The sequence below is a fragment of the Ursus arctos genome, unplaced genomic scaffold (assembly GCF_023065955.2).
Source record: "Ursus arctos isolate Adak ecotype North America unplaced genomic scaffold, UrsArc2.0 scaffold_36, whole genome shotgun sequence".
Classification (NCBI taxonomy): Eukaryota; Metazoa; Chordata; class Mammalia; order Carnivora; family Ursidae; genus Ursus; species Ursus arctos.
Genome location: NW_026623050.1, coordinates 1717864 through 2871296, shown reverse-complemented (window position 1 = coordinate 2871296; position 1153433 = coordinate 1717864). Strand labels below are relative to the sequence as shown.

The 1153433-nt window shown below is 37.8% G+C and overlaps 5 protein-coding genes and 2 long non-coding RNA genes across 19 annotated transcripts; 4 read left to right on the top strand and 3 right to left on the bottom strand.

The window, feature by feature from the left end:
* Window positions 1-11887: 11887 nt before the first annotated feature.
* LOC130542500 (uncharacterized) lies at window positions 11888-133808 on the bottom strand. Its single transcript, XR_008957101.1, has 3 exons — window positions 133644-133808; window positions 126194-126276; window positions 11888-12021 (listed from the first exon to the last, which is right to left on the bottom strand). It is a non-coding gene; the product is annotated as an uncharacterized LOC130542500 (long non-coding RNA).
* A 58379-nt stretch (window positions 133809-192187) lies between these two features.
* On the bottom strand, window positions 192188-530201 carry LOC113242064 (uncharacterized). Of its 3 annotated transcripts, XR_008957100.1 has the most exons (10): window positions 527146-530201; window positions 521228-521316; window positions 495807-495907; window positions 320759-320942; window positions 277563-277723; window positions 271388-271575; window positions 267358-267558; window positions 208885-208982; window positions 203848-204015; window positions 192188-192573 (listed from the first exon to the last, which is right to left on the bottom strand). It is a non-coding gene; the product is annotated as an uncharacterized LOC113242064 (long non-coding RNA). The 3 variants fall into 3 exon arrangements; XR_008957099.1 differs by lacking the exons at window positions 192188-192573; window positions 203848-204015; window positions 208885-208982 and adding an exon at window positions 227808-230978; XR_006412073.3 differs by lacking the exons at window positions 192188-192573; window positions 203848-204015; window positions 208885-208982; ... (2 more) ...; window positions 277563-277723; window positions 320759-320942 and adding an exon at window positions 481936-482109 and having other exon boundaries at window positions 527146-527426.
* DPH6 (diphthamine biosynthesis 6) lies at window positions 527419-956288 on the top strand. Of its 8 annotated transcripts, XM_057306216.1 has the most exons (19): window positions 527419-527513; window positions 530972-531066; window positions 543619-543812; window positions 619010-619083; window positions 623277-623395; window positions 656917-656978; window positions 673835-673929; window positions 680780-680867; window positions 703583-703729; window positions 719601-719729; window positions 722727-722901; window positions 802759-803001; window positions 826186-826312; window positions 834354-834753; window positions 843556-843688; window positions 898493-898746; window positions 934949-934996; window positions 947566-947707; window positions 954983-956288. In XM_057306216.1, exons 1-9 carry the CDS (start codon window positions 527491-527493, stop codon window positions 703712-703714), a joined length of 882 nt encoding a protein of 293 aa, XP_057162199.1. In that variant the 5' UTR covers window positions 527419-527490; the 3' UTR covers window positions 703715-703729; window positions 719601-719729; window positions 722727-722901; window positions 802759-803001; window positions 826186-826312; window positions 834354-834753; window positions 843556-843688; window positions 898493-898746; window positions 934949-934996; window positions 947566-947707; window positions 954983-956288. The 8 variants fall into 8 exon arrangements, with proteins under 8 accessions (XP_057162199.1, XP_057162195.1, XP_057162194.1 ...); XM_057306212.1 differs by lacking the exons at window positions 934949-934996; window positions 947566-947707; window positions 954983-956288 and adding exons at window positions 839623-839810; window positions 841834-842114 and having other exon boundaries at window positions 898493-902976; XM_057306211.1 differs by lacking the exons at window positions 722727-722901; window positions 826186-826312; window positions 934949-934996; window positions 947566-947707; window positions 954983-956288 and adding exons at window positions 839623-839810; window positions 841834-842114 and having other exon boundaries at window positions 898493-902976.
* A 14120-nt stretch (window positions 956289-970408) lies between these two features.
* Window positions 970409-976470, bottom strand: LOC130542489 (uncharacterized). The gene is made up of 3 exons (XM_057306153.1): window positions 976017-976470; window positions 975433-975508; window positions 970409-970598 (listed from the first exon to the last, which is right to left on the bottom strand). Exons 1-3 carry the CDS (start codon window positions 976468-976470, stop codon window positions 970517-970519), a joined length of 612 nt encoding a protein of 203 aa, XP_057162136.1. The 3' UTR covers window positions 970409-970516.
* On the top strand, window positions 976112-985187 carry ZNF770 (zinc finger protein 770). Of its 4 annotated transcripts, none has more exons than XM_026480067.4 (3): window positions 976130-976239; window positions 980861-981666; window positions 981802-985187. In XM_026480067.4, the coding sequence occupies exons 2-3, from the start codon at window positions 980914-980916 to the stop codon at window positions 982990-982992; spliced, it is 1944 nt and encodes a 647-aa protein (XP_026335852.1). In that variant the 5' UTR covers window positions 976130-976239; window positions 980861-980913; the 3' UTR covers window positions 982993-985187. The 4 variants fall into 4 exon arrangements, with proteins under 4 accessions (XP_026335851.1, XP_026335852.1, XP_048074774.1 ...); XM_048218817.2 differs by lacking the exon at window positions 976130-976239 and adding an exon at window positions 977820-977985; XM_026480066.4 differs by having other exon boundaries at window positions 976112-976239; window positions 980861-985187.
* A 2170-nt stretch (window positions 985188-987357) lies between these two features.
* Window positions 987358-1071515, top strand: AQR (aquarius intron-binding spliceosomal factor). The gene is made up of 35 exons (XM_026480068.4): window positions 987358-987617; window positions 990314-990370; window positions 993342-993382; window positions 998763-998798; window positions 1001747-1001867; window positions 1003844-1003984; window positions 1005381-1005449; window positions 1005789-1005889; window positions 1009365-1009441; window positions 1012590-1012654; window positions 1013824-1013940; window positions 1015463-1015576; window positions 1017176-1017279; window positions 1020360-1020462; window positions 1023372-1023492; window positions 1026549-1026690; window positions 1029808-1029986; window positions 1033028-1033195; window positions 1034795-1034964; window positions 1038747-1038988; window positions 1040352-1040498; window positions 1041285-1041354; window positions 1043801-1043911; window positions 1046397-1046506; window positions 1049153-1049288; window positions 1051358-1051567; window positions 1053330-1053467; window positions 1057245-1057316; window positions 1058377-1058564; window positions 1059238-1059409; window positions 1061545-1061715; window positions 1065524-1065609; window positions 1066980-1067154; window positions 1069595-1069708; window positions 1070895-1071515. The coding sequence occupies exons 1-35, from the start codon at window positions 987543-987545 to the stop codon at window positions 1071225-1071227; spliced, it is 4476 nt and encodes a 1491-aa protein (XP_026335853.2). The 5' UTR covers window positions 987358-987542; the 3' UTR covers window positions 1071228-1071515.
* Window positions 1071516-1120870: 49355 nt separating this feature from the next.
* Window positions 1120871-1126164, top strand: ACTC1 (actin alpha cardiac muscle 1). The gene is made up of 7 exons (XM_026480069.4): window positions 1120871-1120968; window positions 1121530-1121680; window positions 1122874-1123198; window positions 1123855-1124016; window positions 1124165-1124356; window positions 1125156-1125337; window positions 1125839-1126164. Exons 2-7 carry the CDS (start codon window positions 1121552-1121554, stop codon window positions 1125980-1125982), a joined length of 1134 nt encoding a protein of 377 aa, XP_026335854.1. The 5' UTR covers window positions 1120871-1120968; window positions 1121530-1121551; the 3' UTR covers window positions 1125983-1126164.
* The last annotated feature ends 27269 nt before the right edge of the window (window positions 1126165-1153433 follow it).

The following is a 1153433-nucleotide window of genomic DNA, read 5'->3' as shown; positions in this document are numbered from 1 at the left end:
TTTGTTACACTTAACATACTGTCTGTAAGATCTATGTTGTTGTAAATGATAAGATTTCCCTCTATGGCTAAGTAATCTATTGCATGTATATTTATTTTATCTGTTTATCCATTGATGGACACTGTTTTGTATCTTGGTTATTGTAAATAATATTGCAATAAATAGAAGGTGCACATATTTTTTGGAGTTAGTGCTTTTCATTTTCTTTGGATAAATATCCATAAGTGGAATTGCTGGATTGAGTAGTAACTCTATTTCTAATTTTTTATGAGCCTCTATGATGTTTTCCATGGTGGCTGCACCAATTTACCAACAGTGCCCAAGTGCTCCCTTTCCGCCACATCCTTGCCAACACTTCTTATCTCTGGTCTTTTTGATAGTAGCTACTCTAACAGGCGAGGGGGTATCTCATTGTGGTTTTACTTGGCACCTACCTGATAACTGATGTTGGGCATCTTTTCATGCATCTATTGGCCGTCTGTAGGTCTTCTTTTGAAAAATGTCTATTGAGACCTTCTGCCCATTTTTTAATCAGGTTGTGGGGGTTTTTTGGTGTTTTTGTTTTGTTTTTGAGTTGTAGGAGTTTACATATTTTGGATATTCACCCCTTCCCTAAGTTGCCTTTTTGTCTTGCTAATGGTGTCCTTTGCTGTACAGAAGCTTTGTAGTTTGATGTACTCCCACGTTGAGTTTTTTATTGCTTTTCTTTTGGGCATCGAATTAAAAAAATCATCACCAAAACTGATGTCAAGAAGTTTACCACCTAGTTTTATTCTAGGATTCTTATTGTTTCAGTTATTATTTTCAAATCTTTGGTGCATTTGGGTTGATTTTGGGTATGATGAAAGATATTGGTCCAGTTTTATACCTTTGCACGTGGCTGGCCAGTTTTTCCAGCACCATTTATTGAAGAGACTATCCTTTTCTCTTTGTATATTCTTGATTCTTTTGTCCTAAATTGACCATAAGTGCATAGGTTTATTTCTGGACTCTCCATCCTGTTCCATTGAAATGTGTCTGTTTATATGCTAATACCATACTGCTTTGATTACCATAGCTTTGTATTATTGTTTGGAAAAAAAAAAAAAAAGGAAACATGAGACCTCCTGCTCTGTTCTTCTTTCTCAAGATTGCTTTGGCTATTCAGGGTCTTTTGTGATTCCATACACATTTTGGGTTTCTTTATATCTGTGAGATACGCCGTTGTAATTTGGATAGCACTTGCACTGGATCTGCAGATTATTTAGTGTAGTATGGACATTTTACCAATATTAACTCCTCCAATCCATGAGCACAATATATCTTTCCATTTATTTGTGTCGTCGCCATTTTTTTTTCACCAATGTCTTATAGTTTTCAGTGTATAGGTCTTTCACCTCATCGGTTAAATTATCCCGAGATGTTTTATTCTTTTTTATGCATATGTAAATGGAATTGTTTTCTTAAATTCTTTGTTAGATTATCTGTGTATAGAAATAGAACAGATTTTTGTGCTTTGATTTTGTATGCCCCAATTTTACTCAATTTGTTGTTTAGTTCTTTTTTTTTCTTGGTGGAATCTTTGAGGTTTTCTATATATAATATGTCATCTGGCAATAGTGACAGTTTCACTTCCTCTGTTCTACTTTGAATTTATTTTTCTTGCCTCATTGCGTGGCTATGACTTCCAGTACTATGTTGAATAAAAGTGGCAGATTGGGCATCCTTGTCCTGACCTGGGTCTTAGAAAGTTTTCAGCCTTTCACCATTGCGTATGTTAGCTGTAGTTTTATCATATATGGCCTTTATTATGTTTAGGTATGTTTCCTCTATACCCACACTGCTGAGAGTTTTCATCATAGATGGATGTTGAATTTGTCAAATGCTTTTTCTACATCTATTGAGATGATCATATGATTTATTAGTGCATAATGCTTGCTAAAGGAATATGTGAGTATAGTTTGTTTAGCATTAGTACAGAGTCTAAGTAGTAATAGAGGGAAAATTATAATTCCTTAAAGGCATGATTGAGTCAAAGTAAGCAAAGTGGAATTGCATGCATCTTTTTACTTTTATTCAAGTATAGTTGACACACAATGTTACACTAGTTTTAGGTGTACCACCACTTTTATACTATGTTCACAAGTATAGCTCCCATCTGTCACCATCCAACACTATTATAATACCACTGACTATATTCCCTACACTGTACCTTTCATCTTTGTGACTTACTCATTTCACAAGTGGAAGCCTATATCTTCTCCTCACCTTCACGCATTTTGCCCATACCCACACCCCCTTTCCCTCTGGCAGTCACTAGGTTCTCTGTATTAATGTGTCTGTTTCTGCTTTGTTCCTTTGCTTTGTTTTAGATTCCACATATAAATGAAATCATATGGTAATTGTATTTCTGTCTTATTTCACTTAGCATAATACCCTGTAGGTCCATCTACGCTGTTGCAAATGGCAAGATCTCGTATTTTTTATAGAAGCATAATATTCCAGTGTGTGTGTATCATGTCATGATTACTCATTCCTTTACCAATAAGCATTTAGTTTGCTTCCATATCTTGACTATGGTAAGTAATGCTGCTATATACATAGGAGTGCATTTATCTTTTCAAATTAATCTTTTCACTTTCTTTGGGTAAATACTCAGTAGTGAAATTACTGGATTGTATAATATTTGTATTTTTAAGTTTTTGAAGGAACTTCCATACTGCTTTTCACAGTGGCTGTACCAATTTTCATTATTAATGGAGCATGGGATCCCTTTATTTCCATATCCTGGCCAACACCTCTTATTTCTTGTCTTTTCGATACTAGCTATCCTGACAGAGGTAAGGTGATAGCTCATTGTGGCTTTAATTTGCATTTCCTGAGTGTGATGTTAAGCAACTTTTCATGTGTCTGTTGCCATCTGTATGTCTCATTTGGAAAAATGTCTCTTCGGTTCCTCTGCTCAATTTTTAATTAGTTTATTTTTGATACTAGCTTTGTAAGTTCTTTTATGTATTTTAGATGTTACCCCCTTAACAGATATATCATTTCAAAGTATCTTCTTCTATTAAGCAGGTTGCCTTTTCATTTTGTGCATAGGTATCTTTGTGCAAACATTTTTTATTTAGGTATATTTCCAATAGATTATTTTTGCTTTGGATTCCTTTGCCTGAGGAGACACACCTAGAAAAATGTTATTCTGGTTACTGTCAGAGAGATTAATGCCTTTCTTTTTCTTCTAGTGCTTTTATGGATTCAGGCCTTACATTTAGGTCTTTAATCCACTTTGAGTTTACTTTTGCATAGAGTGTAAGAAAGTGGACCTGTATCTTTGTTTGGCATGTAGCAGTCTACTTTTCCCAGTACTATTAATTAAAAAAAAAAAAACAAAAACCTCTTTTCCCCATTCTATATTCTTTGTTGTGTATTACTGACCATATAAGCATGGGCTTATTTCTAGCATCTCTATTCTGTTCCGTTGATACGTCCATTTTTGTGCCAGTACTATACTATTTTAATTACAATAGCTTTGTAGAATATCTTGAAATCTGGAATTGTGATACCTCATATTTAGGTCTTCTTTTTCAAGATTGCTTGGTTATTTAAGGTGTTTTGTGGTTCCATACACATTTTTGGATTATTTGTTCTAGTTCTGTGGAAAACGTTGTTGGTATTTTCATAGAAATTGCATTGAATCTCTAGATTGCTCCAGGTAGTATGAACATTTTAACAATATTCTTCCAATCCATGAGCATCGAGTATCTTACCTTTTGTGTCATCTTTGATTTCTTTCATCAGTGTTTTATAGTTTTCAGAGTCCAAGTCTTTCACATTCTTGGTTAAGTTTATTTCTAGGTATAGTCTTATTTTTGGTTTAACTACAAATGAAATTATTTTCTTAATGTCTCTTTCTGCTTTGTTATTAGTGTACAGAAATATAATAGATATTTGAATATTAACTTGTATTCTGTAAATTTACTGGATTCATTCTAATATTTTGGTGGAGTCCCTAGGGTTTTCCATGTATAGTATGCCATCTGCAAATAATGACATTTCCACTTTTTACTTACCAGTTTGGGTGCCTTTTATTTCTTGTCTGCTTGCTATGGCTAGGACTTCCAGTGGAATAAAAGTGGTGAGAGTGGATATCCTCATCTTGTTCCTGAACTTAGCAAAAAACCTTTTTACTATTAAGTATGATGTGAGCTGTGGTTTTATCATATATGACCTTTATTATGTTGAGGTATGTTCTCTCTAGACGGATTTTGTTTTTATCATGAATGCATGAATGCATACTGAAGTTTGTCAAATGCTCTTTCTGCATCTATGGATAGGACTTTTATCTTTTATTTTGGTAATGTAACATATCACATTGATTTGCAAACACTGAACCATCCTTGCCCCTGGAATAAATCCCATTTGATCCTGATGAATGATCCTTTCAATGTTTCATTGAATGCGCTTTGCTAATACTTTGTTGAGGATTTTTTATTTATGTTTATCAGGGATATTGGTCTATAGTTTTCTTTTTTATGGTGTCTCCCTCTGGTTTTAGTATCAAAGTAATGCTGCCCTCATAGAATATATGTGGAAGCTTTTTTATTTTTCTTGAATAATCGAGAAGAAGCATGAACTCTTCTTTAAATGTTTGATAGAATACACCTGTAAATCTAACTTTAGAGTTTTGTTGGAAGTTTTTAATGTACTGATTCTATCATTAGCAATAATTGGTCTGTTCAGATTTTCTGTTTTTTTCCTGACTCAGTTTTGGAAGATTGTATGTTTCTAGGAATTTATCCGTTTATTTTAGTTTGCCCAATTTGTTGGTACATAACTTTTCATAATATTCTCTTATAATCCTTTGTATTTCTGTGGTGTTAGTTCTTATATCTGCTCTTTCATTTTTGATTTATTTGGTTTCTTTCTTTTTTCTTGATGAAGCTAGCTAAAAGTTTACCAATTTTGTTTATCTTTTCAAAGAACCAACTCTGGGTTTGATTTTTTTTTTTTTCTATTGTTTCTTCAGTCTCCATTTATTTCCACTATGATCTTTATTATTTTCTTTCTTCTACTAACTTTGGGCTTTGTTTGTTCTTTTTCCAATTCCTTTAGGTGTAAGTTTGTATTTTTTGAGATTTTTCTTATTTCTTGAGGTAGGACTACATCACCATAAATTTCTGTCTCAGAATTGCTTTTGCTGTGTCACAAAGATTTTCAGACTGTCGTATTTTCATTTTAATTTGTCTTCATTTTTTTTTAATTTCCTCTTTGATTTGGTCGTTGGCCTGTTGGTTATTTGGTGTTTTTTAGCCTCCATGTGTTTGTGTATTTTCCAGTTTGGGTTTGTTTTGTTTTTCTTTGTTTTGTTTTGTTTGTAATTGATGTCTAGTTTCATACTGTTGGCTGGAAAAGATGCTTAATAGGGTTTCAGTAGTAAATTTATTGAGGCTTGTTTTATGACTAACATGTGATCTATCCTTAATGTTCAATGTGTACTTAAAAAGAATGTGTATTCTGTTGTTTTGGGATGGTTTGCTTTGTATGTATCTATTAAATCCATCTGGTCTGATGTGTCATTCAAAGACACTCTTTTCTTATTGATTTTCTGCCTGGATGATTTATCCATTGATGTTGGTAGGATGTTAAAGTCCCCTACTATTACTAAATTACTGTCAATCTCCCCCTTTATGTCTGTTAATCTTTGTTTTATATACTTAGACAATCCAATGTTGTATGTATAGATATTTATAATTGTTATATCCTCCTGTTGGATTGATCCCTTTTTCTCTATGTAACGCCCTTCTTTGTCTCTTGTTATATTCTTTGTTTTAAATTCTATTTTGTCTGCTAAAAGTATTGCTACCCCAGCTTTTTTGTTTGTTTCCATTTGCATGGAATATCATCTTTCCATCCCTTCACTTTCAGTCTATATATGTGTCTTTAGGTTTGAACAGAGTCTCTTGCGAGCAGCATATCGATGGGTCTTACCATCCGGTTGCTCTTTGTCTTTAAATCAGAGAATTTAGACAATTTCATTTAAAAAATTGAGGGGCACCTGGATGGCTCAGTTGGTTAAGCGTCTGACTCTTGATTCTGGCTCAGGTCATGATCTCAGGGCCATGAAATCGAGCCGCATGTCAGACTCCCTGCTGGGCATGAAGCCTGCTAAAGATCCTTCCTTCCTCTCCTTTGTTCCCTTCTCCCTACTCACTCACTCACTCTCTCAAAAGAAAAATAAAATCATTATTGACAGGTACAGACTCATTACCACTTTGTTAATTGTTTCTCAGTTGTTTTTGTAGCTCTTTTCTGTTCCTTTCTTCTTGCTCTCTTGCACTGATGACATTTTCAGAGTTACTCTTAGCTTTATTTTTTGTGTATTACAGGCTTTTGATTTGTGGTTAACATGTGATTCACACGTAACATCCTAAGTATAGAGCCGTCTACGTAAGTTGATGGCCACTTAAATTCAAACACGTTCTAAAAATCTTCATTTTTATTCCCCCTCCATATTTATATATATACATATATATACATCTGTATATATGTATATGTATAGTCATATTTTACATCTTTTTTATTTTGTGAGTCCCCTTATTTTTTACATATAATTGAAATTATTACTTTTGTCTTTTAACCTTCATCCTAGTTTTATAAGTGATTGCTTTACTACTGTTACTGTATGTGTGCTTTTACTCATGAAATATTTTCATTCCATACTTTTCCTTCTAATCATGGCCTTTTCTTCTCTACTTAAAGAAGTCCGCTTAACATTTCTTGTAAGGCCAGTTTAGTAGTGATGAACTCCTTTAACTTTTCTCTGGGAAGCTCTTTACTTCTCTCCCAATTCCGAATGCTAATTCCCTGGGTATTCTTGGTTGTAGGGTTGTTGTTGTTGTTGTTCTTTTCTCCTTCAGCACTTTGATACATCATGCCACTTTCTTCTGGCCTGAAAATTATCTGCATAAAATCAACTGATAGACTTCTGAGGTTTTCCTTTTACATAACTAGTCGTTGCTTTTTTCTTTTTAAAATTTTCTATCTTTAATCTTCAGTAGTTTAATTATTAGATGTTGTGGTGCAGACCTCTTTGAGTTCATCTTGTGTGGAACTCTCTGTGCTTTCTGAACCTGAAGCTCTGCTTCCTTCCCAGGTAGGGAAGTTTTCAGCTATTATTTCTTCGTACAAGTTTTCTGCCCCTTTCTCTCTCCCTTCTGGGACCCTTATAATGTGAATGTTTGCTTGATGTTGTGGAAAAGATCTTAACCTATTCTCATTTTTTAAATTCTTTTCTTTCTTTTTGCTGTTCTACTTGGATGCTTTCCGTTACCCTATCTTCCAGATCATAGATTTATTTTTCTGGATCCTCTAATCTGTTGATTCCATCTAGTATATATATTTTTTCATTTTTTATTGTATTGTTCAACTCTTTTTAAACATTTTCTATCGAAGAACTTCTGTCGAAGTTCTGAGTTCGTCCACTCTTCTCTTCAGGCCAGTGAGCATCTTTATGACCATTACTCTGAACCCTTTATTAGGTATATTGCTTAACTCCATTTCATGTAGTTCTTTTTTCTGAGGTGTTGTCTTATTTTTCCATTTGGAGCATATTTCTGTCTCCTCGTTTTGCTTGACTTTCTATATTTCTTTTCTGTAAATTAGGTGGGACAGGTCCCTCTCCTAAACTTGAAGAAGTGGTCTTGTGTATGGTCATCCTCTGTGTAGACTGGGTGTGCCTGGTAGCTTTGGCTGGCTGGCATGGTGGGGGAGACGTCCCTAGGCACCTTGTGCAGGGGCTGCCTTGGCAGGATGGCTGAAGCTGAAGTGGGCTTGGGCTAGGGTATTCCCAGGCCTCTCTCTGCAGAAGTGCCCTGGCAAGTCATCCAAAGCCAAGGTGAACATGGGTGATCCCTGAGCACCCTGCACCAGGGATGTTCTGAGAAGTCATCTCGAGCCAAAGTTGTCCAGGTCTGGAGTATTCCAGGGTGATGTCATTTTGGCAAGATGGCTGGAGCTATGGTGAATACTGCCAGAAGTGTTCATCATCCTGGGGCTGCCTTGGTGGGTCTGCTGGTGTGGGCTAGGAGTCTAGGTCTCCTGAGGCAGGAGACCACCTATGGCACCTGGACTCTGCTCCTCTCTGGATTATCATGGTGGAAGGGGAATGTAAGCCATGGCATTTGCCAGCCCCTCTGACCTAGAGAGTTCCAGCAGTTTGGAATGTTTGGCGGGGTTCCAGGGCCTGGTTTCTTTATACTTCAGTTGCTCTTTTAAACACCAGTGCTGTTGTTGTTGTTGTTGTTGTTGTTGTTTTAATGTCCCAGGGCAGAAGAATCTGTTCACAATATCTCCATACTATCCCTCCCCACTGGAATTTGCAGCATTGGGGGTGGGAGTTCCTTTATTTACTGTGTCTCATCTCTCTTATTCTCTATGTGGTCTCTCAGTCTTTTGTCACACAGGAGCTGCTCAGTAAGTCCTCAGTGCTTTGTCAGGAGGAATTGCTCCATAAATAGGTGTAGATTTGATTTGCGGAGGAGGTGAGTTCAGGGTCTTCTACACTGTCATTTTGGACCCTTCCTGCTCATAATTTTTGTCTTGATTTTGTTAATGTGTCGTATCACCTTGCTTGATTTGTGGATGTTGAACCATTCTTGCGTGCCAGGAATAAATCCACTGATCGTGGTGTATTTCTTAATTTGATTTGCTAATATTTTGTTGAGGATTTTTGCATCTATGTTTATCAGGGATATTGGCCTGTCCTACTCTTTTTTTGGTGGGGGAAGGGGGCTTGTTTTTATCTGGTTTTCGTACAGGGTAATGTTGGCCTCTTAAAATAAGTTTGGAAGGGTTCCTTACTCCTCTGTTTTTTTGGAAGAGTTCGAGAAGGATAGGTATTAATTACTCTTTAAATGTTTGGTAGAATTTACCATTGAATCCATTTGGTCATACACTTTTGTATGTTAGGTTTCTAGCTACCAATTCAGTCTCCCCACTGTTCAGTCTGTTCAGATTTTATCTTTCTTCAGGATTTAGTCTTGGTAGGTTGTATATGCTTCTAGGATTATCCATTTTTAGTTGTCCATTTTGTTGATGTATAAGTGTTCACGGTAGTCTGTTATAATCCTTCATATTTTTTTGCTATCAGGTATAACATCTCTTCCATTTCTAATTTCAGTCCTTTTTTATTTTCATGAGTTTGTCAAATTTGTCTTTCTAGTCTGCATTTCATTTAAATTTTTTCTGAACTCAATTTCATTCCTTCTATTACTTTTGAGCTTTGTTCTTTTTCTAGTTACTTGAGGTATAAAGTTAGGTTGAGATTTTTCTCATTTCTTTATGTAGGCATTTATCACTATGAACTTTCCTCTTAGAACTGCTTTTGCTGCATCTTAAGTATTGGTATATTGTATTTCCATTTTTATTTGTCTCAAAGTATTTTTTGTTTTAACTTCTTCTTTGACCCATTCATTGGTTATTCGGTAGCTGTTTAATTTCTACATATTTGTGAATTATCTAGTTTTCTTTTCGTAATTGATTTCTAGTTTCATACTGCTGTTGAAAAGATGTTTGTTTGATAGGTTTTCAATCTTCCTAGACTTGTTTTGTGACCTAACATATCATTTATCCTGGAGCGTGTTTCATGTGCACTTAAGAAGAATTTGTATTCCATTGCTTTTGGATGAATGTTCTGTATACATCTGTTAAGCTAAAAACTTATAGATTAATATTCAACTGTTCATTTCTTACCATCTGGCCAGCAATTATAATGACCTTTTCTCAATTATTGAACGGTTTTTTTTAGAACATTTGACACTATTTTCTATTTCATCTTGAATATTCTTCTTATATAAACTGTGAAACTGAACTAACCTGTTTTCTCTTCAGATTTCTCCTTTCCATACAGTGTACGTAGATTTTACCACTCTCGATTTTCTTTCTATACTGTTTTATAATTGCTGCTATAGAATAAATGAAAATATTCCTTCAAACTACAGTTTCAAATTTGCCATTGCCTGCTGGACACACTATTGCAAAAGATGTGTGAACTTCCAACTTAGCATTCTAAAATAAGTTTTTACCATCTATTCCATTGCCAAATTCTAAACCAAAAGCTCCTATATAGATTTTCACATATTATCATTCCCCAGTTATCCGACCTTGAAATCTTAATCTTCAATTATACAAACTTTTCACTATGAAAGTGTTCTGACTTCAATTGCTAAATTAGTATTCCAACTCTAATCTAGCATACATTCATCTTGATTTCATTTTCTTTCTGATTTATCAGAAAATTTTTTTTTCACCTTAACTTAGACTTTTGACTAGGCTCCTAAATGATCTCTCAAACTCTAGTTTTTCCCTTTAGCAGTGTCTCCACTGCAGTGATCATTCCTTCCTATTGCTCAGGGGAAAAAAAAAAAAATTAGAAAATAAATGTTCTTTACTAGCGCCAACAACGAAGCCTGAAAATCCTAACCTGGCTTTATTTTTTTATTTGAGAGAGAGCGAGAGAGCACATGCACAAGCTGGGGGGAGGGGTGGAGGTAAAGGGAGAGGCAGACTTCCTGCTGAGCAGGGAGCCCCAAGCAGGGCTTCCTCCCAGGACCCTGAGATCATTACGTGAGCCAAAGGCAGACGCTTCACTGACTGAGCCACCCAGGTGCCCCGAAGCTGGCTTTATTGATCCACCTGTTATCTTTACCTACACTTTTTTCTCTGTTCTATATCTTCTACTGTTATGCATATATTCCCAAGTTCTTACCAGGATAAATTAATCCCTATTTTCTGAGTGTAACCTGCCATCCCCTACCTTACACCTTTGTGAGCTTTTTGTGCAAAAATAGCACAGAGTGGAATGAGATTTAGCCATTTCTTTGTCTGTGTCAGCCACCTCAAATATATAAAACTCAAGAGAAAACACCAGGAACGGGTATTGAAAATATAACTTGAAGACAAGGGGTCTATCTTTAAAGCTCCTGATAACCAATTATTGCTCCTAAGTCTGTCCCACATTAAAATATGGAAGCAACCACTCTTTTGAAACCTTTCCATCCTATTAGGTGTGAGCTCAAATTCTAACTCATCCATTCCATTTTATTTTTTTAATTGGAAGAATTCCTCCCGATACTTCTTTAACTTTTTCTTTGTCTAATGAGCGATATTCTGGATGGTATTATATGGCTTTATGTACCGACCCTACCCCTACTTATGCATAAACATGATGAAGAGATGGTTTATAATACTGATTTCTATATACTCCATATCATCCAGCACAGGCATTCAAATATTTGAACTATTAGTATTTGCTAAACTTGCTGCTTAAATACAGCCAGATCCTTTCCCCTTTTAATGGGTCCCTTTTAGGTGGCTTTTGCTCTGATATCGTAAGTCACTATGTATTAGTGAGAACAGAGGTACCTATTTGGCTTGTTCTCTACTGACCAACTTTCATTTTCCTTTAAAATTATTCTCTACTTCCTTCAATATATACCATCCTTGTGGAGAAATATATGTCCATACATACATATTCATGTGCACACACTTGAATAAACATATGTAATATCTCTATATACACCTAAGTTATGACTGCTAGGACTTCTTCAGATGATAAAGTTCTTGAAATCTATGACAATGACTTACATGTTTAACATTTTATATCTTGTCACCACCTTGCCCAATGCCAGACACATATACAGAGTCAGTGCTTAATAAATGTTCATCGCTTCAAATTTTAGTATTTTTATAAACCCAAAATATGGAACACTGATTTTAGTCTTGTATATTTGCATATGAAATCAGCAATTTTTAATACCTTCATATGGGAACTAAAATTGGGACTGCTTTTCACGCCTCAAATGTGATCTCCAAGTCCCATAAAAAAACAAGAAAAAAACACTTACCACTTTTGGGGGAGGGGAGATTTTTTCCCCTCAAAAAGCAAACTGAGAGATCTGCGGAATGCCGTGTACAGTTACGAATTTGGAGTTATCCTGAAGCTGGCAAACTTCTGCATTTTCCACATCTGGGCCAGCATCTGTTCTGTTGTTAGAAGAAAATGAGAAAAATGGGGTAAACATCACAGCACAAAATCAAATTCTACAAATCTAGCAAATGTATTTACTTATTGTTGATCAAGTGGCCAAGAAGTGGTGTGATGCCCATACTAAGATGCCTTGATAATTACATTTCTTAACTCCCTTTAGAAAATGCCATACTCCAAGCCTGGGAATAACAAGCTTTTGCATAACAGCACAGGGCCTATAAATAAGAAACTCATTAAGCTACCTGTAGCAGGCCTCTACCCCAGCCCTGCACTGGCTTGGGGAGCTTAATGAGGTGATAATGAGGAGAAAATGGTTTAGCTCCTTTTTTGGCCTGGTTTGCGATGGGTAGGGAAATATCAGTCTTCAGTGAAACAGCCACCATAGAGCCCAATTCGTCATTCAGGGTGGGTCTATACCAGAGAAATAATTTGCTTCTAGGCCCTGTAGTTATTTGGCTCCCCTGTCTATGGAAACAAAGCAAGCTATTCATTCACATTTGAAGGGACTGTCCGAATAACACCAATAAAGGGTGTTAAACTAGCTGGTCATTAGCATTTGAAGGGAATGGCCAAATAACACCAACAAAGGGTGTTAAACCAATCCACATTGTAGGTGGGGGGGTGGGAGCACTGTGCAATTCTAAGTGGATTAATGCCAGCATTATTTTCTCACTATGAGCCCAGCCTTCTCTGTAAGATTTCATATTCATTCATGGCTGGACCAAACCGTCTTGGCTATGCTCTCCCCTTCTTTTTCCCTATAAAGAAACTGAAGCAGTGAGCTGGGATTAAGAATATAACATTTAGCATGTTAAAGACCAGATTGAGATCAGATCACCAAACTGTTGGGCATCCAGGCCACAATGCCAAATTCAGTAGGGCATTCTATGGCAGTCCCCAAGAGGGGTCCTTGAAGAATAGACCAGTGATCAGTTTCATTTGATTTAAGCTTTTCTCAGGTCAAATGCTGCTGCTGCTAACCCTCAAAATAACAGAAAAACCAAGAGAGAAAAGTGGAATTGGAATCTCGAGAGGAAAATACCAATGATCACTCGGGCCAAAGTTCCAACCAAAACGGAAATCCTCTCTAATATCCCTTAGGGAAGGCCATTCGAGTCAAGGATCCATACCGTGGGTATTACTGCTGTTCTACCAGGTGGAATGGGCCACAATGACTCACATGTGGTAAATAACCTTGGAATTTTACTCAAATGATTTATTCTTAAACTATTTTGTGCTATGCCCAATAAACAGTTCATGCTGCTCAACACAGTAAGTGCTAGACCCGAATTCATACCCAGAGAATATAGTTTTCTATAACAAAACACAATTGGGACGCAGAGAACCTACAGACCTGAGCTGATTGTGAAGAGTGAAAATTCAGCAATAATTTCCAAGCAGAGGATTTCAAGTAAATCATGGCCTATTAGACATAGGAATTTATCTCTTCCCCTCACTAAATCAACAACAGAGGATAAAAAAATATTGCAAGCTCACAAGGACAAAGATAGTGGGGGAGATAAAGACAGCCATTGAGAAAGCTGTCCCTTAGATAATTAAAAAAAAAAAAAAAAGGTTGAACTCTTAATAACCACAAGAGATGAGGGAAGGAAGGGCGAGGCCCCTATGAAGCAAGTCAAGTCATGTAGCAGAAAGGGGTTGGCAGGGGCAACAGTGAGTTCTGAGCCAGGATACAGGAGGAGGCTGAAGCAAGTAGACTGGCTGAACATCTATTCAGCTCTTGAACATTCCATCCCACCTGCCCCAATCACCAGGCTAAGCAAATGTTCCTCCCACACACTTCTTATTCCTGTACCAATTTGCAGGCTATTGGTTAGCTTGATTCACAACTTCTGCCATCATTTTAAAATTAACAGACCCAAAAACTTCATTTCCCTCTTTTTTTTTTTTGTCATTTTTCTCTTAAAATTAATCTCTTCTTTGAGTGTCCTCATTTTGGTGAATTTTGCCATTTTTTGCTATTAGGCTATTGTATTTGCCGTGGTTGTGTTGATATTACGGTATTCCTGTGGATTACATGTTCTTCCAGTTTGTGGTTTATCTTTTCATCTGCATAGATTTTAACAGAGAATTATAAAATTGCATTTAAGATTTATTCTTCTTTAGTTAGCATTTATATGTGCGTGTGAGTGCGTGTGTGTGTCTTGCCTAAGAAAATCTTTTCAACTCTGAGTTTCTTAAGATAGTCTCCAAAAAGGTAGTCCGAAAGTTTGCAGTTTTGACTGTGATGTTTAATTAGATCTGTTTGGATTTTGTTTTCTTGTATTTTTTGTTGTAAGGCTCTACATTGATACTTCTACCTGGATTCCCCATTTTCACAGAACCATTTAATACAGAGTTCCTCATTTTCCCACAGTCTATAATACCACCTTTCTCCTATATCGTTGCCATACATGCATGTATCTGCTTATAGTTGTTCCTTGATGTTTGTCTATGACTGTACTAGTACCATACTGCCCGAATTACCACAGTTTTATGATGAATTTTATATCTGGTAGAGTAAGCTTCCATCTTCTTCAGGGGAGTTAAGGGATTGAAAAGGTGTGTTTCTTGAATGGTTGGTGGAGTTCTCTGGTAAAAACACCTAGTCCTGGTTTTTAAATACTTTAATACAGAATACATGGTTTTTCAGTCTTTACATTTTTCTAATTTTCAACCTGTTATACAAATATTTCCCATTTCATAATATTGTTCATGTATAATTTCCATTTTTTTAATTTTACTTGGGGTTCTCTTCAAAGAATCACTTCTTTGTAGATACTCTCTTTTGCATTTTTGCTTTTCATTTATAACTTTTATTTCTAGTCTTCTTGTGCTTTAGGTCTATACTATATTTAAGTTTATTGTTCTTTTCTTGTTTTTTTATTTGATGCTTTGATTGTTATTCATCAGCAATTCTTTTTAATAGTTTATGATTGTAAATATCCTTCAGATGATCATTTTTGCTGCATTTAATAAATTTTGCAGAGTATTTAAATTACATTTAGTTTGAAATTTTTGGTCTCCAAATTCTATTTTCTTAAATATATATACCTCAAAATAACTTATGGTTTATTTTTTAAAGTATGTTTTTAAAACGTTGTTGTTATATTTTATGAAATTGGATTGTCATAAAAAAGCATGGGCCTAAAGCATAGTGTCCTCATCCCAGAATTAGTGTTAGGTAAGTAAATGCTATCCTGGGGTAAATGCTATTTGCTAATATCTTGCACTTACTCTACTTTAAGCTCCCTGCGCCTTTGAATTTATTCATTCTAAGAAATTTTTGCTTTCTCTCTTATGATTTCACCAGTGCATTCAAGCATAATTGTCCTAGTGTATCCAAGATCTAGTTGGTTTCTAGTAGGAAGGCCTTTCATAATATCTGCTTAATAAACTCTAAGAATCTTCTCCAACTACATCTTGGAAATTTCGCAAAGTCAAATGAAAATACAGGGCATTCAAAAGTTTGAAATGCTGTCCAATATTTTTACCTATTCACACTATTCAGCTCTTTCTGTTCTCCAGCTGCATGCTAAGGAAAAAGAGAATGATGCCAAGCATTAGTCTAAAAAGATTTGCTTTAGCTAACTTTGCTTAATTTCAGGCTCACACCAACGCTGGTGTAGATAATTATGTGTATTGATTGAAAAGATCTTCTTTCCTAGCTCTTAGTAAAAAGACAAATGAATAGAATAGATGGGGTTGTCAAATTTTCCTGGCTATATGAAGAGGTGATTGGAATAGATGAGCTCTAAGATGCCTTTCAGCTCTAAGAAAATATGCCTGTGTCTAAAAACAATAAAATAGTATTTCCCATTAATTACCTGCCAGTGAATAATTGAGTGTTAAGTAAACATTGCATTTTCCCTCTGTTAATGGACTAGGAATTCTGAAGTATCTTTTTTCACCCTTTATTCCTTACAACAATCTAATGCCCTCAAGTCACTAATAATTGTTGCTGTATTTACCTGTCATTTATGGATTGAGATTTAATGCAGTCTTTGTTAGTAAATGCAGGGGAATAATCCATCCCTAAAATCAAAGTTCAAGAATGTACCCTTGGAACAGGACTCCAGGGACAGAGCAAACAACTTGTCTTGTGGCCTATAACCAGACAGTTCAGAAAGAACAGGTTTATTGAATTGAAGCAAATCTGACCCAGTGATATTTATGAAGTCAGAAACCAGGAAGAGGAAACTGAGTTTGTAAGGTTAAGAAAATATACGGAGTGGCCTTGAGAATAATGGTCATGGTCTGTGGAAGCACATATTGAAGGAGTACTTTTGAAAAATGCAGGTGGCGTATATATACAAACACTAACACAAACACGAACTCACATGTATAGTCACACGTACACAAACACACACGCACACATAAATGTACAATTTTAAGAATATAGCACTATCTTTTCATAAAAGTCTTAAAAAATGATTTTCTTTTTGCTCAGAATAATTTAAATTTAACTGAAGTAATGAAATGCAAGAGTCCTTAATGGCATTTGCAGGGTCTTAAATATATTCAAAGAAGATTTTAGAAAATAACACTTGCAAATGTTCAATTCTGAGATCAGATTCATAGGAAATCTGTACATGTAACCACTATTGGCTTTAATTGCTATATAATGTAATATAAAAATAATTATTACTATGTATAATTGGCATAATTATATAGGCAATAATTTCACTTCTTAAAAATTAGTAAAATGATTCAAGATTAATGGACTTGTGTGAATTGCACTACTGTAAGGTACAACATTTAAAATATATTTTTCAACTTGAAAGGTTGACAGTTAAAATATATGTGGAGAAGTGAATAGCATACAGATATTCTTATTAAATTAGATAACTCAATAAATCAAAAGAAATTTCTCCCATTAACTTTCTGCGAGTAAATGAAATTTAGTGTCTTTTTATTTTTTCAGGTTTGAAAATCCTACTCATTCTCTAGTTTTCAATTATTATTGAGAAATATCTAAAAGAGAAAAAAATGGGTAATCTATCTTATAGCATTAATGGGTAAAACAGGCCTCTACAGCGTCCTCTTAAGCAGTTCATTCAAAAACGGACGATAATGTTCACCTATCACTCCGAGAACTTTCTTCTTGTGTATCAGTTTTCTTCTGGGAAGTGAGTATAGAGTAACAGCAGCATTGTTTGTCAATGTCCTCCTGTGATTGTTAGCAATGCATCCTTGCACATATTGTTTCAGACAAAAAATTAGTATTTTGCATTAGAAGAGGATAATTAGGCAATAAGATACAAAAGCGAGTGTGGTTATCATGAGATAAACACACACATGGGGTGTTATGAGGCACAGCCAAGTGTCTGTAATCCCTCTAGGGTATGATTATCTCGTGATAACCACACACCCTGGAGTTGCCTTATTGCTATTATAAAATATCTTTATTATAGGAAGAAATGTGCATTTTTGTGCAGAAAGGAGACGGAGCTGGCAATTTAGAATGCCGAACAGCAGTTTCAGCTGAGCTATGTGGTTTACATAGATTAATCTATCCCATTGGAATGTTTCCCCAGCCAAAAAAATGTTCCCTAAATCCAAGCAGTCATAATCTGTAGTGATGTGCAGCTATTTGGAGCATTTGAGAAATTCCCTGCCTGGTTCTTAGGCTGTCGGTTTGATGGTTGCATGGGGTGAATTCTGCGATGCACGATGATGAGAGGCTACAGTATTCTGGAAACTTGGTGTTCGGGGAACCCAAATTGTGATTCATGCAAATGTCAAAATTCTGTACCATAATTTTACCTGTTTTCTTGATCAGAGTAAATATTTTTAAATCCTTATGAAAATAGCATCTAACAACAGAAATGTTCGTTAAGGGAGAGAAACTCTTAAGGTGGAAACAAGAAGATTGAGATGAAACAAAATGGTGAGGGAAGAGTTGATGAATGTCCCAGATAAAAGATGAGAAACTGAGGGCTTTAAACCTAATGAAGGCCAAAGGAAAGTATGATGTACGTCTATAAATACCTGAGTTATAATCCTAAGGGATGAATGTATTATTAGTGGCTCTGGAGACAGAATTAGTTTAAATGAAAATCATGAGGAAAGAAGTTCATTTAGCCATAAGAATCCAATTTTAAAATTTGAGCAGTTACAAAATATAGTTGTCCTCACTGGGGAAAAATATTAAGCAAAGACTGAGTGATACAGTAAGAGGGATTCCTTCCTTAGAAAAATTAGATTTACATTTGAAGTTATGGATACATAGGAAATCTGAAAAGATGATTCAACGCCACTTAACAGGCAAGAACTGTAAAAACATAGCTTGGACATCTTCTAATAGGAACAAGTAGCTCTTGTGTGTATCATGAGTGTTTAGATACACTGAATGCACTAAAATAACATTCAAAGGATTATATGAATCCTCTCTGATTAAAAATTACAATTCTTTTTTCTGTGAATCTGATCAGTTTTTTAACCTCAGATTTTTAAACTGTGGTGGGGGGCACCTGGGTGGCTCAGTCAGTTAAGCATCAGACCCTTGATTTCCACTCAGGTCATGATCTCAGGGTGGTGACTGAGCATGGAGCCTGCCTACGATTCTCTGTCACTCCCTCTGACCCCCCCTCTTCCCCCCTCACCCCCCATTTAAAAAAATGTGATGGAATCAGAGGATGGTTAATGAACACTATTTCAATAAATTTCCATGGTAATTAAACAAATTGTGAGGTAAAAGCAGAAATGGACCAGCCTCTGTTAAAATAAAAAATCAATATTCATGTTTGGGCAGCCAATCTTTGAGGAAAAAAAAAAAACACAGCGTATTTAGCCCAGCTTTGGCAATTTTATGGTAATGATCAACATGTGTCAACTCTAATGTAAGACTGTTGTTTAATATGGGATCTGAAATCAATGTAATTTATTTGAATTTTTTTAAAAAAACCTTCCAAGAATATATGCCATACCTTTTTAAATGCAGCAAAGCCAATAATTGGTTTAATTTAAAAATAAATTGTGTCTAGAGATCTCCTACCCAGCCATGGTGATGCCTTATTAGTTTGCGCATTTTACTAACTGATACGCTTTCATGTAAAATCAATACCTCGCAGTCGAATATTTTTTTGCATTGTTTGTAGTATGGGTTCTATAGGCTAAAATACATTTTGTGATGTATAACTCCAAATCTTTATTTTACAATAAAACTTGCCATGGGGAAAATTTAAAGGGGCACCATTTGTTGTCTAAATATGCAACAGCCTCTTTCCCATAATTGACAATTGTTTCAACGGAATGCTATCATTTCTAGTCTAAATCCCCATCTTTTAATTTAGCCCTAGGCCATACCTTTTAAAGAAATTGCCATCCATGAAATATCAGATGCTCCAACAGGGCCAGACTTGTGTACCTCCCTTGTAGAGCTGTGTGAAAAATTTCACACCTACACTGAAACTGCCAAAATATGCTTCTTCACTCTTTTCAGTACCAAGGGGAAAACATATACTTTTTCCCTTTGGGCAGTTTTGACAGTTTTAATACAAGTGAAAAGCAGGTTTTGCCAGCATAAAAAAGGGAAAAGGGAAGAAATCTTGAAATTATAATGTGAGAACCTCATAGTCTCAGGAGGAGGTGGAAGGGAGAGGAAACTGAAAACCTAAGCTAATACTTAGTCTTCTCCAAAGCTGACCACATGATCAGTAGTGTTCAATTGCTTACTGGGGAAGATCATGACAAGTGAAAGAGGCTAAACATTTTAAGGGTAAAGTCAATATTAAATAAAAATAATAATAAATGGCAGTAAAACTTGAGCCTCCTGCAGCATTTTCCCCCAGAGTTAGGTCATAAGTAAAGCCAATTACATCTAAGAATCTGTCCCACTGCCAAGCTTACTTTCTCCTCCCATTCCATAGCCCCCACTTTGTGTCCTGTCAAGATTTAGAAATCTTCCTTAACTTTAAGGAAGAAAGATAAAAATATAAAGTCAACTAATATATCCCTGAGACATCTCATTGCTCAACAGAAAATCACCCTTCTTCAACGTCTTTCTCTTGGAATTTTTTAGGAATCTTTCATTTCTATGGGAGAGAAAGAAGCTTCTTTGCTGAAAGGTTTTTAAATAGAAAATTGTCGTGATGGCCACTTTCCTCAATCACTGCAATCCCAAAACACTCAAAAGGTTTGGAAAAAAATAATAGGTCTAGAAAATGCATATAAACGTAGCTCAGGAGATTCAGCCGAGCAGAGATTTCTTCTGGACCCCTGAGTTTCTATAGCATTTTTTCACTCTGTAGTCATGCTTTAAAACAATTGAACACCCAATATAAACATCAAGTCAATGAAAAATCAAATGTGCTAAGCCTTTCTGCATCCACCCAAACTCATCTGGTAGAATACTATACTTTCAGAACACACGGGATGAATTTTAACTTGACTCTTATGTGGAAGTCTGTGCTACAGGCAGTTCAAAGCATTTACATAAAGATTCATCTTTTGTCACTTTGAAGACAGGGTTGCTGTGTATTGAGAGAAATTGAGGGGAAATGGCTTTCATCTTGTTTAGTTTTTATAAAATCTTTAGAGGGATAATTCTGAGTTCTACATTAGTAATTTAGAGAAACACTGCTGGTGAATGTATTTGAGCATTCGCCTGTTGGAATATTTTATACTTTGTCCTTTAAATAATAAAAATGGTCATTTGAGTAAATGCTATTGTAACTTTTCTGTACCTAATGACTGTAGGCTGTTGAATTCATAAAATTAACACCTAGGCATAAGATAAGCAGAAGCTATAACCACATGTCAACATTTTGGGGGGCAGAGAGAAAAATTTACTTTACTGTTTTTATATTAAAAAATAAATACATGGACTTTTCCAATGACATCACACTAACTTTGTACTCTGAGTTGAGAGGCGACTTTTCTCTCCCAAGGACTCCAATTAACCATCTTCCAAAGTGACTGTTCTGGGAATTAGGACTGAGCTTACAGTGCCTTGTCCCTACCAATAGTGACTTCCATTGAGTTATCTCCTGCTACTATCCTCTACTGTCCTCTTTCTGTCTCCATGCCTGCTAATGCTGGCTCCAATCCCACACTTGTCCTGATGCAACCTATGCTGCCCCAGCACTGCTTGGGTGAGTGTTACCATTGAAACTGCCTCCCAGTACTGCTTTGTCTATACACCTGGAAGACTGGACCCAACTAACTCTATATGATTCTTCTATCATCAAGTCTTATAGACTTCAGGTGAAAAAAATGTGTCAGTGAAATTTTTTAGCTTTCTCTCTCCTGAAGATTCAGATACATGTGCCTACAGTCTAAGATAGAAAATATGGGCCAGTTGCTAACTACATGGTATCTTTAGGACTGTTCCTTTCTTTCAGTGGCGGAAGAAATGCTGTAGGAATATATTTTTGCCCTTGGCTTCCTTTTACAACAGTTTATTTCCAGGTACATCCTCTGCTCATCCCAACTTTTGGACAAGGAAATATACACCAAGTATGCAGATACAGTTTGACCAAATTGTGGCAGACACTGCAAATTTTCTGCATGTCCATTTGCTCCTTCATTTTAGTAATAGAACCTCCCCTCCAGTCTAACTCTAGGTTTCAGCAGGGTGTGCAACAAGTGAGCTAGACACGTATTTCCCAGCCTCCCTTAGGGTAAGGTGTGACTCAGTGGTTAAGCTGTTTCAATAGGGTTGACCTTGAAGACTGTGATTTCCTTCTTTTTTCTCTGGGCTAGAAAATGGCAATAGTTGGAGCAAGTACCATGAGCCCAGAGGTGAAAGCCGCAGGTTGAGGATAACAGAGTGAATCTAGCAGCTTGCGTACTGCATATCCTATGGAGAAAAAGTGAAGCCTCCAGCCTTGCACTATTAATCTCTGAACTGCTACAGGACAGGGAAATAGGCTTCTAATTTGTTTGTTCCACTCCATTATTTGAGTGTCTTTATTCTAGCATTTTGACCTGTATTCTAACCAATATACTAGGGTTGAGAAGAGAGAGAAGACATCTGATACATATTTTATCATATACCCAAAAGTATATTTAAAGAATGTAAGACTTGAAACCATAAAACTTTGAGAAGAAACTATAAGCAGTTAGGTTCTTTGACATCAGTCTTAGCAATATATTTTTGGACCAGTCTTTTCAGGCAAGGGCAGCAAAAGTTAAATAAATGGGATTATATCAAACTAAAATGCTTCTGCACAGCAAGGGAAACCAACAAAACAAAAGGGCAACCTGCTGAATGTGAGAAGACATTTGCAAATCATACAATCAATAAGGGGTTAATATCCAAAATATATAAAGAAAACATACACCTTAATATCAAAAAAGCAAATAATTACAAAATGGGCAGAGCACTTGAATAGGCATTTTGTCCAACTTAGACATACAGCCGGCCAACAAAGAAATGCTCAGCATCATCAGAAAAATGCAAATCAAGCCAAAATGAGATACCACCTCACACTTCTGTTGGCTATTGAAAAAAGTGTTGGCAAAGATGTAGAGAAAATGGAACTCTTGTACACTGTTGTTGGGATTTAAATTGGTGCAGCCACTGTAAAAAACTGCATGGAGTTTCCTCAGAAAATTAGAAATAGTACTACCCTACAACTCAGCAATTCCACTTCTGCATATTCATCTGAAAAAAAAAAAATGAAAACACCAGTCTCAAGAGATATTTGCACCCTTATGTTCCCTGTAGCACTATTTATAATAGCCAAGATATGGAAACAACCTCAACATCCAAAACCGGGTGAATGAATAGAGATGTGGGGGGTGAGTGTGTAATGGAATATTACTTAGCCATTAAAAATGAAAACTTACTTATTTGCAACAACATGGATGGACCTAGAGGGTATCATGGTAAGTGAAATGGGTCAGAAAAAGATAAATACCATATGGTTACTTTATATATGAAATCTAAACAAATGAACAAAATAAAACACAGAAACAGATTTGTAAATATAGGAAACAAATGCCAGAGGGAGAAGTGGTTGGTGGTGGAGGAACACACAAAATCAGTGGAGATTGAAAGATACAAAATTCCAGTTATAAAATAATCCATGGGGATGTAATGTGTATCATAGGGAATATAGTCAATAATAGTGTAATAACTTTGTTGACAAATGATAACTAGATTTGTCGTGGGGTAATTTCAAAATGTATAAAGATATCAACTTACCAGGATGTATACCTAAAACTAATAGGATATCGTAGGTCACTTTTACTTCAATAAATTAATGTACTGTAATGTTCAGACATACATTTTAATTCTTGCGTTCATTCAGTTCGTACATATTTGTGGACTACATGTAGAAGATACTGACAGAGTATGTATCACAAAAGGTCGATGAACCAGTGATCAAAAAACAGACTCATTTTATCCATGTTGAACTCAGATATTCACACAAGGTACTGGAATATGTCACTGAAAAGCAAATTTCCAAATCCCACATTTGTTGATCTATGTTTATGTAGTATAGAATATGGGCATATAAAAATACACAGAACAAATGACGACACTGATAAGGGTAATGGAAGGCTTTTGGAGAAATCATAAGGAAACGGTAACAAAATGGAGTTTAAAGAGCAATTGAATGAGAGAAGGATATTTCTAAGAGGTTGCATAAGACAGGAAACTTAGATTTCTTTTCCTACTTGCGATCTGTGGGAAGCATTTTTAATGTTGTGTACCTCTTTATATGTGTGCCTGTGTAATGGCCTTGTCTTCTCATGAAGATAACTGGTTACGTCTGTGAAATGTTCATTGATCTAAGTGGATGGGTCTGAGGGGAAGGGCTTGTCAGCTGGGACAGCTTATCAGAAGAGGGTTGTACTTCCCACCCCCCCCTTCCTCCTATTTATTCCTAAACCAGGGAAAATTCCCCTGGGAGCATAGAGGCTTCAGAGGGAACATTGCAGAGACTCAAGAGAGGAGAAACGGTTTGTAAATGAGCATTTAAAACATGAAAACACTCTTGTTTTTAAAGCCAATGAGTATAAAGTACCAGTGGGAGATGTGAGTTGACAGCTGGGACTCTTCATCCGTCTGGCCAAGGGATTCTGAGTCAATCTCTGACGGATGAAAAGTAGGACTGGGAGAACTGGGGCCTGTCAGGATCTGCTCAAAATTCCTGGGCTTGCCATTTCAAACCAAATTCAAACCTTCCAGAACTTGAGATTAAAGAGAGTGTTTACAGAAAAATAAAAGAGGCTTGAAAATGCTTATTAAGAGGCATCTTAGAAATCTTTATAAAGCGTCATCTGTGATGATTTACATGCAAATGAATCTGAATGTGCTTGGCATACATTATGTAGGGTTTTCAGATTTGATCAAATCCGTGCTGATCATGGAAAAATACACACATAGAGCCATTAGAGAGTTTGAAGCAAGATGGCTTGTCCATTCCTGGTTTGAAGCAGAGAAGTGACAAAGGAGGACACAGGAGTGCTTTTTATTCAGTCACTTAAGGACAACTTTTGCTCCCAAAGATATATTTTGAGTCCAAGGCAACTCCAGAGGTTTCTGGGAGCATGAAATGCCCTCAGCTTCAGCTTTGCATTGGAGAGGTCTTGAGCAGGCATTTACTCCATGCCTGGAAGATACTAAAAATTCTAGTCTCATTCCCGTGTTTCCTGAGGGTCTGCACTACTTCTGCCAGGAGTTTCTAAGCATCCCAGATAGTCTCTGATTTAACGTGACCTCTCTCCATGGTAGGACTTGAACTGGGACCCTGGGCCTTTGCTAATCATGGTGTGAATTACTAAAGAGATTTCCCAAGTTCAGGAAGTTGGCACAAGGTGTAGGATGAAGATAAATGGAAATAGACACAAAAAATTCCCACCAGGTCCTCAAGAAGCTATGAGGAGGAGGCCATGACAATGTTCTATGACAAACTAGAATAGGTCTCTTCGGGAAACTTACGTAGTACTGAGTTCTTACCTAATTCTAATTGTCCAATGGTCAGCACAAAAAAATATGGGTCTTAGAAATTGCAAAAGACAAATATGTAAGAGTGTGTTTCTAGATTAAATTGACAGAATTGGCATCGTTGTTCATTGTTTAACATAGTATCCCCAAGGTATCAAATACTAGCCCAGCACTATGGTATGTTTTCCTGATTTTCTCCCTCATTCTCTACTAAAATGAGAAACTCAGTATCAGGGCCAAAATTGGCACTGAGGAAGAAGATGAAGTAGGCAAAAATTTGCTTTGGATGCCTATTTCCTCCTCGTTCCACCTGTCCCTTCCACGAATTTGTCTATGTCTGTCCTTTACACCATGAGTCCTCCCATCCAAGGCATAACCATTATAGTTAAAAATAAGAGATGGCCAAGCTAACCACCAAAGATTTTTGTCCTCAAAAATATTAGTGCTATGTTTAAAAAGAAACAAGCACTCATTAGATGATAATTTGGTTTTTCTATAAATCTTTAGTTTATCCATTAGTGTTTCATTGTGTAAGTCTGATTCTCAATAGAAAATGGAGTTTTTCCCAGATCCTTCAAATGAAGAGGCTCTTAGGAAAGGATCCCTTACAGAGGTATGAGCAGGGAAAGGGAACAAATAAATAATGGTAATCAACCTAGAGACCAGCAATGGAAGAAATCATTAATACCTCTAAGGCTGAAGAAGCAAAGGGGAAAACTATTACTGGAGCTCAGAGAGAGCTAGAGTCAAAAAGGGAGGCAGCTATTTCTAAAGGGGAAATCCCAAAGCAGAGAGCAGACAAGGGAGCAATACCACAAACATGTTCTCCTCTAACTACTGTTTCCTATTGATGGAAAGCCGGAAAGCCAGAAAGCCAGAGGGCAAGGGAGCCCAGTTGCTGATGTAGACTGCAGAGGTCAGCCACCTGGGGCACTGAGCAGGGCAGAGGATAGAGAATGACTTGGTAAATGGGGTAGAAGAAAAATCAGTGCATTAATCTAATTTTTTTTTTTCCCTAAAGCTTGATGAAGTTGCTCCTTTCTAATACCCTACATTCTACGTTGTATTTAAGTCACTCCAGGGTCTGGTGATAGGAATTCAGACAAGCTCAGTTGCCAAATCTCTTAACTATCACAATAACTTCATCTTGTTCTCAATATTAAATCTTCCTAAAACACTACATAATGAAAAGGAACTGGAAAATAAAAGAATATAGCTCGAGGTTTGTAGAAGGAAGAAAATAAAGATCAGAGCAAAAAAAAAAAAAAAAAAAAAAAAAAAATCAATGAAACCCAGAACTGGTTCCTTGAAAAGATAAATAAACCTTTAGCCAAACTCACCAGAAAAAGAGAAAATCTAAATGAATAAAATTGGAAACAAAAGAAAACAAGTGACACCAAAGAAATACAAAGGATTATAAGAGACTACCAGAAAAAATTATATGCCAACAACTTGGAAAACCTAGAAGAAATGCATAAATTCCTAGAAACATACAGTCTTTCAAAACTGAATCAGAAAAATTAAAAATCTGAACATACCAATTATTAGTAACAAAATTGAATCAGTAATCAAAAAACTCCCAACAAACAAAATTCCAGGACCAGATGAATTCGCAGGTATATTCTACCAAACATTTAAAGAAGAGTTAATACTTATTTTTTTAAAAAAATTCCAAAAAATAGAAGAAAAAGAAAAGTATCTAAATACATTTCAGCATTACCCTGACACCAAAACCAAGGATGTCATATATATATATATATATATATATATATATATATATATATATATACGCCAATATCCCTGATGAACATATGCACAAAAATCCTCAACAAAATATTAGCAAACCACATTCAACTTCAATAATTCAAATTACCACAATCAAGTGGGATTTATTCCAGGGATGCAAGGGAGAGAGAATCTGAAGCAGATTCCACACTGAGCACGGAGCCTGAGGTGGGGCTCAATCTCACAACCATGAGATCATGACCTGAGCCAAAACCAAGAGTCAGCTACTTAACTGACTGAGCCCCCCTGGTGCCTCCATTCTTGCCACCTTTATTCAACATAGTACTGGAAGTCCTAGCCATAGCAATCAGACAAGAAATAAAAGTACCCAAATTGGTAAGGAAGAAGTAAAACTGTTGCTATTTGCAGATGACATACTATACATAGAAAGCCCTAAAGATTCCAACAAAAACAACTAGAAGTAATAAATGAATTCAGTAAAGTTGTAGGATAAAATATCAATACTAAGAAATTGGCTGCATTTCTATACACTAATAACAAAGTAGCAGAAAAAGAAATTGAGAAAACAATTTCATATATAATTACACCAAAAAGAAGTACCTAGGAATAAACCAATGAAGTAAAAGATCGGTACTCCAAAAACCATAACATATTGATGAAAGAAATAAAGAATGACACAAATGGTAAGATATCCCATGCTCATGGATTGGAAGAATATTGTTAAGATGTCTATAGCACCCAAAGCAATCTAGAGATTCTGTGTAATCTCTATCAAAGTACCAAGAGTATTTTCCACAGAATTAGAGTAAATAATACTAAAATTTATATGGAAATAGAAAAACACCCTAAGTAACCGTAGAAATCTTGAGAAAGAACAAAGCTAGAGGTATCACAATCCTAGGTTTCAAAATATACTACAAAGCTATAGTAATCAAAACAGTATGATACTGGCATAAAAGCAGATACATAGATCAATGGAATCGAATAGTGAGCCCAGAAATAAACCCGTGCATATATGGCCAATTAATCTACAACAAAGGAGGCAAGAATATACCAAATGGAAAAGACAATCTCTTCAGTAAATAATGCAGTGAACACTGCAAAGCGATATGCATAAGAATGAAACCAGACCACTTTCCTACCCCTTTCACAAAAATAAACTCAAAATGGATTGAAAACCAAAATCTAAAGAAAAACCTAGGTAGTAATATTTTTCACATTGGCCTTAGCAATATTTTTTTAGATCTATCTCCCCAGTCAAGGGAAACAAAAGCAAATATAAATTATTGAAACTAAAGCAAAATAAAAGGGTTTGCACAACAAAGGAAAGCATCAACAAAGAGAAAGACAACCTACTGAATGGGCAGAAGAGCAGGGTTCGGAGGGGGATGGCAGAGGACGAGGATCAGAACCTCACCTTGTCCCACCATACAATTAGGTAACACCCATATCCATGTAAATAACCCAGAAAATGACCTGAAGCCTGGCAGAACAGATTCTCCACAGCTAAATGAAGAGGCCACGTCAAAGAGGGTAGGAAGGGCAGAAATGTGTTTGGGAGCAAAACAGACTCATGGGGCTGTCCCAGGGAGGGAGGGACACTTCAGCCATAGAGGGGGAAATGAACAGACCCCACCTCAGGCACAGGGGACCTGCACTGGAAGACGGGTCCCCATAACATTTGGCTTTGAAAACCAAAGAAACCTAAGACTGCTAGTTCTTGCAATCAGTGGGGCTTAACACCAAAAACTAAAAATCAGTGGGCTCGACTCTATGAGAGCCAGAGGACATTAGGAAGCTGATTCCCCACCCTTAAAGGCACAGCACAACAAACACCCTTAAAGGCACAGCACAAGAGATACAGCACAGAAGCAGCAGGTACAAAAATGCATGGGGTATACAGGAAGATGTATTTGCTAATCTCAGAGCATGTGCTGGAGGGGCAGAGATCTTTGGGAGACCTCTCCAAGACCAAAAGGCCTGGGGGGCACCTTTTTCTCCCCTGCCCCCCAGCCTAGTTATACAGACCTCTGTAAACCAGCGCAGCATGAACACTCTCCACCTAGCTTGCCAATAGTGCACCCTGATCCCATGCTGTTCTGTGAAACCACACCTTCATCCCAGCCTTGGCATTAGGTTTCCCAGGTGGTTATAGGTCCCTTCCCACAGCAGACCAGTGTGGACCTTGCTGGCACCATGTGCCCCACCGTCATGTTCTCCTGTGTCCCCACTCCATCCAGCAAGCCTTTAGCAAGAGTCCATCCAAAGAGGTGCCACAAGACTAGCAGTGTGCAAGCAGCCCTGATGGGGCCCAGCACTGCTCCAAAGTGACTCCTTCCCTAGGGAGAGGGAAAGATAACTACACACACCAGTATGCAGACCCACAGTGGGCTGGGGGAAGACATCTGGTCTGACTGCAGGCCCCACCCACCAAAAAAAAAGCTTCTCAAGAGATAAAACAGGGAGAACATCCTGGAGTTTGGTACTATAGCAGCTTTGGCAAATGCCTGATCTGACCCAACTCAAGCCCAAGGCAGATTTAGACTGTGTCACTGAAAACACAGGGACCAAACCCTGCCCACAATAGGCAAGGAGAGCCATTGCAGATGACTGGATTGAAAACAAATGTGGCTCAGCCACAGGAGGTCACAAACATATGGGAGATACACCTGAAGTGCTAGGTTCTGGTGAACAGGGGACAATGCACTACAGGGCACTACAAGACTTCTTCTTCATAAGGCCCCTACTTTCAAGAGCAGATGATGTAGCTAACTTTCCTAAAACGTAATAACAGACACAGGGAGTTAGACAAAATGAGGAGACAGAAGAATATGTCCCAAGTGAAAGAATAGCACAAGATCACAGCAAGAGAGCTAAATAAAGTGGAGATAATATGCGTAATAGAGAATTTAAAATAATGAACATAAAGATACTCACTAGATGAGAAAAGAGTGGAAGACCTCTGTGAGATCCTTAACAAAAAGATAGAAAACATAAAGAACCAATCAGATGAAGAACTTAATAATGGAAATTAAAAATACACTAGATGGAATAAATAGTACACTAGAGGAAGCAGAACACATCAGCAGCCTAAAAGACACAGTAATGGAAATCAATCAAACTGAAAGGAAGAGAGAAAAGATAATAAAAGATGAAAATAGATTTAGGGAACTTAGTGACACCATCAAGCATAAAATGATTCGCACTACAGAGATCCCAGAAAGAGGAAAGGGGGAAGAAAATCAATTTGAAAAAATAATAGAACACTTCCCTAATCTTGGGAAGAAAACAGAAATCCAGATCCAGGAAGCACAGGGATTCCCCCAACAAATTCAACCCAAGGAGGTCCACACCAAGACACAAAGTAATTAAGATGGCAAAAACTAGTGATGAATTGAAAATATTTAAAATGCCAAGAGAGAGGTGCCTGGGTGACTCAGTCGGTTGGGCATCTGCCTTCAGATCAGGTCATAATCTCAGGTCCTGGGATTGAGCCCCACGTTGGGCTCCCTGCTCAGCAGGGAGCCTGCTTCTCCCTCTCCTTCTGCCCCTCTTCACCCCACAACTTGTGTGAGCTCTCAATCTCTCTCTCTCTCAAATAAGTAAATAAAATCTTTCAAAATAAAAACAAATAAAATGGCAAGAGAAAATCATTATATATTAGAGAAACCTTGTAAGGATATCAGCTGATTTTTCAGCAGAAACTTCACAGGCCAGAAGAGAGGGGCAAGATATATCCAAAGTGCTGGGGGAAAAAACAAAAACAAAACAAAAAACAAAAACTAAAAAACAAACAAAACCCTACAACCCAGAATACTCTATCCAGCAAGGTTATTAGTCAGACTAGAAGAGGAGATAGAGTTTCCAGAAAAACAAAGTTAAAGAAATTCATGACCACTGAATCATTCCTAATAGAAATATTAAAGGGGACTCTTTGAATGGAAAGGAAAGACCATAAATAAGAGTAAGAAGCACAAAAGCAGTAAAATTAAGTCTATCTATAAAAATCAGTCAAGAGATTCACAAAATAAAAGGATGTAAAGAACGATACCATACACCTGAAACATGGGGGTAGGGGCATAGGAATAAAGAACGCGAACAAAATTAAGAGACCATCAACTTAATATAGACTGCTATGTCCATAAGATGTTATATACAAACTTAATGGTAACCAGCAATCAAAAAATCGAAATCCAGCAACAGATATACAAAAAGTAAAAAAGCAAGGAATCCAAGTATATACCTAAAGAAAGCCAGCAAACTGTGAGATAAGAGAGCAAAAGGAACTTCAAAAGAACTACAAAACAACTGTAAAACAAGAAACAAAATGACAGTAAGTACATACCTATCAATAATTACTTTAAATGTACTCTAAATGCTCCAATCAACTATGTATGGTTACTGAATGGATAGAAAGCAAGACCCATCTATGTGCTGCCTACAAAAGAAGACTCGTTTCAGACCTAAAGACATAAGAAGATTGAGAGGGAAATAATAGAAAACCATGTATCATGCAAATGGAAGTGAAAAGAAAGCGAGGGTAGTTATACTTATTTGGACAAATGGACTTTAAAGCAAAGACTCTTACCTATAAGAAACAAACTGAGGGTCGCTGGAGGGGAGGTGGGTGGGTAGATTGGGTAATTGAGTGATGGGCATTAAAGAGGACACGTGATGTGATGAGCACTGGGTATTATATACAACTGATGAATTATTGAACTCTACATCTGAAAATATTGATGTACTATATGTTGGCTAATTTAATTTAAATCAAAAAAATTAAAAAATAAAACAAAGACTATAGTAAGAAACAAAGAACGATACTATATAATCATAAAAGGAACAATCCAACAAGAAAATGTAACAACTCTATGCAACCAATGTGGGAGTACCCAAATACATAAAGCAGCTAATAGCAAACATAAAGGAAATAATCAACAGTAATAAAATAATAGTAGGGGACTTTATCACCCCACTTAAATCAATGGATAGATCAACCAAACAGAAAATGAACAAGGAAATGGTGGCTTTGAATGACACACTAGACCAGAAGGCTCTAACAGATATATTCAGAACATTCCATCCTAAAACAGCAGATTATAGGTTCTTTTCAAGTGCACATGGACCAATCTCCAGAGGAGATAATATATTAGGCAACAAAACCAGTCTCAACAAATTAAAAAAGACTGAAGTCCTACCATGCATCTTTTCCAACTACAGTGCTATGAAATGAGAAATCAATGACAAGAAAAAATCCAGAATGAACACAAATACATGAAGGTTAAATAACACAATGAATGTGTCAACCAAGAAATCAAAGAGGAAATTAAAAAAAAAGACATGGAGAGAAATGAAAACAAAAAACAATGATTCAAAATCTTTGGGATGCAGCAAATGCTGTACTAAGAGGGAAGCTTATAGTAATAAAGGCTTACTGTTAGAAGAAAAACCTCAAACAACCTAACCTACACCAAAAGGAGATAGAAAAAGAAAACCAAACAAAACCCAAAACCAAAAGAATTTCCTTCTAATAAAGATTAGAGCACAAACAAACCAAATGGAAACCTAATAAATAATAATAATAGTTAGAGCAGCTCAAGAAAACTAGGAGCTGGTTCTTTGAAAAGATCAAAAAAATTGAGAAATCTTTAGCCAGACTCATTAAAAAAATAAGACAACTCAAACAAGATCAGAAATTAAGAGAAATAACTGACATCACAGAAACCCAAAGGATTATAAACATTATGAAAAATTATATGCCAACCAATTGGACAACCTAGAAAAAATGGATGAATTGCTAAAAACATTTAACCTCTCAAAACTGAAGCAGAAAGAAATAGAAAATTTGAAGAGACTGATTACCAGCGATGAAACTGAATCAGTAATCAAAAACTCCCAACTAACAAAATCCAGGGTCAGATGGCTTCACAGGCAAATTCTACCAAACATTTAAAGAAGAGTTAATACCTATCCTTCTCAAACTGTTCCAAAAAATAAAAGAGGAAGGAAAACTTTCAACTTCATTCATCAAGGCCAGAATTACCATGATACTAAAACCAGATAAAGACACTACAAAAAAAAAGAGAACTACAGGCCACTATCTCTGATGACTATAGATGCAGAAATCCTCAGCAAAATGTTAGCAGACCAAATTCAATAACACATTAAAAAAAAAAATTCATCATGATTAAGTGGGATTTATTCCTGGGATGCAAGGGTGGTTCATGATCAACATGATAAATCATATCAACAAGAGAAAGATAAAACCTTTCAACAGATGCAGAAAAAGCATTTGACAAAGAATAATATCCATTCATGATACAAACCCTCAACAAAGTAGATTTACAAAGAACTTATATCAACATAAGAAAGGCCATATATTTAAAAAAAATAAAAACACAGCTAACCTCATACTGAGAGCTTTTCCTCTAAGATCAGGAACAAGACTAGGATGTCCACTCTTACCACTTTGATTCAACATAGCACTGGAGGTCCTAGCCACAGCAATCAGGAAAGAAAAAGGAATAAAAGGCATCCAAGTTGGTAAGGAAGAAGTAAAACTTTCACTATTTGCAGATGACATGATACTATATGTAGAAAACCCTAAAGTCTCCACCAAAAAACTACTAGAACTGATAAATGAATTCAGGAAGGTCACAGGATACTAAATCAATATACAAAAATATGTTATACTGCTATACACTAATAATGAAGTAGCAGAGAAATTTTAAAAAATCCCATTTACAATTGCACCAAAAATAACAAAAATACGTAAGAATAACAAAAAATAACAAAATACCTAAGAATAAATAGGAATAAATACCAAGGAGGTGAAAGACATATATTCTGAAAACTACAGAACATTGATGAAAAAAATTGACATGACACAAATATGAAGATATTCCTAGCTCATGGATTAGAAAAACAAATACTGATAAAATGTCCATACTACCCAAAGCAATCTACAGATTTAATACAACCCCTATCAAAATACCAACAGCATTTTCACGGTACTAGAGCAAATAATCCTATAATATGTATGGAAGCATAGAAGACCCCAAATGGCCAAAGCAATCTTAAAAAAGAACAAAACTGGAGATACCACAATCCCAGCTTTCAAGATATGCTACAAAGCTGTAGTTATCAACACAGTGTAGCACTGGTACAACAATAAACACATAGATCAATGGAATAGAATAGAGAGCCCAGAAATAAACTCACAATTATATAGTCAATTCATCCGACAAAGGAGGCAAGAATATGTGATGTGGAAAAAAAGACAGTCTTTTTAACATATGGTGCTGGGAAAACTGGATAGCAACAGGGACCAGTTTCTTACACCATACGCAAAATTAAACTCAAAATGAACTAAAGACCTAAATGTAAGACCTGAAACCATAAAAATCCTAGAAGAACACACAGGCAGTAACCTGACATTGACCCTAACAACTTTTTTCTAGGTAGGTCTCCTGAGGCAAGGGAAACAAAAGTAAAAATAAACTATTAGGACTTCGACAAAATAAATAGCTTCTGGGCAGCAAAGGAAACAGTCAACAAAACTAAAGGGCAACTCACAGAATGGGAGAAGATATTTGCAAATGGCATATCTGATAAAGCGTTAGTATCCAAAATATCTAGAGAACTCCTACAGCACACCACCAAAAAACCAAATAATCTGATTAAAAAATGGGCAGAGGACCTGAACACACATTTCTTCAAAGAAGATATACAGATGGCCATTAGACACATGAAAAGGTGTTCAACATCAATCGTCAGGGAAATAAAAATCAAAACCACAATGAGATATCACCTCAAACCTGTCAGAATGACTAAAATCAAAACCTAAGAAACAAGTGTTGGCGAGGATGTGGAGAAAAAGGCACCTTCATATACTGTTGGTGGGAATGCAAACTGGTGTGGCCACTGTGAGAAGCAGTATGGACGTTCCTCAACACATTAAAAAATAGGACTACCATTTATTCCACTACTGGATATTTACCAAAAGAATACAAAAACACCAATTCCAAGAGATACATGCACCCCTATGTTTATTGCAGCTTTATTTACAATAGCCAAATTATGGAAGCAGCCCAAGTGTCCACCGATAGATGAATGAGTAAAGAAGATGTGGTACATATATACAAAGAAATATTACTCAGCCATAAAAAGAATGAAATCTTGTCATTTGCAACAACATGGATGGATCTGGAGTATAATGCTAAGTGAAATAAGTCAGAGAAACACAAATACCATACGATTTCACCCATAGATGGAATTTAAGAAACAAAACAATGAACAATGAAAAAAAGAGACAAACCAAAAAACAGACTCTTAACTATAGAGAAGTGATGGTTACCAGAGGAGAGGTGGGGGAGGGGTGCAGGGGTGAAATAGGTGACGGAGATTAAGAATATATTCATCATGATGAGCACTGAGTAATGTAAAGAATCTATAGAATGTATAGAATTTGTACACCTGAAACTAATATAATGCTGTATGTTAACTATACTGGAATTAAAATTGTTTGAAGTTAAAATCACAAAATAATTAAAATGTTTCAACTACCATTTCTTCAAGTATTGTATTTCCCCCCATTCTCTCTAATCCTACTGGGGTTCCAATTTATAATATGTTATGTATTTCACAATGTGTCCTATGTGTCTCTTGTGCTTTTATTTTATTTTTTTCTATTAGCGTTTCTCTTTGTGCTTTAGTTCGGATATTTTCTATTCATCCACGTACTAAGTCACTAATCTTGACTTCTGTGTTTAACCTGTATTAGATCCATCTATTGAATACTTTCAGTTGTATTTTTCAATTCCAGAATTTCCATTTGATTCTGTTTACTAGTTCTAATTTTCTGGGGCAATTATCCATTTTCCATCTCTTTTATTATCTTTTCCTCTTTGTTTTTTAAAGAAACATCATTAATAGGTTATTTCAGTCTTTGCTAAAGCAAATATCTGGATCACCTTCTTATCCTGCCTTTTCTAAAAAACTTCTTTGGTGTTTGGAGGTGTCATATGGTCCTTTGTCTTGTATAGGATTGTTGGTCCCCTTCGAGTGATTTTAATTTTTTAAATATTTTATTCATTTGATAGAGAGCACATGAGCGGGCGGGAGGGGCAGAGGGAGAAGGAGAAGCGGAGGAGTCTGATGCTGGACTCCATCCCAGGACCCTGGATCATGACCTGAGCTGAAGGCAGACACTTAAATGACTGAGCCATCTAGGCGCCTTCAAGTGATTTTATTCTACTTCATAGTTGTCCTAAATATCATTTTATTTATTTACTTATTTATTTATTTACCATTTTTGTTTCAAGTCTTTATTTAAATTTCAGTTAACATATAGTGTAATAGTAGTTTCAGAAGCAAAAAAAGTAGATATAAATTAATCGAAGTAATGTGCTTAAAAATCCGATAAGTGTTAATTGGCAACTGAATACCTGAGATATCTTTCTGTCTCTGCAATTTATTTCCTGTAGAGCATTGGGCAACTTACTTTGCCTTCCTCCATTCTAGTTTTCTTATCTGAAAAATAAAAATATTAGACTAGATAAACTCTAAGATATTTTCTTTCATTCTGTGAATTTGTATCCTCATAATTTGAACAATTTTATTAGCTTATAAGTAGAGTTTGGTATACTGTCAGAGCATCCTACAGAATCATCATCATCATCATCATCATAACAATAAATAAGAAGTAACTAAATAAGAAATATACTTAGAAAATGATGAGTCTTTAAGGTTCTATTTTCATTGAAGATTAATCACCATAACAAAAACTTTTTAAATCACTAAGCTAACAAGTTTATGTAAGGATATTCATATCGACTGTTACAACTAAGAGGGCCATATGTCCTTGTTTGCAAGGGCAAACATAAATATAATATATATATATATATATATATATATATATGAATGGGGATTTATATTTTTGTCTCTACATAATTGTAAATAGTTTTCCCCTTCACTCTAAAATTAATTTTTTTTTTGGCTGGAAAATTAAATGGTTATTCTAGTTATAATTCTGAGAGAAAGAAAAGTTCTTGGTTGGTCAGATGCATAATCATTCTTGTGAGACTCATTTCAGATTTTAATATTGAGAATGCCAAAAAGCAAAAGTAACCATTGATAGAAACTATACTAAGTATCTATTCAGATATAACATTGATAGACTCTAGAACATTCAGACATTCTTTGAATCCCTAGACTAGCTAGCTATATGACAGTTTTCCAAATGTGTTCATGTTTTTGCAAGAGCGAGAATCAGTTGGACAAGTGTTATTCACAACAGGCCAATACATGTATCATCCAGTGAGTGTCAGGAACTTTAACAGATATAGACAACTGAAGACTATAATGAAGAGTGCAAAAGCCAGTGAAGGAGAACTGTTTATAAGGGGACACAAACTGCCTATACTAAGGTCTCTACAGACCTACCTACCCTAGTATTTAGAGACCTCGTAGCTCAGTTGTGAGGTTATAATGACTTTGATGGAAATATTTCAATTTATCATTGGATTTTTTTAAATTTTATTTATTTATTTGAGAGAGAGAAAAAGCGCAAGCATGAGCGGGGGGGAGGGCAGAGGGAGAAGGAGAAGCAGTCTCCCTGCTGAGCGGGGAGCCAGACGTGGGGTTCAATCTCAGGACTCTGGGATCCACGACCCAAGGTGAAGGCAGATGTTTTAACCAACTGAGCCACCCAGGTGCCCCATCACTAGATTTTAAAAATAGCATTTTTATTGCTTTCATTTCTTATAGGAAATAGGTGTATAAAAGACATTTTTAAAATATTGTGGAAATTTTTAAAAAAAATATATTTACTAATAGAGTTCTGGTTCAAGCTAGCAATGGAGGAAGACCCTAAACTCACCTCCTTCCATTGACACACTGAACCGTAGCTACATATGGAAAAATTTCCTCTGGAAAAGAAAAAAAACCCTAAAACCTAGCTGAGTGACTCCTGTGCATCAGGCAAATGGGGGAAAAAAAAAAACCCACATCGAAGTGGGTAGAGGAGGCAGACACATGAACTCCAACCCCAGCCCAGAGATCCACAATTGAGAGAAAACTAAAACACTGAACCCTGCCTTGGGCACCCCAACTTTTAAGACCCGCACATAAGAAATGAGCCCCAAGACAGAGAGCTTTGAAAAACAGTGGGGCTCATGCCCACAAGACCCACAATGCCATAGTGAACTGAGAAATGGCTTTTAAAGTACTTGCAATCTCAGACTCACACACTGGGGCTTAGTATAAAAGCAGCCAATGGAGGCGTGCCCAGACCTTATGTGAAAAAGGCTTATTTGCTTATCTTAAAGCACTGGCCTGAGGGGCAGGCATCTAATTTAGCACACATGTAGAGGGCTGCTGGGGTATTCTCTGCGGATGGAGGCAGGCAGTGCTATCTTTGCACTCACGCTTTGCCTTGCTCCAAATCACTGATACCTCCCAGAAAGAAGCTTGTTCCCTCCTCTGGTGCCCCAATTTTTATAGCTACCACCCACAGGACACCTCTACATTTCCCAAGTCTGGGGGCCAGTTGAGCTTAAACTCAAGGGTCCCACAGCACTATAACCAATGGAGGAGTTATTAAATGACTACTCCTCTCAGGGCATACCAAGAGGCAACAGTCTGAGGAGCCTTGCCTTTCTGTGAAAGAAGACTTCTAGCTTATCTTCATGGCTGCAGCCTGAGTGGAAGCTCCTAAGGCCCTGGAGGACAGTTGTCATCTTTGTACTCTCCTTCTGCCATGCTCCAGAGGAAACTTATCTCCTAGAGGTGAACTTTTACACAGATCGTGTGCTCCAGTTTTATGTCTATTGTCCAGATTGGGTGCTACCCAAAGGATATCCCTTGATCTCATGGGTCTGGTGGCCAGTTGGGCTTGTGTTTCTGGGTTCCATGGGACTGTAAAAATCAGAGAGACAGTTCTTGATAACACCAGGGCATTGCATACAAAGCAGAATGAAACACACTCCAATCTTTCAGTGAATGAGGCCTAGTTGCTTGTCCAGGAGTTTCAACCAGAAGGGCAGTCTTCTGGTTTGACACACTTCTGGGGATCTACATATATACATCTAGGGAACAGTGACCAGTGGACACACTCTGTGCTCTTCCTCTGCCACACTCCAGATCAGCAGGATGTCCCAGAAGAATTTATTCCCTCTTCTGTGTCCCTAATTTTTGCAGCTGCTGCCAGTAGACCTCTCTCAAATGCCAACTTTGGTGGCCCATGGGGCTTACACATGTGGCCTCACAGAACTGTGTATATTTGCATACTTCAAAACCTACTGCCTAAGGGTCTAGCTTCTAATCAGCCTGCCTCTAGATGCTGACTGAGATCCTCCCCTTGGGACACAATGGGTCTTGGAAGACTCTCAAGTACTGGGAGTTATTAAAAATAGAATAGAATGCTTGGACAATTACAAGGGTTTGAGAGACAATAGATACTAGGGCAGGGTTAAACAATAAGGTTGATCTCCTACATGTGGCCACTCCTTGAAGACTGGGAGGGATGGTTATTTTATGTGATGCATAGAAACCAACACAGAAAGTTCAGGAAAATAAAGAAACAGGAATATGTTCCAAAAAAACAAAATAAAACCTCAGGGGAAAAAAATCCTTAAATAAAATGGAGATAAGTGAATTATCTAATAGAGTTTAAAATAACGTTCATAAAGATTGCTCACGTACTTGGAAAAATAGATGAATACATGAGAAATTCAACAAAGAGACAGAAAATATAAGAACATAGCAAATAGAAGAATACAGTAACTGAACAATAAATTGCCCTAGAAGGGTTCAATAGCAGACTAACGAAACAGAAGAAAGAATCAATTAACTCAAAGACAGGGGAGTAGAACTCATTAAATCAGAAAAGCAAAAAGTAAAACAAGTGAAGATAACTTAAGAGACCTATGATATAATATCAAGCAGACCAACATTTGCACTACAGAGGTTCCAGAAAGAGGAGAAAAAAGGATGAAAACTTATTTGAAGAATTAATGGCTAAAACCGGGACTAAACTGGGAAAGAAAAAAAAGACATCCAGACCCAGGAAGCTCAGAGATTCAGAATAAGATGAACCCAAAGGGACCTACACCAAGACACACAATAATTAAAATGTCAAAGACAAGGAGAAAATCTTAAAAGCATCAAGAGAAAAACAACTTGTTATGTACAAGAGAACCCCCATAAGATGATCAGCATATTTTTCAGCAGAAATTTTGCAGGCCAGAAGAAAGCGGCACAATATACCCAAAGTACTGAAAGGAGAAAACTTCCAGAAATCAAGAGCTTCCAGACAAGAAAGAGCTAAAAAGTTTATTATTGCTAAACTAGCCTTACAAGAAATATTTAAGATACTTTAAGCTAAAAAGAAAGGGTGCTAATTAGAAACAATATATAAAAGTATAAATCTCACTGGACAAGGTAAATGTATAGTAAAGGTGATAGATTAATCACTTATAAAGTTAGCATGAAATTTAAAAGAGAAAAGTAGTAAAAAGAACCATAATTACAGTAATTTAAAAATACACAAATTAAAAATATGTAAAATATGATATCAAAAGCATAAAACATGGAGATGGAGAATAAAATTTAGAACTTTAGAATGTGTTCACACTTGAGTTGTTATCAACTTAAAATAGACTATTACAAATACCAGTTGTTATATATAAGTCTTGGTTAGCACATAACAAATATCTATAGCCAATACACAAAAGATAAAAGAATTTATGTATAAAACAAAAGAAAGTCATCAAACCACAAGGAAGGGAGCAGGAGAAGAAAGGAACAGAGAAATAACAAAACAGTCAAAAAACAATTAACAAAGTGGCAATAAACACATACTTATCGATATTTACTCTAAATGTAAACAGACTAAATTTTCCAATCAAAAGACAGAGTGGCTGAATGGATTAAAAAAACAAAACCTAACTATATGCTGCTTATAAGAGACTCGCTTCGGATTTAAGGACACACACAAAATGAAGGTATGAAAAAATATATCCTCCATGCAAATGTAAACCAAATGAAACCTGGGGTTGCTATACCTCTACCAGGCAAAGTAGACTTTACAACGGACTGCAATAAGAGACAAAGAAGAGCATTACGTAACGATATAGTAGTCAATTCAACAAGAGGATGTAATATTTATAAGTATTTACGTACCCATCATAGGAGCACATAAGTATATAAAGCAAATATTAACAGACCCAAATAAACAGCAATACAGCAATAGTAGGAAACTATAATGCCCCACTTTCATCAATGGATAGATCATCCAGACAGAAAATCAACAAGGAAACATTGGCCTTAAACAAAACATAGACCAGGAGGACTTAACATATATATGCAGAACGTTCTATACAAAAGCAACAGAAAATAAGTATACGCAGAACATTCTCCAGGTAGATCTTATGTTAGGTCACAAAACAAGTCAATAAGAGAATGAAATCATATCAAGCATCTTTTTGACCACAATGATATGAAACTAGAAATCATTCAATGAAGAAAACTGAAAAATTCATAAATATATGGATATTAAATGTTATGCTACTGAACTACTAAACAATCAACAGTTTAAAGAGGAAATATAAGGAGAAATTTTTAAAAAATACCTTGAGAAAAATAAAAATGGAAACACAACACATCAAAATATATGGAATGTAGCAAAAGCAGTTCTAAGAAGTAAGTTCATAGCAATAAATTCTTACCTCAAGTAACAAAGAGAAATCTCAACCTAACTTAACACCTCAAGAAACTAGAAAAAGAAGAACAAAACTCAAAGTTGGTAGAAGGAAGCAAATAAAAAGATTAGAGCAGAAATAAATGAAATAGGAACTAAAAAGACAATAATAAAAATCAATGAAACTAAGAGCTGGTCCTTTGTGATATACCACCTATGTGATATATACCACAATAACAAATGAAGGATAAAAATTAAGTGATCATCTCAATAGATTAAAAAAAGCATGTGATAAATTCAACTCCATCTACAATAAGAACTCTCGTTGAGTTTATAGGGAACGTACCTCTACATAATAAAGGCCATATATAGCAAAACCACAACTAGCATTATACTTAATGGTGAAAGCTGCAAGATTTTCTTTTAAAATCAGGAACAAGGCAAGAATGCCCACTCTTATTCCTTTTATTCAACATACTATTCAATGTTCTACTAAGAACAGTCAATCAAGAAAAGAAACAAAAGACTTCTCAGTCAGAAAGGAAATACAACCGCTACTATTTGCAGATGACATCATATTGTATATAGAAAACCCTTAAGACTCCACCGAAAAACTATTCAAACTAATTAGTGAATTTTGTAAAGGTGCAGGTAACAAAATCAATGTGCAAAATCCCTTGCACTTCTTTACACTAGTAGTGAACTTTAAGAATGAGAAATTAAGAAAAAATCCCATTTACAATTGCATCAAAAATAATAAAATACCTAGAAATAAATGTGACCAAGGAAGTAAAGTTTGAAGACACAAATAAACCAAGAGATATTAATTGGTCATAGATGGGTAGAATATTGTTAGAAGTTCCTAAAGCAATCTACAAATTCTGTGTAATCCCTATCAAAATTCAAATGGCATTTTTCACAAAAAAATAAAACAAACAACTGTAAAATTTGTATGGAACTATGAAAGACTCTGAATAGCCAAGCAATCTTGAGAAAGAACAAAGGTGAAGAAATCACACCCTGGTTCAAACCATGTTAAAAAAAAAAAAAACAACTATAGTAATCAAAATTGTATGATATTGTCATAAAAACAGACACATAGATCAGTGGAACAAAATAGAGAGCCCGGGAAAAAAAATCCACATATATGTGGATTAATGACATTAATTTATGACAAAGGAGCCAAGAATATACAATGGTGAAAGAACAGTCTCTTCAACAAACGGTGTTAGGAAAACTGGACAGTCACATGAAAAGAATGAAAGTCAACCACTATCCTACACCATACAGAAAAATTAACTCAAAATGGGTTGAAGACTTAAATATAGGATCTGAAACCATAAAACTCCTAGAAGAAAACATAAACAATAAGCTCCCTGACACTCGTTGTAGTAATACTTTTTTTTTATTTTGATACCTAAAGCAAAGACAAAAACACCCCCCAAAAACCAAGTAGGACTACACCAAACTAGAAAGCTTCTAAATAGCAAAGGAAACCATGACTAAAATGAAAAGGCAACCTACTGAATGAGAAAAAAAATTTACAAATCGTGTACCTGATAAGGGGTTAATATCCAACATATTTAAAGAACTCAGACAACTCAATAACCAAAAAAAAAGCAAATAATTCGTTTAAAAAAAGGACAAAGGATCTGAATAGCTATTTCTCAAAAAGAAACAAACAAACCCCAACAGAAACATGAAATGATGACCAGCGTCAGTTATCAACAGGAAAATGCAAATCAAAACCCAGTGAGATATCACCACACTCAGAATGGCTATTACCAAAAAGACAAGAAATAACAAGTGTTGGAAAGGATATGGAGAAAAGAGAGCACTGTGCACTGTTGGTATGAATATAAATTGGTACAACAACTATGGAAAAATAGTACGCCATTCTATTTCTGATATTTATCCTAACTTAAAAAAATTACGTACCCCTTGGTCATTGTGGCAATAATAGCCAAGATATGGAAACGACATTAATGTGCATCAAAAGCTGAACGGAGAAAGAAAATCTGGTGGGCATGTATGTGTGTGCATGCATACTTATGTGTGTATGAATACATATACACATGATGGAATAATTTTTGGCCATAAAAAAAGAAGGAAATGTTGCCATTTGCTACAACATAAATGGATTTTAAAACATTATGGTAAGAGAAAGAAGACAGGGAAAGACAAATACAATATGATCTTACTTATATATTGAATCTACAACCAAAAATATAAGACCCTGAATAGCCAAAGCAAACTTGAAAAGCTGTAGTCATCAAGACAGTATGGTACTGGCACAAGAACAGACACAAAGATCAGTGGAACAGAATAGAAAACCCAGAAACACAACTATATGGTCAGCTAATCTCTGACAAAACAGGAAAGAAACTGGACAGCAACATGCAGAAGAATGAAACTGGCCATTTTCTCACACCATATACAAAAATAAATTCAAAATGGATGAAACACCTAAACATGAGACAGGCAATCATCAAAATCATAGAGGAGAACACAGGCAGCAACCTCTTTGACCTCCCCCATAGCAACTTCTGGCTAGACATGTTGCTGGAGGCAAAGGAAACAAACGGAAAAATGAACTCTTGGGACTTGTCAAGATGAAAGTTTTTGCACAGTGAAGGAAACAATCAACAAAACTAAAAGGTGGTCTATGGAATAAGAAAAGATATTTGCAAATGACATATTGGATAAAGGGTTAGCATCCAAAATCTATAAAGAATTTATCAAACTCAACTCCCAAAAAAACAAATAATCCAGTTAAGAAATGGCCATGAAAAAACATTTTTCTAAAGAAGACATCCATATGGCTAACAGACACATGAAGAGATGCTCAACATCACTCGGCATCAGGGAAATACAAATCAAAACCACAATGAGATACCACCTCACACCCGTCAGAATGGCTAAAATTAACAACACGGGAAACAACAGATGTTGGCGAGAATGTGGCAAAAGGGGAACCTCTCACACTCTGCTAGGAATGCAAACTGGTGGAGCCACTCTGGAAAGCAGCATGGAGGTTCCTCGTAAAGTTAAAAATAGGACTACCCTAGACCCAGCAATTGCACTAATGGGTATTTACCTAAACGATACAAAAATACTGATTCGAAGGGATACATGCACCCTGATGTTTACAGCAGTACTATCAACGACAGCCAAACTATGGAAAGAGCCCAAACGTCCATTGACTGTTGAATGAATAAAGAAGAGGTGGGTGTGTGTGTATATGTGTGTGTGTATATATATGTGAATATTACTCAGCCATCAAAAAGAATGAAATCTTGCCATTTACAATGATGTGGATGGAGCTAGACTGTATTACACTAAGCAAAATAAGCCAAAGAAAGACAAATACCATGTGATTTCACTCACATATGGAATTTAAGAAACAAAACATGAACATGGGGAAGGGGGAAAAGAAAGAGAGGAAGGCAAACCATAAGTGACTCTTAACAAGGGAGAAGAAACAGGGTTGATGGAGGGGAGGGGAGTGGGGGATGGGCTAAATGGGTGGTGGGTATTAAGGATGGCACTTGCTGTGAAGAGTATTGGGTGTGATATGTAAGTGATGAAATTACATTCTACTCCTGAAACCAGTATTACACTATGTGTTAACTAGAATTTAAATAAAAACTTGAAACAAAAAATAACTTCCCTAGTGAAATAACGCCAGTAGATGACAGCTATTCAGAGACAACATAACTTGTTTATTTCACTAGAAGAAAACTTAAAATGAGATTTTTACCTAGGAATCAGATTCTTTGACATGTTAAAAGTAGAAGTGCTTCCCAATGCATCAGAGTGCAAGAATTTAAATTCCTGTAAAGGAATTTAATGTGCCCAGAACTGTGGAATGAGAACAAAGAATATTTTCTTGCTACAAAAACCACATTTTATTGGTTTCTGGTGTAGAATTTGGTGATTCATTGCTTACATACAACACCCAGTGATAAGCACTCATATGCGGAGTATGTGACGAGCATCGTGTGTTGTATATGGGTGTAGGGTCGCTGAACCAGCAACTAATACAATGCTGTATGTCAATTACGCCTCAATAAAGAGGAAGAATACACATGGAAAAGAATTCATCCTTTTATTGTTAGTGTTATGAATGACTTCTTCTTTTGATTATGGAGTGTATATAAAACTGTTGTTTTAAAATTCTATGTCAGGAATGAAAAACAGTGCCAAAACTTTATTAGAGACAGAAAAAATATGTTTGACTAATCTTTTCTCTTTTTATGCAAATCTCATTTGGTGGTTATCCCCAAATGGCATGCAGTAAGTCAATGCTTAATTATTCTAAGTCTATTGATATAAGAAGTGCTTGGAAGAAATAATAATGTGCCGGATAGATCTACAGTCCTTTCATTCACTAATTCGGTCGGTCAGTCATCATTGAAACACTAGTTTTGATGCTGGCTTATATGGTGTTTATCATTTATAATTGCTAAATCATAAGAATTTCCAAGCTACTGCCTGGTAGTTAAATCCATAGTAATTCATAAGTAATACAATTTCATCAAGTCTATATGGCAATTTTCTTAACCATTCTATAGTTGGCCATTTTTATTATTTCTGGAGTCTTTCACAACTGTAGAATGAACATCCACACATAAAGCATTTTGCATTTTTAGGATTACTTCCTCAGAACTCTTTATCAGAATTCGAATTAGTGGGTCGAGGAGAATTAACTTTTTTAAAGTCCTTGATGTACTGCCCAGTTGCTCTATACCAGTAGCAAGATACCAATTTTTTATAAATAAAAATTACCTCTGCATTTCTGCAGTTATCTGTTGCATTGCTTTCGCTTTTTATTTTTGATTTTTTTTCTTAGTTAATATAGCTAAAGCATTGCCAATTTTGTTCATATTTTTGGAAAAACTGGTCATTACTTTCAATGTTATTGTTTGTTCTGGTCTTTATTTTATTTCTGATTTTTCTTTGTTATTTCCGTCCTCTACTAAATTTCAGCTAAGTTTCTTCTTATTCTAGTTTGTGGTTTACTGTTATTTGAAAATCTTTTCTTAATGCAAGCATTTATAGCATAAATTTCACTCTAACATCTGCTTTTGCTGCATCCCATAGGTTTTGGAATATTGTTTTTTCTTTTAAGATATATTTTGATATGCTGTTTGATTTCTTACTTAGCCCATTGCTTGAGTAGTGTGTTGTTTAATATTTATATACTAAATATTTAATATTTACATTGTAGATTTTCCAGCTTTGTTTTATTATTTTTAATTTTATACCATTGTGATTGGGAAATATGCTTGGTATGATGTTAGGCTTCTTAAATTTGCAATATTTGTTATGTCTCTTTTCATATGATCTAACCAGAGGACTCTTCCATGTGTACTTGGAGAAAATGTGTATTCTATTTTTCTTGGATGGAATGTTACATATATATTAGGATCATGTATTCTGAAGAATGCTTCAAGTAAAAAATAACTTTAACTGAGGGTACTTGCTTAAAATAAAGCATGTCAGAGGGGAGGTTGGTGGGAGGATGGGTGAAAGAGGTGAAGGGGACTATCACGATGAACAGAGTAATGATGTGTAGAATTGTTGAATCACTATATTGTGCACCTGAAACTAATATAACACTGTATGTTAACTACACTGGAATGAAAATCAGCTTAATAAAAAATAAGAAATAAAAAGTGCCACTTTCATTATGGAAAACACAAATAAAAATGGAAAATAGATATAAAATAGGAATACAACTTTTATTTTTGAAGATTACAAACACACTCTCTTCAAAATAAAAAAAAAAAAAAACTTTCCTCTTAGTTTTCCAGATGTTAAGTGTTTTCTTTTAAATGTGTTTTATCTTTGTTTTTTGTTTGTTTGTTTTAAAATTTTATTTATTTATTTGACATAGAGACAGCCAGCGAGAGAGGGAACACAAGCAGGGGGAGTGGGAGAGGAAGAAGCAGGCTCATAGCGGAGGAGCCTGATGTGGGGCTCGATCCCATAACGCCGGGATCACGCCCTGAGCCGAAGGCAGACGCTTAACGACTGAGCCACCCAGGCGCTCCTATCTTTGAATTTTAAAAAGAAAAAGATCAATTTTAGTGTGTAATGAAGAGCGTAAAGATCTGTGAAACAGAACAACCAACTTTAGGTAAAGAATTGGAACTATGCTTCTAAAAGCCTAGTTTTATTTATAAAAAAATAAGGGGACAATAATATTGTATGTGAAGTGCCCCTTTCTTAGTAGCTTCTGGTCTAACTTCCCCGATTTATTTTTTGCAGACTAGCAGGAGATTGGCATTTACCAGGGACTGAATTCAGAAGCATGTAAACTACCTCCATAATTGCACAATTTATATTTGGGTACATAGATCTATCACTAGTTCAATCTGACTAGAAACAAGTTTTACTCCAGCCCTGTGTTTAGACTATTTTCCATATTGCACACAGTGATGGTCATTAATTTTCCCACACTGCCTTCAGTGAAGGAGCAATTCCGGACCATGTAGTGGACTTTACAATGGATGTTTATTTAGTATGCTGAATAATAATCTGACATCACTTGGCTTCCTGATGTGGTCTTTGATGTTCTCAAATGAAGTTTGATCTCACATCGCTATTACCATTTAAGGCAACATAAATGGTTCTGGGAAACTTTATGAGGGGCCCCCTCCCCTTCAGAACACACATACAACAATATACATCAAAAAGTTGAATGCAAAACACACATTCTTTGAATAAAGGCTAGGAAAGGAATCTCAACTGTTTAATCTTCAAGATCTTTCTACCAATAAAAGAAATCCTAATATATTTCATTTTATGATCTAACACACACACATCACACTTTTTGTACATGCACAAATCATAGTCAACATTGCCCTAAAAGAAGTTAAACTACATGAAGCATTCCATGTAATCACCACAGAACAAATTATCCAGTTAAAGCTCTCATTTCTTAATCATAATTACATTAAAATTTCTCAAATTATAACATCACATTTCCTAAATCAGAAAAAAATACATATTATTAGGATCCAAGATAATTTGATTGCTTCCACATAGTACTTCCTAGATTTTGTGGTGCAAAATGCAAATTAAATGTTGTGGTCGATTTATCATCTGAGTAATTATTGGGTAGACTTATTTTATTTGTATGCAACATATTTAATAAATCTTATTGCTGTATTTAGTGCAGGAAACAAAAAAGGAACAGAATCTTTAAAAATGAAAGCTTCCATTATATTTATGGTCTATTGTTTGGAAACCAATGATTTTTTTTCTTCTGAGCATATGACATCGCAATTCCACTCCTGACTTCCATGATCTATTACTTTCCAGACCTTGGTTCTCCAACTGCTACTCTCCGATTATTCTTTGTCATGAGAGATGGTAACTCCTAAGCATATTTACAGAATCTCTTTGCTTTTTTTTGCTTTAGGGAATTCATATACTCAGAAGAAACACTTTACCAACTTTATTCTGTCCGCTCTCAGTTTTGATAACACATCCTCTTACAGTTACGAAGCTTCGGTTGACTTCTGAAAAGTATTGTTTATACTGACTATCAAAACCTAAAGGAGGACTTCTCAGGAATTAACTTCTCATTTTTCTTACACTCCACAGTTTGCCACTCTTTCTTAATTTCCCATTATTTTCTATGTTTTTACCATCTTTTTGTTTTCCTTTGAAACCTTACAGGCATTTCTGTCACCTCATTTGGGTAACCATTACTCAAACATGGATAATCATACAGCTTTCAACTTTAGAAAAGATTTCTTGAGCTGCCTTGTGCTCCATGGTCTTATTTGTGCTTGTAACATTAAATTTACTCTGTCTGGCCTTGCCTAATCATTTTCATGCTCTTTCAGGTGAATTTTGTTGTTCAATACATAAAATTTTGTGGTTTTTGTATATACAATTTTTTTCTTTCTTCCCAAATATGCACCTTCTCTTCCCAAATCTAAGTCTATACTCTAATTAGCCCCTTCCATCCTTGGTTTCCATTATTTCAAGTTGCATTTAGCTTTATGTGGTATTGTGACCTTAAACTTCCCAGTTGGACTGCTAACTCCTCCATTTCTCTCATACAAAGAACGATGCCTGTTAGTTCAGCACCTACTCTTCACCCAATCAATATTTTTGTTGACTAACCTATGCCATGAGATAGATGGGTGTGTATTTATTTTTAATGGGAAGAAGGAAAATTTTTAAAGTCTGAAAGACTTCATCAGAAGAATATTAGAATATAAGGAGGCCCTTTCCGCCATGTAGGAACATAGGGATCTGAGAGTGAAATTTAAAAATTCAAATGTTAATAACTATCTGCAGAAAATCACCCATGGGACTGTGACACATGCCTGGGAAGCCTCAAGAATGCCAAAGATCAATCTAAGTAATGAGAGTACAGCCTCAACTTTAACCCAGAAACATGACAAAGTTAGAAACTAAAGAATCAGTTGTGTTGAAACCCGTCTCAAGAAAGGTCTGAGCACAGATGGGTCGGCCTGAAAGAAGTCTAAAAAAAGATAAGGTGGAGAGGATGAACATTTGTGAACTTGTCAGAGTGAGAGAGATACTGAACCTGGAAGGATAGGAGCGTTCTGAGGAAAGAACCATTCTCTATGCTTTTCCATATCGTTGGTAAATTTCATGTAGGATTTCCATGGGCTTGGATTCCATGGACTAGGTCCAGTTACCAGCCTTCCTTGCCTTGCTCCAAGTTCCAGGAGGATGCTCTCCTCAGCTTGTATGTTAGGGTTCCTTTAACTCAAACTTCAGTTGGTCTCAGCCAATGGAGTAGGGTAAGAGTGCACCAACAGAAGGTTGGAGGTCAGGAGGAGGGGTCAGTGTGCAGTCCTCTACCTAAAGCCACAGTTCCTGTCAGGTGGCCTCTCTTCAAAGTCTACCACTCTCACCAAGCTCTGGTCACAGCTACTCCCTTTGGCCTTTTAGGCCAAGCACTGGGTATACTAACCATTGTGTTGAGACTTCTTGGGTGGTTTCCCATCCCATCATCATCCCTAAATCCTGATCACATCTCTCTAAATAAACCTCTAACTATATTCTCTTCTATTACCTACTTTGGTATGTGCCATCTGCTTCTTCCTGGGACCCTGACCGATAAACATCATGCCTACTTATTGACGGCTTTCTAGCTTCTTCTACTTTAGAAGATAGATGATAGATAGATAGATAGATAGATGATAGATAGATAGATGATAGATGAAGGGAAGGAAAGGGAAAAAAAGAAAAAAAGACAAAAGACACAAGACAAGAAAAAAGGTGTGTATGTGTGTTCTCATTGTCAAAGAAGGGGACTTTCATTCTAACCTAGAAGTCCATCTTTAAAGGGTTTGACTCGCCTGAATCAATCTCTGAGAACATGTCCTATTTTGGGTGCACACTGACAAACCACGTGGGGCCACTGGACTTTATAAAACCTTAGGCTGATTGAGAAACCGTCATAGGGATCTTACCTAATTTGAGAATTTTCTAGGAAAATGTCAAAGTTGAAGCCTTTGAAATCTTTAAAGCCTTTGAAGCCAGAGCCAGTTTAGATTTTAATCAAATAGTGGACATTTTATGATTGACTTGGGCCAAATATAGTTTCTTCTGTGGAGTAAAATTAGTGGAGCAGTCCTATATTGGAATGAGTCATTTAGTTAGATGATCTTTTTATAGTCTTAAACTATTGAATCATTTTAAGATCTGTTATGGCAATATTATCTTTCAGTTTGGGACCAAAAAGTTATATTTTGATGAACTGCCTACACATGACAAAAACAATTTAATTTTCTAAAAAGAGATAAGCAAGAGATAAATAACCATATAGAAAAAAGAAAAGTTTTAGATATGAACAGGCAGTTCGCAGAAATGATATGCAAATGGCACTTTAACCAGATGAAAAGATGTTCAAATTTTCTCATGGAAGTTCTTAGGGCTGAGTGCGAAAATTTATCATCTGAGCCTGAAATATCTGATTACTTCAAAAAATAAGAAAATTCCCAATGACTACTAGGTTCATGTCAAAACAAAACAAAAATCTCAGAAAGCAACCTAAAGAGCCTCCAGTGGCCTACATCGGACAATTTAATCATCAGTAAGGGATACTATGTGAAGACAACTAAGACATAAAAATACATTTAAACTGATGAGATAATAATGATTTTAAAACAACTAATTTGTCATATTTGAAAGATGCCTGGGAAACAGCTCTTATTTTGAAAACTGATAAAAAATGGGAATAAACAAGCATTTTTCCTGCATTCCCTGTATAAAATGATTTGATTTGACAAGGAAAATTCCACCTGATAGGAGTATTTTAGCCAATAAATGCAGAGGAAATGATAAATTAGAATATCAACATTTTTAATCCCTAATGCAAACACCAGGGGAAAAAATCAGATATAATGTAGCTCCTGACAGAAGTACAGATTACCACTTATGAAGTATTTTTTTGGAAGGTCTTATTTATTTGGGAGAGAGCATAAGCAGGGAGGAGGGGCAGAGGGAGAGGGAGAAGCAAACTCCCCGCGAAGCAGGGTGCCTAACACGGGGCTCCATCCCAGGACGCTGGGATCATGACCTGAGCTGCAGGCAGACACTTAACGGACTGAGCCACCCAGGCGCACCCCACTTCTGAAGTATTTTTATAGGAAAAGAAAATCAAAACTGAATCCAGTCAAGCCTCTAGCTCTAACTACCACTAGTCGGGAAATACAGGAGATAGAGAAGTATGCTGACATCACAAAAAACAACAAAATACAGACTGTGAGAAAAAGCTATGGGCCTGCCGAGTATTTAAATATTTTTTAAGTTAATTGACAACCCTTAAAGATTTCGGATACTTTACTTAACACTCCACAGATCCAACTGTTACTGAAAATTCAAAATATCTAGAACGCGGTCTTCAGTATAGAAAGCGACATTTATCTTGGGCCAGGTAGCAACGGCATCTTCAAGATGAGCCATGTTTTCTCCAATTTACAGCAGAAATCACCAGGCTCACTTCCATGTTACTATGTCCGTAGGTTTTTAATCTCTGTCTTAAGAGATTTTGTCGCCTATGACGTTTGGTGTGGTGTGCTCTTACCAGACAGTGACCCATTCATTCAAGTCATTCAGAGAAAAATGTATACATGTTCATTCTGTATCAGACACTGCACAAAGGACTGGGAAGACAGCACCAAACAAATTTTTATTTTTAAATTTTTTTCCTGGTCCTCTAACATTTTTAAAAAGTATTTGTGTGTGTGTGTGTGTGTGCGTGTGTGTGTGTGTGTGTGCGTGCACGCACATGGCCGTGTGCGTTTTGAGCAGTTTGGGTTCACAGCATGATTGAGAGGAAATTGCAGAGATTTCCTTTGTACTCCCTGCTCCCATACATGCATATAGCATCCCCCATTACCAGCATCTCCCCAGAGTGGTGCATTTGTTACAATTGGGGAACCTACACTGACACATCATTATCACTCAAAGTCTACAGTTTACCTTAGGATTCACTCTCAGTGGTGTACATTTGATGGATCTGGACAAATGTATAATGATACATATTTATCAGTATAACATCATACAGAGTATATTCACTGCACTAAAAATCCTCTGTCCTCCACTTATTCATCTCTTCCCCACCCCCGCCTCCAGGCAACAACTGCTCTTCTTACTGTCTCTATAGTTTTGCCTTTGTCAGAATGTCATGTAGTTGGAATCCTAGAGTAAGTAGCCCTTTCAGATTGGCTTCTTTCGCTTAGTACCATGCATTCAAGGTTTCTGCATGTCATTTCATGGCTTGGCAGCTCATTTCTTTTTAGTGCTGAACAAGACTCAATTGTCTGGATGTACCACAGTTAATGTATCCACTCACTTACAGAAGGACATCTTGGTTGCTTCCAAGTTTGGGCAGTCATAAATAATGTTGCCATTCACAGCCGGGTGCAGGTTTTTTGGGTAGATGTTAGTTTCCAACTCCTTTGGGTAAATACCAAGGAACACTGATTACTAGATCATAAGAATAAGTTTAGTTTTCTAAGAAACCACCAAACTGACTTTCAAAGTGTACCGTTTTGCTTTCCCACCGGTAATGAATGAGAATTCACGTTGCGCCACATCTGTGTCAGCATTTGGTGTTGTCAGCGTTTTAGATCTGGGTCATTCTAAAAGGTGTCTAACGGTATCTGCTTGTTTTAGTTTGCACTTCCCTGATAATATGTGATGGGAGGCATCTTTTCATATACTTACCTGCCATCTGTGTGTTGTCTTTGGTGCGGTATTTAAGGACTTCGGCCCATTTTTCAATTGGGTTGGTTTCTTACCACTGAGTTTAAAGAGTTCTTTCTGCATTTTGCACAGCAGGCCTTTGGCACTGCATGTCTTCTGCAAGTATTTTCTCCCAGTCTGTGGCTTGTTTTCTCATTCTCTTTACATAGTCTTTCATGGAGAAGTTTTTAATGTTAATTAAGTCTGGCTTATCAATTCTTTCTTTCATGTTAAGTGTCCTTAATGTATTTAAAGTGTCATCACCACGGGACGCAAGGTCATCTAGGTTTTCTCCTATGTTATCATCCAGGAATTTTACAGGTTTATGCTTTATATTGAGGTCTATGATCCACGGCGAGATAATTTTTGTGAAAAGTGTAAGGTCCTTGCCTAGATTTTTTTTTTTTTTGTATGTGCATGTCCAGTTGTTCCAGCATCATTTGTTGAAGAGACTATTTTCGCTTCACTGTATTGCTTTTGCTCTCTGTCAAAGATCACTCGACTATGTATATGGGATTTACTTCTGAGCTCTTTATTCTGTTGCATTCGTCTATTTATTCTTTCACCAACACCACATTGTCCTTTTGCTTTGTAGTAGGTCTTGAGTTGTGTAGTGTCAGGCTTCCAAGTTTGTTTTTCAGTATTCTTTCGGACATTCCGGTTCTTTTGCCTCATATAAACTTTAGAACCAGTTTATTCATATTCATAAAATAACTTGCTCAGATTTTGACGGGGATTACATTGAATCAAGCTGGAAAGAACAGACCTCTTGACAATATTGAGACTTCCTATTAATGAGCATGGAACATCTCTCCATTTAACTAGTTTTTGTTTGATTTTGTTCATCAAAGTTTTGTAGTTTTCCTCATGCAGATCTTATTCAAATTATTCGATTTATACCTAAGTACTTCATTTTGGAGAGCAGGGGGTACTAATGTAAACGGTATTATGTTTTCAATTTCAAATTCTATATGTCCATTACTGGTAAATAGAAAAGCAACTAACTTTTGTATATTAACCGTGTATCTGCAATCTTGCTATAATGATTCGTTAGTTCCAAGAGCTTTTTTGGTTGATTCTTGCAGGTTTTCTACACAGATGATCATTCGCAGACAAAGATACTGTTATGTCTTCCTTCACAACTTCTGTTCCTTTTATTTCCTTTTCTTGTCTTACTGCCTCAGTGAAGACTTCGAGTATGATGTTGAAATACTGTGGTGAGAGGGGTCGTGCTTATCTTGTGCTTGTTCTTAGTGAAAAAAAGCTTCCAGTTTCCCACCAGTAAGTATGATGTTAGCTGTATGGGGGGTTTTGTACATATTTATCACGTTGAGAAAGTTCCCTCTATTCCTAACTTATGAGAGTTTCTGTCGTCAATGGGTGTTGGATATTGTCAAGTGCTTTTTCTGTATCTGCTGATATGATCACATGATTTTGCTTCTTTAGCCTGTTGATGTGATGGATTACATTAATTTTCAAATGTTGACTTGCATCAAATCCCAGATTTGCATAGCTGGGATTAATTCCACTTGGTGGTGGTTTTCTTTGTACTACCAATCTTTTAAGATCTATACAGCTTATTTTCTTCAAGGACTTCACCACCCATTCTAATTAACATTGATTTCATTTATTTACACTTTGTTTCTTGGGTGTTTTGTTTTTTTCATTATTTGTACTCTTTGCTTTCCAGTTTGGGATGATTCTACTGAAATACCTTTCAGTTTAGATATTCTTTCTTCAGCCCTATTCATCGCTAATGAGCTACTAATGAAGTGATCAAAGGCATTCTTTCTTCATTTCTGTTAGCGTTTTTTGTTTGTTTTTTTTTTTTAACTTCTGGCATTTCTTTTTGGTACTTTCTTAGGGTGTCCATCTTTCTACTTACATTTCCTACCTATTTTTGCATGCTATTTTTCTTTCTGAATTTTTTTTATTAATACATATATATTGGAATGTAGCTTTTTTTTTTTAGACTCCAGTTACCATATGGTGCAGTACTAGTCTCAGGTGTACAATGTAGTGATCCAATACTTCCATACAAACCTGGTGCTCATCACACCAAGTTCACTCCTTAATCCCCATCACCTATTTTACCTATCCTCCCACCCACTCCCCCTCTCTGATAACCATTTGTTTTTTTCTCTATAGTTAACAAGAGTCTTGTTTCTTGGTTTGTTGCTTTTTTTCATTATTCATCTGTTTTGTTTCTTAAATTCCACGAGTGGAATCATATGGTATCTATCTTTCTTTGACTTACTTAGCTTAGCATAATACTTTGTGGCTCTATCCATCTCACTGTGGGTGGCTAGATTTCATTCTTTTTATGGCTGAATAATATTCCATTGTGTTTATATATACCAGATCTTCTCTATCCATTCATCAGTTGATAGACACTTGTGCTGTTTCCATAATTTGGCTATTGTAGATAATGCTGCTATAAACATTGGAGTACATGTCTCCCTCCGAAGTATTTTTGTATCCTTTGTGTAAATACCTAGTAGTGCAATTACTAGATCATAGTGTACTTCTATTTTTAATTATTTGAGGAAACTCCATACTGTTTTCCAGAGTGACTGCACCAGTTTGCATTCCTGGCAACAGTGCAAGAGGGTTCCCCTTTCTGCACATCCTCACCATTATCTGTTGTTTCTTATATGGTTGTTTTTTTTTTTAGCCCTTCTGACAGGTGTGAGGTGGTATCTCATTGTGGTTTTGATTTTCATTTCCCTGATGATGAGTGATGTTGAGGATCTTTTCATGTGTCTGTTGGCCATCTGGATGTCTTCTTTGGAAAAATGTGTATGCGTGTCTTCTGCCATTTTTAAATGCATTATTCATTTTTGGAGTATTGAGTTTTATAAATTCTTTATACATTTTGACTACTAACCCTTTATCAGATATGCTATTTGCAAATATCTTCTCCCATTCCATAGACTGCCTTTTAGTTTTGTTTCCTTCACTGTGCAGCAGCATTTTATTTTGATGAAGTCCCAACCGTTTGCTTTTGTTTCCTTTCCCTCCAGAGACATATCTAGAAAGAAGTTGCTACAGCTGATGTCAAAGATGTTACTGCCTGTGTTCTGCTCTAGATTTTGATGGTTTCCTGTCTCACACGTAGGCCTTTAATCCATTTGGTATTTTTGTGCATGGCGAAAGAAAGTGGTCCAATTGCATGTTGCTGTCCAGCTTTCCAACACTACTCGAAGGGACTGTCTTTTTCCCATGGGATATTCCTTCCTGCTTTGTGAAAAAATAATTGGCCATATACTTGTGGGTTCATTTCTGAGTTTTCTATTCTGTTCCATCGATCTATGTGTCTATTTTTGTGCCAGTACCATACTGTCTGGATCACTACAGCTTTGTAATATAACACAAAGTCTGGAATTATGAAGCCTCCAGCTTTGCTTTTCTTTTCCAAGGTTGCTTTGGCTATTCAGAGTCCTTTGTGGTTCCATACGAATTTTAGGATTGTTCTAGCTCTGTGAAAAAATGCTGATGGTATTTTCATAGGGATTGCATTAAATGTGTAGACTGCTTTGGGTGGTATAGACATTTTAGTAATATTTGTTCTCCAATCCATGAGCGTGGAATATTTTTCCATTTGTTTGTGTTATCTTTAATTTCTTTCATCAGTGTTTAATAGTTTTCAGAGTACAGATCTTTCACCCCTTTGGTTAGGTTTATTCCTAGTATCCTATGGTTTTTGGTGCAATTATAAATGGGACTGATCCCTTGATTTCTCTTTCGGCTGCTTCATTATTGGTGTATAGAAATGCAACATATTTCTGTACATTGATTTTGTATCCTGTAACTTTACTGAATTCATTTAATAGTTCTACTTTTTCTGGTGGAATCTTTTGGGTTTTCTATATAGAATGTCATTTCATCTACAAATAGTCTAAGTTTGACTTCTTCCTTGCTGATTTGGATGCCTTCTATTTCTTTTTGTTGTCCGATCACTGTGGCTAGGACTTCCAGTACTATGTCAAATAACAGTGGTGAAAGTGGACATCCCTGTCTTGTTCCTGACCATAAAGGAAAATCTCTCAATTTTTCTCCATTGAAGATGACATTAGTTGTGTTTTCATATATGGCTTTTATGATATTAAGGTATGTTCTCCCTGAATACGAGTTAAGATGGCGGAGGAGTAGGGGACCCCTTTTTCAGCCGGTCCCCTGAGTCGAGCTGGATAGGTACCAGTCCAGCCTGAACACCCACAGAATCAGCCTGAGACGCAGGAAGATGCATCTGGATCTCTACAAATGAACATCTCCAGCGCTGAGTATTGAAGTATGAAGCGGGGAGCTGTGAAGCCGCACACAGATATCAGAAGATAAACAGAAGGGGAAGGGAGCCGCCCCGTTTGGGCGCCGGGAAGCGGTAGCCACCTGCACTGGGGAGCAGGCGGAGCACTCACAGACCAGCACCCACGAGAGAGCAGACTGAGACCGTGAGCCCGGGAACACGCGCCACCACACTGAAACGGAGCTCCGGTGTGCTCACTGGAACCAGACTGAGACCGGGAGCTCCGGGAGCGCGCAGGGGCGGCTGGCAGCTGGCGGTGTTAGAAACACAAAGGACAGAGATGCGCCGGCCCTGGAAGTGAGGGCTGGGATGCCGGGTGTGGGGCGCACATCCCGGGATGCTGCAGGGTTGAGCAGCACCAACAGTAACAGAGTTAAAGTTGCCAGAACATCAGTGGAGAATGGCCCGTGATCCCCTCTGTTGTGTGACAGAGGCTGAAATTCGGCCACTGCTGCTCTGACTCTCAGAAGAGGCACAGCAGACTGCCAGGGAAAGCCGCCAGAGAACAAAAGCCTGGAAATACCGGCTCACAGTGTGCCCATCCCCATCCCCCCTCGCAGGGGACACGGAGACTCTACCCAAACAGGGTTGCCTGAGTATCGGCGCGGCAGGCCCCTCCCCCAGAAGGCAGGCTGAAAAATCAAGAAGCCCACATCCCTAAGATCCCTATAAAACTAGGGCGCACGGCCTGGGTCCCGGTCAATAATTTGGGCTCTGGACAATCCCACAACCTCTCCTCATCAGAATGACGAGAAGGAGAAATCCCCCCCAGCAAAGAAAAGACAATGAGTCTGTGGCCTCTGCCACAGAACTAATGGATATGGATATAACCAAATTATCAGAAATGGAATTCAGAGTAACAATGGTCAAGATGATGTGTAGACTTGAAAAAAGTATTAATGAAAATGTTAATGAGAATATAGAATCTCTAAGGGCAGAAATGAGAGCGAACCTGGCAGAAATTAAAAATTCTATGAGCCAAATGCAGTCAAAACTAGAGGCTCTGACGGCCAGGGTAAATGAGGCAGGGGAACGTATTAGCGAATTGGAGGATGGGTTAATAGAAGAGAAAGCTAAAATAGAATCTGGACTCAAAAAAATCCACAATCAAGAATGTAGGTTACGGGAGATTACTGACTCAATGAAACGTTCCAATGTCAGAATCATCGGCATCCCCGAGGGGGTGGAGAAAAACAGAGGTCTAGAAGAGATTTGAACAAATTGTAGCTAAAAACTTCCCTAATCTAGCGAGGGAAACAAACATTCATGTCCAAGAGGCAGAGAGGACCCCTCCCAAGCTCAATCACAACAAGCCTACACCACGTCATAGAGCAATTCACAAATATTAGATCCAAGAATACAGTATTGAAAGTGGCCAGGGCAAAGAAATTTCTCACATACCAAGGCAAAGGTATCAGAATTACATCAGACCTGTCTACACAGACCTGGAATAAGAGAAAGGGCTGGGGGGGGGTGCATTTTTAAAGCTCTTTCAGAGAAAAACATGCAGCCAAGGATCCTTTACCCAGCAAGGCTGTCATTCAGAATTGATGGAGAAATAAAGACTTTCCAGAATCGCCAGTCACTGACCAATTTCATAACTATGAAACCAGCCCTACAGGAGATATTAAGGGGGTTCTATAAAGGTAAAAAGGCCCCAAGAGTGATACAGAACAGAAAGTCACAATCGATAGAAACAAAGACTTTACTGGCAACATGGCATCATTAAAATCATATCTCTCAATAATCAGTCTCAGTGTAAATGGCCTAAATGCTCCCATAAACACCACAGGGTTGCAGATTGGATAAAAATACATGACCCATCCATTTGCTGTCTACAAGAGACTCATTTTGAACCTAAAGATACATTCAGACTGAAAGTAAAAGGATGGAATACCATCTTTCACGCCAATGGACCTCAAAAGAAAGCTGGGGTAGCAATTCTCATATCAGACAGATTGGATTTTAAACTAAAGACTATAGTTAGAGACACAGAAGGGCACTATATTATTCTTAAAAGATGTATCCAACAAGTGGATATGACAATTATAAATATATATGCCCCCAACAGGGGAGCAGCAAGGTACAAGCCAATGCTTAATCAGAATAAAGAGACATATAGATAAAAATACATTAATAGTAGGGGACCTCAACACTCCACTATCAGAAATAGACAGAACACCCATGCAAAAAATCAACAAAGAAACAAGGGCTTTGAATGCCATACTCAACGAGCTGGACCTCATAGATATATATAGAACACTACACCCCAGAACCAAAGAATACTCATTCTATTCTAATGCCCATGGAACACTCTCAAGAATAGACCATGTTCTGGGTCACAAAACAGGTCTCAAGTGATACCAAAAGACTGAAATTATCCCCTGCATATTCTCAGACCACAACGCTTTGAAATTGGAACTCAACCACAAGGAAAAATTTGGAAGAAACTCAAACACTTGGAGACTAAGAACCATCCTGCTCAGGAATGATTCAATAAACCAGGAAATCAAAAATCACTTTAAACAATTTATGGAGACCAACGAGAATGAAAACACAATGGTCCAAAACCTATGGGATACTGCAAAGGCAGTCCTAAGGGGAAAATACATAGCCATCCAAGCCTCACTCAAAAGAATAGAAAAACCTAAAATGCAGTTTTTATATTCTCACCTCAAGAAGCTGGAACAGCAACAGAGGGACAGGCCTAATCCACACACGAGGAAGAAGTTGACCAAGATTAGAGCGGAAATCAATGAATTAGAAACCAGGAGTACAGTAGAGCAGATCAACAGAACTAGAAGCTGGTTCTTTGAGAGAATCAATAAAATTGACAGACCACTGGCAAGACTTATCCAAAAGAATAGAGAAAGGACCCAAATTAATAAAATTATGAATGAAAAATTATGAATGAAAATCACAACCAACACCAATGAAATTGGAAGGATTATTAGAAACTTTTATCAACAGCTTTATGCCAATAAATTAAGCAATCTGGAAGAGATGGAGGCCTTCCTGGAAACCTATAAACTACCAAGACTGAAACAGGAAGAAATTGATTTTTTAAACAGGCCAATTAATTATGAAGAGATTGAGTCAGTGATAAACAACCTTCCAAAAAACAAAACTCCAGGCCCAGACGGTTTTCCTGGGGAATTCTACCAAACATTCAAAGAAGAAATAATACCTATTCTCCTAAAGCTATTTCAAAAAATACAAACAGAAGGAAAGCTACCAAACTCATTCAATGAGGCCAATATTACCTTGATCCCCAAACCAGGCAAAGACCCCATCAAAAAGGAGAATTATAGACCTATTTACCTAATGAATATGGATGCCAAAATCCTCAACAAGATCGTGGCTAATAGAATCCAACAGTACAGTAAAAGGATTATCCATCATGACCAAGTGGGATTCATCCCTGGGATGCAAGGGTGGTTCAACATTCGCAAGTCAATCAGTGTCTTAGATTTTATTCAGAAACAAAAATTCAGAAATCATATGATTCTCTCAATAGATGCAGAGAAAGCATTTGACAAAATACAGCATCCTTTCCTGATTAAAACCCTTCAGAGTGTAGGGATAGAGGGTTCATTACTCAAGCTCATAAAAACCATCTATGAAAAGCCTACAGCAAATATCATTCTCAATGGGGAAAAGCTGGAAGCCTTTCCCTTAAGATCAGGAACATGACAAGGATGCCCACTCTCGCCACTATTATTCAACATAGTACTAGAAGTCCTTGCAACAGCAATCAGACGACAAAAAGGGAAAAAAGGTATCCAAATCGGCAAAGAAGAAGTCAAAATGTCTCTCTTCGCAGATGACATGATACTCTATATGGAAAACCCAAAGAATCCACTCCCAAACTATTAGAAGTTATAGAGCAATTCAGTAATGTGGCGGAATACAAAATCAATGCTCAGAAATCAGTTGCATTTCTATACACGAATAATGAAACTGAAGAAAGAGAAATTAGGGAATCCATCCCATTTACATAGCACCAAAAACCATACATTACCTTGGAATTAACTTAACCAGAGACGTAAAGGACCTTTATTCTAGAAACTATAAATCACTCTTGAAAGACATTGAGGAAGACACAAAAAGATGGAAAAATATTCCATGCTCATGGATCGGAAGAATTAACATAGTTAAAATGTCCATGCTACCCAGAGCAATCTACACTTTCAATGCTATGCCGATCAAAATACCGATGACATTTTTCAAAGAACTGGAACAAACAGTCCTTAAATTTGTATGGAACCGGAAAAGGCCCCGAATAGCCAAGGAACTGTTGAAAAGGAAAAACAAAGCTGGGGCATCACAATGCCGGATTTCGAGCTGTACTACAAAGCTGTGATCACAAAGACAGCATGGTACCGGCACAAAAACAGACACATAGACCAATTGAACAGAATAGAGAACCCAGAAATGGACCCTCGGCTCTTTGGGCAACTAATCTTTGATAAAGCAGGAAAAAACATCTGGTGGAAAAAAGACGGTCTCTTCAATAAATGGTGCTGGGAAAATTGGACAGCTACATGCAAAAGAATGAAACTTGACCACTCTCTCACACCATACACAAAAATAAACTCCAAATGGATGAAAGACCTCGATGTGAGACAGGAATCCATCAAAATCCTAGAGGAGAACATAGGCAGCAACCTCTGCGACATCGGCCAAAGCAACCTTTTTCATGACACATCTCCAAAGGCAGGAGAAACAAAAGATAAAATGAACTTGTGGGACTTCATCAAGATAAAAAGCTTCTGCACAGCCAAGGAAACAGTCAAAAAAACTAAGAGGAAGCCCACGGAATGGGAGGATATATTTGCAAATGACACTACAGATAAAGGACTGGTATCCAAGATCTACAAAGAACTTCTCAAACTCAATACACGAGAAACAAATAAACAAATCAAAAAATGGGCAGAAGATTGAATGGACACTTTTCCAATGATGACATACAAATGGCTAACAGACACATGAAAAAATGTTCAAAATCACTAGCCATCAGGGAAATTCAAATCAAAACCACACTAAGATACCACCTTACGCCAGTTAGAATGGCAAAAATTGACAAGGCAAGAAATAACAATTGCTGGAGAGGATGTGGAGAAAGGGGATCCCTCCTACATTGTTGGTGGGAATGCAAGTTGGTACAGCCACTCTGGAAAACAGTGTGGAGGTCCTTTAAAAAGTTAAAAATGGAGCTACCCTATGACCCAGCCATTGCAATACTGGGTATTTACCCCAAAGATACAGACGTAGTGAAGAGAAGGGCCATATGCACCCCAATGTTCATAGCAGCATTGTCCACAATAGCTAAATCGTGGAAGGAGCCGGGATGCCCTTCAACAGATGACTGGATTAAGAAGTTGTGGTCCATATATACAATGGAATATTACTCAGCTATCAGAAAGAATGAGTTCTCAACGTTTGCTGCAACATGGATGGCACTGGAGGAGATAATGCAAGTGAAATAAGTCAAGCAGAGAAAGACAATTATCATATGATTTCTCTCATCTATGGAACGTAAGAACTAGGAAGATCCGTAGGGGAAGAAAGGGATAAAGAAAGGGGGGGGTAATCAGAAGGGGGAATGAAGCATGAGAGACTATGGACTCTGAGAAACAAACTGAGGGCTTCAGAGGGGAGGGGGTGGGGGAATGGGATAGACTGGTGATGGGTGGTGAGGAGGGCACGTATTGCATGGTGCACTGGGTGTTATACGCAACTAATGAATCATCAAACTTTACATCAGAAACCAGGGATGTACTGTATGGTGACTAACATAATATAATAAAAAAACATTAAAAAAAAAGGTATGTTGTCCCTAGCCCTATTGTTGAGGGTTTTTATCATGAATGGATGTTGTACTTTGTCAAATGCTTTTTCTGCATCTACTGAAAGGATCATATGGTTCTTATCCTTTCTTTTATTAATGTGGTATATCACATTGATTGATTCATGAATATTGAACTATACTTGCAACCCAGAAATAAATCCCACTTGATCATGGTGTATGATTTTTTTAATGTATTGTTGCATTCAGGCTGCTAGCTAACACTTAATTGAGAATTTTTGCATCCATGTTCTTCGGGGATATTGGCTTATATTTCTCTTTGTTAGTGGAGCCTTTATCTGGTTTTGGGATCAGGGAGACTAAACAACATGCTACTAAACAATGAATGGGTCAACCAGAAAATCAAAAAAGAAATTAAAAAATACATAGAAACAAATGAAAATGAAAACACAATGGTGAAAAACCTTTGAGATGTAGGAAAAGCAGTTCTAAGAGGGAAATACATATAAATACAGGCTGATCTCAAGAAGCAAGAAAATCTCAAGCAGTCTAACCTTATACCTACAAGAGCTAGAAAAAGAACAAACAAAGCCTATAGCAGCAGAAGGAAGAAAATAATAAAGATTAGAGCAGAAATAAATAATATAGAAACTAAAAAAAAAAAATAGATCAATGAAACCAGGAGCTGGTTCTTTGAAAAAATAGAATTTACAGGCTTCTACCCAGACTTACCAAAAAGAAAAGAGAAAGGACCCAAATAAATCAAAATCACAAATGAGGAGAAATAACAACCAACACCACAGAAATACAACCAATTATAAAAGAATATTATGAAAAAGTATATGCCAATAAATTGTACAACCTAGAAGAAATGGATAAATTCCTAAAAATATATAAGCTACCAAAGCTGAAACAGGAAGAAATAGAAAACTTGAACATACTGATAACCAGTAAATAATTTGAATCAGTAATCAAAAAATTCCCAACAAACAAAAGTCCAGGGCCAGATGGCTTCACAGGTGAATTCTACCAAATATTTAAAGAAGAGTTAATACCTATTCTTCCCAAACTACTCTAAAAAATAGAAATGGAAAGAAAACTTCCAAATTCATTCTATGATGATAGCATTACAATTCTATCTACTTTATCCATTGAGACCTCAGCATATTAATCATAAGTGTTTTAAGTTCCCAGTATGATCATTCCAACATCCCTGTGATATCTGGTCCTGATGTTTGTCTTCTCCCTTCAAGTTTTCTTTTTTTTTTTTTTCCTTTTATTCTGTCTTGTATTTTTTTCCTAATAATGGCATGAGGTACTGAGTAAAAAGAACTTTTGTAAATAGGCCTTTATTAATGTGGTGGTAAGGTATGAAGGTAGAGAGAACATTCTAGTCCTATGAGTGGGTCCCAGTCCTTTAGAGAGCTTCTACTTCTAGACTGTGAACTCCACAAGTGTTTCTCAGGATTTTTTCTGCCCCCTTTAAGTGGGACAGGATGGCCAGAGTGAAATGGAGCTAGGTATTCCCATTCCCCAAATCAGTTAGGCTCTGATAATAACCTAACAGATCAGGCTCTCATTAACTAGTTTCTCCTGAGGGCAGGACTTGTTACGAAGAACAAAGGGCTCTGGTGCATTTCAAAAATGGCTCCCTTTTCCCATTTCCTGACAGAAGCATAAGAGGATTTTTCTCCAATATTTGAGAACCTGGTCTAGCCCCTGGTGGTAAATCTCATAAAATTTTGGGGCTCCCCTTGGGGTTTTTAACTTGCAGAGTTGTCCACACTGAACCTCCAGCAATTCATCATTCATAGTTCAGGTTTTCCAACCTAGCACTGTTCCTACAATGATTTCCACTTGTCTCTGCCTCAATAAGTTATTATCCTCCATATTTGTCTGTTGGTGTGCCAATCTTGTGGGCAGCTATTTGCCCTGTGTCCCCTCCTCTCTTACAGATCCTAAAAAGGTTGTTGATTTTTCAATCTTTTCAGCTTCTTATTTAGGATGGAGCTCCTTACATGTGGGATTGGAAACCCTGATCCTTATATTTCATAACATGACATTTGCTGGCTCTGAATTCAAGTTTAGTTGTGAAAAGGAATGCCCTCAACACAGATTGCTGAAAAAGGAAAAGAACATAAAGTGATCTGAAGTTTGGATAATTGGGGAAAATGAGATTGCCAGTGCTTCCGGGGGTACAATGCTCTGCTCAGTTTAGAACAAGGTGATTTTGAAGTGATAAGGTAATGTTCATGTGAAGGTATCTTCTAGGCATTTAGGAAGATGCATATGGATGTCTCTCCTCAGTCCTCCCCTATGTGTGATGGTTCAGAATTAGAGGTCTATTATATTCTATTTAGAGAGAAGAAACCCAGATGTATTTTAACAACTTATTTGGGGAAAAAAAAATAGTAATCCAAAGGAATTAACTTTTTTTTTTCCTGGCCCATCAATTTTGGATCAATCCTTAAATATCATTTATCTATTTTACAGTTAATTCATAGCAGATTATTAATCCATGGTCGTCTACCTTGCCTCACAGCAGAGTGCATAATCTGCTTGTTCCGCTGTGCTACTCTCCAGCTGATGTTTTGCAGGCAATGCTAATTAATATTTCTATACTCCTTAGCAAAATAAAGTAGTGAGTCTACTTTTAACAAAATAACATAGCATTCTGAAACTAAAATGAAATGATCCTTGGGTTATTTGTACTTCTACTTTTCCCCCACTGGCATGGAATCAGGAGAGCTGGTTTACAAAATGTGTATGAAAGAGAGGGAGGATTACAGAAGCTGAAATTAGTAATGATCAAGAGAACAAGCACAAATATGGAAGGGTGCACAGACAGAAAACAAATAGAAAAGAGGTCCAAGCAGGAGAAACTGAATTAGAAACTTCACTCCATCAGGTCATTTCCTTCAACCTCCTGGAGCAATACTCTCCCCCTGTGGACACACTTTAAGCAAGAACGGCAGTGAGGGGAGCTTAACAACAGATTTTTACTAAGTACATGTTTCAGTTCAGCTGCAACATTAAGGGTGACAGAGACATTGCCAGAACTTCAGATGGGTGTCAAGTGTGGCTCATGAATAAAAATAAGGAAAGATCAATTATGAATATTTCCACGATAAAAAAAAACAAAACTCAGGAAAGGAGGAGACTATTTCCATGTCCAGACAGTTCAGTGCTGTCTAACTCAGCACCCAATTTATATGTTGAATTCTAACCTGAGTATACATTTAGTCAAGCATTGCATTAAAAAAAAAAAAATTCTTTGACCTGTAGAGATTTGATTCATGGCATCCTCATTGAGTAGGGCCAGAAGTACAGAATCCTGAGTTTATGAATGTGTGTTCTATATATACAGGCCTTGGTTCATTTCACCCTCATTTCTCAGCTCCCTACAACTTAAGGCTCAAACTCTCAGCTCTGCTTTTTGGATAAAGTCTGGATACTTGCCTAACAGGCAACTCTGCAGAATTTTGTCCTCATATGCATTTCCTTTTTCCCCTTTTTATCTTTCATTTACAAATTTTCAGTTCTACCCAACATCAACTACTCAAGCCACTTGCTCTTCAACCTCTTACGATTTGCTCAAGTAGCTGCCCCAATTAAAGTACTCACTACCTTGGGCTTCTATGGGTTCTCCACTTCTTCCAGGAAGCCCTTCCTGAGTCTCCAGTTGGATAGGACGTCTTCCTCCTCTGAACACTTATTGGGTATATGAGTTTTTTGTTGTACATCTCTCACTTGTCTTAACACTAGTTTTATGCATGTTTATAAAGTGTCCCTCAAACTATGTCATTGTGTTTCCATGTCAAAAAGTATTCATTACAGAGACTCCTACTTAGGTCCTCATGCTCTGAGAAAGGGTCTAACTTGGGCATAAGTTAGTGATGCCTTCTACTCTCAAGTTTGATTTTTGCCATGTGCAGTCCTAGGGACAATATCTTCTTTATGCCAGGCAGTGTGTTTAGATCTGTGAGCTTAGTACTTCTAATTTTTACACACCTAAGAGGTAGGTTTCTCCCATGTTTATAAAATCAGGAAACTTACAAGTTAATAAATTACTCAAGATCATGCAGCTCATAAATGTCCTGGTCTCTATCCCAGCCCCAGCAGCCATGTCTACATCTCACTTGCTTTTTACTGTGCCCTGGTATTTTCTGTTAATTGATCATTTATGTTTAAAAAACAAAATAATTTCTTTATACAGAATGCGTATCTTTGTTTCTTTTAAATACAGATTTAAATACAATTTCTGTCTGCCTATCCCATGTCCCAACTTTTTCTTTAACTCACTCTCTAAAGTGCATATCTATTTGCATGTGGTGGGGGTTTCTGTATACTTAATATAAATTCTGGAGATTTATATCCTGGTGATTCCAGAAACTTCATAGGTAAAACAATAAGATCTTTAATAACAGATGGCTGCAATCTTTTCTACCATGGTCCACTGGAGTAAGATCACTGAGATCCTAAAGCTTTTGGTCAGAGGCCACCCACTCTAAGGATGTGTACTGCAGGAGGAAGCTTACTCGAGGAGGTGACAGACTGGTTGTACACAAACTTATTCCAAAGATGTTTTGGTGTCAAAAAGTAGTGATAACTTTCACCAAATCTCTGTACCTATCCCTCAGATCATTCTCTCAATGAAACCTTAGGAATTTGTAGTGTGAAAAAATATCAAAACACACACATGTAGTTTCACCAGTATCCCTTTTGTCTAGGAAGAGAGTATTACAAAGAAAAATTGTTTAGAATGCAATTTTTCCTTAATTTGAATCCAAATTCTGCTGCTTGCCTGCTGTCAGACCTTGCCTCCTGAGACAAGGGAAATAAAAGCAAAAATGAACAATTGGGACTACATCAAAATAAAAGGCTTTTGCACAGCAAGGGAAACCATCAACAAAACAAAAATCAACTTACTGAATGGGAGAAGATATTTGCAAATGATGTATCTGATAAGAGGTTAATATCTAAAATATATAAAGGACTTACATACGTCAACACCAAAAAAAAAAAAAAACCCACCTAATTAAAAAACAGGCAGAGAACATGAATAGACATTTTTCCAAAGAAGACATATACATGGCCAGCATACATGAAAATATGTTCAACATCATTCATCATAAGGGAAATACTAATCAAAACCACAATGAGATATCACCTCATACCAGTCAGAATGGCTACAATCAAAATGACAAGAAATAACAAGTGTTGGCAAGGATGTGGAGAAAAAAGAACCCTTGAGCACTGTTGATGGGACTGTTTACTGGTGTAGTCAGTGTGGAAAACAGTATGGAGTTTAATTAATTTAATTTTCTTTAAAAATTAAAAGTAGAAATACCATATGGTCCAATAATTCCACTATTGTGTATTTACCCAAAGAAAATGAAAACATCAATTTGAAAAGATTTATGCACCCCTGTATTTATTGCAGCATTACTTACAATAGCTAAGATATAGAAACAACCTAAGTGTCCATCAACAGAGGAATGAGCAAGGAAAATGTGATACACCCATACACCCCCCACCCCAGACACACACACAAAGGAATATTGTGTGTGATTGGAGAAAACTTGGATGGACCTAGAGGATATTAAGTGAAGTAAGTCAGACTGGGAAAGATAAATACTATATGATTCCACTCATAAGTGGAATTTGAAAAAAAAGCAAACAAATAAAAAGCAGAATCAGACCTATAAATACAGAGAAAAAACTGATGGCTGTCGGAGAGGAGGGGATGGGGGTTGGACAAAAAGGATGGAACAGAGAAAGAGATACAGGCTTTCAGTTACAGAATGAATAAGTCACAGGAATGCAAGGCACAGCATAAGGAATAGTCACTGATACTGGACTAGTGACGTAGGATGACAGATGGCAGCTACACTTCTGCTGAACAGAGCATAATGTATAAACTTGCCAAATCACTAAGTTGTACACCTAAAAGTAGTGTAACACTGTGTGTCAACTATACTCAGAAAATTTATATTGTATCTTTTCTCCTCCAAAAAATAATTAAAAAAATAAAAAATTTAAAAAAGACTATGGACTCTGGGAAACAAACTGAGGGCTTTAGAGGGGAAGGAGGTGGGGGAATGGGATAGGCTGGTGATGGGTAGTACGGAGGGCACGTATTGCATGGTGCACTGGGTGTTATACGCAACTAATGAATCATCGAACTTTACATCAGAAACCAGGGATGTACTGTATGGTGACTAACATAATATAATAAAAAAGTTTTATAAAAAAAATAAATAAAATAAAAAAGAACACATGACTCAAAATAAGAACCTAAAATGTTAGCTGTTATTATTGCTGTTATTATTGTTATTGCTTTCCAAAACTTCTTGGTGATTATTGAATCATAATTAGAGGAAGAGGAGAACTGAAAAAAAGCTAAGAGAGGCTAAATTATATTATTTATATTGGGGTAAAATTCATGTAACCTAAAACTCACCATTTTAACCATATACAATTCAATGGCTTGTAGTATACCTACCATCTTGTATAACCATCATAGTTAACCAATTCCAGAACTTTTCATTACCCCAAAATGAAACCTAGTAGTAGTCATCAAGTAGTCAGTCAGTCCCCATTCTTCCCTCAACTCCCAACTCCTGGCAACCACTGATCTGCTATTTCTACAGATATGACTAATTCTGTATATTTTATTTAAAAAAAAGCAACATATGATATCATTCCATTTTAATTTGGCCCCTCTCATTTCACATAATGTCTTCAAGGTTTGTTCATGCTGTGCATTCTTCAGAACTTCGTTCCATTTTATGGCTGAATAATATTCCATTGTATGGACACATGATATTTTGTTTATCCATTAATAAGTTGATGGACTTTGGGTTGTTTCTACACAAATTCAGCATTACCTAAAAATACCAACTAAATAGTGGGACAGTGGAATAAGTGGATTATGTTTTGCCTATTGTGCTTTCTCATCCTTTGACTTTCAACTGATTTGTGTCTTTGTATCTGATGCGAGTTTGTTATAGACACCATATAGTTGAATCTCACTGTTATCCATTCTGCTAGAGAGTAGGTAATGGTAGCAGGTAAGTTAAACAGCACAGAGTTCTCTTACTGAAATGTAGCTTTTTTTCCTTCACTGAGCATTCCCCTGGTTGTGGTAAGGTCTTGATTGGATTCCAGAGAGCAAATCACTGCTTTTGTTGCAAGGGAAGTTTGAGGCTTTCTACTCCACAGCTTTTCTAATGCCATTTTGGTAATTAATTTGTATTTTGAATTTGAAGAGCACAGTTAGAATCTCAGGAGGGAAATGAGAAAAAAGAGATTAGAGTGTGTATCAGCATCCCCAAGACCACTCCTGGGTTTGATGATTCTCTAAGAGAATGCTGTATGTGAGTTGTACTCGTGGTAATGATTGTTTTTAAAGAGTAAAGATAGGCAAAACAAAAGGGGAAAGGGGGAGGCACATTAGGCAAATCCAGAGGAAATAAGGCCCAAGTATTACAGAGGCCTTTCTAACTGGAGTTGAACAGTGTGCTCTTAATTGCTCCAGCAACAAATTGTGACAAGCTTATTAGAGACTCAGTGCCCCGGGTTCTACTGGTGGCTAGTCACATAGGCATCCTCTGCCTGGCACAATTTTCAGACTCCCCAAAAGAAAACAGTTATTCAGTATGAGTTAGGCAGAGTGAACCATTTTTATCAGTTAGGATGATGCGAGCCTTCTTGATATCCAAGGTAACAGATATAAGCCAATCTTGTAAGCAGGCCTTTCTAAGAATAGCAGTATCAAGCCTACTATGCTAACTCTTAAGGCATTTACCATATGGTATTGAAATCCGGGACAAAAGTGATAAAAAAGATTCTTAGGAAGTTTTGTATTATATTTAGTGATGCAACCCCCCCCCCCATTTTCTTTTCTTCATCAGGAGAGTCCAAATAAAGACTTATAGCCTCATAGTAACCACATACAAAAACCTATGGTAGATACACAAAAGATAAAAGGAAAAGAACCTAAGCATACTCACACAGAAAACCGTCAACTCACACAGGAAGAGAGCAAAAGAAGAAATGAACTACGAACAGCCACAGTTAACAAAATAACAAGCATATACCTATCAATAATTACTTTAACTGTAAACGCACTAATTTTTCCAATCAAATGACAGAGTTGCTGAATGGTTAAAAAACAGAAACAATAGCAACAACAATAAAACCAAAATCCATATATATGCTGCTTACAAGAGACTCATTTCAGATGTAAGAACACACACAAACTGAAAGTGAAGGAATAGAAGATATTCCATACAAACAGAAACCAAAGAAATGTGGTAGCTATACTTAGATCAGGCAAAATAGACTTTAAAATGATAACTCGAATAAAAGACAAAGAAGGTTATTACATAATGATAAAGGAGGCATTCCAACAAGAGGATACAACATTTGTAAATACTTATGCATCCAGCATAGAAGCACCCAGTATATGAAGCAAATATTAACGGGGCTAAAGGGAGAAATAAACAGCAGTGTGATAATAGTAGGGGAATTTAATATCTACTTTCATCAATGGTTAGATCATCTGGACAGAAAATCAACCAGAAAATCAAAATTGGCCTTAAACAACACATTAGACCAGAGGATGTAACAGACATATACAGAACATTCCATCCAAAAGCAACAGACCACACATTCTGCTCCAACACACACAGAACATTTTCCAGGATAAATCGTATGTTAGGCCACAAAATAAGTCTTAATAAATGTATAATACTGAAATAATATCAAACATCTTTTGTGACCATAGCGATACAAAACTAGATATAAGGGAAAAAACCTAGAAAATTCACAAATATGTGCATATTAAACAACACGTTACTGAATAACCAATGGGCCAAAGAATAACTGAAAAAAAGATGAATCAAAAAATACCTTGAAACAAATGAAAATGGAAATATAACACACCAAAATTTATGGGGTGCAGCAAACACAGTTCTAGAAGGGAAGCTCTTAGCAGTAAATCCCTACATCAAGAAACAAGAAAAAAAAAATCACAAATTAAGCCTAAATTTAATTAATAAATAATATAGGAAGGAAATAATAAAAGTCAGAACAGAAATAAATGAGAGGCTAAAATGACAAGAAAATACCAATGAAATTAAGAGCTGGCTTTTTGAAAAGATAAACAAAATTGACAAATCTTTAGCTGGAAAAGAAGAAGATTCAAATAAAATCAGAAATGAAATAAAAGGTGCCACAATTACTACCAGGGGATAAAAGAGGGGGATTCTAAAAGACTAATATGAACAACTATATATCAACAAATTGGACAACCTAGAAGTCATGGATAAATTCCTACAAATATACAACCTAGCAAGACTGAATCATGAAGAAATAGAAAATTTGTACAGACTGATTACTAGTAAGGAAACTGAATCAGCCACACACACACATCCCAATAAACAAAATCAAAGACCAGATGGTTTCACTGGCGAATTCTACCAAACATTTAAGAATACCAGGATTTTTTTAACTTTTCCAAAAAATAGAAGAAGAGGGAACAATTCCAAACTTATGAGGGCAGCATTACCCTGATCCCAAAACCAGATGAGGACACCACAAGAAAATTATAGGCCAACATCCTTGATGAACATAGATGCAAGAGTTCTCAACAAAATATTAGCAACCTGAATTTAACAATACATTAAAAAGCATCGCACACCATGATCAAGTGCAATTTATTCCAGCAAGTAAGGATGGTCCAACACATGTAAATCAGTGTAATACATCATCTTAACAAAATGAATGATAAAAATCATATGATTATCTAGATAGCTGTAGAAGATATATTTGACAAAATTCAACATTCATTTATGATAAACACCCTCAACAAAGTGGGTATAGGAGGAAGCTTCCTCAAGATAGTAAAGTAAACTTATCTGACAAACTCACAGCTAACATTACATTCAAAGGTAAACAGATCAAAACTTTTACTCTAAAATCAGAAATGAACAAGGATTTTTACTCCCCACTTTTATTCGACATAGTATTGGAAATCCTAGCGAGTACAAACAGGCAAGAAAAAAAAAAAGGCATCCAAATAGGAAAGGAAGAAATAAAACTGTCACTATTTGCAGATGACATAATATTACTTACAGAAAACCCTAAGAGTCGACCCAAAAACTGTTAGAATAAACAAATTCAGTAAAATTACAGGATACAGAATCAATACACGAAAATGTACTGCCTTTCTACATACTAATAATGAATTATCGGAAAGAGAAATTAAGAAATCCATCTCATTTTCAATTGCATCAAAAAGAATAAAATACCTAGGAATAAATATAACCAATGTTGTGAAAGACCTGTACACTGAAAACTATCAGACACTGATGAAATACACTCAAGAAGATATAAATAAATGAAAAGATTTTCTGTGCTCATGGATTAGAAGAATATTGTTAAAATATTCATTCTACAGATGCAATGCAATCCCTATCAAAACCCCAATGGTGTTTTTCACAGAAATAAAACAAACAACTCTAAAATTTGTATGGATCCACAAAAGATCCTAAATAGCCAAAGCAATCTTGAGAAAGAACAAAGCTGGAAGCACCACAGTCTCTAATTTCAAACTATATTGCAAAGCTATAGTAATTAAAGCAGTATGGTATTAGCATAAACATAGACACATAAGTCAATGCAATAGAAAGCCAAGAAATAAATCCGTGTGTGTATATATATACACACACATATATATACATATATATATGTGTATATATATATATAGATTTATACATAACTTACAACAAAGGAGCCAAAAACATACAATGGAAAAAGGACAGTCTCTTTAATAAATGGTGTTGAGAAAACTGGACAGCCACATGCAAAAGAATGAAACTTGACCACTATCTTATATCATACACAAAAATTAACTTAAAATGTATGAAAGACTTGAATGTACAACCTGAAATCATAAATTTCCTAGAAGACACATTGGTGATAAGCTCCTTAACATTAATCTTAATAATAATTCTTTGGACACCAAAGGCAAAGGCAACAAAAGCAAAAATAAATGAGACTAAAAGCAAACTAGACAGCCTCTGCATAGCAAAGGAAACCAACTAAATGAAAAGATAACCTAATGAGTGGGGAAAAAATGTTTGCAAATGATATCTCATGTTAAGATCCATAATATATAGAGAGCTCATACAAATCAATAGCAAAAAATCCAATTAAAAAATGGGTAGAGAATTTGAATAGTCATTTTCCCAAAGAAAGCATACAGATGGACAACAGGTACATGAAAAGATTGTGAACACCATTAATCATCATGGAAATGCAAATGGAAACCCAATGAGACATCAACTTACACCTCTTAGAACAGCTATAATCAAAAAGGCAAGAAATAACACGTGTTGGCCAGAATGTGGATGAAGAGCACTGTTGCTGGGAATGTAAATTCGTTCAGCCACTATGGGAAAACAGTGTGGAAGTTTCTCAAAAAAATAAAAATAGAACTACCACGTGATCCAGCAATTCTACTTCTGGGTATTTATCTGAAAGAAACAAAAGCCCTAACTCAAAAGATATGTGCACCCCTCTGTTCATTGCAGATTATAGCCAGATATGGGAATAATCTGTGTCTATGAATGAATGAATGGATAAAGATTTACATATATTTACATATATCATATGTATATACATACACACACACATAATATATACATGTGCATACACGCTACACACACACACACACAAATGGAATACTATTCAGCCATAAAAGAATAGGAAAGCTCGCCATTTGTGACAACATGGATGGATCTTGTGCATATTAGTCCAAGTGAAATAAGTTGGAGAAAGACAAATATTGCATGATCTCACTTATAGGTTAAACCAAAAAAAAAAAAAAAAAAAAGCTGCGGGTGGGTAAAATGTCGGTGAAGGGGATCAAAAGGTACAATTGTAAAATAAATAAGTTACGGGGATTTAACGTACAGCATGGGACTATAGTTAGTAATACCGTATTGCATATTTTAGTTCCTAAGAGAATAGACCTTAAAAGTTCTCAGCACAGAAACAAAATTTTAATTCTGGGTGGTGATGGATGGTAACTAGTGGTTGTGACAAATATCGAATCACTTTGTTGTACACCTGAAGCTAATATTTTATTCATCAAGTGTATCTTAAAAATACTTGCAATACTTTTAAGGCTTCGGAACAGTATTTTGTTTGGTTGTAACATGATGCTGAGATGGATCTTAAGTTAGAAGAATAAAATTCCAGTTTTATTCGAATTTGGGGGGGCAGGTTTCTGGGGATAGTTGGGTTATTATAAAAATAAGTCAAATAAAAAGTGTGAGGCACTGTCAGTTTGTTCAGAGTGTCTCAAAAAACAAACTGAGAGTTCCGGGAAGGCCCCCTGTGGCTCTGGTGTCCAAATACAGCCCACAGGCATTTTTCTGACTGCTATAGAATCACCCAGGCCCTCACGGTAGCTACATAGGCAAACAGTCAGTGTGAGCAACAGGAGACAAGCCCGGAGTATCTGCTGTTATCACATGTCCACAAAAAGGAGTACCTTTTACAACGGAAGGCACGACAGGGAGGTACCATGTGCAGGATCAAGGGAGAATACCAGGTCACCCATGGGCTTTACCTTAGTAGGCTTGGGTTGCCATCACAAAATGCCACAGACTGGGTGGCTTACACTACAGAAATTTGGGGTTTTTGCGATTCTAGAGGCTGGAAGTCCAAGACCAAGATATGGTGAGTTTTTATTTCTCCTGATGCCTATCTCCTTGGCTTAAAAGTGGCCTCCTCTGTGTCCTCACATGGTCTTTTTTTTTTTTTTTTCCTGTGTATGCATCCTTCACGTCTCTCTTCTTATAAGGACACCAGTCCTACAGGATTAGGGTCCCACCCTTATGCTATCATTTAACTTTAATTACCTCCATAAAGATCTTATCTCCAAATCCAGTAACTCTGGGGGTTAGGACATCAACAAAGGAATGTTTAGGGGACACAGTTCAGTCCATAACACCACCTGACACCTATCCTATAGAATCCATTTCATTCACACTCCCGGGGTCCTCAGGAGGTTAGCATTCTAGTGGGTAAGCCAGGTTAACTGTATTGTTATTCTTCTTTTCTTTTCTTTTTTTCTTTTTTGCATCCTATTATATTTTCTAATAGCTGATCCTGAAGCTGCTTTCATGGTTAATTTGAATATTTGAAAATGATTAAGTGAGCCACCGTCCCTTCTCAACATTCTCAGGAAAGAAGCAACACCGTACAGAACCTTACTACAGATTTTTGTTAGCTAGAACTGCCATTTTGCACGCAGACCACGTCCAAAGAAGTAGGTTGAATAAATTCACCATTTTTAGAATCAAAATTATGTAAATGATCAGCTCATTTTAACAGTATTTATAACATTCTTCAAGTTTTATAAATGGTTTTATATACGAATGAATGAATAAATAGTATTTCTCTTTCTTACTGCAACTTAAATGCAATTATGCTCATGGAGGGAAATAGAAAGAAAAGAATTATAGGTTCAATAAAATGCTGATCTCCAAAGTAGCAGTTGACATTTTCAGGTAGTTTTGGACAAAAGTCACAGTGTGAGTTCATAGAGTCTGTCATGCCTTCCAGATAAGGGAAGTAATCTCAAGCCCAAGTTGTATCCCTCCACCCTCTCCCAAAATGTGCCCAAGCAGGTGCTGGGTTTGTTATAGTGAATTTAGCACCTTAAACGACTTTGACTGGTTCTGTTTACCTCATTTAATTTCCTCTAGGGTTCAGCCCCATAAATGTTGCAGGCATGAAACTGAGTCACTGTGGTAGCTTAGCTCAATAGGACATACAGATCTGAGCTCCTGCAGTTGAGCGGTACCCAAGGTTTGGGGGTTGTGTGTGTGTGTGTGTGTGTTATGTGTTATTATTTTAAAGAGTTTTATTCTAAAATATTAATGTTCAGGACACTTCAGAGCACCCTTACACTATACCAAATCTGATTTTGGGGGAACTGGTTTTAAAGTGCTACTTGAGTATTTCTCTCATAGTGACTTTCAGGTAGAAGTACTACTGAGGGATGAAGAGATGTTAATTTGACTAAAGAATTTATTCTAAGACACCAGTCCTGGGATAGCTTTTATGGTTGTTTGACGGCCATCCGAAGTAGCTTTAGCAAGTTTGTTTTCTGGTTTTTCGCCATGTGTTTCTAAACCCAGCGTAAAACTTTCCCGTCCCAGCAGGGCTCCTGAATTCTCTCTTTTCAGACAATCAAAGGCCTGCCTGGTGGCAAAGTCTGCGTCCTAAGCAAGCTAGAAGAGTTCTGCATATTCACCCAGTATTTATTCCACAGAAGCTCAGGCAATTTATGATCCAAAGAGGATTTGAAATGCAAGACTTCTAAGGCATAACGTTGTTTGCAGTGCACACCAATGTCTTCTATTTTATTACACGAATAGCTGCTGCTCAAGAGGGTCCTTCATCAAGAGGTTTGTAGCCGTTGGGTAGGTAGGTCCTAAAGGCTTCAAGATCCAATTTCCCTGCAGATACTGTTCTTCTCGGGTATAAACAAGCCCTGGGTATAAACCTCTGGGGAATCTCTGAAAGTAGGCAAACCAGACGTGTCCAGACTTCATCCCCAGGAAGTTCTCCAAACCTAGTGAACACTGTAGACAGAACCCAAGATGCTTTTTGAAACCTCATATTTTCTGTAGCTTCGAAAGCCGAGTAACACTTTGGTGATAATATCCAGAGCCGTGAGTTTGGGTCTCATTCTGTTTCATTCGCTGTGATTTGGAATTTTTATTAGCATTCCTACAGAGCATGGACTAACCTACTCCCACTTAATTATCTAAAGCCTCAGCCAAGGGGTAATAAATAAGATTAATACAGTATTTAAGATAAGTGGCGCTGGGCAGCCTCTCCATTGATTGTGGAACGTGTTAAGGTTTGTCTTTCATGTCCGCATAAGAGAAGAAAAAAGAAAGCTTAAGGGAAGGGACTCATTAAAAGTCCTTTGTCTAAAAACCTTGGGAAGTTTGACACCCTTTTCTTTCTGACCTCCGAGTGATCATGACTACAGCCAGAGGTAATGTTTTTAATGTCGCAGTTTGAACACGGCCCAATATTTTAAGTTAAATCCACAGATTAAACCTTCTTATAAATTTCCTGGTTCCGTTGCCTCACATTATTAGATATATTTCTGTTTCCTCTGCTTTCATAGACCTAAATAATGAAAGCTCTTTATAGTTCTTCCAAAGCTCACCGATTCTGACATGTGGTATTCACATTTTGTGAGTAATTTCCAAGGCACTTCCTATTTTTCTGTTGAGCTGTATACCAAGATAACTTCTGGAAGGTACCACAGCATAGGTAATTGGCAATTATCCAGATTTGTGTTGGCTATGCTATGGAGGTGTTTCTATAAATTAGGGATCCATGCAAACAGGCAAATTTTATTACCTACCATAATTCTCATTGGGGGTGTTCCCTTACTTTATATTCTCTTTTCATATATGTCTATGAGATTGCCTCAAATGACACTTTTTCTTCAGAAAGAGCCCATCGATAGATACCCCAAAACAGCCATAATTAGGTAAGCTGGCCAAGTAAATAAGGAAACACAATATCTTGTTAGCAATTGGCATCAACTGTTGGGTGACATTTTGATAAACTGCTTCAATATACTGTATAGCATTTTGGTGCTTTTTCACTTCTTAAAAGGTCACAGTCTCTGAAAAGTAACATCGAAAAAGCTGATATTTAAAGGGTATAGAAAAATTCAGATAAATAGTCTGGTCTACTGCTGGATAGCTCTTCTCTTCTCACAATGAAATCTCGGATCGTCTACTTGGCCTTTTTATTCTACTTGTCGAGGTTTCCATTGTTCTAAGGGGAGATGACACATCTTTTTCTCTCTAGTCCAGACCTGCTATCACTTGAAGCCTGACTCTGTACTTTTCAATATGAAACTGAAGAGCTGAATTACTTGGGAAGATCTGTGTGGTTACAAGTGGCTCCTTTCCTAAAAGACCTAGAGATATTTCTATACCAATGTCCATTAGTGAGACTTTCAGGAAACTTCTACAAACTACTGACGAGTGTGCACCACATTGTTTACAGGCAGAAATCAGGGTCAACTCCAGCAAGCCTCTAGATTGGTATTTCTCTAAGTGCTACCTTAAAGCAGCACATGAAATATTTTATCAAAAATACGGATACTTGTACCAAAATCCAGTTCGACTGAATCAGAATCACTGAAGGTGGAGTGTAGGATGCCTCATTTTTAGAAAATCTCCAGGTGATTCTTAAGCACACCTTTGGAAACCACAGCTCTGTACCATAGAAAGGTGGTCTGGCCCCTGGGGCACCTCGAGCTGGATCCTGCCTCGCTCTCTCCATACCCAGTAAACTTTCCACGTTCTTATCAACCAGGAAAATCACTTCAATTCCTCACATCGCTTTAAGACAAAAAACAAAACAAAACAAAAAACAAGTTGCCTTCTTCCAAAATGACCCACCCTCGACTTGTTTGTTTGGCTTCCTGCAGAGGGTCTGTCCCTGCACACTGCGTTCTGCTCACGAACATTTGGGGGATTGGTAAAACATCTCATTACGAGTAGATAATTCTTCTTTTCAATTGTCCCACGTGGTGTATGAAGTGCCACATAAACTTCTTCTACAGCCTTGTGAGAAAGGTCTGAGTGCTGGAGCAAATCCTTGGCTCCGTGTGAGCGTGGATTAGCTGACCAGCCAGTGGTCCCGTTGTTCAGTCAGCGGGCCACAAGCCCAAAAGTGCAGGTGGCATAACTGCCTTTTCGAAGAAGCTTGTACTTATTTCACCCTTTCCCCAGTGCAGAATCAGTTTTATTGATTCTAAATAAATATCTGATGTTTGGTTCAACACCTTTTGTAGCTTAAAGAGTCCAAAAAGCAATTTCCCCCACAACAAAATAGCTGGAAATACATCGTAGAGTGTGCAAATTGCAGGAGGTTAACGAGGGAGGGACATGTTGATACCAAGTCTCCTCGTTGTTGTGTGCCTGCCCTGGAGGTCAATGAAGAGGTCAAGGCTCAAGCAGCCAGTTAAGGCCCAGATGGTGCTCACCTCACAGATCTTAAGGAAGAGCCCTCTTTCGGGTTTGAGAAAGGCAGTCAGGTGGATCCTTCTATCCTCAGGTCATACTCATCAGCCTGTATAATTTGTTCAGAAGGAAGAAATGTTCAGTGGGCTTCAGCTATAACCTATTGTCCTGCTGCTTACAATCTCTTTGGGGAGGGGGGTCCTACTCCCTGCTGTCTCTCCCTCCCCTTGTTCCACCAACTCACTGGATGTCTTATCAACCTGCTTTGAGAGAATTTATCTTTTCTCTGAATCTTCAGGTACAGAGTTTTATGTCAAGTGGCTTGTTTGTGCCCATTTATATTTTGTGTTTTTCCTCACTTGCTTTGGCTCTCCTGATGGGACTGGGCTTCCTGCGTGCCCCTACCTGATGCCCCAGAAAGCCGGACTCAGCACTTAGCTACAGCCACTGGTCCTTCCCATTTGCAAATGTCTGTAGCCCTCCTTTTCTTGAGCACCTGACCACTAGAAAGATGCCATTTACCAAGTTGTCCTAATCAAGTGATGCCTGGGTCTGGTCATTCCGGATCTGGCCAATGGCTATCAGTGACTTAGTATTGACAGCAAAAGTAAAGAAATATTGCTTGTATGTGAATATAACTCCAGTTCCCAACGCCTTTAATGGTTCTTCATTAAATTCTGTAAAGCACAAGAGGAATTAAGAAATCAGTAGTTTGGGGCACCTGGGTGGCTCAGTGGGTTAGGTGTCTGCCTTTGGCTCAGGTCATAATCCGAGGGTCCTGGGATCAAGCCCACATCGGGCTCCCTGCTCAGTGGGGAGCCTGCTTCTCCCTCTCCTCCCACCTGTGCGCTCTCTCATTATCTGTCACTGTCTGTCACTCTCAAATCAATAAAATCTTAGAAAGAAAGAAAGAAAGAAAGAAAGAAAGAAAGAAAGAAAGAAAGAAAAGCCAACCAGTAGTTTATACATATTAATTTTTCCACCCCACCCTCAGTATAGAGGACCAGCTGAGGGCTGCGTGTCCTATCTTCCTTATGGTCAGAAAATACTTCTTGGGGATGGCGAGGGGGCGGGGGGGGGGGGAAGAAAATTGAATATACCCAACAATAAAAAACTAGATAAAGTGATAAAAATTAAGAACAAAAGTATAGGAGCATATCATGTTTTAAGAAACACTGGGCATAAGAAGATGAAATATAAAAATAGTCAAGGGACTTAAAGAATAATTCAATATTAAAAATAATGCTTCAGAGGAAAGCTTATAAATCAGGTTCAGTAATGGACAAGATCACCCTTTAACACAGTCAAATAAAGACCATACCTGCTGCATTTATTACTCTCTTCCCCATTTAACTTGCTTTTTTGGCGCAGGACAGGAATGCTGAAAATATTTCCTAAATTAATACATATGTGAATGAATAAAATAATTGCTTGATCAGCCAAGCAAACTGCATTAGAGAGTCAAAATACGTGCAGTGACATTGGTGCATTTACTAATAATCGTAAACCTGTGTGCCTGTGTCCAAAATAAACGTAGGTTTAGAAAAATAATGCATTTTCTTTTGCTCATAGGTATTATTCCACTGAAGGTTAAAGATCTTAGTCATCTGCCCTCCCGTTTTCTTTTAAAAAGTAGTCAAAGCTTCACCATTTCTTAATGCGCTAATTTACTATCTCTTAGCATGGTTATTTTTCACATTATTTAGAGAAAATTTGTCTTCCTGCTAGAAATTTTTGCATTGTATATACAATGTTACTTATTGCTTGGATAATGCCCTATTAATTTCAATGGATTCCTTTTGACATAAAAATGGATTTGCACTGAAGGGCAAACACTACCTCCATATGTATCCAGGCTGCATTACAATCGAATCCATCACATTATACATTTATAGGTGTCTACCCCTGTTACACTGCTGAAATGGTCTGCCGTAAAAAATGGCCATGTGAAAAGCTGGTTTAAATTTCATGCATTTTTACTTGCAAAGTATCTGGGTAGATGAACAGAAGCCTCCAAGATGAAATCCTTTCCAACATGAATATGCTAACGTGACTCCCTGGAAGCGACACCTCAGCACTGGGTCCAGGGCCCTTTCTTTAGATTCCAATGACAGATTTGTTTTAGGGTCAGCATGTTGGAAAGCACGAAGAATTTATTTTTTTGAAGCTCACAGTGGTAAATGGCACACTGAAAGAGGAAATGCAAGCTTTTCTGTTTTCTTTGGCACTATGGGGCTAGTCAAGGAGAGCCCTTACATGGTCTTCAAAAGCCTAAGTTAGCATTTCGGACCTTTTGAGTTTTAGCTTTAGAAATAATTGTTTAGCGTACCTATTAGCTTAAACATTTTCAACTACTAAAATGTCTTCCTTTTTCTCATGAGGCATGGAAAATCATGCCTACAGAGGTGACTTCCGGTTTAGAGGCAAAAATAGGTTCTTCAGGGACAAGCATGATAATGAGACTTAACAGGTCTTTCTGTTCAGGGTGCTTCTGAAGAGTGAGGGTCAAGAGTTTAGGAGAACACCAATTTTGTGGAATTTCATCGAATTTCCCATTTTTTCCCTAAGTTAGAAATCCCAAATGGAGGGAAATGTATTACAGCAAATAGCATACCAGTAGGAGAAAGAAAGAAAAAAATCACTAGATTTCTATCTATGAATTAAACAAGGAATAGTGTTGGCTCATGTTTTGAGATTTTACTTCTAGCATAATAAAAACAAAAGAGAACTGGAACTCACAATAACACCACCAGATCTGAATCAGAACATTTGGGTTATGTCTCTGTCCTTTCTAGATGTCAGACTCCCAGCAGTCATCAGGTTCTATCACATGCTTTCTATGCTAAATGGGGACGTTCCGTAAGAAGTTGTTGTTCCATGTATTTAAGAAAAGTAAAGCCAGCATTTATAAATCACAGATTTTGCATAAAAATGTAGGCTTCTGGTCTCGATCGCTTTATATGTAAAATGGGGATAAAATCTACTTTTGCCCTTATGTAGATTAAACAAGATAGTATGTTACATACCTTGAAAACGTGAATGTTATTTACCATCCACTGAACTCCTATTATTCTTGCTTTTAATGGTTTCTTTTCTCTCCTTTAATTTTCTTTTTTTCTTTTCTTTTCTTTTTTTTTTTTTTAATCCCAGGTATTAACCACAGTATTTCATTCTTGATGGTTTGAGACTACAAGTTCTTTAGTTTGGCTTGGCCCATGAATTCTGGCTCATAATTTTTCCATTCAAATTATTACAAGATGGCTTTATTTATCATAATGTCTGAATGGAATATAAATGAAGCACAGTGTACATCGCCTTCCTTATGTGAATACATATGGGTCTTGTACATGTAGAAAGGGACAGAGTGAATTTTGAGATGGTGAAGATGTGGGTGGAGTAAGTTCCTTTTCTCATTTCTTCCCTTCTATCAATACAAGCTTTTCAATACATAAGATATAGAAGTAATACATATGGATACAGCTCAGACTGGCTTACTACGAGTTTTTAAACAGAGGGCCCACACTGTTCTTGTCTTAGAGTATGTTAAAATATATTTCATAAAATTGTATTATAACCCTCAAATTAGTCTGATTCTGTTGTTAAAGTCTTTTCACAGAATTCAGTGGTTCAAAGTTAAGGTTGAAAATGAGCAGTCCCTTGCTTTAACAAAGGATCTGTAGAATTCTTTCTGTAGCTGGGAGTTTGAGAACCAACTATTAATCATGTTATAACTTAAAAAGATATAAATGTGTACCGAGCTGAAAGAATTCAGTTCAGGTCTGCTGGCTCAAATACAATGGTCTGAATAGCAAAGTCCTGAGATTTCTTAGCTGCATAATGTTCTTACAAATGGTCCACGCTGTGCTAATAAAACTATTGTGACGAGCAGCTTTTGCAGTGGAAACTGACAGAGGAGGCAGAGTTAAGTACTTTTTCAGACAAGCTACTACAGTAAATCATTAAGGCACACAAACAATCATCCTTCATCAATGTGCAATTTGTTTCATAGCAATTGCAAATCGAAAACAATGTAAACAAACAAATCGACAACTAATGAACATCCCCCACCGCTCACTGTAAATAGAGCTACAACTTTAGAAGAACACTTTATCCAACACGTTGTCAACTCATTGTAAACACATCTACAACTCATAAACAACTCATTACCCAGTATGTTGTCACCTCGTTGCAATTAAAGTTGAATGTTAACTGTACTGTATGTTCCTGTTCTGAATCAGATTATACCCTAGGAAGAAAACGCAAAGGAAGGAGAGCCAGTTCAGAAATGAAAAAGCTTTTACTTTACTTTCCCCCCACGTGTTTGACCCTTAAAACGATGTGACCAGGCTCACGCAGAAATTAACCTGCCTTTTTACCCTTTCTTCAGGTGTCCCACGTTTTCCATGTGCATAGAGAAGGCAATGCTTTCTTAGCACAAGTTCCTTTCACAGAGGAAAAGTGAATGTGTAAAGTATTCCCCAAGCAGTAGTAAAACTCACAGCTTTTACTGTAACTGCTTTGTGTGAACTGCATTTGGCATCCCTACCTGGTTTATAATCTTTTGGTTGGGGCCAGCGTTTTTTTACAGTCTCCAGGATGATTGTCTTTTGAAAGCAAATATGAACTTAGAATGTCACCACAATTCCCCGGTAACGTTAACTTTGCCTGAGGATTTAAGTAGGTTTCTTCACCATTTGGGCTTACGTAATCCTTCTATCACAGAGGGAGTACTGCCAGGTTATATGTGTGTGCTTGTGTATAACATACGTGCAGATGTGTATAAAACATGTAAACAGATACATCCGCAACATCTGACCCTTTGTACAAACTGTAGGGTTCATTTGTTAGATGCAGGTACAATTTTAAAATAATTTTGTTTATTATTATTTTTTTTATTCAGACCAAGCTTTAACTTTGTTGTTTACCTGGGTGAAAGAAGAATTTGAATTGGAATGCTACTAAATAAAAATAATTTGCACATTCAAGATACAATCTTAGGTATGTAATTATATAGACAATTTAACAGGTTTCGAAGCGTCATATTCATAATAACCAACACGGAAGGGCTATGGTGTAGTGAAAGAACAACCAGCAACGAGGGGCCTCGGTCTCTGTCCACTTTTGCTTCTAAAGAACTAAGAGATTTCTTAAAGTCATATTCCAAAGGGTTAGTCATAGATTCCTTCCTGGGAAAATTGATCTTGAAAGTTCTTTCCAACTTTTTTTATTCTGAACGTTTTAAACATCTACAGTATAGCTGGCACTGAGGATCCTCAGAGGACGTATCCAAAATGACTTTTGTCTTATGAAATAGTGGGATGCATCAAGGCTTTGCAGTTAGAGAATTTCATGTGAAAACGGTTCTGTCACCTCGTAGCTGTGACATGTCCTCTCTGAGCCTTAGCTTCTGTACCTATGAAATGAGACTGCAGGATTGTGAGGACTAAGGATTGAAATATGTGTCAGGCATCTAGTGCCATGTTCAGTGCCGAATAAGTGTTCAATTAATAGGAGATGATTCATTCATCCCTCTAGCATCTCCCAAATTTGCTGTTCATTATATAGTCCATCCACATTAATGTTTTCTTAGGAAAACACTCCTGGGGAAGAGCCACAGATCTTCCATTCTGCTCTTCTAAGGTACTCTGAGTAGTTGTGCAATATCGAAATATGAGCACTTAGATTTAACTACTAAAAATAAGAGTAATACTTATTTTACTGAAAAAGAGACTTCTGGAACTCTTTTTTTGTACACTGTTCTCAAAATAGACTGAATTATTATAGAGAGAGGCCACTTGTTACAACCCGAAGATCAGTGCACCACGAATTGAGGAGGTGTGGATTTCACTCCTCGTTCTGCCATCAAGCAAGCATTCGAGTGTGAGCAGCTCCCTCAGCCTAAGTGAAAGTCAGCATTTGGTGCCTCAACTGTCCCTCTCACTTCCACCACAAATTCCTTTTGACTCATTTATTCGTTCAACAAATATTTATTAATCCCTTTGATGTGCTAGGGACTCCTCTAGGCAGTAGGGATCCATTAGAAGCAATACCGACAAATCCCTGGTCTCATGGAGCTGGTGATGAGACAAAGTGGGTAAGTAAAAAAGTTAATGCAACATCAAGTAAAAGGGCTTTAAAAAATAAAGCAGGAAAGGTATTAGAAAGTGATGGCAGCTTCCCCTTCCTGACTCTCTCTCCCTCTAAATAAATAAATAAAACAAAAAAAAAACAAAAAAGTGATGGCAGGCTACGCTGTTTTCAATACAATGGTGAGAAAAATCCTCTCTGAAGATGCCATTTGATTACAGACTTGAATTAAGTGAGAAAGAAGTCATGCATTATTACACCAGACATAAGGATTATAGAATATAAGGATTAAAAACTCATATCTTTCTGTTTTTCTCTATTTTGAGGCTAACAGTATCCATTCCCACCATCCTTACTGCTCCTATCTTTTAAGGTGTAGGAGAGTTGTTGCTCCCTTCTCTTCTGTCCCACATAGGCTTGCATATATCATTCCCATCCCCTGTCTTATCCTAGTATCAGAAACTGAGCCTTCATAACATCTTTTCATAGGTTCTATCTCTCTATTCCCATAGCTGCAAATTTACGTTATTTATAAAAATATTCATGTCAGAGTGAACACAGAGAGAACAAATACTTATGACAGAGAGAGCTGTAGGAGATGAGGTCCGGGACTTAGCAGATCTCTTAGGCCAGCATAAAGGCTTTGGCTTTTGTTCTGTTCAAGGTGAAGTTCTCCTAACGTGCTACCTGAATAGACTGTAGGAGGTCAATGGTGGAGTAGAGAGATGAAAAAGGATTTGGAACCCTGCACACCTGAACTTGCTCGACTAGTTATGAGCGGGAAGACCTTAGCCAAGTCAGTTAATTTCTCTGACCCTGAGAGTTCCCTGAGTTCTATGAAGATTAAATAGGATAGATGGCACATGGTCACCCCTCAGTAAACAAACATTACCTTCTATCTCTTCATCCTCTCTTTATATTGGCAAACATGCTAGAAATAGTATGCTGTTCTAAGGGTATGATATGGGCCATTTTATTTTGTGACTTCTCACACAAAGATAGGTAGACAACATATTACAAATAAATTGTAGGACAGATAAAGAACACAGTAATAGGTCATAAAAACTAAAAGGTATTAGATATTCCGAAGCAGATAAATTTTAGAAACCTCTTTTCTGGACCAAAATCTGTAGACTGCCAGCTGTATGGGTTATGGCCTCACAGGTGTGAGCCTGCAAAGAGGCTTCCCGGTGGAGGTGGTGGTGGCGGTGTGCTGGTGGCACCATCTTTCCTGAGACCTGACGCCTTCTTAAAAGGACCATTTAAAGGACCTCACTTCAAAATGGGCCAGCTTCCTCTGAAGCTGTACACACAGCAAATATCTTACTTCCTTGTGACATTTTGACCTCATCAAATACTCAGTTTTTCTCCCTAAAGACTTCTATCCAATTGTTTTTGGGCAAAGAAAACCAGCATGAGAATGTTAATGATGTACTCATTCTCAGGTTACCTGGTGCTCTGACCAAAGACGAAGAGAAAGTGCTCATTAAATGATGCCTTCTAGAAAGAGGAAACTCTGGTAGCCACAGACTGCATTTCTAACTCTCATGAATAATATGTTCATAAAAGTGAACAGGAGAGAACAGAAGACACAGGAGCATGATGGTAACAGTGTTCACTGAGTATACTTCATGTATCACTCACTATTCCAAGCACTTTGCATTTAATAGCTCATTTGCACAAAACGCCTAAGAAATATATACTATCCTTCTAATTCCCAGTTCCATAAGTAAACAGAGGCATGGAGAGGTTAATTTTTGTCCAAGCACAGCTAAAAATGGCCAAGCCAGGATTTGAACCCTGGCCCCTGAGGCTGCATTTTGAAGCATCATTCGATACTACCTCTATCATGTTCAGAAAAAGAAATCAAGGCATGTACTAACTTGTACCAAGCCCTGGAAAACATTTCTCTCTGTTAGGGACAGTCTCTCATTAATAGCAATATAAAGAGAGCAGGTGAGCTGACAGGCTAATGAAGGTCTGAAAGCTTAGTCACACTCCAGCCCGGTGTGTGGCAATCTTTACCATTTAAAGGACCTAAATGCCTCACGGTGCCGTGTAGAGCATGTTGTGGGAACATTCTCGGAGCCAGCCTCTAAACCAGCTGTTCTCTCCACTGCCAGCCAGGTCAGAGCTTCTGGGTAGCCCTCAAAGAGGCACTCAACGAGAGCACACTGAGGAGTTAAGTAACACGGAAGGATGATGAGATCCTAGCAGGGAAATAATATTTTACCTTCCATGTGAAAATTCCTACAAAAAAAAATGTCCATTCTTACCTCTCAACTCCTTCTCCTTTTCTCCCTTCCTTCACCCATTCAGTCTCTGTCCTATGTTCCCAGATGCCGCTGGAAGTCTATCAGATTCCCGGACGAAACAGGTGCTCAAAGTGTGCTCACGTTTTACACGTGTATGAAACAGATGTATGCACGTTATGCCGCAGGTACGAGGCAGTTAAGACCTACAGTTGCTAAGATCTGAGTCCTCTCAGCTTTATTTGATCACCGTGATATGTAGAATGTTGTTCAGCGTCCTATCTGCTTCAAAGCAAAGGGGGTTAGTGGTGATTCCCAACCTCCACAAAAATAAATGTAAATGATTTTAACAAATGTTCTGCTTGATTTATTCATTAATAAATTGTATTTATTTTAAGATTTAGGTTTCCTAATGATACGCATTCTTTTTTTTTTTAAGACTTACTTATTTGAGAGAGAGCGAGCGAGCATGTGAGTGAGCATGGGGGGAGGGGCAGAGGGCGAGAGAAACTCAAGCAGACTCCCTGCTGAGCGCTGAGCCCTGAGCCCGAGGCGGGTTCGGACATACCACCCTGAGATCAGGACCTGAGCTGAAAACAAGTCAGACACTTAACCGAATGCACCACCCAGGCACCCCTGATATGTGTTCTTTCACTGAATCCTGTTATTTATAACATGTAGGGTTTACCTATAGTTCATGCCTAAGTGGGACTGGTATACAACACCATGCCACTCTTTCCTGGAAGCAATAGGAAAGGAACCTTTTGATAAATTGGAGTAAACCTTGCACTGCCAAATGGAGCTCACCAAAGGCAAGGAAAGTTCAGGCTATATATTGTCCTTAAAACAAGTGAATTCTGCCAACCTCCACACCATCTGGTTATTTTTTCTTCACTTTTCCATAACTCATCCTGTTCTCTCCTTCTGTACTTTTCTTGTTCTTCTGCTTCTTTTAGGTCTCATCTGAATTCGCCTATTTTATCACTCAACAGAGACTATCTTGGACCTTGTCTCCAAGTCCCGGCTGACTTCAGGCTAAATTCCAGATAACTAGCTGGGGTTGAAATATATATGCAGAGACATTTTATATGGAACATCTGCTGTACAAATGGAGATGCTTTTTAACAAACATCTAGTCTTTGATCTAAATAGATCTTGTTTTCCTTTGACTTCCTACAGAAGATTACAGCTATAGGTCTTCTTCTACCCCTTACCCTCAAAAACTGAACCTCCCCCCGCCACGGGTCGGGCATTTAGACAATTTTGTTTTACTATTACAAACTAAAAAGTGGTGAATATTCTTGAACGTCACTAGTTCTTAACAGGGATTTAAAAAAAAAAAAAAAACTTCTCTGTTTGTCATCAAATTTCTGTAACCCACAAGGATGTCTCAGAGGGCAGCATGACTACACATTCATAGTTCTTAAAATTCAGGTTCTCCTTCTTGTAGTCTCGTTATCTAAAATGTCTGCAGAAGCCAAGCTTCAACGTATATTGCAGTAAGTGCTGTGTTATAAACTATGTTTATAAAATATGTATTTTAATTAACTTTTCAAACCTACTAATTAAACTCCCACAAAGTGGACCACTAATGGGGCACTTTGTAAGTAAGCACTCGTAGGTACTTAACACAGAAAATGTCTATGAGAGTTTTGTAGGAAACTGCAAGCAGTTATAATATTCTACTTTAGTTATCATAAATGTGGAAAGTGAATACCAGACATGTACAACTCACCTTACAAAAATAAGCGCTAATTTAGTTGGTCTTTCTTAATACTCAGGGTTTTGAGTCATCACATACAAGATCTTAATTTTCACACACAGTTTGTCAAAATATCATATAAATTACACCTTAGCAAAAATGTCTTAACTATGAAACCGCTGGGACTCTGAAAAACTATTTCAACTCTCAGATTTGTGACATACGTGGTCGACAAGTGATGGATTAGGAGTGAAAGGGTTAAGCTGTGTGTGTGTTGGTGCACGATAGCCAGGAAGTGAGTTCAGGACACCACCATTCAGAGAGGTCAAGGCCTCGTGGAGTCAACAGTCAGGGAAACCAAGGGTTCAGAGAGCCGGGGACCTGGAGAAACATGCCCTGGAGAATTTCAAGGAAGCAGGGTCTAAGAACACCACTTGGAGCTAGGGGCCAGTCTGTTGCGCAAGCCTTAGCCCAGAACAGAGACTAATGTTACAATCCTGAACCAGTCTCTCTAGGATGGTGCTTTCTGTCATTAAAACGGCTGGAAGGAGCCATAGGGGAAAAGATGAAGGATTTCTATCCTTGAATTTCCATGGTCTAGTTAAGCAGAGCCACAAGGGCACAGGATTCTGAAGGCTACTGGAGGACATTAAAGCAAATGGAAAAATCCCACCCTGAGCTGTAAGGAGGGTTTAGAAATAGATTAGAGGACAGAGACTCCAGTAGACCTTGATCTGCCACGACCTCGGCCTTCTGGCTGAAGTCCATTAGCATACACACAGTTTAAAGCAGTCAGCAACTGAGTGTCTTAGAACGAACTGGGCCCTTAAGCCAAAGTAAAGATGTGTGAGAGAAGCATAATAGTCACAAGGGCAATGCGATGTACAGTGGGAAAAGCACTGGCTCAGGGTCAGAACAGCCAGACTAAAATCCTACCCCTGTATCTATTAAATGTGCCATTAATTCATTGACCAAGCTCTTTGAACCTGAATTTTCTCTTTCATAAAATAGTAATAATAAGTAAGAGTACTACCCCCTTTGTAGGTTCTCTCATGTATTAGAGACACCTGAACAAAAGAGAAGACACATGGAATGTATATAAGTAGGAGGGAACATTATTATCATCATTACTGTTACTATTATTTGAAATTCTAGGCCAGACATTAAAAAAAGGCCGCTGGGGAGTCTCAACCAGCAAAATCCAGTGGCATATCTCCCTCTACTTCACCTTACTTTGTTCAATTGACAAACTTCCTCTAACACCCAATAAGAGCTTCAGAAGTCAGTAAAAATTAAGGACCCCCCCAAAATAAATAAAATAATTAATAATAATAATAATAATAATAATAATTAAGGACCTGGTGTGGTCAGAATTAATTTTGTTGGCTAAAGCCCAATTGTCAGAATTACACAGGTGAAATCTTACAATAGCCCTACATGCATTCAGAACCCGCCTAATGGGCCAACATAATTGCACATATTCTCATGTTCATAAAATTCTGATGTAGAAATTATACACTTTTTTTTTTTTTTTTTGCAGATAAGAAAACTGAGGTTGAAAATGATGTCAGGAATTGTCTGTTTTGGTCAATAATGTGTCCTCCAGCACCGAAACAATGCCAGGCACATAATCATCATCAAATCTTGCTAAATGAATACATGAAGAAATTTATGGTCACCTCACTGGGCAAACGTAGAACTGGGACTTGACATACGTTTAAATGCGAGGCTGTGAAATATGTCCCTTCAGTGTTCATTTGAGTAGCTCATCACAACTGAACATTTACTTTTATACTTTGCCCTCCACTCTGATTCAGAGTCTTGCAATTCCTGAAAAGAGTCATGGGAAATTCAATCATTTCTTCAGTAATCAGTTACCCATTTCTTACTCTGTACCTACATTTATCAAGGGGTCCCTAACTTGAGGTGCCTGTAGGCCCTTTTTATGGTATCGTGAAACAGGAGGACTTTGATAGGAATATTGGTTTGGAGGTCAACAAGGGGGTCAGGACTCGGGATGCAGATTTGGAGTTCATTTGCCTACTCTCTGTCATAAACATATTTGTGGAATCAGTTTGTGAAACCATGGAAGTGGAGGTGGATGGTCATTGAAGAGTGACTTGTAGGAGAAGACAAGAAGGAAAACAGGGATTGAGGAATAGATAAGAGCAGAGGAGGACATGAGATACTGAAAAGGAATAGCTAGAGAAATGGGAAAAAAGAAAACTGAGAAGAAGGAGAACACCGTTCATGGAGGCCAAAGCAAGCATGATCGTCAAGAGGGGCTGAGTGACTTATTTTCTCCAGTTCAGCCATAGTAAGGGAAATAATTGAAAAGCATCCATTGTACCTACCAAGGTGATAAAGCCTTTTTTTTTTTTTTTTTTTTTTTTTTTTTTGGACTAGTGGCATCAGAAACCAGACTGCAATGTGTCTCAGGAAGAAAGAGAGGGTAAAGTAGGTCAAGTGACAGATGCTGTTGTTTTAAATACTTTCACTGTGAAGGTAAGTACACTGGTGGTGCAGTAGCTAGAGGGCTTTTTAAAGTTAAAAAGACATAAACACATTGATATGCTGGTGGGAAGATGGAGGCCGAAGATAAATGTTTGATCTGCACTATGACAGAGAGAGGGAGCTAGAGACTGGGGCGGGGCAGGCATGGGATACACAGTGTAGTTAGCTATCTGAGCCTTGAGTAGGAGGATGGGATCTTCTTACATCAAGATAGGAGAGGTGATGGGGATGAGATGCCCATAAGCCTGGCAGAATAGAGAAGAGAGAGGAGAAGAGAGGCTTTGGAGTATGGGCTCGAGGAAGATAGTAGAAGCCTGAAATAACCCTGGTGGGCAGTGTTGAAAACCTAATAAAGTTCTGACTCCCACATTTTTGTTTTTTTTTGTTTTTTTCTTCTATTTGGAAATAATCTCAAAAAATTCAAATGCAGATTTCATTATATCCTTACGGTCATCAATCATAGTTGAAGGTCAAATGACCCATATTAGGATATTTTGTGGAGAGGAAGACTCAGGATCTAATTTTTCAGCTAACTGTTATGTAACTTTGGGTGAAACAGAGTTCTTTGATAAATAGGAATGACATATTTGTTCTGATCAGTGGCGATTGCAATAGTAATGAAAGTCCATGATACTGCAAGTAAAATGCTTACCTTTTTCATTTTCAATTGGCAGCAAATATAAAAGAGAACTGCAGAGGAATATTTTATAAATAAACCGTGTATCCCAAATAAAGGTACACTTTTAACTACAGGGATATTGCAAATACTCTAAAAAATTGTTCAGTTACTTAAAGCTCAAAAAAAAAAAAATGAGGTTAAGGGATGCCTGGGTGGCTTGGTCAGTTAAGCATCAGACTCTCGATTTCAGGTCAGGTCATGATCTAAGGGTCATGAGACAGTGCCCCACGTCAAGCTCCATGCTGAATGCAGAGTCTACTTGAGATTCTCTCTCCCTCTCCCCCCTCTGGCCTGCTCGTGTGCACTCTCTAATAAATAAATTAAATAAATTTTAAAAATCAGGTCAAAATCAGGTTCTTTTATGCTGCAGTATTTTATGTACCACTTCGAAATCATCCCCCAAGATGAGCAAAAAAAAAAAAATTCAGTTTTGGTTGGAAATTAGTTTTTTTTTAGCTATAATAGATACGATAGACAATATGAGATAGGGGAAACAGAGTGATACAGTCTAAGTATCATTTGTAGAGTTTGAAGTTCATAGCACCTGTACAATGTGTCTCAGATCTATTCAGCAGGTCATGAAGTGCTCTTCCCTGGCCAGGAACATTCCCTGGTGGGCCCTCGTCTCATTGTAGGGATTTATTTTGAAAAGGAGGATAAAATCCTCTAACTGACTTCACAATGCTTTATGTAATCATATTTTTAAAAGAAAGTTATTTAGAAATGTCATCTTGAAATTTTACTCCTAACTTGACTTAAAGGGAAAAGGGAACTTTTTAAGGAAGTGCCATTCAGAATCATTACTCTCAACCCCACTTGAAGGGAAAGGCAATTGAGTGAAGCCATAGTGAAAAAGCTGATATGACATGTCTCAGCACAGTCTTTTCACTCTTAGTGTCAAGCATTCAGCTTGGTATTGTTACTATTCGCCAACCACCCATCGATCCATCAATCCATAAAACATCTATTTTGAGTAAGACACGGTACTAGGATTCACAGTTTCCACCCCCGAGGTGTTCACAGTCACATACAGGAAAACAACATGTAAATAATAAAATGACCACAGAGGGTGTTAAGTGCAGCAACGGATACACGCAGAAAGCACAGAAGTAGCACTGAGGAGGGAACGAGGTCTTTGTTGAAGGGTCCAAAATGTCTTTCAGGGGAGAAAACATGGCCTGGCAGTGGAGAGGGAATGTGAGTTCACCTTATGTGATTAGAGACTGTGCATTATACAGACAGTCGCCACAGTGAAGGAGGGATGTCGCTAGGATACGATGGCCAATCACATCCTCCAAGTCTCCCTTACTCTTCAGATCGTCCTTAGGTTTTGTATTTTTTTTTTTTTAAGATTTTATTTATTCATTTGACAGAGAGAGACAGCCAGCGAGAGAGGGAACACAAGCAGGGGGAGTGGGAGAGGAAGAAGCAGGCTCATAACGGAGGAGCCCGATGTGGGGCTCGATCCCATAACGCCAGGATCACGCCCTGAGCCGAAGGCAGACGCTTAACCGCTGTGCCACCCAGGCGCCCCGGGTTTTGTGTTTCTGCTCTACTCACAGATGGGTATTTATTTCCACCTTCATTTTTCCATTGCTCAATTTCTCAAATTGGTTCACGTTTTTCTCCCTAAAATAGAGTTTCCGACACTGGTTCTGACCCCAACCGGGCACCGTGACCTTGAATGCTAGTGGAATGCAAGTCCGTTTCAGATATGAGCTAATAACACACGCCCCAAATGAAGGCAGGTCGCTATCATAACCTGGGTGTTTTCATTTCGTCACTGAAGTGAAAAAACAGGTCACGTGGATGAGATTCAAACACAAGCACTGGGCCTCAGTAAAGCCAAAATTCTGTTGTGAATTATTTCTAGAGGAAAAACTCCAAAATGACTCATCATCAGATGATAGTCTCAAATAGAAAGAGCTGCTAAATTTAACGAAGATAATTAAGAGGAGAGCCTACATGTCGAACTGCACAGTGTGGGGGCCACGTACTATATTCAAAGTTACTTAATGGACTTATTTTGGTATTTAAAGTACTTACAATATATATTTACACACATAAATAATCTTTTTATCAAGGAAGATGTATTTCGGATGTTTCTCATTTTTCTGGCCCTAACCTTTTGCTTCCCACTGTGTTTTCATTTAAAGTACACATTGCTGCCTTTGCGCACAGTTATCCCAGACACTTTTTGAATAAAAATTCTTCAAGAGGAAATCCTGGCTTCATTACAATTCTCTTTTTAATCTGTTAAAATTCATCCAAATTTGCGTTCTCTAATTGCATAGGAGATTTAGAGAAACGTCCAAGAATCTCCAGGACTTGTAACCTTTTTTTTCCTTCACTTGTTTCCAAACTGCATCTGTGTTGTCAGACAAAACATTGATATAGCTTGCTTAGCTCCACTTAGTAGAATCTAGGACAGTGATTTATAGAGTAGAGGCAAATCCACGTTAAACCTCAAGGTCTGGACGTTGAAGGTTTACGTCGATATCTATTTAGACTGGTATTTCCTTTCCTCGCTTATAAAAATAAAATGGCATGTGAATGGGTAGCCCAGAAACACAAAGCTTGGTGTTTAACGTCACGCTTGCCACTTGCCCGTCAGAAGGTGTGTTAGTGCTTGAAAGATTCCCAAAGTGAAAACACGCCAACTCAGTAGAGAAGGATAGAGTAACGCTCCGAGAGTACCTTGTCGAGGGGGCAATGTCCTTTCAGACTGAGAGGGACAAAAAATAAGGTTGGACGCTACCAATTTCATATCAGACTAGAAATAGCAAGTTCACAGAACATCTGGAATCTGAGCACGTGTGTGTGTGTGTGTGTGTATACACACAACCCAGACAGTTCACAGCATATATGGCACAGATACCATAGATGTGTGCTTGTATACACATGCACACAGATAAACACACAGTATGTGTATTTCTAAATATCTGTATATACATATACCGTTGTCATCATCCTAGGGGGTTGGCTTGTCAATCCAGCTGCAGAGAAACAGGCCAGATTGGCCTTTTGCCTCCAGCAGGATGTCCCGAGGTAGAATTTTGCGTGTGGCAGGCAGCCAGGACAATACATCACTACAGCTGGATTAGGCGGATAACACCAACAAGGCCAGATCAGGAACAGGAATAAATCCTTTTTTGTAGAATTGTATAGGGGGTTTTAGAGATGACTTATCTTTTTTTTTTTTTAATCTAAAATTACTGTTTCCACAGCTAAAACAGGAAGGAAACAGTTGTCATGCAGAAAGGGTGAAGAAAAGGACATCGGGGGCTCTTAAATAGGGCATGAACTTGCGGAAGACGGAGACTCCAGCCAGCAGTGGAAAGTGTGGGGGGAGGGGTGGCTGCACTGGGGACACTGCAGGACTGGGCTCAAAGGTGACCAAGAAAGGCCTCAAGAGTCGGGATCCTGGATTCAAGTTTCCTGGCCCTCTTTACGGTACTTTTCCCCAGGAAGTTTACAGGGATTTAAAATTAGTTTCAGCATAGGGCCCGGGTTTACACAAGAAGCCTGGTATTTTCAGATATGAGCTAATAACACACGCCCCAGATGAAGGCAGGTTGCCCCATCCTATCGGTGACATTTAATCTTCCGTTCGGGTGTTCAACTGAGTCTCAAGGATCTGCTTCAATCAGACAATCGTCCTCAGGAAGACAGAGTGTATTTTGCCAGAATCCACTTTGGTTACTATTTTAACAACTTTACAGATCTCAGAAATGATTTTAAATAATAAGCTCATAACAATACAAGAACATTTTGCTTATTAGCATAACCTTTTACCAACCACAACTATTCCCCATACAAAAATATAAGAAGTTAGAATCTGCACTTGGTGGCCATCTGTTTTCTCTCTAAACATTACTTGTGAGTCCCTTTCTCTGGGTTGTTATTAAGATATTTTAAATTGTGATGTTCTTGCACAGCATGCCAGATAGAAATAATGATAATAAAATAAGGGTGTATAGCAATTTACTTAGAAACAGGAGAGAGCAAGAGAAAATTAGCGAATGTTTAATTCTAGGCAGAGGGCCAAACTATCCTAAACCCCCGCCTCCATCTGCCCTTGCCATATTTTTTAAAAACCCACCTTCGAGAAGTACAGATCTCTTTGTCTACGGCAGCAGAGCTCCCATAAAGTAATGTGTAGTGGAAAAGTTGAGTGCTGGGCTCTAGAACCAGGCAGCCTGAGCTCAAACCCCAGCTCTGCCAACTTACTTGCTGGGTGACTTTTGGAAGGTTACTTAACTTCTCTGTGCCTTGGATTCCCCATCAGTAAAAGGAAAGTGATATTAGTCCAACTCAAGGTGTGTGTGTGTGTGTGTGTGTGTGTGTGTGTGTGTGTTACCTCAGTTAATGTGACCAATGCATTCAGAATAGTATCTGATAAGCACTTAGGACAAGCACAATGTGAGGCCAGAAAACTGTTGGCTACTATTATTGTTAAGAATACTAATATTACAGCCCTTCGGTTCATTCGTCTGTCTTTAGTCAAGGCTTTAGTCTTATCGTCTTTAGTCAATGCACCTTGATGTGGTCTTTAAAATCTTTATAGGTGACCACTTCTAGTTGCATCCGTATTCATGAAGATGCTATTTCCTAGTACATCTGGATACAATTTAGCTGCTCATCCTTTACTCCCGAATCAACTATTCTTAATAGGAGCAAAGGGATTTTCTGTGGAGTCAGCACATTATCAAATCCCTGGTTCCCCTTGGTTAGTATATATTTGGACCGTGGCCAAATCCCATTAAACTTTATATTAATCATGTTCATTGTATTCCACTTGAAAAAAATGATAAGGGAACCAGGGAGGGAAGTATCTTCGGAAGAACTCACTGTGTGTTATTTCTAAATAGTGAACGTTTGGGGACTAAGATTCTGTTAGCAATATTTGCATAGTAATGTAAAATAATTGCACCAGAAAACATTTTGGTTTTGGTCCAACCTCGGTACCTCTAAAAATGTGCTGGTACATAGCTACCCAGGTGCATTTTTAATGCACATTCTTATAGCAGGAGACGTGTTGCACTTGCTTTTACAAGAACAGTTAGGTGTGGACCTATCTGTAGTTTGAGAACTTCGCTTAATAGGAAAAAGGAGAAGACAACTCAGTTTCACAACTCTTTCCCTTTATGGTATTTTTTTTTTCTCTTCTGATCCCTGAAATAGTGAAAATCTATTTCTAAGCTGATATCTAAAACTTCTCATAGCAAGTTAAACAGTCAAAGAGCATAAAATTTCTGGTTTGCTGTGAATATTGACACTTCAAAAAATCGCTAAATACTGTTGGGATTTTAATCTACCATAACCTCCTTAAAAATACATAAGTGAGATTATCTTTAACAGTCAGAAATGTTATAGCTTTCCTTATTTCTCCTCTGATTATGTGTTTATTCTAATTTCCCCACTACATTCTATCCTAACACATATATTTCTATCCTTGAAGGCTTTTTTTTTTTTGATTGCTCTATGTTATTTCTCTGTAATAAAAACGTGTGTAGGGGCGCCTGGGTAGCTCAGTCGTTAAGCGTCTGCCTTCGGCTCAGGGCGTGATCCCGGCGTTCCGGGATCGAGCCCCACATCGGGCTCCTCTGCTGGGAGCCTGCTTCTTCCTCTCCCACTCCCCTTGCCTGCGTTCCCTCTCTCGCTGGCTCTGTTAAATAAATAAAATCTTTAAAAAAATTAAAAAATAAAAAATAAAAATGTGTGTAAATCAAAATCATGTTTATTTTCCTTTGGTGTATGGCTCTAAGTTAAAAAAAAAAATTTCCAACCTGGTTATCATTTCAAATACTCATATGAGTAAACCAATGAAAACAGCAGAAGTAAGTTATAAATCTGGATAAGTCATTATATATGATAAACTTCACTGGAGATGCATTTATCAATGAGAGGGACAGGTCTGGTTTCATTTGCAATTGATTCTTCTATTTACGGATGACTATCACTGCCAGAATGGAACAGAGTTGAACATCGATTCTATTCCTTTCCTCACCTATGAACACTGAAAAACCTTGTGCACCTGAACAGAGGGGTGGAAATAGAAGGAATTATAACACCGTAACCCAATTCTCAGTATTCCTCTGAGTTATATGCCAAAATATCATGTAGTCACTTATCAAAAGTTATTTCTAGTGCTCTATCAGCTAACAACTTGACTCCTTTAATTTTACTGAAAGCAAAGAATTATAAACAACTTGCCTTGTGAAAGACTCTGTCACCCAGTCATTAGAGACATTCATTGCCTCAGTTTCTGGGAAGTAGACCAAGAAGGCTTTACCAGTATCGATCAAATAACTGTTAATTATTCCTGCTATTCCTTTACTTGAAGCACTTTGTTTCAGTCTGGATACACTCAAAAAAGATTGGGAAAATAAAAACGTTAATTTTAATTCCTCTTTGCCAATGTGTTTTTAAATAAAATGCTTTCATCTTATCACATGCTTTGAATATTTTTTTTCAAAAAAAAATGGAGCTGAAGATTTATCTCATTCCATTTTTGGGAGACGTTCACCCTTTAACCTACTTGGCAAAGCCAATTTTTATTGTTCAACCAATCAAATCAAAATCACCTTTTGATGGAAAAAAGGCCCGCTGTTATGATGCATCACTGTGACAACATCTCACTTCTGATTTCTAGCTCTAAGTCACATGAGGTGGGTAAGTAGGTAGGCATAAGGACAGATCAGGCATGGAGATTTGCCATAAATTTCTTACCTCCTGACCCCTCTGTATTTCTCACAGTCTCTCTCTTTGCTTTGTTCCCAAAGGGCTCTCTAATGAGAATCATTCATTCTTTGAAGGAAAATGAAAAGATTCGTGGAAGAAAATAGAACTTCTGCCACCCACTTTACGAATACACGTGAATTAGAGCATATCATCCTGAGCCAAAGGGCCCCTTTCTAATGTCATTCTCCATTCTTAATAAAGATATGTTTAAAGAAGAGAAAGACCTTAGGTTTTTGTCACTTTGGCTACAAGAGGCTTCCCAGATGACAGTATTAAACATTAAAAAGTATTGCTTCATTTGGTATGATGGAGCTTTTTACAACAGGGGGCCAGGCTGCTGAGGGGTAAGACTTTCTCTTATAAAGTAGAAGAGTTTTTTTTTGTTTTTTTTTTTTTTGTTGTTTTTTTTTGAGAGAGCAAGTGGGGGGGAGGTAGAGAGAGAATCTTGATCTGTGCACTCCATACACAGTGCAGAGCGCTACATGGGCTCAACGCGGGGCTCAACCTCATGACCCTGAGACCATGACCTGAGCTGAAATCAAGAGTCGGATGCTCAACCAGCTGAGCCACCCAAGCGCTCCAGAGGGGGCAGTTGTAAAGACGAGATATTAAAGAATAACGAGGATACTTCTTCAGCCACAGACCCATTGCAAGCCCAAAATACACACAGATGCTGAAGACCAGGAAATTGATATTTCTTAAAACTGTGGTTGGCACACAGACCTTGGAAAGGCACACGTCCCAAGTACATGGATGCTATGGGAAGACTGATGAAGCGACTGCAAGACCCTTTGAATATAACCCTAGCAATGGAACCATGCAGATCTCATGCACAAGATTAGGGACTACCTGCTTGGTATGATTTTAAGGGCTCGAGGTGTTTCTTTCACTCTCACTGACCCAACTTTTGGTGCCTGGCATCATTCCCCTATCAAAAATTCATTTTACGTTCATCACCCATAAGTGTTCTTCCAACCCCTGGAAAGATATCACTGAAACTTGTAAGCCACTTGTATCTTAAAACCCTAGCGTACGTGAGATTTTAGTCCTTGCCTACAAATAGAAGAGCAGAGCTCAATGATCGAAGGCAGGGAAGGAGAGAAGGACACACAAACGGAGCACTGAAGCCAGTCTGCTCGTTTTGGCTGCGGCCAGACATGCTGTGGCCGCCAGCTCCAAGGCTCTCTTGACCTTAGTATGTACATTCCTATGACCGGTCGGTGCAGATAGCTTAGCTGCATCGATAATTATAGTCCTGGTTTATAACATGCTATTGGGTTCCAATCTCAGTCTAACTTCCACACGTAATTTACCACTACTTGAGACCTTGAAATGATCCCACGCATTCAGTGTCATTGCCCCACTTTAGGCAACAGAGGTCTTCTTGGTCACACAGCTACCGTTTGTCTGTGTTACGGCAACCCAATGCCAGGTATTCTTTCATTCTCACTTTTAGCTGCCACACAGAATTATGAGGAAGGAGTGTGTACAAGCGAAGATGATTAAGGGAAGATTCCAATCATACATGCTCAAGCTACCCACGCCAGGCGTAGCTCCTGTTTTCAGATCTTTTTGTCATGAGATGGGACAGATTTGTCTTCCTAAGTGATCAGCTCTTGTTGGGTCTTGTTTCTTCCTTCCTAGACATGACAATCTCCTACCCCAAGTGCGTCTGCCCTCTATCATGTACAGAAATGCTCATCTGGATCAAAATTCTATCCTGAAACTGCATACCTTTGTTCATTAAACCAAAGCCCTGATACTATCAGACACTACTCACCTTAGAAAACAATTTAGAAACCATTTTTCGTGTTCTTAGCATATTCTTTAAGAGTCTCAGGCTCATCTCAAAAGGTTCATCATGAAAGTGTCCCCAAAAATGTGGGTTTTCCCTTTCAAGGAATTCTCAGACCAACTTCTAAGAAAATAAAATATTCTCTGTTATTGGCATTATAATTCCATGTTAAATAGATAGAGTGGGTAACAAGGCAGGAGATGGTTAATAGTACCCCTGCTTGCTACATGGAACCACGTTATTTAACTTTTTTTATTTGTAGTTATAACACCTTCCCTATCTATTTCACAAAGATGTTGAGGATCGAAACATTTATTTTTCCTTGTAAGTTATTTGTTCTGAAAGGTATAAATGACTATGTAAACCTAAATGATGTTTATCATCATTATTCCAAAAGGTTTGTCTTCAAATAAGTCAGGATATTAGGCAGATGAAAATAACCTCTCAGTCTAGAAAAAGATCAGTGTTTAATCATTTACTGAATCAACACATACAGTTAGGTGTGCATCCAGGGTTGAAACCACTGGCTTATAGGAAAAATTGAGTAATATCTGAACTCTTTATTATGGTATAAAATGTTCACAAAGCTTGGACCCTATAACTTTTTTTCTCTTATTTTGAGATATAATTGACATATAGCATTGTATAATTTTAACATGCATTATGCATAGATTTGATACATTTACATATAGACAAATCATCACTATGGCATTAGGTAACATCGCCATCACCATCACATAAGTAACATTTCCTTTTTGTGGTGAGAACGTTCAAGATCTACTCTCTCGGTAACTTTCGAATATACAGTATGGTATTGCTCACTATAATCACCATGCTGTAGATTAGATCCCCAGGACTTATTCATCTTACATCTGGAAGTTTGTGTCCTTTGGGTATCTCTCCCCATTTCCCTCCCCCACCAGCCCCTGGTAACCACTATTCTGTTTCTAGGAGTTTGGCTTCATTAGATTTGACATATAAGTGAAATCATATAGTATTTGTCTGACTTATTTGACAAGCATAATGCCCTCAAGGTCCATCCATGGTGTGGCAGTTCCATGTTGTGTGTGTGTGTGTGTGTGTGTGTGTGTGTCCATGTGCATACACATATACCACATCTTCCCTATCCAGTCATACCTAGTATCATTACCCAGTCATCTGTTGACCGATGTTTACGTTATTTCTAGATCTTGTCTGTTGTGATGAATGTGCAGAGGACACAGGAGTGCAGATCTTTCTTTGAGATCTTGTTCTTACTTCCTTTGAAAATATACAGAGGTGGGATTCCCGGGTCATACGGTAGCTCTATTTTAAACAAGAGGAATCTCCATGCTCATTTCCACAGTGGCTACACCAATTCACACTCCCACCAACAGTGCACGAGGGCTCCCTTTTCTTCACATTCTCACCGACCCTCATGGTCTTTTGCAGGACAGCCATTCTAACAGGTGTGAGGTGATATCTCAGTGTGGTTTTGATTTGCATTTCCCTGATGACAAGTGATGCTGAGCACATTTTCATGGGCCCGTTAGCCATTTAGGTATCTTTGTCCCTGCCTCATTTTCAAGTTTAGCCTCTTCTATCCCTCGTGCTCCACATCTACCCTCTGAAACACCAGATCCTTTCTAATCTCCATGACCTCACACATGCGGTCTCCCAAACCTGAGATTTCCTTTCTGGTCTGTTTGGTGAACTGCCAGTCATCCTCTAAGACCCAAATCTGACTTCCGTAGGCAAAGTGAATGTACAGTCCTCAATACTCCTGCAGGGTTCCATGTGCATCTCTACTGTTCTGACTACTCCTACGAATTGCACGTGTTGGTTTTTTGTTTCTTTTGGGTTCTTTGGCTAAGCAATTAATCAGGTACTTTACATTGCATATCTCAAATTCTCATGATTAAAAGGTAACCATTTTTTTTTTGATTTGTTATTTCAAATTCATAACAACTTTTTTAGTTGTAGCTTATATTCCAACAAATGTCCGGTATCAACTTTTGAACAAATGAACATCCTGAAAACCTGGTCTGTGGTAAGCATGATACTTGCCACTAGAATAAATGGTAGTCTTTTTTTTTTTTTTTTTTTTTTTTTTAAGATTTATGTATTTGTCAGAGAGAGAAAAACAGAGCAAGTGTGAGCCGGGAGAAGAGAGAGAGAGGCAGACTCCCTGCTGAGCAGGGAGCCAGATGTGGGACTCGATCCCAGGACCCGAGGATCACCACCTGAGCCAGAGGCAGATGCTCAGCCAGCTGAGCCATGCAGACATCCCACGGCAGTCTCTGTCTTTAGGGAGAGAACCACCTGACGAGGACGCAAGCATTTGACCAACAAATAAAATTAGGAAGGCTTACCTCAAGCACAAGCCTGACACTGCCTGGCAGCACCTATAGGGAAGTGGCCGTATATACACTACCAGAGGGAAAAGGGAAATCTAAAACGGGGAAGAGCTCAGTGAAGCAGGATGTGTTTCCCCTGTGACAAACCAAAACTTTGGGTTACATTGCAAACTTTGGTTTGCTTTCTAAGTTGGTGAGAAATGTTACAAGGTCAAATGGCAGTTGATAAAACATCTACTAAAAATCACTAATTTTGGGTGGCTCAGTCGGTGAAGCATCCAACTCTTAGTTTCAGCTCAGGTCCTGATCTCATGGGTCATGAGACTGAGCTCCGCATCAGGCTCTGTGTTCACTGGGAGTCTGCTCCCACTGCTTGGATATTTTCTCCCTCTGCCCCATCTCTCGCTCTAAAAAATAAATAAATCTTTAAAAAAATCAATAATTTTGTCAGTAGCTTCTCTAAATCCCAGATCTCAACTAGGAAAAGTCACCATCTTACTCCCCTCCCCCCACTTGCCATTTATTTATTTATTTATTTATTTATTTATTTATTTATATAATGATTTTTTATTATATTATGTTAGTCACCCTACAGTACATCCCCGGTTTTCGATGTAAGGCTCGATGATTCATTAGTTGTGTATAACACCCAGTGCACCATGCAATATGTGCCCTCCTTACTTTTAAAAGGAACAGGCAAATGTGAATAACATATCTGGGGTAACTGTGACCACCTGACTTTCCTCCTCCTTCGGTTGGGTTTTTCCTTCATTACTCGACTCGAAATCTGTTTTAGGTTTTCCAGGACTAAGAAACAGCAGAGATTTTTACCTTTCTCCCTCTGTTTCCAACTCCAAAAGAGGTTATTTGACATAATGAACACTGAATGGGAGAAGTAACCACAACACAACCTCTGACCAAATTCTAATCTATTATTATTGATAGAATCCAAAATAATGAAATTTTACTATAAGGCATGTTAACATTGTTAGATATAAGGAAAATGTATCAAAATATATAGTATCAAATATGATAACATGTTAAGCTTTACATAAATACATGACACATCTATAACGTTATTGAGGGAAACTGTAGTGCCCCTAGGAAGTTGTAGCTGGGGAGATTAGAAATACAAACATGTTTTTAAATGCTGAAGCCATGGAGACAAGTGTTTGACCAAGTTGTTTTGTTTTGTTCAGTTGGCTGGTGGGTAGGAGGGAGAGAAAAAAAGCTTGGTAAAACATGTACAAATCTAGTACATGCTGTATTTAATATATGTAACTTTAGCGTATACTAAGAGCATAACACATGTGATTCTGCTCAAAATTGATGTTTGGCATTTGCTGGAAAGGTTCTATTTTCATACAACAAAGTCAGTTGTTATTAACTTGAATATGCAAATGAACCAATGATTATACTTTAATTGTGAGAGTTTGAGATATTCGATGTACAGTGACTAACATGGTGCTTAGTAAAAAGGGAGTAGACCTTGCATACCGTTGTCAATAGCAGGGATAGGCAGAACAACAGACACACAGGCAAAATTCTGCGGGTGGAGACCGGACCACACGATTCCCTTCACCTATGCAAGTTAGACTCAGGTCTTTAAGGACGACTGGGCATTCCAACAGTCCAGAAAGGAAATTCCAGCCTCGGGAGATAGAATGTACACAGACATGGAGATAAGGAAGTATGTGGCATTTAGGAGGGTGTGTGTGGGTGGAGAGAGAGAGGAGGTAAGATTGGAAAGGAAGTAGAGGCCAAAGTCCATAGAGCCTTTTACGCCAAGAGTAGGCATTTAGATACTATCTCATCTGTAATGATTTTCTGTGAGCCAGTGGTTTCCACCCTAGCGGTACGCATGACTGAACTGGGGAAATTTTTCAAATACTTATGGTTTCTCTCCCTCACAATGCACACAAATGTATAACCAGACTTTGCAAATAAGAATATAGAATACCCAGTGAAATCAGAATTTTAATTTTTTTTATAAGTATGTCCAGTGCAAAATTTGGAACACATTTATAATAAAAGTATTTATTGTTGACTTGAAATTCAAGTTTGACTAGGTGCCATATCTATCTATCTATCTATCTATCTATCTATCTATCTATCTTATACCCCCCCCCCCCCGAACCCACCCTTTCAGAATAATCAAATCAGAATCTCTGAGGTGGTGTCTGGCCACCAGGGTCTCTTAAAGTTCTCCAAGTGATTTTCACATGCAGGCAGGGTTAGAACCCCTGGTCTAAGTGACAGGTAGTCGAATAATTTCAAACAAGGGAGTGACACGTTTGAAAGATCACTGAGAGGAGCAAACGGTCTCAGCGTTTTGTGGTGTAGAAGCTTAACGGGGGAGAGGCTGGCAGCAGGGCATCCACCGAGAGGTGTTTTGCAGGCTTCTGGTCAAAAGATGGAGTTGGCTGAAACTAAAGCTGTGGTAGCAGATGTAGAGAAAAAATGAGATTCTTGACCAGAGGCTCAGGTGGTGTTGACTAAGAACTTTCGGGAACAAAGGTCACCGTAGGAGAAGAAGATGACCACTGGATCTCTGCCAACGTCGCCACGCCTTAGCTCCCCTTCTTCCCCGCTTTCCTCCCCCAGTTTGGACCTGAGCACAGCTGCATTTTATTATCGAGCTGACCTTGGACAAGATACTTAACCTTCGTAATACTTAGTAATTCTTCCGTAAAATGGGGACCAAGTAACAGTAACCTATTTTGCAAAATTATTTATAAAGGTTAAGTGAAATACATTTAAAAATCTCATGATTTCTCCAGGCATGAGAAGTACTCAATATATTTTGGCCATTATTACCATGTTGTGATTCTAAGTTGAATCAACTCGATTCTGGTTGTTTTTCTCTTTCACATTCTCTCCCATTTCTGGTTTCTAACTCCTCCCCTCCCCCCTCCATCCCCTTTCTTCTCCCTCAATAGTGACTTTTTGAATCCTGGAATGTTTGTGTTAGCTGTTTAGGAAGAGATTTGCTGAGGTGAGTTTAGACTCATTTAAGCAAGAAGATAGATTGAGGCAGAATATGGTAGCTAGAACTAATTCTGAGAGGAAAGGACTATAGAATGGCTGAGGGAATCCCTGAACTATTCCATTATTCCATTCTAGATAGCCAGTGTCAAAGAATCATCAGATCCAAGAATGTCAGAGCAGCAAGTGTCCTAAGCATGCATGGACCTAGCATGATATTCTATGAATTGTAAGAATAGCTATACTTAGGCATTGCTTTGTAATTATAACCTGTGAAGATCTCACTCTACATCCAGTATTTTGCAGAGGCTGTGTGTAGAGGAGTCCACAGGGAAGGCTCGTCCTTAATTGGACCCTGGTCAAGAAATAAGTAACGAGGGGCGCCTGGGTGGCTCAGTCGTTCAGCATCTGCCTTCAGCTCAGGGCATGATCGAGCCCCGCATCAGGCTCTGCTCTGCTAGGAGCCTGCTTCTTCCTCTCCCACTCCCCCTGCTTGTGTTCCCTCTCACTGGCTGTCTCTCTCTCTCTGTCAAATAAATAAATAAAATCTTAAAAAAAAAGAAGAAGAAGAAGAAGAAGTAATAGAAGTCACTGTGGGGGGCAATCTGGGAAACTCACATATGGACTGTTGTAGTTGACACTATTGAATGAATGCTTATTTTTATGATGTGGCAAATGGCACTTTGGTTAAATGAGAGAATGTTCTTATTTTTAGGGCTAAAGTATCCTAAGGACAGCAACTTACTTTCAGATGGCTTAGCAAAAACCATTTGAAATAAACACATACACAGATACATGCATTTGTATTCATATTTGCAGAGGGGGGAGAAAGAAAACAAATATGCAAAATCGGTAAGTCTAGCTGAAAGCTATGTGTGTTATATTACTTTTGAAAAAAAATCAATTTCAGTCTTAAGATAAAGCAGCAGTAAGGCAAGTAAATTTCTAAAAATTTTTTAAAAAATTAACACAGAATACATGATTAGTATTGTCCAAAGGAGGAGGAGAAGCTGGCTTTGGAATCAGACAGACCTGAGCCCCAAACTTGTGTGACCACCGTTTTACTACCTAGACAACATTGAACAAATCAGAACACCCAAGCCTCAGTTTCCTCATGTGCAGAAAGAGCTGAACGAGAGTAACGAGAGTCCCTACTTGCTCTCCGGCTGTCACCCCGTCATAGTGCAGTAGGATCATGAAGGTGAAGTGCTTAGCCCCAGGGCCTGGCACAGGCCAAGAGCCCAAGCAGAGTCCTCTCTCACCACTGTGACCCCAGAGCACAGGGGAGTAAAACCAGGAAAATGCCCTCTGTTCCATCTGTGATCTGCCACGTTCCTTTTTCATAGACTCTTAAAACTGACCTGTCTGCAGGAAACGGGGCCATCACTAAAAAGCTGGGCCACTCTTTCGTGGGGTACAAAAGTCCAAACAAAAGCCTTTTCTGTGGAGTAGGTAACATGAGGGTGGCATTCCCCCTCACTGTCATCTCTAAAGCCAGTAATAAACAAATCATAAAAAATGTGCTTGGAAATTTCAGCTCCCCAGTAATAGCTGAAACAAAGGCAGAAAATTGCAGCTCTCTGTAATAACTAAGCCTCTCGTTATGTGCTGCTGTATTAAATATAAAACATTTTCATTTCCTTTGTATAGGAAATTCAATAGGACCTGAAAGGGGGGTCAACCAAGTACTGTGACTCCCACAATAAAATGTGAGTGGTGCTAATATTCCTTTTCCAACTCTGGAGTGACTGCAAATAACCAAACAGATAAAATGTAGCTTTCATAAAACTCGAGGTTTGGTGGAGAATTAGCATGAGACTTGTACTTGCTACTTGCTAACGGAAGGTTGGCCAAGAGCTCAGATTTATGCCATGAAATTTAAATGGTTCTCTCCTGAGGTTTTCTTGACAATATCATTGTATGCGGCTGAGTTAGTTTATTGGCACTTTTGTACGGGGATTGTTTTTGGAGGAGTGGGAAGTGGGAGGGTCGGGGTGACGGTAACCTATTTCTTTAAGAAACCCAGCACTTATGGGGCTCTAGGGAATTTTAAAGCAGGGAATTTGGAAGAGTAACACATGCAAGAGTCTCCAAATGCTGAGGCAGAATCAACAACATTTACAAAATTACATTGGGGGAAAAAATAACATGGTAAGATCACAGTTCTTTTGTTGGGGTGTTTATAACATAACACATGGCTTCATCTCACCAGGCTTCTGAAATTAGAATGATATCGCTAGAAGATTTGTATGGATCAGGCTTTGAATTTGCATGTGAGTTTGCGGGGAATTTTGTACGAAGATGAAACCTCCGATTGAATTCAGACCCAGGTATTTCAGCAGCCAGGAAAGGTTATTCACGGTGCGCCCAATACAACGTCGCTAACTAACTTAGAAACAGGAGGTCACAGATTAAAGTTAAGGAGGGAGGTTAGGCCTATAAGCAATTCAAGCAGAATTTAATTACAAAAAGGGTAGCTGAGTAATGGCACACAGCTAAAGGCAGCACTAGATGCAGGAATTGTAAATCAGTTCAAGAGAGCGGAGAGAAAAAGGAAATTAAAAAAAAGAAGAAGAAGAAGAAAACAAATCAACTCTCTTAAAAATATCCTAGGGTTAACTGAGCAAGCCTCAGTGGATCAGAGTCAAGGCTTTATCCTTCCCACGTCCCCGTGCTTTGAAAAAGACACCTAAACAGCAGTTCATTGATTTCCACAAAGGCCGAAGACCTGTGTCATCCACCCGATTGAATTCTTTTGTGCTGTACATGTGCTAACCCTATATTGTCTGTCCCCTTACAATTTTATCTCCCTGTGTATACATTTCTGCCACCACGGGTAGGACACAATTATTCCATTCTCGCCAACATGAGCAATATAATCAGCTTGGGAACTGACATTTCATTCATGCCCTTGCAATACACGAGAGGAATTAAAGGTCCGTGTCCTCTGTGTCTTTACTGTTTTATTCCTGCCATGCATTTCCAAGGTAGCGGCGAAATATCGTGGAAAACTAAGAGAATCCATCTCAAGCTGGAACTTAAAAAAAAAAAAAAATGCACATCTAATAATAATTATGCTGTTTTTTTAAGTGACTGTATTTCTGGACAAGGAAATAAAAAGAAGGCCAACGTTCAAATGCCAAAACAGCAGAGGATGTGTGTGAAATGGAGCTTACAATGGGACTGCCAGAAAGCTTGAGCTAACATTAGAAGCATGTGAAAGTTGGCAAACCAGGCTCACGTGGAGCGAAAGAAACAGTGTTTTTGTACATTCCAGTTCCTGTTGGTTCGGATCCCTTGAATGTTGCTTGGGGTATTACGCTCCCAATTCCAAACAAATTTCAGCTAAACCTCAAAATATTTTCAACGATAAGAAACCAAACATGATTCCTCCTAAGCATAATAAATCAGCTCAAATTTCAGTAAAGCTTTAAGAATCTACTTAGAACCCTGAGGTGTTAAAGTTCCCAGGAAAGAACTAACCATCCTCATGTCTAATTTGTAATGTTTTGGTTTCGGCTTTCGGTTGCTTTTATATTTTTAAGCAATTTCACTCCTACTCCCCTGCCCCTCTCAACCCAGCCTTCACCAATGCTTTTGGATCGGGCTGCTTATTTTTTAAGAAATAACCCAATTGACATTTATTGGGCAGGTGGTAGCCAGGCGTCTTCTCTGGAGGGAGAGAAAATTATTTTAGGTGTTTTCCCCACTCTCCCGCCTTTCGGACTAAGTGAATTTCAGCACCTAATCCAAATCAGAAAGGTCATCCATTAGCAGAAAGCAGAAACTAATTCGGCTCTCCCTGGCACCTCTCATACTCTGTGATTGTCTAACAGTTTGCATGGTGATGAGCTGGAGCCTTGGAGAAGAATGGTTTGTATGCAGGTTGCATATCAGAATGTCGCCATGCTCTTCGGGCCAACTTACAACACAGCTTCAGGCAGAAGGATCTACTGCAAGAGGGAGGCTGTTAGCTTATGGACTGGTACACTTGACATTGAATTGTCTTTTTTTTTTTTTTTTAAACTGGATCTCAAATAACTATTTGGCTCTTCATTAATAATCTTAAAACAGCAGCTACACAAGTAGATTTGTGGTGGATTTTTCCACTTTTGTCACACTGTCTTCTCTCCTCTGTCATTAGTTCAACAACTCATCCTTCACAACGGTAGGCTTAAAGACATTTGACAGTTTTAAACCAATATTTGATTGGCATCCTGGTTACTGTGACATCCTAGATATAGATGGAATGTGTGGGATGGATTCACCCTCTGCCTTCCCAATGGCTTCTTTTAGAGAAAAAAAGAGAACAGATTGATTAGGAAAACCCAGAAGAATAAATAAAGGTGAGGGATCTGCTGATGCAGCCCTACATGGAGAATTGCATTACTTATTTTTAGATTTATGCTTAGAAGACAAAGCAATCTATATGAGCCCCTGCCTGCCTATAGCTTTCCTCTAAGCTCTTTCAAAAAAAATTATATATATGTGTGTGTGCGTGTGTATATGCAGCCACTGACATTATTCCAGAGCAATACTTTTTTATTCTCTATTGATTTATAACTGCTTACTTTTCTCACCCTTGTCAAAACTTTTCACTTATGACCCAAGAGCTAGGGAACCAAAATCAGTCCCGTCCTGTTGTGAGTGTCATTGTGTGGTGATCCTAAGTGGCCCCTAAACACTTTCATCGATATTTATTGACAGGATCCACAGGCACTCTGAGTGATCCACTCTGGGGGGGGGGGGTATAACCCAATGGCAAGTTGAACGGGGGAAGGGGGTGGTCCCGCTGTAGGCCAGAGCCAGTGAAGCTGTGTCCGGATGCTCAGGGGTCATTGACAAAACGTCAAACACTTCAAATTGCTGACTAGCTCTCTAATGCCATGCTAAGCAGAAACATGACTATTTCCTCCAAGGAACCAACAGACACACAGACACACGAACACAGAGAAATAAATACAGTTTCTGTGGGTTGTCTTTTTTTTTTTTTTCTCTTCCAGTTGCTTGTTCTCTTGCTTTCTGTCTTACATGTGTGTGCGCGTGCGCACACACACACACACACACACACACAAATAGTCTACAGGGAAATTAAGCGGTGCCAACGAAACAGTGTACTGAGAAAGTTCTTGGATAAATTAACAACGCAATTACATTACATGACATGCCACAAGATGGATGAGGAAAACTTGGCTGGTATTATGTTCTGTTTTCAAATTGCAATTTATTTGAGGGTTTTAATGGATGCCTTATTAAAACATCTCGGCCCTGGTCAGGTTTCAGCATATGTCACAGTGGCCTGTGATTGATGACACCCTCTGCTGCTTCTCTTGCACATTTGCAGGGAATTTAAGCAAAGAGGGAATGAGCTGAGGCCCAGCTTTGTATTGATCGTGTGGAGGTGTGCTGCCTGGGAGCACAGTCTAATAACATTCTCCGAGCTGAACTGCTTCACGTGAAGGCATTTATTACAAGAACTAAAATGTTATATTGCTCAGAATAAAAGAATATTGTACAAACAAAAGAGTTAGCAGTGAGTGGGGGAGACAGGGAGGCTACGGCATGCTACGGAACGATGCCTTGTTAGCTTTCAGAAGCCCCATTTCTAAGTGTTGGTGGAAGAAACTGAAGAAAGCTTTGGTTTAAAAAAAAAAAAAAAGTAAAAGAAAGGAAGGAAAAATTCTGTGGGCTTTATTTTTGCTGATTTCAACCAGTTAAGCATAGGGAGAATGGCAGAGATCCCTGAGAAAGAGATGCCAGGTGAGGATTGAAAGGTGAACGGTCTTAAAGTCGTTTGGAAAATAACTAAATATCAAAATAGATTATAGGACATTACTTGTAAGGCCACCTGAAATCTTTCTCATCGTATATATGCTGCCGTTAGTTTTTATGACAAGCCCCCACCAAAACAGCAAGAGCTACTCATACCCGAAGCACAACTTTACTCCTATCCGTACTGCAGAAATGTGATCACCGTCATGTGGTAATTATAAAAAGGACTACATTTGCAATCTTAATACTCGAGGTTTTATAAACCCTTGTGTGAACTGGCAAGAAATGTATTAATGTTTAATCAAGTAACCATGATTCACTTAGATAGGTTACATACACGACGCACCTAGTCGCAGAAAAAAGACTAGAAGGATATAAAAGTAGCTATTATTAGAGAAAGGATAGTCATTTTCTTCTTTGTGCCTTTCTGTAGTATCCTAATTATCTGCAATAGACACATATTACTTTTAAAATCGAAAGGATAAAAAAAGCATTTTAAACTACTTCTAATGTCTTGATTTATAGGAATGTTAGAGAAATCGCGGTCCTTTGAGAATCTACAATAAATATAACCTCAAGAAAAAGATTCGTTTTGCAGTAATATGGGAGTCTCTATTTCTTAGTAAGCAGACTCTATATGCATTGAAAATGTAAATGAGAAAAATAGTAACAGGCAGAATGAAAATATCCCTATGCAGCACACACACAAAAAAAAAAGTAAAAAAAAAAAAAAAAAAAAAAAAAAAGCCAAAAGCAGTAAGAAGGAAACAAGAAATTATGTTGCATTTCCAAACTCTGATAACATTAGGGTTTGTCAATCTCAGTCCAAAGGATTTTTTTTTTTTTTGCTTGACCTGCTGATTGCTATTATTTGAACTGCCACATTTATTATTTTGTTAGCCTTTGAGGGCCTATAAAAATCTCACCTAATTATATTGGAATCACCTAGCATCACAGCTGAAGCCAAAGAAGGTGAGAAAATGCCCAACAGCTTTTCCTTGAAATGGAAGGAAAAAATAGTTAAAGAATGAACAAACAGCAGAAACCAAGAACACTCAGGAAAGCCAGCTTTATGAGTCTCCCAAGAAATGGATACAGAAAACATTTTTTAAATGTTGACAGAAACTGTTAAGTTGTAAAAATGGATTTTTTAGCATTGTCAGTTGAATGCACCTTCTAATGTGCGAAATACCAAATTTACAGTCTTTGACTAGATTGTGATAGCTTTGGTGGAGCGGTGCTGGGGAAAAAAAGGAAATGTTACTTAACCTCCAAGGCCTCCTTTTCTCTTGGATAGATTTCATATCACTCTTCTCAGTCTTCCTATGGCCCCTCATCTCCTGTGACCGAATGCCTATCTGTTCATCAAAAGGGAATAACTTTCTTTCCCTTTTACTGTGGAAGTGGTTACATAATATCAGAAACTCTAGGTTCCTTTGTTCTAAAATGAGGGCTATTCTCCAATCTTAGAGAATTACTTCATTTCATTTCAAGTCAATTAATATTCACTGGGCATTATCTATGAAGCAGTGAGCACGGCTATCCGCTTTAAGAGTCCTTTTCTTCTCACTACAAATGCATGCATCCACACATGCCACAATTTAGTCACCCATCCACGCCAGCTTAGAACTGAAGAACTAAAGCAATAGAATGAGAAGGAGGTATGGCTTTTGTCGAAGCGGTAAAAACAAACATTTATCAATAATTATGTAGTTCAGCTTATACGGACAGCTATGGATGAAAGAACCCACTAATGTGCCCTATCTTTCAGGATAATTCACGGACTGTATAGGGCCTTTATATGAAGTTTCCAGTAGCATAACCCACGCAGATGACCAGCTCAAGGCAGATGCAAAAGAACACACAGAGACAATGTTAAAGCAACATTGGGAGGCACTTTGCAGGAGCAGAATCCCACCAAAGTGTGGGATACAGAAGGTAGAGTCGTGCTGCAAAGGGGGAAATAGACAAGAAAGTAGGAGAGTAACAAGAATGCAGCGAACACCTTAAACTAATACAATGTTACATGCCAATTTTATCTACGAAGTCAGGGGGAAGGAGAGAGAATGCTTCTCAGGGCATGAAGTCTTGAAAGAGTGTAGCTGTTCTTTGAGTAACTACCACACTGAGGTCCACACAACACACACAATCAGTAAACGAGAAATGGAAATTCAGATTCCTACCCACAGGTGGCAAAGTTAAAGTCACTGTCAGACGTACAACAAGTTCTATCAACTGCTCCCTGGTAAGGAATATTTGATAACCAAAACTAATATATATATATATATATATATATATATATATATATATATATATATATGCTTCACCCATGATTTAACTCCTAAGTGAATCCATATAAGTAGGTTCATGTGGTTTTCTATAATTATCGAGTAATCCCTTTGCATTTCAAAGTCCCAATTTAAGAATCTATCTTATTTAGGATTCTTGGTTGTATTAGTGACCAATTTCGGCTGAATTAGCAAAAGGCAATTTCTCGGAAAACCATCAAGAGGTTCAGAGAGTCAGTGAGAATTCAAGTAGCTGGGAACGGGGACAGGCAGATCAGCCGAGGACTGACTGGTCCTGGATGGCCTCCCTCCCATGTCTGATGATTAAGTTTGCAAGAAGCAAACTTCAGGGTCCCTCTTCATCCATCATAGCCCACGCGTGTTCATATTGTGGATGGGTTCCAAAAGCAGCAAGCAAAAGAGGGTAGCCTAATGTGCAAACACTTTTCCGGTCTTTGCTTGTGCCCTGTTGACCAAGACCAATCGCACAGTCAAGCCCAGAGTCCACGTGGAGTGGAGACTCAACTGCCTGAATACGAGAAGCTGTAATTCATTGAGGGCCGTTACTGTAACTGTTTACACAGTCCACTTCTGGCTTCCATAATAGAAGGGAAGTGCCTGAACTCTTCCTCCGACAAAGCCAAGTCACAATGAATTAATGGAATAAAAGGGAATCAAGGTGACATTAAGAAGAAGAATGGATAATGGGTGGCAAAAATACATGATAAATGGTCACCATGGAACCCTAATTAGATTTTTGAAATGAAACTGAATCCACATAGACACTGTTTTATTCCTCTAAAAATTCTGGGCTGTGGACAGGTATCATCCATAAGGAATTCATGACTTCCCTCAACAACCCGTTCCCCATTACAATGCATGTGAACTTTCCAAACTAGCCAAGAAAACTATGAATTATAATCTCCGTCTATTTTTTTTGAACAGCCATAATAAATATTCCTCAACTGATTTAGGTTACATCTGTTCACATTTCAATTCCTGTGTCTAAATGAAAAATAATAGAAGCCAAATATGAAATGTATATTTTAAAAGAATCTCACTGCTCTAGAAACTTGTTATCTTATATGTCACACACTGTTTCTTTCAGCTTGATTGGTAAATAACAGTTACTGTACATAACCATGCTCCTAAGAGTACATTGAGGAATGAAAATAAGTAGATATTTTCTGGCATTTTAGTGCACAAATATAACCTCTTAACCTGCAGCATCCAAAGGTTAAGTCTCAAAACTGAGTCCATTAACCTTTCTAAATGGTTGTGATATTAAAAACTGACTCTTAATAGCTATGGGTCATCATCTAATGCAATAACCATCAGCAATAAAGAATTATGGATTAAGAACATTATCTATCTATAAAATGGTCATTTATGACACTTGTGCACAGACCATCTCTAAAAATGTACAGATACTCATGGCCAAGAGTTCAGACCTAATAATATACATTATGCTTTTATTAGTATAGTTATGATATTAGTGAGTTTTAAGAGGAAATCATTACATTTACAAAAGGTTCAGGGTGTTTACTTCAAACATGAAACTAACAAAGAAAATCTTCAGAATTCTCTTTTATTGAACTATAACTCAGCTAGGTGGGGCTAATTGACTCAGAAGGTCAAATAAAAAGGAAAATAAACATGTTTTTTAAATCATCTAGTGTCTGTGCCACAGAACAAATTTGGACTCATCTACATAATTGAGCAACAGCCACGACACAAAAGCTCTTATCTTTTATCAAATAGAAAACTGTCTATTTGGATTGAGCTTTTTTCTTATTATAACTTAGAAAATACAATATACACTTACAGAATAGCTACTATGTGCCATCAGCAAGGATATGCTATGCCCGAATTCCACAGATGGGAATAAAAGAAACTTCGATTTTCTAATAGAGACTTAGCCTCAGTCAATATTCCTAAGGACTTCAGTTAATTTTCTTAAGGAATTGCCACAAAATACAATCTTCTGAAGAAATAGAACTATAAAAATAACCAAAGTTAGTTATAGTTTCTAAGTATATTTACTGTATTAACATGTGTTTTGTCTTTGGCCCTGCAAAAGGAGGAAAAAAAAATGTACTCAGGGGTGAAAGCACATTAAACCTTGTTCTAAGGAAATGGAGAAAAACAGAGACGGGGGGAAAAAATGAAATTTGGGGTGCTTTGCACCTTCTAATTTAAAAAAAATTCTTTTGTTGAAACATTTGTGTTGTCCTATGTGTTATCTGAAATCCATTTATTTAGATTTCCTCCTCTATGTTTATTTAACTTATATCATCACCATCTGATTTTTTGGGTACAGAATCAATGGTCCTCATAATTCCAAGTAACAATGAAAAAATGCCAGTGTTCAGAAACATGAAATACAGATTCATTAATAGAAAAATCTAGCATAAATAACAGATCCCTACAATGTGTTTAAAAAACACATCTGCAAGCAACTTGGAAATACACATTCACCATCTCAAGGAGCTGTTTAGGCCATCTTTAAAGATTTTATTTATTATCTATTTGGGAGAAAGAGACAGAGAGAGAGAGAGAGCGCGCGCGCGAGCACACACATGAGCCTGGTCCGTGGGGGAGAGGGTGGGCAGGGGGAAGGAGCAGAGGGAGACGGAGAAAATCCCAAGCAGGCTCCAAGCTCAGCACAGAGCCCAACGTGGGGCTCAATTTCACGACCCTGAGACCATGACCTGAGCTGAAACCAAGAGTCCGATGTTTAACTGAGCCACCCAGGTGCTCCTAGGCCATCTTTAGTAACTTTTAATTCTTTTTAAAAGTTGTTTGTGGGTCACCTGGGTGGTTCAGTCAGTTAAGCATTTGCCTTCTGCGGGGAGCTTGCTTCTCCCTCTCTCCCCCTGCGCGCGAGCACACACACACACACACACACACACACACACACACACACTCTCGCTCTCTCTCAAGTAAATAAATAAAATCTTAAAAAAAAAAAAAAAAGGTTGTTTTCTTTTCTCCCCCTGCTTCTAGGAATCCAAGCTCTGAGGCCTTCAGAACCTGAGCCCGCTGAAGAGAGGCAATGGTGTCTTTGTTAGTGAGAATCCTCATCTCTGTGATCTAACTCAGATCACCTGGGCCACACACCCTCCTCCCAGAGTCCTGCACGGTATCTCTCGCCAACTCTCCATCATTCCTTGGGCTAGTCTCTGATCCACTACTGATACATAATGTGTGAGCCTCAAAAAGTCTGTCAAACAGAATTGCTAAAAAGAATTTCTTTTGTATCTCCCTGCCCCATATTCACTCTCCACTTACTGCTGCCCAGTCTCAGGTCAGACTATTTCAAACCAATGCCTAAGAACTTGAGAAATTCTACAGGATCGAACTAGTAAGTCCTATTAGTAAGTCACATGCCACACTGAATTATTAGGTTAAGAGAAAAATAACTTCCAAGACCCAGTGACTCTTTAATAACCATAGAAGCATAGCTTTTGGGTTTTATCTCCTCTTACAGAAGCCTAAAGTTTATTTGGCATGCCAAATTCTAAGTTCCTTGAAAGAAGGATTCAGACCTTATTAACCTCTGCATTTGGCACATCTGAAATGGCAATCAGAGTTCCATACGTGATATTTATAAATGGATAATAACAAGTACTGAGCATCCTACAAGTTGAATGTTCAGTGTATTTTGACAGATTATCGCAGTATAAGCTCTTGAAGGGTTTCCAATCATGTTCTCAACTGGGCCACCAAGTACAAACGGTGTTGAGAGCAGCTTGCTTTCTTTTGGTAAATTTCCTTAGGATCTGTCCTGTAATGCGGCTAGTTTGCCAGATTGCTTTCACCACAGGATGTTAAAACAACATAATAATCAACCAAACTATGTTAACCAGACTCCCCAAAGGCATATATTCCATGAAATAAGTAGAAGCAGTGCAATTTCACAATAAGTATAATATCGTTTAAAATTCTGTTGCCAACAATTCTCAAAGGTGTTCTCTCTCCATGGGCTCGCTCTTCATACAAATACCTGGAATTCTTTTTCAGTCGTTATCCTTGTAACTTTCATAATAACCCATTGGAACTTCAGAATATAATTTTTTCTTTTCTCTACTTCTGCTTATCTTCTTCATCTCCTCCACTCTTCCTCTTATTCTTCTCCCACTCTCCCTCCACATTCTCCTTTTCATTCTGGATACTGCCCATGTTAGCAGAGTTCCCATTTCCCCATATTTCATTTCCTTACATGCCAGGCATCCAACAAGTTTTATTCTAACCACTGTCAGCCGGATCATTAACCAGGTACTGATATAGAGAGAAAGGGAATCTGTTTTATAGGAGATGTCCCCCTGAAGTATAAATTAAGTCAATCACTTTTTGAGTAATTGTATAGGCGAATATTCAAAATAGTCACTTTAGGAGGCTTTACTTCTTCCAACGATACAGATACTGTTAAAACCCTGGAACTTCTCCTGGGAAGTTCTCTTCAGGGTCTATGGCACATTTTATTGGAGAGCCATTTAGATGTATCAATTTGAGTCCTTTTTATTTAAAAATGGTCCAGAGAATGGAAGGGATAAACAACAGCTTTATTAGATCTCACCATAAGGCAGAAGCTTTTTTACATACAAATATTCTTAGAGCTAAGCCTTCTTTCAACTAAAACTCTGGCTGTGCTCAGATGATCTTGTAGGAGCTGCCTTCTCGTAGTAGAAGACAGGGTTTCCATCTGCCTTAAGGAACTGCAGGCCTGAGGACAATCAGACTCATCTAAAAAAGGGAGCTGTCTCTACAGTCCTTTCTTGGCTTGAAGATCTTTTAAGAAGGGCAGGAAATAAAGATCAGGGGTCTTTTCCACTGGGAAGCCCCTCCCTACGAGCACTCAGTTATGGAAACTGCAACAGACAACGTAGAACAATAATGAAGGCCATGAACCCCTCCCACCTACTATTTCCAGCTGGGTCGCCTGAAAAAATTACGTATTAGTGCATTACAGTTCACAGATCTTGACAGAGCCTGTGTGTTTTGTCCAGGACTAAGGCCCAGAAGTTCATCTCGAGTTTTATTCACCTTCCTGCTCTCTCCTATTGTTTCCTCACGCCCGCTATTCCTCACTCCAGCGCCCGACACAGTGCACAGCACATGGAGGCATTTGGTAAATATTTGATGTAACCTTAGCATAGTGCCCACGTGTCTTCTCTCCACAGATGCATTACAAGGGGGACAGGAGTTAGGACACACCTTAGGCTATTAGGCTGTCAGATGAAATATCCAGAACACATTGATATTCCTTCTGTCTTTTCTTCTTTCCAACTTGTTTTTCAACCATTAAGACTTTGGGAAATATCATTTGAACTCTGATATAAAGTTACCCACTTTCCTACTGAAAATAATTTCTCCATGCTCTTTTTCTCATCTTCTTTTAAAAAAATTACAGACCTATAATACATATACATAGAAATTTTATGCATCTCTTATATATATTTACATGTAAAAGACCTAGGGATGTCTATTTCTAGGAGTTAAAAAAAAAATAGCTATCGCTCTCAGAACCCACAAAAGAACTTCTGAAAGAAGTTCTCCAGCTAAATATTTTGTGTGTTAAATTTTCTTTTCATAAAGCCTCCTTGGGCGTTCACATGGTCAGTGTCTCAGAAGGCCCTTATTAAAGAGCTAGCATTGGACAGCCAAACCAACTGTGCCAGTTACCAATTCATTGCCTCTCAGCTCCAAAGCCACCCTTCATTGCCTGCTTATGATACTGGAACATTTCTCCCTTGCCAGCTGGCACGAGGTTCATCTTTGTTAGTAGAGGGTGCTGGAGGGACACCAGAAGAGGAAGGAGCGTCTCCTGACTCCCGTGAGCTTCATTTCTTCCCCCTTTGCAGCACTGGGGTTGTCTGGGACACCCAGTGGAGCTGATTTCCCCTATGGACACTCCGATGGCAGAAATTCGATTTGTTCTGGGGCCCTTCACACAAGAGCTCTAGGAAATCATTAAAACTGTATTTAAGTTAATCAGAGGGAAGCATTCCAATCTCTTTATCAGTGATGAGTCTTAGGGTAGATAGGCAACCAAGTTGTAAATGGCAATATATGGTACAGGAGGGAAAATATTCTAGAGGCACTTCCAGGAAAGATTTCTGTAACAAAAACACACAAGACACAGGCAGCTGCATTTTCTGCCTCTGGTGTTGGTGTATAGAGATGTGATGCTTGGAGAGGAGTGGTCATCTTGAGAACCAGAGGAGTAAGAGTTGTCATGCTGAGGATGGCAGAGTAAGAATAGGGTCTGGATCTAGTGGTGTGGTGGAGCTGCTGGATTCCCCAACCCCGAGATCCCCCAGCCTCAGACTTACCATACACATAGTGATTTTTTTTTAAATCCCCATACTGTTTGGGATATTTGTTTTCTGATGAATTACCAACCCAAAACAGCCTAACATTCCTCCAAATGAATTTAACAAACACTCCCAGTCTGTACCCATAAACCCAGCAATCCATTGTCCTGTACTAGAGAAGGCTGGTCCTCATCGGAGGCCCTTACACTCCTAGGCTTTCTTGTTGAGAGACTCCAGGAATCATCTGAAAATCTCCACTCATGGCTACAACAGAGATGGGATCTAGCAATTTGAAGATATGGAAAGACATTCCTTTACTGACTTTAGTAGTCTCCTTGCTTTCTATTTTGGTCACTTTATGAAAACACTGGAATTTATTTTCTATAGCTTATAAGAAGGCAAGATAGCAAAGTAGTTTAAAGAATGAGATCTACAGTCAAAAGGTCTTTGTTCAAATCTTATCCCCTCGACTTTGAGCAAAATAGAGGACACATGGAGCTGTTTCCCACCTAGAACAGAACCTGCTTCATAAGGTTGTACATGGAACTTACTTAGCCCTGAAGGCAGTTAACTTATTTTATATTCATTAAAACCTCAATTTTGCCTCCACAAACAGACTGCCAAAGGACAGAATTTGGGAATGTTCAGAACAATCCAGATAGAGAATTAGAGGCCTGGAAGGAAAAATTCTGCATGGAAATATACCTACTTATTTGGGATTTCATCAAGAATTCTGCGAACTCACATCTTTAGAAAAAGACAGGAGAAATAAGCCCTCCACTCAAAAGGAGGTGCTGATGGAGGGCTTTTTCACCTTCGTGCTGGACAGGACACTACTGATGAGCCCCACCAAGCAGAAATGAGGGGGCAAGTTGAAGATCGCCCAGAAGCTCCCTTAAAGTGTGTAGGCTTAATGTCATGTCTGCGAGGAATGGAAAGAGAATATTTTCGTATTCCTCGAGGAGCAACAAGAAATACTGAAAGGGATGCCTCTTCATTTTGTCTCCCCCCCCCCTTTTTTTTTCAGGTCAAATAGTGGCAGCACTGAAAATCTCACCATAAAGTTATCAGAAAAAAATGCAAAAGACCACCTCTCCTCTCAAAATAAGCTTAAGCACCTCGTATAGTAGCAGACCTTACAAAAAATTAAGTAAATAAATACTGGATGAACACTAACACCGCTACGCGTTCAATGCATCATTTAAGTCTTGGAACATTTGCGAGTGTTTATTTGCAAACATGTGCTTCTGGGCGTTCACATATCCAAATTCCAAATCTGCGTAATTTAAATTCTAAATGTTATATAGATAATGCAAAGTTTACACAAGGGATTCCAAAAATCCATCTTTATGGCACCGACACTACGTAAAGCAGTATTTTCTAGTAATAATGTAAAAACCTTGAATTTTAAAATTGTTTCCTTTAAAAATAATTGCCAGTTTCAGCACCGCACATGGTTTGACAAGGCAATAAAGCTGTGTGACTTCCCAGCCCTGGGCTTTAATAGTTACACCATGACATTTGGTGACCATTAGGCGCACTGAATATGATTGATTCCCTGCCCTCGGTCCACTCTCACTGCAGACCCACCGACAGAATAAACAAACACACACACACCTTTTGGAGCATTAGGACAAGCTTTGAAAAAAGTTCCATTGTTTCCTGAGTCCTTAACTCGTTAGTAAGTATTCAATCATGCATTTCTGGAAGAGGCAATGGAAGGAATCATGAAGGTTAACTCCAAGGGTAGGAGACCATCATGAGTGGAGAGAAAGCCACAAAAAGAGCCAGTAGCACCTTTTTAATTCCCTTAGAGTAAACTCTTAAGATTTATGCTATACTAATTATTATTTGTTCTACAAGATCAGTTGTACTTTATTAAATCCCCTCTTCCACTGGGGAGGAGACAGTTACATGTTTTGATATCTGCCTGTACCACGAGGTAGCCTTGAGCAGTGCCATGTTACATAGAAGTACAAACCAGAGCCCGTGTGTTCTCTGACCTTATGGCGATTTGATATCTAACTAAGCGGGGGCATGTGTTAAGTCCTATTCTGGTCCAAATTAAGAAACTTGAATTAAGAAACTGTTTCAGGAAGTTTAAACACACACGCACCCCGTCTACATGGGAAACAAACCTCAGACCAAACACAGAGGTCTTGCTCAGTGGAAAATTGCTAAAGTATAGTGCAGAAGCCCTAGAAACACCTCGTATTTGCCAAACAGATTTCACACGAGCATCTCCCTTGCAGCGCGGGCGATCCCGCCACTTTGTACCACCCCACTTACTACTGCATAGGGCTTGATGCGGATGAATACAGGCTTTCTCAGATCTTCATGTGTCCCTTTATTTTTCAGATCATCTCTAAACCGTGCCCTTAAAAATAATCGCCTTTGAGAATCTCTAGAAAACTAGAATTTATCTTTCTTACCTAGGTTCATTTTCCTCCCAAAACACACCTATCTTGCGGGGTTTTTTTGGTTTTGTTTGGTTTTACATGAAATAAAACGTAACCGGCCATTTTCAAATACACAATCAACCCAGTTTACTCTAATAGAGTTATTAGTACAAAAAGCACCTTATCCATAGCATGTAGATGGCTAATGAAGGAATGTACCTACAAGATATTTTGCCTGCTCAAGAATGCCAAGACCTCCAATATTTTTTTTTCCTCTAAATTCTCTGTTAAACTAATTCTGTGTGATAGGCAGATATGTCCTCCACATGGTGGTGAATTAAAATTCAGCTTTCAGTGAATAAGATTAATTGCCTCTTCAGACAAAGCTGGATTTGCGCTCCTATTAGAGAAAGGGGAGGGGGAGAAGCAAGGGGCAGGGTGCCAGCTAGACTGCAGTATTCAGTTACACGTGAAATGATTTGTAATTCTGAGTAATCACTTAGGACAAGCCCTTGCACCATTTTATCTATACATGACTCTAGGCCAAAGTCAATACTCATAGTAAAATAATGAGATGAAGCTAACTGAGCCCTTTTATTAATGCTCCAAGGAGCAAATCTGATGCTCGAGTTTCTCCCATTGAAAGTATCCACTTCTTCCTAAAAAACTAAGAAGTGGGTCAGGATGCCCAGTAGCAGCCAGGGTACCTGCTTCAGCAAAATCATAAATAACCAACCCTTTCTGCCTTCCCCCTTTCTGTTTGTGCACCAGGCTTTACCCAGCTGCAGGTGAAAACACATGAATTTTGCATTACCTCTAGGCTCATTAAAGAGATCTGGCTCTCTCCTAATAGCTTCCCCTCACTTAGGGGGAGACACACACACACACACACACACACACACCCCATGATGAACCTTAAGAGAAACAATGCATAAGACTTGCTTTCTCTTCCTCATCAGTCTTATAAAGAAAATCAACTGTTCTAGCAAATGCACAGCTTGGTGACAGAGTCAGCACGAAACTGTGAGGAAAATGAGATGGATCACCAGCTGTCCCAGTTTCCTGGAGATGAGGTTTGGGAAGGGAGAGGTTGCTGAGACGGGAGGGGAAGGAAGCGTGTAGGGAAATCCTTGCTTTTAGCCCTTAAGGTTGTTTTTCCCATGTTACCCCCGGTCAGGTGGCCAATCTGGCCGATGGAGAAGGGCATCAAATGGAGCCCTCACTGAGGCGTGGGCAGTGGAGGACTCTTCCCCGTGCTGGTTGAAGGCTTAGAGATCCACTCGAAAAACGTCCACAAAAATATTATCCTTAATGTCGTTTTCTAAAACTTGGAGAAGCAAACTAATTTATGTGAGCAAAATGGTCTTTTACTGGAAAAACCCCACAGAACATTTCCACTCATCACCGGAAAAAAAAAATGTCCAAGCTTTTACTTACCAAGGCAGAATCTCCATACACATGTACTCCAATATAAGACAACACAGGTATAACAGAAGGAATAAACATACCTGCATTCGAATTCCAGATCTGTCTCCTATTCGCTAGGGGACTCTTCCGAGTCTCTTGGCATCTCTGACCACGATCTTCTCATCTGTAAAGAGAGGATCACACATTTATAGGCAAATTGTGACAAGTAAAGCTTACTTCAGCATCAAGGGCATAAACATCATTACCCACATCTCTCCATCTCCTGGATTATTCGTATTTCCAGGATTATGAGACAGCTATAAACATAGACCATATAGAGATCTCGATTAAATTACTAATATTTCTCTAATTAGAGCTTTCGGTTGGTGATCAAAATAGCGTTTTTTGACTTCCACTTCCATTGGTGCGCTCATTTGTAGAAAAAGCCGACAAACATGAAATTCCCCTTAAGGAAGCTTAATCACAAACCAGTCAGTCACGAGCCGAAGAGAAATTGCTAAAAGATCCAAGTACCTACACACTGAGTACATACCAAATGCACGTTAATTCCATTGTTCTCAGCCATACTTTGGTTTTTCACACGAGCTGAACTTGGAATGGTATATTTTAAATGGAGATTTTAGGACACACAGTTCCGGTAACTCTACAGCTTGCAGTGTCCTGGGAGACACCTTCGGTCTAATGAGGACTCAAGGTATGCAGCACACACATTCACATGAATTGCCGGACAGACAGGGAAAAGGACCTTCGGGTAGAAGACAAAACAAATATGAAGTGACCAACACCTCGGAAAGCTTGGCATGAGAGGGAGCACGCGACAAGTCTGATGCAGGGGCAGAAAGAGCCGGGAGAAACAGAGGAAGAGAAGGTAGCGTCAGAAGGTATTTATTGGCAATTCTGAAGTGTTTGCACCTGATCTAGAGGCCAAATCTCTGAAATTTTAGCGTGACAAAGAATCACACGGGGAGCTTGTTAAAAATGCAGAGTCTACGGGGCACCTGGGCAGCTCAGTCAGTTAAGTGTCTGCCTTCGGCTCAGGTCATGATTCCAGGGTCCTGGGATGGATCCAGTCCCATGTCGGACTCCCTGCTCAGTGGGGAGCCTGCTTCTCCCTCTCCTTCTGCCCCTCTACCTGTTTGTGTGTGCTCTCTCTCCCTCTCTCTCTGAAATAAATAAATAAAGTATGTTTAAAAAAATACAGAGTCTAGGGGCGCCTGGGCGGCTCAGTCGGTTGAGGATCCAACTCTTGATTTCAGCTCAGGTCATGATCTCAGGGTCCTGGGATCGGCCCCCCACCCCCCACCCCTCGTGGGGCTCCACGCTTGGAAGGGAGTCTACCAAAGATTCTCTCTCCCTCTCCCTCTTCCTCTGCCCAACCCCCACCTCCTGCCTGCCTCTCTAAAATAAATAAATAAATCTTTAAAAATACAGTCTAGGTCCTGCCACCATCAGTTCTAATTCAGAAATCCTGGTGTGGTTCCTCAGCATCTGTTTTCTTTTTTCTTTCTTTCTTTTTTTTCCCCTGAGTGTCTGCTTTCTAACAAGCTCTCCAGGTGATTCTGATGGAAGGGGATACACAAAACTGAGAAACATGGCTGCAGGATATGGGGAGTCATTAGGGATTTATCAGGACAGTGGTATAATCAGATATATGACATGAGAAGATGAATAGTTCCTAGAGAATAAATTGGAAGACGAAGCCTAGAAGGAGGTGCATAATCCAATTGGGAAGCTTTTTGACTGGGGCAGGACAGAAATAATGAGACACTGAACTGAGTACCATTAGACGAGAATATAAAGAAGAAGTATAAAAGTTTAACAGGACATAGTGGCTTACTGCTTGGAAAAGGAAGGAATCTAACATGACTTCAAGTTTTCTGCTTTAAGTTCTGCTGCTGATGATTATGTTTGTTGAAACAGCTTATACAGGAACATGAACAATTTGGGGAATATAAGTTAAATTTTGCATATATCAGGTTTAGTAAAAATTAGCTTTTAGTTAAAAGTATGGGCTCTGGGATCAGATAAGCTGGGTTTAAAGCCTATCTCTGCCACTTACGTTCTGTGTGATGTGGCAAGTTGCTTTACCTCTTAGATGTAAAAGTGGGGGAAAAGTTCAGGGATTTTGATACGTATATCAGTTAATATAAGAAAAGACTTTAGTACAGTGCCTGGAGGTGATTCATAAATACCAGGGATATTAATAACTGCTGTTATTTGTAATGCCATCATCATTAGCTAGCTGGAGATATTCCATAGACAGATGAAAATATCATCCAGATGATTATTAAAACTTTGCCACAGATAAGATCATCCAGAAACATTTGAAGAAGCAAGGACTAATAGAGTCCAGGGGAATATAAATGCTTTCGTTCACAGATGAACTGGATGAAGCTAAGACTCGCATGGTCACACAGAAAGAAAGTAAAGCAGAAGATATTGTAGGTCAAGGGTGTGAGGTAGAGAAAGTTATCAATAATGTCACATGCTTCAGATGGTCGGATAAAATAAAATAAAACAAAATAAGATAATATAAAATAAGTCCACTGTATTTGACAAGTGGGAAAACGAGTGACCTTAATTAGAATGATTTCAATGACTTACGAGGTTGCAGAGTGAATGGGAGCTGGGTGAATAACGAAAATGATGGTGTGAAAGGACAAACTCTGTGGTAGCAAGAGGAGTCATAAGGTAGAGAAGGGCTGGGCTTTCTTTTTTTAAATGGAATGTGCATGACCACATTTGCAGGCTTAGAGAAAGGACCCAGTGCAGGGGAAGAAAGTCAGAGTCATTGTTGGAGGAGAAACTGAGAGGTAACAGAAAGGATGAAATAGACCAAAACAAAACACACACACACACACACACACACACACACACACACAAACTATAGGCAGGTTCTGGCCTTGGACCAAGGAGGGAAACTTCTTCCCTTGGCTCTGAAAGGAAGGACACAAAGAAGTGGTCAAAATTCCAGAAACCGGAGGTGCAGAATGCAAAGATGAGTGCATTCCTGTCAGAGAACACTAAGTTTCTCCCCAAAATAGGGGAGATCACTGGTGAAAGTGAAGTTGCTACACTGGGAGGCAGGTTAGGCACGAGAGGAGAGGTCGGAATTCGGAGTAATAAGGGACAAGGGAGTTTACGAGGGGCTGTCACACCACCCCTCAGTGGCGCTGAGGCTTCACGCTCTGTACGCTCACTAGGTTTTCTCTTCTTCTGAAGCTTGGGTGGTTGTAAGATCAGAGAAGATGGATTGTGGGTTTAATTTAAATTTTACAGAGCAGATGCAGTGGAAGCACAAGGCAATAAAAAAAGGATGATGTTGGAGAAAATGGAGTTAAAGTAATAGACGGAGATTTAATAGAGAAGAAAGTGAAGGTAGATGAAAGCCAATGTCCGGGAGCCAACTCTAGGGAGTGGCGGGCTCAGAACAGACAAAGAAGAGCAAAGGAATAAGAAAAGTGGAAAGACAGGGGCGCCTGGGTGGCAGAGCGGTTGAGCATCTGCCTTCGGCTCAGGGCGTGATCCCAGCGTTCTGGGATCGAGCCCCACATCAGGCTCTTCTGCTATGAGCCTGCTTCTTCCTCTCCCACTCCCCCTGCCTGTGTTCCCTCTCTCGCTGGCTGTCTCTATCTCTGTCGAATAAATAAATAAAAAATCTTAAAAAAAAAAAAAAAGTGGAAAGACAGAACTGGGGGATTAGAGTATAAATTAGGCGCATATAATCTTAGAGGCAAAGGAGTCTCAGATGTTGATAAAATTGTGTGGATGGCCATGGACGGGACTGCCGTGCAGACATTTCATGACCGCTGTGGAGAGGTGAGGCACGGTCGCCCCTTAGGCTGGAGCAGACGGTTGGTGTTCCTCCACCCAGGACTGGGGATCTGGACCGTGAAGAATTCTGGAGAGGTCTTGGGCTTGGAGGGACTGGCAGAGGGATGGTGGGAGCATTGGGGCAGAAAGGGTTTCGCACCCAGTGCCTCACCATGTGCTGGCTGAACAGCCGTTCTAAGCCATGAACTGTGACTGAAGAGGAGGAAAGATGATCATTGAGGTTGAAGAAGGTAAGGAAAGGTGCTGATGTGTCTTCCACATGAATGTGGAAAACCTCTAGGGTGGTGAATGGAATTGATGTGGAAAAATATTCCATGGTGCTTCATCCTGCAATGAATGCACACAAGTGCCCTGGTGATTGGTACAAAACATCCATGAGGAAACACTGACCACGTGTTTGGCATGGCAATCCAAAGCAGACAGGAATCTCCCAATAAATGTACAAAATCAACCATATGGAAGCAACAATTTGACATTTAGGAAGTTAACCTCTATTCTGCTTAGAAATACGGGAATCAGGAGAGACTATTCAAGGCATTGTTTTGGGTTTTGGTTTTGTTTTCACTTTTCCTTCTCTTCCAACGCATAGACCCAATTCTGAGGTTTACTTTCTGCCTCTCAGCCTGGAATATCTGGCGATTGTTCATGTCGGCTCTCAACTTCCCTTTTGTCCTTCGGCCTATATAGGTACATATTGCCATTATTGTCATTATTCTTTGACACTCCAAATAAAGCCAGTTTACGAACGTGTTTATTTGACTGTCATGAGGAGACATTTTATTTGCCTTTTGTTGAAAATGGGCCCATTTGAGCAGGAACTGGACTGGGATCTGGATGTGAACCCTGGAACCCTAAAATCCCAACCATGCATAGATCTCTCCCTCACACTGTCCTTCTTTCTTTGCTTCCTCCTTACCATCCTAACTTCCTGTTTCTTTTTGTCATTCTCTTTTATTCTTTCCTCCCTCTTCCTTGTTGAATTAAATCTGACATCATTCTTGAATATTCTAAAGCCACACAGATGCTACCTCTCCCTCATCTCCGAACCTAGACTCTCTATAAAGAAGAAAGAAGCAAAGACAGACCCATAAATAAAACTCTACTTGTCTGGGCACCAGGGAATCCACATCTATTTGTATCATTAACTTGCCTTTGTGTCTTGTAAACCCAAATTTAGTTATATACTTCCCAAGTTTTGGCCATGGCCTCTGATAACTCAAATTGTCTCCCTCGGTTTCCCCTGTAGAAAAATAGCTATCGTTTACCCCATCATTCTTCTGAAGCTGGTAACAGATTTAATAGTTTAAGCTACTCTGTTAAAAAGGAAATATCTTTTTAAAGTCAAAATAAAGCTGGTGTGACTGGAAGATTGGCACCATTAAAAGCATGTTACTTAAGTATCTAAGATGTATGCTAAACATAAGTGGTTAAAATAATTTAAAATGTTTTTATTGTAAATTAAAATGAACATTTAAACCCCATCTTTGAGTGAAAATTGACCTATTTGAAGGATTTTCTCATTTAGCCAATGTCTCATTGTCTACAACACAAAGATAAAAGGAAGTATTTGTATTTAGGCTTGTGTAAAACTAAAAATACATAGATTTGATGCATAGAAACGGACTTAGTAAAAAGTGAGCCTTTTTTATGTTGAATAAAATAAAACAACGAATAGTTCTTGATACGCACTTAAGAATATATTGTTTGGAAAAGAGTATCTCAAAAACCTATTGTGTCTTTTTTTTTCCTTCTTCTTCCTCTTTGAGTAACTCAGGCAGGAAACCTCAACATTTTATTTGATTATTTAAGAGTTCCCTTTGGAGTGGAAGTAGATAGAGCTTGATATCTCTATGTATAAATAAATAATTTGAAGGTTTCTATGTCCAGATAAAATTCTAAAATCAGATAAGTGGGTTTCATTTTAACTCTTGTTATTTTAGTGGTGGGAAGCCTAGTTTTTCCCTCCCCTTCATGGCCTGTAGTCCTCCCAAGATGGCTCCCTCGGGCTCTCCTGCGGCCTGAGGGGTGTATTTAGGATCTCATCAGCCCTTTCAGTCTGATTGCCATTCTGCATTTTAATCTCCGCTCCTCCGCACTCAAATAAATTGGGAAGAACTGCATCATCTCCCCTTTCTCTCCACCTCCTAATCCACACTCAGTCCACAGCAGCACAGCAGTTCTAAATGCCAGATTATAGATTTGCTTCATTATGAAAACGTGTTTGGTGACACTTTTCTTCTGACAGTCAACAATGTAAGAGTCAGCAAACAAGCTTATGACTGTGTGTGCCATTTCATATCATGATGGTTGTTAGTGATGGCTGCATGCTTTATAAAAAGGTAAATGGAATTCATCAGTTCATTTCTTAATTTTTTTTAACAAATATTTGCTTAACACCTAAAATATGCCAGGAATTAGGCGAGGCATTCAGAAAACAGAGATGAATAAACATGTTCCCTGCCTTCAAAAAAACCTCACAGTCAAGTGAAGAGACAGTCACGTAAATAAATTATTATAATAAAGTAAGACCAAAAATAAAGTATAAAATTCTATTTCAGCACAGAGGATGAATGACTAACAAGACTGAGAAGAAGCTCAGGAAAAGTCAAGTTGGATAGCGCAGAGAGGACAGGGTTTGAACCATCTTTCAAAGAGGAATATGAGACAATAGAGGGAAGCCATTTCCAGCAACCGCACACGGAAAAGGAAAAAAAATAACAGTTACATACATGTCAATAGTTTGGCATATAGAGAACATAAGATGACAGTTAGCATATTGCTGGAATTGAACATCATAAACTCCTGTGAGGAAATAATGACATTTGCTTTCAGTATCAGGGTTTCCTTAACGTAGTCTATCCCTGAAGTCTCAGGGTAAAGCAGAAGGAGGCAGGTATGGCTCCCAGAGTCATAAAAAACCGAATCCGATTCATGACGCCTTCCAGGAACAGATAATGTGGTAATCCAAGCCCAGTTTGAAGGAGTGCCTTTGACAAATAAGGAAAAGGTAAAGGTGGTTTTTCAAAGACAAAATAAAACGTACATTATCCCTGTGTGGCCCTATCACAGCACAGGACAGAATTTGTAGGAATTGAGAGAACTGTAATACCTAACAGAGCTCATCCCCAAAACCCATACCACAAGCAGGGTCGTTCTTTCAAAGGTCCTCTTTTCTTATCACAGCTTTGTTCTTCTGGAGCATTCCCACTACGGCCATTCTTTGATGTCACAGAGAACTGCAATCCTCTATCCTTACTGCTTCATTTCTATCGACCAACCCCCTCAGGAATTCACTTCCCTCCTTCAATAGCCCTCGTTCTGGAGCCCTTCTTTAGAATGACTCTTTTGCAAATACCCTCAATTCCCTGGGCTCTTTCTCCTTCCATCACATCCAGTTTGTAACCCCCACTGATGAGTCCAGCAATGTGCTTCCTCCAGGCCAGCATCCATGGAGCTAAACACTGCTGGACAAGAATCTTACAACAGAGAAGCTTTGAGTTTGATTCATTAATGGTCACCAGCCTCAAATGCTCATTCAACACTGAGAGACCAGAGTGATCCCCCCTAACCACCACAGCGACTGGTCAGCACCTTGTCCATGTGCCTCCTACTGTCCAACTTTCTTTTGTTCTCAGCACATCACCTGCTTCAAAGTTCCCTGAGGACGTAGAAACCACATAATACATTCCACAGTACCTCCTCATTACCAGATCTGTATGTGCGGCCATCCACTCATCGTCCCTCTTGCTATGAAGGAGGAGCCAACCTTTCTTTCAGAATCCTATCTGTCCCGTGTCTCAGGTAACCATCCCCTTTCCTATTTCTTCCACTTCTCTCTAATGGATCATTTTCATCAGCAGTTCCTACGTTCTAAAAAAAAAAAAAGGAGAATCAAAACAAATCAAATTCCCTTGATTCCACATCCCCAATTAGTATCTAATTTCTCAGCTTCCCTTCAGACCCAAGTTCAACTCCACTTTCCCCAAGGCAATCTTGCTTACACCCCCACAATCCCAGCTCCTTCTCAGATCACCGCCGATTTCTATCATCAAACTAGTTCTTGCATTACTCAACCTTTCAGCAGTGTTCAAAATCCTTTCCCACCCCTTCCCTCCTGACACAGCCTTTTTGCTTCTGCAATCCTATATTCTCCTGGTCATATTTCTATTCCTTTAGTTCTTCCTTCTCATACCCAAAGCAGAGCCCAAGGTGAGGACTGGTGTGCAAACAGTTGATTCGAAAGGTAATCCAAGGGGGCAGGTGTTAGGGACTTAGTAGAGTAAGAAAAGCAATAGAAGTGTGTTATCGGGATCTGTGTGGCAAGAGGGGTAAGGATATGAATTCCTCCGAGGCCTCCCGAAAAGTGTACAGGACACTTCCCCTTAATTGTCCAAAAACTTTGCTGTTCCTTCTTTCTTTACCTATTAAATAATTTAATTTTTGTGGTCCTCAGGACTCAGTCCTGGGCCATCTTTTCTCATCACTTCCTTACCCCTTCCTGATATCCTCAGACATTCTCATACTGTATGTGACACCCAAAATGTTTACAACCCATAGATTTTTATCTTCCATGTAGCTTGCTATTCCATGACTCCTCCATTTGGAGATTCATCAGGCACTTCATACTAAGGATTTCCCAAATACTCCCTTCATCTTTCCCCATTCCTACCCCAAATCTGCTTCTTTAATTGTATCATAGCTTAATAAAGCACACTTCCATTCACTCAGTTATACGCAATAGAACCCTGAGTCATTTGACAACCCCCTTCTTCTCCCTTCCTACATACAATCCAATCTACCAATTGTACTGCCAACTTATATCTAAAGTTTGTCCACTCTTTATCATCTCATTCCTCATCTAGACAATTGCAAGAGTCAGCCTCCATTTCTGTCCTCCTCCAATCCAGTCTGCACACAGTAACCAGGATGATCTTTCAAAAACAGGTATCAAATTGTATTACTTCTCTGCCTAAAGGATTTAATTGTGTTTCTGTTCTCTTAAAGTGGTAACAATTTGTACCGGTTTTCTGGGGACACGTCCTGTTCTCTGCCTGTTGTCCTAGCTTAATTATCAGCAGGGTCCACTTTCATTCTTCAAAGTATCCCATTTTGGATGATAAATTATATGGTCACCCTACTCTTAAACACAAAATTCCCATACGATTTACTCCAATCTCAACTCCTATTATTCTACAGTAGGCAACTTGAAGGCACCAACCATTTTCTGGTTCAGTCCTTACGCATGCTGTTGCCTCCAAGAACAATGCTTTCCGTCTGAACCATCTGCCTGGCCAACTCCTACACTCTCACCAAGAGTCCACTTAAGGTCACCTTCTAAAACAGGTATTTCTCAATTCCATAATATAATTTCTCTCAGGATGCTTACTTTGTCTGTATCTTCTCCCAGTCATTCCTAGTATAATTATAAACTTATTTGTATCCACACTGCATGGTAAGCATAAGGGCAAAAACTCCTATCCGCCACTTAGTAATGTCTATTCAAGCACAGCCCGGACCCCTTGTGGGTGTCCTTGAATATAGTTGAAAGAACAGAGGACAGGGGAGAGAGAAATACCAGCCAAGGCGTTTTAAAACGCCCATTTTATAAACCTGAACAAATATAAATTCTCTCATCACTCTGACCTACTAGAGCTCAATGAAGATGTTGAAAGAAAATGCCAACCTAGGAGGTGCGCACAAAATCTTCTCGTACTTTGCGAACATGAACAAAACCATCTAAACACAACGGAGACAAATTCCACAGAGGCAATTGTTGGTAAAGAGGGGAGCTTTAAATTAGCTCTCTCAAAACAGGAAATTAGGTGAAAGAATAATGACAAATTCCGCTTAGAACAGAAAAGCATTCCTGTGAGAATATATACCGAAAATGTTCTCTCATTAAGGATCATAAATTGATGCCATTTTAGAGCCCGAAGGACCGTGGATGTGAGTTAGTTCGGTTCTGTCATCTTGCGGGAAGGGAGTTGAGACCCAGGCAGCGGAGATAAAATGAGCAAGTCCACAGGCATGAATGGTCTCCCATATTTGTGTATAACGAGACAGGTCTAGGGCAAAAATACTTGTTATTTTACTAGCGGCTAATGCAAAACCTAGTTAACAAGTACTACTTTAGAAATGAAAAGAAATACACTCGTCCTATAAGAAGATAGCCTTTAGATAATCTTTTACATCGAAAGCTGTCTTCTCCACCCCATCAGTCTCCTATCATGAAGAGATTAAGACGTGGTAAAAAACAAACAAAATACACGTTCGTATTTATAGAACCTTGTGGCAAAGGTCAATTATTAAATTATATTTCAGGGCGTTCTTTTTAATGAAATAGAGTATCAACTATTGTCATTTAACTAATGAATTACTTTGTTTCATTTAAGTAAAATGTGGTAGGGTTTTCCTCCTTGACGGGTTTTATTTTTCACTCTATGAAGAGACTATCTCTCTGTCAGTGATTTTGACAGTGAACTCATAAATCCCTTACTAAGCTTGAAGCCTTCAAAAACTGACACACATTTCCACAGAGGGGTACTTGCTTTAAAGAATTTGGTTCTAGCCTCAGATACTTTCTTTACCATGTGAAAGTCGCATATCCTTTTACAGAAAGCTCACACCATTTGTTTTTCAAAACAAACCAGAAAGTCACCCATCCATCTCCCCACCCTGACCAGAAAGGTCATACCTATTGTAAGAACTGTGCCTTCCATGGATGACCCGCATCATTGCCTCAAGGTGGCAAGAGAGGCTACAATGCCAGGATTAACACAAGGGCGTATAACACTGCTCCGTGCCAAGATAAATATCCCATTGTAACTTCTGAGAATGAGGGGCCAAACGTTTTCCTCACAGACATTCTATGCCCTCAGAAATTCCTCCCTAAATTCTTCTGACCAAGTCCAGATTTATTGGCTCAGAGAGCTTACATATAAAATGTTATTTGTCTGACTGTAGCATGTAAATATGGTCCATTAATTCTTACGCTGTATCCTAGTTTTAATAAATATGAAAATTATTTTACATGCTTAAATATGAATATTAAAGAATGCAAGCATTTTCAGTGTATGTTAAAAGAGCATAATTTCTATTCAATAAAAACACAAAGAGCCTCCATGATAAAACAAATGAATGAAATGGAGAGATAGGCATGGAAAAAATTATTTGCTCATCAAGACTCTCCAGTATATAACATTTTTCCAAGCTGGAAAACTTACCATGCAGAATATTCTCCACCCAGAAACGTAAGCCAGCATTAGCCGTTATGTGAACAATGACTTTGAAGCCTGCGCAGAACCCCATGTGAGGTTTTCATGACAAAGACCTTATTTTAGATATGTCAGGTCTAACTTGGAAATGGTAATTACTTCTATAGAAGTTCAGGGCTTGACATTTTTTCTTAGGTATTGTGGCTTCCCTTTTTGGGGAGAGGGGAAAGGAACTAATGATGCCCTGGAAACGATTAACTTAAAAAGAAACAGCTAAGAGTATTTGATCCTCCTTTGATGAAGTGTGAACACTAGACCCCTTTCCCCCATAATGGAACTGAACTAAGCTAGCTCTGAGGGAAGGCGAGAGTGTAAGGAGAGGGAACGGGAGGAATGCATTTGTTACTGTTTCTTTATCTCAGAGAAGCTATTTCAAGTGATCACTGGTGGGGACTGCTGATAGTCAATCTCATATTTTCACTCCACGTTTGACATCAATGTTGTCAATACGACATAATCGTCTCTGTCAAAAGCATCATTCATTTCCAAACTGCAGAGTTATTTACAGTCGTGTCTTCACTCAATGTAACACTACCACTCAACACTCAGCTGTCCCTTCTCTGTTTTAAGTAAACGTTTGGGCAGACTTTTAAAGAAGCTCTATTTTAGGTTAGGCTAACAACCTGAAAATGAACCCAAAGGAAAAAAACCTCTTGTCTTGTCCAAATACCATTTGGACAAACGGATAAAGTTTTTCACAAAAAACTGGCATTTCAAAATGAGTTCTGTTTGGTAAGAGACATGGTGCTGAAAAGTGACATTTATAATGACAGCAATATGGATCCCCAATAAAGAAGACGGGGTTGCATTTTGCTCTAATTATAGCTGTTTTAGATGTGTGTGTGTGTGTGTGCATTTTTTAAAAATTTGGAATCAATTATAATAATGTAGCTTTCAGTTAAGAACCTACTCTAAATCTCTGTTTATAAAAACATGGCTGATATGAGTCTTTGAATAGAACCAAACAGCAAATATTATGAGGAAAACTCAGTCTTAGGCTTCTAAGCACCCAACTGAATAACTATTTACTTCATGGCTTCTATGCACCCAGCATGGCGCTAGAAGCTGTATGTAGCACAAGAGAGAACAATGGCAATATGGAGGAAACCAGCGCTACTGGAAATCAGGCAGTGTTTTAAAATATAAATTTACTTGTCTCTTCCTTCTCTTATTTCAGAGAACACATTTTGAAACTCTTGGTATGACGAGAACTCTCTCTTTCCAAGAGGTAACCACTATGTCTTTTTATTAGCAGAAGACATGATAATAGCTAAAAAGAGGTGGATGGGGTTTTGAAAATTGGAAGCAAGCTTAAAGCTAATTGGGCAGACAAACAGAATTTTGGTGGTCTAATGACTTTCAGAAGCTATTTATCCTCAGTGCTTTTCCCAAGAAAAGTATAAATATCACTATCTCAACCAATGGGGTTCCTTCCTCTTAATATGAAATACATCAAGTATATACACTAAAAAATAAATCAGGCATTTTAAATACATTTTTATTTTAGAGAGGGTGAGCAGGGGGGAGGGGAGAGGGAGGAAGGGGCAGAGGGAGAGAGAGAATCTGAAGCAGACGTCATGCCCAGGGTAGAACCCAATGCAGGATCTCATAGCCCTGAGATCATGACCTGGGCTGAAATCAAGAGTCGGACGCTTAACTGACTGAGCCACCCAAGCACCCCAAATACATTTTTGTCATCTGAACAAAATGAAACTTGGTTTATTTTGAAACCAGTGCATTTTAAATAATAGTACCTACTACTTACTGTGAGCCTACTGTGTGCCAGACGCTTTGTATAAACGATCTCATTTAGGCCTCCCTCTAGACCATCAATTTGTTACCACGTAACTCCCATTTTACAGATTGGGCAACTAAAACGGACAGATGTCCAGGGATTTTCTTAAGATTCTCTAGTTACTATTCATGATGGTGTAGCTAACATCACCATCAACATAAATACTATGACTTTTTATGGCTTTTCTCATTTAATTCTCATGATAACCTGGAGGTAGGGGCTATTAATATCCTCATTTTATAGATGAGAAAACCAATAAAATCTCAGGCTTTCAACCATTTGTTCTGTAAAAGATCTTACTTAACTAGTTCATGGTTGTGCTGGGATTTGAACATAGGTTTTGTACCAACAAGCCAGTGCTTTTCTCATCTAGCCATACTCCTCCAAGACCAACACTGGAATTTGAAGCCATACCTTTTGCTTTCAGCAAGCGCACAAATTTCACTTTACTTCACTATCTTCAACAGAAGTTCAAGAACATCAAAGTGGTTGCTTTTTGTCTTCATTTCCCTCTCTTGCGATTTGCTTGTCTCCCTCTTTTTCACCCCATGCTTGCGCAAGCTTATCCAGGGCTCCTGGACTCTCCATTTCATGAGAATCCTTCCTTTTACTTGGATGATCAGATGGTTTCTGGGGCCAATGCTAATATTTGTTTTTTACCGTATTGTGTTTTGCCATATTTCCCCAGCTCGTCCTGTAGCACCTCTAATCCCAGGACATCAGGCTCCTAAGAATGTGGACCATGCTTCACGCTGACTACTAACTGTAATTTTCTCCAGTTCATTTTGTATCTTGGTTTATTGGTTGGTGTCAAAGGACATTATTCCTAGATATTCTCTATATGTGGTTATTTTTAAGAGCCCTTACCTCAAAATTTCTCATTGCTAAAGTAGGTTGCATTGACTATAGAGCCCCATCTTCTTTCCTCTCAACCTCTTGCCTTTTCCCTCCCATTTTCCATGCGGGGTTTTTTCTGTATTTCATTTTCTTTTCTCTTTCCACATGTGCATTGCTCCTACTGCAGTCCATTTTGGTCAGTCCCCATTCATCCTCATTCTGCTTTTCGTGAAGCCTACATCCACCATTTCTTGCTCCCTCAGAATGAAAATATTTTGAGTCCTGGTTTTTTTTTTTGTTGATGTTGTTTTGTGATGTGCTCACAGTTAAGAAACAGTATCTCCAGCTACAGAGCAACTTATACATAATGATAGATGTGAGTTGTTTTTAATAAACACATCTTTTATCATGATTATTACTGTCTTCATGCTTGTCTACAATTATATGTGTTATGCTCTGGTTCACCTTCCTACTTCTTCTGTTCCTGATTAACATTAGAAAAATAAAAAGTTAAGTTAATAATCATTAGTTATTGAATTGTCACCTCCTCACTCTACTTATTGACAATAATTTGGAAGTAGCAAACATCTCGTCTCATTATTAGGCCATCCATTTACCATGACCTGGGGCCACTTCGAAGTGATTAATGATGTGTGAGTTTGCTGCAATATTAAAAAGATCAACCTGAACCTTAACTCAAAGCATAATAACATCTTTAGAGCCTTAGAACAATTTTGCTCATTTTTTTTTTTTTAATTTCTAGATGGGTATAATCAAATAAGTAAATCTCTATTACTTCTTAACTTTGAAAACATAGGCTTAAATAATGCATGTAAAATTCAGTATCTAGAGTTATTGTGAAGATCTGTAGGTCTTTTGAAATTTGTTAGTGAGTGATGAGCAGCCTAGGATACACACACACACACACACACACACACACACACAATTCCAAATGAGAAAATGAAGAAATTCCTTTTGGGGACATTTTACTTCTAGGTATTACAATTCTATGGGATATTTTGGAATCTTTTTGAGTCATCTCTTTCATTGGAATAGTAATATATAGTCTGCAATGCATCTTTTAAAATTTACTATATCTCACTTATTTCCTGCAAGGTAACTAGGGCAAATAATGTTAGAAGTAGACGGATATTAGGGGATACTAAATGCCTTTCTAAGGTCATGTACTCATTTGGGGCTTAAGCCCAGATGTTCTGATTCTTACCTCATGGTTCTTTCTGTTCTACTATGCTTAACCTAAATATTAGATCAGATATATACTACCTAAAGTGAAAATTAAGCTTTAATCCTTCAAATAGAAGAAGGTTTAAAAAAATTTATTCCATTATAATTTATTTGATCTCGTATGATGAAGGAAAGGAACATACTGATTAATTTTATTTTCTGGTTTCCAATTTCCAAAAATTTAAACCTGGAAAAAATACATTTGACATCATGAGAAAATTTGAACTTTAATCCAAAGGACATTTCAAAATTTTATAGTACTTTAAGGTTATAATTTTTTCCCACTAATTTCTACTGTTTTATGGAGATAGTGTCGGCTAAGAGATTTTCAACTAGAACAGCATACCAAAGCACCTTTATTTTTTTCCCCTGTATGGGATTACTCTCTAGCTCTGTCAATAAAAATACACCACAAAGTAATAAGGGTTTTTTTTGCCCCCTCAGAGCAGAAACATTTTAAATGTTTGCACATTTTGACACAAAAAGCTTTCAATTATGTGAGAGTAATTTTTCTAAGTAAGGGCTTCTTCCTCATTAAAATACTGGTTGCAAATATTTTGAAAATAGACTTTACTGTGCTTTCAGATGAAATATTTATTTTCAGTAATCATCACTTCCACTTTGAACTCCAAGGTCTTAAACACATTACGCATTTTTTTTTTTTCTAAGTGGCCATAGGTAATTGAGTGAAGAAGGGGAGACAGAAGAGGAAGATGGAAGCTAAAATGAGTCACAAAATAGAGAAGAAAAGCTAACCCCAGTAAAGGTGTGTTTTGTGGTATATTAGTTTACAACTGACGCTTACTGAATTACCACAGACCTAATGGCTTAAAACAACATGAATTTATTATCTTACAGTGCAGGTGGTCAAAAGTTTGAAATGGGTCTTAGGGGGCTAAAATCAAGGTGTTGGAAGAGCTGTGCTCCTGGAAGCTCCATGGAGAAACCATCCCTTGCCTTGTCTGGATTCTAGAAACTGCCTGCATTCCTGGGTGCATGGCCACATCACCCCAACCTCTGCTTCCATTGTCACGCCTCTTCTGACTCTAACTCCTCTGCCTTCCATTTATAAGGACCCTTGTGATTATAATGGACTCATGCTGATAATCCAGGAGAGTCTCCCCATCACAAGGGCTTTAACTTAATCACATCCACAAAGTCCCTTTCTCCATGGAGGTCTGGGGTATTAGGACATGGACATCTTGGGAGGCCTTTCTGCCCATCGCAGTGTCCCTAAAACATTATAACTTTTGTTTTTATTTTTTTAAGATTTTATTTATTTATTTGACAGAGAGAGAAAGAACGTGCGCAAGCAGGGGGAGCAGGGGAGAGAGAGGCAGACCCCCTGCTGAGCAGGGAGCCCCACGCAGGGCCGGATCCCAGGACTCAGGGATCATGACCTGAGCCAAAGGCAGACGCTGAACTGGCTGAGCCACCCAGGCGCCCTCAAACATTATAATTTTTAAATCAACATAGAGATAGTGGCATGTTTGAAAAGAAATACTCTTACGTGGAACTGGTTTCTTTAAATGAATATTGGGAGCTGCGTAGGAAAAGTATGACATGCTAATACTGTATGTCAGTTGTTGTTGTTGTTTTTTAAATACTCTTCATATTTGATTAGCAAAGCTACTACCTGAAAGCAGTCATCCAAAGGAGAAGTGTGTGCTTCCCCTTGTAGAGTACCATGTAAAATTTTTAAATTGTGAAAAAGTGTTTTGAGCCAAATGCGTACCATGGAATATGTTAATAAAATGAAGTTTCTGATTAAAACTGGCATTTGTGAGTCTCTTGCTGGCAGCTACTACAAGAGCAGCTGGGACGTCATTGTAATGTAAGTGGTGAGGAAGGCCAGAGGGTAATTGTTAAACTGGTTTCCAATCTAATGGTGTCCCTGTGAACGAGGAGTTAAGAAAATACTGTGCCACCGAAATGAATTGAGGGAAGGCAAACTGGTTTTTGCCTCTTATTCAAGCACTATCTCATCCTATGTTTTTAAAGTTACTTTCAGGGGTGCCTGGGTGGCTCAGCTGGTTAAGCATCTGCCTTGGGCTCAGGTCATGATCCTAGGGTTCTGGGATCGAGTCCCACGCCAGGCTCTCTGCTCAGCAGGGAGTCTGCTTCTCCTTCTCACTCTTCCTCTGTGCTTCCCCCCCCAAATAAGTAAATAAAATCTTAAAAAAAAATAATAAAATGAAGTTACTTTCAAAAACACGTAGAAATTGGGCAACTTAAAATGACCTTTTTAAAGACTTTGAGTCAAATAACTTCACTATTTAAAGACTTGAGTCAAAAATAACAAGATTATCATCATCATCCTCCTCATTTTATTATTATTTCACCCTCGTTCTTAATTATGAGGAGTCCTAGGGCTAGACTGAACTGGACTAATGCAGTACTTCAGGATCAGGCAATGAAAACAGAGTGTCATATACGCCTTGTCATTAAACTCTGGAGACATAGATTTCATGGTTTCTGAGTTGGGTAACAACACAGTTGCCTGCTAACTCCTATATGCAATCTCCCAGGGTTGCACAATCATATCTTCCTGCACAAATGCCAACTACATGGCAGCTTAATTTTAATCATGTAAATTTGGACTTGAGATGTGCTTGTAGGTTTACCAGAGATTTTTCCTGGTGACAAATAATCTATACTCCCTCATACATTTTACCCTTGTGGATGAAAAGCCAAATGTTAGTAAGAAATGCTGCCGAAGACCTGGTCTTACCCTTGCTCTCTCTGTATTAATGTATGTGTATATATGTGTATGTATACGTATAAACATATATATGTGTGTATTTTAACACACACACATGCACATAATACTTTTCAGTCTTGTCCGAATATATGCAGCACTTAAGATAGCTAAGACGAAACCACGTAAAAAGAGAATGAATGTCATCAGTGCATATGTCAAAATTTCTCATGTAAGTAATAAAAAGTTCATTTAACAAATTTAAGAAGATTACTTTTGTCTTATTATGCTAAGTTCTCAAAATCATATTCGCTTTCCTTATTTAGATTGATCACAACCCCCGAATACTTTGACTAGCCAACTTGAAGACGTGCGTTGCTCTTGAAATGTGTATAAAGCCTCTTAATAAATATTTCACCCGTGGACACAACCGTCTATTCCTATTCTCTGTAAACTCATAATTAAAGCAAAAAGTATCATTCAATATCATTTAGATACTAACCTAAAAAGAGAATAGCCACCAAATGGCCCCCAAACATCAGTAATATGGAAATACAAAATCAGGAATTCTTTCCCAGCCATAGAAAGGAAACTGAGAAGCAAACTTCCGTGAACGGTCTCACTTCTATCAGAAAGCTCCGTGCCTGTGTTTAGATCTAAAAACACTGGTCTCTAATTCTTCGTTCAAAATGTTATTCACCCGTCTGTTCTCCACCCAGACGTGGAAATCACTGTGAAGTGAGCAGCAGGTTTCAAGAATCGCTTTCAGCTAGAGAGTCCAGGCTTTGCGATCCATCTTCATGGCGAGGAAGGAAAAACAATTCTCAAGTACCTTCAGGGGCTTTCTGGGTTCTCTTGCTTCAACTTAGTGTTTCTAGTCTTCATAAAACAAGAACACGGCGGATGACATAGTGAAGGAGTCAGTTTATTCCAAGTGCTGGAGTGCTTCCTCGACCTTACCTTTTACAAGTTTACAATACTGGAGTCATTTGAACTACTCGTTGGTTCAGTGGTGCAATATTTTTTTAAAGTTCTTTCTGACCGTAACAGACACTTTTAGACCTGCAGTGATGAGCAAACCCCACAGGCAAAATACAATAAAGATTTAAGGGGCTGTTCAGTGCAGCGCCGTAGCCTCTTTGTGGAGGAGAGGAACAGAAGTGGGAGGGCTGGGCTGGTGTGTGATGATTTCTGACAATGCTGGAGTTTGTTTAATTTTCAATTTATGCCAGCACTTTGGGACATGGAAAGTATGATCCCAAGAAAGATGGGCTTTCATCTAAGATGTGAAAGGTTTTTTGCTGTTGTTGCTACGCTCTTATTGTTCTTTGTAGATTTGGTAAACAAAGTGTGTTCACAGCAGATAAAATATCCAGAAACAGAACTCGGACTGCATCCGTTATGCCCACACCGGCCCCTTGTGATGGGCTTTCTGTGCATGTGGAAAAGATGAGATACGCCGCCTTCTATATTTCGATTATTTTCTCTGAATAAAGAAACCTGAGCTTATTCCCTTATTCCATTGTTTATTCTATATGATAAAGGAAATGTAATCTATCTCTTATCATAAAACTCTGAGTTTACTGCAATATTATCAGAGATATGTTTGCTCTCTCTGAAGACATCCATCATGGAAGTGTTTGTGTTATCCTTGTTGGTATTTCACTTTACTAGATATATACACTGGATTATAAACAATTCAGTTTAGCTTTCATTTGAGAACCATAGAATTTTAGTGGGTCCCAGGCTCAGCCAGATACTCTTTTATGGATAGGTTTAGCAGATCCCTTTCCTCATGAAAGCAATTAATGTGAATTTTCTTATACCCTTCCCTCAAGAGTAATAATGTTAAAAAAAAAAAGGAAGGAAGGAAAGAATTTTTATATTTTATATATAAACAGATACTTATTGATAATATATTAATACATTATATGTATACATATATATGTATGTATGTAAATACCTAGCAGGTGGCATATTTATTTTTTCCTATGTATATATACACACATACATATGCCCTTTCATCACATGTATTGATGGTCTAGGGGACTGTGGCACCCTGACAGTGACTGCCCGCATCAGACTAGAAGAATTTGCTAGCGTGACAATACCCTGGCAGCTATGGAAGCAGAGGTGAGGCGTGAAGGAGTTCTACAACCACACAGAAGCCTCTGCACGCCACACTCTGTCCTCTCACTCTTCAACCTTTCTTTGTCCCCTAGCGACCCAGTCCTGTCAGCCCGGAGGAATAAAGCGTGGCCTACCTGTCTTAGAAAAAGAATGTATTTTCCTCTTGACACATTGGTGTCCTACTAATCCTAGGATTTCCATCTTGTTTCTTCTTATAATCAAGCTTCTGGAAAGACTGGTCTTCATTTGGTGTCTCTAATTTCTCACCTCCTTTTCACCCTTAACTCTCAGTAATCTGATTTCTGATCCCGCCAACTTTTGAAACTAGTTAGTTTTCACACTGTCTTCTAGTGTCACGTGTATACTAATGAGTCCCCAAGGTATTCATGCAGATCAACCCACAGGTCAATGATCATTCCTCATCTTACTCGACCTATCAGCAGCATTCGGCCAAGGAAGCACTTCCTCTTTCTTAGAATCCTGTCTTCAGGCTGCTTTGGGGATGTCCTACTCTCCTGGGTTTCCTCCTGCCTCAGTAGTGGCTTCTTCCCAGCTTCTTTGCTTCTCACCTTCCAGACCTCTCAACTGTCCGGTGCCCCAGGACTCACTCAGTCGACTTTGTTTCTTTTATATCTGCATTACTCTTGGTGACCTCATCCTGTAACGAGGCTTTAAATATCGTCTGAACATGGATGACTACAAATTTAGATATCCAGTCTGGACCTCTTATCTGAGCTCCAGACTCATACACCAACTATTAAACATCTGCATTTGAGTGTCTAATGCTCGTCTCAATCTAACATCCCAAACCAGGTCCTTATCTTCTTCACTCCCCCACACTGTCTCAGTTAATGGGGATTCTCTTTTTCAAAATACATTCAGAGTCTAAGCACTTCTCTCCTCTTCCCCCTCTACTATCCTTTCCAATCACTATCATCTCTCTCCAGGATTATCACAATGGCCTCCCAGCTGATTTTCTGTTTCCAGCCCTTGTCCCACTCAGTCTATTTTAAACACAACAGGCAGAGTGATCCTGCCGGCATGGGAGTCCAATCATGGCCTGGCCCCGCTCAAAACTCTATTATAAAGTTTTTCACCTCAGAGTAAAAGCCAAAACACCATGGCTTCAAAGATCCTATACTCTCTGGCCTGTTCTTCACTGCCTCCTCCTAATGTCTCCCTCACTCTGTTCTAGTCTCACTGCTCTCCCTTTGTCTCAAACCTCCTGGGCAAATTCCAGGCTTGGAGCCTTTGCACTTATATTCCTTCCTCCTGTTAACATGCTTCCCTTGACATCCACATAACTCACTCCTCTGCCTCCTTTATACGAATATCATCTCACTGAGGCCTTTTCTGGCCACCTATTCAAAATTGCAATGCCAGCCTCCCTATTACCTATAAAAATATATTTCCATATATTCAATAGTTATCTGTCTCCCCCCTTCACCCTATTCCTACTAGAATATAAACTATAGGAGGATAGGGGATTTGAAGCTGTGATCTATGTCTACTCCTGTAAACTCTAGAACAATTATTTGCCTGGTCTACAAATGAAGAAACAAATACAGGAATGAAATCTGTATTTCTCAAACATATAATTTCAAGTAGATATTTGGTGTCCAAACATATGGGCCACTGTGGCCTCACACATAAATCTGTAACTAAACTCTTCATTTCACCTATGAACTCAAACCCCAGTTATGCCAATGACCAGTTAAGAGACTACACCAAACCCTTAACATTTTTTCCTAAAGAGATCAAAATATACTCAATATTTGTTTTTTTTCCTTGCCTTCAATCTCTACTCTGCTTTTCATCCTACCTCCCTAAGTGCCTGTTCACAGTCTTCTTCTGCTGGTTGGTACTTGTCTTCTGAACACCTATGAAGTGATGGTATTTCCTGCTCACCCTTGAAAATTCTGTTTAGACTTTTCCTCAAAAACTGTTTTCCTGCTAATTCCCCTCTCACCTTACTGCCCCACTCCCACATATCTGCACGTACAACTGAGCCCCTAGGTAAGCACTAACGTATTTACCATATTGTATCAAGAGTATCTTCTCACCACTCAGATTCCCCCATAGATTATAAATTGTGCAAGGGTTATAACCACATCTTTGCTCTCATTATTGTCTTTGGAATCCAAGGCCCTAGCAAAGGACCATATCCATGTTAGGTACTCAATAAATTATTGTTGAATGATGAAATGAGTGAGTGGATGAAGGAATAAATGAATAAGGTAAGATTCCAAAGAATATTAGAAGCAATGGATTAATGCTTTCTTGCATACTCTGATAGCTTTTGCATGCTTTTATTGGGGCATTTAGTAATACAGCTTACGGATGAAAGTCAAAGATTCATGATCACATAAAACATGTCTTTACTACTGAAGCTAGCTGGAAAGCAAATAGACTAAGTTAGTCTGACTTGAAGTTATCCAGTGACATTCTTATGTCTATTTTTGCCATTTTCTGGATAAAGTGGCCTCGTGGCTTTCACAGAAAATTTATAGTGAATGTAGAAATACAATGCAGGCCAAGTTGGAGTCCTTTGTGTTTCTGTGTTAAATGCAGTTTAAGGTGGTCTTGAATCCTGGCCAATGCCATAGAGTTATTTGCTTCCCCCCCCCCATTTGCTTTTTCTCCCCTCTATATTTTATGTGAGAAAGCTTGATATTTAATCAAATTACCTTCATTGACTATATTTTCATTTAAATGATACAGAGATAGAAAAAGATAGTAGTTCTAGAAATATTCTGCTCTTCCATAATCCACATCACCACCTGTGGAAATCGCACAGAAAACTATTAATAATTGAATCTGATGCTAGGGTAGTAAAACTCATTCTTATTAGGTCTGTTATTCACGTTGCTTCCAAGCACTGTATTCCATTCTCTGTGAATAGTATTATTAACTTTCATAATGTACGCCATCCATAGCTGTATGGTTCTAAAGAGTAATACAAAAATACAGATGCCATGAATCAAATGCAAAAAGGAAAGTTAATTGGAAGTCCATTATTTAAAAAGAGCATAAAAAAGAGAAAATTTCCCTATTATTTTATATAAACAGCATACCCGTATGATTTAGGGAATGGTTACATTTATTGACCAGGCTTATCATTATATGAAGAGTTAAGCGTGATTATACATTTTCTCCTCCATGGTAGGAGGCGCAGAGATTTTGCTTTGACTTTGTTCTTTGGGTTTGGAGCTTTGTTTGTGCTGAATTGGCTTTAAAAAACTCCTTTGAGGGTAAAAAAAAAAACACATAAACTTAAGACTCTTAATGTGATGTTACCTATAGTGCTTTGAAATATCGAGATGAATTTGCCCTAAGAATCTGAAAACAACCCTTAACTTTTATCTGTATCATGTGAAAGATGAGTTGTGTGAAAAATAAACTATAATGTGCCATTTATGGCATGATGAGAATTATTCCCAAAGATAATTTTTCTAATTTTTGAGTGGCATCAGCTGCCTAGGCAAGGCCAAGGGCATTAATTATAGAGAAGATGCTAGGGAGGAATACTTATGTACCTTTCATTGTTACAGAACCTCATTTGGGAGTTAATATCAGTGCTGTCTCCAATACCATTCATCTGACACTTGGTAAATGAGTTGTCAGTAAAGGTGAAAATATATTAATAGTGCAGATCACTTGAAATGGGTGCTCTTATGTGTTTTACCAGAAAATTCTCCCTTCGGTTAACTCAATATCTTTTCTGACACATTTTCGTTGCACTAAAGTATCTTTTATAGTGTGTTAGAGTTATGAATACTGATAGACCTTCCCCTAAAGTGCCCCTCAAGTTCACTGCCATTTGCTCATTAGGTTTGCTTTTTATTGCATGTCAGAAAGTGCCTCCTTTTAAGCACCTACTAATAAATGGGAATTGATGAGAACCTTATCTCTAGAGCAGGCGGTAAATTCAAAGGTCTTAAATGAGGAAGTCTGTGAGGCATCTAAGACCAGGGCCTGTGCCCGTGGATCTTGATCTGGCTTACAGGGGGTAGTTTATTTGATGTTAAGATTGAAGAGGCACATATTCCTAAGCAGTACTTGAAGTTCGAAAATAGAAACAGTTCATTTCCCCATTGATAAAAGGACATAATAATCTATCTTTTTAAAGATGTCTCCAGAATCCTTTTCAATTGCAATTTATTTATATGAGCCACACGAATTGTAACTTTGCAGGAAGTGTTAATACACTCTTTCCAACGCTAACATAAAATGGGTAAGGTGAAGGTGGCAGGGGCAGACGAAGCTGGAAAGACAAAGAAAATGGCGGTGGTTGCTAACTGGCGTTGGGAGCAGGGGGCCAATGCGCATGATCACTCATTCTCCGGAAAATCTGCGGATGAGGCTATAGCGGGAGGCAGGGGGATGGGACAAGACAGTGACGTCGTTGTCTCAGGTATGGGGCTGTTTTGGGCTGAGAATGATCTGGAAATCCAACTCCGAACTACCTAGTTTTGGGAAACTTCTGAAAAGCAAGAGCACCTCTAGAAAGCAGCTCTTCAGCTCATGAGGATGTTACTGAGCTGGCCTTGATGAGCTCCTATTAAGTGGGAAAAAAATACGAATTAAGCTCACTGATGAAATGAAATATAGAGAAAATGTTGGCTATGTGAGTTCCAACCATGGCAGGTTATATAGCTAGCTGACTCAAGGAAGAGACAGGAAATTAATAAGCCAGAAAGATATAACTACCCCATGACAAATCATTGGTAAGAGAAGGGGAACCTAGAAACCTAAAAGTTTTTCAGAAATTCTGAATTAGTGTTTCCCATTTATTCACCACCTTTATTGGTTTTGCCATATCTACAAAGTATTTTTAAGTAATATTTTTATTGAAATCAATTCACTTTTTTACTTAGCCTTGTTCTGTGTGATAATATATGTGATATACGAGTTTGATCCTTTCTAATATGTATTAAAATAAAGACATTACCGTTAAAATTAAGAATTTAGGAATCTCTGGTCTACTTTAAAACTTCTTGTGTTCTGCCGTTGGTATGAGTCTTGTGCTTTGGGAAGCTCTATTCTAAATGAGAAAAGCCAAGTGTCTGTCATAGATTTTAGAGGGGACCCTACCATCAGGGACTTAGTATTATTTGTTTGTAGTTTAGACCCTGTCTGCTTTCACAAGGACTTAGAGATGGCTTAAAATTAACATATATTCAGTAAGACTGTTAAGGTAAAAAAATATATAAATATCAGAACCTTGTAGAAGAAAGAAGCAAATCTACGGTCCCTCCAGGCTAAAATAGTTACTATGTTGAATTAAATTTATCTCTGTGCTTTCTGGAAAGGTCAACATGATATCCAACTCACTCATGGGCTCTATGACCTCTGTTGACCCTTGTTATCTAAGGGAGATACCCATCCGGAAAAAGAGAGTATTCTTTTTCTATGTTAAGAAACCTCGAAGTTTCCTAGAATTTCTATTGAAAATCCACACACCCAGACATCAGTTTCAAACCTGGCAGATTTCACTAGCAGGAAGAGTGGGAGAGCTGGATCTGTCAAGGTAAGCAGGATGTGTGGGAGTCTGAGAGGCTTGAAACGGGTTTGCCTGACAGAGGTGAGAGTGCATCTGAGGTCTGATGTCGTGAATCTGTGGGCAGCCAGGACTTCTGTGCCAGCTATTCTGCTCTATAACAAACCACCTTAAAACTTAATGGAATGGAAACAAAAATTGATTAATATTTCATTTTTTTAAAGATTTTATTTATTTATTTCAGGGAAAGAGAGTGTGCGTGCGCGCTTGAGAGAGAGAGAGAGCAGGAGCGGGGTGACATGCAGAGGGAGAAGGAGGCTCCCCACTGAGCAGGGAGCCCGATGCAGGGCTCGATCCCAGGACACTGGAATCATGACCTGAGCCGAAGGCAGACGCTAAATCAACCACGCAGGCGCCCCTGATTAATATTTCTTAAAGTCTGTGAGTTGACTGGGCTCATGTGGGCAGTTTTCACTTTGGGTCTCTCATGCATTTTTCCAGGTTGCTGTCCCCCAGGACTGGAGTCATCTGAAACTCAACTGGCTGGATGTTCTGGATGGTGTGCTGTTAATACTAGCTGTCATCTAGAAGCTTATCTGGGCTGGAGCATCTAGACATGTCTTTGTTATGTGGCTTCAACTTCTCACAGTATAGAAACTGAGTTTTGAGAGTAAACGTTTCAACAGCAAACACTCCAAAAAGCAGGAAGCAGAAGCTGCCAGGCTTCTTAAGGGTTCTGCTCAGCACTAACACACCATCACTTCTTCTGTGTTCTACTGAATAAAACAATCACAGGGGTCACTCAGATTCAAAGTTTGGGGAAATAAACTTTTAATGCGGGGATGGCAAGGCCATAATGTAGAAGACGATGTAAAATGGGAAATACTAACATAACCATCTTTGAAAAATAGAATTTTCACATCCTCTGAGAGCCTTCTGCACTCTGGAATCAAGGTAGAAAACACACACACACACACACACACACACACACACACACACACACAGGAGTAATCTGGGTTTGGGAATAGTACTTTAGGAATGGTGCAAACACGTGTAGGCAATGGTTCTAAGTTGTAGCGACTTTGCCGTGTAAAGAAATTCATTATGTGATATGGTGACGGGAAAGAGCCGCAGACTAGTATTGAACTCCTGGCTCTGCACTTTAGCTAGGTAGCCTTGGCATAGTAACTGGGACTTACATCATTGCCTCTACAAAACGAGAAGTCAGGCTTGGATGATCTATGAGAGCCCTCCCCATTCTTAATAATTAGGAAACTATGAACTCAATGGTCATTCACTTGTTCTGGGACATGGGGAACGATACGTTGAATGAAATGCTCATAAATTAAAAGAACACATTTGGATCAAGCTTGGCTTTCTGGGGATCGATAGTTGACATTAAATACTGTAGAGAAAGTTATTGATGGCATTGATTGTTAGATTAGCCTTTTGGCTCTAGAGTCCTAGAAAGGCTTTTCTCAATGATCTTCTACAGCGTGCAAACTTTTAAGGTTTTTTTTTTTCTTTTTTATGTTTTTCACTTTAATCTGAAATCTGGCAAGCAGTCTCTGGCCTACTCACAGATTTGGAAGTTGATTGTCCATAATCAGAATAATCACTTCTTAATATTGATTTGTAAATCAATATCTGCATTCATTTCAAGTGCTGAAGTAGAAGTAGAGTACACGCAGGTCTTTGACTGTGAATGGCTACATGCTGTTAAATTATATAATGCAGATCTCTGACGGACTTATATGTGACAGCTGAGCCCAGTTGCATGTAAAAGAGGACCGCGCCAGTTCATGTGCTCTCTGTTTTTAAGAAAAAAGTGTGAACAGCATGCAGACATGTATCCTGGGCTCTGTGCAGGTGCTGTGGGAACTTGGAGCTGTAATCAATGAGATGCGTTCTCTCTAGCGTATAAGCTAAGCAATGGCTGGAAAGCAGATGTGAAATGACATCTCCAGGATAGAGGTTGTAGAGGAGCTTATCATAGGATATAAGCCTTGATAGCTCTTTGTAGAATGCAAATTACTAATAATTGCAAGTTTAAACAATAGAACCAACTTACTTTTTTTTGTTTGTTTGTTTGTTTTAAATATACAGCAACCAGGAAGCAACCTAGACTTCTGGGGCTTCCCAAATAAAACTCCTGAATGTCAATCCATCTCACTCCAATCATGGAAAATGGTCCTCTCTCTCTGAAAACCACCCCTCATTTATTTTAAGGAAAATGATAGCACACACTGTGGCATGTTCCAGTCTATACCGAAATCGTAAAGAAATACAACTGTCCACTACCGATGAAACACTCAACGAGTGACTATTAGACACAAGGTATTGTTCTTAGAGGCTATCAAAGGGTTTATTCATTTACGCTTAATTTTTTTGGCTGTTCAACAAATACTTTGAGTACATACTCAGTGCCAGGCTCTGGTTGCTGTGGCAGAAGTCGCTGGTTTCCCATATGCCTCACCCCCTCACATACATACCCATCCACAGACACAGCCTGGTATTAATGTTAAAAGCACCAACTCTGGGATCAGACCGCCTGGATTACAGTCCTGGTGTCACTACTATCTAATTGTGTGACCTTATTTAAGTTATTTAATGTCTGCAAATCATAGATAGTAATGGTAACTACTTCATATGTTTGTGATGTTTAAATGAGTTAATCTAACTAGTGGAACAGTGCCTAGCACAATGTAAATGCTATATTAGAGTTAACTATTATTATTACTACCACTACTATTAATAATAATAATAGGGGTGCCTGGCTGACTCAGTCAGTAGAGCATGTGATCTTGAACTCAAAGTCGTGGGTTTGAGCCCATGTTGGAAGAGATTACTACTACTACTACTACTACTGCTACTACTACTACTAATAATAATAATACAAACACAACTTACAGACTCTTGGTTTTGTTTTAGTACTGGGGGCTGTGTTCTTCAAAGGAGAGTAAGTCCCAGCCCAAAGGTACATATTGACTTTGGTTGAAATCAGTCAGGTAAACTCTATATTCCTCTTTCCCATAGTTGTTTTAGAAATGGGCACACAGTGCCATTCTGCCCATCATAATGTGAAGACATTATTGTTTGAGGATATAAGCTTGAAGCTGCTTTGGGATATCAGGCACCAGTCGAAGAACAAATACTAGCATTCTGAGGATAAAATGAAAAGGAAGTATGTCCTTGGTGATTTCATTGAGCCCCTGAGTCAACCAACCCTGAAACAACCATACCAGGACTTATTATTAGATAGCAAAGATAACAATGTGTTTGTATAAGCCATTTTCAGTTGGGTTTTCTGTAACTTGCCATTGAGAGAATCAAGTGAAATGATGTGTCTTTCTTTCCTAATCATGAGGATTCATGACATCATCAAAATTCCTTATTTACTTAAAGAAATATGAGAAACGTATCTAAGACATCCTAGTAAGAAAGACTGAAATTGGCAGATGATGAAATTAGCATATTCACCTTAATTCAGATATGTGATATTGATTTTAATATGTACAAAAATGACAGAGGAGATAAGTATAAAAGATATGAGATAGATCCCGCTGGTCTTTCTGCATAAGAACACTTGGCCCTTAGGCTCTCTCTCCCTCTGCACAGAGACGTAATACACAAGGGTAAAGATCGTAATGATTCTGCTCTGTAAGATGTGTGATAGCTGATTAAGTGTAATTAATCTATTAGTCAGTGCCAGCGACAAGGAAGGTTGATTTGAGCCAGAGTTTCTCAGGTTACGTAAGAACTACTTAGCCGGCCTCTCCAGTCCCCTTTTTCACAGGTTCTGACTCAGCAGATTCAAATGTAAGTCTGTGGGGTACACTTGAACAAACGCCAATTTAAGAATCGTCTTTCCATATCAGAGGAATGCAAATTCAAAGTGTATAGAAAGATAGGTTATTGCTCTCCAGTTTGAGCACGTTTCATTCGCTAACATAGGAAGAAGCCTAGAAATGAAAGGGTTAACTCCTCAGTGTGATCATCTTAATACATATTCTAAATTAGTTCATATCACATAAATAGAAAGTTAATTTTGGTTAAAAAGAATAAAGGGACTTCCATTGACTAGATGTCTGTCAACTCCAACCGAATGCCCCAAGTACTATATCGATGAGAACTTGGTATCTAGGAGTTCCATCTTGAAAAACTACTTAGAATTACAAAGGCAAATTGCACAGAAGTAATTACCTCATTTTTCAGGCAGAAAATACACATCAAATATCGAAATCATGTGTTTAGAACCCAGGCAGTACCTTGAAAAAACTAAGATACAATAAACCCATAGATGGATACTGTTTAAAGTTGTCCCATACGTGATGGAACTATCAGTCTGAAGAGTCAGATCACACATCTGAATTAGTGTTGGATTACTGAGTTCCTGATCTTGGCTTCTAATTCCCTGTGCCTTCACCATTTACCTATCTGATACAGTCATTTCCCTGTCTGCCCTTAGATCCATTCCCCACCTTCCCTCACTCTGGCTGTATCCCAGAGAATTCCTTTTTCCAGTCCCACGTACCAACTTCCAGCTAGGTTCAGCTAATAGAAGGCACTAGAAGGAAGTAGGAGGGTGCGTAAAAGGGAAACAAAATCCATGTATTTCTCTGTGTCTCTCTCTCTGTCTCTGTCTCCCTCCCTCTCTGTTAGGTGACAGGTATGATAGCAACTGGGCCTCCTCTGTGATTCCAGATCAGGCCAGATATCCCTGTCTTACTGGTTCCAGCTACCATCAGGCATACCTGAAGCGGTTTGCGCTTGTGAATGTGGCCCCTGGGATCCAATTTCTCTTCAGCAGTCCAGCTTAAGAGTGATAGTGACTTTGTGTTCTCGCTAATTTCTGAATTACCCTACTATATCTAATCTGTGTGGCTTCTCAGCATTTCCCTGTATTAAAAGGGAATATTAATAATATTAACTATTATTAATTAATTCCTCCTACCTAGAGTAGTTACTGTACCAATCTAAACTCAATCTCGACTTCTCCCGGTGACTCTCCTTTTCCCAACATTGGTGATTATTCCATCTTTCCTTGTATTCCAGAAGTGACCTACATGCCCCCGATTTCACATGTTCCCCAAACAAGGTCAGTGTGGTTGAAACACAGCCTCACTCTATACTATCAGTGTGTGATAATTGGTTGTTTCATTCGCTCTCTGAATAACTATGACAGACCAAGAGGGTGTCAGAACTTCCATAAAAGCCATGTTCTAATGAACTGCCAATGTAGTTCGCTTAACTGTATATGACGGGGCTTTCATGGAGAGACGTTCAGGTGTAAGCAGCAGAGAAACTTCAGACTTAAAATGCCCCACCTAAGAAAAGCCACAGCAAAGGACATTAGGGAGGGAACTACTGAAAGGCAGATGAAGGGTAACAGAGTAAGAGAAATTATATAAGAGGACAGCCTAGAAGTCAGCTAAATCCAAATCTCTGAAAAGTCATGCAGTGTTAAGGTTATCATTGGTGGAGAAATCAAGAGGTTGTCAAAAGGAATTTCAACATATCCACATATAACCCCCCAGTATCGCCGAATCATCTTTAATTTTTACGGCCTCTCACTTGGCACACATATGCCTCTGAATGTTCAATACTTCAGGAGAATTTTGCGGGGGACCACATCTTGTATTCTTAATCCTTTGAGAAACTGCAAAGCAGAAAGACCTTGCTCCCAGCCTCCTGTCTTCTCTACAGAGAGGAGTTGCCAGCAGTCCAACAGAAAATGTTATCAGATAAAGGGGATGTTTTACTTAATGGTTTCCCTGCATTTGATTCTGCATATACTGTTTTGTCTTTGAAACATACCAAGAGATGTATGTAAGCTGTCTGGCACTTAGTGCTTTTATAACGACAATTTAACATAATGGGAGTAGCATTCTCTTATGCCTGCTATTCCTCTCTCCAGGCAGATGAGATCATCAGACACATTAGCCCGAGCTCTACTGCCTGAACTGCGCTAGGAAAAGTCCTCTGAGTGGTGGATTTCTTGAAATCAAAGTGTCAACTCCCTATTATGTATAGTGGTGGATGAAGCCCCTTAGATAAAGAAAAAAGCTGGTTTCACGGGTTTGAGAAATGATATTTAAGAAGGTGATTCTGTTCATTCTCCCACCTCACATTTGAAAGGACTCCTAACTTGGGTCTTTGGAGCAAGGGCTGGGAGATGGCCGAGTGAGGGGATCATCGAGGCAAGAGCTTGAGAGAGCATGGTGGGGACTTCTGGGTTTGTTTTCCAAACCAATTCCCTAATTTTAAAAGCTACAGTAAAAGAAATGGGGCTTAAGATGTGTTCTCAGTTTCCCATAGGAATATATACACAAAATCAAAGTCTGCTTTACAATGTGGCAATTTTAGTAACTTCTTGACTATCTCTATTTCTACAATACATTCTGGTACCCAATTTAAAAGCCTCTTTAGACTAGAAGGATGCCGTTTAAGGGAAAGAAAAAAAAAAGAAAGAAAAAAAAAATCCCCTTTCTGGAATATATTATTTCCTCTTGAAAACAAAAGTTCGTGTTTACTTATAATAAAAGTCTAGTGGTAACGTTCAAACATGTTCATACCACCTCTTTGTATTTTGGCATTCATCAGGAAAGAAGACACAAAAGAATCCATTATAATCTCACACACACACACACACACACACACACACACACACACAGGGTTTTTTTTAGACATTTCTAATGCAGAATAGTATGAATACGTATGTCCTGGCAGGGTCTAAAAAGTCAAAAAGGAATTGTTCCTATGCAAAATATCAGTGATACAATGGAACCTTTTTTTAAATCTACATATAGAATATAAGTAAATTATAGCATAGGTCTTGTGAAGAAGCATGAAAGTATTTTTATGCTTAGAGATCTGGGTTCAGATTCTATACTTCTACTTACTAGCTATGTGACTTTGGATAAGGTGTTTCATTTCTCCATTGAACAATGGAGGTCATTCATCCCTGCTTCACAAGCTTGTTTGAGTAATTAAATGAGATCATGTGAGGGACATGCTAGCTCATAGCCCATGCTCACTTACAATCCTCCTCTACCTGTCCTTTCCTTCCTTTCCCATTTCAATACAGAAATCTGACGCTTGCATGGCTCAGTCGGTTGAGCGTCTGACTCTTGATCTCAGCTCCAGTCTTGATCTCAGGGTCATGAGTTCAGGCCCCACATTGGGCTCCATGCTGGGAGTGGAGCCTACTAAAAAAAAAAAAAAAAAAAAAAATCTAAATGCTATGGTTCAAACCATGTTTCCTGAAACACATAAGTACAAAAAGCAAAATCAAGGCTATCACTGGCCTATAAATTAAGAATTTGGTACTTGTTCCTTCTCCTACTCCAGTCACCCAATTATCTCCCTACATAAAGCTTCTCCAGTACCCTGTATGCCTATGACTATTAGTTCTACCCCAATACATAAAACTTCCATTAAGAAAAGTATTACAAAGAACAGTGCTAACTTTAATGTTCAAACAAGACAGTAGCAAAAGGCCAGAAACCCCTTTGTTTTCCATCACGCCCTAGAGTATCCTAAAATTTCATCGTATAGCTAGTTTCCTACTCATCTAATAATAAGTTTCACTTTGAACCTGTATGTGTCTATACAGTTGAGTTTGTCTTTAGGTCTAATTCTGCTGGATTTTGTTCTGACAGGCAGAAACCAGATGAATAAATGACATGCAGGGCTGACTATAGATGTGTGGATGGCTGTGCCCATTGGAGCACTGGGGTGCAGGTTGCTTATACATAAAGGAAGGAGTTTACGTGAAATAGTGTAAACATAGATTGGTCAAAACTTTTAGACTCACAAGACTTCAGACAAAGTAGTTCTTGTTTATTTACACAGCCAGAATGGTAGGTATTTCTTTTTTACTTCTTTTTTTTTTTTTAAGATTTTATTTATTTGACAGAGAGAGAGACAGCCAGCGAGAGAGAGTACACAAGCAGGGGGAGTGGGAGAGGGAGAAGCAGGTTCCCAGCAGAACAGGGAGCCTGATGCGGGGCTCGATCCCATAACGCCGGGATCACGCCCTGAGCTGAAGGCAGACGCTTAACCGTTGTGCCACCCAGGCGCCCCTCTTTTTTACTTCTTAAGCAAGTAAGGAAATGAGCAGAAAGATGAGGATGAAATTCTGGAATCTTCCTATATTTTTCCAGTCTCACTAACATACCTAACTTCATCCTCTTATCCATAGCTTAGACATCCTTTTACAGAATTTGCAGTTTTTCTGAGGTATATCTGAAAATCCTAGGAGTTGACATTGCGGCTTTAAACGTTGACTAATGCCCTTTGTTTTTGTTATTGCTTTTACTATTCTAAGTTTCAGAGATGAAATTGAAAGCCATCTCTAGAGTGTTTGATCTTAGAATTCTAAGGGAATTTTAGAAAATTGTTTTACCACTTCTGGGGAATAGTAATAACTGATGTAGTCACCATGAATAGAACCAACCATTAATGGAATATTGCAGACACGAAGAAATTTTTACTCTTCTAAGATATCCTATCCTGAAGTGATATCTTCATGACAACAATATTATTAAAACATGAGAAGGCTTTGATTTTGTTTGGCTGATATATGCATACAGGTATATACACTGGGGGAAGTGGGCAGGTGATATATACAAAGGGAGTCTCTTGATCAAGTTGCTATATCTGATACCAAATGACCAGTATACCTGATCCTTCTTAGGTACTCCCCACACCCCAACTTAACTAGCTGCTACGGCATTGGTAGACATAGCTCAAGATAATTAAAGGGTATCCATTGGTCTGCCACAATGATGGGTTTAGAATTCATCTCTCTAAATCACATTTAATAGACCTAATGAAGACCAAGAAGAAAAAGTTCTGCTATTTAAAAAAAAGAAAATCAATTAAATGCAAAAAAGTTATTAATAACAACATTGTCCTAACCTCTAGTAGAGGAGAATTTGAGTTAGGGCAGTCACAGTAATCTTAATAGAGCAGGGCTGAGTCTACCAATTACACACACATGGCTCCCCAGACTACTTGCTGTTTGCTGATTCCATGAAGAAGACACAAGTGACACAACTGGTAGACAGATCAGAATCAAAGGCAGAGCCCTGAAATTCAGATTCTGTTAGAGAAGAGTGTTTCCTGAAGCATATATCAGGTCTTTTCATTTTATAAGGCAAAATTTGAAATTTTCTAGCACACTCAGATCTAAGGCCAAGAGACAATGAAGCTGTTCATCACTTTGGGCATGAATCCACCTGTTTATAGAAGAACCTTAAATTGTCATTGATTTCAAAACACGTTCAGCTTAAAAACCCAATGCATTCTTTTTGTATTTCTGTATTCTATTCTAAACTCAATCACAAAAGTGAACCTTTAGCAAAAAAGGTTCAGGGTTAGCAAAATACCAAATAGGATTTGCTAAAAGTTATTTTCTCTTACATTTTAAGCTGCCACTGATTCTGAGGAAAACACAACCCACATGTCTTTAATTCATTTACAATAAATAAAACAAAATATTTTATCAGTGGTCTGCTGTCCAAAAGGGCTTTGGAGAAACTTGAATGGTTTTCTTTTCTCTCTCTTTTTTTTTCCTATGTCTATACTTTTCTGAATCTAAATGATTTCTAACTAGTAAGAGATTCCCTTCACTTTGAAACCTGGAAAAATGTGTACTCTTGTTTCTCACTTTTTATCAACATGTATTTATGACCTGATCACTTGAATATAATTTTAAGATATTTAACAAAATATGGGGGCACCTGGGTGGCACAGTTGGTTAAGCATCCAAGTCTTAGTTTCTGCTCAGGTCATGATCTTGGGGTTCTGGGATCGAGCCCCATGATGGGATCTGCGCTCGGGGTGAACTTTGCTTGAGATTTTCTCTCTCTCTCCCTCTGCCCCCCCAACTCATGCTGTCTCTCTCTCTAAAATAAATAAATAAAATCTAAAAAAAGATAAAATACTTTATGAAATCTTACTGAATTACATGCTTTTTTAATGTTAAATAAGAAAAAAAAAAGAAGTCTGAACATGGTAAAGCACTTCCCAGTTTGGCGGTTCGTGTCAGAATAAAGATTAAATTATCACCACCTTGTTCTTCTAGTATTTGACTCTACCTCAGATAATTTACTATGGATTAATGCAGTGCCTTTTTCTGTAAGCAGCATCCTAACTATGATGTCTTTCTCAGCATTAAATATTAATATATATGATTTAATATGGAAGAGTTGGCTTTTCCTGACCACCCCTCTCGCTCCATTCATATACACCCAGTCCCTATTACCCGTATCTGATTTTCTTTTGAAAATAATGTAACACATGTGCTGCAATCCTGGGGTGGAAACATGCAAATTCTGATGAAAGTTGGTGATGTTGATGACAGTTTGCAGCCGGATACACGTGAAGATACTGTGCGAGATGCAGAGGCACTTTCCTGAAATGCTAGCCCACAAGAGCACCAGATGGGAAGAACGTCCGTGGAGCTATAGAGTTGAGGGGCTAAACTGTGACAGCGGGACCGTCCCTCCAGAGAGTAGATTCCCTAACCTCAATCCTGTGTCAAAGGGACTGACCCATGTCAGAAAAATTGTCTCTCTAAACTGAATTTCTCATATTGTTCTTATTTTTTTTTTTTCTCATATTGTTCTTAAACTATTTTATTTCATCAGGTCCTTTGTGAACATTCAGTCAGCTGGATTCCAAGCTCTCCTATGGTAATATGTTGCGGTCCGGAAACTGTTAAAAACCATTGCACCTTAGGAAGGGTATATAGAAATGAGACACTGGGAACCACTTCATAAAGGAATCAAGCAGAGAGCAGAGCAAACCATAGCTTACTGAATAATTGCATGGAAGCTGGAGCCAGGTGGCATGGGTTTAAAACCTTACTCTGCCCCTTACTACGCATTCTCTTTGGGTAAGCTACATCGCCTCCCTGTGCCTCAGTTTGCTTAAAAGAGAGATTATAAACAGTACTTTCTTGACATAGCTGTTGTAGAACTTAATAAATTAATTCCTATAAAGCAAGTATATCTCCCTCACAAACAGCTCATCCATTTCAATCTCTATATCACCCATCCCCTACTTCTTCAAAAGCAAGCTATACACCTACCTCCTCCAGGAAGAGCTCCAAGATTAATCCAATTCAACTCTAAACTCTTTAGTCAATCTTGGGACTCCAATAGTGATTAAACTATTTTTATGGGGATTTATCGTTTGGAAAATATATCATCACTTTATATGTCTGATTTCTCTCTCTCCAGCTAGAAAGCAAGCTCTTGAGAGTAGAAATATTTTGTCTTTTATTTTTTGTTCCATCCTATCTTTTTATCTGTGCCACCCACATACACACACTGCAATATTCAAAATAATTTCTTTAGTTCATTCATTTCTTTAACTAACAAGGGCATGTCACTCAAAGAGTTTTCTTTTTACTTAAAAAATATTGAATATCTTCACCATTGTTAAGTGTACAGTTCAGTTGTGGTAAACACGTTTACCCTGCTGTGCGACCAACCTCCAGAACTTTTTCATCTTGTAAAACTGAAAGAAACTCTATACCCATTAAACAACCTCCCATTTTTCTCTCCCCCCAGTTCCTGGCCACCACCATTCTACTTTCTGTTTCCGTAAATTTGACTATTCTAGATACCTCATGTAAGTGGAATCATACAGTATTTTCTTTTTGTGACTGGGTTATTCCACTTAGCACATGTCTTCAAGGTTCATCCATGTAGTAGCATGTCAGAAAATCCTTCCTTCTTAAGGCTGAATAATATTTCCTTGTGGGTCTAGCCCACATTTTGTTTATCCATTTATCCATTTGTTTGGGTCACTTCCACATTTTGGCGATTGTGAATAATACTGCTAAGAATCTGGAGGTGCACATATCTCCTTGAGAACCTGTTTTCAATTATTTTGGAAACATATACAGCAGTAAAATTGCTATATTTTTTTTAATGTCTACTACATGCAGGTATTTTCACTGCAGTTGAAGAGATAATGGATATTTTATTTATTAATTCTATAACTAGTTATTGAATGCCAGACACTGTGCTAGGTCCTAGGGAATACAGATCAACTTGTCCATACCCTTAGGAAGCTCATTCCCATGATTTCAACTTCATTTGGTATTGACGATAACAAAATGTGTGTACGCATCCTAAGAGGGGAGGAAAGGCTTCATATAGGAGGTTGTCTCAGCTGGTTCCCAGGTCATAGGTAGAAATTCGCTAGGTGAAGAATAAAGAAAAGGTATTCTAGGGAGAAATTTAAAAAACAGGTACAAAGACACGAGCTATAGAACAGCATAGCATGTTGAAGGGATCATGAGGTTGGCGTGGCTGGAACGTAGGCCATGTGAAAGGGACAAGGGACTGAGGAACTACAATGAGGCTACATTTAGGTCCCATTGTGAAGGACACTGGATGACAATATAAGAGCTCAAAATGTAACTTCCAGGCAAAGGAGCTCCAAGAGAGTTCTGTTAGGAAAGAATCGTGATTTGAATTGCTTCTGGGAAGACCAAGAGTAGTAGGGAAGATTGTTCCTGAGAGAGTAGATTAGAGGCCACTGAAAAAGCGCAGGTAAGAGACAATGAAGGCCATCTTTTTGTCTGGTTATCTTTGGTAAACCTGACTTCTGAAAAAGGTTTGGAGGCACAAACCCAAAGAGACTGAACCCTAGCTTTTCACTTATTACTGGTCATCAAACCTCCCTGAGCCTTAGGGTCCTCTCTATAAAATATGAACAATAATGCCCAGAGAATTATGAGAATTGAGCAAAGTGGTGCATCTGAATGTGCTTTGTAAACTGCCAACATTCTGTGCAAATGTAAAGTAATATCAATATTATCATTATATACTCATCAACCCGATAATTTATTCAAAACAGTGCATTATTTTAAATGTATTTTCCAACTAACAAGGTATCCTATTTTCACTAATAACACAAGGTTGAATAAATCAAACCTCATTAAAAAGAAGTCAATTTTTTCCAGTCTCTTGCATTTAAAATGAATAATGTAAAATAGTGTGGTAGAAAAGAAAATGGAGCTGACTAATCATTTCTGATCTATGTGGATTCATTTTTGCCTGTGTTTTCTCCAAGTTACATGACTCTTACTATCAGTGAAGACTGCAAGTTTTGGATGGGCATATAACCCAAAAATGTTTGTCTTGTGTAACCTCTCAGTTTTCTCAGCCACACACACACACACACAAAGTTGGAAATATGGAACATTTGTCAAGACGATTTGATATCTTGCAGATGGGCATTATATAAATGCAGGTACTGTTGGGATATTTAAAGTACTATGGATGCAAAGAAGGGCATTTTAGTTTTGAACTGACATAGACTCTAGACACAATGATGATAATAGGAGTTAGCAAGACTGTCCATTTATTCCATGCATTAGCAGCCCTGAGTTGCACATTTCCCAGCTACACCATAAGAGGAAGGCATGGCAGCCCTTGAAGGTTTTTTTCCCCCCTGAGAAGAGATAGAAAGAAAATAGCAATTATTTTTTGAATCTAGAATAAATTTGCTAAGAATTTGACTTGGAAAAATAGAAAATGGGATTGTGACTACTCTTCCTCTCATGCGTGAGGAGTCAGGAGGACAATCATTAGAATGATTTGGAGGGAAATTTTTAGCTAAGCAAAAGGGTTACATGTCAGTCAGAAAGTAAGTAATAGGTTGTTTGCATCGTTGGGTCATGTGTCAATATTTTTGGCACATATAGTTTGAGTAAGATAGTAATCTTTGATATACAGGGTAAATTGCTTAGCATTTCAAATATGCCTTCAATTTGGGGGAGTAAGTGGTAATGAAGTTCAAAAGGTGGCATGCTGTGCCTCATATTCAGGTATGGCTGCAAGCGTGTGCGGAAGGGTCTACCATGGGAATCCTCCTGGACCTCTTTCACTGGCTCTATGTCTGGTTTCGGAGAGCTGCCATCCAGTATGGCATCTACTCCAAATCAAAAACTATCTTTCTGCCTCAGTTTCCTTTGCCATAACAGTATCATTTTTTTCTTTCAAACACTGTAAGTTGATTGTCATTTTTTTTAACCTCTAAATAATAGTTGGCATTTATTTATAATGCATACCTCTACTATTTCCAGAATGGATCTGAGTCAGCATTACGGGAACATTTTGCTGCTTATCTCAGTAAACACTGACACAGTTCTTTCTTAGTATCTTTACCTATGTATAAGGATATATTTCCACCCTGTCTCCCGTCCTCCAGCCCTTTGCTCATGTCCAGTGGGTTCCTCCAGTTACAGGAAACTAACAACTGCAATGTAAATATCCCCAGGACACCATGGGGTTGAGTAATTCCCAGTAGGATGGTTCAGATAGTTTCTCCAAAGTTACAAATTAACAATCAGGTGAGATTATTACCAGCCTGAAGAGGTAGGTTAGTCAAGCTCCAGCAAAACCTAGAGCTGAGGCACAGCCAGCAGGACAAGGAGCGATAAGTAAGAAACTGTGTAATAGCTGCTGCAAGAAAGCAAGGGTTCAACAACTGGATCCTAAGCTGCACCCAAATAAATAAATGAATAACAAGTGGTAAGTGAGCTCAGGCACGTAGAAGCCCTTAGCAGAGAAAAACAAATGAAAAAAAACAAGTCCTTTCTTTAAGCCATGCCATACTCCTGACAGTTTCAAACTCCTTAGTTGGTTTCTTTATTATTTTCCCTAGCAGATAAAAGCACTTGGCCGATATGCGGAGAAAGATAAAGAACTTCGTTTTGCTTTGTGTGAAAGGGTCCCAGTATTCATCACAATAATATTCCCCTGGAAGCTCTTCTTTCTTAAATACAAAATGAGATGAACACAGGTAGTGGTGCTACCACCCAAGGGAGATGCCCAACACATCCTGTAGGGAGGAGGCTGCCCCCACGCCAGCCTGTGAGTATTTGCCTTTCTCATTTTGGGCGGCCCAGCTGCCAACCCCACTTAATGCCTCCCTTTGGGGAGCTGTGTTGGGAGCTGCCCCCCATTTTCTATATGAGCTAAGGGGTGAGGGCCAACCCCTTCCCGCCTCGGGAAGTGCCCGATTCAGCCTCAGCTGCTCAGACACCCACACTTTCCTGCGAGGTGAATTTGAAGGGTTATAATGAGGCACACCAGACGGAATCTGCCGTGGAGTCCTTACTTCAGTCCTCCAGAGTTTCTCTATTCCTGCTGCTTTTCAGCCCGATCCTCCAGATCTCCACTGATTTGGTAGGCCCGGAGCGCTCTGAATAATCAGGAAATTCCCTTTGGGCTCAAAATAGAGTCACTTTTGATACTTGCAGCCATGAACTCAGACTGATACTGTTATAGTTAACAGATGTGACTCTTGCTTGTAGTGATATTGGGCTACTCGAGTGCCTTGCTCTACTTGTGGTGTGAGCTTAACTCGGGAGAGTTCTCTGGCCCTGGGTGAGTGACCTACTTACTCCGCTGAGATCCATTGGATCTGACACTCAGGAAGCACGCACCGGGGGTCACAGATAGAGCATCAGGACATAGCACTGCAGGAAATGCTAAATGAAAGGCAGACTCCACTGTTCACCTACTGGCTAGGGTGACCTGCTGTTCTCCTCTCTACTAGGGTGGGATAGACACATAGATGACTTTTAAGAATCACTTTGGAAGCTTACTTTAAAAATGCAGTGTCCCAACCATCCTTTCAGAAATACTAATGTAAGTGGTATGATTTGCAAAGAATCTTCCTTTCTCACTCCCCGAGTTCCCTAAAATTTCTATTAGACTTTTTTTGGTAGAGGAGAAAGGAAGATAGATATTGCCTATAAAAGGACTCTGTTACTTAAGAAATGTAACAAATGGGGGCACCTGGATGGCTCAGTTGGTTAAGCGTCTGCCTTTGGCTCAGGTCTGGGACCGAGTCCCGCTTTGGGCTCCCTGCTCAGTGAGGAGCCTGCTTCTCCCTCTGACACTCCCCCTGCTTGTGCTCTCTCATTCTCTCTCTCTATCAAATAAATAAATAAAATCTTTAAAAAAATGTAACAAATCAAAATATGGTGTCATTATATCCAAAGTAGACTTAGCCTGCTAGGATTCAATTGTGTAGGCTTAGAAAAAGGAAATAAAGTAGATGAGGACATGTGCCCTTGGTCAGCCTCTGCGTCACTGTGCCTCCTTAAGTGATCACCTTACCAAGTTGCAGGTGACTCTCAAGTCTGAAGATATATACCCTTCTAGCAACATGGCCCCAAAACATGATCAATTACTTTTTCAGGTATCCGATCAAGTGAGCAATAATCTGCTCCAAGCTGGGAGAAAAAAATTCCACATTGGATTTATTGAGAGATCTTTTTAAGACTCTTACAGGGTAGGGGCGCCTGGGTGGCACAGCGGTTAAGCGTCTGCCTTCGGCTCAGGGCGTGATCCCAGCGTTCTGGGATCGAGCCCCACATCAGGCTCCTCCACTGGGAGCCTGCTTCTTCCTCTCCCACTCCCCCTGCTTGTGTTCCCTCTCTCACTGGCTGTCTCTATCTCTGTCGAATAAATAAATAACATCTTTAAAAAAAAAAAATCTTCCAGGGTAATTTTGCTAACAGTGATTTTCAGTTACATGCTAACCTCAGAACTTGATGTCCTAGTAAGATGGCTCTGCTCTTACAAAATGCAGTCTTGGGAGAGGCAATGCAGTGTAAAGTAGGGGTTAAATGTCTTCACTGAGAGCCAGATTGATTGAGTTCAAATTCTCCCTCTGGCACTTCTTAACTGTGCAACTTTGGGCAAGTTGCCTACCCCTCCATTCTCAGCTTCCTCATCCATGAATTAATAGTCTCTCCTTCATAAAGAGGGACTCTGGGTTACACAGTGTCAAAACCACAGGCAAATCCTATTGCAAAGAAGGATAGAATCCCTTCCCCACTTGCCTCCATTTCCCAGAGTCCTGCAATATTTAGTGTGTTTGACTAATGCTGCCGCATCGAAATTCAAGCAAAGTGAAAGCAAGGCAAATGCTGGAAAAACATCTGCCTTGCTTTCACTTTGGCAACTACTGGGTCTGTAAGCCGAGCCACAGTCACAAGATTCCACATGTGGGCTGAAAAATTCAGCAAGTCTTTTAGTTATCAAATTATCATAGCAGGAACCATGACTTGGGTTAAAACTAGACACCTTTCCTGACCACCAGCCTAGGTCGGGCCCCCCATCATCGGCTCTCAAGGCACCCTGTAATTCTCCGTGGTGATACTTATCACAATGTTATTTAAATAATTAGTGTCTCTCACCCCCTTGTTCCTATCATCATTTAGCCCTGACACCCCACAATATAAACTTCATGAGGACTTTTCCAGTTCTATATCATCGATGCTGAACACGGTGCTTTGAGTAATGCAGGCACTCAATAAATATTTACTGAATGAAAGAATGTGTGAATGACAATCCTCCACATGTATAGATTTTAGATATTTTCTATTTTTAAAGTGGAGGCTATGAGTAAGGAATGGGACCAATATTCATTTCTATATTGTCAGTTTCAAAGTCAGCCATATGCTTCACCATACTAAGTGTTCACTCAATTCATCTGAATTCAACAAACACTTCTTGAGCGCTACCATGTGCTACAGTGATCAGGATACAGAGATGCTCTCAACGAGTTCATCCTCCTCCACACCCACTTCTCCCACCACACACACAGGAGGGGGAACTGCCTATTATTCTTTCATAAAACAAGCATTTGTTGAGCGATTGCTATGTGTTACAAATATCTCTAGCTTCATACTTCTTCTTTGTGCCTGCTTTTAATGGTATAGACAGGGACGTGTATTCTCTTGTCTGCAGACAACTAGTCATCGGCTACATGGGTGAAAATGGGTCATGCTGGGTGTGTCACCTGGGTCTGAGGCAATGATATGTTGTGTACAGACCAGACAACATGGCAATTAAAAACCTCAAAGTCTCTTGTATGTCTTGCTCTCCCGAGTTCTTTGCAAGTTTAATGACTCTCTAGGGCAACTCTCTTCCACTATCCGTGATCAGATCATTTCCACCTTGTGGCTCTACTATTTCAGCATTTCCCTTGCAGGGTTGCCGTGGCAGGGGAACAGAGACAATGAAAAACTCACATTGCTCTTCCAATCTTTGACCCAGGCAGACATCATATCTACCGCCTATCAATCTGAAGGAGTCACATGTCCCTACCTATGTAATGGATCCAGAAAGGAGAGAATTGGATATGGTTAAGCACTGGAAGTTTTCACCACATTGTTATATTCTGTTCTCATCAGAAGCAATCCCAATCGGTGGAGTACATTGTGAGATAATCGCAGACCACTAAAGCTAGACTAGATATTAAAGAGTATCTTCCATTTTCCTATTTTACAAGAATGGAGACTGAGGCAAAAAGATCACCCAAGACTTCAGAACTAGTTAGAGGCAACACGGGAGCTAGAAACTAGGTGTCCAGAATCCCTATCCAGTATAGTCTTCCCACTGCATAATGATCTGCTCACAACACTGTCCACATGGCACTCTATCATCAGTCCTCCCCATCAGTAGGAGGCAGAATCTGATACAAACAGAGCCTTTATGGTTCAGCCAGAGCCAAGTGTCTCATGTCAGTTGATTAAATGCAGCAGAGCCTCTGTCTCATTTCAGTAGAAATTCCAGTTCCTTAGACTTTCCATTTTCAATGCACTATGTTATTTTCAAGGAGAAATTCAGTAGCAGGAACTGAATTTGTTGAGCCCTGAGGCCTCGATTTTAAATTTTATTAAGTATGTATGTTGCCCTCCCACATCGAGCACAGACAGTTAACTTCTGGTTTGGAAAATCCGCTGGCATTTATTGGGCATATATGAACTGGATTGTATCCTGTAGCACAGTGAGCTTGATTTATAGGTAATTCTTCTCTATTTATAATTTTCAGTGGTGTCGAAAATAGATTTAAAATTTGGCAGTTTAATTTCCCATAATAGCTGAAGACACATTTGGCAGAGGGGAAATTTTTAAAGAGAATATATTTAGAATTACCTGATTTAGGGTTCAATTCATAGGAAGCCAAAGTATACAGAGTTGTCTGTCTCTCATCTTTCTTTCCTCTTCTTTCTGTATATCTATAACAAATATGCTTCTCTACTCAAGGTCCCTTGCACCCTGACATCAGAGGTGACAAAGAAATTGATGGTGGCCAACATCTTCTTGGAGGAGATAGGAACTCATGATCCCTTTGACTTGACATCAACCAAACCCCAAAGTTCCCTATAATGCATGTGTGTACTCTGATGTGCTTACAAAACCCCGTTAGGGACACAACAGCCAGAAACACATCTTCAGGCCATTTCAAGTCCCAGGCAACAAGCACTTCTGGACATTTCCTGGGAAACTTACTTCTGTCCTCAAGAGTGACTCCAGCACATCCTCTCCCACCCTGCCCAGCAGCTTGGATGGTTCTGACACCACTCCATTTTCTGGAAGTCATTCCCATATTAGCAAAAAAAGGGCAAAAAATATGTTTTAAATAGAAGTAGGTCTCAGTTTCTTCTTCCTTTTCAAATTCTGCTAATTTAGCCCAATGCTCTCCAGCTGTGCAGGGAGATCCGTGACTGTTTCGGATTCAATGCCAATATCAGTCTGAAAATTGGCTGGCAGACAGTGCCAAGAGACCAGGCAATTGACTAGTGTTCTTTGACGAACGTATACTTTATCCTTCCATCTCTGTAAACCAATTAGCTTCTTGAGTTGGACTCACTGTCCCCAGTCCAAGCCAATGCCCAAAATGCACATTCTAAGCTGTGACTCAATATACTCTGGCTTCGCAATAGGACAGCTAACAATAGACTTTTATCACAATGTTACGGGAATTAGCTGGGAGTAGAATAGGTAACGTCTGTCAGCATAGCTAGAACACTTTCAAAAGAATCTCTCTTCAGGTAGCCCCACAGGAGCACAGTATCTGTCTGTGAGACATTATATTTATCCTTGATACCACCCTACCAGAGACCTTGGTCAAGTCATTGAACTTCCTAGGTTCTAACACTCCGCACTACTGAGTGGAGACCTAATGCACTTGTTTTACTTTCCCACATGACATGGGAGGGTAAAGGTGAGATGTAGTTATAAAATGCTTTGAACAGTTATAAAATAAGGTATTATAATTACAAGCTCTTTTGCGGCTTGTGGGGGGGGGTGGTAATTAAATGGTACAACCAGTGGAAACTAGGGTAGAGTATTAGTGCATTTGTTAGGACTATACCTGGCTAGCTGTGACAGAAAACTGAAGACAATAGGGGATTATACAAGAAAGAAATTCAGATTTTTCTTACAAACTCTCAAGGAATAAAGTTTGTTGCTAGTAAAATGGCTCCAGAAGGGTACCCACAAGCTCCTTTTGGTTCTGACTTTCCTGCAGTGGGGCCCCTGTGCTCACAGTCACCTCACCTCTAGTCATCACATCTATACTCCTGATGACAGTAGAGAGGAAAGGAACAAAGCAAAAGAAAGGGCAAATGATATATGCCGGTGTCTTTTAAGGTAATACACTGAAAGCTGCCATAGGCCATTTCCACTTACACATTATTGGCCAAATTTTAGTTAAATCATCATACTTAGCAAGGGAGGGTGGGAAATGTCTCTTCATACGTCCATGTGTCCAACTGAAAATCAAGGAAGAATGAGTTTTGGGGTTGGAAACTAGAAGTTTCTGCTTCACCTGATAAAATCAAACATGTGCATGCCTGATGACCGAGCAAGTCCATATTCAGGTATACACCTTTGAGAAACTCTTTCAGGTGGCTAGACAGAAAAGTGTATAGGGATTTTCATTGCAGCGTTCTTGCAAATAGTTAAACTGCTTATCAGAAGGAAAATGAATATGTAAACTGTGGTTTATTCTTAATATGAAACAACATACATCAACATACATGATTTAAAATCATTAATCTTATTTACTTAAATTAACCTAGAAACAGCTCAAACAATTTTGAGGGGAAAATAGCAAGTTACAAAAATATATATGAGGTATGATAATACTTACGTGAATCTTAAAAATACATGGAGCAAATATCTTTGAAAGTTAGCGATGAAGGAAATAGCATAAGATAAAGGAAGGTAAGAAACGTCAAAACGATGCCATGATGCCACTGAGGAAGTGAGAGGACATACATTTCATGTCATGATTTTCCCAGCATTTGCCTCCATTTTCCTAAAGTGGATTCTGATTCTTGGTTCAACATATATCGTGGAAACCACCACCAAGGATTCATTGTCTGCCTTCACAAAACTTAAATATTTTTAAATTTTTTACTTCTTTACTTCCAGAGGAGAATAGCATTCTAGTTCAACCTGGGACCATACTTACACACCTTGTAGGCAAGGGGTTTGTCCTAATCACTTGTGTGTTCGCAGGGGACACATAGTTCAATAAATCTTGGTAAAATGAATGAATAAAATGAACCTCAGTCAACTGTTATTTGTCAATATGTTTCAGTGCTAGTTCCCTATATCCGTATTTTCTAGAAAGATCTTTCCTTCATTGCTTGCCAATTATCAGAGCAGATACTTCTTACCTGAACCTACTTCATGGTGGCTGTGTCATTCCCTAGTATGCTCCACTCCATAAATGAGGGTGTGATCTCCAGTTCTTTTAGACTGATTTTTTTTTTGAAAGCTATTCAGTGGCATCCTGTCAAAAAGAATCAAGATATAGTCCATAGAGGGGTCATAAAAAAGATACCTGAAGAAATACTGTCTATTGTTATGGGTAAAAATATATTTTATAGAAAATGGCTAAAATATGTCCAGAAATAGTACCAACTTCAGAACAGTAACTACCTCAGGAGTGAAGGGCAGGGGAAAGGGATGGGAGCCTAGGCTTTAATTGTATTCTATAATACCTTATTTAAAAAACAAGCGAAAACAAAGAAAGCTGTGAAGCAAAATGGCCGATTGTTAACTTCCAATAAATCTGGGCTATGAGTATTTTGATATCCATTTTGTTATTTTCATCATGTTTGAAACTTTTCATGTTTCTGAACAAAATATTTAGTTACAGAATATTAGGCAAAATATGGTGCAGTTTTGGGGCACCGGGGTGGCTCAGTTGGTTAAACGTCTACCTTCATCTTGGGTCATGATCTCTGGGTCCTGGGATCAAGCCCCATGTCAGGTTCCCTGATCAGTGGGGAGTCTGCTTGTCCCTCTCCTTCTGCCCCCCACCAACCCCACTCATGCGTGTTCTCTCTCAAATAAACAAAATCTTTTTTAAAAATGTGGTGCAGTCTTATTGGTGGTAGTTGCTACTTCTTCCTGCATTACTTCTGCAGGTGTAAGGTAGGTGCCAGCTAACTATATAGAATGGACAATGAGACTTCATCCAGATGACTGGTACACATATGCTGAGTTCAAAAAGTCATCTGGAAGGAATCTGGGAACAACTTTTATCTTCTGGAAATTTCCCTGAACAAAAGGAAACAAGTATCAGTAGGATCCAGTGCCTCCATTGCTCCAACCTCATTTTCTGCCACTTATTACTTCATTCTCTATGCCTGGTGACATGGATTATCTTTTTGAAGCTTCAGTCGTTCCAAATACGTTTTCACTTGGGGACTTTAAACTTCCTGTTTCTCCTGCCTAATGTACCTTTCCCCGTAGTGTCTCCTCAACATTCAGGGCTCAGTTAAAAAGACACCGTCTCAGGGAGGCCACCCAGGATTACCCTACCTAAAGCTGATTCCCCTAACTCCTACTCCATCACGATCTATTCCATTACTATGCTTTTATTTTAAAATTTCCTTCATATTGATTGTCACTCTCTGAAATTATTCTAATGATTATGTTTTTATGTATTTGTCTTTCCCCACAAAGTGTAAGCTCCAAAGGGGCAGCTGCTTGATTCATTTTGTTCACTGTTGTATCTCCAGGATCTAAAACAGTGCTTGGCGCTATTGGCTCTCAGTAGGCAGTTGTTGAATGAATAATAAATGTCAGCAGATGTTATGACCTCTGAAAGCCAGGAAGGAAAGGTTAAAGGTTTTTCTCTAATTAATTAGAGGAACTAATAGCCTAGAAAGCCTAATTTTGTTATTGTTTTTTTTTTTTATTTTAATAGGCTATTTTAGAGCAGTTTTAGATTTACAGAAAACTTACCTAGAGAGTACAGAGAGTTCCCATATACCCTTCCCTCCCAACACACATATACATCTTACATTAACTTGGCACGTTTGCTGTAATTGATGAACCAATAGTGATACAGTATTATTAACTGAGTGTCACAGTTTACATTAGGATAACTCTTGATGTTGCACATGCTATGGGTTTTGACAAATTCATAACACCATGAGTCCACCATTATCATATCATACAGAATAACTTCGCCACCTTAAAAATGTTCTGTGCTCCTTCTAGTCATCCCTCTTGCCTTACCCCTATACCCTTGGCAACCACTGATCTATTTACTGTATCCATAGTTTTGTCTTTTCCAGAATGGAAATCATTTCCAGTTGGAATCATACAGCATGTAACCATTTTAGACTGGCTTCTTTCTTTTAGCAATATACGTTAAAGATTTACCCATGTATTTTCCTGTCTTGATAGCTCATTTATGTTTATCACTATTACAAATATTTATATTTAAATATAAAATATATATTTATTTTATTACAGTGAATAATAGTCCATTGTATATATCTACCAGAATGTGTTTGCCCATTTACCTGAAGGACATTCCTATTGGTCATTTCCAATTTTTGGCAATAATGATTGAAGTCACTATAAACATTCATGTGCAAGTTTTTGTGTGGATATAAGTTTACAACTCATTTTGGTAAATACATAGGGATATGGTTGCTAGATCATATAGCAAGCTTACATTTGTAAAAAACTGCCAAACTGTCTTCTAAAATGGCTCTGCCATTCTACATTTCCACCGGCAACGAATGAGAGTTCCCGTTGCTCCACATCTTTGTCAGCATTTGGTGTTGTCAGTGTTTTGGATTTTAGCCATTGTAACAGGCATATAATGGCATTCATTGCTGTTTTAATTTAAATTTCCTAATGACATATAATGTTGACCATCTTTCATATCCTTTTTTTCTTTCCTTTTTTTTTTTTTTAAAGATTTTATTTATTTATTTGACAGAGAAAGACAGCCAGTGAGAGAGGGAACACAAGCAGGTGGAGTGGGAGAGGAAGAAGCAGGCTCCCAGTGGAGGAGACTGATGTGGGGCTCGATCCCAGAACTCCGGGATCACGCCCTGAGCCAAAGGCAGACACTTAACGACTGAGCCACCCAGGCGCCCCATATCCTTTTTTTCCTTCATCTCTATATCTTCTTTGGTGAGGCATTTACACAGATCTTTAACCCATGTTTTAGAAACCAAGTTTTTTGTTTTCTTATTGTTGAGTTTTAAAAGTTCTTTGTATACTATCAATGTAAGTCCTTTATCAGATATGTGTTTTGCAAATATCTTCTCCCAGTTTGTGAATTGTCTTTTTATTGTTTTAAGACAGCACTAGTTTTTATAGAGACAGTTGCCTTAATGTTACCTGATGTGTTCCTAATGTTTCCTGACAGTCCAAGCATGCCTGCCTATTCTTTTGTTTTGTTTTGTTTTGTTTTTATTTTTTATTTATTTTTATTTTTTTTTTTAAAGATTTTTTATTTATTTATTTGACAGAGATAGAGACAGCCAGCGAGAGAGGGAACACAAGCAGGGGGAGTGGGAGAGGAAGAAGCAGGCTCATAGCGGAGGAGCCTGACGTGGGGCTCGAACCCGGAACGCCGGGATCACGCCCTGAGCCGAAGGCAGACGCTTTAACCGCTGTGCCACCCAGGTGCCCCTTGTTTTGTTTTTAAAGGGATAGAGAGAGAGAGAGAACACATGAGTGGAAATGGTGGGGAGAGGGGTACAGGAAGAGGGAGAGAGAGAATCTCAAGGAGGCTCCATGCCCAGCACAGAGCCTAAGGCAGAGCTTAATCTCATTATCCTGAGATCATAACCTGACCTTAAACCAAGAGTTGGGTGCTTAAGCAACTGAGACACCCAGGCACCCCAAGCCTGCCTATTTGATTGCTTCCAATGCCTGATTTCTGCCCCCCTCCACCCATTTTGTGTCATGGCACTCACATTAGGAAGTTGGGTGAGAGAACAAAACACTAAATATTATAACAGTTTCTGTGAATGCATTATAGGAAAGAAACTGATTTAAAATTGCCTAGCAGTTAACAGAGGGCTCTGTACACATCTCTATTCCAGAGGATGGGGCAGAGACCATACCTGTAAACAAAGTTCGGCTTATTAATTTTATCTTCTTTGTATTATATTAAAAGCTTCTGATTTTATTGCTAGAGATTCTTCCCTTTGACAATCTTGTGCCACCCCTTCCTATCCTTCAGAAAGGGAGGAATTCAGAAGACAATACAGTTACAGTTAATTTTCACTAGGAGAATACAAGTTAAACTTAGAACCAGCTCACTGAGAAGTTCACCAATAACTATTGGTGAAGAAAACTCTTCTGCTCATTTCAACTGGGAATTAGTTATATATGTAATAATCATTTATTGACCTAAAGACCTGTACATAAAGAAACAAACTGCTTTCTTTTAAAGTCTTGGCTTCAACCATCCTCTGACTAAATCCTAAATTAAACACCTTCCCACTGATTACCAGCCTGCTTATAAATTTCATCTTCCAAATGCCATAGGACTATGTTTTTGGTCTTAAGTGTAGAATTTCTCCCAATAGACTTCGATATGTACACAAATGGTTCATACAAGTTTAGAGATTCCATAACAGATCTCTAAAGAGGACCTTTCTCCATTCCATTTTTTTCCTGATTTTAGGCACAGTAAACTAGAGTTTACAAAGGAAATTCCATTCCCATGCTAAAATCTGAAACAGCAGCTTTTATCATTTAATGATTTTGCATTAATCACTTTCAAAGGAGAAAGAAGCTAGGTGTCATTTTCAAAAGGGAAAGAAACTAGTGAAAAAATTATAAACATTGCCACGTTTTAAATTTTTGAGGGAGTGGTATCCAGAGGAATCCAAATACCTCATTTACATGTCCAAAATCGACAATTTTCTCTGATGGAGTAGAAATCTTCTGTAGTTTGCTTAGAGAATGTTCAGAATGCCCTCCAAACTAAAACTATTTTCTTTTCTCCCCCTCCCCCTCCTCTCCCCTCCCCCTTCCCCCTCCCCCTCTTCCTTCTTCCTCTTCTTCTTCTTTTTTTTAAGTAGGCTCCATACCCAACATGGGGTTTGAACACATGGCCCTGAGGTCAAGAGTCACATGCTCCACCAACTGTGCCAGCCAGGGGCCCCTATTAAAACTATGTTCTCCACTGACTTGCATTTGTGCCTGAAATCCCTACCAGTTCTGTTCTTCCTCTGTGGTGCGCATTCCTTACAATAATTCTTCTACTCCATGCTGCTGACAAAGCAACAAAGTTGATAACATACAAATACATGGTAATATTTGGGCAAATAATACATCAGATTACCACATTTTGTTCTTTTCGTTACTGAGTAGTATTTCATTTATGTATGTTCCACTATTTGCTTGTCCATTCACCCACAGATGGCCATTTGGGTTTTTTCCAACTTGGGGACTATTATGAATAAAGCTGCTATGAATTTATATACAAGTCTTTGACTGAATGCTTTCATTTCTCTTGGATAAATGTTTAGACATGAGATTGCTAGATCATATGGAATCTGCATTTTTTTTTTTCAAATTCCTCAGTCCTTCTGACTCCTGTTTGCCTGCATTTGGGGCCTTTTACCTCTTCTGATCTCAGCTGCATCCTTCTTGTTTGTCATATCTGCCCAGTGGACCTGTTTTTACCTTTTTTTTTTTCATTAATGCATGGACTGGGGTTTACCTACTTGTTCACACCGAAGGCTCTACTCTAAGGACATTTATTACAAACTAACCTAAGCCAATTTGGTCACCTCTCTTTTGACCTTTTTGGTATATAATTATAGCCACATATACAACTGCAGCCTCTTCAGGAAGAGCAAGTTTCTGACCAAAGTCCCCCAAATACACTGACATTTACTAAATATATTTTTACTAGCATGCAGACACAGAACAGTTTGCATAACCTAGTCTGTAAATTCAATGAAAACCTAATTCCCTGTCCTCGTAAGGGATGGTAGCATCCCTTGAACAAGAGACTCACTAGAAGTAGGTGGATTAATATTCTAGAAGTAGGATTTGAATAGTAAGATACAGGGTAGAGCTGTAGGGACCAACTTGAGGGTTCTGGCTACACAGGACCTGCTAGATTCTTAGACTTATAGAAGTGTGGGGACTGTCTCTAAAAGATTCTATCCATTCTCCATGCCAAGAATATTATTCATTTCACTAGCGAAAGCTTAGGTGATGCTAATTATTGGACCACAAATTCCACCAATGAAAGTTCATTTCTAGCTTTCATTCCACCATCTGGTGCTAATCCAAAATAAATATGACGGAAGCACTTGCAGTATACACATTTTAGATTGTAGACCTTCTGAAAAGATATCACCTGGTCACCTGTGAAAATTGAATTTCTGATTAGGACAGTGTAGAGCATGTGACTCAAACTAAGTTCCTACATATATAATACAAGTCACTTGATTTTTTGCAGAAGTATTTTAAAGTAAATCATAAATATCATAACAACTCTCAAATCCTGCCTTGGAAATAACATTTATTGAGCACCTACTAAATGCCAGGCAGTCTGTGAGGTGTTTCATAATTACATTTATATTCCTCGTCTACTAAACTATAATGGCTCAATGAAGTGGGCATCGGTGTGAGTTTCTGTTTTACAAAGAACTCTAATTTACTCAAAACTATTTGAAGCAATAAAGCTGTAGTTCAAATGTACCTGCAAAGTAATGTTTCATCCATCTTACAGTTTAAGAGACATAAACACATTTTTTAGTGTCTACTTGAAGATGTGACTAGGTCACTGTTTATTAATCTTTCTTAAACCTTTTGGCTTAATAGATCCGGAGATCTTGGAGAAATCTGATAAAAGCACTCTCTCCCCATTAAAATAAACATACATGACCAAGTTTGCCAATAACATCAGGAGGTTTGAGAAAACTTCCCCTTTCTTCCCTATGCCCACATGAATCTCAGATTAAGAATCCCTATGATAAAGAATATTAACCATTTCTCTACTTTAGGGTTGTAATCTACACTATTTGCTCTGGTTCCTATGTTTGTACTTCTGAAAGTGTTATTTGTTTCTAAGCTAGAGAAGCTATTTACCCTTTTTCTACTGGGGCTTCTTATTTCTTCATTTCAAAATGCCCCCGGACACAGGCAGTTCATCAGCAGCGGAAACCCTTTCCTGGTCACTATACCTTTAATCCTACTTGGTGATGACACTTGATGACTATGCTTGCAAGATATAGTTTTCTCTGTATTTATTCCTCAGAAACTGTACTTCATGGCTTTGCCCAAAGCCACTGTGGAAATCGGGTCCCTAATCCAAAGACTACATCCCTTCCTATCCAGCGGTCCAAACATCCAACACGTCAACTTGAGAAAACTGGCCACAAAGTGTCTTCATTTTTATTACTTAAGCACAGGAGCAGACTTGTATTTTCTGTCTCCCTCCAGGTTCTTCAACGCTTTTGACATTCTAGAACTTTCCTAGGCTAGGCATGCTGCCAGGGCTCTGTGTCATGTGACTGGGTGCCTTCTCTAAAGAGAATGCATGAACCACTTATTAGCATAATTTAACCATTAATTATGAAAACAGTCCCCCAAATGCCATGAAAACAGATCAACCACTGAGCCACTACTGAGCAAGCTACCTTGCTGCTGAGGTTCAGACGAACAATAGAATGATTAGCAAAAGTGCATTCCTAGACTCCGTTATATTTCACACAGTATTTGACAATCCATAGGGCCCACCTCTGATTCCCCATAAATAAGATATACGATTTAATGGTTCTCTTTTATCTTACACATCATAGTGAATCTGTGAGAACATCACTTAACCTTTTCAATCTTTCAACTACTGCATACTTACAGATATGAATGAACAGAAATGCAACCCTTTTTATTTTATTCTATGAATATGTACTTTTATGTTGTTTCTTATAAAGTGAAAAATACATTTTGAAAAAAATTGCTATCGCCATATATAAAGAATGATTCTGAAGATTACTGAAATACAACCAACTATGGAGTTCAGCATTTTTGGTACATGTTGAGTCTATTCCAAGGTACTTTATTATTTGGGATTACTAGCAGGATATCATCACAGTCTAGTTTTCTAATAATTCAATCTTAAGGCATGTGTAAAGATTATAGCATGAAAATGAAGCTACAAAGCAAACTGAAGATGCCTGAGTTTAATACCAGGCAGAAATTAATGAAAAGTAACCTAGTAATAACTATTCTCTGCTAAAAAAAAAAAAAAAAAAAAAAAAAAAAAGAATTTATTAATCATTCAACACTGATTCTTAAAAGAAGCCATTAGCGATAAAGTGATGATCAAATATGTTTTGGCAAAACCAAACACAGGCAACACTTTGAGTAGCTGCCTTGTTCAAGAAACTATCTTTTATTTCTTCATCTAACATTTCAAAGCTTTTGATCTTAGTTTTTAATCTCATTTACAAAATTTAAGAGGCAATAGTTTAATCAATTTTTCTCATATATAAAATGGGGGCAATCGTAACTAATGAATTGGCTTGTTTTGAAAATTAAACACATGAATGCATGTAAAGATCTGTCATGGAAGACTTTCAGTTTCTACTCCAACATGGAAAGAGCCCAGAAGTTGTCACTCCTGTCCTTATAACAAGAAAAAGCTGGACACACTAAAAATCAACAATGTTTCAGGACCCATTTGATAACTGAGGTCACAAGACAAACCCAGTCTGGAAATACAGGCACATCTAGGGGGATATAGCCAAGATCTACTTGTCTACAGCAAAAGCAGCTGGAGCCATACCCTGGTAAGGGGACTTAAATGTAAGTTTGATGAATTGTGGAGGATGAATTCAGGTTAACATGTGAGTGAGAAACTTTTGGGACTGCAGTCTTAGGAAGGGCCCCACACTCTTATGAGCTTTACCTCCAACAATCTCACAAGGTTCTCATGGTGAAGATCAGAGAAGTTTCCCCTACTTCATAGCTCTGGCTTTAGCAGGGATTGGGGAAGAGTAATCTTTGTGTAATAATACCAGAGCCTTCTCCATAACAACAGGCTAACCTTCAGGAGTGAAGACTTTGCCAGAGCCTTATCTCAGCTTGGGACATTCCCCCAACACCAACTCCCAATAGGTTTCCTATGTCACTTAAGGAAAAAAAAAAAAAAAAAAAAAAAAAAAAAAAAAATATATATATATATATATATATATATATATATATATATATATATATATCTCCACAGGGTCAAGGCTTCAAGGAAATAGGTTAGGAATGCTGTAGCCAGGGAAGGGAATGGGAAGGGAGAGAATTCTTTGTGAAGGTCACAGCCTAGAGACACAGGCCCACTAAAAGACTTAAATGTAATCAAATGATATAGACTACTTCCCTGTCCCCGTATGTAATTGCCACACCCACAGGACTCCCGTTGGTACACAGTAGTGGTAGTCACACCTAAAGAGCTACAAGATGCGGACTCTGAGGAGGATTATTTAGGGAAGCCTAAACTCAAGAAGAGAGACAAAAACTAGGACACTGGGGCATTTGAGGCGTCTCGCACCTGCGACTACAGTAAACAGTGAACGACTAGACAGATTAACATAAATCTTCAAGCTAAGTCCTATTTACCTCAGTTCCTATTACTCAGTATAGCACGTCCAGCTTTCAATAAAAAATTACCAGGCTAGTGGGAATGCAAAAGCTACAAACACTTTGGAAGACAGCTTAACAGTTTCTTAAAAAGCTAAACATTGGTTTACTTTATAATCCAGCAATCACAATCCTATGTATTTACCCAACTGATTTCTAAACTTGGTCCACACATAAACTTGCACATAAATGCTTAAGAAGCTTTATTCATCATCACTCCAACTGGAAGCAACCAAAATGTTCTTCAGAAGTAAATAGATAAACTGTGGCTTATCTATACAATACCGTACTATTCCACACACACACACACACACACACACACACACACACACACACACTGAACTATCAAACCAAAAAAAAAAAAAAAAAGGCATGGAATATTTAAATGCATAGTGCTAACCGAAGAGTCTAAATACTTTATGATTTCAATTATATGATATTCCCTAAAATAAAGAACTATAGAGATAAAAAACAAATCCATCATCAGCAAGGTTTCAGGGCAAGTGGGTTAGTAGGTGAGACACATGAGTTTTATTTTTTTTTTTAGGGTAGTCAAACTATTCTGAATGATATTGTAATGGTAGACACATGACATAATATACTTGTCAAAACCCACAGATTTTTATAGCACAAAAATGAGCCTTAATATATAAAAATTAACAAAAAATCATTTAGAAGTTTGGAGTTTCAGGGATGGAAGGTAGAATGTAACGTAACAGTTTAACTGTGATACAAATGGATGAAAGGACCTCACTGACGGAAGTAGGGGGAAAAATACTTACCTATGTAACTATAGATATAAGTAGAGTCTGCATGACTAAAGGCAACAGAAACTGCATAGAAGCACTGTAGTCTAGTTGAATAAGTTGCTTCCCATGGAGGTATGGGTTAACAATTCCACAACCAATACAGATAAGCAACAGGTTGAGCTAGAATGATCCATTATGTAATGGATTAGAATTGGAAACATCAGTACGAATTTATTTTTAGGTTAATATAGATACTGATGGTAACACGTAAAAATATTTATAAATATGTATATATACAGAGGTTAGTATATGCATACATATCCTTGCTCTGTCAGCTGTGAGGAGCAAAAACAAGACCCAACTAAGCAATGAGCACACCTAGCAACTGGATCTTGGTTTCTAATTCTCCACAAAAACAGGGATCCTGGAGAAATGGCTGAGTCTAGGACTGGGGCGGGAAATATACAAGATCAGCCTGAGCATCTGCAGTGCCAGAAAGTAAGGAAGTACTCAAAAAAGGAAAAGGAAGGAAGGAAGGAAGGAAGGAAGGAAGGAAGGAAGGAAGGAAGAAAGAAAGAAAAAGAAGGAAGGGAGGAAGGAAGGAGTAAAGAAAGAAAGGAACCCACAATAATCAGGGCATGCTAAAGGGACATGGAAGCCAACCAAAAGAGCTCCCAATAGCCAAAGCTGGAACAATTAAGCAAGAAAATAAATAAAGTAGTATTAGATCATAATCTCAGCTATAAAGCAAATGTCCACAAGTCCATACCAGTATAACGACTGATCGAGTAAATAAATAAATTGGGAAGAATACACAAATCACCTTTGTAAAAAAATTCTAAATAATTTATGTAGAAATTTCACCCTCAAGGAGGCAGAGCATAATTCATCGTTTCTTAAATGAGGACTGTAAATAGTGACTTCCTTCCAAAGAATACAGTACAGAAGAGGGAAAGGGGGGATTATAACTTTACAGTTGAGAGAGAATGGACACACACTACCTCAGCCAGGTGGTCAAGATTAACATCAACAGCGATGACCCTTTGATAGTATGTACCCTTGATTTGCTATATGACTTTACCTCTATTGTTTTATTCCCTGAAAGCCATTACCCCAGTCTAATGATGAGAAAAACACCAAATACTAAAGAGGAAAGACTCGACACCTGATCAAATTCTTAAACCTGTCAAGATCATTAAAAACAAGAAGTCTAAGAAATTGTCACAGCCAAGAGGAGCCTAAAGAGACATGACAATTAAATGTAATATGTTATTCAGGATAGGATCCTGGAACAGAAAAAGAACATTAGGTAAAAATCTAAAGAGATCGAAAAAATGATTAATTTTAGTTAATAATGAATCGATATTGGCTCATTAATTGTGACAAATGTACCATATTAATGTACATATACAAAATGTATCATTATAATGCATCTATTATTAATTAGTAATAGGTGGAATTGGGTGCAGGGTATATGGAGACTCTGTATTATCTTCTTAATCTTTCTGTAAATTAAAACTATTTAAAAAAACTTTTAATTTTAGAAAAGTATGTGGTGGAATCGTCCTCATACTTCATGGGAAGTATTCAGTCAACGTTAACTGTTATTATCTACATGACCAACACTAAGTTGACAGGGATCTCTATGGTCAAAGAAAAGTTCATCATTAGAGATTTAAATAGAATAGTGACTGTAATTAACCTGAATAACTCAGAATCTAAAAAGAATTGCTAACCCATGTGTTGGCCAAATTATCAGACTTTCATTTTCTGTAAGAGTCAACCATAGAATAGGGTAAGATTCAGAATATGAGGTAGAGAAAAAACAAATCCCAAGTGATTTTCTGTCTTACCCTAAAAAGGAAAAAATAAACAATACTGCCTCCTATACCAAAAGCTCTGTATTGCTTTTAAGGTGATTCATCCAATCCACTTCTGAAGGCTCAATGCACCGCCCTCTCAGAGACATTTACATTTCAATATTGAACTCCTTTTCACTACATCTGTATCTTTGGGGTAAATACCTAGTAGTGCAATTGCTGGGTCATAGGGCACCTCTATTTTTAACGTCTTGAGGAAACGCCATACTGTTTTCTAGAGTGGTTGTACCAGCTTACATTCTCACCAACAGTGTAAGAGGGTTCCCCTTTCTCCACATCCTTGCCAAAATTTGTTGTTTCTTGTTTTGTTAATTTTTACCATTCTAATTGGTGTAAAGTGGTATCTCATTGTGGTTTTGATTTGTATTTTCCTGATGGCTAGTGACCCCAAAGATACAGATGTAGTGAAAAGAAAGGGCACATGCACCCCAGTGTTCATAGCAGCAATGTCCACAATAGCCAAACTGCGGAAGGAGCGAGATGCCCTTCAACAGAAGAATTGATAAGGAACATGTGGTCCATATATACAATGGAATATTATTCAGCCATCAGAAAGATGAATACCCACCATTTGCATTGACATGGATGGAACTGGAGGGGATTATGCTACGTGAAGTAAGTCAAGCAGAGAAAGACAATTATCATATGGTCTCACTCATATGTGGAACATAAGCAATAGCACAGAGGACCATAGGGGAAGGGAGGGAAATCTGAAGGGGGAGAAATCAGGGAGGGAGATGAACCATGAGAGACTATGGACCACGGGAAACAGACTGGGGGTTTCACAGGGTAGGGGGTAACAGGGTGATGGGTATTAAGGACACATGTTGTGATGAGCAATGGTTGTTATACATAACTAATGAATCATTGAACACTACATCAAAAACTAATGATGTACTATACAGTGGCTAACTGAACATAATAAAAAAACATATTGAACTCCTAAAGAGCTAAAGATCCTTAAGATACAAGCAGGCATCTAATACTACTGAGGCTGAGAGAGGCTTTGGAAAAATATGGGAAGTGATGAGAGATGTAAATAAGCATGATGGAATATTTCATTGAAAGAATAATTGAATTATCTGCTTTAAAAAATTATTCTACATTTTGGCATTCATCCCTTTTACCAGTTTTCAGAAGGATCCCTTTGGGAAATTCTGAGTTGTTGAAGAAATTGTCAATTGACCATTCATTTATAATCAGGGCCTTGCTGCAGGTGAGGGAAACGGATGTGTCAAAGTTTTATTTTCAGTTTATTTTACAAATCTAAGTGACTCATTCAAATTCCTATAGCTTTGGATGAGCCACACAGACATAATCTCACTTTGAATTCACTAAACTTCACCCTACCTTTGCATGTGTTCTCTTCTAGATAGTTTGGTGTCTTTATAGACAAATTAACAGACTCATACAGAGCCCTGGATTTAAAGGTTTTGTTGCATTGTAAATAGAAAAACAAGTGCACAACCTTGTTTCCTGCCATTGCCTATCATGGTCCATCTTATTTAAAAATTTTGTGGGTTATCCAAAACCACCATCTACGTTTATATCTTCAAAATAAATACTAAATTCATCTTTTAATGGGGACACTTAGATTATAAAAGGACCTGGTTTTTAACACTCCAAAAAGGAATCTGTCCATGAATAAGTCTCTCTGAATCTCCATCTCATCAGGATGCACACAAAGCAGTATGAATACAATGACTACGCTGGCCAATGACATGTCTGCATTAGCCTAAATTATGAAGCCAGTCAAGGTAGGCATGGGAAAGCTGTACTTGTCAGCATACAGGTGCCATTCTTAGAAGCCCTGGCTTTAAACATGATGTTAATGAATCCTCGCCAAACGGAAAATTTGTGCTAGATTGAAATATACTCCCTCCCCTTTCAGAAGTATTTCCATTTTGATAGCAATGCCTAAGGACCAAAACAAAACAAACAAAACAAAAACAAAAAAACACAAAATTTAAAGGTGCAACTCTCTAATGGTGGAATATTAGACTCTGCCAGATGATGAAGAAAAAGGAAAGCAGAAATGCTTAGAATAGATTTTTCTTCAAAGTCCCCCTTAAATCACATCAGAGTGGCAGTCTCCTAGTTTGCTGTTTGCCAATTATTTCCCTCTGTATATGGTCTCTTGCTACATGAAAAAAATTTGACTTTATTTAAATTACATTTATTTTACAGAGTTTTAACAACATTGAATGGTGGTTTAAGAATAAAATTTGTATATAAATCCATGCCAAGCACAGTCGTTGTGTTTTTACATAGCTATATTTCATTGAAATCAATAAATTTACTTCCTGTGTTTTACATTTGCCAATGTATTCATCCATTCAACAAATATTTATTAAATGCCTACTTTGTGTCAGGCACCATTCTAAGGGGTTGGGAGACATCATTGAACAAGCCAGACAAAATTCCTGATTTTATAGAGCTTATATTCTGCTGGAGGAAAGATATAAATAATAAATATAATACCTAAAAAATTGTATATGCTATTTTTTAAAATAATAAAGCAGGGTAAGTAGGATTGGCAGTGAGGATTGGGAAGGAGGATACAATTAAAAATAGTATAGCTGGGGTAGGCATCCTTGAATAGTGACATTAGAACACAGGTTTGCCAGAGATTAGTTAGACATATACATATCTAGGGAAAGAGACTTCCAGACAGAGTAAAAAGTCAGTGCCAATGACCCTTGTGTTTGGGAATGTGTCTTGCATATCTGAGAAGCAGCAGGAAGGTCAGTGTGGCTGGGGCAAAGTGAGTGACAGAGAGGGTAGATAAAGATGACGTCAGAGATAACGAGGGCCAGAAAAACGTAAAGCCTTGTACGCCACTGTAAGAGCTTTGGCTTGATTATTATTACGCAATTTTGGACAAGTGGTTAATCATTATAAGGCTCTGTTTAATCTATGAAATGAGAAGTAATCAATTAAAAAAGAGATACAACTAATAAACCAATAATGGAGAAGAAATGGAATAATAAAAATTAAGTAATAAAAAATAAAGCAAAAATAGAGGAAAGGGAACAGAAAAAAGTGGGACAAAGAGAAAACACATAAAAAGATTGCACGTTTAAACTTAACCATAAAGTAATGATGATTACATTAAATGTAAATAGTCTACAAACTCCAATTAAAGAGCAGACTGTTAAATGAATAAAAAGAAAGCAAGACCTAACTATATGTTGTCTGTGAGAAACACATCTGAAACATAAACCACAGAGGGGTTAAGAGTAAAAGAATGGGAAGAGATATAGCATACTAAATCTAACGAAAAGAAAGTAGGAAGAGCTGTATTTATATCAATACCAGAGTAAGGAATGTTAGAGGGATAATAGTACAATAACAAAAGGGTCAATACAACAATAAAACGTAACAATCCTAAAAGTATCTGCACCTAAAAACAGAACTTCAAAATACAGAAAACAAAAACCTAGAGAACTTAAAAGAGAAATAGACAAACTCACAGGTATAGCTGGGGATTTCAAAGTCCCCTTCTCAATAATTGAAAGAACAAGTAGACAAGAAATCAGTAAAAAGACGTAAACAGCAGTACTTGCCAACTTGATCTAACTGACATTTGTAGAACACTGCACTCAAAAAATAGCAAAATAGATTTTTTTTTCAGATGCACATGGAATATTTACCAGGATAGGCCATATTCTGCACTATAAAACATTTCAATAAATATAAAAGGGTAGAAATTGTCAATATATGTTCTCAGACCTCAATATAATTATAGCAGAAATCAATAATAAAAGATATCTGGGCAGTCCCCCCAAATATTTGGAAATTATACAGCACATTTCTATATAACCCATAAGTCAATGAAAAAAATCACAAGAGAAATTAGAAATTATTTTAAACTGAATGACAACAAAAACACCAAATATCAAATGTGTGGGATGCAGCCAAGCATATGTATATTATAGCATATAGCATAAAATATGTATATTAGAAAAAAATATAGATCTCAAATGAAATCTGTTTCCACTTTAGAAAACTAGGCACATGCGCACGCACACACACACACACGAATTAAACTCAAAGGACGCCAAAGAGAGAAAACATTAAGGGTTAGAACAGACATTAGTAAAATTAACAGAAAGAGAAAGAGATCAATGAAAGCATAAGCACTCTCTTTAAAAAAAAAAACAGTAAAATTGATAGATTTCTAGCAAAACTAATCAGAAAAAAAACAGAGAAAAAGTAATTACCAATATCTGAAATGATATGCGTTATAACTTAAAATAATACAGATACTAAAATAATGAGAAGAAAATATTTTAAACAACTTTTTTTGGCAAATAAATTAACAACTGAGATAAAATAACAAATTTGTTGAAAGACACGAACTTCCAAAGCTGACTCAAAAGAAAAAATAACCTGAATAATCCTATGAATTTTAAGTAAATCGAATTCATAGTTAAAAACTTCCAAGGTTTTGGAATACTCCAAGCCCAGGTAGCTTCACTGGTGGATTCTTTCCAACATTTAAGAAAGATACAATAACAACTCTACACAAGAAACTCCCCCAATGAATAAAAGAGAACATATTCCATCACATTTTATGAGACCAGAGCTGACATGATACCAAAACTAGACAAAACTATTAAAAAAGAAAAGGGAAAGAAATAAAATAAGAAAAAAGAAAACTAGACACAATATTCCCCATGAATATTAGCAAATTGAATCTGGCAATATATAAAAAGATAAAACATCATGGTCCCATGGAGTTTATCCAGCAATACAAGGTAGGTTGAACATTTGAAAAACAAAATATAATGTACCATATTAACAGACTAAAAGAAAAATTGTATGATCATCTCAATAGAGGCAGGAAAAACATTTGACCAAAATCCACACACTTTTTGAAAAAAATGCTCAGCAAACTAGGAATAATAGACAAGGACTTGATCAATTTGTTAAAAAGCATGTTTGAAAAACCCACAGCTAGCATCATACTTACTGATAAAAAACCTTATAACATGAAAAACAAAGAAAGGATTCCTCCTCTCAGCACTTTTATTCCCATTATACTGAAGGTCCTTGCCAACAAGAAAAGAAGAAAGAAAGAAAAGACAGATAAGAAAGAAAAAGAAAGAAAGAAAAAGAAAGAAAGAAAGAAAGAAAGAAAGAAAGAAAGAAAAAGAAAGAAAGAAAAAGAAAGAAAGAAGGAAAGAAAGAAAGAAAGAAAGCAAGCTTTCTTTGCAGACAATATAATGGTCCACCTAGAATATCCTAATTAATATCAATTTTATTTATATATACTTGCAATAAACAACTGTAATTTCAATTTAAAAATACTATTTACAATATCAGGAAAAATGCTTAATACTCAGGGGTAGATTTTACAGAAGATATATGCTGAAAACTACAAAATATTGTTGAGAAAAATTAATGATGATTAATAAATGTAGAGCCTAATCATTCTTATGGATTGGAAGACTCAGTACTGTTAATATGTCAACCCTTCCCAACTAATACATAGATTCAATGTGATTCAAATTCCAGTAAGAACTCTCTTACAATGCTAGTATAAATGCAAAGTATTACAGCCACTTTGAAAGACAATTTGGCAGTTTCTTATAAAATTAAATATAGACTTACCATATGACCCAGCAATTGTACTTCTAGGTATTTAAGCAAGTAAACTGAAAATTACATTCACACAAAAATCTGTGGCAGTTTTATGTATAATTGCCAAAAGCTGGATGTAGCCAACTCAATAATAAGACAAACAATTCAATTAAAACGAGGCAAGAACAACAAAAAAAGAAAGAGAATTTGACCAAATAATATATATATATGGATGATGAATAAGCACATGAAAATATACTCAACATCATTAGTCAGTCACTAGGGAAATGCAAATTAAAGTCATAACGAGATACCACCACATACCTAGTAGAAGAGATTAAGTGTACAAATACTGACATTGCTAAGGGCTGGCAGTGAACTCACAGTATACGGCTGGTGGATATGCGAAATGATTAAGCTACTGAATAAGGAAGTAGTTTCTAAAAATGTTGCTATAAACATTTGCTCCAAGTATTTGTATGGACGTGTGTTTTCATTTCTCTTGGGTAAATTCATAGGAGTGGAATGGCTCAGAGTACTTTTCTAAGTAGTGGGTGATGGACCACACGGTAGCAATATGAGGAAGGAAGTACTTTCCCAGAATTTCCCAAAGTTAGAAAAGAAGAGAGCCAAAAAGTGAAAGGCAAGAAAGTGAAGGGTGATCCCTGCAAAACCAGGCATGACAAGGGAACTGGTGTGGAATGTTGGAAAGGGAACAGCTACGGACATGGGTAAATAAAGGGTCCTGTTCCTTGATATACACTAGGGGTTGCGGTCCTGGAAAGGGGCTGAGAGGGAGCATGAGACTCAGTTAAGTTTAAGTCCGCAATTTTCCCAAATCAGTTCTGGGCCAATAAGCAATCTCATGATTATAACGGAAATGCCAACACCCACAAGAGACCTGAAATCTTATCCTCCAGAGGACAAGCGCGCGCACCAGTCAACATCCACAAAATCTCTGTGGTTCCAAGAGCTCTAGCTGCCGAGAGAAGTCTTTCTAGGCTGAAGCTGGTCCTAGCGGTCCAAAGCCACACAGGAGCAGTGGGTTTTGTGATAGGACTGGGCAAATGCGGGAAATAGTAACTTCAATGGTGAAAGCATAAGGTGTGAAGAAAAAAAATAAGATGGGGGAGGTAAATGGAGGCCAGACTAAGAAGGGTCCTGACTACTTCCTTGTGATTCTATTTCTATATTGTGTAATTACGTATTCTAGAATTTCACAGTTGGAAGAATAGAGAGCACCCTTTGTTAATAAATATGTGATTCCATAATCAAAACATTATACCGTGTGGCATAGCTGTGTCTAATTATTTTTTAGGGCACATATTGCTGTTGGCATTCATTATAGGCTGTACGTGCGCTCACTAGACTTTACTGTAGGGACTCTGAAAGAGTGGCTTTATCTTCTGTATGCACCGGTCCTAAATTACTATCTGCAAATGATTTAGAAGACAGAACCCAGTCCCCTTTGTGCCTTCTTTCATACTGTTTCCTCTGTCGAGAATATCTGTTCTCTGTGTCCCTCCATACCACAGCCTATGGCTTAGTGGTTAGGAAAATGGATATTAGAGTCAAAGTGTGTCTGGCAACACAAGAGCTCAGGAAATGTTAGCTATTTCTATTAATATCCATCGTTCAAGTTCAAATGCCAACCCCTCGATATTCCCCCTTGCATGCCCCCGCATTTCTCCTTCCCAAGTCACAAGGACTCTTTCCTTCCTGAGAAAATCCATGCCAGTTTGCCAAAGTCTACTTGCTAGCTGGCACTCTGGTGATCCACGTACATTCATTATCTCCCTTGCTAGATAGGGAGCTCCTTGAAGGCAAGGTCCATATATGCTCCCCGTTCATGTCCCTCACTGTGCCTGAGAGGACGCCCTACAGTAGGTGTCATGGTAAGCACCTACGGGTCATGAAGTCACAACAAGTCACGACTTAGCTTTTAAGCATTTCTAACCCTTAGCCTAAAAGCTGAAATTTGGTAGCGTGTGAAAGTTAATGACCGTCACAGACATGTTTTCAAATGTATCAGTATCATCCTATTTCTTCCCTCTCCATACGGAGACCCTCCAAAGAAACAATATACAAAGAAATCTGCACACTCACGCCGTGTGTGAGAGCTGCACTGATCCCGCAGAGGTGACCAGGAAAGCCATTTCATTTTGTTTTTGCTGAAGAAACATATGACATTCATCAGTATAATTTTATGAGAGATAATTTTAAGAATTCTACATTCTTAAGGAAAACATTAGTAATTGTTTTATTTATTCTAAATTACCAGAGGAAAAATTTATTACTAATTCCTCGATTATTTCATTATGCGGCACTAATAAAAAAAAGCCTTGACATCCCCATTATGTTTCTCAAGGTATAATGTAATTTAATAAATAATTTTGACTGAAGTGATTATTTACTTAAAACATAGAATATGCAGAAGGAACCTCAAATCATATTTTCCTGGTGCCATATAATAAAATAATTGTGCAATTAGTAATAAACAGCGTGCAAGAATGACAAAGGTTTTATTTAAAACTTGGGGAACAAAAGCACATCACTTGTGCTTTTTCCAAGCGAACAAAATCCTATAGTATATTAATCAAAGGGGCTGTTTTATGCCTCTGGCAGCAGTGTTTTAAAGTAAACCCTTAATATCAGATCCCAATCCCCAGTTTCAATTTGCTTTCAATGGAAAGGACATTAGAGTTTATAAAATACTCCTTGATTACTTTCTTGAAGGCCTGAAATCTTGACATGTCCGTGACTGGCTCGCACTGCATCAATATACAGTGGTTGAAAGACCAATACCCATCGTGAACATTGCCACAGTGACTTATAGAATCATGCCCTTGAGAAAAAGCCAGAGAGAAAAAAGGAGCACCGGGCAGTGACAAAAATGAAATAGAACTGTCATCTGGCAGTTCTTCATAGTCCGTCAAGGAAACTATTAAAGATGTACAAAGAGCCAGAGAGCGCTTGGGTAAAGCTTGTGAAACCAGGGCTTCAAGGGCAGGTCAGTGCCTGCCGCTGGGGACACGGTGAAAAGCCCAGCCGGGCCCCGCCAAGCAGGTGCTTGGGCAAAGACGCTCCCCATTCCAAGGCGGTTGGACGACAAGGAATTTAAAATACATTGTAAATTAACTCTTAAGGACACCCTTTTTTCTAGCAGCAGATATCACGGAAATTATTCTGGGTCTGGTTCCGGAACTGTATTAAGAGCCTGCCTGGGGTTGTTGAAGCCAGGTTCAAGTATCAGTCCACCCGCTGCCACGCCTTTGCTAAATTGTTTAGCTCTTCTGAGCCTCAGTTTCCCCCTTCTCACACATAGGAAGTAGGAAATCAGAATCTATTCTTTACCTTTTTCCTCCTTCACACCTGCTCTATTTTTCCTTATCCAATATTCTGCTGCTCTTTCTGTGTTCCCCTCACTTGAGAGCTGCCTAAAGCCTAAAGCCATCAGGTCAGAGCTGCTTTGCTGACCAACAGCTGGTGTGTATGAAAAAAAGGAGTAGGTCCTCATGGAGATCAAGGGGGATTTTCCGGAAACTTCTCCACCTAACAGCCCCCCAACGCCCCTGCCCCCCACACACATTCTGCCCAGAGCTCATTCAGATCAGTTTTCTCCAGGGTATGTCAGTGTTCCTGAGGCCTTTGCTTATCCTTCGAATTATTCTAATAGAATTTCACTTAGGAAAGGAGGAGTAAATGATGTCCCGTTCAGGCATGTAGGATAGGTATTTGGAGAAGGTGAGGACTTGGCCTTCTCTTCATATCACCCAACAAAGATCCCTATCACTCAAAATAGACCTGGGGAAATTACCTAAAAATGGAATAAGCGCAACTATCACACTATGGAAATCATTGCTGACAGATATATTTGGTCCCCAAGTCTCACTATGATTTGGGATTTAAAATAAGTAGTAAGTCATTTTGAATAGGCAAGGCAATAGAAAGATATAATTTGTAGAAATTAAAAGATTAGATTTAGTCATATGTAGTGATTAAATCCCTAAACGAGTATAATAGAAATGCAAATTTTATTGTATTTTTGTTTTGTAAAAAATAAATCACACTTTCTATGGTCATTTAAGTCCAAAATCTGTGTGTGTGTGTGGGGGGGGGGGGGGAGAGAGAGAGAGAGAGAGAGAGAAAGAGAGAAACCACTCTTAACAGGCCTCTCTAGAAGACATTTCACTTCTGGATGCGATTAAAGTATTCACATAATCTAAGAAAAGGAGGAAACTTTTCAAAGCCCTTTTTTGAGGGTGGGGGATGGAAAAGAGCTTGTCAGGATCTCCTTTTCTATCAATGGTCTTACAGTCATTTTAATTATAGCATGCTATTATTTATCCCAAAGATTTATTTTTTCCATATAGGGAGTACCACGTCTAGAAAAATTTTTGGCTTTTCTTCTAATGGGGTTTTCATCCTAAGCTACACTTACAGGGCTGTTTGAGAGGTATTTCTTTCATGACTGTCCTATCCAAAAAGTGTACTATAGTTTAGAATTGTAAGTATATTACAGATTTATAATAGTAATGATTTTTACAGTTCCACTAATCCGTCATGCAGATGGGACATATTAGTTTATTCTGGGCTTCCCCACATTCGTTTGGCAAGGCCAAACATACGCTATTTCAACCCAAAAGATTTTTTTTTCTCATAACATTAAAAGGTATGCTGTAGAATTCAATTTACAAACTTGGCACCATATGTAACTACAACAAATAATATAATACCAAAAACTATTAGTTACAAAAGTGTAATATAAAATGAGTAATTTCCTGCTGAGTGGCAGGTATGGAAACCTACTACAGAATTTAGTTTTTTTGAACAGATCTTTAGGGGACCATCAGCATAACTGTCACTAAATACTTTTCCTAGTGACCCAAATCTTGCATTTTAAGAGAATGGCCTTTTAACAAAAGAAACTGATACTGCCCTCTGGAAATTTACTTTTCAAAGGGATATGAGACAATAGGCATACATAGCATTTAATTCACATATTATAATTTTGTGGGGTTTTTTTGGGGGGGTAGTGCTTTTAAATATGTTTCTTTTATTTTCATTCCTCACTTAATGTAAACTATAAACTCTTTTTCTGCTAAGACAATACAAAGCAACTGTTCCTGACTGCTCATTGTGTCAAAAAGAGGGCCAGATACATATAAGTAATTAGCAAAACTATAGAGGCTGTTGTTCATTTCAATGATCACCTAATCCTGGAGTTTGTATTCATTCATAATCTTGCCCAACTCCACACTATGCTGGAAATTGTATGTGTGTGGTAATAATTAATGGGGATGAAAAGGAGAAAGAGGAGTAATGGGCATTGAGCAGGGATTCTACATACATAGCCATATTTAGTATTTATGAAAATGGTATGAGAGAAATACTGTCATTTTCCCCTTTGAACAAATGTGGAAACTGAGGCACAACAAGTAACTGGTAAGCAGCAGAATCAGGATTTGAACCCCAGACTGTTGGACTCTAGAGCCTGTGCTCCTTTCCTACATTACAAATTGGAGATACGAGAAATGCACACATAGGTGGGTTCGTAAATATGGCTGCAGAGCTCTCCAGACCAAATGTACGATGTGAACCTTGGACTGGAACCATGTCTTCTTATGTTAATGGTGTAATGTGGATAATAACTGTAAAGCTGATTTACGAAATAAGAGCACAATGTAAGTTGGCATTATCGCAAGAAAATGTTTAAAGAAGGTGGAATCTGAGAATGACCCAAATCTAGATGAGCTGAGATCGGCGTGCAGGAAATAGTGTGAATATAGGCAAATGTGTGCAAGCGGGACATACATGTCTTTGGGGAAAACACAGCTGTAAAACTGCCTCAAATTATCCCAATCTGGATCATATTTTAGGCCTAATATTGCATGGGATATACTTATGTTAAAAAATGTGTTATTTATCTGATATTTAAATTTACCTGGACAGATGGTATTTTTGTTTGCTAAATCTGACAACCCTACATAAACTTAAATTTACCTGATTTTTTTTTTTTTTTGTATTGTCTACCCTCTCCTACCCCCCATGCTAGAATATATGTTCCTCCAAGCAGGAATCTCACTTGTCCTGTCCTCCCATCTATCCCCAATATTTATAATAGTGCCTGTCACTCACAGATGCTCAGTAGATGTTTGTGAATGAAAGGGAAAAAGGCTTTTTCACTAAGTATTTATTTATTTAATTCCGAAGTTGCCACATTTGAAAGCAGAGGGACAAAAAAGAAAAAAGAAAGAAAAAAAAGAAATTTAAGATTGGATTGAGGAATGAAGGATGAGGTACTGAGAGGCAATAAGCATAAAAATATAAACCTACATAAACTGGACAGGAGAAAATGCACTTTTGGAGGAGCTTTGGAGAGGAGGAGTGGGAGGAAGGGGAGGGAGGAGGGATGGGAAGGAAACAGTTATTGGCAGAGGTAGGGAAAGGTAATGGGAGCAATGTCAGTTTGTTTTAATAATTTTACTGAAACAGCAATGCAAAATCCTTAGAATTTTGGTTAAGGACTATACTTTTTAAAAAAGAGAGAGAGGGGCCCTCTTAAACTACTATGGAACATGATGTAGATGGAAAATGACATGAATAGCAACAGATGTTCTCCTTATAACTCTTTTTTTTTTCCAAAATACCAAGATGGATTAGAAATGTGCAAAACAAAAGAGTCAAACTAACCCAAATTCTTCTAATTCTCTAATTGCAGAAACAGGGCTGTAACCAATTTTACTTTTTTTTTTTTTTTTTAGTTTAAAAAAGGGGAATAATTTTATCCAGACTAGTACTTCCATCTTTCAGCCTATGAAATATAATGTAGTAGAGTTACTCTTAAGTAAAAAGTCAAATTTCAGTTGCATACACTTTTAGGCTCTTTAAACAATGATTTTATTGATGAATTTAGAGGTTTAATGACCAAAATTGAGTAGTGCAGGCTTTTCCTAATTCATTAATTTGAAAAACCAAATTCCTTCAAACTATTTCTCTCATAGTTTTTTCTTACGTATTTGGCACCTGCCTTTCTTCATTTATAGGAGAATCTAGCATAAGATGGCATCCAATTTAGCACAAAATGGTACATTACATAATTTTAGCTTGATATGTCAACATTTTATGATGTTCAGTAAATGCCCTCATGATTTCCAGATGTCTCACCACCTGAATCAGATTTAAATCATGGTGAAATCTTTGATACAGACGCTTGAGCAATAAAAGGAACATATATGTTCAAATATATCATCAGACCAAGCTCAAAGAGTAACTTCTCTCTGGCCAGGTTGCCAATTTCAAAAACGCACTTAAAACTGTCCTCCACAATGGAAGTGCATCCTACCCTCTCCCGTTGGTGTAAGTGTAGCAACGTTTGCCTCCTTTGTCCCTGGGGTTCACCAATAGGATTAGTAATGCTTACTGTCATGAGCACTACTGGTAGACAGAAGTGACAACTCAATTAAATCAAATTACCAAATAACCCTTGGACAACAAGCTCGTGTAAGATAAGGTGCTCCGAAGGTTGCAGGGGATGATGAATACAGCTCAGAGCCAAGTTGGCAAAATGACAGGTAAGTATGACCAGGCTAGCTTATTGCAATATTTAACGAAGTATCAACTGAAGAGACAGTGAAAAGATAGACACACATGCAGATTGACCATAAATCGAGGCAGAAAAGAGTCCGCAACGTTTAAGGGGAAAGATAATGGTGGAAGGAGAAATATAAGAAAAAAGATGAGAAGTGAAGGAACACACCCAGCCCCTGCCTTCCCATGTGCTACAGTATTCATTGCCTAATTCCAGCTAGTTGGTTTATAAATTGAAATGTGTATCTTTGTTTTATTATTGCTTTTGGTCAGTACTACCCAGAACTAGTCTATATACTAAAACTATGTAACAAAATAAATTATAAAGATCATCTTCGTATCTTCCTAAATCCAGAGGAGAGTCAGAAACACAGCAGGTGCTTGATAAATGTTGAATTTGTTAATTAGTTATCTAAATGATGAAATATTATTATTGGTCTAGGAGTGAAGCTATGGTCCAGCTGTGTATACATGATATAGAATTTCCCAAAGCATATTTGGTAAGATATTAATCTTACCAAAAGTGCAGGGAGGCACTTTCTGAATTGACATATATTGAAGAAGCATACCTACTCATACTCTCTTCTTAGATATTCACTGTGATTAATGTTAAGAGTTTGAATCTAGTTCCAAAGTGGAAAAAAAAAACAACTGTCATGCATCTAAGACATCTGAAATTTAAAAATATATACCGGCTTTGGTACAAATAAAATAGGGAAGGGAGGCATTTCATAAAACATCAATCTGATTTACATATAATTATTTGATTGGTCATATTTTATGGGTAATATGGCCACTCTATGGCATTTGAGGAACACAAAAATTATGGACATTAGGAAGTCAGTCATTCTTGGCTTTCAAGCATTCCATCTTATGCCTACAATAAATTTTTGAGTTAATAAAAAATTGTAAAATGGCAAAGGATAAGTCCAAGTGGAGCTCTCACGCACTATATGTATGTATGTACTATACATATAGTTACCACAGTCAACCCACCTTGGCACACCTAGCTAATTTGGATAATAACAACAAAGGATCAAATTCACCATCTAGCAGAAGTGTGTGGGGGGCCATACTCAGCATCATATGAACTTAAATAGTGTTCCGCAAAGCAGGTACAGAACAGTCCTGATCATAGTGGTAAAAGTCAAAAGTCACTTCTCCTGCCTTATAAATTATGTGAGGGAAGTCTTGCATTTAAGCTCTGTTGTAGTCTGCTATTTAGATACTTTCAATTATCCTTTTGATTTCTGAAAGCTTCATATGTTGTAGCTGACAACCATGCACAAGCTTTTAAACAAATTACAAATTATTAGTTAAATGTTCAATTGTAAGTGATTGTGGGTCATGGTGCCTAATACTTCAATGAGTGAGACAGAGAAACTCAGCTTTTGGTTATCTGTGATATTTAACCAGCTGGTGAGAGATCCATCTTTTTATTTTTGTATCCCCTGCCCCCCAGCCTAGTACTTGTCATTACTTGTTTTGAGCAATTTTTCAAAAAGTGTGATTCTTTTGATGTATTAATAAACAAACCATGTTTGTTTTGATTTTGTATTCCCAGTGCCCAGATCAAGGCTAGGTATACACTAGGTGCTCAGTAAATAGTCGTATTTAACAATGAATGTTAATTGATCAATGAGCTACTTCAGACTACCCATCTCTTAATATTAGATAACAGTGATAACAGTGCTTCGTGATTGTGCATTTCTGAAAATGTCATCGCATCATCTTCTTGGGTTAATGAGAACATCAGGAGACCCCATGTCCAAGTTGCTTATCTGATATATTTTAGGACTGTAGGAAACATTTGTGGCAGTTCCATATTAACCATCTGCAAATCCCTACCTCTGCTTGACTATTTAGAAAGGCTTAAAACATGGTATCAGATAATATCCCACTACCTTTTTTCTTTTAGATTTTATTTTATTTATTTATTTGTTTTAGAGTGTTTGTGGGTGGGGGGGAGTGGCAGCGGAGGAGGGAGAGGGACAAGCAAACTCTCTGCTGAGCATAGAGCCAACACAGAACTCTGGCTTGTGCTCATGACCCTGACATCATGACCTGAGCCAAAACCAAGAGTCAGACGCCTAACCAACTGAGCCACCCAGGTGCCCCTACATCCCAGCACCTTAAGATGGTATCAACTTTAATCATTAGTGGACCAACACCATGATTGCTCAATCCCAACACTCCAGAGAATCTTACAATTACAACTGAAACTCATATGGCCTGAGTGGATTGCCATGGCACTGCCTAATGTTACGCTTATCCTAAGCACTGTTATCTAGAAAATGCACTGAGTTCAACAAATTTTTATTAAATAGATATTTATTATGTGCCTGACATGATCCACTGTAAGTAACTATAACTGACAGAGCATTTCTTCTTGGGAACTTCTAGTGTAGATACATTTGTAATATGTATTGTACGCAAATGTAATATGTCATTAGGGGATATAAGAGCCATATTTTCGCACAGTAGTGCAACATAACAAAACAGTCCAATACTAAGTGTCTTAAAAATAATATGCATTTATTTCCTTCATGAGTCTGTGGGTCATTTATTTAGGGCTTGGCCCCTCAGCTCCTCTACTCTCCATTGAATTTCTTCACAGAGAGTCATAAGTCAGCCTTCTGTGGGCTGGTCTAGGACACAGTAGCTGGGATCACTAGGGTGATTCATTCCTGCTCCATGTACTTTATCCTCCAGCATGGATTCATAGAAATTGCAGAAGAATAATAAAAAGAAATGAGCACAAGCTTTTTCAAGCTTCTGCCTGCATCATATCTGCTACCGTCCCATTGGTCAAAGCAAGTCCTAGCCAAATCCAGTGCCAGAGTGAGAGAGATTACAAAGTCACATGGAAAAAGGGTGCAGGTACTAGATGGGATGACAAATTGGGGCCATCTCTTTACTACTGGGCATAACAACTATGGAGAAACACAAAGCAGGGTAAGGGGATAGAGAGGGAAAGAGCCAAACTGGGTGACATTTGTGTGCAGAGACTTGAATTCAGTAGGTGAGAGAGCCAGGTGGATAGGTAGAAAAGAGAATTCTAGATAGGGAAGGAAAAGGAACTCCAAAGGCCCCGAAACTAATGTATATTCAGCATGGTTGAGAAACAACAAGGAAGCTGGGGCTTAGAGAAAGGAAGAGAGTGGTAGAAGATGGAATCAGACAAGCAGCCAAAGGGAAGACCCAGCAGGGCCTATGGGCGATGGCAAGGACGTGGCAAGGCTTTAATTATGGATGAGATGGGAAGACTCTGGAAGATTTGGAGCTGACAAAATCAGTATCCAACTCTGAATGACAGAATCTAACTCGGGTTTTTAAAGCTTCTTTCCGATTCCCGTAAGAAGGAGCAATGGCAGGGAGGCAAGGGTAGAAGCAGAGACGTCCGTTAGGAGAGTATGGTCTTAATTCAGCAGCGACATCATGGTTGGATGGGTCAGGAGTACAGTGTGAACACAGTGAGATGGGATACTGGATATTTCTAAGGTACTACTAGCAGGATTTGCTAAAACCTCAGATTTGGTGTGCTGGTTGACATTACAACACACACACAACATATTCAATCACTCATTAAACTATGTATGTTTTTAAAACAAAAAATATTCATCCTTGGAGCACCTAAAGTCATCTCCTGTGCCTCCAGACAGCAGTCTGTGAGAACCACACTTTAGGAAATCCTGTTTTGCCTTTAGACAAACATTTAGATTAGTCACTCAAGTTCAAACTCCTAAAGTGAATTAAATGGTCAAGGACTCTTGAATTAGAAGGTCACAGACTCTTAAATGTTCTTGGCGACTCAAAACAGAAACTCAAAATAAATGACACATTTATTTTACTAGAACCTTACAGAACAAAAAAATTTTTTTCCTTCCACAGTGAGAAAGCAAATGCTTTCTTTGCTGATTTCATCACGGAAATTTCTGGGATTGATTCCTCACATCAGGAAATTTTTCTCAAATGCTTAATAACCTAGGTTTTATTTCCTTGGTGTATTATGTTGGTAACTGACAAAGCGGCCCATGAGTTCTTTCTTGTAGGAGGAGAGGCACACGCAAGTTTGAAAGTTATAAGCACCTACTGGTGTTGGGAAGGTGCTATGTAACCGCAAAGAGAACAGAGTACTCCCCCTCCCCCTAAAAATTATAAGAATCTAAATATGTTTTATTCTTGCCGTCACTTTATTTTATTAAAATGAAAAGCAGTGTTCACAGGTATTAAATTTTCATTTTGCCCCAGAAAAAAAAGTGAAATTTTCTGCAAAAATTATAAATTTCCACAGCAGCAACTTCATAAAAATGTATGATCTTGCCCCTCAGGGTGCCTCCTCACTTGTTTGAAATGAAAAGCTGTTTGTACTCATGGTTGGAAATACACACATCAGGAAAAATTAATCATGCAAATATTTGCAAAGCGGGAACAGTCATTGTTGGAAGCCTCTGCAGTGAGCTGCCGCCCAACACCACAGACAACAAGGCTGGGAGAGAAGGCCAAAGGACAACCCATTTGAAAAAAGCCAGGACAGAAGCCCCATCTACGGCCTGACAGTAATATCAAAAACATCCTGGATACGCTCCCTAAAAAACTAAGTTTTGACAGTCATATTGCCAAATACTATCAGAGATAAAATAGTTTTTATTAAACATCTGCAAATGGTACAATGGTAGGCAAGATTTAGAAATTAGAACAGGCATTTTTTGTGGAGGGCAGCTATTGGCTCCGTCCACGTTCTTCCCATCTTTATCTAAGGAATATTATGATGAGGCTTCAGATTTATTTTGCTTTGTAGTTTTCAAAGGGGAGAGGGATACTGTTTTTATTTTTTGTAAGTCAATGTTAATGTTAGTGGGAATTCTAAGTATAATTGAAAATGAAATGTAACTGTCATGACATGAAAGGATAAAGCAGTTGACTGGTTCCATTGGAAAAGTACGACCAAGATAATTGGGAGGGGAGTGTGAGTTATGTGATGGCTCTGGTCTCTGCATACTGAGCATGAGACTTGCTCAGAGCCCAAACAACTCCCTATGTGCTTCTCTGCCCATAGTTCTCTACCATCCAATTGCTTATAAAAGATGGAAGGAGAAAGAGAGCAAATCAGAGGCTCCTAATACGAATGACTACATAAAGAGCGGGGCTCAGTGCAAAAGGAAGATGCGGGGCTTTTTGTTCAAAAATTCTTAATAATCTCAAGATGGAAACAGCGGATCATTAAGCAAGCATGGGCCCTGCCTGACTGAACAGGGAGGTCACAGACCCATGAAGTTAGTTTTGATTCCTGATATAAGAAGTATAAGCTTCAGTGCAAAAATTTAATGGCACCTTCGTGATACTCAGGCCAAACAGCTAATGGGACATCTCGTGTCTGGAAGGAGGGGACTGGTGGCTCACTCACACAGGTGGGTTCAAGACACATATTTAATAGGGCTCTCTGGATTGCTTGTTTTGAGAACTATAGAATCTTTGTGGTGTCTTTTAATTTCCCGTTTAAAATGGCCATCTTGGGAAGAGGTAAAAGCCAGCATTAAAACCGCTAACCATTAGAAGTCTTTTGTATCTTATTAGAAATTGGAAGGCCACAAGTACCTGCTAAAGCCACCCGACAGCCTCCGTTGCACATGTGGTCTTGGCAGCACCAATGCCATACCCAAGAGGCTCCTGCTAAGACCCTCTGATTCCCTCTGATCCTGGATCTTCTCATCCTCAGTAATTTTATGTAAACATCTATTATCCATTTCAGAAAGGTGTCGCAAAGTAGGCATGAGAAATGACCAGAAACAATACAATTCAATCACTCAGAAAAAGTAAATAAAATGACAGAAAAGGCAAAAAGAAAGTGGTACCTTAGGTACAGGCTTTTTGTTGACCCTCCTCTTGTTTTCCGACTTTTGTTTAGCGATGTTACAGGAGGATTTCCTGAGCACGCAAACCAGTACTCACTATAGAGCATATCCAACAATTATAGTGATTTCCGCCGACAGGGATCAAGCTTTCTTGATGTGATAAAATGACTGCCAATTTTCAAAGTAAGAGAGAAAAAGTTATTTTGTTTTTTCGTGATGAGTCAACAGTCAAAAATAAGACACGATTTCTCCATCAGGTGACTCTTCATCTATCCAATCAGCTCAGAAACACCAATATTCTCACCTAAAACTCAGATAATAAGAGATGAGATGTTCCTCTCATCTTCCTACTTGTTACTCAGTGTATCTTGGAGACTGACCATGGTGACCAAGTTGTGCTGTTTTCACCCATGAAGGAGGGGGAGGAAACAGCATGACCTTGCCCTCACCCTCAGTGCGGGTGACCCTCTGATTGTGGTGTCAAATGATTCTAAACAGTCAACTCTCCATTATCTGCACTGTCAATCCTCTGGTGTAAATCTTGCTTTCATGTTCTGGCGGGATAATTAAGCTTGATATGCAGGCACAATGAACTATCTTTTGTTTATTTTTACGTCCTGACGCAGCCTGCCACCCCAGGAGGAGGACGTCAAATCCCCCCACACTCAATTACTTTCTCCAACCCAGGAAAGGTGTGAGAAGTAAATAGAGTCAACTCCAGGAGAAGATGATGGACAGCAAGAAAGAAGTTACAGTATCTTGGATTCTGTTAATTCCACAAGCATCACTATCAGGAACCTCCAAGACACTGTATACGAAAATTTTATCGCATCTGATCTTCACTTCATTACGCTTGTAGAAAATCTCTTTTTGCTAAAGATCACTTATTTCAGCTTATTTTAACTCTTCACAAGACACAGGTCTGAGTGGGGGAAAAATGTAAAGCTAAAGGGAGTCAAAATGAAAGAAGCAGCCTCAGCCAGCAGCTTCAGTGTGCATCTCCCACATGAGTAAACACCACACAAGCAACTCCTGTTTTTTTAAACTACAGAAGACATGGGGTTATGGGCTCTTTCTGCAATGCTTGCCTAGAAGTTTGGAACTTAAATGTCTACCACTGATTCAAAGTGTTATAAATTCCCACAACATCAGACCAATCCCCATGATTGAGAACACCTGTGATGTCAAATGCACATTCTGAAACTATGTGATCCTGGTCCCCTCCAATTAGCTAAATAATCCAAAAAGTACATGGATAGACACTCCCTGGGAGAGGCTCTCATCCAGGAAGAAAACCAACTGTCACACCATTACAAAGGCCTGCCTTTATCCTCACCAGTTTAACTGGGAACACCGGAAATCCATTTAAATATTGGTATCTTATTGATTAACTAAATTAACTGATTTCTGAAGGCTTTTATATCTAGAGGCGAATGTCAAATTGCCCCAAGAAAGGGCAGATGAAATCAAAGAAGACAATGTCATTAGTCTAAAACGTTATGCCCATTGCCTTTCACCTCTCACCACTGCTACTTATGAGACAATACATTTTTCAAATTTGCAAAAAAAAGCAGAGACAGCATTAATCATCCAAACTAGACCCTTCGACTGCAGAGCTGAACTTTCCTAGAGGCGATGCTGCAGACTTCTGAAAAGTTCAGGGATCTCTCTAATTAACTGTCTAAAGGGAAAAGAGAGGATTTAATACTTTATTTTGCCAATCCCAAAACATCAGTGGGATGGCCATAGCTCTTGGCATCACTGCGACGGCACCTACCTACTCTATCTTGTTAGGAACTTTTTGGTCTTTCATATGACAATGACTTGCAATGTGTAGTCGCTGTCTCCCGGCAGGGAGTAAGGCGGGGAGGGAAGGAAAAAAGCCCCGCAATTACTGTGCAATACTCAAATCTGCTTGCCAACAGGAGAACAGTGATTTGTGAGACACATCAAGAGGTGCTGGCAAGATCAATCTTCGGAGATCCCTCTGATAGAGGAATAATGAGTTGACAAAGACCAATGTTCAGTTGGGTCCAAGCCCAATAAGATTACTGTTCAGCATCATCAATATTGTCTCCGTTTGGAACTGACACAATCAGACTGGAATCAATTGTATTTTCCACAGCACTGTCACACATGATTTTTAAGTTTGGCTCACAACTCTGCAGAGGAGCTTGCAGATGTTGGCAGATTTGGCTAACTTACGGATGTCATTATTAAGTAGGAGTTGCACCCCACAGTAATTTGTGGTTCTGCAGTGTTTCTCTGAGGTCTGTATATTGAAGAGAGAAGACAAGGAGGAAGAGAAGGAGGAGATGAGAGATTAACGAGAGGGATTTTTCTGTTTAGTCCCCCTCCTTTTGTTTTTGTTTGGTTTTTGGTTTTTTGGGGTTTTTTTAGTGCAATGACCAAATACCGTATGTAAATGGATTGGCTAGTCCTTAGCTTCAGCTTAATTTAAGTGGGGATCAACGATTTTTACTGAAACACAGAATCATGAAAATTTTTCTGCTATGAAGCAACATAACAATAAAATTGTTATGTTTCACCATCAAAAGACAGAGGGTCTATGTAGATGGCTCTGTATAGAAAATATTAGAAGTTGTTCAAGGAGTTGGAAAATCTAATAAGCAGTTTGATTGTTAAACGATCCCTGCAGTCTCCTCCGGTGTGTTTTATAAGTCATTATTCCCCCCACAGAAAGCTATCAACTTCGTATTTCATGAGATCCATTTGGGCCTTTAGCCTTGCCCATATGGGCATCCTAGGCCTGATACTAGCTTACTGATCAAGTCTTCCAGAAACACAATGTGGCTCGTGGTCAGAGAATTAAATGCCAACAAATTCAAAGAGGGCCAGGGGCTGGATTTCTCTTTTGCCACAAGTATACATAACAACGGCTCTGCTGTATTTTCCCTATTTAGATCCATCTAAATGTAAATTTTGTGTGAAGTAAGTACCATAGAAAGACAATTAAATTTGCAGTGCAGGATTCTCCAATTTAATAGGCTTAAGTTTTACCTAACAAACTCAGGTCTTTAAACCATTAAATCTGTCAGAAATTCTATTTCATCAAATCTTTTTTTTTTAATAATAATATTTTTTATTATATTATGTTAGTCACCATACAGTACATCCCTAGTTTTTTATGTAAAGTTCAATGATTCATTAGTTGTGTATAACACCCAGTGCACCATGCAATATGTGCCCTCCTTACTACCCATCACCAGCCTATTTCATCAAATCTAATCACGGTCACTATAGGGTCTCTCTTTCCAGTCCAGGATGACACCAATGTTCTGGAATTTTATCTAAAACAGACATTTATAAGGGCCTCTCTGGTCTCTGATCACCTCTGACAAGATCTTTGTTCAAGCCCATGTGGTCCCTGAGGGGCAGGCATGAGCTTACTTTTCTTAGGCAAGATAGCTTTGTGGAGCCTGGGAACCCCGGTACTATGCTCCAGACTTCTTAGGTGGATCACGTAGTCATTTCCTCCTGATGTCCTACTTCTACCCCAAGGCTCCCTGAAGAAGTGGAAGCAGCAATTTCAAAGTATCCCAAACTGCTGCTGCTTCTCTCAGAGAGCCTCCCCTTCCCTTTCATACTCACTGCAGCAACCATCCCCCCCTCTCCCAGGGCTCTCACTTCTCTCCATCTCCCTGGTGTGACCCCCTCAAAGAGTTTAGGTTACAAAATAAAGCAGAAAAAGTACCAGTCATTGGGGTCCCTTGATTTTTGACTCCATCACAAAGGGCTAGAGAACAATAAGGCCATCTCAAAATGGGGTTGGAAAAATGAGAACAAAACACAACTTAACATCTTAACAAATTATCCTGTTATGCCTGCAGCTAGCTAGGTGGCCTTGGAAAAGTCCCATCATAATCCCAGATTGGAAAAAAAAGTAGAAAAGTAATACTTGAGAGCATCAAAGGAGGGCAGGAATATAAAAATGTTTTGTTGAGGCTAAAATATTAGCAGTAGCAGTTATTTTTGTTGTTTCATGCTCCTTGCAAAGCAGGTAGCAATTTGCAGCTGAGAGATGGAAGAGAAGGAAGAGACTCCAGTCTTCAATATACTTGATTTCTTAGGTGGCTTGGATCTGGTCTGAAGAGACTGCCCTATTGGGCTCCATGCTAACTAATAGCCCTGGGGACTTTGCAAAGGCCTCAAACTCAGCACTCCTCTAGAGAACTAAGAAATGCCAGTTGCTCCATTAGGCAAACTCTCAGAGGAGCAGCTCCCTTCTCAGAGGGGTCCCCGACATCGGCTCGGCCTTAAATATTATGAGCTCTAGGGAACTAGGTGGTAGAAAATGTCAGTGTGTATATTTGGTTTGAATCTGTGTGTGCAGCATTGAAGACTTGAGACTCCCTGGGGGGTATTTAAATAAAGGCCAATGTGCAGGGCCGGCCTTATGTATAAGTGGATCAAATCTCTGCCTATTTGGTTTAAACACATCAAAGCATCCCTGACTGAATGTGGAACTCCTATCAGGTGCTTCTCTAGCCCTGGAAGTACTTCCTTAAGGAAATGTTTCATTTAACTTGGATCAGATATTGCTAAATACCGGATGGATAGATAGATAGATAGATAGATAGATAGATAGATAGATAGATAGATAACAGCAAGGGTTAGTTTATCTGACCATGACACAGCAGGATTTTGTGTCTTGAGGATTCGGGACAGAGGAAGAGTACATTACCATGTAAAAAGAAGGAGCGCCAAAGCACAGATGGGGAAGGGGGTGTGGTGAGTGCTGAGTGGAGCACTTAGAAGACCAAAGCATCTGGGAGACACGTAGTGGTCCCAGGCATCAAGTCTGAGAGCAGCAGAAGGAGAGAAAGTGCCAACTGGGGGCAAAAAAGGAGAAGTACAAAAGATTTGCCTCTGCCACAAATGCTTGCCAGGGTCTTTCCCCCATTCTCATTCAATTCAACAGAAATTAATTATGAGCATTATAATCATATATGTTCTACTCATAAAAATGTGAAAACCTGGTCTGAACGGGAGATTCAAACACTAGGAACCACATACCTGGTCTGTAGTTCACATCCACTGTTTATTAGTCACATGTTCACATCCTTTACATTTTCTGAGTCTCAGTTTCTTCTTCTGCAAATTGATAATACTATCTGTTGGGTTAGACAGAGCAGATCTAAGGACATACCTAATGGATCCAACCATTTCTTCCACTGATAACATGCAGGAAAAGAAACAACAGACTCCCCTTCCACTATTCTTCTTGGCAATAAGATATTAGAAAATGGGTTAACAAAGGATGACGCCCATAACAAACCCAACCCAGGCTCACGGCTGGGTCTCTCTCCTGCTTAGACTCCAAAGTGGAAATCCTGTTAGAGACTCCAGTTGCCTGTCTTAACATGTTTCCATGGTTTTCACGCGTGTTTCCCACAAATCCATTGATAAGCAGCTGTGATGAAAGCCCCAAGGAAGGTTCAACCCCATGCAGGGACCGACATTTGCACATGGTCCTTACTTTCCACCCTTAAAGCTCTTTGAGGTTCCACCCCTGTGGGTGAGACTAAGGATTGAAATTAGGATTGTTCAGTGAATCACTCTGAACTTTGCTTGACCTGCTATCGAGTAGTTCTTCAACTATCATGTTCATAAGAATCACCTGGAGAAAACGGTTTTTAAATGCAGAGGATTCCTAAGGCCTATCAACCTGCAAGGTTTTATTTTCTCTTATGAACTTTCCAGAAAATACCCTAGGATTAAGAACTACTGCCTCTTCATTTTTTCTCATTGCAATTTAATGTCATCATTTTCTGCTCCATATGCCAAATGTCTTGACCAGATAGATATAATTTGGTGTTATTTTTGTGAGGGTAAATGGCAAAATAGCATTGTAGAGAATTTTTCAGAGTTATCCTAGCCTTAATATTACCCTGGAACCTTAGTTTTACTAGATAGTATAAACATCATAATAAAACACAGATTTATATATTATATATTTAATTTTATGCTCAAATAAAGTTATTAACATGTTTATTTATATGCATTTTTATATTTCCTCAAATAACAAAAAGGAATTGGATTTTGTTAGCTGCTTTGCTTAAGTCAGCATATAACTCCTTGCTCAATTTTCTGCATCTGCTCTAGCCAGCCTCACTGAATATTGCTATAACTGGAGAAGAACTAAAGTGAAGGAACAGAGAGTGAGGTAGTGTATTTATTTCTTAGCTTGTGATTCTATATAATTCGATGGTCCCCCCATTGAGTCATTTCCCCAGCTCTCCCTGAATCTGAGAGGGAACTTTGGCAGCTTGAGGATCTTGTATTGGCCACACCTTCCTCATTCCCCCCATCAGTGTGAGCTGCCAACCTTCACAATAGGAGAATATGGAATTTCTCATAAGGCACAGCTCTGTGCTTCATTTTAGGGAGAATCAGGCTAGCAGAAGGGTTAAGAGCATGGCTCTGGAGACAGACAGTTCTTGCTCAAGCCATCATGCTGCCATTTATTAGCTACAAGACTTCTCTTTATCTCAGTTTCCTCCTTTGTAAAATGAGGATGATAACAGGACATGTCCCACAGGAATTCTGTAGGATTAAGTGAATTAATACATGCAAAGCATTCAGAACAGTGTCTGGGACATGGAGAGCAACAATTAATGTTAGTTATTTTATGAGAAAATATAGGTGCTGTGTAAGAAATTAAGTACTTTATATATGGGGGATCCTCATGATGGATATTAAATGTTATTATTTATTAAAATGCTAAATTAGGTTTTAAAATTAAAACCACTAACAAATTACACTTAAATAATTTAAAGCCTAATAATATGAAAAAAGATTTCTAGGAGGAGTATGTTCAAAACTTTTTTTTTAATTCTACAGAGAGAATATGGAGTTATTTTGGTTAATTGAGACAGAATAAAAGTAACGGGGAGGAAGGCAAAGCAGATCCAGAACCACAGACTGAAAGGAATTCCAGACTATGAGATAAAACAGATCAATTAAAGGGGAAGTCAATAAATGGCATTAAGACAAACATTAAGGAACCTAATATCACCTAATAGGGAATGTAGGATGGTGATTCAAGACCCATAATCAGCAAGATAAGAAAATCCAGGTAATGGTGATTTATTCATAATCTAGCTAGATAGGCCTTGGGAGAGATCTGTGAGCAGGTATGGGGAACACGGTGATGTATGAGTGGATAGAAAGCAGAGTCCCAGCTTAGAGCTGGGATAAATGATCAAACTCTTGCCATTGGAGGGGAATCTGTCTAGAATGAAGGATTCAACTCTTACAATGCCAAGGCAGGAACTTGGGTCTAGGGAAGAATGAAGATTGATTTATAAGAACTGGAACTTGAGGTGGTAGCTAGTTCTAAACTAGTGGTAGATGTTTAACTGGATCTTCAGGGGAAAGACCTGAGATTTAGAGTTTACCAATTTCCCTAAAATAAATACTCCTGATATGCTGACTTCGAGCTACCTCTGTGATGTCCACTAGATTGCAAAATTCCTAGAACATTAACAAGTATCAGTTCCAGCACACAACGGAAGCCTGGTTTTTATTGAGGGAAAAGATGAAAGACTGATTAAGAGTCCAAATATCGATGCTGAATTCCAAAATGATAAGCTTGACCATCTTCATTCCTCTTGCCAAAGGTCAGGTTTGATCCTGAGAGACTGGGCAAGGTTGAGCTTTTAAGTAGGACAATCAGGCAGCCCCGTGTAAAGAAAATGGTGGAAGGCTGACACAAGCTGGGCTGACTACACTACAGCCACCCTCACCCAGTACTATTTTTTCTGCTTGGCTTGGACCAGGAAAAAGTGAAACTACATAATCCTGAGCTACCAACACGGGCTGACTAGCCAGTTAGGCTCCACGCAGAAGTCTGGATCAGCAACAGAGATTCACCAATTCAGCATTTCCATGATAGAGACTGTGAATTGGTAAATGTTCTTTCAGCAAAAAACAACGTTATCTCATCCCCCCCCCCATAAATTATTCTACTTTCTTCCAGAGCGAATTCTAAAAATAGCCGGTGACAATAACAACATTCATGGCATTATTTGAGTAACTTCTACATGGCTGGCGTTGTTCAAGGCACTTTACTCTGTGGTTTCCATTAACCCATATCAAAATGGGATTCAAACCTTAGTCCCGGAAGCCCAGGGCCCCATGGAGATGCCTGAGGGGCCGCGTGAGGAGGGAAGACATGGCCCAGGGCCTGGAGCTTTGCATTCTTATTTCTACTTCAGCAGAACAGCTCCACTTACATCTATTTATGAACTGAAACTTCATGAAAGATTCTTTTTCCAATAGAGACTCTTTTGATAAAACAATTTTTTGGGGGAAAACAACATAACAATCTTGTAACATTTTTTTAAGGTTATATTTTTTCTTGCTATAAAAAAATGAAAAATCTATCTAAGGTAAAAGACAAAATCACTTCCCTAAGGTGAGTACTATTAACCTTTTGTTGTATACCCTTTCAGACTTTTTTTAACTGCATATTACAGTAGGTTTTATTTTCTACATTTAATAGTGCAGGAAATTTATACTTGCCCAGAACAACACAAAAGAGCAGGGATCCTAACTCAGGTCTGTCTCTTATATTCCTATTAGGAAAAATAGGCAGTTACCTCTACTCCCCTTATACAAAGACCGTATAAATTGGTCCCTTTGTCTTTTTGTGGAATCCAGTGGTATGGCTAATGACAGCATTCACATCTGCCTAGTCTATTACTTATATCTGAGTCAATCGTCCCCCAGAGGAGGAAGCCCTACACTGAATTCCATAACATATAATACATACGCATAGAATGGGAGTAGACCAGATAGATGGTTTACATGCTGGCCCCATGGGTTCATACAGTTCTTAAATGTTATCTCTTCCTTAGGCCAGGCTTTTATCATTAAGCATTAATACCATCTAAAAGAGATAAAGATTGTTATAAACTTTGAAAGGTTTCAAGAGCAAATAAATGCTAGCTTATCAGTTTCAGAGTCAAAGAATATTAAAATTAGATTAAAAATATACAATTAACCTAATACATTTTGAATTTGGACTAATTGTTTGAAATTCAAAAGGACCCCAGGATATTTTTCACTTGAAACACAGAAATAAAAAATTCATACTAAACAGGCAGAGTTTGCCCTCAAGGTTGAAAACATTAATCATCATGCATCTAACTGTTAACTGTAAAAAATCATTTTTCTTCTGATTTAAAGGGAATTATTTAGTGAGTGTTTTTAACTTCTCTGCTTTCTCAAGCAGAGGCGGTAACACAGGGTCGGTTTCTGGGCTCCTCTGCCCCTGCACGTCTCCCCTTCTCTACAAGGAGCTGTCTTTGATTTACAAGGGAGCTCCTGGACCAAAGAAGAATACACAAAGCCCAGGAAGAAATGAGAGCCTGCTATAAATGACATTGAGATTTAGGTACTAAAGTCAGGAAATGATTGAACAGTCTTTCTAAGAGGGTATACATTAACCCCAAGTAAATATGAACTTGAGGTGACAGGTGAATCAGTAGAGATGAGTCTTCACAGAACTTTTCAAATTTTCCGAGAATCTGTCCACAGAATTGGAAAGATCATCAACCTAGAAGTAACCATGTTACAGAAAAAGTTGACTTTCCTAGGATGGGCAGGAATATTTAACATCAGGAACGAAACAGAACCAATTAAATATACTTTATAGCCTTTTCGTGTAGCCTTCTCCCTGTGCCAAACCATTTCGCCTACCTGACTGGCCTATAATTGTGCTTGGACTCTTTAGTATTGAAATTTCCTGAAGTGGCATCCAAGACAGCTTTCCTGATACAAAACTATTTTCCACAAGTAATGTTGGAATAAGACTCAAAAGGATTCATCATCTCTGACTGCAGGGTTGTTACTTGGTTCACCAGAGATTAGAGAATTTCAGATTCTTTTTTAAATCTGTTTCTGGACAACACCCTTGTTCTGTAGTGCTGTGGGTGACATCCTTCCCCTTTATAAGTATGAATTTTAGACAAATATCCATGGTTAATTAGAATTTTTTTTGTCTTCCAAACTACAATATAAAAAATTACTAAAAGTATTTGATTATATGTCAAAGCTAATTTTCAAGATGAGTCTATTTTCTTTCTCTACTTAAGTATTTGGAGCCACAGAGTTTGCTGTAAGATATGAGGATTTTGGACAATAAGTGTTTAAAGTCACTGTTATTGATCCCACTTCATTCTTCTATAGGGACTACAGAATGGAACCATAGGAGAATAATGTAGGAAATTTTTACATATAATCATTATAAGGGATACACCTCACATTAGTAATGAGGACTTTATAGGATTTTAGCCAAATCTCTGGACAGATGCTATCTTCAGGAATTAATCATCATCATATTTTTGACTAGTGAAATAGGTCATTATTATACCCTTAATACTCTACTAGATGATCAGAAATTATAGCAACATGTTCATTTTCTAAGCTAGGTAATTCTGACTAAACCTCCTCTTGAGGAAGTCCAGAAAGCTGAACAAAACAAACAAACAAACAAACAAAACCAAAACAGTATGTTTAAGGAGAGCTAATAAAATAGCAAAGTAGCAAAAATTAACAGGCCTGGAACTGGGGAAAAACAGACCCAGAAATAAGTGCATTTGGGGGCGCATTTTCCTATGAAGGCATTTGTTAATTTGAGAAGGGGACTCCTCATAAGCATAGGGGACCACTAGGCTCTAAGCATGGGAGTCCAGAGGCCTTTAAGAAGAAGGGCTCTATGAACTCCCTGGCTTTGGGTTAGGATCTGGAAGAGCTGTATTCTAAGAGCAAGGGTAACTAGAATTAGATAAGGCCTTAGAATAACTGCAGGCCGGCGTTAAAGAATCTCCATGCCAGACACTGCATTCATTTCCCTGAATGCAAATTCCTCCACAGTGTGTTGAGGCATCTGGAAAAAGCAAATAAAAGCTTATGTAGAAGACATCATCCTAGTCTATATTATTTCTGTAAACAATTTTTCACGTATAACACCCAGTGTACCAAAAATGAAATTCAAAAAAAAAGATTAACCAGGGACATGCAGAGACAAAAAATAGCAATTTAAAAAGTAGCAAAAACACAAAACAGAAACAGATTCGCAAAGGCTCAGTATAGATCCTGCAGATCTCTTTAGCTTTGGTGACTCAGTTAAAAGACCTAAAGCTTAAAATATATAGTTGAAAGTCTAAAAGCAGAAGAAAGAGAGTGAAGCAGGAGCAACATTTAAGGGTATGATGATCAAGAACATTCTAAAACTGATGAAAGATATCAAGCCATAGATTTAAGAAGCTCTGTGACACATAACAGAACAAATACAAAGAAAATCATCCCAAGATGTATGATAGCACAGCCACTGAAAAGATGCAGATTACAGTCAATTTCTCATCAGAAGACATGGAAGCCAGAATATAATGCAACAATATCTCTAAGGTATAAGGACAAAAGTTACTGTTGATCTAGGATCCTAGTTTTCTAGAATTATTTTTCTAGAATAAAAATTATTCTCCTAGAATAAGAGCTAAATAAAGATAGTTCAGAGAAACTAAGAAAATTTATCACCAACAGACCTATAATAAAGAATAACTATAGGATTTTCTTCCAATGAAAGAAAATAATCTCAGATGGAAGACTGGAAACTAAGGAAAGATTGAAAATCAATAAAACATGGATAGTAGAGTAAATATTAATAAATATTGACTGCATAAAAGAACTAATTTTGTTGCATATATACATATACATTGAGTAAAGAATAAATGAAATTAAATTATTCAGAAAGAAGGTAAAAGCACTTAAAAACATTAGACATTTATAAGTACCGAATGCACACTGTAATCTGTAGTATAATCATTAAAAAGGCAGGATAATCATTAAAAAAGCATAACTTCCATAGTAACAGAATCAAAGTAAAATTATAAAAAATAATCATTCCAAAAGAAAACAGGAGAAGAGGAGAAAAAAGAAACATGGAGTCAATGGCACAAATAGAAACCACTTGAAAACATAGTAGATTTAATCAAATATATCAGTAAATAATATTAAATATAAATGTACTAAATGCTTCAAAACAAAGACTTCAGATGATTACAAATCATCTGAATTACCCAAGTAAATACCTCTTTGTAAGGTATATTTCTAGAATCTTAGGATGCAGAACTGTTAAAAATAAAAGAAGAAATGAAAGCTAGGGTAGCTATATTAAGAGTACACAAAATAGATTCTAAAACAAAAGGCAGTACAAGTTGTAAAGAGGGATATTATAATGATAAAAACTATAATTTATTGGAAAGATGTAACAATTCTAAATGAATATGCACTTAACATAACCTCAGATAAATGTAAAGTAAAAATTGACAGAACCAAGGAAATAGACAAATGAATAATGATAATAAAAGATTTTCTCAGTAATTGATAAAACACACAGACAAAAATAAGAAATTATATGGAAATATTTAACAACAGGATCATAAAGAAACATAATTGAAATACATAAAAAATTGTGACCACCATTTCAGAATATACACATTCTTATCAAACACATATAAAATTTTCCCCAAACTGACCATATCTTGGGCCATAAAACAATTTCAACAAATTCCTAAAGAATGAAATCATACAGGATATGTGCTCTGATTTCAGTGTAAAGAAGCTAGAAATCAGTAAAAAAAAAAAAAAAAAAAAAAAAACTAGAAAATCCCCACATGATTGAAAATTCAGCAATATACTTCTAAATAGCTCATGGATCAAAGTAAAATGAAAAGAGGCATTAGAAAATATTTTTAACCAATTGATAATGAGATTATGACCTATCAAAACATACGAGGATACTACTAAAGCTATTTATAAATGGAATTTATAGCTTTAAATGCATTATTAGAAAAAAAAAAAGAAAAACTAAAACTCAAAGAAGTAAGCTTCGATCTTTTAAAGTTAGGAAAAAGAAAAAAAGAAATTTAACCTAAAGAGAACAGATGAAAGTACACTAAGGAAAAAAGGAGAAATTGTAAATTAAGTAAACATATAATAGAAAACACCCGTAAAATTAAATTTGTTTTTTAAAGACTAATTGATAAACCCTGATAAAACTAATAAAATGTTTAAAATGGTAGGCATAAATAATCAATGTCAGTATTAAATAGTGACATCTCTACAGATGCTACGGATATTAACAATATTATGTCAATAACTTTGAAAATTTAAGTTAAATAAAGGATATCTAGACAAATTAACTTAAAACTGACCAAAAAATTAAAAAATTTTTAGTACATCATTGGTTTTTGATATAATGTTCAATGATTCATCAGTTGCATTTAACACCCAGTGCTCATCACATCATGGGCCCTCCTTAATGCCCATCACCCTGTTACCCCATCCCCCGACCCACCTCCCTTTCCTCAACCCTCAGTTTGTCTCCCGGAGTCAAGAGTCTTATATGGTTTGTCCCCTTCTCTGATTTCTTCCCATTCAGTTACCCCCTCCACCCCTATTAGTGCAAAAAAATTTACATTTGAATAGATTTCCTGTTATTCACAATACGTTAATTAGAGGATAAAAAACCAAATCACACTATGGAGTACCTGGAACAGCTAACAAAAGTCTCCTTTATGTAACATAAAAAAATAAAACTCCAACAAATCAACAAATTTATTGATGAATCAATAAATTCATCACTTACATACAACACCCAGGGCTCATCACAATGAGCGCTCTCCTTAATAGCCACACCCATCTAGCCCATGCCCCTCCTACCTCCCTCCATCAACCCTCAGTTTGTTCTCTAAGAGTCTCTTACAGTTTGCCTCCCCCTCTCTCCTTTTTTTCTGTTCCCACACATTCATCTGTTTTGTTTCCTAAATTCCACACATGAGTGAAATCATATGGTATTTGTCTTTCTCTGACTGACTTATTTCACTTATTTCACTTAGCACAATACAGTCTTGCTCCATCCACATCATTGCAAATGGCAAGATTTCATTCTTTTTGATGGCCGAGTAATATATATATATATCTCACATCTTTTCATCAGTTGATGGACATTTGGGCTCTTTCCATAGTTTGGCCATTGTTGATTATGCTGCTATAAACATCAGGTGCATGTACCCCCTTTGAATTTGTATTTTTGTAACCTTTGGGTAAATACGTAGTAGTACATTTTTGGATCCTAGGGTAGTTCTATTTTTAACTTTTTGAGGAACCTCTATACTGTTTTCCGGAGTGGCTCCACTAGTTTGCACTCTCACCAACAGTGTAAGAGGGCTCCCCTTTCTCCACATCCTTGCCAACATCTGTTATTTCCTGTGTTGTTAATTTTAACCATTCTGACTGGTGTGAGGTGGTATCTCATTATGGTTTTGATTGTGTTTCCCTGATGATCAGTGATGTTGAGCATCTCTTCATGTGCCTGTTAACCATCTGGATGTCTTCTTTGGAAAAATGTCTATTCATGTCTTCTGCCCATTTCTTAACTGGATTATTTGTTTTTGGGGTGTTGAATTTGATAAGTTCTTTATAGATTTTGGATATTAACCCTTTATCAGATATGTTATTTGCAAATATCTTCTCCCATTCCGTAGACTGCCTTTTAGTTTTGTTGACTGTTTCCTTTGCTGTGCAGAAGATTTTTATCTTGATGAAGTTCCAAAAGTTCATTTTTGCTTTGTTTCTCTTGCCTCTGACAACGTGTCTAATAAGAAGTTGCTACAGGGGGGATCAAAGAGGTTGTTGCCTCTATTCTCCTCCAGGATTTTGATGGTTTCTTGTCTCACATTTAGGTCTTTCATCCATTTTGAACTTATTTTTGTGTATGGTGTAAGAAGGTGGTCCAGTTTCATTCTTCTGCATGTTGCTGTCCAGTTTTCCAACACCATTTGTTAAAGAGACTGTCTTTTTTCCATTGAATATTCTTTCCTGCTTTATCAAAGTTGACCATATAGTTGTAGGTCCATTTCTGTGTTTTCTGTTCTGTTCCATTGATCTGTGTGTCTGTTCTTGTGCCAGTACCATACTGTCTTGATGACTACAGCTTTGTAATGTAGCTTGAAGTCCAGAATTGTGATGCCTCCAGCTTTGCTTTGCTTTTTCAGGATTGCTTTGGCTATTCAGCGTCTTTTGTGGTTCCATACAAATTTTGGGATTGTTTGCTCTAGCTCTGTGAAGAATTCTGGTGGGATTTTGATAGGGATTGTATAGATTGCCTTGAGTAGTAAAACATTTTAACAATGTTTGTTCTTCCAATCCATGAGCATGAAATGTTTTTCCATTTCTTTGTGTCCTCTTTCAGCCACTTTGAAAAACAGGTGGGCATTCTCTTCTGAAGTTGAGAGTACATATCCCTTATGTCTCAGCAATTCTTCTCATAGATATCCATCCAACCAAACCGCATGCCCACGTGCTCCAGGGGACACGTGAAACATTGTTTATGGCAGCATTATTTGAAATAGTTACAAACTGAAAACTAAAACTAAATTTGACTTTGGGTGGTAAAACTAAAGAAAAGCATGAAAGTAAGGATGTTGGTTACTGTGGATGGGAGGGAGAGAGAAGACAGTGATTGGATTCTAAGACGCTGCAATTGATACTTCTTTGCCTATGTGGTGGCCACCTGTGGGTTTCCTCCATGGTAAATCATGGAACTATATGTGCTTGCTTCCTGACTTTTTTCTATATTTATCTAATGTTTTAAATAATAGGCTTATAATAAAATAATTATTTTAAAAACTGAAAGAATAAAATTAAGTTAGTTTTTACTATTGGAAATGGTAATGGTATGTAGTCCTTGTTTTTGCTGTTGTCATTTGAATGAGAAGATCCCATTTCACAGATAATTTCAGAAGATTATAATATTGGACAGTTCACAAACAATAGGTAATTGGCACTTCTGAATACGAGTCTTCAGAAAATTCCAATAAATGCAGTTTCATTCAAGTTTGCCCTGTTTTCTGCTAGACATGGAATATGTGTTTGGGTTAATCAAACATTCTGAAAAGTAGGGCTACTCTATATCATACATTAATTACGTATGTTAAGATGTTAGAATGCCTTTTTAAAAATCACTTTATACAAACAATACTAGACATACTCAAATACGAGTAACTGAAAAAGCAAAAATTCACCTCATTTGAGTCCCTTTAGGATAATCATAATAAGTATCAACTGTCATTTTGCTGTTGACGTACAGAAGGGCAGGTAAACGCAAGTTTTGGTTGATAGAATCTGAGGTAAGAGCATCTGTAGTTAGCGTGTCGAAGAACATCTGTAGCGTCTCCTTACCCAGAAAACCGTCTGTCGCAAACTGATTTGTGAAACCTTATCAGTGTATGCGAACCCATACACACGCATAGAGAATGGTTTCCCGGTTTACATTTACACAGATTTTTAGAGTCTATACCTGTTTTCTATCTGTCCCAAAGACTTCTCAAGATTTCTGTTTAGAGGGCATAGGAGCCATATACAGAAAGAGAATGAATAGTGTACTATATACAATATATTATATAATAGATATTATGGTGCTACAAATTCAAAGATAGTGCTACTGTATGTCCAAGACATTACAGTCCTCACATTAAAGAGATAAAAGTAATGTAAATTACTCTAGGGATAAAACTGCCCATTATCACCTTTGGCTGCTAGTTTTATACCAACTCTGAAAGCTATCTAAGATTTCTAATATCCGTGCCTAAGTTGACACGTTAAAATCTTTTTATGTTTCCTTTCCATTTGATTTCAGAAACAAGGGTCTTAGAAGATGAATACAATTTAATATTAATTTAGACTAAAACTATCCCCTGTTCAACATCAGCATAGAAACTTCCCAACACACATGCACACACATACAAGCACACACACAAGCACACACACACACATACAAGCACACGCACACACACACAAGCGCACACACACAAGCACACTCACACACACAAGCGCACACACACAAACACACACACACAAGCACACACACACGCACACGCACACACACACAAGCGCGCACACACACAAGCACACACACAAGCACACGCACACACACACAAGCACACACACATAAGCACACAAAAATCTACTTCCAACCTAACTTGCCACATTTTTGTTACCGTGGCTAAAGTATACTCAGGACTTTTAGCCAACTTGTAAAATTTCAGTGACAGTCAAAAGTAAGACAGTTCAAAGGCAGGGTGAACTGACTCATAAAGGGCCCTGCCTCGGAGAACAATAGTAAATGCTGTCCTTCCAAGTTCAGAGACTAGGAAAAAGTTTGAGCTAAATCCAGATGATTTAAATTTTTCTCATGGAGAGAAAAGTGAATTTCCTCTACCTGTACTGTTCTATTCCTATAACTGAGTTTGACATGGTCCTAGTTTAAATACAATAGAAACAAAGAGAGGAAGTTATGCTTGGTATCCTTTACATTTATGTCTTCAAGGTTGTTTGGAAATCTTTTAGGCAGTTTCCCTTTCTCCAAATGTTCTCTTCCGCTGTTTCTTTAACTGGGAGAGGGTTGTTGTTTTTTTTTTTCATTTTATATACTGTACATTTCCAAAGTATATATGGTTCTGGGCTGGTATTTGCTTTCCTTAGAGATATGAATCGCTTTTGTTCATTTACCTTCTTTGAAATTCATTTCTAGTAGCTGCAGAACTGCTGCTCTGAGTGTTAATAGGGTTCTAACATAGCTGTCATTTCAAGGAATAGGTGCCAAGCTTTCAGCAGCTTATTAACACTTATAACAGCAACCCCTGTACTAAACAAACAAATTACACAGAGGAGGACACAAGCAAAATTAGTGTGTATAAATATATATGTATTCATATGTATACATACAGACAGTATATACTTAGGACTCATCAACGTGTTTGGTTCCATACATGATTAGCCCAGAATTGGCACTTTGTTTTTTATGAATATTCACAGGGAGTAAGAGTGGATCGGTTTTGTATTTGGTCCCAAATGTGAGACGAATACAAACTGGTATAATTACTGAAAGATTTCCATCCTCTCAGCCCAGCGATGCTTTCAAGCCCCCAAAATTGCAGACTTGTGGTATTTCACATCATGGAACTGTGCTAACGTGATCTTTCAGCGCCACTTCATGGGGGATAGTGCAGAGGAAGAAAAAGTGGAAATAAGCAAAGAAATACACCAACTGGCAAAACTACTGAGAAAGAAAGAGATGCAAATATGAAAATGTGCTTCAGAGAGTCAAAATTTGCATTTGGACAGGAACACTGGACCAACTCTCTGCAAACGCAAATATATTCTTCCAGATGCAGGGGCAGACATATGTACAGATAAATACGAGAATGTATATTCACGCATGCTTGGTATAAATATGTATAAATACACACATACACACACATATATACACATATGTATGTATATAGAGATACACTGTCCTTTACAAGAGTTTGTGTATTTAATGGTTGCATAAAAATTCTTAGCAGCTTTCTTGAAGACATATTTCAATAAAGGCTCTAAATTTTACATTGTAGTAAAAGCTGACCTTTTTTTGAGTATGAAAAAAATCCCAAAGCCATTTATAATCACGTTGTGATATATTTGGAGGTTGTAAATATGTTAAATTCAACTTTTAAATCGTCTGGATAATTTTCTAAAATTTACTAAAATCTGTAGTATTACGGAGGATGGCTTGATGGCCTCTAGCTATCTTGCAAGATTTAATATGTGCTACTTTTATTGTCACTAATAATGACAGGTGGCATTATTAATTGTTCAGTAAGTACCAGTGCTGAGCTAGCAACTTTATAAATTGCACATATTACCCCAAATGTTTCTAGTATCTCCAGACAACTTTCAAATCTGGGGAAGTGAGAGAAATTCAAAACAAAAAAGCCAAATTTAGTGATAGAATTTAGGCTAATTAAATAATGATTGAATTTTCCAAAACAAACAAATTCCTCCCAAATACTATTTTTGCTGGACTAGCTGTAACTTGACATCATAGTTGGAAGGAAGATTATTTTTAATCCTGTAATAAAAGATAAGACATGACTTCAAGAAACTCTCTTACAGAAAATGTCCAGATCATATCATTCAAATCCTAGGAGAGACTATATGAACCTCTTGACATGTACTTGCCATAAATGGCACAATTCAAAGGAATGATTAATGACTTTCAGCAAAGAATATTCTCTTTTCAAGGTAGATATAACATGTCGGTAATAAAGTCCCAAATTTTGATGTCCATTCCAGGGTTCTCCCCATCACATTCCTCACATTGGCTTTCATCTCACCCTTGTCCCTATCTAGCAATAAGTTTATAATACCACCTTCAATGTACTCTTCTTGTGTTTAGTACCTCAAGCTGTTTTTTATACCTATGGGGCCTTTGAAAACTAAAGAATTCCTTTTATTTGATGCACTGGAAGCCCTTTAGTGAATTATGCTCCTCACTACTTCCTCCACTTCTAGACATCTCAGATCACACTAGTATACATACTGACTACTAATGGCATTATATAATAAGCTATTTAAAGACTACGTCCTCTAGATGCAAGGTCCTTGGGAGGAGTCTGTGCCTTATTTATCTTTGTTTCCCTATGCCAAGTACAGTACCTTGTGCCTGAGAGCTGTTTCATGAATGATGAATTAATAATAAAAAAAAATTCAGTGAACAAAGACCAGGTCTACTCTACATGCACTAATCTGTCTTGGCTCTTATGACTTTAGTCAAATCCAATTTTATTTTCCCATAAATACCTGCTTCTAGTTCTAACGATGATCTATTCATTAAGCTAGAGCCAGAAAAAGAGGAGTGTCTGAAAGTCAGGACCTCGTCTCTCTCTAAGAACTTCTCCTGTTTCTTTGCCTGAGTAAATTGATGCCTACAAAAAATAAATACGCAGTAGGGTCAGGGCCAAGGGTCTTTTTGTATGATTTTAGTAAAAACATATTTTTATAGAAAAGTATATGCAATAGCCTCCAAAGAGTTTGGTCAAATCACCCCAGAATTTGGTTTCCAATGACAGTTATATGATATATGTGTGAAAATAATGGGCAGTGGTTTCAGATTATGAATGTCATTTTCATTGACATGCCCAGCAACTACCATGATTTTAAGATGGTAGAGCAAAAGTTAAATAAATAAATAAATAAATAAATAAATAAATAAATAAATAAATGGAAAAGGAAGAAAACAAAAACAAAACAACAACAAAAAAATCCTAGCTATATTTCTTTTCACAGAAACTACTCAAGCCAGTTTGGAAAGGCTGAATGCCACATGACCCATAAAATATGAACTTGCAGTTTTCAATCAAACTGAGGGAAAGTTGCTCTGCATTTCCACTAGAGTATTTTTAATAGCGTCCCCTATAAATATGTACATGGTTGGACTCTATGATTATAACACAGTAATAAAGGTCTGTAGCAAAACCTGTTTTCCACCTCAGCATTGTTTATGCTATTTTAATAAGTTGAACAAACTTGGGAGACTAAGAAAATGTCACTTTTCCAACTCTGCTAGGAAGAAATCTGACAACCGCAACATAATCATGGAAATGCTGCAATTTGTTAAAATGCTCCTAATAATTTTTTTTCTGACTTTTACTCAAAAGCTAAAGTATGACAGAGAGAGACAGAGAGAGAATTAGGCTAATGATGATTAACACATTGCAGAAGTGAAGGTTACCACGATGTTTAATTTCAAAGTCAAAGTGCTAGGGAGCTGGCACCTTCACAGAATCTCTGATCATGGAAGGGAGCAGGAGTTTGAAAAGAGTGCAGAAAAACATAGCCTTTAAAATAATGAACAGCTTTCCGAAGTCTTGCCATACCAGTAAAACACCCATATACCATACATGTATACAATTGTCAGGGGCTTATAAATTAATTGAGTGACAAATGATTATACCCTGAGTGATAAAGGTCCAGCACTACGATTATCTTTATGGATAATTGGGGCCATAAAATAGTTTTAAAGCACCTTTTATTCGTCATTTGTTGACAATTCAACCGACTCTCCTGTCTGCCATCCTCCATATTTAATGGGTCCCTATCGAAGGATGCAACACACACGTTTGCATGGGAAGGATGTCTTCATATTGTTAAGCCATTGCATATCCTTTACTTCCTTATGTTGTTCATCAGTCTACCTCCTGCTCTTTTTTCCTCTGACACCTCTGAGATGGTACCCATAGCAACACCCCTGAGAAGAAGGTGAAAGTGAAGATGCTGAAGTCATCCCCGGCACTCAGTGCTGACAATGCCAGTCATTACTGCGGCGGCTTCTGCCTACTCAGATCTCCCTCGCTCCTCTCTGGTCTTGTTTGCCTCCAGTAGCAGCCACAGAGCTCACTCACGGGGATCCAGAGACTTGCTGTTAATGATTTGTCACTTGTTTAGAACACCTCAGGATGGCAGCTCCGTATAATCTGCCCTCAATGGCACTGCCAGGTTGCATTAGGAAACAATTACCCAGTTTATGACTAGTAAAGTAGGCACCAGAATTTCCAATTAAAATCCCATGTTTCCAAAGAAGCCTGGGTGCCCCTATGTTTGAGGAAAGGAAGAGGCACCAGCACGGGGGGCAGTTCTATTCACTCCTGCTTAAGAATAAGCCATGTGAGAACCAGTGCCCTCTAGACCAATAAACTGAGAACAACAGAATGTAGAGAACGATGTTACTCGGATTCATTTATTACGTTCTCATCCTTTGTTAGGATCTGGGTGAGATGAAACAATGGACACAGTTGTGGGAATGCTTTTATAGTAGAGGACCAAAATAACCCAAACAAAACAAAACAAAAAAAACCCCTATCACGTAGCTTTATTATTCAGTCACTGCGCTCCTTCTGTGTGTGTCTGCGAATGTCCATGTGTGTGCGAGCACATGACCCAGAGGAAAAAAGAAAACAATGATTATAGAAGTCTTTCTTTACATTTTGAATAAATGCTAGTGTCTGTAGATTTTTGTCAAAATTAAAAGTATATTTTACTGTAAAAAGCATCCATTATTGAATGTTTAAAATCAAATACAAACTTGTATAAATTGACTAATTTAAAGCATAATTGCATTGAATAGATCTTGACTTAAATATACCCTATGGTTTGAAATCATTATATTTATTGAAACAGGATAAGGGTTTTTTTTTTTCATAGCTAAGAAAGGTCAAACGTTATTGAACTTCAACTCTAAAATTTACAGTATGGAGTTTCCATACAATGGGTCTCATAATATCATATAATAATTAATAATAATAATAATAATAATTTAGAAACTTATTAGAAACTCCAGAAGAGTACACAGATACTTAATAAAGGCTGTGTATGCAAATATCACACACTCTTACATCCTTATTCTGCCCCCTCCCAAAAGAGGAAAAAAACTAACCATTTATCAGTAGCAGTGTGAAAGGAGAAGATTTATCATTTTAAATTTTTCATTGCAGATGGTTTTCATTTTAAAAGGCAGGGAAGCGATTTTTTTTAAATCATTTTTTTCCCTAATGCAATTGAGCCAGACATTTCTCGTAAATCTTGTTGCTTTAGTAGACAATACTCAATTCTCTAAACTTTATATGCAATAGCCAGGCCTTTTTTTTTTTTTTTTAAGATGCCCGTCTCCCAGGCATGAAAATGAAAGCCACCTGAAAGGTGGCATCATATCCAAAGTATGACATCTTAAGACCCCTCCCCTTTTCCTCAGCTCATTAGCTCACAGTTCATCAAAGATATTCATCTTTTTGCCCAAACAATCTTCTTCTTCTTCTTCTTCTTCTTCTTCTTCTTCTTCTTCTTCTTCTTCTTCTTTTTTTTTTTGGTAAATAGCAGGAAAATAAATGAGTCTGCCAGTGAATATATCTTTTGAGTCAAATGGCAAAATGCACCCAGTGAGTCACCGAGTTCATTGAGTCAGGGAGCCAAGCAAAAAGCAAGCCATGGGGAAAAAGCAGGGAGGAAATGTTGCCTTTGTAATTAAAAAAAAAAAAAAAAAGATTCATTTAATATTGGATTTGAATTTCCTACATGATGCTACCCCCTTTATGGAAAAACAATTCAGCATTTGTGGTACAGCATTAGCTATTTTCTTTTTATTTATTTAGTTATTCATTGAGAGAGAGGGAGAGCGCGCACGCATGAGGAGAAGCAGAGAGAGAGGGAGTATGAATCCAAAGCACACTCAGCACTGAGCACAGAGCCCAACACCTGGCTCAACCTCACAACTGCGAGATCAAGACCTGAGCCAAAACCAAGAGTGGGATGCTTACCCGACCCAGTCACCCAGGCGCCCCCAGCATTGGATATTTTTCCTGAGCAAATGACGCAGTGGTACTGCACTGATTAGATTCACTATTAGTCAAAAAATACATTCGCCAGTTTTTTAATTATTCATAAAGTACAAAGTCAGTTTTTGAGGTCTGCAGCATGCCTGAAATCAAAATTATCATTTAAATACCATCAATTGAAAAAAAAATACCATCAATCATCTTTACATGAAAAGTTCAGTCATATATATATATAATTAGATACATATATATAGTTAGATACATGTACATATACATATATATGTATATAATATAGTATCTTCTAATGGGAGATTCCTTCGCCATTTGCTCAGACTAAAAATTGTTACTTTTTTAGATGCTGAGGTTGGGTCTCTTATGATCATTTATGTTCTCAGCTTTGAAGATAACATGGATTGAATAAAATACAATCATGGGTTAGCATGTATTTTGTAAGCTCCGAGTGAGCAGATCCGAAGATGACGTCCATCTAAGATTTTACTAAATCAGTATTCCTATTTGCAAATGTGTCAAAGAGATGCAACCAAAAATCAATATTTACAGAAAATCCTTCTTCTTAGATTCAACAAAGATGGCACATGGTGGTCAAGCTCCCTCGACAGGGAGTGATAGGAGGGGCCCTGGAACCTTAGCCCCCTGACACCCATGTTACTACCTGTGGCTTCATCTAGAAATGAGGGAATACTGACACTATTAGAAATGTCGAAAATGATCTTTAATCAACAAGGACTTCTTAAAAGGATTGTCTTTAAGTTTATTCCAAAGAGCATCTGTCTTAACATTTGTTTGCTCTGGCATAGAATACGCTTCTGCTGAATCTCTTTCCCTTTTACACGTATATGGTGTTCTGTTATTAAACTATAAAAATTACTGGGAAAAATAATTCCATTTTCCAAGACCTCTTTCCCTACAGTTCAAAATTATTATTTGGAAGAAGTTTGTCTTCAACATCTGGAAGATACAAGAAAGCAATGAGCTGAGACACAAAAATCCTTTGCTCCAAGAATGCATTCTTAAATATAATGCTGAAAAGCATAAACAGGAAAATGAGAATCACCCAGAATCCTATCACTAAGAGATGACACATCTTACACAATATATATTCATTTTTTCTAAATCAAATCACATTTGACACAAAAACCACCCTCTAGGGTTTGATAGAAATCCAGCGTAGGTCACCTTTTATTTCCCCTCATTTAGGATCTTACACAGAAACTAGGATTTACACAACCCAATGAGTTTTAGAAGAGGAACCTCTGTCCTTCAGTCATTTGTAGTTTCCACTGCAATGTTCACAGTCAGCTCAAAGGTTTGTTCCTACTGTCTCCTCTGCAAAGTTACCCTTAGCCATGTGGATGACCTGCTGTAGCTTAAGATCAGGCTATATATTCTTCCAAAGCATAATTTTTATATTTGTATCACTGTGCCATGATTTCTATATTGACATTTGAATTCTTTCAAGAATTTTTGTTACTGATAACCCTACATAATACTACATTTATATATAAAGCTTTGATCACATTTCTATTTTATTTTACATGTTCAGTGCGAGGCTTGAACTCACAACCCTGAGATCAAGACCTGAGCTGAGATAAAGAGTCAAAGGCTTAACCAACACATCTCTATTTTATAAGGATAGATTCTTAGCAATGGCATACCTATATTAAGGAGTACAGATGGTTTTAAGGTCTTTATTCAATCTTCATTACTTTTCAAAACTGATGTTAACGTATTAATGATTTAATCCTTTCAAAATATTTGTTGCAGACGCCTGGGTGGCTCAGTTGGTTAAGTGTCTGCTTTCAACTCAGGTCATGATCCCAGGGTACTGGGATCCAGTCCTGCATCAGGCTCCTTGCTCAGAGGGGACACTGCTTCTCCCTTTGCCTGCCACTCCCCCTGCTTGTGCTCTCTCTCTCTGACAAATAAATAAATCTTGCTAAAAAATAAAAAGAGAGAGAGGAATATTTGTTGCAAATTTCCTTGTCCACATTTCAAATACAAATTTTAAGACTTCATGTAGTTAAATCTATGCATATATTTTTCCTTGTATTGTTTTTCTTTGTTTTATACTTAGGAATTCTGTATCCTGAGATCTACTAATATTCTATTTTAATTTAATACTTTAGTCAAACTAAAAATTTGCTACAAAGAATGAACTTAGAATTTTGTTTTTCAAAATAGCCACTGTTTCTTTTTCCCGGAAATTTATAATACTATTGTTATCCCTAGGTCAGGACTAGGATTTGGCTGAGAGGAGTAAGGGATTCACCTCTTGGGCAAAATTTAAGGGGGTACCAAAGAAACCTCATTAGTCAAAATATATTGTGATGCAGTATTTTTAAAAATCAAAACCAGGGGCACCTGGGTGGCTCAGTCAGTTAAGCGTCTGCCTCAGCTCAGGTCATGATCTCAGGATCCTGGGATTGAGCCCCACATTGGGCTCCTTGCTCCTGCTTCTCCCTCTCCCTCCGCCTGCCATTCCTCCTGCTTGTGCTTGCTCTCTCTCTCTCTCTCTGTCTGTGTCAAATAAATAGATAAAATCTTTTTAAAAATTTAAAAATTGAAAAGTAATGCAAAAGTCCATAATGAGCAGTGTATCAAACTTTTAAGTAAAGACAGAATCAAGGACTATAGCTTTCTGAGAATATTCTTCAAAATAAAATCTAAATAAAGTAACATGATTACTAGGAGTCTCTCCCATATTTCCAGGGATTTCTGTGGAGATTTACACTCTCTGAGTGCTCACCTCTCATACCAAACTCTTGCTCAATTGCCAAATACGTCTAACCGTCTCGTCCCTGCTCTGCAGTTTCATTCCTAGCATGGACACAGTCCCTTCATCTTTATTTCCCAAGGCACTGCTAACACAAGGCTGTTATGCATAACAGATTTTTACTCAAAGTTTGGAGATAATTGGGGGAGAGTTTAACAGAAGGGGAAATGCCCTAAGATTCACTATAAAACATGACTGTGTCTAAAATTCCATCGTGGCACCCTCCAATCACTGTCACAATGATGTCTCCTTAGATTGGCCTGAAGCCAAGTTACTTTCTGCTTACTGAGTTCTCTCACCTGTCAGGCATGTTTCCTGAGCTCAGCAATTATCAGCCTTCCTTTCCCATCTTTTTTTCAATTCGAGTTATCACAGGAAAACTAAAAAGTCTTATTTCTTTGCTATACAAAGTAAACGCCCAGGTACTGGCTTTTCTATCAGACACTGCTCGTTTTTTTCTTCATCTACATCCCCTTGCCCTTAGCACTTGGGAGCTCTCTGGCCTGACTTCCAACTATCAACACCTGCAATGATTGCTTGAGGCATTATCTGGCCACCAAAGTTTGTTTGGTCCACGGGAGCAGCAGGTTGGAAGTGACCAGAGATTAATGCTGGCCCCTCTCCCAACCCAGTACCACTTAAAAAATAACTAAAAGAATCTGTGTAAATACCCAAAGTTCTCTCACCCTTGGTGAGTTGGAGTGGATGGCATGTTTTACACTGGTTCCCAGATTTCCCCAGCAAGATCAGGCTCCACTTGTCCACAATGGTAAAGTGCTTGAGAACAAAAACTTTCTTGGCTGCCTTCAATCCCTGTCTCACTTCTCTACTCCCCTGCCGATATTTCAGGATTACCTCCCATATCAACTACCTATAGCCAAAAATGTATCTCAGACTCCACTGCCTAAGACAGCATCCATAGCCAAAGGGTAGTCTCACCTGGTTCTACGAATTTCGCTTTGCAAAGAACAGGCAGAACTTTGGAGTCAGAGTTTGTTTTTGTAATCGCTTAAAAGTTTATGGTATTAAATCTCTTTGTTGAATTAATTTCCCACCAGCACCTCTTAAGCGGAAGGGGAGAAGATGTCGGGCAGGATCTGAAAGAGACAATATTCATTCTCACCCTATTTAAAGCAAATTCCAGAGTATGACCTCTTTTTATCTTTCCATTTCACCAAAAATCTAGTACTTAAATACCAGGGTCTTCCCCCCCCCCCACCCCGGTTTCCATTTTTTATTTTCATTGATCCATATGCCAGTACCACAGTATTATTATAGCTTTTATCATTTTTTAAAATTGTGTATAATTTTACCTCTGATTTCTGCCTTCCCCTTTTATTTTCCTGTCTAGCCTCACTCTTTCATTTTTTCAAGTCAACTCAAAAATAAAAGTCAAATTTAAGAAGAAAAATCCTGCTAGGATCTGGAATAAAATTGAATTAGAAATAGAATAGAAATTAGGAAGAAGTGGTCTTCGAAAAATTTTCCCTCTACTTTGGAACATGGTGTATCTTTCCATTAATTTTAGTCTTCTTTTATGTCTTTCAGTAAAACATGGGTTATTGTTTCAAATAATGAAGCACATCTTTCTTATTGCGAATATGAAGTTCATTTGGCTGCAAATATGAAGCACGTATTTCTTAAAGTGATATGAGACCTAGAGCTAAAAATAAGTAAAGGTTAAAAAAAGGCTGTTTCTTTTTATAGAGGATTTAATCACAATATGATGCAATGAAATGAATACTTTCTCCAAGTGTAGTGATCTATTTTCATTTATAGATAAAAGTTCAAGAAGTTATAACTCAAAAGTGGCTGCTAGCAGATGGGCAGTTTTTATCAGTTTTCAATGCAATCTTAATATCAAAGATCTGGAACCTTTGATTTCAGAGACCTTCAACAGGGTAAACAATGTAGCACCAATGTTATGAGCGATATTTTTGATTTTTGAAATTTCATATTAGTTTATATTCTTTTCTGAAAATGAATTGAAGTATCTTAAAACAAAGAACGTGGATGACAAGGTCAATTAAATAAGAACCAAGAAAAGCAGAAGGAAACATTTGTTGCTTTCCCCACGGAAATATTTATTTAGGCCCAACCTTATTTCATTTAGATATTTTTGGTTCGGAGTTCAGTACTAAGTGATCTGGCTTCATGGTGTTTTAAGCATAAGACTACACTATGCCTGAGAGATCACTAACTTTAGAAGAACTACGAAAAACAGGAGGTAATGCAGTGAACTCACAAGAACTTCAAGTGACAAGTTTTGCTCTCATCTGCTTGAAATAATGAACTTCAAAACCTGCTTTGGCATGTAATTCACTGTGAGACCATAACCAAATTACTCAGCCTCTCTGGATCTCCAGTTCTGGTGACTAGAACAGCTATAAATTCTCTTCCAGCTCTCACATCTTTGGTCTAAAATGATACTTATTCTGAATAGGTAAATCTGGGTGATTTCCAAACCATTTATGTTTACTCACTTGCAGTAATCCAGGAAAAGTACTTATTTTTTAATACCTTTATTGAAATATAATTTACATACTATGAATTCATATTACCCATTTAGAGTGTACAGTTCAATAGTACTTTTAGTCAAAATTCTTAATCACTTCCTCAAGTTGGGTCAAATGGGATTCCTCTTATTAAATTCCTCTTACTCAACAGATGGCAAGTCAAGTTCAGTAAACCTCTTGGTAGAATGAGAAGATCATTCTAGCCATATTTTCTCAGTGTGCTTTCATTTTATTTGATGCATTTCAAATTCCTATGATACGAGACATAAGACTCAAATATAAGTCTAAAAACATTTCCGAGACAAATGAATGTACTGGATGGATATGCAAAGAGAAATAAATCAGACAGAGAAAGAGAAATACCATATGATTGCATTCATATGTAGAATTTAAGAAACAAATGAATAAAGAAAAAAGAGGCAAAGGAAAAAACAGATTCTTGAACACAGAGAACAAACAGGTGGTTGCCATAGTGAAGTGGATGAGGGGATGGGTGAAATAAAGGGGAATAAAAGTACACTTATTCTTATATGAGTACTAAGTATAGAACTGTTGAGCCACTATATGTTATTCATCTGAAACTAATACAAAACTGTATGTTAATTATACTTCAATAAAAAATAATATATGAAGTATAATAAATTATACTTCAATAAAAATAATAATAAAATAACATATTAACTATTCTCAAAAATTAAATCATTGTCCTCAGATAATAAAAATGTATGTGTTCTGATGGGAACCAGTATGGTTGAAATTAATGCTACTACAGTTAAAGAAGAAATATGTGCAGATTAAATGACATTACTGAACAACAAATGAATCAACAAATAACAGAAAAAAATGTTAAAAAACACCTTGAAGCAAATGAACGTGGAAATTTAACCTGTCAAAATTTGTGGGATGCTGTAAAAGCAGCTCTAAGAGCGAAGTTCATAGTGATAAATGCCTACCTCAAGAAACAAAAGTCTCAAATACACAGCCTTTACCCCTCAAGGAAATAGATAAAGAAGAACAAAGCCCAAAGTTAATAGAAGGAAGGAACTAACAAAAGATTAGAGCAGAAATAAATGAAATGGAGACTAAAAATATAAAAGAGAAGATGAAAATAAGAGCTGGTTCTTTGAACAGAAAAACAAAATTGATAAGCCTTTAGCTACACTCACCGAAAAAAAGAGAGGGCTCAAATAAATAAAATCAGAAATGAAAGAAGAGATGTTACAGCTGACACTATAGAAATACAAAGGATCACAAGAGACCACAATGAATAATTATATGCCACCAAATTGGACAACCTAAAGGAAATGTGTAAATTCCTGGAAACACAAAATCTATCAAAACTGAATCATGATGAAATAGAAAATCTGAACAAATGGGTTACTAGTAAGGATTTGACTCAGTAATCCAAACAAAAGTCCAGGGCCAGATGGTTTCACCGGTGAGTTCTACCAAGTATTCCAAGAAGAATTAATACCAATCCTTCCCAAATTATTCCCCAAAATAGAATAGGAGTGAACACTCTCAAACTCATTTTAAGAGGCCAGCATTACCCTGATATCAAACCAGATAAGGACACCAATTAAAAAAGGAGTAAACAAGCCAATATCCCTGATGAACATAAATGTAGAAGTCCTCAATAAAATATTAGCAAACTGATTTCAAGAATACACTAAAATGATCGCACACCATGATCAAGGGGGATTTATTACAGGACAGGGATCCAAGGATGGTTCAATATCCACAAATCAGTCAACGTGATATACCACACAAACAAAATGAAGGATAAAAATCATATGATCATCTTGATAAGTGCATAAAAGCATTTAACAAAATTTAACACCCATCTATGATAAAAGCTCTCAACAAAGTGGGTATAGAGGGAACACACTGCAACATAATAAAGGCAATGTATGATAAGCTCTCAGATAACATCATATTCAACAGTGAAAAACTGAAAGCTTCTCCCCTAAGATCAGGAACAAGACAAGGATGTCCACCCTTACCACTTTCATTCAACAAAGTACTGGAAATCATAGAGCAGTTAGGCAAGGGGGAGAAAAAGGCATACATATAATAAAGAAGTAAAACTGTCACCATTTGCAGATGACATGATATTATATATAGACAACCCTAAAGACTCCACTAAAAATTGCTCAAATACATGAATTCAGTAAAGTTGCAGGATATAAACTCAACATGCAAAACTCTGTTGCATTTGTATATGCTTATGACAAACTATCAGAGAGAACTTAAGAAAACAAGTCCATTTACAATTACATCAAAAAGAATAAAGTACCTAACTATAAACTTAACCAAGGTGGTGAAAGACCAGTATATTGAAAACTATAAGATATTAATGAAAGAAATTGAGGACACAAATAAATGAAAAAATATTCCATGCTCATAGATTAGAAAAATCAATATTGTTAAAATGCCTATATGATCCAAGGCTATTTACAGATCAATGCAATCCTTACCAAAATTTCAATGGCAATTTTTGCAGAAATAGAAAAAAGTAATCCTAAAATTTATAAGGAAACACAAAAGTCCCTGAATAGCCAAATCACTCTTGAGAAAAAAGAGTAAAGCTGGAGTCATCGCACTCTCAGATTTCAAACTGTAATACAAAGGTACAGTAATTAAAACAGTATGACACTGGCATAAAAACAAATATATAGTCCAATGGTACAGAATAAAGAGCCTAAAAATAAACCCATGCATATATGGTCAATTAATTTTCAAGAAAGGAGACAAGAATATACAGTAGGCAAAGGACAGTCTCTCAATAAATGGCATTGGGAAAACTGGACAACCACATGCAAAAGAATGAAACTCAAGGACTATCTTATATGAGACACAAAAATTAACTCAAATGGATTCAAGTTTTGAACACAAGATCTGAAACCATAAAACTCCTAGAAAAACCTAGTGGTAAGCTCCCTGACATAAATCTTGGTGATGATTTTTTAAATCTGACACCAAAAACAAAAGCAACAAAAGTAAAAATAAACAAGTGGGACTATATCAAAATGAAAAGCTTCTGCACAGCAAAGGAAACCATTCACAAAATGAAAAGGAACCTACTGAATGGGAGAAAATATTTGCAAATCATAACTGATAAGGGGCTAATATCTAAAATGAATAAAGAACTCATACAACTCAATAGCAATAAATCCAAACATTCCAATTTAAAAATGGCAGCAGATCTGAATAAATAGTTTTCCAAATAAGACATGTAAGAAGACATACAATGGGCACATGAAAAGTTGCACAACATCATCAAACATCAGGAAAATGCAAATCAGAACCACAATAATATATCACCTCACACCCTTTGAATGACCATTATCAAAAAGAAAGGAAATAAATGTTGGCAAGTACGTGCAAAAAAGGAAAACATTGTGCACCGTTAGTAAATTGGCATAGCCATTATGGAAAACAGTATGGCGGTTCATCAAAAAAATTAAAAATAGAACTACAATCCAGTTATTCTATTTCTGGGTATTTACCTGAAGGAAATGAAAACAGTAACTCAAAAAATATATTCCCTCTATGTTTGTTGCAGCATTATTTACAATAGCTAAGATATACAAACAACTGAACTGTCCATCAATGGATGGATAAAGAAATTATGGTATATATACAGTGGAATACTAATCGGCCATAAAAAAAGAATGAAATCTTGTCATTGGCAACAAGAGGGATGGACCTTGAGGGCATCATGTTAACTGAAATAAGTCAGACAATGGAAGACAAATACCATATGATCTCTCTTAGATGTAGAATCTAAAAAACAAAACAAAACAAAACAAAACCACTGAGCTCATAGTTACAGAGAAGAGATAGTGTTTGCCAGAGGCAGGAGGTGAAGGGTGGGTAAAACTGGTGAACTGAGTCAACAATAATGACTAAAACAAGTAATTTTTTTTAAAAAGAGTTAAAAAATGTATGTATTTTGCTGGGAACCAGTGGCCATGGTTGGAATTTTATGCTGAGATTACAAAAAAGGGATAGAAAAAAATTTTGCTTGGTCATATTACAATCAAGGTAAAAAATTCATATTCTTAATTAGAGAGTAATTTATAAACAAATGCTTCCATTTATTTTTTGTGGTACTTTTTTTTTTTTTTAAGATTTTATTTATTTATTTATTTGAGAGAGAGAGACAGCCAGCGAGAGAGGGAACACAAGCAGGGGGAATGGGAGAGGAAGAAGCAGGCTCCTAGCAGAGGAGCCTGAGGTGGGGCTCGATCCCAGAACGCCGGGATCACGCCCTGAGCCGTAGGCAGACGCTTAACAACTGCGCCACCCAGGTGCCCCTGTGGTACTTCTTTACTACATTTATTTGAACTCCCCTTGTGCAAGAAGGTTCTGATAGGTCCCACCATATTCAGGGAAGTCAAATTTAATTTCATGGTTGGTCTGGAGAGTCTGCTAAATTCTGTTTGATGGTTTTCCACTTATGATACAAAATATCGATTTAATGGAAGATTTGGCTTAATGCTCAGTAGCTAGAGCTACTGCTTTTCACACTAGAATCATTGGTCCGAGCTGATGTGGAGAGAGATGTCAGGGGAAATGGGTAATAGTGAACATGGGGACCCTGAGCTGATGGCCACCTCAATAGGAGTTACCAAGCTGGTCACTGCTCTCCTTGCTACCACACTGAAAGAAAAATTCAAAGGCGTTGACTGAACTCAGATGTGTTTCTGAGTAGCAAACAGCTCCTCACACCAGTGATCAGTAAAATAAATATTTATTGAGCACCTACTGTGGCCAAAACTCTGTGGCAAGTGCTGGGGCATATGTGAAGACGGATGACAGAAAGTCCCTGGCTTACAGGAGGGTGGGGGTCGGGGGTATGCATAAATAACCTTAATACAAGGCAGACTGGGAGGTGCATTATAAGAGAGCAGGGGGGACAAACTGAAGATTCAGGGAGGCTTCTTGAAAGAGTACATATTCGAGCCAGGCTTTCACCGTAGACCTTAATTACCTACCTTAATCCAAGTTAAGTCATATGACTAAATAAATTTTAGTCAAAGAACTCCATCCTCAGTAAAAGATTTGCCAATTCTCCTCTCTGTATACAAAGGAAATATGAAGCCACATGCTGGGGTATATTGTTTTTGTGGAAAACCCCATAACATGAATATTAGAAAAATTAAAGCACAATAATGAATGTAAAAATGAGAAAAGTTACCTCCTAACCCCCTCACACCTAAATATTCAGAAACAAACACTATCCTATGGCTTCCAGCAGATACAGGATATGGGAATAAGAAGCTGATTTTTTTTTTTAAGAAATCAAACAATAGCTTCTCGAGCAATGTGAAAATCACAAATGCATAATCAAGAGCAGGAAATTTTAACCTGGAGTTTAATGCACTGGAAATGGTTGGGTCTTGATTTGCAATGATCTTCTTTTCTGACCATTCAGCTGTCCCGGCACTGTCTCCAGTTCTGGGTCAGTGAACACGCTGCCCTCCCGGCCACAGCCCCACCCTCACTTGCCCACGATGCCAATGATGTATGATGCTAAATCATCGTATAATGAGGAACCAAGTACTCAGGCTTTTCTAATTTTCACAGAAAATGAACTTTAATTCAAAACTATGCCTGGCTAATTAAACTTTCCTGTGATCTAATTTGCTCTAATTATTTCCATAAATTGAGATGTAACAGGGGTTATATAAAATTATCGTAACAGAAAATTGAGTTTGAGTCTGAGTTTTAAGCTAAGATGAGGTTTTTGAATTGTGGCAACCTGTTGCTGAATGTGGATACTATTATACACAATTCAGAACTGCACAAAATAAAATGAAATAAAGTAAAAGACCTTTTTTCTTCCTCTGAAATCTCTAGGTAAAGTTTCATTCTCTGAAAGTACTAAAGACTTAGGTTATACTGCAGAAATGAGGCTGAACAAACAATGTGATATAAATCCAATGAAAAACAGAGTCCTCTAAATTCAACACATTGACCATCCAGTACCGAGTATAAGCCAGACTACTTCCTACTTCCTACTTCCTAAAAGGTGTAAAATCTAATTATATGCTGTATTAGAAAGCATTAGCGTTCTCTATCAAATTATATTCATATCTCTCTGGCACCAGAATGGCAACTTTTGACAAAGGTCCCACACTTCTTTTTTTTTTGTTGGCAGGAAGGAAGGGAGAGGAAACCTCCCCTCAACCTATAGAGAAGTGGCAATGCTTATCATGAATGTGAACATATTAGACTGACCCAGAGAACTTTGCCTGGAGTTAGAGTCAACACTCAAAAGAAGATAAGCATGAAATGAGTTCACGACCCAAACTATTTAAACAGCAAGAGTTTGGATCTTACTAAATCCTTCATTTTGGCTAATTAGATCACTTTCCACTGATGTTGGCGTAAACTTCATAATAACACACAGCCTGGATTCCACCAACAGAAATAATTTCCATCTAGAGAAGTCTTAGGAAACTGCCTGATAAAAGTTTTTTTTAATCAATTAAATAAATATATCAAATTAAACTCATCTATATTTTTAATGTACCTCATTGTAGTTCATTATGGAAGACCCCCATATGTTCTGTATCATTAGTGAGACATTCTCAGTGCTGTAATGATGTAGTGCGTACACATGGGGTAAAGTAATGCATTTTTCATTTCTTCCGCACATTTCATTACAGGGTGGAGATGCTGCAATTTTTCATTTAAGATTCCATTTTGGTGTGGGAAAGGGGAAATAAACCTAGAGCCAGAGCCAGAGCTTTGTCCAATTTCTCTAACTTCATAATTCAGCAACTGATAATTTGCTGAGGATAACTTTTCTTAAACAGTCCTCTCCCCTTCCGTATTCAGAAAAAGGAGGGATAGAGGCTGCCATTCCTCGGATGTTTTTCAAACAAACCAGAGGTGGCTGATTTCTGAGGAATGTGAATCCCTTCATTACCATCAGCCATTTTTGCCAATGATAATTGTAGTCCGTGCACCAGTTCCTTAAAGGGGACTTTCAGTTTGTAGAAGACGGGAAAGGTAGGACCCCATACTTTTCCAAAGTTAGCTCGCCTGAATATTTGTTCCGGATGATCCACTAGCGTTTACATTGTCTTTTGCTTCATTGATACAACTAGAGCTTTTCGAGGACCTCATCAAAAGCGAATGCTCCAGAGTCGTCTGTAATTCTGCAGGGTGATAGGAAGGGCTGGTGGGTCACTGTTCATACATAGCAGTGCACTGATCCCATGGCTTTATTTTTTATATTTTTTAGAAGATTTTATTTATTTATTTGAGAGAGAGAGAGAGAGAACGCACACAGGAGCAGGGGCAGAGGGAGAGGGAGTGGGAGAAGCAGACTCCCCTGCTGAGCAGGGAGCCAGACCTGGGGCTCAATTCCAGGACCCTGGATCCTGGGATCATGACCCGAGCCGAAGGCAGACGCTTAACCGACTAAGCCACCCAGGCACCCCGCGTGGCTTTATTTTTTAAATGAAAGATTACAAGCCACACAAAGTCACAAAAGTTAGATATTTCCATGGCATGTTTCAGGGCCCCGAGTGTTTATAGCTGCTGCTTCTCCATTTGCTGAGCATGTCTGCCCTCTCCTTTCTCATTTTTCCACAGCGACGAAAGGGCTTCTCACAGTTTGAGCATTAAACTGGCTGTGAACTATCCTTCCTCACCCCACCCCACCCCCAGCTCCCAGACCGACTCGTCTTGGCGCAGGTAGGCAATGCAACATGAGCCCCGTCTCTGTCTTCCCTGTACTCCTATCCCTGACCTGCACTAAAGTCAAGAAGGAAATCCTTCAAGAAGGAAGTGCACTATTACACATTATTTCATTAAAAGACTCCTACTGAGCAGGGATGGCCAAATGGGCTCAGTTAAGTCTTTCTGGGGATGTGTGTGGCTGTCTATGGTGGGTTGACACCAGAAACGTGCTTCATTTTCTCTAGGGATATACCGGGCACCAGGCACTTTCCCCACTCACGATTTGCGAATATCTGATCTATAAGCTATTTTCCATTCTTGGGTCAGGAAGAAAGAAGGAACAAGAGAGCACAGAAGAGACTCTCCCCCATGAGCTGGTGGGAGGAAAGGAGAAGTTAAAATAACAGTGAACAAGCCAGCAAGTCCCAGCCACACACTAGGTGCCTCCTTAATAATAAGGGAGACAATGACATTGAACAGTTGCTGCTTTCTGTTCTGCGTCACCTCCTTGTCCGACATTAAGCTGATGTCTACCAAGGCCACAGCAGACCCTGCTCTGCCTGCGCTCCTCAAGCTGGAATGCTTGCTGGGTAGTCGGGCCACAGAGGACGCCAACAGCTGTATTTTGTTGCAACAGGAGCTGAAGGAGAAGGAACACCCCAGCAAGGGACTGTCCCATTGTCTAAAGCAAATTTCTCTTCAGTGAGGAATGGGCCCTCAAAGAGAATTCATTATCAAGGCCAAGCTGGAACGCAGGGCTCCCTGTTTGCTGCCTCTCTCTCTCTCTGACAGATTTCCTGTCAATTCTTCTGAAGTGCACAGCGTCTACCATGCGATGTTCTGTTAGTAGACAAATAATGACCCCAATACAGCTGTGCACATTATCTGGCAGACAGATGTTGGACCGGGGCTGCCGTTGATACAGTTCATATGCAGAAAGAGAAAGAACAGTCCATTAGTGCTAATTCTCTTCTTTCGTAACAGGTTCACTATTTGAACCAGACCCTCCACTTGGTTTATCTGTAAAGCAAAGTAGATTCAGTTTCTTCTTGATGTTCTCCTGTTTCAGAGAGGAGTTAATCGGGTTAAAGGGTTTGGCCTTTCGCCGAAACCTTTGATTCCAGACTTTAAACAGGAATGCTCTCATTTTCCCCCTTGTCTCCATAGCTCTGTTCTCAGGGGATGGAGGGGTTGAAGCTGAAATTAGATGGCTACAAGTGCTAACACCTGCTGCAAGTTCAGCGAGTTTTGCGGGCTTTACAGCAGCGACCGGTGCTTGCACAGTTTGTGCAGGGAAAGATGGAGAAGGGAGCAGTGGCCCCGTCTCGGTGGGCCATTTTTTTCTCAGCGGCTTTTCTCATTTTGCAGCCGTCACGGTCACTCTGTGACCAAGCAAGCTGTCCTCTCTCTGGCTTCTACCTCATTAACGAGGCCTGACGGAGTAAGACCAATGGAGGTGGCCATAGACACCTTCCTCATCCGGGGATCCAGGAGCGCATGAAGGTGACTTTAAATTATTAAAATTATTTATGGATTTTCCTTTCTCATCAGCATGTTTGGCCGCGGTGGTGATAGAGAAGGCCTACTCCCCTAGCTTCATGGGAATGACATCCCCACATTTGGGGGGCACCTCAGACTTACGTGGGAAATGGGAACGGTCTTAAGGGTCACTCCTGAAACAGCACAAACAAACGGGAATTGATCTCAGCTGAGACTTTCTAGTCTAAGAGGTTATGAGAGATGGGAGAAGAAGGAAATGAGAGGTTCTGGAATCTGACAGATGAATCCTGCTGCCCCCTCTTCACCATGAAGGGATCTTCACGCAGGGAGGGGCCCAGTCCCAACATCCTACCCCCACTTAGCGCTCCCCCAGAGGGGAGGCAACTCCCAACATCCGCACGGCAGGGAGGAAGCCTGTGGACCACAGCATCCACTTCCCTGTCCTGCTCGTGTCTGGCTGTGCAACTTGCATCAAGTTACAAAGCTCTCCTCCTTACAGAGATGTTCAACATTAAATGGCCTCCTCCACAGTTCTAGACTGCTTCTGCTCTCATCCATCTCTTTCTTTTCCCCCTACCATTAAAACTCAAGCAACCTCTTATCACCCATGCCCTTCTATTTTCTGGAAGCACAAATTATGTCCCGTTCTCCAATTTAATATTCGGCTCTAAACTGCTGTTTTTTAAAGAAATCTCTCTCTCCAAATCACTCACTGGCACATGCGGGGCCTAGTCCAGTGAGTTCTTGTCTCTCTTATTTCTCTTCCAGCAAACTGCTTCCTCATCACAGCGAGATTTCACTCCACCTCTCTCTCCTTTCTGAGTTTCAAAACACACACACAGGGCTCAGAGAGCGACCCTCACCAGACCACTTGATGCTGGTCGGGAGGGTCTGCAAGGAAGACATTTCTACTACATGTTTGCATTCAAAGGTCATATCTCTGCCTTTTCTTTAAAAGCCCCCCTTGTCCGAAGAAACCTGGGTTAGAGCAACTGGAGATCTTCAAAAGGCAGACATTTCTTTCAGCTTCATTTTGCGAGGACAGAAACCAAGGCACAGAAAGAGGAAATACTTTGCCTAACTTCAGGTCTTTCTCTTAAAACATTCAAAAAAACTTAAAATTTGTTTTATGCATGTTAAAACATAAATCTCTAGTCCCTTGGTTTAGAAAAGCATGTACCTGGAGGGTATGAGGCGGGTCTGTCTTCCTTTTCAATCTGTCCTAAATTGCCTCTGGATTGTCCTCACCTGGAGGCTGACGTGCTGCAAGTGGGCAAAGCCCTCAAGTCGGAGGTCAGCTGAGATCACACATTTCACTCGCACCCACTGTTAATTTCAGGAGTCCTGCATCCCCGAGGCAGAACGCAGGGCTTTGTATGTAGATGACTCCCTCCCAACTGTGGCTGCAGATGGAAGCACAGCAAGGGCTGTGGGCAGGCAGGGTTTTCTCATCGCCAGTGAGTATTTCACGCCACAGGGTGGATGAGCGCTTCCAAACAGATACCCTACCAGGATGGCCTAGGAAACCCGGTGGGTGATTAACCTTTCATCTCTGGGTTCTGAGCCTGATTCAGTTCCCCACTGGAAAGGCACTGGGTGGCCATGTGTGCCTTGGCCCCTTCCTGAAAGTCCCCAGGGATCGGGTGTGAGTGGCGGGCTGTGACCAGCACCAGCCCAGAGCGAGAACAGGAGGCATGTGGCAGGGAAGGACAGAACCACAGGTGCAGGTGTCCCGCACGGTCGTGTCTCCCCTTAAACCGCTGCGGCGAGGGTTTTCATGCACAGATAAAATTCACCCAAATTATTAAAGAGCTGAGAAAAAAAATTCCCATCACAATTACATGGATGTTCTGTCAACAGCAGTAACAGTAGCAGTTACAGAATAAGTACAGATAATTACAATCATTTAATTCAAAGTACCAAGTCACTTCATGCAGAACATGACTCATTTATCATTATTGACCTTAGAAGAAGCAAATTTACCCAAATCAATAAAGGTTCCAAATATCCATTAGAGCGGACAGAGATTGGTTACGAGTGTTAGGAACTTCTATATACCTGGATTAATAGGGGAAAGTAGATCTGGATGCTTTTGATTAATGAAGAGATTTTTTTTTTTCCTTTTAAGACAGTTATTTGAGACAGAATTGACCTTAATTTCTCCTTTAATCCATGTTATGGAAAGACAGTTGTTTTTGTTAAGAAGTTTCATTCCCATTAGTTGCTGAAACATAGTGTAATTACAAAGAGAAGTAATCTATAAACAGGTAGAGTTCAACTTTGTTTTTAATGGACTGTTCAGGGCTCCCTGAATATTCATGTGGCAGAGATCCGTCTGGTGGAAATGGACTGGAGTCTGGTGGGAATGACCAGACATCACTGTGTTTCTCTTTTTAAACTACTGCTGTGAGCTTTTTCACACTCAGATAAAATTCACCCAAACTATAAAAGAGGAGAGGAAAAAAAAATTCCCATCACAATTATAGGGATGGTCTATCAACATGTTCGCAATAGCAGTTTCAGAATAGCTACAGATAATTGCAATCTCCTTGTGGTAGAAATGAGAAGGTTTAGGCTCCTTTTGAGAGTTTGGTATTGAAAAATAAAACTGAATTGTGGATGGAAATTGGGATAATAATAAGTCAGTTCAGTCACTTAAACATCAAGTAGTTCAAATTGATCCCCAGGTGTCGTACAAACATTACCTCACTTAATCCTAATGCTGACGGCTGGTGGGGAGGAAGAGGAGAGCTGGAGGGAAAATCCTCCTGCCTCAACAAAACACACACAGATTTGGACATGTCTCGCCCAGCATCCCAATCCAAGACCCTATGATAGAAAATTCAGACTTCCGTCAAAAATGGACTAGATTGTGAAATTCACTAGCATAAAATTAGCCATTCTGTGAAAAAAGGTTATAAGTCTATTTGTTCAAGAATTGTCAAAATTGCAAGATTGCTTTCATGACAGAAATTTAAAATGATGAAAATCTATGACGTCCTGTCATAGGAAGACTCATCGCTACAATATCAGATTGTTCTCCTGCCTCAGTTCCAAAACTCTTAGTCACACTGCTACATCCTCACCCCGGTTGGCTGAGGGGATCTGGGGTTGGCTTTCCCAAGGTCACCCGGTCAGTAGAGATGGAGCTGACATCTGAGCGCACGTGAGTTTGGCTACGAAGGGCATCCTCTTCCTGCCATACCTGGCTGTGTCCCACAGCGTTCAGGCCGTCCCTATCAGGGCAAGCATTCTGCAAAGAAGTCATCTGGAAGAATTCTGAAATGGGTTTTCTGAAATGGGTTTTGAATGCTGCATACCCCCCAAAAGAATAAACGATCTTTCCCACTCCCGTGGGGGTCCCTCAGGATCAGGTGCAGCATAGCCCACACTTTACATTGATTAGTTCTTGTAAAGAAGCCAAATTCCACAGTCCTCTCATTGAATATGGAGTTTAAGCTTCTTACTTGAGGAACTGAGAAAATTCTCCCCGGCTACAAATCCAGCCCAACAGGAAATCCAGGTACTGGCAGGGAGGGAATCAGCTGGAACCACTAAAGAAACAATTGCTTCCTTAACACCATCTGGGGAAGAGAAGCTGGAGTGGAGGCTGAGAACATGGAAGGAAGCTCTAAGGAAGAGGGAAAAATGCACAAGGAGCATAAGTCACTGGGACTGAAAATTTGTTCCATTTGTGTCTCTCTGCAGGAAGAAATAAAGAAATGCTGACAAGGCATGCCAGTCTGAATCCCCTGAGCAGTTGGCCTGTTTGACTTTGTGTGATGGTGGGCCAACCTGTGTGCCTGCCGGCTCACACCACCGTAGCTCTTCAAACACATTCTATAGATCCCGCTAATAAATTCCGTTTGGCTGCAACCCTTTCCCAGTTCCAGGCAGTCGCCTCTGAAGTGTAAGTGCAGCCTGTCTTTAAGCCAGGCTACTGCCACTTACTGGTGATCTGTACCTCTTTGGAAAACTAATCTACGCTGCATTTAAAGGCAGGAAGCAGAGTTTGAATGAAAATGCAGTACCATGGCTAGAGGACACAGCTCTCACACCTTCTGCAGCTCCAGAATAAGTGCTATGTTTTAAAAATATATATGTATGTGTTGGCAACATTGAAAAGGGGGCTAAAAAAACATCCCCCACAGAAGTGAGAGCAGCAGCAAAAGAAACGTTAGCGCCCTGCTGACGGGAACAATAGAGCATATGGACATCACACTGCGCTTGCCAAGCAGACGAGGGCAGGATGATCAAAATGGAGTCAATCTGCTTCTCTAATAGCAGAAGAATCGCCTGCGTGAACAGTGTCTCCAAGTGTGCAACGAGGCTCTTTAATTGCCTAAGAAAGGAGAGAGGGTTTGGTTCCCATTTTAGCCAAGCGTACTCCTTCTGCTGGGGGCCTTTATCTCAGAGCACTTTCTGTGGTGAGTCTCAGGTGGCCACCATGTGTGGATCTGCACACCTGAGTACTGGCACTAAAACAAAACATCACTCGGCAAGAGCTCTCACCCCCAAACCATGCTTGACTGTCACCGGGCTGGAGCTTTCTCAAGCCGCATCATAGAATGAGGTCTGCAAAGCTCAGCTCAGGCTGAGGTCCTCCCTGTCCCCTTCCTGGTCCCTGCATATTTCCTTCCAAATTCAATCCCTTTCCTTTTCAGGAAATCTATTAGCATAAACAATTACAAACCCTGAGGTCAACTTCTTTTTTTTCTTTTCTTTTTTTCGGCTTAAAAGTTGCACCTTTATTGATACTGGTGATCGAAATGGGAATGAGGTGGCTTGATGCACCCCATCCCCTTTTCTGAGAACCACCTGGAAATATATTTCCTGTTGCTGTGGTTTGATGAGCAAATTGCTCTCCTTACAGCCATGTTTGATTGGCACTCTAGTACCTGTTCCCCGTTCCCCACCCCTCAAGGACTTTCAACCCAAAAAGCACACTGTGAGGGTAAGAAGTAGAGGCCTTGGATCTTTTATCCTTTGTGACTAAAATACTGTGCACAACTCTCAAATTTATGTTTAAAGCATGGAACCCTCTTGTGATCTCCAGACTCATGTATCTAACTGCCTGTTCAGCATCTCAACTTGGTCATCACACAGGCATTTAAAATTGTGCCACAAATACATTTTTATCTCTTAATCCCCACTGCCTCCGCTGCAGTCAAAGGGTATCATGTTTCACCTGGACAACTGCAGAACTCTCCTTGATAATAGTTCTTCCAGCCCTGAGCTCCCTACCATATACTTTCTAAACAAAAGCTAGAGTATGTTTAAAACACTAACTGTATGTGGACATTGAGTTTGAGAAGTTCTTTATAGATCTTGGATGCCAGCCCTTTATCTGTAGTGTCACTTGCAAATATCTTCTCCCATTCTGTGGGTTGCCTCTTTGTTTTGTTGACTGTTTCCTTTGCTGTGCAGAAGCTTTTTATCTTGACGAAGTCCCAAAAGTTCATTTAGGCTTTTGTTTCCCTTGCCTTTGGAGCACTACATCGGGGAACTAATTAAATACTGTATGGTGACTAACATAGCACAATAAAAAAAAACCCCCACTAATTGTATGACTTTCCTTTCCCACTTAAAATGCTTCAATAATTTCTCACTGCACTTCCACTAAAAGCCAGACTCCTTTCCATCACATGTGAAGCCCTGGACAATTCCCTGTCCCCTCTAATTTCAGCTCTTCTGTACAGTTCTTTCCATCATCCACAGAGCCACAGTCACAGTGGCCTCCATCCAATTCTTTGAGCCTGCAAAATACTTCCTGCCTCAATGCCCTTGCACAAGTCAGAACACTCCTCCCCTATGCCTTCCATGGTTCCCTTTTCCTCTTTCCTCTGCTCACAGCTGAAATGCCACTGCCTCAGAACCTTCTGTGATAATCCTCTCTAAGCAGAGTTCTCTGCATCCCTCCATAATTATTGTCCATCCCTAGACAATCTTCTGTGTCTTCCCAAAACCTCCATGAGGGGGGAGAAGAGCCAAATCTATTTCATTTACCACTGTCAACTCAGTACCTGGCAAATGTCCGACGCATAATAGGCACACAGTAAATATGAGCTGAATGAGTGAATGTGCCAAATGAGAAAAGGGAGCCAAAAGTGTTGAAAAAGAAAGAGAAGAAACAAAGGAGGAAAGAATAAAACAAGAAGGCAAATGGGCATCAGTATAAGCTTAGATGAGATTAGGCAGAAACAGAAAATGTTGAGATAGTATGTGCCAGGTGTGGAAGGAAAAATCGCAATGTCAGAGTGTAGTTTCCTGTCAGACGTAATTTCAACATACCAAAAACCATCCAACCAACCAAGAAACAACCAACCAAACAACAAAAAACCCCATGTTTCTCTATGAAAAACCATTCAATATAAATAATGACCTTCAAGAAAATTAATGTGAACATAATTGTATTGGTCCAAGCAATGCTAACCACTATAACAGATAAACCTACAAATTTCAGTGGCTTACTTAACACAGAAAAAAGCTTATTTCTCACTCTCATAAGAGTCCTTGTGGGAGTTCCCAGTTGGGTAGATCTCCTTAAAGAGCTGTATCAGAGACTCAGGTTCTGCCATCTTTAGCACGTAGCTCCCAATGTCACCCTGGGGGCTGACTCCATTCCAGCTAACCAGAAAGGGAAAAGAAGATGAAGGGTCATGAGTGGGAAGCTTTTATGGGCCAGACCCAGGAGTGGTGCATGTCATTTCTGATCACATTCCATTGACTGAAATCCAGTTTCATGCCTCACCTAACTGCAAGGGAGGGCCGGGAAATGGAGTTGAGCTTTGCGTCCCGGAAGTAGAGGAAATCAGTTGGTGATCTGTGTCACCGTATTCTTCAACTTTGAAAGATGCCTTTTAAATATTTTATTCAAGTTGTCAGTTATGTGAAAAGAAATGATGTTTACAGCATATGACTGGCAACCCTAAAAACAGAATGAGCCCATTTAGCACATATTTTGTAATAAAAATTTCTTCAGGTGCCATAGCGCACCTTCCTTGAGGTCCTAGTCAGTCTCCTTCATTCACAAGTGAGCTGCGGGAGACAGTGAAACGTGCTCTCTGCTCGAGTCCTTAAAGTGTTAATGTGCAAGGTCTGTGTGCAGAAGGCAAGCCGCCATAGATCTCACTGACTTTGGCAGCAACTCAGGGCTTATATTTTTCTCAGGGATGAAATATTCTTGGATAATTGTTCCAACATGTGAGACCCAAAAAAATTTTTTTTTTGGTAGAAAAGATCTCAGGAAATAGAGACAGACAAAAAAACCTACTAAGTTATCTAGTCTATCTCTTGAGAATCCAAGCAGATTTATACACTTCAGGATACTTCACAGGATAATCCACTTGTATGTGGAAGAGCCAGCCATGGACTTCCCTGTCGGTCTGCCTTTATGGTGCATGACATACAACCCTACACACGTGCACAATCATCATCTCTCTCAAACACAGGCTGAATTGGCTTAAGGGTTGTGCATAGACTGAACAGATGCCTATGGAATATGGTATGAGGGATGCTGGAAAAAGACACCAAGTCCAAAAATAGCTCCCCACCTAGTGTGTAACACTTTCCTAAAATTCTGCTATGAAAGAATACATAATATGAACCTGTTAGCTTTGGGTGAATTAGGTTACCAGACCCTTCTCCTCCAGGACACCTTGCCAAGATCAGAACACTAATATTTTAAAGGCAAGATAAAATGGAAAATGATAATTATGGAGTATTCAATCCTGTCCGGGAGGAGGAAGCCAGGGAGGCAGCTCTGGGTACCTGTAAATGGGCACAAACTGTGCAGAAAAGACGTTCACATTCGTTCTCAGATGCTGATGTAGATATTCAAGCTCTTTTACTTAAATTCAATTATGGCAATTCAGTTCTGCAAGATCAGGGAAAAACTATATTTTATTCCATTTTGACATATGAACAGATTCCTCTAACCAAATCATGGGCTCTATTTCAGCCATACTTATGGGTCTTAGGCCTATGACTCCCTCCTCAATCATATTCCCTTCCCATCCCCCCATCTCACAGATGAGAAACTGAGGCCTGGAGGCATTAAGAGCTCACAGTGTCAGAGCTAGAAGTATAACTCAAGTCGCAAGACTTCTTTGCTCTTTACATTGTGTGATGGTATTCAGTATTTATAGACCTTACTCAGTGTTGGGCACTTTGAATTAAACAAAGAATATGATAAGTGCCTGCACTCAAACATCTTATCTTTGGGGGAGATTAGACCTACACATACTAAATAATTAGAAAAAAAAATGATGTGAATGGGACAGCCATTCTCCCATTCTCAATTTTCCTTCCCATCAAGGGAATGCCAAAAGTATAACTCTGGGCTTCACCCTGCCCTTGAGAGGTAAAGTTCCTTATCTTACAGTTTAGTTTGGATACGATCACTGGGCATGCATAGTTCTGCTCCGTCCTTCCTCCAGTCTGTGCACCTCTGTGCCCCAAGTCTTACTGCCTAAGACAAAGTGAATGAGTCTGCCCAATATGGAGCTTTAGTTACAAGGACCAGTCTACTCTCATTCTGTGCTAGGTCCTCCAATGCAGTCTTCCTTTTTGGTTTTATTCTTCAAGTCATTTACTTCTATATTTTGAAATCAAAGTGCTATTTATTGGTGGCAACATGGACAATAATCTCTGAAAGTTTGGGGACTCAAAATAAGGGTGAGTTCTTACAGAATGTGGGCCTTATGATATCACTTTAAAAGCACAGATAGAGAGGAGAAGAGGCAGTTACAGTAAGAAAACCTTCCACAGACCAATGAAGACACTGGACTGAACAGAGAAGAGAATTTATGTTGAGGAAGAGAAGTCTAAATTCTCACAGCTAGAAGAAACTTTCCAAATCAGAGGCTGAAAACTTAAATGTCTCCAAGAGCTAGGGAGGTAAAAACATAAATACGTGCAGCAAATAATTACGACAATAAAACAGGTTGAGTCTGTGGCAAGTAATGAACTAATGATTGTTCATGCTCCATCTAACCATATGTAAACTTTCTTTAATTTTTGATGATAACGAGTGGGCCAACTGAGCAAAAAATACATCTATGAAAATATCTAGTTGTCCCTTTTATATCAGTCCTAAAAAGTAAGTGTCCAACCTACGCCAGAGATATCACTTCCAGAGGTGAGCCATGCTATTTAGGTTCTGCTCTGATGATCGGACACTGTTCTTCCCCAGAAGCAAATCTTCCTCCTGGAAGCTCACACCCAGTCCTTGTTAATTTCATGCTTAAAGTCATACAGAACTAGCCAGTTCCACTCATGCCACAGACGTTTGCTAGAAATCAGAAATCGGTGCTCTTGTCTCCGTCTGAGTGTCGCCTTAGAACCCGTTTGTTTTTGTTTTTGTGTTTTTATTCCTTTCACCATCCTTGCTATTCACCTTTGAAAAACATTTCATTCTGTCAGGGTTCTTTTTAAAGCGTGGTTCCCAACATTTTGTAAAATACAATATTCTACGTATTTTAGGTAATAGAGGTATTATAGTTGGTTTCACACCAGTCCAAGAGAATATGGAATTATAACTTCCAGTTTTCTACATACTTTATTCCTGCTGATGCCACCCAAAGTCATATTGCTTCAAAAATGAGGTTACTATTGACTACACCTCTAGATAACCTTTATTCACATTGCTGGTAAGTCCCTATACTTGAACAGTACAATACAGGATATTTTTCAAGTTCAATTTCACTTAGCTAGGGCTGGCCTCTTACTCTATTGAACAAAATGCAACAGACATTTGAGTACCCATTGTGTACCTATCATTTCTTTGGGTGCTAAGATTCCCTGCCACCAAACAACTCACAGGCTGCAGGACACTGAGTAGTAAATAAAAGAAACCGCAAAATGATAAACACTAGGATGGAATGCCCATGGGAAATGCCATGGTAATAAAGATGAGGAAGCATCTAATCTTATTAGGAGGGTTACGTGCAGTGAGGAAAACTATAGAGAGAATATGACATTTAGCTAGGCCTTGAAAGATGGGCATGAATTTTTTGCTTATTTTACTTTATAAAGACTTTATATTTTTTAGCATAGTTTAAGGTTCACAGCAAAATTGAGGGGAAGATACAAATATTTCCCCTATACCCCCTCACTATCCTCCCCCTACTATCAACATTCCACACCAGAGTGTCACATTTGTTACAATTGATACAGTGACACAGCATAATCACCCAAAGTTGATAGTTTACCATTCATTCCTGGTGTTGTACATTCCACACATTTAGAAAAATGGGTAATGACATGTATTCATCATTTTGGTATCATACAGAGTATTTTTATTGTCCTAAAAAAATCCACCTGCCCATCCTTTCTGACCCTTGGCAACCGCTGATCTTTTTACTGTCTTTGTAGTTTTGCCTTTTCCAAAATGTCATAAAGTTGGAATCATACAGTATGTAGCTTGTTTAGATTGGCTTCTTTCACTTGGTAATATGCATTTTAGATTCCTGCATCTTTTTTCATGGCTTTATAACTCATATTTTTAGCACTGAATAATATTCCATTGTCTGGATGTATCAGCGTATTAATCCATTCACCTACTGAAGAACATCTTGGCAACTTCCAAGGTTTGGTAATTATAAATAAAGACGCTATAAACACCCATGTGCAGGTTTTTGTGTGGACATAAGTTTTCAACTCATTTAAACAAGGAGCATGATTGTTGGATTGTATTATAAGAGTAAATAGGAGCAGGTTTTCCTAACACTTGTCCAAATTTGAATTAAAACTTTGAAATTTTAGTGAAAAAAAAAAGTAAGTAGGAGCTTTTTTAGGAGCAAGAAGACTTGCAGTACAAGATTATTTCTAGATTACGAAACCCCTTGAAAAAGTTATCAAGCTGTGGAAAGGCAGGACACATGAAGGAACTGGACAGTGTAGAGCATAGGATACATGGAAAGCAATGGGGAGAACGAAAGACTGATGTTCAAGGCTGAGAAACATGGGCTCCATGCTGAAGACAACAGAAAACCTTAATAGCTTATAAAGGAAGGGAGTGACAAATCCACATTTTGTCAATTCTGATTCGCTCAAGCAAAATATTCACTATTCCTTCCAGACTTTTGCCTTCCGCCTATTTTCCAGTGACTTATACCTTTTGTTCAAGTCTTTTATATACTGTTGAACAGGACAGCCCAGCCAGGAGAAAGGTGCCTTCAAGTTTATATCATCGATTCATTTGACAATGGAGATGGGGAAGATATGAGAAAGGGAGGCATCTAAGGACAGGTGTGTCATGGTTTGCACATGAAAGTATGTTAGGATTTAGTGACAACATCCTGGTGATGCAGGATGATGGAGAGTCAGAATCAAGGATAATTTCAAGGTCGTTAGTCTGGGTGAATGGGAAAATCGTAGTTCCAGAAACAGTGAGATTTTGGAAAGAGAGAGAGGTTGGGGGAAACGTACTAACTCTGGATGGGGACCTACTGAATCTCAGGAGTCAGCAGGACCATAAGATATAAAGGCTCAAAGCCTGTTGTAAATTCAAGATTGAAACTTGGGTGAGAGATCATTGCTGAAAATTTAGATTTGGAAGCCATCCACTTGGCTGGATATCTGAATCCCTGAGGGTGGACAACATTTTGGAGGGGAGCAAAGTTGAAAAATTAAAAGTAATTAACTCAACATGATTTATTTTGCTCACATCTATTATATTACTGGATGAGTAGGTAGATTATACAAACTAGTTTATGAATTTCTCTTATCCATCTTTAATGATCCAGGAACATGTGGAGAAGAATATTAGATGAGTTGAAGAAAATGTCAAACATTCAAGGATTACCATTAATAGACTGAGTCTTCTCTGCATAGTTGTGAGTCAAAGAAACCTAACTGAACCCAGGTTTTCCTCTATGCTCTGAGTTTAAAATGATGTTCATCTGGAAAATGAATTTCCTTCCTTAAAATGTTTTGCCATCACAAATAGAGAGAAAATGGCACTGATAAAAACACAACCTAGAAACACAGGGATGGCATTTGTATTTTATCTGTATCTAAGAACATACGCTTTTAGTATTTACCACAAAGCCATTGAAACACTAAGATCCTATTTATTATTTTTGTCATTGGGCTTTCATTAATCTTCCTTCAACCTACTTTAACCCTTGCTTCTGATGGAGTGGGAGGAGGATATGTGTGTAATATGAACACACGATATACTTTATTTTGTTTAGCAAGCAGTTCTCCACTGAAAAAGTATGATTTTTAAGGAATTGTTCGTAGTAGAAAATAATTGCCAGAAACCCAAGTTCTTCATTTCTTACATATGTCTATTAGAAAATTTATCTCTCCAATCACTATCAAGTACTAGGAAATGTGAATTTGGGTATTGGTTTTTGTAGAATGACTTTACAATTAGATTAAAATTCTGGTTCAAAATTATTTTTCAACTCAACATTTCTTTACTCCTCGCATCCCCCAACAGGCACGCACGTGTGCATGGGCACACACTGTCCCACTGCATCCTCTTATTTGAGGTTATTAATTTGATGGTGAAGGGCTTTCATTAATATTGTTCTCCTTTAGCAGAGGTCAACTCTGCTCAGAATCACCTTCAGAATAGCTTGACCAGTGACTAAATTTATAAATTTTTAAAATATTGTCAGCATCGAATGCATTTGCCCATTTAAAATGAGTTTTGTTTCAACGCACTTTGCTGCCATCCATGGTAATTGGAAAGTCAGTTTGAGATATCTTCTAATGTGCTTTTTAAAATTGACCAAGGCTGCAGAAGCAGCTTCTTAAACCAAATATAATTAATTTCTATCTGTCCAACCTGATCACTGTAGGCTGACAGTCTCTCGTATTCTTTATTTTTAATGTATGTGAGGGTTTTTTTTCAATAGAGTACATAATCCTTTTATCTCTCTTTTTTCCTTCTGCAAATTGGCATTTTCTGTCTTCTAGGAGTCTCATTACCATCCAACGATTTTTCTTCACTTCACAATAAAGGCACTAAACTGGGGCAGCCAGAAGAAAACACACACCCACCTATATAGCACTTTTCTTTCCCCACATCTTCCTCCATGTGGTCTTTATGGTTTCAATAGCTCTCAAGTGTCAACAGAGACCTGAAACTTTTCAACCGTTGGCTGCCTATCTCATTCACCCTGCATTCCTCCCAGGCAGCATCCTAAGTAGAATGGAATGTCGAAGCACCTGATTGGCTCGTGGACAGAGCATTCATTCTCCAGGAATGCCCTGTAGATACCAATTGAAACTGCATCATCCATAAAAGTAATCCATAGACCCATTTGCTTTTCATTTTTGGCTTATGATAGCAATAATGACTATAACACAGGGCCCAGGAATTGATGACCAGCTGGGGTTAATGGCCCTTGGCTGCACTGTGGGCTATCAACTCCCCCAGCTGGTCATTAATCCCCAGGAAATGCCCCATACCTTGATCGTTATTACTTAATTAATGCCTCTTTCACTTTCAGCCTAAGTGGTCAGAGCACTGTAACCCTAACAGCAGCTTGCAGTTGGAACTGCTTATTTCCACTCAAATACTAGAATTCCCTATGGCTGCATACATATTTTAAATTTTCCTAGACTAGTTGATTATGTTTGCCTCAGGCTGCCCCCCCCCCTTACAAATAGGGAGGGTGGTCATGGTGTTGAGGGTTTATTTTTCAAGTGAAAATTTGCTCGCATATCAGAGCTATAAGGTCAAAAGGAAAGTTGAACGTGCACATCTTGCCCTTCGTTTTTAGGTCATAGGGATTGGTTTTTCTTTCAGAGATCTAAATACAGAAATAAATGGGAAGAGGGAAGGGGAGCCTCACTTCTGCAGTTGCTCAGTACAGATCTCACAGCCCTTGAAATGGCATAAGAACAGAATTTATCCTGCTGTTGGAAAACTCCAAGTGCTTTCAGAACTAGTTAAATAACACCTGAAATAAATACTCTCATAGTATTAACACTATTAAATATCACATTTGCAGAGATTGTTGTGAACTATCACCAAATAACGAGTTACCAGGCTGACAAAGGAGGTAGATTTTTTCCATTTGGTGTGACTGGCAAATGCGACTAAAGAAAAAATATAAGGAGAGTTTTGTCTGAGCACACAATTACCACAAGGAACAAGCCAGATGCTGCGTTGGGTCAGCTGGCTTTATATACAAAGAACTGCCTGTTTGTGAACCAGATACCAACCCCAAGTGATTTTAACTTCTTCGGTCTCAAGTAAATGTCTACGATTATTCTCAGCAGAAGCATAAAAGAAATGCAGTCCTTCTTTCTTCCCTGTATTCTGAGAGAAACTGATGTTATCTGGAGAAATATGTTTCTAAGAGATTAGCAGTGATTCATGACCATCAGAGGCGCAAGTGTGTAGAACAACTTAGAGATCATTTGGGAAGATCCAAACCGTAATGCTTTATCTTAAAGTTTACTTAGAGAATCACACATCTCCAGGATGAATGTTGTAAGTAGAAATGTACTCTCACCACTGGAATCACTGAATCTTAGGACTGGACAAAGCGTTTATAGTCATTTAGCTCCCCAACTCAACTTCATACGGGATTAAGCATAAACTAACTCCTGCAGATAAAAATCTATCCAGAATATAGTTGTATGACCACTTCCCTAAATGTATCTTAATGATAAACAGTTATAACTGATGGGTAATTTTTCCTTGTACTCAAGTTTTAGTTCATTTTCTCTTCTTCCATCTCAGTTCAGATGGAAATCCCTTGTCTAGCTTTGAAGATTTTTATTAAATTGTCTTCTCTTCTAGGCCCTTAAAGAAACAAAGTACCGATTCCTTTATCCTTTCTTCTGAAGTTTTATTTCCCTACAGATTCTCATCTTTGTGTCACTAGCTCCTTTCAATTTCCTAAGATCTGCTTTTGGTTGTGTGTTTGTAGATTTCATGTCAGTCAAATGTTAGGATCTGAATAATGCAAAGCATTAATCGAGATTGCCTCGTGGATCATGATGCCTGCACTGAATCACAAAATACTAGAGTCTAGGTCCTTTGCTGTTGATAATCTGTTAAATACCTGAGTGGCCTCAATATGGGCACCCTGCCTCATTTTTGCCAACCCTTCTATTCTGAAAGCACAGAGAGTATTTATTGTGATTGCACATTGCCCTGGGCATGGAGTATGCAGAGATTCAAACAACAACAAAAAAAGGCAGAGTCCATGCCAGACGGAATTCACAAATGACTGCAGGAGATACACAGACAGACAAAGTTCAGATCAACAGATCTGTCTCTGATAGAAAGTTCAGAGGATCACAGAGGCACACGGGAGGAGCACCTAACTCGACCTGGAGAGTTAGGGACCTTCTCTCACCACCTGAAAGATAATATGGGAACCAAGTAAAGAAGGAAAGGGGAGTGATGAAAAGGGAAAAGAAGAGTGTTCCAGGGAGACGGAGCAGTATTTATCAAGGCACAAAGATATGAAAATAAGTGCTTGTGACAAATGGACCAGATGTCATTCCTATTGGTTGTGTGGCCTCTTCTGCTCACTTAATAAATTCCCAAGTTATTTCTTGTTGAACCTTCCCAACTCTGATCCTTTTCCTCTCTCTGGATACCATTTTCCACCTGCCTCACTATAATCCTGCCATTTCTGCAGCTGGTTTTCTGGACAGGTCTGGTTTCCAGGGTTATCTCTGTCCTTGTCTGATCAGCCTGATAAACTCTGTGCTTCTGTACAGAACCCCTACTTAGCCCTACCCTGGACATCTGTTAGGTGGCATTAGTCCAGCAGTTACACATCCCAGATTTGCAGCTTATTGTAAACTATATGTATTGTTGATTTGGGGTCAACTTATATGTTCAGTAACACACAGTTAATGCTACAGCTATGCTTAAATCCAGCCAATTTTTTCAAAATATGTATATTATTTTGTTCTTTTGTGACTTTAACCTATTTCGCGGCTTAACTGTCAAAGTGAGTTATGTCCACCATAAGAGGGCTGCATGATATCTACTTCATCACTAATGAAGATGTTAAACACTAATAAGAATGTAGAATACCCTTGGATGTGGAAACTGTTCACATTTCATTTTCTAATACTTGTGCTATAAATGAAGCAGTCTTGCTCACATGTCTTCAGTCATATACCATATATAATTGAAGATGATTAAGAGAATAACTAAGTCTAAAAAGTAATTCTAAATATTCCATATACTCTATTTAAAACTATAATTTATTCCTAAAAGTTAAAGCATTATCTGAAATATGTAGAGTATTATAGCTGGTAGGTTATGATGATAAACAACAATATAAATCCAGCCATACACAAAGGATTCATTTAAAAATATTTAATAAACTTCATATTTTAGAATAATTTTAGAACTACAGAAAAAATTTCAAGAATGTTAGCGAGTTCCCATATACCTCACACCCAATTTCTATAATACATTTGTCATAACTAACACCAATAGTGACACTTCAGTAATAACTAAGATTCATACTTTATTCAGAAATCCTTAATTTTTGCCTAATGTCCTTTTTTGAATCTAGGATCCTATTGGGGATACTACCTTATATTTGGCTATAAAATCTTCTTAGGCTCCTTTAGACTATGAAAGTTTCTCAGACTTTGCTTATTTTTGATGACCATGACAGTTTTGAGGAGTACTAGCCAAGTATTTTGTACAACATCTTTAATTTAGGTTTGTCTGATGTCTTTCTCATGGCTAGACAGGAGTTATGGGATTTGGGAAGGAAGACCACAGAGGTAAGTTGCCATTCTCATCACATGATATCAAGGATATATGCTATCAAAGTGAACACTGATTACTTATCAACATGGCTTATCACTTAACCTTGACCACCTGGCTAAGGCTGTGTTTGTTAGTTTTCTCCACTGTAAACTATTCCTTTCCTCCTTTTCCATACTTTACTTCTTAGAACAGAGTCCATATGAGCATCTTAAAGCTTAAGAAGTAGAGAATTATGTTTGACCTCCTCGAGGGGGTGTATCTACATTAATTAGTTGGAATTGTTCAATGGAAAATTTTTAGTGTATAAAATTTGCTCAGTAATAATGTATATAACCTATCACTATTTGTATTTTTTATTTTTTTAAAGATTTTATTTATTTATTTGACAGAGATAGAGACAGCCAGCGAGAGAGGGAACACAGCAGGGGAGAGGGAGAGGAAGAAGCAGGCTCCCAGAGGAGGAGCCCGATGTGGGGCTCGATCCCGGAACACCGGGATCACGCCCTGAACCGAAGGCAGATGCTTAACCGCTGTGCCACCCAGGCGCCCCAACTATTTGTATTTTTAAAAGAACAATAGATAAACCGATAGGTAGAGATAAAGGTGCGTAAAGACTGTGTCATGCACATGGAAGGCCACATAAGAAACCAAGAACAACTTTGCCTTTGGGAGGACGAACTGAAACAGGGTGGGAAGATACCTCATTTACAACTCAGTACGATATACAATTTTGAATTTCTAAAATTATTTACTCTGTCCTATTTTATAAGTCTTTAAAATGTAAAATGTAATCATCTACGGGACTAAGGAAAAACAGCGGAGAGGAGAAAGGAATGGTCACATTGTTTCATGGATATTGTTTTTATAATGAAGACTAGTACCAGATCAGTGGTCTCAGTGATCATTCTTACCACCTCAAGATAGATCCCAGTGTGTTTCAAAGTATACAAGTGAAAAGTCAATGTTAGGCTGGTTTTGTTAATGAATAGTATATGCCAGAGTTCTGTGTCTGTGTTTGGTAGTAGCAATTGGGCAAAAGAATCAATAGCCTGATTAAAGAGAGAAAGCCCAAGAGTCTTCTAAACCTAAAAAGTTGATTTGCTATTTTAGTACATGTCACTGAATGCACAAGCTACCCTGGTCACCAGATTTACTAGCAGAATTACCTTCTATCTAGGTTTCAACAAAGATTAATACTGGCATTGATAAGGAGAAACGCTGTGCTAGGTTATTCCCTTGAAAGGTGCTTTTCTCTGTATTGTATGACCAGTGATTCTCAAGGGAAAAATAATTTGAATTGTGTCTCACAGATGCATTACAGAAATAGTATCTGTTTGTTTTGCATTTGTACTGGAGTAAGCTTTCACCATTCCACATAAGATATGATTTAACTACATTTGAGACTGGGGTTATGTTGCTCAATGGTTCATTAAAGAGAATAAACTAAAAGACTAAATATAAAAGGAAACTCTTCTAAATTGGGGAGCAAGATATTGTGGCAAGAGTTAATATGGATGAAATGAGAATCAACAAAAAGAAACCTAAAGGGATCTGACTGGGGAAAGAGAGAGAAGGAAATGAGATAGTATTTTTTAAAAAAAGATTAAAATTGGCCATTTCTTTTTTTTTTTTTTAAGATTTTATTTATTTATTTGACAGAGAGACAGCCAGCGAGAGAGGGAACACAAGCAGGGGGAGTGGGAGAGGAAGAAGCAGGCTCACAGTGGAGGAGCCCGATGTGGGACTCGATCCCGGAACGCCGGGATCACGCCCTGAGCCGAAGGCAGATGCTTAACGACTGAGCCACCCAGGCGCCCCCAAAATTGGCCATTTCTGACTGGTGAGAAGGGAGAAATAGACATTGAGCAGAAAATGGATGTGTTAGCTCCCTGAGAGTAGGAACTTCCCTAGATTTTATACAGCTTCCCACACAGAGCTTTGCATAGAGGAAGCACTGTTTTCATATTGATTGCTTGGCCTTCTATAGACTATGACGGTGTGTAAAGATGCTGATTTTTTTTTACATGATACATAAATAGTCAAAGAGAAAAAGGAAAAATCATAAGGCTGACCAAGGAAAATAGGTCAGAGAAATAAGCACAGAGCAACATGTTTTTAGAAAGCTGGGCTAATGAGAGCGCATTTTAGACTTTTTGGTCATCTCAAGAAGGCAGAGCTTCCCTTCAGTTTAATGCATATGATCTGAAACATCTTTCTAAAATTATATCCATGATCATTAGTTAGACAAAGCCCACGCTATATAAAATTCTATGCCAAATTTAAACTAATATCAAATGAGCTCTCCCTGCTTTCCCTGCCATACATAGTAAAATAAACTGGCTGTTCTTTAATTGGGAGGGGACTATAACTTAATCCCTATGCCAGCCGCTATAAAATTTTATCAGTGCTGCTCCAGTAGGGGTGGATACAGGAGTGATGTTGTCTCCTCCTAATATGTTATTTTAGATCACTGTCAGATTCACAATTGGAACTAAAACATCTTTTAAGATGAAGCCCTTACTCTACAACTTTAGCAATAATTGCAACAAATTTGGAATTTATACCACGGCAAAGCCTAGCAAATTAGGTGGTATTTAAATATATGCATTACATATCCCTAAAATCCTAAGTGGATAACATGTATGGAGGAGGAATGATTTATCTGATTGAAAAGGGCAATGTCATTCTAATTTCTAGACAATGTGTTAATTACTAGGGCATGTAGTGACCAGCATACAAATGATCTTAGTCATATTATACTTGAAGATACAAAGTAAGTATTTTCATTGCAATTATACTATCAAAATGTTATTAGGTCACATGGATTTTGGTCTAAAAACAGAATGTATTCCATCTTGTGTTTCAGTATTTCTAGCAGATAAGACTATGTCATTAGGAACTACATATTGATTTTAATTAGAACAGGCATGCCACCATTAATATGAGTTGTGATGCCACTAAGGCAGTCGTCAAGGGAGGATTAATTAATTAATTGTAAATTAATTAATTGAGAGTGAATCAAATCAACCTAGGAAGATGAATACAGAACTTGTGGAGGGGAGTTAAACTCAAAACAGATTGAAAACCCAAGACAATTTAAATTGTTTGTCAAGACGGAGAAAGTTAAGCAACTCATTAAAAGAGAGGACCTGTTGTTTTTAAGAAAGCAAAGTAATAACAATAAAGCAATAAATTAAGTTCCAACATTTTCCTTAAAAATAAGATATGAAATTCTAAAAACTACTAAGATTTTGTCATTCTGTATTTTAGACCCAGAGAAATGATTTGTAGTATGGAGTACTTAATAACACTCGTCACAAATTTAATCACTTCATTTTCAGTTCATGGTTAAAGAGGAAACTCACTCAAATGCTTAAAAGGAAATGAATACACTAAATTGAAGGGAAAGCCTATTATAAAGAGAGAGTTGTGCCCCTTTTTTTATGGGTTTCCCTCTAGTTACTGGATTCCAGGGTTTATGAAACTCAGTGCTTCAGAACTGATCAACATAGATGGTTGACTAACAAGTGAGATTGATATCTGGAAAGCAAACACTAAATGTAAACAAACTTTACAAATTCAACCATGCAAATATACATATAGGTAGGAAAAAAATAAGAATAATATATTAAAATGAAAATATTTGCATTATAGGGTCATGTTTTTATTTAAAATGTTTTAATTTAAAACATTTTATTTAAAAATGTGTTTAATATTTCTGTGCCTGCACAGACACAGACGCATACACACACAAATCAGGTTTCCTAATGACCAATGAAGGACCGCATGTCAATTACAACCTATTAGCTAGGATTGAGATAAAACATACCAAAATGAAAATTAAAGTCAGATGTGTATGAGACTCTGACTTAAAACAAAACAAAACAAAAACCCTGTTCTAAGTAGTCCTCACTTTTAGACAATGCCTTTCCAGTGACAAGGAATTAAAAATGAATGCCAGGAAGAGAAATCCTATTCACCCTGGCTGTACCTGCCTGCAAATAGGATGTTATCTCAGTAAAATATAAACAGAAACCAACTGTAATAAGCAGTCCTACGCTTTACTAGATCTTTGTTATATAATCAATGAACAGAGTGGCAAAGGGCAAGTGGTAAGAAAAGGGAATGCCTACATGTGCCTTTAACAGGTTTAGAAACCACTTTGGTCAAATGAACACACTGCATTACAGCACAGACTTCTCTGACTTAACCTTAAAGGCATGGTATGCTATGGACCTGCCTCTAGTACCTGCCTCTAATCACAAAAGTCAGCTACGATTTGTCCTAGAATAGTTACAGTGAATCTATAATAACCGCGGAAGGGCACTGTAATTTCCCACATATGAATTAGTTCATTAATTTAACAACTATTGTGCGTATACTATGACTTATGCACTGTTCAGGAGACTGGGATATATTGATAAATAAATACTTTTGTCCTTGAGAAGTTTATATATACTGGCAGATTGACACAGAAAACAAAACAAAACAAAATAAGCATAAGGAGTAATGCATTATATTAGAAATAAGTTGGTGAAAAAGAAAAAGTAGATCAGGGTATTGAAGACTGGGAGAAAGGGTGGAATTTTAAATTGGGTGATCAGGCAAGTCCTCATTGAGAAAATCCTATCTCGAATGTTCTTACTCCAGATAAAACAGACAGACAGAGAATTCGAAAATGAATGCCTGTTTGGTTTGTTTGAGGAACAGCAAGGTGCAAGAGCTAGGTAAAAGACGTCAAAGAGGAAACAGAAGGCCAGGACAGGAACACCCTGCAGACCACTGTCAAAAGGGTCTTTTTCCCTGACTTTTCCCCTGAGTAAAAGAGAGAGCCATTATATGGCTTTGGGGCAGAGAATTAATGTGATGATCGCCATGCCTGCTCTTATAATGGTAAGGAGACAAGGGCAGAAGCCCAGACACCAGTTAGTTGGAGACTGATAATCCAGAAGAAAAATGATGAAGGGTCAATTTAGAGTGGTTGCTCGAGAGACAATAACCCAATTCTAAATACATTAAGATGGTAACACCGACAGGATTTGCTAATGTAGTGGCTGTGGGGTATGAAAACAGAAGGAGGGCGTGTCAAGGATCATACTAAGGTATGCGGCCTGAGCACTTTGCAGGGATGACGTTGCCTTTAACTGAGACGGGGAGCAAGTTTAGGAGAAAAAGATATGGTGTTCAGATTTGGGCATGTTGAGTTTGAGATGCCTAGTAGAAATTCAAGAAGAAATATAAAGTAGACACTTGAATTTATCAATCAGGAGGAAAGAGGTCCGGACTAGATGTACAAATTTGGGAGGCTGGGCACAAAAATAGTATTTCATGCCATAATGCTGGATATCACCAAGGGAATGAGTGTTGACAGAGAGTTGAAGGGAACCAAGGACTAAGCACTGGATCAAACCTGCATTCTAGTCCTTGAAGAAAAGAGGAGGGATAGACAAAAAAGACTGATGGATTCCCAACTGAGGTAGGGAGAAACCTGGCAGAGTATGGGGTCCTGGAAGCCAAGTGAAGAAAGTGTCTCCAGGAAGGAGTGATCAAGTAAGTTTGATACGTAGTTGTGAGTGAGTGGAATAGATTTGTAAAATGTGGAACTCACTCATTAGAATTAAATAAAAGATCAATTAAGTAAAGATCACTTATCAGCAAAGTTTCATATGATCATGAGCTCTAGAGTTAGACGGGGATTCAGATCCCAACTTTATCACTCACTATCCTCAGCTAGTTGCTTCATGATTTCTGAGACTGGTTTCCTAGACATGTGCCTCACAGATCTTCTGCGAAATTCAGTGAAACAATTTGTGTAAACTCACCTATGAAATGCTTGTGAAGTAATGGGTACTTATCATTTAAATTTTAATGCATAATACAAATATTAACGTGAATTCAAATATTATATAATTGAAATATTGTATGCATTATATAATTATATTATTCATTATATTATATATCACATGATTTCGCTATTTGTTATATTATTCATGATTTGTTTACTCATTTGGCCTTTTAGTTATGTGTCAAATATCTTTCAGCATTTACTCTTTGCCAGGCAGGTGCCTAAGAAAACAAACATAGACAAGACATGGAACTTATCATTCCTGTAATTTAAAGTATGCCAGACTGTGCAACTGATACTCTACAGAATTTATTCCCCCATTTCATGTGAGGAATTTGAGCAGTGTCTCTATCACCTACCAGGTAGGTGACCTTAATATAAATAAGTCACTCAAACTCTCTGACCCTCAGAAAAATTGAGACACACTGTCACTATTTGCAAGGTGGTTAGAAAGATTAGCAGATGCAGTAGATATTCTTGCATCTATTACTAAGTAGGCACCCACAGTATAGATCTTATTAGTACTATAAATTCTGTACATTCTGTCAAAAAGAATGTGGACTTTTTTGAAGTAAATAATTCGTGGTTTTTCACTTTTACTGGAAGTTGACATGTTTTTAAGACAGCATAAACTAACACCCTGAAAAACAATCTTTCGTTTGTTTTTATTTACTTTACCCTGTCTCATTTCACAAAGAATTTGAGATAGTTTAAAAGGAGATTATGCAAAGGGATAATAATGATAAAAATATAAAATCACGAATGTATATATACAGAACGTATATATGCTTTCATACTTGTTTAACTTTTATGGTGGAGTTCAAATTTAATTCTGAGCTTCCTGGCAGCCAACACTAAAGGGAACTATCAGTTAAACAATCTCATTATCAACAAAGAAGAAGATTCTTGATTCTCAGCAAGGAAACAAAGCTTGCTTAGCAGTAAAATCTAAAAGATATTTCTTAGTCAAGATTTCGTATAGGATATATGGAATGATACAGATTGTAATTACTTTTGTAACAAATGTAGTTATGAATTTTGTAGAAATGTTTCTTTTAATAACTTTTAATTAAAAAACTGAGTCCTAATGTAAAAAAATAATTGAGTAATAATTTTGTGAAAATGTAGTCCAAATATGGTAATATCAGACTACCTAGTAACCGAAAAATGCTAATTTTCTGTGTGCATCTTATCATCCCTAATATATTTATGTGCACGTTTGTTTATAACATAATATATATTATACATATAATACATATATAATATATATATTCTATGTATACACATATACACATATATATTTTGCTATATTTACACTGATTTAGAATTTTTAGAGGCATAGATGAGCTTTAAAGTATCTACAACAAACATTGCTTCTTTTCTCAGACGTTCGGTGGGAGCTGGGTGGTAGACAAAGACTTGAGGACCTGTGCTCCCTATTGCTAGATGAAGACAGAGGAATATTCTTGAGAAACAAAACTCACATGGTAAGTTTAACATTCTATTAGAAAAACTGTGACCTTTCCAGGATTTTCACATTGATGGACATCCAGGTACGCACCCTCACCACCATATGACACTAATTCTCAAGATGGTTTACAGACAATAACCAGAATTCTTCTCAGGGAGAGATTTTGGTCAGTATCACATAAACAAATATACCTTTGAAGTTCCAATGGTAAGCTCTGTTGAAGATGTATCTTTCCAAGAATATAACCCTATAATTTTCTTTATGTAAACCCAGGTGCTCATAAAGGTCTCCTGGGCCTGGTTCACATATTGAAAAAGATTATTCAAGCATTGCTACTTTGATTCTCTTAGAAATTTCTGACATTCTAGCTTGCAAAGATCTTTGTCTATACTTGTTGTCTTTTATTTATTTATTTATTTATTTATTTATTTATTTATTTATTTATTTTGGTTGTTGTTGTTGCTGTTGTTAGTTCCTCCTCCTTTTTAAAAGTTCCTGGCCAATCCTGATCTCCCTTTAAAGATGCACTTGATGCCATTGAGGAAATGTCAGAAATAATGAAGAAAAATCCTAACATGCTGTCCAACTGAAGTCCATCTTTTGAAATGAAAAACATTCATAATGAAAATGAGTTGACAGCTTACTTGATGATATTTACAGCTGGATATGACGTCAATCGGAAGGATAGTACAGATCAATTTTAATGGCAAGCAGCTAAGCACGCTTATTGATCTGGCAGCTTGCTACTCTACAAATGGCAAAGACCATTAATATGCTAGCACCAGGGACATGGGAGAAGCATAAAACAACAAGTGACTTTGAGCCTTTAAAGTAGATAATTTAAGAGTGCTGATTTGATGATCACAAGGGAAAGTGTGAATTCATGATTTAACCTCCATTCACTACCTCTCAACTAAAAATTGATCGCCATCCTAGGAGTCATATTTCATTTGAGAGAAATTTAATATATTTCATAATTTCCTCTTTAAGCCCTTTGCTTTAAGGGATGCCATTTGCTGTCTGGCTAATCCTAAAGTAGACTTTTTTTTTTTTTTCCTGGAAGAACAGAATCATTTCTGCTAGAGCAGAGTGACCACGTAGGTGAAACACGAATCAAAAGCATGTGAGAATACCATGTATTCCCTTTGTCTGCTTCCATATTTCCTTTCTACCCTATAAGGACAATAACATTAGTCCCTCCCTGGAATATAAAAATGGCTAAGATCATGTCTATTAAGTGCTGCTAGAAGACATTTATTTTAGGAACAGTAAAAGCCGTCAGTAGCACCCACACAGCAGTCAATATTACAAATATATATCACTTGAATGTGGCCACTGCTTTGAGACTACAGTTTTCCTCATCCAGAAGAGATGTGAATACGCTACTGATCACCAAACAAACTTTTCATTCAGACATTTCACGTTGTATTTTAATATACCTAATGGAGTCTGACCAAATAGATGTTAGGTGGGCTGTCTGTAATAATGAACTTCCCAACCTCTTGAGATGCAGTACATCTGCTCAGATCAAAATGTGTTGTTTATGAAGCTCCCACACTCTGGAGACATATGTACAGTACCAACGTGAAAATAACAAGTTTCAAACTCTTCAAATGGTTCCTCGTCAGCCAGTGAGGAAGCATTAACCCTCACAGTGTGGAATGAATCCTTCTTCAAATCTGCTAATGGTTCAAATCCTTCGTTAACAGTACTGATGTACAAAGACTCTTACCTGGTCATTGTTGGAAGGGAAAATAATACATTCCAACCTGAAGAGCTTTGTGCTTTCCTGCATAAGTACAAATGGCCCACTGAGGTGAGAGCAGAGAAGAACCAAGGCAAGAATTCATGATGATTTATGATCTCTTCTAATCAAGACCTTTTTCCTCTTCTTTCTTAATGCTGACAGATTGAAATCCATATCTTGTGTGGTCTTATAAGAAATAAAAAACAACTATTAATTTCCCCAAGATGCATATTCTCTATACGTATTGGCTAATACTTAGTGACGTTTTGTAAGAAATATGAGGCTACCAAGCCATTTGTAAATCTTATTACTGATCTCCAAATAGAAGGCAGTTCCAAATATTGGACTCATAATACTGCCACTGCTGTCTTGTTTTCCAAATACCAGTTCTACTTTTCCTCATTTATTCTTCCTATCACTTTGTTTATTAAGATTATTACTTAATTCTCTGGAATAGTTTGGGTAAAACAAAAACAATTTCTTTCATTGAAAGCACATATTCTATTCATATTTTCTGGGTGAATAGGGATGGGAAAGGAATCCCTAAAATGTAGACATGTAACTTATTCCTAGCATCCCTTACTATAAAGTAACCTGACTTTAGGATTACTAATATTTATATTGCTTAAGAACACTATAGAATTCAATCACTTACCAACAGAAATCCACTGAAGAGCTAAATGAGTTAATTCTAAGAAAGCATCAGAATATGAAATGCATATTTCATATATTAAATGGAAAAGATGTTAAAATTATTAAAGATGCTAAAATGATATTCGTTTAATGTTAAACATTTTAAATTTAGAAAGTTTTTAAAATATTAAAGATATTAAAATGGAGAATCCCAAATGCAGTGAATGCTGTTCAGTGTGCCTAAATCCCCTTCATTGGGTCAATGGAAGCTGCTTTGACTGTTGGAGAAAAACAGACTTTACTTAAAGAGAGCTACTACACCTGGGAAATCACACACACACACACACACACACACACACACACACACACACACACTCATAGGAGATGCAATGAACAACCCTTACCCAATGACTGATTCACATGGAGGTACAAAAGGTCAGCTTCCTACCTCACTGTGAGATACCAAATCCAAGGTACAATACATGCTTCAGAGCTCCCTGTGGGATCAAGCTGAGAACCACTTCCTTGCTGAGATCCTTTCCCCACCATATTCTACTTCCTTTCTTCCTTTCTCCTAAGAGCATTCTCTCAATAAACAATGTCCACCCAAATTCCTGTCTCAGTCTCTGCTTCTATAGAACCCAAGCAAGATACCAAGTCAAGTGCTAGCTTCCCAAACACTGGAAAAAAACATACTTCTTAGGTCCTTTCCTAATAAAGAAAATCTTAGCAACAATTTTGTTTTGTTTTGTTTTGTTTTTAATAGGCAGTTCTGGGGAAAGGTTAGTGTAATAAAACGAAGCCATGGCAAATGATTGAATAATTTCATACATCTATCAGAATTCATATTTCCAACTTTAGAAAATTTAACTTAGTGTGGGCTCTTACCTTGATACCTAGCCTCTTGACATCCCCTAATGTTCTTGTGGTGGCTTTGCTGAGGGTTATTTCTGAACTCAGCCCGTACAGATCACTCATCTTCCCTCTATTCAGCCTCTCTCCCACCCTATTCAATATTTTGTGCTATTTTATCCATCACTTCCAGGGCAAAGCTTTGAGCAATACTATACACAGTGGGAATCATTATATATTTGTTAAATCTATTCTTCTGGCTATATGAATCAGTAATTGAGGTCTAAGGGAGAAAGCAGGAAAAAAGCTGTCCATTCAGTAACTGTATAGCTAGAGAAAAAAGAATGGGAAATGCCACATTTCACATAGGTACTAAGGCAAGAGACAGAGACCCGTCCCTAATCATTGTCACTGGCTCCAAAGAGGACAAGAGACAAGGGAGGATACCAACATTAAATTACTCATGACTCTTCTTGACCCCAAAAGGAGAATATTTATTTCCCTTCAATTCACATATGCTGCCCAGAACTGAGCTTCCTGGAATTTCTATTAAGAATCCAGATTACACAGCAATAATTTTCAGGTGCCACAGTCTCTGCTAATAGTGAGCTTCAAAAGAAGGACAGCAGAAAGGAGACAAGCCACACAGCAGTCCAGAGCTGTAGAGATTCGGGGACAATTCAAATGGATATGAATTAAGGATAGAATTTCAAACATGTAGAAATCATAGTCCAGAAATTCAGGGTGCAAGAAATAGACATGATTTCATTTTTCTATAAGCCAACCTCCTTTGTCTTTCAAACCCTACCCCTTGATTCTGTTGAGTTAGCAGAAAATTAAAACTCACTATGGGGGGCACCCCTCTTTTACAACATTGGTTAAGTCCCAGGAGATTGACATAGGGCCAGGATATTTTGAAGACCTGTGAGTAAGGACGTAGGGAAGGGAGTGATAGCTAGCAGTCACATAGTCTGTGGCTGGCCTGTCCCAGGTTCCTGTCCATAAGGCTCCCTGGACCAGTGGGCCCTCCTGCAGGACACTGCCTGGGCATCTCTGTGAGGCCACTGAGGTGCATATTTCGGCCATCCCTTCCCTGAGGTGATACCAACTGTCCAGTCTGCTGAACCCCTTTCACAGGAGTTTACTGGTCTCTCTACTCTCACTACTGTTCTGTATCTCTCCTCCTCCTCCTGGACAAGGGGAATCCTTTCTATTCTTAGGGGAAATCTCTCACTTTCTCTTAATGTTTGCCTCAAAAGCACTCCCTTTTTCTTGTAGTTTCAAATGTCAGTAGGCCTCAAGCTTGTTGGAGACCTCAAGTTTTGCCTGCTGAAATTCAGTGGTAAATTTGCACTAGGGAATACAGGTATATTCCAATCTTGGACTCTATCTTCATTTATTTTCTAAGGATCATACTATCTCTAATTAGAAAAGCTATTGCAAGTCCATCATTTTCTTATAGATGACAAGTTAGTTTCACGATTAAAAAAACAGTTGGTGGCCCAAATTGAGTTCATAATGAACTTTTCTTACTCATAAGGTTTCCAGAGAGCCCTGTGAAATACTCCCTTTAAATGTTCACCCATCTTATTCCTATATATTAAAAGTCTGTTAATGGTAAACTATCTAGCACATTAGAGAGCGCCTGCCAAGTAAATTCTCAGTGTTTCCAAAAGAAGCAAATGGAAATAGGAGACAACATGCCTGGTAAAGATTAGGAGGCAAATGACACAGACAGCAAGTTCAAGAGATACTGGTTTAGCCTTCAGGCAACACCGACACTGGCAAGGCTGGTGCCACTTTCAAATCAGTTTCAAGAGTTACTCATGTCAGAAATGCAAAACGGGGGTGCCTGGTGGTCTCAGTTGGTTAAGTGGCTGCCTTAGGCTCAGGTCATGATCTCAGGTCCTGGGATCAAGCCCCCATGTCAGGCTCACTGCTCAGTGGGGAGCCTGCTTCTCCCTCTCCCTTTGACCCTCCCTTCTCCACCCTAACTTGTGTTCTCTCTCTCACTCAAATAAACAAAATCTTGAAAAAAAGAAACACAAAACAACTCTACATCACGAGAGAAATCCTTTTACTATGCAGAAACAGAATTCTCCATTCGTAGGGAAAAAAAAGAGTTAAAATCTTTTCTGTTTTCAACTCCCAACTAGTAAAGTTTTTGAGAAATCCTAAGAGATGGAAGGGAACCAAGTCGAAAGTCATTCCCTTTTCTTTTTGATTTATTTCAATCTCTTTTCACAGAGACAGCCATTGAGACAAGTATTTTTTATGTCAACTCACTGAGGACTTGACTGCAGCCATCGGAAAGACGCAATAATTGATTTCAATAATTAATTCCTGCTTGCCAAAGTAATGTTGCTTAGGCACTCCTCCTCAGGCCCCAGTTAAAAGGAACTCAGAGGCAGGAGTGCATAAACAGCTACATTACTTTGGGGAGTGAAAGTCCCCTAACATACTGTAGATTTGGGAAGAGCTTTTAGGCCCGGGGCTATTTGAAGTTAATTCCTAGAGAGTTTGCTGTTACCTCATGTTGTCCGTGATTTTCTAAAACCAATTCAGAGGAGTAAAAAGCCAAGTGGAGAGCTCGGAGTCTTTGCAACAATTGATCTCAGCTCCGTCAGAAAATCCACCTTCACACTATATCCAAAGTGCTCTCAAAAACAAAAGAGGGAGAGAAAGAGCTGGAAGGTAGGGCATCAGCAAGAAGGAGAGCTGAAAGTAAAAAAAGAATCAGAAATGAGTACCATTTCTGAGGTAAACAAAGTGGAAAATGCTATTTGGGAAACCAAATGACCCCTGGTCCCTTTTCATTTAAATGATTTCTAAATCCCAGAACCACTTCTAACTCTAGTCAAAAATGTTAAAATGGAGCTATTTTATGGTTCTTTCAAAAGAGTTAAATACGTTGTGCTATCTTGCATGCCTAATATAAACAGAAACTAAACTGACTCCATATGACAGTATTGTATTGCTTCCTCTAAGATATTTCCATACATTTTTTAAAATAATATTTTGTATGCCTTAATACAACAATATAAAAATAAAACTCAACTCAAATGCAATACTTTAGAATATTTATCCTTGACAGAGGCTGTTAAATACTCAGATCTTTGCTAAATTTATCACGTAAAAATTACTTTAACCAGCTCCCCCACCCCAGATTATATACCCAGCTCCTCTTGACCCAAAATGTGTCACAACACAGGCTTTTCACTAATCAGGGAATTTACAATCCCAAACTGATGGTGATGTCAATGCTTTATTGTTAATGAAGGCCTATAAAGGACTGGGAAGCATAAATGGAAAGCAGGCCCTTATTAGGCATGGACCATACATAGCCATGCCCAGGTACAAGAACCGACCTCTTGTTACTACCTGGTCCCAGGGCGATAAGGTTCCTGATGTAAAGAACAGATTAAAAGTAAAACGAGACCAGATGTTTTTCCTATTAGATGGATTAAGTCAGACCAAACCTAAAATTAGGAAAACACGCGGGGCTGATTTACTACCGTGCTGTGATGGGGGGCTGCGCTGGGAGCTGTGGCCAGTGGCTGCAGAGCCAGCTCTCCATTTATTAATGGGGCTCTGGGAGTGGGAAGGCCTCACCCCTGACTGCTCTAAAAATGCTGAACGAGGACTCCAGCCTGGTGATGAAAGCTGCTGTCTGAAGGTGGACCCTTGGTAAAAACAACATTAAAATCTACTTCAAATACAGCTGATGGTACAAAGGGGAGAGGGAAAGCCTCAGCTTTACTATCTTCTTGAATAAAAATATTTTAGAAATAAAAGCACCAAATTAGCCCAGCTCCAAGCATTTTTTTTTCCTGAAAATACAATCTTGTTGTGAGTAGGAAAATCAACTTTACTGTCTCATGTGGACCAAAATCAGACAGTTCAACCCCAAAGTGTTTCTTTGCATGCTGAGCTCAGAGAGTGTCTAATGGAATAGGGCTATCGTAAGAGTTTGCCAGATTAACCTCCCCAGATAAGGGTGAGGCCAGGTTTAACAAAATAAAGAGTCAGGATGTTCAGAAACTCTGCTGGAGCTGCTAGTCCTTTGACCAAATGGAGCTCCTTGCCAAAAACTCGATGTAAGAAAAGAATTATTTGAAGAATAGCCTGTTATCTTGAAAGCTTATTTAAAACTATAAATTTGAAGGAAAACTTAAAAATGTGCTTTTTCAGACAGTGGATTCAGTGTAATATCAAATAATCCTTTGGACAGGTGCACTCTTGGGAGGTAAATTTCTTCCTAATTCTGCTAAGTTGTTCATATCCTAGGTACGTTTCAGTATCTTTCAATGAGATTTGTTGTTCCCATTGTGTGTTTTGTTTTTTGCTTTCATTCTGCATCCTCAAAGCCAGCTTTAATATAATAGCAAGGCTATGTGGATACAAATTCAGACCCAGATTGGAACTCCTAAGCTGTCACTTAATAACCATGACTTTAAAATATCACATAAACTTCTATGAGCTTCAGTTTCCTTATTAGTAAAAATGAGGTCAAACATGCATCTTGTAAGGGTGAGGGTAAGAAAATGCCTAAAAGAGTAAGAAGTCAGTCAATTCACATCACTTCTATTCCACCCACCTCCCTTAGGTCTGCATTACCCTAGTTCTCATAAGAAAAAGTTTGCTGAAGAACAGAAGGCTGGCAAGAACGTAAGTCTTAAGTCTCCTCCCAAGACCATTCCCTCGGCCCTCAGTCATAGGACTGGGTAGATTATTTCCTACTTTTGCAGAAAGTATGATGATAAATTTTCTCAATGTAAATTGTATTTAGCCCTCAAAAGTATAAATATATATATATGAAGTTAAGTGTGTGTCACTTTTTGGCAGCCAGGAGTGAGTTATTGTGACTTCTGTGAGTATTTGGCTTACCCTAGAGGCAGAACCCAGTATCCTCGGGGAATCAAGAAGATCCACATGGTGTGTTGGTAGGAGAAATGGGAACACACACAAACCCCAGTGTAAGACCAATAGCCAGGAGAGGATATGTACATGGCATGAAACTAGATGCCTAAACTGGACCAGAAAACAGGAAGGTATGAGAAGAACACAGTCATGGCTTCTAGGGAGACAAGAAAGCAAGCCAAAGGGAAAATAAAGGGACACTAAAAGGAAGAAAAATCTCTCTCTCTCTCTTTCTCTCTCTCTCACACACACACACACACACATACACACACCACAAGCTGATAGGGTGAGTGACTCCATTTTTTTTTTTTCCTACAAAAGGCGGATTCAGATAGCAATCTCTATAGGTGAAGTAAAATGACACAACAAATACTGTACTGAAATTTTGAAACAGGCATTTGGGAAACCTGCTGTTTGTGTTCATAAGCTGTTAGCCAGCAGATGGAAAAATATTACTTCTGTAGGAACAAATGGTCACCACCTAATTTATGGCACTTACTGTCTCAAAAATATTGCTCCTGTATTTTTTTGTAACTGAGGGGACACATGAGAAATTACAGTGCAGCAACAAGAGTATTTGTGGTACTTGAACGTGTTAGTTTGGGACTCATCTCCGTTGCACCAATGATCAGCACATCACTTTGAAGTGTTCGACCTTACAAATTATTTTCATTTGCAGAACACCAGAAATGTGATGTATTCTAACATGATAGACTGTATCCCCAAATAGTCGTGGTTTACACATGGTTTGAAGGTGGCAGTAACGTAGTAAAATGCCTACATTATCATAATATGCTGATGGTGATGTCATTCAATGAAACTTACATTTATCTTTCTGGCCGGGCTCTTGACATTTAGTATGATTCCAGTTCTTTGTGAAAGGATGTCTGATTCTCCCAAAAAGAAGAAATCTGGCACTAGGCAGTCAAAGTTAGAGTAAACATATACCTTGTAATCTTACTTGGACTTAATATTTTCTTAAGTCTAGAATTCCTGCAGCCTTTTCTAGCTTGCAGAGTTAAGTGCAAATTTATGTCTACTGTCAAAACACTTAATCCAGCTTTCTACTATGGTATAAACAAATGTACTTGTCAAGTGTGAGGTGGGAGTCATGGAGTTGGGGGAGAGATGGCCGTGTATTTATGCGTTTGTAAAAAATCTCTATGAGACTGTCATCACTCAAAAACCATAGTTTCCTTGAGGACGAGTTACCCCATCCCTAAGAGAAATGGCTCTTTAATTTAGTTACAACGGAATCACACCACTTAAATATCACACAACTGAGAAGACCATTTGCAAACTAGTTCTTCCATAAACTGCATTCTTGGTGATAAATGCTAGTTAGTACATGGCTTGATATAATGTAGCCCTAGAAAACATAAACATGTTTATAATTTCTTGAGATAGCAGTGTAGAAGTCTAGATTTTAAAGAACTATCATGAAAAATCAGCAATTAATGGAACTTCTTTTGATGGCATATTGTTTTCATTAACATCTAGTGTAGTCCTATATTTACCTCGTAAAACTGATCATTTTAATAGATGAAACATATTTGGTACCCATCTCTGTGAAAATTCCAAAGTAAGTATCAAGTTTTACAGAAGGTGTAGCTTTTGTATTCTTTTTACAACTGTTGCTACAGTAATCACATGGCAGAATGGAATCTTAAGAACCACCCAAATAACCCCTTGCCTCTAGACATGACGATACTTAAACCAGAAAGATGACTGTTCATGCTGTTCTTTAAAACCTCAGAGGAAGCATATAGTCCTGAGATTATCATGGTAACTATGCAATATCTGTGAGTAATATATACAACTGTCTTTTTATGGCTACTGCATTAAGAGTATTTCTGTTCATTCCATTTTAAACTCTATTCGAATGTAAGTGTGAATTCACTGTTAAATAGATACATAACCTACGTAACTCAAAGGAGAATAGAATGTCAAGGAATGAAAATTGTTCTACATGAAAATCTTGTTATATTACTTTGGCAGTATTAAACTGGTAAATTAATAAAAATGTTCAGGTGTAATTCTCTTTATGGAATGAAGTATTTCTGAAAACGTCTGCAAAATGAATCACATTGAAAGCTTTCTATTTAAAGGAATCATATGGTAAATACTTTATAGAGTAAATAATCTTTTTCATGCATTCAGGTATATTTTCTCCTAAGTCGACACTCATCTATATTCAAGTTTATTTTAATATCTTAATATTCAAACTAATGGTCATACCAAGTTGTATTCAACCCTCCTCTACTGAGCCAATAGGAACTCAAACTTTCAGTTTGATATATTTTATTATACGGTCATTATCTCAGTCAATTCATCCATTCTGTCTGCTATAACAAAAATACCACAGGCTGGATGGCTTACAAAACACACATTTGTTTCTCACAGTTCTGGAGGCTGGGAAGTCTACAGTCAAGCCTGCCTCCTGGCTGGTGGACAGCTGCCTTCTTGCTATGTCCTCACATGGAAGCTAGCTAGCTTTCTCGTGTGTTTCTCTATAGAAGGGCCCTAATCCCATTGTGTGGGCCCCACTCTCATGACCTCATTACAGTCCCATCTCCATACACCATCACATTGGAGATTAGGGTTTCAACATATGAATTGTGAGGGACATAAACATTTGGTCCATGGCCGTTGCTCTGAAGTTATTTATTTTTTGCAAGGTATAACATCATCTGACACAAAATTCAGAAAGTATAAATGGGACTACGGTGAAAAGCAAATCACCCTTTGTTATGGGCTGAATTATGGTCCCCTCCATAAAATTTATGTGTTGAAGTTCTAACCTGCAGTACCTCTGAATGGGAGACCGAGTCTTGAAAGAGGTGGTAAGTTAAAACGAGACCATTCAGATAGGCCTGAATCCAATCTGATTGGTGGCCTTATAAGAAGAGGAAATTTGGACACATAAGAGACATGTATGTATGCTCACGAAGGAAGACCTTGTGAGGACACAACAAGAGAGTGGCCATTTATAAGCCAAAGAGAGAGGTCTCAGAAGAAATCAAACCTGCCAAACTTAGATCTTGGACTTTAAGCCTCCGGAACTGTGAGAAAATAATGTGTATTATTCAAGCCACCCAGTCTTCAGTACTTTGTTATGGCGGCCCTAGCAAACTAATACACTCGTACCTCTCTCCTCCTCAGACACATAATTCCCCTCCCTGGAGGCAACAATTTTAACAGACTCTTATCTAGTGCCCCCAAGAGGTTTTATGCACTACATCAGGTAAATATATGATACATGCATGCATGTATAATACCTTACACTCTATTCTGGATCTTCTTTTTTCACCTAGTAATGTATCATGCAGGTCACTTCATATCAAAATGTGCTATTTTGTGCCTGCATAATATTCCACCGTATGAATATACCATAATTTATTTAGAGCCACTTCTCTATTAATGGATATTCAAGTTGATTCCAATATTTTGTTATTATAATAAATACTACCATAAATCTTGTACATATAGTTTCATTTGTGTGAGTATATTTTTAGAACACATTTTTAGAAGTGGAGTTTCAGGGCCAAAAAATATGTGTATTTCAAATTTACAACAAATTGTCAAATGCCCACCATTAGAAATTACACCAATTTAGACTCATACTAAAACAATGTATGAAAGTGTGTATTTTCCCACATTCTCACCAGCATTAGGATATATAAAACTTCATATGTGGTTTCCCATTATAGGTTAATAGTGTATCTATTATTATGAATGAAATTAAGCTTTTAAAAAAAATTTTAAGTGCTCTTTGGATTGGGTACCTGGGTGGCTCAGTCGGTTAAGCATCTGCCTTTGGCTCAGGTCATGATCAGGGTCCTGGGATCCAGCCCCGCATTGGGCTCCCTGCTCAGCGAGGAGTCTTCTTCTTCCTCTCCCACTGCCCCTGCTGGTGCTCTCTCTCTCTCACATAAATAAATAAAATCTTAAAAAAAAAAAAAAAAAGCTGTTTGGATTATCCTTTCAGTAAACTGCTCATATTCCTTTCCCATTGTTTCATTGGGTTGTTGGTAATTTTACTATTAATTTTATAAATTCTGTACATATTAAGAACATTAGCCTTATTCTATAATGTATGTTTACAAATTATTTTTTCCCAACTTACTATTTGTCTTTTGGATGTGTTTATGATGCTTTTTCCCATGGACATTTTATTTATTTATTTATTTATTTATTTATTTATTTATTTATTTGACAGAGAGACAGAGAGAGTACAAGCAGGGTGAGCGGCAGGCAGAGGGAGAGGGAGTAGCAGGCTCCCTACTGAACAGGGAGCCTGATGCGGGGGGTTGGATCCCAGGACCCTGGGATCATGACCTGAGATGAAGGCAGATGCTTAACCAACTGAGCCACCCAGGCACTCCCCCATGGACATTTAAATGCAAATGTATCAACTTACTTAGATTTCTAAATTTGGTGTCACATTTAAAATGGCTTTCTTCCCTGAAATTTTTTTAAATCCATTTTCTTCTAAAAACATAATTATTTCAACTTTTCATTTAAATCTTTGATTTGTATGAAATGTATTTTGTTGAAAGAAAGAAGATAAGGAGTGAACAATTTTTTTTAAATGTTTATCTCATTGCAATGGCACACTTAATTATGTATCTGCTATGTTTTGAGCCATTTCTGAATATTTGTTCTGTTCCATTGATCTATGTGCATACTTATTTGAATGCCTAATAGTTTTAATTATTGAAGTATTATAATATGTTCTGACATCTAATAGGGTATAAATCTCCTCTTGACTTATCTATTTTTCAATTAACCTAGTTGTGCATGTTTATTCTTCCAAAATATCTTTTAAGTCAGTTTGTTTAGTTGCCAAGAAATTTTTTGAATGCCATGAAATGTGAAAATTATTTTAGAAGTAATTGATACCTATAACATATTGTGTGTCTATGTGATACTGAAAAATTACTTTGCAGTACAGCATTCCCATGTTTACATTAGTAGCATGTTGTTTCCTTTATGTAGATTTTGCATGTTTACTGTTTTGTTTAATGCTAGGTATCTTACCATTTTTTTTTTCTCTTTTTAAATGGAATATGGCACATTCAGGAAAAAAATACTGAAATCTAAGTACGAATACAGAAACCACACATCGAGACAGAAAAGAAATTACCAATAAATGAAAATTAATCAAACTGTCATCAGACTTTTCATTTATAACATTTGAGGATAGAAATGGTGGAACACCAACTAGAGATTACTGAGGGAGAGAAACTAGTCATGTATCGACATGGAAGATAATTTTAGACACACACTAATTAATCAATCTATATCAACAATACATACATACATAAATACATACTCTAACCAAATAACAAAGAAGAAACACCTTGTAAAAAAAAATCTAATTATAGTCAGAATAAAAAATTCTAACCATCTAATTGAAACTTAGAAATCTGGGTAGTGATAAAGAGAGGAAGAAATACTGTTCTGGAATTTGAGTGGGGTGGGGCAAGGGAAGAATGAAAGGGAGAAGTAAAATTATCCCAACAGTTTCATTGTTATGGAGGAATAAGAAATCAAAGGAAATAAAGTATCCTGCTTAATGTCATGATATCTTGTTTCTAAATAATAGCAGAAAAATATGTCTGAATATGAGAAATGGAAAAAGGATGTAACCATGAATTAAATGGAAAATCAGAGAAGAGTTTTCAAATTAACCATGGGGAAAATAGAATAAATAGAACTTAATCCAACCAACAAAAACAAGGAAAAGGAAAGAGAGAGGAAAAACAGATTAAATAAATAAATTCATAAAGATGAGCGGCATAAAATCAACACATTGGTCTTTACACTAAATAGACGAATCTCCCAATAAAGATAAAAACTGCCAAATTAGGTCTACAAAAGAAAATCCAGTTCTATGTAGTTTATAAATAATATACTTAAACTGAAAAAGAAAAATTGAAAAGAGATATAGAGTGATTGCAAACCAAAAATAAAAAATAAATAATAATGGCAATATTATTCTGAGAGATGTTGGAATTTAATAACTTTAATAGTTGTAACATGCTTAGGTTTCACTCATATTAATATGGAAATGGACTAAATAAAGCTGAGGAGATTCTAGCTGTAGGATGTCTCTCTTAGAACCTAGAATGTGCTAAAGCACCTGATGACATTCCAAGGGGTCGGTGGGGGGGTATAAAATTCAGCATTTCCGAAACTTACTTGGTTACTCTTGTGGAGCAAAGACAAGTGATCTGAAGATTTGCTGGGGCACAGGGCAGGGGTGGGGGTGTGGGAAGGATTGCCGCACGCAGTCTCCTAAGTCTAAAACTGCAGTATCAGTGGCGGTGGCCAGGCTGTTTTCATCAATCTCATGGATCTTGGTAAGGGAATGAGATCACTTTTGATTTTTAAATTTTGCCGTCCCCCTCAGACTTGGTGAAAATAACTTTAAGAAAATTTGGAAAGTGTTTAAGTATGCCACATTTGATTTTTTTGCCATAGAAAACTTTAAACTCACCTGGGATGGTGCTGAAGGGAAATACAGGAATGGATGACAGCAAAAACGCAATTTAAAAATCAATATGGACATATCCATTCATAAGAGTGGAAGCAATTAGCTAATGTCTTAGTGCCAAAGACAGAGAAATCCAAATCTCTGTAATATATACCACCAACTAAAAATTGAACTATTTTAGTCTGTCTTTTTTCCCAGTGCTTGGAATGGTGAAGAGGAACCTCAGAGTGGCATTTCTAAGGATTTTGGCTTGGAGGAACTCAAGAGTATGACCAACCAGGCATCAAGGACCTTAAGGATATATATTAGGGTAGGCTAAAATAGAAGGGAAAAAAAAATTTAAAAAAGGCAAGTAGCTCATATAAAATAAGTGTTTATTTCTTAATCACATGAATTTAAGGCAGGTGGCTTCCTGCCATGTGACGATTCAGAGCCAAGGCTCCCTCTACTTTGTGGTTCCACAAAGTTCTCTTGGTCATTGGCATCTAAAAGCAGAAAGAGAGGACAACATGGAGGATGTATATCTGCTTCTTAAAAGCGTTGGCTCAGAAATGGCATAGATCATTTTTCACTTTTTATTCACTAGAACCCAATCAAATGGCTTCACCAAATTGTAAAGAGGGATGAAAAATATACCATAGTTGGATGATAGGGGGGAAAAAAAAGCATAGATTTTAGCAAGCAGCTAGCAGTTTCTGCCACAGAAGACAATCAATGTTCTATCAAGGAAGACATTGAAGTCCAATGTAGTAATCTGCAAAATTTAAGGCAAATAGTACAAAAGAGTCCCTGGAGGATGGTCAACTGGGGATGCAAATAGAAGTAACAAGTATACTTTGCATGACAAAATAAGTCAATAAGAGGAATCCTGCCATAAACAATAAGTGGAGCATCCAGATTCAACGGTACAGTTGACGACAGTCACCACCAACACATTTAGAGGAGCCACCAGTGAGCGCCAGAAATGACTTAAGTACTAAAAGAACTGTCCCTATGATGCACTGAAGTCCAAATTCTATAATATAGCCCAAGGCCCTGGTGACTGTCTACACAGTTAGTTAAGACAGAAGAAAAGAAAGAAAGAAAGAAAGAAAGAAAGAAAGAAAGAAAGAAAGAAAGAAAGAAAGAAAGAAAGAAAGAAGGAAGGAAGGAAGGAAGGAAGGAAGGAAGGGGAAAGGAGTATATAAAGAAGGATGTTTAATGCTTTTAGCCTTGTGTCCACATTTCTAATAAATACATCAACATTAGATATCCTATTTCCGTAGCGAAAGATAATGCAGAAGAGATTAAGGCCAGGATGCCACATGGTCTTTGTCCTCTTCACCACCCCACATAAGGCCACTTTGTCTTGGAATCTGTAGTAGCCCACCTGACTGCTCAAACCCTCATGACATTCTTCTCTATATTTTTTATTCTCAGATTTGTGTATAATAAAATGAAGGAGAAATTGAAAGAAAAGGAGAGAGAGTTTTATTTCACTCTCTTTAAAACATGGAAGTGAAGTTAAAAGAAGCAGGCAGTTAAAAAGAGCACACACAACACCATGCTCATTGACTCTAGGGGCAAAAGGCTCTATACATGTATTATCTCTTTGCCCTATACTCCAGTTTTAACTACATGCACAGTATTGTTTGACTAATTGGACATGAACTATCAAATCAGTCAAAGAAATAATCAAATCCATCAAATAAACAGCTGGACTTGTTTTGATCATTCAAAATCACTTGTGAATAGAGCTTTAAAAACAATAAGCCTTCCAGTTTCAAACAGGAATGCGGAAAGCTAAAAAGAGCTGTTTTCACCTTTACATTAAGAAAAGGATGAACAAACTGCATGAAGGACTTTTCTTGAACCCATCAGAGCACTGAATTTGCAAGACAAGCAACGAACATCAAACCTAGAGGAAGACAAGTACTTGCAGGAAGAAATAGGAACAGAGCTTTTGATTACCTGGGAAAGACACTCCTAAACACCCAATCAGCCATTTAAGAAGATTAAGTTAGAAAATGTCTAATGAGGGGCACCTGGCTGGCTCAGTCAGTGGAGCACGCAACTCTTGATCTTCGGGGTTGTGAGTTTGAGCCCCACATTGGGTGCAGAGATACTTAAAAATAAAATCTTAAAAAAGAAATGTCTAACAAATGCTAAAACTTAGTATAGGCTAGTGTGAAAATACAAAACACTGGGGGGGGGGGAGGCTACAGATCTAAGGGGTTTGCACCTTCTTGCAGATTTTTACTCCAGGAAGCTCAAAAAGAAAGTCAAAAAGAATCCTAAGTAATTTTGTCCCGTGGAGCTGGCTGCGGGAAAGAACAGAAGCCACTGTGAAACTCTTCTCAAAGGCATCTCCCTTAAGAAAAAAAAAGCTTCAGTATGCTTTGGGAAGACATCGGAACTATAATCTGAAAACACTGGTAGAAACCCACTGCCCTGAGGTAAGACAAGGAGCAGAGATAAGCTCTCTTCCTGGGGAATACGTATGAATATTTGCTAGGCTCACACAGCATCACATCTGGGCCTCTCTAATATTGAGGTTTAATCAAAACATAAGAATGTCTCCTTTCCCCAACCACCACCATCATGCTGAGTGTGCAGGAAAAATAACTGGAATACAGCTGTGGGAGCAGCTGGAGACAGTGTCCTCGAACATGGCACAAAGGGACACCCAAAGCCAAAGGCAGAAACAAGTAAGGGAATCACATAGAAAAATTGACGCAGTGAGGGTAAACATAGCAATAACAAACTCCAAACCCACTCCAAACCTAACTGGTTTAACACAAACACCTAGCAAAAGGAAAGCCATGCTCATCTCTAAGCATAAAAAAATGAACGTCGGCAGCAATGGTCCTATACAGTATATTTGCCTTTCAACAAGAAATTATGAAGCATTAAAAAAAAAAAAAAAAAGGCTAGGAAAAACGAAAGAGACAATAAAATCATAAGAACTAGACTCAGATAGGACTAGATGTTGGACAAGGAATATAAAATATCTATGAGTAATATGTTAAAGACCCTAAAGGAAAAGATAAACAATGTGCGTTTGGATAGATAATCTCAGCAAAGAGGTGGAAACTATAAGAAATAACCAGCAAAAATGCTAATAATCAAATACACAATAACAGAAATAAAGAATTTCTTTGATGTCCTCAAAACTAAGCTTGATATAGCCAAGGGAAAAAACCAGTGAACTTAAAGATATGTCAGTAGAAATTACCCAAACAGAAATACAAATTAAAAACAAAAGGTGGAGGAAAAAATACAGAGCTAAGAATTCAAGATCTACAGGGTAATTTCAAACAGTGTAACATATGTGTAATTAAGATCGCAGAAGGAAAAAGCAAGACAGTAAATGGGACAAAGGAAAAATATGAAGATATAATGCCCAAGAATTTTCCAAAATTATTATAATGACACCAAACCACCGATCTAAGAAGCTCAGAGAACACCAAAGAGAATAAAAAATTTAAAATAAAAATACACGTAGGCATATGGTTTTCAAATTGCTGAAAGCAAAAATAAAAAAATCTTGAAGGCAGTGAGAGAGAGAAACAACATTATCTCTAAAGTAACTAGGATAAGAATTAGAGTAAACTTCTCATTAGGAAAAAAAAAAAGACAATGGAGTTTTACATTTGAAGCGCTTAAGGTAAAAAGAACTCTCAACCTAGAATTCTATGCTCAGTGAAAATATCCTTCAACAGATATTGGTAACTAAAGAATTTCTCAGAAAATAAAACAAAACCCTGAGGGAATTCATTTTCATCAGACCTTCTCTGGAGGAAATGTTTAAAGAAGTTGTTCAAGCAGAAGGAATATGATATAGGACAGAAAGTTAGATATACACAAATAAACATAGAATGTGGAAATAGAATAAGTAAAGTAAAACATCTGTTTTTCTAGTTCTTATTTTTAATTTCTACAAAAGTTAAATGACTCTTAAAATCAGTACTAATGACAATGCTTTATGTGTTTATATCATATGTAAAAATAAAATGAGTAACAAAGAAATGGCACAAAGAACAGGAAGGAGGAATTGGAAAAATACTATTAAGAGGATCTAGAAATATACATGAAGCAGTATAAAATTATTTAAAGATGGACTTACAATTTAGAACTCATATTGTAAATCGTATTGAAACCATTAAAATTTGTAAAAGATGTCTAAATGGTAAATAAATAGAGGAGATAAAATGGAATTATAAAAAATGTTCACATAAACCCTAGAATACAGAAAACAAGGAGAAAAGAAACAAAGAACTAATAAAACAAAATAGTAAAAGGCTAACAAAATGGTAGGTTTTAATTCAACCATATCAATAATCACTTTACATTTGAATGATCTAAACATACCCATTAAATAATAGATTGTTGGACAGATGAAAAGGTAAGACCCAATTATAAGCTATCTCAAAGCAACCCACTTTAAGTATAAAGACACAGATTTGTTAAAGTAAAAGGATGGAGAAAAGTATAGCATGCAAACACTAACCAAGAGAAAGCTGGAATAACTGTATAAATTTTAGATAAAAGAGACTAAAGGAAAATTAAAATATTGTGAACTACAGGAAAATGAAAATACATTATGTCAAAGTCTGTGGGATGCAGCTAACAGTGTTTTGAGGGAAATTTATAGCATTAAGTGCTCATATTAGAAAAGAATTAAGATCTAAAATGAACAACTAATCTTCCAACTTCAGACTAGAGAAAGAATAGCAAACTAAACCTACAGAAAACAGAAGAAAGGGGGGCATAGAATTGCATACCACTTTATTTAAATGTTTTTAAAAATCAACTAGGATGTTGAAGGAGATTCAGGATGGAATGCAGGTGGTAACAAGTGAATCTAACTTCATTATAAATGTCTATGACATAAACTCAGTGAAGGGAGTGATGGGGCAAGAATGAACTAATCTAAGTACCTTTAGAAAATGCTAATTCTACTTGACATTGGAAAAACCAAAAGAACTGCACATAATTGCTGTACTTTAAATGGTACATGTTTTTCTCACAAGGCAGTGAGTTAGCAATTCTGCAGCTATACATATGCCAGATTTGAACAAATAAGTAAATAAATCGATGATAATAGGAGACAGATATCTTGTTGTAAGAGAAAGAAAATACAAATAAATAAGTGGAGGGGGCAAATTTGAATGAACCCTGTTATGCTGGATTAGAGTCATAGATGTCAACATAAAGTCATAGTTATTTTAACATACTGATGGATGGAGGATGGATAGATAGATGGATAGATACATATGTGTGAATGTATGTAAATTTACATGAAATATTTCTAACATTGCCTACTGAGGGGGTATAGATGCAGTGGCACCCCAGTAACAATGAGCACACCCAGCACCCAGATCTTGTTTTGTAAATATCATGCTCCAATCACAGGATCCATTTCTCCTTGGAGAAAGGCTGATTCTAGAACTGGGACAGAGAAAATATAAGATGAACCTGTGTAGCATCTTATACTGCCAAATAGGAAGTGCTCAAAAATTTATGGAAGCATGTCAAAAGGATGTAGGAGCCAGGGTGCCTGGATGACTTAGTCATTAAGTGTCTGACTCTTGATTTCGGCTCAGGTTATGATCTCAGGGTAATGGGACTGAGCCCTGTATTGGGCTCTGGGCTCAGTGCAGAGTCTGCTTGAGATTCTCTCTCCCCTCTCCCTCTACCCCTCCCCCCCAAATAAAAAATAAATAAAATCTTAAAAAAAAAAAAAAGGATGTAGGAGCCAACCTAAAAGAGCTTCCATTGGTCAAAGCTACTGTTTGAGCATCAAAATTAATGACCATAGTATTGAGTTATAACCAAAAAATAAATGAATATCCTTGAGCCAGTACTGATACAAATACATGATTGAATGAATAAATAGATAAATAAATTAAAAGTGACATCTTTATAGAAGAAATTTAAATAATATATGTAGACAGTCTTCCCTCCAAGAGGTGGAGCTTAGTTTCTCTCCTCTTGAGGGAGAGTAAGTTGCACTCATCACTGACAATGATTTGAGTATAAAAAAGGAAAAATAGCACAGTTTGCCCTTAAATAACACAAGGCTTAGTGGTGCTGACCCCTTCCACAGAGTCAAAAATCTGGATATAACTTTCAACTCCCCCAAAACTTAACTACTAATAGCCTACTATTGACTAGAAGTCTTAGTCATAACATAAACAGTCAATTAACACACATTTTATATGTTATATATATTATGTAACATATTCTTACAATAAAGTAAGCAACAGAAAAGAAAATTTTATTAAGAAAATCATAAGGAGGGGCTCCTGGGTGGCTCAGTTGGTTAAGTGTCTGCCTTTGACTCAGGTCATGATCCCAGGGTCTTGGGATCAAGACCCATGTTGGGCTCCCTGCTCAGCGGGGAGTCTGCTTCTCTCTCTCCCTCTGCCTGCCACATCCCCCTGTGGTTGCTCTCTTGTTCTCTCTCAAATAAATAAATAAAATCTTAAAAAAAAAAAAAGAAAAGAAAAAATCATAAGGAAAAGTAAATACATTTACAGTACTCTACCATATTCATTGAAAAAAAAATCCATGTATAAGTAGACCCATGCAGTTCAAACCCATGTTGTTCAAAGGTCAACTGTAGTTTAATACTAGAGAAACCTATCAGACATTACCTTAGCCAGGTGATTAAGGTTAATATCACCATTGGTAAGTCATGTTGATAACACTAACTCCCTGATATGATGAGAAAAGCACTTCACCTCTGTGATGGTCTTTCAAAAGGACCGTAACCCCAGTCTAATCACAAAAAAAGAAAAAAACAAACAAAAAATCCCCCCAAAAACAAAAAAAAAAAACAGACAAATTCAAATTGGGGGATATTGTACAAAATAAATATCTGACCAGTACTCCCCCAACCTGTCAATGTCATGAAAAATAAGACTAGAGAAACCGCCATGAGGATCAAATGAAGAGACAGGGGGATTAAATGCACCATGATATCCTGGATTTGATGCTAGAACAGAAAAAGGAATGGCAAATTCTGAATAAAATCTACTAATTATACCAAACCTATGTACCTTTCTTAATTTTGACAAATGCATCATGATTATACAAAAAGTTAGCATTAGGGGAAAATGGGTGAAGCATACACAGGAATTCTCTGTACTATCTTTGCAAACTTTTCTGTAAATCTAAAATTATTCCAAAATAAAAAGTTTTAAAAGCTATCTGCTAAGCATGACTCTGTAATCTCTGAGTGCAGTTTTATAATAAAAATGCTAAAAATGGGATCACAACATACACACATACACACACAAGGTAGCGCAAAAGAAACATTACTTTTTAAATAGAATGTCCATATTTTAAAGTTACTTTGATACCTATAGAAGTGTTCTAGGTAGTGTGTTGTTTAAAGCTATAGTTTTTTTTAATGCATAGTTTAGTCATAGTGATGAGTTCCTTAAAGCCTACATAATGAGGGAAATATTTTTGCTCTCTTTTTTTTAAAAAAAAAAAACCTTGCTGTGATTGCATGCAGTGATAGAGATGCCTTTAAGAATGTTTCACAGATGCTTCAAATCATTCATTTCTCATAAACATATGGGGTCTATTCTTCCGTCACTGTGCGTAATTCCTATTGACACTAATGGGAACTATGCATGCATATCTCTATAATTTGGCCTCAAACAAACTGAAAATCATCACTATTGAGATGAGAACCAAAGCAACCAAACAAAGAGAACGACTAACTCCTTAAAACTTAGATTCTAGAATCTCTTGTCACAAGAAATTCCAGTCATGGAAAATTAATCTGCAGTAATTCCAACACAATAAACTATAATAAGTCAAAATATGATACTTACAGATATTATATTTTAGGGCATAGTATCTTTCTGAAGGTAATAGATTACCTTTTTTGACTGTAATGCAGAAATAGCAAAACATTTCATAATACGACTGAACAAAAATTCCAATGTTGCAAAAATAGCTATAAGTTTCTAGGTGGTAACACTATGTGTCATACATTTTAAGGACTTTTATTCAGATCTCTAAAATTGACTGCTTGTTTGTTCAAATCTCCCTTTACAAGATTATATCCCTATTTTTAAACCTCAAGTTAAATGGAGAATTTTTTTTTCCTACTTAAACTTTAAGATTATAACATGTGTCCACCAAGGAGAGTCTCAAATTAAGATTTGCTCCCCGTTCCCTTGTCCCATTTCCACATCAGAAAACATAACAAAGTTCCTAGTTGTGTATCTCAGCAGTGTCACTTTGGCCAGATTCCAAGATGGAGGAGGTTGCCTCAGATCTCAGCGGGAGGCAGCCATTATGTGTTTGGGGGAAGCCATTTGAAGCTGGCAGGTGAGCCAATTCTATCACTAAGGAGAAAGTACTGCTAGTAAAGTCACCTTGTGACAAGTGTCTCCCTGCTGTGGGTTAACTTCCAGAAAGAAGGCTTGGAGAACACATAACAGTTCACAACAAGGAAATCAAACAAAATAAATTGGGCATAATTTGACACTGTTAAAATAAGAAGTGTCACTGGCGCTGCTATGAAGGAGGAGTTATGAAGAGCTTCTGCCAAGATTAAACATTTAGTTAGACAATAAAATAGCTTGCTGGTCAAGCCAAAGACATTATTCTTAGTGCTTAAACTGATGGAGACTAGTGAATAAGTCTTTCTGACAAGCGGGGCTGCCAAAGAGTAGCAACTAGGTCTAAGAGGCATGCGTGCGTTCATATAGTTGATAAGCCCCAAGCACAGAGAAATAGCAATATCATAAAAAATAAAAAATAGAATATGATGGGTTTTTAAAGAAATTTTCGACAATTATAGAGAACTGACCAGAAAAAATATTGTGTAGAAACAGTTTTCTTTTCCAAATTCACTTGGCTCTTAGTAAACTGAACAGAAATATTTACACATTATAGTTTTCTCATACCAAAATACTGTCATTCAATTTTCAAACAAACGCTTCTTCAGTAGATTCCCAAATGGTCTAAACTATATGTAAGAAATGCCCAGTGGAAAGAAGATGGAAGCCATATGAAACAGTTCAAACAGAAATATTGGCAAAAATTAGCAAAAAAAAAAAAAAAAAAAAAGTAGCCCTGAAGTAACCAGAGAATCTTCAGGGCTTCATTCCACCTTTGGGCATCCCTCTCCTACTACACAACAGAAATAGCCCATGAGTACTTTTGTTTGCAGATGGCGGGTGTTTTCACTCAATGAACACCTACTTAGGATGAAGCTCCATTTCTCATTTCTTATCCTTATTTATTAAATGCTAGTTGCTTCTGAACGGCTATTAAAATGAAAACAATTTTGTTAAATGAAATCACAACTAGCTTTCTAAGTTGTTTGTCCTCTAAGGCCGTGTTTCTGGAAGTCTGATTCCTGGTCCCACACCATGCTAAACTTTTATATTTCTGGGCCCAATGATTGACAAAAGTGCTGCGTATTAAACCGTTTCCCAGGCGATTGTTATGGCAATGATGTGCGGAATCACTGTTAAAGAAAGCTTTGACAAGTCAAAAAGACGGGACTGGAACTGCAGAAACAGCAAGGTGGGGGAGGGTTATTTCCTAAAAGGACACTTTCCAAATCATACCACAAGTCACTGTCTTGGGTGTGGCCTTGAGTCTGGGTAAAATTGGCAACATTACTAATAAACTACTGCTGGTTTAACTCCTTCAACACAGACTGCAGCACTGACATTCAGACACATATGGGCTAAATAAAACCATAGCCTTTTGCCACATAATGATGCCCTAAGGTACAATGGAAATAACTCACATTTTATTTTCTTTGACATATGAGGAAAAAGCAAATAAGAGCAAAGAATGTCCTATAACTTCAATCATTAAAATAAGAACTCTTAGATTATGATTTGGCCGGCTGAGAATATGTTTCCTCAAATATATCCTATGTCCTCCTACCTCCATGCATTTGTCCAAGCTGTCCTCTTCTCTGCCTCAATAAATCCTACCTATCAGTTTAGGACTTGAATGCCTTTTTGAAGCCTTCTCCCTTCCTTGAATCTCCGGCTTAGATCCGTCTTGCAAATTCTCAGGGTATTTGATCATTACGATGAAGTCATGTAGTACCTTCTAACTTAGATTCGTATTATATATCGCCTATGTGTATCGATACATATATAACACATGCATATCCTTGATTCTTGAATCAACTGCTGAACTAGAGTATCTTTCCTATGTTCGATGAGACTCAGTGAGATGAAGCAGATTCTAAAACATGCTTCTGGGAGGAGTAGCAGGAGGAGGCAGGGAAGGAGGGAAGGAACAACCTCACCAGTCACAGAGGCAGGAATTTTACAACTTTGCTAATACAACATTTGCTTCTACACGGACCAACTACTAAATGAAGAAGGTGGACTTCTATGGGCTTCTACCTTTCTCATCTTTTAGGAATTTAACTACACAGCTCACATTCACCTTTTTGTCTGAATTAAGTAATTTACCGTACGTTGGATATTTCTTATTCCAAACCAGATCTTTCTATCTAATTTCATACCCATGTATTCAACTCTTCATTCTTGCCAAGAGAATATGAAACTCAAAACTCCTTCAATAATATTAATTGAGCATTTACTCCGTGCGAGGCCCTCTTTTGTATGTTGAGGATGGAGCAGCAAATGAAACAGTGAGCTGCTGCCACCATGGAATTTATACAGATCTCTGATAAAACTCACATAGTGATAAACGTGATGAAGAATGAATTAGAACAAGAGAACTGAGACAGCTGGACAAAGAAGGGTTTGCTAATTTTGCTCATCAGAGAACACCTCTTCAAAGCTTGACTTCTGAGCTGAGACTTGAGTAGAGGACACAAGCCATGTGGGCTCTAGGGGGAAAGACATTTTCTACAAGGAACAACAAGTGCAAAACTCTTGAGGTGTGGCGTCCATGTTCAACAAACAGTAGGAAGGCCAGTGCATTCGAAACAGATGAGTGAGGAGATCCCACAAGATCATGGGCAGGGTTAGGAGCCATGCTCAGGACTTTGGGTTTTATTCTTTAATAGGAAAACACTGAAGGTTTTTAGCTAGGGAGTGACATGATTTGATTTATCATTCAAAAGGAGCAATGGGCCCACTGCAGGAATGGGAAGAGAAGAGAAGCAGGGAAACTATTTTGGAGACTATTGCAGTGATCCTGAGGAGCAATTACTTGGGCAGAGCAGTAGCAGTAAGTGGTCAGACTCAGGATATAATCTGAAGGTAAAGCCAATGGAATTTGCTGAGAGATTGGACGTAACACGGTGCAAGAGATACCTAGGAGCGAGATGAAAAGTGGTGCCATTTCACGTGACAGGGAACACTAGAGGAAGAACAAATTGGTGAGCAGGTGGTTAAAAGCAGCTCTATTTTAAACACCAAAAATGTGATGTTAAATACCCAGGTGCAATATTAGATAAGCAGTTAGCTATGAATCTAGAATTTAGGGGAAAGGTCAGAGCTAAAGAAGTAAATGTAGTAATCACATGAAGATGCACGGAAGTGCCCATCATGTAGTTTGAAGAGATGTCTTGGGAAGTGAGAATTTCTAGAAAAAGAAAAACAAACTGAGGGCTACAGAGGGGAGGGGGGTGGGGGAATGGGATAGACCGGTGATGGGTAGTAAGGAGGGCACATATTGCATGGTGCACTGGGTGTTATACGCAACTAATGAGTCATCAAGCCTTGCATCGAAAACCGGGGATGTACTGTATGGTGACTAACATAATATAATAAAAAATCATTATTAATAAAAAAAAAAAAAGAAAAGAAAAAGAGCCAAGGAAAGAGCTAGGGAGTAACCCTTATCACTCCCCCACAAAACCCACTTCTTCTTCTGTATTTCCAGTTTATCCTTTAAGATTCAATTTAAATTATAGCTTTTCTATCAGGCTCTCCCTCCTCTTCCTGCTCCATAGCACCCATAGCAATAGCCCAAAAGGCACAGTATTGGGTTTTCTTAACATGCCAGTAGACTGAAAGCTTCTTGAGGCTGGGACTGTCTTAATTATCACTGCATCCTCAATATTTTCTGTAGCCACTGAAATATAAAACACAACCATTAATTTTGTTGACCAAAATTAATGAATGAACATTTATTACCCCATTAGTTAAAATACTATTTAAAGTTTCATTGAATAGAATTGGTTAACAGTTTTCTTTCAGCTTTGTTCAATGACAAGCCAAGAGGCTTTTTTTTTTTTTCATATTATGAACCTAGGGATTAGTAATATCCCAGGGAGGTACATACAATTAAAAAATAATAATAAAGCACTAATCCCCTAGAGGAAGAATTAAAAATAAATCTGCTATAAAGATGTCCTATCAGAAATCTAAAACAAATTTGGCTAAATTTCTTGGCAAGAATCCTAAGCACATTGACGGGTTGAAATTGTAGGCATTGAGAGAAAAAAAATTTAGACCACTTCTTGAACCACTTTAAAAAATTGAAAATAATCTGATCTGTATTTTCTCTTCTTTTGTGTCTAGCTCTTGTTTCTCTGATGTCAAAATAGTCTGCTCTATGTTGAACTATTGTGGGAACAAAAGAAATTTATAGAATTGTCTATTATTTGGGATAAGCCATAAATGTTATAATTTAGCCAAAGCCTTCCCTAAAATTAATACTTTTTATCCCAGGACTTTTTGAAATCTAAAACAGATATTATTAAGTACAATTTATATAATAGTTGAAAACTACTGTTAACAAACACTTTATAATGTCCTTAAAATCTTACTTTTAAAAAAAGGGACACAAATACCTGAATTTATATCTGATATACTAAAAACGACAATATTTTTCCAAGGAAATTTTCTTTTACACATTAGCACATTCATTCCGATTTGTTCCTAGGTTCTATCATCCTCTTAGAAAGTTTTGGAAGAAGTTACATTAGACCGTTTTTTATTTCAGTTTGCTTTGGGATCAGGGAAAATGAAGGACCATGATGGTTATTTCACTTATCTTGGCAAACCTCCTCACCTACCCTTCACCCAATTAACTCACTCTGTTCACATTTTTCATCCTTCTACATTTCCATACCTTGGGCAAAAAGGAAAGAGAAATAAATAAGAAAACAGAAATAAGAGTAGAAGTGCGGGTTCTTGAAGCCCAAGATCAGATAGAAGGAAAATGGGAGAATAATCTGTTGCTTCTCCATCCAAGGAATTAGTTTGAAGGCTTTATTTGAAGCCTTGGGGAAGTTACTAAAAATACAAAGATAAATAATGGAATGTCTTTAGACAATGTAATGATTGAGTTTTAAGAGACAGACATAAACAGATAGTGGTAACTTTACAAATGAAACATAAGAGAATTGTTCAATTATTGCCAACAATTACAAAAACAGAAATAGATTATAAGGTCTATTGCTTCCTTATTAAACCCCTTCCTCCACTTGCTTTCTTCTACTCATTCTTCTGATGCCCCAAAGTTACTGCTCTTCTCATCCTGAACACCAGTTCCTATATCAAACTTGAATAACTTCAGGGTGGAGGGAGAAGTAAGTCATAAGTATCTCCCTTGGACCATGTGATTCCCTCACAGGGCCAATGCTTTAAATCTGTTATCCAAAAAAAACTAGTAACGTATCTTCAGATTTGTAGGTATTTCTTAAATGATAGTTCCATAGTCAAAGGCTAGAAAATACCAAAGTCAACAAAAGTTAAACAGGTTGGCTTATTATGTAATATAAAATTAATTTTAATAATATCTAAGATAATATTCCAAGCATTTCCTATGCACTTGGAACCTTGTTAAATACCTTATATGGAATGTGTTATTTAATCTTCACGACAACCCAGAGGAAGACACTATATTCCTCCCTATTTGGTAGTTGACGAAACCAAGGGTAGGGTTGTCTTAATTATTATTTTGATTAGTGTAAGTAACTTGCCTCGTTTCTGGCAGGGCTGAGGTTCAAACTAAGACCATTTAGCTCCAAAGCCAAGCTGCATATTTCACCAGTTTGATAGTCTCCCTGCAGGATTTTATCAGAGCATTTAATAGGCTAATGTGATTGTGAATCTCCAAGAGGGAAATGCAATAAACAGCATTCCCACTTATTTGATTATAACCCCCCTTTTCCTTATAGAATCCTGAGCCACCTGCAGAACACTCTTTCCTATTCTCTCCCTTAGGTGAAAATAGGATATCCTTTTTCTCTCTCCTCCCTCCTCCTCTTTGTTCTACTCCTTTCAGGATGGACCCTGCGATTGTACATTTTATACTCCTTTAGGACATAATTCCCAATTAAAGGAAGCCCTATCCCTCACCAAAGTCAAAATATCCACATTCGTTTATAGCTTAGTCCTGGGATAGTACATCTTGTGCCTCTGAATCTTTCTTGGAATAACAGAAGTTGCTCGTGAAGCTTTTATTATTTTTCTGCAAACTGAGGGCCCAAAGAAGCCAAGGACTTCACCTTTCATCATTTGTTAACTTTCCCTGGGTCTATGTCGAGTCTTCTGTGGGGGCAGATACTGTCTCTTAGTACATTTTAAATGTTTACCAGTGCATTGCAAACAGTAGGTATTCAAAAGTAATTACGGTTATAAACTCTTGGGTCCTCTCCAGCTCTAGGAATCTATGCTCATATTGGAAATATAATTTATTCTTCACGCATTCCATACCAAATACATCAGTGTGTAGATATGTTTTAATTGGCCAGCTCTCCAAATACCAAAAGGAAGCACGAGAAAGCTTTCTGGTAGTTAATTGTGATCATGTTAAAACCTAGAAGTTCTACTGAAAATTGCTATTCCCTTTCCTTTTATTTCCTACAATTTATTGAAACGTAATGCACATGGGCATTCATGTACTTCTCACATGAAGTTTAGTGCAAGGATATAGAGTTTGTTTTCTATATTTGTCAGCCCTTTAAACTCAATCTTTCAAATATCCATGAATGGAAAACTGGCTAGATAGGGGCTCAAGAGGGTTCCTTTCCTTCACGTTGCACTACCCGTGTACCTCTTAAAATAGATCTACACATAGGCCTAATTGATAATGCATACCCTGATGCATAGTTAGTTGCCCAATCGCCCAGGCAACTGGGTTGCAATGGTGTAGATGATTTTTCTTAGGAGCTGTACTGGCAAATAGCTTCCATGATTTAGCCCATGGAAAATGAGCCCTGTTTTGCTTAATGTTTTAGGTTAGGGAGTGGCTGGCAGCATTCTGTGAAAAAGTGACACTTTCAACACTATAAGTGATTTGCTGACTTTATTTAACAATATCTAAACCATTTTAACCAACAGTATCATATAGCTTGGCACATTATACCACTACAGATCTTCCGGAAAGGATGAAATGGCCAAATATTTACATGTATTCCGTTTTCTTTACATATTTGTATTTCTACCATTTTGAAAATTAGAATATAAACATTCTGTTTAAAAATCTGTTCTCCCCCACATACTACATATTCAAAGAGCAAACACAATTTTTCCCTTTGGTGTGTGTAAATATATATATAATATATATAATATATGTATGTTTATATATATATCTATCTAGGTATATCTGGGTTTCCATACTTTAAATATCTATGACCACCTAATAGCCCCAACCCTTTGTTTTATGATGTGCAGCAAAATTATAAAATCTGCTATCCCTGTAATTACATTGCCCTTTGCCGTCTCTTAAGGAAAAAAAAAAAAGGAAGAAAGAAAGAAAGAAAGAAAAAAAAAAAAAGGTTGTGTTCAAATTTTCCCCCTGTTTTATTTGCACCCTATTAACAACTGTTACTGGAGCTTTAATTATGCCCCGGTGATTGCGGAGTTGTGGCTGACTTGTGTCATTTTCCTCCCAGGGGATGCTTTATAATTACCAGCATCCATCGTGGCTGCCTGTAAGCTGATGCTTTTTTATTACCAGTTCAATAATCACTGCATCCTTGCGAACATCTGCTCTGCAAGCCATGCATCGGGGGTCCCAGCGCCTGTCACTTGATGTTCCCTCACCATAGTGACCTTGGTGCCCTCGCCTTCGGTTTATATCTAATTTGTTTACCAGAGGCTCTGTCCAGAAAGTCTCCCAGGAATGCAATTAATACACTAGATTTGCAAACAAAAGAAAATTTTGCCCTTTCTCTCCTTTCTCTTTTTCCAGATTATTGTCTTACACTTAAGATTCCATAATTTCTATTCCTAGGAGAATGAATCTGTTTCAGACTTGCGGGAACAGGGAGAATGAGAGATGAGTTTATTTAGGAGCTATCCTCCTGCTTGTATTGAAAAGTAGGATGTCTTTGTGGTGTGCTTTCTCTTGAATATATATGATGGTGACTAGCAAGTTAAAGAAGGATGTTGTATATAGAATATTCCGTGCATGTGAAGGGAAGGACTGTTCATTTGTTCCTGTTCTGATTTTATTTTCTTTCTGACTTCCTGTCTCATTTTCTTTCTTATCCTAAATAAACCTCTCTGCTCTTTGTTTTATGGAATATTTCTTCCCTCTTAAACCATTCTCCTTCAATTCTTTTGCTTTAATTCATCTGTCTTTTCCTTCTTGCTTGCCTCTTTACAAAAACTATGTAAGTGAAAGATAAAAATGGGTAAAAACAGCACATGTTGGGCACAGCTGCTGGTTCTCCTGATGGTGCTTCTCCTTTCTGACTCACTATTTATTACTAATAAAGCTAATCTGGGCGCTGCTTACTAATCCCGGTTAGGTCTGATTTCTTTAAATAAAAACCAGAGTTTCAAAGTTTCAGTTCTCTTCATAAGTATATCAAAAGCCGTGCTGATTTTTTTTTGGAGCAGATGAGAAAAAGCTGAACCCTTTCAGTTGTGCTAACCAAATCTATGCAATCCTCTGACGTACACATGGGGCCTCACCCTTTCCTTTTCCTAAGTAACTGACATCACAGACCTGGGGAGAACTTTTCTGAAATTTCCAATGCAATGTGCTTATTGATTGAACCACCTTGTCCACAATCATTTCCAAAATTTCAAAATCAAGTCGAAATGGCATAGGTCAATCTTGCAGCAAAGTCAGGGACAAGGGAGTTTATCTACTCTTATTCTTCCACTGGCCTAAGAAAGCATTGAGGGGGAAGCCTCTACTTTATTCTTCTCTATTCCCACAAGAAGTAGTATTCTACTTAGCACAGTATGTGTTGACTAAAATGGTCGTTGGGTGATTGAATGTTAGCTCACAACGTTGGCAGCTTCTGAAATGGGCCCCCTTATTCAAAGAAGGCAGACCACTACTCCACAGTGGCAGGTAGCAAGTTTAATAAGCAAGGGAACTTATTTATGAGGTTTGTCTTGAGAGACCACAAGATAAGTAGATCTCTGAACCTGCCTGCCAGAATCTTCAAAGTTTATATAGAGGCCCTAACTGGGTTCAATCCCATTCACAGTCCAGATGGTCTCAACAACACCTTACTGTCTCAAGGCTATGGCACTGGAACGGTTCCCACTGTGGAAACAGTAGGCAGAGTGTGCATTCCAAGGACAGGGGAGAACGTGAGGAGGCTCTGATTGCCCAGGTCTATCCTGCAGGTCAACCGGTGGTGGTCACATTCTCTCAATGACCTCCTCCAACATTGGATTATACCTCTTGTGGACAAAATTCTATTTCAGAGCCATTAACATAATGTACCACTGAGCCCCAACCTTGGATGAAAAAATGTACACACATTCACACAGACACATACACACACATGCTAGAAGAATATAAGACCTTGAGATTACTGGCTAAGACTAGCACTCGCTTTAAGGCACCCTCCAAACACAGAATCTACTTGAACTTCTATAGAGAAACAGGACCTAAAATTAAGAAAAAGTACTTGAAATAAGTATTTAAGAACAAGTATATGACAGGACTCTCTCCTTCCCTTACCTCCCCATATCACCAAACCCCCCACTCAAGATAAGAATCTGAATAATACTGCTATTGACTGCAGCCATGGGCTACGTCTTAAAGGGAATAGGAAAAAGCAGTCTTGCAGGCTAGATCTAGTCCAACTCACCAAGTGGCCAAATTTGAGAAGTGTCTAATGGCACTGTGGACTATCAGCACTGAGTCGCCAGTTTAAGACCTGGATTTGAACCGGAGGACTTAGGAGACAAGGTGGAGACAACCATAAGACAAACATATCAGAGATGCCATAGGGGAAGAAGGAAGGAAGGAGGAGGAAATGAGTGAAGAAGGAAGGAAGGGAGAGAGGGAGGAAAGTAGGAAGAGGGGAGGGAAGAAGTATATAGCAAATAAAATCTATAGTTGGGAGATTAATTCACTACAGATAAAATGGTATTATTTTCAATACCACAATCTGGAAATTACTTTTAAAAATAAAAGTGTTTAGCCTTCAAAGAAGAATTAAAAAAAAAAAAACCTACTACTATTTTTTTAAAAAGGAAAAAGCTCATAAAAGAAAACAAAGGTAAACGAAGTAAGTTAGGTGGGACAAAGAACCAATTAAAAATCCAGAAATTGAAAAACTATACAAAACAATTGAAATTTAAAATCTCACAAATTAAACTCTAAACTGAACATCGCTGAAGAGAATGTGGATTCATGGGAAGTAAGTAAAGAGAAATCGCCCCAGAATGAAGCTGCAACAGATGAAGGGATTAAACAATATGAAGTAGTACTTATGAGACAAGGAAATTAATATCTGAGGCTTCTATGGACATTTAACATAAATTCCAGCAGAAGACATTGGTGGAACACCAGAAAAGCAAAGTTTAAAAAGATGGTGCTTGGGAATATTCCAGAATTGAAGACAGACAGATATGGAATAATTAAAAGCCCAGAGTTGGGAAAATGGTCTAGAATACGGAATTTATCAAATTTAACATTATCTTTGAAGAGTTTCACAGTGTTCCAAAAGTAGAATCACAAACAATAAATGTGAAATTATTTACATAATACTTCTACCCAGAATTTATGTGTTCAGTTTTACTTGTTCTTATTTTTAAAACTTTTTCTCACCATTTGTTTGTTAAATTCTTTACTTCTGCCACTTTTTGAAGAGAACATAATAATCAATTTAAATGTAGAAACCCACTTCCAACTTTTATGCAATTTTAAATGTATTTAGCATAAAGCCTTGTTCATGTTGCAAACACTAAATTCCAGAAATTCTGTAATACACACTGTCATTTAAGACAACAAAATACAAGGAAAAGCAAATATTCACAGATAATGATAGGATAGGAAACAGGTCATCTGGTCTGCTGCATAATAAGGGTGCCTTATCCGCTAAAGCTCCTAAGAAGTTTCCAGTGCATGTGAAACCGGCTCTTACCACATTCTTATAGAGAGAACTAGCCAAAATGGATTCAGATTTGGATCTGTTTTGAAAACCGAGGGCCATCAAACTCAGCTAATACAAAAATCATAGGAAGTGATTAGTTCTCCAGTAATCAGCATTTTATTTCAGTTCATTTGAGGGTCTGGAGGTTTTATCTCATGCTGTTATCTATCCCTGAAGGGAGAAAAAAGTAGCATGGGTTGCCCCGGCATGAATTGTAAAAAAAAAAAAAAAAAAAAGACAGAGAGAAGGACAGAACACGCAAAAAGTCTATTCTGGTGTCTGCGTGTGAATGTGTTACTAAGACAGACACATGGGTCCGTTCTATGCTTTAAAGTTAGGCTATCAGAGAGAGCCCCAGCAGCAGGTGACATCATCAGAAGTGGTGTCCAACATGCACTCAAGCAGCCTGCATGGCTTTCCCAGCTTTTCCTACTACCATTTCCTGACCACTCCTGATCCCTAGAGCATTCTCTGTCGCTTCCTTCCCTTGCTCCCCTATTTACTACATGCCCTCCTTCCTAGGACTGCTTGATGTTCACTGCAGCTTTTGGAGCCCCTTGCCTCAAAGTAGGAGGAATGCTGCCCAGGAAGAGGGCTGCCTCCTGGTTTGTCAAGCCCAAGGCTGAGAGAGGATTCCATATGCTTAGGCAAAACTAAGGCCATGAAAGAATGGGACCAGAAAATGCTTCAAATCTGGGGTGCTGGGGAAAGCCATTCCCAGGGAGGAATCTGCTGTTAAATTGCCTGTGTGGGTACTGGCAGAAGTTGCCAGACACTGGGTGTTGTTGACCATAGGGCCCTGACATACATGGGTGCTGGAGAGCTGCCCATGCCGCAGGAGTCTGACCCTGGGGAAGCAACCCTGAGTCACAGGCAGGACTGGCTCTATCACCTGTAGGGCCCAGTGCAACATGAAAATGTGGGGCTTCATGTTCATTATTAAGAATTTCAAGATGGTGGGGCGCCTGGGTGGCTCAGTGGGTTAAGCATACAATTCTTAATTTTGGCTCAGGTCATGATTTCGGGGTGGTAAGATCGAACCCAGCATTGGGCTCCATGCTGGGTGTGGAGGCTGTTTAAGATTAAGTGCTCTCTCTCCCTCTCCCTCTGTACCCCCCCACACACACTTGCTCTCTCACTCATTCTTCCACTCTCTCAAAAAAAAAAAAAAAGTCAAGATGATGACAGTAGAACACTAGTGAAGCAAGGACCTTGGATGACTGCACAGGTTGCACGTCCATAAAAGTGGCTCTGCATGTAGAAACTGAGCCCTAGAGAAGACCCCTGTGCTTTAAGAGCCTGCCGAGAGAAGCACAAGGAAACCACGAAGGAAAACTCCTTCCTCCTGTAGTGTCTTTTCAGTGCCCTTTATGGATATAGTTTAACATGGTACAAGCAGGAAAAAGGAGAATATCTGAAGGGCCCATCTCTACTTCTACAAATCAGTCGATAATGGGTAGGTTTGGAGCTGAGGGCAATAAATTGATAACTGCCACCAAGATCCATAGCATTGGAAGAGGGTGCAATCATTGGCCCATACAGAACTCAAATCCAAATTTAACCTCATTAACATTTATTTCTCTATTTACTTTTTGCCAAGAAAAGATATGACATTTAAAAACATTAGTCGGGGGGCACCTGGCTGGCTCAGTTGGCAGAGCATGCGGCTCTTGATCTTGAGGTGTTGAGTTCGAGCACTACGTTGGATGTAGAGATTACTTAAAAATAATATCTTAAAAATAAATAAATAAATAATAAATAAATAAATAAATAAATAAATAAATAAATAAAATAAAATAAAATAAAAACATTATTTGGGTCATTCTGATTTCCATCCAGGTATGAGCAGCATGAGGCTAGAATTCTAACACTCCGTTTTCTTGACCACAATAAATACAGCCTTAGGCCCAACTGTCTAATCCTTCAATTAGTCTAATAAATATATTTTAATATATTTAATGTATATTATATTTATCATTACTATTAAATAATATTATTACATATATTATTATTATATTTAATTATTTAATATATTTTAAAATATATCTAATAAATATATTTTAATACCTAGAATATGAAGCTCTGTCAGTTGAATACCTGGCCATTTATTCTATCAGAGTGTATTTCTATCCCTAAAAGTTCCTTTTCTTCTTTTCCAAAAGAACAAAAAAAGTTGAGTCATTCATTCTGTGGTTATTAGTTGACTCAAAACATTCCACTAAAACAGAGGATTAAGAGGCATTTGACAGACAAACCTATTAGGTCTTTTTCTGCCCTGGGCAGATTCTTGGCTTCTGGCTCTGTTACCTGATTGGCAAGTGACTGAAACTGATTGACAGATGTGGCAGTGAACATCCCAGTGCATTAAACCCAGAATGTGTGGTTTTACAAATGCCATGCTTAGACTAAGAGAGGAGATTCACAACATGCTGACCGTGGCACAGTGGCTTCCTCCATCAGAGCATTTGGAATACAAAGCCTACAGAAGAGAGGCTAGCAGCAAGGCACAGGGAAGGTACCATAACCCTCGCAGATTCTGCCCAGGGAACCTTCTTCCTCCTCATTATTTGCAGCGGTGATGAGGGCCTGGAATGGCAGGGAGATAAACCAACTTCTACAATCTCCTTCCCCTTCATTTCGTCCCTGAAAACTGCAGAGCAGGAGCACCCTGGACTTGCCCTCTGTCCTCTTATATTTCACAGGGCAGAAAGATTTTCTCTTTTGCTTCCTTGGTGTGTTCCCTGCTGCTAGAATAGCAATGAGCACTATTTAGTAGTACCATAAATAGCATTCATTAAACATGGGATCTAGAGTGGAACCTTCATGAGCACAGGGATTTTAACCTGTTTGTTTGCTGCTGCATCCCCAACATCTAGAAGTCAATACTCCAATAAACTTTAGTACCCACCTTTCCCTCTCCTCCTTGGAATACTCCTTCTATTGGTAGTGACATATGGGATTGCCTGTCCAGTCCCCTCCCTTCTACTTCCCCTTGGATCTGCACTGGTGACTCCCCCCTCCCACCCTCCATCCCTCAGTATCTACATGGTGAGACTCATGAGCTCATTCCCTGACTACAATTTAGCTCAAGAGTAGCCAATTTGAGTCCTCCCCTAATATATTTCAATCTATTACTGGGAGACAGAGTTAATCCATTCTAGTAGTAGAAGCCATGGAGATATAAAACTTAGGAGTTGTCTGTAGCCATGTGGCCTCACAAGAAAAAAAAAATTCCATCTGGATTAAGAGAAAATAAAGTTTTTATACAAGAGATGTAAAATAAAAAGATAGAGGGAGCAAGCTCCTGATAGAATGGAATTTTCAGTTGTGTTGGCCTAGACACAGCAACATCTCTGGCCTTCCCATGGGTTGATTTTTCAGCCCTTCCTGGGATTCCATTAATCAGTAGATCCCCTTTTGCTCAAGACAGCTTACTGTTTAACCAAAGGAATCAAACACTCTTGACCCCCGTGGTCTACTTTCCACGTAGCAGACAGGATAACATGCTTAAAACATCTCTGCTTTATTAGATGGTTTCCACTGCATTTAAAATAAAATCCAAACTCCTTAAGATGGTTTAAAAAGCCTTGCCTTCATCTTTAATTCCTCCCTGATCCACTCTCCCCTTTGCTCCCAGCCCTTTCTAACTGGTCAAGCAGTCTAAATCCCCTCTTGTTCACAATCTTCGCACAAGCCATTTACTTTTCTGGAAATGCCTTGCCCTCCGTCTTCACTTACCTGGGTTTTTCCTTTAATTCAAAGCTCAACTCAAGAGTCACTCCCTCAGAAAGGCTCCCCCCAACTACCTGATATAAATGGCCACTCAGTCATCTTGTATCTCAGGACATTCTTTCATTCTCAATAGCAGAGAATTATCACTATGTGACATTTTCTTATTTACTAATTTTTGAAAGTTATTGTCTGCCCTTTCTCTACAAGAGAAAAGAGAGACTCTACAAGAAGAGAGACGTCATGAATCTTGTTCACCTGCATATCCCCAAAGCCCTAGATCTGGGCCTAGCATACAGTTAGTGCTTAATAAATATGTCCTGACTGAATAAACTCATAACACACCTTGTCACCCCAAATACCAGCTATCTACCAGGCTTCAAATGAGAAGCAGAATAGCTCCTTATAACTAACAAAAAGTTTCAGGACTTTTCATGCTATTAAAATACCTTTGGTAAAACACTTAAATACATAGTACACAGGGGGTGCCTGGGTAGCTCAGTAAGTTAAGCTCTGACTCTTGATTTCGGTTCAGGTCATGATCTCAGGGTTGTGAGGTCGAGTCCTATATCAGGCTCCATGCTGGGCGTGGAGTCTGCTTAAGATTCTTTCTCTCCCTGTCCCTCTGACCCTCCCCACCCTGCTCACAATCTCTCTCTGTCTCTGAAAAAAATAAAATCATAATATTAAAAGCACAGTATACAGGACTCTTTGGCACTTCAGCAAATAAAGAACTCAGGATGGTGATGATGATGATGATGATGAGATAGAGACATACAGAAGTAGATACGGATATGTAGATAGCTGCAGACCTTACTTGGTTGGGCATTCAATATTAGGGATCCAAACATAAGACATCATCCTACTTACTCCAAAGGAAGTCTCAAAGAATAATGAAGAACATTATGAAAAACATACGTAAAATAAAACAGGGTATCTTTCCTAAGCCCTTATAACGTGACAGGGGTGTTTACTTGTGTTGACTTGTTAAACCTCATGAATCCCTATGAGGTAGCTACTATTATTTAAAGATGAGGAAACCTGCCCAAGGTCTCAGGCTCAGCAAATGGTAGTTCCAGGACACAAACCCAGGCAGTCTATTTCATGCTTTTAACATCACCTTGCACCCTTTATTTATGCTGTAGGAATACACTGAAGCCATCAACTACATTCCGGCAACACTAAAAGAGCTACATTTAATTATTTGATTTGGTGCGTCTGTTTAGCCCATCACTACCTATGTAATACAAGCTGATATCTCTCACTTGTCCAATAAGTAGTAAAGGGCACTGGAATAAGGATAATTCTCTTTTCAAAAAAGTATGACTATTAGTTGTAGATACCAGAGCCAGGCACGAGGCACTAGGGGGCAGATGTACTTCTACGTTCGTATTCTCATTATTTTACTTCAGCTCATGAATAACTGGGTGGAGCTTGTGGTCTTCTTTCCAAACCAATGAAATGATTTTCCAGTTAGAAGGGTAATTTATATTTACTGTCCATATATCCATGTCATTTCCACCCCTCCTCTAAACCTGATATATATGATTATTTAGGAATGTTTTGAGTTTAAAGCTAGTGTCTACATGATGAATATGCAGGTCCTCATATCAAACACCCCGATTAATGATAATGTGATCATTTGTCAGTGTTAAGTTATCAACATTCACAGAAGGCCAAGCATGATGCTCCCCACCCACCGCTCCAATCCCAGCTGGCTGCGTCTCCACCCACAAGAAAAACATCAGCCCTTTACCACAACATGTCACATCACCTGCTGACAGAGTCAAAAAAGTAAGAAAAATAGTACGTGTGTTTGTGCTTCAGTGCTGCCTTATTGAAGGCAGTTTCCTTTGTGTCTAGGTATCGAAGAGAACATTCACTTATGGAACACTTTTTATCAATAAAGGAGAATTATTTTTTGAAAATCCTATCATTACCCATTTCTCCTCTAAGGGATTGCTATTTTTGTCCAGGAATTTATTTTTGAGCTCAAGTAGCTAAAACAGTAGATGGAGTCCCTCCTTTCCCACCTATAGCTGGAGACTAGAGGAAAAAAGAAAAACAGAGGATAATATAGATGCACCAGGAATTATACCACTATGAAGGTGAAGTTAATGTAATATAGCTCTTTGGTGGAGAATGTAGTTTTACCAGATCATCACTACTTATCCTAAGTAATTCTTTTAGAATAATTACAATTCATTTTACTCAATTTATCTCAGTAAATCCTGCTTTGAAATTCAAAAACTATGTATCAGTATAACGACTTCATTATAGGCCTGTGAAATATCCAAGCACAATAAATTCAACGGTGTTGCCCAAGTAGACTAGATGAAAAGCAAATGATACATGCTTGATGCAGGCAGCTACGGACAAGTTCGTTTCTTTCATTGAGTCTTAGTTTCCTCATCTTTAAAATGATTTGACTATACCTAACACATGGGGTTATTGTAAGGTGTACACGAACATTTATGCCATTTACGTAAATCACCTAGCATAGTGCTTAAGACTGGCAGACACTCCGTAAGTAGTAGCCACAATAGTTATAATTAATAATAATTTATTATATACATATATAATAATATATATATTATATATAATTGCACTAATTATTATTAACTATTTATAGATCTTGTGAGAAACTAAAGGATTGTATCACTGGCAAAAAAGAGTATTTAAAGTTAAACTTCAGAGTTACCTTTGATAATAAGGCATTTTTTTCAGCAGCAATCTTGTCTACTTTTATTCTTAAACATTAAATACTCAAATTGTTCTTTCCAGTTATAATGTATATGTATCATTCAAATAAGTGCATTAATGTATGTAGAATTAACCCTTAGTTTATGTCTTACAGAAGAGAAGACGGCTACTGAGTAACTATCACTTAAGCAAACTTATGTAACTTTCATTTTTCCATTGTTTTCAAGAAAAAGAAAAGAAAAGAAAAGAAAAAAGAAAAAAATCTCACAAGTAATTAAATTGAAAAACTGAGTTTAAGAGCAGTGTTTCCATACATAGCGGTATCTTCTTAGCTACGGCATCTCTCCTTCATCATTTACTTGCTTTTCTTTTCTCTTCATCTTGATCGTTTCCAGGTCCTAAGAATGTCTACAACTAATAATGGCACAAGAACACACATCTAAAATGTCTACAGTTTACCTCTTTTAGTCCTCTTTTGGTTTGGGTTTCTACAGATCAGCACCATTAGGATATGCTAATGTCTTCTTTTCAGTTCCACGTGTCTTCTAATAATCTCAGTATAATGGCTAAGAGAGTGGGCTTCAAGGCCTTCCTGCCTGAGTTCAAATCTTTGCTCTGCCATTTCCTATCTGTTTACCTTTGGACACTCTATGTTGAGGATTTCTTCTCTGTAAGTGAGAATTATAATAATAATCCCTATCCCAAAAGGTTGTTCTGAGGATTAAAGGAGTGAATCTGTCTGCTTCGTGCCTGCCAAATAAGAATCACTCAGTGAATGTTTGCAGTCATTACAACAGCTCCTACGTTTTTTAGTTCAAGATATTTTTCAGACACAACAAAGTGGTTTTATGACCTTAATTAGTCTCCCTCCTTTTTCCCAATTTAATGGATCTAAAGTTCTGTAAAATATGTCTACTTAAAATAGTCCTAAAAGTGTGCAATATTTGCTGTGAGCAGTTTTTCAGTGAATGAATATCCAATAGCACCAATTTATCGGCAGACTAATTCCACACTGACACTTTTTCCCACCACGTTTTACTTAACTAATTGATACTGTTTCTTACGGTTTCTTAGCACATCAAATGCATGATTCTTAAGTTTGGGGAGGAGAAAATGATATGCTTATCAGTTACTCTTTGTCTTACATAATTAACAGCAGCAGAAACACCCTGAGCTCTCCTAATTGGGGAAAAGTAAGCCACAAATGAAAGAGAAATATTTACAATCTAGAATGTTGCCCTAGTCATTTCTTCAATTGCTTCCACCTTTAGAAATGCATCACGGAAATAGAAATTTTAAATTACCTATGAGGGCTCTCAAAACAAGTTCTGTTAGTTTATCGAGTTTTAAGAAGTCTTTGTAACCATAAAAAAAGATTTGAAGCATCTTTACGAGGTCTGCAACGCAATGTTTGGAGCTAACAAACTAGACACTTGGGTAAAGTCTAACTTCTGTGAGACTTATGAAATCTGCATAACATAGGAATACCATCTGCATTGCTGTCGACAAAGCTCCCACTGAGTGTCGTTCAAACACCAGTAAGAATTTCTTATGATCCTCAAATGGTTTGTAAAGTATCATCAAATGCAGTTTCTTTGGTAACAAGAGACAAATTTCACCTGTCTTAGTTTTCATCCTAGCACAGATCAGGTCTCTTACAAATTTTTGTATGATACAGTTATTAATCAGCCTCAAAGTTCTCCTTACAGCCTGGGCAACCACTCTAGTTAGGGTCTGTGCCTTTCATTGGTATTGCTACTTAAACTGCTTAGTTTCCTACATAGGAAGACATCTACATTACATTAATTCTCATAGTCTACTAATTAACTTCTGTTCATTCCTCTTACATTTCCTTTTTTGGGTTGTGTAATTAATTTCCATTAGTTTTATTCATCACCATAAAATGACATTCCCAAGCTTCTCCCTACAGGCTTGCTGTACTGCCCAAAATAGAAGAGGACCCTACAGAGGAGATATACTTCTCACGATTAATGCCAGATTTTTCTTAAGTGCAGATTCTGAGAACACAGAACATGTGGTCTCCAAAACAGAAGAAAAAAATCTCTTTAATAAGAATATTTTATCTCTGTGGAAAAGAAGGGCAGAGATTTCAGAAGATCATTAACTCCTCACATTAAAATACACAATGTTACAAACACAATAGTGAAGGCATTGTTTTCATTTTAATGTCTTCTTCTCTAAGGTGAAAAAAAAGAAGTGATTGAAAATGTAATTTATGTTTATTTACAATGCATTAAGTTATACAAGTATTTGCCAAATATTGGTCATTTTATTTATTTTCATGGGCCAAGAGGAGGCAGATATTTCATCAATAAACATTTTTTTGTTGTCAGGTTAAAAACGTGACTTCCATGAAATTATAGTATCATTAACCCTTTACTATGAGCTATCAATATCTTTTAAAGTCTACAAAGGACCATGCTTTGTCACAGGGATATTATGTTAAAAAAAAAAAAGAAGAAGAAGTTTTCACTACTGAGAATGAGGTCATAGCCTGTATTCCCTCTATTCTCACATGCTTTTCACTTCTTTCCTCATGTAAAATCCAACATCACTTATAATGGGTTTTTATTTGCAACTCGTGTAAATAATGCCATGTTCCCATTGTTTGTCAGCGATGAGTAAGCAAACCGCTCCTGCATCTCAAGATTAGTTTTGCCAAATCTATTAAAGGATTTTATGTTTCTAATTTATAAGAGATTGTCAACAGCCTTTCCCTTTCAAGAGACCAGGACGGAAGACACTTCTAAGCTGTCCCTGCCTGGACGACTGACCTAGGGCAGACCCAAACTAAGGTCTGAGCTTGAAGAGCAGCGGGAAGAACAAGGCAGACTAAGATGAACTTCGCTTTTACTCTGCTTCACTGCTGAGCCAGCCAGTAAGTGCTGCGAAGGTCAACGAAAGGAGATGCGTGAATGCGCACAACCACTGATGCCTGTCAGGCTCCTCACAGAGACCCCCTAATGTTCAGTCACCAACACGGGCAACACACAGTGAAAAAATTTTCCAGGAGAAAGGACCCCAGGACCAGGAACTCACTGCCCTTTCTATGAGTGGCCATGTTCTCGCACAAAAAGTGGCCATAGTCCCTGCTACCATGTCCTTAGCATGCTACCATGCTACCAGTTCTTACTACCATGTAAAGATGTCTGATTGCAATTACAGTAGCCGCCCCCTTATCTGTGGTTTCTCTTTCCATAGTTTCACTTATCTGCAGTTAACAGTGGTCAGAAGGCCGATGATTCTCCTTCTGATGTGTCTCAGAATACCGAGAGTAGCCCAACACTATATCACAATGCCCACATCATTCATCTCATTTCCTCTCTCACATGGGAATTTTATCATCTCACATCATCATAAGAAGGATGAGTACAGTACAGTAAGATGTTTTAAGAGAGAGAGAAATCATATTTATATGACTTTTATTACAGTATATTGCTGTATTTCTTTGATTTTTTTTCTTAGCTAGTGCTGTTAATCTCTTACTGTGCCTAAATTATAAATTAAACTTTAGCATAAGTATGTATACATAGGAAAAAACATATATAGGGTTTGGTGCTATCCATGGTTTCAGGCATCCACTGGGGGTCTTGGAACGTATCCCACATGGATAAGGGGGGATCCTGCGTACATCTATCTGATTCTATTACACATTATGTCGGCAGGCCCATTGCAGGTTGGCATGGCCAATGGCTCTCTTTTTTGCCAGGTAAATTATGCACAGTCTTTTGTCATTCAAAGCATTTGGGCCAGCCTTAATGTACAAATATCTGCTTCTTCTCTCTCTATCCCTCTCAACCGTAAGTACAGTCAGCCCTATGTCTATTCATTATTCACAGAATTCCATTCCTACCTCAGAGATTAGCCCCTGCCGCCTGGAAAGATTTCTCTTCTCTTTGGGTTCCAATCCTACTCGTGTCTTTACTTACCATGAAATACTTCCTAGCAACACAAATTCACCCCAATTTTTCATCTGTCCTCATCCTTAACTGACTTCCCAGCATTTATTGTTCTTGGCAAATTTACCCAAATTAGAAACTAATACACCTTACCTCTAAATTCATTAAGTTATAAATGACCTACAGCTTTTGTGTATGAAAAAAAAATTATTTTAAAGACTAAAGATATACAATTATAGGGAGTATAAAATAAAAGTATAAAATAAAAATATTAAGAGTCTTCCCAATTCTCACTTTCCATACTCATTCATGCATTTCCCTCTCACTGCTCAGTGCTGTTTTTGTATACTCTCTCATCCCCCATTCATTTATGTATCCATAGGCTTATTAAAAGTAATACCTGAACATTAGTGGAAATACTAGTGAAATCTGAATAAAGGGTAGAATATAGTTTTAATTAAAAAAGAAACTAATACAAGCAAAATATTAAAAGTATGCAAGCTCTTTGAAGGTAAAGAATGTGTTTTATATTTCATAATTCCATAATAGATATTCAGTATTGCCTGCTGCTGTTTCTGCCAACAGCAATTATTCTGGATATTCTTTGTCCTTCCTCCAGATCCACCCCCATCCTTCTCTAACTTCTCTACATCCTGACCTCTATGGACTACAGGAGCTTGGCTCCCAGTTAGCTCGACGGTGGGAGGCATCAGCAGTTGATCAGAGGTGGAAAGAGGGAGATCAGAGTATTTATTGCTCAGGATCTCTTCCTGGTAGACTGCAGATTCGCAGAGACTACACTTCTCCACCAAGTTCGTAGTTCCTACTGATCGGTCTACAGCTGCAGCTACCATCGTCCCTCCAGATTCTGGTAAGTACTCCATCTTCTTGCTCCTTCAAGCCTAAGAGTAATGGCACCCTTGCCTCGGCTAGACCCAAAATGCTTCACTATCTCTTGTTGGTTTCCGTTAATTCTATCCATATTTGTTGAAATGGTCCTTTTGTTAAACTCCCTTCAGTCATTCCATTACAGTGTCATCTATTTCCTGAAGAGTCCCTGAGTCATATGATGATGAGGAAACTAAGTTCCATATCTCCAGCAAAAAAGGGTATCAGTCTGCTTCTATTATGGCACCAGTTCTCAAATACTTAAGTGAGAAGAGGGGCATTTTTGCTTATTTTTTGATATCTGGCTTAATAAAAAAGGACTAGATTTCCATATTTGCTCTGCACTCTGTTTTAATATGTTCATTTTGCTATAGTACATAAAGAAAACCTTACATAGACATATGGATGGAAAAGGAAGGAGTAATGTAACAGTCTTTCAGATGATTATGGTTATTCTTATTGGATAAGACATCAAAACCTGACAATAGGTAATTACTTAGAGGTTAGTGGCAATATGGAATCCAAAACTTATGAATAAGCTTTTCATATTCCCTTACATTAAAATTCACTGCTCTACCTTGAATTTCCATGCACATATATAACTGCGTAATCATAAACTGGTCTATTAAAAAATATTATTTCATCAAATCATATAGATCTTCCACATGTGGACACATTTGATTGGACAATATCAAAACATCACATTTAATTATATCACCACCAATCTTATGAGAAAGTTTTCTGAAGTACTGGAAAACTATTAAGCTCATCGTAGAAGATACAAGTTTCCCCAAATCCTACAACAATTATACACGTTCTTTTCCTCCAGATAGCCATTCTACTTCAGCATGCAGCAGAAGTGCTTTCTGCATATTTCCTGCAGATTGCTTAGAAAAATAATACTCAAGAAATGAGATTTCATAAAATTAATAATTGTTATTGCTTCACAAAGGACATTCTGAATGAGACTGGCACTTATTTTACTATGCGTGCATGCTGGTGATGCATACGGTGACTGCTCGTACGGTTCGGTGACATGGCCTTGATTCCTGCTAAGGCACCAGCAGTTTTACTCAAGCAATGTTTCTGCACCATCAGTGTAAAATGACAAAAAAAAAAAAAAAAAAAAGTCTGGTACAAACTCTGAGCTTCAGAATAGTTATTCAGTACTCCAAAGTACTTTGACTATTTCAGCAGTACCTGTTTGTTTGCCAAGTATTCACCAAAAAAGATGTCCTTTGTTTATTTGTTGGTGCTGAGACCAGAAAACATAAGTGAAGCGGCAAGTCCAGGCAAAAGCCCAATTCTGCCCACAAGATATTAACCCAGCCTGTAACCCAGTTTTACAGCTACAGCCTTCATTCAGTGAGTCAGTTGGCATTACCATGCTTTTCTTTTATACTGATTTTTTTGTCCAGCAGAAATGCAGGGATATCAACTGTACAAGCTATCGTGTCAAAGCAGTGCAATAACTTACCTTGTAAGATGACTCTTTTCCCATATCTAGTTTGAAAAAACTGTAATGAATGATTTATGTCTTTTAAAGAGCTCATTGTTGGGGCACCTGAGTGGCTCACTTGGTTAAGTGTCTACCTTCAGTTCAGGTCATGATCCCAGGGCCCTGGGATGGAGCCCCACATGGCCCGGCTCCCTGCTCAGTGGGGAGTCTGTTTCTCCCTCTCCCTCTGCTCCTCCCCCCTCCTCCTCATGCTCACTTTCTCAAATAAATAAATAAAATATATTTTTTAAATTTTTATTTATTTATTTATGTATTTGAAAGAGAGGAAGAGTGAGTGAGTGAGAGAAGGGAACACGAGCAGGGGGAGGGGCGGGGGAGAGGGAGAAGCAACCAAGTGAACAACCCAGGCACCCTGTAAATAAATAAAATCTTAAAAAAAAAAATAAAGAGCTCACCGTGTTTACATTTAATATCTCAAAATAATGCTCCAACATAACATCTTAGTACTATACAAAAATATTCTAATGTTTAAGATACAATAAGTAAATTTCTAACACCTATAAAACCAAAGGTAAGATAGCTTACATCATATTTTCATTTCTTTTTTATGTTGTTCATAATTTCTTTGAAGTAAATTCTTCCTTCTATGAGGTTTCATCTTTTTTAGCAACTTTAGACAAAGCATGGAACTATGTTGAGATGGCAAGTCTTCTAAAGTCCTTTTTTAAAGCCATTGATCCAATTTTATATACAAAAATACACTGTTTAAATTTTAGAATAACTATTATTAAACAGTTTAAAGCTTAACCATTATATCATATTCAAAAATCTTTTTCTTAATATTATTGTAAAACAAGACACAAGCTGTATTTACTTCTTGTATTACTGTGTAATTGCAAAGAAAATTTCAGCACTTAAAATTAACTATTTAGTGAGTAATAATGAGTTATAGAGATGAGGAGGCATCACCAAAAATAACCAGTTAAAGCAAGATAGAAATAATTGAGAACAAACTGAGTTAATTTCTAAAACCCCACATATATTTTATATACTCAAGCCACTACCTTAGGAAATTCTATTAAACACAAGAATTCACCAGCTCCCCCCAAAATCTATTAGTTGTCAAATCAATAACAGTAGCAGAAGTCATGTGGCATCTGGAAAGCTTTAGTGTACACTCATGACAGAATGAGAGTGAAAAGGCAAATCACATTTTAGTGTTATTATGAAAACAGCTTTGTCCTTGAAAATATCCTGAAAGGATCTGAAGGACCCATAGGAGTCCCTGAGCCACACTTTGAGAACCACTGCACATAAATCGTCATAGGTAGAATTATTTTATCATTGCTTATGGGTTATATATTTTGAACAGTGAAGTACTTTGAACTCGTTGGCTCAGCAAACTAAATCCTGACACTACTAAAAACAAGGTCAGAAGTTAAAAACATAATTAATCTCACTTAGGGGCAGGACTCTTTCACAACCATATTATACCTCTAATTGTCGAGCAATTTTATATGCTCATATAATAAATGAGCATGAGAAAGATTATGACTTCCCAAAGTTTTTAAGTCTAAGGACATATTTTCTTAAGATCAAAAATATCTACAAATATTCCACATAATAGCAAATTCATTGAAAAGGGGAAAGGTTATTATGAAGACTACATGGGATAATAAACATAAACTGCCTAGCACAGTGACAGGCACGTAGTAAATTCTAATTAAAGTATATACCTCACCTCTCCTAGAATGTCTTTCTTCAATCTAGTAAGTACTAACACAAAACTTACCAAGATTTCCAGGTAAGAACTCAAATTCTGAATCGGTGCCACAAAAGGTCTTGAATGCCATGTTTCAAGAAACACAGATTTACTACAACAAGGATTTGCAAATGGTTTAGAAAGATACAAGCTAATTCCAGACAAGGTAGAGGTGACCTTGGGTTGGCATCAAACCTCAGGATTATATGTATGTAACTGAGTGATGAATCTTACAAGTTTTTCTGCAAAGTCTTTCAAGATCTTAGGAATTCAGTATTTTCAGTACAGTGGAACATTAGTGCCTCTTGGTAGCTACCTCTTCCATCGATTATAACTCCAACGTACGGGGTATTTGTTTCTACAGATCAATGTTATTTCTAGTATGTAAATGATATTAGAAAAGTAAGACATTCTTTCATCTATTTTCCAAAGGGCAGTAACAAACCAAATATGCTCTGAATTTATGATTTTTCAATTTGTATCTCTCAGGGAACCCATCCCTAGTGCCCTTAGGCAGATTAAAAAAAAAAAAATCTTAACACAATTAAATCAAAACATGGCATGGAAGTGACGGTAAGACAAACAAACAATAAAACAAATATCAGCCCATCCTCAAAACTACCATCACCTTGTAAAACAAACTTCCCTGTCTCAGCAGCGAGTTCCTCGGAGCATATGCTCCAGCAAATTGATGGATCTTGGCTATAAAATTAAAATGCCCAGAATCTGTTAAAACGATATGGGAAACTGCTTCCATAAGGGATTATCTTCTATTTCCAATGGTGTGTATATCGTCTGCTCTCTAGTGTAAATCCATGGCTAGTAAGACTTGTGGCCTAGAGGATGGCTTCAGGGTCAGAAACCCGAGTTGATGTTTTGGCCTAATCACTAATGTAGTTGGTTCTCAAAAAACTGTTATTAAATTATTGTGATATGCTTATGAGTCCATGAAATAGTTAAATGGCAAGGAATTTTAACCAAAATAATGGCACAGGGGAGAAAGAAGAAAACTTACCTTGTGGTAAATATGATGTAAAGGGCTTTTAACTAAGGCGTCCCTTCTAGAGAGTTTCTGTTTTGTGCAGGCAGCAAAATATATATATATATATAAATCCCTTCCCACTAGAACAGCACAGAGAGAGGGGAAAGCATTTAAGGGCAGTGGTGTAGGCGTATTTGTAGAAATTAGAGGATTTCAACACTTCTTGAAGTTCTATTATGTGCAAGAAGTTATGTAATAATAAATTAGAAGTGAAAGAACTAACCTACGGAAATAAATGCAAACACTGAAGTTACTGTGCTGTAAACTATGAGCTCTGAACGATTACAAAGATGAAGAATTCTATGTAATTGGCACATCGCTGCAAATAAAAAAACAATCGTGGGTACGACATGGAACAATATAAGCAATATTGGAGAGTGGCTTAACAAGTGAGAATCAGGAAGTGGTCCAGAGATGGGAGACCAAGGAAGAGCAGAACTCAGATCAGAAACAACACATAGTCACCTCTAGTTATAGCTCCTAGTTAAGATTCCACATACATTTTCTTAGGGGATTGGACTACTGTATATGAATATTCTGCAATTCATGTTTAATAAACTTAAACAAAAAGAACCATGATCCAACTATTCTGAGATCCGAAATACATCAGTACTTCTTCATAGAACACGTCCAGTTATTTCAGCCAAATCTGTCTCTTTAATGTGGCCTTCGTGTGGTATTTCCCTTCCTTTGCAAAGTTTATTCTTTCCAGGCAATAAAATAATTCTTAAATATAACAAATATCAAAGTTTTTATGCAGTTTTTGGGGGGATGGTCTTGCTTTGTTTCTACTTTTAACCATTGTTTCAAGCTTCTTTGGTAGAATAAATTCATGGATCCTTCAGATCATTTACCCCTCCCTTTTTGTTTGATTTCTGGAAATTTAGCTTTTCTTTAACTCTCGGTGAAGAGTCAAGGTAGACAAAAAGAGGATAAATCACAGAGTGCTCTCTTTGTCTTGTTTATTGGCAGTTTGGTAGGCATACTAAAAAATTAAATTAACCTAGGTTTTTGTATTTTGTGTATTTTCATTATTAATATTGTATTTATTTTCTTTCCCTCCTATAAGTAAAAGTTGGCTTAGTAAATAATTGCTTTTGTTCCTGGTTTGTACGCCCTTGATTAGCTGTGGGTGTTTCTCTGCTTTGTTGTCTTTCACAAATGTCTCAGTTCTCACCAGTAAAATCTGAAAGTCAAACAACCTAAGTGGCACTTTGGTCTTAACCTCTCCAGTGAATTTTTCATCATCTCTTTGGACTTACTGAAGAGCCTAAGTTACAGTCAGTGGTGGCCCACAACAGAATAGGGGAGTTTATAACAGCCGAGGAAATAAAGCTGGAGGCTGGTCTTGTAGGCTTCTTTCTGCTGAGGAATCTGTCCTGCACCTGTACCACCATTTCTGCTTAATCAATCTTCATTTCTCAAAGTCTGTGCTCCTGAATTTGAACTTAAGAAATAAATCATGCAAATCTTTTCAAACTGGAGCTCAATCTACCAGACGTTGGTCTCCCCTTGCAAAAAGTGGAACAGGGTGGGGAAGGAAGTCAGGTGTGGGAGGCAGGGATAAAGTGGTAAATTTTCTATGCCATGGTGAGTAGAGACAGAATGAAAACAACTTCAACTCTTTCTGTCGTGCAATATGTCCATATTCAAATGTAAATGAATATAAAATTGTCTCTCCAGACACAAATCCAAATGCTTTGGGGATTACCTCCCTCCTGTTAGCATAGATAAGGAGGAGTTGACAGTACCTTGCTAGGTAAGGCTACCTACTCTGTGTCTGTATCTTTTCAGAAAATGACTAACCAAGAAATTCCAGGCTCTGCTCTACAGAGCACTAAGGATGTCACTTGGCACATAAAACCGTTCCCTAAAAACATCATCATGGCTAGATTTCTAAATCTAGATGAAATGATACACATTTAAATACCACCTGGGTTTCTACTCTGTGGGTTTGTACTCTTTGTGACTGAACCATTACAGGCTTGTTTTGTTTTTTTTTTTTTCCCTACCGAAACATAGATCTTGAAGTAAGTCATAAAAATGAAGTATGTTCACTTTTAGAAGAGAGTTAGTCATTGGGGCTCTTAGAGAAAATGCCCTAATCTTTAGCTTCCTTCTACTCTTTTAAATATACCTTTGGTGAAAGCAGTGGCTACGTTTAATCTGGCTCAGAAACCTATCCCGATTAACTGGAAAGGAAAACATTACATCTGGGCCAGATCACTGGTGCTCCTTGTGGTCATGGTGTGTTTGTGTTTGTTTGTGTGTATGTGTATTTGTTCATTTATATTTAATGAGCACCTGTGGTGAGACATCGTAAGTAAGTCAATATTTATTCTCCCATGTACTTTTAAGAACATTTGGCATGTTTGTTAATAGGTAGGAGATGGAAGGGCATGCTCAAAGCTTTTTTAGCATGACCTGACATTCTTCTAGATAAAGCATGGACCAGATGGCTGTGGCTTCTCACAAAATTCTCGTTTCAAAGTTGATCACTCTTAAAGGAGCTTGGATAACCCTTACAAACTCTGGTTACTTTAAACCAAACTTTTATTCTTCGCCATACAGAGTAAATCCAGCTCCCAGTATGCTTTTGTCATTAACAAAAACTCTGAGGGTGGTTTCACAGGGATTTTTATGCATTGTTCCATGTTCTTTGTTTGATTTATAAACTGCTGAGGGGAAATGGGGTTGTAAACCTAATCCAGGTTTATGATATAAAAGGGCAGCACATTTTAGAAACACCTTGTGGTCTTACAAATAGAGTTAACTTTAAGCAATTTATTTAGCTAAATAACTGACTCAACTATGTATTAAATTGCTGCCAGTTGGAAATAATGGAGCTTGGCAGTTTTACTGTCAAATATAGTGGGTATAGGAAAATATGTGGAGACTAGAGACTTGCAAAAGACTGAGCTGCTGTAGCATTTAGTGATGGAAAAACCAAGTAATTCACCTTGACTACACTCAAAGGGAAAAATGTGAAAAGCAAGCTTCCACTATTAAACAGTTAATTATAGTGTGTTTATGTGTATAGGGCTTGATTGTTAATTGCTTAAACTAAGTTGTTCTATAAAGACAAGTGCTTGCCTAGATTCCTATGCGCTTAGAGATTGATCTGAGTGGTGAGCTGGTCTGTTTTGCAGGGTGTAAATTGATTGACATAAATGTGTAGTCTGATTTTTAGAAAAGAGGTTTTATTGAATGCCTTGAGCAAAAGATAACTATGAGGAAAATCTACAACTTTAATGGTAAAATTAAAAATATTAAGTACTCTGTCTTATCATAACTTTTGAAGAAGCATTTCTTAGCCTTTTTATTCTTATTATCAAGAAAAGAAAAGGAAAGGAAGGGCGGGAAAAAGAAAAGAAATATAACAGATTCTGGATTATAAGATTTTATGGGTCTAGAGGCTTTGTGATTATTTATGGAAAATAAGATCCCTGGGAAAAGATCAAGGAACGTGGAAATATTTGGGCTGGAGCTAGGGAGGTTAAAGACTAATATAAATGATCTTCAAGCCTATGAAAACCATATAGGAAACAGACACCAGCTATTCTATTTGAACATGAACACAGAGCTTAATTGGCAAAAGCTGCAAGAGAAATAATTTGGGATCGAAATTATAAGAATCAATGTGTCGTTTCTTAAAGTTTTGTTTTGCTATTTTTTAAAGTAGATACTAGAATTCTATAAATGACATAGTGGCATTTCATAAAGAAAATAGACCCATATTTCAAATGTCATATTAAAAATTCCTGTAAACTTTGGTTATTAAACCTTTGAATTTGATGAGAAGGATAGCCTTCAGAAAAACAATTGCTCAAATCATGTTAGTTAACTACAGCATGTAATTAAGTTATAAGCTTATAAATACCCAGAAGAGGAAAAATAATGGCAAAAAATAAATCCAGTGTCAGGTGAAGTTATTCTGTCCTTTATATTTAGTTAAAATTGGTTGAAGGTCCCTACTGCATGTTCATTGGAGGGTCTATATCTTCCAAGATTTCAAAGTATTTCCCAAGGTTAAGGGTCCCATGGCTTCAAGTTCCTTTGAACTTGGAACTCTAAGTCTCACTTGAGTCTCAAAATCCAATTTAAAAAAATAATAATATCCATTTGGAGTTTATCTTTGTGCATGGTGTGAGAGAGTGGTCAAGTTTCACTCTTTTGCATATAGCTGTCCAATTTTCCTGCACCGTTTATTGAAGAGACTGTCTTTTTTCCACTGGATGTTAAAATCATAGAGGAGAACATAGGCTGCAACTTCTTTGATATCGGCCACAGCAACTTTTTTCATGACACATCTCCAAAGGCAAGAGAAACAGAAGAAAAAATGAACTTGTGGGACTTCATCAAGATAAAAAGCTTCTGCACAGCCAAGGAAACAGTCAGAAAAACTAAGAGGCAGCCCACGGAATGGGAGAAGATATTTGCAAATGACACTACAGATAAAAGACTAGTATACAAGATCTACAAAGAACTTCTCAAACTCAATACATGGGAAACAAATCATCAAATTAAAAAATGGGCAGAAGATATGAACAGACACTTTTCCAATGAAGACATACAAATGGCTAACACACATGAAAAAATGTTCAAAATCATTAGCCATCAGGGAAATTCAAATCAAAACCACCTTGAGATACCACCTTACTCCAGTTAGAATGGCAAAATTGATAAGGCAGGAAACAACAAATGTTGGAGAGGATGTGGAGAAAGGGGATCCCTCTTACACTGTTGGTGGGAGTGCAAGTTGGTAAGCCACTTTGGAAAACAGTGTGGAGGTCCCTTAAAAAGTTAAAAATTGAGCTACCCTATGATCCAGCAATTGCACTACTGGGTATTTACCCCAAGGATACAGACGTAGTGGAGAGAAGGGCCATATGCACCCCAATGTTCATAGCAGCATTGTCCACAATAGCTAAATCGTGGAAGGAGCTGAGATGTCCTTCAACAGATGACTGGATTAAGAAGATGTGGTCCATATATACAATGGAATATTACTCAGCCATCAGAAAGAACAATTACACAACTTTTGCAGCAACATGGACGGGACTGGAGCAGATTATGCTAAGTGAAATAAGTCAAGCAGAGAAAGACAATTATCATATGGTTTCACTCATTTATGGAACATAAGAAATAGGAAGATAGGTCGGAGAAGGAAGAGAAGAATGAAGGGGGGTAAACAGAAGGGGGAGTGAACCATGAGAGACTGTGGACTCTGGGAAACAAACTGAGGGCTTCAGAGGGGAAGGGATGGGGGATTGGGATAGGCCGGTGATGGGTATTAAGGAGGGCACATATTGCATGGTGCACTGGGTGTTACATGCAAATAATGAATCATGGAACATTACATCAAAAACTAAGGATATACTGTATGGTGACTAATATAACATAAAAAAATATATAAGAAAATAAAATAAAATAAAAAAATAATAATAAACCCAGTGTCATAAGGCATTGTATGCATAATGCACTTCCACATGAGACCAAATTACCCTTCTTATCAGAATGGCTGTGAGGGGGAGAATAAAAAGAATAGCTATGTAGGTACACTGGCGTTCTCGAACCTTAAGTTCTGTTAAGCCAATGAGAGTCTCAACTACACTGAGTAAAGATGGTCTGCAGAAAAGTGTAGCCAGTTTCTGCAATAAACTCTGGAAAAATATTACCACGTCAAATCAAAAAGCAAGTTACCAAGAGCAAATTTCACCATACCTTTCTACCCTTGCAGACGGTCTGTAGCTTGCAGACAGGAGGACATCTGATAGAATTCAGGAGGGTAATTAACTGAAGGACAGCATGCAGTGTTGAAGTAAGTTGTGTCTGGTTCAAATCAGGAGTAGAGAACAGGGCTTTTTGTACATTCCTTCTGTGAACTTCAAGCTCAGTGATGTAAAAACTGTTCAAAAGAGAGGTAGTTCAATGTGATGGATTAAGCTAAGAGATAAGTGTGATCTTAAAATGATATACAGCCTCAAGAAAGTCTTTTTTCCCCCAGTAATAATGAAAGTAAACAAAGAGCTTTCCAACATTTTTTGTTTGTAATAGCCCCTCTTTATTTTGTTTTTTTCAAACTTGGGGCTTTTCCCCATTATTCTTACTAGGTTTCTTTGAGTTAAAGTATGGCTCTATAAAAAGGAATGAAATCATCTGTTCATTAGCTTTCTACTCAGTAAACTTTTTTTTTTATTTTCTTCAACTACAACTCTCATAATTTTTCTAGTCACTATTCTTCTCATCTATTTGCACATTCCTTAGTTTGCATGTCAGTCGCAAATGCCTCAACTCATCAGTTAAATTAGTTCTCTTTTTACAACAGCTCACAAAAAGGTTTACAGCTGAAACTCTTCCTCTAATCTAGCTCTTCTTGCTGCATGTACTATTTCTTTATTGACCTTAGCTTTGGAGAGCTTTAAAAATAATACATATCAGCAAGGGTTGCATGCTTTCTAATCATATGTTTTCTCCTGCTAATCATTCAGTTACCTGATTAGAAACAGATGCAACCTATTTGAAATGTGAACTTACGAGTGAACTGCTTATAATGGCTGCATATTTTTTAGATATTCTGTGTCTGTGTTGTGAAATGCCCTAGAAGGTTTTCAATGGTAAGCATTTAGATGATATTTTATAGCTATAAGGTTTTTTTTTCCTTCCAAGTGACCCATTCCAACCAATACAAACTGACAAACAAAACAAGCAACAACAAAGATTCAACCAACATCAAAAGCCACGTTTATAAGTAATCTGCAAACAAGAGTACTAGAACTGTGATAGTACGAATTTCAAAAGAGACAAACCCCCTGCTCTCAAAGAGCTTATGACATATTGGAAAAAGTAAACACATATACAACCATTTATAACCCAAAGCATAATATGAAACTTTAATTAAAATATGAAGTGGTATGCAAAAAGGACAAAAAAAAAAAAAAAAAAAGGACAGAAAAAAAAAAAAAAAAGTCTGTCCAAGGAGAATCAGGGAGGGCTTAATGGAAATTTTGGTGTTTGTGTTGGATCTTAATAAAGGAGTAGAGTTTCAATGGGCAGAGATGCCGCGAAATTCTAGGCTGGAGCCAAGGATCAGCAGCAACCTTCAAAAAATGCTTATAAGTCATGCCAATCGGATCACCCACAACTTTACTGATAAGAGGTTAAACTGCTGATTTGAAATAGATTGATATTATATTGAAGTGATCCATACCAACAGCACAATGCTAACCAAAGGGACTGGAACTAAGCCATGGAACAAACTTCAGAACTCCAAATAGAAATGGACTCAAATATTTATTTAATCAGACTGCCAATGCAACTGAAATTCTCTTAAAAAAAAAAAAAGAGCACAGTGAACATCTTCAAATTAGAACTGAACCTATGTGGGTGTGTTTTTGTTTTTTATTATTGACTTAATTTTTTTTTAGAGAAGTATAAGGTTCATAGCAAAAATTAAGGGTAAGGAACGAGATTTCCCATCTATCCCCTGCCCTCATATATGCATAGCTGCCCCCATTGTCAACAACTCCCACCAGAGTGGTACATTTGTTATAATTGCTGAACCCTGACACATCATAACCACCCAAAGTGCATAGTTGACATTATGTGTGATATTTTTTTTTAACTTTTATAAATATAACAAAATCGGGGCAATCAGCATGTTCTCCAAATCAAATCTAAGAGAAACTGATATTTATTAAACCTGGTTCATATTTGTGGTTACCAATGAAATACCAATTAGGTCACCAAAATCTGAACAACAAATTTTAAGTTTTAATAAACAGATGCTTTTACAATAACTATTGGACGATTTGAAGAGTTTTTCTTCAGAAAAATTCTCATCAAGGACAAAACCTTGTTTTGCCCTTGCAGAGAGTCCCTAAGCTTAAATCCTGGTTCAGGATTTAAATTACATTCTCTCCTTTGGCCCAGTGGTTGGTTCAGACAATTCAGGGTGGATACAAAAGTAGCTGGGGAGATATTTTGGCTGAGGACTAGTTAGTAATAATAATAACCTGACACCTCAAAATTCGCTGCTTCTTAATAAATAAATGCTTGTCAAGTGACTGCCGAGTTTATCCCAACACGCGCTCTTTGTACACATGGTCCTCTCAGTAACCATAAGAAGCAGAGAGGCAGGATCTGTCGACGAAATGGCCGTTTTTCCATTGCTTTGATCCACCACCAATTCTGTTTAGTCATCTTTGCTCTGAAAACCAAATTCCTCTCTAACTCTGAGGGCACACGATGGCTTGTTTTGGCACTAACTCTGTAGAGCTAAAACTCTAGGCTACAGAAGCAGAAAGATTTAAGAGCCTCTCACCTCACAAACTTGAGTTTCGGGTTGGAGCAGTGACAACCTGTCAGAATCTCGTTTGTGGCACCCAAGCAAACCAAGCATATGGACAGCGGAAATGGCTAGAAAAATCCTCAGACCCTGGTTCTCTTGGTAATTAATTCCATTGATTATTTTGGTGTTTAAATACTGAGACAGACCCTGGTGCCAGCCTAAAATACGAGTCAACTCACATTTCCCTTGGCCTTTTAGAAAATGCAGATGTGCCCAAATCCTAAAAAACAGCTGGTTTTGTTTTTTTTTTTAAAGGAAGGAAGGAAGGAGAGAAGGAAGGAAGGAAGGAAGGAAGGAAGGAAGGAAGGAAGGAAGGAAGGAAGGAAGGAAGGAAAAAGAAAGAAACAGGGAGGAAAAGTGTTTCAAACAAACGAAATGTTGATCTGCCTTTTCTTAATTTCATTTTTTATCTTCTTGTGTACAGACATTTGACAGCTGTGACATTCATGGGCAATGCATTTGAAAAAGAAGACATAAATATTCAGAGACATATTAGAATGCTGTTCAATGTAAGCACCTGTCTACTTAGTGTTGACAGAAAATCATTTACTTTGCTTTATGCATGTTCCCTCCAGAGACCACAGAGGTCCTATTTTATTTAAAGAGCTGGTCCCAATATCAGTGCTTGTTCTTGAAACTGCAGTATATACAGCTAATTATATTTATTGAGGAAACAATTTTGTTTTATATTTTCAATAATACTTAAATAATTTTGTCAATCTTGACCTCAGAAACGATTTCCCCAAGGATTCCATTAACAAAGACTTCATACAAGACCTGATACCAATGTCCTTACACAATACTATTTCCATTTCACCTAGGGAAATTTTTCAAGTATAACTTTCTTAGATGAGAAGTGTACAAGATGAAACTGTAAGATCTCTGTGGGTCTTATGAAAAACATCACAGTCAATGAAATCATGCCAGCATCTGTAGATATGTATTTATTATTTATTATGCTTTGATTTGTACAACCTTAATATTAGTATTGCACAAAGTAATGCTTTATTAAAAGTCACAGGAATCATGACTTTTAAGTAAGATATATCAAATTTGGTAAATCTTTGTTTCTTTTCTACTTTGCCTGAATCAGAGACGTAATTATATAACTTAACTAGACTGAAACAGGTGGCCATGCACATAGGAAAGAGAAAGAAAGAAAGAAAGAAAGAAAGAAAGAGAGAGAAAGGAGAGAGAAAGAAAGAGAGAGAGAGAAAGAAAGAAAGGAAGAGGAAAAGAAGGAAGAAAGAAAGAAAAAAGAAGGAAGGAAGAAAGAAGAAAGAAACAAAGAGCAACCTTTATCAGGGTGCTAAGGCTGCTGTAGGACTTCATAAGGTGGTTTTGATATGTATTCTTGAAACCTTCTGATTTGTTCCCAAGTGATTAAAATAGGTATGCTTAAGTTAAATTAATTATTCACCCAAAGTATAATTTCCCTCCCTGTATTTGGTAAAATGCCTATCTTGAAGGTGTATGGTTTGCAATGGGTTAATTTCGGACTACTGAGAAGCCTCCTTTAGCTGAATCTCAGGTCAGAATTACAAATGTACCATATTATCAGAGATATAATGAAACACAGACCTAAGTGAACAAAGCCTAATTTTTTGGCTATGACATTTCTCTCCATTTTAGTTTTACCTGACATGAGTGTGTAATGATGTTAGCTGGGCCTGATGAGGTGGGGGGAGGAGGGGAGGCGGTGGAGGTTGAGGCATGGGGGAAAGGCAGCTAGAACTAGCGGAGACCGCAGAGCTCCACTTCCAAAACCTTACAATGCTGCCACCTACAGGCTGAAATTTTCAAGGCGTATTCCGTCAATATTGTGTTTTCCTACCTCTAACAATGAAAAACATACAAAATCTCAGTAGAAGACCGGAGCCCAAAACTCAAAGTCCTGCAAAGAGTTAAATGGCCAGGTGATACGAAAGAACAGGCCCCTCGGCTTAGCTAGTTCAGTGCTGTTACATAATTTAATTAGGATCATCACACGGCAACCGAAGCTGTCTAGAGGAATTACGAGCCACAAGTTCAGATCACATGTGAATCCTTTTGCTCAATTAAAGCTAAGCAATTTTTAAGGTTTTTTTTCCTCTTTGCAGTATATGCAAAGAGCAGTGAAGCGTGGCCTGCATATTTTTCACATTAAAATTATTACATAAAGCCTGTAGCATTTGAAATACTTACGGAAATCAAAATGTTACACTCTGACCTTGGGCATTTAAACTTGGTCATTTTTAAAGCTATTGTTGCCATGCTCTCCTTTGTTCTAAGAAAATTACTGTGGTTAGTTATAATAGCTGAATGAATAATTACTGGAGGAAGAAAAGAAGTATGGAATGGTGCTGAAATGACTCAAGCCTACGTACTACTAAGCAGTTTTAATTCTGTTTTTGAAGTCCCAGCAACGAGACGAAAGGCAAAATCCTACTTCTGTCTTCCTACTGTGCCCACCAGTAAAAATGACCATGTCCCTTCTCAGCAGACTACCCCATCTACTTGCCTTTATGTCAAGAAAAACTCTGCTAAGAACTTGAGGAGGGAAAAAACTTTCTGGAGGAGTCCGATTCTAGGTTGATCTATATTAATGACGCAAGCACATGCAGCAAGAAGCATATTAGACTAATGTTCATTATTGAGCTTTTCTCCTAAAATTTTAAATTTCCTTCAGGTTTTTAGCTTCCTTTCTCAGTACTTTCTTGTCTGAACGGTGCTTTAAATGTATATAATTAGATAAAAAATTATAATTTTAGTAATTTAAAATACAGCTTGGCATCGTATTTGTTATTTGTACTTATGAAAATGACTATTTCCAAATCAAGCTACCTGAGATTTTCCAGTGGAAGTTTAAAGTTAACTTTTAAATATTTACTTGGAGGAATAAATACTAGCCTTGACAAAAGATCATGCCAATAAAAAATAACAAAATAGGAACATGCAAAGAAATAAGTCAATATTAGGAAGAACCTTACATTCAGTTGAGGATCTTGGCAACTCGGAGTACCTTTATGGATGTATTTGTTTGCTTATTTATTTTAAAAATCCCCAGTATTTCAGAATGTATTGCTTAAGACAATTGAAACTAGAACAGACAACAAAACTTCCAGTGAATACTGTGGGAAATTCTTCACTAACTCATAGATCAAAGAGAATATGGCAAAACTCATTTTTCAGTATTACAGCGTACTTATTATTTGCAACAGAAAAGAAGTCTGGATTTTAAGGGCACACAAAAGTAGTGTGTCTGAGTCACATATTGTTTACTAGTTTCTCAGATGAGAAGTACACAAAATGCAAAAATGAGGCAATCTTTATTTTCCAAGAATCTGAAAAGGTTAATTCTTCCTACTTGTGCTACCAGATATTTGTAGGATTAACAACTCCTTTAAACACTAGTTGGATTTAGCTATAATAAGAATATAAATACAATAAGACATTCCTAAGGGGAATACAATTTTTAAAAAATTTCCATATTTGCTACAATAAATGTTATGCCTAGAAATTTTATAGCTAACAGAAACACAGAAAATACTATACCCAGAGCTAGAAAACTGTTCCAGTACAAAGCAAGTCTGATATATTACCTCCCAAATACACAGCATATCCCTGGTAAAGTTGTAAATTATGGTTGCAAATGAGGCCACAAACAAAATTTTGCTCAAGGCATGAATCATAAATTCAAACAATAATCATCTCCTACGTGAGGCACAACTACTTTGTTTACTTCTTAGACACTGTTTCCTAAACATGAAGATGAAAGTAGGTCAAGGAAATTTAGCATCTTTTTCTCACGAAGCACGCTCTGGTATTGGGTGCACTGCCTTATTTACAATTGCACAAACCTTGTAAATATTAAAAGCCTGTGTTTTCACAATGCTGGGTCCTTAAGCATATTGACCTTTTACCTCATGATGACACCATATCATCAAAACTATAGATGTTTACTGAGGAAAAATAAATGACTCTCAAAAGTAACCTGCAATGCAGAATTCTGATACGTTTTTGATATTGAAAATCAAAGGATACTTAGCTGATGTTTACTGGTACTTGTAATCTTCTTAGATATAATTGTTTCCTACTCTTTGCACACGTCTGAGGAGTCAAAATTTTTTTTTTCTCTTTCTACATCTTAGAATTTCTAAAAGCCTAATACATGAGAACCTTTTTAAGTATGAAGCTTAAGAAGGCTGGTCTTTAATTAAATCTGTTCCAATCATAGAATCATAAAATTAATCACATAAACCGGTTCTAAGAATTACCTTGGAAGAATATACAACTGTAAAATATTGTTTGGAAAGCAGATTTTTAATATTAACATAAAAACTTCTACTTACAGACAATAGGAATAAATAGCAGCATGCTTACTGGTAGATAAGGTCCTTAGATGTCACAAACTTCCTGTTTCTTTCAGCAATGCATATCAATAATAATAACAATAGTAATAGTCACATTGATTAAGTGCTTATAATATAGTCAGAACCATGCTATGCACTTTATATGGATTATCCCATTTAATTCTCACAGCAACTCTTTAAAACAGGGATGATGTTTATATCTGTCTTACAGATTATGGTAACTGAGTCTTAGAGAGGAGGGTAGAGCACTTGGTCCACGTCACCCTGAGCTAGGCCCTGGGCATTCACAGATGAAGAGCAGTCTGTTTCCCAAAAAAACCAATCATCTACTCATCAAAACTTTCTGTCAGTGTATAAACCAAGGGGGAACACATAAAATTTGATTTAGTTTAAACCTTCTCAATTGAAATCAGACGACTTATGAGTACTTATAGAGAACTAATAAGCCGGCACAATGATATACACAATTCAATCATTCAAAAAAGTATTGAATGCCTAGTATGTACCATCTCTACTAGGGGGTGTGAATTCAGTGGTGAGCAAGATGAAGGGATCTCTGCCCTCAAGGAGCTTTTACAGTAGTGGGAAGATCAAACAATTCTTTAAATCTTCAAATAAAATAATTAATAATTAAACTGAATGGAGAATAATGGAGTTCAGGCAAGAGGTCAGAAGATGTTTCTAAATAGAGAACACTTAAGCTGGGACTTGAAGAATGAGGATTCATCATGCCAAGACATGGAAATGGTATCTCATGCCAAGGGAAATGTATGTGCAAAAGGCCTCACAATCAATCAGTCAACAAGTCCTGTTGGCTTGGACACGTTATTCAAATCCATCCACTCCTTTCTATTCACCATCTTAGTCCAGTTTGTAATCATATCTTGCCTGGACCACTGCCATAGCTTCCTAACTTGACTGCTTGCTTCTCCTTGGCCTCCTTCAATTCCATTCTCCTCACAGCAGCCAGAGCATTTTTTTTTAAAAGTAAAACCGTTCACATAACTAACCCGCATAAAATCCTTCAATAGCTTCCATTGTACTTCCTTCGGATAGCCATATGATGTGTTCCATCTTCTCTTTCAAATTTTTACTTCAATGCCACCTTCTAAATGAGGCTTTCCTTCAGGGCTCAATCCAAGATAGGACCCACTCACTCTGGGACATCGTATTTATTCTTTTGAATTTTCTGCTGAATCTTCATCTCCTGGAACATAAGCTATTTGAGGATGAGCTTTATCTATCTTAGACACTATCTCAACTAAGTGTCCCACTCAGTACCCAGCACATAGCAGATACTCAATTAAATTGAAAGAGCTGAAGAAGTATGCAGAGGTCAAATCATCCCTGGACCTTTCATCCACAGTGAGGAGTTGGGATTTTTTAATTCAAATTTTTTAATGGGAAGCTTTTGGGGAATTCTAAGCAAGGGGACAAAAATTGTACCATCTATTGTTGTGTGAAGAATAGACTGAAGAAGGATAAGAGTAGAAGTAAGAAGATTAATTAGGAGCCAATTGAGAAATCCAAGAGAGAGATGGTTTTGTCTTGGACTAGGATGGCAGTATTAGAGATGGAGAAGTGAATGATTTTTGTGATATAATTTCATCTTGATGATGTATTGAATTTGGAGAAAAAGGAAAGTCAGAAATTAAGATATATATATCTCACACACACACACCCCGCCCCCCGAGATGGCAGGAAGAGAGAAGTTAAAAGGAAGATAGACCTGGAGGTAGGATCATGAATTTAAACTGGATGCATTCAATCATCCTGAGCCAGACCTAATTTTCTGGCAACACATTTGGGTTTGTTTCAGGTCTGGTATTTCTCCTCAGAGGGGCAATTTAAGGAAAGGCCAATCTATTAACAGAAACAAACATCTTTTTAGCAGATATCCTGGCTTGATTACACAGCAGCACCATAAGACACAAATAACAGCTCATGAAGGATGATGAACATTTAGCTCTTCATTTTTTATACCAGTTTTCCAAAGAAGCCAAAAACAATTTTCTCAAAGAATTCCAAGCCCTAAATATAATATACAGAAGAACTCATGGATCAGTAAGGCTTTCTGCTGCATTTAATTGAAAGACAATGCTGGAGGATTTTACTCTTTCATTCCCACTTTACAATCCCTCCATGCCATCTGTAGCAACAGGGTCACATGGGACAGGGAGGAGCATCAGAGGTGGCCTGAGGCCATCAGCAGTGTGCTAGTTGTTGCTACGGAGGGAGGCCTGAGGATATGAACCACGGTAGAACAGCTAGAGAAGGAAGCCTATGCAGGAGTCCAAGAATGACAGCGACTATGCAAGGAGCAGTGGCTAAAGGATAATGGAAATTGGAGAAAGGAGCAGAGCAGAAGAGTGGAAAAGACCTTGGGTGTCTCCTAGTTCTAAGATGAAATGTTGCTTTTTAGGTTTCCTAGTTGACTTGAAGATTGATACTCTAGCAGATATCAAATTATTAAAAAAATAAAAATCACTTCTCAGTGATATTTTATTTTTGTGACAAAGGCAGCTATCATATTCCTCTTCGTTCTTCTATTGATATTGTTTATGAAACAAGAGTGTTTTGGGCGCTGATGTAATTTTAAATATGTTAACATCTAGTAAAACACAGATTTAGAATGCATGGCAAAGATAAAGAATGCAACCAAAAGTAGGTAAATGACAACAAAGACATCACTTTGGATATTAAATTGCTCTTAGCATCCTTGCAGAAAAAATAAAAAAAACCATTGGTTGGTAACTTCTAAGGAAAAAAAAAAGCCATAGTCAATATTCTACTTGACAGAGATGATGATGAGAACTGAATGATAAATATTTCCAATTATGATTTTAATGTTGTAAAAAAGAAGGGGGGAGTACCAAAATTAATATGATTGTTGTGAACATAACTAAATTTCAATACTATCCTTAATACATAACCAAATAAAACATGGACAAAGGAAAAGCATGCATTAATGTAAGATCAACAAAATAAACTGGAAATTTCATTTACAACATGCCTATATTGTAAATTAAGAAATGTGTGCCAGGGATATCCACTTCTGCTCACCCCAGCTGGGGATGCCTTGAAGTGCCCGAGTCCAGCCATAAAGTACAAGGACAGGAGTTTCTCTCCCTCCATTCTGTGGGACCCAATGTGTGCTAGGGATCCTCGGTCTCCTGGGACACAAATAAGCATATTCCTCAAGGGTCCAAAGATCAGACAAGCATATATTCAGCCCCCAAATGATAATACTGATTCCCCTCTGGTAATGACTTGACAATAAGCTGGTAGGATGAATCCTCCTTTGGCCTCTATTTTGAGGCAGGTTTGATTCACTAGTTTATTCAGCTCCTGGGTACTGGAGTATTGAGCCTCACGACAGTTCTCCCCGGCAATTAGCCACAGCACCTTTTGACCACAGGCTGCCCAGTGGATAACTTTCAGGGATGGGGCAACAAGTGCCCAAATGCTCCTGTCCCCATTCTCCTCATCTTTTTTTGAGCTTCCCCTCTTTATCTGTACTTCCTTTATCTTTCGTCCATTCCGTTTCTTTTCTCCCCATAGCAGTAAATATCCCATCAGAAAGGGACTGTCAGCAAGGACGGCAGCCTGCAGCAACATGTCATTTATTTACCTTCTTTGAAGTAGAATAAGCCAAATCCTCAATACGCAACCTCCTTTCACAAAGGAGAGAGGGAATATTTTTAATCCTCTTAGTGTTTTGGACATTTTTAGAATGGACAAGATAGCTTGTAACTAGAAAACGTTAAATTGTAAACATACACCCAGAAGGTGACATGTTTTCATACGTGCTGATGAACATTGGCATTTAAACAATTCCTCTCCATCAAGTAGCTTCCTAAATCTTTAGCTCCTACCTCCTTTCTTGTCTATTAAATGAACCAAAAATGACTCCCTTGATGACACTGAGGCTTTGAGGCAACCAGAGATCCTCAAAAAGCTATCTTGCCCCTTAGAGCAAAGTACTATTTTATCCTGAAACCAAAGAAAATAAAAAATAGAATCTACCAATACTAACTTGACTCAATTTTCATGTGGCAAAATTAGTAAATAAAGTAATCCAGGATATACAGTTAGTGTCCTTACACCCCCTCCAAAAAGGAGACACAATTTCTAAAAATTGTATGTTCTCCCAAAAAATAAAATGAAGTGGTTCTTGTTCCCCCACTTCAGGTAAATATATATTTACTCGCAGTTAAGCCATTTAGGCATATGATAAAGCTGAAAGTGGTGATAAACCTGCATAATTAAATAAAAGCCGATACTGTTGGAAAGCCTATGAGGACCTCCTAATAGAAATGATACCATCTACCCATTAGAATTTATTCATAAAGCTATCGCCATACCCTGTTAGTGTTAAAGCAAGCTATTTTGAACTAGACTTTGCTATAATTTAGGCCCCATTCATAGTAAACATGGCACTCTACAGGTTTTGAAAATTTGCACTAAATTCACATTTCAAGACAGACTGAGAATTCATCTGCCAAGCTTCGGTCTGGGGCAAGTATTTTATAGGCTAGTTGTAGACCCTAAATATGAAGAGTCGTGATGAAAAGTGCAGCCCCCCCCATGATAATAATACATTCAATAAATCTTTTTCTTTCTAGTTTTACCAAACTACACATGAAAATGTAAGCAGATAAATTCATACCATGTGTAAATAGAATGGAGGAATAAAAACTAGCAGGAAATGAGCATCAGAAGCTGTCACCGGCAGTATGCAGGTATGTGAACTATCGAGTGCTATTTCTCTGTCTCCCACAATTTCATTAACATGTGCCATCTAGCTTTGCTAATGTTTGCTACTCCTTTGCTTAGAGGCCTGTGAAGCAGTCCTGTAAACTGCATGAGTACTATTTCTATTTTACAAATGAGACACTGAGGGAAAGAACGGCCACACAGCCAGTCAAATAGATAAGGGGGATTCCATACACTTTGTCTTTGACTGCTCAGCACATTAGGGGTTAGAAAACCATGGGATGTACATTCACAGTGTAGCAAAATCCATTGGACTGCCTGAAAGATCAGCTTCTGGACTCAAGAGAAATGTCAACATAGACAAAATATGGTTCTAGCAACCTCAGATAGTTTTTAGAAGTCCATCAATAACAAGTTCATGTATTCCTCCTCCCCTTTTCACTGTTTTCTACTACACTCTGTTGAATGACCATGCTTACATGTATGAACTGGCTGGCAAAGCTACGTGGACATTTACGTTAAAGGTCTGCATAATTTACATGGGTCTATGGAGGCAATCCTTTGTGTCCTTGGAACACTTTCAAGATAATAGTCTTATATACCACAAGTCAATAGACTTGTGATAAAAAGAATGAGACAATTACCAAACAAGTACTGACTGGATGACCAAGAGAACAGTAGAGAGAAGGCCATGAAAGAACTAGAAGAAATATTATAACCCACTAAAAATTTGCTAAAGTCTTGGGGGCAAGGTACCATTGCTTTAAAAAACTTAAAAAAGTATAAAACATTCCTCTTGTTCTGGAGAAATATAAAATCATATTAGGGGAAAAGAGAGACAGTACTGGGAACAAAAGAGATTTGAAATGTTCCAAAGCAATAAAATCAAGAATGGAAAAAGAGTAAATAGTTAAGTCTTGTAATGTTATAGCAAAATTAAAAGAGCAAGGATTTGGAATCAGAGGACCAGAGTTCCATGACTCAGTGGCCAAATGACCTCAGGTAAGTTCTTAAATTTATGGACCCTTACTTTCTTCATAGGTAAAATGAGGACCAACACCAGCAGTCTTTAGCACCAATGTTTGTTACATGCAGTAAGTTAATTATTATAATCCAAAACGAAGCGGAAATTTTACCAGGAAAACCTGTGACTAAGGTGCCATGTCTAAATTCTAATAGCTTATTTTGAAGACTTTTCCTTATCTATATCCTATAGCCCACAGACCTCAAATTCAAAACTGGTGTCTACATAGAAAGATCTCAAGACACTGGAAATGAGGAACTAAAAAATAACCTATGAAGTTGAGGAAATCAAAGTATAAAGCAATTAGTTATTTAACCAGATGTCTAAAATACTTCTAAATGTACGGAAGTATTTTAACCAAGAGTCCATTTTAAGTCTTGAAAACCCAGAGTAACAGTGGGGACTTTTATCTATACAGGCAGTTCTAAAGCAAGGCTTAAGAGTCTATCTTGGACTACAATAATCAACAATGATTATCGACCACCTACATGCCTTCCCAACGCTGTGATATTACCAAATACTCTAAAGATTTTGCACTTAACCCAAATCACATGTTTTTCGTATCCTCTTCCAATTTAACTCATCTCTACACCTTGTAAAAGGCTGAGGTCTGGAGCCCTGGCTCATACAAGAACTCACGTCTGCTGGTTCTGTAGAGTCTCTGGGGTTTCTGCAGTAGCAACATTACATTTTCATTACTGAAACTTCCCAGTCAGATAATGTCACTTCATACCCCACAGACCCTCTGAGTTGTGCAAATGCTTGGCCTCAGATACACACGAGCCTATTCTTATTAGTTTCCCTTCACTTTCCTTGCACTGAGCTGCTTGCTAGGCCAAAGATTCCCCTTACCTTGCCACATGACCCATTTCTGCAGGATTCTCCTCTGGCAGCAAGATTTCCAGGGGAGTCTAAGTATTGAATCCCTGGGTGCTTTTACTTGCACCTGTTTTATTCTTTACGGAGTCATTAGAATTTGGCTGAGAGAACTGAACAGCGGATAAGCATTGTGTTTGTAAGAGAGCAGCTCAGCATGGCATTTTTTTTCCCCCAAAGTGCAATGGAGTGCATCCTATAACAGAAAATTTAGCCACAACCAACCACCTTTTAGTTTATAATTTGGAGCTCTCACACTATCTGTTTCTAGGATTTCTCCTGTTAGTCTTGATGCTTCAGGCAAATTCTGAATAATAAATGGGAGGAGCTCGGGTAGGAGGAGCTGGGGAGAAAGTGTCAAGAACCCTATACCAGGAAATGAAAATAAAAAGATCCTGCACAGTCTGTATTGGATACAGATGTACACAAGACAGCAACTCTGTCCTGTAAAGTTGCCAAGAATGCACCAGCTACATACGGCTTCATAGTAGGATGGAGAACCATGATAGAATAATCTAGTAAACAATTCCTTTATAATTAGAAGCAGAGCTATACATTGTGCTATTGTCCTGCATCCACCTGATACCTCATTAGTTACTGAGTGCCCACTATGGGCAGGGGACTAGACTAGGGAATGGAATTTTGCTTCTCTTACTGCCCTTTTTTCTACTCATGTCCACAACCATGCATCGGGACCTTATTAACTCTCAGCTGGATTCTTAAAATCACTTAATAATAAAACACTCTCCTACCAAACCACTTTCACACCATAATGGAATTAGTTTTCCTAAAATATAGTGTAGATCATTTCACTTGTCTGATCAAAAGTCTTCAGTGGTTCTCCACTGTGTACCCAATTAAGCCCAAAGGTCTCAATTTAGTATTTAAGATCTTTATAAAATAGTTCTTTTCTGCTTGCCTTTCCCCTCTGTTTTCTCTAGTCGGGTGTCTGAGCAAATCCCACAAAGTCAGCAATTCTCTAGTGTCTCCAAGGTAAACAAGTATGAAACAGCCGGATGTCAAGGCATTCTGGGAGTTTCCCTGTTGGAAGGAAGGTTGGTGATGACCAACAACCTATGCAGGAATGGATCTGTGATGAAAAGCCAGGAAGGGCCTTCCAACCTGCGGACAGTGGAGATGTTACATGTTTCATACACATCACTCAACCAGATAGTTCTCACTGGCAGCCATTCTCAAAAGAACAGAGTGAGGATAGTGATCTTGGAGGTTTGCATATGAAGAAGTGGTGGTGAGCACTTCCAATCACACCCAGCTTTCCTTCTCTCCCTCCCTGCCACAGCCTGAGGACTGACTATACAAGCCATTACTTTCTTCTCCCTGACTCAGAGAATAGTCTTTTCGTTTTAAAACAAACCTCCATATTGTACACAAAGACACTTTTTTACTTCAAATATTGTCACCCCACTCTGACTAGCATTCTGTGAGTTTGTGTACCTTAAAAGTGGAGGAAAGAACACTGAACTCCTAGAAGGTGGATATTTGAGCAAGGCAGATGCGGACTGGGTATATGGGTGACATGTATGACACAATCACCAACCTTCCTGCTGAGATGAGGAACAGGACAATTATGTGTGCAATCCCCACTTCTATTCAACACTATCTTGGAGGTCCTGGCTGATGCAAAAAGGGAAAAACAAAGAAACAGAGAGTTCCTAAGAACTGAGGCCTCATTATTCACATAGGACATGACTCTGGTTGAATAATCTGTATAAACACTCTTAGAAATAACAGATTTAGCAAGGTCACTAGATATAAGAGTGATATACAAAAATTATATATCAGTAAAAAGAAATGAAATTCTTTTTATTTAAAAATTGCAAAAGCATCAAAACTATTAAATACCTAGAAGTTTATCTAACAAAAGTTTAGGCAAGTCCTTTATATAGAAAACTATTACTAAGATTTCACCAATGGAAGAATATATAATGGTTGTGGATTGGAAATGGGAAGACTCAATGTTCTAAAGATCTTAACTCTCCTCAAATTGATCTATAGAGTGAATCAAAATCCCACCAAGTGAGGTGGTTGTTTTTTTTTTTTTTTTGTCTTGTTTTGCTTTGTTGGGGAATACACGGTATTCATGTGTGTAGAAATTAACATACAAATTCTAAAATGTATGTGGACCTGCAAGGAGTCAAAAATGGCCCAGATAAAATTGAAGATGCAAAACTAAGCTGAAGGATTTATACAATTAGATATGTAAATTTATTATAAAGCCACAATATTTAGATCTTGTGATACTGGCACAAAGATAACAAAAAAGACAAATGGAACAAAAGAAACCAGATACAGATCCATGCATATATGGATACGTGTTTTATGACAAAGATGGCACTGCAGTGTGGTGAGGAAAAAGGTGGTCTTTGGGGTCAAGTGAAGATCCATACGGAAGAAAACTAATCTTGACCTCTACACTGCATATCATACACTAAAATCAATTCCAAGGGGACTGTAAATCTAAATGTGAAAGGAAAATCAATTAAACTTTTAAGAGACTACATAGGAAATATTTTCATTACCTTGGAGTAAGGCAAAAATTTCTTAAGACACCAAAAAACACTACCATAAAGGAAATGAGTGATGACTTGAAAGACATTAAAACTGGAAACTTCTCATCTGAGATACCATTAAGAGAGAAAAGGCAAGCCACAGAGCAGCAGAAAATACTCCCAATACATACAGCAACAGAAGATTCATACCTAGAATGAATAAGCAACTCCTACAAATCAATTTTTAAAAGACAGATAACCCAACAGGAAATCAAGACAAAATTTGAATAGGTGCCTCACAAGAGGTATTCAAATAGAAAATGACCATAGGAAAAGGTGTTCATCCTCATTAGTCATCAGAGAAATGCAAAGGAAAACCATAATTTACCACAACACACACACCTAAAATTGCTAAAATTAGAAAGCCTGACAATATCAAATGTTGACAAGACTGTGGAACAACTGGAATTCTCATACAATACAAGTGGTAGTGTAAAGGGGTACAATTGCTTTGGGAAACTGGTTAGGCTCACCTACTAAAAATGAGCATGTACAAAACCTGAGACACAGAAATTCCACCCAAAAGAAACACATACATATACGCACCACAATACATGTACAGGTAGTTTCTCAGAAGGTTAAACATAGAATTATCGTATGACCCAATAATTTCACTTCAAGTGAAATGAAAACATATGTCCACACAAAACATATTTGCAAATGTTTACAGCAGCATTTTCCAAAGGGTGGAAATAGCCAAAAGGAAGAAACAGCCCAAATGCCCTTGGATGAATGAAGAACAGATTGAAATATATCAGTACAGTGATATATTTTCAATTATAAAAGGAACAAAGTACTGACACATGTTACAATGTGGGTGAAACTTAACATGTTATTCTCAGTGATAGAAGCCAAAGACAAAGGTCACATATTATATGATTCCTTTTATATATTATATCCATAAAGTAAATTCATAAAGACAGAAAATAAATTGGTAGTTACCGGGGAATGGGAGAGAAGAGATGGGTAGTGATTACTTAATGGGTACAGGGCGTTTGGTGTGATGAAAAAGTTCTAAAAGTAGAAAGAGGTGGTAGTTATAAAATGTTGTGAATACATTAATTCCACTGAAATGTACATTTTAAAACGGTTAATTGTATGTTACATGAATTTCACCTTAATTTTTTTTTAAGACATAAAAAAATGGCTCTTTTCTGGCCTCACTGTCATCCTCTCTGGAAACTATATTCCTATTCTATATAGGCAGTCCTCACTTTCTACAATACTGGCATGAATTTCAGTTATCACAGTTAGGTTAAATTATACCAGTCTTCCAACAAGAGGGCCCAAATTTCAGTTACCATAGTATAGTAATTATGAGTAATTGCATAAAGTACAAACTTCAAACCTAGCTCTTCGGTGTGTATACATATATATATAATAACAGATATGCATCATAATCAGTGACCAATCACATCACTTCTTTCAAAGACTGCCAGTGACTGGCCACTCATATCTATTACTCAGTTTATGCACAGACAGTGAAGAATACAGTTGTGTTGTTTCCCAGTGATAAATCCACATGACATTTTACAAAAATGGGTAATTGAAAGGGGAATTGGCCTCTTGTACTAGAGATCAAAATTTAAACAGATAAAAATTCGGCAAAGAAATGGAAAATGAAACTCTTACCCAATGTAGAGTTGTAGAAGAAATAGCTGACCACAGGATTGTTGATAGAGCTACCATTTTTTAAAATATTTTTTATTATGTTAGTCACCCTACAGTACATCCCTGGTTTTTGATGTAAAGTTCGATGATTCATTAGTTGCGTATAACACCCAGTGCACCATGCAATATGTGCCCTCCTTACTACCCATCACCAGCCTATCCCATTCCCCCACCTCCTTCCCCTCCGCCCTCAGTTTGTTTCTCAGAGTCCATAGTCTCTCATGCTTCACTCCCCCTCTGATTACCCCCCTTTCTTTATCCCTTTCTTCTCCTACCGATCTTCCTAGTTCTTATGTTCCATAGATGAGAGAAACCATATGATAATTGTCTTTCGAAAGAGCTACCATTTGAGAGACTCAGGAAGTACAGTCAGAAGAACTTACTGAAGGTGAACTTATCAACATAAATGGAGAAGAGGTTTTGACAAAAAGGATAAAGATGTCCCAGAGGAAGAGATGCTGGCAAACACCTTCAATATTAAAGAAGCTCTCAGAGAGGTTTTGCGACATTGAAAGCATGAAGGACAAAATGTTGGAAGCTAATCAAAACTTAGAAAGGAGTATGACAATATGCCCATGCACGGAAAAATGTTCACTCCTAATCATAAATTATAAGCAAGAAGATGACAAGTACTATTAAAACTACTCTTTATAGATTTTTTACAAAAACAATAATATACTTTAATTCTCAATGTTTCTCATGTTTTTACTACAGTGTATTAAATCACTTTACTGCTTTAATTTCCTTATATAACTGACAGTTTTTATTACTTTAACAGAAATTTTTTAAAAGATGCTGAACAATTGTAATTTTTCCCAATGACCATTAAGATTGTTTTGCATGGTTTCAGCCTGCACAACCATTTTTATGATTCCACACTACTATGCAAAACTACAACAGCCTGTACTCTACTCTTTATACTACATATTTCAGTCAAATACTCACTATTACCACCAATGTAAAATATTTGTATACCTCCTAACAGTATCTCTGCCCCATAATATTGGCTTAAGAAATATTTGTTTCTGGGGTGCCTAGGTGGAGCAGTTGGTTGGGCGACTGACTCTTGGTTTTGGTCCTATCTCAAGGTGGTGAGATCCAGCCCCATGTGGAGCCCTGCATCCAGTGGAGCCACCATTGGCAGTGGAAAGTAGGCTTGAGACTCTCCCTCTCCCTCTGCCTTTCCCCACTGTGTTCTCTTTCTTTCTCTAAAATAAATAAATAAACCTAAAAAAAAAAAAAGAAATATTTGTTTCCACCACTCCCTTCCCAACTGGTGACTTTGATCACGACATTTCCTTACCCTATAATTCCTTCCCCTTATGATTTTAAACTCACCTTTCTTCATGAAGACATTTTCCTGCTCCCCAAGCTAAGGTGATTCCACCCTCGCTCCCTTGAAGCCTCTACCTACTATAATAAAAAAACAGTCCTTTTGAATTAGCAATAACTACCTCTTAATATACCTTTGTTGTACTATAATATATATCCGGTTTTTGGTTTTGTTTTTGGGTTTTTTTGTCTTTGTTTTTGCATTTTTGTCTTTGTTTTTGCAAGTAGGGAATTGAATAAATGTAGAGTGTGATTAGAATATGTGCATATACAAATAAGACAAAATAGACAAAGGGGAAACCAGAACCTTTTATTTTTAATAAATATAAAAATCCTAAAGCAGAACTTTCCTGGAAAACAGTTAATATATTACTATAGCTTTTTATTTGAATGTTTATGTCATAGAGGATACCTCTAAAACATCTATGTTAAGAACAAAGTCTATGTGAGTTTTATTCCTCAAGGGTGTGGAGGAAAGATAACATTGTACACAGTAAACATTTTAGCAGTCACTCTAACAACTGCCCAGTTGCTGTGTTCAATTGTACTTTTTACACTTTGCCCTTCAATGAATAGTTATTTGGCTCTGAAATTTCTTGAACTGAAAGCTCTTTGTTGAAGACCTCACAAGACTTTTAATAGAGACAACTAAAAAAGCAATTGATTTTCCCCCCAGTTGGAGAATGTATTCAAAAGATTGGTAAACAGCATCTACTATGATCTCCCTTAAGAATGCATCCTTTGATTTGTACTTTAAAAAAAAGTACATGTAAGTCAATATTTGTTTTCTTTTTATGATAAGCGCACGCAGAATCTTCTGGCACAGTAGTACAGTACAGCTATTATTACTGGGGAGTAGGACAAATGGTTTTCTATTCACACTCTTATTCTACGTGACTTACTTGAAATTAGTTCTAGCTGATGCACACTTGGATCAATTTCTGCCCACACCACACACAACATGCTACATTACACTGTCAGGTAACCTACATTCACTGCCATCCCATCCATGATGGTAGACACATCAGTAGCCATTTCATTTATAACCCCATCCCCTTAGCCATGGTTGACTGGACCAGGAATATGCACCTGTTTCAATCTCAGCCAAACAGAGTCCCTTCTCTCAGAAACTGGATTTGGAACTGAAAGAAAGTCCTTTTAGAAGTATCTGGACCTGTGAGGTACAGGCTTAGAAATGTGGAGAAGAAATTTCACTTGTCATTCAAAAGAAACCAGTCTTCAGAGAGAAGAAAATAACTTTCTGATCCCCAGTTTCAACTCCTTTCTAAGCCCAAGTTCCTTCCCACTACTGGATTCTATGAGACATCCTTGTATATTTATAATGAATTCTCCTTGCCAATTTAAGCTTACAAGAATTGCTTTCTGTTGCTTGCTACTGTGACTCAACAAAAACAAGAAATATTCTAATGCAGTTCTGTGTAGAGACTTCATCTCTGAAACAGGAATAATGACGATTTTAATATTATAAATCTCAATAGTAGACAAGCAGAACAATGAATGTCCTTTTAAAATTAGAATCAACTATTAATTACCTTTATATACAAAATTTGCAAGCTTTTCCCAAGAAGGCTTTGTTACTTGTTCTAAGCTTGCTATGTAGTTCCATAGTACTAATTTGCTACACTCAAATTGATCTGCTACTCCACAGAAGTACATTAGCCTTTCAAATAACGAAGCCTTTTAGACCTACAAGTAGCTCTCCACCCTGAGTTGGGTATGTGGTTTCAAACACCCTAGCAGATCTTTTATATTAGACAGTCTCCTAAATGAATAATAATTCCAACATCTTAACAGAGTCTGTGTTGGTTTCCCTGGTGCCACAAGATCTTTACTGGGGAAAATTTCTCTAATCTGACCACTGACCATAATGGCGCTTGTTTGCTTTCTGTCTAATATTATTTACCTTTAGAAATGTTTAGTTATTGATTTTTTAAACTTAATATTTTCTTTTTTATTATAATAATATTTTTTATTATATTATGTTAGTCACCATACAGTACCTCCCTGGTTTTTGATGTAAAGTTCCATGATTCATTAGTTGCGTATAACACCCAGTGCACCATGCAATACGTGCCCTCCTTACTACCCATCACCGGTCTATCCCATTCCCCCACCTCCCTCCCCTCTGAAGCCCTCAGTTTGTTTCTCAGAGCCCATAGTCTCTCATGCTTCATTCCCCCTTCTGATTACCCCCCCCCCTTAGCCCTTTCTTCTCCTATCGATCTTCCTACTTCTTATGTTCCATAGATGAGAGAAACCATATGATAATTGTCTTTCTCTGCTTGACTTATTTCACTTAGCATTATCTCCTCCAGTGCCGTCCATGTTGCAGCAAATGTAGAAACTTAATATTTTCTAAAATGCACTTGATATTCTTTTTTTCTTTTCCCATTTCTCATTGGTCTTTCATCCCCCTCTCATCACTAAACAGTATGCTGGAATAGAATATCTAAACTTGTCATAAATTTAGGAAGTTGGATAAATGGAATCTAAGTATAAAGCTAGAAGAAAGACTATTTGCTAAGTTTAGCAGTCGAGCCCATTGTTTTTTTTCCCAACCCATTCTTAATGTATTAAAAATAACATGATTATACAATCAAGACCCAGATTAAAGAGCCATTTCTCATTTACTGAAAACACAAACAATAGGATTTATTTCCAATATTTGTACTTATCTCTGAAAAAGTTCTTAAATATCATCAAATGTTTCAAAGGGTATTGAGACTCCAAATTTTACTGGTCTCAACAATACTGTTAGGACCAACACTTTCAAAAAATCAGTTAGCTAATCCTTTGTTGAGTACCTACAGAATAATTGGCAAATTGGTTACTTTACTGTTCTAATGTCAAGTTTAGTAGTTGCTTTCTTTTAATTACATTTTCTTTTTTGAAAGGTTTCTCTCCTCCTCACTGTGAATCAAAATGTATTTGGTTTTTATAAATATGGCTAAATAAAATAGAACATTTCATAACTGGAATATGAGCTCAGGTAATCTTTTTCTGTAAAATAGGGCATTATTTTTAAAAAAAACACAAAACAGTAAAAAGAACCATAATTTATAAATATTGTCAATGTATTTTCTTACCAGTAGCTACTGATATATATTTATCAACTATATGATACTGATTATCAATTATCAAAGTAACTGTATTTTAGGTTTGTCTTTAAAACTGACTGTAATGGTGTAGTAAAGGTTTTGAGTCAGAAAAAGTTTAAGGAACAGGAATGGGCATTTAAATTAAACTAAATTCAGCTTATTCATCCCATATATAAAATGGAGTTCTGATCAGACTATTTTGTGTAGAAGAGTTAAAGCTCTAACAAAGCATAGATAAATTAATAGAAATTTTAAAAAGTTGTTGAATGTGAATTATAAACTATCATCTCATAAATACTTAGATTTTAGCTGATCTGGAACACAGTCTGAAGGTTTCCCCAAAAATTAAACATAGAGTAACCCTATTGACTCAGCAATTGCACTTCTAAGTAAATTCTCAAAAGAACTGAAAATAGATGTTCAAACACAAACTTGTACATGAATGTTCACAGCAGCATTATCCATAATAGTCAAAAAATGGGAACAACTCAAATATCCTTCAGCTAATAAATGGATAAACACAATATGGTATACATACATGTATACCATACGATGGAATATTATTAGTCAGTCATGCAAAGAATAAAATAATCAACAGAGCAACTCCAAATGTTATGTAGAGAGGCTAAAGGCCCACAATAGCTAAGAGAATATTGAAGAAGAATGAAGTTGGAGGAATGATGCTGTCCAATTTCAAGACTTAGTAAAAAGCTACAGTAATTAAGATATTATAGTACTGGTAAAAAATTGGGCAAATAGATCAATGGAACAGAATAGAAAGCCCAGAAATAGACCCCCATACATACAGTCAACTGATCTTTGACAAAAAAGCAAAGACAACACAATGAAGTAAAGATAGCCTCTTCAACAAATGGTGCCAGAAAAACTGGACATCCACATGAAAAACAATAAATCTAAGCACAGATCTTAAATCGTTCACAAAAAATCAACTCAAAATGGATTACAAACCTTATTGCAAAATGCAGAACTATAAAACTCCTAGAAAATAAGATAGGAGAATACCTGGATGACCTTGGGCATAGCAATGTCTTCTTAGATATGTTAGTGACATGATCCATGAAGGAAATAATTAATAGGATGAGCTTTATTAAAATTAACAATTAAAAACTTCTGTGAAATGAAGTAGCAAAAGAATTAAAAGACAAGCCACAAACTGGGAGAAAATATTTGCAAAAGACATATATGATAACTGTTATCTAAAATACATAAAGAACTCTTAAAACTCAACAATAAGAAAGCAAACAGTCCCATTAAGAAATGGGCCAAAGACCTTAATAAATATCTCACTGAAGAAGATATACAGATGGAGAATAAGCATATGAAAAGAAGCTCCACATTATCTCATCCGAGAAAGACAAAGTAAAAGAGTAACATACCACCATATACCTATCAATACAATGAAAACCTGGAACATTGACAACCCCAAATGCTGGCAAAGATGTGGAGCCACAGGAGCTCTCATCAATTGCTAAGGAGAATGCAAAATGGTACAGCCACTCTGGAAGACAGTTTGGCAGTTTCTTATAAAACTAATCATACTCTTACCATATGATCTAGTGATCACACCCTGACTGCAATGGCCGTATTCACCCAAAGGAGATGGAAATTATGTCCACCCGAAAACCTGCACATAGATGTTTATAGCAGCTTTATTCACAATTATAATATCCTTCAGCAGGTGAATGTAGTACATCCCACAATGGAATATTATTTTGCACTAAGCATAAAGTAGTTATTAAGACATGGAAGAAGCTTAAATACATAGTACTAAGTGAAAGAAGCCAATCTGAAAAAGCTACATACTATATCATTCCAACTCTATGACATTATGGAAAAGGCAAAACTATGGAGACAATAAGAAGATGAGTGGCTGCCAGGGATGGTGGGAAGGGGGAGTGAATAGGGAGCACAGAGGACTTTTAGGGCAGTGAAAATACTCTACATGATAGTATAATAATGGATCTATGTCACTACAATTTTGTTCAAACCCACAGAATGTTAGCAAGAGTGAACTGTAACATAAACTAAGGACTTGGGGTGATTATGATGTGTCAATGTAAGTTCCTCCTTGGTTAAAAAAAAAAAGCACCATTTTGGTAAGTGATGTTGATAAAGGGGGAGGCTCTGTATGTGTGGAGTCAGGGGATATGGGAAATCTCTGCATCTCCCTCTCAATGTTGTGAAACTAAAACTGCTCTAAAAATTAAGTCTTCGAAGAAATAAAAAGAATGAAATACTGTTACATGCTACAACATGGATGAACCTTGAATATAGTAAGCTAAATGAAAGAAGCCAGATATAAAAGGCCACAAATAGTATGATTTCACTTACATGAAATGTCCAGAATAGGTAAATTCATAAAGACAGAAATTATGTTAGTGGTTGCCAGGAGTTGGGAAGAGGGAAAATGGGGAGTGACTGCTGATGGCTATGGGGTTTCTTTTTGGGATAATGAACATGTTCTGGAATTAGATAGTGGTGATGGTTACATAACTTTGTGAACATATGAAAAGCCACAGGATTATACATTTTCAAAAGGTGAATTTTATGGTATGTGAATTGTATCTCAACATAGAGATTATATGAGAAAAAACATTTTTTATAGACAATGAAAATTAGATAGAACCAATGTACATGATAATAAATCATCTGATTCTGGTTATCATATTTCGTTCTAAAAATGACCTCAATGCAGTTAGTAATCTGTGCGTATAGAAGCACACCCCCCCCCTTCGGCCCTCGGATAATCGCCATGCACAAACACCACCTCCAGGGTTGAGATGGGAATCACACTGGGAAGCACTGGGGAGGCTCTAGAGAAAGAGAATGATATGTTAAGCTTTAAGGAGGCAAAGAAAAAATAGTGTTGTACTTCCCAAGCAACTTCAGTACTTTGGGTCCTGAATCATTAAAAAACTGAGAAAGAACAAATATGAATTTAGAACAGCTTGCAGAAATGGACTAAAGTATCCATCTAAATTTGGGTGTTAGTTTAGTGCTAACCACATGACCTTTTTCTGACTGTGTACACTGTGTTAGTCCTAATACCAGCCTTTCCCAAATGTTTTCCTTTGCCAGAAAACATCCAAGAGAGAAAAGAAAATGAATTTTCACCCAGTCATGCAAGTGAACACACTTGGGGTTTTTCACACTAGCTGATAGAACATTTCACCTTTTCGGTGCAGTGTCTTGATAACGCCAACCCTCATTTTGTGCCCTCCCTAGGCAGAGCCTTCTATTTTCTCCAGTGCCTCAGAGAATGAGATCCCAATTCCTTAGTGTACTCGTGTGATTTGTTGAAATTTATCTGTAGTCCCAGGCAATGTCAGTATACCAAAACGGATGCATTTAGTGTTAAGGACCTCAGCAGCAATTTCCCTTTTGCGCATTGGAATGCGATAAAGCATTAGAACTTTACTCTTTGGAGTGAAATGTAATACTGCATGGCCTGCAAGAAAATAGATTGGGGAGAACTTCTTGCAGCCATTTGTCCCAGTAATTGACCAACAGAGAACAATAAAGCAGTATTCCTCAATACTAGTATCCTATTGGAAGCATCCTTCCTCTTACACATTTTATAAATTGGAACGCTAGTAGGACAAGCACACTTCTCCATTAAATGGATAAATTTGGCCCCTGGAACATGAGCAACAGCAGCGCAGCACCTACAAACAACAATGAACAGATCCATTTCCATTGCTTCCCAGAACTTGTGGGCCTCTTTAAGGATGGAAATAATCTTTTCACGTTCCATCTTGAAGAAGTAAGTGACCAGACTGGCTCTGAAGCTGACACCCACACCCATCACATTCTGATAAGAAGCATCTATAGCTAACTTTGTTTCCAAGTAATTCCCAAACTTTGTAAAATTAAATAAGCTGATGGGGGGAAAAAAGTGAAAGGGTTCCATCACAGAAAGAATACCATGACAAACGGAGAAGTGTGGATTTCACTCAAGACTTTTTTCTTGCGTGTTGCAAATGCATAATGCATACCTGCAATCATTAAGGGATCCTGTTCATCTGAAAAGCATAATCTCCCAGCACATCATTTTACATGAAAGATCATCTAAAAACCTCCTCATTGTTTGCCTAAATCTATAGCTCACTTGGAATAGCTACGTGGAAGAGAAAAACATTCTTTCCCTAGGTAACAGTCCCGTAGGTTTTCCCGCCTCAATTCCTCTCTCTCTGCTATCTCTGGCCCCACTGTGTGATTTTTTAAGCATTGCAAAATGTCAATACACAAACAAAGGAGACCAGAAGCAAACCCCTGCTATCACAGAATCTTGTTGTATAAACTGAGAAACACTGACATGTAATGAAACCTTATTCCCTTTTTTCCCTCCTCTTTGTAAATGATTTGCTTCCCCCTCCTTCCTCATGTATAAATAAACAGAAAAGTGTCTGTATATTTGGTGTTTTTTCTCCTTTGGTCTTCATAATCAAGGGCTATTACAGCAATAGATCTTATCTGTGGAATGGCAGTCCCTCTGCACCTTCAGTTCAGATTTTTGTTTATGCTTGGCTGCCATTGTGGCTGTTCCTGATAGTTTTAGGTCAGCCATGACAGACTATGGGTGACACTAAATAAACAAGCTGGGAGTCTGGGACCAGCCAGGAAGGAGTGGTACTAGGGCTCACAGTTTGATTTTCCTTGATTAATCGCCCCTTTTATTTAGAATAACTTATTGTGTACAGTACCTGCTCGTCTGGCTGAGCAAATTACACCATCAATAGGCAAGAACTTAGAAATCCTCATAAACAAAGAGAAACAAGGAAGACAAGTACAGCTTACTCAACTGCGGAGTGAAGCTGCTGGATTTAGGAGCACGATCAGGGCTGTTTATTTATTTTCTTAAATAGTGTATAGCTCTTTCTTCTGCTGCTTGTTATCCTGCTCTGACCTAAGTAACCTTGTCAAGCCACCTCCCAGGCTGCCCAGATAGTCACAACCAGCAGACTAATCATTCTGAATGATAAGAAAGGGCATGATTCCTAGTGCTCAGTGTCTCAGTATCCGTCTTGGCTCCCCAGAAGGACTCCGTGTGTGTGTGTGTGTGTGTGTGTGTGTGTGTGTGTGTGTGTGTGCGCACTACAGCTATTACGTTTAAAGAAGAGGCTGCTGAAAGGGGCCATGCTTTCTTTCTATTTTCTGCCTTTTGACTCTGTTCAGAACCATCCCCAGTTCCTACTGCGTGTTAAGCACTGTGGCGTTCATTTTAAAATCATCGTTAACCATTAATTTCCTCAAATTGTACTCATAAATTAAACAAAAACTTGTGACTTGTGTTGCTGATTAAAACCATTTTGGAAGAAAATTTATTCCTCAAATTCTACCCAGTTTAAAAGCACGGCTGTCAGGAATATTCCTTTGGTTCAAATTCAGCAGGTGAACAAAAGGTCTTAGGAATCCTCCACTTTTTAATAACAAAAGAAAGAATAATAATGGAATTTAGAAAAGTATGCAAATGATTACATTAGAAAAACAACTACAAAATACTATGTACAGAAAATTCATGGACAGGGATGCCTGGGTGGCTCAGCCGGTTAAGCGTCTGCGGTCAGCTCAGGTCATGATCCTAGGGTCCTGGAATAGAATCCCATATCAGGCTCCTTGCTCAGCAGGGAGCCTGCTTCTCCCTCTGCCTGCTGCTCCCCCTGCTTGTGCTCAAGCTCTCACTCTCTCTCTCTGGCAAATAAATAAATAAATAAATAAATAAATAAATAAATAAATACACAAACAAATAAAATCTTAAAAAAAAAGAAAGAAAAAGAAAATTCTTGGACAAATATCAATAAAAACCTCAGCAGTAATGAAAGAGGGATAAAACATAACATTAAAATACAATTTTTGTCCTATCAAATATGCAATTTATTTACTTATTTTTTTTAATTAAGGGCAATACTCTGTGCTGGTGAGACTATGTTAAGTTGGGTTTTCTAATACTCTCTCTACTTTCCTGCTGCTAGTGGAAAAATAAATTTTTATAATCTTTCTGGGAAGTTAGAACTATTGCCACCACCCTATTCTAAGGCAGTCCTTCTCAAACTTTAATTTGGAAAAGAATCATCTGGGGCTTTAAAAAACAAACAAACAACAACAACAAAACCCCACTCCGGTTCTGAATGACTGAATCCAGGTGGGGACTGAGATTCTTTATTTCTAACAAGCTTCAAGGCAACCAGGATGCTTTAGATTGCAAATTGTTAGGAGGCTCCTCAATAATTCCCCCAAAAGAGCTGTACCTAAGGAAATAGGTGTAGACGACAGGTATCACAAGTGACCACACATGTCATCATCATGGTATGGGACACCGAAGGAGAGGAATGACCCAAAGATGAGGCCAATGCTTGAAGCCTAGAGGTTCCTAAGAAGATGGTTAAGTTCCATGTTGGATGTGGTATTCGTCAAATTCCTATGGTATAATCATGTGGGCATGTGCAAAAGGCAGAGGGACATGCAAGTTTGGAGCCTCAAGAAAGTTCAGAGTAGAGGCATATTAGGTTGAGCCACATGAAACCGTCAATAGCCAACCACTTTTAACCTACAAAAATGCCCATATTATATAACCTAATAAATTAGAGGATCACTTTCATGGTGGTAATATTATTGAATGTGCAGAGGTACATGGTATTAACATGGCTAAGCACAAAGACTGATCTAGGGACTGAAATTTGGGAAACGTCTACATTTAGGGAATGAACAGAGAAAGAGAACTAGTAAATGAGACTGTATTTTTTTGCTAGGGCTGCAGCAACAAAGTAAAACAGGCTGGGTGGCTTACAATAGAAATTTATTTTCTCATAGTTCTGGAAGGTATAAGTCTGAAATCGAGCTGTCAGTAGGGATCAAGCTTTCTTAGGAGACCTCTCTCTTTGGCTTGTAGATGGCCATCTGCTCTGCGTGTCTTCATAAGGCCTTCCCTCTGTACATGTCAATGTCCCAATTTCTTCTTCTTATAAGAATACCAGTCATATTGCATTTTGGCTAATACTAATAACCTCCTTTTAAGCTATTTGCATCTTTAAAGATCCTATCTCCAAAATATATTCACATTCTGAAGTACTGGGAATTAGGGCTTCAACATATAAAGTTGAGGAAAACACAGTCCAGCCCATAATGGAAATTGACAAAGAATTTTCAAAAAGATAGGAAGAACCAGCATTGTACTTTCAGAAACTTAAAGAAGCAGAACTTCATCACTGAACCCCAGAAACAAGAATACAACAGAAGGATGGTGGATGAGAGGTTGGAAGAGTCCACTGGATTTGTATCTTATAGGTCTTTGCTGACATTTGGAAAAGCAGTTTAAGTGATAAAATTGGAGTTGGAACTCAGAACAGGAATGGGGAGAAGTGAAGACATGACAAAAAGATTAAAGAGTCCCATTGGACCAAATAAAACAAACATAAATCCTTGGACAATCCTTGGTCCAACCCTGCAATGACATAGCAACTCCTTTTCTCTCCCAACTGAGGCACCTCTTTATTTCCCCAGTAGAAGCCCAAATTTCTATACCTTAAACTATGTATGTGTAGGCCTAAGTTCTGGGACAATTTCTATACTACCCCCTCAACACTCTAGTACCTTTAGGATAAAGTGTACCGTAGGAATCACGGGCAAATCATCCCCCTCCAGTAGATGGAGTTTACCTAAGATCGCAAGCTTCAAAGAGGAAGGAAAAAGGTTCTCTTTTGTTTCAAAATTAGTCTAATAGTCAGCAATGAGGCATGTAAGTACATTTGCTGTTTATGTGACATCATCTCCATAGCATCATATGGCAAGGTCATAAAATTACTCACACTCTCTTTCACCCAGCAGCTACTCCCTCTGCTGGCATTCAGGTCTGAAGTCAGTAGCTGATGTGTTTGATGCATGGTCCCTTCTAACCTGAGTGGGGCCTACTGATGAACGCTTGACTCTTACTGTTGAATTGACATAGGCATCTAGTATTCAGCCCCTGCTTTGATATACTCCCCAGAGCAGATACCATGGTAGGCCCACTAGATCTCAAGTCTGCCCCAACTAAAATACAATCTCAGCAAAGGCAGAATTTAATCAATAGAATTTTTCACTGCTGTATTCCCAGTGCTTAGAACTGTCTCTAATCCATAGTCAGCAGTCAGCACTTAATAAATATTTAGGATAAATGAATTTTCTAGGCTTGGCTCTTGCCGTGCTAAAGGAAAAATATTCTTTTTTTCTTTTTTCTTCTCACCTAGTTCCACATTTATTTGGCAAAATTTTTATTTGACTATCCAAAATGGAATGTTAGCTCTTTTTTTTTTCACTTTGCATCACTTCTTTAATGAATCTAAACCCTTCCTCCTTCCTCCCTTCCTACCCTCACACAAAGGGAGATGGTTCCCTCAGCCCATGGAGAGAAGGCCATTCAACACATACACACACACACACACACACACACACACACACACACACACTTAGTGGTCCCAAGCTGATAAAGAAGGAAGGTGCTTCCCCAAAATGTTGGGTTTCATGTCTTTCATAACCAACTAAAAGGAAAGAACCATAAAAGGCAAAATGGAAACGTTTTAGGAGGGAATGCTTCTTCTCCATCCTGTTTCTTTCTCTGAGAGTGTTCAAACAGGATAACTTTGATAGCTTTGCTCCTCTTTTATTTTACCAGCAAAGATGAAGGCATAAGAGGCAAATGAAATTACTTATCAGATTAGTAAATTTGATATGACCCTGCCCCTCTCCTTGCTCCTACAGAGCAGGTCAGCCCATTGGATGCTAGGAGTCAGCTCAGCTAGCCCATCGGAATGCACTCTAAGATATATTGTTCAAATTTTATCAGTAATAAAGGTGATCTTTCAGTACTGCATTAGGTTACTGCTGATTTATTTCTCGATTAATTCAGAATCTGGGTAAGGAAGAGAAGCATTATTTATTACGCTGCCTCAGAAAACCCCCAAATTGGAATATTCTCCTCAACCTAGATCTATCAATAGATATTTAGTCATTAGACAATGAAAATCCAAAGTATGCATGGTATGGATGAAATAAATGCCTAGGTTGAATCATTTAACATGCTGCAGAGTGTAGGAGATAACAGAACTCCAGCATTCTGATGCTATCCAGTCCCTTCTTTTTGCTTCCATCTTGGCCAGGGCTGCTTATCTTGTCTAGATTTGTTAAAGAAACAAATTTCAGGAATTTTCCCTATTAACCAGTTGCACTTTTTGAAAACATTGGATTATAAAAAACTATAATCTTTTATAATAAGATTATTAAAAAAATCATTGGCTAACCGTAATGCGAAGGAAGCTCTCTCAGCTGGAAAACAGAGAAACTTCCTCAGTTTATATTCCAGTCACTTTATGCGCCATTGCCTCAGCTCTAAGGGGAGACAGGTGGACTAGATGCGTTCTAACATGCCATTCTATACGTTCTCTAGACGATTCGTCTTCATCTCAGGTAAAGTGCAAAAATAGCTGATCAGCATTCTTCATGAAGTAAACTTTCATAAAGCCGCCTCTAAATTAAAGATATTCCTGAGCCCTATTTTTCTAATCTTAGTAAAATCACCTTGTGTCCCTTCACAGATATTACTTGTCTATCAGTTGAGTGGTAACTTTTTGCTTCCAAAATACATTTAAAATAGTGATGCCTTTTTTTAAAGGGGATGTTGGCCAGAGTAGCTGACACTAGGATAGTTTAATTAGTTACACATTTGCCTCCTATCCAGGTCCAATAAATATGCATTCATCAGCACAGCTGCATCTCAGCATGCACATTTAAATTAAAGAGGCTTCTTCAGAGGCTGGGGCAATCCCGGCATCTCCTCACTTTGCCAGACGCCACATCAAATCCTGAATCAGTTCTCTCCTTAGAATTTCTTCATAGGTGTCTTCGTGTAAATTACGAACATGCTGCCAGATTAGATTTTCCTATTGTTGTCTAATAGCCTAGGGATTATTTTTAAATGAAATAATAGTACTCGTTCTTTAGTAAAATGAAACATTTTTTTCTCTCTTAAATGGATGTACATCAATGACACTTGATATGAGACTCAAGACTATTATCCTATGTTTTCCTTTTATTTTCACTCTTGCTTTTCTAAAATAAAGCATCATTAATTGAAAGTGAAATTAAACCTCACAGATTTGTTTATGTACATTAGGATACAAACGTAAGTTATCCCAGCTAATAGACATCAGATTAATGGATATTAAAAATAAAATGCTATTTTTTGAATGTGAACATTTTAAAATGATGTAAATATGCTTTGCTTCCCAATCAGAAATCCCTGGCTAATAGGAAAAAAGGGCATTGCTATGTAGGTTCTGACCAGTGCTGTGTCAGTCTCTGAACATTCATCTACAGCTTGCATCTGACATAAGCCATGATGGATGAGCCAACGTGCTGTTTGCTCTCCCCTGCAGAGAAAGTGGGTTTCCTTCTTTTCCAGAGAGCCAACGGGAAAAGGATGAGAAGAAGACGGATGGGCATTTAAGAGGCACCTGCAGGGGCCCTGTAGGTGTGACAGGCATCCGTGGTACCTGTCGCCACATGGCACCAGGCCAGGAGACTTCAGGACCTGCATCATGTCCCCCCAAGACTCGTCCTCAGACTGGACCCAGAGAAGAAAAGACCTCACTTAGCCATGTGTAAGGGCCCTTCCTGGGAGGTGGCCACAGTGAGACTTTACAGACTAGCACGAAGTAACAACGGCCATTATCCCCACATGAAGAGAACTTTACACATTTCAAAGACAGCCACAGGATGGATGAAACAGAGGGGAATGGTGGGGCGGGATGGGGGAAGGAGGTGATGAAGACAGGGGAAGTGAAGGAGAGAGAGGGTGAAGAAGATCTCAGATGCTCCTCCTACCGTGCTTTCCGCAGTCCTAAAATACGCCTACGCCTGCGAGGTTCCTGAAGGTTAATCGCTACTGCTGGGGGAGCTGCCCTAATTTGTTATGCCTTTTAACGACCTTCCTGTAGGCAAATGCCAGAAGAGGCCTGCCTGCAGGTGTGCTTTAGGTGATGACCCCTCCCAGGGAAATGTGCAACACGAGGTCGAGTCCTGAAGAAGTTTATCAGTGATTGGCAGTGATTGATACTCAGGGGTAACTGTTGCTAGACAATTTCATGTTTTCATCTGTCTTTTAGGTTTTTTCAGCGGAGTTTTCAATTATACGTCAACTGTTCATTTCCTGTCACCTTCAAGTTCCTGTACCATCCACAACATGCTCTTATAATACAATTCATTCCTGTGAGAGGTTGACAAGAGAAGTGAATGGCATGACACAACCAAGTCCACGGCCGTGTTGTTTCCCCTTCCCCTGGGGACAACGAATATTTCAAATCCAAAAATTGAGACACACAGACACTTGTCTGAAACAGGAAATTCCAAGGAACGATCGTAACTTTTTTACAACAAACTAGTTCCTAGTGACTCAGTGATTAAACTGGGCTACGTTAGGCCAATTTCCTAACCTGAAATGTGGACGTTAAAAATGCATGCATTGCTGTTGTTTTGATACAAAGGTAGAAACTATTACCGACCCGAGGGGTTAGTTCAGCCACTCATTTTTACTAGCAACATCAGAGAGATTCTTTGCTTTCCTTTAAAGCAGGTCACACCTACATGGCCCTCTCCCATCTTCTTTATCAACTGGGAAGGAGACACACACTCATACACACCTGCTCCCCTACCTCACGCTATTTGTAGGAGTACGTAGAGAAGCAGGCAGCCAGCTGTGTGGTGTGTAAAAGGGCAGGGGACAATGCCTCCTTCCAGCAGTCATAATATGAGAGGCGTTGCCGTATTATGATAGCTTCACTTCTTTGGTTCTGGAAGGAATGTCTATCTTCTTGGAGTCCTCTTTTATATGGTAATAAAGCAGGTAGTGACTATATGCCTTATTTGCTCACTGTGTTAAGTGTGGTGTGGAAAAGAAAAGACATGGCAAAGATAGGTGGCTTTGGTGTGCAAAGATAGGATGGTTAAGTCCCAGGTCTATCACTGTGAATTTGGGTTGGGCACTTTGCTTCCTTAAGCTCCAATTTAGTCATCTGCATAAAATGGAATTAATATGTCTCTGGGTGATTGTGAAAGTCAAAGGCAATAATTTATATAGAAATGCCATGTAAACTATAAAGGCCCTATCAATTCAATATTTTATCATTGTTGATTAATGTCTGAGTTGAGATCAAGTAATAGCTTGGTTAAACAAAATGTAAAATCTATTTAAAAAAGTGCCTGAACTGAGAGAGTTGTAAACTGATGAATGCTGAGCATGCTGAGGAAAAAACAAAACAAACAAAAAAAAACAGATAAAGAGTAAGGCATCTAGGATTAATCATTAGTACTATCTGCCAAATATTTATGCCTTTTCCATGCACATGGATGGCTTTTATTTCCCTGCCCAACTAAAGATAGTATAGCTGTTTTTTGCTTTGCAATGAAAGATGAGCAAAAGAAAGAAATATATTCATCAACGGGATGTCTCCAACTACTTGGCCCTCGAGAAGCTATGATAATGCAGAAATCCCCAGTAACCCATGTTACATGTGGATGATGAGCAAGAAATAAACTCTTGTTGTATTACGCCACTGAGATTTCAAGATCATTTGCTAGCCTATTCTGCTGGTATGGGCCAAACATAAATTTTGTGCGGGAACCATCTCCCTAGACTTGACCCTCTCTCTGCTGTATTTTAATCTCTAGCTCTTTGGGGGACAGAGACTCTGATAATGATTTTCCTATGGATAATTTACATTTGTTAGTAGTGCTTCAGAATTGGTCTAACCAGTAAGTTGTCTTTGGTTTACTTTATTGAAAAACACAGGAATGGATACACTGTGGCTCAATTCTTATTTGTCCAACATTTGGCAGCTTATCCTTCCATAAAACCTGAGGGATCTTCTCCGTGAAGGAGGAGCCACCTTTGGGATGTGGCAGATAGCAAATGAGTGCTAAGCAAATTCTGGGAGGATGTTAACATGGATCATTAAATGGAACTCATTGCCATGAAAAAGTAAGGTTTGAAGAAATATCATAAAGGATAAAAGGGGTACAGTTTATCAACAAAAAGGAAAAAAAAATAGGAAGACCAGAGAACAATTTTATAGCCCTCCAAAAGCCTGTCCTACTCTTGATCAGAGGTGGGAAAACTAACTGGACCCGAGGATATCTGAGAAAAATTCCATTATGTCTCAACTGGAAGTTTCTGGTTTGTAACCAACAAAAACCAACTCTAATATATATCAACAAAACCCAAATCTAATTTAAAAAGAAAAGCAAAATTGACTCAAAAGATACTGAGTAGCTCACACATTGTAAAGAAGGCTAAAGAAATAGACTCAGCAAGGATTAAAGCTGATTAGGGGTCCAGAGAGCAAGGGCAAAAGGACAGTCTTGGAAATGAATGAGTTCTGGTCATTTTGAGGTTTTTTGGTCACTCTGCTTATGCCAAATGTGGGTTAAAGGTTTGGATCATGGATTTTGCCTAGGCCAGTGTGGGGCAGGATACTTGGATTGACAGTCCCAGTAGATTCTGTGCAATAGAGCAAAATTGAAATGATGTTACCAGGAAAAACAAATGTTGAGTGGCAATAAATAAATAAATAAATAAATAAATAAATAAATTCATTCCATCAAAACCAGCAATAGAGATGCAGTTTTGGAGTAGTAAGACTGAGTTTAGGTTTGACTTAAGAAATAACTAGAAACTGTAGTAGGTAGATTGCACATGGAAATGGCATTCCCTAAATAATACTTATAGAAAAGATCCTTACTTTTGTGTATACACACACACACACACACACACACACACACACACACACAAAGAGAAGATGAAAGCAATAGTCAGGTAACAGATCACTGGAATAGGATGAATTCATGTGAGGTAGATACTTCCTATGAGGTGCCGACTTTTCAAAAGAAGAGGAATGAATCTGAACCCTCTGAAAAATTGTCACGGGTAGCAATGGACTTGATTTGGAGATTGAAACAGAGAGGAATTAAAGACAACTCAAGCTGTAGCAAGATAATCAAATCATGTAGAAAAGTTTCATACAGAGCAGATAGTGGTAATTAAAAAGGATTCTCATTTAACAACTCTGAATGCAGCACACCGATTTCAAGATTTCTGCAAGTGATTAATCTTTTTTCTTCATGATGAATTGAACTGAATTTCTATGTTTGCACTCAGTGAATGCTGATGGGTCCAAAATCTCCTTTTAAATCCATTTTTAAAAAATTCTTTTCCTCTCTTCCTTCGATTCATCACCCTAAGAAATGGTGTTCAGATTGTGGTGAGTTCTAAATGGATTGACTGCTTGTTTCAAATAGCTCTCTCATTTCCTCTGGGGGAAGGAACTGTACTTTTAAGAAGGCCTGCTCTGAGGCATAATGCAAGATCACGATTCAGGGCCCCTCTCATATTTTCAAGCAAGAATATGAAACGAGACACCTACAGTACCTGAGGAGAGTTAGAATTTTCCTCAGAAGACAGGAGATTTTGTTGTTTTATCTGCATTGTGCGTGCAAATGTAGGGCAAATGTAGGGTATGCGTGTGCACATTCACAAGCTTTTAAAGATAGGCAGAGAAAGGGCAATGATGTTGAGCAGCGTGAGAAATGAAGCACAAGAGGAACAGAATATATCCTTATAGGGAGAGAGATGGTGACAAGGAGGAGGGGAGACCTTAGGCTGACAGACAATGAAGTGGGAGGATGGAAGTTTTCAAAAGTTAATAACTTAACGAACTTTAAATTTCCAAAAATAGCGGGGGGGGAGAAGATATATGTTCCTATTTAAGAACTCATATACTTGGAGTTAAGAATGTTATTTTACTTAAGCATTATAACTCCTACAGAGAAAAGAGTTTAGAATCTAAGTATTAAGTTTGAAATATACCTTCCTCTAGGAATAATGAGTGCCAAGTTCAGCTGACTTTGCACATCTCCCCGTAGCCATACAGAGGGACTAAATGATGAATGGACTGTGAGGAGAGATCTTTATTGGGGTCTTTCAGAAGAAGATCTTCAGAACCAAAGTATTTTGTAGTTTGAATGGAATAAAACGAGTCCCTGGGGCTTGAGACTCTAAAAGAAATCCTAACTCTTGGGGCAGGTTTGGAAGGCTTTTTATTTATAATGTTCACATACAAAAAATGGTGACCAGCTGTTCTCCTGGTTTGGTCCTTGCCAAGGCCAGAACAAGAAGGAAGGATCTAAATCACAAAAAGAGGGTTGTTTAAACATAAGGAAAGACGTCCTGCTTCGATACGCTGGGGAAAAAAAAATTATACTTCGGTCCAAAGAACACAGATTTAGGCAGAGCTTGGTCACTAACTATAAGATTGAAGAGGAAAAGTTCCGTGAAGTGTATGAGCCCAAGTTTCCTCTTGTTTAGAAAAGTGGTGCTGAACTAGATTCTCACTCATGTCACTTCTACAGTTAGTGGCAGAACTGTGTCTAGAATCCATGCTTCTGGATGCCATCCACTTCTTTAACCCACCATCCATCTCCAACCTATGCAATAAAAGGCTTAATGTAGACTGGGGAGAAGAGAGGTAAGAATCTGCTTGGAAAGAGGTGATTAGAGCTGTGCATTTGAAAGGACAAGGTGTTTCCTTACTATGAAGCCAAGTTGAGGAGAGATGGCTTTCACCTGGAAAAGTTCAATGATGAGTGGCTATCTCTATGAACAGAGAATAAGGACTACACTGGATGCAAGCTACATTTTAATCAGCAGCAGGTACGGGTGCTTATTTCTCATAGGTGGCAGACAGTAGCAGGGCTTGAGTGCTTGAAAGGATCCCACCCAATAGTTCTAACAGAATGGAAACCTCTGTGAATGGTCATTCAGAGGTGCATCAACTGTATGGAGGGATGGTCAAGCAGAAAGCCCCTGCCAATCATCTCAAAGAACCCACAAGCTGTTTCATGAAATAAAGCACCAGTATCTTGTCATGGGCCACATACAGGACCCCAATATATAGTACAGAAGACCAGTCATAGCAGAACTTGATCTTTGGGGACGCCTGGGTGGCTCAGTTAGTTAAGTGTCCGACTCTTGATCTCAGCTCAGATCTTGATCTCAGGGTCATGAGTTCAAGCCCTGCATTGGGCTCCACGCTGGGTGTGGAGTCCACTTAAAAAAAAAAAAAAAAAGAACTTGATCGTTCCTTCTAATCATTCTTCTTTCTTGAACCTAACTTTGGAGAAGCCAGATATAGCATATAAAAGTTGAAAGTAGGTAAAGTGAAGAAAGGAGAAGAAATAAGAAGGAAAAGAAAGAAAGGGAAGAGGAGAAGGAGAGAGGGAGGGAAAAGAGAAAAGAAAACAAAAGAAAAGAAACTGGCCTTGATCCCTTTCCTCACTACAGACTTCTAAATATGGGTCAAGCTTGAGCTACAGTGGGAAAAGGAGAAATAGGAGATTGGATGAGAGATTAAAATTTTTATATAAGACTTAAATTGACCTATTTTTTTAAAATAGTGGGGTAGATTATTGTTCATCAATGATTCATTCTCTCTACCTCCTGGAGGAGTATGCTTCCTTGCTTATTTAAGCATGCGGGTTGGAAGTGACTGTGTGGACATACAAACATACACGTTTAATTAGTCAGCATGAATGTCTTCTGTCAATACTGGAAACTCCTGACTTCACTATGAAAAGAACACCCCCAAAGTTCTCTGCTCCTTCTAGCTGGGGGTCCCAAAATGAGACAAATGAAGTAGAGCCACAATGGGCGATCTGCACAGCTGTACCCTGAAGCAGAGCCACTCAGATAAACCACTTGCCTGTGAGCATGAGAATCAATGCTTATGGCCACAAGTTTGGGGATGATTGTTATGCATCATTATTGTGGCAATAGATGACTAAGCTCAATAGTAACATTCAAGAAGAGTAAAAGTTAAAGAGAACAAAAAGAAATTCAATGGAAAGTTTCCCTCCCTCTACAGTTACCCTAGCCAACAATTTTCCTTCCTATGGGAACATACTTTTATTAGGTCCTGTGATATTCCAAAGGGTACTTAATCATACATAATTAAATATGAATATGTATGTTTTTCTCCCTTTATCACATATTGGTAGGTTGTTATATTTACTTTCTTGCTTTTTTTCCCACTTGACATTTTGCTTCAGTACATAAAGAACATCTTCATTCTTTTTTGGCACCAGATATTATGCATCATATTAATGTATGGATCATAGTTTCTAATACAGTACTTGAGAAGTGATCAAGAAAAGCTACATGATCTGCTCAATACATTGTCCAGGGGTAGTCATGGAGCACTGAGTGGGTGGGATTGAAAGCCTATAGTAGGAAAGAATAAAATTGTTTACTGTCTTGAACCCTACTGAATCCAGCCCCTTCAGTAAGCCAGTTGTTGTTAGGATTAAATGAGTTAATACATGTCAATCACTTTGAAAAGTGTCTGGCATATAGTAAGTGCTCAGTATATGTACAGTTGACCCTTGAACAAGGGTTAGAACTACGTGGGTCAACTTACACACAGATTCTTTTTGATAAATACAGTATAGTACTGTAAATGTATTTTCCTTACAATTTTCTTAATATTCTTTTCTCTAGCTTACTTTGTTGTAAAAATACAGTGTATAATACATATAACATATGAAATATGTGTTAATCGGATATTAATACTATTGGTGAGGCTTTTGGTCAACAGTTGGCTATTAGTAGTTAAGGTTTTGGGAAGTCAAAAGTTATATGCAGATTTTTTATTGCATGTGGGTTAGTACCCCTAACCCCAACATGGATCAAGGGTCAACTGTAATTGTCCCCTCCTTTTCTTCCCCCTGGCTTTGGCTGCAATCGCCTCACAGGATCAGAGGTTCTCCCTGCACCCCTAAGAGGACTCCGATTTAGTGTCTTCATTCCTTCCCCTCATTGTCTATGTTTCACATGTCTCTGTCCTCATGGGACTGGAATCACATAGATTTGGAAGTCAGACAGACAGGTTCAACACTGAGCTACATATTCATTCTTGTGTGATCTTGGACCATGCAAAACATTTATTTTTCTACTTTGTAAAATGGACCTCATAAGACTTTTGTATAGTTTAAAGGGACAATGTAAATAACATGTCTGACACATAGGAGCCCTGAATACTTGTTAACTCCCTTGACTCCAACTTTCTCTCCTCCTTTTTTTTTATTGATAGTCTTCTTCATTTCCATGATTTCACCTATCTCTATGTAAATGATCCCCGAATTTTATAGATCACCTCATTTCTATTTTACATATGAGCAAATAAAATCTCACTCTTTCCCAAGTGTCCAAGGACCTATCAGACATAATAAAGAGATGTCACTGGCATCTCCATTGCAATAGATCCAAACCAATCTTTCCTTGCCCACTGATTCCAAATTATCCTCCCCACTTGACTCTCTTGCCTGTGAATGACCCTACTCACCCATTCTTAAACCTCACTGTCATCGCCTATTCTTTCTTTTCCCATTCCTCATATATCCATTCATTTGCTGAGTCCATATGTACTCAAAGGTGTTCAAAGCTGGAAGGAATTTTGGTGCCCACATGGGAAGCCATCCCTGTTCCACAGATGAGGACAACTGAGGCCTGGAGAAGTAAGGGGAGGTCTACTTAGAGGAGAGGTAGGACTTAGATCTGAGTCCTTGGAGATGCAGGACAGTGTTCTTTCCATAACACTCCACTAATAGACTTCTTTCTTGACATTTCTGCTGTTCCCACCATGGATCAGGCCATCCCACCATGTCTGCCCCATTATTATAGCAGCCTTCTACCTCTTCTCTCTGCCCCAATTTATCTATACACACCTTCCTGACCAACCTCATGACAGTACAGTTTGCCATGATACAAGATTATGGCATCTGTTTTGGTTCCCACAGTAGACCTAGGGTACTGTTTTTCACACTTAATCGTTTTGTAATCACCTTCACAACTTTGGTCATATTCATCTTCACATACATTTAATATTTATCTAAGAGCTTCTTAACTCCACCTTACGTGAACTCACTTATTTTCCCCCTTACCTCCGTCCTAATAATAATCTGTGAAATCATGAGTTTGGTACAATAGTGTATTTTTTAAAATGTATGCTGAAATATACATTACTATTAAAATTAAGATTCTTTCCTGTATATCACCTAAAACCATGTCAAATACCATATTTCAGAAGATGCTAACCCAGCAAATGAGTGAAAATTCTAAGAAAAGTCCATTGGTTTAAAGAAGAATGTACAATTAGAATGTTCTGAAAATAAGGTGGTAAGTTTCCTATTACTAGAGCTATGCAAGCCAAGACTGACCAACCACTTTTAAGGGATCAAAAGCATTAAAAACATAGAATAGATTATTCTCAAGGTTTTTTCCAACTCTGAGATTCCATGATTTTAAGGCCTAACCTAGTACTTTTTAATTAGTTACTATTGAATGAATCTTTTGTAGAATAAATTTTAACTCACGCTTCCCCCACGAAAAAGCTGTGGTTGTTCTCTATTGCCTTCCAAATGAAATACTTGGTGAAATGAGAGGATTACTCCTTCCTTTTAATTTGGTTAAGTTTCTAATGAAGTTTCTACTTGTGTATTCAATCAAACAATTTCTTTTCACTTACACTCCTCCAGACTTTCATTTTAGCTCTTCTTCAAAAAAGGAGACTCTTCAACCCCAAGCCTAAGGTCATTTCCTAAGTAGAAACTCCACTGAAATCAAGAGAAGTCAGGAGCATCTTAATTCCTTTGGAGTAGGGAACATTTTCCCTCACACTCGATCACAGAATTAAACCTGGGCTACTCTCATTTCTGAATTTCTATTTTGTTTTCACTCACCATTTCTTAAAAAAATAACAATTGCAACATTCCTCAAAAAGGTGAGAAGGGTCCAGACTACTAATCTCTCTCTCTGAAGGAAAGAAAGAGAATTTATAGCTTTTAGTGGTTGTGAAAACCAGGAAATAATAGAGAAATCATGCATTCTGCAGGAATTCTCCTGAGTGTATTAAATTAAACTGACAGCGTTGATATCGCTATTCATGTTGAAATAATTAGCAATTCTAAGGCTATTAATGGTGTATTGTATCACTGTTTTAGAATGGGTAGGATGAATGCAAAAACCTTTTGGTGACTTTTGCTCCTACTAAAATTTAATTAGCCTTAGTTACTGACCTCATGTTTTATGTAACAGTACACTCCAAAATGATCTCATAAAGAATTGAAGTTTTAGAAGAAAGTCATTCTTGCTTTAAAAACTAGCATCACATTAAAGTTCTCTGAGTGTTTTTTAACTACTTTTGCAAAGTATTCTTATAATTGCTAACATTACCTATGGGACTGACTGACTTTGAATTTAATTGAAGTAAAAATGCATCTCTTTGACAAGGTCACTCTTTAAAGTGGAACTGTACTACTTTGCATTACAGTTCTGATTTTTTTCTTTCTAAATTAACTATGATCTATAAAATTATCGATAAAGAATAATACCTTGGCCATCAAATATTAATAATGATTACAAGAGAGGGAAACTACCTTTAATGCACATAAAATTTATGGGTGGTAATGATCTCTACTAAATCTGGAAGACTGGGTCTGTGCAGCTCAGGGTGGGCAATGCAGTGGGGTTCAATGGAAGGCTCGGAGCCAGAGCTCTACACACTTCATAAGAGACTGGAGACTATGAAGTCTAAACTAGCTGAAATCAAGCAAAGACTTGAAAACAAAACAAAACAGGAAGTACTACACATGGTGCAGTGTCGTTGTTTGGGAGTAGATGGGAAGGAGCTAATCCACGAATATTTCCACGTTATTTTGTGCGAGTTTTATGCATCCTCTGTGATTCCATGTTGTTCTGAAAGCACCTTATGGAAATGACGATTCTGTATTTATAGATTATCTTTCTTTGATAACTGCAGACATATTGGACTTTCTGCTCCTTCAGAAAGTTGTTACTAAATGTATCTTCTCAGTTTTGAGAGAAAAGGAGAAGGATGTTCTAATCTTCATTCTAATGGGTCAGCTGACCTAGAAACTTACAGCAAACTTCCTTCTGAGCTAAAGCCAGAATCATGCTGGTCAAATGGAGCACAAGAGCTCAATATGCTCAAAGTGCAATGTCTGAGTGACCTGTGACCTTTTTTCCATGCAACCTTCAGTTTTTTAAGACCTCTTATTCCAAACAAAAAACAAAAAACAAACAAACAAAAAAAAAAAACCATCTTATTTCAATATTACAATTTTACCATGCTAGAAGCTACAGGACATACAGTAGTTGTGGAACTCTCTTGGTTAATAGTATTTGCAAATACCACTTGAGGCAGGGTTATTACTCCAGAATGAGTCACAAACTGTAAGCACTGCAGTGATGGCTTTACAGAATGAGAGAAGCAGCATGAAAGAGCATGAACCCTAGAGGCCAAAGGAAACAAAACAAGACAAAACACTGGGTTCAAGGTTCAACTACTTGCAAGATATAAATATGGATAAATCACTAAATTCCTGTGAGCTTCAGTTTCTTCAGCCATAAAATGGAGTCAATACAGATTGACTTCCAATTTCCTGTGAGAATCAAATGAGATAATATATATTAAAGATATTTGAATTTCTAAAGATATATATATATATATATATATATATATATATTGCAGTTATTAATAAAGGTAATTCAATTTTCACCAAGCCAGACCCATTCCTCATTTGGAGCTTCCTGCACAGGATACATGCGCTACAGAAACACACTCCTCTTCTGATTTTATCTCATCTCCTCACAGAAGAGAGAGTTGTACTCATCCTATATGTAAATTACTCATCCAAGTAATTTACTGTACATATGATTCATGTCATTATAATCAGTCAACAAACTTACTGACTTTTTGCTCTATATAGAGCAACATGGGCCCTGTGGAATTAAAAAAAAAAAAGTAACGGAAAAAGGAGTGTGTGATTTAATTAAAAAGACTGAGCAAATGGGGCGCCTGGGTGGCACAGTCATTAAGCGTCTGCCTTCGGCTTAGGGCGTGATCCCGGAGTCTGGGATCGAGCCCCACATCAGGCTCCTCTGCTGGGAGCCTGCTTCTCCCTCTCCCACTCCCCCTACCTCTCTCGCTGGCTGTCTTTCTCTCTGTCAAATAAATAAATAAAATCTTTAAAAGAAAAAAAAAAAGACTGAGCAGACATGTGAAAGAGCTGAAGAATGTTTGTGAAAAAATATATGAATTCAAATGAAGCTATCTAAGGTATTTGCAGATGACTGAACTGTGTCAATAAAGGAAGCTATGTTAAAGAAGCAACTTTTATAAAGGTTCTGGCCCTGGAATGGCAGAGGCAGGGGGAAGTGGTATTTTCAAGGAAAAAGAATAGTGTGGCACAGAGAGGACCTATTCCATGGCCTCCTGCGGGTGCTTATTCAACCTAGTAATCATATATTCCCCCCTTACTTCTCCTCTTGACATTTGTCTATGAAATAACTGTAGCTTGAGTGCGGTAGAACCAGATATCTGCCTTCTAGGAGCCTAAGTCCTAAAATTTAATTGAATCAAAAAATGGACTCTATTAGGAAGATTTTAGAATATTGCACATATGCCCATCCAAAAAAAAAAAGAGGGCTTTGTGGGAAAGATTAATTTTTCAGAGAGAGAGAGCTTGAAAGGACACACATAGGCATTCTTAATTTTTTCTCTTCTTTTCTGAGGTAGAGCAGGGTTGGGTTTTCAATTTTCTTTTTACTTATAGATATGATAGAGTACTAGAGGCTGAGAACTTGAGTTTTATATACAATGAGACTTGGTAACTTTGGGCAAATCACTTGCCCTCTTGAGTCTCAGTTTTTGCATTTCAAATCAGAATTCTGTGTGTTCTCCAGAATTTCTAGAACAGAGTATATCAAATTCCTTAGGAGGGAAAAAAAAAACAGTATAAAGATTAAATATTGGCTTCTGTTAATATTCTCTTAAAAACAAAATCAAAAATACCTGTAAGAAAACTTATAAGCCTTTTTCAGCCCAACATTTTTATAATAGTTACTCTTATATCAACTAGAACTGAGCCATAAGAAAGTCTACAATGGATTAGAAAAGCTTAAGATGAAACTCAGCTCTTGTTGAACAGAAATCTGTGACCCTCAGACATGCAAAGAGGTACCCAACCAAAGAGGAAAAACTTATTCTACCTTATCCTGGATGACTGCTCTTCTGCTTTTATTGAAAATTTTCTAAACCCTCTACTAATTACTGCTAAATGTGTACATAAATTAGCCACTCAACCAGAATATTTTAAATTACCGTCCAATTATATTTCTGGACTCTAGCCTCTTAAACTGCTCAAGGGCAACAAAGAATTCCATTAAAGAAAAATGAACTTATCTGAGATCTTTCCCACCGAACAATCAGGAAAGGTGTCTTCTTTGATGAAAGTATGGTGGGAAACAACATAAATCAAGAAAATATGGGAGAGGGTATCTGATATAGGGTCCTACTTTTACAAAAGTATCAAGGGAGTAAAAAAAAAAAAAATGAAGCCTCAGTATCTTCAACAATTCTACATGGGTGTTCAAAAACAAGAACTTACTAGTCATTAGTACAAGAGAATGCCAGAAATGCTATGTTTTATTTTCTCACATAAATTTTAGATGAAGACTTGAAATGGATTCTTGGAGCAGCAGTAGTCAAATCCCATTCTAACCCCATCCCCAGATGAGGTCAGGAAAAGCTCTTGAAAGTGGCTTATTTTACATCATAGCCCCAGGTTAAGCCAAAATAATCCAGGAGGAGGAAAACAACAATCATAACAACAAAAAAATTCCCACAGTGAGCTACACACCCCAGATGCCCAGACTTTCCATGGGATTTTAATGAGGGTCAGAGGTCAGTGCTAAGGAGCCTGGTGAAACAGTGAGAACCAAGATCCTGTTTCCATTTTAATGCCCTTATGTTTATGTTTTGCGTTCTGCAGGGGAAAGGCCGAGACAATTCTACTTCCAGGGAGGCCAGAGAAAAATGCACTGGATGTAGTAGTTTGACAGAAAAATAGGGGTGTTCCATAGGGCCAAAGGTAGCCTCAGTTCAGAAAAATACAGAACTGCCAAAAAATATACTGTTAGCTGAAAGTTCTCATTCAACCCTGGCCTAAAATTAAAGTACATTATTAAAATAAAGACCATTGTTTTCAATCTGCCCCTTCGCCTCTCCACCCACACACCTCCAGAGAAGGCTGCTTGTGTTTAAATTTAGCAAAAATGTTAGTTATATAAGAGTCATGAGCCAGCTCAACATCCCAGTTTCCCAATTTGTCACGCCTGACCTTCCTATCGCACTCTGATAAACCTCATTCTATTACAGCTGCTTATTTTGTTTATCTTAGAGACTCAAATTATAGTTTATCATTAATTTAAAGTTACCTGTTTGCTTGGCCATTTCAGTCAAAACTGGTTTTTCTCTCTACAGCACAATTTTCCCCTGTGGGTAAAATGCTAGACCCCTCCCACCAACCCTTAAACTGCCATTCCATTCTCAGCTTCTGAACCTTTGATAACCTTTGAAACTAGATCCAAATCGACATTTCATGTAGTTCCTGAGCTTATCACTTTGGGATAACTTTAGCTTCTGGTTTCCAGGCCGGGACTTGCTGGAAATCCTGAAACAACATGAGTACGTTCATCCTAGAGGGAAGTCCAATGGGGATCGGAAATGCCACAGTCTTTTCTGACCTTACCAAATGTCTAGCTGGTCCTGACTGAGACTCAGGAGGAGCAAACTTCTCAGACCATCCTGTGGTTAAACAGATGAGAGAAAATGTCATGACAGCCTCATCCAAGAGAACAGGGAATGTGGTTCTTCAGCCTAGGTCTAGTACTGAAAATGAAATAAGCCACAGGCCCTGGTAGTTAGCAATTACAGAAAAAGTTTACTGAGTGTCTACTCTGTGCCAAGCTCTGGGATATGCACTTTACAAGGCTTATCTCCTTGAATCTGTCCAATAGTCTTCTGACAACAGTTACTGTTATTCTCCCCATTTTATAGATGGGAAAACTGAGGCTCAGAGAAGTTAATCTTAAAAAGCTAGAAAAGGCTAGAGCCAGTTTTAAACTCAGTCTGGATCAGAGCCAGCAGCCTGTCCTCTTCACAATGGCACCTCTGTCAGTACTGTGTGGCAGAAATCACCTGGTGAATGCTGACACCTGCTTTCTTCACCATCTCTACCACTTCCCAACAAGATTCCATTCCCTGAGTCAGGTTGGGTTATAAACATGTGCACATTAAAAAAAAAAGAAGAATAAAAAAGAAAAGAAGGCCTATCCAGGTGATTCTGATACAAACCAGAGTTGGAACCTCTGACTACTACAGATAATAATGTAGGTCAATAGATTTTGTCAACCGTAAAGCAGTTTGTGAATGCTTTTATAATCAATATGCTCTTTGTGGGCAGACACATCATCTTATAGATCTTTGCATTATTTTTTCTACTCACTTGTTGAACAAATAGATACTAAGTGCCTACTACATTCTAGGAACAGCAAGGGCCTTCCATAAACATCAGGGAAGGTCTCTGGGCTCATAGAGCTTAATGACCAGCTCTGTGATACCCTATGACAAAGCAGGGTCACAGTGGTCATTCAAGAAGCAACTATTGAATTGTTAAGTATTTCTATATATTGCTTTGCTTTAACCTTTTAATTGTAGTTTGGTGCAGATATGATCTCTAAGAACCACCCTTTTGGCTAACTACTGCACAAAAAGACTATGCATTCTGTATCAGCATTCTTCCAGAACCCTCACCCCACCTCCTTTCTTTTCAACATTAAGCCCCTATTTCTGTGTGGTTTGGAGCACAAACATGATGCTCCACTGATAGAAAGATACTTTCCCAGTGGGGACAATACTTTCAATTTTCTTTTCTAGTACTGAGACTATGTTCTTAGTTTATCCTTTTGGGGCACCATTGAAATCCATTGAAAAGTGGTAGTGCAGAATGACTATGTCCCTAAGTTCTCAAACTCCAGTTTGGTTTGCATGAAGTTTCTCCATGACCATAAATCAAAATTTTCTGTTATCAAAACCAAAAAAGCAAACAAGATTTGGTGTTTGAAATCCCAAAGACATGGTTTGCACACTTAAATGTTATTGTTGTTGTTTTTACAAATTTTCATGAAATTCATCTGGTCTTGGTTTCTAGACCTGGTAGACAGGAAGTGTCTCAAGAGTCATGAATTAATTCAAAATTTGGGGTATGTAAACTACTGATCTAAAGAAAAAAGTTATACCTCCCAGAGTATATAGTTGAGAAGATTAAAAATATATTCTTTCACCAAATTCCACTTCTTTAGTCAACTCATTTTCATACAATCCCAGATACTTTTCTTAAAATAATTATTTAAAAACATATACATTAATAAATCCCTCCTTAAAATAAGACAAACACATCTCCCATCTCTTTTGGTTCCTACTGTAAATTGCTTCCCTTTTAAAATATAACCTGATTTCAGGAAATTGCTGTGACTTTGTTTTAAAGGAGTATGAAAAATAAGCACATATAATATTTAACAGTAATAATTCAAAAATAACATATATATTTGATATTTAACATTCCTTGAAAAGCCAAGTCCTTCTCTGAGTGCCTAAAATAGGTGATATCCATTGGAATCCAATCTAGAAACTTATGTTTAATTGGGAGCATGGCCATGAACTTGGGAAAAGAGATCAGACAAAAATCTTGACTTCTCTTTGAAACACTCTTTTAAGAGTAAAAATAAAAGATACATTCACACAGAGGCCCCTCACAGGCAACTGAACAAGGGAAAAGCATTGTTGTTAAAGGGAATGCAGAGGAAGGGAGGACGGAATCATCTGGATAGTGACCCTAACCTCAAAAGCCTAAAGCTCACCTCTCGAGGGGCAACCTGGAAACTGAGTGAGACCCAGTGCTGTCTGAGTGATCTGTCTGGACCACAGAACTGAAAATTGGGCCCGAGAATTTTCTCACTTTGTTTTGCAGTCCGACTATAAACAAAGATATTTTTATTACCTTCTGAACAATTTCCCTTTCCAAACACCATTTGTCAATCAAGTTGGGCACACAGAGCATACTCAAAGGTCTATGAAAGAAAACTTCCCTCTAGAGTAGCACCCAATCTAATACCCAATGCCTATTTTTTGAGTCTCTTCTGCTCACCAAACACTGGAAATTCAATGGAAAATAAGACAGACGGGGTTAAGAAGAATATCAAGAGCCTGGGGATGATGCTGGGAACTGAGTCTTAAATAATAGAGTAACATTTGCTCAGCTAACCAGCTTCATAACCTGCAATTATACCAAGGTTGGGTTCACTATATCTGAAGATTAAAATGTAACAAAATGAAAAGTAACAGAAAACCTAAAAATTACTTTATTTCACAATTCAATTTCCATTTATTTTATTTTATATTTTTGTAGTTTTGTTGTTTTTCTAAGAGAGGGTCAGAATGCATAGCATCTAGAGGAAGTAGCCACTGAAATCAAATTTTCGTTACATTTCTCCATGGCCCCACTACAGCCAGATGTCTTGGAGTTGGTTTACAACCCACAGATGGGCACTTTACTGTGAGATAAGTTTGTAAAGAATAAAGTCTGGGGTATGGGGCAAATCCTTTAAAAACAAGCCAGTCCCACCTTAACAAGTTGAACTGTTTGAATAAGTTAAACTCTGTTCTCTGCGGCTATGAGGAGACTTTACACCTTAGTCATCCAGTGTTTGGGGCAGCATTTCCTTCGTTGTCAAAGTGGTCCAAATGATCTACTGAAAGCAGCTCTTTTTCACTTTAGTCTAAAAATAATGGACTTTTTTTTTCTTTTTAAAAAGCATCTTAATGAAAAGAAAATAATTAAGTGACTCCTTCTCTCTAAAAAACACATGTTCTACACTCTTAGCCCATTACTAAAAGTTACCAGGTCTTTAAAAAAAAAAAAAAGAAAGAACGAACGAATGAATGAAAGAAGATATTGAATATGTGGTGCCAGGGGAGCTGACCAGATATAAACAGAGAAAATAAGATTTGACTCTTTTGAGGTAATTTTAATGCCAAATGTTCCCATTTGTAAGTGATTAATTGTTCTCTAAGGTGATCTTAATCCTAGAAAATACAGACTTTATGAACTCCTTCCCTAAGGATGCAAAGTTACTTATTTCACAAGTATATGCAAAGATTCACCTTATATTATATTGAATTGGGTCAAATTACAGCATTTCAGAAAATGTGTGTGTGTGCCTTTCAAAGACGGTAAGGAAAGTGGGCTCCTGAAAGTCGCTCAGATAGATACCACAGTGGGAGGGAAACAAAACGCCCTTCTGTTTTCCATTAAAGCTATGTTCTGCACCAAGTTTGATTGCTAAACATCTGGCAGTCTTTTCTCTGATAACGTAGTTCAGTGGAGTGGACAATGCTAAGCCTTTGAAGCTCTCCCTGTAACTCTTAAGTGGTAGGTGAACAAGGGAAGAAGATAACTCCAGAATTTTTCCCTTCTATCAAAAGTGGCAAAAGAGGTTTTCAGTCTTTTATTTTCTTTATTCTTTGAGGTCCTGTTGTTCCCATTCCCTTGAATAGAATATAGGAGAAATTATGGAGGAAGTCACAAAAATGCTATGCCCACTTCCACTATCAGAAACAAAGCCTTCCGCCTTTTCCTTCATTGCGGGAAAGGGACCAAGAACTGACTGAAATATTCATGATCATGTCTTTAAATGCTCTGGGTAATTTATAGTGAGAGAAAAGGCAGAAATATCCAAAGTGAGAAGATCTGAAAGAGTCTCCTACATTGTTTGGCTCTGATATTATGCATCACTTGTTTTCTAAAGAGTCTTCCCTTCATTTATTCAAGCTATCATTTCCAACGACAATAAAAAAGAACTCATTTTAATTAAGAATCAGCATTTTGAAGCTGGAAAAAAAAAAAGAGACATAAAAGTCACCCAACCCAACTTTACATTTTAAAGACAAAGGAATTGTCTCAAAGAGGCATAGCGACTTGTTCAATGGAACACAACTATATAAGAATAACTGAGGTAGTTTACAAGATGGGTACAGCAAAATATTTTTTTTTCCACAAATAAGGATATGGATGTTTATGAAACTAAAAGAGGGAGAAACAAAAGCTTGTGATGCAGGAAAGTCTTATATATATAACTAGAAACTTGTTGGCTACAAATTTCCTATGTGACTCCTAGCCACCAATGCAAAGAAAGAAAAATGATCTGTTACATATTCACTGTTCACAGATAAAAACATCTGATTTTACTTGGACTCACATTAAGACGTCCCTATACTGAAGTGTGACTCACCCCTGAAGTAAATGCATGCTTACAACAGTACGTTTCATGGAGATCACGTTCCTCATAGAGATCTTATAGCATAATGCTGAAAATAAAGTAAGCTCACTCCTCCTGGAGACCACCATGATTCCATTTACGTGCAGTACTTTGAGGTTTGGCTTTATCTGAACAGAAAATCTGCATTGAGGAATGGAAGGACCAAAGGTCTTTCAACACACATTTATTGGTGGAGCACTTACACTTTGCCAGGCTATATTCTAGGTGCTTTATTTGCATAAACCAGTTTCATCTTCAGCAACCTATGAGATATATACAATGTCTTCCCGTTTGACAACTGGGGAAAATAGGTGCATGACTTGACCAAGTACACGTAGCTAGTGAGGGCTAGAGGCCCACACTAAGGCTCTAGAGCCTCGGCTCCAAGCCACTCTGTGCTACTAACTAGTATTGGAACTACTTGACTCCCTAGTAGGTCATCACTCTTCCCTATGTGTGCTATGCTCTTTCAACAGTTCTCAACCTTAAGATCTACTAAAGGGCAAATACTGACACTGAAAATTATCTTTCTGCTAAATATAGTGCTGTTTTTCCAACCTATACAACAAAAGTAGCTGAAAGTTGGTATTTTTAAGCCCTGGATCCATGCTGAAGAGAAACTATTTCCCAAATAGATTTTTACCAAAACCAACCAACCCTGAGAAATGCTGAAAAGGACAGTTTTCTCCTGATCTCCGTAGGAAAATAGAACAAGAAATGCAAGTCAAGTTCCAGGGCTCCCAGTGAAATAATTCACCATAGAAAAGGCTCCTGACACCGCAGGGAAAAGGCACTTCGGCTAACACTTCTAAATGTCCCTTAACCATGCTCTCCTACTTACTTTGTAATGATTGCATGTTTTCCCTTTGGGCCTACTAAAGTATTTAATTGCAATTACACTCATTTACATAGCAGATGAGGCTAATTGCTGGTATTAGTTACCAAATGTATGCTTGTATTGTGAGGGTGAAAAAAATGCCCTACAGAAAAGAAAACGACTGTGCCTCTAATTAAGGAGTTATGAAGTCAGAATGAGCTGGTTCCAAGATGTAAATATGAAATTGAGGGCTTTCAGAACTCTATAATGGTTTTTTATTACTCCATCTCACTTCCTTGATTACACACAATGTTTAGGGACTAAAGATAAATACAGTGCAATGTTCATAGTGCTGACCTGATTGCTAGGCACATTCTCTCACACATAGATTGAAATAAATGCCGTTGTCTTGCAAACCCATGATAAATGTGGGTTATGAATACCTGGTCTTCATTTACTTGGCTATTCAATTGCTAATCCTGGCTCCACTTATTGCAAGAGCAGCCTTGGCATCATCAAATACACACAAATTGGTATTTGAAGCTTGTTATGCATACTTGATATAGAATAAACAAAGAAATCATGAAATGTGGTGCAAATTCTTTGGGAAAGACCAAAAGTTGGAGACCTCTAGGTTGTTCTGTTCTTCTCTGATTAATTTCTGCATTGGCACAATATCTAAAAATGGCACTCTGTGGTGACTTACCTTGATGAAGCTTACAATCTCATTGGGAAGACACAATTCATACCCCTGAAAACATTCCATATATATTTTTCCCACCCACTTCATGCCAGAAAGACTTTAAGGCAGAATGGTAGCCAACATGAGACAACAGTATTTAGTACTAACTATAACCCAGAAGGTCAGAGAGTCAAGCTGTTAGAAATGACAGGAGCCCTTTGAGAAGATATCATAAATATATATACATGTATTTGTTTTCTTAAAAAAGATTTGCAATGAACAAATAGACAACTTTCACAGTCACAGTGCTCCAACTGCCAGGACTGACAAAATTCATTGTTTAACAGTTTCTGTCTTTACAATGATTTTTCACCAGTAACATTTTTTTCTAATTGCTCATTCTTCTTCTTAGTCTGGATCCCCACCATGACCTCCACACCTTATCTCAAAGATAAATTGTTTCTTTAAAAAGAGAGAGACAGACAGACAGAGAAAAGGAGAAAGGGGGGGGAGGGAGGGAAGTAGAGAAAAAGAAAGAAAGAAAGAAAGAAAGAAAGAAAGAAAGAAAGAAAGAAAGAAAGAAAGAAAGAAAGAGAAAGAAAGAAAAAGAAAGGAAAAGGGCAAAAAAGAGGGAAGGAAGGAAAAACTACTTGCTTTGCTGATTTTTCTCTTTACTGAATGCTTAGCTATGATAATATTACACTGTATAGTGTTCAGTTACCTACACAGGTCATTTCATGAAATCAGTCTGGCCATCAGCCAAACTTCTGACTCTCCTTTTTCTTGAAGGAAGGAAGGAAGGAAGGAAGGAAGGAAGGAAGAAAGAAAGAAAGAAAGAAAGAAAGAAAGAAAGAAAGAAAGAAAGAAAGAAAGAAAGAAAGAAGAAAGCAGAAGTATTGGCGGGGGGGGCAAAAAAAGAAGGGGAAGAGAAGAGAAAGATAAAGAATAAAGAAAATCCTCCATGGCCACCAAAAACAGCATTCCATGGATACCACGGCCTCACCGTTCTTAGTAAGCATTCTTTTTAAATATAGGCCTTTGGTAAACCAATCCCAGGTGGTACGATGACAGGGTCAGCTGAGTGTTATTTGTTAAACTTGTGTGAAAAATCCATTTTGAGTTTCATCTCTTCTTGGGGGTACTCAGGCAGTGCAATCACTAGGCTCTGGTGCCAAATGTAAACAGGACATCCTTTCAGATATCCAGGTCCAGCTGGAGAGAACACACACCCTCTGGTTCTTGCCCTGTTCGGGAAACCGACCCCAGTCCTTTCATAGAGAGATGCTAGAGCAGGGAAACCTACTCCTGCATGTGGGATGTAAACAGAATTCTTAAAAACATCTTTTTCTCGCTATTGTTTGATGTGTTCCTTCCCATCCCTTAATTCTTCTTACACCACAGCAGCACCTGCAGGCTAAAATTGTCAGAGGCACCCCATGGTTGTGATTTGTCACAAAATTTTCCATTCACTGAAGAGAGTTTATATCTTAGACCCTGGAATCAGAGAATGTTAGGAGTAGAAAGCACGCGAGAGCTCATCCAGTACAATTTTTCTGGTTCTGCAGTTAATATTTAGATGCTGAGAAGTGAAGAAAAGGCACAGCCTTTGAGTAGCCTAATCTCCAGGTGAATTACTGCTTTAGGTGCTCTTAGAAGCAGATGGGTCATAAGGAAACAAAAACATGAATTCTCTGAAGAAGTTATATATGTATATTCTTATCATTTCTCTGCATAACATAGCACTAAAAAAACCCCATAAGATATTATATTAGCAAGAACTCTGTAGTAACAAGAACTGTGGAAGTTTAGAGGTTAAAAGCATTAGTGAGAAATGACTAGTCAGGAAATACTTTAGGTAGGAGGCAAAATTCTAGTAGTGTTCGCCACTTCCACACTGTCAAAGGAGAGGAAATATTCTTACTCAGAAGTTTAAGAATGGCTGACTCTAATCCTGGTTGATAAAAAGTTACTTTTATCTCTACTGTCACTTTTTTTCTTTTACTTCATTCTCTCATTTGCCCCTACCCTGTTGCATCAACTCACTGAACCCCACTTCAAACTCTACACAACTACTCTTGGGTATCTGCCCAACTCAATTGGCTTACTTCTCTCTGAAAATTGCTCACAGAAGTAGGTCCCCAGTTGACTGGTCCTCATTAGGTCAGTTCTCTGCTCACCCCACCAAACACCACCAGAAAAAGGTCATTAAACCAAGGTTGAATGGCTGATCCAAGTTGGATCAATCCACTTCTCCCAAGAATTTGGAATTAGGTTATCACTGCTCAGTTAGTCTCAACATGTAATTAGAAGTATAACAAATACCTCTGAGACCCGTGTACTGACCATTTGTATCTAAAGCAGAAAGAGATGGTGATCTGGCTTTCATAGGAACTACTTTAATCCCTTTACTAGGATTGGCTGCACTTGTCCTCAGACACCCAGCAATGCAACTGAAGAATCTTAATTAAAACTCAAGTTATGGAATTAAATATTTTCCCAGTAGTTTTATCTGAAAAGATGTCTCCTTTTCCTAACCATCTATCTAATTCTAGAACCAACCCATCCCTGTGCACTAAGTATGAATCCAAACTTATCCATTTTTCTTTTCACCCTCCAGATCTGTCAAAGGAATAGCATGGTCAAGTTCAAACAAGATTGAAGGACAGTTAGCTAAAATCAGATTCCTCCTAACAGCTTTTAAAATAGTAATTAAATTTAAGGAAGTACCCATTGGGGTCCCTAGTGCAGTCTAACCCCTAGTGTACTGACTTATTAGAACAGTCCCACTTTAAATTAAGACTTGAAATAATACTCTTACTTCATGTTTTTTTTACATGCTAATATTTAAATGATTTAATATAGTCAGGTTTTTAAAATAAAATCAGTAAAGCAAACATATGCTTATATAATAGCATGGGACAATGATTTAAAATATTTATAAAAAAAGTTTGGATTTACAATAAGAACTAAGTAAACGAACAGAGAAAGGACTGACTACACTTAGAACTGATTCACTAATTTCATGCAGAGGTCTGAAAAGAAAAAAAATATCTATGAGAAGACTGAATATATTCATTAGACTATCAACATACATTGTCCATCATCAGGTAAATACAACTGGAACAACACCTTCAGAGACTTTGGTCTTTGTAAACTAAGGGATATTTTCTGAAGAATCATTAATTTCACATTTCTTCAGGAAGGTCACAAAGACCCTAAAGTATCATATCCCCCTTTCATGTTTTCTTACCAATCCCCCACCAATCCCCCATTATCACCACAGAAGTGCTCAGAACCAGGTCTAAGCCAGGTTGTGAAGCAGAGCTCTGTTTTAGTATTGTATCCCCAGACAGGCTCTCAGAATCCTCACACTGCCTCTTTAGACCAGGGATCCTCCCCATGATTCACCCCACTTCCACCCCAGCACTTTTTTTCCTGGACAATGCCCAATGCACTTGATTTCACCACTCTCCACCATTATCACCACCTTTCCAGTCCTTTTATCTTAAGACTCTTACCCTTGCTGATAAAATGACAAGTATTTAGGAGTGCTGATAAATTAATTCATTACCTCATCCAGCGAATTAGTTTGTATTTTAAGAAAGCTTCTGGAGACAATGTTCATAATCAGGAATATGCCTTAAACCTCTTCTACATATCCTATAAAATGTAACATAGCACAGTTCTAGTAATAGGTGCCAAATACAAACTTGGATTGAATTTCTGAAAAGAATTAAGCCAGATGAATCATTCTAGGTTTTCCCCAATGTCTTTCCATCCATCTCCCCTATCCTTCCCCTCATATCCATATGTTCATGCCAGAAGAGGTTACATTAGTCAAACTATATGTGGCTCTAGGTAAAAACCACAAAATAAATCTAGAATTTATTAGCTTTGTTTCTATATTATATCCCCATTGAAGTCATTTGGACATACTTCATCTCAATTTCCTCTTCAATGAAATGGGGTTATTATTGATCTATCACTCCTAGAGCTTTTGGTACATTCTGTTTTGGTGAAACAATTTGGGGGCCTTCCAGGAAAACTGTCAGAGAAAACTAATAGGGACTATTAATTTAAATATCTAGATATAGATCTATAGATCTATAGATCTATATCTATAGATCTATATATCTATATATCTATATCTATATATATATATAGATATATCAAGCACCTATGGTGCATAAAGCACTGTATCAGCTCTTAGAGAAGACACAAATATGGCTAATATTTTCTGCCCTTAAAAAGGCCTACTGTGGAAAAGTTTAATGCAGAGCTTTATAATCCAGGTTATTTTAGTTATAATAAAATCACAATACAAGCAACAACTGTTGTGCAAAAAAAGAAAAACATTCTTTTTCCTTATCTTTCAGAAATTTCCCCATAAATGAACAAGGAAAAATGATGAAGAACCTCACATGTTACTGAAGGTGTAGCCCAAAGAACATAGGCAAGTTCTATAATTTTCTATACTTGATTTGGTAGCTCAGCAGAAATGGACCTTATATCTTCAGAACTGTCCTTTAATACCATTCATCTCTGTGGACTCTGGGAATTTACTGTACAGTGCCTTGCAACAGTGTTCACTTTGTTAACGTTAACTGTGAACCTGAGGTTCTGCTGGAGGTACTCAAGGGGTAATATAACATAGAACCTCAAAGCCCAGGAGACAGTAAAGAGAAATGAAGATAACAGTTAAGCTAGGAAAAGCTGGAAAACTGTGAGTGGCTCTAAATAGAGCCCCCCCCCCGCCCCCCACACACACTCGAACCAACAGAAGGCACATCAAGTCAGTTGTTGAACTGTCCACTGACTGTGTCACAGCTTGGGTGCTGGGATGAATTTATATTATTCCAGGAATTACCAACTATAGAGAGAAGATTCATTTGAAAATGCTGTCGTGTTACTGGGAAATGCTGAAATTTTAACACTGAGGCCCCTTCCATCAACATTACTTTATAGAAAATCCCAGAAATTATAAGGTCAAATATGTCTAGGGATGTTCTGAACATGCATCAAAGATGCTGCTGTCTCTAGGATTAAGATAAAGCATTATTTTTCTTCCTAATTTCTGTTCATATGAAGGGAACACATTTCTGGGGAAAAAAAATGGTCTTTGAATGTTCACTCCAAAAACAATCAAGGAAATTTAAGAGTGAATCATATTCTCCCATTTTGAACTTGAAGGCTGATCTGCCAGCTTCTTACCCAATACTCCAAGGAAAAAAGATTTTCTTTCCTATCATGCAAATAAAAGCATATCTTACTTCAAAACTTTCCTCTCTTTGGAAGTCATAGTTTTTGAACTTGCATTAAATGCAGCTGTCCAAGAAGTAGGTGTGTACAGGAAACGGGAGGGTGACAGGCAGGGAACAGTGAAAGGGTGTTTTTATCTGGTCTCTGAGAAAGCTTGTGGAAAAACTTCCCAAATACTTCATGGAATGGCAAGAAGAGTCAAATGTTTGGAATTTAGGTAAATTCCATTCTATCAATGGAGAAAAATGGCAGAAGTATTAAGGCACAAAATTTCCCAACTTTAGGCTTAGGGAAGTTAATACCGTGTGTGTGTGTGTGTGTGTGTGTGTGTGTGTGTGTGTGTGTGTGTGTGTGGTGCATGGGCATGTGTTTTAATTAGGAAGTGCTATAAATAATTCAAATCTTGAACACTCACACGTTTTTCCTTTCCTACCGTGAAATTTCCCCCTGTATTAATTATGTGTCTAATTAACTTTGTCTCTTATTTGGATATGACACAACTATAGAAGTTAGGATCCAGAAAGGAAGGAAGGAAGGAAGGAAGGAAGGAAGGAAGGAAGGAAGGAAAGAAGGAAGGAAGGAAGGAAGGAAGGAAGGAAGGAAGGAAGGAAGGAAGGAAGGAAGGAAGGAAGGCTGGAAGGCAGGAAGGGTAAGAAAAGATTTTTCTCTACCTTCCTTCTTCTGTACATTTTCTATAATAATCCTTCCTGACAGCTACTCCCTATATTTTTCCCTATGTCCACTTTGTGAATTCAGCACACCAAGTCACATATTGGGTTCTGCATATCAAATAAGTTTTGTTACATGCTTGCAAAGAAAGTGAATATGATCTATTTAAAAATAAATTCACTTCAAGAAACATAACTAAGAACTTGGAGCAGAAAGATGGATCTTAGCCATCATTGCATCTCTGCAGGCTACCCTTTTTCATATTCATCTTTGACCTGATCTTGTAACAAATTTATAGTTTCAGAGAAACCTGGAGTTTAACAGAAAAGCTAATATTTTCCCCATGTATCTGCTCCTTATCCCTTTGTATCACTTTGTGTTAAAATATCCAGCTTGTCAAGTGCTTCGGCCTTTCAGAGATGAGCACTAGAAATACATAAATACATAGATGTCTTTTTATATAGGCTTTTTCGAACTAAATTTAGCTGCAGGGGGATATAAAAGACAAACGTGTTGACAAATGACAAGATGTTACTCACTGTAAAAATATTATTGCATGCACACAATTTCCTGTTATGGTGCATATATTGAATGCAACTTTGTTCAAAATGAACTGCATATTAAGCCTTCTGATGCCTTCTGATGCATTCTAGCTCGATTTTGGATATTAAGGAAGTAGCTATTTAAAAAACCTTGCCCGGAATCTAATAATCACAAATAGAAGTGAATTTGTCCCATGAGATGCGACAAATTAAAATATGCATTTTATTTGGATCAAAAGTGGTTTTGGCCAGAAATTCATAAAAATATTTCAGATAAAGTTTGTGAAGGATGTGCCTCTGGAGACACATTATGGAGTGTTACTGCCAACCTCTGCTAAAATGAGTGTTTTTCAATAATGATGTACAGATAGGCATGTGGCTATTTAAATTTATTACCTATATTTCAAATAACTCAAAATCCTTAAAGACAAATTTGGCATCAGAAGTATTCCTGTTTGTGAGGGCCTTAGAAACTCTAACCTTACAAGTGTTAATGTATAATTGGTTCTAATATATTGGCTACCTAAAGAATATATATTGTAGTTCCAATATCTATTAGCAATAATAACAGAATCATGTAGTCCAATTTATTTAGCTGTGTTGAACTATCTTTTAATATAAGATATCAAAACATTAAAAATAATGTTATCAAGAATTCATATATTCTCATTCTCCATAAAGCCTTGGCATACTTAAATCTAGGTTAATATTACAACACATAACAACTGGAACAAGTTACACATAAAAAGAACAAACCTGAATGCACTCATTTTGAACAACTCAGGACTCTTGAACATCGAACTTGTTTGGCTTGAAAAAACAACATCACAAAGGGCATCAGACCTCAGCTAGGGTTATGAACCTAGATGACTTATTCTACTAGATTCAACTGTTGGGCCAAAATAGCTCTAGCCAAAGGTTATTCAGTATTCTCAGTGTTAATTACAGTTGTCCTGGTGGTTTATGTTATGTCTGGAAAAAGCATGACGAACAAGCCCATTCTGGATTAGACAAGGCACATGGTAGACACAACACTGAACTCAAGGTCTATATTTGGGCATCAGCATGGGCAAATCTTAACTGTGTTTGGCAGAAATGCAGGTCTAATGATCCTTCCAAGACTAATCCAAACACAAGCAAATGGCTGGATTTGGTAAAGTTTTCAGCATACTGCATTACAAATAAGAAGTCCACTGCATTGTCCAATCTTTTATTTGAAGTCAATATTTAATTCTAAATTTTTCCTATTGTCTTCCCTAGCCTGCATATCTTAGGGAGCCATCACACACTATGAGGCAAATATTTTTCTGTTAGATCTTCAGGGTGGGGATTCTATTGAGGTCAGTGTTTCAGAGCTTGGTACAGGATGTTCCTTCAGCTTTCTGAATCCTGGCTCAGTGAAATCACTGATAAGCTGAGCCTTTGCTCTTGATTTCCCACAGAACTGAAAAAAAGTATAGATGAAGTAATTCAGGAGAAATGGGTAAAATGTATTTTCCCAGCCCAGCAAGCTCCCTCTACCCCCCCCCACAACATACTCCCACACACCATCTCTGCCTCTCTCTCTCTCTCTTTTTTTTTTTCTTCCTTTTTGGCTTATGCTGTTCTTTTTTGGTCTCTGGCCCTAGTTATGACAGCTGATTGACATAGCTGGCAGTTCCCTTGGTGTCTGGTTAAGCAGAATTCCCCCTGCAAAACTAGGATGCAAAACAAAGAACAGACATCAGTGTAGAAAGGAAGACAGAACAAAACAAAACCAAGAGAGAAGCAATGTTGTTTGCTGAAAATATTTTTAAATTTTTCAAAAAGAGAGAGCAAACCTTTAAAAGATTGTTTTAATCTTCTGTGTTCTTTTTTCTTCCCTCCTCTCTTTCTAGCCATCCCTTCCTCCCCCACCCGCCCCATCCCATACACACTGCTTTTTGGCTTTCATTTCTCCATCTGCCTTCTTCCTTGTATTTTTTCCCTGAGTCATAAACATTTTATCAGTAAGAAGTCTTCCTATTTCTGACCTTCCTCAGAGCCAAGCATTTGTTTTATCTTATTTATTTTTCCACCTGGAGGGTAAAATCATGATAGTATCAAGTGAAATTGTGAGCAATTATTGCTCTGCCTCCTTCCTTTTAAGACCAGTTTTCCATGCTTCTACAGAAAACTAGATTTCATGCTGCCCCCAATTCTACCACACGCAAGGTACAAAATCCCCGGCCTAAGATAATCTTCACTAAAATTTTGTCACATGATAAATGGCTCTCTCTATTTTCCCTCTATTCGAAAGCCTATTGGGTGGGTCATTTGCCTAAGAAGTTTATCTCAGTTTTCTATCTCATTGCAAAAGATCCCATAAAATTATGTTCATGGAAGTTTTGGTAACTTAATATATCATCCCTTTGGTGGTATGTTCCTTTTAATACTATTAACGCAAAGAAACAAATATATAATGATAAAAATTTAGGCCTCAGCAACAGGCCTTCTGAGTTATTTTCTGATTTTATAATGCAATCATCTATACTGGTTAGGACAGAGATTTGTCCTATGTCTCAGGCAGGGTCCTAAAACCCCTTAGTCTTCTTTTTTTTTTTACAGTAATTTTGCATAAAATTTGAACTCAATACTTTTCTGTTGTCCATTTTTATATATTTAGTTTTCCTAGATTTTTAGAAGGAAGCTTAGCTTACACAGCTTTTTTACCTTCACAGAGAATTCTCTTAAGTTATTTTGTGTAAGGTCAAAAAAAAGATATGGTATAACTGATAAAGGACTTGCATCTAGAATATATAAAGAATTCTTAAAACTATGAAAATAAGCAACCCATTTAAAAAGTGGCAGAAGATTTAACAGACATTTCATTTCACCAAGAAGACACATAGATGGCATTCCGTGTATACAGAGATAAGATACAAAGTTACTCAATGTCATTCATTAGTGATTAGGGAAATACACAATTGAAAGCTTGAGATATTACTACATACCTATCAGAATGACTAAAATAAAAAACACTGACCACACCGAATGTTGCTAGAGATGTGGAGGAAATGGAACTCTTCGTACACTGCTGGTGGGAATGTAAAATGGTGTAACCTCTTTGGAAAATAGTTTGGTGGTTTCTGAAACACTTAAATGTAAAATGGTATAACCTCTTTGGAAAATAGTTTGGTGGTTTCTGAAACACTTAAATGTACACCTACCCTGCGATCTAGCCATTCTACCCCTTAGTATTTATTCAAAAGACATGAGAGCATATGTCCATTCAAAGACTTGTACAGACCTTAGCTACATTTATAATCATCCCAAACTGAAAACAACCTAAATATCTATCAACAGGTGAGTGGATAAACAAATTGTGGCATACCCATGCAACAGAATACTACTTAGCATTAAAGAAGAATGAACTAATGTTATACACATGCAACAACATGGGTAAATCTCAAAATGATTACACTGAGTTTAAAAAAAAAAAAAGCCAGAAAAAAATGAGTGCAAACATTATGATGCAGCTTACATAAAACTCCAGGAAAATGCAAACTAATTTATAGTAACAGAAAACAGATCAGTGATTGCCTGGAGGGGAGCAGATTTGGGCAGGAGAGATGGATCACAAAGAGACATGAGGAAACTTTTGGGATGATGGAAATGTTCACTATCTTGAGTGTGGTGATGGTTTCACATATCAAAACTTGTCAAACTGCACACTTTAAATATGTGCAATGTATTGTATACCAATTATTCCTCAATAAGAATAAATATGGTAGCTTGCCTTCAGGGACTTCTTTGCTCTGTTTACCATCTCCTGCATTTAACGGACTTTCTCTTTCCTTTTTCTATTAAATTTTTATTCTACATCCAGCTCCTCACTGTGGGGACCTGTCCTGAAAGGGTGCTCTGGCATCGGTTTTGAGAGTGTGTGGGAGCTGGGCAAGGGCCATGGAACCCTTGAACTTTTCAGCTCCTGGGGTAAGCAAAATATGTCCCAGTTTCAGCTGCTGCCCTTAAAAGGGACTGCCACATTGCCAAGCAGCACCTTTTGCCCATTTTGGGGCTCTCTTCTTCTCACCCATTGCTTCTCTCACTTTCTCACTGACGTCGTAGCATGCAGCTACTGTGGCTGTACCTGGTTTGTCCCTATCACTTGTCTTTTGGGGTTCATGGGAATGTCTTATCACCTAGTTTTATCCTAAGGCCTATCTATGAGTTTTTGATTTTGCTATTTTTTTTCTGTTTTTATACAGATTGGAGAAATTCCAAAAACTACACTGGCCAAGGCTGTCTCTGTCTTCTTAGAATCCCTGATTGATGGTCTTTTTGAGTTTTTCAGATTAAAAAAAAAATCCCTTTATTGCTCTATTGACAAAAATCAAACACGGCACTTTCATGAGGCATCACATACTGAAATTGGTTGTTTATTCAAGTAATATTTGTTGAGTACCTACTGCATGCCATGTACTATTCCAGGCTTTGGAGATGCAGTAGTGAACAAGGCAGATAATGTCCCTGCTTGCATGGGACTTTAATTCAACAGGGGAAACAAACTAACATATAACATAAGTAAAATACATGGATATGGTCTGAATGTTTGCATCCTGCCCCAAAATTAATATGCTGAAATCCTAATCCCCAAGAGGATGGTATTAGGAGGTAGAGTCTTTGGGAAATGATTAGGTCATGAGGGCTCTGTTCTCAATATTGGGCTTAGCACTCTCCTAAAAAAAGGCCCCAGAGAATTCCCTCACCTCTTTCACAATGTGAGGACACAGCAAGGAGGTGCTGTCCATGAACCAGGGATCAGGCCCTCACCAGCCACCAAATCTGCTAGCACCATGATCTTGGATTTCCCAGCCTCCGGAACTATCAGAAATAAATGTTCATTGTTTCTAAGCTACCCAGTTTATGGTATTTTTGTTATAGCAGCCTTAACAGACTAAGACATCTATGTATAATAATATATTATTTCAGTTTTTAAAATTGTCAGTATGCAGGTGATTAAAGCCTTGGCAATAGATGATGTGATCTGGGAAGAGCATATGGAATTAGGAGAAACAGAAACCTCAATCATATTAAAATTTTAGGTGCAGAATTAAAAGAGAAGCCATGAAACAGACTGAGAAATAAAAATCACAGAGATGGAAATAGGCCAGGCAAGATTAGCATTACAAATGAAAATACAGAAGAGTTTATAAAAGGAGGGAGGTGCAAAATTACTACTTCATAGAGCTTGTCCATGAAGAAAGGAGAGAGGGCAATAGCAGAAAAAGGATGCAAACTCTCAACAGTATGTATTGTTAAGAAGAGAGACAGTTGATGTTTTGGATTGCAGTGAGGAAGCAAAAGTAAGGGAGAAACTATAAAGAAGTGGTGATTTTTGTACCACTAGAATTCCTGTTTGGAGCACATCCAAAAATTTCCCAGCAAGTTTTGATGGAAGTAGAGCCAGGCACCATCCTAGGCACTGGGTATAGAGAAATGTGAACTCCATCCCCTTCTGCCCCATGAGATCATCACAATCTAGTGAAAAGGAGAGGAAAATAGACTTAATTTATTAATTACATTAACTCTTAAACGGCTCCATCAGCACTGTGTACTAGATTGTAAACTAGTTGGTGGAATTTTATTACTGCAAAGGGCTTAGCAAATATCTATTCTCCTTTTTACATGATAAAAATGAATCATAAAAAGTTTAAATAGCTTGTCTAAGGCAACCACAGCTCATTAATGGAAGTTTCCCAATTAGGATAGAGAGTTCAGACTCCTAGGATTCTTTTTACTTGACCAGCACAATGCCTGACTAAAAGCATGCCTATTTATCTTATTTTTAAATACTCCATGCATGTTTTAAATATTTAAAATCCAAATGGTCAACTCCAGCAAAAAAAAAAAAAAAAAAAAAAAAAAAAGCAGACTTGGATAAATTTGAAACCACCCTGCTACCAACATCTAGAAATAATGGAAAAACACAACAAAATTTTTAATGCATATCTAAGTTTGAAAGAAAAAAAAGGAAAATCCCAGGTGGCAAGAACCAGGAAACTGAAAGCCCTAACTGTAAGCACATGAGCTGATTTTGCAGCTGCCCTGGGGTAGGGTCCTATAGTTTGGCAACAGCCAGGGGCTTAGGGTTGCAAAGCACAGGAGACAAGACCTTGGGCCTAAATGATGCAAGGTATTAGAACTAAAACCAGCATGAAGTCAGGACTTTCAAAGCCACACCCTCAGAGGAAAGGATAAGAGAAAGAAAATAGACCACCACCCAAGGCAGATGATAAGAAAGATTATCCATGAGCTCTGGGGAAAAGAAAATGAAAAAATCTCAAGCCTGCAACATGCACAGATTTAAAGACTGAATTTATACCACCTTCATAGTTCGTGATTCCCCTAAAATGAGAAATTAACAAAAAATTAATCTTTCCATAGGGACACAAAGCAGAAATAAAATAAAACCACTTGGAAGGAATACTTCAGTCTAGAAGGCAGAGAATTCACATACTCACATACACATACACACACACAGAGCACCACTAAAGACGGTTAAAACTTGCAAAGCACATATAACCAAGAGTCAGCAACAAAACCAATGGGACGATTAACTTCTTGTAGCAAACGTTGATTGCCCTGCCAGTATGCTTTGGGCCTTGGCCTTTACCACATCATGTTCATTAACTCCCAACCGTAGGTGTCTGCATGTCTGCCTGAGGGTAGTCTCTAAAGCAGCAGCATAAGTTACTCTGTCCTTGCACATAGCAGGCTACATGTTCCAAACAAGTAACACCCACAGAGCAGCCCTCAACCAATGACAAATATGTAAATATCCCAACTCCCTTGCTCCTGGGCAAGAGAGGGAGGTGTGATAACTCTGAGACATGTGTTCTAGCTGTTTCCCACACAATTCCTTCACCACCCAAATAAGCCACTTGCTCTTGCATCTTCTCATGGTCAACTTCTACAGAAACCAGAACTAATAAAATAATGGAACAAATTTTGAATGAGAATATAAAACAAGCATATTTAAAAGTGTTAAGACATAATAGAAGGAATAGAAATTGTAAGTCAAGAGCTAAATATATAGACAAAGGAAGAGGTAGATTTGGAAAAGAAATTAATAGAAGTTACAGAATAAAAATTGGAAATATTAAAACTTCAATGGAAGAGTTAAACAAAAGGTTAGACATAAATATGAGTTAATTAGTGACCAAAAGCATAAGTCTTGGGAAACTACCAAGAATACAGCACAGAGAGTAAAAGGAAAAAAATATGTGAATTAAATGAAAAAATTAATAAAAGCTTGGGGGATTGACAAAAAGTACCAGAATGCCTCCAAAAGGAGGTATAAGCCAAATGGAATAGAGATAGTACTCAAAGATAGACTAGGTTAGAGTTTTCTAAAATTAAAAAAAGATAAGAAAACCCAGATTCAAGAAACACTACTCCTGAGCAGGATATATGAAAATAAATTTACACTTAGGCACATTCCTAGTGAAATTGCAAAATTATCAAAAAGTCTGAAAGGCAACAAAAGAAAAGAGTGTGTATATGGAATTATCCATTATAAGCACAGCAAATTTCTCTCAATAGCAACTGTAGTCATTAAATAATATCTTCAAAGTGTTAGGAGAAAATAACTGTCTACTCCAAATTCATGTCCACTTGAACTCTTACTCAAGATTAAGGGCGAAATAAAAATGTTCCTCAGATGAACAAAAATTGTGATGGTCTGCCATTCACAGATCCTTCTTAAAAGAACACACAAAATTTAGACTTAAGAAAGAAGGAAATTACAGAAGGAAAAAAAATGGAATGAAGGAAGAAATAGTGATCAAGTTAATAGATAAGTATTTAGGAAAACCTGAATAAACAGGGACTGTCAGAAGTAGTGACCACTTGTTTAAAAGGAGGAGCTAAAACCAAGTCTGTACCAAAAGGCTAGATAATAGTAGCATATTAGATGGGGATGGTAATAGCAGTTAAAATACTCCAATGATCTTGTATTGCTTGAAAACAAGATATATTGATCATCCTTAGAGTTTCTTAAGTCAAACATGCATATTTTAAAATGTCAGGATAAGTACTAAGAGAAATGGGAAGTATTTCTAACAAGCTAGTAGAGGAGAAAATAGGAAAAATAAACTTTGTCAATCTAATATAAAGTAAGGAAGGAGAAACAATGAACAAAAATGCCCACAGAAATCACCAAAGATGCTATAAACATACACATGTGTGCACTCACATCGGTAATCACAATGAAAGTAAATGGACTAAAAAGATGCTAAGATTGGACTTTCAAAATCTAGTTACATGATATTTTAAAGAGACTTAAAAATATTGCAGATAAGACAAATAGAAAATAGTAAAATGCTATATTTTTTAAAAGAATATTACTAGTAATTACAAAACTAAACAGGTCATGGAAAATTCAAGAGAATTATATTGTTCCCATCAGTTAGCTATTGCTCTATCACAAACCACCCCAAAATTCAGTGAGTTAAAACATAAATATTTATAATTGTTCATGAGTCTCAGATCAACTGGGAACTTGTGCTGATATGGGCCAGGATCAGCTGACCTTGACTGGGCACACTCATGCATCTATAGTCAATGAATGGGTTGCCCAGCAGTTGCCGGTCTAGGATTGCTTCATTTGCATGCCAGTTCTTGGCTGAGGCAAGGGAGAGACTGGTGAATGGGCCATGTCCCATCACCTAACAGGCTACCTCGAACAGTTGGAAAATTGTAATGAAAACAAGATACACAAAGACCTCTCAAGGCCTAAGCTTAGAAGGGCACATGATCATTTCTAATTCAATATATTAGCTGAAGCCAATATAATAATGAATAAGATCACAGGAATTTCCCTAAAAAAACCAGAGTTCAGTGGAACTTGATCTCTGTGTTCTATATTCAATACTATATGTCAGGATGACAGTGCTAATACATTGAATATCTGGAGAAAAAGAGAAATCAGGCTGATTTAAAAATGCAAAGGGGCACCCGGATGGCTCAGTCAGCTAAGCATCTGCCTTTGGCTCAGGTCATGATCTCAGGATCCTGGGATTGAGCCCATCCTTGGGCTCCCTGCTCCTCACTCAGTAGGGAGTCTGCTTGTCCCTCTGTCCTTCCCCACCGGTCATGGGTGCACTCTATCAATTTTTCTCTCAAATAAATAAATAAAATATTTTAAAAAATAAAAAAAATAAGTAAAAATGCAAAATATCTGTGGGTATCCGAAGATCTAAAGAAAAATTAGTAAAGATAAAAACAAAAGTAACTAACAGTGAAGGTGGGATGTGTAGAGACTTTTTTTTTCCTGAAATCACCTGCATGCACTGCTTTTTAGACTATGAAAACATCCTTTTTCCACTGCCACCACACTATCACAGCTACCTTCTTGTAGTATTTGTCCTATCCTTTCTTACATCCCAAGAAACAGCTGTAACACATGCATTCCAAAGGGTATGGTGATCTCCTTAGGTCAAGACAGTTTTCAAAATCAGAAGAACTTCAACTTGTTCTAAACTTGTTATTATCATACTTTCTTGCTGCTTTTGAATTTAATCTTCCCAATTTAGCTGACAATTATAGAGCAGGCAGGCAAATTCTCTAAGCAGTTATGCCTGGGGGTTTCCATAAAAGAGTAAAACTCTTACAGACCATCAGAGCATTGGATTGACTAAATAGTTTCTGAGAAAAAGGTCAAAAACAGCGGAGCATGTCAAATTAGATTGAAACCCTATGTACTTATAACCCACTGAGGTACAGAAGAATAACATGTATACTATAAATATATATATGGTCATCTTCATTATTTTCTAAACACCTGTATCATCCATTTGAGCAAATAAAGGTACTAGAGGAAATAATCTGAAAGTTTACAGATAACAAACATTTGACATATTTTAGGAGGTAAAATTTGAGACTAACAAAAGTGTTTTCAGCATATTTAGTATTTAAAATGGATTTCCACTTTCATTTTCTCAATAGACTTTCAGAATAGCAAAGGAAATAACAAATACCCATGTGAGACAGGAAAATGGAGATCCAAAAGAGTAAAAAGACTTAACCAGGGTCAAACTTTTGGATTCAATGTCTCTGTTATTAGCAAAAACAGTACACAAAACCTGTTCTTTCTGACCTTCTTTGTCCTGATGAGCACAACATTACAAATTTAATTTCATCCCTTAGGAGTCTCCTCAAGTCATCTGGGTTTGATTGCTGATCTTACAAAGTAGGAGATCCACTTTGGCTAGGTCTCTTCTTCTTGAGTAGATTCCCAAAGTCTGAGGCAGAGGAAGAAAACTACTTATCTTATTGGATATTTGTACATTCTCTGAAAATGATTGATTTTAGTTTCTTAGTAAACAGAGGCACATGTGGCTAGAGACAAAATAACTCATACTACCTGATTAAAAGATGTTATAATGATGTCATTTTTCGAGAACTTTTTTTTTTAATTTAATGCCTGATAAGAAATATATGCTGAAGGGATAAGAGAAAATAAGTGTCAATGCATTGACATGAATTTTGGCAACAAATCATGTCCTTTAGGTCAGTTAATATTGTGAATATCTAATCACCTCAATACCCCCTTTCACTGCCTTGGAAAGATGAGACTCTGCTAAATATTTATAAATGGCAATTGTCTACACAAACTATGCTATTTTCTGGTGTGAGGGAATGCAAATGAGATTGAGCAATAAATAAATAAACAAAATAAAAGCACTGGCTTGCTTTTCCCAGGAAAGTATATCCTGGGACCTTTGGCACTTTTCTGTTTGCTATTTCTGCATTAAGCTAACCTTGAGCTAAAGTATTGTGAGAAAATGAAAAAAAAAAAAAAAAAAAAAAAAAAAAAGCAAGCAGCATGCAGAATGGTTAAGAAGGGAAGAAGGGCCATGATCATTAGTCTGAGATATGTGAAAGAGAAATCAGAGTACATAATCAAGTTGGGGAAAGAACATGTGCACACATGAAGTGATTTATCAGGCGTGATGGACTGATGATTAGCAAACGTAAACTACTATGCACAAAGCTTCCATTAACCAGTACAATTAGACAATTAGCCTGGGCCCTAATTAACCTCATTTTTTTGTTCATATGTGTTTAGCTTGGCAGTGGAGGGGGGTGAAGCACCACACACCAATGTTTTTATTATTTAAAAATTTCCAAAATGTGGTTTCGGACCTTTGCTGTTCTAGCAAGTAAAGTATAATTCCAGTAACATTAGGGATAGGGGTAGGATAGGGAGGGATAGCTCCCATTTCAAATACTTGACCTCACTGCTTCCATTAAATCTTTCATTCAGGATTTTGTAAAGACTTGATGCTATCAAACTGGATACCAGCAATCTCATACAGACCTACAGATTAAGAAATTCTAACAGACTGCCATAAGTGCATATAATGTGTGGACATACTCTGTAAGTTTCTTTTATGAAAAATATAAGTTTATTTTATTAACGTATTTTCCCTTAAAAATAAAGTATATTCAAAATTACAGTTTGTCCAAGATTCCAGCTAACTGGTCTACCAAAGAATTAATAAATATAGAGAAACCATTCATAGAGACCTGATCAGACTTAATGCAGTTAATGCAGACATAGGACTTGAGTCATGACTATGAAAATGCAAACTAGCATTTTGATACATCACAATATTCATATAACATCATGTCAAATAATGGAGGTTAGTCCACTCAAAAAGTTTCTTCTTTGCCTTCCCCTACTGTAAAAATTGGAAATTTGAATATTCAATTTCCCAGCCTCTCTTGTAAGTAAGCAGTCATTGGACACAGTTCTCCACAATGAGAGGGAGGCAGAATTCTGCTGAAAAGACTTCCCTTCCGGAATAAAAAGACGGAGTGTCACAAAGAAGAGTTTTCCCCTTTTTTTCCTACTTGAAATACAGACAGGATGCCTAAGGGTTCAATAGTCATCCTTATACCAGTGAGTCAACCTAGTAAGAAAAAAGCGAAGATAACCCCAAAGTTGTTGGCCCTGGTGTTGTAAAGCTGCCACATCATTGCCAGAACCAATCGTTCGTAGCTTTTGTTGTATGCAAGACCACCCCCCACCAAAAAAAACCAAAAAACCCCACCCAATATATACCTTTTTGAGCTATCATCTATTCTGGTTCCTACAGCTGACTACACCCCTAACTAATGAAAATGCCTTCTATTTTCACAAAGTTTAAGAGGGGCACTCTCCCCTTTACTATTATCTCATTGTTCCTAACCACACATTTGTGCGGTAGGCTAAGTAGTATTAGTCATAGAACTAGTGACAATAACAATGACAGTAATAATAAAAGCAGCTTAGGTATAGAGCACTTACTATGTGCTTCCAGTATGCCAAGTGTTTTAGAAGGCATCATCTCATAAAAGCCCTAGTCCTTTGAAAGCACTCTTAAAAATTTTTTTTTAAAAGATTTTATTTATTTATGTGACAGCGAGAGAGGGAACACAGCAGGGGGAGTGGGAGAGGAAGAAGCAGGCTCCCAGCGGAGGAGCCCGATGTGGGACTAGATCGCGGAATGTGGGGATCACGCCCTGAGCCGAAGGCAGACGCTTAACGACTGCACTACCCAGGCGCCCCACTCTTAAAAATTTTTTAAACTATTAGTTTAAAAAATATACCACAAATCATTCTTATATACTTAACAAATTCAAAGTTCAAACACTTCATAGCCATTTTTCAATTTTTTTTTCCCTAAGAAACATCAATAAGAGGCATTTATCCACATTCTATTTCTATGTATTTGAAAAAGAGGACATTCTTCCTTACCCCCTGCTCACTGAGGGGATTGGATGTTGTTCGTCTGGTCCCATAATATCATTTCAACATCTCCATCACACCTTTGTCACATTCTATTATAGTTATCTGTCTCCCCAGCAAGATTTTCTTATGCATCTTCGTATTGAGTGCCACCTAGCATACTTCATTTAGCACTGTAAACATGTAATAAATATTTGTCCAGTAAACAAAGACGCTTTTAAATTATTGTCTTTGACCTTTTTTTCTGTAATAACTCTGCTTTCGCCTTTCAATTATCATTAGATTATATTATCCTTTATTTCTGCCTCTAGCAAAATTTTTTTAAAATCTGAAAAAGGCTGGGATGCCTGGGTGGCTCAGTCGGTTAAGTGTCTGCCTCTGGCTTAGGTCATGACCCTGGGGTCCTGGGATGCAGCCTGAGTCAGGCTCCCTGCTCAGAGGGGAGTCTGCTTCTCTTGCTCCCTCTGCCCTCCCCCCCACTACGCTTGTGCTCTCTCTCCCGCGCTGTCTCCCTCTCTCAAATAAATAAAATGTTTTTTAAAAAAATCTGAGAAGGGCTTACAGCAATTTGACTTTGTGATTGCAGAGACTGATACGCCTCCAGAATATTAGCATATTTTGTTTAATTTATAAAGATGATGAGCCTCTGATGTTTCTTCCTCTTGCTAAAGAAAAAGGAACCAAAAAAGGAAATTTTGTTGAGTAAATTACTTGTTTCACTTAGAGAATTGTTAACTGAAACACAATAGTAAATACTATCTGTTCATGAAAACACAGTTTAAGTCCAGATTATATGTCCAAAAAGTGAGAAATTTGTCCTCCCTAGCTAAGACTTCTCTATATCAATTTGTTTTTTCCATCATCAAAATAACAGCAGTAGTTTTTTCCAATGTTAAAATATATAAACATACATACATGCACGTATACATGCTTATCGATGTGTGTACATACATGTATGTGTCCATACACATACACACATACATAAACACACACATGTGTGTATACATACAGATATATATATACATACAATTCTGTAAAATATTCTGTTCCCTCCATGTGTGCAGAATTGATAACAGTTTTAAATTTCAACCTCAAGACATTTTTTAAAATAATGACAAGGCTAATAAAATCCTAAAGTTGATGAAAAAACTCAAAAGTTTAGTTTCAAATCCTTTAAATGAATAATTGCATTCACAAGGTCTGTTAAACTTGGCCTTTATATTTCTTATCCTTGTATATTGAGAAATCAACAAAAGTATTCAAAATTCAAGGAATAACGTTTGTGTCTTATTAAGTGTATTCTTGGAAATATTCTCATTATTCTAGCTATTAACACATAAGGTTTTAAGCAAAGGGTTATATAAATGTTATTGGTCTATGTCTTGTTTAGACTATTATCAGTTTGTAATTATATGTTTTTTAAAATGCATTGAATCATTAGATCAATAAACATAAGAGGAACAAAGGTATGGAAAATTGCTATTGCTATAATTATGTCATAGGTCTGAAATGCTACCTATGAACAGATTTTTGGATGAAAAAATTCTGAGTTATAAAATTATGGTTGCATGTGGTTAAATTGCACATGTTTGGGATTATATTATATAAGGCAACAAAATCGTGAGCATCATCTTTCCTTTCTTCCTTCTGAGCAAGCAAGATCCCCAAAGTAGCTTTGAGGATACTTTATTTATGGGCCTGCTAGCTCAGGAGCCACACACCAATTCATCATGCTCCTGCTTTGTGCCATCTGTTATAAATAAATATCCCTGCCTGCAACTTTCTGTCGGGGCATGTGTTTACTGTTATGCAGATGAATGCAATATGGGAAGACATTAAAGTTAAAAAAGAGAAAAATTGCTTATGAAAATGTCTATCGAACGTATATATTCCTACCACTTGTGTACGAAGGTTCGGATCACATGAAGGCCTACAGCCCAAGCAGGCTCTGACTCAGAGCTCCTCGTTTAGCTTGCGGCTACCTGGGGAGTAGGTGCAAACAAGCAGGGGCTGACATGGCTAGGTTAACAAAGAAGAGTGCACAGCCAAGGCTTCTTCCCAGAGTGCTTTACCGTTTCACACAACATACTGCTGTGACTTTGGGGAGAGGACAGACAGGTAATGTGGGAACAGTGTTAGAGAGTTTTGAAGGTGGCTGTCGGCACTCAAGCTAAAGAGCGAAGAAAAGCCTCCAGGGGCCTTTGAGAAGCAGAGTGACATGGTCAAAGTTCTCAGAAAGCAAAATAATTCTGAGAAGTGTGTAGAAAATGTTTGAAGTGGAAAGAGCCTGGAAGGTTGGGAATTAAGCCAGACAGAAAAAATGATGACAGTAACTCCAAGAGTAAAACACCGTAAACAACCTCTGGAACCAGTTACTGAATTCTCATGCACACTTGAGACAGTTGAAGGCCCTTTTCTCCTATGGCAGCTTAGGCTTCTCCACCACCTTCCCAGAATTCCCACATACCAAGAACAAGGAAGGAGCCGTCCACAAGGACAGAGCAGGGGACATCTACAACACACTACGTTTCAGTAAGTGGGCAGAGTTATCTGTAACCCCTATGTCAACGAGAAGACATAAGGCCCAGAAAACTCACATGTAGCAATACAGTGCCGAGAAAACATTTCATTGACTTACTAAAAACTTTAACCAGGCTTTTTCCCCAAAAAGGAAGAGCAATGAAATTAGGACAAGCAGTCTAAAGACATCTATTTGACTTTCACTTGCTTCAACGATTATAGTATATACCAACAACCACATATGAAAACAGTATGAGTAGTTTTCATACCTGGAGTATCAAAAACACATCACTGTTTTCAGCAGTGAAATAAAGAAATCTGGTACTTAATGAGGGTAACTTTACCTTAAAAATGTGTTTACAATCATTTTTTTCTTTATGCTTAAATTTAAAAACTATATAACTCGACTATGAATTTACTGGAATTCCTTATGGCCCAGGTGGAGTGTTTTACTTGGTAAATCTGTATGAGGAAAGGACACCTCTAAGTTAACATAAGACAATAACTTATTTCCCAAAGTCAACATCAACAGCAACCTCACCCCCAGGGTGTCATTAAAGACTTGGTATATTTTCCAAAGAATATTTTTGAAAGCCTCTTCTTTCGGCATTTTAATATTCTTCAGTGTTGTCTGCTAGTCATTTTATTATTTCCTTTAATGATTTAATTCAATGCTCTTTGCTGTGTTCCTCAGAAGATTAATTGTTCCTATTATTTATTTTTAGAACAAGATTTCTCCTTGAAAATAGGCCCTGATCTTTTCCTTTTTTATTGGACTTAAATATTTTTGCTTGGAAATCAGAGCTTGTGATTGAATTTGAATTAAAACAACAACAACAACAACAACAGAAGAGGGGCACCTGGGTGGCTCAGACAGTTAAGCATCCGACTCTTGATTTAGGCTCAGGTGCTGATCTCAGGGTCATGGGATAGATGCCCAAATTGCTGGCCTCTGCATCAGCATGGAGCCTGCTTAAGATTCTCTCTCTTCCTCTCCCTCTGCCCTCCTCATCCCCCCCACAGGTTTGCATGAGTGCTCTCTCTCTAAAAAAAAAAAAAAGACTACCTTTCATTAAGAGCAAATATCATTCTAACCAATTTGTGTTGTTCATGATGTTTTCCAATTTTTGAAAATTTCCAGAGTCCTAATTTTAAAACTGTGCTGTAAGCAAAGTAGGTTACTGATAAGAAAGTACCTATCATTATTCATTATATATCAAACTACTTGATTTGGGGTTCTAATAATTGCTAAAAGTGGTAATCACTAATTACAGGACAAATTAATAAATGCCCAATCACACTTCTAAATCATGATTTAAATAGATTTACAGGTAAGGAATAGACATTACCCGTACATTCCTCCACCTGGCAGAGTTCCATATCAAAGCTGAACTTTTATACCTGTAACATTCATAGTGGCAGAGCGAGCCGTACTTTCAAACTTGCTCTCATTTAAGCTACGGCACGGCACTGGCAGTTCCTGGACGTGGGCTTTGCACTAAACAAGTTCCACACTTGGACAAAGTCGAGTATGCATGAGCATTTGTGGCTAAACATAAAAAGAAGTTGGTGTAGGGGGTGGGTGCAAGTTTCAGTCTTGATAATTTTCTACTTTGCCAATCAGCCCGAGTGTTTCTTATTTCCTTTCTACCTGAACTGTTTGCCGGAGAGATGACAAATAATGGAACTGATAGTAACTTTCCAGTGAGTAAGAACAGTCCCTTCTATCTGAGAGGAAGAATGTCAGGTCTGCAAAAGCCAAATGATCCAAAGGACCCAAGAGGAAAAACACCCAGCATGACTCCAGCACCTTGGGTCTCCTCCCCAAACAAGCCCTGTGCTGCTATCAGTTTTGATAAGCAGGCTTTCCTCACCCATGAGGCTATAACATGATAATGTCATTCAATAACCCTCACACCCTTTCCTGCTATTTGTCCAGCACAGGAAACTGAGGATTTTCTTGTCGTGTGGACACAGCGGAAATATCTAGCCAGCAAATACTGACCCTTGCATGCAAACAGACCCATATCCTCTTTCCGCCTGACAACTTCCTTCCTGCATGCTAAGAACAATCTACCCTTCTTTTTTTTTTTTTTCCGGACTTTATACTGACTACTCTGAAAGCCCTTGGGGAGACCAATGTAAACTTCCACTCAACAGCTGGATTCTCAGACAAATAGGCTGACGTTGAACATGGTTGAAGGCACTGAAGATGCCCTCTATATATGGTGATATTGTATGAAAACAGTGTCTACATACCACCAACAGACATGTGCCTGAAGAATTTGGCTTCTCTGGACAATTGCAACAGATATTTCAGATCAGAATCTAAAATATTTAAAATTATAGGCCAGAAAGTTCCCTTTAGCTATACCGCAGAACCGAACCTTCACACCTGGGAATTTAAAACATAGCCATGTAGACCTGGAGAGGCAGAGGCAGCGGCACGTCCCAATTAGCAGCTAAATCCATTTTGCTCAACCCAGCGCCACGGTGGGCTCGCTAGCGATATTAAAAATGACTATTCATCTTTGAGTTAGGTAGTAAGACCTAGTGAGGTAAGTTATTTTGCTAATCACACCTCACACCTCAAGCAAGGACAATGGGTCTTACCAGATTTCTTTCTGAAATAATGAAAGCTTAAGCCCAATAGTCAAAAACCTTGTGCACATTGGCTATATTTAATTACCAGAAAAACTTCTTGATATTCAAAAGACAAAGAACTCAAGCTCTGAAACCTAACCTAAATTTAAAAAAAAAAAAAATAGGCATAGTTTGCATCCTTGTATGAAATTGGTGTTTTAGAACGTGGTGGCCAATAATGGGCACAATTTAAAAGCTCATTTAATATTGTCAATTATTTCATTCAGTTGAGAACGTTTCACTTCCTGAACAAACTTCGTATCAGGATATGCCTCTGCAGCCAAAGCTCAGGAGCATGTAACAGGGAAGAGAAGAAGGCTATCTGGGGAAGGCAAGGCTGCCAAGCCTGAAGTCTGTTATCACCAGCTGCCTCTTTCCTCATATGTCCTCAAGTGCTCTCCAAAACTTCTACACATAAAATGATACCTAACAATGGTAAAAAAGAATAAACACTGCTATGTTTTTAGGGCAGTTGTTGAGTTGGTAAATAGCATTCATGGCCACTTATGACCTTTTATCAAATTATCCAAATGATGAGTTTTCTGGCCTTGAATCCACACACAGAAGTTTATTTAAAAATGTATAATATTAAAGGACGTTTAAAAGTACTGAGTACAAGTTGTCACCAGCATTGTAGTGAGGGATGGACTCAAACTCAGTCTTCTAGTCCCTAATCAATAATTCATTTGATTATACATGTTATCACCATGATCAAAAAAATAAACATAAAAATAATATTGGAAGTATTCCAAACACCTATTAAGTGCTTCTATTTTGTCATGAAATGTGCTAAGAGTTTTGCACAGATGATCTCATTTAAACTCCACTACAAACCTGAAAGGCAGGTAGTATTATTTTACAGTATTGTATTACTAGCTGACATTTATTGAGCACTCATGATGTGCAAAGCACAGAACTAATTAAATTAATCCTAACAAGAATCCTGAGATAAAAGCGTTGTTCTGACTTTTACAGATGAAGTAACTGAGAGCTGAAAAGACATTTAAGTGGTGGGGCTGGACCTAGGCACCAGGAAACCTGAAAGTTTAGAGTCTAAGACCTTGAGGGAGTCCCTGAGTTTCAGGTTCCTCATCTCTGACATGGGTCTAAAAATAACAGTCTCACCCCCTCACAGGGCTGTAAATGGACCAAAGGAGAAAAGGCGTGTGAAAAATTAAAATGGAATTTCCCTAGCCCTTAATGCACACAATTTCAAATCACTAGGGTAAATGACAGGCTGTATGTCAATTAAACATAAAAGCCACATTTCTCCTCTGTGGCTTTTTGTTTCTTCACTTCCTTTAACAATTTCTGACATTTTCATGAGCTTGTTCAAAAGAAAGAAAGCCATGCCATTTTGAGAGCAAAGAGCAATTTACTTCGTAATTGATTGGGTAAAATGTCAAGAAAACGAAGAAACAGAAGGGTATTGGTGTTGGCTGCAGCTATAAAAACAACCCAGTTAACGTGGATGAAAGTTGTGGAAAAGCACAGTAAGAGAGAATCTTATGCATCTATAGTTATTTGCTCAAAGACACTGCTACCTCAATTCTAATATTCATCCTTGAAAGCAAAAACGCACTGATTGGCCCATTTTAGTTCAGTGTTTTCTTTGGGAGGCATGATCTCAGAGGGAAGTTATGGAGCAGCAGAAACACTCAGTGTCTCCATCACAGAACCCCAGTGTTAGGAGTTCCTGCTCACACACCCACAGCCACACAAGGCTCCAGTCCCACAAAGGCAGCTCATGGAAATACTAACCCTCCCAAGAGAGAATGTTACCTGGAGTGTAGGAATGAACATATACCACTTCTGAATGGCGTCTCAGCTTGGTTTGAAAAGATGGGATAGAAAGGAGAGAGTTTTCAATAATTTCATATATTATCTGCCTCTGTTCTCTCTTCCATAATGATGGCTGAATGGCGATAATAACTAATGCTTATTGAATGCCTCCAAGTGCAAGATACTGTGCCAAGCAATCCACATTATGTCTCCTAATCCTAACCACACTCCTCGATGTAGATACTATAATCTTAAGCATGAGGAATTTAAAGAACAAAGAGATTAAGTGTGTACAACTTGTAATAGAGCTAGGATACAAATCCTTAAAATTTGATTCCAGTCTCTGGAATCCCTACATTAAGGGATAGCTTCTGATCAACGATAATAATAATAACAACAACAATAATAATTAGAAGAAAATAAACAGTGAGTTTATTTCCATCAAAAAAATCAACAGATAGTTGGGCCTTGCTAGGTATAAAGTAATGAATAAGGCAGGAATGTCTTGCCTCTGTCAACATGGAGTTTACTGTCTAGCAGATAAAATAGATTTGAACAACAATTTTTAAGTGCATTGAGTCTTATTTAGAGTTCTAAGTACATATTCTAATAGAGCATACCTCAAGAACCTTTAATCTAGTTCAGGGGATAGGTTAGGAAGCAGCATATAAATGGAAAGAGGAAGGATGAGTAAGTATTAAGTAGATAAAAGGAAGATGAAGAGCCTTCCAGAGAGAGATACTGGTGAGTGAGTGAGTGAGTGTGTGTGTGTGTGTGTGTGTGTGTGTGTAGGAAGGAGCATTTCAATACAAACCAACTCCATACATCCCTACCTGCATACTAGTCATATACAAAGAATGGTATGAGTGTTCTCTGTTAAACAAAGACGAGCAAGGTCAAGCCACACTTTTAGAAACTCACAATGTCATAGAAGAGACAAAGCCATATAGAAATATGGGGAAAATAGTGGTAGGTGGCATGAGGACACACAAACAAGATGTCAAGAAAGGATAAAGAAAGAAGTTAATACTGACATGAAGGGGAGCTTTTAACTGGTCCTTGAAGGATGGGGTAACCTTCACAATTTGGTGAATGATCTACTCATGAATAGGCAACAGATGGGAAAGCAGGGGTTAGCCAGCATATAAAGGCTCAACAACCCCTACCCTCAGCCCAAAATAGGAATGAGATCCCCAAATGAGGGAATTGGGGGTAACTAATGAAAATTGAGGCATGGAGATGACAGCAGAGATAGCAGTAAGAGAGTAGGAAGGAGGGCTTAGGTTGAGTGAATTCCTGGCATTGCTCCCATTTAGTTTTTCCCTCTCCTATAAAGTATGGTGTTGGGAGGGCAGGCTGAGTTTAAAATGCAGACACAAGCCTGGGCAGATATCCGCACCCTATGCAGCAACGTGAAAAGAACAAAGACGTTAAAAAGAGAATGAGAAAAGACATTATCATACTTCAGAGAACAACAGCAAAATTGTAGTCCAGAGACCTTTTTTGTAGATGGGAACACAGAGCACCTGAAATGTAGTAGCTAGTCATTGAGTACGTGTAAAGAGAATCTGAAAGCCCATGAAATATACACATAAACTTCACAGAAGCAAGATGGAAAATGTGAATTCAGAAAAGAGAAGGAAGAAGCTGGAGAACTGACCTGTGACTAATAAACAATTGTCAACTCCCTAGCATGATACACTGTAATAAATAATAAGCAGAAATACACCTGTACAATATGCCTACAATAAATAATGACAAATAACAAATATTTGCAGAATTATTTATAGTGCCTGAAGCATGTATTTTGACATATATTATTTCAACTAATCTTGTAAACCACCTTGTAAGATAAGTATAAATCACGTCAAAATGGAATGCCAGTAGATACTTATCTATTGAGAGATAAATGGCCAAGAAATAAGATTCTAAATACCTAAGTACTGTCCTAGACCAGTTATCTCTCCATGAGATCTCTGAATTAAAAAAAAAAAAATGCCCTAGGGAACAAAGAACGATTTATTACTCTCTGAGGTTTTGACCTCATCACTGACATGGACGCTAGCCTTCTGGGCCATGTGGAAGATTTCTTTTGTCCTAGCAAAGCAGATTCAACTAGAGTACAGCCAAAGCAATTCTAAAGGCCTATACTGCCTCCTACCACCTGCCATCCAAAGCCTAACCATTAGATCTTACCGTTCCAGTGGAAGAAAAGTCCAAACCAGAATTCATGTGCCAGTCAGAAGCAGCAGAAATCACAAAAGTAAGAGTGACTGTCCTGGATCTCAGTCTAGATTTTGGGAAACTCTTCCAAGTCAGTCTCACTTTACCAGCCTTGTGGCAATATGAAAGATGGCATGTTGCCTCGACAGGGAACTTATCCAAGCTCATGGGACAGGGACAAGAAGATCCTTAAAGGCCACATGAGTGTGAGGCAGTCTTCAACTTGGCATAGCCTTTAGTACTGAGTCAATGAAATGAACCCAAACAACTCATAGCAGTGTTTTCCTAGAGAAGAAGCCCTCAGCTTCTTTCTCCTGCAAAGAAGTATTAGTATCCCCACTTGATAGTTGTCAACGGCTTGACTAAGAACATACAATAATGAAAAATGAACCAGAAACAGAATCCAGATCTTTTACTTCAGATTCCTTGCTCTTAGTTAAAATGAGAACTTTAATGCTTTAGGCAATTAAATTTTCACGATATGATTTGTATATTCACAAATAATACTTTTGTATTCCTAAGTCCCATCTTAAAAACTCATTTTGGAGAACAAAAATACCCGAAGCAAGACATATATTAAATAAAACAGCAATATTGTCATCATGCTGATGTCTTCTCTGAAATACTCATGTTAGTGCACAAGGAGGGACAAGAAACAGGACTACACCCTGATTGACACTGTCCTGTTTGCTGAATATGAGGAGTGCATAGAGCACTGTAGACCTGAGTCCACGTGAATTTGGTAATGTTGAAGCAGGGTCCCCAGCTACTGTATTTTTCAACATCTTTGTGAACACAGGGGAAAGCCCCAGTAGTTGGAAATCTTGTTCTAAGAATCAAGATTCTGTAACAAGGGACTCATATGACCTGCCAACAAGCTGGTAGGTATATTTTGGAAGCCATTTTAATGTAATATTTTGCCTCAGGAGAGCTTGTTTGGTTTTAATAAAAGTCCTCAACGAGGATGACCCAGTACATCATTTCTCTTGCTTCTAATTTAAGAATCTGGTACATAAAAGCATAAAGAGTGTGAAGGAAATGGATCATGACCTTATGACATTTGGCATGATTTCTGAGGCAGGTGTCAGATAGGTTCATAAGCAACTATCTTGCCAAATCTTATCAAAACCTAAAAGACAAAAAGAGAAGAAAAAATACACACTTTATAATTGACATCAAAAAGGAAGTCATTTTATTTTTAGTTCATTTGCTTTGGAGGGAGAGCCAACTAACTGGAAAGAGTCCATAATTTAACCAACATCAGACCATCTTACTACATTCCCCATTGAAACTTAATAAATGTTAGTTTCCAGATTTACTGACTTCACAATTTTCTCCAGTTAATGATCAGCAAGCACCTTTTATTACTTTAAATGAAAACAAAATGAAGACCTGAAATCTCGTGATCAAGAATTGATTTCTGGCGGACAAGCAAAATTGTTTGGTCTATTTTTATGGTTGATATAATTGTATTCAAAACCCATAAACAATGTACATCCACTTCAATACTTTTTCAGCTCGTCTTTGGTCATAAACTTTAATTAAAACAAAACATCCCTTAGGTAAATCAAAGGAAGTGCCATTGAAATAATATAAACACCCGAGGAACCTTGGGCAGTTTCCATGCTCAAGTCTGATTAGATGGAAAAGCACCAAGCACTTGTGTCAGTAGACCAACCAATAGAGTTTGTGACTATGAGAACTTCCTCTAGTATTAAAGATCTTTGGCATAGTTTCTGGGAAAACTTGTGCCAAATTTCTCTATTCCAAGAGAGGGTTTTCCACTTGGAGGCTGTGGTATCTATAAAGGCTATCTTTCACGAGCAGAGTGTCCTCTATTTAGCTGTCAGAAGGCCTGTCTATCGCAGGACTCAGACTGTCTGTCCCATTTGGCTGATGTCAGAAACTTATGCTAGAGTTATGGCAGAGAAAACATGTTTTCCATTACGCCCACACCAAAGTGTTGATTAAGGTGGCACATGTCAGACCTGGGAGTAGCCAGCACTCAGAAATAGTATAGACCTTTTACAGATGCTGAAATTGTTTCCAGAAAATTCAACATCTCAGCTTATCTTTTTTTTTTCTTTTCTTTTTTTTTTTTAAGATAGAAAAGAACCCAGAGCATTTTGTGCTTATTTTTAAGCTAGTACTTTAACCGTGTCTGATTTTTTTTTTTTTTTTTTTTTTTTTTGGTACCATATTCAGACCTTCCCTTTGTGTTTGCGGTCAAAGAACCTTGAAAATTGGATTCTATAAGAGGCAAAGATTTCAAATTTTACTTGAGATTTAGTGCTCTCTATAAAGGGTCCTCTTTATAAGAAAATGATTCTTAAGCTTTTTAGAATTCTGAGCCCTTACAAAAGCTGTCAGAACTATGCATTCTTTCTCAGAAAACAATTGTGCAGGATCACAAACCTATGTGCAACACTGAAGAGTTCCAAGGGGCTCAGGTTAAAGACCACTGTTTTAAATGAAGCCAGACATAATCATATAGCAGGCAGACTGAATTTTTGCTGATAGATAAGAATAGAATCTCTTCACAAAACATAAATACTGGTAAGTCCATATAATTTAGGCAGCTGTTAGGAGTTGTTAGATTCTTCTAATCCTGGAAGGCAGTAAAACGCAGAGGTTATCCCAAAGGCCAGCAAGCCCTTATGTGTAAGTCTCCCATGGAAGGCCAGCTTCTTAGAGAGTATACTGGTTTCCAATGGCCAATAGTCAAAACTACATTACTTCTCTTTTAGGAAATACACAGGCAGAGTCTTAAAGTGACAATGACTAGGGTCGCCAGATTTAGTAAATAAAATACAGAATAAGGAGTTAAATTTGAATTTCTGATAAATGATCAATAATTTTTAGCATAAGCATATCCCAAATACTACATGGGACATGCTTACAACCAGAAATGATTCATTGTTTTTCTGAAATCAAATTTAACTGTATTTTAGCTGGCAACCCTATCATGATCCAGAATTCACAGCCAGATCACTGGCTACTCCTGACAGTGAGATCTAGATTTCTAGTATTTTCTAAAAAGTAAGTAATGCAAATTACCAGTAGGTTTCGCAGAGCTACTGCAGTGCACTCTTGGGTTATCAGTAGTTAAAGCAAGCCAAAGTGATAAGAGATTCATAGTTATCACTCTCATTTTTCCCCCAATTATTTAACCTCGGCTCACAAAGTCATTTGTTCATCTTTCTCTCACCCCTAAATCTGGGTATTTGATGGTCTTCAGTCCTCGATCTTGTCTATTCATCCTTTCCCACCATGCATTTTCATGTACCTCATTACTTCAATAGCTTTACTAACAACTCCCCAATCCACACTGCTATTCATTCTAATTTCAGACTGCTTTTTCCTGATGCCAACTGAGCCTTATGTCAGAAATGGATTCATTAAACCCCATAATGGGGCGCCTGGGTGGCTCAGTTGGTTAAGAATTGGACTCTTGATTTCGGCTCAGGTCATAATCTCAAGGTTGTGAGATGAGTCCAGTGGAGGGCTCCATGCTGAGCATGGAGCCTGCTTAAGATTCTCTCTCTGCCTCTGCCCTTTGCCCCCACTCCCCTTGCATGCACACTCTCTAAAAACAAAACAAAACAAAACAAAACCATAATAACATCTCAACACACCTCCAAATAGCAAAGCATTGTTTGTTCTCTTATTTCCCTTTTTCCCTTCTTCCACAGTCCTAGACTTAGTTAACTAAATCCTGTATATCTACCTGTTAAATACCTTCCCATTCACTACATTCTTTCATTTTCCTTTCCCTGTACTCTAGCTCAGATCCTCATCATCTCTTTCCTGTATTAATTGTGTTAGCCTCAAATTCATCTCCCCACGTCTATTCTTTTGCCACTACAGTGCATCTACATCATGGCTGCATTAACCTCCTTTCTTATTTAACCATTTCACTGAGTGTCTACCATGGATATATGAAAATAATAAGACTAATTTTTGCCCTCAAGAAAAGTACATTCCAATGGAGGAGGCAGAAATATATGGTTACAGAAGAATGTAACCAGCCCTAGGACAGACAATAGCACAAAGTACAGTTGTTAGAGAAGTATGTTATGGGTATGGATGATGGTGGTAGAAAAGGTTTTCCAATGCTTGGATGGGATGACACCTGAAGTGAGTTTTAACCAGATCAGTGTTAGCCATTAAGCAGAGAGACTAGAGTTCCAGGCAAAAATAATACCATGTGTAAACACATGGAAATATTAAAAAAATGTGACACTTTGAAGAAACTGGTAGGGAACATGTAATGCTAAAAAAAGAGGTGATAAGTGTAACAGGTAGGAAGGGCCACATAAGCCACTTTAATAATTTAGCTTCTACCATGAAAGCAATGGAGAGTCTTGATCAGATTTGTATTTTGAAAAAGGAATGAAAGGATATGAAAAATGTCTTGTAAGTGACAAGGTCTGGGGCAGGGAGACAGTGAGAAGCTACTGCAGGGATCTCTGTGGGAATGGTGAAGACCTTTGTTAGGAGCAACAGTGATACTACGAAAGGATTCATGAGATATTTGGGAAGAAAATTTTAGATTATTTGGTGATGGATTACATGTGGAAGGTAAGGAAAAGCATGTCTTTGGTTATATGAAGGTTTGGTGAAACCTTCCCTAATTCCCATTGTCTACAGTAGTGGTTTTTAACCAGGGATGATTTTGCTCCTCGGGGAATATGGTAAAGTCTGGAGACATTTTTGGTTGCCAGAAGAGGGGAAATAAGGAGGAGCAGAATGCCCCTAGGTCAGGGCACAGAAAAGATGCACAGGACAGCCCCTCACAACAGAGAATTATCCGGTTCAAAACATCCATAGTTCCACCACTGAGAAACTCTGTTATACAGCAGTAAATGGATCTCCTACCCTGAGATGTAAGGCTCTTGAAAATATTGCCCAATTCCTTTCCAGGATAAATATATATCGCCCTATAAGTATTCTATAGACCAAGCAAAAATGATCTATTCCTGATTTCCCAAATATATCTCTCATTCTCAACCTTAACAATCTTGCTTTTACTATTATTCTCTTAGCCAGGAACATTTCCTCACCACCCCACCCCATCTCTCATTTAATTGTCAAAATGCTACTACTGCCTCCTTCATGAAGTTTCCTATAATTTGCCTTTCTGGATAAACTCTCTGCATTTATTTTGTGGCATTCATTACATTGTACCTGGTAAATGTATCACTAGTTGACTGACTTTATCTTATCCTACTCTTTGAAGAAAAACCTTAACAGGCCAAGCACAGTGACCTCAACAAAGTAGGCATTCAATAAATAGTTGCTAAAATCAAGTATGACTTTCTAAAGTCTGAAATCATCAATGTCTAAGTTTCCCTTTTATTCATGTGGACAATGCGGGGTTGACAGGTTCTCATTTATAAATGTTAAATATCATATGCAATGTCAATAACCTATAACTAATATTCAGTTCTATAAATATTGAACTTTCTTAGAACATTGAATATACTCATCATCACAACCCATGAAATATTTGAGTTTTGTCCTTAAGTTCTTCTTCCAGTCCAGGTTTTGGATTTGCTTAGTAGAGTAGATGCTTAAGATTCCTTATACATCTTTACACACTGATTTACCTGTCTACCAGGTGTTCTACATTGCCCTCCAACTGCTCATTTTAAGCTATTTAATTCTACAATGCATGTTTCATTGCTGATATCCTTACAAAATTTTTCTGCCTGGTAAAATAAAACCTGTTCTTTGTCAGTTTAATAGATGCCACTAAACTACTTCGTAGAAACACTGGGAAATATGAATGGCATGGGTGGCCAAGACTTTGCTTCTAGATTTTTACTTTATTGCCTTTTGACTTTTACAAGACTTACTTAAGGACAAAGATTGAATATTGCTTAGTCCTCTGAGGGTCATGTATTCATGACAGGCATTTCCTTTGCCCATGCACTAATTCATTTCTTACCACCTCTGAGAGAGTTTATTTTTTCCAAACCCTGTAAGGTCTATGAAACTGAAAAGAACCTCTGAATCACCATGTTACTATACACAGTGAGGGTAGGCTTGGCAGTCCTGGTTGCTGCTCCATGTTTGGACTTGGTATATGTGCAAAAGCCTCAACAACAGAACACAGACAAATCTTTAGCAAACAAGGTGATTTAGAAATCAAACTACCTTCCAAGCTACAGAGAAATTGTCTCTGTCTTTTATAGCTGCAGAAAAAAATCTAGACAAAGTATAATTTTCAAAAGCAGATGTTTGTGGCAATCATCTGGACCAGGATGACTTTGTGCCTTAGTCTATAATTAGTGTTAATTAATAATCAGAGAGATAGACGATAGATAGATGGAAGGATGGATTGATGGATGGGAAGAAGGGAAGAAGAAAGAAAGAAAGAAAGAAAGAAAGAGAGAGAGAGAGAGAAAGAAAGAAAGAAAGAAAGAAAGAGAAAGAAAGAAAGAAAGAAAGAAAGAGAAAGAAAGAAAGAAAGAAAGAAAGAAAGAAAGAAAGAAAGAAAGAAAGAAAGAAAGAAAGAAAAATAGATGATGGGAAACAAAGTCCTAAAATACCAAGTCTTCCTGAGAATATTAAAATTTGGAAGAGAAAAAGCCAGAATATTGTTGATGGTATCTTTTTTGAATTTGTAGATAATTGACATATAAAATTATATTAATTTCAGGCATACAACATAATGTTTCAATATTTGTATATATTGCGAAATGATCATATGATAAATCTAGTTAACATCCAAATTTTTAATGTTTTTTTGAAATAGCTCTTCTAGTCAGAATTATAAGCCATTCACTTCTATCCCCCTTCCACTAGACTGATATGGGGTAAATGCATTTTTCTTATTTATGCCTGACCGAATATGAAATGAACATATTTCACTAAATATGAGACCCTGAAGACCATAGATTACATCCTATTCATCTTTATTTGTCTTCACATCACCTGGTCCAGGGCTTTGCATGTTTTTAGGTGTCCAATAATTGTTATTGACCTTGAATTTGGTCAGTCTTATGGTATAAAGACAGGTGTGGTCTAATCTAGCTGTACCAAAACCCCTATAAGTACAAGTTCTCTCTGCATATTAATAAGTATAGAGACCTCAGTTTTCAGATGAACTTCTCAACTAACATTTATCATACTGATATAAAAATATATTTGTCTTGCTTTAACTTTGAAAAAATCAAAACAATTATTATTTAGAAAGAAGAATGGAGGGAAATAAAGTGATTAATATTATAATAGTAAGAAATAATACATTTACCTGCTAAAATGATGAAAAAAAAGTAATCCAGTTAAATTTAGTTAATTATATATTTTTATCCAAGTGTTCAGACCATCCAAATGTCTGTTTTGGTACATTGTTTTGATATAAGAATAACACTGGAATGAAATCCAGTAGGCTACAAGGGCATGAAACTGCAACGTTCATTCCCAGATGGGCACCTCTAACAGGATGTCTCCCAGAATATTTAGGTAGTATTCAAGGTCTGCTGCAGGATAAGTCCAGCCAACACAAGTGAAGCATGTATGTGTTAATTATATGTTAAATATTAACTTTTATAATAACGATTCTATATACAGAGTCATGAAATGCTTTTTACATCTCCCAAGATTTTCCACATACTGTTTTGGTAATCAAAGTCTTGAGGTGAAACAGGGCAAACACTGATTTTCTCAGTTTACAGACAAGAAAATGGAAATACAAGGTTTTAAATAGCTTGCCCAAGTACATCTTCTTTCAGTTAGGCGCAGAGAGGATGGTGCTCAACAAAATCGAAGGTAGACTTATGCCTGCCTCCTCTATCCATTTCACCAGAACATACGTAGCAGAGTGCTGGCACATCATAATTATTCAATCATTTCAGTCGTTCATTTATTTGAAAGTGATTTATGAGTATCTGTAATGAAGGGAAGAATACAAGTCATCTGACCTAAGACCAGAGTTGTATCTTAAATGTAGATTAGTAAATTCAGAATCAAAGTGGATAATGCCAAGGTGCAGCACCTAGGTTCTCCCTTCAAGACAGAGGCATTCATTCTCTTGACTTACAGATCACAGCTGTGTCCCCCTACAGAAATCGCCCTTGTCCAAATGAAATGGTTTTGCCTAAGGTTATGTTTCCTCCTGGGGACAGCCTGTATCCAACGACTAGTCAAATACAAGGTTCCAAAGCTCGGGCCCTCTGCCTCAATTTGGGAAATCTTTGAAGGATCATTCAAACTTTAACACTCCCAGTAAGATCATCTGAGGCTGTTCTTGCAACCATGTTGCGGCTCAGCATCTTAGCTGCCCAGATCTGCTTCCCTTGCTCCCTCACAGGTGTTGTTCCTAAGGCTCCTCAACACATCTGCATCCACATCTCCAAACCTCTGCTTCCCCAGGATCCTGAACTGTGATGGTTGGTACCAGAGTCCTATAGGGCAGAATCTAAAATGAGATATTCATTTCTGGATACATCCAGAGTCCCATTTAAACTTTAAGCTTCAGGTGCCTCTTGGTCACTCTGGGCTCCTCTGATCAAGAGATCAACAGGTAAAGAAAGGAGTCAGTTTCCTAACAGTAACAATTGGCCCTGATAATTCAGGGAGAAGTAGGTCTATTTTTACACAGAAAGGACAAAGAAGAATATGTTTGGGACACAGGTGATCCACTGTGACATCCCCTGATAATCTAGTGGACAATTTTAATAGTAAATGGACAAGTACTTCAGCCTTGGACTGAGAAAAGCATGGTGACCATAGGCTGACAGATGAGAGTCTGTCCATTCTTCCAGGTAAGCCATCTGGATCAGCCAAGTTGTTAACCAAGGGTAAGGGGAAATCTCCAACGCATGGTTAAGAAGGGAAATGATGACTATTTGGTACAGCTTTGAAACCAGTTATTGTGACTGGCACGAGAGTTTCTCCAAACTTTCTCCTGCAAGTTTCCCCAGGAAAAGAAATCAACCAAAATGGAGTAGCTCTTCCCAGATGGGGTGAATTTACAATATGAAGCAAGCAGATTTGAGTGGCAGAGGGACAGACTATACTGGATTCTGTGGTATGTCCCCCAGACCTCTCTGAGGTTCAACTCATTATTTCCTCAAGAATTGCCCTTGGCCATAGAGAGCTGTTTGACCAAGTCCTTTCCCCAGGGACAGACCATATCCAGTGATTGATCAGTGCAAGGGTACAAAGATTCAACCCCTTTGCCCCCATTTGCAACACCACTTCAGAATTCCCTGCAAGCTGGTGGAAGCTACTACTGCAACTCTATCACAGTTTGAGTCCTCCTTCTGTCCAGTCCCACTTTCCTTTGCTACTCAATAAACTGCTTACAACCAAATGGCCAAATTAGTCTGTCTCCCAGGGTACCTCACCTTTGACAACTAAGAATCCAACTGGATATCATCTTATCCTTTATATTATACATGCTTAAATGATCCACAACTTGTTGGTTTGTTTTTTTTTTTTTTTCCCTTCCTCTGGGTTAAAATTTGTCATTCAGGTGACAGAAGCAAAAGCAAGAAAGCAAAATTACTACTTTTTTCCCTCTAATGATTCTGGCTCTTGGGTTATGATCACCTCACTTCTCAGAAAACTGACTATAACACTATCGAGCTTTAATTTCATCTTATGCAGTGGATTTTTTTTTTACAACAAATATTTCTAAGGCTCGTCTGCCTGCTGACTCAGAACCCATGTGGTAGCAGGTCTGACAAAATAGATTGTCATGATCTATTAAATCAATAATCCATGCACTAAAGAAAATTTACACTATGAGTTCCACTTCTCTCTCCAATATGCATCACTACAAAGCTTGGGGGGAAAAGACCAGCTGCTGCAACTTGTACATAAAGAGGTAATTTCTGGTTTTTTTCCTTATATGATACTGGAATCACTAAGTGGAATTTAGTCCTAAGGCATTCTAGTCAATCATACCAGAATTTAGCATCACAGAACCAGAGAAACATCAAATTGAATGGGACCTCAAGAGATCACTTTTTGCAGCCTGACTCAAAGCAAGGTTTCACTGGATTACTTCAAATATGTTATTCTGTAAAGTGTTCTTACAGCTTTCAAACAACATACCCATTCCAGGACTTCAAAATCTTCATTGATAAATTCTTCTGCATGTAATATTTTTCTTCATTTTCCTGTATTGAATAAGTAATGTATTTGGCCAACTTCTTCCTACTTATCTTGCTATACTTGGAGAATAGAAAAGACTGCTTTAACTTTTTTTTAATAAGTTTCTTTTAACCTGTCATTATATCTTGTTTTCCAAGCTTTCATCTGAACTCTAAATCTTCCTGTTAAATATAGAGGCATTAGAGTAAAAATTGACTTACTGAATAAAAATTAGTAAAGAGTCCTCACCAATGACATTTAATCTTATGACTACTAAAGAAAAGCGATTAATTTGTGGCTGACACGATTGAGTTACTAAAATCCTCATCCCCCGCTGTGGGGTAACAAGCAAGTGAACAAAAAACAAAAAATAAAAAAACAAAACAAAGAAAAACAACACAATAAAGATAACGGACCAAAAATATAGAAAAAGAGCGTGTGTCCTCAATGGCATCTTTGAATAACTGAATAAACAAGAGCTAAAGTCTGTTTCCTGACTTCTTGTTATGTGAAAATAATAAAAGTTTGTTTCAGTTGCTATTCATTAGATGTTCTGTTACTTGCAGCCCAGCACAATCTTAACTGACACCATGATTATGATGATGAGATATTTATGTCACTTCTACAAATGATGTACATCCCAGCACCAGTCCTCCCTTCTTAGTGTAGATGTTTAGTCAGTGTCTGCTAGTATCCATTTATACCATTTTCATTAATACAAAATATTTCTCAAACTCTGTAAGTTGTTTTCCCTTCCTGACGGCTTGACTGTACCACTCTTCTCATTTCAGGAGAGGGTAGAAAATGATGACACCAAAGATGGCGAGAGAGAAGGCACAGGGTAAATTACGGAGTCTTTGGTTTTAATGTTACCACATGCTAGTCACAGGGATTTTGAATGAAATTATGTCATGCTGACTGGGTGAGTGGGTGGAGACAGATATGGGCAAGGAGAAGAATCCTTAGTCATCTCAGGATCCAGTTGCCTCTGTTTGTTTTTTTTCCCCCTTGTGGGTATCTTATTTCCATTCCTTTCCACATGAAAAGTAATAAGGCACATATACTAAAACCTCAATCAAAATTATTTCCTTAAAGAAGAATTTCTGGCAAAGTCAGTTTCTTTCCCAACAAAGAAGGATTAGTTTTCAGTACCAAAGTTCTTTTAACAAAGTTAGCAATCCATTGGGTGGCCCTACAGCTTCAATTCCAGTATCATAATGAAATTCCAGTTTTTACTATTATGGCCATAGGAGGCAGACATTTTCACAAATTTTATATATGGCATTGCTATCAGTAACCTCAAAGTATTACCCTTCTTAATGCCACCAATACCATAACCACAACTACCACCACCACCAATTGATATGGTATCTTCCTTTGGTGGATGTTATTTATTTCCTGGGTTTCCAGAAAAAAACTTACTTTATAGATGTGAAAATACATGGCTAATGGAAAAACATGTTTTTCCATGCTACTTTTTTTCAGATATTTGTATAATTTTCTTTAAAAAATTACACAGAGAGAAAGATATTGAGAAAGACTGAGAGAGTTTGAGAAAGAGAGAGAGAACCGGGGAAAATTATGCACCATGTAAATTCTTGATTATTTTAGTTTTTATTGAAATTTTCAATATTCCTCAGTTTATGAAAGTACTATGACTGCTGAGCTATAAATAAGTTTTTTAGGACTTCAAAAAAGTTGAAGGAACTAGAACTCAGTAGGAATTCTTAATCTGTGATATGGCTTTGCCATCTTAGATGAAGAAAAATCTATACTTCTTTGGGAATAAGACAGCCCTGGCCTCATTATAAAGGTGTACTGAACACAATTCAATTATCCAAAATGTCCTATTTCTCAAAACACTGTTTTTAAATAAGAGAACACTACAAAACCACATTAGAAGCCATTTTAGAAATGTAGATAAGATTTTGAAGTTTATCCATCATGCCCATCATAATTGAATAGGAACATGTAAGATCGCTCATCAGTAGAGTGTCATCATTTTCACCTGCCTTCTTTGGCTCTTAAATGATCAGTAGAAGTCTCTACTTTCAAAAGGAATTCATTGTCTTTATTGAAAACTATAAAAGAACCCAGTTTCCCTAAGAATCTTATGTAAAAATCATAATTAGTGAACAAAAGATGCTAAACTCTATCAAGATTTGTTGGCAATTTGCTACAATCAGACCAACTTAAGCACAAGTTTGTACCTGGCCCAATTCTATCTAAAGACTACATAATGAAAAACCTTTTGACAAGTTGATTAATAATACTGAGCTGTTAAAGTTCAGCTGAGTGAGCAATTAAACATTCCAAACAGCAATGAACCTTCAGAAGGTAATTTATGATAATTTTATGCACAAGAGCTCAGTGGCTTTTTAATTTGATAGAATGTTAGTAGCACGAATTTCTAACAAGGGAGTGTCAGGGTTCCATACATCACTGAGATTACTTAAACATTTCAAACGTGGCTGATGAATGAAGTTTCTTGAGATGTGGGGAGATACAGAAGGTGTTGGAAGGTTGAGATTATTCATCATATCAATTATTGAGAGTGGATGCACTGACATCATACTCCCTGATCATATTTTATGTCCATAGTAAAGATAAGTCAAGCTTGAAATAACAGACTTTCCCAACTACCATCTCTAGGTAATTCAACTCCCTTTACTTCCTTCCCCTTCTTCTTTACACCTTCCTTCAAACTCATTGCCCTTCTTCTATTTCTACACAGATTTTTAAATATCCAGACCCTTTTCTTGAAAAATCACAGTGAAATAACTAAGAATAACAATAGAAGAGCAAAAGTGGAAAAGGAAGAGAATGAGTACAAAGCTAGAGTCACAGATTTACAGAGTGAAAAACAACTGATGGAATAATCTAGTTTATTTCACTCTTTTCACTAACACACACACACACACACACACACACACACACACCCCAAATATGGAAATCCCCTCTACTGTATCCCCACCAATGACCATCCAGTCTCTTCTTTAGCACTTCCATCCTTGAATTAACACACCTACATCTCTGGCAGCCCCTTTCCTTTGCAGATTAAAAAATAACATGGTCTGTTTTAAGCAGAAGTGAATTCCTCTTGCTTTATTTTCTACACTAGAATTCTTGAATTTTAAAACCAGAAGACACCCTGGAGATTACTCAGGCTAGAGCTCTCACTTTTATTTATGTCATGGACCATTATGTAGCCTGTTGACATGATTGTTTGACCCATACATTTTTTTTCTTTTCTTCTCAATTTAAATGCATTATTCACCTTGAAAAACTAAGCTATTTTACACAAAACCTGGATTATCAACTTGAAAACCTGAAAAATTAGAAGCTCTAGAGACACATGTTCCCCCATTCCCAAACAGCAATATTTGGCTGGAGCTTAGTTGCAGCTGCCCCTGTAAAGGAAACATGTTCTCTCTAGTTCATCACAAGCCCTACCACTCCCTGTAGTCTCACACTTGGGCAGATTTAGTCGTGTGCAACACCAGCCTGGACCGTGTAGAGATTTCAGTTTGTGATCCCTGATTTGGATTAACTACTCTGTCTTATCGTCAAGGAAATGAAGTCAATAGTAATACCGTGACCTTAACTAAGGTCGCTAGCTAGTTAATGGCAGAACCATGATCTTCAACTCCTGATCCAGTGCTCATTTCATTACATGGTAGTTTTAGCTTATCATCTTTCTCATCATTTATATGTGTTTTCTTTTAGTGTAAAAAGAGAAAAAAAATACATTAGCTTGATTGTAACACAAGTGATGCCTCTATATCAATTTCCACTTACTGAAATAAGAATAAGATGAACCTAGCTAAATTTAACCCATAAGCAAGTATTTTTTGACATGGGGGTGTTTTATTGTCTATTCAATTCTCTCTATCTTTGATATAATTTCCTGCTCTAAAATCAAAGTAGCACATTAATTAGAAATTACATCATTAGAGTAATAACAACTATGGACTGTCTTTATACCTATTTCTGTTTCCTCCTGTATATGTTAGATAGCTACACAGCACATATCAAATGCTGGCACAAAGTCAGTTATGTTTCTCTGCTACAAACACAGAGATTAAGTGCAAGATCACCGTGACTATTTCCTAATGCTTTTATTTCATCAAATGGGTTGGAAAACAAAACCAAACAAATAAACACAAGCTCATCTAACTATCATCTCTGCAGATGTCGTTTCTTGTTAATGTGCTATTATAATTCATGTCAGGTAAACAGTCTTGCAGATGAAGTCAGAATTATTCAGGCAAGTTCCTTCATACCCTGTAAAGCTGTTTCCCTCACATGGGAAACTTCCACAAAGACTACTTGTTTACAGAGACCATGTGCCTCATGGTCCTCTTTTGTGTTTCTCCCTCTCTGGTACTGAGCATATGTTTTTAATGTTAACACTCCCTCATCTATAGAGACCATCTGCTTATTAAAAAGAGTGTTCTCCTCCCTTCTTAGCCAGCTTTTTTGCATGGTGAATCCTCTCTGCCAGTTCCACAGATTCGGGAGAATGAGAAAACGCTGTGGACTCCGGTTCCAAATGAGAGGGTTTGGGGATTTAGGTGGCCTTTGTAGAAGGAGTCGGGGGTGCTTGTGTGAATTCCAAGAAAGAGAGGTATCACACACCTGGGGGCCTGAAGCTGTGCTTTTTCTGCATATATAGCCTCTGGATAAAGCCGGAGGGTTCTATTTCCCCTATATCACCACCACCTAGCCCTATGGTTCTTTATTTTCTATCTTTGCACGTATGGTCAATCTCAGGAATACTATGATAATAAGATGATTTCCCTGGAACTAATACACTTAACCTTGAAAGTTAAGTAGGAATTGGTCAAGCAGGTAACAGTTACAGACAGAAAAAATTCCACGTCCAGAGACATACTGTAAGAGCACGTGATATATAGTAGAACAAGTTGTTCAGTATTTTTTTTATTAAGATTTCATTTATTTATCTGAGTGAGAGAGAGCACATAGGAGAGAGCATGAGCGAGGGGTGGGGGGCAGAGGGAGAAGCAGACTCCCCACTGAACAGGGAGCCTAATGCAGGGCTCAATTCCAGAACCTTGGGATCATGACCTGAACTGAAGGCAGACACTTAAGTGACTAAGCCACCCAGGTGCCCCAATTGCTCAGTATTTTTAAAACTCAGGGCATGTCTAAAGGAAAAACAAGAAACGATGAAGGAGAACTAGAGGAAGACAAAATATCGAGCATGAAAACCTCACAGTTATTTAAAGCTGATTTGGCTTGTAAGTCCTGAAGTTGAATTTTGATGCCCTGATTCTGGGGGAGTTGACCTCAATTCAAAAAATTAGAAAGGGCTGGATGCCTGGGTGATTCAGTCAGTTAAGTGTATGACTCTTGATTTCAGCTCAGTTCATAATCTCAGGGTTGTGAGATTGAGCTTTATGTCAGGATCCAGGCTGGGTGCGGAGCCTGCTAAAGATTGTCTCTCCTTCTCCTTCTGCCTCTCTCTTTCTCTCTCAATCCCTCTTTTAAAAAAATAAATAAATAGAAAGGGCAAGTATTGTTGCAGTTGCCTTGATTTGGAGACTCAGAGGAGAATAATCTTGGCATGAGATCTTTCTTTGGGCTTGTGTATCCAAGAGCACAGTAGTCCTGGAAACCTCGGCTGCTATCAGCCTCGTGGAGTCTTTTCCACCTCAAGTACAGCTGCTGTCTACAATCCTACTCTATATTGCCTGGAAGAGGGTGGGTTTGAGAAAGAAAGCTTCATAGTGTGATGCAGTAAACTTTTCTGCCAGTGAAACCATTTCCACTTGTATTTGAAAGAATCTTCATGACTTAATTGGGAGTTAGTAATGGGGAAAGGGCAGTGGTGAACAGCCTGGGAGGGCAAGAAAGGGAAACATATCTCCTCTAGACTGAACTACCAACCCCCACTCTGGAAGGAGAGACATGGCCAGAAAATGGCAGAGAAAGCAAGCTTCTGGTGTGCAAGAGCTCTCTCTCCTCTCTACCTCGAAGATATAATAAAGACAGGAGAGGAACTGGAGAAGTATCTGTAGTTAACATGCCCTAATGCTTTACTGTCCAAACATATATTTTTGAGTAAAAAAACCACATAATTAATAATTTGGGGACAACAGCTATAAATTAGACTGTCCTGGGCACAACAGGACAAATTATCATGCTATTTAAAAGACACCCAGATTGAAGTCTGTCTTCCGACTGATCCCTCTTCATTGAGTTCTCAGCTTTCCCTCTCTTATTCCCCACACTTCCCTGAGTTAATGGTTAGTGTCACCATCTACCAGGTGACAAAAACTAGAAATTTGATTCCTACATTTCTCTCACCTCTGATGCTTCTCCCTTGCTTAACACCCTTCAAGGTTTCAAAGCATACCCACTCTTCGAAAAGTCCTTATTACAGGCTTGCATGATCTTACACCTCGCCTTCCTGTTGAACTTCACCTGATGTCATTTTATGTCTTTTCTCTTCACCCATCTGGCCTTTTTGTTTCTACAATCAGTTGAGCATTTAACTGCCTCATGGCCTTTACACCACTGTTCCCTGTGCCCATTATGTGTTCCCCTAGTTCTTCATATGCCTAGCTTCTCATCCTGTATCTTAGCCCCAACATCTTCTAGAACATCCTTGACCCTCGTCGAAAGAGGGTCTCTTTCCTTCTACACACACAAATATCACAGCAGCCTGTTTTATTTTATTCACAGCTCTTATCATAGTCTGAAATTATCTTCTTTGTCAAGTTAGCTCTCTTGCATAAAAACAGACAGCTAGACCAATAGAACAGAATCAAGAGTCCATAAATAAATGCATGTATACAGAGTCAACTAATATTTGATAAGAAAACCAAAAATGCTCAATGGGGAAAAAAACAGTCTCTTCAATAACTGGTGCTGGGAAAATTGGATAACCACATGCGAAAGAATGAAGTTGGACCTCTACCTTGTATCACTCACAAAAATTAACTCAAAATGGATTAAAGACTTAAATATAAGACCTGAAAGCAAAACTCCTAGAAGAACACATAGGGAAAAGCCTCTTTAACACTGATCTTGGTTGACAATTTTTTGGATATGACAACAAAAGCACAAGCAACAAAAACAAAAATTAACAAGTGGGACTACATCAAACTAAAAGGTATTCACACACCAAAACAAAATCATAACAAACAAACAGACAAAAACAAAATTTCCACAATCAACAAAATAAAAAGACAAACTATGGAATAGGAGAAAATATTTGCAAACCATATCTCTGACAAGGGGTTAATAAAATATACAAAGAAATCATACAACTCATTAGCAAAAAATATATATACATATATATCTTATTGAAAAATGGGCGAAGGACCTGAATAGACATTTTTCCAAAGAACACATACAAATGACCAACAGGCCTATGAAAAGGTGCTCAACTCCACTTATCATCAATGAAATACAAATCAAAATCACAGTGAGATATCCCCTCACACCTATTAAAATGGTTATTACCAAAAAGATACAAGACAACAAGTGCTCCTGAAGATGTGGAGAAAAGACAATCCTTGTGTACAGTTGGTAGGAATGTAAACTGGAAAAATCACTGTGGAAAACAATATAGAGATTCTCAAAAAAATTAATAAATAGAACTACCATATGATCCAACAATCCCACTTCTGGGTATATATCTGAAGGAAATGAAATCACTATCTCAAAGAGATATCTGCATTCCTATGTTCATTGCAGTGTTATTTACAATAGCCACAACAATCTAAGTATCTCTCAATGGATGAGTAGATAAAGATGTGGTATACATATGCAATGGAACATTATTCAGCCATAAAACAGAAGCAAACCCTGACATTCGCAACAACATGATGGACCTTGAGGACAGGCATTACATAAATTAAATAAGTCAGACAGAAAGACAAATACTATATGACATCACTTATACGTGGAATCTAAAACAAACAAACCAACTCACAGAAACAGTATATTTGTAGTTTCCAGGGACTGGGAGGGTGGGAGAAATGGGAGATGGTGGTCAAAGTCATAAGAGGAATAAGCTCTAGGGACATATTTAATGTGTAGCATGACTATAGTTAAATACTGTATGGTATACTTGAAAGTTACTAACACAGATCTTAAATGTTCTCACCACACACACACACACACACACACACCTTGAAAGGTAACTATGTGTGGTAATGGATGTGTTAACAAACCTTAACCTGGTAATCATTTCACAATATAAATATATATCAAATCATCACACTGCACACTTTAAACCTACACAATGTTATATGTCAATTATATCCAAATAAAGCTGGCAGAGAAACTGTCATAGAAATTTTTTTTTTTAAGTTAGTTTACTTGTATATTGTCTGTCTCTCCTACCGGTAAGCAGGAAACAACACTGTTTTGTCCATGTTAAACTGTCAATGATCTAGTCAAGTTTCCAGCTCTTGGAAGACACGTATTAACTCTATATTTGATTGAATGTTAAATCACTGAATAAGGTCTAAGCTACTTTTCCCCCATTAGAACCTATCACCATTAATCAAGACAAAGAGGAGGAAAGGAAAGATAATGAGCCCTAGCCCTGTACATCAAAAAATAAAACAAGAGCAAACCTCACAGGATAAAGTTTTTTTTCCCTAGTATGCTTTAAGACTTTCAACCCCCTGCTGAAGAAATCACCTCCTAGAGGATTGTCCGGACCTGTATGGGGTCCATTCAAGGGCTCCCCCTTTTAACTCCCAGAACTTCTCTCCTGCTATCTCTAGTGTTTCAGAGATATCAGCTTGATATACTTTGAACATGGCTAGGAACCAAAACTGGGCCTGCTGGTGGATTTCTCATAGCTCCGGGCTAAACATCTTTAGTTATCTGACAATCAATATGCACGAATGTAATTATTTGTTTTCTAGGAGTTAGATGAACAAGATCATTCTAAATTCTTGTGTTATTAATACATGGTAATGAAAGTGAAATATTAATGACTTAGTCAAGTGTATTAAGAATTTGAAGTGCTGTGCAAACTGAAAACTTGCATCTTAGAGGGGGAAAAAAGCTCAAATGCACCAGATGGCTTAGTGACAGCCATTTCATTTAGTGTAGCTCAGCAGATATGTTTGATAGCCTTCAGGAAAGACCATCAACTATGCAAAGGAGGGTGCTGTACCTGATTGTCTGGGAAGGCCATGCCCAAAGACATCAAAACGATGTGAACTGTGCTTCTTTGTGTCTCAAGTGTGCAGCTCTGAATGAGATATTAGGGTATCTCTGGCCATCACTGAACTGCATTGGCAAAGTCTGCTGGCTTGTCCCCCTCCCCCACACTGAGCTGTCATATCTATGGCTGGCCTTACAGTAATGATCTTCAGATCTTAAAGTATGATGGAGTGGAAATAGCCCCAGACTCGGAGTCAGCAGAACTGAGCTCAGGCCTGCCTGACCATGGAGCAGCTGACTGGCCCTGAGCAAGCAGCATCATGCTTTTGGGTTGAAGTTTCCTCATCTCCAATCTGCAAATGATAAAACCTTCCCCTCTACATCTCTGGGATTGCTGAAAAGATGTAAAGAGAGAGCACTTTATAATAAATAAACAGACTGTGCAAAAAGCAGAGGATGAAGTTGTTTTGAGGCTGGATTTACTTTCTTAACTCAGTTACATTTTTGTGTCTGAATTATTCATACTTATGTAAGAAGCATATCATTCACTAATAGTTTCTTCTTGTAGAAAAATATTTGCTCAAGGATTGTCTTTCTTTTATTTACTTTGGGGGGGATGATCTAGATACTAGGCATATATATGCTTGTTTCGCATTTCAGTGTAGTATCATTAATTTATTCTGTCTGATAATTTCAAGACTAAGAGTACTAAGTTAAAGGACAGGGGATATCTGTTTATATACAGTTTCATCCATAGTTAGATATCTTCTTTCATTTTACCTCCTAAAAAGAAAAACACATAATTAACGTATTCACATTTTCCCCAGTCTGATGCCGTAGTTAACATCCACAGGCCACAGTTCTCAACCTTTATCAAGGATGCAGAATGCTGGCTTGCCACAGGGCAAATGGAAAAAATTGGTCCAGGACACATGACAGAGCATGGAAGCCAATAATAATTAGAAGAATAATTCCTACTTTTTCAATAGGGAGAATGCTTCTCTTCCTTACACTTTGTTTAGTATGATTCTACCAACTCTATGGTGAAGATACCCTTTGAGTCAGGAAGTATTGGCCTAACAGGAGACTCCCGAAGAACTATAACTGAGAAGCTAAAACTCATATCATCCTCCAATAGAGAAACCTAGTAGCTTAGAGAGTAAAGATCAATGTGTTTAAAGGACTGACAGCATTTTCTCATTAGCCCACACCTCTCTCCTGTTCCCAATAAATCACAGACAACAGTTACCACTGCGTACTAGCAAGGGAGTTCAAAATGCAGAAATTCTGATAGTTTGATATCAATTTTCATTTGCTAATCCTTAATTTCCTTTTCTTTGCTAAATTCTGCTTCTCACTCTGGAAATGTGTGTTAGGTACTTCTAAATTTTCATCACCAGTTATTCCCTCTGGCTCTGTCCTAATGCTTTATCCTTATAACTACATTGAGTTTGTTTATTTATCCATCCAACAAGTATTTACTTAGAGCCTGCTATGTACCTACCACTGGTCTGGACACTAAAAGGATACAGATGAACACAACATCTCTACTCTGAAGGATCCTATAATTGAGTCAGAGTTAACATACTTCAAACATCTTTAATGATCTGATCATCGACATACACAAAATTATTACTCTGTCATAATCAGGGTCGGATAGGCTATGCTTCAGTAACAAATAAAAATGCAAATCGCAGTAGCTTAACACAATGAAGGTGTATTTCTCATTTATGTCACAATCTGATATAGTTTGCATGGCTATTCTGTACCAGTCTCTCCAACTGGAGACTCAGAACCAGGCTGCTTTCAACTTAAAACTCTGTCATCTCCAAGTCTTTCATTTCCAGTCATAGTAATTTAATGAGATCTTACTCTCTCCTGCCTCTAACCAGAATGACACCTTATTTCTGTTCCTATTATATTAGTGAGAATTAGTCACATAAGCCCAAATGCATGGAAGCTGGGAAATACTGAAGAGCACATGAAATTTGAGTGAATACCACCATTCATTGACAGTCTTCTAAGAGAAATATGAACAAGTCCTAGGGTATCATATTGGTTCATATTTGAAATACATGTAGATTATTAATGTCCACATGTAAGCTAATTCTAGCATAGTGGTTTATACACAGCAGGCACTCAATACATTTCTTAGGAATATTTGTAGCAAAGAATAAATGATGTAGCAGAACTAATGATTTAGACAAATATCAAAGATAAGCATAAGTGAAGAGTTACTTAAAAATACAAGAAAGGGGCTCCTGGGTGGCTCAGTCGGTTAAGTATCTGCCTTCGGGTCAGGTCATGATCCCAGAGTCCTGGAATTGAGCCCTGCATTGGTTCTCTTCTCAGCGGGAAGTCTGCTTTTCCTCTCCCTCTGTCTGCTGCTCTACCTACTTGTGTGCTCTCTCTCTCTCTAATAAATAAATAAATCTTTAATAAAAAATACAAGAGAAACAAACACTGTACCACTTTATATTGCCCTTAACTGGCAGGTAAGTTGTAAGGATAACAGGTACTTAAGAGATGTGAGCAACCACCTTGAACTGGAAGAGGCAAAAATGTTTTTTGTTTTGTTTGTTTTGCTTTGCTTTGCTTTGTTTTAAGATGGTGGGGCTTGGCTACTGGGTATTTACCCCAAAGATATAGACACAGTGAAGAGAAGGGCCATATGCACCCCAATGTTCATAGCAGCATTGTCCACAATAGCTAAATTGTGGAAGGAGCCAAGATACCCTTCAACAGACGAATGGATTAAGAAGATGTGGTCCATATATACAATGGAATATTACTCAGCCATCAGAAAGAACGATTACCCAATATTTGCAGCAACATGGACAGGACTGGAGGAGATTATGCTAAGTGAAATAAGTCAAGCAGAGAAAGACAATTATCATATGGTTTCACTCATTTATGGAACATAAGAAATAGCAGGGAGATCGGTAGGAGAAGGAAGGGAAGAATGAAGCGGGGGCGGGGGGAAGAAGTGGGAATGAACCACAAGAGACTATGGACTCTGGGAAACAAACTGAGGGCTTTGGAGGGGAGGGGGGTGGGGGACTGGGATAGGCTGGTGATGGGTATTAAGGAGGGCACATATTGCATGAAGCACTGGGTGTTATACACTAACAATGAATCATGGAACACTACATCAAAAACTAAGCATGTACTGTATGGTGACTAACATAACAGAATAAAAAATTATTAAAAAAAATAAAATTAAGGTGAAATATTAAAAAATAAAATAAATAAAAGAGCTTAGAAGAACAAAAAAAAGATGGTGGGGCTTGGTTGTAGAAATGGTAAAGATTTTAATAGAGAAAAAGGTCATATCTGATAAAGATCTTTGTGATATGTAGTTTGCAAGCATTTGGTTGCAAAATTGATCACTGTCAACATTGTTCAGCTTCATGTTATTAACCCTAAAACAGGTAAGTACTTTGTTGGAAGTTGAGGGGTTAGCTCAGACATTTGTAATCAAACCACATGATATTGAATCTCATACAAATACTTATTTTATGTAATGAAAAACTAACAATTATTTTCAGTAGGAGGAATGTGACAAAACATGTCTCAGTAATGAACAAATAACAGGCCTGAATCCATTTAGCCAATATCCTGTTCATAATCTAGAATAGTGGTTTTCAAACTGTGGGGTGTCACCCAATTGGTGAGCCTGACATCAATTTAGTAGGTTGTCGTTTACAGTGTTGAGAAAAGGAATAGAACAGGACAGAACAACATAGCATGGCATAGATCCAAACAACTCAAGTAGTAAAGACAGATATTTATGAAAATTTTGTTTTAGTTATGTGTGTGTATATTTTGAGATGCAATGTAAAATTATTTCTTACTGCAGGTTAGTATCAAGAAGTTAAAAATCACTGACTTACAGGCATTATAAAAAACATATAATTTTAAATAGTCATGCCAAAATAAGAAAATACTAGTAATCATCGTGATTATAGCATAGAATCATATCTATAAAAATATATTTCTTAAGTATGTTAGGTAGATCCTGACAGCATCCAAGTATTTCCTAAACATTTGCAAAAATTTTTCTTAGTTGTGCTAGGTCTAGCCCTTCTTGGCAGAGAAGAAACAAATCTGGGATTAAGTGGTTCTACTTTATCTGTTATCCTTATTCCATTTGTTTCTAGCAGAAGACCCATTCTTTCTACATTTTCTTGTTCCGAGAATAACTGAAGCCAAGATTTTAATTTTTTTTTTTTTTTGGTCACCCGCTCCTCATCTGACTCCACTCCCTCTGCCTTTGCTTTCCTGATCCCATTCTAATTGATTTGTGTCGATCTCAATGTCAATCCTGAGTCATGTAATCTTTCTTCCATTTGGCTAATGACTGTTGGAAAGATGGATTCATTTGGGATCTCTTATGCAGCAAGAGTAAATTATTTAGCTCTCTGCCCATTCCTCTTTGTCATTTACAATTTCATACCAGCAGATGGTTTCATTTGTTACCATCTTTTTGAGAGTCCTTTGCTGAGCAGCCTTGAATCCAAGTTTTCCAATGTATCCACGTGTTACGGCTATATCTCGCTGACATTACTACAACAAATCTCTTACCACACCACTACAGCTTTATTCTCCACTGACCTCTGGTCTAATTTATTTTTTAAATGTCCACTCTCTTCATTCTTGGGCATGCTCTTGGCCTTTTGGTAAAATCCTTCATTTTCTCCTGCCTCACTTGACCTTTCCCTTGGCATCCATGCATGATTCTTTCTTCCTCAGTTCAATTTGAGCATTAAAGCCCTGTAGCTATTCCTTGCATAACAGTTCCTTCAGATTCCAGTATAGATTATACAGCTTTTCTCTTGACATTATTCTCTACTGACCTCTTTGCTTCCCAAAAAATGGTGACCTAGTTTAAGTAGACCTTTTTGAAGACAGTTTTCTTCATATTCTGAGATACTAACACTATCCCTGACGTTATTTCACTTTTTACAAGGTAATGAGCAAGGGAGTCGCTGTGTAATAAAACTGGGTTCTCTCACTGTAGTAGTAAATTGTAGTATAATTAATTCTAATTTGATGAATTTTGGAATTCTTATCATTTTTTCCTTTACATGAGGCAAAAAATGCTAATGATTTTTGAAAGGCTATTCTGCCTTCACACAGCAAAGTATTGCTTTATTTTCCATTTCTCCCTGGGACATGCCATTGAGTACTGCAATGGCTCTGTCAGCAAAGGGGTCAATGACATTTCAGCACAGAATCACCACCCGCTTAGGAAAAGTAATCCAAAGCAGAATTTACCAAACTGTTGACTCCCACTTTCCTCCTTTTTCTAAATGAACCCTATATCCCCTTGGCCTGGGCGCTGTTTCCTCAAACCCAATGCTCTCACACACCTAAGATCACTCTGGATATGGCAAAAGATAAATCTGAGAGCCTAATTTGTACTACTATGGTACCGACTTACGTGTTACGTCTCACTAGAGAACCTACTGAAAGAAGGTAATATGTAATTCAAATATATTAATTTCATTGGGAAATTCAGGCTCTCTGAAATGTGTTTCAGGAGAGAAACTGGAAGCAGAGGTGACTGGCAAATTGTACCATGTAGGTGACTGATTTTTGCATCTTCGTATAGGTCTGAGTCAGAGCCCAATTTGGAAAAATTCTTGTTTTACTTTGTCTCTATAGAGACATTCTTCTTCTAGAAAGTTCACATCTCCTGTCAGGCAAAGGCTGCCCGTTTCCCATTGCTCATCGCCTCTCTGCAAAAATAAAAGCAGAGCCCAGTAACACCACATACTTTGGGATCTTTAAATGTAGACAAAAATCAACTACAGAGAATTGACTAACATAGTTACTGATTATTAACTCTGCCACATTTTTAATATTTGAAAAATTTTAAAAAAACATACTAAGGTAAAAGGGAGGTGAATTCCAGACAGAATACAATAAAGATTTATAGGTTTTTGAAAAATCCTTGCCTATTTCAAATATTAAGAACTGAATTTACATGATGTTTAGCCTAAGAAAGAATGACATCAGCAGAGTCTCAGGGATTAACAGTTTTAAATTCTGGTTGGGGCCTAGGTATTAGCAGTACCATACTGCCATCCTTCTTTAATAGAAAGTTTTAAGTTTCCAGAATTCACAGGAGTCTGGTGGGCTTCTATCCAGGACATGAGTGTAGAGGAGAGGTAATCAATATGCCCTAGCCTGTCCCGCAAGGTTTATTTTAAAGATTACTTTGAGTTATGGTAAGGTCTTTGTGAAATAGATCATCCTTACAGAGTAAAGCAGATCCATGGAGGTGTCCTGGATGGGTCTTTAGGGAACTAGAGCAAAATGTCAAGAAGCCCTCGAAATCTCTGTTTTTATTTTATGAGGAGTAGGAGGTCGATAGTAGTGATTGGTAGAGCTCAGTTGATGAAAAGGTCCATAACATGGGAAGATGCTTCCAGCCGTGATTGGCAGAGGGACCAGGTTGCAGGTTAGAGGCAAGAATTAAAGTTGCATAAGCAACATGAGCTAAGCCCAAACACTGGGTAATCTAGAAATAGCCTTGTCAGAAAAGCCATGCTAGAAAGAATTACAGAAATCAATTTTGGTTGCAAGCAAAGCCTAGTTTAAAATTTCAGCTTGCTAGATACTAACAACTATGAGAGATTTTTCGATTCAAGAAAATTGGAGGCAAATGCTTTGGGATACTACTGTGTGATTGACGTGGTTGAGTTTCAGGAGAGAATTGTGGTGTCTTTATAATGAGGTTTAGGAAATCTTCACAGACTGCTACACTAGAGTAGCAGTTTTTATCACTAAATATTACTAGTAGGTGAAGTAAAACTCTTTATGAAAATTTTTATAAATTATAGCACTGATATTGGTGAATAGTTGCTATCAGTTTATTTCAGTATTAATTTATTTTCTCAAAATTAGTAGAGTCCTCTTGTTAAGTCAATCAGAGTTTGTGAAAGGTGAGAGCAAATTCTGTGACAACTAAAAAACTTTAAGTAACAGACAACAACTAGAACTGCTTTTAGTCATGATGAGAGGAGCAGATGGAGACTATTGGAAGTCCACTGGACCCATGAACCTGATCAGATAAAGTAATCACAACGGTAATTTGACTAAAGTAGCTAACTCCTCATAGCTCTGGATCCTGAGGGAAGATTCTTAGCTCTGTTGGGGTTTTTCTTGTTGTTGTTTGTTTTTTAGTTTCTTTGTTTGAAGTATAATTAACACAGTGTTGTATTAGTTTCAGGTGTACAATACAATGATTCAGTTACTCTATACATTACTCAGTATTCATCACTACGTCTCCTTTCTGCCCTCAGTGCTTATGCTTATCATTCAACTTGTAAACTCTTCACTTGCTTTTGCCATTCCTTCTAAGTATGGGGCCAATTCATAATCAAATCTGCCCTGATTTCTTCATTTTCATCTTCATGTAACCACTTAATTGCATTGCAATCTGGCCCTTAGCCCCTTAATTTCACTGCAACAAAATTTCTCCAACCTCATCAATGATTTCTTCTACTTCATACTGTTTCAAATTCTGTATGACATATAATGTTTTGATTACCTGCCTCCCTTTTAAGAACTCATTCTCATCTAACCTCTGTAATTGCTCTTTATCTGTTTCTTGTTTAAATCTTGTTTAAATCTTCTAGAGGTCCCCCTCCCCTAGCCCCCAGCTATCACTTAAGTTTGTCTTTGACCCTATGCTAACTGCCTCTGTTTTCTCTCCTTCAAAGAACTCTTGAGGCTTCAACCACCATCTTTATCTTCCAAATATTATATGCCAGCTAACACATCTCATACATTTCTGCCTAATTAATCTTCAAATACCACTTCTTTGTTTACGTTGCTCTCCATTTTAAGAGCCTACAATGATGCCTGGAGTCTTCCTTTCTATAACACTGGTCTCCTTACTTCCTTAACTATTCTTTATTATCATTCTCTGCTCCCTGAAATGCTATCCCCTGTATTGTCACTAATGCAAATTCTGTTCTTCTCTGAGACCCAACCTCTACACTTGACCTCTTCCATGAAGCAGGCTCTGACCAACCCTAGTCCAACAATAATATTGCCTTAATTAAACTTTTCTATGTCACACAATCTACAATGTACTTTTAATTGCATTGTATTATCTATTCCATCCAGATCATCAATCTCAAAATATAATATACTGTATGATTCCACTCATGACATTTTCAAAAAGACAAAACTATAGTCATAGAGAACAGATTAGTGGCTGCCAAGGGAGGGGGTGAGGCTCTGCGTTCAGTGCAGAGTCTGCTTGAGATTCTTCCTCTCCTTCCACCCTTCCCCCCACTCTCACACCCACTCTTTCTCTAAAGTAAATAAAACATATTTTTTTAAAAAGATACAGGCACAAAGTATCAACTTTGTTGATAAGGGTGGCCAAACTTAGGAGACTCCCAGGTCACAATATTTTCTCTTAACTCTAGGTCATTAATAACTAGTAAAGAGTCCAATTTCATCCAGATTTCATAGCTCCTCTGTGTTTTTATTTCTTATCTTGATGGAAACAATGATCGTATTTGTACACTGCCAAAGAACAAATACAACAATGACTCGTTTCACAATTCATGCAGCTGGCTTCATGTATTTTTGACAACACTATCACGTTTCTGATTTATCAGTTTTTCTTCCTTTGCAGTTTGGGATCCAGTAGGGGACACGGGTATACATCTTCTGTGACTGCCTTCTGATGCTACATTCATAGCTAAGTGCCTGACTCTGGGTAAGCCTTACCAAAAATCTCGTTCTTTGGAAGGTTTTTTCCTAGTCTTTCATAATCTTCATCAATCAAAAGTTACCATCTCAGGGGCCATGCCTTCTTTGCAGGCAGCTAGAACTTCCACAATTCTTTGTTAAGCAGAGCTCCTTTGACTCAAGGCATGATCAATATATCTTAAAACCAGAGTCAGTTTCCTTTGCTATCTACAATTTCTCTTATTGCCATTCACAGCTGGAGACTTTCTTATTGAAATGTAATCAGCACCGTAATAGTGTTGGTATGCTCAATGTTCCCCAGGATCCCTCAGAGGCCTTGAAGCACTCATCCTTGAGGAAGACTGGAACAAGCCTAACAGTCTGTGTAACATCTATTGCAATGGCCCCAGGCTCTCTGTGGGCTATCTCAGATATTATGTGATGGACACTTGCCCCTCCTAAAGCATCTCATCCAAGCATGCTATTCAAGGTTCAAACACTTCCTTTCAAGGAACAAAAACAGGTTGGAACATAATTTCTTTTATAGATACTGGGTTCAATAGGGGGGAGCTCTAACACCTGTTCCAGGGCTTTGGGCTGGGACTGCCACTATATCAAGGAGGCCCAGCATATAAGTACTACCTACCTTTCCCCTCTTCTTCAAGTACTACTGCCATATTCATATAAGCACTATCTCAAACCCATTTTCTTAAAGAATTCAGTGTCAATTGAGGAAGGTTTACTTAATTACCTTCAGTCACAGTCTTTTGGGAGTTTAACAGACTCTTACTTCTGGCAGGCTATAGCCTAACAATTAGAGAATTGTTTTGGAAACATGAAGCAAAAAATTTAAACTAGAGAGCACAAGTTTGGGATAATTCTTAGAGCCTCACCACTCATAGTAAAACAGACTCCTAAATTTTTAGGACCTTACCAGCCCAGATGTTGAAAAATCAGCACAACAGTCATGGAAGTGGCAGGATATCAAATGGACAAAATTAGGGTAAACTTAATGCTAAACATCCCATGAGCAATCCTTAACCAATGAAGGGTGGTTCTTCACCCTTCCTCTCCCTTCAGAGGGAAAATTCTGAATCATATTTCACTTAGTTTCAGAGTTCCCCAGCAAGACTGAGCCCCAGTTGCCCAGAGTGGAAACCCACTCATCAATATAATATACTCTTTATTGGCTTTCCTTTCTTCCTTCTCTCATTTCCTCACACACAATGCTTCCTAACATAATCTTCAAAAAAATAAAAAAAATCCTTATATTCAATCCTTGTCAGAGGATTTGTTTTGGGGGAAACCCAATATAATACTATGTCTGTGACTCAGATATAAAATCTCTGTGATTTCAATCTGCCAGGCTTCCTGCCAGTCAGACTTGATTTATTTTTATTCAAAGAATATTTACTGAATCCCTAGAAGACAACAAGCAATTTAATATTATCATATAAGACATCACACTTATGAAATTCTTAGATTAAAAAGAGAAATAAAAGAGGAGGGGAGTTAAGATGGCGGAGGAGTAGGGGACCCCGTTTTCAGCCGGTCCCCTGAGTCGAGTTGGATAGGTACCAGACCAGCCTGAACACCCACGGAATCAGCCTGAGACGCAGGAAGATACATCTGGATCTCTACAAATGAACATCTCCAGCGCTGAGTATTGAGGTACAAAGCGGGGAAATGTGAAACCGCGCACAGATATCGGAAGATAAATGGAAGGGGGAGGGAGCTGCCGTGTTCAGCTGCCGGGAAGCGGTAGCCACCTGGGGGGGGGGGGAGCGGGTGGGCTCGCGGACGGCACCCACGAGAGAGCAGACAGACCGTGAGCCAGGAACGCGCGCCACCAGACTTTTCACGGAGCTCCGGTGTGCTCACTGGAACCAGACTGAGACCGGGAGCTCTGGGAGTGTGGGGGCGGCTGGCAGCTGGTGGCTGGCGGCTGGCGGAGTTAGAAACACAAAGGACAGAGACACGCCGGCCCTGGAAGTGAGGGCTGGGACTCCGGGTGTGGGGCGCACATCCCGGGACGCTGCAGGGTTGAGCAGCATCAACAGAAATAGAGTTACGGTGGCCAGAACATCAGTGGAGAAGGGTCCGCAATCCCTCTGTTCTGAGACAGAGGCTGAGATTCGGCCACTGCTGCTCTGACTCTCAGAAGAGGCACAGCAAACCGCCAGGGAAAGCCGCCAGAGAACAAAAGCCTGGAAATACCGGCTCACAGTGTGCCCATCCCCATCCCCCCTCGCAGGGGACATAGAGACTCTACCCAAACAGGGTTGCCTGAGTATCAGTGCGGCAGGCCCCTCCCCCCAGAAGGGAGGCTGAAAAATCAAGAAGCCCACATCCCTAAGATCCCTATAAAACAAGGGCACACAGCCTGGGTCCCGGTCAATAATTTGGGCTCTGGAAAACCCCGCAACCCCTCCACATCAGAATGACGAGAAGAAGAAGCCCCCCCAGCAAAGAAAAGACAATGAGTCTGTGGCCTCTGCCACAGAACTAATGGATATGGATATAACCAAATTATCAGAAATGGAATTCAGAGTAAAAATGGTCAAGATGATGTGTAGACTTGAAAAAAGTATTAATGAAAATGTTAATGAGAATATAGAATCTCTAAGGGCGGAAACGAGAGCGAATCAGGCAGAAATTAAAAATTCCATGAGCCAAATGCAGTCAAAACGGAGGCTCTGACGGCCAGGGTGAATGAGGCAGAAGAACGTATCAGTGAATTGGAGGATGGGTTAGTAGAAGACAAAGCAAAAATAGAATCTGGACTTAAAAAAATCCACGCTCAAGAATGTAGGTTACAGGAGATTACTGACTCAATGAAACATTCCAATGTCAGAATCATTGACATCCCTGAGGGAGTGGAGAAAAACAGAGGTCTAGAAGAGATATTTGAACAAATTGTAGCTGAAAACTTTCCTAATCTAGCAAGGGAAACAAACATTTGTGTCCAAGAGGCAGAGAGGACCCCTCCCAAGCTCAACCACGACAAACCTACGCCACATCATGTCATAGTGCAATTCGCAAATATTAGATCCAAGGATACAGTATTGAAAGCGGCCAGGGCAAAGAAATTTCTCATGTACCAAGGCAAAGGTATCAGAATTACGTCAGACCTGTCTACACAACCTGGAATGAGAGAAAGGGTTGGGGGGGGGGCATTTTTAAAGCTCTTTCAGAGAAAAACATGCAGCCAAGGATCCTTTATCCAGCAGGGCTGTCATTCAGAATTGATGGAGAAATAAAAACCTTCCAGAATCGCCAGTCATTAACCAATCTCATAACCACGAAACCAGCCCTACAGGAGATATTAAGGCGGGTTCTATAAAGGTAAAAAGGCCCCAAGAGTGATACAGAACAGAAAGTCACAACCGATACAAACAAAGACTTTACTGGCAACATGGCATCATTAAAATCATATCTCTCAATAATCAGTTTCAGTGTAAATGGCCTAAATACTCCCATAAAGCACCACAGGGTTGCAGATTGGATAAAAAGACATGACCCATCCATTTGCTGTCTACAAGAGACTCATTTTGAACCTAAAGATATATCCAGACTGAAAGTAAAGGGATGGAATACCATCTTTCATGCCAATGGACCTCAAAAGAAAGCTGGGGTAGAAATTCTCATATCAGACAGATTGGATTTTAAACTAAAGACTATAGTCAGAGACACAGAAGGGCACTATATTATTCTTAAAGGATGTATCCAACAAGTGGATATGACAATTATAAATATATATGCCCCCAACAGGGGAGCAGCAAGATACACAAGCCAACGCTTAACCAGAATAAAGAGACATATAGATAAAAATACGTTAATAGTAGGGGACCTCAACACTCCACTAACAGAAATAGAACACCCATGCAAAAAATTGACAAAGAAACAAGGGCTTTGAATGCCATACTCGACGACTTGGACCTCCTAGATATATATAGAACACTACACCCCAGAACCAAAGAATACTCATTCTATTCTAATGCCCATGGAACAATCTCAAGAATAGACCATGCTCTGGGACACAAAACAGGTCTCAACCGATACCAAAAGACTGAAATTATTCCCTGCATATTCTCAGACCACAACGCTTTGAAATTGGAACTCAACCACAAGGAAAAATTTGGAAGAAACTCAAACACTTGGAGACTAAGAACCATCCTGCTCAGGAATGACTCGAAAAACCAGGAAATCAAAAATCAATTTAAACAATTTATGGAGACCAACGAGAATGAAAACACAACGGTCCAAAACCTATGGGATACTGCAAAGGCAGTCCTAAGGGGAAAATACATAGCAATCCAAGCCTCACTCAAAAGAATAGAAAAACCTAAAATGCAGTTTTTATATTCTCACCTCAAGAAGCTGGAACAGCAACAGAGGGACAGGCCTAATCCACGCACGAGGAAGAAGTTGACCAAGATTAGAGCAGAAGTCAATGAATTAGAAACCAGGAGTACAGTAGAGCAGATCAACAGAACTAGAAGCTGGTTCTTTGAGAGAATCAATAAAATTGACAGACCACTGGCAAGACTTATCCAAAAGAATAGAGAAAGGACCCAAATTAATAAAATTATGAATGAAAAAGGAGAGGTCACAACCAACACGAATGAAATTGGAAGGATTATTAGAAACTTTTATCAACAGCTTTATGCCAATAAATTAAGCAATCTGGAAGAGATGGAGGCCTTCCTGGGAACCTATAAACTACCAAGACTGAAACAGGAAGAAATTGATTTTTTAAACAGGCCAATTAATTATGAAGAGATTGAGTCAGTGATAAACAACCTTCCAAATAACAAAACTCCAGGCCCGGACAGTTTCCCTGGGGAATTCTACCAAACATTCAAAGAAGAAATAATAACTATTCTCCTAAAGCTATTTCAAAAAATAGAAACAGAAGGAAAGCTACCAAACTCATTGTATGAGGCCAATATTACCTTCATCCCCAAACCAGGCAAAGACCCCATCAAAAAGGAGAATTATAGACCGATTTCCCTAATGAATATGGATGCCAAAATCCTCAACAAGATCCTGGCTAATAGAATCCAACAGTACATTAAAAGGATTATCCATCATGACCAAGTTGGATTCATCCCTGGGATGCAAGGGTGGTTCAACAATCGCAAGTCAATCAGTGTCTTAGATTTTATCCAGAAAGAAAAATTCAGAAATCATATGATTCTCTCAATAGATGCAGAAAAAGCATTTGACAAAATACAGCATCCTTTCCTGATTAAAACCCTTCAGAGTGTAGGGATAGAGGATACATTCCTCAATCTCATAAAAACCATCTATGAAAAGCCTACAGCAAATATCATTCTCAACGGGGAAAAGCTGGAAGCCTTTCCCTTAAGATCAGGAACACGACAAGGATGCCCACTCTCGCCACTATTATTCAACATAGTACTAGAAGTCCTTGCAACAGCAATCAGACAACAAAAAGGGATAAAAGGTATCCAAATCGGCAAAGAAGAAGTCAAAATGTCTCTCTTTGCAGATGACATGATACTCTATATGGAAAACCCAAAAGAAGCCACTCCCAAACTATTAGAAGTTATAGAGCAATTCAGTAATGTGGCAGGATACAAAATCAATGCTCAGAAATCAGTTGCATTTCTATACACGAATAATGAGACCTAAGAAAGAGAAATTAGGGAATCCATCCTATTTACAATAGCACCAAAAACCATACATTACCTTGGAATTAACTTAACCAGAGACGTAAAGGACCTATATTCTAGAAACTATAAATCACTCTTGAAAGACATTGAGGAAGACACAAAAAGATGGAAAAATATTGCATGCTCATGGATTGGAAGAATTAACATAGTTAAAATGTCCATGCTACCCAGAGCAATCTACACTTTCAATGCTATCCCGATCAAAATACCGAGGACATTTTTCAAAGAACTGGAACAAACAGTCCTTAAATTTGTATGGAATCAGAAAAGGCCCCAAATCTCCAAGGAACTGTTGAAAAGGAAAAACAAAGCTGGGGCATCACAATGCCGGATTTCGAGCTGTACTACAAAGCTGTGATCACAAAGACAGCATGGTACTGGCACAAAAACAGACACATAGACCAATGGAACAGAATAAAGAACCCAGAAATGGACCCTCAGCTCTTTGGGCAACTAATCTTTGATAAAGCAGGAAAAAACATCCGGTGGAAAAAAGACAGTCTCTTCAATAAATGGTGCTGGGAAAATTGGACAGCTACATGCAAAAGAATGAAATTTGACCACTCTCTCACACCATATACAAAGAAAAACTCCAAATGGATGAAAGACCTCGATGTGAGACAGGAATCCATCAAAATCCTAGAGGAGAACATAGGCAGCAACCTCTACGACATTGGCCAAAGCAACTTTTTCATGACACATCTCCAAAGGCAAAAGGAACAAAAGATAAAATGAACTTGTGGGACTTCATCAAGATAAAAAGCTTCTGCACAGCCAAGGAAACAGTCAAAAAAACTAAGAGGCAGCCCACGGAATGGGAGGATATATTTGCAAATGATGCTACAGATAAAAGACTGGTATCCAAGATCTACAAAGAACTTCTCAAACTCAATACGCAAGAAACAAATAAACAAATCATAAAATGGGCAGAAGATATGAACAGACACTTTTCCAATGATGACATACAAATGGCTAACAGACACATGAAAAAATGTTCAAAATCATTAGCCATCAGGGAAATTCAAATCAAAAGCACACTAAGATACCACCTTATGCCAGTTAGAATGGCAAAAATAGACAAGGCAAGAAACAACAATTGTTGGAGAGGATGTGGAGAAAGGGGATCCCTCCTACATTGTTGGTGAGAATGCAAGTTGGTACAGCCACTCTGGAAAACAGTGTTGAGGTCCCTTAAAAAGTTAAAAATTGAGCTATCCTATGACCCAGCCATTGCACTACTGGGTATTTACCCCAAAGAGACAGATGTAGTGAAGAGAAGGGCCATATGCACCCCAATGTTCATAGCAGCATTGTCCACAATAGCTAAATCGTGGAAGGAACCAAGATGCCCTTCAACAAATGACTGGATTAAGAAACTGTGGTCCATATATACAATGGAATATTACTCAGCTATCAGAAATAACATTTTCTCAACATTTGCTGCAGCATGGACGGCACTGGAGGAGATAATGCTAAGTGAAATAAGTCAAGCAGAGAAAGAAAATTATCATATGATTTCTCTCATCTATGGAACATAAGAACTAGGAAGATCGGTAGGGGAAGAAAGGGATAAAGAAAGGGGGGGGTAATCAGAAGGGGGAATGAAGCATGAGAGACTATGGACTCTGGGAAACAAACTGAGGGCTTCAGAGGGGAGGGGGGTGGGGGAATGGGATAGACTGGTGATGGGTAGTACGGAGGGCACGTATTGCATGGTGCACTGGGTGTTATACGCAAGTAATGAATCATCGAACTTTACATCAGAAACCAGGGATGTACTGTATGGTGACTAACATAATATAATAAAAAAACATTTAAAAAAATAAAAAAGAGAAATAAGAGTTGCAAATTCAAAAATTATATTAGAATGTATTTAACAGGAGTAATAAGAAAGTTACAAATGTATGAGATAGAAAGAAAGAGCTCAGAGACCAGGACAGAAGGACTAAAGGGGTAACACTGGAGCTGGACCTTGACGTGCAACAGGATAAGGGCATGCAAAAGTCCTGAAAGTGTCTGCTGGGCAAAAGGAAAGATGAGTGAAGACTGAGTCAGGAAAGCATAGGGTATATATGAGAAACAGTGAGTAGTTCCATTTGTTCTAAGAACAATACTAGGTAATAAGAATAAGTAGGGAAAGATAAAGAAGAAAAGGTAGGATATTGTCAGATCATCGATTTTCAGTCTAAGTAGCTTATTGAGAAAGCAATGGCCTGCCACTGAAATTATTTGGAAAACATAGCAATATTTTATCTTTTTCGTCTCAGCTTATTATCAGTTTAGGTACATTTACCTTTACCCCCTTACACCAATGTCCCTATTACTCCCTCTATCTAGACTTTGCTTTTTTCTTTCGTAGTATTATTATAATACCATGTTGTTTTTATTAATTTTTGTACTTATTTTTTCCTCTCCCTTAGTGAAATGTAAGTTCCCAAGAAACCTACTTAATGTATCAGTGCTTTTCATGGCATCCTGAAAATAGTAAGTGCTCAATTTAAGTTTTGTTGAATAAATGAATACGTGATCATGTTTTTTGGTGGTCCTGACACTTCATCTGATATTTCTCTGACAAAGGCTCTTCACTTTCTCCTCTCCTTATACAATCAGTGTGTTCAAACACAAATCAAACACACAATACTTAAAGTATCCTATGGTTCCCAAACTCACACAAACAACTATAACTAAAATTATGGCTATATATGATTTGAGAGTGTGCCAAGAGACCCATCTGGCAGGCTCCAATACTCTATTTAATCAAACCTGAAAAGAGAATTTGGATGTTTATTCTACTGGTACATCTGAAGCCCCAGACTTTGGTTGAGGGCATGGCTGATTGCAGTGCAGAGCTGGTCCTTCCATAAGGTAAGGTGTTCCTCCCACACCACAAGTTAGCCCAGGTGAGAACAAGGGAGCAGAGTGGCATGTCTTTGTTCTGTTCGGCACAAGTTTTGATTGTTCTAGCCAGGCCACTATCTTTATAAGTTTCTACATCTCTTGGTTAGAATACAAATCCTTGTATTTGATGTTAGGAACTAAAAGATAGCCATTAGGGGCGCCTGGGTGGCGCAGTCCTTAAGCGTCTGCCTTCGGCTCAGGGCGTGATCCCAGCGTTCTGGGATCGAGCCCCACATCAGGCTCCTCTGCTATGAGCCTGCTTCTTCCTCTCCCACTCCCCCTGCTTCTGTTCCCTCTCTCACTGGCTGTCTCTGTCAAATAAATAAATAAAATCTTCAAAAAAATAAAAATAAAAATAAAAGATAGCCATTAGACTGAGGTGGCTGTAACGCCATTACAGCCTATGCAAGCAAAACAAAATCTGAACATGTAAAAGTCTCAAGGATATAGAATCAAAAACAGGACAATCAATCACAGCCAACTAAGCTTTAAGCTATACCCAATCAAATAATTTCCTTTCTTTGCTCCATACTTTTTCCATATAAGTCTTTTCCCTAGGTCCTATTGGCTGAGTGTTCCTAGCCACTTCTGGTTTGGCGCGGCCTCATGTAAATCAATGTTTACTTAATTAAACTCTTAAAATTTGTTATACGCCTCAGCTATTCTTTTAACAGCATCAAGTATGCTATGCGAACCCTTATCTCTCATCTCCAAAATAAAGAAAGGATTTCTGCCAACCCAGAGAACCAACTTCTCAGGATTTACCACAAAAGCAAGAAACTTGAGCAGACACATGGTTATCTGTGACCACCTGACCTGAGCAGAAGTCTTTCCTCCAGTCCTGCAGAAATGGCACACTACTGCAACACTATTGGGTAAGAGAATGTGTAGAAACTGATAACCCCACCAACTATTGGCTATAGGTGAAAAAATAATCAGAGCAGACAGAGGAAGGAAATTCTTCTCTCTACCCAGAACTCCAAGTGACATGTGCAGAAATTCAAAGAAAATCAGCATAGTTAGCCACTAGCTGTGATTACCAATAGCAGTGATCATAATAGAGAAAAACAACAAACAAACAAAAAAAGGATATCACAATTGAAAAGAAAAACAACCACAGGAAAATTACTAGATAAAAGAGAAGGCAGGTGTGGATAATCTTTATCTCATCTTGAAAATGCTGGATTTTTAACCTTTTTGAAGATTCCCATCCTTTCCAACTCCCATTGTTTGTGGCCTAATTTTTCAACTAGTTCCATCAGTGTCTCTTATTTTCATTTTTCTAGCCCAGACTCCCAAATATTTGCCTGTTTACGCATTCTTCTCTTCCTACTTCTTTCCTTCTGTACCCTTTCCTTTCATTTCTTTATTCCTCCCTGTCACTCCATACTTGTTAAAAATTATTTGCATATAGCATTCATAATAACTTCATATCTTAGCAAAGTGACTTGCATGGGGGAGGATTTCAATAAATATTCATTTAAGATGACTTCCCCCCCTCCCTTTGCCACAGCTCCCCACCCCTCTGAGCCCTGGAGCCATCGGTCTTTTTGTAGGTTGCAAAATGAATGAAGTGCAAGGATTTCACTTTAGGAAGAAACAGGAATCAGGACTTTTGTCACTGACTTTCATGAACTGGGCTTCCAACTTTTAAATGTGGTGCATAATTGACACTTTGATACTTTTAGGCTATGGTGTATTCTCACACTCTCGTGGGGAAAAAATACTTGCTGACACAATCAGGAAACAGATGGTGACAAAGATCTTATACTTTGGTGCCAATCAATATGTTTTACTTGCCACTACTAAAATCTCATTTATGGGACCCAGGAATTTAAAGGAATTTTTCTGTTCTTTTTTTCAATCCTTTAAAGACTATTTTTAAGAATCTTCGGGCTTAAAAGTTTTACTTCATTTTTCCTCTTCAGTTGTACTAAAGCAATTCTAGGAGGATTGTGGCTTTTATCTGCCAGCAAATTCATGAATTAAAGTATTTTGACAGAATAAGTTTCTTAACTCCTGCCCCCACCATCCAAACACAACCCTTGAGTATAACTACCCTAAACTTGAAAAAATAATCTTCTGAAGCATGATAATTCTGCAGTTATGAACTGATCTAACGACAGCAAAGTTTCTCCCCATCCTTTCATACCTGCTTATTTACGTAATGGAGACTCCTTGTCAACTAGTACACAAAAGGAATATTTCTTTTATTTATTTATTTGAGAGAGAGAGAACGCATAAGTGGGTGGGGCAGAGGGAGAGGGAATCTCTAGCAGACTCTGCGCTGAGCTCTGAGCCCAAGGCGTGTGCGGCTCAATCTCATGACCTTGATATGTGGACCTGAGCCAAAACCAAGAGTCGGTCGCTTAACCGACTGCACCACCCAGGCGCCCCAAGGAATATTTCTAAAAGGAGTAGATAACATTCTTATTCAGAATACAAAAACTTAATGAGTTGAAACTCTATGTTTAAGGAGAAAGAATCAGATAATCACAGCTAACTGAGAGCTTCTCCCCCAGACCGGAAGCTTCTGAAGGGCAAGGACAACGCTGTATGCTACCTCAGTGACCACATACCTGCATTTAACAAATATTTGCTGGGTTCAATCTATGAACTGGCCAGACAGACAGCCACCAAAAGAAACCCCCTTTGTTACGTATCTCTAATACATTTGATTTGCATCATGACCTGTAGGGTTTGTGATGCCTAGAAATGTATAGATGAGTGAATCACCTGCCTGGCAGGTATAGGAGCCTGATTTAATCAGACATCTTCCATTTCATTGTGCTTTTCTCCTCCACTGCCCAATCAGTCACTAACATCTCTCAAATAATTTGAAAATATTTGTTGAGTATGAATTCCATGGAGGATACTTTACACCAAGCACACATAGGATATATAATTGAACTCTCAAAACAATTGTACAGAAAGCTATTATTATTATTCCCGTTTTACAATGAGGAAACAAAGGCTCAAAGATACTAATTAACTAGCCTAACACCACACAGATAGACTGTAACATAGCTAGGGTATAAACCTAAGTCTGTCTAATTGCAATGTCCGCTGCACAGGAAGATTATTTTTACATTAATTTCCTTGAACCTACACAAATCCTGTGCTCCTACTTCTAGGATCATAAATAGGTCATTACTTCTAATTTCCCCAGTTAATTCTCTGGTAATTTACCCACCAGATTTTGGTTTTGACACCCTAAGGGAGTTCTTTTGGTGTGGTTTCAATTTTCATTCTTATCAGCAGTCCCTTCTAAAAGTCCACAAAATGCCTAAAATGTCTTGCTCTAACTCTTCTTCATATATTGGGCTTCCTGAGAAATTCTGCAAACTCCAAACTGGTAACAATCTCAGCAAATATGCTGTTGCAGAAACAAATGCACGGCTTATGTATCATATAAGACATATAAGGCCTCTAGTCAAAATCTTCCAATAAATCCCCACTTTGCTCAAAATACAAAATCTTTGGCCTTTCCATTGGTATTACATTACCTCGGCCCTCCTGCATTATCTTTCTGATGGACCCTCTTACTGTTTTCTCTCATGTTCTCTGTCCACACTGTCCTTCATGTGTTCTAGTATTACGCGCACATCAGAGCCTTTGCACTGTCTGGTCTCTCTGTCTGATGTCTTCTTCCCCAGATTTACAGACAGCTCTCTGTCTTACCTCCTTCAAGTTTTGTTTTTTTTTAAAGATTTTTATTTATTTACATGACAGAGAGACAGCCAGCGAGAGAGGGAACACAGCAGGGGAGTGGGAGAGGAAGAAGCAGGCTCCCAGCGGAGGAGGCCGATGTGGGACTTGATCCCGGAACGCCGGGATCTCGCCCTGGGCCAAAGGCAGACGCTTAATGACTGCACTACCCAGGCGCCCCTCCTTCAAGTTTTTGTTCAAAAGTCACCCCCTCAATGATATCTACCCTGATTCTCCTATTAAAAATTATAACCAAACATAGCAAGAGTTCTCAATCTTCTTTACCCTACTCAGCTTTTTTTTTTTTTTTGGTAACATTTATTACTTTCTAACAGAATTTATATTTCAGTTGTTTCTTAGGCTCATTATCTATTGTCTGTTTACCCCCACTAGAACATAGTCTTCATAAAGACAGGGATTATTTTAAATTTCGTACATGGATGTATCCTAAGCACCTAGAAACAGTGCATATAATAGGTGTTCAATTAATGAATAAATATGCATGTAAACACATACCCATTTGTGAACTCTCAAACACCTGAATTTCTCAGGGTATCACACAATATTAAGAATTATAGTAATAACCTAGTTTATGAAGTTAGATTCAACTCACCCTACTTCATATTTCTCTTGCATCAATAAATTCAACAAGAATTTGTAGCACTGAAGTCAAAGATCCAGCTGCACACATTTCTTTAAAATGCAATCAGATACTTGTGTATTTTCTTTTTAGTGGTAAAATGACTTATTTGAATCAAAGGCCTCAAAGTCCATGTATCAAGGTGAAAATACTCCCACATAAACCAAAAAGTGTATACACGTCAACATAAAAACACTGGTCAGACTCTAGTTTGTGTTTTTATCTGTTTCTCTCCAGCTGTCTGTTCATCGTTCAGCTTCCCATGCCTCTTTAAGTCTGTGATCTTCTCTAAGGTGTAGCCCTCTATTTCTCCCAACTCAAGAGGAAAACAGTCTTCCACCAAACATGGTGCTCTGGCTCAGATTTCCTTAAGCACAGCATCAGATTTATTGCTGGCTTCATCACTTATCAATGAAACCAGCTTCCACACCTTGTTCTATCTCGACAGCCGTCTCTCCAGACACCAGGAACCAAGGTTTACATAGACTCCTGACTTTATCTGGGCCCCCGTGATGTACAATATCATGGCAACAAGGCCTTTTCTCTTTGTTCTGGGGAGACTTGAGCCATAATGTGGCAGCCTGGTGTTCGTGCTGGTTGTGATAAAGAGCAGCACACTGAGCAGTTTTTCTCACTCTTCTCTCTCTTCTCTCTCTCTTTTAAAGAAACAGGTGTTGGCATGGATTAGAGAAAAATTACATCATCTTCAAGAGAAGAGGAGGAATAGAAAGGAGAAAAAAAAATAGGGAAAAAAAAGTGGCAACCAGACCCAAATACATTTGCACATATAAAGCTGTTCTAATGAGAGCCAAATTGATTTGACATTCAGTGGCAGTTTGAAGCCAAGAAAAGCAAAGCAGCCTACAAAAGGCCTAGCTCATTGTTTATGGAGTGTCATACTCTATCATCTGTGAGACCAATAACAGGGATGGGAAGGCCTTTAAAGGCAGGGTGTGTGCTGGGAAGGGCTGTGTGGATACCACCAATGTCAGATCTGATAGACGGATTGAACGTGGCTTCCTGAGCTGAGATGGTGTTTGTCAGATGAGGCGGATAGTCTCTGCAGATTATACATTAGCCAGCAAATTTGGAAAGTGTTAGCATTCTTTGAGGATGCGTGCTATGCACAGGGAGGCACATTTTGTATTGGTCTGGGGAAAAATATCCTCATGAAAATATTAACCAAAGAAAGAGAGTAATGAATTATGTGTCATTCAAATGGATCTATATGCATAATATTATAGAAGCGTCATTACCATGACAAAAAATATGTTTATTCCAAGCACACAATGTGCATCGCAGGTATGTATATGTATACAGTTGACAGAATGAAGAAGACCATACTAAAATAGAAATTCTTTCATTAGCCTTATTTTTCAAGAGAGAAGCTGTTTTGGTCATTTCGATACTGTTAACCGGCCAGGGATTTACTATTCTGCGGCTCACTGTTAAAAATACCTGGAAAGAAGTGAGGTGTTTATTAAATGTCAGCACATGACAAGGTAGATTAAATAAGTCTTCCCAGAAATGCGTGAAATGCTAGAGCGTTACAGTCTGTATATAAAGAAGTTTCTCTCTTTCCCTCCTCTCCAGCCTCAAGCCCAGTCTAAGTATTACTTTGATATTAGATTCAGTGTAAGATTCAGATATTAGTGTTTACTTTTGGACTTCACAAAGGAAAGTTTATTTCATTGCAAGGTATTGCTGAGTGATATCAAATCCAAGATTTCAGCCTCTTTCATCTCAATTTTCTAAACACTTATGGGACTAATAATAGAATTTGACCTTAAGTCATCTAGACTTCATGGTGTGTCTCCAGTATAGATTTTATAGCACCATAAAATACTGTGTATACGAGACAAACAGTAAAACCAAAATGATGTCACAGGGAGCATAGTAATACATCATGAATAACTAGAACTCCTATTAATTTAAACATATACATCTTTAATATAAATTCAAATAGAGAAATAGAAAGTATTATTATTGATAGAAATAATAATAGCACAGATTGGAATTTTATTATTCACATTTATCTTGTACAGCTTTGAAGTCTTTACTTGATATTCCTTGGGACCGATAAGCCTCGATCCTTCTTTGCCCCACCTTGCTGAGAGTCTGGGATGGGGGGAATCCAAGGAGTTACATGTAAAGAGCAACTGGAATTATTTACCAAACCCACTGACCTCTAGTTACCAGCATTCACATAGTGGGTTATAGGCTTTTTATACACCTTTATGGGACATAAACATCTTACCCTGAACCAAAACAGAATCACTTAGCCTATACTCTGCAGGATACGAGAATGACAGCTCTAGCAGTGGCCAGGCTGGGACACAGTGTTTGACACATAGTTTCTCCCTCCTTGTTACCACCACACCTATGGAGTCACCACAAGGAATTCAATTCTACAAACATTTACTGTGCCTACCATGGCTTGATGCTGGGGATGCATAGTTACATAAGACTAGCTCTTACTCTCAAGGAGCTTACTGTAATTTAAAGTACCAGGCAAGGATAATTCTTACTGTCTTGAGATCTCAAGCCTTCACACCACCATTGAAGCTTATACTATCTGATGGCACCCTGTATGCCTCACTGAACAGAAGGATACACATCTCCTAACAGAGATTTGATGGATCTGGAGTCCCAGAGCACCTATATGGAAGCCTTAAATTAAAACACAGCCACCTTTACCAATAGAGTACGTGGTCATGGAAAGTAGGGGTTGAAATTAATGTTATAAATAATTGTATAGTGGTTGTTTTCAAAATGCTTTCATATAGGTGATTTACCCTGATAATGTCAAAGAATTTGGTCTTTTGATGGAACAGTTAGAATTAGGATCTAATGAACGGATTATACATTTAATTTTTATGGGCCGAACATTTGTGTTCCCCCAAAAATCATATGTTGAAATCCTTCTCCACTCCCAATGTGATGGCTTTAAGATGTGGTGCCTTGGGAGGTAATTAGGATTAGATGCGGTCATGAGGGTGGAGCCCACATGAACAGGATTAGTGCCCTTATAAGAGTCCCTAGAGAGCTTCATTCCTCTCTCTGCTCTCCACCTTATGAGGGTACAACACGTTGGCTCTGTGCTAATGGGAAGAGGGTACTCATCAGAGTACCAGCTATGCTGGCACTCTGATCTCAGACTTTTAGACTCCAGTAATGTGGGAAATAAATTCCTATTGTTTATAAGCCACTCAGTCTACGGCAGTTAATTATAGCAGCCTAAACCTGAGAGACATCAACCTGAGAGAACGATCTGGCATGACTGGTGTACATGCTACACAGAACTCATTCAAAGGACAATCTTCTGGAAGTACCCTGGCTCTTTGGATAGAATTTGTGCCTACTTATATTTTCCAGTATAATTTCTGTGAATCTCAATAACAATACAAAAATGATTTGAATTCTTCTTTATGTAGGTATTTGATGATGTTGAGAAACATTTTAAGAATAATTTGTGTCAAGCTGATCAATCTGTGTGTTCTATAAGAAAGAGAAATTAATACAATTATCACTTCTGAGTCTTTGCCATATAAATTGATCCTTGCTGGTTGCTTTAGCTAAAACAGCTGTCAGAATCACTCTACCCTTACTTGATACACTAAGAGCAACTCGCCTGGGTTCAAATGTTGCCTGTGCTTCTTACTAGTTAAGTAAACTAACACAATTTAGTAAGTCCCTCTGTGCCAACATTTCTTCATCTGTAAAACAGGGATAATAAAGGAGGTGTTGTAAAGATTAAACAAGAATAAACACTCAAGAAGAAGGCACTCAACATATTAAACTAACAATGCTGAAATAACGTTTTAATTTAAAGAATAATTCCAACAACATATTTAGAACAATTCAATAATGTTTCATTAGATTTGTAGTGAAATACTTCTTTTTCAATTTTGGAAACTATTTCTTTAGTTTTGATGGTATATTAGTCAGGGAAAGTTAAGAATGGTGGCGGAAAGTTTACTGATCATTTCTACTGATCCAATAGCATTCCTGTAAAAAGTGCTGGATTGCTCATATTTACATCATGGTCTTCTACCTACACATGTCTTTATTGGCACATGAATATGCAGCTCTCCATACTGGCCAAATCAATACTCTGTTTTCTGGTGTAAACTTTTATCAGTTCTTTGTGGGGTTTCTCATTATGTATGCTGGCACTGTTTTCCTCACAGGTCATACATGTCTTTCTGTAAAGTTGGTCACCTTATCCTTGGTTGAATCACTTTGAAACCCAAAATTAAATAAACACGTATGCTGTTCTGTCTCAGGAGCAAAAACCATAGAGAAAAAAATTGTGTTTCTCTCCTCAGCTTTGTTTAAAAACCATCACTGGAATGAGATACAATAATAATAACAGCTATTCTAATAAGGTGCCAGGAAATTAGGTATTATTACCATTTCTACATCACAGATGAGTAGAGAGGAGTTTAGTACAGAAAGGAAGGATGATACAGCTGTTACCTGGACAAGACAAGATCAGTTCCAGTTTCTCATGCCCCTAACTCCAGCTGCACTGCCTCCTGGGATTATATGTGTGCTGTCACCTCACAGAGATCACAGTCCTGTGTAGCTAAACAACAAATGGGCATCTCCTAGCAATAATCAACTGGCTGCTCTTTCAGATTCAACAATTAGTGATTACAACTTGTGGCATGTGCAGCTCCAAAAAGTTCAGGTTTCACAGACAGAAAGAAATCAGGGCATTGGAACTTTTTTTTTTTGCACATTTCACTAAATCTACAGTGGTTGAGTCCCTATTTTTGGTTACCATAAAGTTTAGATGAAATGCCTTTATGCTCACTAAGCATGCAATTAATGATAAAATAGATAAAAATATCCATTGAAGATAACTGACCTACCAGAAATATGACTTTCTGATTTTAAACTTAATACACGTTCAATATGGGTATAACACAGTTCTAGTCTGAATACGTTTGTAAATAACATTACTAAGTATTTGGCAAAGCTATTTTGCCATTATTTCTCCCCTCATCCTCCTCTCAATTACTTTGCACAGAATGCCCTCTTAAGAAATAGCATGTGAGGGTGCCTGGATGGCTCAGTTGGTTAAGCATCTGCCTTTGGCTCAGGTCATGATCCCAGGGTCCTGGGATTGAGTCCCACATGGGGCTCCCTGCTTTGCAGGGAATCTGCTTCTCCCTCTGCCCCTCCTCCCACTTGTTCTCTCAATCTCACTCTCTCTCAAATAAATAAAATCTTAAAAAAAAAAAAGAAATAGCATATGAATAATAGAAGACGACTGAGTTCTAAATTGATCTGAGATTGGTGTTAAAGAAGGGACAGTTCAATGTTGGATCCCAACAAGCTGAAAGCATTATGCCCCTTCCTGATAGGAAGAGATGTATCCTGTTTGGCAGGCCAGAACAGGTCTATTATTCCTGACTCTGTATCACAGTGAAATGTATCATATTTAAATCTCAATATTTGAAACTTTAGTTCTCAAGCAAACAAGCTTAAATTACAGTTCAGAACACTTCAACAACAAAAATGCCTGTGATTAGCAAAATGTCACAAAATCCATCATCATAACTTGTGCATAGGAGAACCATCTTCAAGTCCTCTCACTCAGAATATATTTACACTTGCTTTTTCTACACTGCAAAAGAGCCTGTTAGGTTTTGTGTGAGTGTGTGTGTGTGTGTGTGTGTGTGTGTTTTCCCCCAACTTCCAGCCCCACAACAGGTTAGATACAACAAATTAATGGGTGAAGACTTCTATTTGAAGACTCATTGAGAGTACAAGAATGTGCTGGTGGTAGCAAGCAGAAATGTGGAGAAATATAGAAATGGACATAACTTGAACCATATTCCCAGCTAAGGCCATTTAGTGTTGGAACAAACAGCCACTCTCTAATCAAACCCCACAATATTTCATGGATCATTAATACATTATAGAAAATTATCATTTGCATCCATGATAATTACTTTGTATAAATTGGATGTCACAAAAATTACATTCAGTATATTTTGTATAAGAAGGCAAAAGGTTCCTAATATATTTTAAGAAATAGTTCCATACGAAATGTTTCAAATTTTGTCTTAGCTTTGATATTTAAAGGATAAACACTAAAATAACAAGAACAGTCAAACATGCACAAAAAAAATGCGTTCCCTGAAGGCTCTAGACTGTTGTGGTTTTATTAAATATAATCGTTTTTGAAGAATAATACTGCTATGTCTGAACTGGTTGGTGTCCTTAATAGCTCCCTCTCCACCCACAAAGCCAAGTGCTTTCTGTAAGTGTAATTCCAATACACGTTCCAAAAAATACCTCTAAGCTCCACTTCCTGCTCACCCTTCCAAATCCACAAATTCTGGCTTGGTGTCCCTAGTCACTACCCTATTTCTTTGTACCTGCTTTATGCTTCAATTGCCTGTTTAGTTCCCAATTCTGGTGTTAGCCCTGGATATTATTCAGATACCCCACAGCTCCATGCCCTAGGGGAGCACTGTCTAAGAGAAATATAATGTAAGTCACACATGTAATTTCTAATTTTCTAGAAGCTAAATTTATTTATTTTCTAATTTTCTAGAGGCTAAATTTATTATTTCCCCCATGTTTTTATTTTTTATTTTTTAAGTTCTTATTTAAATTCCAGTTATTTAACATACAGTGTAATATTAGTTTCAGGTGTACAATATAGTGACTCAACACTTCCATAAACACCTGGTGCTCATCACAAGTGCACGCCTTAATCCCCACCACCTAATTAACCCATCCCTACCATCTACTTCCTCTCTGGTAACCATCAATTTGTTCTCTATAGTTAAGAGTCAATTTCATGGTTTTGCTCTCTGCATCTCTCTCTCTGTCTTTTTTTTTTTAGAGGCTAAATTTAAAAAGTAAAAACAATAGAGACAATTTGATAATACATGTATTTAACTTAATGTACTGTAATGATCATAAATTTATTAATAAGGTTGCTACACTTTTTTATGCTAAGTTTGAAATCTTGTGTATATTTTACACTTACAGTATACCTTATCTTGAATGAGCTGCATTTCAAGGGCTCAATGGATACAGGTGGCTAGTGGCTACCATACTGGACAGTGCAGCTCTACAGCACCTGCACCATGGTCATCCCAAATCCCAGAACCCCCACTCAGGCTAAAGCTTCAGATTCCCTAATGGTCTCTGAGGGTACTTTGTGCAGTAGGCTACATTATTTTCTACAGGCTCTGTGTATGTATTGGTATGTGGCTAATAATAATATCATTTTAAACAACTTTGTCACTTATACTTTTACCAAAAAGTATAAGGGGTCTCGTTGACACCCACATGAACTATGTGAAGTAGATAAAGCAGGCATCAATATCCCCATTTTATAGATAAGAAAACTGAGCATCAGAGGGATTTTTTTATAGATAAGAAAGCTCTGAGAATCAGAGAGATTAGTGATTTATTTAAGGTTGCCCAGCAAAGATAATAATTCAATGAGATCTTTGTGATTTTTAGTTCACAGCTCTTTCAATGATTCCTTATTACTCCTTAAAGCAATTAGAGGATGAACCTATTTGTTGATTCTTGGATGCAAGTTCCCAAATAATGTAGACATCTGGTCAGTAGTAGCCTAATTCACTCTCTTGAGCAATGATATCAAATATATATTGAAACATACACAGTCGACCCATAGACATCAAGGATAATAGAAGAAAGTCTGCATGAAATATGTGGGAAAGATGTTTTTTCTTCATGTATAAGCAGAACTAACACTTGGGCAATGATTAAATCACATTGAGAAACCTCAAAGACACATAAAAAAGGAAATTCTTTGAGGGGTTTGCTTCTTGTTTATTTTTTAGAAATGAAGTGATCTAAAAAGAGAGGACAAGCTCATTCAGTTATAGCTTTCATATAATTACCACAAACTCTAATGCAAATTAGACTGTAGGTCTGCTCAATGTACATTTCTGTGCTTGCCAAATTATGTTTGGCAGTGTGGTCAAGCAAGAACAGATGCACACTGGGCCGAGTTTTCTTGGGCTGTTCAATAATTAGGAGGACCATGTATTATAATAAACCACATCCCCTTGGCTAAGATTTGGATGCAAATTGCACACTAATTCACTTCCAAGTTTTTTGGAAGCTCACCAAGAGAGATGAAAATCAGGGAAATATACTGTTTACTTCAGGAAATTTGTTTTAAACTAAATATGGTTCATTTCTAAGAGGCGCTGGGGAACTCCATAAGAAATGCAACAATAGCTTTTTCAGGTTCCATTGAGCAGGAATAAGAAAATGCTAAGATGCTCTTTTGAAGAGCTTTTCCTAAGTTACCTGCCAGTTCTAACCATCTCCTTATGATCACATTGAGGGAGTCCTAAATGGAGAATAAACAGCAGCTTCTCATATCTATAAAATATCACCCTCAAATGGAGGGTGAAATCAGTTCAGTGAGTGAGACTTTGTTAACATTTTCTGCAACTGACTGATAGGGAGCAGGTTGTCCCTTAGGTCAGGAAGTGGGTGGGTTGAAACATTTTTTTTCCTGTAAAGCCAAAATATCCATTATAATAATAAAATCCCTTGCATCATTTCAACTGGTATTTCTTAGTAATCCAACAATTGCAAACACTATCTAGAATGGGATATTAAAAAATAAATAAATAAGAGCTCAAAGACCAAAGTCTATGCCACATTTATTGCATATTCCCATCAATTTACAGAGAGAAGAGAAAGCCTTCCAACATCACTCCCATTCTTAGATGAAGTTACATGCACTCATGTTAAGAAGACCTGCATGTTCATTCCCAATCTCGTTCTCCAAATTCCTTTTTTTTTTTTTTTAACTATTTGCTTGAGTTCAATATTAACTCAGTCACTGACCTAGGTCTTTGTATGCCAACTGTGATAGACATAAAAATACACTGTCTGCATCCCCCTTCCAGACAGGATTTGCTGCCCAGCTATGGGAACTGCAGTCAGCAGACAGTCTCCAGCTGTCAGGTTTTTCAGGATCTGCCTTTAGTAGCAAAGAGCCTCTTCACCTGGGGTTCTGCTCATTTAGAGTGGTCTACATCTAATGCCTGAACAAGGCCATTGGGTAAAGCTCAGGATGACTGTGAAAGCCAGACCCCCTTTAGAGCTCTATTATGATCACCTTTCTTTCATAGGTGTTAATCCCCAATAAACATCCTAAATTCTGTCTCATCATCTGCTTCCAGAAAACACAGCCTATAGTCAAGCTTCTATCAGTGCCCTTCTACCTATTCTGGACCTATGACATGAATGCTAGGACTTGACCATGTTCTCCAATTAATCAAGTTACATTAGCCTCTCATCTTAGCATCCCCTTTAGGAGTCATTAAATCACTCCTTTCAGGAGAGTCTCCAACACTTTTCTTTTCCCCAAAACTTTCTCACCTGATCCAATCAGTCACTTGATATCATTCTTCAGATTAATGTCTACACAAATGGTAAGTACAGACTATAAGAGTGGATTCATAATAGCAGTAAATAATCATTTTCTAGGTATTTATTTTTAGATAATTCTAGATTCACATGCAGTTTCAAGAAACAATACGGCAAAATCCCAAAGATCCTTCATCCAATTTCACCCAATGATAATACCTTGCATAACCATAGCACAGTATCACAATCCAGAAATTAACATTGATAAAATCCACTGATCTTATGCAGATATCACTAGTTTTACATGCCTTCATTTGTGTCTTTGTGTGTATGTAATTCCATACAATTTTATCACATGTGTAGGTTGGTGTGGCCACCACAACAGAACACAGAACAGTTCCATCACTAGGATTCTTGGTGTTACCTTTTACAACCACAGTGCAACATTCCTCCCACCTCCTCTCCCTAACCCCTGGAAATCACTAATATGTTCGCCATTTCTTATAATTTTGTCATTTCAAGACTGTTATATAAATGAAATCATACAGCATATAACCTTTGGAGAGCGTCCTTTTTCACTCAATATAATTCCCTTGAAATCCATCAAAGGACGTATCAATAGTTCTCATTTTATTGCTGAGTAGTATCCCACAGAAAGCATGTACCACAGGTTATTTAACCATTAACCTGTCAAAGAATATTTAGGCTATATCTAGTTTTTGGCTATTAAGATAAAGATGCTTTGAATATTCATGTAGGGGTTTTGTGTGGATGTACATTTTCGTTTCTCTAGGATAAATGCCCAAGAGTGCATTTGCTGGATCATTTGGTAAACACATTTTAGCTTTGTAAGAAATTGCGAAGTGGCTATACCATTTAAAATCTGCACTATCAATGTATGAGTGAACCAGTTTCTCAACACCATCACCAGGATTTCATGTCATCATTTTTGTTTTTGTATTTTAGCCATTCTGATAGGGGTGCATGGCATCCCACTGTGGTTTGAATGTGCCCTTTCCTAATAGCTAATGATGTTGAACATCTTTTTTTGCCCATATGTTTATCCTACTCAGTGTAATGTCTATATCTTTTGCCCATTTTGTAATGGGATTATTTGCTTTATTATAGTTGGGTTTTGAAAGTTCTTAATAGAATCTAGATACAAGTTCTTTGACAAATATGTGATTCACAAAATTTCCTCCTACTCTGCAGTTTGTCTTTTCATCTTTGGCATAGCAGAAGTTTTAAATTTTGGTAAGGTCCAATTTATCAATATTTTTTATGGATTGTGCTTTTGGTATCAAGTTTGAGTAATCATTTTTTTATTGTGACTTTTTTATTCTGATTAAGAAAGACAACCGGGTTGTGTAATAGTGAATATAATCACATATTTTATTACACAATATTTGCAGATGATCTGTTTCTTCTCAATTCAATGAAAGTCATAGTTAATTTATGAATGTGGGTAGCTCACATTACATTCAATATTTATTCACTTATTTGTTCAACCAATATTTTGAACAATGCTTGAACTGAACTGCATACTTGACATAACCTATCACTCACTTTCATGCAAAACCCCTTAATATTGTAGCTTTACGTTGATTCTTAGAACAGTGGTATTTCTTGTATACTCTTTACATTTTACTGTAAGTTGGCAGAAGATGTAAAATTATAAACTTTCAGTTTTATTCCAAATCAGCTCTTAATTTGTTAAAGATAAGTTGTGGTATCTGTTTTGTGGTGGGAAAAAGGTCAGTAGTAAGTGTCTAATGATAGAATAATTTGCTACAAAGAAAATTAATATGCTATGTATTTAGTAAACAGTTCAAATATAAAAATTATTGATAGCACTGAACAATTTAGTTGAGGCAAAGTGGAAAAGATATAATCGCTTCCAGGAAAACCTTAATATTAATCAAAGGAACGAAATATAAAATCGAGTACACATGAACAAAAATATGCAGTGGCAGAAAATTTTAAATTACTTATAGACACATATAGGTTCTCAATCAGTTGTACTAACTCAAGAACAAATAGAGACATCATTATGAGTAAATCAACCAAACTATAGCAACTGTTTTTAAAAGTGAATGAAACTTTAGATTATGCAAAGGTAAAAAAATAAGGTGCAGAATATTTTGATATTAACTATATTGACATATTAAATTGTAAATTCAAATCAGTATTCTTACATACTAAGTGCAAAGTTCATCAAGGTTTAATAACATTAAGCATATTACTTAACATAATACTTAGTACTTAAAAGTAAGTAAAATAATGTTACAATATTATTTGATAACATGTTTTCTAGTAATTTCAAACTGTTTTGCAAACAAATTAATGTTGTAAAGGAAAATACCTCAAGAAGAAGTTTCTGTAAGTTAATGGAACAATAATATGGAAATCTGGCAACAATGAAGTGGACACATCGAACCATACAGCTTGGAGAAGCAGAAAGCCAGTTAATAGAGACTGACAGATGCAGCGATGAGAGAGAAAAGGAAAGTATTACCTGTGTTACTGAAGATTAAAAATTACTTATTCTTAAATCTTGGTTGTATTCTTGCCCTCAGTTTTGTGATATGCTCATATCTTTACAATAAATTTTTTTCTTTTTTTTCCTGCATTTAAATCATATGCCCAACCATGATGAAGAAGTAGGTACCAGATTTACCCTACACCCTTAAAAAATATTAAAAACAGACAAAAGAGAGGGAATAAAATGAACACTGGACAACAGAAAGCAATGGGCAGTGATTTCGGAGAGTAAAAGCAAATGATTTGATCCCTATGAGGGCCTGAGCTCACTATGTGAGGGGATTTTCTGAGCCATAACATAAGAAGGGGAATCTAAAGAGAGACTGCAACCTTGCTAAGTTTCAGAGAAAGAATTCACATTTTGAGAGGCCAAAGTGACTACAATCTTGAAAGCAAATTATCCGGAGGAGAGGAGGCTGCTACCAAGAGAAAGAATGCAGGAAAGCTGCAGAAGAGTTCCCCTTGAGTCTGTGGCTGGGTACTGATCTGCACATGAGTGAAAGGCCAGGAAAGGAACACCAGAAAGAGGTAGATCAATCCTTAAAGGCTAAATTGGTGCACAAATAGGTTCTATTCTCACTAGCTAGAGTAAAAAGTCCTCCTAATACATGGGGTATGGGGTAGAGTCCTCAGAAGTACCGTACTGTATTGTCAGCAAATTAGTCTAGAGTAAAGGATATCTGGACCCTTGCTAACAAACCTTAAAAGGAAAACCCAAAGGATAAAATTGGACCCAACTAACTTAACTTTATCCAAGAGCCAAGTTCTCAAATATTTAAAATATTACTCTCCCCAAAAATCCAGAAAACAACCACCTAAAATTCATACATGTTAGCATCCAATCAAAAATTGCCAAACATGCAAAGGAGGAAGAAAATATGATGCAAAACCAAGAGAAAAATCAATTATTAGAATCATACTCAAATATGTTGATAATATATTAAAACAGTTAAAATCAAGATACCCTATATGGTAAAGAACATATAGGAAAGCATGAAATGTTGAGGAGAGAAGTGGAAAATAAAAAATGAAAACTGAACTTCTAGGACTGAAAAAGATAATACATGAAATAAAAATCACACCAAATGGGATCAAAAACAGAAGAAGCTTTCAGAAGAAAAAGTCAGTGAGCTTATAAACACAGCAATATAAATAATACAAAATGAAATACACAGGAAAAAAAAGAGTAAAATTAAAACAAAAAGAGCATCAATGGATTGTGGGAAAATAACAATAAGCCTAACATAAGGATAATTGAAGACCCAGAAAGGTGAGGGGTGGAAAAAATATTTGAAATAATAATGGCCAAAAATATTTCAAATTTGATAAAATATAGAAATCCACAAATCCAAGAAGCTCACCACAACTCAAGCAGAAGAAAAAAAAAAAAAAGAAAACTATGCAAAGGCATATCACAATAAAATTAATGTAAACTAGGGAGTTGGGGGAAAGATCCTGACAACATAGATTAAAAATGACACATTATAAACAACAATAACAAAAAAGAGTGAAGTAGACTTCTCAAGAAACCATTCAAGCCAAAGACAATGGAACAACATCTTCAAAGAACGAAAAGGAAAGAACTGTCAACCTAGAATTCTATACCCAGCAAAAATATCTTTAAAAAACTAAGAGTGAAATAAATACTTATTTTGGCTACAAAAGTTGAGAGAATTCATTCCCAGCAGAACAGAACTATCGAACACATTAAAGGAAGTTCTTTAGGCAGAAGTAAAATAAGCATATATGGAAATGTAGATCTACTCAAAGGAATGAAGATCACAGAAAAGGTTAAGTTGTGATGAAATATAAAAGGCATTTTTTTTCATTTTTTTATCTCCTTAAAGCAAAAGCAATAACGATACATTATGTGGCTTGTAGATTTGGAAGTAAACTTTATTACAAAAATAGCACAAGCCTAGGAAGGACAAAACAGAAATAGATGGTAAATAGATTTCTTACATGATATGCAAAGTGATATATTATTTGAAAACAGACTGTGACAAGTTAGAAGTATGTAATATAAACTCTACATCAACCATATAGAAAATGAAATAATGAAGTATAGCTAACATGCTAACTAATAATGGAGATAAAATAGAATTTTTTTAAAAAAAACTAACATGACAAGAAAAAGTAACAGAAAAAAACCAAAAAAACAAAAAAAGAACAAAGAACAGATAGGACAAATTAAGCCTACATAACAAGATGGCACATTTAAATGTGACCATATCAATATTTATATAATGGTTTAAACGCCTGTAATACACCAGTTCAGTGATGGAAACATTCATTATCTGGCAACAGTAGTAGTTTCATGGATGCATATATAAGTCAAAAACTGATCAAATTATATACTTTAAACATGTACAGTTTTTTCCGTACTTCAGTTATGCCTGAATAAATTTGTAAAATAGATAACCAAAGAAGACAGATAAAGAAAGAAATACAATTTAAAATAGTCTCAAAAATTTGAAACACTTGGAAATAAATTTCCAAATATTTCAAGTAAAAGGTATACATTTTTAAGTTACATGAAACATAAACAATGATAACCTCTATCTTGCATTAAAGAAATCCACTTGACATGTGAAGATACAATATGTTAAAAGTAAAAGGACACCAGAAAGATATACCAGAAAAACAGTAGTCAAAAGAAAGAAGAAGTGGCTATACTAGTTTTAGACAAAGTAGATTTCAGAACAATGAATATTACCAGGGATAGAGTGGATAAATTCATAATGATGATGGGGTCAATTTTTCAAGAGGCATTAATGCTTCTAAATGTGTTTGTACTTAATATGAGAGATTCGAAATACATGCAGATTAACCTTAGAAAACTAAAGGCAGAATTAGACAAATACGTAATTACATGTAGAGATTTCAATATCCCACTCACAATAATCAACAAATTTGAGAGAATATCAGTATGCCTGTTTAAGACTTGAACAACACTATCAACCAACTTGACCAAATATATATTTATAGAAAGCTCTCATGCAATAGTAAAATGCATACTCTTTTTAAGTGCATATGAATCATCTAAGGAGATAAACCATTTTAGGTCTTAAAACAAGACTCAATGAAATATAAAATTTTAAAAATTGAAAACATACACAGTATGTTCTCTGATCACACTGATTTAAATTAAAAATCAATTTTTAAAAAGATATCTGGAAAATCTTCAAATATTTGAAGTTAAATGACACACAGCCAAGTAACTTGCAGGTCACAAAAGAAATCACAATATCTTTAACTGTATGAAAATAGAAATGCAATATAACAAGATATGTGAAATGCTTGAAGGATCGCATTAAATAATTATGAAAGGGGGGAAAAGGGAAGATATCCAATCAATGATCTAAGCTTCTACCTTAAGAAATTAGAAAAAGAGGAAAAAATTAAACTGCAACAAGCAGAAGAAAAAATATAATAAAGATCAGAGAAAAGGCAATAAAATATAAAACATAAAAACACTAGAGAAAATCAAGGAAATTAAAAGTTGCTTCTTTGAAAAGAACCCCAAAAAATGAATAAAGCTCTAGTTATACTAATCATGAAAAAAAGAAAATACACAAATTACCAATATCATGAATGAGAAAGAGGATGTCACTACTAATTCTACAGGCTTTTAAAGATTAATAAGATAATTTTATGAACAACTATATGCCAAATAATTTGATTACAAAGATAAAATGAGCAATTTCTTGAGTGAATGAACTACCAAAATCCCCTAAAGTAGAAGTAGTTAAGTTGAATGTTCCTATATCTATTAGAGAAAGTGAATGTATAACTTTAAAAGGTCCTGCAGAGAAAACTTCAGGCCCAGATGGCTTTATTCATGAATTCTATCAAACATTTAAAAGGAAATAAAGCCAATTCTACACAAACTCTTCCCAAAAGTAGAAGAGAAGAGAATTCTTTTCAATTTGTATTTGACCATCATTACTTTGTACAAAAAAAAAAAAAAAAAAAAACAGAAAAAGAAATTATAAGAATGTCCACTTTTACCACTTTTATTGAATCTTATAGGGGAGATCCTAGCTGAGCAAACAGGCAAGATAAAGAAATAATAGACATAAAAATGGAAAAAGAAATAAAGCTGTCTATGTTTATAGACAGCATGATCACCTTTATTGAAAAACCATAGGGGATCTATAAAAAAGCTATGGAACTATTAAGTAAGTGTAACAAAGCGAAATCAACTGTATTTCTGTATACTAGCAAATGCAAATATCAATTGCATTTCTATATTCTAGCAACGAACAATCAGAATCTGAAATCACAAAAATATGGTTAGGCATTTTCTTTAAAAATTGAACATTCACATGCCATACAACCAAACCATTCCACTTCTGGGTATTTACACAAGAGAAACAAAAGCATATGTCCGTACAGAGACTCCTACACTAATGTTCATCACAGTTGTATTTGTAATTGCCATAAATTGGAAACAACCCAATGTCCATCAGTGGGTGAAGACAGAAATAAATCCCGGTATATCCATAAAATAGATTTGGTATTCAGTAATAAAATAAAACAATTATCATGCATGCAATAACATGGATGAATCTTGAAATCATTATGTTTTACAAAAGAAGCCAAAAAAGAGTAATACTGGTTGCTTCAATGTACATAAAATTCTAGAGCATACAAACTAACGTATTATAACAGTAGCCAGGTTAGTGGGTATCTGCGGCCAGAGGTGGAGGAAGGGATCAACTGCAAAGGCATGAGGAAATTTTGAAGGGTGATAGAAATGTTCTTTGTCTTGATTGTGATGATAGTTTCCTGAGTATATAAATAGGTTCACACCAATCAAATTGTATACATTACATATTTGCAATTGGTTGTTTTTCAGTTATACCTCAATAAATTTGTGAACATAAATAACTGAAGGAGATAAAAAATAAAGAAAAAATAACTTAAAATAGCATGTAAAATATGAAATATGAAAGGGATAAATTTAAAATATGCATGAGACTTTATGCTGAAAACTAAAAAATATTATTAAAAGATATTAAAGATGTCTTAAATAGTTATACACTATGCTCATGGATTGAAAGAATCAATATTAAAATGTCAGTTCTCTTCAAAATAATCTATAGATTCAATACATTCAAAAACCAGATTCGTTTTCAGAAATTAATAGACTAATTATGCAAGGGACTTAGAATGTCCAAAATGATTTTGAAAATGAAAAAAAAAAAGTCAGAGAACTTACACTACCTGATTTTAAGACATAATAAAATTATAATAATCAAGATATTGGTATTAAAATTAATACATTGATCAATATTGATATATCAATCTATATATCAATCTATATTATATTGATCTATATATTGAATATTGGTATATAGATCAATTAATATTATATAAAATTAATGTACAGATGGGTGCCTGGGTGGCTCAGGTGGTTGAGCGACCAACTCAGTTTCAGTTCAGGTCATGATCTCGTGGTGGTGGGATGGAGCCCCGCATAAGGCTCTGCACTCAGCAGGGACTCTGCTTGGGATTCTCTCCTCGCCCTCTACCCCTCCCCTGCTCATATGCATGCACCCATCTTCTCTCTTGCTCTAAAAATAAATAAATTGTTAAAGTATTTAAAAAATAAAATAATGAAGTAAAATTAATATATAGATAAATGGAAAAGGACAGAAGTCCAGAAATAGAACAATACATATATGGTCTGTTAATATTTGATAAAAGTGCCAAGGCAATTCAATGTACAAAATTGATTTCCAATGTGCCGGGACAATTAGAAGTTGAATATTCACATGCAAAAAACAAAAACAGGGGCACCTGGGTGGCTCAGATGGTTAAGCATCTGCCTTTGGCTCAGGTCATGATCCCAGGGGCCTAAGACTGAGCCCCACATCAGGCTTCTGACCCAGTGTTTCTTCCTCTCCCTCTGCCATTCCCTCTGCTTGTGCTCTCTGGCTCTCTCTCTCTGTCAAATAAATATATAAAATCTTTAAAAACAACAATAAAAAATAAAATAAAACAAAAACCCAACAAAAAATAACAATGGATCCTTACCTATATATACAAAAATCAACTCAAAATGTATCATAGACCCAAACTTGAAAACTAAAACTATAAAGATTCTAAAAGAAAACCACGGTCACTTAAGTCAGGCAAAATTTTCTTATTTAGACTAAAAAATTACAGACTATAAAAAATTTGATAAATCATACTTGATCAAAATTAAAAATTTCTTCCTCATAAGACAATGCTAAAAAATTTAAGGGTAGGGCGCCTGGGTGGCTCAGTCAGTTGAGCATCTGCCTTCGGCTCAGGTCATGATCCTAGGATCCTGGGATCAAGTCCTGCACTGGGCTCCCTGCTCGGCCAGGGGTCTGCTTCTCCCATTGCCTGCCCCTCCCCTTCTGCTCATGCTCACTTGCATGCTCTCTCTCTTCTTAAATAAATAAATTTTTTTAAATATATATATATTTTAAATGTAAGGGTAAGCTTATGTCTTACTCCATATCTACAAAGTCGGTATCTCCAGAGATGGGGTTCCACATGTCATTTGAACCATGGCTAATGAGAATTACTACCTTTAGTTCTCAAAGACAAAAAATTGAGAAATTCATTATACCATATTGGTAGCCTTCATGTAGGACCAAAGACGAGCCATATGGAGAAATAGAAGTTATATATTTTCTAAAGGACATAAGGAAATTTGACTTGGAGAAGAGAAGGTTCAGGGATTAATATATTGTTCTGCAAGTATATGAATGATCTCTATGCAGTGATCTGGACACAAATGCCAGAAATTAAAAGAATGGAAAAATGAAATATGAGAAATTTAGGCTGAAAATAAGAACTAGTTTCTGATAGCTGGCTTCCAAACAAGATTGTGGAATCTTCTCAAATGTTCATTAAGATAAGCCATCCCACAGTAGGTAAAATGATCCTAACCCCAAGGAGATAAACTAGGGAATTTAAGTTTCTCTCTGAGGGATTAGACACAAGAAGGCCACTCCGTGAAGCTGACAATAGTAACATCAAAGTTCATTTGCCAGGAAGTACCCATTCTCAAGTTGGGTGTCAAGAATATCCTGACACAAACCCAACCTATATCTTCTGTCCCCTTGCTAAATCGTACTATGTTAATGTAATATTAAAAAACTACAACAGTTTCCTCTTTGTCAGTCTACTTACAAATAAAGAGTAGTAGATAAGAATGGAGATAAGGAAAGTTTTTAAACTTTGAATTTATGTGTATCAGAAATAAAATCCACCAGGTCCCGAGAGTATGCTCCAGGTCTGTCTGCTCTGTCTGGAAAACGGTTTCCAGACCTATGTTAAAATCTAGATAATAATCAACCCCAGAACCAGTGTATTAGCAGGAATGAAATAGTTGAGGGTTTGTATATATAGCATATCCTGATTTACCCCAACTGAATGTTGGAAATCAGGGTGTATGCTTCTGAAGGAATATCACAAAGCAAGTACTTTAGAAATGATTATTTCGCTATTACAATAGTAATGTATGCTTATTTTAGAAAATAGAGCTGAACACATACACACAAAATAAAACAAAAAAGCAAAGAAAAATTATTCATATTTCCGCCCCCCAGAGATAATTACAATTAATGCTGGGGTATTAACCATCTATGCACCAACCCATCCAAAACAGCAAAATGAAAGCAAGAAGTGAACATTTTTTGAGCTTTTGGGAAGTGCATTCTTCTGTTAATATATGGATGCCTCTGCTGTTCCAGCTATTATGCAGGATGAGATTCAGCAAGCCTTAATTAAACATGTGGTCCCAAAGAAATATAAGAGTAGATTCCTAGCCAAAAGAGTTCACTTCTACCAAATCACTATGTTGAGAGTTTGGTAACCTGATTGCAACAACCACAATTTAATTTTATCTCCTCTTGCTTGTCACCTTGAACTCTAAATAGAGGAATACCATTTTTAATGGAAATGTCTTATTTTTTCTTTATCTCCAATTCTCTCTATCGGAAACTATCCTTTCCCCATGTAGTTGCAAAATGGATATCATCAGCAGAGATAAAAAGATCAAAATTTACAATCCTTGTAGAATTAAATTCCTTCTCTACTTTTTCATGGGTCTTTGTCCCTAAACTGCAGCAGTAATAACTCTCATATTTAAAAAAAAATACCATACAAACTGCAGCAGCAATAACTCTCATATTTAAAAAAAAATACCATACAAATTATTATTGTTGCGCATTCTCGCTGTCCTTTTTCCATAACCACAGGGAGCCAAATTATGAATTCTTTATTGGATTTGTCATTGGAAATGGTGCCAACATGGAATTGGAAAGAGAAAACAATTGAGCTTCCTAAGTAGAATACAGAGCGCAAATCCTTGAATTCGTTCTAATAATTAAAGCATCTTGTGAAGGGCTTCAATGACAGGATAAACTCATCTGTCCCTACTGTAGGACCCACATCAATTACACTGGGCATAAGGAGAAAGGTATACAACAAAGGGAATTAAAATACAGAGGCTGACAATCCAGACAAAGCCTGATTCTGGTCAAAGGCAGCCTCTCCAAGTGTTATCTTTAAGCCAAGTGCTTTTAAATAAGTTTAAATACCAATAGGGGGTTAATTTGAGACCAATTTGATTTTATTTCTGAATTAATGGTTTTTAAATCTGCTTTTATAATTTCTGCTTATCAAGGATTGCCCTTCTGGTATAAAAACTGAGCCAAGACTCAGTTATCAAATTACTATGAAGGGTTCTGTTAATTAGATAGTTTATCTGTGATGAGTTGTTGACACTGAGATGATGTGTGTTAAATAATTTTAAAATATTCTGTGGGGTACTAACTTGGTGGCTCAAAGCATTGCTCTTCCATTTTTCAGACCCTGCTTTGAGTCAAACTAGAAGCTCTTAGTAAAAATTAATTTGACGGTGTAATACATTTCTTAAATATAGAATCATTCATATCTTAAAATTATACATATGAGAGAATAAATCTCTGGCACTCTTTATTAAGCTGCTGTAGACCATTCTAACTAATTCAGCCTCTTTCACATGCTGGTTGGTCTTTAACTGCTCGGTATAGACTGCCAGGAAATTCATCACTTCTGTTATTAAACACAATTCTCAGGATTTGCTCTTTTCATAGTGTTTCTTTTAAAAGCTTTTTTGGTGATTTTTCCTCTGGCTTCTCTTTCTACCTCCAAATCAGGCAACCCAAGAGAAATCTCAGAAACTGAAATATTTTTTTCCCATGTAGGTAAATTAAAGCTCCAGCTGTTAAGGGTTTTTCTTTCTATCTGTCAATTTTCTTTTTCTAGTTATAGACTGTGACAGCAGAGGCCAAGAACAGTCCACAGGGAATGGCTTGGAGACTTAAAACAAGCTGGTATCTTTGTATTTTCTAGAGGAAAAAACACTGGACACCAGTCTTTAAAATGAGGAAAGCTGCTAATTAATTGACCTATAATTGTTAAAAGCACAAATAATTCTTTATTATCTCTGCATTTTCATTTTAAGCTCCCTTTAAATGTTGATTTTATTTACGGTTTGTTGTTTTTGTTATTTTCATTTTGCTCTTTTTTTTTTTTCACTAATTCTCCAAGACACAGGGTATACTAGGACAACGGAGTCTCAGAATGGGAAGTCTTACGTCTTCCTAGTTTTTGATTTTAATGAATAGCTATAACGCATTCAACCAGTATATACATGGCTCAGAAAAAGAGGTGACTCCCACAAGGTAGTGAAGTTCTCTGCAAGTCACTAAACTCACAGGAACTCTAAGTTCATATTCTAGGCTTACCAATACCTGTGTGGTCTTAGGCAAATGCACTCTGCAGGCTTTGATTTTTTATATTTATAAAATAAGGAGATTAGAATCCACAAATACACTTTCCAGCTCTTATATTCCATGATTCTTTTCATCAGAGGAACTTACTGTTGTGAAAGAACAAAAAATGAGTTCACATGAAGCCAGCAGTCATTCTAAACTGGTTTTGTTCAGTTTCTTCAAAGGAGGTTTTGAAGAAAAGTATCAACAAAGAAAGGAGAATATCGGGTATCAGGTAAAAGGAAAGAACACAGGACAAGGAGTGGGGTCTGGGTTCTAGTTACACTGTGCCATTAATAACTTAGTAACTATGAACAAATTGCGGGATTGAAACTTCTGAAGCCAATGATTGTACTCCAAATCGAAGAGATTTGATTTTATTATCTCTGAGTTCCTTTAGGCACAAAAATTCCATGATTCTAAAAAATGGCCCAAAAGCGGCAGAGGAGGATACCTGGAAATATTCAAACATTATTGACAATGAACTCTGATCTTTTGTTCCTGGTTGGAGAACATTGCTCAAAAACATGCTGTCCCAGACCATCAACTCATGAGTAAAACATTCCCTTGGGAACCTGAAACAAATGCTGTAACTAAGGATTACTTTCTTAATCTGTAACATCTTGGTTATCATGATAGCAATCTCTTGCTTGCCAACCCTGAGAAATAAGGATTATAAAACAAGCATGTATTTCCTCTATTCTGCTCCTTGATTTCTCACTTCTTTACCCAAAATATAGTTGAAATAACTGATAAAAATCAAGACACATCCAAAAATGTAAGTCCTAGTGGTACATCTCAAGAACACTAGGACATGTAAAGTGTTTGCTCTCTTTCTGCAAACCTTTCTAGAAACTCTAGGCACTCCCTATGATACTAAATTTGGCAAAGCATTTATATTGCCAGCAAGCCTGCAATACTCATGCATCCCAGCCTCTTAAAAAAAATATTATCACTAATATTTTTCAAGCTGTAGTCCAATTAAGAAATCAAAAAGAAACAAGTCTCGAAGGAAAAAAAAAATTGCCAAAATAAAGGTAGTAGGAAGGATAGTTTTCAGATTTTAATTATCTACCAAGTGAAAAGTATAAAAGGTGTTGGATATTTTTGTTCTGAAATATCAAGTACTGGACACAGCCCAAAAGCAGATGATGTAACCCATTCCAGAAAGCCAATTCTTCTTCTTCTTCTTCTTCTTCTTCTTCTTCTTCTTCTTCTTCTTCTCCTTCTCCTTCTCCTTCTCCTTCTCCTTCTCCTTCTTCTTCTTCTTCTTCTTCTTCTTTTCATGCTTGCCTCCTTAGAACCAGTCAGATGCTTTTCATTTTCCTTCAAGGCACTGACCCTTCCCCTATTAGCCCTGGGACCACCATTTTATTTGCAAGCCCTACTTAGGATAAGTAGCATATTCTAATAGCCCTTGCTTTGAACCACAATATAAAAGATGGAGATGCTGTTCCCAACTTCTTCATAGACCTGGGTCAAATCCCTTTAATCCCCTTTAGTCTCATGCTTTGATTTCTGGGGTTTTTTTTTTTCTTTTCTTTTTGACTGGTAAGATAATAATTGGCAACATCTGAATGCTCTTAAATATGCACTAATGATTACAATCCATTATACCTCAGTCATGGAACTCATAGCAAAAACTATCTTTAATGAATAAATAAGAAATCTGTACTTTAAAATTTTATCCATAGAGCTCTTGAATCATAACAAACAACTTCCCCTAGCTTCCTACAGAACTATACTATTTTCCAAATGGAAAACTGGAATAGAGACTAGAACTTTCCTTAGGCTGCAGTCCAGGTTTAGGGAATAACTTCTTTGCTAAATATAAATAATTTACTTTAAATCTCCCCAAACCAAAATATTTCCAATGTAAACCTCTAAAATATACACAGCACTGACCAAGCATGGGAAAATTTCAAAATATTCATGATTTGAAAATCAACCATTACCTAGACTAGGCTGTAATGCTAAAGAATGTTTCCTCAAAATAGGCTCTCATACTGATTTCAGGTTATATCCCCAGGGTTGGCACACAGTATAGACTCTGTCAATGTATGTTGAATGGATGATGGTTGCTTGGCTGTAGTCTTAAATAAGGTAGCAGCAAGAAGATGGGGGATTGAGTAGAGTGGATGATCTATAGAAATACTATAAAGATAAAAATGAAAGAAGTTGATAATTGGGTGTAAAAAATGTGTTGAAGAAGGGGGAATTCAGAGGGACTTCCTTGTTTCTGGTTTAAGTGATGAGATAATGAAATTCAGTGAGATAGGAAACATGGAGAAGTGGGAAAGAGGTGAGTAGGTACACAGTGAGTTCAAGATTAGATGTGTTAGGCTGGTGATGGGTAGTAAGGAGGACACGTATTGCATGGTGCACTGGGTGTTATACGCCAACTAATGAATCATGGAACTTTACATCAAAAACCAGGGATGTACTGTATGGTGACTAACATAATATAATAAAAAAATATTATTAAAAAAAAGATTAGATGTGTTAAATCAAAAGATCTTGTGAACATCAAGAGAAATTTTTCAATAAGAAGTTGGATATATAGATTTGAGCTTAATAGAGATATTTTTTACTTGGACTTCATCATCATGTAAGTGATAATTAAAGTTTTATCCATAAATGAAATTACTGTGGGAATAAGTATAGAATAGAATATCTATGTCCAGTACGTTTTTAAATGGTTAAGAATAGTAACTCAATAAAGGGTTGCTCATTTTTTACTTTTTCATGGACATTAAAAGTATATATTAGTAGCCATATACTATCATTATTATTTCATAGAAGGAGAAGAAATTTTAACTTATAAAAATATAGATGATATCATCTTAAAAAGGATAATCCTTCTAATTAACCAAATAAGGTATGTAAAATATTTAACTTATCATCCTTTACCACAAAGTGACTTTATCATGAAATGACACCATTTGGAGGCCAGTGTTTGGGAAACACTGGTACCAATGAACAGAGAAGACCAAGGCCAGATGTCCTGGCAATGCTCATCTTCAAGTGTTCATCAGAGGACAGGGGTCCACAAAGGAGACTGCTTCTAAGAAGCAGGAAGTAAAGCTAGTGAAATGTGGTATCTTAAAGAAAGAGAAACAAAATATTTCAAGGGATATGTGGTCAAAAGTTCATATGTCACTGAAAGACCCAATAGATTTATTAACAAAGGGTTTACTGATGTTCTGAATAAGAATAGTTTTATACAAAAATGATGATATGAGGACTTTAGTTCGGGGCTGACTCAGGCAATACAACATTTTGTTATGACTTCTACATTCAGGTCAGTAAGCATCTGTTGAGCATTTAGTGTGCCCAGATCAATTTAAGAGATCCCCTAAGAGATTAAAATATTAATAAAATATTTCCTGTCCTCAAGAAACTTGTAGTCTCAAAGGAAAGATGAAAAATAAACATAAAAATCTGTGGGATGTCTCCAAAGAAAATATACAAATGGCTAACAAGCACATGAAAAGATGTTCCACATCATTGTCATTTGGGAAGTGCAAATTAAAACCACAATGAGGTGCTACTTCATATCTACTAGGATGGCTAGAATTAACACACACACACACAAACACACACACACACACACACACACACACATTCATAAAATAACAAGTGTTGATGAGAATGTAAAGAAATTGGAGCCCTAACATGCTGCTAGTGGGAGCATAAAGTGGTGCAGCTGCTATGGAAAGCAGTGACAATTCCTCAAAATGTTAAACACAGGGTTACCACATGACCTAGCAATTATACTTCTGAGTATATGCCCAAGAGAACTGAAAACGGGTATTCAAATAAAAACATGTATTTGAAAGTTCAGAGCAGCATTATTCATAGCAGCTAAAAAGTGAAACAACACAAATGTCCATCAACTGATGAATGAATAAACAAAACGTGGCATAGCCATACAATGGAATACCATTCAGTCATAAACAGTATTGATATATGCATGCTATAACATAGATAAATCTTAAAAACACTATGCTAACTGATATAATCTAGATAAAAGGCCTCATGTTGTATGATGATTCCACTGATATGAAATATCCAGAATAGGCAAATCCATAGATACAGAAAGCATGTTGGTGGTTTCCAGGGACTGGGGGTAGGAGGGGTGGGAAGTGGCAGCTTAATGGGTACAGGGGGGCTTTTTTAGGGGAGAGGGGTGAAGAAAATGTTTTGGAATTTGATAATGGTGATGGTTGTACACTGCGAATGTAAATTATATATTTGAGTGTAAATTATACATGTGAGTGTAAATTGTACCTTTAAAATAGTTAAATGGTCAGTTTTATGTTATATGAATTTTACCACAAAATAAAAACCTATGGAATACAATATGATGAACCATAAGAAAGTTGCCAAGCACTGCAAGAATATAAAGGAGGATAGAGTGATCAGAGTACTAAAGAAGGTGATGGTGTTTGAGCTTGGCCTTAAGGATTGACTAGAGGAAGATACTAGAAGCAGAGAGAACTCTTTCAGTGGAGCAAGAAAGGGCAGCGAAGTATAGGTCATGTTCAGAGAGCAGTTCACAGCTTTGATTAGTAGTCACAGGATGGGTGAAAACATTAGTAAAAGAAAAAAGAAAAGTGGGCTCATGTAGTTTGGAGAATCAAGTCTGCTCTCTCTTCCTTTAGTTCTTTTTTAAGATTTTATTTATTTGCTTGAGAGAGAGAAAAAGAGCATGAGTGAGGAGAGGGAGAGAGAATCTGAAGCAGACCCACACTGAGCACAGAGCCCGACGTGGGGCTCAATCCCACAACTGCGAGATCATGACCTGAGCCAAAACCAAGAGCTGGACGCTTACCTAGCTGAGCCACCCAGGCACGCCTCTCTGCTCTCTTCCTCTACAGGGCACATTTCCTCTTGGCAATGAGCAGTGACAGGACATTCTTTGAGGCAGTCTGAATTGCAGATGCTTGAAATGATTCCCACGTAAACGTCCAAATTAGATGTTCTTTCTATGCCCTTCCTCCCCATATTTCTTTTTTATCTTGGATAGATTTAGGACAAACAAGACAATTAATCATGTAAAGCTCTTGATGCAGCGAAGAAATTAGGTTCTATCTTCCCACACAGGTCCTTTGCTGGGTATAAAATTCTTCAGCATTGGCAAGTAGCATCAGCCTCCCTATTGTAGCTTTGTTAGTTACAAAACCCAAAACGGCCACAAGCTACCAGACTGGCTCTTTTTCTTCCCGTGGTTTCAGAGTTTATACATTTTGACCATTTACTTCATATATTTAAGTCACAGCAGAGAATATAGACACCTTAGGTCCAGAAAATACTGTGGAGGGAATATAAAATTTAAGAGTTACAAGTTTCTGTAATGCATAGGATGGATATTTAGCTCCCAGTTAGAAAACATCTCATCAGTAAACATGGCATACATCAAGTTGAATGTTGCCTGAGAAGGCCTCTAACCTTAAGCTGTTCTTTCTTCCTTAGAGCCCTTGCACAAATTTCTGACATCTGGCCCTGCATCACCATGATCTTCATCATCATTAGACTCACTGTTACTACATATGCATGAAAGATCTACATGAGTATAGACTGATTTGTACTTAGAATTTATATAAATAGCATTATACCTCTGTGGCAGACAGACCCTAAGGTGCCCCCCCCCCAATGAATCTCACCTCCTGGTAGTCACGTCCTTGTGTAATCTCCTCTTCCCTGTGACATGCTTCTAACCAATGGAATATGACAAAGGTAGTAGGGTATACATGATTATGTGTATGTGATTACATGGTTTCATAGCATCAACTTTCTGGAGTCTCTCTGTTGCTGACTTTGAAGAAACAAGCTGCCATGAATCCTACAGCTGCTTGGAAATGAATCCACCATCAACCTAAGTGGCATGGAAATAGATCCTTCCTCAGTCAAGCTGCTGGTGGTGAAAACCCAACTTTATCCAACACCTTCACTGTAGCTTCGTGAGACCCTAAACAGAGGACCCAGCCAAGCCATGTTCAGACTCTTCGACCACAGAAACTGTGGGAGATCATAAATGTGCAATGCTTTAAACCATTAAGTCTGTGATAATTTGTTATGTAGTAATAGAAAAATAATCTCCAAGAAGAACATTGTTCAAAACAGTTAAGGAGATATGAACAGACACTTTTCCAATGAAGACATACGAATGGCTAACAGACACGTGAAAAAATGTTCAACATCATTAGCCATCAGGGAAATTCAAATCAAAACCACATTGAGATACCACCTTACACCAGTTAGAATGGCAAAAATTGAGAAGGCAAGAAACAACAAATGTTGAAGAGGATGTGGAGAAAGGAACCCTCTTATACTGTTGGTGGGAATGCAAGTTGGTACAGCTACTTTGGAAAACAATGTGGAGGTTCCTTAAAAAATTAAAAATAGAGCTACCCTACGATCCAGCAATTGCACTACTGGGTATTTACCCCAAAGATACAGATGTAGTGAAAAGAAGGGCCATATGAACCCCAGTGTTCATAGCAGCATTGTCCACAATAGCCAAACTGTGGAAGGAGCTGGGATGCCCTTCAACAGATGAATGGATAAAGAAGATGTGGTCCATATATACAATGGAATATTACTCAGCCATTAGAAAGAATGATTACTCAATGGAACTGGAAGAGACTACGCTAAGTGAAATAAGTCAGGCAGAGAAAGAGAATTATCATATAGCTTCACTTATTAGTGGAACATAAGGAATAGCAGGGAGATCATTAGGAGAAGGAAGGGAAAAATGAAGGGGGGAATACAAAGGGGGAGATGAACCATGAGAGACTATGGACTCCGGGAAACAAACTGGGGGGGTTGGCTAGCCCGGTGAAGGGTATTAATTGAACGTTTTGCATTGGAGCACTGGGTGTCATATGCTAAACAATGAATCATGGAACACTACATCAAAAGCTAATGGTGTCTAACATATCATAATAAAAAAAAAGAATCTAAAATTACCAAAAAAATAGATAAGGAAAAACAGCTATTCAAACGATAAAATTAAGGAAGTATAACTATGGGATTTTTCCCTCTCTCTTCAGGGAAGAAGGCATGAAACTTCATATTTTATTATCAGTTAGAGAGGTTAGGCTGAGATTGTTTTTAAGTTGTCAATGTTAGGGAGCCAAATAAGAGGAGTGTTGTACAGGGCATCCATCTGGGTTAATAAAATATTAGGAAAGTCCCTATGGTCCCAATTCTCCTCATTCCAAGAACAGAAATGCACCCTTCTCCACTTTTGCCTATGGCTTAGGGTTCTAGGCATATGTATATAGTCCTCAGAAGGACATTTAAACTATTATCGATCCTTTTCACATAGGAATTCCTTGGAGATATTGTGGGTTTATTTTCAGACCACTGCAATAAAACAAGTGTTGCAATAAAGTGAGTCAAATGATATTTTTGGTTTCCCAAAGCATATAAAAACTATGTTTACACTATAGTGTAGTCTATTACATGTGCAATACCATTATGTCTAAAAAACAATGTATATACCTTAATTTAAAAATACTTTATTCCTAAAAAAAATGCTAACCATCATCTAAGCTTTCAGTAAATTGTAAATTGTAATCTTTTTGCCGACGGAGGATCTTGTCTCAGTGTTGATGGCTGCTGACTGATCAGGGTAGTGGTTGTTGAAAGTCGGAGTGGCTGTGGCAATTTCTTACAATAAGACAACTATGAAGTCTGCTGTATTGACGGGCTTTTCCTTTTACAAATGATTTCTCTATAGCATGTAATGCTGTTTGATAGCATTTTACCCATAGTAGAATTTCTTCCAAACTTAGAGTCACTACTCTCAAACCCTGCTGCTGCTTTATCAACTAAGTTTATATAATATTCTAAATGCTTTATGATCATTTCAACAGTCTTCACAATGTCTTCACCAGGAGTAGATCCCATCTCAAGATATACTTTCTTTGCTCGTCTCTAAGAAGCAATTCCTCATCCATTAAAACTCTATCATAAGATTTCAGCAATTCAGTCACATCTTCAGGCTCTACTCCTAATTCTAGTCCTCTGCTATTTGTATCGCATCTCCAGTTACTTCCCTCACTGAAGTCTTGAACCCCTCAGAGCCGTCCATGAGGGTTGGAATCAACTTCTTCCAAACTCCTGTTAATGTTGATATTTTGACCTCTTCCCATGAATCGTAAATGTTCTCAATGGGATCTGGAATAGTGAAATCTTTCCAGAAAGTTTTCAATTTGCTTTGCCCAGATTCATCAGAGGAATCACTATCTATGGCAGCTATAACCATATGAAATGTATTTCTTAAAAATAAGACTTGAAAATCATAATGACTCCTTGATCCATGGGCTGCAGAGTAGAGGTTGTTAGCAGTCATAAATACAACATGAATTTCATTGTACAAGTTCATCAGAGTTCTTGGGTGACCAGATACATTGCTACTGAGCAGTAATATTTTAAAATAAATCCTTTTTTATGAGAAGTAAGTCTCAATAGTGGGCTTAAAATATTCAGTAAACCATGCTGTAAACAGATGTGTTGTTATTTAGGCTTTGTTGTTCCATTAATAAGCACAGCCAGAGTAGATTAAGCATAATTCTTTAAGGCGCTAGGATGTTTGGAATGGCAAATGAGCATTGGCTTCAACTTAAAGTCAACAGCTGCATTAGCTTCTAAAAGGGAGTCAATCTGCCCTTTGAAGCTTTGAAGCCAGGCACTGACTTCTTTCAAGCTATGAAAGTCCTACATGGTATCTTCTTCCAGTATCAGGCTATTTCATCCACACTGAAAATGTGTTATTTAGTATAGCCACCTTTATTAATTATCTTAGCAAGTTATTCTGGATAAATTACTGCAGCTTCTACATCAGCACTCACTGCTTCACCTTGCACTTTATGTCATGGCGATGGTTTCTTTCCTTTGACCTCATGAACCAACCTCTGCTAGCTTCCAACTTTTCTTCTACAGCATCCTCACCTCTCTCAGCCCTCACAGAATTGGAGAGAGCTAGGGCCTTGCTCTGTATTAGGCTTTGTCTTAAAGGAATGTTGTGGTTGGTTTGATCTTCTATCCAGACCACTACAACTTTCTCCATATCCGTAATAAGGCTGTTTTGCTTTCTAATCATTCATGTGTTCACTGGAGTAGCGCTTTTAATTTTCCTCAAGAATATTTCTTTTGCATTCATAACTTAGCTGTTTTGTGCAAGAGGCCTAGCTTTTGGCTTATCTCAGCTTTCTACATGCCTTTCTCACTAAGCTTAATCATTTCTAGCTTTTAATTTAAAGTGAGAGACATGTGACTCTTTCTTTTACTTGAAAATTTAGAGGCCATGGTAGGGTTATTACCTGGCCTAATTTCCACATTGCTGTGTCTCAGGGAATATGGAAGCCTGAAGAGAGGGAGAGTGATGGGGGAACAGCCAGTTAGTGGAGCAGTCAGAACACACACCTTTACAAAGTTTGCCATCGTATATGGGTGCGGTTTGTGGTGCCCCAAAACAATTACAACAGTAACATCGAAGATCACAGATCACAGATCACCATAACAAATATAATAATGACAAAGTTTGAAATATTACAAGAGTTACCAAAATGTGACACAGACACAAAGTGAACAAACGGTGTTGGAAAAATGGCCCCATAGACTTGCTTGATGTTGGGTAGCCACGAACATTCAATTTGTAAAAAAACACAATATATGCAAAGTGCAATGAAAAGAAGCACAATAAAATGAGGTATGTCTGTGCTGAGAATAAAATTTTATATGAATAGAGAGAACTCATTTGGAACTCTGTCTGTGAGGCCAGTTCTATCCTTTTAAGTATCTGCCTTTCACCCAGGAAAACTTTCTAAGACCTACATACAGCAACACCCCAAGGATGCTCCAGGTTTTGAGACCTGGATACTGAGCCACTCACTTCAACAGCTAGCACATTTCCCTATCCTGTCTTCCTCATTGCATTTCACTGGTTTTTGTCTCTGCCTTTTCCTTCCAGTTGATGGACTGATTGACTACTTTCTAATTTCCCCACCTCCAAGCTTGACTCCATCATGGCTCTTATCGTTCCTACCACTGATTCTGATACTCTAAGGATGAATTTCTAGATAACATCCTCTAACACTTTCCCTGGTAACTGTGAATCACTCTTCCAGCCAGCATCTCACCTTGGTAAAGTTCATCCCTACAAACAAGATGCAGATAAGCATTGAGGAGAGAGGGAAAGATGCTCAGGAATGAGAAGCAAAGACCATGAAAACAACTTCACCTAATGCAGACTTTTGCATAATGCACCTTTTCAACAATCTTTTAAAGGGCTGTTATTAAGTTATTTACATAAGCTGGTATTTACACTCACTTGAATTTGGTCTTATTCCTCTCCACTGTCCAGGACTCAACAGTGGTATCTGCAGAAATTAATAAGATAGAAAATTCTCTCTTTCTCCTAATTCCTTTCAACATTTATTAAACAATTATTGTATGCAAGTCACTTTGCAAAGTATTGTTAGTAACCCCAAAACGAATATATCATGTCCCTTCTGCTGAGTTGCAAGAGGGGAGAACATAATTTAAATAAGTACAATGCAAGGCAGAAAAATAGTGCTATGATAGAGTCACAAGAGATAGAAGGGAAAGATTATATTGACTGGAGTAATCAAGAAAGTATTTGTGGAGGAAGGCATTAAAGCAGTAGGTTAGTGAGCCATTCCTTTCTCAATTACCATGGAGATGATTCCAGAAAAAGGAAGTAGGCAGTGACTCAATTTAATATCCTTGCAAATATGATAACTAGAATTCTTGGAAAATAGACTAATGATGCAGGATGTCTCTGGTTTATGATTGCTTAGGGTAAATAAGCCTACAGTCTATGGGTTTATGATGTATGGCTCCTTGTAGAATGTAACATAAGCCATACAACTCTCTGGAGCATGATGCAGAGATGTTTCCTAACTTAAATTCTCCCCATTGTGTAAGGTAACCTGCAATCCTCAATTAGAGACCTCATCTATTGTTGTGGGATGGAGAGCACATGTGTACCAAAAAAAAAAAAAAAAAAAAGGATGTGGGAAGTCATATGGGATGTGTCAACCTTCTCTCTGCCTTGCCTGTAACTTCTGAGTGCTTGTATTCTTAAAATTGGTTGGAAAGCTTGATACCAGATAAGATCTCCAAATTGTGTGAGTCAGATTTGACAATCTGATATTTAGTGTTAGTTCAGTCTTTAGAGAACAGGTGGAACTTGAAATGGGCTTATAGAGGGGTGCAGGATTTCAAAAGGCAGCAGTGAGGCAGCTGACATTTTTAAGCAGAGAAAAAACAGGTACAGAGATAAGAAACTAAAAAAACAGAGGATATTTAGGCCATAATACACATCCCAGTTTGGCTATAGAGTATACAATATATCTAAGGGAACAGTCATGGAAGATAAAGCTTGAAAAGTAAGTTCAGGGCTTGGAATTCCAGGTTGAGGACCTTACACTTAATTCTGTAGGAAATGAGGAGCCACTAAAGGTTTTTTATGAAGAGAGTAACAGAATCACAACAAAGCTGCAGGTAGTTTTCCCAGCAGCTTTGGAACAGGGAGAAATTATCCAAATTGAAGCATGAAATGGCTTAGCTCAGTGATTGTCAAATGAGGTCCATTAACTCAGGTGGATCCAGAGGCACAAATTGAAGTTCTCTTTGGGGATTTTGTTATTGCTGTTATTTGCTTGCTTTTTTGTTTTTTTTAACATTTAAAAATATTATGTATCTATTTTGATGACAATTTTTAAACGCAACTGAGGACCAGCTAGATGCTCATATTATAACTGAATATTGCCACAAATTTCAGTGCTTCTACCTTCTTTCTGTTTATCTCTGTGTTGGTACTAATTATAATTTAAACTGTCATAACTAATAAGAAAGAATAAAGGGTACTTCAAATGTAAAGTTGTATTCACGCCAAGGGAAAGTCAAACGCTTTTTTTTTTTTTCCCAGTTTGAATTGTTAAAAAAAGTCATGGGAGAACTATATTATCACAAAGTACCTGGTAGTACATACTGCACTTCAAGGAACTGGATGTATATTTTTCTTTGCTTCTCCAGATTATTCTCCCTACTCTTTTCCACTCAGAAGTCCTATAACCTTCATTCCCAGGCTTCTTTGCCCTCTGGCTTCTAGTTGGGGTCAGCAAATGGGAGTTGATAGCAGGAGGTTGAAGAGTAAGGTCAGGGTATTTATTTTGATGGCTTCCTCCCTGCTGGGTTCCTACAAATTGATTGTATCCTTGGAACGAAGAGCACAGCTTCTCTAAGTCATGCTGCTCCTGTATCTGTAGCCACACTCCAGGTTCTGATTATTACTCCTTCATCTGCCTCTACAGTCTCATGGGCGATAAAGCTCTTCACTATTGCTATACTCAACCCTGTCTTTACCTTGTATGTATTTCCTTTATTAAACCCTCTTCAAATACTCCTGAAATAAATGTGTTTCATTTTCTGCCATGATCTGTCTGATACAATGAATCTCAATGGTCATTACAATGTTTGTATTACAAGCATCAATTTGGTTTCAGGAAAGCAACATCATCTGTCACATTAAAATAAATGTGTTACTCTGAATCTTATTGGTTTTATAGTTTTGTTTGTATTTAATTTATAAATTTGTTTTAGTTTTTAGTTGTATCTGAGTTTTAATCATAAGAGGCATATATCTAGTTTATGTTTGTATATATTTAAGTAAATGAATAAATAATAATAATAATATTGTCAATCAACATTAAGGAGGTCTTGAATTCTTTGGTCCTTAAAAAAAAGGCCATATATCATTCAGATTTGAGAATCACTAGCCTAGCTTATTGCTTTCAACACAGCTTCCAAAACATCTCTGAAAAGCACCATAAAAGTTGTCAGAGTGTGAAATGGACAATTGATAGTGAATGCTTTGAAAGCCAAGAACTTCATAAAGCCCATTAGGACTCCAGAAGCCACGGCTGAAAACAATTGCACGTTCTCTCACCCCTACGGGGCTCTAAGATGGCCTGCATGAACCACTATGGCTTTTCATGTATGCTAATCTTTAAACTCCAGATTGGAGAACTGTGCTCTGAAAGTCTTCTTATTTAAGCTAGTGAAGTAAATTTATACCTCAACACACCCCTCTACTCCAAACATACAGCAAGTATGGAAAGGGAAAAAAAGTACATAGCTATATATTTTTTAAAAGAGAAGCATCTCTATAAACCAGAATTCATAGGGCTGAGCGGGGCTGAAGCTCCTGGCTTGCTGGGCATCAGTCCCAGAAGTGGAACTGGCAGCAGGCCGGTCAGCTTCATAAGCATAAGATAACAGACAAAGACTCAGTGACACAACTGGGAGCCAGACATTAGGGGAACTTCTGCTGATTGCTGCCTGAGACTAAAGAGGACCTCAGACATAAGGAATTGGGAATGTAGAGACCAGCTTTATAATAAGGACTGAAATCTGCCTGCTAGCTTGGTGAATTATCATATCTCAAATATCAAAATAGCATAGGAACTTAAAATCATCACTTTATAACCTGGCTCTCGGGTACAGGCTGGAATAGGGAATAGAGTGGCATGTGGTGTAACAGTTAGGGCTAACTTATGTTGCAGTAACAAACAAACTCAGAATATTAGCAGATTTATACAATAAAATTTTACTTCATGTTCACATCACAGTCCATTGCAGGTCGGGTGGCTCTGCTTGGCAGCTGTCTCCTAACAGTGAGAGGAATCTGGGATGATCCCATCCAGCATCTCTACCAATCCAGTGTTCTTTAGACCCATCTATAAGGTACAAAACATGGCTATTCCGCATATGTCCTTACTGGTCTTTCGGACTAGGAGTGATACATATTACTTCCACTCACAATCCATTTGCCAGAACTAGTCTCATAACCCCAAAGTAATAGAAGGAAGGCTGGAAAATGTGGGGGAGTACATTAACATGTGCTGAACAGGATCTAGGTGGATGAGTCCTCAAATTTTTTAGAGAAGGGAGTCAGCCAAAAGTGAGAGAGAGAGAACAAACAACTTCTCATTCAAATTAAAATTGCAAACTAATGTTTCCAAACATATGAAGAAACCTACCAATAAGAAGGGAACTATGAAACAACAATCAGAACATGAATTTCCTTCATGAGAAGTGAATTTTATAGAAAAGGTAGCTGTATGGTCATGGAGATAAGTGGGCTAATAACTTCTATTTAAAAATTAGTTTTTAAAAAAAGAAGAAATCAATTATATCAAAGATGACCCATTAGAAATATAGCCACTAAATAAAAAATGCAATGGGTTGATGAAACTAAATTAGAAACAATTGAAGAGAGAATTAGCAATAGTAGAAGGAGTAAAGAAGCCACTCAGGATGCCAGAGAAAATGACATTTTTAAAATTGGAAGAGCAATTTTGAGAATGTAAGACAAATTGAGAGACTCTCACATTCATCTAATAAAAGCCCCAGAAGGATAAAATAGAGAGAATGGAAGAGAAGGAATATTTGAAGAGATATTTTCTGGGAATTTTCCAAAATTGAAGAAAAACATGAAATAGAGAATGTACTCCAAATAATGAGAATTTTTTTTTAAAAAAAGCCCACACCCAAACCCATGTTAAACTGTAAAGTATCAAAAATTTTTAAAGTCATCTTAAAATAATCTACTATAGAAAGATCTTACATACATAGGAATGAAAATAGGCCATCAAAGATACCTCCTCTAAATCAATAGAAACCAGAAAACAACGGACCAATATCTTTAAAAGTTGGGAAAAAGAGATCTCAACTTAGAATTTTACATCTGCTTAAATTATTACTTCAGAATGAGGACAAAGGAAACATATTATCAGACCTACAAAGACAGAGCTTTCCACACAGCGGCTCTCACCATAAACATTAGGGGATGAACTTCAGCAAAAAGAAAAGTGAACCACATGGCAACATACATGCTACAAAATGTGTGAGGACAAAAACCAATAAAATCTTAGTTATGAGAAATAATTACTGGCCATAGAAAAGTAATGATGACTAATAAGTTATGTTTAAAAGGCAAAAATAAAACTTCATAATGTTATAATAGAGAGGAGAGAATGTTCAAGAGTAGTTGAAGGATACTAGGACCCTTATCATGATTGCTTTCTACTGCTTGGGATTTCAGATTTAGAAAGTACTAGGAGGGTCAAAAAGGCTCAAGAATGATAGATTAATGCCTATCTCCAAGTAGGTAGTTATGGCTGGCTTTGATAAAAATACGATTTTTTGTGCCTTGGTATATTCCCTCCATCCCATTTATTTTAAGTGCTGAAAGAGAATAGGGTCTGATTTGGTTTCCAATATTAGAATCTTTTACAATGTTTTGTATTAGTCCAAGTGAGTGATTATTTTTTAACAATTCATAGAAGGTATGAATGTTTTTGAGATTGCAGAGAGGTGTTGTATTTCTGACTTCTGGTGGAGAGAAAAACACACTATCTTTGCCCAGTTCTCCCCATGGACCACAAAATCACACACACACACACACACACACACACACACACACACAGAGAGAGAGAGAGAGAGAGAGAGAGAGAGAGAGAATTATAAGGGGCTTTCACTTAATGTTACCAGGTTGCTGTAGTTCAAAAGCATTGTAACAAACTACATGAAGCATTACAATCGTTTCATAATGGCATCTTACTTGAAATTAGATTTGCCATATGCAGGTGGTACAGATGAAAAGAATCTGATAGTTTTCCTAGTTAGAATTAGCTTGTGAGGAAAAAAAAAAAACGTTTTGTGGTCAGGAAAAATAGGAGATGCTATGAAATATCTATCATTTTAAGCTTTAGATACTATAATTGTTTGGGGTCAGTGATAGTGATATCAAACTTCAGATATTTGGGTCTTCGTCTCTGTCTGAATTGGTTTTAGTGATAAAGGAGTAAAAACTTCAGGAGAGTTGATGTGTAATTGGTGTTTGATGGCAGAATGAAGCAATTCTAATAAATTCATCTATAGATCATTCCTGTAAGCAGCAAATAAGTCTGTTGCTTAGTGATAATGATCATAAGACAGACACAAGCAGAATTTTATTACAGTTACATAAAATTTGTTATGACAAGATCATTCTTTCATAGAAAAACTCACTGAATGGAATAAGCTTTGTTATTCAGAACACCTTTTGTAATGCAATTTGATACATTAACTATTTTTACTTTTTTTTTATCATATTTTAAGCCCAAATCATATGAACTAAATGGCCAGTTTCTTATAGCTCTGGGATCTGTGTCACCAGAAAAATGCGAAAAGTAATAAATTATTGAGTACATCAAAAGAACAGAGAACTCATGCAGTGAAAATGTAAAACATATGAGCAATGCGGTTTCAAAGAAGACCATGACTTACAAAAGTTTGGAATTTCTGAACTGATTTCTTGAAGTAGAAAAAAATCCAATTTCAGCAGATTTCTTTAGTAACATAGATTGGAATTGTATTTTCAAGAACCTATATAATTAGCTATTGTTCTCAGAGCTACAGATGTGGCTTCCATTAGCTCTCACTATTTAAATTCCATACCTTCTGAGAACCAAAATTCCTAACCATGTAGGAAGTGAGAAAATTTCATTTCATTTGCCATGAATCAACTCAAATCATTTTGACAAAACTGAGCTACTTCTAGCCTTCTGACAACTAACTCTCAGTAAAAGGAGCATGAGTGAGACCACCAGTGTTTATCCATAATGGGTAAGTTACCAAGCTGTTACTTGTTAATTCTAAGGTATGGGGTGGGCAATAGAAAACGTAAGACTGAAACTCAGAGACCGGCCATGTCTGAGTACCAAAACTTCAGCAAAGTTGGAACTAGATATCACAAGCTTGCAGGAGGGAAAAGTCAGGAATCCAAGTGTTGTACCAAGTTCAATATACAACAAAAATAAGCAGAACGACACAAGGAAAGATCGATCCTGTAGTTTAGGGGGATTGTCTTCCATATTCTTTTTTTTTTTTAAGATTTTATTTATTTGAGATAGAGTGAGAGTGAGCACAAGCAGAAGGGGGAGGGGCGGGGGGGAGGGAGAAGCAGGGTCCTCGCTGAGCAGGGAGCCTGATGCAGGGTTCAATCCCAGGACCCTGGGATCATGACCTGAGCCCAAGACAGACGTTTAACCAACTGAGCCACCCAGGGGCCCCCTTGTCTTCCATGTTCTTTATCTTCCTGTTATGGTCCAAAGTGATCACAGGGTAGAAATAGAAAAGAAATAACAGAAAAAGAAAAGTTTTACATACATATAAAGTTAAATAGAAAACAAGACAGTTTGCAGTTAAATGTTAAATGAATGGTGATAGCATATATAACTAAGCCTATATAATTTTTAAGAAAGGTCAAATATTTGTTCACTGGCCCATCTGAAACTCATGTAGGCATCATGTATAGACCAAAGGACAGTCAACAGACCCTTTAGCTCTTACCTTTCCGGAGTCAGTTTACCACAGCGGCTGCCACAGATTCACCTAACATGTAATTTTTCATATTTTATGGAGTCTGTTATATCCAATTATATGTTATTTTAAGGATAGTCTGGTAAAACTGAACACATAATTCTAAATAAAGAATCATCATTAGCAACTTTCACTACAGAATATAAGAACAATGGAAAGGCATGTTGATAATACACAATTTCACCTCTGAGACATGCTTTTCTGTCTGTGCATGATCAAAAGCAAAACAAGCTTACTGATATTAATATAGGCCATTTTTCTAACTCTGCCTTCAGCTATTTCAACCTCAAGCTTCCCATTTTCAAAGACATTGAGTCTTAAGGGACATGTTGTATTTTAAACTACTATGTCAAATTGATCAATTTAAAAATACATCTATGATGCTCATCTCAAACAAAATCCATAAAAAAAAATGGACAGTGTTAGAAACCAGACAAACAACCCCACTAGAATAACGTTTTGGGTAAAATTTAAAAGCATCCCAAAAACTTAAGTTTAGATGAAATTTTTCTAACTTTTAAAAAGTTCATTAAAAAAAAAAAGAAAATCTCTCTCTTTCTCTCCTTTGTCAACTCTAACTAGTATTTCCATCTTTAACTATGAGAAATTGATTGATTTGAAGCTGTACCATTGTCTTCTAATTCAAGGAAAGATTGAAAATAGTAGTATCCACATTATTTAGTGTTAGGCAATACCTGGGCATTTCACAGAGGAAACAGGATTTCTGCCCTCAGGCCCTTTAACTGCCTATGAGTTAATAACTACTCACAAATAGATTTAAAAAGAAAACATAAAATTCCTCCTCCTCATATGAGTGATGGTGCTAATCCTGGTAAAAAAGAAAGGAAGTAGTTTGCTTTGGAAGTCCCATTATCTCCCCGTTGGCCCCAACATTCCAGGGTTCTTCACCCCAACCCCCTTCCTCTACCCATAATTGTGACAATTTTAACCCAGGTAGAAGATGTATGCATGGCAAGTATTTTAGAGAGAGGGAAAGGATTTTCAGCAGGTTTTCAGCAGATACTACTTAGGGGTTATAATTCAAAATAAAATGTCTGTGTGGCTGGGTTAGGACGCTTTAGGAATGCTTTCTAAAATATTTTGAATTATTGTCCTGCCCTTTTCAAAAAGGATTTAATCATTCAGACAACAACTACTGGTGGTACTAACTATATTTACTAGCTAGAGCATATCTAGCTTAGTCCCCTGATTCTATAAATTAACTACACTCAAACTACCATTTAATGATAATACTCTGCTTTTAAATGATGTTAGAAGCTGAGTGCCAGAACTGGCATCTAAATACTTCACGTTCTAAGTTCAAAGAAATGCCAGTAATTGGAGCCAGCATCTCCCCTCTAGGGCTTACAGAGAGACACTTTCTCTACATAACCAAAAAGACCACCTCCACCACCAGCACTCTGATTAACATAGGAAAAAGACCAGATATGGGAATTGAGGAATTGCTTTCCTGGAGAGTGCAAGGCTTATAAAGCTGAAAATCAAGGAAGAAAATATATAGAGTAATTCTTGAAAGGAAGTCTCCAGGAGAATTAGTCTCAGTGACTGTCTAAACAGTCCTGTCCCCCATTAAATGGGCAATTGCTGATAAATTATTAAAAAGTTTCCAGGATACTAGGCTAGCAGAAAGTCTGATGCTGCGTATGGATGAAGGGTAAGAGGAAGATGATATTTGAGAAAAGTCAGTGAAACAACCCACATTCCACTACTAGGTATAAACCAGGATCCATGATTTCCTATATAAATCCTGAATAGAATGGCTGTGCTTGAGTTGTATTCCTGGTATCAACTCATTCCCAGGAAGACTGCCTACTAACTAAGGGGACTCCAGCAGTAAGAAGCTGTAAGGTAGATGTCTTGTGAAAAGAGTTGAGGCTAGAAGAAAAAGATTAAAGCTAACCTGATCTCCCATTCCAGGAGATTATGGAGTGGACAATCCTGGGACCCTCTGAGGAACCAAAGAAGGATAATGGACAGTCAGCATTAAATGCAGAATAGACTTATTGAAGGGAAAATCAGAACAGAAGCCATGTCCAACAGAGCAGAAATACAGGAAAGAGAAAAGGGAAATGAGTCATGTCTTACTTAGTTTGGGGTGCTATTACAGAATACCATGCCCTGGGTAGCTTAAACAACGAAACAATTATTTCTGATAGCTCTGGAGGCTGAGAAATCTGAGTTCAGGGTGCAAGCATGGTTGGGGTCTGTTGAGGGACCCCTTTCTTGATTTAAAGATGGCCACTTCTCACTGTATCCTCACATGCAGCAAGAGCTAGCTCTCTGGTCTCTTCTAATAAGGGCACTAATCTCAACATGAACTCTCCACCCTCATAACCTCATCTAGACCTAATTACCTCTCAAAGGCCCCACCTACATATGCCATCACAGTAGAAGTTTGGGTTTCAACACAAGAATTTGGTGGAACACAAACATGCAGTCCACAGCAAGTCATAAATCTAATTGAAGTTGGAGGGAGAACAGGAAAGTTTTGAATTGCATGTGAGATAAGTTACAAAACACACAGGACTGAGTATTTTTTTTAAAAAAATAACAAACTGGAGGGGCACCTGGCTAGCTCAGACAGTAGAGCACATGACTCTTGATCTCAGGGTCAGGAGTTCGAGTCCCACATTGGGCATAGAGATTACTTAAAATAAATAAATAAACAAATTAAAAAAAAAAACAAAACTGGAGCTACTCTTCTGATAACCGAAAAGACTAGAAAGTCATAGAATTGGAAGTAGTCCCTCAGCAAAAATTGGAAAGGTCAGCATAATGCAGAGTTATCAGAGAAATAAATCTAATTCATGTTTATCCCTAACAAGTTGAGGGTCCTCAATAAACTCATTACAGATTTTTAAAAATTTGTATCATATTAAAATACATTTTAGAATAAGAACCAATCCCTGAAAATCATACCACACTAACATATTGCTACTATTTCATAAATTCCTTTTTAGTGCTTGCCCATACAGTTACAAATTTTAGTTACATCCATAGTATAATTTAAATTTTGTATTTTTTGTTTCCTGTATCATATCCCAGCACATTTTAATCATCCATTGTAAAATAAAAATATATTCCATTCCATTGAATTATTTTATAATTTGTAACTATTGTGTTTTCTTTTTTTAAATTTTTTTTTTAGATTTTATTTATTTGAGATCAAATGAGAGAGATAGCACAAGTGGGGGAGGTGGTTGCAAAGGGAGAAGGAGAAGCAGGCTCCCCACTGAGCAGTGAGCCCTATGTAGGGCTTGATTCCAGGACCCCAGGATCATGACCTAAGCAGAAGGCAGACACTTAACTGACTGAGCCACCCAGGCGCCCCACTATTGTGTTTATTTAAATATTTGCTTCTAATTTTTGCTATAATAGGAAATATAGCAATTACTTTCAGTTCATGCAATTTCATGATTTTATTGAATCATTTCTCAGGATCACTGGTCACTTATTAAGGTTTTTGATATAATAAAATGATCAAATTTGTCTCCAAAAGTTTTACAATGCAGCCAGCAATAAATACAGATACTGGCTTCCCCACAATCTCACCAGCATTATATAACATATTCTTAAGTTTTATTTACTTTAATAGATATAAATTGGGCCTGTATAGTTGTTTTAATATGCATTGCCTTGGATTCCTCATGAAAATGTACATTTTCTTGTTTACTGGTTTTATTCTCTCCTGGATAAGCTGCCTCTTCATAACCTTAGTCCATTTATCTATCTGGGGTCTTGAAATCATTCCATGTATTTCAATGAGCTCTTTATAGATTAAAAATACCAACTCTGTTCCACTTTAAAGCTAGTTAAACTTCTCTCATTCTAACCCTCACTTATGACGCGCATGTGCACGGGCATGAACACAAACATCCCCTAACTCTAAAGAAGGTTCTCTTTTATTGAATTGTTCTCGCCTTCTAAATTATTCAAGAGCTTATGCCATTTGGGAGGAGAGGTTCATCATTAAGTATATGATTCCCACTCAAGTAATTACATTCTGCTAATTGGGGCTATTCTTGTGGCATTCCTGAGGGATAGGATTCTCTGAGACTGAGAGGCTTATTTTGAATAGCCAGGGACAATGTACTCCATGTGTGGGCAAAAAAATCCTTCTCTAATGATCCTTGTCCCTTGACGGTTATTGAAAAAAGATCCATTTACACTTCATCTATACATCCTCATACCCCACTCCTGTCCTAAAACAGAAAGTTTGAAGCCATTATATAGTCCCACAGAGAGGAAGGCCCCACACAGCCTTAGAAGGAGGCCTGCATGGAAGATAATGGGATGGGGACGAATGGGTGTCCTAGAGCAAGTAACAGTCAAGATGATGCCTCTTCAGATGTCCCTTATACAGCTATACCAAGAACCCAGGCTCTGATTCTCCAGGAGCAAGATTTCCAAGTGATATGAGTAAAGAGAAGTGTGTGCATTTCTGTGAAACCTTACAATGAGACTTTCTGCTCATATTATTGAGGTATAAGGATCCCTCGGAGTCCTTCTTGCAAAGTCAAGGAAGTTATTCTGGAATCTGCAGCAATACTCCTTGAGCCTGGCTCCCATGCAGAAACAACACTGCTTCAGTAAGATGTCAACGACTATTTCCCATAAGGCTTCTTCTCCAAGAATGTTAAGTCTTCAGGCAGAAAAGGAAAATATAGCAGCAAGTAGGGTGGTGAGCAATAAATACATGATAAGGCTGTGTGGTTTGTAGGTGCAGACAAATTGTTTTGAAGACCATAAAGTCTTTCTGGATGCACATAAAACACACATGAATACTTGCAACAACAGTCTCCATCGTATTATCATAAATGACTTTTTTCATCCTCTCCTTCTAGTTTTCTTAAATTTACAAAAATCAATTTACATTATACCCTTCTACCAAATATCTCTCTACATTATATTAATAAAAGATTTGTCCTAATGAAAAAAATCATAAATTCAGAAAGGGCTAAAACCTTATTAAAGATGTGAACATCTCCAACTCCTGACTACTATTAAATTTCTCGTATTTCTATTAACAAAGAAATATGAAATGATATGATTCATATAGGTCATCTACTAAAGAAATCCTTGTTCTATTGGCACATTGTCAAAGCATTAAAGAGAGGAAGATTATTCCTACTTTTTTTTTTTTTTTTACCAGTCTTGGTAAATGAAAACAAAGTCCTATATTTAGATAAGAAAGACAACTGCCCACATGGGTGACCACATAGCTAAGGTTAAGATTCTTCTATTCAAAAATGTTTTTCTCAACCACTCTTTCAGACGCTTCTGAAATAAGAGATGAACTTTTGGGCAATTAGCCCATTAAACTTCCAAAAGCCTCCAAAGAGGACAATATATAAACACACTGTCCACCATTCATGTTTTGGTATGAATTTCTTTACCATACTCCTTCTATTTTCCTATTTAGGAAAAATGGTTTTGAAAGGAGAAATAAGGAAAACGTTGATCCAGAAACTAGAAGACCCTAAATATAGGCAGTACAAAGGCAATAACTTTTTTATTCTAAGCCACAAATGCAGGATGAAAATCCATCAAGAAATCTTCGCCTATTAGTTCAGTTATTTATGAATACAAGGTCTGAATTAACTCAATCATGGGGAAAAATCCACTTAAATTGCCTCATAGAACTACTCTGGTCTGAATTTATTTTTTAGAAGAGTGAGATCAGAGGAGCCCCGCTCAGATTTTATGTTCTGGCAATTAAACTAATTCCCTAAATTCAGCCCCCAGGGCAGACATGGCTAGTTGCCTACCCAATATCCTTTTTCACTTCTGCTTCTCAATAGGACCCTGACTTTTTGAAGCTGCAGCAAACTGTCCAGTTAAAACATTTGCTTTTCCAGACTCTGTGGCATGCTAATCATGTCTGCTGGGATTGATGGGAAAGCTGTTGCTTTCTTGATAGAGTCACCGTCCATTCCTGATTCCTTCTTCACTCCTTTATCTTTGCTTGTTCTTTGATGAAATATTAGCATACGACATGGCAACAAGCATCTTTCTTGCAATCACAAGATGCCAAGCTTGAGTGCAAATGCCTACAAACTATGTCTGGCAGAACAGAAAAACGGACAAAAATAGATTCCTTAGTGGCATTATTGAGTTGCCATACCTACCCTGGACTACCTACTCCAAACTTCTTGTCACAGGAGACAAAGCCCTGCCTGCCAGGGCCACTGCGGCAGTTTTCTGTTATTTGTAGTTAAATACATCCCCTAACAGGCCTCCTTTGACCCTGTTCTGACCATACACAGATAACAGATCAGAAGAGATATCAGTACATCCTTTATTAAAACTTGCTTTAAGTAGTATCCTCTGGATTTCTGACAAAACACACATAGAGAAATAAACTCCATGTGATGAACATATCACCTGCTCAGAGCTGTGTTCTCCCTGACATGTCACATGAGTGGGTTTCTTTCCCCCATTCAATAAATATGTATTGAATGCTTACTACAGTCTAGTCACTAACAATACACTAGGGAACAAAATATATAAAATTCATCTGTTGAGTTTACATCTAGTTTCCATTAAAAAAATCTTGTTTTTTTAAGAGACATGGTCATTGATTAGAGTGGCATTAACTGAACATTTTATTTTTCAAATGGTTAGCCTAGTATCATAGAAAATTCAAAATGTCCCTTCCACATAGGTTTTAAGCAAAGGATTCATGAACGACTTGCAGCAATATCCAAATTAAAATTAAAAAAAAAAAAAACTTGTCTGAGCAAAGCACTTTTAGACATCTAGGCTTTTACTTTTTTCCCTTTCATTGGTTTTAATTCTTATATTTGTCGGAGTAATGTAGTAGGGGTGGGTGAAAATCCTCTGGTGCTCAATAAAGTGTGTTTGTGTGTTAGACACTGTACAGTGTTTGAAGAAGCAGCAAGCTCACAAAAGATTTAACCAGCCACTCTCCCCGACTTCATGACAGCTTAAATTATCTACCCAAACTCTCCGTGACATACTTCTTGAGATCAGCCATTAGACTTTTCACAGGTGGGGTTTCAGGAATATCTGATGTTTCTTGTGCATTTAGGTAGGGACTGATCTTTACTTTGTCTTTTCCCCGATGGACACAGCATTCTTGGACTGGTCCTGAGTGTTCCCCTGGCTCCATATGCATGAGCCTCTTACAGAGATAGCTGGTTTGGGAAGAGGCACAATGTATAATAACCCTGTGTAAATTATATGAAACTAGAGTGGAACCTAAGCATACAGTGCGTAATTCATGAGTACAACTCAGAATGCTCAAGGCTGGATGCACTATATTTTCCACCAGATCAGCTCCCTTCTATGATTTAGATCTAATAGGATACACATACAGTTTGTTTGTCTTTGTATTGGCAATATGCTTATAATGAATTGTATGGTTTCCATGAGCATACTAAGGATTGAGTGAATTAATTTTCCTGTTTGGTGACACCAGTTTGTCCTATCCCAACACAAAGTGTCAATGATGTCAGAATTGTGCTTGAGCATAAAATATGAATATGTGCATCTACGCTTGAATATAGGCCTGTGGGTTCTTTTTTATTAGACTATTAAACATGTGTGTATATACATACACACACACTCCTACATGTAAATATATAGCTTGTTCCCAGAGTGGTCATTCAAATCCTGCACACAGGGGCACCTGGGTGGCACAGCGGTTAAGCGTCTGCCTTCGGCTCAGGGCGTGATCGCGGCGTTATGGGATCGAGCCCCACATCAGGCTCTTGTGCTATGAGCCTGCTTCTTCCTCTCCCACTCCCCCTGCTTGTGTTCCCTCTCTCACTGGCTGTCTCTATCTCTGTCAAATAAATAAATAAAATCTTTAAAAAAAAAAAAAATCCTGCACACAAATGTAGTGCATCTATGCCCCTACGTTCCCAGAAGAACTCATACTGATTCCAAAGGAAACTGATTTAGAGGCAAACTATGTGTTTATTCTTTAAAACTTCTTGTCTGAAAGTCTAGAAGTAAAAAGTCCTACCTTGTATGACTTGGTCAGGGAACCACACTTGAACAACCATAGCTGACCTATGTTCTTGAGGTAGCAGGAGGTCACAAATATTCTTTAGACCATACTGTTCTAGTTTTGAAGCAATTAGGAAAAAAATTTCCGTTTTTGAATTTTGTTGATGATGTGATTAAAACATAATATTATATCCTTTAAAGGGTTTTTTTAGTAAGTCTAACAGCTAGACAGATGATAAGGTAGCATGTGCCCCCTTTCCCTACCCTTCACAAATACATACCTGGAGCTCTACTCATACTGATGAGTATCTTTAAAAATTATAGGCATATGAGGATAGGGAAAGAATTTAAAAATAATTTTCAAACTCAAAATACAAAAGTAAACAGCTAAAGAAAATAAACATTTCTCAAGTCAGTTCACCTTGAGATAGATGAACTAAATGTACGGTCTTTTATTGGCTTAAAAGAGAAATACTAAATATAAATTTTGCTTTATGACATTCAAGTGTTTTGTTAAAATATAACTGGCTGTATTATTACTTTTCCTTCCAACACTACCAAACACACACACACAGTCAGAATAAAACTTAAGACAGGTGCATGCATTAATGGTATTTTTTTTTAAGATTTTATTTATTTATTTGAGAAAGAGAGACACAGAGACAGAGCATGGGCAGGGCAGAAGAGGCAGAGGGAGAAGTAGATGCCCCACTGAGCAAGGAGCCTGGTGGGGCTAGATCCCAGGACCCTGAGATCATGACCTGAGCCGGAGGCAGCCGCCTAGCCCACTGAGCCACCCAGGTGCCCCACATTCATGGTATTTTGATGCAAGTCACAGATGATGCATAAGAATGGGAAAGAGCTAAAACTGCTTTCTGTACTTCTGAATAGACAAGTTGAATCACAATCAATAATTATCAGTTCAGAAGAGGTCAAAGGGTGGGATCCTTTACTGAGCAATAAAATATCAAACCTAACTGAAGACCGGATACTGACGTGTTGGAGGGCATGTTCTTTCTCTAGGGAATACGTGTTTGTAGGATATTATCATTGCTGTTGTTAAATCTATTCGTATTATTGCAGCCATTCCTGTCATCGACTGACTTCAAGTTGTTTGGCATGTTCCCTTATATATGAATCTATGTTCAGACTAAATAAGTATCTAGGACTATCACTGGGTCTGAGACAGTTTGAGCAAACCAAATTTCTAAATGTATGTCCTTGGTTCTGATAACAGATTAATATGGTGAACTCTCAAAGTCAGTTTGAGTTCCCTTTGTTTCTCTTAATGTCAATATGTCTGAACAACAGGTCTGATATAACTCAATGTAACACTCAAGGTTAACATACACAAGTAAACATTATTTTTCAAGTCAAATTCCATAGAGAGACAGCAATAAGAATACAAAAAATATTGCTGATAAGTCAGAAGAATGGTAGCAACAATAGCAGTTTTTTACATTTGATAAATCATTTATAGATTAACAATTTCATGATTGAGTTCTTAAGTTAGAAAATGTCTCTAGTCATTATAAAAGTTTATTAATTTACAATAGAAATGTGTTCAAAAGTCAGTCAGAAGGTGGTCAAAACCAAGCCTTTACTATGGATTTAAAATCTATCACTACGTAAGAACTTTCAACTTCTATAAAATTACTTCCCTCAGTTTTTCTAATGTATGTTAAAATATCACCTCGTGAAAATCCTCCAGAACTTGACTATATTATTCTGGGAGCGTGAAACTCAAGCAACAGCTCTGACATTAAAACTGCTATTGAAAAAAACAAACAAACAAACAAAAAACTGCTGTTGATGTTTTATCTTCTTTGTATCGCTTACCCCAAACAGTCCCGATAGCTACTCGCCTGAAGCTAGGTCAGAACAGACGAGCCTTCTGAGCTGACTCACTGAGGAGGCCGCCTGCCTGATCCGACCTTCCTCTCCAGCAATAAGTGGGCTTCCTTTGTGCCATTTCTGCACTTGTAAATATTTCACTGGGTAGGATCCCCCAGGAGCAGGAAAAAAAAAAATCTGACTCTTGCCCCTTCTTTCTTAACATCTTTTTCTCCTCAGAGTGGAGGCAGGGGGAGGATGTGTTTTTAAGCTTTGATGCTGAAAAAGGCTAGTGAGGTTTTAAAAAACTTGGTACTTTTCAATGAACAATCAAACATTGTTTTCAGAAACTTTGTTCTCAACATTGTTAGTAATAATGTCAGTGCTAATGATAAAAATAAAAACTATTTATTGGGAGGTGGTCCAGGTCAGTGATTTCTAGACTTTCTAATTTTATGAACCTGAAAATTAATCAACAATAAAAAACAATTGGGAAACTGACATAGTTGCCAACTTTCCATTTTCCCTTTCAGAAATCTGAATAAATAATTACTATCCTTTATCTCTATCCTATCGTGAAAAGACAATTTGATACCAAAGTAGTGGGAAGAATCCCCGAATAAGATGTAGCTTCTTATCAAGCTGAATAATTTGGCTTAATAAAATGCTCACTACTTTTTGTTTTTGCCACCCAGTAATATCGACATTGTCTGCCACCAACTGATACATATCCAAGCCATAAGCATATGCCCAATGAGCAGACAGATGTTGTCTTTTTAGTTAGTGGTGAGTTTTTCATTATTTTTATATTCAATAATGTATCAATGCTTTGGGGCCTAGAAAGAATTTGATTAGGGTGGTTCATTAACATCTTGCTTCTCAGAAACAGAGACCATTAGAATTTCCTCAACCTTCCAAATCCACTCGTTCAATCCCTTCGTTTTGTAGACAAGAATTCTTGTCTACAAATTCTTCAAATTTCCAGCAGAACCCAATTTCTAAACACCATACAACTCCCCTCAACTACAGGGGTCAGCTTCCATCTGCCTGTACCCATATGGTCACTTTTCAAAATTACAGTTAATATTTGAGGGTCTGATGGGTATCAGACACTTTTACGTGTTATTTCAGTTATGTTTATGGTTTACTTAACCTTTTGTTGTAGAAGTTAGCTGTCCCATTATACAGATAAGGAAAATAAAATCAATAACCACTCCAAGCTCATACTGCTAGGAAGTGATGAAGTGGCTAACATTTAGTGAGATCTTCTCTAAGTTAAATGTTTTTATGTTTTACCTTATAAGTAGAAGGTATCTATCAAGTGGATCAATGGGCCCTGCACTCTGATTAGTGCTACGGCATGGACCAGGTAGGTTGAGGATACTAGGGTGTCATGAAAAGAAAAAAGAAGTCCCTTGAGCTTCACCTGCTCTCTTCTATTTATTAAGAGGAGGGTGAAAAAAATTCTATTTTAGTAAGGGTAATCCAGTGTAGTACATGTCTCGGAATAGTGGGCAAGTCAGATGGATGCCCCCTCTAAATCCCAGCTCTGAACCTCTTGATTCCAGGCAATAATGATGGCTCATTCCTCTAAATTTTGCATCATTTCCTGTCTGTGGTTAATTCTTTTGGTACTACCTAACGATCTCTACTGTGCTGCTGAATAAAATTATGGTTTATTTTATGTCATCATTTATATTTTCATATGCTTAGACGAAGTGCCTTCCTCTCCTCATCCTAGTGCCAGCTCTGTGTGCATGTCCCATTTCCCTTTGAGAACAAAGATAAAGAAACTTATTTTATATAGCACAGACCTTTAAAGTAGAGGGTCAGAAAGTATTCATTAATTGCTCTTGTATTGGCTAAAAGTGCCAGGAATAGGCAAATTGTACAGTAGGCAAATTGTAGAGTAGACACTGTTTGTCTCTAGCTGTATTGTCTCATCTCTTCTTTCAATACTTTTCTCCTCCTTATGTTATTCTCGTCTATGCCTACAACGCCAACCCAAAAGAAACTAGCCCCTTAATACTTCCTAATAGATAAACTTAAGTTGCTCTTTCTAGAAAACTATTTTCCCTCTAATCAAAACTTACAGTCTGTCTGTGTGGCCTAAGCTCAGATACATGTCAGTGGTCACCGAAGTTGAGGTAATTAGCACTGAAGTATGATAACTAGAAAAAGTAATTTATTAACAGAAGCATCAGGTATAATGCAGATATTTGGAAACACAAGACTTGAACCTATTCACTCAACTTTTGGTGACTAACACTTGAGTACGCATTATGGTTCTCAATGTTTCCACTGAAGCAGGGAAACTGAAGGGACTCCATTTTAGAAAGGCTCCATCTCTGCTGTTTTTCTGCTAGGCTCCATTTACTCATGATCCATATTTTGCCTCTGAATAAGCCAAAGAAGCTATGTTCCCATTTCAAGGCAGAAGCAAGAAAGTTAGAATCTCTTGAGTTTCGTCCTAGGCCCCAAACACTGATAACATCTAAGAAGAGCCAGATCTCGAACAAGTTCCAGGGCATTCGCTTAGAGCAAATCTCTGCTGACGCTGGCATCAATACCTTTGGTAATTCATGAAATAACACCTATCGTTCACCTGACATTCACCTTTGATCAGACTCTACCCTGGATTCCCAAAGGAACACGAACCCTAGAACCACTTTCCAATATAAATCCCTAACCCTAAACAATGAGATTCTCCTGTTCCTTCCTGAGTCTCCCAGACATGCTGTCTGCTAGTCTCTACCTGTCACACTATTCAGTAAACTTTGTTTGCATGTTCTCTGGCTCACATCGGATTTGTATCCTTCATGAAGCCAAGGACCCTCTTGGAGGGTCCTGTAGGCCTCACCGCTAGGTTTTCAGACTCAGCTGCCTCCATCACCACCATTAAGTAAAGTGTTCATAATTCATTGTACTCATATATAATTTTTTGTTTCTCAAACAAAATTCATTTAAAGCCATATTTGGTTTCCCATTTTATTGTACATACACACCTGTTAATCAAAGCTTCTGGTCATCATGAAGTAACCAGTATATAATCTCACTAAACTGGTAGAATTCTAGCCTACAGCCAAGAAAAATTCATCTTTTTAAACAGTCTGTGCAGCCTTATCATTGTAGATGGATAATTTCCTTTGACATTTTGGAATAGTGACTGTAAAACACATGGATTCTCCAATATTATCGTCACATTCCTGGTGGTCCAGCAAACCCAGATTTAGAATCACTAGTGAAACACTACAGACTGAGCTTGATGCTAAATGCTCAAAATATGACATTAAATAAGCCAAGGGTCCTTCACTGATATGCTCGGGGTCTACTTTCTGATACGTATAACCTCGGCAGGCTTTTGAGTGCACAACACCTGCCAGGATTTCCACCTCCCCCGTGTTTATTCTATTTATTTCTTCACCACCAGGGCTATCCTCAGGACAGAGCACTTAAGCACAGTTATCTTTTGTTATCTTAAGCACTGCGAATAATTCAAGTACTTCCTGCCCAGCAGGGGGGCTAGCAGCGGCTCCGCTGGTGACATGAAATAAGGTAGCAGAGTGTAAGGTTATGATCACTCACCTGAAGGTAGACCATCCTCTGGTGGTGAATCTCAGCTCTTCCACTTTTGAGCTAAGGGACTAGGCAAGTTTCTAACCCTCTTTATGTCTCACTTTTCTTATCTGAAAAACAGAAATAACAAAAGTACTTACCTCCTAAAGTTTTATGAGGATTAAATGACATCTGTAAAGCATTTATCAAAATAATGGCACGTAGAAAGTGATGTGGGAAACAAAGGCAGAAGAAAAATTATTAAATTTCCTTTCTACCTACAGCCCACTGACAAGTCCTTGAAACAGGGAGAGTGACATTCCTCTAGGGACTCAACTGCCTCGATGTCGACACCTTACTAAGGGGAAAAGGCCCACTTAGCACCCCCCCCCACCAATCCTGTAAATCTGCTTTAACACATAAAAATTCCTTCAGAAATTATCCTTCATCTAAAAACCCCCAAGATATGTGTTGGCAATCACCCCCCAAGCATACGGCCCACCAATATACATCTGAAGGGTCTCGTGATTAAGGTTTAATTAGATGGTTATAAATGACCTTTCCTTGACAATACCTAAGTCCCCTCAAGGTCCTGAAAACCTTGTTTCCAAAATTCCTTAGAGACTTATGCTATCCCAAAACCCCCTCCCCAACTTGTAGGTATATAATCACCACCCCTCATGATACCACTGCAGCTCTTTCTGCCCACAGGTCCTGTCCCCGTGCTTTAATGAAATCACTTTTTTGCGCCAAGGACGTCTCAAGAATTCTTTCTTGGCCATCGGCTTCAAAACCTAATGTTCTTTCCTACATCAGAAAGTGCTTAATAAATTTCACCTATTATTATTATTACTACTACTATTATTAAATGGGAAAATAAAAACAATAAAGATACTAGGATACTGAGCCTTAAAAAAAAAAAAAAAGGATGCATCCTTATGGATCCTTAGCCAGAGACTTATCAGATTTGAGGTGATCATCGTTTTGAGAGTTAACAAAGGACAGGTGGAGGTAGATGAGAAAACAAGAGCAAGGAACGTGAAACAACAGGACAGAAAAGTTTCAATTACGGTCCATTGCACTTCACGTCTCTCTTTCCTGAGTAATTTTGCATGACTATGTTTCTAATTTGAAATATGATATGATTAAAATGTAATAAAAATAGACATTGCTTGTTTTAGAGAAGACAAGTGTTGAGGAATTCTCCAATGTTAAGTGGAAAGATTTTCCTTGTACATAGTTCAAACGAAAATGAAATTAATAATGAAGCTAAGTCAGGCCAAGGCTTCCAACTTTCAACTCTCAGAAGTTATGACACTAAATTTCAGTGTTGGATTAGCAAGGAGTCAGAATTTGTTCTGTAACCTTAAAATCTGAAAGCTTTATTAGTTTCCTGTTTCTGCTATAACCAATTACCAGTCTTAATGACTTCAACAACACGAATTTATTATCCAACGGTTTTGAGGTAGGAGTCCAAAATGGGTCTCACCGGGTTGAATCTAAGGTATTGGTAGGGCATAGGGTATAGTCCATTTTCTTGCCTTTTCCAGCTTCTAGAGACAGTGTGCATTCCTTGGGTAGTGGTCGCCTCCATCTTCAAAGCCAGTAACAGCCAGTCAAGTCTCTCACATTGCATCTAACACTGCCTCCTCTGCCTCCCTCTCAGATTTAATACCCTGTGATTATAGTGGGCCCACGTGTATAAGCCAAGCTAACTTTCCCCTAGATCAAAGTCAGCTGATCAGCAACCATAATTCTATCTGCAACCTTATTCTTCTTTCGCCATGTAAACTAGCATATTCTGGGGTTCCAGGGATTAGGATGTCTCATTTTGAAGGGCCACTCTTCTGCCTACCTCAATAGTGTACTGACTGCATTCTGCCTTAGCTCTTCATGCTTACAGAACTCAAACAGAATAGATCCAAATTTTACATTTTCATCTATAGGTAATTAATACCATTAATGGAGCTTACTTCTGAAGTCCAGTTGGAAAGCTTCTCCTCACTTACAGTTCAGGAAAATTGATCAACATTTCTGAGCAACAATCCCCTCACTGAAATCATAATATCTACCTCATATTGTTGTGAGAATTAAATGAATTAATTTATGTGAAGAACTCAGGATGACACAAAATGAGCATCTATATAATTAATTATTATTATTGCATTATTATATTATCATATTAGTTATTAGTTTTATGATCTATATAATCTCTTAAATTCATGTGTAGTTTCATATATTCCTCAGGCATTCCCCAGTTCATCCACTTATTCAGTCCATCCATCAATCCACCATTTATTGAACATCATTGCAAAATGGAGAGCGTACTACACATAATAGGAATAACAAAATCTAATTGGATAGCACTTTGTAGTTTCACCTGTTTATCTTACCTGACTCTACTCAGAAGAAATGGTTCCTGCCCTTAGGAATTTATAGTCTCTTTGAGAAAAACAACAGTTTACATACAAATCCAGCCAAATACCATATACATGGTATTGAAGGTTTGCAACATTGACAATTCCCTAAAGCCTAAGCCTGTGAAGTAGGGAGATCACACCAGGAAATGATAGTATCTACCATCTTAGCCGAGAGATTGGTCTCCTCTCTCGTAAACAGTGAAGACTAGACTCAGCAGGTTAACTCGTTCCCAAGAGTTAAAGAGAAAAAGAATAACAACAAATGTAGGCAATGGGAAAACAATCTATGGTGTGGTCGCTGTGATACCTCCATAAATTCCTCCATCAAACAGTTAAATCCAGTCTACAAATGTCCAGGTTTATGCTTCTTCCAAATAAGGGAGTGGTGGAAAAAAAAATGTATTTGCGCAAAATTTCTCAGTTTGTGACCTGAGAACATTTTATGAGGCAAGCACTGTGACTCAGTATATTAGTATATTCACTTGCTGTTTTGTGTGTTAATCATTGATTTGATAATCATTTCACACTTTAGAGGACAGCATAGGGGGAGTTTGGGTAGTATTCTCCAAAGTAAAGAGAAGACCAGTACAAAATAGATGGAATGGGGAACCCAAAATCGGAAGAGTAAATGAGGGCACAAGACAAGAATTTCAGCTTGACTTGTTCTGTTCCTTCCAGGAATCTCTTGAATCTGGTTGCCCACCCGGAGCTTTCCTCCCAGGTGGATTTCTGGGAAGAGAAAGCCACCATTTGCTCCGTTTACCCTGGGGCCACACAGCTGCCAAGTGTCAGCTGAACAGAGGTGCATCAGAGGCCTGCAGTCAAAAGGCAGCAGGATGGCCAATTGCCATGAATTTCTGCAGCGTGTCTGGCATCTTGGCATCTTGCTGCTCTCCCCCTCCCCCAGGTTAATTGCTGAGAATCTCCGCCTTGAAAGCTGCTTACCCTACCAACTTCAGCTGCTGCCCTCCTTTCCCTGTGCTGCTCTAATACCTTACCTCCTTACACCCTGGAAGTGAAATGAAGTCTGTCATATACCTGGCTGTACTTGTGAGACCACCTAGGCTCTAATGTAAATGTTTCTTTCCCCCCTTACACACCCCCACGGGTAAAGGCAGAATTGCTGCGTCCCCCTTGGACCTGATTGCTAGGCAACACTCAGCCATGTGAATTTGTCACTTCTGTTTGGCGCAAATTTCAATTTCACCTCCAACTGTAACAACACTGCTCGATATATTTTAGATGCCACTGTGGTTGGATGGCATCCCAGGAAAGATGTGAAGTACTACTGCCAGGAATGAATGATTGGCATTGGGTAAAGCAATTCTCTGAACTCAGCCTTGGCATACCATTAATTGTTAAGTCTGTTCTGCTACCACCAACCTCTTGTCAGAATCATGTCTATTGTAAGCCTTTGAGACAAGAGTCCAAATGGTAGAGCTTTCTCCCTCTGTAAGATCCGAATTATGTCGATAATGAAGCAGTGGATTTCTCAGTTCACAACATATTATTTCTTTCTACTTTCATCTATTGGCTGCACTTCCATGTGCAAAGAAAAATAGTTCTACGTATGAATATTACTGAGCTAAGAGCTACTATGTGCCAATTCAGATTCTGGCCCTGATAAGAGATTTACCTTCCCTTTGGTTTCTTCATTACAATCTGCTTTCACTCGTGGTAACAATTAAATGCTGCTATGAGGAAACAAGTTATTAATGGAAGAAGATAAAAATTAATGCCAAACATACTCTGCTGACAATAAATATATAATATTTGACATGCAAAATTTACATACCGACATTAAATCAGAAAACACACAACATGCAAACAATTATAATTTTTGAATAAACACGTACCATCGCTGGCAAGATATAATGCTATAATTCCCAAAGCCTCCATCTAATGTGGTCTGTCCAATGTTTCTATATACATGTTAAATATTATTTTTCCTTAAAGACACGTTCAATTGTGTAGCTACCTTCCCCGACTATCCTTAAATACTCCACACCGGCCCAATCACAAAGATGTGACGGTGTGCAATGCTTTCATTTTTGTGCTCTGCGCTAAATAATGGTGAAAATAGGAATAAATCTGTTTTGATTTCGCCTTCAGCCCCTACATCCACCAACTTTTCAGTCAATCGATTATTCTTTCCCTCAAATCAAAACATCCTCAGAAAGCTTGGAAATATTTTCCTGGAATGAGTCTAATTAAATAGAAGGAGTCAGTCAGCTAGGAGTGAGAATAGTGTTTCAGACTGTGTGCATTCCCTGACTCATTGGAAACAAAAGGAGTTTCTGTAACAGTGTGAATGAACCATGAAGTGTGCATGTTCTTTTAAGAAAGGCCAAGGGTGCAGTTCTATTTTCTTAGCTCTGCTTTCATATTTATGTGTCTCATTTCCAGCTCATTGCTGATGCCTCAGTTGCGCTATCCATCACCACTTTTATCCTCCTTGTTCCTCAAAAAGAACATAAAATCCTTTTTTATGTGGTGGTAATATTATTGCAAATAAAAGCAAATACCAAAATCTTTATTAGTCTGCCAAAATAATAAACTATTTAATAAAAGCATGCTGTAAAAATAAGGTCATTTGCATCACTCAAGTTACTTGCAGGAAATACAGAGAATTATTGGTCAAAAAAGTACAAACCGACAGCAATTATTTCTGTCGTTCATCTGACGCACTGTACATTAGGGTTAAAATTCTGTTGATATTTTGCATATTTCCTGAATTTAAATGCTTTTAATATTGCTAAAAACTGGTTCAGAAACTAGAAAATGGAAAAAAAAAAAGCCCAATTTTCACAAAATCCTGATTTCCTGTTTTGGTGAGGGAAAGGGACTAAGGAGACTGATCTCTTTTCTGATACCTTTTTCACAAATGTGGAAGCTGACCTACTGATAACCTTGATATACTAAGATTTATTACCTAAATATTTACCATTTTAATATCCAATATTAATTTTATTTGCTTTGGATTTGTGGCCATGCTTCAGCTATATCATTTTCCCCTCTTTGTATTCACCTTTTGTCATTTCTGCATGCACACCAATATAAGATATTTTATTTGAGAAGGTTAGTTTAACAGTGAAAGTTAACAATAAATACGTTATTTGTAAATAAATGTCTAATGTTTGATCTTTTGACCTATTGTAATATAAACCCTCCAATTCCTTTTCCCTTGTAATTTCCATCCTCCACTGGAAGATTTGCAAATATGTTATTGATGTACTTATAACATAACCAAATCAGTAGGGTGGTAAGGACTGAAATATCATTTGTACAGCCCTTGCATTGCCAAGAACAACCTGTATACCAGTTCTTCTACATAAAAAAAAAAACACAACAATTAAGCAAATATTATAAATCTTTTCAAGACTATATATGAAGTATTTACATTTGTTATTTCATGATGACATTTATAATCATGAAAAGTTCATCAAACTCCAGTTATTACTATTTTTACTTTAAAAATCCTTTGTCTATGGTTGTTTTCTTTGGGCCACAAATTAATGATGCCATTTTTATTGACATCAGGTTAACCTATGAAAATAAGGTGCAATTTATATACAACCTGAGGGATAATTCAACTATGAAAATTTGGACATGTGAAATAATACTTTTAAAGGCAAATAAAGGCAATTAAATTCAGACACTGTGTTATGGCCTGAATTGTGCCTCTCTCAAAATTCATACAGTAAAGCCCTAGAGCCCCAGTACTGCAGAATGTGACTGTATTTGGACATAGGGCTTTTGAAGAAGTCATCAATGTTAAATGAGATCATATGGGTGGGTCTTAATCCAATCTGACTAGTGTCCTTCCAGGAAGAGAAAATTTGGACTCATGAAGAGACGCCAGGGGTGCAAACCTGGAGGGATGACCAAATGAAAAAGCAGCAATAGGGCAGCCATCTGCAAATCAAAGAGAGAAGCTTCGGAAAAAACCAACCCTGCCAGCACCTTGATCTTGGACTTCAAGCCTCCAGAACTGTGAGAAAAGAAATTTCTGTTGTTTAAGCCACCCAGTCTGTGCTGTTTTCTTATGGCAGCTCTAGCAAACTGATGTACCAAGCGATAAAAATGGGAATTTTTAAAAGTCCATATGTGATTTCAAATCATATATAGTATTTATTTTGACCAACTCTACCATTCGAATGCATTAAAGACAACCCAACTGACTATGAGCAACTCAATGGCATGATAGAATAAAAATCCAGCCGGAACTCTTAAATTCTGTGTTATCACACACAGATGTCATCTGAAAATCTTGCTTTATATTTGAAATTCTTTATGTCTCAGGAGTTCTTAACCCGGGGTCCACAGACCACAAAAAAAAAAAAAAAGCCTCTTAATATTTATTGAATACCATATTTTGTAGGCTTTGCATATATTCATTATAATGGGGAGAATGTGTCATCCCCAAAAGTTAGAACCACTTAAATCTTAGGACACTGTTTCTATTTGATTAATCAGTAGCCAAGAGAGATTATTCCCTAATGGAAATAAAGCTTAATGCTACATACTTTTATTAGTAGGTTTAGATGGATAATCATTTATCATCAAATGAATAATCTGGTCGGTCCATAGTGAGATGTTTGACTCAGTGGAGAAAGTCATGGGACTTGAAAATTTTGTCAGAGGACCAGATAAGCCTTCCCCCCCCCCTTCAAAGTTATATGTTTTCTGAGACAGTTTACTGGCTTGTCATGTCCAGGCTCATAAGGATCACGTAAGTTCTGAAGATTGGCAATATGGTAAATTCTAAGGAAAACATCTGCAAATTTAATGAATTTTATTCTCTGCAGAGAAGAGCCTGAGATTAAATTTTTAATCTGGGCCAAATGTTGTGTCTTAGTCAAGACACTATACTGATTCCTAGAAGGTCACAGTTCTTTCTTGATATCATCTACAAAAGATTAAGATCTCCTAAATAAAACTAATATCTCTCAAAAAATACTTGTTGGATTTGTCTATGTGGGTTTATTTAAATTCTTGCCACCATCCTTCTAGATTCATCAAATTCAGTACTGAAGATTATGCCGAGGGGAAAACAATCAACGCGTTGGAGAATCAAAAGAGCTGAAACAAAATCTCCATGATGCTGGTTTGAGACCAGTTATCTACTCTGGAATATGCCCTAAGTATAACATAGAAGAAAGGACATTTTTCACTTTTGTCTGGCCACTCATCTAAAGAATCCATTCTTGGCATTCTTTTTTCTGGGGATTTAGTGTAGATCTTCTGAGATGGCACCAGAGTAGGTTGCTGCCTGTGTCAGAGGTAGAGCAGGCAGCAGAAGTAGCACCAGGGCTTCTGTGACCAATAGATACCAAGGTCTCTTATGGGGCCAACAGCTTTGAAGTCCACCTAGAGGCATCATCTGATTTGCTGCCAAGAGTAGAGATTTACATTCTCAGAAACATCTGATGAGAGGAACTTCTGGGAAAATGACTAGAATTCCCACTACTAAGAGCAATGTGGACTTGGAGTATTGTAATATGTTTATTAAATGTAAATGTGACAACTTTAACCATATATGGCACTTAAAAAAAATCCCTTTTTACACAAGAGGAAACTATAGCCCAAAGATGATAAAGGTCTCGAAGTTTATAATAGACCCAAGATTCAAACTTGTATTTACCTGGCTCCAAAGCCAGTATTTTTTACAACACCACCATTGTTTCATCCAACCACTTCTTGCTTTGTGAAATGTGGCAGGTCTATATGCTTATATTACAACAGCTACCTAAAAAGTAGTGTCATCATACCCAAGATAAGCAAGTTAAAGAGTACGTGTTTGAAGTGGTAACTTAAGCATAGGAAGAAAGCTAAAAGGGCTTCCCACTAAGTGCCCATTGCTCTGTCTAAATAGTTGAAATAAAACAGTTATGGACACTGGGAGAAAAACAAAAGGCTAGAGATATCTCACCAGTTTGCAAAATTCAAGCAAATACATTCATATTTTGACTGTCTAAATACTTTCCTATAACTACTTCACTCCATAGTACATGTGTAATAAATACATTCAATCAATTAAACAAAAGTAAGATACTACATTGGTTTCCTATTGCTGCTATAAAAAATTACCCCAACCTTAGTGACTTAATATAACAGAAATTTATTCTTTTACAGTTGTCCAAAATCAGTTTCACTGGGCTAAAATCAAGATGTCAAGCAGGACGACACTCCTTCTGGAAGCTCTAGAAGAAAATCTGTTTCCTGCCTTTTCCAGCCTCAAGAACTGCATTCCTTGGCTTCTGGTTCCTTCCTTCATCTTTAAAATCAGTACAATAGCATCTTGCTTTAGTCATCACATTGCCTTCTTCTATATGCAAATCTTCCTTTGCTTCTCTCTTATAAGAATGTTTGTGATTACATTTAAAGCCCACCTGGATAATTCATGAAAATCTCACAATCTCACGATTCTTAATTTAATCACATCTGCAAAGATCCTTTTGCCGTTTGAAGGAATATTCATAGGTTCCAGAGACTGACTTACCTGGATATCATTGGGGTATATATTTTAGCCTATTATAGGCATTGATACAAAACCCATAACATTAAGGTATACTACAGAATTGAAGCACTTATTCAGATATTTTAACAAAAGTCTATTTAAAAAAAAGTCTATAGGTTTTTTTTTTTAATTTTTATTTATTTGACAGAGATAGAGACAGCCAGCGAGAGAGGGAACACAGCAGGGGGAGTGGGAGAGGAAGAAGCAGGCTCATAGTAGAAGAGCCTGACGTGGGGCTCGATCCCGTAACGCCAGGATCACGCCCTGGGCCGAAGGCAGACGCTTAACCGCTGTGCCACCCAGGTGCCCCAAAAGTCTATAGTTTTTTAAGGGTAATATTTATTGAGTGCTTACTTTGTACCAGGCACAGCTCCAGATATTTTATAAATGTTGTACAAGTTAATAATAGCAAAACAAATTATGAGATAGGTCCTTTGTTATTCCTATTTCAAGGATGGTGAAAGTGAGGCACGCAAAGTAAGATTATCAAACTTGCCCAAGGTCATAACTACTTCATAAATTATCCAGATTAAGTACAGCTGACTCTTGAACAGCACAAGTTTGAACAGCATGGGTCCACTTACACACGGATTTTTTTCGATAAATACAGTACAGTACTGTAAATGTATTTTCTCTTATGATTTTCTAAATAGCATTTTCTTTTCTCTAGCTTACTTTATTATAAGAATACAGTACGCAATACATATAACATACAAAATATGTGTTAATTGAATGTTTATGCTATCAGTAAGGCTTTCAGTCAAAAGTAGGCTACCTAGTACTTAAGTTTTCTGGAAGTCAAAAGTTATACATGGATTTTCAACTGCACAAAGGGCTGGTCCCGCTAACCCCTGTGTTGTTCAAGGGTCAACTATATTTGCACATACGAACAAACTGCTTAAAATATCATTTCGTATTGCTTATGTAGTTATTCTATACGTTATAGTTTATTGACTGGCAGCTACAATATGCTCTTTGTATAAAGTTATTTTCAGGCAAACTTTAATTTAATTCTTATTTGGAATGGCTTCTAAACAATAAACCCACTAAGTTTCTCCTTCTGCTACTGGTAATGATAATCCTATTTCCTGAGCACCTTTCTTTCCTCCAAATAGCACAAAGTTCAGGACAGAGTTACATAGTAAAAGAAAGTAATTTCTCCCACCAAAGAAGCATGAGATAGCAGGCCTTGGCAAGCCTTGGCATATGCTCAATTTCTGTTGTTACTCAATTCATTAATTGCTTGTTTGCATTTGAAAATCTTCTCTGAATGTGTTCCTTATAACTTTTAAAACTTCTTTTCATACTCTTGTTTTCAATGGCCTCTTACAGGCTTGCAGATGGAGATCTGTTTCCCTTATCCTCATAGGTCACCCATGTTCTTGTTTTTCTTTGTAGAAGAGGAGAGGAGAGTGAACAAAAACAGCTCTGTTGTTTAAGATCTTTTACACACATTCCTTAATCTTTGGAGCTTTCTTTAAACCTCAGCTATATGGTGGTGTGTTAGGAATTTCTTTCTGGAGTTTTGAAGAATGTATCTTAAATAATGGAAAAGTTGTAGAATTTGAAGACTCAGTGAAAAGTTACATTTGATCCAAACCCACTGGCAAGGATTATGGGTTTTATTTTGTTTAGGTAGGTTTCAAGTTACCCTAAGCATGCATGATTTGTTGTGTTAGATTACTTCCCTTGTAACATTATCAGAATACATAATTGTCCTGATGCCTTTAGCTTAACTAAATGGAGTGCCCCCGATGGTAAGAGTCTCATACACCACACCAGGTAGGAAGAACAGTTTTCAGCAGACTCTGGCCTTGTAGCACCCCTTAACACATGATAGTCTCAGTAGTTTATTACATTTCTCTCTATTTCAAAGAAACAAATATACCATGGTAATATTATGCATAAAGAAACAATGTCTTAACGAAAGGGTGATTGATGGCTGTGGTGACTGGTCAAGTCATGTTCAAATGAAACCTACAGAAAAAGGTTGATTTATTATTATTTTTTTAACTATGAACAAGACTGGCAGCAGATGACACTGAAAAAAGGAACTACATGGTCAACAGAGTCAGAAGTTTAGAAGCTAATTAATACTATGGTAGCAATCCATGAGAGATAAGACCTGAGACAGGCACTGATTGTACTTGTAGCTTTGTTTTAGCCTGGAGGACAGTACTTATTTTGAGAGATCTGGAGAAATTCTGGTATACATATACACACAAGAGAGGGGGAAAAAATCTGAAAGCATTCTTCTTATGACTCTAAGTTTAGAGTGATCTGTAAAGCTTCTGAATTAAAAAATTATTGAAGAAGAAACATCTGAAATAGAACAGGGAACAGGTTCCTCAAGTGACTTAGCAGTTTTCAGTAGCATCAACTGTTACAGCAAAAACAAAGATTTCTAATCTTAGAACTTGGCAGGTGAGGGAGTAACAGATTTCTCAATATAATGTTTTGATTTGGGGAAAATAAATGGATTTGTGATTTTTTTTCTTTTGCCTATTTCACATTCAGTCACATATTTTATTACCCACTTGGGAGGCTGGTTACAAATATTTTTAATTAAAAGAATTATTGGTTCTCTCTTAACAATTTCCTAGACCTTTTGCTTCTTTTGGGATCTGTAAGGTAGTTCAAGTCTGCAAAAATGAGCATATCCTCGAATACGCTGATATTAAGATATATGTAGGCTTGTGCATGTGTATGTTTGAAATGGAAGAGAGGACCTAATTAAGAAGTTGAGGTTTTTAGTGTTAGAGTTTCTTTTTGAATATTATTGGTTTCTGTCACTTTATTAATTTCTCTCAACTTTTTGATTTTACTGATTGCAAATGTTGGGAAGAAGGTGCAGAGTTGTTGGAGATATTTTTACACCCTACAGCGTACCATCTTAGGTTTCTTTAAGTGCAATGAATGTTGTATTAATGAGGGCTGTTGTCAACGCTGTGCCAGGAAAACTGCCAATTAAGACAAGAAAAGGTACTCCTAGATATTTTTCAAAACATAAATTAGCTATGTAATTGGGCTACATAAAAATGCATTTAAAAAAATAAATTTTCTGTTAATAAAATGTTTTTGAGTTGCCTGGAGTCTACCTTAAATTTTGCTCTTCCTGATAGTCTTTACATGGGCCTTGCAAATATTCCCTTATTCACTTGCCCACTAAAAGTAACCATGTGGGCCTTAGAAATAATAAAGACTATGAATTTACTGTGCAAGCAAATGTCTCCTGAAGTGAGGGCAGGTAGGAAAAATACTAAGTAAGTCAATTTCTGAAAATTATTTGCAAGGCTGCTTTAACACACATTACAAAATGAAAACAGATGGTCTTTAGGATTTGCATTATATTAACAAGGAAATTAAAACCCAGAATACTAAGGGTATTTCATACTGTAGTGGCAAAGGGACATAAGCCAACATCTCAGAGGATATGGTATTTTGCCCTCAAGTAAATTGTGAAAATGCCAGATTTCCACAATATTACCTGTTGCAGAATGAGGTCATCTAACATAGTAAATCCTCTTAGTTGTCTTTCTTCAAAGGGTCAAAGTTCCTTACTTTTTGTACATTGATATTTAGAACACAGTATGGTTTGTTGTGAAGTATTTTATGCCTAAAACTCTTAAATACTTACTAACATCAGCTAAATTGCCCTCGATTATTAGCATAAATTTAAAACTCATTGGTAAAAGTTTTTTAATGACACATATGGCTGGAATAATCTTAATTGTTTCGGAATGGGATAAAAATAACCACATCCTTTAGTTATGGTTATTTCATATTAAGCCGATGCAGTATGTATTTTGCCTCCATAAATTTGATAATCCTCTGAAAATACTCCACTACTATAGAGTTGGTGGCTCGATCTAAGTAAGTTTCTCTATTAGTTTCTCTTTCTCTATCAGAAGAAAATAAATTACTTCTTTAAAATTACCATTTTTCTTTAGAAATCACTTAATTCTTTTCTCATTTATGGTCTCAGATAAAACACATTAGGCCCATTCTGTGTCAATGAAGAATTTTCACATAATTTAAAATATTTTCTCTTTCTCTTCTTTCATATTACTCAAACTAGGTTCACCCGTCCATCTATCCACTTAATCATCCATCCCTGACTAAGTGCCTAACATGTTAAGCACTAAGACTAAAAAAAAAATTAATATACAATCTCTTGTACTAAGAGACATGTATCATTCAAGGTGCTAGCAGGGAAACAAAAGAATTCAGTGAAAGGACCATTTATAGAGGTGTGTGCACAAGTGAAGAATAAGCAAGGGATGTTGAGGTGTCCAAGGACTGGCAACTATGGGAAGCCTAACCCATTACCAGGCCTAAAATGGGTAAGGGAGGAAATACCAGTATTCTGAATACACACACACACACACACACACACACACACAGACACACTCAGAAGAATACAGCCAGAAACACAGAATGAAGACAGAAAGCAGGGAAAGAAATATTCTGACTTCTCTTTTGTCTTTTACTCTCCTGCGTAGAACTCTCATTGGCAAAACCCAGCAGAAAGCTAGTGGGCAAGGACCTGGCTAATACAGTCTAACTAAGGTTCATATTAGGACAGAGAATGAATTGGAGGTACAAGAAGCAGCCCCTGAGGTAGCTCCCAATGAACCCTGCCTCCTGGTATTTGTTCCTTTGTGTAATATCCTCCCCTTGAAGGTGGGCTGGACATAGTTACAAATTTCTGATGAACAGAATATGACAGAAGTGTTCGAATATCCTTCTATGATATGGTTCCATCCTGGCTTCTATCTTGAGCTTCCATCTTGAGTTTCCATGTTGGATATTCTCTTGTCCTCTCACTTGCTCATTCTATGGGAAGCCATTTGCCATATTATGAACTTCCCTATGGAGAGTCTCACATGGCAAGAAAATGAGAAAAGTCTCCAGCCTAGCAAGGAACTGAGATTCTCAGTCCAACAACCACACGAGGAACTGAATGCTGTCACTATCCATGTGAGTGAGATTGGAAGTGGATCCTTCACTAGTCAAATCTTTGGACGAAGCTTTAGCCCTCTGAGAGAACCTGAGCCAGAGGACCTAGCTAAGCTATGTCTGGACTTCTGACCCACAGAAACTGTGAGATGTTAAAGAATTGTTATTTTAAGCTGCTGGATATGGAAGAAATTTGTTATCCAGCAGCAGATAACTGATACATGGGAAGAGAGAGAAGTCAGAGAACAAGCAGCACAGCTCACCCTTTGCCTCAACAGCATTTATTTCTGCCCATTCATGAAGAAACTCTTGCACTCCACACAAAAGTGATAACTAAATCCCATCAGCTATTCTATAATCACGAAGTCATTTCAGTTCATTCATGCTCTTTCCTGAAACTTAAATTATAATTAACCTCCCATCAAAACTTTTCATATTTAGTAGCAGAAAAAAGAGGAAAAAGAAAACATAATTAACATAAGACAGAGCCACTATAATAACTGGTTCTGTAACTAATCATGAGACCTAAAGTGATACCCAGCACTTGTTTTTCCCTGTATTTTTGCTGATTGGGCTTATGTATCTGGTAGGATGACCCAAACATTTGTTCCCACAATTTAAAATCCTTCGTGGAGCTGTCTTTATTGAGCTTCCACATGCTCGCATTGACTGTTCTTATGGAATAGTAAAAGGTTCTTCAGCAAAACCCCTTAGTTCTACCATGTTCTCCTTGCCCCTATTGTATCACAGTAACCAAATTTCCCCATGGCAATTGGATCCAATTACCTTAGCCAGTACAGTAAGGTCTTCCTGTTGGTTCTTCAGCATGAGAAGCCCCCAATAGCCAAAGGACAGTCTCAGCTTCTAATTTAATGGAATAGTGACTACGTTACCTGGCAGAAATTGTCCTACCTTGGGAATTAGAACTTCTAAACCTTCTGAACCCTTAAATGATTTCATTTCATATAAGATATAAAAGTGAGAAAGATAGCTCCACCTCCACTCTTTGGTTCCTCAACTGCATTCTATAGCACAGCAACCTAAATTCACCAGTGGTTGTTTCTTTTCTTTTTTGGGGGTGGGGGGAAGGGAGTGGGGGGAAGGAGAGAGAGAATCCCAAGCATGCTCCATGCCCAATGCAGAGCCCGATGTAGGGCTCCGTCTCACAATCCTGAGATCGTGACCTGAGCCAAAATCAAGAGTCAGACACTTAACCCACTGAGCCACTCGGGAACCCCAACCAGGGGTTGTTTCTAAGCTGATGCCTCAGCTGAGAAAAATGTCTATTTGAGAATATATTCAGAAACTGTGCAAATAACCACAGGATGGGTCTGTAGATTTATTAGAGCCACTACCAGACAGAATGGAGTCAAGATTTCATTTATCAAAAAAAACCCAAATAAATAAAAAATAAAAATAAATAATAAATAATAAAAAAAAGATTTCATTTATCACTTTACCTCCCTAAGTCCATACTGTGACTACTGGACCATGATGGTGTTTTATATCCTAAGAACTAGCATTATCTCAGAGTCACTATTAAAAATCTCCAGAAGGCCTGGGAATTCTGCCTTCTCCCCACTTTCCCCAAATTACCCTGATAAGTAACTCAGTAGGTTTATTTGGAAAAGCCATGAACCTCATTTGTGGCCATATTGCAGGCCACATTCTTCCTCAAAAGAATCTGGCCTGCTCCTTAACTAAAGGGCTTCAGATCAGCATGTTGCCTTAAGTCTGGGAACTGGGTATGAGGCTATGAATTCTCTCTATGACATTCTAAGTCCGTTTTTATTTTAGATAAATCAAGAAACACCTTAGAAGTTTGCCCATCTGTTTAATTCCCAATAACCTTATGATCACTTAGTCATTGGCACATGTCCATGCTAGTCAAAACAGTCTGATTACCATTCTGGAAACTACATCCTTTTAGGATAACTGTGATACCCTGTCTCACAGTTAAGAACAGACACTTGGCCGTACTACTCTAATATCTCATTTTTTTTTCTGTTCCAGTCAGGGAGTTAATTTTCATGCCATCACTACCCATATCCATCATTAGCTGTGAGAGACAGCCATCACGGAAGTTTTTAAGGATGTGGCTGCTCCCCTCACCAATGCATTTTAATATGTTTTGAATGAAAGAAGTGACCTCAGGGTGTGCTGGGGGTAAAGGTGAAAGGACAGTAGAGCCAATGGCACATTTTAAATCTGTTCTAACATTCTCATTTCTCTGAGGCATCAAATTTCCTTTCCTACATTATATTAGGGTAGGTCTTAATCTCAACCTTATTGACCACAGGCAACTCTTAAGTCCAGGCTTCCATACCAGCCAACTATAAGACTCACTCCCAACTGTCCTAGCTAAAATACTAAACCTCAAACCCCAGTAGAGGTCACATACATACATTTAGCATATTCCAGTGGTTCTCAAACTTTAACATGTACCAGAATCACCCAGAGGATTTGTTAAAACAGATTTCCGAGGCTCATGCCCTAGAGTTTCTGATTCATTAGGTATAGGATAGGACTTGGGAATTTGCATTTCTAACAAGTTCTCAGGTGATAACTGATGCTGGCTGGCCCAACAACCACACTTTGAGAACCACTGTTCCAATTTAATCTTAAGTTTATTCACCTTAACCCAATCTCTTCAGAATTCAACCTATTCATGCCTGCCAGATTCTTGCTTACACAAATTGGTAAGATGATCTCCTCCCAGAGCAGACCTTGCAATTTTTCCTCAGGGTTACGCTGTTATTTAATTCTCTTTATGGCCCTAAAGGCAATACTGGGTGTTGAATGAGGGAGGAGTGTCTTGAGGAGAAGGTACTGAAAAGTTTCTCTGCAAGGAAAAACTGGTTTCTCAGACAATGGAAGAGAGCTGCTTTCACTCTCAAGGCGGGTTCAAGACAACTGGAGCCTCACCTACGCCTGCCCAAATTCTCAGCCTCACCTACACCTGCCCAAACGTCCCATCTCAAATCTCAGTGTTTCACTTCTCAACAAATGCCCCTACCCTAATATGAGAGACATGAATTCTAAATGTGGACCCTAGGTTAGAAAATCTTCCTTAAAACTTCCATAGAAACTTTTTGATATTCCTTTCATGTTTTGGTTTAAGATTTCAAGCACTAAGCTTCACTTTTTTCTTTCTTATGAGCTTTACAACAGAGAGATAGCCAACCCATCTCTAAATCTTTTAATCATCATTGCTGCTGTAGTGATCAAATACCACAATTACATTATCTTCTAATGCCTTTCCCCAGTTGACATTCCACTCAGTACTAATACCCGTGATTATTTGAGTACTTGTGTTGTCACTGCATGCCATGAATTACATTTTATGACTTACCTTCTTCACTTAATTATCTACTCAATAAACTTGTTCAAATTGAGTAACTTCATTTTTGCATACCAATATGATTTCTTTCATAATTGCTTCCCCAGTTACTTTGCCTCTCAGTGTTTTTCATAGGAGTTCAAAATGTGGTTTAGAAGTATTTAATATCAATAACTGAAAGTCCCTTATGATAATATTCAATGACAAGACAACTCGTTGAAGTAAAATAATTTCCTAAAAAATTAAGAAGAGCAGCCAGATTACTTTGTTTTTAGTGTCTACACATCCAGATTACTTTGTTTTTAGTGTCTATGCTATTCATCCTTTCATTCATCACATATTTTTAAGTACCTCCTATGCACCAAGCAAACAAACAGGAATGGGAAATACATCAATAAAGAGGTGTGTGCATTCTTCTGTTTGCCCTCCCAAGACTCATCCCTCATCCTTCTCTGCTTTGCTCTGTGCCCATAAGGGGATGATCTCTGTGAACTCCATCAACAGGCTTCCTCATCCTCTGACTTTCTGTGAGAGTCAGCCAGTGGGAGGCCCTCATAGGAGATGGCAGAGCAGATGGGGGAAAAGATCAGGGTATTTCTTCCCCAGGGATTTCCCTTTTGTGGTGCACTACTGCGGTAGTGGCTGTACCTCTCCATTATTACAGCTCCTATTGAGTGGCCCCTCTTCCATCACTCTAGTCTCTAAAAAAGACCTAATAATACCATTTTCTTCCCTTGTCTCTTCAGACCTGATAATACCATTTTCTTCCCTTGTCTACTTCCTGGTATTGCCAGTTCCTGGGTATCTCAACCTCCCTGGGTGATTACTTAATCTTGCTCATAAGACACACACAAAAATAATCCTTCCATTCAATTTCTTTCAAATTCCACTTCCTGACATTAGCTTCACTGGTACAATAAAACAGGACATTCTTTGCCTTCGTGAAACTAAGATTGTAGCAGGGAATATAGATATTTAATATGTTATAACCAAAAAGCACAAAGTACAATGGGAGGGGTATCTTACCTAGCCTGCCATATCCAGGAAGTTTATTGTATGAGATGTTAAATATCACATAGCCAAGAATAGAGAGGTAAGTATGTGTGTATTTAAGTTTTGGCAAATAGAGTCTTCTGTGTCTGCATCAAAGAGGTCTGTGAACTAAAACTATTTGAGAATCTTGAAAAGTGACTTCAAGGAAAAACATCTGCTATTTTTGTAAGTGTTAAGATAAGGTAAATTTTGCCTTATTCAATTTCACAGTTAATTCTCTCTGATCTAATACCTTTAGAAGCCATTCCTACACATGCTTGCCAGGTTGCAGCCCAGGTATATTGGCAGGATTATCTCATCCCTGAGATAACTCAGTGGCCTCCTAATTTCAGTGATCTCTAAAATCTCCATGGTTTGCAACAAGAAAGGTTTACTTCTCAATCGTGGTAAGTGTCCAAACAACTGAGGGCTCTGTTTCAAGACCTAGGCTTTTAGAGCAATGGCTTATGATTGCCAGTCTCTGAAACAGGAAAAAGAGAATCAAGAACCATGTGCTGGCTCTTAAGGGCTCTTCCCAGAAGTGAATTCTGTCACCCCTGCTCATTTCATTGGCCAAAACAAATCACATGATCACTGGGCAGTGATGGACTGTCTCTCAGCAAGGGATTCCATAGGGAAGGAAACTAGAAAATTTAGTGAACAGTAATAAAAGCTACTACATTTACCAGACGGAATCTTGCCAATGGATGGAAATCAGGTGGTCTTGAAAAGTCTTATTAAGTCTTAGGAAACAAAAGTCTTTTTCATGAGATACAAAATTAATATTGAATATTAAATTAGGTCTAATTTATATGGGTAAAATGTTCCCATCCATTCACACTCATTAGTATTCTACACTAACAGCATTAGAATATTTCAACTGATTGACAACATTTACTATGCATTTTAAAAGAAAGCAGAATTAAGGACATATAAATTTTCTTTTGCTTGAGAGGGGCAAAGGAGTCAGTGTTAAAAAGAAAGAAAATCCTATAAATAAATCAGGTAGGTTAATTTATTTGTTATTTATTAATTTATAACTTCACTTTTTATTTTTAAAAATATTTGAGGGGATTTTAGAAAAAGATTCTTCCTAAATATTTTTATTATCAATATTTTAAAATGTCGCATCAAATTAATATCCACTACAATTTTCCAAAGAATTTCTTGCTCTGCAAAAACCATTCATTTTTCCAGGTCAAAATACAAAATTACATCCACTCAAAATAATTATGTTAAAATTATGTGTGTATATGTACAAACAAAAATATGGAAAAATTAAAATAAATATTTGTAAGGAGATACAGAAGAATATTCTTTTGTTTAATTTCTGGAATTATAATGCCAATTGCATGATAAATTATTTTAAGTATTCACTGTCTATTATTTATCATCAAACATACCTCATTAAAGGGATGCCTGGGTGGCTTAGTCAGTTAAGCATCTGCCTTCAACTCAGGTCATGATCCCAGGGTCCTGGGATCGAGTCCTGCATTGGGCTCCTTGTTCAGGGGGGAGCCTGCTTCTCCCTCTGCCTGCTGTTCCCCCTACTTGTGCTCTCTCTCTCCCTTTCTCTCTCTCTGACAAATAAATAAATAAAATCTTTAAAAAAGAGAACCATCCCTCATTATTTTGATTCCATCGATGCTTATATACTAAATTTTGCTTGCTTAAAAATATGACCTATTTCACTTGTCATGTTTTTTTATTGCAGATAAATTAAATCATACCAATTATATGTTCTCCTTCCTCATACCTGAATAGTTCTCAAATATCACTTATTCTTCATCTATGTGCACATCTTCAGATAATAGATGAGAAATGAAAAAAAATATTAGAATTATGTACACACATAATCCAAAATACACATTGCTAAACACAATAAAATTTTAATATCCTGGGTTCTATTTAAAAAAAAGCAACACCAATGTACAGAAATCTTGATGAAATAAAGCTCAAAGAGAAAAGGGCCATAAATAAAATGTTGTTCAATCAAATTCTAATATATTCTATAATTGCAATGAAAATGTTCCAAGTTTAAATTCTCCTTTCATATGCTAGTTTTTCCAGTTCTTCTTGGAAATTGCTCTACTTCAAAGAAATATGGGTTTTTGATTTAAATAAACTAGTTTATATAACTATTCCTGCTGCCATTGAGTCACCATTTAGAATTTAGTTCGTCAGACTTTTGAATTCATCTAATTACTCAGAAATACACAGCTGGACAGAGAAAGTTATTCATAAGACTTTTCCAGAACCATGAGATATTGCTATGAATGACTGCAGGCTATATATGTTCCATGATGAAAAAGAAATGACAGATGGGCATGATGTTTACGATGTTCCCAATATTCTCAAAGCTGTAGTCAACCACTTTCAAATGATTGATTTAGAGTCTAGGGCATTTATATGTTTGGACAATATTTTACAGGAATAAAAATAGGTGTAACATTGAACCTGATGTCATCACATTTTAAGCTTATTTTACAGAGAAGTACTTAATGAAGAAAATCACTGGTTGAACAGGTCTTCTCTACATTTCTCAAGAAATGTTCTTTTCCAGTGAGATTCTCTAAGGAAGACTTGCTTTCTTTTTTTAATGGATTATTATTACAGCTCTAGAAATTCAGGATGTGTGAGAGTATACACCATTACTTTTGCAAAATTACAGAGTAGACAGTTTTATGATTCTGAAACGTAATCTGGCTTGAAAGTCAGGAACCTGGGTTCTAGTCCCAGCTTGGTCACTAACACACTGTGCAGTCAAGCACTAATTACCTGATATATCTATGTGTCTGTTCTTTTGTTAGTAAATTGAAAAAAAATATTTTCTTCAACCTATTTCAAAGGGATATTATTAGGATATATGAAACAGAACTTGTTAAAGTACTTGGAGCTTGTCAAAGATGATCCATAATTCCACATTATAATTATAAAGCTATATATCCCACCAGACCAGAATATCTTCCTAAACAAGAACAACAGTGAATACAATCATACAGAAAGAATCTGGAAAGAAACTTTTCAAATAGGGAATATGAAAAATATCAATTTATCACTTAAAAAAAACCTCTTAAATTCTATGATGCAATTTCACAGGCAAAACATCTGGCCGTGGAGCTTGGAACTGGATGCGTCTATTAGCCTTAGCTCCAATGCACTGAATAGGTAACAATGAACTTTAAGAAGAGTTTCATCATCCATCTCCAACTTGCTGAGACACCTAGAGAGTAGAATCTGTAAGACTTAGTTACAGACTGGGGAAACATAAGGGAGAAGGGGAAGTTAAGAATTAGCTTGGAGATAAGTAGGTAGAGGATGATGTCCTCAAAAAATAACACACTGGTAGAAGTGCGACTTGGGAGTAACTGGTAGGAGTATGACATCTCAGGATATCGACTTTAGTTTTGAATGCACTGGAAATTCTTTAAACTTTCTAATCATATTTTGGAGGAGTTTCATTTAGCCATGTTAGCTAGAATGTGGAGTCCTAGTGTTCTTGATGGAGACCTTCAAAAAAAACTTCATTCTTTACCATACAGTAGTTAAAAAGAATGAGATAAATCTATATGTAGTGATACAGAATAATGTCCTAGATATGTTTGGAAGAACAAAGTACACTACAGTGAATATAGTATGCTCCCTTTGGTGAAAAATAAAAGTGATATATGCTTAAATATTCAAAAACTCATTCTGGAAAGATACAGAAAAATGGGTAATATGTTGCCTCACAGGAAGGGATCTGGGGGACTGGAGGTCTAAGGAAGCAGAGAGACTAATTTTATTCCTTGCTCTGAAAACTACATTTTCTGATATGTATATAGTCACTCACTCCAGCTTTCTTTTGACCAGTGTTTGCATAGTATATATCTTTTTTCCAACCTTGTACTTCTAACTTGTCTGCGACTTCATATTTATATAGTGTTTCTTGTAAACAGGGTAACTGGGTCTTGCTCTTTTGTTGAATCTTTCAATCTGCATTTTAGGTGTTTGAACATTAACATTTAATGGGATTATTGATATTGCTAAATTTAAATCTACCAGCTTATTTGTTTTCTGTCTCATTTTTTTTTCTTTGCCTTTTCCTCTTTTATTCTTGCCTTCTTTGGGGCTGAATATTTTTATATGAATCCATTTCCATCCTTTTATGTCTTATTAGTTATAAATCCCTGTTCTATAATTTGTACTGTTTGCTTAAGAATTTGCATGTGACAGATACTGTGACCAGTGCATTTATATATATTTAATCTTCATTTCATAAGATAAGCATGGATATCCCTATTTTACAGTTGAAGGAAAAATATCTTGCCAAAATTACAAACTAATATCTCAGAACCAGAATTCAAACTCAAGTACACCCAACTCCAAAACATATTTTTAGGAAAATACTGGAATAACTTTTCAATCTTTGATATGATCAGAAGTCCACAAAAAGGACACAAGTTAAAAACAGAGTTGGTATTACATTTTAAATTATTGAATATACAGATAGAGACTGTAAAGGGATAAAGGGTCTAAATGTAAAGGTTGTCAGAATTTGGAAATAAAATCAACAAGTATGGTACTGTTATCGTTCTCTGTGAAATTGGACATAGTAAAACAGAACAATGAAAAGAAACACAGAACAATGAAGAAATTAGCTATCTACAGAAGTAAAATCTTACCCGTAAGGCAAAGTTTGAAAATATATTGTTGATAATATTAACGTGTAATGCAAATTTCCTTTCAGATATTATAACTGACTAGTGCCTGAAATTAATACACTACTTGAAACTGTAAATGCAACTAAAGATGGTTTGGGAGGCTTTAGCTCCTCTAAAATGTCTAATACTATCCTCAAATAAATTCACAACTTAAATAATATGCTTACCATACAAATGCAGATTTAAGACAAGTCCCCTTGTCTCCACTTTTAAATACATAGCCTCTCCTAGAACATCTTGGATATAGAATTTCAGAACTCTTCATTGTTTGGGGAAAAGAATGAAAGAAAAGGAATATCCCACCAATGGCTACATATAGTCTAGTCTCCTTCAAAGTTTAATTCCTATAGTACGTATACATATACTCATTTTGAGAAAGTGAATTAATGGAATATCATTTATAAAATAATAAAAACTGGCTCCATCCTTACCAATAACTTACAGACAAACTGTTAAGACATTAATTGCATATAAATATTTTAATCAATTTTAAGTGTATAGTTTGATGAATTTTGGTAACTAACTACCGCTATCAGCAATATGTAGAAGAGCAACTTCACTCTAAAAAGTATCCTCAAGGCCGTTTGCCCTTGATGACCCCTCCTCATCCCTGACCCCAGACAACACTGATCCCCTATCGGTGGTAGCTTGGCCTTATCTAGAATTTCATACAAACAAAATCATCCTTTAATGCAGTCTTTCGTGTTTGACTTCTTTCACGCGCATGCTTTTGAAATTCATCCATGATGTCGTGTGTACTGTTGAGCAGTACTCCATGATATAAATATACCATTTGTTTATTCATTCACCCATAATGGAGATTTGGGTTGCTTTTGTTTTCAGCTATTATAAATAATGCTGCCATGAACATTCGCTAACATTTTTTTTTTTTTTGCGTGGACATATGTGTTTATTTCTCTGGGGTAAATACCCAGGACTGGAATTACTGGGTCATAAGGTACGGTATGCTTAACTTTATAAGGTACTGTCAAACTGGTTTACAAAGAGGCTGTACGATTTTTGCATTCTTAACAACAAGGTATTAAAGTTTTAGTTTATTCATATCCCTGTCAACACTTAGTATTGCCAATCTTTATAACATTAGGTATTCTGGTGTGTACTGGTATCTCATTGTGGTTTTCATATATCAAGCAATGTTTCAATGAAAGAGTATTTCTAATTTGTGTTCTCCTGTTGGCAAAAGAATCAGCTGACTCATACACATGCTGGTTTATTGTGTGCAAAGGTGTGTGGCTTCATATGTAGCTATATATGAATGTAGTTCCATGTAGCTTCCATCAGTTCCCTACAATCTGATCTACACTGGATGAATGGCTAAGCTGATTTTTGGAATCTACAGAGCTGAAGAGTAGATTCTGTATACTCTTCTGTAACTTCATCAGAGAATTGGCTACCTGTGAGACCTATCCTGAAGCCATCAGGTATCCTGCTTCTCTTCCTTCCTTCCTTCCATTCTACCAATCATCTCTTCTTCCAGCTATCATTTACTCTATTACAAAAACATGCGTTAATTTTAGAAAATCAGAACAATGTAGAAAGGTATATATAAGAAAGCAAAACAAAAAAAAAGATTCAATTTTACCACCCAAAGACAACGACCACCACCATGTTGATGATTTTTTCCAGATTTCTCTTTATGTAAAATAAAAATAGACTCTGTGATTATGATGGTCTCTTTAATTTAATTCTTACAACAACTATGTGTGGTAGGTCATAGTCTAATCCCATTTTACAGATAACAAAACTGAAAAAAGAAAGTTTCAGTTAATTGTCTCAAATTACAAAGCTTAGTAAGTGGTAGTTCTGACATTCAAATTGAGGGAGTCTGACTCCAGAGTGCAAGTACTTAACCATGATTCTGCACTGTCTCCCATGTATATGCCTATGTATATGTGTATGTGTGTATTTTTTGTATGTTAATGCTATCATACTATATCTCATGCTTACATTTACATAGTAACAAATATACATAAATGTCACCCTTTATAATGACTGCATAATCCTCTACTGTGTGGGTATACTATGGTATATTTACCATGGTACATTTATTTAACCAATCTCCTAATTATTGATACTCAGTTTTTTTAAAGATTTTATTTATTTTAGAGAGGGAGAGCAAGCGCAAGCGGGAGGGGCAGAGGCAGAGGGAAAGAGAATCTCAAGCGGACCCTGAACTGAATGCGGAGTCCAATGCGGGGCTCAATCTCATGACCCCAAGATCACGACCTCAGCTGAAACCAAGAGTCAGATGTTCAAGCGACTGAGCCACCCAGGCGCCCCTCTGTTTTTTAATACTATAAACAACATCACAAGGAACATTCTAGTATAGACATCTCTGTATTATTGTCCAATTATCTCCTTAAGATAAATTCACAGAGATGGGAATGCTTAGAGTGCATGCACAATAAAGGTTTAACGTGCAGTCCCACATTGCCCTCTGGAGCAGTTGTACTTACTTCTCCTGATGAGACTGTTCCTTTCCCCTTATTCTTGCCAACACTGGTATCTTCACCAGTTTTTCTTTTTTTTTGAAATCTTTGCTAACCTGAAAGTTAAGAAATGATATTACAATGGGGCTAAATATTTAGTCTTTTTAAATATACAAGTAATGCACATATATTCATCTAAGTGAAACAATACAGATGCATATGAAGTGAAAAGTAGAAGTCCCATCTCCCATTATTCTCATCAGAAGTATCATTGCAACAGTTTAGCATAAAACTTTGTAGAGCCTTTAATATCTACTTACATATTTATGCATATATATGTTTAATTTTCCTTCAATACAAATGGAAACATCTGCAACTTGCTTTTTATTCTGAAAACACGTCTTAAAGAATTTTTCATTTTTCTTTAACTGTTACACAGTATTTCAGTGTGTAGAGGCACCATAATTTATCCTGTTCTATTGATAAAGTTTCAGTTATATATATATATATATATATATATATATATATATATATATATATATGGTATAGTTCCTACTATAATTCCAGGACTGTTCTAGAAATGAATAATACAAAGTCCCTGTCCTGATGAGATTTCCATTTTGCAAATAATGCTGCAGTGGACATTCTTGTGCATTTTTACACATATATGAGACAAAATATTTCTGTAGGAGAGGATATAGGAATTTAAAATCTTGATAAATAAACATAATAGGTCATCAACCAATGCTAGTTGAATAAAGGAATAAAGATTGCTCTGTAAAGCTAAATTATAAAATTAATAATAAGCAGATGTTTTATTTGGTGTGCAAGTGATCACAATTTTAAAAATTGGTTTCCAACATTAAAAAAAAAGGAGTTAACTGGGGTGCCTGGGTGGTTCAGTCTTTTAAGCATCTGACTTTGGCTCAGGCCATGATCTCAGCGTCCTGGGATGAGCCCCATGATGGGCTCTGTGCTTAGCAGGGAGTCTGCTTTTCTCTCTGCCCCTCCCCAACAAGTGCGGGCACGCTTTCTCTCAAATAAATAAATAAAATCTTTAAAAAAAAAAGAGTTAACTAAAATGAAGATTTCTGTCATCTCTTGGAACATCAGAAGGTCTGGTAACACTGGGTCCACATTTCCACAGGGCAGCTGGGGACAAGTGATGAGTGAGTAGTGGTTTGCCACAGACCTCACCATCCTGTATTGTCTTATACCACGCCATTTTCCTCATTTATACTACCTGCCTGGTTCCTATAGCTTTTGAATGTGATGTTACCCATTATGAAGAAAAAAGATATGTAAAAGAGAATGACTCTCAGGCCTGCAATATTTAACAATGACTTCATACAATATATTAATTCACATAATACAACCATTTGTGTCTTTCAGAAAAAGGGTTGGTCGGCTTGGAAGCATAGAAAAAGGAGATTCAGGAGGTGAATGATGGCATTGTCCTTCCAAACATATCTTAGAAATAGCATATTTTAGCCAAAAAACCAGCTGACCATTTCAGTAGCAGGTATAGTATAGAGGTTAAGAGCATAGACTTTAGAGCTAGACTGCCTGGGCTGGAATTCTGGTTCTGCCACTTACTACCATCGGACTTTGGGCAGTGATATGGACTTATGTTGAAGACCTAAACCTCAATGTGATGGTATTTAGATAGGGGCCTTTAGGAGGTAATTAGGTCATGACATTGGACCCTCATGAATGGGATTAGTACTTATAAGAAGAGACTCTCTCCACCCTATAAGGATGTAGCAGTCTGCAAACCAGGAAGAGAGCTCTCACCAGAACCTGACCATGTTGGCATTCTGAGCTTGGACTTCTCAGCCTCCAGAGCCATAAGAAATAAATGTCTGTTGTTTAAGCCACTGGGTTATGGTATTTTTTTTTTAAGCAGCCCAAACTGACTAAGATGGGCAGGTTATTTAACAGCTTTCTACTCAGTTTCCTCATCTGTAAAAGGGAATAATGATGTACCCTACTTCATCGGCTTGCTGCGATTTTTAAATGAGTCACTATACAGAAAACACTTAGAAGAGTGCCTGGCCCATATAAGTTGCCATTGTTAACATAGATGGATCCGATAATCATACAATGATGCCCTTAAATTTATCTGCAAATAATTACTTAATTCCTTTTTTTCCTAAATTCTTACCAAGCAATCTTCTGATGGCTTCCTATATATGGCATGACTTCAGGGAGATGTACTGGCCTAAGATATAAATCCTCTCAAGGTCTCTGAGATAACTACCTGTAGAATTTTTTATTTGATTATCTGAGTCTTTATCAATCAGTACATCACTGCGATGTGTTGCCAAGGAAGCAGAATTCAGTGACAGCTTGCAACTTTTTATTACCAGCAACAGTGTTTGGCTATGGAGAATTTCTCTTAAGTAAACTGTCAAGGGATTGAAATCATTTTGAGTTTGATTTTCTAGTCACCTATTTTGTTGGCTCTACAAATTAATCCATAGTCATTCATATGTAAGAGCTTGAGACTGCAGGAAGTGAGCTCACAATGCCTTAAAATGTGAATCTTGGGGAAGTCATTTCAATATATTATAAAAGGAATTACTTTATACTGATATGAAATCTATTAACTTGTTGACATTGACTGGTCCGCAGTAACTTTTACACTATCCATACAGAACACTACGCATATAGAGGTCTTGCTAAGCCAACTTTTCTTGAAATCTGAGCAAATTACTTATAGGCCAATGGATATTACTAATTAAAAATAAGTTTTCCCTATTACTTTATGAGTCCTCTTAAAAACACTTGTCAGGATTCAATATTAGTTTGCTACTACGTTCAGGATGAATGTATTTGTTTTGATGTAAATTAAAGCATCTCTAAGATACTGTTGTTTATTATTTAGACTTTTACAAATTCAGATTGACTCTCCTTCAAATACTATTCTAAGTTTGAATGAACTCTTCATTCTACATTTCTTACTCCAAATGGACACAGTGTAAAACAAGTAGCATAAACATTCCTGTTCCTCATCATGTGATGCTGTGAAAGTCATTTTGCATCAGTGTGGCAGCCATGCAGGTGACCCACTCAGATATCCTTTCAAAAACAATTCCTGTGGGAAGCACAGATGACTGACACCTTTCAACTGCCACACTTTTGGATCCACTGTGGAGTTCATAGCACACCATGCCTCCCCAGGCTGCCCCCAGACTATGAACTGAACACAGAAGGAATACTAACTGGCCTTTCTGGTCTGCAATGCCTCTGCTAGCAGTGCTAACTCGATAAGCACAGAATCCCATCTAGCACAGCATTCATAAAAATACCCATTTCACAGAGAATGAAGTATAGGAGTGGGCCAATATCCATGAGATCTAACTGTTGTATCATATGCTGTACTATTTACATGAAATTGTCCTCATAGAGTACTGGAAAGGCCTACTGAAGTAACAGCTAAATCAGCAGCTCAAAGACGATACTCAACGATGGTGTACCATCCCTCAGGATATAGTATAGGCACTAAATCAAAGATCTCTGTATGGCACTATGTTTCCAATAGGAAAAATATGGATCTGGGAACCAAGGGGTGAAAGCAAGAATGGTCTCATTTACAATCACTCCCAATGACCCACGGGGGAACATTGTGCTTCACTTCCCACGACTCTGGGCTGAGCAGTTGGAAGTTCTAGTCTTCAAGGTTTTCTTTCTTGCCAGGAGGCACAACAGTGATATACTGAAATATAAGATATTTAGTAGTATGGCACTTTTAATCTTTTGCACCCAGGGGCTAGCAACCAAGGATAATTGACTCTTACTAGCAAGAAGAAATGGGGCTGCTTTCACACAGTAGAGACAAGGAAGAAAACACGTAGAGCCCAGGTGGTCTACTTGGGTGCCTCTTGGCATTCCCTTGCCCAATAGTAACTGTGAATGGACACATGCAACAACCCCAGACTAAGAAGGGTATGATGCCTAAAGTCTACAACCCCTTAGGAATGAATGTTTAAGCCATTATCACCTCTATTTCTCAATTCCCTTTCTCTGGCAATAAGAATATCTTCTTTATCCCAGGTACAGGGAGGGGACCTTCTATAGGGGATGTTTACTCCCTCCTTTCAGGAATAAAAAGGAGGGTCAGAGTGCCCTTCCTGCATCTGATGTTTCTCAAGGGCCTTTAATGTAAAACAGAAGCAGCAAATTTTGGGGTAACATGCTCTGAACTCCTCCTGTCTTGTTACCTTTGTTTGTAAGGTCCAATTGTTCCTCCTGCTCATTTCTGCCCATCATTCAAATCCTGTCCTCATGCTAGCATTTACCCTGCTGAGTTTAACTCATGGGGTTCTTGCCATATGCATTACATAACTTGTTACTTCCAAAATATGCCCTCTTGTATTGTGAATATCTGTTAATGTATTCATCTTATCTCCCCAACTAGAGTACAAACTCTTTAAACACTTGACTCATTTGGTAAATATTCACAAATGCATAGTTTTAAAAATGCATCATTTTAGATGCTGAAACTAGTATGCAGACTGTCACCAACGTAGTCACTCATACTAAGAGTACTGGAGTTAATGAGAACATTATAGTATAATTAAATTGAATGATTGTTATATACTGGACATAATTCTAAATTTCTTACATATATTATTTAATTCATGACTTTGTTATCATCCTTCATGGTTTTCTTTCTTTCACATCCCATATTTAATCCATCCAATTCAATTGACTGTACCTTGAAAATAGACCTGGACTCCTCCTACTTCTCACCAAATTCACTAGTACCATTCTGGTTCCAGGCTCCATCATTTCTCTCCTCATTACTGCATTAGCCTCTCAATAGGTGTATTCTTAAAACAGCACAGTGTAGTCTTTTTAACGTTTTAAGTCATACTTCTGTTCAAAATCCTCAGGTGGTCACTGACTTCACTCAAAATAAAAGACAAAGTTCTTTGTGGCTGACAAGATCCTATGTGATCTGGGGCGCCTGGGTGGCTCAGTTGTTGGGCATCTGCCTTGGGCTCAGGGCATGATCCCGGAGTCCTGGGATCGAGCCCCACATCAGGCTCCTCCGCTATGAGCCTGCTTCTTCCACTCCCGCTCCCTCTGCTTGTGTTCCCTCTCTCGCTGGCTGTCTCTCTGTCAAATAAATAAATAAAATCTTTAAAAAAAAAAAATCCTATGTGATCTTCCTCCTCCCTCCATAACATGAACCTCGTCTCCTGCTACTCTGTACCCTGCTGGTTCCCACGCCAGCCAGGCTTGTTCTTACACAAACACCTAACAGATTCAGGGCCTTGGCTTCTAGCTTTTCCACCTGCCTGGAACGCATCCCTAGTTAGATGCAGCTAACTGCCCTCTTTTAAGTTGGCTCAACTTTCACCTTCCCAGTAAGTCCTATCTTACCCTTTAATTCTGCCACTTGCCCTTCTACCTACTCTGAATCCTCCCTACTTTTGGAATCCTCTCACTGTCTTAATTTTTTTTTTCATAGCACTTATCACTTTTTAACATACTGTATAATTTTTTTTTTAACCTGTATATTGTCTGCTCTACCCACCCTATGTAAACTCCAGGACAGTGATCCTCGTTTCATTCATGGATGTATCCCAAAGAGCCTAAGTCAGTGCCTGGTACACAGGCATTCAAGAAGTACTTAGTGAATGAATTTGGAAACTAGATTTTCTTTCTGCAAGGCCACGGCTCTTCCGTGAGGTGCCTTAACCGGCTTCTCAGCTTCTGTGCTACGCAAAGGGCCAAACCCCAGGAGCTTCGAGGTCAGGGGGGCTAGTTCCAGACTTAGACTTATAATACAGAGGAGATATAAGGTAAAAAACAAAAAACACTAAAAGGTGCAGTTAGTTTTTTGCATGTGGCTAAGGAAGTAAAAGCAAACTTCTTCTCCCTCCGCAACAAAGTGTTTCAATTTGCAGCACAAGTGACTTTGAATATTCTCCTACCGAAACAAATCCCAGGCCGCCTCACTCGTGCTCGGCGACGCCGACCCTGCCCTTCCCCGAGCGGCTTCAGTGCCCTCACTTAGGTGGTCAGGCCGTGCCTACACATCGTTCTTTTCTGGGCCCCGAAGTCCCTGTCACCGGGACAGCGTGCTGATTTGGCGTATCCTCCCCGGCCAAGCGACCTGCAGGCAGTCGCAAGGGTCGCAGCGCCCGGCCGCTGACAGGCGGCGAGGCGAACACCCGCGCGAGGCCCCGGGGCGCGTCACGGCGGCCGCGGCGGCGGCTACGGCGGCGACTTCCCGGCTCCCGCCCCCGCCCGCCGCACGCACGCGCACTGCGCCCGCCATGAGGGTCGCTGCTCTGATCAGGTAACGCGGTGCCGGAGCGGCCTTCCTCCTCCCCTGCCAGCCTCTCATCCTTTCTTGCTGATTGGTGCGAGCTGCAGCCCGCGCTTTCGGTTGCGCGGAAAAGAGAGTGTTTGTGCGGGAACCGCGTGTCGGGGGTTCCAGCGGCTCCCCCCGGCCACAGGAAGAGGCGGAGTTTTCAGGCCATTGCGCGGTCCGGCGTGTCCCGGGGCCCTGACTCGCGCTCCCCGTGTGTGCCTGTCCCCGCCTCTCAGATTTTTCCGGCCCCCAAACTTGGATTCACCGGGGGAAGTTTAAAACCCACCGATGTCTGGGTCTTCTGCCAGAGCTCTGGTTTCATTACTCTGACACGGCCCAGGGTCGCATTCTTAAAAAAAGTGTAATGGGCAGTGACGTTGGAGAGCCACAGCTTCACTCCACCTAGTCCTCCTCGGTAGTTCCTTCAGTCTTTCTGCTTGGTTCTCGGGGGTCCGCCTTTCTCCCGGGAATGTAAATAGCTCCAGGCCCCTCCCACTTAATGCCGCCTCTCTCTCACCTGCTTAGGGCAAAGGTGTGTTTTACCTTGTACAGGAAAGGGTCGCTTCCCTCGGGGTTAAAATGGAGTTGTATCAGTTTTATCCTAAACCCAGTTGCTTTTGCTGCAGACACTTACGTGCTTTTAGATTGACCTACGGTAACATAGTCTATTCCAAAAGAAGGTTGAAATCTATAGTACCGCATGATATTTAGGTGTCTAAAGTTAAGTCCTAAGATAACCAAAGACAGGCCAGTTTAAATGTTTCCTTATGCAGTCTGTAAACTGAAGCAAAAGTAAACGTAGTACCATTAGAAAGGGAATTTAGACCGCGGTACTTGAGTATTTGATGAGATTTGGACCTGTAGAGCATATCTGAGATACACCACAACCATGTTTTCTTCTGTAAGCCCATTGAAGATTTCGTAAACGTTTTTGTTTAATGCCCTATTTAATTGATACTAACAATAGTGACCTATTAACAACTATTGATGTAGCATTCTAATCCCTGGAATATTCCAGTTTATTTTACTTTGATGCCATTTTTAGGACTATAACGTCAGAATAATTATTGTTATTCAGTACATTTCCTCTGTAAACCAAGCGATTAATCTCTGACCACTGTGGTCTTCATGTGATCAACTAGACAAGAATAAAATGTAGTCCAGGAAATGAGTGATTCACGTCATACTCAATTGGCCAAAAGTTTAACCATTAAAATAAGACACACCAACTAAGATTCAGATCTTGGAAGGAAGAAGATTGCTGTAATCCATTACAGTAAATATTCAGTAATGTGCATATATTACTCTTATTATAAAAAAGCAAATTACTTAAAAACGGCAATGTTGGAAAATTCTTGCTAAATTGTAAGATCTGTATAAATGTTAGGAGAATGAATGCTATAAGTGTGAATATATGACAATTTATATATATGAATATGAATGCATACATAAAATACATTTATATGAATATACATTTGAATATATATGAATTTAGACTTAAATACAGTGAATCTATTTGTAATATATCTTGTGTATGTATACTAAAATGAGAGATGGAATATGTTTGTGTGCTCTAAGGAATATGTGAAACCAAGATTCTCACATATCTTTAGAACATAAAGAACATTATTCTCCTTATACACAAAAGAATTATTCAGTTTTACAGCTGAATGACACCTTGAGGATTAGCTAAACCATTCTCTAGTTTTATAATGAAGCATGTACCCAAGCACATTGAGTAACTTGGCTTAGTATACCAGAGTTGGGAACTAAAATTCTAATCTTTTATAGGACTTCTCATCTAACATATGCTTATGTACTTTGTAATGTTCTGAGAGGTGAGTAAGTTACTCAGCATTTCCCAAATCTTTTGTTCTTACGATCTTTGCTGGACACTAGTGTTCATAGAACAGTTTGGGAAGTACTGTGGGGTTGTTTTTCTAATAATTTAATTTAATTTATCTGAGAGAGAGTGAGCGAGAGCAGGGGCAGAGGCAGAGGAAGGAGACAGCCGCCTGAGCAGGGAGCCTGATGCAGGGCTCGATCCCAAGACCCTGGGATCATGACCTGAGCCGGAGGCAGATGCTTAACTAACCTAGGCACCCCTGGGAAATACTATTTTATAACCATGTTTGAAATTTTAGCATATTTTCAGATGAGTTATAAAGCTAAGCTCTGATTGTGGATGTATACCCATTAATATTCTAAAGAATTAGAATTGTTGTATACCTGTTAATCTTTAATATTCTAAATATTCTAAAGAATTAGTCAAATCTTTTTGCCCTGAGAAAATAGAGCAGTGAAGTTCAGTAGGGGAAATTGTGGAAGACATATTAGGGTAATATCAGAGTCTGAGAAAAGGGAACATGATGTATAATTTCACTGTGCCTCTCAAGGTCTCCCCATGAGAAGTTCTAGAATGGTAGTTACTGATTGGATGTGGTAGAGGCAGAGAAATGTTGGGAACTAAAATACAAGGCAAAAGGGCCAGCTTCTAGGACAAGCAGTCTCTTTTTAAAAGTTTCTTGGGCTATGAATATATCTGACTGTTGCCTGGAGGTGCACTTGCAGATTTTAGGCAAAGATTAGAACGAATGGAACAGGAGGGAGGAAAAAGAGAGGCAATGATGATAAAGGAAGAAATACGTATGGTGAGAAGCAATAGAGTTTAATCCAAAATAGAGGTTGCCATTCAACCTTGTTATATATGAACTTTCCATAAAGGTTGCCGTTCAACCTTGTTATAGATGAAACTACTTGTCTTGACTACGTGATTTGCCCCTGCCTTAAGTAGATTTGGTTGTAGAATTTAAAAGTTCCTTTCAATCTGTTTATTAGCATTAAGGCTCAAGCCTTAGCCTGCCATCGTATATATATATTTTTAACTTCATCAGTGTAATTCAGCATTTTGTTTTCTATCTCTACAGAATGTGAACCCACCAAGTACATCAAACTTTGTCATTAGATTGGGTCTCATATCTTTAATTTGAGCCTTTAGTTGGTGATGGTAGCCAACTGTTAGATTTCTTGTAGTAGAACAGAAGAGATTTTTTTCTACTTTTCCATAGAGAATTTCATCTAAGGAATATATATAATAGCTGTTTAGCTAGAATTTAAAATGAAATCATTTTTTTTTTAATTTTCAAAGCACTTTGTATATAAAGGAAAGCCACTATTATAAACCGAAGAGTTATCGTATTTTGTTTAGAGCGATCTTTGTTATAATGGCACGTAATTCCATAAGCTCTTATGAGTAGCAGCCTTAGACATTCAGATTCATTTGCTCAATTTGGTTATGCTATGGAAATTACTTGTTTTTTTGTATTTTAATTGTATAGAAGTCCCTCAAATATTCGGAAAAGTTGAATGAATATATTTTGATATCTAATGATTCTATGTTTAATAATTGTCAGTACCCTGATATTTTTCTATTTCTTTTTTAGTGGTGGGAAGGATAGCTGTTACAATATGATGCAGTGCATTGCTGCTGGGCATCAGATTGTTGCTTTAGCAAATCTGAGACCAGCTGAAAACCAAGGTAAGTGTATTCCTTTATTGGGAAGTTCTCTAAATGACTGGAACTCCAACTTCATAATTGCATTCTATTGTGTGCAGCGTGCAAAGATAAAAATGGAACTAATATATATTTAGCACCTAATTAGATGCTAGGTTCTATGCTAAATGTTTTTCATTACATATCCTTTATTCCTCGTAAGAACTCCTAGAGAGTTTTATTTGTAGTTTTATAAATTTGTCCAAGGTAGATAGCTAGAACAAACTTGCAGAGCTGAGACTTGAGCCCTTGATTCTCCTTACTTCAGAGTGTACTGCTGTTCCTCTAACACGTTTCCAAGTGTTGTAACCAACATACAGGTAAATAAGATACAACCTCTAGGAGCTTGGGAAGTAAGACACACATTGATAAATGATTCATCTTAGGTGTAAGCTAAATATGTAAGAGTTGAGAGAGGCATAAAGCAACACATTTCCACTTTTTATTTTTCTGTGATAACAAGGGCATCCACAGGTAATTCACAGACCTCATTTTAGCTGTGTTTCACTTTTCTTCCCAATGAAATTTCCCCCATCAGAATTTTTTTTCCCCCTGTGTCCTTGTCTGTGTCCAAGTTTCCTCTATGGATAAGTACACGAGTCATATTGGATTAAGAGGCCACCCTAATGATCTCAGTTTAACTCATTACATGTGCAGTGACCCAAGTTTCCAATAAGATCACATTTTGAACTGTGGATTTAGGATTCAACCTTCAACAATTTTTTTTTTTATTTTTTTGAGATCTGACTGACACATAGCATTATATTCGTTTTTATCTGTACAACATAATGATTTGGTGTTTGTATATATTGCAAAATGATTACCACAATAAGTTTAGTTTCATCTATCACCACACCTGGGTGTACTTTTTTTTCCTAATTGGAATTTTTTAAAAAAGGAAACTATTCACCAATTTGCCTTTTATATCTTCTATTACACTTATAACTATAGATATTAACTGTTACAGTATAACAGGGAGAGATTAACACTTGTCTGACTTTAAACTGTTTTTCCACATGGCTCTTCTAGTAAGATCTTTTTATCATCCCCTTTACTCAGCTTTTTTCAAGACCATGCTTTTGCCCTATTGTTATTTTAGGATGAATTAAATGAGTTGTATATGTGAAAACGCTAATTAGAGTTCTTGGCATGAAGTAAGCATCCAGTAAATTTAGTTCAATCTGAATCTAGCGCTAAATATGTCCTTTTTTTCTTTCTTCCTTCCTTCCTTCCTCAAGGCTGCCAGTCCGTTGAATTTTTGTTTTTATATCATTTAACAGTTGTTGTCTATTTATTTTGTCTTTGATTTTTATCCCCAAGTAGATTGCTTATAAGATTCTTGAGAGGAAGGTCATATCTTCTATGTTTCTTTAATTGCACCTCAGCACTTGGAACAGCTCTATGCCTGTAATAGGCATTCACTCAGTTACTGGCGGACAGATGAATAATGACCTAACTAGAATTAGGCCTGGAAGAGCGAGCAGTTGTTTCAGTCAGATATTTGAATTTTCTTTCCTTCACAGTTAAGACCCAGGTAATGCTGGAATTGAAGTGGGAAGATAGAAGTTAGAAATATTTTATAGGAAGAAATAGAAAACAGGTCTTATAGAGGGCCAAGGGTAAACACATACTCTATGATTTTGCACTAGGATTTCAATGATGAATAATAATAGCATTTTAGAAATGAGGTGTTTGGAAAATGAACTCCTTTTTCTGACTTTAAATAATAAAGAGAAAACTCTTTGACTAAGGGCAAGTGGGAACTATACTGTAACTTCTATATTATAAAAGAAGAAGCAGAATTTTGTTGTAGGCTTATGTTCTGTTATCAAAGGAAAAAAAATTCCCTTATTTCTTGTGACTAATCAGGCAAGTAGGTTTTTTAAACTTTCTGTCTGGGAGGTCTTGGTATTTAAAAAGCAGAAATTTATATAATATATAGTACATACAATGATATAATTTCCCTCCCGGGAGTTTCGATCTTGTCTTAAGCTTTTCTACTTGAATTATTATAGTTACTTTGTAGTGAATCATTAATGTATAATCTTCCATGCGCTCATGGTTCACTGGCAGAATGGGTAAGATGATAAGCAAAGTGTATCTTTAAATTATACCTCAGAATGGTATGGAGACATTTACTTCGAATACTGTTAGTGAGAAAAAATTCAATAGTAAATGGAATTAAAATCTTACGAAGTAAAAGCTGGAAAATCAGCTGAAACTAGAGTAATTGTAGTGAAAGAGAATAGATGGCTGTGGGCTAGCAGATGGAAGGGGTTTAGCTAATCTTGATTTAAAGTCAGCAGGAAGTTGGTGATTATTGAATGTTTCATTGATTGACTTCTTTCCCCCCCCAAACATGTTGTAAAAGGAAACTTAATGAGGAATGACTGGTAGAGAGAACCTTAGTATAGAACTGGTTAAAGTGAATTCATGGCACTGGGTTTTCAATGGGTAGTCTGGAAAGGAATTTATTCCCATCAGTGGGGATAATGTGAACTTGTCATAAAATTCACAAAACCATCTCTTTAAATTTGTAGTAGGAACTTTTGTGGCATGTTAATTGAGGTGCTTCAGGCAACAGTGGAGCCTTTTGGTTTTGTTTGATCTCATACCACTGTTGCAGTGTAGGTTCCATTCATACGAGTTCCGTTGTGGTTAGGACTAAATGGAGCCTTAAAGGAAAATTGTTTTCTAGGTTTCTGAAGTCAGTAAAATGTTGTTGTTATTGTTTTAAGATTTATTTGTTTATTCTAGAGAAATAGAGTGAGAGCACAAGCATGTGACTGGGGGGGGTTGCATGGGGGGAGTTGGAGAGGGAGAGAGAATCCCAAGCAGACTCCCCACTGAGCATCGAGCCCGACAGGGGGCTCAAGACTGAGGCTGACAGGAGGTGAAATTAAGAGTCAGACGCTCAACCCACTGAGCCACCCAGGCACCCCAGTTAGTAAAATGTTTTAATTATTATGCTACTATCAGGAGGTTTCTTGCTAAGAAGCTCAGAGTTCTTTAAATATATAATTTCAGTTGTATCAATATTCTTTAAAAGTAATACATTTAAAGATCCAGTGTGTCTGAGATGAGGATAAGCGGAAAGGTTTTTAGGTGACTTTGGCTATATCTCTACTTCCTACTGTGACCAGGAATAGACAGTTACATAATAATAATGTGAGTACATGGAAGCCAGTCTGATGTGTGGGTTTTGGTTCAGACTTGTTGGCCAAAATGTGATGGGATATGATGATGGTTTTGATTACAGAAGAGGCCCTTAAAATATCAGTTTTTCATCCCTTTTTATAGGTTATCCTTCATACTCACATTCACTGGATATTCTTGGCATATATATGTACACACACGCACCCGTACATATATGTCAAACAAATTGTTTTGTAACCTTTTTTTTTTTTTACTTACTAACATATTCTGAACATCTTCCATGTCATTAAGTATTATCCCATCACAGCATTTCCTAGATATCTTCTTTGAAACACAAAACCTGATGAAATGTAAGTCTTCTAAGGGTACATAAATTTCAGAGATGGTTCATACTCTCTCATACTTAGCCTAGGAAGAATTCAGCAAAGACACCTACTTACGTGTTTATCCCCATTTTTAATAAACCTATTTGACCATGGAATCTTTTTTTCATCCAGTCTATTAATATCTCATGGGATTCCTATTCTACAGAACATGCTTTAGAAAATGCTCCTTCTTCATTTGCAACAACATGGATGGGCCTAGAGGGCATTATGCTAAGTGAAATAAGTCAGACAGGGATAGAAATATTATATGATTTTATTTATATGTGGACTCTAAACAAATGAACAAATAAAAAAAAACAGACTCCTAAATACAGAAAACAAGTAGTGGTTGTTGGGGAAGTGGGCGGGGGAATGGGTAAAATAGATGAAGTAAGTTAAGAGGTACAGACTTCTATTTATAAAATGGGGTTGTAAAGCACAACAATGGGAATATAGTCAATAATATTATAATATTGTTGCATGGTGGGAGATGGTGACTGTTTGTTGTGGTAAGCACTGAGCAATGTATAGATGTCAAATCAACATGTTGCACACCTGAAACTAATATAATGGTTGCATAGTATTTCATTATATGAATACATTATAATTTTTAGTGTATTATAAATAATGCTATGATGGATATCTGCAAATAATATTCTGTTCATTCATGATTCTTTTTTTCTAAAAAGTGAATGTAGAAGATCAAAAGTCTGTTCTAGTATGTTTGTAAGATTCCTTATATCATCAAAAAGTTGATGTAACTCATCATTTTACCTGTATCAATATTTGTGGAATCTTGCAAAACCAGTGATTGTGTTATTGCTTAGCTTATATTCCTGTATTCATTTTTAACTGCTCTAACAAAATTGAATTCCTTTTTCTTTTTTTTAGATAAACAGTTTTGTTTAAAATGTATTACAAAACTTACGAGTCCACCTGAGTCATGGTGATTTATTATTATTTTTTTAATGAGATGAAATTGGTATGTAACATACTAGTTTCAGGTACGCAACATAATAATTCAATATTTGTTTAAACTACAAAGTGATCACCACAATACATCTGCTTACCATCCATCACCATACAGTTGACCACCTTTACCCATTTTGTGCATCCCCTTTCAATTCCTTTTCCATAACCACAAATCTATTCTCAATGGTTTTGGTTTTGTTTTTTGTTTGTTCATTTGTTTTGCTTTTTAAATTCCACATGTAAGTGAAATCATTTGATATTTGTCTTTCTCTGTCTGACTTATTCCACTTAGCATAATGCCCTTGTATGTGGCAGTATGTATGCCACATCTTCTGTATCCATTTGTCCATTGATGGACACTTACATTGTTTCCATATCCTGGCTATTGTAAATAATGCTGCAGTGAACATGGGGGTACATATATCTTTTTGAATTAGCATTTTTGTTTTCTTTGGATGATTACTAAGAGGTGGAATTGCTGGGTCATATAAGTGCCAGTTTTAATTTTTTGGGTAACCTCCATACTGTTTTCCATAATGGCTGTATCAATTTACATTCCCACCAGTAGTGTAGGAGGATTCCCTTTTCTCCACATCCTCTCCAATTCTTGTTATTTTTTGCCTTTTTAGTAATTACCATTCTGGCCAGTTGAGGTGGTCATTGTGGTTTTGATTAGCATTTCTCTAATAATTAGCAATGTTTAATATCCTTTCACATGCCTGTTGGTCATCTCTATGTCTTTTTTAGAAAAATGTCTGTTTAGATCCTCTGACCATTTTTATTTGGATTCTTTGGGGGGGTTTTTTGCTCTCAAGTTGTATAAGTTCTTTATATATTTTGGCTATTGACCCCTTATTGGATATATGATTTGCAAATATTTTCTTCCATTCAGTAGGTTCCTTTTTCATTTTGTTGGTAGTTTCTTTTGCTGTGTAGAAGCTTTTGAGATTGGTGTAGTCCCACTTATTTTTGCTTTTGGAGTCCAATCCAAAAATTCAATGCCAAGACCAACGTCAAAGAACTTACCATCTGTGTTTTCTTCTAGAATTATTGTGATTTCAGGTCTTTCATCTATTTTGAATTCTGATTTGTCCAAATATTTAATCTATTTTAAATTCATTTCATATATGGTATATGTAGTTTCATTCTTTTGAAAGTGGCTGTCCAGCTTTCTCAACACCATTTATTGAAGAGACTATCCTTTCCCCAATGTATATTCTTGGCTCCTTTGTAGTAAAGTAGTCAGCCGTATATGTGTGGGTTTATTTGTGGGCTCACTATTCTTTTCCACTCATCTATGTGTCTGTTTTTATGGCAATACCATATTGTTTTGATTATTATAGCTTTGTAGTATAGTTTGAAGTCAGGAGCTTGATACCTCCTTGTTTGTTCTTCTTTCTCAAGATTGGTTTGGCCATTCAGGGTCTTTTGTGGTTCTGTATAAGTTTTAAAATTATTTGGTCTAGTTCTGTGAAAAATGTCATGGGAATTTTGATAGGTATTGTATTGAATCTATAGATTGCTCTGGGTAGTATGGATATCTTAACATTGTTAATTCTTCCAACCTATGAGCATAGAATATCTCTCCATTTATTTGTGTTCTCTTCAGTTTCTTTCACCAATATCTTTATAGTTTTCAGTGTGCAGGACTTTCACCTCCTTGGTTAGATTTATTCCTAGGTATTTTATTCTTTTTGATGCAATTGTAAATGGAATTGTTTTTTTAATTTCTCTTTTTGGTGGTTTGTCATTAGTGTATAAAAATGTGACAGACTTCTGTATCCTGCAACTTTTCTGAATTCATTCATTAGTTATAATAGTTTTTTTGTGGAGTCTGTAGGGTTTTCTATATATAGTACCATATCATCTGCAAATAGTGACAGTTTTACTTCTTCCTAATGTAGATTTTTTTTCTTGCTTAATAGCTGTGACCAGGGCTTACAGTATTATGTTGAATAAAAGCGATGAAGGATGGCAGGGTGCCTGGGTGGCTCAGTTGGTTAAGCATCCAACTCTTGGTTTTGGCCCAGGTCATGATCTCATGGGTTGTGGGATCAAGCCCTGTGCTGGGCCCCATGCTCTGTGTGGAGTCTGCTTGAGATTCTCTGTTTCTGCCCCTCTCTCCGCTCATGCTCTCTCTCTCTCAAATAAATAAAATCTTTTTTTAAAAAGTGATAAGAATGAGTGTCATTGTCTTATTCCAATCTTAGAGGAAAAGCTTTCAGCTTCTCACCATCAAGGATGATATTAGCTGTGGTCTTGTCATATGTAGCCTTTATTATGTGGAGGTGCATTCCCTCTATATCCATTTTGCTGAGAATTTTTATTATAAATGGATGCCAGATTTTGTCAGTGCTTTTTCTGCATCTGTTGAGGTGATCATATGATTTTTAGCGCTCATTTTTAAGATGGTGCCTCATGTTAATTAATTTGCAGATGTTTAACCATCTTACTACCCTGGAGTAAATTCTACTTGATCATGGTGTATGTTCCTTTTAATGTACTTGATCATGGCGTATGTTCCTTTTAATGTGTCGTTGAATTCATTTGGCTAATATTTTGTTGAGCATCTGTGTTCATTAGGGATATTTGGCCTGTTATTTTCTTGTTTTGTGGAATTTTTTTTTTTTTAAGATTTTATTTATTTATTTGACAGAGATAGAGACAGCCAGCGAGAGAGGGAACACAAGCAGGGGGAGTGGGAGAGGAAGAAGCAGGCTCCCAGCGGAGGAGCCTGATGTGGGGCTCGATCCCAGAACGCCGGGATCACGCCCTGAGCCGAAGGCAGACGCTTAACCGCTGTGTCACCCAGGCGCCCCTGTTTTGTGGTATTCTACTCTGGTTTGTTATCAGGGTAAAGCTGGCCTTGTAAAATGAGTTTGGAAGTGTTCTTAAGTTTTTTTTGGAGGAATTTGAGAAAGATAGGTATAAAATCTTTTTTGAATGTTTGGTAGAATTCGCCAGTGAAACCATTTGGTCCTGGACTTTTGTTTTTTGGGAGGTTTTTGATTCCTGATTCAATCTCCTTACTAGTTATCAGTCTCTTCAGATTTTCAATTTCTTCATGATTTAGTCTTGGAAGACCATATGTTTCTAAAAACATCCATTTCTTCTACATTGCCCAATTTGTTGGCATATAATTATTCTTAGTAACTCCTGTGGTCCCTTGTATTTCTGTGGTATCAGTTGTAACAAGTCTTCTTTCATTTTTGATTTTATTTATTCGAAGTCTTCTTATTTCTTTGCTGAATTCTAGCTAAAGTTTTGTCAATTTTGTTTATCTTTTCCAAGAACCAGCTCTTAATTTCTTTGATCTTCTCTTTTGTCTTTTTAGTTTCTATTTCATTTATTTCTACACTACTCTGCATTGTTCCCTTACTTCTAGCTTGGGGCTTTGATTATTCTTTTTCTAGTTCCTTAGACGTTAAGTTAGATTGTGTATTTGAGATTTGTCTTGTTTCTTGAGGTAGGCCTGTATTGCAATGAACTACCCTCTCATAATTGCCTTTGCTCCATCCTGTAGATGTTGGATTGTTATATTTCCATTTTCATTAGTCGCAAGGTATTTTTTGACTTCCCATTTGATTTCTTTATTGACCCATTAGTTCAGTAGCATGTTGTTTAATCTCCACCTTCTTATGATTTTTCCAGTTTTCTACTTGTAATTGATTTCTAGTTTTCATACCATTGTGGTCAGAGAAGATGCTTGATATTATTTCAGACTTCTTAAATTTATTGAGTTTTTTTGTGGCCTAACATGAGTTCTATCCTGGAAAATGTTCCATGTGCACTTGAGAAGAATGTGTGTATTCTGCTGCTTTTGGATGGGATATTCTGTTTAAATCTATCAAGTCCATCTGGTCTTATGTGTCATTTAAGGCTGATGTTTCCTTGTTGCTTTTTCTCTCAGGATGATCTGTTTATTGATGTAAGTAGGGGTATTAAAGTTCTCTACTATTATTGTATTGCTGTTAATTTCTCCTTTGGGTGTGGTAATATTTGATCTGGTAATATTTATATAATTAGGTGCTTCTCTGTTGGTGCACAAATATTTACAAATTTTATATCATCTTTTGGGATTGACCCTCTTATCATTATATGATGCTCTTTGTCTTTTGTTACTGTCTTTGTTTTAAAGTCTATTTTTGTCAGATGTAAGTGTAGTAATACCACTTTCTTTTTGTTTGCATTTGCATGGAATATCTTTTCCATCCCTTTATTTTCTGTGTGTGTCCTTAGATCTAAAGTTAGTCTCTTTTAGGCAAAAGAGATGAGTCTTGTGATTCGCTTTTTTTTTTTTTAAGATTTTATTTATTTGTTTGATGGAGAGAGAGACAGCCAGTGAGAGAGGGAACACAAGCAGGGGGAGTGGGAGAGGAAGAGGCAGGCTCCAAGTGGAGGAACCTGATGTGGGGCTTGATCCCAGAACACCGGGATCACGCCCTGAGCTGAAGGCAGACGCTTAATGACTGAGCCACCCAGGCGCCCCCTTTTTTTTTTTTTAAATAAATCCATTCAGTCACACTGTGTCTTTTGATTTGAAAATGTGGTCCATTTACATTTAAAGTAATTATTTATAGGTATATAACTTATTGCCATTTTGTTAAGTTTCCTGTCTTTTTGTAGTTTCTCTCTGTTAATATCCTCTTTTCTTGCTGTCTTTCCTTGTGGTTTAATGCCTTTTTTTAGTGTTATATTTAGATTAATTTCTTATTTTGTGTATCTACTATAGGTTTTTAGCTTTTGGTTGCCATATATAACAGTCTATATATAGTAGTTTGTTCTAAGTTGATAGCAACTTTAATTTGAATGCATTCTTAAAGCTATATTCCCTCCCATTTCATGTTTTTAATATTATGTTGTATATCTTTTAATTTTGTATATCCCTTAACTATTATAATTATAGTTAATTTTTCTACTTTTGCGCTTTAGCCTTTAAGCTGATTTTATAAGTGGTTAATTCACTCCCTGTACTATATATTTGCCTTAACCCATTAGATTTTTACTTGCATATGTGTTCTAGTTATTAGATAGTGCCTTTTCTTTATACCCTAAAGAAGTCCCTTTAAAATTTCTTATAAAGCCAGTTTAATGGTGGTAAATTCCTTTAGTTTCTCTTTTCTGGAAAACTTGTTATCTCGCCTTCAGTTCTGAATGATAATTTTGCTGGGTAGATTATTCTTGGTTGGAAGTTTTGTTTTGTTTTCCCTTTCAGCATTTTGAGTATATTATGATACTCTCTTCTGGCCTGCAAAGTTTTTGCTGAAAAAACAGCTGATAGTCTTATTGGGCGGGGGTGTGGGGGTTCCCTTGTATGTAACTAGTTGTTGTTTTTTTCTTGCTGCTTTTGATATTCTCTCTTTATATTTACCTTTTGATATTTTAATTATAATGTGTCTTGGTACAGATTTTTTTTTAGTTCATCTTGTTTGGAACTCTCTTTGATTTCTGGACTTGGATGTCTTTCCTCAGGTTAGGGAAGTTTTTAGTCATTATTTCTTAAATAAGCTTTCTGTTTTTTCTCTCTTCTCCTTGTGGGACCTCAGTAATATGACTGTTATTACCCTTAATGTTGTCTTGTAAGTCATTTTAGCTATCTTCATTTTTTTTTTCTGTTCTTTTTGGGTGAGTTCCATTGCTTTGTCTTATAGTTCACTGATCCCTTTTTCTACTTTGTTTGCTATCAAACCCCTGTAGTGTGTTTTTCAATTCAGTTATTGTATTCTTCAGCTCTGTGAGTTCTGTTTAGTACTTTCTTATATTTTCTGCCTCATTGTTGAAGTTTCACGGTGCTCATCCATTCTCTTGAGTTTGGTGAACATCTTTATGAATACTGCTTTGAACTCTTCACCAGGTAAATTACTTAACTCCTCTTCATTAAGATGTTTTTCTGATATTTTTTCTTGTTCTTTCATTTGGAACGTACTCCTCTGTTTCTTCATTTTGCTTTCCTCTGTTTGTTTCTATGTATTAGATGAAACAGCTACCTCTTCCAACCTTTAAGGAGTGGGCTTCTTTAAGGAGATGAACCTTGTTGTTCAGCTTTGCCCTCGCTCTTGGTTGTCGCTTGAACTTTTGTGATTGTCTAAGTAGACTGATTTATTCTTGATAGGTCTCCATTGTTGAAGGTGTGCCAAGACCTGTCAGTGTTCTAAACAGAGTGATATCAGTCAAGACCTAGTTTGAGGCTGACTGGAAACCAGATCATCAGGCAGCAGCTTTTAAAGAATGCAAATATATACATTTCTGTGGGGCCACAAGTGTAAACTCTGCTGCCAGACCAGGAGATGTGGAGGTGTCCCCTGGGCAATAGTTACAAAAAGCAGGGCTTCAGGCAAGTGTATAAGCTTCTTTCCGGGAGGTACCAGTGAGCTATGACAAGGCCAAGGGGGGGGTTCAAAGAAGGTGTCTTCTTGCCTGTGGTCCCTGAGAGCACCTCTGTAATCTCTAGATATGTGACTAACATGAAGCCTGTCCCTCAGTTTGAAGCTCCAGGACAAGTAGACAAGGAGGACTTGGGATGGGTTTCAGTCTGCTGTCTGTGCAGTGCTGTGGGTTTGGTAGCCTGTGCAGAGCTGTCTTTCTGATTTTTATAGTCCTGTGAGGCCCAGAAATAGAAGCCCCTCTGGCTACCAGGTTGTGGTAATCAAGGGATGTCCCTTGTGTGAACTGTGCTTGGTGGCCAGCTTTAGTGACGCTGCAGGAGAGTGCTAAGGGTGAGCTGTTCATGGTTTTAGTGAGGCAGGGGAACAGTGCTGGGTGCAGAGCACGCCCATGGCTTTAGCAAGATGTGGGAGGAGCACTGGGGTGGGACATGCCCACAACTTTGGCAGTGGAGGAAAAGTGCACTGGAGGTGGGGCTCACCCATGGATTTACCAAGGCCAGGAAAGAGCACTGGGGGTGGGGCATGCCCATAACTTTAACCATGTAGGAGAAAAGTGTTGGAGGCCAGACACCTGCACTTGCCACCAGTACTAGCAAGGTAGAGAGAGATGGACAGTGGGAAAATGGTGCTTTCCATCTCCAAAGAAAGTCCCTACTCGTCCCTGCCCCTTCAGCAGACACTTTTACATTAGGAAATGAATCTGCACGTTTAATCCAGTCAATTCTCAAACTGCTGGCTTTGTGCTGCATCCTGGGAGGAGTGAGTCATTGCACAAGCTCCTCAAAAGGAGTGTCTCAGATCCCTGCAGTAAACCCCAGTCCCTCTGGGTGTATGCCCCTTTGGTTTTCAAAGCCAGATGTTTTGGGGGCTTGTCTTTCCAGTGCAGGTCCTACATGGTTGGGGTGTCAGATGGCATAAACTCCTCATTCCTCAGAGAGAGTCTTCAGTATTGTGAGATACCTCCCCGTTGTAAGTCACTGCTGGGGTTTGGGGTGAGATTGAGTCTTGGCTTCTGCCACCCACCTTGATGTGGCCCTTTTATCCCTTGTTGTGGAGGGAGCTATTCAGCTAGAATTCAACAGGAATTATTCCATATGTAACTGTAGTTTTAGTACATCTGAGGAAAGAGGTGAGTTCAGGTTCTTTTTATTCAGCCATCTTGGACTGCCTCATAATTTATATATTTTTATAGATCTTGTTGAAATACTGAATATAAAATATATCAAGAGCATGTAACTTATTTTTACAAATATTTGTCACGTGTTAACCAAGTAGCTATTTAGTTAAGAAAGGTTTTTTTCCTACAACTCTAGATGACTTTGTAAATAACCTTGAATGATTTGAGAAACATTTATATAATAAAATCTTTAATTAAATAAACTAATCAAAATTTATTGGCTCTATTATTCTCTTTAAACATTTATTGTATATAGTTTTAAAAATTTATGTGTATTTGTAATTAGCAGTAGGGATGACTGGAGCTGATGTGAACTGGATGCGGCTATGGACAAATGTGCAGCTCTTCCACTTGATTTCACTTCATAAATGCAGAGAGATACATTGTAGTAAGTCTCTAGGCAGGAAAACTCAGGTGGACTTTCAAATCTCCTTTCTTTTTCACTCTGTTTTACTGATTATTTCCACTTTCATTGTTGCAGTGGGGTCAGATGAACTGGATAGCTACATGTATCAGACAGTGGGTCATCATGCCATTGATTTGTATGCAGAAGCGATGGCCCTTCCCCTCTATCGCCGCACCATACGTGGAAGGAGTGTGGATACAGGACGAGTGTACACCAAATGTGAAGGTGACGAGGTGGAAGATCTCTATGAGCTTTTGAAACTTGTTAAGGTATGCCCAGTGACCAATTGCATTAACTGAATTATTTAGTAATACATAATTAACAACTGTTAGTAGCCCAACTATTCTTTGAAAAGATACTTTGTCTTTTTGGGATAGAAAGGAAACTTACTGTGCCTTTATATTAAGTACGATTTAAAAACAAAACTTCTGATACAGTTTGGCATTCAGGATTGTCAGATGATATTTAATTAAGTTTTCCTTAGGATTTTGTAGCTGATGACCTTTTAATCATTTTTTTAAAGCAAATACTTACTGAATGCTTACTATGTGCATGGTATACAGTTCTAGGCACTGGACATAGGGCAATGAACAGATCAGACAAAGCCGTGTTCTGCTGGAGCTTACTTTCCAGTGGAAGCACGTAGACAATGGACAGATAAGAAAATCATATTCTTGGTGGTAAGGAGTATTATGGAGAAGAATGAAACAGTCAAGGTGATAAGGAGCGATGACAAGGGGTGGTCAAGCAAAACCTTTCTGGTATGGTGAAATTTAAATAGACCTAATGAAAGTGAGAGACTGAGCCTTGCTTAAATCTAGTAAGAGAGGTATGAATTAAATACTTAAGTCCCAGTACATAAGAGTTTAGCAGCCATTGTGCATTTATTCATTGTTAATTTTTCTAAAAAGAAAATTTAGGAGAGCAAAGTATGGGGCTCATATATCTAATAGATACTATATTCAGTACATGTTAATTCATGGAGATTATTTTATATTAAGCCATTATCTTTTCATTCTCATTGATAGTTAACTATTTGAATACATTCTATATTCTTCATAATATGATTTTTTTTCAGTTATTCAGTCAATTCATACAAGACATATCTAATGAAATAGAGACTTTAAGCCAATAAATCCCACTTGTCTTAGAATATTTTCACAAAGGAAAGAAAGATTACTGTCCTTTCTGCCAAGGGACATTGCATTTCATTTTCTTATTCTTCAGAGAAGCTCAGCTTTTCAGAAGTTATATTATGAACTAATGTCATGAAAATTTGCTGGTCTCAAATAGCTACCTCAGTGTTATACTTTAAATTTGATGCTGATCAAAACTTAATACCAATTAAGGATTTTGATTAAGAAAAATATATGAAGGACTTAAATTCTTTCAAAGTTTGTTTGATTAAAATATTTCTCATTTTGTATGTCAGCACATTTTCATTTTTATTTACCCTTAAAAAACAAACTGATGGGAAAAATTTTTGGAATAATGCCATAATTTACTGTTTAGTTATGGATAGCATAAGAAGTAGATTATTTTTCAAAGGAAAGTGCAGGGACCTCCTTTCTTTCCTGTGGGAAGATACATACTAGTAACAACTATTTTGATTATCAAACAAGGGAGAAAGGCATAAAAGTTCCGCTTTAGATGGTCTTCTCTATACAAATAAGATCTTGACATTGTTCACTTTAAGGTGTAAAATACTGAGTGCAAAGTCTGCATTTTTAAAATTTCTTTTCCAGGGTACAAAGAATTGGGTAAAACGTTTTTAGCATAAACTGATATTACAAAATGGTGGGACTCACATGAGAAGTAATTGGATTGCTTAAAAATCACTGATAACTGATAACTTTGGAGAAGCTATGTGATAATAACAGCCTTCCAAGAAAGGGAAAGATAATAAATTACTAATCAATTTAATTAAAAATGGGCAGATTAGTAGTAATTAAGAAGAAATTTCCCTTCCGATCCATGCTGTCTTTGGAGAAATGGATGCTTTGCCATTATCTTTATACTAACCGTCAGTTACGACATAAATTAATGCTAATGTTAAATCTTGACAACTGCTTTGGAAGTTCGTACATGATAATTATAACTATAGTTGAAAGAGATGTTATCAAGTTGTCGGGAACTAAATAGTTCCTTCTTTTTCTGTATAGAAATATTAATTTTACTATAGGATATTTTAAGGGCATAAATATTAGAAATATATTGCTTTTGTGGAAGATATTGTATAACCAGGCTTTCATAGTTAAATCCATTTGTGAAACACTGGGGTAAGGATTCCAATAGAGGTCTTATATATTCTGACAAATAATTGAGTAATTATGGAAAAAAACGAATCTAGAAGAGCTATAATTCTTCAGGTTAGTGTTCACTCATTCTAAGGAAAAGATGGAATTGCGTTTTTTAATCCTTTGAATATTAATGAGCATTGGAAGCATTTAGATTCATTTTCAATGTAAACGTTTATTTATAACAGGTTGCAGTTTTGTGACTTTTATATGTAAGTCAATCTTTTGTTTTTATGTCTCTTTTTTCCCCCCAAAAATTAGAGCTTATTTTTGAGTAGGAGATGTTAGTTTTTGCAAAGTGTGTAATTGACTAATTACTGAAAAGAAGTCACAATGACTTGGAAGGATTTATAGAGTTAAATTTCCTAATTATTTTGTAGAAGTTTTGAAAACTAATGGAAATGTAATAAGCCTTTATATCTCACAGATTCCCAGGTGGTTATGACAAGTAGATACATATGTATATCTCAAGGTTACAAGATAACCTGGTTTTCATATAGCTAGCCTTTTTTTATTCTTTAGGATTTATTTAATATTAAAATGTCCCCATGGTTTTCAACTGGATTAATTTGGCATATATATATGGATAACTTGGATTATTTCCTGGAAATACAGTCATTTTCAAATTTTTTGTGTTTTCTTTTTAAGCCATGGAAGAAATGTAATCATTACTGAAGGATACATGTAAACACCATGTCCCTATGGAGAATATATTTAAGGACTAACACATTCATTCTTTCTTCAGTGGTTTGGAGGCACTTCTTACTGTTTTTGGTATCTTCCTTTTTCTTGGTTATTTCCTCTTTTCAGTAGAGTCCATCTTTAAGAAAATTCCTTTGAAATCCTTACATTTTGACAATGTTCTTTTTCTCCTCTCACATTTGATGGATACATTGGTTGAACTTAAAATTTTAGATTGAAAAATAGTTTTTCCTCAAACCATTGAAGATATTGCTCCATGGTCTGCTAGCATTTTGCTGATGAGAAATTTGATGCTGATGTGATTTTTGTTCTTTTTAGCTGAGTCGTTTTTCCTCTCTGTTAACTTTTATGATTGTGTCTTAATGGTTGGTGTATTGAAATGTCACAACAATGCATTGGATATTGAAGGTTGCTTCTCCAGTATCCCTTCTGAAGCTTCCTATTGAGTGGCAGCATGTCCTGTCCTCTTTCCCATAATTCCAGGTGAAAGCCACTCACAACATGGCATTCTCCTGATTATAGCGATTGGATCGGTGATGGTTTTGTTGACCTATATGTACCAAATAGAATGAAGCGTAGGATGATGGATGGTTGGCAGAAGATAAACACTTTTTCAGTATAGAAGGATGTGTGGATGTAAGACCTAGAATTGCTATGGCTTTTTGGTTTCGGATGGAAGAAAACCTGATGTCAGATCTGTCACAAAAAATAGCAGAGCCAATAGAATTGTAGTTTGAGGATGGCTGTGTGAAATCCTCTTCCTTTACTTGTTTGATAATTTGCTCTCCTGATTCTCTCGATTCTCTTTTTCTGGTACTCTTACTGATCAGATGTTAGATCCTAGATTGAATCTTCATGTCTCTTGTCTTTTCTCACGTTATTTTCTACCCTTATGTCATTTTGTTGTACATTATGTGAGATTTCCTTTTTAAATACCCTACTTTCTTAGCAATCATGTTTTCGGTATTCAATAACATTACTTGTTTATTGATTGTTTCTTTTTTGTAACAGCTTATTTCTCCTTCTATAGATGTAAGATCCTTATATCCCTCTTAAAATACAAATTAGTTGTTTTAAACATTATCTTTTGTTTCCTAAAATATTAATGTTTTCTTTAGGGTCTTTTTTCTCATATTTTTTTCTCTTTCATGTTGTAGTCCTTTCTCAACTGTTTTGGTTGCTTATTCGTATCTAAGAATAAGGCAAGAGCAAAGCTGACTGAACATTTTGATTTTAGAGTTTTTCAGCCCCACATCTTATACTTGTTATACCTGGAGTTCAGGATAATATAGCCTAGTTTGTTTTCTTCCTTGGCTTTCTTCTCTTAAATGCAAATAATAGGTTGCAGTTTCTTATGCTCATTTATCAGTCATTGTTCCTTGATCTGCCGACTCAAGAAATTTATTGAAGTCTTTTTGCCATTGATGTCTGCCCCTGCCTGCCCCACATTCTCTTTGTTTTCTAAAGGTCATACCTTTGTTTTCATTTTAATGAACTTTCTTCATCCAGAAATCTGTGTTAATTTCTTTCTAATGGAATTCATTTCATATTCTTCCCAAAGTTGAATATTCAGTTTCAGTCTTCCTCTTCTAATCCTTGGTACTTTTTTTCTCTCATATTCTTTTTCTCACTAAGCATTTTATCTTGGTGTTGCTGACCTTAAATTCCTTAATTGACACTTGTGTTGTAATTTGAATACAATAGTAAATGAGTAGTTGTCTTCGTTTTTTTAAATAGAATGTTTACTATTGATACAAAAGTTTATAAATAACTGACTGATTTTTTTAAACTAGACTTTAACTTAATATTTATAGAAAACATCAGTTGCCACTTTACTGTTTGTATTAGTCAGATGTAGTTTGATTACAAGAGTCTCCTTCTTGGTTTGTCTCTTTTTTGCTTTATTCATTTGTTTTGTTTCTTAAATTCCAAATGTGAGTGAAATCATATGGTATTTGTCTTTCTCTGACTGATTTATTTCACTTAGCATTATATTCCCTAGATCCATCCATGTTATTACAAATGGCAAGATTTCATTTTTTTTATGGCTGAGTAATATTCCATTGAATATATTTGCCACTTCTTCTTTATCCATTCATTTATCAATGGACACTTGAGCTGCTTCCATAATTTCACTATTGCAAATAATGCTACAGCAAACATAGCAGTGCATATATCTTTTCAAATTAGTGTTTTTGTATTCTTTGGGTAAATATCCAGTAGTGGAATTATTGGGTCATATGGTAGTTCTATTTATAGCTTTTTGAGAAACCTCCATACTGTTTTCCACAGTGGCTGCACCAGTTTGCATTCCCTCCAACAGTACACAAGCATTCCTTTAAGAAGAAGAGAATTTATTGACAATAACCTGAAGATAAGTTTGGCTTCAAGTAAACTAGATACAGGCCACAAATTATATAATCAAAATCTTTTCCCCCACCCATTTCCATCTCTTCTATTTTCTGTTGATTCCATTCTCTGACTAGACCCTTGTAGTCAGAAGATGGCTCCTGGTCCCGTTCTTCCTGGTTCAAATCTAGTAGGAAAATCTCCAGTCTTTTAAAATAACTTGAAGGAAAACCCAGTTGTATTTCATTGTCACTTAGTGGCCTGACTTGTATCATCTGTAAGCCACTTGTTGGGAGAAGATGATTTCATTTGACTGGATAGGCTTAGGTCATGTGTCATTCCTGGAGCAAGAGATGGAGTCATGATTACTGGAACCATATTTTACTATGGTTCTGTGGGAAGAATAGAACCCATTGGGGGAAAGTGGGTCTCCAAATACAAAGCAGGCTGTTGCTGGTGGAAGTGCAAACTGTGTCAGGCAGGTGAAAAGCAGCAGGTTTCCTGAAAAATACATAGGTTTCAGCTGCTTACAAACTTGGGCACCATCCTAAATGGCTCTTCTTTCAGTATCTCCCTCCCACCTTTCCTCCATCTCTTCTCTCCCTCCTTCCCTTTTACCCTCTTTCAAAAATAGTTGATCATCGGAACCACAACAGTGAGCTTATACTCTGGGACTTGTATTCAGTGACTCATGATTTCTCCACCTTAATATTCTATAGGCATGATAAACTCAACAAGTTCAAAATTTACTCATTCTCTTTCTTCACAAACTTGCTCCATTTCCTATATTTCCCTCTTAGTTAAAATCATCCTCATTTACCCTATCACCTGAGTCTAGCCTGGAGCCTCACTACTGGATTTCCACTTTTTCTCAGTTTCCATGCCAACCACCACTGTTAGATCTCTAGGACTTGTCGATATTGCTTCCATGACTTCTGATATCTGACCCTTTGATCTCATTCTCACCATTACTGGTTTTTCACCTGTAGTGTGCAAGAGGCTCCTAACTTGTCAACTTGCCTTCAGTATTGCTTTGTGTACCATTCAGCCCTTCTACTATATTGTTAGAAATACCTAAATAACCCAGTATTAAGATAAACTACAGACACATTAGCCTGACACAAAAGACTCTTCAAGAAGAGACCCTTGCATTCTTACCTGTCTGATCCTGTCGTTCCCACACAAATTTCTGGGTTCAAGTTATAATGAACTAATTAGGTTTCTAGGAGATTGCTTTTCATGTCTGAATCTTTGCCTGTGCTTTTCCATACTCTTATTTCTGTGCTGAAGAACCTCTTCTCACCTCATACCCTTCTATGAAATTGTCTCTAATTTATTTACTTCCTATCTTTTCCTTTTCTGCTTGTCTATACCTCTACTGTTTTTCTCAGGACATTGGTAGGCTTGCTTATGTGACTGTCTTTTGCTAGACCGTAAGACCCTCAAAGAAATAGGCAGTACTCTTCATTTTTATATCTCTAGTGTCCAGCAATATTTCTGGCAAGTAGATGACTTTTAAAGGATTGTTGAACAAATTAGTCCAAACTTTAACAAATTATATTTTATATAATAATTTATCTAATTCAGGGAACCACAACACTGTTACAAAATATGTGTAAAACCGTTGGTAAATTCATTTTGTTTTTGTTTTTCCCCTTAAAAGCTTACATGGAATAGGCATCATTGTGAAACTTTGCAAAATAAGATACTCTATCAGGTTTGGCAGTGTAACCACTAAGTGTACTGAGAATAATTTCCAGCTGCAGAATATTTTATAAAAATGCTGAACAGACAGTTTTTCAAATTATTTTTGGTATTTGCATGTTAGAAAACATGCTTATCATGGTGAAAAATTGCTCTCTGGATCTCTTTTCACCTTGGATCTTGGTGAAGAAAACCCTAGATGGTTGGGTGGCTTGAAGCAAATGTAAAGGATTTGAAGTGTGAGGAACATGTAAGAGGGTCTTAAGATTTTCAGAGAGGACCCAGACATACTGCTAATTAAATAGGCACATAGCCCTATACAGATTGCTCCTGGCTCTTCAGCATTGCACAGCTTGCCTCAAGCCCTGTCAATTCCCAAGATTTTGGACATTAAACCTGGTCCCTTGGCACAAGAAATGTTTTGCTAGTATCGATTCTGGACCCCAAACAGAAGAGTTGGAATTAGCACAGACAAGTGTCATTTCGACTCCCAGGTGCGATTTTATTGAGGCTGTTGTCACCGGCCCTTCAGACAATAAAGTCAAGCATGCATAGAAAGCACATGATGGAAGATCTGTCTGGAAATAAAATGTTGGATTATATTTGTCAGTTATTGTAGTTTGTAAACTTATTACAGATGTAGAGTCTTCATCTGTAGATTCCCCCAAAGCCTAGAAAATGTGACTCCCTCATGTAGCAAAATGATCACCTTTCTCCGCTTGGTATCACTGATAGTGTGTGTATATTAAACATGCACACGTATACTTTATTTTTTGCCTGATTCAGTGCCTCTCTATAAATTCACTAGTTGACTTTTATGTCCCTATATTCCTTTCTTCTACGAACTATAGATTTCTATCTTAACATCTACTCTATATATTTTAGAGTATGTTGGGTATTTTTGACCTGTCTTTCAAGCCTCTGTTGTCTGTGTCCTATTGACATTTTGTCCTTTTTCCTGACTAGTCTACCATTTATTTTGTAAGAAACTTTGTAGATGTCTACTTTGGAGTCGTGTTGTCTAGGACACTAGATGTATGTTTCTGTCCTATAGTCTTTTACTTCATCTCTAGACCTGTAGTTTACCTTGTGTTTGTTGTATCGTCTATTAAATGACTGAGAACATATCATCAAAACTTACAAATATAAGTTACTTTATTCATTTATTGTTATCCTTAACATTTTTTTGTGACACAGGAGTTTATTGGTAGTTACGCAACAATATGTAGATCTTAAACTGATCTTTTTACATCTACTTTCTCCTTTTTTTTTCTTTTTTTAGAGAGACAGAGTGTATGCACATGCAACCAGGTGTGGGAAGGGGCAGAGGGAGAGAGAGAATCCCATGTGGGGCTCAATCTCACGACCCTGAGATAATGACCTGAACTGAAGCCAGGAGTCAGACACTTAACCAGCTGAGCCACCCAGGTGCCCATGACTTTCCCTTTTAAATCGGGAACATCTTCATTCAGCAGATTTGTAGTTCCTAAATCATATAATAGCCATAAAAAGCAAAGATAAGATCAATAAATATTTAGAGTTTTTTAAATTATTATTATTGGTAAGAGATGATTCAATAGAGGCCTTTTCTGTGACATGCTGTTACGAGAAAAAATTGAGTGAATCAAAAGGATGTATTAATTGATCTGGACCTTTCCTGTTAACTTTAACTTGATACTACTGCAATTTATAGACTCTTTTATGTCTTTCATTCTGCAAACATTAATTGGAAAGAGTGTAAAGAGATGTATGAGGCAGTCTCAGTCTTCACAGAGCCTTAGGAGATAAGACAGGTACACAAAGAAACTACTACAAGGTAGAGTTACCATTGGAGTATGCAATTTAAAGGGCTATGGGGATTCTGTGGAGGAAAAAATCTTGTGTTGGGGCATCGGGAGGGCCTTATGGGGAAAGTTACATTTGATATCCTTGAAAGTTGCTTGGATTTTGACAAAGGCAGCATGGGCGAATGGCTAAAAGAATGTTGCACATTAGGGGCAGAGCTTAGCCAAAGCCATGGAATCAGGAAATCATGAGATATATTAGGAAAATAGCAAGAAGTTCAATGTGGCTAGAGCTCAGAGTTTAAAGAGTAGTAGAAAATCAGTATGTAAAGATGAAGCAAAAAGAGAGTGTCTTAAATTTTAGGCCAAGGATTATTTAGGCAGTAGAAAGCCCCTAAGGTGGTATTTTCCACACTCAGTCATACCATTTTTCCCCCTTTAAATGAAAGAAACTAGAATAAAATAGAAAATATCAAAATGCATTGTACATAGTAAGGTTAATTATATTTTGTGAAATGTGCATTCACACGTGTGTATGCATGTATATTATGTGTATTCTAGGCTGTTAAACAAATTGTTATGGTTAAACAAATTTGAAAGCCACTATCCTGAAGGACTTTACAAAAGGAATGACATAGAATTTTACGGTTGAAGGAAACTTGACATTAAGTTGAATCACTATAATGATGCAAGAAATGAATTAGAGAAGTGGAATTCTGGAGATGAGTTCAAATTGAAAACTGAGAGACACGGCTAGCTGAAAGTTCTGAGGACCTGCACTGGGGGAGTAGCAGTGGGAAAGATGAAGAGAGGACATTGCCGAGGTGGATGGATAGGCCTTGACAGTGGCTTAAATAAAAAGATAGTATTTAAATAAAAAGTGACAGGGAGTCGCTATAAAGTATTTTGTAAACTAACAGTTCCATGGCTAATTAATTCAGATTTCACTGGGCAGTGTTGATAATGGAAGTGAATTACAATAGCTATATATTACAAATATTGTAATATTAAATTTTATAGCACCCTATCTTTGTCATCTCTTTAATCTGATATAGGATGGTATAGAAGATGCTTCATATCAAGCTGGGTTCATTTAATCAAGATTAACTCTTAATAGATGTTAGTCTTACAACAGGTGTTGGCAAGGATGTGGAGAAAAAAGAACACTCTTGTACTGTTGGTGGGAATGCAAACTGGTACAGCCACTCTGGAAAACAATGTGGAGGTTCCTCAAAAAGTTAAAAATAGAACTACCATATGATCCAGCAGTTGCACTACTGGATATTTACCCAAAGAGTACAAAAACACGAACTCAAAAGAATACATGCACCAATATATTTATAGCAGCATTATTTACAATAGCCAAGTTATAGAAGCAACCCAAGTATCCATTGATTGATGAATGCATAAAAAAGAGGTGATATATCTATACATATACATACACACACAAACACACACACAGAGGAATAGTATTCAGTCATAAAAAGGAATGAAATCTTGCCATTTGTAATAACATGGATAGAGCTAGAGAGTATAATGCTAAGCAAAATCAGAGAAAGACAAATACCATATGATCTCACTGATAGGTAGACTTTAAGAAACAAAACAAAGGAGCAAAGGGAAAAAGAGACAGAGAGAGACAAACCAAGCAGGTGACTCTTAACTATAGAGAACAAACTGATGGTTACCTACCAGAGGGAAGTGAGGGTGAGGTGTGGGGAGACAGGTGAAATAGTTGACATTGAGGAGTGTACTTGTTGTGATGAGCACCTAGTGATTAATATAAAAACTTAAATAAATTAATGTTAGCCTTGATGGTCCTTTTAATTGAACATTTAATTTTTTTTCATATTGTTATATGTAATACATATCAACTAAAATATTTTATCCTTATTTCTCAACTCTGAATAAAATCATCTAGTGTGAATTAACAGAAGGAAACAAAATGTATGATATGGAGTTTAACATAATAATGCATTTAAGTGGGATTTAAATTATCATAGTAATTGCACTGAAAAGTTATTTACTGGTTTTTACCAGTAAATTACTGATAATTGCTGGTAAATTACTGGTAAACCAATAAATTACTGGTCTTTACGTGCAAAATATAGTCTTTTTAGCTTTATTGATATAACTGACATATAATATTGTGTAAATTTAAGGTGTACAATACTTTGACTTGATACATTTATAAATTGCAAAATGATTATCACCCTAGCATTAGCTAACACCGCCATTCCATCACTTAATTACCATTTCTTTTTTGTAGTGAGTACATTTAAGATCTACCTTTTTAGCAGCTTTCAAGTATATAATACAGTATTATTAGCTGTAATCACTATGCTGTACATTAGATCCCCAGAACTTGTTAATCTTATAACTGGAAATTTGTACCCTTTGATCAACATCTTCCCATTGACCGCCCCCCCCCCCCCCCAGCTCTTGGTGACCACCACTCTACTCTGTTTCTCTGGGTTTGGATTTTTTTAGATTCCACATGTGTCTTTCTCTGACTTATTTCACTTAGTATAATGAGATATATGTATACCACATGTTCTTTATTCATTTATCTGTTGGTTGGTTAGGTTGTTTCCATATCTTGGCTGTTGGGAATAATGCCACAATGAACAATGGGGGTGCAGATTATCTCTTCGAGATCCTGTTTTCATTTCCTTTGAATATATACCCAGAGGTGGGATTGCAGGGTCATATGGTTTTATTTTTTTTCGAGAACCTCCATATCATTTTTCCATAGCGGCAGTTTACATTCCTACCAACAGTGCTCAAGTATTCCCTTTTCTCCACAATCTCACCAGCACTTGTTATCTGTTGCCTTTTTGACAATAGCCATTCTAACAGGTGTGAGGTTCTATCTCATTGTGGTTTTGATGCATTTCTCTGATGATTAATGATATTGAGCACTTTTTTGTGTACCTGTTGTCCATTGGGGTGTCTTATTTGAAAAGATACCTATTCCATCCACTGTCCCTTTATTTGTGGGGGGTTTTGTTGTTGTTTTTGCTGTTTTGTTTTGCTTGCTAGTGAATTGTATGAATTCTTTATGTATTTTAGGTATTAACCTTTTATCAGATATATGATTTGCAAGTATCTTATTCTATAGGTTGTCTTTTCATTTTGTTGATTATTTCTCTAGCTATGCAGTTTGATTTTGTCATACTTATTTAGGCTTTTGGGCATCATGTCAGATTGAACCTGGCTTCAGGCCTGTAAATTAATTGACCCCTTATATTCCATTTATGGTTTTCCTCTCACTCTATAATTTATTCTTCAAACTCCTGCCAGATTAGTCTTACTAAAGTGTAGATGCAGTTACACTCTTCTCTTTATCAAAAATCTTCATCACTTAACCATTGACCTGTCAGGTGCTCTATAGTATGACTTCAGCTTATCTTTCATTTTTTCCCAGTATTCGCCTACATGGAACCTACTTTCCATCTATGCTAGACTATGTCAGAACTCATGAACTGCAGTCCGTGTCTTTCCTGCATAGTGCTGTGTTATAGTCAGAAGTAACCTTTCTTCTCCATTTGCTTCTTTCACATGGCATTTCCTTTTGATAACTTCCTTCAAATGCCCCTACTGAATGTACTGTCTTCCTCTCTGGAACCTTCATTGTATTTCTCTTATAGTACTTAATCTGTCTCGATATACAGAGCTCCTAGATTTTGTTTTGTTTTGTTTTTTATTTTGTGGGTTTTTGTTTAAAGATTTTAAGTACCTTGAGGAGCAGGGATTGTATTTCATTTTTTATTTTTTATGGGACTTCATACAGCTGTCGAACTACACAGGCATTGTGTTCAACTGTACTCCTCTGGAATTCATTTATCGCATCTGTAAACTATGGATATATCTTTTGGGGTTTTTTTTATTTATCTGTTTTGAGAATAAAGGTGAAAGTATACGAGAGTCTCTTTAGGTTTCTAGGAAGAAAGATGCTGTATAAATTAGTTTTGTTTTATTTTTTGTTGTTGTTTTTGTACCCTGCCAACTTCATGTTAGTGCCAGGTCTTCTTTCTTCTTTATTCCTTTACTAAAATAATCCAGTGAAGCTAAATAAAGTCAGGTTGTTGGTTTTTTTTTTTTTCCATTGTATACAAAGTTCTGTTAGTGCATTAATATTAAGTAGTAGCTGCAAGTTCGCATTGAGATGAGTGTTATTCCTCTTGACTTTATTAGTAAGTTAATACAGAGAAGAAAAAGAATGGTAATTGTTCAAATTGTGAGAGGTTTTAATGCAGGCAAATTTGTATTTTATATTAGATTGAATTTATCTTTCTACATTTGTTGCCTTTAATTTTTGGCCCCCTTGAGTCTTTTTCAGATTCTTTCATTCAGATAATTGAACTTTCTAAGGACATGTGGAATTGATGTTTTCTATCTAGTTACCTACATGAATAAACTGATGCATGGGTCATTTCAAAAGAAGATAGGAAAGTGAACCCAAAGATGACAAAGGTTTTTATTTGTAGATGCTTGCTTTCCATCAAAACTTATTTTGGCATGTTCTTTTAAGATTTAATTCTGTGCTTATCTTTAAAATCTAAGCAGTGTATTTTCTATTAACTCATTTATAAAAAGCCTCAAGCAAGACTTCCATTTGAAAGTTATATGAACTGACTTTAGAGAATTCGAACTTTTGAAAGAGAATGTGAAAAATTAAGAGATTTTTAAAATGGTTCTTTAAATGTCCAGTAGCAATAGAAAAGGGCCATTATGTGCAGTCCTGTGTGTGAAAGCTGTTACCTGTCAATGCCAATGGAATTACATCACAGTTATTCATAATCTACAGTGGTGGGTCATGTTGTTATTTTGTATACTTATACACATTGGGTGTTCAACGAGCAGTTGTTAAACTTAGTGAACAAATTTAAGCCCATCTAACCCTGAAAAAATTCAGCTAATAATGTTCCTTATAGATTTCTATAAAAATACATGGAAAAATCAGAAAGGCAGAAATTATTTATCAGACATTTGTTAACCTTTCTTGTACAGAATTCTTTGCTTCATACTATAGGATTGGTTCCAGAACCATTGAAATGACCCAAGTCTATTTTAAGAACAGTTCCCTTATGGATTTTTTCCTACATAGTAAGTTTGCTGGGAAGTGAGGAGGGTAGGGAGAATTATTGTCATTTGATAAATAATTCACGGTCTCCCTTTTGAGCTTTTCACAATTTAGCTCTTTTAATAATTTTTACTGGACTCAGAGTCATTTTGGTGACTTTCTTAACCCTCACCAAAGTTCTGCTGGTTTTGAGTGATCATATAACCTGAACTTGGTCATAGAAAGCTAATAAAAATCAGTATAGTGGAATTCAGTGCAGGATAATGTGATATTATAAGATAAGATTTCTTAATCTAGGGGAGAGAGGTGTTTTTGAACTCCGAAATTTTGTGCAAATTTTTTGTATATGTCAGTTTTTCTGGGGAGAAGTCCAGGTTTTTATTATACTCTCACATTGGTCTCTTCTCTTCAAAAGTCTAGTAACTACTGTTTTAACCATCAATTTCAGAAGGCCTTGTAGCCGGGGGTATTTATGACTATTCAACTCAGGAATCAGTTGTCCTTTGAGCATGTAGCACATAACTGTGCTAGGTGCTGCCAGGTCCGAGGGGCCCTCTAGGTCTTACAAAGAGTGAAGAGGAAAGTAGAAAGGAGGTAGCACCTGAGAGCAGATGAGGATGACATGCATCTCTCAAGAAGGATATTAAGATTTCAAAGAGAGTAGAATGCAAAGTGGTATCTTAAAATTTTAGGTAGGAAGCGTTGGGGACCAGAGAGGGAACGATAGACTTGGGGACCTGTACATGGTCTAGCTGGCTTATAATAGACCGTTGGGTTTTGAGTTGAAGGAGAAGAGGGACGCAAAAGGTGAGTTCCTTAAGTGTAGCTTTCATTTTTTGAATTTCTGTTCTGTTTAATGACTTTTGAGGGAAATTATTACATTATGCCTTGTTTTATGTAATTATTTGCATGTACAGTATATCTTCGTTGTAAGCTTATACCTCTTAAAGACAAGGACTGTTGTGTTTTTCAATTTTGGATACTCTGCAGTGCTCACCATGAGGCCTTGTCCATATGAGATGCTCAGAATTTTTGTTGTGTATTTCCTCTAAGGATGTTATTGAGGATTTTTACCATTTTTTTTTTTTAAGATTTGTTTATTTGTTAGAGAGAGAGAGTGTGTGCACACAGGGGCAAGGGGGAGAGGGAGAGAATCTCAAGCAGACTCCCTACTGAGCATGGAGCACAACACTGGGCTTGATCTCAGGACCCTGAGATCAGAACCTTGAGATCAGGACCTGAGCAGAAATTAAGAGTTGGATGCTTAACAGACTGAGCTACTCAGGTGCCCCGGAATTTTACCATATTACACATTCAACGTTATGACACTCCAGAGGTGTAATTTCTCATGTGACTTGGTCTTTGTAATAGTTTTGCCTTACTGTAACTGTTGGACAGTTTTTACTGTGTGAACACTGTAAATCGTGCAACTCATTCTAGTTCTTTTTTTTTATATTGATTGTTAGAAAGCCCAGAGCCATGTGATTTTTTTCAATTATTTCTGCATTGTAATTTAATTGATGTTGTTTATGTAGCACTATCTGGCAGGCACTGTTATATGTTATATACATTATATTCTAATTTTTCTTTATCAACTTTGGTTTGTTTTCTCTATTTTGCAGATAAGTAAACTGAGATACAGAGAGGTTAAGTAACTCGTCCAAGGTTACACAGCTAGAAAGTTTTAGAATATGTACTTTTAATCACTGTATTCTTCTGCCTCCTAGCACTATGGCATGTTATCATGAAGATATTATATAATAGTACATATATAGTGGATATATATATAAACCAATCAGGCATATGTGAATTAACAGTGAGACAGAGGGCGGGCATATTGTTGATAAGGGGAAGTTACATTATTGAGTCAAGGATCAAAGTGATCTATCTGTGTTTGATCTCATCATATTTCAGAGCTCTCAGAATTATTTTAAATTGTTGCTACTCAAAGTGTGGTCTAGGGGCTGGTGCTTGTCCATGAAGTGATTGTTATTGGTTCAAGGTAAGCTATTTATAGAAATGGAAACTAAGCATTTGGAAACTTTTATAGTTATTTGAGAGTAATTTTGTATCTATTGAGTCTAATAACAAAAAATGGCTTTGTATTTTATATCTTCTTTTTTTTTGGTAATTCATTTCAATCGTATTTTACAGATATTTCTGTCTTCAAAGTTTTGGAAATTAAAAGAAAAAAAACCCTTTAACACAGCTTGAGAAGCACTGTTCTAGGTAACAGCTTTAATCTATGGTTTGTTTGAAAAAGAAAAGACATGATCTATAGCTTGAAATTACATTCTAATCTAAACCTGTTTCTGAAGATGAAGTAGGAATTAGTATATTTGGCTACTTTGTCAGTTCCTTGGTTCTGTGAGAAAAGACCCTAATTGAGCTCACTTGGGGAGAGGGCATTTTTCATTTTTTTCTTATGCTTAGTACTTTTCTCAAGAATGACACATTTTAATTAAGTCCTTGATCCAGGGTAATAATAGCGTGAGGAACCTGTCCATCACCCGTAGTTACAGTCTGTCTCCATGACTTATCAAAATAGCTAATAAGACAGTTCGCATTTTTTGTGTATGTAAACTTCCCTGGAATAACAGAAAATTAAAAAAGAGAGAGAGAGAGAGAAAACAGAACAGTACTGTTAATTCCAGATTAATAGATTAATATAATAGATTTTCTATTTATAGAAAATAAAGGGAGCTTCAATAAGATAGTATTTACACCAGTTCAGTTTTTAATTTTTCTTTTTCTTCTTGGGTAGGTTGGAAAGTCTCCTTCTATAATATAACATGTTGTAAAGGAGTCTCATGTGATAAGTTACCCACCCTAATAGGGTCTTTGAATGTCTATATAATTGCCATCTACCTCTTCAAACTAATCTCTTTTTGGGGGTCCTCTAAGGTAGCATTCGAGAAGAATTTCTCTCTATTTTTTGGATTTTTAAAAGCTGGCCTCCAAATAGAGAAATGGGCTAAGGATGTGAACAGGCAGTTCATAGAGAAAGAAATCCAAATGGCCAAAAAATGTGCAACCTCACTAACTCAAAAATGAAGCTATCACTTTGGCAGGATTAAGAAATGATATTGGTTTTGAGGCAGTGGGTATCCTGTGTGCTGCCAGCAGCGCTATAAATTGGTTCAGCCTTTCTGAGGTAATTTGGCAGATCTCATCAGACACAAAAAAATAGGCTCTCTTTACCAAGTATTTCCACTCTGGGAAATTTATTCTAAGGAAATAAAGATGTATTCAAAGATTTAGAAATGGCTGGCAAACTGAATTATGGTGTATCTATATAATGGAATATATAGCATCAAAATTGAAGTTGCAGAAATACATCTGTGTATATTATTAAGAGAAGCAAATAGATTACCAAATACCCTGAATGGTATATGATTATATTTTTGTAAAACTTATTTGTAGAATATATGCATAGAAAAATAATTGAAGGACATATTTTAGGTCTGCATATACAAGGTAATAAGAATGTTTGTATAATTTTTGCACATTAGAGTTTTTAAACGTTTTCCCTCTAATGACCATACATTGTATCTGAAGCTTCTTTGTGGAAGGTTTGGCCTCCATTTTAAAATGCACAGAATGGTGTAGGAGGAGAGGAAACCTGAGAATCAACAGGATGTCGCCATTCCCTAGGTTCTTTGCTGAAGGTTCATGAGGAGGCTGTTTTTCTTTCAGAGCTTGTTCTTGAAAGCCGTGTTTGAGTTTTCTGGTTGTTGTGTTTTGTGGGTTTTTTTTTTTCCTATGACAAATGCCTATCATTTTCTAAACAAGAAAGCCAATGTCTGAGTTGGGTGTGTGGAGTTCTTTCATTCACTCTCAGACCTGTCGTGTTAGTACTGAATAAGCAGAGACAGCCTGACTGGTGGTGAAAGATGGTAAACCCGCCTGAGGGCTTTTTCTGGTCAGCCCTAAACCTCTGATTGCCACGTTTTCCTAATTTCCCATTTCCAGGGCATCACTAGAGTGACCTTGCTTGCTGAATATGTGCTCCGAATCTCCCAAGATTTTCACATGCATTTGGAAGTGGGCAGTCAGGCAATTGTTTACAGGACTCCAAATGAACTGTGCACTCACAGCAAGTTTGATAAACACACATTTCCTCCTTTTATCAGTGAGATTGCAGAATGTGAAGTATGAGTTTCCAGTTTTACTCATTCCCCTCAACCCTTTTCCTGTTTAAAAACTTAGACATACTAATTGGATGCTGATCTGTCCCTGTTTTTTAGTCTGTTTACTGATAGTTGACGGTTTATTCTAATACTTACCTAGGCAAGGTTTGGCAGTTCTTTAAAAAATAAACTTCCCATGTATTCAACTTAAAGGGGATTCATCCCAAGGAATGTAATGTGAGCACTAATTAACAGTAATGACTGCTAATCACTTTGCTTTTTATGCTCCTTTAGGAGCACTGCTATTATCCAATGTAGTTAAGTAAAATGCTTGTATATGAATCAACAATGCTGCATCCTTTTAGCAGCTATTGCTCACAAGCAAGCTTTGCATAAATTAGAGTTAACTAAAATTGATTTTAATATGCTGCATTTCTTTCTGCAGTAGTAAACTAAAATATCTCGTTAAATACACTGAATATTAAAAAGACATTACCTGATTTTTTTTTGCAATCATACTTAAAGTAGATGGAAAGCAGTATTACAAATAAATTTTCTAACAGTTTGCTACATTTTCTCTTATATTTCTCCACAATTGCATGTGCATACTCTTCATAGGCACAGCAACATTTTGATTTTGTTGTAAGCATTTTATCAGATCAATGAAAACCAATAGGGTTGTGTTTAATTTTCCGAATTTGTGCATTTACTTCCTAGAGGATCTTACAGTTTCATTAGATTACATAGCCCATTTATATAAACTTGGATCATAGGATTGTGCGTTCAGTGTTCATTAAACAGGGTTGTTTTATTATGTGTGGTGTATTATTAGACTATTATAAAAGCTTTCTGTTTATTTACATGCATTTAACATACCTACAGACCTTACCTTGCGTCAGGAGGAGACTAAGCAAAACTCATAAATTAATAATTTAAGGGAGCAATACTCAAGTAGCATTTTGGTTAACTTAGTAAGTTAAAGCCTTAGAGTCAGTGCTGCCCACTTTAACAGTGCTTTACTTTTGACTTTTATTGGCTGAAAATAACTTGTTAAACCGAGGCTTTTGTCATAAAATGAAATCTACATACCATCTGAAGCCCCTTCCCCTTTTTTTGATTTATGAGTAGGTTGACATATTATTGAAGAATTTTTAACACTTTCACAGTTCTGCACTTTGATTTCAGAGAAGGTGCTAATCTCTCTGGAAGTTTCAGAGTGACAAAATGAGTTGTATACTGTTTTTCTAGGAAATTTGGGATTCTTTATTAGAGGCCTTAGTTTTATGATGGCACCTGTATTAATGTTGATTTATCTAATATGTGATGCGGTGTTGTGATCTGATATGAATTAATGGAGTATCCTCCTTTCTCATTTTACATGTTATCTCTAGGTGCCTGGTCATGACGGAATTCTTACAGCTAATGTTAGTGTATCTACAGAGGTTAAGCAATTCAAGACATTATTTTTAAATTACCAAAATAAAATAACTTTCCTTTCATTTTTGTATATTTGCAGTATCAGAAATCTAAATTTTTGGTGAATAAGCAAATGGAAAAAATTAAGTGGTAGTGTAATAAAAAGCTTTATATTTTATATACTAGTTTTATTGTAATACATTGCAAACATATGTATTAAAAAAAACCTTTGGCACTATACTTAATTGAATTTAGTTTCAAAGAACTGTAACAGGAATGATGTGAGAAAACCAAAAATGTACAGAAGCTTAATTGAATGCTATTCATATCTAATTATAATATTTGTGAATATTGTAACTTTTAAATTTTGTATCCCAGTACTGTTGCACAATAGCACAAAATGCATGTCTATGAGGAAAAACTTGCTTTTTCTATTTTGCTTTGAGTTTGAGTTCCTATGTGTGTAACAAAATTCCTTTTAAAAACGGTGAGGATTTCAGTTTTGATCCTTTTGTTTTGTTTTGTTTTGTTTTTTTTGCAGTGTGTTTACTTTCATGCAAGAGTGATTGATCTGTAGCTGTCATTTTACCCAAAGAGGGGACAAATGGAATTGGCCTTTTAGACAAAAGTATGCAAACAGACTGCATTCTTTCTGTTGATAGAATTATGGAAGGATTGCATGAGGTGCCACATTCATTTTCCTATTGATTGTAAAAAGGATTCTGCAGTGGGCTCCTGTTTCCATTGGATAAGGAGGTGCTATGATTAGTTACCTTTCTCATGAAAGCACTACAAAAGGAAATGCAAAATGTGTGCAGTGCAGTGTTTTCAGTTTGACAGTTGTTTTTGTTAAGTTTTTTTTTTTGCCCCATTGAAGTCCAGCCTATTTTAACGTACATTTTGGTTTTATCCCTTATATTAAGCTTGGTAGATTTCCATGCATTTGACCCTTTAAGAAATTATATGTTATAGACAGATTTTCTGGGCTTCTATTGTAAAGCTTCAAAGCTGATGCAACAGTGCCCTCTGTAGTCTTGTAGTGAACAGGAGATACATGTAGATGATTTGGAATATTCAGGTAGGAAGCAGGAAATTTAAATTTAATTTTTGCTCAGACAAGAGACTCCTTTTTCCCAAGTAGACATTCTTGTTTTTCACTAGCGGCTTTACTTTAAACAAAGGGAACAAAGGACCATTCTGAGTTTTCATTTAGAATTATTGGCTACCTCTTGTTGTTACCCAGTGGTAAATCTCAAGTTTTATCAGACATTCATCAGAGTAATTTGAGATAGAAGGAATCTTACAAGCTCTACTGTCTCCTCATGAAATATCTTTTTGAAGTTGAGTTCCAATAGGAGTATTTTAAAAAATAATTTAGTTCCTTTGTACTCATTTCTTCTGTTTAATTAGAGCCTAAGTGGGCTGCCTACAACTTAACTTTTACTTGTTCCTGAATTGGGCAACCCAGGCTTTTTACAGGACATTATTTAAATTCAAACCAAGGGAGTTACACCATGTCTAAAGTATTTGTCATTCATTAGCATTGATTTACATTTTAGATTTGCCTTCCTTTCTTTATTGGTTACCTATTTGATTATATATATTGATAGCTAAATTTTTCATTGTAAACACAACTTTATGTGAAGTTATGAGATGATAATAAAGCAGGCATCGTATTTAGCTTTGATGAGGAGTGAATAATTCCATGGGCTACGTTTATTTTGCTTCTGAAAGTGTTTTTGTAAAAAGAGCATGGGCCCAAATCCTAGCTTCTCCATGTATTCACTAAGAAATGGTGAACACGTTTCTAAATCTCTGAGCCTGCTTTCTTATCTGCAAAGTGGGAGTAAAAATAGCTTATATTTGACGTTTTTTGTGAGGGATGAGATATAATGTATATTAACTGGCCATGTTTTTATAAATGCCCAAATGGCTACTTTGTTCCAAAATCATAGCGTGAAGGTAAATGGCATTATTTTATACAAGGAAGTTTTAATAAAAATCTAAAACACATTTAATGTACTTTAGATATTTCAAAAATTTCTGTCTCATAACTTCTGATGATTTATGTGAGTCTAAAAGCTGACATGGCATTCCTTGGTAATGTGGACTGATAAAATGAGGTGCACATTAACTTTCAGTTCTTTACACACTTCATCCCCAAACTTCTTAAATAAGCCATGTTTATAAACTGTAGTGGACATTTACCCACAAACCAATATTTGGCAACATGTGAAAACCGGTAATAAATGAAACTCAAGAAAAGAGTCTTTCTTTTTTTTTTTTCCACTCTTAGTGTATCTGAGAAAACAGGATACTTTTCATTTGCCTGTGTTCTCAGTAGTAGTCTAGAGCCCTTCTTCATATTTTCTAGGTAAGTGGATTTTGCTTTCTCTACCCAGTTACAAAAAAAGACTGATTTATAAAAATAGATGAAAGTGGAGCTTTTCTGGTTGAAGTTGGAGATGGGGGCCTAAAGTGTCTCTTTGAAGTAACAAAGTTTAAAAAACCACTTTACTGTACCATATACGGATATGTGTGTGTACACAGTATGTTCTCTCTCTTTCTCTCTTGTGCAAAGGCTTTGTTCTTCCTTAGTTTGAATTCAAAGCAGCCAATTCTGTACCTGGCACATAAAAGATGCTCAATTAATATATGCTAAATACAGAATTTTTTGAATATCAGGCCTTCCCTTATTGACATACAAGATTTGAGATACCATACGTATTAAAATGCACAGTTTAATGTGGCATTATACTATTAGAGTAATTGTTTCTATGTGAACCATTTAAGCAAGTACATTTCAAGTGTAATTCACCAATTTAATTTATTTTTTAGAAATCAACTTGTTGTGACTACAGATAATGGGAAATGAATAAAAAATATTCAGAACTTGTTTTCAGATGATTAAAGGCCGTTGCTTTCCATACTGATGAATTTAGCTAAAGATTCAGACATTTCAAGTGACCTGATGATAAAAATAATCTTGCACAAGGAACTTGTGAATTGAATTTTCTCAACATTGAGTAAAGCATTGTTTTTCTTGTAAAATCTTATTTGTGCTTCATGTTAATTTTGAATAATCTCGAATTTAATAGTATAATAAATCACATTGTTTTTAGTATATTACTTGGGTTAAAATTGAGAACTGTAAAAGTACCTTTTTTTTTTTTTGAACATTATAAAGAAGGAACCAGTGTTTTAAACCAATAGAATGAGACTGAGCAAGCTTTTAAGAAACCAAATATGGTCATTTTTTTTTTTTTAAATAGTGACCAGTTGCAATAAGAATCATGTTTAAAATTTAATTCTGGTTTATAAGACTGACAAGATGCTGTCTACCAAAAGAAAAATGAATAAGGTATTTTTCTTTGCAATGAAAGTACCAAATTAAGAATCTGCTTAATTAAAATAATGATAAATGTAGATTACATTACTGAAGACAGTGAAATACAGCTGCTCTGTCTAGTGAGAGCCTGCATAATTTACCAAGACTGTACAAAGAAGCAATGGAGCAGCCACTGCCGACTGTTAGAGGAAATGTCCTGTTTATTCTACATACATTTCTTTTTTTAATTAAAATGTCAATGATAATTTTATAGCAGTCCTACAAAGAAATCCTTTAAATTTCTTCAAGGTGGTAGAATATGAGATGAGATCATTGCTGCTGAATGAAACAGATTAAACCCAAGAAAAAAGTAACATTTTTTATTAATTCAGCTTTCTTTATTATGAGTTAATATTGAAGTATGTGATTTTTTTTTTTTTTAACATGAGTCTTGCATGAGAGAATCGTGGCAAAATCTTTGAATATACATTCTTTTTGAGCCACAAGCAAGATTCGGGTGGAGCCATAAGTAGCATGCTTACATGTAAAGATATAGGTGTGTATGTTGTGGAATTCTCAGGGTGGGACAGACAGCTCTGGGTATATCAGGATTAACCGGATGGTATTTCCTCCTCAACTAAATCACTGGATTGTAAGAAGGGACAGTATGCGACATGTTATCGGTGTCTGGAGACCAAAAGGTTGAGAACCCCTGTTACACTGTGTATTTTCATCTCTTACTTTAATGTTGTCCAGTGATGTCTTTATAATTCCATATATTTAAGGAAATCATTATTGTGTGTAATAAGAAATGCTTTTTTTTTTTTTTTTTTTTTTTTTGGTTTTTTGCCTACAAGAGATAAGTGGGGATTCTGGAGTCAGACGTGTCTGTGTTCTAGGCTCTACCACATGCTAGCTATATGACCTTGGTTTCGTAAACTTCTCTACACTGAGGCTTTCACGTTTGTAAAGCTGGGGCTAGCGATAGTACCTACATCATAGGATTGTCATGAGCATTTAATGGGATAATCCATGTAAAATAGATCGTAGAGGAAGCCTCAATAAATGTTAACTATTACATTAATAATAATAATAATACTGTTAACTAATGTTAATAGTATTGTTAATATTATTAATAATATTATACCAAGTCACTAGATAAAACGTTTCTCTTGCATGGGAGCAGTGGAGCATTGCTCATACTTAACCAGTTTAATAAGATCATTTTTATCTGCCATCGTTTCTCTGTTGATCTGGTTCTTAGAGAAGCTAACCATGCCCTTCTGTGAATTCAGGAATAGTGTGCTAGAAATTCTCCTGCTCCTTATTTTTGTCTTTAATTGTCTTTCCTCTTAGTCTTTCATGTATCAATTGCTTTGGCATTGGCAAATATCATGTCAAATTTTGTGCATTTCAGTATGTTTGTTTTGAACTTTACTTTAGCTGGACACCAACTGGAATTAATTGAATATTTTCCACAGTTCAGTTTTTCTATAGCATCTTCTAGGGGCCCATCTACTAAAAACTTCTTAGTGGGAAAGCTTTGTGGGCAGAAAATGGACACATCACCAACATTTTGAAAAGTTTATATGAGAAAACAATATGAAGAGGAACTTTGTCAAATGATTTTATTCTATATGCTTTTTGAACTTCAATAAAATGATAAATATTCGAGGTGCAAAGATAAGAAGTCACGCACTATACCGTAATTCATAATGTTTACACACGCTGTATGAGTTGTAGAATGTTAAAATTTTTTTTTTTTTTTTCTCTTGGTTTGTTGCAGGCTTTTTTCTAGTTGCCGGAGATGTAGATGATTAAGGTGCAGTGCCTGTCTCGAGGAGGGAGAAGGTTACTGCTGTGTATTCATCACAATTATTATTTGTGGTGAATTCTTTGCCCTTTTAAAAATATTCCATATTTCTTGTAGTGTACCTCTTTGTTCCATGACTTGGCATTCATCCTTCCTCGTCTGGCCATTGTTGCTGAGTTTCTCCTAAGAAGCCTGTGGTATATAAGGCTCAGTATTGCACTATATGTGCCTGTTTGAGAATTATACTTTTGATTCTTTATTTGGCTTATATTTTTGATTAATACCTTGAAATAATTTATCATTTATTCTTAGTCAATTCAGTCTTAAAGTCTGTAGGTTTCTTCCCTGTCCTTGTTCTCTCCAATAGAGAGCAAATAATTACATACTAACATAGTTTTTTTAATGCTTCCATCATAAGTGTTTGCCAAAATGTGAAGTATGATTTAATACTAAAATTAAATCAGACTTTCAATTCAGTATATCCTGAGATCATTAATTAGACAGTATTTACTTTCCAATTTTAAATTAATTGTTTTGGAAAGTCAGTAACTGCCCCCACCATTACTTAAAGAAGCGTCTTCACATTTATTTCAGGCATTCTTTAGGGCCATCATAGACTAGATTCTGTCAAAGGTTAGGTAATATTATAAACTTTAATTTTAGATTAGTATCAGTGGGTCTTGTTTTCAGATGGAGTTTTTAAGCATTTATACTTACACAGAAATTCTGTCTTCATCTTTGAGTAGCCTGATTTTTCCTTCATGCTATTATGCATATAGTTTCTTCTCAGACTATTGTTTGTGTATATTTTAGAAAAAACAATGGAATCTAGATAAAACTAATCTAGTTTGTGAAGATTTTACATAGTTAGAAGATGCTAAACTTATGTTGATGTTTTCCGCTTTATGATTAATTGATAATTACCAATTCCCTACTGTGTGTAAAATCATTGCAGTCACTGAATTCCCTGTTTTATATAATGCCTTTAGTGTGGCTACTCTTTACCCCATATTTTTATTGATTTGGAATCAGCTGATCCATCAAGCAATCTGAAATAGAAATGATTATGAAGCATTTACAACCAAGGAACATGAAGGGAAAATACAGTAAATTACAACTAACTTACTAATTAGCAAAGTAGCTAAAATATTGTTTTAGAAAAGGTGCAGTTTGTGGATTATACATGTTTTTGAGCATATAATTTTCATTATCTGCACAGTTTAAAGATGTGTTTTAACTCTGAAAAGAAAAAAGCAGTCTTTGTAGAAAACAAAATGAGGATCTATCAATTGTGTTTTGTTATGATTTGATAGTAGCCAGTCTCTTACATTTGACCCAAGATTTGGAATAAGCCTCCTAAAATGGTTGTATTTTACTTTCTGCAACTATTTAATGCTTTTGCATAGTAAAAATAACACTGGCATTGATGATATCCCCTTTGCTTTCTTCGTTTAGTTATTAGATTCTAATAGATTTGACTTTTCTCCATTCTTTTATTTTACTTTCATTGTCTTTATACCTCACTATCTGTGGTTTTCATCTGTTCTCTACCTTTCAGGTAGTCCAAAAGCTTCTTTCCTCTGGGACTAGTTCTTGGTACTCCTCTTGCAGACACACACTTCTTCTATTTAGCGAAATAGCTTTGTTGTAACTTTGCAGGGTTCTCACCCTTGTTTTTCATGCCTTGTATTTTTATCTAAATTACTCCTTAATACTCTTTGATACTTACAACTGTTTTTTAAATTAAGGAAAAGATGCGAAAGTATAAAAATGTGAAGATCTTACTCAAAATTCAATCATTCAGAGTTAACATTTTGACATATTTCCGCACATATATATTCAACATACTGTCATAGATACATACACACACACGTGTATAATCATTTGTGTATATAACTTTGTAGACTGCTTTCTTTTAACTTAAAATATCAGGAGCATTTTCCCATGCCATTAAAATCTCTTTATGAACATAATTTAATGACTACTTAATATTCCATCATGTAGCTGTATAATAATTTCTTTAATGATTCCCTAATTTTGTAAATTAGTTTGATTTTAATTTTTACTATAAATTATAGCACTTTGATATGGGTACATCAATTATTGTCTACATTTAAAAATATTAATTTCTTAGGACAGATTTCTAGATGTATGATTAATGGATCAAAGTATATGATTGTTTCTAAGGCCATTGATACATATTGCCTACTTGATTTCCATAAATAATATACCTATTTATGCATGCATTATTTATATTTTGAAATTTTAAGTCTTTGTTTAATGTATCTGAAACCTCAACTTGGAATTCTATTTTTACAGTTCCTGGCATGTGGTGAATACAAGCTGGGAGTAGCATTCTGCCCATCTTTGACTGCGTTTTACTCTTGGAACAAAACCAAAGAGATATGTGTTAGGGCAGCTCAGTCATGTAATGCAAGGCATAGGGTGATTTTCTCCTCGCATATTGTGAGAAGTCATTTTCCAGTGTTTTAATGGGACTACATTCAGAAGATGATCAGTTGCGAAGTGGGCTGAATTTTAGTATGTTGTATACTAATAATGTGCCGAGTGGATGAACACAGATAAACACATAGTAACATATATGGTTTTTTTTTTAAGTTCTAGATATAGTGTTAATTATAACTCATTTTTTTCTGACAGGTTCTGTTTTGTGACTAGCCACACCATCTTCTCTGGGTATCAACTGGTTTATTTTCTATTGGCATCATTAAGTTTGGCAGTATTTAGAAATTATTTCTAATTTTTTCATTAAATAAATGCCGATAGACTATTGGATTAATCATAGGAGATTAATCATTATGGGTATATATTTTTAATATCCTGCATAATATTTTAGACATATTTCACGCTCTGCAAATTATTATTGCAGGTGTAAGCCATTACTTTATGTTCATTAAATATCCCATAGAAAATATCTTATGCTTCCTTGTGTTATTAATGTTGGCTATTTTTATTATGTCATTAAAAACAATAGTGCTACTATTTTGAATTTAGTGGACTTAGTATAATAACAATAGTGCTACAATAATAGTAAGTTCATTTGTAAGAATAAAACAGATAATGTTGATTTTATGCTAATTATAACTAAATGATTATTTAGACTTTGGAAAAAGAATATTAGATCACATTTTTAGTATTATAACTACCTTTTGCTGTTTGTCTCTTTGCTTTCTCAGAACTAGTTCTTTCTGTGTTTACTTGTATTGTTGTACAATTAGTATTAGGGGATATTGGCTTCTGTGACATCCTCTATTGATGTTATACTTATTTCTTGGTAGTTTCTTGTTACTGATATGACCAGCATTCCAGCACACTGGCTTGGGTTTGTGTGTATAAGAGGGGGCATGTGGGAGAGTTTTTGAGGGAGGTATTGCTGCTTCTCTCCAAGCAGCTGGGTTTCACTTCGTTGCTTCTGCTTTCAGGTTCTAAACATACCTGCCTCTGTGCACTGTGCAAACTTTGTAGTTCCCTTCTCTTCTGATTCTTTTTCCTGTTACTTTCATTCTGTTTTTCCTATTTTTCTCTCTCATCTGTCACATGCATTTGGGTATGCACCTGCACACCTCCCTCTATGTGAATCTCCAAGTGTTAAAAACAAAGATTGCAGGGTCTAGATCTAATTTAGTTGCTGAAGTTTACTTACATTTTCTCCCTGTTTTCTCTTTCATTATTTAAATTGTGGTCATCTGTAACATTTAAGTGTTTTTATGAGTACAAGCTGTTCTGTCCTTAACTGCTTTATGTCTCTCAATGAAGAATAAACGGGCAACTAGAACAAAATTTAGACCAGAGCTTCTGAACCTTCAATATGTAGATGAGTCACCTGAGCATCTTATTAAACATTCAGGTTCTGATTTCAGTTGGTCTGGATGGAGCCTGACATTCTTCTAACACGTGCCTAGGTGATACCAGTTCTGCTGGTCTGAGGCCCTGCTGTGGGTAATGAGGTTTTAGACTCTGGTTCCCTTCTAACTGAAAGTATCATTTATTTAGAACAGAAATATTTGAATTTAAAGGTCAGTTTGTTCATACATTGGCTATAGAATCTAATAACCTACAAGGATGAGGGTGTACATTTTCTTTTAAAATGTAATTTGCCGTGTTTCTACAGTTCTCTAATGTAGGCAATTTAGAGCCTGGTGATTTAAATGATCTGCAAGTCTTGGATATTCTGGGATGGCCCCATGTACAGCTTCCCTGATTTAGTTTGCTGCTTAGTACAGACTAATGATGATGTGTCTTGAGGTTTCTTTTGGTGATGAAATTTAGTGGTATATCATCTCCCATTGAAAAACTTTTCTTGTGCAAGTTTTGAAAGTAAGGGTGAGAGGTGGGAATTGGGAACCGGGTTGGAGGCGCAAGTGTAAAGAACTGCAGAGAAATTCTTTGTTCTTTCTCATCCCTGTGGTTAGCACTAGGAGAATTATGGACAGCTGGATTGAAACGAATTACCTGTTGAAAGTGAGAAAATCACCCAAAACATACACAGGAGTTGTTCCCATTATGCTTTTAAATAAGATGTGTTTCATGTCTTTTAAATAAAGAGATCCACACAATTTCCTGTACAAAAATGGACAGCTTCTGGCAATATGGACGTATCAGAACCTGCAACAGAGTGACTAGAAGATGGGCTGATTTTAGAAAGGAAATGTATGGCCAGCTTCTGCAGATTGGCCCATTATTTGCAATCCATTAGTCACCATCAAATCTCCTACATCTTTAAAGTGGGTAATTGTAAAGTATCTTGATTTATAACATTGTTGAGGAAAAATGATCAAATTATCTAATGTAGTTGGTTCCTGAGGTTGCCGAAGCCACGTAGTCTGTTACAAACTCAAAGAAAGAAATGTGGGAGGCCTTTCCCTTGCCAGTAAGTGCTGTGCTTGAAAATTAATTGTATTTTAATTTATGACCAAAAAAAATTTTCATCTAGCATTGGTTTTTGCTTTTTCAAACCATTTCAACCATTATTTTAGAACTAGGTACCACATTTAAGTTATGTTTCCAATCTTATTTGTCGGTGTACTTTCAATGAATATAGATTGCCCTTTCTTTAGTCAGCCTACATTTAAAAAGCTTATGTTTTGCCATAATACAGTAGAATTATTTGTGGTAATGTTACAAGTCTCTAAACTGCATGAACATTATCCTGCTGTTTTATTGTTTTATAATGTAAAAGTAAATGCAAGCATTAAGAAATGTGCAGTGCTGTCAGGCTCCTTCAGGATTTAAGAAAATTGCCCCAACTATTGAAGAACTGAAAATAATCTTTCAGGTCGCAAAGAGCAGTTGTTATAATATTGCCTAACATTTTGCTTTCTTTTTACTCTAACCATGGTGGTGATTTGAGTCAAATGCTAGAAGAAACTCAGATTTTATTTGATTTCAACAAACTGCTATTGCTTTGTAAGAATTACATATAAAACATCATGGTTAAAAAATAGGAATAAAATAGAGGGCTCATTCTTATTAACTTTGCATAAACCTAAACCGTAAATCTGTTTCTTGCAATGCTAAAAATTTTGCAGCTCAACTTCTTGATCCAATTTATGAATTTTATAAAATAGGCATAAATAATATGTGTTAATCACAAAACTGAAATTATGTTGCCCTGCAAGCTCTTGATAAAAATGAAACAAACATACAAACAAAATCTTAAAGCCATACCTTCCAGAAAAGTTCTCATGAAGCATTTTGGATTTTTAAAATGTAAGGAAGGAGGTATTCCTTATGGTTTTAGCCTTTTTCCTATCTGTTTTAAAATATTTCCATTTAAATGCAGATTTTGATTTTCCATCTGGGACTAGGTAGAAGCCATTCTATTACACTACTAAAAGAATAATCCACTTTAACACAACATTTCTCCCTAAAGGGATGGTCTTTTCTAGTCATAAGGTATTATTTTTCTCAGAATGATATTAACATTCATGATGTAGCGATTTTATCTTGATTTGAGAGATGTTTTGTTCTGGCAGTAAAAGGGATTAGGAGAATGTCCTTTGTATCCTGTTGCCAAAAAAAAAAAAAAAAATAGCCTTACCTTGCTCAAGATTAGGTATTAGTAATTTTTGAGGAGTTTTTGGGTTGGTGTATGATTTATATTTTTATAACATTAAAATCTTTAAGCCCAGCAAAATGGAAATGACCAGATTCATTTAATCGAATTCTGAAATATTGGGTTGTACAAATATATTTTTTAACAGATCGAGTAGCATGTTTGAAAATTTCTGAACGTGTTAAAAGATGTTTTTTGCTTTCGTTTTCTTTTGCCTTGTAAAGAAGCCTTTTGGGTACATAAAAAAAGGTGTCAGAGCAACTAGTTAACTGCATTCAGTGTCATAAATGTGTTGATTTTGTCTCACCTTCTAAATTTATTAAAACTTTAAGATAAAGAGGGATTACATTAATTAAATGGAATGTCTCAGAAGAAGAAAGCCTCTATAGGCCTCTCTGCTATTTGTTGGGCAAAGTCTTGGCGTGCAGAATGTAGCTATCCAAGGCTTAAAGCACGTTGGGACTCTGTGTAGGATGCCAGCGCCATGCCCCTAGGCGCACTGTCATTCAGCCCGCAGATTAATTAACCAGAGGCTGCAGAGGCTCGTGCTTTCAGTCAGCCCATTCTTGAGGCAGATAATGCAAGGTTTTTAAGACCTTGAACATTCAAAAAAAGTTTTTTTCTTTAGAGAATCAGAGTGTGTAGTGACACTTATTTTAGGAATCTTGGAATATATATATATCATACATAGAGAGAGATTTTTTCTCTTTGTATGTGTGAGTGATTTTAATGGATTAAAAACTTTAAAATCCAAGCAGAGTAGGACATGTATAACCCCTAAAGAAAGAATTTTTCTAGTGGCAGTGTGCATCCTTGAAACTTCCTAATTAATGATTTATTAACTTACACTGAGTAGTGGGCTCTTAATTATCATTAAGATTTAGGAGATTTCAACAGAGTCAACTTAAAAAATACATTTTTGTATCTGATCGTAAACCATGCTCATTCAGATTTTCATTAGGATCACTTTTTATCTTCATCAGGGACATTTCCATTCATACATGCACAGAAATATTTCAAGATGAATGAAGATTTTTACACTACAGTGTTTTGTTTAAGCAACAGTTTTAACTTTTAACATATCTTACCTGTATATTACATTCATCTTTAGGAATGAATACATTAAATTTGGGTGTTTTTTTTAGTTTAGCTTATTTTATAATTATATGAAACATTATTGATAGCTTATGGATAAAATATTAATAACTATTTTCTAAATATAGAGCAAGGTCTATGTTGATCAGATAATGTTTTATTTGTGCCTTAAAATGAGGAAAGAACGAGGACATAGCTAAATGCAAAAAAGGCATGTTTTCATTTTAATTTTTTTAGCAGTGTAGATACAACTCCCTCCCCCAACCCCAGCCTTTTTTCCCTGACACTGTCAATTTGTTAGCGTTCTCACCGGAATTTATTTTGTTGTAGTAAATAAAAGACAAGTCATTATTAAACAGATTTTGCTGTTAATTCAATGTATGATTACCCTTTGCCATAGGTACTTTTAAGGGCTTTTATCCAAAATAAAATTCATTAAAAATGCAATTAAAAAAATCTATTGTTAATGATTGCTTGAGTGACTGGCTCATAATTGGCTCATTACAATAAAAAAGCAACTGTTTAAAAATCCTGACAATGAGATACAGTACAGAGTGAACAATTCATTGTAAGGCCCTATGTGATTCCAGGATCCTGAAGGTGAAGCAGAGAAGCATGCAAATGTGAGACTCTAGCACAACTTTCTCTTTTACACCAGTACAGTGAGTTCAGGTCATGACCTAGCATGGGCTGTCGAAGTAGGAGCCCCTCTTATTTACAGTGTCCCACACTGAAGAGTAAACTTAGGTAATATATTCCACTTTAATGCTAGCACTCAGACTCCTCTTTGTTTCCCTTCCCCAGAAATCTTTTCAGTTGACTTAGATTACAAAGTTGTAATCAGGAAATCTTTAGTTCTGTTGGGGCTAAACTAACAAAGACAATATTGTCATACAAGCTGTCATTATTACCTGCCCTTTTGTTAATGCAGGGAAGCATGTAAATAGCTCTTTTTCAAGCTCCAGAATTTTAATTTCAGCATTCCTAGAGATTTGTTTGTGTTCTGGTATTTTCGTGATTTAATATTTGTATTAAATTATTTTTAATTAATTAATTTTAATTCATTGTATTTTTAGGCCATCAATCCTAAGTAAGATAAAAATATAAACATGGTGATGTAGGAGGAAAAGTGAATTATGCACGATAAGGTTTTTCTTAACAAATCAAAGTTTTATTTCTCTTTTGTGTCTTGGACTTGGCATACTATGGTTTTAATAATGAACTTTGCTATGTTGAACGTCAGCTGTTCTCTGTAGAGTATAAAATCTTAAAATTCTGACAAGTGTAAATAAGAATGGTTAATAAATTTCTGCTCAGAGTTCCACCTATAAGGCAAAAATCCTAAGTTCCAACAGTAGTTTAAAGGGTGTTCTTTAATGAGCCCTATATTTCCAAAATGCTTTTCCGGTTTAAGGCTAGAAAAACAGTAGAAGTTTAAAGACTGATCACTCCTGCTTTTGTTTAGTCTACAGCAGCAATATTAATGTTGCCTTTGTGTTCTGGTGAGTGACTTAGGTGTAATTTTTCATTATATGTATTAAAAGTTGAATTATTTTGAACTCTGAACTTAGACCAGCCCATATGTGAACCCTAGCATATAAACAACGCAGTAACTTTAGGATCAGAATCACTCAATACCACTCACATTATTAAATGTAATCAAAGAATGTTGATACTAGAATTTAATATAAATTAGAAAAAAAAACTGTCAGTGAGATACTCATCAGTTTTTAAAGAAATAAGACATATTTAATTAACTCCATCGTAACGTAGATAACCAAACTGCTTGAGTATTTCATCATTATCCTACTCTGTGCTACTTTGAATTCCTCTCGTCACCTTATTTTGTAATCTTTACCTTTTTTTTTCTTAGTAAAATTAAGAGGAAATGCTTGCAGAGGACACAACCATTTAAAGCATAGTGGAGGGTTGACCGGGTGGCTCAGTAGGTTAATTGGCTGCCTTTGGCTCAGGTCATTATCCTGGAGTCCTGGGATCAAGCCCCACATCCAGCTGCCTGTTCAGCAGGGAGTCTGCTTCTCCCTCTGCCCCTTCCCCTGCTTATGCTCATGCTCTCTCACAAATAAATAAATAAAATCTTTTTTAAAAAACCTAGTGGACATCACATTATTTTATGGTTGAATTTCTCTTTAAAGATATACTTCTTGCAGTTTCCTTTTATTCTTATAAGTAAAACTTAAGAGGAATGTGTTTCCCACACTTGAGGCTCAGCGAAACAGCTTCAGTCCACCCCACATTTATATTTAGTCAGGCATGTAAGCTGATGTTGTGATTTATAAATATGATTTAATAAACCATTTGGTAAATGCCATGACTGTGTCATACCAGAGTCAAAGTATTTTATACATCAAGGAATTAGTGTAGCAGAGAAAACTATTGAGACTTAACACTTCACTGTTTAGTTCATGGGGATACTTTGTGGTACTTATAATTTGATGGCTGTTGATTATCAAGCCTTGTGGCTTAGACGTAGACCTAACATTTATGGCTTCTTTCTGTTTTCATGTATTATATTATTTATTTAAAGATTGCTTGTGTAGATCTTTGCTCAGTGGCACTTCAGGAAAAAGACTCTGTACTTGTATTAATATTTAAACAAAAATATGCTCTGTGTGTTGCTAAATTTTTAGGCATTTCATGGGCAAATAATGATTAATTAAGATTATGATGTTTCCTATGACGTATTAATTTATCTTCCCATGTCCAGGGCACATTGATTTTGAATATTAAAGAAGAGCTACATCTATTCATTCATCATATGTGTTCTGAGTGACTGCTCTTGTTCTGGGTACTGAATACAAATATCAATAAGAGAATATCCCAGCTCTCTAAGAGCTCATAGTCTAGATTATTAATGACAATACGATCTTATATTGTGATGATAGAGTTGTTACTTTTTTTTTTTTAACAAATGTTTTGGGAACATAGAGTTAGGAGAGAGAGATTAGCTTTTACCTGGGGAAGGGGCAAATGAGCAGTTGAGATAATACAGATGAGTAATGATTCATCAAGAGGAGATTAAAAATGATTTTCCAAACTGAGAGAACATTACGTGTGGAGCATGGGATGTGACAAAGTATGGCACATGCTTCTCAAAATTTGGTGACTGGAGGATATGTAAAGGAATGGCAGGAGTAGGAGTAAGAAGGTAATTTGGGAACAGGTTATGACAGACCTTGTGTGCCTTAATGAAGAATTTGTAGACCCCATTCTGTAACTAACGGAGAGTCATTGAAGGTTTGTAAGTTAAGAAGCAAAATGGATAGAGTTGTATTTTGTAGTAGGGTAGAGAAGCATAGGGAGAGGCGAGATAGAGACTGGGTCTTTCAGATATATAGAGATTAACGTATCTTAAAATAGGAACTAGAAAAAAATAGGGAGAAATCAACTAGATAAATTGATGGTAGTGATTGTCAGCATATAATTAATAATCAAAATCATGTGAGTAAATATGGGGATAAAGGGTTGCATAGTGGGAAAGAACATGGGCTCAGATACCTGGTTTCCCAGCTGCCACTTTCTAGCTATGTGACTTTGGGCAAGTTACTTTACCTCGCTGTGCCTCAGTTTCTTTCATAAAATGGGGATAAAAATTGTCTACCTTATGGGGTGCCTAACTGGCTCAGTTGGTGAGCATGGGACTCTTGATCTTGGGTTTGTGAGTTCAAGACCCATCTTTGGTGTAGAGATTACTTAAATAAGTAAACTTTTAAAAAAAAATTGCCAACCTTATAGAGTTGCTGTGAGGATCGAATGACTTAATATAGTGTTACTTATTATTATTGTTACATGCTCTTATTTAGAGTTGAGAATAGGTTTTTTGTTTTTCCCTCCATGAAATGTTCTGTTAAGGAGGAAGAAATGGCTGATCAATAGAAGAAAAGAGTTTTCTATAGATGAGAGAGATTGGGTTGTGTTTATCAATTAAGAAAAAGCAGCCAATAGAAAAGTTACTCAAGGTACAAGTGATTGAATAAGATCCAGAAGATATGGGAATGATTGTGCGCAGGGCACAGGTTGGTGGGTTAGCTCTGGACAGAAGAATATAGATATGTTTAGAAACAAGAAATGGAATGATAAAGGACTATCTGTCCAGCAGCTGCTATTTTTCTCTATGATCTTAGAGGCAAAGCCATCTCCCTCAAATGGATGGAGATGATGAAAGTAATTAAGGGATTTGAAGAGCATTTTAAATATTTGGATGATCTCTTAGGAGAAAGGAAAAGGGGACTGAGGATTGCCAAACTGCCCAGAGCCCATGTGTGGTTGGGAACCAGAAATTTGAAAAGGAGACAATCTTTCAAATTTAATTTCAGTTAAATTGAAAAGAAAATTAAACATATCTGATAGTAAGAGCTCTCTTTTAGGAAGCTACTTATATCAAAGGTAAGTAAAAAATGTATTTTATTATGGAATATATAAATAAAACATTTCAGAAATTATTGCGGACAACAGCTGCTAAGTAAAATTTCTATGAGAATCACCCTCCATACTTCGGAGGGGAGAATGCAGCATTAGTGTGCATTTAAACAAATACAGCTGCTCAAAGACAATCTTTTCTGGGCAACAAACAACAGATGATGCAGTCACTCTATGATGGTCACTTAATGTATCAGTGATGAAAGACTCACATGCCAGAAAACAATTTATAGAATCAAACGAATAGTGCTCCCACCCTAGCATTAGTAATGAGACTAAGTAGACATGGGTGCCTAGACTGCCCACTTAAATGAATTAAAAACAAAATGAGACAGCCACAAAAAAGTTAAATAAATATCTGCATAACAACATAGTGTTGTAGTTTTTCTGTATTATGTAAGTTGCTTCAAGAGTTCTTTCATTAGTTTTTTTCTTTAACTGTTGACCCTATATTTTATTTATTAAACAGTTTTCCCATTTTTTTTAGCATGAAGAATAATCTTTAGAATACTTTCACTTAGTATACATTAATTTATTTTACAAAGGATTATTAAATACCCCAGTGTCAACTACTTACTATTTTTTTTAACCTGTGAGAAAAATGAGTGCTTATAATTTGTATTCATAAACAGAAAACAATCAAAATTCTGAATAGATTATTTGCCAATGGAGGAAAAGTGATTGGAAATAGAAATGCAGAGACTCTGATGATATTTCGTTTCATTTCCTCTCACTGTGGTGGCTACCCAAAGTCTCATTTAATGCTTAACTTTTTTTCTTTTTTAACTTTTGACTGACAAAAATTTCAAGCATGTATAAAAGTAGAGAAGATAGCATTATGAATGCCCACATAGCTGTTTCCAGCTTCAGTAATTTTCAACATAGAATGCTTCACTTAGTGCATACAGATTCCTGTGGTATCTTGGTGCCGATATGATAATTAGCTGTATCTTAATTATAAACATAGAAAAGCCCATGGTAGCATCTAAAATTAAACATCAATTTGCATAAACAGGCTTTGGAGGAGTAAGTCCCCCTTCCCTCATACTCTTAGGAAGCATTTTAAAACACATTGTTTTTATTGTTTTCCTGTTAGGGCCATTACAGCACCATAATTCTAGGTTATTTATCAGATGAGAAATTAAAGTCAAGTTAAGAATGTCTACTAACTACATGATAAGAATTGAATCTGTTTTGGCAATGCTAAACTTAGATTGGTTAAGGTCTGGCTTGAGAGCATCTTTGACCCATTGAATAGTCCTTCTTACCCTGATTAGGAAAACTCTTGAGAACTGTTTTAAAATACAGCCACCCTTTAAAGTGTATGAACAAAATTTAAATCAGAATGGCTTTGTACTTTTTCTCCAGAAGGTAAATGTAATAGTTTGAGTTTCTGAAGTTTCTTAATGAAGGAACAAAAATATGATTAGAATTTTATTTTGTGGTTAATTTTTCAGGAACACATTTCACTGTATTTATTTGAAACCAAACAAATAGCTGGGTTAACTTTCCAGAAAAGTAATATGCAACTAATTTTTCTGTTTTTCATCTTTTATGTGAAACATGATGAAGGTTCCTAGAAAAAGTTACAGTTGTCAGAAATTGACCCATGTCAGCAGTTTAGAGAACTAATTGAGTTTTTCACTGAGCTAAACATTAATGCCAGCAGCAAGGCTGCTCTGGCATTCATGAGCACCACTTTGCTCAAAGGTAAGGAAACGTGATATTAATGAGAGGCATAGTTTTCAACAGAACATGATATAAATGTGAGAGGAAGCTTCTAATGTTTTTCCATAACTTTGCTTATTATTACTACTGATAATTACGAAGTTAGAGGAAGCAATTTTTGAAAAGAGAATGAGCAATGAGACAGGGAGAAAAGGGGAGAAATAAATGGGCAATCTTCTGAATGGGGAAATTAATACAATGCATGCTCAAACTAAGACCCATTTTTATTTAATGTTAAAAGTTAATTATCACAAAAAGTACATGTTAAAATCTGCTGGCTTAAAAGAGTTTATTCCTAATAGAAACAGGATGCTGGAAGATAGCCAGGTTTGTGTGGGCATGGTGGCTTGCCCATAGTTGGGTCGCCCAGTTATTTGTTAAGTGAGTAAATAAATGCTAGTGAATAAAACACGGAGTTTAGCCTTCATGTGAACAAGTATGTAGTAAAATAACTTGTAGGACGATAGGTTGAATTTTTATTTAAATCATGACAGGGATCCCCAAATCAATATACACTTGTTTGTAAAAAATAGCCCTGGCACTCATTCTCCTTGATCACCAGGTTGCATTGCTAGCAGATACAATTCTGAGAAAAGATAGTGAATATCAAATTAAATTGACTTGGATCATATTGGGCTCCTTGTTAATATGCTGAAAATATTTGCAAGGTAGGGAATATTGCACCCTTCCATTGACCGTAACACTATGACTCTACTTATAGAAAGTATGAGGTTCCAGACTGAAAATAAGAAGCTTCTGATCAAAGAATAGCCCATCATTGTCTTCGCAGGGTAAGATCCATCAGCATCATAAGGGGTAATTATGATACTGATTATGTTGTGGTGTAAACAAAACATTCATTATCCTGTAAAAATAGAAGGTTTACTTAAAGGGTAGGACCACACAGTGTTTCTCATATTAATGATAGGAGTGAACCTAGAAAAGTATGTCAACTTTAGCTTCACCTCTTACCTCTCAACTTCGTGACCTCTTGGCACTATGGAAAACAAGTCACACTGTTGCAGTCTGTGATCTTGCTGACACCCAGAAGACTGGATGGTCCCTTTAGCAAGCTGGTTATGGCCACGTTATTGCCAGGAATATCATTCCTCCTTCTGTTGACACTGCTACAGCTATTGGCAGGGTACTTACTGAGTTAAATGGGAAGCTCGCTGGTATGACGCCCTTGCACCGATGACCAACAGGCAAACCTGCCAAACAGTTTCCAGAAAGTAAAAAAGCAAGCATCTGCTAGACCCATAACCTGTGATTTCCTTTTGCTGCTCTAACTGGTATTCCCCTTAAAACTTAAGCAAGTTCACTTACTGGTATGGCAGTGATTTGGCTGTGATACCCATGCTATTGACATTAGGGGCTTAAGGCCTCTATCCCTATAGTAATAGCCAGGGACCGTCTCTCTTAATTCTTTCCTCCTTATCTTCCCTCTCCCAAATCACACCATAGAAAATTCCTATTTCAAATCTAAACCTTTTGCCAGATTTTTATAGGGGTGGGGTAATGGACAGAGATATTTCTGTATTCTGTGCTATTAATAAAATTTGCACTTGACCCAAATTTGGTACGTTGGGACAGAGGGAAGTATTGACATCGGTCTAATATATTTTTTTAAGATTCTATTTATCCATTTATTTGACAGAGAGAAAGAGAGTGAGCACAAGCACAAGGGCAGCAGAGAGAGAGGGAGAAGCAGGCTCCCCACTGAGCAGGGAACCCGACGTGGGGCTAGATCCCAGGACCCTGAATCACAGCCCAAGCCAGAGGCAGACGCTTAACCAACTGAGCCACCCAGGCACCCCTCTAATATGTTTTTATAGCCAAAAAGATACATTAAATCTCATAATCAGGAAAAGAACTTGGGGGGTGGAAGAAAGGAACGAAGGGAGAGAGGAAAGATTGTACTTTTGGATAAGCTCTGAAAGTCCTGCCCTTAGACCATTTCATTTGATTCTGGTTATAGCATCTCAAGTGAAACTTGTCAATAACACAGGGAATTGGAAAGGAGTGTGAGAAGGATGAACAAGTTGATTCTGTATTTGGTATTTTAGAGTTGGAAAGAGACAAATTTAGGAAAAATTGGTAAGTATAGAGTGGCTTTCTCAAGGAATAGCAAACTACAGGAACTTGCTATTCTGAGAGGTGTATAACATTGTGGGGATGGCTAAATAAATGATCTCATTAAGTGGGATATTTTATGCAGCCTTAAAGTAAGTGCTGAAGCCTCTGTTTTAACATATACAAGCCTATAACAAGATACCAAATTACACATACACTTTAACAGCATCTATGTAATAGCAACTACAGATAGAGACTAAAAGAGAAGATAACAAAGATGTAAGAATTTGGGCTGTGTTAGTCGGAGTGGGAAATTGTAATTTGTAAGACTTGTGGAAAAAAAGTGATAATGTATCAGGAAGTGTCTGTTGTTTGGACTTATATAGAAATCATTAAGGATCATATTGTGCCTAATCCTGTAGTAGAATGACCCATTCCCATCACCAAGGAAGCATGTACTTCCTGCTAGCAGCAGTTTCTTAACTGTACTTCTTGGGAAGTGGAGAGATGTGGGATGGAGTGAGGGAATGAGAAGAAGATTCCTGAATAACCTTAGTCTTATGCTTTGATAACCATGTGACAACCTGTGCAGAAATATGTTCCCTATGGTAGTCAAGGAATATGGGGATTCTCTAATTCTCTCCCAAGAAGTGATTTTATTTTTCAGACTGAGAGTATAGGGAGGAGAGGAAAGATGAGGAACAGGAAAGAGAGAAACTACTACCCGTATCAGCTCATAACCTTGCGGTTAAAAATGAGGGACCGGAAACTGAGAGGGTTTTGTTTGCTTTTCATATATTTTATCATTCTAGATTTATCTGAAAAAAGCCTCCTGAGAGCTTGCAAATATCCAGGAGCATAGTTAGAAAGATATTTGAAATAATATAAGGGCATGGGTTTTTAACTTCTGAATTGTGAGATGTCTCTAAACCCAACAGAGAGAAGGTGCTGTTAAGTTCAGCAGTGATCTTGCACAATGCTGGACTCTATGGTCTCGTGTCTGCTCAGACTACAGAAAGTAAAGAGGTTGGTTTACAGAGTGATGAACCAATATTGCACAGGCTTTATTGTAGTGTTGAAAAAAGAAGAGCACAGCTCCCCAATCATGAACAATAATACACCATTTTAACATATGGTCCTTTTGGTCTGTTATCTTCAGTTCGTGTGGTATTTGGTATTTGTAAACTGTTCTACTTGTATTACGTTTACGCTATTGGGCAGTGTTAGTAGAATAGCAGTTGTTTTTTAAATATCTGATACTTTCAATGAATAGTTTTGAAATGATACTGGGTAATTTTAACCAAGTTTGAATTAGTTCATTTTGTGCTTTGGTTTTATTACTTTTAGCTGATTTTTGAGTCATCCTTTTCTCTCCATTTTATTGAGAGTTGATTGAAATTTTGATATATTGGCTGGGTTAGTAGTCATTTTCTTTTCCTTTTCCCCACAGAATGTAGAGACTGACGAAAAGGGTTTTGTTGTTTTGGTTTGTTTTTACTAGGAATGAGTTAACCATGTTACGGAGCTCTTCCTTCCGACTATGGATATGGTTATAAAAACCTTGGGAGTACCCTTCCTGGGGCAAGCACACATGCTGTATGAAAGAGGAACACGTTTTAGAGAGCAGTCAGTTCCAACTTGGCTAGATAGCTTTGTATCTTGGTGTCAGTGATGGTTTCTAAAATGTATAACTGGTTGGAAATCCACTCTTGAAAAACGGCAAACATAAAAATATCAGTATAAAGGAGAACTCACTAAAACTATTTCCTGATTGCATGATATAATTTTATAGTTTGATTTAATTGTATTTCTTCTCATTCCTTTATTTAACATTGAGTGCTTCTTGTGTGACAGGCCCCATGCTCACTGCTCGGAATGTAATGGTGAGCATCTGCTTTGAGTCTAGTAATTAATGTCTATGTTAATTACTAATTAATTACATAATTAGTTATTAGTGTCTATACACATTAATCAAATAAACCATCTAAAACAGAAAATTTCATCTATGATTAGTGCTACAAAGGAGAGGTGTAAGAGGCCATAAAAAGGAATTTAAACTAGTCAAAGATTTGGAAAGGCTTTCTTAAGAAAGAGAGGACAGGGGGCAGGGGCAGAGGGAGAGGGAGAGAGAAACTCAAGCAGACTCTGCACTGAGCATGGAGCCCGTTGTGAGGCTTGAGATCACCATCTGAGCGGAAACCAAGAGTGGGCACGAAACTGACCGTGCCAGCCAGGTGCCCCTGGAAAGGCTTTCTTGAAGTGAGGCTTGAGTGTTAAGAGGTTTCTTCAGTTGGACAATATCTGAGTGAGTGCTGGAAAGGAAGTGTTTCCACCCCACAGATGGTTGTGGGCAAAGGCACCTAGCAGCAGGAGAGCGGCCTGGTGAGCAGCGTTAGGCTGGGAGAAAGGCAGTGTGGCCACAGTATATGGAGTGAAAGCTGAGACTGATGTGTGAAGAGTCTGGAGACGTGGATTTGGGTAGCAGTTACCTAGGTTGTTTTGTTTGTGAGTATTCATCAGGCTGTCCCCTTGGATACACTTTTCTATATGTGCGTTATACTTCAAAAATGAGGTTTGAGTGCACTTGAATGAACAGTTTAAGGCTGCAAAGCTTTATACAAAAGAGTACGTTGGAACTCTCTATATCCACTCCTGGTCACAACTCTCCCTTTACCAAGGGCTTCCATCACCACAGGTTATTTTTGTCTGTTCCTAATATCACATAGTCAGCATCACAACATTTAGGAGTTTGCGTCTGACTCCTTCTGATCCTTTTATGGCTGTGATATACTTCTGTGGTTGCACGTGGTGGTAAAATGCGTACTTTTATTGTAGCATAATATTCTAATGTATGGATATACCTACCTTACTTTGCTTGTTTATTCACTCTTGATGGTCATTTGGGTAATTTCCAGTTTAGGGCTCTTACAGAACATGCTGCTGTGAATACTTGTATGTATCTTTTGGTGTTACGTACGTATCCATTTCTGTTAGGAATGTGTCTAGAAGTCAGATTGCTAAGTTATAGGGTATGCATATGTTCAGCTTTAGCAGGTGCTACCGTATAGTTTCCCAGAATGGCTGTACCAACTTATACTCCCACCAACACACGTATCAGAGTTCCACTTGTTCTACACCCTTGCCGGCTCTTTTCATTGACAGTTAAAAAGAAAAAAGTTTGTCATTCTGGTTGGTATAGTGTTGGGCGTTATGGCTTTAATTTGCAGTTCTCTGTTGATTTTGAAAATTTTTCTTTCTTTTTTTTTTTTGTTTTTTTGTTTTTTGCCACTTTGATATTTGGGGGGGGTAGTGCCTAGTAAAGTCTGTTTCCCAATTTTCTATTTGATTTTCTCTCTGAGATATTGATTTAGGAGTTCTTTATGTTTTTGATACAAGTCTTTGTCAGGTACATGTACTATAGTCACCTCCTTATCTGTGGGGGTAGGTTCCAAGACCCCAGTGGATACCTGGCACTGAGGATACTGAACCCTATACATGTGGGTTTTTTTCCTATAATATATACCTATGATAAAGTTTAATTTATAAATTAATCCTAGTAAGAAAGTAACAACAATAACTTCTACTAGAACAATTATAACAGCATGTGAATATGGTGTCTCTCTCTCAAGATATCTTATTAAACTGTATTTGCCCTTCTTGTGATGGTGGGAGATGATAAAATGCTCACATGATGAGATGAAGTGAGCTGAATGGCGTAGGCATGGTGATGTGGTATTAGGCTACTACTGACCTTCCGATATGTCGGAAGGAGGATCATATGCTTCCACGTTGTGGTTGACTGCAGGTAACTGAAACCAAGGAAGACGAAATCCCAATAAAGGGGGACTACTGTATTGCAAATATCGTTTAGTCTGTGGTAGAAAAGTATCTTCTATTTTTTTGATTAAACTAATTTTAAATTAGTAGTTCTTTTCTTTTTCCCCACGATTAGGTAAGGTGTTTTTATGCCTTGTTTACAGAATCTTTCCCCAACCCCAAAGTCATAAACACACTCTCCTTTACTGTCTTTTAGAAGCTATTGTTTATTCAGACATTTAGATGTACACTTGAAATTGATTTGTATATGGTGTGAACTAGGGGTAAAGATTCACTTTTTTTTTCCCAAATGGAAAGTCATTGGTCCCAGTATTGTATATTGAAAAGACTTCATTATATCCCATTGTCATTTTTGTTATAAATCAGGTGACCATATATGTGTCAGTCTGTTTCTGAATTCACTGATTTCTACCATGGGTTCACTAGAACACTTTTTAAATTATTGCAGCTTAGTGAGAATGTACAAAAGGTTAAACTGTGCATTGCACAAATTGTTATCATTTAGAGCCATCTGGAAATCATTATAAAGTATGTCACAGACTGCGCTTTGGGTCATTGATAATAGATGCATAACAAGGAGTAGTCATAATGGTAGCTATAATAAGAGTAGTAAGAGTAGTAATAACTAAAGGTAATATTTTTTGAACAATTAAAAATTGCCTGCTTTTGGGGCACCTGGGTGGCTCGGTTGAGGATCTGACTTTCGATTTCCACTCAAGTCATAATCTCAGGGTCGTGAGATTGAGCCCTGCAGGTTCCATTCTGGGGAGTTTGCTTGAGATTCTCTCCCCCTCCCTCTGCCCCTCCCACCTGGTCTCTCTCAAATAAATAAATTAATTAACAAACAAGTCTTTAAAAAAAGAATTTGCCGGCTTTTGAACACTGTTCTGTGTGATTTACATGCATTAATGAAGTCTCTACAATAACTCTCACAATACTATTTTATCCATCCTTTTTACAGATTAGAAGACTGAGGCACAGAAAGATAAGTTACTTGCTTCAGGTCACACAGCTAATAAATTATGGAGTCATGATTCGACCCCAGAAAGTTGTCTCCAGAGCTTTCTCTAGAAGGCTGTTGTATGTTATGCTGGGATAGAAATCTTTAATTTTAATAGAATCTTTTTTTTTTAAAGATTTTATTTATTTATTTGACAGAGAGAGAGACAGCCAGCGAGAGAGGGAACACAAGCAGGGGGAGTGGGAGAGGAAGAAGCATGCTCATAGCAGAGGAGCCCGATGTGGGGCTCGATCCCATAATGCCGGGATCACGCCCTGAGCCGAAAGCAGACGCTTAACCGCTGTGCCACCCAGGCGCCCCTAATTTTAATAGAATCTTAAAATAGTTGGATAATAGCACATTTTAATCTGAGACTCAAAAAATACAGCAGGAGCAACAAAAATGTTATTAAAATTCTTCCACATGAAATATAAGAGCTCTTCACATTAAGACGTCATTATTTGCCCCCAGGCGTGTGCTGTGTACACTGCTCCTCCTTCCTGTCTTTCCTAGACCATCTAGTCTGACCCTCGCCCCAACACTCCTCTTCCTACACCAAACTACTTCACATGCTCTCGATATCAACAAAGCTGTCATGCAGTGAAATTAGATATAATGAAGAATCATAGTCATAAGTTTCCAAATGATAAAATAGAATTGAGTAATTTAATCTCTAAATTTCTAGAATGACTAAATCTAACCTAGTAAGACTCTTAAAATGCCTGTTATGACCCTTCAGGCATCCCAGAATGTCCCATTCTGCTTCCGCCTCTTTATCCCATTAAATGTGTTTTCCGTCAAGCATTATATGTATGAGATAAAAGCTTTTTTGTGTTGTTTTAAATCCAATTCTTTTTGTTATTGTTTCATTACTAAAATTTTAACTACTGCTTTCTACTCTTTTTTTTTTTTTTCATTACATGTATCTGTGGGAATATTATTGTTAGTTCAGCAAATGAGCCTGGGAGTCTAACCATTATTTAAAATAGATTTGTAAAGTGTAACTTTTTTGTGGGTTGAAGTTTGCATACACTCTTCACACGACACACACACACTTGATATTTGTGGCTGTTTAATTCATATATTTAGAAATAGTGAGTGAGCCAATTAGCTTTGTTTTGTCGGTGACTATAGATTAAATTTAACCAAGGAGAACTATCTCAAATATGTTTTATTTTGTTTGCAAATGAGAGAATGTTGGTAGATCAGCATGAATCCACTATTCTTGGGTAAAGAATTTAAAGTTAATGGCCTTCTCATGGTAGGAAATAGAACCATCTTTTTTTTTTTTTAATGTTAAAGATAGCACTAAAAATGAGATAAAAGTAATTTACACATTTGGATCTATATTTGTAAAGTTCTGTGTATTGTCTAGGAAACCGAAATACTGGAATTAAGTATTCATTTTTTTCAGTACCTTTACTCAGGTGTTTTAGTGTAGTGGTTATACGCCTGGACTAAGGCCCCTCTGCCAGGGTTTAGATCCTGGTGCCATATGGCCCTAATAGTTCTTGAGCAAGTTACTTAGCCCTCTGTGCTTCAGTTTTCTTATTTGTAAAACTAAAAATAAAAGAACATACCTAATGAAGTTATAATGAAGATTAAATAAGATAATACATGTAAAACTCTTAGCAGAGGGCATGCATTTTGTTTAACAACTCTGATTGTTAGCAGTGCTCTTAAACTTGAAAATCTGTCGGTGGTAGTGGAAGTATCCTTTGTGAGAGAAAAAATGTTTCTGAATCTTAGGAAATCTTACTCCTGTGGTTTGCTATTACTGGTAAGAGGGAGGGAAATTTTATGGATTACCTCCTAGCACCCATATGATAAATAATTTTCGTTTGTTTCCTAGCAAATATTCTCATGTCTGAATGAAAAACTTGAGTAACCTAATAGGTGAATTAATTATCTTCTTTCAGTGGCCTCATGTTTGATGTTGACCATGGTAGGCCGGATGATTAATTGATAATGCAACTGAGAAAGTGATTATAGGAAGAACTTTAAAGAACTTGGTTTAGGACAGTAATTTCAGAAACAGTCTACTCTGTAGAAAATTTTTCTTTATCTGCAAATCTAGTCATTTTACTTTGGGCCAAGTCAGATAGTCAGCTAACCTTATGGTGTTCTTGTTTACTCTGTGCCAGGAACAGTATGCAGATATCCATTAATTTTCTCTTCCCTAGTGTTGTACAGACTTTTATCTGTCTGCATTCTTCCATTCTTTTAAAAAATATGTGTATATATATATATATATATATATATATATATATATATATATATATAAATGTCTTTAAATTCCCAAAGCAAGCTGAGATGGCACAGTGTGTTTAAACAATGTAGATTTCGTCAGACATCACATTCTTCCAGTTATATTTTTCCAAATGGAAAGATGGCTCAACATTTTCTATTATTATTTTAGATGAAATGTTCTGCAATATGTTGTTGACATTGTACTGAAGTAAATACTGTATGCTCAAGTCTCTCAGGGACCCTCATGAAAATGAGATGCATGTCCCAGGAGGCTATCTTAGAAAAGAGAAATTCTAAATAAAATAGCATGAATGAAGTGGCACACAAGAATTTATTATGAGAAAATATTCTTTCATATAATACTGGACCTAAAGAAGAGGAAATGTTGACACAACAGATTGCTATCCTTATATGGCTCCATGTGATCACATATACATAATAATTCATATTTTTTTCCTTTTTCAGTCAGATATACTGCAGGTATTTGTTTTATAGTGATGGAACATAGTTCCTTTATTAGCTACATTCCACATTCATTTGATCCACTGCACATCTCTCGTCATGACTGGCAATTCAGGCTGTCTTTTCTGTTTTTTAGTTTTGTTTTTCTTTAAGAGGACTAAGAAGGAGCCACACAAATCTCAGCCTTGACTGGTAAATGAAGTGCCAATTAACCCAAGAATTGAGGTGGGGTTGAAAAGGGGCTAGTGAGCCTGGAATAGATTTAGTCCAAGTAGAGAAATAATTGCCCAGTCTTCTCTTAGCATTGACTGTTTTCTTTAAGTTTGGGTGGCCCTTCTGCATGAAGGGCATTCCTTCTGGGCTTATGCATTTTCAACCGTTTTTTCTAATTGTTTATTTGCCAAAAATAGTTTTGTTTCTTTTTTGCAGTTTTTTAAAAGTAATCATTATTAGGTTTTTAAAATCAGAGGATAAAAAACATCTTGGAGTCCCATAACCCAGATAACCCTTGTTGATATATTTTTAAAAAGATGCATTATTAGACGATAGAACTACACATGAGGGGATAGACTTTGTTTTCCATCCTCCCAGAGCCAAACATTTAATAGTTTTTATATATTGCACTAGGAAGAATGGTTTTCATATTTAATCTTTTAATTTGTAAACAAAAGGGATCTCGCTCTATGTACTATTAAATACCTCAGTTTTTTCCCCCCACTTAATATATTAAGGAGATCTTTCTAAATATTTGCTCTGGGGTAGATACTTTTGATATCTCTTTGGAGAAATTTAAGCATGAGAAAGATACAGGCCCTTTCCTGCAGGAATTGAGTATAAGTTTTGGTTGTAACTATAGTCAATATTTATTAATATGCATAATATTCTGTGTATGTAATATGTTAGTTGGGTTTCTGGTTACAAGTGACAGAAACCAAGTTAAGCTAGGTTAAACTAGAAAAAAAGTTAAGGAGAGAAGGGAATCTCATGAAACTAGGATTAGGGTTTGGAGCATTTTCAAAACTTTCTGTTTCTTTGTTTATCCACTCTATTTTCTCTCAGTAGATTGGTTTTCTCAGATCCACAGGTCATGTAGTAGAAAACATGGCTGCTAATAGTTTCCAGGGTATAATTCTCTTTTCAAGAGCCCATTTTAGGCTGAGATTGAAATCTCTTAGTTCCAATTTCAAATTTCTGAGAAATCAACTGCTGCCCAGCTTGGCGTGCCCATTATTGAACCAATTAGTTATCTTGTCATGGGGACTGAATCATCTTGTAAAAAAAAAATAAAAATAAAAAAATAAAATCACTGTGGTTACCACATTGGTGGTGGGTGTGCAGTTTGCAGAAGAGAGATGCTGGACAGGCAAATAAATACGTATTTACTACATTCATTGAAATTACAAGTCTTTAAGTGATTTTATATCTTGCTATGCACAAAGTCGCAGTATTAATCTTGTATTTTTAGGAAATTCAGTAAAATTCAAGTCTCACTGTTTCTGAATTACAGTGTCTATGGTGCTCAACCAGATTTCTTAATTCCATTTTTATTATAATTTCCTTTCCTTATCATTTTCCCTTTTATAGTTCCATAGAACTATATTGTATACAATGTGAAATGTACTTCTTTTTCTTTCTTTCTGATATTTAATTACTTAAGGTAGCTAGTGATTTGTGATCTCCTGAACTCCAAAACTATCTAAAGAAGGACAGTGGGTACTGGGAAGGGCCCTGGACTAAGAAGCAGTAGTCTGGGGATGAGCTTTGAATTCACCACCTTCTCATCATTATCACTATAATCTAAATTTAGCAGGATCTAAATTTAGCAGTCCTATAGTAAACTATTTAAATTCATCACAGGCTACTGTGAGAAGGATCGAGTAAGATAATATGTATGAGCTTACTTCATAAATTCAGAGGTGTCCTATCCAAACAAGTTATTAGACATTTGACTCTGACACAGAGAGAGTGAAGCATGGGAAAAGGAAGTCTTATCTTGCCAACTGATCAGAGCCTGATGAAGGCATGTGATTTGGTAAAAAAACAAAAGATAATTGAAAAGAATAGTTGGCCACATTATGATATGTATAAATGTGAAATTAGATTGGCTATTAAAGATTGTTTATATCTGAAGATATCCATGCTGATGTTTTGAGCAGAAGATGAACCACAAAATAAATTTATCTTCATAATGACCTGATCTTGTAATGGAATTGACAAAGGAGAGTTAAGACCATTCAGTTATTTTGATAGTAACATAAAATGACACATGAATTGTATAGTAATGATTTAAACATTAGTATGACAACACAAAAAATCTAAGTCCCCTTCACCAAGAATTCTAATTATAAACTATAAACTTGATATGTTCTCTATGTGCCATCCAATCCCCATACCCCTCCCTAGCACCATGGAACTCTTTGGTTCTACTGCATACTAGCTATGTGACCTTGGACAAATTATTTAACCTCTCTGTGCCTCAATTTTCTCATGTTTAAAATTGTGATAATAGCAATACCTACCACAGGGGATTGTGTGAAAATTAAATTAACATTAATACATGTTAAGCATTTAGAACATTGTGCCTGTGTGATTAAGTGGTCAATAAATGTTAAAATGATCAGGTTTTTTTCATTTAATGATATTTTCATTATCTTGCTACTTTGTAGAAACTTCCTTACATTTTATTTCTGAAAATAGTATTTTCTCTTTGTTTTGGAGCTTTTTGTCATGGAAAATTTACATTGAAGTAGAATGAATAGTGTGACTACCCAATTACCAGTCGCCTATTGCATTTAGCGGCCTCTAAGATGGCCCTGAATGATCTGTGCTTCCTAGTGTCTGTGGCCTTATGTAATATTCTTCCTTTGCATGTGGGCTGGACCTTGTGACTTACTTCTAACTGAAAGAATACAGCAAAAGTGATGGGATGTCACTCCAAGTTTAGGTTCTGAAAAGACTGGTTTTGGGGGCACCTGGGTGGCTCAGTTGGTTAAGTGTCTACCTTTGGCTCAGGTCATGATCTCAGGGTCCCGTGATTGAATCCCACGTGTGGCTCCCTGCCTTGCGGGGAGCCTGCTTCTCCTTCTCCCTTTGCCCCAACACCCGCTCGTGCTGTCTCTGTCACTCTCTCTCTTAAATAAATAAATAAAATCTTTAAAAAAATATATCGTTTTGTTTTTGTTTTGCTTATCTTGTATGCTTCCTTTCCTGCTCTCTTTCTCACTTTGAGGGACATCAACATGGCAAGGAACTGAGGAAAGCCTCTGGCAGCAGTCAGTAAGAAACTGGCACCTTTGGTGTAGCAGTCCATGAGGAACTGAATTCTGCCAGTAACCATGTAAGTGAGCTTGAAAACAGATCTTGCCCCTGTTGTATCTTCAGATGAGATCATTGCCTTGGCTACAGCATGACTGCAACTTCATGGAAGACCTTACACCAGAGGTGTCCAGCTAAGCTGTACTTGAATTCCTAAAGCACAAAATCTGCAAAGTAATAAATACTTCTTGTTTTAAACCAATAAGTTTTGGAGTAATTTCTTATGCAGCAATGGAAAACTAATATAACCAACTTTAAAAATTATCAGGATATCGCCAAACTTGTTTCATCTATATCTCCCTACTCCTTATTCCTTGTTGATGATTTGTTTTTATAGCTTTATTGAGGCATAATTTGCAATATGCTATAAAATTTACCCGTTGTGTAATATAAAATTACCCATAACTGTATAGTATGATGATTTTCGTAAATCTGCAGCGTTGTGCAATCATCACCATAATCCAGCTTTAGAACATCTCTATTCCAGCGAATTTCTCTGTATCATTTGCATTCAGGCCTTGCTCCCATATCTCAGCCCCAGGAAACCTACTTAATCTTAATCTGCTTTCTGTCTCTATCTATTTGCCTCTTCTGAACATTTCATATAATGAAATCTAATATGTGATCTTCTGTGTTCTGTTTCTTTCATTTATCATGATGGTTTTTAGGTTCATCCATGTTGTACATGTTTCATTATTTCATTCCTTTTTATTGCCGAATGGCATTCCATCATATAGGTATGCCACATTTTGCTTATCCATTCAACAATTAATGGAAAATGAATTGTTTCGAGTTTGGGGCATACATATATATATATATAATGGTGCTATGAACATTCACATATAAATTTTGTATACATAATGTTTTCATTTCTCATGGAATTGCTGAGTATAGGGTAAATTTATGCTCAACTTTCTAAGGACTTGCCAAATTGTTTTCAAACATGATGCACCATTTTACATTCCTACCCACAGTGAATGAGGGTTTCAGTTTCTCCACATTCTCCTCACCACTTGTTATTGTCTCTCTTTTTGACTGTAGACATTTTAATGGGTATGACTGGAATCTCATTGTGGTTTTAATTTACATTTCTCTAATGACTAAAGTTGCTGAGCATCTTTTCATATGCTTAGTAGTCATTCATTTGTCTTCTTCATAGAATATTTATTAAAATCTGCTCACTTTTTTGTTGTTTGTATTCTTATTCAGTTTTAAGAATTCTTTATAAAGTGTGTATAAAAATCTTTTATCAGATATATGGTATGGAAATATTTTCTCTTAGTCCATGGCTTATCTTTTGAGTGTGAAATTTTAAAATATGAGGAAGTCTAATTTGTATTTTTTTTCTTTTATGAATTTTGCTTTTGGCATTGTTTTTAAGCTAAGACCATTCAGATTTCCTCTTGCATTTATTTCTAAATGTTTTATAGTTTTAGCTCTTACCTTTACGTTTGAGATATAAATATATTTTTTGGTTATTGTTTTGTGTATGGTGTGAGGTAAGGGTCCATATTAATCACTGTGCGTATGACCATCCAATAGTCTCAGTACCATTTATTAAAAAACTATCCTTTCCTCCATTGAAATGCCTTGGAAAGTTTGTCAAAAATCAATTGGCCATAAATATAAAGGTTTGTGTGTAGGTTGTCTTCAAATTCAGGTTTGATTTTTAATTATTTTTTACTTTTAAGAGTACCTCACAAATGGTTTTATGTTCTTCCATCAGGAGACATATAATGTCTAATTATGTCTCTTTTTTGTGGTGTTAACAACTGTTGATGATTGTTACTTAGATTTATTTATTTAAAAGGATGCTCCAAAATGGTGATATTAGTGATTCTGTCATTCTTTCTTTATTTATTAGTTGGAATATTCTATAAAGAGAGTCTTTCCTTTGCCTATTGCTTGGTTACCCAGCAGTTACCCAGTGATAGAGTTTATATGGGAAAAATAGGACAAATTCTAATTTCTTATCTTAAAAATAATATTTTCTTAAAGAAAGTGCCCACTCTTAAATATAAAGTGGTTTACATTTTATTCCATTATTTTAGTGGAATTCTTAAGTTAAATATTAGCGTGGTATATGTAAAATATGATAGTGCTTGTTTTAAACATTAAATATTTTGTTTAAGAATAAAAATATTAACTACTGTAGGTTTTACAGGCATTCTGTAGGCATTGCTATTTATGTAGGTGGTATTGGATAAAAACCTTTAGCCTTTATATTTAATTGTTGTGGTTGCTCATTGGCACTTCATCACTACAGAATAATTTTAGTTTATTAAGTCTCAAGAAGCTTATATTCAGGTTTAAATGTAAGTCATCGTCGGGTCTCTGATGGAGGTCATCCTGACATAGGATTTCCTGAAAGATTTATCTATAAGCAAATGTTCTGTAAATATCTGCACTTTTAAAGTGAAAAACAAAATGCATATATTGGGCTGCCAGTAATCATCTACCTGATATTAGATTTTTTTACATAATATTGTTATAAAGTCTTCTTGTTGATTTGAACCCACCCTAGGAGCAAAATTTGATTATTGTTATAAAATTTAAAAAATTATTTAAGATTAATGTGGTTTACATCAGTCATCACATACCAAAATAAATATTATCATTAGAGTAATTTTTTAAAAGACTTAACATTTTTACTATTTAGGAAAATACGTTTAAAAACAGTAAAATGCATTTAGAATCCAATAACAAATATATTATTTTAATAAATGACATTATTCTTATTTTCCTTTCAGTCACTTGTAGAAGGTGGACCTACTATTGCAATTATAGAGTCTCAACTAAACTTTTGATAATTTTCTTTTCAATTAGAATTTCAAATACAAGTCATTATGTTTTTTATTTAAACAAGTTGTTAACACTCTTGCTTATATTTGAAGTTGTGGAACATTCAGAGGGACAGTGTTGTGACCATTAATGTGAGACATGCAGAGGTCAAAGGGATCGTGCGCTAACAAACTTTGTGGTATGGGAAGAGACCAGAGAGCTCTGGGGATTGCTAGGAGCATCTAAATCAAGTCACCTCTTGGTAACCAGTTCAAATTTCATCTTGTAACCTTAAGATAATTTTTCAGTTGCTCTTTGGTGAACTCTGAAATGTGTAGATGTCTTGGAGAAGCATTAGCCTGTGTTAATTTTAAGCAGTTTTAGTCCTTGATGGACTTCCAACGTCAAAAGCGTTTCTTCCTAAAGGGTGTACGTTGCTGCTTAGAGCAGTTAGGAAAGCAAAACCACTTCCTCTGCACTTCAGATAACTCTTTTTCTTTTTTTTTTTAAATTAAAGTATAGTTGAAATGCAATCTTATATTAGTTTCAGGTGTATAACATGATGATTTGACAATTGTATACATTACTAAACGCTCACCATGGTAAGTGTAGTTAGTTACCGTCTGTCACCATACGAAGTTATTACAATATTACTGACTATATTCCCTATGTTGTACTTTACATCCCCATGACTTATTTAGTTTATAACTGGAAGTTTCTACCTCCTAGTCCCCTTTCCCTATTTTGCCCATCCTCTCCCCTTCTAGATAAAGTAGTGGTTTCAGAGGGTCTGTGTTAAGTGTTTCATTGTATTGAGAATCCAGACTTAAAGATATAATAATCTTATATTTTTATGTGGGTAGTGAGTGTGAAATTTTGTTGAATAACTTTAATTTGTATGGGTCTTTGATATTTAGCAGCTTATTTTGTGTAGAATTGGCCCAGTTCTCCTGTCATAGGTCTACTTACTGAAAAATTGCAGTTGATAAAGAGGAATGAGAATCTTGTTGCATTGAATACATTATCTGATTATAGTAGAAGAGAAGAATAAAGATAATGGAGTATTAATTTGAAATTTTCTTTGTCGGAAGGTTTGGGACTCTCTTCTGCTCTATAAATGGATTTTTCATAGCTACTGCCCATTATGTCTTTCAGTGATAATTTTCTACTCTTTTCAGATTTAGTTTCTTTCTTGCAGTTGTTACTGATATATCAGTTTATAAGATAGCCTTCTATAGTTAAAGCAATCTTAATTAGGAATCTGAGAATGCTTTGAAAATCATAATATGCTCTGAAAGTTTAAGGGTTTGCCAGCCTCTCTTATAATTGTAGGAGCTTTTAAATCCTCTTATTAAAATAATCGGGATCCTGATAATATGTATTATTTTAATTGGTAATATTGAAAATAAATGACTGTTGGTGCTCATTGTTATAGGTTAAAAATGATCTGCTTTTTAATTAATTTAGGATTTTGCTATAGTTTTAGACTACTGCAGGTTTTAAAAAAAATGGTGAAATTTCATTATTTTAGACTCTAGGTAGAACTGTTGTGGGTAAATAATCTTGAATTTATATATACCTTCCCCTAACAAACCATGAATTATTTGGTTTACTTGGTATAATTTTTGAAGTATCCGAGAAGGAGTATTGGTTAATAGTAAGTTCTATAATAAGTTCTTCTTCAATTCTCCAAGAATCTAGTTTTAAGAATTCCACTTCCTAACCCACTGCATAATTTTACTATCTTTATGTGGATTTGTTTATATATGTATACATGTGCATGTGTGTTTGCATGTATGGATAAAGTATCCCTAGCCTTTTTTCTAAATTACATTTTTTCTTTAAAATTTTAGAGGAATTTGAATGTTGACTATAACATTTCTTTCCAGACAGACATTGTTACAGTGGTAAGCAGTTCTGTTTAGTTATAGGCTTATCAGTAACCTTTACACATAATGTGATATTGTCTGAATGTCTTATTTTGTTCAGCTTTCCCTGGCACTGATGAAGCCTAAGGCTGCTGTTTCTTTGAGTTACTGATAATTTTTTATCTGATTAACTGACACATTTAGTTGAAATCAGACACAGCCCTTAGGCTGGGCATGGATTTAATTTAAAAAGTATCAAAGGTTTGCTCTGTGTGCTATTTAATCATCATGTTTATCAGGCAAAGAAAAATTACCGGAAGGACCATAGGGAGAGGGTTATCTTAAGGAGCGGTAGCTTGGGAAATTGATAATAGCTACAAGGTAATTTACTGCTAACTTTTACATTCATTAATATAACATTTCCCGCTAATAATTACAGTGCATGTAATATACTAATTAAATTGAAAGCATTATCACTAATTTTCTTTTTGCTGAACCCTAAGATGGCTAGATAAGAAGTGAGAATGTGAAATTGAAGAAAACCCATGTAAGTCACACTAATTTAAACAATTGGTTAGTTGGCCGGTTAAGACATTTTGGAAACGGAAAATGAAACTACTATGAATGTTCAGAAAAACTCATTTTAGGCTGTGACAAGGAAATGAAATTTCTAAATGAATGAAATCACTATGTACTATAGTTTATAAAATATTACACTGGTCTGACCTGTAAAAGTAATACATCTACCAGGAACCACTACATCACTACTATCCAAGTGTATGATGGCACCACTCTACTGAATGAATATGCTGGGTTGATGAAGTACACTGATGCTATGGGGCCTTTGCAGCACCTTTGTTTGTTACATAGCTCTTAACACTTCTTAACATGATTCATTTTTAACTTGGAAAAATGTTTTATGCTGTATAACAAAGCATAGTAACTCCATGTTAATATTTAAGAGAAACCTCCCTCCCCTCCAAAGACCCCTTAACAAAACAACAACAAAAAAATCTAAAAAAGGATTTATTTAAAATTTTATGTAATTCAGACAATAAATGTTATACTTTGACATATAGTTATTGTATAATTGTACATTTTAATCTAGCAGTAAGCCTCCAGGGGTTTTTTGCCACTTTCATTAGTGATATGCATAGGGTATAATAAAAGCTAAAATATCGCTTCAGCTTGTATGAAAAATAAAACCTATAATCAAGAAGTCTTATCTTTGTAGATATGATAAAGTATTGTGCCTACCTCTAAATATCTTTTGTCATAATTTACAATTGCATTTGTTTTTATTTGCTTTGGTTTGGTTTGGTTTTTCAAAGTCTCATGTTCATTTTTAGAACAGAGAAGTTTAGTAGTTTCCATGGAAAGAAAACATTATGAAAAATAAGAAGTTTTATTAACTGAAAATCTGTGTAGTCTTTTGCTACCTACATTTCATAGATTATTTTTCTTAACACTTTTAGTGTGCTGTAATTGTTCTATAATGAATGTTCTGAACACTAAGTCAATACATTGGGATTTCTTATAATACACATTATTATGGCAAGTGGGATTCAGTCTAGTCACTCTCTGTTGTACTTGATTAATCATAGGTCCTTTGTTTTAAAGAAGTTTCACCTCCGAGTAATCCCATAGGATCAGTCTTGAAGACTTTGTAATCACAAAGTTTTCGTGTATTTTTGCTGTTATAAATTGAATATAGGGTATACTGTGATAGCAGTAAACTACAATCATCAGATAGAATAAGCAGAAGCTTTGTGCTTCTGTGTGAACTTTTTTAAAAAATCAAGATTTTTAGATTGTGTTTAAATGAGTGTTCTAATTTTCTGGTATTTCAAAATTAAAGATCATTGCTAGCATTTATTTATACTAATTTCTTTGATAACCTCTGGTAGGCTTTAGAAAGAGTGAGCCTGTGTTTCATTTATTTGATTTAACACAGCAGGACTGAGTCACAATGTACCTCTTCAGATCATGTGTTATTCCATCATCCTTTCTTTAGATGCAACCATGTTTATTAGTCTCAACAGCTCAATATCAAAATAATAGACATGAAAAGAAATCTAAGCCTCTCATTTACCACTGAGGGAACTGAGATCCAGAGAAGTTAGGAATCTTGGCCAAAGATCCATAGTTAGTGATTATCAGAAATATATATCCTATAAGATACCATTTCTGTTACGGGAACTCAGTCAGTTAGGAATATTTCTTGCTTTTACAAATCATCTAATAGTTTTGATCATTGAAAATGGCTGTATATTTTTAAAGCTTCTTGTTAAAAAGTAATAAGCCTTCTCTCATCCCAAATCTTTCCTTTTCATGTCTTCTGTACTCTTTGTAGCCTCTTACAGCAATGTTTTGATGCTTTGTTTTATAAAAATTCTTGTTCTTTTCATTTACTGTTTTTTATTAATTCTCTATTTATATATCTATTTTTCCAGCCACAAGTAAGTGCTTTGAGGGCAGGGACTGTGGCTTATATTGCTTTTTAATATTCTTCCTATTTATTTATTTATTTATTTATTTATTTATTTATGTTGGTGGTATTATTATTATTATTCTGCTACCCTTACCCCTCTTCTTGGCTTTTTTTAAAAATCCAGTCTTTTTACATTAATTTCAGGTTCCTCTGGTGCTTTGTGTCCAGAAATTAATGATACTGAAATGTTAACATAACATTGGCAAAGTACAGAATGCTTCAAAACAACATTAAAATCCCCCATGTCTTTAGCATCTGTATCAGAAAAGTTTGCTCCTCTAAAATTGACCACAGAATATCAAAGACTTGACCTAAGAAATACATAATTCAACTTAATCAGTGTGTCCCCAATAGCATTGCATTCCATTAATTGTAACCGGATGTCATCTCAGTCAGTTCTCAGTCTGGAAAGACCTTGGCAAGTTTGGAATACTGGCTCCAATTAGGTTCTCCAGTTTTATCATTTCTGAGGGCCTTTGATTGCAGAAAAAGGTTGGAGAAACTAAATGAATATTGATGTTTATAGCTTCTGAAACCATTACTGATCTGGGGTATATTTCTAGATCTGCCCCACAGCTGGTATGTGACCCTGACCTAGAAAATCAGACCAGTGGTCTCTTGGATGTCTGTGCAGTTTAATACTTGGAAAGAAGACTTAAAAAGACCATCTCCAAGTTTCGTTTAATTCTTGCTCTCCATCCTATCTCCGTTCGATACAATATCTAGTGTTTGCAAGCTGGAACCAAGATAACCGTGCACTTAGATTAAATGTACTTTACTGCGTCTGCTTCATTATCCAGATGCAGAGGTGAAGCCTGAAGGAGAGAGAAAATCAAGAATGGTGCTGTTTAAGCTGCCTTCAGTTCTCTCAATTGTGATAGTTTGCAGGTAGCATGAGGGGCAGCTCACTACCCCTTTCATAGGACTGGGCCTTTATGTCCCAACTTTTGATACCAAAGATCTGAATGAAGACATTTCATGCATTTCCTTAATACTTTTTAGTGCAGTTATAAAGCTGATATTCATTAATTTGGTGATGCTGACCAATAATCAATCTTAAAAATCCTTTAATTATTTTAACTTTTTACATTTATATAATATTCCAGTATGGTTTGAGAAGAGCACTGTTTGGCGAGCGGTCAGCACTGTTTTTCCTCAGGAGTGCTAAAATGAGTAACTAAAAGATGATCTACCACGAAAAATTGGCAAATAGATCAGTGTTTTGTCATAATTAGCCTAACCCTGTGCAGGCCATCAGCAGTTTAACCTTGAAATAATTCTGAAAAGTACAGTCTCTGCCTTGAAACTTCACTGTTATTAATGGGGTGGGGGGTGGGGGGTGGGGGGTGGGAGTGGGGGGGATGTGCGTGTGAGTGCGCGCATGCGCATGTGTGTGCATGCACACGTGTCTGTGTGTTTATCGAGGGCAAAGCATTGTTAAGATTGTAACTGGTCTTCAGTGTTTGCTTCTCCTTTGTGCAATTCCATATGTTTATGTGGCAGCATTCTGCTAGAGTTTTAAACCTAGTGACTCTGTAGTTGTAACAGCACTTCAGGCAATAATATGCAGATCAGAGCTAATTGGAATTTTTCCCTTGAATTTTTCTCTCTCTTAGAGAGAGGGGGAAAAAATTAACTTGGTTTAGTAATCAGTTTCCTGCCAAATTTGCTAAGGGCAAAGATTTAGAGGATTTTATTGTTGATGTTGCTGCTAATTTTATTTGTTTATTGAGGAGGCAGTGCATTCACCTGGTTCAGAATTCAAAATGTTCAAAATGTTTCTGGGGACCTCCAGTTTGTAGTGAAGTTGGACAGAAGTTGTGGGTAACCTAGGGACTTACCACTTGCATTGCAATTGGCATGTTAAAGGTGGGGGGAGGCAGTCTTATAGGACTGAGCCATTAACCTGTGGGATCTGATGTTAACTCCAGACAGCTAGTATTAGAATTAAGTTAAACTGTAGGACACTGGTATTGCAGAATTGCTCAGTGTGGGGCAAAAAACCCTCGTACATCTGGCATCAGAAGTACTGTGGGTGTGATAGTTGTGGGTGTGAGCGTGAAGGAGAAACACAGGAGGAACTGGGCTTTTCCTAATACAATGATTATTATTATTTTTAATCTAGGCTTTTATTTTTACTTTTTTGATGAAAGGAACACATAACTCAATGTTAAGTCTTTGACCTGATAATGATGCCTCTGATTTATTTGGTGAGCTTATGAAAATCACAGCACTCACTTCATCTTTAAAGCTGGCACCATGACTTCGTTCTTTTCCAGGATTGTCACCAGACTTCATGTAAAAATGAGACAACTCCTGTTTGTTTAGTAATCTGTGTGGCATTTATTAATGAGCACACATAAACATAGATTCTCTTGCTATCCCTGCCTGACTCCTAGCAAAATATTTCTTAATTTGAAACCAAGCATCTTAAAGACTGTTCCTCCTAAATTTCGATTTTTGGTATAGTCAGTGAAATTGTTTCTGTCATATTCCAGATTAGCACTAAGAAAAAAATAAAATTTAAAATAGAGCTGATGACCTTCTATTCTTAACCTTTTATGTGGTGATGCTGAAAACCACTGAATTTTATGATATTTCTATATCTCTTTAAAAGGTTGATGTATTCTGGAATGCCTTTATTAGACAGTAAGCTCCGCGAATGTGCAGGTGATGTCTGCCTGTATATTGCTTAATCTAGAATGCATATAGAAACTCAATGAATAATTTACGGAGTTAAAAAAAAATGTTGGGATTTGTCTGTTGCTGATTTTTAGACATTTTACTTTGGTAAGTACTTTTTTCCCCCCTTTCTTTAAATTTTCTTAAATAATTACATATTGTTAAGGTCATTGTACTGGTTGGTCCTGGACCTCTTTGTCTTCATATCCATTCTTTGCCCACTCTAAGCATTGTTTGGTATACCAAGGGAGCTCAGTTTCCTTTGGGGGTGGTGGGGGGCTTAGATTCCCTTGTTCCTTTTATCTGGCTTTCCCTTGGATTTGGGCTGTGCAGGCCACTGGGGAGACTGACCATGAAAAGGAAGGGGAAAACCCTGACTCTTTCTTCTCTTCCTGGGTGGAGTATCTGCTGTGGCTGGCTTGCCTCTTGCTTCAATTCCTGTTGGACACAATCACCGAGGTTCCAGCTGCTGCCGGACTTCTTGGTTCCTGGGCTCTAAAGAAGTCCTTTGTCCCTTCAGCTTAGGGACAGTAACTGCTTTCTGTTACTGCTGGTCCTGGGTTACCTTATTATGCTTTCTTTGCCTTCTCAGTCCTGTCATCTGCGTAATCAATTCCCTGTACTTTTCTTTAAATTCTTAGAGTGGTTTCTGTTTTTCTAGTTGGGCTTTGACTGATATAGTCACTAAAGTCCTAATCTTGTGTAACTTTAATATTGCTAAATAATTAATAAAATAGCCATCCTTTATTTATTAATAACATTTATTAATAACTATAGGATCCCTTAAAAGGACTGAATTCTTCTCATGCAGTTTTTGGTGATTGAATAGAAGACACTATCCTGGGTGCTGCGTGGTGGCTAAAAGAATCTAATAGAATTTAGAACATACATATAAAATAACTTAGGTAAAGGGCTTCAAGAAATGTAGAGAGTAAGAGATATAAAGGGTTTAAGGGAGGGAGGGATCATTTCTGATCAGAGGAATGAGGTGTGGCTTCATGGATTGTAAAGAATGAGTCGGATTGTATTTGGTGGAGATTGGGGCCAGAGGCGGGATAAAAAATTGCAAATGGAAAGTTGAGTAAGAACAAAGGTTGGGAGATGGAAATTAGCGTATTCAGCCTAATTAGTAGATATTATGTAAAGGATTAATGAAAATAAATGTAGATTAGAGAGAGAAATTTATTTGGCAGACGGGGAATACAAAGGGGTTGATTTGGGGAAGATAAACCTGTTAGTTGGGTCAGTTGAAGGGAGAAGAAATTAGAGGTGGAGAGAGCAGTGGAGGACCCACTGATGTTTTTAGGGAGAGCTGAGAGGATCTGAACTGGGAGTAGTATGGTGAAATGACTAATTTATCCTATTAATGACTAGATATGGGGGGTCTTTTTATCTCAATGCCTATGCGGCTCCAAGCAAGCACCCACAGAGAGTGGAGAGTCTAAAGTTACTTGTCTGTTTTGAGGCTGGGTGAAATTAGTGACAAAAATAGAGAAATGAAGTAAAGGAGGTTAATTAAGCAACCAATATTTGTATTGCCTTTTATGAGTATTTATTTGAGTGCTATCTTTTATGTTCTTTTAGTTGCCTCACACAACCGCGAACTAGATATTATCATTTGTATTTCATGCAGAAACTATACTCACCAGAGTTAGACGTGTACAAAATTCTGTTTTGGGGGTGCTGTGGAGCCGAGCATTTAATTCAGGTCTTCCCTTTTCCTGTTTCCCTTTTTTTAATAATTCACTTTATTAGCTTCCTTGGTTACATTTAATATGTCTTCTTTTCACTATAAATAAGTTTTCTGTAGTAATCATGGCAAATTTAATTTTGTGCATATTTTTAAAGGAAACATCTTAGAGCATAATTATTATTTATAATTGAAGTAAAGACAAGGGGTTTTCTTTTGTTTTGTTTTTTGAAGGACACCCATACTTTAAGAGATTATGAAGCTGGATACATTTTCTCATGATCGTCATTCTTGAACTGGATCATGTTTCTGTATGTTAGTAGGAGTAAGACTGAACTGGAAAATGGCGTACCGGATTTTTTCCATAGTGGTGCCACCAATATGTTCTGTGAACTTTAGGTACTAAACACACTACGTTCCCCTCTGAGTATACATTCCTTTCTAGCAGTTGCACCATGTCTTTTTAACAAGCCTTTTTAGAATATTGATTTTTACTTATTTTCTTTCTCATTGCCCATTTTATTATCCTGCTTCAGTTTGATTTCCATCAACATCACTTTATTAAAATTTCTCTTGTTAAGGTCAGTAACAACCAAGTCAGATGGACACATTTTATTCTGTTTTGGCTTTTTTTTTTCCATTACCCCTAATATTACCTTTCCTTGACCTCTTTGTGATATTCAGAACTGTGGGCTTTCCTTCTTTTTAACACCTTTTTGACTTTGACTTCTGTGATATTCCTCCCTTCTAGTTTCCCATCTGTCTCTCTGTCCTTAGTTTTCTTTGAAGACCCTTCTTTCTCTGCCCACTTTATAAATGTTATGTTTCCTCACAGCTTCATTCTTCATCTTCTTTTAGTCTACACTTCTTTGCTCTTTGGCCTCTTCTCATGGCTTCAGCTACCACTGATGTTCACATTTATATCACCTAATTATACTTGTTTTCTGAGCTCCATACCCAACTGTCAACTGGACAGTTCTCACTGAATGACTAAAGGCACATAAGACTCAGTGCCCGAAATAGTACTCATAATATTCCTCCCCAAATGTGTGTAGTTCTTATAAAATCAAAGCCGTTGCTCTCCATTGAGTGACCAAGCCAAAAACTTGAGAGCATTCTGGATTCCTGTCTCAGCCACATGCCAGTAAAACCTGTTGGTTTTTTCTTATGTCACAGATCTGCCATTCCTTGTTATCATCATAACCACTACCTTAGCTTAGGCTTTCGTCATATTTTTACTTAGATTTGTTTTAGGATTTCCTGAGTAGATGTTCTGCTTCTAACTTTATGCTTTTCTGATCAGTACTCCCATGTAATTTTTTTAATAATGTAAGTCTAATGATACAACAATGTTAATGTCCTTAACATTGCATGCTTATCTATTGGAAGAATTCATGTTGTTAAAATATTCATAGACATCCTATGAAATGGGAGAAAAAATTTGCAAATCACATATATGATAAGTGATTAATATCCAAAATATATAAGGAACTCATAAAACTCAATAGCAATAAAACAATCCAATTAAAAAATGGCCTGAATAGACATTTTTCCAAAGACGACATACAAATGGCCAACAAGTATGTGAAAAGGTGCTCAAAATCACTAATTATCAGGGAAGTGCAAGTCAGAACCACAATAGGATATCACTTAGGATGCCTATTATCAAAAAGACAAGAGATAAATGCTGACAAGGATATGGAGAAAAGGGAACCCTTGTGCACTTTTGCTGGGGATATAAACTGATAAAGCCACTGTTGAAAACAGTATGGAGGCGTCTCAAATTAAAAATAGAAATACAATATGGTCCAGTAATCTCGCTTCTGAGTATATAGCCGAAGGAAATGAAATTAGTATCTCAAAGAGATATCTCTACTCTCTTGTTCATTGCAACATTTGTAGTAGCCAAGGTATGGAAATAGCCTAAGTGTCCACTGACAGATGAATGATAAAGAAAATGTGTGTGTGTATGTGTGTGTGTACACATATAATATGTACTTATCCATCTATAGGATATACATATACATATAGAACATAAAGATATAGGATTATATATAGGGTGGAATATTATTCAGCCTTAAAAGAAAGGGGAAATCTTGCCATTTGCAACATTGATGAACTGGGAAGGCATTATACTAAGTGAAATAAGCCAGACAGAGAAAGACCAATACCGCATGGTATCACTTACATGTTAAGCTAAAAAAACAAACAAAAAAAAGTTGAACTCATAGAGTGGAAAGGTGGTTGCCAGGGCTGGGGGATGTGGGAAATAGGGAGAGGTTGGTAAAAGGGTATAAACTTTTTAAGTTGTAGAGTGAATAAGGTTCTGAGGATCTAATGTATAACATGTTACTATTGCTGATAATACTGTATTGTATCATTGAAATTTGCTTTGAGAGTAGAATTTAAATGTTCTAGAAAAAATAAAAAGGAAATATGTGAGGTGATGGATGTGTTCATTAACTTGATAGTAAGAATTCTGAATTCTTTCAAAATGTATGTGTATATCAAATCACCACATTGCACGTTTTGAATAGCTTACAATTTCATTTGTCAATTATAACTCAATAAAGCTGGAATAATTTTTCAATCATATAAAAATAATAATTCTCATTTATATGAGTTGCATTTTCAAAGTTATCTTAAATGAATCAAAGACAATTTCCTTAGAAGCTTAAAAAATAAGTATAGAAAGCAGCTTCTAAACAGATTAGATACTTTCTACCAAGCTGTTGCTTAGAATTGAATACTTTTTGATTGTTGCTTTATTCTCCCAACAAGGATTAACAATTTAATCTTTTGTTTATTTATCTTGTTATTGTTGTTAAAGAGTTTCACAGAAGTCACCTTATCATTTTAGCAAGAAGAATATTCTTGGGAAACTCAACTGAAAAAACAACTAGAGTTCTAGACTTCTGTTCAGCTTTATATTTAGGTTGAATTTGGTCTGGGGTGAACAGCAAACTCAGTTTCTGCATTGAGGTTGGAACTCACTATGTAGCAAACAGCTAATTTATTCAAAACTGGGAGTGTCATACTGTGGAGAGTCAAAAGTAAAATAATACTCTAGCTTTAAACGGAAATAAATGACAAATGATTATGATTTTCCCCAATTTCTTTGTCATTTAATTTTCAGCCTTAACAACTTTTTCCCTGTTGAACTGAGAAAGCTCAGAAAGGGAGACAGTAATCCTACGGATTAGTGACCTAATGCTCTGTCATGAGCTCACTGTTTAAGGGAAGAGCCCCAGACAGTGATCATTCTCCATTTCAGAAATGTCTTCTATTGATGCTAAGAAAAACAAAAGCCTTTTTAACAAGTCAAACACAACTTTTAGTCGGAATATGTATCGTTTGAAACCATACCATTTGAAAATTCTCAATGTTACTTTCAGAATTTCTTCATATAAAATAGTACTCATTTCTCTGGTTATTTTTCTTTTAACCTGAACTTGTATAATTCTACTCAAGTGAAGAATTGGAAGTTTAAGGAAAAGCATCTAGTGCTTTACTGGCCATATTAATTTCTTGTTTAGTTATCCAAGCCCTAGAACATCATTGGCATTCGCAAATGTTTCTTATTTAATAATGTCATGTTGCCAGAAGTCCAAATATCACCACTCAGAGCTCTAATGCAAGTGCGCTTCTTTAATGAATGGTTCATATTAAAAATGTTAGAATGCTTTTCAGATGAAAAACACTTTAAATTCAGCAAATCATTTTTTTCTCAACAGGCAAGAACTCATTAACAGAATAATACTGGTAACTGAAGCATTTTTCAAAGAAAATAATTTCCCTGATAAATGCAAGCTGCATATCTTCTTATCTTTAGAATAAGTAGGTCTAGTTTTCATTTGTAAAAAAAAAAAAAAAAAAAAAAGACAGCTTGTTTTCAGTTTATCTTGTTGTCTTTGAACCAACTTCTTCTTCGTATGGGGACAAGTGAATATTGAGTGAACGAATCTAATTTGGATCTGGATTTCTACCATGAAACCCTCCTTATAAACTTGTAATTACCACTAATACCAGATCGCTGAATGCCTTCACCATCCCAACCTCTGTGTTGGGTGCCTTTTAGTTGTGATATGGTAGAGCTTCACATATCAATGAGAAGATCAGATCTGGTACCTTTCAGGGTAGAAGTTCCTTTCCATCCTTGTGTGTCAGTGTTGATACTTTGGGGTGCTGATTGTAAGAGTAGGTATTAATAAGGCTTTAGGACTATGGGCAGGTCCATGTTCATATTTCTTTTGGTGATTAGAGTAGGACTAATGGCATATTAGGCCCTTATTAATTGGTTGTTTAATTATAGAAGATCCAACCATACAATCAGATACCAAATGAAGATAGGCAATTAGGATTATGTCAGTTAGGTGGCAGATAAGTTTTGTAATATATATTTCTTTTTAGAGTCAGAGTTGTTTCTTTGAAGAAAAATATTTGGTGGATTTTGTACATAAATGGTGTATTAAGGAAGATGTGGGAAGACAGTAGTAGGAGCAGTTATCTGTTTCCCTATAGTCAAGAAGTGCAAAGAATTGGTATTTCTGACTGTTCAGTACTTGGAATATAATTTTTTTAAATGTATTTCCTAATGGCATTCCTCTCAGATATGAATTCCTTCTTTTGTAGTTTATTATACTTTGTATAGACTTCTGTCACTTATTTTATTTAAAATATCCATTCTCCTACATCCCTCATGGGATTTTAATTTTTTAAGGTCAGCAACCATGCTATTCTCAAATGTGTTTTCCCCTTCCTAATATAGGATTGTTCACACAGTAGGGTTTTACTTATCAGTGTTTAATAAATGCATGAGTAATTTTGCCTGCCATTATATCCACACATGGGATACAAGATGAATACACATATGGATAGATGTATTTTTAATAATATTTCCCCTGATTGAAAAGGTGATACACATGGTATAAAAATATTTGAGAAGGTTTAAAGTTATAAATAAAATAGAAACATGAAATGCTATTTAGAAATAAGCACTATTGGGGCGCCTGGGTGGCACAGCGGTTAAGCATCTGCCTTCGGCTCAGGGCGTGATCCCAGCGTTATGGGATCAAGCCCCACATCAGGCTCCTCCGCTATGAGCTTCCTTCTTCCTCTCCCACTCCCCCTGCTTGTGTTCCCTCTCTCGTTGGCTGTCTCTCTCTCTGTCAAATAAATAAATAAAATCTTTAAAAAAAAAAAAGAAAGAAGCACTATTATAATTTGGTCCATTTCTGCTCTTTTTTCCATGCCTATGGATATTTCAAAAAAATCCATATATTTTAATATACAACCTGTGGAAGTTTATTTCACTGAATCTTATGTCATAAATAGTTCCTTATATTACATATCCTTTGAAATTTTTTTTTTTTTTTATTTGACAGAGATAGAGACAGCCAGCGAGAGAGGGAACACAAGCAGGGGAAGTGGGAGAGGAAGAAGCAGGCTCATAGCAGAAGAGCCTGATGTGGGGCTCGATCCCAGATCGCCGGGATCACGCCCTGAGCCGAAGGCAGACGCTTAACCGCTGTGCCACCCAGGCGCCCCTGAAAATATTTTTTTAATGACTGCTTTTTTTTCCACTCTTCTAAGTGTATTATGGTTTATTCAACCATCCTATTATTTGAGATTTTAGGATTTTCAGATTTCTGCTCCAATAACATGAAGAATGTAAATAAGATGAATATCTTTATAAATAAACTTTTGTGCAAAGTTAGTTATTTTTATAGACTAAATTTCTGGAAGTAAAATATGAAATTGCTGGGTCTAATAGAATATACATAATAAGGCTTCTTGATACATATTGCAAAATCGGTTTTCAGAAAGGATGCAGTAGTAACAGCTTCATCTGTGGTGCATGAGCTTATGTGACTCTCCATATTCTGATCTTTGAGAGTCAATCAGATTTTAATCAAATTACACCCACACACGTATATATTTGTTTGACAAAAAAATAATTCTAGCTTGTATTTTCTTTGTTCTTCTGAAAGTTGAAATTAGTCATTGGTATTTATTCTCTTAAAAATACCTAGTAATATTTTTTCTCATTTTTACTGTTAGGTGTTAACCTGTTCCTTATTAGTTGAAAGACAAAGACATTAACCCTTTGTCATATATGTTACAAAATGGTATTTTTATTTTTATTTGTTGCCTTAGTTTTGTTTTGGATAATTGTTGAAGTATAGAAGTATTGTAATTTTATTTAATCATCTTCATTCAATTACAAATATTTATTGAATATTCAGTGTTGTCCCAGGTACTTTTCTAGAGCTGAGGATAATAGGGAAACGGACTAAGTGGTTGGATTTTGGAAGTTTTTGGAAGATGGAGCTAATAGAACTATTGCTTGATTGGATGTAGGTCGTAAGGGAAAGAGAAATCATGAATGACTCTACGATTTTTAGCCTGAACAGTAGTATATGTGCAATGTCATTTCCTAAGATGAGGAGCCGTATGGAAGGACCTCTAGGTGCGAGGGGTATATGTGCCTGAGTCAAGAGTTTTGTTTTGAATCTATTCTTTTGAGATACTTAGTAGATAATCAGATAGGCATTAGAGCAGACATTTGGATTCTGGACCTCAGAGAAGCAGGAGTTATTAACTTAACAGATTGTATTTAGAACCATACAACCAGATGAAATCACTGGGAATGAATATAGCTAGAGAAGGGAAGAGAGCCAAGGACTGAACTCCAGGCACTTTAATTTTTAGAGATAATGAAGAGGACAAAGAGCCAGTAAGGGAGAATGAGAAATAGCCATTAAGGTAGGAAGAAGAATTCAAGTAAGGTAATGACAGAGAATTGACCGTTGAATTTGGAAAACCTAGTGGTCACTGACTAACATGGTAAGAGAGGTTTTAATAGACTGATGAGAACTCAAGGTTGCCTGGAGTGGGTTTAAAAGAGAATGGATGATGAGGAAATGGAGAAAAACATATAAGCTCATTTGAACAGTCTTACTTTAATAGAGAGAAATAATGATACCTGGAAGAGGACATGAGTTTTTGGCAGCTTTCACAGCATATTATACAATGATGAACATGAACCAGGAGTAAAAATTGATGGTGCGGGGAAACAAAAACAAGATTAGTCCTTCAGCTGTCCAGATGGATTGGGATCTCGTGCAAGGGGATGCTTGGAAGCACTTAGGGCTTAGGAGACCATTTTCATAGGAGGAGTTAGAATCTACAGGTGCAGATACCCGTAGGTTGATAGAGTTGCTGATCCTAGATCTCTCAGGCTTGTATGTTCTTTCTTTTCTAAATGTTTAGAATGTTTTCTCAAGAGCAGGGAAAAAATACACTTATTTTTCTGGATGGTTATGCTTAATTAAAAACACAATACAGTTTGTTTCAAAAGGAAAGACATGCTGAAGGTCAAACCGCAATCCTCTGCCTTAAGAGCACAGCACAGATTTGTAAAATATAATTGCAAAAAAGTCTAAGAAGCTCACTAATATCTCCCAACTTAAAAAGACAAGGATTAGACATGCACTAACAGGTATTCAGACATATTCTGAAGGTGCTGTAATTAAAACAATGTGGTGCTGACCCAGAAATAGTCAAATCAGTGAAACAGAAGAGAATGTACACAGAAGACTTAAACGTGTATAGGAATGTGGTTTATGATAAAGCTGACAGTGAAAATTGGTGGGGAGGATTCTCTACATAAAAAATGATATTAAACAATTTGCTGATTCCTTAGAATGGTGGAGATTTTGACCTTTGGTATGTCCTCCACGTTGCTAATTTGTTTTTGTTGAGGCCTGTGTATCAACCATACCTGTGTTCTTTCTTATATACATAATACCACATGCTGGTAATAATGAAGCTGTGTTTGTACCAGTTTGTGATTATGTGTTTGCTTTTGCAAATGTCCCCTCTATTGTTGTGTCTGGCCATATTGGTCAGATAGCTGCCTGGACTCACTTCTCAGCTTGTGTCTCACATTGACAAAGATTGGGGGGAAAGGGTGTTCTAGGCAACAAATGGCCCTGTGATGTGTGTTTAGCTAATTGGCTTGTAGCTGACTTTGTAAATATCTTTTAGCATTTTATATTTACAAAACAAAGACAACGATGATAGTCTACCTTAGAGCGTTGTTGAAAGCAGTAACTAATATAAATGTTTAACGGTATTACGTGCTGCTATTTTTAGTACTCAGTGATGCTGACTTGACTATTTCCCGAGTTGAACTAACACATCTGTCATTGACAGTGATGATGTTCTAAGCTGAGTAGTGTCCACTTGTGTCTGAGAGCTCCTGTGGCTCAGCAATATGCCCGGCTCTGGAGGGTCCAGTCTTTGTCTCTAACTTATTACTGGCAGTATTATTTTTTATTTTTATCTTCTCTGCCTTTGTTCATCTAGATGACAAGAATGTAATTTAATGTGTGCCCACTCTCAGATTTCCATGAATTGTGTTGATTTTAGCGATAGATATTCATTGTTTGATTCGTCATTTATTTTACTGAGGATCTGAGATTCATTTTTTGAAGAATTTGGCAATGGTACGTGTCAAATATTTCATTCTTGCTTTCATCGAACGTGACTGCAGCTTTCCCCACAGTGGTCATAACTAACTTATTAATTGGAGAATACAGTGGTTTTGTTGAACTTTGTACAGCATGTGACACTGTTTATGAGCAAGAGCACAGGTATGGTTGGCAGACAGGCCTCAGTGTAAAGGCTGCTAATTCTGTTGAGCAGCTTTGTCAACTTGAATGGGATGATCCTATTTTTTCACATATAAAATCAGTTTAACAGTATTTTGGATTGCTATAAGGAATAAACACGACAAGGTATACAAATTACTGAGTACAGATTTTGGTATATACTAGGCACTTGGTAATATCTTTCCTTTTCATCAGAATGGTACTTGTGCACGTGCCATTACTGTGTGTTTGCTGTGTCTCTTATTGTCATGACCACTCTTTTCCAGTGTCTTCACTGAAGTCTCTTTCTTACATTTACATTTACAGTCCTTATATTTTACTGTACCCTCACAGTCTTACACTGAGCCCTCTTCTCACCTCTGTGTCCTGCTTCTTGGGTTTCTTGTTTGCTCCTGCAGCTTTAAGTTCTCTTACATGCTGATAACACCCACATCTTTTTCTATACTCTCTTGAGTACCAGAGTATTCAATATACCTAACAGTCTTTTCTACTTTGGATACCTAGCAAGCAAACTGAGAAAACATATACTGAGAAAACTGAGCAAGCAAACTGAGAAAACAAAGCTAAATAAACTCAGTATTTTGTTTAAGACATGTAGTTCCTAGCTAGTAGTCACTTGGTCCCACCCTCTAGGTATGCTTCTGGTCTCTGTGCTGATGGTTCCCAAGTTTTATTAATTTTGTCTTTAAATTGTTTTTGGAATTTAGCTTCTTATCTCCATCCTTGAAATCTTTCAGACTAAGCCCTTCTTTTTGTCTACTCTCTAGTTTACCCTTAACACTGTCACAGTCTTGTCTTCTATTTGTAAATATGATCATATCTGACTTCTTAAAATCCTTAGCATGATCCAAGAGAAATGAAAATATATAGTCACAAAAAGACATATAGGAAAATTCATAGCAGCTTTATTCACAAGAACCCCGAAACTAGAAGCAAATCAAATATTCATCAACAAAAGAATGGATAAACAGATGCGGTATATCCATACAATGGATTAAAATGGAATACAAAGGAATGAGCTATGGATACACACAACATGGATCAATCTCAAAATCATACTGAGTGAAAGAAGCTAGAAACAAAAGGGTATATATTGTATCATACTATATAGATAACATTTGAGAAAATGCAAACTAATGCATAATGACATGAAACAAATTGGTAGTTGCCTGAAGCCAGGAGTGAAGGGAGGGTTAGGCTGCAGAGACACACAAGGTATCATTTGGGTAAAATCAAAATGATTTGTACCTTGATCGTGGTGGTAGTTTCACTGGAATATACATTTGTTAAAACTCAATGAATTGTGTACGTTAAATGGATACAGTTTATTATATGTAAATTGTGCCTCAGTAGAGTTATTAAAAATTTGTATGGGGAACGGCTCTTCATTCCTTTCAGGTTGCAGGCCACATTTCTGAACAGTCTGATTCCAAACTGCCTTTTCTAGCCTTTTTTCCTTCCATTTCTTTTTTTTCCCTTCCATTTCTTAATGCATGCTTTCCACTGCGCTACTCCATACTGTTGTTGACCATCCCTTATATGTCAAGCCCCTTATTTTGTTGCTTAAGTAAATAACTAAAGAACAATGACAATTAGCATTATTGTTGGAAAGGGTTATATGACTGGTTATGCTTGGCAGTATTACTTTGGTGAGCACTGTGGTATATAGTTCTCCAGACTAGAAACTTGGTTTTGACGATGTACCAAGAAATTATCAGTCTCTCTAGACTGCTAAAGGCTGCTCAGTGGTCATAGAATCGTATCATAGGAAGGTGGTTTGAATGTGGCCAGATTTATGGATCCCAGATAGTGTGTTAATTATTTTCTCTAACACATTCATTTTTCCTTTCCCTTATGGCACTGGGTGATTGATTTGGCTCTGTCTTAATGCAGTCTCAGTTTATCTTTGATTCTAATAGTCATTTTCTCTTTGTTTCTTGGTCGACACCTCCACTGCTGTTATTTTGCTACTATTGTTAATTTAGTAACTTTTTTCCCCAGGAGGTATAGGTTATAGGTCAGGGCCTGAGCTTATTTTTACATTTTTTATGGAGTAGATTGACCCTGTTAGATCTTTATCTTTTAGAGGTCTATTTTGCCTTTCTTTGAAGTTAGTACTATGTTCTAAATGGTTAAGGATTCAACAGAAGTCTTACTAACCTTTGGTGTATTCAGGACTCACTATGTTGGAAAAGTTTGTTGTAACTGGACTGTAGAGTTGAGTGTTAAGGGTTATATATTGGTCATGGTTCTCTAGAAAAAAAGGGAAATAAGGATATATAAAGATGTACAGAAAGACATTTATTATGAGAGATTATCATCTGATTATGGAGGCTGAGAAGTCCTATGATCTGCCATTTGCAAGCTCGGGGCCCCAGAAAGCTGGTGGTATGGTTCCAGTCCAAACCCAAAGGTCTAAGAACCAGGGCAGCCAATTGTAGAAATTTCAGTGCTAGTTCTAAGGTCCAAGAACCAGGAGTGCCAATGTCTGAGGGCGGGAGAAGGTGGATATCCTAGCTAAAGGAGAGGGTAAATTCATCCTTTATCCCTAGACAGTATTTTATTTATCCATCCTTCCTCTACCTTTTAGTTCTACTCAGGCCTTCTGTGGATTGGATGATGCCCACCTCAATGGTTAGGGTTATCTTTATTCAGTTTACCAATTCAAATTATAAAAATCTCTTCCAGAAAAATCCTGTCAGAAATAATATTTTACCAGCCCACTCAAGTTAACAAGTAAAATTAACCATCACAGGTTAGTAGGCTAGTGTTGAGGAGTGATAATGAGCAAGAAGTTAATGCCCAGGAATGAAGGGTTTTGTCTGTCAAGTTAGGCCTTCATCTCACTGTAGTAATAGTAGTGGTGGTGGTGGTAGTAGTCAGTAGTAGTAGTAGCAGAAGTAGTAACAGAAGTAGTTATAGAAGTAGCAGTAATAATGAAGAAGATTATGATAATGACAGAAGAAAATATTTACTGAGTATTTACTAGGTGCTGGACACTGTTATTTATCAGGATTATTTTACTTAGTCAATGACTTTTATGAAAAGAAAATGACTAGGAAATGAAGAGGAGGGTTATAAGCAAATGCTCTCACAGATTTGCTAAACTAGGGAAGTTAAGGAAATCGCTTTTTTCCTGTCATCCTGATCAAATAGGATCATTTTATTTTGGGGATGTTTGGGCAGATATTTCTTTATCATTTTGGAGGGGAAACTTTAAATTGGCTTTATCTCCAAAGGCCTGAGAGAGTCCTGTTGTGCATTTAGTTGTTTATGTATTATGGCACCCTATTAGGACACACTCGGTATTTCAGTATGTCTTGAAATATTACATTTGTTTTTATGTTAGACACTATTGCTTTTCTTTGTAGTTTGCCAAGTATGGAAAGGGTATTAATAATGAAGTCATCTCTCTCAAGTAGTTTTTTCTATACTCCATAGACTGGGACGGATTTTCCTTTATGCTTATTCAGGGAATTTCTATTCAGTTTGTTATTAGTAATTATTCCCCAGTCGCTTTCTTCATATCTGTTTTCTAGATAACAGTTCCATAGTGTATACCTGTATTGTGTATTATTCTTCCCTAAGTGTACTATCTTACACTTCTTTACATTAAATCTCATCTTACACTTGTCCTTCTAAATCCCCAAGTTCTCCGTATCCATCCATGTACTTGATTGATCTTCTCTTCTTTATTTTTTTTAATCTGTCCTAGCTTTGTATCATTTGCAAACTAATCGTATTTGAATTTACATCTCCACCATCACTAGTGAACACACTGGGTAGACTAGTCCTCTTCCCTATGAGACTCTGCTGGATATAGTGCTGGGTAGTCTCAGTTGTAACTCTATTGATAATGATTCATTGCTTCCTTCTCATCATAGAATTTTTATCCACTGTGCTATACTGTTATTCAGGTAATGACTGTACTATCTCTGCTTCCTGGATGCTCCTGTTAATCACCTTTTCTGGGATACAAATAAAAATCATTTGTCCCCTTTTCTACTTACGCCATTGCTTATTTTTTTTTAAGTTAGTCTGAGAAAATATTGTCCCTAAATAGAAATTTCTCAAAAATTTCTACTGAACACCATTGAATCTTTAAAAATATGTTAAGTGAGAAAACATTTGAAAGTACTATCTAAGTGTTTGCCTTCTCCATAGAAAATAGTCTCTAGTTATTTAGATTTTAAGTAAAAAGAATATTTTTCTCACAGCTGAAAGTATGACTTAAATCTATGTATTTATTTTTTCTGAATGTGGATTGCATTTTCATAAATTATTCTGCCTCAAGATGTTTTCTAGATGAGACACAGTTCTTTAATAATTTTCAGAGCATGATGCAAATCACATGTTTATTCATTTTTGAAGTTATTTTTTTCTTTTATTTTCAGGAAAAAGAAGAAGTAGAGGGGATATCAGTAGGTGCTATACTTTCTGACTACCAGCGTGTTCGAGTAGAAAATGTGTAAGAGAACATTAATTTGTCCTATATCTTATTTTATTTTTTTAAATTTGTCCTATATTTTAAAATTACATGTATTTTAAGAATGGGAATAAATTAAAAATATAATTGTATCCAAATAATAAATAGAATGTATATTCTACATGCCTCATGAAACTAACTACCTATATTACCTAAGTAATGAAAGTTGTACTTTTACTTTTTTTCTATCCTGATATCACACATGGAGAAAACTCCAACTTACTTACCATAAGGAAAAATTATTTATTTATAATAAAAAATCAAGACAAAGAATTTTAAAGTCAAAAGTATGTTTTTAGTGTTTCCTTATTTGAATCAGTATACCTTTTTAACCCCCTTTAACTCATCATCATTGGTAATAAAAATCAGGAGCTAATAAAAGGAATGCAGCGGTATTTTTTAAATTAATTAATTTATTTTAGAGAACAAGAGAGAGAAAGCGAGGAGGGAGAGGGAGAGAGAAACCCAAGCGGACTCCTCACAGAGCACAGAGCCCGATGCAGGGCTTGATCTCAGGACCCTGAGATCAGACCTGAGCTGAAACCAAGAGTCAGGTGCTTAACCTACTGCATCACCCAGACGCCCCAGGAATACAGTGATATATTAAAGAAAAAAAAAGCTTTTTAAGGAATCTTTCCTTCTTTGGTCTTTAGAATTCAGTTCTTGGCCAAAAATATTCATGTGATTAAAATACTTATATAACAAAGCCATTGAACTTTCAAGTCCTTTTTAGATTATTGTTCTCTTCATCTTCCTCACCCTCCAGAAGATGTAGCACTGGTAAAACATTGTATCTCCAAATACCAAAACAATCAATTCCATCGATCTACTCAAAAACTGTAAAGTCTGATGATAATATTATTTACTGTTGGCTTGGCAAAACATCACCTGTATTTATTTTTCACTTTAATTTTATTTGGATAAATAAAATACTGTCTAGAGACTTTATATATAATTATACTAGCAAAAAGGAAAATGTGGACTCCAGTATTAATCTTGAGCACAGTTTGACCTAGAAATAAGTAATTTGGCCATTCAAAAGGATAAATGGAAATCAGATAAGGGTTGTATTTGTGTAATAGTTTTATATTTTTAACAAAGAAATGTTCATATTGACTATCACATCAAAAACATATATTAATTGGCTTGAAAACTTGTTTTTTTTATTGCATTTATTTTACCTCTAATTCTACAGTGAATTTAAGGCAGTTAAAAATCCAGAATTTTTAGGGGCATCTAGCTGTCTCAGTCAGAAGAGCATGCGACTCTTGATCTCTTAGGGACATGAGTTTGAGACCCACGTTGGGTGTGGAAGTTACTATAAATAAATAAATAAATGTAAACTTTTTTTAAAAATCCAAAATTTTTTAAATAAATGAAGTAAGTATAGGACAAAGCATAATTAAATTAAATGAAGGGGAATATGATGATCTCATATTTTGGGGGTATCAGTATCTCTGGAGAAGAGAGAGTGGAGGTAGAAGTGAGGGGAGGTCATATGTGTAGTTTGAAAAAGATTTCCTTACATTCTGCTCGCCTACATTTGAGAATGACTGATCTACAGATGGAGATGGATTGCATATCCCTTAAACCATATGTTAAAAATACTATTTTCATCAAGTTTTAGGTCATATTCTCTGAGAATTATTTAGTTTACAAATCTCTGTTTTTTAATAAGTTCAAGCCCACATGGTTTAATAGGTAGCCAAACTGTAGATGGGGCTGACGTTTATTTATGAAAGTTAAAAGCCAAATGAAAATGTGCTCCTGATTAGGAGGCTGCCTTGTATCTATATGAGAGACGGTTCCAGAGCATACCCATAGATAAGATTTTTCTTAAAACTGTTCAGGTGCACTTTAACACATGGTTAAAATACTCAGATTTTATAGCATAAAGCATATCTCCAATAATTTTATCCTTGAAAATTTTAAAGCAGTGTTACTGGGAGTCCATTGGTTTACAAACTCAGTTTTGAATTAGACTGTCTTCAATTTGTAGTTTGTATTGCATCTGTGTATTTTCAAGATATAAAGTATTTAATAAATGTCACAAGCTCAAATGCAATAGTGACTTACAGAGGAAACGTATTTGAGCCATATGATATTTTGAACTGTTAAAGAATTTAAATACGCAGAAAAGCTTAAGTGTAGAAATAGTCAAAAGATTATGGCTATCAAAGCAAAAACCAAGAATTTTACAATAAAGATAGGAAGAGCATAAGGTTTTTTCAATTAAAATATCTTAGCTAAGGGGCGCCTGGGTGGCTCAGTCGTTAAGCGTCTGCCTTTGGCTCAGGGCGTGACCCTGGCGTTCTGGGATACAGCCCCGTGTCGGGCTCCTCCTCTAGGAGCCTGCTTCTTCCTCTCCCACTCCCCCTGCTTGTGCTTTTCTCTCACTGGCTGTCTCTCTCTCTCTGTCGAATGAATAAATAAAATCTTAAAAAAAAAAAAAAAATCTTAGCTAAAAAAGAGAGACCAGTTTGATTGGTAGGCGTTAAATGCTGGTGGGAAGACAGCTAGAATTATAATGCTTTTGTTACATGGCGACTTTCAGTTTTATTATTTTTGTATTTATTAACCGCCTCAACATCGCTATAGATGCTCTGAGACATTTTACATCGGGAAAGTATGTAAAACAGAGTGTAGTAGGAAGATTTTGGTGTCTTTGAAAGTCAGGGTATATATACATGGGGAAAAAAGGGTGATATTTTTAAGGCCATGTATGAGTAAATGACCAAATATGTGGTATGTATACTAAGTATTGGGGTTTTCTGAGAGAAAGATCATTGTGGGCTGGAGTAGTCAGCCAAGCAAACTTACAGATGCTGGGTTTTAGAGCTATGTTTTTAATTTGAAATCTGATCTCAGCCACTTACTCTGACTTGGGCAAGTCACTTGGCTTTGACTGCCATTTATTGAATATCTATATTATCCAGGCATTGTACTATTTTTTTTTTAATGTATGCTACTTTAATCAATTGTAGTCCTGCTTGAGAAAGTGACATTTAAGCAAAGGTGTGAAACAAGTGAAGAGGATAGGAAGCATGGCTAGTATATTAGACAAGAGTGAGCAGGCCAGTGGTGGTGGGTTGGAGTGAAGGGAAAGTAGTAGGAGATTAGCTATGAGAGCTAACCAGAGTGAGATCCGTGTTGGTCTATTGCAAGGACTTTTACAAGGAGTGATGGGAAGAATTTGAGCCAAGGAATCCCAAATCCATTTTATGTCTTAAAAGGATCACACTGGCTGCTGCATTGAAAACTGATTTTAAAAGGACAAGGATAGAAGCAGGGAAAGAAGTTAAGGAGATATTGACATGGAAGATAATGGTGGCTCAGACCTGGGTGTTAACAGTGGTACTGGTGAGGAATGATCACATTCTGTGTTATTGTAGATTGAATGAGAAATGTGAAGGGGGAAAAAAGGAGTAAAGGATGACTTCACTTTCTAATTTCTTAATCTTCTCAAGAACTTTGAAAGGAAATATTTTTGTTCCTATTTATGAACTAGGAAACTAAAGACCTAGAGTTTAGTTGACCCGTCAAAGTCATGCACCTAGTGAGTGCCAGAGGAGGTTTCAAATCCAGATTTGTCTTGACTCCAAAACCTATATTCTTTCTATTGCACTGTAATGTAAAATATGTAATATAATGCCTAGAGCATATTTGGTGCTCAATATATTGTACTTTTTGTTCTATTATTATTTTTCACTTGAAGTCAAATTCTTTTTAAAAATGTCAAAGTTAGTAGAGAAGAATAGTTCATGTAACCATAGGTATTGTAAACTTAATATATGATCATTTTATTAGGATAAATTGATTTGTCTGTTTTGCATATGCTTCACAATTTTGATACCCAAGGAAGTTCTAAGAACAAGAATAATCATTCATCGGCATTTGGAAGCTTTTTAGCATAGATTTCTAAACTTAGAGTCTTACTAAAATTAATATTTCTAATCTGCCTGGAGATTTCATTTTTATCTGTTTATGCATAGCCTGTGGAAATTAAATATGTTTATGTTGTATATATAAACTTCATTATGCAAAACATGTTTTTTAAAGCATTTTAAATGCTAAAATCCTTGAGAGAAGCATTATGTTTAAAATCAAAGTAATTGCTGTGGATCCAAGTATAAAACATCAAGATATCATCTGATTTTTTTCTTTTTATTTTATAGGTGTAAAAGGCTTAATCTCCAGCCTTTAGCTTACCTTTGGCAGAGAAACCAGGAAGATTTGCTCCGAGAGATGATATCATCTAACATTCAAGCAATCATCATCAAAGTAGCAGCTTTGGGTATGTAGCCAGACTTTCAAGGGAGCTGTCTGTTACTACACAGATAATCTGTGTTCACTAATAAGCAGTTACAACAGAAAAGGAGGAATAATTTAGAATGTAAGAATGTGGAGTCACAACTGAACAAATTGAGTAGGGGGAAGTTTAAAATGGGCTTTTGACCATTTACCAAAGCGATCACAAGTGAGCCTCATCATTTTCTTTTTTAAATGTATAACTGCCTCTAAAATTGTTATTATATTTTGGTCCTTTGATTTAAGTTCTTTATAGGATTTGGAACCCAGGATCATAGGAAACAGGAAAAGTAGGTTGATGTCTTTCTTTCCTTTTTTTTTGAAGCTTCTTAAAATCTGTATTTGGCACATGTGATATTTTTCATATATTTTTTAAACATATTTTGAATTGCTAAAATAGAATGATTGGCTTTGTGGTGTCAGAAATAAGCAGAGTAGTACGTTTTTGTTGGGGATGGTAAGAAAATTATATTTGAGAGAATGTCATTTGATCGGTTAGCATAGACACAACAGGCAGGTGGTAATGTGATTCAAATATGGATATTACATACGAACACACTTAATTTGTTGTTTAGAATTTTTATAATTATATTCACTTTCAAGAAACCATAGGGTTTGAGCTCAATGCATTTATTTCACGAACCTATTACAGTAAATGCCCTGGAGCCTCAGGTTTCTCAAAACCTAAATCATGTACCTCATTTGCAAGTTTACATTGCTGATCTCTGAAATAACGAGGTCTCAAGCTGTGGAAGATTTTAAAGACAAATTCACATTTTAAACAACATTAAAAGAAAGATCCTGTAATACTTCCCCTTGGTAAACACAAAGCCACTCTCTCCTTGTTGAAGGTGAAATGTTGTCTTCAGTGTTAAGTGTTATATAGAGAACCTAAAGTTGATCTCCTCAGCTGTTAACAAGAGAAGGATCGAGGTGGGGTATTCTCATTTTTGAGAAAAGGTTGCTCAGCAACCCTTATGATTGAAGTTCTCGCTATAGATATATTTATCCTATGAGTTTCTATATAAATCTATACAGAGTATGCTCTCTTGCTTTCTCTTTGTCTGTTGCTCCCTCTTTTGGATTTTCTAAGATTGCCTACTTCTGTAATGAAGTTCGTGTGACACCTTACTGGACAGTGCACATTCTGTCACTTTTACTGGAATGGAGTGAAAAGTGGAATGGATTAGAACCCAGACAGCTACCTCATTAGAAAGAAAGAGCCATAAGATATAACCTCGCTGACCCTTCACTATAGTATAACCAATACTGTGTGTTTTCTTCTTTTGTCTGTGTGGATGTGTGTGCCTCTACAGAGGGCGTAGAGATGGTGTTTAACTGTATTAAACTTTTGGATAAAGTATAAAACTGAGCTAATTTGTCTTCAGCTTTCCAATGACAAAAGCATAGATCTGATTTTAAGATTTATAGCACATAGCTTCTATTGATTACCTAAAGGTGTGCAAAGATAAAAGTTATTCTTGAGAACAGCATTAAGGAATGGTTTATTGAGTGGGACATTATTTCTAAGGATGCAATAACATAAATGATGGGAAATAGGTTTCCAGGCTTTCTTCCCTACCTGTTTACATTTTCAGGAAGATTTTTAATCAAAAAGTGGGACAATAGGACCTTTCCATAGGGAGAGGGATTCAGCAAAATTTTGTGGCCCATTAGATCATAGAGTGGTCTTAGAAAAGGGTCAGTTCTACATGGATGAATAAAAATGTATTTCTCAGGGCACCTGGGTGGCTCAGTCGGTTAAGCATCTGCCTTCAGCTCAGCTCATGATCCCGGGGTCCTGGAATTGAGCCCTGCATCGGCCTCCCTGCTCAGCGGGGAACCTGCTTCTCCCTCTCTCTCTGCCTGTGCTCCCCATGCCTGTATGCACACGTGCTCTCTCTCTCTCTCTCTGTCAAATAAATAAGTAAAATATTTTTTTAAAAATGTACGTCTGATAATTGTGTCACATAACCTCGGTCTCTTGTAGTCATCAGTGAACTCGTGAAATCTGCACATTAACAACTTAGTGTTTTAAGAAGTTTCTGATTTTTAGACTTAATTTAAAGAACCCTGTGCACGTTGTATTTAAGAACAATCCTGACTTTTAGAAATACCTTTTTTTTAATTTATGAGTATTACATGAAAATATTCTTGCCACATAATGTTAAATTTTTATAGATAAAGTTTCCATGTGTTTCTGTTCTCTCCTTTCCCTCCAGCCACTTCCTTTCCCAGAGATACAGCCCAGAGTAATACCTGATCATCTTTCTAGATCACATTTTTGTTTGGTATGTGTATTGTGTATGAGTAGAAATACTGTGATTGGTTTATGGGTTTTTTAATATTACATGAATGGTATCATAGTCTGTATTGGTTGACAACTTAACTTTTTTACTCAGCAGTGTGTCTTAGGGATTTTTTTTCCATGTCAGTAAATGTAAATTTAGCTCAAGTAGAGTCCTCAAACAGCTAGCCCTTAGTAGTCATGAGTATTAGAGTAAAGGCTGCTATGAACCTGATCTAGTAAATAACTTAACTCATGCCGGAACAAAATCCTAAGCTATTTTTTTATATTTTTTTAAATTCCAGGATAGTTAGCATACCATGTTATATTAGTTTCAGGTGTATAATATAGTCAACTATTCTATACTTACTTAGTGCTCATCAAGATAAGTGTACTCTTAATCCCCTTCACCTATTTTGTCCTACCCCATACCCCCGCCCATCTCCCCTCTGATAACCATTAGTTTGTCCTCTATAGTTAGGAGTCTTTTTTTAATCTCTTTTTTTCTTTATTAATTTGTTTTGTCTCTTAATTTCCACATATGAGTGAAAACTCATATGGTACTTGTCTTTCTCTGACTGATTTATTTTGCTTGGAATTATACCTTCTAGGTCCATCTGTGTTATTGCAAATGGCAAGAGTTCGTTCTTTTTTCTGGCTGAGTAATATTCCATTTGTGTGTGTGTGTGTGTGTGTGTGTGTGTGTGTGTGTACACATATATGTATGTATATGTCTTCATCTATGTATGGACACTTGGTCTGCTTCCATGATTTGATTATTGTAAACAATACTGCAATAAGCCAGGGGTGCATATATCTCTTCGAATGAGTGTTTTCATATTTTTTGGGTAAATACCCAGTAGTGCAATTACTGGATCATATGGTAATTTTACAAAATCCTAAACTATTTAAAGGAATACTGTAAAAAATCTAATACATAGTAATATAAAATTCACAATGCCTTGCATCTAAACTACCAGGCATGCAAAGAAGCAAGAACATTTGATTGATACTGAGAAAATCAGAATAGACCCAGATTTGGAATTAGCTTGCAAGAAAGTTAAAACAGCTCTTATAAATATGCTCAGTATGCTCAAAAAAAGTAGAATTATAATTATGACAAGGAAAATAAAAGATATAAAAAGGCACGTAATACAACTTCAAAAATGCATTTTCTGAAATGAACAATGCACAGCAATTAGACATTGCAGAAGAGATGAGTAAACCTGAAGACAAATAGAAACTGTCAAAAATGAAGCATAGAGCGGAAAAAGGGGGACTAAAAATAATTAAGACAACATTAGCAAGCTATTAAACTGTATCAAGCAGCCTAACAAGTGGTAGAGTCCCAGGAGAGGGAATGGAGAGAATATTTGAAGAAATAATGGCCAAAAGATTTTCCCAATTTGAAGGAAACTGTAAATTTACAGATCAAAAATTTTAGTGAACCTCAAACAGAAGAAACATGAAGAAAATCACAAAGCACATCATAATTGAATTGCTAAAAACCAGTGGTAAGGAAAGAATCCTAAAAGCAGCCAGTGTGAAAAGATTAATTTTGTACAGAGAGCAAAGATAAAAATGTCAGCAGACTTTGCTTCAGAAACTATGCAAACTGGAAGATGACGAAAAGACATCTTTAAAGTGATGAAAATCAATAAAAATCACCAAGAATTTTATGTTCAGTAAAAATAAATTTCAAAATGAAGATCAGATGAAGAAAATTCAGATGTACAAAAGTTGAGAGAATTCATCACCTGCAGATCTGCATTATAAGTAATATTAAAAAGACTTCTTTGGACAGAAGGAAAACAATAATTGATGAAATTTAATCTTATGAAAGGATAAAGAACAGTGTAAATAATAAACAGAGCAGATAAATTCTAAATCTATTTTAACTTTCTGAATCTCTTTAAACAATGTATAAAATTATTTAAAGCAAAAATAATAGTGTGTTGTGGGGTTGATAGCAAATCGGAAGTAAAATATATAATTGCAGTGGCACAAATAAGGGGGAAAGGATAGTGTGTCAGATTCTTAAATTATACATGATGTCATATAATATTATTTGAAGGTAGACTGTGGTAACTTAAAAGATGTAAAACATAAACTATAAAGAAACTATTAAAAAAATAAAGCAGTGTAGGTAATAGGCCAATAGTGGAGAATAAATTGAATTATTGTAAGATAATCCAAAAGAAGGCAAGAAAGGATAAAAAAAGAAAAGAGCACAGAACAGATGAGACAAATAGAAAACAAAAAGTAAGATGGTAGATTAAGACCTAATCATTTTAATAATTACATTAAATGTAAATAATCTCAACACCTCCAAACAAAAGGGAGTGATTTTCAGATTTGAACAAAAAACAAAAACTAAGGCCCAACAACTATATGCTCTCTATAAGAAATGTGCTTTAATTATAGAAACATAGATAGGTTAAAAAGAAAAGGATAGAGATATGGTAATACTAATTAAAAGAAAGTTGCACTGGTTATATTAACATCAGATAAAGTAGTCCTTAGAACAATGAATATTATTAGGGATAAAGAGGAGCATTTCATCATGATAAAGGGGTCAGTTTATCAAGAGAGCATAACAATTTTTATATACCAATAACAGGGCTTTAAGATATACAGCACGAAACTGATACAAGAAGAAATGGACAAATCCACAATTGTACATATATCTTTTCAGTAATAGTTAAACCAAGTAGACAGAAAATCGTTAGGAATATTGGAAGTTTGAACAACACTACCAACCAATTTGACCTACTGGGCACTCATAAAACACTGCATCCATTAACAGCAAACTACATATCCTTTCCAAGTGCACATGGACCATTCACCAAGATAGACCATATTGTGGATCATAAAACAAATCTCAGTATATGTAATTATACTGAAATCAGGCAAAGTATACTCTCTGACCACAGAAACTAAATTAGAGAAATATATTTTACTGCTACAAATACACAGAAATGGACAAATATATTTCATGGACATACTATATTTATTAACACTCTCAGAGCAGTGGTGTCACTGAAAATTGGAATGGGCAATTGATGCACTAGTTAATTAAAATGACTGGTTTAAAAAAAAAAGATTTAAAGGTTAGCTTAACTAGTTAAATGATTTTGTACTAACATTGACTATAAAAGGAAGTAATGCCAAGACTCGACTGGAAAGGTTTCTAGGATTAGGAGGTAGGAATGAGGTAATGGGGTACAGTGCAGTTGCACAACTATTTATTTGTCCTATTTCACAAACTTTTTCTTTGGTCTTGCTTGATCTGGTGATCTCGGGGCTGACTTTAAAGTTACATGTACCAAAGTAAAGTATCATCAATACTCTAAACACAATATTAATACCACTAAGTTTTACAGTACATATATTCTTAAAGACTCGGGTGTGTCATAGCTTCATCTGTGTAGGCAAATTAAGGTCTGTCTGTAAACAGAGGGCCATGCATCCTGTGATTCTTTATCTGTCAAATTCTATAATATCAGCCTGGGAGTAAGTCCAAGGAGATGTATTAACAAGACTGCTGTTTTTACTGGCCCTGTGGTTTTATAATACATCTACTGAGCCAGAAAGACCAATCATAGGGGAAAGGATATGGGTTAAACAGGTAATAAATGGAAATGGAGGGAATCCTAGGAGATAGAAAGGCACCTATAAGTGGATTACAATTCCATGGGGAGGGGGGTTAAGTGACCTCTGTGCCAGGACCTCAAGCTGGAGAATTTTAGGTATCCCTCTCAGATCTGATGCTGATTACTTAACTGATGTCAAGAGAAACTCGGGAGCTGTTTTGCAGAGAACGGAAGTTTCTGATGTACAAGCTCTACTTAAAGATTCTCCTGGATAATTTAGAGCAACTAAATGACAGAGTGTCTACTTGATGTCTCAATGTAGGAGTAGTTTATTACAGTCACCACTCAGTTATTGGTTTAAAGGCAATAGTTACCATTCTGATCATGTTTCTGCTGACTTGATAATTACTAATGACTTATATAGTGGGAGATTCTCAACAGTAGAGCTTTTGCTCTCTTTGTGGACATAAATCAAAACAGTATGTTGCTAAGACATCTACCTAGGTATAATGGAAAACAGATTTCTACTGCCTGCCATAGTTTGGTCTAGTCCTTTGAATACCAACTATGTCAATGAAAGTGGAATTTATTTAAGGAAACACCACCCTTGAGGGAGCTAGATTTGGAGGAGATATAATGAATCAATATTACTGATAACTCCTTTCTGGAGTTATGCAAAATACATTTATGGAAAACCTATGACACCCAGGCAGAGCTGTATTTGGTATAACATACCAATTGATGACCTCATTGGACCTTGTTATTTTTGTGTGCAAACCATATTCCTAAATTGCACAGATATTATTAATATACTGTGGTAATAACCCATGTTGTAGCTTGATTGCTCTTGCCTCCTCTGTGCCATATATTCTGTAGGGATTTGGGGTACTACATCACACCAAAATAATGTTCCTGAAAGCTCATCGTGATAAAGAGGACTTGCTAGTCCAAATAGGGACACTAGAGGGAGCTCTCTTCCAGGAGACTGGCTGCATCTGGAAATGGCCCTGGAGGGACAACAAAGCTTTAAATGACTGGACTAATAAAGTATTTTACTTTAATGGAACATCGTATCAGTCAACAGTACAGGAGGAGGGCTTGTATCTTTGCCCAGGAAAGACTATTTAATATTTTAATCATTATGGCAGTTGATGTTTTTAGAGATCAATGATCAGGAGTATCAGAAGCCAAGCTAAGGATGCCAACTATGGGAATACTGTGGTTAGTCTTGATTATGGTGGGACATTACTGGGCAGTGTGGCCCTTATGCTTGTTTTCTAATGGCCCAGGTACCACATATAAAGGGGATTTGTCCTTCCCACGGTACATTGCTTGGGATTGGACAGATAATGGAACGACGCTGTGTCGTCCTGAAGAGAGCTTCTTGCATAATGACATCTAGAATCCAATGACTGTTACCGCCTTTTCTGTAATGTCTGGGATAGTTATATTCTCAAACCAGATGGAATCAAGACTTTATTGAACAGTGTGCATGGTCACACCCATCGCTGTGAATGTGAATGTGAATGTGCATGAGAAGAGTTGTTATTGTTGGGCAAGATATGGAGAATGTTATGATTCTAATTTACCTTGCATGCTAATCTGGGCCTCAGTGTATCCACTGTAACAGGAAAGGACCTGGAAAGCTGTTCTTGTGGTCCTGGACCTCTCCCTGATTTGCTGTGCTTTTTCGTGATTTCTGTTCTTTAAATGTGTCTGCACCATTAGGATTTTCTGAGCAAATTTAACAGAAACTTGGGACCTAAGCTAAAAGACAAGCGTTAAAATGTAGTGTATGACTGAACAATGAGAACTCCAGAGGGATTTACTTCTCTGGAGGTATATGTTTGCATTTCAAGGATGGGGGGATGAGGCCATGATCTTGGAGACATCTGGGTTATAAAACTGAAGACACTAGTTTATTCCCCCCCCCAGGGATTTTGTTTGTTTTGTTTTACATTCTGAAGTGTGAAGACACAAATCTTTTCCTTTGTATTCTCAAGAAAACTCAGAAGGGAGGGGAAACAACTGTCTCCTTTTTCCTAAGTAAACATGCAGGTTTATTTTGCGGGGGATTCCTTACCTTCTGTAGATGCAATTACTTGAAAGATTACATCTCATTCTCATCACCTTGCTCCTGGGGTAAGAGCTGGGGCAGAGAAGACACAGAATGATATTATCTACTTACTATATGTAAGTAGTAATAATCATCTGTTCTGCTCCAAGAAACTCATGTTAGCATTCAGTATATTAATAAATACAGATATTAAAAATGTAGCAATATATGAAACAATCTCAGAATAAGAATACTGCTACTACTACCACCAATACGATTGTTGAGAAGAGCTAAAAAGAACTTTTTACATTTGTTTTTCTGAATTTCCTCTACCATTTTTTTTAGTTCTATATCTATTTGGTCTGAGCATAAAGCTATTATATACTGTACACTATTTTTTTAACAGTTTTTGGAGATATAATTAACATATGTAATCCACACATTTAAAGTGTACAATTCAGTGTTCTCTAGTATATTCACATAATTGTGCAATTATCACCATAATCAACAAAAAAAAAACTTATATGCATTAGCAATCATTACCCATTTTTCCCCAACCTTCCCCTCGCATCTCTAGTCCTAGGCCCCACGAAGATACTTGGCATCTTTTTGTCTTTATGGATTTGCCTAATCTATATCTTCATACATTTGCCTGTTTCATGTGAATGGAATCCTACAATATGTGGTCTTTTGTGACTGGATTCTTTTACTTGGAATAATGTTTTCAAGATTCATCTATATTAAATCATGAATCAGTATTTGATTTCTTTTTATTGCCATGCAATATTTTGTGATGAATTTTCTTTTATATGTATTGCTTTATTTAATTTGCTATTACTCTGTTTAGGAATTTTGCATATATGTTCCTAAAAGGGATTGACCTATAATTTTTTTTTTTCCTAGTAATGACAGGTTTGGATAATAAGGTTACACTGGCTCCATAAAGCTTTGTAATTGTTTCGTCTTTTTTATTATCTGGAAGTTTTTCTGTAAGATTGGTATTAATGTTTTCTTCAGTGTTCTGAAGTACTTATTGCTTAAGCCATCTGGACATGGAGCTATCTTTTGGGGAACTTTTCAATTAGAAATTCGATTTCTTTGTTAGATTGACTATTTAGATTTTCTATTTCTTATTTCAGTTTGATAAATTTTGTTTTTCCCAGAATTTTTCCATTTGCTCTAAGTTGTGAAAATAATAGGTATAAAATAATTCCTAATGTCTTCTCATTGTCCTTTCATCTGTAGGATCAGTAGTGATGTCATCTTTTTCATTCCAGTTGGTAATTTGTTCTTTTCCTTGCCTATGTCAGTCTTATAGGGGCTTATCAATTTTATTATTAGTCTTTTGATTTTGCTGGTTTTCTATATTACATATTGGTTTTCTATTTTATTAATTTCTGCTATCTTTATTATTCCTTCCCTTGTACTCTTTTGGGATTTAATTTGCTGTTCGTCATTTCTAACTTCTTTTTTTTTTAATTGAGATATAATTGACAAACAACATTACACTAGTTTCAGGTGTACAACATGATTCAATATTTGTATATGTTATGAAATGCTTTCTAATTACTTGATGCATACATATACACTAAATTTTACCTTTGTTTTCTAGTACCTATGTTTAAGCTACAATTTTTCCTTTAATTGCTGCTGTAGTTGTATTTTCATTACCAGTTAGTTCAAAATATTTTCTGCTTTGTATTGAAATTTATTCTCTAACCCATAAGTTATTTAGAAATGCATTGCTTAATTTCATACACTACTTAGTTTCCAAGTATGAGGGTTTTGTATTTATCATTATAAAATTGATTTCTAGATCGATCACATTTTGTTCAGATAATACACTCAGGAGTATTTCAGTTCTTTGAAATTTTGAGAGGCTGTTTTATAACCTAGTTTATGATCTAATAAGTTATTTCTCAATTTTTTTTATTTTATCCAGTTTGTCATCAGTTTTTCATGACTTACTGCTTTTCTCTTTATTTTTTACTTTTTCTATATGGAATATTTTAATGTTTTTTGTTGTTCTGGGAAGGGATGGCTTAATCTTTACAAAAGCATTCTTTAACTTATCCTTTAAATATCGATATAAAAATGCAATAACATCTTTTCAGTCCTTCCTAATCAATATAAGAAATTTAAGGGGCTAGGCCCATAGAAAGGCCAAAAACATAGTCCTGTTGGGGATCCTTAGATCACAGGGATGCAAAGGATTGGCCTTTGATTCAAACTGACCTGCCGCATTTTTTCAGAAATATATTTGTTGTGTTGGGTCTGATATGCACTGGTTTATAAGCTAGTAATAGAGATGAATATGAATATTTTTGGGACTACATGCTCTGGTACTCTCACAGTTAATTTATATATTGTACAGGAGAGCCTGAGGCAGTACATTTGGGAATGTCACAGCCAAATAAAGACATCTCTCCCTCCTTTTTCCCCCCTTCCATAGACACATACATGAAGGACCCAGGTCAAGTCTCTAGAACAATGGTTTTTAACTTTGGCTTCACATCAGAGTCAACTGTTGACCTTTTAGAAATCCTGTACCCAAGCTGTAACCCAGACCAATTAAATTAGAATATCTCGGGATGGAACTGAGGCACATGTATATTTTTAGAGCTCCTTAGGTAATTCCAATATGAAGCTAAAGTAAAGAACTACTGGTCTACTGCAGAGATCATCAGACTACTACTTGCAGGCTAAATCAGGCCCACCACCTGAATATGTAAATAAAGTTTTATTAGAACATACTCATGCTCATTTTTTCATGTTCATTTTTTATTTATAGCTGCTGTGATGATACAGTGGAAGAGTTGAGTATTAGCAAAAGAGAGCACATGGCTCATAAAACCTAAAGCATTTACTGTATATTTGTATAGGAAAAGTTTACAAACTCAAGTCTAGAGAGACCCAATGGAATTTCACCCTGGTCTGGCAGTTTCATTGTGAGCTGAGTATCTTTGAGGGCTTTAACTTCGAATCTTGCCTTTCTGCCTGGGAGAATGCCATTGATTTTCTGCATTGAAAGGATATCAGTCATACAGTTCTTATTTCTTCTAGTTTAAAGGAATTCGGATCCTTTGCTTATACCTTTTGGTGTATATGTTAGTTGTTGTCATCCTTTACTTTTTCCAATCCAGGACCCCCACCATTTTCTAGACCCTGAAGTTTGAACCCATATTGTTGTTGTTATTTTTACTAATTATTGTTAGTTATATATATTGCTTTTCTTTAAAAAATGAATTTGACATTTACATTTAACAGTCTGATTTGTAAAACTTCTTTGACACAATTATATATCTGACCAGGTTTTGGTGCTCCCCACTAATTATTTTATGTTACAACTTCCCTATTTGTGATCTCTTCATCTTTTCCTTAATTCATTCAAGTGGAAAATGTCTTCAGTACCTGTCTCAGGAATTGTCTGTATCTCAAAAACAATTTTTTTTCTTGAGCCCCAGATTATCTTTCGTTTGCCTTAACATATGAAAGCTTACACATGTTAATGTATAACTTGAGTTTTCAACTTCTGTAAGTAACTTACCTGTTTGTTTATTCATGTGTGTATTTTTTTATAATAATTCAGCACTTTTGTTTTGTTTTGTTTTGTTTTCATCCATCTCCTCACTCACCTCCCCTCTGGCCACTGCCAGTTTGTTCTCTGTACGTAAGAGTCTGTTTTCTTGTTTGTCTTTTTCTTTGCTTTATTTCTTTAATTCCACATATGAGTAAAATCATGTGTCTTTCTCTGACTGGCTTATTTTGCTTAGCATTGTACCCACTATGTCCATCCATGTTGTTGTGAATGGGAAGATTTTAATTCTTCCTTTTTATGGCTGAGTAATATTCCATTGTGTCTGGAATTACACACATACCCCACATCTTTTTTTAATCCATTCATCTATCAATGGACATTTGGGTTTCTTCCATATCCTGGCTATAAGATTAATGGTGCAGTAGACATAGGGGTACATATTTCTTTTTGAATTAGTGTTTTCATTTTCTTTGGATAAACACCCAGAAGTGGAATTATTGGATTATATGGTAGTTCTGTTTTTAATTTTTTAGAAGCCTCTATACTGTTTTCCACAGTAGCTGCACCAATTTACATTCCCACCAACAGTACACAAGGTTTTTTGTTGTTGTTGTTGTTTTTTCTCCACATCCTCGCCAATACCTGTTGTTTCCTGTGTTTTTGATTTGAGCCATTCTGACAGGTATGAGGTGATATTGTGGTTTTGATTTGCACTTGCCTGGTGATGAGTGATGTTGAGCATCTTTTCATGTGTCTGTTGGCCATCTGTATGTCTGTTCAGGGCCTCTGAACATTTTTTAATCAAGGTGTTTGGCGTTTTTTGGTGTTGAGTTGTATAAGTTTTTTATATATTTTGGATATTAACCCCTTATTGGATGTATCATTTGCAAATATCTTCTCCCATTCAGTAAATTGCTTTTTTGTTTTGTTGATGGTTTCCTTCACTGTGCAAAAGCTTTTTATCTTGGTGTAGTCCCAGTTGTTTAATTTTGCTTTTGCTTCCCTTGCCAGAGGAGACATTTCTAAAAAGATCTTTCTACAGCTCATGTCAAAGAAATTACTGCCTATGTTTTCTTCTAGAAGTTTAATGATTTCATGTCTCACATTTAGGTCTTTTAATTCATTTTGAGTTTATTTTTGTATATGGTGTAAAAAAGTGGTCCGGTTTCATTCCTTTACATATCATCATCCAATTTTCCCAACACCATTTGTTGAAGAGATTCTCTCTTTCCCATTGTATATTCTTGCCTCCTTTGTCATAGATTAATTGGCTGTAAAAGCGTGGGTTTACTTCTAGGCTCTGTATTCTGTTCCATTGATCTCTGTGTCTATTTTGTGCCAGTATAACATACTGTTTTGATTACTCCAACTTTGTAGTATATCTTGAAATCTGGGATTGTGATACCTCCAGCTTTGTTCTTCTTATTCGAGATTGCTTTGGCAATAATTCTACACTTTCTATTGATGTACCTATTCCCTTCTCCCCTGGGATGCAGGAAATGCTTTCAATTTGATTAAACAACTACTCTCACTTCCTCCCCTATGATCAGGCCCCTTTTCTCTCTTTCTAGTTGTGCTCATTGGGCTAATTTCTGGTAAGACTTTGCAGAGTCTGAGAGTTCTGTTAAATATGTGAGTCTGGAAAACCACCCAAGAGGATAGTGAATGATGATAGGAAACTCAACTGCAGCAAACACTGTATCTGGATGATTGTATCTCTTTCAGGAGTATAAATCAGCAGTATACGCTTCTGTAAGGTATTTCCCATTCGTACTCATTTCAAACATGTAGGGTTTTTTTCCTTCTATTCTTCTTTCATGTACTTCTTTCCCTTGTATTTAAATGGAAGAGCCTTGTCCATATTTTGTTCACCCACCTGTGTAAAATTTTATCAGTAGTTCTCAACCATGGCTGCACATTAGAATCCTCTGGGGAGACTGAAAAAGTACTTATGTGTAGGCCCCACTCCCAGATAGTCTGATTTGGTGGTTCTGGAGTAAGGCATAGGTATTGGTATTTGTTAAAAGTTTCCCAAGTGATTGATTCTAAGGGGCAGCCAAGATTGAGGACTACTCTGTGCCTATTATAGTAATCTGTTGTGCTACCTCTTAGACTTTTCAGTGTATGGCTAATATCAAAATGCTCATCCTCATTATATTCCATTGTTTTGGGTATTTATTTCTCTAATTCTTATAACAAAATTGTTCTAAGAATGTATGCCATGTTAATATGGGCTGTTATACGCTGTGGCACGTTGCTTCCTATGCACTATAGTTTAAGGGGCACCTTTTTTTATTTTATTATGGTTTAACTTGATCTTTAAGAAAGAGTCCTGGACTCAGAATCAAAATATGTCATTTCAGTACCTGATTTTATCATGTCTTAGCCTTGCAGTCTAGAGAATCCACTTATACCCAGGACCTCCATTTTTCACAGCTCCCATTTTCTTATCAGTAAAACAAATGTTTTAGCATCTGTCCTACTAAACATTTATTACTAAAATGGGACTCTATCTATGAAAGTTTTTTGAACAGCTTAACATGTTACACACATTATTATTACTGCTAGATGTGTCTAGGGGTAATCATGAGTGACTTTTGATATGCAGTGACATATGAGAACAAATATACTTTGTGGTGTGCTTTCTCATGCATTTCATTTGCTGTTTCATTTTCCTGTTTGGCAGAAAAGAAGTGTGGGTGCTGTGTAACTGTACTGCAACATAAATCCAGTACACCTCTCTTTCTATCTCCACCAGTAAAAATCACTGGAGGTTTCCCATGCAAAAGATGGAATACAGACAAGACAGTTAAAACCTATGGTTTGCAATGGAAATGGAGCTAAGAGATGTATTTTTCTGTTTTTGACAGGTCCAGAAAAGTCAGTGTCTGAACTATGGTTGATTGAATCTGGGAACTTTCTGGCTTCTTATGCTGTACTTGTTAATCTCACATTTTTATTTGGTTCTTAAAAAATATTTAAGATCAGATAAAGTTATATGTTTTGGGAAACTGGAACAGTATCAGTTTCTAAATAACAATGTTTTTAAATGACCCTAAAATGTTTAATTTGAAAGATACAGGAAATGAATTCATAGTTGACATTGATGATGATTTACACTAATTTTTCTAGGAGGAAATGTTTGTATTAAGCAGTTAAAAACATAATTATAACGGTTATTGCACAAAGCCCTGCTTTATAGGGTCTGAAAGAGCAAGTGCTACAAATAGTTTTAGATAGTAATTAGATTGAAAATCACTGATTTTATTTCATTCTATTTTTTGGCTACCGGATAAAGAAAGATCTTATAAGAGTAAATTTCTCACCTGCCTCAGGCAGGAGTAATTAGATGTAAGCAAATTTAATGGAGCCTGTGTGCTCTGGGGCCATTCAGCTGTGCTTCGATAATTGCATTTTTTTTTTTTAAGTATGAAGGTTGTTTAACATATCAAGTAGCAAAAAAGTTAAACTACAGGTTATCTGTTTATCTTTTAGGTAAATAACTGTAGTACTTTATAAACCAAGCGGTAATGAATGCATTACCAAATAATAGACTCCAGTCAGAAGTGAATGCAGCTGATAGTATGCAATTATTATATCTGTGTCCCTAATTCATTAGCATTAGCATGACTTCAAACTACTTTCATCTTTGTTCCCCTTTCTCTATGCACTTTCCCTGGAAAGGTTCAAGGTTCACTTAACATATATTTGAACAAGTAGATATCATATTTTGCTTCTTTCTTTTTTAATTCAGTCTTTACATATTAACAAGGTAAACCGTGTTTCAAGGCACAGATCCACATTAACAATTGATCCCCTCCTTTTCCCCTCACAGACTAGTTTTAGCTATTATGTCCATGATCTCCTAGGATCTAGCTCCTGTTCAATCACTGTTTTTATTTTTACCACTCCTAACTCATAAATACTACACATCAATATACAGTTAAAATAAAACAGCATTAGCAGTATTAGTATTAGTATTACTCATATTTGGAATAGATTTTTTCATTACACAGGTCCTTTCAATATTGAATTCTGTTGATATTTAAAATTCGATTTAATTTACTTATTTTCAAAGATACCAGATTATATATGTAAAATATATGTATGTAAGTAATGTAAGATAAAAACAAATGATGTAATAGTTAATTCATATTTAGTTAAACAAAACAAATATGAAGTTGATAATAAGTCAGTATCACATGTAGGAAGGCCTGTATCACTCTTTCTTTATCCTATAGTTTTCTTCCTTAAACAGTTATTTGAATGAGCCCTTGAATGGCATGCTCTTAAAATAGGTAGATAACACAGAGGGTCTTGGGATCACTAATACTTTGAATGATACATTTAGAATACTGATTCATATTCATTGGCTGGGAGTAGGAACTAAATCTGACCAGGTAAAGTGTAGTAGGAGTAAATATAAAGAGTTCTGAATGTTATTCCCGAAAACCAACTCCACAATACAGGATGGGTGAGGTACTGCTTACCACTAGCACTTGAGAGAAAAACCTTTGAGGTTGTATGATGTCACGTATGTGTCAGTCAGTGGTACACTGTGTCTGCCAAAGCAGCTAAAGAGATCTGAGGGGTTGCATTAACAAAGTTAATGTGGAATATTGTGTCTCATTATAGCACCTTCACTGAAGAAGTTTACAGGTATAGCAATTTAAGAAAAAAGCAGGATAAATAATTGAATCTTAGATCTATGCAAAAGGTATTTATAAAAAAAAAAAACAAACCCTGAAAATAAAAATGACAATGGATTAGCAGAAGATACCACCAGAAATTGTTTAAATGAAAATTTTAAATTTTTTGCTAATGTTTTTTATATTTCCTAAAATGAACAGAAATTGCTTTTTTAAGCAGAGGGAAGGATTGCATTAAAATGGGACACAGAAGCAGCTATAGTTCAGTGAGTGGAGAGTGACCAGAACAATGAAAGGACAAGCAGTGGGGCCATAGGAGGACTATTGAAAGGAACTATATATTTAGCCTGAAGTGAAGGTGTAGCAGGTTATTGGGCCAAGGAGAATGGACATTTTTGTAGCAACCCACAATATTTGAAAGGCTGCTGGTACTTTTCGTGGTTTCGGAGGACAATTCTAAGAATAAGTGGAAGTTATATGGTGAAACATGTCTTGGTTTGGTATGAGAACTTTCTAACATTTGGAGAGTTCTCAAATAATGGCATAGGAGGTTGCCTCAGGCCTTTGTGTGATTTCTTCAACCCTCTATTGTATGGCCCTTGCCTTTTCCCATTTAATATGGCTCCCCTGTGGTGTATGTAACGGAGATAGTAATCAGAGGTTGTAGAATTGGGCTAACAAAGGTTGCTTTTGGGGGGAAATGCTATCCTTCCCTAATGGCGTCTGGCACCACTGCTGAAGATGAAGCTTTGTCACCATTGGGTAATTTCAGGACAGTATGCCACTGGCTCTGAAGGCAGTTCTGTAGAGAAAATTTTAGAAATGGTTTAATGACAAATATATAGTACTATTGGAATAAGCATATAGTGTGCGAAGACTGCCACTTTGAGGGTGACAACCCTCATTTGAATACATCAAAGTCCATCTCATTACTTTACTACTTGTTAGTTTTTATTAAACTCTGATGATTACAGAGAGCATGGTGATGAGAAACTTAAACCCAGTTATGGTTTTCATTATCCATTGGATAGGTAAAAATTTTGTTACATGCTTATCTTGCTGTTGTCTTTTGGTCTCTTGTTTTCTTCTTGATTTCAAAGCATACCTTTCTTCCCTACTCTGTTACTCTGCATCTTGTCTATAGTGAATTTTTTTTATTTTTTTTTATTCTTTTTATTTTTTTAGTTTGAAGGTGATTCATACTTTCGGAAGAGGTTAACTTAGTGTTAGGGAAGAAAAGAGAAATTGTCCCTGAAACTTTGTTTTCAATACTTAGCAAGTTTTACAATTAATGACAGAAGTTTCTCTTGTGGCCTCTCCTCCCAAAGACTGTGCTTATTTATTTTCCCCAGTAGTCTCATGTGACCTTGTTAAAAGCTTCATGTAATTCCCAAATAAATTACATTTACTGGTTTACTTCTATCTAGTATTTTATTGACATTTCCAGATAAGTTTAATAGGATGGAGAAAAACAGTGTTCTCTTTATAGACTCAGTGGGTGATTTGACCTTAGCAGGTTAACCTTATCCTGATGTCGAAGGAAGCTATTCTTAATTAGACTCTATCAGTTTCTCCATTATCACCAAGAGAGCCACTGGTCTGTAATTCTATAAATCTTAATTTGATTGTTTTTTTCTTTCCTATAGAAAAGCGACCATATTAGCAAAGTCGTAATATTTGAAAACAGTTTCTGGCTTTCCAGATACATAGCATATCCTCATCTGTAGCTCAGCCATTTCACACTTTATTTACTTCAGAAACTCTCAGTTGAATACCATCTGGTCATGGTGATTTATTGCTGTGGAATTTCTCAAGTTGCTCTATTATTTCCTCCTAGGAGATTGCTCTCTGTTTCTGCCCCACTGATTTTCTCAGAACGTGCCCTTGGAATAGTCGTTTCCCTAGTATCTTGTACAGACAAGGTCAATGCCAGATAAAACTGAATTAAACTTCTCGGCTGCTTCTCTTCCTCTTACTTGCTGTCTTCATTGGAAGTCCTCATTGATGGGGAGAAAGTCAGCACTTGGTCCAACTACTCATGTTGGCTGTCTAGTCCTCATGTTACTTTTATCTTTTTATTTTTCAGATTCTCCCTTTCTTTGACAATATATTTTTAGTATTTCAGAAAAAAAATGTTAAGTGTTAAAAAATGTTCTAAATACTTTCAGTGTGTTCCTAAATGTCTGTATGGAGTTATTTCTAGTTTGTTTTTTTTTAAAACTATCCACAGATTTCTCTTTTGACCTTTCAGATAATGGCATAGTCCGTACGTCTCTCATAGCCAGCGTCCTTATCTGTCTTCCAAGCAGCCTGGATAGTTTTTGCCCTTTACTTGCCTCCTAGAGATCTGCTAGACTTTTTTTCCTCCCTCCTCAGATTTTTAGCATATACTTCTTAAGGTCTACCCCTTTGGGTTAACATTCAGAGACGCTCATACTAATCAGAACATGAGTTTTAATTGTACAACCTTCCCGGTTCCTGAGTTCCACTCCTACACATACTCACCTGTGGTAATTCCTGTGTGTCATTTAATCTATTTTCTCTTCTATAACTGCCCAAATAGGCTAAGATAAGGCATATTAATTGTTGCTCCTACACACTGTGCTCTTCTGTCATTCATTTGGATAATAATGGACATAATTAAAACCATTCATTGCAATAGCCTTCCTAGGAGATAATGCTGAACAGTAAAGGTTAGAAGCAATTTGCATTATTCATTCATATTCGATGGTTAACATATCATTTTTTTACCTGAACTTTGTTCAAATAATTATTTTGTTAAAAAAAGGTTACTTAATGTGCATTCAAGTATAGTTAAATTGCTATTAGAAATATACTTCTATCTTTGTACAAATACTTTAACACAGAATTTTTAAACTTCTGACTTAAGTATTAAAACATCCAAAGTTGAGACCTTTAACATTTCCCAAATGTATTGTAAATTACCTACTATTTTAAATTGAGGGGGAAATAAATCAAGATTTGAATATCAAATTCTGGAGTATATGTGATATAATATTTCCTTAAGATTCAAATACAAATACTACCAGTCCCACAGGCACCCATCTCTGAATAGAGTGCCTTTGCTCAGTCTGTAAACGGGAATAACAGATCAAGAGCAGAGGAAATAAATGCTGATTTTGTTCATTTTATGGCTAACATTTTTTTTTCCTCTAGGTAGGGCAGGCTGTTCTAAAAATAAGTTATGTCTATTACTATTTGGTGCTGGTATGCAAATGTTCTTTGAATTTTTTGATAGATTAAGATCCTGTCCATCCCATATCTACTATGTGTATTAATATATATAATATATTGCCTTTTAAGAAATATATACTATATTTCTAAACCCTATCCTTCTACCTTCATCTCAACCAGTAGCTCCAATTCTCTTCATTCTATAAAAATCAAAAACACACAGAATGTAATATTCACACATAAATAAGATCTTATTTAATGCAGCTGTTAAAAAGTTAGCTCTCTGTAGTAACATTTATGTCTGTGTCAGGCAGCTTACACTAAAACAACTTCCATGATAATATGTAACAGTTAACTGAAAACTCTTGGAAAGTAAGTCCACTAATCTTTTTCTATTAATCTGTTCAATTGTAAGACTATTTAATAACTATACTGTCCAAGCAGATATTTGTGTTTAGTGCCTTAAAACCAATATTATTCTGTATTTGCCATGGTTGGAAAGTGAGGCTATCGTATCTTAGTTAGAGTCCCAACATTTATCTATTAAAATTGCTTGGAGCAAGGATATGCTATAAAGTTTGTAGGGCTTGTCCTTTGGTGAATTCTCCTTCAGATAGGTACAATTGTATTGGCTGATGTCTCAAATTTGTATAAGTGTATATAGGTCACCGTCAGGATAAACTTACATTAGGAACCAGATGAGGAATTGCATCTCAAAATGCAATATCTGAAATATGGGTTATTATCAGGATTCTCTAGAGTCCCCTTTGCTTGTTTTTCTAACAGGTTATTCTTTCACTAGAAAAGTCTTAGGACAGACTTTCCTTTGAATTTGATTCCATCTTCACTCAAGCAGAGTTTAGTTAAAGTTCTGGGTAGTTCCAATCCTGATGTTTTCTTCCTTTATTCAGTGATTTTTTTTTTTTTTTTTTTTTTTTTTTTAGTGGAGTTTGGAATGGAGAAATGTATTAGGAAATGTTTAGTCAGGGTTCCTCATAGAAACAGAGCCAATAGGTTGTAAAAGGAAATGTATTATGAAGAATTGACTTACGTGATTATGGAAGCTGAGAAGTCCCACAATTCGCTGCCTACAAGTTGGAGACCCAAGAAAACTAGTGCTATAATTTAGTTCAAGTTGGAAGACCTGAGAACAAGGGGAGCCAATGATGTAAATCCAAGCCCAAGGCAAAAGAAGATGTGATTATGTCCCAGTTTAAGCACTGAGGAAGGAAAAGGGGGGTAGATTCCTCCTTCCTCTGTGCCTTGTTCTACCCTGTCCCTTAATGTATTGGTTGAGGCTCACCCACACTGAGGAGGGCAGTCCACTTCACTGAGACCACATATTCAAATACCAGTCTCATCCAGACACACCCTCACAGATAACACCCAGAAACAGTGTTAATCTGGAGACCTCATAACCCATTCAAGTTTACACATAAAATTAACCATCACAAGAAGGAAAGGAAAGAATCAGAAGCCAGTGCTCATATAAACATCTTTCCCAGAATATGGCTGAAAGATTTTTAAATGAAAATGACCAGATCAGATTTGCATTTTGGACTGCTCTCTGACTACAGTGTCAATTAAAGTTTGATATTCCTCAAAGCTCTTTCCTATATTTTCTCTTCTTACTTTGCATATCCTCCTTGAGTATTTTTATCTCACAGCTTCTATTCCTACATTATTATCTCTAACCCAGATGTCTATGCTGAACTTTAACCCCTTATATCTGATTGCAAATTAGATATCTCTTCTTGGGTGATTCTCTGGAGCCTCAGATACATGTCTAAATTGATTCTGCCTTTATTTACCTTCCCAAAAGTTATTGTCCTCTACCTGAAGTAAATGTTACCACCATCTTTAAATTTATCCAAAGTCAGAAACCTGAAAATCATCCTTGCCTTCTCTTCCCTGTATTTCCCATACCTAGTTCATCAGCAAGTACTATGTATATCCTACTATTATATGTTGGTCTCAAACCTGTTCTTTTCCTTTCATACCAATTGCCTTGTCAGTTATATTCTCTCTCACTATTGCAGCAGCCCCTTTATTTGCCTTCTTGGCTTCAGTCTTGTTTCCTGCCAAGGAATTAGACTGAAGCTAGAATGATCTTTCTGAAAGTCAAATTGGATCATGTCATTCCTCTGCTTAGCATTTCTCTGTCTTCTGTATGATCTGATACTCAAGTGTAAATTCTTTAAGATGAAACACAAGGCCCTATAGGATCTGGCTTTTGTCTACCTTTTTAACCTCAACTTTTACTCCTTCAAACACTCCCTACTTATATTGAGCTTCTTTCAGTTTCCAGTACTTATCATGTTAAATACCACTATGAAAAGTTAGAAAGATATTTCTGAAAGAAATAATTTCAAATCCCCCCTTTAAAAAAAAATCCCCCTGTTTGAAACTCATATTTTTTACTTTTGATCCATTTTTTACATGGTAACTGTATAATATTTTTAAAGGTAGAAAAAAGGACCATGTGGGATCAACAGCAAGTATTGATTATCATTAACTGCATAATTATACTTAATATGATTTATTGGTCACTCATTTTATGGACGTCATGGATCTTAAAGGTGAATCCATAAAGTATCTGAGTCTCTTTTATGTTACTTACACTGAAGTAAAGTACCAAGTAATAGATTTCAGAGAGAAGCTATGTTGAGATGAGTTCCAATACAACCTCTAAGGTAAGCATTTAATGGTCTAACTGTAGAAATGGAAAATTTGGAAAGTGAAATAAATAAAATCCTTCCCCAAGTATTGAACTTTCAGAATACGTGAGTTTATCTTTACTTTGGAGATTGTATAATCAGTCTTTCTTATCTGTTCATTATAACATAAATTTAGTCATTTCATTTCTGAAATGCTCAATTATAGAATAATGGTGTGCTCAACTGTAGTCTAGGAACAACAACAACAACAAAAAAAAAGAAGTTGTATTTACAGACAAAACCATTAAAGTTTTTTAAATGGGATCTGCTTATTCTGGTGGCTGGTCAATGTGGTAGAAATAGGAAGAGATTATTAGGGGTGTGGGTGTGTGGGTGTGTGTGTGTGTGTGTGTGTGCGCACACACTTAGCTTTTGAAGGTACATGGGATGCTCCATTGCTGTCTGTACTGAATTTATCAAGAGTTATAGGCAAACCAGAAATTGCTTCTCAGAGTGATTATACCTCTTCTAATACCATCTACTGATTTTACAGTAAAAGTCTAGGCTACGAATGTTAAGATGAGAACACAATTCATTTTACTTGACTCTCTTAAAAATAGCATTATCAAACATTTTGTGATGTTTCTCTCATATCATATATTGGGCTGTCGTGAAGAAATAAACCTCCACTTGCTTTCATGACAGTAGATAATAAATTGACTGATATAATTCAGTTGAGAAGTTGAAAAATGCATTGAAAATAATGGGGCATAACATTGTAGGGTTAACATTTATTCATAGATGATGCAATTAAATAAAACAGGCATTAACTTCAAGGTCAGTCAGTAAAGTAATAAAATTGAATATTTTAATTGAATTGTAATTGCTTCCCATTGATACATGAAAGTAAAGTAAAATAGATGTCAGCTCTGCAAATTATGGTTCTTCCTCCTAATTAATTTCTTAATTCTGCATGGAGTTATCCAGTGCCTAGGTCTTGTTGTGGGTTTATTCATCCACCCAGCTTCCATCAAGGAATGTCTATAAGACATGATTAAATGGTTAGGTGTCAGGATTTACAGTAAATTTTTTTTCTCCACTTTTTAGAAAAATCTGTTAGTAACTTTTAAGTAACTTATTTATGTATTTGAGTTAAAATTTACTCTAAACATAACAGTACCCTGGGTTTTATGGATTATAATCATCTTCTTTATTAATATTGATATTTCTTGATATTGATATGTATGTTAACATTAATAAATATAACCTTCTTGATGATTAAAAAGGTTTTCATAGAGGAGATATATACATTGAGTCTCGCATTCTACCACTCGCTGATTCAGGAGGTAAATTCAACAGACTGTTACGATTTGGGGGAAGCACAGTTTATGTCCATTCATGACCCAGGCTTCACAAGAGACACCTAAATGGAATGAATCTAAAAAAGAAACATCTTTTTCAAGGACTGGGATAAATTAATGCTTTTAGATAAAGTTGAATTTCATTGAAAAAGCCCATGAACCATTGTGGCTTTTTCATAGGTTTTTCGCAGCCCCTCAAAGGGTTTTAACATAATGTGATTTTATATAAAATAAAATGGGAATGATGACATTACAAAGATTAGGAGAGAAATTTTCAAATTATACTGAAATTGTATTGGGTCTAGATAGAGGGTTTATTTAAAGAAAGAGAGGATTATATGCCTTTTGGACTGATGACATATACAAGTTAAATGGCTATTGCTTAAAAATTGAAAATAGAATGAATGCATAAGATAGCTTTAAAAATTACTGAGGTATTGTTATATATTCTTATATATTTTTTTAAAAGATTTTATATATTTATTTGACAGAGAGAGAGAGAGAGACAGCCAGCAAGAGAGGGACCCCAAGCAGGGGGAGTGGGAGAGGGAGAAGCAGGCTCCCAGTAGAGGAGCCTGATGTGGGGCTCGATCCCAGAATGCCGGGATCACGCCCTGAGCTGAAGGCAGACGTTAAGGACTGAGCCACCCAGGCGCCCCTATATATTCTTATATTTTAAAATGACTCTATATATGGGGTGCCTGGCTGGCTCAGTCGGTAGAGCGTGCAACTCTTGATCTCAGGGTTGTGAGTTTAAGCCCCATGTTGGGTATGGGGGATCACATACATACATAAAATGACTCTATGTAATACAGATATATTGGTATATTAGCATCCTTGGTTATACTTAGAAATATAAGTGGATTCTTATTGGTAAAACAAGAAATTAAACTGAGAAGTTATTAATGTTGTCTAACCTTTGTGTTAAATTTTAACTCAAACATTGACTTCATTATTTAATGTTTCTCTTTAAACCATTTAAAGCACAAAAGTTAAAAAATAAGTCCAATGATAAAAATATTTTTTGATACTAATCTGACCCCTTCCATTTTCAGTTATGAAGGACTCAGTTAGGAGAGACATTCAAGAACTTCAGAATTCTCCATGCATATCATCTAGTTAAATAATACCCAAACCGGGGTGCCTGGGTGGCTCAGTTGGTTAAGCGTTTGCCTTAGGCTCAGGTCATGATCCTGGGGTCCTGGGATCGAGCCCCGCATCAGGCTCCCTGCTAGGGAGCCTGCTTCTCCCTCTCCCTCTGCTGCTCGCCCTGTTTATGCTTGCTCTCCCTCCCTCCCTCTCTCTCTCTCTCTCTCTCTCTCTGTGTCAAATAAATAAATAAAATATTTTTTTTAAATACCCAAACCTGGGGTGCCTGCATGGCACAGTCTGTTGAACATCTGTTGGTTTCAACTCAGGTTGTGATCTCAAGGTCCTGAGATCAAGCCCCCCATCGGGCTTCATGCTCAGCACAGAGTGTGCTTGAGGTTCTCTCTCCCTCTGGCCCTCTTGCTTGTGCTTTCTGTCTCTCTAAAATAAATAAATAAATCTTTTTAAAAAATACCCAAACCAAAAATACATGAGATAAAAGACTGACATCCTTGAGCTTCATAATTATAGATAAGTTAACAGGTTTTTCATGTTAAAGTGATTTGTTTCTCCAGATCCTCGTTTTAAAATTTTTTAAATAATATTCTTGTTCCATTTAGAGAAATTAAATATCATAAAGACTGTACATACAATGCTAGAATGTTTCTAAGTGAGGAAACTTGTGAAAAAATATGTGAAAGTGTAAGAAAATTAAATATTCAATCTTTCATTATATTTATAAAAATAAGTTACAAAGAGTTCATTTGCATGTAGTTTAATATTTATGGAATCATAAGTGTTCTAGGCAGTAAAGATTTCTTAAGAAAAGTTCCATATCTGAATATATTCTGGGATAGGATGAATAATTTTCCTACCATATCCCTGAGTAATATCATCCCACATGCAATAGTGTCAACTGATTTAGAAGAGATCTCTGAGATCAGGGTGGTTTTAGGCCAAGAGAGTAGCTTGAATTCTAGTGATCTCTGGATCTTATCCAAGAAAATATTTTATAAAAACAGTCTGAAATTTCATATGGGCATGTCATATGGGCAGTGATGATGAGGTCCCCAATGATTTGTCACTTTCTAATGAAAAGAAAAATGGAAGCAAAGACAGACTTCACTTAGAGTACCCAGCAAAGCATCAGGAGAAACGGACTCAAGTAGTCATAATCAAGTACAATGGAATATGTTAGCCTGACACAAGTGTGTATCATATACATTGTTGATTTAAAGTAGAACGACCCATTCAAGAGAATATGTAGACTATTATACTGAATCTAGACAGTTTCATTATAAAACTTAGACGCTTTTCTGAAAAGAATTATAGTCTATTCAAATAGTATCAGATCATGAGATAAGAACTTTTAAATCATTGTTCATGCCAAAGAATCCTACCAAAATCACCAGATATAACCTCCAATAAATTTACAGTGTGTCAAAATTGTTTATTTCTCAGGTCGTGCAATTCTCTTGATTTTATATGTCCAGTGAAATCTTCTATTGCTTTGTGTATGTGGAATGTTACTGATTGGTCGTCTTCCCTATGTGAAATGTCTAAAGCATCAGACCATGAATCATAGCAGCACCTACCACACTCACTGAACATGACACAGACCCCGTTACCATACTGTAAAGACTTATACTTGCAGCTTATTTCATTATTAACTCTGAGAGAAAAGAAATGTAGCTCTTTTATGTTAGCTATTTTATAACTTTACAATGATTTTCTACTGTAGTGAAATGGTCTATAATGTGTTTCAGGAAAATATTTGAAAATCTTCTCTAAGTTTTAAATTTTGAATTAATATTTTTAGTGCCACAGAATGTTCACTGCTTAGCCCAGGAATAAATAAATTGAAAATACTTCCATGAATACAGAAGAAAAATCTTGAAATAATCAACTAATTTTTAACATAGTATGCCTGTGTGATGATGACAGATTCATGTGGAAAAAATTGTGCCCTCTGTGGCTAATGTTTATGTATTTTACTGACTCTTATCTAAAGGCAAACCAAATTACTTTATCTACATCATGGAATGCAGCAGTCGCTGAAATGAGGTGCAACAGCTATTTCTATACGTTTACAGTTCAGAGCTGAGACTTGATGATTCTATAATGAATTAAAAGACTACAAGAAAAATGGGAAGATCATCAGTTTGATCTCCCAGGCTTACCTGTGTAAAACCATATGCTCTTAAATTCCCTTCATGACTTTTAGACAGGCATTTATTTTTTCCCAGATCCTTACAAAGAAGCAAAATGTAAATTATTAGATTCAATCATGAGAGACTTTGATTTTAATGTTGTGTGCACAAATGCTGAGTGAGATAGGTTATGCTGTTAAACCAATATGTAAGAATCAACAAATTGGAAGGAAAGATAAACAGTGACTTCCATTCATGCAAGCCTTGTACATTCGTGCTTTATATGAATATGTGAAGGAAAAGTATGAAAGACATAGTTGTGCTGGAAAACATAATAAACATCTCTGTGAAGTAGAAATGAGTAAACACAAAATAGTAAGCAGAACTGAACTATGGGGCTATAATACAAAGGGTTAGGAAGCAAGCAAAAGCAGTTGGGGAGATTATAATCCCGGGGGAAAACAGAGATTGAAAGTCCCCCATATGAGAGAGAACCTCAAAGAGATAAAGAAAAATAAAACATCCATTAAAAAAAAAGCAGTCAATTAGAAAAATAAATCACATTGTCCCTCATGGGGTTCCCAGCTCAGCGGGGAGCCTGCTTCTCCCTCTGCCTGCCACTCTCCCTGCTTGTGTGCTCTCTCTCTCTCTCTGTCAAGTAAATAAATAAAATCTTTTAAAAAAATAGAAAAATAAATCACAGTGAAACAGCAACAAGGTGACCTGAAAAGTAACCAATTAGAAATATTGGACTCCCCCTGCTTGTGTTCCCTCTCTCGCTGGCTGTCTCTATGTCTGTCGAATAAATAAATAAAATCTTTAAAAAAGAAAAAAAAAAGAAATATTGGAAATGAAACATATAGTCACTTAAAAAACAAAAAGCTCAGTGGGCAGAATAAACTCTAGGTGGGCCAAGTCAGAGAGAGAATGAATGAAGCAGAAAAAAAATAATTGACCCAAAAGGCAATATAGACAGAGAAAAAAAAAATTTAAGAGCAATTTAAAAATATGTAGGATAGATTAGAAATTGAAATATTTGTGTAACAGATGTTTCAGAAAAAAAAATAGAAGGCAGAAAAATAATACTTACAGATATAATGACTGAAAATTTTCTAGACTTGAAAAATGTTTTATAATTAAAAATATATATAGGTGCTATAAAGTATAAATAAAAATAAAAATACACCCACACACATTATATTAAAATTACAGAATGTCACAAGTACATTTAAAACTACGATTTAGCACAGAAAAAAAAAATTTCTTATCTGGGAACCACTATTAGACTGACAGCATAAATCTTATTAAGAATGACTAATTTCTAAAGAAGTAATATACTACAACTAAATAATTATGTAATGATGTGAGTGAACTAGGACATTTTCAGACATCTAAAACCTCAGAGACTTTACCACTCTCAGATCTTCAGTAAAAAAGTGAAGAATGAATTGCAGTTAGAAATAGATTGAATTCCAGGAGAAATGAATGAGAAATAATTGGGAACATAGACACTGTAAAATATGTTGGCGGGCTTAATTTTTCTTGACAAAATGATGCAACTTAAAGTTAACACAGTAATAGCAACTGAAATGGTGGGGCTTATTTAGTACCTAGTGAAAACATGCTAACTTCTCTCAGTCAAAAGGGTGCTAAACAAATTGTTAAATTTATATTCTAATATTCATAACTCTTAGATAATACCTTTTATTTTTTTTATTTTTTACTTTTAAAAATAGACTTTATTGGATGTTTTATGTATAAAATTATTGATTTCTAATTCAGTTCCACTGTTGGTAAAGATGATACATTGCATGATTTTAATCCTTTTAAATTTATGGAGTCTTGTTTTCTGGCCTAGGATGTGGTTTTTCCTGGGGAATGCTCCATGTGCACATGAGAAGAATGTGCATTTTTCTGTTTGGGGATGAGTATTCTAGAGACAAGTCTTCCATTTCCTTATTGATTTCTTTTTTTTATTATAATACTATTTTTATTATATTATGTTACTCACCATACAGTACATCCCTGGTTTTTGATGTAAAGTTCGATGATTCATTAGTTGCGTCTAACACCCAGTGCACCATGCAATACGTGCCCTCCGTACTACCCATCACCAGCCTATCCCATTCCCCCACCCACCTCCCCTCTGAAGCCCTCAGTTTGTTTCTCAGAGTCCATAGTCTCTCATGCTTCATTCCGCCTTCTGATTACCCCCCCCTTAGATAATACCTTTTAGACTTTAAAAGTATGGTTTTGAATGTATGTTAAAAATTACAAGTGATTACTGAAAGAGTAGAAATTCAGTCTACAGCTTCCTAATCAGCAGAGAAAACAGACAGACAAAAATCCTTTCAGTACAGCGTGAGGCAGAAAATAGCAAAAGAACAAATAAGTATAAAGCTTAATAAAACAGGAAATCTGTAATAAGATGATAGAAACAGATCCAGACATATAACATAAAATATTAAAAATGTAAAATGGTTAAACTCCATTCTTTAGAGTTGTATTTATAAGATAGGATAAAAAATTTTTAAATCCAGTTATATGTAATTTGTAAGTGGCATCTAAAATGAAAGCACACAGAAAATTTGAGAATAAATGATGGAAAAATATATGCCGGTGAAATATTAACAAAATAAAGCTGGCGTTGAAATGCTGGTAAATAGAGTATAAGATAAAAATCACATATGAAGATATATGGAGATGAATAGGTCATTACTTATTGATAAAAAGAATAATCTTATCAAAAAGTTTTAGAAATTGTGAGTGTGTATGCACATAACAACACAGCTCTCAAATATGTAAAGCATAATTTTTTCAGGAACCTCCATACTGTTTTCCACATTGGCTGCACCAGTTTGCAGTCCCACCAGCAATGCACAAGGGTTCCTTTGTGCTCACATGCTCACAAATACTTCGTGTGTGTGTGTGTGTGTGTGTGTGTGTTTAGCCATTCCAACAGGTGTAAATTGATACCTCATTATGGTTTTAATTTGCATTTCCCTGATGATGAGTGATGTTGAGCATTTTTTTCATGTGTCTGTTGGGCATATGTATGTCTTTAAAAAAAAAATGTCTGTTCAAGTTCTAGCTGATTTTTAAATCAGGTTATTTTGGGGGTTTTTTTGGTGTTGAGTTGTGAAAATTCTTTGTATATTTTGGATATTAACCCCTTACTGGATATATCGTTTGCAGATACCCTATTCAGTAGTTGCTTTTTGTTTTGTTGATGGTTTCCTTCACCATGCAAAAGCTTTTTATTTTGGTGTAGTCCCAGTAGTTGGATTTTGCTTTTGTTTCCCTTGCCTTAGGAGGCATATCTAGAAAGATGTTTCCATGGCTGATGTCAAAGAAATTACTACCTGTTTTCTGCTAGGAATTTTATGAATTTAGGTCTCACATTTAGGTCTTTAATCCATTTTATTTTTGTATATGGTATAAGAAAGTGGTCCGGTTTCATTCTTTTGCATGTTTGGTTTTCCCAGCACCATTTGTTGGAGACTGTCTTTTCCCCGTTGTAGATTCTTTATTCTTTCTTCCCTTGTCATAGATTAATTGACCATAAATGTGTGGGTTTATTTCTGTGCTCTCCATTCTGTTCCATTGATTTATGTAACTATAGATCTATGTTCCATTGGTCTATATAATCCTATTTTGTACCAATACTATACTGTTTTTATCACTAAAGCTTTGTAGTAGATCTTGAAATCTGGAATTGTGATACCTCCATCTTTGTTCTTCTCTCTCAAGATTGCTTTGGCTATTTGGGGTCTTTTGTGGTTCCATATAATTTTGGGATTATTTGTTCTAGTTCCGTGGAAAATGTTATTGGTATTTTGATAGGGATTACATTCAATCTGTAGATTGCTTCAGATGGTATGGACATTTCAACAGTATAGGTTCTTCCAATCAGTGATCATGGAATATCTTTCCATTTGTTTGTGTCATGTTCAATTTCTTTCATCATTGATTTATATCTTTTGAAGTATAGGTCTTTCACTTCCTTTCTTAAGTTTATCCACAGGTATTTTGTTCTTTTTGGTGCTATTTTAAATGGGATTATTTTCTTAATTTCTCTTTCTGCTATCTCCTTATTAGATAGGAACGCAGCAGATTACTTGTGTGTGAATTTTGTATCTTACAACTTTATTTAATCTGTATATCAGTTTTAGCAGGTTTTTTAGTGGAGTCTGTAGAGTTTTCTATATAGTATCATGTCATCTGCAAATATGAAAGTTGTACTTATTCTTTACCAGTTTGGATGCCTTTTACTTCTTTTCCTTGTCTGATTGCCGTGTCTAGGACTTCTAGTACTATGTTGAATAAAAGGAAGGAGAGTGGACATCCTTGTCTTTTTCCTGATGTTAGAGGAAAAGCTTTGTTTTTCAGCGTTTAGAATGAAGTTAGCTGTGGGTTTTTTATATATGGCCTTTATAATGTTGAGCTGTGTTCCTTCTAAACCTACTTTGTTGAGAGTTTTTATCATGAATGAAGGTTGTACTCTGTCAGGTGCTTTTTCTGCATCTATTGACATGATCATATAACTGTTACCCTTTCTTTTGCTGATTTGGTGTATCCTGTTTATTGGTTTGCAAATATTGAACCACCCTAGTATCCCTGGAATAAATCCCACATGATCATGGTGAATGATTTTTTTTTTTTTTTTTTTTTTTTTTACTGTATTGTTGGATGCAGTTTGGTAATATCTTACTGTGGATGTTTATCTATGTTCATCAGATATTGGCCTGTAGTTTTCTTTTTCTGTAGTTTCTTTATCTGATTTTCATTATCAGGGTAATGTGGGCCTTATAGAATGAATTTGGAAGTTTTCCTTCCTCTTCTATTTTTTGGAATAGTTCAAGAAGAGTAAGTATTAACTCTTCCTTAAATATTTAGTAGAATTCACCTCGGAAACCATCTGTGTTGGGTATGGTGCTTACTTTTGATAATAATCAGAAAATGAAAATTAAAACAAGTATCTAAAACAATATATATCAGCTTAGCAAAGATTTAAAATTCTGACACCACTAAATTATTTTTACATTATGTGAAATAGGAATTCTGTGTCCTCATAGTGGGAGTACAAATTGGTAATACTGCTTTGGAGAGCAATTTGGCAATATCTAATAGACTTGAAGATTATACACACACAATTATATGTATATATTTTCCTCTATCATAGTAATTCCACATAAAAGCATATTCACTGCAGCATAAAAAATACTTGTGGCAAAACAGGAATTAGAAACAACCCAGTGCCCAAATACCCATCTGCTGGAAAATGTAGAATTAAATTCTGGTATATCCATATAATGGAATAGGATACAATAATAAAAATGAATAGACCAGAGACATGGTAATCAATATAAGTAAATCTCATTAATAATGTGAATTGAAAAAATCAAATTAAAGATTATATCTATTCATGTAAAAATTCAATATACATGAACAATTCTAAATAGTGTTTGGATACATACATTTGTAGTAAAATTATAAAAGCATAATTAGTAACTCACCAACTTCTAAATAGTGGTTACCATGTAGAAGTATAGGGGATGTAGACTAAGAGTAGATATACCGTGATATTCTATTGTGTTGGTGGTGTTTGTTTCTTTAAAAAAAGTTGTAGAGGAAATATGGCATGATGTTAATGCTTGTTAAATCTGCGTGGTGATTACATGGTGTTTCAAAGTATTTCATTTACTTATTCATTCTAAATACTGAATTGATAAATGGTGGTAGAAGTAGAGGAACTGGACAAAGTCAGTGATTGGTTCATCTACATGTTCACCCATCTCCTTGAAATTTTAATTTTAATGAATACACCGTGAGAATAAGATTGCTGTGAAGGGAGTTGACATGAGAAGTCTGTTTCACCTAAGAATACTCAGTGGCAGAAGAGTTTTCAATCTTTGTCTGACTTCCCTTCTTCTGGTATGTGATACAAGAAATATGTTACCAAAAAAGGAATCCAACTAGAAGCAGAAAATTATTAATCAGTTTTTGTAGTTAGTAAGCTAAATAATTTAAGCCAATAAAAAAATAACTTATTTAAATGAGGCTAAGTCAATACATGTATTACATATGTAAATATCTAAATATATTATGAATGTAATATCTAAAATGAATTCTTTCATTGCATAGAAAACTTGTGGCATGTGACTTTTTCTTCTCTGGCAAGTTAGTTTTGGTATGTAGGAAGAGTATTGCCGTAGTTGTCTGCCTATACCTTATTACCTACATAAACTCTACTTTATAGTTGAACATCTTTATCTAAGATTGTGCACATGCTGTTGGTACAATAATGATTTTTCAGAGTTGTCTCTATTTTTGCTTAGAAAATACATTATCACACAAGTGGTTATTGAAATGAAATGTCATTTAATTTGATAATACAGTTATTTGTGTCCATATCTGCATCCTTCTATAAAGTGAATTAATTATATAGGCATAAGGGTCTACCACTCTTCTATTTTCTACTCTCATTTTCTAAGTAAGAATTTTAAAGTTTAGGTAAAACAGGGATACGTAAGAAAATTCTCACTATTGTCCATGAGTAAAATAACCATAAGAGTTAAAATACTGAGGACATAAATGTCCTATCTTTGAAGTGATACCTGTTTTTCCATCCAAATTACAGTTGCACAAAAATGAATTAAAATAATGCATCTGGAAATTAACACAGTGCAATGAAATGATTCGGTATGGAACTTATTTTTCAGGAGCAAGAAGACCAGTTACCTAAGGGGAATAGGAAAGTAAATACTAGCCAAATGCATTTTACTTTAGGATCAAAGTAATTTGAAATATACACATACTGGTTTCCTAGGCAAGGAGAGGCAAAGGGAAGGGGAATGTATCTTTAGACTGCCAATCTGATAGTTATCTAAAAAAAAAAAAAAAAAAAAAAAAAATTGAATCTTTCTTGGCAGGTTTAGATCCAGATAAGCATCTTGGAAAAACCCTGGATCAAATGGAACCTTATCTCTTAGAGGTAAGAATTTATACTATTTCTCAAAATATAGGCATCTGAAGGAAGAAAAAAATAAGGCCATGATATGATGATTATAAAATTAATTTTATTTTAGAAAAACTCTGATAACATTCATGACATAGTTTTGTGAAAAAAATTAAACTAATGGATAAGAAAATATCTAAAATTAATTATGAAAATCATTACCAGCTTGTTGGTCTGAATAAAGAAGTAAGCTATACCTAAAGCGAAACCATCCTGTCAGGTTTCTTTTATTACCACGGACATTGTATGCTATTATAAGAAGTACTATACTCCTAAAGTAGCTGATAGTCTCTGTGATCAGATGTTTTTCAGTCAGAAATGCGAGTAGGAACTTCCTTCAGAGATATCTAATCTAACCTCTTCTTTTTTACCAATTAGGAAATTAACTTGCAGAGTAGCAAAAAAAAAAATTATTTTAAGGTTTCAAGTAACAGCCATTTAACCCATATCATTGTCAAATCCTAAATGTGTTCTAAACTTTAAAGAAAGATGTAGTTCTTTTCATGCCTTTCTATTAACTATTACTATTATATTTTATGAGAGTTTGGGGCAAATGTTATTCACATGGCAATGACAACTAAAGGAGTATAATGATGAGAGTATTTCATTTCACAATTATGATGGAAAAAGAAAATCACCCTGCTTCTATGAAAGAACAGAACTCCTCTAATAGGTTATCATGTTCCCCTCCCCCTCTCTTAATTTATCAACACCGTCTCTGGACATTGTTAATACCGTTGCTGTAGATGTGCTAGCAGTTACCTTCTTTACTAACTTTATGGTTTTCGGATTTTTCTTTCAGTTATTTGCACTTGATTATTTTATGGTTTATCAATATGTACCAAATGCTTAGACATCTTTGAAATGTTCATTCCTTTTTTCACTAAGCTTCAGTAAGCATCTAATATATGCGAGGCAGATAGTAAAGATAAAAATAAAAATGAAATGAGCATATAATTGTCACAAATTATATTTGATTTCTAGATAATTTGATGTCACTTATTTAAGTTGATCTAACGGATGTGGTTGCTTTTTATGCTGCTCTGACAGGACTTTTCTCACAGCAGTTCATGCTGTGGCCAACATTGCATCTATGTTCACATCTATTCGCTATTGTCAGATTAAATTTTTCTTCTGAAAAAAACAATGTAGATAAATAACGAAAGTAAATTTACAGGTGTAAAAGAAAGAGAACCTCAGAAATGAGAGACTGGGGCTTTGGCAAAAGAGCTTTTTGTAAGCTGCTCCATAAATTTAAAGTCGTGAATGCAGGTGTCCGGCATGTAGAGGTTCTTTGTAGAACAGGCATATGAGGCTTGGGATTGCCATGATGTCGATTATGAGTTAACCTGGATATCATAGAATATTTCAACACAAAATTGCAGACATCATTTTGTTCCATCTTCAACATGGCCAGGCAATCTCATATTTCTCTGGGAAAATTATCTGTCCATTCTCCATAATGGCTATTGCATTCCTTCTCTACTCTCCTCAAAATTAATCCCCTTCACCTTTCCCCTCATTTTTGAGTAGATGGTTTGTTTCTTCACAAAGAAAATAGAAGCTATCATACTGGAAATCCCTCTGTCTCTGAGTACCACCCCTGCTAACTTACCTGCACCCAGGCATATTTTTGCTTCCTGTAACTGGGAGAAGTGACTTCCTCCTGCATATGGCTAACCCCCCCACTGTGCCCTGGATCCCATTAGCAGCAGTCACTCACCTTGAAATCACTTACCCCCTCCAGTAGCTTCTTCCTGTTTCTCTTTACGGTCTCCTTCATGTTATACTGAAACATGCCACTGTCTCTCCCATTCTAACTATTCCCTCACTGCAATCTAGTTATTCCTCTAGCTACTTCTCTTCTTTGCCTCAAAACCAAAAATTTCAGAAGTGTTATCTGTACTGATGGTCAGTGTTTCTTCACGTCTCAGACGCCTCATGTACCTGGAGTCTGGCTTCTCCTTCTACCTCTAAATGGATACAGTTCTGATCAAGATCACTCATGATCTCCATTTTACCAAACCCAACCAACACTTCTTAGCCCTTATTTGAATGTTATAAACACTCCTCCTTAAAATGCTTCCATCAGCATCCATGATGCCACATTCTCCTAGTTTTTCTCCTTTTGTTCTGGTCAGTCTTCGTCTCTTTTGCCAATTCCTAGTCTAGGCTCCATTTTCACTCTATCACTTTTTCCGGATGATCTCAGTCACTCACATGGCTTTAAAAACTAGCTATATTCTCATGACTCTCAAATATTTGTAGCCCAAATTTGTCTGCTAAGCCCTAGTGTCCAGAGGCACTGCAAATTAAATCTCCATAAACTTGATTGTGGCCTTTATATATGTCACTTTTTGCCATTCCTTTTGTCATCACCGTAGTTCAGTGCCTGTCACTTCAGACCTAGAGTAGTATTAATAACTCCAATTTTGTGTCTACCTTCCATTTTATTTCCCAAGGAATTCATTTTGCTTGCTGCTTCAAGATAACTGTTCTAATATATTCTACTGTAATTGTGTCACTTATTCACTTCAAAACTTTGAGTTCCCATTGCTTACTAGCTAAAATCCAAATTCTTTAGATTCCTCTTTCCCTTACTTATTCTGGCTAACCTATTAGCATGGTCTTGTCTTCTCTATCTCCAGAATATATTCTAAGCCCAAGCACTTCTCACTGTCTCTGTCACTACCACCACAGTAGAATCATCTCTTGTCTGGAATATTTCATCAACCCCTAACTGGTCTGCTTACTTCCACCATTGCCCTGCTAAGATCCATTATTCATACAGATGCCAGAGTAATTTTTTTCAAGTGTAAATCAAATCACATCGCTGCTTTGTTTAAAATTTAAATCGTTTCTCATTGCAGTTAGAGTAACAACCGTATTCCTATGAGATCACAACTGATGAAGCCGTGTATGATCAGCATTCTCATTTTCCCCCAGCCTCTATCTCACTCGCTGAGCCAGAGTCACAGATACCGCCTTATTACTTAAACACACTTTATTCACCCTTTTTCTCCTTAGGACCTTGTACTGCCGCAAATGTCTTTTCACTCAGACCACCACATGGTTAATGCTTTTTTTGTAATTTAAGTGACAGCTCAAATGCTACCTCCTCAGACAAGCTTTCCCTGACTACTCTAGCTAACACAGATCTCTACAGATATCTCTACATCTATCTGCTTATGTGTATATTATCTGTCACGCCTTCACCCACCCCACCAGAACGTAAGCTCCAATAACCCGACCAAGATTTTGGCAAAGACACTAGTTCTTTCATTCAGTTGTGTGTTCATCTGTCTGTGTGTCCATTCACTGCTCTCATCCTTAAGTTACTACATATTTATTGAGGACCTGTTATATGGCAAATGCTGTGGCAAGCACGAAGTATATATGATGAATTAAATAAGATCCTTGTTCTAAAGGAGTTTAAAGTCTACCATAGTTATTCTCAGACCTGAGGGTGAAGTTTATTGGGGACCTTGTTAAAATATACACTCTTTTCCCACCCTAAGAAATCTCAGTTCAGAAGGACCAGGAATCTAATCTTTAAACAAGCACTAGATGATTCTAACACAGTGATCAAATATATCATCCCCTAGTTCTTCAATACCAGTAACGCATTTTAGGCTCTGTATTTCTAGGTTTCTCTGAAAGAATGTAAGCCTTCTTGAAACCATTGTCATCCATTGGCTTCCACTACTTCTGCAAGCTTTCTGAGTATTTTCTTAGCTTCGTTTTGGGGCTTACCATATATATTCCAGCCCTTATAAGTTGTTGTTCCATCCGTAGCCTTCCTTCGGTGGTGATATTAAATACCCCCCATGACTTCTTATGACAATTAAGTCTCTTCCTCCACCATCTTTTTATGCTCCAGAAATCTGTATTCAGCTGGACACCTTCCTCTCTTAGATGTACTCAATCACTTCAACCTCAGCTGTGCAGAACTGACCATTTCTTTCCTGACATATCTATGCCATTTTTATGTTCCCTGACATGAAGGGTTCCATTGTCTACTCAGTTGTCCAAGACCAATAAAAAGTGAATTCTAATAAATTATTTCATACGTTCCATTACTCATAAGTAAGGCCCCAGCTCCTTTTAATTCTGCCTTCTTAATATCTTATAATCTGTTCCATTTAATGCTCATTGTCACTACATTAGGATTTCCCCTAGGTTATTACAGTCTTCTAGCTCAAGTCTGTCTCCTCCCCAATTTACCCCTCGTCAATCCACAGGACTGTCATCATCATATATGTGAAGGGCAAATCTGATCATGTTGTTGTTCCTCATTCCCTCAAAATAAAATTTAAACTCCTTAACACAACACAATCTGTCCTTGGGGAAAAAGAGGCTTGTAAGATAGGCAGTCCCCTACATCCGCCCTATCCTTCATGAGTTTGGAACTATTAATGGTTTCCCTACAGTGAGTACTCCCTCGTATCTCCATGTTCTCCTCCCCTTCTCTGCAGACTTTCTCTTTCCTTCACTCAACTAAATCCAATCTGTCCTTAAAGTCTAAGCTTTAAACTCTTGCTTAAATATGCCTTCTTTGAGCTGCCATTTTCTTCTTTGACTCCCTGTATATAGCACTTCTCATGCTATACATTTTTTCTAATGTTTATGATAGCATTAAAGTGTATAATGTGTAAAAAATAAATTCAAACACTATCAAGTAATGGAAAATCTTCCACTGGCTCCAATACCCCCCAATTTTCTTTCCCAACCACTCTTCTCTATGCTGAGGTATCTCTTCAAAACCTTTTTTTGCATATGTAAATATATATGCATGTGTTTTTTTCATTTTTACCAGAATTGGAGCATACTGTGCATATTATTCCCCACCTTCCATCTTAACATGTAAGGATCCAGGGCATTTGTTTCCATGACCAGCCTATGTGGATAAAATGCTGAGCTGCTGCTTTATTGGTGGGCTTTATCCCTTACTGATTTCTTTCATGTCTTTTGCTATTTCAAATAATGCTAGAATAAACATTACTGTACGTATATTTTAGGGCATGTATGAATTTATCTGTAGGATAAAATCCTAGAATGGAAATACAGGGTCAGAATGTATGTATGTTTTCAATTGCAATAGACATTGAAGACATCCATTTTCAGCTATGGTGGAATAACTTATATCAGACCAATTCTCCCAATTAGAACACTTAGAATAGTTGCATGGAATTAAAACAAAAATAATGTTGGAAGGCATTAGAGAATTACAAAAAATGAGAAAATTTGAGGGGCCAGAATTTCAGTGAGAACGAAGCCTCTAATTCCCTTAAGACATTTTCTAATTCAAAAAATGGTACAGGGATACCAAGAAGCTGAGGAGAAAACTCCAGCTGAGATTCTGAATGGGCTTTCAGCAGCTTCATAGTGCTAAGAGACAAAAATTGAACTTCAAGGCAAACCAAAGTGGAGACGACCTGATTAACCCTTCAGGTATTCAGTCAGACTCCTGAATGGGTTATACCTTAGGGGTAGAGGCAAACCAGAAATAGTCCAGCCCTTGCAAATACTTATATCCAGCTTTGAATCGTATCAGTCCTAGACTGAATTAAAGTGACCCTGTGCTCCTCAGATTGCCTATTTATCTCTTTAAAAAGATAACATGATTCAGAGCCTCAGATTATCTCTAAAATATTTCACATACAATTTTCAGCAATCAGAAATGACCAAGCATATCAGGAGATCTGATGAGATAACTGAAAGCGAGAGAGAAACACACGCTAGAAACAGTGTCAGAAGATCCATATGATCAGATTGTCAGATTTAGACATTAAAATGACTGTGGCATTGGATGAGAAGATGAACTATTTTAGGGGTAATTTGGAATCTATGTAAAAGAATCAAATAGAATTCTGAAACTTAAAATACAAAACCTGAAATTAAGAACACAATACGCAATTCATGGGTTTACCAGTAGATTTGAAACAGTTGTATAGACAATTAAAGACCTGGAAGATAGGGTGATATAAAGCATCCAGGCTAAAGCACAAAGAAAACAGGACGGGAACTAAAGAGAAGACTGTAAGAGATGTGAGGGAGAGAAGTTTGTCAGAGCTGTACCTGGAGTTGAAGGAGTAAAGGAGAGAGAAGAACAGAAGCAATGTTTGAAGAGATTTTACTATAGGATTTAGCTGTAGTTATTTTTGTCGCTTTTGACAAGTAGCTTCTCAGAATGGTAAAAATTACTCAAAAGGGAAAGATTGAATATTAATGGCTAATTGCACATTTTGAACAGGAATTATTTTTCCTGGTGGCTATAGAAGATTATGCAAAACAATCTAGAGTCTTTTTCTCTGGTTCTGCATAGTCTAGTCTGTGTGTACATGAGCTTTCTATCAAGTGAGTGCCCAATAAATTTTTACACTAATTTATTACCAATTTGTTTCTCACTACATGTACAGCAGTTATCTGACACATCCCAGATTTTAACCCAGGTTTTTTGCTTTCTCTTTTTCCTTTCATTTTTATATATGCTCATAAAGGAGACTCAATCAATTGCCTGATGTACTCAGAGCACAATGATTCTAATATAAAAGCAAATGAGTCTTTTGTCAAACTCTCCTCTTCTTTCAGCATTTAGAGGGTATGGCTGTTTTTTATTATTTAAAAACTTATTTTCTAGGACTCTGTCTTCTCCATCATTGCCTAAGACAAATCAGATTTTAAGAACTGTATATATGTCCTTATCTTTATGAATAATGTCATTAACCTCATTAAGTGAGATAAAAAAATCAGTCACATATTCATTTTTCAACTTGTTGACAAAACTCTCCTGAATAGTCAAGAAATTCAAAAAGAGAGAAAACAAAACCTTTGAACTTGTAGGGTTAGGAAAAGAAGGGGTTAAGTAGAGGAACCCATTTTGTTCACCTACCTCAGATATCCTGAACCACCTGTTAGGTACCCCTTGTATAATGTGGGTGGACACATTGTAAGTTATTTCAGCTAATATATTAATCGTTTAGTATATTATTATATGCAAGAGTTAATATTTTTTTGGTTAAGGGAATTTTTGTGTATTACAATGATTTCCCTTGAATAAATTAATATTATTTGTGAGAATGACAGACAGGTTGGTGAAAGAGGTGGTGTAGGAAAGATGATACCTTCATAGTTCATTCGGATTGCATGGGGTAAGAGGCAGGACAGCAATCAGCAAGTTAACTCTGTACTCAGGAGGCCAGGTGTGAATCCTGATGCTACTGCTTACTTCAAATGTTGATTTAGTTAGGTTCCCATGTATATAATGGAAGTAATAACAATAGGTGCTTAGCTTAGTATCTGGCACGTAGGTAACGGTCCTAACAGAAAAATGGCAAAATCTATGGAGAACCACTATACAGGAAATACTCAAAAGCAAATACAGATATGAGGCAATGCTCAAATGGATTTAGTAATCAGAGAAGTACAAATTAAAGCAACAGTGAGATGTTACCTTATACCATTTTGGCAAAAATGAGAAAACTGGATAATGCCAATTGTTGATAAATGAGGATTTAGAGAACCTTAGGAATGTAGATTGGTGCTACCATTCTGAAGGGCATTATTGCAGTTCCTAAATTAAATATCCCCATCCTATCATTCCATAAGGGGACATTAGTGAAAATAGTCTTTGCAGGGTTATTTTTGATGGTGTTGGGGTTGTTGGAGGCAATATGAATGTCCATTCCTGAAAGATACTTAAAATGTAGTGAGTGCACATTATGAGATACAAGGCTGCAGTTAGAAAAGTATATTCAGTGTGCATATAGCAGCAAAGTGTTGAATGCATAAAAGTAACATTGAAATGATTTAAAATACAGGCACACAAAATAATAATACATTTGCAAAGACACAGACAAAAGATACACATTAAATACTTTAAAATGTTTGCCTGTGATAAGGGAAAAAAAGGGGGATAAAGTATACAAATAAATCATAATTACAAAAAACAACATAAAATACCTACATATTGCTGAAAATTTGAGATATAAGGAAGTATAGAAAAGTATAAAAAGCATAGTTTTTTCTGTCCTGTAATGCACATGGCTAACATGTTGGTGTACTCTGTAATGGTTTATTTCCCCAGAGTTTGTTTTTCACACAAGTTCACATAGTTAAATAGTTGTACATACTTTATTTACTTCATTAGGTTTGATTATACATACAGTGTGTCCTTTGTTCTCCTAGCATTATGTCATATTTATTTTCCTACATAACTGAATATACTTAGAAAATACATTAATTAATGGTTGTGTGGATTCCATCATATTTGTATCCTACATATGAATGTATTATGAAAAATTCAGTGAGTTACCTCTTGTTGGAAATATTTCTTATTTCTAAATTATTATAAACAGTGTTACTTATTTTTAAGTTGTTATGAACAATGTTATGATTATGATCTTTCCTAATAAATCTTCCTATACATTTCTGATTATTACTTGCGTTAGATAAATTCCTAGGAATGTAATTTCTGGGTCAAAAAATACAACTTTAAGGATTGTGCATTTATTACTCTAAATTAACTATGGAATAATCATAGTTATTGCTTCTTAAACTTATGCAGTTTCCTAAAATTATCATCTGATATGTGAACAAATGGATTCTAAAAGTATTTTATCCTTTGTGGGTTTTCCCCCCAGGGCTATTTTTTCATTGTTCAAAAAAGTAGATGAGTTTTAATATAAGAGTTGCATCAAATTTTAAAGGTTTAGAACTGTTCCTTAAGTGTTTGTTGAGTATTCTTATTTTTGTGATATTTTACAATGTTTGTTAAAGTTCCTACTCTTAAATCGGTCTTCCACAAATATGTGCTTTGCCTGCTTTTATAGTAAAGCTGTGCATTTTGTAAGCGCTTACTAAGTGCCGTACTCTGTGCTGAGTGCTTTTTACGCATTATTTTATTTGATCAACTAAGCTAAGAGGTTGTGACCATTGATACTTACATTTTGCAGATGAGGGATCATGCAGAGGGTGGGTTACTTTCCCACAGTCACGCAGCTGGGACATAGCAGATGTTGAACACGTGCTTAAACCATCTGATTTCAGAACCTATACTTTCTTGTATTCTTAAAAGTTGTTTTGAGGATTAAATAATTATATCATTTTCTTAACTTCAAGGCATAAAATAAATGGTCTTAAATAGTAGTGATACTGTTGGTTTTAGCAGGAGCTGAATAGCATAAAGGTGATGGTTGAAGCCACGGAGTGCATGGGCTATATCCAAGGGAAAAAATTGATTAAGAAGAATATATTACAGAGAATCATGAGAGGTATTTATAATTTAGGAGCAGCAGGAAGGAGTCAGAGTAGCTTAACAATAGCTTAGAAACATGTATAGTATATATATCATAGTATCATGCCACATAAAATTTGAAAAGGATAAGGTCATTGGACTCTCCCAGCAAATTGCTATTCATACTGAGGTACCAATAAATACAACCACCATCCATCCAGATTCCCAGCACAGAAAGCTGGGAATTTTCCTTAAGTCTTTTTTAACTTTCCTCACTCTTCCGTTCAATTAATCACTATTCAGCCTCCTAACAATATTTCTCAAAATATCTTCCCTCTCTTCTCTGTCCTCACTGCTACTTGCCCAGTTCAGGAAGTCTTCACATCCTGCCTAGATTACTCCAGCAACTTCTCAGTTCTTCGTGCTTCTTGATTTACTCCCCTCCAGCCCATTCTCCACTGTGCAACCAGACTGTTTCTAAAAGATAAATGTGATCAGTTCAGCTTTGTGTTTAAAACCTATCATGGGTTCTCACTGACCTTAGGATAATGACTTAGCATGACTTATGAAGCCCCATAAGATCTGTTCTCTTTCTAGTCAGCCTCATCTCACCATTCATCTAGTTATGATCCAGCTATGCCATACTTCCTTCGGTTTCTAGTACCCATCATGTGCTCTGGGTCTTAACATATGCTCTTCCCTCTAGAAAAGTCTTTCCTTCTCTCCTGCCTTCTCTCTGTCCCTCGCCTCTCCCTCTCTCTTTTAGCCTTTTCTGGTTAACTCATTGTTCAGATAGCAGCTTAAGTTTTACTTTGAGAAGCCTTTGGGTTCCTTCTGGTTAGGTACTATAGTTTACAATCCCACAGCATCTCATGCATCCACCAAAGCAATCACTACCCATTATTGTAATTTCTTATTTAACTTTCTATCTGTACCTCCAGACAATAAGCTATTCTGTGCAGAATTTATATGTCTGCTCCCATCATTATCCCCAGCACCTAAAACAATGCCAAACCTATAGTAGACACTCAATAAATATTTGTGAATAAGTGCTATGAATTATTATATGCAGCATGAATTATTTTGTATGTTAAGCATATCATTTATAAAATGAAATTTTAGCAGTTATTATAAACCTCATGGTTTTCTATAGGTGATGAGAAGGATGAAGTGTGATTTAATTTGACTTTTTTTTTTTCATTCTAATTTTAAGATGACAAACAGATAAATGAAGCAGGTTTAAAAGAAGAAAAATCTTGATTTAATAAGAAATTTTCACAATTGGGTTTATTATAATCTTTTAAAAGGATAAAAATTAAGCGGAAACCAGATGCCCTTAACTTTTTCAGTTCAATAATCAGTAGCATTCAAATGGAATTATTATGAGTATGAATATCCATCTATATAAATAAGTATGCCAGAAAAAATAGAATCATATAAGTAATTTCCTTTTATTTACTAGGAATTCACTTTTTAAATGTTCAGACTCCAAGGCATTCTTACAATTCATGAAATGACCCAAGTCAGCCACATCTGTTCAAAATGCTTTTTAAAATGCTTATCTTAACAACAGTTAGATGACAAACCAATGTTCACTTTCCCTAAAAGCTTTATCTAAAAGGGAACATAGCACAATTTCGATATGTGTGAAGCAATGAACATGCTTTTATGCAATGAAAATTATATTGTGTAATAAGTAAAAAAATGATCTTGTTTTATTAATAATCCAACTGGTTAGAAAACAACAACATATTTCTTTTCAACTGTTTAAGATCCTTTAGAACTTTTATTTTATCTATTGTACTAGCTTAATATCTTTGTATTCATACAAAGGTTGGGACCAAATGGTGGATGTCAGACAAAATAGTATGTGTGCTAATCTTACCCAGCGGTCAGCTGATCCAGATCTTTTTCTATATAACATTCCCCAGATGGCTAAAAATGGGGGAGGGGTAGAATGTGACATCACAGGTTCAGTGGCTGATGAGATAAGGAAAATACTGACTATCACGTGTGAATTTTATTTACTCTTTCAGATTTCCAACACCAGAGGATAAAAATGCAATTTCTAAGGGTGGAGAAAAAGAAGTCAGTAACTTTCTCTGCCATTTTACTTGGTAATTCTGATTAGGAGTGGCTTTATTTCTGGTTCAGATTAGAACTATCAGTTTATGTCTATCAGGCCCTTTTCTGGGAGCATGAATGGGTATCTGGACCGTAAGCAGGGCCCCAATTGGTCACTAAGTATTGTGTCCTACACACTGCTAGGGGAGCATCTAAGGGATCTAGAAAATAGTTTTATGAGAAAAAGTCACACATGAAAAATTTCAAGTTCAGGAGGTACATAGTGATACAGTGCAGAAATATATCACAAGGCAGCACAGGATAGTCCCACAGACAGTAACAAGGACAATTCCTTTTAAGTTGAAGAGAAGGAAACTAAATGTTGGGGTTTGTCACTTTATATTTCATATTATAAGATTTAGTATTTTTTTTCAGCCAGTCAAGATCCTTTTGAATTTTTATTTTATTTTATCTATTGTATTGGCTTTATATCTTTATAGCCATGCAAAGGATGGGACCAAATGGCTGAAGTGTTTGACTGTCAGTCTACAGAGTTTGATTTTTATTGAATAGGTAATAGTCACCAAAAAGTTTTAAGAAGATGAGTGCCATGGTCATTTATAGTTAAGGAAAGTTAGTGTGGTGATGATATGTAGGATAGATTGGGAGGTGTGAAAACTAAGCAGGAAGACAAGAGATGACTGTAAATAGATCAAGTGTGAAGTGATCATGAAGGATGTTAGAAGACGTTCACTTTATCCATCTTAATTACTGCCATGTCACTAGTATATAGAAGAGGATCTGGCACTTAGTAAGTACTGAGTAAAGATTTGTTGATTCAATAAATGAATTAATGAAAAATTTTTAAATGTAGGCTCTGTGGCAGAAGGAATGACAGAAGGAAAGAAAGGAGTTAAATGCTTCAGTATTTCAAGCTCTTAGTGTGATTGAACCATTATAGAAATAGAGAATTGATCAGGGAGAAATGGTTATGAGAAAAAAAAAATCAAGAACTTTGTTTTATTCATGTTAAATTTAAAACAACAAGGCTCCCAAGTAAAATACTCGATAAGAATTTTGAGTGGGGACTAATATATAGGAGAGACATCAGTGGCTAGGATTTTTGCTTTGAGAACCGTTTGCACAGAAGTAATAGATACAGTAGTGGTCATAATCCTCAAAGAGGGGTGTATATAGATAAAAAAGCAGAAGGCCCAAGGGAAGGGCAAATTAACCTAAGAGAGAAAAAATACCATGTATTGAGTGTTTCTTTTGCACTAGGGATTGAGTTAAAAGCTTTGCGTGTCATTTATCTGTTTTAACAGTCACAACATGCCCATAAGCGTAGGTATTACCTAGGAAAATGGAAATTCAGAGAAGTTAGGTAACTTATCCCAGGTCCTATGCCTAATAAGTGTTGGAGCCAGGATATGAACTTAGATCTGTCTATCCCTGGTTTCCATCTTTTCTGAAACTACTCTCTGTTCATGAATTTGATCCATCTTTTTGGCTAAATCCTTTAACATATTTACAATAGTTGTTTATAGTCCTTGCCTCCTGAGTCCAGTATTTGATTAATGTTGGGTCTGTTTCTATTTTTCTGTTTTTCTATTGGTTATACGTCACAGTTTTCACTCTTTGACATCTCTTATTTTTTTTAACGTATTTTATGGTAGATACCAAATAAAAAAGAATAGTAGAGACTAAAGTAAATAATATTTACCCCTTAAAAGCGACATTCCTACCTCTGTCTGACAGCTAGTCGGGGGTGTCTATCTGTTTAATCTCCAGTTGAACTGGGTCTGATCTGAGTTGCATTTTGTTTCAGGTTACTACTATTTCAGATGCTTTAAGAGTAGTAATCAGGTCTCTTCATTCATCAGGGCTTGTGATCTATGCTTCAGTGAGTCTAGATATCTCTGTCCCTGTCTCTGTCTGTCTCTCTCCTTTTCCTTCCCTCCCTTCCTCTCCCATCTCTTTCCTTTCCCTCTCTCCTTTTTTCCTCCCTCCCTCTCCCCCTGCTTTACTATCCTGCCACCAGTGTTTTGTGCCTTTTCACAGGTTTATTGCTCTGAGCCTTTCCTTGCCTTCTTCCTGACCTTCCAAGCCTTGGAAAAAAATCTTAGTCTTCTTCCCTGTCTCCAGCCTTTGACACAGTGAAAGCTCAGTAGAAAAGACTCAAGGAGCAGATGTTTCCAAAGGAATCTCTCTCTCCTCTTCTGTCCTGGCCCCAGCTTTCTGCATGTAGCCGCTATGTGCACTGGATTAAGGCCTTTGGGAAAGAACTGGCAGGCTATAGAGACTCTCCGGGTCTCCTCAGGACTCTAATAAGCCATCACAGAAGTCCACAGATGGTCATGTGTTTGGCTGCTTTCTACACACACTGATAGAAATCCCTCATCTGTGGAAGTATGCTGTTTGCCCGTTAGGAAGGTGGCTACTGATCTTAACTCACCTAGGAAAGCCTCACCCTGATCTGGAGTTCAGTTCACTCAGACTTCTTTGCATTCTCAGCTCTCCATATGTAAAAGAAAAAAGCATTATTTTGTAACCTGTCTGGCGTACTTTTGCTTGTTACAGTGAGAATAACTGTCTACTTCTACTTTTTACATACTAACTGAAACTTAAGTATATTTTAATCATTAATGAATATTAGACCTTGGTGAAGAAATAGACAATATGAAAAATATTTGTGTCTTACTTTAAAATATAGATTGCTATTTTGTGTATTTAAATTATGGAAAAAATCATGACAATTCAGTGAGAAACTAAACTTTAGAAAAACTGTTACCTATTTGGCATTTTCTTTTTTTTTTTTTTACCTATTTAGCATTTTCAATAACAGTTAAGACTGATAGAGAAACTTATCAAAGGGAATTGCAAAACTGTATTTGTAATGATTAAGTGTTAGCATGCAATAAGGGCAATTTTGAGTTGAAACCAGACACAGACCTGAGACACGTTAGGACTAAAGTTGCAACTTTCTGTGAACAGTGTTAAGTATTAGGAACACAGACTTAATAGGCTTTAGAAAACTAAATTGAATATTTTGTACCACAAGCATGTTTCTGGAATATGCACATCTGATTCTCTACTTCCCTAAACGGACCCTCTCTATAACGGGCATATATCATGCTTTTGTGCTACAAGGATGTTGATTTCTAAGAGAGTGCTATGTCTTAGCAGAAGATGCATTACAACAAGTGGTTGACTAGCATGGGCTTCACTTCTTCAGAAGATTTTCGCAGAACATCAGGTGGTCTTGAAGCTGGCTGAAAGTAAGCCAGTAAAGATGGATTTTTCTCTGAAGACTTACGTCCATTAGAGCTTGAAGCTAGTAGAGTTTAGAGTGGCTGCAAAAGACATTCTAAGGATACATAGTCAGAAAGAATACTTCTTGGTTCATCAGCAATAGAAACCACTGAGCTTTTTATTCAGATTTCTTGACCTAGAATCTGTGTTCTTGCTGATGACTCCGAAACAGAAAGGGAGAAGAGATTGTGTTATTATAGAAGCTACATCACTGTTTCATTATCATGTGGTGTTGAAATATAGGGTGTAGTATATTTGATAAGCTTCAAAAGACCAGGGAGGTTGTCTTGCTTACCTTCAGATCTTCCTCATCTCACACGACCTGCCTAATGATTATTGTTCAGTAAATACTGGTTGAAGAAGTGATATGAATTAATATTATGGAAATATTTTGTGTGAACTGAAAATATCACTGGATATGTACAAATTTTAGATTTTGAGTACTGGAAGTCTTTTTATAATGATAATATGTTGGTTTAACATAGCAGCTTGTATTATTTTTACTAGAGACTAATAGCACTACTTCAGTAGGATAACAGCCATGCCAACTTTAATTTAAATATCCAGTTATTCTTTGGTGGTAGATTATAGAAATTATGCAAAGCTTAAGTAAAGAATTTTCCAGTAAAAGGAAGCTAATAATTGACAAGGTATACTCCCTCATAAAAAGACTAACCATAAAGGTGAGATCAGAAGGTTCATTTGGTGGAAGTTGCTGGAATGGGAAGACCAGTGAAAGGGATATCAGCAAAAGAGAGGACAAACTCCAGTTAGCAGAACAAGGAAACATCCCTGAAACCCATATCCTGTTATTTCTACATTTTTATTGCAGAGCAGATATTAATTTAATTTGATTTAATATGGTAAAGTAATCTGTTCCTGTTATCTGCTCCCATAAGGACCAACTGCCATAATTCTGTCTTGTTGCTTCTCTACTTCATGACTCAAGATGGTGAAAATTTCTGCTTTGCTCTTGTGAACTCATATAGAAAATGCCACCCAGCTTTCTTTCCCTCACTTTTCTTACCGTTTGGCTTTACAGTGTTGTTCATATTACTGCTGATTGTTGAAAAGAGCAGTAGAATTCTCACAGATCCATCCTTTAAGTCCCTAAGGGCACATAGTCAAGAGTTTAAATGTAATGGATTCAGAATTATAGGACAACCACAAAAATAACCAGAGAAATAAATGCATAACTATTCAAATAAAACTGAAGACTTAGGCCATAGTGCCAGCACTGGCAGTAATAGTGAACATCAATGGAGTCACTCTTCCTTTGGGCAATGAGGATTTTGGGCTAGAAAAGGCTGTAAGCTGGGAAGCTATGAAATTCAGAATGAAGGAGATGGAACATAGTAATAAAGCCTCAACACAAGAACAGGAAGATTCTCTGACACAGTCAGTGAGAGTGTTCCCCGGCACTGATTCCAGCCGTATACCAGCCAAATGAGAAATTATTTTACTCTCAGTCTCAGGATTATTTAAATAATATAGCTTATATTTAATGCAGATTACAGGTTGTTTGTTGTTTCTTTGCTTGCTTGCTTGTTTTTTAATTTCAGGTTTAATTAGACAACATGATAAGCTATCCCAACCTTTCTTAGAGTTAGACCTTCCTAAGGCTTATCTACAGCTTTGGAACTTCATTAGTTCTCAGTACCTTTGGAACTTCACTAATAATAACCTCAAACGTAATTACCATATTTGTGACTCCCTTTTGTTCACAGGCCTAAGGAAAGTCCTTAGATTGCTTTCTCTGTGTCTCCAAGAAATGCTCTTAACACAGCTATTTTCCCCCATTCACATGTAGGTCAGAGGGCAGTGGGAAGCACAGTTGGCTGCATACAGCCTCATTTACTACCCAATGACTCTCCTTAGTCTTCTTTGAATCTAAAGCTAGTGTCATTCCTAAAATTTATGGTAATCTCTAAATTTTCTCGTTATACATAAAATGTTGGCCCTTTACATCTTTTTATAAGGATTTGGGGATTACTAAAACTCCTGTGCTTTAATGATAACATTTTTCAAATGGCTTTAAACACATGTTTTAAGTAGAAATATAAAGTTATTTTCCTGTAGCTTGTGATCTACTTTGGAATTAAAGTTTGTTGCATGGATTTTTTTTTTTTTTTTAGGAAAAAATAATATTGAGAATTTTTGCTGTCTAATTTTAAGTTTCCTGTTTTTGTTGTTCTTGTTGTTGTTGTTCTCTTATTTCCAGCTTTCTAAGAAGTACGGAGTCCATGTTTGTGGAGAAGGTGGAGAATATGAAACATTCACTTTGGATTGCCCTCTATTTAAGAAGAAAATAATTGTGTAAGATATCATTTCGGCATTTTCTTCCCTTTCCTTAAATTTAAGTGATGGAAACAACTTTAACATTAAGCTTGAGGCAACTTTTGTTGGGAGAAATAGAACGTGTCCTCTAAGTTCACAAACACTCAATTTGTTTAATACCAGTGAAGTCGTCTGAATACCTAAATCAATACCTGACAAGACGAGGCCTTCATAGAAGGCTATAAACTTTTTAGACATTGCACTTTCGTTTACTTGCTGATTGTGCCCTGCAGTAAACCTGGTACCTACACACTGACACTTTCATCCCTTCATGAAGCGTGAATCGCCTGTATTATTTATCTTTCATTACAGCTACATTTGATAAACTGCCACATCAGTAGCCTGTGGGTTCCATTAACTCCATCCTCTTTTTCCTTTTTCTTGGCTTTTAAACTTGGAATAGTAATGCTAAACATTTCTCTTTTATTATTTGGGGTTATTTTTACATATAAACTTTGTTTTTGAGTGAATTCAGTTTATGGCAAGCACTGTGATTTCTTTGCCATAGATTGTTAAAATTAGTGTAGTGAAAAACAAGACGTACTTTTTTCAGTCTGTTAACATTGTTATCTGTACTCTAATTTGTGTTGCTCTTTTCCTATGCTAGGAGAGCACTTTATCTACTTTTCCTAAACTCTTATTCTTGGGAAAAATTGGCAGAAATATGCTTGACTTCAGGAACTCCATGTAATGAAAGATTGGCATCCTGTATCGAGGGGACACTTTCAACATGTTCACCACTAAGGGGCGATTTCTTTGTACTTATTAATAATGAGAGGAGGAGTGATCTAAGAAAATTAAAATGGGATACCTGGGTGGCTCAGTCGGTTAAGTGTCTGCCTTCAGCTCAGGTCATGGTCCCAGGATCCTGGGATTGAGTCCCACATCCGGTTCCTTGCTCAGTGGGGAGCCTGCTTCTCCCTCTGCCCCTCCCCCTGCTTGTGTTCTCTTGCTCTCTCACTCTCTCTCTGACAAAAAAATAAAATCTTTTTTAAAAAAAGAAAAAAAAATTAAGACAACTCTAGGTGAATTTTCTAAAAAATACATTTATATACTGAAACATGGCCAAGACATTTTCATTATCAAATATGTAATATTCATCCACTCATACTTCTTTCATGTTCTTCTAACTTCTTTTCCATTAATAATCATTGACAGAATAATTTATTTGGCAAATATTTATCAAGTACCTATTGTGTCTAAAGCATTCTACTGGGCACCATTGATGTTCAAAAATAGCTCCTGCCTTCAGAGGTTGAGTGGAAGACAGAAGATGGTAAGGGATAAAAGTTATAAGTTCATATGTGGGAGATATTTCTTCTGGCTACTGTGATCACAAAATAATGAATGAATAAAGTGTACATTAGGTCTTACTTCTATAAGAAAATACTGTTTTCATTATTCAAGAAGAGTGTTTCCATGCAAGGGTGAAATTACAGTATAATGGGGAACTTGCAGTATATTTACTTATTAATATGGGACTAACTAAATTGGTTTTTTTAAAAAAAAAAAAGGCATGGTAAGAGAAAAATGCCAAAGAACACAACTTTTCCCATTTACTTGACAACTTGAGGTCCTAGAAGTCTTTATGACCAACCTAGAATTATAAGAGTTATACTGCTCTACAGTACATAAGCAGAAGGTCTGTTTATTGTAGTGCTTTAGATCTGAAAACAAAAACTTTTGTAGACATCATTTGTAGGCAGGGAAACCTAAGTTTGGCCGAGACAATGGCATGAGAGAAATTAGTCATGCTATTATAGAGAAGGATGTCGGGGGAGGTATGTTAGAACCCTCTAGTGCTGAAATGAGCTGTTCGGTTCAATTGAATAATCATTCATTGAGGTGAATTATGTGGATGGAACTCTGTAAGCTACTGCTCTGCTGTGTAGAAGTTCTTCCTGTAACAGGAGAGACAGGAGAATCAACTAAATAAGTGCCAACATACAGGTGTGTATCTTGAGAACACAGAGGAGGCACTGTCTTTTCATTCGTACTCATTTATCAGTTCATCGCTCATCTAATTTGATGCTTAAGCATATTCTGTGCTTTTTTCTTCATGGGCTATGCCTCAGCTTATCTTCATAACTTTCTTACCTGATGCCTTTTCTCTAGCTTGCCTTCCTGTTTTTCTGCTCTTTGCTAAGTCTTCCCTTTTTTTTCTTTTCTTTTTAATTGAACTATAGCTGACACACAATGTTACATTACACTGCTTTCAGGTCTACAACATAGTGATTGGACAAGTGTATAGGTTATGCTCTGCTCACAAGTGTGGCCACCGTCTGTCACCGTACAGTGCTACTGCAGGACTACTGGCTGTATTTCCTATGCTGGAAAAATCCCTCCATTTTTAAAGGGTTTTGCTGCCATTCCCTCTAGTGCATGTTCTCATTCTTGAACTCTTAGAACACATAGTTGTCACTAATAAATATTTGTTAAATATTTTTGAATTAATTTGTCATTTATTAGTTGTTTTTACTTATCCCATTTTCACTTACTTGTATGTGTTCCTTTTTAGGTTATAATTGGAGGTCATAGGTGGGACATATCCTAGTTTAGTGGAGAAAGCATGTCACCTATTACATATAAAATCTTTTCTCCTCTTTTAAATAGAAAATGTCCTTATCATAGCTACCTAATAAGCACTAAATGTGATACCGAGAGCAATATATATTGTACATTCTAAAACTGTATATAAATGAAAGTTATTTTATTTAGAGATGAAACAATTAAAAGATAAGTTTAGTTCTTGTAACTGTTTGTTAATAATTGACCATTAATAATGCTGGATCCTGTAACTTTGAATTCATTCTTTGGACAAATTAAAATTTCTCCTGTTCTATGGTCTGCCACAATTGGCATAAAACTAATTGATTACGAGGAATCCAATTTCAAATGTCTGATTCAAATTTTTTTAAAAGGTTTTATTTATTTATTTGACAGAGAGAGAGACAGTGAGAGAGAGAACACAAGCATGGGAAGCAGGAGAGGGAGAAGCAGGCTTCCCACTGAGCAGGGAGCCCCATGCGGGGCTCGATCCCAGGACTCTGGGATCATGACTTGAGCCGAAGGCAGACGCTTAACAACTGAGCCACCCAGGCGCCCCTGATTCAAATTTTTTGGATGAAAAGAAGATGACCTCTAAGGGGAGAAAAAATAAACTTTTACTTGCAAAATGACTTGATTATTATTAGGGCTTTTTTTCCCCAAAAACACAGATTGAATACTTTTTGTATAATGAAGTAATTTAGAGAAATCGGGGTGGTTCTGGAAGTTTATTACAAGACACATTTTGCCCCAATTAACATTTTTAAAATCTTGTAGGGAAGACTGATATAGCAGTCTTTGTCTGGAAGTAATTTAAAAATTTTCTAACTAGAGCATTTTACAATTCACTTTTCATGTCAATTAGTGTGTGATTACTCACTTCTAGATAGAGATTTTTTAGATCAGAAAGTAAAGGTTTTTGGGGTTTTATTTTATTTTTTTCTGAGAGGACTTGAGAAGAATTACAGCTTAGGCTTTATGAAAGGAGGATAATTGTGGGACAATTGTAGGTCCTCAAATAAAGAGCCTACTTTCTTATTACTTCTTACTTTAAAATACATATGTGTGTTTATCAGACACAAGAACTGAACTCTTAATGTCTTAATGAAAGTGATTTCTATTAATGAACATATTTTCAAAATGTCAGTATTTGATACATCCTTATCTTTCCATTTGAGTTATCAATATTACTATACTACTAATGTAAAGTTTTTATACATGGGATGGATGGAAGGAGGGAGGGAAGGAAGGAAGTACTAAATTCTATGGTTAAACACTTTGTATTCATTTTTCCCACCTACTCCTGTTTTCTACCCACTCAAGGCATAACTCAGTGCAGGGCATCACAATGTGGCATTTAGCAGTGGGGATGAATCAAGTGCTTATCTATCTTCTGACATCTATCCTGTATTACCTGGGGTTTATTGAAATTTATGAACTATTTTCCTTATATTTAAATTTTTAGACCTATTAAATGTTATCTTTATTATGCTGGCGATAGCATATGGTATTCTTGGTGTGTGTGAGCATGTCTATATGTGTATATGTACATGTATACATGCAGTGTACACATATGAGGAAGTATGTATTCATGAGAAGATAGGTAATTAAAAAATCAGTGTGGCTTTGTGAGAGTTCAATAGTTAGTGTGTAATATGAAGATACTTAACAAAGTTTCACTGTACAGCCATTTATTCAACAAATGTCTGATGAATACCAGGCAATGTACTCTGTACTGAGCCGAGAGGGGTGAGGTGGGGGAGGGTCAGACAAAGGTGATCAAAACTTGGTCCCTCTCTAAGAAGAAAGACAAGCCTACAAACACATAATTATAATGTAGTGGATGTGCAATGAAAAGGCTGTGAACACATTATGAAAGCACATAAAAGGAGAAAACTAGGACTGTTGGAAAATGTCAAGGAAGGCTTCACAGAAATGATACTGGGGATGTCTATGAGGATGAGTGTGAGTCACAGGGAATATCTGTATACAGGTGTCTTCTTAGAGGAAAGGTAGAAACAAACACCATGGCTGTCTCAAGAGATAATATCAGGTTTTTTTTGTTTTTAAGTGAGGGGGATAGGGCCTGACCTCACACCTTGGGACCCTGACCTGACTCAACTGTCCTTTTGAAGTTGTATCTAGGGGTAAGCTTAATGCAGCAGTGAAAGGGAACATGGGCTAACCCCCTTGGCTACAGAGAAGCCTCGGTTATATAAGAGGTAGTGCCCCGACTGACTATTTGCATTAACAGGGAAAGGGGAGGAGAGTAGCCAGCTGAAAAGCTTTTTTGCCGTGGCACAATTTGTCTTAATTTTCTGGGTCACTCTGAGGATACTCCAACAGATCCTACTCTAGGTTTCAGAGAAATCCATGAAGCAGACAGAAGCCGAAGATCCTTGAAAGTTGAGTTTCAGTTGAGTTTCTGAAAGGGAGAAGAAGAGCAAAAGTGGCATTATTCTTTTTGAAACTAAAAACTGTTCATTTGAGATCTAGTCTCTTCCAGTTGTCTGGCTTTGTATAAATGAATGAAATGGTGTTAGTCAATTAGAGATTATGGGTTTAATAGGATCCATAAAAATCATATTCTTCTTTATTTAGTGCTTAGAATATTCTATATTTTCTCTGGATAACAATCTTTACTCAGAATGCAATAATTACATTAATTAAAAGAGCTATTTGCTGTCAACCTTCTGTTCCTAGTGCAGATAACTGGCATGAGAAGGGAGGGCCTGAAACCCTTTCTAATGACATAGCATTGGTTCCAGGTTAATTATAGTTTTGGTGCACTCCATTGTCAAGGATATCAAAACCAGGCTGCCTAGATTAGGCATAATTAAGGTTCAAGGACAGTTTCCAAGGCTGAGATCAGGAACAGGGAGATTGAAATTTAATGTAAGAGTTAGGTTGTACATAGGAATTGGAATTTGAATCTGATCGATTAGCCAAGATACAACCAGAACAAGCAATTTTGGAGTGAGTAGAAAAAACAAGACTAGGGCTGGCAAGCCAGAGGGGCAGGTGTGAGAAAGCAAGGGCTCTTTACTTTCTCTTTCTCCTCCTCCTTATTATACCAAAGATATCTTTTGGTTGATGTAGTCTGTGAAGGCAGGTTATATTTTTCTGTCAGGATCCTGACTCTTTAATAATTCTGTTTCTTTTATAACATAAGTTGCTTCCCTTGTAATGTCACAGAAGCCCTTCTTAATGTTATTTTTTCCTAAGCATTAACCAGAGGCATATTTGATATTAAAGGTTCATGAATGGTAGTTGACTTTTTTAATCATCAAACATTTTTTTCTCTATCTCTGATCTTTCAAAGGGGAAAATAAACAGAATTTGTCCATGAAAATTTAATATTTTGGAGCCAAGTATTTTGAGGTTCCTTTTATTGCTACTAAATAACTTTACATTACAAAAGTTGACTGAAAAATACCTTAGATTATGGCAAAGTCAAATAAAGTAACAGTTTGTTTTGCTATTCTACAAAGGTTAAAATGCTAACAATGTATTAATATAAACAATAGAACTAGTTCCTAAGGCATTAAAGAGATATGGGGAAATTCTATTTTTAAAATTTCCGTTGAAATGCAAAACACTATTGCTTTCTTAATAAACAACAATAAAAAATAATTAGTTATTAGAACTTCACACATAATCTTAGTTATTCATATGTGCTTTACAGGGTATCTTTGATAAAAGTTGAGTTAATTTACATATATCCATATGGTGCCAGCAAGCAGTTCATACCGTTTTACCTGAATGTGGTAATTACTATGTCAGACAATCAATTTTAATAGCAATGATATTGCAGTGTGAAGAGTTCACCTAGAGCTTAAAACCGTCACCAGTACTGCTTTTGTGAAGGATAATTGAGATTTTGTGTGAAACACTGAATGAATTACCTTTTGAAAATGAAAGGAATAATGAAGATAAAGCGCTATTGTTTAATGGTTAGCCCCTACCAAGCAAATTTGTGAAAATGAAATTGAATAGGAATTTAAGTCTCAAAACTGTTCAGAGAGCTTTGAGTGAACCTGAAAGTTGAACTGTGTCATTATAAAGACAAAAGCTTCCTTACTTTTTCTTGTAAATTTAGCATTCTCGATCCTTTTCCCAACTAAATATTGGATTATTAAAAACAGATATTAACCACTACATATTGTTTTAAGTGGAAATAAATACAAAAGGAGGATTTTTGGTCTCTTCTAGTCACTAGCAGAGAGCAGTCTGCCACAATTTATGTAGTAAATAAGCGCATTATAAAATTTTTGTGTTTTAGGGATTCATCAGAGGTGGTCACACATTCAGCTGATGCATTTGCACCTGTTGCTTATCTACGCTTTTTGGAATTGCACTTGGAGGACAAGGCAAGTAAATCTAAGATTCACTTTCAGTGATTTCAAGAGAAAATTGGGATATATGCATTGGCTCTGTATCTATAATTCTATAACAGATAAAAAAGGTTAAAAAAAAAAGTCATTTTATCATTAGTGATTTTTTTTCCAGATCTTCAGTCAGTAAGAATTTTGCAGATGTTTATGGTTTTGAGAACTCTATATGATGCCTAAGAAATTACATTTCTGAAGAGTTTGCAATTCAGTTAAAAAGGGAATCATATATACATTAAGCAATGAGAAGACAAGAGAGTATATAACCAAATATTAAATCACCTAGTAAAATAAGAATTAGTTCATTGTATATAAGCACGAAGGGAAAGGTTTGAGAATGAGTTGGAGCTTCATTATACAAAGTTTAAGAGTGGAGGAAAAGGAGAAATAAAAGCTTTTCCAAAAACATCCAAGAGAACAGAAGTACAAGTGAAAGATGGAAAGTGAAGCAAAAGTGTGATACAGAATTTTAAATACATTGATTGTCAAGATATAACAGAATGCCAATTTAAGGATGTCTTGTAAAGATCTGGATTAGACCTTTTGATTAAAGGGTCTGCTGGGTGTTGTATGTAAGTGTTGAATCACTGAATTCTACTCCTGCAACTAATATTGCACTGTACGTTAACTAACTAGAATTATACAAAAAATTTTCTAAAAGTCTGCTACTTGAAGTATAAAGGATAGAAGAAGTTTTCTGCATCTTTGGTGCGCCATCAACAAGTCTTGAGCATACCCAAGTTGTGTCTATATCTATGATAGGAGATCTGTAGAACCCAGAGGGTTTAATGAAGACTGGCAAAGGAAGGAAAAGAATAGTAACTCCAGAAATCAGGATGAAAGAGTTTCCAAAGGAAGAAAATAATTATCAGTGTCTAGAAAAATTAGGATAGACAGGATTGAAAGTAGGTCACTGAATTAAGCTAGAAGATGACATTGGTGACCTTTTCCCAAAAAGTTGGTAATCCTTGAGAAAATGAAGCTCTACTCTTCAAACATCCTTCATATCTAATGAAAGGAACCTCTTACTTTCTAGTTCTCTGCTACTAGTGCTGCCATGTGCACACACACAAAGTAAAAAACATTGAATTTTTGTTTAGACACATCAGCCATTTTATGTTCAGCTTTACCCAAATAGGTCATTGTTCACCTTGTTGTTTTAGTATTTCATTTATTTTCACAGCCCATTTGCCCTCTCTAAGAAAAGAATGTTATTTTTTTAAGGTGGAATATTCACTGACACTGAATAAATATGGTGTGTTTTCCTCCTTCTTCTTTTTTTCTTTCTTCTCTTTTTTTTTTTTTTTTTTTTTTTTTCTAGGTGTCCCCAGTGACTGGCAACTACAGAACATCTAATTATATACATAATTCTTGAAGAACATTTTTGGACTTTGTTTACTAAGCTGCCATTTCTATCTGAAAAAAACTACATAGCATTTTCTCAACTATTATATCCAGTTCTTTCTCCGGATTATTTTTATTCTTAGAAATATAGATCTTTATCAGAAGAAGTTAATAGAAACATTGATTAATTGGGAAAATGTGAAAGCCTCAGTCATTATTATTGGTGACTTCTGAGGATTCTCTGACTTTTGTTACCATGTCCTATCCATGACCTGTACATGATATGTGCCCTTTTTCCCCCTTCTACTTCATCTCCAGTTCTCATTTCTGTAACATTCCTTTGCTTTCATCACACTGTTTTATTTTCCTCCTTCTCTCTTTCATGCTCTCATCTCTGCTAATTACATAATGATGCAGAGAGCATTTGAAAACCGGGATGAAAAGGCAATCACCTTACTTAGCCAATCAAGTTTATTCTACTAGATGTTACTGATGTGACTTGTCATTTCTGTTTTGATATAGTATTCATTTTATCAATAGTATTGGACAATCAGGAAGAATATCATTAAATCTTAGTGGTTATTTTATAACATTGAAAAATCCAATTTTTGTATCCAATGGGAAAAAGAGTCTTTTCAACAAATGGTGTTTGGGAAACTGGAAAGCAACATGCAAAAGAATGAAACTGGACCACTTTCTTACACCATACACAAAAATGAATTCAAAATAGATTAAAGACCTAAATGTGGGACCTGAAACCATAGGAATACTAGATGAGAACATAAGCAGTAACCTCTTTGACATCGGCTGTAGCAACTTCTTTCTAGGTATATCTCCTGAGGCAAGGGAAATAAGAGGAAAAGAAAACTACTGGGACTTCATCAAAATAAAAAGCTTCTACATAGCAAAAGGAACAATGAACGAAACTAAAAGGCAACCTAAGGAATGGGAGAAGATATGTGCAAATGACATATCTGATAAAGGGTTAGTATCTGAAATATATAAAGAACTTATCAAAGTCAACACCCCAAAAACAAATAATCCAATTAAAAAATGGGCAGAACACATGAACAGACATTTCTCCAAAGAAGACATACGGATGGTCATCAGACACATGAAAAAATGCTCAACATCACTCGTCAGCAGGGAAATGCATGTCAAAACTACAATGAGATATCACCTGTCAGAATGACTAAAATCAACAACACAAGAAACAGCAGGTGTTGGTGAGGATGTGGAGAAAGGGGAACCATCTTGCAATGTTGGTGGGAATGCAAACTGCTACAGCCACTCTAGAAAACAGTGTGGAGATTCCCCAAAAAGTTAAAAGTAGAATTACCCTACAATCCAGCAGTTGCACTACTAGGTATTTACCCAAAGAATACAAAAATACTAATTCAGTGGGATACATGCACCCCAATGTTTATAACAGCATTATCTACAATAGCCAAGTTATAAAAAAACACAATTTTTTGGTATCTCTGCTGATCTTAGACAACTTTATTTTGAGTAGACTTAATATTTTTAAAACAATTTTGGATTCACAGAAAAATTGAGCAGAAGGAGCAGAGAGTTCCTGTATGCCCCCTGCCCTCACACATGCACAGCCTTCCCCACTGTCAACATCTGGCACCAGCGTGGAACACTTATTACAATCAATGAACCCACATTGATACATCTTCACCACTCAAAGTACATAGTTTACATTATGGTTTAGTCTTAATAGTGCACATTCTATGGGTTTGGGCAAATGCATAGTGACATATAGCCACCATATGGCATCATACCAAATAGTTTCACTACCCTAGAAATCCTCAGTGCTCTGCCTATTCATCCTTTCTTTCCCTTTTACGCCTGGTAACCACTGATCTTGTTACTGTCTCTATAGTTTTACCTTTTCCAGAATGTCATATAATTGCAGTCATACAATATGTAGCCTTTTCACACTGGCTTTTTTCGCCTAGGACTATGCATTTAACATCCTCCATGTCTTCATTAGTTTCAAGTGTTGAGTAATATTCCATTGTCTGGATGTACCACAGTTTACTTCTCATTCACCTACCAGAGAACATCTTGGTTGCTTCTACGTTTTGGCAATCACAAGTAAAGCTGCCCATGTTCAGGTTTTTGTCCTCAGCTCCCTTGTGTAAATACTGAGCAGTGTGATTGCCAGATCGTATGGTTAACGCTATGTTTAGCTTTATAAGAAACCACCAAACCGTCCTGCAGAATGGCTGTACAATTTTATATTCCCACCAGCAATGAATGAGAATTCCTATTGCTCTACATCCCCACCAGCTTTCAATATTGTCAATATTTTGGACTTTTGCAATTCCAGTAGGTGTGCAGTGTTATCTCATAGTTGTTTTAATTTGCATTTTCCTGATGACATTTGACGTTGGCTGTCTTTTCATATGCTTATTTGCCCATTCCTGTATCTTCTTTGGTGAAGTGTCTGTTCAGATCTTTGCTCATTTTTTAATTGTTTGTTTTCTTATTATTGAGTTTTAAGAGCTCGTTGTATATTGGATAGTAGTTCTTTATCAGCCATATCTTTTGCAAATATTTTCTTCCAGTCTATGGCTGTCTTCTCATTCTCTTGGCATTGTCCTTTATAGAGCAGAAGTTTTAATTTTCATGAATTATTAATTCTTTCTTTCATGTATCGTGCCATTGATAGTGTATCTAAAAAGTCATCACCAAACCAAAGGTCATCTAGATTTTCTTTTATGTTATCTTCTAGGAGTTTTATAGTTTTACATTTTACATTTGGGTCTGTGTTCCATTTTGAGTTAATTTTTATAAAGAAGTATAAGGACTGTGTCTGGATTCATTTTTTTGTACGTAGAAGTATAGCTGTTTCTGGCACCATTTGTTGAAAAGACCATCTTTTCTCCATTATTTGCCTTGCTCCTTTGCCAAAGATCAGTTAACTGTATTGGTGTGTATCTATTTCTGAACCCTCTATTCTGTTCTTTTGCTGTTTGTCTGTTCTTTTACCAATACCACAATGTCTTAATTACTGTAGCTTTATAGTTTGTCTTGAAGTCAGTAATGTCAGCCTTCTGACTGTTCTTCTCCTTCAATATTTTGTTGACTATCCTAAGTCTTTAGACTATTCTAAGTCTTTCCATATAAACATTAGAATCAGTTTGTAACTTGCTGACATTTTGATTAGTATTGCATAGATCAAATTAGAAAAAACGCATCTTGACAATATTGTCTTTCTACCCATGATCCTGGAATATCTCTCCATTTATTTATTTAGTTCTGTGATTTCTTTCATTAGTTTTGCTAAGACATTTTACTTGTCTTCATTATTATAACTTTTGTTAAATGTTGCCTTATTTAGGATTTTATTTTATTTTATTTTGCAAATGGCAAGCTTTGATATGGCATTCTTAGTGTGGAACCAGAGGGAAACAGTGAGAATGTCTTTCCCAGAAATCCCGTTGTGTCTCAGTGGCTTGGGCAAAGATTGGGCTAAGTCACCATCTTTACTCTTGACCTCACCCAGGTAATAGAGAAGGGTATGCTCTAGTGGGAAAACAAAGTGTAATTTCCAAAAGAAAGATAAATAAATGCTGGAGGACAAAATTACAGATACTTTTTACATGTTTTATCAAAATTACATTGCTATTGCAAATTCATAGTAAATTAATTAACATTCCACCCCAAATAATAATGAGATGTAGAATGTAGGACTTTGAATATTACTCTGAAAATATGTATCTGTTCCCTAAATTCCTTTAATTTCAATTCACTCTATAACACATTTGCAATCTAGCTTGACCTCAGTTACTTTGATAAACTGCTGTTGATGTTTTCTCAATGTTCATAATCCATAATTAATCCTTTTCCTTGATAATATTGACCACCGTCTCCTTGAAAAATTCCCCTGTAATGGTTATATGTCACTGTACCATTCTGACTTCTTCTGCTCGCTCAAGATTTCTTCTGTCTCCATCAGTAGTTTCTCTGCTTCTTACCTTCAACAAGTGATATACCCCAACATTCTTTTTAAGGTTCCATTTTTTTCTTTTTCTTTTTCCATTTTCTATCTCTGGGATTTTGTCTTCTCCCACAATCTACTTTTCAGCTCTATGCAGATGATTCTAAAGTCACTCTCTTTCTGGTCTTCCTGCTGATATCTACACTTTCTCCTTATCTCTAGATCCTTATTTCTGACTGGCTGCAGGACATCACTGCCAATATGTATCAAGTTCATTGTGTACAAGCCTTTAACTCATTTTCTTCTCCAAGTGTACTTTCTGCCTGTTTTTGTTCCTTAACACAACTGTTGTCCCCCTAGTAACTCAGGAACAGAATATTGGCATAATCTCTTACAGCTATCTCTCCTTTACCATGACATTCAGTTGGTTATCTAATTCTTTACATGCTAATTCTCTAATATGTGTTTTACACCATTCCATCTCCATGCCCATCTCTCTAGTTAAAGTCATGTCTTGCCCAAACTCTTGGACAACATACAACTTCTTTAGGTGAACACCTTGCTTTCATTATCCCCATATTCTATTCCACTTCCATATTGATTTTTCTTCCTAGTTTTTGTGTCTCTGCACAAAAAACCATAATACAGCTACATTGTTTTCTAAATAAACAGGATGTTTAGCCATTAATTGAAGACTGTCTAACATGGTACCATAACATCCTTTCTCAGTCTTGCTCTCAGAAACCCCCTACATGTATCTTTTGCTTCAGTAGTACAGAACCATTGGATGGATGGATATTCCCTTACTCTGCCTTGCTCTCCTCCCTTGCCTTTGCTTATTCGATTTTATATGTCTTCCTTTCTTCTTCATTTTCTTTAACTGTTACATCCTTCCCATGATGCAAGCTTGAAATCAAATACTCATACATTTAGCCACACCAGATATACTGTCCTAATGCTTTGTTTTTCCTTTCTTGTGACAAATAACTTAATCAGCTTTATGTTTAAGGACTTATTTCCACTAAGTTGTAAAATTCTTGAGGACTGTTCCTTTTTCATTTTTATACTCTCTGTAACAGCTCTTAGTTCTGGAATAAGATTTTTGAATTTATAATTGGTTGTTATTTTCTTATTTCATTTTTTTCTTCTTACAGAATTTTATAGACATGTGCTTCCTTTCATGTTGCATACCATTTAACAAAAGTCACTTTCTTGTTCATTTTTCTTTTCTCTTGTTGTTAGAGAAAAATGCTCTTAAAGCAAACTAGAATGTAAAATACAACCTCTAGACAGGTTGTTAGTGTAAAATTTAAGTTATCACTAAGATTTTCACTTTACATATGATGATCCTTAAACATATCTGTCTAATATTTAATCTATTTAAATTTTATCTTTAAGTTAAAATTGTAGCTATTTATGTGAGTATAAAATTGTATCAACTAAACAGGGGATCCCAAACAAAATAACTGAATAATGGAAAGCTCCAGGTTTAAAATGGGGAAATATATTAAAATTTCTTTGGGGCCTTGACTTTATTGCTTATGGCAAACTTGATGCTAAAATGTACCATTCATCACTGCAGTGACAGGCTTGAGAAAATGAAAAATACAAAGCTTTACATAAATCAGCCAAAAGATCATATTAAAATGCATAACCTTTAACAGAAGAATCAAGACTTTTACTTTTCACCATTCACAAGCTTTTTCTTCCTTATATAGTTGTTTTAGATTTTCCAAACAGCTTTATGAGGAATAATATTTCAAATTAATTGTTGACAAAGCCACTGCATTTTTAAAGAAACAGGTTCACAGAAATTTAGCCCCAGTTTTATTAATGGACTACTATTGCTTAGTACTTAATTTCGATTTTTGTTGAAATAACCTCATGGGACAATTATATATTTTACAGAATTGTAAAAGTCCACATTCCTAGAAGTTGTAACTTTTAAGGCTATCATAGTCTCATAGCCCATTCTTGGCTCTTTTCATTTTATTTGGCTTTATTTCAGAAATACCATCAAATATCTTGAAAAACTTTACAGCATTAAGCTATCTCTGTGGTTTTATCTTTTACTTCAGTCTAACAAATACCTATGACCACCTACTCTGTTAAAAAAAAACTATTAGCCCCCCCGTGAAATTCACTATAAATAAGGATAAATTACAGAGTAATTTTAAATCTAAGTTCAAGTCAAAGTTATTACAGGTAATCATTATTCCCAGCATGATGATTACAGTGACAGATATCTAGTCTATCTAGAGTGATGTGTAGGATATGATCCTGTTTTTCTGAAAAATATTGATGGATTCAAGGAGCTTATCTATTCATTTATATTTGAATGAGGATGGTAAGGGTGGGCACATAATAACCAGAGTGATAATATTGGCTAGGTATCTTGGGGGCAAGGGGCCTGAAGAGGAAAAACAGAAAACCTTAATATTTACATATCTATAATTTGTGATTTCTTAAAATGAGCATATACATGCAAATTTTAAAATATTTGATTAAGAAAATTAACTACAGGGGGTGAAGATGGGTGTAGTGAGTTCCAGTGCTAAATAAATATGTAAATGTTATTCTGCAACACTTTTGTAGTCTAGGTAGAAAGAGACATAAAAGGGCCTTTTAAAATTTTCCATAGAACTCAAGTGAAAACAGTACCTACAATGTGGATTGAAATCTAGTTGATCCTATGGTAAAGTCTGCGCAGAGAATGCTGGGGGAAGGATATATTTATATGTATATAAATAAAAGAGGACCGAAAGCATGACTCTTGAGTTTGTTATGCATGGGAATCTGCTCTCACCACTCACAGCAACATGTATAAACTTGAAGATCCATCCAGAGAGATATGCTGCCATTGTCTTTTTGCTACTTCAAAAATATTTCCTTACAGAAGGGACAAAGGAAGAAGGAAGATGAATGATGACTTACCAACATTCGAGTTCAGTACAGCTTTTCTAGCCCACCCTCTCCCCCACCTTTGTCCTCAAGCTGAAGAGCAGAAAAATGATTTGGTAAGAAGGAACAAAGCATTTCACAAGCTTTAAATCCTAATTCTACAAACCTCAATGATACAACTTGAGATTCAGAGAGATTTCAGCCTTGGGTACTACTAAGTCACTGCTGCTGCACGTGGTCATTGGAGCAGAGTAATAAATCAAGCATCACATTCACTCACACTTAGAGAGCTACTTGACTCATTTCTGTCGCTAACGCATGGATTTCAGTAGTAGCGACAACATATGACTCTGTCAAGAGGATCATACTGAACAGTGGAATAGTGTTTTTTAATCCAAAAATCTGTTGTGGACCTATCAATTTGGGGGAGGATAATAAAAATAACGAATCAATTGATTTTCTTCTCTGCTTTCAAATTCTAGTTGTCTATATATTTTGTCCTACTATTTATTTAGTTGTTAAGCTCTTGTATGCAGCTTGTTATTGTTATTGTCATTGTTGTTTTAAAAATAAAGTTTCCAATTGATGTTTTTATAAAGTTTCACTTTGGTGATTTCTTATAAAAGAAAAGTGGAATACTGTTCATTTATTTAACACATATTTATTGAGTGCTTACATCTATATGCCTAGCACGAGGGATGCAATAGTGAACTAAATATCCAAAAATCATTTCCTTTATGAAACTTTTATCTTATGGAATGAGACAAACAAATAAATGTATAAAATAAAGGGGACAGTGAGAAAGTTGCCTCACTGTCCATAGAAATGGGGATTAGATTTTATGGAGTAAGCATAGCCTGAGAATCCTGGGTTTCCATGGTGACAGATTTAAACCCAGATTGAGAGTAATAAGACCAAACTTTTTGTTCATATGGGAGATAGTGGTAGTGAGCTTGTGAGAAGCCTGTAGATACAGCCAAAGAGTGATTCAGTAAATTGGATAAAAGTTCCAAAGAAAATATTAAGAATGAAATATGGAGAAAAACAAAGGAAGTATACATTAGAGATTAAGAGAAGTAGAAACAATGAAGTGGTCTAGAATGCATGTAATTAGTGTCAGAACGAAAGGAGAGGGATAATGGGAAAGGTGCACTATTTCAAAAGATAATGGCTGAGAACTTTCCAAAGTTGATGAAACACACCAAGGTACAGATTCAAGAGATTTAATGAACCCTAAGCTAAATTTAAAAATCCATATTTAGGCATATGATGATGAAACTGCTAGAAACGAAAGGTAAAAAAATTGGTAACAGTTAAAATATGTTAAAAACAGGCTACTTTCAAAGAACCAACTGTTAGAATAAAACCTAACTTTTAAACAGGAAAAAAAAAAAGAAAAGAAACCAAACAATGGAATCATATATTATGTAATACTAAATGAAAATAACTGTCATCCTAGAATTCTGTACCCAGCAAAAATATTCCTCAGACATAAAAGTGAGGATACTTTTAGGATGACGGTAATGGATTCATCAAAATTCATTGATGGTATGTTTATGGTTTGTCCATTTCACTATAATTTGTTTCCTCAAGAAATAAGCAAATATTTAATTCTAGCTAATAACATTCATGTTAAGGTCTTTAATGTCCTTTGGTGTGGGTCTGCTAGTAATAAATTTTCTTAGTTTTTATTTGGAACTTTCTTAATTTCATTTTTGCTTTATCCCAACATTTTACTAAGGAAAATTTTAAACATACAGAAGAGTTGAAAGGAAGGAGAAATAAAGACCTTCCCAGACAAACAAAAGCTGAGGGAGTCCATTACCACTAGACAAGCCTTCCTTAAAAATATTGCTAAAGGTAGTTCTTTAAGTTGAAAAGAGAAAAAAAGAAGAAGAAAGGACACTAGACAGCAACACTAAAGCATATGAAAATGTAGAGCCTTCTGATAAATGTAAATATATAGACATACAGAATCCTATAATAACTGTAATGGTGGTGTATAAACTACTTTTAATTCTGATATGGAATTTTACAAATAAAAGTAAAAAATTACTATAACACTTTGTTAAAGAATACAAAATATACAAAGGTGTAATTTGTGACATTGGTAATATAAAAATGGAAGGGGAAAATTGTAAAAGAGGAGAGTTTTATATGTGACTGATGTTATCAGTTTAAATAGATTATAATAACTGTAAGATGTTTCATGTAATTTCCATAGTAACTGCACAGAAAATACCTATAGAAGATGCATAAAAGTAAAAAAGCAATCAAAGCATGTCCCCCAGCCCCCAAAAATTAACAAAACACACCAATGACAGCTGCAAGACGGGAATGACAAAATAACTACAGGACATAAAACAATTAACAAAATGACAGTAGCAAATTCTGCTCTATCAGTAATTACTTTAAATGTAAATAGATTGAACTCTTCAATCAAAGGCATAGAGTCCCTGAATGGATAAAAAAAAATAAAGTATAACTATATGCTGTATACAAGAGACACATTTTAGATATAAGGACATACATAAACTGGATGAAAGGATGGAGAAAGATATTCCATGAAAATGGTAACCAGAAGAGATCAGGAGTTGCCATATATATCAGATAAATAGACTTTAAGTCAAAAATTGTCACAAGAGACAAAGAAGAACATAATATGATGATAAAAAAGTCAATTAACAAGGAAGGTACAATAATAAATAAATATGCACCTAGTAGCGGAGTACCCAAATATATATAGCAAACACTGAGAGAACTGATGTGAGAAATAGACAGTAACACCATAATGGTAGAGATTTTGGTACCTCTCTTTCAATAATGTATAGATAAACCAGTTCAAAGATCAATAAAGAAACAGAGGACTTGGACAATACTATAGACCAATTGGACCTAATAGACATAAAAATAGCACTCTACCCAATAACATCAGAGTACGCATTCTTCTCAAGCACACAAGAAACATTCTCCAGGATAGATCACCTGTTAGGCCACAAAACAAATCTTAATAAATTTAAGAAGATTGAAATCATATCAAGTATCTTTTCCAATGACAATGAAATGAAACTAGAAATCAATAGCAAACTAGAAAATTTATAAATCTGTCAAAAATTACACTCTTGAACAATCAATAGGTCAAAGAAAAAAATCACAAGAAATTAGAAAATATCTTAAGACAAAGAACAAAACCATACCAAAACTTATAGGATACAGCAAAAGCAGTGCCAAAAGGGAAATTTATAAAGTGAACAGATACATTGAAAACAAAAGATCTCAAATCAACACCCTAACTTTATACTTCAAGGAACTAGAAAAAGAACACACTAAACCAAAAGCTAGCAGAGGAAAGGAAATAATAAAGAATAAAGCAGGGAAAGAAAAAAAAAAACTAAACAAAAGAAAGACTAGGAAAAAATAGAAAAAAGCCATGAAACTAAGGTGTGTTTTTTTTTTAAAGATCAATAAAATTGACAAACCTTTAGCTAGACTAAGAAAAGTAGAAGACTCAACAAAAATAAAAAAATAATGGAGAAAATAATCCAACTACTGTAGCAGAAATAAAAAGGATCATAAGAGACTACTATAAACAATTATATGCCAACAAATTGAATAACCTACAAGAAATGGATAAAACTCAAGAAATATACAACCTATCAAGACTAAATCATGAAGAAATTTTAAGTGTGAGCAGAACTGTATCTGGTACAGAGATTAAATCAGGAATCAAAACTTCCCCACAAAGAAAAGCCCTGAACGAGACGGCTTCACTAAAAATTCTACCAAATATTTAAAGAATTAACATGATTTCTTAAACTCTTCCAAAAAAGTGAAGAGGAGGGAACACTTTCAAAATCATTTTATGAAGCTGGCATAAAATCAGGCAAAGATACTAAGAAAAGAAAACTATAGTCTTGTATCTCTGATGAATAGTGATACAAAAATCCTAAACAAAATATAAGCAAACTGAACTCCATGATACATTAAAAGAGTTATACACTATGACCAAGTGAGATTTATTCATGTAATGCAAAGACAGTTGAGCATATGAAAATCAAACAATATATCACATTAAAGGACAGTAACTACATGACTTAATTGATACAGAAAAAGCATTTGACAAAACTCAACACCTTTTCATGATGAAAACACTCAACAAACTAAAATTAAAAGGAAATGACTTCAACATAATAAAAACCATAAATGAAAGCCCGTGAGCTATCATTATTCTCAATGGTGAAAAACTGAACACTTTCCCCTATGATGAGGAACAAGGCAAGGTCCTCTCTCACCGTTTCTATTCAACATAGTACTAGAAGTTCTAGACAGAGCAATAAAATAAGAAAGGAAACAGTCATCCAAATCAACAAGGAAGAAGTAAAATTTTCTCTGTTGGCAGATGACATGGTCTTATAGGTAGAAAACCTTGAGGATTTCGCTCAAAAAAAATGTTAGAACTAATAAATGAATTCAGCAGAGTTTCAAGATACAAAACCAGTTGCAACACACGAAAGCCAGTTGCATATCTAAATACTAACAATAATCTGAAAAGGAAATTAAGAAAACAGTCCTATTTACAATTGCCTCAAAGATAATAAAATACTTAGGAATAAATTTAACCAAGGAGGTGAATTGCTTATACACTAAAAACCACAAAAAACACTGAGAAAAAATTAAAGAGGACACAAACGAATGGTAAGACAGTCCATGTTCATAGATTGGAAGACGTAATATTGTCAAATTATCTACACTACCCAGAGCAATCCACAGATTTAATGCAATCCCTATTAAAATCCCAACTGCTTTTTTAATTATTATTTTGCAAAATAGAAAAGAACAGTCTAAAATTCATATGCAATCTCAAAGTATCCCAAGTAGCCCAGATAATCTGGAAAAAAAAATAGTAGTTTACATTTACTAATTTTAAAAAATATTGCAAACCTACAGTATTAAAACAGTATGGTACCAACATAAAAACAGACATGTAGACCAATAGAACAGAATAGAAAGCCCAGAAATAAACCTTCATGTATATGGTCAAATGTCCTCAACAAGAGTACCGAGGTTACACAATAGGGAAAGCATACTATTTTCAACAAATGGTGTTGAGAAAACTGTATATCCACATGCAAAGGAATAAATTTGGGCCCTTCCCCAAAATTAATTCAAAGTGGGTTAATGACCTAAGCATAAATCCTGAAACTGTAAAACTCCTTAAAGAAAACATAGGGAAAGATCTCCATGACATTAGATTTGGCAGTGATTTCTTAGATATGACGCCCAAAAGCACAGACTACAAAGTCAAGAATAGACAAATGGACTATATCCAACTTAAAAATTTATGCACAGCAAAGAAATCAACAAAAGAGTGAAAAAACAACCTCCAGAATGGGAGAAAATATTTGCAAGCTATATTAAGTATCTGGGACATAATAAAGAACCCCTGCAACCCAACAACAAAAAAAAATAATCCAATTAAAAATAGGCAAAGGACATGCATCTCTCCAAAGAAGGTATACAAATGCCCAACAGCTGTATAAAAATATGTTCAGCATCACTAATCATTAAGGATATGCAAATTAAAACCACAATAAGATATCTCCTCATTCATTAGGATCACAACAGTCAAAAAAAAAAAAAGCAGCAGAAGAAGAAGAAATACCAAATGATGGTGAGGATGTGGAGAAATTGGAGCACTTGTGCACTTTTGGTAGCAATGTAAAATGGTGCAGCCATTATATAATTAAAACAGTACAGACATTCCTCAAAAAATTAAAAGTAGAACTACCACATGACCGAGCAATCCTACTTCTGGATATTTATCCAAAAGAATTGAAATTAGGGACTTAAAGAGAAATTTGTACTTTCCCACTCATTGTAGCATTATTCATAATAGTTGAGATATGGCAACAATCTAAATGTTCATTGACAGGTGAATAGATAACAAAAAGTGATATATACATACATCGGAATATTATTCAGCCTTAAAAAAGAAGGAAGTCCTGTTGTATGCAACAACATGGGTGAACCTTTAGGTTATTATGCTATGTGAAATAAGCCAATCACAAAAAGACAATTGCTTCATGATTCCACTTATTTGAGGTTTCTAAAGTACTCAAACTCTTAGAAATAATAAGTATAATATTAGTTGCCAGGGGTTGGGAGGAGAGGGAAATGAGTATTTGTTCAGTGAGTATATACTATCAGTTTTGCAAGATGAAAAGGTTCTAGAGATCTATTGCACAACAATATGCATATAGTTACAGGGCTATACTGTGCATTTAAAAATGATTACAATAGTAAATTTTATGTTGCATGTTTTTAACCACAATAAAAAAATGAGAGATTGAAAATCTTCATGTATGTGGAAATTAACAATAAATTTCTAAGTAATCCATGACACAAAGAAAAAATCCTGAGGGAACTTAATAATTTCTTTAACAAATTACTAATGAAAAATTTGACATATCAAAATTGTGAAATAACATTAAAGCAGTAATTTTTATGAAGTTTATACCTTCAAATATATACTCTGTATATGTGTGTGTGTGTGTGTATATATATATATATGTATATATATATACATATATATATGATAAGAAAGATGGCTGAAAATCAATAAGCTAAGCAATCATCATAAGAAGTTAGATAAAAAATAGCAATTTAACCCAAAGAAACAAAAATAATGAAGTTTTAAAAAGAAATTAAGTAGAACATAAACATATAAATAAAGAGGTCACCAAAGCCAACGGTTCATTCTTGGAAATGACTAAATTTGATTAATCCCTGGCAACACTGAGATAAAAGCAAAGGCACCAGTATAGCTGACCCTTGAACAACACAGGTTTGAACTGCACAAGTCCACTTGAACATGAATTTTTTTCCCATAAATATAGTGCAGTACTGTAAATGTATTTTCTTTTTCTTATGATTTTCTTAGTAACATTTCCTTTGCTGTATTTTACTTTAAGAATACAGCATATAATACCTATAACATACAAAACATGTGTTAATCGACTGTTTATGTTATCTGTAAGGCTTCCAGGCAACAGTGGGCTATTGGTAGTTAAGTTTTTGGGGAATCAAAAGTTATATGTGGATTTTCAACTGCACAAGGAGTCGGTGCCTCTAACCCGCCCCCCATGTTGTTCAAGGGTGAACTGTAAACAGTACCAGAAATCTTAAAAGGAAGACAACATTATGGTTCTTTCAGGTGTTAAAAAGAAAAAAGAGGATATTGCCAATCACTTTATGCTGGTACACCTGAAAACTTAGATGAATTGGAAAAATTCCTAAAAAAAATTTTGACACCAGAAAAATATACCAAATCTGAATAGTCCTTTATATTAGATAAATGTATTACTAAAACCCACACACTTCCAAGTCTAAATGGCTTCATTTGTAAATTTTGCCAAAAATGTAAGGGAAATATTGCCAATTTTATAGAAACTTTTCCAAAAAAACAATATAAGATATTCATTTTATGAGGTTATTACAATGTAGATTTCTGTTAAGTATAACTGAGATTTCTGTGAAAATGTTTTGGAAAGGATGACATGTGTCCTTTTAGTGTTATTCTGGAGTATTGTTGAACAAGGCCACTCAAGGAATATTTAATTTTCTAGGTGATAAACTTTTATTTCACTTAAAATTTACTGGTTAAGGCCTAGACTCTGCGAAGTTACTAATGGAGACGTAGATTTTTGTCTAGTAGGGATGCAAATGATTTCTGTGAGATAGAACGGATAATTCTGAAAGTTACAATTTTGTTGCCCTGTAGGACATTAGCCATTTTTGTATATCTATCCCCATCTTATTCCAGAGTTCTTTCATCAGTGTACCTTCTCTAAGATTCCCTTGGATTATCTTTACTTAGTGGGTAAAGCTAGTTTTTACTGATATTTGATATATGTTCAATCTATATTTACGTTAGACTCATGATCCTATTTTTTTAAATATACTTGGAAATAATAAAATCTGATAATTAAGAAATGCATTAAGAAATTTAAAAAAATAGTAAAGCTATCTTACTCATGAACACAGATTTATAAATTCCTCATAAAACATTATCAAATTGAACCTGTGAGATATAAAATGAATACTGTATCATGGCCAAGTTGGGTTATTCTAGGGATGCAAGGCTGATTTAACAACTGAAAATCAGTCAATGAATTCACCATATTAACAGAACAACAAAGACAAAAGCATATGACCATTGCAAAAGATGCAGCAAACATCATACTTCACTGTGATGAAATCTTTTCATTTGAGTTTAAAGATACAATGAGGATGCCTGAAATAATAACTTGTGTTCAACCAGTGGAGAAGGCAAGAAAAATAAATGTATGCTAGGGAAAGAAAGAAATAAAACTATTATTTGCAGATTGTAACTGTATAAATAGAAAATGTAAAGCAGATCTATGAACTTCTTAGAATTAATACTAAGTTTTGTAAAGTTTGTGGATACAGGGTTAATTTAGAAAAAAGTTTGATTTCTATATACCCAGAAATAGAAAGTGAACCAGGCTGCCTTCCACCTTCATGTTGACCATCCTTGAACAAATTTTCTAACCTCTCTTGTCCCAGTTTCTCCTTCTTTAAAATAGGGATGATATGGGGCTCCTGGGTGGCTCAGTCAGTTGAGCATCTGACTCTTGATTTCAGCTCAAATCATGATCTCAGGTGTGATCAAGCCCCCTGTCAGGCTCCACACTCAGTGGGGAGTCTGCTTGAGATTCTCTCTCTCCCTCTAAAATAAATAAAATTCTTAAAAAAATAAAAACAAGGGTGATAATACTGAATTTTACTGATCATAAGACACATTTTCCATATTTTAACATCTTTGAAATTGTGGGTCCTACAGATGTTGTCTTAGATTTGATGAAAAAGGTTGTTTTGAAGATGAAATTAATAAATACAATAAATTTAAGGTATTTGAAAAGTGCCTGCCATTTAACAAATGTTCACTAAATATTAGCCATAATTTATAATTTTCTTACATTATGTTTTCTAACAAGTTATCGTTTGCATAAAAGTTCTGATTTTTTATAGCACTAACTTACAAAAGTGTTTTTTTTATTTCTGGTCTCTTTTTTGGTGATTCTCTTGGATTTCACAAAAATATATAGGTGACCTTTAAACAATACAGGTTTGAACTGCACAGATCTTTTGTATGCAGATTTTTTAAAAATATAGTACAGTACTGTGAATGTATTTACTCTTCCTTATGATTTTCTTAGAACATTTTCTTTGCTCCAGCTTGCTTTATTGTAATAATTTAGTATATAATAAATATAACATATAAAATATGCATTAATTGACTATGTTATCAGTTAGGCTTTCAGTCAACAGTGGGCTATGAGTAATTAAGTTTTTAAGAAGTCAAAAGTTATAGATGAAATAAGTCAGTCAGAGAAAGACAAATACCGTATGATTTCACTCATGTGGAATTTAAGAAACAAAACAAATGAACATGGGGGGGGCGGAAGAGGCAAACCAAGGAATAAACTCTTAACTATAGAGAACAAACTGAGGGTTACCAGAGGGGAGGTGGGCACGTGGATGGGTGAAATGGGGATTAAGGAGGGCACTTAGGGTTCCTGCCTGGCTCAGTCGGTAGAGCATATGACCCTTGATCTCAGGGTCATGAGTTCAAGGCCCACTTTGGGGAGCTTACTTAACTTAAAAAAAAAAAAAGTAAGGAGGGCACTTACTATGATAAGCACTGGGTGTTGTGTGAAGTGATGAATCACTAAATTCTATACCGGAAACTACTACTATACTGTATATTAACTAATTGGAATTTAAAAAAAATTTGGAGAAAGATAAAAAAAGTTATATGCAGACTTTCAACTGCACAAGGGATGCTGACCCATCTGCAACCTCCTCATTGTTCAAGGGTCAACTGTATATATATCAGTTCAGTTGAACTTTTTTTTTTAAGATTTTATTTATTTCTTTGACAAAGAGACAGCCAGCGAGAGAGGGAACGCAAGCAGGGAGGAGTGGGAGAGGAAGGAGCAGGCTCTCCCAGCGGAGCAGGGGGTAGGGAGCCTGATGTGGGGCTTGATCCCAGGACCCCGAGATCACACCGTGAGCCAAAGGTAGACGCTTAACGACTGAGCCACCCAGGCGCCCCAGTTGAACATTTTTATATCTCATTTATTCTTTTTAAGTTTTATTTTTTAAGTACTTTAAAAACAATTTCAGTGATAACAATAATGACAATAATGAAACCCAACACTAATGCAGAACTTAACTGTATATATACCACATACTCTTCTAAGCATTTTAAATATGGACACCCTTGCCTTTTTCTTTTTAATGGCAATAGTTAAATTACAGCACACCAACTCAGTGGAATATATCCACTGAAAATATTTATTATACAACATTGATAATTGCATAGTACATACCTTTAAGTGAAAGGCACAGTTGTGCCTAGGGTATGATTATAATTGGGTAAAATTTATGCATCTGAAAAAAGAACAAGGAAGAAACACAGAGAATGATTTGTTAGGATTTTTGCTTCTAAATTTCTCTCATTTGTACTAAAATTAGGCAATAACCTTTTTATAATCAGTTGTTTATAATCTAAGGACACAATCTACACTTACATTATTTAAATTAGGGGGGAACTTCCCAATTTGTTGCAAGTATAGAGTTCCTGTGAGAAAACAAGAATACTTTTTTCAGTGTAATGCTTTTATTGTTATATTTGGCCTTTCCAATTATATACTGGAAGTGGGATTAGGAATTGAAGCTCTTGGGGCACCTGGGTGGCTCAGTCGTTAAGCGTCTGCCTTCAGCTCAGGGCGTGATCCCAGCATTTGGGGATCGAGCCCCACATCAGGCTCCTCCACTGGGAGCCTGCTTCTTCCTCTCCCACTCCGCCTGCTTGTGTTCCCTCTTGCGCTGCTGGCTGTCTCTCTTTCTGTCAAATAAATAAAATCTTTAAAAAAAAAAAAAAAGGAAGCTCTTGGAAGCAGTGAAATAGTTGTAGACAAAATTTTTTAAAAAAGTCTCAACAAGAAGTGATAATTAATGTAACACCTCACCAAAACAGATCAGTCTCAAATATTATAATTAATAATACTAATATTATTAAATAACATTAATATTTAATATCTATTAATTAGAAAGTGGCTACTGTAATCATAGAAAATGTTTAAATTGTTACGTTATTTAAGTGATAGTATTTTCACAATGAATGTTAGCAGTATTTTGGGTACCACATTACATCAAGAATTCTATCCTTATTGAGCAAACACCAATATGATACTTTGTAGCTACATGTTTGACAGTCTCTGTTGATCCTTTTATATACATGTGTAAGTTCATGGATTGTTGATCCAACTCAAACATAATAAAAACTTTTTATTGAGAAAGATTTTATGTACATCACAGTATAAGTTTAAGGTGTACAGCCATCATGAAGTTTTCAATCACATATATAGTGAAATAATCACCAACTCTATAAATTTGTCAAAGGGTGAGTGATTTAAAAGCCATCTTTTACAGTAGTCTAGAGCCCTACCTATTCATTGTCACCGTGGATAAAATAGTTATTAGGACATGAAGTAGTATGTAATAGAAAATAAGGTAGCAGTATAACTAAAAAGACCTCAGGCACGTTTGTGTTACAGGCATGGAAGTACATCATCTCTTCTTAGTTTGTGTGCATGTGTTAATACAAGTTAGCATGACTGTTCATAGAAAAAAGTGGACACGCTTTTACTGACTGGTGAGTCCTGAATCTTAAAGTCAAAATCCTTCTACATTGCTTAATGGAGATTTTAAATTAAATAATATTGGATACATAAGAACTTTACCTGTTAATAATGCATCTGAGAACAACATGCAATTAATTACAAGATGTGTTTTAAAAACCAAGGCACATATTCAGATTAGTTGTGTGGATTTTGCTTTGGCCATTTATTGTACTATTTGCTAAGATATCTTACCTATTATTATAGTTCATCGAATTTTGATGTGGACATAGACAAGATAGTTGATATTAAGGAATTACTTTTTTAGGTGTGATAATTATATTATGGTTGTATTGAAAAAGTAAAAATGATTTCTCTATCAACTTACTGAAATATGTACAGGTGAAATGCTATGATATCTGGGATTCCCTTCAAGATCATTACAGTGAGAATAAAGAGAAGTGGTTGAAAGTATAGATGAAAAAGATTAGCCTTGAACTGGTAAATGTTAAAGCTGAACAGCAGGAGTACTCGGCTGAGTAGCATTCTCATTTGACTGTATCCAAAGGAAGGAAATCAGATAACCCGTGAATTACTGAAACTCCGTTTAATGTTATTGAGAAAAACAGACCAGATGAGCATGAATTAATCATCTTTGACTTCTCTGAAATGTATTGGTTAGTTTTACAGGAAAACATTTAACTTTTTCTCAAGTTCATATTATGAAAACTCATGTAATAAAAACATTATGTTTTGATATGAAAGCCCAGTTTAAAAAACCACTTGGAAACCAATTTGAAAAACTGGGGGAAAATGTCCTTTATTTTCTATTGTGATACACAAATTTACCTTTCACATATACTTTGTGTGTCTATTTTAAACCAAACTTTATTATAAATCCAATCATCTGTTGGGATTAATTGATGAAAGTTGTTATTTAAAATAAACTGAACTATAGAGAACAAACTGAGGGTTGCTGGAGGGGAGGTGGGCAGAGGGCAAGGGCTAAAAGGGTGATGGGCGTTAAAGAGGCACTTGTGATGAGCCCTGGGTGTTATAAGTGACGAATCACTAGATTCTACTCCTGATACTAATGCTACACTATATATTAGCTAATTTGAATTTAAATAAAATCTTGCAGGAAAAAACAAATAAAACAAACTTAGTTTTCATCTTTTAAAAACTGATGTTTCTTTTAAAGCTGAAATTACAGATTCTCAAGTATCCTTCATATTCCACTTTTAAAATTAGAGGACTTTGGGGGCGCCTGGGTGGCACAGCGGTTGGGCGTCTGCCTTCGGCTCAGGGCGTGATCCCGGCGTTCTGGGATCGAGCCCCACATCGGGCTCCTCCGCTGTGAGCCTGCTTCTTCCTCTCCCACTCCCCCTGCTTGTGTTCCCTCTCTCGCTGGCTGTCTCTATCTGTGTCAAATAAATAAATAAAATCTTAAAAAAAAAAAAAAAAGAAGAAGAGAAATGAAGATTACCACGTACAAGTTCCTGTACTTTTCCATCTCTGCAATTTTGCACCGGGTTGTGTAAAAATTCCTGGGCTTAACCTTCTAGCTCCTTAAACTGATGTTTAGATCAGTTCTTTCTACCATTCATCCCAGTAAATAAATTAAATAAATAAAATCTTGAAAAAAAATAAAATAAAATTAGAGGACTTTGAAGAATTAAAAATGGATACCTGCAGTCTATTTGGTGCACGTTAGATCCCTATGGTAACTTAGACCCATTATGGCGGTGTGCAATAGCAAATTTAACCCAGATTGAATGCAAATTTAGTTTCTTACAGGTATGCCCAGTATTTTGTGTTCATTTATACTACTTTGTCCTATTTTACACGTTTATGTACTTATTTAATTGAACTCGTTTATTAACAGGTACTAACATAAAAGTTTGTTTTCTTTTTTTTTTGCTATTTTTTTATGTTCAGTTAGCCACCATATAGTACATCATTAGTTTTTGATGTAGTGTTCAATGATTCATTAGTTTCCCATAACACCCAATGCTCATCACAACACATGCCCCCCTTAATACCCATCACCCGGCTACTGCATCCCCCCTTCCCCCGCCCCAAAACCCTCAGTTTGGTTCCCAGAGTCCAGAATCTCTCATGGTTTGTCTCCCTCTCTGATTTCCCCCCCTTCAGTTTTCCCTCCCTTCCCCTATGGTCCTCTGTGCTATTCCTTATGTTCCACATATGAATGAAACCATATGATAATTGTCTTTCTCTGCTTGACTTTTTTCACTTAGCATAATCCCGACCAGTTCCGTCCATGTGGATGCAAATGGTGGGCATTCATCCTTTCTGATGGCTGAGTAATATTGCATTGAACATACAAGTTTCTAATGCTGGCCTGATACTGCATGAGCAGCATTTTCTCCTACTGGAATTTTTTAATTTTTAAAGATTTTTTAACTGATGCACTCTTACTTTGTCTCTTCTGCTTTTAACAGCTATATATTTTTCCCTTTCCCTTAAGCCATTCACAACTCTACACTGTCGTCGTATAATGCTTTTGCTGCTCTGTATGATTGTGCTACACCAAGTATCTGCGTGACTGTAGAGCATTTCTATTATTTTCCACTAGTCACTGACCACATAGTGTCACCAATATCAACTTGTTTGCCATTCCCATATATTGCATTTTCCTAAACTTTTTGCTTATCCTCTTAGTGTTATCTTGAGTAAATGTAAATTATACTTACCTATCCAATTTCAGCTTTTTTTTAAAGCTTCCTGGTTCATCATTTCTTATTCTGCTCACTAATCTTTTTTCTTAGCATTCGGCATCCTCAGACAAGCTGTTTATGGGCAACTGCTCATGTGAGGTGAACTGTAATGAGGATAACATCCTCGCTCTAACAGAGGAAGAGGACCAAAGTGAAACTCCACCTCCCCTTGGAAGTCATTGACTCACCTACAAAAGAGTGAGTCTGTTTTTTTACTCAGAAGCTCCTTTTCTCCTTTATTGCTTTGTATTGTTATAGGATATGAATACAAACATAATTACAAACTTGCCATTATAACTTTTTACCACCTAATTTTTGCAGACTATATACAATAATAGTAATAATAATAACAAGTGTTACTGAGCAGTTATTATGACTTGGACACTTTTCTGAAGGCTTCATATATATTATATAATCTAATATAATTTAACTCTAAAGTACCAATTACTGAATCTGTTACTGAATATGTCACTGTCACCATTTTGCACAGCTGGTAAGTTGTAGAGTGAGAATTCAAACATAAGTATCTGACCTCAAAGCCTGAGCAATTTTAACCACCATGATATATGGCCTTTTAAAAAAAGTACAATTAAGACAATGTGTTTGTGATGCTGACACAACCATTTGAAAAATGTAAAATTAATCCAAACCAGATTGTTCTTTACTGAGATAAAGAAGAATAAAACTGATCAAATTATATTGTTTTCCATTTAAATAATTTTGTAGGGCTGATACAATGTGAAAATCAGTTGTCATATGCCTGTCGTAAATACTTTTTCTTTCTCTCCTTTAGTATCATTGGCTCCTTCTCTTTCCTCTTTTTCTTTTAATTTCTAATTTATCCTTTTGCCTAGTTTAAAGATTTATTCATTTATTTGAGAGAGAGAGAGTGTGCAAGCTGGGGGAGGAGCAGGGGAGAGAATCTCAAGCCGACTGCACACTGAGTGCAGAGCCCAGCACGGGGCTCGATCTTACATCCCTGAGATCATGACCTGAACCAGAACCAAGGGTCAGATGTTTAACTGATTGAGTCACCCAGGCGCCCCGTCCTTTTGCCTAGTTTAAACATTAGTTTCTTTGAAAGTACACACACATAAATGTTAATCAGAAAGGAAATTGGAGGGTATCTCGGCTCCTTCCACAATTTAGCTATTGTGGATAATGCTTCTATGAACATTGGGGTGCATATGGCCCTTCTCTTCACTATGTCTGTATCTTTGGGGTAAATATGCAGTAGTGCAATTGCTGGATCATAGGGTAGCTCAATTTTTAACTTTTTAAGGGACCCTTCATTAAGAAGACGTGGTCCATATATACAATGGAATATTACTCAGCCATCAGAAAGAACGATTACACAACATTTGCAGCAACATGGACGGGCCTGGAGGAGATTATGCTAAGTGAAATAAGTCAAGCAGAGAAAGACAATTATCATATGGTTTCACTCATTTATGGAACATAAGAAATAGGAAGATCGGTATGAGAAGGAAGGGAAGAATGAAGGAGGGGTAAACAGAAGGGGGAATGAACCATGAGAGACTGTGGACTCTGGGAAACAAACTGAGGGCTTCAGAGGGGAGGGGGCGGGGGATTGGGATAGGCTGGTGATGGGTATTAAGGAGGACACGTATTGCATGGTGCACTGGGTGTTATACGCAAGTGATGAATCATGGAACATTGCATCAAAAACTGGGGATGTACTGTATGGTGACTAATATAACAAAATAAAAATTATTAAAAAAAGGAAATTGGAGTGGTTACATGAAGACATAAATTATTTTTATAAATTAGATTATTTTCAGCTTTTTAAAATTTAGGAATAATAATGAAAGCAAAACTTTGGATTTTTGAAGAGTCTTACTAATGTGCGTTCGTGAGCTGACTCAGTGTAGTTAGAGCTTTTGTAGGTGATCTAGCATCTGTGGTACAGGTGTTTGATGCCCTTGTCATCTGCTGTCCCCTCACCTCTGACCCCAGCTACAGCAGTACTGAACAATTCTAGGCACACCAACAGTGTTCTACCAGAAGCTCGAGCTGTGCATTTCTCCATTCTGCCCTGGGGCTTTCTCTGAAGCCAAAGGGACCTTACTCAGCCCTTATGCCAGGGAAGCCTGGAAGGGTGAGGGAGTTACTGCCACCTGCAGTGGCCCTCAACTAACGGGAAACAGGATATTGTGAATAAAGGCACCAGCCTGACATCCTTCAGATGAGCAATTTTGAGGCACATTCTACAGAGTTCCTCAGAGAATCCTCAGTAGAATTGATCCTTGGTTGCCCGGATCATTAATGAACTCAATATTGTTATTGGCTTTTCTTTCCCTGTCTCACTCCCCATGCCTCCCCACTCTGCTTCCTGGGATTCACCTCCCCAAAAAATTACCTACAGCCAAGTTCATGTTTTAGACTCTTTTCTGGAACAATCTAAATTAAGACAGGAATTTAGAACTAAATGTTCAGATAATTTACATAATCCAATGTTCTTTTGAACCCTGCGTTTTCATTTCAAAATTTCAGGGATACCGTTTGAAAATCTTTTTAGCCCTGTGTACGTGTTACATGGTGGCATGATTTATCTGTTTCAGGGAGATGATATATTTAAGTAAACCCGAAATGTACACTTCAGTGCTTCCAATCTGTATTTAAAAGGAAAACTTTTTGAAGTCATCTGAGAAACATTTTTTCCTATATGTTTACCCCCTCTAACTAAGCATAGTTCGCTTGTTACAATCCAATGATAAGGGAAGGGATGTGTTTCTTCAACGTGACATTTTATTCTACAGGTTGTTATTTTTTCCAGGAATTCTGTTTTAGGGGACTATATTAAGGAAGTGTTGACTTGACATCTGTCAGTATAGGTTTCATTTACTATTTTCTTGCTGGCTGGCTTGCTTTCCCTTTTTTTTTTTTTTTTTCCCTGTCTTTCTTTTTCAGGTCAAAAACCAGTGTGTTCAGGAAAATCTCCAAGCCTTACCTGTGGATTAGCAGGATCACAGCCCCCTTTGTCTCATTCACTGAATAAAGTGTTACAAGTGCAGCTGCTCCAGCCTTTTCTTTTCTCCAAGGTGCTAATCTAGTTAAGTACTTCGTGAGTAAGGAAACTGCTTTTAAAATTCAGAAAAGGAATAAACAGGTTTATTTTTTTTTTTTTCTTTATTCTAAGCCTCCTCAAAACCTGAACCTATGAATGTCTGGTATATTCAATGACCTTTAGTGATGAAAATCAGCCGTCTGGTGGTATGCGTTTATTTGGAAATTCATAAACATCAGGGTGGGAGGGAGAAAAAGCAAAACCTGTGGATTTGAATGATCTCTGAAATGTATTGTTAAGCTTTATGCAAATAACCACGGCTCCTTTCTAGAGCCAGGTCTCCTAGCTGCATGTGTGCACGCACGCCGGCAGTGCTGTCTGCTTCCTAAAAAGCTTTTGTTAACACCATAATTTTAAATTAAGTTTTTCAGAAAGCTGTTCCTGCTGTACATTTTGGCATCTAAGATTAGGTCAGTGGCCGTAAATCTCATTTATGTACTTAATGCAAAGGAGATACTGCTGTCTTGGGAATCATGTGAGCCAGATCCCTTACTTTGCCCCTCTTACAAGATATTGACATATAAAACAAAATGCTCCCGTTTTGTTTTGCATCTTTCTTCATTTAAAACTTTAAATAAAGAATGTTTATGCAGGGTTCTTTTTCATTCATAAAAATGGAAATCACCCTTAGTGTCTGCATGAGTGGGCTGGTATTCTTGTTCACGAATTCGCATGATAGATTGGCCCATAAAATCTTTACATTTGGCTTGTGCAGCTGAGTTCATGGCTGAATACAGAATGATAAAGAAGCTGTAGCATTTTGTGGAAAGAAAAGAAATCATGCCTTCTAGATGGCCCTTAAGCTAGCTTTTAACTGCCTGGAAATCAGCTAGAAATGTATAATCAAACTTGCCATTAAAGGTACAGTGTTTAGTGTAAATCTGTGAGGCATAATCTGTAAATTAACGCAAAGGGATACTTTAACATTTATTTGGTTTTCGTTATATTTGCATGGAAGTCTGCCAATCCAAACATATTTTTTTTTCTTTTTTTTTTTTTCTTTTTTTACCTTTCTATCCATCAGAAGTTAAAATAGAAATGATGGATTGTGTCACTGGCCAGTCCAGCAGCCTATTTCTTTCAACACATTACTGTGTATTTACTGTTTTAGCTATATTGTTTTCAATTTCTGGCAAAATAGTCAGTTTTTGATCCTGGGTAGAAAATGTCAGTGCTCACATTTCCTGTGGGGTTTTGGCCTTTTTGTGAAAAGGTAGGGGAGAGCTAAATGAATTATGATGCTGTCATCTGAAGAAACCACAGTGTATTTCTTTGCCAAATTTTAGCAAGAACACAGCTGATCATCTGCTAGTGTAAACCTTTCCTTGAACCCTACCAGCAGTTCACTCAGGCTTCTGCCTGTTCTCTTTCATGCTGTGAGAATGTAGCCCACAGAAGTCCTTTTAACCTTCCCTTTCCAAAGCTAATTGATCTAATGACCCCTAAAGAAGATAAATTTTGCAGAGGAATTTAGAAATCCAAATTTAAGAATTTAGAATTTCACGACCGGGCTTAAGTAATATTAAAATTAAGACTGAGTTGTTTCTTAATGTTTATTACTTTCTTGAAAGCTGACACTCCTCCCATCCTTCACAACTCTGTTTCCCTATATTTTATAGGATAACAAATATCACCACGTAGGATTTGTGTGTTATAATCTTAGCAGTCAGTACATTCCGGATGTGAATACTCGCTAGTATACACTGTAATCCTCCGATACTGTAGTTTTTCATGCTGAAGTGCTCCTCGGTAGCCATTAATTTGTACTTTTCTAATATCTTTTACTGACCCCTGAGGAAGTAATTTTGCTCGCACTAATGGCATTATGTTCTAACCTATTTGGAATACACCTTAATATTAAGGATTATGATCTATGAGGAGTCTTCAGCTTAATTTTTTACCCATCATTTTGTAGCACTAGTTTCAAATAATTTTTCAGGACTTAACTTTGATTTACCTTCCTTGATAAAATAGTTTTTTCTTTTCCTCCCATCACCTGTTTCTTCCATCACCTTTTCTTCTTTTGGCCAGCTACATCCTAGGACTCCTTCTTTTCATAACATTCACTTAGCAAATATTTTTAGTACCTATTGTGGTTCCTAAAAGGGGTGTCCGTCCAATTGGATGGGGGCCCCAAATGTGGGGCACCGATCGGGTGGAAGCTGGTGGTCTGGGAGGTGAAAGAATTCACCTGAAGCAGAACAAAGGACATAGAAGTTTACTGAATACTCCACAAGGGAGCAGGCAGGAGGAGAGGCTGTCTACAAGGAGGCAGTGTGGGGGGGGCTGTTTTTAAAGGGGGAACATCAGGACGTACACGGAGACATATGGAATTCTCCCTTTTTGTTAACCATGACTAGTTGTAAGTAGCCCATTTGTCAGTTAGGACCTTTGGGTATTTCCTGGTAGGTCACCTGATGAGCCTGTCTGTATTCAGCCAGGTGCTTGCTGTGGCCCTTTCCACATTCCATCCCTCAAGCCCGTTTGCCTAAAAGTGGCCTCTACACCTATCTTGTGCCACGTCCTGTGCTAGATGTTGGCTGTACCCCGGAGAATGAAGCAGACTTATTGTCTGCGCTCACAGGATTTAGAGGCTAGTGAGGATAGTGCCCATAATTATACAAATAGAGATGAGAGGCAGAGAGAGATTGGGGGGGTGGGGAATTCCACTGTCTTGGGAGTTACCAGGTAAAGACAGGAGAAAGAAGGAGAAAAATGCTGCCTGTCAAAGGCAGTACATAGCCTTGTGAGATCTAGAAGCAAGAGACAGTGTGATGCCACAGGGGGGCAGAAAATAGTGGCAGAAAAGGGAGGCAGAAAATAATGAACATGAGTCAGCCTACAAGCATGTGCTGAGTGTGTATTTTGTGCGGTACTACTATGTTATGCCATTGAGATGCAAAGACAACCAGGGAATAGGTCCTGTCTTCAAAGAGCTTACAGTCTCCTGGCAACGTGTATTCAATTTGTATTAAAGGATTAAGATGAAGGGTTGTTTTCTCCCCCCCAGGAAAATAAGCTTTGTAGAGCGTTCAAAGAATTATACTTTGATTCCATGAAGATTCTTCCAGCCACCTACCTGCCTTAGCTACGTAAAAGGCAGCTACTTGAAAACTGTCCTGGGTATGTTTCTGCCCAGATATGACAGCCTCTACCTTTTCATAATCAGGAAATAAGAAGCTCATTATCAGAGTTTCACAATCTTTCCCTAACTTTATCCCAGTGAGTGGATGGTTCTTGTTATGTGAATGCCACATAGCCACTGCAACACTTTGTCTACTGCCTCCTTGTTACAAATGTCTCATTAACACTCATCCTTATCTAACATGGGATATATTTTACTTCTTCCACTTTGCTTATACTCTGTTCCTCAGCCGTGGAGTAGGGTGGGGAGGGAGTGGTAAACACACCAAAGGTACGCAATAAATTGAGTACTACATAAAACACAAATATATCTTCACTTATAAGATCACTGTGCTCATTTTAAAAGTAATTAAAAGTAAGAAATTATGTATGTAATTTAATGTTTCCATATACATTATTTCCAAAGACCAGTTAGATTTGATAGGTGATTCTATCTTGTAGTTGGCAAATAGGAATAGGTGTTTATTGTTCCTGCTCTCAGTAATATGGATGAAATGTTTAAGCTATTAAATATCTGAATTAAATGCCTAAAACTTAATGTTTATCAAACTTTTAAGCATACGTATGAAAAAAATCCAATGTTAGAGAAGGGTACACAATAAAAAATTAAGGTACCGTAGGTTTACACATGTCCAGTCTTAAACAACGCTGACCACGTGCAAAGTACAAGTGCCAGTGTCCACTTCCACCAGGAATGCATTGTCTTCACTTCACATCCTGGCCAACACTTCGTATTGTTGGGTTTCTCTATTTTGTCTATTCTGATAGGTATGTTGTGTTATCTCAGTGGGGGTTTAATTTGCATTTCTCTTATTACTAATGAGATTGAATACCTTTTTTTATATTTACTGGCTATCTTGGTCATCTCTTTTATAAAATGCACGTTTAAGTGTCTTGTCTGTTTTTCTACTTGGCTAGCTATCCTTTTTATTGATTTATAAGAGTTCTTTATATATTCTAGATATGAAACCTTTGTCAAATATGTCTGTTGCATATATCTTCTCCCATTCCATAGCTTGCCTTTATGCTCTCTTAATGGTATCTTTTTTTGAGCCGAATTTTTTTTTTAAGATTTTTTATTTATTTATTTGACAGAGATAGAGACAGCCAGCGAGAGAGGGAACACAAGCAGGGGGAGTGGGAGAGGAAGAAGCAGACTCATAGCAGAGGAGCCTGATGTGGGGCTCGATCCCATGACGCTGGGATCATGCCCTGAGCCGAAGGCAGACGCTTAACCGCTGTGCCACCCAGGCGCCCCATGAGCCGAATTTGTTCATTTAGTGTAGGGCAGTTTATCACTTTCTCCTTTATGGTTAATGCTTTCAATATCCTATTCAAGAGCACATTTTCAAGCCCAAGGCTCTGAAGAAATGTTATGTTATCTACTAGAAGCTTTATCATTTACCTCTTACATTTAGATCTACGGTTCCCCTAATATTGATTTCTGTGTATGGAGTGAGTAGGGTTCAGATTTTGTATTTTCCCAAGCATATACAATTGAACCATCACCATTGACTGAAAAGACAATTATTTCTCCAGTGGTCTACAACGTTACCTTTTTTCATAAATTAACTATTTATATAACTGTGTCCCAAATTGTTTGCTGCGTTTTGTTGGTTGATTTGTCTCTTTGCCCTAGTACCACTCTATCTGAATTATAAGCAGCTTTTAAGTATGTCTTGATAGCCAGTAAAATAAATTCTCCAGTTTTGTTCTTCAAAATTAACTTGGCAATTCTTAGCCCTTACCATGTCCATGAAAATGTTAGAATCAATGTGTCATTTTCAACCAAAAATAATGCTGGAATTTAGATCAGGACTACATTAAATACATAAACTAGGTAGGAGAGAATTGAGATTTCTGCAATGCTGAGACCTCTGATTTATGAATGTGGTATATATCTAATATTAACATTTCTTAAAATGTGTAATTAATCTGGGGGTTTCATCAATCTATAAAGCATATATAGCATGACATTTGTAAACCAAATATTAGAGTCAGTGGTAAACCGGGAAGAAGCAGCTCTGGCTGACTGGCCAGTAGTAGAATTACAGGTGGTAAAACAATTCCATCAGTAGCTTCCTCTCAAAGCAGCCAAATCTGCCTGCCATCTAAAGCTAGACCAAAGTCACAGGTATGCGAATCTAACTCTCACGGAGAGATTCTCAGAGGGGGCTTTCGTGCCTGAGATATAGGTTAGGGGTGGCCCCCCAAGACCAGGAGGACTTGCATCCAGATAAGTGGCTTACATGAACAGGCCTGGATGCATGGCCAGAGCCCATATAATCAGTATACTCAGAGCCAGAAGAGAAAAGATTATCACTTGGCATGAGGACTTATACTGCAGCTAGTAATAATCAGGAATATAGATGCTTATCCATAAACATGAACGGATAACCAAGAACCACCAAAAATTTGCAGAAAACCAATACAGGCACAGAAGACAGGCATCATTTTCAACACCCAGAAGTAATTTACCTGTTTGGGAAGATGAGTTATTATGAGAAGCAGAAGAAAACTAATTATTACCATTAACATCTGATAAATTAGAGAAGATAGAGCTGACTTAACAAAAAGGGCTGCTGTTGTAACAGTGAATCAGTTATAAACTTAAAAAATTCCAAACCTTGGTACTGGGATGAATGGTAGAAAGAACTGATCTAAACATCAGTTTAAGGAGCTAGAAGGTTAAGCCCAGGAATTTTTACACAACCCGGTGCAAAATTGCAGAGATGGAAAAGTACAGGAACTTGTACGTGGTAATCTTCATTTCTCTTCTTTTTTTTTTTTTTTTTAAGATTTTATTTATTTATTTGACAGAGATAGAGACAGCCAGCGAGAGAGGGAACACAAGCAGGGGGAGTGGGAGAGGAAGAAGCAAGCTCACAGCGGAGGAGCCTGATGTGTGGGGCTCGATCCCATGACGCTGGGATCACGCCCTGAGCCGAAGGCAGACGCCTAACCGCTGTGCCACCCAGGCGCCCCTTCATTTCTCTTCTTGAGGTTTGCAGGTTCCCCAGCTTTGTGGGACCGTGTGTCCATGCTCAGCCTTCGGGAGACAGGAAATGCTTGAAATCATAAAGGGAATGCTAAAACACATTGGGAATAACAGAAATGACAAAGTGAGAAGGCACAGTGAGAGGAAGGAGTTGTTTTATATTTAACTAACATATGCACTTATTTTTATGGTGTTTTCATCCTATTTTTATTGGGTTTAAGGAAAAGTAGGTGTCTATCTTTACTTCCCATTCCCCTTCTACAGTTAGCAGTTTCTATTTTTAGGTCTTTTGGAAGAAGACATAACTTTATACAGTACATTTATATCTCCAGGCACTCTCTATTGACTCCTCCCTAAATAGAGTGAGGAACTTAGCTAAATTTTATTTAATATTTACTATGTGCCGGACACTGTGTTAACTCATTTATCCTCAAAATAACCCTATGAGTTAGGTACTGTTGTCATCCCCGTTTTACAGATGATGAAACTGAGGTGTCTAAAAGTTAATTAGGCCAAGTTCACACAAGTAATCAGTTGGTGGGATAGGCATAAGTACACTGGCTCTTATGCTTCTGCTTTGAACTTCTATGCTAGATGGACTCTCCATAGGTTCATGATATACCTACCCTATAAGCCTGTTATTGAAGGATTATGTAAAAAAAAATGCAGGTACTTTTCTCAAGCTACTTAGCTATGAAATTTTAAGTGAGAAATTTAAGTGTATAAATTTGTCATATGTTGTCAAATAAATTACTTCCAGTGGAATCCTAGTGACTGTTTTCTCAGTGCTAAAGCAAAGCAAATTACTGGATGGATTCTGGTGCTGCATTTAGTTTTTAATTAGTGGCTGAAAATAATTTCTCAATGTTGTTAATGCAATTTAATAATGGAATAACTTCAGAACATTAATCCTACTTATAAATAAATTCACCTTGAGCAAGCAATACATAAAAATGAAATGATAGCACTTAAGGTAAACAATAGGCTTTTGTTAAAGTGTCTAAATGTGGCAGTAACTAAAGAGGTCAGCTGGCAGCTTCACTGTTTTGGAAAGCTACTGACTTTAGGAATGAATTGATGCTGACAAAGTCACCTCCGGATTTTAAAGTTTGATGGCAACCTGTGTTCACTCTGTAAACAAAAATATCCCAAGGAAAAAAAGAAACAAAATGTTTTCCCCTTCCTTCCCCAAATGGCACCTTTTCTTGGCTGTTGTCCCACAAATATGTTCATTGAAACAAAACCAAAAAAATGTTCAAAGCCAGACATAGCACCAAAATTCTCTATAAGGAAGATGATTCAAAGACATTCAGTGGAAAAATACATGTCTAAAGCACATTATATCTTAATAGCATTAGTCCTTAAATAGAATGCTTTTTAAATGCCATAATCAGAATTGGACCTTAACTTTTTAAAAATCCAATTTAATTACTTTATATCTGCACTATATAACATTTGAGAAAAGAGAGTTAAAGATCTTTCTCAAACTCATCCATGAGCAATATGTTTATTATTTTTTCCTTTATTCTTTCATGTTTAAATAACATATTTGAGTGAAAAATTTAAAAATTCAAAAAATCCAATTTTTTTCCAAAAACATTGATAAATTCATTCAGAAAGCTACTTGGATTCCTATAATCAGGTATATGTAACCTGAGATTACCATGATGTTCAGAAACATAAAATTTAGTTCAAAACACAAGAACAAGTTTATAATCTAATAATTTCCTACCAGTCAAGGATATGGCCCAGAATATAATATAACAAACTGGAATATATGGGAGAAAAATTGAGAGATATGGAAGAAAAATTGGGGGGGCCCACTTTCAAATAAACAAGACAGAAATAGGTGGTGGAGGAGAGATCACGTTATAAAATAGAAGAAAACTGTCCTTAGTTTAAAAAGGCATGATCGTTCAGACTAAAATTCCTACCCAAAACTACTCTTGGATGCTATCAGGGTTATAGTTTACTACTCCAAGGAAAAAGAGAAATGAGGTAGTATAGAAAGGACGGTGAGAGAAAATGTTTACAAATACAGATGACATGACCAAACCTTATTAGAAGATAGTGGCCATGCATAGTGAGAAGCAGGAAGAAATATGTCTATCCAGGGTCACCGTGCATAAATGAAATGATTTTGGAAGGATCACTTTAGGGAAATCCTTACGATTGCTTTTTTTTTTCCTTACCTTTTTGTTAAAGTATTAACACACAGAAAAGAGCAAGAATCAAATATGAAGATGAGTGAATTTTCACAAAGTGCTCATACCTTTGTCATTGTTATGCGGGTTAGGAAATAAGACATTCCCAAGAATACAGAAATCCTCCTCTCAGCTTCATGACTTTCCCCATCACTGTTCTTCCCCTCTCCTGACAGTAACCACCATTCTCACAATTAATACCACAGGTACTTGGGATTTTTTTGTTTTTGAACTCTACATAAATGAAAATATTTTGCTTATTCTTGTGTATTCTGTTGCACCTGACTTCTTTCATTTCGTTTCTCTCATCAATATGGTTATGAAATTCATCCATGCCGTCATAAAGATAGCTTGGGTTTTTGTTTTCTTTTAACCTTTTTTTTTTGAAGAGTATTCCATTGTATGGGTATACTATACTTTATCCATTCAAGGATGGACATTTAGGCATTTTATGGCTTTACAAATAATTGTGCTATGAACATTCTTCTACAGAACTTTTGTTCAAATGTGTTTGCATTTGCATTGAATAGAATTGCTGGGCTTTCTGGGGCGCCTGGGTGGCACAGTGGTTGGGCGCCTGCCTTCGGCTCAGGGCGTGATCCCGGCGTTATGGGATCGAGCCCCACATCAGGCTCCTCCGCTATGAGCCTGCTTCTTCCTCTCCCGCTCCCCCCTGCTTGTGTTCCCTCTCTCGCTGGCTGTCTCTATCTCTGTCGAATAAATAAATAAAATCTTAAAAAAAAAAAAAAAAAAGAATTGCTGGGCTTTCTGAAATGCTTTAAATAATTTGCATTCCTACCAGCAGTTTATTAGCCTCACCAACACTTTATATTGTCAGTCTTTTTAATATTTCCATCTTAGTGAGTTTATGGTGGAATTGCCTTGAATTCTTACTTGGTAGTTCACTTATAACTTGCTTTTTAGCCATTTGGAAATCCTCTTTTGTAAAGTGTTTGTTTAGTCTCTTGTACATTCTTTTACAGGATTATCTGTCATACTTTTTAATATATCAGTAAGAGTTGTTTTTGTTTGTTTGTTTGTTTTACTATTTTAGATGTAAGCCCTTTATTAGATACGTGTGTTGCAATACCATCATCTTCTATACTGTGGCTTCCCTTTTCACTCGATGATCTTTGATGAACAATTTATTACTTTTGGGGGAGGGTCTTTTAAGGTTAATGCTTTTTGTGTCTCATTTAAGAAAAATTGTTCCCTATCTCAAGATCATGAAGGCCATGTAAATTTCCAAAAGCTGTATTGTTTTATCTTCCATATTCCAAATACGGACTATGAACATTAAATTACTGTTTAAAATGTTGAACCAATTTATATGCCTACTAAAATGTGCATGAGAGTTCCAACTTTTTCACACACTTGCCAAAAATTACACAAACTATTATTAATATCTTTTTAATATGATAAGTAAGGTATAACTTTCTATTGTTATTCAAATTTTTGAGATAAAGGAGATTGCCACAGTAACAGATAGGCTTCATCTTCTGGGAAGCTATGGATAATAGTGGACCTTTCAGCCCATCTCTTATCTACTACTGTTTGTCGGGGGAACTGCATGTTATCAGGACACCTAGTATTCTCAGCATGGTAGTGCAAGAACATCAGTATCTCTAGACCATCAGGAATAGAAGCACCTCCATCCCAAGTGTTATCATTAGGCAAACAAACCAGCCAGGTGATGCCAGCAAATGGATCAGGAAACTTCAGGAAACTTTTATCACATGTTCATCTTCCTCGGGGAATAACTTTGGATTGGGAACTCCAAATCCTTAAAGTAGACACATTTTGTATAACATGAATTTAAATTCAAGATCTCCAGCTGTCAGACACTATTGGAAACACAGATATGAGTGAGGAAAGTTTCAAATTCTCTTTGTTACTTCTAGTCTAGGAGAAGTTGGAGAAGGATTCTGACATGGGAGCTTCAGATCCTTTGCCTTATACTCATATCCTCTGTCTCTGAGGTGTAAATGCTGTTGAATTTCATATTTAAAAAAGGATCACCAAACAGAAAGGAATGGCAAGAGCTCATCTGGGCCAAATCTCTACTCTTGGGCAGAATTATACTTGAACTTGGAAAAATAGTAGGCAGTCTTTGAAAAATATGAAGCATGAAACTCAAAAATCTTTCCAGTAGTCAAATATTTCATAATTCCTGCAACAAGAAGTTTGTATAAATGGGATTTTTTTAAATGTTTGGCTAAATATTTAATCCTTGCTTAGGGATTTCCCCTTTAACCTTTTATCTTTGGTTCACTTTTAAACATTAACTTTCATGTCAAACTATAAAACTTTAGAATAGTTTTAATTCATTTTCTTAGTACTTTAAGAAAGACTATCACCAATGAATGTTGAATAAGAGAATTTAGTGCCCCCCCCCCAAAGAAATGGGTCCAACCAGAAAAGAATGGCTGTTTTCTGGCACAAGAAGTTGATTGATTGTTATTTTGACTTAATTTTCCAGTGTGTAAGAATGAAATAATACTAGTTTAGAAAACAGCTTAAGATCCTCAAACAGAACTCTTTATAAGTTATTACCTCATTTTGTAGCTATTTTCTTTTATTCAGCATGTAATATATTTTAAATTCTATTTCTCTTATCTGCTGTATTGATGATTATGGTGCTCAGTTATCTTCTTGGCATCCTTTGCCTGTAATTCTCAGTTCTAACTGGGACACCCTGAAGGAGAGGTATTGTCTCTCAAGTTCCTTAACAACTGAGTTCCATAAAGTCAAATATCGTCCCAGGATTAAGTTCATCCCAAGAATATTATTTCCCTTTTCTGTTTTATTAGTAATGTTCAATCTCATCAGATGTGGTTCTGGTTTCTTGCTTCTTTATCACATTAAGTCCTTTTGGTTTTTTGCTTCTGTGAAGATTCGTCTCATTATTATCTAGAGCTTTGGAGAAAGTGGGGATAACAATGTATGTAAACAATTAACAATCTAAGAGAATGGTATTTCTCTTAATTTTCTAGTATTTACAACCTACCATCTAAGGCGGATCTAACTGCAAAGTGTTCAAATCTCAGATCTAGTGTAGAGGGCATTACAAGCAATTTCAGAGCTCAAAATAAAGCTTGACTTGCTTTAAAAGAAATGTGGTAATGGTTTCTTTCCTTATTCTGGCTCTTGTTTGCTAAGGGATGAGGTATTAAAATCATTGACATTACTCATTAAAAGTATGCTAAAATAGGGGCGCCTGGGTGGCTCAGTCCGTTAGGCATCCAACTCTTGATTTTTGGTTTAGGCCATGATCTCGGGATAGTGAGATTGAGCCCCACATGGGCTCCTCGCTCAGTGCGAGTCTGTTTGAGATTCTCTCTCTCTTAAATAAATAAATAAGTGCATGCGTTCTCTCTCTTAAATAAATAAATAAATAAAATCTTTTGTAAAAAAAAAAAAGTATGTTAAAATAAAAACCAGTATTTTTTCCACAATGTAACATCTAAAAATGTGAATTCATTCATTTACTCTTATTAATATAAATTCTACAAGGAAAAATTTGGCAAATTGGAGTCAATTGATTTTCTAAAACAAAAAGTTTAAAGTCATCGGGGCACCTGGGTGGCATAGTGGTTAAGCGTCTGCCTTCAGCTCAGGGCGCGATCCTGGCGTTATGGGATCGAGCCCCACATCAGGCTCCTCCACTATGAGCCTGCTTCTTCCTCTCCCACTCCCCCTGCTGTGTTCCCTCTCTCACTGGCTGTCTCTATGTCTGTTAAATAAATAAATAAAATCTTTAAAAAAAAAAAAAAAGTTTAAAGTCACACTTCAATTTTTATAAAAGGCCAAATCATGATAGCTTTAAAGCTCAATACTGCCAAAGTCAATAAATTAAAGCTTTTAGACCAAAGCCAGCTTCCTGCTGTTTTGATACCACCCACAAGCTAAAAATGATTTTTACAAATGACCTTTTGTGGGGCACCTGGGTGACTTAGTCAGTTAAGCATCCAACTCTTGGTTTTGGCTCAGGTCATGATCTCATGGGTCGTAAGACAGAACCCCACGTCAGACTCTGCAGTGGGAGTGGAACATGCTTAAGATTCTCTCTCCCTCTCCCTCTGCCCCTGTCCTCCCCTTTGCTCTCTCTCTTTCTCTCTGTCTCTCAAATAAATAAATAAATCTTTAAAAAAAACAAATGACCTTTTGCAACCATTTTGATATCAGGAAGAGTAAATTTGAACCCTTGTTAAGTGAAATATTATCATAAAAAGAGAGAGAGAACTCCATTCTTCTCATTAGTAGATATATATTTTTTAATGTTTCAATTATTAATGTATTTCAAATTTTGTTAATCAAGCAATTTGTTGCCTACATTTTGTTAGATTTTCTATAATTTGTTATGTTCTATATAATGTCTTAATTTTTGCCTCTTGTCCTGCAAAGCTTTGAAATATTTACTGTCTAGTCCTTTACGGGAGAAGTTTGCCAACCTCTACATTATTTCATCACCAAATGCTACAATCACACTAATCCATGATCAGAAATATACACAACATATATGGCATATATTTTGTATGAAGTTGACTCAAGATGTCACTAATAATTTTCTTAGCAGAAGAATTTTAATTTAATTATAATTGTCCTAAACTTATGACTCTATCTTTTCTTCTGCAGCTACCATTAAATCTAGGAGAATGGAATTGAAAAGGTATCATTTTGGTCCATCTACCTGAAAAGCATGAAAAATTTCTGAGCTGTTAACTCAGCATATGTGACTGCATTCAAACTCTTCCTGCCTGTAAGGTAGGTAACTATTACTGTCATGTGAAGAGAAAGTTGCCTGAATGCCTGATACCAGGCACCTTCCTGGTTATCTGTTTAAATCCTCATTCCAGGTTCATGCTTTGCTATATAGCAATCCCTGGCTCTGAAGCCTGCTTTTTATCATGTTCTCTGCCATTGGTAGAGTGGTTGTGTTGTTTTCCAAATGATATGTCTTTCATATTTCCTAACATGGATTGTTATCGCACATTTCTTTTATATCCCTATCTTATGCAGCTATTCTTACTATTCTTTAACAACTATTGTCAGTAATCAGCACACAGAGACATGCATTCATGGTAAGGCTTGAGAAGTAAAGGGATTCTGGAGTATAAGCAGAGGAAAATTAATACAAGAGAGTGGTATTGGCAGTGAGGTCAAGAAGGAATCGTTGTGGAGCTAGTACACCCTTCCTCTTACTCTCTCATCTCATCTCTCTACTTCCAATCTATGTTCATTTTCAAATGGTCTAATTTGGCCTATTTTCCTTATCCTTCAAATAAATGGTTTAAGACATAATTTTAAATAACTGAAGACCAGATGTTTCCTTCTTGTTTTGCCTGCATAAGACTAACTGAGGAAATTTACTAATATTTAATTATCTTTTGCAATTATTTTGAAACGCTTAATCTGTAAATTAAATAAAGGAAGAAAAAGAAAATGAGTTTGATTGTATAATAGAAAATGCTTAAAGTAGTTTAAATGAAAAGTTGATGTTATAGGAAGTTTTCTAGAAATTGATATTGATTTAATTTTTATGCAAAACACTATACTAGGGAGATACATTGTTTAAAAGAAAGAAAGCAAAAAGATTTTTCTTGAGCGGTTTAGAGAATCTAACTCTTTAAGAATTAGATAATATAATTTTAAAAAACAACCCAAAGCCCATCACAAGTTAATAAGCAGAAAATGATTTACCACTGAGAAAATGTTCTAATACATAGTAGGCATGAGATAAAGGAATGATCAGAGTACTGTAGCATTAACTAGGGAAAGTGGTACTTTCTCTAGGAACATCTGCTTTGCTCTGGGCCTATTTCAGGTGGCACAGTGAGCAGCATTCAGCCATAGGCAGGCTACCATTTGCCCCCAGAACCAGTGAACTGTGACCCAGAATATGAGAAGCTCTTTTATCATTAGGCAGATGAGAGAAGAAATGCTCTTGTAGTGCTTTACAGTTAAGGGTTCACGCACCTGACATCTGCCAGCCATTCCACTCTATAGGCAACACTAAGGTTACAACTTCTTACACAGACCTCAGTGGGTCTGAAACCTAGGGTTACTTCTGCTTGCTTCCCCAACTGACTGGCTAGGTCCACCTTTTACTTTATCTTACTTCCAGTCTGTTTTCCTATTTGTCCTGTTTTACATCTTTTCCTTCCAAGTTGTAATGAATTTCGAGGAATTTTTTTTTTTAATCTTTGGCACTTTTACAGATTACGCTCTATACTGTAGAAACCTCCCCCATTATATGACTCCCTTCATACTAGGAAGGAATTGCCAAAAAGGTAGGAAGAAGACCAAGTGCAAGTGGTACCATGGAATTCTAGGGAAGGTACCCTCGGAGAGAGTTCAATGCTGCACATGAAGACTAAGAAAAGAAAGAACATAGGCTTTGACTTATGAAGGCTTTCAGCATTGTTTTCCATCCTTTCCCCATTTCTGATGAATTTTCATGATTCTTCTCTGTCTTTGGCATTAGTGCACTGTCCACCCTCCAGTGAGAGTATCCCCACTATCCCACTATCTTCAGACAAACACAATTAGAGCTCTTTCCACTCCCCAGTGAGAGAATCCCCACTATCCTACTACCTTCAGATAAGCCTAAAGAGATAGGATCATGGAGCTCCAAGGAAGCCTTCCTCAAGAGTGAGTGTTTGGCATTGGCAATGTTCATCACTGTAGGGCTTAGGAATTAATGAGAGGGCTGTGAAGGATAGGAGGGAGGTAAAACTGAGGAGATATTTTTGTGATAGGGAAGATTTATCATCTGTTTTAGGAGAAAAGAAGAACCCACAGAAGAAAGATTGGATATACAAAAGAGGGAGTTGGGGAATGGGATGGTGCACTTCTTATACTGAAACAAGGTTGGAAAAGCAGATTCTGAATGAATCTACTAAGACATTAATGGGGAGTTGGAATTAAGACAGATGGCTCCCATTTCAGTAAACTAGGAAGTGTTTTCAGATTACTTTTGTTTAATTGCTCATATAATCCAACTGAGTTGACATAGAAATTTATATACTGGTTCAAGAGAGGTAACTGAACATTTTGACAGCTTTTGTCTTTCCTCACTACCAGAATTCTATTGAACTGACAGAAGAAATGTAAAACAATAATAAACCCATAGCAACTACAGAAAGCAGGGAAGGGTGCTATCCGAAGTGCAAATTTCTGGGAGGTATTAAGCAAATAGGATAAGACTGATGGCATATCCCAACAAAGCTGAACCTACAGCTCCATAGAGATGGAAAAGATCTTCCAAAACAAAAGGAACCTTAAATAAGCCCAAGATTAAAGGCTATAAGGAACTGAGAAGAATAGGCTATGTCTGGTTGGCCAGTTAATTTCAGGCTGGTAGAACAACCGTACCAGCACCCTGCTTTCAAAGTATCTGACTCTACTTGGTACAGGATAAAGACACAAATTTGGAATTCTAAATATGATATGGGAGAGTCCCAAAGATTTTAATGAGATAGCATCTCCTCTGATTCATGGGCCCCCCAAAATAAGGAAATGTGTCCACCCAAAAGGCATGCTGTATACACAAGCAGCCTGGCAGTTGGCCAGCACCATGTCATCATCTTTGCTGTCAGAGCCAGGTGAACACTGTCACTTGAAATACACTCCAGGTAACAATATTCAGTAATCAAGATCTTTGCCTGTAAATACGAATAGATAACTAAGAACTAAAGTTCAAGAATAACTAATACAAACAGAAAGAGGCAACGAACTCAACAAATTTGGTTTACTTTTCAGAGTATGTGTAGAAACTATGTTGCCAGAAGAAATACTTTTCTCAATAGATTGCCTTGCCCATCATAAGGACATAAAGATTGGTGATGGTCTCTCTCATCCCAAAGAAATCCTACATGTTCAGAGTACTTCTTATTGGGCACCTGCTAGCAATTGACCATATGGCCAGTCTGTCAAGGTTAGTGACATGCTTAAGGTTTTCTTATTTTTGTGGCAATTGACTAATGTGAAATAAGTTGACCCATTGGCTCTTTTTTAATAACAAAGTTTTCAACTCAACTATAACCTTTACCATATTAGTGATCCCAGATATATAGAGTGACATCTTTAAGAGGGGAACCTGATGTGTAGGCAAACACAATTAAGAAAAGCAATTTTATATATTATTTCATCTGTAAAAAGTTAACCAAAAGATATGCTATGTGGATTTTTTGGTAATTAACTGAAAATAAATGTAAATTTATTTTACAGCACAATTTTAATGTTTAAAAATGATTCCTGGATCAGTTTCTGCAGTGGAAAACTGCTGGTGGTTCTTATTTGTTGTAGTCTTAGTTTAGGATGTGAAACAAAGATATTTGTTATTTTTTGGTTTTTGATTTCTAGCTTAATTAAGTGGTCAAAGAATGTACTCTAAATGATTTAGTGTCTTGCAATTTGTTGAGACTTGCTCAATGGCCCACATGACCAATTTTGATATATGATCCATATGCCTTTATAAAGAATGTGTATTCTGTTATTGTTGGGTGCAGTGTTGTATATATGTGGATTAAGGGAGGTTTTTTAAAAGTATTCTTTAGATCTTCTATATCTTTGCTGATTTTTTTTCCTTTCTTTTTCTTTACCAATAATTGAGAGAGGTGGTTGTATGGATCTGTCTTCTCCTTTAAGTTTTGTCAATTTTTGCTTTAGATGTTTGAAGGTATGTGAAAGCACATTTAGAATTGTTTTATCTTTCTGATGGATTACCTTTTATCATATATTCATTTTAAAAGTAGAATAACGGCACCAGTTTTTCTAGTTAGAGTTACAGTGGTATATATTATTCCATCCTTTTACTTCCAGCCTTTCTCTATCTTTATATTTAAAGAAAATCAATTATAAATAGCATCTGATTGTATTTTTTAATCTAGTTTGAAAACATTTGCTTATAACTAGAGCAACCTTTTTTAAGTAATTACTCATGTATTCATGTCTATAATGATCTGTTTTTTGCTCTTTTCACTTATTTCATGTTCCTCTTGTTCCTTTTTTACATTATTTAAGGTTAAGAAGACTTCCTTCATTATTTTACACCCCCCCCCTTTTTGGTTTGTTAATTACACATTCTTTTACTATGCTGAGTACATATCCTAAAGAATACACTCTCTGGTCTGGACTTATTACAAACTCATATAATTCCATACATTTAAAACTTCTTGACCAACACGAGGAACTTAGAATATTTTGTGTTCGTGTGTCACCATCCTTTGTGTTGTTATCTGTCATCGTGCTACTGCATTTGTTTTTATTCCCCAGAAGGCATTGTAATTACTGCTTTGTACAGTCAGTATGCATTTATATTTATGCACAGTTTTACTCTTTCTTTTGAATTTCTATGCTTCCATTTGGAATCATTTTCCATTTGCCAGCAGAACTAACCTTTATATGCATTTTAGTGAGGATATGCTGGTGATAATTTCACTTGCTTTTTGTCTGTCCGCTAATGTCTTTATTTTACATTCACTTTTGAAGAGTATTTTTGGTGGGTATAAAATCCAGGAAGACAGTTGTCTTTCAGCAACTTGAAAATGTCATTCCATTATCTGTCTTTTGTTATTTCCATTGACAAGTCGACTACCATTCTTATTTCTGCACCTTTGAAAGTAAGGTATGTTTTTTTCCGTTTGGCTATTCTCAAGGTTTTGTTTTGTATTTTTCTTTGTCTATAGTTTTTAGCAGTTTTACTATGATGTGTCTTTCTTTGCCTTGATGTCTTTCACTTTGGAAATTCTTTGCCCTTATTACTTCAGTTGTTTCTTGCCTTATTATTTTTTTACTCCCCAGTCTGGGACACCAATTAAATATACTTTTTTACCATTCTCATATTGTAGCTACAAACTTTTTAGTATTTTCATGCCTTTTATTACCCACATTTCAACCCAAATACTTTCTGGTATTTCTTCCAGATCACTTTTCCTCTCTTCAGCTTCCAATATTCTGTTTAACCCATAAATCTTATTCTTAATTCCAGTTATTACATTTTATTAGCCCTAGAAATTCTATTTGATTTTTCTAAATAAATTCTGCCATTCTAGAATCTATAAATTCTTCATGTCGTTTTTTCTTTTCAAACCTATTAATCATAGCTTTTTTTCCAAACCGATAATTCCAATAAATGTCTCATCTATTGATCTGGTTTTTTCTTCCCGTCCTGTTTTGTGTTTTGTGTGTGTGTTATTAATGCCAAATACTATGTTTGCTAAACTGTAGTGACTCTGGATAATGTCCTCTTTCTCTGTGGATTTGGCTGGACAATAGCATGTTGACAGATAACTCTAATGCTGGGATTCAATTGGTAATTGCTCAATCTACCTCTTCTTTATCTCTGCTTTGCTACTGTGAACATCTGGATTTCTTATTGAGATCCTGGGTTATTTTGTTTTGTTTTTGTTTTTTTTAAGACTTTATTTATTTTGGTGCCTGGGTGGCTCAGTCCTTAAGCATCTGCCTTCAGCTCAGGTCATGATCCCGGCGTTCTGGGATCAAGCCCCGCACGGGGCTCCCTGCTCAGCGGGAAGCCTGCTTCTCCCTCTCCCACTCCCCCTGCTTGTGTTCCCTCTCTTGCTGCCTCTCGCTCTGTCAAATAAATAAATAAAATCTTCAAAAAAAAAAAAAAGACTTTATTTATTTATTTATTTTATTTGAGAGAGAGAGAGAGTGCGCACATGCCTGTGTGCAGGGGGAGGGGCAGAGGGGAAGGGAGAGGCTCGAGCAGACTCCACTCTGAGTGTGGAGCAGGAGGCAGGGCTCAGTCTCATGACCAGAGATCATGATCCTGAGTTCATGACCTGAGCCAAAATCAAGAGTTGGATACTTAACCGACTGAGCCATCCAGATGCCTGGAGATCCTGGGGTTTTTAATTAAGATCTCTCCCCCTTAGAAGTTTCTGAACTCTATTTTTTTTTCTTCATGGGACTGTGCGACTGTGGAAAACCTTGCTTAGTCCTTCAGTGGCTTTCTGCCTAGCTTCTTATCCTCCTGTTTTGTAAAATTTGGTAATTCAACAAATCATTTTTTATTCTTCAGTTCATTTATCTTTTGAAAATGCATGCTTTATTGTTTGCCTTAAATTTTATAAAATAATTGCATGTATCATAAAACATAGACTTTTAGAATGTGGCAACTTCCTTATCTCAGCATTTAAAAAGAAGCTTCTTCACATAGCTGGTTTTCCCTGGAACCCGAGTAAAGTTTGTTTGTTTGTGTGTTTTTCTTCTTTTTCATTTTCTTAACCAGGCCTCAGAGTTTGTATCATTAAGATAGTTATTCGTGTTTGGAATAGTCATAAGATGATAGAATTTAGCACTGGAAGGAACCTAAGACGTCATCTTCTGTTGGCTAACCTCCCACACAGTGCAGAAATGCTTCCTGCAGCATCCTTGGCATATGCTCATCCGGTCTCAGTTTGGATATCTTCAGCAAAGGAGCTCATCATTTCCTGAAACAATCCATTCTGTTGGACAACTCTATTTTAAAAATCCTTATGTTGAGCTAAAATATGCCTCTTTGTAACTTATACTCATTTACTCATTGTTTCAAGTTTTCCTTCTGGAGTAAGTCAAAACAAGAGAACATTTTAGATAGTGCTTAAAGCAGATCTAAATGCCATTCCTGTCTTTTTTACTTTTAATTAATTTTTTTTTTGTTTTCTTGTCCCAAACCATTGAACATAAATTGCTAAGCTTAGATAATAATCAGAAGTAAGGCCATCTACTTAGTAATGATTAAAAACTATCTTTACATTATACAAATCCCTCTGATATTTTGAAGATAAAAATCCTTTTTTAATTACCTTGAATAATATTTTTTTATAGAAAAGGGAGTAAGAAAACCTCCATCTATTTTCAAAGATGACACTGCATTACCACTTGTGGGAACATAGAGAAAACCAATCTTCAGTTGTAGAGATCTGGTTGAAATCTGGTGGTGTGCATTTTTGTTTTCTTTTTATATGGGTAGAACAGCCTTTAAAACCTGTTGTTTGTGAATTAATAATGACAGTAATCTTACAATAACTAATATTCATTGTGTATTATCAATGTATAATTCATGTATCTTGTCTCTACCTTTAAACGGAGTTCTCTGCTCAATGTAAACTAATCCCTCATAGCGTAATTTACAATTCAAAAAGGACACTTTGAGTCAAAGAAGGTACTATTAGTAATACACAGAGACAATGGGTATAAGCGGGAACTATTAAGGCAGAGCAGGATTTACAGTCACTCTTCTTACAGCTAAATTCCAAGTTATTCTCTTGGTCTGAAATTTATATGTATACGTATATATGCCTCATTGTTGCAAATAACTCTGAAAGGCATTTTTCAAAGGTTAGTATGTTCTGTCCTCATAATTTAAGCTCCCACTTAAATCCCACTCTCTCCTTCACAATTCATGACTGCACAATGTCATTTTATAGGCAAAATTTGCTACTTTTTTCATAACTTGTCAAAAATGAAAAAACAATCCACTGTCCGTATTCAACCCTTCTTTAGCTAAAATGAAGGAAGCGGTAGAGCTTGGAAGGCTACACCACCTATCCTCAGGCAGTCCCTTATCGGCCCTTAAGTTGTTTTCAAGATGTGAGAAGAGGTGGAGTTTGAGGAGTCAGAGCCCTTGTGTTTATAACTCCTGTATTTTCAGACCTAATTAAAAGAGAACAGGGGAGTGCCTACTGCTTCCAAGTTATTTTGCAAAAAATAATTCCCTTTTTATGAAACTAATCGCATGACCCCTAAAGAATGCCTATCCTCATTCTAAGCCCATCCTCCTTCTCAGCCTTGGCTGCACAATCAAGTGGGGCTGATGCCCGAGTTTCACTTTGATTTAATTGGTTTGAGATGGAGCCTGGGTTTGAGATTTTTAGAAGTTCCCCAGGAAATTAAATATATTTCTAGGGTTCCTAAGGTTACACGTGGTAAGGGGATGAATGGTATTTTTCCTGGCCCAAGATCTGTGATTTCAAGTTCTGGCATAAGTAAAGTTCCGGTAAAAGGAACACATAGATTGCAGATCTTCACGCCTCCACATCAAGGAATCACACTGAAACATCTGGTTACTTCTAAAGGAGATTTTCAGAATCCTGCCAGTAGATTGAGGGTGGAGGTGATTCTTAATTCCACCCCCCCAAAAAATATATGCTTTTAACCTCAACCGGACAGAAATCACTTTAAGATCTTCTGTTCATAAAATAAAGAACTTGGTAAGTTTCTGCAGTATTGCCTACTCTAGAAATTGGATCAAAGCAATGATTAGGCAAGCTTTGGGGAAATTCATGTCTATCTTCTTCCTTTTATTTGTAGAAGAGGAAAACAAGGCATAGAAATACTTGTTTCCCTTGTTCTTGCTTTTTTACCCTTTCAAAGGGGTTTAAGGTAGTTACTGTTTATTCTGTCTCGAAGGAGGCAAGTTTCACACAACTAATTTTCATTAGGAGTAGTATTAGACAATCATCATGCAAAAGTGCCTTCTCTTTTTATGGTATCTTTTCTAATTTATGCGTTGCTACAGTCAGACTGTGTGTCTGACTCCAGAATGTGTTGAGGAAGATATTTTTCCACCTTAGAATCTAATACTCTTTTTTCTTAATGACTTTTATTTAAATCTGTATACAATTTCCCCCCCTGAGTAAGTTATATCCAGAAAAGTTAGCTGTCAAATCATGATTTTGAACATTGACTAAATATCTGTGAGTCTACCTGCTGGGATGAAGTGAATCTCACGTGAGCCAAGCAGCTCAGCTCTCCTACCAAACACTGGTCCTTAACACTGCCAAAGGCCTCACTGCAATCAGACTTCAGTTCTGAGAGTTAACAGTTTCCTCACGCTCCTCCCTCTGTCAAGTATATTTAGCTGAGCTTGTGCATATGACTTCAGTTCATAAAAAGTTTACAAGTGCAGCTGGAATGCTCAGCATTTGATTGTTACATAAATAAGTATTTGAGAACATATGTAAACTTGACAGTGTTAGTACCAGATGTTCCAGTAACACAGTAATGTACTTCGAATGTCCGTTCTCACTTTTGGCTTGTTTATTTTGGCAGTATCTCTTTATCTGCTAAGCTTCAGATAAGCACATATTAACTCTGTCCATAGTATCGATCCTCTTATTGTTACATTCAAGTTGCATTTATTACATTTAGTGTATAGGAAGTACAAATAACATAGACATTGATAGACAAAGTCGTTTTTTATGTCTTCATAAAATACAAATATTTCAACTCCTAAATGTTTGTGGTATGTAAAAAAATAAAGAACTCTGGGCTTCTGTATATATTCTCATCTATACAGGAATCGCCTTTCCAATTATGGATTATCCAAGTATTTTCCTTCTCTCTCTGACCACCAGGCACTTAAATTAAGAGATTTCTGCCTACTACACACATTCTCCTGCCTTTCTCAGACTTTCCCTACCCTTTAACCATAGCTGACCATACCTTAATATGGTAGAAGCTATTAACATTCTAAAGCACAATTTTTGTTTCTTTATGGCTTTATTTTGCAATTATTTCAAACTTACAGAAAATGACAAGAATAAGAATGGTCATGGAATACTCCTATATCTTCTACCCACATTCCACCTGTTGTTGACATTTTGCCCCATTTCCTTAATCAAATGAGTATGCTCACTTGCTCTTTCTCCCTCTATTTGTTTATGTATATGTGTACATATACAAAACATATTTATTATGTGTGTATTTATATATGTGTGTAGGTTTGTGCACACACGTGTTGTTCTGAGCCTTTTAAAAGTTAGTTGCATGACCTTTTACATCCTTCAGGGTATAATTTTTTCTAAGAATAAGAATACTGTCTTGCATACAGGTAAATTTTAAATTGATATGCTTTTCTAATCTTCCAGCTATATTCTTCCTTGCTTGGGCTTTGACTGATAGAAGACTGTGTCTGAGTTAGGGGCGTGGCCTATGTGAGCTGTGAGTTTCCATCAGTGATCCTTTGGAGTAGAACGTAAAATGGGTTTCAGAGATATGAGTCCAGGACCTCCTATACTGGTTGCCTCTGATCATGAGGGAAGGAGTAGAGCAGCATTCAGATAAGAGTTAGTATAGTAAGGAGTAGTAGGAAAAGGGGAATAAAAGTGGGTAAATGACTACTAATTTTTAGAGTAGGCCTAGGAATTATGCTTCAGGTTGGCATATTGGATGCATGGCACAGTTCTGGAAAGAAGAGAGTCAACTGAGTTCACTGCTTGAATTGCTTCCCTTGGTGGGAAATGTGTTTTATTTATATGTAATATTGTAAAAAAAAAATTTTAGAAACACACCGCGTTATAAACTTTAAGCTCACCTCCAAAAATACAGGAAAATAAGAAAAATGTGCATGAGGTTAAATAAGAGGAGATCTAATTAGCATTCTTACAGAATGAGCTGTAGATTTACCGGAGACTTACTAAGGGAAAAATACCAGAGCACCAGACTAGCACATCAATCATTTGAAATTGCCTGACAGTCTTGAAGAGGATATCCTGGCTGCAGAAAGCACATAGCTGTCTTAAGGCTAGAGGCCCAGGTCAAGACATAGTAAGAACAAAAGATGAGCACTTTTGAGAGGAACCAGCTGGCTTAAGGTGATCCAAAGTGCACAGATGTTAAGGGCTTGCTGTTCCAACAGTACCATTACCTAACACAAGAATAACAGAGTAACCATTTAAAAAATTATGAAACTTGATTTACCATGTTGACCCTTGAGGTCTGACTAATGTGTGTTTCTTTTCCATCATGCTAATTTTCTATTTCTATTTTAATGTTATTTTTATGTGTGTATTCTTGAAAAATAAAATGTAATGAATCTTTCTTAGAAATAGGTATAGAATTCTGTTGATGTGAGATCTTGAGTAGGTTTTTTAAATGCATCTAAGCACAGTATCCGAGAATCTATAATTTTCTCCATGCCTGCCTCAAAATTCCTCAAACTCTAACATAGGTGGTTCTGCGGCAAGTAGAGAGATGGTAGCTCTCAAGCGGATGATACGCCTTCTGATGTGGTAATTGAATGTAAAGGGGAGTAATCTAAAACTCAGAGCCAAAGTGGTTTGAATCACGGGAGTAATCAGGAACTGGAAACAACAGTGGTTTGGAAAATTAGTTTTGTTGTTGCTGAGTGTGTTACAGTCTAAAGTCATGAAAAATCGTTCTACAGTCTTTAAGACCATGGTCGTCGTTTTCTATTCAATAATATTGACCACTTTGTGAATGTAAGGAATGTCAGTCACTGATCATTATTACATACCCTAGAAAAGAGTCATGCATACCCTTTAAAGATATTTACAATGAAGCACCCACCACAGATAGTCGAATCAACAGCATACAGCCTGACTCAGAGGTCCCCAAGTTTATGTATTCAACAAGTATGATTAAGTACTCAGTGAAAGCCTTGCTCCCCACCCCAGCATTCCTGAGCGCACAGGTTGGCCATGTAAAAATCCCTCGTTGCATGCACCACACCCTACAAGGAAACTTCCCCATTCACTCTTACATGAAGATGTGGAAACAGTAATATTGAAAGTGTTCCTCTAACTAGTGGTCTCTATTTTCAATTCTAGGACATAGTCACTGTATAAATAAGCAGAATTTCAAATCTGCTTATCAAACTGTGTGAGTACATCCTCGTTTGCTATTTGTGTTCAGAGAATGTGAGAGCGAGACCATCTAATTGGGCTGCAGCCTGCTTCCTCTTTTTTTAAACCATCACAATAGCTTCATGGTGATGAACTTTGAAGAATAGCTTAAACTTACTCCCTTTTTTCTTTCTTCTCAAGTTAGTGTCACTTCAAAAATAAAAATAAAAATAGGCACTCTTATTGGAACTTTAGAAGTAATGCTGGGTATAAACAGGCTTAGAATATACTTAACTATAGTAATCCTTCCCGACACACATAGAGATGAATTGATAACTGGATTTGGCATTTCAAATATTTTTTACCCAAGGCAAGGGCTTTAAGGTGTTTTCTTGGTATTAGAGAGTTTAGAGATGAGAAAGGTGCCATTTATTATTTTCTCTTTCTGTCAGTTTAGGACTTCTCTTTGCGATCATGTTTATAATACTGGGCCTATCTGTTCTTAAATGTTTTACCTGTTGAAGAATGTTCCATCAGAAGATGTGCGAAAATCTTAGATTGTATGTACCCAAGGTTTTGACTGAATAACCTCAGACTTAGAATCAGAAGTAGTGAGTTCTAATCGGGAATCTGCAAGATAATTCGTATATGATCTTGAACAAATCACTTAGTGTCTCTTGATTCTCCATTTACTCATGTGAAATGTGAAAGGTTTCAGCCAGGCTGTAGATTCCTCCAGTGCAAAATACATTCCGTCAGTTAAGCATCAAATAAATAAGTCAGTTAATCATGTTAACCACAGCAACTGATCAGCCAAAATATTTAAGGCATTTATAGTAAGACTATGAACAGTCAGAAAACTACATTGTCAGGGCATCTGGGTGGCTCAGTTAGGTAAGCCTCTGACTCTTGATTTTGGTCAGGTCATGATCTCAGGGTTGTGGGATCAGGTCCCACGTTGGGCTCTGAGCTTAATGAGGAGTCTGCTTCTCTCCCTCTCCTTCTGCCTCTCCCCCTACTCTCGCTTGCTCTCTCTCTCTAAAAACAAATAAATAAATCTTTAAAAAACAAAAAAGAAAGCTACATTGTTATATCTTGAGAACATCAATATTGGTTTTCTTAGTATCGGTACTATTTTGCCAAGTAACGGCAATTTAAAAGATCTTCCTCTCAAATACGGTAGTAGTATACGATTTTGCTGCCATATTATCTTCTGGACTATAACCATAACTTACCTATTGCCCAGGGCCATAGGCTATAAAAGATTTAAAAAATTAAGAAAAATTTTAAAAATTAAAAAAAATTAACTTTCACAATCCTACTTTCTCATGGGACTCAAGGAAGAAAATAACTGTCCTTTAAAAAAGACAACTATATTCCCCATTCCTCCAAGAAGCAGAATATCCAAATGAAAAATAAGTAGTCGTTTAACCATTTTCAACTTGAGAGCTCATGAATTTGAATAATGTTTTTCTTTACAAACAGAATATTTTACTATATCAACAGAGTATTTCTTTGTAAACATACAACCTCACAGTTTACTTATAATAAAAAAAAAAAGCATAGCACTTTAACTCAGGCGATCTGGCTTCAAGAATCTGTTCTATCACCTGTTACGTAGATATGATTAGCATAATTCCTTTAACATCTCTAAGCCTCAGTTTCCTTATTTTTAACAGGGTAGTAGCAATAAGCCTTGTCTTGGAGCTGTTGTCTGGATGAATGAAATAATGAATGTGAATCGTAAAGGCTAGTATTAACATTAACTCTCACAAAAATATTCTAAAATATTTTATATTTAATAAATTGTATTATTTCCATTTGATTATGTACAGATAACATCATATATCTACAGAAAGTACTCTAAAACTGAAGTATTAAAGGTGGAAAGTAGGAAGGGGAATGGAACCAACATTTCTTGAGTATCCCGCCACAGCATCGGGAAAAACCAGACAATCGCTTTATTTTCTACCTTCTACATAATGCACTTTCTAACTCCTATAAGAGACAGGGGTTCGCCATGTTATCCCCACCATAAGAGAAAGGAACTCTATACCTTTCTGGGTCCTATAAATTGTGGAACAAAGAAGAGTTACTCAAATATGGAGAAACTCTAGATTTTCCTCCACCACCTCACTCCTGTACCATCCCCCCAATTTTTAGTTTCTTAATACATAAACCATGGATAAATATTTGGCTCACAAGTCTAGTGGCTGTGGCTGCACACCAAGCTGTGAACTGATTTGTGTTTCAGAAGGAGGCTGCTATTCCAGTTTGCATCCAGGTGGATTTTTAGCTGAAAGGCCATGAGAAAAAAAAAAAGAAAAAAGAAAAACCTTCTTCATTATGAATATGAGATAATTACTTTTCAAAAATCATTGCAGCCCCAATCCAAGAAGGGGCCACAAGGTTTAATTGTGGGTGTGCTATTTACAGATTAATTAGGACATTTAACTTCATTTTTTATACCACAGAATTAATCCCATAAAAATTAGTGATCTCGAAGGAGTCAGTTGTCAACTCTGACAGGATCTCTTTGCCATAATCTATTAAAATGCTGCTTTTATCTTGTCTTGCCTGTGTCATATTTTATGGATTTTTTCATAAACACTACCTATACTTCATAAATGTCTCAATTTTCTAGTCTATTAACATTACTTCAAAAGCAATTGATAAAAGAGTAGGGCATGCATGAAATAATACACCAATAATGTGAAGTGCTGGAGGCAAGAACAGTGGGTAGGATCTGCACAGCTTGTGAGCTGAAACAATGAAAGGATGTTTTATCTACGACAATAAAGAAACAAATGATCATTTTTGATAGTAGAAAAAAGATTGCTAGTAATTGGGCAGATGAAAAATGGGTTACACAGAAAATACAGCGTATTTTGAAAATGAAACTGAAATGATAAAATAAACATCCCCAAGTATATATTTACATTATGGGGAACCTTTTTCCTTTGGTTTCTCAAGATGTGGTATTCAGCTTGTTTTAACTTAGGCATGATAGTTTTATTCTGTATGTAAACCGTATTTCCTTTGCATGCATATATTTAACAAACCTATTAATACATGCATTTTATGTACTGACTACAACAAATGTTGGAATTGGTGTTTTTAATCTTTATAATTTTACAGTTTTGGCTTTTGAAATCAGTTTAATTTTTCTTTTAATGTATAAGTGATATGTCTGTAGCACCCCCTTTCAGTTTTTAAAGCACTAATATGTGACCTAGGTTGATATAATGAAATGAGAATCTTATCTGGATTTGTACCACAAATTTAATTCACAGGTATGTAAACAAATTGAATTTTCTAAACTTAATCAGTTATTATGTATTTAAATCAACCAGATGAAAAACAAAGAAGAACAAGAGCATCAAATAGATGTAGAATTCCTGACTTTCATTTTATGCTTCATATTTTCCCACCTGATTTAGCTAAATGAAACCAGATACTGCTCTGGCGTTTCATTGTTAAGATATTAGGCTGTATAAAATGAGTGACCATAGGTCCCAATATGCCTGGGCAGTCCTGGTGTTTACCTGTAACAATCAGTAACTCCTTTCATTCCCAGAAATGTATTGGCGTGGTTGATAAAGTATGTGGTTACCTATATGGTCGAATGAATATTGGAAGGGATGTTTTAGTAACACATTTAATTGTAAGTTTCTTGAAACCTACATGGTACTATTTGAAATAATTAGTGTGATTTAGTTTTAAATTCAGAAAAGTTCTTGGTTCTTGATTCCTATTATTTTTTTTTTAACTTGGAAACAAGTTCATTTTCTTGTTGTTCAGGTCAAGAAATAATCTTGAATAACTCCATTGTGATCATTCAAGTTTAATACTTGGCGAGTGGATGATTTTTCTCCTACCTTGAGAAGTGGTGATAGAATAGGCTGTTGAATTGTACTGATGGTACTCTATGAAGTACTAACCTAAGGAAACAGTCACCAGAATTATTGAGTAGTATACAGACTTACCATGTGTGGTGAAAGACAGTAAAGCATGATAATAGTTTATTAACCGACCGAACTTCCACCCATCTCCCCAACTCATTTCTCCTTCAGTCTTTCCCATCCGAGGAGACATCATAAATATTCAACCAGTTTCTGAAGGCAAAAACCTAGAGATTTCCATTTTTCCATACATATGACCTCAATCACCATCTATGTATATACAAATGACTCACACATTTATATCATTAGTCAAAATTATTTCTCAGAGCTCCAGAATTTTATATCTAGTTGCCATTTTGTCATCTCTTCATAAATTTGTCAAGAGAAATCAAAGTTAGCATGCCCTAACAACAAATCATGACTTGTCCCTAAATGTTGGCCTCTCCCAATGTCCCTAAGTCAGTAGTAACACCTAAGCACAAAATCTTGATGACATCCTCCAAATATCCCTTTCCCGGACCCTCATTTTTTCATATCAAAGTGTGATAGGACATCAAGTGATCTTCTTCCTAAGCATCTCTGGAATCCATTCTCTTCTCACCATCTCTGCCCCCGCTATCTTAGTACAAGCTCCCATCATCACTCACCCAGCCTGTTCTAGCAGTTTCTTCCCTGGTCTTGGTATCAACTCTGGCTCTCTAGCCAGAGTGGTATTTCTTAAAAGTGCATATTTGATCATGTTGACCTCTTTATTCCTTTTCCATCACTACTCTTTCCACCTCTATTACACTTTCAGCTCCCATTGATTCATTCAACTACATTCTAATAACTGAACATGTGGCTCTGACCTTATAGAGTTTTTGTTTTATTGTAGAAGCAGACACTAAATATACAAACTAATGGAATAATTTCAGATTCCACTAAGTACCAGGAGAAAAATAAATTAGGACACAGTCATGGAAAATAATTAGGACAGGTATTCAGTTTTAGATTAGAGAGTCAGAGAACGCTTTCCCCCAAGGATTAGCTTGTGAAGATCTGCAGAAAGAGGCAGGAATGAGCTAGGGTAAGGGGCAGTATAGTGAGTGAGGAAGAAAATAGTCAGAGATAAGGTTGGAGAGGTAGGAAATGATGATAGCAGATAAAGAAGAGGGAATGATTTGGCACATTCTGGAGGTAGAGCTAACAGAATTTGCTAATGGTTGGTGAAAGAAAGGTAGGAATTAAGGATGATGACTAGACAAAAGACACATGAAAAGATGCTCAACATCACTCATCATCAGGGAAATGCCAATCAAAACCACAACAAGATAGCAACTTATACCAGTTAGAGTGACTACAATCAAAATGACAAGAAATAACAACCGTTGGCAAGGATGTGGAGAAAAAGGAACCCTTGTGCACTGTTATTGGGAATGTAAATTGGTACAGCCACTGTGGAAAGCAGTTTGGAGGTTCCTCAAAAGATCAAAAACAGAAATACCATATGATCCAATGATTACACTCTTGGGTATTTAACCAAAGAAAAGGAAAACAATAATTCAAAAAGATATATGCCCCCCTATGTTTATTGCAGCATTATTTACAATAGCCAAGACAGGGGAGCAACCTAAGTGTCTATCAATAGAAGAATGGATAAGCAAAAAGGTGGTACACACACACACACACACACACACACACACACACACGAGAATATTACATAGCCATAAAAAAGAATGAGATTGTGACATTTGAGACAACATGGATGGACCTAGGGGGTATTATGCTAACTGAATAAGTCAGGCTAAGAAAGACCCATACAATGATTCCACTCATAAGTAGAATTAAAAAAAAAAAAGCAACCCACAGATGAATAAACAAAAAGATCAATCAGACTTACAAATACAGAGAACAAACCGATGGTTGTCAGAGGGGAAGGGGATAGGTAGATGGAATGAATATGTCACAAGAATAAAAGGAACAGGATAAAGAATACAGTCAGTGATATTGTAATAGCCATGTAATGGGACAGATGGCAGCTACACCTGTGGCGAGCACAGCATCATGTATAAACTTGTCGAATCACTATGTTGTACACCTGAAACTAAGGTAACATTCTGTATCAACTACACTCAAATGAAGGGGGAAAGGATGGTGTCTAGACATTTGGCGTGACTATCAAATGAATGGTAGTCCTTTAAATTAAGATGGGGAAGAGTAGAGAAGAAGCCAGTCTAATGGGCATGGGAGAAAATCCAGTTTTCCTTCTGGCTGCGGCAGGTTAAGTTTATGGTATCTGTAAGACATCCAAGTGGCTCTATCAAGTAGATACATGAATATATGAGTCTGGAGCTCAAGGGAGATGTCAGGGCTGTAGATACAAAATTGAAACCATAACATATCAATGGAGATTAAAATCTAAGAACCAAATAAAGTTACCTATAGAGAAAAGTTAGAGAAGTGAAGAGAGGAGGGACCAAGTCTTGTAGCACTCTTAATAAGATCAGTTGATCTTTGTGGATCTCTATGTGTTAGAGATAGAAAGAAAACTAAGAAAACATGGTAGCTCAGAAGTGAATAAAGTTAAAGAATGAGGAATGGGAAAAATATAATGAAGACTTAGGTAGTGATATAAATGCCGCACTTAATAGAATAAGAGGAGGACAGGGAACTGACCTCTGGATTTGGCAAAGTGGGACTTGTTGAGAACTTAGACAACTGGATTCAACAGAAGCGTAGAGATAGACGCCTGATACCTATGGTGAAAGTGCAAGTGGGAAAAAGAGACAGTGGATATAGACCACACTTGAGGTTTTGCTATATAGGGGAACAGAAATAGGGCAGTTGCAAACTGGCATCAAGAGATTATTGTTTTTAAAATGGAAAGTAATGGGGCCCTGGGTGGCTCAGTCGGTTAAGTTTCTCCATCCAGCTCAGGTCATGATCTCAGGGTCCTGAGATGGAGCCCCACATGGGGCTCCATGCTCAGTGGGGAGTCTACTTCTCCCTCTCACTCTGCCTGCCACTCCCCCTGCTTGTGCTCCCTCTCCCTCTCTCTCAAATAAATAAAATCTTTTTAAAAAAAAATGGAAGTTACTACAGCATATTTTTATGTTAATGGGTATAATCTGAATGATAGGATAAAACTGAACCCGTAGGAGAGCAGAACCATACTGTTAAAATACAAGTCTTTGTGTTGGCAGGATGGATGTGGGGTGGTTTAACCTTAAGTAGGAACAGGAATGATTCTATTGTGATCTAAGGGGAGGTGCAGTATATAGGCTCAACTGTTTGTAGATTTGATATTAGAAAAATGAAATAAACCAGCTCATCAATTTAGAGAAGATGAAGTATAAAGTGGTTGTCAGGAGAATGGGGAAGTTAAATTACTAGGGAAATGTGGTAGGATTGGGCAGCATTAAAAGCCTGCTTGGAATTTGTGATCAGAAATTCAATGTGATATCTGTACAGTTCTGTTTCCTCTGGTGACACTGAGCAGCTTGGATTGTAGCACAAAGTAGTTGGAGAGTTTGGGGTAGTTTTTGGGTTTTTGACAAAAAAAAAAAAAAACAGAGTAGCAAGGTGCAAAGGAGTTAAGGGAATGATTAAAATTAGAGCCCGGAATCTGAGCCAGACAAGGAGAGATGTGAGCATATGACAGGGGAGCAGGGAGTAGTAGAAAGTGGTGGAGTCAGTGATTTGGAACTCTGAATGAGGTTAAAACTTTTTAGAGAGGAGACTGGAACGAGTGGACTCTAAAGGTAGAAGGTAGTACCTAGCAAGTGGGATGTTTAAAATCAAGATTTTAGAAGTAATGTAGTTATTGGTGAGTTATAACTACAGCCAATGTAGTTATTGGCTGATCAGTATTTCTCACACTTTTTGGACTGGACATAGTAAATAATACAATTTTCAAAACAACTTTGTAAGTCTGTACATATACGATGTGTGACTGAAGGAAACTTTCATAAAACAATGTTTACCTTACTTAGCGTAATAAGCTGATATTTAAAAATCTCTTCTGTGTTACTTAAAAGAAAAACCTGGTTGTGACTCATTAAATCAAATCAAAACTCAGTGATTTTTATGATCAAAAATGAACCCATATTGCAGCTTGAAAACACAGCTCTAAAAACTATGGGATTGGGAAAAGGGTTGTTGGAAAGGGAGACTGAGACACCTCAGAGTCCACAGGGTCAGATGAATTATCTGTCTCGATGTGGAAGTGGCCAAGGGTGACAGGAGTAATGGCACAGTGGAAGATAGAGAAATAGATGCTAACTTCATCCATGAATGAGTAACGTGCCAAGGTGACAGGTGCTCAACGATATCAAGTAGGAGAAGTAGTGGTACAGTCTGGTGGTGATTTGTGTTTCTAAGAGGCCATGGGTTTCAAGGAACTAGGGAGGATGCACCAGCCCCGGGTCCTAGAATATGGGGTGGGAAAGAAAAAAAGAGCCTGGTTCTGATGACCTCAGGGAAAGATGTGGACTTGGAACACAGCCTCATTTCACTGTGAGCGAAAAAACGTGAAGAGAAAGTTGAGAAAAGGGCTTATGCATATAAGGAATAGTGTTGCTGTGGGATTGTTTTATTAAGTTTGGGTCTTCAACAGGGCCCAGGGAAAGACTTTGGGAGGTCAGAAAAGGTAGAAGATAGGGTCAAATAAAAATAAAGGGGGAGGATTAGACTAAGATTAGCATGGATCTGATTAGTCATGATGGTAATAAGGAAAGGTGGGTGGTCAGTCCATATGAGCCTTCTTCACAGTTAGGTTTCTTAAATAGTGTGTAGAAGTGAGATGATTTTTCAGCTGAGGAAGAGCAACCTCACTGGGAGCAAAGCTATTCCAGGGACTTCCCTTCAATCTTGAGGTAGCTGATGTAGCAATAGAAGGAGAGTTGGGGCTGTGAGGAGAGGAGTTTCACTGAGCCCTTAAACTTACCATGCTCCTTCCTGCAACAGGACCTTTGCACATACCTCACCCTGTGCCTGGAAACTAACTAATTGTTCATCCTCTCTTAGACCTCTGCATGAGCCTTGTATGCTCAGGAAAACCTTTCCCAACTCCCTGCATCCCAGACCAGGCTCTTACAGCACCTTGTGCTTCACCTTTAAATCTGTTATGAATACATCTGAGTTGCATTTTATACCTAAGACCATTTTATTGAATTTGACTCCTTTACTAGACTAAGCTTCATACAAAAGGGCCATCTATACCTGCTTTTGTTCATTACTGTACCTCAAGCATGGTGCATGGCATATAGTAGGTGCCCAGCAATGATAAATGTAATGAATTAACAAAACCAGAGCTGGCAGGTATTAATACCCAAAAGAAAGGGTGCAAGGGGAGCTAAAGAGAACCAATAGGAGATACTGTTGGATTTGCAAGGAGGACATCTTGCTGCAATTAGGCTCCCTTTAAAGGCCTACAGCTCAATCCTCATGGACATGACCTAGCTAATCTTGAGGAGGCAACACTTTGAACCTATTGAAAGCCAAGAACTACTTGAAGACTATGTTAGTTGCAACAGTAATTACCAGAGGAGTATAAGATGGAAATCTTGGGGGACAACAAAAATCTGGAGACCACTTCAAAGACAGCTCCTGCAAAAACCTAGTCCTGACTAAGGAAATACAGCCATTACAGTTCTGTTAAGTGTCTGAGGAAGCAGAGCGCACTCAGGAAAGAAGAGGTGCTTTGGGGGTAGAGTGCGGTGGGAGGATGAGAGAAAGGGTAGAAAATAGCATTGCGACATTCCGAAGCAGAGAAGCTCTTGACCATAGTTGAGATTCAGGTACTGGGGCATTTGGGGGAGCGTAACCATGCCTCAGACAGTTATTTGGGAAAAGCAGAGTTAGTCACAGTTGGAGCAGATGACTTCACTAGCTGGGATGTGAGGGCTCTCTTCCAGTTGAATAGGACTTGGAGTCTAGAGGTTGGAATGCCAAAGGTTTTATGGGAACTGTGCTCTTCCCATGTGCTACCAAGTGTCACCCAAAACAAATATCATAAGACAGCAATACGGAGTCAGGTCATCTTGGACAAAAGTCCTAACAAAATTGAAGAATCACTTCTAGGGAAGAGTTCATTCTGTCTCCATTGTAATTTTGTGCCAGTCAGACCTTACATTCCTTTCACACCCACCCCCTCTGTGCATTTACGGTGCATACTTGTCATTTGTCTTGTTAAAATCTGCTTGTGAGAAGTGATTTTTTCTCCTACTGGATCATCATTCAATAGCAGAGGAGGACACCTCTGAGCAATCACCGAGTTTCATCTTTCTGTCACAGAGGAATTCAGTGACTCACCTCTTGCAACTGCATTAACTCCTTCAGGCCAAGAGGCCACTGGCCAGTGTTTTGGAGGAAGTAACTTACTAAATGGTGCCCTTGTGGCCAAAAAAGCTTAACGTATATAATAGAGAGAAACCCAGATTCCATTTCTCTTCTTCAGATTGTTGAAAACAATTAGGATTAATTATGTGTATTTGTGTGGAAGTGATATGAATTTCAATGGCATATAAGAAAAGGAGATAAACCTATTTTTCAAGGGAAATAGTTTCGGTTTAGGTCCATTATAGCTACACAAATGTCATTATGAGGTATGAGAAGGAGATGACTAAATTATTCATATCATAATTTTATTTGTATTCTATTCTTTATTTTTCCTGTAAAATGTCCCTATTTGTTATTAAAACTAGCATGTTTTGTAAAGAGATTTATGTTAATTACACAGAAGGATGCCTTAGTCAGAACAGCAAATTCTATAGTGAATTTCAGGGTTTTCTAATGTGTGATCTCTATGGTGTAGAATATTTCTTACTAATGGTTCATGCCATCTATATATTAGTGATCTTTGAACCCCCTGTTCATTATTATGGTTATAGCTGTACCCAAATGGCAACATATTATTAAAATATGAGACACTGATTGAAGAAACTAGATATAATTATGCTTATAAAGAGAAACAAACCTTCTAGGAGTTTTTAGAAGACAAAATAATACCTTTAAAGTGTTATACTCAAAGTAAACACATTATGACATGACAAATGCCAGGTTTTCAAACAAAGAGGTAGAGAGACTAAATTTAGTATCAAAGGCCATCTTAAAAAATGTTGCTCACTTCAAACTGTACTTTTTTTTTTAATAGGAAGTGTGTGGGAATTTCCTTTTGATAGATTTGGAATTTTTTTATTAATCAAATGAATAAAGATAAAATCATTTTTATGTCAGCAAACTCTGAAGTCCTACTAATGGGTAGTATCATGGCTAACTTTATGCTATTAACTTCTAGCCCAGTAGATCTGTTTCTGTGTCATGAAGTCTAGGACCCTGAAAAGATAAAACTAGTCCCTGTTACCAGCTGAACCAGTTACATTATCATACTAGTCCTAAAATGTCAGGGGGAAAAATAGATGTCAGCTGATCTTATATCAAGTTGCAGAAATTTCGGGTCTCACAACAGAGACCCAGCCTTGGAGGGCTATCTAAGCTAGATGTCTTGCAGACTGACCAAGAGCTGATCATTGGTCTATTGAACTCCTCTCTAGAAGGGTATATATTTATTATTGGTTAGGACCAAGTAGACAATTTACATTAGTATATTTTTAATGTAATAATAGCTTAACACTGCCAGGTGTTTATAAAGTGTGTTTACTTTGGATATAACTATAAGGAGTATAATTTTTAGCACAGTAACCTTTTTTTTCCTAAATATATTTGTTATCAAAAAAGTATTTATTTATGAAAATGTGTTTTGAGATTGCATGAACATTCAGATGTTTGTACTGGTAATTCCTTTAACACTAGTAGTTCTTTTAGGGCTCAGTTCTGAAAACTTTCCTGAGAAAGGAAGAAACTGCTTATGTGAAGTAGCAAGAAAACTGGTAATTAATCAAGTATTAGGGAAAAGAGTAGCTATGGCTAAGGCAAAAAAAAAAAAAAAAGTGAGCAAAGAAAACTGAACAAAATTGCAAGAAAGACAACAATGGTATGTGAGATAGGAAATAAAGAAGTGTAAACTATCTCAGAAGTGAAGGAAAAATCAGACACAGAAAAATAATGTATATACTGTACGCAGTTACCACCCTGACAACATGATTCCCATTAATCTCTACCCAAACACCTTTCTTCGCGTCTCCCTGGTCATTGGTAAGCAGACAAGGCTGAGCTATCTGCTATAAGCCCTAAGCTATCGCAACGTCAGCTTGTGTAGCTGAAATGCTGGAAGTAAATCCCGGAAAAATGGGAGGGGGTGGAAACATAAATAAATTTTAAGAAAACATACGCCATTTATCTTCTATTAAGTCAATTTTCCCTTCGTAAGAATATCTTATCCAAATAAGCAGAAAATAAGAAAAAAAAAGAACCAAAAATTAACAAATTACAAGGTTTATACACAAAAACAATCTAAGAGTTTGATACTGTGGAGTTGTATAGTAACATAAAAATCTATAGGCTGAGGTGTATTATAATATCATATTTCCCTTGTCATTGTTTACCTGGATTGCTAACCAGCAATTAACACATCTTCCTACTCATCGGTGGTTATCAGGTTATAGGCTTGTAGGTTTTTATCTTAAATTACCATCACATTGTAAAGACCAGAAAAGTGGCAGGGAAGTGATTTTCTGTAATGCTCCTGCTTTCACTTCTTTGACGATTAGGTTAATTTTCTGCTGATGGGTTTGGGAGCCTAGGTAAGTAACTTCCCTTATTGCCTGTGAGTAACTTACAGGATGGACATTGTATCTCTTAGACAAATTTGACTTGTGTTAGGAACTTTTAATGTTAACTACATGAGAATGTAATAAGTTTATTTATTTTGCCTCCTAGTGTAATTAATTAATTGGGATTATATGCACCACCAAAAAAAAAAATTGTATCACATAAACCAAAAGTGAAAAACACCCTAACCTTCTAGTAACAAACACTATGGCATGCACAAAGGGCAGATGCATTAAGTGGCGGAGGGAGGGACGGAAGTGGATAATTATTTGTAGCAATGCTTTTACTGTTGTTTGAATGAGACAGACTAACAGTGGCAGCAGTCATTTTGCTGAATCAAAGTCCATGTTAGTCGCATTATACACTGCCACAAAAGGTTGTTAAGGCTGGTATTAGCATATACCACTGAGGACATTGGAAGGACTCGATCTGTCACACTAAATCGCCTTCTTGCCCTCAACCATTGAAGTCTCCAGCTCCTCTGACATGTTCTTTCATTAATGGCCTGGCCTTGACAACTGATCCTAATTGCCTCTGAACCGCACTTCATGTATTATTGGTGTCTGCCTGCCCCGGTTCATGTCAACAAGCCACAGCGTGCACAGGGTGCCCAGTGCCTTCGCCGAAGCCGCACTCACGTTGTCGTGTTCCTCTGGGGGGCTTGGGTCTCGCTGGGAGTAACGGGGAAAGCTACAGCTCTTCCTGTCTCTCCTTAGTAATACTTTAATGTCGATTCGTGCTTGTACTTATGAAGCTTATACAAGGACTCCCTAGAAATAGTAAACCAATTATGCAGTATTCCATTCAAGCATGGATATAGATGCTGACTGAAATTTTAGTAACTAGTAAAATGTATGTTTACTGTAAAATCCTTTTTCAACTTTAGATAGTACAGGTTATGTTCCTTTTTCCTTGATTCTGAGTAACAGTTTCAATTTGATCTATGATATTATGTAGTTTCCAGGGAGAAGGACACATCAGGCCAGAATTCCCCAAAAGTAAATTCTTAGAGGTTTGAACAAGCTGTTTTATTCCTAACACTTACCAACAGATTTATATTTACTGCATTTTCTACAAGTAGTTAAAATAATCAATTTTGGTGCATTACATGTATTTAAAAATCTTGATTTTGTCCTGATACTTCAGAAGACACTCATAAAGGAGAAAACACTTTAGATATGTTTTAATCTACTATTCTATAAGAAGAGCGATTTGTTTACAACAAAACATTTTAAAATCTAAAACATAACATTAGACATGCTCAAGATATTTACCCCTTTTTTTTCCTTTCAGAAGTGTCTCTGAGATTTAAAATTTACCTCATTCCTGTGACAATTTTTTACAAGCACATCTCCGAACAATAATACAAGATTCTTTCAATCTTTTCATCCTTTTTTATTTATTGAAGGCAGTTTTCTGGTGAGCCTCTTAAGCATGCAAGTTCTACCCGTGATCATAAAAAATAAATCATAGTAGCTCTTCGGTGCTAGGTATCATTTAGCCTAATCTAGACAGTGACATTTGGGCCACTAACAGCATAATCATGGTTATTGCTACAAATTGCTCCATGTTTGAGTTTTAATGTTATAAGTAAATTATGCCACCGGATAAAATATATGTTTCTTTGGGAATTAAACATGTTTATTTCAGCAATGTGGCCATGGAATAGCACGTAGACTTTGGGCTTCTTTCGTGTAGTAATACTGCCACCTTCTGAAGCACAGAGGGATTATCCGCAAGGTTAGCTCGCTCCCTCTTCAGACTTCTCAGGTGGCCATTTGCAGTGATCCGCTAGCAAAAGACTTCCAGCCAAACGCACTCAAGTCGGTCTGGTCGTTGTCACCTAAAATATCAATTTGATCTCCGCTCTTCATTTCAGACAGCGAAAAATGAATGTGGATATGCAACAGTCAGTAGAAATACAGTTTCCTCTTTTCATTTTACCACCAAATGCCTTTTTATTTTCTGGACTTGAGAACCACCTTGATCGGTGATGTGTAGTTTCCTGTCACTCAGCTCAGCCGACGTATAGCTAATTCTGGTATGGAAGTTACAAGAGCAGTTGCCTGGCAGAAGTGGGGCAGTGGTGGCCACAGCTGGGATTGTGAGAAGGGGATGGCAAATGTTGCTTCCCTATCATTCAATCAGACAGGATGCCCTTCAGCAGAACAGCGAGCCCTCCTGATTCTTCAGAATTAGTGAGATTAGCATGAAGCACATAATGCAGGATGATGGAATTTGTCATAATTTGCATTGTCCTGGAAAAATGTGGGTTGATAGAGCGACGCATCTTGGCGCATGTCATGTCCCACGGGCAGGTCACAGAGGAAGCTTGGCAGAAATAATTTTGTGATATGTGCATCAGTTGCAAATGCTTCATAAACGATTTGTCAAAATAGAATGAAATAAAATAAATTGGAAGAGGGTAGGAAGGTAGAGAAAGTGGGGTCATTGCACAAGCATCTCAAAGAATTGGATATGCCATCCTCCAGTTATCACATTTTCAGTGAGTAAATGAAAATACATAGAATGAATGACTTCATTCTCCTTTTGGTCTTAAATTCCCAAAGCCTAAATGGTAAGTCTTTCCTTTTATCATGCTCTAAAAGTCAAATCTTGGAAAATACGTGTGTGTTTCTGCAAAGTTTGTTTAGGGAAGCCCCTTACAGAAATGATCAAATACAGCCGCATTAGGATAGGTTTTCTGAGAGATTGCTTCTGACCTTGATAATGTTCCCAAACTGCAGATAGGAAAGGATAATCAGCGTGTAGTTGACAAAACAAACATGACAGTGTTACTTATCTGCAGCAGCATTTCTGGGAATGGGCATGTAGAATTCAGACAGGCAAGGGGAGCATGCTTATTTAGCATAGCATTGCAAGAAGGAAAGGTCCAATGTCAGGAATCGTCCATGGTTTATTTATGGAGAACCTGACAGTCATGCTGCTGTCTTTGATATCTAGAAATTTCTTCTCCCCCAGAACATTATAACTAGTGTTTGCAGGTTATGTTATTTATCATTTCAATATCTGCTTCTACTTCACAAAGACATTTTGCAATGTCTCCTTTATTTGTCTTTCTTTATACATTTCAAACAAAAGATTAATGCTGGCAGTTCAGTAACATTGATCTTTTATGACAGTTGAACATTTGTGGGTTGAGGGTCTAATAAGAAAAAAAAATTAAGGAATTTAAGGAAAATGAAAAAAAATCACTTGTGAGGATCAGGATTATTATAAGAATGTTTCTTCTTCCTACAGCGTTAGATAGGAAGAATACTCATTTTCTCAGATGGTTATAATTGTAGAATTAGGTTTTGTGAAAACTAAAATTACCTTAGGGCACAGCTCAACATGAATAAATCTTTCAACACCGAGTATCTGGAAACATGATACACATGAAACTAATAATGCCCTACAATTACAAGAAGATGAAGAAGAACTGTGTGAAGTTTTTTAAAAAGTATTATTTATTGAGTTCTATAACATGAAAGTGACTCCAAATAATTGTTAGTTCAGAGCATTTTAAATCATTTGTTGTTGGTAAAATAATAGCCCTCTATATAAACCTCATATGTTTTATAACTTGCCCTCCTGTCTGTATTCTTCAGAGCTGATTGCTTTCAAACAAACTGTTTTACTAATCAGAGATAATAACTGCTTTATGGTGCCAATTGTCAAAAGCTAGGTTTTTTATGAACATTATTTCCCTAATATATCATCTCTTGACTCAAAAAAAGATTGTTTTAATGAACCCTGTTTGCTGGGTTGTAACACTTCGGCCAGATTTCACCGCCATGGTTATTGAGTGGATATCCTGTACAGTATTTGTTGCATAAAGAGTTGGGATTGCAGACTCCATTTTTATTGTCTATGCCACATTTTAACTATTTTTTTTCCATTGTCTTATTTTTGATGGATACTACTGTGGGGGGAAAAAAAAGGCACCTGTTGCTTCTGTGAAATTTCTTTTCCTTGCAGGAAATGTGCCTGCGGTGCCAGATAGTTTGTCTTGGTTAGAATCTTTTCAGCATTTTCCCCTAAATGGCACAGCCACAGTACTCATAGATGATCTTTAGAGGAGAAACCAACCCACAACCCTTCGTTAGCTTTCCTTGTAGAAAATGATGATGAATGATGAAAGCTTTTTCAGATAAGTGTACATCTCACCACCCACCTCGCAAATATTTTAATGAAATGAGAGTTTAATTGTATTTTTCATGCAAAGTTTTCTAAATGAAATAAAAAGAGTAATGCAGTAGATAGATCAATTTTGCAGTGTCTTTAAACTTTATCGTTCTTTTACTCTATCTAGTGACCACTAACCTAGCAATGCTAGTTTAACTCTTGATGTCTTATGAACTGTTTATTCAGTCATTTGTTCACTCAATCAGTATATGCTCCTAACTGTTTATGGTGCCTCTTCTGTGTCCTTTGAGGGATACCGTGTGAGAGTTTATTTCCCAGAGGGATAGAAAGTGAAGTGAGCAGAGAAGGCCCAATCAGCGAATTTAATCAAGAGGTATTTATTGGGCAAAGCACCTCATCCAGAGTTAATGGCATTGCCACTCTGTGAATGAGCCTCAGAAAATGAAGAGGTAGCTAAAGGAATTAGCTTATTAACGTGCTATCATCACATCTGGACTGGATTCAGTTCTCGGTGCTTGCCTGGAAAACTCATTACATTATCAAAGTACCTGGTAATCTTCATGTTAACAGAAGGATATCTGATCTGTGGTTCTTTGTCCACCTAGTTTGTGATGCAACCCAAATCACCAGTTATTTGAAAATAAAATGATATTTTTTGCCCAGTACAGGTGACTTGAGGAAGCAGACTATACTTGTTTTCCTTTCTGCTTTCACTAATCTGTCTCCTTTAATAAACTTAATGTCTCAAAGATTATTAATGGCGTTTGGGATTTTGTTTTGTTTTGCCCAAACTTTAATAGCTGTCTCTATTAACTCTATCATTTTAGAGTTATTCCTTAAGATTCTCTATAGTGGGCACATAATCTCAAGAAAGAAAATCAAAGAAAATGTTTACTGAATCAGCCAAGATTGTCATGGAGCCAGTATACCTTAGGAAAGAATGTACTATAGGGGTGCCTGGGTGGCTCAGTCCATTAAGCGCGGACTCTTGGTTGTCAGCTCAGTCAGGTCAGGATTTCAGGGTTGTGAGATCAAGCCCTGAGATGGGCTCTATGTTCAGCACAGACTCTGTTTAAGACTCTCTCTCTCTCAGGGTTGCCTGGGTGGCTCAGTCGTTAAGTGTTTGCCTTTGGCTCAGGTCATGATCCCAAGTCCTGGGGATCAAGCCCCGTGTTGGACTCCCTGCTCAGAGGGGAGCCTGTTTCTCCCTCTGCCCGCTCCCCCTCCTTGTGCGTGCTCTCTCTCTCTGTCAAATAAATAAATGAGATTTTTTTAAAAAATACTCTCTCTCCCTCTGCTCCACCCCTTCTTTCTCAAAGTAAATGAATAAATCGTTTTGATTTTAAAAAAAAAGAAAGAATGTACCATAAAGATATTTTTTGTAGATATTTCAAGGTAGACAGGTAACTTCCCTGAGTAGATGAGAGTGTTAGCTAAACCACTAACCACAGAATTTAATGCTAAATATTTATTTCTAAATATGAAGGAAACAAATTAAGTAATTAATGTTTTAATTAATTTTAATTAAAAAGTTATTTTAAAGTAAAATATTCAGTTACTAATAAATTCTTTGAAAAGTTGTTGGTAGTGGAAAATAACTAAAAAGAAATCAAGGCAAAGAGTAGAATATACTTTTTTCAAACACAGTTTTCTTTTCCCCCACCAGGGTAGATGTCTCTAATACACCTCAGTGTGCATAAATTTTGGAAGTTCACTCATGAATTTTCCTTTTATAACTTTCATAGGTTTGCTTCTTTTAATACAAAAGTCACTGTACTTGTTTCTGGCTCAAACTTGCCATATAAGCCCTGATGCCCTTTTACCAGGACTGTGGGGGAAAGAAGGTGTCCCTCCCTCATCCATGCTTTTCTAACCCCACTATTCCCTCCCCCCCCAAAAGGTAGGGGTCCATTGGCTATTATAAAATAATTTATATACTATATGTATAATTTATATTAGAAAACAGTTGTAAAGTGATAAAATAAATAAAACAATGAGTTCTCTCATTTTTTTTCCTCTTCATTAATTTTTAAACCACCATTTTTATTACCCGGAAAATTTTTGCAGTCTATTAGTCTGTGATGTAGATAGGCTACTTGGAAAATTTCGGGATAAGAATTTAGCCAAATGATAGTCATTTTAACTTAGCCAAAAAAACGTATCACTTCATTTCCTTTATACACATGGTAATTTTATTCCTCACAGATGATTCAGAGGATATTTTTCTTGCATATATTATGTGGGAAACATATTAGTTGTAAATATGAGGTATGATCACACTGTGCACTTATTAGAGTGGGATGTCATCAAACTTTCAAAGTTTCTGGAAGTGTGTGTTAATGAATGAGAATAGGTAACGAAAGAGAAAAGGCCACTAGTCTGTGGAAGATGATCAGATCACACTTAAAATGGAAAACTTTCCTGTTGACAGAATTCGAGAACTGTGTCCAGAAAAGAAATGGTGTTTCCATGTCATGTTGGCTCCTTGCAACTGGATTAAAACTAATGGATTCTAAAATCCATGCTTGCTGAAAGAATAAAACATCTGAAATTACCACAGCAGAGAGATAGGGAGCCAAAAGAACCTAATGTAACTCTTAGAGAACCAGTTCTCCCCACCATCAATTTATATTGTTATGGCATATATCTCATATATGGGATGTCTTAACTCCTTTCCAGGGCATTCGGAAGTTGTCTAAAACCATGTGTGCACTATCTGCCGAATGAATAGAGGTAAACCATCTTTCTTGCTAGAAATGGTGGCCATTGTTTTTACTTGAGGTTAAAAGTGTTTTGGTGTTGATGATGGGATTCTATGGGATCTCTCCCAGAGTTAGAGGGGATGGAAGGACCATACAAGTAATGAGTCATTAGGAGCACCAAGACAAGTGGGGAGAATTGGTAATAGGAAGACATATTGCTTCTGGGGCACCTGGATGGCTCAGTTGGTTAAGCATCTGACTTTGGTTTCAGGTCATGATCTCACGGGTCGTGAGATTGGGCCCCGTGTCAGGCTCTGTGTTCAGCTGGGAGTCTGCTTGAAGTTCTCTTCCTCTGCCCTTTCCCCTCTCTCTAAAATAAATAAATAAATCTTTTAAAAAAAAAAAAAAGCTTGCTTCTGGCCGGAAGAAGACCTAATGTAATAGAGTCAAGGTCCAGGAAAAGATGGCATTTCCTTCCAAGGCCATGTGATTACTATGCAACAACACCCAAAATGTAAATGAGAACAAAAAGTGAAGATGAGGAAGCCTGGCTCCACAGAATAGCGAGACCCTTCTTAAATACTAGTTAGTTCAGACCTAATAAAAAAAAACTGGTCATAGGCCAGGGTCAAAGCCATAGAGATTGTATATTCTTATGCTAAACTATGCATTCCTTATTTAATCTCACAGCCATCCTTTTGAATATTATTATCCCCACGTTCAAGTGTGGAAACCGAGCTTCAGAGAGGTTATCTGACTTGTCCAGAAGCACCCAGCTAGTACCTGGTAGACTAGGATATGAACCTTAATTCTACCTGACTTCAAACTGTGTTCTTTTCATACATTGTTTTTCAAGTTTGGGAAAGGAGGAGCCTAGGAAAAAAGTAAAGACTAAGCTCCTTTCAAACCTATATGCAGACTCCGAATCATGCCTTAGGAGTAAGAAAAGCAAGTAAAGATCTGGAATATTAGTTTATTATGTTTTGTGGTTTTTTTTTTTAATGAGAAAACAGAAGATTCAAGGAGTGTCTTAGAGAAGCAAGGACTAATAGGATGAGTTGAATATTATTGTACTCTTGAATATTGTTATGTTGTCTAAATCAAGCATCTTCATGAGAATATTATTAACTGAAGACAGTATACAAGGGAATGAATTTAAGTGAAAACAAGCAAACTAGCACACAATGGAAAACCAATTTGTTGCATGTGAGAATATCTTGGGTATTGAAAGGCTGACATGGGCTACCTGAGATATCTACAATAGATGTCTCTGCGGCACATTTTTCCTTAAGCCGTATTGGCTCTATGTGATTCTTCGCTTAGAATGTTTCCCTGACACATACAAAATAATCAATAAATGTTTTAGGAATGAACAAATAACTGAATGAATGAGTACTTTTCTTAACCAGCCTGGGAATTCATGAATGCCTCCCTAAAAAAGATGACACCTGAACAGTGGGCCAATTTTTTGGAAAGAAGAATGGGTATGGAGAGGTCATGACTTTGTTAAAAGCCATAGAAAAGAAAATGAGTTCCCTGCCTTCCAGCCGCCTGCTCAGGTCAAAAGGCATGTCTCCTCTTGGTCGTTTTAAGTGGCACTGAAAAATGTATTATTGGCACTTGCTTCCTCAATTAAAAACAATTATTTGGGGTCAAAATATGTCTCGGTGCCTATTTAAATGGCAACATTTAAATAATAGTTTTCAGGCAATGTCTTTCTTGGGTCTTTAGTTTTATGAGCTATTTGGGGAAATGTACCTAATAATTTTGTTTTAGAATGGGTTGATTAAAGTTTTAAAAGGAGGTAGTGATGAAGTTCACCCTTGAGATCTCCTATAAACAAGAGTGTGCTTGAGGGAGCAAGACTTGAGATACCTTTTTGGTTTTTACAGGACAGGTCACTCAGAATTATAAATGAAGTGGTGCTAAAGGACAAATAGGCCATAATCTGTCTGTTTTAATATTACATTTGAAGAAGCTTTCATCAGTGGAAGGCACAGAATCATCTGTCTAGCAGACGTAGAAGAGCCAACAAATTTGCTGTAATATCCGAATTAATTTGGACTTTTTTTTTTTTTAAGATTTTATTTATTTATTCGACAGAGATAGAGACAGCCAGCGAGAGAGGGAACACAAGCAGGGGGAGTGGGAGAGGAAGAAGCAGGTTCATAGCGGAGGAGCCTGATGTGGGGCTCGATCCCAGAACGCCAGGATCACGCCCTGAGCTGAAGGCAGACGCTTAACCGCTGTGCCACCCAGGCGCCCCTAATTTGGACTTTTAAAAACTGATCCAGTGCAATGATAATTATGGATAACACTGAGGGAATTCATAGGATTTACGTCCTCACAGAACATAATAGAAAAATAATTTTTTTACCTTGCCTATTTAACAATGCTTTAGATTTATTAAATCATCCAGATATTTAAATTTGAAATTTGTACCTTTAATATGTTCAAGATACATTGGCAAACAGTTCTCTGTAACTATGAAAATCTAATACAGAATGATCCAAGTTTCACATGTGGATTATCACTCCTGAGCCTGACGTCACTGCTGTGACGCGCAATCACACGCAACTCACTCTATGCTATGGTCCTAGTTATCACGGCATTCTCTCTCTCCACCTTCTCAAAGTCTTGCCATTTTTAAGTTCCATCTTAAATCCCATCTCTTCCATGAAACTTTCATCCCAGCCATGAGCTACCAGTGACTTCTACCTGCAGTAACAGCCAGTATCATTTATTGGTAAGACTTTTCGGTTCTCGATTACAGAAACCTACGTAAGCAAATGGCAGGAAGCTGATGATGATGATGTTGCACTACCTCAGAACCTCAAGGTAGGAATTGTCTAGCCCTCAGGAATTTACTAGAACTGGAACCAGGAACTAAAATCAGAACAATAATGACAGCAAAGGTCTATGTTATGTTCATGTTCTCTGCCCAAGCCACCGTAACAAAATACCAGGGATTGGGTGGCTTAAACAACATAAATTCATTTCTCTCAGTTCTGGAGGCTGGGAAGTCAGGATCTTGGTGTCAGCTCTTTTGGTTTCTGGTGAGGTCTCCTTTCCTGCCTTGCAGACAGCTGCCTTCTCCCTGTGTCCTGACATGGCCTTTCCTCAGTGCTTGTACTTGAAAGAGCGATCTCTCTCTCTCTTCCTTTCTTTGCAAGGCCATAAATCCTATCAGACAAGGACTCCACACTTATGGTCTCATTTAATCTTACTTACCTGCTAAAAGCCTTCATTCTAAACACAGTCCAATGGGGGTTGAGGCTTCAACATATGAATTTGGGGAGAATACAAGTCAGTCTATAGTGTCATACTTCCTAGATACTAGGCCTCAGTACAAGCACTTTTACATATATTAAGTAATTTAACACATACAACGATCCTATGAAGTAAGTGTGATTGTATCACCACTTCATAGATGAGGAAAAGAAAGCAGAAAAAGGTTAAGGGTTAACATGCACAAGGTCACATAGTTTATAAATGATGCCAAGTTTAAACACAGTTTTCTGGCTACAGAATCCATGGCCTTGAACACTGAGCTAAATTGCCCTTCTGGAAGCCAGCAGTACTCTCCCTCCGTCACCTCTGCTTGTGTCTCAGTGTTCGGTCTATCTTGCCGCATAGCTTTCTCTGCTTCTTCAGTCCAAATAGAGGAATATGGTCAGCCCCCAGCTCCAGAGTTTCCATGTTACAATTCTTTCAGTCCCCATCCCATATGCCCAAGCAAGAGAATTCTCCGACCAATGTGGATCAGCTTTGCCCTGCGTAGTACTTAACAGTATTGATTAAAGGAGTGGAAAAATAGTCACTACGTATTACTCTAATTGCTTATAATCCATGTATTACGATGAACGGCCGAAACGAATAAATCATACACTCTGCGTTCATGTATCTTGTTTCACTGTTGTTCTCTCCTGAAACGGCACCTTGATCCAGATGCTTTTCCATGAAGCCAGTTTAATTGTTGAGAGTGTTTTTGTCAAATGCTTGTTTTATCTTCTTGCCTAAGGAAATACTTGCAAAGGATATGTTTTCTTTCAGCTTTACTTCAAGTTTTGAAAAGAAAGCTATCCAATTGGAAAACCAAAAACCAGGAAGGATGAGTAATGCCTGTTTGTTTGTTTGTTTGTTTGTTTAACTCAGTGGACCCCCATTTGGATCCCTCTATTCCTAAAGGAAGTGTCTGCACTTTTGGCAGCATGGCAGCTCTGTGGGTAATAGGGTTAGTTTCACAATGTGAAGAAGTTTGGTTGCACTAACCCTTTTGTACAAAAGCCTTATGTTTGGCCGGTGCTTAGGTGGCTCAGTTGGTTAAGCATCTGCCTTCGGCTCAGGTCATGATCTCAGGGTCCTGGGATCCAGCCCAGAGTTGGGCTCCCTGCTCAGCGGAGAGTGTGCTTCTCCCTCTTTCTCCTCCCCTCCCCCTTGCTCATGCTCCATCTCTGTCTCAAATAAAATCTTAAAAAAAAAAAAAAGCCTTATGCTTGGCTGCCAGTGGTTTCATAGCCATCTTCATACCCTGTCTTAACTTAAACTCCTCTCCATCTGATTAGATCAAAAACTAAAGAACAAGGTATTTTTAGGTAGATAATCTTGGCTTCAAATCCCACTTCTGCCATTTTACAAGTAATGTGACCTTTGGCATGTTACTAACTTCTCTGAGTCTGTTTACTCAGATATACAGTGGAAATGATCTTTATGTCGTAAAATTGCTATGAAAATTAAGTGAGAATGTATCTAGGTGTCTTGTCTGTGTTAGAAGCTCAACAATATTGTCTTTGTTTCCCAGTCTCTTTATTAGAAAATATGACTGTAATAAAAATATGTGGTGGGTTGGATTCTCCTAGGTAGTTGCCAGTCCCTGGATTTGCAAGAGCAGATTGAAGGAACATTTCATACTTCAGGATATCAAAGGGTATTGGAAAAATAGCTTAGACTTTTCCTGGATGGCCTTAAAAAAAATAAAATAGACAAAATCTATTGTAGATCAAATGCATTAATTAAGCCCAAAGCCTTATATAGAAGTAGCTGTTAAACATAGTTGTAACTGTATTATCAGCATACTAACATACTTTGGGAAGTCTGGAAAAAATTTCTAACACTCAACCCAGCATACTTCTGTCTGATATTTGGGAACCAAAGCCCTGATGTCTCTGTTCATCTTTGAGATGTTCTTACCTTTAACTTCCTATACAAATAGCAAAATAGCTAACAAGATTAGCAGAACTGGATGCATTCTGTTCACAGTATTGTTCCTCTGAAAATGACTTCCCACTGCAACATAGCAAACTGAGGATCATAGCAAGTGCATTTCCATTTTTTCTTTTTATTTTGCGTCTCTTATTTTCCTTGTTGGTGCCAATGAATATTGTTCTTTTGGTTGCTAACAGACAGCAGTTCTAATGCTGTGGATTGCATCTTGTCTTTCAACATTCTAAAGAGTTTAGAAGCTTAGCTTTAATAATGTAAGAAACAAAAATACAGAAAACGAGGTCCTGAAATTTACTGAAATAAGTTTATTCTTACTGACCAAAACTACTAAGAAGTTTAAACATCTCATTGTGTCCAAAGATTTTAGGAATTGCTAAGTTCTCTCTATTTCTATAGTTTTAGGCAGACCCTATAATCAGATTTTTTATTTTAGGAAGAATTCATACCTAATAATTGAGAGAGTTCATAAGATAGCAATGGGGGAAAAGGCTATAGGTCATAAGGAATAAAATCATTTAACTCAGAAAACATGGCTTCAAAAACAATGCATTGTCTTCAAACATATGAAAGGAATTTGTATGGATGGTCCTCATAAGGTCCTCTCTACTTTTACAGGTAACTCAGAATGAGTCTGAACAGCAGCAAAGAAATTGGGGATTAAAACTGAGGAGTTACTTTAAATTCTCCGTCAATGTAATTGTTTGCTCAGAGGTTTACATAATCAAAAAGGTAGTTTTTGTGTTGATCACATACATCTTGACATTTTTTTTAAGGACTTTTATTTTTAAGTAATCTCTACACCCAGTCTGGGGCTTGAACTCATAGCCCTGAGATCAAGAGTCACATGCTCTACTGACCAAACCCACCAGGTGCCCCATCTTCCCATTGTTTTACATGTAACCTATTTCGTTTTCCTCATTTAATCATCTGTATTACCTAGTGGCCTTCCCCAGCTCCCCTCCTACCTTGCCAGCCTCACTTTTTCTATATTTTCCTCCTTATGTGCCCTAGCCAAGGTTACTTTCACAAATCCCGATTCCTGGTCCTTTGCTCTTTTTTAGACTATTTATTCTTTCTTTTATGCCTTCTATTAATTAGGCTATCTGTCCTTGTGGTTCTGTAGCATGACTTCACCTATGATCCCTGCCTTCTAATCTCATGTTTCAAAAAAATATATGGTATTAGAAGATATCCGATAGTCACCTTACCTTCACTAAGTTTTTTCTACATCCCCCTTTAATAAGAAAATGAAAAAAAAAAGAAAAAAGACTCTCTATCCTGCTCTTTCTCGTTAGTGCTATAAAATCACTAGTCTTCCAGGCTTCCAAAATAGGAGCCCTCAAGTCACCTCTGAATATTTCATCATCGCTGTGCATTGAATTTGTCACCAAGTCCTGTCATTGTTTCCTTCATAATGCCTCTCAGATCTGTCTTTCATCATCTTTCCTACGACTGACATCCCGCCGCCTTACATCTGGACAACTGCAATTGTTGTCGGTCTAGTCTACCTATCTCCATCCCCCTCCTTCCTAATTCTTCCTGCAGACATGGCCACAGCACTCTTTTTATTATTGTTACTTGACTCTTCAAAATCCTTTGGGTTCCTTTAGTATACTATGTCAAGTTCAAATTATTTTCCCTGCTTTCCATTAGACCATACTGGTAGCGTGAGGATCCCATTAGAGCCTTGGGCAAAGGGACCCAGGAGTTCCCATATTCTGTCCTTCCATGCAGCCCTTGTTCTAATGAGGTTCTCAAGGAAAATAAATACACCAAGAGCAATGGCAAATGAGAATATGAATTACACGTAATATCAGCAGAGTATCTGAAACCTTCAGATTAATCTAGAAAACTGATGAGCAATTGGAGGTTTAGGCCTAAACACAACCCCCTCATCCTGCAAAGGTCAGATCATGCCATAAACAAATCACCACGCCTGAGATAATAAGAACTCCTGGGAAACTAAGTGCTGGTAGGAGTGGGGAAGACAGAGACAGACAGACAGACTGAGAGGCAGGCAGTAAGTACGTAAGAATAAGTATCTGCCTTGAGAAGGGCTTATCCTTTAGCCTGATGGGTGAGAAGTAGCAGCAGCAGCAGAGCGAGAGCTAGTTGACCCAAGAAGAAGGCCTTAGTCCTTTTACTGATCTAGTTTCCAGAGCAGAAGAAAAGCAAGAAAAAGCATCAACACTTGTGTGTGACATTTTGGCCCCCACAGTAAAAGCGGCCCAGTCCGAGTCAAGGCTCCTCTCTGCCCATCCACCACAGCTTACAAGGCTCTTGGGAAGCGAGCAGCAGTCCTGGCAGCCTTATTTTTCTGTTTTGTTTTGTTTTGTTTCGTTTTTCACTGCACTTTATACTGTCCATGCACATTTCCATTTCCGCAGTTATAACATTTCCTTCATCTCATCTTTCATTTATTCGAATGCTCACATTCTTTCAAGACCAGTTTATGACTGATCTCTTCATTGAAATCATCTTTTATTGCTCCCTACAGTGATTATAACTTCCTCTGAATATCTGTGGTTTTTATAATGATTTCTACACAGTTTGGCCCTTAACTGTTCTCTAATCATTGTATCTATCTTAGTAAACTCCTTGAGTGCATGAGCAATGTCTTTCCTTTCTTTCAGGCAAAGCTCCGACTATAGTAGCTATTCCATTATAGAAAATAGAGCCAGTGGGGCGCCTGGGTGGCACAGCGGTTAAGCGCCTGCCTTCGGCTCAGGGCGTGATCCCGGCGTTCTGGGATCGAGCCCCACGTCGGGCTCCTCCGCTGGGAGCCTGCTTCTTCCTCTCCCACTCCCCCTGCTTGTGTTCCCTCTCTCGCGGGCTGTCTCTATCTCTGTTGAATAAATAAATAAAATCTTTAAAAAAAAAAAAAAAGAAAATAGAGCCAGGAAGGACAATGGAGAACAATTAAAAAGGATTATCAGCTGATTCAACATTATCTTTTTGATTTTCAAGTCATGTGTGTATGATACTGTTAAATGCAATTATAATGAAAGTAACTACCCTGCTTTAGATATTTGACATCAATAAGTAATAATATTCAAACTACGTAGCAGTCATTATTGAACAGGCGCTAACCAATCAGAATGGATGCTGACTGGCACAGTACCAGATTTATATTAAGGGATTGAAAGTGGGAACTCCAACTAGTTCAGAACTAAAATAAACTAGAAGTTGAATTCCTGCTTTGCCAGAGATTAACAGTTGGTGTGTAGCCATATCTTATATATCTTAACTGATTTTTATTAGATCTATCTATAAAACCAATAAAAGCCAATGAAGCTATTTTAATACTTAATCTGATCATGCTTCCTTCTCCGCCTCCTGCTACCATAGCTCTCTTGTGTATAACAACTAGAGTGTGATTGCCTATTCCATACACTATTTCAAACTTCTGTGGACCTATAAGCATCATATTGGGAATGTCATGGTCCACAGTATATAATAAGCATCTCCTTTGGCTACACCCATAACTATGCAGTTGGGGCAAGAGCAAGCCCCACCAAATAGCAGCCCATGCCTTTCATGATATAATGAAGTTCTTTCAAGCTACTGGAGGAGAAATTACTTTGAGCCTAGATGTTTTTATATTACACATACTTTTACAAAAATATATTCTTTACGTGTGTCCTGAAGTACTTGTATTCAGAGGCAGCCGTTGAAAACTATAAACAAAATTGTTTGACAGCAGAAGTAGCCATCTCTACTCTTCATCATTAACAAGGCAGCTGAGATAGAATGCTACATCGAGTCAGTCACACTTCAGTGTTGCTTCAAACTACTGATAATGCCACAACTGTCATGTGACAGCAATATGAAAGAGAGACCATGTTGTTGTTTTTATTTGTCAATTTACTTTTTTTGTCGGGGGGGCATTTGTTTTCTGAATTGATTCCATATTTTACCTGTCAAGGGTGAAAATTAGTGTTTCTAAACCGAACTCTAACAGATTATGGGGATAAGTGTGTGTGCATTTAAAGACAATAGATTAGTCTCAACCAAAAGTAAAAGCTATGTAATTTAAAAAAAAAAAAAAAACAGCAGTGTCTTGCTGGGTGCTAACACCTTCAGAAACTATTATCATAGTGTAGCAGAGAAGGACTATCTTGCAGATGGAGAGAGTAATGTTAAGATTCCCACCAGACCTTGTCCTTCTATGCCTTTTCCCCTCGTGCAAAGGAATCTGTCAGATCTTATTCCTTTCTTTGAAGAAATGCCTAAAGAATGTCACTTCAGTCTGGCTACACTTAGGCATCATGTGGAAGACTGTGGATGCCTTCAAGAAAAAGAGACACATTCTGAAAAATGGAATTTAATTTAAGGATTATCAAAAGGAAGTTTTTTGGCTTTCTATGACTGACTAAGTAGAAAGTTTACTCTTTTTTCATTATAATGGCTTCTTACATTTGTATTGTGCTTTTTTCCTTTTCAAAGCATTTTAGGATTAAATATCTCTCTTGATTCTCATTAGAGTCCACATTTAATTTATTTTACTATGTTTACAGTCAAAAACAGTACTGTTATTTTGTGTTTGCTGACCACTAGAACCTGGAACTTATATTTGGTTATTTTTCTAGTAGACATGATGGATTTGTTTTCATTGTGTGGACTACAGACAGCGTGGCCCAGTCTGGAAGGGCATAACTAGTTCTCTCAATAATAATTACGAACACTGGAGTATAATATACTTCCATTTAATCATTTCTGAAGGTCCAGGAGGATTCTCCAAATCCTGCTTTTCATGTTATATTCCTAATCAGCCAATAGAGGCCAAATATCTCATCAAGGAGGTCTTCCCTGACCCCCAACAGAGTTAGATATTTTGCCTTTCTACTCCCCGAACACCTTTCATATTGACATTGTATCAGGGATTCCATTACAGTCTTGATCTCTGTGTGCTCAGTACCTAGCTCCGCAAGTGTTTTGTTGAATGAATGCATGAATAAATGGATATGCATGTTGTGCTTTGTTTTATTAAACTGATAGCTTATTTCAAGGCCATGCCACATGACCACTGCTCAGTTGCCATCCACTGAGTCTGAGGGTAGGTTCAGCAGCATGATTGGGAAATGCAGAAACTACTTCAGGCATTTCTTTATTCACCACAATTAAAATTAAAAACAGTAAGCCCTTTTCGTTTTTCAAACAATACTTATAGACCGGTAGTTCCAGAAGAGAGATCTAAGAATCAAAGAGAGTCCATTATGGTTTATGCATGGCCACAGGATAATATGGAAGAGATATTAAAGTATTGGGTCAGCTGAGAGTAGAAACTTTAAATGTTATTTTGAGCAAAGTTTTGAAAATGTTGAAGGTGAAGAATGGCATTGCCAAAGTAGAAAAAAGAAAAATTCAGGTGAAATGAATGTCAAATAGGATCTAATTTCTATTGAGCAGATAGTCCTGAAGAAAACAAACAAAACTTTATTCCTGATTTTCATAAAGCATTTGAAAAACACACTGCATAAATTCTTGAAATAGATTTTGCCCTTGCTCTCAAAGAGAAAAGAGAACCTGTGACATTTAAGAGATACCTATTTTAATATTTGTATCCTTCCTTTTATCCTGAATTTTAAAATGAGACTTGATTTATATAAGTGAAAAGTCGGCATGGGCTAGAAAAAAAGGTCACTAAAAAAAATAGACTGTTATGTTCCATTTAAAATATTTTCTTGGCGATATCCTCTTACGAATTTAGAGATAATATGGAAGGATGTTTCTGGAGCTAATTTATATCTATAATATTCCCAAGTACCATAGTCTCACTGGGGGCTTGAGAAGATTAATGAGATGTTTGTCTTAGATCTCTGGGTGAAATGCAGTATATATAATTAAGAGTATTATTATTAGTTGGTGTGATAAACTAGTGAACAAAATATCCTCCTTAGTTATCAAACGTAATGAGTTCAAATTTATTGAGATGTCTCTCTTCGTTAGAAATTTTCTAGGTCTTTTTCTCTTGTCATGTCAAACAGATGTCTTCCTTTTGGCACTTAATTATCTGTATCGAGCTAAAATCTCCCAAGACTCAAATATTTTATTTTTTTCAAAGATTTTGTTTATTTATTTGACAGAGAGCACACATGGGTGGGGGGAGGGGAAAAGGGAGAGGGAGAAGCGACTCGCTGCTGAGCAGGGAACCCAAATCCAGGCTCCATCCTACGACCCTGAGATCATGACCTGAGCTGAAGGCAGACACTTAACGGACTGAGCCACCAAGGTGCCCCTCAATTATTTGGAAGGCATATTCCTTTTTTGAGGGTAAAATTTTAATTTGGTAATGATTTATAAGGGCCAAATTTTGCATGGTTCTCCCATTTTAGTTTCCCACTTTAAGACATGTAAGTGTGAGAATGATCTAGTGGCAGACTCCTATGAGTATCAAGGTAAAGATCTCTCCACAGAGTCTGGCAAGAAAACAAAGAGATAGTTATACAATGAGGAAGTAAAGAAAATCTTCCATGAATGGCTATTCATTCAAATTTCTGAAAAATCACTTTAAAAATACTTTTTAAAGACTTAGGAAAAATTAGTTAATGTAGATTAAATGTATTCTGACTCATTATTAGAATTAAAATATTTTATAAAATGTGTTTCTCTTATTTTGGAAGCACTTTGGAGATTACATGAAAAAATTTTATATCACTTTTCAAATAGGCAATTTTAGGGGACTCTAGTAACAAATCTAATTTAAATCTTTGATGAAATGGAAAAAAATGATACAAATGTATATGAACTTATTGACTACTATAGAATCTTGAGTTATAAGCAGTCTTTCTAGTATATTCATTTGCTGTATTATGCAAAACTGCCAAGATAGTGAACACAGAGAAAAGTGCAAGGGCCATATACAGCAGTTCTCAAGCAGATCCCCCCCCCTTTTTTGTATGTCTCCGCCCTATCACCTTTTAGATATGAATGGTATTCACCTCTCCTTCACCACTATCAATTCAGTTAAAACTGTTTTCATCCATGCTTTGGGTCACCTTAACTTAAAATTCCCATTCCAGTCTGTAATTCCAAGGAGGAGTTTTCTTTTTTCACTAACCTTCCTGATTTATATTCCTACTCCATCCTGAGACATCAGTTCACCTGAGCACTTCTATTATCTATGTAAAGTGCATGTCTAATAATTTGGAGAAATCAAATCTATGTTTGTGACTATATTAATGATCAAGGTGGAACTGTTAAATTATCATCATGAAGAGAATTAAGTTCAACTTGAGCGAAAAGACGGAGCAAAAAAAGATCTTCAAGAGGAGGCGGTGGGGGGGGAACCCTTAAAGCCAATGAAGACCTCTAGATAATACTGGATTTCAGATTAGCTGAATGTTTCCAGTTCTGCATGACAGCAAAGAGAGTGGTGTGATTATGGGTACCGTGCTCGAGGCACACTTTATCGCTGTGCTGCGTCAGGAAGGATAAAATCTCTCTACAAAAGCCAAGTGAAACTGCATAAGAAATGTATTTGGGACAACCCATTAAAGAAAAAAACTAAGTCCTGCAAGGAGATGAGGCAAGAAGGACCGAGGTTTGCAGAAATGACTTCTAAGAAGAAATGATTTAATAGATTGGGGGTTTGACTTCTGGGAATTTCTTTTCATAAATCAATAGTCAAGACATGAATAACTATAACTATCGGTAGTTGTTAAAATGTTACGTAGAAAATATATAAGGTGAAAGGAATGACTTAGAGTTCCAGAAAAATTAATGACTATCGCTAAGTAACAACTGTGCCAGAATCCTCTGCAGATCGTATTGCTGTCCTTAGGCCCAGCGCATCTGGATGTAAAGAAAAAGGTACTCTGAAGGAATTGAGAGGCTTTCTTAAATGGATTGCCTGAGGTCAGAGGCAAAAAAATAAGAGCCAGCAGATAATACAGTTGTTATAAAGGAACTCTGCTCTTGAGATACGGAAGGAGGACAAAAAGGGATGAGGTAAAATCCATGAAAATTAGTATTTGAATTTTTATCAGGGCTAAAGTGAGTTGAGCAACTGTTGTACAAAACTACTTCATTTATCCTAAATTCATAGAGGAAAAAATATCTGTATACGTGAAGTAATCAGATTACTTACGTTATCTCAATATTTTGAATAAGAAACATGATAAAATTTTTTCACTTCACCCTTCATGTTAAAAAGAATATACTGAAGAAGAATTTTATGTGTTCTTAAAGATTTACAGTCACATTATGAACAATTATTTTACTCTAAATTAGTAATTCTCCCAAAGTTTATTGAGGTTAATAAGACTGTTTACCCCCATTTGGATTTCTGAGTATCTGGACTTGTTTCATGTAGTCCTTATGTCTCCTCCCTGGCTACTAGTTGACCAGCTGTCATTTCTTGGTATCATCCATATGCTTAAGTCTCATGACCCCTTCCCTGACACCTTCCAATTTGTTGTATCTAACTTATTATAGGCAGAAAAAACAGACAAGAAGCTTGGTATAACCATAACTAAAGTAAAGTGACTTTTGAGGAGATATCTGAGAAACTGCACAGAAATTGTGTGAGCTGAAGCACGTGGCTCTTTCAGGGCTGAGATTGGCTTAATTCTGCAGAAGAATGTGGGAAGGAGCTTACCTCAAGGCTCTTGACTGCATTCTGGGTAGTAAACATCATGACATTACTTATTTCTGTGTATCAGTTAACCTTTTTGAAATTGTCAGTGTCTTTACGATGCAAATAGAAAAGGGAGCTGTCGAGCATGTTCCAGAACCCATTCCTGTGAAGCTGTGCTTCATAATTGAAATCTTATTACCTATTTTATATTACTTTTGAATAAATACTGTCATTAATTACAGGAATGGACCCTTTCTTTCTATGATAGGTTATGTGTCAAAAGCAACTTCTCCTGGAAAGTAGTGTATACACACACAGCCATAGTTGTATTTGTAGCAAAATCTCTGCTTTGAATAAATCACAAGCAGCCAATAATTCTCTTCTTTCAGTTGCCCCATGAGATTTTGAGAGGTGGGGCAAAAAGTGTTGGTTTAAGCTTGCCTCTACAAAGACGTGCTAGAAGTTAGAGCACATCTGATAAAAGTCAGGAGGAGACAGGGAGGGAGAGATGATGATGTAAGATGAATCTTAAGGAGAAGACAAATGTGGAGTATGAAGAGTAGTAAATATATAAGGGAAGGAGAAAGGATTTGGAAGCTAAAGAAAATGTAGGTGTATGTATCACCAATTAGTGAAAACAAAGGTGTCCTTATGAAACCATGTAAAAGATAGATGTCCAAGTATTGGCCAAAAAAAGAAGAAGAAAGAAAGAAAGAGTGAGCATGTTTCAAAGAAAATTGAAGGGGCGCTTGGGTGGCTCAGTCGGTTAAGTGTCATCTTCGTCTCAGGTCATGATCTCAAGGTCCTGGGGTTGAACCTTGTATTGGGCTCTCCGCTCAGTGGTGAGTCTGTTTCTCCCTCTCCTTCTGTGATCTCTCACTTTCGCTGTCCATCAAATAAACAAATAAAAGCTTTAAAAAAAAATCAAAGAATATTGAATTCCTATCCTGATAAAGGCTTATTGCCACATTGACATATATCTAAGCTTCCTGAGACAGATTGGGATAGAAAAAAGGACATTAAGCTCTGGGCCTAGTACTGTTCTAAAGAGCCTTCTGGGGGCGCCTGGGTGGCTCAGTCGTTAAGCATCTGCCTTCGGCTCAGGGCATGATCCCGGAGTCTGGGATCGAGCCCATCAGGCTCCTCCGCTGAGAGCCTGCTTCTTCCTCCCCCACTCCCCCTGCTTGTGTTCCCTCTCCCTCTGGCTGTCTCTCTCTCTGTCGAATAAATAAATAAAATCTTTAAAAAAATAAAAATACAAATAAAGAGCCTTCTGGCCTTTAGCAGACACTTAATCCAGACTTGAGCTTTTGCTCCCAAAATTATGAGATAAAAGGTTTATATAATGAAAAATTACATATTATATAATTATACACTTCATCATATCTTAATATAAAAATTATTAAATGAAACTTTTAGACCAGATGATTTCTAATATCCTTTCCAATTCCCAAATTCTATGGTTTTCTGAAGAGCGAATTTTGGAGTATTGGTTTAGATTTTGTACAGCCGACTAATATCACAATTGAAGTGTCTCTTCTCTTGTCTTATACTTGTCTTGGCAGTCCTGGAGGCTGCCAGGTCCATTGTTCCCTTCTAAGAGAAACTGTCCTGACAATCTCCTTTATAGAGGAAAACAGTTCCAGGCTTCTCTTTGTGTAGGGCATAATTCTACCACTCCCACCTTTCACACCACCAGTGGTTCTTTTGTCCCAGAAAGGCTCAAGGACTAAGCCTTCCATCGGTCATGCAATGACCTTATCAAATGGCTTGGCATAAACTAAAAAGCAAAAAGAAAAACATCCTACCCCAAAAGATATGGGTTGGGCTAATATCACGCTGCTGAGGTAAAAAGAATGCAGAGAAAGATGTCATACAACAGGAGGGACGTGATGTTCCTTCCATAGAAGAGCTAAAGTTGTACCCATAAGAAACCAGAACCTAACAGGTAGGGAAGCTGTGCGGAGTGGTGGACTAGGTAGCCATTTGTAGAGTTCTCTTCATTGCTTGCCTTTGTGATCTAAGGCTAACACATTGAAATTGTTGAGGAGTGCCGTAAGTCAATCAGCAGACGTGTTATTATAGAACAAGTGAGAAAACACACACACAGGACAAGCTGACACCTAGAAGATAACTATAATTTCACTTGACTGTTAGACTAGAGACTCCCAAGCACCTGCTCCTGTGGTTCTTAAGAACCACCCTCCAACCACAACAAGACTTTAGTTCCAGTGCTCACGAGGCCTTTTTCTGCGGTTTTGTTTCCTATCATGTCCTTGGATCCCTACATAAATCCCCACTTTTTAAACCTCAGTTGCATATAACCCAAGGAGCCTGCTTAAAGAAACCGTTACACTTTGCAAATCACTCTCATGTCTACAAAGTCTCAGAACAACTTTTTGAAGTAGATTGGATCCCTTCTCATGGTTATGGAAACTCAAAGAGAATGTAAAGGACTGTAAACCAGGCCCATAGGTAAACAACTCTCTAATCTGGCATATCTCTGACTAGATGCTTTATCCTGTCTGAGAAAAATCCAGCCCTATGATTTTTCTGAAAGATGTTACACATTCCTAAGAAGAAAGCTTACATAAACATGAAAAACTAATACCTTTGGCTATTTACGGAGCTTCTCCTGTGTTTCTCTTCCTTTCCTGGTTTGCCATATTGATGTCATCTTTAGGGGGTGATACCTGCCCATGTCATTACTGACACTAAATGAGGGCACTGAAGTTTATTCTCATGTCACCCAATCTTTTCCCAAGTCACCAACACTCCCCCGGATCACTACCAAACCACTGATACTCTATCAGTGCTGAGGTAGCTGGCACCGCTGCCTCTAATGTCGATAAACTGACTCTTTTTAATATTTCTTATGCTCTTGATGTACATTTCTTGCCCTCAAATTGGAAATGATATAGTCAAGATCACCACTACTCCTGTTCCCCCCTGCCCCACACAGACAAAGCTTGTCCATTGACCCAAACCAAACTTGTAAAGTTTTCTCTTTTCCCTTTGGTCAGAATGTGTCTTCTTCCACTCCTGTCTCTACCCTCCTGACTCCCTCTCTTGTGAATACACCCCTGATGCGTCCAAACTACCACTACTCCAGACATGCCCAGACATGGCCAAAACCTACAGTGAACCCATAGCTTGACATCTGCTATGCTACTAATTAGTAGTGGAACGTCTTTCAGTTATATCCACACAACCTCTTTTGTATATTATTACTGATGATTTAAATAACTTGCCTTTTATTTCTAAATAAACAAAATATTATATTTTAAGTACAGTTAGTATCCTGAGAATGTTCAAAGAGAAAAATATATCACTTATGAGAATGGCACTTTACTTCTATGGTCTTCCTCCCCCAAACCTATAACCCCAGTCTAACGATGAGGAAAACATCAGATAAACCCAAATCGAAGAATAATTTATAAAACACCTGACAAGTACTATTCAAAACTGTCAGGTTCATTAAAAACAAGGAAAGTTTGAGAAACTGTCACAGTCAAAGGAGCCAAAGGAGACCTGATGACTACATGCGGTATCGTGGATGAGATCCTGCAGCAGAAAAAGAACATCAGCTAAAAACCAAGGAGATCCAAATAAAATATGGAGTTTACTTAATAAGAATGTGTCCGTATTGGTACACCAGTTGTGACAAATGTACCATGATAATGTAATAAGGGAAACAGGATGCAGTTTAGATACACTGTACTATCTTACGCATCTTTTCTGTAAATCTAAAACTACTGTAAAATAGAAAGTTTATTAAATATATTTTGTGTATGTATTACAATAAATACATGTATTTGCATTATATACATATATAGGTATAAATACAAGTAAGCATATATATTGTGTATTACAAACAATATATAAACATTTATATAAATTTATATACTTTATACGCACGCAAACACATAGTGTGTGTATATCATTTACTTTTATGTAATATATATTATAGCTTACTCACAAAAAAATTTTTAAAAGTCTTAACTGATAGGATGAGGAATCCTCTAAGGAAACATTCGCATGATTTAGGAGTACGCCCATTCAACTGATAAACTCATTTGGTTCATTATTTAGCCATAGGCAATGACTGGGAAAGTCAACAAAAAATTTTAGTACAATTTTTCCTGAAGCTAATGAGAGTACATTGGCCCATCCAAAATTGTGAAGACACATTCAAATTCTTCAGGATTGCTCTACAAACTTTGAGCAACCTCCAGTGGCTGGAGAAGTCATGCACAGATGATGATCAGAGAAAAATATTAGAGACAAAAGTAGTATTTACCTCAGGGGGCAATGGCTTTTCAAAGAAATCAGTATTAATTCTTCAAGAGATCATGGAAGCATTTGAAAGGAATATTTCCATGCTGATAACTATTGAATTTCAGATCATTTCTCATGAAGCCTCTGTTAGCCATAATCTTTAGCACTCATTTATCTTCACTGTTACTCTATTGATTCCCCAACTGATGGATGATTGAAGATTTTGAAGTATGGTTTCAGAACAGCAGGTCTATTTAAGTAGATTTGAGGACGCGCCAGTGCAGGACTAATACATAACCTTCTTTTCATTATGTTAATGTTTATTTGCTAAACGTCTTGTCATAATGGATCATTTGGTTGTCACCGAAGGAATTGATACCATCTTGTTGCCGATTTCTGTATTCAGAGTCCCCAAGTGAGGCAAGAACACTGTGCGTCACCTTTTATACCTTGTATTTTCTAGACCGCCGATGCTTCTAGCGTGCAACTGTAAAGCACAGTTGCAAATTGGGTTGCAAACAAATGTTGCCTAAGGCACAAACCATAAATTAAAGTAATGATCACTTCAAGATGAAACTTTTTTTTCTGTCTTTTAAAATCAGAATGAAAGTAGGTCAATGAAATTTAGGATATTTTAGAATATGTACAGTATTGTATTGTTTGCCAGTACCTAATTTACAATTACAGAGCTCCATGAATATTGAAACGATTCAGCTTCCCATTATAAATGTATGTGGCAGTTTGGTTGTTGATCAGTTTATGAAGTTAATGCAAATGGAACTGTCTTCCTGTCAGCATTTGAAATCTATAATGCAGTCATGTTGTATATTCAGGGACAGGCCATTGACAGTCAATTAACAAGTTTGATTGGTATGTCAACTCATTCTTTTGAATTGTTAATAGTATGTTAATAGCATTCATTTCTTTGTGCAGTCCCATTTGCAGCTTCACAGTTACAGCTATTTTTTATAATTCTGAGTAACCTAAAATAGTGCCTTAATAATAGATTATTAAACACCTGTCTAGTGTAGCTTAGGGAGGTTTTTCTAGACTGGGAGTTTGCAGTGGATCCCTTTGATATTCAAATCAACAAATGATAGCCTTTTTATTCAAAACGTAAATTCTTTTGATGGTTAGCTTGTTAAGAAATATTCAGCTCTAGTCTGACCTGATCTGGTTTCCCATGGAAAAGATCTGATGCCGTTTGAAGGTTCATAAATGGAATGCCAATGACAATTTGTTGTTGATGTTCTGCCGCCTTAGCCCTCAGATGCTGCTGGTTGATTGCCGCGTTAGCTTCACCAAGTAATCCTTGCAGGTAAATGATCCATGGATTGATCAGCTAGTTTCAAAGCAGAGGGCTCTTCTGTGGTCTGGATTTTTAGGCTTGGAGGGGTACTTAAAAAGATGCATCAAAGTTGACAGATGAATCTTAAGGCATAGAATGATGGGAGAAAGCAGAAATGTGGGAATATTTTTAAGTGACTAGCATATTACTTCGAGTTTTGAAAACCTTCACATGTCGATCAAATCTGTTCCCCGTAGCAGATTTATTTCTACCTTGGTTTTTGTTATGGTTGTTTTGTCTGTGTGCGCAGGTTTACTCTCACTTTTCTGGGGAAGTTGATGAGACATTAAACGTATTATTCCCGAATGGTGCTTTGGAATAAGGTTGCGAGTTCATTTGCACAGCCATGTTTTATTCATATAGTTCCTGTACACCAGAATATAAGAATCTGCCATTTCTCTAGCCTAAAAAACTGTCTCTACCAAGGAAGCAGTAAAAATTTTATTCCTTTTACCTCCTGTTCGTCACTTCTCCTGATGATGCTTTCCACGACCTACTATTTATATTTAATTTCATCGACAGAAGTGTCTTTATAATATGGGGAAAAAACTCCCACTGATATAGTTTAGCTATTTAGTTAATATTTTTCTGTTCTATGCTTCAGTGAATTCGGAGGAGCAATTTGCATGTGTTTGACTTTTAGAATTAAACGGTTCTTGAGAGATTGCTACTCAAATATCCTTCATATACAGATAAAGAAACTGAGGCATAGAGTAAGACGTCATAGCTAGTCGGTGCAGAGCCAGGTCTCTTTATTTCCACCCTGTACACATCCTGCTTGCTGCCTTTAGAAACACACAGAAGCTCCCCGGAAGGTTGACACAGAAAGTGGCTGAAGTTTTCCAGCTATAGTATAAAAAGCTTTGTACTGTAGTTTAAGAATTACGCTTGACACCATTAAAAAAATAGAGAGAGAGTGTGTTTCCCAATATGTAATTACAGTATCTGTAAATCGGAAGGAGAGAAGGCAGAAAGGAAATTAACTACCGTCTGACAGTTTATTTGTTCACCTCTGACCTTAGGCAGGACCACAGAACTTAAGACCTATCTTGGGATCAGGGAAGGAGGGGAAGAAAGAAAGACACGCAAGTATTAATTGAGAACAGATTTTATTGTGTCACCTTCTATCACCTTCCAGCAGTGTTTTTCAAGGTGTATTTCATGGGTCACTAGTTCCACAAGACACTTGGCCACCAGGAGGCTGTGTCTAGAGAATCAGGGCAAATACGCCCTTAATCCACTCACATTGTCACAGTGCTTGTTGGCAGAGTGAAGACTCCAGAGTCCTGCCATAAAGAAACTTGTTTATCTCTATTTAACTCAGGATTTCCAAAAATACTTTGAACACAAGCCCTTTTTTTTTATTTGTTTATATGTTTGTTTCTTTTAAAGCCAGTGAATGTCTTTCATGGAAATTGGGGGATGCTTAAACACCTTTGGGCAAACTGTTCAATTTCTCTGTGGTTTAATTTCCTCGTCTATAAATGGAGATAATAATAGTACCATTGGCATGAGAATGAAGTGAGCTAATATATGCGAAACACTTAGAATAGTGCCTGGCACATTGTGTTATGTAACTATTTGCTATTGTCATTACATATTAAAAGTAATATTGTTAGCATTATTATAGAGACAGTGCCATAGTTTTATTGGCTTTGGTTTCCTGGATGTATACATGTAGTAAACTTTTTATGTAGGGCACAGGGTTGGAACTAGAGATGTTATGAGTCAATAGGATAAGGTAGAAATAAGGAGACAATGAAGCTGGTAAATTATGGAACAAAATGGGAAGGACAGTTACAAAGATAAGAACTGTGGCTCTACGGAGTACTGATGACAGAGAGTCTCTTGCCAGTTCTAGGAAACCCCAAAGGTTTTAGTTGGTAGCTGACAAGCTTCCGGATGTCTTGGAAACTGCCAGAGAGGAAGGGAAATTCCAGAGAGAGAGAGACACCAGTTTTACCTTCTGTGAAGGAGACTAGTGTATCTGGGGAATGAGGATAAGTATAAGATCTTGGTTGTGGCGAGTGTATGGCGCACGCTGACAAGGTAGATTGGAGCCCAAGTATGAAGGATTTTGTAACCACGCTCAGAAGTTTGAGTTGTATCCTACCGACAACAAAGCGAATAGAGAATTTTTATGTATGAGAATGACATGATCAGCCTTGCTTTTTAGAAAGAAAACTTGACAGAGAAGGGAGGCAGGAAGACATTGTGCAAGTCTGGACTGAGGCAGTGACAATGGGGATGGAGAGGGCATACGTAGATTGAAGAGGCATTTCTGAGGCAAAACTGGTGAAGATCTACAACCAATTCATTGGGAGAGGAGAATAGAAAAATAGAGGAAGAAAGGATAAGATTGGTGTATCTAGTTTGGGAGGTTGTGAAAATCATGATTCAATTTTATTGTATAAAGAGAGACTGTTTTTCAAAAAGAAACTTCCATTTGCCACAGACTTCCGTCAGTTTCAGAGCTCTAACCTTCTCAAGGAAGACTAACTGAACACCTATGTAGATTGCTTAATACAACTCATGACAACTACTGGTAGCACAACTCAGAAGTGACTAACTCACTAAGTTACTGAAAGTATTTGGGAATATACATCTAAAAATTCAATGTAAAATGCCGTATAAAGAGTTAACAATTGTAGTGAGAAATCGCCTCCTTAACTGCATGCTCACACAGTTTTACAAGTGGCTCTGCCAAAACACTCCTCATATTTTATTGTGTTTATTATTGCAATGCTTTCCTCCTCTGTCCTCTTCTCCTTTCTCATTCTGAGTTCTTTGGATCCTGGAGCTTGCCTGTCTTTGCATTCTCAGACCCTTCCAGACTTACGATACATAGTAGGTGCCTAGTGAATGGTGAAGGTGTATAATACGTGAGGCACCGTTACTCTAACTTCGTTCTGAAAATAGAAATTCAAACAATATTCAGCAGTATTAGTTATAAAATGCCACATAAGAACTTTTGCACAATACATTCCTTGTACCTTTAAAACACTGAGATTATATTGGCCTCCCACATAAATTTGAACTGTCACATTATATGAAACTTAGTGGAAAAATAAGCCCAAAGTTTTAGTTAGATGATTATCAAATGTCACTTTCTCTGATATTTACAACACCTCACCCTGTGGCGAGGACATTTTAGGTCTCGTATTTTAACCCTAAGCCTCTCTTCCCTGTTATGGAACTCCTTGTTGGCCTGGCCTTCTGTTTCAAGACCCAGGAAGGTCTAGCCTTCTAACAATCTTAAGCCATTAGATTACATCTTACACAGTTTCATCGGACATTGGGTGACTGTTCTTCCTATTACCTCATGCTCTGCTTATAAGTATTTTAATCGAATTTTATGTTGTGCCGGTTTTCCCCATTCCCTAGCATATCACACAAACTTAAATGATGGCAGAAAGGACATTATCACCTCCAAATTCAGAGCTAATATGCTATTTTTAAAGTTGTTCTTAACTCCCAAATTGGAGCAGCACATTACTTTCTACTCTGTACTCTATTTAAGCAATACCTCGATTATAAATCTGTCTTGCAAAGAGACAAGAAGTAAAAAATAACCAATATAAAGACTGTGGAAGGTCTTAAAAGTTTTAATAATTATTCATTCCACCATAAAGAATTTTACATAAAATAATTTATCCATGCCTTTGTTACCCCCAGGAATGTGGATTTATACTGTGCATTTTTAAAAGTATTTCTAAGATTTCATTTTATTTTTAGGAAAGGAATTTATGCTTTCAGAAGGGAAGGTGACCATGAACACTCTCTCATTCCTAAACTTGTTCTAATCTAAATACCCAACTTTTTCAATCTAGATATTTTTTTTCTGAACGAATTTTTTTTTCTCTCATCACCAGTTTCCCCTAATTCCTGTAATATGCCAAGTTTTCTCCAAGTTGCAGATTAATTTCATCCACAGAAATAAATATGGTTCATAAAAGCCTGTTTTCTCGAGGAACAAGTTAAGGGAGTATAGTCCCTGAAATACATAGGCCATCTCATTTTTCAATAAGATCCTCATTTGTTCAGCCATTATATTAGCCTTTGTCTTGACATGGACCACTTCTTCTCAGATAATTATAAAATATCCCAAAGGTCTGGAATTTTGTAATATAATTCTACAGTTTCCTCTAGTTCTGTAAGCCTGCCATCTTTATTCATTGTTAACTCTGATACTTTAGACATGTTTTCATTTGATATTTTTAGAGTATAGAAGAAAAACCATAATGCATAAAGCTTTGAGCATTACTTGCCCTTTAATTATATAACCATTCTTGGGAATTAAAGCCATAGCTCCTCTTGATTGGGTAAAATTCTAATTTCGTTGGTATATATCGTCTGTGTTACGAAACTCTTGCCATTTAAATAAATTAGAGATAGTTTGCCTTTTGTATGGTGTATACCTTTAGTTACACATGGATTTCTAATTTTTTTTGTACATAAGGATTGCATCATGGACAAACTGACATGTTATCAGGCCCTTTGCACTCTTTGCCATCGATCTTATACCGTCATCCACAACTTTCCCCTTAAAAATCAGTATAATTTAACTCTCAGACAGGTTTAGCTCTATGAATGTATGACAGCTAAAGCAGAACGGTGTACACAGTGATCAAACCCAGCCACTTTGACCTCTAACTGGTTTTATTTCTTGTTTTAATGCACCGTTTTTTTACTTTTACCATTACTATTTTTTAAACTAGCACAGTGAAACCAGTGGAAAGAACTAAAACAGCATGTTTAGGAGGCAGAGAGATACGGTCAAGATTTAGAAATTGTATGCATGTTACTTTATCTTTGACATGGGAATAATTGTAAACTAGAGAAATAGTAATATACCCACATTCAGGTATTTCCCCTCCTTTCCCAAATGAAGCAGATCTGTAGTCCTCAAATTCCTATTAATTACCCGGGGCTAAAGAGATTCATTTTCAGTAAGTTGAGAAATCCAGATTTATTTTGTGACTTGGTAGAAGTTACTTGGTGGCAAGAGAGTGAATTCCAGTAATGAAAGCTGGCAGGCCAGGATTTGTGCTCCACTCTGTTGGCGTATGAAATTACAGCACATCATTCAAACAAAATCAATAATCCAACTTTTATGTCCTTTGCTAGGTACAGTGAAAATTTTATTATTGTGCGATTATTTTATTCTTCCTGGATTAGGTCATGTGCTGTAGCAGTAAGAAGCAGCTCGAGTGGATAGAATTTGCAAGATCAAAACTTGTGTTTTTACCCACATACTATAGTGATCAGATAATAGTCGAGGTACGATGCTATAAAAATCAGATTCTTATTTCCTTAAATCATCCCTGTAATATCCTGAATGATATGTGGAGGGTTAGTTTACCTAAAGAACAAAATTTTGCCCCTCAGTGTGGAAAGAGTTTTATAAACGATGGTATTCCTTAATCGAGGCAAACGAAACAGCAAGAGATAGTGGTTTCGACATGAACAAGGAGGAGAAATCTGATCCTATTCTTGCTCCTTTGATTTAGCTTCTTCCATGTCACTCTTTTTCTATGGAACAAGAGCATTTTTATAGAAAAGACAGATTGTTCTTAGGGAAGGTCTACACAGCCATAAAAGCCAGGTAATAAATTTACTTTAAAGCATCAGCTCCTAAAGTATGTTTGCATAGTAAAGTATGGACCAGGCCAAAATCCAGGCTTAAACATTTTCTCCTTGTTATCACCTCGTTAAGCTCCCCACGTCTAAGCCATGCCTCCTACAGTCACAGGTATGGTGCCACTAATTAAGAAGAAGGGGCTCATTACAAATTCTCATTAACATCAATTGGAGTTTTAAAGCCAAATCCCTGGACTGAAAATTTACCCCCTTAATGTTCAACACAGGTGAACGAATAAAATCGTTTAAATGCCTGTATCATGGGGTAGTGCAAATGTGCTCTCCAAGGATGAACAAATTGCTTATTGCGGTCTGGCACTAATCCCATTGCTCAGTAAAAGGCAGGCAGAGCTTTGAAGAAAAATACTATTCAAAAGGGAGACACTGACAGGGAAACGGGTGGGGTATGGTAGCTGATATCACCAAATACAAATTATCATCTATGTGTCATCTTTGGTAAGGATATATAGATGAACAAAATAAACAAAAGATTGCACCTGACAATTAACTGCTCAACCAGAATTATCTGAATTCATGAATGAATAAAAGTTCACCAGTGTGTTTTGACCTGCTAATGAAACTCCTCTCTCAGACTCTTTAGCATTTGCTGAATGTCCTGCATTATATTCCTTAAATCTTCTGTGATTATAATTTCTTACAGATAACACTGTAAATTATGTTATTGTGAGAGACTCCTGGGTTAAGACATTTCAAAAATGCTTAATTTCGTGAAAGTTAAAATGTATTGATTTGGTTGATTTGAAAGGGCTGTTTTGCAGTTCACTGAAGTGATAAGCCATATGGAAGTAAGTCTTCTTGGAAAATAAAAGCAACCTTCTCTGGTATCAGATAAGGCTTTCTCTCTTTTGTAAACCCAAAGGCTAACCAATTTTTAAATGCAGTTTCTACTTTCCCTCATAATGCTTCTTCTTTACCCCAGTGTAAGAACAGTTACCCAGAAATGTTTACAAGATTAATGTTCACTACTAAACTATATGTGGATTGGAGAATTTTTTCTGGTTTTATAGAATCTGGTTTTAAGAATCATGACAGATTCTTTTATAAATTTTTCGTATTTCTCCAGAGTGGGCATGTTGTTCCTATTTAAATCATATTAACAGTACGTACCATGATTAGCCTCCCTTGAAAAGTGTAATGACTTTGGTTTAAATTTCTCATGAGTGTCAGATTTCTTTATGATGTCACTACCTATCAGTGGCAGTTACAGAATCATTGCACCTTGTAACTAGAAGGAGCCTTCAAAGCTTCAAAGCTTTAGTTCCTTCTTCACATTGTACAGATAAGGAAGGTGAACTCCAAGAAGTGTAATTGAGTTTGCCAAGCTCACAAGCAATGACAGGCCCCCAACTGGAATTTTGCTCTTCTGATCCCTCTTTTAGCCCTGGTGTTAGTAGCAGACTCAACCCAAGTACAGAGTAGAAGTCGATAGCTTTACCCCCCTTCCCAAAGTCGTTCTAAATTTTTAACTAACCAAAGAAACCCTTCAGAAAATATTCTTCTGGATGTATGGAAAGATCAGATATTTTACTTAAGACAGGCCTGCTTTATAAGCCTTATAAGTGTTAACTTCTCATCTCTTCACCTGCTTAAAAATGGAAAGACAGTGATAATGGATGCATAAATGCATCATGGGATGAATAAATTGTGTGAGTTAGAGAAGAGAAAATGAATGTGTTCGTGAAAGAGCGAGCACATCAATCAGTGGTTGCATGGTGTTTGCACCAGTGTGTCCAGGGGACACCTCACCAATCAATCATTCAGGAAGCTCCCTCCAGCTTTCAGAAGGAGAAAAAGATTTCACACTGAAGTGCAATAGAGAAAGCTTAGCATTTAAAGAGGTCATTCCAGGGGTTCTTCTAGTTCCCAGAGGGGAGGGAAAAGTGGAAAGGGGGCAACATGCCATAGAAAGCAGATAGTTTGGAATTCTTAAAAAATGCTGATTGCACTATGAATCATTCTCATTTTATATTGATTCAAAATCATTAATTAAACATCATTTGCTATATCCCACTCTTACCTGAACATAAAAATATTTGACATTTGTTTATAGTTTCTGCCCTCAAGGAGCTTAAAAGCTTAAAAACTGTTTACTCTTTAAAGCTTTCATCACTGTGCTGAATTATAATCCAATACTGCTAGGTTTTTTTGAGCATTAAACATACAAACATTCACTGGAAATGTTTCAGTTTTATGAATCATTCATCCAATAATTATCGGTCATGTCCAAGATACTACTCTAGCTGCTGCCTTATACATTGGTAAGGCAAATAAAATTATTATGTAAATAATCATGGTGCAAATAGAAAGGAATTAAATGACAGAACTGTATAGGCAACATTGTCTATTCCCGAATATCCAAGGAGATAAAGAGAACCACAGAAATAGGAGTAAGTTTGCCCAAAATAATCTCATTACTGAGTTGCAGATCTGGGAATTTGTTCCCTCAGTAATATCTGCTCCTGAAGGTGGTGTCTCATTTGCATAGCTAATTATTGAAATGTCTTAATAAAGTGTTGCCCAGTAGTGAGGAAAGGCAGCTACTGACAGTGAAATGATTTTGTAAGCGGGAAGTCGTTCTTGCCACACACTCCTGACAGCAGGACTTCATTTACTGCTAATGGTCACTCTTTCTATGCTGGTTTTTCAAGTCAAGAAATGGAGAAATTCTAGATTAGGATTACCATCAAAGTGGAATTATATAGGAAAACCCCAGCAGCCAAACAACAACTGAGTGTATCCATTCCACCCTAAGAAACCAGTATCAGTCATGATGTACAATATGAAAACTGCAGCCTCCAAGACAGGGTATGGTGGTTAGCGAGAATTTGAAAGCATCAGTGTGGGGATTGGACAGATAGGGTTTGAATTCTGCCTTTGCCATTTGTTAGCTACATGACCAAAAATCTCCCTTTCTCATATGTATTAACATTATAATAAAAGATGGTAGTGGTTGCAACTTTCCTCCATTTTCCTCCTCTGTCACTCTTAAAATAGGTAACAATCCTTTCTTTAAAAACCTGAGCTCTTATCATACTTTGTCTTACAATGTGCCATAGGCACATTGTTGCCCCACGTGCTTGTAAACTATTTGAAGACAAGAATCTCTTGAATCCTGTTAGTGCCTGAACAATACCACACAAGTAACAGGCATTGAAAATTACTATAGATTTGAATGTTATGGGTGATGACAAAGAAGCCAACTGCATTGAAGGCCCTGTGGTCAATCCATAAATCCTTACCAACCATCCCCATTTGATTAGTATCACTATGGATTGGAAGTAACATTCAACCCATAAGTAATTTTCTGATCTCAGGAGTTTTCTACCACTAACAACAAGAATAGCTATCATTTATTGAGAGCTAATTATAAATCTGGTATTTTCCATGCAATAACTCACACAGTCCTCACAATCAGCCTCCACAAGAGGTATTTTAATTCCCATTTTAAAAATAACATCAAAATAGGGGCACCTGGGGGGGCTCAGTCGGTTAAGCCTCTGACTCTTGATTTCGGCTCAGGTCATGATCTTGGGGTCCTGCAATTGAGCCCCACATTGGGCTCTGGGCTCAGTGGCAAGTCCGCTTGAAGATTCTCTCTCCCTCACCCTCTGCTCCTCCCCGTGCTTGAATTTTCTCTCTCTCTCTCTCTGTCAAATAAATAAATAAATCTTTCTAAAAAATAAAAGAACATCAAAATAAGACTTAGAAGGATGTTATCTAGGTAGACCCAGATCACACAGCTTAAAGGTAGAAAAAAGACCTGGATTTTTAACTCAGGACTAACCCTAAAGGCCCATGTTGTTGCTGTGTTGTTTTTTTTTTTTCTTATTATTCATTATGGGCCCTAAATGCAAAGCTGCCTAATTGTATTTTTCTAATTGGAAGTATGATATCTAGTAGTGAAATTCAGAGGTGAGTAAAATACTTATGCCACTTACAAATAGCATTTCATTTAAATCTCCATAAGACTTTCTTAGCCACTTAACTATTAATTTCAGAATTCTCTGGCCCAGTGCCCTCAACAACTCACCAGATGATATAATTTGTGTAAGCCACTTATTACCTACCCATCAATTTTGTCCACTATGAACTACAGATGGCGTTTATCAGAATACATTAAGTGTGTCACAGAAAGCAGTATGTAAAAATCCGGGTCTGGAAGCTATCGAGTAACTAAATGACTTCCAGATTATATTTTTTAATTAAAGCAACAATTCTTACTACTGGCTATTTTTATCTGAACTCATCAAATTACACCAGCTTCTAAGTAGTGATGGCCCACAGAAAGGACATCAAAATCCTGGGTAGATAACCCTTATAATACGTAAGAATTATAGATACCTGGGTATCAACAACACTCAAGGTTTCCTAACATACAATTATAATAAGGCAAATTCCTTTAAGAGATTACATGGCCTATAATTACTGGTTTTTAACTATCCAAAATTATTCCTATTTGAAAAATGTCACCAAAATCCAATGTGAAACCTCTTCTTGTCCACTTATATTGAACTATAAGTCTGCTTTATAAAATGAAATGATTATTTTTCCATGAATAGTAAAATGTTGACTTAATATGTCAGATGAGATATATATATATATGATGAGACTAAGAACATAAAACTTAAAGCCAGAAATCTGTATGGTTCTATATAAATAGTAGATTAGAAAGCACTTAGTTCTCTGATTCCCTCTAATCACACATTAAAATAAGCGTATGTGGTGGTGTTATTTCGGTATACTATTAGTCACAGTGTTTTTCTGGTTGTTTCTTTTTTAACTAAGAAAATATTCATACCACAAATTAGACTTTGAAGGCACCATCGGCAGTTTCTAAGCTGACTATCCTGCGACAGCAGTATATTTTCTAACAGCCCAGACAGCGAATCCCCCACAGTGGATAAAGCACACTATAGGAAAGAATAATGTTGTGAGCAGATACCTTGGTACAAGGAATTCAAGTATTTGAGAAATAATTCTCCATTCCAAAAAGCTAAAACCTGGAAGACCAGGTTTTTATGAATTTGAAGTTTTAAAACATTGTATATCCTGGGGAACACACACACTTGAAACTGCATCTTTGATTGAAGTGTCTGTAAATTGCACTGCAGATGGGCTTTCTCTGTTCTCTCTGGAGCCAGTACAAACTGGGCAAAAGAGAAACTTCTCTTCTCCTAGTTCTCATATTTGGACCTTTTCTGCCAACGATTGACCCTTGCATATACATTGAGGGGGCACTGTCTTAGAATCAGACCCTGAATGAAGATCTGTGTGTGTGTGATTTGTGAGAGCCGTGCAGGACAGGAAATGAAGGAAGCCTGGCTTGGAGCAGCCTCGGGCAGATATCCAGCATGGGGACACTGGAGTACACATTATACCATATGGTTGTCCCAACCCAGGCAAGGGAACTGGACTTCCCAACCCCTGGACTAGACAGTCAGTGGAAACTCCCAGGCACTCTGCTACTTGTGGGCTAACTGTTCCAGTGGCCCAGGAAGATGTGGCTGTCACACCAGAGGGAGGTGAGTGCATAGAAACAGAAAGAGTAAAAGGGCTTCTGGGCAGAGCACTGACATTGTTTGCAACCAGTTGTACCCCAGATACCAGAGATGGAAAGAGAGCCTGACTTCAGACTACATTTTCCTTGGTATCTATTAAGAATATTTTGATTTTAGGATGCAGAAATTGAGTAGATATCACTTCCGATGTAGTCTGCTCTGGTATTCACATGATATCATCAGGTTCCATCTCTCAGCTCTACTTCCTCTGTGTTTACTCCATTCTGATATGGCCTCCTACCAGCTCCAATCTCTTTCCTCATTCCTATTGCTGTTCCAAGCTTTCTATCTCCATACATCAGGCACAAATAGAAATGAGGGAATCCATATCTCAATCCTCACAGCAAAATTATTGGATTATTTGCATTGATCCAGTTTAGATCAGATGCTCAATCCTATTTCAGTTGGTAAGGCCATAGAAATGCAATGGGTTCATTGGCTTAAGACTGTGTTGCATGCCCATTACTAAGTTTGGCTTAAATCCATGAGTGGAGTCAATATTATTCATTTGTCACAGTTTGGACATTCAGAATAAGTTTAGGAAGAAAAAGAAAGTGCATGCTAGGAAAGAAAATAATAATTAGCTACTAATCTCCTGTTCTTACTATAAATTTGGATTGGCTATGTTCTGAACCTAACTAATTTCAAACTATAGACTTGGCAATGTTTCAGCCAGGTTATGTACCAAATTAGAATGAGCAGAATTGGTGTGAGTAGAAGGAGAGACAAGGAATTCTCAGAATTTAAGATATAGTGTGAAGCATACCACCTCTGACATCACTACCACCACTAACATCATGTCTTCACCCCACCCTACAAAGAAGAAGACAAAAAAGCCTTACTACCATTACTTACTCAGTTGGAACAGAGGTTTGCCATTAATGTAGTTTTGTGATTGGATGTCCCAGAAATTTCCTATAGATCCAATCTGGAGCAAGTCAGAAGAGTGAAGCTTAGACACATAGACATATGACTATCTCCTAACCGTTACTTCACAAATGCACTCAATAAATATTAAGCACCTACTATATACTTGATACTCTTCTGAATACTAGAAGTACAGTGAGGAAGAAAACATAGTGAGTGCTTTCTGTTAGGAGGGGGTTGTAGACATTATCAAATAGGCAAACAGACAAGGTATCTTTAGAGAATGAGAAATACAATGAAGAAAATAAAAGGGAATGAACTTGAGTCAAATAAGTGGAGCATTTATCTGAAGAGGTGATGCTTGAGCTGAGACTTGATTGAGAAGAAGAAGTCTACCAGGCCGAGATCTCTAAGAATCTTAAAGGCAGTGGAACTAGGAAGCACAAAGGCAAAAGGTAGGAGTAAATTTAGCATACTAGAAAATAGAGGAGGAAAAAAAAAAAAACAGTGGCTAGAGAATGGTGAGGGTTGAGGGGAGAGATGGGTGTAGTCAGAGTGGACCTAGGGCCAGACCCATACATGAGTCCTCTGTGCCTGTCTTTAAGGGCACCTGGTGTTCAGCTGGAGATGAACTTCAAATTCCTACCATCTTCATTCTCCAACTCAATTTCTTAAGTCATTGGACAATTCCACAGAACCCTGATGAAGTCTAATGTCTTTACCTTTTACTGATTTTGTATTAGAATAACTCTACTTTTTTATTTTAGAACCCATACAAGCTTATAAAATCCAAGAATTTTGAAATTGCTTTTATCAACAAAGAAGACTTATTTTGTGCATACTATTTTATACCTTCCCCTCCCCACCCTGCCACTTAATGAGGCACCATGGACAGGGTTTCATGTCTGTACACGTACCACCTTCTTCATTCTTTTTCATGGTTGTATGATTTTTCATTGATGAGTGTATGATAATTTATTTCACCAATTATTTATAGACACTTAGATTATTTAGTTATTTACTCTTGTAAAAATTTCTTCAGTTGAACATTCTTGTACAAATGTCTTTGCATTCCTGTGCAACCATTTATGTAGGACAGATTCCCTATAATGAAATTGCTAAGCAAAAGTATGAGAATACAGATAAATATTGCCAGACTGACTAGGAAAATGTGCCGTGCTCTTCCCACACTGGGCCAACACTGGAACCTGTCAATATTTTTCATCTTTGCAAACACATGGAAGAAAAATATTGCAGAAATTCTTAGTCATCTACAGACCCTCTGATTATTTCCCCTCATTCCTTACATGTTTTAACTTCAGCTTCTTTGTCAGCTCTTGGTGATTACATTATCCTTTCAAGATAGACAAGGCAGTCCTTTTAATACCTACCTTCTCTTCATCCACAGACACCAAGCCTCATAGTCATACATGAGCCTTGTTATTTTACCAGTAACAGCAAGCCCTCCATATTCTCATTTCCAGCAATTTACTCTGTTTGCCACCTCCTATCATTCCAGTTTATTCCCTGTAGTGCTCTGATTCCACTAGGACCTATAATCATTAATCTACCATCTCTTAATGCTTCTTAGTCCTTTCTTATCCTCCCTTCTTAGCTCCCTGTTTCCTTCCTGTCTTTATTTCCCTGGGTAGATGTAATGGCCCATCATTATGATCACTCCATGCCTTCACTCTCATCTTCCTTGCCCCTTTCTCTCCCCCTCCCTCCATTATTCTCACCTGACAAAACCCCAACCCCGGTGCAGTCAGGTTCACTGCACACTCTTTACTTGCACCTGGGCACCTAAACATGTCTAAAGAAAAAACACTGTTATGCTGACAGTCTGCTTTAAATCTGTGTGCATGTACCCTAACTGAGCCCTTCATGCCAACGCAGCAATCTTACTATATTCCCTAATCCACTCACTCCCTGACAGTCCTTGATAACTAGTTCACAATGTCTCCTCTCATCCCAGACCTCCCAACAATTCCTCCTACCTCTCGACTCCCTGATGATGACCTTAATTCCCCGAGATAATGGAAGCAATCAGAGCAAAATTTCTACAACCTCCCCCTCCACACTCAATATTTTGCCTTTCTCCTGTGACTGCAAATGAACTGTCTATGTACGTATCTAAGGCCAATTTCAAGGCAAAGAAACTTGAAGTCATAAATAGGATACTGCCTGTGGAGTAAATTAATCTTTGCATATGGACTAGGCAAGGTAAGAGTGTGCCAATTTGTTATTCAGCTCTTTTTTTTTTTCTTGTGTTGACATCATAGTGAACATACTGTATTTATGTCATCATGGAAATGAACAGGACCCCGTTAGTCATTTAGCTGTCCCCTCATTTAACAAGTTGAGACCTAAAGAGGTAAATGACCTTCCCAAGATATGTGCATGCGTGTGTGTGTGTATTTTAAATGGGCAGTTAGAGGAAAAAATGGCGGGCAACATAAGGGAAGTTGCACAAAATTTTTTTCTGTAGAACTAACCAAAAATTAACAAATGAAGCAAAAACAAAAATAAAGAAATGAATGAATGAATGAATGAATGCTATATGCTATAACTAGGGAAGGATCAAATGCATTATCTAAATACAAAGTAATTTAAATCAAATTAGGATAAGATGGTAGGAATCTACACAGAACTCCTTTTCTAGAGAATAATTTAATGAGGGGAAACATATCTGTGAATAAAATTATTTTTTAAAAAAACCTCACTGATATTCTCCCAATTTTATCCTAAATTTGGAGGGATAGAAATTAGGGATAAAAATAAAGCACATAAAAATATGCTGACTGTTTACTTTAGGAGTACCTGTCCCTTATTGTTTCAATACAATAACCTGGAGTCCTAGCTTGAAGAACCACTGAGCTTGGTCATTTCTGTTCTGGGTCCAGGAGAAAAGAAGAGAGAAAAGGGAAATAATCACTATGGATAAATGCTCTTGATCAAGACTGGGAAGCAGCAGTCAACAGAGCCAGGGAGGCAAGGGGAAAAAAAAAAATCTGTGGTCAAACCATATGAACCACACAGGAAACTATCTGGGTTATGCTAACATAGGAACACAAGGCAAAGCACAGAGTATTTACCCACCTCTGAATTCTGAGGTATGAAGAGAATGAATGAATTGCTGTCAAAAACAGAATTTCTTCACTCTTCCTCCCATCCCCTCTGATATCTGAGACACAAAACAAATAATACTGAACATTGACATATGTCCACTGCATATGTTTGAATAGAAAACTTACCGAGTGCTCGGGCATTCAAGAAAGGAAAAGCAATGGGACTACACCCACACCATTTTGGGATAAACTAGGCTTGAATTGAAGGACCCCCTTTAGAAATGAGAGCTATCAAATAAATTCTGTTTCCACTAAAATGAGGGGGAAAAGAAGCAATGAAATAGAACATATAAAATTCAGATAGAGGGAACACTTTGGAAGAAAATGCACTTCAAAAATAGTATCAAAATTTTGCAACTACTTTGCACACTCAAGAAAATTGAATTTTATGAAATAATAGAGCAAATATGGGATAATACGAGGATAATATGAGAAATGCGGTGAAAGAGAAGCTAGTGGAACAAAGTAAAGAAATTGAGAGGAAAATAACACTACAAGAAAAAAAAAGTCATGTATTAAAAACAGCAAAGAAGAGACTCAGCAACGTAGAAAACCCAGACAGGATTGAGGACAGGGTTGTGAAAAGTCACACAAAAATAAGAAGTCATGAAGAGTTAAGCACTTAAAAATACCCAAGTAGATGTGAAGAAAATGGAAAGCTAACATATGGTTATTATATGCTGGCAGGGGTGAGGGGGTAGGGTACAGAATAAATAGAACCCACAAAAATTCAAAAAAAAACCCAGTCTCCAAAAGGAGAAAAATCCTAACTCTATAGATCAAAAAGATTCAATTTGCTTTAGAAAATTCTTTTAAGAATGGGCAATATCAAGATCTATATTTTAAATTATTAAGCCTCAGGGATGAAAAAAAACATTTAGAAAGAAGATCACTTAAAAAGTGCAGGGGAGTGGGGATACTTAGGGATTCAGGGTTTTTCAAATTACAGGTGTAAAACAATGAAATATTGTTTTTATAATTTTCAGGATAAAACTGTGTGTATCAGCCAAATTGATACATTTGAGAAAATTATATTCTCAAATGTATATATGTCTCCCACATTTAATTTCTCAAAACTACTTAAAACATAACTCAAACTTCCATTTCCAACAATATCATGAGTTAGATTCTAGAGTTGTCAGCTATAGCAAATAGAAATACAGAATGACCAGTCAAATTTAAATTTCAGATTAACAATGAATAATCTTTAGTATAAGTGTGGTCCATCCAATGTTTGGGATAAATGTAGACTAGCAGAGTATTCCTTTTTTATCTGAAATCCACACTTAACTATGCATCCTAAATTTCTTGCAACCTTAGGTAGTCTGAAAAAAATCCCAAAACATACAACTAGATATGCCATATTGAAAGGAAGGAAGGAAGGAAGGAAGGAAGGAAGGAAGGAAGGAAGGAAGGGAGGAAGGAAGGGAGATAGAGGAAAGAAGAAAGAAAGAAAGAAAGAAAGAAAGAAAGAAAGAAAGAAAGAAAGAAAGAAAGAAAGAAAGAAAGAAAGGAAGAAAGAAAAAATATCCTTTTCATTGTGTGACTGAGCTCATAAGAAAGTAAAAGAAATCTCTAGGATAACAAGTAGAAAGGAAATTGATAAGCTGAAGCCAAAACAATGGGAATAATTCTCTAATTATAGTGACCAAAACACTTCTGTTTGGCCATTTAGGGACAGAAAACAGTGCTTCAGAGCTACTTAAAGTGGAGAATAAGGACTGAGGCCTATCTAGTGGCACCGGGCTGTTGGCAGTTGGTTAATCGTCTGGCTCTTGGTTTCAGCCCAGCTCGTGATCTCTGAGTCCTGAGATCGAGCCCTGCATCGGGCTCCATGCTCAGTGTGCAACAATCTGCTTGAGACTCTCTCTCCCTCTGCCCCTCCCCCCTGCAGGCCCGCTCTCCCATCTCTCTCTCTCTCTCAAATAAATAAATCTTTAAAGAAAAAGAAAGACTGAGGCTATCTATAAATCAACACTCTCAAAAGGCCATAATCTCCATGAAAAGGATAGACTAAAAAAATATGCTCACCAGCAAAAGGAGACAGCAAGGAACTTGTCTGTCTTGCCTTAGCCTCTGAGGAGAAAACAAAACACATTCGCCTGGAAATGCAAACACATAGATTTTTCCTCAAACAAATTTAGTGTTGAAACTGTAAGATCATGGGGCGCCTGGGTGGCACAGCGGTTAAGCGTCTGCCTTCGGCTCAGGGCGTGATCCCGGCGTTATGGGATCGAGCCCCACATCAGGCTCCTCCGCTATGAGCCTGCTTCTTCCTCTCCCACTCCCCCTGCTTGTGTTCCCTCTCTCGCTGGCTGCCTCTCTCTGTCAAATAAATAAATAAAATCTTTAAAAAAAAAAAAAAAGAAACTGTAAGATCAGTATGGTCCTAGAAACCCTCAGCAGATAAATGAACTTTAGGTAGTCCTGGGTTAGTAAATTGGTCATGTGGATGAACTGGCAGAACTAAACACAAATTCCTCTGAAGAAATGCACATTGACCCCAGGCTTTATGGGACCTCTACAAATAAAGTCATGCCAGACATTTAGTCCACCACCCAAAATAACAGATTACATCAAGAAATAAACCACTACAGAGAAGAGTCATCAGAGTCATTAGGACAATAAATGAACAAACAAAAAATAAATACAGAAGAAAATAGCAACTAATCTTCGACAAAGCAAGAAAGAATAGCCAATGGAAAAAAGACGATCTCTTCAACAAATGGTGTTGGGAAAATTGGACAACGAATGCAGAAGAATGAAACTAGACCTTTTCCTTACACCATACACAAAAATAGACTCAAAATAGGTAGGAATCCATCAAAATCCTAGAGGACACAGGCAGCAACCTCTTCAACCTTGGCTGCCCCAACTTTTTGCTAGACACGTCTCCAAAGGCAAGGGAAACAAAGACAAAAATGAACTATTGGGACTTCATCGAGATAAAAAGCTTTTGCACAGCCAAAGAAACAGTCGACAAAACCAAAAGACAGGCAACAGAATGGGAGAAGATATTTGCAAATGACATCAGATAAAGGGCTAGTATCCAAAAATCTATAAAGAATTTATAAAACTCAATACCCAAAGAACAAATAATCCAATCAAGAAATGGGTAGAAGACATGAACAGACATTTCTCCAAAGAAGACATCCAAATGGCCAATAGACACATGAAAAAGTGTTCAACGTCACTCGGCATCAGGGAAATACAAATCAAAACCACAATGAGGTACCACCTCACACCAGTCAGAATGACTAAAATTAACAAGTTGGGAAACAACAGAGGATGTGGAGAAAGGGGAAACCTCCTACACTGTTGGTGGGAATGCAAGCTGGTGCAGCCACTCTGGAAAACCTCAAAAAATTGAAAATAGAGCTACCCTATGACTCAGCAACTGCGCTACTGGCTATATACCCCAAAGATACAAATGTAGTGATCCGAAGGGACACCTGCACCCCAATGTTTATAGCAGCAATGTCCATAATAGCCAAACTATGGAAAGAGCCCAGATGTCCATCAACAGGTGAATGGATAAAGAAGATGTGAGATATAGATAGATAGATGATAGATAGATAGATAGATAGATAGATAGATAGATAGATGATATACACACACACGTATATACATATATACATACATACACATACATGCACACACACACACAATGGAATATTACACAGACATCAAAAAATGAAATCTTGCCATTCGCAAGGATGTGGATGGAACTAGAGGGTATTATGCTAAGCTAAATAAGTCAGTCAGAGGGACAATTATCATATGATCTCACTGATATGTGGAATTTAAAAAACAAGGCAGAGGATCATAGGGGAAGAGAGGAAAAGTGAAACAAGATAAACCCAGAGAGGGAGACAAACCATAAGATACTCTTAATTATAGGAAACAAACTGAGGGTTGCTTGAGGGGATGGGGGTGAAGGGATAGGGTAACTGGGTGATGGACATTGTGGACAGTATGTGTTATAATAAGCACTGGATATTATATAAGATGGATGAATCACAGACCTGTACCCCTGAAACAATACATTGTATGTTAATTAATTGAATTTAATTTTTTTAAAAGATAAATAAAAATAAATTTTAAGAAAGAGAGAGAAAAAAAGAAAATAGTGTTAGAACCCTAGGAACTTTCTATGTTCAAATTATGTATACACAATATGAGGTATCTGAAAAAACAGGGGACTACTAAAAGTAAGCAGATTGTTAAAAGAAAAAAAATGAACATTTAAGACATGAAAAATTATGATTATTAAAATTAAAAATTCTGGGAATGGATTAAGTAGAAGATTAGACACAACTCAGAGAATGAGTAAATCAGAATATAGAACTAAAGTGATTTTCCAGAATGCAGCCCAGCAAGACAAAGATAAAATTAGTCTGCTTAGGGTTTCCAGGACCACACCAGTCATGCAGTTTCAACTCCAGATTTGTTTGAGGGAAAACCTGTGTGTTTGAATTCCCAGGGGAATGTGTTTTGTTTTCCACTCAGTCATGGATAATAGGAAACTGGTTAAAAAATGTGAAAGATAGAAAGATGTGTCCAATTGTGCTCTGGAAGAAGAGAATACTCGGGGAACGGCGTAAGACCGATACTCGGAGATCATGAGTGAGGAGGTTCCAGAACTGAGGAAAGCCTTCTCATGCAGGACAAGTAAGAAATCCTCACTTAAACATAGGGTGTTTTAACTCAGAAACAGAGATAACAAGAAGGTCTTAAGAGAATAGTCTGCTGACGAGACTGTGCATTGTTCAACCTTCCCGAAGGACAGTTTAGCAATATTTATCCTTGATTAAAATGTCCATATTATTTTATTCTCTGATCCTACTCCTAGGAGTTTATCCTAACGTGATGATCTGACAACAAGGATGTTGGTCTCTATATAATTTTTAACAACAATACCTTTGGATGCAATTTAAATATCCAGCAGCAGGAAAGTGAAGAAATAAGGCACTGAGGGCCGCCTGCGTGGCTCAGTCAGTTAAGCATCCGACTTCAGCTCAGGTCATGATCTCAGGATCCTGAGCCCACACTGGGCTCCCCACTCAGTGGGGGGTCTGCATCTCTCTTTCTCTCCCTCTGCTCCTCCCCCTGCTCATGCTTGCTCGCTCTCTCTCCTCTCTCTCAAATAAATAAATAACATCTTTTTGAAAAAAAGAAAAAGAAAGAAGTCAGCATAATAGTACCTTGGCATATTATACAGAATTAAAATGCCTGATATATGTATATATCCCCATTTATTGATAAGGACAGACCTCCATCCTTACCAATAATAAAGCTTATAGCAGAAGAACATATATCATATGGTCCCATTTATGTAAAGTTACATATACATTTGTTTATATTTAAGATGTCTTACTATATTGCCCGATGTGGTGCATATAAATAAAAAGAGGGCAATGGAATGGTCTGAAAGATTGAAAGTGGTTGTCTCTGAGTATTGGGATTCCAGGGATTTTCCCTGCTATGTATTTCTACAATGTTTGATTTTATTTTCTTCTTAACGGAGCGTATTAAATACATCCACACATATACATAAGGAATATCTTACATTTTTTGATTCCCAGGACAGTTTCTTTTCACTAAACATAAGACCATTTTGCTGGTCTATCATTTTGACTGGCGCTGATAGGGCTATCCAAACTATAATTGTACTACATTTTTCTTTACCTTTTTAAGTGTATATAGGAACCTTCATTACCACTCCCAAATGTCAGGTGTGACTAGTGAATGAATTCATTTCGGTTACCTTATGCATGTAAAGACTGAGGAAAGGTATTCAGAAGTATAGGGAAGAGAAGTACAGAGAAATACCAAGGGACCATGTTTTAGCCAAAAGCCAAAGCAACTACTACCACACTCCACGAAGACATCTCATATGTCTTGCCCAGACAGCATAAAACTGAATAGATACATGAGTATTTATAACTATTCCTGATGTTTCTGTCATTTTTTAAAATAAATCAGTTTTCATAAAAGTCCAAATAGGACTGAGAAAAATCATAAATAAAAATATTATTGAGAGTAGTTTGTTTTTTTCTAAGACATTAGATAAAATAGAACAACTAAATGGTAGTTATCTTCCTTAACTTTTCTCAGGTATTTCAATTTAAGGAGAGTTGAATTTTCAAATTGTGCATCCTTGTGTTATATTCTTAGTTTAAAAAAAAATCATTGTGCTAACACCCCAGTGGCAATGATGACACTGGTACCTAGATCTTAGTTTCTAAATGCCATCCTCCAATAGAAAGAACCAGGATTCCATGAAGAAATAGCTGACTCTCTGGCTGAGGCAGGAGGATCCTAGGTGAGCCTGGAGTGTCTCATACTGTCAGAAAGTAAGGAGGTGTTCAAAAAAACAAAAGGATGAGACCTATCAAGCAGACAGAGCAACCATCCTGAACAAGACCCCAGTGGCCCAAACTGGACAAATTTACAGCAACAAAACCCCAAGTATAAAATAAATATACATGAGTCCATACTGCTATAAATAATTCCCTATCCTCAAGTATACACTGGTCTTAATGACCCCCTTCCAAAAAATAGAGTGGGACAGGGAGGAAGAGTAACCTTACAATGAATAAATCTGGCAACCACTACCTCACTCAAATGATCAAGAAACATCACCACTGCTAAGCTGTGTTCATTGCATGTACTCTGTCATGTGATACAATGAGAAGGACACTTCGCCTCTGGGACATTCTTCAAAAAAGACATTAACCCTTATCCCTCAGGGAAGGATGAATATGAGGTGGAGGTGAAGCACAGGGGATTTCTAGGTCAGTGAAACTATTCTGTAAGGTACTGTAACAGTGGGTGTCATACACTTGTCAAACCCCATAGAATGCACAGCAAGAGTGAACTCGAATGTTAACTATAGACTTTAGTTAATAATCGTATGTCATTATTGGTTCATCAATTGTAACAAACATACCACACTAATCCACAATATTAATAGCAAAAACGAGGAAGAAGGGCTTGAGGGGTATGTGGAAACTCTCTGCACCTATACAATTTTTAAACTGCCTCCCCAAAATAAGGTGTATTTAAAAAAAAAAAAACAAAAGCAATCAAAGTCTAAAAGAAAAAAATTGGTGGTAGATGGAAAGATATATGATACAGCGAGTGTAGTAAGAGGTTCATATTTGAGAAGTACAACTAGTTAATATGATTGAAGAAATTTGACTAGCTAATCTGTGTGTTATCTCACCGGTGGAGGAGTGTGAGTGCGCTTTGTAGTTTCTCCAACAATGCTGATGAATGGTCGTGGAATCTACACAACTATGGCCTGGACTTTGTCGGTGCTCTTGTAATGACTTAGCACTGTTTTCTTTATCATCCAAAACCACATTTTTTATTACTCGCTGCAACATGACAATAACTCCAGTTTTGAATGGTGCATATTTCTCATTATGAATCTAAATACACAGAATGTTTGCTGTTTTCAGTCACTACACTGTGTAAAAATGGTGCATTAAAAATAGTGTGACATATTTGCATATTTATCTGTATTAAAAGCCTCAAGTTATTGCAGATACACAGCTGTTGCTTTTTCACCATTTTTTAAAGGAACTGTATCTCCTCTCCTGTATAAATTACATGCATTTTCAAATGCATCATCTGAGCCAAAAGAGCTGCAAAGCTTTAAACAGGAAAACTGATTCTCAGAGAAGAATGATGTTAAAGGAGAGGAATTGTAAATTTTTAGTTATTGTGTCCAAATGATAAATTTTTAACCTAAAATGATAAATGTGTTCCTTTGCCAACTCAGATATTATACATTGTAAACAGAAAGTAATTCTGGATGCTCTTACAAATTATGGCCTCATTTCAGCAGAGAGACTGTTTACCTAGTACAGAGCATTTAAGGAGATGCTGCTTTAGAGCAATCAGGTTACAGAACACTCCACTTTGTGACTTCAGAGTGACAATTTCTGTTGTAATGTAAAGAAATTTTTCTTATGGTAGCATTTCCATATCTTCTGAAAGCCAATAGTAGCATTTTTCTTTTTAATTGAAAAGGAAACTCTATGCCCCTGAAATGCTAGCTACTATCATCTTACGAGTTCTCAGAAAAGTCCCAAATTGAGTAACAGTTCTATCAAGTTTCATTATTTTCTCTAGAATTTTAATATAGACTCTTTTAGTTTTAAGAAAACGTGTTTTTTCAACTCTATGACCATGATAAGTTGATTAATACATAATTTAAATGCATACCAGAAGTTGTCACTTTAATATCTGAATTACATTTTGTTCATTTTTTAAGAAGGCTATTACACATAAATCGTTGAATCAAAGATTTCACGTTTCAGAGTTCAATCTCACCGTGTTAGCTAAATGAGAGGGGTCCTGAGAAGAGAGGATTATCATATATTAAATTAAAAGTTTGCCATTTTGCAGCTCTAATCCTGTTGAAAAAAGATGATTTCTGTCTTATTTAATCAGCAAGAGGTCTTTATTGCCTTAAGTATTAATTGATTAGGTTCTCATTAAGGTCAAAAGTACACTTGGCTGACCAGAGGCAGCCAATTAGCACATTGTCAGCCATGCTTATTTACATTGACTGAACATAATGGTAGTTATTTGACTGTCAAGTCACAAGGTCACTGAATCTTTTGTGCACTTTGCCCTCTGAAAGGGCAATAATCATTCAGACACCAGAAAGCATTCATAACAAAGATTGGGTTTATTACTTATTGACTTAAATCACTCTTAGAAACAGGTGTTTCATTCTCTTTGGACAAATGATATATCATTTCTTTGTGAAATACTTGAGGTCTGGGTGAAATTCTGTGGCTGATTGTGTCTGAGGATTTTTGTTCAGCAAGCAGCTTGCACTTCAAACTCTAAATAGCTTTTTAAAGAGCAGACCAATCCAATGACTATATCCCTTTTGCAATAGAGACTTTTCTCTTGCTCAGTGATTACAGCAAGTTGGAGCTAGCTGGGCACACTCGTGCTGAATTGCCGCTGGGGCACCGGTCTCCAAGTGGAGGGTTAGAACCACATCTGAGTCTCACCTTAGTGAGGAGATTAGTATGCTTCCTAAATACACTGCTGCTGACATGGGATATTGGATATTTGCTGTAGAACAAAAGAGAAACAAAACTTCAAGGTTATTCATGAAACCAGGAATCTAAAATTTCTGCCTGGAGTCCCAGTGTTTTTTATCATCATGTATCATTACGCCTAATTTATATGGTGGTCATGTAACTAGTTGCATTTGTTAACATTTTAATTTTTTTCTATGTATCCCCTTTGACTTAAATTTAGCAGCGTTATTGCTTCAATTTTCTATTACTGATTCAAATATCACTGATGATTCCATGAGTTACATTTTAAAGAGAAACTTTTGTTTAATGCATCACTTTTACAACTTGTGCCTCTAAATCTCACTGGATCCCATAAGTCAGCCTAGGTTTTTTTCCTTTACATCCTGCCCTCCCTAAATATGCATCCCACGAAGCATCACATTCCATCCATTCTAGTTCCTGAATATCATCAATAAATATAAGTACTCTCCATTTCAACTCATTGCCACTGCCTCAGTTCAGCAATTTGTCTCTTGATTAAACTGTTGTAATGCCTTTTTACTGGTCTTCTAAATGATTCAGTGGCCCTCTGTTGGCATAACTATCTTCCCACTCGAGTGTGATTCTTTCAGAGTAGAGTGATATATTTTTATATTGCATCCCCAGCAAAGTTAGTGTTTGGTATATATAGGCATTCAGTAAAAATTTACTGAGTAAATAAATAAATGGCCATAATTAACTTTATGCTACATATAAATGTAAACCTTGATAAAATAGTAATTTCTTATGATTTAAGAACTCATTAAATCAAATTTTTCACTACTATTAAATTATGAATTAATACTCTCTCAGACTGTTATAAGAAGCAATGAGTTGTAATTCATCCATGTGACTAAACCGACAGCATTGAATATGAAGACAGAGAGTCCAAATCAAGGGAAAAAATTACTGCCGTAATCCTTGAGTAATTAACTACCAAGTATATATAGAAAACAAATGCATATACGATCAAAACATTTGTTTTGTAGGATCATACGATTTTCTGATGATTCAACATTAAATTAATAGTTATTGTTTACATATTGTCTATCAAGTACTGAGAATTCCACATAGATCCTCTACCATCCTCTCAAGAACCATGTCATACAAATAATCATAATTGTCATTTTATGGATAGGAAAACCGGTTTCCCAGGGTAACTTATCCAAAGACACATAACCCAGGTCTCCAAAGCCTAAGCTCTATCTACCACATGAATCTGACTCTAGTAAGTTTGCCTCCTTCTTTCAAACTTTGGGCAATCTATTTAACATTGTTCTGAAACTTCATGAAGTGCTGTCTAGAGGTGCTTCATATCCAATACTTGGCTGGGGGTGGCTAATCAGCAAAGCCAAAGGCGAGAAAAATGACAGTAGCAATTAAAGGTAATGTGACTCAGTAGTTAAGACTGCAATGGCTTCCACATCATACAGCCCCACTCTTGAGTCCCAGTGTGTTGTGCACTGCCTGTGTAACCTTGACCGAGTTCCTGATCTCCAAGTTTCAGTGCAGTAATCTTTAAAATAGATAGTAACTACCAAGGGGTGTGTGAAGATCAAATGAGATTATGCAGATAAAAATGCTTAGCACAGTAACTGGCACATCATAATAGCTCAGTAAATGTTAGTTATTGCTGTTCATAAAGATTTTCTGCCAAAATGAATGGTTTGGGTTGTATGCCTCTGCTTATCCTTGGTTGGATCTGTGTGCTCTGGTATTGCAGAATATCCACCAAAGTCATATATTAGGCTGACACCCAGATAATCATCTGGATATAGGTTGAGTTAAAGATATGATATTCAAATATTTAAGTTTGTTAGGGACTCTCTTGATTTTCATGATCTCTACCAAGTGGACAAGTGGTACAGAGAACATCCTGTGCAGAGCTACTCCTAGTCCCTCATGCTACATCTCAAACATGCGTAAAAGACATTCACCTCTTTGGTGACTCACCACATGAACTGGTGTTATAATAAGTCACACATTAAATTCTCAGGACTTGGCTGTTTGAGCACCAAGCTCCATGAGTCACTCTTAGTTACATCGTATTAGAATTATGAGGAGTTTCGCTCAGAACCAAAGCGATACCTTGAAACAAAATCCTCTGGTGTGGATCAGCCATTTGTCTCTTGTGCTTCATTAGTACCTCCATGATTAGAAAGCCTGTGGTTTGGGGGGGGGGGGGTTGCCTCATATCCCACTTGATCTTGGGCCCATTACCCTACTGGCTGAAGGAAAATATATTTATATCATTTAATAATAAGTTTTTAGAAGAGCAAGCTGGCCAATTCTCACTGTTTTATTGCCTTTACTTATATATGAGACAGGCAGATACAACAGATATTTTATTGGCTTTCCCCCTTTACTGAGATGCCATTGGAAGCTCTACAGTTAACACAGAGAAGGAACAAGACGAATTTACCACACTGAAGAAGTATGTTGACTTGTGCAATCTCTATTAGTTAATAAGCATTTACTGAGTCCCTGTTATGTGTTTATAACATAGATCCTGTGCTAGGTGTTGGGGATAATGTCCCAGATTCTACAGAACTCATTTGTACTCAAACTAGGTAGAAGTGAAACACTGATTTATACTCTTCCTTAAGATAAAGTTTAGAAATTTTAAATAAAATTCGACCATTAATATCAGGTTAAACTCTTATTCAGATATCCTTGGAATGATCACAGTTGACACTTAATATGTGGTATGTAATCCTGAATTAAATTTTCATATTTTACTGTTTTTAGCATGTGTAGGTCAGTCCTTTATTGTATCAGACTGTTAGTTATTCTAATGTTTTTTTCAATCAAACACTTCTTATTCTATAACAACTAGTGCCTCGCCTAGTTGTTACCTATTTTCTTTGTGCTCTGTGCTCATCTAAAATAAAGCATGAAAGTATGGTTTGCCTTTTTCCTTAATTTTCGGTTTATTTTAAGTGAAGGAATTGTATAAATCCACTGGAAGTAGAGGGATATTCCTATTCTTTGTTCAATTTTTACAGTATTTTTGTTTTTACAGTATTTCATGATTTTCAATATTTGTTCTTGGCAAAAACCCTCCCTTATCATTCATTGTGTTGCTTCTTTTTTTTTTTTTTTTGAGATTTTATTTATTTGACAGAGAGAGACAGTGAGAGAGGGGACACAAGCAAGGGGAGTGGGAGAGGGAGAAGCAGGCTTCCTGCCAAGCTGGGAGCCCGCTGTGGGGCTCGATCCCAGGACCCTAGGATCATGACCTGAGCCGAAAGCAGACGCTTAATGGCAGAGGCATCCAGGTGCCCCTCACTGTGTTGCTTCTGAAATGGATTCTTTTAGCAAATATTCATCGAACACTCCTCACTATGTGCTGGGTTCTCTGTTGCTGCCCTCATGGAACTTACATGCTAATAGGAGGAGACAAAGAAATAGACTGGGTAAGGGAGATGGCGAATGGAGGTAAGGATATAGGGGGGAAGGGGATGTTACATTAAATAGGGTGCTCACAGATGGTCCCATTGAGAAGGCATCAGTTGAGCAAAGACCTGAAGGAACTAAAGGATTTAGCAAAGGAGGTCACCAGCATAGGGCAATCTAGGCCAAGGAGACAGCCAGTACGAACATGATAAAGTGGAAGTGTTCAAGGTTTCAGGCTTGTTTGAGAAGTAGCAAGGAGATTAATGTCACCAAAGCAAAGTCAATTTATAAGAGAATGCTAGAAGGCAAGGCCATAGAGGTAAAAAGGAGAGGGCCAAGGATTGTACCAGGTCTTACAGACCTGGGGAAGGAATTTGGCTTCTACTCTGAGTGAAATAGGAAGCCAAGAGGGTTTTCAGCAGAGGACTGACCGGATGTAACTTGTATGTTAAGAGTATCACTTGGACACTGGCTTGAGCATGGACTTTCCCCAGGGTAGAAACAGATGGACCAATTAAGAAATTATCTCAATAATCCATATGAAAAATGATAGTGACTTGGATCAGGACAGTAACAGGGAACTTGGTAAGAAGTGGTTGGATTCTGGATATATTTTGAAGGTGTAACTGACAGGATTTCCTGAGATAGAAAATGAGCAGTAAAAGGAAAAAGGACTCAAGGAAGATTGCAAGTTTTAGGGCCTAAGCCACAGAACATGAGAAGGTAAAAGTCCTTTCCTACACACTTCTTGCTCCTAATGATTCTATATGCCAACTCTATTTATAAAACTGATTTAACTTCTATTTTACTCTCATATACTTAGAAGGTAGAAACCCAACCAACTCGAAAGTTCTAATAGCACTCTTGGTAAATTCAGAGTATCTCTATGTAAATTGGTATGCTAGCTGTCACTTCTGAGGATAACACCCTTTCTAGTATTTACTGGATAACATAACGTCACCATGAGGATACTTGGAATGCACAAGAGAATTAGATGACACAGTCTTTGTCTTTTCTAAGCTTATTGTTTGTCTTTCCATCTAGGTAAGCAGAGATCCAAGTCAGCCTGGTTTTTTATCTCAGGCACAGGGCCTAGATATAGGGGCGGGTGTTTCAGTTAGCCTTGGACCTCTGTGTGACATAAAGGGAGGTCCAGGTGAGAAGTTCTAGGTGAGATGGCTTTGGGGAACTGAGACCCGGTATGAAATGTTAAGTCTCAAGTCAAGGGGTCAGGCCAACCCTAACAATCAATCACGAGGAAAAGACCTGCTCCAGAACACTGTGTATATTTTCCCAATTAACTCAGAAGGCATTTTCATATCTCTTTTTTTCCTAAGTATTTAAGAAAGTTCTTGCTGTACCCTTCACACACTAACAACAGGTCTACTGTGGAGGTTGGGGGAAAGATGAATACCTATGAAGAGAAACATGAATAAATGTAAACAAGCATAAAAATGTGTGGTATCATAAAAATTCATGTCCACAATGAATTGTCTTTATTATGCATCTTCTTTTTTTTTTATTATGGACTTACTTTACTGTCATTTTAAGTAACTACTATTAACAGCATCTCATTTGATAATGACAAATTTGTTGACATCTCTCTTCTTTCTAGATTTAGTTGAACTCCAAGAAAACCTTTAAAATGCAAATAATTGATCATTTCTCATGTCTCCAAGAAGGTTTGGAACATGGCAAGCCTTGAGCATGTCTTGGAAAGTATCATCTACTTCCAGAAAAGTGTAGGAATCCATATCTAATTCTCAGACAGATACGGACTGAGTGAACATGAAATACAGACTGTGGTCAACTTTAATTCTTTCCCACATCAGATTTTCATGAAACATTGTCATTTCTTTGAGTGAGACAAATGAATTTCTCTAATACTTTATACATCCATTGGTAAAATTCAATTCAAAAACAACTCTAAGGTCAAATATAAATTATTTTGTTGTTATATTTAATTTTGGATTATCCTCTTGTCTTTTCTTTGGCATTAGAACAAATTACAATTGGTGAAGTCCCAAGATTATAAAGCACTACTTAAGCATTCATGTTAGCTATCAAGATTAGGGAAGAATACAAAGACTAGTGTGTTAAAGCATAAAGTTTCTGAGACCAGATGAGGCAACTTACACAGGTTTTAAGGAGAAAGTACAATACTCAGTTTTAGAAGGAAAGGAGGGGAGATAATATGTTTTGGCAGTAGCTTAGGTTCTTAATACAGAAGATATTATTTTAATCGTCTTCATAATTGAATCTAATAATATGCTTTCTCTGTAATAGAAAATTGTATTTCCTATATCTCTGTGGGTACACTTCTCTGAGACTAAGAGAACTATTTGTAAAATGAGAATTGAAGAGGGATCATATTCTTTTAAATGACTTTCCTCAGCCCTTGCATCAGAGAGCCTGAGGCAGCCTCTGGCACTGAGCACTGGGTCAGACCCAAGCTGCTTGTACTTCTTTTGCTGCGGAGCCCAGACCCACAATCCTGGGTCAGACATGTTGGAGTCTTGTTCCTCTATCTACTCCAGTTGACCTTTAACAGAATTCTGACTGCTTTTCTCTCCATTTGTCTGTGAAGGGAGTTTTCATTTTATACTCTTCCAATTTAACAGAGGGAAAAGTTTAAAAAGAAAATGAAACACCCCTTCAAAAAACAAAACGAAAAAGTAGTCCACAGTCTCTCACTGTATTGGAGCCAAGAACTCTGCCAATTTTGCTCTCATATCTCTGAGTTGTACCCTGACCCTTTATATGACCAGTGGGGCTTGTTGCATAAGATCTATCTGGGCGCCTGTCTCAAAGTGCTATCTTTGTCCATATTTCAAAACACTCACAGATATTTTATCATTAATTAGTATTCATATTATGTCTCAAACAATCTGTTCAAGAATAGGGGAAGTGAACTAGTTGGACAGCTCTTCTGTTTGCCTAGTGATTAACATGGATGATGCATGGAGAGCCCAAGACTTACAAAGGGAGAAGGCGGTCAAATGTTGGGTAGTTATCTCCTGGAACATCTAGAAGCTCACCTACTTTGGAGGCTGGACTTCTCCAGAAAAACTACACTTGGCACACAGGGTAGGGAGACACAGACCTCTTTAAAAATAGACCCATGCCTTTTTGATTCACAGCATCCTGGATTGCTTTTCATCATGTTATCATGCCACTTGGGAGCTGGCTGGACTCCCTTGTTCAGTGACATATACTTCATAGTGTGTGTGTGTGCGTGTGTGCGTGTGTGTGTGTGTGTTTTAAAAAACCATTTGTTCTTTCAACCACAACATGCTTTGCATTTTTCTTTCAAATTTGTGGGTGTATATATAGATTGATCAAAATAATATTTTTAAATTCCGAACAATTTAGAAAGATAGTGGATGGGTGTCAGTTAATCTATTATGTTCCTCTCTTCCTCCTCCCCCTCTTCAGCTGCTAATCTTAGAACTTGTGTGCCAAATTGTGTAAGATATTCTTCCAATAGCTACATGTGTGACTCTTTTGTGAGCTCTACAGACAGTTATGAGGACAGATTTGCAGTTGCATATGGGACTGTCACATGATTTGATTGCCTTGTCTTCCAGGCACTGAGATTTCTTTTCACTGAGCTTTAATACTGAGGAATTTTTAGTTGCGATGGAAGTTCAGCAAAGTCTCTATTAAAGAAATTACACACCCCAGGAATGGGGAAGGAAAAAAAAAGTTTTTACTCAACACCACTCTGTATTTGGCATCTCTATATACTGAACAGTATATATGTTCATATGTTTACTTTTTCCAGTAGTGAAAAAAATTCGCAGAATTTTTATGAAAATCAAAGAGTTAAGAGCCTTTATTATCCTCCTTGCTCTTTTGGAGCAAGATCTCGTAGATGTCTCGACAGAAAAAGGAAGCAGATGCTTTGTAAAAAGGTCTCATATAATTCATGTCCAATTATAGAGAATGATCTACAGAAAAAATGTTATCTATCAACTGTTAGGAGCCAAAAATACTGCGCCTTTAGTCTCTGAAACAGAAAGGTGCAAATCCATTTTCAACTTTACAGAGACATATTAAAAACCCTCTTTTAGGACCCAAACACTACAGCCCCTCATACCATTGAACCACAGTGCCACCCTTGAGGGACACACAGCATCAAAACAAGGTCTTTCTCCTAATCTAATTTCAGATGTTTCTCAAGAATGAATAATACCCTAGTGATATCTGTGTCCAGGACATTAAGACATATAATATTTTAAAAGTGTTAATCACACATACCCAAAGAGCTTTTTTTTTCTTTTAATGCTCCGTGTATAAGATTACTCATCCTCATATTATTGTCACTCTGTAAAACAAATGCAGTGGTTAATTTCTGAGAGCTACACCTATTAGGTTTGAAATCTTAATTTAGAAATAATAATGATGGCTAGCATATATCGATTGCCACCCTGAGCCTAAACTCTATAAAACAAATACTTTATATACATTACTTCTAATTCTCAAATTCTAACTCACCGTTATTATTATTATCTTCTTTTTCCCCATTGAGTAAAAACTTGGAAATAGCTTGAATAAGGAGAGAAGTATATTTTGTTGTTTCGGACCTTTATTTCCTTCTCATGTTTTAGGTTGGAGAAGTCTCGTACCTTGCGAGGGAAATTAAACCAACACCTTGCACAATGAAACTTGTGAGTGGTAGAACACAAGCAGAAGCTTCCGTATCCTTAAACCACACCCTGAACATTCTGGAGGCCACGCGTAGAGGCACTGGACCTCACCACATTCTCATGGCTCACTGTTACATCACGGGCAGCAAGTTCATTGCAACTGCTCTGGATTTCTGGCCGAAGAACTTAACGACACATAAAAAGGTACCTACAGTATCTATTTTTTTTCTAGTCTACAAAAGAGCAATTTATGAAAAGGTTTTCTTCAGACAATATCAAGTCTTTCTCTGTGCATTTCTTAACGCTTTGAACTAAATCTGGCATAATAAGATTTGATTGAGCTGTTATGTTCTGCTGCGTAAGTGGCTGTGCACAATTGAGAAAGAAAATTGCTTAATAGAAAGTTATAGTCATCACTAACTTTATCTTAATTCTCCAAAGCAATAAGTTAAGACTCGTTTCAGAGCAGCTCAGAGCTCTTAGAAAATGTGGAAAATACTCTGATTAGAAACATTTCTGTCCATTTGGTATACTGTACTTTCTGGAAATGGGAGTTTATCTTTCTGATATTTTGTTCACTTGGGGTACATTTTATCTTATTTCTCTAAAGACATTTGAAAAAGGCCTTTTCTATCCACTCTTCTAAAATATTTAACAGAGATGATGTTTTTCAGCATGACATCTGTACCCTGCTTTGAGGTTGTAACTCCTACTTACCCCATTGACATCAAAAGCCATTTCTGAAATATACTGAATTTAGAATGTACCATTATTTATACTATTATATCATCAGAAAATGATGGATTTTTAAAATAAATAATAGATTAAGCTGATGATTGGAATTTACAAGAATCTGGTCTCTGTTAATATTAAAAGTTACACTGGAAATACCGTCATTACTTGCAGTGGTATTATTATCTACCTAGTAAATCTATGAGACATGAACAACCAGTAAAACTAGCAAGAGTCTTAGAAAGTTTAGAGCTTCATCATGCTGCTAGTTGAAAAGGAATTATGAAAAAATCTTTTACTTTCTAAGTATCAGCAGTAACCAATTTAAAAAGAGAATGGAGGAAAAAAGACAATACGCACAGTAGCATCAAAAAACTGTAAGAAATTTCAGGACCTCTATAAAGAAAACCGTAAATCTTTATGGCGGGATGAAGATTTGAGAAATTGAAAAGATGCAGCATGTTTCTGAATGGAAATGATTTAAAGATACATGGTTTTAAATAGTTTTTATTTTTTAAATAAACTTAATTTCATTAAAATCAAGTCTCAAAGACTTGAGACACAGCGATTAGCTTAACACAACGATTCTGAAGTAGATACGGAAGAAGAAAGCAGGCAAAAATAGCCTGGAAATTTTTACCAAAAGAAGAAACTAGAGAAGAAGGAGGAATATAGGGAAGGAGAGGAGGATGAATAAGAAAGCCTCATACTGCCAGATACTAAACTATAATGCAAAGATACAATTAAAGTCATGTGACACTGGTACAGTCACAGATAATAATCCCGAACTTGAAATCTGTCTTAAACTTATGTGCTTTCATATTTGTAGAAGTGGATGTATTTCCTTAGATGCTGGCTGTTACTGATTTGGCCAACTTTGCTTTGAAGGTGCCTTGTCTCCATGAAGGTGTCTGCTCACTGCCACACCTGATAACAAGGTGGAGTTTGCCAGCAGTCCGTGCTAGCTCCCTCTTACTTGATTATTACACTTGCAGTTTCTCTGAATCTAACAGGCTCTACAGCTCTAATATCTGAGCTTCCAACTGATAAGGAAAATATTTCCTGGATTTGTGCTTTATTTTTGCTGTGGCTGACACATTTGAATTTGAGCTATTTCACAGATTTCCCCCTCCCCCACGCCCCTAGTGGCTTCGTTTGGTATTCAGTGCGAACTAAAAATAAGATGATATAAAAATTTTAATTATATAAGCTAAGCTTCAGTTTTAATATAGAATAAAAATATTTATTCATCATGTATTTCTTCTCACTTATCCGCAGATGTTAAGTCCCAATTTTCAAAAAGATGCACCACGGGAAGATTGTACCATATTTTCAGTGAGGCTAAGGGGCAAAATAAATACTGGTCATCTTTACAGATCTTGAAAAATAAAGGTGATCTCAAAGCATGCCAACCATACCCACTTTACAACTAAATGTAATGTAAATTACCATATCAAGCTGAAAATTTGAGTATTAGTGGTATTTAGTTTCCTGCTTAGCTAATGTCAGTTTAGGTACTGCTTACAGTAATTTGCTACAGAATCATTGTATGTAATTATTTTGCTGTTATAAGAGAATGCATTTATAGCTAAGAAGAAAATAAGGTTGGGAAAAATCATTTTGCAGAGCTGAAATTTATGGCCAGCATTCTAAGATATAAGGAATGTATCTAGTTTTTGTTTTAAAAATGACTTGCTATCAGAAGCTAAATGATGATTTTATAATTTTCTATAAAGTGAAAGAAAAGTGTTTTTAATTTAATTACTTATGCCTGAAAGGATATTTGAGTATATTCTTCCTGGAGTAATTACTAATACGAACGTATCATAATAAGCTATTATACTCTTTCCAGAAATTTTTTGGTTCTTTGGTTTTCTTTGAAGGTGCTAGGAGAGTACAGACTGACATAATATTATTCAACATGCTGATACTTTTTAGGATCATAATGTTGGTTGTTAAAACTTTACTAAATTGACTTGACAGTTTCAAATTAAGTATCATCTTGTGTTTTTCCTTTCTCCATATCTTTTTAATGACAGTGTCATATAATATGATGGTTTCATGAGTGGTTTTGCTATCTCATTCATCAGAGTAATCAATGGGGAAAGGGTCCATATGGGTTGTAGTCCATTTGTATTGGATAGGACAGATGGCATTATTGATAGATGGAAATATTCCAAATATTTATTGTGTAATGATATCACAGGGACTCTGACTTCTGAATTTTAATACTTTAATTTCTACAGTAACTGGCAAATTAAGTAATTTATTCAGTTACCATGTATCCATTTAATTATATCAATGTGTGAATTATAGCATTAATTACCTTTCAGTTGATACTTTATTTTACATGATGGGCATTTTTCTTTCTAAGTCTTTGTGTTTACTTATCTGATTTCTGACCAAGCCATCAGTTCAATCTTGAGGATTTTAAAGCTGAGAACAGTTTTTGGAGCAGTTAGTAAGTTAAAGATAGGATTCCAGAAGTGAATGAAGTAACGGTTCTTCACCAGTATCACCTCCTGTGGGAGGCAGAGAGGGAAGGGGTAGTCTTAAAGACTCTATACATTTGCCTCTTGCATAAATGTCTACCCCCAATAGATTTGTTTAAAATTATGTTCTAATATAAGTGTGAACATAAGGACAGAATGATATGACTCAAGTTCTAGTTATATTTCATTTTCTCAATTTGAAATTGAGTCATTTGAGGAAGGGTTACTGCCGGTATAGTAAAGTTAATGTACTGTCCTCACAAATGTTTGACGCCATCCCACAATCACATTTACACTAGTAGAAATAAATGAAATCCAGTGGGAAAGAGGTCTTCACTTTTTACTGTGTATACTTTTGCATTGTTTAAATGCTTTTGCAATTGCAAAGTAAAAAATGATAGTTTGAATCATTCCCCAACTTCTCTTGCCATTGTTTTATTTTTAAAATGATATCAACCCCTACTATTGAAAGCCTGCTATGTATTTAAATACTATGTATAAAACTGTCTGACAGTACCTCCAGGTTACTTTGTATTTTATTTAGAAAGTATTGTAAATTCTTTAAAAGTAGTGACCATTTTTTCCTAACTAAAATTTAGGATACATTATCTAACAGCATTGTTTGTTGGTTTTGGGGGTTTTTTTGAATTTGTGAATTTGTTACTGTGAAAAAATTACAAAAGCATAAAAACTTAAAGGCTTTTACATTTAGTTATAAATTTGTCAATTTATAACTGACTGACGCCACTAAATTCCCAGTGTCTAGCCAACTGCCTTACACATATTGAGAGCTCAGTGTTTGTTGGTTGATAAACAAGAGAAGATGCTGTACACCACAAACGTCTGGAAACCTAGAGTTCGGTTCAAAGTTAGAGTGTGATCCCATGAACCAAATAGAAGCTTTAAGCTAAAGTTTTGAAAAGATCACTCTTTTTAAAAAGTTCTTATAGATACAGACTATGTAATCATATTGAAAGAAGGAACCGACCAAGCTTTATTTAATAACAACTGTGCAATAGCGTTCAGTGAGCCAAGAAGAGGACATGGTAACTTAGACCTATCCCGTTCAAGATCGATTGTCGGCCCTATGACTGAGAGCAAAACAGCACTATTTGTTTTCCTAATGCCCTGGCAAATACAAATGAACCAAATACACCCTGACGATTCCAGATTTCTCCAACACAGGAGACAGTTTCAGAAACACTGATTAAAATGGCGTAGATAATATTCTGATAGAAATCTTAGGACCAATCGTAAGCCAGGAAAAAGACCAGCACTAATTGAAGTGAAGTGGAGTCTGAAACATTCTACACATATTTACTGTTTCTTTAAAAAAATCAGTCTCGGTAGTATAAAAGGCACAGGGTTTTGTTTTGTTTCTGGTCACTAAAGCCTTTTATTTCCTTCATTTATGAAGTCACATACATGAGTGCTTTTGAATAAAATTTGGGGATAATTTTTACTCTGATCTTTGCATCTACATTTGCAGCCTTTACCCTTCCCCGATACGTTCTAATGTTCGCATTACTGATATTTGTCTCTCCTGCTCTCTCCTTCCTCCTTTGGTGCTCTTTCACACACTGAGAGACAGAAACAAAAACAGAAAGACATATCAGCTATTTCTTTGGATCATCAAACAGGAAACTTCTTCTCAAGCAACACTGCAATGTAGTTACGTTGTTATGTGGTTGTTGTTTTAAGATTTTATTTTTCCTTTCTTCTTTTCAATTTTGTATATTTGGAAAAGGTTTGCTATATCTTCCCACTGATGGAAAGAAGAAAAGAATGTGTAGAACTGAGCAAATATCTAAAAATATTCGATCACATATACAGCAAACGAATGACTCTTTTCGCTGTATTTTGGTAAGGTTTTTCTCTTAAAAGTTCTTATCTATAGTTTTGGGCATGACCCATCCTCTCTGCCCCCCCCAGAAAAGACCATACCTTCCTAAAAATAAAACATGAAGTCTAAACCTCAGAATTTAATTTGTGTCCTAAAAATTTCATATGGCCCCAAATTATTTAAAGACAAACAGTATTAAAATTGTGTCTTAAACAAGCAAGACCTATTTGGAAGCAAATTTTCCTTATAATATTTTAAGAACACTGGAATATTTATCCAATGAATCTTCTTTTTAAGACGTAATACTCTTACAGAAGAAACACTAAAAAGGTGCTTAATAATAAATTTCTAAATTTCTTCCCTAGTCAGTTGGACTTTGATCTAATCAAATTTGTCAGGAAATTAAATTTGTTTTCAGGCTACCTACTTAATTTCTGAAGATGGGATGATAGTAACTGATCATGCTGTGAATAAAGAAATAAATTTTGGCATACTAAGGCAGTATATAAGCTGAAGTTTTTGAACAAAGCAGCCTGTCAACCATGGTGCATTTAAGTACAAGAAAGATTGATGTTTGCCAAATGTCAAATCAGAGAGAAGAAAAATGTTTTCAAGCTTAGGGGACTGCCAACAATGAAAGGGAAAATAAATAAAAATTTAGATGTACAATATTGTTATACCTTGTCAAGGAAATGTTAATTGAAATCAGGTCTCCTTTTTGAAAACATAATGTAAAATTTTCACCAAAAGACTACACAAGAGTCTGACAATTAACGCAAAAGTAGAATTTTTAAAAGATAACAAGGAGATGGCTGACATTAACAAAAATTGTGCTGTTAGATAATCAAAAAGCTATGCCCTAGATTTCATTGTCAATGAACTCCTACCGAGTAATTAATATAATTGGTTATGTTACTAAGAGAAAGTTAAGAGTTTTGAGAATTATCGACATGAACCATGTGGGACTCCATCCTGAATTCAACAGTTAAAATATGCAGGTTTCTGTTTATTTATTCTGCATTATCAGGTTTATGACATTTATTTGGTAGCTAGATATTGTTGTGAATGTGCAATGATTTGAGTTATTAAAATACAGTTTGCTTATGATCCATGTTAAGAACATGCAGTGCATTCAGATAACTAGGTAACATTAGGCCTTTCATCTCCGAGCGGTATGTTTCATTTCCCTAGGGTTGGGATTAAATTGAGATTTTGTATTCATTTGAAGTAATTGTAATGAGAATATTTAACATGGGTCAAATGGAGAATAGTGGCACCCTGGAAGTGCTTAGAAATAATTTGCCTTTTTTATACATTTTTCCACAGTGGGATTGAAAAAGATTACCACGCCTTGTTTAACGTGTTATATTGTTCTGTTTGTGAATCTAATGAAATCTTTGGCAGAAAAAGAGCACAAATTGCTTAAATGAATTTTAGAAAATAAGAAGGCATCTGAATCAAATAATTATACATTTGAAACACATGAGATACTACTAACAATCTTTACCTACAGAAATTTGGAGATATGTATATTTAAAAAAAAAAAAAACCTCTTAATATTTCCTTTTTATTCCCATAATGTAAAGTGGAAGAAAATTGTATTTCATTTGCCCACAGACTTGGAAAAGAATTGCTCAGCAGAGCTATGTACCCACGACAGATTTTTCCAGACTCTTTTTTCCCCTAAAGCAGTCTTTTTATTTGAGCCCGTAAGTGATTTTCCATCTTTCTCGCTGAAGTGCTCAGGTATGTTAGCACCGCGCGCTCTCTCAGGACATTGACTTGGTTAAAGCCAAGAAGAAATAAAGTATTTCTTTGTGCTGGTTATTTGTGAGTGCTGAACTGGATCAGCCTGTGAGCAAAACTTGGCCTGTCACTGAATGACCAGGTACTGAAAATCATGTAAAAATTTTATTAGATTGAATTGTGTCATGTGATCTTAGAGAAAGTTTCTTTACCAAAGAATGCAAATACTGATAAAATTCATTGAGCTCTAAATGATATTCAGAAGCTGTTTTAGTGCTGAAACACACCCAATGATTGCTTAAGGCTAGACTACACTGTCTCCAAAGAATATAAGTTGGGTCAAGGTAACAGGCTAAAATAATACAACATTTTCTAAAAGAGTTACAGGCTTTTGCCTTAAGTGAAAATGTATTTGTGTTGAGCACTTCTAGCATGGAAGCTTGTTTGAACATCCTGATAAATCCAGACATTACTTCGGGAAACAAAGAAGTGTCTTCCCAGTACCATTAGGCGTTAATATGTTACTGCAGCTACTATTCGTTGGTTATGCTTGATGAGGGCCTTTCAAATGTGCCCAGGAAACAGCCTCTATATCGTACATAGCAGACACAGTCCACATCAACACCTGCAACGAGTCAAAGACGCCTAGCAATAGCACTATAATTTAAGATTATTCTGGAAGTTCTAGACAATTCAGTAAGGCACTGAACTGCTAAGATTTATTAGAAAAAAGAAGAGCCAATTATCGCTTACATGAAATGTGTAATCACATACAATATAATTTAGGTCAAATATACCTAAAATTGCCCAGGGCTTACTCTTCCTGTTTCAGAAGGATATAGTAAATTGGGATAATAGGAATGGCCTTATATAATATGACTTTTTCTAATACATTTGCAGACTCTTGCCTTAAGTCAGTGTACATTTGTGTTGAGTATATTCTCACATGGAGAATCCCAGGGAATCAACTGGCAAACTACTTGAACTAAAAAGAGAATTAACTAAAATTGCAGGATACAATATAAATAATATATTTTTAAATTTTTCATCCACCAATAATATCTTGATTTGGGGGTAGGAAAGAGGGAGTTCATATGATAATCAAAATTATAAGATAATTGGTTATATTCTTAAAAATTGCACAAGACCCCTGTCTGGAAGGAATTACAAAACTTTCCTGTATAACATACAAGACTAAAGCTTCTGAATGGGAATATTGTAAAGATGGCATTTAACGTTCAGGTATAACTTTAGCACATCAGTCAGAATTCTAGTGTTAGGGGGTTATCTTAGAAATGTGAGGAAATTAATCTAAAGTGTTTAGGATTCGAAATAGCAAAGGACAGTATTCAAAATATTGATAAGTGATATGACCTATTAAATATGAAAATATTTTTCCAGCAATACAATGTTTAAGATGACATGGTACAGCTGCAGCCAGATTAGTAAAATGAAAGAGATAAACACAAAATTAACCCTACATTTCTATGAACCAGATATGACAGAAGCTGCTAATAATGTAGATAGGATGGATTATTCAGTGAATGATAGATTTGGCTAGAATCTGGAAAGAAAAAAGAATGATACAATAGAATTCAGACATTAAATATAATTTTCAAGAAATTTTAATTACTCATGCTCATAGAATAGAAAAAATTAGGGGCATCTGGGCGGGTAAGCATCCAACTCTTGATCTTGGCTCAGGTCTTGAGATCAGGGTTGTGAGTTCAAGCCCCAGAGTGGAGCCCACTTAAAAAAACAAAGAAAAAATTGAAAATATTTATACAATATGAGTTTAGTCTGGTAAAATACATATGCAAGTGTGTATTTGCAAAACAAACTGGTAGGAATTACACCAGAATGATATAAATAATTTTAAAAGGGGGGGGTGTTGGTATGATTGCAGACGATTTTAATTTTCTTCTTTATACTTTTTGTAATTTCCAGCTTCTTTCTTCAATTATAATATATAATCAGAAAAAAAGAGTTTTTGTCTTTGGATTTCGAAGTAGCCGTCATGGGGTCCCTGGGTTGCTCAGTGGTTGGGCACCTGACTCTTCATTGCAGCTGAAGTTGTGATCTTGGCAGGGTGGTGGGATCCAGGCCCGAGCTGGGCTCCAAGTGGCTGGAGTCTGCTTGTCCCTCTTCCTCCCGCCTCGCCCTCCACCCCACTCACTTGTATGTGTGCTCTCTCTCTCTCTCTCTCAATTAAATGGATGAATAAAGCAGCCATCATGTTATCCTAGTATGTAACAAATATACATTTCCCAGCATAAAATAAGTACTGACTTGCTTTAAGAAGATATAGTTTTGTTGTTATTTTTCTTTTCCTTTTACAGTGTACAATTAGAATACTATCTACATTGCGTAGAGCAATGCTCACCATTATATTTCCAACATTTAGATAATGCTTTTTTTTTTTAAAGTAATCTCTACACCCAACGTGGGGCTCGAATTCAGGACCCTGAGATCAAGTGTCACATGCTCTTCTGACTGAGCCAGCCAAGTGACCCAGCAAAATACTTGATACATAGTAGGCATGCAATAAATATTTGACTAAAAAAATACCTAATTAATCAATACAAAACTCATCTATTTGCAAAAATCTTAATGGATTGATACTTTCGAATAATCTTTTTCCACATTAGTCATTTTTTAAGGGTAAGATCTAATCAAGGAATGTCAAATCTTTGATTATCTAGTGTCTAATTTGAACTAATTAAATTTTTTCCTCTTTTAATTTAACCTAGGTAGATGTTGGCTAGTACACAAGGCAAGAACACCAAAAAAACATCTTACTGCCTTCCATTTTGCCATGCTAGCCCTAGAATACTGTCATCTTCCTGGTTTTGGAAACCTAACCGCCCTTCAGACTGTACCACCATGACACCTGTTATTCAAAACCTCTCTCCTCTATCCTTTCTTTCTTTGTTCTCTAGAGAACCTCTGGGCATTTGGCTTAAATTCCCCATTGCTTGAAATCTAACTTATTTCCTTTGAGGAGGCCAATACTTCTCCAGTGGGGGAAAGAGAAACCACTCTACTGCATCTCCCCTTTGAAGAGCTCAACCTTTAATTCTTAGGGAATCATTTTGCATTAAACCAACTGCCTGGAGTCTATATTGTAATAGCATCACATTGTCAGACCCTTACCCTTCTTCAAGCCCTCCTGCCCTCATTTTATGAGATGTGGGGTTTTTTTCCTCTTTCTTCTATCATATACCCATTCTCCTCCTGCATCCCACTCAGCATTTTCCTGTTCTATTCAAAGAGGATCTTCTTCTCCAAGGTCATTTATATTCAGCTATTTGCTGAATTATATTCAGCCAATGTGTTGTAGTTACTCCATTCTTTTTTATGGCATAGGACTATCCAGATAAAAGCTTGGTAATCTGTCATCCTTGAATTACATTAGAAAAATAAAATAAAATAATGACATGGAAAATAATTGATCGAGGAGTCAAGAAATTTGGGTTCTAGTCCTTACTGTTTTTCTCCTCAGCCACAAGTTAAAATAAATGGCAGTTAATTCAACTATGACCTCAGTTTTCTGAAAAAATAATATTCCCTTCTATCTCTAACATTGCCTTTGACCATTTCATTCATTTATTTATTCAACCAATGCTGTTTATCAAATTCTTACAGATTTTTCCAGCACTGTGTCAGGTATTCAGTTAGGATACAGAAATGATTAAGAGATAGTTCTCACCTCCGTGATACAAGTTACCTTGCTTTCTGCATGAAACTTTGAGGGAGATGATTTTTCTATAACAGAGACGTTGAATCTTGACTTCTGACGGAGCTTCCTAGGCAGGGTCTTTTAAAAGTAGAGCATTAAATTTTGTAATATCACTGTATCAAAAGGACAATAAATTATTTTAAAAATAGTTTCTATATCTAGACATATTTGGAGTATTATTTTAAAAGAATGCATTTATATTTTTTTATAATGACTTCCCAGTTGTACTTATGGTAGTATGTTACCTATATTCAACTTTTAAGAATTTTGAGCAGGCAACTTGCTTCCGTGATGACTTTTCAGATAAAGATTTCTGATCCTGTTATGCTTGCCATTAATTTCAAAATATAGGAAGGTGCATCTTTAGTATCCTTCAAGAAAAACTTGACACATTTCATGTTTGCTTACCTGAGGAAACTGCTTTTAAAAGAAAGAATAGATAGTTTTCCAAGATGAATAGTTCTTCCTGACTTACACTCGACTCAAAGGATAGAATAAATGAATAATTTTGTATGCAAGTTTCTTGGTTTGCTTACAACTTTCTGCTAAGACTCCAGAGACCTTTAAGCAAAGGATTCCACCCAGTACATTTGTTGTATGTGTATGTGTGTGTACATTTTTTTTCAGAAAGCATATGTTAGAAGGGCTATTAAGCAATTAGCTTCATGCATATAGATAGTTCATTTTGCACCAAACCATATGATGTGATTGGAATTTATAGAAAACCATCTTTCTTGCCAGGAATTGAGGCAAGTTAATTCTCTAGTTTGGAGAAGTGTGGTCTTATGGCTGCAATCTGTACCCTTAAAAATTAGGAGTCTAGTATTCTATATTCGATTGCTTAGAAAAGAATATAAAATATGAAAATTGTCTTTATTAAATATAGAAATTGGAAAAAGAAAAAGAAAACCCAAGTAGAGTACCTGGTTCATTTTTCATGCTCACTAAACGTCTGTTAACTTACAGTAAAATGAAACCAGCAGGGGTTGAGATTAGTTTAGTTTAGTTTTGTTTTTTATGAAAATATGTGCCATAAAGTTTTGTGTCCTTGTCAGACTTGGCCTGAGCTTTCTAGCAGTCTATACAAAAAAGGGGGATGCCATCAGTGAAAGAACCTGTAATGTCAATGAGATGAAAACAGACTGGCTGTTCAGGTGAAGCCCAGCTACTTCTAGGGATTTAATAACTCTTTCCAGAATGAATGAATGATACTGAAAGCTGCAGAAGATTTCTTCCATTTGCATTTTTAGGAGGTCCCTTGGCTCTTCACTGTCTTGACAGTAACCAGCAAAGAACTTCATGTAGCTATTTCTCAGGTCAATGGTCAAGGACAACTGCTTTTAGGGGGACGACACACCACCACTGCTTGATAGGATAATGTGTCTTAATTCAAAAACTACTCCAAAATACCTAGAAATCCTGAAGCAGAGGTAGATCGATTGCACACACTTCAGGCACGTATATATTTTCCATGTGTAGAATAAGATTCATTGCCACCTTTTAAAGTTCTAGTTGTGCTTTACAAAGGGAGTGTGTTACCATCTTGTCTCATTTTTCTGGTACTCATATCCCTGGCCACAACCATTAATCAGTAATTTTTTCCCTCTTTTTTGAGGGGTGGAGATTATACTAAAAATCCGCGGAATGTCTCCTACAGGATGTAAAATTCAACGTGATTGGCCTTTTGTAAATATTAAGCAAAACCAGTAAATCAAAATGATAAGATTAACATATTTTAGCAGAAGCATCCATATGAAAGGAAATGTTGACATTCTTTATGAAAGCTGCTTTTTCCCTTTACTGCTGCCATTTTTATTGTGGATTTCCCTGTTCAGCACTTAGTTCCAATTTTTTAAATGATCCATTTCAACACTAGACAGCAATATTCTTCCAGTCATATGAGTTTTTGGTTGCATTTTATTACATTAAAGATTGCAGAGCTCTACTGTGAATTATAGTATTAACATTTCTTGTATTTTAGAGGACTGTGTTCAGAAGAATTCATGTGACAGTCCAGGAATTCTTTGTTTGGGCCTTTGAAGAGGGAACTCCGATGTAATTTAATCTTTAGTGGTAACCGGGTCAAGAGCTCATTACATAATTTCAAAAAATTCAGAAGTACAAAAGCAGTAGATAATCCATTCAAGAATCCCAAGAGGTATTTGATTTAAAGTTGACTTACTCAGAAAAAAAAATAAAAAATAAAGTTGACTTACTCAGTTGAAGATGATAATACTTTCAAGTAGTAACCAATTTACCTGAATATAGTTTTTGCCCAGAACTTTGCTTATAAGTTAGTTGCCTGAGCTCAAAATGCAGTTTTCTTAGAAACGGTGCTATAAATTCAAGTCCATCCAATGGATACTTAAGTGCCAATGCTATCTCAACCCTTAAGAACTTACTTGCTGGTGTGGAAAAAAAGGCAAGGACACAAATAACTCAGCAAACCTCTTTTCAACACATTGTCAAGTGCCTGATAAAGCAAGCTCAAACATGGCAGAGAGCCACCACTGAGCTTCAGAGTCAAAAAATGCATAAATTGTTACAAGCTTATTCTATAGATCAGCTACCCAGAATTTGGGAGGTTTGTGCTAATATCTTACTCTCAACTGATTGTCATTTCTTCTTCTTCAGCATAAGTACCCTGCTACACAGCTACTCCCCCCAAAAACGGAGGGGTGATAGAAAGCTGTTCTGGCTGATGAATAATCAGAACTTTGCTGGATTTAAGAACTTTACCCTTTTTTTATTAAGCTTAAAATCTCTACCAAGGACTCTCCTATCACTTAGGAATATGATTAATATTGACCTCCCCCCCAAAAAAATAACAAATTGTGAAAGCATTTTATCTCTTTTATATCTTCACCCAAAGTGGCAGAGTTTCTGACACCATAGTCTGTTTTCACTTGTGGTGAATTTATTTTGTGATCTCTTCAGCATAGCACAATATTCTTGTTAATATTTTTTGAGAATTGTTTAGACTGTTTTACCTTAAATTTCATGTTTGCATTTGGAAGCAAGTTTTTCTTTTTCCTGTGGATCCCATTATAAGTGTGATTGAGAACCCTATTCTATTAAATAAGGAATACCTCATCTTATCAATACTTGCATTTCCATCCTACACTCCCAATCGGAGAGGATATTTAAAATATTTAACATCTACTGTAGCACCCGCTCTTGACCCACAAGCCAGCCCACCCTTCCAGGTTCTTTTGTCTCTCCTGGGCTCCCTTGGAACCAAATTCCCATGGTGGCTGAAGTTCCCATAGCTTCAGAAGAGATGAGGACCAGCCAATCTGTGGGCATCCCTGTAGGAGCCACTGGCCGTGCCCAGGAGGGAAGGCTTTGAGAGATTGACTGGCACAGGCGTCAACTAGTCAGAGTGAGAGCAGGTTTCTGCAAAGCAGAGCATGAACTCTTTATTCACTATTCCAAGGGCATCCTGAGTGAGAAGCCAGCGTGGCCAGGGCACTTTTACCAACCTGTGGGGGACGTTTCAAATATTTTAATAATCTGTGGAGCCTTACCTATAAATACTGAGTGTTATTTTTAATAACCCATCATAAGAAACTGCATCTACAGACTTAAGGCAATTGTGTGTGGATAAAAGGGCATTTTTAGCCTGCTGTCTAAGTGCTTCTTTGTCTCCCATACTTGAATAGAACTTTCTTCTACTTCGAATGTGGGTTCAGTGCCTGCAAGACTTTTGGTATCTGCTTACCCAAACTTTTGCCTCCTTCCTTCCTAAGCCTTAGTTTCCTCTTCTGTTAATGGTTTACATTATTAGTGTTCCAACATATGGCTACTGTGAAGTTTAAATGAAATAATACAGGTGAAACCCTTAGTGCAATGCCTGGAATAGCACTAGCCATCATCGCCTTTTCACAGGATCTGCAGTTAATAGATTTTATAGTCGTATATGCAGGTGTATAGCTGATTGGTACATTTTACTACATGAACACATACTGGGCATTGTGTTAGAACAAAAAGATGACCAGAAAAGTAGGTCATTATTGGGTGTGAGAAGTATTCATGCTTTCAGACACTATAGGGCTATTGTGTACTTTGACAACTTGAAGAAGGCTGGGGTGGCAGGGGCTGATGTCAGCTCGTGGCTTCTGGGCTTTTATTCCTAATGAGGAAGAGGTATTCTTGCTCTCCAGACAGAGGGAGATCCTTTGTCAAGCTTCAGGTCTCCCTGTACTCATATATTATCTTTTCCTTTGACTTCTGCTCAAAACCAGGTAATAGAGCATATCTTAAAAGCACTAATGTCAGGAAACCCCAGGCTCTTTCATCTCTGGGCAAGATGAATGAGAAGATTGTCATAAAAGATATGGAATCTTAGGAGGAAATAAATAAAAATGAATCCTAGAGGGCAGCATTAAAAAAGTGTATAGAAAAACTCTGTTAACAAGTAAATGAGTATTTTTAACAAGGGTTTCTTGTCATCCTCTTTGACTGGCATCAGAGTCATTTGAACCATGTCATCTTAGGTGCTCTGAGCAAATGTCAGTTACAATCAGCTCTCCTGATGAAGACTAAACATCAAAATAGGAGTGTGAAGGAAGCGGCGTGCCACACCATTTGCTGAGAACTTCTTTGAGCCACGTCTATTTGTTTCCTCTTCCCTGTTGGTGTTTTCTCACATTCACGATACGCTTTTTTGTGTGTTCTGACTTTCCTTCTTGAAAGTCTTTATTCACAAGTGGGTGTTGTTGTCCCAGTCACCTATTGGTTTGGCCTTGACTAATTACTTAACCTTTCTTGATGTTTTCTTCATCATGCATGAGGGGGGAAAAATTCCTCAGGTGCATTTCGAAACCTCCCACCGAATTCTCTAGTTGTGATTTCTAAACCAAAACTGCTTGTATTATTGTAACTCTAAAATTTCTTGGTTTGATAAATACATTTTCCTTATATTCTTTGAAAGGGTCTTATTTAAAACACTTTCCTCCTGTTCTTTCCATGCAACTACCTTCGTTACTTCGCATGAACCCTTCTATGACCATCTAGATTAATAAGTGAAAGCCAAGAATAAAAGGGAGAGAAAAACGTGCAGCTGATTTTATGTATGAGAAGGTATTAAACAATAATTGCAAAAGTTAAACTGTACCCAAATATTGGTACTTTATCTTTGGTTTGCATGTCTGTTGATATGATTTTCTTTGTTAAAGAAAAAAATCCTTTTTAATATTAAATGAAAAAAGTCTTTTTTCATGAAGTTGGGATCATTTAACAAAGCCAATTTAGTGACTGTCCCAATGTCTCTGTCCTTTCATTGTTCTTACAAAGGGGAAAGCTCAGAAAAACTTCTTATTTCAATGATACTATTTCATGAAAATATTTTTCTATTCAGATATTAATCATAGGTATTATAAATTTAGTTTCTTAACACATACATTATATTTAAGCTTGTTATTAATATTACTTTTGAGATGGAAGATACGAATTTAGTGTTATAAATGTGTGAAATATTCTTTGATGTATTAGATCTTTTAATATTATTCAATATAGCACATATCATTTTGAGTTACAAGCATTAACTTACACCTCTATCTCTTTCCCCCTTTCAAGATTGTCAGTTTCTAGAAAGCAACAACCTTGCCTGCCTTATGTTCATTTCTTATCAACACATAGGTTCTTGGCATGGTGCCTGGCAAATAGTGGGTGTTTTAAAATGCTCTGTAGATAAATAAATGAATGAGATGGATGTTACAGATGCACACAAATTGTGTAGGATTACTATGCTATAAGTGTACAAATTCAGTAGTCTTATAAAATAATGTCAGTTAATTATCTGTATCTTAACATACATCAAGAAGCAGCAAAGGACCCTGTAAAGATCAAGACTCAAGCTTCATCCCAAGAAGGTTATATAACTCCATCTTCTGTAGCAAAATGGATGTGGTCACTGAAAACCTTTTCTAAAGCTTGGGGTGGCACCTATGGTTGTTCACACATGGGGGCAATAATGGTTAAACCTGACAGTAATTGGGGGGGGCGGGGAAATAGACCTACTTTGCTTTCAAATGGGACTACCACCTAAAGAGAGGCAATTCATGGTCAAAAGATAGGCTAGAAGGAAGAGGGAACTGAGATTTATGATCTCTACTCATACCAGCCACTATGCCAGGAGCTTTACTGTTGCTTCCCGCAGTTCTTACAACGGCACGAGGAGTTAGGCAGTATTTTTCCCTTTTACTAACGAGGAAACAAGTTTCTCACAGCTATCAAGTAGGGGTCCCAGGATTTTAAACTGGGGCTGTGCAATACAAACCCTTTTGTGCAGAGAACATGATTGTATTTCACCCCTGTCTTAAGTCCTTTCTGAAATAAGGCAGGGCATAAATCCATGACACAAATTATTCTCACCAGCCTTATCAGAAGTCAGATCCATGTCAGCAGTGGGGAGAGTGAGTATCAGGGAGGGTCTTCATAGTGGAAGCGCACAGACCTGGACTTGAGATGGACCATATCCCTGTTCTGCCTCTTGGTGATCTTGTACAAGTTACTTACTCATGCTGATCCTAATCATTTATAAAATGAGGATGGCCATAGAATTTCGAAATGACAACTACAATCAAGGCCTGAAACAGAGAAGGCCTTCGAAAGGGGTTGTTGCTTGAATCACCATTTACGTAGAATAATGCTTCGTTCTTCTTTCTGGGTGTGCTACTTAAAGAGAGACTTGGCTGTTGGAACACAACAGAAAAAGAAAAACATTGTCTCTAGGGAGAGCTTAGCTGATTTTATGACAAGGGTCTATACCTCAAGCTAAGGTCAGTTTGATGTAAAATGCCTTTGATGTGCAATGAAATATGGCCCATTATGCTGAATTTATATTTTTGCTTGTTATTTGCTTCATTATAAAGTGATTGATGATACATCTTGAAATTCACCAAAATTTCAAACTATTTTTTGCAAAAAAAATTACAAAAGTGACTTCAGGGGATTTGCAGATGTACTATAAATTACAATCAATGCCATATCAAGTACAATGGAGAAGTCAAACAGGGAGAGATAATTCCAAGTTCAGCAGATAATTCCAGTGTTGGGGTTTGCCCAGCTCTTAAATTATGGAACACACTCTCTGAAGCAAAAGGAATATGAGAAAAATGGCCAGTACCTTTGTGGTACCAATATGAGAAGAGTGATAGAAAAACTGAAGTGTAGCATGAAGTAAAGCTGGTGACAATGCTAAAACACCGAATCATGACAAGTCATTTAAATGCTACTTTAAGAATTAGAGCAAAGAAGTGATCTTCTCATTGCTTGGGAAGCCTACTGTAAAGTTACAAGTTTAAAGAAAAAGGCACCACTGTTGTCTTTCTATTCCGTTTCTGTCCAGTCCAGCCAGGATGATCCCCCTCCAACGAGAAAGGCAAAACACTGACAACACTAACAATAGTACTTCGCTACTGATACCAGGCCTTTAATGCTTCTTCACGTCCCAGGGCAACAGTCCTGCCGAAATCAGAGTGCACAGAAATCATGAACTGTAACTGGTGAAAAGTAGGACTGTGCCCTTGCCATTCCCTTCTTTTAAACTTCTAATTAAATTACTTTGTAAGACTACTTCTTAAATTATAAAATATGATAAATCAAAAATATAATAAAAGAAGCAGACCCAAGAAGCATCCAGACAACCTGAGTAATTATTGCCCCCCACCCTCCAACAACAAGGAGCTAGGCATAAACACTCATGAAATGTAAACCACTGCATCAGGCAGCTATTCCCCAATTTATGAATGGGTACCACTAAGCAACTCTGTCTATGTCATTTTCAGCATTTAAATCAATTCATTCAGCTCTTGACGGTGCATTTGCAACCCAACCTGGCTAAATCATCCAGAATGGAATCCTACTCAAAATTAGACGATAACGAAACAGCATCCTACGGTGGAAAGAGCACAGGCTGTAGACAGATGGGTTTTTAGGCAGGCTCACCAAATGATTAGCTGTGTAATTATAAAATGGGGATAACAGTACTACTTGTCAGTTGTCATTGTGACTCAATGCAATGATACATTTGGGGAAACTGGTATTTATTGAGCACCTACTATGCGTCAGGTTGCCAAGCATTTAATCTTCGAGGCAACTTAATGAAGTAGATATTACAGAGCCAGGCTTTGAACCTGAGTTTTAGTCCAGACTTCATGCACCTTCCATATCACATAGTAAGACGCCAGACATGGTACTTAGCACAAAGCAGGCCCTCAAGAGATAGTTACTGAATGGAATAAATAGCATGATTATAGTGGAAGTGACCAAATCATCAAACCTATTCTTTAAAGTTTAGGCCAAAATCATCTTTTATGCATTATAAGGGAAAATTGGGTGGTGTCTCAACTAATAACTTAGGCACAGAACCTATACTTAAGCTATTTGATTGAATAAGTTGTTGAAATCAGAGAATCATTAAGAAATGAACTACACGTGCCCTAAAACATTTATATTTTAATTTAAATAAATTAAAATAAATAAATGTACATTAATTCACTAGTCTTTTGGTGTAGGACCTAAATCTTGTCTTGGCATGTCCTGTTTGTGTTGGATATTTGTTGCATAAATCCTACTCATAATACAGTACCTACAATTTCTATTTTCTTTTTCTATAAAATGGAGCAACACATTAAATACTTATGAAGTAATCTGAGTGAAAAACATTTCTAGAATTTAACAATTTTTCTAATCTTTTGCACCTGAATTAATAGCTTTTTTTATTGTGGTTTTTAAAAAATACACACACATACCAGGAGACCTACTCTCTTAACAAATGTTTAAGGATACGTTGCAGTATTGTTAACTATAAACACAATGTTATACGTCAGGTCTCAAGGACTTTGTCATCTGGTATGACTGAAACTTTATACCCATTGAACAGCAGCTTCCCACTTCCTGCCTCTCCCCAGCCCTTGGCAACCACCATTCTACTTTCTGCCTCTAGGCCTACTTCAGACACCTCATTTAAGTGGAATCATGCCATATTTGCTTCTCTGTGACTGGCTTATTTCACTTTGCATGCTGTCTTCAAGGGTTTTTTTGGTGGTGGTGGTGGTTTTTTAATCTTTTGTTTTCTTTATTTTTAAATTTAAATTCAATTAACATATAGTTTCATATTAACATATAATTAACATATAGTTTCAGAGGTAGAGGTCAGTGATTCATCAGTCTCCTATAATACCCAGTGCTCATCACATCATGTGCCCTTGTCAATGTCCATCACCTAGTTACCCCAAACCCCCGCTCCCCTCCCTTCCAGCAATCCTCAGTTTGTTTCCTATGATTAAGAGTCTCTTATGCATGATTGGATTTCCTTCTTTTCTGTGGCTGAATAATATTCCATTGTAGGTGTACACCGCATTTTCTTTATCCATCAGTCTCTCAATGGACACTTAGGTTGTTTCCACCTGTTGTTGCAGACTGTGAACCATCAGTCTCTCAATGGACACTTAGGTTGTTTCCACCTGTTGTTGGAGACTGTGAACAATGCAGCAGTGAACATGAAAATGCACGTATCTGTTTGAGATCCTGATTTCAGTTCTTTTGGATAAATACCCAAAAGTGGGATTTCTGAATCATATGGTACTTCTGTGTTTAATTTTTTCAGGAACCTTCATATAGTTCTCCATAGCAGCTACACCATTTTACATTCCCACCAACAGTGAAAAAGAGTTCCAATTTCTCTATATTCTCACCAACACTGACAACATGTTTTTAGTAACAGCTCACTTTTGTAAAGCCTACCCACGATATTCAACTTAAGTTTTATAGAAACAACTCTACTTTGTTTCACATCCATATTCCATAGGATATTGTAATACTTAATTGAAAGTACATAATAGCATATTCAAGTTTGGAATAAAAACAACTGATAATTTGTAACTGCACAGTTCAACTGGTAGCAGCAAAGTAGTAGGAATTCTGGAGAATAGTTAGTAGCCTACATTATTCATCCTGCCCTGAGTATCACCAAATGCATTTATAGAAAGAGTAGAAAGGGCTACTTAGGTGGAAATGAGTGAAGAGAACTCCTACTTCTTGAAATAAAGGGGTTGGTCAAGGTGACCTGTGAGGTCCCTTCACGATCAAAATAGGCATTTGTGGTGGACTAAAAATCACCAAACTGGATTAGAAATTCAAAGACATCATCAGGGTCTTACATTTAAAGATCCCTTGAAAGTTTTAATTGAGTGTACACGTTTCACACCTTGCATATGGCTCCCTCCCCAAATTTTTTTGAAGATATAAAGGAATTGGTACAGGCTTTCTTCTCATTTAAGAGGTTCACCTCTATCTGAAAGCTGATGCTTCTAAAATGCACTGGGAGTGGGGTGGGTGGCTAGACCAGGCATCCAGAGGCGTGGATTCAGGTGCTAACTCTCTAACTGGCAGGGAGGACCATAGAGCATTGAACAGCTGTGGACTGTGGCTCTGTCCAATCTCACAGTTTTATAATTCCGTAGAGAATTTATAATTCTTTACTATGTTCTCCACTCAGACATTTTCATGTGAAAATTGTCATGTTCTATGGCAGTAGCTACTACCCGAAAGGTTCGTCCCTATTTGCAACTCCACCCTTCCAGGCAGTGATCAGCCTGACATTTTTGTGTGTGGTTTTCTGTGTATTTTTTTTTAAACCAAAAACAACTCTGTCCCTTATAGCTGCTTGCCAGGCTGCTCTGTCACCTAATGTCGTAGTCATCCACAGTTAATTCCGTATTGCTCTAGGCTCTGCTTCGGCAGTAATTTAAAGCGTTTCTGTGCCCTCGCTGCTTGGAAAAATCACACTTCATAACGCTACACTCCAGTGTGTTGAGTGTCCTGCTGCTGTCTCTTCGTCATACATGACCAGTAGGCACAACTGTGTTTTGATGAGCAGCCCTTCAGTCCTGTGGGTCTGGTTGTTTTCGAGGACTTTATAGTCACTACTCTTCTCTTGTCACTTGATTTTCAGGTGGGATGACAGGTAACCCAGATGAAATTATTCCAAGAGGTAGATATAATGTCAGCAATTGTCCATGGTTTCTATGCCTGTGAAATATTAGAGAGCATTATTTTTTAAATTATTTTGTGTGTGTGTGGATGGGTTTTACTGCCACATTAAAGATGTGTTTTCTGCCAGTTTTTCTACATATGTGTCTTCTCTTTCAGTTCGGTTCTATTATTCTTAATCAATTTCTAATAAAACCTAAAAGCAGAATTCCCTGGAAGTTTTCAGTTTCCATATGTAAACTGTCCGTAGGATCTATGCTGGAGATGGCTAAGGGAGCTCAGTTGTTTTTAGTTATTGAATCTGTACAGTAAAATGCTGATACCACAAAGTGACCCACTGTCTTGTGTACGTACCTTCAAGGATACACAAGTCCTAGGTCACTAGTGCCATGACTTTCAACGTTACCCACAATCTATTGAGTTTGAAGAATTAACCCAAATTTTGAAATGCATGATCCAATTGATATAAACCGTTGGGACCTAGTTGAATGTGAAGATACTCAAAAATGTTTGCACTAAAGGAGGTGTGTCAGGAAACCCACTTATCCTCCTACTACAATAGAATATGGGTCAAGCAATTCAAAGAAATCAATCAACCTTAGGATATACGTGGCTTTTTGAAGGTCAACTTTGGAATCAATCAACCTTACTATATAGGTGACTTTTTTAAGGTCAACATGGGAATAGAACAACCTTAGTGTATAGGTAACTTTTTAAGGTCAACTTCTTCTTACTTAATGATCCTCTTGACCTTGCCGTGTGAATTTTTATGAAATGGGTAAGTTTAACTCTTGCTTGTAGGTTTAGATCTGCTCCAGGTTTTGAAGCCAATACTATTACTTTTTAGAGGGAAGATTACAAGTTTATTTTAGTAGCCTAGAAGACTCAGAATATGCATCCCTCTCTCCTAGTAATTACATTTCTAAGTTTCTTTTTTCTTTCTTTGAAAGATTTAGAGTAGCTTTCCTGGAACACTGTTAATGTCATTCTCTTTAAAGCATCTTGTCTATCAGACTTGGCTGAATGAATCCGTTGCACTAAACCCACACAAACACAGCAAACAAACACACAGCATCAGCTTTTCGAGTAATTTATGGAGCTGTAAGACGACGCAGATAAAGTTACTGATTGTTACATTTAGATCTGTTGCAGTTTGATTTATTGGAAATTCCATGAATTGGATTCTACAGTGTACTTCACTTATCTGAAAAAAAAAAATAAGGCTTTATTTAAAAAAAAAAAATCTCTCCTAAAAATAAGAATACATTCCTGGGACTATAAATAATACTTAGATGTGCAAAACACTGTTGAAGAGACAAATCGTTAACATGAAATCACCTTCTGAATGTCCAGGATAGATTGTTAGGATATATACATATATATCTGAACAATATACATATATATCCTATATATATATTTTTTAATAAATATATTTAATATATATACACACACATATATATACACACACACATATATATAGTTATATATCCTAACTATATATATGTGTGTGTGTATATATATGTGTGTGTATATATATGTGTGTGTGTGTGTATATATATATATATATAGTTTTGCACATCTAAGTATTACTTATAGTCCCATGAATGTATTCTCATTTCTAGGAGAGATATTTTTTTTAATAAAGCCTTGCTAATATTCACATCTATAGCCACCTCATTTTGGTTGATAATGCTGTTTCCCAAAAGATGGTTCTATTTTAACCGTGCTTTTTAAGGAAGAAACCCTAGTTTAATAATCTGAGATTGTATTTTGTCTCACAGAACTCATGTGTGTTTAGCTTGTATCATGATCGGTGTATTCCTTCGGTCCACCCGCAGCTTTCTTCTATCGGTTGTGCAACAGTCGTTGTAACGAACGTCAGATATGGCATGATATTTCAAGGAAGTTTAACTTGAACAATTACTGATTTCATCCAGACTCCGGAGCCTCTGTTTTGTCAAGAAGGTACTATTTTTAAAAGGATAAAATGCCTTTATAATCTATAATTATTTTCTGATCCATGACATTCTTATAGTCTCCTGATTAGCCAGCATTTGGTGCTTAACTTTACATTTTCGCTCTGCAGGGTCCTTTTAGACATTATTATTGCAAAGAAAAATCAGAAATCAAAGTGAATTCTTAGGATTGTTCTTGAAGCCACAGAGGTACGATTGCTGCCGCAGCCAAGCATTGTGCTGTGGAACTAACTCCCAGCTTGGTGCCCAGTCCCTGCTGAGAAGGCGATGTAGGGGAACTGGCAGAGTTTTACTACATCTGCTCCCTGCTGCTAATGAGCTTGAACCTGTTTCATTCTTATTATGCTTACTGTTTAGATATTTTGCTTGCAAAATTAATTCTTTCGCGGGGAGAACACATGAAAGAAGAGATGATTTGTAAAGTCGGGCTGTTTAAAAATTAAAAGGTATCAGCAAGGGAGATTAAAGGCTATAATGAGCGATATGGTTACTTAATATCAATTCAAGGGCAGAAGCTCAGGTGGTAAAGCTGGAGTTGTTTCTCAGCTCCAGTTCCTTCTGTAATGTGGGCTACAGCTTCCAGGAGGCACAGTCTCTGTTTTGCATTGGGCGTCTTCCCCAATATACTCTATATTCGTCAAAGAGATGTAACAGTATTTTTGCCTTTGAAAGCTTCCCTGGTTCTCTAAAAGGTGCCAAAGTTTTTGTGCTGTTTAGCCTCTGAAAACAATCAGCATTCAGCAGCCGCATTTTATGATAGCCAGGAACTAATGTACTGCCTGTTCCCAACCGCTTATAACCTGTTCCTGATCGCCTAAGCAGGAAGAATGAGAAGAACTCAGAGAGTAAAAAGGCCCTGAGATTATTCTTAATGAAATAATAATGATGCCATTTGGGTAGCCATGGAATCTTGCTGTTTAAATTACTTTCACACGTTCCTTTGTTCCTCACCTTAACTTTCAAAGATAATCATACAGGTATTGTCCATTTCATAGATGTAAGAATGGAAATTTGCAAATGCATGTCATTTATCATAACCGGCCGAAAATTGTCCATGGGTCAGTATAAATCAGTGCACATCTATGCTGATGGGGAGTGGGACCCTCATCTGTAGATTTGCAGGATCATCCTCACCACTCTCATTGTCGTCTTTGTCAGGATGATAAGCCCACAAAACTATCGACTTCTTGAATAGGAGCCAAATGTATTAGATTTTCAGCCAAAATTGCATGTTACTTTTGGTAATGATATGGTTTGAAACATTCTGCAAAGAAAAGCAAGTTACTCTACTACAGCATTTCTCAAACTTCTTACTCTTGAAAATGAGAAAAAAATGTTTGCAGATGTCCAGTTTGGGTCTGCATTATTTTTAGTATAATACTACTTGTACGTATAAAACTACACATGAGCTCCTTTACCTATAGCTTTTATCATTACACAACCAAAACAAATGTAGAGGTTAAATAAAAATAACCCTACAAAGCCAATACGACTGTAACTGAAAGTACCACTTTATTGTGGCACGTAACTGTAATTTCAGTCACAAGTCTATACATCTTTATGGGGCGTCTGGGTGGCTCAGTTGGTTAAGCATCTGCCTTCGGCTCAGGTCATGATCCCAGGGTCCCGGGATTGAGCCCCTCATTGGGCTCCCTGCTCTGCAGGGGGCCTGCTTCTCCCTCTCCCTCTGCCTGCTGCTCTCCCTGCTTGTGCACACTCTCTCTCTCTGTCAAATAAATAAATAAAATCTTTAAAGAAAACACAAGTATATACATCTTTACTTAGAAGGATAATCATTTTAATAATTCTATCACTGATTAATAAAGAAATATCATGAGACAGAGATATCCTATATCTTGTTAGATGTTACTTCTTCGCACCGCGAATGAGCTACTACAAAATAACACTTGAGAAGCTGGACTCGGGTAATGAAGCTTCTAAACAAATAAATGCTGGCTCCTAGGGTATGACTCCTTTCCTGGCTGGCGTAGCTACACTGCAGTAGGACATGGAGTGACTCCTTTCTCCCACCATTTCTCTCTATACGAACCATTGTAAAACCTTCTTTGAGCGGAGTGTCGTATCATTTGGCCTCTACTTGGCACAAGGGCATCATTTATATATTAAGTCCATCTGAGTTCTTTCCCTGTTAGTGTAAGACCGTTAAAGTAGTACATTACTCCACTGCACTATAATTTCCTGATGTCAAATCATAATCTCAATTTATTACATAAGTTAAGAAACTCAAGTCTTACTCTATTAAAATATCTTTAATGGTGAGTTTTTACTACGAAGCCAAGTTCTGTCTTTAGAGCTGACAAAGGACTCCGAGGGCAGTAACAGTGAATGCAGGAGCAACTGCAGTATTTCGCGTCCACGTTTGCATACGTTGGTGCCATACGCTGTAACCAGCGGGCGTGCTGCAGGATCGATGGCTGGGGCCAGTACAATGTCAGCATGCTCAAAAATACAGGTGGCAGGACCCAAATCAGAGGGGATCATCTACACAACTCTAAAACTGTTCTGTATTATCCTCGTGACAACCTTGAGGTAGGAATTAGTGTTAGCCCATTTTACAGAATAGGAAACTGGGAATTAAACGCCTGCCCTAAGATCACACAGCCAATAAGTGGTAGAGCCGGAAATGAAGCCCTCGTCGTCTAGCTAGTATTGGTGATATTCTTTTTGAATATATTTTAAAGTCTTTCTCAAAACTACCACTTCTGAAATTCATTCATTCACTGACTCATTCATTCATGCATGTGACATCAATTTATTTTTTAAATAGCGTTTTTTCTGATTATAATAGTAACATGCATTACAATAATAATATAATAGTTACAATAGCAATATAGATAACATTCACTACAGAAATTTGGAAAATTTATTACAATATGAAGAAGGGAATGAAAATCCCCTTCTCTCTCTACCCAAAGCTAAGGACTGGCTAATATTTTGGTGCATTTCTTTTTAACGATGTCCCCGATGTGGTCGGGCCCCCTAGGCAGCCTTGCTTTTTGCCCCCGAGCAGGAGTCAACACTTGGTCACCTCCCCTCAAAGCATACCTACCTACCTTTACAGGTGAGAGAAAAAACAAGGTTTCTCTGAAGTTTTTAGGAAGAGGCAAAAGGCAAAGGTTACAATACATACTGCACAGAAAAACTGAATAAAAAATCTCCACTAGACATCTGGGTTCTTTGCTGAGCCTCTGATTCCTATTAACTGCCAACTGCCTCAACTCCTTGTCCATCACCAGCCCTGCCACCCAGAGCTGGCCCTGTCCTTGGCTCTGGCCTCTCTTCTCTCTGGGTCCCCACCTGGAGCTCTTCGCTCAGTAAATAAAGGGCCCATCCTGGCATCCTCTATCTTTATAAGCCAGCAGGGCTTTACAAGAAACATGTGGGTTTTTTCCCTTGAGTGCTTTTTTCCTGTCTCACTCAGATATGTATGCATGTATATGTGGGTATTTATATGCACACACGTATTATATATGCTCTTTAATAATATCATACCTACTAGACTTTGGGCCCTTTTTCTTCCACAAAATATATTTTATTTTCCCTTAAATATTTAAAACATACTTTTTCATAGCTGTGTAATACTTCATTATGTGATATACTGTAATGTGTTTGACTACTAATCTATGATTGGATATTTTGATTGTTAGCAGTTTTTCTTTTACATATAACACAATGATAAACATCCTGTGTAATTCCAGTTATTTTCTTTGCGAACATCTCTAATTATTTTCTTAGAATAAATTTCTAAACTTAGAATTTCAGGGTCAAATTGAATGAACATTTCGGAATTTGATATAAATCGCCCTTCGGAAAAGTGTTAGCATGAAAACTCTATTAACCACTTATTGGGTACCACGTTCTCTGCTAGCTGGGGAGGATTCAAAAATCTGTAAGATACTGAAGAGCTTATAGTTAGGTATTTGCTTTAATTAGATGGGAGGCCCCCGCTACTTTCCCTATAAAGTATATTTAAATTTGCTCTCAGTAGTATGGTTGAGAAGTTGCTAACTCTGACCTGAGTTTATTTTTTAAATATATATTACCAAAGTAAAGGTCTTTCTAAGTTTTAAAGCCAACTAAAAACTTCCATCTAAAATATTTGTCTGTATATTAAACTGTGGGCACATTCATTAGTTCTCATTTTACACCCAAAATGTGGTTTTTAAGAAAAAGATACTTGCTTCATATTTATGAATTGAAAGTTATTTTAATTTGGTCTTGAAGAGGAAACTGCTGTTTGGTTCATATAAATGTTATATATCAAAACTACCATTTCAAAACTTGATTACAAATGAACGGCCGCTATACACAGGACTTTGAAGTCTCAGCAGAAAGCAACTTAACACTTCTTTTCTCCCTCTGTCTGGCCACAGTCGACATTTACAGGCCATTTTCAGGATTACCAGAATGTGAAGGATATGAGGTGGGGTGGACGGAAATGCATCTACCTTCTGGGAAAGGCTGAATGAGAGGAATGTCCCAGATGAATAGAAGAGCAACCTAAGTTGGCAGATACAAATACATTCAACCCTATGAACAGAACGTTAAGCCAAATAGCCCTCATCACCACCATCGTTAGGCATAATCATGTACCATATGTTGTTGTCTGTAATTGTGTGTCTTACAAATGCAGAGGGACAGTAGCCACTTTTCCATTTCACATGTCACCTGAAGAACATTATGGCTTGAACTTGGTAGTTGGAACAGTCTTCTGTTTGCAGTTACGGCTTCTAAACAATCCAAATGACAAGAGACTCCTTAAAAGACCTTAGACCTGTTGATGATGTAAGACAAAGGACTCTGAAAGGCTGGGGCAGCTGGACCATGGCAACGACAAGCCTAGCAATGGCCACGTTTGTAGATGCCCCTCCTCTTCCTCGATTTCCCATTTTAGATGACTAAGTAGTCCTCATTGCTCCAAGGGTGACAGCACTTCTCTTAGGCCTACATAGGGGACAGTTATTTTTAATATACCTAAGACACGTAGTAGTGAGAGCATGGATAAACACAGATTATATATCAACAGCTCTATCACGATGATTATACACAATACCTGGCATTTTGAAAGGGCTTACCAAACTAAAAAAAAAAAAAAAAAAGCGTGGGTGCTGTGTGTACAGTGGTTTACACGTAAGGGTTATCATTTGCTTTCTGGAGATGAACTCCATCTTGGCCTTAAATCCTTATATTTCTACACAGAGTTGAAATGCCAGATGAAAGCATTCAGAAATTTAAAGTAACTGATTTAACAACCTCAGAAAAAGAGAACATGTCTGAAAGTTTGTCTCAATGTTTGACTTGACCTAAGACAGTTTCTCTGGGACTTATCTTCTAAACAGTACCCTGGCACCTTGGGCCAGCAAAATGGCCTTTAAGCTTGAATGAACAGGGTATTTTTTTTTCCTCTAGTGCAAAGCTTCACTATTTCATCTTTTCAAACTCTTTTACTGCACTCCGTCAGGAATTATATTGACAAGGGTAGAATTTATCTCCTAGAGGAGAATGCTATGCTTCTGTTAAGTGCTAATATAACATTTATGTGTTGGTGCCTTAATAACAGCCCCAGCTTACCTAATGAAAGTTGAAAGCAAACAGTACTCTCTGAGATTTTATTATGACTGAAGTGACTGCAATTTGAGGCAAATTATCCCTATTTTTGTTCCCATATCAAAAACAGAGATGCTACAGCAATTGCTACATGTTTGGTGTGGAATTAGGTTCCACTCTCATTAATCTACAAGGAAGAGCATTTTTCATGTAAACAGCTCACGAGGGTCAGAGAGAAGAGCTGTTTCTGTGAAAAATGCTTGTCAATAACTTTGTGAGTGAATTTTGAAATAAAGTGCCTGTAACCTGTCATTATTCCTTCCTCTCAAAGTCGAGAGTGAGTGGATGAAAATTGAGTATGTGAATTGAAAGCAGGTTGAGTGTTATGGCCTTATCGACTTCAGGTAAAATGACTGTTTTAACTTGTTATTATTTTTCCATTCAGAGGTCAGGCAATGTACAGTATTACCAGCATAGACTGCAGTGTAAGCAAATTGGTATACAAAAAGGCTATTACCCACACTCACAAAGCAGAGGAAAGTGTAAGTCACTAATATCAAGTGGACTCGTGATCTCTACAAAAACGAAACAAGCCACAGCGTTTGGAAGAATAGCATAGGCATATCAATATGAAGCACCTAAGAGGCAGAAAATATAATCTGTTTAGATAAAGGTGCATATGCAGATAAGAAATATGCATGTTAGTGATCATTTTTTAAAATCACACATTAATCATATTTGTTTTGCAAAGGAATTATGGGACCTGAATACTAAATGTTAGATACCCCAACTCTACATGTCACCTTAAATTTGTTCCCGCCTAAGACCATCTTAAAAGTAATTAGCTTCTGATTTTTCAAGTCCATCCAGTGTATTCTTATCAAAAGCAAAACACTGCTGTGGTCTTCCTTTTCACTTTAGAAAAAAAAAATCAATGAGGCTTCAAAACATCAAAAACCCTTTTCTTGTCTTCTAGATTTTTATTTCTAATTCTAAAGGACAGCTTAAGAGTTTAGTATGGCTGCTTTGGGTTTGCAAGAAAAATATCTTTTCTCCAAGTAATCTCAGGCCCATTGAAAGCATATATTAATACTATTGTTCGAACAGTGGATTCTTCTCTTTCAGAAGTCTAGTGTTTTTGTCTTTGATACTGATTCTTATAGACTCCGTCATAGATTCTGTTGGTCAGAAAATGAGCAGATTGGCCTAGATATTAAAAGAGGTTATAGGACTCGATGATTAAAAGCAAGTTAGGGGAAGAAAGGGTTATATATAATTTTGAAGACATGTTCCTGTGTCTATTCATCAAATCCCTATGTCACGTAAAAAGGTTTGGGTTCTGTTACTTCCAAACAATTATTTTGGCTTCAAAATAACTATAATGACCTAAGATAAAAGAAATATATTGGCATTTCTTTGCTTCTCATTTGCTAGTCTATCCATGTCTTTAAACATTTACTGATTGGACACCGCCTATCATAATATTACAAAAACTTCAGGGGAGCCCTCCTTCTTGTAATCTCAGCCTCGATTGACACAAATCTGTTACAAATGCACAAAACTCATCCAAGTACCTATCCTAGTAGTTACAAGCACACTTTTCTTACATACACAACAAATTGCATTTTTCAATATGAAAATGCGCATCTTTCCTCATAAAAGTCTTTATGAAATGTCAAGGTATCAAAAAGCCAACTGTTTCTAAGAGTTAAGTTATTGTCATGACCCTCAATTGTGACTAGCCAATGAAAAGCATGACAGCACGCACTAAGTCACCACAGAGGATGTGCTGTGCCCTTATGAGTTAAGTATGAGCATGTCTGCGTAGATAAACACACTTCAGTATTTTTGCATTTACAGTTGGATGATACTAAAGTAATACATTGAATTGAATTCATGTGCCCACACATGTTTCTAAGTAAGATAATTTTTTTCTCTTTTCTCTCCTGGTTCTACCAAACACATTAAAGTAAAGATACAAAAGCTATTCAGAATGCAAACATACATAATAGGACTCCTGATTTATATTGGTAATTATGGGCATCGCTTATTAATTATTTAATTAAGAGTAGTAAACCGAGGGGCGCCTGGGTGGCACAGCGGTTGAGCATCTGCCTTCGGCTCAGGGCGTGATCCCGGCGTTGTGGGATCGAGCCCCACATCAGGCTCCTCTGCTATGAGCCTGCTTCTTCCTCTCCCACTCCCCCTGCTTGTGTTCCCTCTCTCGCTGGCTGTCTCTATCTCTGTTAAATAAATAAATAAAATCTTTAAAAAAAAAAAAGAGAGTAGTAAACTGAAACACCTTATATAGCCCCTGCTTTTCAATCTAGTCACATTTATTACATAACTATTTATTTTGCTAAAAATTTACTTAAGAGTGTGTACAGAAACCTAAGAAGGTTTCTGAAATACTAGCAGATCCATTCGGACATTAACATCCTGCTTGTTTTCTTCAATTCCAGGAAGATCACGAGTGTCATGGTAATGCCAGTAATGACTCAGGCCATATCCTGCTGGTCGTAGTAGTTCTCCATCTCCCCAGAGAGGCTGCGATTAAATGACATATCATTGCAGTGGCCAACGAACCATTTAGAAGGAAGCACTTTACTTTGAAGAAGATATCTGAGGGTTTTCAAGTTGAATGTGAAACTGTGGCCCCCAGTTCTGTACCCAAGACACCGTGTCCCTTTCCTTAAAATGGACATCACCTTCTATTTCCTCACCTGATTTAAACAGGATTCTAGAAGACCTGATGACTGTGTTTCCACAAGCAAGAAGACTCTGAAAACAGCCAAGCCGCACCACTGTGTTTTAGAAGATACTACAAAGAAACCAGCCTTCATGACGAAGACCTAGAGGCAGGTAAGGGAGCTATTAGAAGCTGAAAGGAAGCGCCGACTGTGGAATCCCATCATCGAGGGCTATCAGAGAGAGAGGGAGAAAACCTGAGCAGTGCGGGAGGCTTGGCCACAGTCAGTGAGGGGGGTGGGAGATGGGAGTGCATTATTTTCTTTACTCATCTCACTTCTCTTACACCTTTTGTGTGAACCCTTCACTACCCCATGAGTGATTTAAAGTGTTTAAAGTAATCTACTTCTTTCAACTGTATAACCCTCTAGTATATTCCAAACCACGTTGTACACATTATACACGTACATATTAGTGCAGAGGTGTGTGTGCACAGACCCACGAGCACTACGCCGGAGAGATGATCAACCCAGTGTAAATCTGACGCCACGGTACCCGCACGTGACGGAGAGCCAGAATCTCACCCCCCAGACCAGCTCTGACTCAAACGGGAGCTCTACTGCCGTGTTCCCAAGGCATTTTACTAAAAGGGCTTTGATCATCCTTCTGAGAGAGAAATGCAGCAGTGCACACTTGGTGTCTTCCACGTTGTGCCTGGCTACCAAAGCAAGGGGGTTGAACCAAAAGGCATGCTTCATTCTCCTGAAGCAAGTCATGCTCAAGAGTCAAAACTCAAGGCCTAGCAACTGACTGGTTTTCCCTTTGAACGGCAACGGGAAGTTCTCGGTCTTTCCAGGCAGATGGAAGTTGTGGTTTTCACCGGACCAGCCTCATGTAAATAGGACTGACTGAATCTGATTCAGAACAATCAATCCCAATTTGATGTACTATTCCTTTATCGTATTAACCTAAATTGTGTACAAAGCCCCTCAGTGGGTTTTAAAATGCAGCAGTACCTCAGACCTTGCTGTAGGTGTATTTTAATTCAATATTTGCAAATTGAATTGTGCTTTGAACGTTTTATGGAAGTGAGCTTTTAAAATGCATCATTTCCTGTATCAGGTACTTCTAAAGTAAAGTGAATAACTACCTCCTCATTTATCTTTTGTTTAAATACAAATTTTAATATACTGAATCTGTCTAAAGCCAGAACCTTTCCGTAGCTCACTTCTTCTCTTTGGGTCTGTTGGTGATTTGGGGTTGGTTTTGTTTTGTTTTGGTTTTGTTTTGCAGACTAAACAGAATTATGCCAACCCTGTGGTACTATTTTCTTTATGCTGTGGGGAAGCGAGTCACAGGTGGCACTGGTCACCATCCCATGCTGGGTCACCTGGTCCCTGAGTGGATAGTTAGGTATAGAATCCTTGTTACCCGAGTTATGGTTCAATGTCCTTTTCACTGTAACAGTGTCTGCCGCAAGAAGAAAAGGAAAATAGGGAAGTGGCTACTTACACGTGTCATTAGGAGGCCTGTCAATGGCTTTGAAATTGGCTCGTAAAGGGAAAAACAGAGACTGAACTAATAAACTCAGTGCCTGATGAGCATAACTAAATCTTTTTGCAGCCTCGAGATTTTGTATAGTTTAATCCTTGTGAAATAAAATACACCGTAATGGCCACAACATACCACCTCGTAACATCTTTACTTTTGAGAAAATACTACATATGTCTTTATAAAAATAATTCTGGAATATCTCTTCGTACCTGCATACTAGTATTAAAGGGCAGGGTCTGGACATTCACATTTTTGTGAATACGAACATGAAATATTAATTGATCTGTACTCATTTAATAATGTAAAAGATGATGCTTGAAGATCCCCACTTTTTCCCCCACTTAACCTGAAGCAATACAAGAAGGAAATTTGACATGACATTTTTTAATATATTTAAAACATAAGATAAAGAAGGCAATGAAAACGTAGCAAAGCATAAACTCCTTTCATTTAGGAGGGAAGGTAAACATAGAACCCGACGGAATCTGGCGGTTGTTCTATGAGGACTAGTTTTAGAGAAAAAGAGCCAACCTGGTAAAATGGATTCGCTCTTTGCAGCATGCTTACTTGATTGCTAACATTCCACAGTCTCACGATATTCTTTGAATAAATTATACTCACTCTGTTTGAAAAAGAAATGTAACATATATTTAATAGTGCAGTTTTGCGAGGGAAAGGAAACGTGCCCATGTGTGTTGAGCTAATGGCACTGGGTGCAGAATGAGTCATCATGGTTTTTATTTATTCATTCATCCTTAGATCCTTTCAAAAGTCTCCAAGGCCCTAATGACCATCATCATTATCATCACTAAAAACTGCTTTCTGGTGAAAAGGCAATAGACGTTAAATTTAGAGGCAGCATTAAATTATCAGTAAAGAGAGGGCGCCTGGGTGGCACAGCGGTTAAGCGTCTGCCTTTGGCTCAGGGCGTGATCCCGGCGTTCTGGGATTGAGCCCCACATCAGGCTCTTCCGCTATGAGCCTGCTTCTTCCTCTCCCACTCCCCCTGCTTGTGTTCCCTCTCTCGCTGGCTGTCTCTATCTCTGTTGAATGAATAAATAAATAAAATCTTTAAAATAAATAAATAAATAAATAAATTATCAGTAAAGAGGTCCTGAAATAGTACTACACGCACATTCCTGGACATAAGATGCCGAAAGTTCACATAGTGCCCGTCAGGCGGTCTTCGTCATGAAGTTTGTGACTGAGATGTCCTCTTCTCCTGTACAAGGCAACATCATTCAGCTCAGGAGAAAATAAAGTATAGGCCAGTGTCCATGCTATGGCGTTAAATGTCAGAAGTCAAAGATATCAGTCATATGAAGGTTCTTAATTAGAAATAAAATTTTAAGAATTATTAGTATCAAAATTTTATTCCAAGCATTTCTCCTACTTTACAGTTCTTGCAGGTAGTCAATAAAGACTGTTCAGCGAATGGGTGAAAAAATATCAGTGAGAAATGTTTGGAAGTAAACCCTATGAAATCCTGTCTCGGAGCTATCTTATAAATATCCCATTGTCACTCAGCAAACACAGCAGGGGCTTTAACCTCCAGGAACAGAATTAGAACTAGCTTCGCAAGGCCAAGTTCCACTCCTCTGGGAATAAACGTAGGGTGGCAGCTGAAAGTACAGAAGAGGTGGTACCTTGCGACCCATCCGAAGGGTCCTTACCCCCGGCGGTTCCCGTCTCCTCCCCTCACACACCGTTCCCTTGCAGTCGGTCGGATAGTTGGCGCAGTTGGGGAGTTATTAGGAAGAGAGCAGAACAGGCAAGATGACTTTGTTTCTCCGGGGAAACACTGTAGGTTAGTGCAAAGTGCTCAGAATCCTTGTCTGCTACAAACGATCCATTCCCTTAAAGGCTTGGAGCTTGGGAGCTGCCGGATTTCAGAATTCGAAGCGGTTGGTCAGGTATTTGAACTTTCTGCTTTGTAAAAACAGGAACAACGACAGTCATAAAATCCTAGTCCAGAACAAAAGGAGTACCTTACTATAAAATACAGCTTTTACTGCAGGCTGTTGTTGATAACCTTTCCAATTCTGTGACTGTTCTTTTTCAATGTGGCCAGACTTCTCTTTATCAAGAGGGACCTATGTTTTTTAAAACAACTTGTGATTTCTTCAAAGCTTCAGTGTCCTTTTCCGTAAAACAGAAAAGCTAACTAGCCTCGTCCACACGTAGGGTGCTGCTTCTGCTCAGTCGAGACAATGTATGTGGAAGTGTTTTTGTTCACTGTGGAGTACGGTACCAACGCAAGGTGTTGCTCCTGTGTTTGCCGTTACTCTGCTGAGGCCCTAGAGGCTTGAAAAAGGGTAGCATTGAGGCCTTCTCTCTCTCACACCCTATAATAAATAGGCTTTTGTTTGGCCCACAATTTAAAAGCCACGTTTAAAGATATGTCTAGTTTTAGTGTTGATCTTTATAAATAGATTTCCCTAAGGCAGGCATATACCAAAATAGGAAGGGAATTCACGGCTATGGTCACTCTGCCCTCTTACGCCTCCTTAGTACTTCTAAAACAACAGACAACATTTCCTTCCCTGATCAGAATCTCCCTTCTATTGCCTTTTGCAAAATGCTTGTTTCCCTTGAGTTCCTCTTCCCTGATGCTTGAGTGAGAGGATTTTCAACCTCCAGGATGCTCCCTCCCTTCACAGAGCAGGTTGACCAGTTCCTCCTCCCATCAGGCAGACCCGTGATGGGGTCCCCTTGGGGAAAAGAGTTCTACATCTTGACACTTTCCAATATGCTTTTTGTTGTGATTCTTAACATCAGAATCTAAGCAGTACTTTTTTTTTTTTTTTAACATCTGTGAACAAAGCGTAAGTGGGGTTTCTTTCTGCAATCTTCTCTTGCACTGTGCCATCGTTACCATCTTTTGTGTGTGTGTTGTGTTCTGATTGGTTGGGGTTCTTTCGGTACCAACCCCCAGCAATGAACTATTGTCATGTTTCTAACTCTATAGGATGGTAATGGAGGCCAAGGTGAGATCTTGTATCTCTGAGATTAATGGTTTTGAAGGGAAAGATCATTCTTAATTACCAGTTTCCAAAGTGAAATAATGCTCTGCATTGTGACCAACTTTAGCACGTATATGAAGAAGCCCAGTATACAGAAGTTCTTGTAATGATGTTTTGTTAATAATTTGATTGTTTTTCTTACTACAAGACTGCAAATTATTTAAGATGAGGTGTATAATATTTGAACTTCGTAGACGCAGAATTGTACTGAGCTGTGGGGAGTTTCTGGACCATTCAAAGCTTTCTAAATCTCATATACTCACAGAGTCCTGAAGTGAAGTTGCAGTCCTGAGATGTGGGTTGTTCAGAATTATAGACTAAGGTTAGCCGGCTAAGTAGACTCAGGTGTTCTAATTACTGATCACAATGACTTAACGAAACATGTTTAACCTAATTAAAGGTCTAAGCACTGTTTGTAGTTCAAATAACTTCTGGGCTCTGCATTTGCTCTATTTCACTGTTCTAGGAGCAAAAGTTTCTACTCCTCAAAATAGACTAATTCGAGTGCTGGCAAATTCAATTTCATAGCATCTACCAGTATATTTACACAGAACGGGAATTAATTATGCAGAAGAATTTGAGCTTCGATATCTGTAGTTATGAAACTTGGAATGATAAAAATCAGGACTCTTCATTGTTACTGATATACTGAAGGCAAGTATCCTCCCCTCCTTGGCAAACTTTTATATGTTTTTTTTTTTTAATCCTTCTTCATAAAATTAGTTTTAGTTTCCTACAAGTAAATCAAAGGGTGTTTTCTGCCAGAGCGGCCATATAATAGAAGGTATTGTTTCAGCTGCACAAAACTGAGAATTCAATTTTATAAATATTTATTGAGGTACAAAGATTCATAAGACAAAATCCCTGCCCACTAACGGTATGCCTTAGAATAATAAGGGGATATGTAACGAAGGGGTTGGACTGAGGGCTCAAGTCAGTTTATGTGGCTTTATTTGAGTGATCCTAATAATCCTAAATATTAATCTGGAAGAAGGCCTGTAGAGCATTTCCACATCACCCATTCTTTTATCCACAGTTAGGATAGACCCCACTTAGGAGAAAATCTTATGTATGTAAACTTATGGAACAGATAAATTTGGGGGAAAGGGATAGACTTATTCCACCATAAAATGGGGAGGGGGGACGAGCTCTTTTCTAAAAGATTCATTGTTAAGGTCATTTAAATAGCAAATGCCTATAGTAACACTACCATAGAATTAGTTTTACAGCAATTCAATTTAATTCCGTTTTCCAGAAGTGATAGCCCATAGACCAAAGCCTAGGATGGTGATGGCTACAGAGTGAGCATTTTGTAATAGTAGGATATCTTTCAAAGGTTGACATATTTGGTTGGCATTATTAGCTGTTAAAGTGACAATATACTTGATCGCCTCGGCCAAGGCCGAAGGATGGATATGAGGCACAGGGTGAAAATATGGCATATGACCCTTCTAAAATTTGGCTCTTCTCCCTGCCCACAAAAATACTACATTATGATTGAAAACAGAATATAGGCAATGAACCATTTTTATACCAAACTGTTAATTTAAGATGAATACGTTTAAAAAAAAAAAACTGGGAAACAGTTGCTGACTGCATAGAGGAGGAAATTTCACTGCTGATTCTTACAGTTTTTTGTTAAGAAAGCAATGATTTTGCCAAGTTTCATAGTTCGGGCATCAGAACTCTGCTGCTATTCCAAAAAATAAAAATAAATAATAACTAGTTAAATTAGTGTTTGGGGAAATGAATTAGATTGTAATGTATGCAAAGCAATTAAGCAGCACTGAACTTGATTCACTGTGATGTCGGAAATGGCATTTTAAAAAATGAAAGTAGCTAAATTTGGCCCTGATAAAATATATAGCAGCAATGGGTTAGGAATTTTGCAGTTTTGCCCAAAGAGTCCAATCAAACAACCCATATATTAGGTGGCTGTTAACATGCTGGCAGCTGAATTTTTTACACCCGTTTCCAAGGTTGCACAGTAATTACATCTACTGTGAGTCATTTTTGCAGCATATTTTATAAAACTTTTACAGGTTTGCTGGGAAGGGATTATTCAAAGTCACCTCTTATAGATTCCTCCATGAATATTAGACAGTTCTTTGAAAACGTTAGTGTTTACCACTTACACTGCTTCTGGTTTAAGCGTAGTTGGCATTTGAGGGTTTAGTACAGTATACGAGTAGAGCCTCCTTTTCTGTGTAGACCTTCTGTTCCCTAGCATTGCTAGTTTATGTTCCCACTGAGCTGCTGCCAGAACAAAATAAATCCAGTTGCCTTTTGCTGCTCAAGGCCAACCTAGCAACCATGGAAGAAAATTAGGCGTTCTGAGCATTTGTCCTAGGATGTCATTGGCGGGTGGTGACGTGCAGTTTCATGATCAATACGGTCCACAAAGGGTTTGCGCATTTGAACGGCTGACTAATTTAGATTTAATATTTTGGTGCTTGCTCCTTAGTCTTATCCCCAATTATATCCAGCCAGTGCCCAGAGATGTATTTAAGACTGTGATTGGATAAACTGCTTAGCATAACTTTTAGATCCACGGCTTATTAAATCAAATGTGCTTTAGTTTATTCTATTTGCATCAGGACATTTTCACACCTGAGTGGAAAGTCCTGGCTGCTTCTTCAAATTAATATTTCAAACCTATCTTATTATTTTATTTCAGGGACGGCGTTATATTCATTCTAGAGTGTAAAGGCCGGTTAAGAAATAGGATGAGATATTACAATTTGGGGACGCTGCATGAGCTTACCGAGGGGTGATGTCTGTGTTGGAATTGAGGATGGAGGAAGATAAATGGCAGTAAAGCTGGAGTCCTCTGGGAAAGCTAAAAGCCAAGAGAAACGGAGCAGACCCGTCTTCTCTGCTGGGGTCTTTAGCAGCCTCAGCACCGTCCTCAGGAAAGCCCAAGTACGATGTGCTAACCGTAGTTTCAAAGGCCCGGAGGTGAGAAAATTATGGTGGGCACAGTAGAACCGACCCTTTTTACTTTGCCGCTCACTCAAGAATCCAAAAAGCACGTGTAATTTTGTTTTCTCTGCTTACTTTACTTCATCACCATTGCTGTAAACCTGACCGTAAGCTCGGCTGATACCACCCACTTTGCCACTTTGAAATCTTCTTGGTTTACAAAGAACTAGGCCTTACTGTTGTGCCGTTTGTTCAGGGTTGGTTTGTTTTTTTCCCCCTTCTCCTCATTCAAAGAACACATTATTGAAAACAGATTTCAGACCTTGACGTTTATAAACGGCAATTCTTGTATCTTTGGAAAAACACTCAAAAACGTCATTCATTCAACACATACATTCATTCATTCAGTACTATTGAGTCTGGTCTTTAGTGGAGATTCTTCTGGGCTTTGGGGATCTAGTGGTAAACATGGCAAAGATCTTGAAGCTTACATCCTCATGGAAGAGAAAGTTGATAAAGCAATAAATTATGATAAATGCAATAGAGATAAATAGAGCAGGGCAAGCGAGAAAGACAGGGTAGTGGCTATTTTAGTTTATTTTATCTTTTGGTTTTTAAATTAATTTTTATTTTAAAAGTAAAATATGTGCGTCCACTGGGATATTGGGACAATTCAAAATAAATTTCAAGTACACTGAGCATTCTACTTTCTAACCTAATTTCTTTCACATCCCATCTCATGAACATTTCCCCAGGACATGAACTGTTCTACAGGTGCCTTTTTAATGGGCTGGATGCATAGCGTCCATAGAGCAGAGTGCATTTAACCAAATCTTTACTACTGGAAAATGAGTTCAGTCCCCATTAGTTGTTGTCGTAAATAATGCTGTGTTGAACATTCTTATGTGTAACTTTTGTACCTACCTGATTATTTTCTTATTATAAGTTTCTCTAAATGTCTTGGTCAAAGAATGAAAAACATTTAAAGAATTTTCCTACATACCACTGAATTTCCAATCTAACTATACACTCTCTCCAGCTGTGAAGGAGAGTGCTGGATTCGCTGACTTGAGCAATGCTAGGTTTATTGGTTTTTCAAAATTCTTTGCCAATTTGATATGCAAGAAGTTGTACCTTATTTTAAATTTTTGAATTTTTCTGATTAACAGAAACACATTCTCTGAGGTGTATTTGTCATTTTCTCCTCTTTTTTACAATTCGCTTTTTCACGTAAGGGTTTCATGTCAGTTCTATAAAGTTAGGAATCTTTTCTGTATGTTCTGTTTACTGCTATATCCTTAGCACCCATCTGGAACAACAGTAGGATTTTACTCAAGTTTTTCTGAATGAATATATTTTCTAACTGGGTGTTAATCTTTTAAAACATTTGATTTGCAAAATCTGCAAATTGATTAATTAATTTATTAATTCTTCATCTGGCAAATAAATTACCTAACTTGGGTAATGGCTATTTTAGATACAATGCTCAAGAGAAACCTTTGCGAAGAGGTGCCATTTGAACAAAGACCTGGATGAAGTGAGGGAGTGAACACTGCAACGCTCTGGAAGAAGAGTGTTTTAGAAGGGACAACTGCCACAAAGACCCCAAGGTAAGACCAAGATTGGCATATTTAGAAGCAGCAAATGTAGCCAGAGCAAAGCAAATAAACACAAAATTGGACGTGAAATAGAGTGGAGATACAAACAGTGGCTGGATTATGGAGGACCTTGAGGTCACACTTAGGTCATTGGACTTCATTCTGAACATCCATGGGTACCACAGAAGTTTCAAGGCAGAGAAAGTGACATTTTCTGACGTTTCTTTCTAAAAGATATCTCTGGCTGCTGTATGGAAGATACTGGGTTGACATTGGGTTGGGGATATGGAAGAGTGGAAACAGGAAGACACATTAGAAAACTGTGCAAAAGTATATGCAAGAAATATAAGCGTCTTGGGCAAAGTTGCTAGCAGTTGACACGGTGAGAAGTGTCAAGATTCAGGATACATTTTAAAGGAAGAAGATCTGATAGGATTTGTTAGTGAATTTGGATGAGGAATGTGGGGAAAGAGTCAAGGATACTCCTGGTTTTCGGTCTGAGCAAGTGGATACATACTAATGCCGCTTATTAAATGGGGCAGCCTGGGGAGGAGCAGGTTGGAAGGCAAAGCTGTATTAATCAGCTCAGGCTGCCATAACCAAATACTAAGACTTGGCTTAAACAAAATTTCTAGAAGCTGGGTGGTCTAAGATCAAAACGCCAGCTGATTCCATTTCTGGAGAGAGCCCTCTTCTTGGCTCATAGATGGCTGCCTTCTCACTGGGTCCTCACGTGGTGGAGAGAGAAGACAAGCATTCTAGTGTCTCTTAAAAGGGCAGTAATGCCATCAGGCCAAGGCCCCACCCTCATGATGTCATCTAACCATAATTACCTCCAAAAAGGCCTTCTCCAAACATTATTGGACTGCAGTTTAGGGAATCAGTGTATTAATTTCATGGGGAAGGACGCAAACATTTAATCCCCAAAAGGTGGTATGGTTTTGGCCATTTTTCTGCTTTTCTTTACTGCAGATGTAGACATCTCCGTCAATTATTCAAGTGATGATGAGCAGACAGACTCATGAGTGTAGACCTCAGGGAGAGTTTGAAAACAGAGATAAAAATTGGGAAGGCATCCATCATTTAGATTTTAAACCACAAAAGAGATGAAAATACCTAGAGAGTTGAAGGCAAATAAAAATACATTAAGGACTGGGACTTCCTTTAGAAATGAAAAAGTTGACAGATTCAGCAAAGGAGACTAAGAAGGAGAGGTCTCTGAGGTAATAGCAATGCTAACAGAACATAGTATCTCAGAAACCAAAGAAAGAACATGTTTCAAGAAAGGGAGACAGCTTAACTGTGTCAAATTCTGTTGGTTAGTCAAGTAAGATGAAAATGAAGAGCCAACCATTGGATTTAGCTGGATGGAGAATTCTGGAGATCCCAACAAGAATGGCTTTTGTGGAGCAATGGAGAAAATAGCCCGGATGGAGTAGGTTAGGAATGAAAGGAAGTGAAGAAGTAGATAGGGAAAGTGTAGACGCAGAACCTTTTGAAGGTTTTACTGCAAACCAAAACAAGGTAATGGGACAATAGGTGGTAGGGATGTGTGATCTAGAGAGAAGTATTTTATTAATGGGAGATACTACCGTCCTTAAGTACGTTGATTGGGAATGATCCAGCAGAAAAGTAGAAACTTAAGCTACAAGAGAAAGGTAGGATAATTGTAGAAGTGAAATCCCGGAAAGGTCCAGAAGAAATGGACCTTGTGCAAGTGAAGAGGTCAGCCTTCCATGGGACCAGGTTCCCCAGTGTAAAGAGAAGGCAGGGTACATAGAGGCAGATTTTGTAGAGGGAAGCTGAAGTGATTCTCATCTCCTTTCTCAAGTTTGAATGTAAGAGGCAATATCATTAGCTGGGGGTGAAGAGGAGGGGGACGTGTTCGCAGTTGGAGGACAAAGGAAAGAGTGCGAGTGTGAAAGTGTTAGCTTAGAAAATAGAAGAATAAATGACTCTCTCAATGTAGTAGGATTCTTGAAGGCCCATTTAAGGCCACTGAATATAAATCTAAGATGCGACCAGTGAGCATTTCTCTGGTATAATTAAGTCAGCCAGTGTGTTTTCCCAGCCACTTTCCTGTTTGGTGCAAGCAGCAAGTAGGTGGAGTTGGACCTGAAGACGATGAGGGTTTTGCTCGGTGAATAAGATAGAAGTAGAGACAAAGGATTTTTTAAAAATCATTTCCAGTCATCTTTTGCTAAAACCAATTTCCCTCATGGAAACCCATTGTGTACACTGGTACGTAGGCGTTCAACTTTTTTCTTCATCATGCCATAGCTAAAAACTCAACAGCTGAAAAATAGCTTTCCCAACATAAGTACTATAATTTCTTCTATCTCTCACTTATTTAATTCAAGTTGAGGACTCTATTTTTTAAAATTCTTTTTACCAGTTTTTCTTACATAATACATAACAGCATAAGTTGTAGAGAAATAATTATGGATGTTATTAACATTGGTACTTTTGAGTTTCAAAACAACCTGTTACAAGAATGTTCAGGAAAATATGCTATTCATACAAGGAGGTTTATTTTAAATGATTCAGATTATATTTAGTGCATGCATAGAACTCCATAATTCCATGAAACCACAAGTAAGTTCACTTTTATTGAGAGCCACAATAAAGATAGCAATTCAAATACCAATCAAACAAATCCAAGAAAAAAATCCGTATACAGTCCAATTAAGACATAAAACGTAGAGATCTTAGTCCATTTGAAATGTGGCTTTTTGGTCTCACCCCTTTTTTAAGAAAAGTTCTGCCCTTCTGTCTCCTGTAGAGAGGAGTCGGGATGCAAACTGGAAACATACAAATAAGTAATTGGATACTGCAGAAATACAGAAAACAAGCGGGTGTCACAATTGGCGCTTAGGCAACGTCAGGTACCCTCTTCTCTTCCGGCCTGGTTGGAATATGGTGGCATTTTAGTATTACTTAGGGATCCTTAGACTTAAAGTGAAAGTTTTTTTGTTTTTGTTTTTTAATAAGAAAAGCAAAGAGATTATAAAAGCAGAAGACCTGATAAGGGGTTTTTTGCTGGATGGATGTAGAGTCCTTCTCAGGAGATCCCTTTGAGTTCTCAGCGCTATAACTCCATGTCGAGGCCTAAAATTCAGGAAACTGGCTTGCTCTAGGCTCTTAGCTTAAAAACGAGAGTGAAGAAGAAAACTTTTCCGTTCCTCTCTTCATTGTCTGACTAGTTCACAAGAGCAGGAATGGGCACTGAGATTCAGAATGAATACCTTATTCAGAATTAAGAAGCAGGCATTCAGTAGAAGCATCCATCCCACATGTCTCCTCATTGACTTGATTGAGCATGCAGAAGGGTCTAAGACGAAGAGTGAACCCCAACCCTAGGCACATTGGACAGGATTGCAAGGAGAGGCGGGAAATAAGGGACAGGAGTACTAAAGCATGATCTCTAAGACCTTCTGTTTTAAGTCTCATAGAACATGTCTGCTTATTTATTATCAGTAGTTCTTAACTTTGGAGGGTAGGAGTGGTTATGGATTTCTTTGAGGTTCTAGTGAAAGCTGTGGTAAACACACACACACAAATTTATATACATACATACAATTTTGAAGGGAAAGTTCATGCACCCAAGATAAAGAATCACTGCATTATATGATCTTACAAATGTAAGCAGCCAATAAGATATTTGCGGCGTGAGGTTCTGACTGTGATGTGGGGGTTGTAGCGGCGCCTTGGGCACGTGTTTTCTGTAAAGCATTTTGATTCTCTTCATTAATTTGAAAGATTTACATTGTAAAACAGGAAAATTCGGGGTGCCTGGGTGGCACAGCGGTTAAGCGTTTGCCTTTGGCTCAGGGCGTGATCCCAGCGTTGTGGGGTCGAGCCCCACATCAGGCTCCTCCACTATGAGCCTGCTTCTTCCTCTCCCACTCCCCCTGCTTGTGTTCCCTCTCTCGCTGGCTGTCTCTATCTCTGTCAAATAAATAAATAAATAAATAAATCTAAAAAAAAAAAAAAGTTGTTAAAACAGGAAAATTAGAAGCGCCATTATCTGAAAAGTTAATAGCATGGTAAACAGATATCAGAAACATTCCCCCCCCCAAAAAAAATTAAAAAATAAAAAAAATTTAAAAAAAATAAAATATAAATTAAAAATGTGAAGAAAAAAAAAAAAAAAAGAAAGAAACGTTCCCAGATCTGTTTAAGGCCTAACGATGTGTACTCACCCTTCTTGCCTCAGTCCCGTATCATGCTACGGAATCTTTCTTCCGGAAACAGATTGTGTGATGATTCTGCGTAACCAGGATCCAGTCTACAAATCCGAAATTACAGTGTGTCTGTCAAATGCCTCAGAAGATAATGTTCTGAAATCTCCAAAATATAGTTAAAAGAAGTGTTTTCTCTGGTAGAATATACCTATTCGGGTCCCGTAAACTGGGCATTAATTCTAAGCAGCGAAGCTTAGAAAGCTCAAACTCTGTGAGACACGTCTCTCTCATATGTGTCTAGCTGAACACCCACTTTCCACAAAATTAGAACACCTACAGAATTGTATTTCTTTATTCCTGGCCCACTGGGGCTTTCCTGTGCATCAGATTGTAAATAGCAGTAGGGCAAAAGGGAAAAAGAATAATCAGATCAGGACAGATAATCCACAAACCCAATCAAAACAAAGGTAACAGCAAAGCCTTTCCCAACCAGCTGAATGAGTTGGCATTCCCTCGTCTTCATTTCCTCCTCTCTACCCACTCACATACGCGTGCCCCCCTCCATCCTGTACCGCCTGCACCCCGGTCACACACAGACACGCACGCACACACAGAGGCTGGACGTTCAACGGTGGCGTTTTAACCTTAAACTGCAAAAGAAGATAATATTACAGTTCTTCCCACATGTCATCCTACTTCAAATAAGAGGATTTAAATGATAAAATTCCAGATGTTTAAAAAAGGAAACATTTAGCTTCAACTGTTTCTTATCCTCTAAAAATGGCTTCTCCAAACCATTTCAATTTGGCCATTCATATGTTCTGCCTCCTTTTGTACAACATATGACAGGAACAGGTCTGAAACTTGAGCCCCACGAATCCATTCTTTTGTGTGTGTTTTTAATTGTGTGTTTTTAAAGAAATCTTGACTACATTTCATATTTAATGTGAAAAAAAGTTATGGTTTCCTTAAACCTGGGCTGGGTTTGTATAAGAGAAAATCCAAGGATCAGTAAGCATTCAGGATTCCCTTAATTTCTCAAATGCAAATGTCATCGGTAGTAAAGGCGGACAAAGTCATTTAAGTGTTAGCCTGTGGAGGGGACCTTGGTCAGACACCACGTTTGCTCCATAGCTCTCAAAAAAGAGAGGTGGTTTTGGAATATAATAATTTTCAAGGTAAGTTTTATTTAAAATATTTCAAACTATGCCCAGAAAGTATAAACATTTAAAAATTGGTACAGGTCTGATTTATCTTCAGTGAAACAAATATGACGTGATTTAAAGTAATGATAGTCATGCCTCATAAAATAGCACCTTTCCCGTGGAAGAATGCATGAGTCAAGCAAGATTGAACTCCATGTGTGGTTACCTCTTTTATGAACATGACCTAGTCTCTCAAGCGGAGTGTCACTTTTACACACACGCTCAAACGTGACAAATGTCATCTCGGCATGTGTTTCACATAAGGAAGACCGAGCCCTTGGCTAACACCATTCAAGGCCTGGAGATGCATCGTCTCCCTTTACCCTTTACCCCAGGGACACATGGCCCACAGCAGCGCAACGTGGCAGCACGAGCAGTGGACCAAGAATCCACAGACCTAGTCCCATCTCTGGCACGTTCTAACCAGGCAAAAGTGGATGAAACCTTAAATCTCTCAGAGTTTCAATACGCTTCTCCATAACGATGGAGGGTAATCACGCCTGCTTGCCCCGTAGGGTTGTTGGGAGAATCAGATGAGATAACGTAAGTGAACGTGCTTCCAAAACCGCACTACACACACACACACACACACACGGTAAAAGAAAATCTGGATTCAAAATGTTATAGTTCTCTGGCTCTTGTTTGAATTATGAGGAGTTTCATAAATCCAGTCCTTTTTTATGGTTAGCTCTGATATTTCATAATGATGCGAAAAGGGATGGGAATGTGCACTGTAATCATGCAAGAGAAGATCGGGTCCTTTTTCTTTTCCATCTCAATTAACCCCTGCTGAAGGTCACAGACAGGCCAGAGCTAAAGGTCCATGTGCCTTTTTGATCTTGGCTCGCCTTCAGATGGAAAAGGAAGAAGCAGCCAGTGGCAGATGATTCCATTTTTTGAAATACTCTGAGGAAAAAAGAACATTTTCCTCATGTGGCTCCCTTATTCACATTTTTCAAAAAGGAATAGATTTTTTTTTCTGCTGTCTTCCTTGCCTCTTTGTCTCAATCAAACTTGTGAGCGTCTGATTATAATCACCAACGGTCTGTGATGTTTCTGCACGGTATCTTACAACAGTGTAGGGCCAATGTGTCTCCAGGGCCTCATAGGTTTGATAATGTTAGGGCTACTGTAAGTAAAAGGAACTTACTACTATAATAATCCCAATTTCATGACAGTTCAGGCAATTTGTCTTATTGGTGTTCCTTTCGGTCATAATCAAAATGTAAAAGCACAGCACTTTTTAAAGGTAACCGGGCTAACATTCATCATGGAGGGAAAATATTGCTATTTTATATGCAACAAATACTGTGTGAGCACCTACTATGTGCTTGAGAGGGGGCTGACAATGATGAAATAAAAGTAATGGTAGCAGGGGCGCCTGGGTGGCACAGCGGTTAAGCGTCTGCCTTCGGCTCAGGGCGTGATCCTGGCGTTATGGGATCGAGCCCCACATCAGGCTCCTCCGCTATGAGCCTGCTTCTTCCTCTCCCACTTCCCCTGCTTGTGTTCCCTCTCTCGCTGGCTGTCTCTATCTCTGTCGAATAAATAAATAAAATCTTAAAAAAAAAAAAAAAGTAATGGTAGCAATCATACTATCTGCCAGAAATAGGGCTACAAGCTTTATATGAATGATCTCATTTAAGCCTCACAGAAGCACCGAGAAGTAGGTATTCTTGGTCCCTTTCACCAGTTGAAAGAATGAAACTGGATAAAGTAACTTGGGCAAGCTCACCACTCAATAGATATTTATTGATTATACAAGTCAGATATCCGTCGCAACTTCCTGCCTCTGGAGAGCTAGGTAACATCGTCTTGTCCCACTCAGTTATACACCTTTGACATCCTCGGGCCTTCTCAAATTTTTCTGTTAATTCCCCTGTCTTTCTTTGTCTTCGGTTCCAGCTATGCCTCACCCAAACTGGAAATCTCACTCTTTCCAGGTTTTCACAACCAAATCCCCTGCATCAAGCATTCATGTCATCTGCAGATTTTTTGAGGTTTTGAGGGCCCCTCTGAAGGGGCTCACATTAAGCTACTCATAATCTTCCGTTTATTCATATTCTTTCTCTGTCTCTCTCTCTCTCTCACTGTCTCTCCCTTCTCCCTCCGCTCCCCCCTTCCCTCCAGGACTGCCCACATTTTTCTTCTTTTCTCTCAGAGATCTTCTGCTCTTCCCACTCCCTGGATCAAACACCGAAGCCCTTACAACGCTCTGCAGAACCAGAGGTCCTCCATTTCACCAGCTCTATACTCCTTAGAAGGATGTTGCGATGATAGAAACAAGGTGGATTCCCGATATAAATTCGTATTTGGTATTAAACCACAAGAAATAGTTATAAATGCAAATACCAGCTCTGCGTCTGGTGGGTTTTTGTTTTTGTTTTTGTTTTTTAGTTTAAAGACATTACTAAGCAAAAGATAAGGCCTATTTCTACTGATGCCTAGACAATGAACTATTTCCAATTTAAAAAATGTAAAGATAGGACAAAAATAATACGTCAAATACCCGCATGCCCTCCACACTTAACTCTTTCTAAAGCTGTGTTCTTCAGGCCCATTGTGGCAGGGGTGGCATATCTTCTCTGTGAAGGACCAAATAGCTAGCATCTCTTACTGGCAGGCCACGTGGTCTCAGCGGCGAGGACTTACCTTCTTTCACATGACAGCAGCTGTGCTCAACACAGACGGAGGGGCAGGGCTGTGCTTCAGTAAAACTGTACTCATGGACCCTGAAACATCACGAAATATGCTTCTTCTTGTAGGGTTTCTCGACTATTTGAAACATTAAAATGTGAACATAAAATCTATTCTTAGCTCCTTAAATCAACTGGCTATGAAGACCGTGGTGGCCAAACCCTGTATTGCGATATCTTTCATGATTGTGAAAGAAACGCACTGATCATGGCTGCATTTTTTTCTGTCCTGCCAAAGCCAGATCTCAGAAGAGTTCATATACTTTCTAGAAAAACAAATGATACTCTTCCCACTACGTACAACTAAGCCCATCATTTCTTATTCCTTCCTCTCACCTCAAAAATGCAATATAATGATTTCTCTAAGGAGATAGATTTTGGAGTAATGGGTTAAGAAGTCCAAAGACTCTTCTTTGGACCAGTGTCTCCCAAAGTGTGTACCCCCAGAACTCAAACTCCCCTAGATTCTAATGTGCTACCAAAAAAGAAAGTGGGAGGGGAGATTTTATGGTATTTTACCATTTAAGTCACTCACTGGAGTAAAGCTAAATGTGTTTTCTTTTTACAGAATCTGAGGTTTTTCAGAGCTTTTAATATGCTAATGTCAGTTATGACTCTCCAAGAGGATGGGATTGTATGCACTGATTCTTATCAGCCACCAAGCTCTTCTTTCTTTAGGTATTTCAAAGAACTAATTCTCAAATCTAGATGCCTGCCGCTCCAAATGTGGTCCGCAGACCAGCAGCAGCAGCCATACCAGGAAACTTGTGAAAAGTCAGGCCGGACCCCAGACCTACTGAATCAGAATCTTCAATTTCATATAATCCCAGGTGTTTTAAATGCGCATTAAATTTTTATAACACTGCCGCAGACCATAGTTTTGTAAATAATCCTTCAATTTAAGCTAAAGGAGCATCATAGATCTAGAAGCTAAAAGAAATCATAACATGAATTACTAGAAATCTTGGTTACTAGGAAGTAAAATCCATTTCCATGGGTTAAAGTTGACTAACTCAAACTAATTACCTACATTTTTTACTTCTCTTTTTCTCATTACATTCCGGTGTTTGACTTTATTTCCCTTTTGCTTTTGTGGGCTTGGGAGAGCAGGAGAGAGACAAGGCAATCAAAAACTAAACTTACAAAAGATGTAGTAATTGGCTCAATGTTCTGAATGTCTTCAAAGCCTTGAAAAAGAAATCCGTCGTTTTCTAGCCAGAAATGTAAACTAGAAAAAAAGCCTCTGTTTTTGTCTCTGACTCTTAACAGAAACCATAATCTTCATAATCCTCACCTTTTAATAAATCACAGTTTTCTCAAGGAGCCCCCAAACCTTTATTTTTGTTCTTTTGAGCGCATACAGTGATGTCCCAGGTAAAAGCCCTAGGACGTGCTCTTTAGCACAAGCTTGTGTATCTAGGTAGGAATGACAGCTACGTTTGACTGCTGTTTACCGTAAGAAGATTTCTAAGGATGTTGTATAACGTTTACAACACATCCTCTGCCTTCCAGACATTATCTTAGTTTAAAACTACCATGATCTGTGAGCAAATAATTTTCTTACGTTTGTAAGTGTTTATTAGGAATAACCTCTGTGGAGTTGTTCTGTACTCTGCTATTGGCAGATACTGTTTGGAAACCAAATGAGATTCTTAAATGGGTTCCTATACATTTTCATTGTGTATCATTCGTTCAGATAGCTAAGGAAATCTTCTCTACTGCTCGTCTCAAGACTACCTTTTGTTTTCACTGTTATTAAGTTGCACCATATGATACAAAAAAGTTCCTGATTTTATTTTCCAGTTATAATTCTGAATCTGTCATGCTCTCTGACACCTCCGAAAGAACAATCTGATTTTAAACGGCGTACGTGAGGCACAATCGAAAATAACATTCACACTGTCTCTCTTTGCAAAAATCTTTCCAATTTACTGACCCCTTTTGTAAAACAGTTCGTCATATAAGATTAAAAAGTCATAAGACTCCCAGTGGACCAGATCCTCATTCTCCTCAAAGGAAGCCATTGAGAGGCTTCTGCATTAAAGAGATGTGTGGGCCCTGGAGCAGAACAAGCATCTGGGCCACATATGTAGTTACCAGGGATGGATGTGAGTAATAAAAATATTTCTGCACTCACCGTGCAGTAGTGGCACTGAAAAGACCCTAACTCCAGCAATAATTCTTTTACGCAAGTCCAGTGCGATGCTGGCCTGTGGACAGTTGACCCGCCCTGCCCTGTGGTCTAGTGCAAAATACTAAAGCGGGGCTCCTTGCCGTCCTTCCCCGACGTTCAAGGCTTTCGGCGGCTACAAAACTCATCTGCTCAAATAGGCCAGCCTCAGGTTCCTATAAAACCAAAACGTCTGGATGATATTTGACCTGTTCAAACTAGTCACTATCTCATTCAGGCATCTTAAGTATAAGGTCACAAACCTGAATTAGACCTCAATTTCTTAAAGGGTTAATATGTGACCCATGTTGATTGAATTAGGATTGATACAGTCTTTTCACCCTATTAATAATGCTCACCTTCCATCTTTCTGGGTCTACCTCAGATTCTGCTGTTTCCATTAAATCATTGCTTATTTCCCCAAACTGCTATTTCTTGCTCTTTTGAATCTCTGAAGTATGTTGTGTTTCCCGTAGGGAACGTATGATGCTGTTCGCCCTCCTGGTCCTGGGCTTGGGTTCACATGCAGGTGATAACAGCAGCTACTTCGTGCGGTTGTTATGAAGATCGTATTAGGAAATACGCGCGAAGCTCTTAGAACAGCGTCTCATGCACAGTCCGTGCTGTAGAAGCCCTAGCTGCTAGCATCATCATTACCTGCAGTATTTAGAGCCTGTCACACTTCACATGTATAAAGGAATTTGTATTTTCTTCTAGAACTTTCATGGTTGGGGTTTTTTTACATTTAAAGATTTGATCCATCTGGTGTTTTATTCTGATAAACAGGGTAAAGTATAGAACTCTATTTCTCCACATGGCTACTCTCATTTAGTAAGTCTTAAATTAACTAATGAATGTAATTAACAATTACATTTACTAAGTACTCCCATTGATTTGAGATGCCACTTTTATCACACACTGAACTCCGGTAGGTATTTTGAGTCCCTGTCATATGCCAGAATGACACAACTCTTAAAACTGTAAAGTTTATTTCAATATCTGATAGGGATAGCCTCCCCCAACCCCCACCCTCCAACCCAGGCCCCCACTGATCTCCTTTGGCGACCCTTGCTTATTTGTTTTCCTAAATGAACTTTAGAATTAGCGTGTATAATTTGGGGAGTGGGGAAGAACAACAAAACCTGGTGGGTTTTTTAGGGGGTGGGGATGTCATTACATTTGCAAACATCTCTCTGTTCTTGAACGTTCCTAAGCACGTGGTTCGTCTTTACATTTGCTGAGTGTACTTTTCTGTATATCAGGAGTATTTCCTCACATGGATCTCTCACATTTTCTTGTTGAGTTTATTCTTAAATATTTTACCTTTTTGCTACTATTTTAATAGGTCTTTTCTTCAATTATATCTTCTAACTGGTTGTATACATGAATACTGTTTTTCTTTTTCAGCATAGTAAGTTAACATCAGCTATCTTCCTAAACTATCTTACCGTATATCGTAGTTTGGCAGTTGAATTTCTTGGGTTTTCCAGGTATATAATCACATCACTAATACCAGCTCTACCTTTTTTCTAACGTATGTAAGGAATGTGTGTTTCTAATAGTTTATTATATTGGTATATGTTAATACTTTGTTGAGAGGATTGGAATCAATACAAAGCCCCTTCTCTAAAACTGTCATAGGAGATCAGAGAGATGGCTCAACCAGGACTCAGAAGACCCGGGTTCTAGTCTCAGCTGGACCGTATCTGCTTCTGGGTCCACAGAAATAATTAGCCTTCATGAACCGGACACATTTAGAAGATATTTAAGAGACATAACAAGAACATACGTTGATTAGCTATGAAGTAGGAAGGGAGAGGAAAACATTACGAATGACTCCCAAGGTTCTGATTCTTTTAATATTTATTTATTTATTTATTTTAGAGAGAGACAGAGAGAGAGAGTGCACGGATGGGCGAGCAGGAGAGCAAGAGTGCTGCGGAGGGGGGCGGGGATCAGAGAGAGAGGGAGAGAGAGATTCTTTAAGCAGACTCCACGCTCTGAGTATGGAACCCAATGAGGGGCTCAATTTCATGACCCTGAGATCATGACCTGAGCCAAAATCAAGAGTCAGATGCTGCTTAACCGACTGGGCCACCCAGGCACCCAGCCAACTTTCTAATTTTAAATAACTGGAAGGATGGTAGAAATACTGGAGAGAAAATAATAATAATAAATTATTAGATATACTGAGATAATGTATATATTCAATCTATGTGTGAATTAAACACATTCTAAAAAAGACATTAATATTAAGAAACTGATACATAATGTTCACTGGAAATATGGAATGTATAGAATAAATGATAATTAGCTATAAGGGGGAGCCAAACTACAGTACAGTTTAGTAGCAAGTAAGTTAAGTTGAAGAAAAATAAAATAACCTTGCCGTGAACTTAAGAGAAACGGCAGGAATAGATATAGAGGATTTTTAACAATTTAAATTTTCCTATATTCTTATTTATCCCGAGTTGCCATTGGTCTTGTTATTTAACTCACCCGTTATTTCTTCTGAAACAATTGCATTACAGTAAGAGTAGATAAATATAACCCTGGAGTACTATAGATCACTGAAATGTTGGTTGCTTTAAACAAAAAGAAGTATCAAATCAAGTTAGTTTCTAGATTGCTGTTCTCCTGGGCACTGGTTCATCCTTCAGAGCCGTCAAAGGGTCTTGTCACTCGCAAGCTCCTGTGACACGCAGGACTAATTGTTTGCAGCCCAAGGCATTGCATGGCCCACTCGTAAAGGCATCAAGACAAGCATCTTCTGAACTATCTGATCACTCTAATTCTTCTATATTAATGGTACAATCATGGTGTTTTAAATTCCTTTGCTTTATGTAGTAATTCTCACTCACCTGCTGGGATTTAATCAAGAACTCGCTCTGCCTACGGATGATTCAAATGATTCTCAGACCATCCGTCTTAGCAATTTTCAGATGCATGTTTCAGCTATCCGTATTTTGGATAACGTTCAATAAAAAGCATCTTGATCTTTGGTCCAAACATCTCAAAAGTCCATAGACATGAAGTCTTTTCCAAATTTGCCCAGCCTGTAGTGACTTGGGCACCTACAAAATCCTAGTGAGCTCTTCTGAATGGCTCCTTTATCACAGCTTCTGCTGCCTGGAATGATCTGCGGTTTTCTATTGTTTGCCCCGTCTTTCTAACTAGCTTGAAAACCTCCAAGGGCACAAACTGTCTCATACTTTGGTTTGTTTTTTTTTTTAACATTCCAGTATGTAGCATAATACTATGCATTTTTTTTTCAAATGTGATCGAACATTTACTGACACTCTAAGGTGGGATGGCATTAGGGTTAAGAGAAGAGCCTCTGGAAGTATGCTGCCGGGCTTGAAATACCAGCTCTGCTCTGTAGGAGCTCCGTGACTTCCGACAAGTTTTCTAACCAACTTGCTCCTCAGTTTTCTCAACTGTGAACAGGGATAATGTTGTACCTATTCACTGAATTGTCAGAGAAAGAAACAGGTTAATGTATGTCAAGAATTTAGATCAAATGCCTGCCATATAGAAAGTCCCATGTAAATGTTTGCTTGACAATGATAATGACCTCTATTTAGCCCGTTTCGAGCTTAATTTATCCTATAATGCGACGCTGCTATATGTAATATACGTTAACCCGCGTTTCCTCCAGAAAAAAATCAGGAGCATCTTCTCCACTTTTATTTTTCTAGAGTCAGGTACAACTGCCCCAAGACATCTATGAACAGAGTAACATGAATGCTAGATTGGCAGGAGAGTCTGATCAGCTACTTGGCGATATGTTGGAATGTAAAGTAACGGTGGACATTCGCCAAATGAATACCATTTTACTTAGTTATTTGTTTGTTTGTTTAAGTAGGCTCCACACCTAGCGTGGAACCCAGTGTGGGGTTTGAACTCACGACCCCGAGATCAAGACCTGAGGTGGGGTCGAGTCAGATGCTTAACGGACTGAGCCACCCAGGTGCCCCAGAGGAATACCATTTTAAACAAAGGAATCTAACCCATTTAGAGGCTTGATATACTACTAATATGCAGCCCAAAGCAGTGTAAAACGCTGTGATGACAAACCCTGGAGAGTCTTCCAAGCCCACCTTTAGCAACACTGTCAATAGTACTTGTGGAATAGGGCAGATCGAAATGATTGTTCTACAAAAGAGAGGCAAGGTGTCAGGGAGAAGAGAGAAAGAAGATATAGAGGGCAAAGAATGGTGCAAAACACTGTCTGAGATCACGCTGAAATAATGCCGAGGTAAAAATACAGTGTCAGTTTTCGTCTCCCACTCCCCATAATATCCAAAAGGAAAGATAATATTTAGAGATATGAGTATGAGAGTATTCGAGAAGAAAATAAGGAGAAATTAGAAATGAGAAAAGAAAATATTGAAATAGACATGAGGCACCCATATCATTTAAGCAAATAGATAGTCTTGACAGTCTTAAGTTTTGATACCACATTTTCTGAAACATTCTGTGGTCAAATATATTTTTAAGAACCAGAAATGGAAGATTATTGCAGTGGGAACTTTTAAAATTATTCCTCATGCACTTTCTTTGTTTTGCCTGTCACAAAAGTAATATATATTCAATGAATAAAACTTTGGATAAGTGCTCAGACACGTGTGTACACGTGTGTACGCACATGCATGCACAGACACATGTACAAAAAAACTATAAGCCTTCTACGTTCATCTAACCTTTATATACATTATGGTGTTTGCCCTTCAGTGTTTGGGGTTTTATTTGTTTATTTTTATTTAGGTACACATCAATGAAATATTACACAAATACTATTGCAAAGTGGGTTTAAGTGTTTCATTATGCTATTTATTTTTAAATCATTCCTTATTATAGAAATGAAACTATTTAGGGGCACCTGGGTGACTCAGTCGGTTAAGCATCTGACTCTTGGTTTCAGCTCAGGTCATGAGCTCAGGGTCAGGAGATGGAGCCCCACGCTGGGCTCTGCACTCAGTACGGAGTCTGCTTCTCTCCCTCTCCCTCACCTTCTGCCCCTCCTCCCACTCTCACGTGCTCTCTTGCTCTCTCTAAAATAAATAAATAAATCTTTGAAAAAATGAAACCCTATGGAAGAAGTGTTTTTGTGCCTCAAGATAGATAAATGAATGTACAGATAGAAATATCGTCAGCCACCCTTTTCATGGTGCATAAATAAAATTGTTCTTTGATTGCTGGCTAAGGTCACTACTTCAGAACATGGAGCTATTTTCATCTCTGTGTGTCCCAGTGAAGTCAATCATCGTTCATTAAGTATTCAGGACTATGTTGCAGCAAAGGGAGAAATGGCAGAAGAACTTTGACAAACTGAAGGGACCTGCCACACGCAGACAGGACAGGGAATGTGTATTTCTGAGCACGTGCATTCTGAGCTTTCCGGGGGGCTGCCAGCAAGAGCTCCCTAGAAGTATGTTCACCTTCTAACTCCTCTAATGGACAGTCACTGACAATCGCTGGTTTTCCTGATTCCAGGCCAGTGTGATTTACAGACAGAGGAACTTCCGGTAAGGGACACTAGGACTTGAGTTAAAGGACCCACCCACTGTGAGTGCCAAACATATGAAACATAGCACCTCCTTGCTGTGAGATCTAAAATCAGTCACTGGGGAATGCATGTGTGTACACAAAAGGTCGAAAGAAAATTTACCAAAAAATTGTTAGAAGAGGTTATCTCTACATAAAGATAGGTTTACAGGTGATTTGGATTTTCTTCCTTATAAATTTCTGGTATTGCAGAAAGAACATATTGTAAGAAGAAAGAATAATAATTATTTTAATAACCTAGAAAAGAAAGGAGATTAAGGTAAAATTAGCCATATGGTTGTGTTATTTCCCTATAATTAGATCTCGACAAAAGTCTTTGCTTCACAATACTTAAAATTCAAAGTTCTTACCAAGAGAAGAAAAAAGGACAAACCAAAATTGATTAAAAATAATTCATTATAGGGGCACCTGCGTGGCTCAGTCAGTTAAGCGTCTGCTTTCAGCTCAGGTCATGATCCCGGGGTCCTGGGATGGAGCCCGGCATCGGGCTCACTGCTCAGCGGGTATCTGCTTCTCCCTCTCCCTCTCCCTCTGTGCTCCCTCTCTCTCTCTCAAATAAATAAATAAAATCTTTAAAAAAAATTTCATTATAGAAAAAGCTTTTTCAGTGTTTTTGTTTTATTTATGTTAACATTTGTCAGGTTCTAACTAGGCCAGTAACTCAATTCCTAAAGTTCTTGGTTTGTCAGTATGGTTCAGTTAGCCCAGATTAACAATTGTGAAATATTCCTATTTATTGACACTAGTTTGAAATAAACTGAGTTGGATATTGAGAGAAAGGAGACAGAGAAGAAAAGTCTAATTCCCAGTGTTGATGAAAAAGATATCTAGGCAGAGATAGCTTTCTGATAAAATACTATGCATTTAGGAAGTGATAGAAAGTAAGGTTTTTTGAGAAATGATCCCTAAAATAAGAAAATAATTAAATTAATATTTAACAATTAAAATTCAAAAACTAAATTCAAGAACCCTAACGCAACTTCTAACCTGAAAAATCATTAGGAAGTCAATAGTTTGATAAAGTTGTCATTAATAAAATAGATTCCATTCTTTCTGAATTGTTTATATTTTTTTGTTTTTTTGGGTTTTTTTTAAAGATTTATTTATTTATTTATTTATTTATTTATTTATTTATTAGACAGAGAGACAGACAGCCAGCGAGAGAGGGAACACAAGCAGGGGGAGTGGGAGAGGAAGAAGCAGGCTCATAGCAGAGGAGCCTGATGTGGGGCTCGATCCCGTTACGCCAGGATCACGCCCTGAGCCGAAGGCACGCGCTTAACGACTGCGCCACCCAGGCGCCCCTGTTTATATTTTTTTGACTAGAATCATATATGCTGTTTACCGTAAGTAATTTCCAACTACCTTAAGTCTCAGAGTTGTCCGTGTTTGGGGACTTTTCTTTTTTATGCTGTTTTTTATTATTGTAGCTTTTTGTTTGTTTTTTGGTCCAGTTTATATCAAATTTAAGTTCAATTATTCAATGGTTCTCATAATGAGCCTTCTTCAGGGAAGAATGACGGTAAGACCTAACCACATTCTCCTTGCTAAGCTGTGATGAGATTTATATTAAGACCAGTTATATTTTCCGTCTTAGTTCATTTAAAGTTGGGTGTGAATGGGTCTAGCAGGCCATGAATCAACTCTGGGTGCCTTCCTTTTGAATTTTCATTTACACCCCCTGTTTTGCCTGTGAAAAGTCCCAGTGAGAAAAACAGCCAAGGTTCATACCAACGAAGAGAGGGTAGTTAGGAGAGAAGACCCGATTTGGAGGTCTTATGCCCCCCCACCCCCGGGGCGGGGGTCAGGTGAGGGCCCTGAAGGCAGTACAAGAGAGGGGCCTCTCTGCTGCTTGTGTCCTCTTAATCTCAGCCGTTAGAATTTCCTCCACTTTTTGAGGGATTTTTAGCGTGTATTATGGCCCGGATTAAACATTTACTTTGCTAATCCTTACAAGGACCACATTTTTTTTGAGAAAATGAGGAAAACTAAATGATTATAGAGTTGCCATGAAACGCAAAAAGTCTGTCCTGAGGTCTCTGAAATATTTGCTTCACGAATTTACCCAACATTGCCTTCCCGTGTCCTTGGTCCTCTTTGCATTTATGCCAGGAGTCCAATTCCCACATCAATAAGAGATTGCCAGCGCTGGGGTCTCATAATAGAGACAAGTCCTGTAGACACGCGCCCCACAGCCTGAAGCAGGACGCTTGGGTCCGGGCCTCCCCTGAGGAGGGCTGGCCAGCTGGACCGCGGACACATCCACCCAGCCCCGCGCCGCAGCATCTGACCTGGTTTCCCTCCTCGCTTTAGATTTCAGGCATCTCTGCCTGGGCCCCAGTCTGTTTAAACTCACACTAGCACTTCAACAAAACCGTCATATCTTTATAACACTTTTCAAATGTAAAGTTTTCAAGGATTTTTTTTTCTTAGAGTAGTACATATATTGAAATAGCCGTATAGCTTTGCCCAGTAATAAATAACTCCTTGGGAAAAAAGAAGTGCTTAAGATGGATATTCTGCAAAACTCCAGAATTATTGTGAAATCACATTTTTATCTACCATTTTTAGAGCCCATTTGATTTATCCCAGCTTGGCATATTAGAATAGACATGGGGATACAAACAGCCTGATAGTTAAAATTTTGTCTGCATATGAATCTCCTCTGGCTTCCTCCTCTGCCAGGAAAATTTTTCCCGTTGTCCGTCAACTGATCCTAATATCTTCTTGGAACAGAGCAAACATTTTAAAGTGCAAAGCAAAAGTCCTCCCCCAGCCCTGGAGAGAAAACTTTTTTTTTCCTTGAGCTGTTGATGTCTTTAAAAGAAATGGCTTTAGCTGTTTCAGTCAGATGATAGTGGACACACTTAACTCCATATAAAGGAAAATGTTTGAACACGAGTACCATTGGTTTCAAGGAAGGTTTATTTGGGTAACATTTGTTTAAGAAGATAATCTGAGTCATAAACTGCATAGTGAATAAATCCCTCTTAAGCAACAGCAGAAGGGTAGTTTTGTTATTTTGAACTTTATATCTTTGCTTTGAAAAAGTCCTATATTACGCATTTTGAAATATCTTATCAACTGAGGAACTCAGGCCTCTCAGTCATGGACTGCATTGCTTTAATTAATGGATCACTTCCAGTTCTTTTTAGAGTTTTGGTCAAAATTAGTTACTCTGAACCTAAAGAAGAAAATGAAGACAAAACTTTATCTTAAACCTTAGCAAAGGGTTTTGTTTTAAGGTAGACAAAGCAAGCCTGCTTAGGACAGCCTCGTGGTAAATGATGTAGATTCTCTGAGCTTATTTCGGCCAGTATCCCAACACACATTATTGTAACTGTTGGCTAAACATAAACTGATAGTCACCAGCGAGAATAGAAGCACAGTAGCGATGGTCACTGAAAAGAGATTTAAGCCAAAAAAGCAAATAAACCCCAAAACTGTGACAGAATGTCTATAGAGCTCTTCATTGATCTTGTTTTTTAGAAAAATGAAGTGTGTGTTAGGAATGATTCATGGGCTGGATAGGAAAGTGGTTGGAGGCTGGTTTAGGGTGGAGAAAGAAACACAGGAAACCGAAATGCTGGAGAGAAAGAATAAGTTCTTGTGAGCTTTTCAAGTTTTCATTATCAATTTGGGCTTAAAAGGAATAAATATTTTGGCTCAATTTAAATAAAGCAAGTGATAGGTACCCAAAATGAGACTATAGAATTATTTCAGAATTAATCAAGGTATTGTCTTATTTGAAGGATGGTTGTGCAATAATAGCTATATTATGAAGGGTTCTCCTGAGGAACAAACCCAGTAGGAGATTTAGCTATCATCTCTCTCTATCTATCTATCTGTCTATAAATAGGGAGATTTTAAGGAACTGACTTACACAATTGTGGGGGCTAGAAAGTCTGAAATCCATAGGGGAGGCCAACAGGCTAGAAATACAGGTAAGAGTTGATGTTGCAGTCTTGAGTCCAAAATCTGTAATGTAGGCCAACATGTGGGAAGCTCAGGCAACGTTTCCATGTTGCAATATTGAGGCCGAATTGCTTTTTCCTAAGGAAACCTCAGTCTTTGCTGTTAGAGTCTTTGATTAGATGAGGACCACCCACATTATGGAGGGCAATCTCCTTTATTCAAAGTCTACTGATTGTAAATGTTAATCGCATCTAAAAACTACTTTCGTGATAATATCTAGACTGGTGTTTAAGTAACTGGGCACTACAGTCTACACATCACAATAGTTTTAGCGACTACCCTTAACTTTGTGCATTTTGGTTGCTCATTGTGTCTAAGAAGAATGAGATGATGTATTAAATATTAAGTAGAATGTTAAGTAGTATTGGAGTTTCGTGTGCCTCTGTGTGTGTGTGTGTGTGTGTGTGTGTGTGTGTGTGTGTGAAAGTTTGTGCCGTGTGCTCAGTATTGCTGGTGTGTGTTTCTAACTTACGCCGGTAAAACAAGTATATGCTGCCACAGCATTTCTCCTGCAAACTTTCAAAGGACTGTAATCTGTGCGTCTCAAACACGACAGTTGAATACACCTCCAATGGTAACATTTAAAGAACTCCACTCCAGATTCTGAATAATATGGCTGATATCTTTGAAGAGAAAGGACTTAAACATAAAAGAGATAAGTGGCCCACTAAGATCTATGATTTCAGTAGCCTAGGCATTGATCTTTTGTCCTTTGTTTTAATACTAGCAAGATAAAAATAATATATTAGAAATTTCATTCAAGCCATTGGCATCAATTTTCAAAACTGACTGCTTATAAACTTTAAATGCTTTGTTTTTGTTTCATTTTATTTTATTTTTTGTTTTTGCTTATGTTTATGTTTGCAGAGTGAGTCATTCAGTTGGTCGAGTGGTTGATTTTTGAACTCAGTACTTTATTTATCAAGACTAGGAAAAAAAGCACCTATGAATATGAATGGGAATTTAGAGAATGATTTTGAAGAAAATGATCATAGATTTTAGTTGATTTTATTGAAAGTCCCATATCTTAATAAGGATAAACAATTTCACTGGCTTCTATAAAATAATGCAGGCGGTTTTTTTCCTCTTCAATATTCGCCTGTGTATTGAAATTGATGATAAATAGAATAGTTCTTACAAGTGAGAGATCTGAAATGGGCCTCACCCTGCCTTCCTTGAAGGTGTCAACAAGCCTGCTTTCCTTTAAGAGGCTCCGAGGGAGACTCTGTTTCCTCATCTTTTCCAGCTTCCAGAGGCCACCAGCATTCCTTGGCTCAGGACCCCTCCCTCCATCTGCATCCAGCAGTGACATCAAGCCAAGCCCTTTCTCACATGGCCATCTCTCTGGGTCTCTCTCCTCTGCCTTCCTCTTGCACTCCCACCAATAAGAACTACAAAATAATACATGTGTGTTGTTTTAAGTCACTAAGTTTGTGGTAATTTTTTATAGCAGTTCTAAAGAAATTTTTTTTTAAAGATTTTTTATTTATTTATTTATTCAACAGAGATAGAGACAGCCAGCGAGAGAGGGAACACAAGCAGGGGGAGTGGGAGAGGAAGAAGCAGGCTCATAGCGGAAGAGCCTGATGTGGGGCTCGATCCCATAACGCCGGGATCACGCCCTGAGCCAAAGGCAGATGCTTAACCGCTGTGCCACCCAGGTGCCCCTAAAGAAATTTCTATAAAAGAAAAAAAAAGAAAAAAGACTGTTAAAGTATGAATACGATAAAATAATCCTTAAGGATAAAGCTAGAAATTTCTTTGTATTTTCAAGTAAAACAAGTTATTTGCCAACTTAGCAAAGAAAGACAATGCTCTTATTCGTGTGCTTTGACTATAATAGGGATAGATATCACTCTGAATATCTATAAAAAGATATTGGAATATATGCTACGTAATTTAAATATTCAAATTGCTAATATGATTCTCCAGGTGGGACCAATCGAATCACACATGTCTCCCCATCTTGAGGTCAGTTGATTAGCAACTTTTTTTCCATCTGCAACCATAATTCCTACTCTACTTATGTAACTCACAGCTTCACAAGTTCTAGGCTTTTTAGGACATGGACATCTTTGCAGAGGCCATTACTCTACCCTGTGAGTTAATAATTACTGAAGCTATGTGATGGGCACATAAGGGTTCATTATACTAATCTATCAGTTTTTATAGGGTTTAACTTTTCCAAACTAAAAAGGTAAAACATAAATAAATTTAGGACCTTATATCATCCAAGGAATTGTGTCTAGGAGAGAATTCCAAATTCAGTTACAAACTCATTAGTATTCAGCCTCTTAGGAAATTTCCATATTTATTTCCAGTGAGCTATCTGAAAAAAGATAAAATAATGCAACAATTTTAAAACTTAAAAGTATAAAAATATAGACATACATTTTGCTTCCAGCAAACAGCCCTTCCTCAGATTTAATCTCCCCCCACCCAGAAAAAAGGTTTAAAATAGTTTTTAGAACTACTTGTTCCTCATTACAGATTCTTAGAACTTCTAGGTTTGGAGAGCTCTTTCATATCATCTGGTCCAGGTACTCTCTGACACAGGACTTTCTGCCAACTGATTATCCACACATTTATTGAACATCTCTGGGGTGGGGGATGGGAGTCACACCCTCCAAAGTCGTTTACTTCATCTTTGGACAGCTACAATTATTAAGATTTTGTGCCACTGGTACAGCTATGGAGAATAAGTATAATACTACTTCTACATAACAGTCTAGAGATATTTGAAAGCAACACAGATGTCACCCCAAGGCTAAATACCTTTAGTTCCTCTGGGCATCTGTGGCAATCCAAAATTGCTTAAATAATAAAGACTGCGTCCCTATGGAATATTTTATTGGAAGTAAACTTGTCACTTTAAGTGAAAATTCCCCAACAACTCATTTATCTGATAAGTTGAATCATAATACATTGGGAAAATCTAGAGAAGATTTTACCCATGGCTCTACTCCAAAAGCCAGCCTCACAGATTTTCTGGGATTCTTACCTTCCATAGATATGCTATTTCAACTGGGTGGTTAATAACCATTTTTGTCCTGGGAGAGTCCTAGACATAACTGTCCTGCACAGCTATGAGCTGTGAGCACAGATGACTGGATTAGGGAGGTCGGAGGAGCTCAAAGCAGTACAACCGAAGCTTCAACCTTCACTGAAGACCTTTCATTGTATAAGGACAGTTGAATCTCTGCTCTGTAACTTGAGAAAAGCTGATCTCGTTCCACACGTGAGCAGATTTTAAAACCAATTTTACCTAAAAAATAAAATTTCACAGAAATTACAGGTTCCACTTTTCATTTTTCTAGTATCCGGTTTGATGGGATTTGCTGAGAAGCTTAAAGTAACAAAATTAAACAAGAGGCCATGGCCTTGTAAAATTGTAAGATATTAATTTTATTACCTCAGGAAAACCTTGGTTCTAATAAGCTGTATAGGAGGACCAGAGCCACGCCACTAGATTTCATCAGACAAAAAGGATTTTAGACAGAGTTAACATCGATATGAAATAGGTGGGGAAGAACTGTCCACCTGACTTAGGGGGCTCATTTCTCACCACCTTATAACACAACTAACTGCCTCAACTTTTGTCAAGCAGGCCTTCAACTGTATGTAGTTGACTGAAAACAAAAACCAATAAAGGCCCTGGTTGAGGCATTTTGCCCTCAACGCTAATCAGTGACTTTTCTGAGTGGAGATCTTTTCTCCTCAATGGCTTGTTTTATACTTTTGTTGACTCTAGGCATAGTAGCTGCTGGTGGGAATCCATTGTTTATTCCATTTTCAGAACAGATCACCTCTGTTCCCCCAAATCATAGATTTACAAGACCACTTGATTGTTGACCTGAATCATACACAACCCCCATGCCTGACCAATTACTTAGTTACTCAGGACATCATGAGGAACTGGTGACCTTTAGACCTAGCCTACTGCGGTACTAACTGCCGCCACTGTCATGTTTTCTACCATTTCATGGAGATATCTACCAGGAGCACTTTCAGAGTATGTGCAGCTTTTATTAACTTTTTCCTCTGAGGACAGGACTCAGTTATGGGCCAAGAAACACAAGCTCCACACAGACTACTCTCATCCTCTCTCTCTAATGTTTACACAAAAATGGAGTCAGATGACTGACATTAGAATTAGCTTCGGTCAGGATGCTCTTTTCACACAGCAGTTAATTTTTTCATAGTTTGTGTTCTGTCCCCTCTTCCTTTGAACTTGCTTCTAAACAATCTTAGAAGCAGGTCTGGATATACTCAATTAAAGCTCCTTTATAATAGAGTCTGTTTGGCTGAGGCAATTTGCGTCTTGCAAACTCAGAAGAGCCTACACAGGCAATCCCTCCTGCTAACTACTCACTGTCAAAAGGAAGAGCTACACGTCAACCATTCCAAAACCGAAGTTAGAGTATTCGTTAGAAGTATGCGTCTTTTACTTGGCTTAAAAATAACAAGCCAAGCAACAAATTAACTTATTTATTTGGATTGGTACAAATGTCACGAATAACTCATCTTAGCAAATATTTGGGCAATAGAATTATTAGACACAGACATTCCATGAGTGCTTTATTAACACTGGTCTTTGATGGAGGAGGCATTTGGTTATACCTCCTTTAAAGATTATTTTCAAGTTGGGGCACCCGGGTGACTCAGTCGGTTAAGGACAGACTTTCGTTTTCAGCTCAGGTCATGATCTCAGAGTTGTGTGAGATCGAACCCCACTCGGGATCCACACTGAGCATGGAGTCTGCTTGAGATTTTCTCTCACCTTCTCCCTCTGCCCCTCCCTGCCCCCTGCTCGCTCTCTGTCTTTCTCAAAAAAAAAAAAAAAAAAAAAAAATTCAAGTGAAAATCTTACCAACTATGCTATTAGAATTAGGATATCAGGACATCTATCACCCATCTGTCCATCTGAAAAAATGGCTTCAAAAATAATTATTTTGAAAGATTCTGGCCTTTCCAGTGGGTACAATAGGTTGCTATTCTCTCCTCAATTGGTTTTTTAACTTCCACACAAAGATAACTCCATTACATCCTTTCCCTCATCTTTTCTCGTCTTTCACCCTCATTTTTACTCGTTTTCTGTATACTGCTTGAAATTCCATATGTAAATATATTTAATAAATGAGTGGACGGACAGGGGGATAGATGGACAAACTTATCCTGCCTGAGAATGTACCCAAGCCCTTTTCTGTAGTACATCCTAGTGTTTATTAACACACACTCCTGAGGACTTTCCAGCCTCATCTTTTGCCATTTCTCCCTACCCGTCCTCCCCACACACAGACACCAACACACTGAGGTGATCACGACTCCAAAAACATACCAGTTCCTCTTTGGGACACATTTCTTTACCATCTGGAGCCTCATATTCTTACCAGAAAAATGGGAATAATACCTATGCTACAGAGCGACTGTAAGAATTAGAAGCGTGAATTTATGAAAAGCCCATAACATGGCATCCGGCATATAGTAAGTGCACAGTAAATGTTACTTGTTACTGTGATTGCTGCGTAATGATCAAGCTTTCCCCCAAATCCATGGCTTTACACATATTTTAAATACTGCCTTGTCCACCTGGCAAATTCATGTTTATTCTCCTCAGTGAGGCCCTCCCTAACCCCTATAGGGAAAATTAGACTCTTCCTTGTCTGTACGTTAAAACATTTTCGTAGACCTTTATTATCATGTTTAATGCATAGTACTCTAACGATGTCTGATGTCTTCGTGTATTTTATTTCCCCACTAGATTCTTAAGGTGGGGGCATGATTTCCTTAGGGATGTCCCTGACACTCGGCACGGAATAGATCATCAATATATGGGAAGGAAGGAAGAAAGGAAGGGAAGGAAGGTGGAAGGGAGGGAGGAAGAGAGGAAGGAAGGAGCAAGCAAACGAATGAATCCAGTCCTCTGGCAGCCATCCTGTCCCCCATCATTCCTGGAAGATCCCCAACAGTGATGCATTGATCTCATTTACAAATTCTGTCAGTGCGCTGATTAACAGTTCCCAAGTTTATCACTCAGGGCATAAATAACTCTGGTTCTGGAAGATATTAATTCATTTGCAGTGACTAATTTGCCTCCTATTTGATGATAATGCCAACAATTGACTAAGGCAAAATCCCTCAGCTTGCCAACCAAAAAAAAAAAAAAAATCACTTATTCAGAAAATGGCTCATATAGGAAAGAAGCAGCTGCTTTTGCAATTGACACAAATGAGCCAAAATTTGTTTCTCTAGAAAAAAATTCATTCCGGTGATTCATTTAGCTTCGGTGGTGAGGTTTTGGTGAAGACATGAGAAGTGGAAAATGAAAGCATATCGATTTTCTTTATCATTTGCTCTCTCTTTGATGACTTTCCCTGTCTCGATTTCCTAAGTCATAGATGCAGAGTTCTTATTGATCTAGCCTGTTATATTGAAGAAAGAAAATTCAGTCAGAAAAATAAAATTAATAGTAAATTGGAAACATTTTCTCATAAAGAGCAACAGTTTTCCTCCCCTGATGTGACAAAGATCTTCCTTACAAACATCCTGTTTTGACGATACTGTTCATTGACAATAGAACTCATAAAGGCAAGGAAAATTTCCCATTTTACAAAACAATATTTCAAGCTCTGGAAATGCTATAATTTTAAGTTTCATCAGATAACCTGTCAGATGATCCCAATAGTAATAGGGTTACCAAATTTTTTTATGGTAAAAAGATGTGTGGTAACTAAAATGTAGATGAAGTTGCTATTCACACACACACACACACACACACGCACTCACTCACACACACTCTCACACACACACACACTCTCACACACACACACACACACACACACTCACTCCAATTCTTTTGCCACTAGTGGAGAGAATGACCAGATGTAGATCGAAAACTCTGCGCTCCTTCAACCCAAGTTCTTCCCCATGCCAGTGTGTTTGTGGGCCCCAACCATGGCTGGGGTGCCAGTGTGTTTGTGGGCCCCAACCATGGCTGGGGTGCCAGTGTGTTTGTGGGCCCAACCATGGCTGGGGTGCCAGTGTGTTTGTGGGCCCAACCATGGCTGGGGTGCCAGTGTGTCTGTGGGCCCCAACCATGGGGGGTGTCAGTGTGTCTGTGGGCCCCAACCATGGCTGGGGTGCCAGTGTGTCTGTGGGCCCCAACCATGGCTGGGGTGCCAGTGTGTCTGTGGGCCCCAACCATGGCTGGGGTGCCAGTGTGTCTGTGGGCCCAACCATGGCTGGGGTGCCAGTGTGTCTGTGGCCCCAACCATGGCTGGGGTGCCAGTGTGTCTGTGGGCCCCAACCATGGCTGGGGTGCCAGTGTGTCTGTGGGCCCCAACCATGGCTGGGGTGCCAGTGTGTCTGTGGGCCCCAACCATGGCTGGGGTGCCAGTGTGTCTGTGGGCCCCAACCATGGCTGGGGAATTCCTCCTTCGGGAGTTGACTTAGCTCTTCTCTTAGGAGCTGGTTGCTCTCTCTCCTTTCTACTCGCTATATCGACTCCTCCCAAAATTACCAACCAAGAAACCATCTATGATTAATCCTACTCCACTCTTACTCTGTTTACATCTTCAAATAAACATATTTTCTCTTTGTCTGACCTCTTTCCCAACTCTGTTTGGCTCTTTTATAATTATTCTTGTCATTTTTGACTCTCTTTGTCTCATATCCGACTGCTCCTCCACACACCATCCTTATTCCCCAAATCCTACTGCAGGCATGCAGTTTCTACCCCTTCCAGCTTATCCTACACATCATTGTATGTTTCCTAAATCACAATTCAGAAAAAGGTTGAGTTTCTTGATCTCTTAAACCCTTTGCAGTTGACAATGGCAATCTATCTTTTCAGCCACATCGCCCCCCATTTGGACATTTGATTACACCTCCCTCACCAAACCTTCTCTAGATCAATAAAGGATATGACCAGCCAAGCAGTTACTCAAGTAAAAACCCTAGGAATTCCCTTTGAGTCCTCTCTTGCACCCCCCCATAAGCCCCTTGACGCTACTTCCATAACATCTGCCCAATCTGTCCATTTGAATTAACACCTCTCTGAACCACCATTACCATTCAGCTGGGCAGCTGCAGTACTTCCTATTTGATCTCTTCTTGCCCCTCTACAATCCAGTTTCCACGCATCTGAAGAGAGCTTCGTTAAAACATAAATCAGATCACATCACACCCTGTTTAAGACTGTCCGGTGACATTTCATTCTACCTAGAATAAAATCCATACTCCTGCCCCTATGTCAGCTGGCTAATGTGGACCTGTTTGACCCCAGCCTTAACCGCTTGATCATCTCCCACCATGCACCAGCCACACTGGCCTTCCTTATATTCTTCGTACATACATTTTCACTGAAAGCCTTCACTAACTAGCTTTTTTCCTTCTGCCAATAATGCTTTCCCCCCTAAATTTGCATGGCCACTATCTTTGTCACTGAGCTCTCAGCTTAATAAACCCAATATCAGGTAGCTGCTAGGACACTGTCACCACACCCTGCATAGCACTTATTTGGTATTTATTTTTGGTTTTCTGTTTGTATGTTTATTTTCCATCTTGTTCACTGCTGAATTCCCCCGTATCTACAACAGTGTTCGGCTCTCAATAAGTGTGTTTAATGGATAGGTGACCTTACTTTTCCATCTGTCTGCCCTGTCTACAACACTGGACAGTATTGGAGTGATGGAGAATGATAGGATCAATGACGAGAGGGAGATTGGGTTGGTATGGAGACAGGTAGGCTGAGGAACAACAAGACAGAATGACTTGACTACAGGGGACTGTCTTTGTTGAATGACAGTTAAGAGATAAGGCCACTTAAGATCTTCAATATCAAACTAAAAAGTTTGGGTCCAATCTGATAAGTTATAGAGGCTCCTTCTTAAGCCTGTGTAAACATAGACTGAATTCCATGAAGTCAGTGATGTTTGCTTCAGTCATTACTACAAACCCAATGCCTAGAACACACTGGGTACTCAATAAATCGTTGAAGGTCTAAGTGAATGAATGAATTAACATGGTACAATCTTTAGGATTCTTTGCTTGGAAATAGCTTATAAGACCCGATAGAGATAAGAAGACTAGAGTAGAATTTCTTAAAATCTGGACAAGGGATTATATGTACATGATTTATTAAAATGCAGTTTCTTGTGCCTTTCTAAGACCACCGAATCACCTGAGATTGGGATCAAGCATCTGATTGTTATGAGTTTCCTTTGTTTCTTCTATGCACACTAAAGTTTGAACGTCTGCCCTAGAAGGGGTGAGATGATGACAGTCCCTAAAGTAGGATCTGTATTTGAGGGAATTCGTGAATGAGGACAAGTTGCCAGAATTTTGCAAAGTATAGGAAAGAGTCAATATGTTTCCAACCTGGCAGGCAGAGAGAATGACACTGTCGTGATAGAATACAGGAGACTCATGCATCAGTATGAAAAGGCCTCCTCTTTTAAAAACGTGGAAGGTAATAGCTTTTCACCTCTTGGGAAACGATGTAAAGGTATGTGTAAGGTGAAATGTGAGACTAAGCTAAGAAAATTATGTGTTCCCAAAGCCATGGAAGGTACTACACTATAATAAATACCAAAGGTATTTCCCCTGCATTCCATACTGTGAGAGTGCTGAAGACAAATACGTCTCGTTTCTTCTTGTCAAAACGTATATTAAAGGCATGCTACTCCTGTTTATTTCATAGTGAAAGCATTGCATATGTCTCAGTAAATAGCTCTTTGTGCAATAAATCCTTGAAATTGGCTTCCTCCCAGCCATGAACAGATATAACATTGGAGCAATGCTAGAAAGCAAGGAAGCAATGCCAGAGATCTAATTTGAGGAAAGATCTGAATGCAAATGTCTCCAGCAAATAGTAACATTTTAGGAAGTTGTTCAGTTTTCCATAGTTCAGATTTTATTCATTATTCTTGGGCTTTAGACTCTAGAATCCATACTTAGAATCAGACTTTTTTTTTTTTTTAAAGTACAGATGGACCGAGGCCAGTGAATGCTACTCATGAGAAGAAGTCTTAAAACATGGAACTACTTTGGGCACCTGATAGCCTCTGTATTTTTGTGTTATGGGAAACCTGACATTTAGAATACCCAGTGAGTTAAATACACAAAAGTAAATCAGTCCTTCCCAGCATGATGGATAAATGTTTAATATAAGTGTGTAGACTAGTCATCATAAAACCCCAAGTTCCTCTCGTCAGTTTCCAGTTAATCACTATCAACAGTACGAGAGAAGTGAAGTGAAGGAAGGTCAGCGGACAGGAGTATTGGAACGTGCCAACAACTATACCCATGAGACTGCTTGCTTTTCTGTAACGGTCTTGGAAGCTCTGATTTTTTATTTTAGTTTGTTGCAAAAGTAAAGATAATATATTGGGAGATTCCATGTGAATTGTTCTACAGATAAGACCTTTCTGTTTTTTTTCTCTAAGCTGAATAAGAAGTAAGGTTGATGCCAATTTTTTTTTAAAAAGGCAGGAAAAAAATAAAAATACTGGTTGAAAATTTATGCCACAAAATTTGGGTCCTACATCAGTGAAGTGGGGATAGAATAACTAATCACCTCACTGTTCCTGTCAAGAGACCTATGACTGTCTTGCCAAAAAAAAAAAAAGCCAAAAGCTAATTAAGGCAGTATACTTGATAGTAACAATTTCCTCACCACCAACCCCCCAAAAATGTCTGATGACATCAACACATCAATGAAGAGAACATATTTCAACATAAAAAAGCATCATAATTTGCTTCATAAAGTTTTTGCTTCATAGATGACCATTCCTGGGGCATCTTAATACAGGAATTCTAGGCCAAGAAATTGACACCTGATGAGAGAAATACTTTAAACTTTTTAAAGCATGCTAGTCATTCCTCCTGAACAATCTCAGTTCAGATACTGAAAGAAAGATCTTGAAGTTATATATACACTCAGTCAATAAATACTTATGTCCAACTTCGTATCTCCATGATCTGTTTCAATGCCAACTATCAGAACCATGCTCGGCTTGATCCAGCAACGAGAAGGAAGCTAAGTGACTCCCCCCAAAGACCCTCAAACTGTCTGAAGCCTCGGAGCATACAGCCAGTGGCTTCTTGTGCTTGATCCCCTCATCATCCAGGCCGTCTAGATAGGGCATGTTCAATGCGAAAGCCGAGGAAAAGGAAAAGTGATCTTGATCCAAGGCTCAGAGCTTTGGACATAAATGTTAAGTCAAACGCTCCAAATGAGAAAGAGCTCCTCTGTGTCCCTGGCTTACTGTGAAGCAGCAAACTTTAAAAATATGAAGACCCTCTCTCTTCATCTTAATACCGTAATACTTCTATCATTTTTATCGCTTTCCCCAACGTGGATAAAGATCTAGTCATACACTAGAAGGAAAAAGTGTTTTCTTTCTGCAAAGAGATATGTTTTTGTGGTTTTCTATGTGTCAAGGACAACGGAACTCAGAAGGCATAAATTAGATTTATTTAGAGTCTGAATTTATACAAGACAAAATTGTGACATTTTATTTTCACTCAAGTTTGGCCTCAAAGCCATGTCACTTTGTTCTGAAGGTGTATTTTTGCTTTTCTAGATATTAGATTTATAGACCTTTTGTGAAGGATAGATAATATCGTTAAGTATAGGGGTACTTTAATCAATTAGCAAAGTGCTAATAATTAATTGCATTTAGTGAATGATTTCGTTTTAAAAAAAAGAACTTCAAAATTCACCTTTTCAAACATACCATGTTACTATTTTATTATTCATTGGGTGAGTCCACTGAAATTACCTGAAAACAAATAGCCCCCGACTAATGTTGCCTCTGGTCTGGTCCTCCTTTCAACAATAACTAACTAAAAGTGTTTAGGAAAGCAAAACTTAAAAGTAAATTTCATCCTTTGTAGCCAAAAATACTTTTTTGTTTTCAGATGGACTGCTTTTTACCAGGCATAAAAAAGCATAGCACCAGAAACATAAACATAAGAGAAGTAAGTGGCTTTCAATAATTTAGCTTAAAAATGAGTAACTCTGGGTCATTTCTCAAAGTCCATCTTCTATGTCAGGAAAACAGAGTAGTTAAGAGATTCAGAATACCTCTTCCTAAATATTCCCAGTCCAGGGCCTCCATCTGGATTATAAGTAGATAAAGAAAGAATTATGTGACAATGGCTCAAGTGCTCCCAAGCTGTGAACACCCATCTTGCAAACATCAAACCTTGTGAGTAAAGGGATGCCCGCGTGACACCGCTGCTGCGAAGCTCATCTGTGTCCCTTATGGAAACTTCCTGCTCCACCTCTCTTCTCTAGCCCTCCCATTCTCAGTCTCTATTGGTTTTTTTCAAGATTTTATTTTTAAGTAACCTCTGCACCCCAGGTGGTATTTGAACTTCCAAACCCGAGGTCGGGAGTCCCATGTCTACCGGCTGAGCCAGCCAGGCACCACAGCGCCTCCCATTCTGAGTCTTCCGGAAGACTGTGCCCAAACCACCCAGAGCAGGTTAGCAGGCTTCTCTGAGATTGGGAGGGACTCAGATCCCTTCCATTTTTTGAGGCTCCCAGTACACCAAAAATTAAAGATGTGTTAAAATGAGGTTACGAAATTTGTGGCATGTTTTAAAAGTTCAGTCTTGACAATGAATCTCAGGGACAGTGTGGATAGCCTCATTAGGAGACAACATCAGGAGTCTAAATCTGAGGCCCTTCGTGAAGATGAGAACAGACCAAACAACTCCCCTGCTCCCTCTATAATTAGCCTGCTATTTACTCCCTGCTTTCCTTCTCTCGCGGTTTTCTAACAGGTTTCTCTGCCACCAGTATTTCACACCTCCAATCCATCCTCCATCACGCTGCCAGAGTGATCTTTTGAAAATGCCTGTTTGATCATGTTATTTCCCTGTTTAAAACCCTCACATTTCCAGTCATCTGCAGGATGAGTCAGGCCGCTTCACAAGGGGACCGTGGAACCTTCCTCGTTCCAGCCGGCCCTGCTCGCCACCCCATTCCCGTCTCCCAGGGCATTCCTTCTCCTGCTTAGCCTCCATACTCTGCACGCGTTGATCTGCTCCCACTGTTCCCCAAGCCTGGATTGTTCTCTCTTTCTGCAGCACCTGTTCCTTCTTCAGGATTCGCCCCCAGCCTTCACCGACCCCCTCAGGAGGCTCTGGCCACCATCCTCTTTCTGGCCCCATTGTACCCAGTTACCGTTGTCATGGTCTTTATCACAACGGCCACATTTACTTGCTTATGAGTTTGACTCCACTTACTAGGCTTAAAGTTTGAGGGCGGGGAGGTGTCTTCTTCATGTCTGTAGGCTCAGAGCCCTGAGCACAGGGAGGACTGGATTGATAGGGATTCTAGTATTTTCATCTTTGCTGTTCGGTTTACCTGATTTTTCTTCACTTGTTTCTCTCTTTTCCCCTTTTCACCATTCCATTTTTGAATCTTAAAAAGTACCTTAATCTTGGCTGATAAGAGTTAAAATAATGCTACCGAAAGACTTTTATCACGGATAAGTAGAAGTATGTTTTGCAGGGGAATTCTACATAATTTTTAAAAAGCCATCAGCTTCTAAATTCCTTGAGCTTCTAAGCCTCTCCATGACAATCTCCATACATCTCTTCATCTTCTCATACTTAAATCTGCTTCTTTTCAAGCACTGAGGGACAAGAAAATTTTGAGTTTTTATTCAATTTTATTATTTCTCTCTTTGGTTTTATTGCTGCAGTATTTTTTTTTTCCTGCCACTTGTTCATCTCAAATGTATAACGTTTCTGCTACGTGGGGATTAAGTGACTTTCACGAGCTGGCCTGGTCACCCCCAATATCATCCATGCATGATGGCTTGTGCTGCGGGGAAATGTATTCTAAGTTGCAAATAATCTGCCTCAAAAGTCTTCAGGAATTTAGCACCTTTGTAGGTTGTGGATTCTCTACAGAGGTTAGGAAACCTGATCCGTACTAGCTTGAGGTATTCATTCAGCAAATATTTATTGATTAGCCTTTGTCAGGATGAATGTCAGGCTCTAAGGAGAGGGAGTGAGATGAATTAGTGCCCTGCCTTCAGGAGGTTTACAGTGTACCTGTAGATTTTGCTAAAGATCGGCATATTTCTCTTCCTGCCTCTCTAGTATTTATTGCTGCTTGTGAAAACAGATAAATTCTATTTATGATCTTAATCACGTGGAAAACAGCTATTATGAGAATAGTAAATTAACTTTTATCCTTCTGAGAAGCACCTCATAGATATTAGAAATATTTTGTCATGTTTGTTTCCTTAAATACTCACTTGAGATCATAATCATCCAAGAATATTTTCCTTTTTAATGAACTCCCCTCCATCTCAAAGAGACTCGTGATGTTTTGTTATTTCATAATATCTACACCGATCCTTGAACATCCTTTTGGGAGGATTTCCTCAAAATGCACGCTCATTTTTGTAGCCCCCTTTTTCTCCAGTCTAGATAAAAGAAGACCCATCTAATATTTGAGGCCCTCATTTATTGTCTTCTACCGAGAGAAAAAGGATAATGGGTCTAGACATGTAAGGTCTTTAACAACGTACAACCCTAAGCATTTAATATGTGAATTAGTGGTCTTTAAATGGTTATCCTTTAATCAGATCAGAATTATTCTTGGCAACTAATGGATGTATCTGTAAAATGGAATTTGCCCATTAATGATAGAAAGGTTTCTAAAGATCTTTTAACATGAGCTAAATAACGCAGTAGATCAACAGAAGTAGGTACATTTCATAATAATCACTCCGAAGGAGCAGTTTCAAGTAATAATTGCCCACTCAGAAATGGTGGGGGTTTCTAATGGCTGTAACTGAGAGAATCACTTACCATGTGGCAAGACAAGCCTGCTGTCTCCCCAAGCTTAAAATGGAAACATTCATTAATGGGAAAATAATGTCTTAATTCACTCTCTTAACGTTTTTAAATTAAATTAATAAAATACAATGTTTTCATCTCTACAGTTTTACTCACTTTCCTAAGGATGATATTTTTAAAAAGCTATCCTTTTGTGCATAAAAAACTAACAAAATAGTGTATTCCTTTCTGTTCCCATGGAAGTCTTCCTTCTGTAAAACATACCTTACCTTTCCTGTTAAAGTTATTTTCTTAAACCATTTCAACTTTTGGTCGTCTTTTCTCCTAAATCTCCAGTTTAAATCAGTTGTTATTTTGTGGCTTATATAGTTGTATAAACCTCTTTCTATGAAACTGATCGCATGACTCAGAAACAATATGGTTTCTTGGTACCAGTCTGAGAAGAACAAAGAGGCCAGCTCCTACTACTTAGGGTTGAGTAAAGGGAAGAACAGCACTGTCTTTCTGGCACTTTCTTCCTTTGTAGGCTTACTTATTCAGCTGGTACTGGTGTTAGGAGATGTACCAGAAAGAACTATCCGTGGAAAAGTAACTGGGGAGGAAGTCAAAATAAAGTCAAAACAAACATTCTCATATATATAAAATGAGGGATTCACAAAGGTCTCCAAATCTATTGTTGTAAATATCAGGGGTCAGCCACACTGTTTAACATGCTTACATATGACATAATTTTTGCTAATCCACGTGAATATTGTTTATTATTTTTTATTTGGGTAAAATAGAACATTTATCGTTTTACCCATGTTTACGTGTACAGTTGAGTGGCATTGAGTGCAGTCACATTGTTGGGCGACAAACATCACTATCCATCTCCAGAACTTTTTCATTGTCCCAAATAAAAACTCTGATTCCATTAAACGATAATTCCCCATTCTTCCCTCCCTCCAGCCCGGTAACCACTATTCTACTTTACATCTCTATCAGTTTGTCTACTCTATGTACCTCATATACGCGAAATCATACAATATTTGTCCTTTGCCTGTGGCTAATTTCACTTAGCATGGGATCTTCAAGGTTTATCTCTGTTGTACCATGTGTAAGAATTTCACCCCTTTTAAGACTAAATATTCCTTGTATGTATATATCACCATTGTATATATTCTGTTTATCCAATTATGTGTTGATGAACATCTGAACTATTTCCCCCTTTTGGCTCTTGTGAATAAAGCTGCTATAAACAGGGGTGTACAAATATCTGTTTGAGTCCCTGCTTTCCATTATTTAGGGCATATAACCTGAAGTGGAATTGTGGGATCAGTGGTACTTGCGCGTTTAGTTTTTTGAGGACCCGTCATACAAATTTTGAGGCACTGCCATGCAAATATTTTTAACAGAACTAATATAGTTAGTATAATGGTATCAAAGCTTAAATTCAAATAATAATCATCCTCACTGCTGGTTTCAGTAAAATAATTAAAATAAAAATCACACTCACCCTTTAATAGTTCTTATTTGCTGGTGCAAACATCTTGCACAAATTCCACCGTTTTTAATCCAGGATGTCTATAGCCATATATGCTCTTTTATTTCTCTGGAAGCTGTCCATTGATTTTTCTTGGTGATTCGTGACTTCTGATTCTTAATTATTAATTGTGTTTTGATGGCAGAACCCCAAAAGCAGAAGAATTATCTACTGTGAAATTTGTTCATCAGAATTTAGGTTCACCTTGTGCACTGCTGGTGGGCACGTACACTGCTGCACCCACTATGGAAAACAGGAAGAGGGAGCCTCAAAAAATTAAAAATAGAACTACCATATGATACAGCATTTCCACTTCTGGAAATTTGTCGGAAGGAAGCAAAACCACTAATTCAAAGGGATACATGCATCCCTGTGTTAATTGCAGCAATATTTATTATAGCCAAGACATGGAAAGAACCTAAGTGACCATCGATGGCTGAATGGATGAAGAAGTTGTGGTATACTTATACAATGGGATATTAGTTAGCCATAAAAGATGAGGAAATCTACCATTTGTGACAACATGGATGGACCTTGAAGGACCACAAACTCATGAGAAAGAAACCAGATTTGTGGTTACCAGAGGTAGGGGATTGGGAGGAAGAGGAGGAACTGGAGAAAGATAGTCAAAACGAACAAACTTCCAGTTATAAGATGAAGACATCCTGGGGATGTCACGTACAACACGATGACTGTAGTTGACACTGTTGTATGATATGCAGGAAAATTGTTGAGAGTGCAAATCCTAAGAGTTCCCCTCACAAGGAGAATACTTTTTTCTTTTTTCTTTTCTTTATATTGTATCTGTATGAGACGACAGATGTTAGCTGAACTTGTGATCATCATTTCACAGCATATGTAAATCAAACCAGCTACATATCTTAAACATATACAGTGATGTATGTCCATGATTTCTCAGTGAAAGTGAAAAATAAACAAAAAGTGAAGGGTTAAAATAAAGGATTTAAGTTCACATTTTCTTTTACCCCAAGGTAGTTTTTACTTACTTCTTCATACAAGTCAGAAACAAATGACAGTTATGATCACGGTCTGTTAACTTTTGATTTTATAGTTTATTTTGCAGTGTGTTTCTGTTCCCACTTGTAAGGAAGTAACTTAAAATGATTGGGGATCTTTTTTCCTCCTTTGATTATAGCAATGCCAGTTGTATTTTCAGTTGGTTTCCTGGTGTTTTAATGAAATAATACAAATATTGCCCATCATAAGGCTTATTCAACACCCTTTCAGATCAAAACCTAGCTCGAATATTCAGTATCCACTGAAGTCATACATTTGTGAGACATAACTTTTGACCTTAAAGTCTGTATAGGAATCAAATGCCAGACAAGCTGTTTTGTGTGTCTCTCAACAACAAAGCTGTGGTTTGTTTCAATACAATAATGTCAGTGATGAAATATGCAGGGAAAGCAAGGAATGGAAATAAAATTTAGTGAAACGTTCTCCCTACCTTATTTTATTTATGCGTTACACTGCAGCCCGGTAATGACCCAGATTTCTGTAAAAATATTTACTTAACTCTGAAAATATGTGTAGCATTACATGTTGTGATCGTATAATCAAATTAGATAGAATCTTATTCTGGGGCTCTGACAGTATATTGCTCCAAATTTGAGATCTGCTGAAGTGTCTTTGCTTCAGAAACTTAAATCAACTCAGATCTTTAAGTGTGTAGCTTCATTTATTCTGAACCAAATATAATTTCCCTCTTAGGGAGAGAGTATCTTTAAAAGGCTCATTAATAAAATCCTAACGAGGCATCTTGGACTTTGAAGAATACTCATGTCATTTTTATGAGTTAAGTATGGAAAGTTGTAAACTGTAAAGATAAGACTTCTTATCAAATACACAAGGGCAAAATGTTCCTGACGACATCAGAACATTCTAAAAGAGTGAAAACTTTTCTAATGCCTTTGAAAAACATCCAAGTAATTATGCTGATACCTTATAAACCCAAGGTCTTATTTTCTGCTTGTGACTTGGGTACAGCAGACACACCTATAGAAAGAAAAACTGGCGCTCCGTGTTAGGTTTGTAGCCCAGATGGCCTTATGGCTTTAACTTCGAAGATATAAATGGTCTGTTTCTGGAACCATGTAAATATGCAAAGAAAATGCATGCCAATTTACCAAGTGAAAGGACTAGTTGAAGAAATGTAAATGTAAGAACATTAACAGGGATCCAAGATCTGTAATAAATAAAGGCTGAAACTGAAAAAAAAAAAAAAAAACCACGACGATCCTCCCTCCCCCAAAAAACTAAAACACCTCAGACCATGGATAAATACATAATCATTGTAATAAGAGCAGAATTTGAATCCAACGACAATAACATTTTACCTGAGGCTGTTAGTTGGCATCAAATGGAGGGTCAGTGAATAATGGGAAGCATAAGAAGGGCATAAAAATTTTGGAAGCTGTTAAAATCGTCCAAGGTCAAAATACTTGTCTTAATCTAGCAACAAATTCATTTTCCAACTAGGCTCATTCACATACGGCCTTGGGCCCATTGCAGTGTTGCAGATTGGCAGTTCACAGTTTATTAGTGGCGTCCCAACGACTGATAGATATAAGTCACAGAATCATTGGTCTTCAAAGAACCTCCAGAAATGATCCGGTCTGCCCCCTAAACAGACGCTTAAACCATTCAAGACAAAATATCACCTCTCTAATTTTAGAAATCCTTAGGAAAATTTCTGCCGCAGTTCTTTCTGTTCCAAGACGATTTAACACATTCACCTGTTTTGCTTTGTGGCCCCTGAGTCCAGAGCATCAGCTACAATTTTGTTTAAATTAAGCCAGCTTAGATTGTTTTTTCTTTCTGCAAATGTCTCTTTTCTTTATTGGATCCTCAAAACTGCTGAGCTGATTTTAATATTTGAAAGAAAAAAAAAAAAGAAACTTACTCCCAGGCTGTAAACCTGCATGACGAACTCCAGCCCAGAGCAACATTTTATGATCCAGTGTCAAGTTCTTGAAAAATGAAAAATGAGAGGAAAGAGAGATTTAACTGTAATGTGGATACATTTTGGACTGGATGTTAACCAATTGAACAAGGTGTGTGTGTCTAAGCATAAAAGCTGACTGTATTTGCCTTCTCTGATTTGAGCATGCAAAACCTTTTATTTTCGTAATCAGGGCCAAATGTACTTTGTACTCTGGACTTGAACCAGAACTCAAAAGGGGGAAGAAAGAGCATTACCCATGCAAGCAATAGATTTGAGGCAAGTTTTAATTGAAAAAAAAAAAAATCCCACCATTTATTCATTTTTAAAGCATGAGCTGCATTCAACACATAAATCCTTCATTATTCATACATGGAAGTATGTGTTTAATGATTAAGTCTCTAAGGATTTATTTGATAGAGTAATCTAAATGTCTTTTTTTAAAAAGGCAAATGAAACGTGGTTTTTAATTCTTTAAAGGACAAGTTACAAAGCATGCAAAAATATAACACAGGCTCTTAGTTTTTAAAACTATATCTACAATTTGCCTATCCATTGGTTTGTTCATCTGGGTATCAGTAACATACAGACTTGATCTAATAATGGCTAATTATGCAGTTGTTTATCAGCTCATTTGAAACATTTTGAGATTCAGTCTAGCTCAGCAAATTACTGTGCTTAAGGCAGTTCTGTATTCTAGAAAATTATAATATCCCCAGAAGGCAAAGAATTAATAATAAAAATCCTCTTTTGTAAAAGATTATCATTGCAGAGCAAATGGAGCAGATCTTCCCTATCCTACTACATTTAATATTCTCATTTTTTCCCTGAAACTTTGATGGAGAGGCAATGAGAATATCTCTGTTTTATTAACTTATTAAGAGGCACATTTATAGAACTCGTGCACTATATTGATTCCTAAAGCTGCAGTGCTGCTAAGAGCCAATAATCACAGAAGAGCAGGATGATTCAATTTGTTAGCCCAGAATGTTCCTGAAACTCACTAGAGCCCAAATTTTCACCCAATTCAAAAAGCCTGGTTATTTAACTTCTCCGAGCCTCCCTTTTTTCATGTATAAGACAGAGGTAAGAGCGGAAGGCAGTCTCCGGACGTTGTGAGGAATAAATGAGACGATGCGTGGAATGCACCGAACACAATGCCTGTCTCCAGTAAGTAATGTTGGTTTTTGGTATTATTATGGCTATAACCGTCATTACTCCTCCTGGTGCAGGACTCAAATAAGATGCGTGCATTTAATTAGCCATTTGCCTCAGTCGTTACGCAACTTTTCAATCCCCGTATTCGTGTATCAGCTGAAAGTTTAACGGGACCTTACCGCTCCAGCGCTTTTTAGCCCCAACTACCTCACCAAGCCAACATCGAACCAGCCAGAATAGGTGGGATATGACGATACGAGATAAATCAGCTGCACAAGAGTTTGGAATCATTCCAACTTCATAGCAGGTGGACTTGACAACACAGTATTTTAAAAAGCACTTGGGTTGGCTTCTAGTGAACTACGCCAAAGAGTTTTGAACTTTTTCTTCATGATTCAGATTTTGTCATAGATTTCTGCCACCTTCATTTCCTCCACATTGGATCATCGCATCGTATTTTAAGAAGAAAAAAACATCTTTAAAAACTATCCAGATGCCTTAGCTGGAACATATGAGACTGTTTGCTTTATAGCGTTATTTGCACAGAATATATGTATCACTTCATTTATTTTGTAAACCAGGACTACTTTTTGACTTCCTGGTAAAATGTCGTGTGCTACCTTGAGTTGATAAATATGCCTGAAGCCTCCCTCTCCCTCTGTCCTCCTCTCCCACCCTCCCTCCTTCTCTCTCTCTCTCTCTCTCTATATATATATATATACACACACACAAACTGTATCTTCATTTGTATATTTGAGGAGTTCAGTTGATGAGTGCCTGTCAAAAACAGGTATCCTAAAGCTAAACTTGGGGTCTGATGGTGGCTCAATTTCCCCTTGCAATTCTTGGCTTCTAGGTATCTCCGCCTCTCTTGGTTTGGGGAAAACAACTCCTGTGGCAGAGCATTTCAACTTACGGACGATAAACACACTATTAAGCCTCCCCCCCCCCCCCCGAAATGCAAAAAACAAACTATCCAAAGAGTAGAGACTAACTATACAAGTTAACTATTCTTCACCTCACTCTATAGCCAGTGCCTGATTTTTTTCTGATTTTAAAACATGCAAGCAACTTTGCTTAAATTTAAAAACACCCAGGAATAGCCTCTTCCCCTTTGTTATTCCTCAAACATTCCTAAGGGAAAATGAAATCCATTCCAGGGGTTACATCCGTAGAAGAGTAAGTAAGACCAACAGAGGAAAAGTTCGTGCGGAAGCCAACAGCCCTAAGAAGTGGAGCCCCGCTCGAAGCAGTGACCTGGGAATGTGCTTTCATTCTGTAGACTTGCAGGACCTCAGCATTCGGGAGAAGAAAGTTTGGCACCCCTTTCATTGCAGAAAACTGTTAAATGGGCTCTGTGTCTCTCTCTGTGTCTCTCTCTGTGTCTCTCTCTACTTAACGACCGGGACGGTTTAGAAAAAGCTAACCTGGAAGGGGTGAGGTGTCTTTCACCAAAGGTTTCCAGAATCCAATCAAACCTCTTGCCCCGGGGCAGGAAATCACCTCCTTTCATCACACCCATCATAGCCCTGGTTGTGCTGTTGCTGTGGTTTCTTCTCTCCATGTTCACCCAGCTGTAATCGCCGTAAGTCACCTGAAAGTTAGGTGATTAGCAGCCTGTGTTGTGGTGAGAATTAAACACCACTCGTGGAGCGTCTGTGGCCTCTCACCCCTCACAGGCCGGGCAGGGGTCACCTTGGCCTCGAGACAAAATGCAGAAACTGTCATGGTGCCGCCTACGCGCTCTCAGGCTGGGGGAGTAAATGGAAATTTTCACTTTCCGGCTGGATGTGTTGATCCCGCAGGAGCCATATAATGGAAGTTCAATTCCTCCTCCTCCCTGGAGGGGCTATTCTCCTCCTGGGAGGACCTCGAAAAGATTTCGTAGTCTCACTGTAGCGCAGTAATGCAGAAGGCAGAGCGAGGTTTTTAATAGAAACATAACAGCTCTTAAATGTCATTTGCAACATCATCAGTAGATTAAGTGCATGTTGGACATGTTAAGAAGAGGTTTGGGGAATTTGATGCTTCTTCGTCTTGGGCTGAAGTCAATATAGACGTGACAAGTCCGCTGAATGACAGTCGTTGGCAAGAACATACAAATAACTAACCATCCTCTTTATCGAAAAGGAAGTATTCCCTTCCATGCTGGAGCCCTAAGTTACGTGGGACACTGTTCTTCGTAAACTCTTTAAGAATCCATTATTTAATTCACACACCTTTTGGATCATTGAAAGAATCAGTCAGAATTAGGAAATTATTTTCTGACAACTCATATGGCAGGGTGAAGAGTGGAAAATTTAAAATACATGAAAACATAGGCATTTATGGAATGTTGCTCTTTACCACACCTATACTCTTAACCAGACTGACAGTATGTAGCATGGGGTTTAATTTTCTTAGCACAGTACAAATTCTCTGTGTTTTTTTTCTAATTACCACTTTCTACAAGTCAGCTCAAATAGGAATAGACTCACTCGGTTCAGTTCAATTTCCACAGCTTGACAGGCATTGATATCAAAATTAATTCTAAAGTGAAACTTCATAAAAGAAAATCCTATTTGACAAAAGAACTATTGGGCTTGAATCACAGTTGCATTTGCATTACAGAGTCCCATTTTTGTTTTTATTGTATATGAAATAACGCTGAAGGAGAGATTGAATACCCAGAGAGAGTTCATCTGAGGCATCCTGATGGTGTCTGCCATATGCAAGTAAAGCAGAAGCCGTTTTTATGACATCTTCAGAACTTGAAGATTGAATTACAGTTTCAGTAATCATCAGCTCCCCTTCTCCAGTGTCACTTTTTGGTAATATATGGCATGGAAAAGACTTATGGTTCCAGTTTTATAAGCTTGCAATAAAAATATAACAACTGTTGTATTAAATTATTTAAGTTGTAAACCATTGTGAAAAAGGAGAAAAAGTTTTATCGACTCAGAGGCTGAAAAACTGATTATAATGGAGAGCAAAAGGTATTGTGCTGATTATTCCCAAGTTTTCCCCTAGTTTAGCATATTGTAAATCTTCAAGATATCCTTCAAATCAAGGTTTGGGTATGTAGGGTTCTTTTGTTTGTTAATTATTTAGAACTGGCGATGGCAAGAGAAAAACAGAGTCTATGCAGTTCCCGGTCACCAGTTTACGTTAGCAGAGCTATGAGCACAAATACAGTCAGAAAACAAGGTAACACAGAGAGACTTAAGATTAAGTAAAAGACGCTAACTGAAAGAAACCTAAATATGAAATGATGACATTCCTTCAGAGCAATATAGACTCTAGATATTGTCTAGATATTGGTTTTACAGGCACTCAGGACCTCTATTTCTAGCATACTACGCTCTTCTGCTGCTGTGTACAAAAGGAACTAGGCTAGGATGTTTTTCTCTTCTCCGCTATTCCTCCGTAGGTCTCCTAGGTCTTCCCTCCCCGTGCCAGGCTTCCAGAACTTTCTGTCCACCACTGCCTCCTTTCCTTTGCATTTCTAGGCCTAGGAATCTGGGAGCCTTCTGTAGCTTGGTCAGAATGCTGGCATTCCATGCCTCTGCACTCCCACATTCCCTCTCCGCCTAAACAGTTGCTGGAAATTTAAACACAGCTCAGATCAGTCATACACACCTCTGGGCCACCTGCAAGCAGAAGGAGATCCTCTTGACTAAATCATCAGATTTTATTTCTCTAAAGGAAGTTAGAACAAGGACGCCACATATGTCCACCTGGGAAACCAAACCACACAGAGGACGCACAATAACTGTGAGTTACTTGATCCATGAGTGTTGTTCGTAACAGTAAGTCTGAAACTCTTACCTGCGGCTACCGATGTTTTCTCCTTCTCGCCTAGACCCAACAGCAGCAAACTGGTCATATTCTCACTTTGATGGTGGTGATCATCATCATAATAATAATGTAACTTACATGTGCCAAGCACTACAGGTTAATTTATTTAATCCTCACATCCCAAATGACATAAGTATTATTCTTGTTCTACAGAGAAAGGCATTTAAGTCTTACTCAAAATCACATAGCTACAAAGTATCAGAATCATGATTCAAATTAAGCACATGGCATCTGAGCTTACCAACGATACTATACTTTACTGTCGTGGAATGATTCCGTCTCTAGGTGACCACCACCAAGAGGAAACAGTAGGAATACAAAGAAGTGTGGAAGACCAGGTTTTCCTCTCTGGTGTCTACTACTCACTCATTTGTTATACATTTGTGGTGTGCAGACAATGTGCCAGAGTCTACCTGTGGTCTGAGGACATAAAGATGAATAACATACGGTTACTGCTTCCGTTATCCGTTGGAAAGGAGAGCCAGGTAAGCCGCTGCAGTTCGGCATGATGCTGCTATTGAATGTATACAAAGTACGTGATGGCACAGGGGAAAAAGAAAGCCCAAGGAATTCAGTGCTTTTACTTAACTTGTCACAGCCTATCTCCGGGAGATCAGTAGTTATAAAAATGACTGTCTGCTTCCCCTTTCCTGGACTAAGAAGGAACACACTTAGCTGAGTCATCTCCATTCATTTACTTGGCATCAGAGGCTCTTCTTTTTTCCTTCCACACCTATAGCTTTATGAACCAACAGCACTCGATCAATTTGGAGCAATTCGTGTCAGCAATCTGGAATTGGACAGTAAATCTCTTGGGCTACTTCCCTGACATCTGGAATCCAGGAAGGTACATTACTTGGCTTAATTAGAACCTCCTACACCCCCACTTTCAACTTCACAGCAATAAGACTTGAAATGAAGTAGCCATAGATATATGGATAACCAGAAACAAATTACCAGTTTTCTCTGGCCACTCCCTAACAGATGATTTCCATCATCAGGACATTCCACCAGTTGGGCTGGCTTCACTGCATGGACATGGCCCAGTAGTAGAGAACCACGCTATTTCCTCCACAACATCCAAAGGGTACCATGAGCTCCCTCTGAGAATGCTCCAGAAAGTACTAGATACTTCCTGTTCTTTGTATTATTAAGAACCATGAACTTGAGTTCATAGTACAGCAGTCAGAAAAGGTACCAGTCACTATGTTTGGCTTCGTAGATGTATAGTTTTATAGATAAGCCAGAAATTGAAAGTGCCCTAGTAAAGAAAAGGGAAAACTTTATAAATGATCTAGGATAGCTAAAATCCCTTTTCTTTTATCCCAAGTAACCAAAATTCTTTCTCTTCTACCTAAAAATGGCAAGTATCTTTGTAATCAAAGCCTGTCAATGTGTCTACCCAAAAAGGGCAAAAGCAGGGTGTTTTGCCCCTGGCAACAAAATCTATGGGACTACAACTAGAAAAATCTGAACAACAGGTTTCCTGTATCACCTTGAATAAAGAAAGCTGTTAGGAGCTTCTGACAGACTGAGAGCTGAAGAGAAGAGGATTTTCAGAGGGTTTCTTGGACCTAGTGAGATGAGATCAGGCAGCCAAAGATCAGAGCATCTGTACTACCCAGCACATCACTATGGATGCCCAGGTTGGGATTAAAAGCTTCCTAAAGACTCTGAGCAAGTGAAGGATAATCATCTAACCCAAGAACTGCAGAGAACAGCATTTCTTCAGGAAAGCCTTCTGCCTGGTAAGGACCTGGACCTGGAGTTTTTATGTAATAAAAGATAAGAATGTTATAACCTGTACTTTACAAAAGACCTGAGAGGCAAACGAAGAAAGAAGTTACACATACATATGCTCTCTGGAAAAGAAACATTTCTACAGCTTATCCTACAAAGAAAAGAATAAATAAGAGCTCGGGGCAACCAATCAGGGATCAACTGGTGTGGTTTGCCAGAAAATGTCACACAGAGATAAATATTCTATAACTGGAAACAGCAAGCCTTGCAGACAGCAACTACAATTGCTTACTATAGGAGATTATAAATACGGACATATCTATGAATAATAACTAGGACTGCTGGTAATGCAGTAACTTGTCCCTTACTTATACCCTCAGCCTTTAAGGGATAACATCTCTGAATCCAAGGGGCAATGAATCCATGCAGGGGACTCAGTTGAAAGTACTGGTTTGTTTCACATCAGCTGTCAAATAGGCCTCTCGAAACTCCTGTAAGTATTGGAAACAGTGACCTGAGGGTGAAAGGCTCATAGCCCAGGAACTGATCCCTTGAGCCACCGGGATCTCAAACCCTGACGATTTTGATTAATCCATGCTGACAAACCAGATTCGGATCAATAGAAATTATCTGTAACAAGAAACTAATTGTGTATTTAGTAAGTTTAGTGCCATTTTGCTGGCTTTAAATTTATATGGAAAAGACCTTATTGACTTTTGAAATCAAAATTCATACCATTTTAAGGTAATATTGCCTTGGGTTATAATAAATTACGGTGTTCTACTTTCTCTCTTGGGTAACGGATGGTCTGAAGGCATCTAATCTGTTTACTCTTAGCCTATGAATATTCTTTAATCGTTATTTATGGAGACTTCAGATCTATTTGCATAATGTAAAAAAGCACAGAACACGTACCTCTTATGCTACTTTCCTACACCATCCCTGTTTAAATGAAGCAGCAAATCGCAGCCAATTTCAAGCCACGTTACAATCTCAGCTCAAATTATGCAGTGGCTTAGAATAGTAAAAAGATGTCCCTAAAGTTGCATCATCGTCAGGATACAGGAGACCTCAGGTGTTAGAGAGCTGCTGAGAGGCAAAGCAGATGAACCAGTGAACCAGTGTTGAATGTATATTGTACTTTTCACACGGGAAGATTATCTAGGCCTTCAGTACACCTATACGTGAATCCGTGTGTGACATCTAACTCTTTTCACTTAATTTCCTTATGGACCATTTTTCTGGAAAGGAAGATGGGAAATTTCAGCCAGCCACAAATGGACTGAGACCCGCCAATCTCATTTCACATCGAGCAGGTGTCCCAGACAGGGTTTGAAACCAAGCTACAAGGGTGAAACAAAGAAAATGCTGTTAGAGCTAAACAGATGGCCCTTCATAGAAGCTGTGTCATCAGCTGAAACTGGGTTTGTCTTAGTGTCTAGGAGCAAGCCTTGCCTCGTAATTCCTTGCAATTTAATGTTATTAAAATCCTCTTCTTAGCAGAAACTGCTAACATATCTAACAGAAGGAACTTGGTAATCGTTCTACCCCCAAGGAGGAGAAAAGTCCAAAGGCCAAGACTTGAAGTCACAGATCTGCGAGGGAAGGCTGCAAGGTCTGTACTATGTCAAATGCAGGAACTGCAAGAAGGCTTCACCTCTTAACCAGGTTGCTCTTTTTGAGGCCAAAAACAAAATTGCTCAACCATTCTCAGCCTTAAATGGATAAAAACCCCTTTGAATATTCACTAGTATCCTCTAGCATTACCTGCATCCGTTATATTAAGGATTTGAAGCAGACTATTAGTGTTTGTTCGGAAGAGTTGTACCACTGTACCAAGCACATGTAGGGCAATAGGGGAAAGGGGAAAGAGCCCTTGTTTAATAGAATTTACATGCTGTGTGACTCTAAATTGTTTAGCTGCCTGATAGAATTTTTATAAAGCCTAAAATAAATATCCATAAACTTAACAGATATGCAGGAGAACTAAAAAGCTGCTTGTTTTATTTCTTCAAAGGTCACACTTTTTTCCTATGACATAACAGTAAATAGCATGATAAAATGCCTTCAATATATCATAAATTATGGAAAATAACCATTGACTTTTCAGGATAGTTTGGGATATAAATACTTTGAGATTAATGTTATAAATGCGTTTCAAATGCAAGCAAGAAATATTGCCAAACTCATAACTGTGCAAATAAATCATAAATATGATATAAATTAAAAATTAGAAGGATGTTAGTCACACTTAAAAGAATGACTGTAGAATGGTCCAGTTTACTCATAAAATACATTGGGTTGGAATTATATACATTTGAAAACCATTAACAGTGGACCCAGGACTACTATTCATATATCAGAAAATCTATTTGATTTTGTCCTCTGTGTGTCTCCGGATTATAAATCATCTGGTTCAAGGACCCCACCTTATAAATTCAAATAATCCTTCAGCCCACTAATATATTTACCAACTATCCTAGTATCATTTAAAAGAACTAACGAAATAGACTTCAAGAAGATATAATAGCAGTATCCAAGGTGGTCTTCAAGAATAATTACCTATTCTTCAATCTACATCTCAATTCCTCTGTGTCATCTGCATATCACATACCTCCAGCTGAATTTTCCTTGATATCTTGAGCATCATAAACCAGGAGTAAGCAACCTATGATCTACAACCAACTTTCAGCCAGCTGCCTGTTTTTCTAAATAAAGTTTTATTGAAACTCACCTACAGATATTAATCTCCTACCTCCTAACTTGTCTCTTTGCCTCAAATCTTTTTCCAAACTCGGTCAGATACTCCTAAGATACCAATTTCATAATGTCTCTTTCCTTCTCCAAAACCTAAAATGGCTTTCTCTTGCCTATTTGGTTTAAACGCCTCTTCCTAGTTTTAAAAACCTATAATAGGGTTCTGCTGTAACAATCTTACATTATTTTGTGTTCGTCTCTTCGCTGATCATTGGCCTGTTTGCTCTTATATATATTCCTTACTTTCACTTACTCCATTCTGTGTTATAGGGAGATTGACCCCTGCAGACATTTTTTTTTTCCCTAGGCTCCTTGTCAGCTTCTGTTAGGACTTGGTCCATGGGAGACGTTGCCAGGTGATGGAGCAGGGGGACAGACAAGAAGAAGTCAGGATATTTCCCCTCTTCTCTCTGCTTCCTGTAGATCTCTGGTAGTAACTGCATTTGTATTTCTCCATTGTTCCAGCACCTACTGATTAGGCCTTCTCTAGTTCTGTCCTCTCCGGGGTGGCCCTGGTCTCTGAGCTCTAGAAACTCTAGCTTCTCGCTTGTCCTTCTGACCCAGGTGTTGCTGGCAGCTTCCTGAACATAATAATCTTTAATTGCCACACTGTCTCCTGTTGGTCATCTCAGGTCATCACCTGTAAAATCAGTTCCCTGTATTAAATATCTTCTGTGTTAAATACTTAAAGTGGTTTCTATTCTCCTGATTAGACCCCAAGAGATATAGTCCTCAAAACAAAGCAACCGCTCAAAGGAGGGCAATTTCCTAGCTGGTCTTCTACCTGCCACGTTCCTGTCACTATGTTTTTGGCTTGGACATCTGGCCTCATTCTTCAAAGACAGCTCAAGCTCTCTCTTCCTTAGAAAGCCTTTCGACATCACTCTAGGGTTTGGTCCTCCAACTCCACCGTTCCTTGGTGACTTCCAATGTGTACATCTTCCCAGTTTGCTGTTTGTTGAAGATGCTTCTACTGTTCCCTGGTCCCCAAAGTTCCCAGCGCAATGTCAGTGCCCAGTCAGCACTCAATACATATTGCCCTGATTCACTGGCTTTAACCTAGAACCTATTCATTGACTATAATATCTTCTAGGTCCGACTAATTTCTGTTAGGCCTCGAGGCTAAGACAGTCTGCACTCCTGAACAGCATCCTAACTGAATTTAGGAGTGCTCTTCTGTTTAGTGCTACTATTACCTTTCACCGGTCTGGATGAACATATTATAAAGGACAGAAAGAGACAGAGGCATTTGGGGGTTGGGGAAGGACACCAGATATAACTCAATGTCCTATATGAAGTAGATACTAAATAAACATTAAATGAAAAGGATAAACCCGTATCATGACTGATGGATTTGTGTGGAGAAGCCAATGAATGAAAATTTTAAACATAGCACAGTCTTTTGGACCCTTTCATAAAGTACAATTAATTCTGGTATTAAAGAGCAAGTATGAGTTAATTCACATCTCTTTAAATAAAATCATATTATAGGGGAGGAAGTGCCATAAGTAGGTATAATTAGTTAAGATTCAGTCTCTAAACTATGTCCCACATTTCTTAAACCCCGAATATTTTGTTTATTTTGTTTCTCTGTTTCCGTAACAGCACCGGAAATATGAAGTTATTCAATAAGTATCTTAATTGTTTGAAGCTCTTTACTTGCTGTGCTAGTATTCTATATACTATAAAAACAAATTAAATAAATTATGTTCCTACCTTCTAGTTGCAAAATTGTCTTACAAAAGAGACTACTTTAGGCAAAATTGTTTCATTTGGTGGTTCTATTTTGCCAAATAAATTGCAAACATGAAAGCTTGCTGTAGAATTTTACTGCTTTAGGACCCAAAAAAATGTATCTATTTTAGACCAGAATATGGCCCAGTTTGAGTTCTTAAGATCTGGCATTACCTAACTCAGCTTCCAGTACTCCAAAATGACATCAGAAGGAGCCCCACTTTCTCTTGCCAAAAAGGCTTATGGCTGGCTAATTTTGAAAATGAATCTCTCTGCCACTGCTGTTCGTAACCACAGAGACAGTCGTTTGAATGCTTTACAAAAAAGACCTCAAGCCTCCTCGTGTTTCACCTTTTCATTGCACTGACGGTCATTCAGAGAGCAGACTTGTCCAGACAGCTCTAATTAGACTGCGCCGAGGACGCAGATAGCTGTCAATGGAAATGATCCATAACATGAGGCTAAGCATGTATTTAACAGTGTTCCGTCCAGTTCAATCACCTTCTAGCATTTCAGCGGCTTTATATTCGTGTAGCAAAGACCGAATGTGTGTATGTGTTCTTTTTTTAAGCCACCCCATTAGTGACCATATGCCTGGGCTTCGATGGATACAAGAACTGTCCGCAATCTGCCAGGGATTTAGGGACATCAATAATTTGTGAATAGTCATGTTGGTACTGGTCGAAGGGTTAAGTGCTCTGCACACCAGGGGCACCTCTTCTGGGATTTGAACTCTTAGTTGACTGTTAGGAACCTTATCCCCTGTGAGGTCCCTCCTCCATGCTGCTTGTCAGACGCATCCAGCTGTATGTAGCTGGGAAGCATTATTAGCTCTGGGATTTGAAGATCTGTGTTAAGTACTGATAAAATGGTGTCTTGGAGATAAAAAGCAGGGAGAGTATATTGTAGCAAACTCAAGAAAGTTTTCATGTGCCATACTAGGCTTATGATCTTTCTTTTTTCTTCTTCTTTTGTACATTCCTTGTGAAATAGATAGCACAGCATCCCTTTGAGAAAGAGTTTATATTTGATATTTGTTCCTACAACTTGCTGGTAGATTAGATTGCATCAGCCTAAGTGGAAAAACAAATGTCTCCTTAAAATAAGAGAAATTGTGTCAAGAAAAGCTTTTCTTCCCATTCCCCTACCCAGAGGGTGAGAAACAGGTAATGTGAATGATTTTTGAAATTTAACTCATTTTAATGGTCTTGCAGGAAGATTTGTCAAATATGGTTGTCTTAATACCAACAGTAACAGAAATCATATAAAATAGTTTGCTTCGGGTGCCAGCCTGTAACTTCATGTATACCTGACCCTTGTTGGACTTGCTCACTATTGTGGCCCCTGAACTTGGCACACAGACCTGTATTTAATAAATGCTTGCTGAATGAAAGATGGATGGATGGATGGATGGATGGATGGATGGATGGATGGATGAGAGAGGCAGAAGGGAAGGAAACACTTGGGAAAACAGTTTGTGAGTCTGACCTGCATGTAAGTAGCTGTTCTCTAACATTTTCTAGAGCTGTTTTGGATCTGGGAGTGGACGTTTAACAATAAAACAAGTTTCAACAGTTTTAATGGATATGGATTTCAGAGCTAGCTTACATTATTATGACCTCTTAATAATAATAGCACTTAGTTTCCTTGTTGGGTAAACGATAGGAATAATTACGTTGTGATGACAGGTTTCCATCAGATTATGTTTTTTCTACCACATATCCAGACGTGGTTTTGTTTTAAAATAACTGAATGCTCCCATAGTAAGTGTACTGTGGCTTCATTAAGGAGGATAATGATTATTAAGCAAAGGGATCTTTAGTCTTTGTCTCTATGAGTATCTAACTGATCTTAAAGATAGTTTGTCTAGTTTGCAGTTGATATTCTGTGTGTGTGTTTGTTTCCAGTAATTTCAGCCTTCTTACCCTGGAGTAGTTTTACCCATCCCTTAATTGTCCCTAGCTGATGCCTAGAAGGTCTTTTTAAACTTCTTAACTGCGCAACGAGGCCTCAGTGGACACCTAGATTGTGTCTGCTTGGGAAAATGCCAAGCGCTAATGAGTATTTTGTTTAATGTAATGGAAACTGAAAGTGCACGGCTTCTTCCTTGACTGATCAATGCCCACTTCTGTTGTTTGAATGTATCTATACATTCTGAATTCTAGAAGAAAGGTCACAGAGGGCAGAGCACTTAGCGTCTGCCCAGGAAGGACCTGAAGAGTCAGAACTGTGTTTATATGGGGCTCAGAAGGTAGAAAATACTTGAGTTAGCACTTCGGCTCCTCCTCTTCTATGTTCAGCTATGCCATCATTTTTTTCAAACCCATAATCCTAAACTTTTCCATGTTCATTTTCAAGTTTTACATTAATTTAAGAAAATGACAATAAGGAAATAAAGTATGTTGTTAAATGCCAGGCCAGGAAATATATATTGTTTCTATGTGATTATCTATTTATGTCATCATCATTTTACTATTATAAAAAATTTTGCATATATTTACGTTATTGCTTGCTTTTTTCGAAGTTCAAATCCAATGTGTCCAACACAAATTTTAAGGTAGATAATTAAAAGCGATTTCTTAGTTACATTAAAAGTCAGATTTGCTAGAAAACCAAACCTTAAGCAATTCAGTAGGCCAATACGATCAAGTATGTTTGAGTGAAGAATAATGATTTCCATATGGTACTAATGTTCTACACACAACTAAGGAGAAAGTGTAGAGGGTGTTTCTGAGATTTCATTGAACCATATCTGGTTGAATAGGTACAGAGCTCCCTTAGGTAGTATTTATAATTTATAGCCTTCTTGAATGTGCTAGATAATTTTCAAAAATAAAGATTTCAAGCCATTTAAAAACTTAAAAGAGATTTACCTCTCATCTAAAGCTTCCTAGGTTTAGAGATTTCATAAAAGTTCTGTGGGGATGGTAAGAAAAGATGGGATTTGAATGTGGAGAGTGACAATAATCTAATTCCTCAACTTTGAATGTAATGACTCACTTTCTCTTTATTTATTTCCAAACCATCGTCTTGCTTCAATCACACTATCTTATGCCTTTGGATACTCTGGAACTATGCAAGCCTCCCTAAATTAGAGTTTATCAAAGAAACCTTGCCTGACCCTTAATAACTGTTACTACACTGAAACACTGTAATACCTTAACTAAGTTGCTTATTACACTAAGCATGAAGTCCTTTGACCCTTAAGGTTCAATATTGATCAGCCCTACTCTGTCAATACTTGCCTCTAGTGTCAACAATTTTCAGTGTGGAATAAATTCAGGAACGGATAGTCTTTTTTAATCCACAGGCGTTCCAAATATTTAATTCCTATGCATTACAATTTCTATCCAGTTAAATAATGTGCTTAGTTCCTCTGTACTCTTAATTAATGATTGGAGATTGGGCATCATTGTGAGTATATCATGAAATGTCATTACAGTAAGAAGTTAGCTATAAATGATCCTTATATGAGGTACAGGACTCATGTAAAAATCTTAACTGATAAAATGTTACTCTAAAGGAGACTTAAAGCAAATGCACCACAAATTCAACAAAAGCAGCTGAGCCATTTTTTAATCCTGAGGTCATCGGGGGGAAAGGAACATTCAAGTGCTTGCTTTGCCCTTGGATAATGCAATAGCAGGTTCATTTCTCTTAAAATGTGGTATTTTTCAGATTGTCAAATGTGTATCAAAGAGTTATTCTTTTGGCAAGTTTTATGAATTTTAGTTCCATTTTCTTGACAATTTAAAATTCAATTATCCAATTATAACTAAAGGTCATTAGTCTAATGTGGCAGCTTCGTGACAGTTTTAGTTACAAGAGAATTTCTCAGTTTAGAAAGGAAACTCTCCCATATGAGAAATTTTTACTGTACTTAGAAGTTGGATGATATTTGCAAATATTTTTGTTTTCTCCCTGTGCTTTTATTTTTTATTAATAAAAACATATACTTAATATTTCTCCCATTCCCATATTTATAATGTACAGTAGCTCATGCCTCACTTCGGTGATTGACATTGCCAAACTAACAACAAATGATAATGCTGATTTGTATCATCAGTAGATATTGTCTTAAATGTTTCTTTAGGGTTGCTTTCCTGTGTTTTATTTTCAGTAACTTCAACCTGAACATCACTTCCAGATCTTGAGAAAGGCATTTTCATTTCAATCATGTTACAAGCAGAATTTCTGCTAAGATTACAAACCAGAAAGTTGGAGACCTAATATTTTAACATTAGTTCCATTTGGTGTGATAATGGAGAACTCCTCAGGCAAAACATGCCACAGAACCAGACACAATGGATGCAAGCTGGCTGTCAGACCTGTACAAGATACAAGAGTCTTTATCCCTATTCCACCCCCAAAGAAACTGACTTTGCAGGGGTAGATAAATGTATTCAACAGTTATTGATTGTGTACCTTCTCTGTGCAAGGTCAACAGTGAACACTCATCGTTTTTCTCTTTTTGCATTTTAGAGTTCCAGACACTGCTGGAAGCAGAGATGGACAAGATGTTACCCATACTGGTTTGGGACCCATGACCCATTTACCCCAAGGAGAAATGATCCATGTGGCAGGCTGGCTTAGCACCTAGACCCTCAAACATTCCACCATCCTGCTTGAGGAGCAAGCTTTTACACGAACTGTCCTCAGCACCATTCGGAAATGTCTTTGTCTTACTGGTGCAAAACTGGCCTAAGGATTTTAATACTGAAGTTCACAGTTAAGCGGTAAGACCCCAAATCCACTCTTCTACTTAACTATAAACATGTATTTTGCTTCAAGGGTTCAAAAATATTTCCTATTAACACAAATTCCCTGAATTGTTAGCTGCCTGCTGCAGCTCTGTAAGTCAGCCTCTTCTGAGCCATTTGAAATGTAAAAGGACTGATTTTTCTGGTTGTGGTTTACCAATTACGTCAGCACCATCATTGCTCGTCCACTGACCAGAGAAATTGTAGCTGTGGATGAGAACCGTACCTGGCATTCTATACGGCTTCCCTTGTCAACTCACTTTTAAGGCCCAGCGTTTAGCAGAGAATGCTCTTTTCTAGATCACAGATTGTTGTATCCATCCACTATTGTGCTAAGAATGCATTTTACCCAGATTATTTCATTTAATAATCACAGCAATCCTCAAAGGTGCAAAGAGATTGAAATGACTTGGACAGGGACATTACAAACTAAAGAACCAGAACTTGAACCAAGGTCATCTGATACCAGAGCTCTTATTTTCAATCACTTCCTTTAGACTGCTGCTCGAAGAATTGTCTTTCCATAATTAAAATTAGATTATAATTTTTTTAAAAATCTGTGAGAATTCACAGGGATCTGTGAATTCTGAGAACATAAAAACTAACTTGATCAAAATGGAAGCTTTTTATTAGTGTCCTGCAGATAGAGGTAGACATCAGAGGCATGTATATTTACTTCTAATTTACAAGTCAGTATGTGAGCAGAAAATGTGGTGATGAAAGACTATTTCTGCCTTTGCAGATATTTAGCCCATTCTTCCACCACCTAATTGTTCAGATGCATATTTTGCAGTGTCCTTCAGCTTTCCCACCACAGTCAAAAAGTTCTGCGCAGCTATTTGAGTATATGTGATGAGGACTATTTTGAATAAAGGGTGAATGTGACTTTCATTTTTCCCTGTGATATATAAGCATGAGTCAGTAAAGGTTCCTCTTGAAATTTCTCCAAGGAGCGGCATGCATTTCCAATTAATCTCATAACGTGTCTTTAACTGTTTGGCCATGTTCCATAATTGATAGATGTTATTTTAATTCAGATACAAAAAAAAAAAAAAAAGAGCAAGGGAAAGAGAGAATTGTCAGGCCAGAGAATGGGGTATACATCAGCTTTTGGACACATTCTATTCACGCAGTCAATAAATCTTTTTTGAGACCCCAGCACACTTCGGCTGATCTCTGTGAGTGATCACTGTTGTCAGTTCTTAACAAAATTGCAAAAATGACTTGCCCTAAAAGATCCATCAAATTGGTGGCAAAGGTTGCTCAGGGTCTAGGACATCCAGGCTACCGCTTACCTTTCAAGGATGGGCATCAGTGGAAAAATCACTTAAGCCTCTAGAAAAGATGGCTTTTAAGGAGCAGTTTGGCTGATGGAACCTGGTGGACTGGGAGAGAGGAGACTCCTGAAGTCTGGGTGACGGTGTGCAATGAATGCAAGAAAAACAGATCACAGCAGAAAGTAAAGAAATGTTGAGAGAACAAAAAGAGCAACATATTTGTCTTCACTGTTGCTTACATATAGCACCCAAATTGCTTCACACAGCACTCAAGGTCCTCTACAAGTTGACGCCAAGCCTCTCTGTAAGACGCATCTCCCAGCACTTTCCCTGTGTTTTCCGTCCCACCATCACACCATGGGCTTTTTCCTAGAGACACAGCACACCTTCCCACGTGAGTGCCCTTGATTATGTTTCCTCCTCTGCCCCTACCGCATCTGCCTGGCAAAGTCTTAATCAGGCTTTGAGTCTCTAGATGCCACTCTGTTTTCATGACATCTTTGTAAACTCTCCTGTCCCCCACCTCCACTCACCGCACCCAACAAGCAGAAGTAACTGCCTTCTCCCTGAGCCTCTCGAGCTCTTTCAGTATCTTCCTTGTCATGTTGACAGTTGCTACAGGTCAAATAGCCTATCTCAGTCATCTCCGTATACCAAGGGCATAGTCAGCATTTACTACATTTTTATTGATAGGTGCTAATTCTGTATGTCCAGGCTGGTTTCCACGCCCTGGCTCTGCCCCGATACCCCTCCTAATAATAATGATGATAACTAGCATTTGTAAAATACTCCAGGCACCTTCAAATCTACATTAGTTTTCTAGAGTTGCCATAACAAAATACCCTAGACCGGGTGCCTTAGCAGAAATTCATTTTCTTACAGTTCTGGAGGCTAGAAGTCCAAGATCAAGGTGTCAGCAGGTTGGTTTCTTCTGAGGCCTCTCTCCTTGGCTTGTAGATGGCCATCTTCTCACCTCCTCACATGATTGCCCCTCAGTCTATATTGTCTGTGTTCTAATCTCTTCTTATAAATGCACCAGTCATATTGGATTAAGGCCCATTCATATGACTTCATTTTACCTCCACTATCTCTTTTAAGGCCCTATCTCCAAATGCAGGCATATTCTAAGGTACTGAAGGTTAAGGCTTCGACATATGAAAGGGTCAGGAGTGGGGGACACAGTTCAGCCCACGCCAATATCCGTGATCTCATTTACCCCTCAAACAGTAACTAAACCACTCTGTACCTCTGCATATTTTGTGAGCTTTGAAAGACAGCTCTTCTATGCCAAGGCTTCCCCAGTCTAGACCTCAAGCCTATTTATTTTGGAAAAGGGCTTTTTTCCTTAAGGACTGAGTAAAAACAATACTTCAAAATTCTAGCATTCCTTAGTGAGTTTAAATTGTCAAAAGCCAAGCCCTAATGTCAGTATAAGAAGAAAATAGAAAAGCTACCTCTTTTCTAGCACCGAGAAGATAAGTAAACAATGTAGTACTTTCGGGGGGAGTTTTGTAGTTAGCAAAAGACTAAGGGATTTAAATATGCATGTATGAGCCACTTCAACTGAACAAATGCTGGCCTAGTTAAAAAGGGAGTCAGGTACTTGCTACCTAATATATCAGCCTACATTCTGACCCCAGGACCTGGGAAACACCCATCTGACGTGAATGGTTCCTTTCATGTGAAGAAAAGTGCTCTTTTCAAAAGGGTCTTAATCCCAGGCCAAAGTAGGGAGCATTGTGTGTTCTGCAGTCTGTTGACTAAGAGTCTCTTTTGAATCCTGCAAATTTCCCTTGTTTCTGTATTAGTCAGGGGTGAGCAGGGATTCTTAAGTGGTAGGAAGACACTGTGTTTTGCAGATCTCAGCCATTTCTGTCTCCTCCCTCATAAATCATTCTCGTGCCATGCCCAGAAAAAGCGTTCACATGCAACCCAATGCATTTCAGCAGTGCATTTGAGCTCCAGGTGGAAGACGTGGTGCATGTGACATTGACTGTGACCTGGATGTGGAGCTGGGCCAACCTCAGACCTACCTATCTTCAGAAGGGCAGTCGCTGTCCCCGTCCTCTTTTCACTCATGTGTTGGAAAGTGGGGAAATAAGGGTGCCTGGGTGGCTCAGTTGGTTAAGCTCCTGACTCTTGATTTTGGCTCAGGTCATGATCTCAGGGTTATAAAATTGAGTCCCACGTTGGGCTCTGCCCTGAGCTCGGAGTCTGCTTAAGATTCTCTCTCTCCCTCTCCCTCTTCCCCCACTCATGCTCAAAGAAAGAAAGAAAGAAAGAAAGAAAGAAAGAAAGAAAGAAAGAAAGAAAGAAAAAAATACAGAAGTTCAAGACATGGTCATAAGAAAGCTCCTCTCCAGTCAAGAATTATTTCCTTTCCTTTTATGAGGTGGAAAAATTTGAAGTCATACCTATGAGAAGGATAGTTTTTGAAATGTTTTGGGGAGGGTGAGTGGCTGCTGGCTCTGCCCTGCCCAAGCCACTGGTTCTTTTTTCTCTCCTCTCTTCTCCCTGTCACATCCTCAGGATTTTAACAGAAACATTTTATATCGACATGGTGATGTGACTTACGTGTGTAAATAATTGCAAATAGCTACTAAATGTTCAGGAAGTAGCATAACCATCTTTTTACACAATTTGTACTAGTGAGTGTTTTTCATTATAATTTCCTGTGCCCGCTGCCAAAAAGCATTTCCCAGAGATCTTTGTGGCGACGTATGTATCCAGATCATGACTGCAAGAAACCCAGGACACTGTATGGAGGGGAATGCATTTAAGATTTGAAATTTAAGAAATTTTTGTCATTAGACAGTCAATATTCAACCAGCAAGGTTTTGATCTTGGGGTACACAAATATATATTTGATTTTTGTTTCTAGAATCTTTTAAAGAACATGTGTGGACTAATTTTATTGTTTCCTTGATTTCATCAAGTGTGCCCTCTCGCCAGAAGAATTTAGGATGTAGCGATTGTGTCGGAATTAGTCTATGCTGATGACTATTGCAGCACACAAAACACAAAGGTATGTTAGAAGCCTCTTGCAATGCACAAATCAAGTTGTAAGCAGTTATGGGGAAATGAGCATTTTTTAAAATGAGCCTTGATTTCCCTCTCACTTATGTGTATCAGGCTATGACAACACCTCTCGGTACTTTTTTCCTGGGTCTGTGCGGTGTGTGTGCACATCTGCCTACTAGGTCTCATCTTCTCTCCCATCTCCCTCAAGAGCTCTCCCTGCTCTTCCTCTAATTGTGGGGCCGTGAGACAGATGGACAGATCAGGCTAAGTGAGCAGAGCTGGTAGAGAGCAGAAACAGATTTACTAACTTTGATGATGGCTTCTAGTGAGTCCTGACCATACACATGGCTGAGTTGGCCATAAAGCCAGCTAAGCCAATCGCCCTAAGTAGGTGAAAAGATGACATGGAGAGATTTTAAGCAGGAATGATTTCATTCCTTCCTCTCACCAGTTACATGGTTAGCTGGTTCGTGTGCTGATTTGTTATACCACATAGAGCTGGCTCACAGTCCCTTGCAGCTTTCTGAAGTCTTGACGGTGTTGGAAACTGACTGTCTCCTGGGAATGTGTAAAGAAAGGAGGTCGGAGCTTCTCTCCTTCAAGGACACTCTCTTCAATCCATTATCTCCTACCGGTGTGCAATAGTCTAGTCTATCAAAATACAGTGATTGAATCAAATTTTATTTCAGATAATGAATGCATTGATTTAATAAAGGGTTTGTACTATATGGTATTATAGTTCCCTAAATGAACACTGAAATCCTAAAATGAGAAAACTTATCATTCGTCCCAGTTAAATCATAGCCACTTCTTTTAAACTGAATACCCTAATAAGATACCAACCCATTTGATACTTCAAAAAAAAAAAAAAATCCGTTATCTTATATAAGTGCTTAACGTTTTCCAGCTATTTTAAAGCCACCTGTTTTTCCTATCATAAGTACATCTGGCTTCAGGCAAATAGATTATAGCCATGGACAACTGACTCATTTATGATGTTTTTATATTTTCATATTTTTGGCAGACTAATCCAGTTTGATATATTAACCTAGCTTTCAGAGATGAATCTTGAAATCTTGCACTCTTGCAACCCTTTTACTTTGTTCTCTTCCAAACTCTAGAATATTTCTGCCATGTCCTAAAATTAAATTAGAAAATAGAGACAGGAGGGGCGCCTGGGTAGCGCAGTCGTTAAAGCGTCTGCCTTCGGCTCAGGGCGTGATCCTGGCGTACCGGGATCGAGTCCCACATCGGGCTCCTCCGCTGGGAGCCTGCTTCTTCCTCTCCCACTCCCCCTGCTGTGTTCCCTCTCTCTCTGGCTGTCTCTCTGTCACATAAATAAATAAAATCTTTTAAAAAAAAAAAAAAAAAAAAAAAGAAAATAGAGACAGGGAGAGTGAACCACACCCTTATGTTCTGCCCATCTAGTGCCCTTTCCAATTTCCTAAAAGGAATTGTGTGTCTGTGTACCCAATGTTGGTGGTGAAAGATCTTTGTATTTTTGATCATTCATTGTCCTAAGTTCATTGGGCACACTGGCACTTGTGTTTGCATCCTAGTTTGAGAACTGCATTTTTGTCCAAATGTAATGGGAGTTTGGTAGGTCGAACCAAAAAGAAGAATCAGTTGCCTATCTTTACAAAAAAATTTGAAATTTTGAGCCACAGGGAATGAAAGCAAAACTTATTTTCTGTGGTGGTTCTGCTCCTGCATCTTGAGTTAGAGGGGCCAAGTCCACTCACTTTCTCTTTCTTTCTTTCTTTCTTTCTTTCTTTCTTTCTTTCTTTTTAGATGTTATTTATTTATTTATTTGAGAGAGAGTGAAAGGGAGAGAGATCAGAGAGGGAGGGAGAGGGAGAAGTAGACTGGCCGCTGAGCCGAGGGCCCGACGCAGGGCTCAGTCCCAGGACCCGGAGATCATGACCTGAACCAAAGGCAGATGCTTAACTGACTGAGCCACCCAGGCGCCCATCCATTCACCTTCTCAGAGCATCTTTTCGATCTGACATCCCCTGATGGGTCTATCCCTTAGCTATTTATGGGTAATCTTAACTGCTGGGTTGAATATGCCACATTCTTCCTTTAAGTATCTACCCAAGGCCCCAAAGTAATGGATGTGTTTTTAATAAATCTAACACATAAATCATTCATCAGATATACTTCAAAACAGAGAAACTATCAGAACACCTTGAAAGATTCATTAGAACAATTTTTTTTCTTTTTGCCGACACTGTCACCAAGTTAAATATATGTATGTCAACTCAAAACAGATGAGAAATGGCAGAGTGCTTTTTGGATTGAGAGTCAAGAAGATAAGAATTCTAGTCTTGTCTCTATTGCTGACTTGTTTAATGACTAGTGTGTTTATTACTTATTCCTAACTAATCTTAGCTCTGGCCAAAAACCAGAACAATGTCTACAGAAGATTTTGAGCTCCTAAGAGAAGAGTTCTCAGTAAGTTCAGTTGGCAGTAATAAAGCCTTCCATGTGTAAGCATAGAGTTAACCTGCCTGGATTCAAGTCCCAGCCCCACCATAGCTTGGTACTTGACTCTGAGTTAATCCCTATTGAAGAGTTAAGAGGTCTATTGTTATTGTACATAATACTGCAACGGAACATCTTTTAACACATAGATGTGTTTGTGCATTTATATGCTTATATCTGTAGGGAGAATTCTTAAAAGTGGACTTCTTGGCTCTAAGATTAGGTAAATCTAAAATGTTCGTGTATATTGCTAACTGGCCCTTCAAATACTTATACCAAATTGTACTCCCGAGTATATGCATGTTCCTATTTCCTCACACCCTGGCTCACACTAGTCATTGGCAATTTTAAATTTTTAATCATTATTGGTCTCAAAAGTCAAAGAGGGAATTTCATTGTAATTTGCCCTTCATGAGGTAAAGATGTGCATCTTTTCATATTTCAGTAGTCTTTCATTAGCTTATGCATACCCCATTCCCAATTTTCTAGTGTATATTTGGTGTTTTTCTTATTGCTTTGTAGTGCTCTTGGTAGATTAAGACCTTTGTAAAAACAGAAAAGTTGGGAAGAAATTCTAATTAATTCCATTCATGGGCAATGTTTACAAATTTGGAAAATTTCTGGTAATTGGCATTACTAACTGAAAAAGGACAAAACCTCCCCAGGTATGAACAGTGAAAGGCCTTAGCCATGTATCACCTAAGTTATTACCATACTAATCTCTGAAATAAGCCGTATGATATGTAAAGCAAAATGCAAAGAAGCCCAAGATGTGATCTCTGCCCTTAAGGAGTTCGTAGTAAAGAACATAAGACACGTTCACGTGAAATGATAATAATCTGAGGTCATAAAAGGAACAAGTGATATAGACCATAAAATACTCTAGGAATTAAGGAAGGAAAGCTCATCTTCAGTTGGAATGTTAAAGAACATAAAGAATATCACTTAAACGAAAGCACATGCTTGAATAGACAGATTCAGAAGTCCAAAAGTGAGAAGCCAGTGAGAGGCAACAGTTAAGTAGACAAGGGTCTACGTCCAAGAGAGTTTTGAATGAGGGAGCAGTGGGAAAGTTTGCACGTGGAAAGATGGGTTGGGTCAAATTACTGAAGGCCTCGGCTATCTGGTTTAGGTTGGATTTTATGCTGTAGGAGCAACTGAAATTTTTGACAAGAGTATAGACATAATGAAAATAATTTTTAGAATGATCATTTTGACCTGTGAAGAATGAATGAATGAATGAATGAATGAATGAATGAATGAATGGAAAATGTTGCATTAGAACAGGGGATGACAGGGGCGCCTGGGTGGCACAGCGGTTAAGCGTCTGCCTTCGGCTCAGGGCGTGATCCCGGCGTTCTGGGATCGAGCCCCACATCAGGCTCCTCCGCTGGGAGCCTGCTTCTTCCTCTCCCACTCCCCCTGCTTGTGTTCCCTCTCTCGCTGGCTATCTCTGTCTCTGTCGAATAAATAAATAAAATCTTAAAAAAAAAAAGAACAGGGGATGACAATTGTATTAATACTTTCTGTAGGAGAGAATCAAGTAGTTTAAAGGAAAAGTGGTTTGCATTTTCATCAATTTACAATGCACAAAGCAGCTCTAGAACTAATGCTACCTAATGTTACCGAAGATAAGAAAACGGATTCAAACCCAGAATTGTTTGCGTGTAGATTGAACATTCCAATGCCGTGCCTTTTTCTAAATCTGAGTCAGCTTTCAGACCCCGCCACTCACTCATTCTGATGATGGTATAAGCCTTTCCTTGTTGGGTCTGGAATTCATACCACTTTTCTCACAGACCAAGAAATTCCAAACATGCTATTGTCATTACACCTCATCTGTCAACCTAAGGAATGGCTTTATTTATTCTTGTGATTTGGAGAAATGAGGTGATGGTAGAAAGGGCTCAAAATAATGGGAGGAAGGTGTTGGCTTCATAGAACCAGCAATTCCTTTCTTACTTCATTTCCTTTCCATGTTCCTAAAGGTTAGGCGATTGAGCTGAGCCCCCTGCACTGTAACTGCAATGCAGTATTCATTCAATAAATACTTATTGACCACCTACAATAAATGTCAGGTACTGTGTAAAGTACTAGGAACAGCATTTAAAACATAGAGCCAGTCCGTATGCTAAGAAGCTTATAGACACGTGGGAAGCATAGAATCAAGTTCACATTCCACTGTTGCTCTTCACACAGGACAAGGGGCTGGACACTTCCCTTGAAATTTTCTACGTGGAACAACCCTTTTCTCCCCATCTCCAGTTTACTTCATATTTTCCTATGCTCACCTTCCTTTGTGTACTGAGGCACAGAGTCCACTTCTGATGGGTATGAGAAGCTAAAAGAAATTCAAATAATACATATTTGGTCAACTTGATGCAAAATACCGGATGCGATAGTGGTTATGGCCATCGCCGAAGAGTAGAACATGGAACCAGTCCACGGAATTGGAGAGATGCAGTAAATGCATTTGCAGAGGTAAACTTTCTAATGTGGGTAATAAGTATTGAATATATGGCACAGATAGTAAGTGCTGTGGGAACTTAGGAAAAAAGGCATAACTTCCAGAAGAGGTGAGGTCTGCACTGTTTCCCGAAGAAAGGATCTGAATTGAATACGTAGAAGAGAGAGATGGTACCTTGTGCGAGCCTGATTAGTGATGGCTCCTTCAACTCCCAAGAACAGAAGCCCAGAACAAACAGACTCACGCAGGAGCGGTCCCGGGGCTTCCACATGGCTGGAGTCATGGGGTCCTATCATTTGAATTGATTTCTCTTCCTCCCCTGGCTCTGCTTTCCCTGCACTGGCTTTTGCCTCAGACTACCGACTCCATCCGATAGCTGCCAGGCTTACAGTTTACCCCATTAACCAACCAACACAAAAGACAACTTCTCTTCCCTAAGTTCCAAGGAAACTCCTGTGATTTACTCTGACTGGACCAACTTACATCATTGTCCCATCCCTGAGTCAGTCACTGTAGCAAGGAGGATGGAATTAACTAATTGACCAGGTCTGGATTCTGTCTCCACCGTGGAACAGAAGCAGGTGGGGTCAGCCCATTCTAACCCACATCGGAACAAGAGGAGGGAAGAGGTGGTTCTGCAGAGAAAAAAGCCGTACTGCTAGTATGAGAAAAATAACAAAAATCACATCACCAGAACACTCTATGATAAAGAACTTGCTAGGAGGACTAAACACTTACTGCCCGGGTACTGTTCTAAACGAGGTTCGCGTATTGCTTCTTTACTCATCCTACATCCCCCGAAGGAGCTAATCTTATTCCCATCTCCAGATGAGGAAACTAAGGCTTGGGGATGTAAAGGAATTTATCACGTAGTTAGTACACGTCAGGCCAGGGATTGGAGCCAGGCTGTCAGATTGCGGAGTTCACGGTCTTACCCACTCTATTCTACTAAGATCGACTTCTGTGCACACAGAAAACTAGCTAATGTTCAGACTCAGAGATAAGCAAAGTGTATCCGACGAACAGTGAGAAGACCAGCTATCGAGGACAGTAATTTTGGTCTATTCTCACAGCTATGGAAACAATATCCAGAGAGCTTGTAGGAAGCGCTGTCCTCAGCAAGAGGTCAAGATCTGACCAGACCCAGGCGACCATCAACGGAACTCCCAAGGGGAATGAAATGACCACTACAGAAAACTGAGTTATCCCCCAGAAGCTACCCCAGCCCAATCCTCTCGACAAGCTGCGGTTCACACTTTTACACAGCGGATGGAGGACTGATTTCAGCTCTCTGTCTGATTCTCATTCTCTCTCTCTCTCTTGCTTTGAAACATCATTCATGCAGCATACATTCATCTTAGTTAAAACTAACAATGCATTTAAAAACACTCACAAAATCAAACAATTGCCATTTTGGCATGGAGAACCAGCAGCCCCCGGCTTGAGTCTGTTGACTGTGCATTTCCTGATGCAAAGAAAAGCCGGCACAGTTGAGAAAACACCACAAAGCATGATATGGCGACAGCTTGTGTACTTCAGAAGAGAAATGGATACATTAGGAAAAGTTTCTCTCCCTTTGATGTAGAATATGCTATCTTTTTTTTTGGTATTAAAATGGGAGTTAACTTTAAATAAATAAAATTCAGCCTGTGGGCTTCAGAAAACTAATGTTGTATTTTGACAGTGTCATTTCTCTGATCCTTGAAAGCATTATGGGAGTTAACTTGGGCCTTCATCATGATTTTCCTTTATGGCGTGGAGAGCACATTATTTTTTCACTCTGTGTTATTGATTTCCCCTCACTTCCTCCCACATTTTCTCTTTGCCGGCTGTTACCACTGCCCCCTCTGCTCCCCCAGTCACTGAGAGGGCAGATGAAGACACTTTCTCCCCTGTCTCTGGCTGTGGGCGGTCCAGGCACTGCCACCTCAGTGCTCCCTCCTCGGGTACCAACCTCTTCGCTGTGTGGTTTCAAAAGGCAGAGAAGTCAATGGCCCTAGACCTGCCTTCCAGAAGAGGTCGGAGTGAGCCTCATGTTTACCTGAAGGAGTGCTGAATAGTCAACTATCAGGTGATTTGAGCCCCCCCTAGAATTTGCTAATGAAATAAAGCCTTTTTTCTTGTAAACAAAATTACTGTTAGGTAAATGAGTATGTGGACGCCTCAGATAAGGTGTACTTCGCCACACGAGAAGAAACAAGTGTTCTTATCCTTGTAATTATCCACCTTGATCACTCTTTTTATTCAAGGAATCGCTTCTAAAACTGAATGCATTTGAAACAAACAAAACAACAATTAGAAAAAGAAAATCCTTTAATATAAAAAAGTTGCCATGATTAAAGAGTTTTCAGAATTTCTTGGTTATTAGTAAGATTTGGAAAGTTATAGCTTCTAGAGTTTAAGTTTTTAAGACAAAAGGTATGTTTGTGTGTAAGGAAGATTCATGAAATTATATGCAAAATTGTGTGTGCACATGCATATGTTTGTGTTCGGAAGAAAGGCTTCATGGCTTTAATCAATTTTCAGGAGGGTTGATGACAGGAAGAATCCCAGTCTGCCTGTCTCACTTTCCTTCCCTTGCTTCTCTGAAGTCAACAGCACTGTCTCTCTCTCTCTCTCTCTCTCTCTCTAGCTTCCTATTAGTCCCTTACCGGATGAATTGTTCTTTTGTTTTCTGAACAAGTGAGGCTGAGCCAGGGTGGTGGTGGTGGCTGGTAAATGGCAAGATGGCGGGGGGGGGGGGGGGGGGCGGCGTGCAGTGAGTGCCCTGTGGGTGGGCTGTTGGGAAGACGGACAGACGGATGGTGCCTCCTGCACCTGCCCTGAGCAGCATCTCCTAGAGGGCAGTGGTGCCTCCAACATGCCACCATGTCAAGCTTCCATTACGTGGAGGACACGCTGAAAGAGACTGTCAAGGGGAGAAACTGAAGTGGCCAGGAGCTTTCCCTGAATACTCAACTGTGATCCATTCTTTTTCCATTTGGTTTTATTTTTTATTTGAGGTTTTGGGGCATTTTTTTTCCCACTTTCCTTCGTTTCTGTATCCATTTCAACATCCTAACACTCTAATTGGCTTTCTGTGGGGCAAACAGGAGGTATTGCTCCTGGCAGGATAGGATTTTCTGTCCTGTTGATTGATAGGTTAATTTTTATTGAGCACAGTGTGCTACCAGCAGAACCAAAAATCCAAGACACAATTCCAGCTTTAGGAGTTTCTGTTCTAATGAAAAGTAAGACAGACAACACATGCAAACCTCCCGGTTTCTTTCTCTTACCAGTAGTATTCCCTTCTATCTCTCTCTTAAGACAAGTCTACATAAATAGTAAGTGGATATTGAGGCACCGAGACAGATAACTTAGGGCCCAGAAACATGCCATTAAAAAGGGTGGGGGGTGCGACTGGATCAAGCAGCCTGGTGGGGGGAGTAGGGTCATCGGAAGATTTTGAGTGGCTGTTCAGTGCTGGACTTTAAAACGGGCAAACAGGGGCGCCTGGGTGGCACAGTCGTTAAGCGTCTGCCTTTGGCTCAGGGCATGATCCCGGCATTCCAGGATCGAGCCCCACATCAGGCTCCTCCGCTGGGAGCCTGCTTCTTCCTCTCCCACTTCCCCTGCTTGTGTTCTCTCTCGCTGGCTGTCTATCTCTGTCAAATAAATAAATAAAATCTTAAAACAAAATTTTTTTTAAATAAAAAAATAAATAAATAAAAATAAAAAAAAATAAAAATAAAACGGGCAAACATTTCTCCAGATTCTTTTGGTTCTATCCTATGTCAAGTTAGATTAAATTATGTCAAGTTAGATTAAAGAAAGTTACATTCTTGGACCACATAATAGTTTAACCCCAGAAAGAAATCCCTTCACTGAAATACAACTCAATACTACCTGACTTAATCTCATGAAGATCTGACGACTTTTCGGTAGTCATTTGAAGAATGCGTCATTGTCCCTCCATGTCCATGATATAAGAATCCGTATGGTCATTCCTCCTTAAATTACCAGGCCCCCCAAAGAGGTTTCCCTTTCCAGACAGTTCTCTTTCCTTTTATCAGCACTCAAAGTTGAGTGACCCAGAATGTTGTGCAATTTGTTCAGAGGAAATTTAGTCCCCAAATGAGCTCGTTGTTTCATCTCTGAATCAGTCACAATATCTCTTCTTTTTAAAGATTTTATTTATGTATTTGACAGAGAGAGAGAGAGCACAAGCAGAGGGGCGGCAGGCAGAGGGAGAGGGAGAAGCCCAACTCAGGGCTCCATCCCAGGACCCTGAGATCATGACTTGAGCTGAAGGCAGACACTTAACCAACTGAGCCACCCAGGCGCCACAGTCGCAATATCTCTGAACTGATTTACTCATCCGTAAAATGATATATATTGGAGATGATGGTCTTTAAGATTCTTCCAGCTCTGAAGCACCTCCCAACACACACATACACACACACACACACACACACACACACATTCTTACATGATTTCTGATCTCATTCATACCCTTACTTAATTACAATGGAAGCTGCATAAGAGCATGACCCATGTCTGCCTTGCTCACCTAGACACCCCTGGTTCCTAGCACGTAAATGGAGTGCACTAAATATATCTTGAAGGAATAAATTACATTCATAGGGATGCGTGCCTCAAAATCCCTCTTTGGAAGCAAACAGTCCATAATAGAAGTTCTCACATTTTATTTGCATGTAATACCTACATCGTATGTAAACATCTTACGTTTACCCTGCCTGTGTAGCTACCGGTAACATTTTGTCATTTCTTTCTCCTCCTTTTTTCTCTTGTTGATCTGGTTCTCTTGCATACTATTTCATAAAAGGCCCCGATTTAAAAATAAAGCTAAAGCTTACACACAGGTGGCCAGAGCTGGGGCTGCTCAGAAAGAGGGGGACAAGGCCCCTGAGCCCAGGGAGGCCAGGTCTGCTGCCACCAAACCTACCGGCTGACAGCCAACCTAACAACACACAGAAGGAGCAAAGCTCCTTGCTCCCTAGGCTGAACACGGTAACCTGCCCCCCCGAAACAGTGGGTCTGGTCCTTCAGAACTGGGCAGAATGAGCCAGCCACTGCCGCAGAGGCCCCGGAGGCTGCCACTGTCGCCCACGGAGAGAGTCCTCGGTGAGCGAGGGCTAGGGTCCCAACAACTTCGACCATGTTCAGTGTGCTGGGTTCAGCTTTTCCTGACGCGTCAGAGGTTTAGCCAGCACGAGATGGTGTTCTTGGAAGGCAGAGAGTTAAAGGGTGGATTATGGGGAAGATCCAGGAAAAAACGGGAAACCGAGATGAGAGAAGAGATGCCCTTGTGGGATTGACGTGCTGCCTCTGAACGGCAGTCTGCCGCGCCGGCCTTCCGCTACATTTGATGGGCAATGCTGCCCTCTAGTGGCCAAGTCAGATGAGCGCAGGTTCCGATTACATTCCTGTAATATTTAGGGGCATCTTTTGTTACTGCGGATTTCATCAGCAGTTTTAAGATGACTTTGCTTCTAGATCTTGAACTGAAAAGACGGACATTTTGCCACAACACATAAATTCTTATAAAAGAACTCGTGTGACTCTCCTCCTCTTCCTTTCTTCACTCGTCTTTCCATGATGTTCCTACATAACCTGGGCAGTCGACCTTCCAGGTTCGCTCCTCTCTTACACCTCAGGTGCCGGCTATTAGAGGAACACCGGCAAGGGCGTGGGGTGGACACTTTCTCTCACTGCTCCTTTCAATTGGAAAGCTCTGTCATTTCTTCACACGGCTGGTTCCTTCCCATCACTTAGCCCAGCTCAGAGGCCGCGAGACTACAGCAGCCCTCCCAGAGTGCCAATCCCCAGTCTTCTGGCCCCGTACACTTCATCGCTTTTCAAAATTATGTTTATTTGTTTTCTTATTTACTGTCTCTCTCTCCCCCATCACAATATAAGCTTTATAACAGCAGGAACTTTATTTTTTTCCACTCATATATCTCCAAACACTAGAAAATGTTGCAGGTGTTTGGCACATAGCTGACTCCCAATAAATATTTCCAAATGAATGATAGAGACTATTTATCTCCTAAAACTTCTCTCCCAATAGCGATATTTGTGTCTAACATCTTGCCATCTCCAATGTCGGGAAAGTGGGACCTGAAGATCTAGGCAGAATCTCACCAAGGGAGCTGGAAGGTACAAAGTCCCTGTCCATGCATCGGCAGGGGCAGCAGATTAGAATGCAAATTACTAGTGCTGGGTTTAATTTAATTTCTTAAAAGTCTGATTATCTGTGTTTCCCCTCATCTACTCAGCAAAAAGTCCTATTGTAGGCAGGTACAGTTTTCTAAAACAAAAGAAACACACAGAAAAGAAATAGAAAAGAATGTAATGATAAAGAAAATTCTCACGGTCTTGTCAATAATCAAATGTCAGTTGGTAGTAGTATGATTTCATTTAATTGATTTGAGACATAAACTCATGGATACACAACCCCATCGTACCAAGAAAGTTTTTAAGAGGACAATACCCTTTCTTGGTCATACCAGCATATCCTGTGCTGTAGTGACTACAATATCTGCCCTCATTCATCTTTTATTTTTTTTTTTAAGATTTTATTCATTTATTCGACAGAGATAGAGACAGCCAGCGAGAGAGGGAACACAAGCAGGGGGAGTGGGAGAGGAAGAAGCAGGCTCATAGCGGAGGAGCCTGATGTGGGGCTCGATCCCAGAATGCCGGGATCACGCCCTGAGCCGAAGGCAGACGCTTAACCGCTGTGCCACCCAGGCGCCCCAACCTCATTCATCTTTTAAAGCAACAGTTTCATGGTTTCTTTACTTACCTGCAGAACCATCTTTATAAGACGTGTTTTGATAGTCTACTTACATCAGGGCTTTTCTCCTTTTTGTATCTTTTTTTATTCTTCCTTTTTTCTCCCCATATAAAATATCATATGCCACACTAATGTGTAAAAAAAAAAAAAAAAAAATCCTGAGCTGCTCTGGTTAAGGCCAAGTTAGGGACCCCGAGTCCTGCCCAGTCTGCCTCTCTCACCATTCTTTCCTCCCTCCTTCCCCTTCTCTCATGATGAAAGCCACTGGGTTCCCTCAGTGGGTTACAGGGGTCCCAAATATAGACAGAAACCAATGGTGTATATTATAGCCCATAGTAATCCCTATACTTTTTTAAAATAGTCTAATATTCTATTATTAATACCGGCTAAAGAGAAGCACTTGTTAAACAGGCTAATATGTGATTTCCATATATTTGCTCATTCAGTAAACATTGTGGATTATGTTCTTACCATGTGCCAGGCTCTGCTAAGAATGGGGGATACCTACGAAACAAATGGGGCCCCTGCTTTCACAGTTTATTGCAGTTGGAGATACTGATAAATAAGCAGTTACAATACAACATAGCAAATGTGATGATCGGGTAAAGATGGGGGGAGCATCCAGGGAGTACACCTAGCAGGAACTTCATAGATCACAGAAGGCTCTTTGGAGGTGGAGAGAGAGAGACATGGGTGAAGACTTCGGAAAGCAGTTTTCCAGTAGAGAGGATAACAAGTACCCATGGGCCCAGAGTGGGAAAGAGCATGGGCTCATCTGAGCACTGGAAGCAGCTCTGTTTCAAGGAAGATTCGAGTGCGTGGGAAACACAGTGGGGAGAGGAGTGAAAGGTGAGGCTAGGGAGGTGGGCAGAGTCTACATCACAAAGGGCCATATAAGTAATTGTAAAAAGTCTGGACTTAAGCTGGAGGACAATGTAAACCTCTTGAACGATTATAATCAGGAAAATGATGTGATCAGATCAGCTGTAGTTGAAGAATGCCAGCAAGGCTGATCAATGAGATTGGTGAGGAGAATGTTGTCGTAACTGAGATGAGAGACGATGATGGGCTAATTCAGCAAATGGCCATTGAGATGGATTTAAGGGGTAGAAGATTCTACTAAAGAAGTAGAATCGACAAGACGTGGTTGGTTGAATATGGGAGATGAGGGTAAAGGAAAGGAAAAATATGTCTAGGCTTCTGGCTTGAGCCACAGAGTGGATGGAGACTCCATGACCAATACAGGGGAACTACTATGGGCAGAAGGATAATGAGTTTTATTTGGACATGGTGGGGGATATGTTTGTGAGACAAGCAAGTGGAAATAATTGGGATGCAGTTGTGTATGTGGATTTAATCTCAGAAAAAGTATGGCCTGAAGATTAAGATACAGGATCCATCAGCATATGCGGTTGATGGTACTTGAAAACATGCAAATACATCAGATATCCAAAAGATTTTATAGAGAAAGAAAGAGAGGATCTAGAAGGGAACTTTGTGCGACAACACATGTAAAGGGCGAACAGAAGAAGAAGGGCTCCATGGCAAACAGGGAAGGAAGCAACAAGGAGGAGGAAGGCAGATATTTGAAAGCCAGGGGGAAAAAGGGTTTCAAGAAGAGAAGTGGTTGACAATGCTGGATTTTGCTGAGAGATAACTGAGCAATGTTCTTTGGTTTTAGCCAGAAGGCAGTCATTGGTGACCTTATGAAAGTAATATCCATGGAAGTCATAAGACTAGAAGTCACATTGTTATAAGGTTAAGGGAAGACGGGAAAGTAAAGACAACAGTGAGACAATTCTTAGGAAGCTTTGCTATGAAAGAAAAGTAAGACACATGGTGATAATGAAATAGAAATGTAAGGTCAGAGGAGTCCTTGCTTTTAACTATAAATATAAAGCAATAACTCAGTTCTAGGTACTTGCTTGCCAATCGAGTTTACTAGCTCAGAATCACATTCCAGTTAGTTGTAGGGGCGAAAAAGCATATCTCAGGTACCCCACCCCCATTTAATGAAATAGGAAACTGAAGCTAAAAGAGTCTGGCTTATCTTGCACGCTCACCAGTGGCAAATCTCAGCTCTGCTCTTTGTTTCCTTTTATTCTATCTTTTGTCCCATCTCCACTTGGCTTAGGAGATTCGGAATAGGAGCGTTAAGACACGAAGTATCTTGGTTTGACAAGCAAGTGCGTTATGCTATTTAGATTTGCTGCACGAATATTGTGAGGCTCAAGTGGTCTCTAAAAACTCTGATTAGCATGCTAATATGTAAATAAATAAAACTCAGAAGACATATGCCTAACCTCCCATATATTATATTTCTAGTAAAAATTATCAAAATTAGCACTTTTCAACTCAGCCTCAGTTGGTGTTATTCAGCTGGTTGCATAAGTGTATTATAACCGCCAATGTTATCCTCAGGGAAATGAATGTATCATTTTTGCATTCCCTGTTTAGTTTGCCCCAAAGTTGTGTAAGTAGAGATTGGATAATTAAGGGAAGTTTTAGAAATGAGAGATGTAAAACCATAATGAAATAAAGAATAACCATATACAAAAGTGTGCAGTAGAGGTGGTCAACCTTTTTGTAACACAAAACTCTTGTCTGGGTATGCATCAGATTCAGATCAGTGACCTAGTGGTTTAAAGCATGAAAATTAACTGAGGGGTGCCATCTAGGTAAGGTTCGCTCTTGGTGTCTACTCAAGTGCCTGCCAAACAAGCCCGCAGATTTTGCTTTGAGGCAACGTAAACAAAAACCCTACCGGTGTAGAGCATGTGCCCTGGAACCAGCCCGCTTACTCAAATGCTAGTCGCACGTGTACTTGTGTAGTGACCTCCGGCAAGTCACTTAACCTCCTTACATCTCAGCTTAGTCGGTTTAATATGAGAATATTCACTGTGTCTATTTTGGGGGCGTAGTTCTCCAGGAGTCTCTCATATTGCTACCTATCTTAGGAAGACACTGCCGGCCTTTGTTCTAGACTACCTTCTCAAAGATTTGGTAGAGCAAGTAGCCTTGGAACATAGACACAGTGTCTCCCTCAGAGCAAAGGGCAGGCATACTTACTGCCTATTATAAAAGATTTAGGTTTACTAAGCTTAGGGCTCATCTCCTACAACACAGTCCACTGTGGATGCTGGCATCCCCATGGAACTTCAGAGCCAGAAGAACTGCACAAATATGCCGACACTCATGCTGTAGGCTGAGTCATGAATAATAAAGTCCTGTGTCTCTGACCCAGGAAGCTCGTGTTTTCTGCCAGCCCTCGGAAGCTTGCCAATAGAGCAAAATCTCAGATCCCTCGCAGTTCTTCACAACTTAGAGAATTTAGAGATGAAACGAGTTCATTGCAAATGCTTAGCACACTTCTTGGTACTTAGTAGGCACTCAATAAATGTTAACTCTGTATCCGAACCATCACAATAGGGGTATGCCCGTGGGAATGTCACGTAAGTGAGAGTGTGTGTGCCTGAAGCCCCACTAACAGAAATCAATCCTGTGTGTTAAAGCTTTGTATATTTTCAGGAGTAGACTTTTATATATTTCAGGTACCAATGCCCACACGGAGGTGACTTACATAACTGTTCTTTCCCATCAAGAGTTCAGTGACTACCGACCCTCATTTCTCATAGCAGAGCTGGCAGAGGCAGTCTTAAGACGTGCACATTTTATGTGCTTGAGAGAGAATTTTGAACATGAGGTATTGCCCAGATAAACAGACTTGAGTAGGAGCCAAGGGTATCCTTATGAGGATGGGGTTGGTATCTATCTTGTCCAGTACTGTATTTCCAACACTTAGCATGACGTCTAGCACAGCGAGGCCCAGAAAAATCTTTGTTGAATGAATGGACAATATCTCAGAGAGAAGTTTGGGGATACTTTCTTTGTCACCCAGAGGTAGATTTCTAAGTCATTGAAGTGTCCCTGTCCTCAAATTATCTCCACCAAATTTGACAACCATTTTACCTACTAAAAGGAAACTCCATCAAAAGTCTGAGATAAAAAGAAACAATAAAATAGCAAAACAAACTTTTGACCTACTTTGTTATGCATTGAAAGGCACACTTTGGCAGACAAAAAGGCTTGTGCTGTGTAATTGTCATCAGTGTTTCACTTAATATTTTAATGAGCTGAGCAACTGACATCCTGGCTGAACACATGCCTTTTGTGGGTCTTGTTGCTAAGCAAAAAAGTATACAAAAAACTTGTTGTCCTTTTTTTTTTTTTCAAAAAAAAAAAAAAAACCCACATAATTCCTTAAAACATAAATACATCCCAACTGCCACTTGGATTTATACAAAGATGAATCCTGTCATCCTCCTTCCAGCTCTTCTCATATTTTCCTTCTCCCTCAGAGCTGCTGAGTTGGGTTCCAGATCCCTGTGCTGGTTTCTGGATACAGAGCGGATCCTTCTGAGCCAGGACATGTCTGCCAGGACAGGCAGTGTCATCCTTAGCTATTTCTCTCCCCTCTCCTCACCCCTTTCCAGAACTACACTGGTATATTTATTTTAATATTCCTTCTTTCTTTTCAACTGGCAAAGACTACTCCGTAGCTGATGTTTTTCTCTTTTTGCTCCATCCTCTTCTTTTCTCTCTTCGCTCCTTTTCCCCCCTCTCTGGGGAGGGGTGATTTATTGGAAACCCCAGGATGATCAAGAGGCAATTTTAGAGAAGCAGGGGGCATCGGTAATGTGATTCTAAATTGGGTGGGAGCTGCAGTAAACTGAATACTCTTTAAGCAATGTGGTATTTACACTCCTTATTTGCCAGCCCTTGAAGAGAAGCATTAAAATTCTCCCTGTCAGGGGCATCTGGGTGGCTCATTCAGTTAAGCATCTGTCTTCTGCTCAGGTCTTGACCCAGGGTCCTGGGATCGAGTCCTGCGTCAGGGGCTCTCTGCTCAGTAGGAAGTCTGCTTCTCCCTGCCCCTCTGCCCCTCCCTCCTGCATGTTCTCTCTCTCTCTCTCTTTCTCAATCTCTGTCAAATAAATAAATAAAATCTTTAAAATAAAATAAATTAAAATTCTCCCCATCATACATACGGGAAAACTAAGGACTGAGAGATTAAGCTACCACACCAGGTCTAAAGGAGAATAAATTTCAACCCCCAAATTTATGCTCAGACAGTGAAACTCCAACGCTGACTCTTAGCCCTGTGATCTCATGTCTTGAGCTCAGATTTCGGGGATAAATAGGAGTTATCTAAGCAAATTAGTAGAGGAGAGGACAAGTTCTTGTGAGCAGATGGCACAGCATTATATACAGACCGAAAGATGTGAACCAGCTTAACAAGTTTGGGGAACCACATATCCACAGGGGAGTAACCAGGAAGCAAACAAACAAAAAACCTAGGAAAGTCCGGACACTCACTTATGACATAGCATAGGAGTGGAAAAACAGGTAGGGTCATACCCTAGAGACCTGGGTTGCAATAACATCTAACGTCAGACGTAATGGTCTATGCATTATTTAAGCTCTTAAGCCTCTATTTCCTCATCTCTAAAACTAAGATAACACACATTTCACAGTTTAATGGCACAGATTTTAAAAAGATAACATATGAAAGAGCTTTGTAAACTATGGCGTTCTATGCAAATATCTTTCTCCCTCTTAACTTCTCCCCCTCTCTCATGGAAAGGAGGTTCATAACTGGGACTCAGGAAGCAACTATAAAATAAAGGACATTCCAGGGGCCTGGGAAAATCTTGCAGGCAGGCTGCACTCCAAAAGTTATTCTTTTCTAGCCTGAAGTCTGGGAGGTTTATGAGACCCATCCTAACCCAGCGGCACAGAGAAAACGGTTTTGTCAAAGACATTAGTCAAGCATTTTTCTACTAGAGAGAAGTTGCACCTTTGAACTCTGGCATTTTATGGATTTTTATGAAATACAATAAGAACAGAAATGACTAAAACAAAGGAATGCTAGACTCTATATCTTAAAAACTGAACTTTGAGAAGATACAAAGAACTCCGGAATTTGTATATCTTCTCTAATCCAATGAGCTGGTGTGGGATGCAGGGTCAGCGTGGGATGTGGACTGGGGCAGAAGGTAGGCTGATCGGCAGATGAGGACGTAGCCTGTGACAGAAGATCCCAAGCCCACACAGCCACCTCCCCAAGCCACCACTCAGCTTCAGTACATGGAATGATCTGGAGCCATTTGCCAGTTGGACAATACTAGCCAGCAGAAAATTCTGTCATGTTTGGAGGGCTCTTCCCTGCCCCTAAGCACCCTTCCAGGAGCTAAAGATACAGCCATGGACAGGACCTGCAGTATCACTGCTGCTTGGAGCCTACATTCTAAGCCCAGCTGGGTGGGGTGGAGAGTATAAATGAACCAGATAATTTCAAGTAAGGGGCTCACTGACATGCAGGAGGTGTTCGCTAGTATTTGTTAACTGGATAGATACATTAACGAGGCCTAGGATTCTCTCAAAAGGCCATCTTTGTGCAGCAAGGCAGTCCAGCCAACTGTCTTCACTGGCAATGCCATTTAAAGCAGTCACTCATATTCATGTAACGATTTAGCAAAGAGTTCTGAAGTATCTATTCCATGCCAGGCCCGGTGCTAGGCACTAGGGCTATAAAGATAAAACCTATCCCACTCAGTAACCCTTTTATTGAGGAATCAGCTTCTCCTGACTTTGTTCTTTCCTGATTTTGCCCACTTTCAGATTCAGCCTGAATGTACCAGCAACTAGGAGGGACACAGAAGGCTTGGTGCCAAAAGGCTTGCAGAGCCTGGATGGCCCAGGCTTCCCATCTAGGAGAAGTAAGGAGTGACATTTTCACAAGGCAGGTGGCTCCCTGCTGGAGTTTCGGGTTTCCCTCGGAATCTCATGTAAAACTAGTAAAGAAAATGAAAGTTAAGCATTAGGCGGTGCAGTGACCAATTCTCTCCCAAGCGTGAGCGCACATGCTATTTAATTTATAGATGGGTAACCCAACCACAGAATACTCCAGAAGTCTAGACATCTGGAAGTCTCCAATATTCTAGAAGTCTAAAAGTTTAGAAGTTTACCTTCTGTGAAGGGGCGGAGGGAAATCGTTACAGACGAAGGGTCTCTCTGGCTGCTACTTCCACACAGCAAAGTCCTGTGACTGTCGCAGGTCCCCTAACCGCTGGCTGTCCCTGAACCCACAAACATGCATAGACACATACAAATCATTAGGACTGCTTTGACCATCCTACTAATATTTAAGATATGGGAGGAAACAAATTTGGCCAGTTCTGTGGTGTCTTTTCTTCACTAAATCCCATGAGACCTTTGGGAAAAGCCTACACTTTCTTCTCAAGATATAAAGCTCTCTTCCAGGTGCCTGTTAATCCTTTTTTTTTTTTTTTTAAGTGAAGAGAGCTTATTGAGCTGACAACACCATTTAATTTGTGATTTCAAAATTGTGACCAGAGAAGGTTGAATTTGTGAGTTGTTTAAAGGTTTGTAAAGTGGAAAACAGCCCAGATGAGCCAGAAAAGCTGAGAAGGAAACACAGTGATGAAAAAGGAAAATAATCTCCCCCAAGAGACTGAGCATGCAACACATGGAAAAAACACAATACAGAAGAAAGAACACATCGTGTCCACCTGAAAATTGTCATCAATCTTTTTTCTTCAAAAAAAAAGATGAATTAATATGCAACAATAAATATGTGTGTCAAATGGGGTTACAAACACCATTGTTATCACACAGCAGGACAACACGGCTCTCTTTTGAGATAGGCGGTGATGACAGGAAGAAAAGATCTAAACCATGTTTAAATTTTAGCAGAGAGTCCTTCTGGAGGAAAGTTGATCCATAAATGCAAGGAATAAATAAACAAGCCACCATCTTAGACAATGTTCTTGAAACACTGACAAGGCAAATTCCTTCTAAGTTGACAAGTTAAGGTTGGAGAAGTGGCCCTGGATTCTGCTTGGTTTCCCCTGACTTGATGAAGGACTACAATTGCTGTTCTCCATCCTCCCTAAACTCTGGTCCCCTCCTCCTTCCACCCATACACACGCACCCCTCCCAGATACCATCTTTATAGCATGTTGAAATATCACACCAGCCTCTTTGGTTCAGTGTGAGTTGTGGATTCTAAAAGTCGGCAGGTTGGTTTTTCCAGATATGCTTTGGTTTGATATCTTTACTATTCCCTAGCTTTCAGTGGCAGGAAACTGGTTTGTTTGGTTTTTTTAGTTTGAAATTTACATATAAATTTCATAGGCGAGTGAGAACAGTAATGTGACTAATGGAAATTTTATATTCTATGGCACTATTAGCATGGACACTGATAATCTTATAGGTTGGTTTTAATTTTGTTTTATTTTAACTATAGAAGAGGCCTAATTATGACTTAAGCTCTTCTTCCGGATGGAAAATTCTATCATGAACCTTAGATTCAGTGTTCTTTTTATTTATTTATTTATTTATTTATTTATTTATTTATTTGAGAGAGAGTGAGAGCAAGAGAGTCACAGAGGGAGAGGGAGAAGCAGACTCCCCGCTGAGCAGGGTGCCCGATGCGGGACTCGATCCCAGGACCCTGAGATCATGACCCGAGCCTACAGCAGCAGCTTAACCGACTGAGCCACCCAGGTGCCCCTAGATTCAGTGTTCTGAACAGGAACACTAATATATCTTTGGATACTGGGTGAGGTGGATGTGTTCCTGGATAGACGGTTGGGGTGGGGTACCCTCAGAGCTCTTAGTAGCTCTGTATCAGGCCATAAGTGATAGGACAAACTCAGGTGTAGAAAGCTTGTTCTGAAAAACACAACTGAATACTGTCCTAAAGAACGAAGCATGGAGAGAATACAATAGACCATGAAGACAAGGGCTCTCTTACCTTCAGTGCTGAGCACAGTGCCCAGCATGGAGGAAATGTTCTATGAATAATATTTTGAATGAGTGACGTTCCCTTATCCTCACCAAGTATCTGATAAAATGCCAAAACTTGAAATCACACTTCAAATTTGAAAATTCAAACTTTTCAATTTCCCCCTACTAATGAGTATTTTGCTGCCATTCCCAATGGATGACAGAATGAACCAACTAGACTCTTCCAAGCCCAACCTCTCCTCGCTAAAAGCTGAAGGATCCTTCACCTGTAATACCTGTACTGGTCCTGACCTGGATAGACCACTTTCTGTTCCACAGCCCATCACAACAAAGATCTGGAAGATTTACAAACCACCTCATCATCACCCGAATCATAAAATGTCCAATTCGAAGTAAAGTATGGGTCGAGGGGCAAGGGTGGTTTTCTAATGGTCTGTGCTTCACTGTGATTAATTTATTATTATTATTATTATTATTATTATTATTATTATTAATTATTTTAGAATGTCTTGTTTGGAATGTGGCTGCTGGTACTTTTATCCTACTGAGAAAAGGTTTTGTGCCTGACAAGACTTTTTTAATTAATCGAGGCAATGAAAGGGACAAGACCACGAATAGCTTCTGTTCACTTATGAACCTCTAACCCTCTCTGTTTCTTTGCAGCTGTTAAATATGTTTTGCCTGAGTGCCACCAAGACGGTGAGCACACACTCTATCCCTCTACACCCACCTTCAGGTCAGACTTGATACTTCACTGCACTTCTTTTTAAACACTTTTTTAAAAAGATGAATTCACGGGGCACTTGGGTGGCACGGTCAGTTGAGCATCCGACTTTTGGTTTCAGCTCAGGTCGTGAGCTCAGGGTCTTGAGATCGGGCCCCATGTCAGGCTCCACATTCAGTGTGGAGTTGGCTTGAGATTCTCTCTCCCTCTCACCCTGCCCCACCAGCTCATGCTCTTTCTTGCTCACTCTAAAATAAATACATAAATCTTAAAAATAAAATAAAATAAATAAAAATACAAATTCACATTTCTAAAACATTAGGGATTAGTCGAGATTTTCTGAAGCATGTTCCAAGAAGACGGAGTCCTGCTAGCAGGGGGCAATACAGCCTCTTTGCAGATATCTAAGAGAAGAGATTTGCCATTCCTTCAGCAAGCTCTGACACTGTTGAACAAAAATATCTGCAAGAAAGTGTCAGTTTGTTTGGTCTGGGAGGAGATAAGCCATCATATCAGATTCCTTCTTTGCATTCCCCTTCTCTTCATTATCTTGCTCCCGAATTACCTGCTGCATTTCTATGCTTAGGAAAGGCAATAAGCTGTAGTGGAAAGCCCAAGGGGCCAGGAAGAGTGAGGAATTAATTGTAAGGTGGCAAGGAACAGAGTCCTACTCCAGCTAGTTCAGGACGCGCAACTCTTGCACAGCACAATCGCATGGGGAGCTCTAAAAACACTGTTGGCAGTTGTCATTAGTGGGTCTGGGAGGGGATTGAGGTCCCTGTCGTTGTAAACACTGCACGTGCACCTGTCCCTCAGCAGCCTCTGAGCTCTCCTTCTCTCTGCACGGACTTCATGCCTGCCTAACAGAGCTCATTCCTTCGCTGATTCCTACACCGTGATGCCAGAGGGCCTGTGGCTTTGGTTTGATGGGGCACGAATCCTGGCTCCCACTCTGCAGAGCCTTTCAGAACTGTCCGTCGGTTCAAATCACAGAGCAAATAGATCTCCTCACTGCACAAGAAATGCATTGGTTCTTCTTCGTTCAGATGTTGGTCCCACCACTTCTAGATGTGTGACTTTGACCGTGATACTTAGAACCTGAGTTTCTTTTGTAAAACAGATACAAATTTCCACGTCGCTGGGCTGCGGCGAGGATGAAGTGCAAATGTGCGCACTGCAGCCGTCCCAGTGCCTGGCCCCTGGCACGCTGGTCTCCATCCCCCTTCAGACACAGGGAAGGCTAAGAGCCCGATTTGCTGTTTCTCTCTCACATTGAGCTGGTGTCACCCCCACTTTCCCCAGCGACCTACAATGTGGTTGAATTAGTCTTGTTGTTTCTCCCTTTCCTCATGTCTGTCAATAGCCACTTTCAAAACTCACCAGCGCAGAGATGGGAAAGAAAGTTTCTGAAACTCAGAGTGGTTTGGTTTACTTTTGTTAGAGTCGGAAGAAAATTAAAGAAAATTAAATCTAAAGGCCAAAATGAAATTTTTGTGGCGGGTGTCAGTGGACTGAATTCGTCTCTGCTGTCTTCGTTTGGGCTACTGCCACAAAGTACCACAGACTGTGTGGCTGAAACAACAAACATTTATTTCTCACAGTTCTGGAGGCTGCAAGTCAAAGATCAAGGTGCCAGCAAATCCAGTATCTGGTGAGAACCTTCGTCCTGGGCTGCAGGCAACTGTCCTCTTGCTGTGCCCTCACATGCTGGAGAAGAGAGGGAGAAGCTCTCATGTCTCTTCTTACAAGGGCACTAATGCCATCCACGATGGCTCCACCTTCATGAGTTAATTACCTCCCCGAAGCCCCACCTCCTAATAAAATCACACTGGGGGTTAGGATTTTTGCCCATGAACTTTTGGGTGGGACACAACACTCAGTCTGTAACGGTGCCATCTGTCACTCCTGTGGCTCTGACAAATAGGGGCTTTGCACTTAAGTAAGCACAGGGTAACCATGTACTAATCTGTTTTTATTAAAATGCATTCTGTGTTTTCGCTGTTTTAATTGTGTAAATCTTCTGAATGCAGGCAGAATTAAACATGTATAATAAGTCTTTTTTCCTCTTTTTCCCCTCTCTGTCTCCTGACATATTTCCAGTTTCTCTGCTGGGTAGAATCAGCATCTTCCCTGAGGTTGTTTTTGTTTTTAAGATTTCATTTATTTATTTGTCAGAGAGAGAGAGCACAAGCAGTTGGAGCAGCAGGCAGAGGGAGAAGCAGGCTCCCCGCTGAGCAGGGAGCCCGATACAGGGCTCAATCCCAGGACCCCGAGATCATGACCTGAGCTGAAGGCAGACCCTTCGCCGACTGAGCCACCCAGGCATCCCATCTCCCCTTAGTTTTTAAAAGCTCCATAAACCCTCGGTCCTATCCACCCTGCTTTGAGTTAGTTTGTCGTATTGCTTTTTGGTTTTGGTCAGTGGGGAGAGACCCTATCAGTGGGAACTAGAGAGAACGTTCTGACAAGCAGAGTTTTTATTTGATAAGCTTTCTCATGTAAAGTCATGTCCTCTCTGTGCCTTACTAGGACAAGTGGCAGAGAAGCTTTTTAGATCTTTTTTCTTCTAGGAAACCTGGTTCATTTGAAGCAAAAGCTTCCTTTTTTTTTTCTTTTTTTAATCTTTCGCCACATTGTTCAAAGCTTTAAAAAAAAAAACAACACAGAGAAAATCAGTTTGCATCCAGAGATGGCTCCTTTTGGAAGCCCTGGACTGCAGAGAGAGGTATCAGGGGACAGGAGGTCACCTTTCTTTGAGGTCAGACAGCTATTCCTTTGTCACACTGATAACTTCTGACTGGGAAGAACATCTGAAGAACACATTCCAAACATAAAAGTTGAGGCAGCTCTTTACCCTGCCACTTCCCACCCTGGTCTCTACAGGAGTCCCTCCAAACAAACCTGTCACAGGAGTGGCAGGCCCACTCCTCCAGTCTCATTCTGCTCAGTGACCTTTGCAAGGAGCACACTCATCCTCCCACCCCTCCCACCCACTTCCGTTGGTGTTTTGAAGTTTATACTTTAGAGATGAGAGAAAAGTCTAACATCTCAATGACAACATTCAAATGTATTTTGGCCCCTGCTGAAATGAATAAATCATCAGAGCTACTTTGAAATTGGGAACTGAGGGAGAGCATAGACCACATGAACTTTGGGGGCCTCACTGGGAACCTGCAGTGAGGTTCTGAGTGAAGCTTTAGGAGGGCATTTTATGTAAACATGCCGTGATCCTGCCTATGACCTTGAAAGGGCATGGTGTCACCATTTCCACCAGTCAGAAGGCCCAGGGATGAACCTCTCTGAGAGAAGGAAAAACGATTTATGAAATCAATATTTAAATAAGAATGATAACCAATTTTATTAAACATTTACTCTGTACCGGGTACTATTTTAAGTGCTTTTATAACCCTTATCTTAATTAATTCCCCTACCAAACCCTACACAATTTCTTCATTTACAGATGAGTAAGTAAATACAGTAAATCGGAAAAATATATGTACACGCGTAGTCTGTAGTGGACATAGCCTGGAAGCATCCTGATTCTCCATTAATAGAGAAATAATTAAATATGCCTTTTAGTACAAAAGAAATTTGCAGTATAATACTGATTTTAAAAACCACCTTTTTTAGCCTAAAGAAGAAAGAGAAGGATCAAAAGAAATTTGGATATGATTAAAATTGAACACTTAGTAGGAACTAGGAAGCCTACTGCCTCTCAAGGAAAACTCTTGCCCTGTCCTCGACTAGTTTCTTGGTACTTCAGAAGCGGTATATTTATGTTTTACTGTACTGACAAGCACAGCACCCTCTTGGAAAGCCGATGGCATATCTAGTGTGGTGAGTAGGTGGGCTGACAATGTACCTGATCACTCAAATCAGGACCCTTGTGAGAGTGAAAGGGAGTGCTACGGATAACTGCCCTGCGCAACAAGCGTAACCCGGGAGTATCCTGAGCGGACAAGAAGACATGGTTACCTGTACCAGGACACCTAGGGACAGCAAGCCTCAGCCAAGCCCACATACGGCTGTGACTCTGATCCCAGGGTCTGCCTTCCCTTGGCTCCAGCGCTCCAACCTGATCTAACATTCTATTACTTCATCCCATATTCAAGCATTATGTCTCTTTCCCTCTCATCCCCTGACTGACTTCAGGTACCCGAGCCCCAACAAACCCCTGGGGTTAATGATTTCCACCCATGTCTCCAAGGGGAGGTGACCATCCTCCGAGGAAAAACGGAACCACAGACACCGTCTCACTCTCCTTCCCTATGAATCCCTCCATGGCCACTACCACGCACACAGACTAAGGGCAGGGCAGAACAAAGCAGCCGCCTGGGACTCCATGAGGAAAGGATCCTGGCTCACAACCTCAGAGCTGCTCAAGAGGACCAGACAGTCCTCGGCTCCAGGGGACCGAAGAGAAGATGAAAAGAGATGGAGGAAATCCAGAAAGTCAAATGCCAAACCCGGTTCTGCTCAAATTGTTTCAATCATTTGTCAGGAAAAAAAGCACAAAGTTCTGACCCTAAAATAAAACAAATCTTCATTTCATCCTTTTCAAAATGAAATAGAACACAGATGGGAGATTCAACCTCTCCTCTCTTTGCTTACCCACCACTGCCCCGTATCAGTTAGTCACCAGAAGCCTCTTATACCACATAAAATACAGCCCAGGAGAGGCCAGATGCATCAATCCAGGAACAGGTATTTATATCAATTTTATGGGGTTCTAAGAAATCCTATTTTCATGGAGTAGAAAATGTCATTGAAAAATATTATGCAGGAGGGCCTGGGTGGCTCAGTCAGTTAAGTACCTGACTCTTGATCTCGGGTCAGGTCTTGATCTCAGGGTTGTGAGCTTAAGCCCCACCCTGGGCTCCACACTGGGTGTGGAGCTTACTTTTTAAAAAGTACATATATATAAAACGATGTATTAAATCCTCTTCCCCTCCCCCTTTCAATGGTTAGCTCTTGTGCTTTGAATTGCTTGGGTCCGTTGAAACAAAACCTAAACATTTTGTCCCAAACAGGGAGACATGGCAGAAGCCCTCCCTTAGTCAGCGGGTGTTACCGAAATCAACAAGCAAGTCAAATCATGTCCCATGGAAAATATCAGCTTCCTGTGGAAAATGCCCCACATGACAGCTTTAAGCAGCTGTTTGCCCTGAGTTCTCTGGTTGAGGTAGGTGGTAGTGGGGAACATCAGAAGGACCCCAAGAACTTGGTCGTTGCACCCAGAGTCCCTTGCTCTGTAGTTATACTCCCACTATAAGACTGAGAGTGGATACAGCGCAAAGGGATTTGAGAAAGTCTCATTTCACCCTGTGGTGGGAGACGGAGGAAATAAGGTGGATAGACAGAGGGACCAGAGCTCTCCCTTCTCACACACCAACCCCTGAGCTTTATGCATAATCATTAGCGCAATGGCTGAGCTGTCTTCTGTAACATTAGTCATAACTGGGTTCAGACGAAGATTCACAGAGACATCTACACATCATAGCTGGAACTGGATTAAAATAAAAACTATGTCTTAACGTGTCAATATTTTAATTTAGATGATCCCATCAAACACTAAGGTCAATTTATCAGTAGTTAATTGGAGGAAATTAACTGGGAAACAATTTGTCATTTGTTGTCAATGTGCAAATTATTCAGTGTGGGAAGAAAAGAAAATCGACATTTGTTGAGCATTTACCACATGACAAGCTCTGCATTGGGCAATTCTACATTCAGCTGCCATTGCTTTCCAGAACAAGACTCTGGGCAGCAGTATTCAATCCATTTTACAGACAACCATGACTTACAGGTGTTAAGTAAGTCAAGTTCCCACAGAGAGGGAGCAGAATCCATGTGGGGCTTGGTTCAAACCTAGACCTATGTGGGGCTACAGCCTACTCTCTTTCCACTGTTCCGAAAGAGCCAGAAGCTTTCAAATATAGAAAACTAACTGCACTCAGGGTTATCAACAATCATGTGCATAGTATGAGGTTTCAATTTACTCACTCTTCTTATTAGACAGGTAAAAAGAAAACTGGTATTTTTAGACAACTGAACAAACTTCTTTCGTCAACTTTCAACTGCTGAGTAGCGAGGAGAAAAATAACTGAAAGTCTGATCTGGTTTAAACCTTGCCCGATACAACCATCTAGAGTCCCTTTGTTTAATGTTCCACCTTTCCAGATAAAGGTACTTGGTGATTCCTCTGTCTTCCATGCCCCCTTCCTGGCTCCTTTTCAAGACGGCATCTGAACACGTGAATATACATGGGGTTAGGTTGTCATCACAAAACTTGGCTGTCTCGTGGTAGATGGGGTCAGGAGTCTCAAGCATGATGTCCCCTAGCTCCCTGGTCTGCAGGACCTTATCATTTATCCACCTACTTGCTGTTGCCTGCCTAAGGTCTGCTGCTCCTGCTGTTTGCAGCTTGTCCTCTGGGTTCTCTTCAAGCTTGGCCAAAGCCCCGTGGTGCCTCCTGCCTACCTAGCAGCCTCATCTCCACTCTTGTTGGGGGTCCTGCTAGAGATCCCGAGGAGCTCTTCCTACAAATCTCATTTGGGCTTCTGACCAGTGCTGCCCTGAGCTAAAAGGTGATTTTTCTTCTCTGTGCACCCCGCCTCCCAGACTTCTACACTGTTCCACATGGACACAGACATGGCAGGGACCTCACTGAGCCCTCTGGCAAGCTTCCAGGCAGGCCTTAGCATCATCAGTGTTCCTCCTGGATACACGGGCACCCCTGGATATGTTCAGGGTATCATGGAATCTGGGTGAGACCCCTGAGGGACTGAATTCAGGCCCTCCCTCTATGCCCACCTGTGTGGGAGTGGGGGGCAACCTTGAAAACGGTGATGTCTGGGTTAAAAGATACTGGAAGGGGAGACTGGATTTTGCCTGGATGATAGGTTAACAAGTGGCTGGAAGGAGGGCAGGGCCATGTGCTGTTTCTACTTCGGTGTTAAAGGGGCTCTTCTTTTACACTTCCATTGTTATCTTCGTCTCAGTGCCAACTGAAATAACCCTGTCCTTCCATGAGTCCTGGGAGAATGTGATCACTGCAGGCCAACTGGGCCAACCTAAAACCAACTGAGCCTTATTCTAGGGTTGGCTGCACCTCAAACCACAGCCTCCTCCACTTTCCTCACCAGTGTCTTGCTCGTCCACTGTCAGGGCCCCAGAGGAGGGGCCAGGGCACCATCCATGCCCTTCCCGCCCCGCCTGACCCCACCCCCCACAGCTTCAATGCTGGAGGTTGTGATCTGTGCCTGGCAGGTCTGGAATGGAGAGCTTTGATTGTCTTTGATTGTCCTGTTTACGTTGCCAGATGTCCAATCTCAAATATTTAAACCTATTTCTGAGAAACAAATTGCAAAAATACCAGACACATAAATGTCCAGTATTAGTGTCTCTTTTCTCAAAATATAACTTTAAATTTTATTAAAGTAACCAAATATTTCCAGGTCTTTCCAAATTTTTATGACTGCCTTTATTTAAATATCCAAATAAAATAGTTCGGGCTATCGTGGGAAAGGTCAGAAAGGTCCTTCCCAGGGCCTCAAGTTCCACTGTCACCTCTCACTTGAAATGTCTGTTCCCACTAAGCTCTTGGTGTTCCCAGCTCAGTATCTCAGCGCTTAAAACCACTGCCCTGACTCCTCTGCACTCAGCTACTTTGCCTCATTCCCCAAAGCACTGCTCGCGTAAGAAGGTTGTACGCCAGATTTGATTCGTTTTGGGAACCCATTCATTTAACAAATATTTATTGAGCACCTACTATAGACTACACCCTGTTTGGGCTCCAGGGATTCAACATCAAGTAAGAAAAACAAAAATCTCTGCCCGTGTGGAGCCTATATTCCGGGGGAAACACTCAGACAACAGGTACAATAAGGAAGACACTCCAGAGTGTGTCTGGTAACAGTGAGTGCCCAGAGAAAAATAAAGTAGAGAAAAGGGAAGCAGAGTGCTAGGAGGAGAGCTGATTTTTTAAATATATGGCCCAAGCAGGCTTCAGTGTGGAGCCTTTGCATTGAGTAGAGGAGGTACTGGAGAGAGCCATGCCTGTATCTGGGGGAAGGATGTCCCAGGCAGAGGGAGCAGCAAATGCACAGCCCCTGATGGAGGAACAGCCTGAGCCCAGGGTGACGACAGTGGGAATCAATGAGGGAAGAGCCAAAATGTGATCCGAGGGGTTGGAAGTGGGCTGTGCAGGCCAGCAGGTCAGTGTGACGGCTGACTTTTACTCAGGGTGAGTTGGGAATGCAGGCTTTGGAGTAGAGGAGTGCTAGAACCTGACTTGCTTTAGGAGGGTCACCTGTATGGCTCTGGGGTGGGAGGAGACTGAGAGGCAAAGGTAGAAGCTGGATGGTGACTTTGGAAGCTATTACAACTACATAGGTTAGAGCTGGTGACTGGAACCACTGTCCAGCAGTGTGGTGGTAAGGAGTATACGTAGGTTATGGATATATATCGAAGGTCTCCCAACAGGGTGTGCAGATGAATTAAACGTAGATGTAAAAGAGCGAGAAGAAGCAGGGATAAAACCAAGGTTTGGGGGCGCCTGGGTGGCTCAGATGATTGGGTGTCTGACTCTTGGTTTTGGCTCAGGTCATGGTCTTAGGGTCATGGGATTGAGCCCCATGTCGGGCTCCATGCTCAGCATGGAGTCTGATTGGGATTCTCTTTTCCTCTCCCTCTGCCCCTCCCCCTGCTCTCTCTCTCTCTCTCAAATAAACACATAATAATATCATTATTAAAAGCAAGAAAAAACAAGGTTCTTGTCCTGTGCCAGTAGAAAGACGGGGTTGTAATTTGCTGGAATGGGAGAGAACAGTAGTAATAACACAACTCGAGCAAGAATACCAAGTTGAATGTCGGGCGTAAGAATTTCTCCCCAGTTGTGTCCCTCCAGAGTCCCCACCTCTGGCCTTGCTGTTGGGCTCCTCTCTCTCCATATTCTTTTCCCCTACCCACTCCTTCCAAGGTTCCAACTATGTACCATGAGTGGCTGAACTTGAAACTACAAAGTTCCTGGTTTTTATTATGTGCCAATGAACAATTATTTCTTTTCATGTGATGAAAAAACTAAAGAAAGCAAGTTCTCTGACAAATTGGGAGTTTTATCTCAAGCTTACTGCAAGCCAAATCAAAGAATCCCTTTTTGGGAGAAACATTCATGGAAGAGAAGACAAAGAAAAGGAAAAAGAGGAAGAAGAGGGTGCAAAGGAGAAAGGAGAAGCTACAAGAAAGAAGACAGGAAGAAGGTGAATAAATAAAAACTTGGTTGAAGACTGTTCCACATGGTCTGTCAGCAGGTGGGTGGCTAACCCACCTTCCAGAAGAGGGCCTCATTTCAGTTACATCTGTCCAGCATTTGATTAGGAATGCTAATTACGTCTCATAAGAGGCCTAGTACCTCTTAAACTGAGTTAGAACAGTTCTGTCACTGGCCGGATTTGGGACCATGTGTTCTCTCTTACATGTTTCCTTTCTCTTTATCCACAATCAAGAAACCCCATCAAGTTTTTAAATTAAAAAAATAAGAAATAGGGGCACCTGGGTGGCTCAGTCAGTTAAGTGTCTGACTGTTGATTTCGGCTCAGGTCATGATTTCAGGGTGGTGGGATCGAGCCCTGCCTTGGGCTCCTCGCTGGGCGTGGAGCCTGCTTAAGATTCTCTCTCTCCCTCTCCCTCTGCCCCTCCTCCTGCTCATGCTCTTTCTCTCTTAAAAAATAATAATAATAGGAAATATGTATTTAGGAAAAACCTAAAGAGAGATGAGTGCTACACCTTCACTACAATGCACAGAATGATGACCATTTTTTTTAAAGATTTTATTTATTTATTTAAAAGAGAGAGAGAACAAGCAGGGGGAGCTCCAGGCAGAGGGAGAGGGAGAAGAAGGCTCCTCAGTGATCAAGGAACCCAATGTGGGGCTGAAGGCAGATGCCTAATAGACGGAGCCACGCAGGAGCCCTGCATGACAAGCATTTCTGTGTCTAGCCACGATTTCATTCTTCTCTTACATTACGCCCTCAGGGACAGGTTTTCACTGACATTATATTAGGGTACGACTTCTATACATGCACATAATTGGTATTGCTGCCCCTCTCCATACTGCCTTTTTGTGAAAAAGGCCCTACTGTCTGTCAGTTCTAAACTAGGAGTTTGGCCAGGAAAGCAACAAAAGCACCGACAGCTTAGAGAATCAGTCCTGTTGGCATTGTTTCATTTAAACCTTCTATTAAAGAGATTTTCTAACATATGCAAAAAGTAGGCAGAGTGTGATGAACTTTTATATACCCATCACCTATCTTCAGTAATTGCCAACTCAGGCTGATATTTCATCAATTCCCCACTCACTTCTCTTTCTCTTGTATTATTTTGAAGCAAATTCCAGGCATACCTTTCATCTGCAAACTTTCATTGTGTATTTCTAAACTATCAAGTTGATTTTATATAAACTCATGACCATTGTCACAATTTAAAAATTAACAATAATCTCTTAATACCATTACATTTCCAGTAAGAGTTCAAATTTTCAACTGCTTCATGAATGCCGTTATTTTATTTTGTAGTGTGTTTGAATCGGGATGCAAACAAGGTCTACATGTTGTAATTGACTGGTAAGTCTTTTAAGTGTTTTTTTAATAAGTTCCTTTCTCCACCCCCACCCCCCCAACTCCCTCCACTGTGCTCGTTGAAGAAACCATTTGGAGTCTTGTGAATTTCCCATGGTCTGGATATCACCACTCCTTCATGGTATAATTTATCACGTACTCCTTATAAATTGGTAACTAGATCTAGACATTGTTGGCTTGTTCTCAAGTCACATTTGTAGCTGATGTTAGGGCTATTTCCGTTATGAAATCTTACGGTTTCTCCAAAGTGTTGCTTTTGTCTAACTTACGTGTTTTTCAAAGCTTACAACACTCTTCTAAGGTAAGAAATAGTTTTATTCCAAAAGGGCTTACCACCTGAAATCAAATTTTAAGGAAAAAAACCATTACTTTAGAACAAAAAACTGATGATACTGTTTTGGCACAAAAGTTATATTCACATTGAGAATAAAAATTGTCCCAAACCTGGTCTAGGGCAGAACTTTTTTGCATGATATAATTCACAACCTCCTCTGGGATGTAATTGGCATTGCTGTTAAAATGCTTGAGCAATTTTCTGATAGACCTAAATAAGATTAAGGACTTCTGGGAAGCCAGGGTTACCCACCCAGCTGACTGGCCAGCCTAATAATCTTTAACCAGACATGATTTTTTCTTGTATCCAGTTTAACAATGATTAACCATTCACTTGCCTTATAAAATCCCTAAAGAGAATCTTGAATCGGCGCACTGAAAGGTTTCATCGCTTGTGGCTAGCTTGAAACAAAGTTTTGGCCCAGACTTATAATCCATTTGTCTAAAAAGGTGTTTTAACAACATTTAGGGAGAAATACTGTAATTTTTTTTTTACTACTTTGTGTGAAAAGTATTAAATGTATACACAAGAGTTCTTAAATATATGGAAAATTGGTTTCTTTGAAAGCTCTGGGCACTTGGACTAATGGAGAGAAATTTCTCCTTTGGATAACATAATTCAAACTTAGCTGCTGTCATGAGTAAAAGATCTTCCTTCAGATTCCTTCTATGAGCAAGCTGGTGCCTTGAACGTGGGATCCAAGTACCCTGAGAAAACAACATCTCTTGACTGGTGGAAACTGGTTTAACATCATCATTATTATACCAAATACATCATGGATAATCTATGGGCTTTAATAGATCTAACTGGTAAAGGCTGAATTAATAAGAAATGAACTTTACTTCTGCATTTTAAAAAAAATACATTTAATCCAATGGGAAGTAAAAATGAATGCTTAGATAAAATTTTGAACTTGATCATAAATAAATAAAAATTGAACAAAATATAGTAAGAAGTTAGGTTGTATATTTTATGTATTGTGTATAACATGCATTTCAGAAAATCAGTTTTTATCACATCTATACAACAACTTTGTTGCCATTATCTGGAAACTCTTTTAGTTACCAAGGAAAGATATGTGAGCTTATACAATGGAGTTAAGCCCATACTCCTATGCCTTTTGGGATACTAGATTGGGCCAAATGGCTCAAGATGGCTCTAAATTAGACCTGCAGACCTCAAGGTTTGAGCAAAGCCACCAAGGGCTTCACCCTACCCAAGGGTTGACTAGCTAGAGGTCTTCTGAGAGCCAGCCCAGGTAACATATACAGGCTTACCTGCTTTCATCAGCACTGAGTCTACACCAAAAGAGAACGGACTCTTGTATTAAGGAAATTAACTTTAGGGGCCATGGAAAATAATAATAACAATTTCACAGAATGTTTAGAAGGATTAAAAGCAATGATGTATACAAAGTACTTAGCACAATGTTCAGTGGCCACAGGAGGTACTTAATATTTACTATTTTTAATATATTAAATTGTTAATAAATGTATTAAATTATTTTTAATATACTAAATTAATAATATTCATTAGCTCCTTCTCTCTCCCAAATTTGAAAGATCCACATGTGCTCAGGGTCAGGGATTGTCATTGAGGAAAGCATGATGTGACCACAATAATTATGTCAGAATAGTGCTTAATAATCTCTGAAAAGCTTTAACATGTACTCCTACACTTGGACCTCAGCTCACCAACAACCACCCAACGTCCTCTGTGGGACAGGACTAAGTCTATCCAGTTTACTGTTGCTGGGCAGCTGGTATAGAAGGACGTGATATTGCAGCCAGACTCCTAGAGGAGATCTGACCTCTGTGGCTTCTAATTCTCAGGTATGTGACACCCACAGTCCAGGCCTCCCCACACACACACCGCACAGACACAAGATTCCAATTCGGGCGAACAATGAAGGGATTCCTGGAACATCAGACTTCCAGGGCTAAAACGGAGAAAGTCTCAAGCAAACCCAGATGAGTTGGTCACCCTAAGTCTAAGAGAAATGAACACCAAATGCCACAGACCAAGGGAGCAAAAAAATATTAGCCGGCAGAGCCACAGGAAACATGCTGCTTAGCACATGCCGTAGAACCCAGGGTTTCACGGTTGGAGAACCTTAAATATGCTCAGTCTGGGATGACAGCTTCTCCAAGCTCTTAGGAGGGGAGCAGGTTACAAAGCACTTCTCACTAGAGCCCCTGCCAAAGCATCAGCATTAGTGCTAATCTTCTTCTATGATTTAATCATCCTCTTTCTGAAATTTGTAGGGGCGTCCCCCCATGCACTGGAAACTCAGGTTTCCCCTCCCAGATGCAGATGTCTACAGGAGGAAGGGAGGAAAAGGAGGCAGAGGGAGGTCAGAGGTCCTTCCTTGCATGACCGAGGCTTGGCAGTAGCTCCTTCCCTCTGGAAAAGGCCACAGCCCCCACTATACTACAGCTGCAGTTCTCAGGGTTCTGGTAGCTTTTCCATCCTCTATCCCTTTAAGCCAATGGCTGGTGAAGATTCCCACTGTTGCTAGCCCTGGGGATACTTCACCACCCTTTGTTGGTTTCCGTTACACTTGTCTATACTCTTATAGATAGCTTCTTCATTAAATTCCCTGAATATGGCCCTATTAAGTGTGACTTCTGTGTCTTTTGGGACCTGGACTGATACCTTCAGCATCTCAAGACTCTACATCGGGCAATGCAACAAAGTACAAAGGCCAACGGTGAGCAAACGAGAAACAATGCAGAAGTAAACTAGGACTACTTTCCTCCTCTTTCCCACTTTCACCTCCCAGCCAAGGAGTGCATACATTGAAGGGAGGTTTGATAATAAACAAGGGCCATAAGGAATCCTTCTGAGATTTTGTTCCAGGTCCCAAGTTCCCAGCCTTAATAATCTCTGGATGAAATGATCCCGAGGAGCTTTCTTCATGCTTATCAGAGTATATTTAAATGGTTTTTGCATAAGTCATCATTTTGGTGACCCTAAAAAACCTAGTTAACTCTCTCTTTTTTCCAACAGAGGAGTGCATCTGAGTTTCTCTTACTGTCCTAAACAAAACTGAGTAGGGCAGCCAGAAAAACCGAGAAGGCTGAACCATTTGGAAAAAAAACTGAGATGTTCAGGGTCTGGAGAGAGTCAGAGTGCCACACAGGAAGTCATCATGGCCAGAAGATGATTGTTTTATGAAAGGAGATGTGAATCTAGGAAGTGGGCCTGAAACAAATTAGCCGAAAGGAAAAAGGACAAGGAAGACAAAGTGGACTCCTGAGACCTAGGGAGCAGGTGTCTATGGCAGGCAGGCCCAGAGCAGGCAGTTAAGCAGAGATCCTAACTAGAGGCAGCTGGTGGGGCGTTGAAATGCATTCTTCCACTATATCTAGATAAAAAGCCACACAACAAAAAAGTTTTTTAGGGGCGCCTGGGTGGCACAGCGGTTAAGCGTCTGCCTTTGGCTCAGGGCGTGATCCCGGTGTTGTGGGATCAAGCCCCACATCAGGCTCCTCCGCTATGAGCCTGCTTCTTCCTCTCCCACTCCTCCTGCTTGTGTTCCCTCTCTCACTGGCTATCTCTATCTCTGTCAAATAAATAAAATCTTTAAAAAAAAAAGTTTTTTAGGCAGCATGTTCACAAAAAGGAATAATATCCTCATCTTGCTTTCAGCATTTTTTAAAGATTTTATTTATTTATTTGAGAGAGAGAGAGAGACAGAAATAGCAACAGAGAGAAGGAGCAGGGAGGAGAGGGAGAAGCAGACTCCCTGCTCAGTAGGGAGCCCAACGTGGGGCTCGATCCCAGGACCCTGGAATCATGACCTGAGCCAAAGGCAGATGCTTAACCAACTGAGCCACACAGGCGCCCCTCACCATTTAAGTAAAACTGTGTAAAGCCCAACATTTCTCCAAATATGACATATCAAAGAGCAAAAGAAAGGGATAAATCCCTGTCAACAACTTGACCGGATATTTTCTGTGCAACTTACAGACAAGAAAGCAAGGTTTTAAGTTTATCTTTTCTTCCTATGTCTAATAGCTCTTCCTTTGTTCCCCCCAAATGCATAATGGAGTCTAGTTAGGATGGTGGTCAGTAAGCAGCAGTGAAGCAGTTGAAGAAAATATGCATAGAACAGGAATGTGGCACATAATTAGAAGTATTTACTAATCGAAGATGCAAGATAATATACAATCTGAAATGAGACATGGATTTTAGTCATGTTGGAAAGGAAGAGCAAGAACAAGAGAAAGGTTTGAAGGCTCTCACTCCTTGAAGTGAAAGGAAATTTTGGAATTTGATCTTTCTCAGGAGTCTGACCTTGACCATCACAGTTACATCATTAGGATTTCAAAACTACTGTAAGAACCTATTATATATGGACCTTGTATTAACACAAACAGTAGTACTTTTGTTGGTCGAAAAACAATTCTTTTCCCATAGTACATGAAAGATGCTCTTTCCTGGAATTCTTAATTTAAATATCTATATGTTATATAGATACTATATATAATAATGCATAATCATATTATATCTGTATACATTATATGTGATGTATAATTTACACATAGGTCTATATGTATCATATAAATCAATGTATAGTATCTATACAGTTATACATACATTTATAATATATAAAATGAATGTCCATATAGCTAGCTAGCTAGCTATATATATCCATCCATTTCATTCGTCCATTCATTGAAAAGTAACTGGTTATCACGTTCAAGGCCCTGTGTTTGATGATGGGAATGCAGAGGTGCATAAGACGTCTTCTCTATCACAATTTAGTGGGAGAAACTGACTGATACTATGTATCAAATTAAAATACAAGGTAACAAATGCTATCAGATAGCAATATGATTAATAATTAGGTACCCAGTGTCCATGTGGTACCTTATATGTACAGTTATCAAAATCCATAATACCTTAGTCTGTCTGGAATTGTTACATGTGCCCCCATAATCTCTCCCCCAGGCTGTCAAAAAGGGAGCTGTGGAACATTTTCATCTGGACCACAATACCTACCACAGTGCCCACAAGTGTTTGTTGTTTTAGTGAGGATTAGATAGATAACGCTATGAAAGTTCTCTGAAAGATATAAAATGTGACACACACAAACCCTGTAATTGTTTATTCAGTGGAGTTAAAAATAGAGAAACCCATTTAAAATAACCCCATTAGAAGATAAAAGAGCGTCACTATATTTTTGTTAATAATAAGCAGCACTGAGAAGAAGGTAGATAATGTATTAACATGTCCAGGCAAGATGCATCGACATGGACCAAAGTCTACTGCAGCGCTAATGGTCGGTCTAAGTGATCACTGGCTTTGAAATCCATCCTCATTCCCCAGAAAATTATGAGATTTTCATCATCCTCATAATTGTGCTGTGATTTAAAAAATTAAAAACATCACTGCATTCCAGCTTGTTTAATATTTCCACAGTGGAAATAAATGACAATACAGGTTTTACTGAGAGTTTCCATTTGTTGAACACAGCGGGTAAGTTGGTGGCAGCTGAGCTCTGTCAATGAGAAATCAATTTGGGTTAGACTGATATGAAAATTAAACTGCTGTAGTGTATCAGAACGTGGTAAAGTGCCTTTAAATCTTCGCCATAGTGATTTATTGAAACAAAGGAAGTGACTTATTGGAAAGGAGGAAGTAAAGAAGAAGAGAGTAGCGAGAGGAGTTAATGAGGATGAAAGATGGAAGAAATGATCATGAAACCAGCCAGTTCCTTCCCTCCATTTTTGCACCTATGTTTTATTGCACTTAAAAGGAGAGCACAAAAGCCAGGTTGATTTTGTCTTATCTTTTCTCTTTTTTAGGCATAGGAAAAAAAATAAGGGAAAGAGTGATGGTAAGATAGAAATAAGAAGGGAGAGTTGTGAGTAAAAATAAAAGAATTAGTGAATAAGAGCAAAGGAAAGACACAGAAACCTGAGAACTTAAAAAGAAGGAGAAAAGTGAGAAAATTGACTAGAAAATGGGTAGAGTTGGTCCTTTTGTGTAAAGTACTTTTGCCCCAAATCATAGGACAAATACCTCAATAATGGTTTAGTATTTTTGTTTTTCTTCTACTGAGTTACGCTCATCATCGTACTTCCTGTTCGAAAATGTTAAACACTAACCACCATCATTTCCTCCCTCCTTCTCTGCCCTTTTGTGTTCTCACAGTTTTCTTTAGGCAAGAATTTCAAGATCCATATATCTTGAAGTGTGGAGCAACTGGGGTTGGGATTATTTTTTCCAGAACAAAAACAAGCAATTCTATGTGGGAAAGCAGATGATCAAAAATTAAGAGTGGTCTAAACTGTTGGAGTCCAAGCCACTCTAAGATTTTTGAAATGGCTGACTTGTAGGCGTCACACCTAAAACTGGGGTAAATGTATCTATAGGTTACAGAATCTTTGTAAAAATGCAACGAGTTGCTGCAACATGGACGGCACTGGAGGAGATAATGCTAAGCGAAATACATCAAGCAGAGAAAGACAATTATCATATGTTCCACATCATTTATGGAACATAAGACGTAGGAAGATCAGTAGGAGAAGAAAGGGATAAAGAAGGGGGGGTAATCAGAAGGGGGAGTTAAGCATGAGAGACTATGGACTCTGAGAAACAAACTGAGGGCTTCAGAGGGGAGGGGGTGGGGGAATGGGATAGACTGGTGATGGGTAGTAAGGAGGGCACGTATTGCATGGTGCACTGGGTGTTAGACGCAACTAATGAATCATTGAACTTTACATCAAAAACCAGGGATGTACTGTATGGTGACTAACATAATATAATTAAAAAATATTATTATAATAAAAAAAATGCAACGAGTTAATGTTTATAAAGCCCCTAGGGCCCAGGCACATAGCAAGACCTCAACAGTTGTATTTTGAATGAAGATTTGTACTTGAACTGTTTTAATAACTGAAGCATTAAAAACTTAAATTTTGTGGGGCACCTGGCTGGCTCAGTCAGTAGAGCATGTGACTCTTAATCTCAGGGTCATGATTTCGAGCCCCATTTGGGTGTATAGATTATAAATAAACAAACTTTTGATTATAAATAAACTTTTTAAAAAACTTACATTTTGTTTAAATTGGGGAAATGTTTATTCTTTCTTTACCTTTGTATTCTGCAGAAGCTTTGAGATGTAACACCCACACAATAAAAATAGAGATGTTCAAAAAAGTGCTGAGAACTTCCTTCCTAATGAAAACCTGATCCAAGATTTCCTCCTTTTTCAAAGGAAAATCTGTCCCTGTACTCTTTTCCAGCATCATGACCTTATAATCTTTCACGTCAAGAAACAATCTCCAACCTTATGCTTTATAACATTCATTTAAACAGCATAAAGCATGAAGGCATCTCTCCAACTTTCTCACATCCCTCAGCCTTTCTCTTTCAGGTTTCCTATCAGCAGATAAAAAGGAGCTCGAGTAGGCACATGCGTCTACCTCTAGCTGTCTTGCTAGTGAAGTATCGTAGAAATAAATTCACGATGGCAATTTCCTCAAAGGAAAGGGTCAAAAACGAGCCACGTAATTTAATTTTAAAAGTGACTTTAAGACAGGAAATCAGGAGTTGGTTTGTGGGTAACTCAGGGAAGGCTGAGGATTGCAGTGAAGGCACAGACCTTGCACCACCCCAAACTTAGTGAGGTCAAGCCTTGCAAAGGAAAGCTCGTAAGCCCTTTGTAGAACAATATCTTACTTTCAGGCCTCTGCCTGTCAGTCCTCTGCTCTGGTTAATATCATCAAGGGAATCCTTGCCTGACAGAATGTAATTTAGGATCTATTAAATATGATTACTTGGCCCTGAAAATGATGGATATTGGACAGAATTATAGAATCACTTTACAAAAGAAAGGTCTCTTTTACATCCTTTCTTGTGGAGCCTAAAATGAAGCCTGGGGAAATCCCTCAGAGGGGTTGTGGCATTTATAGGTTAGGTTTATGAAAAAGGGAATTGATATTCATATTAAAAACTGTGAAAATTGAGCAAGGTGAAGATAGTGAGCATGCAGACAGCTGTGACGTGTGTCTGAAGGGTGAGTGGCATGTTGCCCAACTGATTTACTTGCTTTAATTATATTAGTAATGTGAAAGACGACATGATTCGAAACAAGCTCTTTGGGTTTTTCATTCAAATACTAGCCCCCAGTGACCACTTTTTATGGTCCTCCCAATTTCCAATTACTTAAAATGTTCATAGCTGAAATACTTCAGAGTTCATTGCTGGGTTTGCTTTGGAGGTGGCCTAGGCCTGAGTTTTTATTTAATTACATTTTGTTCCTGGTTATAAAAGTAATACACAGCCGTTGAAAAATTACAAAACATAAAAAATTGCAAAGAAGAAATTAAAATTACTAATAATTCTGTCACCCAGAGATTACCATGAACATTTTCTGTATATCCACTAGGATTTTCTTATATATATAATTATATATATATACAATTATATATATAATATATATATAATTATATATAATTTTTATTACTTAATTGATGTAATATAATACTGTTTTCTAAAATTTTTTTCTAAATTTTTTTTAATTTTGTTTTCTAAATTTTTCTAAATTTTTTTAACTTTATACTATAGCATGACCATACCTCCATATTTTAAGTATTATCCTATAATGAGATATTTAGTGATTATATGATATTCATTGTATGTATATGACACCAATTTTTAAATTGATCTGCAATTGATGAGAATTTAGAAGATCTAGTTACATTTTTTACCCACTATCAGATAACTCTGTATACTTCCCTTGTTCTTTCCTTAGGATACATTTTCAGCAGAGTCATTATGCCTAGAAGTTTGCAAAATACTAAATCTTTTTACATGTGGCAAATTTTTCCTATCATGCAAAGTCTACATTACAGTATTTCTTCACCACTTCTTCTGACTATCTTACCAAGACCAAAACAATGAAGGTAGTAGCTAAAATTGAGATTATCACCATTATATTTCTGGTTGACAATGAATTTTGTGGTAGGGATAAGGTGGGAGCCGCATTAGAACTTTAAACTCTCTGAAAAAAATAAGGAAGCAGGGAGTGAGGAATGGGGAGTTATTGTTTCATTGGGTATAGAGTTTCAGTTTTGCAAAATAAAAGAGTTCTGGTACTGGATGGTGGTGACGGTTGCACAACAATATTCACGTACTTAATACCACTGAACAACACACTTAAAAATGGTTAAGACAGTAAATTTTACATTATTTGTATTTTACCACCAAAAAAAATTGGGGGAAAAATGACCAAGCACATGAAAAAAATCTTCACTATTTGTGTTGCAGAGGCCTGCGCGTGAAAAAAGGAAATAGGTTCTCCGTATTCCATGAACATCTTCCTGATGTTATGGTAGATGAAGCTATAATCGTAACTAACATTTGTATGGTTACTTTACAGTTTAAAAGTGCTTCTGTACATATAATTTCATAGACATAACAGCCTTGTGAAATAGTTGATTATCATTGTTTTGTATATGGAACTTTGAGGCGAAGGTCTAATAACGGTGCAAGGTGATAGAGCTGGCCAAGAGCAGAAGCAAGACGTCATTCCAGGGCCCCAACTCCTCGCCTAAACTGTCTCCTGTCTCCTGCGAAATACACCACCAAGATGGCCACAAGGCTACTGTGCTGGCAAAACCATTAAGTCTTTTCATTTGACAAGTCAGATGTTTCATCTATAAACTGAAAAGGGCAAATATTTAAATAGCACTTAAAAGACTTAGCTTAGAAAAACTTTTTGTAACAGCTTTAGATAAATAATTCAATAAAACAGAAATTTTACCAGTATCAGTCAAAAATAACACCCTCAGTGTTTGAATTCTTATTTCGTGTTTTTGGCACTTTCAGATATCAAGGTATTTTTAAAATTTGCCCTCTATAACATATTTTTGTCCTCAAAGGGAAAACATGTGACATAACCAGTGATCGGCGTGGCCAGGCAAGGACATAGGGAGAGGAAATGAACACACTTAGGATAATTTAGAGTCAACCGTCTCTCTCTTCACTACCTTTTGTCCCATTAAAATACAAAGAGAAAAGTTACATATTTATAAATTAAATATTAGCATAAACATATGTCTTTAAATGTAGATTTTCCATTGCTCCCTAAGTTTTCTTTGCCTATTTTTGGGTGCAGGATCTGATCAAAGATTTAAAAGTTGTTACTGGCTCTTTTATTCATCATCATCCTGAGTTTTGATAGAGGAGTTCTCCAACTTTTCAAGATCTCTTAGAGTTTTGTCTTTGATGATCCCTGAATAATTTAATCTGACACGCGGGTGTTTTTGGTAAGCAGAAATCTGATCTGGGAGATTTGTTTTGCCTGTGAGCCCATTTATTTTTGGAATTAAAAGTATCAATAGACATCATGAACATTTCTTGTTCTTATATATTGACTAACCACATGCATCTAATACACATTATTATGGACCTGTTATGTGCCCAGTACTGCAAAACTAAATAAGATAAGGTCCCATGGAACTCCCATTATATTAATAAATAGAAAAACTAACACATACACAATTTATTAAAATCAAATAGAGTAAGTGCAATACTAGAAGTACAGGCACATATTTTGGGGCCACAGAAGTATTATTTTTGCTCCTATGAGTAAGAGAAAGCTTCACAAAGGAAGAGTCATCTGAGTTGGGACTAAAAGGATGAACAATTTTTCATAAGGAAGGGGATGGGAAGGTTTATGCACATATAATACTTTGTCCCTTGTTTTATGATTAGATATTTTTCTTCAATTAATAGTATGAAGCCACACAATATCATATGCTGACTATAACATTAAAAATATCTTTAGATTTCATAGCCAGTTCATCATCCTTTTGTGAAGTCCATATTCTCTTTAAATTCACCAAACCATCATCTTCTGCTGCACCTGCCACTGAGTGGACTGATAACAATTCATTGTTGATCAATAAACATTAAGCTTAATTCTGAAGCTCCTTGATTAATTTACCTGTGTACTGGTAGTGTCAGGATGCCCAGCTACAGAGGCCACCATTTATAGACACACTTTTCCAGGGGTCCCTGGGCAGTCCTCTGCACATCTGTGGATTTAAGGTATTTATTGCTGTCTACCTTGTACATGACTCTATTTTAATACCACATTTTCCTTTCCAGTTGAACTAAACAGTAGAATTTCAAGAAAAAAAAATTGCTTCTTAATATTTATAATGGTCACTGCTCCAGTTAATTGAGTTAAATAGAATTTCTAGAACAGTAGTAATGATTTTCTAAGATACTATATCATCACCTGTCTCAATTTCTTACTGGTATTGATATAATATGGATCACTGAACAATGTAAATCTCCATTGTATGGTTGATATTGATGGTTTCTGGTCAATTGATGTATGCCAGATTTTTTTCAGAAATCATACCAGCTTTGAGATTCCTCATCAACTATGCTATGTATTCTTTTTTAACCGTTAATTGAATTTTGAAAAGGAATTTGATATATTTCAAATTTCTTTTTTGATGGTAAATCAGGGCATAAATGGTCTATTGTCTAGACTCCTGAATGTGCTTGCCCTTTGTTAATAAATACTGCAGGTTATCTTAAACTATGCTTGGATATTTTTACATATCTGAAACAGATGGGTAATGGTTCTTCTCTACAATCTTACTTCATTTTTTCAGAGTTTTATGTTGGATCTTCTCTATACCATTGGATTTCTTTAACTTTGATATGTCTGCCTGGCCAGGATTCTAAACAATAGCATTTTCCCTGATTTAGATTTTTGCCCATCCGCAGCTTTTGAAGAAAAGGAAATTCATTTACACAGAGCGGTCTGAACATTCAATATGCACTCATAAGAATTAGTTCTGCAGGACTTTCCAGCTCTAGGATTCTGTGTGTATAATGGCAGAGTGAAAACAACAGATGTAGCCGTATGAATGTCATCTGTGTTAGAGAAAAACAACTTCATCCTGAATCAGATCAAACAGTACAGTCCAAAAATTTTTAATGGAGGTGAAAACTTAGTCAATTAATTGAATTGGGAATTATACTTTTCAGTGTTTAGACATCACATATTGAATAAAAGTTTCTAAAAAAATGTTAATTAGATTCTTCACAATGGCTTTTGAATCCCATCAGATTTATTTTATTTTTTGGAATCTTTTGCAATATGGCACATCCGTGCTGAGGTGTCTGCACCGAGTCATGTGTAATCACCCCACTCTAATGCCTCTGTGTGTGGTTTCTCACACAGTGACCTGTCCCCTGACAAAACAGGAGGTCATGACAACGAAGAAACCAGTGATTATGGCCTGAATACAGACGGAGGAAAACAGATTTTTCCATCAATGGATCAGCAGCCTCTTTCCCATTTTTAGAAGAGAACTTCTCTGCAGGTATTCAGGAACAAACTGAGCACTTGTTCAATGCAAAATCAGAAAGTATCAATGAACTATTTTTTTAAGACATTAAAGGAGTGGATTTGTTTTCCTGCATCCAGAAAAATACATCCATCTTCTTGTAATTTATATGCACCTGCAGGGAATTGCCTAGAGTGTTTCATTAGCAACACATATAGTAATGTTTTAACACTGCAGGACCAATAACCCACCTAATACAATCTTGTTCTCTTCCTAAGCAATCTGGGGATGAACAATAAAAATAACGATTTTTACTTTCATCTTCAGTCTTTAGAAATCCTCCCTTATTCCTACTCTGCTCCAGTTCTCTGATGTCTACTCAGAGCCAAGCATATTTAACGTGTTCACTCTGACGGTAGGAAAAAAAAGTGTGGTCCTCAGGCTAGTACTGGCAGCATCACCTGGGAATTTGTTAGAAATGCAAATTCCCAGGCACTACTCTACCCCTGCTGAGTGAGAAATTCCAGGCCCTTCTGGGTTTTACAAGCCCTCCAACTGATTTTGATAATTGTCTGTGTCGGAACCACAGTACTGTACTTACACGCCTTCATTTCCTGTTCACTCTCCCCGTTCCTCCCCAAAGATCCTTCCAGCCTCATCTTTTCCTCAGAGCTTGGTCCTGGTTCCTCTCATCCTCCCTACCTTCATTCTTCCCCAAGGAGATCTCACTCATCCCTTAGTGAGATCTCACCCATTTCTAAAAGAAAAAATTTTATGGACAACAGGGTAATAATCGCTGATAGCAATAGCCTCTTCCAGACTTCTCAGTAAATGCCAAATCTCACCTCAATGGCCTGTTCTTTTCAGAGGTTTCTTTACTGCTGAAGGGACTCGTATTAAATCTCCTATCTGATAGTAACAAAAGCTAACCCTTGTTGAGCAATTAATATGTACTGTCCTAAATACATGTGTATATTATCCCATTTAATCCTCACTACAACTCTATGAGGTAGGTAACATCAATAGTCCATTTTACAGATAAGCAAATTGAGGCACAAAGTAGCTAAGTGATGGCACAAGGTCGTACAAACAAGAAGTAGTGGGGAGCGTATTAAAAGCCAAAGTGTCTAAGATGGTTGTTACGCAGCAAGGAAGAAAAACCTAGTCTTATAAAGCAAACAGGAAATCAAGGACTTTTCCTTCTGCCACATGAAGAACATAAGGGAATTTTCCCTAAAAGACTATTTTAGAAAGCAGGAGATGCACCATAAAATTATACGTATACTAAATTTGGGGGGAAAATTCCCCCAGGCAGTGACCTTTATTACTAAGATTTGATTTGGAAGCCAATTTGTATAGCTCAGTTAAAAACTGCTAAACCCAGTCACTTATAAAATCGAAATGCTGACATGACCTTAATTCTAGAGGTGCAAAGGGTATAATTGAATTTAAGAACAATGTACCTCATCCATTAAGTCATTAAATAGATCGTAATAATCTGACACACTGGGTAAGTGCTACATGAAAGTGGTTAACAATGATATGCAAATAAAATGAGCTTACTCTATTAGCTACTGTATTTTAGGTTGTGTTTGCCAAATATAACATTAAATTACAATGCAGTCATTTAGAAAATGTTATGGAAATATATTTTAAATGTTCCAGAACGTGATGCCAACATAAAGAAAGGGAATGTTAGAATCTACAGGATATTGCCAAGGGCCTATGTGTAATTCAGATAGCTTATATTTACAGTTTATAGAGTTCAGCTTAATCAGGAATACATCCTTTTGACCCAAACTTCTGGAGTTGCCCTGGTGATATAGTGCATCTGATTGAAAAGCATATACAAAGATGCCAACTAAATGCCCAAGTCAGAACACTCCTCCACATAGATGCATATTTGGCACTGCTGAGAAAAAACATCCAGATGTTTGGCTTCATACAACCAAATGCCTAAATCCAAGTGAAGAGTCATGAGTTAAACGCATAGTTAGGGAGCTTAACCAGTGTAGACATCTAGTCGGGCTCATTCGGGCTCAAACAAAATAAAACAAGGCCAAAACAAAACTTCTTGAGGGCAGGGCTAGAGATCTGAATTTTCAATTTATATTGTCTCAATTCTTCATTTATTTTTTTTTAATTTTTTTTAATTTTTTATTTATTTATTCAACAGAGATAGAGACAGCCAGCGAGAGAGGGAACACAAGCAGGGGGAGTGGGAGAGGAAGAAGCAGGCTCCCAGTGGAGGAGCCTGATGTGGGGCTCGATCCCACAACACCGGGATCACGCCCTGAGCCGAAGGCAGATGCTTAACTGCTGTGCCACCCAGGCGCCCCTCAATTCTTCATTTAATCTGACTATTTCAGGACCAGTAATGAAGCATGCTAATCATTTCAGTGTAATAGAGAATTCAGTAGTGGAAAACATTACGGGCTTCACAATTCCAACAATTATTTTAATCGGATCTTCTGTTTATTTCCTTATGCAAATGCTAATATAACAAATAAGAGTTCATAAATGAGAGTATATCTAATAAATTATCCAGGTTCTTACCTGTTGGTCACAATAATTGCAAATATATTCAAATGTCTTATGTTAGATTTATATACGGGCAACAAGCCATGGATACGGATATATGTGTTTATATAAAAGATATATAACACAGTGACATAAAAATTGAAAAGGTAAAAAAAAAATCGCTGTCCTAGTAAAGTAAATAAAAATAATTAAGGGTTTAAGTTAAATATAAGTGACTCAATTAGTGTGATAGCTCAATTATAAAAATGGCTCCAATTTCCCCTCTTATAACATGTCTATGCAGCTCCTCCCATCATGATGTGGCATTTATTTGTCCCCCCTCTTGAACTGAACTGTCCTGCAACTTGATTTGGCCTCTAGAATGTGGATGACATGACAGGGTGCCTTACTTAGCAGAGGCCTCAAGAGGCATTATGCATACTCACTTGTTCTTTTGCTCCTGTTCCTTTGCCCTGAAAACAATTCTGAGCTAGCCTACTGAAGAATAAGAGCTCATGTGAAACAGAGCCAAATCATCCCAGCTGGGGTCATCCTACCCCACCAGTTTATCACGGATGCACAAGCAAGCCCAAGAATAGCTGAGCCTGGCACAGGCCAGCACAATCCACACAGCTGATCTGTAGGTTTATGGCAAATAATAAATGGTTGTTTTAAGCCAATAGGTTTGGGGTAGTTTCTTATGAAGCAATAATAGATAACTGATACAAATTGGTGTCAGACAATATTTCCAGAGCAAAATAATGAAAATATTATGGTAATCTCTAAATAGTAATGATCCTTAAATTTACATATATTTGATATTTTTTAAAGATTTATTTATTTATTTGAGAGAGAGATAAAGAGTGGGGTGGGGCAGAGGGAGAGGGAGAAAGAATCTTAAGCAGACTCCCTGCTGAGCGTGGAGCCCACTGTGGGGCTTGATCCCAGGATCCCGAGATCATGACCTGAGCCGAAACCAACTGAGCCACCCAGGCACCCCAACATACATTTGATATTTTTTAATGTACTGTCACAAACTTCGCTTGTGTGATAAAGAAGACAAATGTGATTATCCTAATTTAAAGATAACAAAACTGAGGCAGGAAAATTAAATCATGCAGCCAGCTATTACTGAGGTGAGGTAGGGGGGTAAGGATAGATTAAAGTGTAGAATCCAGTTCTCTTCTCACTAAGTCCACATCAATTTCCAATAATCCTTATGATCCTAACTGGCTTCACTGTGAATTTGACTTAAGGATTAAAAATATCAGAATCATGGTACCCCAGCTAACATGGCAAGTTCTATCTTCACCATTAGGAAAATTAGGGTATCACTGCCTCCAATAAGTCCACTAAAACAAAAAATTAGAAGATCCCCAAAACCTACAAGAAATTTAATATTAATTGCTGTTTTTGTTATGTTGTTGTTTTTGTTGTTGAATGTCTTAGGCTTCCATCATGTTTACCCCTCATGGAGATAAAAAGGGAGCAGGAGGAAAATTCACCTCTCCTACTTTGGTGTCAACCTTTGGACTACTTAATAAACCAATTAAATGAGAGATTCAGAAAGTACCAATCTTTACACTGAGATAACCACTGAGCAATCAATGATAATTAAAAAAATCAATTGGTCTTCTGTAGTAATTAAATTTGTCCACTTAGATATAATTGATATTGTTCACAACTAATTATCCAAGTAAAGGCTCTGAGGGACTTTCAGAGACTAAAGGATTGAGCCAAAGATTCTTCCTAATTTGAAATTGGACTGAATGCCATGTTTTCTCAAAAACTGATTAAGTCTTCCCTAGAAACATAGTATTGAACACACTCAAATACAGTCAGGAAATCAGTATTTCATTAGAGGCAGTTTAGCATACTCTCTAGTACTCTCTATGTGACAGTGGGCTAATCACTTAACCCCTGTGTTCCAGCTCCTTCATCCATAAAATGGAAATAATACCAGCGTCTACTTCATGGAGTTGTTGTAAGCATAAATTATTAGTAGTAAAATGTTTAGAACAGTAAGATGTGTGTTGATACCATTATTAGTTGTCCCTTGGGACTCTTTAGGAAGAATGGTAAGATAGTCACCAATCACAAGCTTATTCCACTGTCTTATTCTCACTTGTGTCTAATTCCTGTGAGCAGTTTACATTCAAGGATTACTACTGCCCTTTCCCATATTTGAGATTCAGCTGTTCTTCTTGGGATAAAAGATGGCTAAAATAGGAAAAAGGAAGTTCACATTTGCTGTGTGGCATATCTGATTACGAGTTATTAAGCCAATCCTCCCTTCTCTCTCATAAGCAATTCATTTCTCAGCACCAGAGGGGAGGAATAATAATAAAACACAGGATGGTCTTATCACTGATGCTTAGCATTTGTATATTGACTTAAAAAGGCAGCAGAGCAATTTACTACAGCCCTCAAGCGGCCTAAATGACACGTTAGCAAGTTATATAGATACGCTATTACCTATTTATTCTGATATTCAATGCAAAAATGTCAAGGAGATCCCTACTTAAGTACACTAAATTACTGACTCCTGGGGCTAGAAAGTACTTGGAGAAGCTATTAGCTATTGAACCCATCCCCCGGATAAGAATCTATGGCCCGTATAGATGCAAACCTTCCCAAATTCTAGAGAAAGCTATTAAACTATCTTCTACATTAAGATCCTCACTCTTCCAGGAAATTCTTTTCAAGGTATTCTGGCTTCACCTGAAGTACATGTGCATTTGTTCTAGAATGAAAACAGCTGGTCAGCCTTGTGACCCATGCAGCATTTCCTTGAATTCTTTCCTTCGTGCCAGACCTGTATTTCTCAGTACCAATACGACAGGTTCATCTGAATGACATCCACTTATCCTATAAGGATTACTGTCTTATATCCTATAAGGTTACCATCTTCTAATACGAGATTAAATTAAGAATATCTTACACACTCTGATTCTGAAAATGCAGAAATCATCACTGGAGCTTTGCAATCCAGCTTTGCCTTCTTCAACCTTCCAAAACACCCAGCAGTCATATAAGCATTAAGGGAAAAAAAAATGGCCTTGAAGTCGGACTCTTCTCTATTGTTACTTCCAATAGTGAGTTAAGCAACCTGGTCAAGAATCAGAACTTGAGTCAGAGAGCCAGCAACAGATCATAAGAGCACAGTTTATGGCACACTGTAGTTCCTAAGTAAATGCAGAATTAAATACAAGTAGATGTGTGAGTGAAATACATCAAAAACAGTCAGGTTTCTTTCTTTTTTTTTTACATTTTATTTTATTTTTTTGTTTTTAAGTGATCTCTACACCCAGTGTGGGACAAAAACTCATAACCCTGAGGTCAAGAGTAGCACATTCCACCAACCAAGCCAGCCAGGTGCCCCAAACTGTCAGGTTTCTGCATATATTTCTTAATTGGAAAGAACCTGATGTGTTATGTAGGAAAACCAGATTTTGATTTTTGATGGTATTAAAAAGATGGTTTCAAAATGGCAGATTGAACACGTGCTGTGTGGCATATCTGATTATAAGTTCCCAGTGTCATTAAAAGTCATATTTATTAATATACATTGAGCCAGAAAACAAGAAAAGGAGCCAGTATCAGACCAGAAAGTTGCTATTAGAGGAAAAAGTAAAATAAAGACTAATAGGGAAAAAGAATAGGGAAACCTATAGCACAAATCATCAAAAGGTAAGAAAAGTCCTTTCCTGGGAAGCCCTGAAGCAGGCCCAATTTGGGAATCAAGGTTAAGTGCTGAGTCACTAATCAAGGCCATTAATTTTAAAACTTCATTTGGAATAATAAGGCAGGTTGCATTTCTCCTCTTCTTTCTCCACTTCTATGCAAGCAGAATATATAAAGCCGGCATCTGGTTTTTGTTCAAAAAGAAAACACCAAAACTTTTAAGAGATCACTTTAGCTTTCAAAAAGCAGAAAGGGGGCAGGGCCAGGAGGCTTGCATTAGGCACTTTGGTTCAAATGTGCATGCCTAGCAAGACAGTATGGTAATGTATACATTGTATATTCAAAAAATAGCAGAAAACTCTGACCATAGGAGGAGACCTTAGTCTTATAAAGAGCTAAAGGTAACTTCAGGACAACTTGGACAGGGGGGAACAACTTCTGAGAAGGTCCTGAGCTCCCCTCTAGCTCAAACTGGCTGAGGTAAGGAGCTATCAGGCAGGACACCTAATTGGCGTCTCCTTGGCTGAAACTGTTGGTTCTGCAAAACAAAACATGTTCCTTCCATGTTTTTGTCCTTTCCCTTCCTTCCTTCTGCTGATAGCTGTTATAATGCCTTCTTATTTGAGTAACTTCCCATTGCTTTCTAGCTAACATAAGGATTTCCAGAGGAAAAGAGATATTAACATAAAATCAAAGAAGTTTCATAAACTCCTATAATCCTAAATTCAAGCTAGAAATACCAGTGAAGAGTTGCTGATGCCTTCTCTTCTTAAGAAATTGTGTTATTGGGGCGCCTGGGTGGCACAGCGGTTAAGCGTCTGCCTTCGGCTCAGGGCGTGATCCCGGCGTTATGGGATCGAGCCCCACATCAGGCTCTTCTGCTGTGAGCCTGCTTCTTCCTCTCCCACTCCTCCTGCTTGTGTTCCCTCTCTCGCTGGCTGTCTCTATCTCTGTCAAATAAATAAATAAAATCTTTAAAAAAAAAATTGTGTTATTTCCTAGCTATTTCTGCTGTAAAGGCTAAGCAATAGCCAACCCAGTAGCAGTGAGCACCGCTCCTAAACTGGTTGTGGCCTCTAAACACAATTTCTCCCTGGTCATTTGCAGGTCTGGGACAGGAACTGTAGCACCTGAGACTGAACATTCTGTCACCAAGAAAGTAAGGAGCTATCAAAAGCTATTGGCCAGGGGCAGGGGGAGGTCAAGTCAAAGGGTTCATAGGCCAACTTGAGGACGTTACTCCTGGCAAAAGACAGACATCAATATAAATAACTACTGCCGAGGATTACAAACACATCAAATATGTTAACATCCATGAGTTTATGACACTTAAAAAAAAACTCATTGTTTACCTTTGGAGGATGTAAAGGAATCAGTTCATAATTCTTACATCTGGTAAATACTGAGAAAGAATCAAGCATTTAACCTGCCTTTTTGTGTTGAATACTTCAGTGTACTGCCCAATGCCCCCTTCAAGACTGAGACACTCATTCCGCTGCCTGGAGCCTCTACTGCTAAAGGTTCCCAGCTGAGCCTTCCCCAGGAATTGCCTTTGGATAGAGGTTGTTGTCTTACACGGGAATACATGCTCAACCCAGAGGCAGCCCACAAACAATGATTTGTCAGTGCAAGGGTAGAGTGGGGGTACAAAGGCACAGCCTCAAGTTTGAAGAGTTTTCCCAGCTTCAAAGCTCCCTGGGGGGTTGACTGAGTCCTCCTTTGCAATTCCTTCCCCATTCAACCTCTCCCTCACCCAGGCCCTGCTTCCCTCGCTCTCTTACAGGTGTTGTTCCCTAGAACTCTCCCCGTAAGCCTCTGACAGGCGATCTCCACCTCAAAGCCTGTTTCCCAGGGGACTGACCTAGGACACTTACTTACCCTTATAAAATACACCTTAAAGCAACAAAATAATTGGTGAGAGAAAGTTTTCTCAATAATAAATAGAAAAAGAATGATATAGCCAAACACCATTTTGCAGATTTCTAGTTAACTAATGGATCTAGGCAATGATCATCAGTGGTTTCTGATACCACAAAAAGAGAGATAATTGGATATTATATACCTCGTAATACACATCACCACTGACCAGGTACTCTTGCAAAAAATATTTAACCTGAGTTAGACCACATCTCCACATCCAACTACCACTTTATAAGAAGCACAGAGATAGGGGGTCATGTTGAATAATACTATAGGGATACAATTTTTAAAATCTGGAATGTAGAAGACTCAAGTGGATAACCCAGTTTCCTCAATAAATACAAACCGGGGCGCCTGGGTGGCTCAGTCGTTAAGCGTCTGCCTTCAGCTCAGGTCATGATGCCCGGGTTCTGGGACCGAGCACCGCATTGGGCTCCCTGCTCTGCTGGGAGCCTGCTTCTCCCTCTCCCACTCCCCCTGCTTGTGTTCCCTCTCTCTCTGCCTGTCTCTGTCAAATAAATAAGTCAAATCTTAAAAAAAAAAATAGGGAGAAACCTATCTATAAATTACAAAAAAGGGATTTGGGTTTCTAGTCTCTGATTCAAAAAAATACACACATATAAAAAAATTATGAGACAATCAGAGAAATTTGAACCCTCTATAGATATTTGATAATATTAAAGAAATATTATTCATTGTTTTAGGTATGATTATTTTTATAGATGTATTTTTTAAAAATCTTTCTTTTTACAGATATATAATGAAATATGAAAATATGAGTAAAAACGAAGGGCTATTTTGAATGTTTTATCTATTTGTTTATTTATTGAAAGAATGCACACTGACGGGAGCAGGGCAGGGGTTGCAGAGAGAGAGGGAGAGAGAGAATCCTAAGCAGGAGTCCAACGCTTAACTGACCGAGCCACCCAGGTGCCCCAGGGCTATTTTGAAGGGAAATGTGATTTTAAAACACTAAACGACAACATTCAACTCATATAAGCAGTGATACTACAGAATGAATATTTTTAAAAAACATTTTATTGGGGCACCTGGGTGGCTCAGTCAGTTAAGCGTCTGCCTTCGGATCAGGTCATGATCCCAGGGTCCTGGGATGGAGTCCTGCTGAGCAGGGAGCCTGCTTCTCCCTCTCCCTCTGCTGCTCCTCCTGCTTGTGCTTGCTCTGTCAAATAAATAAAATCTTTTTAAAATAAATATATAAATAAATAAAAACATTTTATTTTTCACTTTGGAATAGTTAAAACAGAACTAAGGGAAAAGGAGATGTTTTCCATTAAAATTTGCCTGATAAAATATAGGACACCAAGTTAAATTTGGATTTCAGATATAAATAACAAATAATTTCTTAATGTATGTCCCAAATATTTTTATTTGCTATATCTGGCAACCCTACTCCTAATTCTTTATTTTTTTCCAGTTTTATTGAGATGTAATTGACATATAACGTTAAGTAAGTTCAAGGCGTACAATGTGATGATTTGGTATATGCGTATATTGTGAAATGCTTTCGCTTGTTTTTTTAGTTGAATTTTTTTCTTCCACCATTTGACTACCTGCCCTAAAATGTTATCCATATGGTGCTTCATTAAGGCAACTATTATTTAAAACCTCTCATGTGAAGAAGCCAAGAGAGATTTCTAGCACTGTCACCTTGGAGATGGCAGTCCAGGTACAGGTATTTAATTTTTGGGATCTCAAAATACCAGCAGGAAAATTATCCCCTAGAGAATAAGGAATCTGGAAAGTGTTTTTGACAGATCCACCACACTCTTACACCCGCAAACGCAGCCACTTTGTTCCCTCTCCTCCTCCCCTCTCCCTTGCAATAACACACAAACTGTATTAATCAACCAGATAATGGCGGTGGTGAGTGGGGGTTGATGAGGGCTGCACCGTACCGACTGTGCTGACTTGCCCAGACGTATGGCTTGAGGTGGGAAAAACAGGAACCAGAATGTGGCCTCTTAGTCCCAACCACAGCCCTTTAGAGATGACCCCATTTCTTCTACGTCTCCACAACTGTGCACTTGTATTTATATTGTGTTTAAAGTACTTTCCTACACTTCCCTTTGCTGCTCAGAAAAGCTCTGAGAGAGAAAGATGTTAAGCAGCTGGCCAAAAGTCACATACCTTGTGCTCCAGATTCTCTTCCCGGGATTCTTGGCATCATAATCTGGATAAAGTTGAGCTCTGGTAAAGTTAGAGATTCTATCCACTGGATTTCCTGTGAACTGATCACAGTTACAGCCCCAACTTTTGATCCTTCTAGGTGAAGGGCTCACTATGCACACAGTCTCACATTCTCAGCTCATTCAGTCCTCAATGCAAACTGAATGAACGTTGGATTCACTCTGAGGAAACTGTGAGGGACAAGACAGAAAAGGTCCCTGCCTTCCTTGAGCTCACAGTGTAGGGGGAAATAGGCAATTAGATATGTAGTAACAATAAAATGTGATGAGTACTATCACAGAGTTGTCAGAACATACGTTAAGAGTCTCTAACCTTTATGTTGGGGAGACCTTCTAAGAAAGGAAGGCTTAAGCTGAGACCTGCAAGACTAATGATAATACAGGTGAAGGGAAAGAGGGTCAGAGAGAGCAGAAGAATATTCCAAGCAATGGGATTAGATGCGCAAAGATTTGGAGGAGAGAAAAGGTGATGTGGGCATGGTGTCAGAGGGAGGGCAGACCAAAACATGGGGAGGCATGAGGCAGGTCAATGATTTGTGCCTCTTCAAGCCAGCATATTTAATATATTTACTAAATATTTACTTAGAGGAGAAGTTGATTAGCCTGGGGAAGAACTGGCAGGGAGGACACTGGTTGCCCCTCAGCTTCTCCTCAGCTAGCCATCCCTCCTGATGACTGGATAAGGTTGCTGTATACTGATCAAGGTCAATTTGACTTTTTCTTAGACATCAGGGTCAGCACACACAAATAGTTCTGAAGTGGCCATGGCACATATACTGTGCTCTTCTAATGCCTCGGAACGACTTCTAGTTATTTATAGGCATATCTATTTATTATTAAGAAAAAAGTTGCACATGGAAACATACATCAATTTCTTTTCCTTTAACATATTTAGCTGTTTAACACATGTTTGTCAGGATTCAGTTTAAAATTTATTTTATTTCCATTTTCCTTACATCATTATGAATTAGGCTAGAGTACATTGTTTCTATTAAAAACCTCTTTTCCTAGTGGCAAAATCAATATACTGTACAAACCAAAAAACAGACTCTTAACTATAAAGAACAAACTCATGGTCACCAGAGGGGAGATGGGTGGGGTGATGGGTGAAATAAGTGAGGGGGATTAAGGAGGGCACTTGTTGCGATGAGCACTGGGTGTTGTATAGAAGTGTTGAATCACTATAGCACACCTGAAACTAATATTATGCAGTATGTTAACTAACTGGAATTAAAATAAAAACGTAAAAAAATTAGTATACTGTATGTTCATTAGACACAATTTGGAAAATAGTAAAAATACTATATAAAGAAGAAAATTAAAACCAACTCTGTCACCTAGAGACAATAAAATTAACATGTTGATGTATTTGTCTCAAGTATTTTATTTTTTTTTAAGATTTTATTTATTTATTTTAGAGCAAGAGAGCGAGTGGGGGCGGGGGGAGGCAAGAGGAAGAAGGAGAAAATCTCAAGCAGACTCCCCGCTGAGCCTGGAGCCTGACATGGGGCTCAATCTGAGCCCCTGAGATCATGACCTGAGCCAAAATCAAGAGTCGGATGCCTAACCTACTGAGTCACCCAGGTGCCCCCTCAAGTATGTTATGATCGTATATTTTAGAAAGTTGGCATAACTCAATATATATAGTTTTTGAATCATGCTTTTTCGCCTAACCTTATATTGTAGCTTTTTAGTATATTGCTAAATTTTTTCAAAACTGTAATTTATAATGTTGATAATATTGTACTACATAAATATTCCATAATCTATTTCCCTGTTATTGGACACTCGCTTTCCTCCCTCTATTTTTTGCCATAATAAATATTAAGAGCTAGCTTTGCTATTTTCAGTTTACCTTTGGTAAAACAGCACTGCAGAGGTTAAATGGCTTGCTGCAGGACTAGGATGGGAACACAAATTCTGTACTCCAACCTAATTCTCTTTTTCACAGACCAAACTTTAATTTGTTTTAAAACTATTAATCAATATTTAGACCATACTTGCCACTTCAATACATTTCATTTCCTGGCTTTCGTATTTAAAATAAACATTACTGACAGGGTAGGAGGGTATGAATCAAGTTCTATATACTCCCAAAGTGGGTGTAACTGGGAGTGAGGGGGTAATTCAGAGGCCCTACAGCCCCTTTCTTTGTTTCTACCTTTTCTCATTGCACCAACTTTCCTGAATGAATCACCTAATAGTGATATTATCACTCTCTTTTGATTCCTAAGAGGAGATAAAGTTTCTTTGATGCTCAGCATGGACCCTTATATTATAGAGCTTCCCCTCTTTCTTCACCCGATTTCCCAGCTCCCTCGCTCACTCACTTGTGTGCTCTCTCTCTCTCTCTCTCAAAGTCTGACTGCTATCTGATTTTCTGTAGAAACTGTTCTGCTGTCACATCATTAAAAATACGCCTACAGTATAAGAGCTACCCTGTGTTTATTCTTCCCTGCTGCTTAGAGTCATACTTCAAGGGGGCTCAGCACCAGGTCACGGAAAACACCCAGTCCTAAGAACCTGGAAGCCCAAGCTACAAGTGTTCAGCTGAGCTCCATTACTACTTGCAGCCTGACCTTGGACAAGTCACTTGTCTCTGCGGTCTCTATTCCATCTTCATTAGACGATCCTGAAGATCCCTTCCAGTTGGACACGTCACACCTTTGAACAGTGCTGTTCTTTTAGATGCTCTTTTACAACACCTCTTGAAACTGCCCGGTTTAAAAAAGACCTTGTTTGAAGTGGCTTCTTCCTGGCCATCAAACACCTTTGCTTCCATTTCTTGTACAGGACCTACACAAGAGACAATGTCTACAGGAGGGTTCCACTCCAGAGTTTTCTTGTCAGCAGTACTGCTCTTGATCCAATCAACCAAGATGTCTTTTCTGGATCCAATCCTTTAGGTCCTATTCTGGCCCTCCCCTTCCCTCCTCCTCCCATAAGGTGACAGGTCTGTCAGGATTTGCCGTCCTGGAACCTGCTCTCCCTCTTCTAAACCAAGATCTCTTTATCCAGGAAACCTAGAATTGCCTGCTCATGAAGCCCTGAACCTCCTTCAGGTGCCTACTTGGGCTTCTGCTCCTCTCTATTCTCCTAAGGGCAGACTGTATTACCCACCGTGAGGACAAGAGGTGACTACTTGGCAATTTGGGTTCAGACTGGTGGAGAGAGCTTGGATATGTAGAGTGAAGTCTACACACTTATACACAAGAGTCTTTGAGGTCAGTATGGACAGAAGGGTATGTGGCCCATTGAAGTAGGGGGAAGGTTGGAGACAACAATTTGCACATTTACCTCAGGCTCACAAATGTTAAGGGTGGGCCTGCTTGTGAGATACACTGCTTTGCACAGAGCGGCATACGGCAGCAAAGAAGAGTGGCTCTTCTCTATGAGCGATTTGTGGCCATGCTGGAGAACTCACTAACTGGAATGAGTGGGCAATAGAAAGAGCATGGAGAAGCCACAGACTTTTCATCTTTGGTTCTAGCCAGATGCAAATTCTAGACACAAAGATAATTTATAATTTCTTATCTGGTCTTCATATTCCCAAACTAGAGTTGTGATCTCGTGGACATAAAGTGTGATATTTTATTAACAGTAATGACAATAGATTATTGAGCCTAACCTAATGCCCATGTTGACGTTATTTATCTCTACATGTGTTGGTCCATTTTTCCTCATCTCCCTCCCCCACCAAAATAAAATCTTAGGTAAAGCAAAGCAATCTCCTTGGACCTAGTCAACCCTCAATTAACTACCACATCTGAGACCATAGTTATGATAAATGATCTATTAAAAACATGGTAATTCCAAACCTCATTTAACTACTTCTCACATCACAGTGGTTTTTTTAGGATTAGGAGTCATGATTTCATAAATTTGGTTCTATAAATTATATTCATATGACAGCTCAAAAGGATCAAGATGGAAAAGTATGTGCCTTTTAAAATGGTTTTAGATATAGTTCTACCCAATTCAAAAAACTAGCTTCGGAAAAATTCTACCCAGTTTACAAATTAGCTAGATGACACTGAACAAGTTATTTACCCTCTTGGGGGCTCGATTTCTTTAACTGTAAAATGAGGGGGTTGGATTAAAGGATCTCTACGTTTCCTTAAAAAAAAAAATCTAAGGTTTTTTATGATTGCCTATGATTTTCTAAGCAGTTATGCCTGAGCTATTTAGCAGAGAAAATTGGAGAATGTGAAGGCCTTTAGGACTTAGTGAAAAAATGAAAAGCCCATTCATCAGGAAATGGGGTCAAGTTAGAGAGCAAAGAGTGTAGTTGCCTGAGCAACTAGAGTTTGAAAAGAAATTATTACAGAGTTAAGCACAGGCCTGTGCAGGCCGAGGAGAAAGAAAAGAAATGAGAGAGCTCCATCTTTTCCTGACGCTGTCCTAGAAGGGGAATCACGTACTGCTTGACTTTTGGGAACAAGGTGAGATATAAAAAAACCCAAACACATAAAATATCCAATTATAAGTTGATTACAGCTGTTTCTGCTACAGCTTCCTTCCTAGTGTTTGAATCAAAGTCTAAAAGCTTGAATGCCAACTCTCCATGGGTACTTCGGTGGCTATGCATGGCAAGCAAAATTTCCCTCCCTCTTTCAGTATTAGAAATCCCACCCAAAATCCTACAAGTATAATTCTATCCTGAAGCTGGGGTTTAAAGCTGGTGTCAAACCTGTTAGTGATAATATGAGGAAGTAAGACATTCAACTTTGTTGGGAAACTAAATCATGATACAGCAGACAAGAATATGAAACTACTTGGTCAGAGTGTTCAACCCAAAGCTACAAACTACTCCAGAGAATATGGAGGCTCCCCAGAAGGTGTGATCTTTTGGTCCTGTAACTTCCTGCTAAAGAGAAAGTGAGGAACTATACGGTCTGTGTTGGAAGTCTAACCATATTAAGAGAAACCAGTTTCACACCGACTTCACATGCTCTGTAATTGATCAAAATGCAGAAAATTGCAGGTTTAGGGTGGGAAGGAAATAGTAAAAAAAAAAAAAAAAAAAAAAAAAAAAAAACCTTGTAAAATATCAGATCTGGCTAATCGGCTGTTGTGTAATTAAAAATTGGATGCATTTCTAATAGCTGTAATATTAAAATCTGAAAATGTGAGGTATAAATATATAGTCAATGAATTTCATATCATTTTCTTGCATTCAGAAAGTCACAGATTTCCTGTGAATCCAGACAATTTTCTTTGTATTTATGTTTCTGAAATCTAACTCAATTTCTTCTGTGATGTGTTTTTGTAAAGCTCCTCTGCTTGTGAGAGTATTTTGTTGAACACAAAGAATGTGCTAACAACGATCTAGAAAGTAGACATCCAATATCAGTCCATCTTTTTTTTTATCTAAATAAGGTATCATTTCTCATTAGAAGTTTGGACATCCAGAGCAGACCACTGAAATAAGGACTTCTGTGAGCATTGAACAGAGACACCTCTACAGTGAAGGCAAAGGAGGATTTTTCACACCATATTTTGGGGAACTTCAGCTACATTTGAGCTTTGGGAAGATTTCATGAATAGCTGTTTCTTCAGGAAACTCAGAAAAACAGTCACAGTGCCCATATCATTCTTATTTAACAAATACTTATATAGAGTTTATTATGTAGCAGACCCTGTAAGAGCTTTACAAATACTAATCTTTGATTTTTTCATAGCAACCCTACAGAGTAGGTGATATCATCATCACTATCCCTGTCCCCATTTTAATAGATGAAGAAACTGAGTCACAAAGAGGTAAGTCATTTGCTCAAGCCCCAGAGTTAACAAGAGGTAGAACCCAGGGTTCTGACTGTAGAGCCTACGCTCCTAACCAACACACTTCCCTCCTCTCAGAGTAGGTCATTATTTGAGGCAGAGGGTGGAGGCAAAGAATTAGAAAGCATCCTTGTGCCATGGCACTTCTCCAGTGTGGAAACACTGCTTTTAAATTCTAGCAACTTCCACCTCCTTAACCTACAGATTCCTTCTCAGGTCTGTGCTTCTTAGATGTTCCTACAATGAAAGATATGATGAAGTGAACACTAAGGAAGAATTTTAAGAGTAACCTCCAGAATGACCAGAAGATGAGATTGGTGAGCTAAAGGAGTCAACAGCAAGACATTAATGGTTTCTACCATGTCAGAGCCCTCTTAGTCACCCTTATAATTCTCATAAAAAATCAACACAATGCTTTTTGTTGCTGTATTTACAGGTTAACATGAATGACTTCTCTTTGGTTTAAGAGAAAAGAAGTTACCAGTTCCTACAAAATATATGCTTTGGCTAAGGACCTTAGAGAGTGAGGTCCTTTAAGTATGACTAAGAGGTAGTACAGAGATGTAAATCTGAAGGAATATTTGCCATCATAAGAACATAGAAAAACCCTATTTACCTGTCAGTAGGACAATGGTTAAATTAAAGAACACCCATGCACCAGAACACAAAGCAATCATTAAAAAGAAGGTTGATCAATACATATTTCCATGAAAAGACATATATAACATACTAAGTGAAGGGGGCAAGTTGCAAAACACCTTCATAGCATTATGCCATTTCTGTGAGGGAATGACACAAGAAACATTTGGTATCTTTTTCTTTTTTTTATTTAAATTCAATTAGCCAACCTATAGTACATCATTAGTTTCAGATGTATTCAATAATTTATCAGTTGTATATAACAACCCATGCTCATCTTATCATGTGCCCTCCTTAACGCCCATCACCCAACATTTGTTTTTGTATATCTATGACATAAGGCACGCTCACATACAAGTTTTAAAAAAGGTCTGAAAGAATACATACATACCTCTTGAGAGTGGCTACCTCTGGACAATGTGTTAAAAGGGGAGGAGGATAGTGGTGAAAAGGAGAACATTTTTTACTTTGTAGACTTCTACTTGCTTGTGGTAGGTAAGATTCACCAAATGCACATGAGTCAAGCACAAGCAAGCATATGGAAACCATTAAACAATTGGAGAAAGATTAAGAAATCATCAATTATAAGTAAGCTGTGTATAAATTTGACAAACTGATCCCTGAGATTTATCATGTAACCACTTTATGCACTAGTTCTTCCATAATTATGCATAAATTACTGTGCTGGCTTTACTAGATTTCTATTTTGCTAATGTTATGGATTTTGAGGTTTAAGGGTTTTTGTTTTTGTTTTGAGAGAGAGATAGAGAGAAAGCGAAAGCACGAGTGGGATGAGGGGCAGAGGCAGAAAGAGAATCTTAAGCAAGCTCCACACTCAGCATAGAGCCCAATGCAGGGCTGGATCTCACAACCCTGTAATTATGACCTGACCAAAATCAAGAGTTGGACGCTTAACTGACTGAGCCGCCGAGGTGCTCCTGAGGTTTTATTTTCATTAAAACTTAAAGAGGAGAGGTCCCTGGTGGCTCAGTCAGTTAAGGGTCTGCCTTCGGCTCAGGTCATGACCCTGACTCCCAGAACCAAGTCCCTGAGTTGATCTCCCTGCTCAGCAGGGAGTTTGCTTCTCCCTCTGACCCTCTCTCCCCCAATAAATAAAATCGTTAAAAAAAAAACTTAAAGAGGGAAGAAATAATACCTTCTATAAAACTGATGAGTAAATAGTTAATGCACCAGTCTTTTATAATTATATATTCTTTTAGAACTCAAATACACATCTTATGGACCATAACCATACTTTAGACTGACTGGATATCAGTGTAGTATGAGAAAAACAATCTGAACTCATTTGACAAATGCAGCACACCAATGAGTTCAGATCGAATTGGTTTTCTTGCCTAATGCTTTCAGCTTTTAGAACTTTTTGGAATTCAGAATTACATCTAAGATATTGTGAACCCATATACTCTACTGCTTCTCTCTCCTGTTTAACACATACTGCTCCTTCTATCTGGAATGCCCTTCTCTCCTTGCCCCACTGGCTAACTTAAATTTAGTCTTTAAACACCATCTATCCAGCGAACTTCAAAGTTGAATTGTCCACTGACCAATCCCCTGTAGACAACCCCCATCCTACAGTCCTGGACACTTGCAAAGTCCCTGGAACAGCCCGGAAAACTTGTGTGAGAATTGGGCTTAGGGAAACCCTATCCAGGGAAGCAATGCACAAGCAGTGTTAACGTTACATCTGTCAAATATCTGTTGAATGAAAGGTTTAAAATTTCTTAATATTGCTGCATGACACGAGAGACAGTGGGTGAGTGCACTCCTAAATGACTAAAATTTAGTGAGTTCTAAACTTCTTTTGACCACCCTCTTGAACCAAAGGCTCACAGATAAAACATAAATAGAAATTTTTGAAAAATGCTCATCTTTAGTATGTGAAATGCATACTGGCATTTTCTAGCCTATTATAATCAATTCCACTTTGTAGAAATACTGATTGAACCCCTAGAAATGGATCATCCCATACAGTTTGAAAGACTCCAAGCTAAACAATACGGGTTGACAAATGCTTACAAGCACTGTCAAACAAAGAACCAAAATGTAACTAAAATTGCAACCAAAATTTAGTTAGTTTTTCGCCATTTCCACTTTCATGTTGTTTCTCCCCATTTTTAGTAACTTGTTCGCCCAAGTAGGGGCAGGAATTCCTGTCCTAAAGTTGGATGACATCTGGCCAGAACCACAGGACGTGTGCTGAGACAGAAACCAGAGCAGGCGGCAATCTGGGAGTTGGGACTGTCTTAGCCAATTTTGGATATTTGGTCACCTTATCTGAGATTACATATAAACTCACCTGTTTCAGTTTCTCAGAAGGCAGTTTTTATAGTGTAATTTAAAAAGAATTTTTTTTGTGTTGTTTAACGGTTTGGGTTAATTTTAAACAAGGGTTTATGAAATGTGAGCTGGTGCCAGTAAATGTGGATCAATTGTTGCTTCCCTAGAGAAAGCAGTGGTGCTTTTAATAATATAGATCCTAGTAAAGTGTCTATATTTCTTTTGAGGACTTAAGAGGCAAAGCAAAAGATGGGTTGGATAGGGGTTTTTTCAGTGTGTATGTACACCAAATTGCACATGGCCTGAGTAAGAAAAAATTGTCCTTATTAGAGTCTTGTTTGTAAGAAACAGATCATTATTTAGGTACCATGAGAAGAAAAGGAGTTAATTATCTGAATATTGTATCATTTAGGATTAACACTATCTGCATGTGACAGAAATCCAAACTAGTGGTGGATAATAGTCTTGTCTTAAATAAGATAGTGTTTAACTCTTATAAAAGATAAAAGGCAGGCAATCTAAGCATGGCATGGCTCTATGGGGTCAAAGGACAGGGTTCTTGTCTGTTGCTTACTACTGGTGTTTCTGTCAATTCATTCAAATTCTAGAATGCTGAAAGTAGAAGGGAGGAGAAATGGCATGCCCCCTCTCTTTAAGAATATGTCCAGCAAATTGTACACATCGCATCCCCCTATAGCCCATTAAACAGAATATAATCACATGGCTGTACTTAGCTCCAGGGAATGTTGGGAAATATAGTCTTTATACCAGGAGACCATGTAGCCAGCTAAACAGTGGAAAGTCTCTTACATAGGAAGATGGCAAGGATAGATACTGGGAAAATAAGCAGATTCTCCCATAAGTATCCATGGCCTGGGATTAAAACAAAACAAAACAAAACAAAAAAACCTTCAGGCTCCATTTCTGCAGGCTTTGCCTCTCCTTCTCAAACAGTCTCTCCTTATCCTTTTTCCCCCTTATTCTTTAATCTAGGGCTAAAGGGAACTACAAAGAGCACTAGTCTACTCGGCTTAGTTGATTACTTGTTATATGGATGGCATGTGGATGGCTGGAACTAGAGCCAATCAAATCCTAACCACAAAGCTGGGAAATAGGCTCTATCCAGGAACCAGGAAGAGGGAAATGAATGCTGGGGAAGCAAGCAACAAATATCTTACCACAATGTCTAAAAGGCAGCACTAAATTAACTTGCTCAAATCAAAATTCTTAATTTCTCTCCCAAATTGCACCTCCAAATGCATTACCATCTACATAGTCATTTAAGCCGAAAACCTAAGTGTAATCATTGAGCTTCTTTCCCCCTCACTCCTCATATCCAGTCAGGACCTGCTACATATTATGCAGGACCCAATAAAAAATTAACATGCAGGGCCCCTTGTCGAAAATTAACATGCAGGGCCCCCTGTTATCACAAGATAACAGAAAATACGTATGTTGGTCTCTGTCCCCAGTTCCTGGCACATAGCTCCTGAAACCCATATCAATTCCTAAGTGATAAGAGCAGTACAAGCATCTTCTGTTCTAATGAGGTGACTTTGGGTAGGTTCCTGGATGGCTCCTGGATAAGGACTGGTCACTGGAAAGAGGGAGCATGATTAGAAGCTTGGGATTTTGAGTCCCAGCCTCATTCTCTTGAGAGAGGCGAAGGCTGAAAATGGATTTAATGATTAATCAATCATGCCAACATGATAAAGCCTCCATAAAGTCCTGAAAGTATGGGATTCAAGGAGCTTCCAAGTGGATGTACACATCCACACCAAGAGGGTGATGCACTCCAACTCCACGGGGACAGAACCTCCCAGACCTCACTCTAGGTATCTCTTCATCTGGTTGTTCACCCATCTCGTTTATCGTATCTTTGAATAAACCTGTAAATGTATGTATTTCCCTGAGTTCTGTGAGTCCCGCTAGCAAATTAAATGTACTCAAGGAGGGGGTCATTGAAACCTTTGATCTAGAGCCAGAGGGTCAGAAGCACAAACAATAACTAAGCTTGCAACTGGCATCTGAAGTGGTGGTGGGGAGAGGCAGGCTTACCCATGAGACCTGAGACTGTCTCCAGGTAGACAGTGTCAGAACTGAGTTGAATGGCAGGACATCCAGCTGGCATCAGAGGCTCGAACCCTACCCCCCCACACACACACACACATTTGGTGACTAGAAATGTCAGAAGTGGTTTGTGTTAGTAGGAAACTCACAGGAAAGAAATTCAAAGTAGAGGAGAACTGGGGTTTTCTCTACATAGGAAGGAAAAAAACTGAGATTTTCCTTTACATCTATGTGAAAGTTAATTTTATGCATCAACTTGACTGGGCCATGAAGTGCACAGACATTTGGTTAAGCATTATTCTGGGTTTGTCTCTGAGAATGTTTCTGGATGAGATTAACATGTGAATCAGTAGACAGAGTAAAGCAGATTGCTCTCTAATGTGGGTGGGCTCTATCTAATCAGTTGAGGGCCTGACTAGAACAAAAACAACAAAAAATATGAGGGACCTCCCTCTGCCTGACTGCTTGAGCTGAGACCTCAGTCTTTTCCTGCCCTTAAACTCAAACTGAAACTTCAGCTCTGCTTGGGTCTCAAGCCTGCCTGCTTCCACCATCAGCCCTCCTGGGTCTCGAGCTTACCAACTACCAATCTTGGGACTTCTCAACCTCCATAATTACACGTGCCAATTCCTTGTAAGAAATCTCTTTCTTTTCTCCTTCTCTCTCTTTCTCTCTCTCTCTTCCTCTCTCTCTCTCTCTCTCTCTCTCTCCCTATCCTACTAGTTCTGTTTCTCTGGAGAACCATACTACAACCTCCAAAACATTTCTTAAATTAGTAAACTTCTCTCCGTCTCCATGATGACATCTTGGATCTTTGGTCCTGGACTAAATGGTATTGGCCTCTTCACAAGTGTACCAGCCTTCACTTTTGCCCCTGCTTCAGTGGTGTTCAATCAGAGAAGCAGAACCACAAGAAAGGACACATACACACATAATACATATATAACAAACATATAATACATAACATATACAGATTATATATGATAAGTATTTACATAAAATATCACATATTTCAAATATAAAAAATATTTAAATGTACAAAACCATATATCACATATTTTATATAAAATATATTTAGATAAATATATTAAAATATATAAACATTTGACTCTAAGTGAAAAAAAATAAGAACAAAAAGTACAATATATTGAGCACCAAATATGCTGTAAGCATTCCATTACATATTTTATATTATACAGTAGAACGAATATAGGTTTTGGAGTCAAGACAAATATGGATTTGAAACCTACTCCTCAGGACACCTGGGTGGCTCAGCCAGTTAAGCATCTGCCTTCAGCTCAGGTCACGATCCCAGGGTCCTGAGATTGAGTCCTGCACTGGGCTCCTCACTCATCAAGGAGCCTGCTTCTCCCTCTGCCTGCCCCTCGCCCTGTTCATGCTCTTGCTCTCTCTCTGACAAATAAATACATAAATAAAATCTTGAAAATAAAAGAAAGAAACCTACTCCTGCACTCACTAGTTGCATGACTTTGACAAGTCAACTACACTCCAGGTCTTTATGTTTCCTAATTCATAAATAGAGACAAAAATATTTCCTTTCAAAGTTCTTGAGAAGATTAAGAAATTAGAAAGCAATCATAAGGATACTCACTGACCTGGAGAAAAGAATAGAAGACATCAGGTGGGGGCGCCTGGGTGGCACAGCGGTTAAGCGTCTGCCTTCGGCTCAGGGCGTGATCCCGGCGTTCTGGGATCGAGCCCCACATCAGGCTCCTCCGCTATGGGCCTGCTTCTTCCTCTCCCACTCCCCCTGCTTGTGTTCCCTCTCTCTCTGGCTGTCTCTATCTCTGTCAAATAAATAAATAAAATCTTTAAAAAAAAAAAAAGACATCAGGTGGACCCTTACTGCAGAGATAAAAGAGTTAAAAAAGAATCAGAGATGAAGAGTACAATCAACGAGATTGAAAACAGGCTTGATGCAACGAACAGCGGGCTGGAAGAGCAGGAGGAATGAATTAGTGACCCAGAAGACAAAATAATGGAAAATAATGAAGCTGAACAAAAGACAGAAAGAATTATGCAACAGGAGAAATGACTTAGGGAACTCAGTGATTCCATCAAACATAAGAACGTTCATATTATAGGACTCCCAAAAGAAGAAGCGAGAGAACAGGGGGCAGAAAATTTACTTGAAGAAATAATAGCTGAAAACTTCCCTAACCTAGGGAAGGAAACAGACATCCAGATCCAGGAGGCACAGAGAACTCCCATCAAAATCAACAAACGCAGGCAAACACCAAGACATTGTAATTAAATTTGCAAAATATAGTGATAAAGAAAAAATATTAAAAGCAGCTAGACAAAAAACATCCTTAACTTAAACTCTGTACAGGGGGGATGAAAGATTCCTATTATGACTGCTTCTTCTACTGAGTCAGGGTCCCTCAAAGATCTGAACGGGGGACTGCCTATTAAAACCCCTAGTGAACGCTACATGCCACGAGAAATAAAGTCATTTTAGAAGAAAAAGGATTTTCACATCCTCTGAAATATTAGAGGAATAACAGTTGGAATGTAGACAATGATTAATTATAAGTTTGCAGGATCCAGATTTAGGAATTTATGTGATGGCAAAGTTGCCAGTGCATCACTAGGGAACACTGGGTAGCTGAATGCTTAACAATAGCATTGTTAATGGCAATAATGCTTGGCAATGTGGTAAATGTCTGGATTTGTAAACCAGAATTTAGGCAATGTAACAGCTGGAAGGAGAAGTGACCTTTGCATTTGTGTTAAAACTTAAGAGGCTTTTGCCACAAAGCATCCCCACATTGCTGTTGGAAAGTAGTGTGGAAAATCAGGCTTGTTGGAGTTAAGTTGTTGTAGGAGGAATTTAAAGCAAAACATTACAGGAAAAGCTCAGAACTTCCTGTGAAAATCTGGATTATCCTCCTACTCCTTGCTTTTAAAGAAGTTATTCAAAGGGAGGAAGAGAGAAGATTATTCGGGGTTAGAGGTGAAGGTATCAGTGTAAACGTGCGGAGTGTGCACAGCTCAGCCCCCCAGGTTCAGATATTTAGTTCACATGGGTAGTCCACCCAACTACCAATGCTATAAGCATTCCATTACATATTTTATATGTACCCCACGCTATGGGGTAAGTGAGTTACTTACTCTGGGTCAGGGAACACACTGGAAAAAGCCCTAGGCCTGAACATGACTATTGAATTTTTATCTAGTTGGGAAGCCGGCTCCTAAACAAAAGATCAGTAGTATCTCACACATTTGCCCCTGCAATCTAGCAGCCACGAGAGGCAGATTTAATGCCCATAGCACTACATGGGGTTAGAGGCTGAGAAGAGAAACGCTTCCATCTGTTCTGGCTCTTGTAAGGATAAGTATTTTTTGGAGGAATGAAAAGAACTCAAGAAATTAAGATCCAGAAACAGGAGAGAGGTCACAGAGTCAGGCTCTCCTGACCCCATAAGCAAAAACGTTTGGTAGATACCACAGCTCTGCCCTCAGTCCTTGGTTGGCCTACACCCCAGTATTAATGTAGTAGGAGGGGTTTCTGTAATCAATGTGGGTCCAGAGGTCAGCCCCGACTCTAAGGGTGAACAAATGTGGTCAATGCCCTATGTTGAGAATCCCACCTGCTTTCAGGGTAACCTAGGAACCCCAGGGCTACTGAATTTCAACTAACACATGGGGAGTGGGTGGGGTAGGATGCTGCTGCCTAAACAGACCCAGAAATCCTATAGGCATTAGCACCAGTGGAGCTTTAGAGAAAATTTCTAGCAGACCTTCAAGAGACTGGGACTAGCCTGGAAGATGGATGTGGTCCAACAGCCTTAAGTAAAATACAGCGGTACTACATTTTACCTTCTGATCCCAACTCACCACTCCTCCCCTCCAGCCCCCGCCACCCCCTCTGAAGCCCTGTAGTAAAACATACAACAGTCTGCAAATATTTTTCTTGAGAAAATGTACGATGGGAAAGAGAGAATTTTATTCACCAAAAATCCTCTTAGAAAGGTTGTGCTGTCTTTGCTGGAAAAACTCTGATAATCCCTTGGGGGGTGGAAACTGACATTTGAGGGGTACAGGTTTTAATGGATTATCTACGGAGGCAAGTGGATGGTTTTATTGGTTGCTCCACAGAAAGAAGGGGGAGAGTGAGAGGAAAATAAGAGGGAGGATGAAAGCAGGAGATTTGAACTCTCTGCCAGGCCAATCACTTGTGGGCAGGAAGAGCTTTAGCAAGCATTAAAACTCAACTTCATAGTTTTTGCCTTTAAAATATTCCAAAGACATATGAAAGATGCTCAAAGTGTGGACTCCTTTCAAGTACAGTTATCTTGGATGCACTTGGTACTGGCTGGGGTGCTCTCAGCGCCCCCATCTTTTCAGTTGAAACCCTACCCCCTAGTGACCCTTGAATCCTCAGTGAGGTATTCTCTCTTTCTCTTTCTGTCACACACACACACACCACACACACACACACACCAGTATGAGTGGATATTTTTTCAGAAACTGATGAGGAGGGGCGCCTGGGTAGCGCAGTCGTTAAGCGTCTGCCTTCGGCTCAGGGCGTGATCCTGGCGTTCCTGGATCGAGTCCCACATCGGGCTCCTCGGCTAGGAGCCTGCTTCTTCCTCTCCCACTCCCCCTGCTTGTGTTCCCTCTCTCACTGGCTGTCTCTCTGTCACATAAATAAATAAAATCTTTAAAAAAAAAAAAAAAAAGAAACTGATGAGGAAGCTAAGTTCTACATTCAACATGTTTTGCTAAAAAAGAGATAGATAGCTCTAAAAGTTAAGAACTACTAAGGAGGACACACACACACTAGAAGCAAACTGTGAGAACAGGTATCATGAAGACTGTCACAGGCCACAGAACTGGATTTTCATCCAAGTTAACCAGATATGCAAGGAGTAGGAAGCCCCTAGCTGACAATGTGGCTATTCTAATTTTGCCACCGCTGTGTTGTCATCCATCTGACTTCTGAGTGAGTTTTCTACGACACAAATGGAAGAGTGCCATACCCGTGATCAAAATTCTTCAACACTCTCCCATTGCCTACGGAATTAAAATAAAGAAGAAAACAAGAAGACCTCTGCAAGGCATTTAAGGCTTTTCTCAGCCTCTTGCAAAGTGCCTGGTGAGCTGTAGCTGCTCTAAACACGAAATAAGCAGCCCTGGATCTCTCATTTCTATCAGGCTCCACTCAAAAATCACAGGACTGCTCAGGAAGGTCATCCCCGGCCACCTACTAAAATACCGACAAGCCCTCCCACCCAAATCTTCATAGCCCCCTTCTGTGCTTATTTTACATATTAGATATGATATAGTTTCCTTATTTAGTTTATTGCCTGTCTCCCTCCATAGGCATATAAATATATTAAAAAACTATAAATGAAAAATCTATGAAGATGGGAATTGTTGACTTTTTAATTTGTTTCCTACTCTATCTCCAGTACCTTAGAACAGGGCTTGGCACAAAGCAAGTGCTTAAAATACATGTTGGAAGGATGGGTGGGTGGATGGATAATTAAAGCCTCAGCTCAAAACAACCTCCACCTGAAGTCCCAGGCAGATTTAGACATCCCTCCTCCCCACTGATGCCCTGCACATATATTCTCTTATCGTATTATACTTCTTTGCATGTCGTTCTGAGCTGAAAACTACATTGAAGTCAGGGCCCTCGCCGTTTCATCTTCACAGGCTTACAAGTGAATCCTTTGTACTTTGTACATGACAGGTTATTGAATGAATGATTAATTATATCCCCATTTTAAAGATGAGGAAACTGAGATTTAGAAAGGTTAAATAACGTTTAAGGACACACACTAGTAAGTTGCAGAGGTAAGATATTAACACAAACATATGCCACGCCATTATTTTTCCTTGTCACTACTACCATCTCTCCCTACAATGTCCTAGCCTGCCCACACACTTTCTGTTTATCCATATTGAACCCACTGCTAAGTCCCAGTTCAACTCTCACCTATTCACTGAAATCTTCCTGATGACTTACTCATGGTAATTTCTCCCTTTTCCCCCCAGAAGGCTCCTGAGATGACTTTTGGGTAAATGGGGAAGGTTATAAGGTAGGGTATGTGGCCTTGGAGAATAGCTTATCCATGTCTCATCTGCGTTCCACACTCCAAATTCAGGATCTTGGTGCAAAGGCCTACTTATTTTGCAGGTAATGCGCCCTCCATTGGTTCCCAACCTCAGGTAATACTCTCTCATGGTCTGCGTATCTTTCCTGAGGATTTGTGTGGCTGGTGCTGGATGCAATTGTTTGCATGATTTGGTTGAGCTGAGCTCCCGGGAGAAGCTACAGAATGGAGCAAGTCTCCAAGAGTTATCTGAACACACAGTCCCTGAGGTTAGCACTTAGGACACGGAAGCTTTTTCCCCTCCTCTCTCTGTCTCTGCTTCTGTTGGAAATAAGGGCTTCAACCTTCCCCAAATGTCACCCCTCCAAGCTTGCTACATAATAATCCAATGCTTATTTCCTATTAGCCATTTCCTCATGTTGCCACATGGAAAATAGACGCTGACTTTTCATTGGCCCAACTTTTTCCTTTTTAAATAGAGGAACGTATACCAACATTAGAAATAACAGTTTTTGTTGTCAGTGGTTCTTGAAAAGTAACGCAAAAAGTTACTTACAGTTGAAAGAAAATGTGCTTGTGGTTACCAGTTCCCATGTCCTCATCTCTCAAGCTGAGACAGTTACAATCGGAACCTGCAAAAAGCCACAATAATTTTCCAATGTCTTTTGTACTAAAATCTTCTGTAGATACCTAAGCACCTTATACCTAATAATGTGCCACCCAAATCTGTAACTGGACTACTACGTTTAACCCTTAATAGTGTCCACATAAAATACTGAGACAGCTATAATTTGGGACAAGTAGCGAATTTAAAGTGAGGTCTGGTACTAGACTACCTGTGCTCAAATCCCACCTCCATCGTCTATCAGCCGTGTGACACTGAGTAAGTCTCTTAACGCCTCAATCTCATTTTCCTCCTTTTAAAATGAGATCTTATCACTTCATAAAGTTGTAATATAAAAAGGGTAATAAACGACAAAGCTATTTGAGGGCTTAGTACGCTCCAGGCACTATGTTGGGCACTTTACATCCTTGTTATCTAATTGTCAGCTATCTGAAGAAACAGCCTTCTTCACTCCTCTATTCTCTTCCCGGCGAAACTGCAGCGCGCGGTGAGCGGCGCCAGCGGGGGGCACCAACCTGTGGAGCCCCCTTTCACGCCCGACTCGCAGACTGCTCTGAGCGACGGCGGCCCTGGGGTGGGGGGGAGCCTGTTTCCAGCCGGACCGCGTCCCGGGGCGCTCCGGAGCGCCGCGCCTGCGCGCTCAGCCCGTCGCCGCGCCAGCCCTGCGGACGTGCGCTCGCTGCCTTCGCGGCGCCTGGGCCCGGAGATGCGCGCCTGCCCGGTCCGCGCCAGCTCCAGGTGCGTGAGGAAGGCTTGAGGAATCCGTGTGTGAGGTGCAGCGAGCCCCGGGAAGGGTCGGGCCTGCCTCGATCCCTCCAAGGTGCCCGGGGACCCGTAGCGGGGGCGCCACGACCTCGGCTCCCATTCCTTTCCCAGCTCCCCGCCTCCCGACTGCGTCTCTTGGGGAGCGGCAATCTGTGAGGAAGGCGCAGAAAGGATGCTTTCCCCCTGTTGCGGGTCGAATCGCATGTGACATTTTCCCCCTTGCTGCGGCCAAGGCCGTTTTCACCCTTGCCCTTCCTTTCGTGGTGTGGGATTTTGCAGTCTCTGGGCTCGACTCGACCCCCTAGGTGCTTACTGGTTGTGGGCGATTAGGGCGACGGCCGGACGTCAGGGCGCTCTGTCCATTGCTGCCCCTCTGGGACGGGAGGTGAGGATTTAAGAGCGTGGGCCAGGGGAGTGGGGCAGAAGCCGCCACCAAGAGGGAAAGGCTGTGATAAATGTTACCAGAGATTATTCCCCAGCTGGAAGTGGTCCAAGGTTCTTTCAGGTCTTTCGTCTCTTGTTCATTTGCTTTTGTGATGTCCTCACTTCGCTCTTACGGTGATCGCTAATAAAAAGCCAACAGGCTTGCAGCCGGGAAGCGTCCTTGGAATTTTTTTAAATTGGTTTCCACAGTCTTCCAGCAGAGTGTATCTTGCAGTCAGAATAATCTTCAGGTTGAACCGCTGAGATTTACTATTTTACTTTTTATTTTCAGTGTAACAGGAAAAAGTACACGGTGTTGGCTTTGTTGTTTTTGTTTTGTTTTTGTTTTAATATTACGAACAACAAAAAATCAATTGAGAGCACAAAGAATCAGTCGAAGTGGGATTTGGAGCTCTATCAAATTAATCTGCACCTTGTGGAAGTACATATGGGACGCACTTGGAGCACTGGGGATCCCTGAGCTATCACTTATAAATAGCAGATGAGATCACTTGTTGCCACTAATGGTTCTAGCAATACAGGGCTCCCAGTCAGTGCTCTCCCACATGGTGTGAAGGCAAACGACAACAGTATCCGGTCTTGGTGGTAGTTGATCAGCCATAGACACTTTTTGGCCAAGAACTATAGGTAGTCAATTCCCGTTCTAATCAGAGATGGTTGTGGTGTGTGCTTCTAGTATGGAACTTTTTTCGAGATTATTCCATAAGAACTATTAAAGAGAAGGAAAAATATACAGTAGGAATTGAGGAGGTCTGCTCCAGACCAAAATCCTTTGTGTGATCTTCAGGCCTGACTGTAGACAATTGTGTGGATTGGCTGGCCAGCCTTAGTGGGGGAAACTGCCCTCCTCACACCAGACTTGTGCATGGCCAGTGTATTGCAGTTTTCTGGAGGGAGTTGCAGTCAAGGACTCACCCCTTTCCCGCTGCTACCCATGCTTTATACTAGACTGCATTGTTGGCTCAGTTACCTCCATTCAGATCTTGGCAGGGGTACTTCCCAGGCCCCTCGTTCTCTACCAAGACCTCCTTGGGGGTTGGGGGCAGGGCTTGCTTAAGGTACTTTTCTCAGCTTTAACTCAGGACCTTTCCACTCCCAGACCTTCCTTTTCTTCTGGCCCGCAGGTCCACAAAGAGGCAGAAGCCTTTTGTTCTGGCCTCCTCTGCAGGGAGATGATTGTGTGCACTGCATTCATCTGATCCTCACCTAGTGTAGTTCTGTTTAATGGACCCTGGGGAACCAGTACTTGTTTTGCCTCATGCTTGCACTGTGGCAGTAAGTGAATAAAGGCTTGATTATTATTTTCATTTTGGCTCTTTGTCCTAATTGACCACCTCGACACCTGATAGTTTGACAGGAATGAAATAAATTGCCAAATTCTTGGCAATTTAATGGATTCATGACTTAATTTGAATCCTCATAACTGTTGGGGTGTTAGCATGTTTAGGGATTTGGAGGTTGTTCACCAGTAATTTCTCTAACTCAGTGTAGTGAAAAAGCATATGAATAGCACCAACAGTGGATTGTTGCTAACATGGATATCTGGGTTATATGGTATATTTTATAAATTATTATAGTGGCTTGGAGTCAGATTCTTTTATTTATTTATTTTTTTTTTTTTTTAAAGATTTTATTTATTTATTTGACAGAGATAGAAACAGCCAGCGAGAGAGGGAACACAAGCAGGGGGAGTGGGAGAGGAAGAAGCAGGCTCATAGCGGAGGAGCCTGATGTGGGGCTCGATCCCATAACGCCGGGATCACGCCCTGAGCCGAAGGCAGATGCTTAACCACTGTGCCACCCAGGCGCCCCCAGATTCTTTTATTTAAATAGACTTGTGTGACTTATCCGTTTGGCCTCTAATTACATTTTTGGTAAATATTTCCGGGTTATATGGGCCAAGTGAAGAAAATTAGATACTGTTGCTTTCCTTAGTAATCCTGCCTCATCCTATGGGCCCCAATCTTACCTAATGGATTACTTGGTTACTTTGAATAAAGTGATTGATTTGTTGTGGGTTCCTCTGTCTAGTGTTGTGTGAAGAGATATACCAGGAACAGCTTTCACAGACATTCTTACCTCTTTCTACAGAAGTTTCACAAAACAGTATTCATCTTTATGTAATGCAATCTGATATTTTCTACTCTTTATTAAACAAAACTGCTGTTGATTTCACAATGCATTAACGGTAGCAACATGCAGTTGTGTTTTTCTTTTTTTTTTTTTTTTTTTTTTTTGCAGTTGTGTTTTTCAACACTGAAAAACACTGATAAAGCAACTACTAGAGATACTTGTTCAATAAATGAATGTTTTTGTTTCTAATTCACATTGCTGAAGAGAACCACAGTGGGTGTGTTTGTGGGTGTGTTTGTGATTTGTATTTAAGGTGTCTTCTAGGAGAAGACAGTAAATAGCAAATAGCATATATGTTGGATGTTTGCCACATTAGCTGACAAAAGAACACTGAGTTTCCGGTAGATTTATCAACTTTCTGATCTCCACTAGAAGATACAACATTAGAATCAGAGAGGTAGAGCAGCTTTTTTTTTTTTTTTAAGTCTCCGACTCCTTCATTTTAAAGTAAATGCAATAGTAGAAGAAGGGTGAGAAGAAAATTGGTTTCTCTGATAAAAGAGAAGATAAGGTATACAGTTTTTGTAAAAATGCCCAGTAAACTTTTGCATGTGTCCTAAAGAGTTATATTAGGGAAAGCATATTTATCTTTATATGAATTCCAAGACCAAAATGATCCTTTTATTATATTGTCTGAACAGGGAACCACACTTAACTTTCAGTTACTTAGCCATCGATAAGAAATATAAGTAGCCAATTTGCCTTATTACCTCTGTATCTGTCCTTCAGGAATTCCACGACAAAATGCAAAGGGGGAATACAAAGAACTATAAATTTAGTTAGTATGTTTATTTCTTAGTTAGAAACTTTTAAAATATATTATGTAGACAAGGATAAAATTTTAAAATTTGATTAGCGTTGAGCTAAGTAATACCTCCCGTTTGTGTATGGCTTCACGGTTCTCCAACACATTTAGACCCATTATTTCCATTGATTCTCACAACTTGATGTGGTAGGCAGCCAGGCATTTTCCCCATTTTAGAGATGAAGAATCTGTTTCCTTTTTTCTGCCACTGAGATCATATGGTAGCAAATCAGAACTAGAATCCAGGTTATCTGGGGCATATTCTCCCAGTTGTCCATGTTGTCTTTGTTGGTCCAAAGAAGTAATTAAAAGTAAATACTGTTAATGATGTGGCTAAGAAATCCAGCCTTGGTAACTGAAACATTCTCTCAGATCATACCCATGGTATGCTATAATTAAATGCACATACATCTTATTTTTAGTTTTGTATTTTAATTCTTACACTCCTTACCTTTCCAGCTTAATTTTTTTAAAAATGACAAAGCGGGACACCTGGATGGCTTAGTTGGTTGAGTGTCCAGCTTGATTTTGGCTCAGGTCATGATTTCAGGGTCATGAGGTGGAGCCCCACATCGGGCTCTGTGCTGAGGGTGGAGCCTACTGAGATTCTCTTCCTCTCCCACTGCCCCTCCCCACCCTGACCCGCACACAGGCTTTCTCTCTCTCTCTTAAAAATGAATAAATAAATAAATAATGACAAAGCAACTAAATACTGATGATGCTACTTAATAGAGAACTAGGAAAATTGGAATTGAAAGGTCTAATGTTAAGAAATTCAACTCATCCCCCTTTTAATGTATTATCTCAGTTTATTAGAAATATAGCTTAAAATTATATAGGTTTTTAGAGATTTATTTATTTATTTATTTTATTTATTTATTTATTTTATTTATTTTTTTTTTTTTAAGTAAGCTCTACACCCAACATGGGGCCTGAACTCATGATCCTGAGATCAAGAGTTGTTTGCTCTACCAACTGAGCCAGCCAGGCACCCCTAGAAATTTCTTTTAAAGACTCATCATTTCTGTGTGTGAAGTTAGTTTTATGATTCTAAAGTATTCATCTAAAATGGTTATTAGCTTAGTTTTAAACATAGAAAAAGTCCAGGTTCCCCTATACCCTTAATATCTTAACCAAAGGATAACTTAAATTATTTCTTTTCATATGAATAAATAATTTTTAAATTAATACATTTTTATTTTTAATTTTTAGACATCTGTGGAGTTTAAGAACATGGAGTTCATCAGAGTATATCACTGAAGAATATGATGGCTGAAAACAATTTAAAAATGCTAAAGATTCAACAGTGTGTAGTAGCCAACAAACTACCTAGAAACAGGCCATATATTTGCAATATTTGCTTCAAGCACTTTGAAACACCATCAAAATTAGCTAGGCATTATCTCATTCATACTGGTCAAAAGCCGTTTGAATGCGATGTGTGTCATAAAACCTTTAGGCAACTGGTTCATCTGGAGAGACATCAGCTAACTCATAATCTGCCTTTTAAATGTAGTATTTGTCAACGCCACTTTAAAAATCTGAAGACGTTTGTGAAGCACCAACAACTTCATAATGAAACCTACCAGAATGATGTTAAACAGGTCAGAAGATTGTTGGAGGCCAAGCAAGAAAAGCCAGTATATGGGATGTATCATACTTTTGCTACAGAGGAAAGATGGGCATTACACCCATGCTCTAAGTCTGATCCTACATACAGCCCTACAAAGAAAAGAAAGAATATTCATGCATGTACAATCTGTGGCAAGATGTTTCCATCACAATCAAAACTTGATAGGCATGCACTTATTCATACTGGTCAGAGGCCTTTTAAGTGTGTCTTGTGCGGTAAATCTTTCCGACAGTCAACTCATTTAAAAATTCATCAACTTACACATTCAGAAGAAAGACCTTTTCAATGTTGTTTTTGTCAAAAAGGATTTAAGATTCAAAGCAAACTTCTGAAGCATAAACAAATCCATACCAGGAATAAGACCTTTCAGACTGTTTCATTAAAGGTAAAGAGTCCAGAATCATGCCCCCTGCCTAATAAATTAAATGCAAAGCAGGATGGTTTTGAAAATGGTGATATAGGTGAATCTGAGGAGAATAATCAACTTGATGTCCACTCTATTTATATCGTCCCTTTTCAGTGTCCGGAGTGTGAAGAGTGTTTTGAATCAGAGCAGATTCTCAGTGGACACAAGTGTTTTCCTTCCAGAGGTGGCAAAATTCCAAGCAGGCTCAAAAGAAACTACAACTATAAAACCATTGTGAAAAAGATCTTGGCTAAACTTAAACGTGCTGGGGGTAAGAAATTAGATAATTTCCGATCTGAGAAAAAAGTATTTAAAAACAATTTCTTGAAAAATTGTGATCTTATTTCTGGTGAGCAGAGTCCTGAACAAACCCAGAGAACATTTATGGGTTCTCTTGGCAAACATGGAACATATAAGACAGTTGGCAATAAAAAGAAGAAAACATTGACTTTGCCATTTTCTTGGCAAAAGCACTTCCAGAGCCAAAATATGGGTAAAAATTTGAAAGGTATCCTTAAAACAGAAAACATGTTAACTATAGATAATTCAATGAATAATAAAGATGTATCTATCTATGGTTCATCAGGTGAGGAATTCTTTGATAACTGTGAAGTGCTTCAGTGTGGTTTTTCAGTTCCAAGTGAAAACATCCATACTGGACATAAGATGTGTCCTTGTGACAAATGTGAGAAAGTGTTTCCTTCTATATCCAAACTACAAAGACACTATTTAATTCATACTGGACAGAGGCCTTTTGGCTGTAATGTTTGTGGGAAATCTTTTAGACAGTCAGCTCACTTAAAAAGACACAAATTAACTCATATTGATAAAATTCCTTATAGAAGATCTCTCTGCCAGGAATTTGAAAATTTGAACCAACTTCTCATTCATCCAGGTGATAATGTTAACTATAATGCTTCCCAACAATGTCAGACTCTTGGTTTCCAAAAATATGAGGTGTCAGAGTCAGATCAAATACCAGAAATAAAAGTTAAGGCAGAATCAGAGGATTTCATTCTTAGTACCCCCTACAGGAACAGGCAGCCTTATCTCTCTAGTACACTTCTGCAGTCAGAGCAGAGCCAACACAGTCATTGTTGTAGTTATTCAGGGCGTGCAGAGAGGAATGATGGCCTCCTTTACCAATGCAGCGTTTGTTCCAAAAGTTTTAGATCTCCATCTAAACTGGAAAGACACTATCTAATTCATGCAGGGCAGAAGCCATTTGAATGCTCAGTTTGTGGCAAAACATTCAGACAGGCTCCTCACTGGAAGAGACATCAACTTACTCACTTTAAGGAATGACCGACCACAAGATAAAGTGGTTCTCAAATTCAGTTATGTAACTGACAGAACCAGTAACACATTTGTGGTCTCTCTGGTGATCTTGTTCTTAAAGCCTGTGTCATTTAAAACGTATTTTCATTAAAAGGCCTTCCTTAGGTTGAGTGATTTCATAGGCAGTTGCTTGTCCAGCAAGTAAGAGCCAAGATACATAGAAAATTAATACAATGTTTTAGGAACAGCCAAATTAATTTTTAGAAGAACATGGTTTGATGCCATACAGTAAGCATTTATTTTAATATATACTTCGGCTATGCTGAAAATGTAAATCCATGATACGGTACAATAACTCAATTCATTCATTTTTTAAAGGAATTATTCCTTAATGTATGCCATCTCCTTTTAGATATACTCAAACGACTGATAGGTAAAAATTGGGTTTTGGCTGCAGCAAATAACCCCACTACATTTTATTTATTTTATGTTTCACATGAAAGCATAATTTTGTCCACCTATGGCTCAAATTCCTTTGCGGCATTTTTTCTTGTAGGTTTAAAAACTGAAGGCAGTAAAAGTGAAAATGGATGAGAAAATCATGGCATTATTTTCATTGGTCTTTTGCAAGCTATTTATTCTTAGGACTCTGGTAGCTTCACCTCCTTTTCCACAGAGGATTAGAGTTTGTTTTTGGCCAACCTGTTGTTGTCTTTCCCAAAAGATCTGAAAGTAGGAGAGAGACTAGGGTGCACCTGTACACATTTATCATGTTTACTTATCAGGAATATTGTCCAAGTGCCATAATCTTTTTGATGATATGTATGCAGTATTATCTTTTCAGAAGAATAAATGAAATTCATCTATTTACTAAATGGTTGACAACAGTTGTATAGACTTTAGACTCACCTATAGACCTGAATCTCCACAAGACTTCTATTTTGCTTCAGTAAAACTTTGTTTTAATGCCTCTTGAATTGAATGGTCCTGTGACTTAACTAAATCTATTCTGTTAAGTTTGATCAAATGGCAGTGACTAGGTCTAGCTCTAGTGTTTAATTCCATGTTTCTTGCAAGACTCTAATGCTAAAGAATGTTATTTTGATCCTTAGCAAATTGTTTTGATTGGTAAGGTAATTATTCCCATATAGGAATAAAGTGGTTATGGAATTGAGGGTATCGTTCTAAACAGCACTGTCATGATTGGGAAATACTGAATCTTAAGCTATAAAAGACATAATCACAAATTGTCCTTTGTATTTGCCATTTTTTAATAAAATCTTTAAAGATGACATTTCTTAGTAATAAAATAACCATTATCTTTCAAGAGAAGAACATGTGGGTGTTTGTCCCAGCACACTTAAATATAGTGACAAGCCCTCTGTTGAGGATGGATAAATAAACATTCTTTGCATTGTAAGCTCTTTGTCATACTCTAAGAATTGTCTTTGTGTAGAAGGAGGGGGAAGGAGAGGTTGGTACCTTCTTTTTCAAGTGCGTTTTGAGAAACTTGGGTTTAATAGGATTAATTAGATTAATACAGATAAAATGCCCAATGATGTATAAATGTGCAGGAGAATCATATGTTTTAAAGAATAATTTTTCTTAGGTTTCCTCCAGATATGTTCCTCCAGTGCAAGCAAGATGATGGTTTACAGAATTTGCTTTACACAAAACATGTCAAGAACATAACCTATTACATAAAAGCAAAGAATAATTAGTTCATATTTTCCAAGAATATAGGTTCAAGGATTTTTTGTTTAAAATTATGTATTTGGGGATTTTCTAAAGCTATTTATGTAATTTTATTTGAATAAATGTCTCATTCAGTCCTTTCCCAACCCAAACAGGGAGAGTCCTAACAGTGTTGTGCTTGTATGATTATTAGACTTTATTTGCTTAAGTGATACTACTATACTTTTTTTTTTTTGGCCCATGCCTTTTTAAGCTGTTTCATATTGAAAGTTGGAATATTGTAAAAATTTTGTCAAAGATGTACTGTAGTGCTATTTGAAGTACCTGTAACAAAATCCTTATTTACCTTTATCCCTGCAAGCTTCTTGTGGAAACTTTATAGGAATGAAAATAAACTGTATACATCCATGATAAGAAAATTAAACATTAGATGTTAAATGATGATTTGCTGCATGCTAGAACTGTTAGTATTGTTGAATCAATCACTTTGGTTTTCTGAAAAAATAAACTTTATAAATATCTTTAAAGAGATTTATTAAAATTTTTTGTTTGGGTGATTCCAAGCTGTAGCATGATTTCTTACTGAAGTAGTTTCATTGGCTGAGTTAGTGGAACCAACAATTTTAGGACAAAATGTGTGTGTGTTGAAGGAAAGTGGATGGTGGTTAAGAGTCTTGAAGAATTTAAATTTCAGAGCATTTTAAAAATAAACTTTCAAATTACACAATTTGGACTTTTTTTTTTTAATAGAAGGTAAAATCGTAATACTGGACTGAGGTACTGATTGCCAAACACTTTACTGGACCGACTCCAATCTACCTTCTACACTGAATTTCCTAATATGGATATTTAATCATCTCCCTTTTACTTTTTCTTTTGAGTACATTTCTTTCATAGTTTCTTATCACCTACAAAAGGATGTTAAATGCATTACATGTCACATGATCTGCCTGCTTACCCATTTATCTTCTTTGGCCTTCTTCCAGATTCGTGCTAAAGAAATAACAGAATTAGTTCCTCCCATGTATATTCTTGTTATTCTTGTCTCCATCTTGTCTACCCACTATTATTTTAAATTAGATACAGACTTTCACACTCTGTTCAAAGAAGAAATTTAGTTAAGCCAGATTTTATTTGGTTTTCTGTGATTACGGGGAAAAAACCAGTATTTAAAACTGGCTTGCAGAAAACTTTTTTTAAAAAATGATGAAGTTTTTTACTTATTTATTTTTTTAACGTAATCTCTATCCCAACATGGGGCTTCAACGCACAACCCTGAGACCAAGAGTCATGTGTTCTACTGACTGAGTCAGCCAGGAAGCCCCAAAATGTTTCAGTTTCCATGTTATGTTAGATAACCAATCAGAACTCCAGTTTTAAGATAGAGCAACAATGTTTGAAGTCGGGGTAACATACAAGAATTTTTTGTCAGAAGTAACATTTGCAAGGACTGTTGTTTGTTTTTTAGTAATCTATACACTGGACGTGGGGGCTTGAACTCATGGCTGTGAGATCAAGAGTTCAGGCTCCACCTACTGAGCCAGCCCAGTGCCTCAAGGGCTGTTTGATGATACAGAATATCTGCTTTTTAGTAGCAGGGAAAGAACATTTAATTCCTATCTTGAAGGACTTAAATTTCAGGGTTAGCTGCTGGAGTTCTGTTAGCACTAAGAGAAAAAAGAAAAGTGGCACAATGGTATTATTAAAGGAATATGGAACATGCAATATTTTGTATCTCCCCTGGCAAATTTCTATTCGTTCTTTGAGTTTGAACTTAAATCCTCTGGAAGCCTTTTAGATTTACCCAAATGATCCATCCCTTGTGCTCCCACTGCCTTTTGTTCATAACTCTATTAATTGTCACTGTTGATCATTGTTTTTCAAACTTTAGTGTTCCGCGGAATCATAGACGGTTTGTTAAAAGCATAGATAGCTAAGTCACATCCCAGAGTTTCTCTCATGTCTGGTGTTGGACCCAAGAATTTGCATTTATGCAGGTTCGCCGTTAGGTCAAATTTGGTGTTTGGAGAGAAGGGAGGATAGGCAAAAAAAAAAAAAAAAAAAAAAAGATTCCACTGCACCTAGTGTAAAAAGAAATAACAGTTGGGACAAGCAACTTGAATTTTGCCTGTTTTTCTGGTTACTGTTACTATCTTTTTGTCTTTTATGCTGAAATGCATTTTACACCGACTTTCTCCATTGCGTCTTCACTCACTAACCTGTCAGCTCCTTTTTACCAGGTAGCCCTTTTTTTCCCTAGTATGGCAATAGGGATGGATTGCAAAAGGCATGAGGAAACTTTTAGGGCTGTTGAATATGCTTATTATCCTGATTTTGATGGTGGTTTCACCGATGTGTGGCTGAAAACGGATCAAACTTTACACTCCAAAATACGTGCATGTAGTTCATTGTATATCAACCTATACCTCCACGAATCTGTTAAAAACATAAAAAACCGAGCCCCTCATACCCAGCCTATGTTTTTTTCACTACTGCTTTTTTTAGGGATAAGAGAACCGCCAAGTCTCCCCCAACCCGACAACTCCTCACCCACCACCACCTACCTGCCCAGTCATGGAGACCCGATCCGGACGGCGGGTGCGTTCTCTCGGATGCCCGCTAGGGGGCGCATGCGGAGGAGGCCGAAGCCCTCGCCTTCTGCAGCTCAGACCCAACGCCTGCACGAACTTCCGGCCCTGTTCCGTTCCGCTTCCGGGGAAATGTACGGGCTGATGTACGCGCTCCTCTGAGTCTGTGAAGGCTGAGGTTATCCCGGCCCGCGGGCTCCTGCTTCGCGCAGCTGCCTGTTAGGGGAAGCGCATCGGGTTCACCGCTGCTGAGCGGACCTTTCCTTTCCACTGGAGCGAAGTGAGAGTGCTGCCATGGCGGCCCCTGCTCAGCCCAAGAAAATCGTGGCTCCTACGGTGTCCCAGATTAACGCGGAGTTCGTCACCCAGGTGAGCTTGGCCGAGTCTGGTGTGTGTGTGGAAGGAGGAGGCGGGGGGAGGATTTTCTTTGGGACTGGGAGCACCCAGGAGGCATTCGTTCGTCAGTTCATTCGCTCAGGTTTTTAACTGAGTATCTGCTCTATGTCGGCCACTGTGTTAGGTGCCGCGGATACCAGTGAAAGAGGCCGCCTTGCCCTACGGAGTACAGGTTCCAAGGAAGGTAGACAAAAACAAAGCTACTAAGCGAGCTTTTCTATTTTGGAGTCTGTCGCGGAAGCGATGGATTCACAGAAGAAACAGCACCCCAGCCTATCTGAGACCGGCAAGGTTTCGTAGCAGAGATGATGCCTAACAGAGAGGGAGGGGTAGAGTTTTCTTAGCCGTAGAGTGACCTAGGCTTTTGAGTGAAGTGACGAGAGTCTGACAAGACGCCTGCTCCAAGTAGATGCATCTATGAAGAGAGAGGTCGTGTTATCCGAGAGCGTTCCTTTAGAACCTGTTTACTGTGTTGCATTGTGAGCCGTGGTTGGCTGTGAATGGGAAACACAGTCCTGTAGCCCTCAACAACATACCTGATCCTCAAACGCTGCTTTGGGTATTGGTTAAGAGTGCAAGTAGCTCCCTGCCGAAGTTAGTATCCCATCTGCTTCTTTCTTCTGTGGCCTCTGTCTCAGATTTGCCAAGGCAGAAGCCTCAGGGTCATTTTGAGCCCCCCTTTCTCTTAACCACTGCATATTTACATTCTAAATATCTTTCAAATCTGTCTGCTTCTCTGTACACGAAGCCAGGTTGCCCTTGTTTACTCTCTGGACCTAGGCATCCTAAACTGTCTTGTGGTTCCTCTTGCTCTCCTTCAGCTCATTCTGCATATTGCTGCCAGTGATTTTACACAAATGAAAATCCGATCATATTACTTACCTTCTTAAAATCTTTAAACAGTTCTCATTTCTCAAAGGATAATGACCAGGATCCTTCAAAGTATTATATAATCTGGCCTGTGCTTATATCCACTTTCTTCTCTCTTTGTAACTCTGCTTTAGCCATACTGACCTGCATTTACTTAAATTTGTCACTGTCTTTCACCTCCTGGTCTTTCAACATTGTGCCTTCTGCTCAGAGTCCTCATTTTTTCCCACTTTCCTTTATACGGTTAATTCATTGTCATCCAGCTACATTACTTTGGAGAAGCCTTCCTGACAACTTAAACTATTATACTAGGTTAGATCTTCCTTTTCCCATATACCTGTGTTTTTGTGGTTAGAGCCATTTGCTAGTTTCCTTCATTCACGGAGCTTAGATTTTTAGAGATGAGTCAGACGGATTAACAGTATAGTTTCAAACAAAGATGAGTACTGTCAGGAAAATGAAACAGGGTGTTATGACAGTGACTGGGTTAGGGTGTATGAGAGGCAGTCAGGAAAGTTCTCTCTGAGGTGACATTTGAGCTAAGACCTGAATGCAAAAAAAGGAGCCAGTTTTGGGGAGAGCAGGGAAAGAATCCAGGGAATAGCAAGTGTAAATGCTTTATGGTGTGAATATAAAGAAGGCCAGGATAAAAACATAAGAGAGAGAATGGTATGAGATGAAGACAGAGAGTATGTAGGGATCAGATCATATACAGTTTTGAAGGCCAAGATAAGAAGTTTGGATTTCATTCTCGGTGAAGTAGATTTTATTTGCAATCCAGGAAATGCTATTTTAGAAAGAATCTTCTGGCTAATATGTGGGAACTGGATGGGAGTGAAAGAGCAAAAGTAGTAATAGGGTTACCAGTTACTCCTGGTAAGAGATGATGGTGGCCTCTACTAATAAGATTAGGGTAGGGGCGCCTGGGTGACTTAGTCGGTTAGACATCTGCCTTCGGCTCAGGTCATGACCTCAGGCTCCTGGGATCGAGCCCCACATCGGGCTCCCTACGCAGTGAAGAGCCTGCTTCTCCTTCTCCCTCTGCTGCCCCCACTGCTTGTGCTCTGTCAAATAAATCAATAAGATCTTTTTTAAAAAAAATAAAGATTAGGGTAGACTGGTATATTCTGAAGGTAGAGGCAGCAGGACTTGATGCTGATTAATTGGGGAAGAATGGGGGGCGCCTGGGTGGCTCAGCAGTTAAGCGTCTGCCTTAGGCTCAGGGCGTGATCCCGGTGTTATGGGATCGAGCCCCACATCAGGCTCCTCCGCTATGAGCCTGCTTCTTCCTCTCCCACTCCCCCTGCTTGTGTTCCCTCTCTCGCTGGCTGTCTCTGTCTCTGTCGAATAAATAAATAAAATCTTAAAAAAAAAATTGGGGAAGGATGGAGGAAAAGACAAATCGGGCATAGCTTGAACAACTAGGTGAATGGTTTGGACATTTACTGAGATAGGAAAGGAGAGCGTTTAGTGGGGGGTATCAGGAGTTCTGTTTGGGCTTTGTTAAATGTGAGATGCCTAGTAGACATTCAGTTGAAAATATTGCGAAGGCAGTTGAATATGTGAGTCTAGAGTACCTGAGCAAGATTTGGGCTTGAATATAGATTTGGTATTTGTTGACCCAAGGATGGTAACTGGCCTGCATGCCCATATAGTCCTCTTAGAAGGTGGAATTACTTTGTCTTCCCAATGCCTCTAGTGCCCTGTTAGGAAACAGCTTGTTACTATATGATCTCAGTCTTCTAGCTCGACAATGATATGAACCTGTGACTTATTATTTATACTGTTTACTTTTGCAGTTAGCGTGTAAATACTGGGCTCCTCATATCAAGAAAAAATCACCTTTTGATATAAAGGTAAGTATTTTTGGTTTACAACAATAAAATTGTTTCTTTTTTAAGAGCTAATTCAGCAAAAGCATTCTATGATTTTTTTTAAGTTCAAATTACAGTTTTCTAATTATCAGACTGACAATTATTCATGTTAGAAAATTTGGAAACTACAGAAGTTACACATTAGAAAATAAAAATCACTACCCAGAGATAACCTCCACTAGCATTTTGTTGTGTTAAATTTTTTTTCTTTAATAATAATTTTTTATTATGTTATGTTAGTCACCATACAGTACATCCTTAGTTTTTGATGTAGTGTTCCATGATTCATTATTTGCATATAACACCCAGTGCTCCATGTAATATGTGCCCCCCTTAATACCCATCACCGGCCTATCCCATTCCCCCACCCCCTCCCCTCTAAAGCCCTCAGTTTGTTTCCCAGAGTCCATAGTCTGTGTTGTGTTATATATTTTTTTAAATCGTGTATATAACTTTTTTCCTGTTGTAGATTCTTGGTTTGTTTTAAATTTGAATTATAATGACTGTGTAATGAAAATTTTTGTAAATACACAGAAATTTCTGTACAATTTTTTGACAGTTCATTTAGGGTAGAATCTATTGTTTCTTATTTTTAGGTTGATGAGCTGAGATAAACATTTGTAAGAATGGTGGAAGAAGTGGGATTCGTTTAGGGTAGAGGATTAGATGACCAAAGACCAGTAATATTTCAGTTAGGGAAGGTATTTATGGTTCAGGTAGAGCAATTTAGAATAAATGAAAACAAAAATTCCTAAATGTGGGATTAATTCTCATTGAAATAGTTCCTTAAAGAGAGATCTTAAAATAAAATAGAGATGACATATTGCATGCCATTTCACAACTATAGTTGACCCTTGAACAACACAAGCTTGAACTGCATGGGTCCATTTATACAGATTTTTTTAATAAATGCAGAATAGTACTGTAAATATATTTTCTCTTCTTTATGATTAAAGTGTGTTTTTATTAGCTGACCCTTGAACAAGTGAACTGCTGATCCTCCATGCAGTCAAAAACCCATGTATAACTTTTTTTTGAAAAAAAAATTTCATTTATTTATTTGAGAGAGGGAGAAAGCATGCGCATGTATAAGCAGGGGCGGCAGACTGCTTTAGGCACACTTGGTAAAACTGAACTTAACCCAAAATTTCTTATATCACTTGAGCTTAAATGTTTCATTTGTAAATATATTTTTGTTTTGCCAGCAATCCCTTTTATTCATCAGGAGGATATTCATTAATAAGGCATACATTAATTACTCTAATTACCAGTAGAGTTGCTTTATCTTCTTAGATGCTATTTGTATGTGTTTGTATATGTTGGGTCTTGAGGTTCCTAGGGTCATTTCATTAATAACAAGAATATATTAAGACACTACTAGATCGAGTTGAACCTAATTAGATTAAGATTTTCAGAGATTATGGGCGCCTGGGTGGCTCAGCCATTAAGCGTCTGCCTTCGGCTCGGGTCATGATCCCAGGGTCCTGGGATCGAGCCCCGCATCAGGCTCCCTGCTCAGCGGGAAGCCTGCTTCTCCCTCTCACACTCCCCTTGCTTGTGTTCCCTCTCTCGCTGTCTTTCTCTGTCAAATAAATAAATAACATCTTTAAAAAAAAAAAAAAAGATTTTCAGAGGTTATATCCAGATCATTATAATTCTGGATGAAGCCATGTATGCCTGTTTAGAAGAACTTTATTATAGGTTGGTATTTGAAGATTATGCACTTCATTTTATTATTTAATTCGAATTTTGATAAAAAGAGAAGCAATAACAGAAATTTTATTTAAACTGAACAAGTCTTGGGGTACCTGGGTGGCTCAGTTGGTTAAGCGTCTGACTTCAGCTCAGGTCATGATCTTAGGGTCCTGGGATCAAGCCCTTTAGGCTCTATGCTCAGCGGGCAGTCTGCTAGCTCCCTGCTTGTACTCTCTCTCGCTTTCAAATAAATAAATAAAATCTTTAAAAATAAAATAATCACCCACATTTACTTGACAAATCTACTTTGAGCAGTTAAAAGACTTGTAGCTACATAAAATATGATACCGTATTAAAGTACTTTATAATTTTACAGTAGGAATTTTTTTTTTAACTGCTGTTGTCACTAGCCACTAGCACTGCTATGACTTCTGCTGGTAACTATTATTAAAGACTCACGGGGACACTTGGCTGGCTCAGTTGATAAAGCATGCAACTCTTTTATCTTGGGGTTGTAAGTTTGAGCCCTACGTTGGGCATAGGGATTATTTAAAAATAAAATCTTAAAAAAAAAAAAAAGACTTACGATATGCCAGGATTTGCACTAAATTCTTTACATGTGGTATCTTATCCATAGCAACTGGTGGAATACTTTGTATTAGTAGATCCTTTTTGTGGATTGGGAAGGTGAGCCTTAGAGCTGTCCTAGACAAGGGTTCCAGCTGTCTGCAATGAAGTAGGTGGTTTGAACCAGGTTTGTAACACCAGCGCTGAATTCTGAAGTATCACACCATCCTGGCCTCCCTAACCCAAAAGAATTGAAATTCTGAGGCTTTATCACATGTATTTGGAAAACAGGATATAATTTGCTTCTGTTATGTCCTCGTACTTCTAATTTACTGTCTGTCTGGCTTTTGAAAGTATATTGTTCTTAGATGGAGTCTGATAGCATATACCTTAACGTTAAGTTTTAAAAATATTCTAATTTGTGAATTTTTATTTTTCCTAGAAGTATTATAAATATATCACTTTAGAAGTCCAGTGCACTCTCCATTGCATGACAGTGCCACCTTGAATACATCATTTTAGCGATTGTTTCTAGGAATCTTTTTATGTAGATATATTTTACTATTTGTCTTCTATTATATCTATCCTAAACCAGCTTATTTTGTGTAATCTCAGTAACTGGAAACTATCAATTTAGGATCTAAAAAAATGCTGTTTGAGATAGTAAATGTTTTAATATTTTTGGTAACAGGTCATTGAAGATATATATGAAAAAGAAATTGTCAAATCGAGGTAAGAATGAGTTTAATTTTCATACATAGGGATGAAGTGGGACCGAGTTGGATCTCTTTTGCACTTCTCAACTAAATGTGATCGTAACTTGGAACTTCTTTATTTCTTTTTGATTTGGTCATCAGGGAGACGATGGCCAGAAAAACTTTTATATCTAGCTGCTGAAGAACCATAAATTATTTTTTTGCTTTCTAATTTTTGGCTTAGTTTAGAGGAATTAAATCCCATCAGGTTTATTTTGTTTTTGAAGAAATGTGAGGGAGAATAAACATAAAGATTTTATTTCAATTTCACTGATACTTATTTTCTTATTTTTTTTTATTTTTTGATAAGTCTTTCAGAAAGATTATTTAAAAATTATGAAAGTAAAACATACATAACACTTTATACAAAATAATAAAATATATTTTATATACAATGTATAGAATATATGTAAAATAATAAAAATAGATATAGAAATTGTTTTTGAACAATGTACAGAAGGGGATAACTTTTGAGAAATCTTCCCTATCCCTTAACCCTCAGTTTATTTATGTACATATGTATCCAGTCCCCCCCCAGTTTTTTTTTTAATACAGAAAGTTTATAGTCTACACATCATTCCATCTCATCTTTTTTTTTTTTTGACGTATTTTGGGCATATTTCTATATCTGCACCTGTAAGCATATATGCCTAGTGAGTATCTTAAAAGAACAATTAACTAAATGTTTTAATATGAAATGAAAACATTTAGATTATGAAGGTAAAAAAACTTACAAAATCTCAGATTTGTTATTTTTCATGTGTTTGAGTCCCAGAAGGTTAATTTTACTAAACGTTATGAAAGCAAATCCGTGGCAGCATCAAAATGAGAGGCTTTAATGATTGATTTGTGAGCGTGTAAAAGGAGGCAGGACCAAAGGCCATGCTAAGGATTTTGTTTCTTATCTGAAGAATAATGAGAAGCCAATTAAGCATGTAAGCGTGATGGTGACATTTTAAAAAGGGAATTTGGAGGCGTAAGAAATAAGAAATTAGGTGAGTATTGTAGTAGTTATGTTCACTATAGTGATGGCTTGAACTAGCTTGGAAGACTGAGATAAAGAGGTGTGCCAGCTTGAGATAGAAATGACAAGATGGTAGGTGGTTGGATGTGGTGGTTGAGGGAAAGGGGAGAATCAAAGGTGACTCCTCTACATTTTTGGCTTAGGTTGCCGGGTAAGTAGTGGTTCCATTACTGATTTCTGCTATTGTCGTTAGGGGTGGAGTTGGGCATAGATCATTAGTCCACTTTTGGAAATGTTGAATTCTATGTACTAAAGAGCCCTGCAGATCGAGATGTAGAATAAGCATTTGGTATCAGCACAGAGCTCAGAAAAGAGGATAGGGTTGAGCCTACTTTGTTTAAACCACCATTTCAATGCTAAGGTACAACAGTGAACATGGTAGATAAAGTCTCTACTCACTGAGCTTATGTTCTAGTTCTAGTCTAGATAGACAATGACAAGGTCCATTTCAGATTGAATGATCAGGGAAAAATCCTCTGAAAAAGGATATTTGAGCATATATAACGTATGACTTGTTGGTCTGGGAATGGGTATGAATGAGATTGCCTAATAAAAGTTAAGACGAGTGGGTGCGTGAGTTCTAGGATTCTTTTTTCTTACATACTAAGAGAATACCAATCTGAAAATTATCTTGAGCCTTCACAGCTAGTTTTCTGTCTCTTCAGAGCAGGTTTTTACTCCAGTGGAAAGTAATTGTTTGTGGTTTTGTTTGTTTCATTTAAACCTTAGCTATTAATATTTCTTCCTTAAAGATAATTTTTATGTAACTAATAACCAAAAGCTGCCAGTGATTTTTCAAAGTACATACTTGGCTACATTGGTTTTAATTGTGAAGGAAGTAACTCTTGCTGGCCAGGCTCACTAGGATTTATCATAGCACTCTTAATAGTCATTTTCTCACCTGTACACATTTGAATACTTAAATAAAAGTAAACTGACTACATTCTGCCCTCACATTTCAAAGTTCAGAAAGTTAAGTGCACTTCTGTAATACATAAACTGTAATGTATATGTATGTTTTCATCGTAAGTGTACTCTTGAATTCCCATCCCCTAAGGTAAATAATGTGTGTTTACATTTTTAAATGACCATTTTTTAGACTAGTGCCTGAGGAAGCTGTCTTGCTGCATTATGTGCTGGGAGCATCTTCATTATGGGGGAATGGCTTGATGTAAGATTTATTAACTTGTTTGTAGGCTATCAAAATACGCAGTGTAGGGGCGCCTGGGTGGCTCAGTTGTTAAGTGTCTGCCTTTGGCTCAGGGTGTGATCCCAGCGTTCTGGGATCAAGCCCCGCATCAGGCTTCTCCGCTGGGAGCCTGCTTCTTCCTCTCCCACTCCCCCTGCTTGTGTTCCCTCTCTCGCTGGTGCTCTCTCTGTCAAATAAATAAAATCTTTAAAAAAAAAAAAAATAGGCAGTTTATAGCTATAAGGTACTCTTAGTATACATTAAGGGTCCTGTAATACACATTTTTTGCATATCAACCCTATTTCTGTAGGAGGAATCTGGGAAATTAATCAGTTCTTAATATTCTTATGGTATAAATGATAACTTTTAAGATCTCAAAAGTAGTAAAATACCATATCACCCAGTCAGCCATGCAATGTGTGGTCTGTTACACAATTGATTCATATTAGGTATCCTTACCACTATCAAATTTGGCCAGCGTATCTTAATATTTTTATCTGTTTGATTTTAACATCTTAAAAATAATCATAATTGTTATTTGTTGAGTGCTTTCTATGTTAGATTCTGTACTAAGCATGTTGCTTATATAGTAGCTCATTTTTCATCACAACAACCGTGTGATAGTACTATCCTCGTTTTATTGATGAGGAAACTACAGTACAGAGAGGTTAAGTAGCCCAAAATGTTTCCCAGTAGTTGGAGGAAGAGCTGGGTATTAAATCCTCGTTCTTTGACCCTTATCCAATACTCTCTTCTTAAGTAGTGCAGGGTCCATGGCCCTTTAGAACTCCCTTAACCAGCACACTTTGGTGTGACTATTAATTCTGTTAGGAATCCATCTAAGGGGTTTTTATGCAGCAAATAAGAGTGAATTATAGTGTAGTTTACTTTGCCAGTGTTTATATTTGTTTTTATTTGAAATGTTTAAACCCCAGAATGCCTAGCTGGCTTAGTCAGAAGAGCATGCAACTCTTGATCTCATGGTCATGAGTTTGAGACCCACATGGCATGTAGAGATTACTTAAATAAATTTTAAAAACTTAAAAAAATGTTTAAACCCCTTTACTGTGAAACATAACACAGAAAAGGGCATAAAACAGACATGTTTAGCCTTCTAAATTATTATCATTCATAACCACCACCAGGGTAATAAAAGCCAAAATTTGTTGGAATCCCAGAAGCCCTTGCATGGCCCTTTGCTTTAACATTTTAAGATATAAGTGTGGAAGCATGAACACTATAGTTTTGCTTATTTTTAAACTTTAAATAAATGGAATCACATTGTGTATACTCTTTTGTGGCTGGCTTCTTTTATTCACTATTACTTGTTTTTTTAATCATCTTCTTTCCAGTAAATCTGGAAATGGGTAGTTCAGAAGTTAATGTGAGGGCCTTTGTCAGCCTTTTCACGATTTTTTTTCCTTTTTTTTTTTTTTTTTTTTTTTGGCTTTCCCTGTGTGGCTGCAAGAGGACTGCCACAACTCCAGACCTCATGTTTTCACACAATTATTTCCCAAGAGAAGATGCAGTGGCATTATAGCAGCAAAGCTTATTGGCAGAATAAAACTCCAAATTTAATGAATACCACCAAGACTGCTAGAAGAGAAATTGAGTGTTTTTGCTTTATCTTGACCTATCTTGACTTTTCTTTTGTTCAGTCATCCAAATATAAATTGGCCACTTTTCCACTTTGAATATGAGGAAGCTGGGTCCCAGAATATTTAAAAGATGTGAGAGTAACGCTGAGTCATGACCAAAATACAATCCTCTTTTTTAAAATTAATTAATTAATTTATTATTTTTTTTTTTTTTTTAGGGAGAGAGAGAGCAAGAGGGCAGGGGAGGGGCAGAGGGAGATGGAAAGAGAGAATTTTAAGCAGGCTTCACGCATAGTGCAGAGCCAAACACAGGGCTCCATCCCAGGACCCTGAGATTATGACCTGAGCTGAAACCAAGAGTCAGATGCTCAACCAGCTGAGCCACCTGGGCACCCCCGGAATACTATCTTCTATCTCATGAGCTGGTATTTTTTTCTTTCTTTCATCATGAGGTACTTTTTGTGGCTGAAGAAATTAAGCAAGCCCTTGAGTGCATTGTGAGCACTGAGTGAATTCTGTTCCCCAACATGTCTGCAGCTGGAGACAGTGTGTCTGACACACAGGATGTTATATCCACTCAGTGGTTGGCTGGCTGTAGAAGCCAGTACCTTGTCAGTGTTATATCTTTGTGCTTTTGCACAGTAAAAACCTACATTCTGTTCTCACTAAAGATCTCTGACACTGCTTGCTTAGTGAAACTACTGAAGAGATCAGAAATCAGTGGAATAGTATTTTGACAGGATAATGGTCTCTTGGGGTATTATAAATTCATAATGCCTACATTTTTAATTTTCAAAGCAGGAGGCTGTTATCTAGTGGCAGTGTTCTGGTCTGACTGCTTTATTTCCAATATGCAAAATGATAAAACTGAATGAATGGACATTTGAACCTGCCTTTGGAGAGATACCTGGTAGCTACAGCATTATTTATTTTTATAAAACAAAGTCCTTGTATGTAAAAAAGACAGTCTAGTAAGGAGAGATGTCTACTATTCCTTTCACAATTTTGTCATATTGTAGCTTTAGGTCAAGACTTACGAAACCTGTGAAAAGTCTGATTCCAGTGTTTATGATAGAGATACATGTGTCCCTTGTGCTTTCAGGAGGGCATGACTTCAGAATGTTTCCTTTTGAATATTAAATGAAAGAATGTTGGTCAGTGCTCAAGAAATTAAGATAGGCTACCCTTTGGCAATTGTGATCCAATAATATGAAATGATGAACATTTGTGTTCTCATTAAAATTATTTGCCTTATTAACCTATGTGTTATATCTCAGTATGTCATGGTGCTAATTGTGTTTGTTAATATGGGTAGGATAAGATTTCACTTAAGTAACTTTTCTTAGTTTTTAAAAATAAAATAAACTACCCTGACAAAATACAAAGAAAAAGTATAAAAGCAAAATTAGCTTTCTTCAATGCATATTAAAATATGATTCTGATATGTGGGTCAATATTAAAACAAGATTCCAAAATGCATCTGCATTAATGACTCTGAAATACTTATATTTTCTGTTTAAACATTTTTATTATTTTTATACTTCAGGTTTGCCATCAGAAAGATAATGCTCTTGGAATTTAGGTGAGTTAAAAGGCTTTACTTTGATGAAGTTAAAGATGGTGTCAGATCTGTATTGTCTGTATACCATAGAGATACCTGTATCATGTTTTTTTACTTCTAGTGTAGTTAATGTACGGTGTTACATTAGGTTCAGGTGCAGTATAGTGATTCAGCAACTCCATACATCACTCAGTGCTCATCTTGATAAGTGTACTCCTAAATCCCCATCCCCCATGTCACCCATCCCCCTACCCACCTACCTGTATCATCTTGAGCAAATCATCTACTCTCATAGTCTCAGTTCCTCATCTGAAAATGTTAAGAATGGGTTTGGAGTTTAACACCCAAGATAAAACATTACTATTAAAAACTGTGACAAGCCAGTGATATCTCTGAGGCATCCAGCAGAAACAAACATAAGGATATTCTGGGAAGATATGTATTCCAGTTGCATTGCAGAAAAATTCCTGTAGAATCCTGGTAAAGGTGAGTTCATATTCCCTAATTACAAAGCATGTTAGGATAATAATCAACCAGAAGCAAAAGTCCATTGAAATAACAAAGAACAGGGGCGCCTGGGTAGCGCAGTCGTTAAAGCGTCTGCCTTCGGCTCAGGGCGTGATCCTGGCGATCCGGGATCGAGTCCCACATCAGGCTCCTCCGCTGGGAGCCTGCTTCTTCCTCTCCCACTCCCCCTGCTGTGTTCCCTCTCTCGCTGGCTGTCTCTCTGTCACATAAATAAATAAAATCTTAAAAAAAAAAAAAAAAAAAAAAAAAAGAAATAACAAAGAACAGAATTAGATCCCCACTCCACCCACCCAGGACCTTAGGTAATTAAATAATTGATATACACTATCAAATCATTATGTTTAAAGTTACTATGAGTATAAAAGAAGAAATCGTGTGAACATGGAACAAGACACTAAAAATGAATAGATTTGGGGAAAACAAATAAAAATTATTGAAATTTAAAATTAAATACAGGCACCTGGGAGATATTGCAGGTTTAGTTCCAGACCACTGCAATAAAGCAAGTCACATGTATTTTTTGGTTTCCGAGTGTATATAAAAGTTATATTTATACTATATTGTAGTCCATTAAGTGTGCAACAGCATTATGTCTAAAAAAAAATCTATATACCTTAATTTAAAAATACCTTATTGCTAAAAAATGCTAACCATCATCTGAGCTTTCAGTAAGCCGTGATCACTAATCATGGATTACCATAACAAATATAATAATAATCAAAAAGTTTGAAATATTCTTATTGCCAGATTCTTTGGTAATTCTTATTACCAAAATGTGACAGACACACAGCAAATACTGTTGGGAAGAAATGGTGCTAATAGACTTGGTCAATGCAGCATTGCCATAGACCTTCAATTTGTGAAAAATCCAACATCTGCAAAACTGAATAAAGCAAAGTACAATAAAACAACATAGGCCTGAGGTGCATTAGACAGAACTGAAGAGGGGTTAGTGAACTAGAATATAGAAAACTAATTAGATAATAGCAAAGAGAAATAGAGCTGAATGATATAAAAGGAAATTCAGAGATACAGACGTGAAAATTAGAAAATCCAATAAGAATTTCAAAAGAGATTTAGCGAGAATGAGGGAGTAGCAATTTAGAAGAGATGGTGGTTAAGAATATTCTACAGTTGAAACATGAGTCTTTTAGATTCAGGAAGTAAAATAATTCTGAATAGAGCAACTGAAGACTGACAGAGATGGAATGAAGATCTTATCTGCTGAAGGATAAAAAAGACATTACTCAAAGAAGAATGCATAGATTAATTGTAGATTTCTCAATTGTAGTAATAGAGAATGTAATAGAATGAGACCAATACAAAAAAAATCACTAACAATCCAGAAAGAATTATATAACCAGCTAACCTGTCATGAAATAAATTTCAGACAGCTAGAATAATACCAACAGACTTGCTGAGAGAAGTTCTGAGGGTATAATTCAGGAAAAAGGAATTTAAACTTGTAAGAAAGGAATGAAATGAAGCTTTGGCCATTTTATTTTTCTGAAAGAGCACTTAAGTGTCTTACTTGGAGCCTTTTGACCATCATTTTAAGTAAAATTCCACTTACCCAGTTTCCTAGGTTCTTCTAAATAATGTAAGTATTGCTAAAGATAGACCTATGGAAATACTGATGTGAGCATAAAAGGAAGTAGAAAAATTACAGTGCTACAGCAGAATCTAAACCACTTAACTATGTGGGTTTTTACATAGGTCTGCAGACATGTATGTGAGTGATTGCAACATGCATGTGGAGTGATTTAAAGTAGGAACAAAACATCTTGCTTTTCTTTTAATTGGTGCTCAAGAGTATTTTAACCCGAGTATGGTAATTGATGTTAAATGATAAAAAATAGCTAAGTTATGTTGTAGAAATCAGAAATACTTAAATTTATTAAGGAATATTTTCACCACAGTCTTAAAATAAGAATTGTGGTGTCTTGAAAGGAAACTGCCGGTTACCTTGAAAACTGACTTATGTTGAATACCTAGTAAATTAAGTATGAAAATGCTTCTTTTTATTAAGTCTCTTTCTTGGTTTCTGGAAGTCATTTGGTCCTCATATGAGGGTAGTATTAATGTCTCAGATACATTCATCTGCTGAAATTGCCCATTATATCATTTTGGGTTTTTACTTCAGAAATACTTTTAGATAAGGAATATCCAGTGTTCTGATGGTGATAATTAGAAGTTAGTAATCTTTGCTGTCTTCCTACCTTGAAAGTACAAACTCTCATTCTCCAAAGCTGCAATCATGATAAATAAATTGGTAGCAGATAGCAGTGACCTAGATTACAGATAAATTTGTGAAGGATTTTCAAGTTACATAGTTTGTAAGAAGTTTTCAGAAAGTTGTAGATAATCATGCTTTTCCAGGTAAGTGACATAGTGAGTGGTGGTAACTAATAAAATATTCTGTGCTTTTTCACTCTTCACAGCCAGTATCTTGAAAATTACCTCTGGATGAATTATTCTCCAGAGGTGTCCAGCAAGGCCTATTTAATGTCAATCTGCTGTATGGTGAATGAGAAATTCAGAGAAAATGTCCCTGCATGGGAGGTAACAGATTTAAATTACTTCATCCTGTGCTCACTTTAAGCCATTAAAAAGTAGAACTTTTGACTAATAATAAATAATGCTTTTAGAACAGAACTTTGCCCAATAATAAAGTAAGGGTTGAGAAGAAAATGGATATATGAAGAATACTATTCTTTTTTTGATTTCAGTACTTTGTTCGAACTAATTTACGATGAATTGAAAAATTCTGAAAGTGAAATTATTTTTCTATTTTGGGCTTGAAGAATGGCATGGATTATAAAGACTTCTCATCAGATTGAAGTGAAGTTTATATTAGCACAAATAATGCTCAAATGAGATAATATTTTCCAATGTCTTTTTTCACAACAGGGAATATATATTTGTAGTTTTCCATACATAAAGTAATGTTGCCAAAGTCAAGACAGATATTTACATTGTAATTTCAATTTTCTCTTTATCCCCAATTTAGGATCTGCTTTCCGTTTTTGAAATATCAAGTAGACTGACATTTTCCCTTTGTGCTAGTGTAATAGAGGCTTGGTCAGTAGAGTCCAAAATCTAGGTTTTCTTGCATAAAATGGTCAGCTCATCAGCTTTTTTAAATGAAGAAAAGGCATGGGTATTTGTCATCTTTTTATGGCAATGGTCTCTAAATTGAGGAGGTATTAAACTCTTTAAGATAAAAGCATGGGCACTTCTCTTGAATATTCACTAAGTAAGAGCCATCTTTGGGCAGATTAGAGCCCAGAGTAAACTGTGGGCCTTGTGTATTATTGAAGGATCCTGGGGATTTCTTGAAGTTGCTTCAAGCTACTGTAGGAAGGGAGAGGGAAGATTTTTTGAGCTAAAGAATGACACGATCATTTCGCATTTATAAAGACCATTTTGGTGATTAGGACTTGAAGTAGAGAAATACGGATGAAGAGAAGAGGATACATACAGATTTGGAAAGTAGAATTGACTGGATTTCATAGTGGAATAATTAATATTAGGGAAGGATGTTATTTTCAATAACTTTCCAGGCTTGGGCAACTGAGTGTAAGAGATGATACTGCCCTTTACCAAGACAGGTAATAATAGAGGGGTGACAAGTGCTAAGGAGGGTATAAAATTGTTGAATTGATTTTTGGACTTACTGAGTTTAAATTGCCTTTTGAATATCTAGATGAACTTATCTAGTAGGCAGAGGAATCCTGCGATGTAGAGTTAATGAGAGTAATCGACTGAGGATGTGTATTTGGAATTATTAGCATATGTTGTTGAAGTCAAGGGAGGAGGAAAAAAAGAATGAAGTTAGAACCCTAGAATACTGCTGTGTACACAGCAAAAGAAGAGGAGCCCTCGGCATGTTGAAAAGGAATAGGGGGTTGGAAGAGTCCATTGGACTTGACAGCCCTAACAGCCTCAGGGGTGTCCTGGGGGTGGAAGCCTGTAGAGAAATAAATGAAAACAACTAGTGTAGAACACACATTTGGAGCACTTCTCTGAAAGAAGAGAGATGTGGAAGTAACTAGATGGGGAGGTAGATCAGAGGGAAGCTCGAATATATTTACATTGTTTACTTCTTGTATATCCCATGTTAAGAGTAAAGAGCTAGTACAAAGCAGGAAAGGCTGTCTTTGAGATTAGTTAGTGGGAAACTAATTTTTGCTAAAGATGTTGTTTCTTTTGCTTAATTTAGAATTAAAACATTTCAGATCCTTAGAAAACAAACACTAAGCTAAATGTGAGCATAATCCATAAAAGAAAAAAATAAAGGAAGTAAAACCATTATTTTAGGGACACCTGACTGGCTCAGTCCATAGAGCATGCAACTCTAGATCTTGGAGTCATGAGTTCAAGCCCCTGTGTTCGGCATAGAGATTACTTTAAAAAAATGTTTTGTAATTATTTGGTTTTGTTAATAGACTCCTAAAGTGTCTACTGATGTTTGTTTAAGGGGGAAAAAATGGAGAGTAAGCCATTTCAAAATAAATTTTTGTTCTTTCTCTTTTCAGACTTTTAAGAAGAAACCAGACCACTTCCCATTTTTTTTTAAGTGTATCTTGAAAGCAGCATTAGCTGAAACTGATGGTGAATTTTCACTCCATGAACAGACGGTCTTACTGCTTTTTCTTGATCATTGCTTCAATAGTTTGGTAATTTTACTCTATCTTTGGGGAAAACTTTAACATTTTCTTGTTTTTTAAGTTGAACATAAATGAAATTACCTCTATAGCCAACTCTTTATCCATGATAGGGGAGAAGGAGGATAATTCCAAAAGCTTAATTTCAGCCACTTCTCAATAAAAACCTTTTAGAAGATCCATTCATTTTTCAAATAGATTTGGATTGGATCTCCTTTTTTCTATCTAGACTCTAAGAAAAATGATAATCAGAACTGAAATTCTCCAAAGGTAGAGCGGCGAAGAGTCTGGCTAGTATGAACTTTGAGTGATGAGATCTGTGCCGCAGCTGGACACAGAAGCTAGCCTTACTATTTTTCGGACGTGCCTCGTGCACAAGCTGCCGGGTCAGCAGGAGAGTGCTGTTTTGAGTTGACCGATCAGGGACAGGTGCTGATGATCTTGAAAATCTCTTGGGTTGTGTCTGACACATTTTCAGCCTTCACAAGAGTATCTTCAAAAGAATTAAATATTTACAGTAATTAATATTTCATTTGCACTTCTCTTCTGTGGTAATGTGGAGGTCTGTACCTACTTATTTAAAAATAAGTGCCTCTGAAGTGATAGTGCATTAGACCCATGCAGGAGAACGCCCCCGGTTCTTTCTTACCTTAAGACTGGATGCTAATGGATGGTTACTACTTGTTGTTGGTACTACCTCGCATGAATCTTGTAAAGACATTGAAAAAAAGATTTATGAAGCCCTGAGTGGAGGCCACTAATACATCTCTAACATATAGATGTGATTCTTTATCAGTAATGGGACAAAAACAAGATTTATTTAGTATTAGTAGTTTGGTGCTAGGTTTGGTTACCTTAAAAGCTAGTTTATTATTGAAATACTTGATTTTTTTCAGTATGCCATCAGTTCTCATTACTTGAGGTAGTTAGGTCTGTGAAGTAGTTGTAAACACTGATTTGGCTAAAACTGAACCATTGCTCTTAGGGAAAATACAAGGTTAGGTGCCTACAAGCCTACAGTCACAACATTTTCATCAGTTGATCAATACATAATCTTGTTTTATGTGTTTCTGTTTAAAGATACCTTATGTAATAATATATTGTTGATTTATTAACATTGAACTCATGGCCAACAGCACTGTAACTGAAGTCTGAATAAACCTTATGTAACACACGTGTTTTCTCCATAAGACACATCACAGCCTTCTTGCACATAGGAACACTAACCGGTACTTCAGGTCCTTAATATGAAGTATTAAAATATCATTAATTTGAAAGTATTGGTGGCATGTTTTCACCCCAGGACTTAAAAAAGGTAGTCTATTCCTTATGTAAAGAAATCTTATCTAAAGATTTAAGTTAAAATACTGGTGTGCTTATAAATTTGTTTTCTTTGTGCCTTAAACAGGAAGTAGACTTGATAAGAAGTCAAGTACAGCAGCTTATCTCCCTTCCAATGTGGATGGGCTTACAGCCTGTAAGTATCTAATTTCAGAAACTTATGTGTATATATGTTATATAAGTGGAAAATGCAGTTGAAGACTGTGTAGCTTTAATATGGATATAAAGTGGTAACTAAAAATCCCCTTTCCTGCTTAGAAAATATATTTAACTTACTATGCATTAACTTATCATACATGTAGTTTTTTTAGGTTTAGAGTTTTTATGTGTAAGCTAGTAGATGTTTCACCTAATGTCATTATTATGAGGTAAAATAAGGTGATATCTATTGAGCTCATAAAGAAAGGGTTAATTTAGCAAAATGTGGTCATTATTTCATGTGTGTCTTTGATTTAATATCACATCATTCTTTCAGGCACGATTGGAGTTAGAATTAAAAAAGACACCTAAGCTAAGAAAATTCTGGAACTTGATTAAAAAGAATGATGAAAAGATGGATCCAGAAGCAAGAGAGCAGTATGTTGCCAAAGCTTTGTTCCATGTTGGTTTGTTATGCTGGTTGTGAGTCTTAGATGATATTGACTGGTTTGTTGTTTCTTTTATATAAGGCTGAACCAAATAAGTAATTAAGAAGTGCTTTGACTGTCATAGGAATATTTTTCATAAAGATCTGAAGGGGAAGTCACAACATCAACATGTTTTTCTTCTTTCTCTTCCGTCTGCCCCAGTGATAAGTATATCACTGATCTTCTCCCTGCCTATTGACCATAGTTTGTCTGTCATGGATGGTTCTCTATTTCTCCACAATCTTCAGGCTGTCAATTCAACTTTTCTTTCCTTTTCTTACTCCCTTGCTCTTAACAATGACTTTTATACACTCCAACCACCATTCATTCATTCATTCATTCATTCAACGAATAGTGAATGTTTATATTTTGCCAGGTACTATTCTAGGTATAGGGGATATAACAGAGAACAAAATGGAAGTAATTCCTTCTCTATGGAGCTTACGTTCTAGTTGGGGAAGACAGCAGCAAACATCAATTATGTAGTATTCTAGATGGTGATACATGCTAGGGAGAAGAATAAATCAAGTATAAGGATTAAAGAAGCAGGTGAGGGTTATGGGTTCTTTTAATAGTAATATTTATTATCAGTTGGGTAAGTCTGGCAGCAAGTATTTATTTACACTGAACAAAGTGTATTAGTAGGACACAAGGGGGAAAGATCTGCATACTCTAAGAGCTCTCTCTCTCTCAGGCTAACTGGTCTGACTGTGACCTTGCCTTACGTACGTGGTGACTGTTGCAGCAGCACTCCTTGTTCTGTTTCCATCTTTTATTGTTCTTTTCCACTCACTCCTTTTTCTCTACTTATGTAAATATGCTGAAGACTCCCTTCCCTTGGACCTAGGATAACTTTGTAGCTCTAGCTTATTTTTTCTTCCACTTAGGAGAGTGCTCTGTACATGTGTAGCTAATAACGACAGCCGTAAGTATGGGTGAGATGATTTAATGAGATACATAAACCCTGAAAAGAGGGTTGAGTACAAAGAGAAGTGAAACCTAGAGTTATGCTGGTGGTTACTAAAAATGGGAAGAACTGTAAAAAGCCGCATGTCAGACAAATGAGTTTGTGTGTAAGGGAGTGAGCTATAAGGACAAAATATTAGGGTCAGAGTAGGAAAATTCCTTCTTTAATTACCAACTCTAGTCTCATCTCTTATCATGTCTTCCCACCCAACAACCTCTTGATTGAACTAATCACATGACATCTGTATTACTTGACAACTCTTTTTTTTTTTAAACCTGCTCTTCCCATTACCGCAATATGATTTAACCGTAAATCTCTGTGACCCTATCTTCTCTGCTTTCCTATCTTCGTATAACTCTTTGCTGTATACAGTTGACCCTTGAACAGCATGGAGGTTAGGGGCACCATTCCCCCCCACCATACAGTCAGAAGTCCACATATAATTTGTGACTTCCCAAAAACCTAACTGCTAATAGCCCACTGTTGACCAGAAGCTTTACTAATAACAGTCAGTGAACACATATTTTGTATACTATATTTATTATATACTGTACTCTTACAATAAAGTAAGCCAGAGAATAGAAAATGTTAAGAAAACCATAAGGAAGAGAAAGTGTATTCACAGTACTGTAGTGTATTTATTGAAAAATATCCACATGTAAGTAGACCTGTACAGTTCAAACCCATGCCATTGAAGGATCAGTTGTACTTCTATTTGCCATGAACCCCATTTTGGCTTAAGTAATATTAATTGTTTTTCCTCCTAAACTTGCCTTTCTGGCCAATTTCTCTTAATGCTTCCAGACAGTAGGGCTTGGAATATTCCAGTCCTTTGACTAGCAATTCATATCCCATCACCCAGTCCTATTGGATCATCTTTAGTCCTTTTTCTTCTTTCTTGTCTATTCAGACTGCTGTTGTCTTAAGTCAAGCCCTCACGGCTTCTGACTAAAGCACAACAATAAGTTCCTATTTGATGTTTCTTCCAGCTTTCCCACAACAATGAGCCATCTTCATCAAGATGAAGATTTCTTCAACAAGAAAATGTTGTTTTCTTTGCCATATTCCTATTAGCAAGCTTTCAGTGGTTTCCTGGTTCCCATAGGATAAACTCTAAACTCCTTGTAGTGGCATTCAGAAACCCCCAACTATTTTTTGTGACTCCCCTAAATCCTTGGCCTCATCTATTCATTGTTTCTTTTCTTTTCTTTTTTTTTTTCTTTAAAGATTCTATTTATTTATTTTGACGGAGAGAGACAGCCAGCGAGAGAGGGAACACAAGCAGGGGAGTGGGAGAGGAAGAAGCAGGCTCCCAGCGGAGGAGCCTGATATGGGGCTCGATCCCAGAGCACCGGGATCACGCCCTGAGCCGAAGGCAGACGCTTAAGGACTGCGCCACCCAGGCGCCCCTATTCATTGTTTCTTAAACAGTGCTTCCCTAAGTACCTTTTCCCCTCCACTCTACTTAATTGAAGGTTAACCTGAGCACGTCTAGACAAACTACTTTAGGCCACAGTGCTTTCTTCTTCTGAATTCCAAAAACATGCTGTGTGTTTTTGATTGAAACGCCGGCTGTCTGTAATGGTTAGAATATGGATAATTATTTAGAGAAAAGATTCTACACTCACACTTAACTAGACTCCACACTTGCTTGCTATGTAACTGTGGGCAAGTTAACCTCACCTCTTTCAGCACCAGTGTGAAATTGGGACAGTAAGTAGTACCTGTTTCATAGGACTGTTGTTAGTCTTAAATGAGATTATTCATATGAAGTACTTAACACAGTTTAGATCCTGGCACACTAAGTGCTCAATTAATGTCAGCCAGTTTTATTAATTACATGTTGCTTTCTGTTACTGATTATCTTTATAATACTTGCACATTTTAGTCATTCCCCTACTTTGTATTTCCAGCAGGACTGGCATAATCATTTACAGCTGTCCAATACCTGGTGAATGTTTGTTGATTGATTGGTACATAGTGTATCTTAAATTAGTAATGAGTAACAAATTGTTTTTTAAACCAACATTTAATTTTTAGACATTGTAATACTCTAGTATGTGTGATACTTCAAACATATTAAAAGTATAAAATTGTTTATCTTATTTTAATTACATACTTAAACATTAAATTTTGAACCTTAAGGGCAGACTCTAAATGAAATTTTGAAAACCCCTTTCTAGTTCTGACCTTTAAATCACAAGTGAAAACTTCCACAGTAAGAGAAAGGGGTGTGTTCATGGCTGGCTTATTATACCAGTAATGAGGCTCTTCTTTTCTCCATGTAGCCTTTTATTTACATACAAAGAAGCAGCTGTGTGTTCAAATTATGGTCCCAGTTTCAGAGAGAAATGGAACATTTGAACAGTGTAGGAAAGGCTTGTTCGACATTTAAATTTTACTTTTGAAATAATTATTTTTCAAAAATAATTTGGTCAATGTTATTCTCTGATTTTAGAGCCTATCAAGAAAGAAGATTTCTTTCACAACTCATACAGAAGTTTATCTCTGTGCTGAAATCAGTGCCACTTTCTGGTAACTATCTTCTCTTAGCTCATTTGTGAGGTTGTCATTCGGGTGCCCCTGTAGTGTTTACTAGTCTCTAGTCTAAAACCTGCTCTTAGAATAGTTTTAAATCATTAGGACAACATATCTGTCCTCCCCTTTTCATGTATATTACCAGTCTGAATATTGTGACTACCAGTGTGAATATTGTGACTGCCTTAAAAGTTCATATATTTTAAAGGTACCTGCATGGTTATTGAAATACTCATTGATTTAGCAAATATTTTTTAAGTTTGCTTGCTAGACTTAGGTCCTGAACAAGGTACTGGGATACAGTGGTGAACAAGACCATCACATACCCAACGTGGCATTGCCAGTATGGTGCTAAATAGTGTTTTTAAATAGCATCAAATACTGTTTGGAGGGGCGAGAATTATTTTTGAGGTATGAGCTACAAGATAAAATGGGAAAGATTTCCCTCCAACATGGCCTCCATTTATTGATGAAACAAATATATGCTGTGTAGACGATCTACTTAAAAATATACCATGATTATACTGTATTTGTGTGTATATGTGATAACGCCTGTATACCGTGAGGGGTTAATTCCATTATGCTGGGTTTGTCAGATCTTTATAAGCATTTATTGAATGTACATAGATTATTTTTTACTTAATAAAGGTGTATATATGCTATATAAGATAGGTCATTGGTTAATAAAATTTTCTAAGTGGGATGTAATCTAAGAACAGCTCTGTGGATATACCATATTTATATTTTTGCATCAGAGATTGTAGCTTTTTTTAAACTAAAATACAACAGGATTACTTATAAATGCCGACCTTCCAAGTAATATTTTACAGCCGAAAACCACACTTATAATCCAGCAAGGAATAGATACTAATGCTGTCCATCAGCTATACCTGATTTGAGGCCTAAGATTACTCCCAGCATCGGTATAAAAAAAAATTGTCATATGCTAATAATCTAAGTCACTTAATAGTAGTATTTTTAAGTCTTTCAGTTAAGTGGCTTAAATCTAGGAGGAAAACTTAGATTTTTTTGGGGGGGGCACAAAAGGTAGTAATGAGTGCTTAGAACTACTAATACCTGTAATAATTAGGGCCATAAAAATTGACATCTCTATGGAATGTTGTTAATCTTGGGTCATCAGCAAGGTTTGAAAATCAAGTAACAACAGCAACACAGGACCTGCCATAATTTTAACAATCTACAAACCACCAGCTGTTGCCTTAGTTCACTTATTGCCAGAAAACAAAATGTCTTAGATTGACCTTGAGCTTTAATCACAATTTGTTAACTCTCTGGCACAGGAACCAACAGGATGATGAAAGTAGTGTGCCAGTTCAGGGAGGGTAAAGATGGACGGATTATATAGTGAGAAAACAGAAAACGGTTTTTTAAAAAAATAAGGATTATAGTTTCATTTTACAGCATCATGAAAAACAACATATCCATATCCGTTGTTATAAAGGAAATCTGTGTAGGTTGATCTGAGATGTCAGGACTGCTGTCAGAAGAAAGGAAAAAAAATCCCACAATATACGGAAGAAGCAAATGATAAGGATATCTTGGTGTCTGAAATTCGTATGACAAGGTTTCAGCTCTAAACAATATGCCCAGTAGGGCCAACTTACATAAAAACATGCAGCTTTATTCACCAGAGCTCAGAAGCTGAGTGGCAAGCATCATGTTCTAATTTTAATTTTAAATAGGTCATTGCCAGTAATTTTCTCAAACTATAAATAAAAATACAGAGTATAGAGTTTGCTCACTTTTTAAATTTTGGACAAAAATATTTTTCTTTTACAGTAATAAGAATAAAAAATAGCAGAGGACTAGTTTGAATGGATTTAATTTATAAGTTGCTCCTTTAAATTCTTTTGTTTCAACATCTGTGTGACTAGACTATGTCTCAGAAAACCTGGATTCCAGTTCTAATCAGCCATTATTTTGTTCTACACTTTTACCAGGTCGTTTTCTCTGGTTTTCACTTTCTCACCTGGAAAATGAAGAGCTAGAACAGGCATTCTCTGAGGTCTTTTCCAGCTGTGAAATTTTATGGTTATGTTATTTCAAGATCTGGATTTGGAGCATGTGTTAACTAGAAAAGTTCTACTTAATATTTCTATATATTAGTCACAAAAGTATTCACATTTCTTTCTTCAGATAAAACCTTCTGTTTTCCTGTCTGCTACAAGTAAATTAAATTATGTGGATTTATTTAAGCATCGATAGGTTAAATGTAAGCACTGGGATTAGTCGCTGCTGGGAGTCCTTAGACTAAGCAGCAGTGGGGACCCTGGAATTACCTTTTAATTGACACAATCTTGGCAGGATGGTTTAGCTGGTAAAATGGTAGACTATTACCTGGCATTAGAAAAAAAAAGCAAAACTTGTACTCTAAAAGTTTATCATGTTACAAGGTTATGATTATTTAAAAACAAAAGTAAATGTTTTTAAAAAACAGTACGTTAATATTCATGAATAGCATAAATTAAGGTGATTTAAAAATATTTTATTGCTCTGTCATTGACATTTTAATATCAAAAGTAATATATATATAAGTGGAAAAAAGCTCATAATAGTTGTCTCATTAATTAGTTTGGTGCATACCTTTCCCATCCATTTTCTTTGCATTCTAAAGATTATCTATGTCTGCATGTACACATATTCTATATGTGTTTATGTTATGAGAGAAGTTCTAGAAGTTTAGTGTGCGAAAGCAAGAAGGAAAGTGAGTCAAGAACTGAGGAAGAACTGCCTGTTTACTTTTGTTTTACACTCCCTTTTTAGTTTTTGTATCACTTGGTTTTTTCAAATCTAGTCATTTAATACAAGTCATTTTTTATGACTAATTATTACAGACATTAGTAGATCTAAGCACTTTTAAAATATTTTTGCAAACCTGATTTTTAAAATGTGTTTCTAACCCAAGATAGGTTTTTCATTTTCTTATATTTGTAGAGCTAAACATAAGGGTAAAGCCTGCCTTTTTTGAAATATAGGTTGGGTCCTTACTCTGCATCATGATCCTGTCCTGATGAGTAAGAGACAAATGACAGTTTCAATAACTAAATAACTGCCAGTTGTAAGATATAGTACACTGAATGGCCTAAGTAAGAAAATTCTAACATGTTTTCTCTGTTATGTCTAGAACCAGTCACTATGGACAAAGTTCATTACTGTGAAAGATTCATTGAACTTATGATTGACCTAGAGGTAAAAAATGTGCAGTGACTCTTCTGTTACTTCATCTTTAAGGGGGATAAGGTTAAGCTTATGACTATATGAAATATTTCTTCATTACTTCAAACTGGCCTTGGGTTTTTTACCTGTTTCTAGGTGTCACAAAGAGAGGCAAGTCAAAAGCAGTTGGCCCTTGAGGTTTTCAAATAACTGTCAGATGGCTGTTGTTTGTAGAAAAAAATATGAATATAGTGTAGTTATTAAACATGAGTCTAGCAATAGCTTTTTATTTTCTATCATATTTTAATACCCCATCGTAGAGGTTTTTGTTTCTGGTTTGGTTTTTTCCCCCATCACAGAGTTTTAATAGCGGCTGAAGTTACGGGTTTATGGCCATCTCTTAATAATCTCACTTGTCTAAATGTGTCTAATATTGTTGATGAAAAAAGATGTATTTGCTATTGTCAATTTTTTAAATTAAGATTCTTAAAGAAGATTTCATATTATTAGGTGCAAGATTTTGACAGAAAGTTCAGATGCAGAGTTGGTGTAATTCAGATTGAATTCATTTCCTTTCCTTTCCCTCTTTACTGCAGGAAATTGAAAGAAAATCCTTTGTGTTCATTTCTTATCTGGAGAGACGGGGTGGTTTCTTGACATAAGGATTAGAGTATTGGGCTAGCAGCCATTCATGAGATCTTTATTCAGATTCTAGTTCTGCCAGTAACTAATTTATAACCTCTGAGGATCTCGATAACCTCGTCTGTAAAATGAGGATATTTGATTAGTGGTTTTCAAACTGATAGCAGTATCTCGGCATTGTCTTGCTGACTGTCACGAGGGGGATATGGGAAGAAGATATGGAGAAAGAAGTCTCCACATAGGGGTCCCCAGTCCCTTTTCTCTCAGAGTAGCACCATTTTTACATCTATACACAATACATATTGGGATTTCATGTAGGATTTTGTTTGAAAACTACTGGCTTATATATCTGAAATTTCTTCCAGTGCTGGATTTTATTTTTAAACGTTGCCACTGAGTTTATTTACAGCATTGTTCAGACCCCTTATTTTGTGCACCATGACTTTTGGGAGACTAGAGGGTACTTTGTATGTGATTGACACTTCTAAGCAAAATAGTAGATTTTACCTCTAGCTGCGGAGAACATACAGACTTATTGCCCTGGTGTTTATTTGTTCTAGGCCCTACTCCCCACAAGGCGCTGGTTTAATACCATCCTGGATGACTCCCACCTTTTGGTTCACTGTTACCTTTCCAATCTTGTTCATAGGGAAGAGGATGGCCACCTTTTTTCCCAGGTGAGCATGGATATATCTGAACTATGTTTTCATTTCTAAATTGATCTTTTTTTTGCCATGTAACTAAGAATACCAGTGGATGATATAAAGGAAATTTTGCTAAATATTGAATTGAATAATATAAATTCCTAATTAGTCATTTTAAAGTAAAATCAAGTCTTAATGTAGAAAATGAATGAATGAAGAGTTTTTGTTAATCATGTGATTTTATCGTTGGACTAAATTATAATTTTGGCAATGTAGTCCCACATACTCATATATTTTATGTTGGTAACCACTGTGGAATACAATAGATGATGAGCGTTAATTTCAAGAGAACTCTGCCCTAATATTATGGCTGTCTTTCCATAAGATGATGGTGACAGAGACAGTTGATAGCATGGATGTGCTCGTTTGCTACCTTGGGTAGAAAGAAGTATTCCTGTTTTACATTTCCTGTTTCACATCTCCTTTTCGGGAGGAAAGTCTAACAAACTTCTAACCCTTGCCTTTCAATGAGATTGTACATGGAAATGTAATTTTAGTGTGTTCACGTATTCTTTTAAGAATGCTCTTATCTTTTTTTTTTTTTTTTTTTTTTTTTACAAGCCAGGGGAGAGGCAGAGGGAGAGGGAGAGAGAGAGAATCTCAAGCAGCCTCCCCGCTGAGCGCAGAGCCCCACTGGGGCGGCTCAGGCTCACGACCCTGAGATCGTGACCTGAGCCAAAACCAAGAGTTAACCTCAGTTAACTGACTGAGGCACCCAGGCACCCCAAGAATTCTTTTATCTTATATCTGTATTTTTTCTCATTCTCTTATTAAATTTCTATCCAGTGATTTGCCACATATATTACAACATATTAAATTCTCATCTCTGATCTTCCATAGATTAGAATTAAGAATAATAAAGATTTGGGGTGAATGCAGCCAGTAGACTCTTGATGCCATTGCTACGAAGGGAAAGCAGGCCTTCATTAGCAGCAGTAACTAGGCCAAAGAAAGGGCTCAATGGCCATGGAGACTGATGAGAAGAATAAATATCTTAGCTTTCCTCACCTTGCTGCTTTTCCCAAAAGAAGCAGTACACAGAGGAGAGTATCTCCAATTATGAATTCCAAAACCTTCATTCAGAAAATTCTGTATTAAGTGGCATAAGTAAAAGACCTTACGGGTTCCCCCCACTGGTCTAGTTTTGTAAATTTGCAGTCATGGAGTTTGTGTTTTTTCCATTAGTGTTTGGCTTCCTTTGATTAGATCCTTAATGTCTGCTCATTATTGAGATTGCAGCTTAAGTTCCTCTCTGTAGAAGTAGACCATGTGTATGAAATAGACTTCAGCAATTTATTTACTAGACTCATACTTTATTCGCAGACAAATAACACGTTTGGTATGTTCTAACATACATGTTACGGTGTTTATATTCCAGAGTTCTTCAGCACCTCGGAGAAGTTACGTGGACTTGTTTATTCTTTATAAGAGTTTTTGTTAATGGTTTCTTGTTCTTATGTTCAGACAGTTTAGTAATGTAAATGTATCCTTTCAGCTTTTGGACATGCTTAAGTTCTATACTGGTTTTGAGATTAACGACCAGACTGGAAATGCTCTGACAGAGAATGAGATGACCACAATTCACTATGACAGAATTACTTCTCTCCAGGTAACTGTAATGCACTGCAGCCTGTGATTCTGCTCCGTCAAGTTGGGTCATATGTAATTTAGTTCATGTAGTACAGGTAGAAGAAAGTACTAATTCAATAGTGTTTTCGTACTGAGCTTTTTAAATATTGCTAATTCCAATGAATCCATGGAAAAAGTGGCTTTCTTCAGTCTTGAGAATCCAGATACTGATATTTGACACTCAAATTTTCTATCCGTTATTAGACCAATTTGATGTATATACTTACCACTTTGATTTTATGAAAAAGTATTCCAATATATTGACAAAGTATGTGTGAACATTTTGTACATTTTAAAAATAAACACACATAATGGGACTGCAGTTTGCCAGTACAGCTCATCTGTGTTAACAAAGTACCTTTGTTTGTTTGTTTTGTATTACTGATCTCATCTTACTCCCTCTGGTGGGAGAAAGAAGCTTTTATTTGTCACCTTGAAGAAATTCAGTTCTTTCTGTTTTGAAGAGTCTTTTCGGGTAAAGGTTCAGTCAAAATTGTCTTTCACAATCAACTCCACTATCTCTCAAAGATACTCGCCTCTCCCTCTTCTTTCCCAGAATGCCATCTGGGTATGTGGAGGCACCATGGTAGCCTCATTGTTTTGGCAGAGGACTGATCTGCACAGTGTCCCGGCTCCGATGTCTTTTCCTGCTCTTCTCAGAGCAGTAGTGTTTTTTTGTCCTTCTGCTTCTGCCCTTGAAGTGACCACAGCTGGTGTGGCATGTGGTCTGCTCTCTTGGTACCAGGCAAGGCATGATGATGGTTCCCAAGGAGTTTGGCTATCTCCTTGCTGATGAGGCTCCAGCGTTGCGCTTAGTGGTTGCTAGAGTTCTCCTGAGAGCTGACTCTCATTCATTTCCTAGCTTAAACAGCTCACTGAGACTTGGGTTGCATTGTCATTTTGCTATTACCTGTAGTAATCTCATGGCATCTGATCAGTAACCTTGGCAGCTCGTGGTGCCATCTGTCATGGGGCATGTGAAAACTTCTGGATCTTCTCCGTGCAACATGGGCATTAAGGAAGACTAGAGATGTTACCTTATACACTCTTACCCAGTCACTGTAATGCTATTTCTGTTTTCTTGCAGCTTACCCCATGGTTGGTTGGGGGTGTTACCCTGAGAGGTCCTATCTTTCCAGAGTTCCAAAGTAAAAGCACAAACCACTGTACTTTTGAATTCTCCCTCAAGCTATCTCTTCAGTGGGAATTTCCCTTGGAACTTTCTTTTAGTTTTGTTGGGCCAGTTCTTGATAATAAAGTGTATTGTTTTATTTTTCTCCCTCTGTGTCAGTGAAGCTAGCTTTCATGGCTATTTTCATGTATGTTCAAAATACAGCATTAGAAATAAAAAACTGAACATTGACTGGTTTTGCAGTCTTGTTGGAATAATTCTAGTTTTTTCCCATTGTATTGAATGCTTCTGGCTAAATAAGGCAGAGGTCACATATGAGAAGCATATAAGAGAAAGAGAAGTGCATTAATATTTTTAAAATATTATTTTTATTATGTAGTATATAAATTGTAGTTGATTGTATTAATTTGTAGGCGTTAGTTATTTTTTTTTTTTTCTCCTTTCTAGAGAGCTGCTTTTGCACATTTCCCTGAGCTCTATGATTTTGCCCTCTCAAATGTGGCAGAAGTAGATACTCGGGAATCTTTGGTCAAGTTCTTTGGACCTCTTAGGTAAGTCAACATGAAAGAACTGAATTTTAATTTTCTTTTTGCTTTTAAACATTTTGTACTACTAGGTAGTGAAACTTACTGTACTACTCTGTTGACAACTAAAACTAGTGCTTCTTTCTGGCAGTTGGTATCTTTAAGTCACTTAGATATAATTATTGATCTTCTATTTTGGGGGGCAAAATTTATATTTTTCATAACTTAAACATTTTTCCTAAATCATAAATTTTCTCAGAGTAGAACATAAAACTGGTATCCCATCAATCATAACATAAAACAGAAACCAGTAAATGGTCATGTGTGATATTAGAAGATGAAAAAAATTTTTATGTTTAAAATTTATGAAATTAGTAATATTCTTTGACACTTAGCTAATATACTATTTTGAAAATGGTAATAGTACATTTATATACATGGTAGGCACTCTACTAACTGCATAAATAATCCTCAAGACATTCATTTATGTGAGGAGTAGGTACCATTTTTGAAATAAGGTCACTGAGACACAGAATTGAAAAGTCATTTGCCTAGATCAAATAGCAAGTAAGTGGCAGAGCTAGGATTCCTACCTCGGTGGTCCCGATTTCAAACCTAGGCAGTCTAACCTTTAACTGTGCTCTTTTATCTCCCCATTGTCCTTAATTCTTGGGAGAAATTATGTTTAGTTCATTGGCTATTTGAAATGAAACAAACTTGGTTTCCACTTGAAAGTTGGTTTGTTTGTTGGTTTTCATAAGATTTAATAATGACTCTTACAATAACACAGAAATCTGTTTCATTCTCTTAATGAACTGCATAAAATTCCATTGGACGATATACCATACTATTTTTTAATCACTCTCCTGTTGACAGATCTTTACTTTCTAAATTTTTGGCCATTACTAACAGTGAATTAATTTTAGAAATGGAGATATTTGCCTTGCTTATGGATGAGAGGACTCAATTAAGGTATGAATTCTGCCCAAATTGATCCATAGGTATAATTCAGTTCCACTTGGAATCCCAACAGGATATTTTCTAGAAATTGACAAGCTTATTCAAAAATTAATATAGAAAGACAAAGAGACTAGACTAAACAAAACCATTTTGAAAAAGAACAAAGTTGGAGGATTCCCACTACCTAATTTCAAGACTGCCTATATGGCTACATTAATCAAGACATTGTGGTATTGAATAAAGGACAGACAGACACATAGATCACTGGAACAGTAGAGTTGAAAATAGACCACACATATATGTTAGTTGATTTCTGACTAAGATGCCAAAGCAACTCCCTGGAGAAAGGGTAATCTTTTCAATAATGGTGAAACAGTTGGACATCTATATGCAAAGTATGAAACTTGACACTTACTTCACACCATATACACAGACTAACTCAAAATTAATCATAGACATTTATCAGAACCAGAGCTAATAGGACATGGAGGAGAAAAGTTTTGTGATTGTGATTTGTACAAAGATTTCCATAGACCCCAAAGCATAATCCATGAAGAAAAAAAAAATTGATAAATTGTCTTTATCAAATTTTAAAACCTACTATTTCAAAGACATTGTTAACAGAATGTAAATACAACCCCAGACTGGGAGGAAATATTGACTGAACACATATCTGATGATGGACCGGTATCCAGAAGTCTCAGAACTCAATAATAAGAAAACAATTTAAAAATAGCTAAAGATTTGAACAGATACTGCTTTAAAGGTGATACATTTCAATTAGGCCAGAGAAAGATACTTAGCATCATTAGTTATTAGAGAAATGCAAATTTAAATCATAATGAGATACCAATTGTAAAAAACATGCATTGTATTGACTTTTGATAAGGATATGGAACAGCTGGAATTCTCATACTTTTGCTGGTGGGAATTCAAAATGGTAGTGCCTCTTTGGAAAAATGTGACAGTTTCTTGTAAAGTTAAACACCCATTTACTACACAATCTAGTGTTCTCACAGATACACCAAATGAAAATTTATGTTCATGCAAAAGTCTATGGGTAAATATGTGTAGTGGCTTTATAGTTGTCAAAACAGCCTTCAGCTGGTCAATGAATAAACACAGTGTGCTACATCTGTATGATGGAGTACTACTCAGCAGTAAAAAGGAACCAACTAAAATGCACACAGTATGGGTGAATTTTAGTTGCATTATGCTAGATGAAAATAACCAGTATCAAAAGGCTATATATAATGTATGATTCCGTTTATATGACCCTCTGGAAAAAGTAAAATTGTAGAGATCAAAAACAGATTAGTGGTTACCAGGGGCTGGGATAGAGTGTGTGAGGGCCTTTGGCCAAAGGTGATGAAACTCTATTTCAGTAATGGAAAGCTGTTCAGCTCACGTTGGTGAATGCACGTTTTCCCAGAATTCCAGTTTTTCACTTGGAAGTTCAAATTTTATCTTTGGTAACAATACTGTCAGTTGTTTTCCTTAAAGTTACTGGTTTATTTTGTTCAGATTTGAAAAGTCTGAATAACCGTGGTTTGTCATTAGTTCTTTCAAGTAAAAATTGTGTGTAAAATGTGTAGTTCCCATCTTGTCACACAGAATTTTTTAAAAACAGATACTCAAGAGTCCAAATTTAATTACATTAGTAATAAATTTTAAGTAGAAGTTTACTTTTAATTAATACATTAATATTACTGCTTCATTAAGGGCATTCTTAAACGAAAGTGGCTTCTTTTCCCCCTCTGCATGTGGCCATAGGGAATGCTATGGCTCCTTATAGTCCTGGTTGGTGCCACTGCCTTCACCTGTGCCAGCAGTTTTACCCACCACTGCTTTTCACTGTGTATGTAAAGATAGTGAGAAAAACAAATAATGTCTTAGTATTAATAGAAAAAAGTATTGTTCTTGCAGACTTACTAGAAAGGTCTCAAGGACCACAGGGGGTTTGCAGAAGACACTTTGAGAACCTGTATTAAGGGGGCTTTCATTGCTGATTTTTTTATTTGCTGTAATATCATAGGATTACATTTGCTAGGTAAAACTTTTTAATCAGTCTATAAAATTACGTGTTTCAAAAGTGAAGTAAAATAAGTTAATAAAATATTCTGATCTGAATATTCCTTATTCTGCAGTTCAAATACACTCCACCAGGTGGCATCATACCTCTGCTTGTTACCAACTCTTCCTAAAAATGAAGACACAACTTTTGATAAAGAATTTCTTCTAGAATTGCTGGTAAATATTAATGTTCTTTAAATGTTCCCTATCTTAAAGACATGGATTGATACAAATTTTTTCCTGGACTAAAGGTTAAGTAGGTCATTGCTACCTGTTTTACAATTATATCATCATTTAATTTTTATCAGATTTCTTATCCATTAGATTTCTTAAGTCTTTTACCTTTTTAAAAAAATTTTTTTTAAAGATTTTATTTATTTATTTGACAGAGATAGAGACAGCCAGCGAGAGAGGGAACACAAGCAGGGGGAGTGTGAGAGGAAGAAGCAGGCTCATAGCAGAGGAGCCTGACGTGGAGCTCGATCCCACAACGCCGGGATCACGCCCTGAGCCGAAGGCAGACGCTTAACCGCTGTGCCACCCAGGCGCCCCAAGTCTTTTACCTTTTAAAACTGCTTTATGGCATGAATTCATTCTGTGCAAACATTTATGAGCAGCTTCTGTGTCAGCCACTAACTTAGTGGTTTAAGAATACTAAGGGATTTTTCAGTCATTTTGGAAAATAATGGACTTTAACTCAAACTAATACTTTTTATGTAAGGTTTTATTTTTTAGTGCAGTTTTAGGTTCACAGAAAAAATTGAGAGAAAGGAATATATTTTAGCTCTAGTAAAATAATTCATATGATGCATGAGTAATTATATCCCCACTATCAATATCTAAGTTGTTTGCAATGTTCACTTTTACAAATAATGATGTGATCCTCACACATGCCGCTTTGTGCCCATGTGTGGACATTTAGGAGGGTACCTAGAAGTGAAATTATTTGATCGAAGCATGTGCTTATTTAAAAGATAAGATGCAGCCAAATTATCCTCTGAAAGATGTGTGTTCCTACCAACAGTGTATTAGAGTGTGTCTCCTTAAGCTCTTACCAGCACTGGATGTTAGGAGTCATCCCAATTTCTGCAGTTGCGTGGGTAAAAGAAATAATAGCTTGTTTTAATTTTTTGTTTTCTGTCTGCTATGCTATAGGTTGAGTAGTTTTTAGTTTGTTTTTTTATAACTCTACAAACATACACTGTGTGGGTGTGTATATGCATTTTTTTTTACATGTATGGCACCATAATGGGCACACAGTTTTGTGACTTATATTCCAAGCTAATACTTTTAATATAGGGTGTGAGATACAGTCTCTTACTGTACAGAAGATGATAATGCTAGTTTTGGGCAAGTAACCAGAAGCTGTTGGTAGCAGGTGTTTTAAGCCTAATGACAGGTGTTTAAGTGCCAGTTGGAGAGAAATTCTTAGAGTTTTAAGTTTTTTCAAGTATGGGAAATACTTTTTTATTGATATGTTTACTTAAGTGAAATGTATGTCTTAGGTCACCATCTTTGCCTTCTTCTCATTATTTCTGACTACAAATGCTTTCCAAAAATTCCTAGTCCTATTTTCTGACAACATGAAATCTTTTCTCATAAGTCAGGTTTGGGGAATTAATAATAAATCCTTACTATACAAAGAAATGAGGATTTCTTTAGGAATCTTTCTAATGGAAAATAGGTTTAAGTATAAGGCTGATCCTATGCCTTTTACAGTCTTACACCTAAGATTTCATCCTTGAAATTTAAATATTTATGCCAAAAAGAAAACATTTTTAAAAATTTATAGCGCTACAGCATTATCTTTCATTTCCTCTCTCTCTCAAAGGATTTCCTTAGGCTTTGGCTTCTTCTAAAATCTGAATTATGATAAAGAAGTAGAAATATGAGTATTATTTAGATGATATCTCACTATTTTCTTTCCTAAAATAATACTGTCTCCACTGAAGAGAATGTGACACATTTTTCACATGTATCATTATTTTAACATGTTAATTAGGTAACAAACTTATTTCTGGTTTGAGATAGATGACTGTAATATTAACAATGGAAATCTACATAGAGGTCATAAAGTCCAACTCTCATTTTACAAGGAAAACTGAGGCCAGGTGTTTTTGTGTGTGGGTTTTTTTTTTAAAAAGATTTATTTATTTCAGAGAGAGAGACAGCGTGAGCAAGGTGGGGGGGGGGTGGCTGAGGGAGAGGGGAAGCAGATTCCCCTCGAACACGGAGCCCAACGCTGAATTCTGTCTCCTGACTTGAAGATCACGACCTGAGCTGAAACCAAGAGTCAGATACTTAACCGACTGAGCCACCCAGGCACCCCCGGGTTTTTTAATAAACAGAATTTTCCAGATTGTTTAATTAGTAGAAGAATGAAAACTATAATCTAGGACTTAGGGCTTAATATTGGTGAATATTAAGTGCTGTGGTTTTTAAGGGCTTGGCATATGCCAGGCACTTTGATGCTGTGTATGCCGTTTCATTTTCATAAGAAACCCGAGAGGTGATTGGTATTTTATCTGTTTTACTGAAAAAGAAGCTAAGATCAGGGAAGTTGAAGGAACGTGCCCAGTTTTTATGTAGCTCATAAATTAAAGGTACTTGGCATTGAACTCTGATCTGCCTGATTTTCCAAAGCCCATCATAATTGATGCTTCTCTCGTCTTTGATTTATGGAGAAAGTAGAAAAAGAAAAAAAAAACCCTCATTTTAAGTGCTACCATAACTGAAAGACATGAAACTTCTCATTCTGTACTTTATGTGAATTTCTCCATACATTATTTTGATTAAAAAATGATGTGCTTCTGGGGCGCCTGGGTGGCACAGCGGTTAAGCGTCTGCCTTTGGCTCAGGGCGTGATCCCGGCGTTATGGGATCGAGCCCCACATCAGGCTCCTCTGCTATGAGCCTGCTTCTTCCTCTCCCACTCCCCCTGCTTGTGTTCCCTCTCTCACTGGCTGTCTCTATATCTGTCAAATAAATAAATAAATAAATCTTTAAAAAAAAAATTTAATAATAAATAAATAAATAAATAAAAAATGATGTGCTTCTAACTTTCTGCATGGTCCTGCTTCTTTCAGGTATCTCGTCATGAACGTCGAATTTCTCAGATTCAGCAGTTGAACCAGATGCCTTTGTATCCAACTGAGAAAATCATATGGGATGAAAATATTGTCCCAACTGAGTACTATTCTGGGGAAGGTATGGCAGAGAAGTACAGGATTCAGGTGTACCATGAAATTTAGTGTAGAATTTATCAGATGTAACTAAAAATACTCCTGTCTGTTACATGCGTTAGGATCATTTTCTGGTACCCTCAAGTTCAGTTTTAAAACTGGAAACTATTCAGTATATTGAATGCATAGTATTAAGGATTTTTTTTTTAAAGGTTTTATTTATTTATTTGACAGAGAGGCAGCCAGCGAGAGAGGGAACACAGCAGGGGGAGTGGGAGAGGAAGAAGCAGGCTCCTAGCGGAGGAGCCTGATGTGGGGCTCCATCCCATAACGCCGGGATCACGCCCTGAGCCGAAGGCAGACGCTCCTTGGATTTTTATTAAATTTAACCGTGCCCTAATTGTGTGTGTGTGTGTGTGTGTGTGTGTGTGTGTGTGTGTGTGTGCGCGCGTGTGTGCGCGTGCTGCACACACATGCTCGGACACACACGTGTAAACATATATTGGGATGATATATGGATGTATATATATCACATCCATATATCATCCCAATATACATATATATACATCCATATATCATCCTTTATAAAATAGGACCGTAAGCATGAAACTATATTTTAAGGAGACCTAATAGTAGAAGTTTAGCTCTCATTATGTCACTGTAAAAGGCTTTGTTTAGTAGTGTTTTTTTCAAAGCCTTTTTTAGAAGTTCTTTTGAATTCCTTGTTAAGCCAACTAATGACCACCCAAAATTGTCATTAGTTAATAATAAACCCTTAGTGTTGATTAAAAGTAGTTATTCCCTGGTTTGTTTACTTATCTATTTCAACAGATTTGTTCCTAAATGCTTTGTTCATCTGCTAAGGATGAGAATTTGCCACAGTTGAGTGTATGCTGAAGTACATTCTGACATATTTTGAAGGCATATTTAAAAAAAAAAATTAAGGAAGTTTTTTGAGCAACGGCATCATTATGAGAAGTTTGGCTATGTTATAGACAGCACCAGTGGTAATTTACTTAAAAGAAAAAATGGGTACTTCAGAGTCCTCTCCTGAAGCTGTAACTTCAGGAAAGCCAGGGCACCGAAGTCGTGCTAGATTTCAGAATAGGCAGTCTTCGTATTTTTTGTTGTTGTTGTTCTTACAAAGGTCAGTGCCTTGTTTTTTCACTTTTCTAATTTGTTCATGCTAAAAGCATTTACGACCCATGTATGTATGACATCTAACTCTGTCTGATCAGTTCCTAAAAGGCAGATGCTTCTTAGTATTCTGTCTTGTCAGTACAGAGCTTACGTGTCCTTAAACATGTGCATAGTCCTACATCTAGCTTTTGGTGCTACTCAGTGATGCTGCTCTGGGTTTAAAATACATTTACTTAGGATATGAAGTATTGTTCTTCTCTCCCTCCTGTAATTAATGAAGGTTAAGGAAAGTATGGCAGAACAGTATTAGTTGTCAAGTGGTTTAACTGTAATAAAGCTGTCTTCAGATACTTGGCTGTGTCATGCCATTGTTTTTTAGTGACCATGGATGGCACTTTGTTTAGGGGCTCAATGTCTGATGCTAATAAATAGGCAAAGATCAAAGCTAATACGGAACGTTTATGCAGACTGCTTCTAGCTCCCAAGAAGAGAAAATAAGTGTGAAATTGGTACAGATATTTAAAAAAAAATCAGTTAAGAATTGTAAAGAAAATCCTTGTAAAATTTTTTCACCCTCACTTTGAACCTTTTTAAGAAAATAAACACAAATATGGAAAGCCACACAATGTAAACATAGGGCTTAACGAATTACCATAAGGGAAATAACCACCTTATTAGCTATCCCAGAGCCTTCCCATAGGCTCCTTCCCAGTTGCTGCTTCTCCCTCCACCTGAAAGTAACCATTTTTTTACTTCTATAGCAATCACTATATATTCTTCATAGTTTTATCACCTACTGTGCATCCATGTATGATAGTCAATCTTTTCCATTTTTAAAATGTCTTTTAACTTCACAAATGCCCTCTGCAGCCCTTCCTTTTCTTTTGAAGATCCTGAGTTGTTTGATTTGTATGGTTTCCCACAGTCTAGTTTTTTCTAATTGACTACTCAGTGTACAGTTGAGTATGTCTCTCTGCTCTTTACTTTTCTTGCAGATTGGCAGCTGAATGCAGAGGCTTGGTCAGGCTGACGTTTTCTGTCTGGCAAGATTCTTGGTGGTGCTGTATTCTTTCATAAGAGGCTCAGAATGTCTGGTGGTTGTGTGTGTGTGTGTGTGTGACATAAGTAGCCATTGCTGCTTAATGGCTAGATTTGTTAATTCAGTGGCATTTGTAAAATGGTGACATTTTAATTCTTTTTTTTTTTTTAATAAAATTATGCTGTCCAAAGAGACACTCCTTCAGCTTCTGGCCTGAAAGATACTGAGAAAGATTATAAATCAGAATTTGCTAACATAAATGATGTAAAATTTTTTTTTACATTGATGTTTTTTGCCATTAGGTTTGTTATTACTTTGGTAAGAATGGATACAGATGATGAAAATAATATGATTTTCCAGTAAAATGTGTTTATTTTGAGGTTTTTTTTTTTTTAAACCCTTTTGGTATTGCAGCTGAGTGCCTATTCACTTATTACCCGAGGGAAATAGCGGTTAGTGGAGATATTAGAAAGAATATTGTTCATTAATACAGTCGGAGAAGGGAAATAACTCCAGGCATAGCATACCAATACCTTATCCTTGAAGTCTAGCCAAACAGCAAAGATTCAGAGTACAATAGTGCTCATTGGAGATAGAGTAATACGTCGTAATATACTGACTAATTAGCTTTCATGGTAAATTTGTCATGGGCTTAGTTTATGGCCATATGCACGGTTATATGTATTAATAAGATTTATCCTTCCCAACTCTTAATAGATAACATTTGTTAACTTGGTTTTTCAATTTCTGTGTGAAAATAAAAATAGGACCTTATCAAATATGCTATATTTCAGACATCATTAAATTAAACTCTCACCAAATTTGTAGTGCATTTCTTTATACATAGTGCAGCTGTCTGATTAAAAGACTAATTCAGATGTGGATGTTGTTTTCTTTTTCAGGTTGTCTTGCTCTTCCCAAGTTGAATTTGCAGTTTTTGACTCTTCATGATTACCTCTTAAGGAATTTTAATCTCTTCCGCTTAGAATCAACTTACGAAATTAGGCAGGACATCGAGGATAGTGTCAGCAGAATGAAGCCATGGTTAGTAAATTGGTTCCACTTGTCATGAAGAGGTGCAAACAGTGACTGACATAACTTCTGTCAGAAACCTCATAAGTGTATTTAGAAGCAGTATGCCTGGCATGAAGATGCCCTCCAACATATAAGATATTTACTCTTTGAGAAATTCTCTAGTGTGGATTAGAGTATATCAAAAGAGCTAAAATACATGATATGTATCTGGGTACTTAGGGGTGGGGCTGGGAGAATGGGGATAAGGGAGGAGAGATCTTCATTCTTGGAGGATGGTGCAGGGAGAACTGTAGAGGGGACAGTAGGTTGGACATTAGCAAAAGGGTAAAGAGGGAGGGTATGGGCTGACCAGCAGGCGTGTACTAGGGCAGGACGGTTTAAGCTCTGGGCACTTATGATAAAGGGGTCTTCTACCCCAGCTGCTCTTGTGGCTGTCACCAGTATCTCAGTTAACCTCTCTAAAGAACTTGGCAAGAGATGAGGAGCATTGCTGAGCATCACAGAGACGTTGCAAAGTCTCCCCTGGTCCTCCATCCATAGATTACCTTGAAGAAACTAAACCGTCAGGATTTACTTTGGGGGCCAGTTGAGCAGGTCTCTTCATTTGAGGAAGTCTTATGCTTAAACTCAGCTCCCCACTTGCTAGCTCATGTCTGGGATTCTGTTAGCTAAGAAAAGACTTGCATTCTAGTTATCGTAGGCAGCTCTGCATTATGAGATCTGCGAAGGTCCATTTTGATTTTTAGACATGACTGATATAAGATAAATGTCCTTCATTCACTATTTCATTCTATGTATGAAATTGATGAGAGTAAGTTATATATAATGACTATAAACTAGTAACATTAATTCTATAAAATGAATTTTTATTACATTCTGGTCACACCATGCTTACACATACACTTATACTGCATTCTGTATGAAAAGCATAACAGTTTTTGAATGTGAACGGATTCAGGTATCTTCCAGGCTTCTCTCCTGACTAATTACAAAGAGCTACGTGGACACTATGATTATGATCTATTTTTTTCACTTCCACGTTTTATTTCATACACAGTTCTATTTTTTAATTGGTTATTATGTGACAAGTTATTCTGGGTGAGACTATAAAACACAACATAATAACCAGTTGAGTCAGTAGGCAGGCTAGCACTGTGAGGTTTGTGTACTTGCTGGCTGATCATCCCTGCCCACAGCTTTGCTGGAATTAGTGCCCATTGTCGGCACCCCGGGGGTGTACTTGATCAGAAAGCTTCCTTTCAGTTTACGGTTACCTTGGGTTTACATGTTCAGATTCTGGACCTAATTTTGGCCATTTTGCGAACTAGGGATTATTAACTAGCAGTTTATCAAATAGAATTCACTTATATTTTACTTAAATGCCAATAAAGCAAAAATACTTAATTGTTCTTATGGTCTATTAATAAAGGACATTTTTTCAAATTATACTGTTTTCTGCTAAGGGAAAGAAAATGTCACTTTTGGAAGTTAACTTACGATAATAAATTTTTCTAGATTTTCATTCCTAATTGCCCATTATTGAAGGCTTTTAAAAAGGATGAGATCTAAAAAGAAGCCAGGCTTCTTCCTGTTTCTTATGTGCTGAAAGTGGAGAAGTAGGGGCATAAATTTTACTCAGCACTTGGTACTAATGATCATGTATTCAGGCTGCTGAAACCACTGAGCAACATAAGGGAGAGGGTACTTATGAGAGGCAGAAATCTTTCCTTTTTAATCCTTCATGTTGCAGGTAGATTTTATAAGGGAGGAAAAAAGAGTTGGGAAGAATAGGTCATTGGTTGCCTGGGGTAGTAACAGGACTGTCTATAGTCAGATGAGAGGGATCTCTTATCCACAGGATGGAAATGTTCTCAAATTTGATTGTGGTGATGGATGCACAACTCTGCAGATTTACTAGACATTATTGGATTGTGCATTTACAGTGAATGAATTTTATGGTATGTAATCTATATGTAGTAAAATTGTAGGAAATGAAGGAGGTGATAGTTATTAAAAAGGGTTTAGACACAAGGCAATATCTTTTAGAAATTCCCTGTCCTAAGCAAGTCACTGGATGCAGAACATTTATTTTTAATTAGTTTCACTCTTTGATGTTGTGAAGTTCTACAGTTTTTTCTTACAGCACAAAGCCTTTACCTGGGATATAGTTTTTCTTTATCTGTGTAAGCGTGTCATTTTTGGCAGTACTTTCCAGTTTTGGAGGCTGCTGCAGTATTTATGTTATAGATTTCCCAGACTTAATGTAAAATCTAAAGCACCAGTTAGATTAACATAAGAAGAAAGAATGATATTTGAATATTAGTAATTCTGATTATTACAACTAGCTTGATTATTTTTTTTAATAGATTTTATTTATTTCTTTGACAGTAAGAGAGGGAACACAAGCAGGGGGAGTGGAAGAAGGAGAAGCAGGCATCCCGCTGAACAGGGAGCCCGATGCAGGGCTTGATCCCCAGGACCCTGGGATCATGACCTGAGCCGAAGGCAGACGCTTAATGACTGAGCCACCCAGGCGCCCCTAGCTTGATTACTTTTACCCCCAATCCATGACAGTATCTTTTAAATGATTCAAATATTACGCCCTAAAGGAAGCATTTGTATAGATACTATTATTTGTTGGTTTGTTTTTAATTTTTAAAATTCTACCTTGTTCTGAAACAGCTTGTAGAAATACCTAAATACATAAAATGTAAACAGTTGAGACTATCTTGATGAAGAGAGGAAAAGGGTAAGAATTATTATAATAATCTAGATTATAATAAAAATAATATTTTATATTTTTATATTTTATAATTATTATTATAATAGATTATTCTTTGGCAAAATGCCTCCACTCTTACGAATGTAGAGTTATATTTTTTTCTGTGTATGTGCGATACTCCTCTCTACTTCCTTTTCTTCATTGGACCATATTTGCCTATTCATCCTATTGAATGTATTCCCTATATATCGGGACTTAATTTTTTTTTTAAAGTTTAGAAATAAGAGTTATTAATGTCAGGGTTTAGTAACTAAGTTCATGTTCCTCCTTACTAATTTTACTTGACAAAAATTGGGGAAAAGTCATTTTTTGTTGGAGTAATCATGCACTTCTTTGGTTTTCAGGCAATCTGAGTATGGTGGTGTAGTGTTTGGTGGTTGGGCACGAATGGCCCAGCCTATCGTGGCTTTCACTGTAGTTGAGGTTGCCAAGCCCAACATAGGTGAAAACTGGCCAACCCGAGTTCGTGCGGATGTTACCATCAATCTGAATGTCAGAGATCACATCAAAGATGAATGGGAAGGTAATTTTCTATTTCAAAAAATAAAGTTACATTTTTGCCTTTTTAGTTTATAGACTTAGAAAATTGACGAAGCACTTTTACTAAGCATTACTCTCCTAAACATTTATGAAATTTTATCTTTAAAAGTTGTCTTTATAATTATTAGTAGTAAAAATATCAAGAATCATACAAGAACTTATATTGAATGTATTAATACTTTAGGAAAAAACAAAATAGCATGCAAATGACAGTATTTTGAAAATTGGAGTTTGCAAAGCTGAAAGTAGAGCTCTTTAAATCCCAAATTTAGTAAGATAATATTTATGAATTTGTAGGACCAATATAAAGAGAATCAAAGTATTACTGTTCACTCAAGAAAGGGGGAAACCCACGTATAACTTGCACACATGCAGAGCTAGTAAGGAAAATTGGCATTTTTAATAGATAAAAAGCCACCAAAGTGAAGAGACTAGGGATGCATACAGTTGCTGGAATATAAAGATACAAAATCAAAATTAGACAAACTCAAAAGGAATTTGAAGGGGATATGGTAAAACAACTCAGAAAGAAATAATAATATTTTAACAATTTGTACCAAAGGAGGAAGTTAGATGAAGAATTAGTGATATTAAGTGTATTCAAGGATAAATAATAGATGCAGGGAAATTAGAGCAGTTATTTCCCCTATTCTTTCCTAGGCAAGATTTTAGGGACAGGAGTTCTGTGTCACAAGGAATTTTATTTAGAGGCAGATATGTTCAGAGTTACTAAGCCAAGTAGAGACTGAAAGCATTGATAACACCTGTGCCAGAAATGACGCATGACCTAATTTTTAAGTGGCACTTTTATATTTTTCTCCCAGCTGTCTGTGAGAGCTCTTGCTTGCTCTTCTGTTGTGAGAAACAGTAGCTGGGAGATTTTATCTTCTTCCACCTTCTTGGCATGCCAGAGGGAAAGGGATAGTCCCTTAATGGATCAGTTTTCAGAAAATATTACTCCTAATATAGCTGTTTATAGCCATAGGGACTATATGGTATGTTTATCTAGTAATTCTGAAGGAATCCAGCAGCAAAGCTGGCCACATGTTTAACAAATGGCCACTGTAGTGGTTGTAGTTTGTGACAGATTGTTTTTATGATTCCTATATCCTTCAAAGAGTTCCAATCTAATCTAGTGTGTTACACGTCTAGAATACTGTATATTTTTATTGTTGCTAAATCTTAAGAAAGACATTAAGTTGCTGGAAAAGGTTTTATACTTACTACCTTTGGCTTTTAAGAAGGTATTAAAATAAATACTGTTTTACACAGTTACCTAAACTCCTTTTCGTCATTACTTTGGAGACTTTTATCAGAAGGACATTAAACAGTCTTTTCCCCCCTTTCGTTCTTTTAACGATTCTCTGATAGAATGAGAAATGTAATGGATAAATTTTTGATGGGCAGGAGAGAGTACAGTAGGGTATTGTGGAACAGGTGATTCATAGGATAGGGCATGGTGGGGAGAGGAATGTTTTCTGGGAGGCCAAAGCCAAAATCACTCCCTGTGTTGATCACAAATGGAGTAACTAATTAGAAAACGGAGGCAAAAAATGAGAGGGAGGTTCTGTAAGTAGTAATGAATATTGTCCTGTAGAAATTTGTCCTGTAGTTTTGAAGAGTTTAAGCTAAATACATAAAACATTCTTCTTATTCCTTCAAAAAGGTAATGAAGTTCAGGCCATATCTTCTCCATTACCCCATTTAAAATTAAGGAAACTGAATTAACGACACAGAAATACTGGATTCTGCTCCGGAAGGCACAGCCAGGATGGAGTGGATACATAATGGTTTAAAGGAGAAAGGTAGTTGAGCTATTACATAAGGGTTTTTTTAAATGTAGATCTGAGATGCCCCACAGGGAGATGATCTGCCTTAGTAGGGAACAGGCAGTCATCCCTCAGTGATGCCAAAAAGTGACACTGGTCGGTACTAAATCTCAGGGCCACCCCTTTCACTCGAAGACTTAGACGTTGTAATGAGTTGTGCAGATCAGAGTCCGAAAGGCAGCACAACTCAGTAGAACAGTTCCTCTTAGTTCTCGTTGCTTCTCCTGCTTCTAATTTGTTGGGAAATAAACAATAAAGTAATTATTATGAATCAGAGCAGTTATTACTAGCACATTTAAACCCCACTCCATATTAAAACAAACCAGAATGGTCTCAGTACTGTTAGCCACACACTGACGTTGCTGATTTGATTTAGTTGTATATCTTATTACCAAGGTTATGAGCAAGCAGACTGTTTGTTTGCATTTATGTCCTACAGTGGCTAACAAAACGAATCAGGAAAGCGATGAAGATGAAGTGGTTTGACATCACATGGATATGTGGTCTAAATTTCTGTCCCTTGTCTTCCGTATCTCTACTTTTAATAGAGCTGGGGATCCAGTCGAGTCCAGTATTTGGTCTAATGACTGAGAAGCTATGGACTTGGGCACATGTTTCCTATTTCTTGACATTTACTTATAAAAATTTTTATTTGCCAAATGAAACTATATATATTCAACCATGTTCTCAATATGGTATCTGTAAACAATGCTTTTGTGCCTTGATGAATTATTCTTGAGTTGACCTCTTTCAGGGAATGCAGTTAGACTGTTGTTGGAATGACAGTGATGGATAGTTTACACTGATGTTAGAAACCTGCTGAATATGATACAGATGGATTATATGCCAACCATATTTTTGGTTACTTATTAAGAATGCTAAAAATAAGAATGATGATGAGCACCCAATTTTGGAGCTGTAACATGACTTGGAGGGCTTATTCAGTAGTGTATTCATGGCATAAAAGTTTCTAATTTTAATATAAAGAGAAATTTTCATTTTAATTATTCCTGTCAAACATTGAATTTTAAAGATTATAGGAAAACCCGTAATTATATTACAATGCAAATATAACCACTGATCACCTCTGGTACTTTAAATGTTTCTTATCTCTCTTAAGAGGATGAGAATTTGCCAACAAAAGACTAAAAGCAATAACATTCTAATAAGTGAAAATGTCTTTATGTTTTACCAGGTCTTCGTAAGCATGATGTATGTTTTTTAATTACTGTACGGCCCACAAAGCCTTACGGTACTAAGTTTGACCGGAGGAGACCTTTTATTGAGCAGATTGGCCTGGTTTATGTCAGAGGCTGTGAAATCCAGGGCATGCTGGATGATAAAGGGCGTGTCATTGAAGACGGTATGGCGATCTGTAATTTTGAAAGAGTGTGTGTACATAATAAGTTTCTGTGCCTTTTTTTCTTTTTGTGTCTTAGGTAATATTTTTTAGTTACTTTACGTACTAAATCAACACAAAGGATTATATGTAAAATATGTGTAAGGTACCTACCACCCACTTTTAGAAATAAATAATATGGTTTCTAAACTTTTTGTTAGATATTGGAAAGGACAGGAGCTTTTGAAATTACCTTTATTTAAAACTTTCCTTTTATAATACTTTACAGCATTGCTTTTTTAAAACCTCTAAACACATATTTGCCTAATTCTTCCTTCTTTAGTTTTATTGATTTGATTCATTGTAGCAGTGGCTCTCAGTTGGGAATAGCACTACCCTGCATTTTGAAATGTATCATGGTATTTATCTTGTTATGTGCTCAGGATAGTAGTAGGGGATGGTGAGCTATTGGCATTTGATGGATGGGGGCTAGGGATGCTAAACATCTAAACAGAGCTGCCTTGGGGCACCTGGGTGGCTCAGTTAAGTGTCCAACTCTTGATTACCGCTCAGGTCATGATCTCAGGGTCGTGAGATCAAGCCCCGCTTTGGGCTCTGTGCCAAGCTTGGAGCCTGCTTAAGATTCTCTCTCTCCCTCTCTGTCTGCCTCTCCCCCATCCCCCTCTCACGTGCACACACATGCCCCCACTCTCTCTCTTTCTCTCTCAAAAAGAAAAAGTTTAAACAGAGCTGCCTTGTAGAAGGAATTGTCATACCTAACATGCAGACATTACCCCATTTAGAAATACTGCCATATAAGATTAGTCAGTTCTTTGAGTTCTTAGGGTTATCATTGACTTTTCTTTGAAATTCTTTCGTATGTTGTCCTGACTTTTTTGTTATACTTACTGTTAAATTATAATTGCATTATATCCAGTGCTTATTTTCCAATTTGTTTGCCAAACTTCTCTCAGAACTTGAATTAGCTTCTACTACCTGTGATTTTAAGATTGCACCATTGCTAAAAGGGCTGAAACTAAACTGATCTTATCGCTGGAATAAAAGAAAATAGGAAAGGTGGAATAAACATAAGGCCACATATTGGGACCAGTTAGGCAGCTAAGACAAAAGTAAGGAGAAGAGGCAAAGGGGCAAGAAAAAGCCTCTGAGCTATCAGCTATTAGTATATGAAATTTCCTTTTACACTGGTGATAATTAGGAATGGAATGTGGAAGGATGAAGAGAGTGATCGGTTGAATGCTTACTCTAGGTAAGGCTGTAGCAGGCGCTATAAGTAACTGACAGAAGTAACGCTGTTTGACTTCGAGGCTCTTACTTTGGTTGAGAACATATACAGGTAATTGCAGTCCATGGCACTGCATCATAAACATCACATCACAAACATTTTTCGGGGAAAGAAATGGTAAGAATTTAGGGAAAGAAGAAAATATTTTCAGCTTCTAGGCATTTGAGATGGATGAGTGGAAAACATTCTGCTCAGGGGGAGGACTGGGGTTCAGTGTGGACAGTTTACTCATCATTTCTAGAAAAGGAATACTGCCGACTGACTTTGATACTTGAAAAGTATATATTTCACTTACCGCACTTTTTCAAAATGTCTAGGACCTGAGCCAAGACCCAATCTTAGAGGAGAGTCAAGGACATTTAGAGTGTTCTTGGATCCAAACCAGTATCAACAAGATATGACAAATACTATACAAAATGGAGCAGAAGATGTGTATGAAACTTTCAATATCATAATGAGGAGGAAACCAAAGGAAAATAACTTTAAGGTAATTTTTAGGCTATATAACTGAAAACACTGTGTCCCAATTGAGTAACTTCTAGAACACAAATCCGTGGATACTAGGTAAAAGAATGTTTTATTAAGGAAATGATCCCTGCTTTTATTCTGCTTGTAAACAATTCTTTTATATTCTTAACATGTAGACTTAAATATAAAAACTTAAGATTTACTTACTAAATCTATTTTGTCTTTAGATGAGTTTAGAAACTTACAATATAAATTAATCCAGGTCAGCCTCTTCCCTTGCTTTTTGTATATTAGATGCCCAGGATAGCCAGTATAAGGTAAAGGAAACGGCTTGTTTATTTGTTTACTGGGAGTTCTTTTTTAAATCAAAAGTAAGTGCACTTCCAAATCACTTTATGAATACAGATGTGAAACCCCGTGGCTCTGAATTACTTTATGATATAACGTGTTTTACTCATTAGCAGGAAAAGGGAGGTTTGGGGGCTAGAGAATTTTACTTTTATAATTTAATGGAGATAAGGGGTTTTGACAAAAGATTTTTTAATTATTTGAAACTACTATATTATAAAATGTAAGCATTGAATGGTTTTAGCATTTGATAACACTACCTTCTGCACAAGTACCTTTCTTTTTTCTCTCCCCTAAAACATAGTGCTTCTTATGCATTATCAGTTTATTACCTTTTTTTTCCTGTTCTTGTGATTAAAAAAAAACGACTTCACATATAAAGGAATTTATTCCGCATTTTGCCCTATTGTAAAAGACAAAACAACAGAAGTACTCTTGATTCTTTTTGTCTCACGCTGCGCATCTAGTCCATCAATCAGTCTGGTTAGCTCACCACCTCCACTGACACCTCGTCCGAGTCACCTTCATCTCTCACTTCCCTGCTTCCATTCTTTTTTTTTTTTTTTCTTAAGATTTTATTTATTTATATGACAGAGAGACAGCCAGCGAGAGAGGGAACACAAGCAGGGGGATTGGGAGAGGAAGAAGCAGGCTCCCAGCGGAGGAGCCCGATGTGGGACTCGATCCCAGGACTCTGGGATCGCGCCCTGAGCTGAAGGCAGACGCTTAACGACTGAGCCACCCAGGCGCCCCTCCCTGCTTCCATTCTTGACGGCTCCTCCCCTTCTGCTATTCTCTACATAGCGACTGAATATAAATTATGCCTCGGTACCCTGTTCATCACTCTTTAATGGTTTCCTATCACAGGAGAAAATTATTACCATAGTCAAGAGGCTCCTTCATTATCTGTCCTCCGGCCACCCCTCCCAGCATCATTTTCTAACACCATTCCCTGATTCACTCCATGCCAGATGTCCTGACCTTTCCGCTGTTCTTTAAGGATCCAAGCCTTTACGTATTGCATGGTGCACTGGGTGTTATACACAACTAATGAATCATCGAGCCTTACATCGGAAACCGGGGATGTACTGTATGGTGACTAACATAATATAATAAAAAATCATTAAAAAAAAAAAAAAAAAAAGGATCCAAGCCTTTGTCCGTGGTCTTCCCTATACCAGCACAGTCTTCCTCCCAGGTATTTACGTGGTTCGCTCCCTCACTGCAGGTGGGCAACTCTGCTTAGATGTTACCTCCTGAGAGAAGCTTTTTTCTAGAAACTTCACCTAAAGGAGCATCTCCCCTTCTCCTCATTCTTAATCCGATTATCTTTATTTCTCCTCACAGCCTTTTTTATATCTGATGACTCTATATTTGTTATTTATCTGACTTCACCATTAGAATACAGGTCTGTGAAGGCAGGGTCTCATTTGTTTGTCTCTGTTTTGTTTCTCAGTAATGATTGAATCTCAGTCACTTTCCTAAAAACGAAGAAAGTTCCTTCCTTATGTTCATTCATTTGACCATTTTATTTAATGCCCAACCGTGTGTCTGGCATTGTGCTAAGTTGTATGGAGCCAATAAAGATGAGTAAGACACAGCTAATATTTTTAGGGAATTTAGACTACTAATAAGGCAGTTAAAAATATAAACAAATAATTACCATGAAATGTTAGTAAGTGCCAAAAGTCATAAGAAGGATGCAGATAAAAGTGTCATGGAAGGGGCGCCTGACTGGCTCAGTTGAAAGAGCATGCGACTCTTGATCTCAGGGTCGTGAGTTCGAGCCCCATGCTGGGTGTAGAGATTACTAAAAAAATAAATAAATAAACTTTAAAAAACAACAACAACAACAAAAGTGTCATGGGAGGTCAAAAGAGGCATTCAGATTCTGATCCAAGAAACAGGGGCAGTGATTAAGTCTCCTGTGTTTGGGAAAGGACAGACGTCCTTTTGGTGTCGTCAGTGCTTTGTTACATACCTGGGCAGCATCCCTTATTTCCTTCTCTCTTCCCCAGTTCGTACAGCCTGTTCTGACGTGGCTATTCCATTGCCCAACTAGTTGCACTAAATCGCTTCCTCTGCCCTAGCCCTGTTCTCCTCCTGGTCAGCCACCTGTTTTTCATATGCCTCCACTGATCATTTCAGTCAGCTTCTCAAAACATTTCTGTGACTTTCCATTAATGATGAAATAAACCAAGGCTCCTTCACAGATCCTTTGCTTTGAGCTAAATTGAAATGCCACTTTCCTCCATGAAACCATTCCTAAGGTCAAAAGTCTCCCCTGCATGCGTCTCTCGCCTACTTGGACCTGTGTTCCCGTTGTATTTTGTAATATTCTGTATTATTGACCACATTCTGCTGTTTTGTGTCATTGCTTACAGACATATTTCATCTCCCTACTAAAATTCTTTCTTAGCGAGTAGAGCTCTTGTCTTACTCTCATTATGTGAACATACTCATTTATCTGTCCATCCAGTGATTTACCCCTCTCAGGGTCAAACTTCCCAGATCCCTACTCTCGTGGAAGTGATATTCTAGTGGGGGTTAGACAGATGATAACAGGTAACTAAGTACTTGAATAAGAGAATTTCAGGTAGTGATTAGTGCAAAAAAATAAGGTCATGTGATAAGAGTGTGATTAACATACCCTATCCTGTTACTCGGTTGTCCTGTTGTCGTGTATAGCGTTTATGACATAAAAATGGCTGGCTTTGCTATTTTAGTCTCTGTAATTAATAGCCTAGCCTTCTGATTTCCATATATGGGATAGAGCACTTTGTCAAAGTAATTATTAGAAAGTCTGAAAGTTTGCCTTGACTTTTGGTAATTTTGACAATGTATGTTAATAACTATAATGACTTTTTATTATAGAATGTTTCATTTTGAAATGTATTTGACATTTCACTTTTTTCTTTCTATTTTTTATTTATTTCTAATTTTATTTCTCCTAACAGTGTTAATTTTAATATTTTTAAATTATGTTTCACAACTGAGGCCTGTATTAATAGGCTTCTGGTTGTGTGTCATCTTAGCTTTGAGGAACTATGGAATATAAAGAAGAAAAGACTCCAGGAATTTCTAAGAGGAAGCATCCTCTTTAAGGGTTTGTTCTATAATATTTTTTTGTTGTTTTGTAGTCCTGATCGGATTTTCATTCTACCCAACGGGAGTCAAGTGATGAACTCATTTAAAATGACATTCTGTCTAAATGAACTCCTAACGGATAAACTGTCCTTGCTAAGTTTGGTCTTTTGTTTAACTCAGTGTATGGTATCAGCTGAAAATATAGCTGTTGATTCAGTCTAGCCAAGCACCTGTCAGCAGAAAATAGCTTCTTGCCCTGAAACACTCGGGAATTCTGGATTAGTGCAGCCAGCTCTGCATTCCACTGAAGTGCAAATGTTTGAGATGGCTTTTTGACACAACCCTTTTCTGTCCTTTCACTGACAGGCTGTGCTGGAGACCATTCGGAACCTGATGAATACTGATTGCGTGGTACCTGACTGGCTGCACGACATCATTTTAGGTTACGGGGATCCAAGTAGTGCACATTATTCAAAAATGCCCAATCAGATTGCCACTCTTGATTTCAATGATACGTTTCTCTCCATTGAGCATTTAAAGACCAGCTTTCCTGGTCATAATGTTAAAGTAACTGTGGATGACCCAGCTCTGCAGATACCCCCTTTCAGGTAAAGTCGGAACTGGATATGCTCCTTTCAAGCTTTCTGTAGCCAGTGTGAGATAGGCCATAGGACTGTAGCTAAAGTTTGGAATATCTTGGTTTTGTTTGGACAGTCTTTCCCTTCACCATATAATGACTGGGATAAATTTATTTTATTTGTCTCTATTTCTTAGTACAGAAAACGATTTTAAGACCATAATAGAAGTAGCCTCACGTCTAATAAAGGATCAGTAAACGCTTGTTGTCTGAAGAGCATTATATACACATATTTTAGCATTTGACTGAAGAAATATGTCTTTGTCTATTATGTATAATCTGGTATATTTCCTAATTAATGGACATAGTCATGGGATGTTGAACTTTCTTTTGTTTTCAGGAAAAAAATCCTATTTTTCTCTTTACTTGCTTTCACAAAACTTAAATAGTCACAATATAGTTATAGTTCATGTTAAAGGAACTCTGGTTTTAATTTTCAGTAGAAACGGAACAAAGTACCTAGAGCAGCAACTCATCACTCTTCCCTGAATTCTGTTACATGGAAAAAGTACACATAGAGAATCCTTTTTTTTTTTTTAGTTTAATTTTAATGTATTCATTGACTCCCCCAGGTACTAGGGGGAGTCACCTCCTGAGGTGTCCCTGACCCCAGGCTAAGAACTTCTGCCTTAGGGCTCCTGGGTGACTCAGTCGGCTAAGCGACTGCCTTCAGCTCAGCCCATGATCTCCAGGTCCTGGGATCAGCCCGCATTGGGCTCCCTGCTCAACGGGGAGTCTGCTTCTCCCTCTTCCTCTGTCCTTCCCCTCCACCGCCCTGCTTGTGCTCTCTCTCAAATAAATAAATAAAACCTTACAAAAAAAAATAATTTCTGCATTAAAGGCTTGATATTCCAAGGGTGTCAAAACAGGGCTTCAGCCTGTCTCTCTAGCCTTATTTTCTCTATTGTATCCATTCTGGCAAAACTGTCCACTTGTACTTGAACCTGTAGTCTTCTTCTCAGAATATCTTCCCTCCCATGTTTAAGTTCTTTAAAACTCATCTTTGATGCCATCTCTCCCATGAAGCCTTTTCCGATTTAAGGAGGGACAATGTGTAAATCACTTTACAGTTCATGGATATAAGTATAGAAATGCTACTTGGGTCTTTGATTCTCCCTTAATCAGTTGATTTTTTCTAATCTGAACACCATCAACACACCTTTTAGTGCTTTTAAGTCTACTCTTTTCAGAATGTATGTATAGATAGTGACTTCCTTCAAGCCATATATGTTTCTTTCTGATCTGGTTATACTCCATACAATGTCATGCACAAGGTAGGTGCTTGGTAAATGTTGTTAATGGTAAAAATGTGAACAAAGGTTTTGGTCTTGTAGGATAACTTTTCCAGTAAGGAGTGGAAAAGGGAAGAAAAGGAAAGATGCAGATGGTGAAGATGAAGATACTGAAGAAGCAAAAACCTTAATTGTTGAGCCTCATGTCATTCCTAATAGGGGTCCTTATCCTTACAACCAACCCAAACGGTAATTTTACTGTATGTGTTAATTGAAATAATGAATAATGGTTTGTTATTTTGGATTAATAATAGTTTAAATTTTACTGACCCTTTACAAACCCCAGGAAACTTCTGTTTCTGGACCCTCTTTCCTTGTGTTCTGTCAGACAGCTGAATAGCTCAGACATTTTTGGCCATTCTGTAGTCCTATTTCCAAAAGAAACATTTTGAAGTACTATGAGAAATAAATATTAAAGGGCTACCTTAATTTGAGCACAGCACTCTTCCTTCATGACCATGTGCTATCTGTATCAGTTACCTTCATGCATGGGCGCCATGACTATATAAGTGGCATTATATTTGGTATTAGAATAGGAACTGGAACTTTGACATTCTAAGTGAAATGCAGGATGTGTATTGAAAAATAACTGTAGTCTTTTCTTTCCTTAAGATTCATTCAGTTTTAGCTGGTCAGTAGGGGGTGGAGGTGAAGGAAATCATTCAGAAGAGATTGGTTCAGTCATGTAAGATATAAAAGTACTAGAGATTTGCCTTCCAACATTGTTCGTATAGTTAACAATACTGTACTATGCAGCAGAGGGTGATCTCGTGGTTTTTTGGTTTTTGTTTTACCGCATATACTCCCATGCACACTCACACCCACCCAAAGGGCTGGTGGGGGGGAAGAAGTATTTAGGGGAACAAGGGTGTATACAGAGGACACATTTAGACCTCTGGTCATTGTTGTCTAAATTTTTACTAACTGTTGTTCATCTGTGTTTTTAACCAACTTTTTATTTATTCTTATTTGCAGTAATACAATTCAGTTCACTCACACACAGATAGAGGCTATCCGTGCTGGAATGCAGCCTGGGCTAACGATGGTAAGCAAATTATTGTTACACGTGTTTTTACATGGATTCAGACAAGAAGTAGGCCTCAGATGTTTAGAGTATTTTTGAAGCACAAAAACCCAACTGGATTTGAGCATTTGTAAGTCATTGTGGCATTGTTTGCATGTGGAGAGTTTGCTTACTGCTCATTTCAGTATTCATAAATAAAGTTTTATTGGAACATAGCTATGCCTATTTGGTTATAAATTGCCCCTGCCCAGTTTTGTGCTGGAACAGCAGAGTTAAAATACTTGCAGCAGAGATTCTATGGCCTGCAAAGCCTGAAATGTTTACTTGCTGGCCTTTTACAGATAAAGCCTGCTGAATTTGATTTACAAATGTGTTTAGTTTCCAAATATTTAGAAACTTTCCTGTTAATCTTCCACTTACTAATTTCTGGTCTGAGTCCTTTATGGTCAAAGAAAATACTTCGTGTGATTTCAATTTTTTATTTTTTTAATTTGCTCAAGTTTGTTTTGTGGTCCAGGATGTGCTCTGTTTTGGTGAATATTTCGACACACTTAAAAAGAGTGTTTATTGTTTTGGGGTGGAGTGTCCTGTATAGGTCAGATTCATTTGGTTCAGTATTTCTCTGTCCTTGCTCATATTCCATCTACTATTTCTGTTGATTAAAGAGGAGTATTAAAGTGTCCAGCTACAATAACATATCCATCTGTTTCTCCTTTCATTACTTTCAGTTTTTGCTTCATGTTTTTTAAAGCTTTATGGATAGATATATACACATTTAAGGTTATGTCTTCTTGATGAATTGATGGATTTATTATTATGTAATGCCTTTTTTCATCGCTGGTAATTTTTTTTGTTCTGAAACATACTTTGATATTAATAAGGCTACTGCAGTATTGTTTTGATTAGTGTTTGCATGGTATGTCTTTTCCCATTAGTTTATTTTCTAACCTACCTATTAATGTTTGAAGCGAACTTCTTGTAAACAGCATCTAGTTGGGCTACGTTATTTTCTTTGTTATTACAGTCTCTGTCTTTTAATTGGTGTGTTTAGACCATTTACATTAAAAGCAATTGATATGTTTGGATTTAGGCATACCATTTTATTGTTTATTTTATGTTTGTTCTCTTTGTTCTCTTTGTTTTGTGTTCCTGTTTCTCTTTTTTTGTTTTTACCTTCTTTTGGGTTATTTACATAGATTTTAGTGTTTTCATTTTAATTTATCTGTTGTGTTCTTTTATATCTCATATATATTTTTTTCTTAGTGGCTGCTCTAGAGAATTACAGTATAGATACTTAATTTTTCACAGTCTACTTGAATCACTATTTTGTCTCTTAAGTTGAATAAAGGATCCTTACCTTCATGTAGGTCCCTTTCCCTTTTATGTTGTAGTTATGGATATTACATCTATATACTTTGGAAATACTGTCAGACAGTGTTAGAAAGTCCAACTTTTTTTTAATTAATAAATTATTTGAGAGAGGGAGAGTATGCGTGTGCACACAAACAGGGGGAGGGGCAGAGGGAGAATTTCAAGCAGACTCTGCGCTGAGTGAGGAGCTGACACGGGGCTCGATTTCACAATCCTGAGATCATGTTCTGAGCTGCAATCAGAAGTTAGACGCTCAACCGACTGAACCACCCAGGCACCCCAGAAAGTCAAACATTTTAAAGAACTCTAGAGGAGAAGAACCTACGTGAATTTGCCATTTATCTTTCATTCCTGATATTTTAAGTCTGCTCTGGTATCACTTCCTTTCTGTCTGAAGGACTCTTTTACCACTTTTAAGAGTAGGTCTGCTAGCAGTGAAATATCTTTGTTTTTCTTCATGGGAGAGTGTCTCTAAATCATCTTCATTCTTTAAAGATTTTCACTGGACATAGAATTCTATGGCATTCTTTCCTTTCAGCACTTCTAAAATGTTATTCTACTTCTAGCTTCTATGGTTTCTGAGGGAAACCCGCAGTCACTTGAAACATCCTTTTGTTACATGTAATGTATCATTTTTTCTGGTTGCTATTAAGAATTTTTCTTTAGTTTTCAGCTATTTAATTATGATGTGTCTGGGCTTGGATTTCTTTGGGATAATTCTGTTTGGAGTTTGCTGAGCTTCCTAAGTCTGTAGATTTAAGTCTTTTGCCAGATTTTAGAAATTTTCAGCCATTATTTCCTCATATATTTTTTCTATACCATAAACTTTTTCCTCTTGTTCTAAGACCTCAGTAACATAAATGTTAGACCTTTTAGATTCATAATGCTCTGTTTATTCATTTGTTTTCAATCTTTTCTTTCTGCTAATTTTTTAGGTTCGGTGATTTCTGTTGCTCTATATTCAGATTCACTGACTATCTTGTCCATTCCGTTATTGAACTCATCCAGCAATTTTTAAAATTTATCTGTGTTAGAATGTCCATTTTCTAACAATGTGATTACTTAGTAGTTTGATATGTGTTCATCTCCTTTTTAGGTTGTGGGTCCACCAGGTACTGGAAAAACAGACGTTGCAGTCCAAATCATATCCAACATCTACCATAATTTCCCAGAGCAGAGGACTCTGATTGTTACTCATTCTAATCAGGTAAGAGTGTGTGTGTGTGTGTATACACATGTGCACACACATATATAGGATGGATGGTAGGGGAGATAAAGGAGTGGGGAATGAATGAAAGAAACAACAGTGGAGATTTCTGCTTATATGATAACCTGATCATAGGTACGATAGAATACTGGAAGGCTGATGAGTATAGTGTTTGCTGTTGAGTCACTCTTGGATTGTTACTGGTCATGACTGGACTATATTATGAAAATATAAAACAATCTTTTATTTCTAATGGAGAGGGTCAAAATGTGGGAAAGCTAAGAAGAATACTAGATGTATGGTAAATATTTGGATTAAATTACATTGCTCCCCACCTCCCACCATCTTCCATGCTAAGCTAAACCTTTTACTTTGGGATTGAAAGCATTACCATTACTGGTAACATTATTCATCCTTCAGTAGAACGAATATTACCAAAAGACTAAGGCTCAAATGTATTAATACTGGATTAAGTTGTATATCCTTATGAAGTCTACATATGAGTATGTATTACATGGATTTTATGCTGTAGATTCAATACATAAGGCATTTATAAACTAAGTAATAAAAACAAACTTTTTTCACATAACATCTGAAAAATTATCTTTACATCTATGTGTGTGCTATGGTAGTTCTTCTAAAGCTGTCAACTATCATAGAAATGAGTAAGACAACTAACATTCAGTAGCTCTTTTGTAAAACGTGACAGGCAGCTCTCAGAACATCATGAAACTTGCAGGATAGTCTAACCTCCGAAGGTACTTACGTTCTCTCACTAATGATTTCAGTTGGCCATTTCTTTGAAAGAGTTGATCTACAAAGAAGCACTGGCTTTTTAGAATGCAAAATGTCACTTAATTCTGTTATTTGTCAACTTTTAATCTACAGGTTTTTAAGATTAATGCTATCCAGTTCATTCACTTTTTTTTGTATCTTTGAAGTTTGTAAGCAATGGTGGCTTACAACCATTTTGCAAGGGAAAAGGTTGACTGAGGCTTTATCTTAATAAAAGATACAAATTATATAAAGGCCTTTTTTTCTTCTATTTAGTAAAATTTAATCTGTAATAATCTTACCTATTTCCAGATTCTTAAGATGAATAAAGAGTAATTCATCTTTTGTTGTTTTAACATAGTATTTTTAGTAAGTTTTGTCATAACTTGATAATGACTTTCCGTAGGATCTTCTACTTATGATTGACTTGCATAGTATAATTACAGAGAAGGTTGTTTTGCAAATATGACCGAAGACTTCGTTGTTTGCTAATGAATGATCCTCGATAATCATACCATCCTCAGTGATGTCTATTAAATTGTTGATTGGTTGCTTTGTACAGTTGTTTCATTTGTCAGATCTTCGTTTGCATACTTAACTGCAAACAATTCTTCAGTATTACTTTAATTCATAATGAAGTCTTGCAGTTTTTTCTGAGAGTTCAGTGTGGGAGTATTTTTTGTTCCCTAAATCTTTGTGGTTCCTGAGTGTGGATAGTGAGTAATGCCACGTAGTCTGATCCATTGGATCCCAGGTTGTGGATGGAGAGCATCAAGTTTGGATAGTGGGGAATTTTTTTCTGAAAATTTGTGTTAATTTCTTCAGTATCTGAGCTCTAATTGCTAGAATTTTGATAGCAAAGGATATCTGTTTTTACATTATATAACCTGGATATTTATAAGACTGGATGTTGTCTTCATGGGTGGGGTTAGATTGATTGTAGTTAAGAGAGATGTTTGGCTGATTTTTAAATGATGTCTTTAAAATTAGCATTATGTTTCTGCACTATGAAACTTTTGCCTTTCTACAAAACACTGTAACTGCAGATTTTAGGTAATTAATACTAGGATTTAAGGGAACCCTAAATATGAGCATTTCATAGGTAGAAAGGAGTGACTTCTAGATGGCCTCCATCAGAATAGTTTGCAATGAATAAGTGCTCTGCTCATTGGTGTATATAGAGAACTCTAGACCTTTGGCCTAAGATTTGAATGATGCGCTTTATCTTTCCAGTGTTTGGTCTTCTTGTTATATTCCACCTACACACTCACTGCCTGAGAGTCCTCCAACCACAAAAATGTTTCAGTTTTCTGCAACCCATGGATATTCGATTGAGTGAAATCTTGGTGTGTTTATTAATTATTTTAGTAACTCTTACTATTTGGGGAAAACAGAAACTGATCTAAAGCCTTTCTTTTTTTCATAAATTAGAAGCAAATATTTAATGATTAGATGATTTTTATGGTTTTCAGTTATTCAGTTGGCCAAATATATGTAGGCAACAATATCAGAAATCAAGAAAAACACTGTTTTGTTTAAATTGTAAATGACCTAACGTAAGACTTGTTTCTTTCTGTGTTTTGAAGTTGATTCTTATCTGACTGGACAATGCTCATTCTTTTCTGTCCTTCTAAATGTTAGTTTTCCTTACTTTTAAAGGAGCTGCTGGTTCATTAAAATTCATCCTTATCCTTTTTGTTTTATTCTCCAGGCCCTGAACCAGTTGTTTGAGAAGATCATGGCTTTAGACATTGATGAGCGCCACCTGCTGCGTCTTGGTCATGGGGAAGAAGAGCTGGAGACAGAGAAAGATTTCAGCAGGTGGGCAAACGGGGATGAGTCTTGAAATGACATACAAAACAATTTTTAACCTTCTTTTTCTTTATTAAAAAAACACCAAGAGACAAGTGTCATGAATAATATAACTTGATTCTGAAAGGTTCTAGCATAACCTACTTGGAGTTCACCTAAAAGTCTGGTCATAATCTCCCTCAACTCCAGTTCTGTGTGTTTATGCCACTTTTTTCTAAAGAATACAGTTATTTCAGTAAAGAGAGTTATCTTGTTCATCTTTTTAAAATTACAAATTGCCATTTGTTCTCTACTTATTGAGGTAATTTTTAATGTTGCCAACTCAAACTGTATTAGCTTACCTGATTTTCTTTCCACATTTCATCCAGACATTTAACTTGTGTATATTTTAGGTATCGATTAAGAAGTTGGTTCATTTAATGAAACACGATTGAAGATTAATGACAGTATAAGCTTTGGGGTTAGAAGTCTTATGACAGTTAATTGCTGTTTAGCTGGACTTTATATTTAACATTACATGAAATAAAGTGATTAACATTTTACAAATCAGATTTCTTCTGCTGTTAGTATTTTAGGTTTTCTCTTCAAACTTTCATTGTAATAGTTCATATATTTATATTTAAATACATTTTTAAAGCATGATTTCAGATAATCATCATAAAAGACAGCTGCACATATTTAATACAGCCTTTGGCTATTAAACGTGGCCCTTGACTAAATTGATCATAGACATCAAAAGAGCTGAAGAAGTATTAAATTATTATGTTGCATCTATTTTGAGTTCTTTTATCAGAGAGCTCACCAGACATTTGTTAGCTTCTAAAAAATCATAGGGCAAAGAAAAACACCCATTAAGTTATTTGGGGCTCTGGATTCTTAATTTTGGATTAGCCAGAGATACTTCTCTGAATTCCTGCTGTGAATATTTCCTCATATTCAACTTACAAAAGTGGTCTAGACTCTAAAATTTAATAATCCAGCATTCAGTGAACATAAAGGTGCTGGTGAAATGCTAAATACTGTAATTATAATTACACTGCAGTAGAATTTATAGTTTTTTTTTAAATATTGTAATAGAACAGTAGAACTTTAAAATACCAAGGTAATACCAAGTTTCTGAAGAAAAAAATATTTTTTGCTTTCTGATACATAAGCCAAGCCCCAGGTTCTTAGTAGGTATGTGCTCATTTGGTTGGACTTACTCTTTCATTTCTCTCCTTTTGTTGTAATTAAAAAGGAAAATAGTATCATTTCATAATAAGAGTAATATCATTTTCCCTAAAGAAAAATTTTCAGACTTTGTGAGATAGTAGAAAGGGAATGGTCATCCATAATTCCACTACTCCAAAACAACTTTTTGTTAGTCTTCTTAATAATCATCTGTAAACATGCTATTATTTATAATTGTATACATTGCTTCTTTAAATTAAGATTTTATTTTTTTAGTATAGTTTTAGATTTACAGAGTAATCGAGTAAATAGTACATAGAGTTCCATTGTATATTACTTTTTAAATTTAACCCTATATCACAAGAATTTTGGTATCTTACAAGCATCTTCAGTTTTTTTCTCATTACCAAAGTGTTGATTACAGAAAAAGTATATTAAGCTCTAGATAACCAAACAGAAAAAGGTTACCTGGTGTAACGTTTATATCCTTCTAAGTTGGAAAATTCTTAAAACATAGACTCTGTTTTATATCCCTTTATTCTCCATCATTCTTGCTGCCTCAAAGGTGAATTTCTGATCTGTGGGGCATTCAAGATTTCTCTCTTTGTCCAGTCCTTAAACATGACAGCAGCAGTGTTTATACTATTTTATTTTTTGTGTAATGTTAAAAGGTTGTTAGAGGAGGCACTTTGTTATTGTGGAAAGAATTCTGATTCACTGCTTTTTTCTTAATTACGTGCCTCTGAGCCAGGTACTCCTCAAATTCCAGTTTTCTTACTCATTCAGCAAATATTTATGAACCTACTAGGTTCAGGTGCCTGGCTACATGCTAGGATAACAAAGAATGATCAAATACATTTTAAAATTACTTCCCGAAGCCTTTAGAACTAATCTACTTCTATGATAGGTTAAACCGGGTCATTCAAAGCAGCCAATCTGTAAACTATGTATTCTTGGTCTGTGATGAGATGAACTAGCACCAGAAGGCACTGTCCTGTTTCCCTCTTTGTGAAGACCTTGTTATTTAAAAAAAAAAAAAAAGAATTAAATGGTGCATTTGGTAATACAGTTCATTTTCCTCCCTCACAGACCACTGACATGTTTGCAGATCAACACTGATCCAAGAGCTACCACTTATATTAAATATAAACAGTGTTTTCTACTGGTATTTTTTTTCTATTTGGCCATTTATAGTTTTTATTATTTTTTTTAAAGATTGATGTATTTATTTGAGAGAGAGATGGGGGGGGCAGAAGAAGAGGGAGAGAGAATCTCAAGCAGACTCTGTGCTGAGCATGAAGCCCAGGGAGGGGCTCGTTTCCATGACCTGAGCTGAAACCAAGAGCCTGATGCTTAACTGACTGTGCCACCCAAGCCACCCCATTACGATTTTCTTATACGATTTTCTTAAACGTTTTGCTGTCAGTTTCCTTAAAAATCTCTTCATTACATAATTTTGCTTTTTTGCCTAATTGAAATTTCTAGATATGGAAGAGTTAATTATGTCCTGGCTCGAAGAATAGAACTTTTAGAAGAAGTCAAAAGATTACAAAAGAGTCTAGGGGTTCCAGGAGATGCTTCATATACTTGTGAAACTGCAGGCTATTTCTTCTTATATCAGGTAAGAAATTAAGAGTTTTTAAATCATATGGTCTTCAGTTGGAAACCGGGATGGGTTCTTGAAATCCTTCTTGAAAGCCTATTTTTTCGTTGAGTAGATTAAAATGTATGCTGTTGCCAAAGCTATATTTGTGAATATTAAATGTTTGTATTTCCTATTATCTTTGATTTTCTTGGCTAAATAGCTTCACTTGATGACTCATTCACTGAAAGGCCAATGTTGCTACTTTTTAAATTTTTTTCTTTTTTCTTTCTTGCTACTGACAAATTTTCTAGTCTCTCTTTGTTTTCATTACTGTAGAAATATAACTAAATATGCTTGCTACCCAGTGGTAACAAAGTACAGTTCTCTAACCTACTTCTATTCATATTAATCAACTAATGAAGAAAAACATACTCTCCTTTCAAATTTCCAAAAATAAATTATGTTTTAGAACTAATTTCAAAGTAGGAATTTAAGTTAAAAATTCTTTTGACTTCAATTTAGAGGTGTGCTTTTGCTTTGGTTAGGGTTAATTTTTTAGGTGTGAAAACCATTGAGTAATAGAAAACTAAATTAAATGAACAAAAGTAAACCTTAATAGTCAGTTAGTTTACAAATAATTTTAAGCAGATTAAGGCATAATCGTATAATGGAGAATTTTATATAACTTTGTTCTCTTTGTACTCATGCTATTTGTATATTTTAAGTCCAAATTGTAACATAGAAATTTTAAAATGTGTATGAAAGAATAGGTGAACGCTTGTAAGTAGATACACAGACCAATTCAATCCATTCAAAATGATCAGATTTCATGGTTTCATGTGACACAGAGAAGATATACAATTATCTTGCAAAGTAGCCTGCATTGGACTCATCACTTTGAGTAATGGAGTAAAGAACATGCCTAAATATATATTTGGCACAAAATAAAAATCACTAGGCTCTCAGTGAAAACTACCTTTAAAAGTAGGAGAAATAATCTATAAATTTGTGGAGGCTTAAATAATCGATTTGGAAAAAAAGAACTTGAAGCTTCACAGTGCAGATCAACAATTTTCAACATGTAAGAATCACATTGGGAAAGTTATTTTGAAAGGAAATTGTCAAGTTCTGTCCCCGGAGATTCTTTTTCAGTAGGAGGTGGCATCCAGGAGTCTACATCTTTATTTAGCCTCTCAGATGTTCTGCCTAAGAACCACACTTGGAGAAACCCTGACTGGGAGAATTACCAAAATTGAGATTAAGCAGGAACCGCATGGTAGAGGCATAGTAAAACATACCAGTATGTAGTTGAACTATATCACAAAAGTCATAAAATGAGTTTTCAAATATATACTCAGTTTAACAGAAGTGCTTTGTAAATATACTAAAGAGAATTGGAAAAATGTAAAGGTCTGGAAGACGGGTTGGCATTTACTAAAATGCCGCTAAAGTGGGACTTACCGTTTATGGAGAAAAACTGAGATAATGAAAAAATACAGAATTTCTTTGTCCAGAGAATTAGTTTTTTTGTTTGTTTTCTAAGCATCAGTAATACTGTTTGGAGTATACATGGAGAATCTGAAATGTCTGATATAAGGTCCCATAGATGACCCTGAGATTCTTTCCAGTTTATATATAGTTATAAATTATTTATATTTTTATTTATCCTTATATATACACATGTATTTTTTTCTTTTGAGAGAGAGTGTGTGGTGGGCGGTGTGAGGAAGCAAGGCAGAGGGAGAGAGAGAATCTTAAGCAGGGTTCACACCCAGCACAGAACCCAACTGAATCTCACGACCCTGAGATCATGACCTGAGCGGAAACTAAGAGTCGGACATCTGACTGAGCCACCCAAGCGCCCCTAGTTTTTCTATTTTTGATTAAAGAAACTTTTTTCTATAATCTTAAAGGTCACTTTTTAAAAAGGGCAATATGTCAGTGACTCGGATAAGAAATAGTCTTGTTAGGTAAGGGATTGCTTTTCTTTTTCTTTCCCTTTACTTAGTAGATCTTATTTTTACTAGCTTTCTTTTTTTTTATTTTGTCATTTAAAACATAATAGTTACCTAGGAAACTTAATCTCAAATCCCTTTTTTTCATAGGTCATGTCTCGTTGGGAAGAATATATCAGCAAAGTGAAAAATAAAGGTAATACGCTGCCAGATGTCACGGAAGTCTCCACTTTCTTCCCTTTTCATGAGTACTTTGCAAACGCCCCTCAACCCATTTTTAAAGGCCGATCTTATGAAGAAGACATGGAGATTGCTGAAGGATGTTTCAGGCATATTAAGAAAATCTTCACTCAGCTTGAGGTAAGGATTCTCAGGTTTTTTTAACTTGCCTTTAAAGGCTTTAAGTTTAGTTGGTTTTCTTGTTGTTGCTCTTTTTTGTTTTCAATGAAGTAAATGTGGAATATTCACATCTTACAAACCCGATTGTTACTTTTAAGTGAGATTATTGAAAACATTTATAGTTTTAGTTCAAGAAGTGAGTAAAAATTAAGATATAAATTGAATCCCCATTATTCTGACTATTCTGGTGTAAAAGTCCTAGCATTGAAGAAAGGAATGCTTCCCTCAAGAGAGTCAACAGTGTTTCTTTGAATTGGAATCTGAGACTGCCGCATGGCCCTTCTGAGTTCTTCATACTTTTTGACCAGTGGCAAAAAGTGTGGTAGCTTTGTTAGGCAGGTTGATTTATCTTGAGTATTAAGGTAAAATAAGAAGAGAAGAAAATGTCTGGAATCCAGGCACATAAACCACCTCCCGTGCTTTCCTCGTTTATCATTCTCTATGGAAAACATCATTTAAAGACTCTAGCAGAGCCAGTAAGGGATCACATTCAGTCTCAGATTCCTCAGTAAGATGATTTAGGATTCCTCCAGGTAAAACGGGCAATAACTTTGTCTGTTTTATCTTTCTACCTTTTAGGTAAGATGATATCTCTATTTCCTAGAGGAGTATCTGGCGCATAGTATATGTTCAGTAAATACCGATGTATGATATAGGTAGGGGGGTAGGTAGGTAGGTGGTGGGTACAGAATAATAAATATATGGTATAATAATAAATAAAATTTTAGAACCTACAAAACATTATTAGAGTATGTTTATGATTATAATAAAGTAAAAGGATAAAAACATTTAATTCATAATAGTAGCTGTCTTGGGTGGGGAGAGATTTAAACAGAGTACTTCTCCTGTATCTCTCATGTTTTATTTAAAAACAAAAATGTTAAAAATATCTAACGTATGACATAATGTTCAGAATTTATAATACTTGATATGAGGTACTCTGCTTGGGCTTGTTTGCTTCTCGCTTAATATCTATTGTCCATTCTTCTGCCCTGCTCTGTGGGGGACTCTGCATGGTCAGAGGTGGGGCTGATTCTTGGAGGTTTAATTTCCTGGCCTCCCATATCAGCTGACTTCTGGCTGGGTTTAGCCAATAAAAAGGTGGCTGAAATAGAGAAGCTACGATATTTCTCTACCAGTTGTCTTGGGTTTCATCTCTTCCATGGCTCCAGTTTCTGTTGGCCTGGATGCTGTGATTGTTTTCTAGCTTATTCTGGTACCCCAGTCCCTGGGCTCTGGTAACACTGCCTCCTTCCCTTATCTGTCCTAGCATAGGAATAGTCAAACTTCCTGCTATCGCTAATCTCCGGCTTACCTCAACCATTCATTCCCTGGCTGGCTTTTGTGCTCCTTTGTCAGCTATGGAACCAGACCCCTGCATTAAATTCCCTTTGTTGTGAATATTTGAAAAAGTTTCTGTTTTCGTAGTGGGACCTTGAGTAGATACCGTGGTGATAGATATTTATTCAGTATTCTTGTTGATAACTGTCAATATTTTACCTTATATAAAACAACAGTCCAAATTCTAGCTTGAGTATCAGTTATTATATGAACTTAATTAGTACCTAATTAATAATGAACAGAATTGTGATTCATTAGGCTTAGTTTATGATATATTTATGTTAATCCAGAATTAAGTCTGATAAACTGGATTGTATAAATGTACGCATGAAACATGTTTATTTTTCTAAAATACTCTCTCACTGACCCCCCACTCCCATAGGAATTCAGAGCTTCTGAACTGCTTCGAAGCGGACTGGACAGATCTAAATACCTCCTGGTGAAAGAAGCCAAAATCATTGCTATGACTTGTACTCACGCTGCCTTAAAACGACATGATTTAGTCAAGCTAGGTTTCAAGGTGGGGGCTTACAGTTTCATTCTTCAGTTGAGCATCTATTCAACTGTTAGGTTTCTCTTTCCTTTCCTTTCCTTTTCTTTTTCTTTTTCCTTTTTTTTTTTTTTAATTTTTATTTATTTAAATTTTCCTTTCCTTTTCTCTTCCTTTCCTTTCCTTTACCAAGGCCATTTCCCTTGAAGATTGGCTTACCTCTTATTGAAGTTCATATTTATAATTACTTAAAAATGTCTCTTCTGAAAGTGATGATAACCTCTGATGTTTATATGATTAGTGAACTCTAAGTCTGATTTTTCGAAGTCTGCTTAACAGTAATATGTCCATTAAGTAACATAACGCTATCATTGTCTAACCAAATTCTAATATTTGTTAAAGCAACTTGATTTGTTTTCACTATGTTAAAAAATCTCCAAACATAACTAAAAGCTATAAATATAATATTTGACAATGTTTTTCACCTATTACACATTTATATGCTTACATTGTTCATGTTTTAAATACACATCCACTCTCACTTACTTGTTCATTCAGTAGATGGAAGGCCTTCCATATAAGGATATGGAATACACTTCTTTATAAGACTGTAGATGAGATATTAAAATGATTTCATCATATGATAAAGACAGGAGAGCCTGATAACCCATGACTCGTTTAAAGTGGAATGTAATAAATAAGCAGTAAATTTGAACTTGCAGACTCTTTATAACTTTGCTAGTGATACTGGCCTAAACTCTGACTTTAATGCAAGTCATTTAACTTCTCTGCAGTTGGTTTATCTGTTGTTTAAAATAGGGTTTGCATACTGGTTTGAATTCAAATTTAGCATAGCATTTGTTATTAATGTAAGTGACAATTTTTAAATGTTGTGAGCTCACTGGAGGATAAGTGCTAAATAAATTCAAGGTGATAGAGTAGTTGCTGTCTTGGATGGAAGGTTCCTCAGCTGCAAGGTTAGCACAAGCATGATAATTTCTTAAAAGGTACTGTGAACTTACGGTAGTGGTGTGAACTTACCCTTTTGCAAATTATTAGTGAGAATTTTTCACCTAACTGTTTTGTTCTTGGAGGTGACATATACAATATGCTTTGTATTTGATATTAAATCATATCAGTTTAATAACAAAGGAAATGATGCAATCATAATTAACATTTTATGGTGTTGGGCAGCTTTTCACATCATATTCTTAAAAACACGACTTGGAGCTTATCAAACTTCCATTAACCATTTACTTACATAGTGCTATACGTACATAGTTAGCATGAGCGCTGATAGTATTCCTTAGATCTTTTATACTTTTAATTTTGAAGTTTTATTTTTATCAAACTTCCCCTACATCTAGTTTAAGCATTTAAAAACTTGTAGAGTATTTAACATGAAGAAAGGGCAGTCCCCTACTCCCCTGATTAACCATTCTTTCAACTCTTAGTATTTTCTGTGTTCTTTTTATCTGTATCAATAAAGAATGTTAAATTTGCATTTTAGGGGCATCTGGGTGGCTCAGTTGGTTAAGCATCTGCCTTTATGGCTCAGGTGATGATTCCAGGGTTCTGGGATCAAGCCCCACATCAGGCTCCCTACTCAGCGGGGAGCCTGCTTCTCCCTCTGCCTGCCACTCCCCCTGCCTGCCGCTCCCCCTGTTTACGCTCTCTCTCTCTTTTTCTGTCAAATAAATAGATAAAATCTTTATTTATAAATAAATAAATAAATTTGCATTTTCAACATTGTCTTTTGACCCTGTGCCAGGCCCCGGGGAGACATGCATACAAAGTCATGTGGTCTTTTCCTTCCTTAATATGCCCAATATGGTTGTGAGGTTTAATCACAATTTTGCTTTGTGATTAAAATCACTTTTTAAAAAGCAGAATCTATAGATACATTTTTTGTAAGTTAAATTGCATTAGGTTTTCAGAGTTATTTTTCAGAGAGCAGGCTCTTTAAGCCATCTTGAGCTGCTGCCACTCTGTTTTGCATATCGTGTCTGTTATCTTCAGAGTCCACACAGGGATGTGTGAGAAAATGTGGATCCTAGAACTCCTCCTCCTAAGCTCCCATGAGGATGACCTAATTAATCCTTGTAATAGGGAAATTCAGCATCAGATAGAGCTAGAGAAGACACCTGTCCACATACTTTTAGGTATTTTCAATAACAGTACAAAATTGAACCTTAACTTTCATCTTTGGATGTCCAATGGAAATTCATGTCAGCTACTTGTCTTAGACAAAGAGATGCAAGCACAGTTTGGTAAAAATGAGTAACAGAAATTATAGTGTATGTAAACAATTCATTTAAAAACAGAGTTAATAGGGTAGCCTGGCAGGATAGCTGAAACTGAAAAAATAATCATAATAAAATAAATAAAAAATAAAAGAGTTAATTAAGCATTAAGAGTAAATATGCTCCTACCTTCCACCTTCCTAGGAAACAAAATAAGAGGAGAAAACTTTAAAAACACAAAACAAAGGAACTCTAATTTGTCCTTAGTGAGATTCTCAAAGAAGGTATTTTACTAGTAAGACAAGGAAGAGGATGTCACACTAAGTAACAAGCAGAATTAGAAGTGGAGGGGAAGGAAAACATGTTGAGAATAGATCTAGAAGAGAATTGAGCAGATGGGAGAGCAGTAATCATCAAAGAGAGAATGAAATTTCCTTATGTTGAAGAAAGACTTGATTTTACATTATTTTACAAATGTGCAGTGCCTGATGCTACTGGAAACTGGGCTAGTGGAAGGATGCAGGCATCAAACAAGTAAATATACAGATAGAACTACAAATTGTGATGTGCTGTGAGACAAAGGAACAGAGTTCTGTGAAATCAGTTTTAACTTGGGAGGTCAGAGAATATGTGGATAAAGTGGGTTTTAAGCTGGTACTTTAAGAATGAGGAAGACCCAAGCAGACAAAAAATGAAGAGTGAGTAGTATTGCAGAGGGCCTAAGGCCAGAGTGGTTTTGCCATTTCTAAGAAAATGAAATAGGCCAACGTGGTTGAAGTTGAATTAGTAAAGGAGAATGTGGCATTTAAGATAGGAGAGGAAGACAGGCCAAATTGAATATAGATTAATACATCTCTTACAGGCCATGTTCAGGGATTTTTTTCCTAAGGTAATTGGAAGCTAATGAAGGGTTTGAAACCAGTTGGTGACATGATCTGATGCCAGTTGTATCAGTGTTTTAGGGGAGGTAAACCAGGAAGGGGAGGGGCTAGTAAAAGACTTCTGGCAGTAGTCAGAGCAGTGGCTTAGATTTTAGTGGTGGTGGTAGTAGAAATGGAGAAAGAGTTTTGAAGACAAAATTGCATGCTTTGATGACAGACCGAATCCAGAAGTGTAACAGAGGTAGATCGTCAAGTGCTGGGTGGGATTCATAAGGGGAGAAAAAATACCCCAAAATGCTACCTAGGGTAAGAGTACCAATGGAAATGACCTCATATATAATCATAAATAGATTCTTGCTTATGTAGAACTTAATGAACTGAATTGAAAATAACTTAATTGGTATGCAGTGCAAGAAATGATGCAGGATCTCTTCAAGGTAGAATTGTATGTTCAGGGGTCTTCCCTGCGGTTACAGACTTGAACTAAAAAAGCAGGGGCATCGTGATAAAAAAGATCATGAACTTTCTGTTTGAATAATTTGTATGATTTTTTTTTTAATCTGAAATTATTTGGGTTTTTTTTTTTTTTTTTTTTTTTTTGGATAGTTGTTATAGTTATGGTGGTAGTTGTTTGGCTTTCAAGCTGTCTTTTTGACAAGCTTTCGTTTTTCTCCATTTCTCAGTATGACAACATTTTAATGGAAGAGGCTGCACAGATCCTGGAGATAGAAACTTTTATACCCCTTCTTCTACAGGTAAGAAGTGGAGATCTGAGACAAAGAAAGAAGGATTCCGGGGGGCAGTGTCAAAAAGCTACACAGTTTTGGGGTGCTAATTGTCATAATTATATATTCTCTTTAACTTCATTATGTTTGCTATTCTATTTTAAGCCTATAAACTTCCTTTAATCTATTCACTGGTTATTTAGTAGTTTGTTTTGTTTCCGGGAGTACTATTTAAAAATTCGTAGTTTATCTTTAAGTTTTGAAAAGACTTAGTAATTTTAATCAAGAAAATTACATTGTTATGCAGTCTGGAGGGTAGATGAGCTATTTTTTTCATTTCTTTTGTTAGAGTTGGTTCTAGAATTGTTTTTGATGTTCACTGAGTACATTGCTTTTCTTTATTTTATGCCTAAATTTTTCTGAGCTAAATACCGATGTTTAAGAATATTTCTTATCGTACAATAGTCTTTACTGTGGAAGAATTAGAAACAAAATGTGGAATTCCCAATTTAAGAATAGAGACTGCTTTAATTTATAGATAAATTGGGTTCTAAAAGTTGTTTTATAAGCCAAGTTATTTGGGACTTGGCATGCGTTTTATCAGGGTATGTTTCAAGGAACAAGGAGATGTGTAAAGTAGAAAATCGAAGTAGTAGTATGGGAAATTAAAAACGTAATTTTTACTGCTTTGGGGGTTTTCAGACTGGCTCTTGGCATAATTGTAATACAAAGCATCTACTTTGACATTTGTCCACTTCCCTGCTTGGGCACCCTTTGCCTAATTCTGACCTGAGTCTCCCAGACCCCTTTGGCTTGCCTTACCTGTCAATTAGGGTAATTCCACACTTGCATTCTCAATCCCTCCACCTTCCCTCACCCACTGTCAGTCACAAGGGTGATGGCACGTATTTGTGGTTCACAAGTCATTCTGTAAATTTTCCAGCTTTCTCTCTGTGGAGCTGCTGAATAAGAATTAGTAAGCCAATAAAGCCGTTTTTTAAATAGCGGGACTCTTGAGCGACTAATTAGAGACTAAAAGGACAATATATTGATCAGAATATTTTGTCATCTCTTCACTTTTCATTTCTAGAACCCTCAAGATGGTTTTAGCCGACTGAAACGCTGGATTATGATCGGTGATCATCACCAGTTGCCTCCAGTCATTAAGAATATGGCCTTTCAGAAGTATTCAAACATGGAGCAGTCTCTCTTCACTCGCTTTGTCCGGGTTGGAGTTCCTACTGTGGACCTTGATGCCCAAGGAAGAGCCAGGGCAAGGTGAAGGAGCCTTAAGTACTCCTTTATTTAAGGACCCCAGCTCCACGATCCAACTATTTGATAGCATATTCAGTAGAGACTCTAGAGTTCTCTGTTGTCTAGGAACCTGCCATCTACAAATCTGAAAGCACCTGTATTGCTTTCTGCATGGCGTGTGAACTGACCGAGTTATTTCCTGCACTTCATTCACTGAGATTAATTTATATGACTTGTAAACTAAAGCTTCTTTTCACGGTCCCTTCCTCTTTCTCCATGCCCCCAGAAGATATATCGTTAATATGAATATCATTTTGAAATCTAAAGCAAAAGGTGAACAAGAGGAAAACACACCAGTTCTTACTTACATTAAGTGTACAGGCCCTATCTCATAATTACCTCAAAATATTCCTCAATTTACAGACTCTTCCCTAATTTTTTTTATTTAAGGAGTAAAGATAGCATTTACCTCAGAACACAATAGAGCTTCATTTCTATAATATCAAGTCTTCTGACCTTTGGTCACTTGAAGCAGGGAGGCAAGTTGAAAAACCATTATTGCTAAAAAGATGAGTGCAAAATGGTGAACATGAAAATTAAAAGGAAGAGCACAGCTCCTTAGGAACCCCCTTATGTATATTAAAAGGAGATTTTGCATCACTAATATTTCCTGTTGCGGGGGGTTGTCTTTGGAAAGCTTATGTAACCTCTACAACTGGCGATACAAGAATCTGGGAAACCTACCCCACGTGCAGCTCTTGCCAGAGTTTAGTACAGCAAATGCTGGCCTGCTTTACGACTTCCAGCTCATCAATGTGGAAGATTTTCAAGGAGTGGGAGAGTCTGAACCTAATCCTTATTTTTATCAGGTAAGAAAAAACATAAAACTTTTAAGTTTATTTTGCATTAACTAGCTGAATTACTACCTAAATCAGTAATACTGAACCATTTGGCTGGCCATTGAAAAAACAAAATTAAGTTCCCACTTCACACACAACACAAAAATTTCTGTTTCAGGTAGATTCAAGATATATACACCAAAGAAAAGAAACTATAAACACACTAGAAAGAAGAAGATACTGATTTAATATATAATATATACAGACATAGTACATATATATTTATAATAGATAACGTTAGGGTAAGAAAGGTCTTAAGCTCATTACCAAAAACAGAAATCATAAAGAAAAATATTGATTGGAGACCAAAATTTATTTCCAAGACTTAACAGACTGTGGGTTGAATTCTGAATATATATACAGAACTCCTATAAATCACTTTTTAAAATAATCAACACCCCAACAGAAAAATGAATAAGGTTAAGAATATGCAGTTCACAAAAAAAGAGATTTGTAGCAAGTATAAGCCACTGGACTGCATTTTCACCTCTGATAATACTCAGTGTGGAGTAGGTTTAGGGAAATTCTATACTCAACCAATGCTGGAAGGAAAGCAGTTTGGTGAACAGATTGTCAGTATGTATTAAAAGCAGTGTCCTCACTCTGAAGAATTTATCCTAAAAAATAAATGGACAAGTTTGCAAAAACTTATATACTGAAATGTCCATCAGATCTTTTTCTTTCACTGCATATTATTTTAGAAATGAGAAACCAAAGTACCTATCAGTAGGGATTAATTACATTATTGCCTATTCCATATAATGAATAGGCACTGAGTATGATAACATTATAACTTTGTTTACTGAAAAAATGTTTATGTTAAATATTAAATGAAAAAAACTAGGTTGCAAAATATATTTTATAGTGTCCTATTTTTTTTAAAGATTTATATTTATTTATTAGGAGAGAGAGAGAGTGGGGGTGGGGGAGTGCAGGCTGCAGAGGGAGAGGGGGAGAATCTCAAGCAGACTCCCCCGAGCATGGAGCTTGACACAGGGCTTGATCCTACAACCCTGAGATCATGACCTGAGCTGAAATCAAGAGTCAGATGCTTAACCAACTGAGGCACCCAGGCGCCCCATCTGATTTTATTAAGAGGAACAGCAAAACATAGAAGTATATACAGATAATGTCTATAAAAAGATCCAGCAGCATATACACCAAAAGGTTGTTTTTGTTTTGTTTTTATCTATACTAATAGAGCTGATGCTTAGATAAAGGTAGTTTGCTATCAGTACAGACAGTGGAAAGATTTACAGACATGTGACTTCTTTTCCCTCCTGTCTTCCAAAGAACTAGAAAAGTTAAATGAAAGAGGTTAACTCAAGCTGTGAGAGCATAACCAAGAACCAGAATATATTTAAATGATTTTCCTGAAGGTGTTCCAGAATTTTATTTTTGCCTTTACATGAAAACCAGCTTGTCTTCCTTTTTTGATTTTCATGTTATGTTTTATGTTCTTGTTTTACTTTCTTCTCTCATCTAATGCTTTTAATTTAGTCTCTGCTGTACTGGGCAGAGCAGCCTTGTGTATGCTTCGTCGCTTTCAGGTTCAGCTAAGCATAAATGTAAGCCAGACAACCAGTTTGAGGCCGCATCCTCTCCCCACTGAGAGTGGTCTCTCTATAAGGGGAGAACAAACACAAAAAATACTAAGAAGTGTAAGGAAAAAGAAAAAACAATACCCCAAATTTTGAGAGTCCATTACAGTACTGCTGGATACATGGGCTGTTAGACTAGATTTTCTCCTGGCTTCTTAGATGGTCACCTTGCTTCTTTGTATTAAGATTTCTTTTACACCTCCAGTTGCAGTACACCGTAGCACAGTATTACTGATCGGTGTTATGACTGTTGTGGTCCCAGAAATATTAAGCCTTTAAGTTGGTAACTTTTACTTTATGGTTATTCCATATATACTCTTTTTATTTATCAGTGTTAACCTAGGATAGGATTATTCTTTAGTTTTATGAAAGCTGTTCACTTGTCCAAGTTGAGTTCACTTCTTGAGGTGTGATAAATGAACAATTGTGCCAGTTAACCATTCTTTCTGCAAAATTGAAACAAAAGAAAAATAAATGCCTAATCTGATCATTTTTACATTACAGAATCTTGGAGAAGCAGAGTATGTCGTGGCACTTTTTATGTACATGTGTTTACTTGGGTACCCTGCTGATAAGATCAGTATTTTGACAACATATAATGGGCAGAAGCATCTTATTCGTGACATCATCAATAGACGATGTGGAAGCAATCCATTGATTGGAAGACCAAATAAGGTAGTTTTGTGAATATGATAGGTTCTCTTACTCATCGTGCTGGCAAGATGGGAAAATTTATCTTTATTACGAGTTATTTATATTGTTCTACTTTGTCTCTTTGCTATATCCTTTTAAGACGTAAGAAAATGAAATAATAGGAACTATAAATAATTCTCTCGCAGGCCTGTCTGACAGTGTTATGGGTTTGCTGTGAACTTCTATCTCAATTACCACATTGAAGATTTTTTTTTATGGTAATCAGAAATAAATGATCCTAAAACTTTTTGTTGATAAAATGAAAGATAATGAAATTATATTATTTATGTACTGTTATAGTAGAAATAGGATTGTGGCATTTTTTTATTTTGTTATTTTGCAGAGGTATAATTTGTACTGCTTTTTATTGTATGTGTGTTCTTTCTTGAGAGTGAGGGAAGATTGTAGAGTACCTTCAGACCTGAGGATTATTGTTTTATACTTTTTTTATTTTTTGTGTAGTATGGAGTAATATCAAATAAATATGAAGATGCTTGATTATATCAATAAAGGACTGAAGGGTTAGAATAACAAATCTATTACTAATGATGAAATTAAGATTTTGATTGTAGACATGGCTGTATAGAAGCTCTTTCACTTTTTCTTGGAAATGATCCAAAAGTAACAGGAAAATGGGAGGAGGGAAAGACAAAAGACATTTTTAGTGAAATGACACAGATCAGGTGACTAAGATCAGGAAGAAAATGTGGGAAGAAGAGAATTTAGAGGAGCAGTCTTGAAAGCAGCAAAAACACTTTCTGAAGGTGAGTGGCACACTCTGAAGCATAAGAGCCACATTCCTGTTACTGAACAATGAATGTGGGAATTGGGGTGAGCAGAAGCCTTTCTGGTCCCAAATTGGTTCTAAGAAGCCTCCATGTGAGCCATGCTCACCCAAAAGCAGACTTGTCTCTACAGGAGCAGAGGAAAGAGAACCTTCTGTTGTGAAAACCACCCAGCCTTTAGGAAGCCATCCAGCTCACCCCACCTTAGCCTCTGGCACATAGGTAATCTAAGAAACCATTTATTCAGCGATTAAATAGTGAGAAAAAGGAACCTAGCTCAAGCTCGATTTATATAGAGAAAAAGGAGGGCATCAAAACATACCGACAAGACATTTGCTTCAAAAACACGTTGGCCTGGAACAGATGAAAACTTTGAATACACATTTGGCTGTGAATTTTAAAATGTTTAATGAAGTAACCATTTCTATGGGGGAAGACTACAAAGCAGAGAAATTTAATAACTCAGGAAGAGATGAAATGTGCGCTAGAAGAAAATAAAAACACAGAAATGGAAACAGTTGAAAGGAGTGCAAGGACACACTGAACACTCCATGTAGAAAGTAAAAATGAAAAACTAATAACTTTGAAATATAGAAAGCTTAGAAGTAGAACAACCTCAGTATCTGAGTCCTTTTATTTATAACAGAAAAACTTAAATAATAAAGGAAAGTTATCCTCTTGTAACAAGAAGACAAAAGTGAAACGGCTCCAGGGCTGGGTTACAGAGCGACTCCATGATGTCATCAGAGACCGAGGTTCATTTCATCCTTCTGCTCTGCCATTCTGAGTGTGTGAGCCCAGTTCTCAGACAAGCTCTCCACATGGTCAGATTGGCAACAGAAATTTTCGGGGATTACATCCAAACGTAAGAGCAAAAGACTTAAATCCAAAATATAAGAACTCCTATAACAGTCGTTGTTAAATAAAGACAGCCCAATACAAAATTGGCGAACGAATAGACACTTCACACAGGAAGACATAGCAGTGGCCAGTAAGCACATGCAAAGTGCTTACCATCATTCTGTGTCAGAGGAATGCAGGTTAAAACTACAGTGAGTTACACTGCACACCAAATAGATTGGCTGAAATTGACAGGATTGACAGTGTACCAGTTGTTGACAAAGATGGGAGCACCTAGAACTCTGAATCTGGAACGACGCTGGTCAATGTGTGGAGTGGTACAGCACCTTTGAAAAACAGTTTGACAGTTTCTCATGAGGTTAAACATACACTTACCATACAGCTCAGCAATTTCACTCCTAGATATTCCTTCAAGAGCGGTGAAAAACATATGTCCACAAAAATACTTACACTATGAATTGCAGCTTTATTCAAGATAACCCCAAACCAAATGGAAACTGCTACAGTCACTGTGGAAAACAGTATGGAGGTTCCTCAGAAAGTTAAAAATAGAAATACCCTATGATCCAGCAATCACATACTGGGTATTTACGCAGAGAATACAAAAACACTAATTCAAAGGGGTACACACACCTCTGTGTTTATAGCAGCATTATTTACAATAGCCGGATTAAGGAAGCAGCCCAAGTGTCCATCGATTGATAAATGAATAAAGATGTGAGTGTGTGTGTGTGTGTGTGTATACACGTACACACATGGAGTATCGTTCAGCCATTTAAAATTAAATCCTGCCGTTTGCAACAACATGGATGGAGCTAGAGAGTGTAATGCTAAGCAAAGTAAGTCAGAGAAAGACAAATACCATATGATTTCACTGATGTGGAATTCAAAAAACAAAACCAATAAGCAAAGGGTGGAAAAAGACAAATTAAGAAACACTCAATTATTGAGAACAAACTGATGGGCAGGAGGATGGCCGGTTGGGTGAAATAGGTGTTGGGGAAAAAGGAGTGCACTTGCCATGACGAGCACCAGGTGATGTGTAGAATTGTTGAATCACTATATTGTACACCTAAAACTAATATAACACTGTATGATAACTACACTGGAATCAAAATTTAAAACAAAACAAAACCCCAAACCAGAAACAACCCAAATGACGTGAACAGGTAGATGGATCAACAAATGTGGTACATCTATTCATCAGAATACTATTCAACAGTCAAAAGGTAGGAACTTCTAACGGACACAGTGCATGGATGAATCTCGAAAACATGCCAAGTGAAAGAAGCCAAACAAAAAAGAATACGATTCCATTTTTAAGGAATCTTAGACAAAAAGTAATCCATAGTGACAGAAAGCAGATCAGTGTTCGCCCAGGGCTTGGGGATATGGTTTTGACTACAAAGAGCCCTGAGGTAATGGAAATCTTCACTTATCTAGGAGCATATATTGTCAAAATTTATCAAAGTAGGCACTTCAAGTGAGTGCATTTCATTATATGTAAATTATACTTCTGTGAAGTTGATTAAAAAGAAATGTTTTATAAAATTCCTTAAGGTACGGACCATGAATTATAGCCTGTGCAGATAAGCGTTTAAACTTTTTTTGTTGAGTTAGTGAAAAAGAGAAATGCCTGAGTGCCAATATCAGACTGAAACCTGCATGAACTTTACTAGTTGTACGTATAGTTTCAAACTGAACAAGAAGCACTATGAAAATTACTTATTTTTTGTGTGTCAGAAGGGTGCTATCCATGAGAACTAAGAATATGTTAAATAATAAGTGAGCATACTAAGTTATACTGCTGGGCATCACGCTGGGATACCAGGTAATAAGATTAGCAGGTCCCTGCATCCGTGGAGTTGGGCAGTCTAGTAGGGGAAAGACAGTTAATTCCACAGATAGTCACTGGGTTGTCCGCAGAGGTAAAGATCAGTGCTGTAAGTGCAGTAACGTAGGGACATAGCCGAATCTGGTTACTGAGGTTTACTTCCTAGTGTTCATTAACTGGTTTTCGCAATTCCAAGTATATGATCATGTTTTCTCTTCAGGTTGATTATTTTAATGATAAGATTTTTATTTCTAGCATATTATTTAAGCACTTTTGAAAATATACCGTTTTTCCCATTTTTTCTTCCTAGGTGACAACTGTTGACAGATTTCAAGGTCAACAGAATGATTATATTCTTCTTTCTCTAGTACGAACCAGGGCAGTGGGCCATCTGAGGTACCTAAGGAAAACTTTTATATTATTGAGATGTATTATCTGCTTCAATTTTGAACTTCTTGGGCTTAGTGGGTTTAAATTTTTTTAAGTTTAAAACATAATTAATTGTTACGGCAGCATTTGGCAAGCTTTTTGTTGCAGTGTAACAATATCAGATTCTTCATAGAGTTAACTATTGTCATTGCTTCTGAATTTTTTGAGTCTTAAATATTTTAGTACATTTACTTTTTAGTCTGAAGTAACACTCAAAAGATAGCATTTTATAATAAAATCTTAATATATATCTTAAATTTGTTGGAAACAGTGTCAGAAATTAAAAGAGGTAAGGTGGTAAAAAGAGTCTTCAGAGTATGTTTTTCATTGCACAGGATTTCTGACTTTTTTCCCACACAGTCTTTCAGCTTCACTGTTAGAGGATAAAGGAACCATTTGTTCTCCCAGGATTAAGAATTGTCAAAACAAACAATAATCTATTTTTATCATTTATTGTGATGTATTTATGTGCTAGAGATTTATGGGAATAATATCTTCTTATTACAAAGCAGCTGTTTAGTTTTATATAAACCTTCATCTCATATGACATACTAACATATAATGAGAGTTCATTTTATTATTTTATTTGGGAGATATAAAGAGAAAAGTCTCCAAGCTATTTATTATTTTATTTAGGAGATATAAAGGGAAAAGTCTCCAAGCTGTTATAATGTTGTCATTAAGTCAAAATCTATTTGGAGCTTAGCCCAGTGATCAAGTTCCATTAGACTGATAACTTTTACATAAGAGTAAACAAAGATGTAATGTTTTGAGAAATTGTTTCAAAACTATTGCATCCTAAAATAGTTTATTTTTGCTTACTTATCAAACATGTATTTGGAGACGAATTTTTCTAAAAAGCAGTTCTTTTTCTGCATTGAGATTTAGAGCTGCTGTCTGAATGGGGCATCATTATGATTTACATAATTAAAATCTCCAAAATCATAGTATGAAGACGTGAATAATGCCTCATCCCCTCCCATCTTTTTTCTTACTGTGTCGTGCTTTTGTCTTTTTCACATTCTTGTGACTTGACTTCTTGTTCCATAATTCTAATGTAGCTACTTAGACCTTTTAATCAGTGCATTAGTCATGATTTCTCCCCTCACAAAAACATAAACATCAACATAGAGGTTAGTGATAAAGCAGTAGCTTTACTTGGTTTAACTAGTCACTTAATATTGATTAACTGAATGTATTCTCTTCAAGTTTTTAAGAAGCTTAACTTTTTATTGCCATAGCTTAATGGAATATTTAGTAGAATAAGTAAATTAAAAAAAAGCTGCGTACATATGTTATTAATCTTGAACTATGCTAATTACTTTTGTTTCCCAAAGGGATGTCCGTCGCTTAGTTGTGGCCATGTCTAGAGCCAGACTTGGACTGTATATCTTCGCAAGAGTATCCCTCTTCCAGAACTGTTTTGAACTAACTCCAGCTTTCAGCCAGCTTACTGCCCGTCCACTTCATTTGCATATAATTCCAACAGAACCTTTCCCAACCAGCAGAAAGGTAGGACTCTTTCTTCATGGTGTAGAGCAGCACTTTCCTATAGACGGCCACAGTAGCTAGGAACAGCCTCACCTGGATCATCCGATCACTGGCGTAGAGTGCTCCTTACACTGTGGAACTGAATTAGACTTCCTGTGCAAAATAATAATACATGCTGACGTTTACTGAGTATTCGCTATGTATCAGGCAGTTAGTCTTTCCATACGTTATCTCATTTCATCTCACTTAATAGTCCTGTTCGGTTGGTTTTCTTATTAACCCCATTTTACACATGAGGAAACGGGATTACCAAAGCTAAGTGGTTTGGTCATGCATCTCATAGATGGAGAATCCAAGATTTGAAAACCCAGGCAGTGTGACGCCAGAATCCATGTTAATCACTGTACTATACTGCCTCTGTTCAGCTCTTTAAGGAGAACTTAACTAATTAAAACAGAGTAATAAATGGCTTAGCTCTTGGAGAACCCTTCAGAAACCTACACTTTGGAGAATGTAGGAGGGGACAGCAACAAAGGACATACTCAGAAGTGCCACTCCCCTCCTTTCTCATCCCTGCTACCCTTTTCATATCCCTTCTCATTGCTCCCCTTTCCCACCCGCCTCTCCAGTCCCTTTAGTTTCAGGTTTATCCTTCCTATACTCCTTTTGCATAAAGAAGCAAATACGTGTTTATTTTCTTATATTGTTTTCTTTCTTTCATAAAGGTTAGCATACTAACTCATCTTTAGGTTGTGACTTTTGGGCTTTGCATGTTTCATTTAATACAGTGTCTTAGAGGTCCATTTGGGTTTTAAATAAAGGTGTTTTAAATGTTCACAGTACACTTCTTTCTCTCCCTCTGAAGAAAAAGATGAGATTATGTGTGTCTGTTTTATACTAAGGCTGAGTACTTTTTTTTTTTTTTTTTTTAAGAAATGCTGCTGTGGAGGAATAGAAGGATAAGATGGAATGATATGATGGGGTGGGGCCATGTGAAGCCTTGTATGTCAGCCTCTGAAATCTGGACGTAGTCCTGTAGCTCAGAGTCTTCAATCTTTTGTGGGCTGATTATCACACAGGCAGATTCCTAATGCAAGGTCTGAGGCACAGTCTTCTTACGCAGAGGCCGCAGGGGCAAGTGGAGGCACATGGAGATCAGGCAGTGCCAGTGAACGGAAGGCTTGAAAACCAGTGCTTTACCCAACACGTGGGGGACTAAGGTCTAAGAGCATCTCCCCATCTTCAGCTCAGGAGACCCGTGTCGGAGGCAGAGAGGGCTGCACAGCTAGTGCCTGCGTCTCAGAAGAGGCAGCTCCCAGCAGAGCCACCAGAAAATAAGCAAACAAATAAACCAAACACAAAATCTTCCATGTTGTGAAGGCCGTGTTTCGTAGTTGTAACAGCATGGCAGTCTTTGCACACAGGTGTGACCCTCGCAGAAAGTGACCGCTATCAAAAGAACACCTGCCTACGTGTGATACTGCCATCCTGCTTAATTCTGAGAAATACTATTTAATACACTTACTATTTCTGACGTTATGTGCGCTAATTCGTTGCTTTATGGTAAAAATACTTCTCTTGATAGAAGTTTTTTACCTTTATGGTTTTCTGAACTGTCATCTACAGTAAGAAAGGGTGAGACTCTATGTAAACAGTTTATAATTGGCCATAAATAGGAAACTTGTTCATCTTTAGGATGGCTTAGGGAGAAGTGCAAGTTTTTTATGGTCTTCATTCGCTTTACCACTTGACCTGCACTGGTAGAGCAGTGTTTCTCAGATGGTTCAGAAACTACTGCATCAGCATCCCCTCGTTCTCGGTCAGACCTGCCGAATCTCAGTCTCTGGGAGCTGGAGCCAGCCTCACAGTTTAACAGCCCTCCCCAGTAGTTCTGAAACATACCACAAAGTTTGGACTTCAGTATCCGACCGTGCCCTTCATTAGTAAAAAAACCTTTTGAATATTCACCCTCATGACTAACATTCTGTAAATTAAATAACAGTAATGTTAGCTTATTTTTAGAAAAACATAAATAGGGAAAATAGTTTTAATATTTTCTTTCTGAATAAACTTGAAAATTGCCTTTGGAGCATATAAGGTAGTAGAGATCATACTTCGGGCCATGTTGATTTTTCTCTCTACTCAAATGACCATGTATCTGTTCCTCTTCCAAATGGGTTCCTAGACCCAAACTCCTGTTTTACTTTCCAGCCTGAAATTAAGAGGTAGTACTTTCGTTCTCTTCTAGTCTCTACCTTTTGCTAAATTTAAATCGAATCTCTCTTCTCTTTATGAAGTCGTTATGGGGCTCTCACACTTTCATCTTAACGTTCTGGTACTATTCTGATGTCTTCCAAACCCTAGTAGTGCTTATCCATGAGGTGGAGACATGGGCACCTGGAATGTTCGCTTTTAGCATATCAAATCTTTCAGTGTCCCTAACTTTCTCTTTGCCTTCTAGAATGGAGAGCGACCATCTCACGAAGTACAGATAATAAAGAACATGCCCCAGATGGCAAACTTTGTATACAACATGTACCTGCATTTGATACAGACCACGCATCATTATCATCAGGTGCGCTTTCTCAGAATTCACTCTTACTTTTCTTGTTGGAGAAGGAGTCTTCTTTGCAGACTACACCTTTAAAGTACTCAATTCCTTGTGGGAAACCAGCTAAACCAAACAAGGTTGCCATTATTCATGTAACATCCATATTTTTATAACACCTTTATGTAGATGTAATTTGGCCTACAGTAAATTCCACGTTTTTAAAGCATCTAAATTAATATGTTCTGACATATGTATATACCTGTGAAACCATCACCACAATCAAGATCATGAACATACCCATTATCTCCAAAAGTTTCCTCGTGCCCCTTGGTAGCCCTTCTCATCCTTCACCAGTCCCTTTCCCACCTTTTCTAGGCAGCCAGGGATCTTACCCTCCTTCTGTAGCCCCTTCCTTTTTATTGCCGAATAATATTCCATTATATGGACCTACCAGGTATACCCATTGACCTGTTGATGAACATTTGGGTTCTTTCCAACTTTGGCTATTACAAAGAAAGCTGCTATGAACATTCTTGTACCAGTCTTTGTATTTTCTTCGGGGTAAATCCCTAGGAGCAGAATAGCTGAAAAATAGAGTAATATGTGTTCAGCTTTTTAAGAAACTGCCCACCCACTTGTGAAGTAGTTGCACCGCACTCCCAGCAGCAGTGCGCGAGAGCTGCGGGTGCTCCACATGCCCACCCGCACTTGTTATGGGTGGTCTTTTTATTTTAGCCGTTCTAAAGGGGAGGCTAAGCACAGAGAGCTGCTCCCGTGTTCTGCTTGAGTGCGGACAGAAGCTTCGTGCCATGCTGCTCCCTCTCTGCGGTGGTTTTGTCTGAAGGCTTGGTTCTTCCCCACCCTTCACATGGCTCCTTGATTGAGGTTGGCCCTTGCTTCAGTTGTGTGGATTAGTCCTAATCAGCCACTGTTTTTGCAGAAGTGTTACAGCGAATTTATTTACTAAAAAAGCTAATAGATTTTCGTATTATTTTCTTCTCTGAAGATTTAATACATACTTTGATCTTTGGAGTCAGCAAGACCTAGGCCATTGCCATCAGAGTTATGTTTTTACTATAAAATGGCCAGCAGTGTTTTAGAGAACTTTCAATTGAACGGTAGCTATTAGTAAGTACATGTGAGAGCTTAGCTTTGTAAGCCAGTGTTTTTTTCATTGGAGTTCATATTGGTGTTTTCTGGTTTTCATTAGACTTTATTACAGCTGCCACCTGCTATGGTAGAAGAAGGTGAGGAATTGCAAAGTCAGGAAACAGAGCTGGAAACCGAAGAAGAGGCCAGTCCTGCTCAAACTGACCTATCCAGTCATACAGATGCCACCTCCAGTCAAGAATCGTCAGCCTCTCGGATTGAGGCCACCTGCAGTCAGACTGAGAGCACCCCCAGTGAGACAGGAGCTAGTTCTCATTCGGAAGCCACCCCTGCTGCATCTGACACCACTGCTGCTGTGGCAGGACCTGTAGCTGTGTCAGCAGAGGCTCGTGCCCCTCAAGATGTCACACCGGCCCCAGAGGAGACCAAGTAGCCCAACCGTGGCCTTTCTTAGGGAGGACATTTCTTTCATAAAGTCTAAGTAAAGCTACTTTTTTGTATTTTATATTTGCTCTGCTCTTTCAGGGTACTAATTAGTGTTCTTTTGGTAACCGATCTCAGTGTTTGTCTTCTTGGGTGTATTTAAAAGAAAATTGTATGTGTGTGAACAACCTCAGTTTCATTTGTTCAGTCAGAAGGGCAAATAGCCATTCCTTTGATATTTTTATAATTGAATGTATCTGTAATCATACCTATATTAAAAGAATTTCCTATAAATACACAAGACGTGCTTTCCATTTTCAGTGAACTTCTCTAAAGAAAAGGACAGAATACACCAAAATTAACTATAAACGCCCTTAAGTGGTCTAATTGGGAGGAAGTTGTTTCTTCTCTCATAGTATCAGATACTCAAGTTGTGTTTCCTTTTTTCCTACCTTTCTTGGCTGCCTTCCTTGATACAGAGGCATTAACAGTCACAGATAGATACAGATTTCTCCAGTCAGTTGAGTTTCCTTCCTCCACGTCTCATAATGTATTAGAACCACCTAGGATGTCTGTTTATTCTTGGGGACCAGTCTAAACCTAATGAATCAAATCTCACGGTTAGGGCCCAGGTATCTGTATTTTAGTAAGTGCACCTAATGTTTGCACTGCTGGCAGAATGGCATCAAATCAAGCTGGTAAGGCTGAGTCAGGATATGTCATTCAGCTAAGCAAGAAGAAGCTGGCAAATCCATTTGGGCAAGAAGAAAGATCCAGAATCCAGGCAGTGAAAGTCAGTGAACTTAACTCCCCCGTGTAGGATAGAATTCTCACAAGGCAGAGGTTCTGAGTCTTCTGCTCTGTTTAGGTCTCTTGATAGATAACCAGCCACAAGGAGACCTTAAGGTAGAATGTGCTCAAGATTTGGGAGGGCAGAGATACTAGGACCTTGCTTTTCAAGTGTGGTTTGCAAACCAGCATCCACTGAGGCCCGTTAAAACTGTAGCAGTTTGGACTCTACCCCAGACCTATTAAATCCGAATCTCCTTTTCAGCAAAGTGCCCAGGTGATTTATATGCACTGTGTAGTTCGAGAAGCATTGTTCTGAGAGTGTTGTACCTGTCCTCAGCATGAATGAGAGGTAGAGTGATGAGTCTGTGATGTTGGGGTTGATAGTGAGTGTGACCAGTGTTTTCTGACATGGGACCTCTGCTTCTAAAGTTTCCTGGGCATGGTGGCCAGAAAAGAGATGAAGAAGGTTGGGAGAACGTGCCCACTACTTCTCTTCCCCATTTCGGCATCTGCTGGTGTGGCTGATGGGGAGCATTTCCCCAAAATATCCCCTCTAATGCCTCCACCTAAAGGCTTGACAGTGTTCAAAGAACCTTTGAAAAAATAGGCAACAACTGCACACTGCCACTGACATGCTTCTGATCCTGACGTTTTGAAGGAATGAGTTCATAAGGAGATGAAACCGAGAAAATCAAGTCAATGATATTTTTGACCGACTAGCGTTTCCTCGGCCCTAGCTGTGGTGGAGACGAGTCAGGCCCTCATATAACAAGGTGTTACTGCATCAGAACACAGGAAAAGGAAAGTGCATGCCAGGGAAACTGTCCTAGGAAACCTTGGTCTATTTGTACCGCCGGAGTAAGGATTGAGCCAGATAGTGTGTTACATAATTTCTCTGATGCTAAGAATTTGGAAGCAGGTGTTGTGGGCATCTGTATGAGGAAGAGCACTCAACAGAATTATTCTCATTCTGTGAATATTCTAGTAGCAGGCCAAGTGAGAGGTAAAGAAGCTTTACTGTATTACTGTGTTTCCTGGAAGAGATTGATTTTTCTCTCTACCCTTTAGAGGATATAAATCATGATACCTGCAACCAAAATATGCAAACTATTACACTGCTTTCTCATTAAGTAAACCATTTTCCAGGCACCATATATCACTCTGTCTAGGTAGTGACTTGCTTTTTTCTTTGCTGTTTGATTTTTTGTCACGCTAAAGAGAAAATTTAACTGGAAGACAGGTGAGTCCTTCGCCTTTGTCAAAGAAATTTTAAAAAGGACAGTCATGTTGGGATTTGAGTTATTTTAAATTGTTTTTTCACAGGAATGGTCAGTGAGTTATAGTTGACTATAGAATTATGGAATTTTTAAGGAACTTAAGAGATCAATTCTTATTTTAAATAATGAGGAAACTGAATCAGATAGTCTTAACCAGGGTGGCAACTGTGGAAGAGGGGGTAGAATCCAAGTCTACAGTCCTAGGGCTGTGTTTTGTTTACTGTTCTTTTCAATCAAGCTCACAAGCGTGATTGCTTCATAAATTCAAGAGTTTTCTATCGGGATTACAACAGACACAGGTACTCCAGCCATGTGACCATTTCAGATTAGTGTTCTCATTGCCCTCCATCCTGTTTTTCAGATCTGAATATGTCATAATTTTGGAATCTATTTTTAAAAGCAAACCAAAAAGATGTATGCAAGAGAATGAGCATGAAATGAAGCAATTCCAAGTATTTAGACTTTTTTCCAGAAAATGCTGAGTTAAGGAAGTTCATTACCAGCAGTTGAGAATAAATAGCTCCATTGATTTGGGTAAATGAATGAGATGATCTAAACATTATCAGGTCTCTTGAAGTTAGTGTGATGATAAAAATTGAGATGTTGCACTAGATACCGAGGAAAATGGCACAAGTGGGTCATTCATGCGCCTATATAAGTGGAGTTTTTTATGGTCAGGAAACAGCATGGTATTATAAAACTGACTTTGGACTCATGCAGACCTGGCTCAAATTTTACCTCATTTGCTCATCAGCATTTGGTTTGACCTCAGATTCGTTTTAGAACCTTTCTAAGCCCCGGTTTTCTTTCTTCTCAAAATTGGAAAAAGGTCTATTTGTGAATGAAGTAATGTTTGTGAAGATATCTGGCACCTGGATGCTCAGTAGATACTAGTCCTTCTCTCTCCCTTTTCTTCCCAAATCCTTGAGACATTATAGGATATTGCCAACCAATCCTCTGACCTGGGCGCTTAGCTTTGCCCCTATTCCGAGAGCATGGAGGAAGTTGAAGGGGACACGTGGCAGCAGTTGACAACAGAGGATCGAGGATCAAGTCAACTGATTGGGAATCTGAATTGAGGATGGTCTCTGCTGAAATTAAAATTCTGACAGAACAGGATAACCAGAGGGAAGACACCAGGTACCATCATGCGTCTGATGCCTTCCGTCAGATCTGACCTGCACTCCCCCAACTCCAAATCATCTAATTGTTGCATTCAGTTAGCTCTGTGCCTTGAATGTGCCTTTTCCTTTTTACCTTGCAGTCACTCAAATGACATTTTAGAGATGTTTCTTCAGTTACCATAAGATTGAAAAGATTTCTTAAAAGCTGACCCTTTTGCGTGAGCCAGAAGAGCAGCTAAAGACAAGCAGTGCCTTGCTTCCTGTGAAAAAGGCTTGGCAGTTAGCCTTTGTAATTACGAAGCAATCATGTTAATAGATGTTTAAGAATAATGCAACTGGAGCTGTACTGAGCCAAGGATGGGAATGAACACGTGAGACCATTTTTTCTTCATCCATCAGTACTCTTCAGTGCCCGAGAAGGAGTTTTAATTTAATAGGATCCAGAAGTTTTGGACACTTTAGTTTTTCTTCCTAGGGACAAACCAGAGCTTAGTCCCTGGAGCATGACTCAGAAAGTAGCGTGGTTCCTGCTGATGGACACCGCACCACCTTTATTCAGTTAGTTTGGCTTATACTTATTTCAGTGTCTGCTGAAACTTCTGCCCTTACATGCAAGGGTGGCTAATCGCATTACTTCTCAACATACATTACAGGAAAACACTTGTCTTGAAAAATCCTGAAAAACATGCTCCATGGTCAAATAAGCCTGGGGAACACAATGAAATTATTCCCTTTTTGCAGAATCATGTTGCATTGTTAGTTAATTAAAGGTTCTGAGAACTCCGGCTGGGAAAAAAATCATGTTTAACTTTGTTTAACCCAGCATTTTTTTTTTTTTAAGTCACTTTAGGAAACTAACTGTGGAATACAGTAGTTTGGGAACCAGTATCTCTACTGGAGCACTTGAACTTTGATTTCCCCTTAGAAAATTAAGGGGATTATAATATGCCACCCTGAAATATGCCACTTTGGCAAAAGGATTATTTCAACCTAAAGGCAATTGAGAAGCAGCAGATGCAGGAAGAATTCTCTGTCCTCTGCTTCTGCAACAACCAGGGCATCAATGTCCCTTTGTAAAAGTGACATAAATTTTCATTTGTAAAGGTGTCCCCTCTCTTCTGTACTAGGAAGAGGAAAATAACCCTTATTACTAGAAACAGATGGCACTGAGATGAGTCTACATAAATAAACCTTACTAAAATAACCCTTCTTTTCCATTAGTTTTGTCCATATATTTACTTTCCCTCAATTTGCCACCTCTAAAAGTCCAACCCCCCTTTTTGTTTGCCTGCTTGGGTCACAATTTATCACTCTTTGTTAAAACAGTGTATAAGCTTCTGAGCCTAACAGCTTCCTTGGGGTTTTTCTTTTCCGTGTAGCCCCCATGAAAGTAAAGTTTTAAATATCAAGTAAATTTGTTTGCTTCTTCTGTTAACCTGTCTTTTGTCCATTTAACTCACAGTCCTCAGTCACCAACCCTAAAAAGGTAAAGTTAAAGTTTTTCCTCCCCTGCACACACACACACACACACACACTCTCTCTCTCTCTCTCTCTCTCTTTTTTTTTTCCTAATTAACCAGAGTCTGAAGTAACACAGCTAAAGAGGAAACTAGAGGTGAAGTGATTTGTACAAAATGTCGCATTGTAGTGTAATTTCTTGAGTGTAATATGGTATTAATAGCAACATCCTGAAAATGCAGATGAATTAAAGTTTGATCAGTGTACCATGACATTCTTTCATGTGAGCCTCCTAAGAAAAGGTCACTGAGCATTCTCTGTTTAGATTTTAATTTTAGACCCCAGGATTTCACACTAGGCCTTTCTCATTCTTTACCGTGCAGTGTAAGAACAGTTCATATTTCCAATATACCTTGTTTTCCCAGCCCTTTAAATGTGTGTTTCTTTGAAAAGTTTTAAGTTTCAAGAAAGGAAAAGAATGGGCAAGAAGAATGGGCCAGAAATAATAGAAGAAAATAAAGGCAAATATAGAAAATGAAGAAAATCCCCCCTTCCTAAGAAAGTTTAACATAAAGGACCCCAAAAGTTACCTTGTATCAGACATGTTGAATTCTCTCTTGGTTCATCTCCAGAGATGACTTCCTCTCCATTTTTGGCTTATGTAATACACTCACCTACCACTTACCTCTTCTTGCAGTAAATCTCAGTTCAAGAGCCTCAATGGTAGCCGCTTCTCCTTGGGAGATGCCTGGTTTAATATAAAAAACTCTTTTGAGAAATTGATTCTACTGACATTTTTCAAAAAATTCAGAGTTCTGGATAAGAATTGATTATATAAAATACTATCTTTTTCTACTTTAGTTCATTGGTTCATTATGGCCATTTGGGAGGGGTTTTTTTTCTTTTAATTCAGTTGTTCATGAATAAATGTGCTTATTGTGCTATTGAATTCTCATTACCCCTTTGCTTCCAATAGCACCTTCCTGTGGGTTCTTCTAATCCCAGACTGTCCCAAGAATAGTAGTGGAACAGGAGTAGACCTGGTTAATTTGCATTTTATTTTGCTGGCTTACTACTTTTCACAGAAATGAATTGAGTTAAATATGTAAAAAAGCTGGAAGATGTCTTTGAAAGCATTTAATTCTTATGCATTCATAGGCCATTGAGGGCCTACTGTATGACAGGCAACAATGCCAGAAACGACCCCATTAATTCATAGATAAGAACACAAAAGAACACAAAGGTTTGGGTGATTTGCCTAGGACACTACAGTTAGTTGAACTGGGACTAGAACCACCCTCCAGCTTTCAGGCAAATCCCTTAGGATGCTGTTCTTTAAACCTATTTGCTTGAGACAAAGTAAAAGGAGCCACACCTACACTCTGCATATGAGTAAGGCTAGCTTCCCAAAGAATTCCTCTCATGGTTGGAGCACCAGAGGCATACCAGGTTGCCAAGATCAGGATAGAATATGAGACATCTATAGAAAGTATGCTTTGATGTTTATAATGTTTATACTTATGGGTGAAAGCCAAATTAATGCTTGTTTTGTTCTGAAAAAGGTATGAGAAACATAGAACGGGAAGAAACTCTAGTAAACAGTACTTAATCTGTGTCTCTGAAATGCTAAAGCCTAAAGTCTTTGTGTGGGAAGACCTTCTAAATAATCTCTTTTTTTTTTTCAAATTTTTATTTAAATTCTAGTTAGTTAACATACAGTGCAATATTGGTGTCAGAAGTAGAATTCAGTGATTCATCACTTGCATATAAGACCAGTGCTCATCATACCAAGTCCCCTCCTTAATACCCATCAGCCATCTAGCCCATCCCCCACCCACCTCCCTCCATCAATCCTCAGTTCGTTCTCTAAGAGTCTCTTATGGTTTGCTTGCCTCTCACTTTTTTAAAGTTGTTGGTTTTTTTGTAAGCACAGTCAGAACAGGTTAAACAACAGTTTTAAAAGTGTAACATGTAGTAAGGGGGAAAGGTAAGATTTACCAAAACCTGGTCTTTAAATTGCCATTGTACATTACCTGTTTCAGCCACCCATTTTAACTGTATGGACCACTGTGTTTTAATTGTATGGACCCTCAGCACACTTAGGAGCTGAAAAGAAAAATCTATGTGAGTTAAAGTTCGCAGGAGTAAAAATCTATTGTTAACTCAAAGCAAGACACGCATACAATTACAGAATCAATTGTGATAAGTTTTTTAGAAGCTACCATTGTAACTCTTCATCTAGCTGAACTGTTAGTAAGTGAATGGGCTCACCTAAGGAAGGAGAGAATGTGTTTCCTCTGCGGGAATACAGCCCTAGCTTTGGTGAAGAGTCATGAATGTCGGCAGTCGCTGATACTTCAGGAATTAAACTGGTCAGGTGGTTCTCTTAAACTGCCAATAGTACTATTAATATTGGGCATAAGAAGTGCAATTATTGGTCCTTGTCTAGAATTGAATTACAGGAGTCACCTGACTCTGACCTGGTTATCCTGAAATGTCAAATGCTGGACAAAGGAATGTAAAGATCTCTGACGTCAGATTTGGCACTCTCAGAACAGATTGAAAATATCAGTTTTGAGGAGTTCCTAAGTTAATGGGACCTTGCAAAAAAGCAGGATGTGCTATGTATCAGTAGGCATTTTGAGATCCTAAGGGGTATATCTGGTAATACATTGTGTGAAACACTGACATAATTTTTAGGGAAAAAATGACAATAGAAGGAGGGTATTTTGTTTGTGAAATGTACAAACTCCTTTGGTTTGATGCCAGCCATGTATAGACTACTTTCTTGTGTTTAAGCAGACTTTTTAGTGAAGTGTATTATATATATGGAAAGGTACACAAGTCAGGTGAACAAATCTGTACATTTTTGGGGCGCCTGGGTGGCACAGCGGTTAAGGGTCTGCCTTCGGCTCAGGGCGTGATCCCGGCGTTCTGGGATCGAGCCCCACATCGGGCTCCTCCGCTGGGAGCCTGCTTCTTCCTCTCCCACTCCCCCTGCTTGTGTTCCCTCTCTCGCTGGCTGTCTCTATCTCTGTCGAATAAATAAATAAAATCTTTAAAAACAAAAAAAAAAGGTTTAAAAAAAAAATCTGTACATTTTTGTAAAGTGAATACAGTCATATAATCATCACCCAAATCAAGAAATAGAACATTGCCAGCTCCAGAAGTTTGCTGTCAGGCCCCTTACCAGTCATTATCCCTGCCAGATAAATATCCTGTCTTCTGCCATGATTCGTTTTGGTTTTGAGCTTTATATAAATGGAATCATACAGAATGTGCTTTTTTTTTTTTTTTTGTACTTTCAAATACATTTCTCCATATGGTGTGAGATAGGGATCAAGGTTGAGCACTATTTATTAGAAGACCGTCTTTTCCCTTGCTACACTATAATGTCATTTTTGTCATAAATCTGGTGATAGTTTATGGGTAAGTCTATTTCTGAACTTGTTTCATCTGTATAGTTTTCTTATGTCAACATTTCACTGCTTTAATTACTGTCACTATATAATAGTGGTGTTTGGTTGTGTATATGCTTCAAGATACTGGCCTTAGTCTTTGTGTATAAAGTTTAGAATCATCTCGTCAATTCAACAAAGAAAAAACAGAAACAATGGAAAAACTTGATGAAATTTTTACTGGGATGGCATTGAATCTATAAATCAATCTGGGGGAAATTGACATCTTTACGATCTAGGAACACGGCATCTCCTGTTTACTTAAGCCTTTTAATCTCAGTGATGTTTTGTAGTTTTCTATACAAAGATCTTAGCCACCTTTTGTTAAATTTATTCCTAGGTATTTTTTTTTTATGCTATTGTAAATGGTACTTTTTATTACATTTTATTACATTTTGTATTTGTTACTGGTATATAGAAATACAATATATTTTTGTATGTTGACTTGGTATGTGCTTCTTATAGTTTCTTATAGTTTACTTTTTCTTATAGTTTAACTGTGGTTTCTTTTGGATTTTTTACACACATAATTTTGTCATCTGTGAATGACGGTGTTTTGATTTCTATTTATAATCTTAATAGTTTTTATTTCCTTTTTAATGATATACCTTGTAAATTCCCTTTTCTGCCTTATTAACCTACTGAGGCCTTCCAACACAATGTTGAGTAGAGGCCATCAGAATGAGTATCTTTGTTTTTTCTCAGTCTCTTGGGGCGGTCTTTCACTATGTCACTAATCAGTGTTTGCTGTTGCATTTGTGATGCTCTGTATCGGATTTTAAGAGCTTCCTTCTATTCCTAGTGTGCCAAGTGGGTTTTTTTCAACATGAATGAATGTTGAATTTTAACAATTTTTTTTCTGTATTCATCAAGATGATTATAAGCTTTCCTCCTTTATTAATGTGGTGAATTGCATCGATGTGCTTTTCTATTGATTGTTTTTTTCTTCTGGTTATGGGCCAAAATTGCTACTCTTTACATGCCTAGTAATTTTTATTGGATCCTGGAAATTGCAAATGCTATGTTGTTGAATATTTAGATTTTGTTGTCTTTATTTTTTTTTTAAGATTTATTTATTTATTTATTTATTTATTTATTTATTTATTTATTTATTTTAGAGAGAGTGTGTGTGCGTGTGGGGACAGGGGCCAAGAGGGAGGGAGAGGAAGAGAAGCTCAGGCAGACTGCACTGAGCACGGAGCCCACTGCAGGGCTTGATCTTGATCTCAAGACCTGGGCATCACGACCTGAGCTGAAACCAAGAGTCAAGTTTGCTTAACCAGCTGAGCCACCCAGGCGCCCCTTTCTGTCTTCCTTTAAATTTGCTTTGACAAGCAGCTGTGGATTGTGTGGTCAATCTTCTTGATGTTTGTTTTGAAGCTTTGTTGCTCTGATACTGAGTACCTTTAACTCCAGGGCTAATTTAGTTCCGTCAGGTGTGACCCTTCCTGGGGTCGCTGACGGAGGTGTCCAATGAGGGATCGTACTCGGGCTGGTAGAAGTTTAAACGCTTCTTAGGCTTGAGCGAGCTCTGGAAATTGTTTAGCTTACAGCTGACAGGCAGTTAGTTGTTCCTCACTTGACCTCATAGAGTTGTACCCTGTGCATGTGGAGGTTAGTATTCAGCCAAAGACTTGAGGGGACCCCTCTTCAGAGTTCTCCAGTTCTTTGTATGCATAGCTCTCTTTCCTCCTGTACGTCTGCCCCACAAATTCTAGCCAGCTCAGCCCGCCCAGCTTTGTAGCTCCCAAATTCAGTGGGGCTGCTCACAGTAGGTTCCTCACTGTGCCGCTGTTTGGAAATCGCCTCTGGGCAAGGGCCAGGGCAGTCACCGGGCTCACCTTCCTTAGATCCTTTCTCTGGGGGATCACAGACCTATGCTGCCTGTTGTTTACTGTCTGAAAATAGTTGCTTCCTATATTTTTTCCAGTTTTCTAATTGATTATAGTGGGATGATGAGTTACTCTTTCACAAGCAGAAGTCCTCACATTGATTGATTTTTCAAATATGACAACAACCTTACATTCCTAATTTAAAAAAATAATAATTGTTGTATTAAGTTGGCTATATTTTGATTAGGATTCTTACATTTATATTTAGGAGAGAGATTGGTCTATAATTATTATGATGGTATCATTCTTGTCAGATTGGGCATCAAGATTATGCTGACCTCTTAAATTGCGTTGAAAGTGTTTTCTCCTTTTTCTAGTCACTGGAAAAGGTTTTGTAAAAATTGGTATTCTTTATTCACCTTTGGAACAATTCAGTGAAATCATCGAAGCCTAGGGATTCCTTTATGGAAAGGTTTTTAATTTCAAATTTAATTTATTTAATAGTACAGAGCTATTCTGTTTCTTATTGTGTTGGTTTGGTAAATTGTGTTTTTCTATGAATTTGTCCAATTTAAATTGCCGAAAGTAATGTATAATATCTTCATAGCACAGCTTTAGCTATATTCTATACATACCATATCATATTTTCAGCAACTTCTAATTCTAAATGCTTTTTAAATTTCCATTGTAACTTCTTTTTATTCCTTTTTTTTTTTTTTTTTTCATTTTTGTTGGAAGTGTTTTAGAACTTAGTTGAGGTGGTGGTTGTATATTGTGAATGCACTAAACATCACTGAATTGTTCATTTTTAAATGGATAACTTTATATTATGTGAATTTTACCTCAATTTAAAAAAACGTTTTAGGAAGTGCATTACTTCATTTCCAAGGACTAGGACATTTTTCTTATCTTTTTGTTATTCTAGCTTTGTTTCATTGTGGTCAGAGAACATACTCTGTATGATGATAATCTTTTGAAATTTGTCAGGACTTTTGTATACATGTTTCATGAGCACTTGAGAAGATTGACTATTCCGTAGTAGTTAGGTACCATTTTATAGAATATGTATTAAATATATACATAATTATATAACAATATATGTATTATATATATATGTATGTATATATATATACACACACACACATATATATATTCGGTCAAGTTTGTTAATTATCTTTAAATCCCTTATATTCTCACCTTTTTTTTTGTGGGGGCGGGGTGTCTGCTTGTTCTGTCAGCTACAGAGAAAGGTGTGTTTAAAAAAAAAAAACAGTATGTTATTTCTTCTTTTAGTTTTATCAAATTTTGCTTTGTGTATTTTGAGGCTATGTTATTAAAAGCACACAAACAGAATTATTATACCTTCCTGATAGATGAATTTTTTTATTATTTAGAAATGCCTTCTTGCCTTAAAGTCTACCTATTCTGACAGTATAGCTATACCAGCTTTCTTTTAGTTGCTTTTTGCATGGCATATTTTTTTCCATTCTCTTACTCAAATTTTCTTTTTCTTTTTTTTTTAAGATTTTATTTATTTGTCAGAGAAAGAGAGAGAGAGCACAAGCAGAGGGAGCGACAGGCACAGGGAGAAGCAGGCTCCCCGCTGAGCAAGGAGCGGATGCGGGACTCCATCCCAGGACCCTGGGATCATGACCTGAGCGGAAGGCAGATGCTTAATCAACTGAGCCACCCAGGTGTCCCATTTACTCAAATTTTCTATGCCCTTATACTTAGGATGTTTCTGTCATAAGCAACATATTGTTGGGTGTGGAGTTTGACTGCCTACTTGTAAGCTAATACGTTGAAGACGTGGAACTCCCGGGTGATACCCAGAATTCTACATCACTCATAGCGCTGCAAGCAGCAGGGGCGTCAGCACGCTTGTCTGCATCAGTTCCTCTTGCTCCCCAAGTCCCACAGACGTGACGTGGAGGGCCCCACGGGATGCCGGCACACTCAGTGGATTGTGTTGTAGCAGAGGAACACTGCGGAATCCAGCCCTCAGATAGCAAGCAGTAAGCAAGCTTGTTTATTGTCCCAGAGGGAGACTTGACCTCATCCCTCAAGGTTGCTTGCTGCGAATTCAGCCCTCTTGAGAAATGACCTGAATAAAGAGCAGTCTTCTATTCTTGGCATGCCCAACAAGAGCATGTCTGTGATTGTGAACTCATTGCTTTCTCCTTTTACTTCTGTCAATTCTTGCTTGATGCATTTTGAGACTATGTTATTAAATATATACAAATTTATAATTATTACACCTTCCTGGTTCGTGGACTTTTTTATCAGGAGGAAATGGTTCCTCTTTAAGCCCTACCTTGTCTTCTATTAATATAACTGTACCGGTTTTCTCTTGGTTAGATTTTTTTGTGCCACATCTTTTTCTGTCCTCCTACTCAATCGTTCTGCATGCTTATATTTAAGATATATCTGTTGTAAGCAACACATAATTAGTGTAATGGTTTTTGTCTTTTAATTAGAGCAGATCACTTTACTTTTATATAATTGCTGATATATTTGGGCTTATTTTAACCATTTAATTTTCCCTATGTTTTGTGTTCTTTTTCTCTTTCTTGACTTCCTTTGTATATATAAAGAATTTTTTATTATTTTCCTCATTCTATTTCTTAATAATACATTCTCTTGCCAGTTATCCTAAAGATGACAAAGGCATTCTTTTTTTTTTAAGATTATTTGAGAGAGTGAGAGAACGTGCAAGTGGAGGGAGGGGTAGAGGGAGAGGGACGAGCAGACTCTGAGCTGAGTGCAGAGCCTGACCTGGGGCCCGATCCCAGGACCATGAGATCACGACCCATGCTGAAACCAAGAGTTGGACACTTTAACCAAATGAGCCACCCAGGTGCCCCACAAAAGACATTCTTGACTTACTACAGCCTATTAAGAATTAATACCTATTCCATTCCCCAGATGATGCTAAGACTTATAATACTAACTACGTTAAATCCTCCTGCTTTGTGTTACTGTTGTTATACTTGGTTTTTTTTAACATAAAATTTTGTAAAAATTCTTCTGCGTTAGATTGCTTCAATCTAGTTGGGACCATACCTCCCCCAGACTGGCTTGCTGTCTCTGGGAAGATCAGGCTAGCTCTGGCTCGCCCTCAGTCCTAGGATGTAGTCCTCTAGAAGTCCCAGTGGAAGGCCTGGGATATTTCTGGAACCAGTCCTCCGTGGCCAGTCCTGAACTCAGTTTTTGTCTCCACAGCATTATGAAACGACCCAAAATTCTACCTTGCTATTTCACCCAGTTTCTGTTTGCCTTCTAAGACTCTTGTCGTGCATAACTTAATCAGTAAATAACCTGAGGAAAGCTGATGCTGACTGTGGGCTCCCATTTTTGCATTCCACTTTTCTCTAGGATCTTAATTCTAAGTCCTAATTGCCTTGGCAGCCCCAAACTTCAGTATTTATCTCCCCAAGATTTGCCCAAGAATTGCCAAATGCCCTATTTTGCTGCATTTGGACTGCTATGACAAAATTACCGTGGACTGAGTGGCTTAAACGACAAACGTGTATTTCTCAGTTCTGGGGGCTAGAGTCCAAGATCTGTGTGCCAGCAGATTTGGGTCTGGTGAAGACCTATTTTGTTTCATAAAGTACAGTCTTTTCACTGAGACCTCACATGTTAGAAAGAGGGCAAGAATGTTTTCTGTAGTCCCTTTTGTAAGAGGACTCATCTCATGCATAAGGGCTCCACCCTCAATGACCTAATCACCTCCCCCAGGCCCCACCTCCAAATACTAAGACTTGGGGGTTCACATCTCAACATATGAATTTGGGAAGGACACAAACATTCAGTCCACTGCATGCCCCTAGGAAAATACGTGCAAAAAGTTAGGATTTCCCAGCTTCCCTTCCCGCAAGTCCTGGGTATCTCAGCAGGTTTCCAGTGCCTTCTAGAAGATTTTTTTTTTCTTTAATCTACCTTTATAAATGGTTGTCAGTGGTACTGGTCTGGCTACAGCATCAGAGCCAGACTGGATCACATTTGAGAAACACTAATTTAATGCCTTTTTGTACCTATTTTTGTCACATCTTATTTCTTTTACGGAACTTTAACTTCTAAGTCAGTATCCCTCTAGCATAAGAAGAAAAACCAAACAAACACTATTTCACGTTAGCAGACTCTTTAGTTGTACTGTTGCAGAAAAATTACCCTTAATCCTCAGCTTGGTCAGACCCTACCTCATTCCTAATACCACTTGGCTCTTCTTTTCATCTAGGAACCTCTAGACCCACCTGCAGGTGTGGCCTTATCCCTGAGCTCTGACCAGTCCTGGGACTCATCAGCAGACGGTGCAAGGCAGACACTCAGGGCTAGCCCTGCAACCCCCAGCTTCAGGTCAGCCCTGCTGCCAGGTGGGCTTACAGCTTATGCAATAGACAGGAGCACTTGCGAGTTTTGGTGGGCCCAAAGCGTATACAATTTTAAGGGCCATCTTTAAGAAAAACAATGCAAATTTATGAATACAAAATTGGGTATAAGGTCTTAGAAGGGGTCATCCAAGAAGAGTCTTAAAACCCAAACTTGATTAACTTCCCCCTAATTCTGCCTCCTTATCTGAAGTTCTATCTTAATTCGCTACAACCACTATAGCAAGACCTGTTTCTTCCACACAAGGTTTGGGGCCCTGCCATTGACTTGAGTTCTAATTCAACGTCTGGCCTGACTACATCCTTAAAAGTGTCTGGCAGAAAGAAATGTTTTAAGGTTCTCCAGGAAGAGGAGCCACGGAGCCAGGAGGAAGAGACCCACAAATCAATGAGAGACACTGAAGATAGACTTTTAGACAAAACATTAAAGATGGTTACTGGGTATCTACTGTGGTTTTACATGCTCTCTCATTTGATTTTCTCAGTAACCCTAAGACACAGGTATTACTTTAAAATCCCCATTGTATAAAACTTCTCTAAGACTTATTTATCCAAAGTCAGAAAATGTATAAGTGAAAGAGTGGGGATTTGAACTTTGACTCCAAAGTGCATCATTCTCTAAACTGCTTCAAAATATAACCATTTTGTTATATTTATCTAAAAAGCCCTGGCTCCGAGGTGGGTTGTACTGTCTGTGATGATATTAGAAAACTTGCTTTATGGTATTGAGATCACCACAGAGCATACTTACTGTTCTCCCTAATAGATGGAGATAATAAACTCTTCAGTCAGTGTTTTGCTTATAAGAGCCATAGATCTCCTTACTTCAGGCATTCCCTTTTTTTGGTTCTGTCCCCATGGTTATGAGTGTATTCACCATTCTTATTAAAACATTTTTTAGTTACTCGTCAATCCAGTGTCAGAGAACTCTCCATTGGCATTATTCCTAATTTCTACCCTAGTATGTTTCATGCAGACTGTCATAGGGATATATGCTCATGCTCGTTCATGATTTATCACCACAGGAGTCAGTATTCCTCCAGCATAAGAAGAGAAACCAAACAAACACTATTTTACCTTAGCAGGGCTCTGGACTTGTACTGCTGCCTCTTGTCAGCTCTGCTTATGTAATTCAGAAGAGGAGCACTTACCACTATTTAACAGACTTTTTCAGGAGGGCCTGGGTGTGCAGCACCCTGCCAAGTTTCCCATTAGTTATGGAGAAAAGCCATTTGTATTCTGAAATTGCAAATCAGCCAGGCAATCACCACACAGAAATAGCCCCCATGAAAATAAAGCAGTGCTATATTTGAAGCCTTAATCATGTATATTTATAGACCTGAGTTTAGTTCTATTTGGAAATTTTCACATTATACAGTAACATTGTGATTACCGACATGCTCAGAGGGGGAGGGGAGGGGACGTTTGATCCATTTACATTTTCTGAGTAATGGAGAGTTAGTCACAAAGAATTTTTCTGTCCACCCTTTGCTAAATGCCTTTCAAAAATTGCTTTAATCAGCTCATGAGGAGATGAGAAGGCCACCTATGAGGTATCAGGGATAGAAGGAGTAGGAGAAGTGTGTTCTCACCAGATCTGTCAGCAATGCATAAAAATCCACCATGAGAGATTCAATCTTAGGCGTAGGACCCTTTCCCACATTAAAATGAAAAGCATTTGGGTTGGCTAACGTACTGTACATAATAGTGTCTTAGTACTCAGTATTGATAAGTTTATCAGGACATTTCCTGAGAGAAGACCCGAAAAGATGGTGAATACTTGAGGGCTGTGGGTACCTGGGGTGAGAGAGCAGTTTCCCCTGTTTCCAGATGCTGCCCCGGGGCCAGGTCTGGTGGTGACTATCTGCCCTTTAGTGAATATGCATCACTGATCTGTGATGACTCAGCATTTTGTTGCCCCCCACACACACACACACATTCACAGCAGCAGAATGACTCATCAGCTTTTTCACCCTCACACCTGTTTCTGTGACATTCACTGTCTCCCCATCTCCTAGTCACTCATGCTGGTGAGGAAAGAAGACATCTGGATCCCTGGAAGAATATTCTAAGCTAAGGGAATGGCAGGGTGAGGGCCCTGACTCAGGACCTGGCCCAGAGTGTTGAAAAAGAATGAGGAAGCAGGGAGAGGGAAGCCAGAGAGGAACCCATGTGGGCATTTTCCAAATCAGAAAACTTACAGTTGGCTTTGACTTCTTTCTCTGCCTCTATCCCCTTATCCAGTTCTTCCTCAAGTGCTCTGACACATTTCTCATCCTTGTGACCTCCTCTCCACTCCCATCACTACTGTATGAGATCGATTCCTCCCAGAGCCTCCGCAGCTCTGTCTTTTCCCTCCCCAGATCTGTCCTCCACTTGCTGCTAGTTAGCCTTTTACACCACAGATGGTTCCCCTCTTTGCCGTCCTCCATGGCACCTCGTTGTCTAAGCCAGCACTATCCCATGGAACTTTCCACAATGATGGAGATGTCCTATAATCTGTGCTAATGCCTATATGTGCATTTGAAATGTGGTTAGTGAGATTGAGAAACTGAATTTTTAATTTTATTTAATTTTAGATAATGTAAATCACCATGTGTTGCTAGTGGCTACAGTATTGAACAGTGTGGCATTTCTATGGTTTTGATCTTTTGAGAAAGTCTTATTTCCCTTTGGGAATCTGATGAAAACTTCATGTCCCTTTAATAGTTCTGCTACAGTATTTTTCCTGGAATTCTAGTGATTCATGATTCCACGGAGCCTGTCCGTGTATCCCAATTTAAGAATTTCTGATGGGCCTACAAGGTAAAGTCCAAGCCCATTTCTGGGACTAGGAAACAGATAGCACATGGATAATGTCTCAAGATAGATTGGATGGGTCAGTTGTCTTGAACTTCTGGAAGCAGACTAGTTGGAGGGATTGATGCTGATCAGGAGAAGAAGCCAGGGCTTTGTCTCAAAAGAGCAGTATTCGGTGGCACAGCCCTGGGAGTTGAGGAAAGCAGAAACAGATTGAAAATGTGGCGCCAGATGGGACAAGGCAACATGGTCTGCACTGGAGGTCATGAGTGAAGTGAGGCACTGGTCCCAGCGCTGGGACACACTAATCCACTTATAAGGGACTGTAGCCCCACCCATGTGCTCAGTGCCACCATCACACTGGGCCACTGTGTCACAGTTTCCCAAATACGGCATGCTTCCACACCTTTGCCGACATGGCCTCTTGCTAAAATGCTCTTTCTTTCCTGTTGACCTGGCAAACTTCTTATTCTATAAGGTGAAGTTCATCTCCTTTGTGATGCTTCCCCCACCTGTCTTCCTTGTGAAATCAGTCACTCTTCATGCAGGCTCCTACCACCCCCTCCCAGCCTCCTAGAACCCAGTGTGGATTAGGAGTTTGGGAGTCAGGCAGACCTAAATTAGAAGTTCCTACAGTAGCTCTGCCACTCGCTAGGTTGTTGACCCTGAACCATACTGCATTAGCTTTCTCATCTACATCATGGGGGTCCTAAGACCTTTCCCGAGGTGTTGCTTTGAGGATTAAATAGGCCATGATATGGCAACTGACTACTATAATGCCAGGCACAGAGTGGGGACTCAGTATAACAGTACCTGTCACTACAGTATCATCATCTCTCTGAATGGCAGCGTCATCACCTGACGTTACCATGACTTGCCTATGGATGTTCTTCTCTCCCACCTTAGATTGGATTCCAGAGTGGCTCTCCTGTTTCCAGAAGTTTAGAAGCCACCTGATATGAAGAAGGAGATATGACTTGATTTGCTAGTCAGAAAAGTTCCGGGCATCATTTATTTGGCTAAAAATTTTTAGGGTGCCCTAACAGCATACCACACCCTTCCACAGACAGATTAATAGTATAATAAATATGTACCATCGAAACCTGCTTTATTGCTTTGCCTAAAATGTTTGAAAAGGGGGCACCTGGGTGGCCCAGTCGGTTAAGTGCCTGCCTTCGGCTCAGGTCATGATCCCGGGGTCCCGGCTTTGAGCCCCACATTGGGATCCTTGTTCAGTGGAGCGGCTGCTTCTCCCTCTCCCACTGCCCCTCCTGCCATTTGTGTATGCTCTCTCTCTCTCTGTCAAATAAATAAAATCTCTAAAATGTTCAAAAGATCTGGTCAAGAATGTTTCAAGGTATTGTTGGAATGCTGTGCTTGGGCACACCTTGCTTTAGCAGACTGATGTCAGAGACAGTGCATGAGATGGGGCCGTTGTTGCCAGCTCCGTCCCTGTAAGTCGAGGGAGAAAGACCTAGAGCAGGCATAAACTGAGTGGGGAAAAGACCTGAGACAATGATGATGAGGGGGCTATTTATTGAGCACTTATGCCTCAGATACTGCGGTATGTGTTTTACATAAATGATTACATGTGATTCTCACAATGACTCTACGGTCCTATATTTTCTGTTTTGTAGATGAAGAAATTGAAGCTTCCATTAAGAAGCACATCCTTGTGGCACCTGGGTGGCTCAGTCGGTTAAGCATCGACTCTTGGTTTCAGCTCAGGTCATGATCTCGGGGTCGTGAGAATGATCCCCGCATCAGGCTCTGCGCTATACATGGAGTCTGCTGAAGATTCTCTCTCTCCCTCTGCCTCTGCCCCTACACACACACACACCGTGCCCACATGCTCTCCCTTTAAAAAGAACCCAAAAAAGCACATCCAAAGTTTATACACCAGTAAGCGGTGAAGCCAGGATCTGAACCAGGATATTTGAGTACAATGCATGTGCCAGGGACTGTTCATGCACAGAGCTGCTGTCCTGAAGGGTGGACCCAGATTTTGGGAAAGGGGAGGGACTGGCTGGTGTGTGCAGTTCCGTGCCACCAGAAACAAGACGGAGGCACTGGGGGTGTGGGGAGGCACGTGCTGAGACATGCGTTTTTGTCTGTTCCTGAAATACACGTAGGGCGTAAGCTAACACTCTCTGGTCCCTTAAATGAGTGAAAGCCCCACTCGACTTTCTGAAATGTCTTTCCGGGGGGGGTGGGGGGGTTGACAAATCCTTATGTCTTGCTGCTGCACAGACCATACCTACCCTTTGCCAGCACTGTCAGCAGCAGCACAGACGGAGCAAATGTATTAAAGTAGCATTCATTCCTCAACCCCACACTGGCTGCTCTTAGGTTGTGATTGCTTTTATTAGTGAACCACATAATGGGTTCACTCATATCAGTTCTGAAGGAAAAAACACAGCTCTTCCTCAATTTTTTTTTTCTTTTTTCAGAAATAACTAGAGACTTGGCTTCAAAAAATGTTGAACAACTGCCCGGTGCTGACTCCTCACTCAGCCGCCACAGACCCAGCCAAGAGGGAGGCCTCTGGCATCTGCACAGTAGCCCCCTCCTGCTAACGGAGTGCCCGCTGGGGTAAGGCCCATCACAGACCTCTCTTCTGCTTGTGGTTCCCAGTCATGGCCCTCTCCGGGTCCTGTTCTGCTCCTTCTTTTCGGTCTTCGCTGTGATCTCCCAGCCTCAGAGGTCTTGAACTTCTCACTGCCCTCCCCAGTTCTGTCCCAGTGCCCTTGTCCTCACCGGCCTGTTTCCTCCTCCCCCTGAGCTTCGATGTCTCCATTCCTCCTGCTGTGGGTTAAGCAGCACTGTGCTTCACCCACTGTGATAGGGAAGGCGTCCAGTGCATCTTAGACTGAGATGTCACAAAGCACAAATCTGAATCCCAGCAGCTTTGATTTAGCCAGACCTTTAAGGCCATTCCAGCCCTGAGCAGCTGTAATTAAATCCTGCCTGGAGCTTCAAACAAGGAAGACCTTTGCCATCATGGACTGACTAAACATCTAGAGTTTGACCACTGGGAGAAAAGAGGTGCACATATTGACAGGTGTGCGCCTGGGGAGAGGAGCTGAGAGAGCTCACCAGCTAAGGTCACGGGCTTACTATGCGGGCCGAGCCTTGCTAGGATGTCATCGCCCGCGTTTCTTTTCAAGCCCGGGAAGCTAGCACAGCCCCATTTAACAACTCAGCAGGGCAGTTTACTGATCATGTGCTCACTTGTTTGGAGCACCTGAAGGGTGCCAGCCGTCCTGCAGCTTCGTACGCAGCTCGGGGCGGGCACCAGTCATTACCTACTAAGCGCCACTCACTCACTCACTTGAATGCCGAAGATCCAAGGTGGGGGTTTACAGTTGGGTATCGTAGCTTCTCTGCAGGCATTTTTTAAAAGGTTCTGTTTATTTATTTTAGAGAAAGAGTGTGCGTGGGTAGAGGGGCAAAGGAGGAGGGAGAGGGGAAGGGAGAGAATCCCAAGCAGACTCTGCGCTGAGCATGGAGCCATCACGGGGCTGGAACCCATAACCGTGAGATCATGACCTGAGCAGAAACCAAGAGTCAGATGCTAAACCCACTGAACCACCCAGACACTCCGTCTCCATAGGCGTCTTTTAAAAATTAAATTCCTGTATCTGGAGAGACAAAGAAATGCCATAACATTTCTAGGCCACTGTCATCACCACCATCTTTAGAAAGGGTGAGAGGAACCAGTCTAGGGTCCCTGTCACAGCCTCCCACTGTTCCAGGCTGCTTGCAGTGTAGTAACCCAATATAATTTCGGAAGAAAATTAATTAAATAGAAGCAATTGTTGATTGGAGGAAGCATAAAGGTGTTGCACAAAAGCTTCTTCAAGAGTAAGATATATTTTTTAAAGATTTTTATTCATTTATTTGAGAGAGAGAGAGAGTACAAGCGGCAGGCAGAGGCAGAGGGAGAAGCAGACTCCCTGCTGAGCAGGGAGCCTGACGTGGAATTACCTCCCAGGACCCCGGGATCATGACCTGAGCCGCAGACGCTAACAGACTGGACCACCCAGGCGGCCCCCAGTTAGATATCGTATAAGGAAACTAGATAGCAAAGCCTTTCCATATCTTTGTCCCAGGAAGACAGAGTGAAACCTGCCTCATCCCCAGCTCCAGAGAAGGAGAAGACCCAGCGAACCTGTGTTAGAAACGTGAAGCTGGGGCGCCTGGGTGGCGCAGTCGTTAAGCGGCTGCCTTCGGCTCAGGGTTCTGGGATCCAGCCCCGCATCAGGCTCCTCTGCTGGGAGCCTGCTTCTTCCTCTCCCACTCCCCCTGCTTGTGTTCCTTCTCTCTCTGGCTGTCTCTCTCTGTCAAATAAATAAATAAATAAACTCTTTAAGAAAAAAAAAAAAAAGAAATGTGAAGCTGCAGGATTTCTCAGGTTAGCAAAATACCAAAGGCTCCATGCCTGAAGGCAATCTATAAGTAAGTGCATCCTGTAAGACCAAATCCTGAAACTACAACCTTTGAACAAAAGGTCAGCGTTCGCGCACAGATCCATACCTGATCCGTACCTGTGTGACAGAAATCACTTGCACCATACAGATGGGACCAATACAGAGGTTATTCTCTATCCACACTGGTTAAGGGCTCTAACAGCCTCTTAATGAGGTGGAACAGGAGATTGATACTGGAATCCTCTGTATTCCCTTTACAGTATAGTAGAGTGTAAGACTGCCATCCTCAAAAAAAAAAAAAAAAGGCAAAAAAAACCCTTTGCCATTATTAAATTTTGTTGGAGTTAAGCAACCCCATTGGGCATAGAAATCTGGATCTTCCTGTGCCGTTTATAGGAACCACACATAAAAAAATACATACATTGTGATTCCATTTATGTACAATTCAAGAACATGGTGATAGGAATCTGTGGTGATTGGAATGAGAACAATAATTGCCTGTGGATGTAGAGATTGCCTGGAAAGGGGCTAAGGGAACTTTCTGGGGTGGAGATGTTCTATATCTTGATTGGTTACATGGATATATACATTTCTTTAAACTCATCAAATTACACGCTTAAAATATGTGCACATCAGATTTACAATTTTAAGAAGATTTAAAGAAATTTAAGTCAACATAAAAGGAAAAATTACTGAAGCTCTTAGGTTACTGCAATGGATAGCTATTTTCTAGAATAACCCCTTTATCAAAGCACATTCTTTCATATATATATATGTATATATATACATATATATATATGTTCCAGTGTAGTTAACATATTCATTTCAGGTGTACAGTATAGTGAGTCAACAGTTCTGTATATTGCTCAGTAATATATGTATATTTTTAAAGATTTTATTTATTTATTTGACAGAGAGAGGGACAGCCAGCTGAGAGAGGGAACACAAGCAGGGGGAGTGGGAGAGGTAGAAGCAGGCTCCCAGCAGAGGAGCCTGATGTGGGGCTCCATCCCAGAATGCTGGCATCATGCCCTGAGCCGAAGGCAGACGCTTAACAACCGAGAGACCCAGGCGCCCCGATAAATGTACTCTTAATCTGCTTCACCTATTTCACCCATCCTCCCACCCATCTCTTCTCTGGTAACCAGCCATCTGTTTTTTCTCTATAGTTAAGAATCTGTTTGGGGATTTCTGTCTCTCTCTTTTTCCCCTTTGTTCATTTGTTTTGTTTCTTAAATTCCACAGAGGAATGAAATCATATGGTATTTGTCTTTCTCTGACTGACTTATTTCACTTAGCATTATACTCTCTGGATCCACCCACGTTGTTGCAAATGGCAGGATTTCATTCTTTTGTTCCTTGTGTATATATGTACCACATCTTCTTTATCCATTCATCTATTGATGGACACTTAGGTTGCTTCCATTTCTTGGCTACTGTAAATAATGTTGCAATAAACATAGGGATGCGTGTATCACTTTGAATTAGTGTTTTTGTATTCTTTGGGTAAAAGAAGATCCGGTAGTATAATTACTCTCTATGCTGTTTTCCACAGTGGCTGCACCAGTTTGCATTCCCACCAACAGTGCCTGAGAGTTCCTTTTTCTCCACATCCTCGCCAACACTTGTTGTTTCTCGTGTTTTTGATTTTAGCCATTCTGACAGGTGTGAGGTGGTATCTCATTGTGGTTTCCATTTGCATTTCTCTGCAGCTGAGTGATGTTGAGAATCTTTTCATGTGTCTGTTGGCCATCTGTATGTCTTTGAAGAAATATCTGTTCATATCTTCTGCCCATTTTTAATTGGATTATTTGTATCAGAGAACATTCTTACCTCTCAGGTCTTCAGTTCCCTCTTCATTTTTAGCATCCAAGGATTTCTGTTTCTTACAGAGACTTCTGTACACTTACAAAATAATACTGCTTTATTTTATCTGACATTTCTGGTTGTTTGTCATGGGATAGTTTAAGATAATCCTGGTACATTATCTCCTAGAACCAGAAGTCTTTACTTTCTCTAATGATTTTGTCTATACAATATTTTGCCTTGCATTTAAAATACAGGTATATATATGTACATGTATGTAAAAAGTCTATCTTCAGTAGCTTTGAGATTCTTTTCTGGGGTTAAACCTGTGCTTTAAAGTTTTAACCATTGTCCAAAATCTTTCAGGATAAGCCAGGGTATATATTAGGGATACCTAAAGGCAGTTAACTATTATCAGTAGTGTCTGTCTCAAACCTATACCTGACTGTTGCTAACTGAACAGCATGCCGTCAAATCACGCGCTGAAAAAGAAAACAGGAAACACCATCATGAAAACCAACGTGTCCTTTGGGAGGCTGACAGATGGCTATGTCATCTTTATATTTTCCTTATATTTTCCTCCTGTGGTTATGTTTAACTTTCCCCTAAAAAATGTCACATATAACCTCTTTATTTAGAGTTTTAGAAAGTGATTGGCCCTAAATAACTAAAATGATAAAAATCAATATAGAAGTAATGCAGTTTCATTTGTGATATGATTTAAGTGCCTCTAAACACAATGAAAATCAACAACGTTAAGATCATTCTTTATTGGGGGGGAGCGCCTGGGTGGCTCAGTCGTTAAGCATCTGCCTTCGGCTCAAGGGCGTGATCCCAGTGTTCCGGGATCGAGCCCCACATCAGGCTCCTCCACTGGGAGCCTGCTTCTTCCTCTCCCACTCCCCCTGCTTGTGTCTCTCTGACTGGGGCTGTCTCTGTGTCAAATAAATAAATAAAATCTTTAAAAAAAAAAAAAAAGATCATTCTTTATTGGGACACTTGCACGGCTCAGTCAGTTAAGTGTCTGCTTTCAGCTCAGGTCATGATCCCAGAGTCCTGGGATAGGGTCCTGGGATCGGGTCCCACATCGGGCTCCCTGCTCATTGGGGAGTCCACGTCTGCCTGCTGCTCCCCCTGCTTGTGCTCCATCTCTCTCTCTCTGACAAATAAATCTTTTAAAAAAAATCATTCGTTTTTATTTATACTTACTCATTGTGTGCACATGTGATATTTAGATGTTCTTCACGTAGTTTGGGAATTTCCCGACTGCTGTAAATTTCAACTCCCCACAATATTGTCACACTGAAATCATCATTTGCACTGTAATATTTAAAGCCTGGAAAACGGCACCCAAACTGTGGAATTGCATCACTTATGTGAAAAGCGTGCTTCTACTGATGGCATGTGTTAGTCAAGATGTGAGATTGAAATATATTTACTGTGATGTTGGAGGTTTTCCCCCATATGTGATGTGTGTGTTTGTGTGTGTGTGTGTGTGTGAGAGAGAGAGAGAGAGAGAGAGAGATGAACATATATAATAGGTATGCTTAGGAGAAAAAATGTATTATATATGTATGTACATGCATGTTTATGAGAATATTACATTACCTGGATTCTAAGGTTTACCTTGTCTCTATTTTAACATTTATAACCATGTGTACATTTTATAGAGTGGTTTCTTTTTCCCCAAATATCTGTTACTGAATCAATGGTGCATTTCACAGTCAGTAGCCTCCCAGTCATGGAAGTGCTGTGTGCCCACACAGAGAACTGGGGCTTTGGTGGAGAGAGTAACATCTTAATGCGCGTTTCATCAGACACCCAGATGCCCGTATACTAAACAAGGGAACTAGTCACAAAATCAACATTTTCTGCTTGTCAGGTTGTACTTTCTAGGTACTGCTTCAAATGCGTTTTCCAGATAATGTAAGCCCCCTAAAAACACATTGGAGAAATATTTATTTTAATTTTTAAAAAGTTGAATTGGTTTGGCCAAAGTTTCAAAGAACTTATGCTAAATGAACAAAAATGTAGCCCTTTTTATGGCATTCTAAGATACATAGATCAGATGCCTCGAAGAGAAACATTTATAGGTAATACATTTTAAAATTTGGGAAACTTAGAAAATAAATTTCCCATCTTTTCTTCAGCCTGTTTTATAGTAACAAGCACAGTTCTTAGGCATAGTTAATATCCAGGTATTTACTTAGTGATTGCAAATATTTATTTGGTGAACTGTATTTACCTGTCAAAAAAAAATAGAATAATTTTGATCTTTCAATGAAAACAAAAGAACTCAGTCTGCAACGCTAATAATTTGCTTGGTGCAGATATGGTCTGAGATGCTTTTTATAGTATGTTCTCTTCATATCAGTGGCTGTTACATTAAGGTGCAGTGACAGCTGAAATACTAGAATGTATGTATGCTGAGAGATGCAGTTGGATGACCTAAGACTTGGCCCTTGGGGCGCCTGGGTGGCACAGCGGTTAAGCGTCTGCCTTCGGCTCAGGGCGTGATCCCGGCATTGTGGGATCGAGCCCCACAGCGGGCTCCTCCGCTATGAGCCTGTTTCTTCCTCTCCCACTCCCCCTACTTGTGTTCCCTCTCTCGCTGGCTGTCTCTATCTCTGTCAAATAAATAAATAAAATCTTTAAAAAAAAAAAAAGACTTGGCCCTTGATCTCAAGATTCATTTCTTTCCATCTGGTTAGAAAGGACTGATTACGGAGCTACTGAAATCATGAGCAACGTTGTTTTTTAAATACAAGCTTCATAAGTTGATTCAGTAAAGTGATAATAGGACAACAGAAAATAAAAGTTGATTTAAATGAAGTGTGGATCATTTGAAAACATTAAGTGGGAAATATAGCTGTTGTAGCATGTAGGTGATGGGTTTTCTTATTTCAATGTTTACACTAACTGCCTAAAATATCTACCAAATTAGCCTTTCAGAAATAGGACCATATGCTAAAATAACATAACTTTAGACCTCACTGCTTTATATGTAAATGTAAGGATATTTTTAGCCGTAGTGCTCAATAGAAGAAAAAAATGGGCTGTTGTATCTCCAACAATGATCTGATTTTTATAAGACTATTATAGAAAAACTCTGCTTAGATCCAGCTGTCTTTCTAGTCTGTTGCTTGCAAATCTTTGCATTCTCCAGTTCAATTCAATTCAATTCATTCAGTTCCTCCCATATTTTCAAAACTTTATAATAAGAGGATAACTATTAGCTTTGATTCCTACCCCCTTCCACACAATCTTTGGGTTTTGTGGTTTTATTATATTTGCAAAGCAAGTGGAAATGCATTGATTCCCTACTTTGAAAAGAATTTGATTTCTAGCAGATATTTCATATTACATCTTTTACTAGAATTTGTCTTTTTGCCAGTTTTATAACCTGTATTATGAAAATATTACCTTTACGTTTAATCTGGCGTGGTGGTCTAGCATATCCTGCAGAAATAGCGTGTGTCTTTCTCTTTCCTTTTACCCGTATAGCCAAATTTTCTCTGCTGTATGGCTGGTCACATTACCATGAATTTCCATACAACTTAAATAATTTCTAAATGACGTTCTATACAACTCAATAGCAAAACAAACTAATGACAACAAACAAACAAACAAAATCCAATTAAAAATTAGGGAGAGAAGGGGCGCCTGAGTGACTCAATCAGTTGAGTGTCTGACTCTTGATTTTGGCTCAGGTCATGATCTCAGGGTCCCGGGATGGAACTTAATCAGGCTCTGTGCTCATCAGGAAGTCTGCTTGAGGATTTCTTTCCCTGTCCCATTGTCCTTCCCTGTGTCCCATGCTCTCTGTCTCTCTGTCAAATAAATAAATAAATTGTTTTAAAAAATTAAGGAGAACTGAATAGTCAGTTTCCCAAGAAGACATACAAATGTCCAATAGGTACATAAAAAGGGACTCAACATCAATAATTATCAGGGGAAATACAAATCAAAACTACAATGAGATCACTTCACACCTGTTAGAATGGCTATTATCCAGAAGAAAAGAGATAACAGGTGTTGGAGTGATTGTGGAAGAAAGGGAATCCTTGTGCCCTGTTGATGGAAATATAGATTGGTGCAGCCACTGTGGAAAACAGTATGAACGGTCCTCAAAAAAATTAAAAATAGAACTACAGTATAATCCAGCAATTCCACTTCCAGGTATATATCTGAAGGAAATGAAATCACTATCTTTTTTTTTTTAAGATTTTTAAAATTTATTTATTTGAGAGAGAGAGAGCATGAGATGGGGGAGGATCAGAGGGAAAGCAGACTCCCTGCTGAGCAGGAAGACCGACATAAGACTCGATCCTAAGACTCCAGGATCATGATCTGAGCTGAAGGCAGTCGCTTAAACAACTGAGCCACCCAGGTGCCTGAAATCACCATCTTGAAGAGATATCTGCACCCTCATGTTCATGGCAGCATTATTCACAATAGTCAAGACATGGAAATAAACTAAGAAAATATGGTATTGTTATACAATGAAATATTATTCAGTCATAAAAAAGGAATTCCTGTCATTCACAACAATATGATGGACCTTGAGGACATTGTGCTAAGTGAAATAAATCAGACGGAGAAAGACAAGTACTGTATGATTTCACTTGTATGTGGAATTTTAAAAAACTGATCTCACAGAAACAGAGAAGAGATTGATAGTCCAGAAGCAGGGGTGGTATGCGGGGGAAAGGTACAGGTGAAGGTGGTCAAAAGGTACAAATTTTCAGTTAAATGATAAGGAAGTTCTGTGGATGTAAGGTACAGCCTGTACATAACTTTCAAACATACAATATTTGCTATTTTATATATAACTGCAGTTAACAATACTATATAGTATATCTGAAAGTTGCTAAGAGATTAGATCTTAGAAGTTCTTATCACAAGAAAAAAATCATAACTATGTGAGGAGATGGATATTAACCAAACTTAATGTGGTAATCATTTGGCAATATATACATATATCAAATCATTATGTTGTAAATCTTTTTTTTTTTAAGATTTTATTTATTTATTTGACAGAGATAGAGACAGCCAGCGAGAGAGGGAACACAAGCAGGGAGAGTGGGAGAGGAAGAAGCAGGCTCATAGCAGAGGAGCCTGATGTGGGGCTCGATCCCATAACGCTGGGATCAGACCCTGAGCCGAAGGCAGGTGCTTAACCGCTGTGCCACCCAGGCGCCCCCATTATGTTGTAAATCTTAAACTAATGCAGTGTTATATGTCAATTATGACTCAATGAAACTGGAAAAAAATATTAAAATGCATTTCTATTCTCCCCAGACTACTTTCAAGATATTTTAGTTATGAGTTTCTTTTTAAAAATTTTTTAAAAGATTTTCTTTAATTGAGAGAGAAAGAACGAGAGAGAAAGCATAAGCAGGGGGAAAGGCAGCGGGAGAGGGAGAAGCAGACTCCCCACTGAGCAGGGAGTCCAATGCAGGGGCTCAATCCCAGGACCCTGAGATCATGACCTGAGCTGAAGGCAGACACTTAACCAACTGAGCCACCCAGGCACCCTAGTTATGAGTTTCATTTTACCAAGTCCATGACCTATGAGATGATTTCAAATTCGTTTAACTCGTTGTCCACTAGTATATGGAAATGAATGAAGACCAGCCAAATGAGAACAAACAGAGGCTATTTTATTCACAGCTAGCTATAGCAAGGGAGTCAGCCACCTTCACTGGCATTTGGCAGAGACTCAAAGGCAGGTAGGGGAGTGGAAAGCTTTGTAGTGTAATAAAGAGAACGCTTCACTTGTACTCTGATTGGAGGGTTTGGGCATGAGAAAGCTAGAGGCTGGCTAACTAGAAGTGGGCCATCTTATGAAGTTGGTTTGGAAAGCATATTTAGCAAACTCTGGTTGGTCCTGAATTGTAAACAGGGATTAAAAAAAAAATAGGGGAGTTGGTAGTCATTGAACAAGACCCGATCATTCTGGACGGATTGTGACATGGGTTGAGGTTAATTTCATGGATTTGTTGCTGCACAATTTGTGGGTTAGAGTCCTGTTGTCATATTTGGTCTGTCTGTGTATTCAGTCTCTCAAGTGTCAGAATTTGAGCTGACTAGCTGTTTTCACTAGACACAAGGATGCTTGGTAACTGGGTGGATTCAGTAAGACATGGCATAAGAATTGGGGCAGCTAATGGAGCATCATCCTGATGCCTGGCAACCAAATTCTATAGTATACAATAGGCGAATTGTATGGATGGGGAATGACCCCAAAGACCTCCTTCAACTTTAACAATCTCATGATTCTGGGAGATAGTCATTGAGAAAGGCCATCATGGGCATGCAGTTTTTCAACTCCTGCATGGTCATGTAAGAATGGTCCTTGGCCCTGGAACCTAGACTACCTCCTTACCAGCTTGTGCTGAGCTTATCACATCGTGTGGGAACATCTTTTCCTATTTCAGACTACATGTGCGCTTCTTTGATGTGCTTAAGTCTGTGTGTCATACAGCACCTGGTCAGCCCCGCTACTATATGCATTCCTGGTGGGAGGGAATCGGGTCCTTGTCTCACAGCTTGAGAAGGATGCACGCAGACCATCCCCAGCATCAGCTGCAGGACGAGATCTGCTGGCCAGGAGGGACCAGGACCCACCGCTGAAGCTGATCTTGCTCTGTCTCTCCTCTATGGGAATAACATGTTCTTCTATCCAGTGACTGTGTAAGTGACATCTTTCTTGGAGACCTTCAACCGTGGAGTGTGTTGATATCTTGAACTGTTGCTCCTAGGGGAGTGGGAAGCCTCACCTGGAAGTGATAAGAGGTGTCACTGGCTCAATAGTTATCATTAGGGAAATCTGGCTGTGGAAAGAGGGGACCCAGGCTTACGAATAGGACTCAAGAGGAGGAATTAAACCTTCATTTCTAGAAGACTAGCAGATACACAGTAGGTAGGTAAATGAATGGAAGGACTCAGGAGAAGAAAGTACAACATTATCCAGCAACTTATGAGGATAAAAACCAGTACTGGATCTGGGCAATAAGGTTCTAAGAATCAAGCCAGAACCTAGGCACTATTAATAGAACAAGAATATGAGGTCCTGCTGGATTCTGAGCTCCTCTAAATTCCTCATGATTAAAAAATAAGTGGGCCCCAAACCACTTTATCTGAGACTGTGGCTGCCTGGCAAGCAAGGTCACAAGCCACGAAGTTTCCACAAGGGCCAGTGCCCACCTGACTGTAGAAGACTGTTGGGATTGGTTTGTTCATGCTATTCCCTTTTTTATAAAGACACCATTTTAGACAGGAAAAATCACCTACCTGAACACGCATATCTAATAAAACGTGAAAGTAGAATTTGAGCTCTGGCAGGACCTTATCACCTCAAGGTCTGGACTCTGAACACTACGGTCCTCATATGACAAAGCCACAATGGATTGGGTCTATGTGATATTACACTAAAGAGGAAAGAGAAGGTTGCAACATAAAGGTGCGTCACTTAGTCAAGGAAGGACTTAGAGAGGAATAGGGAAGATGAGACACCAGAAGACACTGGTTGATACTTATGAATGTTGTTTCCCTGGGAAGACCTATGTGACTTGGAGAAGAGGGAAAGAGGGAGAAAAGTCATGACTTCTATTCTTGAAGACTCAAGAGAGGGAGTAAATAGACACTGTGTGTGTGAGAACACAAATGGAAAAACGATACCACATAGAGACCCAATTAAAAATGCATATGTGCTAAGTGCACTGCTGAAACTAAACTGAGGACCTAAAGGCAGGGAGCGTTAGCCCGGGCAGTGAGGATGAGCTGGGAAGGGAGGTGAGCTGGTGGGAAAGAAAGGGAGGGCAGGAGAGATGCTTTGAAGATGACCATGTGACGAGCAGAGGATATGGACTTTGCCAGGATGGGATGTAGTTGAGAACTGAGTCAAGATATGGCAAAAGTTGAGGGCAATGGGCTCACAGAGCTGAAAGGCTGGGAGAGCCCATCAGAGTCTTCGGAACGGTTGAGTGCAGATGAAAAGCCCTGCCCAACAGGCAGAGAATCGAGACTCCCTATGGTGAGCAACCAGTCTCCAACCAGAGCTGGGAGTGGCCTTAGAGGGTATCAAGTCTGATCTTAAAGTGTAGTCGTTGGACTAGCAGCACACACAGGGTCTCTGAATTTGTTAAAAATTTACTCTCAGAACCCACCTCACTCCTGAATTCGGATGTGCATGTTAACAAGATACCCAGGTACTCGTATACACATGGATGTTTATCAAGCACTGAAGGGGAGTGCATAAGAGATAAGAGTTGCCTCTTGTTAAGTGTGCAAAAGAACTATACCCAGGAACAGGGAATGCTAAGGAACCAGGAATTTGTTGAAGAGGGAAGAGGCTTTTTGATGCTTGTTGTGCTTCCCTAAGTCTAGAATATGGAATATGGAACTTCACGAGAGACAAAAGGTGAGGCCTAATATGTGGCTCAGGAGAACATGTGGTTTAGCGGCCCATAGGTCTAAGGTGAGTGGTTTAAGGATACTCAGCTGATCCTGGCTGCTGTCACCCTATTACCAAGCACAAAATCCCTGCAAAGGCCAGAGAGTAGAGGCCCACGGGAAGTGCTGTCTAAGGAATAAGATGGGAGCACACGCAATGCAGGGAGCCCACGCAATGCAGGGAGCCCACAGAGAACCAGCTCCCAGCCTCTCAGGTTGGTTGTTAACTATTTCAAGTTGATGGTAGCTTGAACTTGGCCATGGTGGGAGTATTTATACCACAGAAGTCAACAAACACTACAAATCCAGGCTGTGTTTTTTTTCAGAGAGCCTAAATTGGCAGCCCGCCCCTGTGGGAGAGTAGACAGGTCAAAGAAGAAAACCCAGGCATTACTATGTGTAAAATATGGAAGGAGAAAGTCAGGAAAGGAGAAGACGAGTGAAGTCCTAAAACATGGTGCTAGAAAATATTGCTAGAGATATCTCACTCCAAACTGCTGGTAGTGACCAGGATTCATCCGACACCTTCATTTCTAAAACTTCTTTTCACAGCTCTGTCTCAAGAGTGGAAGTTCACTGAAGGTTCAAAGAGGATGGAAAAGGTGCAATAATGTGGAGAATAAAATTCTGAACAGACTAGAGAAACATAGAAAGATGACTGGGTAGCTGTTGCTCCATGAGGTAAGATGTCTCTATAAGCTTTCACCTGCTGGGATATAAGCCTAGACAGTGCGGACGGTGGATTCATCCAGGGTGGGGGCTTTTTCTGAATCACATGGGTATTGCATTTAATAATCAGAATGATAGGGGCGCCTGGGTGGCTCAGTCCATTAGGTGTCCGACTCTTGATTTCAGCTCAAGGTCATGATCTTGGGGTCCTGAGATCGGGCCCTACATCAGACTCCGTGCTCAGTGCAGAGTCTGCTTGCTTGTCCCCCTCCCTCACCCTGCTTGCTCTTGCTCTCTTTCAAATAAATAAATAAAATCTTTAAAATATCATAATAATAATGATAGTTCTGGTGGCTTAGATTTACCCTTATGCATTTGGTATTATCATTACCTCTGGTTGAAAAACATGTTTCTGATAAAGAAACATGTACCACTGGAATTCATCTCTCTCTTTTTAATTAAACTGTTAAATGTATTTAATAATACATGCATTTAACATCCCTGAATGTCTCTGCTTCAGCCAGGCCACTTTCACTAGCTTCCATTGAAAGCATCTTGACCTTTCACAACTCTCTGGCTTTGCTTTTTCTATGCCTCTTGTTTGGAATGCCATTCTCTTTCTTGTCCTCTGCTGCACTCTACTTAGATCTTAAGACCAAACACTACCTCTTCTAGGAAGCCTTCCCTGATCACTCCAGCCTGTCGTAACCTCTTTCTCCATTCAACACAGACTGTCTGCACAAAGTCCTTGGGGATTCTGTCTTACACTTTTTCAATGGAGATGCGGTCTCTCCATTGCAGAATTCTTGCTATGGCAGCAGGACAGTCAACACTCATCTGCATAAAGACACTTGATAGGAGTAATGCATGTTTTTCCCCTTTATAAATTTTCTCTCCACTGTCAGATTCCTCAGTAGTCTTCTAAATATGCCTCCCCTGTGCCGGTTTCCGTTCTTCTTTGTCGCTTTGTTCTAAAACCAGACATTGAGAAATAGCAATGTCACCATCGCCCCTTCTTTCATCATGCCTCCAACTTAAGCCAGCCGAAAGGATCAACTGACTTTGGTTCCAATCTAAATCTTTGCTTTAGATGATCAGATTGCAGAAAACCTAATTTAAGTAACCAAGAATAAGGTGTGTTAATAATACAATAAGCTTACCCTTACTGGGGTAGAGGGAAAAATAAATATCTTGATAATCCCAAAGGAGTCTCTAATTAGCTGAACAGATCTGGGGAGAAGGGAGCAAAACAAATATTCAGAGAGACCCTCCCTGCCACCCTGGGATGCTCTAGGACCTCGGGGAGCACGGTTGGGTAGCAGGCTGTCCCGATCATGCGGGCTTTTTCCTTGAAGAGAGGATTTTTTTTTAACCTCCTGGAGCCTCATGAAATGCTCACAACTATCTTATCACACATGGACGTGCCCAGATCTCTGGAAAGAGCTTCTAATTATAAGCATCATGTTTATTTTCCTGGCCCTGTGTCATCTGACTTTCTTTTCATCTATATGAAATACGAGACATCAGTTTTGAAGACTTGCTGACACTTTAATGAAAAGTTTGGTTGTGTGTCGGTAGCTCTTTATCTCTGTTTCCGTGTATTTTCTAAATCAAGTATCTCAAATTCACTTTGGAAGTGAGACTCACATCCTAGTTTCTACTAGAGAAAATCCATAAATCAGCACAGGATGGGAATCTGACCATGAAGCAGGGCAGAGTGACAGGTCTCAATGTTTCCCTCCTTTTTTTGGCCAAGGTTACATTGTTACATGGACACTGTGTTATACATAAGCAGCCAAAGCCCATGGCAGAAGCTGTGTATCTCTTTCTTTCCTTTCCCCAGTTTACAGGGACCTTAATTTTTTTTCAGTGTAACAACAGAATTTGTCACAGGATGAGACTTCTTCCTCTGTTCATTGCTCAGAAAATATGTAATCCTTTGTTTCTCCAGGCCAAATTCCTAGGTTTTGGTTTTGGTTTGGTTTTTGCATACAAGCACTCTAAATAATCAAAATATAGAATACAGAATAATCGTTCCTTTTTAAAATGGATAAGATAAAGTTCTTAAAGACATTTCACTTTTCTTAGCTTTACTCACTCAACATTGTCACTCATTCGTAGGCTGTGGGGGAGATGTACACTATGGTTCCTGGCGTTTGGAAGCCTGCATTTCAAAAGGAGAGAAAGGGTAAGCGCCGAGAGGATATTAGAGACCCCTGCCCGAAGCACGTGTGTTTATGATCTCCAGTACACGTGGAACAAGCAACCTGTATCTGTGAAGAAGACGGGAGTCGGGGAGAGCAGGAACTGGCCGGGGATGAAGGCACAGGAAGGACATTTTCTTGCTTTGGAAGTCAAGTTGGTTTGGCGTTGGCCTGGAAAGATTTTTTAAAAGGGAGTGCCGACAGAGATTAGAAGAAAAGGAGAAGCATGATTTGGCAGGAAAGATTAGAGGTGATATTCTGGGCAGAGAGAGAGAGAGAAAGAGGGAGAGAGAAAGAAATAGTCTTGGAAATGAAGTTGGTAGGGTTATCTGGCTAAAGAGGTAAAACCCTGAAGTCAAGGGATAGAGAACAGCAAGGCAAATGTTATGTTAACCTGACACTTTCTTCACTATATTTGGTATTGTCAGTCTTTTAAATTTTAGTCATTCTACTGCTCTGTGATGGCAGCTCATTTTAATTTAATTTAATTTTTATTTTATTTTTTAAGATTTATTTTCATTTATTTTAGAAAGAGAAAAAGAGTGTGGTGGGAAGGTCAGAGGGAGCGTCTCAAGCAGACTCCTCACTGAGTGCGCCGCCTGATGTAGGGCTCTCCCTGGGGCTGATCTCAGGGTCCTGGGATCACAACCTGAGCCCAAACCAGGAGTCTGAGGGTTCACTGATTGTACCACCAGGTGCCCCAGCTCGTTTTAATTTTAATTTGCATTTCCTGTTGCTACTGAGACTGAGTGCACTTTCAAATGTTGATTGGCTGTGTGGCTATCCTCTTTTGTGTAGTGCCTCTCAAAGTCTTTTGTTCATTTTTATATTGGCTTGCCTTTTTCTTGATTTATAGAAAGTCTTTATATAGCCTGAATCTAAGCCTTTTGTGGATGTATGTATTGCAAATATTTTCTCCCCAGTGTTTTCTCCCCTAATAGACTCTTTGTTGAAGCATAGTTCTTGTTATTTCTGTATAGTTAGTGTTTTCTGTTTAAGAAATCTTTGTCTAGGGGTGCCTTGGTGGCTCAGTCAGTTAAGCGTCTGCCTTCAGCTCAGGTCATGACCCCAGGGTCCTGGGGTTGAGCAACACCCCCCCCCCCGCCCCCTGCTCGTGTGTTCTCTCTCTGCTTTCTCTCTCTCAAATAAATATATTAAAAATCTTTTAAAGAAAGAAAGAAAGAAATATTTTCCTATCCCAAAGGAATCAATATATTATCCTATGTTATATTCTAAGAGCTTAATTCTTTAAAGTCACCCATTTAGAGCTACAATTTGCTTAGAACTAAAATGTGTATATGGTGTGAGATGAGGTCAAGATTCATTGTTTTCTTCATACGGTTATCCGGCTGATCCAGAACCATTTATTAAAAAGATCATCACGTTCTCAGTATTGTTCAAGTTGGTATTTGTCAAAATCAATTATACATTTATGTGTGGGTTAGTTTCCGAACAATCTGTCTAAAGTTGCACAAATGCAGCATTCTCTTATCTTGGCTTTATCATAACTCCTGCTATCCAGGAGTGTATATCCTTCAGCTCCTGCTATCCAGGAGTGTATATCCTTCAGATGACCTTCTCTAAGGTCAGCTTAGCCATTCTTGGCTCTTTGCATTTCTGTATAACTTTAGAACAAGCATTTCTGTACACACACACACACACTGCTAGTAATTTGAGGGGATTGCATTGAATCTAAAAATCGATCTAGGTTGAATCGACTGTTATAATGTTGACTCTTCTGACTCATAAAGGTGATGTATCTCTCCACTTATTTAGGTCTTCTTTAACTGACTGCATTCATATTTTGTAGTTTTATCTGCAGTGGTCTTATATATCTTTAGTTGGATTTAATCCTAGGTATGGACGTTTTCTGATGCTCTTTTAAATGGTATATTTCAAATGTTATCTTTTCGCTTGTTTATCCCTGACATGTTGAGATAAAGTTAGCTTGTAACGTGTCCCTTAATTCACTTCGGTAAATTCACTTATTAAATTTAAATAGTTTGACTAAAAATCCTTTTGTATTTTTTACGTTCACTATTAATGACAGCTTTGTTTCTTCCTTTCCAATTCTTAGACCCTGTATTGATATTTCTTGCCCTACTGCTCAGTTGAAGAGCACTGGGATAGTGTAAAATAGAAGTGAGGATAGCACACACCTGCGTCTTACTCACAATCTCAGGGAACAAGAGATAAAATAGAGTGTTGGAGATTTATTGTAGATACTCCTTATTAGATTAAGGATTTTCTTTCTTTCTGTTTCTGGTTTGCCAAGAGTTTTTATTATGAATAGACGTTAACTTTTATCAAATGTGGTTTCTGCATATTGGGTGGATCATATGATCATTCTGCCTTGTTCTGTTAATGTGCTGAATTATATGAACTGAATTTTAAATGTTAAACCAGACATGTATTCTATTGTTCTCTTTGCTTTAATCTGAATATATTCTACTGACCCACCCTAAACCTCACTAATCCTCTCTTTAACTGAGTCAGTCTGCTCTTCAAGTCCTATATTGAGTTATTATTTGTTACTTCGTATGATTCTTTTTAAAAGATTCCAATTCCTTGATGAAATTTTCTTTTTCGCCATTTATTTTCTTGAGCATGTTGGTCAGTGTTTTAAAACGTATCTAACATGGAGGTCAGATAAGTTCAGTACCCAGAACTTCTGATGGTCTCCTTCCATTGTCCATTTTTTTTCTTGTGGGTTTTCAATGATGTGGTCTTGCCGAGTCCTCCTTTATGTATTTGTATGGACCAGACATGGTGTATGAAAAACGGCAGAGATAACTTAAAGCGCTGTAGGATGTTAGATTCCCCCAGAGGGTATTTACTGTTGATTTTGGCAGACAGGGGAAGGCCAATCACTTTACACTATCCTGGGATTGAGCTGACTCAAAGTCTGATTACTGTTCATCTGTCTTAACCCCTAAGGTGGAGCTTACTGTGGGTCTCAGCTGAAGGCCTGGACTGTTTACCAGGGCCACTCTTTTTTGACAGGCCCCGTACTCCAACTCTGTCTCCCCCCCCAGTCCCATGTGTGGCCAAGGTTGAGACCAAGTGGCCTAGATTTGTGTTTGCTTGATACCCCCATCTGTACACCTGAGTATCAGTGTTCCCCGCATTCACACACTCCTGCCTTTTTGAGGTTCCCGCCTCGTTTGCATTTCCAAGAGTCGCTGGGGGGCATCTCACAGACACTCAAGGTAAAGTATGGACTGTGGTACTCTGGCCACTGCCCTGCTGCATCCACTCTGGCTGTCATTTGCACGGCCTTGGCTGCTTGCTCCTGGCTGCCAACAGCCAGGCTTCATAGCTGCCTTCAGGTGCTGCGTCTCAGGGAAGCATCGGTCACTGTTCAGCTGTGGATCTGGACCTGAGCAGAACTCTAACTTCCCGTCCTTTATGTTCTGTTCTGTTACTGTGTGCTCCCAGCTGACGCCTTCAGGTCCCAAATGGTGTGGGGCAGCTGTCTTTGCAAAATATGCCTTTTGGCTCAAAGTGTTCACCTGCTCCTGGAGTAGCTCGGTTTGGGATGTTGTCAACAGCTACCACGTTATTAATCAGGCATCCCGCCCCTCCGGTCTTCAGGTCCTGTTGCTGAGTCCACTCACTGTTCCAGATTCCACCTTAAGTAAGTATCAGTTCTCCTTCTGGGCTCTTTCATCACCCTGTGGTTTGCCTACTGTCATCGGCACCTGAGTCATCAGACATGCCCATGGACCTTGGAACCTCTTCAGCCCAACGGCGCCTAACTCCACATGCCAGACCTATACTGGGCCAGCCAGTACTCCTGCTATAAATACAGAGAATGTGATATATTTAGTGCAACTATGTAAATTTCATCGACTGTGATCACCTGGGTGTAAGAACTAATTCACTCACACTCAAACTGACTGGAAAACTCAAAAAACTGAATTTTTTGCACAACTTATACTTGATTTTTAATACTTTTACAGTTTGAGATAGTTGTAGATTCACATGCAATTGTACAAAAGAATCCAGTGATCCCATAGACCTTCATCCAATTCTCCCCCGATGACGATAACTTGTGTAACTAGAGTACGGTATCACAACCAGCAAATTGACATGATACAGCCCATCAACCGCATTGAGATTCTACCAGTGTCTGTATATGTCTGTGTGTCTATTTAGTGCAAGGCCATTTTATTGCACATACAGATTCATATGGCCGCCAAAATACAGAAGCATTCCGCCACAAGGAACCTTCCCGCCACCCTGCTGACCACCGTGGAGGGAGATGAGGAGCGCTGCCTGTTTCTAACTGGCAGGAAATGGAAGAGCAGTCCCTCAGTCCCACCAACACAACTGGGCAGAACTGGAGCACCACCCCGTGATTCCGCAGGGGTGAGGGGTGGGGAGGAAGATCAGCTCCCTATTCTGCCCCACTGAACCTAGGGAGAGGGGATGCAGTTTTCCCATTAATACATTAATGTTTGGCCAGAGTAGGGCAGATGGCCAAAAAGGCTTTCCATGGTGGGGCCACTCCTTTGTTGGTTCTCTGATCAGAAGGGACAGATTTTTCTTGTAGCTTACTTTATCCATGCCTCTTGGTGTTTCCAGGTTGAAGGCTACTCTAGCACCCAGCCTGGGATCTATGGGAGGCAATCAGGAAACCTAGACTCATCACCATGTTGTTTCTCAAGTCCCAAAGTCCCCAGGCTTCAGTCCAGCTTCTTCTTTCCTCCTTTGAGTCTTGCTATGTTCGTTTGATATGTTGTGTCCGCAGTTGTAACAGGGAGCACCTGGAAGGAGTCGGGTGCTCCATCCTGCCTAGAACCAGCGGTCTCATCTCTACTTGATTCTTAAGAGAAATAAAGAGCTAACTAGTAGGCTGATGCCAACAGTTAACTTATGTAAGCAACTTTCCCAGATGCTAGAATTTTAGTTTAGCTCAGTATTCTATATCTGTCAATATTCTATGTCTGATACGTGTGTGAGACAAGAATTTGTGTTCAAAATGAGAATATTCTATAAATAACTTCTGAAGCATCAAGGGAAATGACATTGTCTTCCCTGTAGTTTTGTGCGGGTGTACTTAGGCAAGTTTAATTCTCTAAACAATGGTTGTTTTCCACTGTGTCAGAAACCCAATACCTAACCAAGCTGGCTGAAACAGATTTAATGCACATAAGTATCTTGAAGCAGAGTTAAATGATTGACCAAATATGAGGACAGTTTTAAAAACAGCAGCACTGGGGTCACCAGAGTGGCTCAGTCGGTTAAGCGTCTGACTTTGACTCAGGTCATGATCTTGGGATCCTGGGATTGAGCCCCATGCTGAACCCAGGTGTCATGCGCCACACTCACTGGGGAGTCTGCTTGTCCCTCTCCCTCTCCCTCTGCCCCTCCCCCGGCTCATGCTCTTTCTCTTTCTCTCTCTCACTCTCAAATAAATAAATAAAATCTTTTAAAAAAATAAAAATAAAAAATAAAAATAGCACCACTGGTGAAAAAGGTCCTGAACATCTCTTGGAAATGCAATCTCTATCTTCAAGTCCGTGGAGGTTATCATGTAGAAACCCCCGTTGGGTAAGCAAGACAAAAACATGCCAGACTTTAAGCAAGAGGATGTTCAATTGGATTGTTTTCTTCTTTTCTGATATTTATAAAAATTAATACTGGAAAGATATTAAATAATACATAAATATAAAGCGGGAAATGTAACAGGTCCCTTGCTCTCTTGACTTTCAATACCCTCACCTCTGTTAACAGTTTTGGTGTGTTTGGTTAGATTTTTAGAAACAGGCTTCAGAGTCCAAGTGTCCTATGTGCAAGCAAACTTGAACTTCTCAGTCCCAGGAGATTTTTTACAATCAATCATGGGAAATGACATGGGGTAAGTGGGGAAGAATGCTCTCTCAAGCCTGTTAGCTTTCAATTAATGAAGAGTAAGATGTGGCTGCCCTTTAAAACACATGCACACACACGCACATGCACACACACTCTTCACTTGCAAAGGCTATTTCCGTGGCACCTTCAGTAGTGTGCTTATCCGACTTTCCAAGGAACCTTCTCAGAAGTACAGCATGGGCTGTGTAGTGGACATTCAAAGCCTGCCTGTGGAACACACTGTCATTATTCCAAGAGGGAACAATGTATCTTCGTCTGTGTTCTTCATTCTTTGAACAATGATTGGTAAAGAAACTAATTTCACAAAAAGAGCACAATATACTGAAAGCTTGCCAGTTTTATACTATAACTCAGTTTCGTTGTTGTTTTTTTAAATCTTCGACTCCTGGCCTTCAGTAGTCCTGCCCCCCTCTGAAACTCACTTGCAAAATGAGGTCAAGCTGGTGTGGGTTGGGTCGGGGGGAACTGTTGAATCCATTATTCCCTATAAGCTCAGCTCAGAATCCATAGACTATGAAGCCTTGCCCAAGCGCCATGACAAGGACTCTCTCCCTCTTTCCAACATCCTCCCCCTTGGTGAGATACCTTTGTATGCTGCTTAACACAGGTCTTCATGGTGGATGGCGAGGTTTAAGTACCGTCTAACATAGTATACACATTTACTTGTCATGCAGGCACTGTCTCACTTGTAGTATTCTTTGTTCCACGTGGAACAATGCCTAACCCAGAGAAGGCATTTAATAAGTATCGATTAAATGGGCAGATTGAATAAACCACCTCTTGATTTCAAGGGAACCCCATTTAGCCACGTGATCGGATTTTTCCTCCTGCTCATAGTTGCACAATAAGTAAGCATCACTGTTTTGATTCTATTTAGTTAAAAATAATGCTTTTTCAAATCAGTGAGTTTCTTCGTCTGAAAAATTTTGCTAAGTGATTTGTAAAATGAGAGACTAGGGGCATATTTAAGTTTCCACATAGGTGAAGGCAAGCCTGAATTTCCCAGGGAAATTATTTGAAACCCCTTGTTCAAAGCCAGTCACTGAGAATGGGATGCTGTTTTGGTCGATGCTGAGCTTTTAAAACACTGTGCAGAGAGACAAGGAGGGTAAAAGATACTTTCCTGGAAATGACACAGGCTCCGACAATCAGGCACTCTGTTTTTCTAGCACGCCGCATTCAGGGGAGGGGGGAGGTGTGTTCAGATCTATCACAGTCTCAGTGTGGCGACATTATAAAATGTTATTGAAGCTTCTCCACCCACATATATCTGAAGAAACAAAGGGCATCTCTTCGTTCTTAGCTGCTGCTCAACGCCAACCTTGAGGCTTCGAAACCCTGTCTGTGTGATTGTAACTGACTCAGAGGCTTTGGGAAGGTGTACTACACCTATCCCTGTGACATCTCTGTGAAATCTAGGAAATCGAAGCAGTAAATCTTCTACGCGTGACTGATTCTCTCTGATTCACACAAATGTGTTCCAGGTGAGAAAGTAGGCAAGCCTAACATTTAACTTCTCATACGTAGTCAGATCATAGAAAAATCGGACTACATGAAGTTATAAGTTATGGAACGACACTTTAGGGTTTGGTATTTAAGCCTGAAGGGCGGGCACTTCTCGAGCACACTGGAGCTGTTCTAACAGACAAAGCTTTCTGCCTCCTGGGATCAGTTTTGACTTTCCCATTACCATTTTGGGGCCCACGTCCCTGAGTTGGACAAAATGAGCACAGCTTACCCTAGGTTTTCTACTGCCCAGTGTGAAAGCAAAACGTCAGCCCTTGTACTGGTACCTGTAATGTGTTTCTGCTGTAACATTGTTCGGTTTCATGGGAAACATAGAGGGGTTGTAGGTCACTCCCCCATCACCATCTCCCTGCCCCCTCGCCTCACCCTCACCCACCATCTTGAGCCAGCAGGATAAGGATGTGACACCACAAATGACTGATTAGACCAGTCTATAAAGGATCAGCTTGGTTTAGGGTTCCAGGGATCCCTTTTTGCACCTCAGGAGAACAGCTCTGGACTGTCTTCTCATGAGAGAGAACCCAGAAAGAAGATGGCTGTATCCACTGTTGGGGAGATGGACCCGGCATGAATCTCTTGTGGTAGTTAGAAATATTGAGCTCTAATATCGAACAGCAGCTAGAATCTCTCCCCAGAAAATTGCCTACTCAAAGAGAATTTAACTGAACACAGGACACCCTTCTTGTTCATCCATAAAGAATGTTCTCACCTGAGGTCTATCCGGGTCCTGCAGGTATTTCTTTGGTGATGTAATACTTCACTCTGTTACGTCCTTTGGGTGATGCCTGAGATTTTTCTGATCATTTTTCAAAGCCACATCATGATTTAATGGCTATTTGTCTCCCTTCTCAGTGATTGAAGGCTGGCTCTTGTCTCTGAAAGGTCAGAAGCACCTAGTCCTAGTTATTTACGTGAGTGCCAGCACTCACACTCAAGTAAGGGCTGGAGAGGGCTTTTCAGTTGTTTTTATTTTAGAGACATGATCTCTGTTTCCTTCCCCGAGTTAATACAGATCACTGGCTTTAGGCAAAGCCTTTATCTTTATTACTTTTTTAATTTATGAAATTAAATTAGAGGCTGTGGGGGAGAAGTGAATTGGTTATCTGTAGTCTTAACCAAGAGGAACTTGGAAATACTGATCATACAATCGCCATAAACACGGTCCCCCAAACAACTGCTCTCCAACTCCCCACTTAAAGACAAAGTGCTCAGCAGCATATTTATATGGTTTAGTTTTATGTTAGCAATGGATCTCTGTTTTTAGACGGCAGTTTTGAAGGAGTTCAACAGCTGAGTTGGAAACTACCACCTGCCCTCTAAAATACATAAGTGAGAGATGGATAGTGGAGTTTCAAGGGCAGACCCTGCTGCCAATTTGGCATTCTCTGGTTCCAGCTGTTGACCAGGGATAATTTAGATTACAAGAGTAAAACCAAGAAATGCTTTAAATGTAAATTCCTGGCATTGCATGTCTGTGTTTGAAGAACAAGTGGACATTCTTGCAAACTACCAGAATAGGAGGCTGGCTTTCCTCAGTCCAGCGGCTGTTCAGTAGATAGGGAAGCCAAGGCCTCATGAATTTTATATCACATTTAGTTTTATTTTAGGGAGGTTAAAATATAGGGCTTAAAAAAATCAACCAGACGTGTCATTTCCTTTGTACTTTTCTGGTCGGTGTTTTCTAGCTTACCAAGGTAAGCACATCTTCTTTTTGTAGTGGGGGAAATATTCTGTATTTCCAGTTATACCTCTCATGAGGTTAAGAGGAAAACTGAAACAATACTATACTTGCACTGGGATGAAAGAAACCTACAGACATCTACAAGTCATCTGGGGTTCTTGACCACCTGTACAATCAATGATCACTCTAATTCCAATTTCAAATATTCTCCCCACTGTCCCCAGAGTTCAGCCTTATCTGTTTGTTCGTCCACCCTTTGTTTTGTCCCACAAAGGATTTACGGCAGCTTACAAAGGTAGACAAAAGTTAAAAATCAAAGACAGGGGCGCCTGGGTGGCACAGTGGTTAAGCGTCTGCCTTCGGCTCAGGGCGTGATCCCGGCGTTATGGGATCGAGCCCCACATCAGGCTCCTCCGCTGGGAGCATGCTTCTTCCTCTCCCACTCCCCCTGCTTGTGTTCCCTCTCTCGCCGGCTGTCTCTATCTCTGTCGAATAAATAAATAAAATCTTTAAAAAAAAATCAAAGGCAAAAAAATGAAAAGTCGAACTGGGTATGTAAATGGACCATAACGATTTGTAATGATGTTAACTAATGGGCCACATGGGTGGTTTCTAAGGTTTTTTTAGCCCCTGCCAAAAGAAAAACCTGGTGAGTCACTAGATTCAGGATCCACAGGATCACAGCAAGCCAGGTACTTGACAGAAGTGCTACTGTTCTTGGGACTAGAGCCAGCAAGGACATTTTTCCAAGAGGCGCATCAAGAAGACCACGTCCTCTGATGAACACCGGTGACGACGCTTTTGCATCAGAGGCAGGCGGTGATCTCGGTTTGTGAGAGAGGTGGTGTACTTCTTACACAGCCCCTCGGTGTAGGTTGGAGACATCACATCAAAGAGCAGGTTCGCAGCTCTTGCAGCTGCCAGTCAGTCCTGCTTCCTCTAGAAAGCTTCATCTGGACCATGCCCTCATATCAAGTCTCGAGTTAGTGCGTGGCCCCTAGCAAGCGCTCAATCGATGCTAGTGATTAGTATTCCGACACTATCATCGTGGGGCAGATGTGCGCCCGAGCTTTCCCGGGGAGAAGATGGGCTCCACGGTGTGCAGGGGAGCGAAGGGAGCCAGCATCTCTGAGCTCACAGATCTCACCTACGCAGTCTCTCTGGCACTTGTGTGAGCACGAATGGCGGGCAGGATTAGGTTGGGCAATGCACATCTGGGCTCCCCAGGAAAGGCAGGCTTGCCCCAGGTAACACCTGAAAAACTGAAACTCCATAAATAGAGTTATTGCGGGTATGGGGAGCATGCCAACTCTGAGCTAAGACGAACACCTTCCAAGCAGAAACCTGTGAGCACCAGCGTTTCATTCTTGGAGGGCAAAGTCCTTTTAAGGAATTAAAAAAGGCTCATAGAAATCCTTTTGTGAGTTTCTGGACTTACATCGGGATAGAAGAGAGTGAAAATGCGGCTTATAGATGGTTAGGCCCATGTGACTCCAAGATCCAGAAGAATCCCCCTTCTACCTCCTGCTTCCCCTTCCCCCCTTGCTCCTTGCTTTGTCCTCCTTTTCAAAATCTCATTAAATGGTTCATCACCATGGGTCCTATCATGTCAGAAGGCAGTCACTGCCAGAATCGGCCAAGAGCAGAATCCATTTGGAGTTGAAATCTCCACCCCCTGAGTTGATCTCTTGGGCGGTTGCGTGTGAAACAGGGGGAAGCATGTGGCAGAGATTAGGCATGCGTTGGTATTGAATTCCGAGCACTAGGATGTGTGCAGCCCCCCGCCCCGCATCCCTCACAGTCACGTCACTTTCTTCTTTTAATGAAAACTGAAACCCAGCTCCAGCCAGAGGGCAGTAGGAGTGAACAAATGTGCAGGAGAAAGAAAATAGCAATGTTTCGGAAGGCTGGCTCCCCCACCCCTGGTCTGGTCTAGAAAGAGCGTCTCCCTCCTAGCCCGAGGAATGTAGGAGAGGCCACAGAGGAGATGGGGAGGGCTCACGGGGAGGAATTAAGTGTGGCTCAGTCTGTTTCTGGCTTCTCTGTAAATACTGTGACACCTCCAGTGGAGGGACAGCTGAGATAAGTGACTGTTAATCCCCCAGTGCCGGGAGGAGGCTGGCCGCTCCCAGCAGATGGTGGACGAAACAGGCTTCCCTCGAGGCAAGGGCAGCGGGAACTGTCCCACCTTCTGTTCCTTCAGCTTGCCCTGCACGTCTCCCTCATGGCCTGTCCCTGCCCAGAAGGGCCTCGAGGGCCCTTGAGAGCCCTGGGGACATACCCCGGCTTTGCCATTCCGCTGGGATGCTCAAGGTCAGCCAAGCTGGCCCCTGGCCAGGACCGGCAGCTTGGGCAGCATTCGGCAGAGCTCCGTGGGCAGGAGCAGAAACAGCCAGGCAGGGCTGCCAAGTTTCTTCCTCCGTGAATCACCTGGGGAAGAGAGGTGGTGACTTACTTAAAATGCAGATTCAATCTTCCAAGGTGGAACCCGGGAAGTTGAATTTCTACTCCGCGGAACAGGTCATTTGGCTGCGAGTGGTTCGAGCATTCCACTCCGAGACACAGCAGTCCAAGGAGACTGGAAAGCATTCTGGGTGGTGGTCAGAACAGGGTGTAGTCCGGGCCTGGGTTTGGATCCTCCCTCTTCCCTTTGCTCATCTCTGTGACCTCTAGCCAAAGAGGCCCACTGGTTCCCCGCCTCAGAGGATACAGACCAGACTTTCTCAAACTGCACAACGACGCAGCCTCCCCTGGCTTTTGAAGTCACTTTTGTCAAAATTTGCATCAAAAAATGCAGTTGGGAGATTGGTTGCACACAGTGTGAATGTACTTAAGACCACCGAACTGCCCAATTTTAAATGGTTAAGAGGGTAATTTTAAGTTCTTTAAATTTAAATTTTTTTAATTTAAAAAAAGGAAAATCTAAACTGCACCACCGAGGCTAAGTCATTTTTACATACTAAGGTAAACGCGACAGAAGCCAATCTTTAATTAAATGGATCCCTCAAAGACTATAGCAAATGAAAATCAGTCATTGACTCTTACTTTCCCATTGACTTAGATTTTAAAATTTATAAAATAGGGATAGGAGTCTTAAAAGGTGGTAATTGAGCAGTATTACAATGAACAAATATTGAACTATCATATAGCTTTAAGGGAAAAAAGTGTTCTTTCTTACCATAAATATAATGCATATGAAAATACGTTTTGTTTTAGGTGGGAGAGAAATGAAACTGGTCTAAAAATATTTTAAGGGGTTAGATCGTCTCCTGAAACTGGTGTCTGCGCCCCACCGACCTTCCCATCTCCCCCAGGGCAGACTGATCCCAAGGTAGACCGGCTGGAATTGGCCTCCTGAGCCCTGGAAGTACCTGCAGAGGGTTCAGGTCAGTAGCCTCCGTGCTCAGGGATCCACTGACTTTCCAGGAGCTCCCTTTGCGCGAATGGCGGTGACCATGGCGATCTGCCACCCGCCACCACTCCCCAGGTCAAAATTTTCTTCCACACAAATGTTCATGAATTTCAGTCCTATTCTTTTATTTTTTATTTTTTTTAAGATTTTATTTATTTGAGAGAAACTGAGAAAGCGAGCATGAGTGGGGGAAGGAGCAGAGAGAGAGGGAGAAGGAGATGGCCCGTTGAGCAAGGAGCCAGACGTGGGGCTCGATGCCAGGACTCTGATCATGACCTGAGCTGAAGGCATGAAAGCTTAACCGACTGAGCCACCCAGGTGCGCCCTACTCTACTTTAAAGACAACAAAATGATATTCTTCAAGAAGGCTTTCTCTGATCCCTCTTTTGGATTCCTCTTTTCATGACCATCCCGTGATTCCCTCCTTTTTCATCCCAGCATGCTCTGTAAGTGGCCCTGACTTTTCTGTGATTGCCCGGCTCTGCTTTACTTATCACTGTATTCCTGTGACTAGCCCAGTTCTTCTCCCATCAATATTTGCTGAAATCAGTAAATGAATGAAATTGACCCAGTTCTTCAAAAAAAGAAAGCTGTCACTGCCTCCAAGAGTATTTGAGTTGCTGAATTGTAATAGTGACAATTTGCTTTGTATCTTCTATGTGATGCTATCATTTGCCCCTAATTAATTATTTTGATAATTAATGACCCCTGCCAGAAAAGAGTTATCATTATTGTGTCCTTTTCTGGAGGCTAAAATTGAGGCTCAGGGAAGTGAAGTGACTTGCCCGAGACCAAATGCACCGTAAGTGATAGAAGTAGGATTTGAACTCAGGGCTGTCTGGCTGTACCCGGGTCCCATTTCTCCTTTTTCTTGGCTCTTCTTCATCTGTCTGAGCTGAGGCAGTTCTGCTCTTTGCATCCTGTCAACGGGCATTTTCTTTACAAAAGGTCTATTGGGTGGCAAGGCATGACCCCCGCCAGACCCCCTCACCTGGCCCCATCACCCAGCTGCCCCCACAGTTTCTTCTCCAGACCAACCCAAACATGGTTGGGGAGCTCAGTGGGGAGGGCCCAACATTCCCCAGTCTGGACAAGTATCTAATCAGTCGACCTCCTCAGCATATCAATCCAAGACCACTCTAGAGATGAATGCCTGTGCCCAGTTTTCTATTTTTAACTGGTGTGAGCGGGAGGGAAAACACAAGCATTAAAATCAAAGTGCCAGTCAAGAACGGAGAATACGGGGCACCCCAGAGCAAATCAGAGATCTGGGTCCTTATGTCTCTCTGTTCCTTTCCCCTTTCCCCAGTTCACGTCATCTTTCCGTCCCCTTCTCCAAGTTCCAAGATCCTTCTAGATCTGTTTCCACGAAGGAGCTGATATCAGTTATACCACTGCTTCTCACACTCTAATGCATATATGATTCAACTGGACATCTTGCCAATTCCAATTCTGCAGTTTGGGGAGGGGCGGACTCTGCTTTTCTAACTCTTCTTGACAAGAATACTGCTCTTTCAGTCTTGTCTCCACTTGAAGTAAAGGCCTTTGCCCCCCAGTCTACAGATGTTCACCTGTTCGCCAGCAAGCGCACAGGCTCCTTTTGGCATTTGGTCCTTCATTCACTTTGGCAGCAGGGGATCCTTGTCTGGCCTGAAGACAGGAGTCCAAGTTTGAGCAAAACCTCGGCAGCAGGAGGAGAGCTACCCGATATCCATGCTGGTGTAAACCTGGCCCCCTTCTCCGGCAAGACTTGGCCAGGCTCTCACTCCAGTTCTTCTTTGCCTCTTCCCTAGCCAGACCCTAAGCCGTGCATGAGCTAGGGATCAAGGTGGCCTTGGTTAATCTCTCTTTTCTGACCTAGAGGAGCACGGCCCCAGCAACCTGAGTAAAAAGTCATCCAAGCTGGTGGGGACTAGACCAGAAGGGTGACCTGTCCCAGGTGCCCCCTTTTCTGGCGACCCCAAATGTGCTGCTGTGATGCCCTTGGCGTCCACGAGGACTGCCAGGGCTCTACTCCTCCAGTCCCCAGTCGTGGAAGATGAGAAGCTGCTGTCGCTCCCCTGCCGCCCTGGTCCAGCTGTCAGGACCCCTCAGCAGCGGGCAGAGGGCCAAGCCTTCCGGCTTGTATGTGGCTTATTGTCTTACGCTGGCGGGGCTGCGAGGAACAAACCCACAGCACACCCAGGGTGCACCTCCATCCAAGAAGGGGGAGGAGGTGAGCTGGCGTCACTTAGTCTTCCCCTGCCCCCTACCCTTCGCCGCCTGCCCCTCCCTAGCTCCCTATTTGGCCATCCCCCTGGTTGCCCCCTCCCCTTCCTTACATGGTCTGGGAGCCCCCTGGCTGATCCTCTCCCCTGCCCTTGGCTCCATGAATGGCCTCGGCGCTCCTCAATGGTGCGAAGGCGACCAAATAAGGCAAGGTGGCCGACCAGGCCCCCCACCCCTGCCCCCGGCCGCTGCAACTGACCCCGTCCATCAGCGCACTATAAAGCGGCGCGCCCCGCGCCGGGCACCCAGCGCCTGCCGCCCGAGCCGAGCCGAGCCCGACCCGCGGACGGTGAGTCAGCGCCCGCCCAGCCCGCCCGAGCCCGTGGCCCCCCAGCCGGCCGCGCCGCCGCTTTTTTTTTTCTTTCTTTTCTTTTCTTTTTTTTTGAGGAGACCACACTTTCCGACGTAGTTCTCACTTGTTTGGTCCTGGGTGGTGACAGAAGAGGGGCGCGCAGATCGCGAGCCCTGCGGCCCCCCGCCCCGGGCATCTGGGGTCCCTGCTCTCGTGCGCGTTTCCCTCCAGCTGGGGCTTGGCCGGGGGGTGTGGGTGGGGCCCCAGTGGGGCTCTCAGTGTGCGGGAAGGCAAAGCTGTGAAGGGCTGGGGAGGACTTGCGAAGGGGTGACGGCACGTCCTTGCACCCGGGGCAGAGGGTGACTCCTTCTCCACGCACGTCCGCCTCGGTGTCCGCAGCCTCTTCCCAGCCCGCCTCTGCTGCCCCGAGGGGAAGGGGACGGCGGGCGCTCCCTCCGCCGCCCCAACCCTCCTCCCCTGCTCCGGCCCTTCCTCGGGGCGCGGGGGGCAGCGCCACCGCGGGCACTGAGCGCCGGCCGCCCCGCTCTCCATCTGCAGACCCCGCCGAAGCTGTGCCAGGATGTGCGACGACGAGGAGACCACCGCTCTGGTGTGCGACAACGGCTCCGGGCTAGTGAAGGCCGGCTTCGCGGGGGATGACGCGCCCCGGGCCGTCTTCCCCTCCATCGTGGGCCGCCCGCGCCACCAGGTAAGCTTCCCGCCCGCCTGGCCTGCTCTGTCTGGCCGGGGCCAGTCCCCGGCCCCGCTCCCGCCCTGCCTGCCAGCTCCTCAGTCCAGCCGTCCAGGGAACGTCTCACCTGACCCTCCTGTCCCGTGAACTGCTCAGGTCGAATAAGGAAAGGATGGATTGGCTGAAATCCAAGCCCGGAGAAGCAATACTCACACCACCGGCAACATACCGCCAACCACCTACACTCGCCCCCTTCCACTTGCAGGGACGCGGCCCGCCAAGCGTCCCACTGCCTGAGAAAAGCCAGCAGCTTCTCTCCTGCGCCCCTGCCCTACATTTTTAGTACTCAGCGTCTTCTCTGCCCCTTACACACTTCAGTTTCTAACTTGGTGGCCCTTGTCAGTCCCCCCCAAGACTTGTAACAATATAACTTCTCTCAACCAACCAGGACCCAGCCCACATTCCTCGCTCTCCTTCACAGCCGGCTCACTGGGCTCCCGAAGGATGTAAACCTATCTGCTTCCGGGCTGTTGCTTTTTTAGAAGCCGGGCGTGACAGCAGCAGCAAGTGCCATGGTGATCAGTAGTGACATACCGCCTTGTTTATTAAAGGAGATGCCATGCTCTCTGGCTCTGCCAGATGCCCTGCCAGACAGGCTGCCAGGGAGGAGAGCCGGGCCCGTCGGTGCTGGTGGCTGACGGGTATCGCAGGACAGCGCTGGGCCGGCTGGATTTCAGGATTCACTCTGCAGTGATAATGGCGTAGCAGCCCATCTTTTTATGTTCACTTGGTGAACGTCAAAATCTTTTCTTAGGAGAAATACAATGTGTCGTTAATTCAGTCATTCTGCAGTGTAGTCATTTATATCCTGGTTGGCATGGGTGATGAACTTAATAACTTAATGAAGGCGTTACGGTATTTTTAAAATGAGGCGAGGCTGTACTTCTTTGGTGAAGTACCTTCATCCCTCTCTCCCCAGTTATATCCTAAAGAACTGTAACTGGGGCGTGTGTGTTGGGGTGGGGGTTAGGGGGAAGGTACTAGATTGATTTTAAATGATATTTCTAAATTGGGGTAAATTTCTATTTTTTATTATTTCTAGTATTTATGAGATGTTCCTTGACTTGGGCAGTTAGATGTAAATTTATAAGACATCAGTTGTATTCCTAAAATAGTGGAAGCTTGATTTCCCCATCTTTTTCTTCTTCTAGGGAGTCATGGTGGGTATGGGTCAGAAGGACTCCTACGTAGGTGATGAGGCCCAGAGCAAGCGAGGTATCCTGACTCTCAAGTACCCAATTGAGCATGGCATCATCACCAACTGGGATGACATGGAGAAGATCTGGCACCATACCTTCTACAATGAGCTCCGTGTGGCCCCTGAGGAGCACCCCACTCTGCTCACGGAGGCCCCACTGAACCCTAAGGCCAACCGCGAGAAGATGACCCAGATCATGTTTGAGACCTTCAACGTCCCTGCCATGTATGTGGCCATCCAGGCGGTGCTGTCCCTGTATGCTTCTGGCCGTACCACAGGTATGTCTGGGCTGTGGAGACGGTCACTGATTCACCACGTTCCCAACTCACTGACCTTGCTATGAATCAGCTTCCCTCACGCTCCCTGGGAGGGTGTCCCTGAGAAGAGAGGGAGGTAACAGTACTTTCAGATCACATGCATTTCTACGAGTTGAAAGCACATGGAGTCAGAGCCTTTCCTTTCCCAAAGTATGTGATGCCACATATTAAGGCTGCCCATGACGTATGCATCTGGCATGTAGCTGTTGCTGGTATGTGTTCCGTACCAACACAGCCCCTGGGCACACGTCCCCAAGGAGAACCGACATTCCCTACAGGGTCTGAGTCAAAAAAGAACGTGTGCAAGTTAGATGGGGGGAAAGGAACACACGCGTGGATGCTCCCATAATGTGTTAATGGCTGGTAAAAGGGATGGTCATTTGAAAGTGTCCTGGGGACATTTTTCTACCACAATATTTGAAAGGGCGAGCTGTTGCTGGGTTCAGATTTAGCCCTCGTTCTGCTCATTTTATTCTTTGTGTGTGAGGAATCTAATTTGATCTGGATCCATGCCCAGTGCGAGTATCTGTTAGCCAAGATTGGAAGTGGGCTTTGACACAACTAAAGCGGTGGTGTCCTCAGGGATTTGCTTTGCTCCTGTCTGTTTCTCCCGACAGGCATTGTTCTGGATTCGGGGGATGGTGTAACTCACAACGTTCCCATCTACGAGGGCTACGCTTTGCCCCATGCCATCATGCGTCTGGATCTAGCTGGTCGGGACCTCACTGACTACCTCATGAAGATCCTCACTGAGCGTGGCTACTCCTTCGTCACCACCGGTGAGTGTGTGTGTGTGTGTGTGTGTGTGTGTGTGTGTGTCTGCTACAGCATCGTGTCCGCTTTCTCCCTCCACCAGAGAATCTACCTACCCGCACACAGTTGACTTCATTCTTCAGAGCTTGACTCTGCTACCCTTTGTGTCTGCAGCTGAACGTGAAATTGTCCGTGACATTAAAGAGAAGCTGTGCTATGTCGCCCTGGATTTCGAGAATGAAATGGCCACAGCTGCCTCTTCCTCCTCCCTGGAGAAGAGCTACGAGCTGCCCGACGGCCAAGTCATCACTATCGGCAACGAGCGCTTTCGCTGCCCTGAGACACTATTCCAGCCCTCCTTCATCGGTGAGTGGTAGGGGCTGGCACAGGGTCACAGCTCTTCCTTGGAAATCTAGGGGTCCCCAGAGTAAAATCGATCGCCGTCAAGAAGGATTAAGGAGCCCTCGATTTACAAGAAGCCATAGCTTAGAGCCCCACACAGCTCAGCCTCAGATCCTGATGGCTCATTAAAGGGACGGCCATCCTGCTCTGTCGCAGTGATATGCTACAGGATGACACGCTGACTTCACGTCAAAATAAAGGAGGAGACAGAATAGTAAGTGAATAATCTGTGTCTGCAGGAAAGGAATGATTACTCAGAAGCTGACTTATTCCAGGAAGTCCATCAGCCAGCAGCTGCACTTGGTCTGAACTTGCTCATCATTAAGTGCAACCATAATCATACTCGCGGTATAACCGGACCCTTGTATTTTACCAAACATCTTGCCACGGGAATGATTTCTAAGAGGAAGCTCGTCAGGATCTGATTTTCGCCCATGAATAAAAATTGCATTGATCTAACCCTAATGCGCGTCTCACCCTTTCCAGCATAGCTGCATACATCTGATGCGTGTTTTCAAGCGTTCGCTCCAAACAGGTGCTAAACACAGTGGTTTGTGTCTTGACAGTCTGTTGGGGATTAACTGTCAGCACTGTTAGAGACACCTGTTCCACAAACGCCTTGCAGTATATCTTAAAGAAGAACATATGTTTCAGAGACAAATGGGCGACAGTTTATCAACACAAAGGAGTCCTGTTTTCTTCCCTCCACCCAGGGCCCCTGGCCCGAGTGCACTGTGATTTTTTTTTTTTAACTTATTTCTAGGTATGGAATCTGCTGGCATCCATGAAACCACTTATAATAGCATCATGAAGTGTGACATTGATATCCGCAAGGACCTGTACGCCAACAATGTCCTATCTGGAGGGACCACCATGTACCCTGGTATTGCCGATCGCATGCAAAAGGAAATCACTGCACTGGCTCCCAGCACCATGAAGATCAAGGTAAAGAACCCCTGTGGGTGGGAGAGGCAAAGCAGGTCTTAGGATTGCATGCAGAACTCACACTTTGCTTCCCATCTCCTATACACTTTACCTCTTAGCTTTTCTAGCACTTTTCCCAAGATAGAAGACTTTAAAAACATTTTCAAGCAGTGGATAATAATAGATCTTGGAAGAAAAAAAAATACCCAAAATCTTTGAACACATTTTAAAAGTCTCCAACTTTTGGGCTAGCCTCCATCACGCATTTAGCTCGTTGCTGCATTATACTCTAGTTCAGAGAAGTGGGACAATTCTACTTTGTAGAGCCTTTGATAATGGATAGGCTGAGCCAGAAGAAAGTGCATAAAACTTGATTCCGCCATCTAAATTTTTGGTGTGAAATATTGCACGTTACAATGAGTTCCTAGCTCACATTTTTTTCTGTGCGTCTCTCCAGCATGTTGCTTGATCTGTTGCCTGGTGCGTCAGAGTTCACCGGAAGCTTCTGTTTTCTTTCCGCAGATTATCGCTCCCCCCGAGCGTAAGTACTCTGTCTGGATTGGGGGCTCCATCCTGGCCTCCCTGTCCACCTTCCAGCAGATGTGGATCAGCAAGCAAGAGTATGATGAGGCAGGCCCATCCATCGTCCACCGCAAATGCTTCTAAGGTGCCTTCTCTCTTAGTCTACGTTCAGGATGACAGTGTTACGCTCCTTGGAGTCTCCCGAGCCACCCTCCCTTATCTCTCATCAATCATTGTACAGTTTATTTACACATGTGCAGTTTATTTGTGCTTCTACTATTTATTGCTTTATAAATAAACCAAACCAGGACTTGCAACGTACAAAAGTCTCTCTTCTTTCTTTTCCTGGGAGGCATGGGGTGGGGTCAGTGTAGGCTTACTTCAGTCTGTGAATGCACATACCCGTGGTGTTGCCCCCCAGAGCACTGTAATATCACAGTACCCCAAAGTTCGTCAGATGAATTGGCATGACATTTAGCTGAGAGTTACCGCACTAAATATCAACTTTACATTTTGGGATAGAACCACGAATCTATGTCATACCTGAAAAGTAGATTAGCTTTAACTTCACATAATCGAGACATGAAATCGGGTTTCACAATGCCTGGGGATTAGTTACTGTGAATGACAGTGAAAGTTGTAGCATATGTTCCAGTTGTTTTCATAACTTTGTAGAAACCACAAATACATTAATAATGAGAAAGTCAAAGATCATTTTAAATGGATTAGCTTAAATTCTCAATTCTAGACTCCTCAGTTGTCTTCGTGAGGGCTATGCATGTTCATGGTGAAACATGGAGGCCGGCTGACCGTTAGGTCTAGCCATGTCCCATTCCGAATACTCCCGAAACAGATCAAGACCATTGTGCCTATTCGAAATAAATGTGAGGAAACAGACGCCAGATCCTTTTGCCTCATCAGTAACTAACTTGTGGGACAGAGGTCTTTGGACTCTTCATACCTTTGAAATCTTGGACCTTGGAATTGAGTGCAGTGAAGGCTATGAAATCTGGCGAGAGGTGAAGGGGAGTGGGAAGCCACAATATCCCCTTTATTCCATGCTGGACTTTCCACAAAGCATGCTGTGGGGCTCCTGGGGGCAGCATCTAAAAGAATTGTTCGTGCTCTGTCCTTGAGGGACTCACATACACTACACATAAACTCCCAATGTGTTTGGTCTAGGAAGCTTCAAGGAGATGAACATGGGTCTGGGTCTTGAAGAACAGTGAATTACAGAGGTGAGAAGAGCGGGCAGGAAATTACAGCAGAAGGAAATGAGGCAGAAGCCAGTAAACAAGGCACAGGGCAGGCTGGAAGGAGCTGATGACTTAGGAAATCGAGTTGGGAAGGTAAATTTCCAACTGATTGCGGAAGCTCTAAAATTTTTCATTTTCAAGTTAATTGTTCATGAACCGTTGGGGCATTTGAATAGATGTGATTAAACTTTTATCTATTGATGAGGGAATCAAGACAGAAAGATGAAGCAAGTGGTGCAATGTTTCACAGCTTGTGGAATACCCAAGATACGAAGCCGGATGTTCTGACATGTAATATAATGGCGCTTCCCAAACCATCTTTAGTCCTAAAACTTTAGTCTTAAACTATACTCATAAAATGATAAACATAAACATATAGACATAAAGCTTTAGTCACGGTCTTAGCGCATTTTATCACATACCCTTCTGGGAGTCTGGGTTCAAATTTTTGAGTATTTGGGGCTTATCAGACATCTTTAGAAAAGTTGCCAATGTCATTATTCAAGGTCACAATTGTGTCTTTATATTATTCATTCCAAAAGTATCTCTTGATCCCTGACTCTGGGCCAAGCACAGTAGTAGATGCTTGGAATTGAGTGCAGCGAAGGCTATGAAATCTGGCGAGAGACGAAGGGAAGTGGGAAGCCACAATATGCCCTTATATCATGTTATAATGATAACAGAGATGGATCCAAGCACATTTTCTGTGCTTAAGGAGTTCAGAGTTCAGAGCTCCATGTTCAGCATAGCTGAATAGAAGTCCTTCTCTGCGTTAAGCATTAAATAATAAGTAACCTTGGTGACATTTGCTCCCCCCTCCTACCCCCACCCCCAGTTGTACCCTATAGCACAGACAGATCGGCTTAAAAGCTAGGTATCAGCCAAGGAGACGGATTTGGGGCATATATGAGGAGATATGATTTTGCCAGTCTCTGTGTCCCTTTCATCTCTCAAATTGAGTACATAAGTATTATGAATTTAATCCTTGGAATAGCATAAATACTTCAACTTTAGACAACGGACTGAGCTATCACCTATGGTTCTTTCCACGTAGGATTGGAAAGGGAATAGGTATTGTTTTTTTTGTTTTTTTTTTTTAAAGATTTTATTTATTTATTCGACAGAGATAGAGACAGCCAGCGAGAGAGGGAACACAGGCAGGGGGAGTGGGAGAGGAAGAAGCAGGCTCATAGCGGAGGAGCCTGATGTGGGGCTTGATCCCAGAACGCCGGGATCACGCCCTGAGCCGAAGGCAGACGCTTAACCGCTGTGCCACCCAGTCGCCCCAGGAATAGGTATTGTTATTTCCGTTTAAGAGTAGAAGCTTTGGGAATTCTACATATATGTAGAAGTGATACGCAGCAGGGGCGCCTGGGTGGCACAGCGGTTAAGCGTCTGCCTTCGGCTCAGGGCGTGATCCCGGCGTTATGGGATCGAGCCCCACATCAGGCTCCTCCGCTATGAGCCTGCTTCTTCCTCTCCCACTCCCCCTGCTTGTGTTCCCTCTCTCGCTGGCTGTCTCTATCTCTGTCAAATAAATAAATAAAATCTTTAAAAAAAAAAAAAAGAAGAAGTGATACGCACCAGACCTTGTTGAATTCTGAAGTTTCCTCATTTCTGCATGGTGATGGGGTGTAAAATATTAGAACAGCTAAATATTCTCATAATTGTGCTTAAGGAAGATACTAAGACAACAGAGGTTTTTCTTAAGGCCATCTTCACAAGTGTAAAATATTTGAGGGGTCTTTGGTGAAGGTGCAATGTAAATAACCTGTAGAGATCATGGTACTTCTCAGTTTATAATGAAAAGAGTATTTTTGTTAATTTCTAACATCCTCAAAGACCATTTCTTCATTTTTCTTAACAATGGTCATTTCTTAGCAATGGTCATTATGTAGATGTATTTAAATAACCAAAAGAATAGAGTTACAGAGAAAAGAAAAAGTACTGAAGAAAATGGAATATTTAGAGAAGTAGGGTCAGTTGACTAAAACAAGTCACTGAGGCTCCACTCTTCTCTCCATTTCTTTTATGGAATCTGTTATGGACTGGATGGTTTCTTTAAAAAATTCATATGATGAAACCTGAACCCCTAACGGAACTGTGTTTGAAGAGAGGGCCTATAAGGAGGTAATTAAAGTTAAATGAGGTCACGAGGGTGGGGCCCTAATCCAATAGGACTTGTGTTGTTATAAGAAGAGGAGATACAAAGAGTGTACAGACGAAAGGGCGGTGAGGACTCAGCAGCAAGGCAGCCATCTGCAAGCCAGGTAGACAGGTCCCACCAGAAACCAACCCTGCTGGCACCTAGATCTTGGACTTCCAGCCTCCAGAATTGTGCAAAAATTAATTCCTATTGTTTAAGTCTCCCAGTCTGTGCTATTATGTTATGGTAGCCTGAGCAAACCAGCACAAGATTTTCCCACATGTTGGGCACCATGGCCCAAGATCTATGGTCTACCAACTTATCAGCCTCTGGAACAAAAGAGTGTCTTCCGAAGTGATTCTGAGAAAAATTCCAGGGAAGTCTCAGTCTAGCCAGGCTTGAGGACTGAGTCATACGATCCTCACCATGGGGACTGATCAATATTAAGTAGGGGAGGGGTGATTCTCCAGTGGAAGAGAACAAAATACCCAATGAGCTAGAGCAGGAAGGAAAATATGGCAGCTTGTGGGTGAGGTCTCCAACTTCCAGTTTGAGAGTTTTATTTGATTTAACAGGCCGTGAGAAGGGCTTGAGAAGAGCAATTACTTCGCTCAAACAAAACTAGGAGGTAAGACTGAGAAGCTGTGAAGGGTGGTATATGTGACTGGCCCAGGGACCCAGGAACCCAACGATCTCTCAATGACCATATTAGCCAGGTGTTTAAGAAGAAATAAGTCAGATTCACTTTGTGATTAACATGATATAAATGCTATAAATATTTCCTAGTAACTGATAGGAAATTTTGAGTCTTTTAGGTCAAAACCAGCAAAGATTGATAGTCAATTTATGGTTGTTAACTTTAAATAGAGCAAAGAGTAATTTCATTTCAGAAAAAAAATAATAAACCCTGAGTTTATTGAGAAATAACAGAGGAATTGCGATTCGGGACAAGCAAGCCATGGTGAACCATCAGACAGTCCAAAGGGACAAAGGGAAGGTCAGCTTTTATTGGGTTTTAGGAGGAAATCAGGGAGGATTGCTTAGAACAGAAGTTTATTGGAGAAGAACAGGAGTTTGAGGTTGTGGTTTCTCATTGGCTGCACGTGGGGGTTAGTGCGATGCTGCTGGGGCAGGAAGGGGGCTTCCTTCCGTCTCTTAAAAGCAGGAGACAAAATTCCTATGTGAAAAATGTCCTCCCTTGCTGGAGTAAGTCTTATCTTCTTTCTTCCCCAGGTTACACAGGCTGCAGAGTGGTACATGCATGAGAGCTCCCCCTTCAGGGCTTCCCAGCTCCATTTTAAATGAGATTTCCTTTATTTATTTTCACAAGGTCTTCAGGGCTCATTATACAAGGAATTTCTCCTTCTGGCAGAGCTTGGCTGTTGCTATGACAACCAAACTCCCATTAGGAAGCTACAGGATAAAAGCTCTTGAAGAGATTGCAAAAGTACACTTTTGGTCACTGGTGAACTCAATGGAATCAGCTCTGTGTGCAGTGGACGGATGCGAGCAAGACCGACCAGGCAGATAAAGAGCTTCAGTTCAAGAACGGCTCTCTCAGACCCCGGGGTTCTGGGCCCTCTCCCCTGCTTGACACAGGAGAGCTGAGTCAGGTGAGAGCTAAGCAGGGGTGGTAGGCAGGACCCCCAGCAGTGTCGTTTGCTTATGGCTCTGCATTGTTTCACTGCAGCTTCCATGGGAAGCAAGACTGGGGAGGGGAGACAGAAAGAAAACAGACCCAAGGAAGGTTGCAGTAAAGCTGGATTACAATATGGCATTAGTGGTAGATGAGAAATGGACTCTACAGTCAAGTAAGCAAGGCCTTGGGTCAACAGGTTCACTTGAAGAACTTTGGAAATACTACTGGATAATCATAAGGTAGGCATCATGTAAGGTAGGATATGAGACAGCAGGCATCATGTAGGAAGTTTAAAAGCAAATCTGACCCAGGCACAATAGTGAAATTTTCCCAAGACACCTTTAACTCTAGAATCTACGTTTTGGACTTCTTTTCCAGGGTCTACCACCCAGCGCTGGCTACCCAGGGACATTCTCCCTGCCATGCATAGCTTGATGACACTTACTATTACTCACATTCCTCTAGAGAAGAGACCATGCTAATTAACATGTCAGTTACCTAATCTATGTTCCTGGGGGGAAAGTTAGAACATATTTTCCCACTAGAGAACACACCCGTAATTTATCAGTAGTTTTCTGTACATAATTTATCATTATTATCATACTAACCTGAAGGATTGATGTTGCATGAACTTCCAATCAAAAAGATTAAGTTCAGGGGCGCCTGGGTGGCACAGCGGTTAAGCGTCTGCCTTCAGCTCAGGGCGTGATCCCGGCGTTATGGGATCAAGCCCCACATCAGGCTCCTCCGCTATGAGCCTGCTTCTTCCTCTCCCACTCCCCCTGCTTGTGTTCCCTCTCTCGCTGGCTGTCTCTATCTCTGTCGAATAAATAAATAAAATCTTTAAAAAAAAAAAAGATTAAGTTCAAATCCTAGTTTTGCCACTGACTAGTTGAGCATCTTTTAAATAAATAACTTAGCATCTCTGAACCTCAAAACAGAGGGGCTAACTTAAATCATGCTCCCAGGGGCATCTGGGTGACTCAGCTGGTTAAGCGTCTGCCTTCAGCTCAGGTTATGATTCCAGGATCCTGGGATCGAGTCCCGCATCAGGCTCCCTGCTCAGTGGGGAGCCTGCTTCTCCCTGTCCTTCTGCCTACCCCTCTGCCCACTTGTGTGCTCTCTCTCTCTGACATATAAATAAATAAATAAAATCTTAAAAAAAAAAAAAAAAGATGGGTTTCATAAGCAGCTATGATAGGATGTGCTGTGGGTTGGATGGGGCAGACAAGAAGACGGAGGAACCACTGAAGCTACCCAGGCTGCTGGCTTGAAAGAAAATTAAAATTTCAAGGTAATTCAAATGCAGCGCCAGTGCTACCATGGAGAGAAAGCATCACCCAAAGATGGGATTTGCCCTGAGTCTTGGAACGTGTTAAGGGTTTGGAAGAAAGGGAGGGAGACTGAATGAGCAGAGAGTGGTTTGGGTGACATGACAGTGGTGGGGAGATCTGACTGGAGCAGAGAGTATGTGTGGAGAGGCAGCAATCATGTGGACTGGGATCCAGTAGGATGAGGACTAGGGCATGGGTTCTGGAGACACCAGAGGACAGTGTTCCTGCTGAATAAACACAAGTGATGACAGAATGGCCCTACAAATTTGCTGTGAAGATGAAATGGGATAAAGTCGATACTAGCTCAGGCCTTGACACATAGTAGGACCTTAATTAGTACTCTATAATCATTGTTATCAAAATTTTTACACTTACATATACTTATTTACATATGATATATGTAATATATATAATACGTCATACACACGTGCGTGAATGTGTGTGTGTGCACATGTAAGAACTGAAAGACAAGTAATGAAATTTGGACTTGTTATGAGAGAATATGTGTTCTCTGCTGATGTGTTTCCTGGGAAATGATCCACTGAATAATATTTAAAGAAGGTGAACTCTGGCATTTGGATGCAGAACAGTCTCGTGAGCAGAGATCTTTGCTGAATGACTCAATAGTCCAAGAGCAAGTAGAGAATTCAGGGAGCACATACTCCAAAGGCTGAGAAAGTAAAGCTATACTCCCCTTCACCTGCCAAAGGAGAGATGGACCTAAATAACTTCAGAACTTCAGGACATAGAGTTCACAGATTCAATTAATAATCACATGGCCTTACATTACAGGGCCTTAAAAAAAAAATCTAAATTGGCTTCCTGAATTCTCCTGTAGGAAGCCCTTCTCGTAGCACATGGAGCCTCCTCTCAAGTTGAAGCAACTTATTTTAAATCTGTTTAAATCTTACTGTAAAGGGTAGCCATATTCTCTTTTATACCCACTACTCTGGAGTGTCAATTCCATTGTGTTATAATAACTAGTTGGATTTTAATACATAAAAGGGAGCTCCGTCACTGAAATATAGTATGAGGATTCCAGTTTTTAAAAAGAAAACCGTAGGTTGGTAGGGATGAGAGTTTCAGCAGGAAGAACTTGATGAGTGTTTACGCCAAATATAAATCTTAATAGGGAGGATATAAAATATAAAATATATATCTAAACTCTTAAGAGGAAGAAGCACGATACAAGGAATTGAAAATCTACTACAATACTCACATGTTGAATTGAAGCCTCCATCAGCCTGGGTCCCCACAGGATTAGAACGAGCAGTGCCTCCCACGGACACAAAGCATAAATGAGAAATGCACTGTTACGCTAACTGTGAGCTTGTTTGTTACCGCTGCATAACCTAGCCTATTCTGACTGTTAGCACCAGCTTCCAGCACTCACCTCCCCAGGACCTCACTTGTCTCTAGGGCTCGGAGGCGATTTTATGTCAGCTGAATAGTACATTTAAAATAATAACTGTTATCCAGGATTTTTGTTATTTCACATGGGACAGTTGTTCAGGGTGTCCACTCTATCAGAAACAGAAGTCTGGTATCGGGTAATTTTATTCAGTTTTGGGGGGAGGTTGTTTGTCTTTGGCATATGAACGAAGTCAAAGACCTATCTGAAGTTACGTCTTGTTGGCCCAACACGTGGGCACCATGCTACGGAAGTGAAAAGGAAGGGTCTCATCTGGGTTACCTTGCTTTAGTCTGTGTCCAAAGTTTACACCCAAACCTGCCTCATCATTGAATTAGATTATCTTCTTTTCTTTAACAGAAGCTCCGAGATATAATTCACATACCATACGACTCAGTCGTTTAGAGTATATGATTTAATTGGTTTTTAATATATTCACAGACAGATGCAGCCATCACCACAGTCAATTTTAGAACATTTTTATCATCTTAAACAGAAACTCCATACCCTTTAGCTCTTATTCCTGTGTACCCACATCTAGAAGGACTGGTGAGATGATCCAGTTGCATATGCGTTCTCTCTATGGAAGAGTAAAATTATGACCTCGTCTTGAGAAAGTCCTCTATTGCAAGAAAATAAGGGAAACCATCAGGGCTTTTGCTCATGGGATTTCTTCCACATGGGCCTCTTTCCTCCTTATGTCCAAGAACACCCCCTGCACACAGAAGACTCCTGGAGACACTCGTTTAAGTTGGACTCTTGCTTTGCCTCCACCCTTGGCTCATTTCCTTCATATCTCGTATTATGTAATCTTTTGTTTTAACTTTATTGAGCTGTAGTTTATATACAATAACACACGTCCGTTTTACACAAGCAATTCAACGAGTTGACAAACGTGTGTACCCAGTAACCAGCACCCCAATCAAAATATAGCACACATTCCACCAACCCCCCAATTCCCTCCTGGGTTCCTCCAAATTCAGGCCTCTCCACCTCAATCCCAGGCAACCCTTTCCATCACTATAGATTAGTTTTGTCTGTTCTTGAATTTTGTACTAATCATAATTTAAATTGTTAGCTTACTTATTTCTTTTGTCTCTACTCTTAGACTTTTTTTAAAAACCATTATTTTCTGGGGCGCCTGGGTAGCGCAGCGGTTAAGCGTCTGCCTTCAGCTCAGGGCGTGATCCTGGCGTTCTGGGTTCGAGCCCCACATCAGGCTCTTCTGCTATGAGCCTGCTTCTTCCTCTCCCACTCCCCTGCTTGTGTTCCCTCTCTCGCTGGCTGTCTCTATCTCTGTCAAATAAATAAATAAAAATCTTAAAAAAATAAATAAATAAAAACCATTATTTTCTAGCACAGAGCCAGATGGTGTCCGAAGGAATGAATCCCAAATCATTCTATTTATCAACTTAAATTTTTTAGAAAATTGAAGCATTTAAATATTTGACGGTAACAGTGAGGACTCTTCTGTGAGGGCTAGCAAACAGGAGTCCCTGGTTCACCTCTTTTGCTTTCTGGCCCTCCCTGCTCTCCCCTTTTTCATCACAACAATGTCAAAAGTAGCCAAGTGGGTGGGGGGAGAAAGCTGTGTAGAAGTCACAATCTTCTGCCTTTGGGCAAAATGTGTTATCATTTTGAATGAAAGGGTAAGAACAGCCTCATTCGTTTGTAATGTTTTGTTTGAGCTTTTGACTTTGTCAATGAAGACTGTTCTCAGGGCTTCTTACAAACCCACCCGTGCCTTTGACAACAGAATCTGAGATGAACTCAAACCACATCTCTACTGAAAATACATTCAAGATTGGTGTCCTACCAGCAGTGTCATGGCAGCTCTGTTACTTTTTGACAAAATATTCCTTAAAACCCTGCCTACCCTAAGGGGGAGAGTCAGAGATTTTTTTTAAGACTTATTTATTTGAAAGAGAGTGAGAGAGTGAGCAGGGAGGAGGGGCAGAGGGAGAGAGAGTTCGCAAGCAGACTCCCCTCTGAGTGAAGCCAGACGTTCAGTCCCAGGACCCTGAGATCATGACCTGAGCCAAAATCAGGAGTCGGATGCTATGCTACTGAGCCACCCAGGGGCCCCAATTTTGGACAAAATATTTCTGTTACTGTAATATAATCAAACCTGGAAGCACATACCTATGAACTGGCACCTCTCATTCATGCACAGGGGAGGCTGGGGTCACACTGGGCATCTCTACCTCACCGACGGAGGAGCTGAGGGACAGAGACCCCTTCATGCGGTGCTCTTCCTTGCTTCTTCACACGCATCTACTGCAGGCAGTACGTGCACCCCCTTCGGCCGAAGTTCTAAATCTCTTTCTCTCGCAACTATCTAGGACACACGAGAATTAACTACTCATGTAGATTACGGGGCCCCAGCCCTCATTAACCTTAATATTGAAAGAAATACAGCTTTTGCGGCAGGGGAAGTGCAAACTGCGACATTGGCATGAGAGAGGAAATGGACTTTTTAGGAGGTAATTTATCCAATGCAAATGTTTGTTTCCCGTCAGTGAACATTTCCCATATATAATACCCCTGGATTTGTGGGCCCCATTATAAAGCGTTATAAAAGTGTATCCCTAGGCTTATTTTTTTTTTAATTTTTTTTAAAGATTTTATTTATTTATTTGACAGAGAGAGACAGCCAGCAGTGAGAGAGGGAACACAAGCAGGGGGAGTGGGAGAGGAAGAAGCAGGCTCCCAGCGGAGGAGCCCGATGTGGGGCTCGATGTGGGGCTCGATCCCATAACACCGGGACCACGCCCTGAGCCGAAGGCAGACGCTTAACGACTGTGCTACCCAGGCGCCCCCCTAGGCTTATTTTTTTAAATGGTAGACCAAGGTGCTGTCTCCTCCATATGTTCTTGATGTCCTTTGAATTAATGACTGTCCCGGCGTTCTTGTCCTCTGCAGCAGGCACTCGGTTGCTATTTGCTGAAGAACTGAACAGCTGGCACTTTATTCTTAAACACTGAAGTCAAATGTAGCCTAGACTTCCTTTTTTCCAGACAGAGCCTCTCTGTCTGTCCCCTGCTTGCCAGGCCTGACCTGTACTTAAATAGGATTTAAGTCCTCATCCCTTCTCTTTGGAAGATGTTGCTTGTCAGTGACACTGAGTTTGGGGGGACAGTCACCATGTGTGGGGATCAGAAAGGGGGGAGACAGGACAGGATATAAATTCATAACCCTAGCAAATTAGAAAAATGCTTGAGGACTGGCTTGTGTCTTGGAGAAGACAGACACAGGAGACGAGTGGGGAAGAAGCAGCCCAGGCCATGAGGGCTGATTGGCAGTACAAATTCTAGAAGCCAATAAACCCACATAAGGGGGCACCTGGGTGGCTCAGTCGGTTAAGCATCTGGCCTTCAGCTCAGGTCATGATCCTGGGGTCCTGGGATCGAGCCCCCCGTCGGGCTCCCTTGCTCAATGGAGAGTCTGCTTCTCCCTCTCCTCCCCGCTTATGCTCTCTCTCGCTATCTCTGTCTTTCTTTCTCTTAAATGTACAAATAAAATCCAAATATATAAATAAATAAACCCACATAAGAAAAAGCGGGCAACTGGGCCATGTACACAGAAGTGGTAGCTTATGAAACTCTCATTTTGCTAAGCCTCGATGACACCCCCTTACCAGACCAGGGTCAGACTTTTCCAAGAAGGCCAGGCAAATATCCGTAAGTTCTCGTTCCCTTCCATTCCTCCCCAAATAGTCATTACTCTTCTCTTGGGTCAGGCCAACAGGCAAGTATTGGGTTGTCCACCAGAACGATTTGATGGTGCTTGGAACTGTGTTTTTCAAACTGTAAGTCACGAGCCCTTAAACGAGTCTGGAAAGTAGTTGAGTAGCTTCCAGCCAACATTCAAAAAAGAGTAACCAAGCAGGGCAGAAAATAGAAAACATCAGAGTATACTGTTTATAATGAGGGTAAATACTGTCTGTTTTAGCCTATATGTGTATACAATAGGTTGCAACATAAATGGGGGGTTTTTTGTTTTGTTTTTTGTGGGGCTTTTTGCGGATCATGGTGGAAAAAAAGTTTGAAAATTACTGCTTTAGAACTCCCAATTTTCAGATATTCTTTTAAAAAACCATATTATTAGAAAATTTTCAAATATCCATAAAAGTAGTGACAATAGTAAAGGGAACCCTATTGCATCCTCACCCAGTTTCCAAACTGTCTTTTGTAGATAGTACTATCCTATTCATTTCCTTCAGGAATTTATTTTTATTTCTTTGTTCCATCTTACCAAATGCAGGGAAGATTTCAGGCAGAATTGAAGTAATCCTTCCTGATAGATGAAATTGTGACTATTTCAGTTGAGAACCTTCTTGAGAGGCCTCAGGAAACCTCTGGGAAAAACAAGTTTGGAAGGAGAACGGAGGCATACCTCACAGATGCTGCTCGTACCAGCACTATGCCTTTTCTGGAAGAGGCAGTCATGTCATGTGGTTTAGTTCTAAGTTCCCTTCCCCCATTCCCTTTTCGCCTCATCCCCCTTTAGAGAACACGGAAGGATAGAGCTGGGTGGACCCCGAGAACTTCTAGTCCAAACTTTTGTTTCACAGATGATGAAACTGAACTCTAGGGGTGAGGACTGAGGTACCCAAGAGAGCCTCTCTTGTCCTGCTGTCTGTCACAGCCCCCACAGGAACCTGGCATTGGGGTCACAGACAGAAAACCAGGATACAGAGAAGTCAAGCATCTTACCCAGGGCCTCTGACAATATCATTAGTGAATGAGGAATAAACACGAGGCCTCCTCCTTCCCTCTCAGTACTTTACTTCTTAGGATTCGCCCAAGTCAGTCAACATTTCGACGGAGTATGTGTGTGGCAGGAGGGATGGACCAGGACAGGGGAGTCGCCAATTTCCCTTGTGGTCTTCTCCCTTTCTCCAAGGCCACTTCAGGCAGACAAAGGTGGCCCTGCTGCATTATCAATATTGTCCCATGGACTTCTGGAGGCTTTTCCTGCTCCGCTAGACCACGCGGCCCAGCACGTTCCCAAGGCTGCCTCTAGGTGGTTTCCGATGTTACGTACAGGACTTGGCCATCCCTTCACAAACTCCAGCTCCAAATGCAGTGTGGAATCTGAACTAGGGACTGAGCTCCTGTGGAGAAAAATTAAACTGAATTAAATGTAGACCTTATAAGTAGAAGAAATCATTTGTGCCCCTTTGTAAGGAGACACTGCATATAGGGCTGAAGACTAGTATAGAGCACGTATTTAGTGACCAGTAGCCATTTCAAACCTTCTGCCTTAAGCTTCCGAATAATTACTCCTACTGTTCTCTCCAACACTTTTTTTTGTCCTTCCTGACTTGCCCCTGCCAGCTTCAAAAAGAAAAGATAGGGGCGCCTGGGTGGCTCAGTCGGTTAAGCGGTTGCCTTCAGCTCAGGTCATGATCTCAGGGTTCTGGGATTGAGCCCCACATGGGGCTTCCTGCTGAGTGGGGAGCCTGCTTCTCCCTCTCCTCCCTGCTTGTGCTCTCTCTCACTCTCTCTCTTTCTCTCTGTCCCAAATAAGTAAATAAAATCTTAAAAAAAAACAAGATAAGCCAGAGACTGAAACTCCCTCAATTTCTAACAGCAAAAGTGCAAATTTAAGTCTATCCATTAGAAACAACCCGGCCTCAACCCAACATTCCATTGGATACTGTTCTCTTTCTCTTTTCCATAGTCAAACCCCTCGAAAGGGCTGCCTCCTTTTCCTTAGTGCCCACTCATTTCTCAGACCACTCCAACCTGTCACTTCACCCCACTGACACAGCTCTTGTGAAGTCTCTGATGACCTCCATGGTATCTCGTCCAGAGAGCCTTTTTCAATCCACATCACAACTGAGGACGGCCTCTTGTTGAAAGAGCTTCTTTCCTGGCTCCATTCTTGGTTTTCCTCCAACTTGTAGCTTTTCCGTACCCTTTGCAGGTTCACCTTCCACGTACCAGCCAGAACGGAACTTGTCCGGCCAATGCCTTAGGCCATCTTCCCATGCCACGGTGTCTCCCTAAGTTACTCTACCCATGTCCCCAAGGATTGATTCCCACCTTCCTATTTGAAACATTTATATGCAACTACCTCCTTGAATCTCTACTTGGGTCTCAAAGGCACTTTCAATTCAACATGTCCAAAAGCAACCTCCAAACCTGGTCTTATTCTCATCTCTCTGAAATGGCGAGAGTCCACACAGGGATGCCAGGGACTCATCTTTGCACCTCTTTCTGCCTTACTTCTCATTGTCAATCTGTCAGCCAGTCCTTTTGAATGTTCTTCTAAAAATCTCTTGATTCTGGTGGAATGAATTTCACCTCCACCTCCTCCGTTTCCTCACAGTCCCAGTCTCACCCGACACTACAGTAACTCCCACACATCTTCTCCTATTCCCCCATCCTCCCTCTACACGGAATTCAATCCTGCAATGATTAATCTCCCCCTACCAAATAAAACCTTTCAGTGACTTTCTGCTGCTTTAAAGACCAAGCCCTTCAGCAGCCTGGAAGACCAAAATGGCCTGGCCCTCTCTTCTTGTCCAACCCCCTTCTTGGTCCCCTTCCCCAACTGTAGCCCTACTGCTTATATATGTCTACTCCCACTGCCAGGGTTTTGCATATGGTAGCCTCTCCATTTACAGTGCTAACTTCCTCCCCACTCCTGTACTCCCCCACCACCCTCCTTGAACTTCCCACAGATATAACTTATGTCTTTGAGAATAATTATTTGATTAACATCTGCCTTCCCTTCAGACCATTAGTTCTGGGAGGACAGGAAACCTGTCTGTTTCTGCTCATTGCATCATCTTCAACACTTAGCATTAGGCTTGCCTTGCAGGTGTTTAAATTTTTTTTCAGACAAAGGAAAATTTTTTTTCAGTACCAAGTTCCTTTGCACTCTTCCTCAGCCCCCTTCTCCGGTTTTTGTGTTTTGGTTTTTTTTTTTTTCCATTCTCCTGAAACTGGTATCTGTTCTTCTGATCCATGATTCTGTGTTTTTGTTTGTTTGTTTGTTTGTTTGTTTGTTTGTTTTGAGTGGGGGGCAGGGTGTGCAGGTGCAGGGAGGGGCAGAGGGAAAGGAGAAAAAGAATCTTAAGCAGGCTCCACCCTCAGTGTGGAGCCTTACTTGGGCTCCATCTCACGACTCTGAGATCATGACCTGAGCCAAAATCAAGAATTGGGCGCTTAACGTCTGCCTTTGGCTCAGGGCGTGATCCCGGCGATCTGGGATCAAGCCCCACATCAGGCTCTTCTGCTATGAGCCTGCTTCTTTCTCTCCCACTCCCCCTGCTTGTGTTCCCTCTCTCGCTGGCTGTCTCTATCTCTGTCGAATAAATAAATAAAATCTTTAAAAAAAAAAAAAAGAATTGGACGCTTAACTGACTGAGCCACCCAGGCTCCCCTGATTCTGTGATTTTTACGCATTTCCCAAATATCTATATATCTGCTAAATATCCCTGTAGAAAACATAGGCTACGGTTTCCTGTGCTTAACATTTATACAAACTAAGCCATATTCTACTTTTCACCCAGCATCTTGCTTATTTCCCTCAACATTTAGTTTTTGAGAACTATTTTTATTGATATATATAGATATAGATGTAGATCGATTTCATTCATTTTTTATTACTAGATACTATGCATCAAATGAATAAGTCACATTTTGATACCTCTATCATTGAATTTTGTGGGTTTTTTAAAATTTATTATGCTTTTTGTTTTATTTAGTTTCCTAGTCTTACTTTACTGACGATTATAGACTGAATGTTTGTGTTCTCCCAAAATTCATATGTTGAAGCCCTAATCCCCAGTGTGACGGTATTTGGGGGTAGGGCCTCTGGGGATAATGAGATTTAGATGAGGTCACGAGGATGGGGTCCTCAAGATGCCATTAGTGCCTTTATAAGAAGAGACACCGGGGAGCCTGCTTTCCCTCTCCTCCATCTGAGGCAATAGCAAGAAGGCGGCCATCTGCAATCTAGGAAGAGAGACCTTGCTGGGAACTGAATAGGCTGGCAGCTTGATCTTGAACTTCCAAGAACTAAGAGAAGATAAATTTCTGTTGTGTAAGCCCTCCGGCCTATGGTATTTTGTGATGGCGGCCTGAGCAGACTGAGACACTGACTTCTAGTGAACTGACATTTTCTCTACTAGCTTTTTTCTCTACTAGTCTGGAAGTTTTACATTCCATTCTATTCCTTTGTGTTTGGTCTTAAGCATTTAATACACGTTTAACTCAATACAATCTAAAGTTATTTTCTAAGCGGCCTTGCTAAGCGGTTGGTTTATTTGTTCTTATTGCCACTTTGCCCACAGTAAGTGTTTACAGTATATTCTTAGCTTTATAAACAAGACTACCTTGTTTTCCATAATTTTTTTTCTCCCATTCCACTCTGGACTTAATTTCTTTCTTGACTGATAGTTCTTCATTATTCTTTCAGTGAAGGTCTATGAAGAGGAAACCCTTTCATTCTTTGTCTCAAAAGCATATTTTGCTCTCCCTCTCTAACACAGGTGGGTATATAGGCACAGGAAAATCGCTGCAAGGCAGTGTTTGTACCTGGATGGAGAAACTACTGGTAGTTTTCTTTAGCTACTTGTAATTCTTCTAAGCTGGATATTATTTGTGTAATTTCTCAAAAGTTAAAAGCTACCCAATGAAACACAGTAAGACACGAAATACTTTGACCACCGGCTCATCAAATCAGTGCCAAATCTTCATGTATTCTGATCATGTTTCTGCAAGATTTTCTTCAGGAGAACCACAGAAGGTGATACCGTTGCCATGGTACCATGCAAGTAATTCCCTTAGATATTAAAATGGAAGAGTCACGTCACTCTAGGCTCGGGTTTCAGTTACTCTGGGCTGCATTTATTCGCACAACTTCCATGCAAATGTGTCTTTAATCCTGCTTTCTACGCGATATTAGAAATCCCCTCAGCGACAGAATGGAATGTCTGCCTTCATGTGAGACTTGAGGCTGACGTGTGAAAGAATCAGAGGCGTCGCCCACTGTACTGGGCAAGTGTGGCTAGATCCCCTCCCTGCTTTCAAAGCAGATTTTTTTTATGCAAATGATACTTCAGTTGGCGTTGAGAGCAGCATCTGTGCATGGGACAGAAATCCAGAGCAGAATCCAGGTCCCCTCCAGAGCCACCAGATTTCAAAGAACATCAGTGAGAATCAGATTTCTAGCAAGAGATCGCAGCCAGTGACACTGAGTTAACATCATTTCTCCAGCTGCTTGAGGAATTGTTAGCTGGAGAAATCTGAATTCTGTTCACACAGAATTTCAGTTAGTCAATTAGTCCACACTGCTATTTTATTTTTAGCAGATTATGTTTAGATTCTTGTTTTCTCTTCGGTTTAAGTTTAAAAAAAATTTTTTTTTCCTGGCTCCTATCATACTGCATCCTGCAGAGGATGTGGGCTCCAAATCAGCTTCTCATCTTTGTAGTCAGTAGATTTCTTTAAGAGAAAAAACAAACAAACAAACAAACAGCCAAACCACTCCTGACATCGAAACTCATTTAGGAACATGCATCTGCAAACTGGCCGTGAAAAAGTCAGCAGAAGGCAGGCATTTTACCTTGAATTCAGTATAGATGCCTTGGTTTGGGGATTGTTTTACTGGAGAATACCAATGAATGCGTCAACATGAAAAACACAACTGTGGGACCTCTGCATAATAGATGGGGGAGCACACGCATTTACTCTTGTGCCCTTCTGAGATCTCACTAGTAAGATAGTAAAGGGATTTTTAAGGAGACATAATCTATAAAGATAAAGAAACCGGAAAGCAGATAGACAAGTGATAATATCTAAGCAATCAGCCACAGAAAAAGCTGAGCCCCAACTATCTTATTCAGCAGCAACTCCCCTCCCCTCTCGGCCTCATAAAGGTTTAGGAACTGGGAGCGAAGAGGGGGTAAGGATGTAGCTGAAATCAGGATGACTGTTTAAAAGTCTGTTTAAGAAGAAACTTAAAAATATTATCTCCTTCCCCACTCCAAACAGCCAAGTAACTGCCTTTCCTCCATTCTGGTGGAAAACTGGGTGCTTAGCCTCTGGAGAGGGTCTCTGCAGTGGGGGAACTTAGCCATAGCTGCTGATGGGGAGACAAAATTGCCAATGGGGTGATTGGTGCCCTTTGCACTCTCACTGTTAAAACCACTAGCTCACTACTATCCCCCAACCCCCAGGATGTTGGAAGCCAGGTCTAAACCCCTCAGGCAGGATTCTTGGTGGCAGAATCTGACCAGCCCAAGAGAAAGGGAAAAAAAGAAAAAAGAAAAAAATCCAAACCAGAGGCTTTTAACTAAATGGCCTGATGAGATACACAGGATTTCTCAACCAAGACTACTGACATTTCGGGCAAGATAAGTCTTTGTTTGTGTGGGGCTGCCCTGTGCATGGGGGACGCACAACAGCTTCCCTGGGATCCGCCCACCAGATGCCAGGGGCGCTGAGCACTGCTCTACCCCGAAACCCAGAGTCAGCAGCCCCACTCACACACTTGAAGTCTCCAACCCATTTCATAGTGCTTCATTCACTCTTAAACATGAGCTGACCACCAAAAGTCAGAAGCTACTGGAGGAGGAAAGCCTATAACGTGAAACATGGAGACAAAAACAAACTTTAAAAGAAGTTAAGAGGAAACACAGACCACACAGGGAAAAGAAAACCTCCAAAAATATAGTTACTATCCTGAGAGAGAGAGACAAGACAGTGAAAAAAAAAAGCTTGCAAATTAAAATTATGATTATAGAAATTTTAAAAATAAAATAAAAGGAATGCAAGAAAACGTTGAGGATATCTCCCAGGAAGCAGAACAAAGAGAGAATTCAAGGGGAAGAGGAAAGGTAGATGACAGGTCCAGAAGGGCCAATATCCAAGTGATAAAATTCTAACAGGAGAGAACAGAAAAAATAGGGGTGAAGGTCAGAAGAAAATCATCAACAAAATAATCCAAGAACCTTTTCCACAAGTGAGATGCATGGGTTTGTAGACTGAAAGGGCCTTCTGAATATCTAGCACCGTAGATGAAGAAAAGATTGACGTTAAGGCAAACTATTGTGAAACTTGAGAATATTAGGATCAAAGAGAATATCTGAAAAATCTTCTAAAGAAAAAGTTGCACACAAGAATGCAAGAACGAGGGGCGCCTGGGTGGTGCAGTCGTTAGGCGTCTGCCTTCGGCTCAGGGCGTGATCCCGGCGTTGTGGGATCGAGCCCCACATCAGGCTCCTCCGCTATGAGCCTGCTTCTTCCTCTCCCCCTGTCCTCTGCTTGTGTTCCCTCTCTCGCTGGCTGTCTCTATCTCTGTCAAATAAATAAATAAAATCTTTAAAAAAAAAAAAACCACGAATGCAAGAATGAGAATGTGTTTGTACTTCAGATACAATACTGGAAGCTGTAAGACCACAGAGGGATGCCTATATATTCTGAAGGAAATGACTATGCAACAGGAGATTGAAGTCAATTACAGATGTGAGAAGTCTCTAACATTTCCTCCCATGGGCTCTTTCTCAGAAAACTATTAGAGGACGTGCTTTACCAATGCAAGGGAGAACACCACAAAAGAAGAAAACACAGGGCAAACCGTTGCACACAGGGGGGAGGGGATGGGAATTCCCAGGATGATTTCAAGCAATGACATATATAGAATATATATATATATATATATATATATATATATATATATATATATATATAATGGTGTGTGTGTGTGTGTGTGTGTATGTATGTATGTATAATGGAATATTACTCAGCCATCAAAAAGAATGAACTCTTGCCACTTGCATCAATGTGGATGGAACTAGAGTGTATTATGCTAAGCAAAATAAGTCAGTCAGAGAGAGGCAAGTATCATATGATTTTACTCACATGTGACATTTAAGAGAAAACAGATGAAGATAGGGGAAGGGAAGGAAAAATAAAATAAGATAAAAACAGAGAGAGAGGAAAGGCATAAGAAACTCTTAACTACAGGAAACAAACTGAGGGTTGTGGGGGGGTGTTGAGGGTGGGGGTAGTTGGGTGATGGGCATTAAGGAGGCACTTGTGATGAGCCCCGGGTGTGATACATAAGTGATGAATCACTAAATTCTACTCCTGGAGCCAATACTACACTGTATGTTAACTAACTTGAATTTGAAAAAAAAAAAAAAAGGAAGAAAGAAAGATGTGCTCGCTAAGGGGCACCACGCCTAAACAAATGTTAAGGTCAGAAAAAGGGTTCCTGAGAAGGTGGTGCCAGAGGAGCAAACTGCTGGATTCTGCTGGCCATGGAAAAACCTGGACCCTAGGCCGCTATCTCCAGGACCCGTATTCTATGGCTGCTCTCTTCAGGAAGTTTTACTTAGTAAATATGTGTCTATTACATTCCGCGTATTGTGCTAGGTACTGAAGGAGGTAAGGGAAAAGCAAAACAAAACAAAAATAAAACAGCTCCCGCCCTGGATAAGTTTACGACCTATTGGTGAGGATGATTATTATTCAGCACGGAAACCTGTATGCTGGGAGCACCTCCCACAGTTGTGCAGGGGGTATGGTAGGAAAGAAGGGGGTCTTCCTGGAGGGCATAGCTGGACTGAGCCTGGGGGAACCAGGAGGAGTCCGGAGAAGGCAGGGGAGCAAGGCCTTCCGTGGAGGGCGTCAGGGTGCCCCGTCAGCGCACAGAGTATCTCAGGCACTCACCTACTGCTTGTTGTATTTATTCTCGGCCTGCCAAGTACGTTTGTGAATATCTGCAGTGATAGCAAACCCATTCTTTGAAGGGGAATTTGATTTTGTAAAAAACCAGAAGTTCCTGGATATTTATGGATAACACAAGGAAACCTTCCAACTTGTATGCTGCAGGGGCAGAAGGAGCCCGAATCCCAGCCCGAATCCCAGCCCGCGGTTGCCAAGAAACTCTACGCGATGCAGGTGCAAATCATTTCTCCCCCTCTTTTAAATTCAGATTCATTAAGATATGTATTTTCAGAAGCCTCTAATGAAAATAAATTGAGTAATCAGGCTGGCTCACACAACTTATAGTAAAAAACGAGGTGTGATTTTTTTCAAGTAATGAGAATCTTTTTACATGCTAACAAGGGGTTCTGGAGACAATTCTAAAAGAGGATTCGCAGAAATAGTTTGAGTTATGGCACCAAATTTGGAGTATATTTATATTCTCCTAGGAAAACAACTTTCATCTGTGTTCTATTCCCCAGGATTTGTTTATCAACAGCAGTGTCGATCTCCTTAGTTTCATTTGATCGTGGCGCCATCTTTAAACAATATTATGCAAAATAAATGGGCAAAATCACAGGAAATTCCTGAATATTGATGTCCTCTTCCTCTTTCAAAGAATCTTACCCTCCACCTGAACTTTTCTTTGGCCTCTACTGAACTAGAACTGAGGCAAAACATGGGCTTCTGGGGCAAAAGGCGCACTGGAACCCTGGCCTCCTTAATTGGGGGCCCCACTCTTTCCATTTCTTTAAAATTGTTGGGTGCTAAGGGGCTGCCTTCCACAATTTGTTTATTGTGCTCAGAGACAAATGTGTTTGAAAGAGGCATCACAATTAGCAATGCGCTTAAGATTTAACTAATCATGGAGATATTTATGTGGACCATTTCAATCAGGGCCTCTTTATTTCCTACATAATTAAAGAAGATTATGAATTCTGGATGGCTCCTGAGAAGTCCTCTAGCCCATTAACCTGAGAGCAGACAGGGTTAAATACTAGAGGTGTTTCCCTGGTGTAGCCACAGAGTCCCTGCGGGACAGAAGGTAAGTGCATGAATGGGTGTTACTTGAATTTAACCCTTCACCAGTGGCTTGTCATCCCTAGTTTACCAGCATCTGCTTTTGCCCACTCTCTCCCATCTATTCTCTCTATCATACAAATGGATTGAGCCTTAAAAAACAAACCCACTCATGTCACTAGCCTCTTTACAAGCTCTCAAAAGCAGCACACTACTCTTAGGAAAAATCCCAATGTCTTTACCCGAGCCTATAAGGCTCTGTTGGATGAGCCCCCTGCCTCCCTCTCCAGCCTTGCTGCACGCCCCCTCTGCTTCCAGCCCTATGAACCAACCATGGAGGCTTCACAGTTCTTTGAATGTGCTACTCTCTCCCACTCCAGGGTCTGTTCGCCGCTGTTTCCTGAGCTCAGAATGCTCCCTTTCCACCCCTTCCACCTGGTTTACTACTACTCTCCCTTTAGATCTCAGCTAAAGAACGCCTTTCACTCCCTAACCCTTACCCACAAAGCAGGGCAGCTCCTCCCTGCCCTATTATATATTCAGGGCTGCATATTTCAGAGCATCCATTGGTAGCACTTATCACAGTTTTAAAATTATACATTACTACTGATTCATTTGTATATATCTCTCCTACTAGATTTTAAACTCCATGAGGTCAGGGACTATAACGTTTTACTCATTACTGTATCCCCCTGGCACGTACCAGGCACTGATTAAATCTTCACTGGACAAACAAATGAATGTTCGGGCCAAGAATCTATATGTGCAAAGATCAAATATTAATGGGTTGGTGGAATTTGGCTGTAACAATGTACATATATTTATATTTATATATATTTGTCGATTTTTAAATGTTTAGTAAAGGGTAGGAGAGAATGTAACTAGTTGATAGGGTGAGCACCATCCTATGTATTGGTCCATCCAGTCTTCATTCATTCTTGTTCATTCAGATCTCACAAGATGGAAAAACTCCCTTTTTAATTGAACAACTGGCATTATAAAATTTCCTTAGAAGGAGAACAGTTTTGGGGCGCCTGGGTGACGCAGTCGTCAAGCGTCCACCTTCGGCTCAGGGCGTGATCCCGGAGTCCTGGGATCGAGCCCCACATCAGGCTTCTCCGCTGGGAGCCTGCTTCTTCCTCTCCCACTCCCCCTGCTTGTGTTCCCTCTCTCGCTGGCTGTCTCTCTCTCTGTCGAATAAATAAATAAAATCTTAAAAAAAAAAAAAAGAAGGAGAACAGTTTTGGTTGCAACAACAACACGAAAGACTAATTAAAAATTTAGGCTAAGGGGCGCCTGGGTAGCGCAGTCATTAGGCGGCTGCCTTCGGCTCAGGGCGTGATCCTGGCGTTCCAGGATCGAGTCCCACATTGGGCTCCTCCGCTGGGAGCCTGCTTCTTCCTCTCCCACTCCCCCTGCTTGTGTTCCCTCTCTTGCTGGCTGTCTCTCTCTGTCAAAATAAATAAATAAAATCTTTAAAAAAAAAAATTTAGGCTAAGAAGTGGGTCCCCTTCCCCTGACCCTATCCTACTCCACCAAACAGTGGCAGAAAATTACAGTCTAGGCATATGGCTTTCTGACCACCTGACCTTTGCAGAGAAACTAGAGAAAACAACTAACTCAGCTCTTTGGAGCTCTTAGGTGATCTCTCTTATATACCAATTGTCATAACTTGGTTATTAACATGAATTATGTGACATTTTTATCTTTTTAAAGATTTTATTCATTCAATTTAGAGAGAGAGAGCACATGAGAGCATGGGGAGGGGCAGAGGGAGAGGGAGAGAGAGAATCCTGAGCAGACTCTGAGCTGAGCGTGAGCCCAACTTGGGGCTCAATCTCATGACCCTGAGACCACAACCTGAGCTGAAACTGAGATTCGGACACTTAACCGACTAAGCCATTCAGGTACCCCTATGATGAGACATTTTTAAATGGAGATTACTAACAAGTATTTGACCTGGGGAAGTCTATGATTTGACTGAATATCTATATTATATCTATATTTTATATACTATAGAAATATCTGAATCTATGTATTACAAATATATATCTTATCTCTATATCTATATAGAGATATTATATCTATGTAACAGGCAGCAAAATTGAAATTTTATTGTAAGCAATAACATATTTGATGTACACTCTTACCTTACTGGAAGACCACCCCACCCCTGCATGAAATAGAAAGAATAACTTAATTATTGACATCATGAGAGAAACAGTGAGGCTGGAGAACAATAATACATGGACTGTTCTTCTTGTCCTCTGAATAAAACATGTAATCGGATGCAATCATTTCATTAATACACACATGGCCCTGTGCTGGAAATACAAGGACCAGATGGCCAGGAGTGGACTGAGATGAAATGAGATGGGTGTTTGCAGTTTAGAAACTAACTACTTAGCCCATATGGATTACACTAAGTACTTACAGGACCACAGGAACACATTTTCAGAATGAAATCCTGGCTTTATGTCGAGAAGCACCATTCCCAGCATGAGGAGAAAGAATATCTTATTGGGCTCCCGCAGGGCTGTGCGGCCTGAGAAGTCGGTGGTGGGTATTACTGCACTGGTGCTCAAGCCTGACTGCATCCTGGAATCACCTCGAGAGTTTTTTTAAAAACCATCAATGCATTGGGCTCACCTCCAGAACCGCTGCTTTAATTGGTCTGGGATACAACTTAGGCACTGGGGTTCTCCAAAGCTCTCCAGGTGACCCTAACGTACAGTAAAGTCTAAGAACCATTGCGTTAATGTAATTCCTGTATTTCTACAAGTAGGACCACTTTACAGATCAATAAAAGAAGCAAGTCCTTGTGTGGTGTGACTTGAGGAGGCTCAGAACATCCTTACCCCAAACAGCTATTCTCTTGTTCTGTACAGTGTTCGGAAAACTACCTAGAAAATGTCATTTCTTTGAATGAAGGCTTTGCAAGTTAAATGAGGATAATTCCTCTGAGAAGGATAATACATTAAGTGGTTATCAGTTATTAACACCCTGGTATGCTCGTTTATCGGATTACTTTCCTTTATGGTGGTGGAGCAAGGGGTGGGGAGTGGGTGAAGCACACGGTGGGAGGCTCACCCGTCACTAGGTTGAGGATTCACGGGGAGTTCCAGGGCTGGGAGGTATGACCAAAAGAAGTCTACAGTCAAGGCGGAATGCTGATTTTATAACAAAAAGAGAACTTTGGTGTGGGATATCGCAGGTCAGCGAAGATTGTGAACCGGGTTAAATGGGCAAGTTAGAGGCTGTGGTCTTGACAAATCCTTGGCTGACTATCAAAACACTGCACTGAGGGAGCTGAGCATGTGGTGAGGAATGAGTGAGTGAGAGCTTCTTTCCAGTCTCGCCCCAGCTCCAGAAACAAGAGGCTTTCCAAACCGGGCTTGGATTTGGTGCCTAAAAGTGATCAGAAGGCAGCTAGGTAGACAAAAGCTGGAAAACCACAAAAGCCTCTGGGCCGGGTAAAGCCTGAGCCCGCAGTCTTGGCCAAAACAGAAACGGGCTGATTTCAGAGGGTCAAGCTACCAGGCAACCAGGAGAATACAAGTATGATTATGAAAGCAAGAAATAACCTTGAAAATAAGCTCCAGATCTTAAAGACGGTTCCTTTCAGGATAAATATCAATTCCACATAATTATCTTGACTATAGATACGAAGCACCAGGATGAAGCCAACTTTTAGCAGCACACTGATAGGGAAGACGTGCGGGAAGGGCGCATGTGGGAACTAACCTCCATTCTCCCAGTTTAACAAATCTGCCAGGGGCAGGTCCTACCCACGTGCATTTCCCTTGTAATTTCCTCATCTCTTTTATACAGCCTGGAAAAGCACTCAGCTGGAAGCCCAGCTATATCCTGCTTGGCTGGGACGCTGGCTGGACAGCAGCAGTGAGCGTGTGGAGAGGTGGGTGCCCAGACCCCAGGCAGGCTCTTCTGCGCTGTAGCTGAATGACTTTGGAATAGTGTTGACCTAAAAGAAATCTCTTCCTGCAGGTTTAATAAGCCCCCCCTGGGAAGCTCCTGATGTGAATGGGAATCACGACTTGACACAGACGTGAAAGATGATGTGTCAGGAGGGCTGATTCGATTCTAAACGGAGTGTTCATTTATTTGCTGGGATTTCACGCATCTTCTTTGGCCACAATGTCATATTACGTTACTCTCTGAGATATTACTACACATAGGTATATTCTCTGCACAAAGGTGGGGAATTTGTACATGTGATTTTTAAAAAGGGATATACACCTTTTTACTCAAAGGTCTAACACACAGAAGATGTTCAATTTCCCCACTGTTTGGATACACAGTCTCCTGGGGTTAAGACACGGCTTCACATTTGGGACCATGAGATTGAGGAATAGTTTTGGAAGGTAACAGGCTCTGGAAAGTCCTAAGCCACACAGCAAGCCACCACATTCACGGCTACTTATAACTCTGGGTTGAACAGCTTTACTCCTACAGGAAATATTACTCTGTAAATTTTGTCCAGACAGCAAAACAGAAGTGCTTCCCTAAACATTTGGGCTGGGGCTCACATGTCGGTAAGGGAGCACAAAAGAAAAAAGAGAGAGAGAGAGAGAAATCACTTTGCAGCAAAGAGGAGCAGATTTCATTGGTCACTATGTTCTTTTAAGTCTCACAAGACAGGCTGGGTTTGCCCCCTCAGAAGACAATTTGGTGGCTTCATTAGGAAACAGATGTATGTAGGCCACTGGGGGAGATAAAGCTCACTTAATCCTAGCTGTTTGTGAATGAAATGTGGAGGACTTTAACACAAAAACCAATCCCAAACTAAATGCAGTCCCTTCCGAGGCACACAAATCCCAGAGGCTACAGAAACGCGCTTCCCAGAATCTATGTATCCAGGGCTGTGGTCAGCTTCCTGGACTGCCTTGCCTCTCTGATGGGGCAGCGTGCAGCTTGCAAACTCAGCAGCGTTCTCTGGGTTAGTGCAGTGAGTGCTGGGAGCACAGTGAGTGAAAGCAGCACCCAGTGAGAGCAGGGGGCTGGTGGTTAGCAAAACAGCTTTCTAGTAAGGGGCTCAGGCTGCCCCAGGTGTGTAGAGACTTTCCCTTGGCAAAAGGGAGCCCCCTTCTCCTCTCAGTTTGAATGTAACTTATGATCACAGGGAAGCCAGGACCCACCTCTACTCAGGGAATATGCAGCTTCCCCAGGTTGAGGGGAATAGAGAGTCAGAGGAGCCACCCTACTCCTTCAATGAATTTAAGTTTCCACAATGCTAAAGACACTATGGAAAGGACCATGACCTATATAAGGCATGCCTTCTGTTCCCCAAGAACTTACAGTTCAGTAAAGGAGAGGTCAATAGATTCGCTTTCATTCTTCCACCTTCAACAAAGTTCCTAGGGGGGTTTCCTTTACCAAATGTTTGAAGCTGCAAAGCTAACAGGTTCACCTGGGAAACTGTGGTTAAGAAGAGAATGAAATTCTAAGTACATATAAGGATAAGAGCAAATCCAGATACACCCATGTAGTAAATTGAATCATCGTCAGTGACTCCTATTCTCTCTTGTATTAGAATATGCATGCCCTCTGCCCTTGCCTTTACAGTTTTCTCCACTAAATATAGAGAACAGTCTTCTGTTCTATTCATGGAAATTACTGTTTAGTAAGACACTGGCCTTTGCAAAGCCAACCACACAGGTACTACTTTCCTTTAGATGCTTACTGATTGGTATGTCCCCTTAATCCAAACCACTTTAACTCCCTTTTCCTTCTTCAAAGGTCGTATCTTCCATCTTTTAAGTTACTTGGGCTTCTTCTCTAGGACTCTTAAATAGCCCTTTCTTCATAGCTTTTTCCTTACATGTATAACTTTAGGCAATCCATGTAATCGGGGGCCAATTTTATTTATTTATTTATTTATTTATTTATTAAGATTTTATTTATTTGACAGAGAGAGACAGCCAGCGAGAGAGGGAACACAAGCAGGGGGAGTGGGAGAGGAAGAAGCAGGCTCCCAGCGGAAGAGCCTGACATGGGGCTCGATCCCAGAACTCCAGGATCACGCCCTGAGCCGAAGGCAGAC

Bases quoted from the DNA above. Each gene is read 5' to 3' on its own strand.
- DPH6 (XM_057306216.1), top strand. From the start codon at position 527,491: ATGAGGGTCGCTGCTCTGATCAG. The intron at 543,813-619,009 runs GTATGCCCAGTG...TTTTATTTTCAG, and splicing joins AGCTTTTGAAACTTGTTAAG to GAAAAAGAAGAAGTAGAGGG. The intron at 619,084-623,276 runs GTAAGAGAACAT...TTTATTTTATAG, and splicing joins CGTGTTCGAGTAGAAAATGT to GTGTAAAAGGCTTAATCTCC.
- LOC130542489 (XM_057306153.1), bottom strand. From the start codon at position 976,470: ATGCGATTCGACCCGCAACAGGGGGAAAGCATCCTTTCTGCGCCTTCC. The intron at 975,509-976,016 runs GTTGGTGCCCCC...GGCTTTTTGCAG, and splicing joins CGTGAAAGGGGGCTCCACAG to GTTCCGATTGTAACTGTCTC. The intron at 970,599-975,432 runs GTAAGTAACTTT...TTTATTTGACAG, and splicing joins AAGCACATTTTCTTTCAACT to AGATAGAGACAGCCAGAGAG.
- ZNF770 (XM_026480066.4), top strand. From the start codon at position 980,914: ATGATGGCTGAAAACAATTTAAAAATGCTAAAGATTCAACAGTGTGTA.
- AQR (XM_026480068.4), top strand. From the start codon at position 987,543: ATGGCGGCCCCTGCTCAGCCCAAGAAAATCGTGGCTCCTACGGTGTCC. The intron at 1,041,355-1,043,800 runs GTAAGCAAATTA...TCTCCTTTTTAG, and splicing joins TGCAGCCTGGGCTAACGATG to GTTGTGGGTCCACCAGGTAC. The intron at 1,058,565-1,059,237 runs GTGAAGGAGCCT...GTCTTTGGAAAG, and splicing joins CAAGGAAGAGCCAGGGCAAG to CTTATGTAACCTCTACAACT.
- ACTC1 (XM_026480069.4), top strand. From the start codon at position 1,121,552: ATGTGCGACGACGAGGAGACCACCGCTCTGGTGTGCGACAACGGCTCC. The intron at 1,123,199-1,123,854 runs GTATGTCTGGGC...TTCTCCCGACAG, and splicing joins TGCTTCTGGCCGTACCACAG to GCATTGTTCTGGATTCGGGG. The intron at 1,125,338-1,125,838 runs GTAAAGAACCCC...TTCTTTCCGCAG, and splicing joins CCAGCACCATGAAGATCAAG to ATTATCGCTCCCCCCGAGCG.